The following is a 1036001-nucleotide window of genomic DNA, read 5'->3' on the forward strand; positions in this document are numbered from 1 at the left end:
GGAAAGGGGACCTTGAGTCAAGGAATGTGGCAGCTTCCAGGTGCTGGAAAGGCAAAGAAACAGAGCCTGCAGGAAGAGCCAGCTCTGGGACACCTTGATTTCAGACGAGTAAACGTCCATTTGAACGTCTGACTTCCAGAATGGTAAGGTGATAAATCTGTGTTGTTTGAAGCCACTAGATATATGTTAATTTATTTTAGCAACAACAGGGGACTAATATATAAGGTAAATACTCTCTCCCAGAAATCACGTGTAGATGATGTTATAGGGGAAAATAATGCATAGCTATATTAAAATCTAGGTAGATACTGAAGATTCCATTTGTGTCAGTGATAAAGAAAGGTCAGATAAAGAAGGAATTTGAAGATATTATGTGAATTATAAAGGAGAAGAGGAAAAATAATAAAAAGTCAAGGGAACCCACTAGATAGGAGGGCATATTTGCCAATGATACATCTGATAATGGGTTAATTTCCAAAATATATAAAGAACTTATACAACACCAGGAAGATAAACATCCCAATTAAAAATTGGGCAAAGGACCTGAATAGACACTTCTCCAAAAAGGACTGTTCAATGTCATTAATCATCAGAGAGATGCAAATTAAAAATACAAGAGTGAAGGGGAGATGGGGATTCGTGCATCCAGGGGGTTCCTCGGCCTAGCCTGCTCCCTCTCACAATCTAGGACCCCTCGGGGGATCTCGGACTGCCAGTTTCAGCCCGATCCCCACAGGCTAGGCCAATGGACCCCACCGGTGCACAAATCCGTGCACTGGGCCTCTAGTATGCATATAAGATCTTTGGTTAATCTCTTCCCGCCCTCCCTCCCTCTTTCTTCCCCCCTCCCTCTGAGATTCATCAGTCTGTTCCACGTTTCCATGCCTGTGCATTGAGCATCTGCCCCCTGGTGGTAATTGTGCATCATAGCTACCAGACAGTCAGCTGGTCAGCTGGTCAGCTGGTTGCTTAGGCTTTTATATATATAGATATGCATAATCCTTGGACACAGACAATAGTGCAGTGAAGACCTGGGGGAGGGGAGAATGGAATGGAGAGGGTTAATATGACAATAATGTTGTTGCATTCAACAATATGTAATGATGTTGTTGCAGTTCTTGTGTGTGTGCTATATTCCAAGCATTGTGAAAAACATGTAACATAGACAATCTTAAAGTTCTATAAATCCCAAAGTGGCAGAAAGTAATGTAAGCTACTAAATAGAAACAGAATTCACAGTTACAAGCAACACAAGCTAACTGGCCACCTTAAAAAAAAAAAAAAGAAGAAGAAGACAAATTAATTGGAGAGATATTAGGAGGCAGGAAGATGGGGTTCACAGAATCCACGGGAGCCTGAAGGACAAGGCTTGAAGAACACAGAAAAACCAAGAGAGTTAAGATTCTAGGCCAGTGGTCGGCAAACTCATTAGTCAACAGAGCTAAATATCAACAGTACAACGATTGAAATTTCTTTTGAGAGCCAAATTTTTTAAACTTAAACTATATAGGTAGGTACATTATTATTAACTTAATTAGGGTACTCCTAAACTGGCCTTTGCTAAAAACTCAAGGGGCCAAAGAGCTGCATGTGGCTCGCGAGCCGCAGTTTGCCGACACTGTTCTAGGCAATAGGATGATGGCCAAGGTCACCCACAGAAACAGTACAGCCGAAGGAAACTACAGCACAGTGAGCTGTCTGACCTTCAGACATTCACTTCACCTGTTTTACTAGCTCAAGATCCAAAACCAGGGGAACCAATAACTGATCAGGTAAGCTTAAATTGTGTGCCCCAGGTGAGGGTAGTGGAGGCATTGAGCCCTCTCCCCCATAGTAGGACTTGGGAATGAGAAAGAGAGAAAAATATTTTACACCAGGGGTCCTCAAACTTTTTAAACAGGGGGCCAGTTCACTGTCCCTCAGACCGTTGGAGGGCCGGACTATAGTTTAAAAAAAACTATGAACAAATTCCTATGCACACTGCACATATCTTATTTTGAAGTAAAAAAACAAAACGGCAAAAACACCCGCATGTGGCCCGCGGGCCGTAGTTTGAGGATGCCTGTTTTACACAATAGGAACGCTTCCCACCCCACACCCCAGTCCAAGGAGAGAACAGTGTGCTAACAGGAAGAGACAACCAAAATAGCTAATGTCTTCTGCTGGTAGTCAGGAAGAGCTTTACGGAAAGAATGAGACTTGATCAGTAAAGAATCAGTATGACCTAGAAAGGCAGAAAAAGAAGTTCGTGAAGAATAGCCTAAGTAAGGAAACAAAGACAAAACAACAGGACATGGTTAGGGGGCAGGGCCACAGGCAGACAGGATGAGACACAGCTCAGGTCCTCTCAGTGCTGGACCAAGCTGGCACCTACCTGAGCTCTTGGCCTTCTGCTCTGGCCTCTCCTGACAGCTGTTGGAATCTCTCTTTCTTATACTGTTGGCTTTGCTGGAACACCCCCTGCCACAGTGCTTAAGATCTGGCACCTGAAGCAGCTACAGACTAGCCAATGATAAACCCAGAAGTGGGATCCAGTTTATTCCCTGTGGGGGAATGTTGATTAATGAGAAATAGACGACAAAGGGAGCCGGACTGAGGAGTGCCTCCTGACCCGGGGTCTCCCTGCAGCCTGCCCAGCGTGCAGACACCTTCATCAGCCCCAACCCCCCTCGTGAGTTCTTGTTGGCTCAGCCTGAAGCAGAAGTGGCACCTGAAACCTCTCTCTGTGCAGCTTCCCGCATCTCCTTCCTTTCCCGCATTCTCTGCTCTGTTGCCATGGATTTCACTTTTCAAATAAAACATCCGCATTTTCATCTTTGCCTCAGCATCTGCGTATGGATATGCTTAGTTAAGAACTGACTCTCCTAAAGGGAGCAATTCATTGAGAATGGGTAACAGGTTTAGATACAGCAACGAGGCCACCATGAGTAGGAATGTATCAGGGTGAGGAATTAGAGCTTGAAGCAGAGGTGAGGTGAAATTACTATAGAGTCTTAAGCAGAGAAACAATGAGACCGAAGTCTTTCTAAGGACAATCTATCTGTTAGCAGTAAACAGAAAGAGTGAAATCCAGAGAAATGGGAGGTGGGCGCCTAGGATAGTAACAGGGTGGAGGTGGGGAGGGCACATAGGAGATGGTGGCAGTGGGAATGGGGAATGGAGAGAATAAAGTGGGATTTCAAAAGAGGAAACATGACTTAGAAACTAATTGGATACAGATGATAAAGGAAATTGGGAATTTAAAATTTCCTTTGTGGGAATGAAAAAAATAGGTTAGAGGGGAAGGTGAGCCAATGGGAGAGGAAATAATGCATACAGTTGATTGTTGTGGTTCGGCAGTTACCAGATAGTCAAATGGAGACGTTAGAAAAACAGCTGGGAATTCAAGACAGATGGAGAGCTCAGCCTTCTCTGCGTGATCACAAAGCCGTGGACACGAATGAGCTCACAAACAGTGGGACTGCTCAGAGAGAGGCCGTGAGGCGCTCCCGGGAAAGCGCGGCCAGGAAGGAGAGCTCTTGGCAGATGGCAGACAACTTCATGAGGAGGACGTGCAGAATCGGTCCAGCGAAGGTAAAAGTTACAGCAAGGAAATCTGGAGAAGGAGAAAGCACCAAGGATGAAGCAATGGCGATGGTGAATACTCCAGAAGTGACACTCACTTTAAAGGGCACTCACTGTTATGTCAGCTGCTTAAGCCTCATGTGCAAGATAAACATTATTTCCTTAGTAGAGGCTCAGAGAGGATAACCAACTTGCTCAAAGTCACACAGCCATAAAGTGTATCAGTTAGTTTTTGCTATGTCACAAATCAACCCCAAATTTAATGGATTAGAGCAAAAATTATTTCTTTTTCTCAAATGATTCCAGGGGGTGGTGGTTGGGCTGGCTCGGCTGGGTGCTTTTCCTGCTGGTCTTCCTGGGTTCCTTCATGTGTCTGCAGTCAACTCCAGGTTCAGGAACTAGGTGATTTAGGGGAGCCACAGCTGGGATGCATGGAGCAAACACTCAGAATTCACCATTGTCACAGGATGCTAATAGGTTTAGCGAATTATAAATTAGAACAAAGTTAGAAATAGAACAAAATATCCCAAATAACAGGAATTCAGAGCAAATCTAATTATAGCAGTTGCTGACAGCACACCATAATGGCAACAATTATTAGACCTCTATTGAGCATTTGCAGGGGGCCAGGGGCTGCGCTAAGGGCTTTTGTAGATTATCTCATTCAATCTCTACAACAACCCGATGGGATAGGTATGGTTGTCAGCTTTATTTTTCTGTGAGGAACCAGGTACAAAATACCTATGTGCTTAACCAAGATGAATCCAGGAAGAGGGGTCAGGAGTTTGGAATTTGGAAGAAAGGTTTAATTTAGGGATTTCAGTCTTGATGTAGATGCTTTATAATGAGTTTTAGAATATGATCTGAATGGATGCAGATTAATATAAAGAAAAAAGGTCTAAAGGTAAGGAAGCAGGAAGATGCTAAAGGTCATAAACATGAAAGTGAATTCAATAAGAAAAATGATGGATAATAAGGCATGGAATTAAAAGCAATACAAACCAAGTCCTGAAAGCACCAGTGATATTTGGGATGTGAAAAGGCTATACAATACTGTGAAACAGAAACATCAAGGACAAACACGGGAGGGGACATTTTGTCAGGATCTGACAGATTATATTGTCGTAACAAACAGCTCCCAAAAAGTCAAAAGCTTAAAATAACAAAGACACCTTTCCTGATCACTGTGGATCAGCAGTGGCCTCTGTTCTCTGTAACTCAGGGGTCCAAGCTGATGGAGGCTTCATTTCAACACATGCTTCCTTATCACTGAGGCGGCAAAAGAAGAGCATTACCTGCTGGATCTTAAAGTTTCCATTTACACTTATTGGTCAAGGGAAGTCACTTGGCCATACCTCATCTCAGTGGAATCCCCTCATGTGCTTGTAAATAGAGGAGAACCAGAAACTTTTAGAGACATAGTGCCTATGACAACCAAGAAATTCTTGTGGACTATTATGCTAAGACATGATGGGAAGACAGATTAGAGCCAAGACACTGATATAAGAATCCCACCTGAGTGTGTAAAAGTGTAGCAGGCTGTTAAGATAGGCATGAGCAGAGCAGGAATGATGGGCCAGGTGCAGAGATCAACAGGGTGGATAGCCCCAGGTGCCTGGCGACAGGCAAAACTACAATCCCTTGCACCAAAACTCCCTTAAGCATTAACCCCTAGAGGTGACATCTAGGCCTCAGTTATATTCCAGCTCCAGGCAGAAAAACCAGGTGGAGCTACCAGTATACCATGGCTAACATCAGGACCAGCTGCAACAACTAATGACACTCGCCCCTGGACCCACCAATCAGTAGAGGCCATGACCCTAAGGAGACACACCAAAAAAGTTCATGAATATTCTATTGAGATCCTCCCCAGATACCTTGGATAAAAGCCCTCAGGATGGAGGGCAAGCCTTCCCCACTTCCTTCTTTTCCCAGGTTGTGTTTTTTCTCTTTCCTCCCTCAAGGTGCTTATCTCTCTCCCTCTTCCTCCTAAACTCCAAGGGCCTTTCTTTTGCTGTAACTTCTTTCCTGAGCCCATTGCTTCTACAGCTCACTTCTTCTACCTCTGTGAGTTTCTAAATAAGCTTTCTCAAAGTTTGTCTCGGCTCTGAATCCTTCTCTTAGCCAGAACTCAGGGACTGAGGTTGCTGAACCAAGGTGACCACCTGGTGTGGTTTTCCCACTGCTAACAGAAGATGCAATGGAGAGCAGGAGAGGAAGATGAGCAGTGAGGCCAGGTTAGGGGTGAGCAAGATCAACCCAGGCTAGTATCAAAAGCACAGTGAAGATCGCTTTCCAAAGGCAGTTGTGCAGATGAAGGATGCAGCTTGGGGGTCCTCCTGAGACCCTCCTCCAACCCAGGAAACTCAATTCTGTGTTAGGATTGGGAGGTTCTTTTCCTTCTGGTCCAGACATTCTTTAAGTCTGTCCTGGGACAACATATGATCAATTCAAGGTGTGGAATGAGACAAGAAAGGCCTTAAGTAACAAGCGACCAGCGTCACATTATCTCCAGGGCCTGGGTCTCCATACTGGGCATGAGCCAGGGGCTCTGACCGAGACCATTTGAAAAATCAAATGGTTCAGCTGTGAGTCGGTATTTAATTTAGGCTCCTCATTACAATTCTTCCCAAGGTTTAGCTTTTAGGTTTCCTAACAACTAAGACAAAAAATGGAAGTTCCAATGGCTACATAGTTCTCTTTTTTTTTTAATAAAAGAAATCAGCAGGATGAACAAATATAAATCCAAGAATGAATTCATTATTTATGAATTATCAACAGAATGGACAATATTTTCAGTGACAGGTTTCCAAGAGACAGTGCTATTCAAACAGATTCTTCTGTTGACCTTCTGGAGTGCCCAGGGCACAGCTTCACATCTGTAACAGGGAGGGCTTTTAGGAAGAATGGGGACTATTGAGATAATGAGGCCACGTTTGTTTGTTTTTTGATTACCTACATTCCTAAGGTATTTAGGGCCTAAATAACCTAGAAGCATGCACCGATTAGATCATTTTACTTAAATATCAGATGTTTCAAGTAAGCCTGTACCAGATCTCAGTCACTTTATGCCTGAATTCTCTAACAACTACACTAATGCATCAGGAGTAGAGAACATAAGTTATGCCTGGCTCCATACCTCGCACGTGAAAAGCTATGATCCTGTAATCCAGTCTTATTTTAATGAGAACCATTGGTGCAAGGCAGACTTCTTAAATTTCAGCACAGACACCAGAGAAGAAAGCAAAACATATGTAGTGGGGAAAAATAAACATTTCAAGAGCAAAGCAGCATACGTCTTTCCTCTCTGAGAGTTAAGCCAAAAATGTCCTCCCTTCAAAGCCAGAAGGACAAGCTAAGCAGCAAGGATTCAAAACAAAATAACCCATGTGAAGGAAAGGAAAAGAGAGAGTTGAAAGAAGGTCACATACCACATGTGCTGGTCACAATGTCACGACTGTTCAAGGGGGAGCTTAATCTACTCCTTTCCAAATTGCCAGCTCATTGAGCTGGAGGATTTGCTTGATATGTGTCTTAATTGAATTGATATTTTTCATTAACATTTTACACAGTTTTGGTTTTCAGGAATGGTTCCATAGGCAATTCCTACTCATGAAAGGCTGGATTTTAATTATGAGATGAAGATCATATGTGATTAATTTTAATAAGGACATTAGTGTTCGCCAACGCCTGTATACGTGACCGTGGATAGAAGACACTACAGGTTAAAACCCCACCTTCCTTCTTGCTAACAAACCCTCAGCTTATCCAAGTTTAAGATTGTCTTTGTCCAAGGGAAGGCAGCTCTTTCTAACCCCCAGGAATGAAGTTGGTAAATTCATATTGATCCAGGTAATTCTATTCTGTTTGCCAGGATTGGCTTAGATACAAGCTGGTTACTCAGCTCTTTTTCCTTAATCAAAATTATTGAGGTATATGTATGAATATAATATATAAGTAGAGGCCCAGTGCATGGATTCATGCACTGGTGGGGTCCCTCAGCCTGTGCCCTCTCGCAATTCAGGACCCCTCAGAGGATGTCAGACAGGCCAAGAGACCCCACTGTGTTTATCCTCTTTCACTTAACATAATGTGTTTGCGATTCATCCAAGTTGTGTAATTCAGCAGCCTATTCCTTTCATAGTTGAATAGTTTTCCTTATATGGCTATACCAAAACTTACTTATCAATTTGGGTGACTTAAATTTTAGCTCATATGCAAAAAGCTGTTGTGAACATTCAAGTACAAATCTTTGTGTAGGCAAGTGTTATCATTTCTCTTGAGTAAATACATGGAAGTGGGTTTGCTGAATCATAGGGTAAATATATATGAACTTCTTAAAAAGCTGTAGAAATGCTTTCCAACATAGGAGTCCCATCAGCAATATATAAGACTAGAGGCCTGGTGCACAACATTCGTGCACTCGGACATGGGGCTATCCCTTAGCTTGGCCTGCGCCCTTTAGCAGTCCAGGAGCCCTCGGGGATGTTCAACTGATGGCTTAGGCCCGCGGGCCTAAGCCGTCAGTCGGACATCCTTAGTGCTGCCACGGAGGTGGGAGAGGCTCCTGCCACCGCCACTTCGCTTGCCAGCTGTCAGCCTGGCTTGTGGCTGAGCAGTGCTCCCCCTGTGGGAGTGCACTGACCCACCAGGGGGCAACTCCTGCATTGAGCGTCTGCCCCCTGATGGTCAGTGCGTGTCATAGCGACTGGTCATTCCGCCATTCAGTCAATTTGCATATTACTCTTTTATTATATAGCAGGCGTCCTCAAACTACGGCCCGTGGGCCACATGCAGGTGTTTTTGCCATTTTGTTTTTTTACTTCAAAATAAGATATGTGCAGTGTGCATAGGAATTTGTTCATAGTTTTTTTTAAACTATAGTCCGGCCCTCCAACGGTCTGAGGGACAGTGAATTGGCCCCCTGTTTAAAAAGTTTGAGGACCCCTGTTATATAGGATTTACAAGATTTCCAGTTGTTTCAGATCCTCACTTACATTTGGTATTGCCAGTCATTTTCATACCAATGACTCTAGTAGTGGTATCTCAGAGTAGTTTAATTGGCATTTACCAATGATAACAAATAATATGACATGATATTGAACATCTTTCATGTGCTCATTTGCCATTTGTGTATCTTATTTGGTGAAGTGCCTGTTCAAATCATTTGACTATTTAAAAAACAATTCAGTTGTTTGTCTTCTTAATATTGAGTTGTAAAAGCCCTTTATGTATTCTGGATATAAATTCTTTGTCAGATATGTTTTTCAAATATTTTCTACCACCATATGCTTGTCTTCTAGTTTTATAATGGTGAGTTTTTGAATGAAAAGATTTTATTTTTTAGAACTCATTTGGATTTACAGAAAAAGTGAGCAGATAGTACAGTATTTTTATTTTATCCTATTCCACACACGCCCCCCCTCCCCCCCCACACACAGTTTTCCCTATTATTGACATCTTACATTAGTGTTGGTGCATTTGTTGCAATTAATGAAACAAATATTAATACATTGGGTTTGTTTGTTATCTTGTTTTGATTTTTTTTGAGCACTGCTTACTTTCTGGCCGTACAAGGTGCTCAAGACTCATCTCATATATTTTCTAACCCGGTCCCAAAAGCAATAATTTCTCCAACAAGCCCTAGTTTCTTTTATTAAAAAAATGGTTTTAGAAACCAAGATCTGGCCCTAACTGGTTTGGCTCAGTGGATAGAGCGTCGGCCTGTAGATTGAAAGTTCCCAGGTTCGATTCCGGTCAAGGGCATGTACTTAGGTTGCCGGCACATCCCCAGTAGAGGGTGTGCAGGAGGCAGCTGATCGATATTTCTCTCTCATCGATGTTTCTAACTCTCTATCCCTCTCCCTTCCTCTCTGTAAAAAACCAATAAAATATATTTTTTAAAAAAAGAAACCAAGATCTGGGTGCTAGGTGTGCTCATTGCTGCTAAGTATGTCATGTCTCTTAGTCCCTCCCAGCTGACCAGCTGACAGAGCAAAGAAATGTGTGTGTGTGTGTGCGTGTGTGTGTGTGTGTATTATGTGTATAGGTTGTTAGCTGTATGTTTTTGTAGAAGTACTTTATTAGGTTGAGGAAGTTCCCTTCTCCTTCTAGTTGGTTGAGAGTTTTTATCATATAGATGTTGATTCCTCTCAAATATTTTTACTGTATTTATTGAGGTGATCACATAGATTTTCTTTATTCTTCCAATGTATTAAACTCACTTTGTATTCCTCAGAGAAACTCCACTTAGTCATTAAGTATTTGCTAATGCATTGTGTAATGTATTACATTTCATGTGTTACTATATTCAATTTGCTGAAATTTTACTGAGGAGTTTTGTATCATGCTTCTGAGGGACATTAGTTCATACCGTAGTGTTCTGTATATTTATGGTTGTAGTATTAGGGTAATGCTGGCCTCCTTATATCTGGTACCCACAAATCATGGCAGACCTGGTCGCTGCACTCGAATCTCAGTCTCCTCAAGTCAGCAAGGCCACAATACGCAGTTTTGGTTGTACTCCCTGTGCTGTGTCCTGGAAACTATCTTCAGGCACTAATCTTTTTATTTTTTAAAATATTTTTTCATTGATTTCAGAGAGGAAAGGAGACAGAGAAAGAGATACAAACATCAATGATGAGAGACACTCTTGGATCAGCAGCCTCCTGCATGCCCCACACTGGGATGGAAGCCATAACACAGGCATGTGCCCTGACTGGGAATCCAACCGTGACCTCCTGGTTCATAGGTCAACACTGAACTGCTGAGCCATGCTGGCGGGGCTGCAGGCACTAATCTTGAGCATATGCATGCCTCATTTACTTCAATTCTCTCATGAATTCCAGTTCTGCACTGTCCAATGTCTGAAAACTATTGTTTTATATATATTTTGACCAGTTTTCTAGTTGATATGAGAGATTATATCTTGTCTCTGTTCTAGATCATAGCCAGAAAAAGTAATCCTAGGATATAATTCTGGCTAATGAGACAGAATCCTGTGAGAATATGCTATCTAGAGTTACATAGCTATCCTGTGACCACAAGGGTAGTGGTTGACACCCTGAGGATAACAGATAGAAATAGGCAAAGAATTTGGGTCTTTGATGATGTTGCTGAGCTATTGAATTATACAACCTGGAGCCAGCTACTTCCAGACTTCTTGTTATGTGGGAAATATTTTTTACATTATTTAAATGAATTAAATTGTATTTTACATTACTTGCAGCCAAAACCACCCTAATTGACTCATTCTTTTAAATATACATATTACCAGCTTTTTGCCAGCTTGGTTATTCTAGGTTGTTCGGTCATTCTCATTATTTTTTTAAGTTGAATTGAATAAAAATTATTGAGTGAGACTCTGTGCCAACAATTATGGGAGATGCAGAGCTAAGTATTACCTGGTCTTTGACTTTCAGGTACTTATATTCTTGTACAGGAGAAAATAAAGTAAACTAATATCTGTGCTAAAGGAACATTTATTTAAAATAAATGTCATAAAAGAAAAAAAATAAGGTTAATAAACAAACCCTTTTGAGTGAATAATTGGATTGAATCCAGTTGAGTCTTCAAGAATGTAGGCCTGGGTCAAAACATTAGGTGACATAAGTGACCTCACTCTTAACAAGGCCCTACTGTGGTATGTCTTGCATAATATTAAGTATTACATATATTTAAGGTAAATGAAGGAGCAAAATGAAACAAAAGAGCAAACCCTTCCCAAATAATATATTTAGCCATAATAATAACATATTTTCACTTTAAACATTGGCCTAATAATAGATTGAAAAAATATATATATATGGCTTAAATTTATTTCTACCTTTTTTTTAATTGATAGAAATAGCCTAAAGAAATCCTCACTTTTTAGAAACAAGTATAAAAAAACTTGTTTTGGAAGTGATTACAGTTACTCTATTGTCTTCCAAATTAGGCATGGTCAAGAATATAATTAAATCATTTTAGGGGAAAAAATTCTGCTTGATAAAACATGAAGTTGGACTTTGCTTATCCAAGAGCCTAACCTGAACAATGCTACTTCTTTTTCCATTATGTGTATAACTGGTTGAAACATGTCTACAAATGTGCTTTAGATTCTGTAGAAAAATGTGATGGAAAAATCACCAGAAAGAGTAAATTCATAATGCTACGAATTAAGTGGCACTATCAACATCCAAGAGAAAGAAGAGTAACCAACGCCATGAAATACAGAAAGACTTGAATTGAGATACAGAATCCTTGGTGATGGCAGAAAGAGGACATTTTGGCAATAATGTCAAAGAGAGTAAATGGCAGTAAAAGATCATTTCTGACACACAATTAAAAAAGGGACAGGACAACCTCCCTCCTACATTTTTTGGGGAGTGGAGATAATTAAACATTTGAGAATTGTGTACTTTCTAAAGATGCTTTAATCCTCTGATTAAAGGCCCTTGGACACAAGTTAGAGTGATAACAACAGGAGGATTAGTCTTGTCTGCTGATAGTACATTCCAATACAGTCTCAAGTAAAGATTTGAAGACCTCTCACTGCCCATTTTCCTCCTCCTTGTCCCCCACCTCAACTAAAATCTCCATACTGCCACACACTTCATTGGAAATATTGTTAACACCAGGCTACTGGGTCCAGTTCAAATGCATGCTCAGTAATGTCAACATAAACATTTCACATTTTTCTTTGGCACTCTACAAAGTTTTTCCACATTCATTATCTAAGTTAAGGCATACAACAAACACACCTGGCATTATTGTCCCTATTTTATAGATGAGAAAACAGAGGCTCAGGGGAATTTCACTAGCTTATGCTCTTTAGATGCTAAGATCATTATATTAGTTTTCTATTGTTGTGTAATTAAGTATCACAAATATTAGAAGCTTAAAACAACACATTTATTTTTTGATTTCAGAGAGGAGGGGAGAGGGAGAGAGAAATAGAAACATCAATGATGAGAGAGAATCATTGATCAGCTGCCTCCTGCACACCCCATACTGGGGATTGAGCCTCAACCAGGGAATGAAACTGTGACCTCCTGGTTCACCCGTCAATGCTCAACCACCGAGTCACGCCTGCCGGCCAGGGCACAACACTCATTTCTTTTTTTTTTCCTGTTTACTTTTTTCCCCCCTTTATTGATTAAGGTATTACATATGTCTCCTTATCCCTCCAGTGCCCCCAACACACACACTCATGACCTTACCCCCCTGGTGTCTGTGTCCATTGGTTAAGCTTATATGCATGCATACAAGTCCTTTGGTTGATCCCTCCACTTTACCCCCACCCTCCCCTACCTTCCCTCTGAGGTTTGATGGTCTGATCGATGCTAACACTCATTTCTTAAGTCATAGTTCTATAAGGCAGAAGTCTGTCTGGTCTCTGCTTAGGGTCTCAAGGCTAAAAATCAAGGTGCTGCCCAGATTGGGCTCTTATTTGGAAGATCTGGGGGAAATCTGCTCATAGGCTCACTCAACTCATTAGAAGAGCTCAGGTCTCTGTGGCTATAGGGCTAAAGCCTGCATTTCCATACTAGATGCCAGCTTGAGGTAGCTCTTAGATCCAGAAGCTACTCTCTGATCCTCACACATGATCTCTTCCGTCTTGAAGTCAACAACAGTGCATTGTCTTTGTGCTTCAAATCTCTCTGACCTACCTTTCTATAACCAGCCTAGAAAACTCTTTACTTTAAAGGGCTCGTGTGATTAAATTAGGCCCACCTAGATTATCGCTCTTTGGGCAATTATATAGCACAATCACAAGAATGATATTTCATCATATTCACCATTTCCACCAGTAAGAACTGGGATTATTGAGGGTTATTCTTAGAACTCAGCATACTAGAATAATGAACATGCTTGAATTGGGGAGAGAAAGAGGAAAAGGAAGAGGAAGAGGAAGAGAAGTGACTGATCCTCAAGACCATCTAGGCTTGCTTTGGCTCAAAGTATTAAAAAAAGGAGGACAGAGAAAGAGAACTGGCCCTAAGACAGTTTTAGCAGCTCTATTCCTCATAAGTATAGGACTGTTCAGTGACCCTGACAACCAAAAAATGTGACCCAATCAATGGCTTGACCTATGGAATTAGCATTTCCTGTTCTGGAAGAAAAGGGGTAGGGGGAGAGGAAAAAGTGTTCCTCTTTCCTTAACAGGGAACCAAAACTTTCTAAACCACATTTATTCTACAGCCTTTTTCTCCTAGAAATATACCTTTATGTTCAGGAGCCTCTAGGGATGAGTGGGTATATATTCTCTATTTGCATTTATTCAAAAGCTATTCACTTGTCTGCACCCTCATAAGTAGACATATAGATTGTTTCCAAAATTTAGACCTTAAAAGAGCCTGTGATGAATATCATTAAACACATACACATACACCTCTCCAATACAAGCTACTTAGTGGTAATCTATACCTGTAATTTAAATATTTGCATGAAAATGTTAACCAGGAATAAATTTCTCATTATTCTAATATTTCTTATTATATATCTATCAATACCAAATGCCAACTGCTTACCAAAAACATAACTAAAAGTTAGCAAAAATGACTATATCAGATAACAAAGTACAATGGCACCCAGAATTTGACCAAACTTCAGAGTTTAAGGGTAGCATTCTCCCTAAGACTGCCCTGACTTCATATGCCAGCCACAACTTTAGAGTTCCCCAAAGTCACCCTCACTTCTGACAGCTGACTACAAATTCAGGGGTTTCCACATACCCTCAGGTTTGATAATTCACTAGAATGACTCACAGAAAAAGTCTATATTTACCATTATAATTTTATTATCATGAAAGGAAACAAATCAAAACCAGCCAAAGAGAAAGATACATAGGGAGAGGTTTGGGCGGGTTTCAAATAGGATCTTGTGAATTTGGGATGTGTTATGCCCCTAGCACATCAATGTATGACAATAAAGAGAGGGTATTGTTAACTAAGGAGGCTCATTAATGTAGGCATGTTTGATTGCATTATCGCCCATGTGACTCAATCTCCAGTCCTAGTCCCTTCCCCAGATACTGGACTAATAATAGGTGGCTCAAAGCTCCAACCCTCTAATCTCATGGGTGGTCTTTCTGATATGACTTGGAAGGGGGGCCCTCTTGAGTCACCTTGTTAGCATAAATTGTCAGGTGTGGTTCCAGGGGCCTACAGCAAATGACAAAGAAACTTCAATCCCTCTGGAAATTCCAGAAGTTTAAAGGTTACCTCCCAGGAACACAAGACAAAGGCCAGCCAAATTCCTTATCACACGTATGGTCAGATGTGAAAAGCTTAAAACACCAGGTTCTGATGATGAATTAAGAATATAATTGTCTTGTGTTTCTCTGATGCCTCAGTTAGCCCAATATCTGAAGTAAAATCTCCTCTGTTGATACTCAGCTTGCTTTTCAAAATGTCTTTACAAGATGCTAATGTTTTGCCAACTATATTTGGAATATTACTCAAGACTTTTACTACATGTCATTTTGCTTAAAATGTATTAAGCTTTTATATGTATACTAGAGGCCTAATGCATAAAATTCGTGCAAGGGGCTCAGCCCTCGCAGCCCCTGCTTCATCTGGAAGGTCATTTAGAAGGACATCCTGTCTAATTAGCATATTACGCTTTTATTATTATAGACTAGAGGCCTAATGCATGAAATTCATGCAAGAGTAGGCCTTCCTTCCCCCAGCTGCCAGCACTGGCTTCCCTCTGGCACCTGGGACCCGGGCTTCCCTCGCAGCCCTCACTTCATCTGGAAGATCGTCTAGAAGGACGTCCAGTCTAATATTACACTTTTATTATTATAGATATACAGCTATATGTAATGTTCTGTATGCATATTGTATATAAACTTACAAACTGTGTATCTATTATGTATATATTTGTTGGGCTCAATTTTCAAATTTGGGAAATTGTATGATTGCTGGGAGAAATTAAAGTACTTTGGTTTTCCCAGACTGGATTCAATGAGATTTTCTGAAAAGAACTATCAAGGTTCCATTTCTGAAGAAAGAGGGCATGGAATCTGGGTGGGCAAAATCCTTTTTTAAAAATATATATTTTATTGACTTCAGAGAGGATGGGCGAGGGAGAGAGAGATAGAAATATCAATGATGAGAGAAACTCATTGATTGGCTGTCTCCTTCATGCCCCCAACTTGGCATTGAGCCCACAACCTGGGCATATGCCCTGTGACTGGGAATTGAACCATGATCTCCTGGTTCATAGGTCAATGCTCAACCACTGAGCCACTTCAGCTGGGCTGGGCAAAATCTTAAGATATGCATTACAGCTTCATATTTTACTATGAATATAATCCATACACCTTAGGATAGCCTACTGGGATCTAATAAGGTAGACCATGCCTTCCTTGACAAGAGTTTTCTCATGTGACTCTGGCCCCTCACACTATGCCCTAGCCACACTAGCCTTTTTATATTTCTTAAGCACCCAAGTATTTTTATATCTACATCCTTAAATTTCAGGTCTCAACTAAAAAAACATCCTTCTTTGTGAATCTTATCTGCAGTAAGTAGTCCCCTACCCACAGTTCCTCTTATCATATTATACTTTTATTTCTTTCATAGCATTTAGTAATTAGTTTATTCCCCCCCTCCCAGTCAACCCTGTCAAATGTAAGTTGCTAGGAGATATGGATTTTGTCTTTCAAGTTCACTAATCTATATCAGAACCTAGAAGTCTGTCACATAAGAGTTGGGCAATAAATTCATAATGAGTACATCCATATATCAAATTGCTAATTCAGCCCTAGCTGGTTTGGCTCAGTGGATAGAACGTCAGCCTGCGGACCAGAGTCCTGGGTTTGATTCCAGCCAAGGGCACGGAGCCTTGGTTGCAGGCTCCTCCCCAGCCCCGGACCTGGTCAGGGCTCGTGCAAAAGGTAACCAATCCATGTGTTTCTCTCATGTCGATGTTCCTCTCTGTCTTTCCCTCTCTCTTCCACTGTTCCTAAAAATCAGTGGAAAAACATCCTTAGGTAACTATTAACAACAACAACAAAATTTGATAATTCACCTGAAATAAAGGCCTAGTTATTCATCCTTTTCCAACATTTTTCAAAGTGTAGTCTTCAAACCATTTGTATCAAAGTCCTGGTGTATCCATTAAAAGTGAAGATTCCTTGGTTTTGTTCCAGATTGACAAACAGATTCTAGGCTTGGGCCATAGCAAAATACATTTAAACCAGAGCACATTGATTCCTAGAGAATCTAAAGGTTGTAACGATGGTTATTTAAAGTATATTGTTGAAGACTTGAGCTATTACATCACTTTATTATAAAGGGCACAAAGAGTTAAAGGAATACTCTCAACATCAAGTAACTCACAGTTGAAGCCAATACCAAACGAAAGGAAGGAAGGAAGGAAGGAAGGAAGGAAGGAAGGAAGGAAGGAAGGAAGGAAGGAATCACATAATGGAGAAAAAGCCTAGAAGCAAGAGAGGCTGGGAAATGTCGTCTTTTAGGCAGGGGACAGTTTCACCCCAAGTAAAATCAAAGTTCCTTAACTAAGGAATAATTTCAGGGTGAATAATTGCAAGATACAGAGATTGTTGTCTGCAACAACTGTATTACACCATCCCATCCCTAAATAGACATAGGACTTATCTAAGGATCTTTCTCCAACCTTTCTCCCTTCCCTTTCTCAACACCCTGCTCTTCAGTATTTTTATCCAAGATAGATATCAGCAATTACCTCTTTGACAGTCTGTCACTGGTATCACTTTCAATCTCTCCTGTAAAATACTGCCAAGTTCAATTCCCCGAAGTCCCCACTGAACGCTCTCCATTGCCTATCAGGCAACTTCCAGCTCTCCTGTAAGGCTCTGTCCCTCTATCTACAACCAGCCTGATCTCCTTTCAAAGTCCTTTCCCAGTGCTCTCTGTGCATCAGTAATTTTAAAGTCAACTTCTGCTTTTCTCCAAACACAATTTGCCTTTCTAGCCTATTTTGTTTTGTGTGGAAAGCCCCTATTACTGATGCCATCTGGTGAAACGCTATCCATCTTTTTAAAGGAGGTGTAGTCATAGGAAGACACAGCTAATGGCAGATACACAGTGCCAAAGAAGGTAAGGAACAAGGAAGGCACAACATGACCTCCCTCCTCTCTCCTTTTTTTTTTTTTTTTTATCTCTGGCTGGGGTCTCTGAATGGCTGAATCCACTAGAAGCAGACCAGACAGGGAGTTGGGTATGGTCACAGGGATCAGCCTCCTGGGGCGTGGAGCTGAGCAGGGAAAGACAGAGAATGGAACTGGGAACAAGTGGAGAATAACCAACTCAACATGTAATAATAATGAATAAATTTCAATATTTAATGATTATTTGTTAATTTTTCCTGTAACATTAAATACAGAAAGAATGCATTTAGAGTGATCCACTGGAGTGTCAAATTTTGCCAAAATATATAGATATTCCTAGGAAGCAGTTTTTTGGTGAAATGAAGATAGGGGATCAAAACTGGGATTGCATCACCTTCCATCTATCACACCTAACACAATGCCCATTCCCCTAGTAGAGTGGTAGGCAAACTGCGCCTTGCGAGCCACATGCGGCTCTTTGGCCCCTTGAGTGTGGTTCTTCCACAAAATACCACGACCTGGGCGAGTCTATTTTGAAGAAGTGGCGTTAGAAGAAGTTTACGTTTAAAAAATTTGGCTCTCAAAAGAAATTTCAATCGTTGTACTGTTGATATTTGGCTCTGTTGACTAATGAGTTTGCCGACCACTGCAGTAAGCTCAATCTCCATGAAAATTTGTTGATGGAAAAATTGAACAGTGATGTGACTCTTGCTATATCTGCTAAAATAAAACCAAAAATCTTTAAGCTGAAATGGGATCTGAATTTAATATAATAAACCAGTTTTAAGAAAGGTAGTTATCACTTTTATGTCTTGTAATTCAAAATGGCAAATGAGGTTCATTTGTTTAATGAGTTCAAGTAAAATTTAGTTGATTTAATAGTCAACTTTAATGGCCTACAGAGTGAAATTAGCTTTCTTTGCAGCCCAACTTAAAAAATTCTGAAATACAATCTTTTATAGTTGATAGTATTAACTCAAAATAATCATGAAAAAATTAACATGTATTTTATTCTTGACCAAGACTTTTAAATTTATGAAATATCATTTTAGAATTTTGTATGAAAAATTAGAAGTGATTATTTTGTTTTCATGAACATAGTAAAAAAAAATTAAAAGAAAAAAATTGTACACAGTGAAAAATATTCCTCTGGGTTTCCCTCAGTTAACATTGGATGCCTCTAAAGAGAACTGCTTTGAAATCTTTAGGAGGTAGACAGAGATTTTAAAAATCAAGAATATAGGCTTATGTTTATCAAATTCCTTTTATCTTCTAGAACTGTGCTATCCAAGAAAGTAACCACAATTTTATGTGGCCAGCTATTGAGCACTTGAAACGTGGCTAGTGTGATGGGGAACTGAAATTTTATTTTAATTTAAATTAAACTGAAATTTAGTTCAATTAAATATCAGGTCTAGAAAATTGTATAAACTCAAGATTCTCTCCCTATAATTTCTTAGAATGAATATTGTGTGAAGCACAATATATTGAAGTGTGCACAGATGACTATGAACTTCCCATACTATGTCCCACGAGAGCAGGTTATGCAGGTATTGACCCCACTGTCTGCCAGGACCTGGTGAACCCTAGCACTCAATATTTGCAAAATAATAAAATGTTGTTTGAGATAAAGGTCACTGTTTCTTCCCTTCATTCCCCCTCCCCCAACCCAGTTTTAAATGAATAGGCATTATGGCAATGAAAAAGTCTTTGCCATTAAATGTTTATCCCAATCTGGAGTAAATTATATTGAACACATGCAAATGGAATAATAGAGTTTTTTATGTGGAAGAGGACACAGGTCTTCAGACTTCCAGACCATGAATAGTTTGTTCAGAGTGCCACTAGATGGCACTGTTTATCCATGCTACCAGATAAACGTGTAGTCCCTGGAGTTAGTTTCCAAACATATTCAAATGTGCCAAGTCTGAATTCCTGTATGAAATCATAGGGTGAGTGTACCATTTCATTTGTCTCTGGTAATAGTCTATCACTAACCAAAAACTCTACCTCCTGATAATGAGTAGCACACTTAGAACCCACTCAACTATCAAACCCCATTTCTACTTTGGGTCCTTTTCCTAAGGTTTTCACCAGAAAAGTTAGAGCCAAAAAAAAAAAAAACAACAAAAAAAAAACACCCATAAAAACAAACAAACAAAAAAAAACACACACCCCTTTCCCTCCAATAGTAGACACCTAGAATGTCCTTCCCCTTCTTTCAGTTCTACCTCCATCTTCCTCACAACCCTATTGCTGTCCTAAAATAGCCAAAGCCCTTGATCTCCATGACTTCTTTGCCCAGTGCCAAGTGCCAGATCCACCCCTAACACCTCATCTGCTGGTTGAAGGCCTCCATCAGAAATTGGAGTCAGAGTTCAGCTCCTCCCCTCTACCTGGCATCTCAAGTCTTCTTGGGGACAAACATTGTTTGGCCAGTTTCAAATGCAGCATTTTACTTCCACAAGACTGGGGATTAAATGGGTTTTAGGGAACTGGTGGAAAATCCAACCACCAATCCTAACAATCCTGTCATTTAAAGCGTGCAAAATTCAAAGGGGGTGATTGACAGAATTAAAAGCGGATCAAAACTGGTTAAAGTAGTACACATTCCATATTCCATATTGAGTGCTGTACTAGGGCTCTGAAGAAAATGCTGTGGGTGGGGGTGATTCATGCTTCATGGTGGTGGAAGGCTGAAGGAAGGCGTTGCAGAGGAGGGGACACTGAGTTCAAAATCTGGAGAGTTTGCTCAGTGGAGGTGTGGGGAGGCCCGGGGGAAGTCTGCAGAGTCCATTGTCTGCTGGGGGGTGGAGAACTTCACAATGCTTGATTGTAGACTGAGGAGGAGATTGGCCAAACACAGGACTGGAAGGGAACTGAGGACAGACTGAGAGACTGTGAATGCCCTTCTGATACTTATATGTACCTGAAGTACTAAGCTATGAGGAGCCAGCAGAGATTGCCCAGGTCTGTCAGAGGTTGGACTGTGCCTTCCCACAAAAAGATAATGTTAGGGTCGCCGAAGGAGGAACGCATGAGGCCAAAAGTGGTAAGGGATTATAAATTTATTGGGTCATCTGGAAACCCAGATGGGCTGAGCCCCAAAATGGTGCCAGCACTCAGGGATGGGGAGTCAGAGATTTTAACAGACTCTAGGTGGGCTTTTTCTGGGCAGAGAATTCTCTGGGCATTCTGGATTCTGGGAAAGTCTGCAGGAGAAGGATAATGGTCTTAGCAAGTGGAATGTGGTCTAAGCGAAAGGGAATGTCAGTTGTGAAGTGGTCTAAAGGTCAGTTCCCAGGGGAGGGGATATCAATTCAATTATTTGATCAGACCTAACAGATAGGAGTCTTAACACTAGTGCCTGTGAATGTGACCTTCTTTGAAAGGAAGGTCATTGCAGATGTCATTGGTTCAGGTAAGATGAGTTCATGCTGGGCAGGTGGTCTCTAATATAACATGACTGGTGGCCTCATAAGAGAAGAGACACAAGCACATGAGGAGAGAACGCCATGTGATGAGAGGCAGAGACTGGAGTTACCCGGATGCAAGCTTTGGATCAGGTTGTGGCAACCACCAGAAGTTGCAAGAGGCAAGTAAAGATCCCCTACACATTTCAGAGAGAGCATGGCCCTACTGACACCCTGATTTAGATTTCTGGCCAGCAGATCTTTGAGACAATACATTTCTGGTTTTTAAGCCCCCAAGGCTGTGGTGCCTTGTTATAGCAGCCCTAGGAAAGTAAACAAGGTCTTTCTCATGCTCCTGCTTGTCTCCCACAAGCCACCAGAGCTTGGCCTGCAGGGCACACCCTGGTCCTCACCTCCTCCATGTCCTCCTATCCTTGCCAAGAGGACTGATTCAATGCTCTTCTCATCACTGCTCCCTCTGGGGGGAGCGGCAGTGTCAGACGTCCCCAGCTGTCTGTGTACCTGAAGAACCCACAAGAGCAGTCACCATGGGACCACTGTCACTCAGATATCAGATAATGAAGTCACACAAATAGCTCCTTTCACCTGTCCATCTCCACCATCCCTCTCACAGCTGCCGGGTGTTACCATACCCACATCAGGCCTGAGCTGTAAGGAGCTGTGATTTGAATGAGAGACTTACATTTTGAGTCATAAAGGTTCTGGACATTTGAAGGACTGAAAATGAGACCGTTCTAATTCTTGAAAGTGACAGTGAAAGCTTAGGGACATCTTTCAGGCCTCGGAAATAGAGAGCAGACAGCGCAGGTATGATGGCAGTAGGGGGAGAAAAGTTCCTTTCTTCTTGTTTCTAGCAAGGTGAGTTCATCCAAAAATGAGTTAAATATATGGAATGTTTTCTTCCTACTGACTTTATTACCTTCAGTTTTTGAAGAGTTGGCATTTTAAATGATCTTAACGACATCAAATCTATCTTAATTATAACCTTTCCTCTCAGGGAACAGAGTTGTCTATGCAAGAATTTTCTAAATTTCTTAATTAACCTGAAGTGACTTTATTTTGCCAAAGATTGTGCTTTGAAACCATTACGAGATATTCTCTACATGCTATCCCAGAGTAGTTAAAAAAAAACAAAAAAACTACACTATAAAGCAATTTCCTATAGTAACAGACTACTCAGCGATTAGAGGGTATAAAGACTACAGGAAATAGGCAATAACTAGGTTAAAAATGTAAGGTTCCAAGGTTGAGGAGGTCAATGTTCATATTCTGCCCACATCAATTCCAAGGGAACATTTGAGAAACATTTTACCTGCTTTAAATCTAATTTTTGCTGATGAAGATTTTATAAGCAAGTTTAAATTCATTAATATGTGGCTTTTTACTATCTACTTTATCTTTCAAAGAAAGTAGTGAACCCTTTCTCTAAACAGAGGCCGTATCTCCTCCTTTCTCTGTATGCTCTAGTCCCTTCCAGCAGCAGAAGACTTCCTGAGACTAATGAAACCAGGGTCCCCACTCAGGTCTTTTGTAAGGCCTGGGAGGGACCAGATAGTATCTTTACCTGGTCATTAAGGCAGATCCAAATGACTAAATTAAGATTATTTAGCTGCAAAAGTTTAAGAGCATCCTATCTTTCCACTCCAGTTGCCCTTTCCAGAACTTTCTTTGGGTTAGGTGGCATTGGGGTGGCCGTGGTCATTTTGGGGACTCACCTAAGGCAAAGTTGAGCTAATCTGGGCTCAGTGGATGCAGATATGAGGTGTTGGTGGGGAATCTCCGGCCTCGGGCTGGTTCTTGATGGGCTCTGCCCTTCAGGTGCTGCCCTGGGGAGGTTCCTTGGGTTGCAGGGGACACAGACCCTGGGCCTGTCTGAAACACACATAGCCTGCCTTGCTGAGCTCGGGGGATGCCCCAGTGTCCTGCTGTCCTCAGCCTTTCCCGTCCCAGGCCTCCAACCTTCCTCCTGGTTTTGGAAGCTGCGATTGGAGGCTTCACTGCCACATTGCAGCCCCGAGGAGACAGCCCAGGGCGGCACAAAGAAGCTGCATCCATGCCCCATGCTATTGGTCTTCTGGGTTAGACAATTCTGGACTCACCTGCCTCTACACTTCCTTTTCTGTAAGAAAATAAAGCTCTATTTCCTAAGTAATACTTTAGTCATGCATTCTTCTATTTGCAGCTGAAATCAGCTGAACAAATCTGTGAACAGATTATAAATTTGTAGGATCTCTTATACATATTTTTTGATCCTTTACTGCACCTAATGGATTGTCTTTTACAAATTAGATACTAATGACATGCTGGTTGCATTGATAAGTAAGTGAAAGAGAGAGTATGACAGGGATGATGCAAGGAAGTGGAAAAAGATCACCTCTATGCATGATGCCACAGGAGAAAAAAATAGCAATTATTATGATATAGTCACTCATATAAATCCTTTACACATCAATTTGTTTGATTTTATGAGATAGGTGCTATTATCATCCCCATTTGATACATGAGGAAACAAACCCTGGTGCTAAATGAAAGGGAAGCAAAACACTTAATAATCAAGAAAAATGTCTTAATATAATATTTTAAAAGTCAAAATTAACACAAAATTTTATGACGAAAGAAATATTAAAATTTTAGCTAAAGACCAGATTTGACCCTGTACTTCTACAACCTGGCTTCACTTGCCTCACCCTAATCTCAGCTCTGAAAAACAACAACATTATTTACAAAAAAGAGAGGTCTGCCATATGATTTTAATATGATGTTAATATGATTTTTTTCTTAAAAAACTGTCTAGAATATTGTCTGTTGATTACTGAGTTTTTTGGTGCCTTAAATTTTGTGCTCAAGCTGCATGCCTCACTTTTCTCACCCTAGTCCGGTCCTGAATGGAGGAGCCTGGATTTGAACACACACAGCCTAACCCTAACCATGTGCTCTCAAGCAGTGGACTCACCTTTCTTTACAAGGAGTGGAGGGGAAAGAGCATTGAGCTGTCCTTGAGATGGTTCCCCTTGTCCCAGAAGACCTTGTGAGGCAAGAAAAGCATGTATTTATCTGCATCCGAAAAATACATCTCACATGACCTACATTATGTTCATTTAAAGAAAAACTTTTCTTTTTACTACACTCATTTTAAAGCTTCGTAAACAGATCCAGTGACATCAGGCACTTTGCCTCAGTTTACACAGCTAGTAAGTGGGTGGGCCAGGGTTTGAACCCAGAATCTGCTTTAGAGCCAAGATCTTTTTGTGACCCCGTAGAATTCCTGTAGCATGTGGTAAGTGTATTTAGTGTCGTCAGTGGAAACTAGACAAATGCAGGTCTGGAATAAAGATTTATTCTAAAAAGAAGCCAAGGTACACAGACAGGGTAATCAGAGGCACCAGCAGAACGGTGTGGGTGTGGGTGTGGGTGTGGGTGTGGGTGTGGGTGTGGGTGTGGGAGGGGAGGGAGGGACTAGCAAAGGAAAGGAGCAAGGGTGGAGGGATGCAGTAACAAAGTGGTTTAGCAAGCTAAAAGAATTCTGATCTCAGAGATATTATGACCTCTTTTGTAACCTCCGGCTGTGAGGGGCAGGAATATCCTGTTTCTTTGAATTGGATTTTTAAAAAGTTAAGAAAAAAAGGATGCCTGGTTAATTGACATTTTCATGGCCATTTGTTCTCGAATAAGCAGGTTTAAGACCACCTACCACATAACTTTTGACTTACTATCCCTTTCAACTTTAATGAAATGTGTTTCTTAATTTTTATAATTTTACTTTCTATTTTGTTAGTATTTGATGATGAGCATGAAACCAGCTGAACTTTCTTTAGACTTTCAAGGCAGCTGATTGCATTTATCAGCTTCTTTCTCAGAGTTTCTTTACTGCCTCTCTGAATGATTAGAGAGTGCTTTCATAATTGCAGCAAGCATGAAGTAATAATGAAACACTCCTAATCAGAAAGTGGCTGAACAGACATGCAGAAATGATTGCTGGTTTACTGAGCAACGAAGGACTAACAGCTCCCCCTAGTGCAGTTACAGGGGTATAAATGTTTATACTAGCTAAATCAGGAACCCCATTAAATCAGCACAAATCCAGCTTTAAACCACAGTTTACTCCAGATTTTCACTGGTAGAATAAAAAACTATAAGTGAAAATTCTAATTGTCAGTTATAAATAAGTTAAACACTATATCAATTATTCTTTTTGCATTTATTTAAATTGCCTTAAATCTGAAAAGACCGTTAAAAGTTAATTATCTCAGAACAGTCATTCATAGTGACTTATCAAAACATAAAGACTTATTAGAACAGCAAATATTGATATACTTCTGGTAAGATCAAAATAGTTTTGACTAGATTTTCATGAGAAATTAGAAATATAGTTAAGTAACCTCTACTAATAAGTTTGGGAAAATTTATAAAATACCAAAAAAAAAAAAACACACCAAACAAACAAAAAAAAACACAAAACCACAACAACAAAAACCCCAACAACACATTCAATTTTCTTTTCAAAATTTTCTTTAATTGTGAACAATGCTTAGTTAATATTGATGACATTTTTCCTTAACCGTTTCATTCATCGAAATATAAAATTTTTCTGCCTAATTCTAAATTAATGTGCAACAAAAGAGAAAAGATTCCCAAAACACTTTGAAAATTAAGTGGAAAAGACCCAAAGGCTAAAATTATATGGAGCTACAAATTGCAAAAGAAATCAAATCAATAAGATTTTATTATCTGATGGAAAAGGCTTGATAGAGAAGAAATAATTTATTTCAGACTCTTAGTCATTGAATATGAATGTGTGTTAATGATATTTATTTACAATCTAACTTAACAGGTTAGAGGCAAGCTACCATTAAATTAAATCTAAAAACATAAGCCATATAGAGTTAACATTTAATATTAGCCCACTTTTTTTTTTTTTTTGCAGTCAATAAAGTGCATGAAGAGAAGATCAAGCTTAAAACTAGGAAGTCAGACATTCAAAGTTGTTTTGGGTTTTCAGGCAGAAATACAAATCTAATAAGCCATGATTAGCTACAGAGTATCTGATATAAACACCTAGAAAATGAGTTTCAAAGAAATTAGTTTTAATTAACAAAACCTGATGGTTTAAAAAAAATTTTAATGTGTGTGATTTCTAGAATGGGATCTAAATCTGGAGTCCTGGTTATGCCCAACAGTGGTTACCTAGGCCTACCATCCTGCCCAAGCCTGTTCAAATGCACCTATCCTGACCACAGAAATGCAAGGCGTGAGAGGAGCTCATTGTTTCTGGCGTGGGAGTTAATACAGCTTATCACCCATTGGCCTGCTTTTAAAACCCTCTGTGCCTCCTTGATGACCTTGGTTCTTTGATTCTGTTTTTTATTTCTTCTCTATCCATATGTCTTCTCTCAAAAACTTAGCTATGAGGACTAGAAAAGAAAACATGTTTTCCAAAAGTAGCATCTTTTCAATCATTATAAATTAAACTATATTGCCATAATATGACAATTGTTAAGATTAAGATAAAAAGACAAGAGTGCTTGTGATTCCAACAGTCTGGGTATAGATATCCTGACCAATTCTGCTTACATGAATTAAATATGTTAGGCTGCAAAATAATTACTCGTATAACATACTGATAAAACAACAAGAAATTAATGCATACATACAGGTGTGGAAAGCTAAGTGAAAGTAGAACCTGAAATAGAAAGTAGATAGGAGGCAGGTTTTAACGCTGAGTACATTTGCCAAACCTGGTGCCTTGGTCTTTGATTGGTATGGCTGGTCCGATAATAAGACTCTAATGGGACACCCCCTTGCATTAAGCTGGAACCTCAAATGATTTCCCACTTGCTGTCGGGGTTACTGATCTCCTGAACTCCGGCAGACGGCCCAGCTCTCCTCGTGGCGTTTCCCTTCAGGCAGTCAGCAGGCAGTGGCAGGGCGACCTCGTTTGTTCCTCTTGTCTTTGGAATCATTGCACTGATGTCAAATGTCATGTCTTTTGTCCTGTTTTTCAGACATCCCATCTTGACGACAAGCAAAAGTCTCAGATTCACTACTTATACCACTTTTGATATCCATGATTCTGTCTTTTCTGCTTGCCTTTTCACTTCTTATCACATGTTAGGATTTCATTAAATCAAAGCCATGCTAAAGGGCATCCGGGGTTTGGAGGAACAAAGGAACAGGCAATTAATAAAGTGAAAGAAAAGATAGTTCAGTACATTTTTACTGGGTTCCTTCTACTTGTATGGCACGTTACAAAACAAAACAAACAAAACAGCTTTTATGAGACCAGGATTTCTCTGTAAGAGGTCACCTTATTTCTTTTGCTCTTTGTTTCTTCCTCCATTTATGTCCCAAGTTTCTTAAAAAAGTATTTCCCCACCAAGACAGCTATGTTTGCTACGAGGAAGTTCTGTGTATCTGTGGTTCCTCCCTCATGGCCACAGGCTTCCTGAGGCTGCCTACTCAACCATTCAGCCCTGATTTGAGAAGAAACAATAAAACCATTAGCTGCGTCCACTTAGGGATGATCTTACAAAACCCGACTCTGGTCCTCATCTCAGTTCAATTGAGTTCTGTTTCCCTGAATTTGCCCATGCTTTATTTATGTTGGCACATGGGCTGCTGTGCTGGCCTCTCAGAGCAATGTGTGCCCTTGCGGGAGCAGACGTTCTGCTACATTTGTGTCACACGTGCACTACACAATGAAAGGCTGATGCTAGGAGGTTCAGGAAATGGCAGCTTGTGATAGGTGTGAAGCCCAGCAATGCTCCTCTAGCTTTCAGAAGAAACATTACTTTAAATTGATGGGTCATTTGCAAAACCACAGTTCTAATAAATATTTCATTAGAGGGTGCTACAAACCTTTATGGGGACATGGCAATCTCTGAAGACTCCAAATCTGATCTAATTCTTAGACTTGCAACTATTTTTGAACTGCCAACTGAATCAAATAGTAATTTTTTCCTTAATATAAGCCTAGCTTTTTTTTAAAAAAAGGTTCTATATTCCCCATAAAGGTAGGCATGATACCCAACCATGCCCCTCGTGTGAAAGGGAAACCCAAGAAGTTGTTGGTGTGGAGACGATCACTTGTCAATCTGTAGTTAGTGAGAACCCACAAAGTGCACAGACCGAGGGCACAAAGAAGAAAACTCTTCTCCGTCTGTTCACACTGGGCTGCAGTGACCCTTAGTTGTATTTCTTGTTCTTCATATCTTGTCTGTCTCCTCTCTGAGGCTAAAACCAGAATATGCGGCTTTATGTGACTGCTGAGTGCCAGAGCAGTGGCTCACAGACAGAGCTTCGCTCAAGAATAACCCAGGTGTCTGTCTGCACATGCTGCCTCCCTCTCCTGAACCAGCCCAGATGCCCATCTCAGCTCTTCTTTGAGTTCAGGTAAAAACACTGGCAATGGAAATCCAGACAAGCTAAGTAACTTGCCCAAGGTCACACAGCTTTCAGTAATAAACTCAGATTAAAATCCAAGATGGTCAGCCACAGCAACCTGAGCTTATGACATTGACCGCCAGGCTGCTGCTACCTTTCAATGCGGTTGCTGTGAGCTGTAAGGCTGGGGCATTTTCTAATCAGAGTAATAATAAGCCACTTTACTAAGAAAAATAATCTGTGCAGAGGAAAGCCAGGCATTTGCATGGTAAAAAGAGAACAGGAGTTAGAGCAGAAAACTAGGTGTTGATAATAATGCTGATACTAATGAGGTTTGTAATTGGAGCATCAATTAACCCCACTGAAGGTTGGCTTCAACATATTTAAATGAGGTTAACAATATTGACCTCTCAAGTCTTATGAAAATCAGAGAGACCATACAACAGTGTCTAAAACAGCTCTTGACATTAAGTAAATACTCTGTAAATGTAAGGTGAGTGAAAGATAGATAAGAGATACTTCACAGTTACAGTATTGATTGGCCCTGAAGAGAGTGTCAAGTTCATGAACAAGGACAAAGTAAAATGAAAGGCATGGAGAATATTCAGTAAATGCATCCAGGGGCATGTGTATGTGTTGGGTATTTGTGTATAATACCTACCAGTTATGTAAAAGCTATCATTTACTGGGGTATCACCATGTACCATCACTGTACTGTGGATCATATGGCATCACTAGCCATGGTTTAGGGGATTTTGTTATATACTTTGGGTTTCGTCACTGCATGCATTTTACAGATGCTTAACCATGGCTGTCCTGAGGACATGGTGGTTTAACGGAGCCTCTCTGCAGATGTCTGTGAAACCCAGCATCAGGCTGTGCTTGGTGCAATGATGAAAAAAAAAAATTTGTGTATGAAAAAAAATACATTGAAGAAGGTATGCATAGGAAAAAGATATAGATTTACATATGCAAATGTTAACTGGATTATCTCTTCATACTTTTATATTAAAATTTTTTAAATCAGTGAAATTGTTAGTTTCATAAATTATTTAAACACACACATTTCTTTTTTCCAGAATTAACAGGCATGACATGTCTGTTAAGCTGAAAAACCATCATGAGAATAAAAGAAGTTGTTTTTAATAGATATTCCGTTAGTGTGAATTCAGGAGTAGCTTTGGATGTTTTTATAACCTACTATTTTATACTCTCATCATTTCAGTTTTATTTGAAGTAGGATTAATGCAGGGCCTGATGTGGCGGGGGCCAAACATGGCGGGGATCTCCCTTTTCTGCGTCCCACGCGGAAAGAGAGATGAACAAATGGGTTCTAAATGGAGGTGGCCAGGGATTGAGAAAATAATAGAAATAAAGAAAACAAGACGCAGAAATAGACTCATGAAGCTGGGAGCCTGGGTGGATCTTTCTGTGCCTGGCTGAGGCCACAGAACAGATCCAGACTGCAAAGCTGAGGCTTTATTTATAATCAGGGACAAACAAGGCAACTGACAATGTTCTTGTAAGTTTCACTTGTTTTGGCAGCACTTGCTGCCCCTCCCACAGCTCACCAGCTACCCAGGAAAGATCTAGGGACCAGTTACAGGATCAAGCTTAATTATGCTTAGAGGACTGTGCCCTTCCAAGCTTGGGACTTGTTTGTGACTTTGCCAGCAGGTCAGTCCGAGGCTTAACCCTATAACCGCTTCCTACAATTAAAAAATAATAAATGTTGATTTTTATACGTTGGAGTAATTATCAATTGGAATACACAAAAATGTAGTAAATACATGGAGCATGCTAAATGCATTTCAATTATTATATAACTTCTTTAGGTTTTAAAGACAGCCACATTACTTACCATGCCCTGGAATTTCAAAACTTTGTCCAACAATGCCTCCTCCTGAGACTTACTCCAAACTGTAAGCCTCTCAGAGAGTCTTGAAAAATCTCTTTTGGAAAGAGTTAGATGTGTGGTCTCCATAGTGAATAATAAAGCCAACAGCATTACCTATTACTCTTTTTTTTTTTTAAATTAGAAGAGTATTAAAAAGGAAGGGGAGAAGAAAAGAAGGGAGGGAGGGAGGGAGGAAGGGAGGGAGGGAGGGAAGAAGACAGTACTGTTACTGTTTATTCCCAGGGACCAATATCAAAGTAAGCAAAATAGAAGCTTCCTTGAATTTGCATGCTTTCACCAGAAAAGAACTTATGTGACTTACACTTCCCTGAAGTGGTCTCATGTGTAGTGAGAATTCAACTTGCAGAGTGAGAAGTGGCCCTGGGAAATCATCCACCTGAAAGGCCTGTGTCATAGATGAGGACAGGGACTAAGACCATGACCGCGCTCTAGGTGACCCATGCTCTGACTGCAAACCCATGGCTAACTAAGCAGGCAGTATCTACATTTCAAAAAATTAGAAGAAATAAAGTCAGCTATTCACACAGCTCGTCCTTTTGATATATGAGAACCTCGCTAGAGAAGAACTGAACTATTTTTGGAGGGGATTAAATCCATTATGTCAAAGTCTTCTGGAATGATATTTTAACTTTTGCTTTCCCTGTTGTGATGGGGGACAGAATGCCTAATTCTGTAGTTATTTCTATGTATGTAGTTAATGTAGTCATTTCTTTAACTATGTTCTCTCCAGACCTAGCTTTCTGCAACTTGAAAAGAAAACACACAATCTAGCCATAGTTAATCCATCTATCTAACAGGGATAACCCCAGAGTCTTCTTATAGTTCTAGCAGGTGATGGAACTGGACTAACTGGGTTTGAATTCTGTGTCTGACATCGACTAGATAGATACTTGAACTTGGGCAAGTGAATTAATCTTGCATAAGTTACTTAACCTAGTCCTATCTTTGTTTCCTTATCTGTAAAATAAAGATAATTTTAATACTTCTATCCTGCATTGTAAAGTACCTAGTGCAATGCCTTTCACATAGTAAACATTCAATAAATGTTGACTATTGATAAATGCTCAAAAAGTTATTATTGGAGAGATGTGTTAAGAGAAAAAGAAAGAATTGCCACAAAGAAGAAAGCTGTTGATTCTTGTTCAAACCATCCCAGCTCCTGTTATTTCCCACATTTCAGGAATTCTAGCATAATTTCTCCTGCTCATGAGGGAAAGAAGAAGCCTAGCTAACTTTTTATAAAACAGCAGAACCCTACTGTCATAGGCATCTATAAGGCATGGTTTGCTTCAAAAACGTTAGGGCACAAATTTAGCTTCTTACCTCCCTCCCGCAATTAATAGAACATTTAAGTATCCATTTAAAAAACCCACTCTCCGCCTTTGTCCAGGGGTTTACTCGGTGGAAAGGGGTCAGATCTCTTTCGAATGCCAAGTGGAGTGAGAAATGGCCTTGCATTGCTTTATGCCTCCTGTTGCTGCTCCTGCCCAGACACTGGCCGCTCAGTGGATGGGCCTGAAAATGCCCCAGGCAGCGCCCAGTCAGGGCCCAGCTCCGGCTTCTGGCCTGGTGATTGGACTCTGAGACCAAGGTCATAGGACCAGCATCGCTCTCCAGGACACACACCTGCTGTGCTGGGGGCTGTGCGCGTGGGCTGCTGCCTGCAAAAGCCACATGCTTTCCGGCCAACCCAGCCCTCGCTACACACTGCAGCCCTTTTCTCAGAACCGGGGTCATCCACCGGATATCACTTCTCCCTTTAATCACGGCCTATTTTTATTTATTGACTTAGGCCTCATCTCTGCCTCCTCCCCAGCTGCATCAGCTACTGGGACAAAGCACCGCAGACGGGGATGGCTTAAAGAACATAAATCTGCAGGGTACATGCCCAAGACCAGGGCTCCTCAAACTTTTTAAACAGGGGGCCTGTTCACTGTCCCTCAGACCGTTGGAGGGCCGGACTATAGTTTAAAAAAAACTATGAACAAATTCCTATGCACACTGCACATATCTTATTTTGAAGTAGAAAAACAAAATGGCATGTGGCCCGCGGGCCGTAGTTTGAGGATGCCTGCCCAAGACCAAGGTGTCCACAGGACAGTTGCTTCTGAGACTTCTTTCCTTGGCCTGCAGGTGGCAGGTTTCTCCCTGTGTTCTCACGGGGCCCAATCTCTGAATTCTGAGGTCCTGGGGGTTAGGACTTCCACATTTGAAATTTGGAGGCGACACAATTCAGCATATAGCACCAACTATTGTCTCCCTTTACTTAGGGTATAAGTTAACTTTTTATTTTTTTTAAATTCAAGAAGGGGGGTAGGTGGAGAGGGAGAGAAGGGGAGGGAAAGAGAAAGAGGTATAAACCCAGGGAGGTCTCTCTATAGTTTTGTTTTTGTATTTTTCCTAAAACAGTGGGCACCCCATGCTTACCTTACTAAGGCAGCCACTTAAGAGGCTGTTCAGACATTTAAAGTGCACCCCACAAAACTCACAAGCCCCTGTAAAACAGAGGTCCCCAGAGCTCTCTGGTTGAAATGGGGTGGGGGTCTGGACCCCCTTTCTTCTCTCCTCACTGACAAGCATCCTGTAAGACCTCTGGCCTGGAGGATTCCAGGTGTCCGGGCCCCTTCGTTACTTTTCCACAACCACACAACTCACCAAAGTTGAAATGAGTGAGTATTTCCTCTGAGGATCCTTAGCTTTGGAAACAAACTCTGTCACCAGGATTTAGTCCAGTTTCGCTCTGGAGCCCTGATGAGTCCGGCCACCATGGAGCCCGGGCTTGCGTGGCCTGCTTTATTTTTCCTCTTTGCTTCCTTTTGGGAGATGGGCTTGTTGATCACCCCGCTCAGCTGTGGTACCCAAGCTAAGCTGAGAGGGGAGAGTTACATAAAGCCTCCCTGTGACCTGTTTGCACACACCAGCCTGGTTCACCCCGGGCAGAATGACAGTGACAGCTGCCTTGCAACAAACAGAGGGAGCGAAGGGTTCAGTTCCGCGGCAGCCGCGGGGACGAGTATATCATTACAGCCCGCCGCTCCGAGAGACACCATCTAACCTCACCGCCTGTCCCGGGGCCACGGCGGGGCGTCTCGGACATCTGACCCAGACCCTCCGGAGCTCCCTCCGCCCTTGACTGCCCGCCGGCCTTTCCTCACCTCCGCCTGCGCTCCCCGCCGCGCCAGCCAGGCTTTCAGCAGCTGGGGTAGGACTCACCCCAACCTTTGGGCACCGGGGCGGAGAGGGTGGAGAGAACAACAAATGGGGGCCAGGCAGTCCAGTGCCGGTTCCAAGGACAAGGGCCCCAGGAGGATGGGGTGCCTGCGGAGGAGGCAGAAACTGTCCGCCTGGGATGATGCCCTGCTCTCGGGCAGGGACCCCCGGTCCCTGCTGAAGCGGGGCATGCGCCACATCAGCTTCAGCCTGGTCACCAAGGGGATGACGGACATCCCCGACTTTCTGTGGGGCTTGTCCGAGGTCCAGAAGCTCAATCTGTCTCACAACCAGCTGCGGGTTCTGCCCCCCGAGGTGGGCAGGCTGAGCAGGCTGGTGGTGCTGAACCTGTGCGGGAACCACCTGAAGAGCCTGCCCCCCGAGCTCAGCCTCCTGCAGGGCCTGCGGGTGCTGTTCCTCAACATGAACCGCCTGAGCGAGCTGCCGGCCGAGCTGAGCGCCTGCCGGAGCCTGGAGGTCCTGAGCCTGTCCCACAACCGCCTCTCCCAGCTGCCCGCCAGCTTCGCCGACCTCTCCCGGCTGAGGAAGCTGAACCTCAGCAACAACTGCTTTGCTCACATCCCCGTCTGCGTGTTCGCCCTGAAGGAGCTGGATTTCCTGCACGTGGGCTCCAATCGCCTGGAGAACATCGCCGAGAGCATCCAGTGCCTGGGCAGCCTGCAGATCTTCATCGCGGAGAACAACAGCATCCACTCCTTCCCGCGCTCGCTCTGCCTTCTCGCCAGCCTGGAGGTGCTGAACTTGAACAACAATGACATCCAGACCCTCCCGGAGGAACTCTACCTGCTGTGCAGACTGGCGAGGATCGCTTGGAACCCCATGGACAAAGGGCTCCACATTTCCCATAACCCGTTATCCAAGCCTCTGCCCGAGCTGGTGGAGGGGGGCCTGGAGATGCTCGTCAGCTACCTGAAGGACAAAAAGCACAACTGAGTGGCCGCGGAGGCAGGAACAGCAGCCAGCTCACCCGGACTCTGCCCACTGGGTACTTCTCTGGTCTGAGCTTTCTCCTCTTCCTGTTCGGTTGGTCAAGGCGTGTGTGTTAATATTTGCTAAATTGTAGTTGAATGGCATTCTAGGCAGGGGTTTGCTTTGAACTCTGTATGTTCCTAATAACCCCCATAAATATGGTCATCTCATTCTAAACATAAATTGAAACAGGACTTTGGTTTCCTCCAAAGAGAAATCATTGCTCGAATTTTCCTGAGGAGCAATGGGATTCGACCCTGGGAACGATGGTCAGCAGGTCTGATTCAATGGAATTCAAAAGTTAAATATTTATTAAGTATGCGCCAAGTATGGCGTGAGGCATTGGCAACATCTGGTGTCAACCCTGGAATTGGCAACCTGAGGCCAGGCGGCAACAGCAAGACACGCTCCTGCACCAGCCTGGACCAAGCCTTACTTGGACCAAAGGGCAAGCTGGAGCCCTGCCCTTCTGGCGATGACCACGTTAGACAGAGCTTTCCCCTCGAGTTCGGGGGCGGGGGCGGGGGCGGGGGGGGGATAATTGGAGGAAACTTGTCTCTAAAATGACTGTAGAGTAACAATCAAGCTGCTCATGTTTATGTGTGGTGCTGAGTGACTGGCTCATGATGGCTTTTAGATAATAAAAACAACCCGATTTTAATGTGCAGTTTCAACCTTCTTTCCCAATCCTCTTGACCATAGTCATGTCCCTGAGCTTTTCTAAAGATGCCAGCCAATGCTTGTCATCCTTTCTAACTTCCCTTCTCCTTCCTTACTGGATCTGCCCTCTCAGAGATGAGATAATAATTGAGAAAAGAAATGGTCTGAAGGCAGGAAAAAGGAGGTAAGGCATAGACAAGTCACACAAAAAATGTAATTGCCTTTCTAACATTTAGGGGAGGGCAATATTTGCAACTTGGCTTTCACTTATGGACATTTAAAAATGACTTTAGTGACATTTTTAAAAGCTCTTTGAACAAAAGGCTGTAAAATATTAAATTTGTTTTTAATTATAAAAATACACAGCGGTTAGTTAAATGTGATAGCAGGACAAGCAATTTTAGAGTTCCTGCCACAAGGGTCATTGGGTCTTACTGTTGTCACAGCAGCCGAGAGCCCCTAAAACATTTACTATGTATTGAGAGTTAAAGGATTAGAATGAAGAGGTGGCAGTGAAAAAAGTATAGCACCTACAGATTGATGGCGAGCCCACTGTTCAAGCGTCTTGGCACTTTTGACTGTAGAATATGGCTAACAATTTTGAGACAGAATTTGGGTTTGCTGCCAAGACTTGTCTAACTTCTTAATACCCTTGGCTTAATTCAGTTAAACTTATATTTCTTAGCACCTTCTTTTCACTCCCCTTGGCTGGGAACCCGAGAAGAGTAAAGCCCTGCTCCTTCTACCGAGGAGCCCACAATGTGGTGAAAGGGACAGAAACCCACGTGGGTTCCTGTGGTGTGCAGCAAGCTGTGATCCCTCTCAAGAGAAATATAAGTGATGGGCTAGAGTGAGGGTAACACACTGGATGGTGTAGACTAGACCAAGCCCCAAGATCTCAATAAACAAAGAACAGTAACTAAAAACACACACATAAAACAGGACTGGGAGAAATCAGTCAAACCCTTATCCCCTGCAGCCATTGCACCCTAATTCCTCCCTCTCCTCCCTTTATTCCCTGTAGGAAAGAGCAGCAAAGGGCTGGGGCCCTGGGCCTGAGCATAGTCAGGTTTAGTATGGAGCTGCCATCTTCTAAGAGCTGCTCAAAGAGGGTCCATATCATTTATTAATAGGACAGGTGATTTTCCAAACAGACTTCCAAGTCAATTTCCCACTCATAGAAGACGAAAGTCAATTCCCGTAGTTATCATCAGATACTATGGGTCATTAGCACATTTTCGCATGAGCTCTCTGTCAAACCATTGCAAACAGAGCTTACCACGTCACTGGGCGGCAGCTGAAGTCCCCTCTTAAATTCCCCCTCCAGCAGCAACCGGAGACCTGCCTCTCCCTGCCAGGCACACACGGCCACACTCCCGTATCTTCAGCCACATTAGCTTGCCAGAGCCAAGACTATTTAAAGACATTAAAGACATCAGTGGAGTTTTTACTTGACCTCATGACTCAGTGGGAAATTGCAGTGCAGAACCCGGCGGATCACTTACTGAGCGCTGGCTGAAGCACAGGCAGCTGTCAGACAGACACCGGTGGGTGCCAGATCACGCCTGTTCGTGGCCGCTGCCGAAGAACCACTTGGGCTCCCGCCGAATTTCCATGATCTTGCTGTGGGCGGAGAGGCTGGCCGGGACAGCAGCACGCATTTCTCCTGCTGAGCAATCATTTAATTTCCTCTCCTTGCTTTTCCAGTCACTTGACCCCACAGTAACTTTACTTCAGAAGAAGAACCTAACCATATACTGAAAGTGACCCCAGAGCTCATTATACTTTTTATGTGAAAAAAAAAAAAGTGTTATCAACTTAGTGTCAGGCTTCTATTGGTGCTTTTCAAAAGTATAGCAGCAAGGTTTTCTTTGTTATCACTTAGCATTGAGGGAATCATAAAAGTAATAGTAGTTGCCTAATGTTCTTTAGATATTGATTCTTTGGGAATGCTCCTTTTTATTGATAAAGGGAAGTGCTGAGTATAATCTGCTTAGTTATTCAAAACAGTAACTCGGATGGAGGTTGATACTGCATTCAGTGTTTCGCTGTCAAACTCTGTAGTTTGCTGATTGACTGTGAAGTGCTTCTTGCGTATCTTGTCGTAGTTCAAATCCTGCCACATTCAAATAACTCCCAGGTATTTCTAAGGCTTCTGAAACCAAAGCGCTGGAGATGACTGCATTGGCTGCGGAATATATTTAGCCAAAGAATACCAGCTAATTGGGAGCTTGATGCGGGAGCTGGCTGCTCACAATCTTGATGATACTGTGGTTTTCATGTCACTTGGCTCTCGGGACGGAGCAATCTCAGTGGTGTGTTCAGAAACACTATTTAACGCAGTGGCAGCTTACAAGCATACAATTAAGAAGAAATCCTATGTTCATAGGAAAGAAAGACGACTTTGAAAAGACACATCTGTTCCAGGAATAATACTGCTAAATGCATAAAACTGATGCATATTAGAAAGAAAAATGTAGTCATTACTTAGCTTGTCGACTTAATAAACGGTTAATAGAAGAAATGTACTCCATTCTCAGGCTTCAGTTAATAGACTGCCTCTCTGTAACAACCAAAGATAGAGTGGCTTCAGGACTCTGCACCTGTACTTCACAATGATGTCATGTTTGTGCTGGAAAGAGATAAAGAGGGAATGCTGTCACTATTTGCAGGGATACATTAAACAAAATCCTTTTCTTTTGGTAATGGATTATTGCATCTTAAAATTTATATGCTTCAAAGCACCTACCAAATATACATTTGATAGCTGTACATTAAAAACGAGGAAGATTAAAGAACTGTGGGCTTGGTCACTGGAAAACATGTGGAGATATCAACATGGACTGGGTTGATACATTTCTGTAATATACAGAGACTAGGGGGAGTCTGAATGGGGTCACTGAGATTCCATTACAAATGGTGAAAAACAGAAGATGAGTTCAGGAGAAAATCTGAGCTGTTAGATTTAGCCAATATGAAGTTACTAAATACTCAATTATTCCATCTATATCTACTTCAGTAACCATATGTGCTCTATCTTCTTACTCCATCAAAGAATGATTTTCAGTTCTGTGTAACATATATTTGAGAAACACAAAATAACCAGCCTAGATTAAATGTGTATCTAGGTAACAGTACCCTTGATGGTGCAACTAAGTACTAGTACTAGATATAATTCATCCAAGAACAGCATAATACAACTTCGTCAGATATTTTAAGAAACCAATAAAATATAGAGAAAGAGTAAAGCTATTGTAACAGTAATGGGAACAATCTTGACCTTGTTGAGAAAAGAACTTCTTACAAGTGTTCCTTTTATGTTACCTGTCAAGTTACATGTTGAATCCAAAGCATTACTAATTTAAAAAGAAAAGGACAGCATAGTAATAAAAGGGAAGCAAAGAGGGCTCCTAACAAATCTGTAGGAGCGGGGCATCATTAGGATCGCATAACTGAAAGCTATTAGCATGAAGCTTGCTATGCAGATTTTTTATTAGTGTCATAGGAATCTACTTGCAAGGAGAGAGCTTATTTTCTACTGCATCTAGACTTATTCCTTATTTCAGCACAAGACAGAAAATAAAAGATGAACTGGAGTCCATTTGAAAAGTGTCAAAGTATTTCCTGATACCCTTGTGAGAAACATACATTATGAAAGCCAGAAGACTATTGGCTGTGATGGTATGAACTAAAGCTGCCAATGGAACACTACATAATCACCCACATTCTTTGCTCTTGAGTGATTTGAGTTTCCTAGAAGTCAGGGTGCCGGGACATGCCTTGGGGAAGTCTATTATCTTCTGTCTCTGGAACATCATGCCCATCACCATATGCATGCATGAGATAAGAGCCCTATGGGATGGTGGGAAAAGCTCCCACCTGGTATGTGCCCACTGGAAAATGGTAAACACTGGATGTATTCCAGACTCAGCGGCTACTTGGTGCTGCTGCTTTTCCTGACTAGCTCTTTCTGAGACTTTGAACTCTGCTGACTTTTACCTTTGCATCCAGCATAGGGAAGATATTCAATAATAATATATTCAATGAATGAATACATTGAATAAATGAAAAAGTGAACCAGTTTACACAGATGACTTGGTTTCTCTGGGCCTCAGTTTTCAATAAATTGAACTCACTATAAAGTGAACTCTCTTTAAGCTTCTTTCAGATTTGAAATTCAGACTGTGTGTGTATATATATATATATATATATATATATATATATATATATATATCATCATACCCTATAAAATGGTAATATGCAAATTACCATCACTCCGCTACGCCCACGATTGGGCCGGCTGGAGGCGCGGGGGGCGGGACTCAGGGTGGCCGATTGGCTGGCGGTAGGAGCGGGGGGCGGGGACTCGCGAGTCCCCGACCCCAGCTCCTCCCGCTGGCTTAAACGGCCGGCCGGCGCTGCTTAGGCCGGCGCTGCGGAAGATGCTGGTGGCGGAACTCGGGGTGGCCGATTGCGTGGCTGCCAGCACCAGTTTTCCCCCAGCAGCAGTTTTCCTCGCCACCCGCCCGATCGGAGCACCTCCCGATCGGAGTTCCTCTCGGGGTGGCCGATCGTGCTGGCGGATAACTGGTGCCAGCAGCCAGGTGAAGGAAAAGTCTATTGCACGAAACTTCGTGCAACGGGCTCCTAGTATAGCCCGTTGCACGAAGTTTCGTGCAATAGACTTTTCCTTCACCTGGCTGCCGGCACCAGTTATCTGCCAGCACGATATATATATTGCTTTGTCTTCCCCTTATCAAATGCCTCAGTAAATAGATACCTGAGCTTATAATTATTGTGATTACTCAAGAAAAGCAAAAAGCATCGAGGAGATGTGTCAAGTTCAGTATGAGTGTTCTAATATCCCCTTGCGGTACCATAAAAATATAATTTCATTTTAGTTGACTTTCAAAGATAAACAAAGAACTAAGTTATCTATCTATCTATCTATCTATCTGTCTGTCTATCTATCTATCTATCTATCTATCTATCTATCTATCAATCAAAGCTTTATGATGATTTTATTGTATGTAACTACAATAACAACTGCCATTCAGAAAAGTGAAAAATTAGGAACATACAGCAGCCACTGGCCCATAGCAACTGTCAAACGCCAATGACAGGAATTGCAAACTCTCTGCCCTGTCTGTGCAGGGACCCCTGGATTAGACTTCGATGCTTGGAGCAATTCCAATGTGGATTGTCCTTCCTGGCCCTTTGGGAGTTTTCTTGTCCTTTATCCTTGATGGCCACATGTGAAGGGGGCAAAGCTGGTTACTTGTTGGTGGAGGTTTAGGAGGCTGGGGATTACTTTAAGTTTCAGATAGCCACAGGCTTTGGCAGGCCAGTCTTGTAGTTTCTTTGACGATACAATTCCCTTAAAACCCAATAAACGTATAGTCTACTTGCTCTTTGTCAGTTCCAGATACCAGTAACCCCTGCCAGAGATCTCATCTATCCATAACTCTTAAGCCAGAAGATTCTAAGAACTAAGCATTTATTAAGGGTGAATCTACTAGTAGAAGTTTGCAGACCTCCAAATTGTCTGGATTTCATCTCTAACTTTTTATTGGAATGGGGAATCAGAAGTAATATTCCTGTTTGACTTTGTTGATTGATTTAAAACGCCTATGTTTTGCCCTGACCAGTTTGGCTCAGTGGATAGAGCATCGGTCTGCGGACTGAAGGGTCCCAGGTTCGATTCCAGTCAAGGGCATATACCTTGGTTGCGGTCACATCCCCAGTAGGGGGTGTGCAAGAGGAAGCTGATCGATGTTTCTCTCTCATTGATGTTTCTAACTCTCTATCCCTCTCCCTTCCTCGCTGTAAAAATCAATAAAATATATTTAAAAAACTACTATGTTTTTGGAAGAGAAGGAATTCCTAATTATCTATTTTTTATTTTTTAAAAACCTCATTGGATTTGATTCAATAATATTATTTGGGAACTTAGAGCTTAAATCTTTCCTGTTTAAAAAAAAAAAGCATAATGTGTTTCAAAGAGTGAGCTGAGCTCTTGATCTGAATCACTCATTTCTCTCCTATTTAAGCAGAAGCAAACAGCTTTCTTTCAAAACTAATTAAATAATATCCTTTATTTTGGCTTCATCTCATATTCTCTCCCCAGGCATGGAAGCACCATAAAGTCATGCACAAGGAGGAATTATGGTGCTTCCCATTCTTATTCTTACATGTGGGGAAGAAACTGCCTCATACATTATACATGATGGTCTGTTTTCACACAAGTCACTGAGAGAGGGTTTCCCTTTCTGGGATCAATGCAGGATGTGAGCCATTGTTTTTTCCTTTCTTTTTCTTTTTCTTTCTTTCTTTCCTTTTTTTTTTTTTTTTGCACAGGATATTTGAAAAAAGGTAAAACACAATGTCGAATAGTTTTGAGAAACAAAGAAGAAGTTCTACTGGTATGTACATGCACATATTTCTCCCACACATTGGTCAGATAATCCGATTGTCATTTATATTCTGCTAATTCAAGGGCTTTTGAATAGATTCGATACTCCAACCTTGAACTGCAGAGACAGCTCACAGAATTTTATCTCCACACTGGGAAATTATTTTCCCCACATGTGTTTTGATGATGACAGGCTTTTTCCCTTCTTGCAGTTCCTCCTCCTTCGGGGAATAGAAATGTAGGGAATAATTTCTGATTTAATACTTGCCTTTCTACCCACGTATTGCTACAGTTTAAAAACTGTCTACAAACTTGCTAACAACTTACTTTAAATCTATACTTTGGGAAAATGAGAGACAAAGAGGAAGAGAAATAAGAACCTCTTAAAATAATACATTTGTGAATATATATATATATATATATATATATATATATATATATATATAATATTTGGAGGAAAAGATGATTCACTAATTCTATTGGGGTATAGCATTTGTATAAATCTACATTTATGGGGGCTGGGCAGGTGATTTATAGGTAAAGTCCTATAATTCTGCCACATAGAAAGCCTCACTCTAAGTGCGGATATTTTCCTCTATACCTTTCTTAATTCAAAACTATTATAGTTCATCATTAATTCAAGAGAAGAGTGATCAGTACTTGTTTACTAGATAAAATGAAATACAGTCATAGGAAAGTAACAGAAACACAACTCAAAATTCACAAAATTTATCAGCTTTGAAACCACAAATTTTTATTTTTTTTAACTTAGGGGATTGACATTATTTTGAATTTTGTGCAAAACTAAGGCTTTATGAGAATGTTACCACATTACTTCACATCCTTTCAAAACTCTAATTTTTATATAATGTAACAATATTATGTAATACAGAGAAGTGGCAATTAATTTGATATCAACTGTAATAAAAATTATAAACTGTATCCAATTCCATAGGTCAAGGGATGGCTAAACATTTATTTTTCTTTTCTTTTCTTAATATTATCAGACTAACATCCATGCAATGGTTGCAAACTTTAGGATTAAAATAAACAGACCTTAAAATTCATCTAATCTAAATTTCTCCATACATATTTAAAAAAAAAAAAGATTTATGCTCAAGTACTTTCAGTAACAGGGTCTCGCCCATATGAAAACAGTCCAGTCAATTGATTTATTGATAATTTTCTCTTAAATATTATTCTTCCTCCTTGTTTTCCACATAGGAACCTGGAATTCATTCTATCCATCTCCCTCTCTAATCCTTTCATCTAATTTGTCACCCAATTCTGATATTCTGCCTCCAAAGTCCTTCTTTCCATTTCTCCTATCGGCCTGCTTAAGCCACCATCATGTCTCTTTCTGATCTCCCTAGTTCCTCCTTTTCATCCATTCTCCACACAGGCACAAAGAAGGATTTTAAAAATGCAAATGGGATCATGTTGGACCCCTGCTTGAAGTCCCTCAATATGTACTTGCAATAAAATCCAGATCCTTAACATGCTCCACAAGGCTTTGCAAACTCAAGCTCTCTTTCTTCCGACCCATTGCCCACCACTCTGTTCTCTCATGAATGTGCACCCATACCAGCCTTCCTTAGCTCCTGAATATTTTCTGAGCACTGGTCCTATCTTCAGACTTTCGAACACACTGCTCCCTCTCCCTGGAATGATCTTGCATGGCCAAAGCCTAGTTATCCATTAGGGTTCAGTTCAAATATACTTTCTCAGACCTTCCACTTTTCCTTCATAGTACTTACCATAACTTAAATTATATGCATGTGCTTCTGTACACATATAATTAATGTATATGTTATGACACATATAGTGATACAGATATATAACCTGTATAATATCTGTTTCCCAATGCATGACAATAAGCAACATTGCCGCCTTATTTCACTGCCGTGTTACTCTGCGTATAACTTTTTTTTCTGGTCCACATTAAGTACTTAATACATTGTATAGAATTCATTAATTTCTAATGATTACAAATCATTAATTTGGAAATAGTGCCATACTTGAAATTTTCTTAAATCAATCAACTGATACATGTGAATCCCTGATTAGGAAGTACCTTTCAGTATAAAACAAAGTTACTTTTGTTAAAATATAGTGCACTTGAGAAGTAACTCAACATATGAAAGCACTCATCACTTATTTAGGTTAACTTTAACATTAACAGTGCATACATAATTAAACTCACAGTCATGAATCAAATAAATAAATGATTAGCTTGGGGACAGAATGGTCACCATTGTCAGTATCATCTCTTTACTGTTTGTCAGAGGGCATTATCTAGTTGCTGCAATTTAGCTTCTATGTTTTCTAGTTGGTGGTATGTGGAATAAATAAAATAATGATTAAATATGATAATAACACAAACAGAGATACCATTTATTGAGTACTCACCATGAGTCAGATGTACTTAATTCTTACATGATTATTACCCTAATTTACAGGTTGGAGAACTGAGCCTTGGAGAGCTTAAATTACTTGTCAATCTAGTAAGGGAAGTTAGCTTGGCAATGGCCACAGGTCTGTCTGATTCCACTGTTCTATATGGTCTCTCAGGTGTTTCCCTGATCTACCCAGGGAGGGCATTGGTATTGTGACTATAGGGACCCCCTCATTTTGCTTAGATATCTCCCCTTAATATCACACAAAAGATTTAACTCAGAACTTTATAAGAAACGATTGAATTAAAGAGAGCTATGTAGTTTATTGATGATTAAATTCAGTTTGTACATCTGAATGTGTATTTAAGAAAGAGATCATTAATATTCAATCAAGAACATGGTAGTTTTTGGAATTACTACCAAGTCCCCCAAAATTGGTGTTGGTGAATCCTTATGTAGGAACTGATTTACACTGAGTAACTGTATAGTGATTTATATCTTCCAATCAGTCTCTGCATGAACCCTATTAATTGATTATTCTCCATAAATGTGGAGAGTGGGACACAAAGGGTGCCCACAGTTATGAGTCATGAACAGCGAGCCAGGAGGGAGTGATGCCTCTCCCAGCCTGCCAGGGGCAGCACTGTGCTCATCTCAGGAGCACCAATATGATACTGCCTGCAGGAAATTTCAGGATCCATTTGAACATCTAAGGCAGGGACCCCAGGGGAGAATCAGAAGTCAGTGTGAGTCAAAGCTGGAGAAAAGAAGAGAAAGGAGGTGTGTGTGAGATGGTGAAACCTGAAGCGGGTTGGACTTCACAAGCTTCCAGGGAGGAGTCAGGACTGGTAGATGAAGGACCCAGCGGTGGGCAGATCTCTGCCCATCTTCGTTCCTCCTGCCATCCGAACAAGAGCTTTGGGGGCAGTCTGGGGCCTACTTCTGGGCAGGCCTCTTCCTTTGATATTCGGCTTTGATTCTTCTCGCTTGCACTGTCCCTGTGTCTGCTCTCACTGTTAGAGTGGGCCCCTCCTACAACAAAACCAGCATGTTCCTCTAATGGAGCCCTTAGTTTTTGTGTCATGATGGCCTGCAGTTCAATCCTCCAGGAATATTAGAATTTGCACTTGATATGCACCCAGTGCATCCCCCCCGGTCATATTTCTCCCAGCATGACCTTTGAGTTCCTAGTGGTAGATGTCCAAACTCATACTCTCTGGAGTCAGGGAGACTCTGATGTGATCCTCCCACCCCAGGCTCCAGAGCCTCCGCTGCTCTTGTGGGCACATTCCCAGTCTTGGTTGTTGTTTGCTGGGAAAGAAATTCCCATTCGGGGTGCATGCTGGCAGAGAGACCTCTGCCATTGACTTAGGCAGCCTATTGTCTCCTCGTCTCTCTCTCTCACAGGCATCTTCTGTCTGACTCTTTGGGCTGAAGTCCAGGTTGAACGAGCTGTTCTGTGACACCCTTCCAGTCTACAGTCCAAGCCCGACAGTGTGGTTAATTGCATTAAGCCCATTGCATTCCAGGCTCCAGAGCTTTAGACACGCCAGCCTGTCCCGATCCAAAGTCTATCATTTGTGACTCAAACAGGTCTTCAAGCATTGTAGTGATATTTTACCGATTATCTTTCCCAATAAACACATACAAACATTTTTACACTCCAGTTTCAGCAACTCTTAAAATATTTAGCTGTGAAAATCGAAGACAGTTTAAGAAGTGTTGTAGACATCAACTCAACCCTACAATAATGCGTTCAATACTTCTGAAAGCGACAGTAAATCAAGGATGAAATGAAACAGTAAGCAGAGCGACGGCAGATTTCACATATGGTGGCAGCTCTGTCATTGCAAGTCTCAGACGGAACACTGAATCAAAATGCCAAATGTGATGGATGATGCTTGCATGTCCCAGATGGGTTATTCTGGCTGGTGACATAGAGCATGCTTTTTGCACTATGTATTCTGAGTAAAAAAATAAATAAATTAAATGTATGGCAAAGTTTAATCTCATCCCATGGGAATCTGCGTGCCCTGGGATATCCTTGTAAGATGAGCATGTCCAGACACGCCATTCCGCAGTTTGCCCCTCACTGGGAGAGAGCAGCAACGAAGAAGGAAGAGGTCAACAGCTCTACCAGGGCTCCTGGGGCTGGTCCACTGCAGAATCCTCATGTGCCAGCCCCAACTCTCAGAGACCGATTCTACCCCTCACTATGGTTTCATAACAGCCTTGTTCACCAGCAGTTTTCTCAAGCTCAAGGCCCTTTTCTTCCGGGCCTTCCTTCATGTTTCCTAAGGCTCCTTGTGCAGGGTTTCATTTCCCCACTGCAGTGTCTCCAAGTTCTGTTTCTGGGTCTGGTTTCTACCCAGATTCCTCTGAAAGTTATTTCACTCGGCTGTGTAAATCCTTTGTTGTCGACATCCAAGTTAGCCACTGCCTGCTCTGATCCCAGGACTCTACATGAGATTCCCTTGCCCCCTTTATAGGATGTGGTTCTGGGGAAATATATCTTCATACCTTGCAAGTTTGAAATGCTGTTCTGGCATTTCTCGTTAAGTGATTGGAGGGGATTAGTGTCACTTGCCTCTTATCCTTTTATTGTGCCTCTAATTTCAAGAGTCATGAGGTAGAGCCACCTGTCCTCTACTATATTTGTCAATATATTTAGACAAGGCTAATCCCTCTACTGTACTGAGGTGGGGGTCTATAGTCTCTGGGGCTGACATCACAGCCATTGCCTAGGCACAGCTGTAGGCATGTGCCTGTGGGGGACACTTGTCAAAAGATGGCACCTAATTAAGTGACCAGATCTTTTAATGCCTTCTGTTGGTGATAGTAGCTCTGTGGCATCATGGATGTCATATGGCAATGTGTGAATTTCCTGGCACAACCCCACTATTGCCTAAAATAGTTCCCTACATGTGGTCAACAGGGTCACAGAAACCATACTATAGGAGGGACTTTCCAAGTCTGTTTAAAAGCTGGAATTAACCTTTTGCACTCGGATGTCGAGATTAAAATTACTCTTTGAATGTATCAATAATTTGAAATATAAAAAAATCCAAATAAATAAGTTTGTATGAAAAGAAACTCCAGTTTTTTATTCTACTGCCGCGCTTTGTAAAATCTGGGGTATTTAAAAAATTAAATCCCGAGTAGAAAAAAGGAATCGAGAAAAAAGCAAGCGAGTGCAAAGGGTTAATACTGTCTCCTCTTTTTGTTCCTTTTGAACTAAATCAGAGTCAGCAAATTATGGCCTGCACACCAATTCTGGCTCACTGACTGTTTGTGTAAATAAAGTTTTATTGGAACACAGGCATGCTCATTTCTTTCTAACTTATTTCTGGCTGGGTCCACATTACAACAACAGAGTTGAGTAGTTGCAACACAGATCCTTGAACTGTATCATTGATTCTAAGGTTTGATCCTTTGTGAACACAGGACTTCCTTAGTGTTTGAGAATGTGATCCTTCCTTCAGTAGAGTTTTGATGATATTGTGGTCATGAAGAAGAGTGATTTGTCCCAAAAGAGACTTGAGGAAAGAAGCTAATCAACTTCTGATTTTTCCTTTTAAATACTAGTTGGGAAGTTATGCGATATATTTTTCTAGTGTGTACTTGCCAAAGTCTAAAGTTAATCTATGTCTCTAGTCCTTTACACGGTCTTTAAAATAATTATGATTACTTCTTTCCCTTCTAATTATTACACATTTTCTCACATTTTAGTACACATATGCACTTTATATATTGTGAATGTGTTCTCTTTCTTTTTAAAATAAATGACACCAGACATTTTTACTATTGTTTACTACAATTTATGTTTTAGTTTTGCCCACATATTTAGCCCATTTTTGTCTTATCATTCTATCTTCTAGCTTAGACATCTGATCTAGGAATCACATTTTTTCTTTATCTAGTGTACATCCTTTTGAATTTCCTTTGGTTAAAGTATATTAGTAGTTATTGAAAAATGATATCAGTTTTTATTCATCTAAACATATCTTATATTTGTCCTTATTACTGAATTATAATTGTTCCAGGCTGACTTATTTTCTTTTATCACATTGAAAACTTTTATCCACTGCAAGTTGTCTTCCACTGCTGTTTTTGAAAAATCAACTGTCAGTCTAATTGCTATCTTTTTAGGCAACTCCTATTTTATCTGTGATTGATTTCATTATTTTTTTCAACTTTGCTTCTGTTGTCTTCACTTTCATTGTGGTGTGTCTTAGTGTTTTATTTATCATGCTTGATTGGGATTCACTAGCTTCTTAAATTTGTAGATTGATGTTTTTTTCTCAGTTTTGTAAAATTCTCAGCAGTTATATGATTGTTTTTCTCAATTCTAACCACACTGGTTTCAACTCCAATTCAGTGTTAGATTTTTCTCACTCTATCATAGATCTTAACCTCTTTTCTTTCTTATTTTTTAAATCACTTTCTTCTTTCTAAGCTGAATTCTGAAAAAAATTTTCAGGTATATCTCCTAGTTCAATAATTTCTCTTCAGGTAAGTTTTGATCAGCTAAACCACAATCATTGAATTTTTAAATTCACTAGTTATGTTTTTAATGTCTAGAAATTCTTCTTGGTTCTTAGTCCAATCTCCTAGGCTTTTCTTTCTAATATTTTTCTCATTACTATTTTTGATCCTTTTTCTTTCCATGTCTTTTAAACATATTTATTTTATAATCTATTGTCAGATAATTCCAATATCTAATGTTTTATCTCTGTTCTGCTAATTTTTTTGTTTCTGTTGCCTATTGCAACAGCAATAATCATCATTGTTACTTTTTTTACTGTGAGCTTTCTCTGAAGAAACTAAAGGAATCCTTTGACACCCAGGTTGAAGGTGGGGAGGGGTTTATCAAGAAAGGATCTGCATCTGCTTCTGCTCTTTCCTGGGTCCCTCACCTATCAGGGATGGCTTTAAGGTGATGCATAGGATTAAAGCTTTGGACTACCCATTTGGTGCAAATTTGGGCTGCACACCTGCTTGAGGCCCAGCATGTTGTATAAATTCTAGGTTTAGATTATTTTCTCTACCCAGCCCAAATCTTCAAGACTGAACATTTCTATAGTATCCACTGAGGAGAGGAATGTAGGTTTCTTCCCAGTTCACATTTATCTTGATGGTTAGCCATTTGGTTACAGTTGAGGTTTTTTGCAGGAAAAGGGACATACTTCTCACCTAGGGCAGACCCCAGGCTCTGTCCGAAAAGCTATAGAAATTTAACCTCAGGTTTATCTAGGTCTGGCAAATACTATGGTTGGAAAATACAAGCCTCATTGGTTCCCTTCCTTTTCTGAATTCCCACTTGCCAGGTCACTGCCGCATGCATCTAAAATAATTTTTAGGCCCTGGCTGAGTAGCTCAGTTGGTTAGAGTGTCATCCAGATATGCGATGGCTGCAGCTTCAATCCCCAGTCAAGATACACAATCAACTAATGATGTTTCTTCTCTCTCTCTCAAATCAATCAATTAAAATAAAATAAATTTTAAAAATACAATACCCAGATTTTTTATTTGTTTTATGTGGGACCACCACTCATATTTTGCCACTCATATTCTGGCTAGAGACAGAAGCCTGGAATTGAGACGTTATGAGAATGTAGACTTACATATCCATCTAGCTTTTAAGTAACTTCATATGGGCATAACATACATTTAAATGGGAATTTTTTTGGTAACATTTCATAAATTGAGATTCAACATAATGTAAATTTATTGTGTTTGTTCTGATTATAATATTATTACATGCTCACTACATACATAAAATGAAATGAAAAAGTATCAATAACAGTGATATCACCCCTACTCCCACCATCCAGAAAAACACACTACTCATATTTTGTTATATTTACTTTTATCCAGCTTTTGGTGTGCTATCCTATTTTAAGTAGTTCAGAACACATTGCTTTACATATATTTATTTAATTGGAAGATGATCATTCTTTTTTGATATGTAAGTTACAGAATAGCATTGTTTCTCTCCTTTTCTATTCTGAGGTCAGAGCAGATCAGTTAACTGCTTGTAAGATATTCCTCATTTCTCAGTGTAATCTACCCTGCTGGATCTAATAAAAAGAATTCACTCAGAAAACCATGAGGGAGTTGTAATTGAAGAAACAGTGCCACTAGTGAGGGGTGGTAATGTGTCTAGCTATAAAAAACTAAGGCCACCCAGCAATGACCTTGCCATCATTTAAATGCTGCTGCAGGCTGTGCTTGGTCTTCATTAAACAGAAAGGGGCTTCTGATGAAATTAGGACTGGGATTGAAAGGATGTTCTGTTTTTTACAAATAAAAATGCTTCAATATAATACTCCAATTACAATAAAAAAAATTTCACATGAGCTCAGACCTCTGCGGGCTCATCTCTGAGATGGGGATAGAATTGCACCCACCTCACACTGCATGCAAAGCCCTGAACATGCCCATCTTGACTCCCTGTGGTAGAAATGGGCTTTATGTCCAAGTAACTAAAATTTCTGAAAAATGACAAAAGTCTCCAATTGATCTGAAATATTTTGATCCATAACCATATCTTCCTCTCCACTAAATCCTGAAAGAGACCAAATATCCTTGTGGGTGGAGGTGTAAGGGGTGTGAATACAGTGAAAGAGGATTTCAACAAAAGAACCTAAGGACACAGATGTCAACCCCTCCCTTTAGAACTCAGTGATCCATAAAATAAAGTGTAAAAAAAACAAAACAAAACCTCCTTCAACAAGAAGTCCTAGGTAGGTATGCACTACCTTCTGACTCTTTATGAAGAATAACAGCCATTACTCTTTATTTAGGGTGAGTAGGATCTCCTTCTATTACAGAAAGCACAGACCTGAGTCAGCAACTTCCTGGCTGCGTGAGCTCACAAGTGGTATTTAACATCTCATCTATCACATAGTGATGGTAATACCTATTGTTGCAGGGTTGCTGGAAGGATTACAAATGATCTCTCTAACGCACCTGGCACAAGGTAAAAGGCACTGATTCGACCTGTCTATATAAGTCCATGATTTCTGGAACCATTCCTTGATCATCATTGCTTCTAAAATAGCTGTCATGTCGTAGTTATCCTATGAATAGTCACTGAATAAATAGATAAAGTAATCTGGCTTAGAATGAATCAATCTTGGAAAACAGAGGTAAAAGGTGCATTGCTCTGTCTATTAACAAGCTCTCAGGGGGACCAACCTTGTTGATGATTGCAGACTGGGTGTGCCAGCTACTCCAAGGATGAAAGTAATCACTTCTCTGCCCGCTGCAACCTCAGGCATCTGGAGTTGGTGGTGGCCCCTTATTTCCTTGCTTATTGCCTGAGGCCTGACTCTGTCCAACAGATTGACCAGACGTCCATCTATACCAGCTTTTCATGCCCCCAACCCTTTTAACCCCCTCCCCATTGACTTCTCAGCATATCCACCTGCTCCATTCATGTAGCCAGGATTCACCAGCTCCCACTCATGGGAAATAGGAAACAGATGGATGCAGAAGGAGGAAGTGCGTTTGCAGGTGTGGCAGAAGAGGACATTGAAAGTCGAGCCCAGCTGTGAAAAACGATCAGATTGTGTTACTAGGAAGCAGATTTAATCAATTATAGCCGTGAGTCAGTAGGGTGATGTCAGATAAATTAAATATTCAACACGATGTAATAATCCCACCAGTAATGTTAGAATGCTTGCATTTATTAATCTAAAGCACTCCCCGATGAGGTGGCTGAATGGTTGAACATGCTAGAAGGATTCTCTCTTAATTCATGGATCCCCCAGAGTCAGGGAAGGGAGATCCTCTTTCATGGTCTTCTCAGGGCGGTAGGATTTACCCTTCAGTCCAGAACGCTTTCCTCTGATGAACAAAGGAGTTTAGTAAAATACTCTCTTGCTCTCTCCCTCTTGGACAGAATTTGCATGTGCTCCCTGCACGCTCCTTGCTCTGGTGGAAAAGGTTGGTGAAGTACCTCTGCTTATCTCCCACCTTGCAATTTGGTATCTGAACAGAGGAGACACACAATAGACATGCCCCAGCCTGGTGGTTGGTTTGCTTGTTCACAAAACTGGGACCAGTTGAGGCTTCGTCAACTTTCAGGTTTCTATTTAGAGGCATAAAAGACAAAAAAAGAGAGGAAAAGAGAAAAGAAGCCTTCATTCAGAATCCCCAGGCTCACATAAAATAGAATTGTTATTCCAAGACCAAACTCCTTTGATAACTGACTCACAGCACTGTTATTAATTTATGTATTAAGTAGCTGGTGTCCATTTCTGGATTGTTTTCATTCGATAATTAAGCAGTACTACTTCTAAGGGAGACAAAGATGATTGAACTGTCACTGTGTCCCCTCGGACCCCTGTGCTGGCTGCTAAGACCTTCCACAGTACAATTGTGAACTTACCGAGGGCCTGCTTACTGTGTGTGACATGGAGGGGTGTTTCTCCTGCCACCTGCCAGTAACTCTAGGATACCTCAGCCCGCCCTCCCCACCACCTCTCTGAACTCACCACTTATGCCTCCCACTGTCAAAGAAAGCTGGAAACCAAATGGGAGGCTGCAGAGATGGCTCTTGGCACAAATCATTCATTGATCAGTTCTTTCACGCCTGGGATGAATTTTGGGGTTATTGGTTAATGCATTCAGGTGATAAAAATTATCTAATTAACCAGACCCAGATAGCATATATCTGCCTGTGTGGTAGTTCCAGAGTTTCACCTACAATCTTTCTGGCTGATAAAAATAGGGGATGCCAATTACATGTTTGGGACAGCGGCCAAATATCTATCAAAGGCTGGAAAATAGTCAATCCTGATATTTGCAGGCAACACAGGGTTTTGTCACAGCCTCCAGAGGAGAGCCACTAACAGTTTTACTGGCTGAATCACTGAAATGTTTCTGTTTTGACCAGGAGCTGGCAAGAACCATGTTCTCTTACTTTGCAGAAGTGGCTAAAACAACTGTTTTAAGATGTTCTTCTGGAATAGCAGATGATGGCAAACCATCAGCCGCCTTGTCGATTCTGGGACCCTCCAGGCATTCTGGAATTGGGAAAACTGCAAAACAAGTACACATATGCATAGGTATCCACTTGGACACTTGAATGTTTGTTTGTGTGTCTATTGGTTTGTTTCAAGATCCCCAAACAAAATAAAAAAATTTTATTGGTAACATACCGGCTTTCTGAGTGTTCATTACATCATTATGCATTATAACCATCATATGCTACTTCAGATAGTGTGCACTGCTATGGAGAAAAATAAATCCAGGTTGATAGTATAGAGTAATTTGGGTGGAGGGGTTGCAGAGGAGGCAATTTTTGACCAAATGTTCAGAGAAGGCAAGATTATATCGTACTCACTCTTTCTCCCGGTGGTGCTGAGGACAAAGCCACAGGCACTGTCATCTCTCCATACAGTTTTTAAAGTCAATGTTATCAATATCATGAAAATATCTATTATGACTGGCATACTTTGATATTCTTTAATAATTTTTTGAGATTTACCTTAAGATACTTTTCCCTTGCCCAGGAAGCCCTCAATTATTGAAATGAAAATGTTATATCACCATAGAAACGAATTTGACTTTATTGGCTTCTATTGCAAATGATGTGTGAGCATACTTGGAAGAGGAATTCTGGTCATTGATATCCAAGTTAACAGTGAGTCACCGAATGCCACATTTAGCAATGTAGATGTTACATTTTAGGAAATTGCATCAGAGGAAAACAACATAACCCAATCACTGATGATGTAGAAGCACCTTAAGGGCTTGTGGTGTCGCCTGTGACTATCACTTGATTCTGTTCACGTGCTCGTGAGTAGATGCATAGAGAATTATATGGTGGGTAGCAGAGACAGATGGCGTGAATACATTAGGATCATAGTGGGGAATGTTATTGGTGGTAGGACAGGGGATAAATCCCATATCTATCACAAAGCTGTGAAGTAAGTTCCACGTGAAATAAAAATGAAGCAGTAAAAGGCTGAAAGGAGAAAACAAGACCCTCTCTACTGAAGACAAAGTATCAAGTTTTTCTGGAGGTTATGTACATTGCTGGCGTTGTAAGCAGGATGTCAGTGACCATGGACCGGTCCTCACACGTTCCTGGCTGTGGGTGGAGAGGCTGCGCTGGCAGAGAAAGGAAGAGGCATGCCTGAGATCGGCTGCCGGATCACAGCCTGATGCGCTGTGCAGGGTCTGATGCCCTGCTTTTTCTGCTTCCCTCTGCTCCACTGTCTTGTTCGCCATTGCCGATCCATTTTGGTTTATGTTGTCTCTAGCTCACTCAGGCTAGACACACTCCTCGCACATATACACAGTTCCAAAACTTGTTTCTGGAAAGAATTTAATTTAAAACCCTTTGCTTTTGGGAGTAATGCATGTGAGTCTGTGTTTTCTTCTTTTCCATGATATTTGCATTTCAACTTAAATTTACTTAGGTCTATTGTTAAAGTTTCAGAAAATGATTGGGAACATTAGATTCCCGCCCCCATCCGGAGAGGGAGTTAACAAATAATATTATCACCATCATCATGGTCGTCATCCCCACTCTATACCTTCCAAACTCTTTCATGTGCCATCTTCTCCAGTGCCCTAAAAAGGCACCTGTAACCTGCCAGCAACTCCACCTACTCTTACGTCTTGCTTTGGCTCTTGTACAAAATATTCAAAGATCCTTTTTAGTTCTAGCATCCTACAGTTCCCTGATTCCATGGAACAGGTTTCTGTAACCTTATTATTTTATCTAATCCGCAGCCACAATTATTTATTTCCATATGTTAACTGTTTGGTTTTGGTCCTATCTGCCAGGAGTTGTGCCAGGAAGTTGGCATACTTCTAATCTTTAGATGAAGTACCTGTTCTTTCCTTCTAAAAAATGTTTTTATTGGTGTGTTTTTTTTTAAGAGAGAGAGGATGGAAGAGGGATAGATAGAAACATTGATGAGCCCCCTACTGGAGATCAAGCAACAACCTGGGCATGTGCCCTGAGCAGTAATCGAACTGGCAACCTCTTGGTTCCTGGATCCACCCTCAACTGCTGAGCCACACCAGCCAGCATGCCTCCCTGGGTATCTCTGGACGTGTGTAAATAACCGGGCAGGGCCAAATATCTTGTGGAAACTAAAGGATGGGAGCCGTCATGCCTGTGTGCCTTCATACAACGTTAACATAGAATGTTTTTGTCCACAATTGTCCCACTTTGGGCATCAGCTTTGAAGTAACCATGATGTTCAGGTCTGACCATGGACAGCAGGTGGCACTCTTGTCTTAGGATTTCCACTCTTAAGTAAACAGTAACCAGAGAAAATTTCAGGTGCATTTAAAAATTTATTTACATATATTTTTTCTCTGCCAAGCCAGAAATGTAGTCCATTTTCTTTAATCAGGTTCATTTGCTTCCTGCTGTGTTACTCCAATCGGGTAATAGTCAACCTGACTCCTCTGGCTATGTTCTCTCCTAGAGTCGGGCATGAGGTTTGGATTTGCTGGAGTTTGGGCCTTAGTTGTAAGTGCAGATCTGGCAGAAATGCTGTTTCTACATGCAGAACTGGGTGTCCCTCGCGTAACTTCAATGGGTCCCCTGCAGACACCCACTTGGCAGGGGACATGCTTACCCCGGATGTTAAGACTGTGGCTGCCCTTCCCTGACTGAAGCAAGGGAGCCCAGAGGAGGGAGTGAGAAAAGGGCTTGCCTAGAAAGCTGGGTGGTGATCTGGGTGATGGGATGGGAGTGCGCTGGGCTCAATCCTTGCTGGCCTCCCAGCAAGCACCTTTGTTCACTCCTGCTGAGCATGGCTTATGGTCAGCTCCCGAGCAGCACTGTGAGCATTGGTTCATCCATTCAATCATTCATTCAGCAAGTCCCGGCCTCCTAAATCCCAAAAGTGCTGTTTGCGAGTAGTGCCAGTCAGGATACAGAAACCGCATAGTTATTCTGAGAGAAATTAATGTAAAGAATTGTAAGCGATAAAAGCGGGGGGTGGGGGGGGGAGAGATATATTCTTAGCTTCCTCTGCAAAAAAAGAAAAAAAAAGAAAAGAAAGCATAAGCATTGTAAGCGATGCATTAAGTTGTTAACTAGGCGCAGGTATCCAGGGTGGTGACCGGAGGAGCAGATGCCACCTGTGGCTGGGCATCCTCCCGGAAGCTCAGGAGTCCCTGGTGCTGGGTCTGGGCCTCTGAGAAGAAGGCTGAGCTCAGCTGGTGCTGGTCTCCGAGCCCACGGGATGAGGATGCTTCTGCTGGCGTTAGAAAAACTGCACGTTGGATTCATGCAGCTGCTGCTATGGAGAGGCATTGCCACTGTTGGGATGAAGAATTGTGTTAGGGCAGTGGTCGGCAAACTCATTCGTCAACAGAGCCAAATATCAACAGTACAACGATTGCAATTTCTTTTGAGAGCCGAAAACTGACATCTGCGCATTGGCCACGAAGTTTCAATCGCACTGTACGTGCGTGCCCACACGTGGTATTTTGTGGAAGAGGCACACTCAAGGGGCCAAAGAGCCGCATGTGGCTTGTGAGCCGCAGTTTGACGACCACTGGGCTAGGGGGACACTCAGAGAAATGGGGAGCCAACAGGGGATCAATTCCTCCTTCCTCCTCCCTCCAGCACCTCCACTTGGCCAAGCCTGACAGATGCTGGCAGCATAGCAGTGAGGTGGCTGATGGTGCCAGTGCAGGCCACACAGGCAGGGTGTGGAGACAATAGATGAGTCGCCCCCAACTCAGACACACTCACAGGACCTCCCCCACTCCCACGGAGTTCCACCAGGACCAAGGCCATGGGACTGGAGGACAGGTCCTCTGTTCTGGGATGTGGTTCCTAGCCTCGAAGGGAGCATGTGGTCAGTTGACTCATTTTCCTTCAATTGTGTCAATGGGACTTAAAATTTCACTAAAAGTAGCACAACATAACTCCTCTCTTTTTTATTTTATAAAATAAAATTTCCTCATTGTATCTTTTCACCCTCCCCCATTACATCCTCATATGTTCTTAGCATGGGTTTTACTTTTCACACAAATCAGATCCAAGAGGAGGAAAGGTATGTCAAAATGTCATCGTGTGTCTTTTGTTAAATGTAAATGGACGTGGTGAATTGAATTAATGCACTTTCAAACTAGACAGAGTGACTACACTTTCAACAGCTTTCATTATCATGCTAACACCTCTTGTCAGACCTAATAAATTTGACATGTATTGGCATTCCTATTCTTTGTTAGGATGTTGACTTATGCTTTTTTTATTATTATTCAGGAAAAATAGAAGTGGAAAGGATTAGGGAGGTTTGGGTCCAAAGGAGAGAAAACAGAAGTGGATGGAGAAGTATATCTCTTTCTATGTTTTTCTCGTGTTCCACAGGCCAGAAACTTGGAAGCCACGTGTCTCCTTCTCCTTTGCCAGGAATGTTCTGCATCCATTTAACATTCCATCGGTGAGTTGAATTCACTTGATATTTGGCAGGTGGAATGGTGACAGAAGCTGTTTTGTTTCTTCCTCTAGAAGTCAGGTGTGGTCTTGCCAGACAGGAGTTATCCAGCAGCTTGAGCCCTAATAACTAGTTCACCTCAGGCCGACCTGAGGGACCTGTAGTAATTGTCTGTAGGTTCCTGATTCAGAGCAGCATCCCCTCTTAACTTTCTAATGGCAAACCCAAAAGTTAAGGTAGTCTCAGATTTTCCCTTCTTCAGGCTTCCAGTGGTTTTATAAGCACCTCAATCCCTCTATCTAATCCCTTCTTGTTTGACCTACTCAGAGAGGTCATTACTTTCCTGAGCAGACCCACACTGACTCCCAGGTGTGTGGGGGTAAGGCCAAAAAGGTACATTTCATCAGTAGATGAGTGGATAAAAAGCTGTAAAAGAGAAGGCTCTCTTCCCATTTGAGATAGCATGGAAAGGCCTTGAGAGTACTATGCTAAGCAAAATAAGCCCGTCAGAGAAAGGTAAGTATCAGCTGATCTCACCCATATGTGGAATTTAACGAACAAAATAAACTGATGAACAAAATAGATCCAGAGACATAGAAGTATGGAACAGACTGACAAATTTCAGAGTGAAGGTGGAGGGGGGAGGTGAGAGAGATTAACTAGGGAAATTATATGCATATATGCATATCTCATGGACACAGACAATAGTGTGGTAAAGGCCAGGGAGGGGTGGGTGCCAGGTGGATGGGGGTCTATGGGGGAAAGGAAAGGGGGGACATTTGTAATACTTTCAACAATAAAGATAAATTTTTAAAAAGTCATTTTATCTGAAAAGTTAGTCTTATTTCACCATGTTTACCAGATAGACAAGTTTTAAGAAACTCAAAAGATTATATTCTTGATGACCCAGCTCAGATTTGTACAGATCTTAGGAGATTCAGAAACCTCTTGGCCTCAGTCCAGAGTTAACATATCCTTACAGTATCTTTAATATACAAGGGACAGCTGAGGTGGCCATGAGGAGGAAATGACTACCCACTTTTGCTGGTCTGAGCCGGGCAATCCAAATCAGAAGCAAGAAGGGGGTGCTCTCCTTCCTGCAGACAACATTAACGAAGAGTCACTCTCATGCAGTAGACCTGACTCAAGTCCTTTATGAAACGTGAATTTAATATTCATCCCTGGAATGGAGATTCATCTCTTTAAAAGCTGCTCACCATCTCACTCAGGTGTTCCTACTCACACAGGATGAATGGAGAAGGCCACATCAATTCTGTCTTCCCTGGGGTTCTGGGTCTGTAGGAAAAGAATTTAGTCCCTAAAACAAAATTCTTTTGAACAGTACTTGTCTCAAATATGCCTTTTGTTTTTTCTCTATTTCCCACTCTTTATCTTTTTAAAAAAAATATGTTTTATTGATTTTTTACAGAGAGGGAGGAAGAGGGATAGAGAGTAAAAACATGGATGAGAGAGAAACATCAGTCCACAGGCCGGCACTCTATCCACTGAGCCAAACCAGTCAGGGCCCACTCTTTATATTTTTAAAAATCTGTCTTAAATATGCATCATCTTACGAGTTTATAATTGTAAGATAATATTATAAATTGCAGATGGTTAAATACGTACTTTATTATTATTATTTCTACTCATAATTTCTTGAATAAGTTCTTTCCTTGGAAATGCTGAAAAGTTACAGGATTGTTCATTGGCCAGAAAAGCAGCCTGAAGGGAGGCCACCTAGTGCCTCTGGTCATGGCGTTTCTGAGAAGGGAGCATGCTGAACTATGCAGACTGACTCTGCAAAGCTACGGTCTGTTCCTTTGAGCAGTATATTTGGTGTCAGAGCTGAGAGACATTGGTTGATAATACTTAGTAATTGCTTTTCTTAAGTGTTATCACAGATTGTCCTATGGGTTGGTCATGATGGCACTGCGAAGTGGGTAGAACAAGTAGTAGCAGGCTCCCATCTAATCCCACTGAAAGGAGACACACTTTTCTCTACAGCCATGAGAGCTTGGTGCCCAGTGTGGCCAAGAACAAAATTACCTGGGCCATGCCCTCTAATTTTGGCATGGCCCAGGGGATTATTGAGTCAACTAAAGAGTAAGACAAAAAGAAAAATCTAAAACCTTCAATAAAAGTAGGAATCAAACACTTTCAGCTATTCTAAAACCCTAAAGGTTGAAGAGAATAATTTTTATCCTGTCACTCAAAGAGCTGGGATTCTCTTTGACTACAAACTCTAGCCAGCCTTCCAAGCCCTTGATCAAGGACAACAGTCACCAAGACCCCTCAGTGACCCTACCTGTCTGTTCCTCTTCATGGCCCTACAGTACCAATGAACATGCCATTAATGTTGGTGGGCTGACACAGGGTGCCTCAGATAGTTCTCTATTTCTCTCTGTGTCTTGTCATACCTCCTGACTGGACTGAAAGAGTCTGGACAAAAACTATGTGCTGGAGAGCCACACGCAGCACTGTGGCTACCCCTCAGGCAGCCCAGCTCACATGAGATGGACCCAGGACACCATGTGGCTACTTCTGACCCCCTGGCAGCTTTCCCTGGCATACCCAAGCACAACTGCACAAGGAGGGCAAAGACGCAATCCTCCCTGTGGGGCAGTGTCCCCAGTTTAACACCCACCCTCTTCAACCCAATATGTACGTGAATAAAGGAGGATGGTGAGCTCATGGAACTGAGAAGACAGAAGGAGAAATGGCCTAAGGAAGGGTGGACAGAGTGATGCAAATAATATCATGATTCTCTCTCCCTTTTTTGCTCTCTCCCTTTTTCTCTCTCCCCAGTTTGTCTTACCTTGGTAAGCTGGCTTCTTCTTTCCCTACTAATTGAAGCAGATTATATCCACCTGGCATAGAGCACTGCTACTAGTAAAACCAGGCTTAGGTCATGTCATTGAAGCAACCCCAGAGGAAAGGAGCCTCTCTCTTCTGCTGCAGTGTATATATGATTCCCAGGGAAGGTCTCTCAGTGGCCTGGCAAAGGTGGCACACTCCCTGCTTTGGCTGGTCATTGAGTGTGGGGCTGGTGCTATCAATCTCCAGGCTGGCTATCAGGAACCAAATAGAGCTGAGAGAAAGCAGCTCTCCCAAAAAAAGGGACAGGTGTCACATACACACACACACACACACACACACACACACACACACACACACACACACACACACTGGCAAGGTCTCTTGGGGTGAGCAGTAGAATTCAGTTCAGAAGTCATTCTCTCTGACAGAAACATGCAAGGGAGGCATCCTACGTGGTGGTTCTGGGTATTATGCCTGGCTCAAGCCAACATCATCTGTCACTCAGTTTCAGGAACATCCGACACACCTTTTCATGCTGAGAGCTAATTGCCCTATTTTCAAACCTGGAACTGTCCCTCTTGTGATATTTTTCCAATCGCAGTGATATATTTGTCTAGCCAGCAAGCGCTGCCAAAGCCAGAGCTATTCTGGAGAGGAGTTAGGGTGGGGAGCAGGAGAATTATTCACAGTAAACAAAAGGAAATTCTCTCTGAATCGAAAGTTACAAAGCAATTGCATACTTTCTTTAATAACACATGTATGATAATAAAAATGGTTTGCTATCCATTTTTAATCTTCATGAAATGAATACACTCAATCATGGAAGTTAGAGGAGAGCTGCTTACTTCAAATAATGCAATGAATACATTACAAAAGTAATTAAGGGAGAACTCAATGAAGTAAAGCAGTATTCTATACCAACCCTTCTTCACAACAGAATAAAAAAAAAATCCACAGGAACGACACAGGAGAAAGATAAATGAAAACCAAGACAATAGGTATGCAAAAATAAATAAGGCCACCTTTGAACATTGAGCTAGGCCCCACACTTCCATACCCCTCAAAATATTTTTTTAACCTAGGAATAAGGAAATAATAAATACTCACTGTAACCTGTACTTGGAAGTATTTATTACTAATAGTTACTTATCACTTGCTACATATAAAACATTCTTGCAAGAATATGGTGCATACCAAACAAATTATAAAACATTAATCCTTGTCTTCCAGGAGATTAGATCCTAGTCGAGGAGTTATGTCCAGGGACACAAAACTATAAACTTAGGTGAGGTGGGTAATATATCCTATGAATAGAATACATTCTATTTTCCTCTGGAATTTAGAAGAAAAGAGAAATTAGGGCATAACTTGTTGGAGGTGCCATTTGTCCTGATCAACTGTCATGATATCACAAAGCTTGTGTTCAAGTGACCCTATTTTACTTAACTGTGGTCTCAAACTGCAAAAGTAGTGATGCTGGGAATTCAGATATGCCAATAAGAAGCCTGATAGTGCTTCTTTTAAGTGGAATGTATATATGTATTGAAAAAATATAGTATATGTAGGGTTTGGTACTATTCATGGTTTCAGGCAAACAATGGGGGTCCTGGAATGACTCTTGGTGAAAGGTGTGGGAAAGGGAGAAGGATGCCCAGTGAGGCTGTAGGCAAGGTTGCTATTTCTAAAAGGTAAGGGATGAAGAGGAAGGAAAAATAATAGTGTAAATAGTATAAATATAGTGCCCAGAGATAAAAGCTTTATTTTTTATATATAGACCAGAATTCAACACATTTAGAGACAAAGGGGAAGGAGGCAGGAGACAAAGAAACCAAAGATGTTTCAGGGAAGCACAGAGAAAGAATTAAATAGGCAAAGAAATTCCTTCCAGATATGGAAAGGCTATTATTTATTTACTTATTTTTAATTTATTTATTGATTTTTAGAGAGAGAGGAAGGTAGAGAGAGACAGAAACATTGATTTGTTGTTCCACTTATTTATGCACTCATTGGTTGATTCTTGTATGTGCTCTGACTGGGGATGCAACCCCCAAGCTTGGCCTATTAGGATGATGCTCTAACCAACTGAGCTACCTGACTAAGGTAGGAGGAGTAATCTTTTAGTTAAGATAAGAGAAAACAAAGAGCCCTAACCAGTTTGGCTCAGTGGATAGAGCATCGACCTGCAGACTCAAGGGTCCCAGGTTTGATTCCAGTCAAGGGCATGTACCTTGGTTGCGGGCACATCCCCAGTAGGGAGTGTGCAAGAGGCAGCTGAATTGATATTTCTCTCTCATCGATGTTTCTAACTCTCTATCCCTCTCCTTTCCTCTCTGTAAAAAATCAATAAAATATATTTTAAAAAAAGAGAGAAAACGGAGAAAGTGCAAATGACTGCAAAGATACATTAAAATGTAGAAGATGGAAAATAAGGGAACTCACACCTGGTGATCTCAAATTTTTTTTGGTAAAGCTCAAGGCAAAATGTAGTAGAAACATCTGGATGAGTTAAACTCGACTTTATGTTTGGGAGTCAGAAAAGCTGTTGGAGGCCCAGCTCTGCTGCGGGATCCTGAGCACTCCTTTCTTTACCTGTTTGCTGCTGTCTAAAGCAGGACTGCTACCTCCCCTGAGCACAACTGAGATATGGATGTGAAGGCATTTTTCACACTGGGAAGTCTGCTAAATCACTGGCTGTCATCATTATTTTACTTATTTATTATGAGTATGAAAATTACCCACAGATAAAGCAGATCCTCAGGACCACCTTGGATCTAAATGAATCTCAACCTTCAGATGCCCTGGGTCCCCTCCTCAGAACAGATTGGGCTAAAATAGACCTAATCTCCAATATGCTGAGCACCCTTCCCAAGAGCTTCCCACCTTCAACCATTGGACCTTGAACTTGGTACTTTCATAGCACGATGTCCTGAAGCATTTACCACAGCATCCAGAGTAATTTAGAGCCCACACAGGGAGAGTTCACATGAAGGTAGCTGCTAACACTTCACAAATTACTTTAGTTTCTTGCATTTTTATAGCAGGGTGTCATATTCCCTTCAAATCTAATATATCACTTCAAGACACAAGGTCATTCTAAAGTTTTTGAAATATTATAGAAAAGATTATCCACTTCTCTGATACAAATCAATGACTCATATGATTCAAAAATTGCCACTATTACTCTTGGATTGATGAACAGATTGGTTTCCCAAAGTTTGTTTGAAGTCAACTGTTTTTTTTCCCCCTAAGATGGAAATTTTCTATCACAAAAATTATATACCTTTTGGTTAGGTTTCCAGGTAAATTTACAAAAATTAATATAACTCTAAAAGAGAATGGGACACCACAGCCTTACACCACCCAGTCCAAAGCAAGTGTGAGTATTTCTTTTAGTGGCTTTCTCAGAAGCAGAGAGAAGTTTCTTTCTCAGAAACACCCAATGCCCCAAATTGGGTCATATGTCCATTTCTAAACACTTCCTCTGGGGATGGTATGTGTTCATTGACTTCAGCCATCTGGGAGTCATGGGGGTGGGAGTGATGTAAGGTCTCCCTGAAATCCTGGAACTGAAAGGTGAAAGGACTAATAACTGATTAAAACAGGAAAAGAAGGGAGGATGCTGGACAGCCAAATGCAACATCCTATTCACTACATGTGTGCTATGGAAAGAAGCAAGAGGAAGTGTTTTCTCTCTGGCTCCTTATACAAGCTCAGGTTATGAATCTTGAACTTCACCTGTCCTCACTAAATCCCTCTTTTCAGCACGCCCAGGCTCTCACTGAGGCCAAAGTAGTCCACATCAAAAGAATAACCTGTTCAATTTCCCTGAGTTCTTCATGTCATCAATTTCTCTCTTCCAACCCCCCAATCCCCAATGGTGTTGCTGATTTCACTTGATTAGTAAGAAGAAGATAAATAGAAGCTAGACATACTGAAGTTGATAAGTCATTAACTCAGATATTCCTGTTTTTAAAGTAGATGATTATTTATACCCCCAATATCTCAATAAACCACATATGGGTGAAATTTTGGGCTGCATAAACATAGAGAAATAATAAAGGGAGGACAAAACACAAGTAGAGATGACAAGCTAACCAGCTGTGTCTGGGTCCGGCTATGTCTAGGTGTCTTCCTCTGGATACACTTTTCTTACTACTCCTTCTATTTATGCAACCTTTTCTTTCCCTAATTCTGAGTCCACTAATACCCTACAAGCTCTAAGGGGACACCTGAAAACATGCATGGCAATGGCAGCGGGGGGAAGGAACAGGGTAGGGGACTGTCACATTTTGATGTAAGTTATGGACTCCTTCCACATGCATCCATCAAGTAAAGGTCACTGCATGGAGTTATAGATGAATTACTAGATAGGTATGTGACGGATGATAGATACAAACGCACAGTATTCCATTAGCTATAAATCATCATCCATTATAAGATACATTATTTTATATAACACCAAGAAAGGAAAAAATACTGCCAATTATAAGAGTCATCAGTGTTAAAAATGAAAAAAAAAAACCCTGCATTTTAGAATTGATGGAATACAGTATATACATTCTTTCCAAAATTAGATAATTTTCTAACTGCAGTTTGAAAGGGGTAGGTAGGAGTGAATGTGTGCCAAGAAGGTGTCAAAGGAATCTCTTATTGCAGTTCAGGAGTAGCCTTGCAGGTGAAGATTCAGAGTTAGTTCTTTCTTTTTTTTATTTCTACTAAAAATTCGAAGCAGATTTTCCCATTCCTGGGCACTTTAAACTATTCAGTCAAAAATCCACTAATAATGTATGAGAATACACTATATACAATTAGAGTGCTAGGCTCGATGGAGAGTACAGATAAATATAAACTGTGGTAACAACTATTAAGATGTTTATAACTTAGTTAAGATGAGAAATCATATAAAATAAAAACTTAACAGAGGAAGCCATTATACAGGGTGGGATAAAAGTAGGTTTACAGTTGTTTGTAAGGAAAATATTATAATAATTAATAAATAATAATACAAGAATTAACTGTGTTTTAAGTACTCACAACTATAAACCCACTTTTGCCCCACCTTGTATAATGTTCCAAATGATTCTGGAAAGATTACTATGGCCTGGCATCATAGGGGAGACTGTGGACTTGAACAGTATCTTTTTTTTTTTTTTCAATTTTTTTTTTTTATTAAGGTATTATATGTGTACATATCTTACCATTGCCCTCCCCACACCCCACTCCCATATATGCCCCCACCCCCCAGAGTTTTGCATCCATTGGTTATGCTTATATGCATGCATACAAGTCCTTTGATTGATCTCTTATCTCCCCCACCTCTCCCTAACCTTCCCCTTGTAATTTGACAGTCTGTTTGATGCTTTACTGTCTCTGTATCTATCTTTTTGTTCAAGTTTATAATGTTCTTTATTATCCATAAATGAGTGAGATCATGTGGTATTTTTCTTTCATTGACTGACTTATTTCACTTAACATAATGTTCTCCAATTCCTCCCAGGTTGCTGCAAATGATGAGAATTCCTTCTTTTTTATGGCAGCATAGTATTCCATTGTGTAGATGTACCACAGTTTTCTGATCCAGTCATCTGCTGACGGGCACCTAGGCTGTTTCCAAATCTTAGCTATGGTGAATTGCGCTGCTATGAACATAGGGGTGCATATATCCTTTCTAATTGGTGTTTCTAGTTTCTTCGGATATATTCCCAGGAGTGGGATTACTGGGTCAAATGGGAGTTCCATTTTCAGTTTTTTGAGGAAACTCCATACTGTTCTCCACAGTGGCTGCACCAGTCTGCAATCCCACCAGCAGTGCACGAGGGTTCCTTTTTCTCCGCATCCTCGCCAACACTTGTCGTTTGTTGATTTGTTGATGATAGCCATTCTGACAGGTGTGAGATGGTACCGCATTGTTGTTTTGATTTGCATCTCTCGGATAATTAGTGACGTTGAGCATGTTTTCATGTGTCTCTTGGCCTTCCTTCTGTCTTCTTTTGAAAAGATTCTATTTAGGTCTGTTGCCCATTTTTTTATTGGATCATTTATCTTCCTTTTATTAAGTTGTATAAGCTGCCTGTAGATGTTGGAGATTAAACCTTTATCAGTGATGCCATTTGCAAATATGTTCTCCCATGCAGTGGGCCTTCTTGTTGTTTTGTTGATGGTTTCTTTTGCTGTGAAAAAGCTTTTTATTTTGATGTAGTCCCATTTGTTAATTTTCTCTTTAGCTTCCATTGCCCTAGGGGCAGTGTCAGTGAAGAATTTCTTTTGGCATATGTCTGACATTTTGCTGCCTGTGGATTGCTCTAGTATTTTTATGGTTTCCCGTCTTATGTTTACGTCCTGTATCCATTTTGAGTTTATTTTTGTGTATGGCGTAAGTTGGTGATCAAGCTTCATTTTTTTGTATGTATCTGTCCAATTTTCCCAACACCATTTATTGAAGAGACTGTCTTTATTCCATTGTATGTTCATGCCTCCTTTGTCAAATATTAATTGAGCATAGTGGTTTGGGTCAATATCTGGATTCTCTATTCTGTTCCATTGATCTATATGTCTGTTCTTGTGCCAGTACCAGGCTGTTTTGAGAACAGTGGCTTTGTAATACAGCTTGAAATCTGGTATTGAGATCCCTCCTACTTTATTCTTCTTTCTCAGGATTGCTGTGGCTATTCGGGGTCTTTTTTTATTCCAGATGAATTTTTGGAGAGTTCTTTCAAGGTCTGTGAAATATGCCGTTGGTATTTTAATGGGGAGTGCATTGAATCTATAGATTGCTTTGGGTAGTATGGACATTTTAATGATGTTGATTCTACCAATCCATGAACATGGTATGTTCTTCCATCTGTTTACGTCTTCCTCTATCTCTTTTTTCAGTGTCCTGTAGTTTTCCGTGTATAGGTTTGAACAGTATCTTAAGGAATAGGTAAGATCTGGACAGTGTTGGTAGGAGTTCTGTGTTCTACTAGGAGGGGGAAGAGCAAAGTGCTCTGATGTGAAAATACATCTGAGACCTCCTGAGCCAGCTGGTTGCTTATCCACTCCTATTCAAACTCCATTAGAGAAAACAGCTACAGAATCAAAGGCACAGTGAGTAGACTGGTTTGGTTTCTTCTACCTTCACCAGATTGCTTCTCTCGTGATCTTCTGGCCAGTGAATCTAAATGAAGTTCTTCTAACTCAATTCTTAGCCATGCATCCTGCTTAATTGAATTCTCTTTATGCCACAACTACCAGTATCATGGGATCTATTGGTAAAGTTGTTATATAGTCAGATTGGAAACTACCCCATGGTATTTTGAGAGCATTTAGTCAAGAAGCCAGTACTATTAAAACGCACCCTTGATCACAATTTCCTCCTAAGTCTCTGAGGATCTAGCACAGTGATTAGCAAATCAAGGGCTAAGAAATGTTTGAGTTGCCTTTGGCTTTGACCCAAGTCCCACTGAAGAACTCCAATAGGCTGGACTGGGTCCTGGCAAAGACTCATTTGTCCAGGATTGACACCTAAGCAGCCACTTTTCTCTCTGCTCAAACCTAAATTTAAGATTATACTGCTCCACAAAGAAAGGTCAAACATATACAGACAGAAAAGAACAGGAACAGAGTTATCATTTCCTAGTAAAAGATTAGGCCTAACCCCAAGCTCAACCCACCTGAAAATGTGACCTTATTGGTTGGGCCAGCCTCTCCTCTTTGACAGTGGAGTCAAGAGGACAGAGACAACTCTCCCCTAGGGGAGTCATGGGAGTGACCCTTATTCCTAACCCCCAAATCCACTCCAGACTACAGTGGCCTGTCAAAGGAATAAAACTTAAATTACATATGATTCTCTTTCTAATGAACACTGAAAAGAATAAATGGTGTGAAAATCTAGGTGCTATAAAGACCAGAGAAAAGTTAAAATATTCTCTGAAGTTATATATATATATATAAACAACCAGAATATCTCACATTTTAAAAAATGTAAAAATCTCTTCAAAAGCAAGTTGGGGAGGGGAACAACGGAGACCCTCTGCAATATCAGAATTATTACAGTATCTCTGTACTTGGCACCGTTTGAGCCATCCAAATATGGACAACTGGGTCAGCTTCTGGCTTGAAATGCCAACTCGATACCCTTCATACCCTCACTTTCACTTATAGCCCTCACCTACAACCATCATGACCCAGCATCTCTGACTTTGTCTGAAATATTAAATAGTAAAAGATCCCAGAGCGTTCTTACTTACTCTTTGTTTTAAATTGATCAACCAATTACTAAAAATAAGGCTACAAATCATGTCATTCCATGGTAACGACAAATTATGAGTCATTAGTCTAAAACAGTCTAAAAAGATTCTAGACAAAGTTTTACCTTCCTAATACATGAAAAAAAAAAACACCAAAAAAAACAAAACACAACAAAAACAAGAGCCAGTGAGATGTTCATTTGTCTGCACAGCTTCTGTCCTCTGGAAAAGAAACCAGATCTCCAGTGTGGAATGTGATTATCTGATCAGCCCTCCTTGAGGTTGACTGAAAGAGCTGAGGTAGAGGCTAGAGGCCTAACTGGCTTTCTTCCTTTCCAAGGTCAAGTGTTAATCTCAGAGTACAAGCAAAGGCAAACTCACATGTACTTGGACTTCCACCCACCTACTCATCTCTCACAACTGCTCATTCCCTATTTCTCCCAGGCCCTCAGCCTAAGGGTCCTTGCCTCAGATAGCTGTTCCTTCATACCATGTCCACCAGGGCAGAAGGGGTGTGTGTGTGTGTGTGTGTGTGTGATTGATATTACAACACACAAACACATGCACACACACATGCACAAATATACCCCCATACACACATACTTGCATGTACATACACACATCACATCTGCACCCACATATGCACAACACATATATACACACATATGATTTTTTGTAAAATTGTCAGAATGCATCCTTTTTGAAGCAAATTCCTGGCTCTCCATCTTAGCCTTTCCTCTTTGAGTTTACAGTGATTGTGTTATAGTCAAATGCTGTAAATAATACTCTCCAACTAAGTGACACCCGCTGGAAAGTTACTTCTTTATGGTTTTCAGAAGGCAGAGGTGGAGTGGGGGAACGATGAAAGATTCGAGCCTTTTAAACATCACTCTATCGATTTATGTATGAAAAATATGGAATCTGTCAAGGCAAACAGCACTATGTTAAATGTAAACTGTAATACCAGCTGTGGTGGCCACTGCTGCCAATACATATATTTTAAGAAATCAATTTACTTTTAAATGGAATTTTAACATTGGTGAAAGGAGTCACAGTGAAACCCTTATTTATATGAAAACTGTCTTCAGCAGAGAGGAAAAATGCACATGCTCTCATAATCAGCAGAGACAGGAAACTAAGCAAACGTCAAGATACATGTCTGTTTTCTCAGCTATTTATTTGCATCTGGAGAAGGTTGGCAAAGATGGGGAAGGAGGTGGCAGGCGAGAAGGAACTGAGAAGATCTGCACCACAGGCCTGCCAGCTCTCCTGCTCCTGGCCATCCCTGACTTGTGCCTTTGGCTGGAGCTTCTTTCTAGTGTGAGGGGCCCACTCTGCCAGGACTTGGGGAGCTAGCTGACTTACTTGGGAGAGATGGGAGATGATGACTTCAGGTAGCCACACCAATTGCTGAAGACCTGTGATAAATGGAGGTCCCACTCTCTAATTCAGCTCTGAATTAGAGCTCTGTGACCATAGGCCTGTTACTTAACGACTCTGGGCAGTTTCCGCATCTGTAAAGTGAAGATACCAGTGCTCACCTTTCAGCATTTCATGAGAACTAAATGAGAGGACATATGTACAAGAGGCACAGGCCTCACCATTCAACAAAAAATCACTACTACTTGTCTCTTCTTTCTCTGGTTGAAGTGAAGACTTATGTCTTGGTCGAAGTCCAAGAGTCAGGTGGATGGGGCCAACCTATCTTTCTGATTCATAGCCACAGCCAAGGCAGCCCCTGTCTTCCTCACAAATGGGGGCCTCCGAGGAAAGGAGACTGGTGAGTGCTAATGGCTCAGGTAACCTGGTTAAATCTGTACACTTCGTTAGCTGAAGCTCTGGTTTGTTTTGGCACAAGGGCACTTTTTCTAAGAGCTTAAATACAATTGTCTGAATAGTAAGCCAGAAAATCCCCGTGGCTGAGCTGCAGATTACCTAAGCAAATAGCAGTTCTGATGAGTGCACATTTCCAATGCCTGGAAGGGATCCTCTCTTTAGGCAGAAGCAGCAAGTCCTGTCTCTCCCCTCCTTGTGGAGCAGGGAGTTGCCCTGGGAGGAGGTCACAGAGGTTCCTCTTTAAGAACAATAGATTCCTAGGGTCATGGGCCTCCCAGAAGGGAATTCGAGGTCATCTCTCCAGCTCCTATCTGATGGCTGGTCCGCAGCATCCTGTGGGGATCTCCAGGGACCATCGGTAAGGGTTCCTTGTTGCATCACACACGGGCCTGTTCACAGGCCCCAGGACTGGGGACTCATGGGAGACGGCCTCTCTCTCTGATTGCCCATCTTGGTTACTTAACTCTTTTAAAAACAACCTGAAGAGTTTCATTAATATTGTAATATATGAGGTAATCCATGGGAGTTAACAAGAATTCACACAGTCCATTTTGATTCTAATCAGAATCTGAAAATAAATTCTCCACTGTGAAATTTGTATCATTTAATTATTAAATAATGTAGCCTGTCCCCGTTATTCCAATATTGTGGTACCTTAATATAAATATCAGTATAGGATGGATTACCTGCTTTTAGTTTTATATCATGAACACTGATATGTGCATTTGGAAAGAGTTATTATAAAGAAGTCAATTGAGTGCCACAGATCTCCCCCAGCCCGTCCCTGGTCACTGCCACATCATCCACATAGGCTTTGGGGAGACAGATACAAGAACACAAGGAAAATAGACCCCTGACTCCCATCATCCCGAAAGAGCTTTTTATATGTTTATGACTAAGTCTCTCTCTCTCTTTCTCTCTCTCTTCCCTCTCTCTCTCTCTCGCTCTCTCTCTCTTCCCCCCTCTGCAAGAAAAAGGCAACACAGATTCCAAATAATTCTTTTTAGACACATCTATCAGAATTATAGGAATTGTAGGGTCAATTCCATCTGCTATTTTTCCCTTCCTTTTCACACTGCAGGTGCTTTGGGGCATATTGTATTAAAAGCTGACTTATTTTCTCCATTTTGGCTCTAAAACATTTAATTCATCTTGTTTTGAATTTCAAAGCTCGGTGTTTCTGGATGGCCAAGCACTTTGAGTTTTCAAAACAGACTTCTTACAGGCTATTATTTTCTGTCCTTAATCACAGTGAAATAAAATGTAGGTTTGATGCCACACCTACTCTAGCCTTGTTTCCCCTGTGCCCCTGACAAATCCAGAGCTTGTGGTTGGAAATACAAGACAGAGACTCAAAATCTAAACTAAGCAAGAGCCAGAAATATGCCTGGTGCTGCCGTTTTATACATATCCTTCAGCTACACCCACACTTCTCAGGTCAGGAGAGGGGCCCCTCTGCTGCCGGCCTCCCTGCAGATTCCTCCCTCCTTGAGAAGCACTTGGCCTGTACCTCCAGCTCTGCACCTACCAGCTGAGTGAACCAGGGTAAGCAACCTTTCTCTGCCCCAATTTTCTCATCTCTAAAATGGTAATATAATTGTACCTATCTTACAGGGTTGTTGGGAGAAGTAAATGAGGAATCCAGAAACGTGCTTAATAGCATCCCGAGTACATGCAAGCATTTTCATATCATCCATCATTATCTCTCTAAAGCAGTGGTTCTCAACTTTTTTAATGCTGTGACCCTTTAATACAGTTCCTCATGTTGTGGTGACCCCCAACCATAAAATTATTTTTGTTGTTACTTCATAACTGTAATTTTGCTACTGTTATGAATAGTAATGTAAATATCTGTATTTTCATGATATTTAGAGCCTAAGACCATCGGAAAACACAGATATTTACATTATAATTCATTAACAGTAGCAAAATTACAGTTATGAAGTAGCAACAAAAATAATTTTATGGTTGGGGGGTCACCACAACATGAGGAACTGTATTAAAGGGTCACGGCATTAGAAAGGTTGAGGACCACTGCTCTAAAGGTTCCGCCTCCGGTGAAGCATAATGAAGCTTAAATCTGCATCTCTTGCCTACCATTGCTTCCCACTCCAGTCTTCCCTGGTCTGCGGCAGCCAACATGGCTACTCTATCTTCTTCATTCTCTGATCCTTATTTCCTACAGGAGCATGGGCCATTATTTGAAGACTCCCCAGCCCATTCTCACCCAAGCAGGTCTGGCTGGCCTTTGAGACATCCATAATTCAGCCAGCTCATAGCCTTTGGCTGCTTTTTCCCCCTTCCCAGTGATGTTTCAGGCTCCCCCAGATGACATCCAGCTGCTTAGGAAGTCTCTGCAGGTGCTGCTCCCTGCTCTCCACTCAACCTTCTTGCCCCTCCTGGTCTGGGAACCCATGCCGCACACACCCTGTTGCCACTCTGGGCATTCTGTCTCTCTGCCCAGCCTGCCTGTGGGGCTTCTGTTCCGGTTTCACCTCTGGCTCTGCTTATAGCACACCCTGTGATCCTAGAAGGAGTCACCCTTGCTTCCTCAGCCAGCCCAGACCCCCAAATCCATGGTCCCATGATCCTACTTGTTCAGTGAGGGTGGATAGGGGCTAGACAACCAGAGTGGATATTATCATTGTTGCTTTACAAATAGGGCAATTTTTCCTTGAAGAGCCTGCGAGGTTTTCCTGGTGTTTCTGTGTGGATATATAAGTTTTCAATTCTCTTTTCAAATCACCTGGGAGTGGAATTGCTGAGTCATATGGTATCACTTTGAACTTTTTGAGGAACTACCAAATTGTTTTCCGCTGCTGCTGCACCACTTTACATTTCAATATGTCCGCATCCTTGCAAACATTTGTTAGTGTCTGTCTTTTTCATGATAGTCATCCTAGAAGGTATGAAATAGTACCTCATTGTGATTTTGATTTGCATTTGACTAATGCTGTTTAGCATCTTATGAAAAGAGGGACAAGGAATTTGGTGGGGCTGGGCAGAGGGATTGAGAACAGTAGCCAGGTGTGGGACAGCCTCTGAGGGCAGAGGGACAAGCTGAACAGGAGACCACGTGGCTGCCCTGTACAGCAGGATGGGGGTGGAGGGCCGCAGAGACAGCTGGTTGTCAGCCCAGATCCACTCCCCACTTTCCTTACTAACAGAACCCTATTCTGTTTAGAAAGGCAATGTGACAAGTGAAAACACATTCATCAGCCTCCTTTGTATCCAGGGGTGGCCTGTCCCTAGGTAGTCCTTTCATGAAGGTTTTTTTTTTAAAATTACTTGTTTGTGGGCACATTCAGCTGGCACATGCCCTTTACCCTTTGACCCTTTTCCTTTCTGGAATGCAGACATAATGCCAGATTGTTGGGACCATAAGACAAAAAACTTGAGGACAAGAGCTATATGCTAATAATGACTGAATGAGGAGAGAAAGAGCCTGTAGTGATTTTTTATGGGGGGAAAGTAAAACCCCTGAAGATTTTTTTATGGGGGGAAAGTAAAACCTCTATGTGATTAAGCCACCAGTATCAGGTTTTATCACAAACATCCAAATACAATGTCAACTGATACAGGAGGGAAAAAATGTGGGACTGCTCCAGATTGGAACTCAGCAGGGCAGGGTGGTGGGGTGGAGGGTCTTGAGGAAAGAGCGGTTACATAATCAGCCATGGAGTCCAGACTGGAGTGGGAAGGAGGAGAGGCCCAGAGAGAGGCAGAAAGCTGGGGGGATGGTGGGTCAATGACACACAGGAGTTGGCATGCGTAGTGTGTGAAGGCCTCGACGCCGTGGAGGACAGGAATTTGGACCTGTCCGTTGATTTCAGGATCGAAGGAGAAGAGACACAATCACTGAGAAGCCCTGGAAGCCAGAACCCACTTCCAGCAGGGCCCACGATGGGTTACTCTCTCGGGGGTGCCTATGACAGTTCCGTTAAGATCAAGGCCATCCCTCTTCTGCTTTCACAACTTGGTGGGTTTGTAATAACTTCATCTCGGTCCCAGAGGGTGTCATTTGGCCCTGTTCTTAGACTTTGGTAACCCTTCTCTTCTTTTCCCTCAAAGATAATTCCCTTCACAAAGGCGTTAATGGATACTTTTCAGAAACTGCTAAAGCTCTGTCAGTAACATTTCCTGCAGGGCTGCAAATTTGAGCCAGTCTCCACAATACATAACCTGGTTATAAATCATTAGACCTGCTTTTCCAAAGAAAATGGCACTTCCAGGACAGATATCCACTTTTGGTTCTTCACAAAATGACAAATGGCCCCATACTGAGACAGCCGTTACATAAGCCACACCAGATCTTGATGCACAGCCGAGGGAGAGGTTAGTGGATGACGTGAACTGAGTGCCCCCCAGTAGCCCCTGCTCAGGGGGCCCTGCAGCCCTGGTGCCCTACTTTGACCCAACAGCCCCTTCCGTGCACGTCCCTCCTCCTGGTTGCTCCCAGGGCCTCATAAAGCGGTAACTGTGCCCCAGACAATTATGTCCTGACAGCATCTCCCTGTGTTTTCTTCTCACTCGAGAATCCTCCGAAATCCCTCTTCAGACCCATTAGCTGGCGAGTCGCAAAGCTCTAAGCCTTAAGACGGGATGATTTGTTACCCCAGAAACATTTCATTTTAATTCTTTAAGAAATTGCTCAGGCTGATTCTTGGGGAGAAAGAAAACAAATTTAAAAACTATAGTTGAAACTTTTTCATTCAAAACCACTTGCTGTTAAAAGCACTTGCCATTAAAAATCGACTACATTTTTTTCCGGAACACTTGACTGATTACACACACCCTCCCCTAGAAATATTGACGGATCCTCAGGCTGTGTTGGCTCCCCGAGCACACATAACACATAATCCTTGGCAAAATTACTAAAGGAATCATTTATATGGGCTGGAAGACTGCAGTTCTCCTGGAGAATTGCATTATTTCTTACCTCAACGACACTGCTGTCACTCTCAAAGTGGCCCTGCACCATGGCTCCCTGGAGACCTCCCACCGCAAGGCTGCTGAGGCTGCTGTGCCCTGGCAGCTGCCCCCTGAGGTGGGCCGTGTGTCAGGTGTGAGATAGATGGAGAGCAGCCGCCTCGGTCACTCCTCCTCCAGGGAGTGCTTCTGCTCGGCCCCAGTGGACACTGAGGCCAGGAGCGCTCCGCTAGGGCCCTCCGAGGAACAGAGAAATGGCTCAGAGCGCGGGTTCGGGGCTGGTGCAGGCCTGGCCTTGGCTAATTTAGTCAGCATCTGTCTAAGCCTGACACCATCTGCATCTGGAATATTACTACCTGTCTCTCTCATGAAGGACGAAATCGGATCAAGCAGCGACAGAGCCAAGGAAGTTGTAAACTATCCACAAGGGTCCTTGCCATGTTAGCACCTGATGACACTGTGCCCTGCCCTGCGATGCGAAGGCAGGCCTGGTCTCGATCCAAACTGGGAAACCAGATTGTTCCTAAAACGCACCCAAACCTTGGTTTGCTTAAAAAACTGACTCTCAAGTTATAGATCTGGAGCTGGGAAGGAAAGAGAAGGGAATCTCTATTAAATTCATAATACAAACAAGCAAAGCAAACCTCAACACACTCCTCCTACCTCCTGGTTGAATGTGCAGAGGACAGAGGTTCCTAGGAAGGGCCCAAACACCTGCCAACCCACTCTCCCATCCCTACCCCGGTGTGTGTGTGTGTGTGTGTGTGTGTGTGTGTGTGTGTGCGTGTGTGTGTGTCTGTGTGTGTGTGTGATGCTTCCCAGAGAGGGTAGTGCTGGGAGATTTGTATGTTAATGAAAAGAATCATAGTTTTAAAGTTTAATAAACCCTAATTGACAACATTTTATAGCCTACTGCTCTAGATTATTTTTCTTTTCCACCAATATTTATTAAACATCCAATCAATCTTCTGAATACCCTCCAAAACATTAAAGAAATACCTGCTAGATTTCTTCTTGCCCTGGCCTATAGTGGAACACTGGGCAGAATGTTGTTTATTTAGAAAGGACCCAACGAATATTAATTGAGTATCTACTATGTGCCAGCCATGGTTTTAGTGGTAAACAGAAGAAAGTATCTACCCGTATGGAGTTCATATTTAGGTGAGACAAACACTGCACAAACATAAATAATGTAATTTAAGGCGGTGATAGGAGCTATGAAGCGCATAAAGAGAAGTCCCAGAGTAATTTCTGTGTGGGGGGGGGGGTAGGGGGGCAGGGAGAAGAGGGGAGGGAGGAGAGGGAGGGGAGAGCCGCTGTTTTAAAGACCAATGGAGTTAATCTGTCTGAAAAAGGGATTTTGGATCATGATAATAAGTGAGCGATGGGAAGATCCAAGGTAGCAAGAACAGCATCAAACACTTAGGATGCTTTTGGTTACAAGCTGAGCCTCTCTCACTTGCAGCAGAAGGGGACCTGACCAGCCCATAGAGCTGGCATGATTGTGATTTTGCAGATGAAGACACTGAAGTTCAGAGAGGTGACTTGCTCAAGGCCCCACGCTGATAGGGTCAGAGCTGAGACTGGGATTGGGTCTTTGCCCACAGTCTCTGCTCTCAGCACCATAGCATTCTGACTCTAGGGATAACTCCCAGCGCTTCCCTCTGTCCCACCTAATGACATCTGTTCTGTAGGAAAATGACACTGTGCTGGAGAACAGGTTAATAAAGGGAACTGAGGTATACTGGGGGGCAAAGGAGGGTGAGGATGGGGAACAACAGTGGGAAAGAAGACTGCCAGCAGCCAGGATCGCAGATGACATGGATTTCTCCAAGCAGTTGTGCATTGGGATTTCTGTGGGCTTGAGAAAGGGGATGAAGCACCATGCTGGCCCCAGTCTTGGTCCTTTCCCTGTATGCTGAACACTTTACCCAAGGATGGAAGGCAGGGCATAGCTGTCTGCGATGGTCACTTTAAGTACCATCCTTGGGAACATAAAGCAAAGAAATAAAACAAAAAGAATCTGGGTTTCAGACCTAAGAGCCCATGACAAGGAAGCAAACAGATTTCATTTTCTCAAAAATAAAAAACGTCACCACAGGTGCATAAACTGGCATTCAAAGGTGGTTACAAATCAATCCAGCAGGAGCTATAAAAATCCACGTTGATCCACTCCAGAAAAACAAAAGGAGAATAAAATCTGCGAGACCGAATGATTGGCTTGCTCTCTAAGTAGGCTGAATACCATGTCATTGAACAGCCACAAATATTTCTACCATTGAATACTGCAAAGTTGAAATTGAATAAAACATATTCAGATACAATCAGATCATTTTGTTGTGTTGAAAATACCTTCAGAAGAAACACTGCTATCTCTCCTGTGGCTGACGCATTCTAGGAAATGCACTGGGCCTGGATTCATGGCTTTACTAGGCGTGCATGCTGAGGGGAGGGGAATTTCTGCGTGTTATGCCATCCTAACTTCCTGGCGGTCTGTGGAGAATCCAGGAAAATCTGCATAAGGCTGTGTAACCAGACAGCAAAGATGGTCTTGGAAGAAAGGGAAATTACTTGTCTCATTTGTAGTTTTCTCGCCACTTCAAGAGGTAGGGCTAGGTTTAGGGTTAGGGTTACCATCTGGGTCTTTGGAAGCACATTGGATTCATCTGGAGAGTTAGGGTGAGTGTAGTGTTAGTGCTAGGGTTAGGGTTAGCGTCTGGGTCCTTGGATGCACATTGGATACACCTAGAGAGTTAGGGTTTGGGATAGGGCTAGGGCTAGGATTAGGATTAGGGGTAGGTGAGGGCTAGTGTTATGGCTAGAGCTTTGGGTAGGTTTAGGTTTAGGTTTTAGGGTTAGGGTTAGTGTTATGATTAGGACTAGGGTTAGGGTTAGGGTTAAGATAAATAGGGCTATGGCTAGGGACAGGGTAAGGGTTAGGGCTAGGACAAGGATTAGGGTTAGGTTAGAGTCAGTGTTAGGGCTAGGGCTAGGGCTCCGGTTAAGGTTAGGGTTAGGGTTATGATGAGGGATAGGGTTAGTATTAGGTTTTAGGGTTGGGTCTGGATTAGGGTTAGGGTTAGGGTTAGTGATATGTTTAGGGCTAGGGTTAGGGTTAGGTTCAGGGCTAGGGCTACAGTTAGGGTTAGTGTTAAGGTTAGGGCTAGGGTTAGAATTATGATTAGGGTTATGGTTAGGTTTAGGGGTAGGGTTAGGGCCATAGTTAGGGTTAGGGTTACGGAGAGGATTAGCTTTACGGCTAGGATTAGAGTTAGGGTTAGGGTAAAGGTTAATGCTAGGGCTAGGGTTAGAGTTAGCCCTAAATCTAATCCTAGCCCTAACCCTTACCCTAAACCCTAACTATAATGCTAACCCTATAGCTAACTCTAACCCTAACCCTAACCCTAACCCTAACTATAACCCTAGCCCTAACCCTAACCCTAGCCCTAGCCCTAACCTTAACCCTAACCCTAGCCCTAACCCTAACCCTAACCCTAGCTCTAAATGTAACCCTAACCCTCACCCTAACCCTAGTCCTAGCCCTAGCCCTAGCTCTAACCCTAACACTATCCCTAACCCTAATCTTAATCCCTAACCCTAAACCCTAACACTAAACCCTAACCTTAACCCCTAACCTGAACACTAACCGTAAACCCCAGTCCCTAACCTTTACTCCTAACCCCTAGTCTAAACCTTAATCCTTTCCCTAACCCTAACCCTAAATCCTAACCCTAACCCCTAACTCTAAACGCTAATCTTTACCCTAATCCTAACCCTAAACTCTATGCCTGAACCCTAACCCTTAACCCTAGGACTAGGGGTTAGGGTTTAGGGTTAGGTTTAGGTTTTAGGATTAATTTTATGGTTTGAGTTTAGGGTTATGGTTTTGGTTAGGATTTAGGGTTAGGATTAATGTTAGCTTCTTAGTCCTTGGATACACATAGGAATCACCTGGAGGCTAGGGTCTGGTTATGGTTTGGGCTAGGGTTAGTGTTAAGTTTAGGGCTATAGCTATAGTTAGGATTAGGGTTAGGGCTAGTGTTCTGGGTCCTTGGATACACAGTGTAATCACCTGGAGTATTAGGGTTAGGGTTAGGGTTAGGATTAGGGTTAAGGTTAGGGTTAGGGTTAGGGTTAGGGCTAATGCTAGATTTAGTTTAGGATCTCCTCCCAGCATTCTTCATTGCTTGTCATCATAATGGCTTAGGAGCTCATGATTCTCCCTCTCCTGTTTCCTTAAAATTTCCTGAAATTTCAAGTGTGACCTGACTTCCTCTATCCCAGATACAATGGTTACAGTGACAGGTAGGGCTTGGGAACTGGTGCAGAAGGGTCTTCTTCCTGATATTATTATCCAAGTTACTCATCATCTTTGTGCCTTGGTTTTCCCATCTATAAAGAAAAAAGTATGAAATATCCACTTATCAAGGCCCTGTGAAATGGATTGAGCTAATCAAGATGAAGCCTTTAGACAGTGCTTCTGACATGGTAAACACTCAGTAGAGATAGGCAATAATATTACCATTGTTATATTTCTCAAAAATTTTTTTAATTATTTCTAATTTTGGCTTTAAAAACTTTTCGTTTCCAGGTCTTCATTTAGAAGTATAGCATTCCAAGCTGTATCACTATCTCTAGATTTCCCCAACCTAATTTTTCGCTACTGTCCTAAAAGTTGATTTGCATCCAGGAGATCTACCAATGTCTATGTGCCCTCATTCAACATTTGTAAAAATTCCATTATGTGCCAGGTGCAGAACTAGGAGAGGTGAAATAAAATGAACAATGCTTATCTCCCTGGAGATAATAAGGCTCTCCCACACTGCTCTGCTTTATCACAAATCACCAGTGGTCTCTGTTTCACAATTTTTGATTGATACAATGGTATAGAGCTTCTGCCACCCACTGTGGGAAGAGGTACGTTGTTGATTGTAACACCGATAATGGTGAAAATATAATAAATGCATAGAAGTGTAGGAGTATAGCTCAGTGATATTATTCTGTGTATGCTTGTTGTTGTTGTTTTAATCTTCACCTGAGGACATGCTTATTAATTTTAGAGAGAGGGGAGGGGAAAAAGAGAGGAACATGATGTGAGAAACATCTATTGCTTGTCTTTCTGTACGTGCCCCACATGGGGATCAAACCCACAACTTAGGCATGTGCCCACAACCTGTCAATGAATGGGATGACGCTCCAACAAACTGAGCCATACTGGGAAGAGCTGTATGCTTGTTTTTCTCTCATAATGGCTAAAGAATGCAACATGGGAGCTCTGGTGTTGAAGTCTAATTTGTGACCTAACAGGTTTACAAAGAAGCAACAGTTCATAGAGGTGCATTGACTGACATCCAGGTTGTGGCCTTGGATCTTTCTTGGGGAAGAAAAGTGGCTGCAGGCCTGTAGCAACTTCCTCTGTGCCCCAGAAAACACAGCACCACTGACCCAGTCCTACATTCGTCTCTGGATTAGCCTCTAAGCCCAGAAGTGCATGATAGCCCCAGGGCCTGTTAAACTAAATGTATGAAGAAAAAGAGGTACCCTGCCATACCTTTTTAAAAAAAACTCTCAGCTTCTATGAAAGGACAACAGGAACATCACTTTCCCAAAAAGATTCCATGAGAAAATAGAACTGCCAATGTTTATTTCTTTTACCTGCTCAAGTGTGGACTATGGGATTTGCCATTTATGCAAGCAGGCAACACAAAGTAGCTTCTACCCCAGTGCCTCTAAGGTGGAATGTGTACACACAAGAGTACAATGGGAACATTGGGTGAGGGGAAAAATATCAGAAATTTAATTTAATGTTAGCTTTAAAAAATTTATGTTATGTATACTTTATAATGTACATAATAGATAAGCACAATGATACAAGTAAATATGTAGAATATCCTAATCCTAATATATAAAAACCCAGGGTCCATAACATCTACAACGACCGGAGGCTCGACCAACTGGAAGTCTGCCTCGGCTGCGGGAGCCTGGACCCAACACTGACTGCTGAGGGGGCTGCGGATCAGGCCCGGAGAGAGGCTTGGGGAGGGAGAAGCAAGGTCTGATCTGTAGCCTCCGTGGCAGCTGTTGATCAGCACTTGCCTCTCTCTTTCACTCCAGTCCTGGCCAGCAGCCATGTCTCTCTTTCTCTCGGGCTTCTGCTGGGGCTGCTGATCAGCCCTGCCTCTCTGATCAGGCCTGTTGATAGGCCCGGAGACACTGACTGGCATAGAAACTGACCAATCAGAACCAAATCTGAGTGAAGTGCAAGGAGCCAATGGCTGCCTAGGAGGCAGAGCTTTTGATGCTGATTGGCATAGAAACTGACCAATCAGAACCTAATCTGGGTGAACTGTGAAGGCAGAACCTTATATGGGGGCTGAGGAGGGGTTTTAAGGGCAACAGCTATTTGGTGTAAGATGTAAGAAAGCAGTTTGATTTCTTAAGGATCAGTTTGGCAGTATAGTGCATATGGCTGGCTATCAGTTCAGATATAGGGATTATGTATTTTTGCCTGCCAAGAGCATCTTCTCCTGATGAAAAAGGCTTTTCTGCTCCGTTTAAGCAATCCTATCCTATAAAATCTATCTATACTACTAAAAGGGTAATATGTTAATTAGACCTGGTTGACCGGCCATCTTCCGGATGTCCAACTTCCTTCTGGACAAAGCCATGGTGGTGGGGGCCGAGGCAGAGGCTGTTAGGGGTGATCAGGCTGGCAGGGGAGGGCAGTTAGGGGTGATCAGGCAGGCAGGCAGAGGCAGTTAGGGGCGACCAGGCAGGCAGGCAGAGAAGTTAGGGGCGATCAGGCAGGCAGAGGGGTTAGGGGCGATCAGGCAGGCAGGCAGGTGAGCAGTTAGGAGCCAGCAGTCCCAGATTGTGAGAGGGATGTCTGACCGCCGGTTTAGGCCCGATCCGCCTAAACCGGCAGTAGGACATCCCCCAAGGGAACCCTGATTGGAGAGGGTGCAGGCTGGGCTAAGGGAACACCCCCATGCACAAATTTCATGCACCAGACCACTAGTATCCTATATAATAAAGATGTAATATGCAAATGATCGTTACGCCGTGAAACGTAACAACCTACCGCATAATGACCAGATCACGGATCAGCAGGAGAGTGGGGCAATGAGCTACAAGAGGGCAGCAGAGAGCTACAGGAGGGGACAGGGCAGCAAGCTATGAGGGGGGGTTGGAGGAAGGGGAGTGAGGGGAGCTACAGGAGGGTGGGGCAGTGGGTAGAGAGCTACAGGAGGGCGGCAGCAAGCTACTGGCGAGCTACTGGCACATGGATTTGTGTGCAGGGTTACTAGTGTGTATATATTGAGAATGCTTAAAATTTGTTGTAGTGAAGGGTACAATGCAAATGTTTGGAAAGTGTTGATCTGAATATTTATATACCGCATCTGAGTTGCATATAACTTCTGAATGAGTATTATTACATATTTACGTACATCTATGATGTCAGTTGTGACTTGCCAATGGTTCTTCCCAATCTCAGGGCCATTTCCTCTTCTTAAGATGGGTAAACATAAATTTCAAAGATGAATGGGTAGGTGGGTGGGCAGAAGGATGGAAAGATGGACAGTGCTTGCTTATACTTGCTTTAACATGGATGACAGGGATTCTGACAACCTTCTAAAGTTGCACACAACATCCCCCTAAAAGATCAAGGTTAAAAATTGGGGGAAATGTTTAGAGTTTTTATGATATAATGTAATTCAAGATGCTTAAAAACATTTTATTCTTTAGATCATATTATTGATTATAATGGTTCATGTAACAAGATTATACCATGGGAGGGTGATTGGAAAAGAAAAGGCCTCCTACTCTAGATTTTTATATGGGGAAGATGAGAAAGGGGTGTGACAATAGAAACAATGTGGAAATAATTGTAGAATTGCTTTTTTTTCTCTTTGCCATAAATGTAATTTAATCCTAAATCAGAGGTGGTGATGCTTAATACCAATTAGCATTTCTTTAGCCTTTAGACATTTACTAATGTTATTTAGCTTTGAAAACCTTGTCAGAAGATGATGAGCTTCGATTTCTTTAATTATCCAGTGTGGCAAATAAAGTCCAGGGCTTAGCAGAGTTTCTCACTCAATACAGGCGATTGAAAAACATTTGTTCCATTGACTGCCTGCCCTCCCCAGAGCTCAAGGAGCACTTGAACATGGAACACCTACTGCACAGGCGTGATCCTATTCCAACACCAGTGTGGTCACGGGGCTAGGGAATCTACTCAGTCCTGAGGCTCTTGTCTTCTTCCCTGTTAAAATTTCAACAGAAAAAAAAAGAGAGAGAAAAAAGAAAAGAAAAATAAGGAAAAAACACCCCACATACCAGGATAAAGCCATCATGTTGATGAACAGTGGCCTTAATCAGTATTAAAGGTTATTTATGCTGGGAAGACCAAGTTACAACCCCTAATTGATTGAAGACACTGGAGTAACAGGATCCATGGAGTCCCATTAGTATTGTGTTGACATATTAGCTAATCTTTGTACTTGATGGCTAAAAGATACGGATGAGAGCCTCGCCCTGTGGCACATCCAGGGTAAGATTTCTGACCTTAGATTTATGTTATCTACTGGTAAAGCAACAAACCCAGCTGCCTCCTGCATGGTCTGAATTACAGATTTTCCATTCAGCTGGACAACGTGAATCTGCTGCTACTTTCAGCACTCTTGAGCGCACGCAGCATTCTAATGCCCTTGTTTACTTTAGCTTCTGCCTTTCCTTGGAGTTCACACGGCAAAGCCCACTCCCTTACCCATGGAAGGTGCTGCACCTAGGCCCTTGGCAGAGCTGTCACCAGACAGAGGCCAGCGATCCTCTCAGGAGCGACTTCCCTGCCAATCTGTTCATTGCTGCCTTTCTCTCTTCAAAGGAGACTTTCTTTCATCAAAACTTTCCAATCTAAAGAAATAATGAACTCAATTCTCCCTCTCTGTTCAGGGAAAGCACATTCCCAGAGCAGAGAGAGAGGAGCTTTAGAAATTTAGCAAGTATTGGCTGAGCCCTGTATTGCACTTGGCACTTGGGGTGGGAGAGTGTTTGGGTTCTGTGCCACCCTCAATGTGTCTGTTCCATGATTTTCTCCCAAATGTACCTTCCAGCTGCTTAGCTCCGGTCCTGTAATTTTAAAATATAGTCTATATCCTACATCCAGGCTCTGCTTCTGAATCTTTCCTTTTTCCTTCCTTTTTTTCCTTTTAATGAAAATATGGTCATATTATATGGGCTGTTTTATGATCTGCTTTTCAAAAATGTGAAAGACTTTTAAATTGCCATGCTGATACCTCTTTACTTCAGAAGTTCATATATTACTACAGTAATAAGCTTCCAAAGAGTATTTCCAGATTATTTTCAATACAGATGTAAATACAAGCATTAAAATATAAATACATGCTTAAAATAAAAATTTAATATACAGTGTTTCCTGGAAATTACTTTTTGTTTTTATTTGGCACATTATGGATATCTTCCACATCAATAAATTATGTCTGCATCATTGTAGAGGCAAAGGTCAGATATTATATATTTATAATATTTCCTGTGTTTTACAATAAAAAACAATAAGATGAACATTCTTTTAGTTGAATCTTTTCCCTTTTTATTATGAAAAATTTAAACAAACACAAAATAAAGACAATAGTATAATGAAACCCTACATCTTTATTACTTAGCTTCAAAATTATCAATATCTGGCTTCAAAATTATCAATATTTTGTCAATCTTGTTTTATTTATCTCTCCTTCCCCAGCACAAAACCACATACATTCTCTCTCTCTCTCTCTCTCTCTCTCTCTCTCTCTCTCTCTCTCTCTCTCTCTCTTTCTCTCTCTCTCTTTCTCTCTCTCTCACACACACACACACCCATTTTTTTCTAGAATAGTTTAAAACAAATCTGACACTTTCTATGGGACAGAAAGGGAAGTGTATGAAAGGACCACCAGATAAAACCTAAGTCCTCCTCTCCTCTGTCTCACTCGACCTCCTTGAGGGGCCCTGGACGGAGGGAGGAAGCCCTGCCTCCCTGCTTTCCCTATGCCAGTGGTCGGCAAACCGCGGCTCGCGAGCCACATGCGGCTCTTTGGCCCCTTGAGTGTGGCTCTGCCACAAAATACCACAAGTCTATTTTGAAGAAGTGGCATTAGAAGAAGTTTAAGTTTGAAAAATTTGGCTCTCAAAAGAAATTTCAGTCGTTGTACTGTTGATATTTGGCTCTGTTGACTAATGAGTTTGCCGACCACTGCCCTATGCAATTAGAGTGCCAGGCTTGTGGTACACCTACTTTATAAGGTGGCAGTAGCATGCACTGTAGAATCAGTAAGATGTGTGTTCTGCTCTTGCCTTTCTCAGCCACTGGCTTTCTGAATTTAATCAAGTTACTTAGCCTTTCTGAGCCCTAGACTTGGAATAATAGTAATAACCACCAGCTCACAAGGCTGTTCTGGCGGGGGGTAAATGAGATCATGAATGTGAGTAAAGCACCAAAAGCACAGTTCCTGGCACAGAAGGGAAAACATGTGGCCCACGTTAACTCCTGCCCTGAGGAAAGTAGCTCAAGCAGAGACTCCAGGTACCTGAGTCCAGCAGCCAAGCCCTGACCTTGAGGAAGGTGGCTCTGCAGCACAAGTATGTACCCTGACTTGTCACTAAGGCATGAAAATAAATACTCCATTGCATGTCTCTATCTCAGAACCATACCAGGCAGTGCAATTGTGACCGTGTTATCATCAATCCAAGACTAGTGGGCAAGTTAGCTATGAATTGCTCCAAACGTACATTGCCTAACCAAGCTATAGGTGGTTAAACTGAGTCATCCATGACTTGCATTTTCTTGATGGAGCACCACACAGGTTTTATTTCCTACTCTGGGGCCAGTGACTCCAGATAGGTCACATCACATCTCTGAACCTATTCTCCTCATCTGTGAAATGAGGGCATTGGAGTCCACTATTCCAGTGAAGAAGGCGCAGTTAGAACAGAAAATCACTGATCTCCACATTGGCTTGAACCTGATTGTGTAATCGCCTATGGGATTGTGTAGTTGAAAGAGTACAGGCTTCAGAATGCCAATAGCATATTTCAAGAACCAGAACAAACATTCCAAAAATGTGTCTGGAACCAAAAAATACCCTAACTAGCAACAGTGATCTTGAGAAAGAAGAACAACATTGGAGGTTTCACCATACCTGATATCAAACTATACCAAAAGGCCATAGTAATCAAAACAGCATGGTACTGGCATAAAAACAGACATATAGATCAATGGAACAAAACAGAGAGCCCAGGAATCAGCCCACACTTTATGGTCAATTAATATTTGACAAAAGAAGCAAAAATATAGGATAAGGTAAAGATAGTGATAACCAGAACGGTGAGCCAAGGTTTTTTCCTGGGGTCGTGTCTTGTGATGCTGAAGAATGAGCTCTGTGGACCAGAAGGTTTAAGCAAAAGTGTGGAAAATTTATTACAAGCAGATTCAGACTCCCTGCATGGGGAGGGGGCCGAATAATGGGCTGCGCATGTAGCCTTGTAATCTAAGATACATATTTGATACAAGTCTGCTCTATATCTACCCTTGTCATCACCTGATTGATTCCCTCAATTGTTCTTGCTCAGCAACAGACATGAACTTGTTTCTATGCTTCGGTTCACCTTATTGTTGCAGACTCTCCCTAGTTTCCCATGCCTCCCTCTTTGAGTCCAAAAACATTTTGTTATTCCTGCTTAGTTGGTTCCTGTGGTTAGGCTGGCTCAAACTACCGTGTCTGCCCTGCCTATGTTCCACCTGCCTTTGTTTTCCACTGGAGCCCTGCCTGTGTGCTTGCGTGTCAATCTAATTCCTCTCAATAGTGTACTCGATAAATAGTGTTGAAATATTGGGCAGATACATGCCAGAAAAATGAAACTGGACCACTTTCTTACACACAACCATAAACTCAAAATGGATTAAAGACTTAAATGTTGGGCTAAAAACCATAAAAATCCTAGAAGAAAACATAGGCAGCGAAATCACAGACATTTCTCATCGCAATATTTTTTCTGATATATTGCCTTGGACAAGGAAAACAAAAAATAAATAAACAAATAGAACAACAGCAAACTAAAAAGTTTTTTTTCTGTTATTTATATTGTTGACACTATTGCAGATGTCCCCCATGTTCACCCCCTTGGCCTTGTCCACCCATCTTGTGCCCCTCCTTCCCTCCTTCCCTCTGGCCATTACCACATTGTTGTCTGTGTCCATAGGTTAGGCATATATGTTCTTTGGCTAATCCCTTCACCTTCTTTCATCCAGTGTCCCCTCATCTCTCCCCTCTGACAGCTGTCAGTATGTTCCCTGTATCCATGCCACTGTTTCTATTTTGTTCCTCGGTTTATTTTGTTCATTAGATTCCAGATTCAAGTGAGATCATATGGTATTTGTCTTTCTCTGACTGGCTTATTTCACTTAGCATAATAATCTCCAGCTCCATCCATGCTGTCTCAAAGGGTAAAGGTTCCTCCTTCTTTTATTGCTGTGTAGTACTCCATTGTATCAAGCATGTCAAACTTGCGGCCAGTAGGCCTCATGCCTCATTTAAATAAAAAGATTTAAATAAACGAGGCATGTGGCCCGCTCGCCATGAGTTTGACATGCTAGGCAAATGTACCAGCTGTCAGAGGAGGGTACTGGGTGGAGGAAGTGAAGGGATTGAGCAAAGAAGAAAAAAAAAAGAGAAAAAATATCTCAGGGACATAGACAACTGTGTGGTTATTGCTGGGTGGGAGGGTTTGGGTGGAGGGGGGCATAGGGGTGTCAATGGTGATGAACGGCGACTTGATTTGGTGTGGTGAACACACAATACAGTGTACAGATGATGTGTTGTAGAACTGTGCACCTAAGACATGTATAATTTTGTTAACCAGTGTCACCCCAATAAATTCAATAAAAAGGAATAAAAGGAGCACAGGCTTTACAGTCAGTCGACCTGTGTTATTCAAGGCTTATTATTCATTATTCACTAACTCTGTGACTCAGAGAAAGTCTCACCCTCACTAAATTTCTGCTTCTTCAACTGGAACTGAGATGTAATAATGCGTACATCACAGGGTTATTCATTCGTTTCTTCGCTCATTTCTCCCATTCATTCTTTGAATCTTATTGAGAACCTACAAAGGACTGTCCTAGTTGCTGAGAAGACAGCAGTGAACAGAACAACCAAAATCCCTGCCCGTATCTAAATGGAGACACATAGCTCAACCGCAACATCATTTACTTGACTTGCACTTCATGGTTGGGTATTTAGAATATTTTCTATGTTTATGGTCACAAACAATTGTAGGGTGTGGGTAGTGGTAGAGGAAAGGAATTAAACAAAAAATAAAGGGTAAAATAGATTTAAATGATAAAAGAAAAATAAAGTGGGAGGTGGGGTCAGGGAGTACAAAAGGGGCAGTGAGAAAGGGGACAGTGTTGCAGTTTTAAAGAGGCAGCCAGGTAAGACTGAAAAGATGACATTTCAGTGACATCCTGAAGGAGACGTGGGAATGCGCATGAAGGCATCCAGGGGAGGCGTGTTCTGGGCTAAGGAAACAGTGCAGAGGTCCTGAGGCAGCACCATGCCTGGAATGCTTTAGAAAGGAAACCAGTATGGCAGGAAGAGAGTGGGTGAGGAGGCTAAGGCCAGCCAAGGAACAGGGCACATCATGTTGTAAGCACTTGCTTTTTATTCTCCCTGTGTCTGGAAGCCATTGACAGGGTCTGAGGAAAAGCATGATATGATCTCACTCAGCATTTTTCAAAGCATAGTCTGGGGACTCCTCACGCAGTCAAAATATCTTCACAGAAATATAAGACATAATGTGCTCTTTTCATTCTCATCTTCTCACGAGTATACAGTGGAGTTTCTAAAGGCGGCACAACACATAATGGTTAATAGATTGAAAGCAGAAGCAGATAGGAGTATCCATCTATATTCTGTTAAGTGAGCTATTAAGGTGCTTTTCAAAATACATATACTTTCCAAAATGTACAGTTACTTTTCTCACTTTATTATTTTGTTTTAGAAAATGTTATTTTTCAGAAAACTGTTTTATTTATGTTAATATGCAATAGGTTTGCTATTATTATTTTAAATAAATTAATTACGTTTAAACTTTCAGTTTTAATTTATAAATATCAATAGCTATTAATTTACATAGCAAAAGCTTTTCTTCCAAGGGTTTAAAGTGTTCTGAGACCAAACGTGTGAGCGCCGCTGGTATAACAAAGGTTTGATGGGGCTGCAGGTGTTGAGCGGAGACTGGGGAAGCATATCAACGAAAGGATGGTGGTGACTAAAGTGGTGGCACTGGGGAGGCTGTGAAGTGCTTAGGTTCTGGATATATATTGAAGGTAAAACTGACAGAAATGACTGATGACCCTATGTAAATCTGAGAAAAAGAGTTGAGAATTACGCCTTGGTTTTGGTCTGATTAACCAGAAGGATCAAATTGTTCACCGAAATGAGGAAGACTCGGGGAGCAGGCTCAAGGTGATAGGGAAAGGAGGGGCAAGGAGATCAGAAGCTCGGTTTTGAACATGATAAGTTTTAGGTGTTCAGAGATTTCAAGGAGGTAGATACACCTACAAGTCTGAAGAGAGGGAATCAGGCTGGAGATATACCGTTGGGGCGTCACCACCATTTAGAGGCATTTAAAGTCATACAACTGGCTGAGGGCTTCAGGGAGTGAGTGTGGTCAGAGTGAGTGTGTTCCCTGTATAAAGGGTAACACATTCAAAGATGCTGCAACACCCAGAGTTGGAGGGAAGAGGAAAGAGAGGAGGATACCGAGAAGGAATGGGAGAAAGAGAAGAAGGGTGGGGTTCCAGATGCCAAGTGAAGAAAGCATGTTAAGAAGGAAAAGTGGTGAACAATCTTGAACAGTGAGTACTGACTACTGAGTTTACTTGGACTGCTGGAGGTCAGTGTTGCCTTTGATCAGACGTTTCTGTGGGTGGGTGGGAGAAAGTTGACTGGAGTGAGTTGGTGACAGAATGGAGAAGATGAGGATGGACAATTCTGTTGTTTGCTGTAATGGGAAGGAGAGAAATCAAGTGTTAGTAGAGGGAAAACAAAGTCCAAAGAGCATATCTAATTTATTTTCTCCTTTGATAGAAAAGAGGAAACAGTATTCTTATTCTTGTTTTTAAATTGTTATTAAATGTACTGGGGTAATATTGGTTATTAACATATTAATTCCAGGTGTACAACTAATAACACATCTGTGTGCTCTATTGTCTGCCCACCACCTGAAGTCTAGTTTCCTTCTGTCACCATATATTTGACCTCCTTTACTGTCTCTGTCCTCCAATCCTTTCTCCTCTGGTAACTATCATTCAGTTGTCTGTGTCTATGAGTTTGTCTTTTTGTTTGTGTGCTTGTTTTATTTGTTCATTTGTAGATTTTAGTTTTCTATCCCACATATGAGCGAAAGCATATGGTTCTTGTCCTTTTCCATCTGACTTATTTCACTTAGCATGATACTGTCAAGATCCTTCCATGCTGTCGCAAATGGCTGTATTTCATATTTTTTTTGGCTGATTAGTATTCCAATGTACATATATCACATCTTCTTTATACAATCATCTGTTGAAGGACAGTTAGGTTGTTTTCATGTCTTGGCTTATTATGAAAAATGTGGCAATGAACATAGGGGTACATATATATCTTTATTAATAAGTATTTTCAAACTTTTCAAGCAAATAAAAGAGTAGAAAAGCATGCTTTGACAGGACAGAAAAGAGCCTGGAGAATCAATTGCATAAAGGAATTCTTAGGAAGGAGAGAGGATGGGGTCTAGTGAGAAATAAAGGAGTTGGCCTTGCCCAGAGTGATAGGAGAGAGATAGAGAGCATGAATGCAGGTGCAGGAGGATGGACTATGAGCCAGTTCCCTTTTCTCTGCTTCTATTTCCTCAGTGAAATCAGAAGCAAGCACATCATTGAGAGCTAGGCTAGGGTAGGAGGTGATACAACTTAACAACAACAAAAAGAATGTGTGAGATATGGTAGTTGTAAGACCACATGACATATTCTTTAGTTCTGGATAAATACTTGGCGCTGTTTATTCTTAACTATAGATTTGGGAAGGCAGTGCTATTTTTCACTGAGTCTTATGTATCCCCAATATAAGGGTATCATTATTTTCTATTGGTCGAATGCACACATTTAGTAAGATTTGTCTTCCTATTGACATTCTCCCATATTTCCCACTGTAACCCTCAGATCTATGGAGATGCTGAGGAGACACTGCTTTATAATATATACTTTAAAGTAGTTTTGATGACTAAAGATGAGAAATGGGTTCAAAACTCTGGCCCATAGTTACCCACCAAAAAGCCTGGTGGAATTAGAGAGATTAAGTAGCCCTGTGCAATTTCATGCAGTTTATGGAGGACGTGCCTGGAAAACTCTGCCGTGTACATACATCCAGAGCTATAGTACCTATAGACGAAGGAGTGCCAAGTGAGGAGGGTAGGGAGGATATTAAGCCATGTGTTCTCTTTCCAGTCAATTTCTCCACAGGCCCCAGGGGCCTCCCTCCAGCCCGGCAGCTAGCAATGATTCATCACTGTCTTCGAGGGAAGTCACTTTGCAGAACCAAAGGTAATAAGTACTTGGCTTTTCAGTTCAAGAGCTTTCTCTTTTCCCCTACCTCCCCCAAGTAAGAGAGATAGACACGGGTTGCCCCCCGCCCCCTCCTGCCCCAACCCCTAGCTGTATTGGGGGTGGTAAAAAGGAGTACACGCCCAGAGGGCTGAGGACCCAGTGACAGAGGGAAATCATACCAGCGCTCATCGACAGCCCAAAAATAGGACTATAGCAAGGTGGGTCCGGGGCTGGGAGAGTCTGCCGCAGTCTCAGAGAAGTCAGGGAGAGCTTTCTCACATTTCCTGAGTCCAGGAGGAGCCTGTGGTCAGGACAAGGAAGACACAAAGTGGAGACAGCTCATTTGAAGTGATAGTAGGACTCCAGGACATGCAGCAGGAATGACTCCACAGGAGGATCAGAGAGGACGCTTGCATGATGCCGTGAGTGCCAGCACACACAGGCCAAGTCTCAGCATCCAATGCTGATCCCTCCTAAGGGACATTGCAGCACTTTGTAAATACGCCAGGACTGAGTGAGAACCTCTGAATTGAACTTCCTGAATCCAATCTGAAGATGACCAAGTCTATTCATTACATATATTGTATTTCTTTCATCAGGAGAAATACAATTAGAGATTAATTGGAATACAGAAAAAATAGAGAAATTCACTTTTCTATCCATATGCATTGTTTCTCATTAGGACCACTTACAAAATGGAAACATTCATTGAAGAAATAATATCCTACGTCACTAACACCTTAGTATGAATGATCTTATCACAGTGGCTCTCATATGTGGAAGATTTTGCTCCTGGAGGACGTTTGGCAATGTCTGGAGAAATTTTTGACTGTCACAGGTTGGGGCGAGGGATTGGTTGCTCCTGGCATCTAGTGGGAAGAGCACAGGAAGGCTGTTGAACAGCCTACAATGCACATGTCAGACCTCCACAACAAAGAACTTTCCAGCCCCCAATGTCAATACTACTGAGGTTAAGAAACCCTCAATTTCTCTCCAGAATCAAAAGATAGGTTCATCACAAAAACACCAAATTCCTCAAGAAGGAAGTTGGTACAGATGGAGGAAGAATATAAATTGAAACAGGGAGAAAATAAATCCTAGCTTACTCCAGATTCTGAAGTACTAGTAGTTTCAGCATGATAATTTATGGTATCTAATACCCAGAGAAAAAGAACTTTACAGCTAATTGCATCCTTCTTCCAATAGTACACAAAACAAACACTCAAAATACTAACAGCCACACAATACAACAAAAACACTAAGATTTTATTTCATCACCATCTGGCATGCATAACAAACACGTCTCACGTTAAGTTTCCTGAGAGTCAGGCCAAGTTAGGCTTACAGATTGGTGAGTGAAATTCTATCCTTGGAGGTTAGTAAACTTTGCTCAGTCATCAAAGGCAAGGTAAGCCTTATAGTTCTTTCTTACCTACTTTTATATACTGCTCCCATTCTGAGGAAATTGCTTGGTCACTTTTCAAAAGCCTAGTTTAGTGGTAGCTCCAGGCAGAAATGACCACACACACACACACACACACACACACACACACACACACACACACCACACCAGCCTTTCTCACTCTATGCTTCAGCCATCCTGCCTCCTAGAGCCAACAGTAGCTTCCAAATGGGTTCCTGCCCCAAGAGCTCGAGGCGAGGAGGCAATCTCCACACCATGCAGGAGGAGCTTGACATCTGTCGTTTATCTGGTACAAGTGAAACATTTTTGACAATGGAGAAATGAGCACGCTTGCTGTTGGGTCAGAAGTCAGCAGTCCCACAGACTTTTCCATCCCCCCTCCCCCTATTTCTCTGCAGCATTCTGAACGAATGGGCTGGCCATTCCCTCTATGGTGGCCATGTTTTTGTGAGGCTGTCATGTTGGTTTCTCTTCCTCTCTCACTGATTGCTCCCTTTGGGTCTCCCTGACCTTCTCTTCCTCCTGCTGTTTCCATTTTGTTCTTTCCTCTACTCCTTTGCTTCAATCTCTATTTTGGCAACTCACCTGGACCCCTTGACATTCTCCATCAGGTGCTTGTCTCTATTTAGAATTATTTCCTGAGGTCAAGGCCCGAATTTTCAACTGTTTACTAGTCACATGACTCCCTCTGTCCAGTTTTATCACCTCTAAAATGATGATAATAGTAGTACATATGTCACAGGGTTATTGAAGAATATATGAGGTAATTACTCTGCTTGACATACAGTAAGTACTCAAGAAATGTTGGCTATTATTATTATTGTTATATTTTTCCACTTAGAAGCCCAAATGCTACTTCAAACTTATGAACACAACCAGACTCACCTTCCTCCAAAAACCTGTTTCTTTCTTTAAAAAAAAACACCCCACAAAAGCCCCCAAAAAACAAGCAACAAACATTTATTTGAGAACCAAAAGAATAGCTATTTGAGAAATACTGATCCAGGTAGAAACAAACCCAAATAGTGTTTCCACTAGGGGGTAAAGGCAAGGAGATTTTATGAGAAAGGGAAGGGGAATAATTACCTGAATAGAAGGCAGGAACTTCTATTGGTGTTAAAAAGTCAAGGAAAGAATTTCAATAGATGCAAATAGGCGTAGTTATTCTTTAGCTACACATAATGGTGCTAATTCTAAAGAATGACTTTAATGTTCAGTTTGCTTTCCTGTTAGTTTTGCAAAGAGTTGTTTGGAATACGTGTTGGTTTTGCCTTAAGGTTATTTTGCCCAATTTAAACATTCCAAAGGTTTGAGGCATAAGACAGGTCAGGCATTTCTGGGGTGGCAGCTCTGACTCCATGTTGAGGTGGATCCATTTATGTTATTTTTCACATTTCTCCTGTTTGATGATCTTTCCTTGAAAGCATCTCTTCAACTACTGGAAAGCAACACTGATCAGTTATGAGAAGTACAGTATCACTGGTGCTCCATTGTTAGGAAGTCTCATTCTTGTTAGGTCGTGATTTGCGTCAGAGGGAAAGATCTTCCTTAGGAGCCTTGGGCCACATTTGAGCAACAAGAATGCCAGAGCAGGCCTGGCCCGTGGCTCAGCTGGTTGGAATGTCGTCCTGTACACCGAAAGTTTGAGGATTCAATTCCTCGTCAGGGCACATGGGCTTTGTCATCATGAACCTTTAAAGACAAACATCTTCTGTAATTTTTTGAGGTTTCTCAGATGAGGTCCCATAGGCCTTAATAATAATCTGAAAACATTAAGTAGCCACCATTATCTGTGGGGTCTTTATACTAGTAACATCAAGATATGCAAAACAGAGTTTTAGAACACCGAAATTTTCTATAATAACAAACAAAATGATAAGCCCAATTTGGAGAATAGATCTGAACCAGGAGGCAATACCTAAGGGCAGCCAGCTGAAGATATCAAAGAACTATGGGTATCAGTGGGCACTGTATTTAATCAAAACCTGTTTCTTTTCACTGTTTTACCCTTCAAGTTACTCACCTCAACACCACTTCTAACTAAGGTGATCATATAATTTATTGTCCAAACTGATGTACTTGTAAAGAGAACACTATTAATACTTATACCAGGTCAAAGCCACAACAGTCCCTGGCAAACTAGATGTGTGGTCCCTCTGCCTTTAAACCTCTTCTCTTTCCATCAGCAGTGGGACAGGCCTTTACCCGGACCACTATCACTTCTCATTTGGATTAGCACCACATTCTCCTCGCAGACCTCCCTCTCCCATTCTGTTTCACCCCATATATCCTCTCCTGCTGTAAAACTTTCAGTTTCCTAATAAGGAATAGGGCATAAATTATTTACCCAGTTCAAGGCTTTCTAGGATCTCAGACAACAACATCTATACATTCATTGCTCAGAAATAGGCCAATTGAATACACCATTCACTGCCCACAGATTCACCCTGGACTTCTCCTTCTTCCTTTTTGTTCTGGAATGTTCTTTTACCTCCTTTTTCTCAAGACCTCTCATCCCCATTCCATCTTCAGAGATTCACATTCTACCTACCCTCAGAGCTCATCTCCCCTGACTCTCTGCACAAGCCTTTTTACAACAAGCGTTTAGAGGGTAAGGGGCCCTGACTTCCTAACTACAACATTCTCTCCCTTGAACCCGTATCATATTTAATTTTTATTTCTTTTATGGCGTTTACCCCCTCCAACCTGAAAGTAGTTACTTGGATTCATGTATTTATTTTCTAATAATATATTGAAAATTCCTTCAGAACAAGGATGTGAATTCAATAATTTATCTAAAGGACTTCATTTTAGCACTTGGTAGATACTCAGTAGATATTTGTTGACTGTGTGATATTTCCATAGGCTCTTTGGAATATTTTTTATTGGCTGCGTATGAAAGTATACTGAATATACTGGTTTTGTCATTCAATGGTTTCAGTTCTCAGAAGCTAGCTCGAGCTCTCATTTTCTTTCTCTCTCTCTCTCTCTCTCTCTCTCTCTCTCTGTGTGTGTGTGTGTGTGTGTGTGTGTGTGTGTGTGTGTGAGAGAGAGAGAGAGAGAGAGAGAAACATGGCATGAGGAATGCTTAGAGAGAGCTGGAAAGAAAATATGAAGCTCATTAATATTTATGCTAAGTAAAGTGTCATAGGCAATGGCAATTTGGGTTTGCAGATAGGCAAACTGAGGCTCAGGGGGTATAATATGGCTTTAGAAGGCAGTGCTGACCAACATCCAGGTAGCATTGTTGCTGGGAGCTGTCTCAGCCACCTCCTCCCTTTACCTCAGGGGAAACCATGACACTGAGAGGTGAGGTGAGGTGACTTCCCATCACTCCCAGAGACACGTGACAGTCAGAGCCCTTATTGCCTGCCCTAGATGGTTTGTATCTTTAAAGACTTACATTCTCATCAAAGAGATGGATGAGTCACTGTTTTGTATCTTGTGAAGCAGAAAGGAAACATTTAGGAACTATAATTTCTGTAAATGAATAACTTCTCATGTAGTAAAATGTGTGCAACTGCCAGTGGCATAGTTGGTCTGAGGAGACTGGGTGGCCTGGCACATGCCTGACGGGCTAGTCACTTCCTATGGGTCACAAACTGGAACGGCGTTGCTTCCCACATACCAGGCACAGCCCAGAGCGCGTTAGCTCAGCGCCTCATCTCATCCTCACACACCCCCATGAGCTCCCTGTTCACGGAGATTAAGTACTTACCCAAAGTCAGGTAAGTGGAGAGCTGGGATTTGAATTCAGGAAGCCTAATTTTAATAACTACTGCACATAGCAGTCAGGTCTGCTATGTGCAGTAAGAACTTGAGGAGGAGAGGAGTGGAGAGAAAATTTCGTAATCACACACACACACACCCAGGCCCACAGCCCAAGAGGAGAGCTTGGCTGGGCCAAAGTGGCCAGCCTGGCTCCCTCAGACAGGTCCACTGAGGTGCAGGCACACTTCTTCCAGAGGCTTCTTCCCTTTGCTCACAATATGCAATTTGTCTGCACTCAGATGAGCATAAGCAGGGCCAGCCAGGTATAAAACCCAGATGCTCCCAAAATTGTTTCTGTCCTCCCTTTCCTTTCAATAGCACCTCCTTCTAACCCAGGCCAGGTGACCATTGCTTTTCTACATTTTCCTCTATCACAGCTATTAAGACCTGATGTCATTTTATACTGCTTGCCGGAAATTTATTCACACTTTTGTGCAAGCTCTCCTGGGCATGCGTACATTTTAGCTTCTGGCTATCCCAGCAGAATAAATGGCGTGACTCCCCTGAAATGAATTTTCGGCAACATCCAGGCCTTAAGGGAGAGACTTGGAGGATCATGGAGTCTTCTAGATGTCCCTCAAAGTGTACTCTGCCTAAGGCCTGTCGTGAGGTAAACCTGCTTCCCTGACTGAGGTGGCTGGGGCCCATGAAACCCAGAGCCTGGGCCACCTCGCAGCTGCTCTGTACCAGTAAAGCAGAGCAGAGGGGAGGGGAGGAGTCACAGCAAACACCAAGTACGCATTTCCACTTCCCATGTTGCCTTTGTCTTCCTGGCAGTGGCGGCAGTAATAATAGACTCCATCTCGTCAGGACCTACTATGTGTCAGGCACTATGCCCAGTCCTTTGTACACTATTTTTTTCTGACGCTGTGATTGTTGAGTGTTTGGATTTGCATATCATGTTATCATAGTACGTGACATTAAAGATTTGCTGTAAAGACACGTGAAAAAATATTATGTAACTACTTAGCACAGAAACTAGCACATAAGAAGTATTGTGCAAGTGTCAGCCTTTCAGGGTAGGTTTTACTATCTCCCCTTTACAAATTTGGAACCTGAGGCTCAGAGAGGTCAAGTACAATGTTTAAGATTATACAGCTAGAAAGTAGAGAAGTTAGGCTTTAAGTCCAGACCTATCTAATTTCTCCACTACTGGTGTGCTCCATTCTCAGATGAGGGACTTTCCTATTCTGATAAGGCAATATGGAGCTGTTTTACAATAAGCAACTTTTATTTTCAAAATAGAAATTTCACCTTTTAAAATCTTGAGATCTTATTGCCAAGATCACTCACGCACCAAAACCAAACCATAAGCCCTCTTCATTCCCAAGTCAGGGCTCATGTATACAGTAGTTCAAGGAATGTGATTGCCATGGGGGATAGCGGGGAGTCATCCTTTGTGGTCTGTATGAGCACATGCAATAACCTACCAAGTGCCCAGACAGACCCACCTTGAATCCCATTGAAGGGACTACAGAAGCTATTGCAGTAACTTGAACATGTGTGTGTGTGTGCACGTGTGCACGCACGCACACACACACATGCACACACACACATATGCACTGGCTTTAGGCACTATTTCCCATTACCACACCCAATGACAATTTAAAGTCAGGCCCAAGCGACTGTCAGTTCCACTTCAATTAAGTGGCTTACTCATTTCACTTTTATTAGTAAAGTCTGAGATATGGATGAACCAGTTAGTATTCTCTTCTAACTGGTTCATCCATATCCCGCTATCCCCAAGGACGACTCTTAGGTTTCTTTTCTGTCGTTAACTTGCTAAAAGCGCTGTGATGCAGGCCCTTAGGTCTCTCCACTCTTGTTGTGGGAGCTGGGACCATTGATTCAGTGTGGTGTATTCTCATGCTGTGGCTGAGATTGTACAATAATATTACCTTTCACAGTCAACTCGTGACCCCCTCAGTAGGCACATGTGCAGAATGAATCAATGCAGCTATATTATTCACAGCCTCCATGGCTTTGAATTCGCTTCTGTCCATCCCTTCAGCTGGATAGCATTGCCTCTGCAGAGCTCAGAAGCACAGAGAAACGCAAACATCTCAAATCTCACTTTCAACTCAGCTGCAAAGGGATGTTAGAGTTCACCTAACCTTCCTAGAACATGGTCAGGCCAAACAGTATTTTTCAAGGTCTGGGGTTAGACTCATTGGAATGGTCCAAGGCAGTGATTCTAGAAATATCTGTGTTAAAGATCCAGTTCTATTTTTTTTTACAATTTATAATCTATTGCATACTGACACTTATTTTAAATACAATAAAAATGAATTATTAGAAAATTAAATGGAAAAAAGACATAAAAATATAAGCCCCAAAAATTAAAATTTAGATTCAGAAGATAAACAATGACTCTATCAAATTCCTATAATAGTTTCTAAATGCTTACTTTCAATTTCTTGACTCGTCTCCTCATGGACCTGAAACAAATTGCACAGGCAATTCGAATGTACTCTACATGTTGAGCAATGGGACAAGGATGCTCTCTCAGAACCCTCATCCTCACCTCTGACTCCCTGCTCTGATAGCCAAAGTCCTACATCTATCTTAAGATTCAGCCTGTGCAGACAGCATAACTTCATGTAGCCAGGCCAACTGCTCCTTCTGTGGGCAGAACAGCCATCGGCTCTTAAATTATGACCCTGATTGTGTCAGTATCTGGTTCAAGAGCTCATCTGACTGTTATCTACTCGGTTCATGAGCACACAAATCACAGCTTTCCTATCTGGACCGTTAAGCAGGGGTGCCTTGCTCTTCTGATTAATTATGCATCAGTTAATTAATTTGTTGGCTTTAGTGAATTGAATCAATTATTTTAAATGGCTTTTAATTGCTAATATATGCATTATAACAAAAGACAAAAGCTGTTAATAGAATTTAACATGAAAATCTCCTAGGATAGGACATGGCCTTGTAAAATAAAGTTTCCCAAAGTGTCTCTGTAACTCCCCCAAAGCCACTGGTATCAGAAGAAATATGAGATTCTGTTTAAAGGTTCTTTTAGAAAGAATCGTAAACTAATACAAATGAATAAGGTATGAGAATTTATTGACAGCTCACTGCCATCCATACAACCATCTCTAAGCTCCTGCGTTAGGTCTCACAGGAAATCTAGAAGGTTCCAGGAGAGCAGGATCTCAGTATAAATCTCATCTAGAGCTCAGTGCTGTGGAAGTGAGGCGGGCACTGGGTGTCTGTTAACAACAATGAGTGGCTTGGAGGATTCTGGATTTTTTCTCACTCCAGGGAAAGAAGGCAAGTGAGAGGGTGGGGCCTGGACAACACTGGGCTGGGGATGGGGGCGGGAGAGATTCTTCAAGAGCCACCATCTGGTCTCATCCAGTCTAGAAACCTGGGACAAGAAACCAGGGGCAGAAGAAGACATGACACAGCTCTGCATCCCCTGAGGAGGAGGGGGGATACCCTCCCTCCTTCTTTGCTCCTGGGTGAATCCACGGGGTGTGAGAGGAAGAGAACAGAGGGAAAATTACAGAGTGTGATTATGCAGTGAACAATTTTCTTCCCTACAGTAACTTACTCAGCAGCCACAGGGAAGATCTTCAATAATGAGCCAAAGTAGCTCCTTGGCTAAACTTCACAGACTGTAATATTTTCACTGGGGAGTTCAGAGCTGACCCATAAATAAGCCTCATTTTACAGACTGATTCCTGCCTTTGAAAACTGTCCCAGGTGTCCAAAAGAAGATGTTTGGCAATCAGAAGAATAACTGTATTTTTTTTTTAATTCTCAGATTAATTCATTTATTGCTCAAACATTTGAAAGCCTTGTATATGCCAGGCCATGTGCTAGGTGCTGACTTAAAAAGAGCAAGCTGTCTGCCTGTGCTCTCAAGGAGATGAAAATCTGGTACCAAACAATTGGAGTATCATGTCATAAATGCTACAAAAAGGTGAATAATGAGGGCTATAGTAATATAGTGAAATGCCACTTAACCCAGGCTCGCAAAACCATGACGGGTACAAAAAGTAGGTGAGTCCAAAAGGGCAGGGCAGGGGTGAGCTAAGCAAAACACCAGGTCAGAGAAGGAAGGTGTCTGGCAGAGAAAGAGCCAGAGGCATGTGAAAGCCTTGTCAGGGTTACAGTGCAGGGTGGCTGGAGGTCCGGACGGAATCGCACAGGTGACAAGAAGTCATTGAATGGTTTTAGGATAAAGAATTGCATGATTATGCCTCAGTTTAGAATGATCATCATAGCAGCAGTGTGGAAATGGATGCGAGAGAGGTGAAGACAATAAGCAGAGAGATAAAATAAGACGCTGTTACAGCAGTTCAGGAAAAACGTAATGGGAACCCCAAATAACTAACCTGCAAGGATAGAGAACACTTGGGGGTAGACACTGTGATATGCCACTCAAATGGCCCATCAATGAAGCACTTGCTGCCCAGTTATTCAGCTTCCACGCCCTTCAAGGATTGCTGGAGTTGCATAGAGTTCCTCACCTGAGGTCACTTCCCAACTCAGTGTGGTCCAATGACTGAGTAGTGTGTGGGCATGAAGGCTTGGCCAACTTGGTCCAATTCAGGGCCACTTTGAAGGGTCGTTCTAGCTCCACTGCTCCCTGTGGAATGACACAAAGCTGTGTGCTGCTCCACATCTCCCTCTGCACACTCCTGCTTCATTCTCTTCTCTTCCACAGAGCTGATCACAGGCGCATAACCTCGTAAACATCCTGCACACTGCACTCCATCTGAGTCTGCTTCCTAGGGAACTCAAGTTGCAACTGGATTCATAGATAAGGAAGGGGGAGAAATCAATAACAATTCCAAGATTTCTATCTTAGGTAATTCAGATAGGAAATAAAGGAAGAAGAACAATTTTGGAAGGGGAGCACAGCACCCATACTTAGCACTGTCTTAATTTGTTAGTGACATCACAGTTTTCATGTTTCCTTGGCTTGAAACCCTGGAGTCATCTTGGCCCTTTCTTCACTTCAAACTCAATTGTCAGTAAGTTTTATCTGTTTTCTTTTCCATATGGATCTGGGATGCAAGCCTTCTACTTTATTGCTACTTCTTACTTTTATCTATTCCAAGTCTTACTGTTTTATGTCTAAATTGCCACATCAGCTTTGGAATGAACCTTTTTGGCCTCTGTTCCCAACCTCTTGGTTCCAAACAGCTTCCCTAAAGAACCATTTTCATTATGCTACTTTGCAGCGTAGCAAATCACAAAGTTTAGAGCCATGTAATAGAGATTGGTAAACTTATTGTTCCAGCCCATTCATCTTTATTCCACTTAAGAAATGCTGCTTGAACTGCTATACAATCTAGGCATAAGAGTAGGAGCTTGGGGATCCAATGTGAATAAGAGATAGTCTCTGACTTCTGGGAATTTTCAATTTAGTAGGAGACTAATACTTAAATAATAGTGAAATAGTGTGACAAAAGCTCAGTTCAGACAGAGGTTTTTATAGAACACAGGGTAGAAAGGAATTATTTCTGTCTAGATTCTTTCTGATGGTTATCAACTTTTTCCAATGTTCTGTCATCTAGCTCCACCCTGCTCATCCGTTCTAATTTTCCCACTCCCCAGGTTGGTGTATTCACTGCCTGTGGGTGGTAACCAGCCTTCAGTGATCCCTCACTTCAGATATTTATGCTCTGTGTGGTCTCTCCTTACCCCACTCCCCAACACACATATATTGGAGAGGGATACTTTCTCTAATCATCAGGATATTGTGGGAATGATGAAGTGTAAGTTCTAGGGCTAGGTCATAAGACCTTTTACTTTATGTGACTACAATATACGACACCTGGGTTTCAAGACACTGGACATCCGTAATGAAGGAGAGTAATTGCTGAAAGGTGGGAAACAGATGGTGACTTTCTGATTTTATTGCCGTGAGAGTTTCCAGGGCACAGCACAGGAACAGGAGACCAGGAAGAGCAGACTCACTAAGTTGAGAATCTAGAGAGAAGAAGGTGGCTAGCATTTGCAAGTCAAAATATTAGAGAGGAGAGAGAACTCCAGAGATCTGCAGAAGGTCACCCTTGCGTGTTCCACTGTGTGCTAATGAGCACAAGTAGGTGAGGAAAACAACCCAAAGATGGACAGGGAACCATGCTTTCTTATCTTAAAGGATAAGAAGGAATAGTACTCAACCCTCACACAGAGCTGGAAACAGTGCCTGTTCCCACCAGTCAGACTGAAAAACTAAATTCACAGAACACTGAGTAAAGCATTCAGAAGGGTCTTGCCTCAGTAGTGAATTCTTGTCCCACATAACAAATCTTAAAATGAAAGACCTGAAAGGACCAAAATATTTCAAGTAACTTTATTTTGTCCCAGAACAAAATATTGATAGGAATACAAAAATATCCAATACCCCAAAACATAAAATTCAAAATTTCTGTCATCCAATAAAAAAATCACCAAGCATGCAAAATAGCAGAGATATATGACTAATGAGTATAAGAAAATAATTAAAACTGACCCAGATTGCCATGGCCTGTGTGGCTCAGTTGGTTGGGCATTGTACTGTGTACCTGAAGGTTGCCGCTTCTTCCAGTCAGGGCACATGCCCAGGTTGGGGGCTTGATCCCCAGTGTGGGCCGTGTAGAAGGCAGCCAATCACTGTTTCACTCTCACATCAATCCTTCCAACCCCTACATACCCAGAGAGCTGGCTGGCTGTTCTCTATCTATGAGTCTATCTCTATTTTGCTTGTTAGTTCATTTGGTTCATTAGATTCCACATATGAGTGAAACCATATGGTACTTATCTTTCTCTAACTGGCTTAGTTCACTTAGCATAATGCTCTCCAGGTTCATCTATGCTGTTGCAAAGGGTAGTATTCCATGGTGTAAATGTACCACAGCTTTTTTAATCCATTCATCTATTGATAGACACAAGCTTCTTCCAAATGTTGGATATATCAAATAATACTGCAACGAACATAGGGATGCATATTTTCTTTCAAATTAGGGTTTTGAGTTTCTTCCAATAAATTCCCTGAAGTGGAATAACTGGGTCATAAGGAAGTTCCATTTTTAATTTTTTGAGGTAACTCCATACTGCTTGCCATAGTGGCTGTACCAATCTGCATTCCCACCAACAGTGCATGAGGGTTCCCTTTTCTCCATGTCCTTGCCAACACTTGCTGTCTGTTGATTTACTGATGAAAGCCACTCTGGCAGATGTGAGGATTTGTGCTCTTATAAGAAGAGACAGGAGACTTTGTTCTCAGTTTCCACTGTACACCGCGTGGGAACACAACAGTAAGGACACATAAAAATCAGGAAGTGGGTCTTCACCAGTCACTAAATCTACCAGCACCTTGATCTTGGACTTCACAGCTTCCAGAACTGTGAGAAATAAGCATGTGTTGTTTCAGCCACCTAGTCTATGGTATTCTGTTATAGTAGCCCAAATCATGTAAGACAAAATGCGAAGTGGTGCGATATCTTTTGAAGGTCAACTAGGATAAGTTAACGATGTTTACTATCAACCCTAAGAACCCAGTTAAATAACAAAATAAGTAGTTGGAGCTAATAAGTCAACAATGGAGATAAAATGCAATAATAAAAAAATACTCAGTTAGTTCAAAAAGGGGGCAGAGCAGGAAGAAAAATGAAATAAAGAAAAGATAAAACAAGTAGAGAATAAACAGTAAGATGGTAGATATAAACCAGAACATATCCATATTCATAGTAAGCATTACTACTCTAAACATTTCAATTAAAAGGCTAAGATTGTCAGATTGTATAAAAAAGCAACACAGCTATATGCTGCCTACAAAGAATACAATTTAAATGTAAAGGCACAGATAGATTAAAAATAAATGAAGAAAAATATATTTCATGTTAACATTAGTCAAAAGAAAGTTGTGGTAGCTATATTAATATCAGACAAACTAGATTTCAGAGCACAGAATATTACTAGGATAAAGAAGTTCATTTCATAATGATAAAGAGGTCAATTCATCAATAAGACAGCAATCTTCAACATGCACCTAATAATAAAGTTTCAAAATATATAGAACAACAACTGGTAGAAGTACAGGAAAAACAAACAATTATAGTCACATATTTCAGTATCCCTCTCTCAATAAATGATAGAAAAATTACACAGAAAACCAGTAAGGAAATAGAAGACTTGAACACATTTATGAACCAACTTGACCTAATTGATATTGATTCAAAATAGATCATATGCTTAAATGTAAAATCTAAAAATATAGTTTCTAGAAGGGAAGATAGGAGAAAAGCTGTAAGTCTGGTGAGGCAAAGATTTTCTAGATGTGAAGCATGAACCATAAAAAACAAATTGATTAATTAGACTTCATTAAAATTAAAGATGGCTTTTTAAATAATGCTGTTTGGAGAGTGGAAACCTAAGCAAAAATTGGACATATTGAGGAAGCTATGGAGGAACTAGAAATCTTATTCACTGCTGGTGGAAATATAAAACAATACAAACATTTTGGAAAACAGTTTTCAGTTTCTTAAAAAAGTATACATAGGCCTAGCACATAGATCCAACCATTCTTCATATCCAGGGTGTCCCCAAAACTGTGTACACACTTTATCAGCTTATAGCTCAACTTGGAAAATGAAATGTATTTCAATAAATACTGCCTTCATAATTATTCAAAGTGTTTGTATACCAGTACATTTTTGGGGAACACCCTATATTTACTTGAGAAAAAAAAAAGATATATCCACACGAAGACTTGTACACAAATATTCACAGTAGCTTTATTTGCAAAAGCCCAGTCCAGGAAACAACCCACATGTCCCTCAGCAGGTGCATGGATAAACAAAACTGCAGCATATGCATATAATGGAATGCTACTTAGCAACAAAAAAGGACAGAATTATTGATATATACCAACAACACAGGCAAATACCAAAATAATTATGCTGGACAGAAAACACATGCAAAGGATAGAAACTGTATGACTTTATCCATATAAAATTATAGGAAATACCAGCTAATTTATAGTAAATAAAAGTATGTCAGCAGTTGCTTGCAGGCAGGGAGAGAGGAAGAGCAAGCAGGCAGGATCACTAAGGGACAGGAGGAGATGTTGGGAGGAGATGGATATGTTTACTATCTTGATCATGGCAAATTTTTCACAGGTGTATTCATATTTCAAAACATCAAATATTATAATTTAAATATATACATTTGATTGTATATCAATTATACCTGAATAAAGTGGTTTAAGATAATAAAAAATTTTGTGGAAGTCATTAGTGGCATTGTAGTTTCCAATAAATCTGATCTGGCTTTGTAAGCAGTCTCTCTAAGGAACACATACGTTATTCCAGTCTTTCTCTGCCAGAAAGTGTGGCAGGTAAAGGGACAGGCATCAGCATTCCCCCCCACCCCCCCACACAATTAGATTATGCACCTGCTCAGCCTTTGTGCCCTGACTACAATTGCACCAGCAGAGCTGGTCTTTGCAACCTTTTAACCTGCAGCGCAGCATGAAAACTTTTGCTCAGACTGAGCCACCTTTCTCTGGATGGTACAGGTCAGCACCAGGTGACTACAGAACTTCCTCTGGAAAACTCACATCATTATAAGAGCTAGGCTGGTTTTCAGCTGGTCCAGAGAGCCCCTCTTCCGCCTGCCCTGCACACAGGCAATTGTTCTCCTTTATTGCTACGTTCAACCTTACCGGCCTCCAGCCAGCACTCTGTCACTCTAATGACGCCAGGCACCATGTTGGACCAGTTCCAGATGCCATAAGCTCCTCAAGGAAGGGTTACGAGCTGTGACCTATTCATCTTGCACTCCCTACACCAAATATAGTTCCTGAACCCAAGTCAGCAGTGAATACATGTTTATTTTATGAACGAATGAACAAATGAATGTTTATTGTAAAAAAGACAACTTTCAAGGTCATCCTAATATGTAATCATACATGATAAACAGGTTGTGATGTAAATCTTAATGCTTAAGGAAGTTATTTAGAATTAGCGACATATTTGCCTACAGCATAATGATAGCTAACATTTATCATGTGCTACTGTTAGACACTTTTCTAGGCATTTCATTCTGCATTGCCCCTTGGAAGCCTCACAAGCACCTGTATTAGCTCGCCAGGTCCACCATAACAAAGTGCCACAGCCTGGATGGCTCAAACAACAGGCATTTATTTCACACAATTCTAGAGGCTAGAAGTCCAGGATCAAGGCATCAGCAGAGCTATTTTCTCCTGAAACCTCTTTCACTGACTAGCAGATGCCCATCTTCTTCCTGTGTCTTCACATGGTCCTCCCTCTATGTGTGCCCGTCTCCTAATTTCTTCTTCTTGTAAAGACACCAGTCAGATTGAAATAAGGCTCACCCATGGGACCTCATTTTAACTCAGTTACTCTAATAAAAGCTCTATTCAACATATGAATTTTAAGGGGACACAATTCAGTCCATAATAGTACCTGTAAGTTCAGTTATAATTATTGTTCTCACTTTACCGACGAGGAAAACAAGGCAAAGAGCAGCTGCACTCTCCAATGTTGTATCTTTAACAAATGTCAGAGCCTGGAAAGTAAAACAGGAGGTCTGAACACTCCAGAGCTGCATTCTTCTTTAAAAAATATTTTTTTTATTGATTTCAGAGAGAAAGGGAGAGGGAGAGAGAGAGATAGAAACATCAATGATGAGAGAGAATCGTTGATCAGCTTCCTCCTGCACATCCCCTACTGGGGGTTGGGCCCACAACGTAGGCATGTGCCTTGACCAGGCTGTGACCTCCTGGTTTGTGGGTTGATGCTCAGCCACTGAGCCATGCAGGCCAGGCCAGAGCTGCATTCTTGATCATTATATGATAAGGACTCACAGTTGACCCAAATGTTCTCAGTAGTGGGCAGAGTCTCAGCCTAGCCCCCAAAACCTAATTCATCACAGTTGGAATCAATACAGTTGGATCACTACTAGGGTACTCCAAAGACCCAGTGCTGGAAACCTTAAGGCGTTAAGAGAAGTTGAAACGGGAAATTAACACAGATTCTCCACAAGCAATGGGTCTGGGACATTGGTTGGGTCAGGGGTAGCCAGGAACTTTGATGCTCTGTGACGTTATAAGAGGATAGAGGATCAATGGATGTTTCTATGCAATGGCCTTTTATTAGTGAAGTGGTTTAATTCTGACACTGCCTATATTTACAAAAGAGACAAAATGAATAGAGCGGAAGGCATAATTTATATGCCATTGGGACCTTGAAATAATGTGGATTGTTTTAGCGCTTTTAATTTACTTTAACTTTCTTAATGCAATATAATTCTAAGTCACTGGCGGCTTTCTTTTTTGATAATAATTAATTTCGTGGCATGGAAATGTTTCTTAGACTAAATCTCTCTGGCAGCAGACAGCTTGGACTCCTTTCCCCTCCACTTACAATGTACGCGGGAACCTGTCTATTCTCTAAGCCATTCTAATAAGAATGAGTGATATAATGTGTATGGAGGGCAAATATTCTATTTCCTAATCACATTAGGAAAACATGTTAACTCGATGCTGATTGTAGATATTTTAAACGTGTAAAATAAGAAAGGATAAAACTAAAATTTGGGTATTTATTTTCTTTTTAATGGGCTTCCCACTACTTATGCTTAACTACTGTATGGCATGCAAATTTGAATATGACAAATTAACTTTATTATAAGTTTCATTATATTACAAAATAAAGTAAAGGAGAATTTATTATGGAGAGAGCACTAAAGGTAATAAATTTATACAATATTGTATTATATATGTATAATATCTATAATAATAAAAGCGTAATATGCTAATTAGCCTGGACATCCTTCCTTCTGAACAAAGCCACAGCAGGCGGGGGCCGGGGCCAAGGCCTTTGCACAAATTTCGTGCATCGGGCCTCTAGTCTATATATATAAAAGGCTAATATGCTAAGTGTTCCTCCATCCATATGACTGGTCACTATGATGTGTACTGACCACCAGGGGGCAGACACTTAACACAGGAGCTGCCGAGCTGCAGTGACTTGGCAGTGGTGGTTCTCGGATGATGCACCCCAAAACCAGAGAGGAGGGAGCCTGATTCCTTGCTGCGTGATTCCACCTTTGGCCATGGGTTATGTTGTTGCTGGAGCACTGTCGGCCTGAATCTGGTTTACTGCACACTTGCATTTGCGTTCCATACCCTGTAGGACAGCAACTTTGCAGAGTGCCCTCTCGCACTCTGGGACCCCTCAGGGGATGTCGGAGAGCCGGTTTCTGCCCAATCCCTGCAGGCCTGGCCGAGGGATCCCACCTGTCAGAGGGACCCTGCTCACTCTGTAGATGCTGGGGAGGGATCAAGGTAGGTTGGCTCCAGGGCATGTCCAACCCATCTCACCCAGTTCCACTCCACCGGCCACCTTCTAATTAATTTCAATGTGCACAAATCTGTGCACTGGGTCACTAGTAAATATATAAGTATATATACAAATTGCCATTGTATTTTCTGCTCAAAATATAAAAAGTTTTGAAGAAAAAGAGTGTGTGACTAATTAGCTAATCTGATAAACTGAATTTAGTGATGATTTAATAGTTGGTAATGGCTAATGGCTTGCCACAAATAGATAATATGCTATATTTTAATAAACTCTTTAAACATCTTATCTAAAGATTGATCAGCAGAAGAAATTAAATTACATATATCAGGTTAATTTAATTTCTTATATCAGTATACTTTAAGTTATATTACAATGACAATTCAGAAGGCAGACATATTTCCCTCTCCATATGGAACTGGTTCTTATCCTAAGAAAAACAATATCTATAGAATGCAACCGAACCAACCTCATGATAGTAAGGTGGTCTTTTCAATATTTCTAACATTTTGCAATCTGATAAGTATAAAAAGGTTTAAAATGCAAATGAATCCCCCATATTTTTCCTTGCATATCTTTGACTACTAATGAAAGCCGTTGTAATCCAAACAGCCTTGTACTGGCACAAGATGGGCATATAGATCAATGGAACAGAACAGAGTCCAGAAATTAACCCACACCTGTATGGTCAAATAATATTTGACAAAGGAGACAAGAGCATACTAATACAATGGAATAAAAAGTCTCTTTAATAAATGGTGTTGGGAAAATTGGACAGGTACATTCAAAAAATAAAGAAAGAAACTAGACTACCAATTTACATCATACACAAGAATAAACTCAAAGTGGATAAAATACTTAAAAGTATGTCACGAAACCATAAAAATCCTGGAAGGAGACATAGGCAGTAAAATCTCAGACATCTTACATAGTAATAATTTGCCAAAAGATCTCCTAGGACAAGGAAAACAAAGAAAAAATAAATAAACAAATGGGACTACATCAAATTAAAAAGCTTCTGCACAGCAAAAGAAACCATCAACAAAATGAAAAGTCAACCCACTGAATGGGAGAACATACTCGCCAATAATACTTCTGATAAGGGGTTAATTTCCAAAATATATAAAGAACTTACACAACTCAACACCAGGAAGACAAACAATCCAATTAAAAATGGGCAAAGGACATAAATAGACACTCCTCCAAAGAGGACATACAGATAGCCAATAGACATAAGAAAAATCCTCAGTGTTACTAATTATTAGAGAGATACAAATTAAAACTGTCTTTGGTTATCTATGTTTCTTTCTGTAAATTGTCTTTTCATATTCCCTTTCCATTTTTTAAAGTGTATTTTCCTTCCTTTGAATTTATAAAAGCTCTTTGTGTTGTAAAGGTTATTATGATATTTTAATAGACAAAAGTCTAAAGATATAAATAAAAATATTAATTTGATGTAGTCCCATTTTATTTCCTAATTTTATAATAATACAAGTTTCTGATTTTACAACTTTACAAGGATGGGGATTGGCTACAACTGAATGTACTACCTCTATTCATCCTGAATCCTGCCTCCTATTGTTGAATTAGTTATCTTGCCCCAAAGGTCAGCAAATAGTATTGTTCTTCCTCCTTTTTGACACTTAAAATATTTAAAATTTACCAAGATAAAAAGACTAGTAAAGAAAACATCAGTGTCCTATAATGAATCACCCACAAGAGATTTTTCTACTGTGTAACTGGCATTATATTTGCATAAAGTGAGAGGTTAGGCCATATAAAGTGTTTGATTCATCAGCAAAAACAATTTCCAAATGTCACATTTAAGCTGTCTTTTACAGTTAGCCAAATAAGCAGTACAATAGGATCCTATATTTGTTCAAACCATTCTAAGGGGATCTTAGAATCTTTCCCCAGCTGTATGGCCCTCTTGCCCTTTATATTACTGTGCTAAATTAATCTTTCTCACGTACTTCTCTCTTATTTATTAGGACATATTTCAGGTATAAAAAAACACATAGAGACTAATTTATCAAGTATTAATTTGTCCCTACTTAGCTTACCCAATGAACATCACAAAAGCAATGGGCACTCCCTGTATTGATTCTTATCCCAAATATCCTCTTCCCTCCCCACTCAGAGTTAACTGCCATCCTGGATTTGGTATTTATCCATCCCGTGCATGACTATGAATGTGCATGTACCTTTAAACAACATATAGAACTAACTGTTTTGCACAGTTTTTAAGCTTACGTAACAATACAATACAACATGTAATCTTTTCTCAACATTATATATTTGAGATTTACCTATGTAGGTACTTGTAGCTCTAGTTAATTTATTGTCACTGCTGTACAGTATTCTATTGTATGATTTCCCACCGAACTTGTTCTTCTCAAAATTCATCTCTCACATTTATTTTCCTGTATAAAGCCAGAAGATGTTCAGTATCTCCCACTCATTTCCACCCCCACAATTCCAGAGTATGTCAAGAGAGCAAATATCTTCTCCAATGTTAACTTTGTAAACTATTGTTCAGTGCATGTTGGTTTTGTTGCTCTTCTATTACCCTTTTGCGTTATCTGCTATCCTCCCCTCTTCATTCTCTATCATTTTATACATGGAAGTAGAAATGAAGTGGAAACTTTTTTCTGAAAGCCCGGACTCTTATCACGGTTCCCTCATTTGTATACAGGTCATTGTTGACCCACCAGAAGGGCTGCGAGTTCCTTGGCTGACTCATACCTTACTCCTCCTTCAGCAACACTGATACCCGGCCCTTGACCTTGTGACTTGCTGCCACCAGCCACAAAGTTATGAAATGGAGGAAATATATCACCAGAAACAAAGCCTTCCTGATTGTTTTTACTTTCTTTCATTCAAAATCTAATGGAGAGAGAGAGAGAAATCTAATGGAGTTTTGCTTTTTTTTTTTTTATCACAAATGAAAGCCTTTAGTGTTTGAGTTTCTATCATAGAACTTCAGGCATCTGCAAATGGGAGTGGAGGTCAGAGAGGCGGAGGTGTCTGCTCTGGCGACACTGTTCCCTGGGAGTCATGGCTGCTGGTCAGAGGAAGCCTCCTCCCAGCCAGCTTTGCTAGATGCTGGCTCCGAGACAGTGCACATGACTCACCCTCTCTCAGCCTGCACATCCTCATTTAAAAAGTAAACTTCTTTTCAGGATCGTATAGGATTAAACATATTACATATGCAGAAGCAGCACCTAGAGAGAGTAAATACTAAAAAAGTGTTAGTGATCTCATTTTCTTTCTGCCCTGACTATTCTCCCTGGAGTTCTGTTCACACCCAGATAAGACCTGACTGCCTCTCCACCCCAGCATTCAGAAAGTCCGGGAGCCCAGTATGATTGCACCCTATCATCTATCTTCAGAAAACACCTCTTTGGTTTCTTGAAAATGGATTGAAAAACATCATAATAAAAACTAAATGAAATTTAGTGCTTTAAATAGATTCAGTTGCATTAGAAATATTCTATTTTATACCTCCTTCCAGCCATGGCATAGAAAATAATCATTGCAAGGCCAAGTTCCTGAACACATTTATACCTGCTCAGACCTGAGACTCAGCACAAGCCCATCAGCCACCTCATCCTACACAGCTCACACTCCCTGCAGAACCATGGCACCCCCTCCTCCAGCTCCTACTCCTATCCCAGCTCTTAGCCAAAGATCCTACTTACATATCCATTTCCTCGATGTCTCCCATGGTCTGGATCAACGAGGTCCGTCCAGAGTGTCCTTTCTCCTGTGGGAGGTTCTTTCCACGATCCCTCTCAGCCAGAACCAGCAGAGAGGCTGTGGGCCCTTCCTCCTTCCCAGTCTCCCAACCCCCAGTTCAATATACATATTTCTCTTCTTCTCTTTCTCTTTGTGCCCAGACACAGTAATGAATAATTACAATAATGAATATTAAACAATATTTTAAGAGGCCTTTGACTATGTTCCAGATTTACCTTTAAATACCCTAGGGGTAAAAATACTTGTTATGAAGAAAAGTTTAAAAGCTTTTTTGTTTGTTTATATTAATACTCACCTGAGGGTATTTTTCCATTGATTTTTAGAGAGAGTGAAAGGGAGGGGAGAGACACAGAGAGAGAAACATCGATTGGTTGCCTCCCCCATGTGCCCCAACCAGACTGAGGATCAAGCCTGCAACTGAGGTACATGCCCTTCAATGGAACTGAACCCAGGACCTTTCAGTCCACAGGCTGAGGCTCTATTCACTGAGCCAAACCAGCTAGGGTAAAAAGTTTAAAAACTTTAGCTGGGGTTTTGAAATTCAAACCTTCGTTGCATCCAATATTTCAACCACATGGGTCCAGATTCCAAACCTTTGTTAGTTCCAGTATATTGTGCTACAGTTCCAACAGGACTTGTCTTCAGTTTTATATGTGCCGTGCACTGTGCTAAGTGCTTTACATGGTGGGATGGATATTATTGATGCCATTGATATTATTCCTTCCCAAGTGGCAGAGTCAGTTCCGGAACCTTAGCGGGAGTTTGGAGTCCTTGGCTGTAAGTGTCTTGTGCTACTATTTACCCTTATATTGTCCCGATTGTATATCCTTCAGAGCATCGAGACCAGTGAGGGCTCCCCCTTCCGAAAACTGACCCCAGTCACAGCAGGATGGGGTGTGCCAGCGTCCACAAGATGCTGAGAGGGAGGGAAGGAATTAAAGGATGAATGAAACATACTAGTACAAGCAACCAGAAGTGCTTGAATCCACGATTATTATATTTCTGCTGGGGTAGAACTCAAGAATAATGAAGCATGCTTCTCATCAGGTTTATTGTAGAATAAACAATTCAATAAACATAAAACAAAACTGCTGAAAAAGCAGTTTGTTTCATGAAGCATAAAGGGTGCAAGCATTAACAGAGCTATCCTGAAGCACTTAGTGACCTCAAAGAAGCTCTGAGTTAGCAACAGACCTTGCCCAAGAAGCTTGAGGTGGGAAAAGAGTGACGTCCATTCTTAATGTCAACAATGCCTCTTTTGCTCATTTGTACATCAAATGAGAAGGAAATACTTCTCACACAGCTTGGGAAATGTGTCTGCATTCCTGTGCTTGCAATTGTGGAGGTTATTATAGTGGACAATAGAGCAATATCCCACAGCTGTACTGTGGGTTGAGGAAGCGGTGTTCAGACTCCCATTGCAAGAAAGACACTCAGTTAAAGATCTAATAACACTGACCCCTAATAAAGTGTTGACCGTAGACTCCATGCTGGGCCCTGCGCATGTGTGCCTCGGAACCATCCTTTCGGACCATCACTTTGAGGACCCCATCTCACCGCTCCTAAGTGCTAAAGCCCATGTCATTTGGCTCCTGAGCCCAAACACAGACTCTGTGCTGTGAGGCCCAGGCACTGCGGGCCTGGCACTGCCCTGGGGTTTCAGGCCAGTGCAAGGCACCGCTGCCAGTCCCTATGCCATGTCCAAAGCCTGTCTGTGGCCCAGCTGGGCCTCAGTCTTCCATGGGGAGATTAGGGAATGGCAGCCACACAATATGGGGGCCCACGTGAATAGGCTGCAGAGACCACAGGCCCCACACCACCCCGTTGGCCTCCTCCCATTGCAGCTGCTGTTGTGAGAGACGGTCTTTGTCATGCTGCCAGTGGGGCCACTCCAAGTGCCCACTGTGTCTTCTATCATTTCAGCCTCAGGTCTTTGTCCAAAGCCCTCAGAGCTCCTTCAGTCTAAGAGCAAGGCAGCCTGGAAGGGGGGAGAGGGTGTGGGAGGGCAGACAGCCCTCAGCCAACAAGACTGGGAGTCAGTGAATAGAAAGAAATTCTGAGGCACATTCTGTATGTTCCTTAGAGGGTCCCCAGAAGGACTGAGCCCAATTATGCATGGGGTGAGGCAGCTCAACAGTGCCCACCATGTGGTTTTTCCTCCTCCTCCTCCTTACATTCCTCACTTCTTACTTCTGCTTCCTGGCGTCACCTAACAAACCCCTGAACCCTAGGCTTTGTCTCAGGATCTGCTTTGGGGGGGAAAGCAAACTAAGACAGGAGGTATTCAGGGTGCAACCCTTCCACAGCAATGGCAGCAAGGGACAAAGCACAAGAATGGACTCTGAGCCTTACCCTGCGCTCCTCCACCCACTCAGTCATCTCCATGGCCCGAACCACCTTCTGGGTTTACTGCAGTCTGATCTCTGGAAGTTGATGCTGAGATGGAGTTTGGAGGGCAAGATGTGGATTAGAGATGGATACCTGTGAGGGGAAAGGCAAAGTAGGATCAGGAACAAGGAGAAGTCAAATGCAACTCAGTCCCTATAAAGCCTTGGCCCAACTGCAGGCTCTGAAACAAACATGGCACTATGTCTTCCTGTGTTGGGCCTTTATCCCCCTGGCATCTCTGCATCATGGGATGCGGCTTCCCAGGAAGGGCATGACCTTGGAATCTGGGCTCTGTGCTACTGGGCAGCAAGTCCTTCCCTATGTGGAGACCTGGCCTCTGTGTCTGCAGTCCTGTGGGATGGTGCTGCTTGCTCTGGGCTTGTCTGGTCCCCAGTGTGCAGGGAGAGCCTCTTGAGGGTGGTGACCTGGTCTTCAACAACCTGCAGGTTGCCTGGCACCAGGGAACCACCAATAGCTGTTAAATGATTTAATGTTTGATATCAGTAATTAGAAAAGCTCCTAGTACATCCTTCATTTTACAGAAATAAAGAGCTGGAGTCCGGCATGATTAAGTGACCTGCCCAAGGTCACACAGCCAGGGAGGGGCAGAGGCACTGCTAATCCAGGATGTGGACTGTGAGTCCTCGATCCTCCCACTGCTCTCAGAAGCTGGACTGGTAGTAGTACACATTTTCTCATGTTGATTCTCGGCTGGATACACACAGCCTAGCAGATTCCCAGCCATCTATATATATAAAAGCCTAATCGACCAAAGGACCGAATGACCAAATGACCAGTCGACCAGTCACTATGATATGCACTGACCACCAGGGGGCAGACACTCAATGCAGGAGCTGCCCCCTGGTGGTCAGTGCACTTCCACTGCCAACCTCCCATGTCCTCTCCCTTTGGCCTGTGGCCAACTTCTCATGGCCCTGATCAGCCTGATCACTGGTCAGGCCGAGGGACCCTACCCATGCACGAATTCGTGCACTGGGCCTCTAGTATTAAAAATAATAATGAAGAGAAAATCCAGAACCATTCACTACCTAGAAACCTCAGGGCTAGAAGGACACAACGACATTGCTCTGTACCCAGGGAGGAGAGGAGAGGCAGAGTTGGCACTGTGGACACTGGATGGAGGCAACACTGTATTTCTTGAAAGGTAGTCCCAAACTTTACTTTTAAAGAAGACTGTGGTAGAGCAAGTCTACATGCTATATCCAAATCCTGTCTCGGGGCTGATGAAATAATACACTTTCCATGACACCCTCCCAATTCTGGAAAGTCACCTTTAAATCAGGGCAGGTCCTTTGGACAAAACTATAGCTGAGCCAGGGTTCCCAGGCGATCAAGAAGGCGACATGTGTGCCCCCCTGGAGTGCCCTAGTGAGGGCTCCATGCCAGGCGTGGATCCTGACCATGTAGACAGAACCCACCCTGTGACAAGGCGAAGTCTCTCACGGGGTTTGTCACCGCCCAAAGCCCAAACACTGCCTTGTCAAGCCACCAGCTGCCATTCCAGGGGACTCTGATGATCAGGTCCTAAGTTTGGCCATCTGCAGGATGTGAGAAGAATAGAAGGAAGCCGGGGTCTTGGCGGCCACATTTATAATTAGCAATGTGATGATTTCCAGGGGGCTCTGAATGGAACTTGCATATTTGTGCTGCACTGCTATATGGTGAGCCGGCTTCTTGATAATTACAGCCATTTGTATAGAGTCAAGCATCTATTCCTATTGGGAAAGCAAAAGGGTGCCCTGTACAGCTTACTCATCAGGGTTAGCAGAGTTACCATGACAGGCAGACAGGAAGACCCATAAATCATGGCATGAAAGGAAGCTTGGCGTATTTATAACACCGATCTTAGGTGCCTTTTATTTATGCACTTATTATTCTGTGCCACCCAGCAAAATCCATTTCCTTAAAATACTTTGGACTCTGGGGGTGGAAAAAAGAAGCTGGAGCACAGCTGGGCTCTTCACATCTGGTGAAAGAAACCCCTTGAAAGGTTGGTCCTTCTCTAGCCTCCCAGGGTGAGCAGGCCAGAGGGGTGTCCTGGTCAGGCCTGTTCACACACCAGCCCCAAGGAAGACATGGAAACCAGAGTCCGTGAAGGGCTGCCTGCGTCACCCCCGGCTCCAAGGGCTCATGGGCACTTTTTCTCATTTTGTCCCTGCGGTGGAGTTTACAGACAGTCATTGGGAGTGGATTCCATAGGCCCAGGCAGGTGGACAACACCCTTCTAATGACGCATTGATCTAGGTGTCTACAGGGAGGCCATGAGGACAACAGGTACACCCAGGCTGACAGACAAGCACAGGCACAGCTTGTCCCTTTATCGGGGAGATACAAGGAAATGTCAGCCAGAGAACTCCGAGAATCTCCTGCTACTGAGGGTGGGGGAGACAAACAGGGGAGAGGGTCAACAGGAATCCCACCATCAAAGAACCATCACCTTCCTCGAGGGAGTGTGTGTGTGGAACCCACTGCAGATGTAAACCCGAGCTTCAAGTTCACACCTGCCCTGGGCTGCTCCCCCAGCCCTTGTCTGCCCAACAGCTCAGGGCTGCCCTCCTCTCTGCTCCTCCTTCTACAGCTTTCCACCTGACCCCTCACTCACCTTGTTCATGACATGTACATTTCACACTGATGCCTTTCTCCATGTTATTTGTTCCCTGGTGGCATAGTCTGCAAAGGACTCAATGAGAACTGAACTGAAGAACAGAAAGGCCAGGGCAGACAGGCAACTGAATGCCAAGTACTCCTGACTAGGGGAAAGCAGCATTCCCCACATGGTACCACCCCAAAAGTGCTGGCCTGAATGCCAGTCCAGCCCAGGGACGGCTGCCGGGGCAACTTTGAGCAGGGCGCAGCAACCACCCTCGGAAAACTGACCCAGTGCTGACTCCGGTGGGAGTGCATCCTGAGAGGAGGGAAAAGTTATTGACTTTCAGGAAAAGATGTCATTTTCTCCCAGAAGCTGAAAGTGCGGGGAGGAGTGGGGAGGGAATTCATCAAGGCAGCACAGCCAGATATGGCCAGTGTTTTGAACAAACATCTTATGGGTTATTTAAATTAGAGACAGTCACAGATAAAGATATATTTCAACCAGCTGTTTGCTCGGGACTTAGCCCTAATTCTATCTCAAACGCTGTTCATTGTTTAAAGTCCTTATATTCCGAAGTTGTTCCCAAGCATATCTGCAGGGGAAGGAGCAGAATGCTGATAGCATTTGTGAGCTGTGTTGGCCGGGCTGAGTCTCAGGAAATAGAATGAGATAAACGCCGGAGTGGGAGGCCCCTTCAGTGGCTGAATTCTGTGCACAGACCAGACCTCAGATGACATCCCAGCTTTGGGCTCCCCCAAGGGCCCTCGGAGTGGAGGGGCCAGCGCAGTTAGGACCACCCTAGGGCTTTTCCGGAGCCAGCTCCTGGCATTGAGGCCAGGTGGAGGAAGAGGAAGAGGAGTGGTTTCCTGTCTGTGTGTATCTTTCCCAAAGTAGGGCCTGCTGGCCTGGGCAGGAAAAAGATGGCCTCTCTGATAGGAATGCTGTTTAATTGTTTGGAACAATAGATTAGGGTCTCGGTAAAGGCGTTATTTGAACTCCACTGTTTTGTTGTGTTATGAAAAAGGTTATTATGTGATCTCGATCTGATTATTGTGTAGCCGAGTTAAATGATGGATGATGCAATTGCTTTTCTGAAATGCGAAAACCACAATAAGCTTGGATTTAATCTTTGCAGATATTCGCTGGGATTTCTAAAACAGTTAAGGGCAAAGTGCAAAATAATATATTAAGGAAAGAGGGATAGAATATATTAGTGGTTGCACCCCATCCCTATACTTAAGGAAGTGCTCAAAGAGCCCGCAAGTGTTAGAAAGAGAAACACTTTGCCTGATGAGGAAGGCCAAAAGCTGACCAGGAATTAGAATATGAGAGTAAGAACGTGGAACTAGAAGGAGCTCACTCCTTCATCGTTTCCAGGTGAGGAAACAATGGTGAAGTGTTTGCTTGGAGCCAAAGAGCTTATTGAGCCATAAAGAGGTCACAGCTCTAGTTCTTCTGACTCCCAGTACAGTGCTCATGGAAAATTAGGAGCAACATGGGCTTCTGGAGACAACTGAGGTCTCAGGGAGATGTCTAGTGGTTGAGGACAGCCTTGGAGAGAGAGGCAGAGACAGAGATCGAGACTGAATTGATGGTCAAATTAAAAGGGCAGATTGGAAATGAAGACAATAAGATCAACTGCAAGAATATGCAGAGTAAAGAACAAAGCCAGGAGATATCAGAAAGGATGCAGGACTGGGAGAAGGTTCTAGCAGCAAGATGATTCATAGTGGGTTACCCAAGGTCACAGTGTCAAGGGTTAGATTTTTTTCCACTACAGTATGGCCATGGTGAAGCCACTATACCTTACATGAAACAGCATCATTTACTTCTTTTTAAAATCTCTTGGAGAAGGGTAGCAAGCCTACTTGCTAAGGTGAAAAACAAATTCACTACTATTTTTAAGTGTAAATTGCATACCTGTGTGAGGGGCATCTATAGGGCCCAAGAACAGGAACCTATCTCTAAGGTAGAAAATTATTCGGAAGGGCTCGGGATTCTTCTTCCCCCGGGGGAAAAAAACAAACCAGCAAAACATTTGTTCAATAGAAGCCAGCTGAATATGTGTTATGCACCATGAATATTCATGATGGATAAATGCTAGTTAATATAGGTGCTTGACATCAGTCTCCAACAAGGACAAAACTAAACAAAAACAAGGTCTCAACTTAAATGCCTACAGGATCCAAGCAGAAAAGCAATAAGTAGAAAACAAGATTACTTCATAAAGTATCTATTTGGGTTACCAATTGCTACATAACAACCATGCCCACACTTAAAGGCTTAAAAAAACAGTTTATTATTATTGCTTGTGTTTCCATGGGTTGATTTGACACAGAGGGTACCTAGCTCCAGAAGTCCTAGCATGTAATTTCCACATTTTATTGGTCAAGATCCAAGTATATTGTTAGCCCAGACCCAAGTATATTTGTTCCTTACTCTCTACATTCTTACATCTGACCTTCTGGCCTTTATCTCCAATTCTCTCTCTCTCTTTCTCTCCAGACTTGCATTCACCCACCAGGAACCACATTTTAGAAACAGAGCCAATGTCCAGGACTACCTGTTACTCAACTGACTTTTAGTTTTCCATGAGCACTGAACTGGGAGTCAGAAGGACTGGACCTGGGACCTGGCTGTGCTGCAGATAACCTCAGAACAACACATTCCATCTGTGAATCTTACCTGCTGTTGAGGGGTGGCCAGTCACATTACAGAAAAGCACCTGAGATGGGAGGCCATGCCACAGCCATCTTTGGAAAAGCTTTCTTTCCGAATGGATTCACTTCACTTTGCACATTAATTACATAGACATATTCTTCACAAATAATAACTACACTGTCTCCTATTTTTCTTGACATAGACAACCCTCCCAGGTCTATTTTTCATTTTCCTTCTTTTGATAGAGACAGAGTACAATAAATATTCCAATTTCCTTTTAACACATCTATGAAAAAATGACAGTGCAAACATGATGACAAATGGGAGCTCATATTATCACAGGGAAATCAGGGAGAAGCAGGGACTGTGGTGAACTGGAGCATGCGTGCCCCATCTAACAAGTGGCTGGCACTCGGCTGGAGCCGATTAGTATCACGTGAGAAACACTGTTGATTATATCAGCTATAATTTACTTTAAAATACTCCAGCACATTCAATATGGTCCATAAGTGTATACAATTTAATTTTAATCTATGCCCTAGGTGCAGGTAACAGTTGAAGCATCCTCCAAATTAGAAATCCACACTCCAGGGGTGGTTAGTTACCATTTCAAAGACCCTAATCAAAGGTCTACATTTCAGACACAAACACTTCAAATATTGCTCTCTAAATCTGCTGCACTAAATAGTTCATTAATAATCCTAAGAAGGGTGACTATACCTCCCAGTGTCGCCGGTGTGCACCTGCTGTTCAGGCACAATCACACACAGTATGAGCCCACCTTGCCCTCTGCAACTCCAGGATCCCATCAGCTCCACTGAAATCAGGGAGCCCTTTCGGATGACCAATTTCTTAAGGCCATACCTGGCCTACAAAAGAGAGCAACTCCAGAGATTTTCAGGGATGCAGGTGCTCCCCTCATTATTAGATTTTTTAATGCCTTAGTGAAGGGAAGGTCTTCCAGACCTCTGTGGTAGTTGTGGAGCGAGTGGATATATAAGTCACACATGATAAACTCAGTTTCAAATTCCTTTCCTCCTAAGTCTTCAGATTGTCTTCTCTACATTATGCCAGGCATACTCTGGCACCTCAGCTTCATTGTATGTAGGCCACTGTTGAGTCACAGTTTCAGTTAACCCAGCAAATGTATTGTTTAGAGCCACCTCCAATGGCAGGAGCTGACACATGAAATCCCCAAACTAATAAATGCATTGATACTAAGGAATTTGGTCCTATCCACTAGTACATTCCCCCATCAGCTAGTCTATTACTCTTAGAATCCACCCACACATGCGTTCCTCTGGTTTCTATGGATGTATGTTTGAAAAGTTTTGCAATCCTTTTGGCTTGCAGTCCGTTTCTCCCTGGGCCATAGTGTGTGCCTGTACCCCTGGAGCAACCTGAGATGTGAGCCAAGCTGTGGGTTAGTGACAACATGGGGTGGTTCTGGATGGTGTTGAGGAGAATAGACAGACCACTTCAAGACATCTGCTCCACTGGGATGAGATTATCACAAGCAAACACAGCTAGTCTCCCCAGATTGGGAGAGCAAGACACTTCTATTGGTAGGTGAGACTTTGATGTCAGTGTCAGGTGACAATCCATCCAACCAGATGTTCCCATTCTAAGTTTCAAGAACCTGTTTTCCCCCATTCAATGCCCTAGCAGCTAGGCGGCCTAGCTTTTACATGAGAGACTTGATGAGATTGTGAATCCAACTGTCAAAATCAACAAATACAATTAAATTTGGTATCCAATTTTCAGCAATGTGAGCCCTATGACAACGAGAAGTAAGAAATTCTTTTAGGGCTGTCATGGAAGCTCAGACCATGACTTGAACTGAGAGAAAAAGGACCTGAGCTTGTCATTTTCTTTCTGTATGTGCTCAAGTGCACTCAGAAGGATTCCTCCCACACCGCAGATCTTCAGTGAGTATTAGAATGGCCAAGTGTACCAGCCACTTGGCTCTCAAGGCATCTGCTTCATCACAATTCACCACAGGTAATAACTTGATTAGCTGTGATGTTACTTGTGCCATGGCTTACTAGTATCCCATCTCCTATTGTCAATGAGCTCAGCATTGTGCTCAAACCAAAGGCAGCACCTAACCAATACCCAAATGCATCTTTTGCAAGTCTATTTCCTGGCACCACTCATTCTATGTACCAATTGTGTATCAGTCAGGGTCCAATCAGAAGACAGGAAACACAGTAATTTGTATAGGGGAAGTTTAATATAAAGAATTTGTCATAGGAGATTAGGATATGGGAATTGACTGGTAAGAGTTAAAGAGAATTCTAAAGAATTATAGGATTGCAGATATAAGGTACAGTCTTGTCCCCAAGGATAGGATATAGCACCCATGGAAGCAACATACTCCCACACCTGTAGGCATGAGTTCCAGGCTTCCTAGGAGAGGCTATGGTTGGGGTTCACTGGGGAAATCAATCATTTTAATGCCACACAGGTGGAACTTATTATAATTCTGCCTTCTAGAGCACTGAGGGAAGCTTTCCACTAGGAGGTGTTGTGTCTCAGAACTTTGCTACAAAGTCATTAGGGGGTTCCAGGGAAGTCATGCACAAAGAAGTATCTCCCTGGTGGCACTGGGCTGCAAAACTGTTCAAGAGGCTTCTGGGGGAAGCTGCTGCTGCTTGGCATTGCTGGCTACCATGTGCTACCAGAGCCAGGTGCTGGAGAAACCACATGTGTAATATCCTAGAGAGGAACATACCAGAATCAGGAAGGGAAACCTCACCTCCTCCAAAGTCCCTCCAGTGTTCTATACTGACAAAGTATCACCACATTCCAGCTGGCTAAGGACAAATATTCATAGAGTTTATCTATTTATAGTGGAGCAAGCAATGGAGGGTGGATTTGGAGCTGAGGTGCAATAAACTGAGAAACTAAACAACCGCCTTTATACTTACAAATGTCCTGGTTTAGATAGTAGATTACATAGTTATCCTGATCATACGGATTCTTAGAAATAATTTTTTAGATGGAATGAGTACATTTTTTTCATGCATTTCTATTCTTTCATGAATAGGACTTGAGAATCTTGCAATCTCAACATCTTGGGAGTGGCATCTTTGATCTGGAATTGTGCTTGGTCCTTTGTCTCAGAATTTATTGAATAGTAATATTGCCCAATCTCATCAGAAGATTAGAACACTGTCCCATTTTTATCACAGAGTGAATCTTTCAGAAACATTGTTTTTCAGAGTTCCTACAGAGACAGGAGTGGGGACTTGGCAGAATCCACAAAACAGATATGATATTTTATGCATATTTCTAGTAAATGTTGACATTTTATAGCTCAGTTCTGCTTGCCATAGGGCCCAGTGTCATCATATCTTCCAGTTTTGAAAGAAACACCACAAATCTGGATATTTTTTCCATCACCATTTATCCCTCTATACTCTCTTCCACCTGCTCCCCCTCTCTTACCCCTCATAATTACTACACTGTTGTCCATATTCTGTCAATGAGTTCTTTCTCTCATTTTTTAAATTTTTTTGCTCAATCCCTCCAAAATCTGGATCTTTTTGTGCAAAATATCCCAATTTGTAAATGTTGGTAAGTCAACTTGCCCCATGTTGTTGGACAAATAAAATCCACATATGTGTAACCTTGGGCAGTTGTTGAACCTCTCTGTATCCCCATTTTCTTATCCATCAAATGGGGATAATAATAATACCACTTCATAGGGCTGTTATGGGCTAGTCAGTAAATGCTTAGTGTTTAACAGAGACATTACCCATATTAAAAATGATGTGTGTTGACAATTAAGAAATAAGTAAGTACATTTCTTCCAGCTACATGTCCAGAGGCTGCCCACTTTTGACACCATCTGATCCCAGGCTTCATGCTACCCATTTGCATTGTCCTATTAGGCCCATCTGGCTAATCTATGGAGGAGGCAGAAGTAAGATTTTTTTTACTAAAAATACACCAAAGGAAGAAACTTTACCAATGGGTGAGACAAGTGTATACACTGGAAGACATTTTCAGAACTCAACCTTGTCAAGATGACTGCCTTCTCTCCCCTCTGTCATTCTGTTCTCCCTAGGATAAAGGCAAACGTATGCATTGCTGTAGCCAAACAGAGTTAATTTAGTCCAGTTTTGGGCACAGGGTAGGTGCCCAATAAATGTGTTGACTTATCTGGACACAGTAAACACATATGCTCATGGGAACTTAAAGGCCTTATCTGAGAGCCATCTTTCCCTGGTAGAAATGTTGGCTCAGCACTTTGGCATTTAAAGCACCAGCAATCAGCCTATTAATTCCTATTTGAGTCAGGCCCACTGGTGAACATCCTGAAATTGGTGAAGGAAGGAATTGATATAGAAGGCAGAGCATCTCTGATAAGTCTCTCAGCTCATGAGGAGATGGGCAGGCAGCAGGACTCCTCATCAGCCCCTACGTAGAAGCCTTCCTGGAGCAGCTCCATCTCAGAGTGGCCTTCTCAAAGCCTCTATGCACTCAATGGAGTATAATTCTGATGTGGACAATGGCAGCCAGAAGATTGATATAATCTGTACCTCTCCTTCCCATGGAGTCACTCTGCTCATCTTCTCTGTACCCTGGACCTCAGTGTTTTGGGCAGTTGTCTCTGGGCACTGCTTCAGGCCCCAACTTAAGTTTAACATTTTGATCTAATGCTTCTCTCTCCCAACATGTGTGCAGTAAACAGAGGTGAAGTTCTCTAATGTTCTCCTAATCTTCACACTCAATAGTCTATATTTATAATGTTTGCACAGCTCTCCAAAGAGAAAAGCAAAGGGTCATGGCTAGAAAGAGTGAAGAATCTCCTACAAGGGAGGGCTTTCCTTCCCACCATGCTGACTGCCCCCATCCTAAAAGGGTTTTTGTTCACAAGACACAACTGCCTCTCCAGTTGCAGATCCACAGAGGAAAGCGAGCATTCCCCTGAAAGGAAGGAATCCCTAACATCCACTTGCAGTTAGGGAGAGAGGAGATTCGGGCAGTACCTCATGGTACATGGAGAGAGCTTTTGGCTTTAGTTTAAGGCCTGAATGGAACTTATTAGCTCCCCTTCAGGCATACATCCAAAGTTTGGAATATTTTACCACCTCTGTTTGGCTTCCTGAGAAAGAACCTTTTATTGGTGACTAACAGGTTCAGTCATGTGATGGCAAAAAAGTGAGCAGCTGGACCCCAAGGGCAGCCCTGACTCAGAGACTATTCCTGCTGTAGAGAAGGAACAGGAGCTAAAGATTGGTATAGGCCAAATGGCTACATAAAACATATTAATAAACATGTCAAACTGATTAAAAAATAAAATTCAGTCACTCTTATGTGTTATTAATGATATAAATCCAATGGGACTATTTGGTTCTCACTGGAAAAAACTCCAAGGAGAAAACATTCACAACATCACACTTTAACTCAATTTCAACCCTATAATGCATAGTTACTGATTCAAAGGCTTAATTTTAAAGTCTGTCTGCCTGGATATGTATCCTTACTCTTCCAAATTTTAATTATGAAGTAAACTTCACTTCTTTACACCTTGGCTATATGATCTTTGGAATGAACACGTTAATACTACCTCCTCCATATGATTCTGGTGATAATTAAGTAAAATAAAAAAATGTAAGCTCGGGACAGTGCCTAGAATATAGCAAGTGCTCAATCATGTTGCCTACCTTTGTTGTTGTTGCTGCTACTGCTCCAACTGCATCAGCAAACTATTTTCCAGTTGGGTAAGATGAACCATAGTTTTGCATAGAGTACAAAGCCGTGGGTCTACACAATGTACTGCCTTGGACAGTCAAATGTAACATTTTAACTAAAGTAGAATCGAGGAAAGGAAACCATCATATAGTTGAAAACCATTGAACTGAGTATAAAAATACTCTTTTTTTTTAATCTAGAACAAATATGTAAATGCTGAGTAGGTGCTTGAAACAATAAGAGTTGACAATAATAATAATAATAATAATAATAATAATAATAATAATAACAACAACAAAATGCAGAGCTCATCCTCTTGTCTAGGGGACTCATGGCTCAGCAGGCCTGCCATACAGCATAGTACAGCACGGCGATGCTGGTGCGTGGTGAAAAGTAGGTGCTAGCTTGTGAAGAAAGACTTCTCGGGTCCCTTCAGGATGGGGGATCAGCTGTGGTGAGAAGGGTTTTAGAAAAGACTTCATTTGTTGAAGTTCTTGCCCTCTATCCATTACCTTCTGATTGGCTTTATCTCTGGTTCAGGAGTACTGTGTGGGCATTGTACGAGCAGTATATTGGAAGGTTATTTGGCCCAATCTTTGAGCAGAAACAGCTTCTCAAAAGAAGTAACATCCAAGCAAAGAATGGAAGGCTAAATTAGAATTAGGTGTGAAGAGGGGAAGATTGCTCTGGGCAAGAGGAAAACCAGGCAGGGCCCAGTAAGAGACAGGCGTGGGTTTAGGAACTGCAAGTAATTCAATATGGCCAGGCCATTGGAGGTGCCAGGGGACAGTAAGAGGAATCAGACCACAAAGGGTCTTCTGAGTTATGTTATGGATAGGGAGCCAGTGAAGGTGGTATGACATTTAAATGCCAGTCTTTATTGCACCAGGAGAATGGGTTGGATGGGCCCGATGGGATGGGCCAGGTTAGCAGGGAATGGTAGCCTAAGGCAAGGAGATGGCAATTGGAATAAAGAAGAACAGAAGGATTTGAAAAAAAATATATTTGTATGTGAGTCACAAAATGACTTGGCAATTTAATAGAACCGAATGGGGACAAAGGAAAATGAAGGAGGTAAGGTGAACATCAATGCATCTGGTTTGAGCAGATGAGCAGATGGTTTTCTTAAATAAGAAAAAAGAGCCGAAACCGGTTTAGCTCAGTGGATAGAGCGTCGGCCTGCGGACTCAAGGGTCCCAGGTTCGATTCCGGTCAAGGGTATGTACCTTGGTTGTGGGCACATCCCCAGTAGGGGGTGTGCAAGAGGCAGCTGATCGATGTTTCTCTCTCATTGATGTTTCTAACTCTCTATCCCTCTCCCTTCCTCTCTGTAAAAAATCAATAAAATATATTTTAAAAAAATAAGAAAAAAGAAAGAATGGATTTGGAGGGAAACAATACAGAATGGGTTTTGTAGATGTTGTGCTAAAGGTGCTTATGGACATCCAAGTAGAGGTGAGCCGTAAGCCGTTAGATATATGGTTCAGAAGTGCAGGAAAGAGTTTTGGCTGAGAAGTTATACACACACACACACACACACACACACACACACACACACACACATCCTGGTTCTGTTCACATGACTCCATGAAATATTGTTATCAAGGGCACAGAGAGCAGCCATTGGGACCGTGATTCTCAGTAAGGACCTCTTCCCTCCAAAGCACCTCTTCAAAGGGACTAACAGCTCAAACAACTGGATCAGTTTTCTCAGGAATCCGGATTTTGATCCCCACACCTGACCCCACACATTCTGACTGAGAGCCCCACAGTGAGTAATCTCTCACCCACAGCTAATCACTCTGCCAAGCAGAGACCTAACGCTCTGGACAGATGGGAACAGGGGTAGGGCTCAGCAGCTGATGTGCTCTGAGAGTGGGTGCACCCCACGTGGTGGGCCTCCTATCGGCTTTGCCTTTGTTGCTCCTTTATCAATCTTAGGGGATGAACACGCAGACACAGCTCAGCTGCTGCAGCAGGGTATTTTCCCCATAACTACAGACAGGGATGATCACCTTTCTCAGCCAACTTTAATGCACATTACATGTTTGAAGGAATGCTCTCTTTGGTGCTTAAAAGTCACCCCCAACAAATGCACATCAGGGCATCCAGGAAAACAAAACAAAACAAAACAAAACACCTTTTGCCATCCACTCGATGTGTTTACTTCAGGGGAGAAAAAGCCAAAGAAAATCTCCCCAAGTGGCCAGAATCTTAACAAGGATAGTAAATCCCTTAACGTCCAGACACAGCATTAACTGCATCCATAAACTAAATCTGAAAACAGCAAAAATCATAATAAAAAGAAAATATTTATGGAGGCAATGTAAGAGAAAGAGCAGTAAAGAGCCTCCCATCCCCTCGTCAATCCCCGAGGTCTGTGGTCCCGAGTGCCTGGCAGCCTTCCAGCCTCAGAAACTCCAGCACCGCTGTGTCCGTGCCCAGCAGCACCTTGGCTCCCCACGCCTTGGGTTCCTTAAAGACAGGTGAAACGACCGGTGTGCAGGCATTGTGTTAGGACAGAAGGTGAAAGTGGGCTTTTGCTTTCACTTAAAGCAGAAAGTTTCAAGTGTTTATGGAAAATCACCATCTTGGTGTGTATTTTAAAGTTTTCATTTAATTAATGAGCAAAAATGTCAGAGCAGCTAACAAGGCGGTCCTGTGCTGTAAGGGCAGCCACCCACTGAACAACACAGAAGCCAGAGCTTGGCGGTGTGGGCGTTGTGGGCTAAGCAGCAACAGTTTCTTAAGAGGAACAATAGAGCACTGGCTGTGTGGGGGAGAAATAATAACAATGATTTCTGCTCAAATCACACCTTTTGTTTTTTATTTGAAAGCCCTACCCACATACATCTCCAACATTCATCAGAGGCCAGCCTCCTCACCCATTTTACAGATGGGGAGAGAGGTCCAGTGCATGACAAGAGCAGCCCGCCCCGGCAGTGGAACTCTGAATAGGACCTTCTTCTCCACCCAGGCAGCTGCCCTCTTTCTTAGATTCTGAGCCAAAACCTCAGACTGAACCGAAGCAACACCAACTCAGCCTCTCCTGCTCCCGCAGGAGGCGGGGCTGACCCCCAGCCGCTGGGAGTGGAGGGGCCTTTGGAACAAGACCTCTGAGAAGCAGATCTCCCATCTGCTCTTTGTGGACATTTAATATCTCAGGGCAATTTCCACAGCGTTTATCCCTGTCCCTGGGCCGGATGCTCCTCTCACAGATTCTCAGGGGCTGTGCATTATTTGTGGTCCTGGCTGTTACCCTCCCACCCCTCCAGAGACCAGATGAGAAGCAGACCAAGCGGTTTGTGTGTCTCTGAGGGCTGAGGGACTGCAGAAATACCAGATAGGACCCTCAGCTTTCATCCTGTGCCAGCACCCGCGCAGTTGGTAATGTGCTTCTGTGCAACTTCGGTTTCAGGCTGATAAAATGGACTTCCCTCGACGGTAGGATGCCTGCAAATTTGAAAACAAGAAAGCATTTTGCTTTGCTACAATTCGCTATTTTTGGGTAAAGAATACTCAAAGAGTACGGGTATAAAACTCATTTTTTTGGTCGTCTTCCAGCCCAGAGAGGGGAAGAAAAGAAAGAGGTAGCAAAATATAGAAAATAATGTAATTGTGAGATACAGCCAAAATGCTAGCCGGGGCTACTTCCTATTTCCTAAGGAAACTTCAAGCAACCACGTCATAAACCTAAGGTCTAAAACACACTCTGATTTTGACACTGTCAATTGGTGTGGAATGGGATGAGACACAAAAATCAGAGTGTAGTTATTAAGCAGTAACTTTCAGAAGACTTGAAGTGCTACAGGAGTGATTCAGAAGGTCCTCTGAGGGGCCTGGGACGGCCATCCATGGTGGTATTAGAGCTGCTCAATTATCTGTGTTTTTTCCTCTTCCTCTTTTGGCTTCCCAGCAGAGAGGTCAAATGCAGAGCAGCAAAGCAGATGGAAAACATGTCTGGGTTTCCCACCCCCCCATCCCCTCCTTCCCCTCTTTTGTCAATTTCCCTTTTACTCTGTAAACTTTGCCTCTCCCACCACTTTTCAATCATTTCTATATTCAGATGCTTGCCATTTTCCTTGATTTACTAACACAATACATCTGAATTCTTCTCTAGACTGAATGTACTTAACACTATTGTATTGTACAGTTTGAAATGGTAAATTTTATGTGTATTTACCACAATCCAAAAACTTAAAAACACAAGAGTGAAAGGGTAACCCACAGAATAGGAGAAATATTTGTGAATCATATTTATGATACATTAATATCTCCTACAATCCAACAACAAAAACAAACAATGTGATATAAAAATAGGCAAAGAACTTGAATAGACATTTCTACAAAGAAGATATACATATAGCCAATAAGTACATGAAAAGATGTTCAACATCACTAATCATTAAGTAAATACAATTCAAAACCACCATGAGATGCCACCTTACACACATTAGAGTGGCTACTCTAAAAAACAAATAAATAAACAAATAAAAACCAAAAAATAACAAGTGCTGGCGAGCATGTGGAGAAATTGCAACCCTTGTGCACTGCTGGGGGAAATGTGAAATGGCATAGCCATTACAGAAAGCAGTTCGGTGGTTCCTTAAAATATTAAACAGTATTATCATATGATCCAGCAATTTTACTTCTGAGTATATACTCAAAGAATTGAAAACAGAGTCTTGAAGAGATATTTATACACTATGTTCACAGCATTATTCACAGTACTGAAAAGGTGGAAGCAACCCAAGTGCCCATTGGTTAGTGAACGGATAAACAAAATGTGGTATATACTACAATTGAATATAACTCAGTCTTAAAATGGAAGGGCATTCTAACACATACTACAACATAAATGAAACTGGAAGACATTATGCGAAGTGAAATAAACCAATCACAAAAAGATGAATACTGTGTAATTACACTTATATGAGATACCAAAGTGAAATTCATAGAGTCAGAAAGTAGAATGGTGGTTCCCAGGGCTAGAGGGAGGAGGGAATGGGGAGTTGTTAGTTAATGGGTACAGAGTTTCAGTTTGGGAATATGAAGAAGCTCTAAACATTGGGTGTATAATAATGTGAATGTACTTAACACTATTGTATTGTACAGTTTAAAATGGTAAATTTTTTATGTGTAGTTTACCACAATTTAAATACTTGAAAACACACAAAAATTTGAAAAACACAGCTTAATTGATAGGATGCTAGAGCAGGGATCATAATATTGGGTTGCTGTTCTAACTTTGGTTAGTGTGAATCTTAGCTTGGACTTATTGATCAATGAGAAGCATCACTTTGAGCATTTTTTAAAAGGATGGTATTGTTATTGACTATTGACATAATTACATTATTAAAACACTATACTGTGAAGAAACATTTTACCTGACAAATTTTAGGCAAAACAGATGGCAGAGAAGCTCCCCTGTCAGCTCATAGCAACACCCTAATAGGAGAAGGGGCAAACCTGAAAAATGCAGTAATTTACTTAAAAGCAAAAAATAGTAAAAATAATGACAGTAACTCCATGACACACACTTCACTTGCCATTAGGGGTGAATTTGGATGGGTCTTAGAGTCTTAGACTCTGAGTCAAAACTAAATTTGAACTTGGATGATTTTCTTTTTCATATAGTATATTTAACTCTGATCTGATGGATATATGGACAAATAAGTAATGACGTGTGCACAGTAAATTAAGCTATAGCCATCTTCTTTCTTCAGGAGTTTAACCTGGGGAAAGCATTTACAGACACGATTTCTTCAGGTAATCACCCCTGCCAAAGACTGCTGTAGACCTGAGTTATTAATATAGTATTAAAGAAGAAATTTGGTCCTCTTACCCACCTGCTCTCCCTGAGCCCTGCTAACTGGACTTCAGTGTGCTAGTGTAATGGGCTTGTTGCTAGGTAACAGACACAGGGACCCCAGAAAGTCTCCTCTGGCTGTATATATTTTCTATTGAAGCCCCAGTGTCTGTGGTCTGGAAACTGTTTCCATTACTCATTGTCTCCGTTGCTTTTCCTCCCATTTGTTTTTGTTTACAGACCCCAACTTAACAAATGAGCTCATACATCTTCTTCCATTAACCAGCTGTGTAAAACGGAGACCCCACTTTAATGGTATGGGTTCACTACAACAGGTAATTTAATAAAGAGCATTTGGCTACTGGTATTTGTCTCCACTTCGTATAAAGAGTAATGTTTGGGAAATGCATGCAACCATATTAAAATGTTTCATAGCAATAGAATGCTGTTTTAACTATACAGGTTTAACTGAGTAAATAAATAAATTAATTAATTAATAAAATTGCTACTTCAAAACACAACTGTTTGGGAGCAAGTGGAGAAATTTGAAAATGAACTAGGCATTTGGTGCTATTAAGGGATATTGTTAATATGTTAGAGGTGGATGGCGCATTGTGGTTATATACAAGACTGTCCTTATTTTTTGGAGATCATGCTAAAGGTACAAAGTGCCATAATATCTGCACATTACTTTATAAAGTTTTCACACAAAAAATGTCAATTGGGCAAATATGACAAAATATTAGCAATTATTATATCTACTAGACTGTATGATATGTGAATGGTAACTGTCCTTTTCTTTATAGTTTTTATGTATCTAAAATTTTTCATAAAGTAATTCAGAATAGAAACAAACAAACAAACCCACAACTATTATCTTAGGAGGAAAATCTTGTGACGTGGAAGGCCCATGTTTTCTGCTTCTAGAAAGAATGAGAAGAATTTTTAAGGAGGGGAGAGTAGAGTAACAATCTAGGAGGAATGAGGTGGGGGAGGCAGGAAAAGAAAAAGTGTGATACTGAGGACTGTATGGAGTGCACTGGCCATTAAAAAGTCCCCAGTGTTGAGTGACTAATGAGTCGTGGCATTCAGTTTGAAATTGTTGTGTTTCTGAATTATAATTCCCTTCTTGGTGAGACACAGTTATCCAGTAAATTGTGCTACACTCAAAATTATTTGTGAAAGTGGAAAATGAGTCAAGTGTCAAGTTCCATGTTGCAGGAGAGTCAAGGGTATAAGATGGCAAGACAACCCATACATTTTCTTATCTCCAAGCCAGACTCCTAGGTGATCATAAGAATCAGGTTCCTTAGACAACCCTGGAAGCCTTTTGGAAGTTTTTGAACTTTTACAGAGACTTGAAGCAATCTCATCTTGATGTTAATGGCTAAACTTATATTGAGACAATATATTTCCATCTTTCCTCAGGTCTAAGAAGATTGAAATAAAGTGTTATATTGCCCTATTTGTATCAACAATGTAAGGTATACATTAATTTATTAATCGGATAATGAAATAAGTAGAATTCATTTACTGTGTCAGTCATTCAACACACTTATTGAACATAGGCAGTGTTTCAGGTACTGTTTATGAGCTGAAGACGGATGTAGTGGCAGTGAGTTTTATTTTGGCATGATTGCAAAAGAATAGGTTTTAAAAATCACCTGAAGATAGTGCCAAAAGAATTTATTGATGGATTAAATATGAGATTCAAGAGAAAAAGAGGAGTTAACAATGACACTACAGTTTTTGGCTTGAGTGTCAGGAAGGCTTGAGTTGTCCTTAACTGATATGGGGAAGACTATGAGAGGGGCAGGTTTGAGAGAATTAATAGAAGATTAGGGTCTGGACATGTTAAATGTGGGGTACTATTTGACATCTAGAGGAGATATTTAGAAGGTAGATGAATATATGAATCAGGAGTTACAGGAAAAGTCTGGAATAGAGACCTAAGTTTGGGGGTGGGTATGTGTGTGGGGTGTGTGTGTGTGTGTTGATTATAGATGTGTTAAGGGTAACTGGGACTTGTTTTAATTAGGGACATGGGAATGGCTATCATGAAGGGAAAAGTTTATTACACTCTCAATTCCCTAGAAACAAGAGGCATGGCATGTAGGGCCACACAGGGAAGTGCCACGGTGAGACGGGCAGACTGAAAGAGAGGGAAATAGTGGGCAAGAGCCTTTCATGTGGTTTCCATGGGAAGGAATGGGCAAGGCAGGGTAAACAGGCTTGTTGAAGGACTGGCTGATTGGACTACTTTCAACAAGCTCCGGGGCCCAACGATTGGATCTATATATATGGCAACAGGCAGATTAGGGATGATGAGGGCAGATGCTTAGTGCCTCTGGAGCAGTTGGTTTGCATCTGAAATTCGTGCTCACAGGCAGGCAAGTTGTTTACTATCTCTAGGAATTATCTAGCTCTGGCAGGCAAGTCCCTCCAGGGCCAGGAAGGCCCCAAATGTCAACGCATGGGCATCCAGAAAATAAAAGACTGAGTTATTGTAACAGTATTTAAAGTCATGAGCATAGATGAGATTGGAGCCCTGGGCACTTTAATCCAGAGGTCAGCAAGATGGAAAAGATCCAGCAAAGAAAACTGATAAAAGGGGGGAAAAAGCCAGCAGAGAATTTGAAGGGAAACCAGCAGAATGTGTTATCTAGAACGTTAAGTGAACAGTTTCCAGAAGGAGGAAAACTGTGCCAGACGCTACTGACAGGCCAAGTAAACAACACTTGGGTCATTGGTGACCTTTGCAAGAGTAATTTTTGGTGTAGAGTTAGGGACTAAAGTTCAAATGAATGAGATTTAAGAGAGAATAAGAGGGAGGAAGTAGGACAGAGCAGCAGTCACTCCTTTGAGGTGTTTTGCCCTAAAGGGAGCATGGAGATGAACCTGGAGTGAGGTGAATATGTCGCAAGAGGCTGAACCGGCTTGTTTTGTTTTGTCCCTTGTTTGCTTTTTTTTTAATCCTCACTGGAGGATATGTTTTTTATTGATGAGAGAGAGAGAGAGAGAGAGAGAGAGAGAGAGAGAGAGAGAGAGAGAGAGAAACATTGATGTGAGAGAGAAACATGGATCACTTGCCTCCCACACACACCCTGAGCATCCTGACGGGGAAAAGCCACAACCTTGGTATGTGCCCTGACCAGGAATTGAACCGGTGACCCTTCAGTACATGGGACGATGCTCTAATTAACTGAACCACACTGGCCAGGGCTCAGCTGGGTTTTTCACCATGTTCCCAGACTAACAGGACTTTGTGCAGGATAGAATTCATGAACAAATCCGAGGGAGAGTGAAAGCAAGTTTTATTTAGGTAGAGAAAAAGAAGCCAAGACTTGGGTTCCTGGAGACAGGATCAGGGGGTGAGCCCGGGCAAGCGGCTGCTGCTCCCTGTTGCAAGTCTTGCAGGCTGCTGCTGTGAGAGAAGTGAAGTTCACGTCCGAGTGGACGCAGGCAAATGCCAGTAAGTTGTGCATAGCAGTCAGTCAGTTCTTGGGATATGATGTGCTTCCCAAGGTGGGTTATTCCTGAACTTTGTGGCGCCCAATTCTGTCTCTGCCTTCTGGTTGGGAGGGGGTCTTGTTCCCGATATTGTCCATTCCGGAAGTGTCATGGTGCTCGTCCCCCTCCGCCTCCCTTTTACTTGTGATGTCAGTTTTCATTATAATGATGGTATAATAAGCTTTGGGACCTTTTTTTCAGGTCAATTTTTCCTCCATCTTGAATTGATCTGTTTTCAGCCAGTTCTTGTTGTTTCCTTCTGTGACCGCCGCTCTAAAGTGTTTCCCTTGGATCATGCATGGAGGTGGGGGCTCTGGTGGGAGGACTTAGCCTCATGGGCCTGTGATGTTTGTTCCTACGTCCTCATTCCACTTGTTGGAAGATTTCCCTAACTTCTTTCTATCCTGTCTCAAATATATTTTTTTTACTAGTAAATGGAGGGGAATTTTTTTTTTTTTTTGAGGAAAATGTTTTTGTGTGTGGTCAAAGGAACAGAAGGAACAACCTGGCGAGGTGCCTATGAGAAGACAAGACGGAATCAAGAGGAAGGCCCGGCTTTAGACAGGATCCTGGGCCGCTCAGTGGTAGTGACGGGGAAGGAGGAGTGGGTGGGCACAGTCCTGAAGATGTGGCGGGAGCGGGTGGAAATGCTCCCACTGGCCTCTGTTTTCCCAGTGCAATAGTGACCAGCCTGAAGTTTGTTCTTTTAGCTGATGCTGATTTGATGTGTTTACTAGTAACTGGATGAGAGACAACAATCTGATGTATGAAGTGAACAAGACTACCCCGTCTCCTGTTTAATTTTGGCATGGCATTGTAAATGAAGGAAAGTGAAAGGAAGAAATGTAAAGCTATAAATATAGAACATAAACTAGAAGAGTATGATCCAGATTAGATGGCTTGTTCCTTCTTGTGAACAAATATATGTGGGAAGAGAAAGACCTGAATGTGATGACATTCAGTAAACATCGTACTGCTTCTTCCAATAAGCAAAGCGTGAGTTACTTGCCAGGGTGTTCTAAAGGTGAGAGAGGGAAGTGGGGAAAACTGTGGATTCAGCATTTGACTACATTGAGAAATAAATGCTGAATAGTCTCCGAGGGAGTTCCTTAAGCAAGTGGTTTAGGAGGAAGACGTGCGCAGGCACACACACCTTCCGCACTTAACACGCTTATCCTCTCCAATCCCTGACAGATCACCACCTTGGGAATTATGTTCCTGGAACTGGGACGCTTTTATTCAGGCAGCTTATTCTTTTGACCTTGCAGTTGTTACATGCCAGTCACAATGACATGTCCCCTGATCTTCTCTTATAAATAAAGACAATTTACTCATCAGCTGTCAAGCAGTGCCTGGAGGATACCTATTTTTTTCATGTTCCTAACTTCATGTGCAAAGTAGGTGGGGTAGACGTCCCAGACATGATGGGATTCTGGGTCTGATGGGAAGATAGCATGTGCTCCTACCGCAGGGAAAGATCATCTCTGAGAGTTGCCTGTCCAGTGCTCAGGTGTGAAGGAAGCAGGCCTGGGCCCTGTGGCCCACACGGGGCCGGCAGTGGGGGGGGGGGGGGTGTTGCAGGTTCTCCAAAAGGTCTTCTGGGGCCTGGGTCTCATCAGCCCAGGAATGCAGCTCACTCAAAACTCACCCAGCGCAGGGTCTACAGGCAGGAACATGGGCAATGGCTTTCCTCTTTTAATGAATCCCCACCACCTCCAAGAACGTAGGTGCTTTTCAGATGCCCTGTGAGCATTTATCACCTCCCTTGGGTGAACATTTGGCACCCAAATCCTAGTTGATTCACTTGGGCCTTACAAGTCATTTAACTTTTAAATAACCCATTGACTGCCCAGGAGGCAGCCATTTTCAAGCCAAATTGTCTCACCTGGGTCATGCCTGTCTCTTGCAGAGAGCTAGCACCAGAAAATATCTGGCAGACAAAAAGGATTTAGTTGTAGAGAAGGCCCATGTGTTATCTTTTATGCTCTTCACAACTCTTTTTTCCAGGCCTCCTCTCCATTATGAAAATATATCATAGTTAAGAAAAAGAAAGTTGCAACATTGTGAGTTCTCTGAGGTCCTGATTTAAAGCAGGCAGACTTTCCTCTGTGCCCTTTCTTGCACAGAATCTACACGCTACGGCCAGTGCTCAGGGAAGGGAGTTATTAGTGTTTATCCAGGGATAGCCAGCCCTGCTTCCCAGTTCTCCTTTTCTTCCTGGTACGGATTACAGATTAAGCTTTATTCAGGCTCAGAAACTCTTGATTTATGTCATTAATAAGCACGTGCTTCGCGTTGCAGCCAGTGTGAACTGCTCAGAATACATGATGTGCTGGTTGTAAATTGATAACCATGTATTGTAGATCATGGAGAGCTCAGAAGAAGGAGGCAACAATCTGAATCACATTCATACGATATGACCTGGTCCCCAACAAGCAAATCCGAGCTTGGTTGGTGTAAACCAGATTACCCAGCATGAGTCTTGCTTATGAATGAAACTATGCCCTAGGAATCCATATCTCTCAAATTGGAAAATAGCTCCATTATTGTCTGCCTTATGAGAAAATGAAGGTACCCTATGCATTAAGAGGTAGACTTCCAACACCACATGAATAAACTTCATACAGAAGGGTACAGTGTCCTTTTCCAGCATTTTCACAGGGAAAAAAGCATGATGTACACATGAGAAGCAACTGCAATTCTAGCCAAGCCCAGCCACGTGGACGCCATCTCTTTGCTCAGTCTCCTTTCCTAGTTCACTGCTTTCACCAATCGAGATCTCACAGAAAGATGCTGTGTCAAAGCTTCAGTGTTGTTCATTGCATTATGGCTGCTTCTCAGAAAACATCTGTGACAGTCCTTGAAATGGAACACGATTCATGGAAATTCACAAGGAACACTAATGAAGTTGAAATGCCTTTGCGTCCACCCTGGAACTCTGGGACCACAATGGAACTGCATTTTAGTGCAGGTGGCAAGGTACTTGAGCTTTTCACAGTGACTAACGTTTCCAATACGTTCATGTAGGGAGGGTGATGATTGCTGTGATTACCCTAAAATTTGCCTGAATGTTAGAGTCCTTTGGGAACGGGTTGTTTTTTTGAGATATATTTTTATTGATTTCAGAGAGAAAAGGAGAGGGAGAGAGAGAGATAGAGATAGAGAGAGAGTTCTCACAGATGTGATCGATTGATTGGCTGCCTCCAGCATGCCCCACACTGGGGCTTGAGCCGGCAACCTGAGCTTGTGCCCTGACTGGGAAAGAAACTGTGACCTCCTGGTTCATAGGTCAACACTCAACCACTGAGTCACGCCAGTCGGGCTGGGAAGGAGTTTTAAGATTTGTATCAATAATTGTTTTCCCAGAAAATGGGGGACATCAATAACCTGGTTGCCTTTTCACATTGTACACTGGCAAAGGGACAATCCACTTTCTCTAAAGTTCTCAATCGTAATATTAAATATCACAAGAAAATAAAAACATGGCACTCTACCAGGACTGTCAACTGAGATAAAAAACCTGATTAGCAACAAATTTGGCACCTGAGACTTCTACAAATGGGGTGAATTGCCGAAGGCATGTCTCACTGAGGTAACATTGCCTTTCATTCAATTTTGGCAGAAGTACCGGATATGGAGCATTAATTGTTTTCTTAGGAAGTGGCAGTGTACATATAATTTTCAGTATGATATGTAGCTGAATCTATATATCAGAGTTGACTATTATTATTAAGTGCTTAAACTTTTAAAGACACATTGTGCAATATTTACATATTATCTATACTAGCACAAACCATATAGGGCATGCTTAGGTTAATTACTGCCAGAAAGATTTTGGAGGGCTTGACATATTTTCAATTTCAGTAAGAAAAACTCAGCATTGCTAGGAGTGGTATGCCAATAAGTAATTTCTATAGATGAAAATACATGACTGTATAAACCTTAGCTGTCAAAACGGATGGCCTGGGTCTACAGTGACACTCCTTAGGAAAGTAGGAATTCTCAATGAAAAGTTCTGGGAGGCATGGGAAAGGTCAAGTAGCCCATTCTCCTCACTCTGTTTACCACCAATGCAAACCTCTCAAATATTTATGTTTTTCATTTCCTTACAAAGTCAAAATGTGAAGCTGAAGTAATTGCCACATCTGATAAAGGCTAGGAACAGAGTTGAGTACAATGAAAAATTTATCATTGAACATATTTGATATAGCATTTTTGTCATTGTCTTTTTAAAAATAGCCACAATTTTCCACCTGCAGAGCCTTATGATCTGCTGGAGATGTGTCAGGATCATTATAGCACAGTGAACGACTGGGAGGCCACAGGACACATCACTGAGCCTCCTACTCTGAACTCATCAAAGAGCAGCCCCACCTTCATTTCTCCATAATCCCAGGTTTAAAGAAAGAAGCTTCTGCTATTTAAAGGCGTTTGCAAATGAATGGGCTATTTTCATCTATTTAATATCAATAAGACATTAAAGAATATTATAGAAACAATTTAAAACATAGAAACCTATTTATGACATATTTTTTAATTTAAAAATTGATAGCAATACACTATGAACATTATAAGCCCTTTTTGCAAATATAATCATTTTTACACACACACACACACACACACACACACACACATAAAAGATGATTAAATAAAAAACTAAATCATATTGAGAGCAGAGTATTGGGGAGTTACTTTATTTCATGATTTTTGCTTAGTATTTTTTTAACGTTTTGTTTTGAAATAATTCTAGATTTACAAGAAGTTGTGAAAATAGTACAGAGAGGTCCTGTGTACAAATGACACCATTCCTCCAATGGTAATAGGAATAGTAATATAATTATAGGATGATATCAAAACCAGGAAATTAACATCGATACAACTCACAGACCTTATTCAGAGTTCTCCAATTTTACGTGCACTTATTTGAGTGTGTGTACAAAGTTCTATGTGATTTTATCACATGCAGACTACAAAACAATTTCATCACCACAAAGATTCCTCAGACTCTATTTAAAAATTTTAATTGATTTTAGAAAGAGAAAGGGAGAGAGAGAGAGAAACATCAATCAACTGCTTCCCTCACACGCCCCAAGCAGGGATGGAACCCACAACCTGGGTAGGTGTCCTGACCAGGAATCAAACCTGCCACCTTTTGATGTATGGGATGATGTTCCAACTAAGCCACACCAGTCAGGGCCCTCATACTCTATTTTGATAGTCAGCACCCCCAGCCTTGTTTCCAACTTAGATCAATTCTCTATTCCCATCTCTGTGATATGGTCATTTCAAGAATGTTATATACATGGAATAATAGCATGTAGCCTTTTGAGACTGGCTTTTTTTCCACTTGGCATAATTCCCTCAAGTTCCACCCAAATTGTGTTTACAAGTTGTTCCTTTTTATTGCTGAGTAGTGTCCCATGGATGTAGCTGTACCACAGTTTGTTTCGCTAGTCACTCATTGAAGGAAATGTGGGTTATTTCCAAATCTGTAGTCTTTATTACAGATAAAGATACTGAGAATATTCATGAAATATTTTTTTTTGTGTGTGGACATACATTTTTATTTATCTGGGATAAATTATCAGACATCAGATTTCTGGTTCTTATGCTAAATATGTTTAGTTTTTAAAGAAATTGCCAATATATGCACCCCTATGTTCACAGCAGCACAATTTACAATAGCTAAGACTTGAAACAGCCTAAGTGCACATCATCAGATGAGTGGATAAAAAAAACTGTGGTACATCTACCCAATGAAATATTATGTGGCAATAAAAAAGAAAGAACTCTTACCAATTACAACAGCATGGATGGACCTGGAGCGTATCATGCTGAGAGGAATAAGCCAGTCAGAGAAAGACAAGTATCACATGACCTCACATATATGTGGAATCTAATGAACCAAATAAACTGATGATCAAAAATAGACCCAGAAACATAGAAGCATGAACAGACAGTTGAGCCTTAGAGGGAAGGCAGGGGAGTGTGGGTAGGAAGAGATCAACCAATGAACTTGAATGCCTATATGCAAAACCCATGGACACAGACAATGGGTGGTAAGGTCCTGGGCAGGGCGGGTGGGGGGAGATGGGAGCAGCTGGAAGAGGTTAATGGGGGGAAAGGAGGACATAAATAATACTTTCAACAATAAAGATACAAAATAAAATAAAAAAAACTGAAATAAAGAAATTGCCAAATTCTTCTTCAGAGCGGCAGTACCAGTTTACATTCCCACCAGCAATACATGAGAGAACCAGTTTCTCTGCATCCTCACCAGCATTTGGGATTGTCACTCTTTATTCGACATGTTCGAGTAGATGTAGGGATATCTCATCATAGCTTGAATTTGCATTTCCCTAATAGTGATGTTGAACGTATTTACCATCTGGATAGTTTCTTTGGTGAAATGTCAGTTTATATCTTTTGCCCCTTTTCTAACTGGGCTGCTTGCTTTTTCACTGGGAAAATTTGAGTGTTCTTTTTATTTTTATTTTTTATTTTATTGATTTTTTACAGAGAGGAAGAGAGAGGGATAGAGAGTTAGAAACATCGATGAGAGAGAATCATCGATCAGCTGCCTCTTGCACACCCCCTACTGGGGATGTGCCCGCAACCAAGGTACATGCCCTTGACCGGAATCGAACCTGGGACCTTTCAGTCTGCAGGCCGACGCTCTATCCACTGAGCCAAACCGGTTTTGGCTGAGTGTTCTTTATGCATTCTGAGTCCTTTGCCAGTTAGTGGTTTCCAAATGCTTTCCTCAGGTCTATAGCTTCTTTTTGTCCTCTTAACAAGGTTTTTCACTGCACGAATGTTTTTATTTTGATGTTTTATTCACTATTGTATCTAAGAGCCTGGCAGGGTGGCTGGTACGTGGGAGGCACTCGGGAAATATCTGGTGAAAAGAAGGAGAAAAAAGAAGGAAGCGTGAGGGAAATGGCAAGGGGTGAAGGAGGAGAGAAGGAGGAGCAGAGCAGAATAAAGAAAAACAAAGCATCTCTCCCTAGAAACAGTTCCCCGGGGAAATACAACATCGCCCAAACTCCGTACAGAGCACATTTTTTATATTACCAAGAGGGGTTTCACACATCCGCATGTCCTCTGCGGAAACACTCCCCACCTGAGCCCACAGGCTTAGAGAGGTTTGTCTCTTCACCTTGTAAACTCTCAGGGATGCGACTACCAGAACTGTGCTTGTGGCATCTCCAAGCCCTTTCATCCTATCATTTTTGGCTGATACAGAAAGAACAAGACATGCCCCCCTTTGCTAACCTGGTGTCCCTGAGACTCTGGGAAGGCAGAGGATGAGCAGACGCTGACTTCTCCCCGGGAGAGTCGTCTTGAGGCCTCAGGGAAGTTCTTATTAGAAACCGTCAGGCAGCATTGAGATGCAGTGATTTACGGGACACGAAAAGATGCTGAGGGGATCCTCAGACAGGAGCCTTCGCAAAGATTGCTTAGAATCAGAAGATAAAAAACACATAGTCTGAGTGGAGGTAATGTTACAGTGTCTGGTAAAATGAGTTCGCCATGGCACTTTGATGGGAGGATAGGTAAGCCCCTCTCAGGAAGGTCCGCTGTAACTTAGACCTGCACAAGTGCGTGAGGAGGAGGCTCGAGAGGGCGGGTGGGTGCAGCGGCCACTCGGTCTTGATCAGCGTGTAGGACTCAGGGTTGAAAAATGGAATTCATTTGCTGGACTTATAAATATTGAAATGCACTCTTTAATAGAGCCAGAGATCTCCTTCTCCCTATTCCTCTACAGCTGGCCTGTGTGTTTCTGCATTAGGTACCATCCCTGGTTTCTTCTGTGAAGACCGAAGGGAGTCCCAAAGGGAGTACACCAGTTCCCAAAAGGAAGAGCTTCTAGGAAACTCCCAATTCTATCCAGCATCTTCCCACTTCTCACCACCACCTCCTCTACTACACTGGTCCAGATACCATTATTTCTCACCTGGATTATTGCAATACCCTTCCTTATAGTTGGTCACCGTGTTTCCAAAATTGCACACACACAACCATATTTACTAGTGTATTCAGCACGATGACCAGGAGGGCCCTTGTAAAGATCAAATCAGATCACACCATTTCTGCTCTCTGTACTCTGAAGTATCCCAATTCACTATGAGAAAAAAAATAGTACTTATGATAGCCTATAAGGCCCTCACTATTTGGTAACCATCCCCAGCTAATCTAACTCCACCTCTATAACATCTCACTTTCAACCTGAAGTGGATCTCTTATAGAAAGAACTAGGGGCCTAGTGCATGAATTCATGCACCTTGAAAGGAACTGTGGGCCACGAGGCTGCGATGGGAACAGGGGTGGGTCTCAGCCCATCCTCCACACCTCCACCTGGCCCCTCCTGCTGCGGCCCCCAGTCCCCTGTCTGCAGGCAGCCCCGCTCCTGCAGCTGCTCCCACTTGCTGATGGCACCAGCCCTGCTCACACCCGCTGATGGCACTGAGTGATTGGGGCCGGCACCAGCAGTGGGCGCAAGTGGGGTTGGTGCTGGCAGTGGGTGTAAGCGGGGCCATTGCCGGCAATGGGTGCGAGAGGTGGCTGCTGGCTCTGATTGTCCCTCAGGAGCAGGGGGAGGTGGAGAAGCTCTGAGGAGCGATCGGGGCCCAGTGACAATGCCAGACAACCGGGGCCGGTGCCAGGCACCGATAGCAGGTGTGAGTGGTGGCTCTGGTGCTGGCAGCGGGTTTGAGCAGGGCTGGCGCTGGCAGCAGGTTCAAGCACCTGGCAGGACTATGGTGCGTGGGAGCAAAGAATTTTCAGTAACCATCAGAAGCTCTCCCCGTTGACAGCCACCAGCACCCCACCTTGGTCTGACATCCCAGCTCACCTGCTCCACCATCCTGCCAGTCGATGCTTGCCATGTTCCATGTTCTGACACCTGCTGCCAATGTCTGCCATGTTCCGTGTGCGCCCCCTGGAGGTCAGCGAATGTCATAGCGACTGGTTGTTCGATTGTCTAGTTGTTTGGTTGTTCTGCCGTTCAGTCTATTTGCATATTAGGGTTTTATATATATAGATATGTATGGGTCTTTTTTTCTTATTCATTTGGCCACCCCATGTCTTTTAGAACATTTAATCTATTTACATTTAAACTAATTATTGACCAGTATGTACAGTACTTATTGACATTTTATTATTCATATTTTTATCTTATTTTATTGCTATTTTAATTTTTATTTTGGCTTCAATATTAAAAGAGGTGAAATTATACTGAAAGGCTATTATAAAAGGTAAAAATTGTTGACAATGCTTCCAAAATTTGCCAGAACAATCAGATAAGGATGGAGAGCTTTGTAGTTGTCATTTTTGTCATAGATATTTAGTTCAAAGCCCAAGTATTTATATTTTATTTCAAAGCTTTCAAAGCTTTCAAAGCTCCAAAGAAAATTATTTTTCTGCTTAGTTTAAAAGTCCACTTTTTAAAATCAACCACAAACTCTAAGGAGTTTTTCAGAAACCTTAAATATGATAGGATGTCTGAGAGCACTCAGTTTGTAAGCAGCACCTGACTTCAGTGGCTGCTTCAGGGACCAGGCTGGAGGTGGAAGCAGAGAGGGAGAATGGGGCTTATTATTCTGCTGCTGTGAGCCAGCTCTTCCCAGGTCTGCCAACCCCCACAGCCAGAGCTCTGAGGCTCTCCCTAAGGGTCCCCATAGGTTTGCCACCATTTTGTTTTATTTTACAGGTGCCTTACAATAGGGGAGGACACATTTGCTAAAATGTGTGAGGCTACTTTTAAAAGAGACTTTTAACTTTTATTAAAGTAAAAAGACTAATTTAGTAATTTTTATTTCTGAGTCTAACGTATTTGTAAAATAATTTCGGGGCTGTGAGTTTATGGTCACGTCCCTGGGCCAGCAACAACTGTTGGCTTAAGATGGATCCTATTGTTTTAATCATCCAAACAGTTAGGGTCAATGGTGCTTTCCATCCTCTCCACCTCCACACAGCCTGATTCTGGCCCAGACAAGAGCACTGTGTGTCAGGGCCAAAGACATCCCTGCACTGAGGCCTGACACATATTGATGGGATGTGCAAGTTATGAGTAACATAAAACTGCATTTTCAAATATGTTTATATTTGATGTTCGATAAGAGGAGAACATGGGGAGTTTGGTAAGAGGGAAAGGAGAAGGTGGAAATAACTATAATTTCAAGAAACATTTGAAGTGGCAAAGTTGGCAAGCATTATTCCCTTTAGGACTTCATGTGTGATATGCCAGTGTGTGCCCATGAATGCGTGCCCGTGAGTGTGTGCACGTGTGTGTGCTTTGAGGATATAGACTAGGAAAATGTGGCTAACTATTTTATTTGATTAACCTTCAGAATCAACTGATTAATTGCAAATGATCTGTTGAGAGTCTCAGAGCAAAATATTTGCCATTAATTACACATACTTAACATTTACTAAAACTCTCAACCCAGCTGCATTAATTTTAGAAAAATAAATGTAACCGAATTCCTACTGTGTGGGTAGGATAATGGTCATATGTCTCCGTGTGGTCCACCGGACTCTGGGCCTGGTGTAGTTTAACAGGGCCCACCCCACACTGAGCCACCGCTGCTGATGTCCCTGCACCCTGTCATATCCAGCCCCGGGGTAAAGCAATTAGAATGTTGACGAAATGCATAAGCATACAAGAACATGAGGGCTTTATGACAAGAAGGGGCTATTCCCCAGAGAGTCGATTATGGGGCCTGAGGTGCTTGCGTCAATCAGAAAGGTGGAAGAGCCTAGCTGGGACCACAGCCATGACACTGAAATCTCAGGCAACCCACAAGCCCTGAGTCCTGGCCTCAGATCCAGGACTCTAAGGGACCCGGTTGCAGCCCCCTCCTTAGAACCCCTCAATGCTCCTTCTGGCTGTCTCTGCTGTGAAAACCAGTACTTTCTGGTTGTGAACCCCATTTGGTGAAAATGCCATTCTTGAACCGGAGACTAAGCTGGATATGACAGGGTGCAGGGGCATCAGCAGCGATGGCTCAGTGTGGGGTGGGCCCTGTTAAACTACACCAGGCCCAGAGTCCGGTGGACCACAGGGAGACATATGACCATTATTCTACCCACACAGTAGTTATTATGTATGTTAAAATTTACAAAGGAATAGCATCTAAATGAAAGGCGTAACCCTTTCACCTCTAAATATATACCTAGACTCAACTGATGCACCTGATTATTTGCCTAATGACTATCAAAAATCAAGCCATTATATAAAAAACAAATACTGAGTGTGAGGCATGGAGGGGTAGAATCACTTGCCCTAGGCCCCAGCTGGAAAGGATAGGAGCTAGACACTGACCGCAATTCTGTGGCTGGAGATGCATTTGAAAACGTTGACAGGTAGAACTGCTTCCAGCCTGAGAGATTAGCATGAACAAAGAGAGAGAGGTCCATGTAACAACACACAATCGAGTAACCTGAGCAGTGGGTACAGCCAGTGGAGAACATGGAGGAAAGCTCATCCTAGTCCAATTCTGAGGTCCTCCAAAGCTGCCTGGGAAGGCTGGTCACACCTGAGATGGTGGGACATTTGAATGCTCAGCCTTGTAGAAAGCAGCACTCAGTTAGGTCTAAGCACAGGTGAATGTAGGGAGCGGCTATAGGGTTAAGCCTCAGACTGACTTTGGTGGGCCACAAACAAGTCCCAGTTTGGAGGGCAGAGCCCTCTTAGATTAATTAAGCTTAACCTATAACCCTCCCTAGTTCCTTCCTAGGTAGCTAATGGGCTCTGGGAGGTGCAGCAAGTGCTGCCAAAACAAGGTGAAACTCACAAGAACATTGTAAACATGTTGACCACTACCCTTGTTTTGATCTCACTATAAAATAAAGCCTCGGCTTGCAGGCTGCGTTTTTCTGTGTCCTCATACAGGCACAGGAGATCCACTGAGCTCTACCTGTATTCTCTTATCTGTCTGTTTTTAATCCTTCACCGCCCCTCCTCAGGCTCACTGAACCCTTTGGCTGTGCTAACACAGCACAGGCGGGGACCTGAGTGAAGACTCCACACAGAACACAGTTAAAAACTGCACAGAACAACCTTTGTCCTTGATGAGTTTGTGTCCATGGAGGACATATTGCAATCATGCAGCATCATGGCACTGAATGCCAAATCCCAAGCTCAAGAACTCCTTCATCTGGAGTTGAATGTTAGTGAAATGGTTGTCTTTGTGAAAAGCAAACTGTAAACACACTAAATTTGTTCCAAAACAAATGAAAACATTTAATCTGGAGAGAGAATTTATAAAACTGCCAAGTGAGTAAGAGAGTGGTATGGAGGCACCTCCCCATTGCAGGCAAAGAAGCTCTGAAGTCCTGCTTCCACACACCTGTGTGACTCTGGGCAGAATGTCACCTGCTGGACCCACTGTCCCATCTGTAATTCCAGTGATGGCTTCATCTGAACTTGCAGGCCTTTGTCGATAAACATGGGCCTTTGGTAATAAACACCTTACTCACACTCAGGCTTTTCTGGCATTGTTCTTTCAAGCTTGCAATATGTTCGTTAACATCCTAATCTGAGATGGCATCACTTGGCAATCTCATAAGAAATGAGTTGTCTGCAATCCTGCTGAAGTGTAGTGTGATCCCAGAAGTAGCACCCTTGTATTGGAGCTTATTTGTCCTTTTATTAAACACTAAATTCTGCACCCTTATGCTCTTCAGCCAGCTTTTAAAAATCATTGGTAAAATGCAGTTAACACCCAGAAACAAAAGCCTGAGCTTATAAAGGAACTCATAAAAAAAATAATTCCAAAATGAAACACAAAATTGCCACCTAATAACTGAGGAAAGTGAGGCCCAAGGCCTGAGCTTTTTCACCATCTCTTCTCTCGCCGACACATGTATTTTTATGTGCTTGAGCATGGCCCACCGTCCAATTCATGAGGATGAAGCTTTCCTCTGTGTCCTTGAGCTTGTCCCTCCTGCCTCTGCCCGGACCTAGCTCCATTATCATCCCACTCTCCCTCCTGATGTATTTTCATTTTTCTGTCTGCCCAATAGCTTCCTCCACTCAATCTAGAAACATCTCCCATTCTTACTTTCTGAATATACTGTATTTCATCAATCCTAAGACTTACATTTTTTCATATTTAACATCTCTAAAATCAGGATATTTCTTGCAAGGAAGGCCCTTTATAATTCCACTGAACGTTTTTTCTTCTTTCTTGGAACATAAACAGTGGTGTGCCTTACAGCTGATGACATCTTAGATCAGACACAATACAAAGCAAGGCCCTTCTTTGTGTCCCCCCCCCCACCCCCCACCACCACCATACCACCTGCCTTGGGGTAGGCTCGTTGAGATTATCAGAAAAATAGGATCACTTGGGTATCTTAGTTAATGAGGATTTAGTATAAGCTGCCACAGACAGAGGAAAGGGCCTCAGCGGTGCCCCTGCCCGCAGAACTGCAAGGTTGTGGCTCATTGGTGAGCGGCAGGAGCTCTAATGATTCCACACTGTGCGGATGCTGATGGCCCAGGAGCACTCTGGTGCCAGCTCATGACTCAGCTGCCCCCTCTCTGCTTCTACAAAGTGAGGCTCACATTCAAGCTCCCTAAAAGGAAAGATCCGATCGGTTTGACCATTCATCACTTTGCCACCAGCAAGACTCTTTTGCCAGGCTATTGACTGCTTATATAAATTAGACACCAACTCATTTCAGATCCAATCACATGTGGCCAGAGCTGGGACAAGACATGGAGACTTAGAGGTAGAGAATAGGCTCAGAAGAGGCTTGGGAGGTATTTATAACTTCATGGATTTATCTTCACATCTGCCTCTAGCTGATTTTTCAGATTCACTTTTCAATCCAAGTTTTTCAAAAGAGTGATTGAAACTTGCTGTCCCCACCTCCATCCTTCAACCCAGTTCAATCAGGCTCCCTCCCAACTGCTGGAGAGCTTGCTCCAGAGCTTGCTCATTCTCACCAAGGCTTGTGTTTGATTAATCCGGTGAACACCCTGCAGACTAGACCTTCTTAGGTGTTGGGGCTGCAGCAGAAGCCACAGTAATTTTGTTCATAGCCCCAAACCCCCTTCATCAAGGCCTATAACCATCTTCTAGGGGCTTCAAGAATTGACTGCTAAGGGCTCACAGCACAGCCTCTCCCCAGAGAACAACCTTCAGCTGCTGAGAGCTCACAGGTGACACCTGCCTCAATGTTGTGGGGCTGGTTATGCTCCAGAGTGTCCCATGGGTCAGACTAAAGCCAGAGGCCAACTAAACCCCATCTTCACTTAGCTTCTTCCCCTGTTCATTCATTTGCCCCTCACATTTTTATATGTTTTTCTTAAGAGAACTTTCTCAATAAACCTTCCAAAGAAGCTCCATCTCAGGCGGTTTCTAGGGAACCAACTAGGATACCTTGTGCCTTGCAAATCTCCGCCTCCTTGATTTCCTTGTTACTACATTCTCCTCCTGTTTCCCATCCTGTAATTCTTAGTGTTTCCTGGAGTGGCAAACTCAGTTCTCTTTCCCACTCCACAGCAGCGGTTCCCAAACCAGTAGACTGACACTCCTTTAATAGCAAGTATTTCATAATGCTCTCTTTATTATCCTGAAGATGCCTTCTATATATGTATGCATATGTATGTTTAAATGTCAAATACAATGTAAACATGTGACTTTAAATGTAAACTGTAATTTCATCAGTTCATTATTGAGATAGAGAAAATACTTTTAAATATGAGAGATCAAAATATAAACAAGGAAGAAAGAATGGTATAGGAGTGAAGAACATAGATTCTGGAATCAGACTGCCAGGGTTTCAATTCCACAAGATTTCATTCAATAGCTGTATGGCTTTGTGCAAATTACTTTAGCTCTCTGTACTTCAAATTCCTATGTACCCACTCGATAGCACTGTTATAAAAATTTCTTTTTATTTAAAAAAATTCATGTGTGAGCACAGTGCCTGGCATATGTGAGTTTTAACTTATGTTTTTCAGACATAAATCACAGTTTCTTTTGTTCTAGCACGGTGATTGACCTCTTATTTATTTATTTATTTATTTATTTATTTATTGCAGGCCAGATAGTAAATAATGTAGGCTTTGTGGACCGTACACAGTCTCTGTTTTTTTATTCTTCTCCTTCTTGTTTATTTATTTGTTTGTTTGTTTGTTTTTACAATTCTTGAAAAATGTAAAAACTTAGCTTATGGACCTTAGTTTGCCAACTCTGTTTTGGTTAAAGACAGGCAGTTTAATATGGAGCAATAAGAAAAGTTTCCCATTTGCACCACATTTTTCTTTTTAAAACTGTAAAACATTTAAACATGAAGAAAAGTATGAATGGTGATATAATACTTATGTAGTTTTCACCCAGCCATAAAAATATCAAATTTTACATATTTACTTTAGTTTTCCTCTTTTCCTGACTACACATAGCAACTATGCAGAAGTTAGTCTGTACTCTCACCCGCCTCCCCATGGCCATTCACCCAAATCAGTTCTTTCTTCTCAGAACCGAGGTGAAGCTACACTTCCCAGACATTTGTGCATTTAGGTGTGGACACGTGACTGAATGCTTCCCCTAGAACGTGGGTGAAGCTATGTCACTTCTGTGCCCAATTAGGGACTTGTAGCTATGCCTTGTACATTACTCATCTTCACACATGCCACCTAAAGAGAGAGGGACCAAGGTCCACACAATGGAAATAGCCAGGTTCCTTGAGTGGCCATGTAAAACCAGGAACACCTGGTTTTATTCTGTAAATGAGAATAAATAAGTATTTATGGCATTAAAGCCATTAAATATCAGGGCTTATCTGTTAGAGTGGCTGGTGGTATATGATTTTCAATATGATCCATGATTTTATAATTTTACTAAATAAGTATTTATTTATATGTAATACATAGTACCACTATGTATTTCAAAATTTTGAAAATTTGAACAAATGGTTAAAAAATAATATAGGGTGTCCCCCAAAATGTATATGCACATTTTGAATAATTACGAAGGCAATATTTATTAAAATACATTTTATTTTCAAAATTGAGCTATCAGCTGTTAAAATGTGTATACATTTTTTTTGAGACACCCTGTATATAACATTTCACAACTCATTTTTTTTGGTGTGTGTGTGTGTGTGTGTGTGTAGGTGTAGGTGTGTGTGTGCTCAACAGTATATCTTTGAGATCTATTCACACTGGTAAATGTTCACAGTTTATCAATGTTAATTATTTGTTTGATTTAAATAAGCTACCTTAGGCCCATACAAATGTATGGACATATTTTAATTAATGTTTAAAAATGATAATGTGTTCGAATTTCCAAAAAGGTTTGAAATTGTTTTCAGTTGGCATATAATTAGCATTAGTCAGCCGGTAATGCACATTGGTCAGGTAGTTTATGTTTTACATTCCATTTCCACATATCTCCTTTTATGTACTGCTCCCAAAACACACCCGTGAGTTAGAGGAGACTGGCCTTACCATTCCCAGTTTGGATGTGAAAAGCTGGAGAGAAATGAAGAGCCCAGCCTTTGGAGTGAGAGGCCTGGGCTCACCTGCCTGCTGTGTGCCTTGTGCACATTACCCGACCACTGCCTATTCAAGGTCTTCCTTTCTGAAATGAGAATCAAACTCTGTCTCTATCTTTGGATGCTCATAAGGTTTGCACAGAAAGCACTTAGGCCAGTGCCTGGCGCATAGTAAGCATTCCACAAATTTTAAATACTATAGTCCTTGCGGCAGAAAATGTGACTATATTATATGCAGTTAATATGAAGCTACAGCCCTGAGCTCATAGGCTCGCTGAGGAAAACCACGCTCATGGGTCTGTTTTCTGAGTCTCCCCACCACATCTCTACATTGTTCATGTGTTTCATGTCCACTGGGACCTATTTACAATCATTGAGTATTGTGTGGTTTGGTTTTCCAATTGTAAAGCAAACATTTTAAATCCCAAACATTCAGCCAATTTCTTCCCCACTGGTGATTTTTACAAGTGGTGTCACTGGCCCAGCACTCCAGGCTTCACTGTGGCCCTGGGTCAACCACACGCCTTTATGTTTCATTTGCAGAATCTTTGTTTACTTAAACCAGGTCTTTTTTTACACACGCCTCACGCATAGTCGCTTTCTTTTCAGGGATGTGCATTGTTTTCCCACTTCTTTTCTTTTCCTCCAGGTTACATCTCTGATCTTCCTCCTATGACACCTTCATCCCTCTTTCCACTTTTAGATTTTAGCTTCTGATTCTAAGTGGTTGTCAACTCAGATGTCACTGAATTATAAACAGCTGTTATTGTTTAGTTTGAAATTAATGGTTGCTTAAAAACCAAACCTATACTTCAAAATTCTGTTTTTATACAATGTAGGTTAAGAACACAAATCTTATTATGAAAAGCAAAGCAGAAAACCTCTTTTCTTCAATCACCACCCTAGTACGGTGGTACTTTTTCTCAGAACCAGGTCTTTTGACTCCAAAGCCATGCTGTTTCCTCCAGGCTCCATCAAAAAGATACCAGATCAAAGGAGAAAATAAAACCATTCTACAAAGAATCAATAACCTTAGGGGAAGGGCTTCAGAGAGAGAAATATCTAGCTTGTTTTCCTAATTTCTGATCATTAAATTACTTATCATCCTGAATTCTCATGGGTCACATTTACAAATAGGTAAGCCTCTATAAAGCAGTGGTTCTCAACCTTTCTCATGCCGCGACCCTTTAATACAGTTCCTCATGTTGTGGTGACCCCCAACCATAAAATTATTTTTGCTGCTACTTCATAACTGTAATTTTGCTACTGTTATGAATCGTAATGTAAATATCTGTGTTTTTCGATGGTCTTAGGCTCTACAGCAGCGGTTCTCAACCTGTGAGTCGCGACCCACAGGTTGAGAACCGCTAGCAGGGTCGCCTAAGACCATCGGATGATCAGGATGATAAGTAATTTATCACATTTGTAAATGTGACCCATGAGAATACAGTTATGAAGTAGCAAAGAAAATAATTTTATGGTTGGGGGTCGCCACAACATGAGGAACTGTATTAAAGGGTCGCGGCATGAGAAAGGTTGAGAACCACTGCTCTATAGGAAAAGAAAAAGAAAGTGAGCAAGGACAGAAGGGAAGGCCTCTCTGGCCAGCAGAAGAGCTGAGGAAGCCAGAGCATGAGGTGTGGGGACTCTCAGGAATGTGTCAAGTGAGCGAGACCCTCTTCCTTGCCCATCCTAAGGCTATTTCTGCATGTAGACAGTATCTTCCCCAGAGGGCATCCTGCCCTGTTATTTAAAGATTCAACTTCATTGGCAAAAGGCCTAATTGGTCTTACTTAACAATATGCTGTGCAACATTTCACCCAGTTAATGCACTAAACCTCTAATTCTTTCATTTGTATCACAGGGCAGAGATAGCACCATCTACTTCCCATGGCATTACAGAAGTATTTAGGCCTTTTCAGCTGCTCTGACTCCATGCCTCCTACACCAGCCCTAATTCAAGATCCAAGAGATAGTATCAGGTTTAAGAGCATTAAGTTGCATGAAAATAGGGCACTGCATTTAGACCTTCTCCCTGGAGACTCTGGCAGAGGCAATGTGAAATGGCCTGCTTAAAGATAGAAGTTAATTGGCAGACTTAAGAGAGTTGACCAGAATTGTAGATTTATTATCTGCTGTGATGGAGAAAGGGAGCCTATTGCATAGCTGTATATTTTTAGATATTAGGTCAAATGGAAAGTAAGTAAAGTAGTCAGCTTTTAAAAGGTATTTCTTCTTTGCCTGTAAACTGAGGTGGACACCCCGGTCAGCAAAGAGGTAAAAAGATAGGGCTTCTTCCTTCTCACATCCAAGGAGTTCAATTTCCAGTCCTTTCCTGAGTGAGGAAGAGAAGAAATTCACCCTTTTTTACATAATCTTGTATTTTAAATTGTGTTGATACTCAGAAATCTTTGATTTCCTATATTATATAGGTAGGTAGTTTTGCTTTCTTAAAAGTACCTTATGATAATCTTATAAAACAAGAATAGAGTCTTTTTTATTCATTAGATATCAAGAGAAATACTATTTTAGACATTTTTATCATAGGATTCCTGACATAGTTTTCTTAAACTCACTTTTATGGAGAAAATATTTATCTATAAAAAAGGAATCCATTTAAAATGTACCATTCTGTGAGTTTTGGCAATTATATACATCTGAGAAACCACCAAGGAACATTTTCATCCCCTCAAAGATTCCTCCTGCCCATCCCTCCCCCTACCTGCAGCCACAGGTGACTACCCCTCACTCACCTGTTTTTCCCACATTTTTTTTTAAGCCAGAAATTTGTTTGTTTCTACTTCTGGGGATGTGTGAAAGATGGCCACTGGGGTGAAGAACTTTTGGGGATATTTTGATAGACCTTCCAGTACCTATGTCATTTACAAGTACTAATTCACAAAGGTATACTCTGTCGTTTTCATTTTCCTAATGCCAGATCGGGACAGATAGGATAGATAGCACTGAGCATTTGAGGAAAGAGGTACAATGGGAAGACCAGGTACATCCTATCGCTCCTCTCTGGTATATTGGACAATGCACATTTGGTAGCTGGAAGAGTTAGTGTAAGTGTGTGTACTGGGTGGGTTTGGGGAAACATTGGGCTGAGTCTGGTGGTTTCTACCTGTGTGGTTTCAGACAAGTGATTCTGCTTTCCTAATCTCTCTCACTTCTCAGGTCAAGTGAGAAAGCAGGACTAACTGATGTCTAAAGACTCTCCCAGGTCTACAAATCCATGTTGAACCATAAACAAGTGACTGTGTGTTGTTATAAGTCAAGTTAGGCAATTGGAATGAAAACAGAGAGCCAAAAATATGTAAAAGAAATATTTTATAACACTCCATATCTCTTGCAGAAATGATCCTTTACCTCAATTGTCTGGCACAACTCTTAGTTCGATTGTCTTTCTTGGCTCTTTTTAACCTTCGTTTTAATAATTCTATCTGTGACATTACTTTGAGAATAAGGAGAACAATACATAAAAGGCAAACAACATTAATGTCTCTGTACTTAGAAAAATGCTATTTTCTTGGAGGAAGTATTATGTTTACTTTTCCTTTAAGACTGTAACTTTTGTTGTTAATCCTCACCCATTGATTTTTCCCCCATTGATTTTTAGAGAGATTGAAAGGGAAACAAGAGGGAAGGAAAGAGAGAGAGAGAGAGAGAGAGAGAGAGAGAGAAGACACATCAATTGTCTGCCTCCCTCACATGCCCCAACCAGAGCCGGCCATAGAATCTGCAACTCCAGTACGTACCCTTGAATAGGAATAGAACCCGAGACCCTTCAGTACCTGATGCTCTAACTACTGAGACACACTGGCCAGGTGAGACTATAATATTTTAACTCAGCTGCTAGGTCACCTTTATTTAAGAAGGCTTTGAAACCAATTAATATGAAAAAAATATAATTTTTAACAGTTATCTTAGCAACTAGAAATAAAAGCCAGAAAAAAATTTGAGCCCTTTCTGAATATCTATTCCAAACAGATTACCCATACAGGTAATTGTAGTAGCATTTCAAGTTGAGTTATAATTAAAGTTATAACTAAGGTTATAATGTCTACTTTTCTTTTCATAAGAACAATATTCAGAGGAGGGGCAAGTCAAACTTCAAAAGCACTTTTTTTTGCTTTTACAAAGATAATTCTACATTTTCTTCTAATTGTGTAAGCAGTTTCTAACTTTGGAGTCTGAATCTTGCAAATATTAAACTCAGCTCTTTGGGGTTTCTGACCCAGTGTGTGGATTACATCATTTCCCCCCTCTTTATGCTTAACCAATGATACTGCAAATGAAGACCAAGGAAGTCCATTTTACAACTTGACTCTTTTCATTATAATAGACTTTGTGGATTTTTGGCATTTTGTAATGGAACCAAAATAAGTCATATGACTTTTTGGTCTCTGTATAAACCAAATTTAAATGACATAATGTTTTTATTTTATTTTTATTTTACCCATTCAGTAAACAAAGACAATGTGAAAATATATTTTAACTGCAAACAAAGTTGAATATTTTCATTTTTTAAGAGTTTTTAAAATTGATTTGAGAGAGAGAGGACAGGAGGGGGAGAGAGAGAAACACTGATCAGTTGCCTCCAGAATGAGACCTGATTGGAGATTGAACCTGAAACCTAAGCATGTGCCCTGACAGGGAATCGAACCTGCAACCTTTCAGTGTATGGGATGACGCTTCAATCAACTGAGCCACACCAGCCAGGGTCAATGATGAATATTTTCTAACATAATTTTGGAACATGCGAATAATTTCTGAACCTGAAACAAACTGATCATTTCCCCCTCAAGCAATGGCAAAACTTTACTTTTAAGCATTTAGTTAAAATTCTTTAACTTTTATTTTTAAACAATAGGTTAAATATAAACAGTATTAAAAGATGAAGTTTATATATAACACATATGTCCACATTTAGTGGTATTTTCAGCTAAAATACTGAAACAATTTAAAAACAAAAACTATACAGAAGACTTCATGTCATGTTTAGTAAGAGAATAAACTAACAATCTATTATGATTTGTTTTCTAATGAAATCCACTTCTGAGGCTGAAATTTTATTTTTTTTAAATAAAAATATTTATGTAGAAATAGCTAGTCTATATAGAACAAGCTCTTTTTGTTGTTAATCTTCTCCTCCTGAGGATATTTTTCAATTGCTTTTCAGAGAGCATGGAAGAGAGGGGGAGAGAAAGAGAAACATTGATGTGAGAGAGACACATGGACTGGTTGCCTCCCCGCCCCACAGGGTGGGGAATTCACCTACAACCCAGGTAAGTACCCTTGACCTGGATTCAAACCTGAGAGCTGGCACTCTAACCACTGACAAACACCAGCCAGGGCTAGAGGAAGCTCTTATGTGAAGTTTACACTTTTTAAAATAGATTGCTGGGAGTTAGTATATATTTAATACTTTTCCACCTTATTAGAAGTTTAGGTCAGTTGTTAAAGCTTTGTCACTTTGACAATATCCTTAACTCATATAGGAATTTTTAAAAGGAGCTTAACAACAAATCCAGAGAGGAGAAACATCGATCGATCAGAACGTCAAACCTCAGGGAAGGTAGGGGAGGGTGGGGGTAAAAGGGAGAGATCAACCAAAGGACTTATATGCATGCATATAAGCCTAATCAATGGACAACAGGGGGGTAAGGGCATGAGTGTGGGGGGTGGATGGGAGGGAATGGGGGAATAAGGACACATATGCAATACCATAATCAATAAAGAAATTTTTAAAAATGTTGCAAACAAATAAAGCTTTAGTCACACTAAATTAAAAAAAAAAATTCTTAGGGCTACCTTAGTGCAATAAAATGACTTTCTTATATAAATATTTTGAAAGGGTACTCAAGATTTTTCACCAAATCGTAATGCACAAAAAATGATTATAAAGCAACCTGTATGTCAAAGCCCCACGTAAGAGCCACTGCCTTTATCCTATTTATAAATTTCTTTAGTATTTCCACTGTTTAGAGCACAATTTAAACACCATGTTTTTCTAAGGCTTCCTGGTTAAAAAGTTATGTATGGCAAGGCAAAAAAACTAGTTGAAAAACAGATTAAAGTTCACCATTTATGAAAATTCAAGTTTTATAATAGCTTGCTACCGCAGCTGCAGATAAATTAGCCACTTTATTACAAAACTAAACCGTTGTAAACAAGTTTAAATTTTTATTTTCAAGAACCAAATTGCACTAAGCAAGAGGATATGAATGTTGAGAATCTAAAAGCTAGTTTCAAAGTACTATATCACTTAATGCACCCTTTAAAGTAGCACTTATCTAGTCTAAAACTTAAATGATAAAATTTCTGGTTTATCCAGATGTAACACCAGATAAAAAAAATTTTATGGTGTAAATCACGGCTGGCTTCTATCTAGTCACCTTGGGAATGAATTCATCTCTGTAAACAAGTCCTGCAGTTTCTTTAAACAGCTAACATAGGAATGAGATAAATCTCTCCATAGTGCCAATTTTAAGTATTAGATTTTTTTTTTTAAATCCAAGAATGGCAGTGGGATTTCTGAATTGGCTAGGACAGCCAGCACTATCTTCCTGTAAAACTTTAGTAGTTCATTTTTAGGAAATTCTACCCAATACTCGGTGACTACTTGAATGCCTAGTGAACGTCCTCAGTGTTCCCTGGTGGCTTTTCAGCGCCCTTTGGTGGTGTCATAATGCCTCCTTTGCACACTGGCGACAACTGTGCCCACTTCCTGGAAGTATTTATGTAATTTACTTCCTCCAGCATAGCCAGATCATTTGTATGAGTCTGGATACTGCGTCTGTCTTCCATAGAAATCTTCTTAAAAATCTTCAGCTTCCCTGGACTCATCAGATGATATACTTTTTACTACACCATCCAATCTATACATTCAGAAATGCTGTCCCGCTCCAAACCTGAGGCTTTCTTAAGGACCTCAATGAGGAAACATGGCCCGAGGCAGTCGCAGGCAGTATTCTGCCCTGGAACTCAAATGAATACTAGGCCGAAGAACCTTAGGGGCATCTTTAAGAGCATCAGCTTGGAGGAAGAGATTTAGCCAGGAGATGATTGTTACAGGACAAAGTCTCCATTTTAAGGCCTTTACTGAAAGAGTTTCATCCTTAACATAACCTCTTCACTGGAAGCACCCTCTGTGACATAAGCAAACTCTTGGAGCTTAGGAGCATAGATTTCCTCAAGTTTGGAAGCAATAAATCAGGAGGTCATTCCAATGGGTTGAAGCATGTTTTTATTTATATCTCTTTGTGTCAACATAAACTCAACAGAAAGTCTTGCAAGGGATAAAATGTTTGCCTGTGAAGTGCGCATACTTCACATACCTCTAAAACCAGTCCAGAAGCACTGACCTCACCTGTGGTTCCAAGTCAGAACGCAGAACTTCAAAATGTTTGTCGTGAACGTATTGAGGCTCTTTCTTTAACATGTTGAGAACAACCCCAGCTTACCTCAGGCAAAGATGAAGGATTAATACAAAGATTTTTAAATCTGTAATTTCAAAAATTACAAAAGAAGTCACTTGTCCTATTTGTTTGTGGTGTTTCAGTGATGATGCAAGGACTGATCCCCCCAGATTATACAGGTGGCCAACAATTCCTAATCTCATACTGATGCTTCCTGGAGACCTTCTCTTTTCTTTTTTTGACATCCTGGGCTATTCTTCTCATCATGGCCTGAATTATCTGGGCTTCTTGTGGGGAATCAGTCTGGCTGGGGCTGCTGCTTAGCTTGTAAATGCTGCATCTTAACCTTCTCTTTAGGTGTGTGAAACCTCACCAGACCAGCTACCACTCGGCTCTCCTGATAATTATTTGATTTGCATCTCAGCTCTACAAATCCTAAATTTTATTTATTTTTATCTCATTTCCAAGTTACCATGAATACATCATCCTCAAAAGTTAGCCACATAGATTTTGTTTTTAAAAAGCTCATATTAGTACAGATTGTGCTCATGTAGCAAAGTTGTGCATCATTTCAGTAACTTACATGATGTATATATATATATATGTGTGTATACAGGGTGTCCCAAAAAATGTATACACACTTTAGCAGCTGATGGCTCAATTTTGAGAATGAAATGTAATTACTAAATACTGTGTTTATACATTTTTGGGACACCATATATATATATATATATATATATATATATATATATATATATATAGATAGATAGATAGATAGATATAGATATAGATATAGATATAGATATAGATATAGATATATGTATAATGTATATATGTATATAGATACAGATATAATGGGATGTAATATATACCATAATGTAATATTGCTATACATTAAGGTGGCTTAAAACTATATTTTATACAAGATATAGATACATCTACATCTTTTTATCTATCTATCTATCTGTCTGTCTATCTTTGTTTAACAGTTCTTTACCTGATGGTAGGCAGAAATATTCCTCCAGGGCTGTGGAATGTGTTCTAAATTTTTAGTTAAGCCCTTACTTGTCCATTAATTCATCTTAGATCAGCTCAATTTCTTTCAAATCCTGAGTTTATAAGCCTCTGCTAATTTGCAGAGTTGTACATGCAATCTTAAATGTGGAAAAGATTAACGGTGGTGAAAAGAAACATACTGAAAGAGAGGTCAGCAACTTTGCTCGGTCCATTACTCAGGGGACGAGGGATGGCAATGTCTCAAGTGTCGGGTCTCTTTAACTAACACCTCTTACCTCTGTGATTTGTTGGATACAGACAATGGGCTGAGCCTGCACCAGCCAGCATGCTCCAAGTCAGACAAACAGAAGCACCAACAATGCCTTTATTCACAGCTTCCACACACTAAGTAGGGGGTGAGGACACGCTAAAGGTCAACAGGGGCTGTGGCTATCAAGACAGATGGGCTCAAGTGTCACACTGAAGCCAAAAACTTGTACCTGCTACAACGACAGTAATCAGAGCAGATCGCCATGCTGGCAGGGCCTCCCTGGCCCGAGCAGCTGGGCTCTGTGCTGAGAGGGATGGCTAAGAAGCTCTGTGCACAATCTCAGCTCCTTGGCCACAGGGGAGGCCATATTTTAAGCAATTATTAAAAATATCAAGGAAGAGAGGGGTTCATTAGAAAACCAGGAAAATTCTCCTGAGGTGGCTGTATTCTCTGAGCAATGTGCCTGGATAAACAGGATTTGGGCTTTCTGGAATGCATGTTCCATTTGTGATGAAAACAGTCAATTAGACTTTTCACAGCACTAACTAATTATTGAGTGTTTGCTGTGAAATATAACCTCTGTGAATTTTCAGGATGTGTTTGTGTTTGTAATTTTTGTCTCTTTGGTCCATTGCTCTTGCCCGAGTGCCAAGAACAGCACCTGGCCCATAATTGGCACAACAGTAAATACTTGTTGATTGAGTGATTGTTTCAAGCACTGTTCATATGTTCTAATACTTTATATATTTTTATTTATTTAAGTTTCAACAATTAGAATAACACAGATACTGAGTACACCCCAGTGCACAGATGAAAACACTAGTCAGAGAGGAGTAATTTGCTCTAGATCATACATCCAGAGGTGAAAGACCCAGAATTCAAACTCCACTGGTCTGCTTTCAGAATATGTACACTTAATCATATGTACACTAACACTCATCTCAGAAAGGCAATACTTTATACTTATTTTATATTCTATAGAATAAAAGACTAATATTCAAATCTACTGAATGGAGGAACAACTGGCGGAACGACGGGTTGCTATGACATGCATTGACCACCAAGGGGCAGACGCCCAATGCAGGAGCTGCCCCCAGCCTGTAGGCCCCAGGCCAGCCAGCCAAGGTGGGTGCCAGCAGGGCCTCCCCCCCTTCCCCCTCCCCCCCCCCCCCCCCCCGTTGCCCCGCTGGTTTCCCCACAGATTAGCCCTGATCACTGGCCAGGCCTAGGGACCCTACCCATGCATGAATTTCGTGCACTGGGCCTCTAGTTAAAACATAACTAATCTTATTCTGTTCCACATGGTTCATGATCAGACTGGTTCCCTGCTTCCAGAATGTTTACTGCAAATGCTCTGATACTTTGGAAATATTCCTTTCAGAATGTCAGTTCTCTGTCTGCTCCTTTAACTGTCTTTGTCTGAGTCTCCAGCAAAGTTTGAATTGATCAATCTGAAGAAGTTAGGGTGTAAAAGACAACTAATGCTACACTTCAGGCTGTGGCCATATTTCTCATGCTGTGGGGAGCCCTTACTTTTACCTGGATTACTGACTCATATTAATGGAAGATGACTTGCTTTCCTTTCTGAGTCTGTGAATGAGTTTGACTCTGAAGATAGATGCTGTATTGAAACCTCTGGAGAAACAAGTTTCTTTAGTTTACGCTTACAAGGGGACTATGTGGCTTGAGCCATACTCCGTTACAACTAATGAGCCAAAGCCCTGCCCTGAAGTGCTCACTCAGAGAAAGGGAGAGAGCTCAGCTTCCTAACTGCTCCCTCCTGAGCCAATGGCTGCTCACAATAGCTTTTGTAACACAGGCACTTGAATTAGGAGCTGGGCTGAGACCATACAGGCAGCAGAGTGGTGATAAAACAATGTGATTACTTTCAGCTATGATAGGATTGGACCATGTGAGCCACAGGTGATAAATTCTATAACGCATTAGTGCTTCTCTATTTTATGCATTTTCCTTATGAGGGTATGGTTAGCTTTTTTATTTTTTCTTAAAGAATCACCTTCACATTAAGACTGCCTTTTAAAAAAAGTTTTACAACTGTCTGATTTGCAGTAAACTTCATTTCTGTTCTGGAAATGAGGTTTGGATTTAGAGCAAAATAATCCAGAAGGAAATAGAAGGTAAGGATTATAATCAACCTCCAGGATTTTTTTGAGTAATGGTCAAGATATAGAGAAAGACGAACAGGTTATTTTCTCCCACAGAATTCATGCTCCGCTGGAAACAATATGAACTGGGCAATAACACCAGCAATAACTATTTGTATTTTGGACATGTTCAATGCATAGAGATTAGGGAAGAAAAATGTATTACAATTTAGCAGTTCATAGCCATTAAAATAAAGTATTCTGTCTGAAAGTCAGTCTCAACTACTATCTCCTCTATCTTATTTCCCATGACTGCCAAAAAATTGAGGAGAGTAATTTAGAAAGTTAAGCTAGAGGAGGACTAACGTTGATTCAAGACCTTATGGAATAAATATCACAGGGCACAGGGACAGAGAAGTGTGTCTGTGCTCCAATCAAGATGTCATCGTTTGTGTATCAAAGGGAATAGGAACCCTTGTCATTTTGAAAAGTCAATATCAGGTGTGTTTGAGGCACATGAGAAATTTTCTGAGAAGAGGGTTTATAGCTTCATCAGGCTCATGTCAATGGTTATAATTCAGTCATGAATCATTGCTCTAGCCAGGTGTTGAATTTTTCACACTATGGTAACATGTGCCTGGTGGTCACTTAGCCAGGATGTCTGAATGTGACAGTTAGATTCCACTAGAGTTTCCAAATTCTTCTAGGAAGAGACTCAGACCTGGATCTGAGGTGAATAATCTATACCGTGGGCACAGAATAAGCTCAAGTGAGGCAACATAAGGAAACTTCTCAGGGAATTGTGAAGCACACAGAAGAAAATGATGTTCTCCTCCCAGCACTACCCACGTTCTGTCTGGTCCCAGCAATGGTGGCCCATCATCTACTAGATCTTCCAGTGCATCTTTCTTTGTCTCTTTCATTACTTAGTTGAAGTCAAAACAACATTATGGTTTATTTATTTATGTGACATGTCATTTCTGCTCCCCCAAAAGATTTGAAGACTCAAAACTTTGTGAAAGTAGCAGTTTCACTGGATGTTAAGGCACAGCTAGAGCAAGGATGGTGGCCGTGCTGAAATTACAGACCTCTATGAAAACCTATTGACTGACAAGTCATGAACCCTTCCCAGAAATAGGCACACTTTCCCCAAGTAAACCAGGGTGGGTTCTGGGATCCTCACAGTTTATCTGTGAGTCTATGAATGTCAGGTTAAGAAGCCCTACTCTAGAGCAAGAGTTCTCAACGTTGGCTATTGACTTAAAGGCTGGAAAATTCTTTGTTGTGGGGCTGCCCTGTCAATTGCAGGATGTTCAGCGGCATGCCAGCCTCTACTCACTAGATGCCAGTAGCACTTAGTCCCCTCCATTTATGACAATCAGAACTGCCTTCAGAAATCGCCCCTCGTCTGATCTCGGAAGCTAAGCAGGGTCGGGCCTGGTTAGTACTTGGATGGGAGAAATCGCCCCTCCCAGGTGGGAACCACTGGGGTAGAGGCACCACACTAAAACTATGACATCATCTCCCATGTGGAAGGAAGTTTTCCTTGCCCTCCATGTGACCAGACTCTCTAGATTCACAAGTGAACACGAATCCACATTTGTGTGACGTTATTACACTCATGTGCTCACTTAGTGCACAACCACCCAGTGAAATAAGCAGTCACATGTGTAAATCCAGGTCTAAAGCAAATCTGACACCAAATCTGATGCTCTTTTCAGCATGTGTGATAAAGTAATTGGACTATAATTCAAAGAGCTGAGTTCTAGTTGAGGTTCTGGCCCTTCATTAAACCTTACATTGTCTGTGAATCAGCTCAATGTGGCCTAGCTGGGTGACAGGAAGGATACCTCTACCTGTGTCACAAGAAAGCTACAGGAACAGATGAGAGACTGCTGAGTGACACTTTAAAGACTACTAGTCTATAAGAAATACATGGACATCAGCACTCTAAAATCTTCTTTATGAATAGAATCTTGAAAAATGATTACACTTGGAGAATATTAAAAACGGAAATGGCCCAGGGATTGGCTGTCATACTTGACATTAATTTCCTCTATACAGTCCAGTAGAGCAGGCGTATTCAAAACCAGTTACTGGTGTTCCAAAAAGAAGTCTCTCTAAGATGTAATAAAATAAGCTAACAATGAATGACTATTTCTTTGTCCCTTCCAAAAGCTTTCATTGGATTTTCAGTAAAACAATAATATTAAATTTGAGTAGAATGAAAGTACTCTGACATGAATCTGTAAAGAATTATAGGTGAGTTACATCTCACTTGTGATTAAGAACCGAAGGCTCACATGACTCTGTAAAATGGGTATAAAGGAAGAGGAACTGGTAGTTGAGGATCAACCACTCGTGGCTGAGCATGCCAATGCCATCACCCCATTACTAGTGTAAAGGTAATTGATTATTCCTCATGAAACCCTTGGGTGGGAGTCAAAAACAGTCTCATCTATTGTTATCTTGAGGGGAAGTCGCATGAGTAGCAGTCCAGGCATCAGATGTCAGCTTCTGGTTCCTCATCCAAGGGCTATGGCCTCTCCAGAATGATAATTAGAATAATTCTTATTCAATTGCTGTTGGAAACCCATGAGGACAGAAAAATTATGCTCAGCCCCAGAGGTCACTTCTTGGCTAATTTCCCACTAATTATTTCTTAGTTGCTTTTTTTTTTCCCCTCAGAAGTGAGAAAAAAATGTTCTCTACCATGATTTTATGAAGAATAGTTAGGGGCCTTTACAAATTTCAGTGTTTATAGATGAGGACACTTACAAAGGGGTCATCACACACAGTACACTGAAAACAGTCACGACAGCACCACACCTACAACATAATTTTTAAGAAGACAAGACCTTTTGGATGAGTACAGCAGATGAGGGAAAATAAATGACTGAGGTGACAGTACGTGGACTTGGTCCAGAGGTGGCTATGAAGCTTTTTAAAATAATAACAAAACACCTCTAGGTGAGGCTAGATTCTGAGGTTTATTGAAATGCTGATGGAGAAAGACTGAAAAGAAACTAGTCTGAGCCTTGTGCAGCCAAAGTCGACTGGGCTGTGGATGTCTCTTACGTGTTGCTACTTATTTAAGACTTAACAACCCAGACTTTGAAGCCAGTCCTTCTATCAGATTGGTGTGACTGTGTTGTCAGCACCACAGGAGCAGAACAAACTGGGGTGAGGAGTTGGGGAGGGGGGGGGCATTGAAGGGTTTCCACTGAACAGAATTGATGATCTTGCTGTCATTCACCCTGGAAGGGGCCTATCCCATCCCAGGGCAGAAAATGTGGATTGGAGAAGTAAACACAGGATTAAAGGAAAAGATAAAATTCTCATCTCTAGTGCCAGGAGCAATCTGATGTTCTGATGTTGTGTGGGACACTTCAGGTGGTGAGGAGAGGCAGGGAGACTAGGACTGGGCAGTGAGGGCAGAGGAAGTTGGAGTCTGGTATAAGTTATTCTCTTAATTTCATTCTCTTCTGTTATTTTTCAATAAAGCCTGATCAAAAGTGTGGCAGGATAATATTCTGGAAAAAATCTGAACTGTTTCCCCCACATCATCTTCTGTTGTATAGACCCTCTCGCCATTACATCAGTGATCCCCACTGCTTCAGGGAAGGGCAGACACCCCAAGAACAAAGGTGTCAACTGAATGTTTGAATATAGTTTTTTTAAACACTGGCAACCAAGATGCTGAAAGCTGATGATTTCTATTGCATGAGTTAGGTTTTTTAGAGGTAGAGAAGGGTTTGTGAACCCCAAAGGCTGGGATGCGTGGGACAAAACCCATGATGATATCTTCCTAGTGCTCTCACCCAAAGGAAGAAAAAGTTCAAGGAGTCGATGAAGAGAAAAGTTCTAGAGGAATTATGACCAGAGCACATATGTTCATGAGTGCCCAAGGAAGGTCCCTACTCTGTGAACCCCCTGGGCTCAGCTCCAGGGGAAAAGAGAATGGCCAACCCTCTAAGGTGGGGAGGGGCACAGAGGTAGAGCCCAAGAAATCAGCTGGGCAGCTGGTCTGGAAGTAAAGGACCACCCACTTATCAGCCTACCGAGAAAGGGAGGGGTCTTGTAGAAATGGGAGCAGGGTGTTGTTAGCAGAGAGAAACTGAACATCTACCTATTTTCTGCTCCAAGTCTCTCCCAACTCCTGAGTGGTGAGTGAGCACAGTAGATGGTATTATTTGTTCCAAATATTTGTTCCCATAGAAGCTTCTGCTTCTGCCTGGATCCCTGTAATAACAGGTCGCTGAGCAAAGCCACAGCTGATTGTAATGTGGAAATGAACCTATATTATTGTAAGCCATTGAGATTTTAGGGGAGAGGTTGTTTGTCAAAAGCTATTAGGGGATGCCCATCTAAAAGCATTCCAAGCCCCCGAGAAGGCCAGGGAAGGACTGATGGGCAGGGGGTCTTGAAGAGGCCTTGTGGTTACAGACAGGGCTAAGAGGACACCGGGTGACCTCAGTAGACCTGACGACCAAAGCACTACAGGAACATGGGGCTTTCAGCAGTAGATGAGCATGGTTGAATTCAATGAAAATCAGCAGTAAAGACAATATTGCACTGAGCCAGGTAAAGAGAGATAGATGCTCCCTTCCACTGATGCCTAGTTGATTCTTGGATTACCCATGGGGAGAGATAATGAGAAGGGAAAGGAAAACATCCTGAACTATTTACCCAAAATAGAGCAAGAACTACTTAGTAACATAGTTTATAATTCAATTGGCAATAACAAGTTCTCTGCCATCAGCAGAAATAGGAGCTGAAGAACTAAGTTGAGTTATAGAGGAGTAAAGTTTCATTTTTACAGGCGTTGTGACTATGGAGTTTACATCCTCTTGTGTGTGCTGTGCTGCGCAGGATGAAAGATGAGGACCCTGTCCCGTGGCTAGCAGAGAGAAGCTGAAGAGAAAGAAGTTTGGGTTGAAGCAGGACTCCTGAGGGACAGTGGCACCCCCACCGACCACAAATCCAGAGCCCCAGGACACAGAAGTGCAGTGGAAGAGAAACTAATGCTTAGAGATACTAAATAGCATGTTAAAGATCACAACGATATAGATGGTATATCCAGAGCCCATGCTCAGATCTGCCAGATTCCAAAGCCTGTGTTTTTTCCACTATAGCACATTCCAATGGTTTCCTTGACAGGACATTTTTCTTTCCGAGATACTGTCCAGATCTCATCTGCCTTCTCCCATCACCATTTTCTTCACCAGCTTGCAGATTTAACATCCATTAAAGGGCTCACTACTGATGCTTTCAGAGTGGCCAACTCGCTGCTTCCACGGGGGAGCGTGCATTGGGTGGAGCAGTGAGATTTAGCTCCATGGGGAACAGATGTATTGTCTGCTTGGGACCTGTAGCCAATTCTATAGACATCTCTTGCAAGAGCCCAGGATCATGAACCCATTTTGTAGATCAAAAAGTGTCCCAACCCCCATCGACAGTTGGTAGCACACATAGGGATATAACCAAACGTGGGAGTTACACATCAGTGAATACACGCGTTGGGCAATACTTTCTCCTGCAAGAGCAAAAAGACCATCCTAGGTGAGTGTTTGAGTCACTGACACTGAGAGCAAACCGACCCCGTGAGAGCTCTGGGGCACCCTGAGATTCCACCCGTCTGGAGCAAAAGCGCCGCGTTTGCAGATGCCTGTGGTTTGCCTAATTAGATTCTGACAAACCCTCGGAAACCGTTGAGTGCTTCAGCTGCACCACGCGTGTGGTCTAATGAGGTTTCTGAACCCTCTATTATGAAATTGTCACAGGTTATTTGTCAGAAAGAGGTTGCTTTGTGCATATTGCAGGCTTAAAATTTGGGGGATGCGCATTTTAATTATAATTTTTTATAATTATAAAAATACTACCTGATTTTAATTATATGCAACAAGTATTTTCTGAGCATTTATTTCAAACGCACGTGAGTTTCCCAGGTTTTGTTTTTCCTCTGAGCAGCCCTGAGGGATTGAAAAGTGACAGGTGCTGCTACCCTCATCCTTACTTTAAGAAATAATGGCTTCCTAATAAAAACAGCGATCTTGAAATGAATTGATCAATATTGATTTCTTTTCCTTGTAGAGGGATGAACTATTGTATGCTCTTATGTTTATTCTTTTGGCACATTATTGTATTGTGATTATAGTCTTTGCATTCATTCTTCTTATGTGTATTTAATGTAATTACTATCACCCCTTGGTTATTAAGGGATTGATGATCTCATGGGGAAATTATTCTTCACTTTTGCTGGCAGGTTATTTCTCCTCCTTTCTCTTTCAGGTTCCTGCTGTTGCTAATTATGAGTTCTCTACACCAACTGGAGCATCACCACAGCATCACCGTACTTGCCCAGGTCTAATAACACCCCTGTGGCTGGGGAGCCTCCTGTCACCTGGAGACACCAGGCCGCATCTCAGAGCCAGGGTGCTCAGTATCAGAAACTCAGATACACTAGCAGTTGTGGCTTGGAAATAAACTTCTGCAATGCTTTGTGCTGAGGCCAAACTGCCTGGGGCTGATTGAACCCTGACTACCGTATTTTCCGGCATATAAAACAACTGGGCGTATAAGATTTTCCTGGGTTAAAAAGTTGTCTTATACACCGGAAAATACGGTACCTGACACTCTATTTATGAGAGAGACTTGGGCGAAAAGCCTATTTACTATTACCGTATTTTCTGGCGTATAAGATGAATTTTTAACCCAGGAAAATCTTATACGCCCAGTCGTCTTATACGCCGGAAAATACGGTATTTACAAAGCCTTCTACAGGAATCTCTTGGCTACTCAGGGTTTCTCTATCCTGCTCTAGGATCAACCCAGCCTATATGCCAGAGAATCACTAAGTTAAATTATTAATACATGTTCACTGTATAGAATTTGGAAAATGCAGAAAAGTAAACAAGCACATACAACAAATGTAATGGCATGACCCAGAGATAACCCGTTTTTAATCTCTACGTACATGTCAATGTCTGTTTTATTTATATCATAACTAGAGGCCTGATGCATGAAGATTCGTGCAAGAATGGGCCTTCCTTCCCCCGGCTGCTTGCACTGCCTTTGCTCTGGCCTGGAGCAACCTTTGTGCCTTCCCACACTGCCCAGAGGCCTGGAGCGGCTGGGGCTGTGCAGGAGACCTGTGCCCCACCCCTGGCATCGCAGAGCCTGTGTATGCAAATTAACCCACCATCTTTGTTGGGTTAATTTGCATACTTACTCCTGATTGGATGGTGGGCATCGTGAAGGTATGGTCAATTTAAATCTTTTTCTTTTATTAGTGTAGATGCTGTTTTATTAACTGATTTTTAAAATTAATGATATCTTATTATTTCACATGCCATGAAACACTATGCCAGATGACTGCTAAGAGATGCATCATTGATGGTATCGTTATATACTTAAATCTTCCTATTTAGGATGATTTCTTTTTTTTTATATAAATAAGGTGCAATATAAAAAGATTTCCAAGGATATTTGTGAATATCTTGTTATTTTCTGATAACAAATTTCCAGAATTGGAATTGTTGCATCAAAAAGTAAGTACATTTTAAAGTGAGAGCTCTCTTCTTACCCTGGCTCTACCAGTTGTGCTGCCCATGGCTAGATTTTCCAAATCCTGCGTTTGTCAGTTTTGATATCAGACCCTCTGCAGCAGAATTGCATGCATATTCCTGGTTGTCCCAGCCCCCACCCCCCATGCCTGGAGCTGCAGCTCAAGGGTCTGCAAACCTAACCCTCTCCACAGACATTGCCCAGGAATGGGCAAGTCATGAGCCACCACTCCGTCTCACAGGGTCAGTAACCCTGTTGTGTTAAACATGTACTAGGATTTGTTTTAACCAGGTATAATAAGACAGCAGACATGGAAATGTTTGGTATGAAGAAAGGTATTTATACTCATAGGTCCCTAGAATCAAGACTCACACCAAGCCATGCAGGGCCACTGAGGGAAGCACCAGGGCACATCAGGATACAGGAGAGGAGGAAAAAGAGCATGGCCCAAAGCCTTCATTAGGGTTTTTTTTCCAGCAAAGGGGGCAAGGCAGGGTAGGTACATGGAGTGAATTTAGCTCTGAATAGTCTGAATAATGTTGGTGGGTTCTGAGCTATAGGGTGGTCCCTAGTTGTTTTGAACTTGACCCTGAGTGATTTAGGGAAGAGGGAACACTGGCTTGGTGTATTGTATTGGTGAGAGTTTGATGAAAGAGATAGTTGAGGGTATGGACTCTGGATTGCATAGTTTATAAAGCAAAGGTGTGCTTGCTGGGGCATTGTTTGCTATCTCTAGGAACGGGTCAGCCCAGGAAAAGGCAGCCCCTCCAGGATCAAGGCCCCAAATGGCAAAGCATTAAGAATAAATTAGAAAACATGGTCAATACACCTGTGCACACTGAGCCTTGTCAGAACTCTTAAGGCCACTGCCCTACTTCCCCTTTGATTACAACCTCCTTTGGAAACAGGTGTTTAATTAGAATATCGCCGACCTCTCTAGACTTGCCCACAGCTCCACACTTCCAGGTTTCCCAGCAACTGGCGCTAGGCCTCAGATTCTAGTTAGGCCCAGCAAACACTTCAACACCCAGAACAATCCCCAACTGAGCCTGCCTCCAGCCATGACCCTGCTGAATTTGCCTCTGCATCAGTTCAGCAGAAATTAGGCACCAAAAAGCTAACCCATCCAAACCCCAAATAGGTTTGCTTACTTCCAGTGGTCTGTATAGAAAGTTCTACTGGGGGAGAGGCTGAAATTCTTGGCAAGATAATATTTATGAATTAGCTGTGAATTTCAAATATCCCTGCATCTGTATCACTTCATTAGCATGGATCAAAAATTCTAATTATGGAATAAGTGTTTGTAAAAAGAGGAGAGAAAAACAGTTTTTACCAAATCCCTGTTCTTTCTCTTTTATAGGAAAATCTAAATTGCACCAAAAAAAAAAAAAAAAAAAAAGGGACTATGAGCTTTCAACATTCTCCTGCGGCTGGATTACTACATACAATGATTATTTCTATTCATGGTCTACATTGCTTTTGCTGGAGCTGTGATTACTGGAAACAAAAACACAACAACAATTCTTTGAAATATTTTCCAGCACATTCTCTAAATAGGTGGGCATCTTCCTATCTCATCTCAATTCCTTCCTAAGAGGTCAGCCAACTTTACCTTTTAAAATAATTGATATTTAAATCCACTTTCCTTAATATTTAGTTACTTGCCAGGAATTGTCAAACCTCTTCTTGAGCACATCAGTAAAAATGTCCTTGCCTACTGAAAGGAGGCGACTGTCCTGTGTCATCCCCACTGGGGAGCCGGGCATCTTCCCCCGGCAGCCCCTGTGTTTCGCTCTGTTGGTGGGCTGTGTTTGCTTCTGCCTCACCTGCTCCCTGCAGACGTGTGTGGGAGCTGAATGTTACCTGTGTCATCAGCCTGTAGCCTTTGTGCCCTTCCTCAGCGTGGCAGCCACAGGCCTGTGCGGCCGCACAGCAGCAGGGAGGCCCACTCCTCATCAGCCTTCTCAGAGCTGCGAGCTCACCACCTGCCCAGTGGTGGACAGGCAGCAGGCAAACAGGCAGCCTGCAGCAGCTGGGGCACCTGGATGGAGTGCCCTTCACTGTTCCATTGCTCTGTTATGTGTGCCAGGCATCCTGGCGTTTCACTGGCGTGGACCACATAGGCACCATTTTCCTTTCTAAGACCCTAGACGTCTATTGCTTGCTCTGTTCCATCACTGCAGGCCGGGACTGGGCTGGAGCCATCTCCACACTCCCTCCCACCACGCTGCATGTGCACCAGGCCACAAGGAACAGCAGAGACCACTGGGAGCAGCCTCCTGAAGCTGGGTTCGCTGTAGCAATGTCCCTGTTGGTGATCAGCTTCTCTTGTCCCTTTATACACTGGTGAAAAATTCTGGAACAGTAGCTCCCAGAAAGCTTTTCTCTCTGGGGCCCCTGCCCGTGTTCCTGTGGACCGTCAGTATTTCTTCTGAGGCCCGGGCAGCACACGGGGGCCGTCCTGGCCCTCCGGCTCGCTCTGGTCCTTTGGCGGCCAAATGAATGTAGATTCCTGTCTATTTCTGCTGTGCTCTCTCTAAAGACTTTTTTTCTAAAATTTTAAACGCTGAACTCTAGCCAGCATGATGCAGTTTCATTTTGCTTCAGCCAGACTCCAAATACTAAAGCTCCTACAAAGACATTCAAACTGTGTTTTAGAAATGAGAGAAATAAATACAAGTTTTGGAACACTTTGCAGGAGGGAAGTGGAACACAAAGTCAGTGTGAATAGATTGAAAGATAATACAAACTGGATTCAACCACAGAAAATGGTACCAAAATTCCCAGATATGCCATTATTCAGAGTTTCTAAAACAGCACGGAGAGGGCTTTCAGCAGGACATTTTTGCCAAGAGATAAAAGCGAGAGCAGGATTGTATCGTCTATCTGATGCGACAGTCTCTTCGTTACCTTCTTATTTCCCTGTGCAAACAGCAGTAGCGCAATGTCAGCTGCTTGTTCCATAATGAAAAATGCTCCTCTCGGATTTCAGCTACAAACAGGTCATCAGTCTCCCAGGTGGGCCAAAGGGGACGGTTCTCCCAAATCTGTACAAGGCTCATTTCTCTGTCTCCTCTGAGAGAACCTATGCCCACAGAGAAATCTCGGGTACTCATCTGCAGTATGTGGGGAAAGATCCTGCCACGTAGCAGCGGAACGCATTTTGTCCAAACAGGTGGTGATAAAATGAGGTGATACTCAGGGGCCAGTGCTGGGGGAAGGAAGGAGAATGCTCTTCCTGGGAGGTATGTGCTGAAACATTTTGCTTCCTATTCTAAGAGTAAGCAAAAACGGGATCACAGGAGGAAGCCTTCTTTGCTGGAGCTCACTTGCCTGTCAGCCTTGCAATGCAGAAGAATCTTTGTTGTTTGTTTTTGGCGGAACTGAGAAGCCCAGGCTGGGACACGTGGCTTCTGCAGGCACCTTTGCAAGGAGGAGGGACTCTCCAGTGCTTTCGCCTCCTGTTACAACCTTCACAGTTGACATCTTTAACGCAATCAGGATGGTGCATGTTATTCTTTTGTCTGAAATCCTTATTATTTTATATTTTGTTTAGATGCTGACCAGTTTTCTCACTCCTGGGAAGCAAGGCTGAGAAAGTACATGTCCATGCCTCCAGGAAGTAGAGAAGGGACTTGAATTTTGGACAAAGAGTTTAAATACCAAAGGGTTTGAAAACCAAAACCAAAACCAAACACCCCAGACACAATTTCTAAAACTATGTGGTTGTGATGTTCTCCATGATTGCAGCATATTCCATTTTTTCCCTTCTGTTTATATAATACTAGTAATAAACATATTGGAGAATGGTATCATTTTGTTGGGGCTGGTTTTAAATTATTCATGTTCAACAAGTGATTAATGTTTAAGTAATTAGATGAAGTTGGTGACATATATTTTGTCAGATGGAAGACATGTGGTTGAGTAAATGTGATTTTCTCCAGGGAATTTAGTGACATGCTTGGTTTCTAGCTTGGGAAATCACAGGCGTTCACATTCTGTGGTGACATTGCTGAGCACAAGTCCCTCTGGCCCAGTGCATTTACCAGGGCCCCAGTCAGTGAGCTGGACTCCAGCCCAGAGCTAGGAAATGCACACATGCTATGGAGAGGGGCAGCTTGGTTTGGCTGAGCACTGAGACTCCATCAGGGGGCTGGAGGCAGGGCCCAGGTGTGACCAATGTACACTTGTAGCAAGAGTTAAAGAGTTTCTTTATATGTCAACTAGAGGCCCGGTGCACAAATTCGTGCACGGGTGGGGTCCCTTGGTCTGGCCAGTGATCGGGGCTGATGGCAGGGAACGGGGGATGGCTGGCTGGGGGAGGTTGGCTGTGGGAGCGCACTGATCACCAGGGGGCAACTCCTGCATTGAACGTCTGCCCCCTGGTGGTCAGTGCACGTCATAGCAACCAGTCGACCAGTCATTAGGTTGTTTGGTCACTTAGGCTTTTATATATATAGATTATACCTCAATAAAAAACTTTAGCAGAATATATTGATAGGAATATATAAAGAATAAATGATGTTTGACTTATAAGAATGAACATCTAAAAGCTGGTGAAAAAGTTCTTAAGCTCACAGAAATCAAACTGAATCATCTAATTGTTTATTTGAAGATATAATCATATGAACATAGTCGGTTATAATTTTTACAAGTATATTTTTATTGGAAGGAAGGAAGAGGGAGAGATAATGATAAAAACATCAATGATGAGAGAGAATCATTGATCGACTGCCTCCTGCACATCCCACACAGGGTAAAGAGCCCGCAACCCAGGCATGTGCCCTGACCAGGAATCAAACCATGATCTCCTGGTGCATAGGTCAACGCTCAATCACTGAGCCATGCCAGCTAGGCAGTTATAATTTTTTATGTTCAGGAAATATCCCTCCCTTTGTATGTTGTCAAAACAACCCAAAGAACAAACACTACACTCTAGTTGAGTGTCCTATGCTTTCTACATATTTGTATTATTTTGTTTTCTTCTTACACATGTTCTTACACAGAACATACACCCAAAATAAAAGTGACTGTTTTATTTTTGCTATTTAATAAAAAAATAGAGTTTCAAATGTTTATCAATGGATAAGATAGACTTTTCCTTTCCCGACTTGGCTTCATATCACCCATCATCTCCCTTTCATGTTTCCTGATTTGGTCTAAATTTGTAATGACTTAAAGACAAAAGAGGGAAACAAAGGAGTGTGTCTAATAATTGGATTGTATTTTGACAAGTTAATTCTCCACAGATATCTGGGCTGCCAGTCTCGCTGCTGCCTGGCTTCATTTTACATCATACTCTTAAGAGCTACTCACCAGGAAAATAATTTTTAAAGACAAAATAGAATGTCAGCTTATATCAGAAGAAGGAAATACCTGTCTCTCAAAGATGTTTTCTATATGGCCGAAGTAGCTACATCCAGTTGTGAGTACCAGACAGGATAAGAAAATTAATAACTCCTTATCCATACAAGAGAGAATGTTACTGAACAGCTTCACAATGCGTAGTTTTCAGCAGTGTAAATGGAATTTAAACTGCATGCCATAACTCAGTGACACCTTTGATTCATTACAGATAATCAAGAGGAAGTTCTTCTGATGTCCAGTGCTAACAGATTCATAACTCCTCGCTTCCCTCAAACACCACCATCAGTCAAAAGAAGGGACTGGCCACTGGTGGGGGTGGGGACAGCTTTTGGTATGGGTCATAGCCACCCTCTCTCGGTTACCTGCTGGTATCCATTTCACTGCAGCCCTACGTGGTCTTCCAAAGCACAGACTGGGTGAGGCAGGATAGAAATAACTAAGAAAATTCCTGGGAAAGTAGAATGGGGAAACTGAGACAAAATAATTAATCAAGGCCAAACAATTTGAAGAACTTCTAGCCAGCTAGTGAATCACAAAACGTTATCTTCCCTAACTAAGGACACTTGAGAGCAAATGGTTTATACCTCTCCTCCCTAACCAGAAACTGTATAGCTTAAATCACCCTGCTCAGGGAGATAGAGGGCAGAGACCCAGTTAATGCCATTTGTGCCAGCCAAACCTAAGGACAGATGAAGCCAGGGGAATAAATAACAAAAATCTAATTAGAGCCAGAAAGACCCAAGATAAAAGTAAAACAGTAAAGCAGACCAAAGAATAATCCAAAACTCCCCTATATGCTCATTTTGATGTATCAACATATTAAAAACACACCTAATGAATATTCTATTGAAACCCTCCGTAAGATTTTCACCCACAGAAGAAAGATAAAAACCCACATGACAAAGACCTGGGGTGGGCATGCTCTAGAGCACACCCATGCCCCTTCTTGGGCATGAACTTTTTATTTCTTCCTAAACTTTAAGGGTCCCCATGAGACTTACAACCAGGGGAGCAGCAAGCAGTGTCACCTTGTCTGGGGCTTACCCCAATCTTATCTCCAAGGACCTCTTTTTCTCTGACTTCCCAGTGAGCTAACAGCAGCCCCACCGAGGCTCACTTCTCTCCTATATCACTTCTAGGGAGCCTAGGCTCTCTCCTGTTGCTTCTTCTACCCAAGTCCTTCCTTTATTTCACTGTCTCCAACTTTAATAAACATACCTTCAAAATCACCTGGACTCATATTGTGAAATCCTTCCTGTACAAAATTGAGAACCCACACTATATGCCGGCTGAGGCTGACCTGCTCCAGGCCCAGTCCCTGTCCAGTAACCAAGTCAGAGTAACTAGTGACTTGGGCAGTTATTGACCTTCCCTGTGCCTCAGATCCTCCTTTTAAAATGAGAGCAATGGCCAAAACCGGTTTGGCTCAGTGGATAGAGCATCAGCCTGCGGACTGAAGGGTCCCAGCTTCGATTCCGGTCAAGGGCATGTACCTTGGTTGCGAGCACATCCCCAGTAGGGGGCGTGCAGGAGGCAGCTGATCGATGTTTCTCATCGATGTTTCTAACTCTCCCTCTCCCTTCCTCTCTGTAAAAAATCAATAAAATATATTTAAAAAAAAATAAAATAAGAGTAATGATAATACTTACATTGCAGCATAACATCTGGCCACAGTCAGCTCTCAGAATAAGTTATCTAGTATTACCCCTACAGTAGGGGAAACTAAGGTTCGGAGAGATTAAAGTAGCTTGCCAAGCACTTCTCAGGTAGGAGGTAGCAGAGTTCATATCTGAAACCAAGCCTTTCTGACCTCAAAACCACCACTCAAACTATGGGGCCCCGCCTGGCTCTCTGCAGGCTATGGCCCTTTCTCATTCTCTTCCCAGGAGTCCACACAGCTCCTTTCCAGGCTCAGAGCACTGACTCCTTGAGAAAGAACTAATGGAACCTCAGGGAGATAGAGGCCGGGGGTTTTCATTTGGGGATAAGGGGTTTGTTGTTTGGGGTTTGATGTTTGTTTTCACCTTGACTTAGTAGTGAGCCATCGCCTTGCCCAGGCCTCGGTGCTAAATGAGAGCACACGGCCACTGTGTCAAAAAGGTCATAAAGAAAGTTGCAAAAGAGGTCTTATCTGATGACTACTAGGATGGGCCAGTATCCTTGCTGTTCTGGTTTGACTCTTTTTCATGGGGCATTTTTATGTGCTCTTCAGAGAACCTGCCTCCTCCCCCAGCATTGCTGGGGAATCTCTCAGCCATCGTCAGTTTCTCTGCTGGGCTGACATCACCTCTCCAGGAAGCACTCTGAACAGGATCTGAAACTGACAAACCCAATTTAGTGCTCTCTCTTGGTCTCTCAGTCTCCTCTCTCTTCCCACAACTGACCCAATGGAAAGTCTCATAAGCCCCCAACCCTGACAAACTCTGGACTTGCAGCCACATAGGGACAGAGTCAGTGAACTCACACCACTTGGCTCTGCTATCATGGCAGCTGGCCAGCTAAAGCCTCTCATCCTTTAGGTTTTTCAGGCCTGAGTCAGAAACCAGTGGACTAAACATTCAAGTTCCACTGTCATGCAAGTTCTCTAGAGGGTTTCAATTTAGCATTGTCCTCTGGGTTTGAAGTGAGGAGCAAGCACCTCATGTCCCTCCCAAGGGTGTCTGAAGGACTCAGGACACCTCAGCATCCTCAGAAGAGAATCACTCTTCAGTTGCCAGCTCTTGGTTATTTTTACCCCAACTTTATACATTCTCAAGACGTTCAAGGGCTTCAAAACCAGTTCTCAGACACTTCCTCTGTTCTTCGTGCAAAGTGATACCAAAGTGCATGTACTTCCCCAAACCATGCACATTGTTTTCCTCATCTGTGTTTTGTTCAGATCTGTGTGAAATGCCCTTCATCTCCATTTAATTACTACTCATCCCTCAGAATCCTCCTCAGGATTATTTCTTCCAGAAACCTTCCCTGACCCTGCTGCGTCAGGAATGCCTGTGTCTGCTTTACTGTTAGGATAACAGGATGATGGTGAAATCATGTGTTTACTTGTTTATCTCATCCACGAGGCTCCAGGCCCTCCACAACAGAGGCCAGAGTGTCTCATTTATCTTTCAATCAGCAACATCTGGTATGTTGTTTTCTACATAGTAGATTCTCAACCAAAATTGATTGAATTGTTGTTTTTTAGTTGGAGAAATGTTGTCTCCTTATGAAAAATTATGAGGTATTTGGAGTGTACCCCCTTAACCAGTTCACATCTTGCCCAAACTTGAGGCAGAAAACAAAGGTGAGTAAATAAAAGAAGAAAGCTAAGGTAATAGCTTCAGGAGTTGCATGTGGAGGTGAATACCTGGGGCCAGACAGAGGAAATAGGCAGACAGACTTCCAGAATAAGATTGCCAATGAAATGAGTAGCATGAAGGAGCCCTTGAGTGTTGAGATCACCTTCCTGGGCTGAAAGACCAAAGGAAATAAGTGTGCTAGCCATTTGCCTTAAACCCCAGGCTTAATCTTGGGAAGCTGCACATCTTTCCCTGCTTCTCTCTGGTGGTGGGAGGCTTGCTTGCCCAGGTGCTTTGTGGGGAGCAGAAATCTCAGGCAGAACACAGTGCTGTCTAGGAATTAGAAACCTGAGATCTCATGCTGCTCAGCTATTAATGTAAGTTAGTGGAGAATATTAACACAGGACTACAGAAAAAAATAGGGTATCTAAAAATTCAAAGCCATAGTCTAGGATAAAGAGAATCTTCTGGGAAACATAATTCCAATATAACAAGGTTTACTCATTATAACCTGGCACACTAGGGTACTTTGACTGCAAATCCAGTTCTCAGACATTCCTCTGCACTTCGTGCAAAGTGATACCAAAGTGCATGTACTTCCCCAAGCCATGCACATTGTTTCCCTCATCTGTGTTTTGTTCAGATCGGTGTGAAATGCTCTGGTTCATTTAATCTTTTTGAAGGCTTGTCTAATAGATATGGACCTGTAAGTAAACTATAGCTGAGGATTTTAAAATTTTAATCTGGCAGAAATATAGTACATTCTCATTGATGGTGAATACTTACATATTTGGATGCATTGCTACCATTTCATTTTGTACATTCTGTTTGTCTCAACTTTCTAGATTGCTTTTTTCCCCTTCCTGGCTTTTGCATTGTTAGAGAGTATTCTCCCTTCCCCCTCATTTTAGTTTTTCTATTAGTTTACACATTCTAATTTATATGCAGCTTTATTGCTTTTGAAAAATTATCCATCAATGATTTTTCAGATATTTCCTTTCCCCCATTTTCTCTATTAAATCCTTTGGAATTCCACTGAGAGGTATATCAGGCTTCTTCCTCTCCCCTTAGTATCTCTTGAATTCTACCACAGACCCCAATTTTACCAAGAAAAACCCTCTAGTCATCACCGCCCCCAGGAAAGAGGCCTACTTGCCATGTCTGTAGATCTCTGTTCTCGCCACACAAGCATGAGTGCAAACAAATTCACAGCTAACCAGGTTTAGACAGCATGGTGAGCCACTGAGGGAGCCAGACCACCTCTGAATGCAGTAATACTGTCCTTGTGTGAGAAGACTCCCCCTTGCCTAATGAACTCTGCCAATAGCTGGGGGACAGAAACTTGGAGTGCTTTCCTATTGTCCCATCTCAGCAATCAGAATCCTGAGTAGACTGTTGCTCCTGGCCAAATTCTGTTACTAATATCATTGTCTATGCCCTTGGGTTTATTCCAAAATCTGTATGGCTCCTTTATCAGAATGTGACTAATTGGTTTCTTCCTCATCTCATATAAGCATAAATAAAGATGGATTTCCATGTGTCTTCAAATGGTCAGTTCTGTATCTGCCCTTAAGCAAGAATCCCAGCTTTTCCTAGAGTAGCGAATAATCCAGCCAAATAAATCCAAGGTTCTCAAGCATGTGGCCTCCCACCCCTGCCTAGGAAGGAGCAAGCCATGCCACTAGCCCAGGCATGTGGTTGAGCTCCCACCCCACCCAGCCTTATGAAGGCCATTCTTCCACGTCCTGGAGAGAGACCGGTGGCGTGCTGGTCAGCCCCAGCCCCAGCACTGCATCCCTTTCAGTTCACACAGGTTTATCTGCCCATGTACACTGGGAGGCACCAGGCCCCTGCACTGACCCTGAAGCCTTCTTAGGGCATTTCTCCAGATCCTCCATCCCACCTGGTGAGTCCTTCCTTGGGGCTCTTATGGGCTTTTACAGAAATGTGCCTTTTCCAGCAATTTTTATTTTTGTTTTTGATTGCTCAGGCTGTGCTAAAGTCCCTGCCCATTTTCTTCCAGAGGCACCATAGAATAACGTAAGTACTATTTTTCATCTGCTCTAAGATGCATTTTCACTTCTTCCCATTTTCACATGGTCACATCTCTGAAAGCAGGGTGTGCTTTAGCGTCACTAGATTGTTTCAATTAGAACTGACAGCAACTTTTTAAGCTGGTGAATAAAATAACAGTGCATTCTACAATTGGTAGCATCTTAAGCAACTTTGCAGATGCAAAGAAGTGCGTGGGCAAAGGGGCAGTGCCTCACATCACTGGTACAGGGCATGCAGACCCCAACACAGCTGTCCAGTCGGGAGACAAGCTGCCTCTCTCCTCCCCTCTATCCCCGCCCCCGCCCTCCCCCCTCTCACCCAGGGAAACGAGAACCTCTGCATGGCAACCAATATTTCCTCTTATTTCTGGAAAAACTGTGAGCCAAAAGACTTTTATAGCTATCATCACACAAAGGGGGAAAGTTGCTGTCTAGACACAGACTATAATTACTATTATTATTTAAAGTCATTGAAATGCTTGAACTGCAAAAAAAAGCAAAAGGGCTTATATATGCTAAAAGCCCTATTATAATCCCCAGCAAACATTCCCCATTTGATATGGCATCTATTCCAGCCTTTACGGGATGCTGGTAAAAGAAGCTGCTAGGGCCTCTAAGAAGTCTGTGGCTGATATAACCCCTAGACAGTATTCCTTTAGTAAGCTTTTATTTAAGTGATCTCAATTTAGTTTACTCTAAGGTCAATTAAAATCTTGAAATGACTATGCAAGGCAGCATGGCGTGCTGACATGAACAAAGAACTTGTCAGTATTTCACTACATTTGAAATGTGCAATTGTCAACAGATCCTACATAATGTCCCTCTTTTTATATTTTAAGAATACTTAGATCTACATTGGCCAAACCACAATAGTTGGGAAACAACCACAAGATGTGGCAATATATATAAACATTGCAAACTGTTTTTAAAAATAATTTGCCTTCCACCATTTTCTACTTAGCTACGTTCAATCATACATACCAACATATTTGCTCTTCTTACTCACATTTGTCTCCTTTTACTGCTTCTCTCAACTCCAAAAACGCCTTCTTTCATGGGCAGGACAGAGGATTGGGATGTAGGTCTGGGAGGCCCTGGAGCTGAGTCATTCTCCACTTGACCTCTGTCAGCCATGCCATCCCTTCCCAGACACAGCTGTGACCCGCGGATTCCCACCTGAAAGAAAGGCCATCCTCATCTTCCCAGGACCAGTCCAAATCCACAAAGGTTGTAAGTTAGACTTGGGGGGCTACACCTGAGTCACTCTGCTGCCAGGGTGCTCTGGCTCTAGTATGTACTGAGGTCCATCTTGGCCCAGCCCAGCGATCTGCCTGTGCCTCCTACTCTTAAACTTAGCATTGGGATCCTGGTAAGCTGCCTCAGCTCCCCTGAGTTCTGGAGCTCTAGCTTATTTTCCTCCTCCATTCCCAAGGCCTGAGTCTCTGGAGCTTCACTGAGCCCCAGCGGGGGCAGGGGATGCTCTCTCCACAGATCTGCCTAATGCCATTGACGTTCCTGCCTCGTCTTCTTGAAGATGGACACTCTGCATCCCACTGTTACTGTTTTTCTCTGCTTCTGCAGATCTCTTGTTCTATGTTATCTGTGTCATTCCCAAACCATTGACATATCAAACATGACAGCATTTGTACAAACTTTAAAAACATAAAGCATTTTAATTAGGCAAATATGCATATGTAGGGGAAATATAAACATGATGGAGAGGATATTTACCAACGTCAAAAATGTGATTCAGTCTGAGATGGGAGGGAAATGAGGAAGGTTGGGGGTAATTTGTAACACTGTCAACAATAAAAAAAGGGCCTCAGTTAGATTTGTATTTTATCTACTTTTTATAGGTTCACTAATCCATTACTATTTCCTCCCATTTACTCATGAGCTTAATCCAATCTGTATTTTGCCCTAACTACAACACTAAAATATCTCTTGTCATGATATCCAACAACTTCTGTATTGACACTCTTCCATCCACAGTTTACTTGACTTCTGCAGGAATAAACCCTCTCTTCTTATTGAAATCACTAGTAGCCCTGTGCACCAATCCATACGCCAGTAGCTCTCTGCGGGGCCTGGCCGCTCCGCGCCCGCTGTCCAGAGGCCCATCCAGAGGCCCAGAGGCCCATCCACAGCCCAGCATGGAACGCTTGCCTCATCACCGCAGCAACGAAGCAAGCATTCTGCCAGGCCGCTCACGCTGCCCGCTCTCAGAGGCAGCCCCCCCCAGGACTGGGGACTTCGGCGGGGCTGAGAGGACTGGGCGCCACCATCTTTGTGACAGAGTGGTGGTTGATTTGCATATTACCCTTTTATTAGATAGGATTCTGTCACTTGGCTTCTGATGTCACTTGACTCCTGTCTTAGTTACTCCTCAGCCAGTAGCAGAATGCCTGTGGAACATCCCTGGGTTTTGTCTATTTTACCTACCTTCTTTCTCCAGATATTCTCATGCCATTTACCTGTTATTGATGCTTCAAATTCATATCACTTTCCTTGAGCACTTTACTCATATCTAACTGTCAACTTGACATTTTGACTTGGACGTCTAATAATCTCAAATTAATATATTCTGAACTAAACTTCATGACCTTCTCCCACTCCCAAACATATATATTTCATGGTCTTCTTCATCTCACAAATGGTCCTACATTCATTATATTCCTCAAGTCAGTATTCCAGGAGTCATACTTGATTCCTCTCTTCAACTCACTCCATGGATTCGTCTCCAAGTCTGGTTGACTTTTCCACATGACTTTTCCACCTCCACCGTCTTTTGTCTGGATCAATGTATTAGTCAACCCTCCACTGGGGAGCTCTGCTTTCATTTTTGTTTGTCATTTTCATTAAGCAGATTAAGGGATCTTTTTAGTGCCTATTTCTAGATCTTAAATATTTCATAATAATATTTTGTAATGTGAAAACAACAGTGACAAAAAAAAACCCAAATTTATACCCATATACTCATAATGCAGTTTAAGAAATAATATATTACAAACTAGTTAAAGTCTTTGGGTAGTCTTCCCTCATTATGTTTCCTTTCCTCCTTATCAGAGGTAAGTATTAATTGAATTTTTTGTCATTAAAATGTGTTTCTATGTATATTTAACCTTCTGTCCAATTTTTTAAACAATATGTAATTTTTGTGTTTTAAAATTTTATTTATGAGTATCATATTAAGTATATTCTCTACAATTTTCTTTCACTCCACACTGTTTGTAAGATTGATTCATTTTAATATCTATGACTCATACTCCCTCATTTTTACCACTGTATGGTATTCTGAATATATAAAAAATTTATTCATTTTCCTGTTGATATTTAGTTTGTTTCATTTTGTTCATACAAACAATGCTACTTACTGCTATTAAATAAATGTTTATGTCCTAACTTCTATTAAATAAATGTTTGTGTTCTTACTGCTATTAAATAAATGTTTGTGTCAACATATGGCAAAAGTCATATGTTGAAACCTACTCCCCAATGTGATAGTATTTGGAGGTGGGGCCTTTGGGAAGTGATTGAGTCACGAGGGTGGAGCCCTCATGAATGTGATTATTGTTCTTATAAATAAGACCCCAGTGAGGTCCCCTGTCCCTCCTGCTATGGGAAGATATAGCAACAAGTCAGCAGCCTGCAACCTAGAACAGGCCTCTCACCAGAACCTGAGCATGCTGGCACTCTGGTCTCTGACTTCAGCCTCCAGAACTGTGAGAAGTAAATGTCTGTCCTCTACAAGCCATGTAGTTAATGGCACTTTGTTATAGCAGCCCGACTACTGTATTATATCAGCTAACTACTATGAATGTCCCAGAGACATTTCCTTGCATACATGTGCAAGAATTTATCTAAGGTGTACATTCTGTGGTGAAATTTCTGGGTTGAAGAGATGAGCATCTTTAACTTTTCTTGATATTACCAAACCATTCACCAAAACTTTTTACCGATTCACCATCCCCCCACGGTGTGTGAGCTCCTATTGCTCTGTATACTTTCCAACACTTTACATTGCAAATCTAGTAATTTTTACCAATCTGATGAATGTGAAATAGTACTTGTAACTTTAAATCTGAATACCAGTTATAGTGAGCACATGTTACATGTTTGATTTCTATTTTCCCATTCATCACTTCCCTTCATTTTTCTATTGGTTTTTTTTCCTTCCTATTGGTTTTAGGGGGAAAAATTATACCTTCTGGATATAAAGCATTGGCTGGTTTTATGCTTGTTTATTGCTTCACTTTTTAAATCATGTGGGTTTTTTTGATAATAGAATTTTTGTTTCAGTGGAAGATTTATATATCTCCTTTGTGATTTTCTTTTTGTCTTGTTTAAGAAATCCTGCCCTACCCTGGCCTTTGAGCAATGTAAATCAGAGACACCCATGTTCTGCTCCAAAGCCTCCCATGACTCTCTCTGCCCGGAATATGAAATCCAATTTCCTTCCTTGCCTACGGCTCTGACCTTCCTGCCCACCTGCTCCCTCGCTCTCTCCAGGACACCTTCTCTTCCTTCCTCAAACATGCCGAGCTCATTCCCATCTCTCGGGTCCTGGCACTTGCTGCTTTCTATGTGGATCTCTGCCTGACTGGGAACCTGGCTGGTTTCTCTTTATCACTCAGGTCTCAGTTCAGAGTTCACTTCAGGGAGACCTCCTTTGACCCAAGTAGCTAGTGCCCCTTTCCACCCCCTCTCGAACACTCCCATGTTATGCTCTTTATAGCACTGTTGTTTATGAAATCACCACGTGTGTTTATTTGTGTACCTGGTGTGCTGTCTGTCTCCTCACTAGTCTGTCAGTGTCTGTGAAGCAGGGGCTTTTGCCATCTGCTCGCCTCTGTACCTTCAATCGTGGAGCAGTGATTAACACACTCAAAACACTTAATAACTATCTGTTGAATAAGTAAATAGAGAGCACATTTGAGGAACTCTTACCAAAATGATGGGAAGCAGAGATCTGTAAAAGTGATAGATGGTACATGTGAGGTACTGAAGCCAGATGCCCAAGATATGTGCAACTCTTATTTCTGAAGAAAATACCAGGATAAATTGAACAAAAGCAACCAAAGATATATGGACTTATTTATTTCTAAAGTGTTTCTGAAGGAAAAAACAGAGTTTACCTCCACCCTGATCTGTTCTTAATATAGCTGCCAGAATGTTCCTCTCACAGCATAAGTCAGATCAGGTCTCTTCTTTGCTCAAAACCCTGCATTGGCTCCCACGTCACTCAGAGAGCAGCCAAAGGTCCTCCGTGGTTCCAGGGTCCTGCAAGATCTGGCCCCCAGCACTCTCCAGCCTCACTTCTCCTCCTCTCCCCTCTCACGCAGCAGTCCCCACCGCATTGGCCTCCTTCTGCTAGACCCTCCCTCCTCCTTCAACTCTGCTCAAATGTCTCTTCCAATTCAGGCCTAACCAAAGCAGCCTATTTAAAATCGTAACCCACCTCTATTCTACAGGTGCTTCACCCCCTTCCAGAACACTGATTATCTCTCAAAACACTTTATAACTCATTCTTTATATTATGTATACTGATCGTCTCCTTCCATGAGAATATAATGCCTATAAGGGCAAGACTTTTGTCTGTTTGGTTCACTGACATATCCACAGCACCCAGAATACTGCCTGGCACATAGTAGGTTCTTAATATATATTTGCTGAATGAATTCAATCATTCAACACAACATTTAACACTGAGACCTCTATCATGCAAAAAAATGTGTGATAGAGAATGGTCAACACCAAGACACATTTGGGTAAATTTACAGGACCTCAATTTCAGCTAAAGAATCATATAGAGATCCAGGCAGAAGAAGAAAATATGTTACATAAGGGAGGGGAGGGGAGGAGACCAGGCTGGCATTGATGTGTCCTCTGCCATCAGTGTCAGATTCTAGTGGGCAATGCCTGTGGCATTTTGAAGGAGAGAAAGCATGGCAGCAGCATTGTATAAGAAGCCAAGTGTTCTTCATGTAAAAAGGCAACAGACTGTCACAGCCAGGCAAAAAACCCAAGGACGCTACAGCCACCCAGCCATCGCTTTCTGAACTAGTCTGCTCAGAACTGCGCTTGGGAAGGAGGGGCAACCCTGTTTGCCGTGTGCTGCTCTGCTCCCCTGGAGTGGTCATATCACTTCAGCCCAGGACCACAGGGATGTCATTTATTGAGTGACCAATTGCTATGAGCCAGGGTTGTTCACGTCCTGCCCAATGAACACCTCGCACTCTCATTGATGAGGCAGATAGCTTCGTTTTATACATGAGGAATTGGAAGAAGGGCAAGGTTAAGCTACTCCCCAGAGTACGCAGTGGCAGAACCAGGATTCGAATCGAGGCCTGCCCAGAAACAAGGCTTGCACTATGGGACTTTATAAATATTAACCTGGTACCTATCAAACTGCCAGGCAAACAGCACCTATTGGCCTTCTCTTAAAGCTGAGACCTCCATCATGCAAAAATAGTTTGCAAATCGTTATTTCTCCGATGTTCCAACTACTCAAGAAATGTCAAAAGTCAAAGTACCCTCTCTGAATTAATGCAAAAAAAGATTAGGACTTTCCATCTGGAAAAGAAAATATCAATAAAGGACTCCATGAATATAAACTTTAATGTTGTGAGTGCTATGGATAAAATAGATCAATGGTTATCAGAGGTTGAGGGGTAAAGGGGTGGGGGAATTGAGAAGATGTTAAGTGTACAAACTTGGAACGGGTAGATGAATAAGTCCCAAGAGCAGAGTGATTATAGGCAACAATATTGTATTAGAAACTTCAAAGTTGCTAAGAGACTAGATCTTAATTGCTCCAACCACAAAAAAGAAGGGATCATTAAGTGATGAGATAGAGGTGTCATCTAATGCTTTGGTGGTAATCATATTGCAACATATACCTGTATCAAATCAACACGTTTACACCTTAACCTTACACAATATTGTATATCAAGTATATTTAAGAAAAAAATAAGAGAAAGGGCTCTTCTCTATGATAAACCTGCGTAACTCTTATCCAAAAAGTGAAAGTGGTAAGAAATATAAATAGAATCAAATTGCTTGGACACTTTGAGGAATTTAGTGCTCTGAACATCTTTTTTTCCATGTGAGAATGCAATCATCAGCAGGAGGACTTAGAGTCAGAAAGACCAGACTGTAAATCTTATTGTTATTTAACATCTTTTTATTTACCCCATAAGCTTGCTGTTAGAACAGAGCAATAATTTGTTTTACACTACTCTATGACTGGTTTCATTTAATTTGTAGGGAATTATTTATTTACATCCTTTCTGCTGCTACTTGATAAAGAAATATTGCATCTTTTAAGAAATGGTTGAAAGCTCAGACAACAAACCAATAAAGAGAATAGAAAAATAGCAGAATTGAAACAGAAGTAATTAGACTTGAACTGAAATCCTCTTATATAGCTAACGCAATATATTAATACAAAAGAGAGAGTAATGGTTTTTCATTTACCTTATTATTTACAATCATTGTAAAAAACACAGAAAAATATTTAGAGAAAACCCTGGTTTAAGCCAGGGAATAAGAAGCTTTCTACTTGAACTGCATTATACTGGTCCATTTCTGAGCTCATAATTTTTCCTACACATGAAAAACTTTTTGAAGAAAATAATAAAATGTTACAAGCTTCATTCTTTTTTATTTTATTTTATAGTTTTCAAATAATGAATGCAACATCTGCTATCATTCCAAAATATGACCTCATTATTTCTGTATCACCAAAGAGTAACATTTTGGAGGTTAAAGTTTCAGAAAATGCTGTCACATGCTGGAGCAACTTGTCATATCATTGCTCTTTAAACACATTTTGTTGTTGAGTAAGACACAGTGGAATGTGGCTATTTTTACTTTCTTTAACTGGCCTTATATTGGGAAATAAGATTTGCTTCTTATTGCCTCTTACTATTGTATTCTTTTAACTTTTTTATATTTTAAGCTTTTGAATTATAGTATAATCAGCATAAGTAGAATGAGTTAACATATTATTACTCACTAGAGGCCCGTTGCATGAAAATTCATGCACTGGAGAGGGGGTCCTTCAGCTTAGCCTGCCCCCTCTCACAGTCAGGGAGCCCTCAGGGGCGGGAGGTGATCCAGTGATCAGGGGAAGGCGACATCCCCATCACACCTCTACTGCTGCCACTGCCGGCAGCACAAGCCTCAGCCAGCCCTGGTTACCTGAGCCTTGGGTGGCCCTGGGCAGATGGGCAGGGCTTGCCTGTGCCTCGGGCCAGCCCTGGGCGGCTGGGGTCTGAGGGGACTGGGGACTCTGGAGGCAGGCATGTGGAGCGGCTGGACCCACCTGGGGGCAGACCCAGCCATGCCACGTGCCTGCTGCCCTGGCGGGGCTGAGGGGACTGGGCGCCGCCATCTTGTGGCTGTGGGTACCACCATCTTTGAGGGCTTGGCAGTCAATTAGTATATTCCCTCCTTATTGGCTTTGGGAGCTACCATATTTGTGAGGGTGTGATGGTCAATTAGCATATTCCCTCTTTATTAGATAGGATTGGCACTGTGGCCCCTTGGCTGCCTAAGAAGGGTAAAGGGCAAGAGATGCACAGCTGAGCCTGGACTAGTCACCAGACCCCCCCCCCCCCCCATGTTGGACCCCACCCTGGCTCTCAATCCCAGACCCATCTCCATGCCACTTCCCCCCAGGTACAGCCATCAAGGTGGGTACAGGAGGAGTAGCCATTCTTGAAGGCTTTAAGGGCTACAGGTGCTCTAGCACCCAGTGACCACTGCAGGCTTTGGGGCAGTCAGGGCATCTCACCCACATGCCCTGATATCTCTTCTTCTCTATCACCCCTGCCTGAGGCAATTACCAAGTCATGCTCCAACCACCCTCCAGACAAACTCAGTATTTGTGTCTTCCTCTCTTTGCCAGACCTGGCAACACAAGAGGCCCAGACTCAGGGCAGGGATAAGCTGAGTTTGCTGCCCACCTCATGGTACTCTAAAGCCACATCATCTGATAAAGCAGCCAGGAGTCACTGTGGCTTTTCAAAGTTAAAGTAATTAAATGCGAATAAAATTTAAAACTCAGTTCCTCAGTTTCACTATGTCACATACTCCATAGTCTCATATGGCTCATGACTGCCATATCAGACAGCACAGAACATAGATCTTGTCTCCGCAGAGATTTCTTTGGCTGGGGCTGCTTTAGCAAGTGTCATGTTCCCTGCAGCTGATGAGTCTGGCCAGGAGCTCTGCTAAGTCATTGTGAATGGAAGAAAGCCCCACCTTATTCTGACTGATGCCGACCTGTTATGGATTGGGTACTCATCCCCTTACCTGTGAGGGCTTCCTGGAATTAGATTTTGATCCCTAATGGAAGAAGGGCAGGCCTACATGGTCCCTGGGTCTTAGATTACTCATCTGGACTTTGGCCTTTTGTAGAATTATTTTTATTGAATTGTGGTTTTGTATCATAAGGACAATTATATAAAATCCAGTATTGCATTAGTTGTAGGGATTTTTTTTGAACATTTTTAAACAATTTTATTACATAGTTTTTCTCTTTATGAGACTCAACGGGAGAAATTTCTCTCGGGCCTCAGGGCCAGGACAAAATGTTCTCCTTTAAAGCAATGAGTGGGCATTAGGCTTTAAAACAATGTGAATATTGTAACTAATTTTATTTCCCTCTTTGTTTTCTCTGTGAGGAGGCTCAGATCAATACCATTAGAAGCTGTTAAGCTCGATCTTATGGTAATCTTTTCTCTTTCCTAATTATAGCTCTAATAAAAGCTTTTTGGAAGCCATCAAAATATTTTTGGGGAATGAATTAGAAAAAAATATTGTATTAATTGGGGGAAATACATGTTCAGAACCCCCAACCCTTTGAATAGATCCTAAAAATGCATAACCTAAAATCCATGCTAAGAGGATCCATCTGGGAAGATATCCTTACAAAGATCTATGCTAAACAGACTTGACCTTAGATTTAGAAATTTGGTAGACACATTTCTGGAGTATAGTGAAAGACTAAAAAAAATAGTGTGCCTGAAGTTATGAACTCAGATGTTCTAAAGACTGAGAAATGAAAACACATCACTTTGTTTTTAAGCAGAGGGTTCAATTGTTTTGATGGTGGTTGCTAAAAAAATTTTTTTAATTGCATGTTTCTAAAACCATCACATTGATCGAGTTCTCACCATTTCCACATTAAGCATGATTTCTGCAATTGAAAACAACTTCTAAATTGAGGAATAAGTTAGTAAAAGTAAAAACATCTCACCCGTTAAAACACTTCCATCCTTATTTTCTTTGTTTTGATCAAAATGTATTTTGGGGGTAAAGTAATATTTCTCAAATAAAAAGTATTCTGGAAAACTACAAGATAATTTTCCACTCAAAATTATAATGTCATGGTACCAGACTTAATAAAGAAAGAAAAATAAATGTTTTGGAATCAAAATGTGAAGATCCAGACTAGAGTATACCCAGATATAGAACGGAAGTATTATCTGGAAATTACTGACTGGAATTTGTGCTTAATTAAAGTAACAAAGTAGTCTCCTAAACAACACAATGAGAGTTCAGTGCCATCATAAACACATGATCTGCAGTGATCATATAACATGCATTGCTTTTAAGAAGAATATTCTACTTATCCCTATATTGAGGCATAAAAAACAGCACTGAATATTCCTTTTATCAAACATCTGAGTCTCTCCCACTCATATGTGTAACACAAATGAATGATCATTAATATACCTATGTCTTCTCAATCATTTTGCCAAGGAAAGGGCACACTAAGGAGGATTACTTACATAACAATAAGTTATATTTATTAAGAATTTAGTATGTGCCCTGCACTCTGGCCAGTGTTCTAGATGGATTCTCTTATTAACACTATGGGGTAGGTACTGTTTCTGTTCTCATAATATAATAAAGGGTCCACAGCCACTCAGTAGTAAATGGGACTCCAATTTGAGACTGCTGCCTTAGGCAGGACGCCACAAGTCCTCTGCAGAGGGGAAATGCCCTGAATGCAAGTTCATGGTCAGTTGAGAATAAAAACCAGGGAAAGGGGCCTAGATCTCAACCAACCCTGCACTGGAAGGGTTCTTCTGAGCTCCATCTCCACTGCCTACAATGAATGAGAGAAACAAAGACACACACACACACACACACACACACACACACACACACACACACACCCAGGACAGACGGCTGCCCAAATAACTAGGAGAAAGAATTCTGGCTCGGCTTCTTATCATCTAATGTCGAACTTTTTCATTTTGTTTCTCCCTGAAGAGATGACAAATGTGTTTTCACTTACACATGATTAATTTGCCTATAGTGTGTTTAATAATCATCATTCCAATTATCCAAGTTTCCAGACACCAGATAGTTGTGACCCTGAGTAGGCTTAGCTCTCCTATCTCTCTGTTTCCAATTCCATTAAACAAGAATGGATAAAAAGCTTTCTTATCAAAGTATCTTGCTGTTTGATGATGAGTGCCTTTGTATCCAGCTTACAAGGCCAGGCATTTTCCAGTAAAGCCTCTGTTCCCATTGAAAGGACTAATCCAAATATAGTTTCTATATAAAATAATTAAGAAATCATATTTTAGGGCTGGCATTTTAACATTCACAAGTAATTACATACTAGCCACCACTAAGACATCTCTCTAAAGACTGTGGTCCACCTCATCTTAGAAGTTGCCTTATCTTATCCATTGAGTGACACGTGCTGACTCTTCATCCTTTCCAGGGTGGGTAGAACTGATTGGGGTGGAAAGAGGTGGGGGCAGACCCATTCCCTTATTTTCATATTTGGGAACCAGAGCATCTTGGCTTGAGGGTTGAGGCTCTGTGGGCTGCCATTGATAGGATGGGACCACTCCTTGAGAAGGGAGGATGCCCATCTGGGCGTGCCCAAGCCACAGGTAGTGGCAGCTGCCCCAGAAGAGCTATATTTCAAGCATTTTTATGGCATTATTTAGCTCTCTCAGGATCCTCCTCCACCATATTTAGACTTTGGCTTTTATAACTCATTCCATGTGAAAGTAAGCAACTGCCTGGATTTTGGTCTAAGATTACAGTTGCTGTTTATAAATCTCATTGATCTATTACTGTTTGTAAAATATAGAGAGAGCTTGCTCGATACATTTATTTGATTAACACTTGTTGGGCTCCCTTTACATCTGTTACTTGAACATATCTTCCTGAACATGAAGGAAAATAGCATTTCCTGCGCTTCCCCTCTCTCTCTGGTCCAAAGGGGAAACTAAGTTGGTGCTAGTTGAACAGCTTCTGGCCACCCGGAATTGCTGATATAATTTCCCTCCCCCTCATTATCCTCTAACCTCCCACCTTTGCCCAGTTGCTCGAACCCAAGTGTGTTGAAAACATCCCCTGGACTTTCAGTGCATTTTTGGCCTTGCAAAGTCTGGCAGATTTGCCATAGAGCAAAGCATGATTGAGTCATGAGCCAAAGTTGGCTAAAAAAAAAAAAAAATACTTCCAGGGGAACTGTTCTGGGTCCTAAGAGGGCTTTCCCAGGGGGGTTGCCATAGAAGGGCCCAGCAGACTGGGATGGCAGATCAAAAGAGAAATGATCAAACAGTCTTAACAAAGACATTGTGCCCTGGTATGGCAAAGTATGAACGTGGAAACTGCTTCTGTTCCAACTCCTTGGGGAGTCAGGTACAAAGACAAATTTTATTGCAATAATGAAAAAAACCATTGGCTTACCTCGTTCTGAAAATGTGTCTACCCAGATGAAAGAACACAAGGAAATAAGAACTAACAGGCTCTCCTCCTATCCCCTCCCTCCTCCGCCCTTCATGAATGTGGGTTTGGAAGAAAATAGGATTTTCAGATGAAGCAGAGAGCAGGATCAGACATCAGATGCTGCCTGGTCCCACTCCATGGAATCGTCCTGTTAGTCATTGATATGGGCAGAGATTACAGTTGCTGTTGCCTCTTGCCAAACCCAGCCATCCTCATCCCGGTCTTATTTTACACTTTTGACAATGACTTGGATACAGACATAAAACACATGGCTAGTGTAAATTTGTTCCCCCTTGCCTGGCATCTGAACCTCCTCCTCATATTTAAAGAATTGCTGACATAATAAACCATGATGGGAGACAGAGCCTGCCTCCACCACTAGATCTAGAAAGTACCAAACACTGCGTTCCCAGCCTTCCTTGCGGCTAAGGTGTGGGCAGGTGACCTTGGCCCAGCTAATAAGGCTCACACACATCCAACTTTCAACCAGAAGAAGGGAACTAGAGAAGTGACCGGGGCAAATCCCTCTGGTGGCAGGAGAGGGGCTAAGGCAGCAGCTCCGTGTTCCCGGGCAGTGCAGGCACTGCAGGGCAGGCGTCCCTAGTCCAGGACTTGAGGCCTGGAAGGCTGTGCCATCCAGGCACAAGAGGCAACGGCATCCTCCACATTCAGGAATTGTAGGCTGCTTTGGGATGGCATCTTTCTTGCAGCTCAGATTGCCCTGTCCCTGCCTCAGCCCAGGGACCCGTGGCCTTCCCCACGAGCCTATGAGGCACGCCTCCTTCCCCAATCTCTGCAATTACTTCTCTACTGAACTTAGCAAACGTTGATTTGGTTGCTTGCAACTAAGAACATTGACTGGTGGCATGCTTTTCAAATCTACCAAGGCATGAAACTTGCAGGGAGGCAATCTTTTGGATGACAGAATTGAAATGAAATAGATCGTTAGGACTGGAGCCTAATAAGATGAGGTCAGTCAGGGCACGAGTGTGTGTGTGTGTGTGTGTGTGTGTGTGTGTGTGTGTGTACACTCTTGGGGGCCCAAGAGCCAACTCAGTGAGATAAAACTTGAGCAATACTTCGCCAGCCTGAATTGGAAAATACAGATGCTTTTAAAAACAAAGGGACCCCTCAGGGTTGACTCTAATTTTTTTTTTTATCACATTGCTACTCAAATATAAAGAAACATAAAATTAGGTATAAACTCCTTATGATCAGGACTCGTTTACAGTTATAAAACCAAAACAAATTTACAAATTAATTATAAGCAGGCTTACAAAAGCAATAACACTCAAATTAACATCATTAATTTAATGTGAGAGATGATGATGTTTTGCTGAAACTGGATCATTGCTCACCACATGGCTCTGGCACCAACTGCTGAGGCACAAAGGGTTTCTAAGTGGGGTGGCCTATCTGCAGCCCCCTATGCTAGAATGCACTGAGCCCTAGGCACCCTCATATTCATCTCATTACAGCTTCCCTGGAATTTTCAACAAGATTATTCTCTCCAGATAGCTGGGCTTTTGTCTTATTGCCTTGACTCGCACTTAAATTCCTTCTTTCCTTGAATCAATCCCTCTTTAATTGAGCTTCAACACTCTGGGATTGAACACACTGACCCAGCATGAAGTCAGTGTTGGCCCTGGGTCAACCAAACCAACTGAGGCCAGGAGGCATGATCAAATGGTACTAATATGAAAGCTTCCACAGCATTCATGAGGATGGGGATGGGGGAGGGGGTCACAGTACAGTGCTGGACACCCATTTCAGGGAATAATATGACATGGCTAAGCCCCATGTACCCAACATTTCAACTTTGGCATAAATGCCATGGAAATTCTGATGCGTGTCTATCAGGAGACATACATGAGGATGTTATCCAAAGCAATGTTTGTAGTGGCAGGGGGTTAGAGGCGATATGGTTTCACAGGGAAAGTGATCCATGGCAGATACACACCATGGTCTACCATGCAACAATCAGGACAAGTTCACATATCAACTTATATGAATCTAAGAAATAGAATGAGGTTTAAAAATACTATTCATATAAACTAAAGATACCTACTAAAACGATATACATTTTGCAAGAGGGCATGCAAATACAAAGATGCGTATCACATTTAATATTTGCCTGTGAGAGTGAAACAGGAAGGGTAGTGAAGTATGCTGATAAACGAGACCAAATGTAAAAACATCCAAACTCACTCACTAACAAATGAGAGAAAAGCCCTGTATGGACCAATGATAATGTCTATGAACATTAATGCTTCATAAATGCTAAAGTCAACCCTCTGTACCCAAGACAAAAAAGAGAGAAGGGGCTGAAACCGGTTTGGCTCAGTGGATAGAGCGTCGGCCTGCGGACTCAAGGGTCCAAGGTTCGATTCCGGTGAAGGGCATGTACCTTGGTTGCGGGCACATCCCCAGGATGGGGTGTGCAGGAGGCAGCTGATCGATGTTTCTAACTCTCTATCCCTCTCTCTTTTTCTCTCTGTAAAAAATCAATAAAATATATATTAAAAGAGAGAGAGAGAGAGAGAGAGAGAGAGAGAGAGAGAGAGAGAGAAGGGGAGGGCGAGAGGAGGAAGGAGGGAGGGAAGAAAAGGGGTGTGGATACTACAGGCATCTGACACACATGCGAATTATAAAGATTTTTTTAAAAATCTTATTTCACATGATGAGAAAATATATTTTGAAAGTTGCAATTAGAAAATCAGGCTTTAAAAGGCAATGGGCATATCACTGTATAAAAAGTAAGGAACAGTCATGAGGACTGCAGCAGTGCCTACCAAAAGCCGGCTTTGTGTCCCACAAATCTACATCTTAAAAAGCAACCCAGTCATTACTCTGACTTTGACTTATCTAAATGCAAGTCTACCACACGTGATTTGCACATAATGAACATGAAGCTATTCTTTATTGCATAATAAGTTTGCACATAGCTTTATCTTTTCAAGCCAGAATAGGTTGTGTTATTTCAGTTACATTTGAATGAAATACCCTAGTCATGATTCATGAAAACATTTCATTAACTGATTATAGATCTTGTCGCTTCAGTGGGGGAACTGAGAAGTACACTTCTGACCTGAAAATCCTTGGGTAGAGATGGAGTGACATACCAAGTGTTACAATTCCCCATCCAATTGATAGTAAGAGATGCTAAGAAAGTGACATTTCTTTCTAACCAGGCATCAACCACATATTAAATAAAGAGACAATTTCCATAGCCATCTCAGGATATATGAAAATCCGTTAAGATCTTGCAAATGAGTTTTCAAAACAGTGGCTTTGTGTACACAAGAATCAACACCAACTGATTCTTAACTCCAAGGCATAAAAATAAGCTTGTTATGATTTGGTATTGAGTTGAACTTTCACCTTAAATTAAATCACAGTGAGCCGAAACCGGTTTGGCTCGGTGGATAGAGCATCGGTCTGCGGACTGAAGGGTCCCAGGTTCGATTCCGGTCAAGGGCATGTACATTGGTTGCGGGCACATCCCCAGTAGGGGGTGTGCAGGAGGCAGCTGGTCGATGTTTCTCTCTCATCGATGTTTCTAGCACTCTATCCCTCTCCCTTCCTCTCTGTAAAAAATCAATAAAAATAAAAAATTAAATCACAGTGATAAGGTACTTATTCTCATCACGCAAATAAATTATATGACATTTCTTAGCTGTATAAAACAGCTACTCTCTTGAAACTTATCCACTCTCTGGTTCATCCTACATAAACTCAACCAATTTGTGTAAGTATCTGTGAGTTATTCATGATATATTTTGCTTCAATATCTATGTGCGCTCCCACGTTTTACAGTCCCCTGGCAGTTAGGTGGAGTCCTGTGAGTTGCTCTGGTTACCAGGCTGTTAATGGGAGTGAGTATCACATCTGGTGTGAGGATTTTAAGACCTTGAGTAAGTTCCCCCCTTCTCCAGTCCCCATTGTAGTGACCATGGATCTTACCTATGAGGTGTTGCAGTGTCTGGGGTCCCTAAGAGATTCTGAGGAACAAGCTCCCAACCCACCTGCACTAGGTGAGTTGCATGGATGAGAAAGAAACCTCTGCTCTGCTATACCACTGAGATCAGAGGGCTACTTGGTTACTGCAGCATAACCTAATCTATACTGACTAACATTCATATTGAGTGACTTAATTAACCTAATTTATCACACCTTGGTATGAAAAGAGCAAAAAGAAAAACTCAAAAAATATAACTGCTATTGCAAAGTTAAGCAGCAATTTAAAAATACAGAAGAAAAATTTCTTGAGGATATATCATGTAATTAGATGAAAAATGAGTGATGTAGAGAGCAAGTGCTCCAAATTCAGAGCAGGACTCTGGACTGCAGGGCTGGAGTAAAGGTTAACAAAAGAAGGTGGGCTTTGAGTTAATCCTTGTAATTTAGGCCAAATTTGAAGAGGCTGGAGCAAGAATATAAGGATCTGTAATTAAGGATGCACCTAGAATAGTCAAAAGAGAGTGGAAAGAGGGATTTATTTAGAATAATTGGAAATAAAATTTGAAAATATGTTAATATCATTATATGAAGTCCATTGAAAGTCAAGCTAAGGATTTGTATTTATATTAAATGCAATAAAGAGTAACTTGGTGTTTCTAATATTAGCCTGAATATATATATATTCAGAGAGAAAGAGAGAGAGAGAGAGAGAGAGAGAGAGAGAGAGAGAGAGAGTGAGAGAGAGAGAAAGTAAATATATTCTCTTATCTGCGAGGAAAAGTGGTTTTAGGAATATTAACTGGCATCAGTGTTCAGGGTAGATTTGAGGAGCAGACTGAGGTTCTGATAATGAGAAGGAAGGAAAACTATGAAAGTCATTATGAAGAATTACAGATATTAGTGACTGAGTAGACTCAGAAAGCAAAGGCAAAGGATGAGTATCAAGTCATTCATTCATTCATCCGCAAATACATATTATGTACCCACCACATGCCAGACACTATCTTGAGCTCCTGGAATACAGCAGCAAACAAAACAAAGTCTCTGCTCTCACAGAATTTAAAAATACTAGTCAGGACAGGCATACAACAAAGAAGTACCAGAGGTTATGTCAGGTGAAGAAAAAAGAACTTGGGAAGGGGGTAATGAAAGTCAGAGGTTGGGGGGATGGGCAGAAGGTCTCACTGAGAAGGTTGCAGTTGAGCAGAATCTGCATAAAGTGAGGGGCAAAGCATGTGACTATCTTGGGAAGAGCATTGAGGAGAGAGAGTTTTATAGACTACCTAATTTACTTTGGTAATTACATATACATGCTCAAAAAGTCAAAAGGTGTCAAGGGTATACATGGCAAAGTGAATCTTTCTCTCCTCCCCATAGGTGAATAATAACGTGAAGATATTTACAATATAAATAAATGAATGAGTAAACAAATGCACACATACACTTGTTTTGGTTTACAATATTTTCCTAATGAATTTTTTAAAATTATACTCATTTCTTCATTAAGAAGGAGGAGGGGGGCAAGAGGAAGGGAGAAGGTGGGGGAAGTGACAACAATATCTGAGCAGCTCTTTCCTCTTCCTGGCTCATGGAGTCTTTGAAAAATGCAGGATGGTCTCTGGCTTTTCTAGGCATCCCCTAAAAGGGGTGAGGGATCACTCTAGTGTAGAGTCTTCCCAGACTTCATGATTTAGGGGAGATCATTGGACAGGATTTCAAGGTGGCACAGCTAGTGAACTACTTCCACTGAAAGATACTAGGTTCTGGATCAACGGTTTGTTTATTAACCCATAACAGGAGTGTCTTTCTTATTGTAAAAAGTAATGCATGCTCATTAGAATAAAAAGGTAGCAAACATATAAAGGTATGAAAGACAAAAATAAAATTTAAATAGCTATAATTCTACCACTTATATTATTGTTTAATCCTCAAATACTAATATGGCTACTGAACTAATAATGGGAAATAAATGAAAGCAAACTAAACAGAAAAGTTATTATCACATCTTGAAATCACAATACAAAAAAGGGAGGTTGAAAATATCTCTAATGAAAACCATCATTGTTTTAAGAATCTCTAACATTTTTTTAATAAGCAGATTTTCCATATGGTATTTGGATTAACTTAAGTTTCCCTTACCCTCTATCTCTTCTTGACCAGGATGTAAGCATTTGAGAGTGATAAATATACTCCTTAAGGGGTAAATTTTAAAGCAATTCTACTATGCCAAATAATTCATCATGTGTAAAAGCTAGCCTCAATACTTAATTGCTTGCATTTTGGTTTGCTCTGGTTTCCAGAAGTGATGCATGGTGATTGCTCTTGGTTTCCTTCTTTCCATTCAGCAATCAGAAACTAAGATTGTCACTTCACAGAGAGAAAGAACACAAGGGAGGAAAACTAAACAGATTCTATTTGAAAATTGTGATTAAGGATAGACAGAAGCTGACTTCCCAAACAAGTTGGTCTCCTGTTACTGCTAGTATAAATTAATAGCTTAATCAAGATAAAGTGTTTAAAATATTTAGAATAACAAGTTTGTCTTACATATTTTTGGCATCAGATAATTCTTATTTATCCATGAAACACAATTTTTATCCTAGTTTATGTATAATATTTATCTTAATGTATTAAAAATCATTTAAAATAAAATATTTATTTATTCACAAGTCCAAAATAATGACATTTTACTATGATACATTTTCCAGGAATTTGCCTTTTTTGTACTTTTTATATATTTTTAATTACACAAAATATGCACCCATATACAAAAATTAGGAAATGTACAAGTTTTAAGATAGTGTAAAAAGTTGAAGGTCTGAACTTGAACCATAGGTGAATAATAATGTGAAGATATTTATGTCTTAGTAAAATTAGATTTGATTTGAGTTCATTTACCAAGATTTAGTTGGACACTTAGAACACTCAGATTTATCACCCACATTTATTTTATTTATAAATGATGGCAGCACTGGCCAGTATGCCTCAGTTGCTTGAAACATTGTCCTGTGAACCAAAGGGTCACGGGTTTGATTCTCTGTCAGGGTACATACCCAGATTCTGGGTTTGATCCCTGATCCGTTGACATTTCTCTCTTCTCTCTTCTCTCTTCTCTCTCTCTCTCTCTCTCTCTCTCTCTCTCTCTCTCTCTCTCTCTTTCTCTCTCTCTCTCTCTCTCCCCCTCCCTCCACCCCCTCTCCATTCCTCTAAAAATCAATGACAGCGAGGATTAAACAAAAACAAAAGAAAGGATTGCATGTTCACTGTGACTGTGATATTGCCCTCAGTTTTTTCTCTACTAACCAAATAGAGATGTTAGCTAATTCAAACCTAACTAGTCAGAAACAAGTGCTTTTTATTTAAAGTTGTGTGTTTTTTTAATTCCTCACCTACATTGATTTTTAGAGAGAGTGGAAGAGAGAGGGAAAGACAGAAACATCGATGCGAGAGAAACACATCGATTGGTTGCCTCCTGCACAAGCCCCAATCAAGGCCGTGCCAGGGAGCAGCCTGCAACCCAGGTATATGTCCTTGACCGGAATCGAACCCAGGACTCTTCGTTCCACAGGCCAGTGCTCTATCCACTGAGTAAAACTGGCCAGGGCAGAAACAAGTGCTTTTTAATTCCATTTGTAAAATATCCAAGGGAAAAGACTCTCAGTTTGAATGATAATCTGTTACTAAATTTCCTTCCTCCTATGAATAGCTCTACCATAAAGAAGCTCTTCATTTCAGTTCATTCAAACTTCAAAAGCCATAACTTACCCCATTTCTTCTCATGGGATCAGCTGTGTTAGAATCTCTTGCCTGTGACTTTCACTCCTATCACGGCATGCGTCCTGATTTCTAATATTTGTCTTGCTTATAATTCACTTGTGCTTATTTGTTGGACAGGGATAACTGAGTTGTGTACATGTTGACACACAATGGCAAATTCTACTTTCAAACTCAATTTCTAAAATGGTTATGACCTGTGGGGCTACTTTTTTGGTACAAATTTGTAAAGCCTTGTGAAATTACACAAGAAATGCCAAACGCATTCCTATTGTAAAAGATTCAAAACCATGGACATACACAAAGTAAAATACTAACCCTCCCCCTCCCCTACCGATTTCCTGTCCGACCCTTTTACTGTGTACACGTTCAGCCCAGTTCATAGGCGTTCTGTCAGCCTGCTTTGATTCCCCACCCCCAAGACTCAACTGGGGCTTATTTTCTATGTTTATATAACAATAGAAGAAATACAGATTGAATCAAAATACATTAATAATCAGTAGAAAGGAGATGCTTCTGTCTTCTTAAGACATAAGATGCTCAGGGGCTGCTTTGTGACCCAGCTATCTTGAGTCTGGCCAATGGCCCATTGTATTCCGTGTCCAGTCTGGTAATTGAACCAGGACTCACCGAGGCAGAGAGCTTGACAGGTATCCTCAGCAAACCACCTCCTCCTCCCCACAAAAGCCCAATTTAGCTTCAATTACCCTTCACAGACCTATTACATTTAAATGGCCTTTCATGGCGTTAAAGGACCCAGTCACTCGCTGAGTGACTTTGGGAACATCACATAACCTCCGGGGCCTCATTTTATCATGTATAAATCAGGTAGTCAGATTGTGCATTTATAAATTTTCTCCCTGCTTCTAAATTATTTTATATCCTTTATTTTCTTCAAATGAGAGGCCAAAATTAAGATGATGATCTTCGCAAGAATATTCCAAGAAAATATAGCAAGTATTTTTTACTGGGGGTTTTTTCTCCTTATTTTTCTATTTAAAATTCCAGTTGAGAGACCTTGACATTAACAATGGAGAAATCATTCCTATTCTTCGAGCACAGAGAACCAAGGAACATGCACTGAACTACAAAGTCCCTGCGAGGGCAACTGCCAAAGGGAGAGGGCTGAATTCTAGTTTGAGAAAAAAGCAGAAGTTCAAAGTTAAGAAAAAAATTTAAAAAAATATCAAGTTCCACCAATAACGCACAGCCAGAAAGGAGAAGAAATTCACATTTCAAAAAAAGACCATAGATAGACTAAATATAAGAGTGGGGAAAAGGTAATGCCATGGTGGACAACATAAAGCTTTTTCAGTTTCATATTGGTTATCTATTGCTGCACAACAAATTCCTCCAAAGTTAGCTGCTTAAAACAACAAACCTGTATTTTCTCATATGCTTTCTAAGTAAGCGTCAGGGAGCTGCGAATGACTTAGCTGGGTGGTCTGGCTCCGGGTATCTCATGAGGTTGTAATCAAGCTCTTGGCTGGGGCTATATTTCTGAATTCTTGACTAGGGCTGGTGGATCCACTTCCAAGTTCATTTACATGGCAATGGCAGGAGATTTTCTCTCCACATAGGCTTTTCCTTAGAGGTGTGCATAACCTGATTTTCCCAAGCCAAGTGATCTAAGAGTGAGAGGGCAAGAAATAGATCAAAATGAAATAACAGTGTCTTTAATAATGTAATCTCAGAAATGACAGTCAGCTCCACAATATTCTCCTGGTCACACACCTGAACCTAGTACAATGTGAAAGGAGATCATGCAGTTGTGCAAACACCAGGATCATTGGAACCATCTTTAAAGGCTGGTTACTATAAGTCCCATCTTGTAGCCCATCTGTTTTGGGATGCCTTTTTGGTGTTAAGGAGAGGAAAACTCAGTGTGGACTTTTAATATGAACAGAAACTTCACAGATGTTAGGAGTCAGGTCAGGCTCAAAGGTAACTACTGCTAGGAGCCAGCAAATTAAGGAAAATGGGCAGAGTTATCTCCCTGAAACAAACTAACAGAATAGAGCAGAAGCTGCCAAATTCCTTTTGGAAAGATCGGGATAATAAGCACTTCAAGCATCGTGGGCCATACAGTCTACCAGTGTGAAAGCAACCATAGATGATAAATGGATGAGCATGGCTATGTTCCAATAAAACTTTATTTGCTGACGCTGAAATTTGAATTTTATATAATTTTTGTGTCTCACAAAAAATTATTCTTTGGATTTTTAAAAACCATTTAAAAATGTAAACATTTTTCTTAGCTTACCTGGCACACAAAACAGACTGTGGGCCAGACCCAGGCCCCATAGTCTGCAGTTCCCTGAGGCACAATGAATGTGGTGGCTGAAGCTGAGTAACACCTGATGGGACTAGGATCAATGTAGCAAAGGGCTGCCTTTCAAGATAGGTATTAGTCATAATAATATGGTGAATACTTAATGTTCCTCACCAAATAATCAAAACTTAAAATACGTAAGATTCACTATAAAGGTTTATAAATCACTTTTAAACTCCTAATGGTTTAGTCGGGAGTGTTGGAGATAACGGAACCAGAACCAGAGATGGAGGGGACCACAACTTAATTAACAATCCATATTATCTCTTCAAACAAAAATCCAGAGGTTATTATTAACAAGTGCTATGTAAACGTTTTACTTAATATTTACTTATTGAAAATCTGTTTCTCACCTTTTAATAAAATATTTTTTATAATTTTGACATGTGATTAGGAGGATGTATGCACTTTAAGCCACACTTATTTCACTAGGGAAAGCAAAGAGAATGATAGGAATTTGAAATTGATACTGAGAACTACTCTTTAAAGGACTGAACTTTTGACCAACATGATTCCCAAAAAATAGAGACTTTGAATTCATGAACCAAACTGAATAAAGCTGCAAGTAACAGAATGGTTGGACTACACATTAAGTATTCTCAAGTGTGCTGTGATGGCTTGGGAGAAAGTGAGTGCTGATGTCTGAACTCTTACTTGTTTCAATTTTGTTTCACCCTTTAAAAAGATGAGGAATACAATAGGAAAATATTATGCATATTATTTGTGTTTTCCAAATTGGAAAAAAATTAATCAGTCTGTTTCCTTTAATGATTACTTAGATTTCATTTTAACAACATGCTAAATGCATGTCCCTTTAACACAATAATAAGACAATAAGCCATCTGCTGTGTTGTATCTTCCTAATTGCCAATGGCCTCAAAGCATAGAGCCCTCTAAACCATTCATTCCAGGGTAACTTAAGAAATATCTCTGAAGTGGCCAAATCAAATCACTACAAAACTTTGTCACCCATCTCTCAGTCTCATGCATGCACTCCTTCCTCATTCATCCATCCTTTCAAACATCTCCTATGGAGTTTCTGTTATTTTCCTAGTCCCACGCTCCACATAGGCGATCTTCTATCCAGCACAAATATGACCTAAGCTCAGCAAGGCTACAGAGCTCCTTGTCTCTAATAAGATTTTCTCACTTGTACAGTCAGGAAAACTCAATTCATTAGTTTGCCTTCATATTTGTAATAAAATATAGTGCCTTGTTTTATTGATCATATCTTTGTTCTTTTTTAAATGTATCAGCCAAAACTAAGAAAAGCCAAATAGAACATTCTTATTGATTAATAAATAAACCTAATATTTATTATGCATATATGGCTGCTAGGTAATAAATCTGTATCATTAAACTAAAAAAGAAAAAGCAGACACAGACAGTACTTTTTATAGTTGTCTTTTAATTACCCCAATTAAGGGTGTTGCATAGTAAAGAAAACACATTTCTAATAGCTGTATAGCATTTTTAGTTCAGAGAATCAGGGCTTGCAAGTGGACAAAAGAACCATCCGTATAGGATCCCCGGTGCTATTCTCACTTCTCACACATCAGCATGACATCTCAAAGGCATTAGAAGAAGCTCGGAGCTAGAATAGAGGATTATGCTCATAATTTGTGCAACCACTGTCAGGTAGCAGAAGGGGTTGTTTTAGTTGGCGAGCTATTGGAATGCCTAGGGAAATCTTCTGATTCTTTATTGATTTCATTTGGTCAGGAGATACACTGCTCTGTGAACCACTGCCTTCATTCTTACAAGAAAGCACAATTAGAAAGAAAATAAACACTCTTTGAAAGAAAGATCATGAGAAGGGACACTATGTTGCTAGAACTAATAACAATCCATTAGAAATCTAATAAAAGTTGACGTTTTTTATAGTATCTGAGCTGGGATGAAGTGTAGGAAGATGGGCACCCCGGCGTGATCGCAGTATATGATTGTGCTCCATTTTCCCACTCAAGCCTGGGAAGCCACTCACCAAATGTCCCTCATGTCATTCCTCTTTCCACCACATGCTGACCTTTGGAAAATTAGGTCTGTTCATACTTGAGGACATTTGTCAAAATGATATTCTGAACTGATTTAGATAAGAAAATACACATATAATTTAAAAATAATTCTTTTCCATTCATGATATACTGTATCTAGCCATAGTCATAACTGCATGAGCAGAAGAAGAAACTTTCATTCTCAAATGAGGAAACACTGTTACCATTAGCAATATAGATAGGTAGATAGTAGACAGATAGATATAGATATAGGTATAGATATAGATATAGATATAGATATAGATATAGATATAGATCATCTAACTGCATATCAAAGAGATGTGCACAATCTTATTTCCCGTCTTTCAGGAACTGCACATTCCAAGTTAAAATCATGTAAATGAAATGGGAACTTGGCATGAAAGAACAAACCAATGCATAAATATGAGGTGCCTTATTTACATCAAATTCAAGTCAAAATGATTTAAAGATAGTGATTATGAAAAACAGTCTATCTGAGTTAGGACTAGAGAGGTTGGTGGGACTAGTCAAGAGGGAGAAATTTTAAACTTTCTAATCAATACAGAATTTTTCCTAAATTTTCTTGGTTGGGGCTATAGTTCTGAATTCTTGACTAGTTCTGGTGTACCTAAATGTAGGTGCTTGTGTACCTAAATGTAGCTGCTTGTATACTAACATAAGCAGCTACATTTGAAATTACCACCCGAGAAAAGGGTCATGATTAGTTTTTCTTAGAAACAAGGAAGTGATTAGAATTTAGTGAAGGCCAGAGCCCTGTGATTTGCCTTTGGGGTACTTGCCTGACCTTCTTTGACAGACTCAGGGGCTGTAGGCCTCCCTCCTTTAGTGCAGATTCCTGTAGCATAAGCTCCTTACTACAGGGATCAGCTGGACAGCACACACTGCTGGCAGGGGGGTGGATTGCTTAGTCTAGATTTGGACACAGTAGTTTACTTTGGAGATGACCCCTAGAAGCAGAGGTAAGGGAGGAAACACGGAAGAGATGGGAGAGTAAAAGTCACTATAATGTGAGTTATTGAGTTGGTTACTGCTCCAGACACCTGAAGCTCAGCCCTACTGAACAAAAATTGGAGGTTGATCAATTAATTTAGGACACAAATGCCAAGAATATACAATGGGGAGAGGACAGTCCCTTCAATAAATGGTGTTTGGAAAATGAATAGCCACATGCAAAATAATGAAAGTGAACCATCTTATACCATACAGAAGAATAAACTTAAAATGTATTAAAAACTTAAACATATGACTTGAGATCATAAAACTTCTAGAAGAAAATACTCTTGTCAATGATTTTTTTGATATGACACCAGAAACAAAGACAACAAAAGCAAAAATAAATAAGTGGGCTACATAAAACTAAAAAGACACAGCATAGGAACCATCAACAAAGTTAAAAGGCAATCTACTGGCTGATATTTTGGATTTAGCCAGAGTTGGACAGGAGATGTTTGAAATTGAGATCCTGAAAATGTACTTAGAGATAACAAGGTTTGGGGTATGGCTTTGTGAATAGATGGCTGAGGTGAGGTAGAATAAGAGATTATTGGCTATAAAAAGAAAAAATGAAGGAACTGAGAGATCGGAGTATTGAATGAGCCAGTTATTAAATTCTGGTCTCCAAGAATGGTGGCAGAATTGAGAGGGAAGTGAGTCAAATGTTCAAGTCATCAAAGAACAAGGGATCATAGAGAGACTGGCAATCAACAGCCCTGACCTGGAAAGCTGAAGAGGGAAGAAACAGCCTTCACCTGAAGCCAGAGGAAAGTGGATTCCCATGTGGGTAGCCAGCTTTCTGTTAAAACATGGATCAGCAAACTACTACTACCCCTGGGCCAAGTCTGGCCCTTGATTATGTAAATAAGGTTTTACTGGCACCAGCTATGCTCACTTATTTCTATGACTGCTTATGTGCCCGCATGACAAAGTTAAGTAGCTGGAACAGAGACTACTAGTATATTGCCCGCAATGCGTAAAATATATACAACTTAGCCCTACACACAAAACGTTTTCGGACTCCTGAGTTAGATGCAAGAAGGAGAATGGAATGTTCAGGCAAGAGGTTAAAGATACATTGGGTCTTTGTCGATAAAGGTCTATGAATTTCAAAGGGACCTTCTGGGATTATTTGGGAGGATGGAGAAGGGTGGGTGATGAGATGAGGATATATTTGGGACAACCTGGACAACAATGATGATCTTGAGGCTTGGACCTCTAATGGTGACTGAGGCAACCTGGGTGGTGAGAAGCTAAATGAGCTGGACCCTCCAGATTGGGGGAGCTCCATGTGGGTGGAGGTGCTGAGGCAGCTGGAGGAGCTTATAGCAACTGAAGACCTTGGAAGGTGGGTTTGCCCTTGGCTAATGCAGGGGACATGCAGCAGTGAATAGCTCTGGGGACTAGTCTTGCCAGCATCTGGTCTGGGGCAGGTCTTTGAGTGCAGTCACTGCTTAATTTCTAAAGTTGTTTCTGTAATATAAAGGAAGGGGAGGGAATAAGGAGGAGAAAGAGGAGGGGGGAGGAGGAGGAGGAGGAGGAGGAGGAGGAGGAGGAGGAGGAGGAGGAGGAGGAGGAGGAGGAGAAGAAGAAGAAGAAGAAGAAGAAGAAGAAGAAGAAGAAGAAGAAGAAGAAGAAGAAGAAGGAGAAAGAGAGAGAGAGAGAGAGGCAGCAGGGAAACAGACAAGCTCATAAATGATAAAATGACAGCTCTGGGTTACACATATTAGTTCTAGAAAATCATAAACCAGAAAAAAAAATACTGGCATACTTTTCATGCTAAAAAGTCTCTTTATGACCTTAGAGTCTAAGGCCTTAGACAATCCAAGTAAGAAATCCTATTATTAGTGCTAAGGTCTCTTCGGAGTCCTAAGAACTCCATGGTTCAGTGACAGCAAGATACACTGTGTAATTTGTTCTCCTTCAATTTATTATCCTTCTAATCAACTACTTGCAGCTCTAAACAGTGGTTAGAGTGCTTCTTTTAAATTCACCTGGACTTTTAGCTGGATAAATAAGGAACACATGGCCCCCGGCTAGCCCGGGCGGGACTGCTTTCCCACAGCCAACAACTTCTACCTGTCTCTGCCACAGGCACCCTTTCTCACCTTCTGCATAATAAAGATGGGGAAGGCATTTTTTCTCCCAAGTCAGTCCTACTCTGCTAAGATCCATGCCCAACTACTTCAAATTCTCCTCTTTTCTCGCTTCTCATGAGGATGTACAGGTTTGTTATACCCCAGAGAAACTTAACCCAAATTCCCTGTAGGTAACTTCCTATTCTGGAACACTCCACCAGTTAATGACTGCATTTTAATACATCCCCTTTTCATAAGAGTAGAATAGCCTCCGTTTCTTTTCTTTTAATCCAAGAGCTGCCTACTGGATTTGCATACTGTTAAATATTTCTCAGCTTTGCTGCCTTTAGCAAACATTTTTCCTTCTAAACTCTCTTAGACCAAATGGCTACCCCTAACAGGAAAAATAAAAACAAGATTCTCAATAGAAGATTTAATAGCAAGTCTGAGATCTTGTTTCATCATAGAATCCCTGACATTCCACAGGGAAGAAACCTAATTTAAGGGTGGGGAGTGGAGTAACTCTGATAACCAAAAGTTCTGAGAGCCAGAAATGACATCTAAAAATAATTTTTGTAAATGTACCCAGAGGCTATTGCATGATGGGCACCCACAGGAGCTGGGCCCTAGGCATCTGCTTATGCCTCAGGCTGCTTATGTTGATTGGCCAAAAATAGCAACAGCAAGGTTTCACCTAAGGTTTCTACCAACATTCCCCCTAGCTACAAATGTAACTCCCAACCTGAGAACCAGACTGACTCACTTATAAAAAAATGTGTTCCATCATGAGCAAGTCTGCATTTTGCTGCAGTGCACAGTCCATTCTCTTTGAAGCCGATGAATTTCCATTATCATTTTTCCAGCTGCTATCTCTTGTGTTATTACACTTACTTTTCTTTACTTCCTCGCTTCTATGTGCTTTCTCTACTTTTCCTGCCTTCATTTCTACCTATTTCTGTGGGCCTTGAAACACCAGAGAAAAAATGATCAATTCCAATATGGGTGATCTTTTTTAAAAAATACATTTTTATTGATCTCAGAGAGGAAGGGAAAGGGAGATAGAGATAGAAACATCAACAATAAGAGAGAATCCTTGATCAGCTGCCTCCAGCACATCCCCCACTAGGGATTGAGCTCGCAACCCAGCCATGTGCCCTGACTGGGAATCAAATCGTGACTTCCAGATTCATAGATAGATGCTCAACCACTGAGCTGCACCAGCCGGGCAATGGGTGCTCTTAAGAAGACTTCCAAAAGCATGTAACACTCTAGGGAAAGGAAACTACAAAGTCCCTTGGTATGTTCTGGGACATATGGGCAGTTTATTGTGGCTAAAGCAAAGGATATGTTAAAGCTTGAGTTGGACTGTGAACCTTTATCCTGGAGGCAGCGGTCAGCCATGAAAGATTCTATGCCAGTGACATAATGCATTCTATGCTGTAGAATAATTCATCTTCCTATTATGGGAGTCTACAACAGTTATCTATGGCTGTGTAACAAATTATCCCCAAATTTAAAGACTTCAAATAATAAAAATTTACTACCTTATAGTTTCTGTAGCATGGCTTAGCTAGATGCCTCTCTTCAAAGTCTCCCTGAGGCTGCAATCAAGAAGTCAGCCAGGATGGCAGTCCTCTTAGGGCTGACTAGGTGAGGATGCAGTTCCAAAGTAACCCAAGTGGTTGTTGGCAGGACTCAGTTCTTCACTGGTTATTGTTTGGAGGTCAATCTTAGATCCATGACTCTTCTTCGGGTTTCTCTATATGAAGCCCACTTCCTGTGGGCTTCTCCACAGAGCCACTCACAATACGGCAGTGGGCTCCATCAGAGTGAGCGAATGATAGAGCAAGGGAAGCCAAGTAAGATAAAAGCTAGCGTATTTTTGTAACCTAATCTCACAGGGGACATCCTATTACTTTTTGTGAGTTCTATTCACTTGAAGGAAGTCGTTAGGTTCAGCCCACACTCAAGAAGAAAGAATTACACAAGGACATGAATACCAAGAGGTAGAAATCATAAAAAATGGAGAAGAATGAGGAGACAATGAATGGCATCTAGAAGCTAACAAAGAAGAGGATTTCAAGGAGTGGGAAGTCAAACATGACATAGAGATGTCAATGCACTCCAGCCAAAGCCTGAAGGAACCTACTAGGACTTGAACAAGTTGGGCATATTGCTTGTTGCAGGTGTGAAGGCACACACCACAGGGAACCTCAGGTGTCTATAAGGTGGCATTGGAACCTACAGTAAGATCTGGGCTTTGGTTGAGTGGTTTTAGAGGAGTCTAAGGAAGCAGATTCTCACTGTGAAGCGGTTTCTGTCAGAAAGCAGGAACAAGTTCTATGACGGGGTATCTCAATAAATCTTATCTACAGGGAGGGAGAATTAGAGAGAGGGTAAAGTTGTCTATTCTTAGACAAAACGGTGAAGTGGTCTCACGTTGGCTCATTTACCATGGTCTAAGAGGGCACCCTTGTCTGAGATTGTTCTCTGAAGCTGTTTACATTTAATGGAAGAATAGCATGACCTAGCCATGAGTGCCAGGCCAGCTTCATTCAGCATATCAGCACCTGCTCTTTTCCCTTTCTCAATGGTCAAGTTAAAAGAAGCCATTGATAGTGTAATTAAGACAAGCAGGGGCTGAGAACATGATTCTGGAGGCAGACTGCCCTAATTCAAGTCTCAACTTCATCGCTAACTAGCTATGTAACCTGGGTCCATTGGTAAACCATCCTGTCCTTTAGTTTTCTCAATTTAGAGTGAAAACTTTAATCATATCTATCTCATTGGCTTGTTCTGAGGATTTATGAGTTAATATACGTGTAAAGTATTTAGAACAAAACTGGCAGATAAGAGCTATATAAACGCTGATTATCATTATCATCTGTGATCCTTGAAGCAGCAATTTTGTTAGAGTGGTAGACGACAGAAGCCAGGCTGCAATGAGCAAAGATAAAGAGCAGCTGATGAAGTAAGGTCAGCATGTGCCCAATAGCCCTTCAAGAGGGATCCTGACCAAAAAAAAAAAAATCTGGAAATCATGCAGAAATGGGAAGGAAATTGGTTTAGCCAAGGTCGGTATAGAACAGTGTTTCTCAAAGAGCATTAGAAATGCAAAATCTCAAGCCCTCCCGTTGATTCTTTTTAAAAACAGCTTTGTTGACATAAAATTGACAAACAGTAAATTGTATCTGTTTAAAATATACAATTTGGTCAGTTTTGATAAATGTACACACCATAAAACTATCACCATGTTAACATATTCATCATCCCTTGGTAGTCCCTCCCTCCTGTCTCCCCACCCCCACCATCTCCCAAGTGAGTCTGATGTGAATGCATGAGAACCACTGGGGTATTGAAACATATTCTGTCATTAGGAGGACATAGGATCGTGGCTCAAAAAATAGTAATAAAAATGAAATGCTAACAGTGAAGAAGGAAGGACCTGGGAGAGAAGCAGCAAGATCAGTGTGTGGAAAAGGCAGCCTGAGGTTGACAGAGCGGGCTAAGGAGGATTGTCAGAGGCAAGGCCATGAGCAGAGCATGCACTCAGGGTGCAAGGAGCAGTGAAGACACGGAGGCTTTACAGGTCGCCACTCACACACTTCTGCTATAAAACCTTCCAATTTCAGGTCTCTGATCATGGCACATTCCTTTTCCAAAACCCTTAATGGATTCCCTTTACAGAAAGATGCAATAACGACAAATAGAGTGCGAGGTCTGGCCCCAACTGTTCTTCCAACACTACAGTTACCTCTGATCCCATCCATGGGTTTGCTCCTGTTCTGCCTCGTTGCTCCTTTCTTTCCTTCCTTCAGAGAGTGTACCCCTTCCCCTCACATTTAAACATTGCCATTTCCCAAAGCCTTCTCTGATGGCACACCTGGGAATAGTCTCTCTTTGCTCCAATGTTTATATCATGTATGATGTCATTCTTGTTGAAAGTGGCAAATTCTTAAAGGAAAGGACTCTGTGCCTCTCATCTTTATATCCTAGCACCTGGCACACTACCCTGAACACACGCACTGAATGTTTGCTGATGTATGAATTCTTGTCTCTGTGTTTCTCAACCTTGGCGCTTCTGACATATTTTTCCAGATAATTCTTTGTGGTAGGGGCTGTCCTGGACATTTCTGGATGTTTAGCAGCATCCCTGGCCTCTGCCCAGTTGATGATAGTAGCACCACTTTCCGAGTGTGACAACCAAAATGTTTTCAGAGATTGTCAAGTATTCCTTGGAAGGTGGGGGAGATATCCCTGGTTGAGGCACTTGACCATCGACTTCCCAAGCTTTCCTATAAAATATGCATTAAGAAAAGCATAGTGCCAATGATATAATTCAGGTCAAGAAAAGAAGGAAAATGCTTAACACCTGGAACCCTTCCTAAGTCCTAGGAAACTTCATGCACTTTTGCAAGTGGCTTCCTCTCTATTTTTTTCTCTTCTTTCTTCTTTGCTGCTTAGGAGTTTATTCTAATAGACTGTCCACCAACTCCTGCTAACAGCAAAGGACAATATGTCATGCACCAGAGTAGTGAAGTATTGAGAATGGAATGGATTCAAGTAAGTTTTGAAATGAGGTACTAGAGCAGGAATCAGTAGACATTAGTTTGTCAAGCTGAGCTGTGCAGGTATCTCTTACTTTACCTCCATCTCATGGTTGCTGTATGATCTGTGGCCATCTGTTCTCAGGAACTGAAGATGGTAAATCACTTTCCCACGTTTGTTATGAGATAATGCATTAATCATCTTAACTTCGTGTGGACAAGTTCTGAAAGTGACAGTCAGGAAATGCTGATTCCTGCTCTGTCTCTCTGAGCTATCTAGAGCTTTACAATCTTAAATAGTTCCCTCTTCATCTCATAATCCAGTCTCAGTTTTAATACATTTTCTTCCTTACTATAATATGATACATGGTGTTCATTTGGCAAGTCTAAATCAATGAACTATTTGCTCAATGGGCTATTACAATAAAAGAATGGTTGTTGCCCTAAGCCTCTATCTGATTGCTTTAAGTCCTCAGTCTCCCTCCTATCCGTATCACCTGCTGCCGCCACCATTCCACCCTCCACTGCTGAAGGCAGGTTGCTTCCTCTCTCCTTCATAGCCTCTCCTTCTTCCCACTTGGCCCTGTTCTTTATTCTCAATCTACTTCATGCTGACATTTTCCTTTGATCCTTTTATGTTTTACAGGCCGTTTGTCTCTGTTCTCAGACTCGGCTTCTCTCTGTGTTATGTGCTTCAATTTCAAATCACCAGGAACATAAGCTGTATATCACAGTTTCCCTGCTTAAGTCACAAAAGCAGAAAAAAAAAAAAAGTAAACTATCTTTCCGCCCGAGTGAAGCCTTACTCATGCAGTTAGTCAGTGGGTCGGTTGCTCAATACCAGCTGGCATGAACGCTGGACTCGCTCATCTTAATGAGGGAACTTCTGATGCAAATGAAAAGCATATGCTTGTGGAAAATAGCCTGAAAAAACCTGGTAACTTACCCACCAGTAGGAATAATGTTATCCTCATTGTTTTGATATCATGACAATACTTAGCTTTCCCAGAACACTAGAATGTGTCCTTGATTCAATGCCTTTGGATTTATGCATTAATTTTGAGTGTGCCTCACACAAATGGAAAAATATATCTGGTCATATCTTTTGGTCATTAACAAGAAATGAGAGATTCAGCTAGCTCAAATCAGAACAGTACTTCAGCAACATCGACTCTAGAAAGTTGACCCCGTGGTGAAAGATCTTGCCATTCTGTGCAGGTCACTGTGTCCGTATCCATCTGTTTCTTTCTCTGATTGTTGAGGAGCATCTATAGCTATAGTTGGGATAAAGATAAATGGACATGTAATCAGAAATGTGGATTTGAGTCTACGTATAATGGCAGCTTAACAAATGGTTGCAAACCAGCTCGGGGAATAATGATCTACTGTTTATTCTTGGAAAAACATTAAGCTCTCTCCCAGAGGACCTCTGTTCTCTTCTGAAGTCTTTTACCCACTTGTCACCTTCCCTGATCACATATGCAGCATACAGAACATGGAAGGAAAGATATTCCAGGTTTTGACTCCCAACTACCAGAAAAGTCTTTTCAAAACCAAAAAAAAAAAAAAAAAAAGAAGCCATTTATTTATCTCTTCCAGCCCCATGGAGAACTGTTTGACAGACAAGCAAGTTTAGAAAGGCAAATGGGCTAAGGTGATGGCAACTGTTGCAAATATGGACTTGCAGACTGGAGAGGTTCAGAGAACCAGAGGTTATTAAAATATGGAGATGTTATTAATTCCTCCTGAGTGGACCCTCAAAACATGGCCTCAGTATTTAATTTGCTATGAATTCCCTGAAAAAATAAACATACCCAAATTCATATTGTAGCCCAAAATTTACTTTCCAAAGACAAATAGAAATAAGCTTGAATATATTTCAATAAAAATGTATATATTCTTCCACATGCTTTTATTAATCAAGGCATTTAAAAAACTAGGCTGATCTTTAAAATATATAATTTCATAATATAATATGAAAGGATTATAAACCTGTAAAAGATACCTCATATTTATTTTGAAAATGGCATTTCTTTTCATGAAGAAAAGCAAGATAATGGCAATGCTATTTTAGCCTTTCTGCTTACTAAACTCAATCAATTTATAAAGATAAATGTCATAAACAGAGATCAGCATTCATACACTATATATTACAAGGGGTTTCATTTTGACCTGGCAAGAGGTATTGCTTTGCAATATTTTAAAATTTATTATAAAATTTGGGAGGTATTTTTGTTTTTAATTTAACTCCCTTAGCTGATATAGTATTTCCTTTCTCTGTTCTCTCACGACTTTTCTTTCTCATTTTTGTTCTTTGAATAACCTTTGTTTTGTGAAACTGCATCTCTATGAGTTGTACATAAATCTACTGTCTATGTTTTTCCCCATTTCAGTCATAATGGACCCTTGCATTGTAACCTTTTGGGAAATAAGGTTCATTGGTCCATAATACCAGTTAGTCTTCATGATATTCTGAAGTAACAGTACGGTAAATGGTCAAATATGGAAGTGAGAAAGGTGATATTCACAATAACCCAGTTTGAGCTAGTGTAGACTTCAAAGTGCTTGATATCAAAAGAAGCCCCAAATACAGAGTGCCACTGAAGTGATTTTATATGTACTACATTGCTGCTCTGAGCTATGACTGGATACCAGGATAATAGGGCCCTGTGCTTATGCAGAAAGCTGATTTAAGGACTAAAATGTGGCCAGAAAATTGTATCAGGAGCTTGAATACTCTTTGGTATGTTACTATACTGTCAACAGAACTCCTGAATGGTGGGGAAGGAGTTGTACTAATTATAATGTTGGTGGGAAATCTGATAGTGTAGTAGGCAAAAGGGGCTTCTGGAATTTTATTACAGTTCACGAAGATTCTTGAAAATATGCCATTATGAATAAATAACTTAACCAGCATTGCTCTTGAGAAGACCCAGGAGCAATACTGAGTCATTATTTATTTAGAAATACCCTCAGGAACTGGGTAAAATGAAAAGGCTAAGAGGAGAGTGAAGGACCATATGAAGAGATAGTGTTAAATTACCCCTCCTCATCATCTATTAGTGTTTTGTGATTCTACCTGGTATATAGAAATAAGCTGACCCCTAATTGCATCACAAAAAAATAGGGGGTGATTAAAGAAGTCTTTTTAAGGCAACTAATGATTATAAAACACTAAAATAAAAATTATTGGCGGGAAGAGGCTTTCACAATGTTTTTGGCCTTTTGTGAGAAAACAGAGGTAAAAGAAAGGCTGACATTTATTAAATACTTACCATAAAAAAGACAACATTTAAAGCCTCTTTAAATGGTCCCAAGGGCAAAGGGAAAATAAAGAAAACATTTATTCAATAAAATCTACAGAAGTTTTGAAGATGAGAGTCTGTGGCATTCCCCCTAGCTCCAGTAGAAGGGCTTTCTATTGAAGAACAAGACCTCAGTATTTCTCGTCCTGCCTGCCAGGGTTGAAAGGTGGGGCTCTCTTTCTCTGCAGAGCTCTGACTCATGGGATGGAAGCTCTCCCTGGGGCACAGCTCGCTGAGAACACCGGGGCCATGATAACCTTTGGCTGTATGCTTAGCGAAATAAGCCAAGAGACCCCCCAGGCTGCTGCCCCTTCCATACCTCACAGTCCACCAAGCACTCAGCCCCTAGAGCAGCAGCATCAGACAGAAAGAAGGTTGCCATTATCCCCGCTCCCAGCTCCAGAGCCCTGGTTTAGAGATTTTGCCTGGGAGAAGAAGCAGTTGTAAAACCCAAAGCTCTCAATCTCTTCCCAAATGTATTGCCTTCAATCACAACAAAGCATGGATAAATTTAAACCTAAAGAGCTCTCAGGAATAGTAGAGATTATGGTGAAAGGCAATTAAGAGGAGATTCAAGATACTAGCTAAATTTTTTATGCCACAGAACTCTGCTGAAAATACTAGAGCAATAAATAAGCAGTTACTAGAATTTAACAATCTGGTGTGGTCCAAAAGGGGGGGGGGGGCGGAGAAATAGAGCCCTAACAAAACCACTGCCAACCCGTGTCATTGTATAAATTAAGATGTATATGATAAACTCTAGAGCAACCACCAAAATAACTAAAAAATGTACTGACAATGTTATTAAAAAGAATTAGGCCGTCTGGTGTGACTCAATGGTTGAGTGTAGATCCCTGAACCAAGAGGTCCCCAGTTGATTCCCCATCAGGGCACATGCTGGGTGGCAGTTTTTTGGAAAACATTCTAAGTTCTTTCACCTGTTAAACATAGAGTTACCATATGACCTCAAAACTCCACTTCTAGGTATATACCCAAGAGAAATGAAAACATACCTTCCCACAAAAACTTTTCAGATAATGGAATATTATTCAGCTAGAAGAGAGACAAAATTATGCTAAGTGGAAGAACGAACTGCTTTTCCATGTATTGTACCATTAAATTCTTAAAACACTTGCTGAGGTATAAATATTACTTTCCTTACTTTAGAAATAAGGAAATTGATATTCACCAAAACTGTGTAAATTGGCAACATTTCAAAGCCATTCATTTTACTGAAAGTCCCATGCTTACTACAGCTCACCAGAGCTAAAGGTCAGCAGCCTCCACAAAGGTTAGCAGGAAGTAGCTGAGACCCAAGTACTCAGACACTTTGAGTGTAATACTCATATTAAATGGAACCTTTAACTACATGCAAAAGAAAAATAGGCCCAAGCCTAGAAAACGCTTCTGCAGGTGAAACTATGTCATCAATGCATTACTTTAATTTACCTATGATTTTTGGTCTTTGCTTAGACCACATAAATGCAAACACCACCCTTTATAAGCCAAATTTTTCAATGCATTAATATCATGCAAGAGTAATGTGTTTTGAGCCTGCATTCTATCACCACTTATTTATTTAGCTGAATTGCAGATCAGCTTAAAAAGTCCATTAACAGTGAAATAACCTCTTTCAAAAGGCCAATTGCACAAAATGTGTCATTACTTTTATAGAGAACAAAATGCTCATTAAGAAAACTTGTCTTCAGAAATTTCTGAAATTTGGGCAATGCACATCTGTTGGCGGGATCCACCAGGTCAGCTCCCTTGCAGCTTTCTAGAGTTTTCCCAAGAACAACTCAAAGAACAATAAACAAGCAGATCCTTAGACTGGGGAAGTAAAGGGGGTGATGGGCAGAAGGAAACTCTTTCTGGGATAGGAGGAAGGATACACAGAGGGGCCTTCATGATCTCATTATGCTCTCTCCTCCCTCCCCATCCTGGGAAATAACAAAAAGGCAGATAGCATTACCCTGCAGGAAGAGAACAGAACCTGCACAGAAGGTTCTAAGAGCACAGAAGCTGCAAATTTCACTGGATTCTTCCTAAAGTCGATCTTGGGCAAGAACTTTTATTGTGCCAGGTTATTGTTCAAGATATAAAGCACTGGTTTCTGCTTAGATATCATGTTTCTATAGAAGAGTATAAGAATTATATTGAAGGGCTACCAGTGAGACAAATCTTTTTGTGACACCATGGGTAACCTACAAGGGTAGATTTCACGGAAGCAGCTTCCCTTGTGATAACATGACAAATATTCAAACCTGTGAAAAATTTTTGTGAGTTTATTTGAGCCAAACTGTCAACAATTGCCAGGAAGCAGAATCTCAACGGATTAAGATAATGCTCCTCCAGAGAACGGCAGTTTTGCACCTTGTTTTATACATTACAATCAAAAGAGGAGACATAAGTGTGTTGCATGAGATTCGTTGGTGATAGATTAGGGAGACAGGAGAAAGCAAAGCTGGGAAACCTCTGAGATTGGATAAAAAGTAAAATGATAGACACATACTTGTTTTACTTAGGTGGGTGCAGGATAGTTAACAGTCAACAATTAACTCAATAACAAGTGGTTATTTGTGGTCTTCTCAGAGTGGTGCCTGTGCTTTGAGGGGTCTTGTGCTTTGAGGGGTCCAGAAAAAGAAGAAATACTTTTACATTCCATGGATATGTTATCTTAGATGCAAAAAGGCAATAGACAGGCTCAGTTTAAGGTAAAGATTGACCTTTGTCAGGGGAGATACCAGCCTAGGGCATGACTACCCACCATAAGCTGCTTTTTAGTTTAAAAAGTTTTAATTTCAGACCATCCTTTATGGTTACTTTAGGCCTCTGAGTTTGCAAGGCAGCCATGCCGGCCTTCCCTGAGTTTGTCAGGTTAGCATGTGGCCCCTTTTCGTCCACACTTGTGTGCAAAATATTTTTTTACATCATTGCTTCAGCAAGGTACCTATTCTTTTTAAGATTCTTGGGATGCCAAACGTAATACAATCTTCTGAGAAGAGGGAAGGAAAACCGCAGGAGAGCTGATTAAATACCTGGGCAAGCATTGCCTGAGAGGTTTAGGGTCATTTGGCATTTTCCCAGGAAAGTCAGTTCTTCAGCTGCTGGCTTGTCAGATTTCCAACTTCAGACCATCTCTCAATTTCAACTTATGCAAGGATAAAAAAGCTTTAAGGCCCTGAAAGCATTCAGAAAAAAATTCACCGCCAGTTAAATGAACCAAAACCCAAATGCCTGGGTTATCTGCTCTTGTCATTGTGTTGGTAACAGAAGCAATCAGGGTTTTTCTAAAGCAGAGACAATACTTTTCGCAGTACAAATGCCTGCTTCATTAGAGCCCACACAGAGGACCCCTTACTAGCACAACTTCTGAAGGCTTCAGCTTCAGCCACAGTTTTGAATAACGTTGAGAAAAAAGATGTCCTAGGAAGCCGTTCAGGTATCCATTACTCAGAGACAAGGCAGGGACCATTCTTGCTGGGAACGGAATGCCTGCAAACTCTAATAGTGAACGAGAAACCGGCTTGGCTCACTCCCTCTCTTCCCCAGCTCTGTTTTCTGCAAATGTTTTAACACAGCTTATCTAGACCATAGCTGACACAGGCCGCTTCTTCACTCTGGGTTGAAAAACGTGATCTCTTGAGCACAGCAATCTCTTTAGCCTGTGATTGTAGAATTGTGACTCACTCTTTTTGTAATACAAAAAAAAAAAAATCAACTTAGAAACAAAAATATATATGAACATTGTCAGTAATAAACTTCTGAGGCAGTCGGGTTTTTTACTTCTAATTTGAGATAAGTAAACATGATTTGATGATAGGGTGATATAGCTTCCAGCTCATGCCTGTTGTCCTCCCAACTCCTCCTCGCTTTGGCTTTCCTCTTTTGTGTTGGACAGTGACTAGTGTGAGAGTGAGATTAAGTTTCTAGGCCTTCTTTCCACATGTTCTGATCTTCTTTGACCTGTGGATGAAAAAAAGGCCACATGCTAACCTGACTAGCTCAGGGAAGGTCTGCATGGAGGTTTTGCAAACTCCAAGACCGAAAGTAACCACAAAGAATGGTCTGAAATGAAAAACTGTAACTAAAAGCAGGTTATAGTGGGTAGTCATGTGCTAGGCCAGTATCTTCCCTGATAAAGGTCAATCTTTACTTTAACTGAGCCTATGGTCTGTTTACAGGTAAGGTAACACCCCCCCAGGGCACAACCAAATGTACCTGGCACCAGGACTGAGACCATAAATTCCTTCATTGTTGTTGTTATCATGTTAATTTTTGACTGTTAACTATCCTGTACCCACCTAAGTAAAGGAAGTATGTGTCTATCATCTTACTTTCTATCCAATCCCAGAGCCGACGCCCCCCCCCCCCGCCCCCTTTGCTTTCTCCCACCTCCCTAATCTATCACCAGTGGAGTTCATGTAACCCACTTACTTCTCATCCTTTGATTGTAATGCATAAAACAAGGTGGAAAACTGCCATTCTCCGGAGCATTATCCCAATACGTTGAGATTCTGCTTCCTGGCAATTGTCAACAGTTTGGCCCAAATAAACTCACAAAAATTCTTCACAGGTTTGAATGTTTTTATGTTAACAGACCCTTCTTCCATCAGAGTAAGTCTCCCGTCCACTCCCACCTTCATCCCCACTCCCTTTTTCCTATGGGAGGACTTGTCACATCTTTCTGGACAGCTTGATGGAAAGATTGAACATGAACAGGCCAAGCCCTTCAGGGCACCTCTTCAGGGTCTGCCTGCCCACAGAGTGGTCTGCCTGCCCACAGAGTGTTCTAGCCTGCCCCCAAGCTTCCTGGCCAGTCTCCCACTGTGGGAAAGGCCAAGAGGATGGAAGGAGTCTGCAGTTGCAAGTAGTTGCCTGAGTTTAGATCTGGAGAGTTATTTAGAACTAGGAAGCTTATTGTGACTACGCATCTAAGCTTCATCTTCCAACCCAGCATCTGTTTATGATAATGCTGATTTTTAAAAAATCTCCTTCTGCCATAATCAAATTCATAGAAACAGAAAGTAGGATGGTGGTTGCTAGGGCCTTGGGGATGAGAAGTTATGGAGTTATTGTTTAAAGGGTGTATAGATTTCAGGTTTGCAAGATGAAATGGGTTCTGGAGATGGATGGTGGTGACAATTACACAATGAGTGTACTTATGTACTTAATACCACTGAATTATAAACTTAAAATGGTTAATATGGTAAATTTCATGTTATGAATATTTTACCACAATAAAACAGATCAGAAAAAAAAATCTTCAAATTCTTATGCCTTTGTTCCCCAGGGCTAGATAGGTTTTGTTTGATCATATATTTAACTGTTAGTTTCAATGACTTAAAGGAGCCATAGCTGGAAATGTTCTAAAAGAGAATTAATCTCATGGTCTTTCTTTCTATGAGGGGACTTCCCCTGAGAATAATATTCTGGCCTTTCTCCACTCTCTCACTCCTTCCTTTTTTTTTGAGAGGAAAGGTGACTTGCTCTGCAATGCAAGGTCTGGCTAGCTCACTCTCTTAGGACCAGCCTGCCTGGAGGGGGCTACATGGATGGAAGCCTTTCCATCACTGCCTAAGAGGGTTTGGGTTGTCCAGACTTTCGTGGAACCAGATGGGTTATTTTAATTCAGAAATGTGTTAGGCAGCCAATGAGTTGTACATTGAACTATGTTTTTTCAATCTTGTTTTTGTTCATGTGTCCAAATACTTATTATTTATATGTTCCAGTCACTCTTCTAAGCACCTGAGACAAAGTAATAAAGCCAGTACTTTTATCTCTAGCTGCCCAATTCCTTGGGGTCTTAATGTTTCCTTGGGGAAGGAAAGAACAAGATATTATGTATTGACCTAATTAAACCTCTACAATTAACACTCTTCTTCTAATTAACTCAGTATACCCTAAACTCTCAATATACCCTACACAAAAATCAGTCCTCCCTGTCCACTTTCCTTTACAAATGTTGACGAATGCCAGAAATATAGAAATTTAGAAAGGAAGGCTAAAGGATAACAAAAGCGAAAGCATAACCTAAAATTAGGACAGAGTCAGATATTATAATACTTAGAGGTTAGCACTAACAGGAATCAACATAAAATGGATAACATTAGCCATCTGCAAGATCATCTCAGGAAATAAGCCACCCGAGAGATGATTCATGAACATACTGCTAGCAATTTGAGGGTGCTTTCTAAGTCTCACCAGGGGTCCAGCATGCTACCCTAAAAGGGAAGTCATCTATTTAAAATGTAACTGGTAGAAGATTAGCAGTAATTTAAGAAATTGCAAACTGACGTAAGGAAATGATAGAGGTTTTAAATGACAGATAAAAAATATAGAAAACGAATAGTATAGAATTTTTCAGTGTGTCCTCACAACTTCTAGGGAAGGGAACATGCTGCTACCAAAGATTCCTGGGGGTTATTATCTTAGACAGAAATAGTCCTAAACCAAGAGGAGCTATTCATCTTGCTCAGTAATTGGATAGCCCCTAAATATAACTGGGTCTGTCTATTCTTATTCCATGTTTACTAACCACCTGCTGATCCAACTGATATCATTCCCAAGGTATATAAATGAGTGCATATACTCATTTCTAAACCACTCTTAGTGAGTTGGATCAAGGAAATTGATTTTCTAGAGTAGGCTTATTAGATCATTAATACAATTAATATGTATTCTATAATTGTTGCATTCGTACAGGTTCAGGAATATTAAGACATGGGGCATAAACAACTAGTTTGTCCATATCATTTTTTTTAATTGCCTCGATTCCTTCATTTTCCATTCACCCAGGCTCAAAATCTCAAAACTTTCTTTAAATTCTCAGTCTACATTGCATTTTAACACTAATCAATGGACTTTTCCCTGCTTATACTTTTTTCTACCTAAGTCTACGCCATGAGGACGTCATTATTTATATGGTGGCGCAATGTTTAGAGTACTAATTGATGTGATTTCCCATGTAATTCCACCTGCCATCTGTTTGTTCCCTAAGAGCCCCCCTCCAGATCAAAGTTAGATAGGAGACACCCATGGTCACTGTGGAATTCACTAAAGAACCAGGAAAAAATTTGCAGAAAATGTTTGATTCTTAAGTTCAAAACCCGCTGGGCTTTAGGTAATATGAAAGATTCAGATGCACATATATGACTTGCTACATAGACTAAAAGAAAAAAACAAAACAAAACTAAAAAACAAAGATAACAACAACCACAAACCCAAACTGAAAAAGAAGGAAATAAGGGGAGAGGTGGGCAGAGAAAAAGAAATAGAGTTAAACATAAGTGTGATGAATCCTAAAAGAGAACATAATAGGCCCTCTTAGTTAAGTTTGGGAATCCATGGCTAGAAAGTTGTTCTGAAAGAGTGGGCCTGAGAGACAGAAGACAGCATACCCGGGGACAAATCTCCCTTTTCTACCCCACCTTCTTACTGAAATGGAATTTTTGGACTGGAACCCGGATTCTTTGTCCACCGGAATCGAAGAATGAATCCACGGACAGAAAGTGGTATAGCAAAGGTGGAGATTTATTGAAGAACAAGTACAGACTCACACATGGGGAGAGGGAAAGAGTCCCACAGAATGGACTCCCAAGTAGGGAGGGGGAAAGGGTCCCACTGAGTTCCTTTTCCCTATGGCTTATAAAGTCTACCGAACCTGGTGCCTTGATATCCCCTCTGATTGGTCACTATTCCCCTAGACTGGTTACTATAGTAACTCTTAGGCTCAAAGGTCAAACCTTGCATGGGACATGTGAAGTTCTTCTCCCCCCACCCCCCTCCTTCCTTATTGTTTTCCTATTCCCTTTGGGCTTTCTTCTTCTCCTTCTGGATGAAGGGCTTCCTTCTCTTTATTTTATAAATATAGACTTTTTGCTGTTCCCAGCTCCCTCATTCTATGGAAATGTACCTGGTGCAGCTTTTCAGCTTCCCGTATTCTATGGAAATACTGTATACCTTCTGCTGCTCTGCAGCCCTGTGCTTCCTCCATGGTCCCCTTAATTTCCAAAATTTCTAAAATTTCCTAAACCTATTTTACCCCTAAAATTTCTGTTTCACAACCATCATTGAGAAGAAGCTGCAAGGTGAAACTGGTGGTGCGACTCACATGTGGATAACAGCTGGAGGAAATTCTCCTACTGCCTTATGGGCTGGAGTGGTGTTGATAGTCTCTGAACCCTCTCAGGGTGCTCCAATTCTGGAGACTAGCATTTTCCAAGAGAGGGGCCTGCAGGGGTTTCATGTGAAAATGAAGGAACTTCTCATAAGGGGGATTTGTGTACACAATCTGTGCTCCCAATGACCTTTCACCCTTTGTCTGAGAGGACAAATGAGCTGAGTGACATTGGGAATAGATTCCAACATAGTGAGGAGAAGGCTAAAATGAGTATCTCCCACATCCACTTTCTCATTCCTTCTAGCCCCTCCTGAAATGATGGAGTTAAAAACCCTGAGAAAATACAGACTTGGACTTATTTTACCTGAAAGTGACTAGAGTAAATTTTCTTCAGCAAGTAGAATGGAGACTTAGAACCAGAAATTAAAGTAAATTACTGAAAATGAGAACAGTTACAAGTTTTGTTTATGGGGTTGCTGCACACTTGACTAGGACCCTTAAGATTTGTGCCTGCTACCCTTAGACTACTAAAATATATCATCATAATAAAGAGCTAATATGCTAATGGTCGGGACTCCGTAATGTATAACGACCGATCACAAAAGGCTGCCTGTGCGTGTGTGGCGGGGCATTGCTCCGGAGACGGGGTGGAAGCAGGGAGGCGCCTGGAAGAGGTGGGACCATCCCATGCCAGGGAGGGCAGGGGTGAGAGCCCGTAGCGCCCCCCTCACCAGTCCTTTGCCCCCCACCGCTCGCACTCAGAGCACCCTGCCGCCCACCTGTCAGGGGAAGGAGCACAGCGCAGCAGGCAGGAAGCTTCCATGCTCTCCTCTGGCACCATGACGGGACAGAGACACTACATTGCTCTGGAGATGGGGCGTAAGTGGGGAGGTGCCTGCAGAAGGCAGGACCAGCCCAAGGCTACTCAAGGGACTGAGAACGGAGCTTGAAGCAGCCAGAGAAGGCCAGAGGGGTCGGGGGCTAGGCCAGGCATGCTGGAGCTCTGCGTAGAGAGGTTCAGGTGTCAAGGCAGGGCGGCGGGTGGGTGGACAGGGGCTGCGCGATTTCGCGCGCTGGGCTCCTAGTTTTTAATAAGCTTCCTGCTTCTGTCTTACATACTGCTGCCAAATTAATCTTCCTTAGTACCTGCTTTAACAGTGCACTTGGTGGCTTCCTGTGGCTTTCAGGATGAAGTCCAAACTCCCCATCCCTGAAGCATTGTGCAAGGCCCTACACCATCTGCTCCCCAACTACTTTTTACCATTTTACCTTCTGCCATTTTCAGTAGGAATCCTTTGTTTCTAGAGAGCCATCCTTCTGACGTCCAGCTTCCAGGCCTTTTGTTCATCAACTTCCCTGGCCACCTTCACCATAGCTGAGGTGTTCTCCCTGCTTCCTTTCATATACAGTAAATCTCAATTTACCTTGTCATTTGCTTAATAAAGTATAGTTTTTAAAACTACAAGTTTAAAAAATAATTTTAAAAATGCATCTATCCATCTTTATTCCACTAGGTCCTAAGAAAAATAGTGATGAATTGACATGGGGAATGAGAGGAAAGGCAGATTACCTCGAGATGGGGCTGTTAGGGAAGGCTTCCTAGAAAGTGTGCACATGTGCTGCACCATGAATGTGGGGAAGGTTCAGGTACGCCGAGATGGAGAAGGGGCTGGCAGAGGCCTCTACAACAGATAAAACTGTGAGCAAGGACATTATCGGTACATTTGGGGGTTGCTAAATGGTCAAATCAAGCACAAATTCAGTTTCAATTTCTTAACTCCTAAAATATTTATTGTCTCTACCACTTTCTTAAGTACATTATCTACCAATCTACCTATTGGAATGGTTCATGTACATTAGTTCCCTCCAAGTAGAAAAACATTACCTGGATGTGTGTTGCATGCCCTAAAGATCACAGATAATTTATTTCTGAGTAGCACCAACTTTATTAATGGTACTGCATGGAAACAAATTACAGATCTGAGCACTAACTTCTCTGTGGAGCTAGTTGCCATTTATTTCTCATTTAGTGTTTCTAGCAAATGAAGTGTATAAGGTGACACATACAGATGCTAGAGTTTACCATGGTGATTAAAGAATCTGGATATAATAAAAGCAACTAGTAGACATGAAAGAGGAACAAGATAATCCAACATAAGGATAACTGGGGTTTCTGATACAAAGAACTAAAGCAAAACTAAACAAAACAAGATGGTTCAAGCACATAGAAAAGATTTTCTTAAATTCAGAACTATATGCTCCATTACTCAATGGAAACTTTGATCCCAATATCAGAGCCAATTCATCTAGGTAGAATTTGAACTTCTAACATGACAAATTGGAGAACTGAAGTTTTCTTCATAGAAAAAATAAGTAGTGTTTAAATTCAGTTAAATTTTTAAAAATTAGTTCAAATAATTTTTTAATTAAATGGGTTTTTGTGAGCTGCTTTAGATAAAAAATATATGTTTTAATATTGTTTCATATAGAACTGCATTTTGAGTGACAAAGCCCTAACTTAGACATAAACTTCTAGAACATAAATCCGTTTTTAATTTGGGAACTATCTGTGTTTGTTTTTGTTGTTGTTGTTGTTTTGTTTTTTTGTAATGGTTTCAGAGCCTAGCAGAAAACTACTCTCAGAACTGGAGGCTAGTAAATACCTGCTGGGAAAAAACCCCCACAAATGTATGCAGGCACTTAAATCTGAATTCACTGGGTAAGAAGAGTAATAGTTTGTGTGCTGGATGGAAAATGCTCCCATTCTTCAAGCAATAATTTTGAGGAATCACAAGCACAAAATAGTTACTATACACTAAAAATGATAATAAATCTCATCCCAGCAGGGCAGAGATGGTGGTTTCAGCATGTAATTGTGTCCTCTTGGAGCCATAAATGGGATGCGATTTTGACATGGATCAGCAAAGTGGAAGGAAAGCTTCAAAGGACCTTGGAAATAAATTGGACCTGTGATTCTTCAACTCTTTTGGAAATGTATATATATAACATTTCCACTCTTAAATCACATTTGATTCTTCCATTCATTCATTTTTCCTCATTTACTTGTGTTTTTTTTTAATTTACTAGAGGCCCAGTGCACAAACTCATGCATGGGTGGGATCCAGCCAGCCCACCCCGATCAGGGCAATAAGGGGTGGGTCTGGCTGGGGGGAGGGGCCGAGGGTGGTTGGCCAGCTGGCTGGCCCCGCCTCCTGGTCGAACTCCCAGTGGAACTCCCAGTGGAACTCCCAGTCAAGGGAACAATTTGCATATTAGCCTTTTATTATATAGGATTCAGCTAAAGTATTTTTTTCTACTTCTGTGCTAACCAATACAAAAACATTAGCAGCTTAATACAACAAAAGTGTGTTATTTTACTGTTACATAGGTCAGAAGTACAGGTGAAAATCAGTGTGTCATCCAGCTGGATTCTTATCTAGAAGCTCAGAAAATAATCCAGCCCACTGGATGGTGGGCAGAATCCAGTTCCTTACAGATATAGGGCAAGGTCCTCATTTCCTTTTTAGCTGCCAGGTGGGGGCTGCCCTTAGCTCTTAACTGCCCCTTTCTGGTCCTTGCTGGTGAAACTCTACATGTAAGAGCTAAAACAGGGCATTGATACTTAAAATCTGACTTCCTGTTACCAAGATAATTCAGGACAAGGCCCACACTTTCTTAAGGCCCACAGTTTCCATTATATCTACATTATATTTTTTGCTATGTAATGTAACATTCACAGAATCCAAGTTTCTTTGCATGAACTTCTTTGGGGGGCCATTCTTTTTACTACAGCCAATAGTAAGTATTGCTGCTACAGACTTTTTTATTTTCATTAAATTCTGTACTCAAGTAAATAGAAGGAGGCAAAAAGCTGAAGCCCTGCCAAGAAGTGATCTCTTAGTCATATGTTTCATGGAAATATGCTACACTTGGAAATTTTTCTCCATGCTACAATGGACTCTTATTTTACATACAAGTTCTAGTGGTTTGCAACTTTGATTGAGTGGAAAGGAATAGATTCTGAGTTAGGGTACAAAAGTTGCAAGAACAATGTACAGAATAGCCAGAGTGGATTAAAAATTCTGTGCCATTCTCTTCAAGCTTAAGTTTTTTAGTTTTGATTAAAAAGATCACAGAGAAGGAATTACTTAGATCCCTTCCTAAGGGGCTTGCTAGCTTAAGAGACCAAATTGATAAAACAAGAAAGATTAACTACATTCCATTTCTGATATGTGGCCTATATCCCTTTGGGTGAATGATAAGGCCTGGCTTGGTTACACAGATCACTGATTAGATTTTTCAGGTGGGGACAACTATAGCAGTCCTCTCTTTTTTGTGGTTCCTCTTGCCCTGATTTCAGTTATCCATGGTCAAAATATTAAGTGGAAAATTCCAGAAATAGACAATGTATAAGTTTTAATTTGCATGCTGTTCTGATGAAATCTTACACCACCACCCTCTCTTCTATCCAAAACGTGAATTATCCCTTTGTCCAATGTGTCCACAATGCATACACTACCCATCCTTTAGTCACTTGGTAGCCTTCTTCGTTATCTGATCCACTGACATGACATTAAAGTATTTATGTACAATAACCCTTATTTCCCTTAATAATGACCTCAAAGCCATTCACATAACTTTTATTATAGTACATTGTTATAATTATTCTAATTTAGTATTAGCTATTGTGATTAATCTCTTGTGCCTAACTTATAAATTAAGCTTTATTATAGGTATGTATGTATAGAAAAAAAAAAACATAGTTTGGCTCAGTGGATAGAGCATCAGCCTGCGGACTCAAGGGTCCCAGGTTCGATTCTGGTCAAGGGCATGTACCTTGGTTGCAGGCACATCCCCAGTAGGGGGTGTACAGGAGGCACCTCATCGATGTTTCTCTCTCATCAATGTTTTAACTCTCTATTCTTCTCCCTTCCTCTCTGTAAAAAAATCAATAAAATATATTTAAAAAAAACATAGTATATATAGTGTTCATTACTATTCTTGTCTTCAGGCATCCACTGGGTGTCTCAGAACATATCCCCCATAGATAAGGTATGACTGTTATAAGAAAAAGCCACAATGCAGTACATCATGGAACTAATCGTGATCTTTATGCATGTAACTCAATGAAATAATGGTGTAAATATTTATACATTATCTTTAATTCCTTGGGATTAAATGTGGAAAAATGTTTTTAAAAAAGTACTTATACCAAGACAAAGTCAAGTTTATAATTATTAAATTTTGATTGCCATTGTTAACAGCGTAACACACCAGAATGTTACCTTGATTCAGCAACCTTGGTACTTAAGTTCTGGTTAATAAAGAATTTCCAGCTAAGACTCAAATACAAACAAGAGTTTATTTAGAAAGTCACAGAGGTAGCCATGGAAGTGAGCTAGCTGGGCTGTGTGGGCTCAGGAAACAAGAGGCAAAAGAAAGGCTCTGGGAGCTTAGGAGAATAAAAAGCAAAGATATATGCACCTGGATGAAGGAGAATCTCAGGGGAGGACCTCAATAGAATATTTATCAGGTTTCCAGGTGTGTCCATTCAGGATCATGGTCTCTACTGATTGGGTGGTGCCAGGGTGTCATTAGTCAATGCAGCTGGTTCTGATGTCAGCCATGATGCTGCCCTGGCTGGCCTTGCTGCATTTCTGGGCCTGAAGCTGAAATACAACTGAGGCCTCGATGTTAACGGTAGGGTTTGATGTTTAATAAAGTGGTCATGCAAAGGCCTGTGAGAATAGCCTATGAGGGAAGAAAGGTCAGGGGAGGGTCCACACCACATGGCCAGTGATAAGAAAGGTTAGGGGCTCTAAACCACATGACCAGTGTTATGCTAGAACAGGACAGGTCATCTTGGGGGTGAGGTCCCATTCCACAATTGTCCATTGCTAGGCACCCAAGGCTTCCCACCCTGGTGATGCTCCATACCTAGCTTATCTTTCCTACCCTGTGCATGCTTGTTTAATTGCCTACTATACCATCAGTACAATTAATATGAATTTACTTTTCTTATCTAGGCTAAATAGACAATAAATATTCCACTCTCTTTGAGGCTCTAGGCTCAGGAACTTTCAGTCCTGCTCACTTATTATGCATAGTATTTGAAGACTTTAGATAAATAGGATATAAATAGTTGGCATTTTGGTCTATTCTGTCTTCTAGTGACAAAGCCTGCATTATCTATTAACTTTAATTACTGTGGATACGTCCTTCTCTGTGCTTTGTAACGGGCTGATCCTGTCCCCCTAGTCATGGTATTGGATGACACTAGATGATACCAAATGTCTTTTTTTCTAGGACCTAGAATTCATCTATCCAGCTAAGAGAGCAGCAATGCCAGGAGACTCCCTCCATGAAAATGATACTCTCCTTCTAATTGGGTTGTTTATGTGGCAACCATATCTGTGTCCCTCATTCACTAGAAATGGATTTATCCACTGGAATTGCTTCACTGAATTCTGAGTTCCTATATTTTATATTAATTCACAATGTTTTATACAATTACTTTGAATCCTAAGGGAGTTTTGCTTCTTCTAAATTTGAACCATATTTCTACAGCCCAACCTTAGAAATAAAATATTTACAAATATTCTACCCTCTCATATTTACATTCATTTGTGAATTCCAGACACTCTCACCTGTATTCTGAATGTCCCTATGGTCATGATATTAATTCCTCACCATTTAGAGGACCCTTTCATCTCAGTCTCAAGTTGGCCATTAGCAGTCAAGTCAGACTTTCAGAAGAGCAGAGTGAAAATGTAAATCAGTGTTCTTTTAATTAATGTCATTTTTGCTTCTCACTGATATAAGCCTTTCATCAGAGTGCTATAATACAAAGGTTTTTGGTGGAGACTAGAATTGGGTCAGGAAAGATGGCTTGTTGTCCAAACAATGAAAAAAATAGATAATTGGGGAAAAGTGTATAAATGTCTAAGTTTATGCTCTCCAACCACCCACCAATGTATGCAAATGTTTCTTAAGTAAGAAATAATTGTATTCTATTGTATGAGTATAAAACTTTATTAAACCATTTCTGTTATTGAATATATTTACAGCTTTAATCTATAAAACTAACACTGTGGTGGATATTGATGATGTTCTTTTAAAACTTCTTTCTTGCCCAGCTGGTGTGGCTTAGTTGTTGAGTATCAACCCATGAACCAGGAGTTCATGGTTCGATTCCCCATCAGGACACATGCCCAGGTTGGGTTGCAGGCTTGATCCCAGTGTGTGGAAGACAGCCAAACAATGATTCTCTCCTATGATTGATGTTTCTGTCCTTCTTTTCCTCTCCTTTCCTCTCTCTGAAGTCAATAAAAACATATTTAAAATATAAAAATAAAAATTCTTTCTAAGATCCATCAATGATGTCACAAATAGCCAAGTAGTATTCCATTGTATATATGGATCACATCTCATGCTAAACAAAATATGTCAGACAGAAAAAATTAAGAACCATATGATTTCACTCATGTGTGGGATATAAAAGTGAAAGCAACACATGAACAAACAAGAAAAAACAAAAATTTGTACACACAGACATCAGATGTGAAGGGAGGTAGGAGTGGTAAAGGGTAAAGAGAGTCAAATAAATGGTGATGGAAGAAGATCTGACTTTAGGTGGTGGGCACACAATGCAATATACAGATGATGTTTCATAGAATTGTACACTCAAAGCATATATAATCTCATTAACCAATGTCACCCCAATAAATTTTATTACAAAATAAAAGTGCTTTCTTTTTTAAAATATTAGTAAAAAATTCATATTATTAATGTGACATTTGTTAAGATACAGAAATTTTCTTGGAAAATGCACCTAGGAAAAAAGAAGAAATTAAAAACTGCTCATAATCACACCACTTTTAGGATTTGGTGTTCCGGCACACTTATTTCCAGAATGCATGGTATTCACAGGTGAAATCTTGTGATAACCAACAAGGTGTAAATAATAAATACAAGGTAGATAAAATTGCTTGTTAAAGAGTAAGCTTCCATTATTTAAATGTTATCAAACATTTAAATTATATCGATAAAAGTCATCTGTCTATATTTCATCTCTCCGTCTCTCTCTCTTTAAGACTTTGAAGCCTAGTGAAATTTAGTTATTTTAGATGTGGTTTATATTTGGAATGACAACTACCCTTAATATAAGGAGATATTCATAAAATATTACAGGCTGGCAATCAAATGCCTACGAGGGTCCTGCAACTGTGTTTCAACATTTCCTGGGCAAAGATGGAGTAATACAAACCCCCCAAAACCTGTTCAATCTGGCCGTAGATTTCCCACACGCCCCAGGGAACTCAGAGCTGCTGCGGCATTGCTCACTAGGAGAGACGTGGGACCTCAGGGGCTAATCTGCGCTTTAATTGGGGACTTCTCTTCCCTCCAGATCAAACAGTGCCAGTTTCCCTTTTCCCTCTAGCAAAATGTGCATAAAGGGAAATTATGCCTGACTTATCTACTGGAGCTTTTGAGAGTAAATAATGAAAAAGCTAAGGGAAAACTAATAGAGCCAATTAATTTAAAACTTCAAAATAAAACCTGACAGTTTCAAAACAAAGGCAAATGAGCCATCTCAGTTTGGAGAGGCGGCTGTGATATTCTGTCCCATCAAAGAAATTTTGTTAGCATAAAAAAACAGTTTGGGAATAAATAAGCAGGTACAGCTCTGCATGGTTCAGCATGGAAACTGATTTTATTTCAGATTTTACTAAGTTTTAAAAAGGGGGAGAATGTGACATGCTAAGCCAAATGGAAACCACGTGTAGATCTTTTGAAGCTGAAATGTGTCATTAGAAGAGCTCCAGTGTGGGTGAGAAGAGGACAAATGATAGGAATAATTTTAGGAATAATGATTTAGCTCTGCTTATTGGATTACAGGTTCATCATGGAGTGCTATTAGCATCTTCCCTTGTGGGGCTCACCCTGCTAGAATCTTCTACACAAATTTTTAAATAATCCTAAAAACAAATCCTGTGAAAATATGTATCCTCATTTTACGTATGAAGTAACTGACATCAGGAAATGTAAGTAACTTATGCAGTCCAACAGCACATAAGAGGCAGAGCTAGAGCATCCTTGAAAAGTCTTCACAGGTCAGTTAGCAGTTATAATTCAAGAAGAGACTTGGAGCCCAGCTGGTGCGGCTCAGTGGTTCAGTGTCGACCTATGCACTAGGCGGTCATGGTTCGATTACTGGTCAGGGCATATGCCTGGGATGTGGGCTCGATCCCAAGTAGGGGGTGTGCAGATGGCAGCTGATCAACAATTCTCTCTCAACATTGCTGTTTCTATCTTTCCCTTCCTCTCTGAAATCAATAAAAATATATTTTAAAAAAAGAAGAAGAGATGTGGAAACTATGATAGACATCAGACTGCGGACTGTGGCGCAAGCTCTTCCTACAGCAAACATTGTCAGCACAACAGTTTAGACACAATCAGAAAGAACTTAGAAAATAAATACAGAACAATATCCTATCTTAATATTATCATACATCTCTATTTGGAATAATATGTGTGACCTTAACATATAACTTTTCAGAAAGGAGATGGAGAAGGTGTTGTGTGATCAGCAATAAAAACAAATCTGTTCTTAGTAAGTGTTGCCTGTTCAACACATTATTTCCCTGATACTATGCTGTTTACCAGCATCACCACAGCAAAAAAACACACAATTCAAGTGCACTACCATCACAACAGTCTGGCATATAAATGTTAACTTTGTACCTTCTTCTGTCTTCTCCTTTCAAACATGAAAGGGTTATCTGCTGTTTGGGGCCTTTTCTCCTCAACCAGCTTCTATTTCCAGTTATATTTTGTTTGGGAGCACCAACCCCTCGTGCACCTAAAGTTTGTTTACCTCATGAAAAGTTTTGCACATGCTCCAATAATAAAACAAGTAACTCAGCTTGTCAGTACTCTTTGATTGGCTCAGATTTGGTCATGTGATTCAGGGTGGTCAAATCGGAGTGAACCACATTTTCTATGTATTAGTTATCTGTAACAAATTACCTCAAACCTGGCGGCTGAAACAATAGGAGCATATTCTCTCAATGTTCTGGAGGCCAGAGTCTGAAATCTGTTTAACTGGGTCGAAATCAAAATGTCAGCAGAGGCTTGCTCCCTCTGGAGGCTCTAAGAGAGAATATATTCCTCGCCTCTTCCAGGTTCTGGTGGCTGCCTGCATTCCTAGATTTGTGGCCACATCTCTGCCATCTCTGCTTCTGTAATTACATTACTTCCTCCTCTTCTCTGTGTGTGCAATCTCCCTCTGTCTTCCTATAAGGACACTGTGTCTGTTCAGGTCCTCTGCCCGTTTTTAAATTGGATTGTTTGTTTGGTGTTGAGTTGTATGAGTTCTTTATATATTTTAGATATTAACCCTTTCTCAGAGCTGCTGTTTGCCAATAATCTGCCCTTCAGTTGATTGCCTTTTTGTTTTGTTGTCAGTTCCTTTCGCTGTGCTGAAGCTTTTTAGTTTGATATAGTCCCATTCATTTATTTTTGCCTTTACTTCCCTTACCTTTGGGGTCAAATTAATAAAATCCTCTCTAAGGCCAAGGCCCATAAGCTCAGCACCTATATTTTCTTCTATGTAATTGATTATTTCAGGTCCTATATTTAGTTCTTTGATACATTTTGAGTTAATTTTTATATATGGAAGCAAAAATGGGCAGAGGACCTGAACAGATACTTCTCCCAAGAAGACATACAAATGGTCAACAGATATATAAAAAGATGCTCAACTTCACTAGCTATTATGGAAATGCAAATCAAAATTACAATGAGATATCACTTCACACCTGTTAGAATGGCTATTATCAACAAGACAAGTAATAACAAGTGTTGGAGAAGTTGTGGAGAAAAAGAAACCCCTATTCACTGCTAGTGGGAATGTAAATTGGTACAGCTACTATGGAAAACATTATGGAGGCTCTTCAAAATATTAAGAATAGAGTTACCATATGACCCAGCAACCCCTCTTCTATGTATCTACCTCAAAAATTTCAAAACATTTATCCACAAATTTACATGCATCCTTATGTTCAATGCAGCATTATTCATGGTGGGTAAGACAAGGAAACAACCCAAGTGTTCTTTGATGGATGATTGGTAAAGAAGATGTGGTACATATATTCAATGGAATATTACTCAGCCATAAGGAAAGATGAAATACTGCCATTTGCAATAATATGGATGGATCTTGAGAATATCATGCTAAGGAAAATAAATCAGACAGAAAAAATTAAGAACCATATGATTTCAGCCATATGTGAGCTATAAAACTGAAAGCAACAAATGAACAAACAAGAAAACAAACAAAAACTCAGATATAGACAACAGTATGGTGGTTACCAAAAGGAAGGGAGCGGCAGAGTAGTAAAGGGTAAAGGGGTCAAGTATGTAGTGATAGAAGAAGATTGATGATGTATCATAGATTTGTACACTTGAAACCTATATAATCTTATTGGCCAATATCACTCCAATAAATTTAATTTTGAAAAAAGGACACTGTGCCAGGGCAGTGTTATTCACTGATCGACCCAAGAACCAGGAGGTCACAAATTCCGATTCCCAGTCAGGGCACATGCCTGGGTTGCAGGCTCGATCCCCAGTAGGGGGTGTGCAGGAGGCAGAGATCAATGATTCTCTCTCATCATTTATCTTATTATCTCTTTCTCCCTCTCTCTTCTTCTATAAATAAATAAATAAATAAATAAATAAATAAATAAATAAATGGTTCAATTACATAAATTAAAAAAAAAAACTTTGGGAGAAAAAAGGATACTGTGATTGCATTTGAGGTTCACTTGGAAAATCTAGGATAATCTCCCCATGTCAATACTCTCACTGTAATCATACCTTCAAAGACATTATTTTTCCTTATAACATTTATTGGTTTCGGGGATTAGAACCTTATATCTTTGGGTGGCTGTTATGCAGCCTACTACAGCTGGGCAGAATTAATAAGAGGAAACATTAACTTTTTGTCTGGACTTGGGCTTCAAATGTGTGATCCTGAAGATATCTTGTCACCAAGAGGAGAATACCTCCCGGAGAATGAGACCAGCAGAACCCAGAGAGAGATGGGGTTCTGACCACATCCTTTTAGGATTCAGCCTGACCCAAAACTGGGCCAAGCCTCTGGGTTACAAATTATTTAAGCCAGTAAATTTCCTTTTTCCTTAAGCCAGATTTTTTTTCTTTGTCTAGTGTAAGACTAGACATCTCCACTATTAGAATATATCTCTGGAAAAGAATCTCCCCATCAAGCCCATTTCATAATCATAGGGGTTTGGAAATTGTCTACTTAAACTCAATACTTTGGAATACCCATCTGTGCATTTCATGAATGTTTACTTTGAGTCAAAGTTTGTAAAATCAAATTGTTCCTGAGAATTCCTGTTAGTTTTTTGTTTTTTTTCCATTGTCCAGAAATGTTTCTTATTATCTTCTTGCATGCTGTTTTTCTTTTCTCATCACCTGACTCCCACTCTATTTCTTTTTCTTTCTCACTTCAGAAGTCTCCTAAATGAAAGGTGCTAAAGCAATTGAAATGTGGTACCTCAGCAAATGGCTCAGACACTGTAATTTTTGGATGAGCAAGAATTGTCTTGAGCGAAGACAGTGCATATTGGTGGAAGTTTAGAAAAATAAATCATAAGAAATTCCATATTGGTAAAGTTCTTCCTATAAAGAGAAAATTTTAAAAATGAGTTAAGTTATAAAATTGGCACTGAATTTATTTGACAAAGTTTTTTATATGAAATATTCTGAGCATAAAAAGTAAAATATATGTTGCAGAAACAGAGATTTAAGGTAATGGGAAATAAGATTTATCAAGAAGGTGGCTTTTAAAAGCTCCTTATGGTGTTTCTAATTAATAAGATGAGGAAACCTGGACTTAACAGGCACATAGCAGGTGTGTGACCAGGTGAAAAGTAGATTGTTTATCCAGAGGGAGGTCTTTAGGAGATCTGCCAAAGACTCTCTTTCATTTGATGTGTTTATTAATAACACCATCAGGCCACCATCAGAAACAACATGGTTAACCAAATTCAAGCATGACATGAGCTGGGAGAGACAGAGATTAATATATTGAATGATAGTATCCAAAATGAACCTGACAAGCTGGATCTTAAATTAAATCTAAGGAGACTAAATTTAAGTGTCCTCTTTATTAGGGCTCATATTCAGCTTCCCAAACCTAAGATGGGAGAATCATAGCTTAAAAGCATTTTTGAATAAAGGTGTGGGGTTTTTTTTTATTAACTGCTTAATCAATATGAGCCAAATATGTAGTAGCTGAATTTTGGTGGTCTGGCCCACCAACAGAATCCAGAACTGGGGGAATGTTAATGCCTCTTAGTCCTGTATCAGGCATTGCACTTTCAGTGAGTAGCAGACAAACTGAGTTTGGTCCAGAGAGCAGTGACCGGGTGGTAAATGGCAGGAGACCATGCCACGTGAGGAAGTACTGAAAGAATAAGGATACTCAGTGAGAAAAATTATAATTCCTGAGTCATAGATGTATTTTCAAACCACACAGAGTCCCAGGCCATATTTTCAGAAATTTAGATTTAATAGTTAGGCAGAAGACTTCAGGGGGTTTTCACAAACCTCCCCTGTTGATGACATTAATTTTTAAAACACAGGTTATATGACTTTTGCAGCAGCTTTCAACTCATTTTACACTGCTAAGAATTTTCACTTTCCAAATATTACTTTATTTAAAAATATTTCTTGCCCCACCCTGTTTGGCTCAGTGGATAGAGCGTCGGCTTGCGGACGAAAAGCTCCCTGGTTTGATTCCAGTCAAGGGCACATGCCCAGGTTGCCGGCTTCATGCCCAGTGGGGGTATGCAGGAGGCAGCCAATCAATGATTTCCTCTCATCATTGATGTTTCTCTCTCTCTTTCTCCCTTCCTCTCTGAAATAAATAAAAATATATATTAAAAATATTTCTTAAAATTGATCTCCCCTCAAATATGTATTATTTGTTCACTTTGTGTCAAATATTGAGTTAGATATTACAGGGTAGTGCTACTGTTTCTCAAACCTTGCCCAGCCTCCCAGCTCTCAATCACTGGAGGAGCTTCAGGAAATAACATGCAGTCTCAGAAATAGTAAATACAGGGTGGGGCTGGGAAACTCATTTCTAAAAAGCTTCACTGATACATTAAATGAGACATTTCATTTGCTAAAAGTTTTTTTGCCTTGCCCTGCCTGGGGTTGCTCAGCAGTTAGAGCGTCTGCCTGCACAGCAAAGGGCCGCCAGTTCGATTCCCAGTCAAGGGCACGCACCTGGTTGCAGGTTACAACCCAGGCCCTTGTCCCGGTGCTTCTCTCTCACATGGATGTTTCTCTCTCTCGCCTCTTTCTCTCTTTTCCACTCTCTCTAAAAATCAATGGAAACAATATCCTTGGGTGAGGATTAACAAGGAAAAAAAAAGCCTTTTATAAATTGACAAGTTTTATTTCAGGGAGTGTGAGTAAAGAAATTATGCAGGTAGAAATGAATTCCAGATGTGGTAGGTGTTGACTGATCCTCCCCACATCTGCATGTAACACAGAACACTCCAGGGGATCAGATTCATCATTTGTTCTCCTTAATTGGTCCTTAAGATTGCCTGTGTGTCACCCTCATTACTGCCCATGCCATCTATGTGTACTCAGCTAGGAAGAGATCACTGATAATGGTGCGATTCTGTGTTTGAAAAAGTCACATTTAATGTTCCATACTTTTGTGAAGTCTTCTTGGCAGCCTTATTAATTTGCTATTATTGTGGCAATCACTATTCTGAGTGTTGTTGTTTTTTAAATGGGAAAGGAACTTAAATTAGTATTATACATTTTAAGGCAAACATTTGCATCCATCATAAACTTTAATTTATACTTTGGCCAAATAATTTTAACAGTTGCTATAAAATCAGTTATTTAATAACAGTTTTTACCATCATATTGAATGCAGCCGGAGACAAGCTTAATAGCCTCGTGTCCACAACAAATTTCCAGCTATTATTCGTACTTCTCACATGCCTTTGACAACTCCATGGACTAGTCAAATCCCCACTGATTGCATTATTTGAATCTTGTTGAAACTAGCTCATCACATACACATAGTAGTTTTTTTATGAATACATCTGTTTTTCCAACCTCAATCTTTCTCAGATTTACATCATTATAAAAAACTACTCTTATTTTCAATAGAATAATTTTCCATAATTATATCTGTGTCCCTTCACAGGACATCGGCAATTCAGTTCTAAGCACAAAGAGAAAAATGTGCATGAATAAAATATACATTTAACATTTATATTTGCAGTAGTAAACATAAGAGAAGATTTCAAGGGGGTAAAAATAAAGAAGCATACTTGAGACATATGCCAAGATAGTTAAGTAAGGAAATTTAAATTGGGCAATTTGAGAGAAAATGCAAAATAAAAAAAAGTATAACAATATGACACTAACCTGGTTTTTCTTTCCAGAAACTTGCTTTTTAAAAGTATGTTCATTTTCTAAAAAGTATGAATACAGCTTTAATTAAGTTATCTAAACTTAAGATAATTTTGAATATCTGAATTTAAGAAAATCTAAAATTATTAAATCCAATGACATGATATGCTCCAACTTATCAATTTTATCTTTGCATCTCCCACAGCACCCAGTGTAGTATTTGGCAAGTGGAATAGAGTACAATATGTGAGTGGATAACTGTAAGGATCTGTCAAGAAATTATTGTCTTCTTGAACTTGGATTGTTCATTTAGCTAATATTAATTCTTGACCAATCAAATGGTTTTCTATCTTTGAAAATTTGCAATGCCTCAAAATAGTGAGTGGAAATAAATGAAGACCAATCAAGTGGGAACAAGCAAAGGGTATTTATTAAGAGCTGGCCAAGGGAGTCAGCCACCATCACTGGTATTTGGCCAGGACTCAAAGGCAGAGGAAAGCTTTATGGTGGAAAGAAGAGAAGGCTTCAGGTATGCCCTTGTCAGAGGAAGGTGGCATGGGGGAGCTGTAAGGAAGCTAACTAGAGGAGGAGCATCTTATGTGATTGGTTAAGTGCATATTTGGTCTTTACTGGTTGGTCCTAAGTTGGAAGAAGAGACGAGATTAGGGAAGCTGTCAGCAATTAATCAAATTCTGGCGATTTGGGGAATGATTGTTACAAGGGGTTATGGTCTGATTTCCTACAACTCTGATTTATAGCAGATTAGTTTTGTTGGGCCAGTTACACGGGTAATAGGTTGTTTTTTGGGGGGGACTAGTTGCTTTAGATTGCAGGTCAGAGTTATATTTTTATATTTGTCTTGGCCATTGTCCATTTGTAAATTAAGTGTCTCAAATGCTTACAAATGGGGCAAGTTGTATAGTCCAATGAACAAAGAAAAATTAGGTTTGTCAAATTGGTTGATTTTTTTGAGAATTTTATTTTATAGTTGCATTACAGTTACATATGCATACAATCTGTCATAATGAGCACATTATGACACCCCAAACACACACATAAACACATTTCCTATTCTTAGGGGCAATCACTGTCCAATCTGTTAGCCATTTCTTTTTATATTTACCTTCACATATCTAAATATCATGTTTAATTCTGCTAATTTAAGACTTGCCATTGTTGCCCTAACCGTTTGGCTCAGTGGATAGTGTTGGCCTGCGGACTGAAGGGTCTCAGGTTTGATTCCGGTCAAGGGCATGTACCTTGGTTGTGGACACATCCCCAGTGGGGCGTGTGCAGGAGGCAGCTGATCGATGTTTCTCTCTCATTGATGTTTCTGGCTCTCTATCCCTCTCCCACCCTCTCTGTAAAAATCAATAAAATATATTTTTAAAAAAGACTTGCCATTGAGCCCTCACTTTGGAAGGTCAAGATTCTGCTCTCTTACCACCACCCTCTGCCTTCACACAGCAGAAGCACCACACTCTGTGCTGCCATCTTCTCAATACAGTTAGTTATATCATAATCTTGGTCAAGTAAGTACTTATTGTTAACTTTATTATAACAACCAAATGCTGTTCACATCTGAGACATATTGTATCCTATTATCACATTATCTTTCCTTCACATCTTTCTGGAGTTAATAATAAAGTTGTATTTGCTGGCTTAATTTCTACCTAACTTCAGCTTAATTTCTATCTTATTTCATCTAACTTCTATCACAAATGCATTCCAAGCTCTATCTATAGATACCTAAATTCTCCTCTCAGTATGATTAAACATATTAAGTATTCTATTACTTTCATCTTCCTGAAGACGTCTCTCACGGACCTTCTCACCCAATCCAGTCTTCTTCTCTCTGGGTCTCCTGCACGGCTTCATTCTATGAAAAGACCTTATGCTAAAAATCCTAAGAATTCTGTCTTTCCTGTGTTGAATACAAGATTCAACACAGGAAAGACAGAATTCTTAGGATTTTCAGCATAAGATCTTGAATGCCTTTGAATTCTTGAATGCCTTTTTAATTCTTGGTTTACTCTCTCATTTGAACATATCTGTTAGTAGTTTCCTTAGAAAGGGTTAATTTTTCTCCAACGTTGTATATTTGAACATGCTTTCATTTTACCTTCACATTTTATTATAGTATGGCTGAGAATACAATTCCAGATAGGACATGGTTTCTTTTTGTTGTCGTGATTGTTTTTTAGGACGTCGAGGCTTATTCTGTGGTGTTCCAGCCTTCTGGGTGCTGTGAGAAGTCTGAAGGCATGATGCTTCACAATCCACTCTGAAACCAGTCTTCTTCTCTGGAAGTTTGCATTATCATTTCTTTTCCTCACTGCTCTGAAATTTCACAGTGATATGCTACAATCTGGGTCGATTTCCATCTATTATATTGAGCACTCAAAGGGCCCTTTCAAAATAGAGATCCATGTCCTTCATTTCTGGGAAATTTTCTTGGTTTGTTTCCTGATTATTTCTTTCCCACTGTTTTCTCTCCCCAACCCACCTCCCCACCCCCATTGGAATTTTATTTTCTGGATGATAAATGTTACTGGCCTAATCTGATTTTCTCATCTTTTTTTTTCTCCCCTATATTTCCTCTTCTTATCTTTTTGTTCTACTTTAAGGAAAATTAAAGTTATTCTACTTTAATGAATAAGTTTGTCAACTTTATTTTTCATCTTTTCTAGTTTAATTTTTAATCTCTGCTATTATAGATTTAATGTCTAAGAATTCAACTTTGTCCTCTGAATATTCCTTCCTACAGCATCCTGTTTTGTTTTTGCTTTTTAAAGAACTGTTTATTGATTTTTAGAGAGAAAGAGAGAGAGAGAGAGAGATGTTGATGTGAGAGCGCAACATCAATAGGCTGCCTTCTGTATCGAGCTGGCAACCCTGGCACATGCCCTTGACTGGGAATCGAACCAGCAACCTCCTGGTGCATGCGAGAAGGACCAATCAACTGAGACACACTGGTCATCCTATTCTTATTTTTAAAGAGCCTCTGTATCATTTCTCTAATAATATTATTGATAGTTTTTTTTAATGAAGTTTATTTCTGTTCAATATCTGGTGTTCTTTCCTTCTTTTTTTATTATTTATGTTTCCATATTAAAGATTTTCCTCAGCTTTCTGGTGGGCTCTGGTTCTCTATTCATATTTAAAATTGGGGCATTATTTTATAGTTGTAAATTATAACCCAATAGAGCTCTAAACAGATAAAAGGAAAAAAATGGGGCATTATGAAGCTGATGGGGAGTTCCAAGAATTTGGGTGAAGCATGTGAACTTCAGTTAGCTACTGTATAGTTTTATTGGGAAAATCCTGATGTCAGAATCTACGTCTTGTCTCTGGGACTGGTCATATTCCTCAGAGAAGACTCTTCCCATCTTCTGTTTGGAGGGGGAAAGCCTGGTTGTCAATGTTCTGGAAGCTAGTGGGATAAAAGGGTTGAGGTATTTCAAAATTCATTATTTAGACTGCCACGTAAGCTTCATCTTCAACATGCTATTCCCAACCTCAGTTGTGCTTGAGGTCCCCAAGCAGTGCAGACACTGACTGTCATGACTTTGCCAGTTAACCTCTAATTTTCAGCAAGAGCAAGTAATTGGCAGTCACCTTGGCTAAGTGAAAAAAGGATGACTTTGCTAGGGGGTTGTTAAGTGAATTTAAACAAATGTTTTAACCAATCCTCCTGTTTGCAGCCCACTTAGACCCCCATTTCCTGAAGCCTTTGGGACTTTAATGGTACAGACTGAGCACTTGGGTTTCTCAAAAGTCAGCGTAGGATTCATTTTTCCTTGTTCTGCCAGGCAAGTTGCCACTCTTCTTTCTGCTTTACCACCTTCTAAATTTTGTTGCCATTGCTGCCTCTTCCATGCACTGTCTTTGTGGTTTAATTCCATTTTTTTTGGCCTTATCTCTTTATATCATTATTTTGGACTTTCAGGAGGAGGCAGACGCAAAGGCAAAAGTGTGGTTCAATGTACCATTTTTAACCCAAAGCACTGACAATTTGTTGACCTGTCTACTATCAGTGTGTTTTCCTATAAACAGAGAATGAAATTCAGGCTTATGATACTATTTAAAAATATAATAACTTTCATCTGTGTATCACTTTACACTTTACAAAGTGTTTTACAAAGATCTCATTTCATGTGCGGAGCTGGCCATGGGTGAACCTGAGAGGGGGCGGTGAAGGATTTAGAAAAGACAGACAAGAGAATAAAGCTGGGGCTTGGTAGGATGCTGCCCTCTCTGATGGACAGTGCCACAGCCTTCAAGCCAAAGTCTTTATTTTATAGCCAGTTTCCACCAGGGCGTGGTTACAAATCTACTCAATTACATGTACCTGATCAAGCTTTGTTTACTTGCTGCACCTCCTGAAGCCTATATCACTTAGCCACATAGGACCACAGGTTTGGACCATAAGGTCAAGCTTACAACTATAGCCTTTGGCTATAATTGTGCTGGGACTTGCACATGGCTTTGCCATGAGAGAATCATGCCCTCTCATTAGTACCAGGCTTGAACCTGTCCAAACGCTGTAGCTGCTCTCCACAATTTCATTCTCCTGATCCTATATAATAAAAGCCTAATATGCTAAGTGTCCGGTCATCCGGTCAGCCATTCAAGCAATCAAAGTGTAATATGCTAATGACATGCTAAGGCCACTCACCTGCTTGCTATGATGTGCACTGACCACAAGGGGGTAGATGCTCCAACTAGTAGGTTAGCTTGCTGCTGGGGTCTGGCTGATCGAGACTGAGCGAGATGGGCCAGACATGCCCTCCCATGGTCCCTTCCTGTCTGGTCAACTTCCCGCATCCCTCTCCTGCCCCAATCATGCACTGGTGAAGTCCCTTGGCCTGGCCTGTGCCCTCTCGCAATCTGGGCTGAGGGACCCCCCCCCCCCAAGTGCATGAATTTAATGCACCGGGCCTCTAGTATTTTTATAAGTCTGTCAGGAAAGGTATTGTTAGTGTTTTTAAGTGGAAACCGAGGATCATAGAGGTTCATGTGCCCAGGGCCACTCTGCCAGCAAGGGGTAGAATGGGAACTAAAGCTCTTTTGTGCCCACCTGGCCTAATGGAGTTATTTGAATAAACATAGAGCAAGAGAGTACTTGAGCAGATTCTGGGAGCTGATTGTCTATATAATTTGACAAAAAATGAGAGTATTAAGTCAGAATAAAAGATCCCACTTTCTACCAAGCAAACAGTTAAAAAAAAATTGAGATACATTGATGGTTAGGGAAACAGAATGAAACCTAGAAATTTAATCAAGATTTCAAAACATCAAATTAGTTTCCCTGGTAAAGATGCATATGACACCAGTCATTATCTAAGCACAAAGCCCTCTTTCTTAAGGTTAAATACTGATTTTTGTATCTCACAGGTCCTCTGGGAATGTTATTACCATCACGGCCATTCTTTTATATTAAAGTATCGCTGAAACAGCGAGCAGACAGTATCTGCTATTCCCATCTACTCGCATCTCTCTTTTCCACTGAGTTATAAGGCCCATTATGAAGAAAAATATAGGTAACCTCGGAACTTAAAATCATTTGTTTCTTTCTAATTCTGTCATTTTTCTCTTCAGCCCCTCATGTCATTAATTAGCAAATACCCATGGAGTACTTTGGAAGGAGGCCCGGAAGGAGATGCAAAGAAGAAAAAGGTGATCTCTGCCCTGAAGTCATCATCTTTGGAGGAGACAAAACGCCACATTATAGCTATAATTTAGTGAGGGCAAGATCTCAGATCCCATCACAATATGGGATACGCACATCCTGTCAAAAGATATTCAAAATCATTCACTCATTCAAAAAAAAAAACAAAAAACCGAGCTACTTTCCTGTGCAGCTATTGAGTGATCGTGGCTGACCTGGTTAGGCTAGTGCCATGTTAAGCTTGGGATTTCTATGAGGGGCACGCCAGCTTTCAGACTATTCTCTGAAACTGGGTCACTGACCCCATGTTCTTGGGCACCTCTGCCGTGATGTCTGGCCTCTGAGCTCTGCTTTCATTTCCTGTTTCTTCCCGTGTCCACTGCAGCATGTAGGGGATGGCTGTCCACCTCCCCTTCTCTTTGGCATGAACTTCCACAGTATACCCTCCTCCTTCCCGAGGTGACAGCATTCTGTCCTCTTGTGAAGGGTCATCGTGGTGCACCAAGGGCAGGGAAGAAAACCTTGCTTATCAGGAATATAAAAAATGTTGTCAATCCCATCTTGCCAATTGCATTCAGCCTTATGAAGGAAATAAGCAGAGTGCTAAAATGGAGGCTATGAGGAGAGTTCAGTATTCATTGGGGGTGGTTAGAGATTCTTTTCCAAGGAGAAGGCATTAACTGGGACCTGAGGACATTTTTTTTTTTAAAGGAAGAGTATAGTTCCAAGAAAGACAGGACCATAAATTAGTTCCAAAGAAATAGTATGTCATGTCCTTTCATTTAGTAATTGGAAAAGACAAGCAGGTGGGTATGAGCTGGCTCTTTCAGGTGGTACTAGAGGTCAGTTCACTCAATCCATTCCCAACCACATGTCCCCCGCCTTCCTCCACGAGAGAGGCTGGAAAACAGAGGAAGAAAATTCCCAGCACCCTGGACGTGAGGCCTGGCCATACGTCACTATTTTTGCTGATGAGCTGTAGGAGCAAGTCCTTTAGGGGGCCTTCCCTTCTCAACTAAAAGACAGAAGTTCACAAGAAGTCATTTTGCCCTGGCCCTTCCTCTTCCCTCTGCCTGGAACGTGGACGGTGGTACCTCGGCTTTGCAGGACTGAGTGAGCGGTAAGGCAGGAGGAACCTGGTTCTCAGCAAGGACGATGTGGCTGCACAACCGGAGCCGCCTACCTCCATGTGAGGAACTGTATCTCATGGCAACTTATCTTTAGCACTTATTTTAAGCAACTCATTTGAATTCTTAGTTAATCCTCGTAAGTCTTACAAAAGTGAGTACCATTATTATCCCAATTTTTAGATGAGGAAGTTGAGGCATGAAGAGGTTGAATAGTATGCCCAAGTTACTCAGTAAGTGGGGAAGCCGGATTTTGAACACAGGCCGTGTTCCTATGCCCCTAACCATTGTTCTGTATACCAGTGTTGGCCGGGTTTCCTGTTATCCACGGACGATCATAATCCTAACTTCCAGATCATCATATGAGCAAAGATCACTGCCATGTGTGGACAGAGATGGCAAGATAGACAATAATTTGATGAATTTGTGATAAGAAATGAGACAAATATGAAGATAGAAAATACAGCAGAGTTATCAAGAAAAGGAACGTTGGAAATGAGAATATTTGCCTACAAATCACAGCTCTACCAGTTACTACTAGTTGAGTGACCATGGTCTAATATATTGCCCTGCCTTTACAAGATTAAAGTCATTCTATCTTTAAGCCTCATTTTCCTCACCTCTGAAATGGGCATAATAATCATTCACGTCTTTCAGAGTTTTAATGCCCTAGTGCCGTGGTCGGCAAACTGCGGCTTGCGAGCCACATGCGGCTCTTTGGCCCCTTGAGTGTGGCTCTTCCACAAAATACCACGGCCTGGGCGAGTCTATTTTGAAGAAGTGGCATTAGAAGAAGTTTAAGTTTAAAAAATTTGGCTCTCAAAAGAAATTTCAATCGTTGTACTGTTGATATTTGGCTCTGTTGACTAATGAGTTTGCCGACCACTGCCCTAGTGGAAGGCTTTGCTCAGAGGAAGACTTCAGTGAGTGTTAGCTCCAAAACATATTGAGGTAAGTTCTAATGTTTTCTTCTATGGTTTGTCTCATCTTGCCAGTAATGGCTGTCTAGAAATCTTCAATGCAAAATGCAACAATCGGCAACTTGAAAACATCAAAGATGAAGAGAAAGCAAAGATGATATTTTCTTTGATGTTAGTGAAATGTTTTTTCATGTTCTAGTGGCAGCCCAGCCTTATTGCAGATCACAGGGCCTAGGACACCACTGTTGCAATAATTTAATCTGAGGTAGGACTGACATTGTAAGTGTAACGTTTCTTAACAGTATTAGTCAAGCCAAGCTTTAAGGAACACACCTATTGACTTCAAAGGATGTGTTTTGTAAAAAAGTAAAATAAAAAGGAAATAAGTATCCATGGGAACATGATACAGTACCATGATTTCCACCCTGAGTTTTGGAAAATCTGACTAGCCTGCAAACTGTGTTCTGAGAGAAACAGTTGTCTCAGACAAAGGCACAAGAACTAATATAAAAGGTTAGTTCAAAATGCCTGGGGAGAAAGGGGGCACAAAGACCGTCACTCTCTCCTTTAATGAACCCGTGGAAGTAGCTGCTGCTGGGCAGCTGGAGCCTGTGCCTTTGAACTGAGGGTGAGGCAGACAGTGAGGTGTCATTTCCATGCTCCATGAGCGAGCCAGCAGATCTCTAACGCTTCCCGGCTCCAAAGAGATTGCAGAAGCATTTTCTTCTAGGACTTCTCGGTGACTTCAAAGAAGTGGAGTGACTCTAAAGTGACCGACCGCCAGAGGGCTCTGATAAAATCTTCATAAATCAGGTTTTTTTTTCCCTTTGTCTTTTTTCATACTCAATGAAGCCGCCTGAAAACTGCCACTGATGTGTGTGTGGGAGGGAGGTGATGTCTATGATGTTGCCACAGCTGGTCGTGTAGATGGAGCTCTGCTTCCAGACAGGAAGAAGCCTGCGCTGGCTCCCCTGTCCCGGGGGAGCAGGGCCGACAGGCTATTCTGGTCGGAGGAGTGCTTTTGTGTGGGCAGTTGTTTCCCCTGGTCCAGGATGCAGGAGCGGAAGGAAAGGGTACAGCATGGCTTGTGTCCCCAGAGGGCCCTGGGTGTGAGGCAGCTCTGGTGTTCTGCCCACACAGGGCAGGGGAGTCACCCTGAGATCTGTGTCCTTCCCTGCAGAGCTGATATAACAACCCGCAGAGGAGACAGACATTCTGGAGGTCAGACTATTGCTGGGGACTCTCCGGCAGGTCACTTCCTATAATTCCTGTTCCTGGGAACACAGGTTCAGACAAAGCGGCAATAATTATATTCTCTAGTACAGCGGTCGGCAAACTCATTAGTCAACAGAGCCAAATATCAACAGTACAACGATTGAAATTTCTTTTGAGAGCCGAAAACCGACTTCTGCGCATGGGCCACGAAGTTTCAATTGCACTGTACGTGCGCGCCCGCACGTGGTATTTTGTGGAAGAGCCACACTCAAGGGGCCAAAGAGCCGCATGTGGCTCGCGAGCCGCGGTTTGCCGACCACTGCTCTAGTATATTGAGATCTCCATGTAGGATACACTTTGCTACTGGCCCCATGACTAAATATGGATTTTTAAAAATATTAACCTCCCTAAAGAGTTTAAAATAGCAAAAAGTTACAAGTTCTAATCAGAAAAACTTTTTGTTAAGATATAACCTATTTGCAAATCGTGAACTTTTAGTCCTATCTGGTTAAATAGAAGAGCTACATAATGAACTCAAAGTCTAGTGAGGGTCTGTTGTAAAGAACTTTCATGCATGCTGTCATTTATTCTCTTAGAATGCAATGGTGTAGACAGGACAGAAAGTATTATTCTCATTTTGCAGATGAGCAAACAAGAAGGGCCTGTCATAACAAACCATGTGGTTTTGCTGGACATTGTCTGGTGATGGGTCTGACAGTGGAAAGAAAAGTCTCATGAGAAAGGACAGAAACATCTGTGAAGGTCTTCCCATCTGCATGGTGACTGGGCCCAACGACATTTTTCTATCCCATTTCTCCCTGTGTAAAACCTAAGCATAGAACTTTGTGCATAGTAGACTCTCTTTAGTACAGTATTTGATTTTAAAATCAGTGGTTAATAACAACATTTTATATATCACCACATGATATATAAGTTGCACCAGAAAGTGTTTCCAACACTTTACATTATCTCTTTAATCTTCACAGCAACTCTGTAATTTGGTACAATTATTACTTTCATTTTACTGAGAAGGAAACTGAAGCCCAGAGAGGTTCAGTGACTTGCCCAATGTCACACAGACTAACAGTGTTGGGGTCAAGATTTAAAAAAAAGACTACACAAATGCAGTGTCCTAGTATCAACATATCAGGAGTTGAACTACTATTCTGAGAGTAATGTGAGCAAAGGAAAGAATGAAAACCTATTACCTCTCCCCCCTTTAATTACACCATGAGAGAGAATTCCGGGGGCATCAGTACTTTATCCTAGCGATTTAAGCCTTTGTATAAAAGCAGCTTTGAATTATGCCTGAACGAGCTTTGCCTTTTGTCAGTGACAGATTCTGACCTTAGGTAAGATATGAACAGCTACAAAAAAGGGCGCCTGTCCTGAATTCTTCCTTCTGTTCATGTGAGAACAGGTGAAGTTTAAAATGACCTGGTTTCATCTGGCCCCTGTTAACACCTAATGGTGCGTTTTTCATTTTCTTCCCATTCACCTGGTTTCATGTATACCCTTTCAAAAGGTGAGTGAAGCTGTGAAGCCCTACCTGGAAAGTTCTGTTGGCTTCCCTCATGTCTGAATCCAAGTACAGTAGACAACTCCCGTGGTGAGTGTGTGTGCAGTGCTGGCATCTGCATGCCACCGTGCCCAGGCTCCCCTCCGCTGCCCCTGGCTCACACACTTCTCTGAGGTAGAGAAAAGGATGCATGCTCACTTAAGGCTCTGCTTAATCAGAGACCAATGTAATACATGATCAGGTTTGCTCAGTGCGCTGAGTTCACATAGAGTTCACATGGAATGCTATGTCTACAAGCCAGGAATTGGAAATTATCTAATGTAACTTCCACAGTTGGGACTCAATCAAGTTGGACTCCACATTCCTAGCTGACTCCCTCTCTTTCTCCTTTCTTCTTATTCTTCCCTCTCTTCCTTCTCGTCACATTTCCTCCCTTTCTTTCTTCCTTTCTCTCTTTTCAAGGACGTGCTATCTTTGATCACCTAAAGAGAACACATCATTATGGAAACTTCTACAAGGGTGCTTATTTACATTTTCCATTTATTATCTAAAAATACACTTTCATGATCTCAATGTGCCTCTAAAAATGGGAAATAATCATTGCAGCAAGGCCTAGAGAAGAAAACACGAACAACAAAAATGACAGTCTTTTCTGCTGGGTCACCAAAGCCCCAATTAAGCAATCTTGGGGGTGTTTAAATGGTCTTGCTGTCTATGATTTTTGGCAGATGTGGCGATTCTTTGGATAAATTAGGAAGTTTCTGCATGTGGTTCACCTCCAAATTCAACATAACATTTCAGATAGGTAGAAATGGGTTATGGCAGGATCAATTTTCTTCTTTTTAAATTTTCATTTGACATGAACGGGGTTTGAACAAGTTTCACAGAGTCACTGCTGCCAGAGATAGCATCACTGCATCAGGACAGTCAGCCATTCTGCCCACAGATCCGGCAAGGCGGGCTCCTGCTCTGGGCCTATGCCTTACGGGGACCTGAGTATCACAAACATATAAAAATAAGTTTATTAAGGGATACATGGTCACCTCTGTCATGAGGGATCTGGTGCTCAGTACTAAGAGTGCATAAAACATAACCCAAAACATCCACTCTTTTAAAAATATATATATTTTTATTGATTTCAGAGAGGAAGGCTGAGGGAGAGAGAGAGAGAGAAACATCAATGATGAGGGAGACTCATTGATTGGCTGCTTTCTGCATGCCCCCCCCCAACTGGGGATCGAGCCCGCAACCGGGCATGTGCCCTTGACCAGAATCGAACCCGGGACCCTTCAGTCCGCAGGCCGACGCTCTATCCACTGAGCAAAACTGGCTAGGTCCAAAACATCCACTCTTAAGATGATGTCTGAGCAGGCCCCAGGAAAATGCTTCACCATAACTTCTGTCCTTGAAACAGCACTGAGAAGTTATTGGGGTGTGCTGCTGCTGATATGACACGTGGGCCCTTCTCAGTGTGTGGATAATGAAACTTTAGTTTAGAAGAAGAGTCAAATTAATTAAAAACCAAATCCTTCCTTTCAGATAGCAAGAATATTAAACAGTCTTTTTAAATGATTACTGTTCTAGGATGTGCCGAGCCGGCCTGGCCATGGGTGAGCCTGAGAGGGGGCGGTGAAGGACTCTTTAGAAAAGACAGACAAGAGAAGAAAGCTAGGTCTGGGTGGGACGCTGCCCTCTATGATGGAGAGATAGCGCCATGGCCTGCAAGCCGAGTCTTTATTTTATAGTCAGATTTCATGAGGCAAAGTAAGGGCGTGCTTATAACGTTCTGGGTAGGTTTCGAATCTCTCAATTACATGCACCTGATCAAACTTTGTTTTCTTGCTGCACCTCCCACAGCCTATATCACTCAGCCACCTGGGACCACAGGTTCAGACCATAAGGTCAAGCTTACAACTGTAGCCTTTGGCTATAATTATGCTGGGAGGGCTTTGCCCGCCAAGCTAGGACTTGCACGTGGCTTTGCCATGAGAGGGCTGTGCCCTCTCATTAGTTGAGGCTTGAACCTGTCCAAATGCTATAGCTGCTCTCCACACTAGGAGTGCCAACTGTCAATTTTCTTGCTTCTCTTCATGTTCTAATCCATGGTTCTGCTGGAAGTCACACATTACTATAGTATTTATAGGTAGTCGAACATGGTGATTGAGGAATATTTTGCAAAATTAAATAATTAGTATTACTGTTAAAATAATAGATCTACAGTTTTAACATATGTGAAACATGATACTTGATAACTTACCTTGACAACTAGGTGAACTTTGAATGCTAGATTTGTTAATAGGTTCCCATTTTATTAAAATTAAGGCAAAATTAAATTTTCATTTTTAACTAATAAATTTTTAAAGCTTTTTATGAATAATTATAGTTTGTAGTTTACATTTTGATTCTAATCAATAACTGAACCATTTGGAAGAAAATAACTTTCAATAACTATAGAAAAGTAATTTTAATTTTCTGATTTAAAATTTTAATTTACATTTTTATGAAAATGTATACACACATTTTGAATAATCTGAATATACAAATCCTTTATCAATGTTGTCCAGTAGAACTTCCTATGATGATGGGAATGGTTTATATTTGTGCCATCCAATACAGTGGCAATGAGTTACATGTGGCTACTGAGCGCTTGCAATATAGGCAAGGCCACTGGGTATGCCATACAGAATAGCATAGCTTCAGGTCACAGCGGTCATTGGAACACAAATTATGTGATAATCTTCATTATAATTAGTGATTTTAGTAAAATAAAGGGAAAACCAATTTTGTGGAAAATATAATAATGAATGCATTATGTATGTCTTTATTTTATTATTTATCCATACAGACTATCAACAGAAAATCTAGATATTCATAACAGTATATTCAGTTGTCTTTGATATTTTGCTGACTTTTATCATATAAAAACTATAGGCTTTCTTATATTTCAATATCGTTATAAGTGTCAAGGTAGGAAGATATGTAATAGTTGTTAGCTTAATTAATAACCTTGTCATATTTAGACATAGGATGGGTCTCCATTTGTACCCGTACCCCAAGCCCACCAAAGTCAGGGGTTGGCCTGACAGCACCCCAACTCTGACCAGCCACTCTGCTAATGTCACATTGTCTCTGAGAGCCAGGAGTGTCATGTGGTTGGGCTAAAATAAAAAATCTCCTCTCCTGAAAAAAGAAGTTAAAGCAAATGTCCCCCTGGAAGGATTCCAACAGGAATTCCAATACATTCATTTTCATTTAGAGGAAGTCCAATCCATTCATTTTCAATAGAAACCTTCCATTTGGTCTCAACACTGCCTTGGCGGGTTACTTGTAAGAGGGTGTAATGAAACAGTAGTTGTGAATTGTGAGGGAAGGAGCTGCTGGCAAAACCTTATCAATGCTTGCAAAAGTGATTGGGGATTCTAGGTTAATAAGGGTAGGGTCAACTTAACATTGTAACGTTAGAGAACAGAGATGATGGAAATTCAGACCCTCTCCCTAAGCTTTAGGTAGCAGAAGGAAGGGACAGGTATCTCCAGGTTACCAGGGTAGCAACAGTCCCTGCAGGGCTTTCCCTCCACTGGGGCAGCCACTTCCCACCCCCCCCCCCCGCCCCCTGCACCCCCCCCCCTGCCCCGCACCACGCCACCTTATACATTTCCACGTTTCCGAGTGGTCCAGTTCTAAGGCTTTTCCACACCTTTTCACTGCGCTCACCAGGGGATTGAGTCCCAGTTGCCCACAGTGGTAACCTGCTCATTAATACACCCTATATTGACTTCTTTTTTCCCCCCTCTGTCTCAATTTCCCATTCCTCTCATACTGCTTCCTGGCATTATTTCCTCACTAAAACCCACTTGCCCTTAAATCCTTACTTCCAAGTTTGTTTCTAGGGAGCCCAGCCTAAGACAACCTCCAGCACATAGCACACTGCCTGGCATATAGTATGGCCTTAGTAGATATTGGCTGGAAGAATTAACATACTTTGCAAATGAAACCCTACCCTAATATTCACTTCCTCACATGATGTAAAGAAGTTACTCAGACGTAAAGTTACTAGATTGACTTGTTTCTCCTCTAGATCCTCCACGCACCTACTAGCATAAAAGCTCCAATGGAAAGCACATGACCACTCAAAAAAAAAAAAAAAAAAAAAAAGGAAATTGGCCACCATCATAGTGCACACACAACCTCAATGAAATGAAAAACCCAGGTAGCAGATTGGACCATCCTCACTTGCTGATCCTTAAAGGCATGTGACTCCCCTTCCTCTCTGATACGACGTCAAATGTTCACTTTTCTAATTAAAGGTAAGGCTCAACAAGTACATAGTTGGGAGAGGTAGCAGGATGATGTAAAGTTATATTAAGAAGTAAATGATTAACGTAGAGCCTTTTAAAGAGCACTTCTAAAAAGGACCTAGTAAGTGGAATTCTTGAAGAAAGAGGACCTGGGGGTGGTTGGCACACCAGATGCAAAGTTGTCTAGCAACTAAATGTGACCCAGGAGGTGACAGTGGTAGCATACCCTTGCTGGTTGGTTCTGGGGTCCACTGGAGACATGATGGAGGCGAGTGTGGGATCCATGCACTTTAGGAACCTGTATAAACACTAGGGGAAGGCCGCGCACAGAAGCCCTGGGCACATCTGTATCATGGATTTGCCTTCCTGCCCAGGTCATTGCCTGTGCCAGAACACGGTGCTACTCGTGGTTACTTTGGTTTATAATTTAACCTCTTCCCAGGCCTTATATTGTGTTCAGTGAGTTAGGCCCGGCATCTATAGCTGTTTGGTGCTGGCTTATTACGCATATCCCCAGGGAGACAGAGTTTTGGGGTTATTTGTTTTTGGTAATTTTACAAAGTGGAACTCTTTTCTGAAACATCTGAAGCTTTTTTTTTTATCCACTTCTTATAGTCAATCCCATAGCCCAAATGGTAAATGAAATATTTCAAGACATTATTTGATTTATTACCCACACCGCCTCCTCCTCCTCCCCCTTTTCTCAACACTTTGCACCAGATACAGAAATCGCTGGTTATGTCCAAACCCTCTTTTCGGCGTGACGCCGCTTTCCACGCGTGCACCGCCCGCGGCCCGCTCCGGCCCACTCGGGATGGAGGAGGAGGCACAATGAAGCAGCCGAGCGCGCCCTGCCTCGCGGGGTCTGGGCTCAGGGACCGCAGCCCGTCTGTCCGCGGAGCCGGCGGGCGAGCTGGAGCGCTGCGGGGCTGTGGCGCTCGCGGGTCCCGCTCCTTCCCCGGCGCCGGCCAACTTCGCTCTGCCCCGGGCGCAGAGAAGCCAGGGGCCCTTCGGAGCCTCCCCGACCTCCTGGCTCGGCTTTCCCGCAGCCTCCAGGGAGAGCGGGCCCTGCAAAGGGGGTGAAGCTGGCCCTGCTCGGTAACACTCATGTCCGCCGCCGGTTCGAAGCTCCCCCGCCGGTCCGCGGGGCCGCAGGCCGCTGGTCCCGGCGCCACTCCCACAAACTACTAGCGGCTCCTGACCCGGGACAAACTTCTGGCCGCGGCGCAGCTCCCGGCCCGCCCAGCCTCAAGCAGTAGACGCGCCCGGGGCCAGGCGGGGGGCCCGGGTGGAAAGCCTTCTCGCCCTTCCTCGGCGCTCCGGTCACGCCGCATCCGCGCGGCGGTGGCAGCAGCGGCCGCCCCAGCCCCCAGCCGCGCTCCCCCCGGAGGCGCCGCTGCCGCCCAGCGCGGGCCGGCGGGGAGGCGCTCACGCCCCCTAGCGGACCGCGGCGGCGCCTGGCGGCCGTGACGTGGGCTCTCCCTCCAGCCGGCCTGCGGGGCACCGCCAGTCAGTCCGGGAGCAAGCGCCCCGCGCGGAGCCGGCGCGGGCTCGGCTACTGGCGCGCCCGCCTCCCGGGGGCTGGGCTCGGGGCTGCCGGCGGAGAGGCAGCCGGCAGGACGCGCGCGGCCACGGCCACGGCCGGCGGCTCGGACCTGAGCCGGGGAAGGACAGCGGCAGCGCCCGCTGGAACGGAGGGCGGATTTTGGCTCGGCGGGCGCGCCCTCCGCTCCCTCTTGCAGCAGCGCCAGACGCCTCGTGGGGTCAGCGGCCGGGCCGGAAGACCAGGACCCTGTCCCCTGGCCCTAGGAGCCGCTGGAGTTCGGACTTCTGCAGCTGTGGGCACTTTGGGAGACCGGTTCTCTTTCTCGCCGTCTGGAACCCAAAGATCCCGACCGCCCTCCGCCCTCGCGCGCCCACCCTCCGCCGCCGAGGAGCGGCCCGGCGCGCACTCTGCAACATGAGACTTGGGGTTGGCCTGGCGACTTTGGCCGGACTTTTGCTAACTGCCGCCGGGGAGGCGTTTTCAGGTAAGCGGGGCCACTTTGGCCAGCGCCTGGGGCGGGCGGGCCGGAGCGGGAGCCCGGGACGCCGGCAGCTCCCGGGTGGGAGAGTTTTAGGCGGTCGAAGCGTCCGGGGAGGGGGCGCGGCGGACCGGGCACCGATCCTGCCCGTTTGCCGGCACCGGGTGGGTGAAGGGCCTTTGGGGGAGGGCGGGCACCTAGAACTCGCGCTGGCGGAGCGGACTGGCCGGGAGCACTAGCCCCGGAGCCAGGACCCCCTTCTTGGCCCCCGCTCCTCCGCTGCCTGGGCTCGCGATCCGGGCGGACGGCCATCGCTCCGAGTCCCCGGCCGGTTCCAAGAGGAACGGCAGAAAACTTTGCCTGAAGTTCGGAGCTGCAGCCGCCAGCCGCCGGGCGTGGGCGCTGCGCGGTCCTTCGGACCCGGAGCAGCGGCCGGGCGGGATCTCCGGTGCGAGGCTGCGCTCACGGCGATCGTCCCGACGGGCTGCAGCTCCAGGGACGGTGACGGTCGCCCTGCACCCTGCCATTCCTGCCGCCGCCCCGGCCGGTCGTCCCCGGTGGCCAGGGATCCTCAGGCAGGCGCGTGGCAGCTCCGGAGAGCCAAGGCGGGCATTCCTCCTCGGTGCCAGAGGGAGACTCGGCGGCCCAGGAGGGAATGGCCGGGACCCCAGGCCTCGCGCCACCGAGGCCCTTTGCCCACCGAGCCCCACTTTCCCACCCTCGATCCCCGGCAGAGCGCCCTGCTGGCCAGTGGCAGCGTGTTAGCCCAGCCGCGCCGCCCCGGGGGTCCCAGGTGGGCAGGGAAGGGACTGGCAGTGCATGTGAGAGTGTGTGTGTGTGTGTGTGTGTGTGTGTGTGTGTGCGTGTGTGTGCATGTACACGTGTGCCTGCTTGCGAGCACGGAGTGTTCTGAGTCGGGGGTCGGGGGAGCAGTGTTACAGGGGTTACCTCTGTATCGCCAGTAGTACCTGGAGCACACGCCTGGATGGACAGCAAACTCTTGCGCATTTCACACTTTATTTCTCATGTGTATTTGTTTCATTAAGGTCTAGATACAGTTGTGGCACTGGGCATCTTGCTTTTCTTTTCATAAAAAGCCCGCTATATGGCCTTAAACTTGGGTTGCGAAGTAGGTTTCCATTCTGGAGGAATGAATAAGTTGGATTATTTATTTATTTATTTTTTTTGTAATTTGATGGAGATTTTCACAGGTAGTAAACGCATATTTTAAACATTGAAAATGGCATTTGGCTCTCTGGCCTGTGGAGACATACATTTTTACACCTTGGCATCCGAGGCACATACAGGCACAACATGTGTGTTGCTGAGCTGCAGGACCCTTGACCACAGTTGGTGGCAGAGATGAAGTTGAGCTTGTAGTTACTTGCCTGATGGGCTCAGTGCTGTGAAACCCAAACCAACTTCAATAGAGAAATACCCTTTACCTAACTTTAATATTTTCTTAACTGCCTGGTAATTGCACGTGCTCCAGAGGATTTAACAAAATGACACGCTGCTGCCTGATATAAGATTGATGGAGATTTTGGCCTGTGTTCTTTATTAGTGAAATATGGAGTAGATTGGCCAGTTTTAGAGCTTTACAACTCATTGGTATTAGAAGGCAAGCATGAGGACCTTAGAACTATAACTCCCCTGCCTGGGATTTGTTTAAAGTTAAGCTGTGTCAAATAGCATTTGGATGAATTTTTAAGTTGTGTGCAAGAGTTTGGAAACAAATATTTATGTAGCTTATTTACACAATTTAGTTCCTCATCATTGAAAAGTATTTCAGCTTGGATAGTACTGACCTGTGTCTGTGTTATGGCTGCTTTAAATTATCAGTCGAACCGAAACAGATCTTTACTAAAATTTAGCCAGATTTTTTTTTTTCCTCAGAGGAAATATATCATTCTATTTGTTGGACTTACCATACCATGACTTGAAGTGTGTTTTCTCTATATTTGAAAAGCCAGAGTTATCTTAGTATATTCATGGGTAAAGGGGAAATGAAGGACAGTATCTGAGAGATTGCTTAGAAATATTGACGTTTTAAAAATTCGAAGTTGGCAAGTTTTGTGTGCCCAAGGTTCAGTTATGTTGCAGCACATTCCCGTTTTTCTCTCTCTACTTTGTATTTTAGGTAATACAGATATGAGGCACTTAATGCTTTGGAAAATCATGTATGTTGAGAAAGTTAATTATGATCGTATGAGTGACATGGCAATTTCCTTTTATGATTCTTTTGGAAATTATATTAATGTGGCTACTTTTCACCTGACATGGGAATCCATTTTAAAGATAGAGAAGCTAGACTATAAGCTTGTTGAGGGCAAAGTCAATTATTTTCTCTTTGGTTTTCCATAAAACACTTAGGGTAGAGCCTTGGACTTAACATACTATTTGTTGAATAAGTTACCAATCCTGATCATTTGCAAACATGCAAGCTGTACTTGAATTGACTGACACAAAAGGGAGGGAGAGAAGTGATTGTTAGAATTTAGAATTGGCTTGCATTTTTCCTCATATGAAAGGAACATTTTCCTTAGAGGTCCTCTAGGCCACCCAAAGGACTAACTTATGAGGTTCTATGTAATCAGTGCAGGTATTTTTATGTAACTAAGATTTATACACAAGGTACTTTGCTACTCCCCTTATGAGTACTACTCCCCTTATGCAGGACTCCTCATTCTCATATCCTCTTGTGGAATGGGTTTGGAATTTATATAATTGTTAATTAATAATTTCTGGAAGTCTACTACATGTAATTTGCATGCCAGACATCAGAAATAAAGTGCTAAACTTATTGCAAGAAAAAAAAAAAAAGAAAAGAAAGAGGTTTTGGTCCATGATGACTTCATCTACTGTAAACATTTCCATTTAAAAATTATTATTTTGGTAACTTTTTAATTTGTTAGGCAAAATATTGGAGGCTCACTTTCTGCCTTCTAGACTTTTAATGATCACTAAAAATAATTTATGTATAAAGATATACAAGTTAGCTGTGAGGAAGAAAGTTAAATCATTTCACTTTTGCTTGAAATTCTTTTCCATAGTGGAAGCCAAACAGCTGGCAAGTTATTCCTCTTTCTTCCAGTTTTTCAAAAAGCCAAGTTATAATATATATTACACAACAAAGTGCTTAGTTTTACATGATAATGGGACTGGTGTGCTAGGTTCTGTTAAGCAAACTTTGGTCTGCAGAAATAGAAATACAGACAGATTGGGCCCTTTGTTTCACTATTGTAAGTATTTGGAATAGATTAAACCTTAACATAACTATGAGTTTGGGACTCTTGTTGAGAAATTCATTTTTTCAAAATATTCTTTTAAGGACGTTTGTTGGGAAACAGTCGCATTTAGTTAGTAGTATTGTACCAATGTTTAATTTCTTAGTTTTGGTAAGTCTGTGGTTATGCTGTGTTGTGGAAGGCAGGAAAAGTGTGTACTTAAAATATTTGTCCTATTTTTGCAACTTTTTTAAATGTCCAAAATTATTTCAAAATACAACAATTTGACATATTTAAATTTATGGAGAGTGGGGATAGATTTGGTTAGCTGTTTGACTTTTTCTTTTTCAGATAACTAGAGTCATGACATTTTATATTTGTATGGTGCTTTCACTAGATTGATCATTGATGTGGTGAAAATACTTAAAATTGAAATCAATGGGCATGAAAGAAATATGCCAAGAAATTACTATAACATTTTTAGTGTTATGTGTATGTAAAGTATTGTGTGAGTACAGCATATTATTCTGATCTGAAAAATTAAAGGATTTAGTCTCTCCTGTTTTCAAAGGGTTAGTTTAAAGGTTTTCAGAAGAGAAGTTACCTATATATAGTGATATATGGAAAAGTAATATATATATATGTATATATATATGCACACACACACACATATACAGTGAGTAATTCTAAATGAACTTAATGAAAATTAAATTGTATTATGTGTTCAGATTATATAAACGGTATATGAATTAAGCATAATCTTTAGTTTGGGGAAAAGTAAGTTTTAACATGTAAGTATGTCTATGACAATTCTATAAAAGTTGATGACTTTATTTAAAAATTTCATAGATCCCTAGCAATTGTAATACATTCTAGGAATCAGTAGGCTCTATATATCCATTTTGGTAGAGGAACTCTTTTGTATTAAGTATTGTTTCCTTTCAATGAGTGTCATTATCTAAGTCTAAGGCATAGTTTTATAGTTAGAGGGTCAGGCGTTTTAATTCGTTACATACTTTTCCACAGTAAAACATTTTTCGTAAGGGTGATGTACATCATGCTTTTAATTTTAATCTAAGATTTTACTCTTTGGAATTCAACTTCCCACAAACTTCCTTACAGTTCCATACCTTAGGGTGCTTATCATCTTTATGAATCAACATATTAATAAGTTTACGTTATAAGTGAAAGAAAGTTTAATTACAAAAGTTTTTCAAACTCACTAGTGATAAATTTTAAAAAGATACAAAATAATAGAAACTTCCCATCATAGGAAGATTCAGCTTCTCAGGCTCCTAAAATACTGCCGTGGTTTTCAGTTTAGTCATCAGAAAGCCTGAGTGTACACTGTAGCTCCAAAAAACTACAGGGGAAGATAAGTAGTAGGGCTTGGTGTTGGGTGGGGAGTAGGAAAGCTTTAGTCATCAACCTTGGTAGTTTGTAGTCCCACCACCAGTGGGGCGGCTGGCAAGGCCAGGACATAATTAAGCGTGGGACTGTGTGAGAGAAAAATAAAGAGAACCATACATGAGAAGGAAAGGGTTGTGTGCTCAGGTGTAAGCAACGTAAGTTCTGGACATCCTAGCAGGGGCGGCTCGCTGTCCTTGCACTCTCTTTGCTGTTAAGGGTGGAACATAAGGAAGGGAGGGCAATCAAGAGTGACAAAATGTGCAGATAGATCTATACCTCAGCAGCTTCAGTGGTTTCGGGAAGGACTTGGGGGTGCTGAGCCAGTGTTGGCAGTGAACTTGTTTAAACCTGTGCTTCTCAAAACTTAGTGTGCCCAGGATCGCCTAGCAGGTGGTCCTTCCCAAGGTTGGTTTCTATGGTGAGCCATGGTGATGCTCAAGTGGAAGGTCCCACTGCATCCCCAGGTGATCCTGGTTTGTAGCCACGTTCTGAGAAACGTTGTTCCACATGAGTAGTTCTCCAAGTGTTGTCCTTAGACCAGCAGTATGAGCATCTGGGCAACTTCTTAAACACCCAGACTCTGGGGCCACGCCCAGACCTCCTGAATCAGAAACTCTGGGCATGCAGGCAGCAGGCTCTAGGGGATTCTGCTACTTGCTGAAGTGTGATAACTGCTGTTCTAAAAGCACTGGCATCCCCGTCCTGCATTTTCAGCCTCCCTTGACGAGAGCTGAAAGAGAACTAGGGGTGAAAATATAATTCACATGCACTTATTAGCCTCTTGGTGAACACAGCCAAAATTATGCACAGGCTGATGCGATTGTTAGGTGAAACTGCCAGCGTGACATTTCAAATAATAGTCTTATCTGGGGAAGATATTGGATCCAGCCAGTTGTAAGAAAAAAGTTTTCTATAATTTTACTTACCACAATGTAAAGTTTTAATTAAATTTTGCAGTGATGATTAGCCATTGGAAATTTTTCTGGGTTGATATTGTGTATAGAAGACATTTGTTGGCTTGTTGTAATAAGCAGAGAGCCCAGTGTGCCTATTAAAATAATTCCTTTAATTCAAGTAAATATTTCTTGAGCACTTACTCTGTGAGGCCCCTTTTTAGTGAGGGAACACTGGGATGGCAATGAGCAAAGGTAAGAAAGATATAGTTTCCATATTTTGAAAAATCATCCATCTATTAAAAGTTTCAAAATGTGCTGAAATAGAAAAGGAACAAGGACTTTCTTAGTAGAGAACTGGGAGTTAATAAACATAGAAGTTGGAGTTGTAATGTGGAAATGTGAAATTTTGCCTTTGGAAATGAACTCAACTTTCAAATAGAAAATGAAAGGTTTTCATTGTACATCTCTTTAAAATACTGACAATGTGTATCCTAAAATCGAGCCTTGTTTTTCTGTTATTCACAAAAGACAATCATTGCATCTCTGTCATTTAATACTCCAGGCAAATAAGAGTGATTGTGATGTCACGTAACAAATTTATCTTGAAAACGTTGTCACCAGACGTGGAGAGGGAGAATCAGTGGCAGAGTGCTTTTCACAAGGCAGCCCAGCCTCCTGCTTCCTGCTCCTGCTGCTGCAATCCGCAGCTGATCACTAGGTGTAGCTGCATCCCTAACCCCACCTGCAGGAGCCCAAGGCCCAGCCTTCCCCAGCAGGCTTCCTGCACTCACTCACAGCTGAAGGAAGGCGTGCTAGTTAGTGGAAATTCATCTTCCTGTACATGTTTCTCTGACTCTTTATTGTGAAATTAAATTCTTTAGTGGAAGTTCCACTAGTAGTCATTGTAGTTTAGTTTGTTGTTGTTCAAGCACCAACCCCAAGACAATTTAGGTTCATCTGTGATAATCTTACTCATTCTTTTCCTTGGCTGTAAGATATGTTGTGATTCCAAATATTGCAGTGGAACTGAAAAAAGTAGTATATATGTGCAAACTAAGTAAGAGTTCATGTTAACCTTTCAGGCCTTCTCCATCAGGCATTTTAGTAATAGACTAGAAAAGGCAGTGGAGTGAATGACATGTGTAGGTGTGTAGCATTCATATGAAGTGGCCTGTGTACTGTGCTTACATCTGCAAGAGATTACTTCTACAACACTGTCAATTTAGGTATATAAATCAGGAAGTCATTAAAATTTATATGGAAATCTGATTCAGTATGTTTGTCTGCTTACAACTCAGAAGACCATGAGTCATTACAAACTTTTTATGTGACGCACAAGTGTTGGGCCCTGAGTTGAAAGCAAGGAGAGGTAGAAGAAGGCTGTGTCACTTACCTGGGGTGAATGGGGGAGGGGCATAACCTCGCATGCCAAAGAGCAAGGATTGTCAGGTGTACAGGAGAGAGTGATGAGAGTAGTGTTGTCAGAGACTTGTTAAAATGGATGCAACTTTAGAATCTTCCCTGGAGGAAAAGGCCACCGTTTAACAGAATGATTTATTTCAAAATGCAGCAGCAGCTTGAGCAGAAGCAAAGCATTTACTTTTTATGGGCTACATTTCCAGAGCATCAGTTTGTTTTCAGATGGGTGAATATTCATTTTAATCTCTCATTCCTATTCAATATGCAGAAAGCAGAGTTATTGCATACAATGAGAAGAATATGTTTCAGTTTGGGTTCCTGGGGCCCCATTACTTTTCCCCTGCTTCCAGAGAGAGAATCAGAACAGGTTCCGAGATGGCCTTCTGACACAATGAAGGGACCTAGACCACACCCATTTCACAATCCAGTTGTTTTTTTTCATTGCCTGGATTATTATTTTTTAAATATATTTTTATTGCTGATAGTATTACAGATATTTCCCATTTTCCTCCCATCCCTCCCTCCTCCCAGTCCCTCCTCCTCCCCCACACTCCCCAGGTCTTCCTACCCTATTGCCAGTGTCCAGGGCTATGCATATAAGTATATAAGTTCTTTGGTTTATCTCTTCTCATCCCCCCAACCTCACATCGAGGTACGTCAGTCTGTTCCACAATCCAGTTTTGATGATCCTATTTGCTCTCTCTTCTCAGTTGGAGTAGTTTGAGGTACTTTAAATCATGTCATAACCACATGCTTGAAATTGGCTCATTGTTTTCTATCTAGATACAAAATTATAAAGAGGTCTGAAGCATTCCTTTTAAAATAAATGCTGAAAATGTGTAATTCAAATTACTGAACAGTGTTTTTAGCATGTAGTAATCACTTTGTAAACATTTGTTGAATAAATAAATGACTGAATGAAGTTCCCTTGTGGAAGAAAAAGATATCACATTACTTATGCTTATTGTTGTTTTTTTCTTTCTATAAAGTTTTACTTTTTTAAGCATTTGTAATAACCTTAACCATAGGCCCAGGTGGTGGGTTTTGTGATTGGTAACCTTAGCAATTTATAGGCGTGTAAAGTTTCAGTTGATAATTTTAAGGGGAAAAGTGTTACCTTTTGTTAATTAAGTATGTAAAATTAAGCCTGTAATTTTATCATATATAATCAAAATTTATAAATCAGTTATTGCCAGAACATAGAATTTTGATATAATACTGATCACTAAAAAACAAAATTTATTATGCGGTAGGTTTATCATGCCTCTTGGGGGGATGTGAGTCATTGGTGTATTAAAAGAACCATGGTTCACTAGTAAGAAGGTACCATGACAGGGAAAAATACATACTGTCTGTGCAGTTTTATATCTGATATAGAATGAAATTAATTATACCTACACAGAGCTCAGACTTCCGCACCTTATCACTGGCTCATCTTTAGTACAACTGGCATGCTCTCCTTCCTCAGGTAATGAAACTTAATAAAAAGAGGTTGCTTGGACAAGTCTTATAAATTGTGATCTTCACTTCCTTGACTTTTGAAATGGGGACCACTGAATGTGGTGTAAATCTTCACAATTTTTACTGACAGGGATTATGTTATGTGTGTATATTAAGGGGCTTCTTGCTTTATTTTCTCAGTTTATCAGTTACCATATTCTTCCTGTTTGTGGTTTGTATGGCTTTTTAGCGAGCCCCTCCCTTTCTTTCCAGGACTGGTCAATGGGCAGGGAGCCACTAGGGGCAGCTTGTTGACAGTTCTGTGTTACTGACTCTCAGAAGGTTTGGAGTGGGAGCCTGCCCAGTCACCGAGGCACTTGGGAAAGTGGAGGGTGTTAAGGCCCTGAATTCAGCTCGGGGGGTGGGGGTCCCTGGGGTGTGGAAAGAAGGTCAGAGTCCCCCTCTTTCTTCCCCCATCCCTCCTCCCACCACCAGGGCAGATCAGGTATTCTAGGTTTTGAATTCTGTTTTTACCACTGAATCCCATGTGGCCTTGGGCATGTTATGTAATTTTTCTGAGCCCCAGTTTTCTTTTCTGGAAAAATACCTTGTTGGATTATCATAAAGACTAAACCAATGCCATGATGTTAGGAGGCCTCTTGAGGTGACAGGGCTATGTCAGTTCAATCATGAGGAAAAGGGGGCATCAGTCTGTTCTGCTATTGTCCATGTCCATTGTAGGTTTAACCATATGAACTTACTGTTTGTATAGGTCAGAAAAGATGGAATATTGGCAATTTCATACGGTTCAAACTAAGAGATACCCTTTCTTGGTCCAAAGTTTTGGTATTTCTGCCTGGAGAACGTATAGGTGATGTGTATGTAGATGCAGTTATACACACATATATGTCATTAATATATGGCCAATATTGTGTTTTAAAAGAAGAAAAATCCCTGAAAATAACCAACCGATCATCTCAGAATTGACACCATGAAAAGCCAGCACTACTCAGAGCCATGGAAGGCATCGTGGGACACCTGCATCGGACTCACCTGAGGCTCTTCTTAAAAATGCATGTTCTTGGCCCCACAGACCTACTGAGTCAGAAATCTCTGGAGTCGAGTCACAGAAACTGGTAAACACCTCAGAGGAGTTTGGTGCTCATTCAAGTTTAACGACTACTGATATTAGTAATGATTCTACCCTTTGGATAATTTATTACATCTTCTCGACTAGTGTTAAGAAAGAATCTGAGGATCATTACATGAAGTCTTACATACCAAACTATAATTGACTGGAGAGAATTTCTTTTATGAAGTGGAGGCTTTCTGGTGTCAGAAGAGAAAATGAATTATGAAACAAGATATTTTTTAAGAACTTACCTGCTTCATACCCATCTTCCAATTTGGTGGCCTCTAGTAAATGTGATAACAGTCTGGAGTTTTTAGGATATTATAGTGAAAGAATAAAGACATTTTAGAACAATAATAACACAGATGATTTTAGATCTTTAAATTTATAGATAAGAGCTGCCTTTTGAGATGTCTCATTTAAAGAAGATTATGAGACAAGATGATATTGGGAAGATTATTTTCCAGCACTTATTCCTTCATCTCATCTGCACTGAAACATATGGACATTGTAGAATTATTGGCCTTAGTGACCCCACAGAAGCATAGGCCACAATCTTGACATTTTGATTGTAGTAATTCTTCACAAACTCACAAACCTTAAAATGGGCACACCAGTCTGTTAAAGCACTTGAAATTTCCACTAGCTCATCATTTTGACCAAGGAAGAAAGGTGCTTGTTGAAATGTCATCTCTGGGAGAGGTGGCTTATTATTAAGTCATCTTAAATATGACATCCTCAACTAGCTGTCACCTCAATAAGTTGACATCCTTAGATGTCAGATTTCTCATTCGTGAAATGAAGACATTTGATTCAAGGATCTATGAGGTCTCTCTAATCACTTAAAAGCATGACGCTTGTCATCTACTATATCTTAGCTCAAATTAGTTTGTCAGATACCCTGGTGTAAGAATGAGATCTGGATCAATGGGTCATTTTTGATAGATGAGGGTAGGAGAAAATATCTAGAACATTGGGTCTGATCTGAGTGCTGCCTGATATAGCATGAAGTTGCTTATTAAAAGGTAGTTGGTGTTGAAGCGATGTCTAAAGGATTTTAGATGCTTCCCACACTTGCCATCGGCTGCCTCTGCACAAAGGAAGGTATGCATAAAGGAAGCTCACTCTTTTCCTTTGTACTTGAGGATGTACTTGCCATTCACAGGTGTGCTCTAAATGTAACTTTTGTGTCTGCATTTCTTTTACTTTCTAGTGACACCATGAAACTCATTCATAACTCACTAAAGGTGAAGCACACTGGAGTGGGAAGATAGTATAGAAGTTATTATAGCCAAGTTCAGTACTTAGCAGCTTGTTTTTAAAGCCTCAAAATCTTTTGGTTAAGCAAAATTTTACATAGGTAAGAAAGTGTAAAAATCTTTTGGTTAAACACAATTTTTGTGGACAGATTTAAAAAGTGACTCTACAAATTGGGGAACAAGTTTAACCGTTAGCTATTGCTATGAAACAAATCTTGCAAAACTTGGAGGCTTAAAACAACACCGTTAACTATTTTTCATGTTCCATGGGTGGTCTGTAGATCTAAGCTAGACTTTGTATACTTTATGTATATGTCTCTATGCAGCAGATCTTGGCTGGGCTCTCCTGATATTTTGGGGTTGACTGGCTCTACATTAGTGTAGGATGGCCTCACCTGGGACAGCTGGGCTCTCCACCATGTGGTCCTTCATTACCGAGCAGGCGGTTTCCGAAGAGAGGGCAGAAGTGGGCCAAGGCCTCTTGGCATGCTCATTATAAGGGCACATTCCACCTTACTATTCTGGTAAAAGCCAGTCACATGGCCAGCCTACCATCAAAGGAGGGGAAATAGGCCTCCCTCCTTGCGGTGCGGGGCTGCAGGGCCACATTGTAGAGGATACAAGGAGAGGTGGCAGGCTGGGTCCTGTACAGGGGTCTGCCAGAAAGAACCCAGGGTCCCTGCTCCGAGATGCCTCTGCTTTGAAGAACACAGTTGGGAAGTCACTGGCAGCATGAAAGAAAAAAAAAAGGAATTTAGGATGGAAAGATCTGCATTCGAGCTCCCACCCTGCCACTTACTGCCACCTGAGAAGGAAGTTATTTAACTTCAGGGAACTCAGATCCTTATCTGTAAATAGGGTCATTCAGTGGCATTCTGATTTATAGGTTTGCTTCAGAGGTCACATGGGCTAACTGACAATTAGAAATAAATAAATAAATAAATAAATAGCTAAATAAATAAATAAATAGCTAAATAAATAAATCAATCTTCTGTGTTTCCAGGTGTGTTCTGAAGGTGATTACAGCCTGATTTAATGTGAGTTTTTCCTCCTGACTGTATCATTTATCAGCTGTGAAAGTCACATTGCCTTTCTGAGGCCAGTTTCTTCATCTGTGAAAAGGGGATGATGTTTATCTCCTTGGTTATCCTAGGGAAAACACAGTGCCTGGTCCACGATAGCTGCTGTCATTGTTGGAGCCCTTTGACTATGGAATAACCTTGAACCATTGCCTGGTGTGCTTCCTTTATGTCTGCAAACTCCATAGGATGTGGTTCCCCAGTCTCAAGTTTTCTTCCATTAGTGGTCACGTTGATAAACTTAACTCTATTTCCTCTGGTTTCCCAGGAGCAAGGGCAGAGGAAATTTGAATATTGCATGCCACCTAGGTGTTGGGTCCTTTACATGGCACTGCCATGTTATGGTTTATGGAACTGAGGCCCCAACACATTTTTGAATGTCACACAGATAGGGGTGCATCTCTTTATGAGCCCCAGAGTGTTCCTTTCCTCCAGGGCCTCTTGGGCCCAAAGCCTGTGTTCTTGTCCCTGCCTGTTGGGCCCAAAGTATCCTTAAATATTTGGTACAGTTTCTCATTTTGACATTTAAAACAATTGTAAATTTGGTGGAGCCCAGCAGTGCAATGTAACTACTGCTATTTCACAGCCCTCTGAAATAGTAAATTAAAAGGAAAAGTACTTAGCTTCTAAGCAACTTGAATGAAATTAATTGATTAGAGACATTATCCATATTTTTCATGAGCAGAAAGAGGGCAGAATGTTGTCTTCGGTGTCACTTCAAATCCTCTGGATAGAATTGTTTTTGTAATTTCTTGTGTTTAGCATCTGGATATCTGATTGAGGTGAAACGTGTAAAATCCTTTGTAAATCTCTTATCTGTGTGCCTTAGTGTTCTCAGGGGCAAGGTGCCTCTAAGGTCAGAGATAATTTATTTTAAGACTCACTTCAGGTGGAAGTGGGCAGGCCTTTGGAGACTGATGTTAATCACCTTCTTTAGAACAAATTGTTTTTTCTTTTGAGGTTGAACAGAGGCAAAGAAAGCATGTAGATCCATATTTGAAGGATTTAAAACAATCCAATGAGCGGGTCTAATTAATCACAATGGAAAATAACTATTTGATGTGTAATAGTCTGCAATAAATAGATTCTTGTACTTTGCTTATTTAAAATCACTTTGTGTACTTCGCTTGTTTAAATCATTTTTTTTGCAGTGTTATTGGGGAGATTCATACCAAAATAAACGGAACATTAATGAAAGTTAGAATAAGTGAATATTAAGAGAATAATAGTATCTTTCAGAGTGATTTTTTAAAACATAGGTTTAGATTAATTTTTATGAAATGATGATCATTTAACAGATGCAAATTTATACATAAGAACTTATTTGAAAAGATTCCTGAGCAGCTAGAGAGAAAATGGAGTGCTTTGCTCGTTGTTAAGGATGAAGAGACCCAGGACTGGACCTTTAGGTTCTAATGTTTGGTTCTGCTCCCATCTGGCACGTCATTTGGGTCAGGTCTTCTACTTGTGACTCAAGTCCCTGAAGAATAAAATGGAGGTTATAATACCTCGAGTATCTAAAAGGATTATGTGGATCAGATTAAATGATTTTGAAAATGGATTCCTTAGCTATGAAGTCTTCGCTACATGTGCACTGTCTTGCTGTCACACAGCCTTGATTGGTGTTGTTTCTGAGGGTTTCAGTTGGAGCAGGACGTTCTGTGGAGCCGACCTGTGCTCCTCACTCTTCACCCCCGGGCACTCCTAGGCTTGCTTTTAGTGAAAATAACAAAGCTACCCGCCACCAGGTTGTTGGTCTGTATCTCTCTATAAATGGGAAATTGTTATTAAGTTGGCATTTTTTTCTCTCTCAGGATGCTTTCTGAGTGTATACTGTTTTTTCCTATTCTGGGCCACCCCTCCTACTCCAGGGTTCATCTTCCATGCGTCAATTCCATACACTAAATTTGAACACAGGGGTGAGGGATCATCAGTGATTGGAAGAATAGTCCAGGGTTGTTTGCAAGGCATAGTCTTTTCCAGACATAAAAAGTTCTGTAGAACTGGAGTGGAATGAGGCAGCATGGAGTCCTCCTGCCTTAGGAGGTTGCTGCACCGTCTGTGGGCGAGGATTCCGGGCTGAGCTCTGTGTCAGGCCCTGCGGCCTGGCTGGGCTGGCTACTCAGGACATGAGCGAGTCCAAGATGAGGATTTGCTCACAGGAGCTCGCAGACAATCCTGAGGGGCACATAGATGAGCTAAGGGCTGGCCTGGCAAGCGCGCTGGAAGCCGAGTCTATAGCAAGGAAGCCCCCGAGGCAGGGCTCTGCAGGGGTCAGCTCACAGGGGCAGGGTGAGGAGTTGCAGTGTGCCCCTGGGAATTAGGAGATGCCCATGAGCATGTGGACACTGCATGGAGGGAAGGGAGGGAAGAGACCTCTAAGTAATATTTTCTTTGAATGTTTTTTTCTCTTAAAATGGAATGCCTCCTAATCAAGCTCGTGTTTGAAGGTTGTGTCATCTACTTAGAGAAGATGCAGAAGGGAAAAGACCTGGGAAATTGAAGAAAGGAAAAAAAAACTTTTAATAGTTTTTTTTTTTTTTTTTAATTGGAAGATCCTGTTAGTGACTTGGCCTCTTTCCCTTCTGTCTCCTTGCAGTAGCTTGTATTTGCTGCTGTGTTTAAGGATAACTACTGGTGCGGAATTTGGCCAAAAGCTAGAAAAGTGTGTGGGATTAGGGAAATTTCAGGAATCAGAATCTTGGCTTCTTTTATTCTCATGCCTGCTATCATGGTCCGAAACTTTCTCTTTTTCCTCTTTCTTCTTTCATCCTTTCCCTTCCTGCATTTTCATCTTGAGTAATAAGTGTGTTTTAAAAGAAAATGGAGAACTAAGCAGGTATCTGCATGCCATTGGAACATCACCATTCCTCTCCCAATAGAATTACCATTGGACAGGCTATGGCATCCTATTCCTCCTTTGAAGGGTGTGGATGGCAGTGCGTGTTGGTTAAATGGAGAGAAATGGTAAGTGAGGCGTAACCACTACCATGTCTATGTCAGGCACCGGCTGGGGATTTATCAGCCTTATATCTAGTCAGCAGAGTACCTATGGATAAAACTATTATAACAAAAGGAAACTAATGCTTATAGAATACTTAAAATGTCTGAGCATTATTCTAAGTGCTTTTTTTCTATGTATGACCTAAATTACCCCCATTTTACAGGCTTGGCAATAAGCTCACAGGCTAAGCAAACTGACCAAGCTCAGGTAAGTTGTAAGGGGAAAGCTGAGATTTGAACTTGACCAACCTGTATCTGAAGCCACTAATATTGTTCCTGCAAGTTCTTTGAATCAGACACAGTTAGACTCACTCTGCACACACCATGAACTTAACCTGCTTCTGTTTGAAAACTCTGGATCTTTGTGTATGTATCCCTTTGACAGGTTAGCTAGGAGTCCAGGGAGGGTTGTACAGATGTCTCAGTTGTGAAGGGCATTGGCCCCTGAATAACAGGATGAAGGGGGAGGAGAACACGACTCTCAGGACACTTATCAGGCTGGACTTTTTACTTTGGAGGAATGATTTTCAAAAGAGAGTCAATAGATTAGTTTACTCATTCTGGAGGGTATATTGTAGCAAAACTGTCAGGATGAGGAACAAAACAAAGGATAGATACTGTTTTATGAGATCCTGCTTTAGTGAAATGGTTTCCCTGGGCAAGGAGCTGATGTTGATAAGTTCCAAGGTCTGTGAGGCATTGACCCTGGACAGTCGTCCGACTTCTGTGCTTGTATATCCAGTTAAAGAATTTTATAAATTGAGCACTTCCTTGCACATTGATAAGTTTACATCTGAAATTTTGCAACATATGTTTATAAAGTTGAGAGGGAGGAAATTTATGCCCTATGTTAACATTTTAAAATATAACTTTCATAAAATTCTTTTAAAGGCATCCCTCAGGAACAGAATTCAAATATCAAAGGGATTTGATACACTCCATTGTTCATTTAAAAGTACATGAGAAAGCGTTTATTCAGTTGAGATAAATTTGACCTCCTTAGTTTTTCTCCTTCAACTGGTATTTACATTTTATTTATCCTATTATAGCATATTTAAGCTTGAACGTCTTTTCCTGATTATTTGTTAAACTTCTGTGTAACAAAATATGTATACATTGAAATTTTAATTCTATCTTTAACTTTATGGGACTGTAAAGCTCTAAGTGATGAATTTTATCTTGTTGAAGTCTCACTAAAATTATTAGTATATAATTGAATCATTGTTAAATTTTATTGGGAAAGTAGTTCAGAAATCAACAGAGCTTTAAAAAATTAGTTCATGTATCTGTGGATATATATTACTGTCAAACAGGTAAAACACCAATTCTATTTCCATATGGAACAAGAAACTTGTTCATATAAAGAGGTAGACAGGAGTAAAGGATTTTTGTTAGAGCAATGCAACTTGGAATTGTTTTCAAGTTACATGCCACAGTTCACATCGAGACCCAGCATCAGAAATTATTTTTAATGACCTATAAGCTGACATTTGATTAGTTTCATTCTCAAAATTGTTCAAAACAAAAAATTGAAAACCAACTAGTCCTTAAAGATTTAACGTCCATCATTCACTTTCTCATTTACTGGAAAAGAAACCAAGTAGACCAAGTAAACCAAGAGTCACCAATAACTGTTAAGTACACCTGTTATTTTTAAAGATACCTTGTTTATCCCAGAAATACAGAAATATACAGAAATGGTTGAGAAAACAAAAATAATATTAATTTTAATATAATTTAGCCAAAGCATTATATATATAATGTAAATACCAGTTGAAGGAGAAAAATTAAGTTTATATATATAAACTTTCTTATCAAACATTGAAGATGAAAGATTAAGGCTAATCAGTGAATGAAAAATATTTATCATATGATCTGGTTTGCACAGAACTTCTCATCAAAGCTGTCAGTCAAATCAGTCATACTTTCTATCAGAAAAGGTCTAACTTAGTTTTTAATTTAAAGTGTTAATTTGCATTTTGAGGAATTTTTTAAACAAGTATAAAGAAATGAGATGACATTATTAAAGCAGTTTAGTAAAGTTTAAAATGATGTAGATTTGGTAGATTCAACTATATTTTGTAATGAGTTATAAAACAATGGCAAATCTATTCTGTTTTTTTATTAATTTATAGTAATACTAGAAGCCCAGTGCACGAAATTCGTGCACGGCGGGGGGTTGTCTCTCAGCCCAGCCTGTACCCTCTCCAATCTGGGACTCCTGGAGGGATGTCCGACTGCCCGTTTAGGCCCGATCCTAAACGGGCAGTCGGACATCCCTCTCACAATCTAGGACTGCTGGCTCCCAACTGCTTGCCTGCCTGCCTTCCTTATTGCCCCTAACCGCTTCTGCCTGCCAGCCTGATCACCCCCTAAACGCTCTACTGCCAGCCTGGTTGATGCTTAACTGCTCCCCTGCCAGCCTGTTTGCCCCCAACTTCCCTCCTCTGCCAGCCTGGTCACCCCTAACTGCCCTCTCCTGCAGGGTTGATCACCTCCAACTGCCCTCCGTTGCAAGCCTGGTCCCTCTCAACTGCCCTCCCTTGCAGGCCGGGTGCCTCCCAACTGCCCTCTCCTGCTGGCCATCTTGTAGTGGCCATCTTGTGTCCACATGGGGGCAGGATCTTTGACCACATGGGGGCAGCTATATTATGTGTTGCAGTGATGATCAATCTGCATATTACTCTTTTATTAGATAGGATAGAGGCCTGGTGCACAGGTGGAGGCCACCTGGTTTGCCCTGAAGGGTGTCCCGGATCAGGGTGGGGGTTCCCTTGGGGCGTGGGGCGGCCTGAGCGAGGGGCCTGTGGTGGTTTGCAGGCCGGCCACGCCCCCTGGTGACCCAAGCAGAGGCCCTGGTATCTGGAATTTATTTTCCTTCTACAATTGAAACTTTGTAGCCTGGAGTGGAGCCAAGCCTGCTGCTCCCTCCGGGGTGGCAGCCATTTTTGTGGCAGTTAATTCACCTTCTACAATTGAAACTTTGTAACCTTAAGCGGGTGAGCCTGGCCAGGGTGTGTGGAAAGCTTTGCTTCCCCTGTTGCCGCCGGCAACCCTGGTCTGCTCTCTCAAGCTCCATTCTGCCGCCATTTGTTTGAATTTGTTTACCTTCTGTAATTGAAACTTTGTAGCTTGAGTGGAGGCTTAGGCCTGCAATGGTATGAAAGCTTGGCTTCCTCTGTTACCTAGGAAACCTTGCTCTCTGTGGCTGTAGCCATCTTGGATGGGGTTAATTTGCATACTCGCCCTGATTGGCTGATGGGCGTGGCTTGGCTGGTGGGCATGGCTTATGTAGCAGAGTGATGGTTAATTTTCATATTACCATTTTATTAGAGAGGATAATATAATGAGCACCTAAATTGTGAGGAATTATAAAGTGAGGATTAAAATGAAAAAGCATACTGTTTTTCTGGTAAATGTGTGTGACTGTGTTTGTCTTTTGGGAATAATTAAAAATCATAGGCATACTTTCAGAAGTAACTGTCAATTTCTGAAGATATAAAAATTCAAGGTTTTCTATTATATTTGTTTTTAAAAAATTTTTTTAAATTGATTTTAGAGAGGAAGGGTGGGGGAGAGAGATAGAAACATCAATGAGGAGAGAATCATTGATAGTTGCCTCTTGCACACCCCACAGTGGGGATCAAGCCTGCATGTGCCCTGACCAGGAATCGAACCACGATCTCCTGGTTCATAGATCAATGCTCAACCACTGAGCCAAGCCGGCTGGGCATTCCTATTATCCTATATAATAAAGAGGTAATATGCAAATTGACCATCACACCCTCATAAGATGGCTCCTACAACCAGGTTGGCAGGGGGGTTAGTGAGGGACGACCAAACGACTGAACTGCAGGCTGCGTGGGGCGACCAGGCCGGCGGGGGCAGGGGCAGTTAAGATCGGGCCTACACCAGCAGTTGGACATCCCCCAAGGGGTCCCGGATTGGAGAAAGTGCAGGCTGGGCTGAGGAGGACCACTCCCCCTGTGCACGAATTTTGTGCACCGGGCCTCTAGTCTTCTATAATAATAAAAGCGTAATATGCTAATTAGACTGAACATCCTTCTGGACGACCTTCCAGACAAAGCTGGGGCTGCAGGGGAAGCCTGGGTCCTGGTGCTGGTGGGAAGCCGGTGCCAGTAGCCAGGGGAAGGAAGGCTTACTCTTGCACGAATTTCATGCATTGGGCCTCTAGTATTTAATAAAAGAGAGGTATATGCTACTCAAAATAAATGGCAAATTGGTATAGCATATTTTTTGTTAAGAGGTAGAATATATTAAAGATTTTATAAGATGAAGATTGACTTTTACTGGAAAAATTACATAAGTAAATGTTGATACAGTGGATTTTTACTATCTTACTGTAAAATGCACACTTAATCTAAACTAAATCTCATGTATTTTATTTGTGAAATTTTCCTGTATAATTTGAAAAATTTGGAAAGCATTGCAGTTATATTCAAAAGAATCAGGATGGGTCGAGTACAGTTGGTATCCAAAATTAACTGGTCACAGCCAGTTACAGATTTCTTGTCTTGGCTAGTATATTCAGTGGTTAGAGCATCATCCCATACACGGAAGGGTCACAGGTTTGATTACTGGTCAAGGGCACGTACCTGGATTGTGGTTTGCTACCTGTCCCCAGTTGGCGCTCTTGCAGGAGGCAACCAGTCAATGTGTCTTTCTCATAAGGATGTCTCTCTCTTTCTCTCTCTCTCCCTTCCCTCTCTCTTCCACTCTCTGAAAAGCAATGGAAAAAATATCCTCTGGTGAGGATTAACAACAACAACAAAAATCAGTGTCAGGCACACAATGCAGTATGCAGATGATGTTTTGTTGAGTTGTACACTTAAAACATGTACGGTTTTGTGAAACAATGTTATCTCAATAAATTCAACAAAAAATAAAATAAGATGCAATACTAAGAATAATGTTTAGGCTTATTAGGCTCAGCTGTTTGCCAAAAATATATCATCTTGGTTTTAGAATTCAAACGTTTATTGCTCTAATGTAGTGTCTATTATGTAATAGCATTTTAAAATATAAGATTGGTTAAACTTGGCAAAAGTTAAAAAAATAATAAAATAATGGGTGTCAGGATTATCCACATTTTTAGTTATTTGAAGGTTTTTTCTTTCCAGCTAATGTCATGTTTGAGTGTGAGTGCGTATATATGCTAAAACTAATCAATATATTTGGGTACATTTAAAAGTCAATTTTTGCACTTAACATTTATCAGTGTCATATATTTTTTAAATTTCACCAATTTTTTTATGACATATATTCTTTATGGTCAAGGGAGGAATGATGTGTGGTCATTAAATTGTATAATTTATCTGATTTTATAACATCCCACAAGGGCTAAAATATTCCATCTCTAGAACATTGTTTTACCCTTAAATGACATATGGCTATGACAGAGAAAGACATGAAGCCCTACAGTGAGTATCTGGTATTTGATTAATCATTAAAGAAGGCTTTTCGGGAGCAAAAACTCACAGTGTTTCTTTGATGCCATGGATGCTTTTGTACATGAGAAGTGTGCCTTCCTTTTGTAGGGTGTGGGGTCTGTTAAGAAAGGGCAGACAGGAAAGGAGAGCATACCTGGTGCTAGGATGGAAATTGGTGGCCTTTCCCTTTCAGTGTTGAGTTCCTCTTAATTTTCCTGCAGCTGCAGAAGTCCCCTGTCCTGTGGTTTTGTCTGGACTTTCACACTGACACCTGAAATGATGGAGCGGGGCCCTGTGTCTGGGGGTCTATAGCTTTTATCTTTCCAGATAGAGACCTCAATTTAAATGAAAAGAGATTTAATTTTTGGAGCAGCTTTAGGTTCACAGCAAAGTTAAAAAGAAGGTACAGAGATTTCCCATCTACTCCCGGCCCCCACACATGCATAACCTCTTCCAGTTACCAACGTTCTCCAACATAGTGGTGCATTTGTTACAATGACTGAACCTACATTGACACACATTACTACCCAAAGACCATAGTTTAAATTAGCGCACTCTCTGGGTGTTGTGCGGTGCATGGATTTGCACAAATGTATAAAGATCTGTATCCACCATTCTAGTATCATACAGAGTATTTTCATGGTCCTACACATCTTATCCTCTCCCCCCAACAAGAAGAGGCAGAAACCAAGCTGGAGAGCTCAATTCAAGTCTGGTCTGGACTTACTCTGTGCCTCTGGCAGATATTTTATTCTCAATTACCCCTTCTGAAATCAAAACAGGTCATTATGATTTAAAAATGATTTTGATGTTAAAACTTTAGCTTAGGAGTCATCATTACTTATATGAAAACTAAACAGTGGTGTAAATTCCTCATTTTACCTGGAAGAACCAATTTGACCTGAAAGAATCTGGCAAAAAAAGTAGTTTTCAGTTACGCAACGAAATCTTCCGTATAACTGATGGTGTCCAGTTGGATTCTCATCTCCTTCCAGGAAGCAGAACAGGGAGCCAGAGGGCTGCAGCATAAAACAGCTGTGCATCACTGAGACATTTGATTAATTGAGATTTCCCCCTTCACTTCCTGTAGTCATGCTGACATTTCTGTAATGGGAAGTGGGTGGGAACTATTACGTGGATCTTGAAGCACAAGTTAAATGGTTTGTTTAGGCCCTAGAGAAAGCGAGAGCTCAGGTTTCCTGTGAGTTCTAAAGGGAGGCAGCAAATCTTTGTAACACACCGCTTAGGAAAATGATGAGACCCATTATCCCTTTACTAATATTAAGACAAATTTATCTTAGAAAATACAACACTAGCATCTAGTAAGAATTTTAGTAATTTTCATTCATAAGGATATTTGCAATGTGTTTGGGGTCAGAAGGAAGGGAGACGAAAAAGTGGCAAGGAGGTGGGTTATCCGAGGTCAACCCTTGGCCAGAGGTTGTTTGTAGAGGGATGGACCATCTGAAGCATGGTTCTCTAAAGCAGCGTGTACACACCTGGAGCCTGGAATGATGGTGCACTGGAGTGCAAAAAGAGTGGGACTTTATCCAGATACGATAAATTCATGCCAAGGAAATAAGAGTGGAAATATAGAGACTAACCTGAAAGCATATTCACTAAAGCATTATTTAGAGAAATGAAAAATTGGGAAAACCAACACTCAACAATAGAGAATAGGTTAAGTCATGGTATATTCATATAATAGAATGTCATGCAGCCACTGAGAATGATTACAAAGAAGAATGTTTAAGGATCTGAGACGATCACAATAGAGTGATATGGGTCAAAAACTAGTGACAGAATCATGTGTATAGGGTAAGCCAATTTTATTTAATTTTTAAAAATGTTTATTTAAAAAACTGGAAATGCATGAAATAGAAGTCAAAATATGTGGTTATTTCTGGAGAGTGGTTTTATTGGTATTTTTGCTTTCTTTTAACTTTTCTGTGTTTACCAGATTTCCTTCTGTGTGTTTATATATCCATCTTATGATGAAAGTTACTTGAAATAATGACTGTGTAAGAGTTGAGTCCCTGAGTATTTTAAGTCGATAAAGAGCTGTGATGATTTTGTGAGTTCGAATTGGCAAAAACTGATGGTCATCCCCTACTTCTAGAAACTGAACTGAAAGAAGAAAATTCTCAGATGACACAATTTACTTCCTTTTTTTGTTTTGCTCGCTCTGAAATGTGTAAAACACAAAACATATAGATGTAGGTGTGACAGTACATTGCAGTGTGATTTTTTAAACAGGTTGTACCCATAGCCAGTTGTCTTCTAATCCTCTTTTGGCTGCTTTTCCTCTGGAATTGTTTCTTTGCTAGAGTGTTAATGGATTGGTTAATTTGTGAGCAACATTCCTAATTGTATTAAATCTCTACAACCTTATTAAGCATTTGTGCAGAATTAGATTAGAGAGATTGGGGAATCATCGTGCCAGTAGTCGTATAAAGGGAGGGAGGAAGGATGAATGAGGCTAACAAGTGAGTCTGTTCTAATTGAGCCCCCATCACCACCCTCCACATCATAAAACCACACAGATTGAATACCCTGCTGCTGAAAACTCAGAAGTATTCTAAAGGACATAAAGCAGCTTCCTTGCTGAATGTTTACATATCATTATAGGGAGAGTATGAAGGAGAGCCTGCTTGTTATTTTTACTTAGCTCTGTTAGGATTTACTTTTATTTTGAGGGAAAGAAATGAGCAAGAATTAAAAAGAATCTCCAGTGCTTGAATTTTAAATTCTGGTTGCCTATGTTTATATTTAGACACCAGACAACAGGACAGGTATTCTGTGCGTAAAGAGAGAGAAACAATTTCAGAAAATATAACTGGACCATGTCTATTTTGAAAACTAAAGATAAATAGCCTGAAATAACTTATATTTAAAAACCATGCCTGGCAGCTGCTTTCTTCTGTAAGTAAGGGTGATGAATTCAGCCCCTGAGAATGTGCGCCACGCCTTGGAGAAGTGGGGATGGGGAGGATGGGTGAGGACAGGTTAGCACGGACCTCTGGGTACTCTGACTGTGCGTCCTGTTGCTTATACGTAAACATTCTTAGCAGCTTGTTTTTTAAAGTTATTGATTCTTTGTATTATGTATTGTAGCCCTTTCCAAGTAAGAAATACTGAAGTACCACTGAGAAGGAAAACTGATTCAAAACCAAAAGCCGTCAGAATTTTCACTTTTTAAATATTTCCACTAACCCTTACTAAGAGTGTTTCTCTTGTAGTTTTAAATTGGATGGCACCAGAGGTTTTAAGAGTCATCTGGAAAATAGAAAAATAAAGGCTATGATGAACTTTTGAAGCTTTATATACAGTTGGTGTTTGTCCAGGCAATATGGGCCTGGCGGGTAAAGTAAGACAGATGGAACAATGAGACCTACCTCCTCAGGTCTCTGGAGCTCCAGCTCATCATGGATTCCACCCATCAGGTCAGGAAAGCTGTGTGATGTCCCAAGAGTGTCCCCAAAGCTTTCCTTTCCTCTACCAGGCAGGGTCTTCTGCCCCTAGTGCCTCGGGGGTGGCCCTGTCTCTTATGGCCGTAGGCATAGACTGGTCTCTTGGCCTGTGGGCTGCTGGGTCCCACATATTCTGCACTTTTCCTGCTCTTGAGCTGGAGCTGACACGTGGTTACTGCCCCCGGCCTCCTGTGCTATCTCAGTGGCTTGGAAGGGGCGCCTTATTTAGTGGCCCTGCTCTGGAGCCGGTAGTGAATCGGCCTGGCCTTTACAGTCAGCGAGGTCCTAGCATTGGGGAGTTTTAAAAGATTGGAGTGTGTGTGATTTAAAAAGGGGTGATCTTGATACAGTTCCAGAAAGAGACACATTGTTAAGGTTTAATTAATAAATACCTTAAATACCAGCTGGCTGGTGTGGCTCTTTTCTTTGGAGCACTGTCTCTGTCCTGTGGACCCAAAGGTTGAGGGTTCGATTCCCAGTCAGGGCACATGCCTAGGTTATGGGTTCGATCCCTGGAAAGCAACCAGTCAGTCTCTCTCTCTCTGTGTCTCTCTCTCATCTCTCTCTCTCTCTCTCTCTCTCTCTCTCTCTCTCTCTCTCCCCTTCCTCTCTCTCTCTCAAATCAGTAATCAATAACCAGGTGAGGATTAAAACAAACAAACAAATTAAGAAATACAAAGGTTTTGTGTGTGTGTCTGTGTGTGCACTTGCTTGCTGGGAAAGGGAGCTGACCTGTGAAGATAACGTTGCCCTTTGCTTTGGAAGCCTTCATAGTGAGTTGAAAAAAGACTCTGGAGATTCTTTCCATACTTGTGAGAGGTGAAAAGGGAATGTGGCTTCCATTATAACCTGGATTGGAACATTTTCTTGACCTGTAGAGCAGGTTTCATCCATTCCTTTGAGAGTTTGTAGGCCCTTATAATGATGTAAACACCTCTCACATCGTTCTGCAGTCAATTAAATATATAGGATGCTTTCTGGAATAAAACTTGTGGCAAGGAAAGTGTGCAAACTGACTGCTTAGTTAATAATTGCTGGTGTAGAGCATTCTGTTACTTTGCTTTTTCCTCCTTAATTGGTTGAGTATTAATAAACTCCTGGTTTGTTTCAAGGGCACAGCTAGTTTTTAATGGTCTTACTGAAATTTCAGGAAGAAAGCTAAAGAATTAACATAATAAATAATTATTGCTTCCAGGGCTTTTTGTTGTTAAGATAATAAAATGTTAAAAAGCAAGCTACTTGAGCAGAAAGTAATTGCCCTGACAAGCACCACACAGGCAGCATTCACAATGAAGCAGCCCTTCCCTCAATGTCAGCCAGATTTTTGTCCCACGTAAACGTTTCCTCACATTATGGAAATGTACTTTTCCTATCAACAGCAGAGAATGGAACTGCAGGCTTCTAATTAATCTTGGCTGACGTTGGATTTCATACCCAAGTTAAAGGCAAGAGGCCGTGGGTGTGCCTCCTCCCCACCAGGAACATGACCACAGGCAAATCTCCCCATTAATGTCAAATTGCATCTGTGTGTCCCATTGTCGCTGCCACACGCCAGTCATTAATGCATTAGCGATCACTTAAGTCCACTTTCTATCCACTCGTTCCCTGCTAGGGGAAATAGCATTGCAGGAATTTTACTTGCAAGCCTTTAACCTTGAGCCTCTGTGCTCATAACATAAAGAGCTTATGCAGATATAAGCTTTACAGATTATAACCTGCCTGTACCTACTCTGGCAGTTGAGAATCTCAAGAGCTTGGTGAGGAAGGCCATTTACCCACCTATCACAAATGTGGAGGCTAAGATTCAGAAAACCTGCATGGCTTATTTAGGTTTCATGGTATCTAAGTGGTGGAGCTGGGATTTGAACCCAGAACTCTTCAATCAGCTGTGATCCTCTTTTTCCTAAATGCTTTTTCCTATAAAGCTTTTTGAAGATAGAATTGAGTCTCAAGTTTTTCTCTCTATACACCCCCACCCCCATCAACTCCTCCTTCTCCGCTGTAGGTCCTGTGGATGTTAGGCAAGCAGTTGACATTTTTGATTGTCAAAAGAAACAAACAAAAAAATTATAGAAGAAATAGTAGTGAGTTCCATTTAATTTATTTGAAGTGAGGCATAGAGGAATAAGAAAATTGTTAACGTAAGTGTGGAATATAAAGAGGTATGTACCGTTAGCTATTGGTTTTAAGCCCGCTGAAATCATGGGAACGGGGGAATTTCTTCGAGAGGCAGAAACAGTTTTTCCTGCTTACTGTTTTCTCTGAGGGCTCCATATCAGCAGGTTGAGTGATGCAATGAGTGCTGTTCTTCTCACTAATAGTTTTGGTGTCATTGTAGCTTTTTTTTTTTTTAAAGGCTGACCTCTAAATTGAAGGAATACTTTGAAAACAGTTCAGTTCAGGCAACTCTATGGGAGGCAAAGATGATGTATAGCTGATTTGATTTAGGGAGAGAAATCAGTATACCTAGCAGAGTAAATTACCATCCTCAAAGCCCACTGCTGTGCAGAGTTCTGACAGGGCCACAGCAGTACTCTCCCAGGACCTTGGAGTTGAAGGTCTCTCTGAATGTCTCATTCAATGATGTAGGCCAGGCTGGACATGGGCAGGAGCCAGGTACTCTTCAGACTCAGACAGGGCTTGGTGGTAGTGATCCCAGAGCGCCCCACTGTTATGAGGGCAGAGATGGTTTTTGACTGGAGTGTTTTGGAGCTGGTAGTACCCAGAAAGTCACCCTGGCTCTAGGAAAACCTCAGGAAGGCACTCATGAATTATCAAAACCTAAGCAACATTGGTGCCATCCCCATGTGCCTCTGAGGAGGAATTGGCTGCAAAAAAGCCCCTCCAGGAACGAAACAGATTGACCTGATTATGCAATGGCTTTTACATGGCAGCGTAAGTGGGGATGTCTATCACAGTGATTTTTTTTCTGACATACTTAATGTTCGCCCACTTTTGGGGGGCAGTAGTTAGGGGGAGGTTGTTTGGTAACACTGGTTCAACCTAGTGTCATCCTAGGAGGTGCAACATTGAAAGGAAGGGTCTTCATGTCAGATATATTTTATCCTGCTGTGAAGTCGCAGGTCATTACATTAAAAGAAGAAAATGGATAATGTTACTCTGTCTGTAGTCTTAACATGTTTACTGTCAGTAATAGATGAAGATCTTTCTGTTGATTCTATAGGATGGGGCAAAAGTAGGTTTACAGTTGTGAGTATGCAAAACCAGTTTATTCTTGTATTATTATTAATTAACTAGAGGCCCGGTGCACGAAATTCGTGCATGGGAGGGGGGTGTACCTCAGCCCAGCCTGTACCCTCTCCAATCTGGGACCCCTTGAGTGATGTCCTCCCCTGCAGGCCTGGTTCCCCCCCCCCCCCCAACTGCCCTCCCTTGATGGCCTGGTCCCCCCCAACTACCCTCCCCTGCAGGCCTGGTCCCCCCCAACTGCCCTCCCCTGCAGGCCTGGTCTCCCCCAACTGCCCTTCCCTGCAGGCCTGGTCTCCCCCAACTGCCCTCCTCTGCAGGCCTTGCCCCTCCCCAACTGCCCTCCCCTGCAGGCCTAGTCCTCCCCAACTGCTCTCCCCTTATGCCCCCCCAACTGCCCTCCCCTGCAGTCCTGGTTCCCCCCAACTGCCCTCCCCTGCTGACCTGGTCCCCCCACAACTGTCCTCCCTTTCTGGCCTGGTCTCCCCCAACTGCCCTCCTCTGCCAGCCTGGTCACCTCCAACTGCCCTCCTCTGCTGGCCTGGTCACCCCTAACTGCCCACAACCGCCCTCCCCTGCAGGCCATCTTGTGTCCACGTGGGGGCAGCCATCTTTGACCACATGGGGGCAGCCATCTTGTGTCTTGGAGTGATGGTCAATTTGCGTATTACTCTTTTATTAGATAGGATTGTTGTATTACTTTCCATACTCATAACTGTAAAGCTACTTTTGCCCCACTCTGTATAATGAGTAGTTCTGTCCTATTCTTGGGTCTCTGCCCCGCTCTACTGTTATTTATCTGGAAATATTTGAATTCGGTGCACATCTGTGCTGAGACCACTTGAGGCTGAAGCAGTAAAGCCTTCACTTATCAATAATAGGCCCTGGCCAGGTTGCTCAGTTGATTAGAGCATCGTTCCTATACACCAAGGTTGTGGGTTTGATCCCTGGTCAGGACACATACAAGAATCAACCAATGAATGCATAAATAAGTAGAACAACAAATTGATCTCCCTCCCTCCCTCCCTCCCTCCCTCCCTCCCTCCCTCCCTCCCTCCCTCCCTTCCTCTCTTCCTCTCTCCCTCCCTTCCTTCCTCCCTCCCTCTCCCTTTACCTCTCCCTCTCTATCTAAAATCAATCAATAAAGTAATAATACAACCTAACATTTATATAATTTTGCAGTTTTTATTTTGTTTATTCTCCAGAAATTTATTTTGCCTTAAAAATAATTCCATGATATTTGTAATAGCACTCACACTTTAAAGATATGAAAATATGCTTAGGCCTGGCTTAGCTAGTAGCTAGCAGAGCCCAGGATGTGAACATTGGCCATCAGGGTTCATACTAAATATTTTTCCCATGGCCCCACAGTGTCCCCCTTTCCCTGCCACCCCAATTTAGAATAGGATATGAGATTTTTCTAATTGCCCTTTCCCCAGCTGGCCTGGAGCAGAGGAGCATGTTTTGCTTTAAATGAGGTAATCTAACTCATGAAAAACTTGGGAACTAATCATCTTTATGTTTTAATAAGGTATATCTGAGTGTTCTAACACCCAGAACACGGTACTGTGGCTTCTATTTACCCAATCGTTTGATACGTGAATGCTAATACTGTGCTCAGTATTGGGGATCAAGGGCTAAAAAGGCCTGGTCCCTGTCTCTATTGGCTTGCATTTTAGTTGACAGGATACACAAACATGTAGCATGGCATACCATGAACTGGGAGCACATGTAAGGGGGAGACTTAAGCTGATCAGTGAAGGCTTCCCTGAAGAAGTGACTTGAGCTGCTTGTTCTTGTCACAAGAAGAATGTCTGAAAAAAAAAATCACAGGAAAATTTCCCCTGTATGTATTCTTGATTGAGACGCTAGGAAAATAAATACTCATGTATTAAAATGTTAAATTCAGCTATTTTACTTTGAAAGGATTAAAGACATTGAAATGGAGAACCAAAATAATCAAAGCATATTGAAATGTATAATAAATTATTTTCAGAGTTATTTCTAAAAATATATTTTTCTTCTAGATTTCTATTTATTGAATACTTTTGCACTAAAAATTTTATCCCAAATTGGGACTAAATATATAAACTTGTTTAAGGTAGGTGAGTTTGTTTTTTTTAAAAAGAATAAATAAATAAAAAGCAAAAAAAAAAAATCGATAAAGTTTGCTCAGTTAAAACCCCATTTGCCATTTTTAGAAAATGACATAGCTTCTCATTCTTATTTTGGAGGTAGCTACTAGATTATTCTTTTTTTTCTTTCCATTCACATAATTTTTTCCAAGTGTTATATCTCCTCCCCAAATAAGTATGGGGGTGTTCCTCAACCACCACAGTGAAGGTTCTCACTACAGATGCCTGGTTTATAGTTAGATTAATTATTTTTAATTGAAATTGATTACTTAGTGATCCCGATGCCTAGAGTGGTGTGACATATCAGATACTCCTTCTTTTCAATAAGTGAATGTGTTCATAAATTACTACATTGTGTCGTTTTCCTTTATCCTACACAGCTCTAGCAAAAATTCCATTATGTATATAACCTTTTAAAACTAGTTTTGAACATGTTGTATATTCAAATCTTTTAGAAATATTTAATAGAAACATTTTTCTAGTTAATTTATTTACTCTTTATATATTGAATAGTTTCTTTCCTCTTTAACACTTTTTTGTTAAAAATACTTCTTTTTCATAGAGCAAGTTTGGAAAATAATAAAAATATAAAGAAGACAAAAAGTTTATAATGCTGCTGCTGCTTGTCATTACCATAGTTCGATACATTTCCTTCCAGTTTGTTTGCAACTTATCTGTGCATGTATTTAAAAATTAGAATCATACATATGTAATTTTATATTTTTCTATTTAAACTTAACCTGAAATTGTGACCTTAAATTAAATTAATCTTAAATAATATTTAACTATATTTTCATATATTTCTAAAATTTAGGAAGCTATTCAAGAGCATGCTTTTCTTGGCTGCATAATACTCCTTACTATAGATGTAAAGTTTTTTTTATGAAACTTTCCCTTAGGCTGGATATTGTTTCCAAGCTATGGCTATTATGCAAAATGCTAAATTGTGCTGCAATTAGGTTTCTATACATATCATTTTTTTGCACATCTTTGATTGTTTACATAGGACAAATCACCAAAAATGTATTAATGAATTTTTAACAAACTGCCCTCCAAAAAGGTATACCCATTTATATATATTCACACCCTCAAAACACAGCAGAAATATTTTAGTCTTTGCCAAATTGTTTGACAACTGATGGTTTTCTTTGGAAATACATTGGTAAGGTTTATTGGCCTTTTGTGTTTATTTATTAACTTGTCTATTGCTTTTTTTTCTACTGGCATTGCCATTTATTTATTTTTATATTCTTTTAGGAATGTCAATAATCCTTCTCTTCAAAGTATTTTTCTCACTTCATTTATTTTTAATTCATAGCATTTTCTTAACATACGAAACTTAATTGTGTGTGTAAACATGTGTGTATAGAATTAGCTTTTTGGATCTGAAGTAGAGGCCTTGAGTCACTGATGGAGAGATGCTAAGTGGGCTAAAAGCTGCTCCCATGGTCTTTCCCTTCTTGTCCATTTGCTCTTAGACTTGAATGCTAATCATTTCTTTACTAATTCTGTCAATGTTGTAATTAGAGGTAAGTCTTGCCCCTAAAGAGAGATTATTGATTTACTCTAGTTATTTGTTACTATCTTTGGTTGGGAATTTCTGTGTTTTAGTGGAAAAATACAGATAGAATGAAATTAGATAAGGTGGTTAGCCTATGTCACAATCCTGAGTCAGCTGCGGGTTCTTAAAAAAGTTGTTTTTGTACTGAAGTTTCTGCCTTCCTCCCTATATTTATTCTTTTTTTTTTTTTTTTTTTTTGCTACACCATGCTGGTCAGGCAGGAAGGAGAGGAGAATCAGAATGGACTGTGGTACTCCAGTGTACCTGGAAGATGCAGAATTAAAGTATTTGTTAGTAACCTGTATTACAGATTTATGTAGCATGCTAATTTAGATGTACATAAGCATTAGCTTTTCTGCAAGGATTTCAGTAGCTACACTATTTGAAAGAGAATGAACATTTGAAAAGAATAGAAATGTAACTGATAGGTGAAAAGAAACTTCCCTAAAACTGTCCAGACCTGGGCAGTTTAGGATCAAGTGTCAGAACATTTATAATTAACCCATGTTAGCATAATGAACATTGAAATGTTCAAATGTGGAACAACGCATTTCAAAAATGCATTGCATGTCCAAAATGGGATATTTTACATGTTCAAAAATGGCCTGTATAGAAAGAGCCCTATTGAAATTAATGAGAAGTTTCATATATAATAGAAGGTCAGATTCTTGGTTTAAACAAAGACCAGTATTTTTAAAAAGTCGACTCATCTAATACTAAAACAAAATGAAATTTTATCTCAAAATATATATGGGTTGATATTCTTGTTTCTGAGCTCAGAATTACTAAGAAAATCTTTGGTTTCCCAAAACTCAAAATGTTTATTGCCAAAAGCCAAGTAATATCTTCTGGTAAACAGTGTGGTTCAAAATTATGATCCTATGTTTATCTAACTGAAATCTGAGTTAGATGTTTGTGATTGTATTTGAAGTTATACATACTTTTATATGAGTAAACACAAAACATAATTCTGAGGTTAAGATAAACCTGTTTGGTATTTATTAAACTCTATCGATCAGGTCTACAAGTGTTTATTGATCATCTACTATATGCTCAATTCAGTGCTTAGTTCTTTGGGACGAGAGGGAGGAAGTTAGGTACTTGGAGAGAATTGTCCAGAATTAATTAACATTATCTTTTAGGCAGATATAAAATAGTGCTAATCTGGCATCCTTTTATAACAGGGTTCCCAAACATAGTTGAGTTTTTGCTGTATTAATAGCATTGTTGATGTCAGCACTTTCTTGGAAGAAAGGTTTTTTGCTTATTCAACTTTTGCCTCGTGTTAGATATTTTTCGGGTAAATGTTGCTGTTATTTTAGCATTTTTTGGGTCTTTTTTTTGTTTACTGGGTATTTAGCATAAGAATTCAGTTTTCAACTTTTTTTTTAAGCAACATAGAATAATCAAGCAACTATGTATTGCTTGGTACAGTAGCCATTTTAAGATGATTTATACCCACTTACTTCACAGTAAAATCTCATTCCTAAAGGGTATAAACTCTATATTCTTTGTAAGGACCCTTGAGTTGTTGGAACTCTCTATACATGTTAAAGCATTATCATCAAGTTTTAGACCAAAAAAATATTTTGTATCATTTTAATTTTTGCCATTCAAAAACACAGTGGCCTTCTGTGACTTGAGTAGTTTAATCATGTCTTTAGAATTTCTTGGCTGCAACCTGTTTTAGAGTTTAACTCAGCTATTGTTGAGAAGAGGTCATTCTTCAGTCCCTACTAAACTTTTGTAAACTGCTATTAAAGAAGAAAATAATTTTAGAGTCTTGATTAGAAAATAAGATGCCCTCATTGTGCTTTATGTTCTGAGATATAGCTAAAATACACATTTTTAATTGTTATAGGGTGGTGTTCAAACTTGAATAAAAAAATGGCTGTACTAGACGGACTGAATTTATGATTAGGAACTGAACTACTAAAGTTAGCATGTGGATTGTCTTAGAATTAATGCAGGTCTAATTAGTCTCAAATGATTCTTCATTTTTTTTTTCTGTATAAATTTAAGTTTAATAAGAAGTACTATATGAAAATTCCACTGTCTAATGGGGACCCTCCCATCTTTTGCCTGGACGATTGCTACAGTGGTCCCATTTGCCACAGTTGGGGGTTCACACCATCATCTGGGGGCTTACTACAGCCTAGAGACCTGGACCACACTGAATAATTTTGATTCAGAAGGCTGGAATGGGGCCTAGGAGAATCTGCAATTTAAAAAAGCAAGTTGAGTGTTTTTAAAGCCCTCTTGGGAGAGACCAAAGGCCTTTTTTGTGGGCCAAAGCTGATCTTGGCCTCCTTCCCCATTGCACTTGGTCCATTTATGGGGAACCCTCAGCAGATGGCAATGCTAATCCTGATGCAGGGTTGGCTTTCACCTCTCACCCTCGTTCTCTTGCTCAGGTTCCGGTGTGAGGCCCACACCCACCTTCCTCATGGCGATCTTCTCATCTTTCCTAGTCTAATTTCATGTCACCTCTTCACTGTTCTTTGTCCTACAACACAGGGATTTCCAACACCTAACACACCACTTGCTCCCCAGAGTGCCCTGCAAATGTTGAATTAAATTGACTTTACTTGTAAATGCCTTTCCTGCCTCGGATGTGGCCACACCTCACCAGTCTGTGGCTGTAGAACACATCTCTTCATTGCTTGCCTCAGAGCCTCCGCTAAGAACATGCAGTAGTCCCCTTTATCTGAAGTTTTGCTTCCTGAGGTTTTAATTTCCTACAGTCAGACCACAGTCTGAAAATATTAAATGGAAACTTCCAGAAATAAACAGTTCATAAATTTTAAATTGTCTGCCGTTCTGAGTAGCATGATGACATCTGGAGCCTTCCTGCCCTGTCCCACTCTGGACAGGACTCCTCCCTTTCTCCAGCTCCTCCGCTGTGAAAGGCTGTTAGTCACTTGATAGCTGTCTTGGTTATCAGGTCAACTGTCCAGATATCGCAGTGCTTGTGTTCAGGTAACCCTTATTTGACTTAATAATGACCAAAGTGCAAGAGTAGTGGTGCTGGCAATTCAGATATGCCACAGAGAAGCCGTAAAATGCTTCCTTTATGTGGAAGGGTGAGTAAATACAATAACATATTTGGGGGGGAGAGAGGTCACCTATAGTGTAACTTTTTTTACAATATATTATTACTAGAGGCCTGAATCATGAAGATTTGTACAAGAACAGGCCTTCCTTCCCCTGGCTGCTGGCACTGCCTTCCCTCCGGCCCGGAGCCGCCTTTCCGCCTTCCCATGCTGCCCAGAGACCTGGAGCTGCTGGGGCTGTGTGGAACGCCTGTGTTATCGCCATGGCAAGTGTCCTGCCTGGCCCCTGCCCGCTTGGTGCCTGCATATGCAAATTTACCCGCCATCTTTGTTGGGTTAATTTCCATGCTCCTGATTGGCTGGTGGGCGTCTCGAAGGTACGGTCAATTTGCATCTTTCTCTTATTAGTGTAGATAATTGTTCAATTTTTTAATTCTTATTGTTAATCTCTTACTGTGCCTTATTTCTAAATTAAACTTTATCAAAGTTATGTATGTATAGGGAAAGGTTATGTATGTGTAGGGAAAAGCATAGTATATACAGGATTCATACTGTCTGTGGTTTCAAGCATCTACTGGGGGTCTTGGACCATATCCCCTTCAGATACAGGGAAACTACCGTACTTCCCTTTCTCCTAAAGCAGTCTCCACCATTGGCCCTGCTTTTCCTCTGGGTCCTCACAAGCGGCAGGTAGGAGCACCTGGGGTGGTGTTGGCTATGTGCACTGTGGGCTGTTGATGTCTGCACCCAAATGTCCCTCCTGATACCTCCAAAAGCGCCTGCAGCTTCCAGACACCGCACTTGGGTCTCCTGGACCTCCCTGTGCTGCCTCGGAGAAAACTGCTCCTTCCTTTGCAGTGAGTGCTGCTTGCCTGGGAACAAGCTCCGCTCCTCAGAAACGCAGAGCCTGAGTTTGCACTTGGAAAAGGCAGCAGTCCTTCAAAGGCAGCGAGCCTGTGCAGCGCACTTGTGCACAGAGCCACTGCTTCCGGGTACCATGGCTCCGCCCTGCACGGGAACAGTGTCCACATTCCTACTTCTTCTTTTTTTTTTTTTTTTTAATATATTTTATTGATTTTTGACAGAGAGGAAGAGAGAGGGATAGAGAGTTAGAAACATCGATCAGCTGCCTCCTGCACACCCCCCACTGGGGATGTGCCCGCAACCAAGGTACATGCCCTTGACCGGAATCGAACCTGGGACCTTTCAGTCCGCAGGCTGACGCCCTATCCACTGAGCCAAACCGGTTTCGGCACATTCCTACCTCTTAGAAGATAGAAAGCTGACCAAAGCATCCAAATGGTCGTTTTTGCAGACTGTACAGTTTCTAAACAGTTTCACAGATCTCAAGTCCAAGTTCCAATCAGGTTTTTCTCCCCGTAGCACTTTTGGCAAGAAGTACCATCCCAGCTGTGGAAGTTTCTCTTCCCTTTTTTGTTTCTTGCTTGACAAATCACTATGTTTGTTTTCCATGGTGTATTAGTTTCCTGGGGCTGCCATAACAAAGTACCACAAACTTGATGACTTCAAACAACAAAAATGTATTCTCTGAGTTCCGGTGACTGGAAGTCCCAAATGCAAGGTGTCGGCAGGGCCACATTTCCTCCAGAGGCTCCGGGGGACAGTCCCGCAGTTTCTAGTGACTGCAGCAGCCCTTGGCTTGTAGCTGTATCGCTCCAGTCTCTGCCTTCACTTACAGGTGGCCTTCTCCTCTGTGTTTCTTCTCTGAGTGTTTCTTTCCAGGATCCTTGTTATTGGATTTGGGTCCCACCTGCATAATCCAGGATTGTCTCATCATCTCAATATCTTTAATTATATTTGAAGAGATCCTTTTTCCAAATAAGATAACATTTACAGCTTCCCAAGGATTAGGATTTGCTATCTTTGCATGGCCATTAAAAAATATTTTTATTGATATCAGAGAGGAAGGGAGAGGGAGAGGGAGAGAGAGATAGAAACATCAATGATGAGAGAGACTCCTTGATCGACTGCCTTCTGCATATCCTTCCCACACCCCAACTGGGGATCAAGGCCACAACTCTGACATGTGCCCTGCCCGGGAATCGAACCATGACCTCCTGGTTTATAGGTTGACGCTCAACCACTGAGCCATGCAGGCTGAGCTGCATGGCCATTATTTAGTCTACTATATATAGGTGATAAGACTTTACATGATCATATATTGTTACATCATCCCAATTTCATAAACTGGTTGTGTCAGTTAACTTTGGTGATTTGGTTGCTGCCTGGAATTTTCCATATTTGAGAGACAGAGAATAACAACTACAGAGATAGTTTTTTTGAGTCCTTAGTATGTGCCAAGTACTGTAGCATGCACCAGCTCACACTTCCCTGGCAGATAGGTGCTCCCATTACCCCCATTTTCCTGATGAGGTGACTGAGGCATGGAACATTTCAGCAACTTAAGGTCTGCTTGGCGAGTTGGTGGCAGAGTCAGCAACGCACTCCTCCTGGACCCCTTCAGAGTCTGTGTTCTTGAAGATTCAGGGATGCAGAGAGGTGGCTGTAAATCAGGGCTGGGCAGGGGTCTTGGTGTCCTAGGGTCCACTAACATGGTGATAAGGCCATGGACAAGCTAGTCCACCTCTATGAACTTGATTTTCAGTCTTGCCCTGTAAAATAACTGTGAATAGGGAATTATTAAAGAGGGAAAAATCAAAAGAAAGCCAGTGAGAAGCTTTAGACAAAGGTTAGGTGGGCTTAGGTTGAATGTTAAACGATACTGTTATTCTGTTAGTCACATTTCCCCTTGTTCTACGTGACCATGGTGCCTTAAAAATAAACCTGTTAAGGATAAGAAAAATGCCTTTAATGCTTTAATGAGTTTAAATATATGCATCAATATTTGCCACTAAAGTATTAGGAGGAAAAAGACGGTATTATGAAAACATCTAAGAACAAAATTTTAGAACCATTTTCATAATTTTTTGTTCATGCTATCCTTTAACTTTATGGTAAAGAAATCATTGGGATTTTCCTTAACTGTGGAATTTGTCTTATTGAGATTTAATTGCAAAATTCCGAAAATACCTTCTGGGAACTCCATTTTAGGAGAGTCACTTTGAGTTTTCTGGTTGTGTCTGATTTGGATGGTAAGCTACTTTTTGCTTAGGGCTCCTGCCTGTTAACATCTGCCATGCCTTTACCTGTCAGGCACAAGTTTTTTTCTCCTAACCAAGGCGGGAGGTCTGTGAAATCAACGTGAGGCCCGATGCCTGCCACCTGGAGAGTCTGGTGGACAGGTCCTGAGGGTGCCAGAACCTCTCCTTCCCCTCTCCCTCTCTGCTTTGCTCTTGGACTGTCTGTCTGAGGCCTGCCTGTTATCTCTGTTCCTGCACCTTCATTTCTTTCTACTGCCAGTTGGTAGATTTGGCTTTAAAATGGACAAACCTCCTGTTTCCCTGGTTCAGAATTAGCGATTTTTATCCTTTCAGGATCTTGCTGTGAAACACACAGTAGCCTGTTGAGTTTGTGCTGAGCCTGCGGGTGCACAATGGAGCATTGATCCTGTGGCTGAGTGGCACCCGGCTTCTGCAGCGCAGTGTGGGCTCCAGTCAGAACGCACTTTCAGTGGGTGTTCGCATCTGACATGTTGGCTTTTGTTAGAGTTAAATCAGGGGCATGCTCCCCCTTCATCTCCATCCTTTAGAAAGTGGTGATCTGCTACCTTATCGTCTTCTGATGCCACATGATAATTTATGGAATAATCAGATTACACTAAATGTGCGGATTTTTTTCTCCTACAAGAAATTATTTTCAGTTGATGTAGTGATTGCAAATTGATTGATTTGGTCATTTATTTGAGATTTACTAAAATTGTTTCTGTCTTTGGGAGACCAAAAATGATCCAGATTTTGAATGAATTGTTCCAATTCTTTTCATGCCTAGCAAGGCTCTGTGCTAAATTTGGGACCTCAGGAGACAGCTTTAGGATCCGGAGAGTTAAGAGTGAGACACGGTGGCTGCCTGGCCACATGCCGCATGCCGCATGCCAGGGGGTAATACTGGAGTTCGTGATGGGATTTGGACATAGCTGCTGCTCTGTTAAAACAAAACAAGAAACCCATCTTGATTCATGTGGAATATGTGCTAATAATCTGGAAAAGCGAGATTCTTTGGTGTGAGAAATCTTGTGGTGTAGTTCCCAGCATTAGTGATGGCACCTGGAAACTCTAACTTCAATTCAAATTAGTCTAAAGTGGGCTTTATACGGGCTACTGGGGGAAATTTGCAAGTGCTATTTTTGGGGGGAGCATATTAAGTGTTGATAGTGATGACAGATGTATGAATATTGAAGGCATGTATGTACTCAGGAGGGGGAATTAAAAGGAATCTTAAATTCTATTTTGACATTACTGTCTGTGACATGCATGATCTACCAGTAACTGTAAACAAAGGTAGAAGCATAGAGGGTTTTTTCCCTGGAAGATGTCAGAGAGGTGTCCTGTTCATGTTCATTTCCATGGAAATGCGGGAGGGAACAGAGCAGCCAGTCAAGGTTTCCTTCAGCTGTGGTCGGAAGAGAACCAGTGCTTCTAATTTAGTCTCCGATGGAATGATAGAACAGTTCTAATACTCTATTTCTCAGTGGTACCGCACAGTAACTTTCAATTTACAGTACATTAAAGCTGTCAGAGGCCCCTAAAATGGGGTTTTGTCTTTTCTCTTTTGGTGCTGGCACTTGGTACAATTTGAAATACTGAGAAAAACTTCCAGTGTAACACAGATGAATTTTTAATGTGATTGACTAAGTCAGTTTTACTCACTGGAATATTAATAAATTTTGTGTAGCAGAAAGGCTGTGCTTATGTTAAATTTCAATGTTAAAGCCTTAAGAAATTAGCTGCCTTTATTACCATGTGTATGTGTGTGTGTGTGCGTGTGTGTGTGTGTGTGTGTGTGTGTGTGTGTTTAAGAAGTCAGCAAAAAATGTCACACAAACCCTCCCTTTTTTTGGTAGCATGCTTCATATAAAAAAGTTTAGGAATAAAAACATATCCTTGTTGCCAGCACATCAACATTATTTTCTTCAATAGAAATATAAAGAAGTCAAGGTGAAAATCAGCTTATCTTTTCAAGACCTTACAGGGGATCAGGCCAGATCTTTTAAATCAGCGATCGCCAACCAGTGGTCTGTGAGGTCTGAAAGGTTGGTTGGTGACCGCTGTTTTAGATTATGTTGAGGATTAGTTCCTTGGTTACTTTGTGGAGTTGGATTGTATGGAGTTGATACTAACAGCTTATTCTGATGTTACTGCTTCCAGACAACTTCAATTTTGTTTAGGTTGTGAGTTACAGGCCACCTGAGGCCTGTGGTTATGAATTGGGGAGGAGTCCTCTGTGTGGCTAACCCAGCCTGCCCAAGGCCTACTAGTTACAGATAGATGATATGGGGTTAGGTGGTATGTGGGGGGATCTGGTTCTAACTCTGGGAGAAGCCTTTGTAAAGCAGAACAGACAGAGAGTCTGCAGTTTGGAACAGGAAATGTGTCTAGCCATGAACAGGACCTCAGAAGTGGGGGAGGCCAGCAACTCTCCCCTCCTACCCAGAGTAGCCATTCCCTTCACCTGTCCTCCTGGTTAGAGCAGCGTGGGGAGGGGAGGGGAGGGGACCTGAGCTCCTCCCACGACAGAAGTGCAGGGTGGCTGCCCTGGGCCTTGCCAGCTGCCCTCTTTCTGAACTGAAGACTGAGACCAGGTTTAAAACACCTGAGGATCTAGGGCCTGCTCCGGGTGTTTGGAGGAACACCCCTCTGGCTGATGGTGTGGAAGGTGGAGAATGAAGTGGTCCCCACCCGAGTTCCTGGGCACAGGTACGTTAGGAGGCCCTTTGGGTCTGCACAACTCCAGAAAGAAGAGGCAGAGTACTCTCTCAGTCGTTGCTCCTGGGGTCCATTTTTGATGTGATTTTATTTTTTCATGGCTGACTTTTAAATTGTGGAATTCGCCCAAGGGTTACCATTCCTATGCATGCCATATGTACATAGTCATGCATGCCGTGTGCCAGCAGAGTGTGATGGCATTTTACACTTCCTGCTTTGTGGAGGTGAGCAAGGTAGTGCTATGTTACTTGGCTGTTTATATTGGTTTAAACTTAAAACATGAAGAGGCTGTTGGGGCTCTTTGGCCCGTGTGACCTTCCTAATTCCTAAAATTTTTCTCCAGATACAGACCCTGGCTTTGGTTGAATTGGGGGCGGGGGGCGAGGAGAGATGTGTGTTTTGCTTCCTTCACTCTGCCCTGTAGATGCTGGGGAAACACCCACAGTTTCAGGTCCTTGGGTTCCCTCTGTAAGGTTTCTCTGTGCACTCCCCCCACCCTGTTTTGATTGAAACTGCTCTGCTGGAGGTCCCTGACTCAGCAGCTCATCCAGTGACTCCCTGAATTTTACTTCTCTTTATCATAGACTTTCCTTTCTGCTGTTTACATCTTGCCTTGGGGTTCCTAACCCACACCTGAAGTCTTCCATTCGAACTTCACAAGTGTCTTCTGAAAGGCAGAGAAGGGAGCTGGGTGGGTGCCAGGTCCTGGGTGCAGTGTTGTGGGGGCGTTACTTCATTAAATGTTCACACCTGCTTCTCAAGGGAGATGCTGCCATTCTCACCATTTAAATGATGCAAAAACTGAGATTCAGAGCTGCAAGGAATGGAGACATCTTACACATATTTACTGCAGAAATTCTCACTGCGACCAGTTGATGCTCTTTCTTCACTCATTGCATATGGAGAAGGCTATAGATAAATCGTGTTCAGAGTGACTGATACGCTTGGCTGTGCTGATTGTCTCCTCTACGTGCTTCTCCCACCGGAGGGAGGCAGCCCAGTGTAGGGTTTAGATCAGAGCTTACACTCTGGAGCCAGATTTCTCTCTGTGCCTCACTATTCCTGATATTGGTTAAATACATTAAGCATTTGACTATGATTCTAATTTTTTGTTTTGTTAATCCTCACCTGAGATTTTTTCCATTGATTTTTAGAGCGTGTAAGGGAGGGAGGGAGGAGAGAGAAAGGAGAGAGAGAGAGAGAGAGAGAGAGAGAGAGAGAGAGAGAGAGAGAGAGAGATAAAGAGATCCAAGACATCTATGTGAGAGGGACACATTGATTGGTTGCCTTCCCCACATGCCCCAGCTAGGGCTGGGGATTCAGCCTGCAACCCAGGTATGTGCCTTTGATTGGAAATTGAACCCACAAGCCCTCGGTGCACAGGCTGACTCTCTAACCACTTAGAAACACTGGCCAGGGCTGTAATCTATATATATAAAAGCCCAGTGACCAGAACGGTGGAATGACCAGTGGCTATGATGCACACTGTGGCAGGCAACCAGCCTGATCTGGGCCCTAATAACGCTACCCCCATAACCCTCCACCTGCCTGCCCGACCCCTGATAGGCCCCCAACACCCTGATTGGGGCAGGCCGGCCGGACCCCACCTGTGTGCAAATTCGTGCACCGGGCCTCTAGTATATATATATTTTTTTAAATCAGAAAATAAGCAAAGATTTCTGTTTCATGTGCCAGCTTAATCTGCTCAAGGATAGGGTTAGGCTCTAGGCTGTTAAGTTTCAAGTTGCTGACTGCCTGCTGAACGCTAAGATGTCACCTTTCTAAAATAAGAATCCTGGATGCCATAGGTAAGCTAGTCATTCCTCTCTTTGCTGTCCTCAGAGAACTGATCTTCCTCTCTACATATATCAAAGTCCTGTGGGCCCTCCAGCCCCGCCCCCACCTCCAAATGTGATTTTCTTCTGCCCCATTGTCTGATATTTAAGCCCCAATGCCATGGGGGTAAAGAGGTGGGGAGCAACTCAGTAGTTGGCTTATTGCCATTCCAGCCTTACCAGCTGCCCACGCTGGCCTTTTAGAGTTGCTCTGCAGGGTCGCTCTCCCACCTGTTCTGTAATGAGTGAAACCATGAGACCTTCCATTCCCTAGTTAGAGAAGAGTCTGCAAGGGCAAGTCCTGGGACTCACATCAAAGGAAGAAATTCCCTTTGCTTCTGAGAAGGCTCCTGTGGAGATGACAGGAGGGAAGTGCTGTGAGAATATTGAGATTAAATGGAAAGGGAGGCCAGCATAGTCTGCAGACATGAAGAATATTTTTTCCTGATGCAGGTTTTATTTCAGGCTAGTATGCTTCTGCACACTCCTGACATCACCTGAATTTAAATACAGCCTGTCTAAGATAAGAAAAGTTTCCACTAATTTTCTACATTTCATTTTTATGAAAAATCTCAGAGTTCTCTGTAAAAGACATTCCTGTTGATTTGTGAGATTACATTAACAAACCACGATACAGGGTATTGGTTATCTGAGTTATTTTTTTCCTTTGAAGCTCCACATTGATCTCTGGAATTAGTGTCGGTGAGCTTTTGAGGTCTCTAAAATGAGAATGGAAGGACCTGGCTTTTTTTCATCCCTGAGAAGGTGACTGAAGTTGGTGTATGGATATCTGTGGAGTCCATATTTTCCATTTAACCCATTCAGCCTTGGGATAAAGGCACTCAATTTTTTCATGGAGAGATATTTCCATTCTTGGGTCCCATTCTTAAGCCCCACAGATTTGGGGGTGGAATGGAGCTTCAAAAAATTGTATTAGTGTTGTTAGCTCTGAAACAGCTTAGAGAACTTTTAGAATTCTCTTGGGAACTGGTGGACGCCTGGGGATGGGGACAGTCTGATTAAAGGTTAGCCTCTCCCACCCTAGCAAGGTGGCTCAGTTTGTTGGAACATTGTCCTGCACACCAAAAGGTTGTGAGTTCGATTCCTGGTCAGGGCACATAGCCAGGTTGTCGATTTGACTCCCCCTGGTCAGGGCACATAGCCAGGTGTGGATTTGATCCCCCCTAATCAGGGCACCAAATCAGGGCATATAGCCAAGTTGTGGGTTTGATCCCCGGTCATGGGGTGTAAGGGTGGCAACCAGTCGTATCTCTCTCACATAAATGTTTCTCTCTCTCTTCACCTTCCTTTCTCTAAGTGAAATAAGGCAGAGAAAGACAAGTATTACATCATCTCACTCATGTGGAATCTAATGAACAAAATAAAGCGATGAATAAAATAGATCCAGAGACATAGAAGCATGAAACAGACTGTGGAATCTCAGAGGGAAGGTGGGGTTTGGGTAGGGAGAGATTAACCAAAGAATTTATTGGCATATATGCATAACCCATGGTCACAGACAATAGTGTGGCGAAGGCCTGGGGGAGTGGGGGCTAGCTGGAGGGGTCAATGGGGAAAAAGGAGGACATATGTAATACTTTCAGCAATAAAGATAAAAAATTAATAAAAATATATATCTCCTTGGGTGAGGATTTTAAAAATAGTAACCTCACCCTGTTAGAACAGATGTAAGAATAAAAATGAGAGCAACTGCAGGAACATCTGGAAAAGTCTGGAAGTGCCGAGTCCCTGTGTGCTCCAGAAGGTCAAGTGATCAGAGGCTAGGGAGGCAGATGTCAAGGTTAGCTATTTGGGATTGTTTTGTAATTCTTGTTTTCTCTCTCAGGGTTATGTTTATGCTGTTATTAAATGATTACCCATACTAGTTCATTCCTTCCTAGTGTATACTTTCTAGCTACTGCCATTTAAAACTAAAAATACTTTTGTAGTCTTTAGAGTTTCTGAGATTTTTCTGCCCAACCCTTTCTTTCTGCTGAGATTTTGGTCTTCTAAAATCATAGTGAATTTGCCCACATGTGTGTTTTTTTTTTTTTTTTTTGCATTGCTGTAAATGGTGGGAGATTCTTGGTGATGAGACTGAGTTGTCAGTTCATTAAGGAGCCCCAACCTGTGTATGACAGGTGCACAGGTAGATTGTGAGTGAAGGGTTGGCTTGGAGACAGACCTAGGTGTTCTGCCCCAGCTGCTGCCACTCGATGCCTATAACCTTGGGATGCCCTCTCACCTTAAAGAGGCCCAGAATCATCTCATGTAAAATGAGATCATGGAATAGCATTGCATTCTCAAAACGTGTCCACCTCTTTCAACAGCAGTGAAGTCCTATCTTCAAGTAGATTTATATGGAACTCAGTTTAGAAAGTATAACTGATAGCTATCCCACTTTACTTCCCCCTCAGTTACTATTGTGCCTCCATCAGGCACCACCCCCAACTGTGGATAAATATTTTTTATCTACTGGAATTAGAGGATCTCCCAAACTCTGTCAGTTATGGGATTTCTGATTATTGCCCAGTTGTGGCTGTTAGCTTTAACCTTTTGCACTCGGATGTCGGGTGTGACTCGACACGGTTAGCATCGGTAGCCCATCCCTTCCCTCCCTCCATCCCTCCTCCTTTATTTGGGCTTTTCTTACATTAAATAAGTTTGTGTGAAAAGAAACTCCAGTTTTTTATTCTACTGCCGCGCTTTGTAAAATCTGGGGTATTTAAAAAATTAAATCCTGAGTAGAATAAAGGAATCGAGAAAAAAGCAAGCGAGTGCAAAGGGTTAAGTTAGGGAAAATATTTCCTCAGAGGTGAACAGGCAGTTCTAATGGTTTAGGGCAGTGGTTGGCAAACTCATTAGTCAACAGAGTGGCAAACCGTGGCTCGCGAGCTGCAGATTGCCAACCACTGGTTAGGGGGAACTGGCATCACCAGATGGTGAGAATTTTACTAATGAAAACTGCTGCTGAAGATGTTGCCCATGTTTTTGGTGATAAGAGTTATGCCAGCCTTGTTTCCCTCGGGAGGGTCTATACAAATGACTTAAACTGTTATTTAGTACTGGGGATTGGGAGATGTTTTAATAAAGGTGTAATTAGATTACAGACATCAACAGGGAGGCCCGTTAGATAGTTATAAGAGGATGCAAGAGACACAAGACAAATTCTGTTGGGCAGTTTGAGAAATTGATAAAGTGAATGGTCATTTTAGAAATGTCTCTTAAAGACTTCTTTAACTGGAAAATTTCTTATACTAATCTTGAAATTAGGGCAGGCTGACAAGAGCAACTTGTTTGGAAGAAATCACTGGGCTTTGCATAATAGTTCTAAATGGGGTTATCAAACTTGAGTTCCTATAATAATTTGCAATTAGCCTATGTTCTATGTAATTTATAAACTCTATTTTAATGTATTTTGTCACTTATGTAGTTTTTAAAAAGTTTTTCTAGTTTTATGTCAGTGTTTCTCAAACCAGGGTTCCAAAAACCCATTAGTAAGACCTTCTTTGGGTCATCCTTGATGATAATTTTTCTTCAAAAGGTTTCTGAACCTTAATCAAATTTGAGAAACACAGACATAAAGGGGGAGGATCTGAGGTAACTAAGACCGCATATTGTGTGTGTGTGTGTGTGTGTGTGTGTGTGAGTGACATAGAGTGGTCTGTTATCATGCTATGATTTACTTTTCATTCTCTGTTCTGAGCAAATGTCTAAAATATATATGGACCCCATTATGAAAGTGCTGGTCACAATACAGGTATCTTTAAGGAAAAGTGATCCTTATTTTTCTTGGAAATTTTTCACTGACTACCTTTTAGTTAAAAATTTTCACTGACTACCTTTTAGCATCACATGATTTATGTCTATGTTCTGGGCTTTCCTTAGATTGATTCCATCTTACTAGTCCTTACACTTTTCACTGTTTCCCAGCATCTCTTAACCATGTTTGCCAGACCTGTTCCACAAATTCACCTTGATTCTCTCTACCTTAGAACCTTGGTTCATATTAAACCCCTTATTTAAAATGTCTCCTCTTCTATCCATCTAAATTCCAATAATCTCTTAATGTTTGCACCACGTCATAGTTCTTCATTGAATGGGAGTGAGGCTATAATGAAATCCTAAATTCTAATAGAGTCCTCCAAAATTGGATATGTGAGGAAGAGATACTGAAATGACCCTTCCTAGGGTTCTCACCCATTTCCATTGCCCCTTGCATTTTAACCTCAGGGAACCTTTAATTCTTTTAGCATGGTATAGATGAGGCTGGATGACCACCACAAGGCTTCATAAAATAACCTGCAACTAGTTAATTGGGTTAACAATGTAGAATTTACTCAATGCCAATTGGAGGTCTCCCTTTAAGTGTTTTTGCTGCTCAGGCTCCCAACCTACCTCATGTCTCTCCTCTAGAACAGGACCTGAAAGTGACAGACATCACATTCCTACCTGGCTAAGGAAACTGGTGTCCTTTATGTGGCCTGGCCTTTTCCCCACTCTACTGTTTATCCTCCTTTGGGGAGTTATCAACTCATATTCATAAGAAGATAGCTTTGCTAGTGGCATCAATGGACAGTTATGGGGTTCTCAAATTTGGGTCCCTATGGCAATTCCCTGTGGTAATCTATAAATGAAGGTCAACCCTTAATTTAAGAGTTAAACACAATTTAACCCTTTAGTATATATTGCCTTCGTCACTTCTGTTTTATTCACTAGGCACTCAGTAAATAATGATTGCAGCTGATGCTGACCTATCTACCTTGTCTCTTCTAAGACCATGTTGCCTATGCAGTTATTGGTCAGGACATAAATGCTTGGTTGATGCAACAAAGAGGTGACTTTGTTTAATTAAGCTCCTGGGATCAGCAGATTATTAGTCAGCTCCAACACGGCTAACTCATGATTTTTTTCATTTGGACCAGGTAAATTGTGATGTTGCTTAGATGGAAATGATCCTGTTGAGTAGAAAATGGAATTTTCCTTGGTAACATGGATAGCTTTATTTGGGCAGCTAGGTAGTTATTAGAAACAAGAAGATGGATGAACCATGGATGCTTTAGTGGGAGACTGATGGATTTGGCTCATTGAGGTGATAGGATCTGATGGTGGTGAATGTGTCCCAGTGGAGAAAAATTTCCATCCTCCAAGCATGGTGTAGGGTAAGAAGCAGAACCAAAGAACATGTTTTAAATAGAATCCAAATCAAGCCTACTAATTGTGCAAATGATTTAAGGGTTATTGTGGAAATTTACTTAAACTGCTAACTCAGCATAGAACAGAACAAGCAAGAGGCAAAGCTGATGTTGCCATAGAAATAAAGTACACACAGGCTCATTCGCCTGTGGCATATGTGAGGCAATAGAGTACATCTGGAATGCTGGTTTCAGAAGCAAAAAAAGATGCTAGAAGTTTGATTTTGTGTGATCAAAGATCATTTCAAAGCTAAGAAGCTGAAGGAATATTAAATGTTCATGTTCGAATGTTCCTGTTTGAAGTAATTAGAGATTCTTGTAAGCTTAGAAGTAGGGAGTGAATAGTAAGTGATACTAGAAAAGAAAAAAATAGCTTGTCGTCACTCTGAAGGGATGTCTTTTATTAGAGAAAATTGGATCATTTATAGGTAATTGATCCAGTTAATAATCTGAATTTTATCTGCTCCAACCAAATCATCTGGATGAATTTTTCTTGCCTTCCTGCCTAATGTGAACTACTATTTCAAAATATCTTTCATTTGTAATGAAGAAATTGTCAGCTGCTGTTGACAAACAGATAATGAGTTTGACACAGGATCAATATTGCCGTCAGTCCTTAGCACAGGCATTTGTTTACCTGTACTGTGGCTTCCTAAAGCATGGGCTTAAAGAGTTGTTTTCTAATCCAAGGGACATATAAATAAACTTCATTCTAACAACTATTTTTAGAAGTGTCATCAAATTTTCAAGTGGATGATGAGTTTTTAACTGTTTTCCATATCTGGATGAGATGGCAGTGGATAATTTAATTGTGACCCTACTTGTCTTCCCCCACCCTCCCCCTCACCAATATACACAGTAGAATATAAAGATTCAACAAGTGGCTTTTTCCTGTGTTTTAAATTTTATGTTGATGTTCCAGGAGATTAACATTGAGAATTTTAAGGAAGGTTATCTTCAAAATCCCTTTTTTGCTTAACTCTGACGATTTTTCAACTTGGGAAGGGAGCTGGTTTGATTTTGCTTAAAAAACTTAAAAAACTCCCTTGTTTAAATAAAATTATTTTAAATTATAATCTTAATGTAACAATAGTGAAAACTTGGGAACTCTATGGGGAAAATTACTATCTTATCACAAATAAAGTCACTGTCTTTATTGATAAATGTCCATTTTTTAGGAGCTCAATTTATTTTATATACTCTGTTCTCTGGGTTCATTTGTTCTTAGTGTAGCTATAAAGCACTCAACAGCTGGATGTCAAGTGCAGGGAGATGACCCTGGCCTTGTGGATTTTCTGTGAATATTCCTCTACATATTGCACAGGGGTGACTGGTTTGGTGTTCAGGGTCAGGATCTGAGGGAGGGTGAGAGAGCTCCTTCCTCTAATGTGGAAGGATGAGGGTGCAATAGTGCAGGACCCTAAGATATCATCGCTCTGGGTAGCAGATGCTCTGAAAGATTATATATCCTGTGGTAGTGCCCTTCAGAAGTTTCTGTTTGTATAAAATAATCTCTACTTACAAGATTTTTCGCTGTATGCATAAAAGGCTACCTGTGTATTAACATTTGATGAATATATGATTTCTGTGAAAACTTTGGAGGTGCATAACCTAATTGACAGAGACAGATCTCCCCATCAAACTAAGGAGCCAACTAAGACTTGATTTATTTATTTTTTCAGAGAAGGTCTGACTTCATTTTCCAAACCACATCTATAATGGCAGCCCTCTCACATCTGCATTCTAATTCTGAAATAGAAAAGGAGGTGTGGGACCCTGTTAGCAGAGTTTTCTGTCCTCTGCATATTTCTCCAGGGTCCTTTTTCCTTTGCACACCGGTGAAGTCCCACAGAATCCCCGAGGCAAGGAGCTCTAAGGATAGGGGGTGGGAATGCAGTGAGAGGAGGTGCACACGGGGTGGCGGGAGGGGGAAGCGCAGACCAAGGACAGATGTGCCTTTGGGCAGACCAGCATCAGGAAGAGCCCAGCTGCAACTGAGCACTTTCCAAAAAGGCTTTGACGGCTGGCTCCCCGCCCCCAAAGGATAGGGACATCCCTTTGAAAGATCATTATACTTCCCTAATAACTAAACTCTCCACAGGTTGCTGATTTGGGCGAGTAGGATATAGTTTGAGGTGACCTGGTCTTCTTGGACTTAAGCTTAATTCTTGATCCCTCATCCCTGTATTTTCTAGCATTAAAAAATGCAGTTCATGAAAGACTTGGCATAAATATACCAGAAAAGTCTGTCCTTCACAAGCTTCTTTCTATTCAATTAAATTACTTCTAGCACACATTAAACACCATCAGCAAGACCTCACCACAGTCAAAATTAAGAGGTGACATGGCAGTCCCTCAGAGTGCTCCAGGCCGGCATTGTCAAGAGGGAGCCTGTACTCTGTGGCTTCGGAGGGACAGCTGGTTTCACAGATGAAGGTGGGAAAGGGGTTGGGGTGTGCTCAGGGCAGCAGGAATTTTCCTGCGGTACATTCCGTCAGTGGAACGGGCTCCTTTCCCCAATACCTTTTGTGGGGTATAGTAATAAGTCTTACACGAGAAGATCATTGATTGTTGCTATTAAAGAGGTGTTTGAAACCTGAGTTTAGCAGAGCTGAACAGGGTTCTTTATGAATGGCCAAGGTTCTGATGGTTTGCGGGATATCCTGAGCGTACTCACCCATGGAGCCCCTTGGGCGGCTGGTGCCCTTGGGGACACTCTCAGGCACGCGCTGGGGAGCAGTACCTGGCACTGCCTGGGCGGGCTCTTGAGTTGTGTGCCTGGAGGGATAAGCGTGGAGCCCTTTCTAAAGTCAAATGTGTGCTTTGATGACACAGGGAGACAGAGGAAGAAGGATTGTGTGTAATCAAAAGCAGCCAAGTATTGGAGCAGGGCCAGATGTCACGCCCTCCGCAGTGCATCTTAACTCCTCAGCGGAGGGAGCCTCCGCAGAAGTGTAGGCTCCCTGTCAGGAACGCTTGCAGAAGGCTTCCACCGGCCGTTTTGGGTCCAGAGTAGCAGGACGAGGAAGGAGATGGTGCCAGTGCTCTTCCCTGAGGTGCTCTTGAGGAAGCCTCCCTTCCCTCCTTGTGAGGGGACTTCAGGAAACCTGGATTTCTGTGTAGGACGCTGCTGGTATTACATGCGCAGTGTGCCCTTCTGCAGATACCAGGTATCCGCAGACTTGACTCAGAAAAACAGCTTCAAAGCCTTAGGGATTACTTGCTGCTTTCTTTTGGTTGAGACCCTTTAGCTGAGCTTAGTCACTTTGGTTCTGGTTCTCAGAAAGGCCCTGAGTTGCTCTGCAGAGCTTTCATCCATTCACCAGATTCCAGCCAGGCAGGGACAGGGGAGGAGTGGCCAACCCCAGCACCCCCCTCCCTCTTTGGGTCTCCTTTCCCCCTTTCCTCTGTCCCAGGGCTGGCTTCCTAGACGCCTCCAACTGCAGGGCCCACAGCCAGTTTGTGCTTGGAAGTACATGGCTGTCAGAGTCTCCTCCCGTTTCCCTTCCTGCCTACCCTCCCAGGAGAGCAGAACTACTGGTGGCCTCCAGGGCAAGGATTTATGAGAGGCCTAAAGAGACCCGCCCGTCTGCAGCACTCACAAGGCCAAGTTGATCCTGGTGTCTCTCATTTGTCTGGCCTGCTTTCCTGGCCCATGTCCAAGATGTGGGTTTCTTAGTGTTTCCACATGTAAGTGGCTGTGCTGTGCTGGGTCATTTGCCATTGTTCTCACCATCACCACCTCTTTGATCAAAAGAAGCGCAGAGAGGGAGGAGTTCTGCATTCCCAAAAAGCAGAAGGGAATTTAAAATAATATATTCGAGTAGATGCCTTCGAAGTAGAGTTCACAGCCAAATGGAGTTCTTTCCAGTACAAAATACCTAGCGTTTTATATCACGTCATGGTATGGCATGCTTGAAGGGCATCCAGCCCTCTCAGTGGATGTGTGGACGTCATGATTCTGAGGGTATTTTATAATTTTCGGGTGAGTTTAGAAAGGGAAATTCGGGAAACTTGAAGTGATAGGACAGACATTTTTATTTGTAGCTTGAATAATCAAAATCCTTCTCAATGTTCAAGTTCTTGCTTCAGTGTCACCTATTCTCTGCAGCTTCCCCAGATTCTTCTTGACTAGAACTAATATTGCCGTTGGATGATTTTCTAGTTCCCCGAATATATAACCGTCATACATTGAAGAAATTACTGTTATTTGTTTGAATCATTAACGGACCAAGGGGCTTGTTACCTGCATATATCAAAGCCCAAGATGTGAATAGGAGCTTGCAGCAAAAAAAGTAACGGTGTATTTAAGGAATTGGCCCCAAGCCCAGAGTCAGAGGTGAGCTAGTGCTCTGAGGCCTGGCTCCCTGATGGCCTCCAGGTGGTAGATTATATAGGGAACAAGTCATTAGTCATGGTAGCTAAGGGAGTGTGGGCTGTGGCTCCTGATTGGTCAGAGTCAGGGGAGGGAGTAGTGGATCATTGCTTCAGGTCCTGATGTCGGCCATGCTGTCGTCCTGTCTTGTTTCATGAGGCGGTGGTTGGTTGGGTCCTTCTGCTTTCATGGGTCTGGTGCTGAAACATAACTGAGGTCAAGACGTTATTTTTCCTTTGGCCCAAACCTGGGTTCTCATGGTGAGTGGACCTGAGGCTTTATTCTTCAGACAGTTTGATGGGGACCAGAACCTAATGTCCTAAGGGCTGAAGGGTTAAGGGAATGGGGCCTGCACTACGTGCCAAGATGGATGGACCTGTTCAAAAAGAAGTAAGTGAGTCCTGGTGCGATTGGACTGGGGAAGGCTAGCTTTATTTAAGGAGAAAATTATATTAAAGAAATAAAGTTCCTGTGTGGTTACAAATTGACTTTCTCCTCTATTAATCGGTAAGCTCTTTGAAGGCATAACCTCTCCTTTTCCATTCTGTTTCCCTGGAGCAAAATTACATACTCAATAAAGATTTATTAAATTGAATTAAAATATATAAGATAGTCTTTCTCTTTCTGTTTAGGGTACAAAATGTAGTTTTCCTGAGTAAATTTAGAAGTTATTTGCTTAAATGAAAAAAACATAAGCTTTAATTTAAAAACTTAATTTTAAAGAGGGTTTTCATCAAGCTTGATCACACGGGGTGGGCAAAAGTAGGTTTATAGTTGTTTGTGTGGAAAAAGACATGCAAGTTATGATTTATTATAGTAGTTTAGTAACTCAGTGTCACAATGACAAGGTGCACTTAGGTACAGTCTGGTGAGTGCTCAAATAAATAATACAATAATTAATGAATTAATAATACAAGAATAAACTCTGTGTTTCATACTTACAACTATAAACCTACTTTGCCAACCTCTGTGTGTGTGTGTGTATACAGATATATGTACATACATATATGTATATATGTGTGTATGTACATTTCATTCTAAGCCTTTCAAAGACAATAATTGTTAGCCACAGGAGTTGTGGTGTGGTGGAATGTCTGGGAAGTGGGAGGTTCAGGAATGCAGCATCATTGAATAAATTGTGAACATTTCTGGTTTCAATTTGGTTTACCTACTCTTAGTCTGGGAGATCTGGAACGCTGCCCTGGACTTCAGTTTTCTGAGAATTGGCTCTGAGGAGGAGGGACGCTGGAAGTAGCTGTTGGAATTCTGAGCTCCAGGGCCTGGGATCATGGGAAGTGAATGAACTGGAATCTGTTCTCTAAGATGGTGCTTTGTGTCTGACTTGCTGATGACAGCCCCATGTTGGAAATAATCTTCCACTGTTAATAAAAATATTTCATTTTCACACGCAACTTGCAAATTCCTGAAACAAAACAACCCTCTTCCTCCTACCTTACTCCTACCACCCCCCCCCCCCAAAAAAAGAAAACACACCCACAGAAATTTTTCTGGAAGTGATTACTTAATCGTGCACATTTCAAATAACAGTTGACCTAATACACTAAAATAAAGAAAAAGTTGTCTTTCCTTCCCTGAGGGAAATGAGCTGGGTTAACAGGCTTAAATATATAAAGGGATAAAAGTCCAGTAAGTTTTCAAGCCTCTGTCTGTCCTTCTCATTTCTTTTACTTTCTTTTTTTCTGTTTTTGATTATTTATTTTACATGAATGATAATTATTTAAAGTGTATTTCCCACCTACATTTACTCTGACTTAACACATTTTGGAACTTCTGTTTAATTTATTAATAAAATTAGCATTAAAAGCAATGGGGTCAGATATCTAGGATGTAACAGGTAGACAGAGCAAACAAATTCTCCCTGGTTTTCTGTGATGGAACTAGTATCACGATGACTGTTTGTACGTGTGTTGGTGGGTTGTGGTCATGGTGGGGGGGATATTGGAGATCTTAGGACAGTTGAAAAAATTGCTTTAATGCACTGGTTTTGCAAAGAGTCGTCTTCTGGAGAAAGCAGCCTGAATTTTATAGATACATTACTCAAGGCTAAAAAACAATACAAAACAACTTGAAAGAAAAAGTCCAACAATAAATCCCTAAGGGCCCCATGTCTACTATCTTTCAAAAACAAATGATAAAAATTTCTGTTCTAGTACATCTTTATAAATTCTTTTCACACTTTGGTGTGACCTTTGATGTGAGTTCAAAACAAATATTTAGTGCCAGCTTAAAAAACAACACCTGGGACTGTTACTTTGAATCACTTTAAGAAAACAAAACTTAGCCCAGCCGGTATGGCTCAGTGGTTGAGCCTATGAAGTAGGAGGTCACGCTTAGATTCCAGGTCAGGGTACATGCCCGGGTTGAGGGCTTGATACCCAGTGTGGAGCATGCCGGAGACATCTGATCCATAATTCTCTCTCATCATTGATGTTTCTGTCTCTCTCTCCCTCTCCATTCTTCTCTGAAATCAATAAAAATATATTTAAAAAATACTTGTGAAAAGCCTCACCGGCCCTGGTCAGTAGAGCTCAGTTGGTTGGGTGTTGTCCCATGCACCAGGCCATGCACCCAGGCATCACAGGATTGCTGATTCAATTCCCAGTCAGGGCACATGCCCGGTTTTGAGCTTGATGCCCAGTGGGGTCATGCAGGAGGCAGCAGATCAATGTTTATCTCTTACATTTCTCTCTCTCTCTCTCTCTCTCTCTCTCTCTCTCTCTAACATAATAAAAAAGTCTTAAGAAAAGCCTCACTATGATTAGACTTCACCCCATGTGATATTTAAGATGTATGCTACATAAAATACAGTAGCTGGCTAACTAGCTTCATAGCCCTTGTTAAGCTTTTTCCATTCTGCAAAGGCAATAGCTCTGAAATACAGAAGTGATTGCATTAAATCCTTGGCTGGCAATTTTGTATGGGATTGGGTATTGAAATGCAGCAAAGCAAATAATGAAGGCATATGTTTACCTATAATTCTTCTTTACCTTGGGAGAAGGATTAAATAGGAACAGTTTGGTTGTTGTCAAATTCTTAACAGTTGCTTTCAAGCATGAAACAGTCCCTGGGCTCTCAGGAGGATTTACTTAGCAGTTTGAATAGAGAGGTCTTTACTGCTAATGGAACTGAGATGGCAGGCTTAAGCAATGGGGTGCTTTATAGCCTCTTTAGCCACTTGAGAAGATGTAACATCAAATAGCTGAAACCATCCTGGTCTCCATTGGTGTTTAGGAAGTTGTGCAAAGAAAGATGAATAAATAATTCAGGATTGTATGAATGTCTGGATACCAAAAGTGTGCAGACTATCTAAAAGCTTGATTCACAGAAGGTGAAGTTCTGGGAGAAACTCGGGAGCACCTTCTTGAGCTTGGCCTCAGGGAACATTTACAGAGGATGACATTTTCTAAAAATAATAATAATAATTTTCACTTGGAATTGACTGAGCTTTGTAAAGCAGCTTGTCACTGGGGACTCCAATCTTGGAAAAGTGTTATTCATAAAAAAAAAAAAAAAAGAGAAAGATTATTTTATTTTTAGTACAGAGGGTTCGCAGTTACTGCTTGTGTATGTGTGCTGTGTATGTATGTTTAAAATACAGGATAGTGATGATTGCTTAGAGTCTTAAATAATCTTTTAAGCTCTGTACTATTCAATAGGTAGGCTTTAAGTAAACACTTGTTGAAGAGGTGGGAGAGACGCAGCCACAATTTGCCTGATGGGAGCTGATCGAGGCTTCTGCTTTACACTCTGTGGTCAGCCTGTTTAAAGCATGGTGAAGATGTTTCCCCAGTATTCTCTAATGAGCAGGTGAGAAGACAGGTATTGGGAGCCTCTCATGCATGAATAGTCACGCAATTTCTGGTTCGTTCTTGGCGTAGAGCAGGGGGCAGACAGTTTCCTGGCTGCTAATCTAGAACAGCTATCGGCCTTTCTTTTTAGTTTCTTTTCTTTTTTCTCCCATAGGTTGCCTCCAACATTCTTTCTATTTGTTTCCTCCTCCAGTTAACCCTCTTGTTACCCTTTGGATGGTTTCTTGGCAGGAATTCTCAGTTCTATGTCAACCCCAAAGTGAAAAGCAACTTCTCTCTTCTCGATATCTGACCCATGTCAGCTTCAGTGTTGAGGAGGACAGAACCCTCTTCTGCTGTGGGTGAGGCTCTTGGGGGGCAGAGGGTGTCAGGGGAGCGTGATTCTTTTCATCTGAGAACAGAGTTAAATACTTGACTAGGCCTGGCTTTGTGTGTGTATATATCTGTATTGACGAAGAGAGAAAGAGAACAAAAAATGGGGTTGTTGAAACAAGCCAAAGTTCGGCCAAGTTCTCTGCTGACCCTGTAATTCCTCCAAGATATTTTTTCCAGGCATAAGAGGAAAAATCATTTTCTAAGTCTTTCCATTTCTGATTTTTTGGTGATTCTAGGAAGGCACTTGTGTAACATTTTTATTATACCTTTTTATTTTTAAATCCTACGTATGATAACCTTATTTATTTTAATGAAATTTGAATTTCTGAAAACTATTATTTTCTATTTTTCTTTTTGGTATAAGGTGATTTCTTGTGTGGGCAATCCTATCTAATAAAGAGGGAATATGCTAATTGACCATCACTCCATCACAAAGATGGCTGCACCCACAGCTGAGGCCAAGTTCCTATAAGGAGCCTTGAGCAATCAGCAGGGACCTGAGGCTACGTCCTCCCCTGCCCCCGTGGGGCTTGACAGGGGACTTCAGGCTGCGCCCCCCACCCAGCGGGGCTTGACAGGGGACCTCAGGCTACGCCCCCCCACCCGGCGAGGCTTGACGGGGAACCTCAAGGTGTGCTTCCCATCCTGGTGCTGGGCTAGCGGACCTCAGACTGCTCCCCTCGCCCCAGCACCAGGCCAGGGGACCTCAGGCCATGCCCCCCACCCAGTGGGGCTTGACAGGGGACCTCAAGCTGCACCCCCCCCACCCGGTGAGGCTTGACAGGAGACCTCAAGGTGCTCCCCCAGTGCTGGGTCGGGGGAACTCAGGCCGCACCCCCGCCCAGCGAGGCTTGACGGGGGACCTGAGGCTGCACCACCCCGCCTGGCAGGGCTTGAGGGGGGACCTCAGGCCATGTCCCCAACCCAGCGGGGCTTGACAGGGGATCTCAGGCCATGTCCCCCACCTAGTGGGGCTTGAAAGAGGACCTCAAGGCACGCCCCCGCCCTGGTCTGGGCCGGGGGACCTCAGGCCATGCCCTCCGTCCTGGCACCGGGCCAGGGGACTTGAGGCTATGCACTCTGCCCGGCAGGGCTTGACAGGATTTGGGACTGGCCGGGTCTGGGTCTCACGCGATTTTGAGGTGCATGTGGGTGGGCGGGAACTTGACTCTGGGTCCCATGGTGTGCTCCAGACTCTGACAGGAGGAAGGTTTTCATATACATTTACTAAGTTTCTTTCATCTCTGACACTTCTATTATAGAGAAAGGGCAAATAGCAATATTAAATTGTTTCCTCTAATTAATCCCCTTTTAATGTGCACGAATTTCATGCACAAGGTCACTAGTATTTTATAATTTAGTTACATAAAAAAGGTTTTGCTTTTAGTGTAAAATTTACCTTTATTTAAAAAAGTATATTTGTTGTTAAAAATCACTATGTTTTTAATCCTTTTTCTGATTATATTAGTTACGTATCATCATTGTAGGGAAAACTAGAAAATGCTAGAAAGTAACAACAACAACAAAAATAAAACACAATCCAGTGATTCAAAGGAGCACTGATAATAATTTGTTGAATTTTTTTTTCAGATTTCCATGTATGTATATAGGCATTATACATGTGTACTTCTGTGCATGATAGTGAATATATTCTATATATGCAATTTTTACAGCTTGCCTTTTTCAGTGATCAAGATAATTACTTTTCCATGCTGAGCAATAATCTTGGAAAATATGATTTTTAATATCTGCATGTGATTTAATACTACTCATAATTTATATTTATTTTTTCCAGTGTTGGGCATTTAGGTTGCTACTGTTGCCGGTGGAAGTAGGGTCCTTGTGGTGTCACAAGAAAAGCATTTTCGGGACCTACAAGGGAGGATGAAGTCTGATGATAAAATTTATTTGGGTGAAAATAGAAGGCTTCCCCAGGTTTCCAATGTCCCATCTCCGTCTGTTCTGCCATGGAAAAAGTAGAATCTTGTCTTCATCAGGCTCAGAAATTGGGCTAATGTTCCTAGATTCTGTGCCAGGCCAAGGCTATTCCAGTCCAGCCTTTCTCCCCTTCCGACTAGCTAAGTCTGTGTTCCTGGAAGTGCTTGAGCGGGTGATGTGTCAACGCTTACACTTGGAGCCTGCATGGTCCTTGGGCCCCAGGCGGCTGCTAGGGCCACATGGTTTCTATGGAGAGAGAACACATGAACACTCGGGGCAAGCAGGTGCTAGTGGGCAAGAGAGAGAGAGACAGAGAGAGGGGCTTTATTTTTGTTAGGCTCAGGGTATAGTATCTTGAGCTTGGGAGGGACCAGGTGCCCTTTTCAAATGAACCAATCAAATTCCCAAGCTTTCGTGGGCTTCTGGTGGGTTCACTCCTTAACTAATCTATTCCCTAGATCTTCTGGGGTTGTGTCTCTCATCCACTCTGATCCTTTGCCTAGACTAGAGAGTCAGGCCTCTGTGGTCACCATTTTGGCTCCTACTGTGCATGTGCTTGCCTCCCTTTTTATTGTTATACTAGAGGCCAGATGCATGAAATTCATGCAAGGGCCTTGGCCCAGACCCCTGTCTGCCGCCTCCGCCCCAGCCAGGAACCTCTGCCGCTGTCCCCCGCCCGCTGCAGCTTTGTCTGGAAGGAAGGACGTTGGACGTCCGGTCTAATTAGCATTATTAGGCTTTTATTAGTATAGATCCCTTCCCTCGTGATCTGTGGGAAATGGACTGGTGGTTCCCTGGGGAGTGTGTGAAACTGTAGCTTCCCATGGAAGCAAGTGTATGCTCCCTGGTTGATTATGCTAAATAATGTCTCATTTCCTTTGCTCTCTTCCTTTATTAATATCTACCTACCTGCTCTAACATATTTCTCCCCTGAAGAACCTTGGGCCTTATAGTCTTACAAGAATGAATGGATGAAGGTCTGATCTTCTGTAGCTTCTTCTTGCTGTCAAGGGGTGTAGTCCTGCCCATTCCCAGGCCCAGAAATTCTTCCTATTTGCCAAAGGAAGAATAGAGAAAAAGAGAAGAGGAGTCTTCACAGGAAACAGATTTTGCAAAGGCCAGGTCAATCTTGTGCTGCCCTTGGGAAGCGGCATACTCAGTGTTGAGAGGATGGCCATGTCTAGATGATGGCGCTGCTGGACAAGCTGGCATCCTGTTGCACTCTTGAGGTGACAAATTAGACAAGAAGGTTAAAATGCATAGTCCAAAAATGAGGAGAAATACAGCAACTAAAGATCTGATGAGAGGTAGAAACCAGGTGATAGAGGGAGGGACTAACTTTACAGTATCCCAGATTAGATGGAAGGAATGGCTTCCTTGAAGGAAGGTGTGTCACACTTGTCTGAAGAGTTTTGGTTTATCACATTTAATTCAAATTAGGCTGAGGGGAGCATTTTAAGATCTCCCCCCTGAAGAATGTTGGGCCTTTTCTGTCTGACTCATGAGGCAGAAAAGGGAAAGCAGTTTCAAGAGAAGTCATTAGACCCCTTAATACTTCAGGGACTCAACCATCTAGTCCTGAGAAGCCAATCCAGTCAAACTGCTGAGTTTCATTTCAAGAGGTAACGATGCAGATGGACTCCTAAAGTGAGGCCTATATGGTGTAAACAAGCAGTCAGGTAAATACAGTCATGGCATACACCCTATGAAAACAGAAGGAAGAAACTCAAATCATAAACCAGTTTGTGAGTCTACAAGATTGTCAGTTGAGAAAACTTTTTAATGCAAGGCTTTTGCTGGAATGAAAGCAAGCAGGACAGTCTGATAGATCCTGTCTATAGTTTGAATATCTTTGGTGATGTCATCAGGTGCTGAATTCTGTATGGTGTACACAGATACCGCCTTAGAAAAACCCTTTTAGTTCTCAATAATTCCTTGTCCAAAGATGGGAGGAAAAAAATGAAACATTAGTTTGGAGGGTTGAAGACAACTAGAAAAATTCAGCAATCAGTCTGGTCCACAGGTGAAAAACAAAATTTTGAGGATAATTACCTGCACTAGAGTCCAATATTCATAATTGGGCAGTTATTTCCATTGACACATTTTTTTCTCCCTAAAATTACCATTACTTTTTTTTTTAAATCATAGAATCTGCATTAAGTCTAGTTTTAATTTGGCCTAGTTATTTGCATAAACACAACAAGAATAGCAATTGATCGTATAGGCTCTTTAAATTTGTTTTGCTGGAATCTTATAAGGAATCTTCAGATTGAGCTTTAATCAGCCCTTCAGGGCAAAATTTGTAGAAATTCTGTAAGAGCTTGAAATATATGTATAGCTATCATTGAGCACATATTTAAGGAAAGGAATAAGATAAAAGTGTGTGTGATAAAAGCTTGTAGAAAGCTAAGAAAACTCCAAGTTCAAATATCTTTTTAAACAGGCATTTAGAATGTCATCTCAAATGTGTTTCCTTTGTTTTCCGATATGAAAGTTATTGGAAAAAAACAAAACAGCACATACTAATAGCATATCAATAAGCCAGATATTTCCTGATTTGGTTTCACCTACTAGTAATTTTCCAGCTCTTATCACATTAAATGCAGATAGATGTTTTAAAAGTCTAGTTTCCCACACTGTTTGAATCAGTTTGCTATTTTTGGTTTAAAATTGAAGAAAGAATATGGCTTAATTCTTGCCCTATGATGAACTTATATTGTGAGGTAAAAGAATATAAAATAAAGCTTTCATTAGAACTCCTCCATGCCTTCCTGATTAAAACCACTGGGAGACAGTAGCAGGGAGGTGAAGGGGGTGTTATCAAGTTGCACTTATTCTGTCTTTGTCAGTCACCAGTGAAGTAATAGAAAGACTAGTAATAGTGGTCAATGTGTAACATTGGCAGTCACAAGCGTGGATTTGAAACCCAGGTCTACAGTGTGCAGGTCACATCCATGCCTCCCAGCTCCCTTTTTTTTTTTTTTTGTAGAATAGAGATAATTTCTTCTGAGCGCATTGAGTGAATTAACATTTATGAAAGCCTCTAATGCAGTGGTTCTCAACCTTTCTAATGTTCGCGACCCTTTAATACAGTTCCTCATGTTGTGGTGACCCCCAACCATAAAATTATTTTCGTTGCTACTTCATAACTGTAATTTTGCTACTGTTAATGAATTGTAATGTAAATATCTGTGTTTTCCGATAGTCTTAGGCTCTACAGCAGCGGTACTCAACCTGTGGGTCGCAACGAAAATAATTTTATGGTTGGGGGGTCACCACAACATGAGGAACTGTATTAAAGGGCGCGGCATTAGAAAGGTTGAAAACCACTGCTCTAATGCAAGGCTCCCATGATTTTACACCTTTTCCTCTGTTGATGATGATGTTCACTGGAAAAAGGAGATGGATCCTCAGAACTTAATTCTTCAAACTAGGACTATGTTCTAGGTTTGTTTTTAAACTAGGTTATTTTCTTACACAGTCAGGTGATATGACACAGGAAAGGGCATGCGTTCTGGGTGACTAGCACTCCACTTTGGAAAATATTGTTGTTCCCACATCTACTTAAAAGGGCTTAACAATCTTCGGACTTTAGCTGTGTTCACATACTATATGCCTGATATACAGAGTTTAGGCAGAAAAAAAAATGTTCATTCCACAAACTCCTACATAGAGACCTATAAACTGCTTTCAGAAACTTCAGCTGTCAACCTGGTGGTGGCTGACCAGAACATGTGTGTGTGTGTGTGGGGGGGGGGGGGGGAAATAAAATTTGTGTGTAGAATAAAAGGGAACATACTGATAACTTCTGGCCTAGCCTCCCCACTCCACCCTGACCCTACAGTGAAGCTAGTGGGTTCATGGACATGAAAGGCCTGCCAGTCATGAAGGTGTAATGTGTATAAACCCGGCACCTTGCTCAGGGTCTTAGCCAGATTAGGAGTTGCTTGGGTTTTAGTTGTGAGGTTTTTGACACGCTCTTACACTCTATCTGATCACATACCCCATTGGAATTAATTATACTTGGCTGCCCTTCACTTGGACGCCAGAATCCAGGCCTCAGCACCCTATGCAGGTGGCATAGTGTTCTTCCTCTCTGCAGGGGGTTTCTCTGGTCTCCTCCTCTGCTCAAGGCTCTTTATGATTCACACTAAAATAGCGATGGAGTTAGGATTCCTTTGAAAAGCTGTCGCCTCCATCCCCCACTGTTTGTGACTCCTTCATGACACCACTGACTTGCACAAGCAGCCACTCTGACCCCATTCTCCGCAAGACACATTTTTCTTTTTAATTTTTGGCCACCAAACATTACATTTGTTTTGTGCCTCAGACTTTGGTCTTCCCCTTGTCAGGGTGACAGCTCCCTCCCTCAAGGGCTTGATTAAGCCCAGAATACAGTCTGGGGAGCAGTTTGTTTACTCCTTGCTAATTAGGTCCTGTGTCCTGTTGTTGGCCTCCTGGTCCCCGGGAGTGAGATCCTGTCTGCCCAGGGCACCAGCCCCTCCCAGTGTAGTTCAGGGTGAAGTTCTTTATCCAGGTGTTTCAAGGCTGGACTCCAGGTCTTGGGTTGCCATGGAAGGGAGTCTTTGGGATATAGTAGAATGCCCAGGGTGATGCTCAGTTCATTCCAGCAAGTATTTAAGAAGTATCTGCTCCCTGCTAGGCTCTGTGCTGGACCCTAACGGAATATAAAGAGCACGCTTCTGGGTGGGTACTGAGTGCTTGGCAGTGCTTACCTTAATGCCATCCGAAACATTTCAGATGGGGAGTTTTTGTGGTAGGGAATAGAACTGAACTTTAACCCAGTTATTTTCCCTCTAAAAGAAGCAGGAAGGAAACCGACAGTACAGGTTAGTTAGGAAATGCGTTGTTTCTGGGATGCTAAAGTGAGCGGAGTTCGATTTATGCCGAATAAGAGGCACTGAGCAGATTGACATCCTGGTGTGTGTAGCTCCCCTTGGACCTGTGTTTGAAAACAAAACAGTCATCTTATTTTTTTCTAAAATAATTTGAGGAATTTTCAAATGGCCATATGATAGATGTGCTAAATATATTTAGTATATATTTCAATAGTAATGCATATGTCAGGATACAGATTCTGTGAGCCACTAATTAGGCTTCTGTATATCAGATTGGATTTTTGTAAGTGTCTGAAGCATTCACTGTTTTTCACTTTAATATCAAAACATTAAAATAATTCAGAAACAAAGCCTGTAAAGTAGTTTAATGATTCTACTTAAAATTTATGCAACTGTTTTAATGTGTTTCTTTTATTCCCTAGTGTACTATTGTTACATGATAGTTATTATCTTTGAAATGAGAGTTGAAAAAGATAATATAATGTTCTGAACATTGCAAATATTGTACAAAACTTGACTCTAGATCAGACAGTTTTATCCATTTTATTTAAAATTTAAATCACTGTATGATTTCAAAACCATTAGTTGGTATTTTAAGAGTCACTTGAAGAATGTATTTTAATTTGAACCAAAAGGAAAATGAAATTAGAATATATTTCCATCTTACTCCTGTTATTTTAAATTCTAGTTTTGTCCAAGACTGTTAATAATTCAATCATTTAACAAATAATTGAATGCCCACTCTGTCTGGTGCTGATCTGAATGCTAGCAGTGCTACACAGAACTGACTCCCATTTTATTTATGTGTACTTCTGTGCACCGGTGCCAGGCTGTGAGCTTTTCATGCATGAGCTATTGTAATTCTTATGTCAGCTCAAAGAGGAAGGCATTAATATCTAAATTTAACAAATGAGGAAGCTGAGGCTTCATTGTGGTTTGCAATCCTGAGCCTCATAAGTGACTGGCTAGGTCTCCAGCCCAGCTCCATCTACCCCAATTCTGGTTTCATGACCACTGTGAAGTTGAAAGAATCCGTTTGGATCATCCAGTTAGCTTTAATGAGGAAATGGCCTAGAGCCATTTAAATTTGGCATTAGGAACTTTGCTTAGTAAAATATTGGTAGCCCGGCAAGTGTTGCTCAGTTGGTTGAGCATTCTTCCTTGTACCAGAAGGTTGCCAGTTTGATGCAGGCTTGATCCCCCATAGAGGGTTTGCAGGAGGCAGCCAATCAATGTTTCTCTCTCATTGATGCTTCTATCTCTCTCTCCCTCTCCCTTCCTCTCTCTGAAATCAATAAAAACACTTTTTTTTTTAAATGGTGGTAGACTTAAGGACAATAATGTTGTGTCAATGTAGGTTTACCAGTTGCAACAAATGTACCTGCTAGTGGTGAATGTTGATATGGGGGAGGGGAGGTAATCCATGTTTGGAGGCAAGGGTATATGGGAAATCTTTGTACCTTTCCCTCAATTTTGCTATGAGTCTAAAACTGCACTAAAAAGATGAAAGTCTTTTTCCAAAAATTGGTGCAGACATATGGAAGCAGCCTCAGAGGAAATCCGTCAAGATAGTGGGGATGCCAACCATGTCCTATGAGGAAGATTAAAGGAATTATTGAACTAAGATCAATGGGTACAAGGTTCTGGAGGCAGGTTCCAGGTCAATATAAGGAAGAGCTGTCCAGCCAGTCCTCGGGAGGAATGGATTGCCTCATTAGGGATGAGTGGTGACTGGATATCTTGGGCTTGTGCATGTGGTCAAGAGGATTAAGATTCAAATGTTTAGATGGATGATTATTTATATCAGGTCCCAAACCTGCTCATCAGAATTATCCACTTGTTGAAGGATGTTTACTTTTGTTCTGAAATGTTTTGCTACCTGAGATGTTTTGACTCATGAGGTTTACAGTAGAAACTGAGCGATTTGGGGCATTATTTTATTTTATTTTATTTTATTATTTTAACTTTTTGACCCTCTTCACCCATTGTTCTCATCTCCCAACCCCTGCCTCTGGTAATCACCAATCTGTTCTCTATCTATGAGCTTGTGTTTGTTTGCTTAAGATTCCACATACAAGATAAAATTATACATTATTTGTCCTTCTATGTCTGACTTATTTAACTTAGCAAAATGCCTCTGAGGTCTACCCTTACTGTTGCAAAAGGCAATATTTCATTTTTTATGGGTGAATAATACTGCATTGTATTTATCAGTGATCATATAGATTTTTTCCATTTTTTGAGAAATAATTGACATACATCTCTGCATAACTTTAAGGCATACAGCATGATGGTTTGATTTACATGTGTTGTGAAATGCTTACCACAATAGGTTTAGCTAATATCCATCTTATATCAATCTATACTAATAAAAGGGTAATATGCTACTTAGACCGGGAGACCTTCCGGACATCCTTCCAGACAAAGCCATGTTGGCGGGGCTAATGCAGAGGCAGTTAGGGGTGATCAGGCCAGGAGGGGAGGGCAGTTGGGGGTGATCAGGCCGGCGGGGGGGGGGCAGTTGGGGTCAAGCAGCCTGGCAGGGGGGGGCAGTTGGGGGTGATCAGGCTGGCAGTGGGGATGACTGGGATGTTAGTGGGAGAACTTTATGTGTGGTGGTGGAGGCTGCAGTCAGCTAGAGGGCAAGGGACAGAGAGAGCGATTACAGATACTGCTCTTGACAAACTGGCGCATGAAGAGGAGCAGAGAAGTAGGACAGTCACTCCAAGGAAATGTGGAGGGGAGACTTTGAAACATTTTTTAAGAAAATGGAATAGACTTTTAACTTATTTGAAGATTTATTTTGGAATTTCTTGTGATAGAGAAAAAAAAATTGGAGTGATGCTTTCAAAGTTTCATCTTTGTTATTTTAAAGTATATTTCTTTTTATCATGAACTTGAAGAAATCTTTGATTCAATGATGGATTTCCAAGGCCATGTCTGACCCAGGCCCTTGTGAAGGGAGACCAAAGCTTTGTTTTCCTATCCTTGAGATAAAATGAGCACACTATTAATACTAGGTGTTGCCTTGTTATCTAAGAAGGGGAGGATAGTTCCAGATGGATATTGTGGTATTCATGTGAGCCTGTGGTTTTGTTCTGGGGCCTGAGGTCAGCTCACTTTACGTGCCATGTGAATGTGATAGCCTGCGGCCAGGATCTGATTTTTCTCTTTAATTGAGTATCACATTAAATTCAGGAGCCTCAGGGACTACCATTCAGATCCATTTTAATTTCTCACACTGATCTGCTTTTCTGGTCTGCAAATCTATGTCCTGTTTCATTTAAAACAAATGTAAGTCTTTAATTAAGAAGGTTTTAAAGTCATGAGATTACAAAGTAATCTTGAATCCAATCCTCTGGAATTTTAACCAAATCACCCAATATCCTGAAGCTCAAAGAGTCCTTTCAGCTTTAAATTGAAACTGAATCCCACTGAGAAAATATTACTCAGTCTCATCAAAACCTATGTTAATTTTTTTTCTTTGTTTTTACCCTTCCCTTCTTAAATAATCAATAAACTTGATTTTCTGCAGCAGTAATTCTCAACTTTAGTAACTGGGATAAGATATATTTATTCCCATTAACTTGGCTGTAATAACACATTTGTATTCAAAAGGGAGTTAACTAACACAGGCTGACTTTTTATTTTCATAATAGACCAGGGAATTCATTGGGGTGCTCCTGAGGATTGCAGAGTCCAATTTTAGAGTTAGATAGTGGTTCAGAGAGAAAGTATTTTCTGCATAGATGGGTGGTTCCCTAATACTGCTCCTTTCTCCTGAGTCTGGGCTTTCCTTTCGATTGTTCTTGTGCTACATATCCATCAGGGATGAGGCAGTAACACTAGCAGTGGGTCTTGATTAAATATATTTCTGGACATATTGAGGTATAATTGACAAATAAAAATTGTATATATTTAGAGTATACATATGCATGTGCATTTGATATGTGTATAAATTGTGAATCAATTACCATGATCCATCACCTCATACAGTGACTTTTTTATGTTTGTGGTGAGAACATTTAAGGTTTACGCTCAGCAAATTTCAAGCACACAGTATAGTATTATTAACTATTGTCATCATGCTGTACATTGGATCTCCAGCGTGCATAACTGACCACCATCTCCCCATCCTGCCCAGCCCCTGGAAATCACTATTCTACCCTCTGCTTCTATGAGTTTGACTTTTTAAGATTCCATATATTAGTGAGATCATGCAATATTTGCTTTTTTGTATCTGGCTTATTGCACTCAGCACGATGTCCTCCAGGTTTTGGATGTGAATGAAATTTGAATGTCACTATATCCTGTACTCACTGTACTGAAGTTCAACAAAATCACAAGGCGTAGATGTATAAAGACCCAAGTGGCAAATGCTAGTTTATCAGTTTACATTGAGAATGTGATATAATATTTTGTAATGGATATACCATATTCAGATCTAAACAATCTAAGGGGAAGCCAAGTTAGTAAATTGGCTGCCTGTGGAATCAGCACAAGGGGAAGATGTCAGTGGCCAATTAGTTGTCCTCAAGTTGTTGGACTAGTACTGTGGTCGGCAAACCGCGGCTCGGGAGCCACATGCGGCTCTTTGGCCCCTTGAGTGTGGCTCTTCCACAAAATACCATGGCCTGGGCGAGTCTATTTTGAAGAAGTGGCATTAGAAGAAGTTTAAGTTTAAAACATTTGGCTCTCAAAAGAAGTTTCAATCGTTGTACTGTTGATATACGGCTCTGTTGACTAATGAGTTTGCCGACCACGGAACTTGTATATCCAGGTCCACTGTAGAGACACACCTGTGGAAGGAACCAGGCCATGTTGTTTTCTGAATCAGTGGCTGTGCCATTTCTCTGGAAGTGCTCTCATACACATTTCATATGCAAAGTCATGAAGTATGGTATCCTCACTTTATAGGTGGTATCACTGGCCTGTAAAATGCACAGGTGATAAGGGTCAGAATTAGAATTGGAGCTCATATTTAACCCTACTCACGTGCTGTACTGTTAAGATTTGGTGGCTCACAGGTCTTTGGTGGCACAGATTACCTGCAAGCACCTCAGCACTGCAGCATCCCATGAGCAGAGCATCGGTTCCCTCGGCTGAGAAAGGCTCCCTGGCTGCCACTGGGGCACATCTCTTCCCTTTAGGGGCGTGTAAAATTCTCGTCGCCCACTGTGCCTGGGGTCCAGGTAGAGTGAACTGCAGCTGATAAATGACCTGAGGCAAATTATCTTGATTTAGGGATGGAATTTGGGAAAGACTTGGAGAGATGAAGGGGAGTTGTAGTGGTCTCTTACCAAAGCTGTGTGCTGTTTACTGTTGGAATTAGCATGACTGATGAGTAGAGTGCTCTGGAAAGCTGTGAAGACATCTAAAAAAAATTCAGTAATTGCCTCAGTGCCCTTAATAGTCTTATGTCAGCAATTAGCATTAACAGTCTTTCATTAATCCATCGGATTTCTGATGCTGCACATCCTAAAGCGGGAGATAATGGAGAATCCTCAGGATTAGCCATCCATGCATCACACTACAGCATGTCATTACAGCAGTGGTGTTGAGACAGCACACAGAAGCAGAAAAACACTGGAGCAATAATGCTCTAAAAGCGTCCGTGTATTCCTTTGCTTCAGTCAATTCAGGGTGCTAAGTAACATGGGCATATGACCAAGCAGTCATTTGTATCATGACCTCTTACGCTCTTTGAAGGTAAGTGGGCCTTGTAGTTATTGGATTAATAAGATCTTGTTGTAAAAAACAATACATTCCAAGCGCCTCCTGGAAAGTGGAGCCTTGCTGCTAAATTCAGAGAGTTCAGATTGTGCAGGCGTTCCTTGCTGAATGAAATGGGCTCTCCTGCACCTATTCCAGGGCCATGTCACCTAATCTGAGCAGCGATCGCCATGTTCCTGCTCCTCCAGTAATTCACCTTTTGTTGATTCTTTGTCAGAATCACTCAGCAGATATTTCACATTTTCTCTGGTGTCTAAAGGTCCCCAAATGGCCTCCCTGCCCTTTTTTCCTGGCTCTCTGCCTTCTATTTACTTCCCCATTCTTGTCAGCTCTCCCACCTTCCCTCCCTCTGCTCAGAATTCCTCCTGTTGTACTGCTTCCTGGCTTTTATCCCAGCTGAAGGGGGAGTGTGTAGGTGTTGGATTTGACAGATCCAGTTTCAAATCTGACCTGCTTTATATTATCATCCTGGCAGAGTGACCAGGTGCCTGGAACTCTTGTTTCCCTCATCTTTCTTTCTTTTTTTTTTTTTTAAAACATATTTTATTGATCTTTTACAGAGAGGAAGAGAGAGGGATAGAGAGTTAGAAAACATCGATCAGCTGCCTCTTGCACACCCCCTACTGGGGATGTGCCCGCAACTAAGGTACATGCCCTTGACTGGAATCGAACCTGGGACCCTTGAGTCCGCAGGCCGACGCTCTATCCACTGAGCCAAACCGGTTTTGGCTCCCTCATCTTTCTTTCCAAACGCTCCTCCTGTGTCTTTCCCATCTCAGTAAATGACAGCGCCTTTTGTCTAGTTCTCGGGCCAAACAACTGGTGTCATCCTTGCTGTCTTGGTTTCTCTCACACTCACCATTAACCTGTTAGCAAATCCTGTTGATTCTACCTTTGGAATTTCTAACTACATTCCCTTCCATCTTGTGGGTCTTCATTAGCATGATTCTTTTGGGGGATACTTGCATTACTAACTGGCCTTCCTGCTTTCCACATTGCCCTATGCTGGTCTACACAGATACTTTCAGCATATGAACAAATTATGTAATATTCAATGGCTCACTGTTTCACTTGGCAAAATATAGGTTCCTTGTCAAGGCCTTCGGGTGCTGTATGATCTCCCAACACCTCTCTGATTTCATCTCCTACTGTTCTTCCCTTAATCCTTCCTCCCATCATATGGTCCTACTGTACTTCACACATCATATACTTCCTCCTTGAAGGCTTGTTCTTGCCGTTTCCCATGCCTGGAATACACATCCCCAATATCTCTCATGGCTTCTCTCGATTCCTCAGGTCAAATGTCACCCTAAATTAAAATACCTACCTTTATATTATACATTAAAATTACATATTTTTATTTTTTTATATTTTTAATTTTTAGTTATCTATAGCCACCACAAGCATGTTCATCCATAAAGAGCAGGATTTTTTTCATTTTTTTCTGCTACATCCATCTCCTTCTCTCCCTATCTCTGTTGTGCAATTTGAGAAATGCATACCTGTGAAATAAAGTTGAAGCTTCTTACCAGAGCATCTGATCATCTCCACAATGTAGGCTATTGCAGTTAGTACCCTAGCCACACCGAGTGTTTACTTGACCCAGGTTTGTCTTGGCTGTGTCTTTGATCCTGTGACTGTGAAGGTAGCATGTGAAAGAAGTTCTCTCGCATTTTTACCCGTTGAAAGCCTGTTCCTGTCTTTAATGCCCAACTCAATTGCCACCTGCAGAGAAGTGTCTTAGATTCCTCCAAGTAAAAATGTTATCCTTCTGTCCTCTGAATTTGCTGCCACGGATACAGCATCAATCATATTTGGCCTCATATAAGTTATATGGGGACACCTTTCTCCTCTTTATCCTTAAAAACTCCTTGATGGATTAACTTTTTAATATTGATTTTGATTATTGTATCCTTATCACCTTGTGAACTCTCTTTACCCAACTTACTGATAGAAACAGCTCTAAGTTCGTATTTCAAATGATCTCAATTAGTGTGGAAATTGTATGAATTATTTACATGAACAAGAAATAACATGCATATAATAAATCATAATGTGTTATTTTAATATTAAATGTCCCTAAGATAATAAACAATGAATTATTAATGTAGCACACAGGCATACATCCTATTTCTTTTTGTTTTATAAATTGGTTACTAAATTGGTCTCAATAGATTGTTTTTAGGATTTCAGGGAAAATGAATATTTTTACTTAAAAAGAAATTACTAGCTAAAAATTAAAAAAAACAAACACCTTAAGTTTGCATTGAGTCCTCTAAAAATGTGCCATATATTTGGAACATAGGCTCAAAGTGAATTTGAAATGAGTATTTCGTGTATGTTAGGGTTCTAAATATTTTTACAAAGTATAGAAACATAGGAAAAAAGAACTTCTGTTTATTTTTACCTCAACATTAATTTTATATTACCAATTTTAAAGTTCTTCTGATCTTAATGGATAAGGCAATTTCATAATGCAGGGCCCAAATCTCATTTTCTTCCTATTTAACTTCCAACCACATAAGTACTACTTTATGATGTAATGCACAGTATTTTGTGTGAAGTGCTTAGTGCAGTACTCTGCTTAATATATAGTAAGCGCTAAATAAATGTTAGCTTTTATTATTCATAAAGAAGTGACCTTCCCTTTCATACTCCTTCTTGACCTATCATTCATCATATATTGTCTTATGTTATACTTATTTTTATACGTCTTTTCTAGCTCACTATATTTTAAGATTGTAGAAAATTTTGTACGTTTTAGAGGATTAATACATTATTTATCCATTGAATAAATAATAGACTTGTGAACATTCTTTTAAAATTTAAGCAGCTTTGATTATTTGATGTTCCGTAACACTGAGCCCAAACATAGTGGAAACACAGACAAGTTAATGCCTAAATGATCCCAGAAAAGCCACTGGAGACAGCAGGAGCCCTGGGGACTAACCCGAAGTCTCGTTGCCTGTCTATGGCTTCCTGGCTGAGGCAGTTTGACTAAATTAGCAGGGGATATATTACAGTGTTCAGAGACCTCTAAGGCACCGTAAAACCCACAGAATGCCCACTTCGACTAAATTTGATGGAGTTACCCATTTGATTAAGTTTAGTTACTCAGTTTATTTATGGTTAATGGCTCATTTGGCTTCCATTTGTTAAAGAAAGGTAGGAAAGCAATGGATAGAATGTCAGAGACTGTACAGCAAACAACTGCTTCTGTTTTCTGCTATAGTCACATGAAAGAAAGCCTTTCTAAAAGCATTTGCTAGGGTGCCTCACATTTAAGATGAGAGTTGATCTTTGAGAGCTGGGACCTTGTCTGTAACATGTTATTTTTTGTATACCCATTAACCATTGTAGCACCTGGAATATAGTAGGCTTCAAGGAATACTTGGAAGGCTAGATGACAAACGAGGTAGTATCCTAGGTAGAGGAGAGAATTCAATTGTTGGAGACAATGTAATCCTAAGCCTCATTTGGTTGCCCCAAGGCTTTGTGTTTGCCTGAAGTTTAATAATTTTCAGATCAGTGGATGGAATCGGTCATTACATCATCATTGTATTATTCCATTTACAGTCTTCCCTGTCATGATCATATTAACTTTTTTATTCTCTTAACTAGTAGCCCTGCGCACGAATCCGTGCGCCAGTAGGTCGCTGCCGCCCTCCTGTAGCTCTCCACCCACTGCCCCGCACTCCTGTATCTCTCCCCACTCGCTCCCCCCTCATAGCTTGCTGCCCTGCCCCCTCCTGTAGCTCTCCACTGGCCCACTTGTAGTTCGCTGCCCCACCCTCCTGCAGATACGTGGTTGGTCGTTACGCCTCAGGGCGTAACGGATAATTAGCATATTCCTCTCTTATTATATAGGATTATTCAAAAACACTGTGTATCTCAGAATTGTCTCTACTGGGCAGTAGTGAAGCTAACGTATAAGCAAGGTGCACGCACCTTCTGGAGGTGCTTGCAGCCTTGCAGGAGGGGTGATCTGCTCACATCGGTCAGGACAGGGCAGAAGGCCTGCCATGCGCTGAGAGACAGGAGAAGGGGAGTTTTATATATAACTGGAGAAAACTGAAGGACTCCAGAGACGATGCATTTTGAACGAGGCTTTGAAGAATACTTTGGATTTAAAGAAGTGGACTAGTGGGAGGTTCAGAGTGAGGACGTTACAGTCAGACAAGTAGCAAGCATGGCAGTTTGTAATTCCGTGGCCATATCAATGAAGTTATGGTAATTAAAATTTTAATTTATTCATGCAAGTGTATGTGTCTAAGTCAAATGGCATATTTTGTCAAATTTAAGATAAATTTGAAGTTTCTCTTTTATCTCCTGATACGTGACATTTCTGAATAAAGTTTCGTTATGTTCAGTTTTTAAAAAATGTTTTATTTCTCTTAAGTACTGAGATGCTTCATAATCAAAATTAAAGAAAGTATAATCACGTGGTGTGCTCTCCTTTGAAGTTGTATTGGACAGTATCACTGGTCGAAGTAGGGAAGGTGAAATTTACTCAGTAATCATAGCATGCTCCCTCTTTGCAGCTGACATTAGGGCCACCTCATTCACTCACTCAGCAGTGTTCCTTAGACACCTGCTATGTGCCAGGCACTGTCTAGTGTTTTTAAATTGTGCTTGTGTGACTTGTGGCATGTTTTACATTCTTTCTCTTTCTCACCTTCTGTTCAAATTTATTTGGGGGATGTAATAGGTTCTTAATAATCATCAAATTAGTGCAGATTGAAAAATCTCAGAAGGGAATTAGGGCATTGATGAGCAAGATGAACTTGTTGGACATGCCATTCGTTTTGGACTTGAGTACAAATATAAATACAATTTCATAGAGCTTCATTAGAACAGACTGTGTTGATTGTTTATTAAAAACAATAGACTGTTTTTATTGTTTATTTTGAAAATTTCCTGGTGTTTTGCATTTATTTAACATAATTTCACAGATGAATCAGATCAGTGTTCAAAAATTTAATTTAGCATTTTGACTAACCTTATCATATAATGGAATTTCAGTAGTGATTTAAGCATGAAGGACTTTTTATTGGCTTTGGCTAGGAGAATAGGTATTTAAAGTTCTTTATACATTTATTTATTTACTTAAATATATTTTATTGATTTAGGGATAGAGAGTTAGAAACATCGATGAGAGAAACAAACATCGATCAGCTGCCTCCTGCACATCCCCTAATGGGGATGTACCCATATCCAAGGTACATGCTCTTGACTGGAATCGAACCTGGGACCCTTCAGTCCGCAGGCCAACACTCTATCCACTGAGCCAAACCTGTCAGGGCTTTATACATTTATTAATGCTAGAATTTCTTTATCTTATTTCAGTTCTTCTTGAAGGTGAGCAAGAAACCATTCAATCAACCAAACAGAAAACTAAAGATTGATTAGTTAAAGCCTCACAGTATATTTGACCTCTCTACCCTACCCCCAAAGTCTAATTAATCACACTTCCTAGAGTTATCAGGCAAAGCCAGATTAATAGAAAGCAGTTTAGAATAAAATGTCTGATGGAAGAGCATTATAGATATAGGAGGATAATCTTTTGGATTACAGAAGTTGAAGGTTAATAATTTTGACTTTATTAGATTTATTAGAAGCAAATCTAATTTGTTTTATTTTAAAATTCTTCTTCTTAATATTCTAAAATTTTTGGAAATGGCCAAAGACAGTGTAAGACTATAATTAAAGTTTAAATTCTGTTGTTTAAAAACTGCCAATGTTTCTGCCTTCCCTGTGTTGTATAAGCTTCTCAGTGGCTTATAATGTTTTTAAACATTTATCTAATTGCAGTTTCTTGAAAGCATCTACCTTTTGTGTCCCCTCTTTTAATGATTTTAAGTTTATTTTTTGGGGGGTGAGATTATTGTGTATACTATCTTCTGAGGCAAAATCATGGAGTAGTACATTACAGTGTTAAGTTATTTACATTAGAATTGCAGTCTTAATGCATTTGTTACTTGAGTATTATTAGGTTGATTCTTATGTTAATTTTAGATTTTTTAACAGATATGCTTGAGTCTGCCAATTATTAATTTTTCTCTTGATTCAGCATTCATTTTTATAGTTCAAAATGCAGATGTATTTTTAATGGTCTTTTAGAAAATGACTTTCTTTTGATTTAATCACTTGGTACAAGACATTTCATTAATAGCACTTCTAAATTAAATTAAATATTAAATTATTCCATGGGCAATAATCATTATAAACTCTTTTCTCGCAGTGGAAAAATTTGGCTTCTTAAATAAACTTAAATTAACCATGTTTGTTTCTCTAAATCTGTAGTATTTCACCTAGTAAGTTTTCTTGGTTTCTAGGTGATGCATTTAAACTAGATATCTCATTTCTACTTTTAAAAGCAATTTTTTCCTGATTTGATCGACTTGTATTATTCTAAATGCTTTTTATTTCTTATATATGTTGAGCAAGCAGATATTGTCCTTGTGCTGTCGAGTATGCATTTTTTATTTTTTATTTTTGCTGTGTCACTGACTCTTTTTCTGTGAACAAATAGAATATCTTTATGTTAGTTTTCTTCTCTTATATATCTGTGCTTGAAAATTACCCAGAGAATGCTGCCACATCTTAGTAAGTACATTAGTAACACAGGTAGCGTGCTTATTTCATGCTTTATTTTACTTGTAACCAGACCCAACTTCCTAAGTCATTTAAAGGCAGTGAGTACCTGGTCTTTTCTAGATAATTTATTTGGTGGGAATAATTGTGGTAGCGGTCGTCTATAGTTAAAATTGAATGGTGGCATGGGAGAATAATTGGCAGGGACAAATATTGACCTAAGAAAAGAGAATTATATGTATACTGTGTTTTTTATATCTTAGAAGGTTAATAAAATGTTATATGCTTTATATCTATGTAATAAAAGCCTAAGCGACCATTAAGGTGGAACTACTGGAACGACCTGTTGCTATGATGTATACTGACCACCAGGGGGCAGATGCTCAATGCAGCAGCTGCCCCCTGGTGGTCAGTGCGTTCCCACAAGGGTAGCACTGCTCAGCCAGAAGCCAGGCTCAAGGCTGGTGAGTGCAGCTGCCATGGCAGGAGCCTCTATTGACTCTGAGGCAGCACTACTGAGCAGCAGCAACAGCAGGTGCAGCGGGCTGAGATGAGTGCAATTGGCGTGACACCCGTCCCTGATTTGGGCTCCTCCCTGGCTGCCTGCCACTTGGCGCACTGCTACATCCCTTGAGGGGTCCCGAACTGCGAGAGGGATGTCCCGGACTGAGGGGACTCCCTCTCCCCCAGTGCACGAATTTTGTGGACCAGGCCTCTAGTTTTATAATATTGATGGATGATTAGCATTTGGGTTGTCTCTTCTGCACCAGTGCAGTTTGAGAGCCAGAACTCAGTGTAGAAAGCATTATGCCATTCCAAATTATCTGACCGTTACGTAATTTGAAACAAATAATTATATGGAAGGAGCTTTAGAGATTATCTTATTGGGAGGAGTTTTGTGATAATGAGGAAAATTAAGGTGCAAGGAAGATTATTACATTTCACAGGTCATTGTATATTAGTCAGGATGCTTTCAGTTGCAAGTGAAAGAATTCCTAATTGAAACTATTTGAAACAAAATTTAAAAAATGTAAAGAGAGGGGTGGGAAGAAATTAGTTAAAGCAAACTTAAAAAAGAGGTACTGAACTATTGCCAGGACATGTCCCTCCATCTCTTGGCATAGCTGTTCCATCAGGGTTTGCTCTATTCTCTCCTGAAATGAGGAAGTAAAATTACACAACAGTAACTCTGCAGTTCTTTGTGTTTCCTACACCAGGCCCCTGAGGCAATGATGAATTTTATTAATAATGGCAATTGAGCCTATTCCAGATTAGTGATCCCGTGAAGAAAGAGTTCTGCTTTCTCCGTTATATTGTAGCTATATTAGAAATATCAGGAAATAACCTGATTTTCCTGCCATGGGTCATGTGCAGGCCCCCAGCCAATTGCTGTGCCTAGGGGTTGGGTATCATAATTTTTGGTCATGTCCCTACTCCCGAGGATGTGATGGGGGAAGGACAGGTGATGGCAGCCCCGCCAATACCACCTAGAAGGGGAGAAGCTGGTATCTGAGAGAGGAAGCAAACCCTCCTAATACAGTGGTAGAATTGCTGATGGAGTCGGGCCTTTCAACTCCCAAGCTAATGTCATTTTCATCAAAACCTTAGTATATTCTGAGTTGGATAGTTTCAGTAGGAGGATGCCTTCCTCTTAGTTGAGAACACTGTTCTCTCTTTAAGGTGCCCAGAAGTTTGGGTTACAAAGCCTTGACTTGAAGCCAATGAAAGCTTATAGCTACAGTCTTTTGGAGGTTAGGGCTTTTATAAACCGGATTCAGTGTTGGTGATGTGATAAATAGAGAACGGAAAAAGCATGGTCCTGATAAAACTTACAAGTTTGTGTGTATATGTTTTAAGAGTAGAAATAACTCCTGAAAGCACATACATTGTGATCTGTTCAACATGCAGGTCCCATCAGCCTTCCCCACCCTGTCCCAGAGCTGGGCTTGGCCCTATGCATCTTACCTGGGGCCACTAGTCCTGGCCCTTTGATGGAACACATCCGCACCTGCGCCAGCCAACCCATGCTTTCCTCCCCCATGGAACCACTTGTCATCTGAGCCACTTTCTGTTCATCTCAGCAGGTGCCCCATTTCCCTCACTAGGTTTCACTTCCTTGAGCGCAGGGCCCATGTTGAGTTTTTCTGTATTCCTCATTTTTTTCAAGTAAGGTGCCGAGTATATAGTAAGAGTTTCATTAAGTACATATTGTGCCGTTTATTTTATTTTCTCTCAGAAGCATATTTTGCATTCACTGGCTTATGATAGGCTCAATTATATTTAACTAGTTCTTGATTTCCTTAGTCATATCCACGTTGCTATAATGTAGTATGTATTATGAAGGAGAGAGGGTGCCTGAAATATGAATTTCACCTCAGTGCATTTAATTTGTCTAATTACTAAATTAGTGTGTGTATAGATGGCTGAGAGTGTATTGAAGTTTTACATTTGATTTTTTCCTAATTGTCCTTGGTGATTTGTTATAAGTTTGATAAAAATTATCCCATTGTATGAGGAAGAAAAGGAAGAAACAAGAAAACAGTCAATCCAAAACGCTCTGCATTTGTATACCAAGATATGATTGCTACCACATAACAGAATGTTTTAGTTCTCTCATTTAGTAACATGGCACACCGCCCTGATTAAGTAGCTCAGTTGGTTGGAGTGTCATCCAGATATGACAAGGTTGCAGGTTTGAACTCCAGTCAGGGCACATACAAGAAGCAACAAATACCTTTCTCCTTCTCTCTCTCAAATCAATCAATAAAATTTAAAAAAATAGCATATACATATATTCCAAATGTGAACAACGCAAATCTATATGCTTTCATATGCCCTATATATAAACCCAGAGGGAGAGCATGAGTGCTGAGAAGAGGTTAATTACAAAGCTGTATTTCTGTATCTGATGGGCAATGACAATCAGGAAGCTTTCTTAGGATTTGACATGATGCTGAGAACACAGGGATTAATCAAAGGTAATTTTAAGATGAAAGACTTTTATTTATAGGCATTAATTTGTTAGGATCAGAGAATAGGGCAGTAATGAATAGGTGAAAATTTTATTGAATACTTGAAAACGTTCTCTGGGTCCAGCACTATGCTTTAAATACATTCTATTTAAACTTCCCTTATATCCATGAGGTGAATACTATTGCAGATAATACATCACTTTACAGATGAGGAAACTGAGGCTTTGAAAAGTCAGTAAATAATCCAAGGCAAGTCTGGGTCTGAGCCCGAGCCCTTGGATACTCCTGGATGTGATGTGGAGAACATGTCAAGGAGCATTGTCTACATAAGGTGCTGGGAAGGGCAGACATGGGATTTTCTGGCCATCCATTCTGCCTGCATCCCTGGCAGACATTGCCCCAAATATCCTAGGATCTAAAAGCAGCCCCTCATATCTGTGGTTTTACTTTCTGTGGTTTCAGTTACCTATAGTTACATGTGGTCTGAAAATACGAAATGGAAAATTCCAAAAAGAAACAATTCATTAGTTTTAAAACGTGCACCTTTCTGAGCAGCATGATAAAATTTTGCACTCTCCTGAACCATCCCACCTGGGATGTGAATCATCCTTTTGTCCAGCATCTCTACACTGTATACATTCCCTGCCCATTAGTCACTTAGTAGCCTGCTAGGTTATCAGATCAGCTGAGGGGTATTGCAGTGCTTGTGTTCAGGTAACCCTTATTTTACTTCATCTGGGCCCCAAAGCACAAGAATCATGATATTGGCAATTCAGATATGCCAGAGAAGCTGTAATGTGCTTTCTTTAAGCGAAAAGGTATGTATGTATAGCAAAACACACAGTATATACAGAGCTCAGTACTGTGTGTGGTTTCAGGCATTCAATGGGGGTCTTGGAATGTATCCCCATAGATAAGGAGGACTGTAATAGTTATACTAGGTTATTGACTCATAGTTCTGTGAAGAAAAGGAAATTGAACATTTGTTTCTGAGAAAAATTGAACCAACACACTGGGTGCCCTAAAATTTTATCGACTTTCGAGAAGTGTTTTAGGCAAGAAGAGTTTCCATTTTTTTCCTGCAAAATGCTCCATAGCATTGTCCCCTGGAAGGAATGGCGTGTATGGTAACCTCCTTCTAGAGAACTGTTTATTCTCCTTTGGAGATGTGATCTGGGCTTAAACGCTGCCGATTTCACATTGGATTCTTCTGTCATTATAATTTCCTACCCTAATCCTAAACCTCGCAGAGAGTTTATTACATTGGTTGGTGGCATTAGCCTGTCAACAGCTGGATGAGACAGAAGTTAGAAAATGGACTTTGAGGTTAGGAAGCTAAGTAACCAGAAGAAGCAATTTGTCAACTCAGATCATCTTAGGGATGGACAAAATTATTCTACAGTGTGGGACATGAAAGACTGCAGTGAGCCCTTGTTTTGTTTTTGTTGTTTTTTCTTTTTCCAGCTTGATCATGTCCAGAGTACAGAAAGTTTACGTGTTGACTTTCTTTGTGAGAAACTGTGATAATGTTTGTTACCATTTGGTCTGCTTATTTGAACATTTATCATGAAAATTGTAGGTGATTTTTACCCTTCTGGCTCAATTACCTGAAGGCACATGAACCTGAAAACATTTCAAAGGTAAAGGGGTCTGAGACTGCAGTAACAGCCTCTCATTATTTTATTACTTAAAAAACTGTCATCTTTGTATTATATTTTACACTGATATTGTAATAAATTTTCCCTATTTGGGGGCTTGGTAGCATATAGGGAATGAGCTTTACTTGCTGGTTTTATAAAACATATTGTTTCACAGTATTTAAGAATTTAGTGTAATATTTTTTAAAATTTAAATTTACTATTATTTTAAAATAGTTATTCTGTATGCTCTGTTACAAGAGCAAAGACATAAGATTTATTTGTGAAATTAACAGCGTTCATGACAAAACACATGTTTCTCATGAGTGTTGGCTGGGTGCTCACTTTCAATTACTTGTGCTTTGTTTTTCCTAGTATAATTCTTTATAAAATAAAACTTTATATGCTGACATGGCATGAAATAAAAGCCATTACGGAGACCTCTGTTTTTTAATAAGGCTCAAAGCTACATTTCTCTATTTTTAGTGTGAATCCATGTTTTTTTGGTTATTTCAATGGACTGTGAAATCCAAATTACATTCTTTAAATAGTAAAGCAAATATGCAATTTAAAATAACCTGGGATTTTTTTTAAAGAAGCACAGCAAAAAGTTGTTAATTTTTACTAGGTTATCATTTTTTTATTAAATTCGTACATATAAACATAATTCATGAATTGATAATCCATTGATTAATTTCAAAACTTCATTCTATTAAAACAATTTAATACCTATGAAATCATTTGAAATGTTAAAAGGCAAGAACACTTGTAATAATCAGGCAGCACATATTGAAACATAATAACTGGAGAAATTTTTAAAACAAATTTCATGTGCACTAGTATTACTTATAATAAGAATATTTTATAACTTAAATGCCATAAATACAATATTTATAATACCTTGAGGGTTTCCACTTACTATATATGTTCTGATATTAATTCTTTTGCAAAGTTAGGAAGGAGTTTTTAAAATAAACACTGTTCTTTGTGTTCATAGATTTATTTGTTGTATACTGTATTCTTTCTTAAAAGTGAAGGGCATTTGTATTTATTTTCTTTTCAAATCAGACAATCTTGATTTCATGGGGAAACATTTTTAACTGACATAGTTGATCAAATAATACCCTTCACTACTTCTGTAAAGCATGCTAATTAATGTCCACTCTGTGCTAAACACAGTAGAATTGTATGTGTAGAAGTGTCAGTTACATATCTTCTCAACCCTGTCTATGCTGATTGTATTTGTAGCTTCATTAATCCACAAAATTATCCTATCAAGAAATTGATGACAGTGAATAGGGGATGGAAAGAGAGTTGTCCTATAAAAACTTAGATGAATCCTTTGGAAAGACTAAAGGTGAGCTGCTTTAGGGGAAAACAATGCTATTGTATTAAGGTAAGCAAGCCAGCTAAAAAGTATTAGGGAAGTATGAGAGGAAACTTTAAACTGAGGAGCTGAGAAAAAGCATAAATTGTTGAGGTTTATTCTAGACAGATGACCAGGAACTCTGATCAGCAGAGCTGTGACTTTGAGAAAAGACTGACCAACATTATATTGGTGAATGATATACACTTATATCACATTCAAAATAAATTATTTAATTTGTTTATTGTTTTTTAACTCTCATTTTGAAACTTCTTTTCAATTAACTAAAAACTATTCCTTGAGGTTGAATGAGGCCTTCTACTCTAATGATTATTACTAAATATTCAGTATATGTTTGCTTCACAGATTTCATTTCAGTTCATACAGTATATGTCTGTGTAAAACTTTTGTCAGCTGTTTCAAGCAAATATATATCTTCTGTTGTGTAAAAGTAAATAGAAAAATAATGTCGTTTTCCCCAGAACTCTTTAAAAACATATGCTTAAACTTTGGAGTAGTCTGCAGAAATGGTAGGTTTTTAGGTTAAACTCAACAAACATTTAATAAACATTAAATATTTAATTGAAATAAACCCAGTTTTTAACTTAATTACATAAAATCTAATTTTAGTACCACCCCTTTTGACAATATTTATTAGGGGAATAATTCAGTATCAGGTGCATTTGTATGCCTGTGAGTTAATCAAGTTGCCGTTCTACTTGTGTAACCATTTTAACAATTCCAGAAAAATCTTGTGTTTAGAAATGAAATGGACTCATGACCCTCCTGTTTTATCAAAATGGTCAGCTTTCATTTTCTTTTATGTAGATCACTTATAATCATGTAAAAATAAAAGACATATTGAGAAAGCATGTAGAAACAAAACTTGAAGCCATTTTTAGTAGTAGAATGCTGAAATGCATCTTGATTGCTGCAAAGCACTATAAACACAAATGCTAATAGAAACCATAAAGCCTCAAAGGCACTAAATGCTTGAGCTGTCTTCTCTGTTACTATAGAATGCTGCTCATTTTGGCTGTCTGACCAATCAGAATTCAGTATTATCACACAGGCAATGACCAGCCCATGATGCTGTTCTCTGAATTTATAACGTCTGTGGAAATGGAAAGACAAACGCATCTAGGGGATGACATTGTAGAGGAATAGACTTTTTAGCTGCCCAGATAATCCTAAGAGGGCAAGGCTCCTTTATGAATTTGCTAAGAGTCTGGCCTTAGGTTTGAAGAAGCAGTATGTTCACCAGGATTGGGTATCTCCCGAATGAGAGTCATATTGGTATTTTGTTACTTATAATTAGAGGTCCAGTGCACGGCATTCGGGGGGGATAGGAGGGCCTCAGCCTGGCCTGCACCCTTTAGAAGTCCGGGAGCCCTCAGGGGATGTCTGACTGATGGCTTAGGGAGTGGGCCTAAGCAGCAGTTGGACATCCTTAGCACTGCTGCAGAGGCGGGAGAGGCTCCCACTTCTGCCACTATGGGAGCACACTGACCACCAGGGGGCAGCTCCTGAGTTGAGCGTCTGCCCCCGGGTGGTCAGTGCGCGTCATAGCGACCAGTCGTTCCACCGTCCGGTCAATTTGCATATTACCCTTTTATTATATAGAATGAGAAAATAAGACAGACTGAAAAGAACCAGGCACCCATAACCTTTAGCCAGGACAGCTTTTCATTGTTGGCAAGTTCTTGGGGAACCCATTATAGTCACACTGCTCTTGGTAGGCCTAGAAGCAGGGAATGGAATGCACTAGAAGATTTCAGTGTCTTTCCTGACAATTCGCCGAGGTTTTACACTTAGACCATGTTAACATTAGCAGCAATGCATTCTTGCCCCTGCCTGTGCCCTGTATACTAGTATACTGGTCTGCTGTGCAGGCATCAGTCTTGTCCTTATGGAGCTTACAGTCTGGAGAGGAGGCATCATGAACACATGCTGAGGCTCTATAAGAGCATGACATGGGGCAGAGGGGGGTCAAACCAGGTCTGGGGTCCCGTAGACTTGACACCCACCTGAGACCAGAAGAAAGATTGGGGATACTCATATGGAATTAGGGACACAGAGCATGGCAGGGAGAGAAACCCTGTGTGCAGAGGTCCTGAGGCGAGAGGAGCAGATTCCTGAGACGGGACAAGGTCATTGCCGGAGAGTGAAGTGAGGAAGGGGAGAGCGGGCAGGGCTGGAGAGGCAGCCAGTGTCCATTGCCCACCTAGATGTCCCGGTGCCCTGCCTTGCTGTCTGCTTGGTACCGCACTTCCTCAGTGGTTGCCTGTGTGTCCAAGTGAGGGCTGCTGTCCTCCTAGTGTCCCCTTTCACAAGAGAGGCTCCCAATCCGACATGTTGGTGGCCAGAGTTGTCAGTGACACGGTCCGTGATTTCACTTTAGAATTCCTCTGCGTAAAGCTCGGCTGTGAGTGATTGGGGATTGGACCAGGAGGCACGTCTTAGCAGCTGTGTCATAGTATGAGAACTGTCTCAGTCCTGATGATGGAGGCGCCATTGCCATTTCTTCATTCTTCAGCCTCCCTGTGGAATCCCCATTTTTTTATGCAAGCACATTTCAGATGGGCTGCCCCAGTGGTCGGCAAACTCATTAGTCAACAGAGCCAAATATCAACAGTACAACGATTGAAATTTCTTTTGAGAGCCAAATTTTTTAAACTTAAACTTCTTCTAACGCCACTTCTTCAAAATAGACTCACCCAGGCCATGGTATTTTGTGGAAGAGCCACACTCAAGGGGCCAAAGAGCTCGCGAGCCACAGTTTGCCGACCACGGGGCTACCCCATCAATCCACGTTAAAACCTTGATGGTAGAGGGGGAAGCATGGCTTTGGTTGCAGGGGTGATCTTTGTGAGGATGGCCTCATGCATCCATTGCCAGAGTAGGACACACCTCTGTTCCCTTGCAGGCCAGGTACAGCTGGGGGCCTGGGCATCACCCCTCTCCACTGGCCTTGATGGGCACTGCTGAGGTTTGCTCTGAGGATCTCCATGGAGGACAAAATGACAATAGTGGATCGGCGTGGCCTTTTTTAAAAAACTGTATTTATTTAAAAGATTACCTTATCTGGCCCTAGCCGGTTTGGCTCAGTGGATGGAGTGTCGGCCTGCGGACTGAAGGGTCCCAGGTTCGATTCCGGTCAGGGGCATGTACCTTGGTTGCGGGCACATCCCCAGTGGGAGGTGTGCAGGAGGCAGGTGATTGATGTTTCTCTCTCATTGATATTTCTGACACTCTATCCCTCTCCCTTCCTCTCTGTAAAAAATCAATGAAATATATATCCTATATAATAAGAGAGGAATATGCTAATTATCCTTTATGCCCTGAGGCATAACGACCAACCATGTAAGGACCTGATCACGGATCTGCAAGAGGGTGGGGCAGTGAACTACAAGCCGGCAGCAGAGAGCTACAGGAAGGGGCAGGGCAGCAAGCTATGACGGGGGGCGGGTGGAGCTACAGGAGGGTGGGGCAGTGGGCAAAGAGCTATAGGAGGGTGGCAACGACCTACTGGTGCATGGATTTGTGCGCAGGGCTACACACACACACACACACATATATATATATATATATATATATATATATATATATATATATATATATATATAGTTACCTTATCTATCTCTGTGATCCATTGTGTTGCGCTGTGAAGTTTTGACTTAGAGGTGGTAGCCTCATCTGCCACACCTCCCATTCTCAGGCTTCTTCTGTCATGGCAGGGTGACGTCCTGCACCCTTCATCCTCTCTTTGCTAATTGTGGCACCCTCCTGATCTTCCTTTCTCTCTCTTAAAATACAGATCTGATCGTGTATTGCTTTCTTTGAAAAGACGGAGAGGAGATAGCTGTATCCCTGTCTACCTATTTTTCCTTTAAAAGATGCTTAAAATCACCATACTTAACTTCTGATTTTAGCGTTTGCCGCATCGTGAGCAAGGTTCGCAGGCCAGGAGTGCCTGTGTGCTGCTATTTCTGGATCTCCTAGTGACAGCAGCCAGATTCCAGTGAAGCCCATAAACTGACAGTTTAGGGCAGGCTTGCTATTGCCGTAGGCGGTCAGGGACTGCAGGCCTCTCCAGCCTCCTGACTTAGGACATTCATTTCTCCTGAGGTGGCTCGTCCTTTCTGGTGATAGATTGAGGGAGACAAGCAGCACATGGGCAGACAAACTCCCCGCCCAGGCATTTGGTGCCATTTAACAGTTTCCTTGCGCTCTTGACATTTTCATTTCCCTCCTTCACCTCGCTCATCACTAACTGTTTGCATCTTTTTTTCCTCTCCACCACAGTAATACAAAATGACAGACCACACATCCAGGCTCCATTATTCATTTCTAGTCAAATTACACAGTGGGTTTTACCCATGCTGAGCCACGGAAGGGGCACAATTAGAGTTTTAATTGTGGGCTGGCCTCGTGCAGGGCAGCATGCAAGATGGACTGAAATTTTCATGAAATGCTGCTGCTCAAAAGCAGTGGTAAAATGAAAGGTGTTTCTTTCATGCCTCACTCGTGCTGGCCTGGGGTTGCCTTGTTTATCAGAAAGCCTTTTTCCCCAGAAAAGAACAATGAGGATTTTTAGTCCCATTCCTTTGGGAAGAGAACCCTGATGTCTGCTCTTCATTGTTGAATGCCATTCTGGGCTGTGAGATGACCCAAATGTAGCCGCACAGAATTTGCCTCTTTATCTCCAGAACCATCTCTGTGAGGCCTGAGAATCTATTTACAATCCCGAAGCCTCCTTGAAAAAAAAAAAAGGTAGCTTCCTTTCATAAATCCATGGTGGGGTGAAAATAGGTTTACAGATGTGCACGAAGCAGAGCTTATTTTTGTATTATTATTTATTAACTAGAGTCCCAGTGCACAAATTTGTGCACCGGTGGGGTCCCTCGGCCTGGCCTGCGGGCATTGAGTTGAAACCAGTTCTCTGACATTCCCTGAGGGGTCCCAGATTGCGAGAGGGTGAATCTCAGGTGATGAATTGTGCTCCCCTTCTCTGGTTCTTGGTGGGTCACCCAAGAACCACAGCTACCAAGTCATTGCAGCTTGGCAGCTCCTGCATTGAGTGTCTGTCCCCTGGTGGTCATTGCGCTCATAGCTACCAGTTGGATGGTCGAATGGTCGGATGGTCGCTTAGGCTTTTATATATATAGATTGTATTCTGTTCCATATAAACAACTGTAAACCTACTTTTGCCCAACCCCGTGTATATACTTAAGAAATGAACAAGTTAAGAGCAGAGGGTAACAGAACGCTCAATGACTGATACACTTTTCAGGGATTTCACCTTCCGACTTAGATCGAATCAGCTGGCCACTCCTTCCTACCTCCGACATTGTAATCAGTCACATTAGGGATCGTACACTTAGGCTGTTTATTCTGTTTTGAGTGCTTGCTTTCTATTCCTTATAAAGACTTTTTATCGGTAGGCTAGGAGGTTTTCCCTGAAGCATGACATGACTTACAGAGAAAGGGCAGTGCATAATGTCTTACTTATAGTTACGTATAGCAGATGCTCAGTAAATAGCAGGATTGTACAGAGACAGGCAGACTTCTTATGCACAACACTTAGATCAACGTCCACACACACCTGGAGCTCTACCCCCCCCCCCCCCCCCCGAAGGGGATCCCACTGGCTTTCCTGAGACCACAGTTAGACACACTTTGTAACATGTTTCTGTCTACTTACTGGCAGTATGAATCACAGGCAACAGGAGGATTTGTACAGGAGACTAGGAGAGTCTTTGCATAGGGCAGAGGGATGGAGAGGTGAAAGGAAAGATCTCTTTAAGAAACCATTGATGCATTTGGCAACAAAATTTTATTTTTAAAAAGCTGTTTTTCTTTTCGTGAGAAATGACAATTAGCATCCGTCTTCATTTAGTTTCCTGACACTCAGAATATTCATAATAGCAGCTAATGCAGCACCAATGTGACTTTCAGAAACATGTGGTTCAGTTTCTGATTCCGCTAAGAGAAAAGAAGGCCCGTGATTGGCAGTTGGTTCTGTCTCTTGCATCAGCTGCATCTGTGGGGCATGTACACGGCTCACGTGGATTCTTGCCAGTGAGTTTGTTGCTCTAAAGATCTTGGCCCTGACCGAGTTCTCAGTAGGGAAAAGTTGGGAAGCGTCTTTGGGAAGGCAGTTACACTGAATGTGCCAGGAGAAGAGGGAATCTGTCTCTAGCCAGTTTCCAAGCTGGTAAATGGAAACATAATCCACACGTGGTCAGAAGAGTATCTTTCACCCAACCATTCATGAACATGAACTCATGGGTAAAAACAGACTGGGTGGTTCAGAACGATCCAGTGGCCCTGCAGAAAGGTGAGCGTGTTTCTACTGCAGACACGTAGCTCCTGCTACATGGAAAACCGCTCACGCTGCCAGCCTACGGTACTCCCAGGGGACTCCTGGTTTACGCCTTCTTTGTCCTGGCTGAGCAATACCAGGTGACATCTGAAGAATCCTGGAAAGAGCCTGAATAATAATCATTACTCCCATGAATGGTTTTCTTTGCAGGTGGCAATATAGTTTGCCAAGCATGTTCACATAGATAATCTTAATAAAATATTAATGCTAACGACTATGTCTTGTTCATGTTTGCACCCCCTTTAATGGCCTGGAATACTTCTTGGCATCAAGGAGATATTTTGTGCATGTTTGCAGGAGAAGTGCATTAGGCCCTCCACTTCTCCCAGTAGGCCTGTGTGGCAGGCATGGCGGTCCCAGGCCAGGGCATTGTTTTCCGAGGGGTAAGTGGCTGGTCATTGTTTTCTGAGGGGTAAGTGGGTGTAGAGGGCAGTCCTGTCCACACACAGCTATCTTTCCAGAATGACCAGACCACTAATACCAGTGGGAAAACCACGCCCTTCCAGAGTGCACTGGCCATCAGCAGGCCTGCACTGCACACTTTCCAACTATTTACCCCTCAGTGTTTTAACACTTTCTTGTATTTTCTTGTATCGCTTATTTGTAGCCCCATCGAAAAATAACGTTTCACTAGAATGGACTTTTCAGTTCATTGAACCAATGTTTATTGGGCAACTGCTCTGAGCAGGGCACTATTCTGGGTGCTGGGGACACAGCAATGAGCAAAGCATCCTCAACATCACTGCCTTCACAGAGCATGTGTGCACTCTTATGTGGGTGCGTGGTGGGGGAGGGTCAGAGGTAAACAGTTAAGTGTTTCTGTTATCTTTTGCTGCACAACGAGCCACCCCCAAGTGGAGTGAATTAAAAGCATAGCAACCATTGCTTCTGTTCAGGAATCTGCAGTTAGGGCAGGGCTCAGTGGGGAAGGCTCGTTTTGGCTTCACGTGGCATTGGTTGGGGCAGTTCGTGTGACGGCTGGAGCAGGCTCAATGCACAGTGAAAATAAGAGGCCCCTTGTTTGAAAAGCAGAAAAAGTGCTGTTGGAGGCATTAAAATACAGAACATTTTCCCTTCCTTCCACAGTCTTTCAACATGCCATCGTGTTTTTGCTTAAAAAAATATTTTTATTGATTTTTTAGAGAGAGAGAGGAATGGAGAGGGAGAGAGAGATTGATTGGTTGCCTCCCATAACCCACAAACCGGGCCCTGCCTGGAACAAAGGTGACAGCAGTCAGTGAGGGTGGGCAGGTGAGCCATGGCTTGGGGAAGTGGGCAGCTAAGAACCTGTCTTGGGGACGAGGGACCATACAGGAACCGAGGCTCCAAGTCCCTGGCACCTGTTCCATGGTCTCATTGGGCTTCAGGTACAGAACACATTCACAGGTAAAATTGTTAGGAATTTCAAGACTGTGATCACAGAGCATTAAACCCCAAATGCAAGCCCTTGTGAGCGCAGGGCCCTGTGTGACTGCACTGGCCCCAGGTACTGGGCCCTGTGCTGGAGGGGTGCTTCCAGGTGACCCCGTACTGTAGCGAGCAGGTGGGTGCTGGCTCTGGGCTGGGAGCTCCATGCAGGCTGAGATGGGCGGAGCGAAGATTGGTTTTTCTGTGCACAGGCCTCTTGACGTGGCTTGGCTTTCCATGTAGCATAGAGGCTGGATTCCAAGAATGTGTGTCCCAAGAGAGCCAGGCAGAAGTTGCATTGCATTTTATGGTCTGGCTTTGGAAATCACATAGTCACTTCCACCATACTTTATTAGTGAGGCGATCACCCAGGTTCAAGGGGAGAGCATATAGACTCCCCCTTTGTTTTGGGAGTGGCAAGGTTCCTGAGGAACCTATGGGCCTGGACATATTGCTGGAGCTGTACTTTTAGAAAACATACCCTGCCTTCATACTAGTAAGTTAGCATAGAGATGGGGATAGTGCAGAAAAGGAACATTGGTGGGGAGGAGATGGTTTTTGACATGAAATACTACGGTCAGGCCGTGCCCCTTGACATTTGAAGAATGTTGGAGAAGGAGCCATGTAGATGCCTGGGGAAAGAGGGCTCCGGGCAGAGGAGCAGGTCTGTCTCCAGTGGACTGTGAAAGCGGAGATGCAGAAGCAAAGTGAGCGTGGAGGAGAGTCCTAAGGGTTCAGAAAGGGAGACAGGGCTCCATCATGTCAAGGTTAGTAGGACTCTAGGAGGCTTTTACTTGAATATGGGAAGCCATTGAAGGTTTCTGAGCCAGTGTCATATGGTCTGATTCACTTTTTTACAAGATCACGCTAGCTGCATTTTATAGATAGATTGTATGGGACAGAGGGGGAAGCAGGGAGACCCATTGGGAGGTCATGGAAATATCCAATGCAAGAGTTAGAGGTGGCTTGGACCCAGTGGTAACCATGGAGGTGATGTGATGAGGAGGGATCAGTCTCTGGGTATATTTTCAAAGGTAGACCGTTAGGATTTGATGATAGGTTAGATTTAGCTAGGAGGAGACAGGTCAAGGCGGACTACACAGTTTTTGGCCGGGGCATCTGGATTGATGACGTTACCATCGACAGAGATATTGAAGACTGGGGGGAACAGGTTTGGGAGATGAGGTGTGAGGAGGATTATCAAGTTTGTCTTGGGCGTTTTATGTTTGCGGTGTCAAATATACAGAACTGGAGATATTAAGGTTGAAATTGGACGGCTAGGCTGGTGGCTGTGGAAGAAGTCTAGCTTGCAGATAAAAATTTTGAAGTTGTCACCGAGACATTAATAAGAGAGTGAATATATTTCCTGGTAGGAGTCCCTGTATGCATTCAATTGATTTACCATTGAAGGTGAATATTCCTTTTACATTTAAACTGATGATTAAGTAGGTGTTATTACATTTCCAAAACCTGTATGTATGTCAGTCAGCCACTCAATTTTCCTTGAATTTCAGTTTAATTAAGGGAAGGCTCCAGTGCCCAAAGAACCTTCACAACACATTCAGGCTGTCGGATAGACGCTTCTACCCGCTGTAGGTAGTTCTAGGCCGAGTCTTCTGAAACCCAGCAGGTTGTCCTGTCCTGGCCCCTCCACTCCTCAGTCCCACATCTCAGGAACACTGTCTTCAGATGAGGCCCTGGTGTTTTTGGCTCAGCATGCTTGTCTTATTTCTCCCCCTCCACCAGGCTTCCCCCAACTATTTCCAGTAGAAATAATTTGCATAACAGCTCACAAAAGGCTTGTAAATCTTACTATGTTTGGACGTTCCAAGATAATCAACAGACTTTTTGAGGGGATTGGCTGTTGGGCAGGATGAATAGGAAGGCATTAAGGGGAAATCAAATGCAGGAAATAAAGAAAACTAATGGTTTTATTTTAAGGTTGGCCTGGGAGGCCGATAGGGGAAGCCAGTCTGCAGTTCCAGGCCAAATTCAGGTGCACACTAATCGCTTTGTGTTGAAGCACATTTTTAGTAAATAATCCTAGGCACCGTCTCTGTTAATATGCCCAGCTGAGAGGAAATTAAGCACAGCTACTTGACTGGTAATGATACCAAACAGTTTCAGGTGTTAGGATTCATTAAGACTGTTGTTTCTCACCGTACCATTTACATGTTGTCAGGTATTTCAAATTAATCACGAGCATAATTAATAGTTTAAGTAATTAGATTGCCATTTTGTGATGATCTGCAATGTAACAGAGAACATGAAGCAGCAAGAAAAATGAGGAGGACCACGCACCATGTGAGACCTACCACAACAGGCCCCCTCTAAGGATTACTGTATTGGTGCCTCCTTGTGTATTGGCCCAAGTATGTCAAACTCACTGCCTTGGCGGGTTTGACATGCTTGTATAGGCCTATTATAACAGTTAAAAATGAAGACAATTCTCATGTGAAGTGGAGCTCTTCTAGGGCCTTTAGTCCCAAACCACCAAAACTGAATTTTTTTAAGAGGATAACTTTGTAACAATGACTCTAGTTGAATTACAGGCCGCTTTGATTAACTAGAGAAACCAGGAAGTAAATATATGGTTTTATATTCCTTAAAAGCTTGAGTTAAAGATCAGTATGTGTAATTTTAAAAAGAGTGAGGTTTGGCATCTTAGAAGTTTAATGAATTATTGGCCATATTTCAGACAGATTTTTTAAATAGCATTTTGAATAGTTCTTGTTAACCTAAAGAGACACTTAGTAAACTATCCACGTACTGATAGGAAAAGGACATTTGCATGGAAGTCACTTTTTACCTAGGGTTTGCCCTGGAATGATTTCAAATAATTGCATAATGAGGGTAAAAGTTGCAGGACTGCATATAAACTGCATGCTACTTAATAAATTATTCATGGTAGCCCAAAGGTATAATTATTCAGTGAAATGAGAACTAAGGAAATTAGTTCTGTATTAATGTTTATTTATACTGTTAAACTTTTTTTCCCTTTACATGCTCACATTTTCCTGCTAGAAGGGAACCCGAAGGCAGTCCACATAAAATGTTGAATCAGGTTGGAATTCCCAGAGTCAACTGTGTTCATCCCTTTCTATTTCTGTTGTTTTTGTAATTTGTTTGCTTTTACAGAAAGAGTCTCTTTCATATAAAAAGGAAAGTCAAACTCGCGTGAAAGCAGTCCTTTTGCAAAGGCCAAGAGCAGTCAGGAATTTCACCGCAAGTGTGCTGCAAGCCTTGCTGAATTCCTCCCACCCCTGGTCTTGAGTGAAGAGTTAGAAAGACACCTTTTTTGTGTCCTGGCAATGTGGGATCCCCCTCCTTCTCCCATTTTTCTGCTGGAAGCCTGTCCCTCAATCCAGATCAGAGGGTCAGAGGTAAACAGTAAGTGTTTCTTATTCTTATTCTTCTTTGATTTCATTGTTATTGTTTCACTTTCAATTGTCACAGTTCTTAACACATTTTAGTTAAATAGTTCCTGCCTCTCCCCTTGACCCCCACAGAATCCACAACAGTAGACAGGGTGGTTATTTCAAAGCAGACTCCAGAGCAAATCATTCCTCTGCTTAAAATCTTCTAGCAGGTTCTCATCTCAGAGTGAAAACTGAAGTCCTCACAAAGGCCTCTGAGCCTTGCCTGGTCTGGCCCTGCCTCTCTGACCTCCTGTCACTTTCCCCTCATCCAGCCATGCTCCGCACTCAGGCCCCAGCTGCCTCCGTCCCCCTCCAGGATGCCGGCTCTGCCTGTTCCTCACCCTGGAAGGTCCCCCACCTTCTCAGTGAGGCTCACCCTGACCGCTCCCTATAACTACTGCTCTGTGCCCCCTCGGTCCCAGGCCTTCCTGTCTCATGCCTGGCTCTGCTTCTCTTTGCTCAGCCCTTAACCACCTTTGTTAATCCTTGTTTATTTCCACCTACCTCCTTGAACAGGGGATCTTTGTTTGCTTTGTTTTGTTAAATGATGTGTGGCAAGTGCTTCATACAACACCTGGCACATAGTAGGAGCTCTGTAAATATTTGTGGAATGGATGAATGAATGTATATATGTATATCCCAAAACTGTTCCATGAAAACGCTGTATCTGCTGCCCCCAAGGTCTATTAGAGAGTGCCCAAGCTCTGGGTTGTGAAGGCTCCATGACCAACAGGCGTTTCCAGTTATCATAGAAATCTGAGGAAGCAAGGGCAGGAAGATGGGAAGCAATTGAAAACTTTTTATGTTGGAACGAGTCCCCAGGGCTCAGTTCTCTTTCACATCAGGTCTTTTAGTTCATTCTCTTCTGTAAACGCCCTGCCCCTCCTGGTGCTGTATTCCACTCCCAATTCAGAGGGACAGATAATTATATACACACCAGCTAAATGTCTGGTAACATCTCAGGGCAAAACTGAATGGACTTGTGTGGAACTGAATTTAAAAATACTTGATGGAACATTGCTCCAGTCTCCGACGGCTTGTCGGATTGCATTTTCTGCCTTGCCTGCATTCGCAGGACTTGTGCCCTGATCCTGAGAGATGCCTTCTGCCCTGCCTGTCTCCCCCACCTTCCTCCTAACTCCTGACTCCAGCTTCTGAGGGCTGACGATCTAGCAGTTCTTCATTTTGCCACTGAGTTAGAAAAAAAAAAAAAATAGCCCAACTAAAATTTGTATTTGTTTTATTCCCAGACAACTCTTTTTATGAAGAAACTATTTACATATAAAATAGAGGAGTGTTTCATTGGTTGTATAAATGAATATCTGGAATATAAAACAATGATTATTTCTAAAGTATCCTCCCAAAAGAAAGTAAAGGGAGTTGGATAAAATTAGTGATTATTTCTCTGTCACAGAAATGTGTAGTTGGCCATTGCAGTTGATCTTGGTTTGCATTTGAGGTTGTGATAGTTGTGCATTTGGGGGTGGGGAGGTGAGAGTTGGGAGTGGAAGAGAAAGCTAGACTTTTTAAAAGTCTTTTAAAGCCCATATAGTTGCTGTAGTTTCAGTTCTTTTTTCTTAATTTGCAAAATAAATAAGCAAATAAAACATAAATGGAGATGAGATTAGAATTTTATATAGTAACCTCTTTTTTGGCTGGTGTTCCAGCATGCACTAGAGGTGAAGTTTATAAAAGCTTCATTCAGACTTGGCAAGGTTAAGAGAGGAAGGTGGTCATCCATAATAAACATTGTTAGTTTTCAAATGTACGTTTTCAGGGAAGAACCTCCCTCTTTAAAGCACTCAGCCTGAATTTATTCAGGATTAAGTTAAATGAAAATTAATCCTTGGCTTTGGTAAGAATCATAATTTCTTCAGGCATGTCTTTCAAGGACCCAAGTTTTAAATCACAGTTCACGAGCTCAGTGAGTGTTGGACTTCTTTGTTATTGAAATTGGTGGAGTACCTTTTTTACGGGGATTATTAGTAAGTAGGAAGCAAAATATATATATACTTATGGTTTTTGCATAAGAACACAGTGAAAGAGGAAAAAAAATGTTTTCTTTTATAGATGAGTCCAGTCTTTGGCAATATTCAGAATAGTAACTTGAAGATTAAAGCAATTTTTTTTCATATTTTAATCAACTTAGTAAGTCTTTTGGGATAGTTACTATTTGGTCTCTACAGAAAAAAAAATGTTTATTGGCCTTAGTTTAAAAATTAAACAAAGATGATAAAGGCATGTTCATTCAATTTTTCTGCTCTGAGGCCCCTAACAGGAGTAAAAAGAATGAAAAACAAAGGAGAAAATGCTCTCTTTAGTTACATAGCTACATCCTCAAACCACAAACTAGAAGGAAAATCTGCCAAATGTGGTATTTGGACCAAAGGAGAAAAGATGCTGTGCGTGGACACAGTCCTCAAAATTGGGGTGGATACAGGTTTCTCAAGTGTCCGGCCTATGGAAATTAAATGGCTTCACTAAAGTGATAAGACAGTTGTAGGATTCTCCTGCAGCAAGTCTGTCATATATCCCAGAAACCTGCAGGATATGGAACTGATGGAGGAACAGAACCACTGTGTATGGTTGGGCAGGGTATGAACTAAACAACTCTCGGGACCCGTTACCAATAAAGTATGTGAATGGAGTTCCCTGGGGGTGAGTCCCCTACCTGTGTGCCTACCCAAGCCACCACGGTGAGTGAATGCCACCTTAATGTCTAGTACAAGATCCTAAAAGTAGACTGGAAGACGGGTCAGATAGTGGTAGTCATGAGGTCACCACACAGAGAGCTTGTGACATAAGTGGCTTTTCTCTAACCTACATTGACTCTCTGCTCCCGCTGAAGAGAGTCACACCAAAACTTCATATGAAATACCCCCATGTCACAAGGATTTAATAGAGGTGGAGAGAATGTTAGAGATCAATACTGGACTTTTGAGGGTCCCTGCTTTTCCTACACTATTCTTCCTGAACAATTCTTCAGCACCTGACTGATTGTCTTCATTTCATATCAAATGCCTTCTGGTTTATACCGTACCCTGGTGTAGATGGTGCAAATTAATAGAAGAAAGGAACAAAAAGTTAGAGGAAGAATATATATCAGAAGGCAAGTCATCTCACAAACAGAAGAAAAATTCACACTCATAGTTCTTCATGACCTCCAAGGGTTAATAATAACTGGGTTTTCTGCAAATTTTTAAAAAAATGATACATATGATGAAAGAAGAGAAAAAGGAGATGGAAAGTGAGCTGATGAATCTCAATTAAAAATATAAAGGAAAAAAAACTATTAGAAAGATGAAAGTCATATCCGAAGCCATAAAAAAAATAAAAAACATGGTGAAAGCAAGGGATGTGTAATTCAGACTTGTGAAATTCTTACAAAAAAAGGAAAAAGATGAGATAAAAATGTTTCTATGAAGTTGATACATTGAAAGGCAAAGGATTATCTGTCACATATTTGCTTGTATTTCCAAAGGGAGAGAATAAGAAATGAGAACAAAAAAATATTTAAAGGCATAATAGGAGAAAACCTTACTGATAAAGAAAAAGAATGATTATGTATGCAAGTCAAAAGGCCACATTCTTTGGAAAAAAACTATTTAGAAAGAAATGAGTAAAAAGAAATATGCTGCTGAGTGGTCAAGGACATCAAGAACAAATTTTGTCTGCATCTACTTGGTAGACTCTTCTTCTTCTTCTTCTTCTTCTTCTTTTGTGGAGACAGAGAAATTAAACCAAACAGGATCATTTTGCTCACTTAAGTGGAAAATAAATGACTTTTAATCCTAGTAGTTACAAACACAAGGAGGAAGTGGTAAAGGCCTAATCTGTCTCCCTAAAGCAGCGATTTTCAACCTTTTTCATCTCATGGCATTACTAAACTAATTACTACACTAATTACTGAACTTCTGCAACACACCAAAAAATATATTTTTTGCCAATTTGGAAAAAAGGGTATAATTCTGATTTATTCACACCAGATGGCTATTGTTGTGTTGGCATATTTTTTACTTGACACTTAAAGGGAAAAGAGGCCATTGCCCCTGACTAAATAGCCAGGTATTGCATGTTTTAAAAATTCTTGTGCACACCAGTTGAAAATTGCTGCCATAAGTGAAGCATTTATTCTAGATCTGGAGTGAGTTTGCAGTAAAGAGAATTGTGTGGTGGCATGGTTATAATTAAGTGTTGAAACAGTGTGCATTCTCAAGTTTGCATCTTGAAATACAATTTTAATCAACTTGGAGGAAAATATAAGCTAAATCAGTTTTAATAAAATAATCTCAGTGTAAATACTGCAAGTAGAAGTTTCTTCTTTTTGGGTGTTATTGGTGAGGTCCTTGGATTAGAGGTTTTTGTTATATGTTAGTGCCTTATTTCTTTTAGTGTTTTAAAACTCTATTTCAGTTGTGGATATAGTCTGTGTTTTAAATCATCTCACATAACTTGCTGGAAGCTGAAATCGATGCTGAGGACATTGTGACATTTTAAGGGAAAACCGAGCACTCACAGGACACACTGGAAGGACCCTGGGCTTAAATTCATGAAGAGCCCATAGAGAAAACAAGTGTGCATAAAAGATTACATCCAAAGTGCGCAGTCTAAAACATCTCTGGAGTTTACTAATGTTACAGTTTCTTTTCATCCCAGTGGTGAGGACAGGATAAACACCGGCTGCTTGGGCATGTTTTCAGAACCGTTTCCTGGGCCTCTTTTTACTTGGTGAAGAGTTACTGACACCATTTACCCTGCAGTAGACCCTTGTTCACACAGTAATCTCTGCAGATAGCAGTATATGAAACTTGGCAGTTGATGGGAGAAATATTGTTTACTATTTCATTCAACACATTTTTCAAAATGTGAAATTGCTATTCATGTGGCACTGTGCTAGGCATCAAGGAGTAAAGACATAATTCAGACTTGGCTCTTGTTCTCAAAACCCGTATCCTAAGCTTTTAGAAGCTCAGGGAGGCAAAGATATTTTTCTTGGCTTACTTTTTCAGTGTTACTATATCATTCCTGTCTATTAAAAAACAGAAATTAGTGTTGCAATTTTTGGAAAAATTCTTTAGTTTCCTTATTAGCTTCTCTGGTGACAGTGAGTAGACTAACCTCTTGGTCACCTTGGAGCCTGGCATAAAGGAAATAAGTTTGGTGACTTCTGATCAGTTCCAACTATGGGGGTGTAGTAGCCTCTGTTTCCAGTGCTTTGCTGAGGTTAGATTTCCTATTTCATCCTTGTCCTTCAGCCTGTCTTAACTTACAGAGGTCACCTGTAAAGGATTAATATGTAGCCAAAATCAGTATTATTTGTTTTCATGACTAAACTGTCATCCTCCCCTCAGTAAAATTCATGTCCCAAAACAGTTTCCCATCTTCTAGGAGATTATTATTCCGGCCTAGTGTGTGTGAAGGATTAGTGTTAAGAGACCACTGAAAGCTAAAGACTTTACTGCACAAATCTTATTGATAATTGATTTACTGATTTGAATGTGTCAGATTATTTAAAAACTAGAACAATGTAAAATAGACGATTTTTGTTAAGACCTGAGAACATGAAAATACTTTTTGAAAATAATTTTTTTTTTTTTAGTTTTTTGAGAGGCATTGATAAGTTTCTGAACTAATACTCTAATACTAATTTTCTGTGCTTTGACAGTTTGTCTACGAAGTCACTGATAAGCCAAGTCTAGGGCCAGCCATATAAATTATTTAGGAATTTAATTTAAAGAGTGGTGTTTTCTCTTAATTTTATTATAGTGACACTTACTAGACAGGATACATTTAATATCCTATTCATTCCAAATAACCTGCTCTTTTCCTCTTAAGGTCATACCGTCTCCAATCAGATAAAGCAGTTGTGTAGAAACTGCATGCTAGTTATAGAACTGCTTTGAGGCAGCCAATGATTACACATTCCTTATCTATATATATATATATAAAAGCCTAAAGCGACAGTTACGATGGAATGACAAGAATGACTGGAACAACCGGTCAACCAGTCGCTATGATGTGCACTGAACACCAGGGGCAGACGCTCAACACAGGAGCTGCCCTCTGGTGGTCAGTGCACTCCCACAGGGGGAGCACTGCTCAGCCAGAAGCCGGGCTTATGGCTGGTGAGAGCAGCTGTGGCAGCGAGAGCCTCTCCCGACTCCGTGGCAGCACTACTGAGCAGCGGCAGCAGGCGCAGCAGGCCGGGGTGAGCGCGAGTGGTGTGATGCTTGGCCCCGGTTCTGGCTCCTCCCTGGCTGCCTGCCACTTGGAGCACTGCTACATTCCTCAGGGGATGTCCGACTGCAGTTTAGGCCCGTGGGGTCCCAGATTGCGAGATGGCACAGGCTGGACTGAGGGAACCCCCCCCCCCCCAGTGCACGAATTTCGTGCACCAAACATCTAGTAGTTTATAAAAACCCACCAGATAATTCTCTGAACATGAGCTTTTAGAATTAGTTGGAAATTAATAAATGAATTGTGTAAGGGAATTAACTGCTTTACTTTTTCAGCAGTAATATTGGATGTTTGCTAAGAATGATGAGTGATTATTGGTTCAACAGCTGTATGTTTCAGTAGCTATAGCCCAACAATTATCTACATGTAGGGATGGCCAAAGGGATTTTTTTTCATTTTTGTCTTTAGCAAGTGAAGCAGTTGAGAGCTGCCTTCCCTAGAAGGCCTTTGTTTCTCTGGTTGATTAATCTCTTACTGCACCCCCATCACACACTAATTCCATTAAGACAGAGGCTGCTTGGTTTCTGCTCATGTGGTGTGGCAGGGCTTGGCTCTTGCTCGGAGTACACCCAAAGTCCACCCTCAGATGGTCAGACCCACTGCTTCCCTTGTGCTCACTCCTTGAGCACCATGCTCTTTTGGAGTCCTTTCCTGCCATTTCTCCTCCCCCAAATGCCCTGCTTCTTATTCCTTAGATCTCTGCTTAAATTCTTAAAAAAACATCTTTTATTTCTTTGAGAGGCACTTCTACGTTTCTGAACTAGTACTAATTTCTGTGTTCTGAAATATAGTTTGGTGGTTTCTTAACAAACTAAACATACTTTTATCATATGATCTAGCAATCACACTCCTTGGTATAAACTCAAAGGAGTTGAAAACTTAGGTTCACATAAAAACCTGTACATGTATATTTATAGCAGTTTTATTCATAATTTCCAAAACTTAGACGCAACCAAAATGTCCTTCAGTAGGTGTACAATAGAAAAATGGATAAATAAACTCTGGCACATCCAGACAATGGGATATGATTCAGAGCTTAAAAGAAATGAGTCAGCCATGAAGAGACATGGAGGAAACTTAAATTTATATTACTTAGTGAAAGAAGCCAATATGAAATAGCTATATACTGTATGATTTCCACTATATGACATTCTGGTAAATGCAAGACTATGGGCTCAGTGAAATAACCATAGTGGTTTCCAGGGGTGGGTGGAGGGAGAGATGAATAGGCAGAACACAGCAGATTTTTAGAGCAGTGAAAGTATTCTGTATGATATAATGATGTATACATGTTATTGTACTTTTGTTCAAACCCATAGGATACACAACACCAAGAGTGAACCCTAATGTAAACTATGGACTTTGGGTGACGATAATGTGTCAATGTAGGTACATTATTTATAACAACTGTACCACTCTGATAGGGTGTGTCAATAATGTGGCTATGCATGTGGCAGGGAATATATGGGAAATCAATATATTGAGTACCCTGTTCTCAATTTTGTTGTAAGCCTAAGACTGCTCTAAAAAAATAAAATCTCTGATTAAAAAACAATAATATGTAAGACTATGATCCATTAATTTGTCATATAATTTTTTAAGTTAATAATTAACTTTGGGAATGGACTTTACCATATTATTTAAGTACTAGAGGCCCGGTGCATGAAAATTCATGTACTGGAGCGTGGGGGCATCCCTCAGCCTCTCACAGTCCAGGAGTCCTCAGAAGTGGGAGGTGACCCGGTGATCAGGGGAAGGCGACGCCCCCATCACACCTCTGCTGCTGCCACTGCCGGCAGCGCAAGCCTCGGCAGGCCCTGGGTGGCTGGGCAGCTGCCATCCGAGGCTTGCCTGTGCCTTGGGCTGGCCCTGGGCAGCTGAGCAGCCACCATCTGAGGCTTGCCTATGCCTCGGGCCGGCCCTAGGTGGCTGGGGAGCTGAGGGGACTGGGGGACTCCAGATGCAGGCATGCAGAGTGGCCAGACCCAACTGGGGGTGGGCCTGGCTATGCTGCGCGCCTGCTGCTCTGGTGGGGCTGCGGGGACTGGGTGTTGCCATCTTGTGGCTGTGGGCACTCCCATTTTGTGGGTGGGGCAGTCAATTAGCGTATTCCCTCCTTATTGGCTGTGGGTGCCGCCATCTTTGAGGGCGGGGCAGTCAGTTAGCATATTCCCTCCTTATTGGCTGTAGGTGCCTGCATCTTTGTGATGGCGTGCGGGTCAATTAGCATATAACCTCTTTATTAGATAGGATAATTTAATGGCAGCTATAAATTCTAAATATTTCAAGTCAGAAAGGAGCAAATGTGATGGAAAGAGGCATGTTAATGAGTGTTGGTACACTATGGCCACGTTGCTGTCCCTTAAGCCAAAGGCACCTATGTATATAGCATCTTGCTTACAGCAAAGTGCTGTATTCATGGTGGCAAGCTTCCATCTCTACCGGCCTTAGTATACTGTGAAAACCTCGTTGATTGATGCTCAAAATGTTGCAGCACAAAATAAAAATACATTGTTGTCAGGCAGCGATGAAGGGAATTGTGTTACTGCACTTCATGCTTCTGAGAGGTGACATTTTCGAGAGTGCACGTAGGAAAAAAAATGTTCCCATGTGTTAGAACTGCTGTGTACTTTTACTCTGGACAAATGGGTATAGAAAATGGACTAAGTGTATGGAAAATGCTTCTAAACTGCTTTACTTGGGGAATTGGACACTTTTTCCTTGCATAGGAATTACTGAAGACACCAGTTTTTTTACAGCTTGATAGTGTAAGTAGTCTCTGAGCATAATGAAATGTATTATTCTCTTTGGTCTTCACACCCTACACTGACCATGACCTCTTCTAACCTGGGGCTGTGCAGGGCATCACTCTTCTTTCCTCCACCCCCTAAAAGTAGCCACCCTTGATTTCAAGTCTGCCCTGGGTGACTGGCTCAGCATGTTGCTTAGTCCATAGAGAACCTGCCTGGCCCCTGGGGAGGTAACCGTTCCCCCTAATCTCTAATGGGTGGAGACCTATTAGGATCCTGGAATCCAGTGTAGGAGGCTTGATGGAGTCAAGGAGAAATTGTGTGAACTGAGTGTAGAGGTCATCCGTGCACTCAGAGGAGTGGTTGGACTCTGTGCTTTGGAAACCCTTAACTTTCTTAAGGTTAATAGTCATAGAAAATAAGTAATTTAGCTTGAGGGGCTTTTATTCTTCTCACTTTTGTGATTTTTTTTTTCCAATGTGAAGCTCAGAATGGCCTGAATAATACTAATAATGGGCAAATTTAAAGAGCTTTTCTTATCAACTGTTATACATTATCTCATTTAGTCCTCAGATAACTGTGAGAACGTAATCATATTATCCTTTTTGTTTTGTTTCTAATCTTTATTGTTGAGATTATTACAGATGGCCCTCTTTTTTCCCCCCAGAGCGCCCCTCCACCCAGTTCCCACCCCACCCCAGGCCTTCACCCCCTATTGTCTGTGCCCATATGTAATGCATATATACATATAAGATCTTTGTTTAATCTCTTCCTGCCTCCCACCCCCCTTCCCTTAGATCAGGTGTCCTCAAACTACGGCCCTCGGGCCACATGCGGGTGTGTTTGCCGTTTTGTTTTTTTACTTCAAAATAAGATATGTGCAGTGTGCATAGGAATTTGTTCATAGTTTTTTTTTAAACTATAGTCCGGCCCTCCAACGATCTGAGGGACAGTGAACTGGTCCCCTGTTTAAAAAGTTTGAGGACCCCTGCCTTAGATAATCATCAGTCTGTTCCATTCCCACACCTATTATTCTATTTTATTTACCAGTTTATTCTGTTCATTAGATTTTCTTATTCACTTATTTTGATTTTTAGATTCAATTGTTGATAGGTATGTATTTGTTGCCATTTTGTTCATATTTTTTATCTTTTTTTCTTCTTTTTCCTCTTCTTAAAGAATACCCTTCAACATTTCATATAATACAGCTTTGGCGGTGATGAACTCCTTTAGCTTTTTCTTGTATGTGAAGCTCTTTATCTGACCTTCAGTTCTAAATGATAGCTTTGCCGGGTAGAGTAATCTTGGTTGTAGGTCCTTGCTATTCATCACTTTGAATATTTCTTGCCACTCCCTTCTGAACTGCCTCGTTTCTGTTGAGAAAGCAGCTGACAGTCGTATGTGCAGTCCCTTATAGGTAACTAACTGCTTTTCTCTTGCTGCTTTTAAGATTCTCTCTTTGTCTTTAGCCTTTGAAATTTTAATTATGATGTGTCTTGGTGTGGTCCTCGTTGGGTTCCTCTTGTTTAGGACTCTTTGTGCTTTCTGGACTTGTAAGTCTGTTCCTTTCACCAGGTAGAGGAAGTTTTCTGTCATTATTTCTTCAAATAGGTTTTCAATATCTTGCTCTCTCTCTTCTTCTGGCACTCCCATAATGCAAATGTTGGTATGCTTGAAGTTGCCCCAGAGGCTCCTTACACTATCTACATATTTTTGGATTCTTTTTCCTTTCTGTTCTTCTGATAGGGTGTTTTTTGCCTCCTCATATTTCAAACCATTGATTTGATTTTCAGAATCCTCTACTCTAGGGTTGAATCCCTGTATATTATGCTTTATTTCAATCAGTGTATGCTTAATTTCTGACTGATCCTTTTCCATTTTTTTGGAGATTTCTAGAAGAATCTTGAGTAACCTTGTAACTGTGGTTTTTAACTCTACATCCAGTAGTTTGCTTTCTTCCATTTCTTTCATTTGTAACATGTTTCTTTGTCTCTGCATTTTGGCTGCTTCCCTGTGTTTGTTTCTATGTATTGGTAGAGCTGCTATGTCTCCTTAAGTTGGTAGAGTGGCCTTGTGTAGTAGGTGTTCTATGGGGCCCAGTGGCTCAGCCTCCCCAGTCACCTGAGCTGGGAGCTCCAGGTGCACCTCTTTGTGGGCTGTGAGGACAGTTTTGTTGTAGTTGAGACTTGATTGCTGTTGGTGTCACTGGGAGGAATTGACCTCCAGGCCAATTGGCTTTGAAGACCAGCTGCGACTACAGTGGGAGAGCTGCTGTGCAGGAGACACCCCTATGGTGCAGGACTTGTTTCAGTGGGGACTTTGGTGCTCACTTGAGTGTGTCTATTATGGATGTGACGAGTTGTAATCTGGTATGGTCTGACACTGACCACTGGGTACAGTGCCTCTTGGGTCTCCAGGGAGGTGCAGAGTCAGTCACTGCCTGGGGCCTCCCAGCAGGAGCTACAGAGAGATCTGCAGATTCCTCCTCTTTATATTGCATTTGGAAGTGGCCAGATGAAGCCCAGCTATGAAGCAAGGCAGGCTGGTGCTGATGCCTGGTCTTGGGACTTTCATTGTTAGGTTTGGGGCTCCCTGACCCACCTACAGCTTGTTTGAGAGATTTTAGCCTGAGCAAGGACAGGTAATTCATATGCACACAGCTTGGGTGAGTTTGTAAATTGGATGAGGCAGGGTCTTAGGGAATCACCAGGGTGGAGCAAACAGAAATGGCTGCCAGTCAGCCCTGCCACTGGGTAGTTCCCACCATAGGAACAATGCTCCTTGCAAGTACCTCTGTCTAGGAGAAAGCCGCCCCAAGTTCCTGCCCTGATGTCAGACAATCCAGTTCCTCCTTGTATGTGTCTGTGTTCCCCATAGCCTCACCCTGGTGCTGGAGCTCAGAGGAAGCGGGAGCTTGTATGTTCAGTTTGTGGTGCCAGCCTTTTAAGAGGAACAGCTGGGTCTCCAGCAGCCTCTGTGTCACTGAGCCCCAATCTGCACTGGTTTTCATAGCTCGTAGTTACAGGGACTTCTCTTCCCAGTTCTGGGACACTGGGCTGGAGGTCTGGTGTGGGGCTGGGACCCCTTGCTCCTCTGGGCGACCTCCGTAGAGACGATCTCCCTCCCGATTAAAAAAGTGGCCATTCCATGCCTCTACACCTCCTACCAGTCTCAGTGTGCTTTCTTCTTTACTTCTCTAGTTGTAGGTCTTCCACAGCTTTCCAGCGGTTCTGGATGATGGTTGTTCTGTATTTTAGTTGTAATTTTGATGTGGTTGTGGGAGGTGACGGGTACAGGCGTTTACCTACACTGCCATCTTCCTTTCTTCTATCCTTTTTGTTTTTGAAGAAATTGATATTTAGTGTGCTTAAAGGAGCTTGCCAAGTAAAGGAGGGGAAAATGGGAAATAGCTGTAATATTATCAATGACAAATGTATTTAAAAAGAAAAAAATAAAGTAGCTTGCCAAGGTTAAGCATAGCTGGAAAATAGAGGGTCTGTTTGCCTATAAAGCCCATATTTTACACGACTTTACTAAAAGCAGTTTCTCTTAATGAGCAAATTTGTAATTGATGGTTAATGGGTGCGTGGAACCCATTGGCCTATGCCAGTGGTCGGCAAACTCATTAGTCAACAGAGCCAAATATCAACAGTACAACGATTGAAATTTCCTTTGAGAGCCAAATTTTTAAACTTAATCTTCTTCTAATGCCACTTCTTCAAAATAGACTCGGCCAGGCCGTGGTATTTTGTGGAAGAGCCACACTCAAGGGGCCAAAGAGCCGCATGTGGCTCGTGAGTCGCAGTTTGCCGACCACGGGCCTATGCCATCAATTTCCTTATAATTTTATTTTTAGCATCAGTTTGATGATGCATATCTCTGTCCACCACTCTCACTTCCTGTGTTTTGGAATCAAAATACTGTTACATTCTTAAGAAGAATCCTTCTTTGTGTTTAGAAATGGTTCCCAAATGCATTGCTGGATTAACTACTAAATGTTGCTAATTTTTACTTCTAGATAGTTGCAACATGTCACTAGCCACATTACCTATTTGATTCTTGATTAGTTTTTCCTTAATAACAACTCTGAAATGTTTACATTTATTTTACATTATTTTCATTTTCATTTATGTACTAAAAATGTGGTCCTCTCCTACCTATGGCTGGAGATCCATATTTTTGTGATAATTGGGCAGATGTAGGGAGAGGAGACTAGGGGACCGGAAGAGAAGTTCCCAGAAATCTTTCTTGCTTGTTCCACATGTATTGACAATGGATATAGAGGAGACAAAACATTTGTTAGAACTGATACTTTATAACTGTGCCTGGCACCTGGTTAGTACTATGGAAATACTTTGTGTGTGTGAATTCATTTCACCTCTACCACCCCACATGGTTGCTAGTATTATGATCTGGGTATTGAGACTATGTTTGGTTCTTAAGACCAGACAGCTAATAAGTGGCAGAGATGGGGTGCCAATTCAGTTGTTCAGATTTTTGAGTCCCAGTTTGTAATCCACATGCTAGTTGTTAACCTTATTCTGGTTCATGTGTATTTAATATTCTAGTTGGAAGGTGCCTCAGCTAGAGGAAATGTCTAAGAAGGTATATGAAACATCTGTTGGTTGAGAAACTGGCATTAACCTTTTGCACTCGGATGTCGAGTGTGACTCGACACGGTTAGCATTGGTAGCAGCTCTTTTTATACTCTTTGAATGTATCAATAATTTGAAATATAAAAAAATCCAAATAAAATAAGTTTGTATGAAAAGAAACTCCAGTTTTTTATTCTACTGCCGTGCTTTGTAAAATCTGGGGTATTTAAAAAATTAAATCCCGAGTAGAATAAAGGAATCAAGAAAAAAGCAAGCGAGTGCAAAGGGTTAAAAAACACTAACTGGCAATTTTATTTAAAATAATTTGGCTATGTATTCTATGTCATTAAGATTATCAGTGTTCTTTGGGGAAAAAGTGATAAAGAATATTTTACATTTCACTTAGCTCTGCTCTCTAACTTTTATTAGTTTCTACCTGACTTATTCTAGCTTTTTGAGGATTGTGGGACAACCGTTACATGATTATCACAGTGTCTTCTTAGTTTGCACTTCGGTTGAAAGTATTGAAACAGCTCTATTTGTTAGAGATGCCAAAACAACAACAAAAAGACCCATTGTGGTGTGATTAATTGTATGATTAAAGAAATACATGATCTCTTCAAGTTAGTTTTAAAATGTAGCTTAAAATTAGACATTACTTATTTATAAGAAATCACAAATTTTTAAGGCTCAAAAATAACTTGCTTAAGGGACTTTGGGGAAGTTGTTTAGAATTTTTCATTTTAAATGGCAGTTTTTCTTCTGTCTCAGGCATTGTGAGGTGTGAGTTATGTTGGCCAAAGGGTCCTGTTTGGGTTTGTTTAGCATCCTTGGGGTTTAGTGCCCTGCAGTACTTTTTGGGTACATGTCATTTGGGATATATTTAACAGGAAAAATCCAGTTTAGAGAACAGCCTGTTCCTTGTTTGCTCTTGCCTGCTGTAGTGTAAGTTTGAGCTTCTGTGTAACCTAATGTCTATAGGGCTTAATTTCTCCTTCTATGAAATGAGGATGTACCCTTTGCCACCAGGATCGTGGGGTACATTAAAAGAAAACCCCTGGTGACATCCCTGACACTCAATCCTCACTAATTGTTTCTCTCCTTTCCCTTCATCTTTCTTCCCCTTCATTGACTACTGGAGGATCCTATTGGGCAGGTGAAGTTGGTAAAAGAATGTGGAGAGTAATGTTCTAAAGACACCCTCTTTTCCATGAGAAGAGACCTAGATTCCTTGGTGTGACCAGGAGTTTCTTGACTGAGGGATGTATTTGCTTTCTACTGTTGCCTAAGGTTGCCACAGATTTAGCAGATTAAGACAACGGGCACTTGGCTCAGAATCCTCTCAGTTAGAAGGCTGGACTGGCTTGTTAAGCCAAAATATAGGTGTGCCTTGGCTGAGTGCTTATATGGGAGGCCCTGGGGAAGAATTCACTTCTAGGCTCATTCTGGTTGCAGGTGGAATCCAGTTGCTTGTGGCTGTCCTCTGAGATCTCCAGATCCTTGCTGGCATTCAGCAGGGGTCCTTCTCAGCTCCTGTCAAGCTGTCTGCATTCCTTCTCCTGGCCCCCTCCATCTTCAGGGCTCATTCAGTCAAATCTCTCTGACTTCCCCATTTGCCACTAGCCTGAGACAGCGCTGCACTTGTGAGAGCTTAAGAGATTGGATCAAATCCAGAGATTAGAATGCCCCACGCTTAAGGTCAACTCTGCTATATAACAACATGGCAAAATCATTCTGTCATTATCATAATTATGCATATAATAATAAGCATAATAATGAACATAATCCCAGGAGTGATTTGTGTTTAGATTAATTCCACAAACCATAGGGATATCTCAGAATGCCTGCGAGCATCCCTGGATCTGCCTGAACCCTGCTAGACCATTACTCAGTGGTCCGGCAAACATCTTATTTCAGCGGAGATGGCGAATTGCATTTGATTGTTAAGAAATCTGTGGGCAGAAATTTTAGCCGCAGTATGATCATTATAGCTTGATTCCTCAAGGTGTGTTAGAGGCTCCTAAAGATGATAGTAAACATATTAGAAAAGGAGAAAGTATTGTTCAAGTTTTTATGTGCCTTACAGGTGAGCGAAAGACATATTATGGGTCAGTTCGCTGCTCATTTAATTGTGGGAATGAATCTGTGGAAATGTATCACTTGGGGTTTCTATAAATGTAATTGAGATTATAGGTCATAAATCAGAAGGGCCATTATATAAATGGGCAAATGTAGCATTACCATGTTGATCAGTTACCAAGTCCTAGGGAGACACAGCAACAACAAAACAAAAAGTAGTTCCCCTAAAGCTATTGATTTTTTTTGAGTTTACCTCCTAAGGACTCCTCAGGGCCATCAGACAAGGTCAGGCCATTATTCATTTCTGGAAAGAGCACCTGATGTTCATTACTTTATCACAGAGATAATCTCACAAAAGGGCACCTGTATCAGAGTTCTTCAGTTGCAAGCAATAAAATTGGAGCACAGATAATTTAAAGCAGAAAAGGAATTTATTGTAAGGACATTGGGATGCTCACAGAATCTAGCGGCAGGTCAGAAAGCGGGACTCACTATAAAGATTAGGAGAGGCCCAGAGTAGTTTTAAGGAGCAAGATTTATTACCTAACTACGCCCTGTATTTTTAGGACATGCTGCAGGAACAAGGCAGAATCCTTTTCTCTTTCAATACTCAAAGCCCAGGACAAACCATCCCATGGACCTTTCTACAGAAAGGCAGGGACCCAGGTCTGCATCCACTGATGGAGGAATACATACATACCTGGAAGGGACTCAGGGTGCAGTTACCAAGCAAGGAGGGAATAGATGCTGGGAAAACCCTAAAACCTTCACTCTAGGATCTGTCTGCTTAAAAAAAAAAGTTTTGGGTGGTGATTTGAAAAACACATTTTTGCCTTAAACAAAATAGTCTTTTATGTTACACAATTGCTGTCTCAAATCATAGAAACCCAATAGTCTACCATCTGCAAATTAGAATATTTAATCAGACATATCCCCTTTCTTGCATAATGTCAATGAAATCCTTTGACTAGGTGATAAAGAGGGCCCATTTAGTATATCACAATGAAAACCTGTGGTAAAAATATCTGCCAGCAAATAACAAAGGAGCAAAAAGCATTGCTTGTTGTCCTGCAGTCATGTTAACTGATTATTTATTTGTAAAGTGAATACAAACTACAAAAGTAATCCTCATTCTATTTGTTGGATGATAATAGCTTTTAAAATGAACATTTGTGTCTAACATAAAAAACCCTCTGTATCTGACAATTTATGGGTAAGTGATCATGTTGTAATAGCATTGTATCAAAAGCTGCTTTTCTTTATAAACCCTTATATTTAATCCCTCCAACCAGCCAACAAGCTACATGCTTCCCAGGGATTTAATTTAAGATTGAAGATTAAAAAAGAAAGAGGCCAAAGTTAATAACATCAAAGAGAAAGCTCTTGAAAGAAGTAATAGTTTCAAAAAGATTTTTACTATTTTTATAAAACAACTATAAGCTGCTCTAGAAAGAATTGGTGTAAAGTAAGGTTATTGATTCTGACTTATTCAAAATGACATTTTCTAGTTTTTAACCTCAACTAATCTTGTAATAAATATTTTGAAGTAAAATTTTAATGTGAGCATTAGAAATAACACTGACCAGGTTTATAAATAGACTGCATAACGTGCCTTAAATATTGATGATATAATTTTAACAAGAGGAAATCATTACTTTTGATAGCAAATAATTTTTATTCTCAACAGATGAGATTTCTTAATGGGTAAATAGGCAAAAGGGAGGTTGTTGGTGAATCTATATATATAAAAGCCTAAGTGGCTGGAATGACTGGAATGACTGGTTGCTATGATGCACACTGACCACCAGGGGGCAGACAATCAATGCAGGAGCTGTCCCCTGGTGGTCAGTGCGCTCCCATAGCCAACTTCCTGCAGCCTGCTGGCAGGCCCCGGCCAGCAGCCAGCAACCAGCAGGAAGGTCCTGGCCAGCACCCGGCAGCTGGCAGGAAGTCCCAGGCTGGCAGCTGGAAGGCCCCGATTGGCCCTGATTGCTGGCCATGCATGAATTTTGTGCACTGGGCCTCTAGTTAGATAATATCTAATATTTAATTGTATTCTGGCAATGAAATAAAATAAGGGGATACAACTACCAGGGAAATGAAAAATGATACTTTTGGTGAGTATTCTCCATTTTAAATAAAAACATTTCTATGTAATGACTTACCCCTATAGCGGAATTGAATCAACACATTATTTACACATTTAGTCTTATTTTGATTTACTCTAATTTATCTGATATCAGCTGCCTGTTAGATGATAATTTAAAAATTTGCTGCAATTGCTTTAGGAAGCCTTCCTAGTGATGATTTTATTCCCTAGAATAATTTAACTTTCCATTTAAAATGCACATCTAAACACGATAAAGTCTGTATTGGCAACAGAAGATGTTTATGTTTATGTAGAATGATAATTTCCTTAATGGACATCAATACTATGTTTTCTATTTTATGGTAATGGAGATGGATTGAAATTAGTTTTACTACATGTACCTTCTGTGTTCATGTGTAGTATAAACAAGGAGGTATAAGAATTTACAACATTAAGAATATTCCCCAGAAGTGCCTTTATTGGGGCAAACTGAGATTATGACGTCATATTTTGTTAGCTCTTGCATATACTCCAGTTTGAGCGAATGTTCCAGCATGATGTCACATTTGAAGAGCTGTATCTGGCTTTTTTCCTGGGAAGATGGGCAGGATTGGTTCCTTTTCAGAATCCAGATGCCATGCTTCCAGACCTGTACCACACACATGAGAGACAAATCCTCTCCTGCCCGTGACCATGGCTCCTGCAGGGAGCTTTATTCCTCAAGGAGGAAATGCCAGAGAAATCCTCAAGTGCATCCTTACAAAAAAAAAAAAAAAAAAAAAAAGGGGGGAAATGATGGAAATTCTTCAAAGGAAAGATGGTGTTGTAAATGCAGAGGAAATCCTTTCTGAAATCTCTGAGGATGGCGTTACCCCAAGGTTCTGAGGATGGTTTCTGAGTACCCTCTGCCAATCATTGTAGGACAGAAGCTGCTTCCTCTATTCCTGCAAGCATTGAGGACAAGGAATAGGTGTTGGGGAAAACTATATCCCAGGTGATGGCATTCAGGAGAATCCCGAGGTCATAGGTCATCATGTGATGAAGCAGTAAGAGCAGTAGAGGACTTCATGCCTAAGGTATCAGCAGTAGGTGGTTCATGGAGTCAGGGGGAGAGGAGCACAGGCACTTCCAAGTCATGGGATTTGCTTACAGGTGATAATAGTTGCCCTTCAGGTATCTCTAACCCTGTTCTTTTTAATTTTGTTGGAGCACCCAGTCCAGGTGGGTAAGGCCCAGTTGGTAGGGAATGTTCACTCTGGGAACTTGACTTTGTAGACCAGAGCAAATGTATGAAGACAGGGCTGCTGAGGCAGAAAGCCCTCAGAAGGGGCCAGTGCTCCTGCAGGCCCAGGGTGCTTCATGCTTGTCCAACACAGGAAGGACCCCTCGGCTATGGTGACTGTGAGGGAGGTCTCAAGGACTAAATGCAACTTGGCTCACTACTCAGACTTCCAGCAAAAAGTAATTTCAGGAGTTATTTGTTAAATATTTGTTGTGTACCCATAGTCTGAACAAGATCCAAACCAGGAGTATGACATGACCCTGTGCTCAAATACATCATAATTATATGAAAAAAAATTAGATTTTTTAGGTAACTCCAATATAAATATTATAACTAGAAAGTCAGTAGAATTCAGATGAAAAACAGCTATTTCCTGATTGAGGTGAATTGAAACACACACACACAATACATTTTCTTCAGGAAACAGAAGGTACCATCAGATGGGTGACAGAAGATTTACTAGAGGCACGATTTACAAAGGTGGAGAGGGTTAAGATACCCTAACAGAATGGCGAAGCACCCATTGGGACTGGCAACAATCATCTAAGGGCATCACTCAGAGGAACTGTGACTTTTGTAGTTGCATTCAGCTGGTTCCAAATCAGAACCTTTAGAGACAGACACAGAGGTGTTGAGTAAAATGCCAGACCTCTCCTTTCTTGGGCCTTCTGACGTCCTGCTGGTGCCCCTGTTGATGGAACTCACCCAGAAACTAAGTCCTGCAGATTGGTCTCCCTGTCATGGAGAAGGGTGGAGAGTGGAGTTAGAGTAGCCAGTGGAGAATAATCTAGCACAGACTTCATATGAAAGTTAGAAGTGTACAAATTTACGTATTACTCTATGTTGTGATGAATAGTTTAAAGCATGATGAATTATACATGAGGATTAAATATAATAGTTTATAAACCTTTATCTTGTCTCATTTTTTTCTTTTCTTATGTGGTTAGGTAATCAGAGGAATTCATCATCCGGTGTTTTTCTGCCACTCCAAAGCACTGTGAGAGGGGTAGGGATACTGAGCACATAAACAATCCAACACAAGGCGGAAGTCTGTTGACACCCCTTTGTGTAGGGAAGAGGAAAGGTTACTGAACTAGCTCTGGAGACACTGAGCTGTGATAACTTTCCTTCATCCCTTTTTGGCACTACTTACAGAAGATGTGAAATTACTAGAAGCGTCCCATGCTGAGCTTTAAAAATGCAAAGGATCTTGTAAACATGGAGCATATGAATGGAGAATTGAAGGCCTAGGGATGGAGACAGAGAGATACAGACCCCTAGCTCAAGATGATTATAAGTTTACTCTTTGTGTGTGGAGACCCAGTTTGTCTGCCTTAACGGATTGTTCACAATAAAGATTTTTTACCCTCTTTACCTGCTTTTATTTGTTGGTATTGTTGACTGGGCTGAGAGTTTCCTAGGCACACGTTTAACTCAGAGTTTTAGTATACTACTGAGTAGAATATTATGGGTGACTTCAAATTTCAGAGGTGCTGCAGTAAATGGTTTTAATGTAAGAAACAAGAAAATGCCTGAGAACATGATAGAATGGTTTAAGGTTCTAGAAGGACATTTGCGTTATTCAGCATAACCCCTGAATAATAATTTTGTCTTTTAAATACACAATAATAAAAAATATGACCTTTTAAAAATATATTACAAAGGAAATGAAGCTAGTGAGGAATCATGGAGGAAAGCCTTATACTTTCAAGTGCAGTGAATCCAACAAATACTGATGCCAGGAGGGTGTAATGAAAATAGTTTCTTGGTTTTAGGGATGAGGAAGACTGTTACAGAGGAAGGCCACCACATGTCACCTTTATCCTAAAAATAAAATGTTATAAAATACACTTTTGATTAAAGTTAAAGAAAATGTGTGTACTCATCAGGTATTTGAGCTTAGTAGAGAAATCTTAAAACGGAAAGTATATGCTTTTTAGCTTCTTAAATATTGGTAATCTGAAGCTGAAATTATTGTTGCATTGTGTAGATTTAGTAAAAAGTTACTAAGGTGTGTATGAGATCTGAGGTCCATTTATCTTCTTCCTTTGATGAAAAAGGTTGTAAAATATATTAACACAAACTTGTGCCATACTTGTCAGATAAGCTGGCAAGTATTACTTTTTTAAAATTCTCTATGAATGTATTTTTTTTGTTCTTTAAAAAATATATTATTGATTTCAGAGAGGAAGTAAGAGGGAGAGAGATAGAAACATCAATGATGAGAATCATTGATCAACCCAGGCATGTGCCTTTGGCCGGAATCAAACCAGGGATCCTTCAATTCCCAGGCCAACATTTTATCCACTAAGCCAAATGGGCTAGGGCTGTGTGTGTGTGTGTGTGTGTGTGTGTGTGTGTGTGTGTGTGTGTATTTTAACAAAGTGAACCCATTGTAGTTTCCTTGGAGTATTTTCTGATTTCATCTTAAGTCAAAGCAGGTTCAATAATAGTGTGTGTACTTCCACTGCTTTTTCTACAATCTATATCAGAATTCTTTTTGATAAGTCTAAGCATGCAGATATAGAAGAGGTCTTGTATTATCTTGCTCTCATTTTGCTCTCCCTAGGAGGTCCAAGTGAATGGAGAACGCACATTAGTGTTCTGAGGGTCATGGCCATCTAATTCATTCAGTACAGATCATGAAATAGGAAAACATTTCTGAAGAAAAATATAATAAACTCCAAACTCTCTCTTTTAGTTGTTCATGCTGTTATCTTCTGTAAGCATAAAGTATATTTTATAATTCTCAGTGTGAATAAAATATAATGATCAGGGTAACTTCCCTGTTTAAAGGTAAGTAATTGACATGGTATACATTTTTATGTAAGTACTAGAGGCCCGGTGCATGAAAATTCATGCACTGGAGGAGGGGGTCCCTCAGCAGGGCCTGTCCCCTCTCACAGTCCAGGAGCCCTCAGGGGCGGGAGGTGACCTGGTGATCAGGGGAAGGTGACACCCCCATCACACCTCTGCTGCTGCCACAGCCAGCAGCACAAGCCTCAGTTGGCCCTGGTTACCTGCCTAGGGTGGCCCTGGGTGGCTGGGCAGCCGCCATCTGAGGCTTGCCTGTGCCTTGGGCTGGCCCTGGGCTGCTGGGCAGCTGCCATCCAAGCCTTGCCTGTGCCTCGGGCCAGCCCTGGGCGACTGGGCAGCTGCCATCTGAGGCTTGCCTGCGCTTCGGGCCAGCCCTGGGTGGCTGGGCAGCCAACATCCGAGGCTTGCCTTTACCTCGGGCTGGCCCTGGGTAGCTGGGGGGCTGAGGGGCCTGGGGCCTCAGGAAGCAGGTGCGTGGAGTGGCCGGACATGCCTGGGGGCACGTCTGGCCATGCTGGGCGCCTGCCGCCCCAACGGGGCTGAGGGGACTAGGTGCAATCATGTTGTGGCTGTGGGCGCCGCCATCTTTGAGAGCGTGGGAGTCAATTAGCATATTCCCTCTTTATTAGATAGGATGTTTACATAAATTAGGCTTCAATGAAACAATGTGTTACTAAATTAACTTCATTTTATTTAAATTTTGCTTTATTTGTTGAGTTTCTGGGATAAATGCTCATTGAGAAATAATAGATGCCAAAAAGAGACTGGCAAATTGAAAGACAACTGATTTAATTTTTAGAGGGAGAAAATTGTTTCTCCTCTTTATCCACTGGTGGACCCAGCATGACTGCATTTGGTTCAACTTTCAATGGGATTCAGAAACTACTTACATTGGTTGACCAGACACTGACCAGCTTCCATCTTTTATTCTTACCAAATTAGGGAGCAGCAGTTGTACAAAGTGCAAGAACCTGAAGGGATGAGTGAAAAAGGTGAAGGAATTAAGAAGTACAAAATGGTAGCTACAGAATAGTCACAGGGATATACAGTACAGCACAGGGAATATAGTCAATAATATTTAATAACTATGTATGGTGTCAGATGGGTACTAGATTTATGGGGGTGATCATTTGTAAGTTATATAAATGTCTAATGACTGGGGTGTACACCTGAAACTAATACAGTTTTTTCTAAAAGTTGAAGAACCTGCCCAACTGGCGTGGCTTAGTGGTTGAACATTGACCCATGAACCGGGAGGTCACGGTTAGATTCCCGGTCGGGGCACATGTCCAGGTTGCAGGCTCCATCCCAGTGTGGGGCGTGTAAGAGACAGCCCATCAATGATTCTCTCTCATCATTGATGTTTCTATCTCTCCCTATCCCTTCCTCTCTGAAATCAATAAAAATATATATTTTTAAAAAGTGCAAGAACCTGAGAGGTCATGACTGAGAACTTATGGAGCAGGAATGATGAAATATAAGCACACTTTTATTGCATTTCTAAGCTCTCCTTATCAGTTGACATCCGTGACTTTATTCTTATTTCTTGTACTCATTAAAGTTTTAATTAGTATTAAGTTCATTTTAATTTTTAAGAATAATTTTTAGTTCATACTGAAAGTTAATACTCTGTGTTTTTAATGAAAAAATATGCCTTCCTAAAAAGAGTTTATTTACCTTGAAGGTGATAGATCATTGCACCACAAAGAGCCCAACTAAATAATTGTCCAACAGTTCCATTTATATTATCTTCCACATTCAGGTATGTGAGGCATATATGTGAATGAAGAGACTATTGTATTACATTTTGTTGCTCAAACATTGGCAGAAATCGGAGAGAGGGATTGAGTCTTGTGCCAATTGCATAAAATCAGGATCTTTTATTAATAGCTATAGAAATTAATATAGTTCAGTTGCAAACCCTGAATTGTGATGGATGGACTCTATTTGGCAGAAGCTCCTGGAGGCCAGGCGTCTCTGTCACTATTCCTATCTGGAACAGCACATGTAAGTAGACACAGATTTAATGGCCTTCTGATCCTAGGCGGCCCCCAGTGTGAAGCGGAAGGCTGCATTTTCGAACATGATTTGTTAGTTAGTTGTTTGCAATGACATGTAGAAAAATCATCTTTTAAACCATGGTGAGGCTCTGAGGTTAGCTCTCAAAGTGCATATTAAAACACTATTGTGTATTCTTTCATTGCTTTGCCTTGTACATTATTTATATAACTATATTTTGCACATTATATTATACCTGCTTTTATTTGTTGGTATTGTTGACTGGGCTGAGAGTTTCCTATGAGCAGGGATGGTGTGTCTTGGAAAGTGCTCCAGCACATATGATTTATTATGAGGTGTTTTTGTTTGTTTTGTTTTTGATTGTTTTGATTTTGTGTGAAAGAAAGTGTAACCTTTAATTGGTTCTAAGGAACACCATGTCTTAGGTGTTTTCCAGAGAAATCTATTCAGATTTCCAAGTCCAGATGCAAGGAAATACTCCTGAGAATAGGTAAATTGAAGAAATGTCTGCAAGCAATGTAGCTCAGAATTTTAAAATTATGGTTCTTACCTAAACTTCATTAATTCTGCTGGCCTGATGAAACCCTTCAGGAAAAGCCTACCATTTCTTCAGCGGCACAGTGATCAGAAATACTGTTAGTACTGGTTCAGCACAGGCCTTCTGCAACTTGATAATTTTTTTCTAATTCAAAGGGAACTTGCATTATGATTATAAGTTGAGTTCTTTGTTTTTTTAGAATTTTAATGGTGTGAATAATGCTATTACAATGGATCTCAAAAGTGTTGTCCTATGACCCAGAAAAATATTTACCCTTTTTCACCTTGGGGATAAATATTTCTTAGATTTCACATCTCAGTTGATTACTTAATTTAAAAAAGAGAACTGTTCAGTAAATGTTTTGATTGTATATTTTTGTATTTTCAAGACCACATGCATGATCTTATTCTACTTCCTATGGGACCCTGTGAAGGTAGGGGCTGTTACCATCCACTTTTACATACACCCCATTTGTTGGGAGTAACTTGTCCACAGAACCCCAGCTAATATCCGGCAGAACTAGTTTCTAATCCCAAAGACTAACCTTCTTACTATTTTCTAATACCCTTCCATTCTAGAAATATTAAAAAGCCAGGGAACAGAAATAAACAAAAATATATAGATCTAAAATTTGAAAACATTAACCTAAATTCACTCCTTCTGCCAAAAAGATATATTGACTCTCCACCATACCAAATGCTTCATGGAAAACTTGAGGATGAGTCCCACACGAGGCTTTTTGTTCAGGGAATGAGCAGGGAATAATAGAGGCAATCTAGAATCTCAGTAATGAACTCTAATTCAACATGGAAAATAGGTGCCTTGTAAAGGTTATGAGAAGAGAGTAACTATACCTAAGGGTCATCTAGAAAGGTGTCATAAAGAAAGTGGCATTTGTCCTAGGCCAGTGGTTGGCAAACTCATTAGTCAACAGAGCCAAATATCAACAGTATAACGATTGAAATTTATTTTGAGAGCCAAATTTTTTAAACTTAAACTTCTTCTAACGCCACTTCTTCAAAATAGACTCGGCCAGGCGGTGGTATTTTGTGGAAGAGCCACACTCAAGGGGCCAAAGAGCCGCATGTGGCTCACGAGCCGCAGTTTGCTGACCACGGTCCTAGGCTCTGGGAGACCACATGGCTATCAGAGATGTAGATTTAGGGTGGGGAGGGGGAGGGGATAGTGAGTGTGCCTAAAGGAAGAAATGGAACTGGTGTTTTCAAAAATGAGAATGTAGTTTGAATTGTAATGTGCTATAGAGAGAGATTTGATGGTGCCAAGTTTTAGAAAGCCTTAGGACTTACCCACTGTTTGGTAGACAGTGGGGTGTCACAGAGAGCTTGGGGTTAAGTTGTTTTAGGCATGATTGGTCTCTGCTGCACCAATCTAGTGGCCAAGCGCAGCATGAGAGATCATAGACGATGGTAGTTTGTGTTCTGGGGGTATGGTCTTCCTGAGGCTTATAATGTCATTTGTGTTGTCAGCTTCCCTTAAATTTAAGCACTCATCTGCCCACAGCATAGGAGGGGTGTGCATTCTAGTCTTCATAAATTCCATGTAGCTCATGTTTCTGAAATCATTTTCTATTCTGTAATATGTTGTGAGAAATTATTGATGGTATGGGATGATAATTATTCCTCATAAAAGAGAATGCTTTGGAAAACACTTACTTTGAATTTGATCAGGTGTGGACAGTTAGTAACAAGAACAGGAAATTTCTTTCTCCAGTAGTATTAAATATAAAGAGAAGGAATAGGATATAAGGATCTATTCATGAAAGGTTATAGTTCTTTTATAGAATACTAGAGGCCTGGTGCATGAAAATTCATGCACTGGAGCGGGGCGAGGGGTTGGTCCCTCAGCCCAGCCTGCCCCCTTTCACAATCCGGGAGCCCTCAGGGGCGGGAGGTGACCCGGCGATCAGGGGAAGGCGATGCCTCATCACACCTCTGCTGCTGCCACTGCCGGCAGTGCAAGCATCGGCCGGCCCTGGTTACCTGCGCCTCGGGCCGGCCCTGGGCGGCTGGGGGGCTGAGGGGATTGTAGGATTCCCGAGGCAGGCGCGGGGCATGGCCGGGTCTGCCTGGGGTGGGCCTGGCCTTGCTGCAAGCCTGCTGCCCTGGCAGGGCTGAGAGGACTGGGCACTGCCATCTTGTGGCTGTGGGCACTGCCATCTTTGAGGGCATGGCAGTCAATTAGCATATTCCCTCCTTATTGGCTGTGGGTGCCACCATCTTTGAGGGTGGGACAGTCAATTAGCATATTCCCTCCTTATTGGCTGTGGGTGTAGCCATCTTTGTGATGGCATGAGGGTCAATTAGCATATCCCCTCTTTATTAGATACTAGCATTCTCGTTGCAGGAAAAATCCTGCAATAGGATTTCCTGCTGCACTCTACCCCGCCTCCGCTCCTCCCTTGTCGCCCGCCCCGCCTTCTCGGCCAGCCCGCCTGCTTTTCCCTTCGCCCCCGGCCCCGCCTCCACTCCTTCCTTCTCCTCCCCCCTGCCCCCCCCCCCCCCGCTTGCTTGCTTCTCTGAAGCTTTACTCCCTTCTGCAGCTCTTGGGCTCTTTGACGCTGTCTTGATATGCAAATTCGCCGCCATCTTTGTTGGGGTAATTTGCATACTCGTCCTGATTGGTTGGCGGGCGTGGCTTGGCTGGTGGGCGTGGCTTGGGCGTAGCGAAGGTGCGGTCAATTTGCATATTTGTCTATTATTAGATTAGATAGGATGGGAAGTTTAAAAAGGTCAGAATAAATATGTTTACAATGGCATTTTAAAAATTGAGGTTAAAAAATAAACCCTTAAAGAAATGAAATAGCAAGCTTTATTGAAGGCTTAACTGAGACCAGCCCCTGTGTTGAATTTTTCTTAAGTATCATCTCATTTATTTCTGACAGTACCCCTGAGCTGGAGGGGTTGTTATTATCCCCATTTCGCAGTGAAGGAAACCAAGGCTTAGATGGTTTGAGTGACTTCATCAATGTGCAGTAAGTGGCAGAGTGGAGCTTTGCATCCAGGTGTCCTCACTACAGTCAATAAAATGTCATCATGTCAATAAAATTTCTTAGTAAAATATATAAACCAAAAAGGAGTCACAGGTCTTTTGGGTTATTCTTGACAAGTGCCCATCAGAAGATGAGTGGGTGAAAAAATGTGGTACATTTACACAATGGAATACTACAAGGCTATAAAAAAGAAGGATATCTTACCCTTTGCAACAGCATGAATAGACCTGAAGATTACTATGCTAAGCAAAATTAGCCAGTCAGACAAATACCATATGATCTCACTTATATGGGGAATCTAATGAACAAAATAAAAAGACAAACAAAATAGAACCAGAGGCATGTATGCATGGAACAAACCGACAGATCTCAGAGGGGAAAAGGGTGGGGGGGGGACTGGAAGAGATTTGCCAAGGAACATATATAATTATATGCATAGCCCATGGACACAGACAACAATGCGGTGAAGGCCGGGGGGAGGAGCTAATAGAGAGGGGTAGTGAGGGTGGGGGAGTGGGGACATCTGTAAACAATTTAAAAAAGAGAGAGAGATAAAATGTAATTTTTAAGTATCAGGTGGGTTTTGATAATACTTTCCCCTTTGGGTTGTTGGTTGTGTTTACATGAGTGCAAGGAAGCATGTGGCATAGGTTCCCTTCAGCCAGTAACGATGGGCTGCCATGCAGTCATTCCTGATCTACAACATGTGCCAATCAATGGCATGCCATGCTTAGGTGGGACTTGCAGGCACTGCTGGGGTGGCTACGCTGCCTTGTAGTCATTTCTGAACATTGAGTGCATTCAGCAACACATGCTATTCAGTAAGTTACCACAATTTACTTGATCTTTCTGTGCATCACCATGCAATTTTAAGCTTTAAAAATGCCCTTGTCTTGCACATATAGTTGTTTATTTTTTTATTTACTTGCTATTTGTAGCTCAGATTCAATCTATCTCAGAGGGTATTTGTGTAGAATTAGGCGCTCTGACTGTTGGCTTCTGGAAAGTTAATAGGAATAGTGGTGTTCAGTGCTGTGCTGCTTACCCAGGCAGTCAGGTGGTCTGAACCACAATTTGTGGCCAACACCCCATCGAAGTGCAGTCTTCACTTTATACCTTCAGTGAACCAGATGGGTTTTGACACGAATATTGACAGCATTCTCATGATGGTTTGAAGATAATCAGGTAAATACGTTGCTCTTTAATGAAAAATTAGTTCTTCTAAAAGTTCTTTTCTCCATACCTTGGTGACACTGATGGCATTACACGTACTGTCAATATTCTAATGTCAGCAATCATTTGCTATCAGTTTAATCACTTTTCTGGTTAATGTTGGCTTTTTAGCATGGTTGTTTTAATGTCCCAAAAGATTCCGTTGATTATTTGTCACCAAATAGATTCATTTTAATGTCAAGAAAATTGCATCATTTGTATCATTAGATATGCCTTTTCAGGTGTTTTTCTTAAAATCATATTGTCATAACTTGTTCTGACACTTACTATAGATCTATTATGACTTACTTTATTTTTTAATGGGATCACCAAAAAGTATTTTTGCAAATTAGGCTTTTGGAAAATGGAAACATTCACATGTTTTTCTGATTCTAACAACACTGTTAAAGTTGAACATCACAGCATCTCATTTATAATTTTCCTAGGAAAAGATTTCCAGAGGAGATCCCTCTTCATATATAGCAGTCTGTTTTATTGGTGTCACAGATAATTGTTTGAATCAGGTCTGTCATTTTTCTGGCATATTTTGAAATAGTAATGCATAGGATTGTATAAATTTTTCATTAACTCTAGAGGTACAAAGACATAAGAATCATTTGAAAAGTTCTGAGAGCATCTCTGTTTTTATAGTTACAAGTTCATGATGGCGGTCTTATTGCTGGGTCTCTGTTTATGCACGTTTCTATGCAGACAGTGCGTAGGGCTGTCTTAGCTGAGCAGGCTTTATGTTTGCAGATGATCCATGGAAACACAAACAAGGAATCGTAGCACCAGTATTTCATTCCTAAAGCTGAATGATGGCAGGCATAATTACTGAAACTAACATCTGGAGCAGTTTATTAAAGGGAAACCTGCCAAGATTGTTAGCATATACCAAGCAGCATTATCCGTATGTGCCGTTTGATCACTGTTGAATGTTGGGGTGTGTCCCTATAAAGGGAAATTAATACAATCCAGGAAAGGATCACCACTGACACATGATCTGCCTAGAGCTGATTTTTGTTTAGCTCAGTGAAGCGGTTTGCTGGAGATTTTCAAGATCATGAACTCACCCATCTGGAAGGTTTCTAGCTAGACAGGTACCTGTCTTACTCGAATTAAAATATACCCTTCATTAAAGTCCTACGAGTTTTTTTTATTTTTTTTAATGTTCTCTAAATTCTAGAATGAATTAAAAGACTATTATTATCAAATAAAAATATTAACAGGTACTGAGTGCCAACTATGTGTTCAGTCTTACGGAAATCTTGCTACACACACTTTGGGAGTTTAATAGGGATTTTGTCCAGTAGGGTGATAAAAGAGCACTATGGTGCGATTTCCACATTCCTTTAAAAAAATATATTCAGAAAGGAAGGGAGAGGGAGCGATAGAAACATCAGTGATGAGAGGGAATCATTGATCTGCTGCCTCCTCTACACCCTCTATTGGGGATCACTCGCAACCTATAACCTGGGCATGTGCCCTGACCAGGAATCAACTGAGACCTTCTGGTTCCTAGATCAATGCTCAGCCATGGAACCACACTGCTGGGTGATTTCCACATTTCTTGGAGCAGCACTGAATTACTGTTCACACTTTTCCTTAGCAGACAGCTCTGCAGCTGAATAGAGGGTATTAAGTCAACAGATTGGTCCTCATCAAAATATAAGAGCTTCAATTCTTGGGAATACTGTCTTTCTAATAATATTCCAACCAGTGTATTTAAATAGTAATCTAGACAGGCTGCCCCCACCTCACATGTTGTCCTCCTTAGGCAGGAGTAGAGGGTATCAGGCCCGTCTGCATTCTAAACATGGGAATGGAGTGAGAATACATAGATCTTCAAAAATCATACTTGGGTAGTTTTGGATAGAATGGAGAAAAAAGTAGTCCCCCAAAATGCATCTGGTTTCTCCTCTGTGCCAGTCACTGTAGGTGCTAAAGACTCTAAATAAGTAAGAACATCACCAACCTTTAGTTCTGTTGTAATCTGGATGGCTGATTGTGTTGATAAATAATATCTGCAAATGGTTCATGAGGTGTAGATAAAGGTACATGCAAGGACAGAGGGAACACTGTGGAAGAGATGAGTGGTGTAATGTGCTTGTTGGACAAATTTGTCTACAATAAAAACCATATCACTTCCTATGGAAACAATGACAGCAAACCCTCTCTTAGTCCCCCCCAGTGCTGTTCCCTCAGCTTGTTTGGATAATCCCTTTACAAAGTCTGAACTGAAAACAACTCCCTCTTCTCACCGGAGCCTCTCTCCTCCACTGCGGGTCAGGGCAGCCTCCTCCCTACCTGGGCTCTGGAAGTCAGCTCTAACTGGCCTTTTGCTTCAGTCAGCCTTTGCTCCAGGTCGTCAGCCATATACAATGCACACAGCGCCCCTTACAGAAAACCCACACTTGTTGGGAAGACCCTGTGACCTCCTGCCATTCCTTTCACATTCTCATAGCAGGCCATGGATGTTCACCCTTCTGTGACTTGCCCTCTGCCTTTCCTTCCACCTGGAGGGCTCTCTCCCTTTTTCTGGTGAATTCCCTGTTAGCCTTCAAAATGAAGGCCAGGGCTTCACAGTTTAGCTTGTAGGTCACAGAGCCTCCTCCTCCAGAGTCTAGTGCTTCTTTTGTACCCCAAGTTTGTACCTATCAGATACTATTTCAACTTTCTGTCTCCATGGTATTCTGTGAGCTCCTCCAGGGTATGGACTTGCCTTATTTAGCCTCACATGTTGTAGGTGTACAGCCAGTGTTTGTTGGGGGACAGGAGAAGAGAGAGAGAGAGAGAGAGAGAGAGAGAGAGAGAGAGAGAGAGAGAGAGAGAGAGAGAGAGAGATTGATTGAGAGATTTGTTGTTCCACTTATCTATGCATTCACTGGTTGATTCTTTTGTGTGCCCTGACCGGGGATCAAACCCACGAACTTGGCATATTGGGACAATGCTCCACCAACTGAATGACCCTGCCAGGGCCTGGGCATTTTTTAAATATATATTTTTTATTGATTTTTTACAGAGAGGAAGGGAGAGGGATAGTTAGAAACATCGATTCAACTGCCTCTTGCACACTCCCTGCTGGGGATGTGCCCGCAACCAAGGTACATGCCCTTGACCGGAATCAAACCTGGGACCCTTCAGTCTGCAGGCCGACGCTCTAGCCACTGAGCCAAACTGGTTAGGGCAGGGCCCAGGCATTTTTATTTCTGAATTTCTTATTCCCGAATTTATATTTTGCAGTTTTAGAATGCATCAGTCAAGTCACCAATGCCTTAGTGGTTTCCATGTACATGCATACACACATCTGTGCGTGTATATGTAAGGATTCATAGTCAGTAAAAGCAAATATAAAGATTTTCAGGTTTTTGATTTGTATGTAACTCTGTTGCAGGAGAAAGTTGCTAAGATCATCTGATCCCAGGTGTAGCCTTGAAGATAGACGTGCACGTTTAAGTCGGGACTTAAAGCCTGTGGTAATTGGAGCATAAGATGTTGTGGGCATTCGCAATACCCCAAAATGGGCATCTTTTCTGCCTTCCTTTCTTGCTTCCTGCTCTTTTCTTTTCCTTCTCCCTTCCTCCCCTTCTCTCTCCTCTGCTTGTCCCTGCCAGTGGTCCCCCTACCCCAAATACTGTTTACTGATCCCTAGGAAGATGATGGCTGAGAAGAGGCTGGGTAAGCAGTCAGGTCTGCCTAGAAGCAGTGCTACTGCACAATGCGGCGTGAAGGAGGCCTTCAGGAGGCACCCTTATTGACTACCTATGGACCTACAGATCAGGGATCGTGGAATGTAGGGATGTCTCCAGGGAAACTGGAGCACCAGCTCAGGCTGCATCTACCACTGAACGTTTGTTCTTGGAGTGGTGTGGTGGAAGGGGGTTTATTTGTGGTTTTTTGTTTGTTTGTTTTTATTAACAGTGAATGAATTTGAACATCGCCTAACCTTTTATTGTTCATTTGTATTCTTTATTTTCAATGTCTTTGCCCATTATCTGTGTTTTGATTTTAGTAAAAGAAAGAGCATTAGGATTCCTTACAAAATAACGTCTTCCTTGGGGTATCCCTTGTAGCCATGAGTAGCTAGTTACATCAGATGGCCGGAGCAAGATGTTGCCTGGGATGGTTGAGCATAAAACAGGGATTTTTGAATTTTCTGAATATCTTGCTTTGTTGATGTTTACAAGTTAACTGTAGAGATTGTGGTGAAAATATGTTCATATCCTGTCTTTCTTGCTTCTACTTCTACCTAGAAATATACTGTGTAATGCTTTATAAGATGTGTCCCATATTCTCTATGGCAACTCTGGTTTAGAGGAGGAAAAACACAGAAAAAGTATAGTTCATATTTTAATGGAAAACCTAAAACTACTTCTGGCTTTAGCAGAGGGATATGTGGTTTGGAAAAATCACTTAACCTTTTTGAGTTCAGTTTTTTTCTCTATTAAAGGAGTCCTTGAATTTATTAGTAGGTGAACTTCAAAATCCTTGTTACTGCACTATTCTATTTGTGGCTTCAGACATAATGATTCCAAAAGTTAATGCCTTGTTTATTGACTTTTTCCAGTGTTCTATCAAGAATTACTTTACCACTAGAATATTTCAGAATATGCTATTTAAAAGTTTTTTTTATTATTTATGCCCAACTGCTTTATTCTGCTCTTGAGTTGGCTTTCAGAACGCATACAGTAAAGGATTTTAAATAAAGTAAATATCTGGGTTATGGAAATATAAATTAAACAGGGAATCAAGAATATATATTTTTGGTAGTATATCCAACTTCTACAATGTCATATTGAGAGCCTTAATTACAACAAAATAACGTTTTCCAGTCTGTATTTAACTATACATCAGCGCAGTGGACGATTCATAAAGAGTATAATTGACAGCTGGTAAAACCCTTGTGAAAATGAATCAGCTTTTAACTTCATATTAAATTATCCTTTTCTAAAAGACTGAAAACTATAATCAAGTCCTTTCTGTGTAATTTGCTATAGATTACTACTTTAAGAGAATAACAGCCTTTGTTAAAAAGGCTTTTCTATTATTGGCTTACAGTATCCCCTCCTCCGACTGAATTAAAGCTTTCAACCTGCTGTTGGATGCCCTGAGCTTTTCACCTGAACACTTTTATAATGAGAGCATAATGAATGTTGAAACTAGTATAGATTATTTAAAATAGTCTTAGATTAGCTCTCTGTTGATGCTTTTGACCCCCAGAGAGAGAAGAGAACCATGTTTGTTCCTTAGTACAGAGGTGGAATTTTTACCAAATGCATTCAAACTTAAATTGTACCTGTAAGTCTGTAGCCTTTCACTGCTAGCTTTTCTTTATTTGTTGAGTCCACTTATTAGATGAGCAAGTATTAACACTCTTAACAGTTAAAATTTGCATTTTATGTTTGTTATGTATTATAAACACCAGAAAACAATATACTAACATTATATTATATAGAAGAATTAGCAACGTAAAATTGCTTATTTATTGATTTACCAAAACAATACTAAAATTTATGTGTTAACATTCTGTTGATAGATTGTTGGAAAAATGCAGATGAGGTTCCTGCCTTCATAGAGTGTGGGATTATGGACAAGACCTTTATTGTGGCTCTCTTTATACGAGTTGAGAAGGTCCTTAACAAAATTCAACACCCATTCCTGATGTTAAAAATAACACTTAATAAAATAGGAGTTGGTGAACAATTCTTTAACGTTAGCTGAAATATTTAGACTGCAGAAATGAGGTTAGCATTTTACTTTATGTTGAAATATGAGAAACACTCCCACAAGCCCCAAACAAGGCGTGGATGACACCATCCTCACTTCTGTTTAAGGTTACATTGGAGGTGTTTGTCAATGAAATCAGACAAGGAAAGATAATTAGGAACGTAAGAATTGTACAAGAGGGAGTGAAATGATCTCTTTGCAGGCGATACCTAGAAATTCCAAAAGAATCAACAAGTAAATGAACACAAACAGTAAAAGAATTAAGTAAAGTACTAGGATATGAAATTAACTTAAAAATCCAACATTAACTGATCAGAAAATAAAATTGAATAGAAAATTCTATTTATGGCAGCAATAATAATGACATAAGAAAATAAAAACACTTGGGAGTAAAAGTAAGCATATATGTACCAAATCTATATAAGAAAAATCCTAAACCTTTCCTAGAAAGTCCAAAGGTAGAGTTGAACAAATGGATGGTCATAACTTATTCTTGTATAGGATGTCCAACATCATAAAGATGTCATTTATCTTCAAGTTAATAAATTTAATGCAACCAGTAAAAGTGACAAGATTTTATTTTGAACTTGGCAATATGATTCTAATGTTTATATAGAACATAAACATGCAGAGATATCTAGGAAAACCTGAAAGGAGAAGCATCAAAGGGGATTTGCTTTGTCCAATGTTCGCACTCTAGAGCCTCAGTGATGACATAATGTGATGCTAAGCAATACACCAGTTGGCTCTTGGGGGGGAAAAATCCAGAAATAGACCCAAACACACATGGATTTTTATTTTATTTATTTATTTATTATTTTTTTAAAAAAATTTTAAAATATATTTTATTGACTTTTTACAGAGAGGAAGGGAGAGGGTAGAGAGTTAGAAACATTGATGAGAGAGAAACATCGATCAGCTGCCTCCTGCACACCCCCCACCAGGGATGTGCCCACAACCAAGGTACATGCCCCCGACTGGAATCGAACCTGGGACCGCTCAGTCCGCAGGTGGACCCTCTATCCACTGAGCCAAACCAGTTTCGGCATGGATTTTTATTTTTATTAAATATATTTTTATTGCTTTCAGAGAGGAAGGGAGAGGGAGTGAGAGATAGAAACATAAGAGAGAGAATATTTGATTGACTGCCTCATGCACGCCCCACACTGGAGATCAAGCCCACAACCCAGGCATGTGCCCTGTCCAGGAATCGAACCATGACCTCCTGGTTCATAGGTCGATGCTCAACCACTGAGCAACACTGGCCGGGCATGAAAGTGGATTTTTAAATCAGTGGAAAAAGATGGGCTTTAAAAAAATGATTAGACTCTATTTTGTTTTATTTTTAACTAGAGGCCCAGTGCATGAAAATTTGTGAACTGGGGGAGGTGGGTCCCTCAGCCTGGCCTGCCCCCTCTCACAGTCTGGGAACCCCCACGGATGTCCTCTGCGGGAGGCCACCGGCCGATCAGGGGAAGGCACCATGCCCATCACCCCCTTGCCACTGCTGTCTCTGGCCTCTCTCTGTGGGAGGCAACCCGACAATCAGGGGAAGGTGACACCCCCATCACGCCTCTGCTGCTGCCACTGCTGGCCATGAGGCTGCCTGAGCCTCGGTCCTTGCAGCCACTGTGGCTTGCCTGAGCCTCAGGCTGACCCTGGCAGTGGCTTGCTTGAGCCTTGGGCAGGCCCTGGGCAGCAGCAGCTGCCATCCCCTCCCTCAATGCACCTCCTGGTTAAGTCCCCGCCCACCTGCATGCTCCTTGCTGCTCACGCAGCCCCTCCCACCTGCGCATGCCCTCTGTGCATGCAGCCTCCTGGTGATGGGTTGTCACGACCCTATAGACTTTTATTAGTATAGTGGTAAAATACACAAAACAAATGCTACCATGTTAAGCATTTTTTAGATATACTTTTTGGTACTGTTAAGTACTTTCACATTGTTGAATAATCAATCTCCAGAACTCTTTTAAACTTGCAAAACTGAAACTTTGTACCCATTAAACACAAACTCCTAATTTCTCCCATCTTTCCCCCTAGCTCCTGGCACATGCCATTCAACTCTCTGTCTCTATGAATTTGACTACTCTATGTACCTCATATAAGTGGAATTGTACAGTATTTGTCCTTTTGTGTCTGGTTTATTTCATTTGGCATAATGTCCTCAGAGTTCATTCATGTTGTAGCATGTATCAGAACTTCCTTCCTCTTTAAGGCCGAACGGTACTCTGTTGTATTTACATACCACATTTTGTTTATCCATTTGCTTATCACTTGGGTTGCTTCCACTACTGGCTATTGTGAATAATGCTGCAATGAATACGAGTGTAAAAATTATCGCTTTGAGACCTTGATTTAAATTTTGGGGGATAAATTCCTAGAAATAAAATTGCTGACTCATATGGTAATTCTGTTTTTAATTTTGAGGTCCCACCCTACTGTTTTCCACAGCGGACACATAATTTTATATTTCCACCAACAATAGAAAATATTTATTCCTCTACCTCATTACCAATACTGGTTACTTATTTTATTTATTTATTTATTTTTTTAAGAATAGGCATTATAGCCGAAACCAGTTTGGCTCAGTGGATAGAGCGTCAGCCTGCGGACTGAGAGGTCCCGGGTTCGATTCTGGTCAAAGGGCACGTACCTTGGTTGCGAGCACATCCCTAGTGGGGGATGTGCAGGAGGCAGCTGATCGATGTTTCTCTCTCATTGATGTTTCTAACTCTCTATCCCTCTCCCTTCCTCTCTGTAAAAAATCAATAAAATATATTTTTAAAAAAGGAAAAAAAAGAATAGGCATTATAGTGGGCATGAGTTGGTATCTCATTCTGGTATTGACTTGTATTTCTCTAATGATTAGAGATGTTGAACATCTTTTCATGTGCTTAGTGTCCATTTGTATATTTTCTTTGGGGAAATGTCTATTCAAGTTGTTTAATCAGGTTGTTGTTGCTGTTGTTTTAGGAATCTTTTATATATTCTGTGTATTAATTTCTTATGAAATTTATGCTTTGAAAATTTTTTTCATTTAGTGGGTTGGTTTTTTTCTCTCTCTGTTGACTGTGCCTTGATCCACAGACATTTTAAATTTTGAAGTAGTCCAGTTTGTCTATATTTTCTTTTGTTGCCTATGCTTTTGATGTCCTATCCAAGAAATCATTGCCAAATATAATATCATGAAGCTTTTCCCTATGCTTTCTTTTAGGAGTTTTATTCTTTAGATCTTATGTTTAGGTCTTTGATACATTTTGAGTTAATTTGTGTGTATGGTTTGACGTAAGGGTCCAACTTCATTCACTTTTCCATGTGTATGTACAATTTTCCTAACACTATTTGTTGAATAGATTGTCCTTCCCCATTAAATGGTCGTGGCACCATTGTCAGAAATAATTTGACAATATATCTGAGTTTATTTCTGGGCTGTCTATTCTATTACATATGTCTGTCTTTATGTCAGTTCCATACTGTTGCTTTGCCCTAAAAGTCTCCTGTGCTCCATTTATTTATCCCACTCTTGCACCCACACTCTTGGCAACCACTGATTTTTTTGTCATTTCAATAGTTTTTCCTTTTCCATAATGTGATATAGTTGTAATCATACTGTAGGTTATCTTTTCAAAGTGGCTTGTTTTATTTAGTGTGCACTTAAGGTTTTCCATGTCTTTTGGGGGTTTGATAGTTCATTTCTTTTTATTAGAAGAGATAACTTTTAATATGTGGCAGTGTTACAACTGGATAATCATTTGGAAATTATAAAATAGTTTTCATACCTCACACCATACACCAGAAAAAACTTCAAGTGGGTCAGAGAGCTAATATAAAGGGGGGGGGGGCGGAATAGAAGAAAATTCAAGGGAAAAATGAAGCCAGGCAAAAACTAAAATAAAAATGGGTGAATTCACTTATCAACTGCATATAAAAAAAGCCTTTCTATGACTCAAATCCAGATGGAACATATAAAAAATTAAAGATAGAACTTTGCATGACAGAAATACTATAAGCAGAATCAAAAGAGAAATGACACACTGGGAAAAAATACCTGTAACATGTATTAGAAAGCTATAGGCTCTCTAAAATGAAATAATTCTTAAAAAATTAAAGAGCAAGAACTCAGAGGAAAAATGGGTAAGATACATGAATAGACAGTTCATTTAAATGATTATGGAAATGACTCTTAGACCTATGTATAGATGTTTAAGTTCACTCAGAGTAAGAGAAATGCAAATTAAAACAGCACTGATTCCAAAGTACCTTGTATTACCCAGTAGATTAGCAAAAATTTAGAATCGTGACACATTCTGTTGGCAAAGCTGAGATGACACAGACCCTCATTTACATTGCTAGCATGGGTGCAAGATGACCCCTGCCTGGTGGAGAGATACTTGTCAAAGCTGAAGAGAATGACCTTGGCTGGCTCTGTCTGTACCCCTCACTTCCATCTGATCTTTCAGTGTGCTCTGGGAGTTCCTCCCCAGAACCTTGGAAGTGTCTTCTGCCCATCAACAGGGCAGGCTGGGGATGCCTTGGAATTAGCATTCTCGGGGGGGAGGGGGAAGCTCTCAAACAATGACTTTTAAGCATTGATATGATACCTCAAATGGAATAATTGGGAGGCTTGATCTTTGCATCATTACTTAGCATGACCCTTCAGGATTAAGCTCGTCTCCACTAGGGCAGCAGGCCACATATAGCATGCTTTCTTGGCTGGATTTTCTTTCTGTGTCACCAATGCTCCCTGCATTTCTCAAATGGGCACTTGCAGTTGCTTCCTGGTCACAAGATCTGAACTTGATTGATGATTCACTCTCACATATATGTTTCTCTCTCTGCCTTCCTCTCTGAAAATCAAAAAAGCAATGTACATTAGAGTTTCATTACATATACCTTCTAGCGATTGAAATGAATGTTCGGTGACTCAAGGCTCTGCTCCTCCCTCCCTGTAGGTTAGTGATGGCGAACTTATGACACGCGTGTCAGCACTGACACGCGTAGCCATTTCTGATGACACGCGGCCGCTGAGGCGGCCGCATGCCGAGGATGAAACGTTTGCTGCTCCTGAGGATGAAACATTTGCGAAATAATGTTTTTTTCCTCAAAGTGACACACTACCCGAGTTATGCTCAGTTTTTTGGCGAAGTTTGACACACCGAGCTCAAAAGGTTGCCCAGCACTGCTCTAGGTGCATTGTTTTTGAATTTCTATTGTTTACCTATTCATTTCCTATTTCCAATCAAATCAACAAAAGATATTTTTATTGATTGCCTATTTATTTTTGTGAAACCTACTCTAATATCTCCTCTATGTACTCTAGTAATTTTCTTTTTTATTTTTTTAAAGGGGTGGTGTAAATTTCTGGAGGACAAAATTGTGACCCTCCATGGATCTGGTATTGGGCCTTGCACATAGCTGCCACTCAGTGCATATCTGCTGAAAAGAGTTGTAAGACTCTTCTGCTATTTTATAACATCATTCTTCTATACACTAGTGGGGTATTTATAAAGCTTTCTCTTACATAGTTTCTCTTTTAATCAACCATGATGTTAGGATTTGCTGATAAAAATACAAACATGGTAATTTCTGTTGTTGGAAAAGTATGACTTTAACTATTTTTTTTTCATTTCTACTTTTAAAATAAAAAATTAAAAGCAACATTGACCCAGTAACACCTGATTAAATTAGACCAAACCTATAAGAAACCCAACCCTTGACAAGTAGTGATTATCATAAAAAGAAGACTGATTCATTTTACACCATCATCACACCTGTAGACTACTGATGCATTGTATTTTTTCCTGAAACATGGTTTTCGGCAAGGATCAATTACTTGACCTTCACTGCAAATATTGTTCAGAATCTAGCTGTGAACTTTTATTATTTCTTTAATACCTTTAGGGTACATAGGACTCATATAGTTCCCAGTGGTCAGAGCACATACACTCAGATAAACTTAATAGTAAGACCAAAGGCAGTTTACTAGTACCATTCAATTCAAGACAGGGAGATTAGCAATGATTAAGAAAGCAGTATTAAAAGTTTGTTGGCAGCTACTGGTATCTACATATATTTGGAACAAACTGTTTCTTAATATAATTTTTATTTTAGATTATAATTATAGTATTGTGTTTGAAGAATATATTTTGAATTAAGATGTGCATGTTTTTATTCTTCATGCATTTATCAGTTACATAGACTGGTAGTATTTTGATAGAGTTGCATTTGACCCTGGATTTCAAAAGATCCAAAGAATTCATCTTAAATGCAGGCATTCCATCGATGGCAGCTAGTTCAGAAGCTTATTCAGCGTCTCCCCAAACTTGCAGTCTTCAGCAGTGAGATAGCTCATTCTGATTAGTGGCTCATTTAAATGATGGATTGTCACCCTTTATTCTGCCCACAAATTTAACTCTCTCATTCTTTTAAGCATTGACTTTTAGGTCTCTCTTCTGAAATGATAGGTGTGTCCATTTTTTGTTCTTTTTTTTAACAGCTTAATTGATATATAAACCACACACAAAAAATTTAATGGCTTAAAGTGTACAATTCAGTGGTTTTTGTATATTCAAAGTTGTACAACCATTACTAAAATCTAATTTTATAGCATTTTCGTTACTCAGTTCTTTTTAAAAAATACATTTTTATTGATTTCAGAGAGGAAGGAAGAGGGAGAGAGAGGTAGAAACATCAATGATGAGTATCATTGATAAACTGCCTCCTGCATGTCCCCCACTGGGGATCCAGCCCGCAACCTGGGCACGTGCCCTGACTAGGATTTGAACCATGACCTCCTGGTTCATAGGTTAATCAATGCTCAACCACTAAGCCATGCTGGCCAGGCTCATAATCCAGTTCTGAACCCATTAGCAGTCAATTCCCATTTCCACCCCCTAACCTTTGCCCTAGGCAATTAGGAATCTTTGTTCTGCCTTTATTGATTTGCTTATTGTGGAAATTTTATTTAAATGGAATTATATGGTCTTTTAAGACTGGATTTTTTTTTACATGGCATATGTTTTCAAGATTCATCCATGTTATATTCATGTCAATACTTCAATCCTTTTGATAGCTTAATAGTCCATTGCATGAATTTATATATTCATCAGTCAATGAAAATCTGGTTTGTTTCCATTTTTTGGCTATTTATGAATAATGTTGTTATGAACATTTGTATATAAGATTTTGTTGGATATATGTTTTTATTTTGCTTAGTTATATATCAAGAAGTCAAATTCTTGGGTCATATGGTAACTTTATGTTTAAGTTTTTTAAGAAATGTCAATCCTTTCCAATGAAATTATATGATTTCCATTCCCAGTAGCATTGTATAAGGGTTACAGTTTCTCCACATCCTTGAAAATTCTTGTTATTCTCCATACTAATGGGTGTGGAGTGATACTTACTATGGATTTGAGTTGTATTTCCCCATGATACTGAGTACCTTTTCATACGCTTTTTGGCCATTTGTAATCTTCCAAGGATTGTTTCTGTAGGTCCTTTGCCCATTTTGAGTTATTTATTTCTTATTGAGTTTTAAGAGTTCTTTATATATTCTGGTTATGTCTCTTATCAGATATATGATTTGAAAATACTTCATTCTGTGGGTTATTGAGAGTATCATGTAATTTTAATTTTTACCTCTCATATCCCTTCAAATATTTATGGATTTGTGCACTGGTGGGGATCGGCCTGCTGTGGGAGCTCTGCCCATCCAGGTCAGCTGAGTGGCTTCTCCCACTGTGGAGCGCACTGACCACCAGGGGGCAGCTCCTGCATTGAGCGTCTGCTCCCTGGTGGTCAGTGCGCATCATAGTGACTGGTTGAATAGTCATTCTGGTTGTTCTGCCTTTCGATCGCTGGGCTTTTATATATATAGATTATAAATATGTGCTTTGCACAGTGCGTACAAGGTACTGGTATTTACCTGGTACCTAGAAGGTCTACACTAGAGGTTTATGAGTAAATGAATTATGTATCTTCACCTCCTTTCTCAGTCTACAAATCATAGTAAATATACTTTGTTCCTTAGTTGAGTCTCATATTCTGCCATTTGTTAATCTCTCATTAGTGGGGATGGCCATTCTCAGGAAGACTGTGACTTGCCATTGTGCCTTACTGAAGAGTGATGCTCTAATCTAGACCTAATGCAACATCATGATTGTGGGCACATTGGGGCCATCACCTTCTTTGACTTGATACTACATTTCTATTTGTTCAGCCTAAGGTTTCATGACCTTTTAAAGCAACTCTGTATTGTTTTCAAATAAATGAACTGTAATATTCTATATTAGAATGACAGCTCAAAGCAACACAAAGCTGTGCTTTTACTTTAAGAAAAATCCTATATAATAAAAGGCTAATAAGCAAATTGTCCCCTCTACCAGGAGTTTGACCAGAGGGCAGGGCTGCCTGGCCAACCATCTGTGGCCCCTCCCCCCAGCAGGCTCAGCCTGATCGGCTCTGATTGGGGAAGGCTGGATGGACCCCACCTGTGCACAAATTAGTGCACCAGGCCTCTACTAGTCTATACATATGTGAAGAACAGAGGAAATCAGTCTTGACTGTGGTTCATATTAAAAGACCGGGGCTTTTCAGTTTATCTCATTATATATAACTAGAGGCCCGATGCACAAAAATTCATGCAAGAGTAGGCCTTCCTTCCCCTGTTGCCGGCACTGGCTTCTCTCTGGCACTGGCTTCTCTCTGGCACCCAGGACCCAGGATTCCCTCCTCCAGCTGCTGGCAGGCACTCAGGACCCGGGCTGGCTTCCCTCGGGCCCCAGCTTGGTCAGGAAGAACTTCTGAATAACATCTGGAAGACTTCCGGTCTTATTAGTATATTACCCTTTTATTATTATAAGAAAGATTCACTAGTAGGATAAAGTGTTTTGTTTTGTTTTTATTTTGTTTTGTTTTTGTTGTTTGGGATTTCCTAGTGGTTTCATTTTTAATGAAGAGCTTCTTATCAGTTAGAGAGGTGAAACAAGGGAGTGGGTGATCTGAAAAGTACTGACTTTCCTATGTTTGATAGTATTTATGCAGAGGCTAGATGAACAGTGGTCAGAGATATGATAGAGGAGACTCTTGATTGGAAAGTACTGTGGACCAAGTAACTTTTAAGGCCAGCCTCTTTCTCCTCTAATTCTGTTATGTGCCAAAGATACGAGAGAGATCACTTCTTTCTGTATCTGTGTGCATTCTGAGATTATATTTTCAATTTATTTTTTAAAACAGATCCTATTTAGTAAAATCTTTTGAGAGACAGCCGAGTGGCTGGTTTTTTTGTGGCAAGCCAATGGTATGTCAAATTGGAATTTATGTTGGAAAGCTGTTTTGTAGACATAGAATTCCAAATAAACAGCCAAATTATCATTTCTCCCCAGTTTGGACGTGGGAAAGTACGTGTTTGGCTTTTATTTCTGGATGAATAGGCTTTCCTGTATGCTGTGTTAAACATTTACAATTTTGCAGCAAATCCAAATGTGAGAAATTTAACCCCAAAGAATTATGTTAAGTGGTTGAAAAATATCAATTACTTAGGATCATTTCCTGTGTGCCAGGTGTTTTACAAATGTTATTTCCCGTAATCCCCCAAATAGCAGTGTAGGTATTACAATCAATTCTATGCTATAGGCAGTAAAATAGAGAGTATCAGAGTTTAGGTAATTTTGATCAAGGTGACAGCATTAGTTAAGTATGAATAACAAATTTGGGATTAGACCCAAATCTTGGCTTCAGTCTCAGGCTTTTTCTTTTAAGGTGTCTCCAGTTCTTTCAATTCTGTGTAACCATAATATGAGATGATACTTGACATTGGAATACTTTGACACTTAAGAATATTACTTTGGACTCATTTTACACTCTTTGAGTATGTTCAGTTATTCATATTTTTTCATGTTACCTGAAGTCTAAAATAGCAGCACTTCTGTATTGTAGTTGATAAAAACAGGAATAATTGATCTCTGTCTTGTACTATTTGTGAATCCTACTTCAATTTAAATATATATTGATAGGTTTAAAAGATAACTGAAGGATCATTAAGAAACTTTGAATCGTTTTGAAAATTGATTTACTATCTGTGTGCAGTATTCCTGAATGAAATGCCTTAACCTTTATTGTACATCAGAGAAATTGAGAATTGTTTCCCACAAACTTTTGTTTCCAGATGACTTTGCAAGGATGCTTGTGTATCCCTGAATCAGAGTGCAGGAATGAAGTGATAATCATCAGGTTATAGGATAGAATCATGCTTGAGGCTCGTCCTGGGTGAAATATAATCTTTACCCCGTTTTCTCCTTATACTTTAATTTTTTGCTATAAGCAGAATTTCTATTGTATTTGAAAACAGCATTTATTTTGCAGTAAGGCTAAGAAAGAAAAACAAATGTAAAAGGCATTCAAAAGAATGTAACAGAGTGCATGTCAGAAGGACGTTGTGGCATTCACTGAAGTTAAAGCAATTAAAAATGGTCTGGGGGCTCTTAGTTTTTCTCGTCATACTGTTTGTTTTAAAACCACTCTTAGGTGTTTTTTCCTTATCATCCCAAAGCACACATTTGAGTTTATTTCTTACATTGTTGTCCTTATTAGCTGCTTTAGTGTCCTAAACACCTCTAACTTCAAGGAATTTTGAAACCTCTAATCCTATAGAACCATGTAAAGCTAAGCTAAATTTAAATCCTTGTCTCATTTTTCTCTTAGAGAAAAAGTGAATTTAAATCAAGCTTTTGGCCATTCTGTCTTGTTGAAGTTTTCTCTAATATATAATGAAATTTATATACTCCATTAATGAAAAATATAGACTCTACATATACTTTAATGCTTATATTAAATATCTTCCCAAGTGTAAAATATTTATGGAAAAAATTCTACTTTGACCCTAAGTCTTTATTATGCCTGAAACCCTACTGTAGCTTTATCTCTAGGTTGTGTAGGTGTAGAGGCCACATTATTATAACTATTTGCCACTTATTTAAAAGATCAGTTTTATAAGGTCCAAGAGGGACTTTTGTCAATGAATGTGAACTCCTAGTGTCATGCCAAAACACATAACTTTAAAGAATCTTATTCTAAGGTTTTTGAGAGTATGTCTTCAGGATGATTGATGCCAAACATGAGCCACATCATGGTCACCTGTTCTCTGTTGAGCATTTAAAAGCTATATATTTAGAAATGTGATTTCTAAATAAATTATTTTCTTAGCTATTTGAGTATTTGACCACTAGTCAAATGGTTACTACATTACCACCCATGTTATAATTTTGTGTTTTGACGGGGTGGCAGACAGGTGTCTCTATTTCCTCAAAATCACACATAATTATTATCCTATATAATAAAAAAATAATATGTAAATTGACTGTCACTCCAAGACATAAGATGGCCATCCCCATGTGGCCAAACATGGCTGCCCCCATGTGGACACAAGGTGGCCGCCACAAGATGGCCAGCAGGGGAGGGCAGTTGTGGGCAGTTGGGGTGACCAGGCAAGCAGAGGAGGGCAGTTGGGGGAGACCAGGCCTACAGGGGAGGGCAGTTGGGGGGGACCCAGGCCTGCAGGGGAGGGCAGTTGGGGAGGACCAGGCCTGCAGGGGAGGGCAGTTGGGGAGGACCAGGCCTAAAGGGGAGGGCATTTGGGGGGACCAGGCCTGCAGGGGAGGGCAGTTGAGGGGGACCAGGCCTGCAGGGGAGAGCAGTTGTGGGGGACCAGGCCTGCAGGGGAGGGCAGTTAGGGGTGACCGGGCCAGCAGAGGAGGGCAGTTGGGGTGACCGGGCCAGCAGGGGAGGGCAGTTGAGGGGGGCCAGGCCTGCAGAAGAGGGAAGTTGAGGGGGACCAGGACAGCAGGGGAGGGCTGTTGGTGGAGACCAGGCCTGCAGGGGAGGGCAGTTTGGGGGGACCAGGCCTGCAGAGGAGGGCAGTCAGGGGTGACCAGCACAGCAGGGGAGGGCAGTTAGGGGTGACCAGGCCAGCAGGAGAGGGCAGATGGGGACGACCAGGCCTGCAGGGGAGGACAGTTAGGGGCGACCAGACTGGCAGGGTAGGGCAGTTAGGGGTGACCATTCCGGCAGGGAGGGCAGTTAGGGGCAATCAGGCCAGCCAGGGAGCAGTTAGGTGTCGATCAGGCTGGCAGCGGAGTGGTTAGGGGGTGATCAGGCTGGCAGGCAGAAGTGGTTAGGGGCAATCAGGCAGAGGCAGGCGAGCGGTTGGGAGCCAGCAGTCCTGGATTGTGAGAGGGATGTCCGCCCGCCCGTTTAGGGATCGGTCCTAAACGGGCGGTCGGACATCCCTCAAGGGGTCCCAGATTGGAGAGGGTGCAGGCTGGGCTGAGGGACACCCACCGCCCCCGTGCATGAATTTCGTGCACCGGGCCTCTAGTAGTCACATAAATGTACTTAATGCACACAGACTAAACACATACCTCTATCTGTATCTAAAGTCCAAATGATTATTTTTGGATTAGCTACAGTTTAGCAGTTTTGCATCATTCTTCATTCAAAGTTAGACCAGTTAGTTAAAAGTCCCTTATCTTTGATTATATTACTCAGTAAACAGGGTGTGTAAAAGGACTGTACAAGTGATTATGGAGCCAGAAGCATCTTTTTCCTGGGGTGGGAGAGAGGGTTCAAGCTTACTTAAAGTCTCAAATACTGTAGATTTGTTGAGACAGTTTTGCTTCACGGACATGTTGATTGCACTCATGTTATACACAATATCTAGGGACTTGGTCTGTGAGGTTTCTGGCCTTCCCCTTTATCATAATTGTGGAGTGTCACATTGTCTGATGGAGACAGATTTAGAACAGTTGTTGATTAGAAGCTCTCGATAGAGACAGGGAGTTCAAACACAAGCTCTGCCTGGAAACTCAGCAGTGAACATCACTCATCTATCATCATCTAACAAATGGAAAAGATCAAGACAGCTTGCCATCCATCAAGTCTATTTTACTGTACTCCAGAGTGGACTAAATTGTATTGAACAATTCTTATCTTACAGGATTTACACTACAAAAAGGAGTAGCATTTCTTCATCAAGATTTTGCTTTCTGTTTATCAATTTGACATTTTGAAGTTTGTTCCAAAACATTCAATATTTAATAAATTCTTTTCAAAGTTATTTATGATCCTTATTTCTCCCTAATTTCTTGACAATAACAGTGAATATAAACTCAATAGAATAGCAATGAAAATGTATTCTAATGATACAATGACATAAAAATAGTGGCTTATTCTAAAATATAAATTTTCTGAATTAAAATAAACTTGGTTGGCATTGAAATTATTAATTGGGAGCCTTTTAAGAAACTCTAAGTGGTACCATTTTAGGACTGTTGAATGAATCCTGGAGTTAGACGAGCAGCTAGAGATCTCATCCAGCTAAAGATCTCATTCTTGGCTATAACCTGGATCTGGAGAGGTAATTGACTGTCACAAAAAGGTCCTCTAGATTTTCTGTAGTACTGTAGTACCCTCTTACTTGTGGTTTCAGTTTATATGATTTACCTCGGTTCAAAAATATTACATGGAAAATTCCAGAAATAAACAATTTATAAGTTTCAGTTGCATTCTGAGTAGCATGATGAAATCTTGCACCACTGTTACATCCCACCCAGGATGTGAGGTATCCCTTTGTCCAGCTTCTCCACAATGCACAGGCTCCTGGCCCCTTACTCACTTAGTAGCCACTTTGGTGATCAGCTATCTTGGTTATCACATGTCTCAGTGCTTGTGTTTAAGTAATCCTTATTTTATTTGATAACTAGAGGCCCAGTGCATGATTTAATCATGCACATGTAGGCTGTCTGTCCGCTGGTCGGGACCTGGTGTGGCCGGCAGCTCCTAAGTCCCTGGGGCGAGGCGGGGCGGGGGCGTGGTCCTCCTGCGGCCGGAGCCCAGGCAGGGGTCTTGCCTTCGCCTCCCGCCCAGGAAGGCTGAGGCCTTAGCCGCCGCCGCCTCCTCTGCCTTCCTGGAAACCCGTGTCCTCTGGGACACGGCCATGTGCTCCTGCGGCCCAACTGCCACCAGACTCCTCCCCCAGGAGCCGCGCCGCCCGCCCACCCGCGCCGCCTCCAAACCTCCAAACGCCGGGCTCGCTGCCCCAGAGGCCTGTCTGTGCTGCAGCACAGCCATGGCGCAGATGCTGAGCTCGCACGCCGCTGGCAACGTGAGCTCAGCGTCCTGCCGGCCCAATCACCACCCCAGCCACCCCGAGTCCCGCCCCCTGTGTCTCCCGCTGGCCCAATTGTGGGCGTAGCGGAGTGATGGTAATTTACATACTACCTTTTTATTATGTAGGATGGCCCCAACGTACAAGAGTAGTGATACTGGCAGTTTGGCTATGCCAAAGAGAAACCACATAATACTTTCTAGAAGCAACCACATAATACTTTCACTTACATTTCATTTTTATTGGTTAGTATTTAGTTATGAAAATACTTCTTGCTTCAAGGAAGACTGGAAAATGTGTACTGATTTTGAAAAATGTAATTTATATTCTTGGTGTCAAGGAGTTCAGCTAAATCTGGACTGCATTACTATATTTTATTTTGATAAATTGCAGTATTTGAATTTGAAGTTTTAGTTTGCCTTTTTTTTAAAAAAGTTGAAATGCATTCATTTATCTAAGGTGGCCCATAAAAGCTCCCCAAAGAGATCTCTTATGATTATAGGTGTGACAATAGTGACAGTTAAAATTGGTAAGCAAATCAGGATAAGAAAGAGACTGTTAAATTTGAGCTGATATATACTGAGAAATATGTGATATCTAGAATAATTATAATCAGTGGAAGCTTTATCCTAGAACTAGTTTGCGGCATAACAATTAAGATGGGGGATTTGCTTTAGGAAAGAAAAGTCTCTGTTTTAGTTACAACATAAAACAAATACACACCTGCTCCCTCATGAAAATGACTTTCATAAATGTAGGCTTCTTTGTTGTTTTTAACATTTGGGTTTTAAAAAATGTTTTTAAATTGAATTTATTGGGGTGGTGTTGCTTAATAAAATTATATAGGTCTGCCTTTTTTATTGGCATAAGTTTGGAGTGCCATATGGGGATGGCCATTTGTACCCAGTAGTTAGTTTCATTAGAGATGTAACTCTTAACCATCCTCTCCATCTTCCATGCTCTCTATAAAGCCCATGTTTGTAGTAATGCATTCTCCCTTGACCAGGCCTTTGTTTTTTTCTCATGAGCCTAAAGAATGAAAAGTATTTTGCAAATACCATAGAACCTTCTAGTGGTATTTTTTCAAGTACCTGTATATTTCAGTTCTCTTTGATGTCTATTATTTGGAATGAATGGAACAATTCAGTGAGAAGTCAGCCTGGGAAGGATTTCTAGGTCCATGCTTTCCCACTATATAGTCTTGTGCACGGGGCAATCAATATAGGGGAAGGATCTTTTTGAGGTTTTGATTTGTTATGAAATGTATCTTCAGGCTGCTTTTCTCCCCAACCAGATGCTTGAGTTCTTCTTCCTCTCTATTCATGCATCACCTTTCGAATATACTTCTGACCTCTGCGGTAGCCTTAACCTTGCTGCATCCTTGAGAGAGGAGGTTCAGTGCAGTTCAAACCAGTGGGGAACATTGATTCTTTAATCTACTTAATCTTTGGAAACTCCTGGGGAACATATTCACAGTGTGGACTCTTGGGCCCCATACCTGAATCACTGAATCAGAATCTCTGGTGATAAAGCTTGTGGGTTGGTTTTTAACAAGCTTTTCCAGGGCTCCTTAGGCAGCCAGTTTCCTGCTGCCTTTAGGAATGTTTGTGCTGTATATAATACAGGGGTTAAATATACCCTCCCATCCCACCAAAAAAAGAAAAAAGCTGTCTACACTAAACGGTTCACACCTATGAAGGGCTCCCAGTCTTATGTCCCATACCTCCATGCAAAGCCAGAGGAGGCCCAATCCAGCTCTGTGTTAATCCAACCAAGGCCTTTTCTGAGCCAGCTGTGCCAATGGCCCAGAGGACAAGTGATCAGTATTAATCTCAAGCACTATGAAGGACAGAGGCTGGGCTCCCCTCAATCTGTATGTGTCAGGGCAGTGTGGTTTTGGGAGGGGATTCGAAAAGCTTCCAAAGGAAAGTAGGAACTTGGTGTGAAAATGAGGTTGCAGTATAAATTTTGTGCATTTTCCCACATTCTGTGATATTTCACCTTTAAATTTGGTGTTGGCTTATCCAATAATTCTGTAATATGTTTATATAATTGTGATGTATGTATACTTGAGTTTAATTTTATAATTAAATCACTGCTACTGTTCTAAGTCCTAAATCAAAAGTATCACGTAATCCTGTGAACAGATAACAAATTGGGGAAAAGGGCAGGCCAGTCTGGATTCTAGTAGAGTTGATATTTAAAGTTTATTGGAATTGTAGTTTCTTTCTTAAGGAATGTAGACTACAGATCTATTATATGCATTAATTTGAAAAGGGGAGGAGATGGTATGGAATATTACTACTGCTTGAAAAAAGCATTATTAGCATTAGTGTTCTGGGAAGCACTAAGACATTGTTCAAGTTCAGTTAAAATTAGTCTATGGTAGTCCCATTGGCATACTCAGGAAAAAAACTTAATTCCCTGAAGCGTGATGGTTCCAAATTCATTAGGGCCAAAATTACCTATCTTCCTCTGGGTATTTATTTTTGCTTCAGTCAGGCTGTCTGAGTGGCATTACTGCTTTATAGCACAGACACCTAATGTTTCATGGCAAGGGACACAAACTCAAATGACTTGGGCGAGGGACAAGTGACAGTAAGTGAGAGCAATCACAGTATACGGAATGCATTGTATTGTTCTGAGTACAGAATGAGATGCTCCATGAAAAGTTCCTAGCATGGTGGTGGCCATGCGTTGGTGTTCAGTGACTGTTCCTTGCATTACACGAGGTGTTCAGTGGGCATCACATTTGAGAGGGCACGCCTCCCCACCTTGGTTGTACTCAGGCTGCCATAAGGAGGAGTGCAGCCCCACCTGATCTGTAGCTGAGGGTAGCATTCAGTTTTACTGGGCACCGGGGGCTATTCTATCAGCTGCCATGCCTGACTTACTTCATGTATGTGGAGCAAATATTTGTTGTTGCCACTGAGAAAGGGCTCCCAGAAGAGAGCATTTTAAAACATTGACAGCAAGAAATTAATTTTCTTGCGCCCAATTTCCCTTGTGAGTTTTAATAAAATGTTATATTTGTCAGTCATTAATATTTTCAGTTAATGAAATGCACAGGAATAGCTGTGTGTTTCCCATATGGCTTCTGTGAAGCACTGAAGGTGGTCATTTTTGGCAAAACTGTTATAACTCTTAAGTGGCTTGACCTTTAAGGCCGAGGAAACCAAATCTTAAGGGTTTCCATCTCAACAAGTTACCTCTGCCTCTGATGAGATTGGTTTCGTCTTTCAGGGTGCTACTTTGAAAGAAACCAAGAATTCCTTCAGTCTAAATGCAATCTCATCCCTGGCTTAGCTTCTACAGATGCAGGGGTAATCAGCCTTTTTGTCCTGTAATTGCTTTCCTCAGTTCTCTAAGGCAACAGCCAAATGACAGATCCCAGGGGAGGGGAGGTTTTCCTGCAGGGAAGTTCCTGTTTACAGGAATGACTGTGCACCCATTTGTCAAGAGCAATTGCTATTCTGATGTGCCACCTTCAATTCCTCCCAGTTCTATAAAAATCATGACAACTTTTAGAACCTAATTACCTACGTCATTAACACATTGTTCCCCACTGAAGTTTCCTTGTGTTTGAAGGAAGACAAGATATGGGTGTGTGGGAAGCCACGGATAGATACCACTAAATGTCTAAAACTAAGGGAATCCACATACATTTTTCATCTTCCCATTTTTAAGGTATTGTGGACATTTAAAGCAGAATTTATTTTGAGTTGTAGTGAGCGAAAAATACGTTGGCTATTTCCAACAACTTTAAGAAAAAAATCTCACGCAGAATTTTGGATATATGGATGTGGAACTGGGCTTGTAATTTCTTTTTTTATACAGTGCATAGGCTCCTGGGATTTTCTTAGTTGGATTGTGCAAAATGGTTGAGTTACGGAATTTTTCCTACCCAATGATGTATCTTTCCATTCATCAGTACATCTATTCCCTCAACTGTCTATTCATGATTTCTATTTAAGGCACTGTACTAAGAAATTAGAAGGATAAGAAGATGTATATTTGAGAAATGTAGTTCTGTCTTTTTAAAGAACTTTTGGTTTGAAGGAGACCCTGGGATTCTGTGTAGCAGATCACACTTCAGGTATGTAACAAGACTCTGAAGCATAGTTGGGTTTTATAATATAGAAGTGTGAGAAATGGCCAGAGATAGATTATAGTAAGCCTAAATTTATAAAATTGCTAATAATTTCTACTGAATTTTGAAATTTTACTTAAAAATTGGAAATCACACTGCATTGACTGATATAGAAGAGTGTTTGCCCATTACATAGGCACCAGTCACAATGTTTTCGTGTACCTTTCCTGATTTAATTCTGATAACAGTGTGGGGAAACCAGTGACCATATTCCCATCGGATATGCTCAGAGCCAGGCAAAGGTGTTAAGTAGCATGTCCAACTGTCACCTAGTCATAAGCATTCAAATATGGGTTGGAATTATTAGAGTCCAGTATGTAATTAAGCCTTAAGTTGTTTTGAGTAGAAAGGTAAAGGGTCCAGATATCCAATTCTATTGTCACCACCTTGTGTGGCCACTAATTGTCTCTTAACTTTTCTTTGCCTAATTTTCATCACATACATCCATAGGAATTGTAATACCTGTCTTAATCAAATTCAATACTCTATGTGACAATGTCATAGAAGAATGAGTATAAAAATATTTGGTGTGATGTGTTATTTTCTGTAAGGGAAAGTTATTATTCTTACTTCATCACATCTTTCACAACAGTCTAAGAAAGTCTTTTGTTCTAGCTAATATCAGTGAGTTGTCAATTTGTTCTTTAGTGTTTATTGGGGGATTGCTGTGCTATGCTCAAGTCGTAGAGATAAAGACAATTGCTTGACATTTTTTGAATAATATTATCTTCTTAAAATAAAAAGGGAGAGCCTGGCTAAAACCTGGTATTTTAACAAACTAGTCAAATGTGATTCCTGCCTTATTTAAAAGTAGATGTGGGGCTTGATCACTATATGACTAAGTATGTGGCTGGATAATTAATGTCCATGAAGTTTCCCTTGAATATTTTGGACATAAACTAAAAAAGGGATATGTATATGTAGTATAAATTATCCCTTACATATGTTTTGATTTGCAAACTGCTTAAGATTAAGAATATCCATAGAAGCTATCAAAATTAATAATACTTTTATTTATGTAAAAGTAGGAATACATTATTCAGTAGCTTTTATTTTGGGCTTAGTGTGTTCTTCTCTGAGAGGCTTCGCGAGTATTTTGAAATAACTCTAAAACTCATCACACAAATGGCAATGATTACCATGAAATCAGCTTCCGACTTAGATTTTTCTGCAATTAGTGGGAAAGCATCACACTTGGATTTATGTTATTTAGATTGACTGGGAAAATCCTATTTAAAGCCTAAACCAGACTATATAGTTTCTAGAATTACTCAATAGAGCCTCTTTAAAAGACCTTGTGAGAAATCATTAAAATCAGGTTGAAGTTATCAGACCCTTTTTGTCTGTAGATTTTGGGTCCAGAGGTCACAGTGTGGAGAATACCAGATTGTGTTGCAAAAGAGTAATCAGTGTGTTGGTTTTCCTGTAAGTCATAAAGGCATAATAGTTAGAATGAATATTGAGTGCTAAGGTCTTTGTCCCAGGGCATTGAACACGTTAAGCGCCCATCCTGTTTTGTCTTCCAGATGGAAAGTATAGTGTCAGTCACTGTATAGTGTCAGTCACCGGTGACTGACTGGGCACTTAACGTGTTAAGGGTGAAAGGAAACTGAATTGGTAGGTATAAATTATTCTGTAAAGAGGCATGTCTTTATGATGAATAGAGTAGGGGTGAGGTGGAGTCATTATCAACTATATTTTAGAAAATCTTATATAAAAGTAAAATCTTGTATTCTGCCCTTTATCCCCTGTTCTGCCCTCCCCATCCTTTTACAGTTCTGTTTTCTTCCATGAAACTTAGGACCTATGTTAATTGGCTTATTCATGATGTTTATATTTATACATATTTTGTTTCACCTATTAAAATATAGCTCACATGCCTAGGACAGTGCCTGGAATGTAGTAGGTAATCTATAATAATAAAAGGGTAATATGCTAATTAGACTGGATGTCCTTCCAGACGTCCTTCCTTCTGGACAAAGCCTCAGTGGGTGGGGGCTGAGGCAGAAGTGGCAGAGGCCTCCTGGCTGCAGCAGTGGTGGCAGGCAGGGGCCAGGGCCAAGGCCCTTGCACAAATTTCGTGCATCAGGTCTCTAGTAGATAAATATTTTTGAAAGAATAAAGGAACCAAAAGTCATGGTCTTTATCTTTTGTGGTTTCAGCTTTCTTTTGTGTATATTGGAACCCCCCAATATTTCCCCAACACAACTATAAGGATAATTATGATTATAGACATTATCTTATTTTTAATTGAGATGATTGCTCTCCAAATGTCATTTGTTTGAAGTTCAGATTTGTTTATTTTCCCATAGGAAAAAACACAGCTAAGTGTATTTTGTTACAAACTCCAGTAGAAAGACCATCAGATAGATGGAATTTTGAAGTCAGAATGCTCTGAACCCCAGCATTTCATGAATGTAGAGGTCCAAAAACGCAGAGACAAGAATGGGATAAAAGAAATGTTTGAAGAGATGCTGCCTGAGAATTTCCAAAATTGATAAAAGACATCAGATAGAGTTTGGAAAAATTACAAACCTCAGCAAGAGAAACACAAAGAATACTACACCTTTGCACATAATGGTCAAATTGCTGAAAATCAAAGACAGCAAGAACATGCTAGAGGCAGTCAGAGAACAAAATACGTGACTCTCAGAGAAGCAACAATAACATTTTGAGTTGATTTCTCAACAGAAACAATGGCATCCAGAAGGTACTGACGTGATATTTTGAAGTCCTGGAAGAATTCTTTCAAATTTGAATTCTGCATCCAATGAGGATCACAAAAACATAATTCAGATATTTTTAAACATCTACAATTTTGCCAACCCACTAAATTCTTTAGAGCCATCAGTAGAATATCCAAAGAACTATATTTTAAGTCTGTACATCCTGACCACCATGTACAGTGATCTTTTCTGTGAACTCATGTGCTCAGAGATTCAACTTGGTACACCTAGAGCACCTCTTCCCTCTGCCTTTTCACCCTGCTATAGCCTTGACCGTAGGGCAAGCCCCCTTCTCGTATTTCTTTTACCACCTTTATGGTGAATGTCTGCATTATTTCCATTTTCCATGTTGTAGTGAGTGAGGATGGAGGAGGTAGAAAGACATCAGGGTCTGTATGTGTATATTCACGGAAGAGAAGGAAGATTATGAAAGAAGGGAGATAATGAAGACTTCTATGGCTCCAGAGTCTCTTGCAAGCACGAGCCCTCAGTTGACATAGCTGCATGTGGCCAGTAGCACTGAATTGAATGGCTGGGCTCTAGACAGTGGGCTGTGTGTGGGAGTGCTGTGCACAAGTTCCACCAAACATCTTCAGAGTAGGGACACACCCTTTCCCTTCCCCCCTCCATTCTTCTGTATGGACTCTGAATATGCTGGAAGGAGCCCCATTACCCCTTCAGACTGTGGGGCCATGGGCTGGAGGGATTCAGGGTCTCTGTGGACTTGTGAAACACAGCTGCCATACGAGCCTCAGGCTACCTACACAGACTTCTTCTATTCGGGAAATACTCTGGTGTCTTGTTTAACCCACTGACATTTGAGTTTTCCTGCCCTTTTGGACTAATCTAATCCTAATTAAAAGCCAAATGTAATTTCCCAGCATCATTAGTGATGGTGATAGATTAATATTTAATAGCACCCCAAATCCTTGCTGTCATCATTAAAATGAACCACTTTGGAAGCAGGAGGCAGAATTCTTGATTTAGTGACCCCCCCACCCCAGCTTCCTAGTCCAATGATTGGAGACTAGGCTGTTAAGGAAGTCCCAGCCCACCCTCCCCCATGGGAAGCAACTCTCAACATTGATGAGATGTCCTAGAAATTTCTGTTCAGTAAAGAGTTTAGAGGCAATTTGCCAGTGTTTCTCTCTAGGTTAATTTTAGAGTTCCTCAGTCGGTCTAAGTTTGCTTAGGATGAGACGACTTGTATTTGAGGAGCAATTTCACTCAGTGCGTCATGCTTTGACGTTCTGCTAGTCCTTCTAATATTTGTCTTTGGGGTTACTTGCTGCAATAGGCCTCCCACATGGCCTTGGTAAGAACCAGGGAGCTCTGCAGGAACAGGACTGGGACATGGTTAGTGGATTTGGAAAGAGAGTGTGTGGGAGGGGCAGAGTGGTTCTCCTCACCTTACCTCCATTGCAGAACCCTTTTAGCTGGCAGTTACCACCCGCTGTTTCTGTTGGCAGCACTACTGCAAGCTGTGTGTGTTAAAAACCACCATTTTTTTGTCAAACTGTTTTGACAGGGATTTGGTCTTTAAATAGTAATTGCTCATTAATTGCATTTCTCCCTACAACCCAGAACTTGCCTCGTCTCCTTGTACACTTTGGAATATCCAAAGATGTAAACCAATATATTTTTATTTTTACTGAGATTATAGGTGTGTTAAGAAAAAAAAAAACACAGAAAAAAAAAAACTCCTTCCTTGGGACCATGTGGGTAAAATGCATGACTACGGTAGGACTCAGAGCCCTATTAAGTGCAATTACAGTCTGACCCCATTTGCACATAATAGCCATTATAATGAGGTGGCATATGGTTTGTGCTTACAGGGGCACCAGCAGGAAGATGGGCTTGTTGGGAGATTCACTAACTTTAACTATGATGTACCTGAATCAAGTGCTTTGTGATTTATAAAGCATGAATATAGAGTCTCAATCCCCATGTTAGGAATATTAAAAAAAAAAAAATCTTTGCAGATATCCCTAGGGTTAAATAATTCTGTTTTTAAGTGAAGTTGTTTGCTTTGCAAGGCCAGATATCCTCTGCTTTGTCAAGCATTTAAAAAATTTATTTAAAGCAAGTTGGATAAAAGCCCGTGTTTACAAATGTCTTAAGAAGTCCAGTATCTAGTGTTAAAATAACAGTTAATATCCTTTAACTGTTGCTTTTTTTTTTTTACTTCTTAAGCAAGATTCCTTATTCACTTTAGATTTTAGGATCTGGTATACTACTTGATAAGGGTTTCCATATAAATCCCTGAACACATAATAATCTTTTTAGGTTTCGCTAAGAAAGTTGGAATTACAGGATAGTTTTTTGACTAAAGGATATTTTTCTCAGTTATCACTTTAATAACAGTTAAGGACATACCATGGGGATATGTTTTGTTCTGATAAAGCTAAATTTAAATTTATATCCTTGGTTCACTTTTACATTCTGTTTTATTTATTTATTTCAAGAGCATTCAAATGCTTTCTATGCCTCTTAGTGAAACAAGCTTGTTACAGGCTATTTTTAACATACCATCTTTTATATTGCCAAGTCGATCTCCAAAATACTTTGTAGATTTGACCCTCTCTCCTGATTTTGAAGCTGCCTATGTTTGTTGGTGATAGCTAGTTTTTTTTCTTGTTCTTGTTTATACTGCACAGCTGCAAATTGAATACTATTCTTTGTGCCAGAATGGGTCTTTTTTGGCCATTATTGCAAGTAAAACTTTTCTGTTTGACATTTTAGATCCTCCATCACTGTAACACCTAACATTCTTACCTGACCTGTGCCACCCCTCCCCCCTTTTTCCTACCCACCTGTTGGTCACTTCCGGAACAGGTCTTTTCCCCACAAAGCTGGATAGTATGTGTGCCATCTCATGACCATCTGATTTCTTCATTGTTAGACAAGTGCAAATCCACCTAGCAGCCTCTGTCTCCAGCATAACTGACCTCCCAGCACCACTGAGACTTTAAAACATTCAGGTTTTAGCATCCAAAGCCTGAAATGATAAGATAGAAGCAAGTCCCCTCAGACCAGGAACAAAGATGGTTTCTTCTTGATCTGCTGACCCCAAGAATGCCTGTGCTCCCTGGCTTACACTTGTCCTCACACACTTTTGAGATGGATCTGACATTGCTAATTGTCAGCTGGATGTGTCTAACGTTGTTTTCCATGACACCTGCCCTGGCTCATTTAGTCTTGTAAATAGCCTGGAATGTTAGAGTCACATTGGGCTTTTCATTATGCCTCCAGCATAATGAAAGTCACCATGGTTGAATTTTCATCCTCATTGGTACTCACTTCTGTTCCTTTCTATACATTGCCCCTGCCATATGTGCCCTTATTGGCCCTGCCACTCTGGTAAGTGATTTCATGGCCTGGGGTCTTGATTTTCTCATCTGGAAGTGAAGGGAATCAGGAATTGGGTTTGTTTTTTCTTACATGTAATTTTGGAATCAAACTAGTGTCTAAAAAGATAATATTTTTTATTTATAAGTTTATTTTATTTTATTTATGTTGGGTAGAAAATGTATTTGTTTCAAATGACAGTTTCTTCAAATGCATATATATTCCTGATATAGTTGCTTGAGCATGAAATTAGATTCTCTTTGCAGGGTGACTTGCACATTGCCAGGCACCAAGGATGCATCTGTTAGATACATGAACGATCACAATGCCTCTAACTGGGCCGTTTCACTCTCCAGTACATGATTCTCTCTCTGTGGATAATTTCCTCACACCTACCTCCCCAGATAATGGTTATCTTTACTTAACTGTTTGTTCTTCTTTTACACTGAATAAATAACCACACTTTTATTGTGTGCTACCAATGTGAAGTGTAAGTTCTGTGGGAGCAGAGGGAGAACTTAGTTGGTTGGGGCAGGGTGGGCTGATCAGGGTCCCTGTCACTGAGGAAGCTGAGACCTTAAGGTTGTAGGAGTTTGTTCTGTGATAAGAGGTCTTAAGAGTATTTATTCCAGGAGGGGGGATATGCAAAGGAATGTACAAACCTCTGGAGTAGCAATTGTGACATAGTCTGGGACAGCAAAAGGCCAGAGTATTAGTCAATGCACTCCAGAGAAAAATAACCAATAAGATCTATCTATCTATCTATCTATCTATCTATCTATCTATCTATCTATCTATCTATCTATCTATCTATCTTATCTATCTATCTATCTATCTATCTATCTATCTATCTATCTATCTATCTATCTATCTAATCTATCATCTATCTATCTGTCTGTCTATATATCTACATTTATTATAAGGAATTGTCATATGTAATTATGGAGTCTTACAAGCTCCATGATCTGCTATCTATCTGTAAGCCTGGTCCTAGGAGAACTGGTGGTGTGTTTCTGAGAACCAGAGGGTCGAATGTGTAAGTCCCATTCTGAAGGCAGGAGAAGACTGAAGTCCTAGCTCAACAGTAAAGCACAGAGAGCAAATTCTTTGTTCCTCCACTATTTTGTTCTATTCAGGCCCTCAGTGGATTGGATGATGCCTACCCACATCTGCTCTAATCAGTCTACTGTTCAATGCTAGTCTCTTTTAGAAACCCTCCCACAGATACACCCATGGGTGATGTTTAACCAAGTATCTAGGCACCCTGTGATCCAGTGAGGTTGACACATTACATTAACCATCACAGCCCGCATAGTTGCTGCCAGAGGGAAGAACAGAGGAGGTTGTTGTGTTCTCTCACTTCTTTGAACTTGTTTGTCTTGGATTATCCTTTGGTCAGAGCACCGCCTCTCTGTTATATCTTGTTTCTTCACAAGAGTTTAAACCTCTCAGAAGAGACTGATGAAGTATGTTTCATGTTCGACCTTTAGAGAGAAGTCCAGTCCTGTCCATGAGGTGGTAGATTCTTGATTTTAACCATTGAGCTCCACGACAGCAGACACTTTTGTTGTGTTTCCCACCATATACCAACACTCAGTACACAGACCACACACACTCGGTGCTCCTGCATATTTGTTGAATGAGTGACATTTTTACCTACTATTTACCAAGCCTGATGTCCCCTTTAAAAATTCCTCTCCTCCCTCTGGCTTCCCCTCCAACCTTCACACTATGTCTTCATAATCAAATGAATGAAATGTTTTTATTTTCAACTCCTAATGAAAATCTCACCTTGTAATGATTAGCCAAGTTTCCTGCTTAAATTAATAAACCAAGGTGAATAATGCTGAATGCATTTCTGTGTTTTCTGGATCTTATAATCTTTGTGGTGTAATTCTGTCAATTTATGCTTGGACTGTATGACATTCTAGAAAAGTACATCTTATAGGCCTTGTGTACTTTCTTCTTTTTATATATTTCTGTGATTTCTACAAGTAAGAAACATGACAATAATGGTTCATTTTAGATTTTATTTGTGCTGGATACATACTTTTGAGCCATGAAAAAAGATACTTAGATGTCCTCTGGCTTCTTAGTTGTGGCCAGTTGGCAAATAATTTGTTTTACAATTTTATTAGTTACGTTGATTGATGTTCTTGGCTTAAAATCTATTGTTTATTTTTTGTAAGTATTCTTAATTGTCTAACCCCCCTTTAAAGTAAAATGTCATTTAAGAGTTTAATGATTGGGAAAGGGTGGGTTCTGGAAATGTTATGATGGCTGAGACTTGAGGAACAGTCTTAAAATATTTGGTTTAGTGGAGCATTGAAGCCAGTTGGGAAGGGGGTACAGACCTTTCTGAGGCCATATGAAGCTCATTGAGGATGTTTGGCAAAATTAGTAATTTTCTATTGAGAAGTAGCCAGTAATCTCTGTATCTCACCCAATATTTGTGAAAGGGGAAAAAATTGAGGTGGTTATGTTTTGAAAGCAGGCTGATCTTGATGTGAGTGCTAGTTGCTGTTATATTAACTTGCTTATATTATCTTGAGAAACTTATCCTGCAGGCTTTAGTTTGCTCATCAATTAAATGAGAACAGAGCTTCCTCCATGATCAGGTTTTGAGTATGAGTATTAAGTGAGGTATATTAAGTAACTACTAAATAGCTGATGATTAATAAGAATCCAATTCCCTATAAGTAATATAACCAGAGTTTAAATCAACAAAGTGGATTAGTTACTACTACAGACTAGCTTTGCTTTGCTGCCTTTAAAAAGATTCAAATGGTTAAATTTGTTTCTCTTTAAAAATGCAATTTTTATCATGTTCATGTCATTTTGTTTTGGCTGTTTGCTAATGTTTTTAGTGGCATCAAACCACTTTCTGTTGGCTTAATTTATAATTTTACTTTATTTTTGGCTGTATGCATACTGTTTCATTTTGAGACCCATTACACTGTTGGATTTTTGCCTTTACTCCCCACGCCCCCTTTCCCCGCCCTTTTCCTCTTTGGCCCATCTCCTCCTATTTCATTTTGGCATTGCTAACATAACTGTTCATGTGTGTGCTGTAAGTCTACCAAATATGTCTTTAATGGTGCAGTATTCTTTTTTATTTTTCAAATTTACAAGCTTATATTTCAAGTATGTGAAAATGCTTTAGAACTTCTTGTTGGGTATAGATTAGTTAACATTTTAAATCTGGACCAGGGTTGTGTAGTTGTGTTTTAGTTTTCTATTTCTTTTGTACCCTTTTATTCATACGCCTTATAGTTTTTGTCCTCAATGAATGATAATTAAGGATCCTAATAGCACTGTGCTGGAACTTGCATGGAGCAGTTTAAAGAGACCCTGTGAAGTCACCCCTCCTCCCCCCTTTCTGTGTGCATATTTCAGGCAGAATTTTATAGAATACAAATTATCATCTTTAGGTGCTTGAATCTAAAACAAATATGAATGAATAGTCCAAGCAAATATTTGAATGAGAGAGTGTATGACTAGTAAACAAATAGAAATGAGCATCCTTTACCATAGACTAGACTTCTGGCTCCTAACATGCGACCTCCCTTTACTGTCTTCATGTTTTCTAGGTATTGAAATGTCAGGCTCCTTTCCACGTTTCCTGGAATAATTGCTAGGCACTTGTGCCACTGAGAATGAGGCAACAAGTCCTTTAATTGGACTGGCAGGTGCACTACCTATGAGAACATCTTTGCATCAGTGTTGCTTTATTCTCTTCCCAGTCTGTTCTCTTGAGAAATCATCCACAGGGACAGGCAGCAAATGGTCCAGGGAATCTTAGGACAAGTGGGAGGCAGGACCTCCCTCTCTCTGAGTAGGTCGAAGAGAGATGGGGGAGTCCCTCTGTCTTCTCCCGGCAGTTGTGATGTGGATCTGTGACTACAAGCAGCCAGAACTAGAAGCTTAATGCCAGAAATGTGAAGCCTGAGGGAATGACCAGTGGGATTAGTTAGAGATAATTCACTGTGTGACTTTTGCAGAGGGCAGGGTGACACGAGTATCCGGTGTTCCTAAACAGACTGCTCCTCTGGCCTGGTCCTGTCTGTGTCTTTCCTCTCGAGGTCACTGCCAGAGCACGGTTCTCTAGTCTCCCACTCCTTGGCTACCCTCCTGATGAATGGCTCTTCTACGTAAATTTACCAAGGTACATACACTCTGTGATATTTGGAGACAGAAATGTGAAGACAATAATAATCAGACAAATCAAACAACTACTAGTAGGGACATGTACCCCTACAGGAAGGGGTAGAATTATTAGCGAAAAAAAACAGACAAACCAGAGATTGGCCTGGAAAAAAAAAAAACAGCCCAGAGGAGCCAAGGTAGATGTATGTGAGGGGAAAATGGGAGGAAGAGCTGGAAGCTAGAGGGCATGCAAAGAAGAAAACAAGATCATCTCAAGTCCCCTGGAGGAGTTGGATGTTGTGATCTGTGCAGTCAGCATGGCTTTATTCTTAGTGAGAAGGAGGACCAGAAGTGAGAGGAGGGATAAGAAAATGTCAGCACACCCTTTTAGAGTATGGTAGGGATATCTTTCCGCCAAGGCTGAGAGGAGCATGTGTGGTCCACGTGGAGGAGCCATTGAAATGCTTAGGAACTGATTGAATTTCGGTCCAAAGCGAAAATAGGATCTGAAGACAGTGCAAGAATTTTATTCTATGCAGTGTGTGTCATTTGGTTTTATAACCAACTCAAAATAAAATGAGATGGAAATAATCTGCCTTCATCTTCTTGCTCTTTTTCTTAAATATTGTTGGCTGGTGTGTGACCAAGCCTTTTATATATAAATCCTGCTTTCCAAAAAAGATAGGATACACTTAATTATATTTGTGCTCTTCTACATATTTTAAAAAAATTTATACTGGTTTTCTTTTCAATTATCTGCCACCCTCTGTGCGGGGGTCTGAGGTACGAGTTTAAAGAATACCCAGTTTTAAGCTGAGAGACTGCTATGGTCCTATCCTTTTCGATGCAAATCTTGCTCTCCCTCTCCAGTTTCACTTGTATGACTTTGTTCATTTTGGATTCTTTGTAAGATCTGTCTTCATTTCCTCTGTTCCTATCAGACCCCTATATTTCCTTGTACTCTTTGGCCAAACACCATTGTTTTTATCTTACTGGGTGGAACAGTAGATGCTGTTCCAGCTTAGGTATTAATTTCCTTTCTGGTGCAGCAGTTCTGAGTTGGAGTTCATTAGCATTTCTTTTCAATTTTGAAAGGAGATTTGATCTCTCAGAACCCTGTCACAGTGTCTGTGTTTTCTGGATGATTCATTGTGGCTGCTTTCAGTTAAGGTCAGGTTTCTGCAGCACATAGAAAAGCAAACAAGCAGTTAATTCAGTGCATCCTTGTATTTTCCTGTAAACATGCCTACCGCAGTATTACCTCTCTCAGCACTCTTGCTTAACATGCCTTTGTTTGTAAAGGATTGATTTGTTCGGCAGGATTATTGGTAGTTGATTCTAGGAGTAAATTTTCTTGGGAATCTATTTGAGAAAGTAAATCTTACGTATCCATGCCTTTTTAAAGTTAACTTATTTTTGTTGTCATCAAATCTTTCATATTTGTGCTTTTCTACACAGTAGTGTTAAGATGCTAATGCTGTTTGGGGATAAAGTTCAAGGATGACATCTGCCCTATTCGTTTTAGTAAAGATGCAATTCGCTTCAGTAGTAGAAATGCAAGGAGCATCCACAGACTAGTCATCTTACTGTAATTATGTATAACAATTATACTAAGAGGAAAATGTGCCTCCTAGGGCTTAGGAAACCAAGGGTCAGGTTCCACCTCTGCTGTCATCTACCTCTGGACTGTAGGCAGGTCAGACCAATTTTCTGACCTCTGTCCTTGTCTGTAAGATGGGATAACATTCTTGCCCTCCTTTGTCATCAGACTCTTGTGGATGGCCATGTGGAATCATGAAGGTGGCTGTGTGGTAATCCCATTCTTGCCCCAGGTTGACCACAGCCTGGCATTATACTGCTCGCTCTGTCTGCCTTTGCACCCTGGTCTTCAGCCCTTCTTTATATTCTTCCTAATGGCAATGAGCTTTGATTCTGTGCACACATAGTAGCCTTCTAACCCTACCTGCCCCTCAAGACTTGACCTGTCTCCCCAGGCACACCTTAAATTCCTCTCCCCTAGAAATTCCCCCTTGTTCTTCCTAATCTGCAGTAGCCTTTCAGTAATCTCTGGCACTACATCACCTTGTCATCACAAGGCTGAATTATAGTTGGTCACATATGTGTCCTGAATTGCTAACTAGATTAAAACCCGTGATTTGGTATTGGAGGCAACTCTGCCCTTGTATGGATCCAGAGTTATTGGATGCTGACTGGCATGCCTTTGATAAATCAGGCAAATGCTCCAGCCTCAGCTTTATCACTTGCATACTACTTAAAATGATCTCTGTTCCCAGGTAGAAACACAAATTGGACATCTTTCAGTCTTCTTACAAACAATTAAGGAGTGACCACCCTGGGCAGCCAGGCACCAGGTGTTGATTCTGCTGTAAAATCTGGGTTCTCGCCATGTAGTCAAGAAGGCCAGTGCTCACATGTACCCTGTCCAGAGGGAGCAGAGAGAGCATTTCATTAATGTGAGAATGATGGGCACTCAGGGAAGAACTAATAACCCAGGAATACAGAGGAGCTATCCTGTTCTGTGGAAATGGGTCTTAAAGGATGAGTGAGCAAGAGTTTGTTGGGAGGGTGGGTGGGAAGTGCCTGCAGTTAAGGTAGGGAGGAGCCCGAGAACCTGCTGTGCCTGTGAGCCCGGGGTGGTTGTGCAGTTCGGAACCCCACGTACAGAGCAGGTGGGGATGCAGGCGGAGATGCCCTCTGATCATGTGGAAGTGACCCTGGAGATCTTGGGCTCCTCAGGAGAGAGGGGAGGGATGCCAGAGGAGCATCTATTTCTGAACCAGCCAATGCCCGATAGGAAAAGGGCCATAGCAGAGAACCATACCCGCCCTTCACCCAGGGGCAGAAACACCAGGAGACAATCTGAGCTTCAGAACCACAACCCCACTTCCAACAATTCTGATTCCATATGTGTAGGATAGGGCTCAGGATCTGTTTTAAGAAATTATCTGGGTGATTCTGGTGCAGGTGGTCAGTGAACGGCCCTTTGAATAAATGCTGAGTTATCCCTAAGAGTTTTGTAAACCCAAGGAATTATAAAATGTGTACGTTATTCATTTGTTCCCCGGGAGACAGACCATGGTTAGATCTGTTCAGAATCTCAAAAGAATCCTTAAATTTGCAAAAGTTTAAGAATCACAGGGCTAGAAGAAAAGAATGTAGAACAGAATGAGAGCAGTGCTCTGGCAGGAATACTGGAGAACAATACCCTTTAAAGAACCGTTTGGTGATGTAGGAAAATTGGTGTTTTCAGGAGCCGAACTGTAAACATGTTATGAAAGTAAAGTCTTGCCACTCAGTTTATACATCAGGATTTATGTTTGTGTTAATATCTCAATGTTTAAAGGAGATAGTACAGTGTTTGGTGGATCTAGAGATTTAACAATTTGTCTATTACAGGATATTTTTAAACAAGTTTTTTTTTTTCTGACCTAATTAAATCTTCTGGTTTCCCCTGGGTTTCACTTTTTAATTTTGAAGTTAGCAATGTATAAAAGTTCAGTAGAATGAAGGTCTTTATTGAGAACTATTAGTAGCGGTGCCACATTTTGCTCTCCTGTGGTTAAGGTCCTGTCTGCATTTTTGTGATAGACATTTTCTGAAATTTAAAGAAGAAAAACTGATATTGGTGCTATTTGGTTTTTACTCCTTGCTCAAGAACTTTCATGTCATCAAGTGTACTGCTGAAAAGTGGTGCCTGCTCCCTCTTTTTCCTAAACCCAGGGAAAGTGGGCACATTGTTTATACTGGCAAAGTCAGTACCGCAAAGGGGATGTACTAACTCTAGAGGAGGGCTCTGATCTGAGATGTGCTTCCCTGCATGACTGAGGCCCAGCAGCCCTCTGGGAACCACGGCTTGTGCAGCATTGGGGTTCGGGTCCCAGAGTTCCACTTTGGATTTTGGCTTTAATATTACAGAATTTAGCTGGCCTATGAGGTTTCCTCTAGGCAGATATCTGGCCCTATGAAGGTTTACTATTTCTTAAGCCCAGTCAATATTATATTGATCCACAAGGAGTTATTCTCAATTTACTAGGTACCCAGTGCTAGGTTAGATATTGTTAAAAGTTAAGTATCTGCCTGGCTGGTGTGGTTGAGCATGGACCCATGAACCAGGAGGTCACTAGTTCCATTGCTGATCAGGGTACATACCTGATCAGTTGTGGGCTCCATCCCCAGTAGGGGGCATGCAGGAGGTAGCCAATTGATGATTATCTCTCATCATTGATGTTTCTCTCTCCCTCTTTCTGAAATCAATAAAAAAAAATGGCTTGAATGGGTTGAGATCTTTAAAAAGAGTAAGTATTCAATATGGCCAAGGACCAACAATAACTCAACTGAAAAATCATCTTATAAGAAAGAGAGATCCAGGCCATGTATAATCAAGTGTAAAATTGCACACTCAGATGATTAAAACCAACTTTATGGTGACACTTTGATTAACTAAGCCAATGACCACAGCTTCTTACAAGTCAGCAGTATGGGGGGAACAAAGCTTCATGAGAAGCAAAGCTCTCCACTCTCCTGGCTCTATATTTAAAATATCTCAGTGAATAGTTTCTGAAAGAAATAGGACTCATGCCAGGCATAGTATGAAATCTTGAATTTGATATTTTCTTGTTTTGAAACTGTTCGCCATCAACATTCCTGTGTCTACTGTTCTTAAGTTATCTTTATCAAAATAGGAACAACCTAATATCTAGTTATTTGCACTTGTGTCTTGCTTGCATGGGCCTGCACATGCTAGATCTAAATAAATATTTGTTTGGAGTGGAAGTGGCTAGAGGACAAATTGTATGAATCCATTTTAATATAGTGTTTTTTGCATATTGGGTTTTGATCCTCTTTGTTATAGACTGGAAAATGTAAACCGATTCCAATAATTGTAGACATTAGTAAGCAGATGCTGATAGCTTGGAGAATCAGCTTCCTAATTCAAAAAAATTACATAATAAATTATTTTTTTTCTCAAAGCATACTCTCTTTATGACCTGATAATTGAAGTTTGACATTGAATAAAGTATTCACTATTTTTATGTTTGATAAATTTGAAAGATACATAACATATAATCACTAACATTCCTTTTACATTTGGAACATAAAATCAAACATAACCAACTGAGACATTAAAGCAGAGTTCCAGTAGATACACAGAAAATCTGTTTGCTTTTTGTTGACTTATGCTGAGGTCTGCCAAATAACAGCCTTATTATGCAGATTTTTAGAATAACAGGCCATGGATATCTTAGATTCTTGCCTCCAGTTGCTGACATTCTAGTTTTTGTTTGTTGTTTGTTTTTTTTTTTAATCTGGACCATTTAGGGACAGATATTCAGGATGAGTTTTTTTGTCCCCCCCCCCCCCCCCTTTCTCTCTTGGCTCCTGTATCGTTTTTTATATTCTTTTTAATTTCTTCCTGTCCCTCAAGATTTCTTCCCAGAGAACAAGGGCTTCTTTTTAATCCTCTGTGTATCCTTTAGTGTTCCTCCCCTCTTCCTCCTCAGTGCTGACATAACGCCTGGCACTAAGTGAGGGAGGGAAGAGAGGAGATGCCATGGGTCAGTCAAAAAGGCAAGCACTCCAGCATCAGGATTTCCTCTTCCCTTGGTGTAGCCAGAGTGTTTAGTGCATAAAGCCCATTACTATTACTTCTCCAGTGTTCTTTTCTAACATAGAGCAGTAAACGGTTTTTGTTCTTACCTTTGTTACAAAACACTTTCAAGTAGGTATTAATGAGTAGCAGCACCTTTCTAGGACAGGTGAAGGGAACATTGTCCAAGCCCCACGAGCTCAGGGTGCAGTGGAGAAGACAATATGTCCATACCCACGGTCAGAGTGCTGTGTGGGATGAGAAGGACGTCTAGAAGGCATGCGCATTTTGCAGTTCGGGTACAAAGGAATAAGTGATTGACTTTATCTGTGAAAAGGAATCAACAATAGGTACCCAGGAATGGCTGTGTGTGAGCTGAGATTTGAACAGTGAACAGGAGTCTGCCAGCCAGACTCTTGGGTGGGGGTGCTGGGACAGTACTGGCAGATGGTGGCATTTGGGCAGCATGGCCATTGGGGTGAATCTACAGATGTTCAGGAATTACCAGAGGATACTAGTACAATGAGAGGAAAGTGATGGTAGGAAATTAAGATAAAGAGGTAGGAAAGGATCAAATCAGGAAAACTTCATGTCACATGATAATATTTGAACATTATCCCATGAGCAGTGAGGGGCTGATGAATAGTCTTAAGTAGGGAGAGACTATTTTCAGCTATGTGTTTTATAAAATGTCAACTTCCTGTTAGTGTGTGGGATATACCGGAGAGCGCAGAATGTAGATGTGAGGGGATGGGTCAAGTTCAGTGGGAACATGAGAGGAAACTCAAACTGCGGTACAGTAGGAAAAGGAAACTGATAGGCGAACCATTTAGAAAGTTGTTTGGCGGGTGGGGTAAGGTGTTAAACAAAGAGGCCAGTCAACTCACAGGTTTTTGTCTTGAGCCTCTGGTTTGTGATGTTGTCAACCAATATAGGCAACATTGATAAAGAGATGCCTATCCCTTTAATTTCCTATTTCAGATAGCATGCACCAAACACAGTTGTGGCTGTGTTAGAAATTTATCATCCTGAAACAGTGAGTACACTTTCACACTCATCACCAAGTTCAGCCTTTACCATCTCCCTGGGAAATTGGTAGTAAGTATTACAAAAGAGTCATATCTTATATAGGGCTTTGATCCTTTTGTTCAAAATTGCCCCTGAAAATCCTGTAGGGAAGTTCTGGATTGAAGACTAGCTTACTTTTTCTAAATAAATAAATAAATAAATAAATAAACAAACAAACATAGATTAATTAATTAAAATAAAAAAATTAGATCTTTAAGCATAAGAAGTATGCTGAACCCAATGAGATATGCTCACTAAGAGAGGCATGAAGGAAGACGGAGCAGTGACTGATGGATAGGTATGGGGGAGAATCAATTCATTTCTCTCATTTCTCAGTTCCAGCTCATTGGGGCATATGATTGTTAGGCTCCTGGACTAAATGAAAGACTTCCCTCTCATACCATCCACTTTCATTGTTGAAGTCAGGTATGTTAATTGCACCTATGATCTGAGCACTGTATATCCCCTTCTTATGCTCACTGTATAAACTGCCCAAAGATAGAATAGTTAGCTGGTAGATCTATGACTTAATGCACCCATGTCTCAGATTTCAATTAAGTTTAGTCTTATCAATTTTCATTTTAGAGTAACTATTCCTAATGATAGGGAATTGGAATGAATGTTTTACCAAGAGGACATAGGAAATTATATTTCATTTTCATTAGATTCTACGCAGTGAATGTGATATGTAGAAAAAATGTTCATTGAGGGAAATACATTTAGTTGAGTTTAGGTTAATCAGTATCCAGTGAAAATAAACAATCGGTTGGCTAATATAAGCTGAATAGCATAGCTTGGCTGTACTGCATATTGGTAATTTCATGAGTTTATTTTATCAGCTGTCCCAGATAATGATTTTATACCAATAAACTCATCAGGAGATAGGTTTCTGAAAACCATACTAAATGGCAGGTGTGCTCTTGGGCATAAAATGAAATTCTATTTTTTATTAATCTTGGGGGGTATCTCTGACCAACAGCCAGGATCGTGTTCTACCTAGGGTATCTCTTGTTGAGTAGTTCCACTTGTAGAGAAAGTACAGCCTGGAACACTTTGATCTGCCAGTGCTCTTCTGTTGCCCTTATTCACCTGAGAGATGTTTATGATTAACAAGAGTTATTTAGTCCAGTGATATCCAAAGGTTTTCCCCACACCCTTTGAGGAGTATAATACAATCCACTGATGTATGGAAGAAAATATTTGGACATTAATTCTAATTTATTTTCTAGTTTGTACTTTTAAAGGTCAATTATATGTATGTATGTACAGTAATAATCTGTATATGTAGAGTACTACATTATATAATTTATAAATAAATATAGTAGGTTGCGTATTTTTTAAAACCTGCTTCCTTCTTTTAATATTTGAAACTACTGATCTAGAGCACTTTTCTAAAATAGGCTGATGATTAGATTATTCTGGGAACTTTTTTTAAACCACAGATTCCTGGGACTGCTCCCAGAAGATTCTGGTTAAATGGGTCAGTCTGGAATAGTAGTTGTCAAACATCAGTATACATTTCAGAATCATCTGGAGGTCTGGCTTGTTAAAACTCAGATTGCTGAACCCCATCTGGGAGTTTCTAATTTAGTAGTTCGGGGAGTGGGGAGAATTTGCATTTCTAACAAGTGCCCAGGTGATGATGCTGGTTCAGGGACCCACTTTGAGAACCACTGGTCCAGTGTGGTCTCAGGACACAGGCCTCTCTGAGATCCGGTAATAAGTACAGATCTAGGCATGCTCATGTTCTCCTCCAGACAATTCTTGCAGATATTGTCATTTTTTCCCCTTTTTACTCTTTTTGCTCTGATAGAGGCAAACAACTGTTTTTTTCACACTATAGTTTTCAATATTGGTGGAGGATAAGAGCATTGGTGTTATATTCAGGCAGATTCAAATTTACAGGGAATATATATATATATATATATATATATATATATATATATATATATGGTTTATATCAATCCTGTAGCAACTCTATGGGGTACTTATTTGTATATTAGAGGATTAGAGGCCTGGTGCACAACATTTGTGCATGGGGTGGGGGCCCTCAGCTCAGCCTGTCAGGAGGTCACAGTCTGGGACCCCTCGGGGGATGTCCAACTGCCAGCTTAGCACTTCCTTGGTGCTGTCGAGGAGGCAGGAAAGGCTCCTGCCATTGCCACTGTGCATGCCAGTTGTGAGCCCTGCTCAGCCTGTGGGTGCGCACTGACCACCAGGGGGCAGCTCCTGCATTGAGCATCTGCCCCCTAGTGGTTAGTGCGTGTCAGAGCAACTGGTCCTTCTGCCCTTTGGTTGATTTGCATATTAGCCTTTTATTATATAGGATGGAAATGGAGACAGTCAGGTCTCTAATGATTTGGCTGTATCTGTACAATATTTTGGAAAATAAGTAACACTATTACCCATTAAAAACATATTTTAAATTTTAAATCAATGAGAAAAATATATGCTTACTTATTACAGTCAGGTCTTTTTTATGATTAGGAATCAGTAAATTGATATAAAATGAAGAATGCAGTGAGTGTAAATGCCACAGAAAATTTAAGAACAAGACAGCTTATTTCCTGTGAATTATATAACATATATCCATTGGCAAATAGCACTTTTACAAAAGTGCATAACATTAGCCATTTAAATGCCTGTGCAATGTGTAAAAACTGCTTGCTTGATTAAATTATGTAGAAGAGCATTTCTATAACGCTTAGTGTCTGATTCACTAACCATCACTGGGGAACTCAAAGTTTAAGAGGCATTATATACATTCATTGTTGACAGGCAATTAAATGTCGCTGTCACTGGGTTGATTTACAGGAAGAAAGCAGTGGCTTTGCTATGTTGGTGCAGGTTTGTTTTTACAACTCTTAACACAATGATGTATATTATAGCTCACTTTCTGTTTATCCTTTGAAATGTGTAGTTTATAGCCTTTTATCTCACTATTTTAAAATGGAAAAAAAATGGAGAGGACCACCTGAGATTACATGTAATTTAGGAAAATAGAACATATAACATCAGTTCTTTTGGGGGGTACTTTAGCACTTGTTTTTGATCTGCCCTTTTTATAGAGACTTTTTTAATACTTCATGCATTTGGTAAAGGCTGCCTTAAATGGGGTCATTCTGTATTTAGAACAAGTGAGAAAAATGTTCCAGAAATCTCCTCAAGGAGTATTACAGCCTTTTTATGAAATAGCTGCAAATGGACTGTAATTATCACAAGAACCATTGTTAGAGTATATAAATCCATTTAACCTGGTAAAGGCAGAACTCAAAATGTGTATGTATGTTATAAATAAGTTTATGAAATTAACATTTGTCCTCCACTGGCTTCTTAGAATCAGGAATTTATTTGCAATGCAATTCATGTAACAATCAGTATATAAATAGTACACATTGTTGTGTTGTTTATTTTATAAAGGTGGGATAAGGGTGATAATGTGTAGCCTGGAAAGAGTATGAATTTTGGACTCAGGCCTCGGTTTAACTGTTGGCCCTACACCGAATTCTGTGTGACTCTGGGCAAGGTATTTGACCATTCCAAATAGCCATTTGTAAAACTAGGAATGCATCAATTAAAGTCCAGTCAGGAGACAGAAACCACACAGTGATTTGAACAGGGATTTTTTTTTTTTTTGTAAAGAATAATTAACAGCGGATTAGAATACAAGAGACTGGCTAGTGTGAAGTGAATTGAGCTCTAAAGAATAAAGGAGTAGCAGATGTGAAGAACAGCCACTGGTCCAGGATGGAAATAGAGGTCTGGGGAGGAGATCCTCTAGAGCTGAGATCCAGGGCATGACTGTGGCTCAGTGGATGACATGGAAGTTTGATACAATATAGAAGAGATGTGTCCTCTAGGGTGGCTTGGGCAGCTGTTCATGGGCCCTGTCCTTTGGAGGTGCTACAGAACCACTGGGGGAGTGGTTTCTGGGGCAAGCTGCTCTCTACCAGCCACCAAGCTGCTCTCCGCCAGCCACCAAGCTGCTCTCTGCCAGCCACCATGCACCAGGGAAGCGGAGCACTGGGAAGGCCCCTGCACTGCAAGCCTTTTGTTGGAGGAAACTCAATGCTGAGAGCCTTCAAGGGAGGCCCCAGAGCCCACTCCTTCCCCCTGCAGTTCCTCTCCAGACCCACCGCTGTCAGAGCTTAACATCTTCACAACTGGGACAGGAAACCTACTTAGTCGGCCCAGATACATTTTTGCAGAGCAAGCAATGAAATGTGAATTTAGAGCTGATTGTTGGTAACTGGCACAAATAATATTGACAGTTGCCTTTAGAGTTTTTAAGTTTAAATAATACATGTGGACATTTGCATGGTTTTTGCTATGTAACACGTTCTTTGAATGAGACCTATTGAGACTGTAATGGTCTTATACAGGTGGTGAGGAGTAAATTGTTGGAAGCTGCCCATGGCCTTCACTGGCAGAGCGGTGTGGACAAGGAACCCGGAAGGCTGGTCAACCTTGAGGCTCTGGCAAGGGTCAGAGCCATACACCCACTGTCTGGTGGAGACAAAGGGAGCTGAAGCAACTTCCACCTTTTAGTCTTATGTAAATCCTTGCTGATGGGCTATCATTGAGCTGTTACTGGAAATTGCCTGTCTAAGGGCTATGGGTGTATCCCAGACCTGAATAAAAAGGATGGCAAGGCCAGAGCAAAGCGGAGTCCTCTCTTGGGCTTTTGCCTGGCCCCCAATTCCCAAATTAGTATTTTCCTTGTCTAGTCTCTTTCATTTGTGTGCAGCCTCCTCCAGAACCTGAACCCTGAACCTGAACCCTGAACCACGCAGGACGTGGGGGGTGTACACTCGCAACTGGCAGCCCAATGGGGGGGATATTCGCAGTAAATGAAATAATTACCATATGTTGCCTTGAGCAGAATCTGGCTAGCATGTGACAGATGTTCACGGAATGGTAGCTGTTAATACCAGAGAACTTTGTAGAACACAGGTTGCACTCTGACTGCCTTGGTAGGGCAATCACATAGTAGTTTTGATTGGTAACTTCAAGCTGAACAAATAGTCCCAGATAATGTTTCTATCCCCAAATCGTAAGTACCACAGACAACACTATTGGCAGAATTGTGAAGTTAGTTTAGTGGGTCTAGACTCCCCCTTTAAAAAAATGAACAGGACAGAAATGAAAAAAGATCAATGTATGCTATGCCAGTAGAGATAAATATGGTTTGTAAAATGTACATATACTAGTACATGTCCTGGGTCCAAGACAGTGGGTCACAATTTAAAAAATGTTGTGCACTGCCCTAAATGATGGGCTCTAATCCTTGTCTATTTTTCTTTGTCTTTTCTTCAGTAGGATATAGAATGGTCATGTGAAAGCTCTTACAAGGTTTCCTTTGGGGGAAAAGCGGACCATCCTCTCCTTTATAGCTTCTATGTTAATGATGTCATACTATTCTTGGATCTACTGAATAATTCCCTGCTACTCTAAAGCAAGAAGAAAGATAAATTCCCTCCAGTATGCAAATGACAATATTTTATTTTCATAAATCAAGAATGACCTTTATAGACAACTAGCCTTGCTATCTAATTATTGCCAGAAAAAGAAGAGTTCAACTTTTCTAAAGTGAAAACTATAATTTGTGTAGACTTCATTAACATTTAACTGGATTATAGTTTTCAACCATAATAAAAAATGAACATGGTCAGTGATTTAGTCACATTTTTAGCAGGGCTGGGTGTTTTGTGGGGTTATATTAAAATTGTTTTCATTGTGTAGGTGTTTGTTACATTAAACTTCTTTAAACAATTGGCGAAAATTATTGCAGCTGAATTCTGCATAGAATTTTGGGGAATTTATTATCTAAGAAGCATTTATTGGTGTCTGTCATGTACCAATTCTAGGGAATGCCAAGATAACTTAGATACAATTATCATCAGAATTACTTTTGAGCAGAAATAGGCTTTCAGACACCTATTCTTTTGAAGTTCTTCAGTTTTCATAAAATATTATCTGGCCTACCACAGTTTCATCTGCTTTCTAAAGCACATGGCTCTACCCTTCAGTAATAGCACAGACTAGTTGCAATTTTTAGTTGGGGAGTAAATACACAAAATTTAGCAGCCCAATAAGACTTTGTTGAGAGAACCAATATGCATAAAGGCCATTTTCAGGGATATTACAGCTTTAAGCCTAGAATGCACTGAGCTCTCACAAAATCAAGTTTATTGAATCAAAGTTTGGTGACATGCTATCATACTATGTTACTAAGTAGACCCTAAAACCTATAGCTCTGTTCTGGTGGATGCTGATGAGAGGTCTGTTCATCAACTTATGTTGATTGCTTCTTACTAGGGTCCTTCTTACTAGGGTCTCTCTAGATTAGGAGTAGTTCTGTTTCTTTTGGATTTTCAGCTTGGAAGATACTATCCCATAGTGTTAAGAATCTAGGCAGTCAACACAGGATGCCTGGGTTCAAATCTCTGCTTTACCTTCTAGCTTTGAGACCCTGTGTAAACTCTGTAACCACTGTGCCTCAGTTTATGTACCTATAAAAGGAAGACCATCGTATCTACCTTATCGGGTTGGCATCAGGATTAAACAAGTCCTCAGTAAAATATAGTCCCTATTAGTAGTTTTAGTATTAATATTATTATCTCATAGATACTGTGAATTATGTAATCAATCGTATTTTCCTTTTTGGGCCTGGTACCCCAAACTCAAAGTGAAATTTGTAGCTAACTTCCAGTAAATGAACCTGGTGACATTGTTTTATTACTTGGTGGTGAAGTGGAGTCCTCACTATTTCCTGGTATAATCTCATTTTTTTTGCCCATTTTCCTTGCTTTTTAATTTTAACTTTTCTTTAATTTTGTTAATTTAATTACGTCATGGAGTAGGCCATGCAATCATCAGTTTTGCATAGGAATCAGAAATGATGATAACCTAAGTATTTGACATCCATAGACACTTCCTTTTGCATAAAAATCATTTATTATTGATTCAGCACATGTAGTATTTTAGTGTGTTGTCTTAACCTTTGCTAAGGAAAAACTGCTCTTTCTCAATAAGGTGTGATGCAGGCATGTGGGCATGTACATACGTGTGAGTATGTGTGTTGTGAGAGAGAATATGAATGATGCAGGCCACCGCCCCACCCATCTTGTATCACCTTTCCTCCGTCTTATTTATAACGTGGCTCAGTCTCAATTCCCCTCCATAAAAGAGAAATAATTTACTTTGATTTGACAGAGGAATGCAGTCCAGTCATGAGCGATTGGGCATTAGTCCAAACAAGACAATTCTGGACAAACCTTGGCAAAGTCTGCTGCTGACCACACTCCTGTACACAATGGCAAACTGTCTGATTTATTCTGAAAATCAAGGAGACTTATTTTTGGAAATGCTCATTCATTTCACTAAGTTTCAGTGGGCTTTGCTTCCTTCTCATATTCTTCACTGGCCCCCAAAATTTACAAATCTCACATGCTCCATAGAGGAGCCCACAGGAGTGTGCTGGAGGATTGCTCACAACTCTTTACTTTCTTACTAAATTTCCAATGATACAGTCCAACTATTTGCAGTGAAATGAACTCATGAGAATAATTGTTGTATGAGGTATATATGGTAAGAAGGATTTAAGAATTAATAATAACTGATATGGTTGAACATGCCTGACACTGTTGCACTAACTTTACATTTTCTGTGTAATTGAATGATTAGAAATACCACATCAGGTACATGTTATCTCCATTCTGCAGGTAGGGGAATCAGAGTGCGGAGTGCCAGGTGATTTGTCTTCAGTCACAAAGCTAGGGGTGGAAGAATGTGGATGTGCCAGGTGTTTGACCCTGGAACCTGTTCACTTCCACCACTACACGGAGCTGCCTTAAAAACCAAAAGTTTTACAAAAAAAAAAAAATAAATAAAAAAACACCAAAAGTTTAATTTGCTCATTCTCAAAATGGTCATTTCAATTATGATGTTGTTTACCTTAATCTCATCTCATTGTAGTTCCATCCACCACCTTTGGTATTTTAGGGTCTCTCATCTGTTGGAAAATCGGTGTGCAGGGGGATATATCTTCCGGCAATAGGAAATTCCTAGTCTGTCCTATTTTCCAGTGGTTTGATAATCATGCATGGGTCCAGAAAGAACCATATCATCTTTTTTATGTTTCCTTTCAAGTGATAAAAGTAGCTTTATGTAATAGGAAAATTATATCCTTGCACCAGCATTGCATTAGTCTTTGGGGTTGCTGTCAGCTGTGCATTCTCTTCCCTTTACGTTTGGTTATATCTTTAGTGCCAACAGTTGCGTCATAAAGCAGATCTTTAACCAGCCTTGAGTTGTTCTGTGGATGCCCATAGCTAGTTCTCACTGCTTAAGACCGCACTGCAGGACTTTCATCATCAGTGTGCTGTCTATGTTTCCATGGTTATTTTTTTCTTTTTGAACATTATTAGTGCTACCCACTGTTTGGGCTTACGGCCTCAGTACAGAATCTATTTTCTACAACAGAATTGGGGTTTGCAGCCAAGGGAACATATTTATCATACATGTTTGCATTGTCTTGTAACATTTCTCACTCCAAAGTCGAAAGTTGTTAGTATTACGTGCTTTAAACAAATCCATTTTGTTTCTTTGAACTTGTTAAAACTGAGTGAGAGGGCAGTATAAACTACCACTTGTCAAGCTGAAATATTAATTTGATGCTGTATTTTTGTAGTATATTTCTGTTCCCAGTGGATTGTTTAATTGCCCAGTTCTGTTAAATGTGTTACAAAACACAGCATCTGAAGCCATTAATTTCACCATCATGCCTGGAGAGCACAACTAAGAGAAAGTTAGAAAGCTAGTATAGGCCTTTTAAAAGGGTCTGAGCTCCCTCGTTCTGCCCTGTTTAACTTTTGTGTGTGTTTGTTTTTAACCAGTGATTTGGTGGCAGACATAGAAAGCATGCTTATCAAATTGGCACATACCCAAGTCTAGGTAAGATGACTAATACCCAAATGTAAAATCAGGATTCCAAAAGCTCTCGATACACTGGCGTGATGCACTGAAAACAAAGAGATAGGGGTTAGTGAGGGTAAATGTACGTCCTATGTTTTCATTCAGAAAGTCACTTACCTTACTTAGTACAGGAGAGGAGAATCGGCTCCACAGCAGTGATTTGAATTTCACGCTCCTCTGGGAATTCAGGCTCCTAGCAGCTCAAAATGGACCAGCACCCTGTTCAGACTGCTGAAAGAGCACGAGGTCCAGGGAGGTAGACAGTTGAATTTAGAACTTGGAGTCCTTCTTTTGGAAAAGTGCTGATAAACCTGTGAGTGTTCAGAGGTTTACCAGGATGGTGAAAGTCTTCCTAGCTTCTAGTAGGAAGAACTGGAGGGAGCAAAGCATGTTTTGCCCAGAGAAGAGAAGACTTAGAACATGACAATTCTTTTCAAATGATCAGATTTCCTGGGTAAGAGCTGAGACTTTTTACTCTTTCTGCAGAGGGTAGAGCTAAGATAAGTGAGTAGACCTTGCAGGAAGCAGAGTGTGGCCTTTATACAGAGGGAGTTATTTACATGGAAAGGATGCTTTTTAAAATTCTCAGTGCCTCACATGTTCATAAGCTGTCTGTCTAGAAGGTTGTTAAACATTTGGATGGAAGTTTGACCAGGTGACCTCTAACATCTGTTTTATCTCTGAGGTTGTACAATTGCTGTTTTACTTATTGCTGCCAGGGCATACAGTGCAGACATAGTGTAGTAACATTCTTATTTTTATGTGTTATTGATCAGAATACTTAATTTTTATCATTGATAATAATTATAATTATAATTTTAAATTAATGTAATTAATGACATTATCTAATGGTTATTAGAATCCTCTATAATAAAAGCCTAATATCCTAAGTGTCCGGTTATCCAGTAGTTCATTCAACCAATCAAAGCATAATATGTTAATGATATGCTAAGGCCATTCAACTGCTTGCTGCAATGTGCACTGACCACCAGGGGGCAGACAGTTGACCCATTGAGTAGTCGTTATGATGTGCACTGACCACCAGGGGGCAGACAGTTGACTGGTAGATTAGCTTGCTGTTGGGGTCCTGCCAGTTGGGACTGAGCAAGACAGGTCGGTCATGCCCTAGAGCCCACCCATGGTCCCTCCTCAGCCCCGATTGTGCAATGGTGGGTTCCCTTGGCCTGGCCTGTGCCCTCTTGCAATCCAGGACCCCTTGGGGGATGTCGGAGAGCCAGTTTCAGCCCAATCCCGCTCAATAGGATTGCCCCTGATGGTCAGTGCGCTTCCACAGGGGGAGCGCCACTCAGCCAGAAGCCAGGCTCACGGCTGGCGAGCAAAGCGGTGGTGGCGGGAGCCTCTCCCGCCTCCGCAGCAGCGCTAAGCATGTCCACTTCCGGCAGTCGAACATCCCCCAAAGGCTCCCGGACTGCGAGAGGGCACAGGCTGGGCTGAGGCGACCCCCTGCCCCTTTCCACCCCCAAAGTGCACAAATTTTGTGCACCAGGCCTCTAGTGTTCATAATAATTGATTTGGTCAATGTAATCAGTAACTTTTGAAATGTGAAACATTGGAGAAAAGACTTGATACTATAGTAATTCAAAGTAACAGGAGACATTTAAGGATGCTGGATGGGACTGAACATTGTCTCTGTGCCCCAAGATGCTAAAATAGCTAAATTGCCTTGCATATACTACATTTTGTTTTTTTAAGTAGTCTTATTTCTAGCACCAAAATTAAGCATATGTTTACCACATGTTTAGTTTTAATTTATTCTTGTCTTTAAAAATTGTGAACTATAAGCAAATTTATAACCTGTTTTAATTTTGATACCTAATATATCCAAAGTATTACTAGTAAAATAAAACCAGTTTCTATGGTAAATTTAGAATAATCCTTAGAAAAATAATTTGCAAGCTATGTTCATGATCTATACTGCATTTTGTCTCCTGCCATCATGCCAGTGTTGTGGTGAAAGTTTTTTTTTCTTTTAATTTTTTTGTACAAATTATAATGGTTTTTCTATAGAAAACACATTGAACACTTTGGGTGGTTCTATTAAAGTTTTGAACACAAGATCAGTTATTCCAAATTCCTGTGCATCTGCAAAATAGGAATTATAAATTTGTATATGTCTTACATTTAATTGAATTTTTCAAATATTGGTTCTTTTGGGGGAACAATATAAGATAGCATTTTGGCAAGACATGGTTAATACTCAGCTAGCAAGGGTTCAATAGGGTCAATATCCAGAGTTCCTCAGCACTAAGTTCAAATCTAATTTAAGTAGCATCAAGAAGGTTTATGGTAACCTATAATCATCATAGCTTTTTCCTGAGGTCTAGTGTTATCTACATTACTTTCCATTCTGTTGTGTTTCAGGAGGTTGCCTCTTTGATGAGCCATATAGCACGTGTGGATATAATCAAGCTGAAGATGATGACTTCAATTGGGAGCAAGTGAACACCTTGACCAAACCAACTTCTGATCCATGGATGCCATCAGGTTTGCTTTTAGTTTTAAGTGTTTTTTGTTTTGTTTTGTTTTTTTTAATCAAATTTTCACAAGAGTCTTAATCGCAGTAAATATTCACTGGGTATTGGTTGAATGAGTGAGGGTGTAGGTCTTTGAGTGTGGCAGTCAAGGACCGATTAACTAGTGAGAGTGCTACTACAATAAAGAAGACCAGTTACAAAGAGTTTATCTTTGTCTCTTTTTATTTAAAGTCTAATTAAAGTTTACTTCCTTTACCTTTGGATGCATCTGAGGTAGATTAATGGGCACTTCCCAATTAATCCTTCCCAAGCAGCAGATATAGGAAATAGATTGATGTCTCTTCTGGCAAATGTGTCTAGTGAATGGAACTGGAGCTGGGGAATCGAAATTACAGTCTTGGTCACAAATTGGAGAATTGGAGACCTTGGGAGGTAGCATAAACTTTGTCCTCAGGGGCTCACCTGGCACCTGGGTGATCTGTGAGGATGCCAGTGATCTTGAAAGCATTCTGCCGATGAAACAGGGATGCACACATGTGGATGCTTTGTCTTCTGTAAAAGTGCTTACTATATTTTCTGATGAGTGAAGGACATTTGCTCCACTGAACACCAACAAGAATTCTACCTTTATATTCAGAAGGAAGAGTGGGAAGATCATTATTAGTGAACTCTAATCACTTGGAGCTTGATCATTTTAATGGACACTCTTTTCAGGCTGTGATGTTGGACATCTTTAAAATTTTAGATTTTAGATTCATATTATAAACTAGAGGCCCAGTGCACGAAATTCGTGCACTTGGGGGAGGGGGAGTCCCCTCAGCCCGGCCTGCATCCTCTTGCAGTCCGGGAGCCCTCAGGGGATGTCCGACTGCCGTGAAGGCTGGAGAGGCTCCTGCCACCGCTGCTGCGCTCACCAGCCATGAGCCCAGCTTCTGAGTGGTGCTCCCTCTGTGGGAGCACACTGACCACCAGGCGGTAGCTCCTGTGTTGAGTGTCTGCCCGCTGGTGTTTAGTGTGTGTCATAGTGATCAGTTGTTCTGCTGTTTGCTCTATTAGCATATTAGCCTTTTATTATATAGGTTGGGGTAAAGAGTGTGCCCCATTCAGGATTCAAACTGTAAAACATGTTATTTTGATTTGGATTTCAGGTAAACACATTTTTTTTTTTGGTAATTTTTAATGACTGCAAAGTTCTTCATTAATGCACCTAAATGTAGCAATAATTACATTTAGTAATCTTGTGAAGGTAGCTTCAAACATGAAGTAGAATCCAATGTTCTTAAGTAAGCTTTAATCGTTTTGGTGCCCATCATGTTCTTGATGTCTCCTTCCCACATTTAAATCCTGTAACTTCCAAGAAAGGAGCTTTGAGCTCCTTAGCAACTATGACTTTATTGGACTTCAGAATGTTTCTAGCTCTTGTTTATTTACCCATAACTGACAATCTCCCTTTTTCCCTCTTGTTCTTTATTTTTGTTTGTTTGTTCATATATGTGCTTTTGGATATGTCTTGTATTTGAATTAGTGGTACTTTTGTTGCTTCCCCTCCCATTCCAGTTACTGTTTTCATTCTTGTCAGCGATGGGAAAGGGGAGAGGAGAGCAGAGCTGTGCTCCCACGTGGAGCTGTCCTTTTCCAAACAGGCTTCTCACCCTGAAAGTCTTTGGCCATTGTCACCTGCTCTCTCTTGCGGATCCAGTCTATGTCTAGAGAGGCTGGAGAGGGATGAGGCTATGGTACTGAGGAGGATACTCTGACAGAGTCCTGGTAGATTTATCCACAAGAGCTCACTCGTGCTTTCTTCATTATCTTTGAATTTGGTGAGCAGTTTGGTAGTTGACTTTATTATTGTGGTCCTTTAGATTACAGTCTGACTTGGAAAAATTGACTTTTTACAAAGAACCCCAATATTGCAAGATCTTCTTCAGTTTCCACTGCTTCTATTTTTATCACATGATTACAAATTCCCTTTATAAAGAAAGGGAGGAATTGTTTCTTGTCACTATCTTGTTCTTTTCTTCTTTATGTTGTTCCATAATACTGTCTCAGGCCAAATTGACCAAGTTTTAAATACAGAAAGGATGGGATCCTAGCAGAGGCCATTACACAAATGGCATTAAAGATCAAAGACCACTTGTATCCTGGAACAATCAGTTGCATAATCGAGGGAATGGAGGGGAGGCAACTGTTTAAATATCTGGCCTTTGAGGTCTCTTCTGCCTTTGGAAGAATATACTAGTAGGGCTATTTACTAGTAGATGTTCTATTTGAATTTACTCTCATTATGTTGACTAATAGAATACTTGGTGATGAATATTAGGCTTTTGTAGCTTAATATCTCTGAATGTTACATATTCTAAAACTTTATTTCCATATGATTTCTGATAATTACAGTGTGCCCCAACCACTCCCATACAGGTTGGAAGTCATTGTTGGGACATGTGGGTCGTTTAGATGTCAGCAAGAGGATGGGGGAAAGACTAGCAGACCAATTCCTCTACCTCTCTATGCCTCTGGGAATGGTCCAGATTTTTGTTATCATATAAAATTATAGGCAATCCAAATTCAAAACCTAACGTATTAAAATCAGTAGGTTGATAATTATTCCATCGGATTACATTTTTTTTGCCTTAATATAAAATTTCAAATACTGGAATGTTTTCCTACTATGTATTAAACAAAGTTGAGTCATTAAAAATGTTTCTTTGAGCCATAATATGTGCTAATCATGATACCAATTACTGTGGAAGATGAAGGATTATAATAAATGATTTTTTTCTCTCTCAGAATTCATCTACTTGGAAAAGAAAGTTACAAAAATACAATTAGTGAACAATCTAAAATGATATATAATTATATAATGATATGGTATAGGCTGAAAGTGTTTCAAGAGCAGTTTTCTTACCTTAAAACCAATATGTATAAATAATATGGACTTGTGCCCAGCTGACCGTCCACCTAAAGTGAGAAGGTAAATTCTCAGTGAAATATCATTGTTAGAAGTAAGGAAATACCATCTTATAAATTTGCATATGGTATCATAATGTGTGAATTTTAAACTGAGCTGTCAAAATGTACATAAAGCCTTGGGGTTTAATTACTATTTAGTATCAAGGGTTTTCTCCTCCCTTTTCTACTCTTCTCTTTCCCCTCCTCTCTTTCTGTTAGTATTTTAAACCTTTATGTAAAATATAAAGGGATCAGGCCTAAACCGATTTGTTCTTGCACATGTATTTGTATTTGGTCTCACATGTGTAGGCTGGTCTGTGATGCCTTAGACCAGTGGTCGGCAAACCGCGGCTCTGTTGACTAATGAGTTTGCTGACCACTGGACTAGACTAAATGTTACCGTGTAGTTGGAAGCTGTGAGGATTAGGCAATTGTGGTATATTGTGTGTAAAGAGGTAAAGGGTAATATATGACAGTGGTCGGCAAACTCATTAGTCAACAGAGCGGCAAACCGCGGCTGGCAAGCTGCATGTGGCTGGCGAGCCACGGTTTGCCGACCGCTGCCTTAGACCAAGGCTTGGCAAGTTGTGTCCTGCAGGCAAATTACAGCCTGCTGCCAGTTTTTGTGTGACTTACAAATTAAAAATGGTATTTACGTTTTTGAGTGGTTGAAAAATCAAAATAATGATACTGTTTGTGACACATGAAATTCAGATTTCAGTGTCCATAAACAAATTTTTATTGGCACACAGCCATGGCCAGCCTATATAATAAAGAGGTAATATGCAAATTAACCTTCACCCCCTCACAAGATGGCTGCCCATGATCAGGCTAGCAGGGGGACGACCAAAGGACTGAACAAGCAGGCTGCATGGGGCGACCAGGCTGGCAGGGGGTTTAGTGAGGGACAACCAAACGACTGAACAAGCAGGCTGTGTGGGGCAACCAGGATGGCGGGGGGTCCATGAGGCATGACCAGGCTGGCGGGGGGGGGGGAGTTGGGGGCGACAAGGCCTGCAGGGGGGGCAGTTAGGGGCAACCAGGCCAGCAAGGGGGGCAGTAAGGGGTGACCAGGCTGGTGGGGGCGGCAGTTAGGAGCGACCATTCTGACATGGAGGGGGCAGTTGGGGGTGACCAGGCAGGCAGGCAGGTGAGCGATTAGGAGCCAGCGAGCCAGCGATCCCCGGGATTGGGCCTAAACTGGCAGTTGGACATCCCCTGAGGGGTCCTGGATTGGAGAGGGTGCAGGCTGAGCTGAGGGGACCCTCCTCTCCCCCCCCCCCCCCCCCGTGCATGGATTTTGTGCACCGGGCCTCTAGTTTGTTAAATATTGTCTGTGGCTGGTTTTAAGCTACCACGGCAGGGTGTGTAGTTGTAGCAGACACAGTAGTCTCCACAAAGCCTGGATATTTCCTGTTTTGTTCTTTTCAGAAGAAAAAAAAAATGTGTGCACCCCTGTCTTAAACCGTTTGGGTACCAGCATATAATTGTGGCTTTGGACTCTTAATTTATATTGTTATTGTTTTCTATACTCATATCTATTAACATACAAACATTATTTCACATTTTGTTTCACTTTCAGATTGTATGTTTTCCAAACATTGGGCTATTAAAATAGAGAAAAAACCTGATGAGTAGGATTTTTCTATCTTTCCCATAAATTTGCTATCTATTAAAAGCATTGTGATTTTCTTTATTGTTTAGTAACATAATTCTCGTGGGACTATTGTGAGTCTAAGAAGCAATCTATCAAGATGAATTTAAAAATTATGACAGTGAGAGACTAAAATTTTTATTCTAATTTTAAAATTTACTCTAATTAAAGTATTACTTTGTCTTCTTTGAAATAGATGCTTCAGTGTGTAGGGTTTGCTTTTCTTTCTCTTCATGTGTGAGGTTTTATTTTTAGCCACATTAAAAAATTTTAAATACAGTCTGGAGCTTTATACATGCTGACATAATAACTACTCTGAGGCTCTGACATTGACTCTGAAAATACATATTTAGGGCAAATAAATACAAAATCATTTATATGTTTTTATTTAAAGTCGACAGTTACGTTATAATGGATTATAGTCTTTGAATCAGACAGTTTTTCTGATGGTTGGGAACTTCCTTAAACTTTGTCATAAGGATTGCCACTTTGAGTACAAGAAACTTTGATTAAATAACCAGGTAATAACCTGGCATCTTGTTACACTGGTTCATGCTATCACTTTATATACTGTAGTACATGTGTAATTATCAGCGTAGAGTAAGAATTATTGATTAAGCGTTTTATGATATAAAAACACCTACATAGTTTGACAGTGGTTGATGGTTTCTTTAATGTTCTCAAGTTCTTTATTTATATTAGTTAAAAATATTTTTTTATCTTACAAAATTATAGACACTTCAAAATTCAAAACCTAATGTAATAAAATCAGTACTGTTTTCCTCCAATAAAAAGGCCTGTCATCTTACTTTGCATGATCTACAAAAAGAAAGCAGAATTTACAATTACATTACTCTGAACCTTACTGTTGTATTGACATTCCTGAACCTTTGACATAACTTAATCCAATTCACATTTATTGAGAGGTTCCGATAGATCTGATTTTGTACCAGACCATATGTTTCCTGGGGCTGTCTTTGTACCCTCAATGCATAGCACAATTTTTAGAACTTAGTAGGTTCGCAAAAGATGTTTCCAGGATGAGTAAAGATAATGTATAGGTCCTTATTTCAGAGACCTTACAGTCTAGTGAAAAAGATTGGTTTTAGCCCAGTGAGAGACCCTGTTCAGACTTCTAACCTACAGACTGAAAGATAATACATTTTTGTTGTTTCAAGCCACCAAGTTTATGCTCATTTGCTATGATATGGTTGATGTTTTTATATTTTATTAGAATATAACGTGTAACTTAGTGTTCCAGTTCTATAAAATAGTTTACAAGTTCCATAGTTTATGAATAAGAATATGTGACCCTGTTTTATATTTTAAAAGATAAACACTAAATCCATTTATAATATAAGAAATATAAAGGTAGCTTATAGCCATAGGCATTTGATACTCATAAAGCTGGTTTTTATTTCTACACAACATTGTCTCCTTAAGATGCCATGCCTCTAAAAAGCCTATAATTAAGTGAATTTGGGTCCTAGTGCTGGGAAAACAAAACATTATGCTTAGTGCTTTTCTAAGTAGCAGATCATGCATCTAGCGGGAAGCTCATTTAGCTTCCCACATTCAAGCTTTACATATTGCAAATTGAGAACCGTGTTGTTTCTGATCTTTATGGAGATGCAATGACTGAGGATTGAATCATTTCTCTGGGTGTTCATATGAAAGAAAGAGAGAGGGAAGTGCCAGGCTGGAGGAGCAATATGCACTCTTAGTGTGATGACCCAGAAAATAGAAAAAATTGACTCTGTATTTGTGTAGAGTCAGTTTCACATTTGGGAACATGATGGAGGGAGAGACAAAGGAATTGAAGTTTTCTTTTTGGGTGCATTCATCAGGTGTGTTTTGCTCCTGCTAGGGAAGGCGTCTCTGCTTATCTACACTTCAGGACTTATACGGGGCTTAGTGAGTGAAGAGAAGACTAAAAAGGGCTTGAAATGATATTTTTTTCCTTACTAAATTTCAGTGTGTATGTAGTGAGTAATATTTTTGGCACAGAATAGTCAGACAGTTGTCTAATTATCTCATTCATTCTTTGAATCTTGTCAGCATTCAACAAATATTTATTGAACACCTGCTATGTGCCAGGCACTGCTGGAGATGCTGGGGAGTCATCACCGAATGCACCCCACACTCCCAGTCTGGTGAGATTGTTCTCGGATTGCCAAAGAAGACATCCTATAAGACCATGTTTTCCAGCACTTATTATTGACTTTCTGGAAATTAGTACTCAAAAAATAATACAAAATTTAGTGCATCAGACTCAGCACATTATATCATCAAATTCAGCTTCCTTGTATGCTTTGTTCTTTAAAAAAGAGCAAAAACATCTAAATCACAGGCATGGGGCAGTATAGTACATTCTGATAATTCTCTTTTATAAAGCAAACTGAGCTTGTATATGTAAATGACACTTAGCAGTTGACAAAGTTTGCTTTTTTGCTGTGTATCACTTAATCCTCATGAAGACCCTGGGAGATTGGGTGGCATTATCTCTATTTTATACCCTAGGAGACTGAAGTTCAGAGAAATTAAACTTGCCCCAGGCATCACGTGAGAGAAGCAGCCCCCATATTTGCTTCTCGAAAGCCATACAATGATCTTCCCACGGGAGCACATCATCTGGTGAAGCGGGTAGGCGTCATCCAAGGTGGCAACTATTCAGACCTTGAAATGCACATGAAGGCTGCCAGGTCAGATGCTGGCTCTCTCGCTTCGTAGGTATTGAACTTGGGCAAGTGCTGAAGCTCCCGGTTTCTCAGGTTCCTCATCCATGAGCTATTAGTTAGTGATATATGAGTGGAGTGATGGAGCTGCGGTAGCAGAGTCTCTGTCCACCTACCAGTTCTGTCCCACGGAGGAGGCAGGCAGTCAGGTAATAAGCAGAGACATGTGATGCCATGGGGGGACATGCTAAGGGCTGTGAAGAAAACCTCCATCAGGATAAGGGCTTAGTGAGTGATGGGAGCCATCGACAGGAACAGCCTCTCTGAGCAGAGCCTGGAATCCAGTCAGGGACACGTTGGCCCTGGAGGTGAGTTACCGGGGTGGAGGAGAGCAGGAGCAAAGACTGAGGCAGGGGTGAGCTCTGCGGGAGGGTGGTCCGTGAAAAGTTGTGGAAGAGCATTTAGAACTGACCTCATAGGATGCTGACCAAGTGAGACAAAAGAATCCACTTCAGGAACTTAGTTTTGAACCGGGCCCAGCGCAGTGTTCGGGAAATGTCCTCCCTTTATTGTTATGAAGTAATATTCAGAGTAATTTGGAGTTGCCTCATTTGTACTCTCTGTGAGGTGGGCAGTTCATACAAAGGTCATACTTTCTCTTAATAAATGATACCAAATAAGAAACAGAAGATATAGATCTTCATATAATGTTTGAAAGATTAAAAAAGCAAGCTGAAAGAAGTCCATGTAAATACAATGTTTTTGTCATCATGGTAGGATTTGGGGTCATTGCACTATCATTTCTATTTTAAATATTTCCTTTATGATCAGGTATAACTTTATAATAAAAACTAACACTTAAAAATTTGGAGGGGGTTGTCATTGATTTGGCATTATTGTAGTTGATTCTGAATATTTCCAGGAACTGAAGTCAAGAATTGAAAACAGTTTAATTGTGCTTGAGTATCTCATTCAAGTGTCCCACAGTGAGGTGCAGCCTGGCATGCACTTGTAAGACAGTCATTGACAGACGTACTCCCTCCCTGCATCTTACGTGAATCACCTTGGTGAGGCTTACACTGGGGTTCCAGTTAGCTTTTAAACAGTGAGCGTGAACACAGTGAAAGAAATGGAACTGACATTATATTCTGACAGCAGTTTCTAAGTTACAAATTTAGAAAAGTAAATGTAGATGATAATGAAAAAAAAATTACGATCAGGGTAGTTCTTAATTAAACAGCACAATGCTCCGGGTAGCCTCATTTTAATATGAGTGTAAACAATTTGCTCCACTCAAAGGTTAAAAAAAACACGTTATAAAATTTACCATCTTAACCATTTTAAAATGTGCAGTTCAGTGGCATTTAGTACATTGACATTGTTGTGCAACCATTTCTACCATCCAGCTTCGAACTCTTTCATCTTCCCAAGCTGAAACTCTGCACCCATTACATCCTAACTACCCATTCCCCACACTTCCCAACCCCTAACTACCACAATTCTACTTTCTGTCTCTATGAATTTGACCGCGCTAGGTACCCCATACAAGTGGACTCGTATACTATTTGTCTGTCCGTACCTGGCTTATTTCACTTGGCACAACTTTTTCAGTAATTCAGTTTTTGCATGCAAAACTTCCACCATCAGTGTAGTCATTTTTTTTTAAAGCGTCTTGATTTTGAATAGCTAAGTGTTTCAAGGGTCCCAGTGTATTATGTATGACCCTTATTTCAATAGTTTATATTCAGTGTCCAACAAATGTTCTCCTTTAAATATGTTCTAAATTCTTGTCTTGGCTGATTGGAAAACTTACAAGAAGTAAGAACAGTGGCTAGCTATTTTTAAATATTTGCTAAAAAGTATACAATTTATCCTGTATATACAAATATGTTTTTAAGATAGGTTTATTTCTTGCTTAATTTCCCGTAAAATCACACATAAGAGTTATGTGAAGGCCAGTAATGGAATAAACAGGCGGGCCATTCACGACAGAGTTGTAAATCTCTCAGAATCTTGGTTGAGGAGGGGGTGAGATGTGCAAGAGGGAGGTCCAGGGCATTGGGCCAATGAGGTGGTTATGATGGCCAGCTGGAGAAGATCGCACTGAGGAGTTGATCAGCACTCACATACTGTGTGTTCTGTGTATTGCTCCCCCAGTGCAAGGCACCTCCAGCTGAACCTAGTCAGGTTGTTGGAATGGAGAAACCCCCTTCGGCAATAAAAGTCAAGAGAGGAGACATTGGGTTTTAATGTGAAACTCAGGGACAGTCTTTTAGTCTTCTGGGCACAAATTCCTCATTGGACTTCAGAGGGGCATTGAGGTGGGACGGGATAATTTGAAGATAATGTCTTTAAAGACCAGAGAGTCTAAGGCTGAGGAAGATTTACCACTTGGGTCTGGGGCTGCCCAGCAGTAGCCTCTCCTTATGGAGGGCAGGTTTTTGGGGTCAGATTGAGTTTTTGGTGACCACTGATATACCAGCTTGCATGGCCACTGGAAGGTTAATGGTGGCATCACAGTAGCACAGACACTCACATGGGGAAGGCCTTGGGAATTCTGTGCGGCCCCAGGGCTCCGGTTCCCCAATTCTCCTGTGTGAGTCAGGCCTAGTCATCACCGGCCCAGGCTCCCCTTTAAGCACCTTCTGGACTTTCCATGGCCCAAGAAATGGAAGAGCTGAATAAATTTAAATAAGAAACAGTGAAGTCTGGGTTATTCTTTGCCCCTTAGACCAGAAAGAAATGGAAGTCCTCTTTTGGAGCACCAGCTGTGTGTGAGGTGCTGGTGATGTGTGTTCCAGGCACTGGTGATGTGGTGGTGGACTGCGTTCAGTCTTCCAGGAGACATACAAGCGGTGTGCCCCGTGCTCCAGTGGGGCCAGGCTGCTGCCCAGACAGAGACTGGGGGCAAGTGGAAAGTCTCTTGGAGGAGGCAGCTGCTGAGAGGGGCCCTGAGATCGTGAGTGAGGATGAGGCCAGAGCAGATGGGCATGCCAGGAAGAGGGAAGGAACATTTTATCCTGAGGCAGTGAGTGGAGTGTGGCAGAGCAGAGGCACTGGAAAGGCTGCACAGGAAGCTACTGAGAATCAGTGAACTACAAACATCCCAGCCTGGGGAAGGGAGAGGTGGGAGGCAAGCTGAAGGACTCGCCCAGGCCTTGTGGAGCCGATGTAGGATGTGAAGCTGGGAGGTAATTTGACTGTTGATTTCTGGCAAAGAGAGGAAAAAAGAAATTATTTGACTGTGTATGCATAGAGGAAAAATCAGTTTCTTGTAAAAGGATATAGGGAAAAGTGATTAAAAGGAGAGTTGGTTAGTAAATAAGTACCACAAAGCATATGAATATATAGGGGAATGCCCATGCTCTTAGGAGATTCATGCTAAATTATTTAGGGGTAGGTGCCTGGATGTTTGTACAGAAAAAAGTGCGTATGTGTGTTGAGAGAATATGATGTTAATAATTAAGTCTAGGTGAAGTATATATATGCATTTATTATACTACTCTTTCAACTTTTCTATAGTTTTGAAACTAAGCAAAAGCGGCTATATATGTAGGAAAACAAGACACGTGACTGACTTGCACTGACTTAGTGCCAGGCCAGTGCAATTCTTATCTACGGATGCATTTTAGGCAAAATGCTATCCTGTCAAATCACATTGAAAATATTTGTATTTAAAAACCTGGGTTGACCCACGTCTTCCTTTTCTGAGCATATCGGGATGATTCCTTGGTCTTTACTGCAGAGGTTTAGTGGAGCTGATGGACTGATTTACAATGACTAACTTCAGGGATATAATTTTAGGACTTTCTAAAATAGGACAAGTGCTTCATGCTGTGGTCTTATGCCTCAGTGGGTGTATCGGATATAAAAAACCTTTGTCCTATTGGGAGATATTTTGGTGACTAACTGAAACTTTGTAAGAAGATGCATAAGGAATCATTAAATTTTATTTTTGGATTCATGCTTGCATTCATTTGTATCCAGTCCATAGCATGGGACTGAATATAGAAAAAAATCATACAGAATTTCTTGGCAAACTCCATGAAATGATTGTGCAGATCATTATTTTAAATAATTGGCCTTTAATGCGTAGACTGATATTTTATTCTAGGAGATTGTGATAAATCACATCTCAAAGTGATATTTAAAAGCTAAAGTGGTTGAAAGAGAAATAAATATGGCTATTAAATTAATTGTCGGCTGGACAATCACAACGCCTCTCTCTGGCTGGCAGGCAGATTGAGACAACTGATTAGGTGGCAGTCAGTGTCTGAATCAGATATGCGAGCTAGCATGTGAATATAGTGCTACTCTTAAGGAGGACATCACGAAAAAATTTTTTGAATGACCTGTCTTTATTTGTATGCTTTAGGTTATCTAATACTGGGTTGTTTCTTAATTTTATTTTTCCTGGTTCCTTCTAGGGAACTTGAGACATCTTTTGTATTTATTCTGTTAACCATAGAAAATGTGCAAAATATTGAAATCCTCAGCATAAGACTTACAGACAGGGTTTGATCCATTGCTATTTAAAGCAAATATAAATCAATGAGGTTTCTGGTAGTCATCCTGGGGCATTATGAAATATCTCTTTAGTCATTCCTTTTCATGCTGCTTCCTCTTTTCATCTCAGTGGAATATGACACTTGTCCGGTTAAGCACATGTCTTGTGAAAATGGTAGTCACCTCCCCAGTTGTACTTTATAGACACAGGGTGCCTTAGTTCCTCCTGATGGTCCAGGCTCTCTGTGGAGTGACAGGTAGCAATTTGTAAGCAGGTCAACTACTGCACTGATGACAAGTGACCTTTCTAACACTGCAATCAATGCTCATTATTTGGAAAACAACAAGACACAATTTGTATTTTTTAGCAGATGGGTCATTGGGTCAACCCATCATTGACATGTGAATTTGTTACTTGGGCTGGATGAGTCATTTCGGACAGGAATGTTAATTATTTGAATTGATCTGGATCTTGCTCTTATAAAATGGTGTTGGACACTTGTTAATTTGTAAATTATTATAAATAATTGGTTTTACACGTCAGTCAAACAAAGGCTTTTAGAAAGCATATTTTACTCAATAGTGCTACACACTATCTTTGGCAAGATTTTACCATAATATATTTTGTTCAGATTTGATGAGTCTATTGTTTTGAAAAAAATTAAAAATGTGAATTTTTATATGTCACATTTAAATACTATCCTTCCACATGTTTCAAAAATGTGTTTTGTGAGGCCCCAGGAATACATGGTCATGAGGGGGCAATAACTTTGGGAACCGATGCTGGGAAGAGACTAGCTGCCCAGGGAGACAGCCCTGGTGGTAATTGGCAGTGCTGGTGAAGAACTGCTTTTAACTGTCAACTTCTAGAAACATGGGAGAGTTGTGTGTCTCTGTCCCCTTGATTTGGATGTGGCCAAACCGGATTTGGCTGGTGAAATGTGAGTGGAAGTGACTTTTGTCACTGCCAGGCAGCGGCTTCCATAGCCAGCATGAGATTCCTCACATTCTCTTCCCTTTTTCCTGCCTTGATAATTATGGAAGCATGGGGATGCTGTTACTTAGCCTGGTTACCTGAGTGAGGAAATGTTGAACTGACTTCTCTAGACCCCACTCCCCACTTGTATGCACACTCAGCTGACTGCAGGGGCATGTGCCTGAGGGAGAAACTTCCTTGTGTTATGCCAGATTTGGGGGGTGAGGTTATTTGGTGAATGGCTCTCAGTCTTCAGTTTTTGGACCCATTTACACTCTTGAAAAAATATTTTTGAAACATCCTAAGAGTTTTTGTTGATGTGTGTAATACCTATATATTCTGGGTTAGAAATTAAAACTGAGAAATTTTGAGAACAGTATACATAGCATACATTCCTTTAGCCATCAGAGCAATGTTGTACATCTGTTCGTAATTGAGAGTGAAATGGGAATAATAAAGTCAAATCATGTCAAGTCATTGTCATGAAAATGGTTTTGACCTTATAGACTTTCTGAAAGGGTCTTGGGGATTTCAGGCATTCCTAGAAGACACTTTAAGAACCACTGATCCAGGCCCTCTTAAATGATATGCCTGTCTTGATGATATATAGTTAAATAAAGGCTTGGAGGAATCTAGAACACAAATAAAGAAGGGAAAAAGATTTTAGAAATATTGCAAACAGGATATATCTGAGTGTTATAATTCACTTTCTATTTTCGCACAAAGACAATTGTAAATAGTTCATTCCTATTTTGAAAGCTATTCCTTCTTTATAATAATAAATACCCATTTTAAATTAAATAATATACATAAAATTGCATTGTATAAAGCCACGTAACTGTGAATATTACTAACTCTGTGAAAGTTGGGTTTATGAACTTTCATGTTCCAGAAAAATTTGAAAGTAGGATTAATATGTGAAATTGTTTGGGTATAGGCTTTTTGGACAGCAGAGGTTTGGACAAATTGAATTATTTAAACTTATTCATAAATAGCTGAGCCTGTATAAATTCATTCATTAGTGCTACTTCTGAGATTTTTAACTGTGGAATTGTCATATATATTGTCATGATAAAATAATTTAAACTTTTATTATGAAGCATAGTGACAAAATTATATAAAAATGACTGAACCTTGTTCAGGGAGACTTGGAAATTGTGCTTGATAGAAATTGCCTGTGATTTGATAACAAATCCTGTAGGTGAACTTACCATTCACACATCTTCCTTCAGTAACCCCATTATGTAAGATCACACATTTATTTCCAAAGATATGAGTTCTAACAGAATTTGCTAGTATTTGAAAGGCATGTTAGATAAACATTTTCTGAATTTAATGTTATATAGCCATGGAAAGAGTTATCAAGGAGATCTGGTGATCTTTATAGATTTGTCCAGCTATTATAGTTAATACTTAAGCTTAAGGAAGAAGAAAGAAGTGGATGACTTTTCTAGCTCTTTCTAGTGCTAGGACCTTCTCTCCTTTTCAATAAATATTTATGAAGCACCTGCTATGGGCGCACACAGTTTTTTATCCTAAGAGATAAAGAACATCACAGTTGATCTAAGTATGAGGAGGTGATGCTTTACTTGATAGAACAATTATTAAAGTAGAATAATGCACTGAAAGGAAGAAAAGAAAATTAAATCTGTGAGTGACAAAGATTTAGCAAGGATTAATTTCATCTACTAATTTCCTACCAATTATGGTGGCTTTTAAGGCCTGGGGATCACTTTAGAAAGTCCTTGTTATTAGGAGACCCCCACAGGCTGAGAACACTTTAGTCTCCTAAGGATATTTGATAGATGCAATCAAGAGTTGGAAGTGGCCATCTGCCCAGCTGTCGCTGGCATCCACAGCTCTGCCCAGGAGGCTGAAGATACATCCTTCTCCTTTATCAAGTAGAATTGAATGGAGGGAGAGGCTGCCTTCACTGAGAGAGGATATCTTTCTAAAATGCCTATATTTGGTTCATACATTTTTACCCTGACACTGAAAAGAGAAATGCCATGTAATTTGCTTCATTTCAACTTTTCAGTAACAAAACTATATAGTGTGACTGGGATGGCCAGCCACATTTTCTTTAAATGAGGTAGACTTATTTAATTTATCTGTAATAATATTTTTAACAAGCAATAAGCCAAGTCACACTTTCTAATTTGAGTAATTCCTTCAGTCCCCCAGCAGATGGAGACCTGTAATTCTTTGCTTATTTATTGGATGGTCATCTTCTTGCCCCAGGTGACATTGCTGTACTTTCTCTCTCTAAAAATATAATCATCATAATAATCCTTTGAAAAAATAAAAAAGATGCAGTGTCAAGTTTTGCAGATGAATATGCCCTCTGCACTTCTCTCCCTCCTCTCCTTTGGCCTGATTAAAGGTTCTTATATATTCTTGCGTTTCATGAAGTCTTTTTAAAAATTAAATTAAACTTTTCCTGTCAACATTTATCCCCTCTGTACCCTCTTCCACCTCCACCCACTCCCTCTCCACCCCACAATCACCACACTGTTGTCCATGTCCATGAGTTCTCTCTTTTTTCTTTTTTGCTCAACCTCTCCTCCTTCAGTCTCTCTTCTCCCCACCCCCCACACACACCAGAGTTGTCTGCCTGCTCTCTATCTGTGAGTCTGTCTCTATTTTGCTTGATAGTTCAATTTGTTCATTCAATTCCACATATGAGTGAAATCATATGGTACTTGTCTTTCTCTAACTGGCTTATTGCACTTAGCATAATGTTCTCCAGGTCCATTCATGCTGTCGCAAAGGGTAATCATTAATGACCTTCCCTAGTAGATAAGAATAATATTTTCTTTAATGACATAACCACCCCAAAGCAAAGAGCAGAGAACCTCCCGCACTCCAGGGAAGCAGATTTCAATCCAATGTGATCATTTCACAGGCCACAACCTGCCCATGTTTTGATTCTGAGTAAATCCCAGAAGTCAGATTTTTTTCAACCACAGATTTTCTGAGGTTAGCAGAAGAAGTAGAAAGAGGCTATCTCTCCTCATTTGCCTCTTTACATGCTCACCCCCACAAAGATGGGCATTTTAATTTATTTTCCTAATCTTAATTTATTGGGGTGCATTGGTTAATAAAATTATATAGGATTCAGGTGTACAATTCTATAATACAGCATCTGTATATTGTAGTGTGTATTTACCACCCCAAGTCTAGTTTCCTTGCATCACCATGTATCCCCCTTTACCTTTTTCTACCTCCCTCTACCTCCTTTCCCTCTGGCAGTCACCATGCTGCTGTCTGTGTCTATGAAGATTTCCTTTTTGCTTAATCCCTTCACCTTTTCCACCCAGTCCCCCACATCCCTCCTCTCTGGCTGCTGTCAGTCTGTTTCCTGTATCTATGAATTAGTTTATATTTTGTTTGTTAGTGTATTTCATTCATTAGATTCCACATATAAATGAAATCATATGGTACTGTCTTTCTCTGACTGGCTTATTTCCCTTAGCATAATACTCTCCAGGTCCATCCATGCTGTTGCAAAGGGTAAGATTTCCTTCTTTTATACGGCCAAGTACTATTCCATTGTGTACATGTATCACAGTTTTTTTTATCCACTCATCTCCTGATGGACACATGGGTTGCTTCTATACCTTGGCTATTGTAAATAATGCTGCAATGAACATAGGGGTGCATATATTTTTTTAAAAATTAGTGTTTCAGGTTTTTCGTATATATACCCAGAAGTGAGGTTGCTGGGTCATAAGGCAGTTTCATTTTAAAATATTTGAGGAAACTCCAAACTGCTTTCCACAGTGGCTGCACTAATCTGCATTCCCACCAACAGTGAACGCAGGTTCCCTTTCCTCTACATCATCTGTAGCACTTGTTGATTTATTGATGATAGCCATTCTGACAGGTATGAGGTGATATCTCAGTGTGGTTTTAATTTGCATCTCTCTGATGATTAGTGATGTTGAGCATCTTTTTATATGACTATTGACCATCTGTATGTCTTCTTTGGAGAAGTGTCTATTTAGCTCTTTTGCCCATTTTTTTTAATAGGGATGTTTGATTTTGGTGTTGAGTTGCATTAGTTCTTTATATAAATTTTGGATATTAACCCTTATCAGATATATTTTTGGCAAATATGTTCTGCCATTTAGTGGGATGCTTTTTCATTTTGTTGATGGTTTCCTTTGCTGTGCAAAAATGTTTGTTTGATGTAGTCCCATTTGTTTATTTTACTTTTGTTTTCCTTGCTCAAGGAGCTATATCAGAAAAAATGCTACGAGAAATGTCTGAGATTTTACTGCCTATGTTTTCTACTAGGATTTTGTGGTTTCAAATATAACATTTAAGTCTAATTAATTTTGAGTTTATTCTTTTGTATGGTGTAAGAAGGTGGTCTAGTTTTATTTTTTGCATGTGTCTGTCTAATTTTTCTACATCATTTATTGAATACATTATATTTATCCCATTACATATTTTTTTCTTCTTTGTCAAATATTAATTAACTATAAAGGTGTGAGTTTATTTCTGGGGTCTCTATTCTGTTCCATCGATCTATATGTCTGTTTTTATCCAGTATCATGCTGTTTTGATTACTATGGCCTTGTAGTATAATTTTATATTCTATATTGTGATCCCTCCAACTTTGTTCTTTCTCAAGATTGCTGTGGCTATTCGGGGCCTTTTTATTGCATATAAATTTTTTGAATATTGTTCAAGTTCTATGAAATATACAATTGGTATCTTGATAGGAATTGTGTTGAATCTATAGATTGCTTTGAGTAGTATGGACATTTTAATGATGTTAATTCTTCATATCTATGAGCCAAAGAGGTGAATTTTAAAATAGTCTTAGTTTCAAGGGGTCTTCTGATGCAAGTGATTTTTGTTAACGTACACCATTCAGTTCAAGAGAGTTAAAGAAGAGATCTCTTAAATCTTCATCCTTGACAAATTCAACAAAACCTTTCGAAATATTAATTGTTGTGAAACCATTTAGGGACATGCCACTAGTACTTCTTGCCTTCTTGCTATTTCTACTGATCAATGTTGGAAAATGACTGGTTTTCAAATTCTTAAGTCCAGTGTTTTCTAAGCTGATGAATTTTCCTCTAATACATTAAAAAGAAAAGAAAGATAATTCCCTTAGGTAATTCATGGGAGTAGCTACTAACACTTAAGAATTGGAACTGAAAATTCATCAACAAAAATAAACACAGAATGCAACTAACCAATCAAATGAATAAAAGGAAGCCCCACATACAGTTGTGACCAAAGGCATTTGACTTTAAGGAGCTAGTTTATCGTATTTTTGTATTATCAGACTTTCTCTGTAATTTGAAGGTGCAATTTACATAGGAGACATTTTCATTTACTTTGTAAGTTTTTGTAAGAGCAAATGAAATGATTATTCAACAAATGTCTGTTGACTTGTTGAATGAGTTTTGAGAATAGGATACATCCAAATTCAATTGATCCTGCAATCTAGAACTTTATTTTATGATTAGAGTGCTTTCTAAAGAAAAAGGAAGATCTCTTCATTTTGTGCTAAGAATTTATAAAATACAGAAATGTATTAATATTGTGACAAATCATAACTGGGTTGTGGGCTCAATCTCCAGTGTGGGTATGCAGGAAGCAGCTGATTAATGATTCTCTCATTGATGTTTCTATCTCTCCCTCTCCCTCTTCCTTCCTCTCTGAAATCAATAAAAAATATATTAAAAAATAGGGTGACAAATCCCAAAATTTCAGTGCTTTAGCACTGGATACATTTATTTCCCATTCATATCCAGCAGCAACCAACCTGTGGTCCCAGACCACTCACTGGTGGTCCGTGAGGTCTGAAAAGTTGGTGGCCATTGGTTTAAGGAAACCTTTGGAGCAGCGGTCATCATCCTCTTGCCAAGATTTGAGGTTTGGGGGTTGGGAACCCTATTCCACACAGACACCAGGATGAAAAGAAATCTTCCATCTTTAGCATGCATTCTCCAAGATTGTCCTCGTGGACATCTACATGGCAAAGGAGAAAATCTGTGGAAGATCGGTGGGAGGTTTCTGCCAGATTTGGAAGTAGAGAGAACAAAGTCCTATGGTACCTGCAGCCTGCAGGGCAGCTGGGTAGTTTCCTTGGATGCCCAGGAATAAGAAGAAAAGAACATTTAATGACTAGCTTGCAGCCTCTGCCACACTTGACTCTAGAGAAGTTTAAGGAAAGGTCAGTCCTGGTAAATTATTGTAAAAGAAAAATACTTGAAATTGAATATAATGATGGCTTTTTGTTAATTTAAAGGAGTGCCCTCTTTAAAAAGTCCAGTCAATTGACTAAAATAAGTTTTGAGAGTTAACTTTAACTTTATGGTATTTTGATATAAAAGTCAGTGAAGAATTAATCCATAGCTGGTAGATCTTACAGATCCAGAGCCTTTGCTGAGCTTCATGTTATTAAACTATGCCCTAATATTTCTATAAAACAGATAGTCTCTTACCTTAACTCTAAGAAGATAATTTCCCAAATATAGCAAAGATATATGAGTATATATTTCTATTTAATTCAGTAAAGTAAATATCATTGAATAAATGTCAGCTTTTCCAGGGAAATCACTGCATATAACCTCTCTCAATAATATATTTATCAAAAAATCAATACTAAGAGTAAACAGATTTTTAATGCATTTGAAGAAGCTTCCTAATAAACCAAAATGCCACCACATAATTTACAGCTATTGATACCAATAGGTATTTACAGATGACATCATAATAATTTTTGTAGATAATTCTTCATAGTGGTTTGATAAGATATATCAACTTCAATTTCAACCTTGGGTCAGGCAGAAGTAGTTTATTGTAGAGGTGTGAGAGATCACCTTGGCTTCTCTTTCTCTCCAGGGAAACTCCAGAGGGGGCAGAGCCCATGGCACTTCTGCTTTCTTCCTGTCTTTTTTTCTGTTCAGTGCTTTTTAGTTTGCTTCTCTCCTATCTTACATCCCTCTGACAACATCTGTGCTCAACTTCCGGGGCCATACCTTTCATTACATGGGCCTGTATTTCTCAAACTTTTGGTGCCCACTGATTATATAACTGACACATGATACATTTTAAAAAAAAAATTTTTATTTTAGAGAGAGAGGAAGAGGGAGGGAGAGATAGAAATATCAATGATGAGAGAGAATCATTGATCCGCTGCCTCCTATACACCCCACACTGAGGATCAAGCCTGCAAGTGTGGGATGTTCCCTGACTGGGAATCGACTGGCCGTCTCTTGGTTCATAGGTTGAAGCTCAACCACTAAGCCACACCAGCCAGACCATGATACATTTTTTTAAAAGGTCAATCACAAATTTTAAAGTAAAATTTGAAAGGTTGTTTTAGAAGGTGGTAAAAAATAAAAATGGTTTATTTAACATGAAATAATTTTGTAAATTTTATTTTCAAGTTATCTACATAGCTGACCCTTGAGATTTCTCCCTGCAGATTGTGCAAGGACCATGTCAAGGAACATGTCACAACTTAATGTTGAACTTTTGGTTATTTCAACTTGGAGATAATAATAGATTCCTAAATCAAAATTTGGTTGCATTGTTTAGCTTTAGAAAATACTTTTTGATTCCATTGAAGTGTTAGGATCCTTTTCCTTCTGAATTATCATGGCACATATGTGGGTTTATTTTTATCTCAGTTATAGAGTGACAAGTGGTTCAGCATACTGAGTATGTTGCTGAAATACATGAATTGAGTTGGTCACATGAAATCATAGACTCTCTTTACTAGCATGGTCTGTGCCAACCAGGCCATGTCATTGTAGCAAGCAGCTCTCTTTCTCCCTGTACAGTGTGCTGGAAATTTGGCTGGAATTTGGTAATTTCCCCATTCTCACTGTTTTATTTAATGGTGGATCAAGATCAGGAGGTTTATGATATTAAGTCTGCCTGGTGTGTCATGGGCTGAGGGTGAAAGGACTAGAGGGCCCTGAGCTCAAGCCTCATACTTGGACTTTCAACATTATCTTCACAAAAAGATCAACTTTAAGGCATAGAGACACATGGACAATATTGAAAGTAGAAAGTGTTCATCATATGGCCAAAATATGTCTCACTGCTAGATCACATTGCTTATAGTGTACCAGAAATTAGTATATTTAATCTATTTTATTATCTTATGGATGACATAATTAAAATGCATTGTAATATTTTATGTTTAAAGCATTCATATGTTACACATGTAAAATAATACCATTTAAAATTATATCTTGGCATCTCTGCATTTTTATGTGCCAGAGATCTCAAAAATAGCATTGGCATGGAACCCTTTTACCCTGAGTTGCTCTGTGCCAGCTGTTGCCCATGACTAAATCAGAGTGTGGGGTGGTTCCAGGTGCAGCTCTGAACTCCTTTGATGGAAGCCTGGCCAAGGCTCCAGGAAGATGACCTCAGAGCACTCTTCCAAGTCTGCATCATGACTTAACTAAACAAGCTTCAAATTCTCTATTCCTGTCAAAACACCAAAAGCTGTAGAGTTATTCTCCCTTCTTTCCCCACCTGTTCTAAGAGCTGATTCATAGATTACATTCAGTGGTCATCTGGCAGGTCTGGTGGAGAGCAATTGACATTCCCCATCATATGACTGATTTTGTTTTTTCTTTTTATTTACTTTTAATTTTTATTGAACTTATCAGGATGACATTGGTTACTAAAGTCATATAGGTTTCCATTTTCTTTTGACATTGTGTTTTGGTATTAGATTGATGGCCAGAGTGTTGCTGATATAGGAATTCTGCTAGGAGAGTCTTCTGCTTTCTCCCTATGCATAATAACATTCATCAACCTTGCAGCCAGCTTCAGGAGGGTCTCAAAGTGTGATTTGTACATTCTTTTTTCCTTTGAGAACAATTTCGAATGGTGCTGCTGTGATTGAGGGCCCTCTATTTCATGACAACATTCTTTAGGTTTATAGGAGACATTAATGCACTTTTTTCTGGAAAATCCCTCCTGGATTACTCAGAGATGCCACTTGGACATTTTTTCAAACTTCTTGTTGTGCTACTGTTTGTACAAGTTTTATGATGTTCACTTACTGAGAATTAGAGGCAAGTGCATCACACACAGGATAAGTCAAACCTGACTTTCAGATACTAATCATCGTTCTTTCTATTTTCACTTAATCTATTTTGGCAAATTGTCTGAAACCATCACTCTTTCAGATGCTATTGTACCAGCACATACTAGCTTACATTGCATATTTGCATTATGGGTTTTGTTCATCAAGATATTACCATTTTGAATGATAAATTTTGTTACTATTTTTGTCACTACTTTTTATTTTAATAAATACTTTTGAAACCTGGACCCATTATTACATAATAGTAACAAAGATGATAGATTTAACAGATGTGATTAGTAGCATGATGATGACACAAATGCACATTCACCACTCTGAATTGCAGACTTCACTAAACTTGGCAGAATGAGCTGGCTTAGTGCTTGTGGGTGGCAGGTGCATGCAGTGGTCATTCAAGTCCCAGTCAGGACTACAGATCAGATGACAGGTCCCTTTGAGTTTCGAGGGAGGAGAAACATACATGTGCATTACCTTTCAAATGAAGCCCAGGCTTCCATGCCCGTGTGTACTTTCAGCACATTGCTCAGAAAGGACCAGTGGGAGCTGACTAAGTCCGGAGAGGGAAAGTCAGAGCTCACGCCACTTTCTATCAGGGACAGTGGTGTTAACCACCAAATGGAGTGTCTCTGACGCACTGGGCCATTTGCAGGAGAGGGGAGCAGACCAGAGGCACTGCCTTCCATGGAGCTAATAGGTGTAGCTGCTCTTATTACAGTAGAGTCCAGGCATCCCTGGATGCTACTGTCAACCTCCAGTCAAATTAGGGTATCCAAATCCAGACCCACACCAGTATTATCGTAACATGGCCTTCATGGTTTCCCATTTGGTGACCATCTCAAGGGAATGTTCCTGTCATTCCCCTCTGGATGCACTTACATTGCACATATATTATTCTCAGGAACCAGAGAGTTTTTAGTATCCTAACAGGATAACTGTAAACAACATCATTATTCTTCTATTTCAAATCTGTGAAATGTAAATAAAATGGCTTCAGGCCCCTCTACTCTGCTATTGACACATCACCATGGATCACGTTGGAGGACCACTCACTGGGGGGGTCTCCAGAAAGAGGTAAATGCTTCCTGAGGCCAACTGTCACGGACAGAAGGGCTGCCATTCATCTCTCTCTGACCTTTTGCTGACCTGAGTCACTTGGTATTTAGGTTCTCTAAAAAGAAGATGAAATGCCTCAAACTCCAGTCAAGTGTCCAGGGATGGACTTTAATCAGTGTAGGTAGCCTCCTCCCCCATCGCCCTTTTGGCTGGCCTGAACTCCTTGCAGGTACCTGGTCAGGCCTGTCTCCAACACCTTTGCTACCTCCCCTGTGAAGACCCCTCTCCTCTCCTAATGTTCCTACATGGGTGTTCTGTGCTCCTGCTACTTCCTGTGGAGATTCCTATGGTGCTGTCCTTCTTTCTTTGCTGTCTGTAATGTTCTCACATCTTACATGGTCTTTCCCTAAGACCCAGGGTGTACTTCCACTCAGAGAAGCCACATCTTTGGCCTGTAGGTTTGGTAGTTTAACACGCAGTGGTCCTCTGTAAATTGAAGATGACAGCTTTGAGAAGAGTTAATTATGCAGATCATCCTCTGTGGCTTACCAGCTATTTAACAGTATGTGAACTATGGTAGGTTTTTAGGCTATTGTCTGGTGCCTAGGAAAGTAAGTACTTAATTGAGCATAACCCTTACTTCCTTTGTCCTTCAGATCTAAGGATGCAACACCATGGAGATTGAATACATCTCAGGAGTAGCAGAATTCCTGGGACTTAGCCCCCTTATAAGCCTTTTGCCTGACAAGAACCGAGTGGCTCCTGCAATATTCTGAGCAGCCCAGTGGGTTTGTTAACTATAGTCTTGGAAGTGGCTAATCCCAAGTGCAGGGTCAACAGCTGCTATTGCCACAGCCATCAACCCTGCTACTGACAAGGACACTCTCCAACTGCATATTCTTAACTTTGCCACTGGAACTTGATTTTGACATTGATGTCTGCCTGCCTGCAGATGTCTGGTCCTACTTTCACTAAAGCAGGTGTGGACTCTACTATTAAATTTAGGACTCCAGTTAGATTCATAAAAAGGCCATCCTGTTGTCTGCCAGTTGTATTTACCCCAGGGTTAGAGAACTTCCTTTCTTGAGTGATAGAAATGCAGGAGTTGAGATGTGCTATCTTAGCAAACAAGGGGATAATAAAATACCAATGAAGGATTATAATTTAAAAAAATTACTGAGGTTGGTTGCACAACAATGTAGACATATTTAACACCACTGAACTGTGATGTCTCTTAGGCCTCACATTTTATGTATTCCACCATTAAGAGTTTCTGGATGTCTGAGTCAAGTTATTATTTATATACTAGAGGCCCGATGCACAAAATTCATGCAAGAGTAGGCCTTCCTTCCCCCAGCTGCCGGCACCGGCTTCCCTCTGGCACCCGGGACCCAGGCTTCCCTTCAGCACCCAGGACCCAGCCTTCCCTCTGGCCACCAGTAGGCACCTGGGATCCGGTCTTCCCTTTGGCTGCTGGCAGGCACCTGGGCTTTCCTCGCACCCCTGACCTCGTCCGGAAGGATGTCCAGAAAGACATCAGGTCTAATTAGCATAGTACGCTTTTATTATTATAGATTGTAAAAGGATCTGGGGAAAAAGGCATCTGCCTGCAAAGTAGTTGCTTGCATTTGTTCTTTTTCATAGTAAACCTAGGTATTTTTGTGATTTTAACAGACAAGAACCGCCCCCCTCCCCCCAATGAACAAAAAAGTGTACCACTACATTGAGAAATGAAAAAACAGACAGCATAATCTGCTGAGACTCTGGTTATTAATTTTTGGTAGCTTTATGTGTTTAAGGAAATAAGTATAAATATTTGAATATATGTAATGTTTTACTTAATTTTTACACTTGACTCATATGGGTGGTGACTATGCAATTTTACTGTTTGTTACATGGGTACTATAGGTTTTGCCTCCAATAATTACTCTTGAGGTACAGTGCCTTATTAGCCTGAAAGACATCTATTTATTTTTCATCTCAGATTCTTAACATTCTTTTGTAAGTTTAAAGATAAAGCAGTAAATCTTTCCAGCTATCCCAGGAAAAGATGTGTTTTCCTGTTCTCTGGCATCTTATGCATATTCATAACATACTGAAGTCTGTCTGCCAAGAGGGTTGGGAGGAGCTTGAGTAAAGGCATTTCCCAAACCTAATATTTGCTAGTATTTCTTCCTTCATTTCTATTTCATTAAATTTGTGAACTAGGAACAAAATTGACAGAGTGGAATTTAATTTTCCCTTTTTATGTCTTTTCACACTCCCTTGAAGAATTAGAGATGTGTGATGAGGTGGTTCAAAAGCAGACAACAAAAGGCAGAGAGGAGAAGCAGAGAGTGGGCGCGCTGGCTTAGGAGGCCCCCATCCTTGAAACCAGAGAGGGATCTGACAACAGTGGTGAAATAGATTCATTGGGGATTCTGAGCAGTGAATCCTGGACAAAATCTAACCACCTGGAGAAAGCATAACCTGCATCTCCCAAGGAAACTAGTAGAAAATGAGCCTGAATTTGGTGACTTTAGATTTCTTTCCTGCCATGTTCAATCTTACTGCTTGACAAAGAACTGAGATTGAATTGTTGAAATTATATGTGCAGTAGCAAAAGATTTTAGCTAATCTTAAAAAATGTTTTTGATCAATTGGATGTACAGTTAAATTCTAAATATGAGAAAGGAGGAATTTCTTGGAATACAGAATATTTTATTATCTTTGTTAGTATTATGTCATAACTGTCAACTAAGTTTTCTTCAAAATGTAAGTCTCTAATATTCTATAATATTAAAAGTGAATATAAACTGAGTATAAAGATATTGACTTCTGACTTGTAGTATTTTCCTGATTGGAAATTGAAACATTACTGTAACTCCCAGATTTACATATTAGTAATAATAATAACAGCTGCCAGTGATGGCTATCTGCTCCAAGTCTGACTGCTGTTACGTTTTCCCATGCATTTAGTTCATAGTGATCATTACCCAGTTCATGAACTGCTAATGGACAGTTAAGGACCCTGGGACTTAGGAGGCCAAGGAAACGTATGGCAGGGCTTCTAGCTTTACCTGAGTTCAGCTTCCCAGAATCACCTGTATTCCCTGGGGCACTGTGAGGAGGGGTTGGGTGAGAGAGCAAACTCCCTCTCAAGTAGGTCTGGATTCAACTTTCTCCTCTGGGGCTTGGGCTGTTACTCAAGCTTCTCTGTGTCCGTCACCCATCTGTAAGTAATAATAGTACTGTCTCTAAATTCGGGTGCAGTGAGTCAATGCAAGCTGCAAAGGCAACCTAGGAAGCACTCTCTTCTATGGACAGCTGCTGGCACCCCTTTGCTCCCACTGGCTCTTGACCCCACTGACACCACTCCTGGGTCAGGCAGGGTGCAGGATGCATTGAAGGGGGGGTGACTATCTGCAGCCCCTCCATCCTAGATGCAGCTAATTTATTTCCGTCTGTACCACACCCGTGTCCTTGTGGCCACAGCACATTGGCTCAGGCCCCAAATCCTTCCCTTCTCCATCATCCCTGTCATACATCCCACCCCAGACAATCCCTGTTTTGACTAAATACTAGAAAATCTGAGTGCTTGTTATTTTTGCAATGAGGATAAATTTTACTAGAGCCCTATGTAGGAATTTTGTATTTCCCTTAGATTTTTGGAGGGGAGAGAGAGGGAAGAATGAGGGTTAGAACAGAAGAGGGAAGCACCTAAGCACTAGCCATGCATTTCCTAGGAAATCCTCGAGGCTGGTTTCAGGGGCAGACCTATGATAGTATATTCTTGGCAGTGAGTTGTCCAGAGAAATTCAGTGCTCCTGAGCTTAGGACATGGTGACTTTGGAATAATAGGAGGCAGGTGGAGTCTGAGGCAACTGGAGAACCAACTGGAATCAGTACTATCTATTCTTCAGCATCTACAGGAACAAAAGACCCCACCATGTACCTACCCCCTTTCTTACCCCTTCCTGCCTTTCCTTGCCTCCAGTCCCTGTTCCTCTTATCCTCAAAAACTGCCCTCTGGCAAGTTGGGATAGAGGTATAAATAGGTCCCCAAAATGTAACAAAACTGCATTTCCCCTGGTGGAATCATAATCTAGTAGTTAGGTTCAGGAGCACGCTTATTACAGCGCTAACCGTGGGACACAGTGCACTATGTGGACTCATTATGAATAGCCTGGGGATGTGAATTACATGAAGTGCATAGTTTCCATAAGAACATTCATTATGATTTCTAGGTAGCCTGCTTACAAATTAATTCTTGAGCAAAGCATGTTTATTGCACTTGACTCACAAAGCATTAGAGGTGCAGTGGAAATAGTGTGAACTACGTGCCTTATTAGCCTGAAAGACATCTATTTAGTAGAGTGTGTGTGTGTGTGTGTGTGTGTGTGTTTGTGTGTGTGTGTGTGTGTGTGTGTGTGTGTGTGTGTGTGTATAAGAGAAAGACGGAGGGAGGGAGGAAGGGAGAGGTTGTGATTTGAATAGACATTTGGAAGGTACTGTCTCTGAAGTTTGGTGGAGGGCATCTTTTATTTTCATTAAGGATTGCTTTTTTCCTTATTTCAACTATTCTAGTGACTTTTAACCTTTTAAAAAATTATTTAATGAGGTTGTAGGTTCTTTCTGGTCCACTGTGTGCTCTTATTGCTCTCTTCTACCTCTCCTTTCCATAAGCAGGAGCATGTCTTATCAGCTGCTTTTCTCTTTCCAGTTGAGGTACCTAGTGGCCCATTAATATTTGTGTGACCAAAGGTGAAGAATGATCTTTCACAGTGGGAATTCAGCCTCTTAGATCTTCAGCTCCAGGGGTTTAGTGCAGGAGAGGCCTGGTCTGCCTAGGAACCTCCTGCAGCTGTATATGAAATGGTGGGCTCTTTCCCTTCCCTTAGGGGACAGAATATGATGAATTGTCATGGAAATAAATCTCTACAAAGCAGTATGGGAGAGCTGTGTAATCTGCCCGGAATTTAAAATTTCCAGTTGCCAACTTACTACTGAGTGTTAAAAACTGAGACTTGAAAAGGTTTTTTTCTGTTCAAGTAATACTTATTCAAAGTGAACCTGCTTATGAAGGAGAAATTGAGTCTAGATGGTCTAGCTCTTTGAAGAGGGAGCTTTAAGCACCACTCCACAGTGTGTGAATGGGAGGTGAGCTGATAATGAGCAGCAGGAGTGCAGAGGTCCGTGGGAAAACTTGTCAGCCTGAAGCTGGACTAGAGCAGAGAGCAGGGTGTTTCTAAAGCTTGACAGAGCTTATTTGTAGAATGCAGCTAACAGTGTTTTAGCCCCCTCTTTCTGAGACATTATGCTGATGAATTAACCCCTGTGACTTACATGTGATTGCAGATTATGCCCATTTCGGTTAGGTTTCTCTATAAGAGGGTTTCTTATTCAATTTCCCCATAAAATAATCATATGCTAAGATCAGGTTGCCATGGTTTTGCATGGGCATGAAAGTAGAAGGAAGTAAAGAGTTGGAGGAGGGGATAGAGAAAAAGAGAACGAGAATGAAAGTGAATGTAAAGACATGTAGGGATACACTAGGTACGCATTGGTGGGTTATGATCTCAAAGAGGAATTTTGCATAAAAACTTTGCTCAGGCCCCAGCCAGTGTTTCTCAGTGGTTGGATTGATGGCCCACACACTAAGGGGTTACAGATTTGATTCCCAATCAAGGGCACTCACCTCAGTTGCAGGTTGGTTCCTTGGCTCAGTAGGGGCATGTGCTAGAGGCATCTCTCTCTCTCTCTCTCTCTCTCTCTCTCTCTCTCTCTCTCTCTCTCCTCTCCCTCCCTCCCTTCCACTCGCTCTAAAAATCATTGGAAAAAATGTCCTCTGGTGAGGATTAACAGTAAAACAACAACAACAACAAAACACTTTGCTGAGATTTACAAAGATCAAAAGCTTGGTTTCAGTAGCCAGAATCAGTCATTCATTTATGGGCTCTCCTTCCATTCCATAGTTTAGGTAGTGAGAGTCCTTTAAATGCAACATTTCTAGAGCCACAAAAGAAATAGTCGACAGTTTAAGAAAGAGGACTGGGCTCCAAGGAGCTTCTTATCCCCTATGGGCTATTGTTCCCTCCATTCTGCTTGGAACTTCATGAGCCCTCTTGACTGAGGACATGTGCCTTCAACTCTGCACATTTTAAAAATAAGTTTTTTATTGATGAGAGAGGGAGAGAGAGAGAGGGAGGGAGGGAGGGAGGGAGAGAGAGAGAGAGAGAGAGAGAGAGAGAGAGAGAGAAAGAAAGAAACATTGATCAGCTGCCTCTAGCATGTCCCTTACCGGGGATCCAACAGGCAACCCCAGCATATCCCCAGCATATGCCCTGGCCAGGAATTGAATCTGAGATCTTTTGGTGCATGGGACAACGCTCAACCAACAGCCACTGGCCAGGGCTGCACACTTTTTTCTATTATTTATTTGGTCTTTTCTGTTACTTTATTTGTTTTCTTCTTTCAAAATTCATATTAGGCTTATTTTTAAACTTCTTGCTAATCTTAACTTTTCTCTCTCTCTCTCACTGTCTCCCTCCCTCCTTCTCTCTCTGGTGAGAGGGAGTTGCCATGTAGGATAATTCTTTGGCTCTGTCTTCTAAATTACTAATGTATTTTTCAGCTGTATCTTTTTTTCCGTTTAGACCAAATATTGTGTTTTTCATTTAAAGAATATTTTTTAATATTTTCTAAATCACCGTTTTAGTGCTACTTCCACTATTTGTTGTGTTACTGCTTCTCTTTTTGGGTGTTTGTTTTCTTCAAATGTTTAATAACTTGTGGTTTTCTCTGCATATCTCTACTTGAAGTTTGATATTACCCAATTCATAAGGCAATATTTCTCCAGAGATTGTGGGGATGGGTACTGGGAGGGGTATTTGGTAGCGGCTGTGCAGATCCCTGTTCCTCCAGGATATCAGCCTCCTCTGGCAAACTTGCTAAGACCTGCCATGGGCATGCACTGTGCCAAATGGGTTCTCTTTGTGGGATTCAGAGACAGACCTAGAAGAATGGATGTGAGGGAATGCAATTGAAGTGCAGGCAACTGAATGGACAGAAGGGAAACCTGCATTATTTAGTTCAATAGAGAGGGATAGTAATGATAATAAAATAATAGTGATAGGGAATGAAATCAGTTGAGACTTACATGTATCAAGCATAGACAAGCTTTTTCACTCCATACACTGTACCACCATTTATCTAGTTGTTCAAACGAGGAATTGAAGAGAGGTCCCAGCTTCTTCCTTCCCCTCATCCAGACCATTAGTAGTTCCAAACTTCCTTCTTTCTAAATATCCTCCAAATCCATCTACTTCTCTCTATCTCCACTTCTACCATTTCTTGTCTCAGTTATTGATGAAATAGCTACTAAATTATACTTTTGTTCTGTGAAGACAGAAAAATAGATTGTGGGGTAAAGTAATACATTTGGTTGGAGGCATGTTTCTGTCTTACTGATAGTAAATTTTCTTCCTAGTGATGTCCAGTGTGTGGTTTAAATAGAGGACTAGTATTTGAGAAACAGTTCATAGTGAAGGCAGCAGAATTGGAAGAGATTATAGTTTAAAGTATGGGAATAGACTTAATGCTTGGAGGGAAATCAATACAGAGAAGTAAAATGAAGTTTTAGTATGAAACCATTGAAAACACTTAAATATATGGGAGCATCTGCTACATTGTTTGAAAGATGTCAGTGTATGTTATGTTTTCTCCCTTTGAAGGAATTCTGATTTAACAGATATAAGACATGGTGATATAGATATAAGACTAGGTGATATAAGACATGTCTGAATGAAAAATTCGGTAACACTGACTAGTGCAAAATGAGTGATAGGTGCTTTTGGGTCCCAAGTTATGTTCTGCAAGATTTAATAGCTTCATCAAAATCAGAGAATTCTGTGACAAAATAGTTTGACCATTTGCTTATACTAGAATTTCCCAAATTTATTTCATCTGAATATATACAATGCCCCCCTTCCCCCGCCAATTTAGTGGTATCCTGCAAATTTTGATAAGTGTATTTTGGTATTTTCTCAGTTAAAAACACTTTATAATTTACTTTTGATGTTTCTTTGACACTGAGTTATTTTGTAGTGTTTTAGTGTATTAGAAACACACAAATATTTAAGTATTTTCCAGATATTTTATATCATTGAATACAAATTGAACTCCATTGTAGTCAGAAAACATTTTGATATTTTTTGAGTCCTCTTTAAATTTATTTAGGTTTATTCATAAACCAGAATATGAGCTATTTTGGCAAATGTTCTGTGTATACTTGGAAAGAAGGTGTATTTTGATGTTATTGGGAGTAGTGTCCTATTAATGTCAATTAGTTTAAGTTGATTAATAATGTTTTAAAATCTTATTTATTAGTACTGATTTTCTGTGTACTTGCTCTGTTAATTATTGAGCAAGGGGTATTGAAATACTGATTGTAATTGTGGATTTGTTTATTTCTCTTTGTAGGACTACCATTTTTTTTCTTTATATATTTGGACGCTCTATTTTGGGGTGTAAAAATGTTTAAAGTTGTTATATGCTCTTGATGAATTGGCCATTTTATAATTATGAAATGGCTTGCTTTATCCCTGATAGTATTTTTCATACTGTGAAATTTATTTTATAGATACTGTAGTTTTCTGTTAGTAGTAGTTACATATTTTTTCATCCTTTTACTTTTAACCTACTTATATCTTTGTATTTTAAGTACATTTATTATAGGTGGCATGTAGTTGAAACTTGCTTTTTAAAAAAATCTAATTTGCCACTCTGCTTTTTAATGGACATATATAGACCATTTACATTTAATGTAAATATTGATATGGTTAGATTTAAATTTATCATCTCGTTGTTTGTTTTCTGTTTGTTCCATTTATTTTTTGTTGACTTTCCTCTCTGTTTTCGTTTAAATTATTTTTTATTCTTCTTCTTTGATGGCTTTATTAGCTATAAATAAGTCTAATAATATTGATACACATAATTAACATATTACAGGCTACCTTCAAGTGATAGTATACCAATTTAAGTACAGAATAAGAATCTTCCATAGTGAACTTCCATTTCTCTAACCTCAGCCTTTTAAAAAATTTTTTATTGATTTTAGAGAGAGAAGAAGGGTGAGGGAGAGAGAAAGAAACATTGATGTTGAGAGAGAAACATTGATCAGTTGCCTCCTGTATACACCCTGACCTAGAGACTGAACCAGCAATCTGGGCATGTGCCCTGACCGGGAATTGAACTGGCAAACTTTCAGTGTCTAGAAGACACTAAGCCCACCTAACCACACTGACCAGGGCTCTACCCTCAGCTTTTACTGTTATCATCATACATTTTACTTTTACATCTTTTGTAAACTCCAGGTACATTGTTATTACTTGTATTATACAATTTTCTTGTAAATAAATTTAAATAATAGGACAAAATCTTAAATATTTACTCATACAGTTACCTTTTCTGGTGCTGTTCATTGCTATATGTAGATTCATAGTTCCATCTGGTATTTTTTCTGACTAAAGTACTTTATTTATAGGTTATAGTTTGTATTTGTGATGAGTACTTCCAGCTTTTGTATGTCTGAAAATATCTTTATTTTCCCTTCATTATTTTTGAAAAATACTTTTGCTGGGTGTGGAATTCTAGTTTGACAGTTTTTTTCTTTCAGTATTTTAAATATGTTGCTCTACTTTCTTCTCTCTTGTACTGTATTTGATGGGAAGTCAGCTTTCATATTTATCTTTAGTCCTCTATAAGAATTGCCTCTTTTTTTTGCCTATGGCTGCTTTTGAGATTTTTCTGCTCATCACCAGCTTGATGCAGTTTGATTATGATGTACCTTGACATGGGTTTTCTTTATTTATTTCCAGATTTCTTATGCTTGAGGTTCATGAGCTTCTTGGACCTCTCAGTTTATAGTTTTCATCAAGGTTGAAAACTTTTGCTTTTATTTCTTGAAATAATTTTTCTGTCTGCCCTCTTTCTCTTCTTCTTTGAAAGGGACTCCAGTTACATATTTATCATGTCTCTTGAAGTTGTTCCACACATCATTGATACTCTGTTAATTTTTAAAAAATTATTTTCTATGTTTAATTTTGCATAATGTCTATTGTTATGTTTTCAACTTCATTGATCTTTTATTCTGCAATGTTTAAACTGTAATTATCCCAGTCTAGTATAGTTTTCTTCTCACACATTGTGGGTTTTAGCTCTAAAATTTCTACTTGCTTTTTTAAAATGTCTTTCATGTCTCTACTTAACCTTTTGCACATATATAGTTATAATAACTATTTTAATGTCCTTATCAACTAGCTCCAATATTTATGTAATTTCTGGGTTTATATTGATTGATTTATCTCCTTATTATGGGTCCTATTTTCCTATTTGTTTGCATGGTGGATAACTCCTCCACCATGTTCCCCCATTCACAATATAGATCAGGCAAAGTGCCAGGGCTGAGGAATATATGGGGTGGGTTTACTTTGCCTCCTTTTTTATGTACAGTCAATGTAAGAACACAGCCTGTGGTAAGTGCTGGGAGACCGCATGGTTGGTACCATGTGATCAGATGCCAGACATGGTGAAATTTACTTGTTGGATATTTCTGTAAATTCTTCAGCTTTGTTATGGGATGTGTTATTTGGAAACAAGTTGATTCTTTTCCATCTTGCTGTTAAGATTCCTTAGGCAGAACTGGAGCTGTATGCAGTCCAGGATTATTTATTCCCCACCAGTGAGGACAGATTCTCCTGGGTCCTCACAATACTCTGTGCACTGGGAATTTTTTCAGAATGGCTGGTGGGAACATGCACTGTTCCTGCCCCATGTGGACATTGCCGTCTCTAATCCTCTTGGGTAAACCTTTTTCCAGATGTAGGTAGTTTTCTTACATGCTTGTGCTGAGGGGTACTGTGCTGTGGATCTCCAGAGCTTTCTCTCTGTGCAGTTGGCTTTTTGCCAATACCCTCTCCTACAAACTGGAGCCACCTTGGCCTCTCTAAACTTTCTCTGCTTAGTCCCTTCAACCCAGGGAATCTGCGGGGCACTGCCTGAATTCTCCCTACTTGTTCACAGCCTGGAGACTCTCTCAAGGAGTAATCTGGGGGAATTTTAGGGCTCACTTCATTTGTTTCCCATCTTTCAAGGATTGTTCTTCAGTTCCTGGAATCCAGTTTCTTCCAAACTGTTATTTTGTATATTTTTTCTATATTTTATCTGTTTCACAAGAAATGGTAAATCTGGCTGCCATCACTCACCCCATTGTTGTGCAAGCGGAGTTCCCTCTGCAGTGTTTTTCAGATTTTGAACATGGAGCCCTTTTTTCCAAAGGGTGTCTGATTGAACTAGTATTGGCTTTGGAAAATGCCAACGTAATAAAAGAGAAAGTTGTGTTCTGTTAGTTAAGGAATATTTCTCTTATGTGTTAGTCCTGAGAAGCTGGAGTCTCAGAGTTGGCATGGCATAGAGAGTTGACATAGAGATCCCCCAGTCTCATTGTCTTCAAACCAGAAGAATTTTTAAAACAGTAATATACTCCTCTCATGCAGTTATAATCTGACATGCAAAGTTTTCCATCATAAGTTGCAATATGTATAAAGAATGTAATTTCCAATAAGTGATAGATATTGATATTCTGACATGTTATAATTATTCTCTTTATCATCTGGAATCTAAATACCATAGTAACTTCAGGCCCATATTTTTCATTTTAAATCATGAGGAAATTCTTCTTTAGCATTTAGAAATTTTACATTATTTCTCTTTCTTCTTGATGTCATATTTTCATTCCACTTTTTCCACTGAATTTATTTCTAATGTTATGTGTTTGCTTCTTTGACACATTTATGAATCACCATAGCTTATCTATATCAAAAATAAAAATATAAATTAATTCCATGCTTTAAAAAACTTCTCATGATCATAAAAATTCTGTTTTAAAATAAAATTCATTTTGATTGACTTGGCATTGTAATTCTCAGTAGCATGCAGTTGATCCAAACAGCAAAAATATATAAAGCACAGATAAATAATAACTCAGCATACTTCCTGGCTGCATAGCCAAGTTGATTGGAACATCATCCCTGTACACCAAGATTGCGGGTTTGGTCCCCAGTCAGGGCACATACAAGAATCAACCAATGAATGCATATACAAATCAATGTCTCTCACTTTCTCTCTCTTTTCTTCTCTTTCTAAAAGTAATAAAAAAATCCTATTTCAGCATAATAATTGAAATTTTATTTGAAATGCATCTCCTTAAGAAGAAAGGGTATTTTATTTTTTTCTAAGTCTATTTACCTATGGATGATAATTATTTATTTCTAGAATAAGGCCAGATAAATAGGTCATATTGAAAATCCAAGGTAATTATGACATTAGGCAAACACATAGTGGTAACACCTGAAATATTTCTGGATTGTGTAAAATAAGTTTATCTATCTATCTAAAGAGGAAATATGCAAATTAGGCCCGGACTCCGTAACAGGTCACGACCAGACAGGAGGAGGTTGCGCGCTCAGGTGAGGCCCGGAGTGGAGACGGAGACAGAGACAGGTGGCGGGCCTGCAGCCTCTGCGGCTGAGCGCAGGCCCGGAAAGGAGACGGCGGGCCAGCCTCCTGTGGAAGCAGCGTGGCTCCGGCGGCACACTGCGGTTCCCACCAGCTCCCGCGTAAGCGGCGGGAGGCCTACTGCGCATGATATCGCGCCATGGGCTACTAGTATAAATATAATGACATCTGTCTTCTGTACTTAATTTATTTGAAGTTTTATAAATTTCTGAGACACTGAACTTTTTGCATGGAGGTGGATGAACAACAGAGCATTAAGTAACAGGGCTATTTTTGTACTACCTCTGCTCATTTTTAATAATTGACAGTTGACTACTATATGAGGCTAAACTTGCACAATGGGTAAAATATAACATATGGATTTTATTATAACAAAAGTATTTTTAGCTTTGTGAAGGATTTTAAATGATTGATTCAATTTATGAAATTATTTCCCTGCTGCTTTTCTATCTACTCTGTGAAATAATACATACTTGTACAGGGATATACTTTGGCTATTCTGTTGTCCTGTAACAGGATGATGGATAGAAACGTCTCTGTTAGGATAATTGGGGTCACATTGTAAAATTGGACTTGTCCTTGCACCATGCGATGCTCAGAAGTCTTGGAATTTGGGCGCAGGTCCAGGGCAGCCTGTCATGCGCTCCTCTGAGCAGTGTTAATCACTCTGCTGGTCTTCACTTGGAATGAGTTTTCAGGAAGCCAGTAGGGACCGAGGCTACTGATCTCTCTATCTGAGCACTTTAAGGATGAAAAAGGCTTCATGCCAGAAAGGAATACTCCGCCAGGCAGATGGTATGTGCAGAAACTGGTGTCCTTAACCTCATGCTGCCTAGTCAAATTGGCTGGGGAATTTTACGAGTTATTCACTCCTTCCCCTGGAGGGAAACCAGTTTGCTTTTATCTTGGCCAACACCCTCTTTGGAGGGAGCTTTTAACTAAAGTTGTCAAGGAAAGATGTAACTTAATTCCTAGGGAATATGATTTCATAGAACAACACTGTTTCTTCTAAACTAACTTAGATATTTTTTTTTAAGGGACTTGGTGAAAAGTAGCTGAAAGAATAAAGGAAGCATTATTAATTGGCTAGATCTGCATATTATTGCATCTGGATGAGAGCTTTAAAATTCACCCAGGCACCTTCACTTCTTTAACTTCATTCAATTATTCAAGAGCAGTTTTGACTCTATCTGTCCTAAGATAAAATTCTTTGTGTCTCATCCTTCCGGCACGAAATGACATCTTAGTCCCTAAGACACTTAATTAAACTCTTACATATCTTGTCTTGGCACCCTGGACTCTGGGCTCTTTTCATCTTTTTATTTACCACAGAACCTGACACACAGTGGATTCTGGGAGAGAATGAATAAAGAATTGTCCTAAGCACATCTAAAATCATGCTTATACTTACTAGCTGTGATGTCTTGGGGGCAGTTATCTTCCTCTCTGGTCCAGGTTTCAGTACCCCAAAATGGAAATAATCATAACCTCTACATACAGAATTTTGGTCAAAATTAAATGTCTATAAAGTACTTACTTGATGTCTGTGCCCATGAATGCTTAAATAACTGCCGTTCTTATTGCTATGGGTGGAGTGAATGCAGGAATCCACACATGTGTCCTTACTGGCATCCCTGCTGGAGATGTGAGCAGACCTCCTGCCCACAGGGAATTCATGTTCCAATAGAGAGACACGCGGAAACCCATGGCAAAAGTACAGCAAGGTGAAGGCTTCTATTAGGAACCCAAGAAGACTGAGGAGTGAAGGGTTTCATTCATTTAAAGGTTAGGATTGAGGAAGTGTCACAGGAGAGATAAGGCCTGGGCAGTGATTTGAGAAAGGAATGCAGTTTTCTAGACAGTCAGTATGGTACAGTAGAGGAAAGATGTTTGAGGGATTTCAAGTGGGTTAGTACTTCTAGGGTATGGCATCGAGAAGGGAGAAGGGTTGCGAAGTGCTGGGAGAGGGGATTAGAGTGGCAGTGGCTCCAGACTCTGAAAGGTTCTGTAAAGTAGAGGGTCATGGTCAGGTATTAATTTGTGCAAAACTCATACCAGATGAATCTCCATCTCTGTTGACCATATACATTGCTAATTTATACTTACCACTGTCCCTTAAAGTACGATGAGGCTGTGCAGGGTCTTGTTGGAAGAGAAATGGTGGGTTTTCTATAGGACCCTTTGATATGCTTCCCTGCCCCCCTAAACCCACCAGGATTGCCACATCCACACACATCCAGGCGCTGTGCTACATGGTAGCAGGAAGTGTTCTCCTCTGGTTAGACCTCTTTGGAGCCTGAGGCCCGCAATGCAGTGTGTCTCCAGGTGTCCTCTGTGTGCCTCCTGCTCTCTCCCTGGGTGAGCTCCCTGCTGCTCTGCCAGAGCCAGGCTGGTGCGCCCCTGCTGGGATAGTAATGAAAGACTGGATTTAGGCTGCACCAGCCCACTCCTGCCAGCCAGTATCCCCAACTTAATCCCAACTTAATCAAAGGGAGTTATCTTAGAATGCAGACTCTGCTTCTTCGAACAGTAACTGGTGAAGCTACTCACTGCACAGTTGAACCTGCTTTGCTCTTATTTTTGTGTGATTCCTGAGGAAAGAGCACTTAGAATCTGTCTGCGACAGACACGGATATTGTATGTAGAGGAAATGATGATGACAGGGTCCCCAGGTTTCCTGCTGTAAACCCACCCCTTCAAGGTGCCCCCCAGGTCCGAGAGTTCCTTCCCTGGGGAGCCCTGCCACCTCTGTGCAGACACTTTCCCTCCGAGACTCCATGTTGCCAGGCTGCTGATCCTCTGGGCACAGCCACCATCACTGACTTCTGTCAGGAGAGCCACTGTGGCCGGTGGGAAGGGCAAGTGATTTCCCTCTGGCTTCTCCATCTCAAGTGCAGTCAGGACCTTCCCACTGATTCTTGGCAGAGATTCATTTCCAACCTGACTTTGCCAGAGTTCAGCTGCAGAGGAGGGAAGTGCATGGGAACCAAGCAGCTGGTTAGGACCTACTCATGGGACTCCTGCTGGCGCCAGCCTGCCTCCAGTGGCAGGGCCCAGCTTCCCTCCATGCCTGGGAGCCCTCCACAAGGCAGCCTCTCTCCTCCCAGTCCATATCAAGGGGACTGTTGGCTCTAGAAAGGAGAAGTTCTACCTCCACATTTCGTACTAGGACTGATCTTAGAGTAAACAGTGGGCAGAAAATCCACAGGGAAAGGTTCTCCCCACTCTGATACCTCGGTCTGGCTTCATGGCCCCAGCAATGCAATTCCGTAATAGGCCAGCGTGGACCCAGCGTGGACACAGTTCCCACAGTCAGGGTTCTTTGAAGTTAAACAATACCTGTGAGGTATATGAACAGTCAGTACAAGGTGGGCTGTGCCAAGCAGGAACAGTTCCTTTTCACACTGCCTCCATTATAATTTAGAAAAATGCCATGGGAAACACAAAGAAGGCCTTCGTGTTACCCAGCAGGTTAATGTGTTAAATCGGCCTGTGTGAGTGGTGATATAAAGTAGTCCTTTACTTATTTATGGGGAAAATGGATAGGCGCATTTCAGAGTATTGCTATTTTGTAATATATTAGCTTGAGATGTGATTGCACTTACATTTTCTTCATCAGGTAACTTATTTAATTTATATTTATTAACATCACCCTGACTGTGATCTGTACTTTTAACTATATTTTCCCTTTCTATAAACCTCAGTACTATTTTGTCCCCACTCAGTTTCCTTGCGAGCACATAGTATAGCCAGAGCTGTTAAGGTGAACTCAAAAATATTTCATGTGCTTCAAAATGCCTGGCCTGGGCTATAATGTAGAAACATTATTTTCTCCCATTGAGATTGATTTAACTAATAATAATCTCCAGCTACAATATTTTAATTTCTAGTGACCAAAAAAAGCAACATCAGTAATAGAATTAATCAAGTTGTGTTTGGCTTAGAAATTTCAGTTCTGAACAGTTCTTTATAAACTATGTATTTATAGAGTTATATTTATAATTTTGACAGTAGTCAAATAATGTTGCATATAAAATTAAGGTATCCATGACTAAATGTTTATAGGTGGGGTTAAGTCACTCATCCTCTTGGTTTGATGTGGCTGAGAGTGATAGAAAGTCTCTGGACCACATGTCTGTTGGCAAGGATGCTGTTTTTCTGGACTGAATAAGAAGTCGGAAAGACTACAGTGAAAGGGTTTATTATAGTCTAATGGAGAAACAGTGTTTTAGAAGCCATGCAGGAAAACTGGATTGTGGAACCAGCCCTGCTTGTACTGCACTTGATATAACACCTGTGCTAATTCTACATTGTGTTCTTGAGAAGATAAATGAAGTAATAGGTATGAAAATATTTGTGAAAGAAAAATTGTTACACAAATAAAGAACCACTTTTCATCTCTTTTTTGGCCTAGCAGTTCACATCCAGTGCTGCTCAGTCCCCAGTCAGTATCAAGGAGGTGCAATGACTGCAAAGACCAAATTTTATTTTTAAACCAAAATGAAAATGGTTTTCAGATTGCTTGCCATTTGGATTATCTGGACCATTTTAATAATAAATAATGAAAACCTGAATATAGGTGATAATTATAGTGATATCTTTGTGACAGTGTATATGGTTCAAATCATGTCTATGCTGAGAAGAACAAACAAAACAATATACATAAATGTTAGAGACATTTGTTTTCGTTCATAATGTTTTCAGGAATCCTGAAAATCAGAGTACATACTAGTAATAATTATGTATTTACCTGCCTTAACATTCAAGATGACACTCTTTTCACATTCAAGACAATAGAAGCATGTTTTATTTCCAGGAAAATACTACTATATTCTACTTTAATCAAGGTATTTGTATTCCAGAGATAGATGGTTAGAACTAGATTGCTAATGTAAAGTGGCATTTTTATATCATGGGTTTGTAGATAATGTAGAATGTCAATTGAAAAATTATACGTATAAGTAACCAAAACACATGTTTGTGTTACTAGTATGTTCTTGGAATTTTAACATCAGGACTGAGATACTAAAGGTCTCTTATGTGAATGTGGCATGTAACTCTCAGAGTATCATAAAGGATCTGCAAGGTCAGTTGCAAGGCTCTTTAGCAGATGTGACTGTGGGTCTCACGAAGTAGAATTCTTTCATTTGGTTATAGGAAAGAAGAATAAAACTTCCATGTGTTAACTTTTCTATTTTTAGTGGAAACTAGACTGCCTAACCAGGGTCCTTTCCCCCTTGAAAGTTCGCATTTTTCTTATTTTCTTTCTATATATTTATTTATTTACTTATATAGCTGTCCACTTTTCCCCTTTAAGTTGGTATTGATCATTTTAATAATTGAGTATTGATTATCTTCTATTTTATGTTTAGGTGGTGATAAAATTATTTAACAAATATTGCCTTATGCTTTATAGAATGAATATTCTAGTTTACTTGAACCTCTTTTCTTTTGACTGTTGTGAGTTGAATCTCATGAATATAGTTCAAAACACTTTATTGTTTTATTAAATTTAATATAATAGGATGTGGCAAATGTGTTTTGCTCCCCATATCCATTCCTCTTCCTTTCAGTAATAAAACCCACATTTCCTTTGGGCCCCACCCTTCTTGTGCTTCAGGTGGGGCTCCATTCCAGTGGCAAGAGTAGGACATGTCACACAGGGCTGCCCAGAACCTCAGCTTACTCAGCCATAAAGATTAGTTCAGAAGCGGTAATCTGACTTCAATATTGCAAGTCCATGTAGTCTCATGTCCCTGGCCATCATTACTTATTTAGAGACATAGATCATCCAGTAAGAGTGCATCATGAGATTTATGTCAGGATACAGTCCCATTGCTGCTGCCAGTTTTCCTGGCTGAGAAGAAGGCAGCCATTGGAGGGCAGTGCTGATAGATGGAGATACTTGAGTGGAGACATCGTATGAGGCCTGCTTTTCACTCTGCATCTGAGAGCATTTTTATCCCTGGATCTATTAGTTACATGAGCCAATATATTTCCCTTTAGAATTAGCCTAGTTTGATTTGAGTTTTCTGTCACTATGAAACAGAATAGACTCTGCATTTTGTTTGTTTATAGGGTAGGTTGTGGAGTTTATTTTGAATCTCTCATTTCACTCATATGTGGAATCTAATGAACAAAATAAACGGATGAACAAAATAGATCCACAGACATAGAAGCATGGAACAGACTGAAGACTTTCATAGAGAAGGTAGGGGTGAGGAGATGGAGGAGAGAGATTAACTGGGGAATTTATATGCATAATAGACGCCCAGTGCATGAAATTCGTGCACTAGGAGGGTGTCCCTCAGCCCAGCCTGCACCCTCTCCAATCTGGGACCCCTCGGGGGATGTCCACCTGCCAGTTTAGGCCCACTGGCGCCTAACCACTTGCCTGCCTGCCTACCTGATTGCCCCTAACTGCTTGTGCCTGCCAGCCTGATCACCCCCTAACTGCTCCCCTGCCAGCCTGATTGACGCCTGACTGCTTCCCTGCTGGCCTGATCGCCCCCAACTGCCCTCCCCTGCAGGCCTGGTCTCCCCCAACTGCCCTCCCCTGCCAGCCTGGTTGCCCCCAACTGCCCTCACCTGCTGGCCTGTTCGCCCCCTACTGCCCTCCCCTGCTGGCCATCTTGTGACAATGTGGGGCGGCCATCTTGTGACGATGTGGAGGTGGCCATCTTGTGGTGGCCATCTTGTGATGACATGGGGCATCCATCTTGTGATGACATGAGGGCACGAGGGCCACCTAGGTTTTTATTAGTATAAATTATGCTTTGATTTGTTGAACAGTCGACTGGTCACCTGGCAGACCGGACACTTAGCATATTAGGCTCTTATTATATAGGATATGCATGGCCCTTGGGCACAGACAATAGTGTGGTGAAAAAGCCTGGGAGGGTTGGGTGCAGGGTGGAGAAAATCAATGGGAAAAGAAACAAAGGGGGACACGTTTATAATACTTTCAATAATAAAGATACATTAGAAAATAATAAAATAAACTTAGAAAAACTTAAGTATAGTAATAGGAATTATAAGGAATTTATTTGAATGTACTAGTATTTTGTGAAGTTCCAGACTAGCATTTAGGTAGACTTGTAATATCAGGTGGGGAGAATTCAAGTTTTTTGAAAGTTCTGGACAATCACAATCTTCAATGTTACCGTAGTTCGTTTTGAGGAAAATACATACTCCTTTCATTTTTAACAAGGGCTGGATTTCAGTTGTCAGCTATTGATTATCTATACTGGAAAGTGGAACAATGGTCTTAAATGCTGTCAAAGGATATTTATATTTTACTTTGAAATCAAACCCTTGAGGAGCAAGTCTATTTTTCTTATGTCAGTCTTAAACCAACAAGAAATATATTTGTTTCCCAAACATTTCAATTAACGGTCCAGCAGGATCACTGACTGACAGAGGAAAGCTTCCTCTAGTTTTAAATTTTGTTCTAGATAAATTACAAGGGGAAAAATTATGATTATTAAGAAATAAATTACTCATCAGAAGATACATATCCACATATGGTCATTAGGCAACTTCTTCCTTTGATGGTTTCAAATCTTGAGGCTCTTGGGGAAGATGCCCGGGGGCAGAGAGAATCACGAGGTAGGTCTACCTCCAGAAGTTCACAGGGAAAGTAATCCAGATTACCGTTCTGTCAGGGTCTGCGCTGGAAAAGCCACTGGCAATGCGTCCATTAATGTCAGGCAGGATTCAGCTTCTTATTCAGACTTCAAAGCTTGCTGTGGCAAGAAACTGACAAATGGTCAGAAATGTGCCCTTAGTGATGTGCCTCTGTGATGGTGTGTTTTGTTCAAAGGATAAATTGGCTTTAGATAGTGGGAAACCATTAGAAGCATATGGTGTAGCAGTTGGCTGCAGACTTTGTTTGTTTTGTTGGAATTCCAGAAGCTGCTACTATTTGGCTTTGACATACCCTTGAAAATCCAAGATGCTTTGGTCAGTGTGCTTATTGTATTAAACTTAATATAAATTTTATTGGGATTTTTGTTACATAAGACAGGCTTTCTTTACATTTCAAATTGATCTGCTATGAAAGGACAGGATGCAATTTGTAAAGTACCACAATGAAAGTAATTGGAGAAGCTACGTGCAGAAATCAGTCTCATTACTTTATAGCCACATGGCATTATATTTAGTTCCTTGAGCTGAATTCTTCCATATAGAAGGAATTTCTGTCATCACTGAAGCTCCTGGCAAGTTGTAAGTGATCATAATATAACCAAAAGTGTGTAATTCAGAAGAGATATATGGGGCTATTCTGGAGCTTCTGTTCTGCTTAGTGCTTCATTACAAGAACAAAACAGTTGTATTTCTAACTTTAGGTCAGACAGATTAGGGCATTTGGGGCTCAAATCATTGTCTAATGAAAGGCATGGTCAGCACTTGATTATTCAGAGAGCAATTTGCAGATTACCCAGCACCAGAGTTGCTTAAAATACTCTGGCATTAGTATAATCACGAAAATAGCTAGTTGCCTAGAAAGGGAAGTGACTTCATGCTGTTGATGCTATGAATGGCCTTTGCTGGGTGATTTGAGAATGCTGTAGGATGTCAAATTGAACTCTAGGTTCAGAAAATTTGTAAAGTGAGCTCCCCTTGGCTTAGAAGTGGGAGTTGGGAAAAGAGCAGCACCAAAAATGAAATGTATTTAACTTACACTTTGAAATTCTTATCCTTTGGGCATAGTAAAACCAGACATGTACACTGTTTTTTGTTTTGTTTTACTTTAGGTTAATTTAAACTGTTTCTGATGTTATCAGAGTATATACTACTTAGGTTTTCTAGAATCTGAGAAAGGAGTCACTATAATGAGTTTAACACTTAAGAGTAGGCATATATGGAGCATTTACTCCTTGTTCAGCATTGTGCTAAGCACTTATGGGCATAATCTCACGTAACACAACAGCCTGATGAATCAGATGCTCCTTTGTATCCCTGGGATGGTTAAGTAGGCAATGGTGCCAGTTGTTTGGTCATACACCAGTCTAGATATTGCTGTGAAGATATTTTTAGATGTGGTTGATATTTAAATTGGGGGACTTTAAGTAAATAAACGTTGAAATCAGTAGACTTTGAGTTAAACAAATTACCTTCCATAATATGGTGGATGTCATCCAATCCATTGAAGGCCTTAAGAAACAGCTGTCCTGAATAAGGAATCCTCCTCAAGACTGCAACACAGAAACCCTGCCAGTTTCCATCCTGCTGCCCAGTGCAGTTCGGATTTGCCAGCCCCCACCATTGCATGAGACAATCCCTTAACATCTCTCTCCAAAACATGCTATTATAAAATCAGTATGTACTGCTTTTTTGCTTCTCTGGAGCACTCTGACTCATACAATCCCCACTTTACAGATATAACTCATCTAAAGTCAAGTCACACAGTTCATAAATGGGAAACATGAGATTGGAACCTGGATTTTTAGATTCTAGGGCTCACAATTTTGACTGTTAAATGTTCTGGCCTCTTAAAAACAAAAATAAAAAAATGAAAAACCCTAATGTGATTCTTGTTTCAACGGGCTTTCTCTCATTCTGAGTGTCTTCATTGTTACTGACAGATTCTGCTGTTACTGAGCATCAACCAAAGACAGAACACATGGTCTTTTTGGTTTATTTGTTTACATTGTTAAATCAGGGAAGAATTATTTTATATCACCGTGCAGTGAAGAAAATAATTACCTCTTTTCCACAAGAATCATAGATAACTGGATATGCTTTTGATTGTTTTTCTGTATTTTCTATAACTAGTAAGAACGGTTTTTCTGTAGGATGTTAGGATATTATTTATAGCAACCAATACCCTCTGTTGCACCCTCATGCTTCATTGTGAGATTGTGGGCCTCCCCCATGCATCTGTGATCTGCAGCAATAACCTGTATACAGTGTGATTATTACCCTTACAAAGTTACAGTTGGTTATTGTGTCCTTGTCCCACAATGCACTGGAAGGCTGGAGCCATGCTTTATTGAGCCTTTCCTGTTTGCCCAGCAAAGTGCCTAGCACTGGAAGGCACTGACTAAATGCTTAGTGACTGACTCCTGCCTGCTATTCCCTGTCAGAAAGCAGTGCTTTGCCTTCCTTGTCTTTGGAACGCCACTCAGCTGTTTCTGAGTACTTACTGCCTGCTCCTAAGTCTAATCTCTAATCTTCCTGGGGTTTCTGGACCTGTATCCGATGTCGGTCCCACTTCCAAATACTTTTCTTTTTCCTTATTTCTACTATATTTTATCTGACCTCTGGGATTTTCTGGGTAACCTACCTCTATTTAATCTTTCTACCTATTTCAGATGATCACTTTTTTTCGAGGACAGAACAACCAAGCAGGTCTAAACTATGAATTTTTGGAAGTCCCCGTAGAATTTCATTTGAAACTAGTTATTCTGTAGTTGCTTCTTTACAGACAGGGTGCTACTTTGCATTGGACATAGAAGTGTGTCCTAGTCCACTTGCTTGGTTGTAGTTCAAAAAATTCAAATCTAATTTAACAATAAAAGAGAACTTATTGCCTTGAGTAGTTTGTAGGGGGTGGTGGAGTATGGCTTTAGGCCCCGCTGGACCCAGGTTCTGCCAGCCAGGCTCTGTCTCCTTTTCTGTAGCTCAGCTTCTCCCTAATGCTGTGGCTTCATTCTCAGGCAAGTCTCTTCCTACTGCATGAGCGATAACTAGTGACATCCTCAAGTTTAGCTCTCTACAACTCATGATAGAAAAGGAAGCGGGACCTCCTTTCTCCCTTTCAGTATCCATAGTACACATTTTGTGGAGAGGATCATGTACCCAAATCTAAATGATGCGCTCACCGTTAATTACCTTTAGGGGATGGAGAATTCCCATTTGCCAGCCTGAGGCATCTGTGTACCTTGATTAATGGACTGGCCCAGACTCAGTGCAGGTGGTGAGTCCCCTCAAAGGGGGGACGCTGGGCAGACGTAAGTGTTCTGTGTCACCGAAGAGAGAGAGTGGCTACTCACAAATAGAGAGTTAGTTCAAGAGAAAAATGGACAAAGCAAATAAAGGCAAAAGCGTCGTATCACAGGTCCATAAGGTTAATGACTTATTGAGTCAGAATCTGTACCCAAATGCAGTACCTTTCAAAATATGTAGACACAAGGTTGCTTCATAGTCATATTGTATTTACCTTCTTTTGTGTGAGTTTCCTCCTCCCAGTCCCTTTCCACTTGGCAACATGCCCAGCCTATAGGAGGCATTACATAATGATCTGCTGGAGTAAACTGGAACCAGAGTATCAAGGATATATTTGCATCCCTACCTAAATAAGTAGAATATTTCAGAGTAAGGTTGGCCTGGCATCTCTGAGAGATTTGCTCTTTCTGTAGTCAGAAGCAACAGTGTGAAAAATGCTTTATTTAGTTTAATTATGCCAGTCATCTTGCTAATGATAGACCTCACTCATGCAGTAATAGCCAAACCACCATATTTCCCACGGAAAAGAGATGTGGTTTGCAGTCGTCTAATGTCTTTATTTACATTAAGTTCTGAATTACAAGGGATTGCTTACAAATAAAATTTGCTTTCGAATGTTACCACTTTACACCATAAGAATAAACCTACTGTTTCTAACATGAAATATTTTCATTTTCTTTTAAAACTGTAGTAATTTTATTATGTGAAGTAGCACATTAACTTCTGGAAGTTAAATAGCTTTCATTGTAAATGTGGTAATTTCCTTATAAATAAACTATTAAGTATGATTCAGCCCCTGATTCTGGTTTAGAAATTTGAACGTTCTTTTCCTCTCCATTGCCACAGGGGAGCATATGGCTGATTCACTTGATCTGAGATGGCATCTGCCTCATTAATATTTACATTTTTATGGACTATATTGTACCCAGAATGATTCTGTCTTTCCCCTCTTACCTGTGAAGTGAATTTTCCTCCAGTGGCTGACTGTTATGTTTTGCCCATTTCATATTGGGTGAAAACCATATGTCTAGGGTGGCATGCAGAAAGTCTCAGAGATTTCAGTGGGAATAGAGTGCTTTAGGTTATCAAGAAAGTGCTCTTCTCACGGAGAAGTCTGCTGTGTGTCTTAATGAAATTCTCACCATGATTCCCCATGTACCCCATGCTCCCTTTCTACCCTTGCAATGTTTATTAAGCAAAGAGAATAAATCCTAGATTTGTCTGTTTTAGACATTAGAAGTATAGTTGAAATATTCAGATCAGTAGATCTCTAAAAAATATCCATAACTCTAGCTCCTATTCTTGAGTAGGAAATAAAAGTCGATGCTGTCTGATCCATTCTTCTGGGCATGCTGGTACCAACTATAAGGTGGTTTTTTTTAGCTTTCAGTCTTTCTCAGCTTAAGTGAAATGAATCGAATTGAGTTGTCTGTTAACATCTTTCCTTGTGGCTATGATATGGAGACTATTTTGAAACACCTTAACATAATGAGGTGCCAGTACAAACTGTGGGGAAATTTAAAAGAACAGACTGACCACGATGCAGAAATCGGCATTGAGTTGTGTCTTTTACTCTGAGAAGGTTGAAAGAAAAATGTGATAGTGAAAGGTGACAGATTCAAGAGAGAAACGTCCAGTATAAACCACAGAACTATCTTTAGGAATGCATAGTATGAAAAATACTACTAACAATATTTATTGTAATAATAATAGTTTGCTAAGCCTTTTTGAGGTTTTACAGAATACAGTAGAATGCACTCTCCTAAATACTTTCAAGTACCTATGACATAGGTAGTAAAATTATCCCCATTTGACAAATAGTGAAATGGATGCACACGTTGAATTACTTGCCCAAGGACTAGCAGCCAAGATTTGCACCCAGGTCATCTTCATATACAGATAATTCACATACCCTTGCATCATCCTGAGTAAGAACTTGCATTATATACTGATGTTTATAATAAGTTTGCCCCCAAGGTACGTTTTAAATTGTTTGTAATATGGGAGAAAATTAAATGGGAACTGAAGCTGTTTGTTCTTGAGCGGTTAAATGAGAGCATGGGATTCCATTTCCAGCAGTGGCCAGTTGGCTTGCTTGGGGCCATTGTTCACTTAGAACAACTAGACAATCTGGAAGGGTCGAGAGTTATCAGTTTGAAAGCATTACAGTTTGTGAGACAGCAAGTATTTGTAGTGCTTATATCCCAGTCAGAAGGCAGCCCCAAAAAGAGATGAGCTCCCCCTTTGGTGAAACTTTTCTCCTTAAAGCATTTACTGAATGGCAAGTGCCATCTGGGAGGCTGAAAGAGAACTGGATCTTCTTATGCAAGACCCTGAAGTTTTGGAATCCAGGTCCTGCTAAAGAAGAGGAGACCTGGTAAACAATCTAAGCTCCCCATTGGGGTCCCCACGGGTTACACAGAAGGAATAAGAGTGAATCTGAAAGAGACCAGTTCTCTCAGTGATTTAATAAAGTAATCTCTTCCTAACCCATTCATCTTCCAGAAGCAAAAGTAAATTCTCTCTGGAGGAAAGTAACATAAATTGCAGCTTCAAATTTTCTCTGTAATTTGTCATTTACAGTGTTATGCAATTAAAAATAATCAGGTACTCCAAAGCACAGGATTTAACTGAAAATCAACAAGACAAAAAGCATAACAATATTAACCCTTTGGCGACCCAGATATTGGAGCATTTTAACTTTAACATAGCATTAATCAAAGACTTTAATATATCTGGAAGTGCAGAAGGAAAAAAGGATGGAAAACACAAGACATGAGAAATAGAAGCTCTAATTTCCAGAATTGGAGGTCCCAGAAGGAAAGAAGATAGGTAAAGGGGCAGAAGTAATATTTAAAGAGAAAATGACAAAAGTTTATCCAAAATTAACAAACAACTGCAAACGACAAGTGTGAAGAAGATTTATGAACCTAAGCATGATAAATGCAAGGAAATTTTAAGCACACTCTAGTCAAACTGCTAAAAACCAAAGACAAGAAAGTCCTAAAAGCAGCCATGAAGGAGAGGCATGCCACCTTCAAAGGAGCAATAATAAGATGGACAGCTGCCTCCCAACAGAAATGACAGAAGCTAAAGCCATTGGATTGACATCTCTGAAACAAAGTTATTTGTATACCAAAAAGGAAAAGGCTGAGGAAATTAATTACCATACAATTGCCCTGAAGGAATGGTAAAAGTGTTTTAGGCAAAATGAAAATGACCCCAGATCATTTTGACGAAGATGCAAGAAACAATGAGGAGTTAGCTGCAAGGGTAAATCTAAGTAAAAACTGACTGTGAGAAACAAAAGAATTAGTAGATTTGGGGGTCTCACCTGGACATTTATAATGCATGACAGCGGTAGCACATACATCAGGAGTTAAAAGTGTTTTAAGTTTCTTGAGTTTTTCAGAAGTGGTATAAGTACAAATTGATCTTGAACTTCAGTAATTCAGGGAGCCATATGGTAATCTCTGGGGTAATCATGAAAAGAATGCAGAAAGAATGTGTAAATAACAAACTACTGGCATGAAAATTAAAATAATAAAAACACTCAATCCAGAAGGGGACAGTAAAGGGGAGAAAAAAAACACACACAAAGAACAAGTGGCTCCATAGAAAATTCAAGCCCAAATATAGCTATATTATATTAAATATACACAAAGTAGAACTTCTCTTCCAAGGCAGAGATTGTCAGATTGGACAAAAAGGACAGGGGGGGAAATGCCTATTTGCTGCTTATGAATCTTAAATATAAATAATACGTGTGAAAATAAAAGGCTGCAACCCCTAAATCAAAGAAAAGCTGTCATACTAAACTGAAGTTAGAAAAAGGTAAGGTAAGAGGTGTTACTGCTTCACACTGCTAAATGATTGTAACAGGAAAATATTACCCTTCTAAGTATTGTCTACCTAATAGCATAACTTCAAAATGTATAAAAGACAGCATATTACGTAAAAATCTGGCAGCTTGACTATTAAGAACAGAATTTGCCAAAGGCAGAACAGATAGGTGCCAGGGCATTGGAAAAATGTTGATACTGACTCCATCGTTATGTGTCTTTCATATCCAGCCTGTGCCATTCCTTCCCACAATCCCTTTTAAAGGAGCGTGATGTTTTCTGTCCTCTCAATCGTGTAGTTGAGGAAATGGACCATAGGGCGCTGTGTGCGTTGGGAGAGAACAGGCTTGGTCTGCCTTTCCCAGGGGTTGAAGCTGATGCTTGGTTGGGCCACCCCTGGGAGGTAAAGTCAAGAATTGGTGGTAAGGCTGTGGGCTTTTGTGAAGTTAGTAGAAGTAATGAGTCTAGAAGTAAAAGGCTAAAGCACCCAAGGCGAATGAGAATTTCACCTTCCTTCTTTACTTGGTATTTCACCCAGGGCATCAAAAATGTGAATGTCAAGAAAATAGTACTGGATTTCTGAACCTTGTCTTCATTTTGTTTCCCATATTCCAGTTTTCCGTTGCCTACTGAAACATCTCCACTGACAAGAAGTGATGGAAACATGGGTGTGCCTTTGGAAGGGAAAAATAGAACTTGAAAAACAAGTATTGAAAGAGATGAAAATAGTCTTTTTACCAAGCCCATTCTCATTAGAACTGCTTTTGTCCACCAAGATAAAAGAGTTTCAATCAGGGAGCAGTTTTTTCTAACCAGGTTTACAGCTTTGAACATCAATGAAAACTGATTTTGTAAATTGTTAGTCAGTGGGATTACGTTTTCCGTCTGGTTGTCTTTTCATTCCAAGAAGCCTCGCTAATGAGAGCAGGTGCTGGAGGGAAAAGGAGCCATAAAATTATCTCTCTGAGGCTGTTGGACCTAGACTGCTGAATTGGCCATTTGTTAGGATGCATTTCAGGATTTCCTCCTGACGTTCCACAAAACAGAAAATTTAAACAGCAATATTAGTTTTTATGCACCATAAGAGAGTGAAAGAAAATCATTCCTTTAGCTAAAGGCAATAATGGATATAGATGCTTTTGAAGAAATTGTTGTCTACCATTTCTCAGTAATTTTCATTCTTTTACTGTGTGACCTCTGGTTTTTATTGCTGAGATACAGGAGAAATCAAAGTATAATAGTGAAAGAATTCTATGAACTTTCCATTCTGGTCTCATGCTTCTTTTTTCCTCTCTTGGCTGAAGTAGAAATAATGAGGATCTAGTATATTACTTCTTATACTTCTGCAAAGGTTCTGCTTAACTTTATAAGAATCACGTGAATTTTCCATGTAAAATCTTGACATATCTTTTCAAAAAAATATTTAGTGTAAAAAAATGTGATGGAGCCTAATTTCATTTTACTTGAAATTCCATTACAAAACATACGTTTGTAGTAGAAGATACTGGCAACTACTTGAAAAAGCAGGTACTAGAACAGAAATAGTCTTTGATTTACTTCATAACTTTAAAATACTATTTAAAAAATACTATTTAAAGATGAAGCTAATATCTGGGAGTGCACACATGAGATTGTTAGCCTTTGTTCACCTCTGAGGCATGGAATTAAAGGTTTGCAAGAATGGGAGACTTTTAATATTTTACTCTTTAATCTTTGGAAATGTTAGAATTTTTAAACTAGTATGTAATTTTTAAGAAGGGATTTTTAATGACCTAGAAGTTTTCCTTTGTAAGCATTACATTATTATATAAGGAGCATGGAAGAAAAGCCTCATTTCTTAATGCTTCATTCAGCAGACCAGACCTTTGATCTTTCTTTGACAGATTTGTTGCCAAGGAAGTAATTTTTAATAAGTAACCATTTTGCATGCATGTCCCTGGAGGTGACATCACAATATCCTTTGCCTTCAGGTACCAGTGTGCCCACCAACTTCCCTAGGCAATGGAGCATTTCAATGGAGAAAGAGAAGAGCTGACTACTTGCCTGTGTGTGCATAGCCTCTTAAAGTGTTAGAATGCTGTGCATTGGGTCTTCACTTAAAGTTCAGCTGTACTTGAGCATTGTCCCAAACATTATGTGACATGCTTGGCAAACAGTAATTAATGGGATATGGTCCCCTGTAGCATTGCAGGCATGGGGTTCAGACCCTGTGGCTTGGGAAATGTGTCTCATCTACATCTCCACCCAGCGCCCCTTTGTCTTATGGGGTTGCTCATACCCACAAAGGTGCCCTCGCTCACTTCTTTTTGTGTCTTTTGTGTTTGGGGGATGAGGTGAGACCCACACAGAAAGGAAGGTGGCCATGGTATGGTCCCGGTCACAAAGTCTCAGTAATTGGCTTGCCTTTGTATCCCATCTCCACTGTTCTGTGTCCAAATAACTTTGGGCAACATACGTCCCCTCACTAAATCTCACTGTATCATTTGTAAAATGGGAATAATAATACTCAACTCACTTTGAAGTTTTTTTTGTGACTAGGTGAGTTTTTGTCAGTAAATGGAGAATGGATCAGCTTCTTAATAACCAAGCTCCCAAAAGGTTTGTGTAAAGTTAAATTCCAGTTTATTATTTTGCAATGAAAAAAATATAACCATAAATCAGAGAAGACTAAGTTCATCTGGCTAACATATTGACTACTGGGAGCCCTGGGTCCGGGTGAAGCTGGATCCCGGGTCCGGGTGAGGCCGTGCGCCCCTGAATCCGGGTGAGGCTGGGTCCCGGGTCCGGGTGAGGCCACGCACCCCTGGGTCCAGGTGAAGCTGGATCCCGGGTCTGGGTGAGGCCGTGTGCCTCTGAATCCGGGTGAGGCTGGGTCCCGGGTCCGGGTGAGGCCGCGCGCCCCCGGGTCCGGGCGATGCTGCGCGCCCCTGGGTCCGGGTGAAGCTGGATCGGAGAGACATTGCGTAATTTAGGAACACAGATTCAGGAGAATTAGTGACACAATTCAGATGTTTCACACTCCCCAGGAATGTGGTCGAAAGTGTCATCCTACAGTGAGTAGGTCACTGTAGAAAAAGTACAGATTTGGAAAGCAGATGCCCCTCAAAATAAAGTGATCAAATTAAATTATTTTAAAATATGTTTTTATTGGTTTCAGAGAGAGAGGGAGAGAGAGAAACATGGATGAGAGAGAAACATTGAGAGGCTGCCTCTTGAACGCCCCCTACTGAGAATTGAGCCTGCAACCCAGTCATGTGCCCTGACCTGGAATGGAACAAGTGACCTCCTGGTGCATGGGAGGATGCCAACCAATTGAGCCACACCAGCCGGACAACCAAATTAAATTTTTAAAAAATATATTAAAATAAGCAGCCTGGGTCTGATTGGCACTGTGATTTTGTTGCAGAAGACCAAAGAAAACCAAGGACGCTTCTGAGAAAAAAAGGAGGGACACTGTTTAATACGCCAGCAGACTCAGGGAACAGCCTTCCAAATCTGGGTGAAGGAACATGCATGGGGCCCTCCCTTATATCTCTCTCTGTGGTCCTTGTCCTGCAAACATGGATTATGCTTCTGGTCCTTTTCGCGGGCCTTGCAAGAAGGCCCCCAGGTGTTGGGGGTCTCCAGGCCATATCTGATGGTCTGGCCTGGCGTCAGTGTTAATAACCCTCCCTCTGGGCAGTGCACTGTCCACAGCCCAATGGCCTCTGTAACCGGTTCTGCAAGACCAGTATCTGGGAAAGAGGTAGTGACTTAATTATAGGTTATCAAGAATGTACACTGAGCTTTCTGGCTTGGATTCAGATCACTAGCCCCGAATATCAGGGTTACATTGGAATTAGCCCTTTTTAGCCTTCTCAGTATAATAATCATACCAGCAAGTACACTTACAACTGGGACACCAGCTTCAAGGATTCTGCATGAAGTAAACCTTCATGCAACGGTTGAATATTATATAAAAGAATGATTACAACAAATGCATGGTTAATTTGCTAAAAGAGGAATGAGGCTCTGCCTGTGTTTACATTCAGGCCAGGTGGGAAACTGTTTTCTAAGGCCCTGCTTTTGAGGGGACCCTGGACAAGGTAGAGGTGGCGGACTGGTGGAATTGTTTCACATTTGATAATTTTCCCATTCTTGTTGAATTGCTAGCATTTCTATCATATATCTTATGTTTTCTTCTTTTAGTTTGGGAAAAACACAGCAGATTCAGATAAACAGATGGGTTTAAGTGCTCAGTGAGGGCAGAACCGGGGTCTGTCTCATTCAGCCTCAGGTCCTAGGCAAAGTACCTGGTACATGCAACTTGGGGAACCCAACTGCTAAAGTCATAGAGCCCGTGAGCCTTTCCAAACCAGCATCGCCTACTCAGCCTCTTTCCCTATCTTTTTCAGTGTCTATTTTGTTCCCTGGAATACTTGTATTTAGTAGAGACAACGTTTACCCACTATCCTGGGAAATTGCCTGAGATATATACTACAGAGGAATCATTTTACTTGGCACATAAGGATCAGTGATTTGTACCAAATTTGCCCATGGGTCATGATGCCCTTAAGCATGGGAGGCCCACGCCTTACTCTATCTCAGTGGCCAGTCTTTATTTTGCAGGCTATCTCTGTCCCTACCCCTGCTATTTCAAAGGAATTAAGCTGACCGGTGTTCTCAATTGTGTTCCACTTGAATCCTCTTTCTTATTAATCTCTGGCTCAGATGGCAAACACATCCTTTACAAATATCTCCTCTGAGAAAGAAGCCATTTCTGATCTGACCTTCCAATTCCATCCTTCCTCAATTACTCCCTCCTCTGTGCTTCCCCTATGTACCCTACATTCATGCTAGATTCCTAGTTATGCCTTAGACACATCTGCATTCCCCCACAGGATGAACTGTGCTCCCCAAGGCCCAGGTCCCTATCCTTTTTAGCTTTGAATCTGACCCTTAGCTCAGTGTCTTTACCATTAAGAAATGTGTTCTGAGTGACTGAATGTCTAATTTCTCAGCTTCTCAGCCTTCCCTTCATTTTTTTTAAACTGAAGGTTTCTAGTTCTGGAAATCCCCTAAAATATTTATGCTTTGTGCTTTTAAGTTTCTGCTTATAAAGTAAACAGAATAATGATTACAATGAAACGCACTCAGTATTTATAGTAATATGAAAACCGAGTGAGATTAACAATTATTCACTGAGAATTTTCACGTCTTTAATATTTGAATGCAATCTGGCTTATTGCAGCTAGGCTTGCAAGTGACAGTGTAATATTTTAAAATATTTATACGTGCACATAATAAGCATTTTCTGCAGCTTATTTTGGATAAATTGAAATGAGCCTAAAAACTCTACAAAATATCTGCAAAACAAGTGTAAAAACCAACACACTTTGAATGCTCCTGTGAGCTAACTCATGTTGTGGTGAGACTGGATTCTCCTTCTGAGCATGTGGCCTGTTTTGGTGAGGTAATGACACAAGGAGGATATACACATAGATCCTCTGGTGGACAGAGAGCCTACACATAAAGGTCTTCTATCCTTTACTTACAACCATGCACCCTCCTTCCACAGAGGAGGTGGGCAGGTGGATGGAGACCGTTTGGGGGGGGGGGTGTGGAGAGAGAGAGAGAGAGAGAGAGAGAGAGAGAGAGACCGACCTCATGTATCCAGGAAGCCAAAATCCTGATTTAAATATCAATACTAACCAGAAAAAAAGCAAAAAGGAATTTGTAGACTGTATGTTTGATTGAATATTAGGGAGCAAACCGCTCGTCCAGATTTATATCTGGGTTCTTGGAATTCTGTGTTTTCTGAAAACATCTTTGAAAGGCAGTGGTCTTAAGGGAACGGGAATCTTAGAAAGGCATGAACATTTAGAACATGGGTTCTTAATTGTTTTGGGACCATGGACATCCTTAGCAGACTGCTTCTCAGAATGATGTTTTTAAGTGCATAAAATCCAGAAGATTTTAATGGAACCAATTAAATTTAAATGGAAGAATCTAAATATTTAAAAAATATGATATAATAATAACAATGTCTTTATATATCACTAAACTAATAATGAGTGCCTCGATTAAGTTTGGTAATTTCAAAGTAGTTACTATAACATGGTAATATGATATGAAAATCTCTGAGATTTTCTAGTGACAAAGTTGCAAATACTGCTTATAAAATTGTGGCTTGTTGCCTACACTGTGTTTGAAGGAAATGCCTCATTCAGTTAGGAAGTATTGAAAATTAGGAACTAATTTTGTTCTCATCCAAGTTTATAGACCCCATGAATTTTATCCATGAACTCCTCCCAGGGATTTTTCTGGCTTAGTTGAAGATATTCTTAAGCAAATGAATGGAGTGGCAAGGAGGTAGAGAGGGTGAGAGAATAAAATGGGTGAGGAAGGTGAAAGATGTAGTTGACTCTTGTGCTGGGCTAGTTCTGCTAAGACTGTTAATGCTGCCCTTATGATATGAACAGGCTGAGTGCACTTAGCATGTGTGACTAAGTCTCTGAATAATTTCACCTTCATTTGAATATAAGAGAAAAAGATCCCTCTTTCATTAAATGATATGCCCAGCCACAGGCCTTGGTGTACAGCTGGCCTGGGTAAATTGCCTGGGGATTAGGGAGGCAGGGCCTACAACCTCTCTAAGTGCATTAGGTTATCGAAAGTCACCGAAGTAGAAACTGGCCAGAAAAAATGAAACATGCACGTAGGTACTTGCTCAGGGAGATTTCTATGGAAACTCTGTTCAGCTTTCTACAACCATATTTACCATTCTGGCATTTGGTTTGTAATGGGGGAAAAGTTTGGCAATAGCATTAGTAATCAGAATTTTACCCCCTTTTACTTAAGTGCTTATCTTTTTTTTAAAGTATAAAAATGTAATATAAAGTGTGGGTTTAAGGTAATTTTATGTGGGTAGATGTATGATGAGGCCTGACATTTTTTTAGATCTTTAAGCTTCCCAAGGTAAGAAGTTATATTTTCTTCCTAAAATGGCTGGTAAGTGGTAATTATTAAACTGGTGGCTTTTTTAGGAATTTTCATTTCTCTGAGCATGTTCTACTGAAAATATTTATTGCATGCTTTCTATGGCTTAACATTTTGACATTTTGGTTATCCTACCACTGGTAACATTTCATGACTATGGATCTAGGAACCCTTTCAGTTAAAATCTCACAGATACTTAATAGAAATTGTTTCTAACTCTTGATTTACTTATGCCCTAATTATTTGCCTTCTTCTTTACTAATTGTATGTACACATCTAAGGGAGACTTCAGATTATTAATAGCCTAATATCCAGACCCATATTTGTTCAGGGTTGTATGATAATTTTGTGACAAACTGGACCTGGAACAGAGTGCTGTGGCTTTCAGCCAGTTATGCTTTTAACACTACTCACTTCTCAGGAATAAGCTGAGAGACTCAGATGTCATTCATCCCATGATTACTCCACGTGTGCTATATTCTTGGCACTGCGGCCAATGAATAGATATGGATGGTGAGAGAGAGTGCTCTGCCTCGGAGGCATACAGACAAGCAGGGTGAGGTGGTGCGTGCTAGCGGGGGCTGTGGTGCGGACTGTGTGGCACCAGCTGGGAAGAGCAGATGAATCAGAAGACCTCAAGAGATCATCCAGAGGGTGCTGTGAGGAAAGAGTAGGAGTTCTCCAGAGGATCGGGGTAGAGATGGGAGGAAGGAACAAGTTGTACATGGCCTTGGAGGTGCAGTGTGTTAGGCAATGATGAATGATTTTTGTTGGTGGAAGATAACGTTTAAAGGAGGATTACCAGAAGCTGAGGCTGGGTTGGGAAAACAGAATACTGTACGAAAAGTGGACCTCTTTTTCTTGGTTCATTCATGTCAAGCATAAATATCTTTTCTATCTGTATGAAATATAAATATATGTTATGGCCCTTTAGGTGAGTTTTGAAGGAAAGAGTTTGTCTCACATAAAACAAGGAGAAAGTTCCAGAATGTGATGTGCAAAATCTTGTAGCATGTGTGAGCTGAATGTGTGGGGGAAGACTGCAGTGGTTTGTATTGTAACATGGGAAGAGTGAATGGTCCCAGAAAATATAAGCTTGGAAGGAAGGGCCTGCTGATTACATACTAACATCAACTCTCTAACACCAGGTGGATGTCCTAAAGTTTGGTTCAAAGTGGCTCTGATTCCCCAGAGTCAGCACAGACCCCACAGATTAGGGACAAAATCCTTTGATTCTGACACTAACTATCCATGGTTAACATCAGATTCCAGGAGTTAAAGAACGAGCTCCCCCAAAAGACTGCCTTTACTTCAGATCCCAGATGCAAGTAGGGTTTCCAGGTCATCCACATTTGTGCTCAACTTGGTTACAAATTTGAGGATTCCCATGACCCTACTTCAGGTTTAGTAATTGACTGGAATGACCCATAGAACAACAACAGAAACAAAACAAACAACAACAAACAAAAAAACCACTGTTCTTGCAACTAGTTTTATTATAAAGGATACAACTGAGGAACAGTCAAATGGAAGAAGTGCTAGGGAAGGTTTGGGGCAAGGTGGCAGGGCACACAGAGCTTCCATGCCCTTTCCTCATAAGATCGGGCATGCCACTTCCTGGCACATTCTGTGGACACCAACTGGGAAGCTCCACTGAGCTTTGGCACCCATACTTTCAATTGAGGTTTTGTTACATAAGAATGATCAATTACATCATTGGCTGTGAGACTGAACTCAATTGCCAATATTTCTAAAAATGTCAATCCTTTAATCAGGTGGTTTGTCTTTCTCGTGACCAGGCTCCATCCAGAAGCTATTTAGGGGTCCCTCCCTGAGTTAAGGCATGAACATCACAAATATAAACCTGTCATTCAGGAAATTCCAAGGGATTTTGAAGCTCTGTGCCAGGAACCCTGGACAGAGACCAGATCTATTCTTTCGATTATACCAGTGATGAACTATAGGTGCCATTCTATAACATTCTGTATAGTGTAAAGATGTTCTCTGCATTTGCCAACAAAATATTAACATTTTATATGTTAGTAGTTAGCAGATTACCCCAGAACCTACCTGTTTCAAAAGAAATAAGGTCTTTCAACAAAACCTTTCCAGTTGAAGGTTATGAAGGAAGAATCAAATGATATTTCTTGCCATTTTTTTATAATAAAAGTTATATATGTTCTAAATCCAGTTTAAGATTGGACTATGACTTTATCTCCTTAAAGGATAAAGCAGTCACCTTGTCTGGCATTCTTTAATTTGAAAGTGGGAAGTAAGTTGCTTTGTATAAGGACTTTTTACCCTGTGCCTAGGACTCACTTTTGAACGCCAGATTTTAACAACATCCAGCCTTTTGGTATCAGTATTGGAGCCTTTACCAGTAAGTACCTCTTGGGACCATATGACTTACAGCAATCTAAAAGTGAGAATATCCTTTTATTTTGAATCTTTTGTCCAGAGCCATCCAAAGCATAAGGGAACTAGTTAATGTTCTACATTCTATTCAGGGAAATTCATTTTCAGTAGAAAACTCTCTGGAAACCTTTGTGAGGTTGTTTGCTTGGATAAGACCAAGAACTGAAATGACTCATGAGCAGCAGGAGGACCTATGAGGTCATGAAAGTCAGCTCACCTGGTGTCTGACCATGTGAGGTTGTTCTGTAAGCTCTTTACTAGAACTAGCCTCAGGAATATTCTAAAAGCGAAGCCTCCAGTGTCTTCCTATAGACTAGAGATTGGGCCATGTGAAAGTTCATCTTTGCCATGTCATCATGAAAGTGAATGTTTTGAAATGAAAAGTGAAACTGAAGTTCAAATTACAACACAGTGTGGGTGTCCTTAGTATGTAGTTGTCTGGAGAGCTGAATTTTCAAGGTCGCTGGCAATGGGCCTCCTTTAGTAGCAGGAATTACCTAATCACTGTTAGATGATACTAATTTTGAACTCTATCAGGTACCCCTCTGCTTTGCTGAGCATACTCTGCCCTGTTGGTGGTAAGTGAAGGTCATCATGAAGAATATAATGGCTTCTCCATAGTCCTGCTGCAGAGTAGTGGCTTAGTATACCCACAACTATGGTACTTGAACTTGTCTCAACTCTCCTTTATTTTTATAGTGTCTTCCCTTTTGGCAGCTCTTCTTTGTCTGCTTTTAGCAGTATCTTTCTTTCTTGTAAATTTTTGAAGATTCAGAAACCAGATAACATTTGTATGTATGTGTGGAGTACAGGCTCCAAGATATCTGAATAAGTGAATGGACTTGGGAAATTCTGTTTGGCTGTTCAAGTTTTTTTTGTTTTTGTTTTAGTTTTTGTTTTTGTTTTGGTGTGCTTAGTTTCCTAGGACTTAACTTTTCATGTTGCTGATAAATAACTGAATGCTAGAGAGTGTCCCATCCTCTTGTCTTTTTATTTTCACTGCCTACCAACAAATATAAGGTCTGATAGATAACAAGTTTTAAACCAATTGAGCAATTTTCATTATAAAACTAGAAGCCAGGTGCACGAAATTTGTGCACCGGGGGTGGGGTGGGGTGGGAGGACCTTCAGCCTGGCCTGCACTCTCTCACAATCCGGGACTACTCAGGGGATCCACAATCCAGGACCACTGGCTCGCAATCCGGGACCACTGGCTCCTATTCACTCGCCTGCCTGCCTGCCTGATCACCCCTAACCACTCTGCCTGCCTGCCTGATCGCCCCTAACCACTCTGCCTGCCTGATCACCCCTAACTGCTCACCTGCCTGCTGATCACCCCTAACCACTCTGCCTGCCTGCCTGCCTGATCACCCCTAACCACTCACCTGCCTGATCACCCCTAACTGCTCGCCTGCCTGCCTGATTGCCCCTAACTACCTCTGCCTCGGCCCCCACCACCACAGCTTCATCCGGAAGGACGTTTGGAAGGTCCTTTGGCTGTCTGGTCTAATTAGCACATTATGATTTTATTATTATAGATTATTATATGAACATTTAAGTGTTGTTGTTTTCTCTGAACAACATTTAAGTATTCTTTGTCTTGAGTTCAGTTTTCTCCTCTGGGTGTGGGTAATGTTGCCTAATGAAAGGTTTAAAGATGCTCTCTAAAATGCTCTCTCAAAGAACTCTCTCTCTGGCAGCTCTCAGGGATAAAGTAGCTTTCAAACCCCTTCCCATAATGGTTAAAGTATCTAATGTGGTTGTGTGCGAGGTGGGAGTTCAACTTCTTGGAAGACCAGTATGGCCACAATGTTACAGAGAGGAAGGGAGAGGGATAGAGAGTTAGAAACATCGATGAGAGAGAAAACATCAATCAGCTGCCTCCTGCACACCTCCTACTGGAGATGTGCCCACAACCAAGGTACATGCCCTTGTCTGGAATCGAACCTGGGACCCTTCAGTCTACAGGCCAATTCTCTATCCACTGAGCCAAACCGGTCAGGGCTTGAAAGTTTTATAAAATCAAATCATCAAGCTGCAGGATCCAAGTATTTTAGTGGGAGCCACTGTTAGGTCTGGAAGAACTCAGTTATTCTCCTGGAAAGACATACTGTGCAAATGCTGCTCCTCAATCGCACCTTGATTTCAGTAGTTGAGCCACTGAAGTTTGCACAGTGAATAAAGGGAAGCACCAATATTCCTTCATCCTTGTATTTGCGTGAGGCTTTAAAATTTCTCAGTGATGGACCAATTTAGTTCTTAATTTAGCCTGACAATAATGCTAAAGTTGCATTAGCCTCTCTTTTCTGCAGTGCTTCTCTTAGTGTTTGGATATATCTCTGACATCTATATATATAAAAGCTCAGCAACCAGAACAGCAGAACGACCAGAATAACCGGTGGCTATGACACACACTGCAGCAGCCAACCAGCCTGATCCAGGTGCTGATCGGCCCCCCACCCCAGTCGTCCTTGCCCCCGATTGGCCCCCCTCCCAGCCCCAATCAGGGGCGGGGTGGGCCGGCCCACTGCCCGAGGCCCCTCCCCCTGGCTAGCCCTGCCCCTGATTGCCCCCCCCAAGATCGGGGGAGGGGCCAGCTGGCCCACTGCCTGTGGCCCCTGCCCCCCACCAGCCCAGCCCGATGGGCCCCCGTCCGGGTGGGCCAGCTGGACCACACCCATGCACAAATTCATCTACTAGGCCTCTAGTATATTTATAACTTCGTATTCTAAGTCTTTGATTATATGGTGCCTTCCCTGTTAGACTTGAAGGGCCATGGGCTTGTCTTCCTCATGCTCAATATTAGTGTCTTTTACTTGCAGGGAGCCTCATAAATATTTGCTGGATGAATAAATGCTGAACCACTTATCCATTTTCCTCCCACTGGTGGCCTGGCTAACTACTCATTCTGAGAGACTCAGCTTAGAGATCTCTTCCTCTAAAGAGCCATCACTAATACCCACCTTCCCAAACTAGCTTTAGTGCTCCTTTCTCTATGCCCTAAATGACTATTGGAATAGCTCTATCACTGCTTACACCATTTCAGTATAACTATTGGCCTACCCCTCTAGAATTAAGAATGGGGCTTGAGTCTTACTCAGCTTTGAATTAGTGGTGCCTAAAGCAGTCCCTGGCACTCCATACATGTTTATAGATTTAAGGAGTGAAAGAAGATAGGATTAAAATGTGGAATGTATTATGGAGATACTTGCAAAATACATAGTTTGCTCTTTCCTCCTAGGGTTTTAATTATCTATAATAATAAAAATGTAATATGCAAATCCACCGAACGGCTGAACGGAACGACTGTCCGGACAACCTTCCGGACGACCTTCCGAATGAAGCCTAGGCTGCGAGGGCCCAGGCAGCTAGGGCTGCAAAGGCCTACTCTTGCACGAATTTTGTGCATTGGGCCTCTAGTATAAATGATAAGGAGCAAAAATGAATGAAAAAATACCTCTACCAGTAAGATATATACAGTGATTTAAAAATATATACATTGCCATTTCTTATTTGTAACACATTCAGGTAGTTCAGTCCACAACCTGCCATATGCCAAGTAATGCACAAAGTTGGGGATATAGAAGTACAAAATTTACTATTTTGCTTTTTTGACAGGTAAAATTCAGTTGTCAGAATAATATGAAATCACTGTTCTTCTGCATCATGTGGGCTAAGAATCATATTGACCACCATCAGCTACCCAGCCTGACAAAAATTTATTTGATTTTAACTTGAAATGTCCTCTTTATCTTTCCCTGCTTCTCTAATATCACTGCTCTAGATTGCTCTACTATTCCTAATATTTAAGAGTTAACATAAAAAATTGTATGATTGTGCACTTATAATTTATGTTGCTTGGTAATCCTACTCAATGTGTTTTTATCTGTTTCTCTATGTGGATTAAGAGCAATGCCTTGTATAAATTAGTCACCGGACTATTGGTTAAATAAAAGAGAAAGTAGTCTTGATTTGAATAAAAATACCTATGATAATCAATATTTTTCTTTTATACATTTCATCCCATTTCACTACCAGCAGTCAAGAATGTGTTAATTATACAATAATAAATGTTGGGAATGATTCTTGTGGTGACTCTTGACAAAACATGTGAATGGAGTGCTCTTTTTGTTTTGTTTTTTGAGGAAGAAAACGTAGTGTACTTAGCATCATTGACTACCTCTGTAATTCACCACAAATGTTTCTGACCACCAGCTACATTAGTACTTATCAGATAATGTTTGTCTTCTCTAGGGTTGTGTAAGCCAAGGAAATAGGACATCTGTTTTGAATAATTTGACCTTAAATCACATTTTTTAAGAAAAGCCACATGAGTGTTTTTATGTCATCTTATTGCATTAGGAAGCAACAAGAATAAACAGTATCCTCTGGGCTTCTGAAAGATCCAGAGGTTGATCTAATTGTTTATATGATATTAAATGGCTCATTTTAAATTCATCTTTCTCAGTGAACCTTGGTAGTTTTGAAAGAAATAGATGTATTCTCATCTCTTTATCTTGTACTTTGTCACTAAATATTTTGTTTACTAAAGAAATAAACAATAAAACTTATTTCAGCTCCACACTGTTGCCTAAGCATGGTGGCTTTTCATTTTTACTTTTAAGGAAGAGAATGTCTCATGGGATTTGAGAATAAAGTCATTTTTTAAGAGTTGTAATTCAAAGCTGAAGATGACCCTAACAGCTTCTAGTGCATTTTTTGTTCCTCTATTTTTAATTTGTTAGAGAGCATATGCCACAAATATTTGATTATATGCCTTTGTGATATGCTATAAAATCCTGATTATGTGTTGGGTTAAAATATTAACCCTCAAATGAGACTGACTGGATTTAAATCCTAGTTTTCTGTGTGACTTTGGGGAAGATTTTTAACCCTTCTATGCAATGATAATAATACTTTCTCAATGGGTGATAGAGGGGGTCAAATGAAAGAATAGATATACAGTGTTTAATAGAGAGTGGTTCATAGCAAATCTATACTAATAAAGAGAAAGATGCAAATTGACCGTACCTTTGCGATGCCCACCAGCCAATCAGGAGCGAGTATGCAAATTAAACCAACAAAGATGGTGGGTTAATTTGCATACACAGGCACCAAGCGGCCTGAGGCAGGGCGGGACGCTTGCATCATCACCATGGCGATGACGAAGGCATTCCACACTGTCCCAGCAGCTCTGGACCTCTGGGCAGCGTGGGAAGGCAGAAAGGCAGCTCCTGGCCATAGCAAAGGCAGAAAGGTGGCTCCGGCCTGAGCGAAGGCAGTGCCAGCAGACAGGGGAAGGGAGGCCCATTCTTGCACGAATCTTCGTGCATCGGGCCTCTAGTACTTAATAAATATGCAGTGACAATAGCAGCAGCAGTAGTTATAATGCGATGGGCAGTCATGATGACTCCCTGGGCTCAAACCCACTTTTGCATTAACCAATCTGCTATTCTTTGAAGTCATTGGGCCACCGTATGTAAACCACTGACCATTATCATTAATAAATTAAAAAAATTACTATTTTCATGTCTGGAGCAATTGTTCAGTATTTATAGCCAATAAATCAAAACACTGGAAAATTAAAAATAAATATGCCTTTTGGTAAGCAACCTGACTTATAGGCCACTATTTTGCAGAAATAAAAACATTGGTGTGTTTATATGAATGTTTATTGAACATATTTTGTAGTAGCAGGCATTAAAAATGTTGAACTGGGTTTATCCTATATAATAAAGAGGTAATATTCAAATTGACCATCACTCCAACACACAAGATGGCCACCCACATGTGGACACAAGATGGCCACCACAAGATGGCCATCAGGGGAGGGCAGTGGTGGGTGATCAGGCCAGCAGGGGAGGGTAGTTTGGACGGACCAGGTCTGCAAGGGAGGGCAGTTGGGGGCAATCAGGCCTGCAGGAGAGGGCAGTTAGGAGTGACCAGGCCTGCAGGGGAGGGCAGTTGGGAGGGACAAGGCCTGAGTAATATTCCATTGTCTATATGTATCACAGCTTTTTATATCTATTCATCTATTGATGGGCACTTTGGTTGCTTCCATATCTTGTCTATTGTAAGTAATACTACAATGAACATGGGGTTACCTATATCTCTTCAGACTAGTGTTTTTTATTTCTATGAATACCCAAAATTGGGATTACGAAGTCATGGAGTAGTTCTATTTTTAATTTTTTGAGGAACCCCTATACTGTTTTCCATAGTAGCTGCACCAGTTTTTAATTCCACCCACAATGCATGAGGATTCCCTTTTCTCCCCATCCTCGTCAATTTTTGTTGTTTGTTGGTTTATTGATGATAGCCATTCTGGCAGGTGTGAGGTGCAATCTGATTGTAGTTTTAATTCACATTTCTCAGATGTTTAGTGACATTGAGCATTTTTTCATGTGTCTATTGGCCTTACATATGTCTTCTTTGGAGAAGTGTCTATTCAGGTCCTCTGCCCCTTTTTTAATCAAATTGTATGTATTTTTGTGTTGTTGTGTGAGTTTCTTATATATTTTGCATACTAGTATTAACCCCTTATAGGATATATCATTACCAAATATCTTCTCCCATTCAGTAGGTTGTCTTTTTGTTTTGTTGATGGTTTTCTTTGCTATGCAAAATCTTTTTAGGTTGATAGAGTTCCATTTGTTTATTTTTTCTTTGTTTCCTTTGCCCAAGGAGACATCCAAAAAATATTGTTAAGCACCCATTCATGATAAGAATTCTCAGCAAAGTGAAAATAGAGGGAACATACCTTAACATAATAACCCTATGTACATCATACTCAATGGTAAAAAGCTAAACATGTTTTCATTAAGATCAGGAACAAGACAAGGATATTCACTTTCACCACTTCTGTTCAACATAGAATTGGAAGTTCTAGCCACAACAGTCAGACAAGAAAAAGAAATAAAAGGCATCCAAATTGGGAAGGCATGATATACATATAGAGGACCATAAAGAGTCCACCAAAAAACTATGAGAACTGATAAATGAGTTCAGTCAAGTAGGGTACAAAATTAATAATCAGATTAGTTGCATTTTTATATGTCAACTAGAGGCCTGTGCACGAAATTCGTGCACGGGGCTTGGCCCCTCTGCTGCGGCAGCTTCCTCTGCCTCGGCTCCCGCCCCGCCACTGTGGCCCCTGCTGCTGGGCTTCATCCGGAAGGTCATCTGGTCTAATTAGCATATTATGCTTTTATTATTATAGATAATGAATAAAAAGATAAATTAAGAAAATAACCTTGTTAAGCTTTGATAATTCGGTCTATCTGCATTTTGACCCAGCAGTGCAACCTGTGTGTGGCTCTGGCCTCTGACCCCAGCCAGGCTAATGAAACATTTTAAACAAGATATTTGGTTTCCTCTTCAGGAAGATGGGGAGCTCAATCAGGGATGTTAGCAAACCCTTCGAGTTTTCTGGAGAACTATGTTTTTGTGTGTGACAAAGCACCACTATTATGCTTTTGCTAAGCTGAAAATGTCTAAATAATGCACTATTAAAATATTTAAGTTTGGTTTTTATTTATATAGAAGCTAGTTGCTTCATTTTTTTTTTCTTAAAGCAAGACATAGTATAGCTGATGGACTATCACCTGTTATATATATGAAAAATAAATCATTTCTCAATTGACAATAATTTAGGGGGGAAAAGTGGAAACCTATATTGTGATGACTTGTGTCATTCTGAGATTTAGAACAAAAACAAACTAGTTTCTAAAGATGTCAAGCAATCAAAAGCCTGAGAGGGGAAATGAGTCAGTATCTTAAGAACTTTCTAAATAGTCTACCTGTCACTTCTCCATTGTTGGATATACTCATTAGTGTCATCAGATATTTAAAAGGTTGTGTTTGTTTTTCTCTGGTTTTTTGTTTGTTTGTTTGTTTGTTTTTTACAAAGGAATCATAGAACAGACAGTATTTTCCAGCTAAATCACTGAAGCAGTTTGTCTAGATGACACACTGTAATATAGTCAGTTTTCATTAAAGTTTCACGTTTCTTATGAGAAGAGAGCACATTACTTTTCTCAATGGCGAAAACCCACTGGATTTCTTCCATTTTCAATGAGCCTCTTCATATCTTCTTTGTCTCATATAATACCTGTGTCACGAAACTCTTTTTTTTTTTAAGAGTTGTTAGTTGATAGTTCTAAATTCACAAAATTGTCAGGCACTCCAGGTTGTAGTTATATAAATGTTACTAAATTTAATGTGTCTGATCTGCTAATTTGTGATTTTTTTTTCTAACTATGCTGAATACAGAATATTTAATGTATGATATACATCTAATCTGTGAGGTTCTTGCTGGAGGAATGGGTCCAAGTTTTACAGTTTGTGGTTCTCAAAATGCCCAGCACATATAGGCGCTCAGATGAGCCCTGTCATGGCTAAAAGTGACTACTTAAGATGAATGAATCTATTTCGTTAAGCTTGGTATTTTATGAATAATTAATAATACCCATTCAGTTATCATGTGAATCACTAAATTGACAATGGTTATTTAATATGAATGTCTTAAAGCAAGTGTTTTATGAACATTTAGGCATATGAATTATGCTTGTTATTACTTTTATAGCACTTAGATGGATGTGGAATGCCCTCAGGGAGAACAGAGCGTATGTACTAACCAGTATGACTTGTAAGAAGTCCCTCATCTGATGAGCCCATCAGTGCTCTCCCGGTGAGAGCACCAACTGGACTCTAGGAGGGAAGAGGCTGTGCAGTTGCGTAGAGAGTCTCACTTGGGCTTCCTGGTGATGTGGTGTTAATTCTATGCCCTCCTCCTGTATTTTCATGAGGATATTAGGAACATGGCAAAAATTGTTGCAACAAACAAATGGTCTTGCCCAGGAATTGTTGAGAAAGGACAAGAAAAGCAAGAAGATGGAGGGTAAAATAAAAAGGGAGGATAGGACATTTGGGTGAAGAGAAATTTTTTATTAGCGTTTTCTTCTCTAGTAGTTGCAAAGAGCGTATTTGTACTAGGGTGAAACGTTGGAAAGGGCGTAGGAGAGGCAGTAGCTTAAGAAGGATGCATGACATCTGGTCTGCAGAACATAAATGTGGCTGTGGAGACAGCCGCTCCTCAGGCTGCAATGGGTGCTAATAAGTATTTTTAAAGTGATAGTGGCTGCTCCCTGCAGAGGCTTTGTTCCCTTTGAGCTTTGCTCCCTGAGTTCATTTATTTCTCCACAGGTTTCACCTTCCCTGTTTCACGAGGTTTCTCATCAGAAAATACATATTTTTTAGGACCATTGTTAGTACTGGCTGAGGGAGCAGGAGGAGGCATGTCACATGGCATCTTGATATTTGAGGGATGAGATCAATTTGAAATTGCAAATTAAAAATGAAAAGCCTTCTTACTAAGGAGGCAGAGCCCACTTTAGATATTGTTGGTTTTGGTTATTGGGGAGGAGTTGCAGTCTGGCCTTAAAGCACTCCTGGGCTGTGAAATCAATTGTGGGTTGCACCCAGCATTTATTTACTTATTTATGTTGCAAAATGAAATATGGTAGAATAGGAGATGTGAATATAATGCACAGGCACATGGTAAGAAACATAGTGACACTTTTTTTTCATAAAAATTTGTGTCTGAATATGTGTCTGTGTGTATATAAGTGTTATGGATGCACACATAGTATCACACATGTATACGGGGTAGCAATATGCAATATTTTTTGTGTTATGAGTAATAGTCAGAATGTTTGGAATATAATTGCTTGTAGAGCATTGCCTTTGGAGTTTAATATAAAAAATTCAAATTCCCCTTGCCCTATCAGACATTGTCAGTGGGACCCTTTGGTGAGTTAATTATTGTCTGTGTTTCATCAGGTCATTCTTGTTGGGGAGAATTAACGAGATGGAGTTTATGGAGCACCTTGCCTAGGCACTGGGTGGCACACTTTACTTCCCTGCATTTTCCCATTTCCCTTAAGGACAACCACGAATGCTGTGATCCCGCGTGCCCTGGCCCACTGAGCTCTCTTCCTTTGCTCCTTGCCGAGAAGCCAGTTCTTTTCTGAAGTCAGAGTCTCAGTGCTGTCTTTTCACTCACCAAGACTGTGATTGCCTCTTCCCTGTGTGTCCACCTGCTCCCTACACATCATCTCCACCACTTTTCGTTATAGGCAAGGGGCTTGCTTGACTTTATAACCATTATCATTGGGTGAAGAAACCAGAGAAATTTTTTTCATTCCTGTTTTCAATTAATGTGTCTCAGTGTTCTTCTTCCACTGTTAAGAAAAATACATAGATTGGGTACCAAGAGTGCTATACCCCTATAACTTTAAGGCTATGCCACTCATAGTGCTCTTCAGATGAGAGGTGGTCCGCACATTGTTCCTGGTCCATGGGCAGTACAGAAATTGAGAGAAAGTCTTTAGAAATGTTTAGAGGAATTTGGCAGAGTAATTTTATGTTTATTTAATAACGAATTTGTGCTTGCATGTTGCATGTCTTTTTATTTTCTTTTTCTAAAAAAATCCATGTTTATTGTGCTTTACATAAACTTGGTCTGAGATGCATTAGGAATTTTAAAGCTGCTCCTTTATCATAGATTGTTTGAGCAGCACTGCTCTAGATACCTTCATTGTTACAAGCGGAGTATCTATCTATGTAGGTGAGAGGAAGCCCACAGGCCATGTAAACTAGAGTCAGGATATATGCTAGCAAAGATGGGACTTGTAAACTTTTTATGGCTTTTGGACCTTCAGTTCGTAAATATGAAGGCATGGTCATTGAGGGAAAAAATGAAGATGAAACAGCCAAAGGTTGTGAAAGACTAAGGATCTGTGCACTTTTATTAAAACTAAAAGGCTTAATAAGTGAATTTTATAATGGCTTTCAAGTTTATAAATGCTTCTTCTCTGTCAGCCAAAGTATTCGATAACACCCATCATTCTCTCTTCCTGATGGATGACTGAAAACGCTCCTTTTTTTTGTTGTGTGCACAAAGTTTCTCAAATGTAGCAAGAGAATTGAGCCAGTTTCCTCAGCCTTTAAAAATCTAGAGCCTCTACCATACCAATGCAAATTTTAATGATGGTGTAGAAGGGAATAGCTAATTATACGTAGTTATTGCTGCTGAAGCAAACAATGATGGAAGATGGCCTTATCAAAAGCATTTGCCAGTGGATATGATTAAGCTAAATTTAATTCACCCAAAGATTCGAGAATGCGAACACTGCATGTTCTCATAACAGAGTTTTCCTTTTCAAAAAAGTGAAAATAATTATTCTTAACGGACCTTCAAAGTCTGCATGGAAAGACTGTTCCTTTTGAAGCCCACTCCATTATGTGGAGCTTTTTTCATTTGCCTGCAGTGTTAAATTCTCTACTTCCATACAAGGATTTAAGAGTGTTTTGTTATCTAAACACAAACAGAACTTCTGTGCTAATTTGAATTCTGATTTCTTTTATTTGCCCAGTTGGAGTGTTTTTTTTGTAGGGGAAAAAAGTTGAGGTAAGGAAATGCTTACCAAGGGAGACCCAATTACTCCTTGAGAATTCATTTCCTCAAGTCAAAACATTGAAGTAGAAGGTGAAAATTAAACATTCAGCCATATAGGGATATTTAAGAAAAATCACCCTCTTAGTCTACAATTGAATATAAATGTTTTGAATTTTTTAAACAATCTGGCTGGTGAGTTGACTTTTCTTTCATATCATATAGGTGACACATTCAAACAATGAAAAGGCATCTCTTTCTTCCCACTTCCCATTCTCTGTGCACAATTGTGAACTTCCCCAAGGATTCTGGGTTGCTAGACTCTGCTAAACATAAATGTTCGCATTTTCTTCTCTAAACTCACCATAAGACAGTAGTACAGCACTGGCAGAAATACAGTATTGGCTGAAATGTCACCTTCTCTACTTTGAAACCATGAAGTGAATTCTCATGGTCACACAGAAATAAAGCTTCCCTTCCCAGAGCTTAAATGTAGGGGCAAGATTGAGTTCAATACTCGATTCATTGAGGTTTGTAATGCCATTTGGAATACTAATGGTCTTCTCTCATAAAGAAAGGAAATTTTAAAATTATCACTGACCTGAAATAGGCTAGGATCAGGAAGATTGTGATGTGGACAGGTAGAAATCTGTAGAGCTAAATGCTAAGGAATTGCAGAAAATTCAGAGAAGTCATGCATTTAGTGGAACTATGAGGAAACAAAATAACCATAATGCTAATCACAAACATATTTTGAGCTTATGCTGCATGGCAAGCATTGTCCTAGGTGCCTTCATATGCATTAATCATTAATTGTGTGGGCTGCATAGAAATACCACTTGAGAGACTCCAGAGGAAGAAAAAAGGGAGCCTTTCAGGGGAATGTCCCAGGGGATAGGTTCTCAGTAAAGAGAGACGCTTCCTCTAAAAGGCTGTGTGTGTGACACCACAGTGATGCTCACCTGGTTTCTGGGCAGTGGGAGGAGAGGTCTCTTGCCTGTGACTATGGAGATAGCCCAGACAGAATTGCTTTCTGTGGACCAGAACAAGTGAAGGAAGAAGACAGGGTGGAGCAGGTGTTTTCACCAGCTCTATACACGTGTGCTTGGAACATCTCTGACTGATTTTACAAAATCACACACAGTGATACTTCCTGTGAGCAACATGGGGTTGAGGCAGACCACTCACAGTCTAGGCAGTTTTGTAGCCAGAGAACCAGTAAAAATAGTAACAACCCCAATCAAAACACTGGCCCGTTGACTCCCATTCACTGGCAGTTAGAATCCCAGTGAATCCATCCTTAGCCCTGTACCCGAGAGCTCCAGCCTCCTTCTCACTAACCGGTCCTGGAAGTCATTCCCTTCTAATAGAGACCCCTTTCTGCCAACTTAAAAATCGGATCTAGGGTTTGTCCTCTTCATCAATCCATGTTCTTTCCTTTTTAAACTCAGGAGGGAGTCGAGTTTCTTCATCTGTTCTTGTGGTTTCCCAGACAGCTTAGCAGAGGAGAAAGAGGAATGGCTCTGGAAACCGCTAGTTTTCTTCTTGCCACTTCTTAGACTAAGCAAAAGCACTGCTCAGGATTTTTTTTTCTTTGTTCAAAAGCTACCACATAGCCTTCTATTTAAGAGAAAATTTGCCCCTGATCACTCTGAAACTATAATGTCCTATAAAAAGATTACACACGAACCAATGGTACTTCGGTCTTACATGGATGTCACTCCCCTATTTGCTAATCCTATGTCATCTGTATTACAGAAGATGCCATGTGACAAACAGACTGGATTCTGGCTCAAAAGGGGGAAAAAGAGGAGTATGAAAATTAGAATCATTTGAGTATGTAACATAGACTGTCACCCTGACATCAACATAAACATTTCTGTATGCTTTCAACAGCTCAGAAAGCTGACAGCCTTTTGTGCTGGGATGGAGCATATTCAAGTATTGGAGGAGGAAAGGCTGTGTAGCTAAAAAAAAGAACACAACAACAGCATTTTAGGGAGCCCTGGTCATTTCCTGAACAGAATGTTAGGAAGTTACCAAGTTTATGCCAAGCTGTGAAATGGGATTTGTATGGTTCAGCTTCACCCAAGTCATCTAAACTAGACTTCACAGGATTTGGGAAACACGGACGTTTGCCATCCTTTGCATGTTGTCATGTTTGCCACCCATGGTTGCCCAAGTTTAAATGATGGAAACATTCCAGGAAATGATGTTGGCAGTGTGGCAACACTAAAGGTTTTGGTGATTTGAAGATGGCCTCAAGGCCATGTCATGCCTCAGTACACATTGTAGCTATGTTGCAGGTAACAGAGCCCCAAATGATTGAATATGAAATAAAATTTCTTATATTTTACTAAGAGCAGAAAAGTACAGTTTTACCAAGAGCAACAAAGTACAAAAGCCTGCTTTAGATTTCTTACGGGGTTGGTCAATCCTTTGTATTTTGAAGATATTTCTACATTTTGTAGTATATAGCTAACCCAAATCATTTCAATGGCATTCTCTTACCACTTGTTCCCTTTCTCTGTCCCCAGCTCTTTCTTAAATCACATTTCAGTTTTTCCTTATTACTGGAATATATGTTCCATAGATAACCCTTCCCTTGTGGCTTAGCTTTCACATTTACAGGTACATAACATTCATCTCTTGAAAAACTGCTCCATTTTCAAATAGCGACTGTAATTTTCCTTCACTGTTATGAAGGGGTTTGTTTGCTTCGTATATGCTCAAGCAGCACACAGAGAAACATGGGGTTATTGGAGTGTGGCAGGATGAGTAATGGGCTGGAAACTCAGAGGCTCAAAGTTCTGGTGTTGCCACTAACTCATCCTAAAGTCTGGGTAAGCTGCTTCTTAATTTCTCTATGAGATAATTCCTATCTATCTTAAATGGCATTAACACTAGTTCACCTCCACTAGGGACACTGGGAGGGTAACAGCCATAAGCAAACATTTTCTAATACTGATCCTTTAACAATAGCTTATTAATTTGTAAAGGATTTATCTTCATTTGTTTTCTTATTTAGTCCTCCCAATTCTCTGGGAAAGGTAGTCCTCTCATTTTTCTGTTTAGGAAATCACAGCTTGTAGATAAGATAGAAATCCCACACTTTTTCTAGTATTGTGTATGTATATTTACGTATGGGTGTGGTGTATAGTAAAATATATACATATATACACAAAAATATACATATACATGCCTCCTTGAAAATTACGCATCACAAGAGGAGCATTTAAAAAGGAATACATGCTTGGCTGGTGTTGCTCAGTGGTTGAGCATGACCTATGAACCGGGAGGTTACAGTCCAGTTCCAGGTTGGGGCATGTGCCCAGGTTGCAGGCTCGATCCCCAGTGGGGGGTGTGCAGAAGGCAGCCAATAGATAATTCTCCCTCATCATTGATGTTTCTGTCTCTCTCTTCCTCTCGCTTCCTCTCTGAAATCAATAAAAATGTGTTTTACAAAATTAAAAAAGAATATTCAAGGGCAATCGTCTCCTCACCAAGTAGAAATCATGAGTTCAAGCACACCTGAGTAGTATTTTACTTTTCATCTTTATACTCCCAAGTTTAGGTGTTTCTCCTCAGAGTTTTGGTATATTTTTCTCTCTGCTAAAGAAGACGTATAATGACCTATTTTCCCTTTCATTTTAGAACACTTTGCTTTTACCTGTCTTTATGTGATATATAAAATTCCTACAATTATTTTAGTTGCCATTTCTGTTGATCTTAAACATGGGAGGGCCCACATGGCACAGTTGATGCAGGGGTATCTGGCAAGCGTGATTCCATATGGAAACACTTTCATGGGTGCTTTAGTGCCATGGATGCAAAGATAGAAAAAAGCTCCTGGAGACTTCTCAAAACCATCCTCAAGATGGCCTCAGTATGCCCAGTCATGAAAACACCCCCACTATCAGGAAGTGCTTTGTTATACCAATGGGGGAGGGGTGGTGGGACTGAACTGCACGAATTTTATTACATTGATTACAAGGAGCATCATAAGGCCAATCAGGTTCTCTAAGATTCCACACATCAGACCAATCTGTTCTCTTTCTCTAGGTTATGTGAGAATCTTAAAGTGGATGTGATTCCCAAATGGTGGTACCATTCTATAATGTATTGTTGTTCAATAGAACTTTCTGAGAGGATGGAAAAGTTCAATACTTCTGCTGCCCAATATGGAAGCAACTAGCCACATGTGGCTATTGAGTTCTTGAAGTGTGGTGAGGGTGACTCAGGAACTTTGAATGTTATGGAATTTTAATTAATTTTAATTTAAATAGCTACATGTGGCTTAGTGACTACCAGATTGATCAGCGCATGTCTGCAAATTATGCACATTTCTGTTACTTAGGAGACTAATTTCAGTGACATCAAAGGAATTTTCCATTCACTGATCTTGAGGGGGTGAAAAGGTATGAGAGCGATGGGATTTTCAAAGCCTAGGTAGGTGCGGAATTTCAGGGTCAACCCATGTAAATGATGGTGGCTTTTCAGAAGTGACCAGAAAGTTGTGTTTCAGATTGTGACTCTCCTTTGATTTTCTTTTCTCAGGTTCTTTCATGTTGGTGAACACATCTGGCAGACCTGAGGGGCAGAGAGCCCACCTCCTTTTACCGCAGCTCAAAGAAAATGATACCCACTGCATTGATTTTCACTATTTTGTGTCCAGCAAGAGTAACTCTGCTCCCGGGTTACTCAATGTCTACGTGAAGGTCAACAACGGGCCTTTGGGGAACCCTATCTGGAATATATCTGGAGAGCCGACACGCACATGGAACAGGGCAGAACTGGCCATTAGTACTTTTTGGCCTAACTTTTATCAGGTATGCTCTTAGTTTTCATTTCATGTTTTGATGCATCCTCTAACTTCTAAAAATCTACTTTAAATGGTATCATCAGAGAATGTATAAGAAGTGTTGTGATTGTTATACCAGTGTAAGGAAAGCTTATGCTATTTGATAGGGAGTGTATTAAAGCTTTGTTTGTAATATTACCTTGAGAAAGGAGTAAAAGACACAACTCACACTTGCTTATACATATATTAGCAGTAACCTGCAGCAGGGCAGGAAGTGCTCTCTGCAAGGATATTGTACTTTCTATATTAAGTAAACATTATCTGACTCAGGGAGACAGAGCACTTGATTCTAAAAGAAGCAGCCCTTCTTGCATCAGTGGCTCTCAGGGGTAAAGGAGTCATTAAGAAGGGAGCCCCTTGGAGAAAAGCTAGTGAGATGCAGGTCCCTGCTCCAACCTCATAAGCAATGGGAAGAAAATGCCATATGTAGGCGGAGTCTTTGTCAGGCAGGAACTGCTGTCCTTGCTGCTGTCATTTGGGGTGTTCTCTTGAGGCCACTCCGAGTTCTCCTTTAATGTAACAAGGGTGGAGATCTAGGAGAAGTTAAGAAGTGGCACAAAAGCAATCTTGATGTCACATCCTGATCGTGGGAGAGTTCCTGTATCCCAAGCGCATCCTGACGGTGTCAAAAGCGGGAAATTAGTAACGATGTCATTTGGTGCTCTCTCTCCTTTGGTCCACAGCGCTTTTCCAAATAACCTGATATTTAAAAATAACTCCATTTCAAGCTATGAGGATGCATTAAGAGGATTGTGATATTTTGCTTTTATCTTAATTCCTTTGGCTCACTGAGGAGCCAAATGCATCGTGTATCCAAGATCATCTCTCATGTTTGCTCAGGGAGGGGAAAGTGGGTCATCTCATGCTTGCTTTTCATCTGAATGGCATGAATTCATTCCACAGGTTGGTGTTTAATCGAAATGATGCATCCATTCCTCCATCTTTGGATTTGATCATGGGAGTAAATGGGCTATAAATTTATTGCTTTATTTATTTTTGTACCCCATACCTATAACAATTTCTGGTATTTAATGAGTGATAAATGTTTCTTAAATGGAAATGAAGGGTTAGTGAAAGCTGTTAGTTCACATATAAATTGTTAAAATTTTTATTTGGAGTACACTTTGGCAATATATTTTAAAGGTGTTAAAAATTTAGCAATCTAGGTGTTAGGAATTCATTCTAAGGAAATAATGAAGAGTGGTTGCAAATAATTAACTATAAGGATATTCAGAGCTGTTTATTTGTAATAATGAAAAATCATAAACAGTATTATTTCTAATAGAGATTAATTTGTGCTAGTTCAATACAAACATTTATTTTGTAACCATTAAGAATAATATTGTAGAGAACTATTTCATGATGAATTTGAGCTTATGTTTTTAAATGGAAAAACCCTATGTGAAGCAGTATATTAAATCTAGTTGTTTAAATTAGGGTTAAGGTTAGGGTCATACACACACTGTGTATGTGTGTGTGTATGACCCTAACCTTAACCCTAATTTAAACAACTAGATTTAATATACTGATATATATATATATATATAAAACAGGTAATATGCAAATTAGCCGGACACCAGAGGAGGCTGCGCAAGCAGGTGGGCAGGAGGGGACTGCGTGTGTGGTGAGGCAAGCCACGGATGGCGCAGGCCCACAGAGAACAGGGCCTGCCATCCACGGTGTGCCGGCCGTCCTGCCTCTGCACATGAGCTGCAGAGGAAACACCTTTTCTGACCGCTCATTGGCTAAGCTTCCCATACGCCACTCTCAGTGTTCTTGGTAACTTGGGTAATAAGAATCCAAGAAGGTGACCTAGGGATTTTCCACCACACTCCTGGAAGAAAAAATGAAGGTCCGCTGCTGGAGGGGCTAAGAAATGTCATATCCTGCCCTAGCCGGTTTTGCTCAGTGGATAGAGCCTCGGCCTGCCAATCGCAGGGTCCGGGTTTGATTCTGGTCAAGGGCATGTACCTAGGTTGCAGGCTCCTCCCTGGACGGGGCCCAGGTCAGGGCTCATGCAGGAGGCAACCAATCAAAGTGTCCCTGTCACATTGATGTTTCTCTCTGTCTTTCCCTCTCTCTTCCACACTTTCTAAAAATCAATGGAAAAATATCCTCAGGTGAGGATTAAAAAAAAAAAGAAAGAAATGTCATATCCTATGAAAGAGACATCTTGAAAATGCCTAAAGAAAGCTGTCATTTTTTTATGGTGAAGGGACTGGAGTTCGTGTTGATGAAAACACCTTGGCGGCTGCAGCTGCCGGCAGTGGCAACAGCAGCAGGGTGATGGGGGTGGCGCCTTCCTCTGATCAGTCCAGTAGCCTCCTGCAGAGGAATGCCAGACTGTGGGGAGTGGGCCTAAGCCATCAGTAGGACATCCCGTGAGGGCTCCCGGATTGGAGAGGGTGCAGGTCAGGCTGAGGGATGCCCTTCCAGTGCATGAATTGCATGCACCAGCCTCTAGTGTATATACTAGATGGGTGGTAAGGAGCAAGGGGTCCCGGACTGCTAGAGCACCGGACTGCTAGAGCACCGGACTGCAAGAGGGATGTCTGACTGCTGGCTTTGGCCCAATCCCCGGGGGATAGGGCTTAAGCCGGCAGGTGGACATCCCCCAAGGGGTCCCAGACTGTACTGTGAGAGGGTGCAGGCCAGGCTGAGGGACCACCCCCCCCCGCAGTGCACAAATCTTGTGCACCAGACCTCCAAAATATATATATTTTTTTTCTAGAATATATATATATTCTACAATGTATGGTAAAATAAATATATTTTAAAATGGTATCTTCCCAGCTAGTGTTTTGATTTTTTTTCCTGCCATCTGTCATATTTTAAATTTTCCCCAATGTACATGTATTGTTTTACTTATAAACAAAAAGGACAAAATCTAATTTTTCTTCCTGAGGAAAATACCATATTTAATGAATACCTTATTTTTTATAAGCATATTACGATCTGTGATATAATTCAAAAATATGGCCTCTGGGGAAAAGTTTCATCTTTCATAGGATTAAAATGGAAGCAGGGAAATGGATTTGGCTAGGCCGGGCTTCAAAGGGCTTTTGTCTGGTGGACAAGGCAAAGAGCTGAATGTCTTTAGAAACTCATTTTGGAGGAGACTGTCTAAAAGTGGAGAAGGCTTAGTTCTGTGATGTTCCCACTGCCCCCTGGAACCTGCGCTGAAAAGCTCTTTCTTAGGCTTCTGTTGGATAGAGGCCAATGGGACACAATTCTGGACAAGGTCAGAGGGTATGTCCTGCTCATATGTGCCTGATTTTCTTCTTTCTTTTTGACGAGGGCCCTCTCTGGCTGATAGATAGCTGCCTTCCCAGTTGTGTGCTCATAAGGTCTTCCCTTCATATGTGGGGAGAGTTTGCCCTGGTCTCTATCCTCTTCTTCTAAATACACTAATCTCATTATGAGGGCTCCAAGTTCATGACCTCATATAAACCTAATTACCTCCTAAGGCTCCATCTCAAAATACCATCACATTGGAGGTTACAGCTTTAACATATAAATTTGGGGTGGGGAGGTACAACATTCAGTTCATAAAAGCATTTAACACACCAAGTTCAGACCATCAAAATTTAAGACTTTAATTTATAAAGTCTTAGGAGATTAGTCTTTTAAAAGGAATTATCAACTACACTGAAAGAAAGGTAGTACTGTATATCAAACTATTATTAATTTCCATGAATTCTTTTTTTTTTTTACTGATTTCTTTGTAATAAAATAGTCTGCCTTCTAATTGTAAACCTCGGACACTCACCCCACAACCACCCCCTCCCTCCCTCTGACTTCTCTCACTTTACTGAGCTGTATGTGATTTATTATCATAAATTGGGACTGAATTCTCATTCTAGCTTTTTGGTTCACTGGGAGATTCATTAGGAATAGCTTCATACTTTGAATTTAAAGGTGGATTTGTAGAGACCCTTTAATATAGTGTTGCTCAGTGTTGATGAACCTGGTAATCAACATCTCTAAAGGGCTTGGATCCACTAAAAATACACTTACTCATTTAATTCCTGAGATCTCCAACTGAGCATCAGCATTTAAAGTTTTAAAGGCATAGTTAAGGTAGTACTTCCCTTGTATTTTTGCTTTATCTGCTGGCTGGTAAACATACTGAAGTTGTTACCCTAATGGTAACATAAGCTATAAGGTAAATGGTACTCTGTAGATGATACAAGAGGAATGTCAGCAGGAAACTTACAAACTCTCAGCAATAGGTCTTCAAATCATCATATAAGCCAGGAATGCTGTTTCCCAATTGGGATGAGGAAGACAAGCTGTATTAACAGAGGTGAAGAAGGAAAATATCTACCAAATCCTATATCCACCCTGGCCTAACTTATCCTAATAGGAAATGATCAGGAAAAAGTTAGAAACGTAAGTTGTCTGTGTTCAGGCAGCACTGCCCTGGGGAGGGGCTTCCCTGTTGCACCCTGCAGTCCCCAGCCTGTGTCCTGGTGCCCTTACTGAGGAGACAGGCTGTCATATCCTAATGCTCTTAGAAACATGAAACCTGCATGAGTCTGTCTGCCTTTGAATTAATTTCCCATATAGAGTTTTCCATATGAAGTTCTGCACTAGCCTGAGGAAGTGAGTCTATTTTATGTGGCTATTATATTTCCACTAGAGGCCCAGTGCATGAAAATTCATGCACTGGAGCGGGGGTCCCTCAGCCTGACCTGCCCCCTCTCACAGTCCGGGAGCCCTCAGGGGCAGGAGGTGACCCAGCGATCAGGGGAAGGCAACGCCCCCATCACACCTCTGCTGCTGCCACTGCCGGCAGTGCAAGCCTTGGCTGGCCCTGGTTACCTGAGCTTTGGGCCAGCCCTGGGCTGCTGGACAGGCGCCATTCGAGGTTTGCCCGCACCTAGGGCCAGCCCTGGGCAGTGGCCGCTGCCAACTGTGACTTGCCTGAGTCTCAGTCAGTGGGGAGTGCAGGAGGACCTGAGACCCCTGGCAGGGCTGGGGGGATTCCGGCAGCAGGCATGCAGAGCGGCCGGCCCCGGCTGAGGAATGGAGGATACTCTCAACGACATGAGTTATAACTTCCAATTTGTTGTACACCACAGTCAGGCTTCAGCTTCAGGGGAGGGAGGAAGAGAGAGATTAGCAGCTTGTTAGAGGAGCCTGGGAGAGCTGTCAGTCAGTGGGGGGGTGTAGGAGGACCCGAGCCCCCGGTGGGGCTGCGGGGACTCTGGCGGCAGGCGCACAGAGCCGCTGGCCCTGGCCCTGCCCCCCACTGTGGGTGCCGCCATCTTGTGACAGCATGATGGTCAATTTACATATTACCTCTTTATTATATAGTATGCACAGGGACTCAGATCCCCTCCCAGACATCACCTCTGCACTAGTAGTTAGGCTATTATAGTTAGCCATGACACACTATAGAGATCTAAACAAATTAATGTAAAGTGAATAGATAATTATTAATTTTACTCATTTTGTACTTTGCTTCCAAAACATGCATTTTACACTTTTAAAAGTAGTTTTGATATAATGAGTTAAGATTGATGAATTAACTCTTTTTAAAAATGTATATTTTTGTAGATTTTTAGAGAGAGAGGAAGGGAGAGAGATACAGAAACACTGATGAGAGAGAAACATCGATAGGCTGCCACCTGCACGCCTCCTACTGGGGATTGAGCCAGCACCTGGGCATGTGCCCTGTCCAGAAACCAAACCACAGACCTCTTGGTGCATGAGTTGACACTCAACCACTGAGCTACACCATCCAGGCTGAATTAACTCTTTTAGAGTAATTTCATATTGCTTGAAACTGGGCACCATCAGAGTGTACTAAAAGAACGTATGTTTTGGGTCAGACAGAACTGGATTTGAATATCAGCCCTGTTTATGTCTAAACTCAGGCAACTAGTATAAACTTACTGGGACTTACTTCCCTAATTATGGGACTAAATATAAAGGCTGTGCAGGGCATTAAGATGAAAGAAAAAGCACATTTGGGACATGCTAACCTCTCAATAAATGGTGGTAGTTTATTGAGATTAAGATTTGTGGAAGACAATAAAAAGGGAATCAGCTAATAGTGGAGCACTTCAGTTCCTACTATATCACTCCTTACAAAAGTTGTTTTTTATCTTGTAAGAATGTGAGTTTTTCAGTTACTTGATTTGGGGATGTTTCCAATAAAACTAGACACAACCACCCTATGTACTTCTGATAATCATAGTAGGATGTTTTGGGCATCTTTTGTTTTTTGTAGTTTTATTGGAAACATCCCCAAATCGAGTAACTAATAATATCCTCATTATGCATTTATAGAGTTTCAAAATGCATAGTGGAGTAAAGTGTTCTTGCCACAGTCGTTATTTTATGTTGCTTATCTTACCTATAGGAGAGTAGTATTCTACAGGTACAAATCCCAATGATAACCTGCACAGATTACAGCTAATTTGGGGTTAATTACTATTCATTAAAACATGAACTGTCAACTATTTGGTGATTAACACATATTTAATTCCTTAATTAATGCTTGTCTTGATTACTGCTACCTACAACCTGCCCCTCTGTTGGGTGACAGCAGTGGGAAGTGAGAAGTACCTGCTACCTGTTTTCATCAGGGCACCTGGGCTGCAGCACCTGCTTCCTTTGATTGAGGCATTGACTTCCTACCAGTTTGAAAATAGTATTTTACTTACTCTCCTAAGCACCCTCTTGCTTTATTGTGCTCGTTTAAAACAAAACCAAAAAAAAAAAACAACACAAAGATTCTGCTTTGATTCTACTCTTCCCTCCGTTTTTCTCTGGGCCCCACAAGTTTTCAGAGGCCACCCATCCATTTCTGTGGATTCCTTACCTGCATGCACCCAGAGAGGCCGCTGGAATCCCACACTCACTGTATTTCTCCCTGCTTTGGAGTACAGTTCTTCTGAGTTTAGCCAGAGGCTAGGAAGGCAGTGATCTTTAATGCCAGTGGTTACTCTGCAAAGAGAAAAGTGCTTAGGTGGCCTTGAAACCTCCTCCCCTATGCCTCTTGATAAAGGGGCTGGGCTGGGGGCAGTGGGCACTGACAGGAGGGAATGTGAGGGTAAAGTCTTGGAAGGATGACCATCTTCTTGTTTCAGAGCCTCCCTGTTAAAACAAATTCCTTTGGTACTGAAGGTCCTGGGAGAAGATGAGGAGTGGATTCCAGCTGATCCCTGCTCTAAATTCTCTGTGCAGGGAGGACGGAAGGAGCTTGCCCTTTAGGGACGATAAACCCAGATTTACCTTTATCAGTCTGACATCTTCCCTGGTACAAGAGCAGCTGAGATAATAGGAAAGACTTGATCTTACCCATCTCTTCACATTTAGCTCTAACTTTTACTCCCCACACAGCCACCTGCATTTCTTTGCTGTGTTTGCCTCCAGCTCACGTATTTTACCAGAACTTCATGTAAAGCCCACCCTGAAAGGGAGCAGCGCCTCATAAATGTGCTGCTCAGAGCCAGTGTTTTAGATCTGAATAGGTGTTTTTCCAAATCGTGGTCCACAATTACGAGCAATGTTGAAGCATATTAGTTGAAAAAATGAGAAGAAGCACTGATTTAAACAAAGTTGAACACACTCTGTATTGCAAGTCTTTTCGGAGTCCGGGTATGTTTCCAAATCTCCAGGAGGGACAAATGGCAGGTACAGGTGCCCAGCTGGAGTTTTGGGCATCAATTTAGGCTTTTGCAGAGCATCTCTTGAGTCTAGTGTTCCCTGGAGCACACTCTGGAAATACTGATATGTACTAATGCAAAAATAGAGCATTCCCTGACTCCATAAATTTCATACCTTATGGCCCTTATTCCAAGTGCAAGACAATTGAATTGCATCACTTCTCAAGGCTGACATGGGGAATTAGATGTGGCCATGAAATATAACTGGGTCTCAAGCAGGAAAGCAATTCTAAGCAGTTGCCCTGTCCTCTGCATTTTGTGCTTAAAAAAGATGAGCAGTCTGTTTTAAGAAATCAGTGGGGACAACAGGCTGTCACTTTAGTATGGACCCAGCGCTGCATTTAGGAGGTACATGGATTCACATGATGGTTTTTCATCTTCAAAGGTAATATTTTTTAAATGTTTGTATTTTAAATTTAACCTCATCTCTAAGTTTTATTCTTAGTTTGTGCTCATTATTTGATGATCAAGAAAAATTAGTTCTTCTGGGTTAACTTCTTTGTGGTCTGTTATTTCTTGTGGTTTTTTTTCTCCGCTCTGCCTTAATTTTATTCCATATTTCATTTTATACAATGTGTATTTGAGCTATGATTAGAAATGATTTGAAAAGAACATTAGTGTTTTTCAAATTTTGAAGGGAAAAGAAAAAGAAAACTGAGGAAGTCATGTTTATTGGTTAAAAAAACCAAATGAAGTCATTTAAGAACCACTTTAATGAATAGACATGAGAAAGCACTGATAGTTCACTGCAATGTGAATCTTATCCTTTGAATGCCTTTACCTTTGGGAAAGTAGTAGGTTTTTACTTTACTTTGATAACATGTCCATATAAACCAATGCTTTAATATTTTATTCCTGATTTTTTTTAAGATCACACAATTTGTGGTTTTGCTTTGACTCTTTATCATTATAGAAACACTTATTTTACCGTATATGTTTTTGGTGTTTATTTAACTCATTTGGAAAAGAAATAAAAGTAATGGTTTTGTAAATGGGTATGATCCACCTTAGCTCTTTATTCAAATCAAAACCAGGAAGGATCTACTAGATTATGTATGGGAGGACAGACATATGCCATTTAATCCCCTTTGTTCTAAGGAACCCACAAAAGGCTCCCACCAACATGTTTTCCATGGTGAGTATTTGGGTTGGTGAGCAAACTTCTTTGCTCACACATTACAAGGGAAAGTAGCAGCATGGAAAGCTAATTTTGCTCTTCACTGAAGCAGGGAGGATCAGAGATGCCGCAGTGTTAGATTGCTTCCTGTCTCCTGTTTGGCAGGCCTCTGAAGGAGAGCCCGATGTCAAACCCCTCATAGGCCAACATCCAGGATGGCTTTTCCTGAGCAACGAGAGTCCATCGTTAACTGGTTATTTCTATCGACGCACGAATGTACAAACCTATAGGAAAGTTTTATGAGAGTTTATTTGAGCCAAATGTTTGAGGACATGCCTGGAAACAAGACCTCAGTGAATTGAGGAAATAGTGGAAAATTACTGTTTGTTTTTCCATTCCTTTTATGTTTTTTAGAATCAAAGGAGAAAATGTAAGGAAGTACATGAAATCCGTTGGTGGTAGATTGAGGAGGTAGGAGAAAGCAGAGCAGAGAAATATCTAGGACTGAATAAAAAGCAAAATGGAGAAACGCATCCTTCTTTTACATTGGCGGGTTCAGGACAATTAATAATTAGTATTTACAGCATATGGAGATGGTATGCAGGCAACAAGATAACCATGAGGGGTTCTGTGGTCATGTGCTCGAATGCCTGCAGTTGTGCCTTTAAGGGGCCTATAAAAGAAAATTATTCTGGCATTTCAAAGGTATGTTTTCTTAGACGTATAAGACTAGCGGACAGGGCTCATTTAAGGTAAAGATTGACCTTTGCTAAAGAAGCTGTAGGCCTGGGATGTGACTACCTGCCATGGCCACCCCAGTTAGCAATTTATGATCAGACCATCCTGTGGGTTTGCTTTTGTTCACTGAGCTTGTCAGGCCTGCCTTGTGGCCCCCTTGAGCTTGTTGGGTGTATTACATAGCCCTATTTGCATTCACATTTCCTACCTGAGAGCAAATAGCTTTTCCCAAAGGCCATGGAGATACAGCATCTTATCTTCTGGGATGTTATTTGTTGAATAATTGAGTAAATGTTGGTCCTCTCAGTTTTACATTTGTTTACATCGCATGGCTACAATTAATATCTTGGAACCATTAGCAAAAATGAATATTGAGTCCTTCTTACATCCAAGTACTTTAATAGAAACAGGGACTCAGAATGAACCAACACACTCTAATACCATCGATTCTCATCATTCTCAGTTGTTATGTTAATAAAGTCACAGCCACCACTGGATGAATGAATACCAAATTGTTGCTTCTGTGGAAAATACAGGATTATTCTGCAACCCCCTGGTCAAAACATTTTCATCAGCCAGTCAATACATAACCTTATTTTGTTTGTTTGTGTTTCTCTTAAAGACACCTTTTTAAATTAACATCTATTGTTGATTCTTAACATTGAACTCAGCCAACAGCACTATGGCTCAGACCTGAATGAAGCTTATCTAACACATATTTTCTCCATAAGGCACATGCCAGCATTCTTGTGCTGAGGAACATTAAACAGCACTCAACACTGCACTTGGGGCCATTGTAAACAGCAACATCGCCAATAAAAGGCAGAAAATGTGAAAAATGTGGCATTACATAGACTGGAATAAGGACACGTGTTTACAGTATAAGAGCTGAAACAGGAAGGCAGTGAGTTACCGTCTTCAGTCTCAGCTGGCATGAGTATGGTGGACAACTCAAGTTTTTTCCACACTGTACACATTCACAAATGACCATGAAAGCTTTGCAAGCATTGATTTGTGGGTTTCAAATAAATTAATGAGTAGGCAAATTCACAAATACATAATCTTCAAATAATGAAGATTAATTATATTTTCCAATTAAGTCAGATCCAAAAAAAGGTTTTGTAAGATTAAATACTGTGTTGTGACAAATTACTCTCGAATAAGATAGGATGACTTTGTGGTCTGTCATACTGAGCCACTACTTTAGCCACCACTTTAGCTTTCAACTTTTCAAATATAATAGTTAGATCCCCCTTATCTGTAGTTTCACCTTCTGAGATTTCAGTTACCCATGGTCAACTGTGGTCTGAAAATAATAAATGAAAAATTCCAGAGCTAAAGAATTCTCAGGTTTTAAATAGTGTGCAGTCCTGAGTAGCGTGATGACATCTGGAAGCTTGTCACTTGGTCCCACCTGAGACAAGAATCACCCCTCTGTCCATTGTCTCTACACTAAAGACAATCCTTACCCACTTGTCAGTAGCTGTTCAGTTATTAGATCAATTATCAGGGGGAGAGGGGAGAGAGAGAGGGCCAGCAAATTCAACTTTGATTACAGTGTCCTATCTAATAAAAGAGTAATATGCAAATGACTGTCACTCCAACACACAAGATAGCTGTCCCCATGTGGTCAAAGATGGCCACCCCCATGTGGACACAAGATGGCTGCCACAAGATGGCCAGCAGGGGAGGGCAGTTGGGAGGAACCAGGCCTACAAGGGAGGGGAGTAGGGAGGGGACCCAGGCCTGCAGGGGAGGGCAGTTGGGGGTGACAAGGCCAGCAGGGGAGGGCAGATCGGGGGACCCAGGCCTGCAGGGGAGGGCAATTGGGGTGACCACGCCTGCAGGGGAGGACAATTAGGGGCAACCAGGCCTGCAGGGGAGGGCAGTTGGGGGTGACCAGGCCAGCAGGGAAGGGCAGTTAGGGACAACCAGGCTGGCAAGGGAGGGCAGTTAGGCGTTACCGGGCTAGCAGGGGAGGGCAGTTGGGAGCGACAAGGCCTGCAGGGGGGACAGTTAGGGGTGACCAGGCTGGCAGGGGAGGGCAGTTAGGGGTGACCAGGCTGGCAGGGGAGGGCAGTTAGGGGCAATCGGGCTGGCAGGGGAGCAGTTAGGTGTCAATCAGGCTGGCAGGGGAGTGGTTAGGGGGTGATCAGGCTGGCAGGCAGAAGCGGTGAGGGGCAATCAGGCAGGCAGGCAGGCGAGCAGTTGGGAGCCAGCAGTCCTGGATTGTGAGAGGGATGTCCGACTGCCCATTTAGGCCTGATCTGGGATCGGGCCTAAACGGGCAGTCGGACATCCCTTGTGGGGTCCCAGATTGGAGAGGGTGCAGGCTGGGCTGAGGGACACCACCACCCCCGTGCACAAATTTCATGCACCGGGCCTCTAGTATTGTTATAATTGTTCTATTTTAGTATTAGTTATTGTTGTTAAGCACTTACTATGCCTGATTTATAAATTAAACTTCATGATAGATTTGTATTTATAGGAACAAAAGGTATATATAGGGTTCAGTATTATCTGCAATTTCAGGCTTGGAATATATAAGGGAGGAACTACTGAAATCACAGGTTAGATTAGGTTAGAAAGCAAAGACATTTTTTCTAAAAATGTGTGTTTTTTAGTAAAAACAAACAAAAACATTTAGCTGAAATCTTGCTAAAACCAGAGAATATTGTGTAGAATGAGATCTAAGGGTTAGGTTTTAATAGTAAAGAGTTATAAAATTTCAGTAGTTCAGGTGTTTATAGAAGATTTGACTGTTAAGTGAGTTGTGTGTTGTTTTTTTTACTTTAAATGTATTTTATACAGTGTTTTGAGGTTTATAAAATAATTTGTGTCTATGGTTTTATTTTGGTATATTGCAATTATGCTTTTTTTAAAAATTGATAATGCCACTACATACTTAAGTGGGCATTTAAAACCCCACCCGTGTAATACAGTTGAAACAAGTCAGGCAAGCAGGGTTTTTTCTCCCTGCCATTGCTGGAACACAGGTTCCCACAGGAAGTGCAATAGTTTGGTTGTGACAAACTATTGCCCTTGATAAGCACTTTCTTGTTATCCAGAGTAATGGCACTTTGTTGGTGAGCCAAGCAGGAATGTTTTCTCTTAAAGCAGGAGGCTGGGTAGTAAATATTTCAGTCTTTGTGGGCCAGATGGTCTCTGTGGCAACTACTCAACTCTGCTGTTGTGTGAGATTCATCCTAGACAACACAGAAATGAATGAGCATGGCTGTGTTCCAATAAAATCTTATTTATAAGCATTGAAATTTGAATTTCATAAAATTCTCATATGACAGAAAGTACTATTCTTTTTTAATACTCTTTCACCAATTGAAAACGATAAAAGCCATCTTTAGTTTGTGGGCAATACAAAAACAGAAGTTGGGGCCAAATCTGTAGTTGGCTGCAGTTTGATGACCCTTGTCTTAATATGTATGTTGTTAAAACTATGTTCCTTGCATCTATATTTCTAGGTCGAGTAGATGATTGCATTTCTTACTAAAATCTGGAAGTAAAAAATTATGCATTAAAGAATGAATATACTTGTGTGTATACATAGTTTTGCAATATATATATATATGCACACATACACACACACACACATACACCCACGCACCCACTAGAGTCCTGGTGCACGAAAATTTGTACACGCGGGGCCGGGGGGTGGTGTCCCTCAGCCTGTCCTGTGCCCTTTCACAGTCTGGGGGCCCTCAGGGGATGTCCGACTGATGGCTTAGATAGGGAGTGGGCCTAAGCAGCAACCTGGCCTCCTTCTGTGAGAGGCAACCAGCTGGTGATCAGGTGACTGCGCTGGCAGTGAGCAGCCGGCCCCACCCCCCCCATTGCCCTGCCAGTGGCCTCCCTCTGCAGAAGGTGATGGGGTGGGCCAATCAGGGGCCAGCGCTGGCCAGTGAGCGGCCAGCCCCGCCCTCCCTATTGCCCCTCCTGACGCTGGTCACCACTGCCCACCCATTGCCGTCCCCTCCCTCTGCTGCTGGCACGTGTCTTGGCTGGCCTGGTGTTGCCTGTTCACCAGCCCCACCTCTGCCCACCAGTCGTTCCTCTGTTGGTCGATTTGCATATTACACTTTTATTTTATATATATATATATATATATATATATATATATATATATATATATATACACACACACACACACACACACACACACATATGTGTGTGTGTGTGTATGTATGTTCATACGTATTCTACATATATAGACCCTCTTATACCTACTGGTTCAGGCACTTTGGTAACAAAACGAGTCCAGAGTTGGAAGTAAAATAGACCTAGAATTATATCCTGACTCTGCAATGTGCTAATTGTGTGACCTCAGAAAAATTACTTAACCTTTCTAAATCAGCCTACTCATCCCTAAAAGGCAGTTAATATTGCCTACCTCACATGGTTAACTATGGAAAATGAGATAATATATACAAAAGATATTTGGGACATGGATCTGTAAAATATATAAATATTTTTTGAATTGAATTTTTTTTTAAAGAAAATACTTTGTGTGGCAACCTAAGGAGACCAAGCCTCACTTCTAAAACAGATTTTTAGTGTATTCTGTTCTGTTTGATAAGCACGGCCACATCCCAAATCAATTTGTTAAACCTTTCTTTTTTATTTTCCAGTGGCGCTGTCAGTGTTCTAGTGTTATTGTTTCCTCTGACCTCAATCATTTTGGCCCTAGATGCTGGCATTTTCAGACATTCCAGGGACTCCCACTGGGTTCTGTATATACTTGTTATACTTCACTAGGGCAATACCTGCACTTTCAATGAGTAGGCTCTTATTGACAAAAGACAAAAATATTTTTGCTTTTGAAGCTTTCTTGGTAAGTGCACTGGCTAGAAAAAAGTACAAAATGGAAAACTTGCCATATAACAAGAGTTTGTGACAATAAAACCTATATATAAGATGCTAAAATCTGTTGTTGGGAAACGTATTTCCGATGGGCCTCATCTTTTGAGCTGCATTTTCACCCTCTTCTTCATTAGGAACTACAGAGTTAATCTTCTAAGGGCCAGGTGTTAAAATCAAGTTAGAAGTCAATTCAAGAGTGTTCTACAGCACCTAAATTCAGATCTCTTCATTTACTCATAGTTGTTTTAAAGCAACCTTTTCAGTACAAATGATACTTAATTTTCTGTGGTATGTATTGAAACATTTATGTTTTTTTTTAAAGATTTTTTTAATTGAATTTTTTATTTACTTTTTTTTTTTTTTTTTTTTTTTAGAGAGAGAGAGAGAGGAAGGGAGAGGGAGAGAAACATCAACTTGAGAACTAAACAGGGATTAGCTGCCTCCTCCATGCCCCCTACTGGGGATTGAGGGTACAACCTGGACATGTGCCCTGACCAGGAATTGAACCAGCAACCTTTAGGTGCAGGGATGATGCCCAACCAATTGAGCCACGCCAACCAGGGCTGTGTTGAAACATTTATATACTAAATTATAAACTTGATGAAACAGCTAATAAAACTTGTACTAATAAGTCCTTAATTGAAATTATGAGGAAAGTGCTGGGAAGTGGTGGTTTGAAAATTTTGCTTTGAAAGAAACATTGACCATTGCTTCAAATTTATAACCTTCTTATGTAAAACACATAAATGTATCATATAAAATTTCATTTTACATATTACATATAAGTATATATCCATGTTTATATGTGTAGACACACACACATAAACATGTCTGTAAAGATTGTTTTCCTATTTTTGTCACTACAATTAGCTGAAAGTTAGTGCTCGAAACTGTCAAGTTCCAGAAATTTACAAAGTTTTTAATGAACTAAAAGGGCAGTCCATTATTCTCTTGGTGTATTAATAATAAGAAGCTATCTTTCTTTGCATCTTGGTGTTTCAGTTGGAGGACTAAGGGGAGCAGAAACAGTTTCAGGAATAAGCATGTGTTTAATTCGTTCAAGGAGGCCTCATTGGGAGTCATCTTGCTGGGAAAGCTGGAGAGCTTGTAGCAAAGTCTCTCTTTCTAGTCTAGTAGGGACACTTAGTAAGGCCTTGCTGCGGCATCTGTGAGTTTATACTGACAGGCTGGGAAATTGGGATGAAGTTCCTGTTGGCTGTATCATAGACTTCCCGGTTGGTATGGTAAGGAGGATGCAGTCCTGTGGTGGAGAGAGGTCACAGCAATGGGAGCTCCTTATTGTTCCCATCTGTCATTTGGCTATTGTTGTCTTCTGTTCTTTCATTCTTTTTTCACCAACTAAAGCTTAAATTGCATAAAATTATTTCATTTTTATGGATCCCCTAGAGCCGTGGTCGGCAAACTGCGGCTCGCGAGCCACATGCAGCTCTTTGGCCCCTTGAGTGTGGCTCTTCCACAAAATACCACGTCCTGGGCGAGTCTATTTTGAAGAAGTGGCCTTAGAAGAAGTTTAAGTTTAAAAAATTTGGCTCTCAAAAGAAATTTCAATCATTGTACTGTTGATATTTGGCTCTGTTGACTAATGAGTTTGCCGACCACTGCCCTAGAGCATGTTAAATATTCTGTAAATATTTGGATAATAAGACTTAATCTTTGAGCTTTTAGTAGCGGATGAAAAACAGATTCAGAGGTTTTAAAGTGTCTTTTCTAGGTCTGTAATTTCTTCCTTTCTTTCTTTGGTAAGGTCATGGCCCCATTCTGATTTAAATAAAATATTGTGCATTATATGCACACATGTCAACTTCAAAAATTAATCCACATGATCATGTTTTATATGGACACTATAAAAATTATTCTGCTTTTATGACAAACTTCAGCCCTTGTAGTTAATAAAGTAAAAATATAATTTTCTATAAGGAGAATTTTGATAAGGAAAGGGGTTTTCATTTGTTCTCTTTATATTCTAAGTGCTTATCTGAGTGCCTGGAATGGAGATGACACTTGGGGTAGTGAATGAATGAGAGGGAGGGAGGGAAGAATGAAGGGAAGACAGATGAGAGGAAGGAATAATGGATAAAGGTCTTTGGGTTCAACTTTCAAAATACCATTTCATGACCAGAGCGATGCTATTCTCAGGTCATGGTCATGGACATCAGTCAGTGAAGTGGCCATTCTGACCAGAACAGCTAGCTGGTCCCTGCCCTGCCCACCGTTGCTGTCCCCGGCTAGGTAGGATACGACTGTTTCCAAGGGGCTCTGTCTTGAGGGCCTTGGGAAGTCTTTTTCCTCTACTTGCTTTCAATGTTCATCAACTAGGTGTCCCCGCAATTGTCTTCTTATAGACTAAAAGTAGAGAGATTAATTTGCAGGAATATCCCTGCATCTCTTTCTTCCTACATATTGTCAGTGAAAAAATAAATAAATTTATGAACAGGACAAAGTTTTATTTCATTTCTGTTCGACCAATGGGCCTCTTCTCTTCCCCGTGTGGTTTGTATTTCAGTGTGGTGGCACTGTGGCAGTGTCACCTAGTCTAGCAGGTGTATCTGGGATGACTTCTTATCTAGGAGGCCACCTGAGCTTTTCCATTTGAGGCTTTGCTGATTGCTTTCTCCATTTTTGTATCTGTTGCACAAACAAACAGTGCTGGGATTGAAGAGTTTGTTCAGGCAATGTGTACCAGCGAAACCATCTTGATATTTGAAATCAGAAAGATTGAGTTTTAAAGTTATATCTACAATACACTCATGACACATTCTTGATATATTTATTCCTTGAAGGATTTTTGATGAACCAATACATAAAATAATGGTGTGATATTTGCCCAGTGTATGTAACATATTGTGTAAATGGTAACTTATCTATATATTTTTAATTTAATTTTTATTGAGTTAATTGTGGAGTCAGATGCAATAGTAAGAAATAATGCAATGCAGGTTCCTGTGTACACTTTACCCTGTTTCCTCTGATGGTAACATTTTACTAACTTAAAGTGTATATTAACACAACCAGAATATTGACATTGTTAAAATCTACAGAGCTTTTTCAAGTTTCTCATTTTACCCTTACTTATGCATGCGTATGTATGTATATATTTAGTTCTATACAATTGTTTTCAAGTGGTAAAATACAAATAATGTAAATTTTATCATCTTAATAATTTTAAGTTGTATTAAATACATGCATACATAATGTTGTGCAACCTTCACCACCATCCATTTCCAAAATGCTTTTCAGTTTTTAAGACTGAAACTCTTAACCACATAAAACAATAACTTCCTATTTCCCCTTCCCCTTAGTTCCTGGCAACCACCATTCTACTTTTCGTCTCTATGTATTGGACTACTCTAGGTGTCTCATTTACATGGGATCATATAGTAATTTCTCTTCTGTGACTTATTTCATTTAGCATAATGTCCTCAAAGTTTAGCCATGTTGTAGCATATCAGAATTTCCTTCCTTTTTAAGACTAATATTCCATTGTAAGTATGCACCATATTTTGCTTATCCATTCATTCTTCAGTGGACACTTTGATTGTTCCCATGTTTTATCTATTGTGAATCATGCTGCTATAAACAATATACAATTTTATTACTGAATAGATTTGTATATCCACCACCCTAATGAAGATCTTAACAGTTCTAACATCATGAAGATTGTCCATTTTGTTCTTTGTAACCATACCCATCTCCCTCCTGTGCCTTCTCCATTCTTAACCCTGGCAATCACTAATCTGTCCTTTGTTTCTAAAATTTAGACATTACACAATGTTACATAAATGGGATTATATACTTTGTGATCTTTTGTGATTGTCTTTTTCACTCAGCATAATTCTCTAGAGATTCATCCAAGTTATTGGATATATCAATAATTAGTTCCTTTTATTGCTGAGTAGTAATCCATCTATGGATATACCAGTCTGTTTAATCATTTATCATTTGAATGACATCTTGGCTGTTTCCAGTTTGGGGCTGATATGAATAAAACTTCTGTAAACATCTGTGTGCAGGTTTTATATAAGTGAAAAATGTCATTTCTCCAAGAAGTGTTTTAAGACATCATCTTCAGCCCCGACTGGTAGTGCAGTTTGTTGGAGGGTCGTCTGTGCACTGGAAGGTCACGGGTTTGATCCCTGGTCAGGTCCCATGGCATTCCCAGTGATACAGATTCCTGCCATGTGTAAATGGAGGTTAAAACAATGTCATATGGATGTTTTTAATAATAGCCTGACAATAGACATTTTAGACAATTGTGGTGAGATATTTGATAACCTTCTTACTGGTCATTTTTTCTTGTTTAGCCTCTATTTCTCTGAAGTGGCTCCACCATGTAAAAAAATGCCATCCATTCTGAGATGCTCAGAACATGTTGCCCTTCTTCTCTTGCCTGCTTCTCCCACGATCAGGCAGTGGCTAATGCCCACTGGATTTCACCACTGTGGCGACCTTTATACATTCTCCTCCGCCATCTGAATTTCAGCAGCACAGACTTCTCTCTGTGTTCTTAATATGGTGTCTTTTGTGCACGCTCTTCCCTGTGAGCAGAGCCTCTGTAATCTGGTCACAGCAGATCCTTAAGGCTGTAGGTCCCAGTTCTCCTCTGCGTGGCCATGGCCACATTGGCCTCAGGTTTTGCACATGCCCTGGGAGGAGCCTGACCCTGTTCACACTGTGAGCTCATTCACATTGAGCTGTCAGCTCAAACACCACCTCCTCATGAGAGGCTCTTCTGGTATCTGTACTTTTCTTTCGTAGCACTTATGGTAGCTTTAAATTTTTACTTGTTTAAAACCTAGGGCCCCACATGGTTCAGTCTGGTCATAGAGCCCACTTGAAGGAGTTAACCAGAAAGTATGGTATCTTAAAGCAGTGTGAATCCTAACCTTGCCTCCTGTAGGGTCTTGAAGCCTTTGTCTTCCACATACTGGCTCTTAACAAGGCATTCCTTCCTTACCAGGTGAGTTCTTGAGGTAGGGTGCTGTCTGACTGCCCAGTCCCATTAACCTCCCTGAAAACTGGGTGTGAGTCTTATTTATTTTTCTAATCTTAGAACCTGGAACATTGGCTGAAGATGTTAGGTACTCCATTAATGTTTGTCAGAAACATGAATGAATGAATGAATGAATGAATGAGAGTGAAACTACCTACCTCTTTATAGGAGACATTTGGTAAAAGTCTGACAAATTGAGTGAATAATGTAATTTTTTTTCTTAATTTCCAGGTGATTTTTGAAGTAATAACTTCTGGACATCAAGGCTACCTCGCTATTGATGAAGTGAAGGTGTTAGGACATCCATGTAGTAAGTTGTCTCAACTTTTAAACATCCGGGTACATTGTTAGGGCGATGTTTACATTACAGATTAAGAGAAGGCACTGAAACCTGGGGAGCAGTAGTCCTGCTGAGGGACTTCCCTGACAAGTCTCTAGCTGCTGCTTTGCCAGCCCAGAAGTCCAAAACATGTATTCCGTGTATAATGTCATCGAATGTATCTGAGTGTCTTTCAAATGAAAATCAGGGATGTCGGTATGCTCACAAATGATGTTTGGATTTCAATTTTGAAGAGTACTACAAGTTAAACATTGAGAATCTGTGCATTTTGTTCCTAAATCTAGTATGTTTTTGGCATAATTCCAAACAATATAACCCCAAACAGGCCCTGGGATCTGGTGAATATAAGAAATCTACCTAAACCACCTGTGGGCCCTAGAAATGGCCTCTCCTTCATCTTTTATAAATTAGTTCTTTTAAAAAGTCCAATGAAAATAACACACTTTTGTTTTTATCACCCAATATGAACGAACAACTCTTGATTGTCATGTAGGCACCTGAACCCTGTCCTTAATCAATAAAATATTGCAGGTTGCCTGTCCTGTTTCTCCCTCACCTCCCCAGGGGCCCCCAGTAGTGAGCTTGCTGCTGGCCCTCTCCATCTGGAAGGCTTCTAGTCCGCAAGCAGCTGAAACAGATGCAGCTGATTTTAGCAGAAAAGCTTTGTATTGAAAGGGAACTGGGTGGCAAGCAGAATCACTGGGAACATGGGTGATATAGGCCAGTGGTCGGCACACTCATTAGTCAACAGAGCCAAATATCAACAGTACAACGATTGAAATTTCTTTTGAGAGCCCATTTTTTTAAACTTAAACTTCTTCTAATGCCACTTCTTCAAAATAGACTCGCACAGGCCGTGGTATTTTGTGGAAGAGCCACACTCAAGGGGCTCGCCAGCCGCAGTTTGCCGACCCCGGATATAGGCTAACATAATGGGCAGGAAAGGAAGGGAGGCTCTGCAGGCACAACCACTGTGACTGCTAAGTCCATGAAGACAGGGGGGCTGCAGCCCTCTCCTCTGCCCCCTGACTTTTGGAGGGCGACCTTTGCCACATGCCTGAACATTCATCCCTGCCTCGGTGCCTTTGCACCCTCAGCCTTCGGCACAAAACCCAGAGTGTGTTTGTCACGGTGGACCAGCTAAATCATGTTCTCATTCTCCCGCGACCATAGGGTGACCTAGAAAAGGAAGCTGTGGCTTCTACAGCTTCTATCAGGGGATCCAGGCCTCAGCTTTTACCAGGAAACATACAGGGGGCATTTCTCAGTCCCAGGAAAGAGATTTGAGAGCTGGGTAACTAGAAAGCTGCAAATGTCTGTGTGTGTGCATGTGTGTGCATGCATGTGTGCAGGCTGTGTTTCTCATAATCATGATGTATTCATAAAAAGTAAGGAAGTACTGTTTGCCTATTTAAATTCTAATGAATGGTATCCAACTGCACAAATTAGTCTGTATTATCCCTCCTCCTTACTCCCCACCTTCCTTGACATTACATTTTTAGGTCAATCTATGATATTCTATCATGTGAATATTTTATTTTTTTATTCTTCTACCAACATTTAGTTTTCCCCCAGTTTTTCTCCATGACAAATATTGCTGCAGTGAACATCCATGTGTGTGTCTCTGGGTGCCCTGTGAGAGAGCAGGGTATATTCTTGGAAGCAGAATTGCTGGGATGTAGGGTAGAAACAGTTTTAGTTTTTACTACATGCTGTCAAATTGCTATGAAAAGTGCCTGAACCAGTTTATATTCCCACTAGCAATGCATGGAAGTTTTATTTTCCTAATATCCTTGCCCCAAATTGATATTGTCAGACTTTAAATCTTTGGCCAGCTGAGGGATGGAAGCCTGCTTTATTCTTATGGTCCCCGGCATTAAAGAGAAATTGGCTATTCATACATTCCTGGAACTCTGCTGATGGTCCTACCCAAATTCACAAAAGAAAGGTTATATCTACAATGGTATTAGAAATATAAACACTGCTTTATTGCATGGATTGAATAGATCATGAGCTCACTCCCTGTACTAGTTACAGAGAAGCCCTGTGTGGTTGTCACGTGATATGGACATCATGACAGAATCATTCCGGTCCATCCAGAGGGGTCTTGCTCTCTCTGAGATCTTTATCTGGTTACAGCGCTGAAGTTCAAGCATAGCAATCATCTTGTTCATTACTAAGGCAGACATTACTCTTGTAGCACATTGCATTTGCCTTTTCTTCTGTCAGCGAAACCAGTGAGTGTAAGAAGAATTTCTTTCCTCTTTTTCCTGAAACGGTAGAAAAACGAACAATGCTGTACCTAATTGAAACAACAGGGCCAATTGAGTTGCTCATAATTACCTGAGTTGGAACTTGGCCAAATCCTTGGAGTAATAGCCTCGGGCTTGGAGAACACACATGGACTGTTCTAATGTGCATAGATGTTGCAGCCTCTGAGTCACCTCTGACCAGGAAGTAAAAATCAGAGGCAGTAATACTGAATGCCTACTGTGTGCTGAGTGCTTCCTGTTTCTCAGAGCAAATCTTGCCACAGGGCAGATTTTATTGCTGCCCTGGGCGCAGATGCAGTGGCCAAGGCCAAGTTTGCACAGGTCTTTATTGTATTGTATCCTAGGTTCCTTCTACTAGTGTATCTGGCCGCTGACCAACAAAACAGCCCCTCTCATTCCACAGGGTTTGAGTCTCTGCCTTCAGTCATATAAGAAGACTTAATACTTTTCCTTCTATCAGAGCCTTCCTGAAATGTGTCTCCTGCAGTTTTATTCATTCCTTCCAAGCCCAGCTACCTATGGTCAGATAAAGGTGTTTATGGTCTCTCCTTTGGAGAATGCTGGTGCTAATACCTAATTGGCTTTGCAGACTGCTGTTAGGAGACACATTGAAAACAAGGTGAGCTATGGTACAATAGCATTTTGAACTGTAAGCTTTAAGTTGTTTTGATGTAATTTTTTCCAAACCTCTAAGTTTATGGGGAAAACATGCAAATAAATATTTAAAAGAAGGCAAAAGTTTAGTCATTAAATGAAAATCTTTACAGGTAATATTTTAAGGGATTTCCTATCAAGATTTATAAATAATTCTCCTTATTTCATATCCAAAACTATGTTTCTCAAAAGATGCAAAACTACTGAACTTTATTGAATTCACTCTAAAGGTTCCTGTTTGGATTCACATAGGTTTATGAGAAAATATTATAACATTTTTTAAAAAGTAGCTATTCTGTTATAAGTATACAGTTGCTTGTATACAGTATACTATTGATTTTAATGTAGTGACAGTCAGATGCAGGATTGGCTGGGAAATGTAGAAATGGCTGTGCAGACGGCAGCTCTCTGGCTTAAGACCACTTCTAAGGAACATAGATAATTTTTGTATTTGGGATGCCCACTAGAAATATATTTTGAATTTGGTTTAATAATTCTAAAAGATGTATTGCAGAATTGTACACCTGAAACCTATATAATTTTATTAACCAACTAGAAGCCCGGTGCACGAAATTTGCGCACGGCAGGGGGTTGGCCCTCAGCCCAGCCTGTACCCTCTCCAATCTGGGACTCCAGGAGGGATGTCCGACTGCCCGTTTAGGCCCGATCCCACCAGGACTGCTGGCTCCCAACTGCTTGCCTGCCTGCCTTCCTGATTGCCCCTAACCGCTTCTGCCTGCCAACCTGATCACCCCCTAACCACTCCCATGCCAGCCTGGTTGATGCTTAACTGCTCCCCTGCCAGCCTGTTTGCCCCCAACTTCCCTCCTCTGCCAGCCTGGTCACCCCTAACTGCCCTCTCCTGCAGGGTTGATCACCTCCAACTGCTCTCCCTTGCAGGCCTGGTCCCTCACAACTGCCCTCCCTTGCAGACTGGGTGCCTCCCAACTGCCCTCTCCTGCTGGCCATCTTGTGGTGACCATCTTGTGTCCACATGGGGGCAGGATCTTTGACCACATGGGGGCAGCTATATTGTGTGTCGCAGTGATGATCAATCTGTATATTACTCTTTTATTAAATAGGATAGAGGCCTGATGCACGGGTGAGGGCCAGCTGGTTTGCCCTGAAGGGTGTCCCAGATCAGGGTGGGGTTCCCTTGGGGTGTGGGGCGGCCTGAGCGAGGGGCCTGTGGTGGTTTGCAGGCCGGCCACGCCCCCTGGTGACCCAAGCGGAGGCCCTGGTATCTGGAATTTATTTTCCTTCTACAATTGAAACTTTGTAGCCTGGAGTGGAGCCAAGCCTGCTGCTCCCTCCGGGGCAGCAGCCATTTCTGTGGCAGTTAATTCACCTTCTACAATTGAAACTTTGTAGCCTTAAGCGGGTGAGCCCGGCCAGGGTGTGCAGAAAGCTTTGCTTCCCCTGTTGCCGCCGGCAACCCTGGCCTGCTCTCTCAAGCTCCATTCTGCCGCCATTTGTTTGAATTTGTTTACCTTCTATAATTGAAACTTTGTAGCTTGAGTGGAGGCTTAGGCCTGCAACGGCTATGGAAAGCTTGGCTTGCTCTGTTACCTGGGAAACCTTGCTCTCTGTGGCTGTAGCCATCTTAGATGGGGTTAATTTGCATACTCACCCTGATTGGCTGGTGGGTGTGGCTTGGCTGATGGGTGTGGTTTATGTAGCGGAGTGATGGATAATTTGCATATTACCATTTTATTAGAGAGGATATCACCCCAATAAATTTAATAAACTTTAAAAAAAACATAATAATATAATAAAAAAGATTGAAAAAATCCTTTGTGTACCATACATTATATAAAGTGAGTACAAAATGCAAGACTATTCTGTAAGACTATTTTGCAATATAAAATAAGTCATTAGTTTATTTACATATTTAATAAATGCTGAGTTCAAAATACGGTTCAAAAATAAAAATTTTTACTCATTGATATCCTATATAATAAAGAGGTAATATGCAAATGGTGGTTACGCCATGATGCGTAACGACCAACAGCAGGAGGACGGGACAGCGGGTGGAGAGCTACAGGAGGGCGGGGCAGCGAGCTATTTGTGGCAGAGAGCTATGAGCGGCAGTGGGCCGGGCAGCCAGCTGAGGCAAGAGGCAGCAAGCTACTCATGCACGAATTCGTGTGCAGGGCTCCTAGCATTTGTGTACCCAAACATTGCTTACCTATTTCCAAATTTAGTGTTTGTTTTGAAGACATTAAACAGTGTGATTAAAATAAGACGAACAGTAAAAAATAAAAATTAGAATTGTTTTATGAATTACGTTCTGTTGAATAAAGATAGATCCAGATGCTTTGGTTGAGAGATGCATAGGACTCAGAAATGACATTTCATTTTTAACATGTAGGTACTTAACTTGAATTTTTTTTTCAAAGGACTATCATTCTTTTTTAGGATACAGGTGACTTATAAAACATACCTGTATATAGTGGCTAACTTATTTTTCTATGATAAGAATGTTGAACCTATTTTTCCACTTGACAAATTATTCCATTAAGATCCATTTTAACTTTCAAGGAAAAAATAAATATTTGTCCTGAAACATGTTAAGAGCAAAGCTTCTTCTATCACAAGAGTTACTTGACTTCTTTAGTTCCATAACCTTATTCATATAATGGAGTAATAACAATAAGGCTTTCCCCACAGGGTAAATGTACACATTATATGAATTAATGTATAATGAAGAACTTAGAGCAGTGTTTAGTACATTCTAAGAGCTCAATAAATGTTAGCTGTTTATTATTATTAATTATTATTATTGTTGTTATTATTATACACTACATCTTGACAGGTCCTCTAGAATGAGTTAGCTGCAGATTGTAACCCTAAGTAACTCAACGGATTGAGTTTTTAAGTGGGATAATTTATCAGTGTCCATTTAAAAAAAATTTTAAAGTTTGTAAAATATATTATTTTTCAGTTTTAGAGTAGGCAGTACCAGGCTGTTCTTTTGGTAGAAGTTGTTTTTCTTGCTTGTGATAATATGCTAGACAAATAGAGAGAAACATTGGCTGTTTATTTTGGTTGTTGGGCATGCCTCTAGTTCATTTCAACCTATACCATTACATCAGAATGTAAATGAAAATGAAAGGGGTTAGCGCACAGTCCTCTTTTGTCCCATTTCAGTTTGCACTTTGATCTCACAAATTACTGTTCTCTGATTTTGTTAGTATTTTGATACAGTCTTTGAAAAATCAATAATATGAAACATTTATAAAAAAATTGCATCTTGGTCAATGATAATTCCTGACTTTGGTAATGAAAGGCTCATTTGAGATAAATTAATACCCCCAAACATCTATTCTTTGAAAAATTGTTTTCTTAGCGACAAGCAACAGAATATGGCAGAGATGAGAAAGTAGGAGAGGTGTACTAAAAAACTGTTTGAAATTCATGGATGATCGTTTTTAGAACTCCTGCAGATTTTAGAAGAAAGCTGGCATAGCATTTTGAAAGGGTATCCAGGAGACAAATGGGCCTATAAATCTGGAGAGAGAGAATTTGTCTTTTTGAATACTGAGATATTGAAATTTTCTACTCTAACGGTGCTCTACCTGGTGTTACAATTAAGGTAGTTTGGCAAGGTTCAGAGCATACAGCTCAGCATGGGATCAAAACTTTTCTGGCTGTAGAACTCTTTTCCTTGGGATCTTTTCCAGCATCCAGTGATAAATCAATTCTTTCAAATAGTAATGAATGTTTTTTAGGCTAAGTACCAGGCATATTGTATGCCTTCCCTATATCATCTTGTTCAATCTTTATCCCAACTCTCTGATATAGTTACTTTTTCTAAATCCCTATTTCACAAATAAAAAAAAAAATCCACTAAGGCATCAGTTTAGGAACTTTTGCTTCTATTCAGAGGTAGTAAGGGGATGAAGTATTGATGCTTGAATACACAAGTGCTAAAATCCAAATTTTAAAAATTACCAGTCTGAAAACAGTTGTAGGATATACTGCACTAGACAGGGAGGATCCAGGCATCCTAAAACTTTGGAAAGATTATATAGGTCTTTAATGTTTATTGAAAAAACTTACAAATGCCATTAGTAGAAATTCTGATTTTCATGTTCTTGAAGGAAACTGACCTGGGAAATAGAATCCCACAGTCCCTTTGTCTTATTCATCCCGGCACATGAGTTACTAGCTTCTATACAGATCAGAAATCCTCTTTCATTTGAAAGGGATAATTTGATTATATAAGTGTTCACGCTTAATATGTTTGTTCATTTATTATACATCAAATTATTATTTTTCCTGGCAATCTCTTCTCAACCAAGCAGCCTTGTTTTTTCCAAACCAAAACAGTCTATTTGTTTTCAGAGAAAGGCCCTCCCAAAAATACAATTTGAACAAAGAAATAAATTCCTCAGACCCTGAACCTCACTGTGCAAGGAATATGCACTGGCACTCTCTGAGAAAGCCATATTGGTGAAAAAAAACAAAACAATTTTTAAAGGAAATGTGATAACTTTCATTTTGTGTGACATATCTTTATTAAGAATGGGGTGAACAAAGAAAGAGTATAACACAATCATATCTTTGGCCTCCAAATTAAAAATGCAAATTACATCCTAACTGACAACTCCCTGCAGACAGTAAGCATTAGGAGGTTGTGTTGGTAAGTGAGTTTGGCTGTGTCTTTCTCTTGTGGTGTAGGCCGCCATGGTTAGAAACGGGACCCTTACAAAGCAGTCTCTCCAGGGCACACTTCCTGTGCATGAACAGATTGAGGGCAGAACCAGTGACCATCCTGGTATTCAAATTATTTATTATTATTTGCTTAGCTGATAGAGAAGAGTACATATATTTAATTTGCTTATCAAAAAAGTTACAGAAATTGATCCTTAGTATTTTTGAGCAGGTATTGAAGAGAGCCCTTTCATATACCCTGCTCATAGAAATACAACTGTTACATGCTTTAAGGAAAGCAGTTTGGCAATTTGTGTCAAAAGTCTTTTAAAAATGCATACTTTTTGTATTAGTAATTTGATTTCTAAAATTTTATCCGAAGGAAAAAACAAAAAAGTCTACATGACAATCTAATTATGAAAACTTTTATCTTGGCATTATGTATAAGAAACTCAAATGTTCAACAGTAAAGTTTTCTATGTCCGTATAATGTATGTCAGAATTTCTCAACCTTGACACAATTGATATTTTGAGCCTGGTAATTATTCTCCGTGGGCGCTGTGTTGTGCATTGTAGGATGTTCAACACTATCCCTGGCCTCTGTCCACTAGATACCAGTGGTACGCCTACCTTCCTCACCCTTATTGTGACAACCAAAAATGTCTCCAGACATCGTCCTGGGGGTGACATTGCCTCTGAGTGGGAATCATTGATGGATAGTAGGCAGATTTTTAAATAGTTTTAAATGAATATTTTAAAGGGGAAATACTGAATATCTTGTTAAATTTAAAAAAAAAAGTAAATGGTTGCCACAAAAAAGTAAGATACCAGTAGACCAATTTAGAGGATGTAAAGTTTCTTTAATGGCAAAGGGTTGCTCTGATGGTTCTGTGCAAAGCCAGATATTCCCAAAGGATCTGTCAGAGCAGCCCTGAATAACACAGCCACCCATAACATGTCCGCATGAGAGGAGCCTGCCAGGGGCTGGAAGCTCTCCTTTTGTGATTCCAATAGGAATTTAGGAATTTTTTTTACCTTAACCCCTCCCCCCAGGCCCTCCCTATTTTCAGCTTTTCCCAGGATTTGGCTTTTCATCTACCTCCTCACCTAGTGCAAATACATAATCTGTGTGAACATTTCTGAATTCACTCTGAGTCTAGATGAATCAAAGTTTCAATTTCCAGCCTCCCTCAAGAGGCCCCAACTTTAGGTCAACGTGCTGTGTGTCTTCTCAACAGGTTAACAAGTTCAGGATGCTTTCCCTTAAGCAATTTAAGTGTGCAGAAATGCATACATATTGTAAAAGTTACTTCTTGGAGATAACTTTATATGTGATTTAAAAATTAAGCACTTTATTTTTAATGTTTATTATGGAAACTATTTTCTAAAAGAGAAAAATAATTTAAATCATAATTCTTAGGGAAAATAATTAAATTGATTTTAAATATCTTGGACAGCTTTTAATACATTAGTCCTATTAGTAGGAGGACTACATAAATGAAGCCATTCAGATTCTGGGGGTCTAGGAACATATGTCCCACGGATGAAGGGCAACTACTGTATAGAGGAGAGAGGATATGTGATATTGGAAAGGCCTCACAACAAGACAGGAGAGTCCATGGGAAGCTTCATGGAAGAAATAGCATTTGTGAAGGGCCTTGAAAGAACCTAAAATCCCAACAGCCAAATAGGAGCCATTGCCAGGGGGCTGAAGAGCATGGGAAGGGCAGACCAGGGTGGCAAGGGTGGCAGAGGCAGTGTGGCACAGTGGGCCCTGCCTGGGCTTTGGGACTCTGGTTCTGACACTTACTAAGTGCCCGCAACTTTCCCACCCCCATCAGTAAAATGGAAAAAAATACCTACTTCATAGGATATTTGTGAGTATTCCATGGGAAAGTTTCTGGCACAGAAATGCTAAAAAAATAAATAAATAAAAATAAAAAGAGGTTACTTTTTTCCCCCTATTTTCTAAAAACAATGGGTCTTTCAGTATTGGGGTAACAGAGAATAGGAAAGAAGTTTTATTTTGGAACTTTTTACAGAGAGTTCTATAAAAGCCATAGAATCATGTTATTCTTGACCACATCTAATTTGATTAATTTGCTGGAAAAAATAGTTCATGAGGATTTAAATTAATATATTAGTATGAAAAAGAGTGATCTATAGTTATACCACTTTTTTTTTGAAGTTCTTAGGGGTATTTTGAAAGCTAGGCATCAAGGATACATTGTCTAAATTATTAGTGGTCTCCAAATTAGCAATGGGGTTCCCTATGTATTGTTGATATTAAAATTCATTTTTTCTTTGTTCTTGGATAGTAACCCACTTCCATTCTTAATTATGTTCTTCACAGGCTAATATTAGTGCTAGTTCATCATCTTTGGGTACACGGTAGCCCGGGACTATTCTTTAAAAGTGTCTAGACATGACCTAAAGACTTGTTGCCCATGAGGGAAAGCTGGCATGGCACAAAAAAGTCATTGTAGTTATTGTCCAGCTTCATCCATACTTCCCAGAAAATACTAGTGTCCTTGTTCTCTTCCTTTTCTACTCCCTAACCTCTCCCATCCCCACCCATTGCTACTCTTTCCCTCTCTCATTGTGATAAGAAAATTTTTCCTAAAAGTAAAAGTTATCATAAAATATAATTCCTGACCTATCCTTCCATTTTTTTTGACACATGTTTTCAGTGTGCTGTGGAAATTGGTGTGTACGTCTCAGATCAAATAGAATTATCCTTTTTTAAAACAGCTGTCCCCTATGGACAGTGTATGTTATGAGACTTAATGCCATTTAGCGTTTGGAATTGTTCTTTCCTCTTGAATTGGAAATAAGAATCAGCAAAAATTACCATGTTATGGCGTCCTAGCATAATTTCAGAGTCTGTCTATAGGGACAGTATTTTTGGTAACAGGGAAATATTATACAGGCAATACTGCATACCAATTAGTTGTATTAAAATATATATTATGCACAGCTCTGACTTGGCTTAAAAAGTTTCCTTGACAACATCATTTAACTTCTTACTGTTCTTTTCATGTTGCTAGTAGAAATATCTAATATGTTTCTGTTCAAAACATCAATTAGGCTTCAGTATAAGCTTTATTAATACAGATCTGTTATTACAAGAAGACTGCTGAGCTGTGATAATTTGCACAGCAGGAACAATAAAATATCTTCTTTCTGTTTGGTTCTATCCCAAAACATTTGGCTTTTTAATTTTTTTAACAGAGCCTTCCAGGATCTCTTTTACAATTACAATGAAATCTTTATAGTTCTGATAAGAAAAAGCATTGTTTTCTTCAAGGGTAAACAATGGGAAGGCCTAAATTACAGACAGATTAAAAAATACACATACCAGTATTAATTCTAGATCCCCACCTTAAATATCTTTCATTGTTTTCTCCTGTAGCCAGAACCCCCCACTTCCTGCGGATTCAGAATGTGGAAGTGAATGCCGGCCAGTTTGCCACTTTCCAGTGCAGTGCCATCGGCAGGACCATGGCAGGGGACAGGCTCTGGTTGCAGGTACAGTAACTCATTTCACCAATGCATTGGAAGTCCAGTGGGAAGAAGACCTGCCCGCTGGGGAGGGGCCCAGAGAACTGGATCAGTGCCAGGTCCTGATGGAAGATGGATGGTGTGGGGAGTTTTCCGGTTCCTTTCCTTCTCACTAAGTGGCCAGAATATTAAGAGTTCTAGATACGCTAATTATTGTTTGTCACAGACCTTGTTTTGAATTTGTTTTCCCCCATTTACCTGTGCTTAGCCATCTTGTTTTGAAGAGCTGATTGTCAAATTACTTCAAGAGCATTATATTAAAGTACAAATAGTACCCTTTTCCTACTTTTCCTATAGAGAAAAATCCAAAAATTGTCTATCCCCTCCTTTCCCCTCCCCTCTGCCCCTCTCTCTCTCACAGGCATGCACGTGCGCACGTGCAGACACACGTTTATAGGCCTTGTTGTAATGTGAATTTAGTCAGCAATAAGCCCAAACTTAGAAAACATTAATAACACATCTTTTACCTTTAAGAATTTCAAGTAGACATTTTCCAGGATAATCATAATGTGTGTGTTTTATAATCCTCAAATTTCTCTATGTATTTTGCATGGCAAATTGTTTCAAGGGTAGATCCATGGACTCAGTAATTCTGACAGAATGAGTGACCTGCCCCCCTCTAACCAGAGTGTTACCCACTTTAGGCTCTAGGTGTCATCTACCCTCCCATGCAATTCTCTCATTTCATTCTTTCTCTTCCTTTCAAACTTGATGTGCAGGCTGCTCCTTCTTCACTTTGTGTAGTGCTGACTTTCCCCCCTTTCCTTTTTGGCTAATTATTTACTTACTAGAGGCCTGATGCACGAAATTCGTGCAAGAGTAGGACTTCGCAGCCCCGGCTGCCTCGGCCCTCCCAGTCCCGGCTTCGTCCTGAAGGTCGTCCGGAAGGTCCTCCGGATAGTCATTCCACTGTTCAGTCGCTTGGTCCATTTGCATATTATGCTTTTTATTATTATAGATTGGTGTTTGCTACTGGGCTGCTTCATGCTCTAAGCCCTCTGTGTTCTATTCCTATTCACCTTGGTTTCCATTTCCTGCAAACTGACTTTTCCTCTGTGCACATCACCTCTCCAGCTTCTATTATACCTCTTCTGCACTGTAATAATGATTGTGATGTGTTCCATTTGCATGTCACTCTATAATTTTCAATCCTTTATCCCTTTTAATCATCACAACTGCAGTAAATGGCCATTTATAATCCTCCATTTCTGGGGGAAATGGAAGATAGCCAAATGTGCTATCCAAGATTAGTCAATAATGTGTTAACAAATGGGGAATACATTCTGGAGGAATCTTCTTAAGTAGAGCTGGGTCCTCTGGACAATTCCTCACCCTTGTACCTTGATGTCACTCTCTTTTCTCATATCCTTCTGTCCCTGTTAGTGTCCCCTGGCCAGGAAGGAGGAATGTGGGTAGAGGACTGAAATTGTATCTACCAAATTCATCTTTACTGTTTCCTTTTCTCTAAAAGTTGTACAATCATTATTTTAAAAGCTTTTGCATTGTGTGAAAACTGTGCCTGACCCTGTTCTTCAGTATTTGACCTTTTCCTTTTTATCCCACTTTCCAGTTATCTTAGATTCTTGATGTTAGTGATTGAGAATTATTTTCTTAGTGGTTGTTTAGTATTAAATTCTGTCAAGATTAGCTATTTATGGTAATAGATGAGACATTTTTAATTGGCATTTTTCACAATGCATTAATGACCATTTAAAAATGAAAATATCCTTGTCATCTTTGATTTATCTCTAGAAATCTTAATTTTTATGGAATTTTCTTCTGATATCTATATTAATGTTACTTGAGAGAATACAATATAAAGTCTAAACTCTCGCCTCAACAGAGTCTTATATATTCCCAAGAATTTACATGCAAGTTGAGGGATTCAACTTGTTCTTTTTGCAAACTGAACTTGGGATGCTCATGCTTAAACTTGAGCATTTCCTTGGGGATTGGAGATTTTCAACTATTACAAAGTAGGGGGTTGTTTTAAAGAGAATCTCTCATATTGTAGGGAGAAAGCTAGCTGCTATTTAAAAAAAAGGGGGGGGGGCCTTAGTGCAGAATTCTCAACCCTGATTCCACTACTCCACATGGTGAGGTTTGTTTGTTTTCTTTGTTTTTGTTTGTTTATGCCTGGTCTGCCAGGATTCTGATTTAATTTGGTTTGGGGTAGACCTGCCTTCAATATTTTGTTAAAGATCTCCCAGGTTATTCCAGTGTGTGCCCAGAGTTGACAATCACTAGTCTGAAGCAAAGTGCAACATGTGTTCAAAGTTAGGAAAGGAAAAGGTAGCGTAAATTATAACTGGCACCTGTATTCCTTTCTGACCCTCATGATGAATTTCTCATGTACAGGGTCTCCCCTGCTTTTGTTCTATTAAATTTGATCGTTGTATTGGTGAATTGTTTTTATGATTAGTCCATTAATGTTGTTGTCTATTGCCCAATGCTTCCTTGCCCTTGTTATCATCAGTGACTGCTGATTGCCTGCAGATTTCCACATGATTGTGTCCAGAAAGGGGTGACAAAGATAAAACTGTTGTAGCTTTGAAATTCTGAGTGAAACTTAGTTTGTCCTGGACTCAGTGTGCTATTTGGTTTGTGAATCTTTGCGATGTTAGAATAATTTTACTGTTAAATTACTTATTTCCTGTGGTAAGATAGGCATTTTGTGGCGAGATGTTTATTTTTTAATAGCTGATGAAATGAGACAGTGCCCTTCGCTTGCAATCATGGTTTCTAATAACCTGTACGTGAGGAGTGGCGTCCAGTAGTCATGAAGATTTGCAGCAGGTGATGGTCTCACAGAGCCCTCCTGCCCTCCCGGTGCTGTGCCCCAGGCCTTTGCCGCAGGCCGTTCTCTAGATGTTGTGGAGAGAAGCAAACCTGGAATCATGGACCAGGACTGTGTAGTCTATAGATATGACTATGGACATTTCTTCCTTATTACACTAATGCCATAACAGTTTAACAAAATGCTTTCCTGCATATGAACTCACTTATATCCTCAAAATAATTCTCAGATCCAGGGGAAAATTGAATACAAAAATTTTTTTCAGTCATTTTATAATTTGAATCTTTCCAATAGTAAGTCAAGATTTAGAAATTAATCATGCATCTTTATTTGGGGGAACATCAATGTTTTTGGGTATCACCATTTGCAATAATTTGTGTTACTTGTGCTACCATCCTTGGAGTTCTGCCATAGGCATTTTGCATAGAGTTTCATGGATGTATCGCATGGTCTTAAACTTCTTTTGTAGATGAGGGGGTTGAGGGGCAGGATTGTCTGAGGTCACAAAGGTAAATGGCAGACCTTGGAACAGTACATCTCTGTGTCTTACTTTTACTTTGCTACTGATTAATTACACTCCACTATGCTGTCTTCTCATACCCCAATGCAAGGTGAATAGGCCATATTCACTTACCACTTTATTACTAGAATTTGAATGTGACCGACATTCCATGATTAACATCAAGGAGCCACCTTGACAAAATTAAAAAGCCCATATGTATTTCATGTACATATTGATCCACACCTAAGAAAAATGGTCAGTGGTTTGATTGTTTTGAAATAGAGATTAAATATGATCACTGTCAGAGTCTTTCACAAAAATATAACACAAATAAATCTGATGATGACACTAATGAAGAAATGTTTATGGTGAACAGATGCGGCCAATCTGCTTACATTTTCTTTGTTTTATCTATGGGCCACACAGGTTATTGCCAAACTGGAATCAGTATTTGTAGAATACAGAACAACAGAATAAAACACAGTACATGAACATCTATTATTATAGCTGCAAAGTACTTAAAACACCTTGCAGACAATTACAGTAGGAAGACAGTATCCATAAAACTATTTTTATAGTACAAAACTGATGTGCAGTGGATTTGTTGAAGATACTTGCTATATGCTATCAGATATGGCAGTCTATGCATACAATATTGATGTAACCATGGGAGATAGTAAAATGAAATGTATTTGCAAAATCATTCAAGCACCCAAAACATGACCATATTTCTTGTTATTATCAACTTTCTAATCACTTGTGAAGCTTATATTTAAATATATATATATGTATATACATATATATATATATATACTGTATATATATTCCTAAAAAGAGAAAAATGGAATTTTAGATGTTCTTTTTTATACTTATAGATTATTTGCTGATGTACAATTTCTTAGTTTATATATTTTTATGCAGTCCTTGACACTTTAAGCCATATATGATTATATTAAGTTGCTATGTTCTTTCTTAAGTATTTAAATCTTATTTTCCTACATATGCTTTCTTTCGCTGAGAATTAATATTTATAATACCTATTTCAGCATTTTAATAAATAAAGATGATCACCAAAGACAGTGCTGATGTCTGTAAATCCGCAGACTGTGCACATTCTTTTCCAGGAAACACAGGCACCTCTGCCTCTTCTTCTGTATCTGTCCAGTGTGAGCATTTTTTATAACTTCTGCTATTTAATTCATTTCTCATACATTAAAGAGGCTCCTCTGTTTTTCACTCTTCTTAGTGTCTTAGTCAGCTTGGGCTGCTAAAACAAACTCCCATAAACTGGTGGCTTAAACAGCTGGCATTTATATCTCACAGTTCTGGAGAGTTTAAGTGCATGATCAGGTTGCCAGCATGCATGCAGGATTCTTAGTGAGGGCCACTCCCTGGATGGAAGATAGCCTTATTCTCGCTGTATCCTTACACACACACACACACACACACACACACACAGAGAGAGAGAGAGAGAGAGAGAGAGGGAGAGAGAGAGGCTTGTCATGCCCATATAAAGGCACTAATCCCATCATGATAGGGACCCCATTCTCATGACTTCATCTAAACCTAATTATCTTCCGAAGGCCCAACCTCCAATGCGATCATATTGAGGATTAGGTTTCATCATATGAATCTTGGGGGGACACAAATATTCAGTCTACAGCCTTCAGCTACAACATCAAACTCAGAAGTGGGTGGGACATGAAAGTGGTTCAGCCTCCAGAACAATGGCAGAAAGCAAGGAGGCAGTGGAGATGGGAGCAGTGAAGATGCCTTTTCAACAGAAGATGACTGGCCTCTTTCCTCAAGCCAGGGATTTACCTGTGCATGTTGGGTGAAGGAAACCTTGAAAATAATCATTTTCTCTTGACAGATTTTAGGGGCCCCTATCATTATTAAATAGCTTACTTTTTAGAATCACAAAATTATATAACACCTGAATTTAATGGAACAGGCTTTACATTAAATACTTCATTTGATTAATGAGAAAACAGAAGCCCAGAAAATGTTGGAAACTTTAACACAGTCATATATTATGTATTTATCATGATATGTATTTGCTAGTTAACATCAATTATAAGTATAAATATTTTTGATTATTTATAAATTAGTAAATTTTGTCACTTGGACATTTTTCTTCATTGCTCAACCTTGTATTTCAAGTAAAATTGGCCTTTGAATCAAATATTCTTAGATTTACTGTGAAAATATCTTTATTAACTTCAGAATCTTCGTAGCACAATATATTTGACTTTTTCTCTTTTAGAAGACAGTTTGGTGTTTATTAGAAGTAAGGCATCAGAGTAGTATTTCAAAATGATGTCATAACATGCATCAATTTGTAGGAATAGAAAAGAAAACCGGGTGGCATTACTGTGAAGTACTCATTAAAAATGATGGTTGCAACACAGCATCTAGAATAATACCTGTCATATAACATGTACTCAGTAAATACCAGCTCATGGCACTTGGCTTACTGACTGCCTGAAAAAATTATGTGTCTCTCTTCCAGGTGAATCTCAAAGGTCCATATTTGACCAAGAAAACAGGCATAAGAAACAGGCACAAACTCTGACTTTCTGGGGCACTTGTTTTGGGTTCATTTCCAGAGGAATGGTCTTTGAGGAGAGAGGGCCATATAGAACGTAGTGGTACTTCCTGCTATTTCAGAATATAGGGCAAATATCATTCAAAGTTGGAGTAATTTTAGAAGCAAATGGGTTCAATAATATACCATCTTTCCTTTTCATGTACCCTTTTCCTAGGCACTTTAATTCTCTATTATAAAAGTTCTCTAATTCCCCTTCTAAAAATTTTTCTTGCCATAGGACCTCAGTTAAGTGTAATAGCAATAAACATCTATTAATGATAATTTGAATTCTCACCATGACAACAGATCTTTGTCACAGTAATTGATGAATGAAACCTACCCCACTCATTTTTTTGTATGACATGTAATTCAATATGAGCTCTTAATTTTAGATGCTTCTTTTTCTAAAAATAATATTCACTTGGGATCAAAACATTTTAGTTGTTGGCCCAGAGATATTTTTTGAGAGTTTGATATATAAATCCACTTAACTGAATATAAGCTACCCAATTGTGAAAAAAGTATTTTCACCAGCCTAATAGATTTCTCTCATTCCTTTTCTGAGCTCAGATCATTGTGGACCTGTTTTTGAGAGAAAAGGAAAACCTTGAGATTTTTGTACCTTAAAATTATTCTCATAAGAATGGCTACTCTGACCTATAGGATTTTGCTAAAAAAAAAAAAGAATAAATTATAAATTGAATTAATACCATTTGCATTACTAACTTCAACAGATATGTTTGAAATAAAATAATTACAATTCCATTTACTGGACACCACTGTGTGCTAGGTGCTCTGATAGGCTATGTTCAGGCTTCTTCCCCCCCACCCCCCCCGCCTGAACTGATCCCTAGGAGAATTCTCTTTATTAAATGCCCATTTATAGAAGAAATTTAGGTTCAGGAAGTTTCAGTTATTTTTCCCCCCCTGTGGCCCATTGCTAGTAACGGGAGCTGGGATTTGAACCAGGCCATGCAAGTCCAGAATCTACATTCTTGACCATACTGCCTCTTGCATAGTACAAAGACACAAGTATTTCCTAATGGATTCATAAGCATCATGTAGTGATTGATTTAAGTGATACTTTCTACCAGAATTTAAAGTTATATTCACATGTGTGGAATTTTGCCTTGGCTTTTGGGTTAAGGGGTGTATACATTTGGTCAACTTTTCTTGGTGGCTTTTAGTTTCATTTATAGATAATCAGGGGAAAAGTTACAACTGTATATGAGAACAATTTTGCTATCCTATACAATAAAAGGCTAATATGCAAATTGTCCCCTCAACTGGGAGTTTGACGAGGAGGCAGGGCTGGCCCAACAACCTCCTCAGCCCCTCCCCCCAGCCGGCCCCACCCTCAATTGAGAGGTGGGAATAGGGGGGCAGCCATTCAACTTCCTGCATCCTCTCCCCCTGCCGGACCCCACCCATGCATGAATTCATGTACTGGGCCTCTAGTTCCAAATAAAAGCCTTAAAGTTATTTGAAAAGAAGTAAAATTACAGTTCCCTGGGCAAGCTTAACTTGGGTATTTTATACCATATATATTAAAGCATAAATTTAACATCATTTGCCATCATAGAAAATATCAAGAATGCATAAAAAGGATTGTCTCCGGGTGCTATAGGAACCATTGGCTCCTTAAAGTTATGAGTTGTTGAAATCTCATCCATTATTGTTCATATATATGATACAATATTGAGCATTCAGACTGAAAACACCAAAGCCTTATTATGTGTTTTAATTTAGTATGATTTTGGGTTACCTTAATATGAAGGATAAGATTTATTTTACATTGATGAAATAGTATGACATGTGTAGGGAGATTCTAGGAGAAATAAATTTTGCTTTGTGATATTACCTGACATAGTCAAAGGAGATATAAGCAGCTGGTGTTTTGAGTAGGATGCACCAGGTAAAGCAGGAGGAGCATTGGGATTTCTCCTCCAAGGCAACCTGAAGGTCTCTGGGCCAGGATATGAAATTGAACTTGGAAAATTGCAGGTCAGGCTAATTCAGTTTGTTTTTGACCCAAGAACCATAAAAGCATTTATTCTTTTTTTTCATTTTATCAAAAGGTTCATTTGTGTATCTTGCTTCCAAGAATCTGCAGTTCTGTCATGAGAAGGAAAGGCGGAGATGGTCATGCTTCAGAATTCCCCTGATCGAGGGTCCAGGATCCTAACACTGCTCAGCCTCTTCTGTCTCCTTTTAGAGATCCAGGCCATGGAGCAATGGTCCTGGAGGGTTCAGACATTGTTAGGATCTCTAGGTTGTTCCTCTCTGTCTCTTCTTTCAAGAAGAGGAGGGGAAAATGGACAATGTTTCAGCTGGGAGGTTAATTCATCTGCCTTACGTGGCCTTGATAGTCCTAGAAGATTTTCAGTCTGGAAATCTGGAAGTATGTGCCAAGTAAAGAGGGAGGAATGTTTACTTAGGTCCTTCATTGAGATGGAAAGAAAACTTGACAACTTTTGATGGGTTTTAATTTCAAAAATCTCCTTAGGACTGTAGAAGTAGACTAGAGGACAAATCATGCTCCCAGCGTGACCCAGTTTGAGACAAGGCCATGGACATCTCTGAGTGGCACACAGTCGCAGCCAGGAAGTTTCTACAGAGGATGAACTTTGAAATCATGAAGCATTCCATTGTTCTCTTCTGCATCTCTCCTGCTTATAAAAATGCCATCCTTCATCCCCTTCATTCAAAGGAAAGAGAGTTGGCTCTTGCCCAAGTGTAATCAAATTATGTTTGTCTCTGTTACAAGAAGTGATGTCCACTAACCACAAAGGAAAAGTGGCAAATTACGTAGTTTCTGTTTATTTTTAAAAATTGAAAGCTAATTATGACTTTCATTCAAGAAATGAATATTACACACATTCCTTGTGCTAGATATGTGATGGTTACTTATGAAAATGTTGCTGCAGAATAAGGCAACTACCTACCCCTGGGATATGGTCTCCTTTGCCAAACTGTCTTTTCACTTCTATTGAGATGGTACCTTTACCATATAAATGGCTTGATTATTTTGCAGGAAGTAAATGATACCTTGACAGAATGGTTCTTTGATTCATGCAGCACTGGAGTATGTATAAGACATCAGCAAAACCATCATTTTTTTCTGGAGAAATAATCATGGTTAAAATAGTCATTCAAAAATACAAACATGGGAGATTACTTTCTAATTGCTTCTTTGAAGAAAAGTTTCTTTTTTGTGGAGAGCAGCTACAGTGTTTGGACAGGTTCAAGCCTCGGACTAATGAGAGGCACGGTCCTCTCATGGCAAAGCCACGTGCAAGTCCTAGCTTGGAGGGCAAAGCCCTCCCAGTATAATTATAGCCAAAGGCTATACTTGTAAGCTTGAACCTATGGTCTGAACCTGTGGTCCCACGTGTGATATGGGCTGTGGGAGGTGCAGCAAGTAAACAAAGCTTGATCAGGTGCATGTAATTGAGTAGATTCGAAACCCGCGAGAATGTTGTAAACATCTTGACCACACCCTTACTTTGCCTCCTGGAATCTGACTGTAAAATAAAGACTCAGCTTGCAGGTTGTGGCACTGTCTCTCCATCAGAGAGCAGTGTCCCATCTAGACACAGCTTTGTTCTCTTGTCTGTGTTTTCTCATTTCTTCACCGCCCCCTCTCAGGCTCACCGAACCTGGCTGAGCTGGCTCGGCACACTTTTTACTTTTATTATAGAAATTTTAAATACATTCAGAGGTAGAGAGAATAATATATTCAGCATCCAATTTTAACAAGTAACAATATGTGGCCAATTGCTTCATCTATATTTCCACCTGCTTCCCGTCTGATTATTTTGAAGCAGTCTCAGTCGTCTTGCATTTAACTTGTAAATGTTTCTCTAAAATAGGAGTTGGCAAACTTTTTCTGTAAAAGACCAGATAGCAAATTTTGCAGGCCAGTCTTTGCCACAGCTATTCAATTCTTCCATTGTAGCAGGAAAGCAGCGACAAACAACGTATAAAGAATGAGTGTGACTGAGTTCAGTACAGCTTTATGTATGGACACTGAAATTCAAGTGTCATGTAAGTTTCATTGTCACAAAATATTATTCTTTTGATTTTTTCCTACCATTAAAAATGTAAAAACTATTCTTAATTTGTGAGCTGTACAAAGCAGGGCAGTGATGGGGGGCGGGGCAGAGATTCGGCCCAGACCCCTGCTCTAAAAGATAAGAGCCCTTAAAATAATAATAATAATAATAATAATAATAATAGTATTAGTCACTATGTAAGCCTTAGATAAACAGTGTTCACATTTCCTTGACTGTCTTAAGACTTTATTTCTTTTAGCAGATTCTGATTATTTGCATTGTGATGCAATAAAGTTTATGCTTTGCAACTGGATGATTATCCCCTAAGTCCTTTTTATCTTAGGTTCTCCATCCATTTCCCCTTATTTATAGTGGTTGTTATTCTTGTTGAAACTGTGTTTGTCCTGTACAGTTTCCCATATCTTGAATTTTGCTCATTGCCTTCTGGTTGTGTCATTTAATCTATTCTTCTGATTAATATTGTATTTCTAGCAAATTATGGCTCCTTTTGTGATGTTATCAGTTCATTGCTGATTATTCCTAGCTTTATTAATTCATTGAGGGTTGGGCTGCAGAATGGCTCAATTATATCAGTCCTTTTAGTTTGGTAGCTAGAATACTTCTAAAAAGAACTCTTTCATACCAACTATTCGGTTACCCTGATATATAAATCATAAAGGGAAGATGGCATAAATACTTGATACTTTGTCTTTTTTAGCAAGTTTCCAAAATAATGATGTAATTCACTGACATCACCTAAAAGTGACCAAGTGGATTATAAATATTACTAGAAGCCCGATGCACACAGATTTATGCTAGAATGGGCTTTCCTTTCCCTGGCTGCCGGCACCACCTTTCCACTCCGGCCCAGCCCCTTTCCGCTCAGGCCCAGGAGCCGCCTCTTTCTGCTCCAGCCCCTCCTTCCCACACTGCCAGAGGCCATGAGAGACCGGGGGTGGGGCAGAACGCCTGTTTCGTTGCCATGGCAACGACGCAAGCATCCTGCCCCCGTCACTCGGTGGTGGAGTATGCAAATTAACCACCATCTTTATTGGGTTAATTTGCATATCACTCCTGATTGACTGGTGGCGTAGCGGAGGTACAGTCAATTTACATGTTTGTCTATTATTCGGTAAGATTGTCATTGTTTTCATTGGCATTATCATCAACTTGTAGATTGAACACATTTGATGTACTTTGATCCATCATACTTATTATCTTTACTAGACCCTGGTGCACGAAATTCGTGCACGGGGGTATGTGTGGCCCTCAGCCCAGCCTGTACCCTCTCCAATCTGGGGCCCCTCGAGGTCACGGTAGGATCAGGCCTAAATGGGCAGTTGGACATCCCTCTCACAATCCAGGACTGCTGGCTCCCAACTGCTTGCCTTCCTGATTGCCCCTAAGTGCTTCTGCCTGCCAGCCTGATCACCCCCTAACCACTCCCTGCCAGCCTGACTGATGCCTAACTGCTCCCCTGCCAGCCTGATTGCCCCTAACTGCCCTCCCCTGCAGGCCTGGTCACCCCTAACTGCCCTCTCCTGCAGGCTTGATCGCCCCCAACTGCCCTCCCTTGCAGGCCTGGTTCCTCCCAACTGCCCTCCCCTGCTGGCCATCTTGTGGCAGCCATCTTGTGTCCACATGGGGGCAGCCATCTTTGACCACATGGGGGCAGCCATCTTGTGTGTTGGAGTGATGGTCAATTTGCATATTACTCTTTTATTAAATAGGATTGCTGCTCAAATCTTCCATACCTAAACAGTGGGGCATACTCAGTGTGGATGATCCCTGTCCTGGGCCATATGAGATGGCTTTCTTGCTTTCTGGTATGATAATATATTCCAGGCTTATGTTTTTACATTTTCTACCTTAATGACCTAGAATCAGCTATTTCTTCAGGGAGTCCTGATTCTTTTTTAGTGGGAATTGGTCATTAGAAATTATAATCTGACCATAGAGGTATTATTACTGTTATTTAATTTTTCTGGATCTTCCCATCAGACAGAGCTAGAATATATACACATGCACACATTCACACATTTCAAAATAAAATCTATGTCCTGAGATCATTCTGACAATTCCAATTCAGAACTGCAGGGCTTTCAGCCTCCATTATCTTGTATCTTTATCTTTTCTCAACTATGTTTTCTGAAAGAGTTGTGTATTTTAATGCATATTGATTGAGGAAAAGTGATGTTCTTAACAGGCCACATTTATGACTAGCCTAGTCTTTTAATCATGGATGGTTACTCAGGCACTGCCATCTTCCTCATATCAGGGTGCCATTATTATAGTTTTGAAATAAACAGAGTCAAGTCCTTGCCTTCCACACCCAAATATTTAGCCCAAAAGGAAATGTCAATCAGTGTCAGGTTCCTTAGTCTGATGAGGCTGGGTTAATTCAGTCAAGAGTTGAATATTGCCCTGTCTGGTTTGGCTCAGTGGATAGAGAGTTGGCCTGCAGACTGAAGGGTCCTGGGTTTGATTCCAGTCAAGGGCACATGCCTAGGTTGTGGGCTTGATCCCTAGTAGGGAGCATGCAGGAGGCAGCTGATCTATGATTCTCTCTCATCATTGATGTTTCTATCTCTCTCCCTTCCTCTCTGAAATCAATAAAAATGTATTTTTAAAAAAGAGTTGAATGTTTACTTTAATACTAAAGAACTTCTAATTTCATTGATATTCATAATTACTGTACTTATTATGTATATCGTATATTATTTGGATGAGCTTCTAAATGAAACTTAAACACAAGTTGCCTAAATAACATTACTCAAATATTACAAATATATAATGAAATGAACTATATATAACTATCAAAATGAGGTTCTAAATTTCTATAATCAATTTTTTTACTCAAACATACCTATAAAGGCTGTATGTTCAAATACTTTATCACTTTGGATATCTGCATATTATTTAGCTATATCCATTAGCCAATTAAACTATACTTGTGAATATATATTTATAGTACATGATAATATAAGTAAGGACTTCTGATTATAATATTCTAAATTGATAAATATTTGGGTTAGCTTGGTTATGGCCTAGAAATCAAAGGTCGGCACTATCTCTTTTTTTATTAAAATAAAAAACATATGGGCTCCAGAAAGTAGATTTGCTGAGGTATTCAATTATTGTTGGATTTAGATTACATAAAATGTTTTAAACAAAATTATTCCAGGCCCTGTTGATATTATTTGTGATCCCAGTGTTAAGAATTTCAATCAGTATCTTACAAATGAGCATATTGTAAAGTGGAATAATAGAGACTATTTTCCCTATTGAATAAATGAGAGTGCAATTTAATCCCCACCTGTATGGCTAAGGAAGGGTGACTGGCCCATATCTCCTCTAAGCTTTTGCACTCAGAGGGGCTACAAATTGCCTGGGATTGATTAATTTTCTCCAAGTGCTGCTAACTTCCCAGACCTCAATTTCTTTCAATCATTGCCCTGATTATTGCAGAACTATTTCGGAAAGACTTAATATGTATCTTTTTGCTGGTAAATTACTGCTCATTTAGAAGTCCTAGAGTTAGTCCACTGCACAAAGAAGGTTGTAAGTCTAATTTAAATAACTATAAGTACTTTTTTTTTCTAGTTTGCTCAGATTGAAATGCATGCATGGTTAAAAATTCTCTTGTGTTTCTAAAAAGCTGTATTGAACCCACCAAGATCATCTCCTCTCACATATGACCATTATGGTGGTTTCATTAAGTTAACAATTGGTCAGCAATTTTTTATTTTATTTTTTTTACAACCCTGGACATTCAGATGCCATGCTTTGCACTGAGCATGGGGTTTTGTTCTCAACAATCAGGCCCTAGGCTCTCTCTTCTAGTGACCTCTGAGATTGTGGAGAACAAAAGGAATGCCCATCCTTCCTGATTTCTCATTGTCCTGCTCTAATGGTATTAAGAACATAGTGCTGCAGTCCTTAACAGGACTGCCTCCTTCTAACAGTGAAAATTGAGCTAAAACTGGCTGACGGATTTGCTCTCTCTACCCAAATGTATATTTTCATCATTTTATTCTGCCAGAATAATAAAGCATTTCCCCTAGGCTCCTGGATGCTCAGGAGTACTGGAGGTTCTGAGCACATTGTCCTGTCCAGTCATGCCTGTCAGGTGGAAAGGCACACAGGGAAGGGGACTCACGTGCTGTTTCACACCTCCTTGCATCAGAGAAAACTGACGGACACTATTACCCACGCTTCCCTGTTTAATTCTGACCAGAGGAAGGCTATCTGGGGAGCAAAGGGCACTGAAAAATCAACTTGGTCAGTCATCCATTCAGTGCCTAAATCCCTTTTAATATTACCATCAGCCCTCCCTAGGATGCACCAGGCATGGTGTTCATGCTGGAGAAACAGCAATAAAAAAACCTGGCAAAGATCCCTGCCTTTGTGGAACTGTATTCTAGTAGGAGGAAATAGACAATGACTATAACAAGTAAGAAAGTAGTTTGTTAGCAAGTGATCAGTTGCATTCAGGAAAAGCTAGTCAGGACATAGGGGTAAGCAGTTGCCATGCAGAGCAGGTTCAGTGTTAAATCCAGGGTCTGGGTAGGCCTCCCTGAGAATATATTTGAGCCGTGATTGGAAGGAGATGGAATTAACTGCCTGGATACGTTGGGGAGAATATTCTAGGAGGACCAAGGCAGAGGCCCTAAGGAGGATTGTACCTGGTGGTAAAGAGACATGGGAGCCCGGCTATGGCTGGAGCTGAGGCAATAGAGTAGTGGGAGGTCATGGCAGAGTGACAGTGGAGTTGGGGGGAGGGTGATGGTGGGTGCGGGTGGGTAAGACTGGCTGTGTACATTCTTGGAGGTCACTCATTTATTCCCAGACCTAAAAACTGAACATTCTCCATATCTCAATTAATAGCAAAACCTGCCCATTTATTTTGTAATTCATATGGTGACAAACATGACCTGAACTGATGTGAAGCTACTGATGACCTCTGTTTTTCCTCCTTATAGTCAATATTCATATCTTCTGGTACAGAAACATCAATGTCTGGTTAGAGGGTGCTGACTCAGGCTCTCCTGAGGACATCACATAATATACAGTATATGCACCTTTATAACATTAAAAATATACTGAATTCAGAGGTGCATTTTACCCCAAGAGTTTAGGGTAAGTGATAGATCCATGTGGCCATGACATTCAAGTACAGTTCCTATTTCACACGGCCTGCTGGTGGGTTAGAGCTCCAAAAATAAGCTATCCTCTCCCTCTTGAGTTCTGTTTCTCACACTTACAAGCTCTTCACCGTGGAGAAGACGAGCCCTTCAGTGTCCTGCTCACGTTCCTCTGAGCAAGCCTACTTCTCCTTTGCTTCTCAGAGCGCGGGGTGCCAGGAACATATGCTGTCTTCTGGGAGTGTTTCCTAGCGCCACCTCTCCAGATAATTTATATTAATACAACTGAAAAGTGAATTAGATTTTTTTAAATTTCTGATTTATCTTTATGTTGAAAGTATTACAGATGTCCCCATTTTTCCCCCAATGGTCCCCTTTACCCCACCCCTACCTCCCCAGGCCTTCATCACACTATTGTCTGTGTCCATGAGTTATGCATATATGCAAATAAGTTCTTTGGATAATTTCTTCCCACCCACCTTGAAATATTCATATACCTTTAAGTGATGAAGGTGTTCCTAAGTCACATCTCCAAGTATCTACTTGCAAAGTCTGATTTAATAAGAAGAAAGGACACTATTGATTTACATTTATCTAGATTAATGATTATCTTGTTAAATTTATTGTTTGGCTTTGTTGAAGTCTTTCTTTAATCCCATCTTATTCACTCATGTTGATTGTCAAAGGCATTATAGTACACATTGGAGGAGAGAAGGAAATAACCTGAGCCAAAGCTCCAGAAACGTAACATCCACCCGCACGCTGATGAGCAGCTATGGACTCTGGTGGTTCACAGGTTTCTCCACACCACTTGCCTGTCATTAGTCCCATATTACTCTCCTCTTGTCCACAGTGATAACAAAGTGAAGAGCGAAATCTCTCGCCCCACCCAGTGCTCTGAGGACATTCTCTCATTTTTCCTCCATTAACCCATTCATGTAAATGACTTATACAGGTGTATCATTTTTTATCTTTTACACCACATTTTACTGGACCTTTTCTGTATTTAGATACACAAATATTGCCATTGTATTGCAATGGCCTACAGTATTCAGTATAGTAACATGCTGTACAGACAGGCTTTTAGCCTAGGCTGTACCATATAGTCTAGGTGTGCAATAGGCTACACGATCTAGGTTTGTGTAAATACACTCTGTGATGTTTACACAAGGATGAAATTGACTAGCAATGCATTTCTCAGAATGTATCCCCATTGTTAAGCAATGTATTACTTTACATCTTTGTAAAACCCCAGATTTTTTTTTATTATCCCGATGCTCATTGTGTTAGCGTCCTATTGCTGCTATAACAAATTACCACAAATTTAGTAGCTTTATGATCATACAGTAGCTACTATGATCTGGAGGTGAGAGGTCCTAAAATAAGGTGATGGTATGGCTGGTTCCTTCTGGAAGCTGTCAAGGAGAAGCTGTTCCTTGCCTTTTATAGCTTCTAGAGACCGCCTTCATTACTTGCTCATGGTCTCTACCTCCATCTTCAAACTCATCACTCCAGCCTTTTCATCTGTGGTCACATCTTCTACTGCATTTGACTCTCCTACCTTCCTCTTACATTGTGATGACATTGGACCCACCTGGTTAATCTAGCTTAATTTTCCCATCTCCAGCTCCTTATTTTAATCAGCTCTGCAAACACCCTTTTGCTGTGTAAGGGAACATATTCACAGGTTCTGGGAACTAGGAAATAGGTATCTTTGAGGGCTATTATTCTGCCTACCACAATAGTGGGCAATGTTGCTAACGAGGGGCATGCTGAGCCTAAAATATTCTTTTATTTTCCCTATTGGTTTCCCTGTGAAAGATTAGTTGTCCAGTTTTAGGGCCTGGGATATAAATCTGTTCATTTAACAACCTCATATTTCTGTTCTACCAATGCCACATTTTTTCCACTGAGGCTATTATTATTCATAGAGTCAGCAAGTATTTGTTGGGTTCTATTTCTTGTGCACCCATGTAATGAGTGAGCTGTGATTCTTGACTTGTGAACCTCATAGTCTTCTAGAAAAGAAAGATGTTTCTGCAATACAATACAGAGTTGGTTGATTTTATTTCTTAAATATCTTTAGAATCCTTTTCTTCTCATCTCTAATTTTGTCATTTGTTACTGATTTCTGAAAATATATAACCAACTTCCCTTGGTATCAGTTGGGCCCCCACACTCTTTCCTTCAGTCCATTACCATACCCATGTGTTCATGTCACCCTTTTGCCTAAAATCCTTTTCCTGGCATCAATATAAATGATAATCCTGAACATGTTATATCCCTTGATCTGGTCTCTCTTATGCTCATCTTTCTAGTTTCGTCATCTGCTGTTCCTAGAAGCACTTTTGTTCTAGCCATGTAGAATAAATTATACTTCCCCCATGCTCTCTTGTCTTGAAGCTTGGAGAGTTTTTTGTTTTTTTTGTGTGTGGTTTTTTTTCCACTCACTGGGCTCTATTCTCCTCTGTCAGTGTCTGATAAACCCCTGTTTATCCTTAAGCCTGGCCTCAAGTAGCTTTTCTGCAAAGCCAACCCTCACACCCCTGTGAAAAGCCACGGCCAGCATGGCTTTCGGTTCAAAGGCTTGGAGAAAGAGCTGACGCACAAATTGACACACAAGAAAAGAAAAATTAATTTTGAAATTATGGGGGGAAGTCAGGGAAAAGCTTAACTGTAGTAGTTAAGTTCCACTGAGTCTCCTTTCCCAGCTGCTTTTATTTACTGGAATACACAATTGCCTTTTAGGAATGCAAACAGACATATCAATGGTAATGTTTACTAAATAGTAAGATTATCAGGTTTGGGGGAGTTTGCTTTAGGCCATTGAGTCAGTAGTAGGTAATAAAATGCAAATTCACCCCGTGAATATCAAAGGAGTCCAAACTCAGCCTTCTGGTGGACTTCTCGCATTTATATTAATTACTGTTGATCTTGGTTTCCAGCGCACCCCTTTCCAGCAAGGTCCTCTTTTCCTGGGTTTACTGTTTTGGGCAGTTCATTGCTCTGTACTATAACTATTGCCTTACTTTTTCGGTTTTTCTAATAAGACCGTAAATTCAGTTAGGTAAGGAATTGCTCTTTTAACTTCATGCTCCCCTTATATTAACCAAGTACGTGCATCTTAAAACATTTTTACTATGTGTTGGTTGAATGAATGCTTGGATCCTTGTACATCTGAATGATTTAATAGAAAATGATCTGCAGATTTGAGCAAGATTTATGATTTGGTATGGATCTTAGATTTGAGTGATTGCTAGTTAGCATTTGCTTTCTCCTTCCTATGTACTTTTCCCCCCCAAGAAGCTTAATCTGACTTTCTGTGTGATTAAATGCATGGGATTTAAAAAATAAAATAAAAAAGAAGCTTATTCCTGAGAATTATGGTGACTCATTAGAGTTATATGGAGTTGTTAGTTTGAAGCTTTTTATTTTAAAGGATAAATCTGTGGCATGAAGATAATAACTATGAAGCAATACTCCTCTCAACATATGAATAAATTCAAAAAGGAGGTTTTATTAAACTTGAGTGCCCTCAGTACAGAGTTTGAATATTTGTGAGGGATCAATGAGTATATACTTCAAAATATTTTGAATAAACATTCTTTTGAGATAGGCTTATTCATTAGGAAAAATGCTACAGGATTACTATAGAAGTATATTCTGACAAGATCCATGCCACAAGTAAGTAAATAAATAAGATAGCACTTTTTTTTATTATTATTAGTAAACAAAACAAATAGTTACAGATATGAAATCTGCCTATATCCTTAGGGTTTATTTTTTTCCCCTCAAAACTGGAGATTAGATTTATTTTTTCAGTTTGAAAAAAGACAAATTAATTTTATAGAGTAGTAGGTCTAATATTACTCTCACTGGTAGAATTCAATTATTTACTTATTTGTTGGAGAGGATAGTAGATTGGATGTCTGGAATTCATGGAAGAATGGTGTAATTAATAATGCTATATTGGTTTTTTAAATATTCTTATTGATTTCAGAGGGGAAGGTAGAGGGAGAGAGAGATAGAAACATCAATGATGAGAGAGAATCATTGATAGGCTGCCTCCAGCAGGCTCTCGGGCATATGTGCCCTTGACCAGAACCGAACCTGGGACCCTTCAGTTCGCAGATGGAGGCTCTGTACACTGGCTAGGGCTGATTTTGTTTTTTGTTTTATTTTTCTAACTTCTTGGTGCCCTCTTCAGACCAAATTTAGGAGACAAACATAAGTCATATAAGGCATATATATAACTTCACATTCTGATTTATGATTTTTTAAGCTACTAATAAAGGTGTTTTGATAGATAATATTGAAGATGATGTTGGTGGAACTCTTTTTCCCCACTCCTGATGTTTCCTTCCCTGTAGCAGGAACTGTACTTGTGCAGCACTGCTGATGCCTTTTCTCTGCCAGGCAGGAGCTGCCTAGGAAGGAAGCTCTGAGCATGCACAGCCCAACCCTTTCTTTGGGAGCTAACTCCCTATGTGAACCCTGTTCCTCCATCCCGTGAGTTTTACAGCAGCTCCCAACATACAGGAAGGCCTTGTGATTTTCTAATGCGGTCTGTGGCTGTGTGGGTGAGTCGTTTTAATTCTGTGCTTTCAGTATTAGTGAGCCCATTGTTACTGCACATCAGCCATATTCTGCAGCATCAGTAAAAAGGTGGTATTTTGAGAGTTTGTCTGCCTTTCTTCTTGAACTCATGTGTGGTGCCAGTCAGTATGCCAGTGTCCTTGAATGCATCTTTAAATCCTCATGACAACCCTGAAAGTGAGTTGTTTCATGTTCTTGTTACAAATGAGCAAAGGGAGGCTCTAGGAAGATAAATCACCTTGAAGTTAGGTTTGACACCCTGGTCAGTCTAACTCCCAAAGTCATGTCCATTAGGACATTCTGTCAAAGAAAATATCACAAATAAAAGCTTTTAAGGACTTCGCATAATTTATTTCTTTTATTTTTTTAATTTTTATTTTTTAAAATTTTTTAAGTAGTTCGTTTTTCTTTTATTATTATTATTTTTTAAAATCCTCTCCTGAGGATATTTTTTCCATTGATTTTTTTTAGAGAGAGTGGAAGAGAGAGGGAAAGACAGTGAGAAATGTCGATGAGAGAGAAACAGATTGGTTACCTCCTGCACAAGCCCCGGACGGGGAGGAGCCTGCAACCAAGGTACGTGCCCTTGGCTGGAATCGAACCCGAGACCCTTCGGTCCACAGGCTGTCGCTCCATCCGCCGAGCCAAACCAGCTAGGGCAGGACTTTGCATAATTTAAATCACCAAGTAATACATATGAGTTCTGTTGTTTCGTAAACTAGTACTTTCATAACTATAAATACAAGCATTTTAATATAGCCTGCAAGTCCCTGAATGCAAACGTGCTTGCCTCCTTCCTTGGTTCTACTGGCTGCCTTACCTACATCCAAGGCCTTCAGCTCTTTTTCACCACTCCAGCTGTCCCCTCCCCCTTTGCCCACTTCAGATCTCAGTTCCAATGTCACTTCCTCAAACGGACCTCCCATGGCCACCGTCCCTAAAGTTGGGTCACATTGTGATTTCTGGCTGCCACCTGATCTGTCCCTTCATTACTTAAGCCATCGATGGTGATTATGTATTCAGGCCTATATTTCCCACTAACTGAAGCCACTTTTTGTTAGTTCATTGTTGTGAGCCCAATAGTGTCTTAACACAATGATAGCATGGGATTGGCACCCCAAAATGGTTGCTAGGTGAGTAAATGGATATAGTGTGTGTCATCATGCATTAGCTTTTAAGGTCTTTGCGCATTGTTTTCTCTTAAAACTCAAAAATAGCATTTTAAATATAGTCTCTTTCCTGATAATTGTAAAAAAAATAGAACTAAAATTGGTAAACTTCTTTTGGGCTTTACACTATAGACAGTATAGAATGGATTTCCAAGTATGCAAACTAAAAACTTACTTAATGTATCAGGGATAGTCTACAATGAAGCTGCCCCAGTGGTGGGACCTGCTTTATGTGGTCCTGAGACTATGGGATGTAAAAAGGAGCTGTTCTTGTTGCATTTCAGTATCAGGTAACGTTAAGCATATATTTCTGCTTGGATTGTGTACATTCAGGAGCAATATCATAAAGCTTGGACTAGTCCTACAAACCTACTCAAGAAGGAATATGCTAATGCCTACTTACATTTTTAATGTAATTCTGTATAAATTGTTTATTTGTTCATATATAAAATGAGGCCAGTCATAGGGTAACGTGTGAGTTAATTTTGTTTCCTAGCCAAGCGTGAAAATAATGATAACGTATTATGAAAAGACCAAATATTGATAGTTTGGGAGGAAAATAAAGAATTTTTCCATATGCTTTTTCTCTCCTCCTGTTGAGCTAATTTAACATAATTAATACCTTGAAGGGGCAAAAACAAGACATGTCTGCACACTGAATTTTGCATCCCTCAATCTTGAAATTGTTGATACAGCAGAATTTCAGTTTCCTGGCCAGCTGTTCTCCTGGAACAACTGCCCATGGGAAATAAACAATGGAACCAAGATCTGTATGGAATTAACATCAATGATATGTCATCAGGTGTCTTGCTGTTTTGATATGACAACTGATATTGTTTCTTTTTGCCTTCCCCACCCCCATTAATACAGGGCATTGATGTACGAGATGCTCCTCTGAAGGAAATAAAGGTGACTAGCTCCCGACGATTCATAGCTTCATTTAATGTTGTGAATACGACAAAACGAGATGCTGGAAAGTACCGCTGCATGATTCGCACAGAAGGAGGTGTTGGCATATCAAACTATGCTGAATTGGTAGTTAAAGGTATTTAATGTATTTTTATACCCCCCCCCCCCCAAATAGTCTGTTAAAATAGATATTTTACACGGTAGTGAGTTCATTATTTGTTTTAAGCTCACACTTATCCTTGTATGTTTCTGAACAGTAGTTTGTTGACAGGCTATATTGATGGATTGCATTTTAAGTACAAATTTTGCACGTGAGCAATATTTTTGAAAAATGTATTTTGTTCACGTTGGTTTAGTTGCATACGAAGCAATGAATGTGCTCTTGGCAAGTTCTCCTTCCAACTCTGTATACAGAAATTACAACCTATAAATTTTTTTTAAGGAATAAAAATTTTTTACTGATAGAAAATCACTTAAAATGCAAATATTCACCAGCCAGGGTGTTTATGATAGTAGGGTGGTTAATAAAATGAAGCAGTGTCAGTATAAAAATGCTCAGTCATATCACACAAGCCATATTGATAATTCTGAGTTAACATTTATAATGTTACAGTTAGGTTCTATTACCATATTTTGCATGACTGAAAAATTGAGCCATTATATTCAGGAAGGTTGGGGATAAAGGGGGAAAAAGGGGGAGGGATAAGTTTTCTTTACCTTGTTTAATGCTTTTTTGTATGTGAGCTGAGGAGTTTATAGTATTAAACTGCTAAGGCAAGTCTTGGTCCAAGACAGGATAATTGGGACTTTCAGATGTACCATGAGAGATATTTAGACAACGTGTGCCAGACCATTGCTGTTTCATCCCAGCAGAATAGAACGATGCCTGTTTTTTCAACTTTCTTCCCTAAATTTGCTAAATATGGAACATAAAATTGATCTCTTTTAAATGAGCTATTGCTTCTGCCAGGAAAGTTCTTTATACAGGTGGTTTTAAAGGCTGCAGGGTTCAAACCCCAGCACTAGCCATGTGGGTGTGGGCCAGTAGCTTATTCTCTCTGTGTTTCTGTTCCTTCATCTATAAAATAGACATAAGATATTACCTGCCTTATCGGAAGGACCACAAGCAAGAAGTCTGTGAACAGCACTTAGATAAGGGTGCCTAATAAGCAGCCAGCCCCTGTAGGTGCCTGATAGGGAGGGGGAGGAGGACAGGATGATTCTTCCTCTCAGCTCCAGTACATTAGTGCTCTTCATTTGGGAGCGCATGTCAGTAGGACTTTTCCAAATTTAAAAAAATACGAATGCCTGCCCACCCATTCTCCCCTCCCCCACATCACTCATGTTGAATCACAAGCTTGAGGGTCATAGTCTGTTACAAAATCGAGAGGTGATTTTGGCAGGTGCTTCTGTTGTGGAATCACTGCTGCCGGTACCAGTCACCCCTGGCTTATGAGAGAAAACATTTACCGGTGAGCCTCCCTCCAGCATTCTTAATCAGCAGCAAGAGTGTTCGGTGTCAGGAAGTACACTCCAAATATCTGCTTGAAAATTATTTGCCAAATCAGATCCCATGAATTTTTGGTTTCTAGAGAATCTTTTACGAGCTGCTCTGGCTAGTGTTTGAGTTTAGGTTTGATATCTGTAAGGAAACCGAGACGCTTCATAGGCGTGCTCACCAGACTCTGTGGAGCATCTGGGAGGTGAGGTGTCTCCCTGTAGAAAATGGACACCGTTTGCCAACCCATCCAGTAGAGCAGCCACGGTGTTTCCACGGCTCAGTTCTTTATTGTCGTTGTTATTCCATAATTTTCATCTTGGTTTAGTTCCTTGTGATGGTTCCTGATTTATGGTTGCTACATTAGCGTCGCAGTGACCAGCCACAGCCCGTGTTTTTGAGGCATCATGCTTCATGATCAATACGATGCGAGTCAAGTCACTTCTCTAAAAACTGCCTCTGTGGAAAAGTTAATTTGTTGGAAGCTATAAGTGAATTAGAAGTGCCTACTCTGATAGATCAAACAAACCCACAGAGTGTTCACCCTTATGCAGCATAAGTTTTCCAGTCTTACGACAGCATAGGAGCACCTTGGCTCATTGTGATACAAATGTCCAGGCGCCTGTTCCCACCCCTGCAGACTGCCAAAGCCTGTGACAACTGGCTTGTAGTCATGGCTCAAATCTGAAACTTGACTTTTCCCCCATTTACTAATTTATAGCCATATTTTGCATATATTTTATTTTAAAACTAGAGGCCCAGTGCATGAAATTCCTGAACTGGTAGGTTGCCTAGCAGCTGCCAGCTGCCAGCCGGGTACTCCCTCACTTCCTCCAGCCGCCTGCTACTGCCATCACCCACCAGCTGGGGCCTCCTGCCACCGCTGCTGGCCAGGGCCTCCCTCCCTTCCCCCAGCTGGCCCCGTCCCCTGGTCGAACTCCCAAAGGAACTCCTGGTCAAGGGGACAGTTTGCATACTATGCTTTTATTATATAGGCTGAGATACCATGCTGGATTCTACTAGTTCAATAAAGTATTACCTTGAGATGATTACTTTAAAAGATACAATGACATTTTTAGGCCGCATGTATCTATTTTAACAGTTTTTTATAGGCATGTAATATTTGGAGTGCTAGCTTTTTTTTTTTAATGGGAAAAACTACAATCCATAGAGTGTATAACTTTCTTATGGCCACACACTGATTTGGTGCCAACTTCCCAAATGAAGCCCAGGTCACTTTTTAACTATTCTTCTTATCTTATTGATATCTACCATTGCTCTTTTTTCTTTTTTATTGAATATATTGAGGTGACATTGGTTAATAAAATTATGTAGGTTTCAGGGGTACAATTCTATATACATCATCTGTATATTTTATTATGTGTTCACCACCCCAAGTCAAGTTTCCTTCCATCACCATTTATCCCCTCTTCAACCTCCCTCCACCCTCTTTTCCCTCTGGTAACATTGCTTTTGGTAATCAACAACAAAAATATTTTATATAATTTTCAAAATGCATGTATATATCATATATATCAATATCTCATTTAATTATATGAGATATGTATTAGGCATTCACATATATATATCAATTAGAAATATGTATATGTATCTATATGTGTATAAATTCTTTTATTGCTGGTATGATTTAGAATTATTTATGATGTCTTTTCACTTTCATTTGAATCAAATATTTTAAATTGCTTTTTATCGCTTAGTATAGATTTTCCTCCCTCCTTTCCTTATTTCCTTCCCTTTGGGAAATGTATTCAAATTTAAATATTGACATTTTTGTACTGATGCTTCCAGCAACCCACAATTCCTTTTGAATATCTATTTCAATTATTTCCAGGTTCTAGTTACATCTCTCATTTGATTGAACATATTTGGTTGTTTTCTTAATAGGGAATCAGTAGAGAAAATATTCTCAGGACCAGCATTAAAGATATGTCTATTTTAGGCTACAGATAATAATATCCTAAATGAATTGGTGTGCTCACTAACCTTTGTGGCCTTGCCCCTGAATTGTATTTTGAATGGCAGTTCAGCTATCCTTGCTAGCATTTGCAACATTAGAGTAATTAACTAACTGCTCTTTCAATCCAGCTGCATAAATGTCTTATGATCTACTATAAAAGGCCCGTTTCATGTCCTGTTTCAATGAATCACCCTAATGAAATAAACTGATGTTAAATCATTATGAGTTGAGTCAGAAAAATTTAAAAAATGAAAAGTTAGCAAAAACTTGTAATTTATAAACAACAGGAACAATATTTTAGTAAATTACACCAATTTGGTATTCCCCCAAATAAAATTAATCCTTTAGTGTCTTATTTTGATTCCATCTACTGAGATTCCCCAGCTCTTTTAGAAAGTCAGTATGCACCTTGAATACAGAAAAGAACAAAGATACCCCACCCCAGCAAAGGGAACTGATGTTGCTGGTGTTTTAGTCAGTCTAGGGGTCACCTGGTATCATCTCAGAAGCCAAGGTCAGATGGTACTAGCTGTCCTGAGGTTTCATTCAGCAGGAAACATGACTGTGATCAATTAGGTGCATGTGCCACAAGCCTGCGTAAGCGTAATGAAACGTAGCGTGCTTTATTTTCCATGCATTCATATGAGCTCAAGGGGGAGTTGAAAGCAAAAACACACCAAAGAGGCACCAACGACCTGCAGAAATATTTTTTAAAATAAATCACTGGATCTTTATTTTTTAATATGGAGATTCATTAATATAATATTTTATACAATTATCTTCTTTCCTAATATAATGTGTGATACCACTCATAATGACATTGGCATATGGAATGAAGAGCCATTCAACTAGCCCCTGAATAATATACTGGGAATGCTATTTAAAATAAGATTATCTGTCTCTCTCTTCTCTTCTTAGACAATCATCTGGAAAAAGAGTTGGTCTCAGGTTTTAATGAGCGACTTTCTTGGGTTGTAAAGAGTCTTTGCTGTTGATTACTTAGAGTTTCATCAAGTGGGCATAGCTTGTGCTTTGCTTCAGAGCTTTCCTTTCTGTTCACTGATTTAAAAAGATCCATTACTGGAAGTGCCCAGAACAGCAGCATGGTGGACTTCGTTGTCTACTCTGTTGGCTTCTCCTGACGCTAAATGAATCCACTGTGATCATTTCTTGGGAATGAGTCTTCCTGGATGTGCATTTATGATGAAATAAACTATAATTTCAGCCCTGTTTTTAAAGTGATGATATTTTGACTATAAAGATAAGGAAGTGGAATTTAATGATAGAGATAACTAGCACCTTTGATGATTTCAAAGACATTCTCAGTAAGGAGGTTGACAATAGAGTACCTTCTAGAGCTTAAATACCACCACTTGTGAGAGCTTTAAGAAGTTACTTTTAGTGGAAAAGATCCTTTGAAGTCTGTGTAGCTGAGAAAAATGAGAGGTGTTCTAAAAGAAACTAGAGATATACCGACTCGAGCAAGCTTAGATTTTAAAAATGGTTTATTTCACACATTTGAACATTGTTAGAACCTGTATCAGTATGCTTTTTGTTAATAACCTAAATAAGCCCTAGCCTGCTTGGCTCAGAGGATAGAGCATCAGCCTGTGGACTGAAGGATCCCAGGTTCCATTCCAGTCAAGGGCACATGTCCTGGTTGCAGGCTCTGTCCCCAATAGGGGGCGTACAAGAGGCAGCCAGTCAATGATTCTCTCTCATCATTGATGTTTCTATCTCTCTCTCTCTCCCTCTCCCTTCATCTCTGAAACGAATAAAAATATATTTTAACAAAACAGTTTTAATCAATTTATTCCAGAAATGTTAATGTCTTCTGTGTTTTCATAATTGATTTGTGCTTAACTCTTTCAAAACTGAAGACCAGAGTGTCTGAAAGATGGTTCTTGGGTTTGCTTTTCAGAACCACCAGTTCCAATTGCTCCACCTCAGCTGGCCTCAGTGGGGGCAACCTACCTGTGGATACAACTCAATGCCAACTCCATCAACGGTGACGGGCCCATCATTGCCCGAGAGGTGGAATACTGCACGGCAAGTGGGAGCTGGAATGACCGGCAGCCAGTGGACTCCCCGAGTTATAAGATTGGGCACCTGGACCCGGATACAGAGTATGAGATCAGCGTTCTCCTCACCAGGCCAGGGGAGGGTGGCACTGGATCTCCTGGGCCAGCCCTCAGAACAAGAACCAAGTGTGCTGGTGAGTGTGGGAAGCGGGACTGTTGTCATTGTCTTTGTGGGTGTTGACCTGCAGCATTGGTGTTCATCAGGTGCCCTAACGCTCCCCCAGCTCTGGCAGCATCCTGAACAGGAACAGATAATTCCCTTTGCCTGGACACAGTAGCCCAACAACCTATGGATTTTGGGACCTCAAGGCTTGGAGTATCTCTCAGGCAGTTTCCACTCCTTTCTCTTACCATTCTTTATTTACACCTTCCCATGAGTATCACACAGTTCAAGTAGGAATTATCACTAAAGTTGACAGATACCTGCTTTAATGATGTCTGTTTATAGGTCAGATCCTCTCCTCCTGGCCCCTTTGTTTTATGTTCACAGTTAATAGGTTTATAGCCTAGAGAAGCTTTGGAATAATAGATTTCATCTAAGAGATAGCTTTAAAGCTGTGTTTTTATTGATGGATATTTAATGGAGGGCTGCTTGCCAATGACATGGAGCCCATTTGTTAAATAAGCAGGGGTGATTTGTGGGCTGCATGCCGTCTTTGAGTTTAGATTATATACTTCTAATTGACTGTGCTGAACCCGCTCTGCAGCTTAAATAAAAGTAGGGTTGATGGACAGAGAAATGGCGAGTCCTGTAAAAATCAAAACCTGAAGGTAGCTCCCATTAGAGGAGATGGTATTGTTTCTGTGTGGCTCCTCTCTCGCCAGAAGTAGAGAGAAATTGTGTATTGGGATACTGAAGTGTCTTTGATTATTTAAATGAACAGCCCCTTTTTACTCAATTGTGGGTTCAGGTGAAGAGATTCCATAAATTTTTATGGAGTTAATTGATTATTCAGATAGCATTATTTAAGAAGACACACATCACTGTTTCATTTCTTTTTTAGTTTTAAAAATACTGAGAGTACAGTTTGACCCTGACTGGTAGGAGACATGATTAAACCTTAACAGTTGTAGATGTTTCATTTTTTCTTTATAATTTGGAGTATACTGTTTCTACAAGTTCAAAATTCATGGAAAAAAATTCTGTTTAGTTTTTTTGTTTGATTGTGTTAAGTTTTTTTTAATTTCTTTATTGATTAAGTTATTACATATGTGTCCTTATCCCCCCATTACCCCTCCATCCCCCCCACTCATGCTCTCACCCTCCTATTGTCTGAGTCCATTGATTAGGCCTATATACAAGCATACAAGTCCTTTGGTTGATCTCTCCCCGTTTTAAGGTTTTTGTTAGAGAGGGGAGCAAGTAAATTTTTCTTCTGGGGATAGGTGATGGGCCCGAGTATGTTTGCCAGATCCACACCGGCATGCTCATGTCACCCTCAGTGCCGGGTCTCTGGAATAAGAACTGCTATTTGGACCCACAGCCCTGATTGGTGGGTCCAAGGAGGAAGGAGTTTGATAACCCTTTCTCCTCCTCAGCTCTGTAAGCCATGTCATTTCCTCATTCTCTTTAGATGAATAAATGTCCCTTCCTTTTTGTGAAATCATTTCTTATCTGTTGTAATGCAAACAATAGCTGTGGAAAACATTGTACATGTAATTTTATAATATAGGAATTTCTTTCAAATCTGTAATTTATTTTATAACTGCCTATATAGTATCCAGGGCAGATACTGTGATCTCCTTATTACGGATGGGCTGAGAGCCTTCATAATCTCTGTCCTTCTCTGAGCATGCTCTGTAAGCAGTACATTCAGTGTTAGTCCACTTCAGTGTTATTTTGAGGAATCCTGTTTGGGGTGTGCCAATATAGTGAAGTCTCCCTCTCTCTCGAAAAGAAGGTTAGAATTTCAGTTCTCAAGACTGGGGAGAGGAGACAATGTTTTATTCTAGCCACCTACAACCCCACCTACTTTATGTTTCTAGTTCCCTTGTTTTTACATATTTTGTCTTTTCTCTTGGTTTGCTCCCTGTATAGTTCAGTTATTGACACAATTACTATATACATTTCCCTAGAGTACAATGCATGCATTTCTGTTTTTAGGAAGCCTCTTGTTATTGCTGCATGATGTGTAAATATATAACTCTCAAAGAGACAGGGATCCTTTATAATAGCTTGACAGTTCTTTTTTAAAAAACTAAAACCAATTTTGAAGTGATAGTTGCATGCCAACACTGTATCTTAAAGTACTAAGCCTCACTTAAGCAAGGGAGCCCAATGATAAAGCACTCTGTTCCTCTTACCATTGCAACCTGCCGTTGACATTATTCCTGGTGTGTCATGCACTGACATTAAATGTTTTTTGAAATGGCTGTAGTTGAACAAGTCAGGCCTAGGAATTGTTAGGTGAGAGAATCAGAACTAAAATAAGAGGCATAGTATGTGGGTGAGGGAAGTGAAGTCAAATGAGACTTTTTACTGGAGGAAGAAATATGTTTTCACCCTCTCTTGACCTGAGGCCTTTGAGAAAATCTGAAGATAAGACTGGTGACTGCTGTTGGTGAGCAGTGGGACATTGTGGAAAGCTGTCTGAGTTACAAGGAAAAAGACAGCTGCTGCAAACTATAGACTGAAAAATTGGATAGTGGCCGCAGACTATTGCTCAGATGGTTTGTGAGCACTTAGGATTCATAAAGAGCAAGTCATGGGTCTCAAAAGCTGGGAGGGACTCTACACATTCTGCAGAGTTGGTGGAAATGTCCTTGGCCAGCTTGAACTTGTGGAGGAATAATTCCACATCCATCTGGTATGGTTTAAAAGCCAAGAGTACAAGTATGGTACTAGAGTAATAAAAATTAGCAACATCATACATAAAAAAGAAACGGAGTGTTTGGCTTAAATGTATATGAATCTATAATATGAGGCTATTGCCTCATCCCCCAAAAACATCTAATATAATCCTAGGTTGTATTAAGAAAGCAAAATGAGGTGATAGTCTTATTCTACCAGTTCTGCTTAGCTTCCCTATAACTGTTGTGTTTATTTCTATTCCTGCATTTTAAGAAAGAGAACATAAAATAGACTGTGCTCAAGAGATAGCACCCAGAATAGGAATGGTTCTGGAACCTTGCTCAACTAGTGAGGAATGATGGAAAGAAATTAGAAAGGTAGTAGAGAAGAACAGTGTCTGTACAAATTTGTCTAGGGTTGAATCATGAATAGTGGCTTTCCAATGGCCTATCCATTCCAGCATAACCTGACAGTGTAGAAGGGAACCTGTACTCTGAAGAGGATTGAGCTGGTTGAACCTGAAGAATCTCAATATGAAGATTCTACGATTCCTGTGTTGTTTGTTCTCTTTCTATTGGGATGGTGCATCATATGTTTCTACCCTGATAGTCTGAATTTTGCTCCTATGTTATCTTTGCCCAAGAACTCCATAATTATGCTTATCAAGTCCTGCTTTGCCAGGCAGTGGAGGCTTACAAAAATCTGAGCAAAAGGGGAGAAAAATCGTGAGTTTTTAATACTGCTAAATAGATTAAATTTTAAGACGTAGCTTTTATTCTGAGATATCCTGCCTGGGTTTTATGCTAAAATATCCTTTTTATTTTATTTTTTTAAATATATTTTATTGATTTTTTACAGAGAGGAAGGGAGATGGAGAGAGAGTTAGAAACATCGATGAGAGAGAAACATTGATCAGCTGCCTCCTGCACAGCCCCTACTGGGAATGTGCCAGCAACCAAGGTACATGCCCTTGACTGGAATCGGACCCGGGACCCTTCAGTCCGCAGGCCGATGCTCTATCCACTGAGCCAAACCGGTCAGGGCAAAATATCCCTTTTATGAAATGATGATGTCAGAGAGTACTAGAGCCAGAGTCAGCAATTGAGAACACAGGCTCTGGGACCAGGCTGCTCAGGTTGAGTTCTGGCTCTGCCGGAACTATATATGTGACCTGGGAAAACTGCTAACCTTCTCTGGGCCTCTGTTGCCTTATCCATAAAACAGGGGTGATAATCTATATATATAAAAGCCAAGCGACCAGAACGACTGGAACGACTGGTTGCTATGACGCGCAGTGTGGTGGCCAACCAGCTGATCAGGGCCCCAGTTGGCCCCCCGCAACCTCCTGCGTCCCTCACCCATGCCGGCCCAGGCCTGATTGGCCTCGATTGGGGCAGGCCAGCCGGACCCCACCATGCACAAATTTGTGCACTGGGCTTCTAGTCATAATATATGTGTTGTAGATAATAGTAGTATGTGTCGTGTAGTGTGGCCATGATGCCTTAATACATAATGGAAAGAAGGTGCTTAGAAGAGCATCTTACATATAGCTAGTGGTTAATAAAAGTTAACTGCCATTTAAAATTTTTAAAGTTATTTAACATTTTCAATCAAAGGAGTTAGATGTTGGCAACCTGATCTCATTACCTTAGATGTTTTAGAAATTTACTTATCTGATACACTGAAAATCTGAGGACCACTGTTTTATAATATGGTCTCATAGAATTTTCTGCAGTTGAGCATTGACTTGATGACAGACATCATTCTTTCGTTCTTTGAAATTAAATCTGTTTCTTTGGGACAAGCTTTCTTTTCATTTTTGTGCTGAACCAATGAGATCTGTCCTATCATGTTTTGGTGACATCCATGAAAATCTATTTTGCTTCTTGCGTTAAAATGGCCAGATCACTATTTATTGTCTTACGCTGTGCAGTGGAATTGATTTTCACGTGTGGTTAATAGATACAATCTCATTACCTGCTCCGAAATCTTGCAAGAATTGTATTGTAGCACACTTCCAGAGTTCTCGCTTCTTGTGCATCTGAAAATTCCGACCTTGATCAAATCACTTAACTTCTCTGGTTTTACCTCCTCATCTTTTTTATTTTAATTTAACTTTATTGTTGAAAGTATTTTCCCCCCACTGGCCCCCATCATGGAACTATTGTCTGTGTCCATGGGTTATGTATACATGCATATAAGGCTTTGGTTAATCTCTTCCTGCCCTCCTGCCCCCCTTCCCTCTGAGATCATCAGTCTGTTCCATGTGTCAATGTCCCTCCTCATCTTTATTTTTAAAATTATATTTTATTGATTTCAGAAAGGAAGGGAGAGGGAGAGAGAGATAGAAACATAAATGATGAGAGAGAATCATTGATCTGCTTCCTTTTGCATACCCCCTACTGGGGATTGATTCTACAACCTCCTGGTTCATAAGTCTACGCTCAACCACTTAGCCACACAGGCCCAGGTGTACCTCCTCATCTTTAAATAAGGGCAGTGACATCTGCCCTGTCAGAGGTTCTTTTGAATATTAGATTATATATTATCTATAAAGGTATTTTACAAGTTATAAAAGTGCTCTGCCTATATGGTGTATTTTTTTTTTTAATGATTATAGTCAGGAACTAGTTTCAAGAGTTAAACACATATCTAGTTATTTTCCAACTTCGCAGTTCAGCTATGGTTGGGTAACCTCAGAGAGTTGAAATTACTTCAGTATCCAGTTAAGAAAAATGCAATTTAGTTTGTGTTTTCTATTACATCTTCTATTCTTATAATTATGTGCAGCCTGTATATCACAAGCCATTAAGTGGTAGCTACTTGAAAAAGAGAAACGGATAATGCAGTTAGATTAATTTCCACAGTGGACTTTTTATGTGTTTTATTTTGGGATATTGCTTTTTATGTATCCTAGTTATTGTTTAACTGTGGTTAAGTGGCTTGCTAATAATTGGCCCCAGGAGTCAAAGAAGGATGATGATAAACTCAAGACTTAACAATTAAGACTAGTGAGAGTGAAAAAAAGCTGAACTGAATGTGTTCTTTAGAATTAATATAACTAAAAATCTTTGAAAAACAAATGATTACACCTTTTAAAGATTTATTCCTAAAATACTTATTGAACACCCGTATTTGCAAGGTACATTCGCTGGCCCTAAAGGTATAACAAGACAAGATCCTGCATTCAGAACTGATAAATTTGGGAGTATCGGAAAGGGGAACATGTACATGCAATAAACAAATATGTATCCATGGATATGTAATATGATAAATGCTCTGAAGAAAAATAGATAAAGCGATAGAGAGTGGACAGGCAGTAGATCATTAAAATATTACCTTAAAATTTTTTAATTGTGGTAAAATAACAAAATTTACTATCTTAACTATCTAAGTGTATAGTTCAATAATGTTAAGTCATCCGATCTCTACAACTTTTTTATCTTGCAGAACTGGAACTCTGTACCCATACTAACTCACCATAATTCCTTCCCTGGGTTCTGTCAGCCACTACTCTATATTCTGTGTCTATGAATTGAACTACTCTGTGTACCACATATTGGTGGAGTCATACAGAATTTGTCCTTTTGTGTCTAGCATATTGTATAGCATTATGTCCTCAAGATTCATTCATATTATAGCATGTGTAACTGTACCCTTTTAATTACTCTGATAATTGTGTTACATATGCTTAGCTTATGGGATTCTTGAGACTTTAAGCACCAATTTTGGCTTTCAATTAAATTAATAATTCTTAAAGTTTAAAAATCCTTTATCTTTATGACTTACGGAAATCTTGCCTACTGAAGAAGGTAGTGCTGCTGTGTTTCCAGAGAGCCGAATTACAAATAAGTACCTAGAAGTACTATGTCAGAGTGTTATAGCCATCCCATCAACAGTCGGTTTCTATAGGTCAATAATAAAGAGTTATATAAGAAATTAGAGGGTTTTTAAAATAATATGCCATTATTTTAAACTAGTAAGGGTGAGTGAGTTTAATACCTATTTGTAGAGGTGTGTGTTTTATATATGCCAATCAGAACCTTTTACATAACTAAAATCAAAACATTGAATATGTGCTACATTAACATTTGGTTTTGTTCTACTCAGTTGCTTTGATGATATGCGGTTATAGCCATTTCATCTGTAGTACTTTTAGTGACACAAGAGGTGGGACATATGTTTCATCTCCTTCCAATCACTCATTTTCCAATGCTCCTTGGTCTGAGAGAGACTGTGCCATCCTGTTATGATGTACATTTTTCTGTATCGCCTGTTCTTGTTTCCAGCATGGTAGTTGTACTGTTGCATTGGAACACATGTACCTGTGCAGCCCTCTCCTATCTTGCCCATGCACTTTGATGAACACGTATGTACATGAGCAAGGGATCCGCAGCCCTTCAAGGCAGAGGTCCTGCATCCTTGCCTATGGGAATGTTCTGCGAACTACAAAGCTGAAGTTCTGTATTGTATTATCATATACCTAAGAAAGTCTTTTAGTGTGGTTTACGTAGAAGCATACTCTTTCCCACCAGGTCCAGTCTAAACCACATGAGATTTAGGTTAATATTGCTTTTTAAATTTTAATTCACCCTGATTGTGAAATGTGGCTCATTTTAAGTACACCTGAATGAGACTACCATATGGGAAATGAGTAGTAAGTTTCTTGGCATTATACAAAGCCCAAACTGCATGATGCCTGCTTTCCACTGAAGGCCAGCCCATGTCTATTTATGTATTACTCTCAGTTCCTCTTGTGAGAGGAAAAAAAAAACAACAGTCTGGTTTCAGTGGTGCTGATCTGAAATTAAACACGGCCAAGACTGGATTTGTTTTCTTCCTAAATCAAGGATAGTCAGATTTGTCTTTTCTGTACAAAGCTGCTACCGGCTTTACAACATGTGTTTGGACTTACAGGGCTGACCCATGGGCCCTCAGGAGCAGCTAGGAACTCGTCTAAGATCTAACAATGGCTGTTATTCAGAAGGAATACAGGCCAAGGACCTCATTGAATGGAACAGGATTTATTTTTTATAGAAGTTTATTTACCAGGGGAAAAATTAAAGTGTTCTAATTCTAATGCTAAAATAGCTCTGCCAAAGGGCAATATGTTTTTAATGCATTTCCAACACATTGAGCCATTAAGAACCTTTTAAAATTATAAACATTAGAAGAGCATAAAAAGTATCTTCCCTATTAGACTTCAGAGATAAGGCATTGAATTGGGCAGAGGACAATAACATAGTAGCAATGCGGCACCTTATGTATTATAATACATTCTTTTCCTTCCTTACAGATCTTCATGCCCCACAGGCTTTGTAATACCTGAACCTCAATCCAGCACTTTCTCCCATCTAAACTCTGGCCACACAGAGAAATCTGTGTGAGAGGTTTAGAAGTGCTTAAACAATGTTACTAATAAATTCAATAGGTTAATAAAAATAACCTAAAAAGGGGTCAGACAAAAGAACACAGTTGCTTTTAGTCATCCATTGACTTTAATTGAGTGCAGAGATGGTTCCCAGAAAGGTGTCAGGCAGGGTCCTTGGCTGTGAAGAATGAGCATACCAGCAGTACTTCTAGGCCCTATTCGGAAGCCTTCATAGGCAGCTTCCTGTGTAGCTTCGAATAAGCTGAGGAGTTTAAGAAAATGAAAAGATCTGGAGATTATCAGTTACCTCACCCAGCTGTGCCTCTGATGGGTCGTCTAACACTGAAAAATATCACAGAACTATCTGAGGCCACATTTTTTTCAAGATGGGGCAAAAGTAGGCTTACAGTTGTTTGCCAACCACGGTTCTAGTGCTCTGATTCCATTAGTCTCTATAAAGGGGGTTTTGCTATCACAGCGAAGCATCAATGTTATCAGTATTTGTCCCTTATTGAGTACCAACTATAGTATGTTGAGTATGGTCCTGAGGCCACTGGAATGCTTAGTGATACATTTGCTTCCCACAACAGAGTCTTCTAGAAAAAGGATGACAGCTACTAAATCTTCTTTGCACAATATTTAAAGATACCCAGGGTTATCTAAATTTTATCCCAAATCCCATATATTTAGCAAAAAATTATTAATTTGTATCAGATTAAATGCCTCATCAAATGTATGATGCAATAGAGTTGTATTTTATGGTCTCTATGTAAGCATTTACATACTAGGACCCCCTGCATAATCAATATGTACTGCATATTTATGGTTTTTTTAATATATAATTTGTAGTATGATTGACCAGTCTAAATTACCACAAAGGTTTGTAATTTTGTCACTGCTTTGTGAATATGTTGGACATATTTAGAGAAGACAAATGTTTATTGGTTAACTTTCTTCACTTCAAAGTCTGACTGTCTTGGGTTGAGCTAGAAAATACCTCAACAAATTACTAAAATGTCCTGAATCTAAGTTTTCTAATAATTCTAATCAATATTCTACCAGTACTAGTACCTCTTCATAGCACTGCTGGAAGAATGAAATGGGATAAGGCATAAAAAATGGTTAGCAGAGTACTTGGTTCACCTGGTTCACCCTGAACTCTAAGTAGGCTGGCTAATAAATTCTGATCCTTTTGTAAAATTAAGAAACTTGTTACAACTGAGGATACATACTACTATGGCAAAAATCTCCCAATAGAATTATTAAGCCGAGTAGTTTGGGTTTTGTTTGACACACACACATCAAATTGCAGTTTGCCTTAAGTAAAACAAAAGATATATGTATCTTCTCAAGTTCATGTCAAAAAATGACAACATGTTTAGAAACTAGGAGAACATTTTGATTCTTCAAGTGTTATCAGGATAGAACAACGTAGTGACCTAGAGTGGCAAAGATAACAGAATGTGAATGTTTTACTGACCTGTGAGATCTTGTTACTCGGTGGTATGGGACATGTTACAATTATTAGCGACTTGATGAACATTTTGGACATTTTAACTCTTTGAAGAGTGAGGGGTACTGCCCAATATTGTAACACCTCTAAGTTTGCCCCGAACACACAGAGCTTGATAACCATCATTTGATTTGAGTAGCAAGGCAGTCTATGGGGTATGACCCAGGTGTCTCAGGGGATATCTTTCCCTTTGCTCATTTGCCTACAGATCTCAGGAAGGTAGAGGACCCTTATTGAATGAGATTTGTGATGGGGTCATGATGCTGTGGTTCTAAGGAATTGAAATACACGGGTAAAATCTTTCACTATGAAGGCTGCTTCTGAGGCAGACTTGTATTCTGTGCCTCTGACCCAAGGGCAGAAGAGCCAGTTCCAGAATGGCCTTTGTCTTCAGGACATATTAGGAAAAGTTCACTCACTCCTAACCAGCCAGGTATGCTATTTACTTGTGCCTGGAATATCAAACTCAGCTTGTTCAGAACCAATTTCACGAATTGGGAAATAGGTGGATTTTATCTTTGACCTTATACATGCTGTGTACTTCTGTTCATTGTTCCCTAAGCATTTTCAGATGCACTCTCTTATCAAACCTGCTCTCGGCTTATTTGTCCCCATTAATGTGGACAGATAACTTATCCTAACACATGCAATGATATTTGGCCTCCAAAATAGAACTTGCCTACTTCATCTGTAAGGATAATGCTGCTTATGTTGTTCAAACTAGGTAAAATAGATGAGAGCTAAAACCTCCACCGTAATAACAACAGATTATAAAAACATGATGATATGTCAAAATTTTAGTTTATAAAGGTTAACCATGTTCCTTTGTTTGTATAATTTTTTTACAAATTAATTTTAAGAATATAAAGAACTGGTGATTACATTACCTATTAGAATAAATTATAAGTGAATAGAAAGCTTTAAAAATGAATAATGCATATACATGAAATTAAAACTACAAATACAAGACATTTTATTAGAAAGTAAGGTTATACCTATTATTAAAATAAGAAAGATAATAGCTCTGTTTGATGTCAGAATTGCTGATCTTTCATCCATGTTATTACCCTTGTAGAATGAGAAATAAAAGTAATATAACTATGTAAAATATTTCTACCGACCAAATAGCAATATTTCTTTCATGTAGATCTAAACAAGTGACTGTAGATACATATTTATAATTGGCATTGAAACCCCTTTCTAGTATAAATAATCAGTAGAGAATATACAGATGTTAAAATATATTTCTGTTTGCTCTGGCCCGTGTGGCTCAGTTGGTTGGAGTGTTGTCTTGTTCACAGGAAGGTCAGGGGTTCAATTCCCTGTCAGGACACATACCTTAGGTTGTGGGTTTTATCCCCAGTCACAGAGGCAACAGATCAATGTATCTTTTTCTCATTGATGTTTCTCTCCCTTTCTCCCTTTCTAAAAACCAATTAAAAAAAAAAGAAAAAAATATTTTTTTCATTAAATAGTATATGTTGTTATTTCACTTCTCTTTAGATAGGCTATATTGCTATTAATTTGGATCATGAGTTTATCATAAATAACATTTGATTTGTTAATGTTTATATCTGGTTAATTATCCATTTTAATTACTGAAATCATATATGCTATATGAGGCAAAATACAGAAATATATGATAAAATAGTTATTAGTAGATTTCCTCAACTTTCTTTCAGTCCCTTGCCTGGAGATAATATATAGGTGTTTATCCTTCGGCGTCTCTCTCTATGCCCATCTAGAGATATAAATGTCAATGTATGTCCCAGATCTACTCCTTACTAATTATAACAAAATAAGATCATATTGTACATAGTAGTATTCTGCAAACTTACTTTACATCTCTAAATATTTTCTGAACATCTCTTTGATTGCTAAAGTCTAATGCAATATAAACATATTTAACTCATTCTTAGTAGTAACTATTTATTATGCTGGAGTATCTATACCCTAATTATTCAGCCCTCCTTTTTTTGATGGATATGTTCTTGTTATTTTCTATAAAAAGTAATATATAAATAAAAATCTATATAGTTAATTCCTTATAATAAAACATTTTATTTCCATAGATTACACTTTTAAGGTAGAATTGGTGGGCCAAAGTGCATTTAAGATATTACTAGATCTCACATTACTTTCCAGAAGGCTTGCAAGTTACTAGTAAACTCCCGCAAGGTGTGAGAACAGAACTTTCCGAACATGCTTTTGAGCACTAAATATTAAAGCTTATTTAAAATTGGTTGTCAGTTTATTGATTTAGAAATGGTATGTTACTATTTTAATTTGTATTTCATTTTCTTTCATGTGTTTATTGACATTTTTTGTTTTGTTTTTCACCATCAGATTACTATTTTATATTTAGGATGATCTTTTCCTTTTCAGTTTGTAGGAATGGTTTCTATTAGTAGGGTTATTAATCATTTGTTTGTCATATATATTTTATAAATATTTTCCCTCATTCCACCATTTGCCTTTTGACTTTATTCGTGGTACATTTTAAGGAGAAATGTTTAAATTGTATGTAGTTAAATCAATCTTATTCTTTAGGACTATCCATATATATTAATATATGATAAAAGTTTCATTAGACTTTAATTCAATCCAAACATAAATTTATTCATTCTAGGTAGATGGCCAGATATGTAGTAGCGTAAGTAATTAAACCATTGTTTTCCTTGTGGTTTCTCACTTTCCAATCTTGTTTTAGAAGGTATTTTTCAACATTCTCTTGCTCATTTATTAATCTATTCAACAAATATTTATTGATACTCTATTATTTGAGGGTAACTCTCCTAGGCTTTGGGGACACAGTGGTAAGTACTCTGGCCTCATGAACATCGCTTTCTAATTTGTATCTCCCCATTGCTTTGCAATGTAAGGGCATATTTACATGAAGCAAAGCTTGAAGAGATTCGTGGAACAGTGTAGGGAGGAAGTTCTACAAGTAAGCATAAACATTAGGGCAGACTTTACAAATAAACTGTTTTACTCAGGATGTTTTGGATTGCAAGTAACAGAAAGCCAGTTCATAGACTAAACAATAAGGAAATTTATTAACTTGTAGTAACAGGAAGTCCATAGATAAATCACACTTTGCAGTTTGTTGATTTAGTGGCTCAGCAATATTACCAGGGACTTTAGTTTTTTCTAAATCTCTCCTGCATTGGCTTTAACCCAAAGCTGGTCCACTTCATAGTCATAGAAGCAACTAGAAAAGGACACTTGTTCAAATATAACAGAAGGGAGAGAGAAACGTTTTCTCAAACATAGAATATAAGTCCTTTCTTTCAATCTGTTAGGCTAATTAAGTACCAGTAATGATAACTGGGAAATTTTTATGAACTGATTGACTTAGTGTCCTATTCTTAAACTTCACTGTACTTCAGTGATGTTGGTTTACATCAGAATCACCTGGGAGGCTTTTAAGTGATAGGTTGCTGCCCCCACCCCAGAGTTCATGATGTAATAGGTTTGGGGTTGGGCTCAGTAATTTATATTTCTAAAAAAAATTCCAAGTGATGCTAGTGTTGCTAGTTGAGAAATAATGATTTGGAGTAATGAAGATGCACCCTTGCACTACAAACCTATTAGAATGGCCAAAATCCAGGACCCTAACAACACCACTTGTTGGTGAGTCTGTGTAGCAACAGGAACTCTTATTCATTCCTGATAGGAATACAAAGCAGCACATTCACTTATCAAGACAGCTTGGCAGTTTCTTACTAAACTAAATATGCTCTTAACATACGATCCAGCAATAGTGCTCCTTCGTGTGTATGCAAAGGAGTAAAACTTATGTCCACACAAACACCTGCACATGGATGCTTATAACAGCTTTATTCATAATTGCCAAAACTTGGAAGCCACCAAGTTGTTCTTCAGTCAGTGGGACAAATAACCTGCGGTATATCCAGACAATAGAAAAGTATTCAGTGCTAAAAGAAAGCTATCAATCCATGAAAAGATATGGAAGGAATGCATATTACTAAGTGAAAGACGCCAACCTGAAAAAGCTAAGTACAATATGTATAATTCCAACCGGATGAGATTCTGGAAAAGGCAACACTATATAAACAGTGAAAGGATCAGTGGTTGCTAGCGGGGAGAGAGGTGAATAGGAAGAACAGGATTTTTAAGGTAGTGAAAATACTCTGTATGATATAATGGTGGATACATGTCTTTATACATTTGACCCAACCCATAGGATGTGCAACACCATGAGTAAACTGTAGTGTAAACTGTGGACTCTGGGTGATGAGATGATATGTCAATGTAGGTACATCAGTTGTAACAAATGTACCACTCTGGTGGGGGGCAGATTATTTGAAGGGACAGGGAGTATATGTGAAATCTTGGTACTTTCTGCTCAGTTTCGCTGTGAACCTAAACCTGCTCTTTTTAAAACACACACACACACACACACACACACACACACACACACTACATGTATTCTTGGGTATAGGGATGGGATCAGCTGTCCCTGACCCACAAGTTGTGGACAATTAAATAGCTGAATGAAATCAGGGATTTGGGGAGCTATTGGGAAAGAAGAAAGGAGAATGAATGCTGGATAAGAATTGACAGGGTCCCTTATAGTTGATATGAATTGAATGAAGTACTTGTAGTCAAATTACTGTTGAGAAATTGGATAAATTCTTCTTGTAATTTTGAGTAAATTTGTTGAAGATTAAGTACTTATACAGTATACTATGAATCAGAATTGAGATCTGCAAAGAACCTTACTTTTCATTAAAAAAAAAAACAACTCTTGATTTTAGTAGAGATAATGGAAAATTTTACTATAGGGGTTACTTGGAAATCCATTATTCGTACTCATTGTGGATCTAACTTGGAGTCCAGTTACAGTGAGAGAAATGTATGGGACCTGAATTGTTTAGAGGCCATTGGGATGCAGTTCTCCCTGGGGCTCTCATACTTTGGCACATCTTGCCAGCAGAGGCCCTGATGGCCTGTGTTCTGGGCTGTCTTTTCAGGAGTGTTTGTATGGTGAAGAGCCTTGGAAGATAGAGACAGTGCCTGCCGCTGGAGCAGAGGACAGGCTGTCTTACTGTTTGGTATAATATACTAAAGACAGTGTACCTCTCTGGAGCAAAAGGCAGACAGGTTTGTTTACACCCATAAGAAAAGGTTTGGGTTTCCTAAGCTCGGGGTTCTTCAGATGTAACCCAGACCTCCTGCATGTGCAGCTTGACCTGGACCCTCTGTATTGCTCCCATGAGACTTGAGGGGCAAGGGGACCATCAGCAACTTGAAGCTCATGCTACTGGCTGAGTTGTTAGTAATGAAGTCCTTTATCTCTGACCTAGGTGTCTCACATCTTCTGCCAACATCTGTGAAACTAGGGCAGGTAACTTGTTAATGTGAAAGTTGGGTAAAATCTCAGACCCTTCACAGTTCTTTTTTTGTCCCTTCAGTTCTTGACAGACTATATTTACAAGAAAAAAACTTTGAGTTCTCTATCATTTCATCTGACTCCTACATATTACTGACTGGGAAGTTGAGACCTGGATAATAGTAAGTCGCACAGTGCACAGCTAGTCTATTTGCACATGTGAACAGCGAATCTTTTTGCACAAGTACACAGCCAGTCTATTTACACATGTACACAGATAGCCTATTTGCATAGGTGCCCAGCCAGCCTACTTACACAAATGTACAGCGAGCATTTACACAAGTGCACATCCAGTCTGCACAAGTGCACGGACTGTTTGCACAAGTGCACAGCGAGTCTGTTTGTATGAGAGCACAGCAAGGCTGTGTCCACAAGTGCACAGTGAGTCTGTTTGCACAAGTGCACAGCGCGTCTGTTTGTATGAGAGCACAGCAAGTCTGTGTCACACACAAGTGCACAGTGAACAAGTCTCCTGCTGCAGAAGCAGCCCTCAGAGCCAGCACTCGAGGCTCTCGGGGCACTTTGCTTTTTGCCTCACTACAAAACCTGGCTCTGTGAGTAAAACCTGTAGTCCTCGTTTAAGTCAATTTAAGGATGTGGTTAGACAATAAGAACGTCTCATTTCAAGATAAAACCAGATAAAATGGACATAAATTGAGTGGGGCAGTTAGTTGTATATAGCATATAGATATAACCTGACAGGGTTATTCAGCCCTAAGAGGTACTTGGAAGAATAAAAGATAATTATCTGTCAGAGTCATTTAGGTGTAACGCTACTAAGTACAATGTGAGATTAGTTGACCTTCTCTACTATTTCTCAAGTTGTATGTTTGCTTGTTGCCCTAATTCTGAGGCTATGTGGCAGTTTATTTTAAATTATAAAGCAGAACTCTGCTTGACCAGCAGATATTAATATGCCTCCTGCTAAAAGGATATGTAGACTTAGAAAGGTGGCCACTTTAACGGTTTTGTCCTCAGTTGCGCTCTCACATTAGCAAGTCCAGCCTACTCGCTTATTAGGTGGACATTGGTAACGCTTTTTTGTTTTGACGCATTAGATGCATATTTTTCTCTTTAAAAATAATTTCTTAGTACTTTGAAATTATAACTCTTGTTCCTTATTTTATCAATATTATATCTGACCCATATATACCATAGTACTTTGAAATTATAACTCTTGTTCCTTATTTTATCAATATTATATCTGACCCATATATACCACATATCAGCTTTAATTATTTTTAAAGTTTATAAATTATTTGAAAACAAAGACATACCTTTTCACCCTCAGAATTGCCTATAGCGACTTTTGAAAAATAACACTTTTCTATGGAAGTTAAGAGAACATGGCTCTGGGCTCCACACCTGTCATCCACCCATGTCAAAGAAAATTGAATGTTACCTAGGTGACCTACCCACGAGCTGGCTCTTTAATTTCATTGTGGCTATTGGAGCTCTCACTGTAGTCAAAGAGAAAAAGGAAGTGAGGGCAGAGAAATGATTGCTGCAGGTGACCTGTATCCAGCCCACAGAGGAAATCATTGACCCTCCATGCAGCTGCCTTTGCAGGCCACCTTTGTCTAACCCTGTCTGGGTGTGTAAACCATACATGCATCCCATTCTAGGATAGAATCCTGAAGTATCTAAGGATGATTTTTAAAGAAAGTAGCAATGTAGGTTAATCTGTGTAAAATTAGAGAGGGTTTTGGGAAGTAGAAATTCCAAGTTAGCAATTTATAATTCTTACTGGTAAGTTCACCAGTTGGACATCTTTGGAAACATTTTAATACCAGGTTTAGAAAGGTGGACCTAAGCTATTCTTTTGGACAGATTATGAATCTAAGATGATTTAGCTGAGACAACTAGTTAACATGTTCTGTGGTAATATATTTATTAGTCCCAATGAAAAATAAGTTAAACTTTCATTCCCCAAAGAGAGTATAGCTCATAACATATTTGCATTATGTATCTTTATCCAGCAGTTATGCTCAGAAAATGACATAATTTTAAAATAATTAATAGCAGAATTCAAATTAAAAAAACAAACAAACAAACAGAATTGGAAGCTATAGACTGGTGTCTTGGTATTGTGGTTATGGTCCCCTGGTCACCCTGAGGTCTGCTGACAGTGTGGAGGGCACCCAGGCGAGGCTGTGAGGGGCTGCACTGGCATTTCAACTGTAGCAGCTTTGGACCCATTTTGCTTCCTGACTGAGGACTGAGGGGTAAGCAGCAGGGTCTGATCACTCCCGGGTGTGCTCCTACATCTCCATGTCCCTGTCCTCAGCCCAGCTCAGAGGAGCTCCGGGTCCTATCTGCTAGATCTGCGGCCATACCAGGTGTGCTGTCTATTTGATGTCTTTATTTAGATTACCTGTGTAGCTGTGACTCTTCATCCCTAAGATGCAGCTGAGCATCTTTCCCCACAGCCTTCCCTGCCCCATGCCCTTGAGCTAAGTATTGGTCTGCAGTGTCCCTTAGCTCAATAAATATTTCTACAAACTTCCCACTCATCCCAGCCAGAACCTATTACTCACCCTTGATTCTTTCCACTACTTCATCCCTACACTGAGTCAATCACTGAGTCGTACCCATTCTTTCCCCCCAAATGCCTGGGTGTTTAAGAGGTGTATCTGCAGTGCCTTGCGTTAGCCTCAGCCGCCCACCATGCTTCTCTGTGCATCCTTCTAGCTCATCATCCCAGAGTCCTTCTCTCCCCTCCAGACTTTCTCTGTCCCATAGACAGAGATCTTTTTAAAATGCAAATCCAATCATACCATGTCTAATAAAAAAGACCATAAAATGCAGACTCCTTCCCATGCAGCTGCTGCCAGCACTTTGTGTCCCCTTCCCTGCTTCCTTTTTTAAAAAAGTGGTAAAAATTGTATTTAAATACTTTTTAAAATAGAGTGTTTTCAAGACTCCAGGTAGACATTTAGACCCACGATAATACATTCTGTGGCACTTGCACGCCATGAATACAACAATCCCAAATGCCACAACAACCTGGCCACAGAGGTATCTAGCGCCCAGGCCCACTAGCAAAACCTCCCTGCTGCTTTTTGCCGCATCACTGCTCTCACAGCCTGACATACCCGGTATGGATTTTGCATGTTTGTCTATCTCCCTCCACTAGAACATAAGTTCCGGGAGGGCAATGCTTTTGTCTGTCTGAATGCAGTGCCCGCGCCATGGAAGGGATGAATGGCAGGTGTCTTTCCCCCGCTGCCCAGCCCTGGCCTCCCTCTCCATCAGCTCTCCACACTGGCTCCTGTGCCATCTCGGCTTCAGCTTTTATTGTACTTCTTCCCTTTCCTGGGCTCAGCTTCTCCTTCCCGCCTAAGAAACAGCGCTCTCCCACTCTTGCCTTCTCTTCATACCCCTGCTTACATATCCCTTCCGCGTGGAGGTTGTCCCTAAACTACCTCTAAGCAAGAGAACCATGCGTTCCCCTGTAATTTTAAACATCAGACTCCTCTCTTACCCTGGAAGCCTCAAGTCTTCAGTAATAATGCCTGTGGGCTCTTGACAAATATTTAGTAAATGGATCCATGGCATTCAGAGTCTGAATGAGAAAGGAATTACAAGGTTTGTCCCTCAAAGGAGCCAGTTACATCAGTTGGAGTGCGAAGTCAATCTAATACGCACCTCCAGGCATCCTTTTCTCCCCCCACCTGAGCTGCCCGCTGAAGGCCTGTGCCTCCCAGGCACACCCCTGGGGAACATCGTGGCACAGCACTTAAGTGCAAATGAGGATCAAGTATACACACAGTGCTCTCGAGTTGTTAGAATCAGGGGCATTAGCACAGCCTGGGAAGGTCTTCACATTCCCGATTAAACACTTCTGACCCACGCTTCCCCCACCAGCTTATATTTCACTCACATGGGACCTTTTCTTCTCCCCTGAGCAAATCGTTCCGGCTTTCTCTGGCATACCTCCATGCCTTTTCACATGCTGTTCCCTTTCTCAAAACTTCCTTTCCCCCTCCCTTCTGCTGGTCAGCACCTCCTGTGTGTAAAGGAACTGTCAGGCTTTGTCTTATTCACCACACCGAATCAGGGCCCTGTCCGTCACACTTGAGGCAGATCTTTATAATGGCATTTGTCTCATGTACTCTGCCTGTACACGGTGTGTCTCTGGCTCCACATCCGTCTATAAGATAAGGAAGACAAAAACCGACCTTTTCATTTTGTGCGCAAGAGTGCCAGCACATGCTGCGGGCTCAGATGTGTTTCAGGCAGTTAAAGAACTGTCCCTAGTTCTGTCTGGGTCCGCCTGCTTTCTCCTTTAACACATTTCCCTGTCTTCTTTGCCACCAACCTTCTTGGGGAAAATAATCTGTGGAAGGTCATTATCAAGTTATCGCAGCACTTATTTAATGTGTGTTTCGCTGCTTTACTGTCACATTAAAACGTGTGGCAGTAAAATAAAGTAATAAAACTGTCAATAAAAGTTCCACTTCCACTCAATATTTAATGCTAAAGAGCAAGAGGCATTTCAGATTTCCATCCATAATAGTAAAACGGCATTATCAAGGTTGGTAGGCAGTTTGCCTTGAGATACTGTGAACTTGATGAATAAAAATGTCAATTGTTAGACTACAGTGTAGTCTAGAAAGCTGTGCGTTGCAGTGTTCCATATGGAACAGTCCCCGGAAAAAATCAGGATGTGAAGTAGCCCCATGCCACAAGGCCACCTCGTGTTTTTAAACAAAGGGCAGTGATGGCTGCTGACCAGCAAGCAGTCATGGAAGAATCAAGGAAAATGAAAAATGCCCCCGTGATACCATCATTAGTGCATCTAAGTTATAAGGTACTGCCACATCCATTTTCCTCCCTAACCCCAAAATGATTGGGAGGTAGATAACAGGATTCTCATTTTCCAAACCAGGAAGGTGAAGTTCCAAGATGGTTAAGGGACATTCAAAGGTCACACCGAACTGAGGTACAATTCCACACGGGGCTCTTTCTGTTACAACATGTCACTTCATTGCTAGGCAACTGAAAACTGATACAATTTTTGAACCAATTCAAGTTGATGCAAATGTAGAATATATTTAGAAAGCCTACCATTATAATTCCTAATCAAATTCATGTGGTATCCTGGGCTAGGTGGGCTTTAGAATAGTTGTAGTCTTGACTCCATCTAAGGGGGAGATGAGAAAGGCAAAGGAAAGTTCCTTCAGAGTGGGGACACATGTCTAAAACCTTGGGCCCAGTGCTCCTGAGAGTATAAAACTTTCAGAATTCACAGGAAAGTTAAACCTTTATTTCAAAATTGTACTTTGAACTTGAAAGATAAAAAGGAGAGCTGTCTGAGGGCCAATGCTCAAATAGATGGACTAAAAACATTTTTAAAAATTCAAGAATGCTTATCAGAATTTGAAATGAATGTGGTAACAGATCCCCTATAGTTCAAGCCTTCAGTTCTGTGTAACAGGGTTTAAAGAAGCTTAGCTCAGCCTAACACACACAGAATCAAAGACTTTTGGAGAGTTTTTGAAATGTGTTTTCGTTTTCTCAGGGAAGAGAAAAGCAGATTCCTTACTTTTATGTACCTGGTTGCCAAGGAATATTTTATATTCTGTGGTTCAGGTCTATTCTTTGAGCAACAGAGAGAAACACAATGGCACATATTCAAATCTGTGATTGGCCAGCCACCACCGGGGCAGTGTTTTGCCTCGCTGCTGTGTGCCAGAAAGAGTGAGCATTGTTTCAGGGGAGATAGAAGCTCAAGCCCAACACTGGGAACTGGGGACCTGCATCCCCAGCCACGGTCCCTGCATGAAAGGGCTGTGATTTGTCAAGCAGCAGGGGCTGGAGTTAAGTCAGCATCAGTAAGCAGTGGCAGTTAAGTGTGTACTGGCATGGTCCAAGTTGAGCCAACATTGTTAACCTTGGAAAGTATCTTCATGCACAGTAATTAATAGTGATGTTCTAATGCCCGGCCGACGTGGCTCAGTGGTTGAGCACCGATTTATGGACCAAGAAGTCACAGTTCGATTCTCGGTCAGGGCACATGCCTGGGTTGCAGGCTTGATCCCCAATAAGAGGCATGCAGGAGGCAGCCAATCAATGATTCACGCTCATCATTGATCTCTCTCTCTGTTCCTCTCCCTTCCTCTCTGATATCAATAAAAATATAATTTTTAAAAAATAGCAGTGTTCTAAATTAGTGTCATGAGCAGAATTATGTTCTCCCAAAATTCAGATGTTGAAGTTCTAATCCCCAGTCCCCAGACTGTGACTATATTTGGACATAAGGTCTTGAAAGAAGTAATTAAAGTAAAATGAGGCAAGTAGGTTGGGCCCTAACCCAATATGACTGATGTTCTTCTAAAAATTGGAGATTAGCACACATACACACAGAAGGAAGACCATGCGAAGACATGGGAAGATGGCCAGCTGCAAGCAAGCCACGGAGAGAGGCCTCAGAAGGAACCAACCATGCTTTTACCTTGATCTTAGACCTTGCAGCCTCCAGGACTGTAAGAAAATAAATTTCTGTTGTCTCGACCACCCATTCTGTGGCACTTTGCTATGGCAACAATAGAAAACGAATACAGTTCTTAACCCCAACGTAGAGACTGGCAGCTAAACACAGCTCTTTCAAGCTATGGCTGTACCCCCAAAAATCTATCTTTATTTCCCTACTCTCCACAGTATGTTTCCTGAGAAACGTGTTAAAATTTATGTAAACCCTTGTGGGGTTGTGTTTAAATATGATTTTATAGAGGTTATTTTTACATTATAATTAGAAGCAGGTTAACTTAGTTTAGTTTATGTGAGTCACTTGAAGCTGACTAAGCCATTGGTTAAAAAAAAACAAAAACAAGTAGAGAAATCTTTACTGTCTTTAATTGTTCTTAAGTTATTAATAGCATAAGCTCTCCCATCAAAATACTTACTATATAAAAGATATGAGAAACAGTAATTAGGGAAGAGCAGTCATGTGTGTTTCTTGGCACCCTACCTGTCATTCCACTGTGTATTGAGCGGAGGACAGACCAAGAGCCAAAAGCTGTCAGTGAATCTGAGGAACAAAGGATGGGGAGAGTGGGGACCACTGGACTCCAGGACACATGGCTGCTGTTCAAATGGAGGGTGATGTTTTGATTTATTTTACCTGGCTTATAAAAACCTATGAAAAGTGAATACATTTAAAGCTCTATTTAATATCATGCTATCTAAATTTTAAAACATATCATTAAGGATTAAAAACATTCAGAGTCAACATTGTTATGATTCATTTTTGTTCACAATGCATATTGATTTATTTTGAAATGTTAAGTAAACAAAAACTTCTCTTTTTTTGACAGCCTTAAAAAGCATATATGTAATTTGAAAATAACATATTTAGAAATACAACAATCTGAAATTTTTGGAAAATAAATGAATTTTTTCATTAGTTTATTGTTTGGCAAGAATGAATAGAACCTTTCTATTTTTGATGAAAAGAAAAGTCATAGTGAGGGCTTTAATTTTTTTATTGTGGTAAACATGCATAATAATAGTTATCATCTGAACCATTCATAAGGGTACAACTCAGTGTTATTATATATACTAACAATGTTGTATAAACATCACCACTATCTATACTGAAAACATTTTTATCATTCCCCAAATAAAATTCTGTACCCATTAATAAGAACTCCCTTCCACCCCAACCCCTGGTAACTTCTAGACTATTTTCTATCTCTGTGAATTTGCCTATTCTGGGTATTTCATATAAGTGGAATCATATAATATTTGTACTTCTGTGTCTGACTAATTTCACTAAGCACAATGTTTAAAAATCTATCCATATTGTAGTATATATCCAAATTTCATTCCTTTTTATGACATATATATATATATATATATATATATATATATATATCACATTTTATTTATCCATTCATCTGTTGATGGGTGTCTGAGTTGTTTCCAAAGCTGCTATGAATATTCACATAAAAGGATCCATTAAAATCCTAAGGGATTTTGACACAAGTTAGATTTAGGCCCTACAAAATTTTAGGTTGGAGGAAGAGTTCAGTGGAAGCATGGGGAAAATCAACCACAGAGTAAATAACTATTGCTAACACCTAAAATTTAGAGAAAAGGGCAACTTTTCTTAGATGGTTATGTATGCCTTGCCTATTATGTTAATATACATTCAATAAATATTGTTAGATTTAAATAAATTGAAAGTTCACTTGATTTGTTTATCAGTTATTATATATTAGAGGCCCAATGCACGAAATTCCTGCAAGGGGCTCGGCCCTCACAGCTGTGGTGACTTGCCTCAGCCCTCGCAGCCCCAGCTTCGTCAGGAAGGACATCTGGTCTAATTAGCATATTATGCTTTTATTATTATAGATGATAATATCTATATATATAAAAGCCTAAGCGACCATTGCAACCTAATGGACGACCGAACAATCTGCGTGGGGCGACTAGACTGGCAGGGGGGTTAGTGAGGGGCGACCAAACAACTGAGCAGCAGGCTGCATGGGGTGACCAGGCCCACGGGGGGGGGGGGCAGTTGGGGGCAACCAGGCCAGTGGGGGGCAGTTAGGAGCGACCAGGCCAGCAGGGGGGGGCAGTTGGAGGTGACCAGGCCAGCAGGGGCGGGGGCAGTAAGGGGCAACCAGGCCAGCGGGGCGGGGGGTGGGCAGTTAGGGGTGACCAGTCTGGTGGGGGGATAGTTGGGGGTGACTAGGCCGGCAGGCGGGACAGTTGGGGGTGACAGGCCAGCAGGGGGGGCAGTTAGGGGCGATCAGGCAGGCAGGCAGGTAAGCAGTTAGCAGCCAGTGGTCCCAGATTGTGAGAGGGATCCCGGATTGGAGAGGGTGCAGGCTGGGCTGAGGGGACTCTTCCCTCCCCCCATGCATGAATTTCGTGCACCGGGCCTCTAGTTAGTGTTTGGGCTAGCCAATTTTATAAAGTAATCTTTCTCATACACCAAATGAAGTAAATGGTAATAATAGACTATTCTGTCTACTGTACTGTACTAGCCTATACTAATTTGATGTTAAGCATATAGGAGGTGGCACAATTTCTGTAGTCTGAGAAATTTGCTTTGAATTCTGGCTCTGCCACTTACCGTAATGGATAACCTTGAGCAGAGGTCAGTAAACAATGGTTCTTCGGCTGAAGCCAGGCTGCCCCCTCATTCTGTAAGCCCTGAGAACCATATAATGCTTGAAAACAATTCAAAAGGGCAACGATATTTTGTGACACAGGAAATTACATCAAGTCAGTGCTCATAAATGAAGTTTTATTAGAACATAGTCCCACTTATTCCTTTATATATTGTCTGACTGTTTCTGTACTTGCAAAGTTGTTTTGACAGAGATTGGCCCTCAAAGCCTAAAGTATTTACTCATTGTCCCCCTACAGAAAAATTTGTTCCAAGCCCTGACCTTGAACAAATTGTTAAACTACTCTAGGCCTTAGTTTCCTAACCCATCAAATGGAATTAATAATAATTCCTCCTTATTGGGATCCTTGCAAAGCCTAGTAAGATGGTGAATGGAGAGCATCTGGTGTAGTCTGGATCATAGCAGACACACAACTACTCATCACAGGATTTTTGTCTTGTGATTATTGAGTTTATTATTATAATTTATAATGACTGTTAACACAAACCCGAGAGAACAGTGTGTTTGATGTAGCTAACTTATCCTCACTGCAAGCTAAGTAACAGGAAAAAAATTAATGGCTCTAGTCAACAGCACTGTTGTGCTGAACCATGGCCAGCACGCCACAGGCCAGTGGGCTCAGCTGAAATTTGTACCATCTTGGTTAGGCATTGCTCTTTTTATTCCGAAACTAACCCCTCTTGATCCATCTTATCTTAACAATGCATATCAATTTTCGCTTGTTAAAGTTTAACCATGACTCTCTTTGTACCTGATTTCAAGCACTAAGAAGCCCCTCTTACCTGCTCATCTCCTGGGAGAAGCTGCAAGTTCCTCTCCACCCATTATGCATGTACGTCCCTTCACTGCATCCTACTGGATAACCTCCTATCCTCTTGTTGACTGCAACTTTTCTACTATATCCACTCAATTCTTCTTGGTCAACACTTTTTTACATTTCAGCTTTAATTGGCATATAAAATTGTAAGATATTTAAAGTGTACATTATGATGATATGTATACATTATGAAAGAATCCCGCCCCCCCAAAAAAAAAATCTGGTTAACTAACACAGTCATTACCTCATGTATTTACCTTTTCATTCTTTTTTTTTATTAGAACATTTAAATTTTACTCTGTTACCAAATTTCAATTCTTCAGTACAGTGTTATCAATTATAGCCACCATTTTTACATTAGATCCTCAGATCTTAATTATCTTAGAGCTGAAAATTCTCCCTAATTCCCGCATCCTCACCCCCGGGAAACCATTTTTCTACTCTCTGTTTCTATGAATTGGACATTTTTTGTTTTTGTTTTTGTTTTTTAAAGATCTACATCTAAGTGACACCATGCAGTACTTGTCTTTCTCTGTCTGGCTTATTTCACTTAGCATATTCCTTCAAATCCCACTCATGTTGTTGCACATGGAGAGTGTCCTTCTTTCTCATGGCTGAATAACATGGTATATGTAAAGCTACATTTCTATATTGTATACTAGCTACTTTCTACTCTCTTGACCCTCCCTTTCCTTCACACAGGCCTCCCAACTCTCTCCTCCTTCATGCAGCTATTCAGTCCTCTCTCATTTTCAAGATGGTATTTTCTTCTGATCTTACATTTTCTAAAGACTTTCACATTTGTTCTCTTACTAACCAACATTCAAAATGCACTAGTGACTTTGCATTTTAACAGTGTGAAGAGTTGTGTATGTGTGTGATTGTGTGTATGGTACATGTGTTTTGTTGTTTGATTTTTTTAGATATTTCTTTGCAGCCACTTTATCTTAGGTTATAATCTGCTAATAAGGAGGGACATAATGACTTTCTTTGGATAATGTAACATATAGATTGCTGTCTAGTAAATGGTTTATCTGATGGTATATTTGAGTGATAACTACTTGTAATAATTAAAAACATTAATATAAAAATTATGTAATATACAGCCGAAATATCGTAGGAGTAAAGCTGCCGTTGGGTTATTTCAGGATTCACTAATTCTTCCGAGAGGATTGGCAGTGCGGACTAGCACTGATTCACGGATATGAAGGTGTTAACCTTCTGTCCTTGAAGAAAAAAGGTAGGATGCTCACACGCAGACAAACTGCACTGATCCCCAGACAGAAGAGTGCCTTCTTCCTCCACACTGCCTTCTCATAGGCTGTTTCCCCCTCAGGAATATGCTCTGTGTTCATGTCAGCCCAGTTCCATGTATATAAATGATGGTGAGACCTTGGGGGCGAGGGGATGGGTGGATTGCAGGAAGCTTGTCTCAGTGTGCCAGGTTTTACAGGTGACAGGGTATTTTTAATGGTTTCTTACATGAAGGATTGTTGCAGCTAATGGAGGCCTTGTGGAAATGATTAAGATTAAGCTTCTGGTTTGCTTGAAGCTTACTGACCCAATATAATTGAGTGTAATTCAGTGGAATCAGTGAATTTATATTCTTACAGTTAATATCAATATATTCTTGAGAATGAAAAAAATATGAATGAGGTTCCTAATTTGTTTTTTTACTTGTGCCCTGATCTCAGGGAGAATATCACGAAAGCATTGTGGAAATTAAAAAAAAGAAAAAGAGAATCTTCTTCAAAACTCCTCTCACCCCACCCACAATTAAACTTAAGCAGCATGTTCACTGGCCACTGTTCTTAAGTGAGGACTAATGCAAAATAGAGGGTTTGGGTTTTATTCTAGCAGCACAGTACTTTTACCCACTTGAGGATTGTGGTGACATTAGCAGTAATGTTAATGGAAAGACTGTTCTTTGTGACTAGAAAATGACCCATAACTGAGATGGAGGAGGAGGGAGGAATGGAAGGACAGGAGGAAGAGAGGGAGGGAGGGAAGGAGGGGACAGAGGCAAATCTAAAGCAGACTGCAGAAGTAATTATTAAAGTAAAACAGAAATATTTGTTTGCAAGGCAATAGCACATAATGGAATTCCAGGGCCTTAATATCATTAACATCTTTGCAACAAATAATTTTCCTTAAAGAAAAAGAAAAGAAAAAAACCCAGCTGTACCAGGTAGATTTATATTTTTAGTAGCAATCCATTCTAGCAACTTTATATGAAACATCTTTGGTTTGGTTCAGTTTTAAAGTAATAAAATATTAGATGTCTGATTTAGGAGAGCTTGTTTTCATTAGTAACTGTTTTGATTCTGAAGCTTTTGCTGATAGTCCATGTGGTTCCCAGAAAAACATGAGCAATGAATGGTGTAAAGGCTCATAACTTATGGGATGTGTGTAGGAAGTTCATAACTTGTGGGAATTATGTAAGAGGGAACCCGTTGTGGGATATATGGGTGAGGTCTTAAATTCTTGGGATTAATAACCTCTTTTTAGAAGTATAATTTTTGGCTAAATGCATGGTCATCCCATGGTCCAGTCAAGTTGACATATAAAATTCACCATCGCAATCATGAATCCCAGAAATTTAAATTTCATTTGTAGATAGCTGAAAAATTGTGCTTAGGCAAAAAGTCCATATGAGAGAGTGACATATGTATGTTATTAATCAAGTTCATTTGTTTATGCCACTCTCTTTGATTTATTATGGTCATATGATGTGTCGATAAGAAATAATACAATTAGAGCTTTACAGGTATACAGGGTGTTCCAAAAAGAATGCATACTTTTAACAACTGGTAGCTCAATTGATGTTTCTTTCTTTTCAGATTTAACCCATTGGAATTAATATAATTATTCAAAGATTATATACATTTTTGGGGACACTTGTACTTGAATAACTGAATTCTCATTTCTTGTGAGACTTTTTTATGCAACAATAATTATTGATAATGGTACAAAGCCTTATTTAGGCAAAGAAATGATCACCCTCTATAATTGAGCTGAAAATAGGCCCTTTAGGAATAAATACTTGTGTTTATGGACATTAGTCTGTAGTGGGATCTTAGACCTACTTTTTGGACCGAGTTTGATAGAAACATAGAGGTGTACCTTACAAAGGTGTACCCTCATCCATTGCAAATCATGTACCATGAAGCCACAAGAAGAGAACAGTCTGTTCCAGATGGCAGTACAGTATATGCTAAAAGTTCCCATATAGGAAGTCAGCAACGGAGGTGGCTTTCATACTTGCTAACATTTCTTTGTGCTTTTCCAAAGAATTATTCACCTTTTCCAGTGGTGGCAGGCACTGGAATAAATGACTCAAGTTGGAACACAGCAAATGACTTCGGGACATACAAAAAAATGGTGGTTGGGATAAATTGGTAAAACAATGTGGGCACCTAGGCATTTCCAAAACGTTTAGTGTAAAATAGTATTTTAGAACAAACTGAAAATGGCTGTTCTGAGGCAGAAGAGTGAGCAGCCGAAGCTTTGAAAGAGAGCAGACAAACGTACTGGATCCAGCATGTGCTTGAAATAGTCAGCCAGTAGCCACATGGATCACTCACTGCCTTTGACAGGACTGGTGTGGGGATGAACTATCGAAACTCTGTGCTGCGCATGGGTGCCACTGTTCATCCTGTGTCCTCTACTAGTAAGAGGGGTGCAGTTGTAGACTCTGCAGAAACCCCAGGGTGGAGTCTGCTTGTGCCTGTAGTTGCTGGCACCTTGCTGCTGGGATAATTACTGCTACTTTCTCAGTGTTGAGTGGCCCTAATCATTGACCAAAAACCATAGTGAAATTGTGTGTGTGTGTGTGTGTGTGTGTGTGTGTGTGTGTGTGTGTGTGTGTGTGTATAAGTGTGTATGGTTTACTGGAAGCTCTACTGGAAATGAGCAAAAGCTACTGAGAAATTGCACCCAAGGCTAAAAGTTTTCTGGTGAGAAGCCTGGATGAAAGGTGTGGTTTTTGATTTGCCCTTTATCAGCTTTCATACACACTTGGTTATTTTTACTTCAGAGGGCTATTCTCAGATATATATTCCAAAATTAGAAATAATTATGAAATGATTTCAAGAATCCAGTAGTCGAGTTCTCATTGCTCATAAACTTGGTGACCCATTCTGGACCTGGCAGGGATTATGCTAAGTGAAATAAGTCAGTCAGAGAAAGGCATAGACTATATGATTTCACTCATATGTGGAATATAAAGGACAATGTGAATGAATAAACACAACAGAAACAGACTCATAGATACAGAGAACAGACTGATGGTTGCCAGAGAGGAGGGGCTTTGAGGGACTGGATGAGAAAGGTGAAGGGATCGAGAAGTACAGATTAGTAGTGACAGAATAGTCATGGGGATGTAAAGTACAGCCTAGGAAACATAATCAATAATACTGTAATAACTATGTATGGTGCCAGATAAGTACTGGAAATATCAGGGGGAACAGTTTGTAAAGTGTACAAATGTCTTACCTCCATGCTGTTCACGTGAAACTAATACAAGATAGTATTGATTGTAAACCATAATTAAAATAAACTTTTAAAAAATAAATCATGCTTTATATATTATTAAAAATTAAAAAAAAAAACACACAACACCTTACGACCCTTTCTGTGCACTGATCTTTTTCAGTGAACCGTGGATGGTGTCCCTATTAATTGCCCTTCTTTGCTGCATCGGGCAGCAGGTTAGCCTAATGAGGTTGCCTCATGCCCGGTAGCTCTGTCAGGCATTCGGACAACCTACAGGCAGAGGCTTTAAGACTGGCCTTACTCATCAAATGATATTCTGGTCATGTTAACACATATGTGTTTGTCTCTTTAGCACAAAGTTTACTGTCAGCCTCTCCTGTGCATTATAGTTGATCCTCTCCTTTGGTTTCCTTGAGTAGTTCTGCATCAGCTAATGTCTTTAGCATTCAGAATTTAAAAAAGAGTTATTGTTGCCCTAACTGGTTTGCCTCAATGGATAGAGCATGGGCCTGTGGACTGAAAGGGCCTGGGTTTAATTCTGGTCAAGGGCATGTACCTTGATTGCGGGCTCAATCCCCAGTAGGGGGCGTGCAGAAGGCAGCTGATGGATGTTTCTCTCTCATCCATGTTTCTAACCCTCTATCCCTCTCCCTTCCTCCCTGTAAAAATAAATAAAATGTATATTTTTAAAAATTAAAAATAAAAAAGAGTTACTGTTTAATATTGAAACCGTTCCTGATTATTTTGGCCATTAATAGACCACATGAGATGAAATAATAGAAAAATTACAGGTAATCTATTCAAACTGTATTTAGATTTATAAAACTCTACCCCAAGGCAGAAAAACCACACTCCTGGAATAGGTGGCTAATAGACATTTAGGTGTCGGGATGCTGAGTATACATATGTACACATAGTTTCTGTCCTCTTTTCTTTTTTGAGCTTGGCTTCTAAAAACCTTGATAACATTGAAAGCAAATATTAGAAAGGAATTAATATCCTGCTCTCAGGGTGATACATTCAGGTAGCACAGCGAGTAATTCCTTACCAGATATGATTTGACCTAAACATATGTTAACTCATTACCACCTACCAGCACCCACTGTTGGTTAGAGAGAAGTCAGAGCCACTGGCAGAAAAGACACAACATTATCATTGGATGCCTGGTGTGGAGTGAAAACTTCTGGTAAGAAAGAGCAGTGAGTCTGGGAGAAGCCGGATACTTGTTTCTCAGTGCTTGTGTGGACCAGCGTATATACGCTACTATGTCAGGTGCGCAAAGTGTGATCTCGGGGCCAGCAGCATCAGCAGTGTGTGAGAACTTGCTAGAAATGCAAATTCTTAGGCTCTAGCTTACATGTATTGAATCAGGAACTCTGCGTGGTAGGGCCCAATAATCTTGCTTTAGCAAGCCCTAAAGGTGATTCTGATGTGTTCTAAAACTTGAGAACCAATAACTAATCATCTCCTAACAGACATAAAGTGAATTTCTCTTCGGTCTCCAACAGTATGAGGTTTGCTTCTGTGCTATATTGCCCAGAGAGAGAATTGGCAAAGTGGCGTCCCACTTCATGTGTAGATGACAGAACTGTGTTCTCCAGATAACAAAGAGGGAAGAATGCTCCTCAGAGCACTTGGTTTCCACACTTGCAGAAGGTGTTGTCCCAGCCTTCTTACATCTGCTGAATGAAGAAGGGATCAGCCCTTCCCTTATGCCATCTTGAAGTCACAGAGGCAAAGCAAAATGTTAACTTCTGCAAAATAGTCATGCCTGTGGCTCAAAGCCCTAACCTGAATCTCTGGGAATTAATTACATTATATACATTAACGAGTTTAAGAGATTGTGTATTTCTTTGCTTTAATACAATTGCACCATTACTTCAACAGCTTCATTTAATACTAGATAGGAGGTGGCATCACTTAACGATGCTCTCCTTGTGCTGCCTGTGGGTCTTCTTCCTGGGACCAGTCTATTTCAGGAAACTGAAGGAAGAGAAATATTCCCTTTCCTTTTCTTCTCCGTAGGAGCACCAAGTCCAGTTACTCATTTCCTGCCAGAAGCTCCAAGAGTGCAATTTTAGTTCTGGCAAATGGGAGCTAAGTGAATTCTTCCAGCCTCGAAAAGCACTTACTTTAACTTTCCCGATGGCTGGGTGTTGCAGGTGCAGAAGTTGCAGACCTCTTGAAAGACACGGAAATTCTTTCTTCATGGACTGACCTGTTAACCTCCATGAGCCCATGGGGGCTGGAGAGAAAGGGACTGAATTTCTCTAATCCAAATCACCTCCTCTGCTTTGGGGATGAATTGAGGATTGTTTTGAAGGCTGAAAGTGAGTTAGGCTTTAAATTGAAAGCAGCCACTCATTTAGAGTGAGGGTTGAGAGGTTGCATGTTGGATAGTTTTGAAATAAAGAAAGAGATCCATAGAATATCTGTAAATTTGCGGTTTGTGGATTTTCCCTATTTTTATGTAAAGTGTGTGTGTGTGTCTGCCATGTGAGTAGTCTATCGTGTAGGGAATTGTATAGAAAAATTGCTTATGCAATTCATACTGATAGCATTTGTCACTAGTTAGTATGGTTTAACTGGCTGTTTGCCTGCCTATCTAGTGACTTAAAAAAAAGAGAGAGTAAAAAGGTATCCTAATAGGGTTGGAGCTGAGTGAAACAAAGATAAGTTGGGTGTGGGCCTGAGTCAGTAACCTTTGCAGCCCCCATAATTCAGTTCAGAAAATGCCTGGCCTCTGGTATGACAGGAGAAAATCATAATGAGAAAAAGCCTGTAGCACGAGCAAACAGAAAGGCACCTGGACTGCTCATTACCATGGGCTTCACAAAACTGGGAAGAACCATAAGGAGAACTCATGGCTCGTGCATAAGTCAGAATAAACAGAAAATCATAGAAAGAAAATCAGTCCCCACTCTACTTTTATAGAAAACTTGGACTTGTTTTTTATTTGCTTAAGGTTTGGATTTGTTGGTATCTCTTTTCTCCCAAATGGTTTCCCCTCACCCTTGCATTTCAGTGAAGAATATTTTTTTCAGTGCATTTGAGTGATGACAAAATTTGCATTTCTGTAGACTCCAGCTGTCTGGTTATGGAAATGGTAAGCATACACTATATTGTATTTCCTAAAAGCACGTTTGCAGCTTGTATAGCTGAGTGTTAAATTTATTTCCTAGCTTGTTTAAAGAATGGTCCTTTGGGCATTGCTGGTGAGTTGTTGCATGGAAATATAATATCTAAAGTCAGGGCAACAACGCTGGAAAACGCATATCGCAGTCAGGGAAGCCCCTTTGATAATCAAGTCAACTGTTCTATAAACAATCCAAATGACTCAGAAATCCTCTCCATTAGAGCCACCTGATGTCATAGCCGCATAACCAAAACAGCTTTACATACTGTGTCTCTTTGTCTTTTCTCCCGTTAAAAATTCGAACAGCTTTACTTTGGACAAAGTCATGTCTCTGGAGGTGTTTCTTTTCTGGCCTTCGGCTTCTGCTGCACAGATATGACTTTACTTTCATACATGGCTATATACGTTCCACATGCTTTTGCATAAGTAATCGCATCTAAACCCAGAGCAATGGTCGAGGTTGACATCATTCCCATTTTATAGATGGGTAAACTGTGGTTCAGCAAATTTAAGACTCCTGGAATTTTACAGCAAATGAACAGCAGGACACATGTTTGTATCCAAGACTCCTGCCCCCACCGCCAGTGGCACTTGTCATTGTAGACACGTGCCATCTTGTCACCTCAAGGGGTTGCCTCTCCTATTTCAGGAGCCTCGTACTTCTGAGGGTGTTCCTTTCTTCCTGTCCTCTAATTACAGTTCTCAATAATTTCATTATTATTATATTCTTATTATTGCCATTATACAGCTGAAACTCATTTGTACTTAAACACTGCCACAATCAGTCTTTGGTATTTTAAGCCTTTTAATTTCTAATTATGGAGTAAGTGGCTTTTTTCCTTATTAAAAATTATTTCATGACTTGCAGTGGATAAGCCTGTATTGGAGATGGGATATCCTTCAGAGAGTCCCCGAAATCACACCGGATCTGTGGAGCTCTGCCTAATATGTTGGGTGTTAGGGTGACTTAGAGGGATGTGAGGTGAAAGGATTCATGATCTCCTCTTCTTCCGATGGCTGCCTGTGGCTGCTGAAGACCCAGCTGAGGGTTTGTTGGAGCAGATGAACTCCAGACCTTCTGAACTTGGTCCTGCTAGGCCTGCTGCCAACCAGCACAGGTTTATGTGTGTTTTGATTATTAATTAGAAAAATCTAGTTTTACATTGCTAACGGCTCCTGCTCTGTGAATTACTAGCTCATGTCCTTTCTCTCAAGCCAAACATTTATAAGTATTTTGAAGAGATGTCAGGGAAATTTAAACTTCCTTATAAAACTTCATCTTAAGGATATTAGGTGTACATGTTGTGCAAAAGAAAAAAAAAGAAAAAAACTCAAAGCCAGGATCAGTGATTCTATGAGTGAGGTGCACATGAGTGCCCAGGTCCTGTTGGCATAATGAATATTTAACAGAAAATATTTGCATATTTACATTATGAGGCTTCCTGTCTGGCCTTCCTATACTTGATTAACTACAAATTATTTTGGAAAGTCCTTGCATCAAAAACATCATTGTAAGTATAGGTCCAAAGATCATGTGGTGGAGATGGTTTTCCTCCTACTTCTCTCTCTTATCTGTTGTATTTTATTGAGGGGAACTCACCTCAGATTAAATATATGTAATTTTGTTCTCAAAATGCCTGAAGAGTTTAATTTCCATTTCACTTCTCTATCAGGTACTTTTCAACTTTACCCAAAGAGAAAATTGGATCCTACCCTCTCCTGCCCCAAATTAAACAATATCACTCCAACTGAATGACTGTATGTTAAATTCCACGAGGACCAGGAAACTGAACAAAAAAGTATTTGTCCTTCTATCCCCTTTGCAGTTACCCTGATCAGGATCTGACTCGCCTGTTGCGAATCTCAGGGCTGGAATCTAGGATTGCTTGGCCACAAGTGGGAGTGAGCCTTACTATGAGACAAGTTTGGATCATGAAACCTGTTTCTTGAATGAGCATTTGTTACATAAATACTACCTTTAATTTTACCTACTAACTTACTCTTTTCAAAGCACTTGCCACTGTCTTCAGTCTCTGATACTGGAACATTCTTGAGTGAGTCAAGTAAATAGTTGATCTCTCTTTCAAGTGATATTAAAACACAGCAAATTTGAGTGACTTGCCTATGAGTGCCCCAGCAAGCCATCAGGTGGGAACAGACTCCAAAGGGGGCTCCTGGACCAGTGCTCATCCTGACTCAACAAGGAGGAACTAGTCAAATAGTTGAGACCCCAAGGTTGAGGTCCACTATTGTGGAGGATGGACCATCCTAACAAGATAAAATAGTGGTGTGGACCCAGAATTTGAGATTTAATAATCTGCCATTGGCCACCGAGAGTCTTAATTATAAAACTTGAAATGTTAACATTGAGTGGAAAACTATACATTAAATTATTTTATACATTGTGATCATTTCTAGTGGTAGATTCTTGTCTAATGGTTAAGGCTGTTAGGAGGATAATTGATCCTGATCCTTTTTATTGATTTGAATTGCGTGAAGTGACATCTGATGCCTAGAATGCCAGGTGCCTTCCCTTTTGTGTGGCTGTCCTCACCTTTAAAGTGATAGCACAATTTTGCCTATTTATTAGGACCCATTTAATACCTAAGAAATATTTCTATGGGAATTATCCCTGAACTACATATGAAGCATTTGACTGTTGTTTGAAGAATGGAAAATCAACTGAAGTGGCATTGTGTTAGAGACAGCGCCTGCTTAATCACATGCTAATATAGCTGCCCTGCTACCAGCCAATCTCAGGCCCTCCCCCTTCCACTCCCCCTGAAGTAGCTGAGTATCAGATGTGTACAGTGGGAGGTCGGCAGTTCAGGCCTGTACTACACAGAATAAATTTCTGAGAAATCAATAAATAGCAGCTGACAAGACTAACGATGGAAAAATTAAAGGCTGTCGAAGAAGGTTGGTGAAAGGTTAGATCTTTCAGGTTAAAAATCTTAAAAGAAAAGCCACCTTTTCTTTTAAAACAAATTAACTTTTATTTTATTTTTTAAATAAAATGTCTTTACTTACTGCTTTTAGGAATAGATAATTAACGAATCAAAGAAGAAAGTCTTTTCTATCCTAGTACTTGAATGCCTTGGTTCAAAACTTAAATAACTAGTCATGTTATTCTTTGTATTTTGGGTATTTTAGGGTTTAATAATGTGGTTGGTTGACAGAAAAAAAGAAAAACAACGAATGGATTTTTTTCCTTTGACTCCACATAGCTTTGGATGTGAATGTTGTTTCATCTTTCCTCTGAATTTTGGAGGCTCCATAGAAGAAAGCGTTGTTGCTGGAAGCCCCTTCTCCTTCGTGCTAACTCCATGGAAACGAGCACGTGCTTGGAGATAGCATTGACATCACCCCCCTCCACTGCCGTAGTTTCTGTGCTTACTGTCTATTACTCGGCAGGCGCTGGGAATATGAAAAGATACAAGAGCTAAATCCTGTCCACTTAGACTTGCAAGTCTAGAGGGGAAAGCAAGGAGTAAAATTAAATGCTTAATAACAATGGAAGGAGGCGTCAAATCAAATGGATGAATGGTACTGTTCTACACACAGGTTTTGGGCACTAGGCCTTCAGAAGACATGCTTAGGTTGGCAATGGCCACAGGAAAAGGCTTCCCAGAGGTTTAGGGACTCAGGCTGAATTTTGAAAGGCAGGCAATGCCTGAAAAGTTATGGAGGGAGGAAGCAAGGACATCTCAAACCGGGGAATGTCTCCAATAGCCTTGCTTATTTATAAACCGATCGTGTGTACTGGGTGAGATTTCATGAAGTGTTTAACGCATGAAGCATGGTGCCTGATCCATAATGTGCTCAATAAATATTAACTATTGCTTTGAAGAATTGTGGTTAAAAGTTGAGAAATTATGAGATAATGAAAAAAGCAACTGTATTTCCTTTGCTTCTGTACCTTTAAAAAAAATAATCCTGGAGCCTGAGTCTGTTGCTATTCTAGTTAGATTCCTGATTTTGCTGTGAAGAAGTTTAACTAAATAATGTTGTAAGCATCACCTTTCTTCCATGTAAAGTGTGTCAGTTGAACTCAATGATATCCACCATACATTTCATTTTAAAATATAGCAAATTTACTTTGCTATAATGAGCAAAGGAAACTGAAACTGGAGACATTAGTTTAAATGTTTTGTCAATTGGTTTCCTGATTTATATTTTTCATTTAAACTGTAATTTTTTTGTTTGAATGAAAACTTACTTTACCTTCCCACTATTAGTAAAATATTAAATTATTTGGGAATTAACCTTTAAGAACAGGTAGATTAGAGTTGGCTTTGTGTTTCTTATATGTAAGTATCTGTTCTATCCTGAAATAAACAAAGTAGGAAATCAGAGAATGTCCATTTTTACAGCAGATGTGATGCCTGTAATAGCAAGTTATGCAGACGTGGAGGACATTCTAGACTAACTGACTTTTTAGGGCCACTTTATTATTTATATCATGATTCCTATGTGTGTGTTTTTCTCAATGCTATTACCAAAATAATTTTCCTGATATCTCTTTGGTCAAGTCAGTTCCTGCTCAGAAGCCTTCAGTTACTTTTGTCCAAGCCAAGTACAAAAGTGTTAGTCTTTTTTGTCCAGGTTCACCTTTTTAGTTTTATCTTTTACTATTTTCCTTTATAGAATTTCTGTTCCTACTGGCCTAATTAGTTCCCAGGCCTCAAATATGAACTCTTTTTTCCTTTTTCTTTTTTTTTTTTATTGAGTTTATTGGGGTGACATTGGGTAAGGAAATTATACAAGTTTCAAGTGCACAATTCCATAACACATCATCTGTACACTATATTGTGTGTTCACTACCCCAAGTCAAGTCTCCATCCATCACCATTTATCCACCCTAAACCCTCCTCTCCATTTCCCCCCACCTCCTCCCGGCAGTCACCACACTATTGTCTGTGTCCATGAGTTTTTTTTTCTCTTTTCTTTTTTTTTGCTCAATCCCTCCACATCCCTGCCTCCTGACAGCTGTTAGCCTGCACTCTATCTGAGTCTGTCTCTATTTGGTTGTTAGTTCATTTTGTTCATTAGATTCCACATATGAATGAAATCATATGGTACTTGTCTTTATCTGACTGGCTTATTTCACTTAGCATAATGCTCTCCAGGTCCATCCATGCTGTCACAAAGGGTAAAATTTCCTTCTTTTTTACAACCAAGTACTATTCCATTGTATAAATGTACCACAGCTCTTTTAGCCACTCATCTGCTGATGAACACTAGGGCTGCTTCAAAATTTTGGCTATTGTAAATAATGCTGAAAAGAACATATATTCTGTCAAATTACTATTTGAAATTTCTTTAGATAAATTCCAAGAAATGGGATTGCTGGATCATAAGGAAGTTCCATTTTTAATTTTTTTAGGTAACGCCATACTGCTTTCCACGGCAACTATACCAATCTCCATTCCCATCAACAGTGCATGAGGTTCCCTTTTCTCCACATCCTCGCCAACACTTATTGTTTGTTGTCTTATTGATGATAGCTATTCAGACAGCTATGAGGTGATATCTCATTGTGGTTTTAATTTGCAATATCTGATGATTAGTGACCTTGAGCATCTTTTCATATGTTTATTAGCCATCTGTATGTCTTCTTTGGAGAAGTGTCTATTCAGATCCTTTGCCCATTTTTATATTGAATTGTTTGATTTTTTTGGTGTTGAGTTGTATAAGTTCTTTATAAATTTTGGATATTAACCCCTTACCAGATGTATCATTGGCAAACATTTTCTCCCATCTTTTCATTTTGTTGATGGTTTCCTTTGCTTTGCAAAAACTTTTCAGTTTGATGTAGTCCCATTTGTTTATTTTTTCTTTTGGGAAATATATCAGAAAAAAATATTCCCAAGAAAAATGTTGGATATTTTACTATGTTTGCTTCTAGGATTTTTATGGTTTTGAGTCTAACATATAAATCTTTAATCTACTTTGAGTTTATCCTTGTGTATGGTGAAAGAAAGTGGTGTAGTTCATTTTATTGAACATATCTGTCCAATTTTCCTAACCATTTATTGACTAGACTATGGTTAGTCCATTGTATATTCTTGCCTCCTTTGCCAAATATTAAGTGACTAAAGGCATTGGTTTATTTCTGGGCTTTCCATTATTCTATATGTCTGCTTTTATGCCAGTACCATGCTGATTTGATTATTATTGCCTTGTAGTATAGTTTGATATCAGGTAGTGTGATTCGTCCAACTTTGTTCTTCTTTCTCAATATCGCTGTTGCTATTTGGGGTCTTTTGTGATGTCACATAAAATTTTGGAAGATCAAAAGGAATAGGCAGGAAGGGCTTGGGGTTCTTTGAGCCAATTATTTTCTCAAGTGTCTCATATAAATACAAATATTACAGAGATGAAGAGCAGGAGAACGCTGTGAGCTAAAGGTGAGACTGGGGGAAGATGTGTGGATGTTATGGAGGTAATTTGGCCACAGTACCTCGAATATGAGGAAAATTGTGTCAATACTTTTCCTCATATTCGGGAAGTAATAGGCCAGAGAGGCATTGGAAAGCTCAACCCCAGATCCTCTCCAACAATTCAGAATATTTAGAAGGAGGAAAGTATTTTCATTTAGGAAAATCCAGATAGAAATAAAGGGAATGTCTGCTCCCAATAGCACTGCCTTTCCAGAAAGGACAAGGGGAGTATTGGGCCTGTAGTGCAGTACCGGGCTTGCTGGATTGAAATTGTATAAGGAAAGATAGAAGGGAGTAGAGAATAGATCATGTACGCTCACACTGGACACTAGGTTGGAGATAAATGTTGGCAATGGAAAACTACAGCTGAAATACTGGCATTCCAAACCTCTGGAACCGGGGTGGCTGGTGGCAGGGTAGAAGGAAGCAGATAACTTTTCCCTCCTAAGGGAAAGGCTGACTGGGACATTTTCTCATATTCAATTCTTCAGGCCCAAGCATCTGTAGCCTGGAGCACCACTTGTAGGGTTTACTTCATCCCACTACATTTCTCTTAACCCATTCTCAGGCTCATTTACAGATTTGATCATTTCTATTGAATTCTGCTATTAATTCTTTGCTGAGAATCACTCTTTGCCCAAGGCAAATGATTGTAACCTGGAGGGAACATTTGCAGAAATATAAAACTTCTCTGGACAACTGCCTGGTATGGTTCCTCCATTCTAACTTTCAAATGTAAAGACAAAATTCAGCTATTAGTAAAATTATTATAGGTGATAGACAGGATTTTTGGTGGCTGATGATCTCAACTGGAATATCAGGTACAAATTGAAAGTACTGTTTGTAACACACTAACAATTTAACATTAACTCTTGGTTTTCGAAAGAATACTACCTTCACTTTTAAAAGGAGAAATATACATTTATTAGTACTTATTTATAGTAAAACTAGAAGCCCAGTGCACGAAATTCATGCACTTGGGGGGGGTGTCCCTCAGCCCAGCCTGCACCCTCTCCAATCTGGGACCCCTTGGGGGATGTCTGACTGCCGGTTTAAGCCTGATGACATCCCTCTCACAATCCAGGACTGCTGGCTCCTAACTGCTTGCCTGCTTGCCTGCCTGATTGCCCCTAACCACTTCTGCCTGCCAGCCTGATCACCCCCTAACCGCTCCCATGCCAGCTCGATCGCCCCCAGCTGCCCTCCCCTGCTGGCCTGACCTCTCCCCCAACTGCCCTCCCCTGCAGGCCTGATCTCACCCCCAACTGCCCTCCTCTGCTGGCCAATTTGGTTCTGATTGGTCGGTTTCTATGCCAGTCAGCGTCTCTGGGCCTATCAACAGGGCCTGATCAGAAAGGCAGGGCTGATCAGCAGCCCTGGTGGAGGCCTGGAGAGAAATGGAGGCATGGCTGATGGCCAGGCCCGGAGAGAAAGAGAGAGGCAAGTGCTGATCAACAGCTGCCACAGAGGCTATGGATCAGACCCTGCTTCTCTCTTCAGGCCTCTCTCCGGGCCTGATTTGCAGCCCCCTCAGCAGTCAGTGCTGGGTCACTGCTCCTGTTGCTGTAGCAGTCAGCGCTGGGTTGCCACGGCAACCCAGCACTGACTGCAGGACTGACTTCTGGTTGGTCGAGCCTCTGATGGTGACAGACCCAGGGTTTTTATATATTAGGATGACCAAATTATAGGTATAGGAATAGGTGTAAAATGTAGTGTTTTTTTGTACATTTTTCTTTCTCATACTTCAATCCTCCCTTCCTTAGAGAAGAAAATCAGGATTTATTGTTGCTCTGGTTTCTTTTTCTATATTTCTGCCACTCTCTAGTGGATCAGTCTGTGTGTGATCATGGTTGCCCTGGGTGAGGAAACTTGACTGTAACGTTAATCTGTACAATTTACAGCACTATAGTGAATTCTCACCTCCTTCAAAATAGTAATAAGACCTCTGGTAGTTTATTTGTTTAGACACATAGTTTTCTTTATTGATTCCATACAACTCAGGGAAATAGTACATCTGCTTTTATTTCAAACTTAAAAGTTATTTTAGAAATACTTTTTGTGTTGTTTCCTGAAACTCTAAAGGATATCCATTTCTGTGATAGATAGACTAGTGGGGAATTTCTCTAGAATGGTTACTTTGCTTCTGCCAGGTTGTCCCTCTGGCATTCTACAGCCTTCCAATTATATTATCTTTGTTCTTTGCATGAGCACCTCTGTCGTATTTGGAAATGCTGTCAGTTAACAAAGGGAATCATGATTTATTGAATGTTGTTTCTCTCAAATAAAGTATGCTGGTTTTTTACCCAGAGGGAAGGTTAGGGGAAACACACATAAGAGCTGAACCACTCAAGGGTAAATGGGGGATGCTTCCCACTGCTCCTTTTGGGCGGGGAAGGTGAAGGTATAAACAATATTCTCATTGTGTTTATGTTTACTGGTTCCATTTTCAACAGCATGTACACCTTCAGAAAGCAGCATTAAAATAGTATTAAATAACAGAATATTTTCGTTTGTAGCAACTAGAATCCTAGAACTGTCTCTTTTAGTTTAGAAATTACTGCCCCTTGAGGCACCTCCTTTTGTTAGGCCACCTGACAGAGGAGTGATGTTAGTTCATGAATAACAGGGATTCATTTGAAGGAGAAAATCCATTTGGGCTTCTAAAAGTTTTTCTATAGTTTCAAAAATATCAAACCGTATGAATTATATCACTACTTATGGAGATTATACTTCTTAGCTTTAAAAATTTAGGCTTTCAAGAGAAGAATACAAATACGTGTTTTAGGCGCAAAGTTCTTTTACATCCATTAGTGAAAATTATATCTAAATATATCATCCTGAAATTCAAGATTTTCTCATAAACAAATTCAAGTTAAAATGAAAAAAATACTGAGGTATTTAGTATCACTTCCAGTTTATCTTCTTCTTTAACAAGGACAATGTAAGAACGAGATTTTATTTGGTGTAGATTATTTAATTAGATTTTGAGGAAATTAAGAAATCTTTTTCCTAACTGTTGGAATAAATAAATTAATATTGGGCCAATTTAAAAAAAATTACCTATCACCAGGAATTTACACAAACTTTGAAAAAAATATGTAAAAGTTCAAGTAATCAGTTATTTATGGTAATTAAGCAGTCTTTTGACTGGAAATTTTTTCATATTTTGTCATTTCAAAGATATTTTTGTTTTGAAGAGGTTATATTCTCCTGGATCAGTGAATTTTTAAAAAGAACATTTTCTCTATTTTTTTTCTTTTTTTAAGAAAGCAAAGATTTGTGTACCCACACACTTAAGGAAAAGAGCAAGTGTTACAAGATAATTAGAACTGTTAGAGTAATTGCCTTTTCTGGATGCATTATGCTTCAGTTGTTTACTGCTAAATGAAATGTAAAACTGTATATTAGACTTAAGAATAATGCACAAAATAGATCTAAATAAAGAGAAATTGTGTTTTATTGGAAAAGTTGTGGATAGATCTACATTAAGAAAATAAAATAGGAAGAATACTCACACAAACACACACATATATATACATGCATGTTGTGAGGCATATAGATTTACATGCACATAGACTTAATTTATACACACCAAGCACACTGAAACAAGTCTATACTTAATGTCAAAAATGTGTGGTGAAAAACAGGTATTTATCCTTTCTAATAACTCTTCCTTTCAGTTGCATTCCAGGAATGCATTGCTATGAATCCAGAGGAGATTTGTCAAGTACAGAATTTCTTTTTCATGCTCCAGTATTTACCTGGTGTCACAGAGACAAGGTCTTTGCTCATCTCTGCCCCTTACTTTGATGTCTGGGAATGTTGTTGGGGTTTATCAGCTGAACTTATTCTTGATAAACTCCCTGAATTTCGGAAATGGCCCTTTTCAATGAATCCATACCTATGCGTGTGGTTGTGGGAGCCTGTCACTGACTCAATCTTATCAAGAAAGAATATCACATTTCCGCATGACAAGTAGCAGGGGGAACACATTGTCCAACACTGACTCCAATTGCTGCCCAAACACAAAGGCCCTCTCCAAAGAATAAGTATGACAACATTAAAATTTGCTCTTATAGTAGTTCTGTAGTTATGTGTTTTTTATTTTATTTTTAAAATGACAGAATAAATATGCTTCTAAAACCTGTGTGTTTTAAAAGAAAGTCCTCTTCTCATTAGAAGTTGTTTATATTTCATTTAAAATATGAAACATATCTTCAAATTCATCAGATAAGTGTGCCTAGCCCTTTGAATAGCACATTAGGACTTGAATGTGGGATGTTCTCACCACTATCATTGACAACCTAACTTACTTTGGTAGTTTACTCCATTTGGTATGATAGTTGTAAAATTAATTTAGAACAAACTTTCCCATGGATCTGTGACAGGAATCCTTAAATGTTTAAGTGTCAGAGAAAGAAGTAATCTTTATATAGATGTCTCTACGCTTTGAAAGGATTATTACTAATTATCTTAAAGATAAGTGTAACACTGAGCATTTATCATTTTAAAGCCTTTTTAATTGGAATTATAATTGAAAATGCCACTCCCTCAAAAAACCTCACAACTTTTTAGGTGCCTAGGGATAGGAAATTTTTGAATTTATCAGAATTAATCTCAGAATAAATACTAAAGTTGGTTGGAAAAGCTGCTGAGGTGGATAAGACCTCAAAGTATAACCAAGTAACTTAAGATGGTGCCTGGAATGTCCTCTAAGAAATACAGCTATTAACTGAGGTTCCTGTTTTGTGTGTCAACACTGAAATAAGATTTTAAAGTAAACTTGAGATGGTCCTGAGATGCTATTACTAGTAAAAGAAATAATCTATGGGGCCAGAGACAGGGAAAGAAGAGAGCACAAGAACTCTACTGATGGATGAAAGAAAACAGATGATTAGATTTTTATCTTGAGTGTTTGACATAAACACCCTGATTTGCCAAACACATAAAAAAATGTTTAACAATAATGTTAGAAGGTTATTAGTTCCTTCAATAAGCAAATTCTCCCTGGCCCATCCAAAAAGTACTGATTTCTGCATTTGGTCAGTACAGGATAAAACAGAAGTTAAAGATGTGGTCCCAGAAGCTAGAGGACAATATGAGAATTGACAACAGGGTCACTTAGACAAACAGCATATAATTAATGTAGGTGTTGATACCATTTTATCACTAGAAATTACACCCATTTTTAAAAGACTATTTCTGTGCATCCAAATGGATTATCACACATTTTAAACAAAGTGTATGTGAGAGCTTTACATAATGACTCTGCCTTTCTTCATTTTCTTTTATCTATGTTGCTGGCCAGTATTCATCTATCTATATAATAGAGGAATATGCAAGTTAGTTGGGACACCGTAACAGCATGACCGAACAACAGGGACCTGAGGCTGCATGGCGCCTGGCCAGGGCGAGGGACCTCAGGCCATGCCCCCTGCCTCGCGGGGCTTGACAGGGGAGATTTTCATATACATTTTACTAATTTTCTTTTATCTCTGACACTTCTATCATAGAGAAAGGCAAATAGCAATATTAAAATATTTCCTCTAATTAATTCCCTTTTAATGTGCACGAATTTTGTACACCGGGCCACTAGTGCATTTGTAAGTATGGTTACTTTCTGTTCCCCACATTTACACAGTCGCCGTAGTAGTTATGGTAAAGTGCTTGGATGTTCACTGAATAAACTAATATATAAAGACTATTTTTGGTACATTTATCTATAAGTTAGATACCAATTGGGTAGCTCTGTCTCCTACTAATTTCTGGAGTATTCTCTTCAAGCATGTTTTTAATTGCAGTCACTCAAATATGTTATCAGATTGAAAATGTATTCATTATTTCAAATGTTTTACACAGTATATGCCATCTTGTTCTTACAAAAGTACACACACACATAGGCATGCTACTTTATACTTGTATAGTAAAACACAACTCACAAAGCATATTGGAATTAAGCTTTGCATAATTTTGAATTATGCTCTCCGGGTCGGGGAAACAGGTTCCCGGAAATGGGTTATCGATCCATTTTACAGCCAAGTACCTGAGGTGGGTGGTATCATATTTTCAAGGCCACTGGGGCTCTGACTAGATCCAAGCATTTTATAGCTCAAGGGGTTTCTGTATTACATTTGCCAAACATCCATGGCTCAGCTATTTGAGAAATAGAGAAATGTACAGAGCGAAGTACGGAGCTAAAGCAAGCCTAGCCCCACCTCCTAAGGAGTCCACAGCCTTGAAAAGGACTGGCATATAAACTCTTAGGTAGCACACTGGAAATGCTTGCTTAGTAAAGGAAACTCTAAAACCTTATATGATCCAAGAGGAGGCTATGTTCAAGCCCAAAGTGTGCAGGCAAAGGCGGGCCTCAAGAGGTAAACTTTCTGTCAAGCCTTAAAGCATAACTAAGATAGATCTTGATAAAGAAGAAAAGCAGCAGAGTATTATAGCCTGAAGGAAAGGCATTCATGGAGACACAGAGGGTTAACATACTTTTTAAATTTTATTTTAATTTTGAACCATTCAGGTGAATTCATTAAGTGAAATGGATGTGTCGTATGTTGAGGATTTACAGCCTAACTTTCATGTGTCTTTCTGAAATCATTTTTATTTTTGCTAAGAGACAACTTAAAAATAACTTTTTGGTTAATATCCCACTGAAGTAGGAGACTGATAAATAATAATTTTAAGGGATATTGGGAAACCTATAGGTGCCTTTTTAGGCGGTTTTTGTATTTGCTTTGCATTTGTAAAAGGAAGAATCAGCACGGTGAACCCAGTTTGAGCAGAGACACAGGTTGTTTATGGTTTTGCTATGCGTCCACATTGTCACAGAGCATGGGACTTGTCCTCCAGGCAGAAGGAGACATCTGCTACTGATGAATAGGAAAGGAAACGTTTATCAGAATGACATCATTTTTTAAGAATATTTTTAAGTAAAAAAATAATTAATCGACAATATTAGGGGGATCGACTCCTTAAAGAGAGCAAAAATATCTGAGTGGAAAGTGATAGAGAAATTCACTTCCCTTTCTCATGTGAAATTGTTGTGACATAAAAAGTAATTTATGTAATTATAGAAGGAAATTGGATTTTCCTTCAACCTTTATATATGAATGTGTGGTCTTAAGATTGGATATATACTGGATATTAGGCTAGAAACTGAATGATGATTCAGAATAGTATAGTTGACATTTGGTTTCATTAAAGATTAATAGCAGTATGGCCTTGTGTGTTTTACCATATCGCAAAAAGTAAGATTTAGTGGCTAGGGCTCTGGATTATGTATTAGGTGGCAAGACTTCTAGTCCAAACTGCCATTCACTTGCTGACATTCCTGCTCACCAATGCTCACTTTAATTTTCCCATCCGTAAGAACAATAGTAATAACATCAGAAAACAGTGTACCCAGATAAATGGTAAAGATGAATAGGGTGATATCTATGACAGGCTTTAGGCTTCTTAGAAGAGTACTGAATAAGAATACAACAGAAAAGGTTTCCAGAGAGCATATCATCAATTCTCTTCATCCTTCTTAGGAGAACACTTACACTCTGCTCTACAGGGTGAATTCCATTTGTAAGGATGCGTTAGTGAAGGGGGAAATACAGTAGACGTTAAAGTGGACTGATTTTGCTACTTATTATTTGTATAACTTTGGACAAGTTACTATTTTGATTAAGTCTGTTTCATGCCCTATAATTAGAGATACCAGGCATAATTCAGACTTGGAAGAATTAAATGAGTTGATATGTTATAATATTTAGTGGCATTCACAATAAGTCTACTTAAATGTCTCTTTTGAGTTTTGGCCTATGTGGGAAATACATAAAAAGCAGTATCACCCTGTATAGTTGACAAAATGGTATAGTACATAGGATGCTTTGGTTATTATTTCTAATTTGGTCATTATTTCTAATAATTGCACCATCTCTCTAGTCATTCAATATTTTTAAACTATGCAAGAGTGAAAAAGAAAACACCTTTTCCCTCCTTCTATTTCTTATCCCATGCTGACTATCAGTGGAGTTAAACAAGAATTAGAGGCCATGCCTTACCTTTGTAAAATGGACCTAACGTTCATTATATAGCTAGATGCCCAGCCATTGAGATTGTTTTCATGAGTTAATTCCCTGCAGCTCAGAATAACTGAAGAAAAGATTCTCCCAAGAAATGTTATTATTATTTTGTAAAGGGGGCACTATTGCTTTTTTCAATAAGAATTAATACTTTTAAAAATCTTATCAAGAAAAAACCTTGAAGACAAATTTTAATATATATGAATCATTTGTAATTAACTGTTAACACTGATTCTCATTAACTATTTTTATTGAGTTATCTATGGCAAAAAGTACCTGAGATATCTGCTCATTACTCTCAAATTAAAGAAACCGCACCCCACCCCATCCTGTGTTTCATGCCTGGCAAAGTCATCCCAATCCCCTGTCCAACTAACCATTCATTTAATTTGAAGCACACTATGGGGGTTTCCATTGTTTGTAGGTTTGCACATCTTCATGGAATGAAAAGGGAGAGAGTCTCATCAGTATTATTTTTAACTATGTGTCTGAAGGATAATGCATGTGATTAAAAATAATTTTTCTAGTCCTGTGAATATTTCACATTCGAGGGGAAAAGTCTAAGACTTATGCCATGCTTCATATTATGCTTTTTAAAACAGTAACATTTTAGCAAGATGAAAATTCTTTTGAAAACATTTATAGATCCCATGAGCATTATTTAAAATGTTTTAGAACATAGAGCATTCTCTGTGCCTATATAGAGCTGTGGGTTCTTTGCCCAAGCAGCTGAATCGCCTCTTGGTCTCCTACTACTTGGTACGTTGACAGCCCAATTATGGTATATTTATACTGTGCTGCACACTATTCTTTCAGGGTGTTTTTCTTGCAGCCTTACAGGATGTTTTTGAGGATTGGTGATATTAAAAGAAAAAGATGACAATCACCCAACACAGTAAACACCCATTTTGCATATTGCTTCGGTGCAGCAGATGAGCACAGAATCTGAATGTGCTCAACAAAGTATTATCTGCAATAGTTCCCTACAGGACTCCGGCTTTTCTAAAGCTCCGGCACTTGTGATCACTGAAGCCTCCTGGGCACAGTTCCAGTGGCTTTCTTCGAGCCTTTGTTTTCAGTGCAGTAATGGGACTCTGTTGTAGCTACATACATTCTGATAATGAATGTGTAGAGATCCTGGCCAGAAACACCTGTCGGTAGGTCTTTGAGAAAAATTGTTAGAGGCCAGCAGTCTTCTGAGAAGCAATACGTAGTGACCGTCCTGCTCCATGCCATGTTGGGGAATTGCATTGGGCAATGGGACGTACTTACTTTCTGTACCTGGGGAGTTAAGCGTTTCTGACCTAGGCCTTGGTTGATGTGAGGAGGCTGCTGTAAGCAGAGCTGTGGTATACTGGCTAAGCTGCTTTGTTTCCAAGTGACAGAAATGAAGTGATACATGCTTAAGACATAGATGGCAAGTCTACAGACATGCCTCTAAGGAGGACTGTAACCCGATCTGAAATGTAAGTCAGTGTTCTCACAGCCTTGCATCTCTGCTTCCTCCCTTCATTTTCCTTTCTCTCTGAAGGCCATCATCTCCTGCCCTGTGTGTCTCGTGGAAGATGAAAAGGCTGTCCAGAGCTCCCACCTTGTGTCCCCAGGGACAGGGATGCTTTAAGTAAACTTACTTCTGGGACTGACTTCTGTGGATGAAAGGACCAGTTAAAAAGATTAATCATAAGCTGGGAAAATACCCCAAAAACCATCCTCTTATGGTGATATGTTGCTCCTGATAGTTCTCGTTCTTTTACCCTGCTTCCGCTAAACAAGCAAGAGCTGGGTACTGAGCTATTGGGGGCAGCAATTCAGAGAAAGCATAAAATTTTGTTCTGTTACTACTAATGCTCTTTACTCTCCATACATCAACCTTACCATTTCACAGTTCATGGCCTGTCTCTTGAGTCTGAATCTTGAAGGGATCTTTAAAGATCATTTTCTTACCTCAGCCACAGTCACCAGCCAAAAACATAACAGGTGTCCACCCATCACTACTAAAGGTCATGTATGGGTAGGAAGTTCACACCTTATGAAGTTAGTAACACTTAGATAGCTCTTAAATGCACTTTAGACCTGAAGTTTGTTTCTCTGTAGCTTCCTCCCAAGACCTACACTTTCTCTTGGGGCAATAGAAATCAGTCATGTCCTTCTGTCATATGAGTGACCTTCAAATTCCTTAATATGTAAGAAGTTACTGTGTTGTTCACTTAATGATATTTAAGTGCTTAGTTTACTGAGTATTGTGTAAGTGCTATGGATGGAAAATGTTTGGCAGACATTCGGAAAAGAAACTGATGAGTTTCTGAGGGAATGGAAGATAACCGAAGTGGAAGCTTTCCAATAACATCTCAGCCCCAGGGAGGTTGGACATCACTAGCCTTGGGCAGGACCATCCTCTTATTCAGAGTTAGTTAACAATTTACAAAGTCCTCAGCGTAGGAACGAGAGTCAGAATATGGAAGTCCAACACAGGAATTCAGGGTCTTCTGTGTAAGGTAATGGAAGGACAAGGGTGAAGGTGTTGTAAGTGACAGGGAGACTCATTGAGGGGATCAGACAGGACATGCCAGCTGGTGAGTGAAAGAAGGAAAAGTGAGAAAGGAAAGGGATGGATAGCCTGGGATGAATAGATAAATTGAAGAAACTGAAGATTCTGTCAAGTTTGGATTTGGAAGGGACATTAATTCCAGGTAATCTTAAAGTACTTAGATGTTCTCAGGAGCATGGATTGCTGGAATTACACACTAATGTAACAGACCTATAGTGTCTTTTGATTGCTTTCAAGACAGACTATATTATTATCTATGCTTAACTAAAGATAATGGTAGGTATAGTTTTATTTTGAGTAAAGCTGGGATATAAGTTTGCATTCATACTTTGACACAAAGGATTTTATTCTAAGAAACTACTAAAATAAATGAGTAGTTTTAGAGGATTCTGATGTTTTTCTCAGAATTGAACTAAGTGATGTGAGTGGAGTCTTAGAAAATTAAATGAAAATCTTAAGGGGAGTAACATCATCAGGATGGGGCCATAGGTCATTCCCAAGTTCAGTGCCCCTCACCAAAAGACCAGCTAGCCTCTATCCATAGACAAGACATCACTGTGAAAATCCGAGAACCCCAGGGGTGAGGCTGAAGCACCTCCCTGGAAAACAGACCTTCAAGAAGACTGTATCGGAAGGGTAAGACTGACCACAACACTTCTCCCTCAGGCCAGCACGTGCCACACCCAGAGGGCCCTCCCTCTAACACAGTTCATCCAGTGGTTAAAAGGGAACCAGGGTGGATATCCAACTTCCCAAGCATGGTGGGATGCTTTCTGGGAGACCCACTAGAGTCTCACTTTGCAAGGATCATTGGGGGAATCAGTGGAGCATGAGCCCTCGGGATCAGATAGATAGGAGATAGGGGCTGGAACTTATAGCAACCAACAGTCAGTTCTTGGCAAACTGTGTTCCTGCTTACCATTGCACCTGAGCAGAGATCCCAGCCTGTGGCTACACCCATCTACAGAGCTGAGTTGGTGGACCTATCTGGCCAGGAAGCTCAGTGCTACCTTATTTGGGTCCCCAGCCAATGCACCATAGAAGTCTTAGAGTATATTCTATGACCCACCCACCCAAGCAAGGAGTTAAGCTAGTAGCCCTGGCCAACTGTTGAACATACTCGTTGGCACTGCATTAATAAACTGTAATGGATAATGTACAAAGTGAGTAATTAATAATTATTTGCCAATTTATAATGGTAAATTATCAGAATACATCCACACATGCACACATGTACACATCTCCTACAAGTCTTTACAAGTGAACTGTTTTCTGACTTTGGGTTTATCTCATCTTTAGTGAAGGCATTTTTAATACTTATTTTCATTAATAGAATGAAAGCTAAGTCAGTAATCAGTATGACTGTTTCAGCTTATTATATGCTTATTAATCAATAGGCTAGATCAGCGATTTTCAACCAGTGTGCCGGAGCACACTGGTATACCACACAAAAATTTTTTTAAGTTCTATACCTGACTATTTAGTCAGAGACACTGACTACTTTTCCCTTAAATTGTCAAATAAAAAAATGACAATAGCCAGCGCAATAATAGCTGTCTAGTGTGAATAAATCAGAATTTTAGTAATTAATTTATGTGTGCCATGAGATGAAAAAGATTGAAAATCACAGGGCTAGATCCATGCCTTTGTGTTGGCACCATGGGTCCATATGCAAAAAATAAAAGCATGCAAGATGCTGTACTTTGCTCTTAGAAAACCTCAAGTTGGTCTTGTGTATTATAAGGAGAGAAATGATTTTTCATATATGATATGAGATGAGCTCTTTTTGTTAATTTCTTTGTTTTTAATTTCTGCCTCTTTTTAGCATTAGTGATCTTATTTAATGGTTTTGAACTTTGTTAGTTGATCTTTCCTTTCATTTCAGGTAAATATTTTAATGAAATATTTAAATGTCAGATGTCTGACAGTCTTATCATTTGGTTGATCTCCATTCATTAGTTTCTATTGGGGTCTGATCTGATTGTTCACCATTTTGGCTATCATTCTTATTGTTCCATGGCTGCAGGCATTTCTGCCGAAGATTACTGTGAGTCTAGAATATGATGGCAGTTTCATGGCTGATAGGCAAGGTAACCATCTGCTTTGTACTCCAAACCTCAATATTAATTATGCCAGAAGAACAGGCTTAAGCCCGGAACTATCCGTTTAACCTTTTGCACTCGGATGTCGAGTGTGACTTGACACAGTTAGCATCGGTAGCAGCTCGTATGTCGAGCCACACTCGACATGTAGTTTCACCGCGGGGGGAAAGGGGATTTTTGTCTATTTTTCCAGTATCTTTTCTTGTTTTCATTAGCATGAAAGGGCAAGTAAAATGTAAATGCCGTCTTAACTGATGCCAAAAAAGAAAAAATGAAAAACCGATAACGCATGTGAAATTTATTAGGAAACTAGTACATGATCTTGTTGGAGAATTCAGAGATGGTACACTAACTTCCAGGAGTAGATTATTATCCACTAACTTAGAGCAACGTTTAGATGGAAAGCTCCATATAATCACACCTCACCCTAACAAAAAACACAAAGATTGTGTTGTTTGTTCTAACAGAAAAATCAAAGGAGGAAGAAGAGAGACGATGTATATTTGCGAAACATGTGAATGTAAACCAGGTCTTCATGTGGGTGAATGTTTCAAAAAATATCACACCATGAAAAATTATAGAGATTAAAATTACTCTTTGAATGCATCAATAATTTGAAATATAAAACAATCCAAATAAATAAGTTTATATGAAAAGAAACTCCAGTTTTTTATTCTACTGCCGCGCTTTGTAAAATCTGGGGTATTTAAAAAATTAAATCCCGAGTAGAATAAAGGAATCGAGAAAAAAGCAAGCGAGTGCAAAGGGTTAAAGCAGGACAAATGAACACTCTATTTATAGGTAATCATCTTCCTGTTCAAAGCATTAAATTGTCCACATATTGTCTCATGAGACGTAAAAAGAACAATAATAGTAGTTATGTTACTTAATTTTATGCTAACTTTCTAATATATGGAACATACTTAACCATATTTCCAAAAGTTGGCATACTTAAAATCAAAGCATGCCATTTAAAAATACGACTTACAGTCTTTGCTGAGTGTCTTATATCATAAGGCACTAAACTCCTGGGACTGGTGATATATTCATAAACAAATTATTTCCCCTATCAAAGAAACTTTTAAAAATATATGTACCAAATGCCCAAAATTATTGATGTTTATTAGTGCACAGACAGATATTCATTTGGTACCGATTTATATTCTTCTGTAATATGTATATGAAATAAAAAACCTTTGCCTGAGTTTGCTAATACTCATTTCTTCATAAAAAATTTTACTTCTTGCAAATCACTATAAAATTTTCTTAAAGTTGATTAAGTTTTGATCTATCCATGTAAGGATAGGTCTTTAAATATTTGACTGACATATAATTCAATCTTTTTATTATCCTAATGTAAATTAGTTAGATAGACAATTATATTGTGTTCCTAGTTACATCAATTTTTACTTGAGAGATGGCTTGATAATTAACTCTCTTATTTCTAGAATGAGAAAATTTATCTCTTAAGAAAATGGAAGTCCCTGCAGCTTTGACATATTAGAGTTATTAGGATTTTACATTCCTTAGGAATATCTTTTGTATAGAAATGTGTATACTTGTGAGGTACTAACCTTTGTAAATCATTTTGAAATTTCTATTTAATTAGATTCTGCATGTTTCTGTTAACATTTCATAGCTAAATATGTATGTGTATAATAATATGTTTATTAGTCAAATATTAAAGAGACTTCCCACATCTATAATAATAAAAGAGTAATATGCTAATTAGACCAGACATCCTTCTGGATGACCTTCCTGAAGGCCGGAGGGAAGCCCGGGTCCCTGGTGCCAGAGGGAAGCCGGTGCCAGCAGCCAGGGGAAAGAAGGCCTACTCTTGCATGAATTTCATGCATCACGCCTCTAGTAGCAAAATAAAACAAAATAACAATAACAAAATCAAAGCAGTCTAAACAGGAAGGAGCATAACCTTTGATTTTAAAAGGATAACATAATTCTGAATTAGTATGGAAGACTCAACAAAGTAGAAGCAAGGATAAAGTGATAGGTTTCAATCATATGGTTTCTATCACTTCAAGTCCGCTCCTACCTTCCCAACATGTTTGCCCTCTCAGCCTTGCTTGCCTGAGTCTAACTGGTTGGGTACTCAGTAATTGTTTCTATAGGAGAATAGAGTGGAAAGTGATTTGGAGGCCTAGAACCTGATACACTGGCTTACCAAAGTCACTTCTAAGTAAGTGCCAAATAATTCTTCCCTACTCACGTTGCCTTAAAGTGAGAATTTACTGAAAAAAACATATATAGAACACTTTATGCTTAGTGGTGTTTCTGTAGTGCACATTCTTTTTTTTTTTTTTATCTTCACCAAGGATATGTTTTTTATTGATTTCCGAGACAGAGGAAGAGAGAGAGCAATATCGATGTGAGAGAGAAACTTTGGTCAGTTGCCTACGACCTGACCTTGAACCCGCAACCTGGGTATTCTGACTAGGAATCGAACCCGCAACCTTTTAGGTGTACAAGACAATGCTCCAACCAACTGAGCCACCTGGCCAGGGCTGTAGTGCACATACTTATAGTAACAGGTTAGCATGCTGAACCTGGGGTGCTCTTACAGCTTGTCTCTTTTAATATAATAAATTTGGAAATATTATGTCTTTCAATACCATTACTGAAAACATGTTCTGTGTGTGTGTCCTCTGTGTAGAACAGAGAGAATTCCAAAGTGAGTTCTTCATTCTCAAACAGTATGGAGAATAGTACCAACCTTACGAATAATGTGAGGACAATATGAGATGACTCAAATGAAATTCTTAACACAGTAACTAGCATAAAGTTCCTCAATATATTATTGTCGAATGATGAATGAGATCCTTAAATCTAGATAAGACTCTATATGTTTTATATATAAAGTGATAAATTCTGTGTCATAACATTTTGCAACAGACTTTTTATCCTTAATCTTTGAATAAATCACCTGTAAACTACCCAGTCTTTTGTTCCTAAATTGCAACATTGAATACTTGCATTTTCTTTTTGTTTGTATCCTTTTACTTTTGATTCTTTCCTTGAAAAACAGTGGCGATTTCATCTGATCTTTGAGCAACTTAACCAAGCAATTAATATTTATTTCTCTCTCTGAATTTTGTCATAAGTTTCAGGTTGTGTAGCCTGCTCAGTAGTAAACATTTTAGGTAGCACATGCTGATCACATTCTTAAATCTTCACCCACTTGAAGATAACTGATATAACCTACTAGAAATTAAGGCCGTAAATTTTCAGGTAGGGATTTCAGTGGTACTGCAATCAATACTTTGCAGATAGTGCTAACAGGTTTTTCTATGAAATATGTTGGCTTGTGGGTAGAAAAATCAATGCCTGGGAATGAAAAACAGGTGTCAACTTTGATAGGAACATCATGCATTTGATGTTTGGAGGCCAGAGGGCTCTGTCAACAAACATAGCAGTAATTCTGTCAGATGCAATATGCGTGGAATTAATGAAAATGCCAGAAACAAGGCAGTCTGGTCAGCAAGCCAGTTCTGCAAAAAAGTCAGGGCAAAAAATGTCTTCCTCTCATATCTGAAGTGAATGCATTATAGAAAGATAGTGTAGTTGAGGGGGATGGAGGCACACTTGCAGTGCTGTAGGAAATGTAGGCAAAGGAGTAATAGGTGGCCTTGCCATCAAAGGGACTAGACCAAGTGTGTGGCATAGAGGTGAAGATGTGGAGAGTGGTGTTAAGAGTGCTGTGAATTTGGAAGTTACAAATTAGCAGTCCTTTCCAGGCTAGTCAAGCTTGATAACATCTCTGAAATTCAGAATGAGTTTAATTGTCACGTTAATCAGATTTGTGTTTGTTTTAGCAGGAGGGAAAAGGCTGGTTGGATAGAAGGAAGAAAGGAGCCTGCATGGTTGTGAAAATATACATTAGCTTTCTGCTTTTTCCCATCTGCAGTCAGCTTCTTGAGTGTCTAGCAGGTAACCATATTTCTAAGCGTACTAGTAATATTGTCCCAGTGTCAGCATTATTTTCAGTAGCCATTTAGTCAGGCCAGCCTTCCTCCCCACTTTGAAGTCTGAGAAACTGCAAGGTGATTCAAGTTAAACACTTACCCAGAATTAGGGCCTTGGCTAGAGTTAGTTCTAGTAACATAATCTGTGGTTGAAAACATGTCTTTATAACATCTTGAAAAGGTTTTAATATTAATAAATAACTGAAACTACTTTTTTTAGTTTATTTTTGCCAGCATTATTTAGAGAGAGCCTGATACATTTTATGATTTCATGCAACTCAGAAGTAATTACCAAATTCATAATTCTGTAAGTAGCAGATTTTTAATACCTACATTATTAGAACACACCAGATTTATTGTCTAGAAGCCAGCCTTTGAAGTTAATAAAATGCAGTTGTCAGTGTTGCAAATACCCGTTAAATCTTGTATATTATTTTGTGTGCATATAAACCATCATGAGGAAATGAAGCCTCATAAGAAGTTCTGGGAACTTTTAAGATTACTATATTTCTGTCCTCAGCAATTTGATACTTATTCAATTCTGCTTTCTTATTTAAATTAAAAGAGGTTTAGTCTTAATCTTATATTTTCACAAAGTTTAAAGTATAATTTTTGAATCGTTCCTTCTATATTTAATGTATTTTCTAACACACACACACACATATGCACACACACATTTACACACACACACACACACACATAGAATACTGCTTGGAACATAAGAATTTAAAAATAGTAGCTATCATCTTTTATGTTATTGTTTATATTGTGGTATTAGATACATGATTGGACCCATATTTATTCTTTTCCAGGACTGAAGATTTTCAGAGCTAGCAGGCAATTGAGATGAGACTAACAAAGGTTTTGAGGCTTTGAGATTATTGAAAGGATCTTCCCATAGTGTGGATACCCATACTCTGGTCAAAAATCATAACTGAAGGCCTCAATTGAAAAAAAAAAAAAACTTCTTGGCTATATTTCAAACTGTATATATTACAAACTGAAAGAATACTAGGGTTAGTAATTTAAATCATTTGTATTCATAGCTCTAGAGAAGAAGTAAACATTTTTTGAGATGAAACCTTTGGTGAGTAATTTCCCCTTAAGCCAAGAGTTGGATGCATATATTTTGGGTACCCCTCCCCAGCTTGAACACTCATTGCCCCCACATACAGCTTTCTCAGGCTCTGACACCTCTCTCATCTCCCCAACTCTATTCAACTTCCTCTTGCCCTTAGAGCCTTAATGAGTGATGATGTGGTGACTTAGCTACTCACTACTATCACTTCTTCTCACTTTGGCCTCATGAGTGACCTATCCCGAGCTTCCAGATTTCAGCAGTAACTCAGGGGAATGTATTTCAGCTTGTGAAGAGTGAGCAGGTGCTGGCTGGTGTGCGTTCTCTGAATATGCACCATGTGTTTTGATGTATGGCAGCCAAGTGTGATTCTTGCGCTCCACATTCTCACCCAAATAGCATTCCCATTCAGAATTATTTTTGTACTTGGGTTATTTCCCAGGTCCAAAGCCAACGACTGCTCCCTGTATTGTGTACAGTTGCATTGGGCTAGCAGTGTGTGTGCTATTAGTCAAAAATCAAGTAAACTAAAAGCTGGCTTGGGGTTGAAGGAATAAGATATAGTTCAAGGTCGTTGGTAGTGGTAGGATTTAGAAGAAAAGAAGCATAGGCTTTTTGAAAACAATGATATGGATAATTTGTGTGGAGAAATACAGAGAGAATATGAGTCAGTCAGAAATTAAAAGGGTATTTCTTTTCATTTGTTTCCTTTTAATCTCAAGTTTCTCCATTTTCACATCTGTCATTTATTCGGTCTTGTTGCCAGATATTTAAAATGGTTAATACATAATTGCTCAGTGAAAGAGCTATTTCTGTTCATTCTGGGCCTGAATGCACTGAGCAGTTCAAAGTTTTTTTTTTTGTTTTTTTTTTCCCCACCAGTTGATCTGGAGAGTAGTGTTCATTTATCAGTTCTTGCATTTGAAAATTAATTTGCCAAAGTTGATTTCATTCTACATCCCTTGGTTCAGGTTGGTTACACATATCAGACTGTATTCATGTTGAAAAAATTAACACTGCTATTTAGCCATGTAGCATTAATTGATAACATTTCTCTAGTATAGATTTATATGGCCACCAGTGTTGTCACTGGTTCAGTGAAGTCCTGTCTTAAATTCTTGATTTAGCTAACATTGTTGGGGATAATGACTTAGAATTAATGCAATTTGTCAGCAGCAATAGACTGCAGTGATAGCAAGAACATTCTGCTACATCTTCAGACTGATGTATGAAATAGCAGACCCATTTATTTTTGTAAAGCATTATAAACAAAACTAGTGGCGCCGAAACCGGTTTGGCTCAGTGGATAGAGCATCGGCCTGGGGACTGAAAGGTCCCAGGTTCGATTCCGGTCAAGAGCATGTACATTGGTTGCGGGCACATCCCCGGTGGGGGGTGTGCAGGAGGCAGCTGGTCGATGTTTCTCTCTCATCGATGTTTCTAGCTCTCTATTCCTCTCCCTTCCTCTCTGTAAAAAATCAATAAAATATATTTTACAAAAAACAAAACAACACTAGTGGCCCAGGGCATGAAATTTGTGCAGGGGGGGGGGGGGTCCCTCAGCCCGCCCTGCACTCTCTCCAATCTGGGACCCCTCGGGGGATGTCCGACTGCCCCCCCATGCCGGCCTCTCACCAGCAGTCAGACATCCCTCTCGCAATCTGGGACCGTTGGCTCCTAACCGCTCACCTGCCTGCCTGCCTAATCATCCCTAAACACTCTGCCTGACGGCCTGCTCGCCCCCAACTGCCCCCCATGCTGGCCTGCTCACCCCCAACTGCCCCCCGCCAGCCTGCTTGCCCTCAACTGCCCCCCCGCCAGCCTGATCACCTCTAACTGCCCTCCCCTCCTGGCCTGATCGCCCCTAACCGCCTCTGCCTCGGCCCCGCCACCATGGCTTTGTCTGGAAGGACATCCAGAAGGTCTCCTGGTCTAATTAGCATATTATCCTTTTATTAGTATAGATAGAGGCCTGGTGCATGGGTGGGGGCCAGCTGGTCTGCTCTGAAGGGGGTCCTGGATCAGGGTGGGGTCCCCTTGGGGGACCGGGCCGGCCTGGGCAAGGGGCTGGGGCAGTTTGCTGGCTGGCCATGCCCCCATCGGGCTGGGGGTCCCCACTGGGGGGTGTGGCCAGCCTGGGTGAGGGGCTGAGGGCCGTTTTCAGGCTGGTCACACCCCCATTGGGGTGAGGGTCCCTGCTGGGGGCGGGGTGGCCTGGGTAAGGGGCTGAGGGTCGTTTGCAGGCTAGACACACCCCCATCAGGTGGGGGTCCCCACTGGGGGGCATGGCCAGCCTGGATGAGGGGCTGAGGGCCATTTTCAGGCTGGCCACACCCCCACAAGGGTGAGGGTCCCCTCTGGGGGGCATGGCCAGCCTGGGTGAGGAGCTGAGGGCCGTTTGGGGGGGTTTGCAGGCTGGCCAAGCCCCCCCCGCTTTGTCCGGAAGGACATCCGGAAGGTCTCCAGAAGGTCTCCCAGTTTAATTAGCATATTACTCTTTTATTAGTATAGATGTGTGCCTGTGGTTTCCTGGGAGGATGGAGCTGCTAAAATCTGAGAATATTTATACCGTGGTTTATCATTTTACCAGGTGATTTTCATGGCAACTTTAAAAGCTTAAACTAAGAGAGTAAAGTATTGCTCAGATGTGAACCATGGATTGGCTAAAATGATGCCTTGAAAATCAGTTTACTCTTTTAAGCTATTCGGTGCTCTATAGTCACACACTTGACACTTAAACCCACCAGACCTGAGGCCCTGAACCTAACTGTCCCCTATACCTGGGCTCCTGAGCATTAAAGAGAAAAAATCAACATGATATAGAAAAATGTTAGTTACATGCAAACAAGTGGTTAGAATAAGATGGAACTTGGAGACATTGTAGAAAATAGGTCTAAGCAAAGTACCAAAAATTAGGAGTCACCAGAGATTCGGAAATTACTGAAAAATCGGTACAGCGGTCTGGTAGGGTTAATAGGGTTTTGAATTTAATACCAGTTATAAGGCTTGGCTTGAGTTTGTCTGCATCAGAAAGCCCCTTTTGTGACCAGATTGACATGGCCAAGCATATTTGTCATTTCTAATACAGTGTGGTTATATTTCTGCATTATAAAATGTGTAAGCTACCTGGCCAGCATGGCTCAGTGGCTGAGCATCAACCTATGAACCAGGAGGAGAGGGTTAGAGTCCAGTCAGGGCACATGCCCAGGTTGTGGGCTCGATCCTCAGTATAGAGCCGGTCAATGATTCTCTCTCATCATTGATGTTTCTATTTCTCCCTCCCTCTCCCTTCCTCTCTGAAATCAATAAAACTATTTAAAAAAAATAAAGTAAAATGTGTATACTGAAGTTCTGCATTATGTTTGCACAGCATTTAAACCCATGACCTCTTGTGAGGATCCCACCATCATACCATGTTCACTTCCAGTTGTGATTGGGATTCTGAACCTTGGCATTATAACTCTCTGGCTTGGGTTGAGGAGTAATTGTCAGCTAGTTACTTTTTGTTGACTTAGATATGTAACGTAGCACCTGGGGTACAATTGGGGCAAATTGTCACTGACATAAGGATGATGTGAAAAGTATAAGTCTGTAGCCTTTTATCTTTCATTTAGTAGCAAGTCACATGTTTCCTTCATGCAAAGGAAAGAAAATCACAAGAACCCATGCTTGTCTCTCTTTAGAACTCTCTAGAATTAGCTTGTCATGAAATGTAAAACTAATGTGCAGTTGTAAAAACTGCTGCCAGCTTGCTCCTTACTGCTGCCTGATAGCTAAGTAGATTTGGAAATGAAAGGGGTTATTAGAAAGTGATTACTGAATAGCTAGGTATGTCATTTTAAACAAGCAGCTAAAATCTCTCTCGTAGACATGCAGTCTGTAGCCTTGTTTTGTATCATTCATATGTAAGACATGATTTTGATTGTGGAGGAGTAATCAAGCACTAGGAGTAATTTAAGAAAAAAAATATACTGGGTGATATTCTTTCATTCCTTATTAAAATACATTAGAATTTAAATGAAGCATTCTCTAAAATGTATAGCTATTAATATGTATCAAATATAAAAATTCAAACACCAGTTGGCTCTTGTGCAAAGCTGAAAATTCTTCACTTGACTAAAACTTATTTATCTTTTTTTAAAAATTCAAGGAAAATCTATTGTAAAATTACATATTGAAAATGGCATATCTATCAAAGAATGAATGGCTTAAAATTATAACTTTTAATATTACTGTCAGTTTCATATGGAAGGGCAAATGCCTTGAAATATCTTTTTTTAAAAACCATAAAATCAAAGTAAAATTAAGTTCAACTAATGTGGTCTTTTTCATTATTCCTCTCTTCTTTTAAAATGCTTTTTCTTGAAATTACCATCTACACCAGAGGCTTGAACAGTCACATAAACTCCAAATCTTCCACCATGACCTTGAGCTGCAGATTCATTTTAAGTGGCATCCCGGTTTCCTTTTATGGATATTGCACAAGCACTTCAATCCAAGCTCTTCTTTCTTTGTGCTCTGTCTTGGCAAGACTGTCTTCATTATGTCACTTTTTCAGCCTTTGCTGCCCCTTGCCCCACCCCCACTGTCCCACTCCAACTATTTAACCAACCATATCCCATGATTTGTGTTTCTGAGATATTTCTCACGTTGCCATTTTCCTGGTACAGGCTGAGTCTACCATTGCCAATACAGTCATCCTGTAAGAACTCTAGCTTTGACTTTCCTCCAGGCTTTCTCCCCTCCACTCTGCGGCTAACAGGCTGGTCACTGTATCTGCTTCACCAGCTCATCATATCTCTTCTCCCCGTAACTGGGCCACTTGAGCTCAGATGTAGGCATAACCCTACCCTGTCTCCAGGACCTTTACCAACCTCATGCAGGGGAGATTTGAAGAGGGGATGAGGCTCAATACCTAGTCACTTTGCTTCTGGCTGCCTTATAGTTTTATTTTACCCCAGTGATAGCTGATCACTGCATGAAATGGCAAGGGCATCTTGGGGGACTTGTGACCACACCCACTCCTCATTTTTGTGGACAGTGGAGAAGAGGATATCTAGAACTTTTTCCAGGTGCTATGAAATCAGGAGACAAAAGTTCATTCAAAGGAGAAGTTCGGGGTAGTTGTTCATAAATAAATGTAATAGACTGTTCTCTAAGGGACATGAAGCAGATGACAGGCTTGCAGGAGTGTTGGAATAAATGGCTGTGAATCAGTACATCTTCAATAAATAATTGATCGATTTTCTGGCATCTAGGAAAACAAAAAAAATTCATGTTGCCTTTCCATTTTCTAAATAGAAAATTGAGCTTCCTTATAGTAAGCTAAGGCTTAATATTTGAAAGGATTTGAAAAGTAACAGCAAAGTCAGAAAGGTGGGAAAATTGAGTCAATCCCACTCAAAAACTACCTTTAAGGTATGACTGTAAGACAGTGCTAATTTAGTAGCAAAATCTGGAGATAATTCAACAGTGAGGCAAATTACTCTTTTTTTGTTTAAGATTTTTCTAAATTTATCTTTATTGCTGAAATACCTTTTTTCCCATTGGCCTCTTCCATGCCACACATGCCCCACTCCCAGGCCTTCACCACACTGTTGTCTGTGTCCATGGGTTATACATACTAGTATATGCATATAAACTCTTTGGTTAATCTCTCCCCACCCACCCACCCCCACCTTCCCTCTGAGATCATCATTCTGTTCCATGCTTCTATGTCCCTGGTTCTATTTTGTTCATCAGTTTATTTTGTTCATTAGATTCCACACATGAGTGGGATCATGTGATACCTGTCTTTCTCTGACTGGTTTATTTTGTTTAGCATAATACTCGCCAGGTCCCTCTATGCTGTCTCAAAGGGTAAGAGATCCTTCTTTTTACTGCTGCATAGTATTCCATGGTGTAAATATACCACAAGTTTTTATCACTCTTGATAAAAAGATCAAGCTTTTTTTTTTATTTTAAGTTAGAACTTTCGTTTCTTTTTTATCTTTTTAAAATAAAGGAAACTGTCCATTCCTTTTTGTGTCCTAATATTAAAATTCTCAGTGGGATGCAAGCAACATGCTATCTAACCTTCTAGAACTGTATTTTCTACCCTCCATTCTCCCAGCTTCCATAGAAGATATGAAGGATGGAAAACATAGGAGTTTAAGCAGAATCTTATCAATCATATGCAATTTTACATTGAGGAAAGCTCTTTCTAATACAAGTTGTTGATGAAAACACAGAAGAATAATTTTAGCATAGTTGAGTGTGGCATTTTGTGATACCATTTGCCTAAACTCATAAATAACTTAAAACGGAAGACTAGGCAATCATAAAAAGATTGTAAATACCAAAAATAGGAGGCTCTAAACAGGTTTAAAAAATTTTAAATAAGATTTACCTGCTTAGTGTTAACTAGAGAGAATGGTTAGTATAGGTAAAAGTAAATTGTACTGTGGAGAACAGTATGGAGTTTCCTCAAAAAACTAAAAATGGAACTCCCATTTGACCCAGTGATTCCACTTCTAGGAATATATACCAAGAAATTAGAAACACCAATCAGAAAGGATATATGCACCCCTATGTTCATAGCAGCACAATTTACCATAGCTAATATTTGGAAACAGCCTAAGTGCCCATCAGCAGATGAGTGGATTAAAAAACTGTGGTACATCTACACAATGGAATACTACACTGTGGTAAAAAAAGAAGGAATTCTTACCATTTGCAACAGCATGGATGGAACTGGAGAGCATTATGCTAAGCGAAATAAGCCAGTCAGAGAAAGATAAATATCTCATGATCTCACTCATTTATGGAATATAATGAACAACATAAACTGATGAACAAAAACAGATCTAGAAACAGAGAAGCATCGATCAGACCGTCAAACCTCAGAGGGAAGGTAGGGGAGGGTGGGGGTAAGGAGGGGAGATCAACCAAAGGACTTGTATGCATGTATATAAGCCTAACCAATGGACACAGACACCAGGGGGGTGAGGGCATGGGTAGGGGAGTGAGGGGGGCAATAGAGCAATAAGGACACATATGTAATACCTTAATCAATAAAGAAAAAAAACGTAAATTGTATTTGATTTGCTCTTCTCCAACACTAATCACCTGACTTCTGTAATGAAGAGTGAATGGTTTGGGTAAACTATTGCTCTGGGTAAAATCTCAGATCCAAACTTCTAAGGCTTTCTGTGGGCATCACAGCTTTATGAGGGTTAGAAAAGGTCAAAACCCATTCCAGTCCAATTTCTGACACTATTTTTTAGGGTTGCCATCTTAATTTTAATTTTCTTTTGTTTTTAATCTTTTTAATTGATTAAGGTATTACATATGTGTTCTTATCCCCTCATTGCCTCCCCCCACTCATGCCCTCACCCCCCTGGTGTCTGTGTCCATTGGTTAGGCTTATATGCATGCATACAAGTTCTTTGGTTGATCTCTGCCCCTTACCCCCACCCTCCCCTGTCTTCCCTCTGAGGTTTGACAGTGTGATCGATGCTTCTCTGCTATTTCTAACACTTCTGAAGTACTCTTTGGAAATTACTTTGCCTCCTCCTATTTTATATGGTCTGAAATAAATACCAAGGAAGTCTTTTACTGCAGACTTATTTTTATGTCATACAACAGTTTTCATGTAAAGTTCATCTATAGGATGAATTGCAGTTTGTTCATCCCAGTGCATCGAAACAATTGAAGATTCTAATTTTGCTCTATAGCAGTAGTGTTCCTTCTACGGCGATGACCTTTACACTTCGGAAATGTCACCAAGGAGCTCACGCAAAAATGGACCATTTCCGTGGTTAGTGGAAGCCACATATATACTGTGACTCCTTTAAAGTGTTAAAGTAAAACCGATGCAAGTCACAGCACAGAACACTGGTAAATACTGGAGAAAAGGAGATGTTTTCAGAATTGACTTATGAGAAGAGAGGAACTGAGCTAGACAGAAGATATTTATTATTTTGTGTTAGTATCCTTTTATTAAATGTGTTGATTAGCAGATGGTAGACATCTTCTAAAGCATTTCTATTAGACCTGGTGTCTGTATTCAATGAACTTGATTGTTACAGAACGCAATAAATCATATAGAAACACAATCAGTATATGAGCATTAGGGTTTTGACCATGTGGGTCTATAAAAGTCTCTTCGAGTTTTTATTTTAACTAAAAAGAAACAGTCATAGATTGATTTTGATGCAATAGTAAAAGAAATTAAAAGCTACTTTTTGGCAGGTGAAAGGTGACTATTGCTACATGTGTATGGGTCAGTGAAAGCAGCAATAATTTGGGAGGGAGAGTGTATATGGAATACAGCAGATAGATTTGCCCAACTAGTGCAGAAAGTAAGAATGGTATGTGATCTATTTGATAGTTTTGATGGAAATATTTTTTATTTGGTTTGTGTGATAAAGGGGCAACCATTAAAAATCCTTAGATTCAGATGAATGCCACATAGGAAAGGCATTCTGGCTACAGCATGAGGGAATGATAAGATTAGGGAGGAGTACCTAGATTTGAAAACTTTGTGAAAATGCAATTCAAGTATTTTATGTGTGTTTGAATATTGAAGTCTGGTAAATTAGTGAATGGCATTAGATTGCTGAAAAAGAATATCCCTCAACCTCTGTCAACATGCCTACCTCCTAGTACATTTACTTCTGAACTGGTTTATCCTAAGTTTTTGTTCATTAAAAATGTCTTCTCTAAGAACTTTTAGTTTGTGTAATGTGTATGTGTGTATATGTGTGTGTGTTTATATATATACTTGTATGTATATGTTTATGGATGCATGTATATAGTATACACACACACACACACACACACATATATATATATAATTATCATATTCAAGACCTATTTATTTTGAAGTGGAGAGTATTTCATGGTAAATGACGTGTATGCTATGGTTCATGTATTAATGGCATTGTATACACTAGTTAAATGATCTGTCTGACCTATCTATAAATCTAAACAAGATCTATGTTTCAGCATGGCTAATGTTGAATGAAACCTCAAGTTGCAAGAAATGGTAGCAATTACCTAAATTTTTAACCATCCCAGATATATGTAATAAAAGTACAAAGACATGTCTGGGAATGATACATTATAACCTTGGGATAGCCTGCAGAAAGGTGGAAAGGATTTACATCAGCGATATTTTATTTCTTTAATAAAAAGTGATCTGAAGCAAAACACAGAATGTTAACATTTGATATTAGTACGTACAACAGTGATTGATTTTGTACTTTTCAATGTATTTTAAAGTTTTATTACTTAAAATTTCAGAAACCTTAAATTAAAACCAAAAAAAAAAAAAAAGGATACTTCATGTTCTGCAGAATAATATCTTTCAACCATTGCGGGATCCTAGCCTTACTTTGTACAGTTAATCAATTCAGGCAGAATACAATGTGACAGATGTTACTACCATTGGGTACTTTATCAATGCTCATATTTCTTTATTTCAGATGATACCAATAGTAACATTTTTACTGCCTCTTTTTTTCCAACTGCCATTCAACAAACTCTTTAGTAAGAACATTAAAGTAGAAAATTCTTTTTAAAAGTTATCCTGAAAGACTTGCTGAAATTAGGCACCTTGGTGAATCCCCTGAAACCAGAAATGTATTCCTTTACTTTATTTTTTAAGTGGACAAACTGAACTAAGCACAGTGTTTGTCTGTACACACTGCTCCTTCAGGGTCTCCCAGCACCACCGGAGACCCCTTCCTCCAGGGCATCACTGGTCACTCAGGTGTAGAGTGTGTGCATCCTGAGACTCTTGCCTGAGAGGGTCTGCATTCTCACATAGTGTGTGTCTTAGTTATTTTGTTATGTAAGGTAATCCTTTACATTTCCCATAAAATGTGAATGGGAATTCCAGCTTTCTACTGTGATCAAAATTTAAACGATCAATATAATTCATATGTGGATAGTCCATTTCCCAGCAACAGGGGTAGTAGGTTACTTATCTTTCTGATTTAGAAAAAAATCAAACGAGCACTTGGAACACATGAAAGATATTGCGAAGAATATGTCCATCTTAAATCAAGAAATAAAGTAGAATGTTTGATTTTCTATAAGGCTTGGCATTGCTGCACTTTCATTCACTTAATAAAACTTCTTTTTCATATTTTAAAGTAGTATTAGTTTTGAAATTCAATTTGTTGTTTAGGAATAAGTTATTCATTGATGTAAGGTTGGGTGATACAGTTAAGACTTTTCAAGTACATTTATTGATTCTAATTATGATACAATAGTTATGTAAAAACTATTCATGTAATATCTGTAAAAATATTTTTGTGGGAGGGACTATTCGAATTCATATAATTACTGTAGATGCCTTTAGAGTAGCATGTGGAATCTCAGAGGGAAGGTGGAGAGGGTAGGTGGGAGGGAAGAAATCAACCAAAGAACTTGTATGCATATATGCACAACCCATGGACACAGACAATCGGGTGGTGAAGGCTTGGGGTGGGGGTCAGGGGTGGGCTAGAAGAGGTTGATGGGGGGAAGAAGGGACATATGTAATACTTTCAACAATAAAGATTTAAAGAAAAAGAATTGGTATATTTCAGAATGTTCAACTTTTCTGACAAAGGGCACTTTTTAAAACCTGGAAAACATTGACTAATAAACCAGAACCTCAGCTATTTCACTTAAAAAAAGGTGCCATCATGTACCTGGAATTTAATTTAATTCCTTGCTGCTTAGGAATATTGAATGATTGGATAGGGCGCTATAATATTTTGTTAATCAGGTATTTGCTTTGATTTAATTGAACAGTAAAGAAACTAAAACTATCATTTTATTATTTTGTCACCTTCTTTTGTGTAACTGGTAAGTCAGAAATACAGTAGCTGCAGGTGTCAAAGGGGATTCACCATGCCAATCTGCTGGTTATTCCTTTTATTGTAATAGACTTCCAGATAATTCATGAAGAAGGACAAAAGAGAAACCTGTTAGTGGGAACCTTGGTTGCAATCTGTGTTTTTTATTATTAATGACAGGATCCTAAAATTACACCCAAATATCTCTCACAAGTTCTGAATTGAGTTTCAAAAAAAGCACTCAAGTAGTAATAGAAGGTAAAAGTGCAGGGTTCCGGAGAAATGAGCTGTGAATTGAACTTGCAATGGAAATTGATCCTATCTGTCAGTTTCTCCCCTGATTTATAGAAAAAACAGGAGTGAATGTAGAAGGAGCCAGGATCACTGATTAAATAGGATGCTACAGTGCTGGAGGCTAGGACCTGGCGTGCTGGTTCCCTGGGGTCAGGGTTGCAACTGTCAGATTTCTGTGCTTGAAACCTGACTCAAACTCACAGAAATAGAACAGAATGAAAAATGCTGCTGGCCAGTAGGGGAATCGGTAAGAAGTTCCTGACTAAGCTGAGGCATGACAGCCATTGTTCTCCTTCGAGAGGATGTTCTAGTCTCTTATCCTAGCCAGTGGTCCCAGGTTAGGCCGCATGCTCCATGCCAGTGGGGCCTGTCACTATGCCCATTCCAGTGTTGGCCAAGGGTGCAAGTGTGAAGAGACATGTCCTTGGAATAGACTCACATCCTTTTAACATCTTTAGGATTGTGAGGAAAGAGAAGCAAATATTCTACAAGTAGTGGCCCTATGAATATAATTTATTATCCTTTTATCTAACTCTAAGAGACTTATTTTGCACGCATAGAATGGTAGTGATAGTATGCCAAGGTGTTTTTGGCAGTGTGTACCCTACTCCCCGAAATGCAGCATGAGCTGTAGTCAGCCAACTGAAATTACCCATTTCTGATTGTGAAGTTGCCATTCATTCCCTACAATAGGGATATATTCCTACAACGATGCCCCTCAAGTCTTCAGGGATCATCAGTATAAGTCACTAGAGTAAATGGTCCCTGTGGAATGCCTCATTCACATTTAGCAGTACACTAATAGAAATGGTTCCGACAGAAGGTACAGGTATTATAAAACACTAACTTAAGATGTAACCATTGTAAACCATTGCTGGATCAGAGCTCAGTTTTGTAGAATGGCAGAAGAAAAGATTTAAAAAGAGAAGCAATGAAATCAGGCAGTTTGCTAAGGATGAGTTGAAAGGATTGTCAGATTCCCTTAGTCATTGAACTTAGCCTATCAATGCTATCACCGAAGGAGGATGTTATCGCAGGTACTTGGCAGCGCAGTTTAAGTTCCCAGATGCCATTTTCCCAACTCATTTAATTCTAACCTTTGGGCCCTGACAATAAAAATGACAGCTCTTCATCTAATGTGGGCTATTATCCACGTGGCGGTATTGCATCAACTTCTCTCTTAAGCTTTGGACTAATGGGAGGAGTGTTTAAGAATCTGAGTTTATTTTTGTGTATGGTGTGAGTGGGTCATCTAGTTTCATTTGTATCTGACCAATTTTCCCAGCACCATTTATTAAACTGATGAACAAAAATAGATCCAGAGACAAAGAAACACTGAACAGACCGTCCAACCTCAGAGGGAAGACAAGGGAGTGGGGAGGGGGGTAAGAGATCATCCAAAGGACTTGTATGCATGCATATTAGCATAACCAATGGACATGGACACTGGGGTTGTGGGGGCTTGTCCTGGGGAGTAGGAATGGCAAGGGGGGGGGTTGATTGGGGAAGAAGGAGACATATGTAATACTTTAAACAATAAAAAAGTAAATGGTAGAATATAGTAATGAATGTAATGAAGGAGGAAGAGGAGAAGGGGGAGGGGGAGGAGGAGGGGGAGGCGGGGGAGGAGGGGGAGGAGGAGGAGGAGGAGTATTTATCCCTTCCCTTGTTTATATGATTGGATCCTGCCATGTTGATATTGACCTGTTTGGTGATGCAACAGAACTGTACTATAGGCAAAGGCCCATGAAGGGCACAGTGGAAATATTAGGTTTGGAAAAGCTTTGGTAAAATCATTTATTTTGGTTAACTGAGCATTTAAAGATGCAGGCTTGTGAGCACAAGCCTCTTTTCATCAGATCTGTAAATGAACACTCATGATAGTAGGGACCCTGGAGCCTTGATCACAGAGAGGGTTGTTTTGTGCTAGGTTTAGCTATTATACTTGGCAAATTTATGGGAAGTTTCTTTCATAATTTTACCATGATCTAATCCCAAGAGGTAATAACAGAAAGGAAGAGAGTATGGTTTAAAAGAAAATAACAACCAGTAGACAGATAGAACCTTTGGTTTTTTTAAATCCTAGTATTTAATTCATGTGTGTATTCTCTTGGCTAAGGAATACTGAAATGATACAGGCTTATTTATACAGTGGAAAGTAGTTTTCTATTGAAATTAAGTTAGAACTGCATTGCTTGTTTAAATTGATATTTGAAGCACTTAGTCATTTTATTAGTCAGTAAAATTGATGAAAACCTTGGGAAAATGCTTAAGAACAGTCCTCGAGGAGACTGTGATTAATAAGGAAAGAGGCAAAGAGATGCATGTTAATCTGTTTATGTATATGGGATCTAGAGCTCATTAAAAATTTTTTATAAACATTCAACTAATGAAGCATTATATAAAATTAGACATTTCCTTTACACTGTGAAAAGTCTCTGGACTGAAAAAAAACCTTCAAGGTTATTTCTGAATAGCTTACTTATGATATTTTCTCTATCACTAGTAACTTAAGTATAAAAAATGAATTTTGTAATAAGGAATATTCCGTGAGAATACCACTCCAGTTTCTCTGGGGCTGTTTTCATCTCACTTGGCCTTGGTTTCTCAAGTTATTACAGGATGGAGTAGCATGAACAATCATTATTAACTTCATTTTGTGGCTTTAGCAGATACTTGGCTGATGAATCCCAACCAGCACATATAAAACCAAAACATTATTTCACTTAGAATGTTTTCATATGTTGGAGGTTGCAAGGAAAGGGGGTGGTTCAAAGTTCTCTCTAGGTTCTAAATGATGAGATAACAAGGAATGTATACGGAAATCAGTAATTGTCCAGGCAAATTTCCAGTGGCTGCAAAGATAGGGAGGGTTGTCTGGGAAAGCTGAGCTAGGGCTAGACAAGTCCTGGGAGCCCTCTTCTCTGGAATTAGGAAAAGGGAGAAGGATTCTTTTCAGCATTTATCCCAAGATTAAATACATGGGGTATGTACTGTATTTTATATTCTTTGGTCATGTTTTAGGTATCTTTACCATCATAATTTCTTACTATCTTCTTCATTTTTTGGTAGAAACTCTGCAGTAGAGTCGAAGCAGCATCTGTTTAGTTGTCAGATATGAATTCAGGTGCTAACATCAAATATTGATCCTGGTCAAACTATTGAACTGACATTGCCATGATTTTTTTTTAAATCTGTGTATTGGGGGAAATAGTACTTAGTCCATAGGATTGCTTTGAGGAACATAGAATGTATATAAAGGAACTTACTTCATAAGAGCACACACAGTAAATGGTAGTGATTATTAAGTTTTCATGCTTATTTAATATTAGAGGCCCAGTGCATGAAATCATGAATGGGGCGAGGGGAAGGGAGAAAGGAGTGTAACCTCAGCCTGGCCTGCACCCTCTTGCAAACAGGGACTCCTCAGGGGATGTCCAACTGCTGGTTTAGGCCCGATCCCACAGGAATCACTGTGGGATGGAGCCTAAATCTGCAGTCGGACATCCCTCTCACAATCTGGGACCGCTGGCTCCTCACCGTTGGCCTGCCTGCCTGATCACCCCTAACCACTTACCTACCTGCCTGATCATCCCTAACCACTCACCTGCCTGCCTGGTAGCCCTAACTGCTCACCTGTCTGCCTGATCGCCCCTAACTGCCTTTGCCTCGGCCCTCGCCGCCAGGCTTCATCCAGATGGACGTCCGGAATGACGTCTGGAAGGTCGTTCGGCTGTCTGGTCTAATTAGCATAGTACGCTTTTATTATTATAGATGCCTTACCTGTTGTAGATCACTTTAAATTCATATATGATGACCACAATTCAGGAAAAGAAAAATCAAAATAAATGGATCAAATGTATTTATGAATATACCAAAGCACCTCATTTTACATTAGGTTCTTCCCAAAACCATAAAAAGTAAATGTTTTTAGAAAAATCTATAGTATATGGCACTCAATAAATATTATGTGTTTAGTATTATTCTATCTTCATCTTCATTTCACAAACAAGTTTAGGCTTTCTCTGTATATATTCTTTCTTTAAACCCATTCAAAATGCTTATATTCCCTGCATGTCATTTAGATTTCTAAGCTTGAAACTCTGTGTCTGGAGTTCAGACCAAGGAATAATGCTAAGACTTTGTGAGGGATGGGAAAGAAATACTTCAGTATTGACTGCATGAACTGTATACAAATCAAAACTCAAGAGACCTGGAGTTCTGCTCAGAAGTTTATGCTCTTTTATCATTATACTAGAAGCCCGTTGCACGAAGTTTCGTGCAATAGACTTTTCCTTCACCTGGCTGCCGGCACCAGTTTTCCGCCAGCAGCAGTTTTCCTCTCGCCACCCGCTGATCAGAGTGCCTCCAGCCAGCAAGATCGGCCACCCCGAGAGGAACTCCGATCAGGAGGCGCTCCCGATCGGCGGGTGGCCAGAGGAAAACTGCTGCTGGCGGAAAACTGGTGCCGGCAGCCACACAATTGGCCACCCCGAGTTCCGCCACCAGCGTCTTCCCCCGGCCCCATGGGTCCTTCCACAGCGAGTTCCGCCACCAGCATCTTCTGCTGGCCCCATGGGTCCTTCTGCAGCGCTGGCCTGTTTAGGCCAGCAGGAGGAGCGGGGGGTCTGGGACTCGCGAGTCCCCGCCCCCCGCTCCTACCGCCAGCCAATCGGCCACCCTGAGTCCCGCCCCCCGCGCCTCCAGCCGGCCCAATCGTGGGCATAGTGGAGTGATGCAATTTGCATATTACCTTTTTATTATGTAGGATTATTTAGTGGTGAATTCTCAAGCATTTACTCTTATGTTTTCCAACTATATAATTATAAATTAATTTTTAAAAGTATATATAATATATATATCTTCACATTCAGATTGGATTTTTTCCATTTATATATGGGATATAAAACTGAAAGTAACAAATAATAAATATGGAAAAGAAACAAACAAAAATGTATAGACACAGATAACAGTATGGTGGTTATCAGAGGGGAGTGGGAAGTAGTAAAGGATAAAAAGGGTCAAATATATGGTGATGAAAAAAAGATTTGACTTTGGGTAGTGGTACACAATGTAATGTACAGATGATATAGAATTATACACTTGAAACCTATATAATTTTATTAACCAATGTCACCCCAATAAATTTAATTTTTAAAAAAGATTGATTTCTTATATCAGAGTCCCAGAGGAAAAGAGGCTTAAATAAAAGCATTTTATTTATCTCTAATGAAAAATTTGGAAGTAGGCAGCTCAAACCTGGTAATGGTAACTCAGTGATTATCAGGAACTGTAGCTCATTTTTCTTCATTGCTTTGAATTCTTAATGTGTAAGAGCCTCATGTTTCATTGTAGCTGCATGAGCAACAAATACTCTGTCCTCAGTCCAGCTAATAGGAAGGAGGACAGAACACAGATGGTGAGCCCCTTCTTTATAAGCACCCTCCCAGAAACTCTTCTTAACTTCTCATCTTTTCATCCTTCACCAGAATCCAGGCACATGGCCACATCTGCAGAAGCTGGAAATGTTACTTAGGCTTTAGTCTGAATGGCCTTATACCCTGATAAGATTGAAGGGTTTTATTATTCCAAAAGAGGAGACCAGATACTGGGGACAAGTATGACTATCTGTGACATCTGGGCTTCACCAGATCTTTTAAAATTCATTTCTCTTACATTTTATTTTTCCTTATTTCCTTTTCTAAATAGATCCCATGCGAGGCCCAAGAAAACTGGAAGTGGTAGAAGTCAAATCTCGACAAATCACTATCCGCTGGGAGCCATTTGGATATAATGTGACTCGTTGCCATAGTTACAATCTCACAGTCCACTACTGTTACCAAGTAGGAGGACAAGAACAGGTGCGAGAAGAAGTAAGCTGGGACACAGATAATTCACACCCTCAACATACGATCACTAACCTCTCACCATATACCAATGTTAGTGTGAAACTCATCCTCATGAATCCGGAAGGAAGGAAGGAAAGTCAAGAACTCATAGTACAGACGGATGAAGATCGTGAGTACTTTTAAATATGTTTATTTGAAATCTATATCCTCTCAAGAAAGCAGCTTCTGTTTCTTTTAAATTGAGATCTTTATAGTGAAAATAGAAGGAAGAACTATTTAGTGTGTTGAACAATAAAATATAAACATGTCTATGCTTCTGTGTACTTAAGCACTGATTAAAAAGGGTATAGGGAATAAGGAAGTAGAAGTGTACTTTAATTCTTTATGAGTCAGATAGTCACATTTCTATGTAAAATAATTCTATATTGCTCTTCATTCAAGGTTTATTATCATGTTGAACTAAAGAGTTATTATTTTGGGTACTATTACTTATATGAAATGCTTATTTAAATATATTTGAAAGGCATTCTGAAACACTTTTCATAGTTCAGATAAAAATTTAGCCCAAAAGAGAGGCTGCCCTTGCTTTTCGGTGTAGTGCTGAGAAATTACCTCATTAGGTTTTTGGTCATGAAATAGATCATATTTTCCCATAGGAACAATGTTGTAATTGGATATTACCTTAATAAACAAGAATTTAACTAATATACTATGCACATTACCAGAAACTCATCAATAAAGTGAATATACAATTAATCTCTAAAATAATTTAAAATAGTAAAATGATACCTTGAATCTCATAGCATGGATATAAATGTGCTTTTATACTGATTATATAAGGGACTCTCATATACAATCACGTGTTCATACAGCACATAAAATACAGTGGTAGTATGTCATATATTTGACCTAGAGTTAATTTGTCAGGCATCAGAATTAAGTTTCAAAAGAACTTGGAAAGCTCATTAAGTGAATATACTTACTTATTCCTGGGGAAAAAATACATGTTTACTTTTTTGTTTCTTCATGTAGCTGATTATGATCTTGATCATTAATTATAACAAATTAAATATTTATGACACTTTATTATTTCATGTAAAGAGCTAAAAAGGTGCTTTAAGTATTTATTGCCTATACAATACCATGCATATTGCTAAAGAAGAAAAACGTGGAATAGAGGCATTCACCCACATCCTTCTCTTTTATTTTATATCCCCATAAAGTTCTTCTATACTTAAAATAGTTCATTGCTGTCAAATAGTTGTTTTATTACAATTAGTAGTGGTCCGGTGCATGAAATTCATGCACTCCGGTGGGAGGAGATCCCTCAGCCTGGCCTGCCCCTTTCGCAGTCCAGGAGCCCTCGGGAGATGTCCAACTGACAGCTTAGGTCCGCTCCCCGCAGGCCTAAGCCAGCAGTTGGACATCCTTAGTGCTATCGCAGAGGCAGGAAAGGATCCCGCCACTGCTGCTGCACTCGCCAGCTTGTGAGCCTGGCTTCTGGCTGAGCAGCGCTCCCCTATGGGAACACACTGACCACCAGGGGGCAGCTCCTACATTGAGCGTCTGCCCCCTGGTGGTCAGTGTGCGTTATAGTGACCAGTCGTTCCTCAGTTCAGTTGATTTGCATATTTGCCTTTTATTATATAGGATTTTTGTTAAGAGTATTAGTTTATAGTAGTCAGTCAGGGCTGAGACTGGAAGTCGTATTTCTATTTCTCCAAGTCTTCCTCATCTCCCATGAAATGAGAATGAAGGTGTCAGCATTGTCAACAGGTCATCTCTTGACCCTTTCTCCCCTGCATTTCAGTGTTTAATTTGGTCCTGACTCCTGTTGTTTCTACTTCCATGATATTAGATTGCTCTTGTCTCTCACCTTCCACAACCTATATTCAAATCCTCATTATTTTGTACTGAAATTTCTGTAATAATTTCTGCCCTTTTTTTGTGGTCCCAGCTTTTTCCCATTCTAATGCCACCCTACTCACTGACTACACTCATCTTTGAAATATATTTGCATCTTGTTTCTCTCTACACAAGAACTTTCAATGACTCTCTTTATCCAAGTCTTGACTTTCAAGGTCTTCTGTATTCTTGACTTTTGCTCTAGAACTACTGACTTTATCACTGCAGTTCATTCTGAAAAAAATGTCCCCTCAGCATTGGTCCTTTATGCCACACTTTTTATCCTGGGCTCTTCCTCATCTCCCGTTGTCATCCACCACCTGCCTTTCTACATGGCTGCCTCTCAATTCCATCTCCTCTGCTACCCAGTTCTCCTCAAGTTTCAAGGCCTTCATAAAGCTATCATCATTTTCAATCATTTTTGTGTTTTATTGTGTGAATATGAAATAATTAAACTATTTGGTTTATCTCAATTTTATTGGTTTTGTTTTAAATTGCTGCTATGTTGACATCCTAGTATATGTCTCCTGGTACTATGTACAAAAATATTACCAGGTAATATACCTGGAGTTTGAATTATTAATGTTGTATGATAGCTGCCTCCTTAAATTTACTTAAATACTACCATTATTTTCTATAATGGCTATACCAGTCTATACTCTTACAAGCAATGTGTGGGAATTCTGATTTCTCCATGGACGCCTTAATTTATTTTTGAAGAATGAAAAAGCTCATATGAAAGATGATTATTGAGTTTCATCTAATTGATTCAAACTTTAAAGAAAAAATGAGGGAATGTTTTTCTTTATAACGACAGTATAGTCAAAATGGTTTTGAATTTTAGATTTTTTTTTAATTCAGTGTGTCTATGGATTATTAAAATATTGTGCCTCAATAGAGAGTTTACTACCTATCAAGTCTAGAAAACTCTTCCTTTTTTTGGTTTGCTGCTTAAACATTTATTGGTTTTCCCCCTTACAGTGCCAGGTGCTGTTCCTACTGAATCCATTCAAGGAAGTACCTTTGAAGAGAAGATATTTCTTCAATGGCGAGAACCAATTCAAACATATGGTGTCATCACTTTATATGAGGTAGTGTATACATTTTTTAGTAATTTAATTTTTATTATAATTTCTATGAGAGCTAGGCTGTCATAGAAATGCATAATGGCATCATGTTTTGAAGAAGTTTAAGTCTTTGAATAGTTATAGTGGTTACTGTATAAAAGCAAAAAATTAAAAATGAGTTTTTGAATTATATGTATTTTAAGATGCATATTTATAGTGATTTGAATGTTTCCAGATTATATAATATGCATAAAAATATATGATAACATATTTTTGAATCAACTTTATTAAAAACAGTAAGTATTTTGAAGTATACATTGATTAAGAGGTACCCACAGAATCCTATTCTTACTGACTATAAAATATTTTACTACTGAATCACAGAAGAATGCTGATTATCTAATTAGCAAAATCAATGGATGTTGTCTCAGAAGTAATAATAGAAGAATGTCTTTTGGCTTTTTTAGTATTAGCAAAACATACATTAAAACTTCTGTGACATGGTTTTGTCTACTGAGGCATATCAAATGGTTGAATAATAGGTAACAGAAGAATTTGATGAATTGTTCAAGGAAGAAAATAATAGCAATAACGGGGTGACAGTCGTCATCAATCTATATGAGCATCATTTTACGATGCCTTTTGTCATAGAAACAAGCAGGTGCATTTTTGAAGCAAGCATTTATTTGAATGCAAATTCAACAAAATTATATGTTGTTCAGCTTCTGAAAATTGCGACAGTTCCTCCTACAGCATCTCTGCTTGAATACCTTTCAGAACTACTGACAAAAGCCTGAGCAGAAGAGCTGTCAGACAGTAATCACTGCTGAACCCATTTCCTGACCCAAATAGCCTCACATTGATGTTTCCTTATAACTTTTGAAATTTGGTATTGAAATGCAAAAAAAAAAAAGTATTGTTAGTAGAAAGCTAAATAAAGTAAGATAAGAGATAAAAGAAAATGGCTATCATGTTAAGTTATTGATGCTTTTTATTGGCTGCTTCATTGTAAATGAATCAGGTATCATGAAAATCATGGCTAGATCCAAAGAACTAAGGTTTATAATTAAATCAAACAAGTTCATACTTTATTCTCAGTTAACAGAATCTTTTAGTTAATACTTTTGTCCATGACCATTTTCAAGTCTCAGTTTTGGGGATTCTTGCAATCAAGAATAGGTGATTGTTTTTTTGTGGGTTTTTTTTTTGCCAAGAATGATATAGAAAGTTAGGCTTTAAAATCAACTAAAGTTCTAAGAAATAACTCCACCTATCCTATGTTGTTATCTAGATGGACTGATCTCAGTGGACATATATCTTTGTGTAATAAAGTAACTTTAATGTGGAAACAATAGAAATAATAATTCAAAAGAAGAACCCATTAATCTCCCTGATTTTAGCAGCTAGGATCTCCCAGTTGAACACTGATCTAAATGCTACTACAATGGTGATATGTGAATGTGTCATAAATCACAGTTTTAAAAATCAGATGTTGGCAAGTAAAGCAGGTTGGTTCATTTTTGTGGATACCAAAGAGAAAATGTCAAATGTGTGAACCAGGCTTAATCAATCCTATATAATAAAAGCCTAGGTGGCGTCGTGTGACGCCCTTGTGTGACATCGTCACAAGATGGCCACCACAAGATGACCGGCAGGGGAGGAGAGTTGTGGATGATCAAGCCAGCAGGGGAGGTCAGTGGGGGGGTGACCGGCCAGCAGGGGAGGGCAGTTGGGGGCAACCAGGCCCGCAGCGGAGGTCAGCTGGGGGCGACCAGGCCTGCAGGAGAGGGCAGTTGGGGGTGACCAGGACTGCAGGGGAGGGCAGTTGGGGACAGTCGGGCTGGCAGGAGAGCAGTTAGGCGTCGATCAGGCTGGCAGGGGAGTGTTTAGGGGGTTATCAGGCTGGAAGGGAGAAGCAGTTAGGTGCAATCAGGCAGGTAGGCAGGTGAGCGGTTGGGTGCCCACCAGGGGACAGATGCTCTGACCAGTAGGTTAGCTTGCTACTGGGGTCCGGCCAATCAGAACTGAGCAAGATGGGCCAGACACACCCTGGAGCCCACCTATGGTTCCTCCCCGGCCCTGATCATGCACCGGTGGTGTCCCTCGGCCCGGCCTGCACCTTCTTGCAATATGGGACCCCTCAGGGGATATCGGAGAGCTGGTTTCAGCCCTATCCCCACACAGGCCAGGCTAAGGAACCCCACTGGTGCACGAATCCATGCACTAGGCCTCTAGTATTCTATATATATAAAAGCCTAAGCAACCATTACAACTGGATGACCCGCTGGTAGCTATGATGTGCACTGACCACCAGGGGGAAGACACTCAATGCAGGAGTTGCCCTCTTGTGGTCAGTGCACTCCCACAGCCAACTTTCCATGGCTGGCCAACCTCCCATGGTCTCTCCCGCTGGCCAGCCAGCCTCAATCAGGACTGGGCAAGACGGCCCCGATGAGAGGCCAGGCCAAGGGACCCCACTCGTGCACGATTTTTTTCACCGGGCCTCTAGTATGTGTGTATATATATGCATATATACATATATACATACATATATATATATATATATATATATATGTATATGTATATATATATATATACACACACACACACACATATATGTATGTATGTGTGTGTGTGTGTGTGTGTGTGTGTGTGTATATATATACACACACACACACACACACACACACACAAGTATATCATTTTCTGACTACCAAATCTTTCTCTCCTTTGTCCATGTTTTCTAGAAGTAGAAAGGAGAGAGTTCTAGGTTCCTCAAGGTAGGCCATAGATGAGGTCTCAGGAGGGAGTTCTTCTTTAGCTAATAAGCTCTGCACATTGTGATTCACTCAGCGTGTGCCAGAGTAAACGATAGACTGAGCTTCCTCCTGGAGCCAAGGACTGATGTTGAACCAGACTCGGTCCCCACTCTGGAAGACTACAGTCTCCTGGGACAGATATCATGCTAAAGAAGTAGAATGATGGCGCAAAGAGAAGCAGGGGGTTTAGGAACAGTGTATTCTGTCATAGAAACACATATGACCACAGGTGAAAACTCAAAGGAGAGCTTAATTATCATAGTTGGAAGAAAGCTTAGCAAAAAAAATGATACAGGTATTTCTTAGGTAGGGAGCACACTTGGATAATTTTAGAAGGGGTGAAGAAAAACAGATTGAATGATGTAGATGTTATAAATGAATATGCTGTAAGTTCAGGTTATTCTCAAGTTTTCTCTTTACTTTCCTCTTATGAAAGACACACCAACCTTTAATGACTGGAAAATGCTGACAATGTCATTTTTGCCAGGAATTATGGCAATTAACAGAGTTCAAATATTCTTCTGCTATTATTCTTTGCCCTCTCCTTTATAGTCCCTTGACGTCCATCTTTAGCCTCTGGAACTAGCTTTTCCTTACCCTTCTTCCCACTTTGTTCTAGCTCCAACCCTTCTCATACCTGTGTCCCAATCAGCCACTTAATTTTATCAGTCATCTTCCTAAAACCTGGACTGATAATTGCATTCTTTCTCATTTTTATGGAATTATTTTATTGCAATGATATTTTAGTACAGAAGTATTCAAAATAAAATATCCTTGCTTCCCCATTTTCCATTTCAGAGATAACTACTGTTAACAGCTAGATGCATGTCCTTGCAAAATTATACAAGATAGAAATGTAGTGCAAGTTTACTTATGAATACAAGAACATTATGCCATATAAAACCCCACTTCACACCATACAAAAATAAATACCAAACATATGCATGATCTAAACACAAAAATTAAACAGTAAGAATATATGATGAAAATAGGGAAAACATTTTTGTGTATAGCTGAACCTCAAACAATATGAGGGTTGAGGTGCCAACCCTCTACAATTGAAAATCAACATGTAACTTTTGACTCCCCAAAAACTTAACAGTCATTCCTTGGTATCCACAGTGGATTGGTTCCAGGACCTTCTGTAGATAACAAAAACCTCAGATTCTCAAATCCCTTATATAGAATGGCATACAGTTGGCCCTCTACATCTATAGATTTATGAAATGGCTTATCAAAATTTAAACATTATATATCAAGCCTATTTCTAGAAGTTTATCAGTCAGTAATACTCCCAAATGAACAAGAATATATATCCAAGTATTTTAATTGTAACTCACTAAATGTATATAGCTCTTGATTGCCTAGTGAGGAAACTCCAGACTCCTGGTCATGATGAGAGGAACACATCAACTGGTTTGTTTGTTTTTTAGTCTAGTATAGGCAAGGTATTAGAAGAAGACAAAAGTATAAAAGCACTGCCCCTTCTCTACTAGAAGCAACAGTTCTAACAGCAACTAACTACAAAGAGAATAAGTACCAAATGCAAATAAACTTAGTGTGTGGCGAAAGTATAGAGTGCAGTGTCAGCTGCGTGGGGCATTGATGGATCAATAGTTGAAGGAAGACACTTAAAGATCCCACCTGGATAACTGGGCTCAGATAATCACTATTGACTGAGTTAGGTAGTAGTATAGAAAGAAGTAGAATCTATAGGCCATGTTAAGAAGTTTCATTGTGATAGTCAAGGCCTCCCATGAGCTAATCCCAGTTTATATTTATTATCACATCTCCCATTGTTTTTCTCCTGGAATTTAATAAGCCATGTATATGGGATTTTTTTTCTCTCCAAAAACCTTCTGAAGTATCAAATCATGCTGCATTTTCCTATTCAGGAGTCCCCTCTTATCTATAATGAATACACCCCATGACCCCCAGTGGATGCCTGAAACTGTGGATAGTACCAAACCTTATATATACTATGTTTTTTCCTATACACACGTATCTTCTCACATAAAGGAAGCACTTCACGGCTTCTCTTTGGCATAGCCAAATTGCCAGTTGCACTACCCCTGTGCTTTATTAAGAAAAGTAAGGATCATTGGAGCACAAGCACTGCGATACCAGGACAGTGGATCTGATAACTGAGAAGGCTAAGTGACCAGGAGGTGGAGACTGTATTCAGAGTGGAGATCCTGCACAAACAGATGATTCATGCCCCTGGGCGGGATGGAGTGGGATGATGTATATATAGTTCTTCATGCTCCTTAGAAGAGCATGCAACTTAAAAATTAAGAATTATTTATTTCTGGACTTTTCCATTTAATATTTTCAGACTATAGTTAACCCTGGACAATGAAACTACAGAAAGCAAAACTCCTCTTCTACCCCCCGCCCAATATTCTTTATCTTGACACCCTCTTTTTCTTCTATAGAACCTAGTGTTTTTTAAATTATTTACTTACTTAATTGTCTCTCTACCCATCCCAGTCCACCCATCCCAGTCCAGATTCTTACCTGAGGGCAGGGCCGTGTCTACCTGTTGACCACAGTGCTCACAGTGTGTGTGTTCAATTAATCAGCATTTGAATGGGACGAATGAATCTGAGTAAGGAGAGAAAACAGGACAGAGCTACTCTGGTGTTCCAGGCAGGCACAAGTTAGTGAGCAAAAGCAGGGTGAGAAAAGCCCAGGAAGTGTTCATAGAAGAGTAACCAGGACAGAAGGTAATATAATGTCATCTTGTCAAGTATTCAGAAATAAAACCTGGGGAGGGTAGGTCTTCAACAAAAAGTTAGGGAGCTTGGACTTGGTCCCATATACATTTGTGTTCCATTAAAGTTTTCAACAAGGCAGTAAAATTAACAAGACGATGAACCTAGTCCTGGTGGGCAGTGCTAGCCCTTATTTTAATTATGCTGTATCATCATGGTTGAATTTTTATCCCTTTCCCCACCAGACTGTTACCTCCTCCAGGGGAGGTACCAAGTCTGGATCTCCATATGAGACCCCAGCTCAGGGCCCAGTGCTTGGTACATAAGGAGGCATGCAGTTAATATGTTTCAAACAGCTGACTGAATGAATAAATAAACTTTGGGGGAGCAATTATGCTGCCATAGCTTAGCTCATCCTCTGGGGCTATTAGAATGGAGGACTAAAGTAAGCACTTGAGCACACAGCAGGGACATTGCTGAGTCCCTCCCACAGCAGCTGGGTGGTAGACATGGTCTTGTCTCTCTCTCTCTCTCTCTCTCTCTCTCTCTCTCTCTCTCTCTCTCTCTCTCTCTCTCTCTCTCCTTTAAAAATATATACTTTATTGATTTCAGAGAAGATGGGAGATGGGGAGAGAGACAGAAACATCAGTGATGAGAGAGAACCATCGGCTGCCTCCTGCACACCCCACACAGGGGATTGAGCCCACAATCCAGGCATATGCTGGAATCAAACTGTGACCTCCTGGCTCGTATATGGACGCTCAGTCACTGAGCCACGCTGGTGGAGCCATGGTCTTGTCTCATGATTCAGAGTAGCCTTGTGAGGGAAATATGCTAGAGGGTTAACAACAGACAAGCTGCTTGACTCTGAGAGTGCCAGTCACTGCAGAGATTAATATATATAGCAAACAGTTTCTTTCCAAAGCTCAGTTGACTCAATCTAAATATTCTTTCAGAGCGGTCTCCTTAATTATAATGACATGGTACGAATACAGGAAGAAAGAATATGAGCTATCACTTCGTGTAATAACAGTGTTAGCGTTCATGCACATAAATTATAAGTCAGTTTACCTATTTAAAAGCAAGAAGAGTGCTCAGTTTTGTAATTTAAAACTTTGAATATGCCACATTTAAAAATTATGTCATTACAACTGGTAGAAGTTAGTAATCACCACTAAAATGTATGTTCTTGAATAGTTGATGAACTACTTAGAGTGAAATTCTTTTAAAATTCATTTGAAAGGGAAAAATTTAAAGGCACCTATGTTATAGTTATATTTATTTTCACACATATCAGACCCACCCAGCGTGCTTCAAACACCTGGTAGGGGCGAAAGCTTCTAGCGTTGCACTGTTGGAAATGGCAGCTCCTAGTCACAAGTGGCAATTTAAATTTGAACTTTAGTTAATTTAAATTAAATTACATTAAATTTTAAGTTTTTCCGTCTCCCTAGCCACATTCCGAGTGCTCCATAACCACTTGTAGCTAGTGGCTACCATACTCAACTGTACAGAACAAGATACTTCCAGCCTGACATCTACTGAAGAGCGATAAAGAAAAGATGCAAATATGACCTGTCATGAGGACTGCCTTCATAGCATCAGCAGCTACTGACACGTGTTTAGGATTTATTTTCGAAGCAGATACCTTTGGCCACGTTGATAAAAATGCTGAAAAGTGTCCTTGTTTCCAGGGGACCGTAATCCTATTCAGTACCAAATCAAACTGTGGCCACTGCAAGAGAGATGAGGCCTTACCCTTGTCATGGTCTTACCCGTTTGAGCTCGTTGTATATTTTATTATTTTGTATTTTTTAGTGTTGTTTTCCAAAATGACATTTTGAAAGCAAACAACTTCAAGGTATTAGGTTAAACCTGACCTCATCCTTTATGTTCTAATCTACTGGCTTTAAGTTCCTCTGTCTATAAAAGTAGTAACTCATAAGTGTTTTGGCTGAGTTCCTGTGCCCCTTCGCTGGATCCAGGATTTGAAGAATCTAAAGGGATAAGAGAGCTTATCCTAAAGTGCCTGACAGGGCATACATCAGAAGGCTTTATTGGATAAAGATGCAATCTTGAACTACCTGCTCCAGATATTTAATCACATTCCCATTCTCTTGCAGATCACTTACAAAGCAGTCAGTTCCTTCGACCCGGAAATAGACTTATCCAATCAAAGTGGCAGAGTTTCAAAACTGGGAAATGAAACCCATTTCCTGTTTTTTGGACTGTATCCGGGGACAACGTACTCCTTTACCATCCGAGCTAGCACAGCTAAGGGTTTTGGACCTCCGGCAACAAATCAGTTTACCACGAAAATATCAGGTATTTTATCAGAGTTATGTCTTTTATTAGAAGTGATATTTTGTACCTTTTCATTCCCATTGTCAAGTATGCAAAGCTCACCCAAACTGACACATTGTATTCAAATGAATACTTTCAGATATCTGAAAATCAGAATTATGGAATTAAATGAAATATTCCAGGTATTTATTATTTAGGAGCTTAAGATCCTTCTGTGTTAAGAAGTAGCCACTGTTTCTGCAGTTTGCATTGGAGCACTTGGACACGAACAGAAAGTTCTGTTCTGTTCACTCTTATCCCCAAATTACCAGAGCAGCAGTGCTGGAAAAATCTCTGTAATGAGCCATGAATGACTGAGAGCTCAGAAGAAAGGCAGCACTCTATGGAGCTCAGTGCCAGAGGGTCAGCCTTCCTTGGGACATTCACCATTAGCAGTTTCAGGTCCTAAAGAGACAAGCCACAACAGAGAAGTTGCTCCAGGCACTTAGGGCCTTCAGCTTTTTGTTTGTTATCTCAATTACACCATCCAACAAAAGATATAATTTGAGAAATATTTCTGGGCATATGCAACTGTGCAGAAAATTTCTTTGTGCTTCAGACTAGAGGAAATGGAGTTGCCATCTGGTATGGGATATGTAACAGCAATAAACACATTCCATGGGCATTTTCTTTTTCCATTTTTACCCCCTTGGGTATGAGAGGGGAAATATTTGAGTTTGGGCTTTGATTGTTTTAGTTGGGGGTAGATGAGCAGAAGGCGGGTGAGGGAGATAACTTAGTCAGGGGTAGCTATATAATAATTAGCCTGGTTTTCATATATATTGTCCCTCATTCCTTGTTTTATGAAAGTTTTTGTTTGGAAATAAAGGAAGGTAAATACAACTAGAGTACTGTAAGTATTCTACTGGGTTTTGAGGGAGAAGATTTGGAACTTTGTTTTTAAGCAATTATAATTTAAAGGGAAACTTTTTATTGTGTAAGATTTTATTTGTGAGCATAAACTTGACTTGATATTTAATATACTCTTGGTATTTTATCTGAAGCCTTATGTTATTAGAACAACATGGAGAGTTGTAAAAGAGGAAGAAGGCCTTGGGAGGTTAGGAAAATGACATGGGTTGTACAGATGAGTGAGTAGAAAGGGCACTAGACTTGCAATCTAAAAGTATGGGTTCTAGTTATAATTTTTCTATGTACTCCCTCTCTGACTTTGATCAAGGAATTTGTCCCCAAATGTAATTTAAGATATTGGCTGCTGCATGGATTTTATCATGAAGATTTAAAGAAGAAATGTGTACCAATGTGTATACCTCCAAGCCCTTTTTTTCCTTCTTTTTCTTTTTTTTTTGTAACTTTCCCCTGTGGATACCACTTTAAAAAGATTATTATCTTAAAGGATGCGTTCTTATAGGAAAATAATTCATTTTCACTGTTTATTAAATAAAAATTCTACTTGATATGGGTCCAAAGCACTGTTAGCCCACCAAGTTCATACAATTCTATTCGAAAGCAAAGGTAGTTGACATTTTAATTAGCCTACCCAGGCTCATCAAGAATAACTATGTAATTTTTATAGTTCAAAAAAATTACAAATTATGGGCCCCTATTTTCTACTTTCATGGATCTCTGAGAGAGAGCTACTCTCTCTATAAAATGTAATTCTGTATTATGAATTCAAGTTAATTTTCAGAGAATTGGAGTTAATTTTTAATGCTGAGGAAATCCAATAAATGGAACTGAGATATAACCCATGTCTTTTATGTAAGAGCTTTTTATATTTCAGAGATTTAAAAACTATATTTGTCAAAAATGATCTCTAGTGTTCTCATCAGGTCCCTATACCTGTGGTCGTAAAAGACCAGGTGCACACTCACATCCCAGCCTTTATGAGGTGATTTCCCTTGTCCATGGGGATGACAGAATTACCCAACAGCTCTGTTATCTTCTCGTAATGAGAGCTAACAATCTAGAAAAAAAAAAAGAGTGCCAGGAAATGGCCTTGGAAATAGGATTCACATTAGGAAGAGAACTAACATTTGTAGAATTATATTTGTCTGGCTCTCTTTATCTCTATCTCTTTGAATTCTTATAACAACCCTAGAGGGTAATTTTCTACTTTTAAAGATGAGTAAACTAAAGCTCCAGAGATAATGTTCCCCAGCTCTTATGTTGGTTAAAACAAGGCACCAGGAAAAGTCAAACCCCTGATTTTCTTACTTCAATCCCCATACCTTTTTCACTCCTTCCTTCCCTGAGAGCCCACCAGTAGTCTAATTTCAGCAAAGCCTCTCTGGCTCCTACAGTTATCTTCAAATCCCCTGGTGAATCTTTGGTACAAAAAAACCTTGACTTACCTGGAAGACCTGTAAAGTTCAGTGCTATGATTCTAGTAATTATTTCTTAAATGTGCATTTAAAGTATATTTTTTGAAGAAAAGAACACAAATTATAAGTGTACAGCTCAATGGATTTTCACAAGCTCACCACACCCATTTAGCAAGAATCCAAACCGAAATTTGAGAAACAGAATATTGAGAAACAGAACAACTCACAAGTCCTGTGAATGCTCTCTCCCAACTTTGATCTCTGAGATCAAAGAAGTTAACATGTGGTGGTTTTATCGGTTGTCCCTGATATTTTGTGTAAGGTATATACATAAAGGCTGCTCATGGTCAGTTGGTAGCTGCAATTTAATCTAAGTGCATCGCATTCTTAATGTTTTGTGGGGGGGTTTTTTGTAAATGAAAGTAGACAGAAAACTGGAAATATAAACCAGAAATAATGAGTCTCTCATCTTATGCATTTTTCCCCAGCACCCTCTATGCCGGCTTATGAACTTGAGACCCCTTTGAATCAAACTGACAATACAGTGACAGTCATGCTGAAACCTGCACACAGCAGAGGCGCGCCTGTCAGGTACTGAGCAGGGAAGGGATGGGCTGGCTCTAGAGGCATGAAAACCAAAATCAAATTGATTAATTTCTTGAATGCATTTTCTAGGGATTTGCAACCAACCTCAGTCAACATGTAAACCCCTATCTGTATTAGTTCTAATTATAAGATATGACTGAGGAAAAGGGAAGTGCTTTGATGTGCAGTGATCAAGTACTGTGTAAAGTTTGATTCAGCTGCAAGGGGGTTATTCTTTGAAGATGAGGAACAAAAGCCCCAGTCTGTTGCAAGGTGGCTTTACAATTGCTTGCAGCAATTTAGTTACCTAAGGGCACTTGGCTTTTTCATCCTGAGCTCTATTCTTTAAGTGGATCTTTTATTTGTTTGTTTGTTTACCTGGGGTTTAAGTTTGGTTAAATTTCATAAATTAGCTATAATTTCTCAGTGGACTATGTGTTGTATAATTTTTTTAAAGAAATAGACCAACAATTTTCTGTGTGCTGCAAGAATTTTTAAAAAATGCAACACCTTCCTATTTAGTCTGGGACACTGACCTCTCTTATAGATTGTCATATAAAAAAATGACAACTGCCAACACAACAATAGTCATTTGGTATGAATGAATCAAAATAATACCTATTTTTGTCAGATCAGCAAAATATGTAACACATTTTTTGGTGTGCCGCAAAATTTTAGTAATTAGTTTATGTGTGCCATGAGATGAAATGGTTGAAAGTCACTGCAATAGACTCGTGGAAAGAGCATTGTGAAGTCTTTATTTGAACAGATTTAAGTTTATTACCAACATGTAGGTCTCATTTCTCATTCCATGATGATTTATTTAGCTAAGAAATTACAAAGTGTAACTTTTACAGTGGATGAATAAAATAAATTTATTCTTCCTAGGAAGGAGCAAAGGAATGCCTGAATAACTCTTGAATATGAACTTGTCATAAGCTCATTAATCTATATAAATGAAATTTCTACTTGTTTCAGAGGGATTCAGATATGCTGTGCTATCAGAAGTGATTCCCTTCAAAATAATCTATTACTTTCAATAGCATACACTAAGGAAACATTTACAGTCACAATTAAGGCTATATCAGATTTGTTTCCATGTTCCTGTTGTAGAATTTTATTTCATTAACCCTTTGAAACCTGGCTCTTTTTTTATCATGTTTTCATGTAGTACCATACAGTGATTAGTTGGACTTTTTTTTTTTTTAACCACTGATGAGATATATACTAATTTTAGTCCACAGAGTCAAGAGTAAGAACAGAATAAAATGTGATAGTGAAGTCACATTAGGGTAGAATCACAATTTGAAAAATCTACAATATTGTAGGAAATAATTTACTCTGCTGACTCACTCAACATAACTCATATAAAGGATGTGGGATTGCCATTCATAGGTGTAGTTTGTGAAAACACTATGGAATATTTAAAAGCTCTATTCCAAATTTTGGATATTATTACTGCTAGAACGTGATGCCACTGACACCACACAGGGTTGATCTGTGTGTGGTGATGACTGGTTGCACTCATCTGAATGACCCAAGGCACACACTCATAAAATGGCTGTCCAAGACCCAGGGGTACTTGGCCATGGGTCATTCCTTTTTGACTCTGGAAGGCTGAATTATTATTAAATGGAAGTTGACGCTCTGACCATGGCCTTCAGAACATCATTTTTTCTAACCAATTTAACAATTGCCCAAACTCAGGAACAGTGGGCTATTAGTACGGGAGTCTGTGTTCTACAGTAGAAGCATCACGATAAAATGAAAGGGTAAAGGTCACTCACATCCAGTGCCTCCAAACTGAAGGAAGCTGAAATCCTAGCCATTTCTCCAAACAGCCAGCTATTCCCTATTCTACTTTATTTCTATATAAACTCATTTTACATATTTTCTATTCCTGTTGCATTGTTCCTTCAAACCCTTTTTGTCAGACTTCCATCCACGTCTTTGTAGAGATCTTTCCAAGTCTAAGTTTCCAAAAATATTCCTTCGGGCAATCCACCTTAGTCCTCTCCCAATCCTCCTTCCCTTATCTTTTGAAATTGTCGCCTGTATTTCAAACTACTGTTCCTATTTTCTGTCATATATGTTGCTAAAGCATTGTTTTATTGTTGTTTTCATTTAAACCTTTCTAGTTGGTTTTGGAGATTTTTGAAGCCTTGCTAGTTCATTAATTATAGACTAGAGGCCCGATGCACGAAATTCGTGCAAGAGTAGGCCTTCCTTCCCCTGGCTGCTGGCACCAGCTTCCCTCTGGCACCCGGGACCCGGGCTTCCCTCACAGCCTCGGCTTCGTCCGGAAGGACATCCAGAAGGATGTCCAGTCTAATGAGCATATTATGCTTTTATTATTATAGATATCCTCAGACTTCTTATTCTTATGCCTGTAACAACACAGATTCAAAGGCTTGTCAAATATGCAAAATACATAGCTTTCACCCCAGATCTCACATCATTTCATCAGGCCCAACTCTTTATTTCTTCTAAGATTTCAGTTTAGGTTGTCACATTTTCCTTCACAATTGTCCTATTGCCTTATGTTCCAAGTTCATAACTGCTCTGCTTTGATTACTAGTAAACATCATCCTGTTATTAGCTAAATATCCCTGGAATTTGACAGGGTCACTTTGTATTCTGCCCCCTATTATACCTTCATTCACAATGTTAGCATCTTAACATTAATAAATTTATGATCCATGTTCATTATGTAAATCCATAATGCTGCAATCAGTTTCATTTCTTATGGGATAATATTCAGTAAGTATTACAGGAAAATCCACTGTGGACATTACCTTTATTGCAAGGATGCTTGTCTTGAACAGGTAAGTTTTATTGCACAAATTTGAGAGAGGAAATTATCTCAATCTCACCTGTCAAAGATTTGATTTCGTGCAGAAAAGTAAATATTCTCTTCAAGGAATTCATTATTATAGTACAACAAAATGGGACTGATTATCTATTGAGTAAATAGAAGACCAAGATAGCTAGAAAAACTAGTTTGGAGTGGGGAAAAATGTCTGTAATACTTTCAAACTAAATGGGGTATATGAAAATTTTCCATTACATTTGGTGTTTAGAGAAATAAGAACTCTGATTAGGGAATCATAGGGCCCTAAAATATAAAGCCATAATGTAGATTAAAACATTTGAACACATCTGGAAATTTGCAAAATGCACATGTAATCAAACTGCAATACAAGAAAGCTTTTCCCAAATGATAACTACTAGAAGAAAGAGGGGAGATGAAAGTGAACATCTGTTGGCTTTCCTGGATTTTTCACAGTATTATGTGTTCAAAAATACTGTCATTGTGTGATTTCCAAAACCCATTCTTTCAATTGATTTGATTTTTCTTTAATCCATATTCATCGGTTTTAAAATTCAGTCGTACTTCATTGGTGCTCTTCCCTAAGTAAGGTATTGATTCCGCTGCAAGCACTTGGCTTGGTTAGTGCAGATTCTTGAAATTGCACTAAAGTCTCACTGTAAATGACTGTTGTCTTTTTATTGATCAACACTTCAGCTCTGTCACATACAATTATTTAAATCTGTAGGTGGCTAGGAAGAACACAAATTCCATCATTCCAGCTGGTAAACTAGCACCTAGGACAGAATTTTAATGTCTGTTCATAGATGCAATTTGTTTTCTTTAATAAGACAGGGAGAAACTCATTTAGAACCACCTCTTTTCTCTCTCTTCTCTCCACTGTTCATTACATGCAGACACGACCCAACAGTGAAAACCCTTGTACTTTGGTATAAAAGAGCAGCTCTAAATAAAGAATGAATTTAACACAGACTTTACACAACAAAAATTCCCTCTGTGACTTTATTTATGATATAGATATGACTGCAATATTCCTCGTTAATATTATGTTATACCTTCTAATGGTCTATATGCTTGAGAATCACATCTTTCAGCTTTAGGTGATGATGTTTCCAAATGACTCACTTTGGTTCTCACAACTTTGTTGAATTTGTTTATAAATGTTTTGGAGCTACATGTCTTCTTAATTAAAACTCAGTACTTGAAAATGTTTATTATTTAAACATTCTTATATTTCAGTGAGAAGTTAAAAAATTAAGTTCTTATTTTTTTATTCATTCATTCAGGAGATATTATTAAATGGGGGAAACATCTGTTACAGATTTGTCTGTCCATGGGGATGGGAGGTAGACAATAATCACATCAGCAACCCAAACATTAAAACTGATGCCTAGCCCTGGCTGGTTTACCTCAGTGAATAGAGAGCTGGCCTGCGGACTGAAGGGTCCCGGGTTCGATTCCAGTCAAGGGCACATGCCCCGGTTGTGGGCTTGATCCCCAGTAGAGGGCATGCAGGAGGCAGCCAATCAATGATTCTCTCTCATCATTGATGTTTCTATCTCTCTCTCCCTCTCCCTTCCTCTCTGAAATCAATAAAAATATATATTTAAAAAAAAACACGATGCCTAAACATGTGAATGTAAATTTAATTTATGGCACCCACTCTGTTCTTCTAATAAAGGGGGCCCCAATTATTTTAATGTTGAGCTTTTATTGTTATTGGTAACTTATATTATGGTTGTCCTCGCAACCAAATACTTCCTCAATGGTTATATTTTAAAAGAAACTTATGAATACTTTTTTGTAGCTGAGAATCCAGGCAGCAAATAGGAACCTCACTACGTTATGAATAGAGAAGAGATAAGGGCATAAGGAATGGAAGAAACATTTGCCTTACTTTTTAAAGGTTGTGTTCTACTTAAGATTTCAAATGAGATAGGAAATATTTTCTATTATGGCAAGCATAAATATTTTATTCATCCAAAACACTGCTGGTTTTATTTATTTTTTATTTTTTTGTAAATCCTCACCCAAGGATATTTTTCCCATTGATTTTTAGAGGGAGTGGACTGTTGGAAGGGGGAGAGAGGCAGAGACAGAGAGAGAGAGACATCAATGTGAGAGAGACAGGTTGATTGGTTGCTTCCTGCACATGCCCCAATCAGGACCTGGGATTGAACCAACAATCCAGGTACATGCCCTCAACTGGGAATCGAACCCTTGACCCTTCAGTGCTTGAGCAGACACTCTAACCACTGAGCATCATCAGCCAGGGTAATACTTCTGATTTTAAAAAAGATGTGTGTCATATAATAACATCAGTTTTATATATAAATCAAGAATTATTTTTATATAACATGTCCAGATTTTTATTTAATTGATTTTCCCTTGAACGCATTATTGTGGTAGACTTTGCAAATGTCTGCTATTTTCATTTAATTCTATCATGTCTTTCCTTAAGCTGCTTTGCCTTATGTAGTTAACTAGGAAAATGTGAGCACATAATAAAGCCTCATTGTTAACTTCCAGCACCTGATTTACTCAAACTACTTATCAAATATTCTTTTGTAACCAATTAGACAGATAATGAGAAGTATATTAAAATATGCTACTTTTTCTCATTAACAAGTTATTTGTCCTTTGAAAAACCCATGCTGTTTTCTGAGGACAAGGTGAAGGACAAGTTTTCATTCCATTGAAGATGAATAGGCAGTCTAAAGCAATTGTATTTATTTTAAGGTAATGTGTTGCACTTCCTTAAAATGTTTGATTTGATCCCGGAGCTATATGGGGAATGAGATTTATTCTTGTGGGCCATCAGCCTGCACGCTTATCCCCAGGTGGTATCACACAGCAAATTTTGTTAAAGGGACTCAGCACCAGAGTGGGAGTCAGAAAGTCTGTAAAATGTGTCACCTCAGATGGGACTGCAAAACAAATCTTTTGACAATAAAAGCAAGAAAAGAGATCATTGTTATTAATGAAAGGTAGAGATAAACATATATTTTTGGTTTAAGAAGTTTCCTATGTTAGGAATTAAAATTGTTGGCATACGATTTAATATGGTTTAGAAGTTGGATGTTATAATGTATAGACCAAAAATATTTTTTAAAGCAGTATCAATCTTTTTGATTGTCTGCCACCTGTAAGTCCAAGGAAAAACATGTTCACTCCATTAACACTACCTTCTTGGACATTTCATTCTCTTCTGCTTCTTGCAAGGAGCCTTTGAGTTATCAACATTATATGATTTCAGTGAAGATTATGAGGTTGCTCAGCTGGTGTGGAACAGGGGTTGAGCATTGACCCAGGAACCAAGAGGTCATAGGTGTGATTCCTGGTCAGGGCACATGCCCCAATTGCAGGCTCAATCCCCAGTAGGGGGCATGTAGGAGACAGCGAATCAATGATTCTGATCATTGATATATCTATGTGTCTCTGCCTCTCCCTTCATCCCTGAAATCAATAAAAATATATTTTTAAAAAATTATGAAGTAATTTAAAAAAATACTTCAAACCACACTTCATACACGCTAAATACAATATAACTATGTAAGTGTTATTTTCTTGTGCGGCATTCTTCAGGCCATGTCAGTAGGTGGTTTGTGTTGTTGCTGGTCCTCTTAACTTTTCCTCTGTGTGTCTCATTTTATTCAAATCTGATATAATGAAAAATCTAATTTACATGAAAAATAAATTAAGGATTTAACAATTGTCTCTACCAATAAAATCATAAATAGAATTTCTGTAAATTCTGATATCTTTCCTGCATTTTAAATTTTGATTGCATCTGACTACCTTTATTTATGCATTTCCAAGTTTTTAGGAACTGCTATTGTAAATAGGTAATAAACTTCCCCTAGGCCTCAGTTCTGTAAAACAACTCTTTGAAAAGTTTAGGTGGTTCGCTGTTGACCCTGAATCATTAGTTAATTATGGCTATCATCAGATCTGCTGAAAAAACTTAAGCATAAAGCAAAAGGAAGCTGATCTTCTGTATGTAATTACTCTAAAAGGAAAGCTCCCAGTGTGGCTTCCCCATGAAGACCCAGCGTGACATTTTCCTGGCTTGTCTCGATGAAGTCCAGTGTTCTCTTCACCCCTGAAGAATCTGCATCTTCCTTCACTTTCTTCTGAGAAAGATATTTGTGATTCAAGTGCCAGCTCATGGTTGTGTTAGAATACAATCCACAGATTATCTTTTTAATCAGAATAGTTTTGTCTAAGAGTTTGATCATGGCTCAGAGGAGCCAGTTAAATAATGGTTTGAAAATATTTATCACTGTTGGTTCACAAATATAGTTTATCCTTTAATTTTTTTATTGCTGTAATGACAATACTATTTTGAGAAAGAAAAAACTACAGTGTAAAAACCTCACAAGGAACAGTTAGCCTTCAGATACAAAGATTCTGTTACATGCATATAAAAGGAGCTTCGTTTTACATTCACCTATTAGAAATTGATGTATAATTTCCAGATCTAAACAGTGGTCTGCTCTCAATTAATTAGAAACTACTGTATTTATCAGTAATTAGTAATCAATATCGTTATGGCCTAATATACAATATAGCGTCAGGTGTGACATGTACCCTTTTAGACAAGTCAGAGTCACCCTTTCTTCCTTTGGCATATTCTAAGGAAAAAAAACCACGATTCTAACAAATAATTACTCTGGGCCACATACTTTGTGGACTAAACTTCGAAATGAGACTCATGATATAGGGAAGGAACATCCTCTTTGTAGTTAAACCTAGTTTCAAATTCCAGCTCTCTCACCACTAGCTGTGTGATCATTATAGATTTCCCAGCACCTCTGAGCCTCGGGTTCCTCTTCTTCCAAAGCAGGGATAATGCCATTTTATGTCATGGAGTTGCTAGGATTACACTTAGCAGATACTCACTAGGGTCCAAGCACTGTGCAAAGCTCTGGGGATGCAGAGAAGCTTGTGGCACTGAGTAAGCCATTCCAAGGCTCTAGGTAAGGAAAAGGGTAAGGATGATCTACTCAGCCGCAGCAGTGCAGCTGAGTAGATCATCAGTGCAGCTGAGTAGATCATATATTTGATAAGTAGTTTGAGTAGTCAGAGGGGCAGGCACTGGAGGGGGTAAGGAGGCACAGTCTGCAGGTTGTGTAGCCCTCCCAGCCTCCCTTTTCCATTGGACCTAATTAGTATTTAGCTACCTCTTAGGGCACAAAGGGAAGGGGCCTTGTAAATGCCAAATGCTAATTTTTATTAGAAACAAGATTTAAAGAAATCAAAACCATTTAGTCCTTTATAGGGAAAAAAAAAGAAAATGTATTTACTCTGTTTACTAATCAAAGTGACTGGTAACCAATTAAAGTACTGTTAAAGTGAATACTAGAACATTAGAAATTGACAATCTAGCTTATCAATGACTCTGATAATTTACAAATTGTATGACTATTTTTCAATCCACATTTCCATAAGCAGTAAACATGTGGCATTATTTGTCCCTCTTGCTGCGAAGGACCCTCTGGATCTTTCCCTTTTTGTTTCTCTCTTCCTTCCTTTCACTGCATTGCCCTGACTGCTTTGCCCTGATCCTGTGCTGGTCACCTTTGCAGTGATTATCAGATGTGCCGGGGTATGTGTGCAAGGCCTATTGAATGAATGTGGCAGGGTCTTTGCTTGTTGAAAGCCAAAGTGCCAGTGCTTCTCTCAGCTCCCAAAGGAATGGCACCAGTACACTCGGTGGATGATTGTGACGAATTCCTGACCGGAGCCAGGGAAGAACCAAGGTTTTGATCATGCGATTTCTCATTCCTACTATGCCCAAAGGAACCTATGCTTGTCGCTGAAAAGATAAATGCCCGCGATTGGAACTAGAGATTACACGAATGCCCTTGAGTGTCATTTACAGTGGAGGCCGTACATTATACACAACTGCCTCCCTAGCGGTCAAGCAGGTAGGGCTGCGCATTCCCATCATACTGACCAGCAGCCCAGAAACCATCCGTCAGGTGAGGAAGGTAGACATGCAAGTTGATTTCCATTTTCCATGGACAACAGGTAGAGTTACATGCTGTTTCTCTCCCCACATCGCTCTATAAATGTTAACAGTGGAACAATTTTAAACACCAAAAGGTTGCAAATGCCTTGAACTGAACAACACATTGCCTTATGAATCTCAGAGCTGCTATGCCATTTCTCTCAGGAACTGCTGGGTCTTCCCAATCACAGTGATTGATTCCAGGGAGTGTAAGGGATACATTTCTAGCAGTGTTCCAGGCTAAGACTGGTAACATTTGGGAGAGAAGATCTTGGAAATTTTGACAAAGATTAATTTGACTGTATAGGTCAAATCACTTTCACTTTTTTAAGTTGTTAAAATCACATATATACGCAAGAAAATATTATAAGTCCTAAGAGACCGATAAAGTCACTTACGGGGCAGAGAGTGAAAGTTCACCCACTGCGCTGCTTAGAGGCACAGCCTTTCAGAGCCCAGGAACCACTCAGAGGGCACCTGACCCGTGACACTGCTTCGTGGTCCTATTTCAGGGAGAGGGGCACGGTCATATAATGACCTCTGTTTTGTATCATTCTCTTCAGCAGAACATTTTCTCAGCCAGTACTTACAAATATATACAATGTAATTCTTTATGTTGAGAATACAGAAATACTGATTCACCTTCTGTTTCATCAAAAACGATTTTAAGTGTATATTATGCTTAATAATTTATGTTATAAAATATAATACATAAATATATATTATTATTATATTATCCTTGTGACGGTTACTTGTATTTAGTTTTCAGTTACTTAATGAACACTCCATTCTTCAACCTGAAAATAGTAAAAGGATTAGGAAGGGATGTTAGCTTTTTCCATATCACCATATCCCTTTGGAGTTGTTCTCTATGTCCCAGATCTTTCACTTGTCTACTTTCACCTTAAAGTATTTTCCTGTCTGGTGTCAGTGTTGTTGTTTTTCCTCTGCTCAATGAGACGTGCTAAGGGCTCTCTGCAGTTATGAGCATCTCATTAAAATTCTTTCCTTTATAATAGTGAAAAGTGTTATTGGGAATGTTAGGGTTGACATTTGGCTACTATTCATTCCCTAGTAGCCCTGCGCACATAGCTCTCTGTGGGGCCTGGCCGCTCTGTGCCCGCTGCCCAGAGGCTCTCCACGGCCCAGAGGCCTATCCGCGGCCCGGCGCGGAATGCTTGCCTCGTCATCACGGCAACAAAGCAAGCATTCTGCCAGGCTGCTCATGCTGCCTGCTCGCAGCAGCCACCCCCTCCCCCCAGGCCTGGGGGACTCCAGCGGGGCTGAGAGGACTGGGCGCCACCATCTTGTGGCTATGGGTGCCGCCATCTTTGTGATGGAGTGATAGTTAATTTGCATATTATCTTTTTATTAGATAGGATTCTTCATCCAGTCACCAAACATCTATTGAATATTTTTACGTCCAGGTCACTGTGCTAGGATGATGATCAGTGCTGCAGAGGAAAGTCCAGGGCACTGTAACAGCATCTGACACAAGGGTGATATCTCAACAAGGGAGTCAGAGTGTGCAATTTCAGCTGAGACCCTAAGGAGAAGTAGCCAGTCAGGAGCTAGAAGACAGGTATAGGCCCACCAAGGAGAGGAGCAACCTATAAGAAAGCCTAAGAGAAGGTAAAGGGAGGCAAACAGTGGCCATCCTAGTAAATCCATTTAAAACACACCCATGGTAAATGAGGTTTGACCAGCATGCAGGAGTATTGGATTTATGCATTTAACACTACAAGTGAGCATTTTCCTAGGTTAATCATTATGTAAAATGTATGTAAATAGAATAGGAAATGCAAAATGATTTTCATAATTTAGTCTCTATCATTCAGTAGCTCAAACCTAATTAAGTGTGCAATAAATGTTTATTGAATCGAACCTCTTTCTTAGCAGAAGTAATTATCACTGAAACTTTCAGAGGTAAGAAGCTGAAGGTCTAAAACTGCCTTTTAACAAGTCAGAATATCTAGAACAAGAAGGGTTTTAATTTGCATTTTCATCTCTAAATAGAAGTTAAATACATTGACCCTTCCATATAATGCATAAGCATAAAAGAATACCCTGCCTTTATCCTTGAATCAATCTCTTCTGTTTTGTTAAATGAGAAGAGAAATTCAGAAAGACTCCTTTAAATAAGCCATTGCTACACATTCAGATTCCATCAGGAAGGTGATGAGAATCTTGTGTACCTGTACTGACTCTTTTGAAGACCTGCCTTTCTTCTCACCTCTCAGGGTCACTAACCATACCCCCCTTTTCTCCTTTACTTTTCTCACCCCTCTGCTGCCTTCATTCTTTTTTTTTTAATTTCTTTATTGATTAAGGTATCACATATTTGTCCTCGTCCCCCCATTCCCATCCCAAACCCCTCCCCACACATGCCCCCACCCCCCTGTTGTCCTTAACCGCTGGTTAGGCTCATATGTTTGCACACAAGTCCTTTGGTTGATCTCTCCCCTTTACCCCCACCCTCCCCTACCCTCCCTCTGGGGCCCGACAGTCTGATTCATGCCTCCTTGTTTCTGGGTCTGTTCTTGTTCATCAGTCTATGTTGTTCATTATTTCCACTAGATGAGTGAGATCATGTGCTATTAGAAATACACTTATAAGAACCGAAAATGAGACAAGCAATAATGCTTATGGTGACAGGAAATGAATCAGTCTGTAGTGAGTTTTTTTCTGCGCCAACAGTTCTTTTGAGACCCAATTACAATGTCCAACAGTTCCTTATGTGTACATGTCAGCACTGACATTACAGTTCTGGATGGTGGACAAATGGTGGTAATGTAGCTCCTACTCTCTCTGGTTTGATCCTGGGCAACCTGCAGTGATGCACAGCTGCTAACTGCTAGTATGGGAAGACCACGTCAGCGTCTTCCATCTCTGGACTGCTTCTCTTCTGTCTTCATGGCTGGAGTAGTCCTGTCGATTCCTCTCTGTTGCTGGAATCCACATGGTATCGGAGTTGTTTTCTGAAAATATACAAACATATTCTCGACCAAAAGTTAATAAAGGAGTATTTTCTATAAATTTGACTTGGGATCCTATTTCATTTTTTGCCCAAATGATTTTACTCTGGCTTGTTTTGACACCTTGTGTGTTTTTCATAGGTGTCTTGCTTTTAGCCTTACAATTAATTTTCTAAAGTATTAATTTTCTAGATGTAATTTACTTACAGGTTATTTTTCCTTACATGATATTCTTCTACTATACCCTCCTTTTTTGATTTAAATGTTAGGAGGCTTTTGAAAATTTTATAATGTAGTATTGATGGCTTTTACATTTTAATTTTTTGCACTATAATATTACTGTTTTAGGTTCATTACATGGTGCACAATTTTATCATGAGATGAAGTACCAATAAAAATCTTAGTTAACACTTTAGGAACACCTTTTTGTCCAGTACAATTAATTTTTCTAGAATATTTGCTTGTTTCAACTAGCCAATTTAAAGTTGCCTGAAAACTTGACTACTATTTTACTGTCAAATTTATTACTCTAACAACAATCTTATTTTACCCTGTAAATATTAGTGGAAGGGATTATTTGCCTTCTTGAGTAGGTCCTGAGCATTCCTGGTGGTAGGCTGGGTTTAGATATCATAAACCCACTTCCCCACACCATTGGTACAAGACAACTCAAACAATTCTTGTTGGAGTAAGAGGGCAGCTGCTGTTGGCCAAGTATCTGTTGGTCACCTGGGTCCTGATCTGAGCTGAGCATGGGAAGCACGAAGCAGCCATGGGGGCAGGAGACCTCCCTCAGAAGGGGATAGGGTTCAGGCCCCTGCAATGTTGGGGGGGGTGAGGATCTGTGCCCCACCTCTGTTGATCCCCAAATTCTATCCTGATGGCCCCTCTGCGACTGTGCCTGTCTTAGGTTGTTCCTTCCTTGAGGAATCTTATGCTGCCTTCATTCTTACTGTTGCTTTTTCAGCTCTCTAGTTCGTGCTCACACTGGGGCTGCAGGGATCTTTCATTCTCTTTAACAGTTCATCAGTTTTACCATCGCCCTTAAGGTAAATCCAGACTCAGACTGCCAATACACTGTGATCATCACTTTAATAGGATCCATGTTCTAACAGTACAGTAACCCATATTTTGACAGTAATTTTTTAATTGATATTTAGGGGGAGAGAGAAGAGAGAGAGAGAGAGAGAGAGAGAGAGAGAGAGAGAGAGAGAGAGAGAGAGAGAATGATTGAAGTGAGAGAGAAACATTGATCAGTCGCCTCCCATACACACCCCGACCGGGGATCAAATCCGCAACCTGGGTATGTGCCCTGACCGGGAAATGAACCAGCCACCCTCTAGTGTATGAGATGACACTCCAACCAACTGAGCCATATGCCATCCAGGGCAGCAATAATTTTATGGAAGCAATAATTTTATGCAAGAAATGTGTTTGGTATTAATAATGTATATTCATTCTGTAAAATTAAAGTTTTAGAAGATCTTTTGTTTCATCAAAACACCACAGAGATGAGAAAACATTGGTGATTGGAGTAATTACAAAAAATAGTTCTGCCCTGGGAAATAAGGTGCAGAGATGTTAAGACCATAAAAATGAAACCAACCTCCGCATGGAGCTTGGTGAGCCAGCGTTTAAATCCTGGCCCTTACTTTCTCTGGAACCTTGGGCAAGTTGTGTAACTTCTCTGAGTCCCGTTCTCCTCATCAATTAGATGAGAGTAATACTAATACTAGTATCTGCCTTAAAGGGTGGCCAGGAGAATTAATGACAAGTAAGAAAGCTGTCAGGACAGCATCAACACAGATACTACCTGATCACTGTAGGAAAGTTTTTCTTATGTATCATTGACACTATTCAGGTCTGTAACGGTAAAAACAACTTGTAATAACATGGTGTCTCCTTTCTTCCATTCGTGTCTCAGGAAATATTCTCAGTTCTAGTACAATATTTCTGAACTTCAGTTATGATCTTATGAGCAGCTTATGATAGAGAAGTAATAACTACAGTAATAATCATTGTTGCTTGGATTGAGTAGCTCTAAAGCGCCAGGCCTATGCCTGGTCCTTTATGAAATGATTTGTGGCCATCCAGAGCAGACGCTTAGTCAGGTGCAGCACTCCATGCACTGATGAAGGAACTCAGACCTGGGGAGGTTAACAGGCATCCTGCTCTGACCCCACAGCTGTGCTCTCTCTGTGCAACCTTACGTGGCCTAGGAGGTCACATTAGCCAGCAGGAGCTGGTTCCCTCCCAGGAGCTGCAAACCATAAGAGCATTTAGCCCAAACCTTTTGGGCTAAATGTTCTTTTGTCACAATTCTTGAACTTTTTGGAAAGGTTCTATCCATGGCTAAAATTGTTAAAGGAAAGGAGGTCTAAATAGCTGACTTCCAACCTAAATTTTTTCCTTTTATTCATTAGGGTACACATAATCACAAAGACCAGAATGTCATTCGGTGGTGAAATTTCAGTTTTATATTACTACATTGGCTTGGGTTTTTATTACTTATTGTAGCTGAGTTGCTACAACGTGCATTAACAAACGGCGCTGAGTCCCTTATTACCATCACTACCTCCCTTCCCCCACCTGATTTTAGGTGAATTTTATTGTATTAAAAAATAATACTCTGGATTCCTTTACTGACAAGAAACAAAGATCATTTTTATTAATGTTGCTTTTAGGATGATAATGTCAGTCATCTCTTTGAAAATTCATTTTGGAAACTAAGTTTGTTCTTCAAGACCCTTCAAAAGAAACTTTAAAAATGGCAGGGGAAGATAATAATAATAGAGTAGATGTATTTGAGCTTTTATACAATGAAACTTAATTTAACTTTCCCTCTAACTCCATTTCAGACTTGCTTTTGTTCATAAAAATACAGTGCATAACTTTTCTTCGCTGATTTTAAAAAAAAAATTCTTCCACATAATGTCCTCTGAAGGATTCCGTGTATGAGGCCAGAGCACCAGTGTTATCACCAGACCAGGTTCACAGGGAGCCCAGACCCCCAAACTCAGGGGCACACCAGCCAGGCCTCCTGTGGAGAAAGCCCAGCAGTGCGGCTGCCTGTGGACAGGGGAGGCAAGAAATGACCACCTCTCCCAAGAAATAACAAAACACGTTCTGCAATATTTTGATTTGACCTTAATGATTCAGATGGATATCAAATGAAATGCTAAAATTAAGAAATGATGGATCGTTGTATAGAGGAGTGATTACAGGAGGTAGAAAGAATACTTCTCAATTTGCCTGACAGAGACTCGGAGAGAGGGAGAGGGGACCAGAGACCAGGACTCTTGAGTGTTTGCAGGCTGCTCTCCCTGCCCATCCCATCGAGCAGCAATGCCTACATTCTTGCTCCTCACCTCAGGCATCACAGGTGGCGATGGGAGTCACCATAATTCCCCCTGGTTCTCTTGCCCTACAGTGTAGTTCTGCCAGGAGCTGGGCAGTATGGAAATTGTGAGGAAAAATCTTGCTGCTTTAGGGTTCCTCTTACGGTTATCCAGGGGCCTGCCAGGACTTCCTGAGCTGACCCTCCATGACCTTCAGTTTTCTCTGCTATTGATAAAGCATCATCATGGGTTCTTGGAAGCTCAGCTGTTTTGGTGAGTCTGATGGGGAAAACTTGGAACTTGGAGGGGTTTTCTTTGTATAAGTGGTGGAGTGAATCGAAGCTACATTGGGAATATAAAGACCTTTTAGCCCTAGCTGGTTTGGCTCAATGGATAGAGTGTCGGCCTATGGACTGAAGGGTCCCAGTTTGGATTCCTATCAAGGGCATGTACCTCAGTTGCAGGCTCAGACCCTGGCCCCAGTCGGGGCATGTGCAGGAGAGACAACCAATCAATGTCTCTCTCTCAGATGTTTCTCTCTGTGTGTCTCTCCCTCTCCCTTCCATTCTCTCTAAAAATCAATGGAAAAATATCCTCAGGTAAGGATTAACAATAAAATAAAATAAAACCTCTTTATTTTGGGGAGAAAGTTGGTGTCTGGAGGCAGTGCAGGAGCAGCCTTCAGATGTTCCCAGCAGTAGGAATGTTTAGGCATGAAGTTCAGGACAGATGTCCTCAATGAAGCTGATGCTGCAAGAGATTTCATTGTACACATTGACACTCTTCCCGTGTGTCCAGTCACACTTTGTGCAATCTTTTCTGAGATCCTTATCACAATAGTTCTTTGCTTGAGTGACCTGTTTCTAACACCCTTAGGCTGGGCTACTCGAAGACAAGGACAGTCTGTGCCTGATTTCTCTTTTTATTCTTCCCTGTGTCTGCACAGGGCTTGATACCTGATAAATAATGTAGAATAGAATGATGGAAGAAACAAGAATGAAATAATTTTCATTTATTGATCTTACAACTTGCCTGATCTTGTACCAGGAGTTATAAAATATTAGACCTGGAAAGGACATTAGTGGTCAGTTGACAATATAGTGGCAAAGCTGGAACCAGTTGCCTATGGTGTGTGACTCGAGTTCAGCATTCTCTCCACGCAACTGCTTTGTTGCACTTGCCTCTTTGATGGTGGCATTTGCATTTCAGCTCACCTGGCCTGCAGTATCACTACTTTTAGGAACGAAAAGATTCTGAATTGAATGTAATACAAACATATAATAATTAAGATATGTAATGTGGCTTTAATAGTATTCAATTTCTCTTTTTATTCAAATCACTAGCATTATTTAAGAGAAAATGCTTTGTGTCAACAATTAAAAGAAAGTTAAATTTTTTTAAAAGAGAAAATGCTTTAATAATAGTAGCTGACCTTGAATTATAATTTTTATGCAATTGTGATGAATAAATTAGGATAAACTTTAGTGAAATAAAATATGCAAAGAAAAATGTCTTTACTTGTTAAAAAGGGGAGAAGTCACTCTTAAAGATGTTCCATTAGGACTAATTTACTAGAAATGTGGCGCCTGTTGTGAAGATTAATAACAGGTGGCCTTTTACGGAGTTTCTCAGCCTGAGTCTAATGTCCTAGTTGCTCTTTTATTATCCCAAACCTCCATAACTAAAGGATCTTTTCTTCCTGCCTTTTGTTCACAATATGGAACTATAATTGAGTTCATATTTCTTGCCCAACCTTTCAGCTATAATTAATATTTTATTATATCAGATTTTATCACTAACTAGCAGAGCAGCAGGATATTGGCCTGCATACTCAGGCATGCTTCACACACACACACACACACACACACACACACACACACACACACACAGTAGTAACTTACAGATGCTAGGCAAGCTCCTCGTGATAAATTATGGCTGAGAGAACATAAAGTATATTTGTGGTGCCCTGCAAATATTCCACAGCAATTTATAGCCAATCATATAAAAAAAGCAGGACAAAGAGAAATTAAAGTTGCTAACACAGAATATTCAATCCCACAGATCTATTTATGCTGTGTATGCTATGCAGTACCCATTGTCTGTGGAAAATGCGTTATCAGTCCTCGTTTATGGTTCAGTGAACAGGACTATGTTGGGTCAGCCCCTCTCAGCTCCAGTGTTACATGAAGGACTCCAAGGAATCCTAGTCATGATAGCAAACATAACCTTTTTTTCCTAATTATAAACTGGTGGCAAAACTTTTAAAAATTAGTTCAATTGTACCAGGTTTTTGTATTAAATAGGTTGTCATTTCAATCAATGCTGACAGGTTTAGGAATAGAACAAGAAGAAAGTAAATTCTGTGTGTTACATGGCAGTGAACCTTAATTAAGCATTTACTTCACATGCATTGCATATAGTTTATACTTTCATTTGCCCTCATCCCCAAATATTAATCTTCAGGATGATACTAACACTAATCTCTATTTTTTAGAATAGATGCTTTTTACCAAAAATTGCAAATCAAGCTAAAGGTCACTGTTAGGTACCATGAAATGAACACTATTCTAAGTCCTTGAAAGAGTCAGAAGTTCCCACTTTAAAGTTTTAGCAAAGCAACAACAAAATGGATTACTACTTTCCTCTCTCACTCTGCCACCTGTTTTGTTATCCAATGGGATAACCCTCCAGTAGTTTATGCTGATAATAAGTAGAATAAGTGGATAAGAAAAATAGACTTACAACTAAAGGTTTAATCTGGAAATGAATTAGGACAGAAATTTTTAAGTCAACTTCAAATCTGCAGCAAGCTCTCCCTCAGAGTCTTCAAAGTTTGAAAAGACCAAAAACATTTTATCACATTTGAACTTTCAGGTTTAACAAAGTACATGAAAGATGTTCTTTTCTAAGTTATACTTCATGTGTTATCTATATATATAAAAGACTAATCGGCCTTTCAACCTGTAGCTATGACGTGCACTGACCACCAGGGGGCAGATGCTCAATGCACAGGCATGGAAACATGGAACAGACTGATGAATCTCAGAGGGGAGTGTTGGGGGAGGACGGGAAGAGATTAACCAAAGATCTTATATGCATACTAGAGGCCCTGTGCACGGATTCGTGCACCGGTGGGGTCCTTCGGCCTGGCCTGCAGGGATTGGGTCAAAACCAGCAGTCCAAATCCCCGAGGGGTCCCAGATTACAAGAGGGCACATGCCAGGCCAAGGGGTCCCACCGGTGCATGAATCCGTGCACCAGGCCTCTAGTTCTATATAAATGGAGATTTCCTATTCTCCTTGTAGAAGCCTTAAACTGTTGTTATAGAAAAGCATAGCATAAATTAAACTTTAAGTTAAATTTCATTCCCTAAGAAAGTTATGATATAGTGATGTCACATCTTTGGCAGATTTATCTTCACTGTGGATTGTGCCTTCATATTGCAAATGCCGTAGGAAGATTTTATGTTACTTTAAATTCCAGAATAATGGTGGAACCAGGCTAGGAATGGTGTGACTTTAACAAACAACAGGAGAATGAGTAACATATTAAAACGATAATAGAATTCTAATTCATCTCACTAAGCTAGAAACGTCTGCTTGGTTTTTGTTCTTGAGGATTTGTGGGGGGGTTTAATCACCTTTTGAAGGAAAATAAAAACATTTAAAAAATCAAACAGTGAGATTTTCAAATCTACTTTTGAGATTACAATTGTGGTTGCAAAGCTTTTATAAAGTTCATTAGTCAAATGCTGGTAATTGTACAAATGAAAAACCTATCAGTCATAAAGTTCTGGCAAGGTACCATTGACCTAGGTGCCAATAATGTGTTAATCTCCATCAGAGAGACAGCAGTGTGTGGCCATTGGTCAGCAGATAAGATTTAGCTATTTTTCATTAGCGCTTGAACTTTGATAAAGGGAAATAGAAAAGAGCTTCTTGACCTTTCAGGGCTTAAATTATTAAAGAGCAAATAGATTTGAGGTCGGGATGCTTGCAAATCGAATTTGTCTTGCGAGCAAGGATGAAAAGACATTTTGAGTTTGAAATTGCTCGAGTCAACTTAGTTCTTCCTTTAATAGATCTGAAGATGAGTAGATGGTAGCCATTTAAAAAGTAATATATCTGGAATACAGTACATAGTGTAACATACCAGCTGGCTAAAATGAAGGCCCATTACATGATCATTTAATTCTCGAATTTTCATCTAACCTTCCTAAAATCATTGCTTAGAAAAGTTAATTTTATTCACCCATAGTCTGGTGGCATTTAAATTAAAAGACAAAATTTTCTTTTATTAGGGAATGTCAAATGTCACAGTGTTCTAGTTAAAGTAGACCAGGGCCAGGCACATATTAGGTGCTCAAAAATAGTTAGTTAATACGTTAGTAAACAGATACACAGCACACATACTAGCAAAGTTAGGGAAAAGATGATGGAAAGTGAGAGATGGAGGTGAGCAAAGAGAGTAGAGAAAGCAGAGGTGCAGCTTTTGATGCTCTCAAGGTTCGTTATTTCATTGTGGGCCATCCAAGATAAACTTACCAGCATCCTCATATCACAGAACTTTTCTCATGGAAATTTCCTCTTCTATTAGCTCTTGGGTATTCAGGAAATTAATACAAAATAAACTTAGTGTTAAATTGTAGTTAAGCAAAGCATATTTGTGAATACCAGTGTATTTCCTCCTTGCTACTACATATAATAGAGAGAGAATACAAGTTACTTCGGGATTATATTATGCTTTTGAAAATATGTATTTCATGACCACTTCATTCTAAGTGTCATGAAATTCAGAAATGACTAAATCATAGACCTCTTCCTCCAGGAACTTATAAGACTTTTGGAAATATTGGTAAAAAGGACACAAATAGCTCTAAGCCTTTACAGAAAACATGATTCTGGGAGTTTGGCACAGAGCATGAGTGCATCGAAATGGGGGAAGAGATTGTAAATCCCTGAGAGAGGTCATGAAAGGACCTCAGACTTTTTATGCGGTAAGGTCATCCGCTGAGAGCGACAAAAGATTTCCGTGTGTTGGGAAAAACAGCACTTAAATAACAAACTCAGGACCAGGCCAGGGTGAAGGAATAGAGGAAAGTTGTTTGTGGTAGGAGAATTCCAGACTCGGATCTTTGAAAGGTCCAGAAATGGCTCTGCTAATCTTTTATCTAGCAGTTAGAATCAGGAGGCAGATCCCTGCAGGTTGAGAAGTGAGTGATCACTGTCCCATGTGCCATTGACAAGGTTTCTGGGAGGGAGCAGGAGTTGGAGAAGACACCAACCTGTCACTGCAGATCCAGGAGTCTCCATCATGGAAATCGTTAATGACACGATGAGTACAGATGGGAGAAGAAATTGAGGTCAAAGGTATAATTACCATCTATGGCTCCCTTGATTTGATAAATGAGAGAGAATCTCTCTATACAATACTCAAATTGGTTATGGGGAAGTAGAAAATTCCTGTCTTAACCAGGAGTTTTTAGCAGGCCATGCTAGTATGGTCAAGAAATGACTTCTACTTAATTAGCTTCGTGCCCCAAATGAATGAGCACTTCACCTTTGAATTTCAGTTTTCTCATCATAAAATGGGAAAATAAAATCTGCATGTGGGAGCCCTGGCTGGGGAGCTCAGTTGGTTAGAGCACCTCCCATTATGCCAAGGTTGTAGGTTCCATCCCCAGTCAGGGCATATACAAGAATTAACAGATAAATTCATCAATAAGTGAAACCAATTTATGTTTCTCTCGCTCTCTTTCTCTCTCTCTCTCTTCCTCTCTCCCCACTTCCTCTCTTTCTTTAAAATCAATAAATAATTTTATAAACTTAAAAAAAAAGATGGCCTAGTATTTCTTGTATAGAATTATCCCCCAGGTATATTCATATTTCCACTTCCCGGAAGTTGTTAAAGTGAAATTTTGAAATTCATGTTGTATAGCAAATAAATTGGAAAAACTGACTGGTAGAAGGAGCTAATGCTATCAGTTATTTTATTTAATGGAGAATCTCTTTGCAAAGCAATTGATTCCTTTGATATATCCTTTTTGTGGTAATAGTTCTTGTATGCTGCATAAAAATTATGGATAAAAAATATAAAATGCGCCATAGAAATCCATCTAATTATCTCATTTCATAGGAAAAAAATAAGATCCAAAGAAATTAATTTCAAACCTCAGTTGTTGGCAGAATTAGGGTTAGAGCCTAGATTGATGTATGTGCCATGGACTGCCACGCAGAGTGCCTGCATGTGGCCTCCCTGGGGTGGGAGGGCCAGGGTCATTGGACCACCTGCATGGTGCCTGGCTGTTTTTCCCAGCTAGCTTCCCTGGGGAACCAGACTGAAGATTCCTGGCCTTCTCTGACCAAAGCTTGAGATTTACACATTGTCCCTCTGTTATACTCTGTTGGCTGAACGTAGTCATTAAGGTTGGCCAACCCAATTCTTGATGGGAGAAATTTCAAAGAATTTGCAGATATATATATATATATATAGATATATTTTTAAATCCTCACCTGAGGATATGTTTTATTGTTTTTAGAGAGAAAGGGAGGGAGGGAGGGAGGGAGGGAGGGAGGGAGGGAGGGAGGGAGGGAGGGAGGGAGGGAGGAATATCGATCAGTTGCCTCCCATTTTCTCCCTGATTGGTGATCAAACCTGCAAACTAGGTATGTGCCCTGATCAGGAATCAATCCTGCAACCTTTTTGGCATGGGCGACATACCACCTAACTGAGCCACTGGCTGAGCTGCAGATATATTTTAAAGTAGCCACATCTGACTGTAGCTGTAAGAAGTCAGGGAGAAGTGGTAAGAAATCAAAGTCCACTTTACCTCTTCTGTGTTCCTTTAGTGTTGGATACATCATGCAGTTAGAATTCTACCACATTTGGTAGAGCATGTTATATAACCAGAAGTAGCTGATGTTAGGAAGTGAGAGTTGTATTTATTTTTATTTTTTTAAGTTTACATCACTGCTCAGAATTCACTGTACCATTACACTGTAAACATGCTCGACTATCTGTGTTCTGAGCAGTCATTTCGATGTTCGACATCTACAACAATTGATTTTTGTTTAGACAGAATTACAAACTGAAGGGCAGCTGCATTGCATTACACTAATGCGCTAAGTGGTTGTACTTCAGAAACAGGTAATTTCACTGAGTCCAAATTCGGAGTTCACAGGGACGAGAGCCCAAAGAGGTCCCCAGGCCTGCGGGCATGGTAGGCATTACTGAGTTCTCAATACTGAGCAACTCCAGCATTACAGCATTGTTCAATGGAGTAGCCGTGCTTTGCTGGTATAGTAAGAAAAAGATACATCTTTTTGCCAGAAGGACTTGAATTGAATTTGGATTCAGTTTGTTTGTTTGTTTGTTTTGTTTTGTTTTGTTTTGTTTTAATTTATTTTTATTGTTGAAGTATTAACAGATGTCCCGCTTTTCCCCCCCATTAACCTCCTTCACTCTGCTCCAGCCCCCTCTCCAGCCAGACCTTCACCACACTATTATCTGTGTCCATGGGTTCTGCATATTTGCATACAAGTTCCTTGGTTGATCTCTTGCCCCCTCCCCTCTTCCCTCTGAGATTCATCCGTCTATTGCACCCTGCCATGTCTCTGGATCTATTTGGTTTGCCAGTTTATTTTGTTCATTAGATTCCACATATAAGTGAGGTCATGTGGTATTTGTCTTTCTCTGACTGGCTTATTGGATTCAGTTTTTGAAAGTTGTTATCAAGGTTTAGTTTTTCTCAGTATTAGAAACTTTTTTTTCAACGAAACGCACAATTATTCATTATTCTAGTAAATGTATATATCTTATTAAGTTCGTCCTTTCCAGCTTTTTTCCATTCTCTTCAGGTTACTTCAGAATTCAAAGACATTGGAGGGGCAGGGAAGGGAAGGTGTGAAATCCATTCCTCCGTGAGGTATCTATCCTTGCAGGCATCTTCGAAGAATGATCATTCCCATCTTATCGTTATATATAATTCAAGTAGCCCTTTTCATCACTTACTCTCAGAAACTGCTTATAACTCCAAGGCCTCGGTGTTTGAAATTCCAATCCTTTTTATCTGCTTTTCTTGTGCCATCTCTTTCCTCTGCCTGAATATGGGGAAGGGCAAAGGAATATAAGAAAATATCTAAGTCAAACCTTAGTTAACATGAGTCATTACACATTATATTTTGTGACTTGTTAAAACTTCACATGAATTCATACAAATGTCATTGATGAAAATAATACATTGTCTTTTTAAAAATAAACTTACAGTTAATATAATTTTGTTTATTAGGTAAACTGGATTAATTGTCTACACCAAGCATGTCAAACTCACGGTTTGTGGGCCGCATGCCCCATTTATTTGGCCCGTGTTAGCCTTTGAGTTTGAAATGCTTGGTCTATACATTCATCTTTGATCACATGTAAGAAAAGTAGTATTTTAGTGTCCAGCTCCCATAAACAGCAGAGATTGTTATATAAAACTTCAGTAATTATGTGAATTTTGTTTCCCTCAATAGATTGTATTATTTGGGAAGAGAGAGTTCTGTGAGAGATTAAGCACTTTCCCTTTCTCATTGAGCAAGTGTTCTGTGAGTGTCCATTATGTACTAAGCACTTATTATTGACTATATCCTGTATATTCTTTATTTTGGATATCCTGTGGGTCCATACAACCAGAGGCAAAGGGCATAAGCTCAGTTATTATAAAATATCACTGATAATTCTCTTCCTTTTTAGTGTCTACCAAATAGTTGTTGAGGAAGAACGTTCTCGAAGAACTAAAAAGACAACAGAGATCTTAAAGTGCTACCCAGTGCCAATTCACTTCCAGAACGCCTCTATCCTGAACTCACAGTACTACTTTGCTGCAGAATTCCCAGCAAACAGCCTGCAGGCAGCTCAGCCTTTTACTATTGGTGATAACAAGACATACAATGGATACTGGAACACTCCTCTTCTCCCCCATAAAAGCTACAGAATTTACTTCCAAGCTGCTAGTAGAGCCAATGGGGTAAGTTATACAGATGGCTGTTTACTTAGGCTATTTAGGGTTATGAATGTGAACATAGATTAAATAAGAAAGTAGTAAGAAATAGTTATGCTTTTGTGTGTTTTTATTGAAACAAATGTGGGTTTTTTTCCCACTTTTTAAAGTTATTTTTACCTACAGAAAGGTATGGAAAGAAATGAATATATTCATATTTGTTTTGGTAAAAAAGAATATATTGTCAACATGATGGTTTTTATTTTCAGATTTTACTTATTATGAAAAGTTGGCTAGTAATTCTGCTTAGCTTACTATTTTACAGGAAAATAGTATAGCTACAACACATACATTCAACTCATTTAAACTTTTGTGAGATTCACAACATCTGTCTTTTCAGCATATTCTGTCTCGTTTCTTCGAATCCACAAGAGTTTATGCTTCCTATAACTGTGACTAAATTAGGTATCTTTTTTTCCAAAGAGAAAACAGCTTTAAAAAGATGAGATGTTAACAAAATGAAATCTATCGAGTTGTTTTGAAAAGTTTCCTTTTCCTGTTCAGACCAATGCAGAACTCTGGTAAGATAGTAAAGTCTCCTAGAAGGCAGGACAGTGGTTTGCCTCCTGCACAGCAAGGGTCTGGGTGTCATCCCTGACTTGACCTTGCCTGTTAAAACAGAGGACATCTGGGACAGAGATCTCCAGTAGTGCTTGCACAGGGAGCAAGTGAGGGTCTGCAGAAGGAGGCCAGGGGCCACCAGACAGAGACATTGTGGGGTTGCTCCTTGCTCCTTATCTGCTCCAGAAATGCCCACCACCATCTGGGCTAAAGCCAGGTGTATCTGAGCTTGGTTCAAGGAGTGACCATCATGTGATTAACGCTACTCTGGGACCAATGAGACCTTTCATTAATAGTATTTACACAGAACTGCAGATACTTTCATTTGTTTTAAATAAAACATGAATAGTGATTTCCCCCTCTTTCTTTGACACAGGAAACCAAAATAGACTGTGTTCGAGTGGCCACAAAAGGTAGGTTGAAATTGTGGAATGCTCTCCTAATGTATTTCCTTTAAGATTTTAGAGGGTATTTCAAAACTTCTTGGATTACTAAATTCATTGAAATGTGTGCATGTGTATGTGCATGTAGGTATGTATAGGAACTAATGGCAGTTAATATTGACTGGCAGTTAACATTAACATTAACATTGAAATGCTTCTTAAAATAAGTGGTCCAAGCAGTTTTTAATGGTTATCTCTTTAAAACTTAAAATAAAATTTTATCTGATCTCAGTGTACTTCTTAAACCACAGTACCACATGTAGTACTACTGTAACTAGTGACTCTTCATACGCAAAGTAGTAAAATACTGCCTGCCACTTTTAAAGAATTATCTAGTTATAGTGATTCCATAGAGTCTGCATGGTTTTTTTGGTTTTGGTTTTGGTTTTGGTTTTTTCTGATGATGTGTATCTCCTTGACACACCAGTAAACAGGTGATATTATTGTGGAACTTCTGTTTCCCATGCGTGGTTCAAATCCTGGAAATCAAGGTGATCAAGGATGAGCTGTAGAAATGGCTAGGGCCACCACCCAAGCTCACCACAAGGCACCTCCTAAACAAGAAAGCCCAGTTGTGTGTGTGCCGGAGCTGTCATGTCCTTGTGTCCACCTTGCAGTGGTATTTTAACCATCCCATGTGGCAATGTATGACAACAAAATTTGAGAAATGTAAAATGCTGCATTAAAATGAGGCATTATAAATTAACACTTGTAGTTAAATATACTCCTTCAGACTTTAGAGTAACCATGTGACAATGAGCACGTTCTGTGTGGTTTAATTTAGGTATGACAGCAAGAAGGCCTCACTGGGTCTGTGGCACTAGATTTACTCAGATCATGGGTAGTAGTCACTTGATGAGTTCTGTTGGATAAAAGTATCTTGTTTTCATTGTTTAACTGTCAGGCAACATAGTTTGTGTATATTATGGATGTCCCTCTGCATTTTCAAAATTCTCATTGAATTCTTATTTATGAAGATACATGACTTTTTATTCAGTTTGCTTGACAAATATTTCAGGGTTTCATATTATGTTCCAGGCATTGTGTGAGGTACTCACCCCATTTATATTTTCTTTGTCCTCATGGGTTCATAATTTTATTTCTAAGAATCTATATTGATTTTTAAATACTAAATTCTTCATAGGTTGTATGTGTTTAGTGCCTTTGTTTATAGGAATAAATTAGCAATTAATGAAATTAAAGATATTGATGAGTTTTGTAAACTGTAATATGCTATTAATTATTAACTATTACAGTATGATAGGGCCCATGAATGGGGTATTGATGTTCTTAGACCTCCAGGTTATTGCCCATGCTCAAATTGCTTTATTGAATTCTATACCGTTGAGGTGTCAAAAAGTAAATCCATTTCCACAGTGCCTAATTTATAATGCCTTATGTTTAACATAAGAGCTGAAAATCACTTTAATGCACGTGCCCTCCTTTATTTCTTTAACATTACTGTGAAAAGGACACAGATATTGTTATTCTTATTTTTAAGATGAAGAAAATGTGTATTTTGGGAGACAAGTTGACTTACCAAGGTCACTCAGCTAATAACCAATGGTTATGGGCTTGATCCCAAGTTTTGGACTCCTACCCCTGATGTTCCACTGAAGCTCATGGCTTTCACCCAGCAGATCCTCTCGCCAATTATAGTCTTGCATTGTATAAGTATCTGTCCTCCTCTTTATTATAATTAAGTCACTGACCAGTTAGTTTACTCTGAAAACAATGAAATATCTGGCATGTTAACCTACATATTTAAATAATTATATAAAGAACACACTAGTAAATATCAAGCCTGAGGATTGCTGTTTTCACAATAGATTGAATTAGATAGTGATTTTGGACCATTTTCTTCCATCAGCTAGATTTAATCAATATTGTAATTTGTTTTTCAATTCACCAAAGGATGATTAGGCAATCAGATGACCTGATTAACTAAATAGTCCCTTCTCATATTTTCTGAGCCATTTGCAAAAATTTACACAGCAACAAACTCTATCCAAATAATCTGTTTAGTTGTAGGAGGGAAACAAATTTTAATATTCATTACATAACATTGTCATTTCTAGTCATAAAATCATAATACAGGAAGAAATCTGGGGAGATATTCTCCTTCCAGGCAAAACTACACTATTTGGTACTATTTTATTTTATTAATTTCTTCATGTACAGGTGCAGCAACCTCCCTTTCCAGCACAGTTTAATGTTTTACCACCTTCATAATCACATCATTTTTCCTTATTCACACTAAAAATTCTTTTTGCAGTGTGGGAAGCATTTCCATCTTGACTACTTAGTCATAACAGAGAAATAGTCAGGTTTAATAACTTTATTGGCACCATATAATAAAGATGTTTGAAATTTAAAACAATTCAAATACTTATTTCTTTTTTTTTTGCCACATATTGCTGACAGTGTGGTGGCTTAATTAAATTTTCAGATACTAAACCATTTTCCCAAGCAATGTTTTGAATTTATAAAGACTTCAATGTTCTCATGAAACAACTATTGACAAGTATCTTTATATTAAAAGTATGGAGGTTGCCCTAGCCAGTTTGGCTCGGTGGATGGAGCGTCGGCCTGTGGACTGAAGGGTCCCAGGTTCGATTCCAGTCAAGGGCACATGCCTGGTTGCGGGCTCAATCCCCAGTGGGGGAGGCAGCTGATAAATGATTCTCTCTCATCGTTGATGTTTCTATCTCTCTCTCCCTCTTCCTTCCTCTCTGAAATCAATAAAAATATATTAAAAATTAAAAAAAAGTATGGAGGTGGATATTTCTTCACAGGGAACTAATTTATAATCCCAAGTATGGGTATGTCTCTTAAAGATATATTTCATACTATTTATAAATTTAATGTTTTGCTTATTGTCATCATATACCAAGGGTGTATTTTGACACTAATCATCTCAAATATAAAGCCTCATGAAAAATAGGCACAGGAAAAAACCTAAGGTATGTTATTTCATATCTTCATGTATTGGAGATTGCCTGTATTTTTATGTATCCTCCTTTAATTTATACATCTAGAGTCCTCATAGATATATGTTACTGTATTTTTATTTTTGTCCACTGTAGGCAAACTCATGACAGTATTCTGTCTCTTGAATTAAAAGATAAAGACACCAAACCACAGAATATACATGATGCTTGGATGTTGTCCACCCAATTATAGGATTCTTTTTTATCTGAACAGTAGAGTAAATAGTAGCTTTTCTCCTAATTTTTATTTTCCTAATTCTCCTAATTTTTATTTTTAAACACATTCACATTTTTATAGTTGGATTCTTTTCCAGACCATTTGGTCCAACTGTGTGTCTTAGCAATGAGTATATGTGTTTCCTTTCACTCTTACATACCTTATGGCTGCCTTACTTTAACTGGTAGCTTTGAAATGGTTTTTATGCTAGTTTCGTAAGACTTTGTCGGTGATAAATTCTAAATTGACAAAATATATTTAGAAATCAAAATCCATCTTGTTAGAAAATTAGATTTCTTATATTAAGTGGGGTATATTCACTCTAATTGATATAACAATCAGTTAAAATGTATACTTTTCATTAATCTTCAATACAATAATATTTTCCATAGCATGGTTCCAGCTGTATTTCTCCTTGAGAATATAGTCTTTGGGAGTTTTCTTATTATAAATTTATTTAAAAAATTATCTGGATATTAAAAAAGTATCCGGGTGCTTAATATGTTAAGTGAAGTATAATCTGAGAGTTCCAAGTACAGATACATAAATATGTCACTTTTTAAATTTGGAGGATTTGTAGTTCAAAAAGGTGTTGAGGATTGTTGTTTGTTTGTGTTTTTAGTGTATGGGGAGTGGGGTTATATATGTTAACTCTTCCATTGCTAAGATTTGGCTAACAGCATTGTAGCTAGAAATCAAAACAAAAACTGCATGAGAACATTTGCTAAATTCTTTCCAAAAGTATTATAATAGTCAGAACATAAACCTTAAACAAAAAGAAAACAAATCATGATTCTAATGTCATATTTTAAAGTGAATTCTCTGTGCAAAATTCCTTCAGTTTTTAAGTTTAATATTTTAACTTACATTTGTACTGGAATGTGCATATGCTTTGCTGGAAGACCTTCAGGAAACTTTGAAGGATTTCCATTGTCCTGATATAATTTCTAACTATATTCAGAAATTTGAATGTTTCTTATTTTAATCACCAGGCTCTTGGAGAAGTTTCTGTAGACTGTTTTTCTGTTCACAGTTTCGTTCAAAGAAATACCGTCCTTTCTAGGCCACAATGCTACCGAATGAAAGTACTCTGACAAGAGAACTGAAAAGAATGTCTGTAGAGATGTAAAGCTAATTAAGATTCCTCTTAATTACTCATATTCAATGCAGGAGAAAACAAATTACATAGTAAGACCACTTACATATGCTAATCTGCTATCACTGAGCTATGGATTTAGAAATAGAAACATAAATATGACATAGATTTGTCATTCAGCATCTTCTAGAGACAATATTTTCTTTTCTCGATTTGAAATAGTCTTCATGATGTACGTCATCAGTGCATTAGGGCCCCTGGAAAGTTCCTAAGGAAAAACACCTGTGTAACTTTATTGTGTCCTATATTTTGCCCAAATTTATTTGACCCAGGATCATTTTTAAAGGAACATTAGAGTCACGTAAAACACAGTTGAGCAAATGCCAGTTCATCAAATACCAGAAGATCCCACAAAATTCAACTGAAGTGTCACTTTGGAAGTCTGATACACGAAGTGAAGTGTATTTTTTACTCTTCCATGCTTACCTTTGTATTTAAGGAAGACCCTAAATGTATCAGCACCAGAAGTATCTTCAACGCCTACGAATGGGAAATCTCCTGACTTTATTTTACTGAAGTTAGTGATTGTCTTCCTGATACATTCTTATTGATATTCTAAGATAGAGGACAAGAGATTTTTATGTAAAAGGCACATGGTAAATATTTGAGGCTTGGTGAGCTAGATGGTCTCTTTCACAACGGCTCAGCTCTGCCATCGCTGTGCAAGAGCAGCTGTCTGCAGTGGGTAAACAAATAAACATGCCTGTGTTCAATAAAACTTTATTTGCAAAAGCAGGCAGTGGCTATCTGACCACTATTTTTAAATAATTTCTAACATAATCCAGTTTTCCCTTTTAACTAAAAATAATAACAATTGAACCCTTTACAACCCATGTTAGAAAGATCATATAAAAATTCTTATGATATCTTATCTATAAGGTACTTTTTTCCATGGGAGTTTTGAGCCTCAGATTACAGTTAGCTTTCCTTTCAGTGGTGAAGACATGGCTGCCCAGCATAGCTATTTTCAAATAACGTTTTGTTCATATTGTTTACTTTTATCAGTATTGTAGAGTTGCTTTGTTTTTGTATAAGGCAATATAATTTTTCTCAAAAATAGAGTAGGTGCGATTTTCCTGTAGGTCATGAAATACCATACAGGAATGTTGGCTGAACAACAGTAGTCTATGACCAAGCAAATATTATATGTATAAACTTGAAATTGGTACCAACTTTGTAACGAGTCTGAGAAATAGCATTTTACTGTTCACAATTTATTATATCAGTTTGCAAAATTGCATACTATGTCATATCAAGAAAATTATCTTTGTAATACCCTGGGAGTTTTCTGTTCTTTGACCAAACTGTTAGTTTATTCATCTCACTTAGCAAGATTAGAAAGTTTTCATTAATAATGTCTGAGAGCCGATTATACTACTTTTAAACCCAGTTGTGGCAGTTGTCTAGTTATAAGGAGCAGCACTGTTTGAACGATGCAGAGGGATATTTCAAAATATTATGCAGCAGCAGTTTTGGGTTTAATTGTCTGCAGATGGTAGATGATCTATTTTCCTTACTCGCTGCCACATTTCTAATAGCACCCAGGCTGTTCCATGTAAATTAGTAATCTTTCATGTAAGCCCGTCCTTAATTTTTCAGTATTTTTTCTTTGCATCATTTTCCAGCTGTATCATGTTAGAACTGATGTTTTAATTTCTTATTTTTTTAATATCTGTGTGTCATAACTGTTAACCATTTAAACACAACTGCTGAGCTCTACAGGCAAACCAGAAGTCTGCCTGGCCCACTTCAAGAATCTAAATGATTTCCTTGGTCACAAGTTAACCATGACAACTATAGCAAAGGCAGTGGTGAGTTTTTATTTTTCTCACCAATGCTGTGAGATGCATTTTTTCATTCCCTTAATGTGACAAAATGAGATTCCTAAATAGAAATGCTCTACATGAAATTTAGTTATCAGAGAAGTTTCTCTACATATTTTTTTTTAGTGAAAGAGGATGTTTTTCACAAAGTTGATTTCAGCAAGAAGAGAAAATATTGTGACTTAAGCTGCAGAATTTTAAATAATCTAATAAATTCAAAAAGCCTAACGTTTAGATCATCAGAATTAGCAACGAATCTTTATATATCATGCTCAATAGCAGTTGGAAATAATTGTCCAGTCTAGAGCCTTGCTTGGGACCAATGTGTTTGTTTGCACTTATTTATTCAGTTGATCTATCCAAAATCTCAGCCAAAGTTTACAACTGTGTCGTACTTAGAAATCTAACTGCCTGGCTAAAGCTTGTTTAAGGGAAAATAATTCAGAAAATTCAAACACCTTGCTATGAGTTGTTTTTTGGTTTTGTTTTTGTTTTTCTTTCCTTTCCTTCTCTTTTTGTTGTTGTTGGGACAAAGTTGAGACAATGTGATATACTGATCGAGATTCTCCTTGCTAGCCTAGCTTCAGTCTGGCTTTTTCTTCCCTCATGCATGCTGACCTGGGAATCTTCCTTTGCCATAGCTGCGATAATCGTGACTCAGCTTACAACACCTTACATTCGCATCGCCCCTGCCGCAGGCGACGACCAGCTGACAGGTCAGATGTTCAAGTATAGATGAGTCATCTTGCCCATTTCCCGCTCATTTTTCTCAGCTTCGTTTCCCCTCTACATTTCCTCCTTTGCTTAAGGCTTGTTTACAATGTTTCAAACTCTTGGTACAAACATGTGCCCGCGTTAAATGAAGTGATGTGCTTGGCCTCTACTCTGTGCACATTATATCCATGCATTAAGCACAACTCCACTGCATGTCTCCATTGTGTGTTTGTCTGTTGTTGTGTTCCTCTCTAGCCTAATGTTATATAGAAATGAAATTTGCTGGACTTGCAATAGCAATGACATCAAACAGGATTTCAAACAAAATCCATGAAAATGGATCCACAGTAATCCAAATTAAGCTAAAAAGGTGTTGTGGTTTGAGAGTGAGAGAGGTTCATTTTTCACATTGTAGGGTCTAGTTTGTACACACAGTTAGCAATACACGGGCTTGTCTGCCAGTGTTATGAATTGAAAACCACTCAAAGTTGTTTGGGGTAATGCTGTGCAAATAGCTCATCGTGTACATACAACTGGAGCAGAGCTGGTTGCATTCCTTTTAGATCCTTGTTTCAAAGCTAAGTGTTTATATAAAGCAGTGGTGCATCTGCAAGTCAAATGCATGGAATAATTTAGGGAAGTTTTTAAGAAAACAAATGGCTTAGAGTCATGGAGTTGAACTGTGTGCTTATTTATACCAAGAGAAATCAGTGTGCCCATTCATGCTGCCTCTAAAGGCATGTGGCCATCGATATAAACTCATATAGGAAAGAAGTCCAGTAAATTACTCCAGACTGAAGGTGAGTGGTCAGAAAACCCCAGAAGACAAACTTTTGTCCTGCAACAAAAGCAAGCCATTGTTAAAGATTTCTAACATAATTACAAAGGCAGGACCCAAATCCTGGGTTCCAAAGGATCATTGATGTCATAGTTTTGTTGCATGTAGTATAGGCATGATTAAGGCTGAGTAATAAACACACAACTGCTTTCCATAAAACTGTTTTGTATGTATAAAACTAATAAATATACCCTGACATTTAAGCGGGGGGGGGGGGGGGAGGGATGTAAAGCTTAACTCATGGCAAAAATTCATAAATGTTTAGGTTCTGTGAGCTTATTACTTTGTAAAGTAATGTAAGTGAGACTCAGGAAAATTATAGACTAATCTTTATAAGGTAAAGAAATGTAGGATAACGCCACTTCTTTCTCAGCTGGAATTCTCTACATATTCTCTGTCCTCTGTGTCAGGCCTGCAGGCTATAAACTTATTATTAACAGTTCTGCTTCCCCTGCTTTCAAGTTTCTTTTAAGCATATTTCTTTTATTGATTGAAGTTCTGCTTGTTACAGATTCTTTCTTATCCTGAACTTCTGAAGTGTTCTTCCCAGAGGAAGCACTTAAGCGATAGTGTCTTTCTCACCTAAGTCCTCCCCTTTAAGCCCTTTACATTCCAGGACAGGCCCATGGCATGCTGTGTACCGTAGAGTTAGGTGTCGACCTTGAACGTAATCTGGGTCCTTCAGCAAGTCTGAGCCCAGGATGTCTGAGCTGGCACCAGTCTTCCCAGCCAGTCATTAAAAATGGGTTGTCCTCACTATCATAAAATGAGTGCTTATGGGATATATAGGTAAATATCCTCTTTCTCAGGACTTACCTATAATCAGCTACCTTCAAATTAAGCAAGCTGTTTATGAGACGTGATGTAAGTGAAACTTCTGAATATAGCGTTTTCTCTAAAACTTGCATGATTAAGAAGATACCTCATAAATCAGCCTCCTTCATAAGGCGTTCGGGTCCAGGGTGGGTTGTTATTTCGGAACTAGTCTGTGAAGGACAGATACATAGCTGAATATATAGCTGCCAATCCTGTTCAGGCTGCAGATAATCTCCCTCATTTACTTTGGTTTATTAGGGATTACAATGATAGAGTGTTAGAATATGCCTCAAAAACCAGTAAAAAAAATGACTCGTTCTTTTTTTCAGTATTTACTGCTGGTTTTAATGATGGTTAATCTTACCCAGATAAATTCAAACTCCGGTAATATTTCTTTTGTATTTTCCATTTGCATCAGCCATCAACTTTGATAGCAGTAACATTCTCTTTTTTAATAGATTTATTCATGAGTCATACTGCAAGCTTGGCACTTAATCCATTCAATCACTGATTTGACATTTATTGAGCACCTTCTGTGTGCCAGGTATAGAGCTTCTATTCTTATAAAGAGTTTTACTCCTTGTTTGCCCAGTCTCTTGATAGCAAGTATATTTGCATCAATAGCATCAAAACATACACATACACATGCTCTTATGAATGAAAAATTACTATTATATTTGTCATGTAGCAGTTAAGAAGAGATAACAGTTATGTAGCTAAGAGGGGGAAAGGACATATATTTCAAAACCTATCTCATTGTGTCCAGCAGCTTAGACGTGGTCAGTGGGACAGGTCTGAATACTTGACCCATTGAATATTTGTAGTTTTGTTTACTAGATCAACACAGTCCCTCCTAGAAGCAAATAGGAGATACCTGATGGATACATTCAAAAGTGCCTTCAGCTACTTCTTGTATTAATTGTGCTGACATCATGCTCCTACAAATGCTAGTTGAGGCTATACTTACACTAGGAAACTTTGAAAAGATAGTGAGAACTCAAGTTTCTTTTGGCTCAGAATGCAGTACCTGCTGGTTAGGTTTGCTTTGGTATAGGTGGGACCTCCCTTTCTTGTCTAACACCAAAGAACAAGCACCCTGGTGAGCTGACCTCAGCACAAAACTGTGCTGGATAAAACAAGAAGTGTTCATAAGTATTGGCTGATTTAATTCACTGAATGAAGGCAGCTCAGACTGCAGAATGCTAGCGTGTTTGGTAAGCAGTCCAATCATTGCATTGGGGAGTGTTTCTTAAACTATTTTGTCCTCAAGACAGTAAGAATACATCAACACCCAATTCACCCACGCACACATACACACACACACACACACACACACACACACACACACACATAAATTTAACTGAAGAAAAAGCTTTAGACACTCTACTAGCAGTGCTATTCTCTGAATAGATGAATATTATTCTATCTCGTTCCATTTTATTCTAATTCTTTTTTTTTTAATTCTAGCAACTAACGAATTTGATTAATTCCCCACCAATGGGTTATAACCCACGGTTTTAAAAAAATGCTTTACTAAACCACTAGATTTAGAAGATGATGAAAGGGAACAGAATATATACTTGGAATGAAAATTCTGTCTACCTCAAAAATCCTACTCTCAAGTGCACACAGAGAAAATTCTAGAAACTGGAAATGCTTCTGGTTTCTACTTCATTCCTTTTATTTTGTGATTAATTACATGTGAAATAAAACTGTTTTAGAAAGAAAATTAAAAGCTGTACATGCTAGAACAGTGATCGGCAAACTCATTAGTCAACAGAGGCAAATATCAACAGTACAACGATTGAAATTTCTTTTGAGAGTCAAATTTTTTAAACTTAAACTATATAGGTAGGTACATTGTTATTAACTTAATTAGGGTACTCCTAAGCAGGCCTTTGCTAAAAACTCAAGGGGCCAAAGAGACGCATGTGGCTCGCGAGCCGCAGTTTGCCAACCACTGTGCTAGAAATTCTCTTTAAGATTTTCTAGATAATTTTATAAATATGTCTAAGCTATTTGTTTTATATTAAGATATTTCTATTTATGATTTAATGACCTAGCCAGCTCTGAGGTATTGTCGAGAACGATTTCCTAAACTTATCATCTGTTTTGGTTAACCCATACGTCTAATACGATAAGATCTGTGTCCTAGAGTTTGTATAAATAAAGTGACTCCTGGAATTCAAGTACAAATCAGATATCAGAGCATGAGAATTGCTTGCTAGATATAATTAGTGCCTTAAAAAATACAGAACTAGCCAACAATTATTCCCACATAAAGTTCCAAGTTTTGTAAAAGATACAAGCAGCTTATGTCTGCATTATCAAAGGTAAACACTGCCGGACGTTTGTTAAAGTGGTGAAAGGAGATTTTACTCAATAACTGCTGACAGGTGACGGAGCTGAGTTTCATTCCAAGTTTTATAGAGATGACTGGGCATTTTAACGAGAGAAGGATGGAGAAGGGAGGGCGGCAAACAGGGACTCCCAGTCAGGGAAGCTGGAAGGGTGTGCTGGTGCCTGTGAAATGCATCTGAGTTTGCTAACTGGCACTCACTGAAATAGGCTCCTGCATCCCCCCCGAGGCTGGGAGACAGGGAGACAGGGCCCTGTTTGCTGGAACAGTCAATTCTTTGGGCAGCCTGAAGTTTCCTCAGGCAGGCACTGTAAGGGAAACAAGGGTCACCTAGGGATGTGACACTGAGCTATTAGATATGATGTTAATGTTTTGTGTAAGTCTTTATAGATCAAGATTGAGGCCTAGCTGAGAAAGGGCTCAGAGGACCCTGGGTAGAGTTTGGTCAAGGAGACAATTTTTGTCACTTCTCACCCCTTTCCATGTGAAGAGAGCAATGACTTATTGGATTGATGACATTTGAAAAGGAAGTGAGGATATTTGATCAACTTCTGTGCATTGTCCTCAGGACACAATGTTCTTTTGTGTCAAAAAGGACTCAGAAATCCCCTTCAAGCCAATACATATAAATCAAGGCATTATTTTTAATAGTTGACTGTTGTTCTTCTGTAAAGTACGAATATGTTATAATCTATTTACCCAGTCTCTTATTAATGGACATTCAGATTTTCACCACTTTTCTCCCTACTAATAACAACAAACTAGAATAAACAGCCTTCTATATGTGTGCTGTCTATTATAACTTTTATTTCTAAACAATTCCCAAATATGAGTAAAGAGCAAGTTTGTTTTTCACATGGAACTGACTAGATAACATTCCTCCCAATTGTAGCAGTTCACGCTCCCAGCAGTGTCCCTTACGTGGCCCTTCCCACAATTCCACCTGCCCTGGACATTTACAACCTAATGTGTCCAGTATGAACATTTTTTCTTCTGTATTTGGCCGTACGTATTTATTCTTTGGGCATAAGGATGTTTCATTTTTCGATAATCAAGTATGTTCCCCAAAATGTTCCCATTTTCCTCTCCTTTTCCAAGGTTTTTAATTTGAGAAGTTCTTCACACAGTTTGGATTATTCAGCCATTACCCTGATTTTTAGCTCTTTGTTGAATCCATCTAAATTACCACTGATAAGATGTGGAGTGTAGCGGGGGGAAAGGTCTAGCTTTTTTCCAGGTAAACAACCAGTTAGACGGCTCTAATTATTAAGTAAACAGTTATTTTCTCATGGAATTGAAATGCCATACTGTCATATTTAAGTTCTCACCTTTAGATTTGCATGGCCCTCTTTGTCTCTTCCTACACTATTATAATCTTTGATTATATTGATACTAGAGGCCCGGTGCACAAAATGCGTGCACAGGTAGGGTCCCTAGGCCTGGCCATCGATCAGGGCCGATCAGGGCTTTCCTTCCCTTGGCTGCCTTCATTCCACGCCGCCCCCTGGTGGTCAGCGCACATCATAGCAAGTGGTAGAACTCCCTGTCAGTGGAACTCCTGAGGGGACAATTTGCATATTAGCCTTTTATTTATAGGATCTTGTGATAAAGCTAGAATGCTCTCCTAATACCTCACCACTTATATTTCCATGTCTGCTTACCGGTCCTTAAATGCCGGGCCCCTCTCACCATTTGAATTCCTCTCCTCGCTCTTTGCCTCACTTCACTCCAGTCACGCTGATCTCCCTGTTCTTTAGACACATCAGCCATGCTCCTACCTTCAATCTTTTGCCCTTGTTTTTCCCCTTGCTTACAATAGTCCTCTCCAGCTATCCACTTGGCTGGCTGCCTCACCTCCTATAGTGTTTGTTTAAATCTACCTTCTCACTGAAGTCTGCCTGGAGAACTCACCCTTCTTAACAGCACAGCCTGCCATGACACCTCCCCACCCCTTCCAGACAGTCTGTCCCCTTACACTGCTACTCTCTCCTATTTTATAGCACTGTCACCCTCTGTGCTTACTTGTTATGCTTGCTACTGCCTTTCTCCCCCTCCTAGAATTCGTCTCCTGAGAGCAGGAATCTTCATCTGCTGTGTGCTGACATATCCAGGCACCAAGAAGGTGGCCCAGCCTAGACCACTGCAGAAGCAGTTTAACTGCTCTCTGACTTACTCTGATGGCTCCCTGTTCATGCATTTGCCCAAGAGCAGCTGGGCCCACTTTCCTGAAACTGAAGGCTGGTTCCATCACTGCTCTTCGTAAAGCCCCCAAAGTAGCTTCCTACTGCACTTAGAATAAATTCCAGACTCCCAGTCACAGCATGAAGGCCTGTTCCACGCCTGGCCTTGCATTCAGTCCTCAGTTCCTATCACTCTCTCACTCACTGCTGAGCTTCTTATTGTTTCTCCAAAGCACCAAGCTGGATCTTGTGCCAGATGTTTGCCTATCCTGTTACCTGTGACCAAAACGTCCTTCCCCCAGACTTCATTATCACCAGCTCCGCCTCAGCAGGCAGGAGCAAGCACAAAGGTCATGTTCCCAGAGAGGCCAACCTAGACCGTAGTACCTGAAGTGCATGGCCCTGCCGGCTCCCTGGCCAGGCCTAGCCTGTCACTCTGCCACCTTTTGAGGTTCCCTAATGACGTTATGTCTCCCTCCTAGAATGTGGTCAGAGCAGGGCTTTGTCTGTCTTGTTCCCAAGGTATCCCTTATGCACTAGTGGGTATTCAAAAGTATTTACTGAAAGGTGAACAGTGGATGATCTTTCTTATGCAATTTGTTCTTAGGTATTTTGTAGCTTGTGTCACTATCATGAGATTTAGTTTTATTTTGATTGTTTTACAGTGTGGCCTCCCCACTCACACCAACTTTATCTGTGCCCTTTCCCAGACTTGGTCTGCCCACTTCTCTTCCTTCACCTCTCAGAGCCAGCCAGTGGATGCTTGGGACTCTGTGAGAAGCTGTTACAGGGCTAAATGCAGATAGGTGACATTTGCCCTTCTGTGGACCTCAGGCTCTTTATTTGTAAGTTGAAGGTGTAACTGAAATCAGATCTTAGCCTCGATGAATTGCTCAGACAACTGGTTACCGTTTGAAGATGGTGGGATTGTTCATTGAACTTGAGCTCAGTCAGTGGCAGGAACAGCAAGTGTAGAGGTCCTGTGGTGGGATGTAGCATGCCCAAGAATAAAGAACTGCACAGAGGCCATCATGGTTCGAAGAATGTATGGGAGCAGTCAGGTTGTGCAGGCAGAAAGAGGCTGGCGTTAAGGACATTGGCCTTGATCCCAGGGGCAGTGGGTAGCAGCTGAGGTGTTTTCAAGAGGGGCAGACAGGTTCAAGCATGTGCTATGTACTCCAGTCACACTAGAAACATTGGAGGGGAGATGAAAGAGGCCAAAGACACAAGAAAAGCTAAGACATGGAGGATTGTCCCAGCCTAGAAAAACACAAACAGAGGGAGTGGACAAGAATAGAAGAGCTAAATGCCGGGAAATTAATACAGTTGAAGTACTGGCCCTGGATTATGTATTATCTGCAGTCTGAATGGAAGAGCACTTGATAGGGAATTTAAAGGACAGGTTCAAACCTATCAAAGGACCCTGAGTACCTTAGAAATAGAATGGCTTCATTCAGCTTCTTGCCTGAGAGATCCACTTCATTTATTTTGAGAGCTATTTACCATGGTATACAAATGAATCAAAACTGACAAAGAGCATAACCAATAAAACTCAGGCATATTGTTTGAATATATGGGCACTGAGATAAAATCTGACCACCTTTAGCTGCAGGGAGTTATATTTGCCCTTTCAATCATTCAGTGATTACACTCATAAAGTGTTGTATTAGAGATTGTTAATTGAGTCAACTATGAAATGTGTGTAGAAGTATTTTTATCTCCTAACTACTACAGGGCCATATTTTACATATCGTGATACTTTTCACAACCTGCCACTCAGCCCTCGCACTTAAAAGGCATTCAGAGGCCAGCTATAAACTTCCAATGGAATGAAGTCATTTGTAAAAAGATAAAATTGCCTTTACGGTATGGACTAATTTCCACACCATTTAAAAAAAAAACCACACACACAGGAGCTCCCAACCGTGTCTGCCTCAGGGAGAGTGGGACTCCAGGAGGTGCTCAGGGCCCAGTGTCACTTAGACCTCCGATGGCCAGCCTCCCATCAGACACTTTCAGGAAGTGCATATAGTTTAGCTCTGATAGAAATACAAGTTACAGCCTTTCAATCTTTGAAATGATTAGCTGTAGGGAGCTCTGCTCTGCACTGTTCCAAGAGTATTCCTGGTCCCTACTGTAGGAGGGAAGGGTTCACTTGGTCATCCTGCGTAAAGAACTCCTCATGTCCTTAAAGGCCTTTATATACAACTAGAGGCCTGGTGCATGAATTTGACATGTGTGGGGTCTGGCCAGCCTGCCCTGATGGGGCCCATCAGACCAGGCTGGTGGGGGGGAGGGGCCACGGGAGGTTGACTGGCCAGCCCTGCCCCCAATTGCAGTGTTGGGGTCTGATCAGGGGCTGGGCAGGCCTGAGGGAGGGCAGCTTCCTCTGTGGTTGGTGTGATTCTCTTAATTTGACCTCTTCTTTCTGAGACTGAACCTGGGTTTTCCCGTCACTTCTTGACTTCATTCATATGCTTTTGATTTGGGCAAGGTAACCTCACTCGGATGTTTAGGCTTCTGTCTTTGAACTGCTGTGTAGGTTACCGCCTCCTTCCCCTGCCCCTTTCTCCTTTCCTCACCCTACCTTCTCCCCCCTCTTTCCATTGGCCAAGTTTACTGAGTCTTTAGGTGACTCAACCTGAATGTTGATTCACTAATCAAATCAGTGGGCATTTATTAATTTGGCTCACAACAAAGGTGTTGGGGGCCTATCAGGGGCTGGGCCGGCCCGGGGGGGGGGGGGGGAGGGGTCTGATCAGGGCCCAGATCAGGCCAGTTGGCTGCTGCAGTGCGCATCATAGCCACTGGTTGTTCTGGTCATTCTGGTCACTGGGCTTTTATATATATAGACTAGAGGCCCAGTGCACAAATTCGTGCACCTTGAACGGAACTGTGGGCCGCTAGGCTGTAGTGGGCACAGGGGAAGGTCGTGGCCCATCCTCTGCGCCCCCGCCCAGACCCTCCCGCCATGGCCCCAGTCCCCTGTCTGCCGGCAGCCCTGTTCCCGCCACTGCCACTCGTACCCGCTGACGGCATGGAGCTATTGGGGCTGGCACCAACAGTGGGTGTGAATGGGGCCGGCACTGTCAGCAGGTGGGAACGGTGGCTGCTGCCTCGATCGCCCCTCAGGAGCAGGGGGAGGTGGAGAAGCCCTCAGGGGCAATTGGGGCCAGAAGCCACCACTCACACCCGCTGCTGGCACCCAGCGCCAGTCCTGATCATTCGGTGCCATCAGCGGGTGCTAGCGGTGCGAGCAGCAGTGCTGGTTGCGGGTGTGAGCGGGGCTGGCGCTGGCAGCGGGTGCGAGTGCTGGGCGGGACCACAGCGCATGGGAGCAAAGAATTTTCAGTAACCACCAGAGGCTCTCCCTGATGACAGCAACTGGCACCCTGCCTTGTACTGGCACCCCACTCACCTGCTCCACTATCCCACCCCAGCCAATGCCAGCCATGTTCTGCACATGCCACCTGGTGGTCAGCGAACGTCATAGTGACTGGTTGTTCGGTTGTTCGAGTTGTTCCACTGTTCAGTCTATTTGCATATTAGCCTTTTATTATATAGGATATAGATTAGTGGCGTTAAGAGATGAGAATTCAAAGAAGTGTAACTTGTGCTCTTTGCCTCAAGAAACTTATATTTATCATCTTTGTTAAAACCAACATAAACAGTTCAATATATATTTCACTTCAACAAATTGACCAGTATCTTAAACCATTTGTCCTAAGTGTGTAATGAAGTAAGTTAACATAAATTTATTTGTACTCTAAAATGGCATAACTATATGATATCAGAGTCATTTTCAGTGTCAGGAGCTTTCATGTGACTTTTTGAGAGAACTTTAGGTAAAAATTAAGGGAAGAAAGTCTCTCTTTTAGACTTTTTTATAAGTAATAATAGCCAAACTCTTTATTTTATTTAAGCTGATAATCAGTTTATTGGAAATAGTGGCTATATTGGAACTACCATTTCCAACTGGTTTTATCAAATGCAGTGTTATATATAGATGGAGAATTAACAATTCATATGCCCCATCTTGGGCATTTCTTATTAAACAGTGAGCATGGTATCAATGCTATATATTTTGGCCATGGAGGCCAATATAGAAAGTTAGTGTGAGGAGAATTTGGTTGGAATTTCTTATAAGGATTTCTTATAAGGATAGCTAAAATTTCCTTTTCAGCTAGAAAGAATGTAAAGTGAGGGGAATTTTTTATTCTTCCTGCAACAGCAGCTGAATGCATTTTAATGGGCTGTAGTGTCACTGGTGATTTATTGCCCTTTTTTGTTCTTTTATGTGTTATATTTGTCATTCTGCTATGGCAGTTTCATCTATAAAACAGTATAGTTACAAGAAAATGGTAAGAGGATACAGGAGTGTCATGGGAGATTCTGTCCCTTTTTCTTTGTCGTTTTGTGGAAGGAAATACTGAGTCAAATGTCAAGATTTTGGTTTCAGAAATAATATCTTTTAAAACATGTATACTGCACCAAGTAGTTTTGTTTTCATTTTATTACATAAACTTTAGAATGTCTATGAAAAAGCTTTTCAGTGAAAGACAATTTAATTTTTAAATATTATTTTGTGTTTTCTCTTTCTATCAGCAAGAAGAAAGGAAAATAAAACAATATATTTAACAGTCTTCTGTTTGCTTAGGCATAGAGCTTTCTGGCTTGTAGAGCATAAATTGAAATTCTGTACTTTAGGATATCTACCTCTTAATTTTGTTAACAATCTAGTGCCTTGTGCATGTTTAAGAAGAATGCTAAGACTAAATAGTTGAGCTCAAAACCAAAATTTCAGTAAAAGATGCAAAATATTGGATAAAGAAAGTGTCTACAGTTTCAAAAAATAGTTTAAGTTTTTGCATGAAACAATTTTAATGAGTTTAATTATTCTTGACTTTTCTATAAGGGAATATATTTCAATCTTATAATAAAATTAAATTAACTTATTTTTGTTAATAATAAGCATGAAAAAGTCATGGATATTTGAAAGACATTTATGTAAACTGAGTGACAATATCATTTTACTAAGTCTCTTTATCCCATTGGCTAGCAGTAAACTCCACCCTACTGTTGCTAGATACCAACTATGATCATTTGCTTTTCATCCCTTTTCTTGCTTTAGAAAACTATTACTACATTTTAGGATATAAGGTGAATTTGTAGGCAAAGGGCCATGTTGTACTTCTGTGTGATATTTGTTTGGTTGACTTTGGACTAGTCTCTCTCTTGTAAATAAGTATTTTTAAATACTATAAACTACTTAGTATTTGTGAGAGGTTTTTAAAAAGTATTTATGGGTGTGATCAAATATATTTAATCAGAATGGAAAGGAAGTCAGAATTTCCTTCATTATCTTAACTCAGCCGTATGTTGAAAAGGCAGCAAATCAAAAAAATATCAAGGATAGATCTAGAATAAACAAAACTCCCTTTTGAACAAAGAATTCTTCTCTTAAATACTTTCTGGCCCTGTAAAAGAATCAAGGGAAAGCTAGGACCTGTGAGTGGAAGGAGAGATAAAAAACACAATCTTCTCAACAGAAATACCTCATCTTATTGGCCCTTTTGACACTATTAGTGTCCAGACATGTTCATTGATATCTTCAGTGTGCTGAGAGGGAGGCCCAAAGATTTTTTAAAATATTGGCTTATAAAATTCTAGCATGTTCAAATTACAAACACCTCCATCCTCCCACCCTCATGCCTGCCTGACATACATACTGCTTGTAGAATTATCATTGTTTTTCATGTGAGAGGATCTGGGATTTAGCTTTTCATATCTGATTTGTTCACAAACCATGACTTTTCCAGCTTAGCTACCATATATTCTCAAGCAAACGACCCCCTCCCCCGCTCTCTGGGAGGGTTGTCCTAAGGACAAGGGCCTCGGCTGTCCTTTGTGGAACTGTAGCTCTTCTCCAGTTGCTTTCCCTTTCCTTATCCTAGTACTTGGCAGACAAATCCAGGCCTTCAAGAGGGAGTTTCTCTCTCCTTGATGAAAATGATTTAAAACGTTATTTTTATTTTTTAAAAATCAATAAATCATGGAATAAAATGCAACATTTGCATGCTTTATTTTCAAAGCTGAAACAAACGACTTCAATGAAATTTCAATGTAGTTGTAGGCCACTGGGGATAAAGCTCAGATTAGTGCTGGTATTGGTCTCTCTTGTGCTCTTACGGGGCCCAGTGACCAGCTCATAGGGACAGTGAGGTTTAGACTGCAGAGCATTCTCTAAACCACATGGCGCACTTCCTAGGGCTGTTTTCAAATATGTCAGAGAGGAATCTGGGCCTAAGGATTCTCTGCACCAAATTTTGATAGGGTGGTTTACATGCACTCTGCATCTCAGTGTACATAATTTAGAAAGCATTTACTTTAGATAGAAGGTAGTGAGTTCAAGTCCAGCTCTTTGGGGAAATCGCTTAAACTCTCAATTTCAGCTTCCATATTTGGAAAACAGGGAGAATACTATTTTTTAATTTCATGGTGGGCAATGAGAGAATGACTGCAATAATACATGCATATAAAAGACCTCACACAAAGCTGGCCCAGGCTAAAAGCAGAATTTGGAAATGGCAGGTGCTGATAACTTTTTCTGTAGCTTTGTAGTTGTTATTCTAATCAAGGATTATTTTATGGCCCTTAGGGCTTTCAAGAGAACTAGGAAATTACACTGGGCCACCACTAGTCCCAAGTTTTTTAATTTCTCAGGCCTTCAGAGAGGCGCAATATTGAACTTCCGGGAAAATGAATGGATTTCTTGATGCTGCATAGGGTGTTATTTACATGAACACAATGTGGATGGCATGGTCTCCAGGAGCACCGGAGCATGAGAGGAATATTATTATTCTCTCATATGTCAAAATCTGCAATGAGTCCCCCACGGGCAAATATTTTCCATTTGCCAGTCTTTGGGATATAAACAGCAGCAGCATGACCCAGACTATGATCTTGCTGCTGGCAGTGATGGTGATGATGATAATGATGAAAAAAGTTACTGCATTTTCAAAAACAACTACTTTATTTGAAGCACAAAATAGCCGAAAGCAGTGTATAAACTATTCTGTGCTTTCTGTAGCCCAGCACACGGGAACAAAACACCTGGCTCCCTTTGTTGTCCTGGCCATTCGGGGTTCCTTTGTTCTCACTGTTCTTGGTTTAAATGTGGACACCATTCTTTGTGTTTGTCCTTCAGTAACATCGGTTCTCAAGAGAACCTAAGAGGATGCACTGTAATAGAACTCTATTCAGAAGGATTATAGATGATCTCATTAAATAATTTTTTCAGACTCTGGGTCTGAAGTTGGAAAATATAGTGGTGTGTAAGGGAATGAGAAGCATCACAATTTCTTCAACATGTTGTTTTCATTTGAAAGAGTGAAAAACTATCCCTGAGAAACAGTCTTTGAAAATAAGCCCGGCACCTGCCTTGGGCCTAATAAATGGCATCTGCTCAGCACATCTATCAGTATCTCTGATGAGCTTTCCCATTTGCTCTGCTGAACATCCAAGCAATACATCACTCAGCGATGTAATTGATGTTCAGTTTAATATGTATAACTTACTTATTGGTATTGCTAATGATGCAATTATTAATTCTGGTTTATTATTAATTATAACAGTTAATTCTTCAAGTTGGAGCTCTTTTAGTCAAAACACATTTTGGCAGATCAGTTTTTGTGTCTGGGAATTTGCCTAGGTGCTGTCTTATTTACTCAAGATTATTAACCAACTTGGCAGGTTCTTCTCCTATGTCTTTAAATAGTTTCTTTACCAAACGGTGCATATTTATGTACATGCACATGGGTAAAGACCACATCAGAGTGAGTTACATGTCTTTTAGCCAGTTAGGGGCCTAATAAAGGGAATTTTCAGATTTCTACCTTATTTCATGAGTAAGAAGTTAGAAAATGATTTCAAAGCAGAGTCCTGTAAATGATACAATCATTTTATTAAATGAAAATTTTCTAAATAACTTGAATCATATTAGCATCACCTTATTAAAAGTTTCTCTCTTTTTTTCCTAAAGAGCCCCAGACCATTGTAATTACTCTGCAGCAAAAACTTGAGCTAGTTTGAAGACTTCTAAAACAAATTCCAGATGTGATCATGAAAAATGGTCCATAGCCATTTAATCATTACAAGTATTGAGTTCATAACACTTTATTCTTGATGGATACTCATTTCATGTCTTCTCTGATATGTACCCAGTTAACTTTCCCGTCATTGATAGATACGTATTTCACTGCTTTGGTGGTGGAAATACAGCATTTTGCCACGGGTATTTATTTTCATGCTCTTTCTTTCTATTAATCTTATTTTTCCATTGATGAAACTTTGGTCAGTAAATTTATTGGTGAAGACTTTTATCTGTCAGCAACATCCTGAGAAAAACCCGTCCTCTGTGCACTCTCTTTGGCATGTTCAGGGGAGCCAGTGTGCAGACATTTTCCTTCTTCTTCAGCATATTGCCTGGGTGCCCATGTGAGGTGATTCAAAAATTGCTGCAGATGCCTGTCTTCGTAATAACCCCTCACCAAATACTGGGCATTAGTCGGGGAAAACACAAAATGCAATCTGTTGTCTTTATTTTCCACTTCTACCTTTTCTTCCTTTTTCTTTTCACTTACGCCCATTGTCCTATGTCTGAGAACTTTAACATAAATGGGAAATGGATAAGTAGGCTATGAAAACCATGCAAATGAAAAAGACAGAGACATTTAAGTGAGATTTATTGTGAGAAATCTTTGATCCAGCAAACACATCTTTGCATATACTGTGGACACATAATAAGATAGTAAGCAAGGTCTGTGAGGGTCAGAAAGTAAAAGCAACTTTGTCCCAAAGGGCTTATGTTAGAGTATGTGTGGCACAAGGGATTTACCAAAATTACTGCAGACAAGGTTGAAAATAGAAAGCTCTATGAAAGAGGGGTTAGACAAGGTGCTATTGAAGTCCAGTAGGAAAGAGAATACTTTCTACAACAGTATTTGGGCTAAGTACCCTTTGAAGGTAAGTGGTATTTAAACCTACAAAAAGTGAGTGCTTCCATGCAGAAGGAGCAGCGGGAAGAGGAAATGTTGGCTGTATGAGGAAAACAGAACATTTCCATTTGGTTGGAACACAGGTGGATGAAGGAAAGTAGAAAGAGGACAAGCATAAAGTCAGGGAAGAGGGATGGAACCAGCTCATGGAAGACCTTGATTGCCTTTTGAAATAAGCATTAGAAAACCCTTGTTGTTGTTGTTTTTTGTTTCTGAAATGAAAGAGTGGCCTGATTAGAGTTGTTCTTTAAGAAGATCAGTGGAGCTGCAGTATGTAAAAGACTGGATGATATCTCCTTGGGAGTCAAGTACAAAAGTCCAGAAGAGATGTAAACGTGTTTGTTGCAGAGGGAATGGAGAAGGGATAGAGAAAGAATAGCATTCTTTGACTTTTTTGAGATTGGGCAGGGTGGTGAGAACTGACCTCTCTAATATCCTGTGACTACTCTTCAACCCAAAGAGAGACTGAGAAAACCCCCTTTTAATAGGTTTCATTTTTATGTGCTGAGGGTCCACGTGTCCTTTCTGTACAACCAAAATGTATTTACTTGTTCTGACTTTTATTGTGTACCTAGTATATTCTAAGCACTAAGGACACAGAGAGGGAAAAGGTGCAGCTTTTCTCTATAAGGATTTGAACTCCTGCTCGTTCAAGCCTGTATGTGTATGTTAAAAAAAATACGCCACATTCATACACAGGTCACACATGATAATTGTTCTCTTTATAAATGCCTCCTGCATATCTGAAGACTTCATTCAGGAAAGATTTACAAAGTGACCACTATGTCAAAGACATTGTGTTAATCTCAAGAAGTCAAAGGCGCACTCGTGAAAAGCTCCTGTGGAAGACAGTGTCATGGAACCTGCTGGTCTTTTCCTTGGTTAGATAAGTGACCTCAATTTCTTTTTCCTTTATTTATAGTCCTTTTTTCTGCCCTGTGGATCACCCGCATTTTTTTTTCTTTGATTCCTTTTCAGCATTTCTACTTGGAACAGCCTTTTATACCCTGGAAGGATTATTGTGTGCATGTCATTCCTCTCGGACATTTCAGAATCACATTGACTGAATTACCAGCCCTTTCTTCTCTGCCCTTAGGCCCAGAAAGTCCTTCGTCCTCATATGTTTATCTTACTTTTCTTCCAGGATTTTAATTTTCTTATTGCATTGGTCTGCACATCTGTTTGTTTGGTTGGTTGGTTTTGTTCTTGTGTTAGGCTCTCCTCTTCACAAAGGATCAAGATGATTTTGAACTTGAGTCTTTTCTTCCAAAGTGGTAGCAGTAATCACCTGAGTTTACTGTATTATTGGAGAAAGTTGTGATGCAGATAAACAAGAGTGGACTTCACAGACATACTTAGATCTAGAGTGTGTAGCCCCCTCACTTTCTTTCTCACTGACTTAGGGCAAGCTATCCTGACTGCTTCTGCTGCCTTGGTTTCCTCACTTGTAAAATGGTAGTAGCTATACGTTATGGTATAATATTAAATAAGAGCTGTGTAAGATACCTGGCATTTAAAGTAGGTCTTCCAAAATGTCAGCCTTCTTCTTTTCTAATTTAATAACATCAGGTCAGCATGCTTTAAATTCTTTTACACTTAAAAATATATTCTAGTCTCTACTTGTGGGTAATTCTAAAACTAGGATTTTATTCTATCAGGTTTGCCCTTCATTGTGTAAAAGGATATTTTAAAATAGGGCATTGAAAGAATTAGGCTAACTGATAAATAATAGCAATATATTAGAAGATGTTTTTAAAACAACAGACCAATTAAATATTTTTTCCGTTCTCCATAGTCTGGGAAAACCTCCTTCACAGATTTTTAGGAACAACGGGTCTTGAGTTGGATTTTTCTTCATGTTGTGAAGGGAATGACCTGAGGTGTTATATATAGATTCCTGGGTTCTACCTCAGACCCTGGATCCAGTCAGTGGGAAACCCAGCCATCTGCAGGTTTCAAAAACTCTCCAAATGATTCTTAAAGTCTCTTTCATTGGAGAGTCTTTGTTCTAAAATAATTGAACAGAATGACACAATTAATATCATACTTATTTCTTAAAGAATTTCATTGTTTGAGGGAAAATTGCCTGATTACTAAGTCAGAGTTGGGGGATTGTGTGACCCCATTCTCTCCTAAGACCCCAAGAACCCTTCGTACATTTCTAAGGGCCACTTTGTGTGCATGTGGCTTACTGGCCTGTGAGGCACGTCACACTTCTGCATGCATTTTGCTAGACTATATTTTTGAACCTTAGAAATACTGATTATTCTAGCAAGCAGAGAATTTTTTAGGTATATGTACTTACTTTTTGATAAGATAGTAAATGACAGCCCTAGCCCGTTTGGCTCAGTGGATAGAGCGTCGACCTGGGGACTGAAGGGTCCCAGGTTCGATTCCGGTCAAGGGCATGTACCTCGGTTGCTGGCACATCCCCAGTGGGGGGCGTGCAGGAGGCAGCTGATCGATGCTTCTCTCTCATCGATGTTTCTATCTCTCTATCCCTCTCCTTTCCTCTCTGTAAAAAAATCAATAAAGTATATATTTTTTAAAAAAAGATAGTAAATGACAAATTCCAGGCAGCAGACAAAACTTCAAGGGGTTTTGCAAACACCTACAACTTTATTCAGGAAGCTGTGGTGATTCTTTGTCCCACAGGAATGATTTCTAAGAGCTAAACAAGCTAGGCCATAACCCAAAGGCACAAAGTCTATAAGAAAATTTGAGGGGCAGTGGTTTTTATATTAATGCCTTCAAACTCAGTTTCAGACAAACTGTTAGAAATGTCCACTCTTAACTGGTGCAGCCTGGAAAACATCTAATCCCATTGCCTCTCTTGATTACTCACTTTATATGAGAGGTGAACACCGTTGATACCTTATTATTGACAAATCGTGTCTTCATTTTATTACTTGACCATGATTTGAGAAATGCAAATGAAAAACATAAAGCTATTTCATCAGAATAGTAACAGCACTAATAATTCTCTTGAAACTTTTAGTGCCTAGATAGTAAGTGATATCAGGCTTTGATAGATCATCTTCCCCACTGGGTGTTGGCCACATCAATAACTGAGACAGTAACTGTCATGAAATTAGAGCAAAAATAAAGAAGTAGATTAATTTTCTAAAGATGGCATATATCAAACAATCCAGTATCTCAGTTTTACATGAAAAATTATTATTCTGGTTATTATTTGTAAGTCATACACACTCTGCATGCCCTACGGTGGAAATTAGGGACAAAGGAAGAATTACAAATTCAAAAGCATAATCAGGTTACAAGCAATACATAAAGTGTGAATGTAGATTATTCCAAGAGCAGTGATTGACTTTGCATTCCCAGGAAGAAAAACGCTATCTAATTTAAATGAAAAATTGGGGAGATGTTTTGTATTATGTATAATGTTAAGGTCCAACTGAAAAACCTAAACACAGACAGCAAAGAATTCAAACTCTCTGAGCACAAGACGTGAATGAACTGTCTCACATAATCTTTAAAACCAGGTTGTTGCTATTTTTAAGAAAAAGAAAAGAAATCCACCTCTGCAAAGGGTAAAAAGAAAAAAACCAGGAGAATTAATTAATATAAATTCTCTATTCCATAAAGTCATAAAAATGTTAGTATAAAATGTATAAGGCTTCCTTAATTTAAATTTTACAGTATCTTTTGGGAACAGTGCTCTTTGAGCTACACTTGAAGTAACAATATTTTTATATATTGCCATAGCTTCTACTTTATTTTCTACTTTTTTCTTGAATTTCATTTTGTAAGTTTTCTTGAACTCCTCAGTTTCTTTTTTCAGCAGCATATATCAAACAATCCAGTATCTCAGTTTTATATGAAAAATTATTATTCTGATTATTATTTGTAAGTCATACACACTCTCCATGGTTGCTGTCCCCAATGACTCCCCCCACCACACACACACACCTCCCCTATACCAGGAGTGGTATTTGGTATTTGTTTTGCCACTGAAGCGTTTTGCACGTAGTGAGACGAAGTATTTTGTTGCTTAGAATCAGTTCAAGTGTTGAACCAAACAAAACACGTTTCCCCAGCAGGAAGCTGGCCATGTATTTCCATGGCACCAGCACCCACCCAGTCCTTTGCACTCTGACACCTGAGCTCACCTGTGTGCAGCCAGTGGGGTGCCTGTGCAAGTCCCTCCTGTCCTTTCAGTTCTGGTTGCCCCCTTAGATCAGACATTGGAGGCTCCAGGCCGGGGTGTGGCAGTAGCCTTCCCATGTCTCTCTGACTAGCCTTCCTTTCCTTTCTTCAGTGAGCCTGGATGGTTAGTACTGCCCAGGTATTCTCATCAACAGCTCCTCCACATTAATCTCAATCTCTCTCAATCTCTCTCTCTCTCTCTCTCTCTCTCTCTCTCTCTCTCTCTCTCTCTCTCTCTCTCTCCCCTCTGTCTCTCTTTCTTCCCCTCTCTCTCTCCCTCCCTCCATCCATCCCTCTATCCTCTCCCTCTTTCTCTCTCTCTCATCACCTCCTAAGTGTCCTCATGCATTCTCATGGTTTTAAATACCATCTTTTTTGCTGCCAACCCCAAAACGTATAATCTAAACTTAGATTCTAAACTTAGATGTCTCCCTACTATTTCCAACTGCCTACTTTGATCTCCTGTGGATGTCTAATGTCTCAACTGACTTGTCTCAAACCAAATTCCTGACTCTTCCAGCTACCTGCCCCTCTCAGTTCTCTACATTTCAGCAAACAGCAACTCCATCTTGCCAGCTACTCATGCCAGAAACCCGGATGTTATACCTACACACCTACACCCTGTTCACGGGCAAATGTATCTCAAGTTTGACCTCCACTGCTACTGTCTTATTCCAAAGCATCCTAATCTCTTGTATGGCTTATTGCAATGGCCTCACCCCTGATATTCCTGTTTCTACAATTGACATCCCCCCCCCCCCAGCCTATTCTAAACACCACTGCCAGTGCGATCCTGTTAAAACATAAACCAGATCACATCACTCCTCCACTCAGAATCCTCCCATAGCTCCCATCATGCAAAGAAAAAGCAAAGTCTTTATAATCATCTATGGAGGTGCCCCCACTCTGACATTTTCCCACCACTTTCCCCAGCTTACTCCACTCCAGGCACACCTCAGTATTTCACAGTCTCATCTTGTACCTTTGAACTTTTTCTTCCCACTGCCTAAGTGCTCCTTCCTGAATGTCATCATATCTCACTCCCATTCCTCTTTCCTGTCTCTGCTCAAGTGTTATTTTCTCAATAGCCCCATCTCAGATCTTACTAGCACCTGCCCGCCCTCATAGTGGGGACATTGCACATGTTTCTCTGTAGCAACCACCACCCATTCACATCCTGCACAGGGTATTTGTTTACATCCGAGTCTCTTTCCCTGCAAGAATGTAACCACCCTTCAGCAGAGGTTCTGGTGCCCACGCTGGCCCTACGTGCTTCCTCACCTTACCTTCCTCTCCCTCCCTTTAGGAAGGCTCTCTGTTTCCTCCAGGTGAGCCTGTCCCGATGCTGCGGTGGGGGGTCACTAGCTCCAGGCCACAGTGATGCCTACCTGGCCTTCCAGGCTCGCATCCTGACATCTTCTGGGAAGTTTTGTGCATCCGGTCCAGTAATCAGAACTGGGCCCAGACCTCAAGCCTGAGGCTGAGTCATCATGTTCTCAGGCTGCCATGCTGCTGTTATTCCATCTAACATCGGTCACTGGGCCAAGACTGGCTGTTTTCTGCCATCTTAAAAACCAACCAAATACTGCACTGGGTAATTGGGTTGGGGTTTTTGTTTCAGATTTTTTTTACATTAGACATTATATCTGAAACCTTAAATAATGCAAGTTCCCTGGAATACCACTTTTTAAAAAAATTTTCTCAGTCATCAGAACAAAACAAAACAAAACAAAACAAAACAACAGATCTGTCACTAGGCGTCAGTGGAGTGGGCATCTGTGAAATTATACACCATAACTTTAGTAGCCCCTCCTCCTCCATCTCAGAGGTATTTTAGCTTATTCGTCATTTTAATGAATATGTTTAGGCCTAGATACTGCCCATTGCTAAATGTATATATTTGAATTTATTCTTTTTATAAAGATCTAAATGTGCAGTAAACTCTAAGCAGAATGCACAGTAGGGGGAAAAATGCCTTTCCATGAATAATTAGAATTGATATATCCCCTAAAAAAAAAGAATAAAAGTTTATGCCATTAGAAACCTGGCAAGAAAATAACAAGACAGAGGGGGAAATATTATGAAAACAACCCTTTTGCCAAGCAGTTTGGAAAGTATACTGTTAAATTCAGAGATTTGGGTGGAGGGCAGGGAACAAGCTATCATTTGCAATGACATTCTGTCACTCCATCGTCCTCTGTCCGAGGCTGACTGACAGCTCACCAACACACGTTCCCAAAGAAACAAAGTAGAGAGAGAAGCACCCTACGGAAGGAGAAGATGAAGTTACTCATTTCAGGGAGGGCTGGAGGGCAGGCAGAGAAAGACAGGAATGACATGTATCTAGAGTGAACCTGGAATTAACGACACGCACCTCAGGGCCGTAATTTATTTCATCCCAACTTGTGTCTGTGTTCATGCTTCCCCAGAGTAGTGCTAAACCCAGACATGGGACTCAACCCCGTCACTCAGGCACATCGCAGTGATCTAGCGGCTGTGCCCTGTTGCCGGCAGAGGGTGGGTGGCTCCCAGGCAGCACCAGGCAGCCTCCTTGCCTTTCTGAGTTGCCCTCCATTTTGTATGATTGCTACCCTAATCACATTGCGGCTGTGTCCTGCAGAGATAGAACATTTCATTTTTTTGACCTGCAATGTGAAATGAGTTAAAAGTAAGTGCTAAAGAATGATAATACTGAGGTTACGCTGGCTGCATAGCAATGTGCTTGCCTGCTTCCTATAGGGAATGAAAGGCTGCAGGGGCGGTCTCTTTTCCTGACCCGAAGATGTATAGAGTCATTTACCAGTTCTCACAGGACGCAGGCCAAAGGCTAAAGGAACACACACTAGTTGCCTGGTTAACGGAAGCAAATGCATGACCATTATCAGGACAAACTTACTGAATGTTTACAATGTATGGGTTGTAGCCATGTATTTTTATATTACAATTTTCTGAGCTAAATTAAGGTTTTCTAAAAAAAAAAAAAAAGTTCCTTTCCCAAGTGTTGTATATACTGGCATAATTTGGTTACAAGAAAACTTAGTGAATCATCTATGTAGAAAATATATTTGGAGAACTTGCAATCTATAACTAGGTTTGTAAGATGCATGGAATGAGTCCCAATATGCCAACATTTGGAAGAATAAAACTAATTTTATTTTATTATTTTTAAGTTAAGATTTTGTAATTGGGTAGAAAAATCAAAATTAGACACATTGAACCTTTTTCAGTTTTGTGAATTTGAAATATGTTATTTTTACATGGATTGCTTTTTTAACTTTTCATTTATCCTTTTATAACATACACATTTTTTAATTCTCACGTGAAGGTATGTTTTTAGTTTGTTTTAGAGAAGAAGGGAAAGAGAGAGGATAAACATTGATATGAGAAAAAAACATCATCTGTAGCCCCCCGCATGTGCCCTGACTGGGGATTGAACCTGCAACCTTTTGGTGTACGGGATGATGCTCCAACCAACTGAGCTCCCAGCCAGGGTTATGACATACACGTTTTATCTTTAAATTTTTCCCAGCAACGTATTTAGTGTAATAATGTCCTCCAAATCTACCACTTGGTTGTATGTTCCAGTGGCATATTGGAGTAGTATACTTAAGATTATAATTATAATAAAAGGAGAAAACATTAATGACTTCAAGGTTTATCTAGACAACTAGTTTGAGAGATATTCATTCAAACAAAATAACAGGACATCCTCCGGAAGTGGTCAGAAATAAAAATGACCAATCAAGAATTATCCCAAAGGTTTTGCATTTAATTAGGTGTCCATTGTACAGCACTGCTTTCTGTATGATAGTCACTTTGATTGGAATGTACACACAGAGTGCAACTCAGATAACCATGGCCTCCTGTGCACTTCGTGTTTCTCCCTGACCTTGACTATCTTCTGCAGTCTGATGGCCACAGCTATGTTCAGGCTGCAGAATCATCTACAAAATCTTAATGTGGATGCCTTTTGAAAGAAACGTTGTTAGTATGTTCCCAATGGAAACAGATGAAAAATTATAGCTTGACACTCCCTACTTCTCTGACATGACTCATCTTAGAATAAACCCATTCTAGAATGCACCACACACAACGAGGGTTAAGGATTTCAAGAGCCAGTTGAAGTATGAATGGAAAACACAATGAAAGGGTAGAAAGGGGTGGTACCAACATTCAATTTTAATTACATTTTTACCAATGAAACCAGAAGGAAATTCTGAGGTGAGAAATTTGAACATATGACTTTCCTCCTTTCAGGATGATTTGTCAACCTAGTGAGGGTGACGTGATGGCTCAGATGCTGAGCACTATCGCGTTCTGATTAAAACGGTAGAAGCCCTTAAAAAAATGGATTCTGTTTAGTGAATTGAACATTACCTTCCTAATATTTTTCATCCTGAGCTCATTTAGCAGAGGAAATGGATATTTCATCTGACGTTGATGTGACATTCCATCACATTATACCATAAACAGGACAAACGGTGTTTTGGAAATGAGAAAGCAGGAGAGCTAAGACAGCCGCCACTGTAAGGCTTTGGTTATCTCATTTCAACAGATATTAAATGTGGGTGCCAGTAGTGTGATCATCAGCTGCTTCCTACATTGTATAAATTGCTTAGAAGGAGTCTTTTGCCTACCAGATGTGACCTAGATTTAGATTTCCAAAGACAGAGGGGAAAAATCTCTATTGTGTTAAAAAACAACAACAATTGCTGGTAAAAAATGCATGGTAAATGAGCTTATCTCACTTTTCCAGGTGTTTGGGTTAATATGTTATAGAATTACTGCTTCATTTATGAAAAATAATTGAGGAAACTCTTCCAGCAAATCAAATTTGGATAAAGGCTTAGGATAGCAATTGTGTTATTAGCAAGTTTTAAAATGGCAGAAAGAGCAGGGAGCCAATAGAGATAATAAAAATATAAAAAACTGTGTTTGAGAAGAGTTTCTTATAAAAGGGTCAGTTCTGGGTGTGCTCTCCAGCTCGTGTTATAATTTAGTAAAATACTGAAGAACAATGTGAACAATTACACTCCTTCCAGTGATTTTGAAAGCTGTTGAAAAAGTCAAAGCTTGTCTGTCTGCAGGCTCTGATAAGTCTTATTACTGTGTTACATGCAGAAAAAAAAAAATTAATGTAACATCTCTATTCTCTCTTACTCACCCTCTTTTCTTTCTCGTTTCCTTTCATCTTCAGGAGCTGCTACCCCAAAGCCTGTCCCAGAACCTGAGGAACCAACAGACCACACAGTTAAAATTGCTGGAGTCATTGCTGGCATCTTGCTGTTTGTTATTATATTCCTTGGAGTTGTGTTGGTAATGAAGAAAAGGTGAGCTCCTCGCTTTTGCTAAAGATGTGGTGCTATCCCATTGTTGCCAAGTTGCTTCACGTGTGTAAAAATAGTCAGTTATTGAATTGGCTTTGATGACCAAGACACATCTGTGACTCTGATTGTTGACATTTTTCATCATGTAGCATTCAAGGTTATGGGACAACATTTAGGATAAATGGTTACTTTGTATGAATATGCAAAGCAAATCATGCCAAGTTAACATAAAAATCATGTGTTTTCCCACAAGTCGGTATGTAAAGCTCTGCAGAATCTTTAAAGACATTTATTCACCAGGAAATGTTTAGTACTGATTTTTGACGTGCTAACATATTTGATGTTCTTGGGGATACGAGAAAGAAGGCTTCCTAATCATTATAATGAAGATGAGGATGACAGGATGGAGCCCATGTTATGTGCATGCACCATGCTCGGGGGTTAATCAGCACAACACCCCATGAGAAAGAGACTCTTAAAGAACAGCCTGGCAGAAACACAGGGTATGACGTGCTTAAGGACAAGAACTAGAGCACATGGCATGTTATGAAACTGCACTGTCTAGCCAAGGGGTGGTCTCAGGGAGGAGGAAAACAGATACGGCTATAGTAAGGGATCCTTACCTCTGATGCTTGAAAAATATACAGTGTCATCTGTTTTGTGAAAATAAGCAAAAACTTGTTTAATAATAATACAATGTTTAATTTCTATAAAAATTATCAATATAAAAATATAGATGGTAAAGTAACTACTAGATAAATTTTCCCAAACAGGGAATACTCAGATCTTGTTTCTTTATAGTTTTAAAATAATTATAGAGTGGGAATAAAGTCATGGATGGTTGGAGGTGAGGATGGAGAGGTTGGGAAAATGAGGTCTTGAAAGTCTTATCTGGTCATCTAAGGAGGCTGGATATGGCCCTAAAATCAGCTGTTGGCCTTTAAGCAGGTAGTAGTTTGATATAATTTTTATCTTAGAAAGGTCACTCTGATGTTAGGGTTGAGCACAGTGTGGGGGAAAAAGAACTAGAGTCAGAATGACCAGTTGAATGAAGAGAGGGCAATTTTAGAAAAATTAGGAGAGAAGGTAAGTTTCTGAAAGCGGAAGCTGAGGGAGATGGAATAATGCAGACAGAATCTAGTTTACTGTGACCAAAATGTGAAATATAGAAAATAGAACATATTTGGGAAGTGAAAATGGAGAGTTCGTCTTTGCACTTTGTAAAGAAGGAAGTCAAGGAAGAAGATAAAACCTTGGGTAACAGCAGTATTTAAGGGGTAAGTTAGTATCCAAATTACACACACACACACACACACACACACATATGCTTTTTTTTTTTTTTACTTCTTCCTTATTTGATAGGCCTCAAGACAAAATATTGCTCTCTCCCAGCTATTTTTATCACTAATGGGTTCCCATGACTTGAACTCTTCCTTTCCACATGTCATACATCTCTATTCCTTTCTCTCTTTTTTCACATCATTTTATTTCTCTTCTTATTTTTAATTCTTTTTTCCTTTTCATTTCACTTCTCTGTACCTCTTTTCTTTACACTTCTTTTCTTCTTTTTTGGCTATTTATCTCTTTATTTCTTCCTCCCATATCTTTTTCTTTTTTTTTTTTTCTATTTTACTTCTGTCTTACCTCTCATATTTTTTCTCCTGGATGTACTTCATCTCTCTCCACTTTGATGTTTAAGTATATCGTACCAGTGGTCTGTACTGTTGGGTGTAGGGTTTTTTTAGTATGATTCTGTATAAATTCTAAGCAACACTAGGCCTTCCATGCCTGCATATTAAAATTAAACATTTTGGAGAGATTTATGTAAGTTGTGGAAATATGTGGAGTTTTGTGTCATCTGGCAAGCAGTTGCCCTTGTGACCTTAGCTAAATGTGAACTCACCCTCCCAGGGTCTATCTCTGCTGGGTCTCTCAGGTAGTCATGGAGGTGATGTCATAAATTATGCATTTGAAGATATTGCCTATGGTAACATATGCCCTTGATACAATTTTAGACTAAATACCAATAACTCATATTAAATTTGCATAATTATTTACTACATAATAATCTTAAAAGGGTTGTTTTCACAGCATGTGCCACTTTTGTATTTGCTTTTTTAAAAAAATATAGAATATATTCTTTGTAAGGCAATATACTGTGCCTATAAGTACAAAACTTATATGATTTAGACCTGAACAGTCATGTTGTACAAACTATCATATTTAACAGAAATTCTTAAAATTCCCAATTGTTCAGGGTTTTACCCAAAAATGTTTTTAAAGTTTTGTTTTTAAACATAATAGTTAAAATATGATATTAATCATGGATAAGTTGCTGGAGTGTTATTGATATGTAATAAGCTGCATGGTTTGGTTATCAGAAACACTGAATATATTTTTTATTGAGGAACACTTGACATCTAACATTTTATAGTTTCAGTAAAGCATACATTACAAAATGATCACCACAACATATCTAGTCACTGTCTATTACCAATTACATAGTTACAAAAATATTTTTTCTTGTGATGAGGACTTTTGAGATGTACTCTATTAACAATTTTCAATTGTGCAATGCAGTATTATTACCTTAAGTCACTATGCTGTACATTACATTCCCATCACTTATCTACTTTATAGCTGGAAGTTTACACCTTTTGACCTCCTTCCCTCATTTCAGCCGCCCCCCCCACCTCCCCCATCCCCCCCACCCCCGACCCCAAGAGGAACACTGAATCCAGACTTGGAATTCCTAGATCTGTATGTTAACTAACTTTGTGATTCTGAACTTCTCTGGGCCTTAGTTTCCTCATTTGTAATTTGAGAGATTTGCACTATATGATCTCTGAAGTCCCTCCCAATTTCAAAGTATCAGGTTTTCTATTATGTAGCAGCCTATGGTGACAGTACTATACATTTGCTATTCTAGATGTACAGTGAGTGGCTCATTACTGTATTTCATTATTTAAACATACCCAGTGTTTCTTTCAAAGGCTCTCTTTGCTCAGTCAATTCAAGTCTAGAAGTGTTAGTTGATGAGTGGTTTATCTTTTAGCCACAAGGGAAGGAAAGAGAGGAAAGGAAAAGAATTACCTAAGGTGTGGGATTAAGTATAGTATTGGTCATTTTGCTGGTTAGAGCCTAATGCTAATCCAACTTTGACTTCCAGTCCTGTGAGAGCTAGTTAGCCTGTTTTTCTTCTACCTACAGTACTGAGTCGGCCAGCACAAATATATGCTATTGCTATAAAGACAGACTGGGCCCAAGAGAAAGTATGGGTGAAACAAATTCATTAAAATTTCTTGAAATACAATTGGATGTCTTTCTGCTGAGGAAAAGTCAGTAGTTACTGTCTGTGTTTGTTAGCAGGCCAGGCCAGGTGGGCCTGAGATCTTAAGAGGAGGAACAGCGAATATTATTGGGAGGCATTTTCCATTATTAGCTTAACTAAGTTTGTGTTACCTTCTGAAAGACTAACCTCCTATAAAAAATAGTTGCTGGCCCATCCAGTGTGGCTCTGTGATGCAGCATGGACCTATGAACCAAGAGGTTGCCAGTTTGATTCCTGATCAGGGCACATGCCCAGGTTGCAGGCTTGATACCCAGTAGGGGGTGTGTAGGAGGCAGCTAGTCAATGATGTGTCTCTCTTATAGATGTTTCTATCTCTCCAGCCCTCTCCCCTCTCTCTCTAAAAATTAACAAAAACATATTTTAAAAAATAGTTGCTGAAGGGAGACCTCTAGTAAACATGGAAAGTCTGTTCAACTCATACTAATTGATGGGATTCTTAGGCAATGATGACTAAAAACAGAAGTGACCATCAGTTATATTTAGCTACAATGTTTTATAAACCTTTCACAGATTAATGACTAGTTGTTAATTTGTTTATAAATATTAATTCATTTGAGCCTTGCCAGGACTAATTTGAAATATTTTCCTTAAAAACTGATACAAAACCCTTACATTTATTACCTGTTTATTCCCTAAGTAAAGCAATTTTTTATTATATTTATCTTTCCCCAAAACATGCTTTCTTTTGAGGTGCAGTGTTTGATGCCACAAGTGTTAAGGAAGGGTATGAGATGAATAAAACCTTCATACATGACAATATACTCTCAAAATTAAATAAGTTGAGTAGGAGATATGTAGCTTTATCATGTTTCATCATGTATTATTAAAATATCTACATTTTCAACAGTTTCCATAGCAATGATTTATCTCAATAACATGTTTGACAGAATTTAGCATACAAGCACCATTAATTTTATGCTGATAAATTATATTTACTATTGTTCTAAAATTTCTATAGATCTTTTAAAAATTTGAGAACATTTATATTAATTACAGTAAAATTCCAGTCTCAGCTGATGTGGTAAATAGAAATGACAGAAGTTGTGGCTCTATGGAAATAATCAAAGAGATATGCATTCATGGTCAAAATAGCAAATGTTAGCTATCCAACTACATGAACATTTGTTCTAGGTAAATATAACTATTTTAATTCTGAAGCACTATACCTCTACCTTCTTTCCACAACACATTTTAACAGATGTATATTTGTCATTAAATGCAAATGCTGCATATCTCGTTAAATATTTAGCACCCATTATATTATATTTAAACAGTACTGATACTTGCAAGAAAAAAAATATCAGTAAAAATAGGAAGTATTTCTGAAGACATCATGAAACAAAAAGGATAAAAGAGAAACTGATGAAAGCCCTATTTTCAAAGAGATGCCTGCAGCATGTGGCTGGAGGCAAGCTGACATTAAATGCAGTTCTCCCACTATACCTGTTTACCCCCAAGATAAGAATTTCTGTTCCACTCTAACCAAGTGTGCATTGTATGTGGAAAATATTTTAAGTCCGGAAGTCTTATTCAAAGTCCTGTTTCAAAGTCACATTTTCAGAAACTGCATTAAGGAAAGTAGACATTTCTTTGTGATTGTTATTTAGAATATGTATACTTCATATACAGCCATATAAATAATAGCCAGATGCCGAGACTGTTCTACTCTAGCGCATGCGTTGGCATGCATGAAACAGGAAATACGTACACACAAATGAACATGGATATGGCATGCTAATTTGTCCACTAGCTCATGCCCTTTGGTTTTCTAGATGATGATTGGAACAACTTGTTGTACAGAGGTAAATTCATCAAAATGACCTTTTTAAGGTCTCTTCTAACCTGGATTTCATATGATTATCCGAATAGCTCCTACATGAGCCACTATTTTGGACTCAACCAAAAGGTTTAATTATATTCCATTTTAGAGGTTCTTTGGGAACTCTTTATACGGAAGGTTTTATTTTAAAAAGAGTGTGGGGGGATATCGGCACCAATGTTTTCATTTTACAGAAGGAAAATGTCAGAGAATGACAACAGAGCCACTTGGGCTTTAGAATCTTACAAACCTGGTTAGAATCACAGCTTCTACTTGGTAGCAGTACAAACTTAGATGAGAAATGTGATGATAATGTGTACTTCATAAGGAAAGCATGAATATTAAATGAGATAACTCATGTACACAGTTGGTGCTTGATAAATGATAGCTTAAGGCTTGTTATTGGAGGTTGGGAAGTTCACAGTGACATAGGTAGTACACGCCGAGCCTGGGATAAATCCAGGTGTGTCTGCTTGTTAACCACCTTACTACACTAGTCATGCAATAAAACTCTGAGATGCCTCTTGCTCTGTAACACTCAGATACTCTGTAATCAGTGGCGGGAAACACCATATACTCATCAGCTTGTTTCAGTTTACGTTGCTGTAAGCCTACCAATACTTGAAACTTTGCCAGCATGTTTTAATCTTCTTTTTGAGCTATCATTGGAGAATTAGCTAAATGAAAGCTTTTTCCACTTCCTTCTTCACAAAAGTGTTTTTTAAGTACCTTAAAATATATGTACTTTGTGTATTCCTTGAATCATAACTTTACTTCAGACAGCTCACAGTAGTAAGAAGACTATCTTTGCCTGGTTTAGTGAGTGAGAGAACTTGGTGAAGTTTCCTCATGCACTGTCAATCAACAGAGTCTTTGTTCTTCCCCTTCTGCCTCAGAGACAAATGCTAGAACCTAGGTGAGAGGGGATCCCTGAGACAAATGCTTGCATCCACACCTTGGCTCTGTGGCTCACTAGTTGTGTGACCCTGGGCAAGATATAGTTTTGTGGCCCTCATTTTCCCCAGGTGTACCAAGGGCATAATAATAGTATTTACCCTATAAGAGTGTTAGGAGAAGATAATTCATTATTACCATTGAGTTGCTGGTCCCGATAAACATTAACTACATTATTAATAATATTATTAATAAGCTATATTATTAATAACCATAATACATTAGTATTTGAGCTGTAGCTGACTCTAGTTTCAATGTGCATCACACGCATGCCTCAAAGTCCTGGTTTCCATGCAAGAAGAACTGCTCTTGGCCATGCTCACCCAGCAGTGTTCCTGAAGTAGAGGCTCCTGCTCAGACCCGGGGACAGCTGGAATATAGGAAAAAATTCTCTACAGAGAAGTACTAGTAAACCAAAGCCCCCTACCATGCGTGGGGACTTCCCTCTTTGCCCAACTTTTTCTGAGGGGGCATGGCCATGGCATTCAAAATCAATTACTTTGGGCATCAGGCCCCGGCCAGGTGGATCAATTGGTTGGAGTGTCATCCAGTACGCCAAAAGGCTGTGGGCTGAATTCCTGGTCCGGGCACATACCTAGGTTTCAGGTTTGATCCCAGTCAGGGTGTGTACAGGAGGCAACCAATGTTTCTCTCTTACATCGATGTTTCTCTCTCTCTCACTCTCTCTCTCTTCCTGCCTCTCTCTCTCTAAATCAATAAACATATCCTCTAGTGAGGATAAAAAAAAATAGGAAAAGAAAAGAAAGTATCAGACCCAGACCCAGTGAGGGGCCAAGTGGTCTGTCTCCAGGGGTCAGAAAAAAAGGGCAGCCTTGCTCTCTTTAGGGTGCTTACTAGGGTCATGCATGTATGTGGACTCCTGCTCAGCCAGCTATCCCAACCCCAGGTCAGAATAGGCCTCCGGAGCCTCTAGCAGTGGGTCCTTTCGCCATGTGACCAAGCACCAGCCATCTCAGGGCACAATTGTCTTATTGATTTCCATTTTTAATGCCCTTGAACTTCCCAGCACAGCTCATTTTATCCAGTATCCTTTAGTGTAGCTTACTAAAATGTTCTTTCGGTGTATCTTACCTCTGAAGTTCAAATCTAATAGTCTAAAGATGTTAAGAGGGGTTGCATATTTATCATTGAAATCAGTGGTTCTCCACACTTGATGTCTGCAGACGGCGTGTACTGACATTCCCAGCTTAGTCCCACCAAGGCTGCTAATGTTCTCCAAAGGGTATATATCTCTATTCATGTTGACCTGGCTTCACTTTCTACAGGGCAGGGCAAAAGTAGGTTTACAGTTGTGAGTGCACAAAACAGAGTTATTCTTGTGTTATTATTTATTAATATTGTGTTTTCCATCTGAATGACTATAAACCTACTTTGGTACTTACTACCTGTGGTTCATAGAGTGGGAAAAACCCAGGGCCTGAAAACTAAGGATATTTTACTTGGGATCATTGTCTAAACCTGTCATCTTACTTAGTGAATCCAGGAATTCAAACTTGCCAGTATCATTTCTTCAATTCTTACTACTTTTGTTTTATACTAATGACTAGAACAGTATTGAAAAATACTTTGAGCGTATGGGGGGAAATTATGTATATACGGGCGAATTTCTAACCTGACTTCTTTGGGCAAGGTTTGTGATCCTTCTTCTACTAACATAAATCTAAATTTCTTTTTAATAAGAAGAATTGTATCTGGAATCTTTAAACTAGGTTCATCTATAGAAATTAATTAATTGTTAACTAGAATAGACCGGAGCTACTGTGTTAATGGAGGAAGGAATGCTTTGTTTGTTTGTTTGTTTGTTTGTTTGTTTGTTTTGGTGGATCTCAGCATTACAAGATGTAATACTGTATTAAATAATATAATGACTTGAATAGGAAAGGCATGTTTTCACCCAGTATCCTCCCAAAGTGGGCTTCAAAGCGAACAATGCTTCACTAGACCTACTGGATGCAGTTTTTGTTATTTCCACACGTGCTATTTCCTTATTAGCTCTGCAATGGTGGAACTAAAGTAAAGCTATTTTTTATGGCAACTAGTAAAAATTGACTCATTTATTAAATTCAACATACTTCTATTTGTAAAAACAAAAAATATAGTCCAGGTTATCCTAAGAATGGCCCATTTTATCTCTCCTGCACATGCAAAGGCATGAATACACCTTTCTAAAGTTAATTATGTTTCTGAGATGGCTTGAAGCAGCACCTTCCTGAATAGTAGAATTCTAATTTGGACCCACAAATTTGGTACTTTCCTTACTCGCCCCCCCATTTCAGAGCTCACAGCACACTCTCCTTACATTCAGGCTCTTGAATTATTTGGGTGCCACCTGTCTTTTCTATTAAATTATTGCATGTTAAGGGCTGTGATGTGATCTTTTTTAATCATCTTTGACTCCCCACTTCCCACATCTGGTACAGTACTTTTTCCATCATACATATGTAGTATATTTAATAATTAAAGACAAAATATACTTCTTTAATACAAGTCCTTCAGTGCAACACTAGACTTTGAATTGCTTTGGCTTTTTATTTACAGGGATGTAAATTGTATAATATCATAATATATTTTATTATTATTTCTGAAGTACAGGCAGTCTGTGGGCAGATTCCCTGTTTCAATTAAATGATTTTTTTAAAGTTTGAATTCCTTAAGTTTTTAATTTGAGATATCAGAATAGTTTAATGAATAGAGATATATTTAAATTCAGATGCAGCTTAATTAAAAGAAAAATATGCTCATAACTATCACTTACTTAAATTATCATTTATTTTTAAAACCCCTTTGAGTCTTTTAGATATATAGAGTAGTCTGTTGCATATTTTTCACAAGTAACATCAATTTAGATAAAAATTGTTATATTCAAAAAATGAATAAACAGCCTCAAGATGAATTTTTCTTCATGGTATGAGCATTGGTCCTAAATAAATTAAAATATCCAATTTTTCAGGTCTTCCTTCAGTGGGTTTATAATGGAAATGTTCAGGCTGATGTCTAGCTCTGCCAGGACCCTTTGTAATTCACCCAGAACTTCTCATTTCCAGGCAGACTGCTAATAGCTCTCCCCCTGCATCCTTGCATGGAATTGTTCCTTTGAGTGTGATTTTGATAAGAATTTATGATAAATAATGGTTCACTGTATAGTTATTGGGAGCTAACACACTGTCCTTTATCTTTTTACTTGCTTTGTCTAAAGCCTGTGGGTTGTGGGTTTGAGTCAGCAGTCAGTTTTTTTGAAGAAATTGGCCATTCCTCCAAGAGAATGGTCAGCTTTAATGCCTAATTCTTAGGCTGTCTTACCCTTTACCAAAGGGAAGAGTGGAAAGTCTCAGAAATACGTTACGATCTTAAAAATGAAGTGGTGACATAGCATTAACTGAAATTCTTAACTCAATGGCTGTCATCTGGGATTAGTATTGCCCACTTAGGGGACACTTGAAAATGCGTGAGGGTGTCTTGCTGAGAATGGCTTCATTATAATTGTGTCTGTTGACTGTATAGTTTTGTTGCCCCGGTAGTCAAGATTTCTCTTTTATAATTGGTTGAGCTAGGGTTGACTCAGAATTCCGATTCTAAGATTCATCTTAAGAGTCACAGCCAGAACTGCTCTGGGGCGAGGAAAGGTGGTCCAGCCGAGTGAAGGCGAAGCCCTGGTGAAGACTCTGCCTTGAGAAGGCGTCTGTCCAAGTTCAGTCAGGTATACTCCAGTGTTACCATCTTCCTGTCCCCGCCCCCGCCCACACAGAGAAGCAAGAAATCTTTATTTATTTTATTAACAATTTTTATCATTGGCCACTAATCAATTTTTAAATGTTGTGTTGGGCACATAAAATGGGGTATCTATTTACCAATTTGTGATTCCTAATTCTAGTGTAAGATAAACCAAGCAGGGGACGTGTAAATGATGACATTTTAAAATCCTTTTATCACCTACCTGTTTCTGGCTAAATTGTCTTATACCAGAAAGGAAAATACTTTTTTCCCCAAGATTCCTCTCTGTCCAGGTGCTCGTTGGTAGATATGATGCCATCTGATAGCAAAACGGGCCTGCAGTGTATTTTGTGAATTGGCAGTTCCTGCTTAGAAATACATGATAACCTAAGCTTCCCTTATCCTGTTGGTGATGCTCCCAGGTGGTTTGGATTATGTTCCTCCAGTTTATAAGTAGAGCCCATCCCTGCTTTCTACACTAAGCGTTGCTACTGACTCCTGGATCTCTCTCTCTAATCCAAGTTGGGAATCTCTAGACAGCAGATGGATCTCAGATAGTAACTAACATCTCTAAGATTGCATTCCTCATAGGAGTAACATTAAATGTTTAAAATTTTGTTTACAGTATTCATATTTCTGGTCTGTTAAAATGGTTTCCCCACTGTAGGAGAGAGTACCGGGCTGCCCCGGCAATGTTCGCCTTTGTGGATGGCCATGTTCCACGGACGCTGGCCCACACCAGCGCGGCCCTCCTTCCAGAGATGACTTGCTGACGGATTGTGCCTGGCTGACCAAGTCAGAGCCCTGGGGGCCATAGGTTCTCCTGCTGCTTAGTGCAGAGCAGGAAACAAAACCAGGACACCTGGAGATTGTTGTGAGAACAGGCTCTTGGCTGACACTGTGGCTATTGATTTCTTTTTGCAGGGTTTGAGAAGGAGTAAGATTTATCAATCTGCTGTAATCTGAGAATAAGCAGACAATATACTTCCCTATAGATCCTTTAGCCTCCACCCTAACACACACACACACAGACACACACACACACACACACACACACACACATACATACATACTATCTATATGAGAATTCAAATTTAAATAATCTCCTGAAGTGCCCCATTGTCCAATCCACGGCCTGGTGACCCCACTTGACATCAGCTGCAGTTATGAAAATGTCCTGCTGCTTTTGCTGCAGTGAATACTGGAGCCCTATGGGCACATCTAACACACCAGACACCACAGCCCTACCACCCTCTCCACAGCGGCATCTAGCACCTTCTTAGGAGCCCGCAGACACCTAGGAGCCACTGCCCAGCCTCACTGCTGCTCACTCCCCAGGGCCAGGCCCACCTGCTTTCACTCCTTGGCAGGAAATTGCTCAGGTGCCTGAGCGCAGCAGGCTTCCCTTCAAGAGCAGTGTGCTTTTCTGCTATCCTAATTGCTGGGCTGGCGCCTGGGGCTGAAATGGCCCATCCGTTTGGATCTCCAAACAGCTTCTAACTCTTGACCCAAAACTTCTCCCTAAATTCTAAAATTGTGGGTTTTTTAATAACCTGGAACTTTGAGTGCTGGCCTGCTTCTGTAACCTTGCCTATGTCTGGATGAAGTCTATGTCTGGATGAAGTCTAGCGTAGTGAATGTTCCCTCAGGTAGCTGCGTGCTGTCAGTGTTGCGACGGTGAGGTCCAGGCTCTTCACCCCTTAATTAGTGCAGTGTCCCTCCGCTGTCCAGAGCTGATACCAGTTAGTGATCACTTCCCAGGGAAGCCTGCCAAACACAGAGCCCAGGACAATGCTCTAACAGAGGAACAGAACAGAAGTAAACGGTTCTTACGCTGGGTGCCTTTTTACTTTTATGATTGACACTGATGTAAAGAATAACAACGGCCACGCCATTGAACCGCAGTTATAAGTCATTAACTAAAATGATAATTCATTATGTGAGCGGAGAAACCAACTCTAGGAAGAATGCGGTTGATTAATGAGCATCATTAACAAGTTCACAGTTTCAAAGGTCAAAATTATCGATCTGATGATGTATGGTATAAAGCAACACTCTTCATTGATGCTCAAGTCCTTTTTCTAACACAGAAAGTTAAAGGAAATCACCAACAATTATTTTAATACTATGTGTTCTATGACTTATAAAAATTTGAATTCTCAAAATATCTTTTAATTACTATTCTGACCACTGAATTAGCATTAGTATATTTTTTTTTAGTTTAAATTGAGGGTACTCAGCTATCATTTCTCTTTCAGATGTTACACTGCTAATTTTAGTGAGAATAAGTGAAGAACTTACAACAATTAAATTGGAGCTCTGAACAAATTACAATCAAGCTAAGCTGAAGTAAATGATATAGCCATATGGAAGATCCGTAAATTAAGAGAGAAACTAAGCAGAATTTGGAAAAACTAATTAAAGCAGATTTTTGGTTTCTAAAATGTTGTTTATTATGGTGTCTTAAGGGGCCTACTGGAGAAGACTTTGTTAGCCAAGAAGTCTCCTACTTAGTTCATTTTTGTGATTTGGCAAACGCAGTCTGTTAAACTTCTTTCTCTAGCAACATGCAATCCCTTTTTAGGTGTGCATGAAATGAAAACCATACTAAACTAGGGCTCAGAAATGAAGCACTACTGGTTTTATTTGCAAAAATGTCTTTCTACGTATTTACCCAAAGGAACTGAAAGCAGGGTCTTGAGAGACATTTGCATACCAATGTTCAGAGCAATGTTGCTCACAATAACCAAAAGGTGGGAGCTACCAAAATGCCTATTGATGGAGGAAAGGATAAACAAAATAGGGTATTTACATTCAATGGAATATTATTGCCTTAAAAATGAAATTCTGACACATAGTACAACATGGATGAACCTTGAGGCCATTATGCTTTGGGAAATAAGCCATTCACAGAAGGACAAATACAGTATATGAAATACCTAGCGTAGTCACATGCATAGATACAGAAAATAGAATGGTGGATGCCAGAGGCTGGGGAATGGTGGAATGGGGAGTGAGCATTTAATGGAGCTGAATGGTGGTGATGGTTGCACAGCAGTGTGGATGCACTGAATACCACTGAACTGTACACCCAAAAATTGTGAAGTCAGTAAATTTTATTATGTATATTTTGCAGTTTTAAAAACTGTGCTAATGTTGGTGGGCAGAATGTTTAGACAGGTTTTGAACCATTGTTGCTGCCCTCATCATTCTAGTCATTTGTCAGCTAGAGCATCAGACGAGCAATGGTAATTGTAGACTAGCCTTGTAATGGAGTGTCTGCCTTTTGGACTGTTAGGCCCGGGCTGGCTCAGAGAGTTACTTTGTCCAGCTCACAGCAAGGGCATACTGATGAGTTTGGGACATGGTTGCCTGAGGCTAGGAGGTTCCACAGAAATACATCAAGCCTCATTTGGAGCTTGCAGCCTGAAGTATCCCAGCATTGTTACTGACAATGATGACAGTGCGAAATTGAACCTCCTCAGGTAAGCACCTCCTGAATTGTTACCATATACCCCGAAGCAAAGCAGGATGGCCGCCTACCTGGAGTCAGTGAACTGTGCACTCACATTACTTGTGATGCACTTATTTCAATCATCAGTGAAGAAAACAATGGGTTCTGCTGCCATTATTTTCAGACACCAGTGAGAGGAATACCGGAAGCATGAGGCCCATGGCTTTCCCACCTGTCAAGTTTTTCTTTTTTCTACTAGTAATGGTACTGTGGCACAGATCGCCTACAAACAGAATATGAATATGCCCAACATTCCAGAAGTTCACAGCGCTTCAAGTGAAATCCATATAGCTCCCCACATGCAGGCCTCAGAGTGTGTGCAGGTTCAGTCTTGTGGGTTTAATTTTTAAAATAAAAATAAAAATTGAATTCAGTATATGCCCCCTAAAGTTTGCAGCTAGGGTTTCTCTCAGTTAAATAAAGCTCCAGTTAGTGGGTTCTGAATTACTTTCTGGGTTGCCTGTTTCTAAGTAGCTTTTCTGTACAGAGTAGACTTGGTGGCTAAACTAGAAACTTATTGAGCTGACTAGAAACTTATTGAGAGCAGGAACCATGGCCTAATCACTTTTGTCTGTCAAATTCCTCATCCAGACTAGATAGTGGATGTGGAATCATTGAATAAATGAGAGAATAAACAGCAGGTCTTATCATACGTGATCCCCCTGTGCTCTTGCCCTCAGCTGCTGACCCCAGACTATTTGCTTCATGTCATTACTGAGGCAAGGAACAAGGCCTGTTCTTGCTTCCTTTTCTTCTCCTTGCAAAACCCCTTTGCCTGAACTGTGGCCTTCTCCTTGTAATTGGAGTCAACTTGTAGAGGAAGTGTCCCATGAAGGGAGGTCTGCTTCACCACCCTATATTGAGGCACTGTGTGTTTATATATATTATGTATAGCAAGCTTCTTACAGAGCCTATCTGTCCTCCAAATAAGTTTATTAACCAAAAGGGATGGTAATGACTGAAAAAAGGATAAAAGCAAGATTTACCTTGAATAATCTGAATGACTGCTAAGACACCCATGAATGAATGTGAACTGACTCTTCTAAATAGTCTTTCCATTGTATTATGACAGCAATGATGATGATAATGATCGCCTATGTATAAGAATTTGCCTCATATTAGGCACTGCTGTAAGTCTTTTATGACTATTATCACAGTTAGGCCTTGTAACAACTTTATGATATATGTACCGAGACCTTGTTTTTAGTCAAGGAAGCTAAGACATAGAAAAGTAAGTTGTTTAAAGAAGTACACCATATGTTCAGACCCTAATATATGGTGACAGGAGATTTGACCCTAGGTGGTGGGCACATGGTGTAATATACAGATCTTGTAACATAGATACGCACATCTGAAACCTATATGATCATGTTGACCAATGTCACCCGATAAATTTAATTTTAAAAACGTTTTCTGAATTCAGCTGAATAAAAAATAATCAAGAATCACAGTCAATAAGTGACAGGACTGAGGTGAAGCCAGCTTACCTCCAGAGCTGCATTCTGAACCAATATGGTTCTTTCATTGAAATGTAATGGAAATAGAAAAAGATGGACACAGTACCTACCCACTGAGCTGGAAAGAAGCCAAGAGAAAATCCCATGACCTATATTGTGACCAGCATTCCCATAGATCTCACCTCATGGAGTGTATGAAAGAAGAAAAGTGTGCCCCATGTGAAAGAGGAACCCTGCCGAGCCAGCCAGGCAGTCTGAAAACTGCCACAGCTCTGCGGCCTGAAGGGCAGGAGGCAGAGAGGACCTGGGTAACTCGGCTCCTCCAGAAGTCTTTGACAAATCAAGCATCTCAGGAGACATGAAGTAGGCCACAAATGAATGGCCACCTTTATGCATAAATAATTTTCAATCCCCATGGTAACACATTACACACATTGTAAAATTCCAAGTTAGTTCGGCAGCCTCTCTCATCCAAAATGCAATGAATACTTGATTTCCATTCTCCTCCTAACACCATACGGCTTTAGCCCCATGACTTGAACAAACCCTGTTGTTGCTGTATGTACACTGCCTTATCCAATGGGCCAGGCCTGCTGCTTCTCAGCATCCCCCCGATCAGCTGGGCTCACCTCTGTGCCTCAGAAGTCCATAATTAATACCCTGTTTCCAACCCACAGAAAAGACTGGAACTTGAAACTCCAACTGTGTTCTCATTTCTTACCCTCTCACTTGTTAGACTCAGAGAGGAGAGTGCAAGGCCGCCAGTCTTTGTGTGGTATACCCTGCTCTGCGTTCCATCACTGCTGCGCCTCCATGAGACTAATGAGGAGGGGAGGTTGCTAGTGTTGGTAGGAGCATCTGTAGTTCAAAGGCAAGAAGTCCAGTGTCTGGAGTGAAAAGATGCAATGCAGTATGAGGTTTGAACTTTAGCAAGTCAGATACAGGCTCTCAGTGGGGCTTGCAAACCCTACTTTCAGGAACATGCAGGCTTGTGGTTATGATATATGAAAAGTTTGGGTAAGAGGAATGTGATACGGCAGGTGGTCTTTTTTACTTTTGGTCTCTGCTAACAGTGTGTCATCTGATGCCGAGATAAATATTACCTTTCAATGATGCAGGGAAATGAATGATGCAGGGAAATGAATATATATATATATATATATATATATATTGACTAGAGGCCCAATGCATAAAATTCGTGCAAGGGGCTTGGCCCTCACAGCCCTGGCTTTGTCCGGAAGGTTGTCTGGATGGCCGTTCTGCTGTTCGATCTAATTAGCATATTAGCTCTTTATTATATAGGATTTTAGAGAGAAAGAGACAGAAAGACAGACATTGATTTTGTTCCACCCATCCATGCATTCATTGGTTGCTTTTTGTATGTAGCCTGACTAGAGTTCAAGCTGGTGTATTGGGATGACACTAACCAACTGAGCTACCCAGCAAGGGCTGGATGTTAACCTTTAATGTGATTTATGCCTTGCCATTTTGGCTGGCATTAGGCCTCTGGACTGATTTTCATACCAGCTTTCTGCCCTGGCTTGCTTATTCCCAGCTGTACGCATTTCCCGTTCCTATTATCTTCTGCCATGCAGGAAATGGTCTCAGCTTCTCAGCTCTGGAGAACACTGAGTATGTTTCTGGCACTCAGCTAAAAATACTTACTGGCATCTGTATGCTTTTTTTTTAAAATCTATTTCAACATTACTTTATAGTATTAATCTTTAATCTTAATCTAGAAGGTATTTCCTGAGAATTATTAAATATTTTCAAATGAATTTGACAAAGACATATTTTCAGTTTTTTATCATATCTACTCTCAATTTTATGCCAAACTGTTTGGTTTTCATATTGAACCTGGCAGCCCAGACCACTTCATAGCTGAGCCTGCCATAGGAAACTATGGTAGGATCTTTATAACATCTTTTGTAATCCTTACAAAATAAGTATCATCATTAATATATTAAATTAAACTTAGCTAGAAATAATGCATAGACTACATTTAATGCCCACCGTAATCTTTGTTTTAATTTTTTTCTCCTCTCAGTAGCAAATTTGCTAAATTTGGTAATGTACAGACTTGTTTTCTTTATTTGTGAGAAAAATAACTTAGTTCCATTCGTATTTCTTAAAATAACTGTTTTATAAAGTTCCCTTTTTAAGTAGAATCAACCATCAATTATTATCAATAGAAGGCAGGAAACATCCAGATAAAACAATAGGTAATCACAAATTGTTTATAAAGTGGGAAAATGCTAACCACTTACTCCTCTCATTAGGTTTCATGGAGCAGGATTTAACCAGTGCAAGCAAATATTATGGCATTGGAATTCCGCTCAGTAGGTCCTTACAGTTTTGTGCACAACCTCACATAGCACAGCTCCTGTCACCATAGACAGGTCATAAACAGGGACATTTGCTCCCGCATAATTCAGATCCACTCTAATATACATGTAAGCTCTGCCTAGACTCAATGGAAGAAGTTAAATAAAATATATTGCATCCCTGTTTGACTTTTGAATTAAATTTCTTTATAAATATTATATCAAGCCCCTTAGAAATCATTTCCTTAAAGAAATATTGTGAGTATATAGAAGGAAAATGAAGACTAAATGTCACTGATGGGTCACAGTGAGAAACAGTGTGTGTTTTTTAAATATTTTTATTGACTTCAGAGAGGAAGGGAGAGGGAGTTAGATAGAAACATCAATGATGAGAGAGAATCATTGATCGGCTACCTCCTGCATGCCCCCTACTGGGAATCGAGCTCTCAACCCTGGCATGTGCCAATGACGGGAATTGAACCCGAGACACTTTGGTCCACAGGCCAACGCTCTATCCACTGAGCCAAACCAGCTAGGGCTCTCCTATCATTTTATCTTCATTATTTTTTTCCACTCCCCCAAAAAGTTAATTTAGAAAGTCCTATTGCAGGGTATGACAGACACATGTTAGCAATGGATGCCCCAAAAGTTACATATCCAGAAATATCAAGTTGAATAAGTCAGATATCATTTGTCAAATTAATAAGACAAAAACTTTTTGCTTGGTATTTTGGTAGGTTAAGGAAGGGTAAAAGTAATAGATTTATTTAAAATTACTTCCCCCACTACTGAGTGCATTCACTGAACACTTTATTTTTATTTATTTATTTTATTTCAGAGAGGATGGGAGAGGGAGAGAGAGATAGAAACATCAATGATTAGAAAGAATCATTGACCAGCTGCCTCCTGCACCCCCCTTACTGGGATTGAGCCCGCAAAGAAGGCATGTGCCCTTGACAGGAATCGGACCCGGGACCCTTCAGTCCACAGGCTGACACTCTATCCACTGAGCCAAACCAACTAGGGCTACTGAACACTTTATAAAGTATACCTCAATGCAACTATTTCCGTTAGCCTTGGTTTATACATAAATTATTATAAAAAATAGAGAAGAAAAAACTTAACTGTATAAGCTGGGATAAGCTTCCATATACATCATAGTATTAGTAAGAATTTTACCCAAGGCAGGAATTTAGTGTGGTACATGTGTGTACATTTACTTAGTCTTGAGGAATCACATGTTGATTGCTAATTATCTTTTTTTATTCTGCAAAGCATGTATATATTTATATAGGCTGAATGGGTATTAATTCATTGAAATGCCTTTTTTTTTTCTACATTGGGTCCAATTTTTTTTTTTGTTTTCTGCAAATACATATTCCTGAAACAACAGTATTTGGAAAGATGATTTAGTATGCAAGTATTCACTTTACACTCCTGTCATTTGGAATGCATCTAATGCACAAGATTGTTCAGACTAAATGATGCATAGAATTTCAAGAGCTGCAAGGAGCCTTGGAGTTCATCTAGTCCTAACCTCTCATTTTATAGATGAAAAAACAGAAGCCCGGATAAGTGAAATGCTTTGGTGGGGGAAGTTGGAGCCCACAGCTGCAAATCCCAATTTGTGCTTTCTGCACAGATTGCTTTAATGTGACTTTTCTGGTGACTGCTTAACTGAATGATGTCAGCGATGCTAATTTCATGACATGTCACTGACAATGCAAGGGCCACACAATTAATTTGAGAACGTCTGTATTTTTCTAGTACAGCTAGGTGAGCTCCACTGAGCAAGAAGAAGTCTTAATCTGTGACAGTCCCCAGTTGCTTGGGGAAAATGCTCAGCCCAGAAAAGGCCCCAGTGTTGTGTGATTGATTGCTGTGCTAGCTACACAATTATAGTCGGTTACAGTCTTTGCTCCCTTCAACTACCAAGCAGTAAATTTGTAAATGAGCTGAGCATTCATTGTTATTAAAGCTTCATTTTAATATTTTCTTTATGCAGTAAACATTTAACATTAAACTCAAGAAAAAAAGCAGCCCTGAAAATTATTTATAGGCAGTCTTTGGTCTATAGCTAGTTTATTCGGGGCCCTAAAAAGTAATATACAAAGATTTTCCTGCCTGTTTATTATTACAAATAAAAGTTTAGACTTATGGCCTGGGGTAGGAGAAGAAACTCATTAAAGGGGCAAATTACAGGAATTTTCCTGAAGAATTGATCTCTAGACCAGTCCGGGCACTTTTTGTCTCCCCTGGCATTATTATTGTAAGTGGAGGGGAAGGTCTTTCCATCCCTCCCGATAGCCATCAGAGATGTCCAAGCTTCTGTCACTTTTAAAGTGACAACTACATTTGAAGGCTGTGTGGACTGACCACTGATTGTCAAAACGAGTCCAGAACGAAACCGTTCACCCACACTTACTTCTGAGTCACATAACTTGCAGGTGCCCTGCAGCCAAAATAAATTAGCTCTAAATTTTCTGTTGAGCAAAGCCTTCTGCAGGGGCCCTCATGTGAATATACTTCAGTCATTTTGCTGAGGGTGACGACAGGCTACAGAAGTGGCAACACACACACACACACACATACACACACATATACACACACACACACACACACACACACCATATTTCCAAGAAAAGATTCTATGTTAAATTCCTGGACAATTAAGGCAAAACGTAAAAATAATTCATCCTAGACCTAAATAGCCATTTCCTGCTAAAAACTTTTTTTTTGAAGTTTCAGTGTTTACTGTCTGAGGGAGGCTTAGAGAGGTTATGCTTCTTGCATCTGGAATGTGTAGAAAGTCTACAGCTATCAGTGTCTCCACAGCAAATGGGCTGTGCCGCGTGCTACCACCACAGCCTGCTAGGTAATTTATGTTGCTTAGGGACTGTAGTTTTCTAATAGATTGAACTGTTAGTTTTCAGGAGGATTTAATGAAATATTGAACCAGATGCCACTGGTCTGCCATGGATGTGGGACTGTGAGAAATGAGGAAACGTTGCTTGGTAAACAGCTCGGGCCTTTTGCCGGCGAAACCAGTTGGGGCCTTAGTGAAAGAGAATCGCAGCCAAGAGAAAGCGTGGCAGGTTATGTTTAAATATGTTTGCATCTCTGTCCTGTGCGCATTTAGCATGAGAGGTTGTGTCTAGCCCGGGGTAATTTGGATTGTCAGCAAAATTTTCTAAACCTGGAGGTAGGTAATAGGGGCTGTGGTTTTCCTGTGTCTTAGTTGTCTTGTATTAATTCTGTGACCATCCCTATAATTCCACTGGACAGGCTTTTGCCATACTCCCAATTTCAACAATATTGGACGTCAGGATTGAACTAGAAGGTTTTTGCAAAGAAAACAGTCTCTTCAGAATGAAATTCTTACATGTCATTTTGAGAACCCTGGCAATTAAACTCTTTCCCTAACATTTCAAAACTATTTCTTCTTTTTTTTTTTTAATTACCAATATCAGGATAAGAGGTTATTTCTTTAAAAATATATATATTCAACTTGTGAATTCAAAGTCTGACTTCTATCTTTAAGGAAGACAAGTATTGTTAGCTATTTTCTCTTCTTTCTATGCAATTACTTCAACTTCGAGCACTTTTTTGAGCAGCATCCTGTTTATTTTACTTACGGTTTTAAAAGTTGGCATTTAAAAATGTATCTCTAGTTGCCTTAGTCTGGGGAGCCTTCTTGTTTCTGCATGGCCCATCCTACAGCAGTGCCTGCAAGCACTGGCAGAGGGCACATGCGACGGGAAGTGTCCTGGCACAGTCTGTCAAACTCACAAACGTACTGGCCCAGTAAAGCAAAAATTGTGGCTTTAAAGATAGTCAAGTCCATAAGGATTTGTGTCCATGGGACATTCTCTGTCTAAATAACTAAATGTCTGTCTGATGTAGCCTGCATTAGCTTTTAACAATGTAAAACTGAAAGCCATCAGTTTTCTCTAAATACTTTTGGGTAGAAGTGGACAACGTAGTTGGAAACCTTACTTATGCAATTGTGAGGTTTGGTCCTATGCCAATCCTTAGTAGCTGATCCTAGAAAAGAGGTTGAAAGCTAAAGGAAAGAAGACACCTCTTCTTGTCAAGTTCTCTGTCAAAATGATGGTGACTGCTCTATACACATTGATTTGCCCATTTCATGGAACAGTAGTTCCTTCTTGCAGTCCATTCAAGGGAATCCTAGGGGAGTGAAAATGGTGAGATGATCCTGACAAAGATTAAGCGCATCCCGGTCTGGAAGGGCAGGCATTGGTCCCAGCAGGGCCACTGAGTCAGTCTGTGACCTTTGGCAAGTCCTGGGACCTCTCTGAGCCTCCCTGTTTGATCATTTCAGGGACTGCCAGATAACACTTCAGGTTCCTTAGCACTGATGTGTGATTCTGTATTACCAGCCTGACCTTTACAACAAAGAAATAAATTGGATAAACTAAAACTCAGATTGCTTCTGCGAGAACTCTTGTCCAATTATTCGATTTACTTATTTCTGTGACAGTCACTCTAGTCTGTCAGATCTGCAGCCTAAAATGAATAGGGAAACTTGTTTCCTGTCATATTTATTCCATGTGATGGCTACAAATAAAGTTTGAAATGTATTAATAGTATTCTCCCATACACAGCATCTTGCCCTCAGCTCTTCCATTTAAGGACTAACTATTGACCCAGCACAGCACTTCATTGGCTTAAAGGAGAAACATTAATTAATTTAAAAAAGAAAGAAAAGATTGGCAACTATATTTTCCAGGCATTTTTGCTCATGTCACTCGGATTTATATGATGGATGAAAGATGGCAAGTGGTGCAGATAAACCTGGCTATTCCTGTGTACCATTTCATATTTGACCCCTTTCTTACCTTATAGCCTCACCCTCTCACGCAGCAAGTGCAAGGTGTAGATCATCCCAGCCTTGTTTTATGCTGCTATTTATAGCCAATTAGTAGCTAGGTCTTCAGCGCATGGGAAATTTAGTGTTGTGCAGGTCAGAGCTGTTTCACAACACAGAACTGTGTTCCTCCATGTTTAATCAACGACCTTCTACCTCAGAATCACCTAGGGTGCTTATGATAGTGATACTTCTGAGTCATACCCCAGGCATAGTGGTGGGGGCAGAACGTGTATAACACGTTTTTAGGTGATACAGTGATCCTTACTGACGTTCAGAATCACTGCCCTAGAAGATGGGGCCAGCTGCTGAAATTCCTGTGTATGTAACTTGACAAGATCCTAATTGTGAGGAAGGTTCTCAACCACAGCATGTGGGCTTAATCACCACAAGGACCAGATGCTTAACCTCAGGGTAACCCATTGGAACAGAGGGAAAAATTCAAGGGAAACACATTCTGTGGTCCTGATTCTGCCTGTACTGTGTGACCATTCTGTAGCAAACACCTTTCGGTATGGCGTTGCCTAATCCTGAATGGCTCCCAGGATGCACTCACCTGGCACTATAATTAATTGTACCAGAGTGTGATGGTAGATAAAACAAAACTCTGTGTAGATGTGTGCACATGTATGTCGATATACACAGAAACACATGCTTTTTCCTTAATTTATGATAAATTTATTTCATCATTCTTAGTAAATGGCTATGCTCAGTTCAGGGGTTAGGAATGACGGAGTGACACACTGATTCATTCAATAATTACAGAATGAATCAAGGCACTAAGTTAGATGCCATGGGGACCACACATATTAGACTAACCCAAGGATCTCAAGAGCTTTATAGACTAGTAGGAAACAGAAGCCAAGCACACAAAGACAATATTAAGTTGAAAATGATAAAATACCAGAGAATGTAGGGGTAAAGGCTGTGCAAGTTCAGAGGGAAAACTTGCTTTCAGCTGGACTGGAGGAACCAGGAAAACTTCAAAGAGGAGGTGGCAATTCTTTTGAAATTTTCAGATATAAAAAAATGTCAAACATGATATATGTGTTTTTTAGATAAAGTATTATAATATTCATAAAATATTTCATAGCATTTGCTTTAACAGAGCACCTAGCTTACTCATTTCATGTCAGTATGTCCTGAGTGACAGAAACGGGTCAGGGCAGAAAAGACTGCTTTTCAGCAATGGATATTGGTGTGTGTACAAAGCAAGCAAAATAAGCGTGATTTTGGAAGTAATCTTAAAGATCAAAACAAAGACAGATGGGTTTGAGGTTTCACAACATAAAAATTGGCAATATATTATAGTTATTTTGATCAATTAAAGAAGTTATTAACCTAATGGTAGAAGTACAGTACTGATGGAGTGTGGAGCAGCATTTACCTCAGGAATAGTAAAGCAGTAAAAAGGGCCGGGGGCGGGAGGGGTAATACCTATAGAAAAAGTACAATTTTCTGTCTCTTATTAAAATAAAAATGAATTGCACCATGAGGAAGAATGAACGTACTTTCTCATTAGAAATATCTCCGTCTTATGATTGCCTCTTATTGTTTGAGTCACAACTTTCACTGCTGCTTTCATTCAAAAGAAGCCATTAAATTCACGCACTTCCTGAATGTGCCCAGTGTGTGAAAGCTTTAATTAAATCTACAAGTAGAGCCTTAAAAGAACAAGAATCAAATTAATTGCAACATGGGCCACGCATTTGTTTCTCTGACAGCCCCTGTGCTTTGGAGAAAAGGCAATCTGTGTGCCCTTATCTGAATTAGTAAACTCAATATCCCTTTCCATTAGCATGGCCAGTCGGTGCCATGCGTCTTCTCTGTGACACTGTTTACATGTTAATGCCCTCACAAATAGAGTCTGTTCCAACCGGCTTGCGCTAGGATTCCAAAGCAGTAAATCCACGAGGTGGAATGAGCGGCCTGCTCTCTGCATCGCTGGCTTTTGTGAGTTCTTCTCTAGATTGAACTTCATAATTAAACTACGGGGTAATTAAGCAAAATTCAGCACATGCAAATAGGGCAAAAGCACTTGCTGCTAATTATAGTTTCTATACCATATTCAAGAAAAATTCATCTATACAAACCTTTTTCAACTTTCCAGTGACTTGCAGAAATCTAATGTAAGGAGATGCTATTGGAGTTTATAAATATTCACCCCATGAGGAAATTGGGGACAAAAGCTATATATTTGAAATTTTAGACCAAAAAAAAAAAAGGCTTTAAAATCCTGTAAAAGCTTTCATGTATATTTCCTTTGTTTTTATTGTTGTTCTCTTTCCAGAAGGTGCTGACTTTTACTATGCCAGTGTTGTAGCATAATCACACTAGCAATCTATAAATACCCATTTCCCATACCAACTTGCAGCATTTGCACCTGGGAGTTTAATTAGACAGTATATAATTTTCTTGTTTTAAGGTCTGCACCTATTAATACCTTAGGCCAAATGTTTAAAGCCAGTAAACTGGGACTGGTTATATATTCAGCTTCTGTGAAGGTAATAGCCTTGAGCAAGGGTGGCCTGGCATTAGCATGCTGAGTCAAATAGGTATCTTTAAGGTAATTTTGTTGGTTGCACATAGTTTAGAATTTCAATTGCAAGGATTCCTACTTTGAAACATTACATGTTTTCGCGCGACGACTGTTTCACAGGCAGAGAATTACATTTTCTCACTGAAAAAGGAACACAGATTTATTTGTGAGCTGTCCACCCATGTTGCTTCAGGCTTTCTTACTTGTTTCTTATTTCTGTGATGCTCAAGACTACAGGGCAAGCATGTGTTCTTCTTATGACTAAAAGGGGGGAAAGTAGCATTTTTAACAGTTAAGGATTTTGCATGTTAATTAAGAGAAGCAATATTCACAAAGTATTAAAACTTAAAAATTTAGTCCACCCAGGGTCAAATTGGGAAATTTAAAAATTTATGAGCTTATGCCATTAATAATTTCCTGGGGGCTAATTCGTCCAGCATCTTGAGCGATTAATGAATTGCTTTTTGTATGGCAGTATAATAGAGAAAAAGAGTACAGTTAGACATAATCTAGAAGTTCTCTTTGGAAACCATCTAACAAGGGAGCCTGTGTAATCTCTATCCATTGCAGTCTCTAAAAATAGGTCCAATAACCATCTATCTTCAAAGATTTCAAAGTGGTGTGCCTGGAGGCAGGGAGTTGGAGCTGGTGACTTCTTAAGTCCCTTCCACTTCTGTAATGTTGCCATAATTATTCACACAAATATAAATACAGGCAATGTGATTTTCTTTATTCCAGTTTTCATTGTGAGAAAAAGAAACATCTAGAATTCAGCACTCCCATTATAGAACATTGCTGTCAATTATTCAGCTTAACACCGAAGCAGTATCTCTATTAATAAAGAGAACCAAAGTGCACATCATCACCAACAGGATGGTAATTTGTGAGGTCTTCTGAACGTCCAAATGACTATTGCATGAAGAGCTGAGAGAAAGGTCATCCGAAGATTAGTTCCAGACATTCACAGTTGTTACTCAAGATGGGTTTTGCTCCGATTAGCAAGACACCAACAGCCAGTCAGGGAAAAAAGATCAAGGCCAGTAACCTTCTGAAAGGGAAGTCAACCTCGGTAATAAACAAAGGCTGCCACTGTCTATCAGTACTCCAAACCCAGGCAGAATGGATTAATGATCTCCTTCACTGGGGCTTGACAGCCCTGTTGACAGTTTCATTTCTAATTATTTGTGGATCAGGGTGAACAGAAATGCATCTGTTTCTTCTCCATCCTTTCTTTTTGCCCTTCCTTTATTTTTTCCCCATTTGTTTATGTGTGCATTCTTTTCTTAATTATATTTCACTTCTTTTTGCATTTTTCTATCAACTCCATTTTCTCCTGCCTTTCTACTCCCTCAAATACTGATGGCCTTTGGAACCAGCTAAATAATTTTAAGTGTTTTCTTTTACTTTCTAAAAGTCTGAGGAGCTTTTTCTTAGACTTATACCATGTATACTTTCTCAGCCCATCATCCACCCATCACAATAGGTAGTTTCTGTAATAATTCTTTACAAAGTTTTCCATGCCTCTTCATTTACTTGTATATTCACCCAACAACTTTTTGAGACCCCCTCACATGCAGAGCCTGTTCTAGACATTGTGAATATGGAAATGAACAAAATAAACAAATTGTGACCTTCCTGGGGATTCAAAAATGACCTCAGAAGTCTTACTCTGTGAGCAAAAATCCAGGAGGAAACATGAGCGCTCGAGTGCTTTTTGCCTTTGTCCTAGTGAGCCCCATTCTTCCTTGTTTGGCTAATGCTGAGTAAATGACTAGTCTACTGAAACTGGACTGTAGAAGACATGGCAGTTGCTAGAGGCAAAGGTGAATCAGAGCCTCTGCAGGGTTGGGAAGGAGCACAGGAATGGAGGGAAGCATGAGGAGCAGGCAGTGTCCTCTGGCAGAGCTGCCCCCAGCCTATTGCAAGTGGGCAGCAACCTCTGTGGACAGGGTCCTAGGAGCAGTGTGACCCAGAGCTTCACTGAAAGATGTGGGTCTCACAGAGGACGGGCTGTCCATTGGAACATGTTTGTCCTTCCCAAGTGCATGCAAGCCTGGATGGGGCCAGTGAAAGGAAATGAGGCTGAACTTGGCTAAGTGGAGAAGGCAAGTAGCCTAATATGAGAAAGGTCACTGACTGTCTTGGGCAGCTGGACTTCTGCCTAAGTTAATGGTCTTTTCTGCTGCTGTGCACATTGGACTAAAACTGTATTATGAAGTATCTCCATTGGTGCTTCTCATGACATCGGATTGAATCAGACAAACTGAGGGCCTCTCAGGGAATATGAATCTGCGTCAGGCTTTCCCCAGGTTAATAGTTCAGAACCCATTTGCTTCATCAGTGCTGGCAACTTGGCAAAGACAGTTCTCAGTTGTTGGTCATCCTAAAAGTAGTTCAGCCTTTTAACTTCTAAAAAGGAAAAACTGGACTTCAACAGGAGCCTGTTTCTTTAATTATTTGGGTCGATTTTAGGACAAAGATGAGTAGCATTAGTTTGGGGGCCTTAACTATAGAGGGTCTCTGGTTCCCCTTTTGAACTGCCTTTGTTGTTTTCAGTTCTTAATGCCAATTTAATTATTTGCATGTGACAGGATTACATCATGAAAGGGAATTCCTCACTGTGGAAAGTGGCTACAGCATTTGGACAGGTTCAAGCCTGGGACTAATGAGATGGCACAATCCTCTCATGGCAAAGCCACATGCAAGTCGCAGCACAATTATAGCCCAAGGTTATAGTTGTGAACTTGACTTTATGGTCCGAACTTGTAGCCCCACGTGGCTGAGTAATATGGGCTGTGGGAGGTACAGCAAAGAAACAAAGCTTGATCAGGTGCATGTAATAGAGTAGATTCGAAACCCCCAAGAACATTGTAAACATCTTGACCACGCCCTTACTTTGCCTCGTGGAATCCGGCTATAAAATAAAGACTCAGCTTGCAGGCTGTGGCGCTGCCTCTCCATCAGAGAAGCAGCATCCCACCTAGCCCCAGCTTTATTCTCTTGTCTGTCTTTTCTAAATCCTTCACCGCCCCCTCTCAGGCTCACCGAACCTGCACACCTCACATCGTTCACTGTAGAGCAAAATTGAACAAGGGTGTGAATATATTTATACTTGGTATGGTACATATATTAACCAATCTCATTCACCTCCTTTATTTTAAAGAAGTGGAATGATTATTACATGTTTTTTTGTTTTGTTCTCTTTACCAGAATTACTTGGGATCAAACTAACATAAAAAAAAATAGCTAAATATCTGACAATAGTAGCCAATATATAAATATGGGCTCATTTGTAAAATAATAATTAATCAAATCAATTAATTCAATTAACCAGCAAGTACAGGCATAAAGTAAAACAATAAAACATCTCCCCAGGTTATCCCTTACCTACTGCATACACAGATCCATTCCCTAGAGAGGGAATCTGGTTCCTAAATATGAAAACTACAGCATACTATTTTATACTTGTCATAAATTGAATTGTTCCATACCTATAGTGTATGACTTTTTAGTTAGTTTAATATGTGTTAAGGCTTTTTCTGTACAAAGCAGGATAGATTTATCTACATTATTCTTTTAAACCATGCTCAGCGTTTTAACATTCCTTTGTTAGTGGAAATGCAAGTGGTTTCCAGGGTCATTGGCTTTCTTTTTGTTTTCATACCAACAACTGCCCTCAGATCTGCTTTCTGTGGACAACTCTGATGTCCATTTTCACGGCAGTGACATTTGATCCCTCTGAAGGAATATGGACCAAAGTATATTATGTTCTCTCTTAGAATTCCCTGGAAAATCATTTACTCATTTAATGTCTGTAGTGCCTTCATCAATAATAACTGTAGTAGAGTGGTGGTGGTGGTGACAGTATTAGCAAACACATATATGACTATGAATCAGGCAGCATTCTAAGTCCTCTGTGCAATGAATTCATTTATTCCCCACAACAATTTTTTTTCCATTCCATAGTTAGAGAAACTTGGGTGCAAGAAGGTTAAATAACTTCGCAAAGTAACACACTTAGCAATTGGTGGTGCTAATATTTGAACTGAGGCTAGAATGTCTGTTTAGCCTCCATATTACACTCAATGGGCCAAGCACAGTGCTAGGTGAAATACAGTGAAAACCTAAGGCAGCCTGGTGCCTGCATTCATGGGCTTTCACAGGTGCTACTAAATCACGAGATGCATATGCATATGCATATGCTCTGTGGCAGGTGTAAGGGACGGTAGGGTACAGGTGTTCTGTCTACAAGCCCATAATAGGGAGTGACATAGCGTGGTCCAAAGAGACTTCCCTAGGGAAGAGACGCCAGTGAGATCCACAGGTCAAAAGGAGATAATGAGATGAAGTTGAAGGTAGAGCATACTAGAGGTGGAAGCAACAGCTGCAGTGGGCCCTGTGGCAGGAGGGTGTGCCCCGCCAGCACGGCCAAGGGTGAACCTGAGTGGGGGAGGTGAAGGATTGAGAAAAGACAGACAAGAGAATGAAAGCTGGGTCTCGGTGGGACGCTGTTCTCTCTGATGGAGAACTTCTCTGATGGAGAGCTAGCGACAGCGCCACGGATGACAAGCCGTGTCTTTAGTCTATAGCCTGATGCCACGAGGCAAAGTAAAGGCGTGGTCAAGCTGTTTGCAACATTCTCATGGGTTTCGATCCTACTCAATTACATGCACCTGATCAAGCTTTGTTTACTTGCAGCCTATATCACTTAGGCACGTGGGCCAGTGTTCAGACCATAGGTTCAAGCTCACAACTACAGCTGTTGGCTATAATTGTGCTGGAAGGGCCCTGCCCTCCAAGCTGGGACTTGCATGTGGCCATGAGAGGACTGTGCCTCTCATTAGTCCGAGGCTTGACCCTGTCCAAACACTGTAGCCGCTCTCCACAGGAGGGAACATGGCCAGTGTGAGTGACTAGGAAAACGCCGGGAGAGGAAGGATTCTCAGGCGGGAGACAGAGCCTGATGGGCTAGGAGGCTGGAGATGTGGCTGGAACCAGACCACAGGGTGCCTTCTAGGTCAGGGAAAGAGTGTAAATCTCATTGGAAGAGACTAGAAACCACGGTTGTGCTGTGAGAGCATGATGTGATCAGATTTGTGTTTTAAAAGCTCTCTGTGGCGACAGTGTGGAGAGCTGTTTGGAGTGAGGCCAGTGTGCCTTCCAGAGACCTGCAGGGAGGCAACTGCAAGAGAAAGCAGAAACCTAGACGAGTTGGCAGTAAGAAGACAGAGTGAGTGGACAGATTTATGCGGTGAGTGAACAGGACCTGGGTATTAGGAGGTTAGAGTAAGGCAGAAGTACAGGAGGTGTGGTAGCGCTCACTGTTCACCAAGTTGGCCAAAATGCAGTGTGGGACACCAGGTGTGGACTCAGGCGGCTGTCATGGATCCACATGTGTTTCTCCTAGAGCCCCTTTACCGTAGAAGCAGCTCTCCTGTGCGTATTGAACAGTACATCATGCTTTACTCCACTTGCCTTTAGGAGATCTATATGCAGATGGCAAGTTCAGATTCTTATATTTAACATCATATTTTTTTCTATTTCTTTTCGTCCATTCTTAAAAGCATACAAGCTTTTCATTCCATGAGCTAAAAATATATTCCATTCCATAAACAGAAGAAACTGTCAGAAAGTGTAGGTTCTTAAATCCCAAAAAAATAATAAATAAACTTGCTAACATTATTTCTCAGATATTGATGGAGTGGTGGAAAGGAAATATTCAGCAGAGTGTCTCATTTTTAAAGGGTAAAACAAAACAAAAATAAGTCTAGAAGGCATGCGGTTCAGCATAAAACTAGCCACAGTTGTGCATAAAATTTGAACACTGTGTAGTCGGAGGAAGGATCCTTCTGCACTTCATACAAAGGGTGTGCACAGCTGGAATTGGTACACTCCTTCATTGTAGCAGCAGCCAACCTTTCTCTGAACACTGTAACACTGAAACAACTCATCATTTTGAAGCAAACTCTGTAGGAAAGATTTAAATAACTAATGCTGTTCTCTAATGAAGTGAGTGCCGGACGCTTACTGTGTGGTATGTAACAGGCAGTGCATTACCATAACGCTAAGGAAAATGTCCATCTGAAGGAGCCTCAGCCATCATGGTTTGCATATGTTGTTTACATTCAGCCCTTAGAAGACAATAAGTGAGTAATGCTCTGTTTACATTTGGTAAGCAACAGGTAACTTAACAATGAATATCATTAAGTTGATTGTCTTTACCATAAAATTTTCTTAATTTCTTAGTTCAATTGACAAAATATAATTTTCTTAAAATGGGGAGGTACCCATCAGGAGACCTGGAGTTTTGGGTTTTTGGGTGTTTTTTTTTTAAAAAGAGACTCAGACCCCACCTCACACCTACGAAGAATCTTCAAGGGTGAAATACAACATGTTTACTTTAAAAATTTGTAACATGAAAAAAAAAAGTCACACTACTTCCAGCTAAAAGCTATTGGACTAATAAGACAAGAGTAATGGCCACATTCAACCAATTTTTCAGAAAATGCCTTTCTGAAGATTGGTAGGTATAAATTCTTTTTGTTGTATTCAGTCAGAGATCTCAGGGTGGAAAGGTAAATGAAGACAGCATTCCAATCTGTTTTGGAGAGAGCAGCTCAGGGTGGCTACTGTGATTTCTAAGTGGTCAAGGCAAGGACATACTGAGCCTGCTCTGCAGGACATCACTGTGGACAGTATCTCGTCAGCACAGTTCTTGTAAAAGATGAAGCATCCCTGCTACTAAGTAAGCTGGCTTTCTTATTGTATCCTGAGCCCAGAGTGAGATAATGACAAAGACATTTTGATAACTATTTATTTGTCTAAGATGGGCATCCTTCAGGGCTGATATGTGAGGTCTTCATTTGCTTCTTTCCAGCAACTTTTCAGTATAGGGGACGACAGTCCAACCTACTGAGCTACACAGGCCAGGGCAAAATTGTTTAACCTTATGAAAAAAAAAGTTAGGTCCTAGCTGGTTTGGTTCAGAGTATCGGCATGTGAACTGAAGGGTCCTGTGTTCGATTCCAGTCAAAGGCACATGCCTGGGTTGCAGGCTTGATCCCCAGTAGGGGATGTGCAGGAGGCAACCGATCAATGATTCTCTATCATCATTGATGTTTCTATCTCTCTAGTCCTCTCCCTTCCTCTCTGAAATCAATAAAAATATATAAAAGTTAAAATTAAAAAGAAAGAGAAAGGATTTTTTTTCTTTACAGAGTAATACAGTGAGTAAAGGTGTAAATGAGAGGATTAGAAAAATCACCATTTTGCAAAACCCAATATAATAATTGATTAAGATAAGAATTATGTGTTTGTTTAAAGCCTGGGTAAGAGATAGTCTGGAAGTCAGAATATTCACTCAATCTTAAATTGTCACCCCACAGATTATCTTATTATGAAGGAAAACTGAGACTTTATAATGGAAGGATCTGGTTGTCAATGCCTTCCTCATCAAATTTAGCAAAGCCAAGAGTGCACAAGTTAACATTGTGTGCCTGCTAATGCGCTCCAAATAGAAGGACGTGGAATCAGCTTATAGTAGTTGTGATAAAAATGTTTATCCTGGAACAATCAGAAATATTTACCTAGAATGTGAGACGTTCTGCAATATAACTAGCCTGGGCTCTTCAAAAAGTCAATGTTATTTTTTTTTAAGGAGGTAGACTGTTGTAGATTATAGGAGACTAAAAACACATAACCCTAAGAATTGTTTGAACCTGTGTGCAAAGTAAAACAAACAACAACAAAAATTGGTGATATTGAAGGAATACACACTGCATAACAAACGACATTGTAGAGCAGCGTTGCCAACCGGTGGTCCGTGGACCACTGGTGGTCCGTGAGGTCCGAAAGGTTGGCGACCACTGTTGTAGAGTCATTATTTTTCTCAGTTGTGATAACCATATTGTAGGAGATGCACGCTGACGTGGCATTTGGGGATAGAAATAATATCTAAAACTCACTATCCAATACTTCTGGGAGGAAAACATGTAAGATACCTATTTTCCCCCTAGAAATGTTGGATAGAGAATTTTAGATATTATTTCTCAAAAGAGAAAGCAAATGCTTACAATTGCGGAGTCCGGGTGAAAGGTATTTGGATGTATACTGTACTGTTCTTTTGCCTTTACTGTAGACTTGAGAATGCTCAAAATGAAAAGTTGTGGGGAAGAAAGCTATCGAGTAGGACAGTAACACAGCTGCATCTTCTCTTCCAGATGCTTATAAATTGATTTCATGTTATTTTTACTCTCCCTTCCAGTTTTATGCTCTCCAGTATAAAAGTTATATCAACAAAATGTGTGTAACTCCCAAAGCTCTTTAAAAACTATGATTAGATGACAGGATAAGGGTCTCCTTACCCCACTGAGTTATGGTCAGCTGTGAGGAGGGTAATGGCCCAGGGCTCCGTCCTGCAGCCTGTGGCCAGATGCCCGCCCTAGAGCAACCCCTCGTGCAGTCTCAGGGTGCTCTTTTCATTGGGGCCCAACATGTGGGGAGCAGGAAGGCAGGAAGCAGAACCCCTGCTTTGATTAAGATGCAGAACGGCGGGGAGGTCAGAGATCAGGGCTGCACGCCAAAGTTTATAGGGACAGCACTGAGCTGTCTCCATTCCAAGTTCAGGGGCCATAAGGACATCAGCCTATGGCCCATGCTCTGTATCTTGGCCTGTCTTACAAAAGAGCTGTGGGTTTTTTAAATTCTTTCAGACACAGTGGGTCTTAAGTTTTGAATTATTGTAGATGCATGCCATATTAAGAAAAACATCAGGTCATATTGATTTGGCAAGAATGGTTTGTATTGACGTTGAATATTTTCTCTTAGTGATTCTCTGTAATGTCACATTCCTATAGAAATCGTCCATGTTGTGAAAGGCCATTTTTAAAACCAAACAACCATATACTAGTATATGGCCAGACATTTGTTTCTGTGTTTTAAAAGGTAGTTGCACCCATGATAGTTACATAGTCCATGTGATAACCTCTGGTCACCCAGGGTGTACGTTGTTTTAGCTCACAGAAGTTTGAGATGGTGAGAGAAGTGTGATAAAATTGTTCAAAACAAAGAGATAACGCGAAAAATAATAAAAATTAAAACAACAAGGTTCTATCTGTCTCTAGAAAATTCTGTGGGAAGTTTGGGGCCCTGCGTGAGCAACAGCAAGCACACTGGACTCCAGATTGGAAACAACCAAGCCCTTTATGGCCCCATCTGTGGTAACACTGGGTAGTCCTTCACTAGGCCTTATGATTGTGTGATTGCGGGATCAGAGCGATTTATGGCCTAGGCCAGTGGTCGGCAAACCGCGGCTCGCGAGCCACATGCGACCGACACCCCCACTTCTTCTAATGCCACTTCTTCAAAATAGACTCGCCCAGGCCGAAAACCGACTTCTGCGCATGGGCCACAAAGTTTCAATTGCACTGTATGTGCGCGCCGGCACGTGGTATTTTGTGGAAGAGCCACACTCAAGGGGCCAAAGAGCCGCATGTGGCTCGTGAGCCGCGGTTTGCCAACCACTGGCCTAGGCCTCTGGAAATGGGGCAAGCTGCAGTATCCAACATATCCTGTCTGTTCAAAGCAAAGGTAGAAATTCACCTCTCAATTTCGTGCTGTTTTTATGTTTTTCTTGCTTCTGAAATAGCGTGTGGTTCTGGACACCTCTGTTTGGGAATGCCACACACTTAGAGTGAAATAGTGTCAGTCAGCTCGAGACGTGGGCTGTTGTCTCTGGCTCCTTAGATCTGAGCTGTCAGAGTCCTTTTTATTGCTGGACTTCGCAGGCATACAGAGCCTTCCTCTGGGAGTCCGAGATCTCCCGGGAAACTGCCTGTCCGGCACCTGAGAGCACAGCTGCCCAGGGCAGCGCTGGCCTGTGGGCACATTCCATCTTCTCGGACATCCCTGTGCAAAAACCTCTCAGAAGCTGCAGAACCGTTGTCCACACATGGACCAGGCCGCTGGGATGTCGCCAGGCTGGAAATGAGTCCAATTCTGAACTTAGAATTTCCTTTTCTGCGTGTTCTGGCAAAGCCAAAGCAGGGGCCTTCCAGGAGGACTCCACGGGGAAGATTCTGGTCTCTGGCTCACACGGATTTGCTTTGTGGCTCCAGCGCACACAAAACCAGCACGAGTGCCTTTCACAACGCTCGGCAGTTGTTACAACCGCCAGCACCACACCCGACTATCCATTTTGAATGAGCAAAGGGATATAGAAAAGAAAAACGAAATCAATCTTACATGTCCAAGAAAAAATGTAAAGGGCCCATTTGAATCCTCACTTAAACTTGAGCAAGATCTTGTTACTAGTGTTCCTCTTCAGTGAAGCAGCTTGGCCAGCTGGTGGCAGACGTTTAGAAGGTCTTCAGGAGCTAGAATTACTGAGCCTCACTTCCATTATCTGTCTTCTAAGGTTTGAGCCGTAATTGGGGTTGGATATAACGGGTGGACAGGGAGCTTGGTGGGATTACCTCGCATTGACATCTCTCAAGAACTCTGGGGTGTCTTTTCTACAGTGTGCAGGTGAGCCTGCCTTAAGTACCTCAGGTCAGTCCAGGTTTTTACCACAAATGGAATGAAAGCTGTCAGATACCATCTCTGTTTTTCAGGTAAAGTCTCATACCTCTGCTCCCGGGCGCTATTACTGTAGGGAGATGGGCGTAGGAGGCAGGGAGACAAGCAGGGTGCATTTCCTTGAAGAAGGTTCTATGTTGATACCAGGGGAAGTTGTGCTGATACAGGTTCTGCAATCCTCTGAAACTGTCCCGTGAGCATGCAGCATGTGCCTACATTGTCCCTCTGTCTAGAATCAGCACCCAGTATGGGGGTTGGCAAAGTGCTCATTGTACTTGGCTTTCACATAATTTCTCACATTCGACAGCCACTATGTTAAGAAAGACCTTAGAGTACATCAAAAAAGCAGTTTGGAGAAACAGTTGTCAGTTGGAGGGACTCCAGCACTAATGTTTCCAAATAGTGTGCTGTGTTGCCATGGTCACAGTATGGGTCCTGGCCTCCCCTGACTTGAGCTTGGGTTAGAAGCCACTATCCTTCTGAACCATGACGCCACTTACCTGGTGGAATGAAAGTAGCCAGTGTATCTGTATCACACCTTAGGCAAATATCTGACCTGAGGTATGGAAAAAGGCAAACTGGAGGGCCATTAGTCACTAAATTTTAATCATCGCTAAGTAGTTAATTGGAAGTATATTGTGTAGAAAGCCAAATAAATATTCATTTCAAGCAATTTGAGATAAGGACAGTATTTGATTCTGGTTTGTTTTGAGGGACTATAATAGTTTGTAGGCACAGTAAGTTCTCAAAACTATTTGTTGAGTATTTGAGTGAATATCAAGGCACTAGATAATGTTGCAGTCATGGTCTTAATGAGTTTTAGGCCAATGTTCTATGTAAAAAGGCAAATCCTTCAAGGTTCTTATCATGTATTATTTTAGGTAATCATGTTTCTATTTACCCAGTGTATGTTTTCATGGAAAATATGTTAAACAGATGCTGTGTAGCTAAGAAAGTGTCAATGGAGTATCACTGATAATTGACTCACTTTACTGTTACATACAGAATGTAATGTGGTGATCAATACTTAAATTATTGAAAAGATGTATTTATAGTGAAAAGATGGGGAAACTAAAAAATAAGTTACTTTTAGGTGGAATTTCATGAGTCGCTACTATGGCTTTAGTTTCTGTTCACAGGACAAAGTTAAGAGAAATAGAATTAAGAAGTTGCTTAGGAGTAAGCTTTTCTGTTTATTGGGAGTTGGGATTGTACATTCATAAATTTATAATCTGCATTATGTTCCAGCAATATGTTAATGCTGAGTTCATAAGATTAATCAGGCCACATGCTGTCCTGTGGTTTCACTAATATAGTTCTCAGATACATCAGCATTTTCTCTTTCATACCACACACAAAAAGCCTTACAGAGCAGTATGTAAGCTGTCCTAACAGGCGAATGTTCAGACATAATTAAAGATGAAGTTCAGCTTTTCTGTTATGGTTGGTGAACAAGATAATGTTCTTTGAGTGTATGTTAGGAAAATAGAGAAAGCCAAGGTATTTGGCTGTCAAACATATTGTCATTGAAACTTCACACAGGACTCCACCAATTGCTAGAAGCTCATTCCAGGAATTCCAGCTCCTATGGAATCACCAAGAGCCCGGTAGAATGGGAGCATTCCAAGTCCAATGGGTGGAAACAGGTCATCCCTGCTCTTTGACCACATTTTCCTATGTGTACCCTCTGCTTCTGGAATTTGTAGTAATGGGTGTCTTATTGGCAATCAGTTCCTTTGGCTAAAGTGAACTAAGAACACAGGTGCATGCATTTCAGTAAAGTAAAATTGTGCCATTGATAATTAGAAATTGCATATAATTTTAAACTGAAGTTGTGTCTTCTTAAAGATATTCCCCCAGATTTATAATAAGTCAGCTGCAATAATTATTCCTTCAATAGGTATATTCTAAGCAACCAACTCTTACTGGGCACTCTACTCAGTGCTGGTCCAGTAGTGGTGAGAGGAACAATCTAAACATAAAGTAGTCCAAAGGGTTACACCTGTTGTCCTAAATAGTGAAAGGAGTTCTTTCTATCTGGCCCTTGTGGCTATAACTGCTTAGACAGCCTGCTCATAGTCTGTATTGAACATAATCTGCCCAGTTAGATGGGCTGAAATACTGATTTCCCCTAAGAATGCTGGATTCTAGAATCAATTAAGTAGCAAGATCATTAAGATGATGTATTTAACTGGGCTGGCTGGATTGACTTGTCCAAATCACTGATATTATTGAGTTGTGTAAAAGAGGATCTGAGACAGGTGCTCCAGAGCCAACCTGGAGGGAACAGGACTCTAGCCCCGCCCTCCTTCAAATGTATGGCTGCTTCAAGGTAAAGATCAAATCAGGACGGCTCCCGTCCCAGCCACCTCATCTTCTCCCATGCCCACCTTCATTCTCTCTTGATTTTCTAATATATTAATAACAATAATTTCATTTTCTCAAACCTTCCATGGTAACACCTAGTGGACCTCTTTCTATATAATAAAAGCCTAGTGGGCAAATCAACCGAACAGGGGAACCACCGGTCACTATGATGCGCACTGACCACCAGGGGGCAGATGCTCAACGCAGGAGCTGCCCCCCTGTGGTTAGTGTGCTCCCACAGGGGGAGTGTCGCTCAGTCAGAAGCCAGGTTCATGGCTGGCAAGTGCCACAGCTGTGGCTGGAGCCTCTCTGGCCTCCGCGGCAGCGCTAAGGGCGGTAAGGAGCAAGGGGTCTCAGACTGCAAGAGGGATGTGGACATCCCCCGAGGGCCCTCGGACTGTGAGAGGGCACAGGCCAGGCTGAGGAACCCTCCTCCCCCGAATCTCGTGCACTAGGCCTCTAGTTTTAAAATATTATAAAACCTGTTTGACAATAAACAGCTATTTTATTTATTTATTTTATTTATTTCAGAGAGGGAAAGATAGAAACATCAATGATGAGAGAGAATCATTGATCTGCTGCCTCCTGCACACCCCACACTGGAGATTGAGCCTGCAACCGGACATGTGCCCTAACCATAATCGAACCATGACCTCCTGGTTCATAGGTTGACACTCAATCACTGAGCCACACCAGCTGGGTTATAAATAGCTATATTTTACAGTGATTCTAGAAAGAGGAGGTGCTTCTCTAAGCTCTATTATATTTATCATATTCTGTTTATTCTCTATTTGGCTCCAAAAGGACTGGATAATATACATTTAGCAATTAAATACCTCAATTTTTTTATCTGCTTTTTGGCTCAGATTCAGAATTTGTCTATATGGAAAAAACAATAAACCCACCCACAGATTTGTATATATCTAGAATAATCCAGTCCTTTAAGAGCTCATAGTTCTTCCTTCCCTCTTTCATTTGTCCTCCTCTTAATTTGGGAGGAATGATAAGAAATTGGCAGACTTTTTGCCAAGCTCCTTATATTGAACATGCTGCTGGTAATTCATGTAACCATGTCTACATATCAGTTCCTTGTCCCAGATCAGGTCATCCTCTTATTATGTTACGTACTTTGCTCCTTGAGTCTGTCTTGGTTGTCCTTCTCTTCCCCCTTCTTCTAGTCAGTTGCCTTCTCTTAATAAAATACAGTTAAAGTAGCATATAATTCCATTGCAAATATAAAATATATGTGTTCATATACAATTAATTAATCTGAATGAGCATCTGAATGGAATCACTGCTAGTTCAGACTATTCTTGGGAAATGCAGGACTGGATTCCTATCTGATTCAATTGTTTAGTACAGCTCTTAGTATCACATCATTCTAGTTTTTGAAGGCAACATGATATAACTGATATTGTATATATTAATATTCATAGATTTCCTGTTCACTTATAAATAACTGGATCTTAGGAAGCATGGTACAAACTACTAGGGAGTGAATTCCTCAATATATTTCATACTTATAAAATACAGGTTTCAGGAAGTTTGAATAAAACTACTGGCCTTAATTCTCCAAAAATGTCAATATCATGAAAGGAAAAAATTTAGAGGACTGTTCTAGATTAAAAAGACTAAAGAAACCTGACAAGTAAATGTAGTGTTTGATCCTTGATTGATTCTTTAGAAAAGAAAGCAAATCCCTATGAAGGACATTATTGGGACAAATTGGAAGATTTAAATGTGCTTATTGTATGTTAGCTAATACTGTTGTTTTATTGTTAGATTTCTTGAGTAAATGGGTAATAATAATACTGTGGTTATGTATAATTCCTTGTTCTTGGGTGATACATGTTAAAGGATAAATTATCATAATGTCTTCAACCAACTTTCAAATGGTTTAGCAAAATAAGTATATATATACACACATACCTGTGTGTATATATATGTACATATGTATATGTCCACATTTACATGGAGACAGAGAGAAGTATAAGTTGCAAAGATTCATTCTTGCCATTCCTTATTTCTTCTAAGTGAGTAAAAGATAGGTTTCTCAATTAAGTTTCCTACTGGTAACTGAAGCACACTGAAGAATGTGGGCAGTGAAAGAGGCCAAAACACCTAAGAGCTTTACTTTCCAGGTGTGGGGTGGAAAATACATCCTAATGGTGTTTTCCGTGGAGCCATTTGTTCCATATGTGCAGAATTGAACCAAACCACATGCTAACTGCACAAGGTTTTCTTGGCCATTTCTTGAAAGAATGAACCCAAGAAATTTAAATCACTTGATGTCAAATGATCTCAAAAGGATTGCTAACTTTTGCATGTCATTTGCTTGCAAGAGGAATGGAACAGGGGAGGGAAAATTGCATTCATTATTGTACACTTTTTATTCTTGCACTTTTGGCAATAGCAACCCACCAGCCCCAAATGTGACGCCTTTTTATTGAGGCTGTATTTGACCCTCTCCTTTATATGTGTGTTGAATTGTGTGGGGACGTGAATTGAGTAATGGCATTTTGAAATAAAATAGGCTTGGTTTGTGTGGGGGTTTTTTAAATCCCTCTAGTAGTTAGTGAAATACTCCAGTAAGGCTGTTTTTTATTGATATATAAATAGGAGGAAGATTAGTTTTGAAAGTATAATGCCATTGTAGAAAATACAAAAAGGAAAAGGAAAAAAATGAAACCTACACCTTGATGGCAGTTGCAGCACTGGGGAGGAAATGAGGGAAATGGCATAGCCTCATAGCTGCCTCATGGCTGGGCAGCACTAATGCACCAGCGTGGAAGCAGTGTGAGTGGAGAGCCATTTTGCCTGCACTTTGCTTCACTTAAGAGTTGTCCAAGCTGCATTTAGACTTGATACAGAGAATGACTGGGCTGAGAACCCCTCTTCATAAGTATCCTTATGTGGTAACTAACAATAGCAACACACAAAAAAAATCAAAACCAAATATTTCCCATAATAAAAGCAGAATTTTTTTTTTTGAGAAAAGAATTTATCTCACATGTATCAGATTTATGGCTCTTCTGGTCAGACTATGGAAAAAGTTTGAGTTATCCACCTGTATCATCTTCTATTTGTTTCCTATGCATTTGCAAGCACAGAATGATAATTTCTGTTTAAGTTTCTAAGTGCTTAGATTATTTTCTACAAGGTTGCTCTTACATTGTTATTAGCCAAAGTACTTTATGGCCAAATTATTTCATCTTATCTAACTTGCTTGACAATTAGACAACATTCTAGCCTTGGAAATAAAATATGTCCATCATAAAATTAAGAATGTGATCTAAAGTTCAAATATGGAATATTAAACCATTTAGGTAGTAGAAAGCTTTAAGAACTATGCATTTAATATGCAAAGAAACCATCATTTCTCACAGCTGTAATTTCTTATCCTATTTATAAAAGGAAAATATGGGGGGCAAAAGTTAAGTTTACATTTGTTCATATGGAAAATAATACAATAATTAATGAATAATAATACAAGAAGAAACTGTTTTGTGTACTCATAAAACCTACCTTTGCCTCACTCTATATCAAGTTCAATCACTTATACAAAAAAAAAAATTTTCCAATTGGCTGCTTGTGGGTTCTTCAAACAAACAGCCCTATCATTCCTACGTGCATGTATGGCCTTACGTTATGATTATATGATATCATTTTTAGAAATGTTCTCCAAATATCCATATGGTTTCCATTGCTAAGAATAAACTACACTAAGTTCTTTGGCTTTGCTTCCTTTATTATATGTTTACTTTGTCATGTACTTTATAACTTTAAATATTTTGACATTTTAGAATACAGAAATATGCTGTATTGCTGTGATTCTTATATAGTTATGTTTGGAACATGTTATGCTTGAAGTATAAAAATAATTTGACACATCCACTATGTTCAGTGGATATCATGTCTGCCAAAAATATTTCCATTTGCACACTGTTAGCTTTCATACATAATTACTTACTTGTTCATCTCAGGACATAATGTCAGCTTGTAGTACGTAACATAAAATAATCTCATCTAGGTGCATAATGAATTTCTATTATCTAAGAGTTGTTTGTGTTTCATGACATTTTTCTTCTCTGGGAAACTATATTTCAGTGAAAGGAAAATTGCAAAGATATTTTAAAAAACTGTTAATTTTTTTGGCATTACAGTATGTTTGATTAAGATCACTATTGTTTTGTGGCAATATGCTAAGGCTAGAAAGTGTGAGAAATAGTTGCTTACCTCCTGGATCTCATAAGACATTATACATATTGAAAGATAATTAAGACAGGAGGAAGTGAGGATAATGATTGCTTTAGTGTGCAGAGAAAAGTGAGGTCACTATTGACCAAAAGGTCAGATGTGGCAGGGAACTGAGCCTTGAAGGATGGGAAAGACGTGGTTGTGGAGGTGGAAGAAGAGAGCAACTGCAATGTGAGATAATGGAGAGAAAACAGTAAGGCAACAAGTGTTGAGTAACAAATGTTATATTGATACTAGTAGCCCATTTGCAGGAAAAATCCTGCAAGCGGCCGCATGCGGCCGCGCGCGCCTCTGCCACCCGCCCCGCTTCGCCCTGCTCCGCCCCGCCCCGCCCCGCTCCGCCCCACCCGGGCTTTCCCTCTGGCAGCCATCTTGCTTTCCGCTTTTCCTCCGTCTTCCTTCTAAGTTGTCTTCAGTCTTCACTCCTCCCTCCCTCAGCGTATGTAAATTAACCACCATCTTTGTTGTGTTATTTGCATACCCACCCTGATTGGCTGGTGGACGTGGCTTTGGCTGGTGGGCGTGGCTTGTGCATAGCGAAGGTGCGGTCAATTTGCATATTACTATTTTATTAGGTAGGATTCTTAACATAATCCATTCAAATCCATGAATGGCCCACTAAGATTGTAGTAGATAAATGGGCAAAGGATATGAACAGTCGTTTTATAGAAGGGGAAATGCAAATGGTCAATATATGTATTTAAAGCTGTTCAGTTTCATTAATAAGCAATGAAATGCAAATCTAGAAGGTAAAATACCCTTAATTTTTCACATCAAATTAACAACTACCTTTAAAATCCAGTAGGGTATAATGAAAAGGGTATCCTCATGCATTTTCTGTCAAGAGGAGAAATTGGTAACAAAGTTTTTGATTACCAAGTTTATTTGTTTTGTTTTGATTTTGTTAATCCTCACCTGAGGATATTTTTCTATTGATTTTTAAGGGGGGCTGGGAGGGAGGGAGGGGGGAGGGAGGGGGGGAGGGAGGGAGGGAGAGAGAGTGAGAGTGAGAGAGAGAGAGAGAGACATCGATGTGAGAGAGACAGAGAGACACATACCCCAACCTACCAGGACCGGGGATTGAACCTGTACCTGCAACCCAGGTTCAGGAGCCAGTGCTCTCACCACTGATACCCACCAGCCAGGGCAAAATCCAGGTATATTTTTACTTAACTTTTTGGCCAACAAACCGTCTCTGAGTCACATGATGACATATAATTTACATGGATCATGCCTAAGCATTTTGTGGACAATTACTAGCATAGGCATCCCACAAAAATCGATGCTCTTTTTTACAAAGAACTGGCCAAGACTTTTATTGTAGATGCTATAGCCAAACAACTATTGATGTTCATCAACGATAATCAAGTAACTCCTCCAGTGCTGCTGGGATGGGATGTTTGGGAGAATAACTGACTTCTCTCTTGAAAATCTATCTTGAAGGGCTCTTGCATGCACCGGGGGTAAAAGGAAATGGATGTGCTTAACTCTAGAACTGTGTTGCTTATGGAAACATCTTTGTGGGGAGTGGTTGACTCTTGGGCCATTTGGAAACCTATGCCTTGGAGATTATCTGTATCTTTCATTTGCTACTGTGGCAAGGTTAATGATATTTACACATACTTTTCTCTGTGTTGTATGGTGTTAGTATAAGTTGAAACTTGCTGGCTTGTCGTTTTCTAAAGTGAATCAGTTTATCTTTGGTTTAACCCGAAATTGCAGCAGAGAGTACGTTTCCTCCTGGGATGTGAATGTAAAATAACTGGAACAGATTGAAGTTGGCAGTGACTAATGAAGTCTCGTGCTGAAGTCGACAAGTCAGTGGGTTTCTGCGTGTCAGGGAGGAAGAGCGGAAGTAGCCAGAAGCTCTGAGATGAAGGCATTTCTTCCCATCCCTCCTGAGCCCAGTTCCAGTGGGGGAGGGCGACTTAAATATTCCTCCTCCGTTCTTTCTGAAGACATCACAGTTATGTATACAAATTTGTTACATTACTGATAATTCCCAGCTAGCTTCCTTGTTTAATGAGCCGTTTTAGCTGCCTGAAGGTATTCTACATACAATAATTTTAATCAGTCACATAAAATTTATGAACCTGAGATGCTAGTGAAATTAGCATGTATTAGAGTCGTGGTAATGCTTCTTTGAGAACTCCTTCAGCAGGCCTGGCCACCTTGTTCCACCTTTCGTGTTCTGGAAGATCCCTTGCTTGTCTCAAGATGCAGAAATGTAGCTTTGTTGGTTTGTTTTATTTGTGGTTAGTATCGGCATGTAACTTCATATATCCCTTACACATACACACCATTACTTCAAAAAATACCAGGGTAATTTTTTTGTTTCTCTCGAAATGCTTTCTTTTTGCAGCTATTTTTTCAAACTTCAAATTCGTTTCAGGGATCCATCAGATCATGTTGCATTTTACTAGCTTACACATATACAGCATGCTTGGTGCATTCAGACACATGTTTTGAAAGACATCATCGGTGCTCTCTCCCCCGTTGGCTCATCTCTCACAGCCCGTGCCCACACGGAGAGCAGCAAGATTTGTGTTTTCCAGCTCATTAAACTGACAGCAGAAATTAGTTTGTGGCATTAAAAACTAAAAAGTTAAATTACAGCTACACGTGTCCTTTATGCAGTGGGGCGTGTGGAAGATGTTTGATTTTAATGTTTGCTATAATGGAGAATTTAAATTGCAATGTTTGTCAAATCTCTAATCTTTGTTACAGGGTGGAATATTAATTATGCTTTTAACTATGAGAGGTAAATAAAACGAACATCCACTGCACGCCCAGGGGTAAATTGCAGATTACCGACAATGTGACATAATGCACTAAACGTCAGTTTTGTCAAACAAATTTAGAGGAACAGTTAAACTATTAGCTTCCTGTTGTTCCAGTGCCTTTCTTGCAGCAAGCGACTGTTTTGAATGAGCAGCAGGGACACTGTGCCTTATGGAAGACTAAGGGAGTTAAATTGAATAAGCAAGATGAATGAGCACCACAGCCGCACTCAATTAGTTTATAACTGTCCATTAACTTCTGTAGGTGGTTTTGAATAAACAGCAGATTAACTGTTGCTTTGGTGGGGGGCTTGGGGAGCCCATGGCAAAGGGGCAGTGTGGCACTCAATGGCAAGAAAAAATTTCTGATTCTCATTTTTCTCTGCCTTCCTCTTTCACCATTCTGTGCCTGAAGAATTGGTAATGGGGTCTCAGCCTGCTGCCGGTTTAAAGGAAAGAGTTGAGGGGCACACACCCTGCCATTTCTCCTGGCTGCTCTTGCGTGGAACAGTGGTATGCTACTCCCCAAAGAATCAGTAGAATTCATGGCGCTGTGAGCCTATCCTTGGGAAGAGAATTGACTCATGGTTCTGAAGATGGAGGAAGAGAAAACTTCCCATAGATGATAAAAGCCAGATGTCCTCCAGCGTATTGAGGGTATGGAAGGGGTCCTGAGCGGTAGCGTTCCTTCCCTCATAGGCATCAATACTACCCTCACAGGACATTTGAAGTCTACCTGCTTCCAGAGAAGGCATTGTTTTACAAATTCTACTCTTCTGGTGCTCACCTTGTACTGCACTGAGGAAGCATTACATAGCAAGAGCATTAGGTTATTATAAAGAAGAACTGCTAAAGTTAATATGAAGTTTAAATAGAATTAAACGGGAAGAAGAATATAAAAGTGTAGAGAGGCAGGGGAAAAAAGAGCAAGAATATATAGAATCTGTGAGTGATGATTTTAGAAACTTTGAAGTATTTCTGCTGGTTCTGAATTAATCTCTTTCAAATATGCATACCAACTTGCTTTGGGGGGGCATGCAGACACTACATAATTCTAGCCATTTAGCAGAGCAAGTCAAAAATACTGCTTTTCACCCTGGCCTTGTGGCTCAGTTGGTTGGAGCATCGTCCTGTACAGCAAAAGGTTGCAAGTTCAGTTCCCAGTCAGGGCACATACCTAGGTTGCAGGCTCGATCTATGCTCGGTTGAGGATTTTTTTTTAAATACTGCTTTTCATTACACACCACATACACACACATAAATGATCAATGATTGTTTTTTCTCCTCTCTTTTGGAATGGCTAAGAAATTTACACGTGATGCTCTCATTGTCCAGGCTGGTGCATTCCCCATGTTGAACTAATTTAGTAGAAGCAACTGTCAAGGGAGAACCAGGAAAAAAACCCAACGTGTAGTGGATTGGTGCACTAAATCCACAGTATCTTTCTGAGTTAGGAAAGCGATGGTTTCTCTTTAATAACAAAGACTCCTTGGGGAAAAGAGCCAAGTCCTAACATGGCTCTGTGGTAGGCGGTGGGAATAGTACCAGGTGTAAGAACTGTGGGGTCAGACCAGACCTGGGGGCATCTCCTTGGACACTTGTGACTAACTGTCGGTTGACTTTATAATCAGACTGTTTTCTTTGACCATCCCTTGAATTACCTATCCAAAGATCATTGATTTTTTAATACCAAGTTTTACTTTGGACAAAATGTAAGCATTTATATGCTGACGGATATTAGTACTAGTAAACACAACATCTCCTTTATAATTATTAATGAGAACCCTGGAGTGAGGGCAATTTACTCACTAAGTACATCATAAAATCCTTAGGAGATAAGATCCCAATGAACAAAGTGATAATAATCAAGTGAAATAATAGTCAAGTGCTTTCCCTGGAAAAATCGTTTGTTTAACTTACGCATGAATTCTTTTTCTTCTATTTATCCCCTCACCCAGCTGAATTGAGAGGACATTTATTTTGCAAACTACAATCAGAGCAGTAGGATAGAAATAGATAAGAAGAAAAGCATTACCCAAATGATAATCCAGAGTTTATTTTCTCATTTTCCTGTGTTCCCTGGTACTCTATAGAGCCTGGTGTGCTTTGTTGTTGCTTCTATAGTTGTTTTTACACTCCCATTTATCCTAGTAGCTATGAGTTTCTCAGAAGCAAGTAGTCTTCATCCTGTATCCCAAGCTGCTAGCACAGTGCTGGGCTCACAGAAGATATGTATGAAATGCTGAATGAATGAATACTGAAAAATTATATTGCCCTATAGTCCTAACAACATCTTTTATGGATGCACAAATATCCAAGATGAAACTGCACTATTGTTTAAAACAACATTCAGCTGTTATAAAGGGTTCTAACTTTTCCCTCATATCTTCTGAGTCCTTACCAAGGATCACCAAATGTGCTTTACCTATATTCTCATTTAATCCCCATAATCAACCTACAAAATAAGTGATTTGCTCTACCCTTTATACATATGGGGAAACATTGTCTTTCATATACAAAGCCAGAACTGACTGTGGGAGGGGTGGGGGTCCCTCTGGTTGCTGCTCTTTAGTTGGTGAACTAAGAAGTATTCATCTGACAGAAGAGAGGGAGGGGCTGATGGAACTATAAGGAAATAAGAGAAAATGGAAAATCTGTTTTCCTAGTAATCCCTAATATATTATTTACTGCTCAGCATAACTTTTCTTATCTAAGCCTTATGTCCCAGCTTCTCACCCTCAATTCCAAAGCCTTCCACAGAAGGACACTGGGGCTTCACTATAGGCAGCTCATACCTGATGTGTATTTCTAGAAGTTGGTTGACTAATTATAAATAAACTCTGAAAGGTATAGCCATAGAGTAGTAAATGTAAAAATTGATTATTGTATCTAGTCAGAATCAAATCGTATGAGTGCCTAGAGTGGGTGGATAGAAAATCAGCCTATTTCCCAATGCATAGTTTAAGGAAAGACTTTCAACTCTATTAATCTTAATATAAGACAGTCTCAAATATTAGATATTTTTCACGTAATTATTTTAGTTCTAAACATCAGTAGCAGAATGATGTGCTGAGCATTCTCCTTATAATCCAGGCAGCAGACCTTTCACGATAGGACATCCCCTGCACAGCCACCAAAGCAACTCAAAGTTACACAATTGAAAAAAAAAAAAAAACCTGCACGTTATTGAGGATGATTTGGGCCCAGTTGTGCTGTATCCCCACCCCCAGGAGTCTTGACTACTCAAACTGCTGAAGACAACACCTCACACAATCTAGGAATTGAGATTTATGTCAAATATCAATATATGTCTGCTGTCATACCATTTAATATGGTGGGGAAGAACAGTGTTTTAGAAAGTAAACAAAGCCATAAATCTCTTCTCTGTATACACAGTAGGCCTTCCATATCTGTGGGATCCACATCCGCAGTTTCAAGCCATCTCAGATCAAAAATATTTGAGAAAATATGTTCCTCTATTTGTTGACATGTACTGTGTAGTTAGATCTACAATGGCTGTGTCCATACTGAACATGTACAGACATTCTTTTCTTGTCATTATTTCTTAAGCAATATAGTATAATAACTAGTTATGTAGCATTTACCCTATATTAGGTATTATAAGTAATCTAGAGATTATTTAAAGTATATCGAAGAATCATGTAGGTTATATGCAAACACTGCATCCTTTTATATAAGGGACCTGAGAGCATCCAAAGATGTTAGTATCCATGAGGGGTCTATCCTCCTTGGATACTGAGGGAGGACTGTAAATAGTATTTGGGGAGCTTTCAAATACCTTCTACCCAGTGTCTGTTCCCCTTTAACTCTTTGATGTGAGTGAAGGGCACCATAGCATGACACAAACAGGTCATATGTTTGAATTAGTTGGTGGTGTGCAGGGGGATAGTAGAGTTTTTCTCTTTGCTTCAGAAATAAAAAATGCAGTACCTGCGGGATACATATCCCCTGAAATTTGCCAGCATTATTCACCAGGCAGCTCCCAGATAAGCAGATGGCTTCTTTAATCATTAAACGCAATTTTTCTAAAATGCTAATTAGTTTGAGAAAGATAATTTGAAAGTCTGTCATACATTGCAGAAAAAGTCATGTCTGTGTTTTTTCTCCAAAAAATCACAGGGCTATCACTTGAGTAGGCTCAGTTTCTCTCCTTTTATTTAAATCACGTGACTCTTTAATCACAAGAAAGGATAAAAGAGAGTCAATGAGGAAAAGAAGAACCCTTTTTCAGTATGAAGCGCTCAATTAAAAAGGAAGCTATTTTTTTTATTTTCGAAAATCTGCTTTATTGGTGCTTTTTGAACTCTGCACTTGGAACAGTCTTTCCAATGGCTTCATAGGGCATGTGCATCTCAATTCCTTTTTCTACAAATTTTCATTGGAACATGGAAAACCAAATTATCCATGCGAACCTTAGTTCTTACTATCAACTTGTCAAACTATAGAGTTCTTGGTCAGTGTCCTGGAAAAAATGAATTAAAAGTCATAGAAACCTGGATTTTTGTTCTGTTTCTATGACAAGTCACCTAACACTTGATCAATGATTCCTCATTTGTAGCCTGGAATAATGGGTTCTATCCATATCTCCTTTATTTATTAAATCATTTCATCCTATAGAATTCCCCACATTCTGAACTTGGGTGATGCATTCTTGTAATATCACTTACCGCGTCCTTTATTATCTATATTTTCTGTGAACTAGGGCAAGAACTAGAGACCTAATCAGATTCAGGTGTCTTATTTTGGTAAGACTCGTTCATAGGTAATGCTTTGTACTCTTTATAGCATTGCATTGGGGAGCGCATAATGCTCAGACTGATTAGTGGATGGTGGTTTTGCCAACCTGATCCATCCATTATAAAGTTCCACATCAGCCTATCACTTAATGGTTTTTTAAGCTACTGAAGATGATAGCCCAGAATAGATCTCTTATCTTATTAGGTGTTTCAAAATAGTAACATACTAATTCAATCATTCTTCTGTATTTATTAAGTGCCATTCTCTTCTCCACTGTTTGCTTACCTTGAAACAGTTAATGTAGGAACCCTGAGATAAATGTTTAGTTCATTTTATTTTATTTTATTCCTTTATTTTCCAGTTTCAGAATGAATTAGTCCTATAATGTCTTTATACAGTGACCAGTAGTGTCATTATGGACTCAGGTTTTCAATGTATTTGTTATGTTTGAACACTCCACAGTAATTCATTTTTGGGTTTTCAGAGTATCTCATCTTTGGCCAATAGAAGCCCCTTTTGCATTGTCTCTTGTTTCTTTTGACTCCAGAACTCTTTGAGAATTTCTTCCATTTTCCATATGCCCAGGATGTTCTCAACTCAGCTTGTGCAGTGTCTTCCCCATGACTAGAATTAGCCATTTCTCTAAGAAACTCTGGTTGTTTTTAGTGGGAAATGGCATTTAGAGACCACAATCTGGCTGCAAGGGGTAATCATTGAACCAGGTCAGCCACTGCTTCTGGACCTATGTCAACTACTTTCACCACCATCTCTAGCTCTATTATCTGCTTCTCTCTCTTCCATATCTGACAAACCAGCACCTAACTTATCCCCTTTGTCTCTGTCACTAGGAAGAGAAAGAGCATTGGTACATAATCCTATACAATAAAAGCCTAATATGCTAAGTGTCCGGTCATCTAGTAGGCCGTTCAACTAATCAAAGCGTAATCTATAATAATAAAAACGTAATATGCTAATTAGACCAGACATCCTTCCAGACGAAGCCAGGGCTGCGAGGGAAGCCCGGGTCCTGGGTGCCAGAGGGAAGCCAGTGCTGGCAGCTGGGGGAAGGAAGGCCTACTCTTGCATTGAGCCTCTAGTATGCTAATGATATGCTAAGGCTGCTCAACTGCTCGCTATGATGTGCACTGACCACCAGGGGACAGACAGTTGACGGGTCGACCAGTCACTATGACGTGCACTGACCACCATGGGGCAGACGCTCCAACCAGTAGGTTAGCTTGCTGCTGGAGTCCTGCCAATTGGGACTGAGTGAGATAGGCCAGACACGCCCTGGAGCCCTCCCGCAGTCCCCCTCCCCAGCTGGCCAACCTTCCGCATCCCTCCCCGGCCCGGATCGTGCACTGGTGGGGTCCCTCGGCCTGGCCTGCGCCCTCTTGCAATCCAGGACCCCTCAGGGGATGTCGGAGAGCCAGTTTCAGCCCTACAGCTGAATGACCCGTCACTATGATGTGCACTGACCACCAGGGGGCAGACGCTCAATGCAGGAGCTGCCCCCTGGTGGTGAGTGCGCTCCCACAGGGGAAGCACCGCTCAGCCAGAAGCTGGGCTCATGGCTGGCAAGTGAGGTAGTGGAGGCGGGAGCCTCTCCTACCTACATGGCAGCACTAAGGATGTCTGACTAATGATGTAGGCCCGCTCCCCTAAGCCATCAGTCAGACATCCCCCGAGGGCTCCCAGACTATAGGAGGGTGCAGGCTGTTGAGGGACCCCCCCCAAGTGCACGATTTTGTGCACTGGGCCTCTAGTAATATATAAGGGAATATATTTATGACCTCAAAGTAGAGAACTCCCTAAAATCTTAATACACATAATTGATGAATTTGAATACATCAAAATTATAAACTTCTGTATACCTAAAGACACGATAAGGAGAATTTAAAAAAAAACACTATAAATTAGGAGAAAATATTTCTAATGCTTATATGTCAAAGTATTAGGGGCCTATAGATATAAAAAAAAATATCTAGAGTGCAAGATAAACAAGCTAAATCGAAAACTTGACATAAAACATGCATAGGCAATTTATAGAATAGTAATGTGTAGCTAAGTAACACTTGAAAAACTATTCAACCTCACACATCCTCAGGTATATACAAAAACACAGTATGTCAACTGCGAATAGCCAAATGCTTTTCGCATTTTCATTAAAAAGAACTTTTCATTGCCAGTGTACCAAAAATCTAAAATAAATCTAATTTGCTTTTGATACTTTTGTCTGTAAAAAAGAGAAACTTACAAATTCAAAATCAGAGGTAAAGACTTTTAAATTGTGATTTTTATATTTTTCCACAGACAGAGAAAATGGCATTTTTGACAATGAAACAATCATTTAGGATAAATTAGTAAGAAAATGTAAGCCTGTGTTGGAGAGAATGGTTGATAGATAAATAGGTGTTTTAGAAAGACCAAATGATCAGTCAAATGACATTAAGAATGCCTATAAGTGCTAAAATGTTAAAATTCTCGACACTGATTAAATGAAGTTGTATTAGTTTCCTATTGCTGCTACAACAATTTCTATAAGCGTACTGGTTAAAATAGCACAAGTTATTATCTTATAGTTCAATAAGTTAGAAGTCTGACCCAGGTCTCACTGGGCTCAAATCAAGGTGTCAGCAGGCTGTGTTCCATTTTGGAAAGTCTAGGGGGAAATCTATTTCCTTGCCTTTTTCAGCTTCTAGAAGTAGCCCGCATCCTTTGGCTTGTGGCCCCTGCTCCATCTTCAAAGTCAGCCACGGTGGATTGAGACCTTCTCACACCACATTTCCCTGACCTGCTACTCTTCCACTATTTAAGATATCCTATGATTACACCGGACCACCCTGATAATTTAGAATAATCTTATTTTAAGATCAGCGGATTAGCAATCTCATTTCCATCTGTAGCCTTAACTTCCTTCGCCATGTAACCTACCATATAGTCACCGTTTCTGAGATCAGGAGGCAGACATCTTTGATGGGCCATTCTGCCTAGCGAATGAGATCTGGATCCCAGCATAGAGGACTTCCCTTCCTGGGATAACACCGGTGCTTCTGGAGCACTCTCTTTTAGTTGCTATGCTCCATGCAGGTTGTTAGAGCCCCTAAGGAAATAGCTTCTATTTGTTCCTGAATACATTAATCCGCAGCTATATTTTAAACTTTGAATAGAATGATTTTTTTAATAAATGTTTAAACAGATGACTTTTTATTGTGTTTTTTCTTTTTTCAGTTACAGTTTACTTTCAGTACTCTTTTGTATTGGTTTCAGGTGTACAGCATAGTGGTTAGTCATATGCTTTACAAAGTGTTCCACCTAATATTTCTAGTACCCACCTGGCACCAGACATAGTTATCACAGTATTATTGACTATATTCCCTATGCTGTACTTTACATCCCATAACTATTCTGCAACTAAAAATTTGTAATCTTTTTTTTTATTGTTTAAAGTATTAACATATGTCTTCTTTTTCCCCCATTGACCTCTCCCCAGCCACTCCCATCCCCAACCCCGGCACATGCCCTCCAGTGTCTGTGTCCATTGATTATGCTTATATGAATGCATACTAGTCCTTTGGTTGATCTCTTACTCCCCCCTCACACTCTCTGGCCTTCCCTCTGAGGTTTGATGGTCTGCTTAGTGCTTCTCTGTCTCTGGATCTATTTTTGTTCATCAGTTTATGTTGTTCATTATATTCCACAAATGAGTGAGATCATGTGATATTTATCTTTCTCCAACTGGCTCATTTCGCTTAGCATAATGCTCTCCAGTTCCATCCATGCTGTTGTGAATGGTAAGAGTTCTTTCTTTTTTTACAGCAGTGTAGTATTCCATTGTGTAGATGTACCACATTTTTTTAATCTACCCATCTGCTGATGGGTAGAATAGAGCTTTCTGGATAATTAGCTCTGCAATATCTAAGGGGTCACCTGGATTTTATGATAATGTCACTGCTTACATTAAGATACAGAACATGCAGTTTTCTTGTTTATTGAGCTCCAATTTCCCTCTGTGCCGACACCAATAGCTGGCTCTGTTTTTATTAGACAGAGGCATTTCAGTTTTTTAGTGAGATTAACAAACTTTGTCAAGAGAAAACTAGAGATACTATTCCAATATGACATGCATTAAAAAGTCCTCTCTTTCTCACTTATATTTATAGTCTGATAGAGGATCAACAGTATACCAATTGAATCTTGCTGCAGAGTGACATTTTTTGAAACCATTAAATTCAAGATAATGTGCATACACGGAATTCAGCAACATAAGCTGACTGTAAATGAGACCCGCTATCACTAATGTCACTTTATTCCCATTGCTCTGTTATGGATTGTACCTGTTTCATATATTTTGTGCCATCGCTGGTTCCAGTCCCTCTGGGTTTATATTGCCCTGATATGAGAACTAAAACTAAACAAAGTATTGCTGAGGAGGACAGATACTGTGTCTGTTCTTTTTATTGCTGACTTTTTTTAGTGTTTTAAAATCTTTGGCTGGTTTGGGAGATTACCTTAGGTGCTAATGTGAGCTGGGTTATTCCCAAGGGCTCTATTATCGGGTGAATCTTGGGAGAGCAGAATATGTGTGTTTTTCTTGGTTCTTTCTGCAGCAAGTGTTTGAAGGAGCCCAGCTTAAAAAAAAAGAGAACAGTTATAAGACATAGTTCTCACCTTTGGGAACATGATCCAAATGTAGAATGAGGGCGTAGATGGGGAAAGTGGGGCTCAGAGGGGATTTCTCCTTGGTAGGAAATATAATCTAAGGAAGTAAGGAAGGTGCCCGAGCACATAGGTAGGAATGAAGGAGGGTGATAAGTGCATTTCAGGATTGACCCAAAGGCTTCTCCTCCAAGACTGTTACATGAATAATGTTAAATTCAAATTACTACAAAAAAAAGTTGTGTGGTTTGTTTTTTCACCACTTCACCACTTCAAAAACAACATTATCTGGTAATTATCACAGAGCCATCTTTAAGGCAATTGCCTCTTCCTTATTCATTTAGGTTTATTCCACTGGATTGGCAATTTGGTATAATGTATAATTCTTTGACTCAACCAATATCTATTTTATCCCTATTGTGAGAAAAATTAAATGTTTTTTCTTGGTTCCAGCATCTGCCCCAGTCCTTAAGTGTAAGCACACATTTAATTTTAGAACCCAAGACCAGAAAGTCTTTTCATACTTATGTCTACTTGGGATTCACAAATCTTCAAGTTTTTTCATCTCTGTAGAATTTTAAATGACATAACTTAAAAATGAAGACACCTTTTCTGAGATCAATAACTGACCTTTAGTTCAGTGCTACTAAGTCATTTTCCAGACATGATCTTTGTTGACATAACCCAATGTGTCAGGGTCTCTGATAGGGGTCAGAGAGGGGGCAGTAATGCTTTTTGGTGAACCATGTTCTATAACCATGAGTTACAATAAACAGGGAATGTGATTAGTGTCAATCAAAGGTCATCATCCCAAATTCAACACCAACAGGAGTAACCAATTTGGGGTGTGGTGGGGTGGGGAGAGACTTTATTCAGTGGCTGTAGCTCAGTTATCAAACAGCTCAGCTGAGAACAGCACAGTTGTGATACAGCTCAATTGTGGAGCAGCTTGACTGTGGAACAGCTCAACTGTGAGACAGTTACAGTGGCCAGGGCAATGCAGCTCAGTTCAGGTGTTATAGCTCCAGCTGGGAAAACTCAGTCTTCAATGGAAACTAAAAACGTTCTTCCTTGAGGCAGAATTAAAGCTGACAGATATAGAGAAAAGTGCCTGCCCCTGGCCCCCTAATACATGACTGGTCCATTTCTATGCAAACGAGGACTCCAAATATTCACAGTTCAGGTGGTCCAAATAGCATCATCCTGATTGGTCAGAATGGAGCCACTCTGATTGGTCGGTAAAGATGCAAATGAGGACATAGCTGTGCCACCCCTGTTGGCCTGGGTAGGTCTTCAGCCCATTGATTAATTTATGAGCCTAGCCACTCCTTTGCAAGGGTCAGCTCTGGTGGCAGGAACACAGTGCAATATGCAGCTAGCTCAGTACAGCTTTTCCATGAAGGCAGAGAGCATGAGAAGTTTAACAATAACTAATAAACTGTGTTTATAAATTTCATTTTCATGTAGTTTAAAATATTTTTTAAATTTCTCCTGAGATTTATTTTTTGACTCAAGTGCATGGTTTATCCATGGCTTATGCATACATGCATATAAGTTATTTGGTTAATCTCTTTTCCACCTCACCACTTCCCTCTGAGATTTGTCAGTCTGTTCCATGCTTCAAAGTCTCTGGATCTATTTTGTTTGTCATTTTTATTTTGTTCATTAGATTCCACATGTAAGTGAGATCATGTGATACTTGTCTTTCTCTGACTGGATTATTTTGCTTAGTATAATACTCTCCAAGTCTCCCCATGCTGTCTCAAAGGGTAGGAGATTCTTCTTTTTTATAGCTGCATGGTACCACATTTCTTTTATCTACTCATCTACTGATGGGCACTTGGACTCTTTCTAGATCTTAGCTATTGTATATAGTGTTGCTAAGAACATAGGAGTGCATATATTCTTTCTGACTGGTGTGTTGGGATTCCTAGAGTATATTCCTAGAAGTGGGATCACTGGGTCAAATGGCAGTTCCACTTTTAATTTTTTGAGGAAACTCTATATTTTTTCCATATGCTGCACAGTCTGCATTCCCATCAGCAGTGTATTAGGGTTCCTTTTTCTCCACATCCTTGCCAGCACTGGTCATTTGTTGATTTGTTGATAGTAGCCATTGTGACAGGTGTGAGGTGATACCTCATTGTCATTTTAATTTGGAACTCTCTGATGATTAGTGACTTTGAGTATTTTTTCATATATCTCTTGGTCATCTGTATGTCCTCTTTGGGGAAGTGTCTGTTTAGATCCTTTGCCCATTTTTTTAAATTGGATTATTTATCTTCCTTTTGTTAAGTTGTATAAGTTATGTATACATTTTAGAAATTAAGCCCTTATCAGATGTATCAATGACAAATATATTCTGTCATACATAATTTTGTTGTTGGGTTTTTTGCTGTGCAGAAGCTTTTTATTTTGATGTAGTCTCATTTGTTTATTTTTTCCTTTGTTTCCCTTGCCCTAGGAGATATATCAGCAAATATACTGCTATGAGAGCTGTTTGAGATTTTGCTGCCTGTGGTTTCTTCCAGGATTTTTATGCAGACAATAATGCAGCGAAGGCCTGGGGAGGGCCTTCACTATTGAAGCAGGATGGAGGGGGTCAATGGAGGGGGAAAGGGGAACATCTATAATACTTTCAATAATAAAAATAATTTTAAGAGGTAAAAAAAAAAAGAAATGCTAGGACACCCTATGTCTTTGTGTCATTAGCTTTTGATTCAAAGTCTTAGGCAAATGCATCTGATTAAATAAATAAATAAATAAATAAATAAATAAGAAGTGTTTGGTTTAGTCTCCACATACTAGTGTTGCGGGGTTTTCCAGTTAGCTTTCTCTTACTAATTTGTAGTTTAATTCCACTGTGGTCTGAGAGCATACCTTGCATGATTTCTGTTTTTATTTCTATTTTAAAGTATGTTTTATGCCCAGAATGTGATCTATGTTTGTGAATGTTCTCTGTGAACTTGAAAAGAATGTGTATTCTAGTATTGTCAGATGAAGTGTTCTATAGATGTCAGTTATATCAGGTTGATTGATGGAGCTGTGGAGTTCAACTATGTTCTTACTGATTTTTCTGCCTTATGGATCTGCCCATTACTGATAGGGTGTTGAAGTCCCCAGCTATTGTAGTGGATTCATCTGTTTCTCCTTGCAGTGCTATCAGTTTTTGCCTCACATAGTTGGATGCTCTGTTGTTAGACACACACGTTAAAGATTGTTAAGTCTTCTTGGAGAATTGACCCCTTGATAATTATGGAATGCCTTTCTTTGCCCTGATAACTTTTCTTGTTCTGATATCTGCTATGTCTGAAATTAATATAGCTACTCCTGCTTTCTTTCAATTAATGTTAAAATAATCTATCTTTCACTATCTGTATTTCAAAATGGATATTTTCCTACTCTTTTTGTGCCAGAGGCCGGGGGCCAGGAGAGTTGTTCATTCTTTACTGTGAAGACCTGGTAGGGCTCCTGGAGTTAAGATTCACTAAAGTATGAGGGCCCCTAACAATGGACCCTCCTGAAGTTTATAAGTTTCAGACTTGTCCACACTGAACCTCCAATAATGTGTCAATTAGGATTTAGGTTTTCCTACTCCATTGCCGGTTCTCACTGAGATTTCTGCTCTGGTGAGTTGTAATTCTCTGTATCTACCTGTTTGTCTCTATAATTTGGGGGTCAGTTATCTGATGAATTGTCTAAGAAGAGTTGTTGATTTCAGTTTGTTCAGCTTTCTACTTGTTGTTAGGACAGAGTGATGATTTCCCAGCTTCTTGCATGCTGAACTGTAAACTCTGATTCTTTATGATTCGTTTTTCATGTCGGTAGAAACTTTTTTGTTGTTGTTACAGGGGCCTTTGAGATTCATGCAGTTCAAGTTTGAAGAGTTGAGATTAAAATATTTCAGGCAAACCATTTGTTAAAAATCAAATGGGAAATAGATTGACTTGTGTCTTTAGATAAGATTGCAAAGAAAATTGCTTCTACTCTATGAGTTTCCCTGCACAAAACACTTTATTTCATTGTTTACAAAGTTTTCCTGACAGTTTTCGAAGTTTCACTTGAAAAAATACAGATCGGAAACACAAAGCCTATAAGAGAGAGCAAAAGAGAAAGAGAAAAGTTCAGTTTATCCACAGACATTCCCAAGCCTCAATTCCAAATCTAGCCTTCCTCAGCCATTATGTAATTATGGACTACTGCATCAGGCTATGTATAAGAAAGAACATATGAAACCCCAAGCAACAACTTGCACCCTTCATAACCAGGCAAGGTACTTTGATAATTAGGCTGTAGAACAACTCTCCTTTCTAATGGTTTGGTATGACAATGACTACATCAATTAACAAGAATATTGGGTACCGCCTGCTTTGTATAAAGCATTGGTTAGATGCTAGTAAATTAATCCTACTTTTCAAAACCTAATATTTAGTTATAGGGTTCCATCATCTGTAAAACGGGAGATAAGAATAGTTCTTATAAGGTTACTAGGATTAAATGAGATGACACTTAGAGATACCACTTGTGCACTGTAGGTTAGTTTCCACTCCCTTTCATTCCAACATAATCCTCTAAGTGCCATTATTAACAGAGGGCAGAAGTGCTCACAAACATGCTTTGTTTGGGCCTCATACTATTTTATTTTTTAAATTTGAATTAGTATCTGATGACACTTTAAATTTTTTTTAAGTTCACATAAAGTCTGGATTTCTAGTTTCTCCTGAAATTTACAATGTCTGGGACATCCATGGGGTATCACTTTTGGAGCCAAGTGGCTGTTACCCTCTTCCATTACTCTAGTCTCCACCTCTCCTTGTTGTCTTACGCCTACTTCACTTACTTATGCCACTTGCCTGGCCCTCGTGAGGCATTAGTGTCTGTGACATTTGATGCCAATAAAAATGTGGTGAGACAGATTAATGCAGGAAGCCTTGCTGAGCACATTGTGAGCTGGGTTTTGAAGAAGGTTCACGGAGACAGAGGATGTGCTTAATGGATATGAGCTTAAAGTTGTAGATCTCTCACATGAAGATCTCTGTTTGATTTGAACAGGTTCTCTTGAATCCTTAAAAGGCTCTTTTTGTGCTTAAAGAAGATCACCATTGAAGTGTATAATGTGACATCACTGAAATTAGTTCACACCTGGGGAGGAGTATAGAGGATAAAGGGCTTCACCCGTATAAGCATTTCATTGGTGCACACATCCCCCCATCCACCACCACTTCCCACCAACAACACCAGAAGTACATTCACTGTCATTCCCTAACCTACAAGGATCAGAGGAATACAAGCAAGAAAAGAAAAAAAGGGAAGTCATATGAACTTGGCTATAGCTTTCTTTGTAGGCGGAACAAAAGAAAATATTGAGGCAATCATCAGCATAAATTAGTCCAAAGCAAGTCAAAGAAATTCCAGCAAAATGGGGATATTTTGCCTGAATTATGAGGCTAATTATCTCAGTCCTCTACTCGAGTGTTCCTGGGGAGACCTGGCCTAAGAATGCTTTTCCAATGAGCTGGCAAATTTAGAAAGGGAGAGGAAATGTTATTGTAACCACAGCTTGAGCCTGATGCTGCCTCTGTCCAGAACACCTATGGAGAACATCCAAGTCCAGCCTGCCTCTCAGATGAGCATGGTTGCCTAGAAAAACTGGGCTCTGGAGAAGGTGATCATGTTCTGAATTCTGGTGAAAGAGGAATTCCGGTGCCCAGAGGAGTGACACAGGCTTACTTTTCAAAATCTTTACAATTTGAGCACTCTCATAGAAGTTATGGGTGATTTTTCCCAAAAACTTTTAGAACTAAAAAGGGCAACTTATTAATGAAACAGTTCTGCTCTCAAAGTACGATATTAAAAGATTATTATAACTACAGGCAAGAAAGCATTTGGATTATGTGGCATTTGGAAATGATGGTAAAGATTATCCATATGGTCTAATGTTGTCAATGCCTTACACTGCATTACCAATCACCTAATATGGGGGTGATTTTGATTATGTGGCTTATTTTAAATTCTGCTCTGTCCTAGGTCAATCAGAGTCAATAGCTGCCATTTTCTTTGGTAAATGTTGCTAGGTGCTTAGGCACAATTAGAATATTTTGGGACATAATATTTTAGGTATTATGGTGCCATGGTCCTCTTAAAACTTATCACTTTATACTATCTCTAATTCTATTTTTGTCTGTCTTTGGTGCATAAAACCAGCTTCAGTAGTAACAGCTATAAAGACATGTTTGATCTGTTTATTTGTATGTCAGTTTCCCTTAAGTTTATGGCTTTTGTCTAGGTATCTGTAACTTTAGGAGCTTTTGGTGGTCAATGAGAAGGATGTAGAGCAAGCATGTCAAATTCAAAGGCTAAAATGGGCCAAATAAACGATGCATGAGAGTTTGACATGCTTGATGTAGAGGCCAGTGTTAAACTGTGCCTCCAGAAGAACTGGAAATATCTCTGCTTTCCTCAGCCCTTTGCCTCCTCTTCCATTGCTACTCAACTTTCCAGGGTAGCCACAAGCTTAAGAATTTTTTACCTTCTGCTCTGCTGAGAAACCTTGATGGGGAACTAATTTGTGTTCCTTTGGGGTTTGGTCCAGTGCCATAGCTATCTGGGAATGGAGGGCTGCCCTCCAGGGCTCCCACGGCCTGGGCTCCTCTCCCCTGTGTGGCTCTGCATCATGCCTGCTCCCTTTATTCACTCCTCACCTCACTTTGCTCATTAGTTCTACCATATGCCCTTTAGATTCATCCTTAGACTGTTGGAGTTGTGTTTGGCAAATATATTTACTAGGGGGATCTACTCTTTGGCACTGAATATGGAAATGAAGAAAATAATTTAGTAAAAGGTAAGTAACTAGAAGCATATCAGTAAATAGAAAATGATTCTGTTGTACTACATTAAAATGGGCATTGTCCTTTTTAATTTAGCTTATAGTAGCGAGAACAGAAACTAATGTTTTAGGCCATACAGTCCTAGCATCACTGTGGGAATGTTTGAGGATAGGCAGTGGCTGATTTTCATCTCCATTTCTCTGCAGCTGACAGAGAACCTGATAGCTAGAAGGCACAACAAATCAATGTTATGAATGAATACGATTAATTCAATAGAAGTTATTCCTGATCCTTTGTCAATACACATGTCAGCATCCCATTTTTTATTCAGATGCATGCCTACATAATGAACTCTTTGTCCCAAGGAAACTAGCCAAGAAGCGGAAGGAGACAATGAGCAGCACACGGCAGGAGATGACTGTGATGGTGAACTCCATGGACAAGAGCTATGCCGAGCAAGGCACAAACTGCGACGAGGCGTTCTCCTTCATGGACACCCACAATCTCAACGGGAGATGTAAGTGCACATGTTTCTTGGCTTCTAATCCATCTCTGTGGTTTTCTATAATTCCAGAAAGAAATGGGGGTTTATAAACCCAAAAACGGCCTAAGAATTTCTTTTTGTCTTACTGGTTTCTCGAGTCCCTTTAAACAGTCCTGGAAACTTCTGCATGTCCCATAGGTTGCTTGGGTGTGATGACATGGTACAGGTGGTAGGTCCAGATCCCAGAGGAAAGGAGGCCACAGTTACGGTTCTGGAAAGACTTAGAGAGGAAGGGCTTTTCTCCTCTCTGAGAAGGCACATGCTTCTCATCATTATTTTGTTGTTTATATGCTATTTCTAAGCTAACCAGTTGTTGAATTACACATGGGAAGTCTGTTATAAAACAGTTCACTAAATGCCAGTAACCAGTTAATTGATGATTTTTTTAGCTGACAGGTTCTGCCTTTATTATAGGGCTATCAGTGGCAATTAATAAGTTAAACTGTATTTTCACTTCACAAGTCTTACATTTCACACCAGGTGGGTTAGCCGAGCTCAGCTCATGCCTTCCCATACTAACACCTGTGATCCAGGTACAGGCATTATTTCAGGAAGCCAACAATTATGTTGATTATACGAAATACAAAATGAGCAGTTGCTGTGTCCCTGGTGATCTTCTCAGAAACCAGAAGTAAATCCCATGGTGTATGCCTGACTCTGTGGTTCATGGCCCTGTTGGGTTCAAGGTCAAAGGTTTCTTCACCATGTGAAATCCATGCCACAGGTGGCTGCTCACCGTGGCTGCATGATCAGGCTGTGGAACAGCATGGGGATGGAATAAAAGTGTGTAAAGTCTGGGAACCTCATGGCTGAGAGGCACAGGAATCTGGTCTCTGGGGGGAGAGGGCAGATACCAGGGTGGACAGTGTGTGCTTGTGTCCTGACCACTCATTGGGCCTGTTCTGATTCTGCAGCTCCCCCCATCCACGTCTCTCTCCAGTCACCATGTGATCACCACACCTGCCTTCTCCCAGGCCTTGTCTTTCTCCTACATTCAGCAAAGCTTCATAGAGTTCCATTGTCTACTTCTCTCCGTGGTGGCTACGGTTGTCCACCTGTTCCTACTTAGAGGTGCTACATTTATGCACAATAAACTTTATCATAATGCTCTAGCCTGGTGGAGCAGGAGTTCAGCAGAAATAACTTTGACCCCAGTGGGCAGCCCAGCACTCCTTGTCCTTAGTCATTGTCCTTAGCCCTGTCCTGTCAACTTCAATGTAGGTGACAGAGTCTGTGGTATATCACAAGCTACATATTGCATTTTTCACTTTATGATGCATCTGTTGTGGGCTGGTATGGAAGAAGCCCTTCCCACCCAAGACAAGGTTAGAATTTTTGTAGTTGCAGTTACTTCTTGAATGATACTATGTAAGGGGCCACATGTTCTCACTTTCCAGGATAACCCATTAATGTCCCAAACTTTCTATTTCATGGTGCAATTCCTCACGCATAAATTTCCTTGGAATTACCTGCCCAAAGAGCAAAGACCTACATTAATATTTTCTAAGCTTGTGAAGTTTGAATAACAGGGGATTATTTGCCTCTGGACAGGAAATTTAATTTGATATTACTTTTTCAAAAGTGAATGTATCTGTGGCAATCCAAAAATGCTCATGCACAGAGGACTGCTGCAGAAGCCAGCGTCAGCTTCCAAGCCAGCTCATTTGCTATTAAGCATTATTTTGGGCCTCCCATCAATGTAGCCAATAGAAGAAACAACGCAATAGGCATTACATTTTCTTCCCACTCTTTGAGCAATGAGTAGATCTCATCAAATTCCATCTATCAGGAGTGACTCCAATAGTAAACTTTATCATAATGCTCTCTCTCTTAATGCCTTTAAAATAAGAGAGCAGTTACTGAGGGAGGAAAAGCATTCATTAGGCCACTGAGGTTCCAGCCCCAAACCTATTACAAATCTGAGAATGTCTGAGATATTTTAGGGTTGGGAGAAAGTGCTAGCAGTTGGGGAAGGAGTACCTTTTGAAAATGCAACAGCGAAAAATAAGATTGGACAATTTAAAAATAAGCACAAGCATATATCATCTATCCACCAAAGTAAATGGGAGTTGTACATAAAAAGGAGGAAAATAGATAGGTATAGTGGGAATGAGATTAATTTGTGTACTAAAAACCTAAAGTATTTAAAATACCTTTTATTTAAAGGTGAAAATAAACATGGTTATTTTGTGTCTGCTTTGCACATTTTACCAACCATGTAAAAATGTCTGCGGGTAATAGGCATTATTCTTGCTGACCCTCGCATATTTTATAGGTACTCAGGTTTTTTGTTCTTATTTTCATCAATTGCTCTCTTTTTTTCCTGGCAGCTTACCATAAACATGCATTATAAATATGATACTTTTCTATTTTAGAAAAATATATTGTAAATAATAGGCAGCCTGGGTTCTGGTTGCTGCTCTATTATTCACTAACTAGAGGCCCAGTGCACGAAATTTGTGCACGGGGGTGGGGGGTTGGTCCCTCAGCCTGGCCTGCAACGATGCCAGCGTCCCGCGCCCGGCATCTGGCCAGAGGCCCTCCCTCCGCACGGCCGGGGCATGGGACACTGGGCTCGCGTCGCCAGGGCATCACCACCAGCGTCCCTCCCCCCTCCCCACTATGTGTGCCACCATCTTTGTCACGAAGTGACGGTTAATTTGCATATTACTCTTTTATTAGATAGGCTTCTACACTTTAAAAACAGAAGCACAGGTAAAACACCATCCTTAAAGGAACTTCTCTAGGAGAGCTAAATATATTAGCATGTCATCAGAATAAAGATAACATACAATACCATCGGAGTTTGGTAGTGGTTCCCATAATACAATGATGTAACTTGGTAGGAACTCAACACCTAATAAATCATATGGCTTCATCACAGGAGTTAAAATTTAGACTTACATTAACCTGCTTGGGCACATTCAAATTATTTATCTGAACACTTTAATGAGATTAAAGTGTTTTTAAAGCACTAATCGATGAAGACATTGAAGGGAATTAGCAAACTAAAAACGAAAAATACCCAATTACAGTGGAATCTCAGATAAATTAGATGGGATTGACTTTCCTCTTAATGATAGAGAGGAAGAGGTTGAATCTTGAGAGTTTTCGAGGAATATTTCAAATAAAAAGAGCATTTTATATGGATTGAAAAGACAAGTAGGACAATATGTGGGCCTGCAGAGTTGACCTGACATGCAGCACATAGGAAACCTCCCCTTTATTTTCCATAAATCAGGGCATGGCATGGCGGGCAGCTCTCTGCATACCCAAAAGATGAGGAAGGAGCGGATTTTTGCAAGTTACAAAAACCATGTGTGGACACATGCTCCTACTCTTAGTTGTGAAAAGTCAGTTCAACTTGATAGTAGAATTTGCAGGCAAAGGCTAGAAGTCAAAGTAGAAGTCTAATGAATTTCTTGATTCAAAATGGCAGCTGTGGTTATTGGTTTTCTTCATTTGTGGGGTAAAAAAAGCTTAAGTGAAAAGAGGGTGCTTGTTCTCTACAAGACTAGTTCCCCAGAGAGAGCAGAAATGGTAATATTTACCACGGGGACTTCAGTAAACCTGTGTGTTTCTGCAGCCAAGTCTACTCCAGCTGGCGTCCCTGGAAGTGATCCGAGAGCCATGCTCCCAGGTGTTGTTGCCTCTTCATCTGCTGACTAGCCTTTCTCTTACTTACAGCTGTGTCTTCGCCATCGTCCTTTACAATGAAAACAAACACACTGAGTACGTCGGTGCCTAATTCCTATTACCCAGGTAACAGACTTTTCCATGGTTTCGTCTTTCATAAGCCCTAGCAGTCAGACTCAATCAGTGCTCGCCTTGCTGTCCATGATGCTTTAGGAGCTTAATGTGTCTGATGTCTTATAACCCGGTGCTTTCTATGGCTTTCTGTGGGAATATCGGGGGGCCTTTCATCAATCATTTACTGTTCTTTCTCTTTTTACTTTCTCTGCATTGACCTGCTTATGATGTATGACAGACCCATTTGTGCCAACTGCAATTTTAGGTGAGAACATTTCCCTTTATCACAGTTTATTGCAGGAGTAATTTAGAGAGTCAGTGGCCAGTCTTTGGGAGAATGGAGTTTTAATTCTGTATGATGCAGTGATTGCAAGTAGGACACGGGGGTAGTGGGTGGTCTGGGGTGGGGGATGGGGAGTGGGGACGTAGATAATAAAAAGACTTTCTCCAGATAGTCTCTATTGGTAAGAAGGATTTGCCTCATGCATGTTGGAAATGATACCAAAAGGCTCAAATGAACAATCCCAGCTCCAGTATTGTCCCTTTCTGTGTTCCAAATGTAAAGTCAAGTCTGATCCCAGAAAAAAAAGCACAGTATGCAATCGCTCAGCTGTTTACTTCCAAGAGCTGAATTCTGTCCAATGTGACAGTCGTAAAAGTGAAAATAGCTTGTTATTTTCACTTACTGCTAAGCACTAATAACTTCAATTTCAAAAATAGCATTTTTCTAATTACAGTATGCCGAACGTCATGCAGAAAAAATGATCACAATAGTGTTTTGGCCCCTTACCCCTCTCAGAGACACTGCGGGCACCCAGCATTCCAAAGTGTCTGTTCACAGTGGAATTTCAAGGGAGCTGATGTTCCCAACAGCAAAATGACAAGATGGCACTTTATAATCACATGGTTTACTATGTGTCAGTTGTCACTAGAAATGAAATAAAAAGTTAGAAATAAAACGTGGGGCAGAACTGTTCCCAGTGGGGAATGAGAGGGGACAACATTCCTTTTGTCTGGTATGAGAAAGGTGAGGAGAAATAGCATTGCCTGGCTATGAAATGGCATTACCAAACCAGGAGGAGCTGCTACTGCATATAACCCGCATGTAGCACGGCTGTGTTCTCTTTCTACCACTAACCTTGCCCAGGAACCCAGCACTAAAGGCTTCAAGGTACATAGCAAGTCGTCTATCCAGAGCTCCATCCTCAGCCGTGACGCCTCCTAACTCTCTTTACACGGGTTTATATCTTTACAACATAACTTTTCCCCCGTGCTTCTCTTTTCTCTAAGTTGTTATGATTTTTGTAAAGAGGGTAATTATTTTTTTTCTTATGGTCGTTTCTGGGCTTAAGCAAATTCATTGCCTAAGGAAAAAAGGAACTCAGAAGTATAAGAATGGGCATAAATCAGAATTTTTAAATTTGCATGATTTTGGTGGCTAACAAACAAAACCCACTAAAGCTCTCACCTTTTAATACCAACTATCGGGGGAGGGGGGGGAAGCTGCATTTTTATTCTTTTCATAAGTGAGGGGGCGTGGGCTAATCTTAGGCTCCTGAACAATGCAATCTACATGCAGATGACATTTACAGAATCTTTGGGTAGGCAAAGATTTGCATTTCTTTGTGTGCTGTGCCATTCATTCCGGTTCCGCTGGTAGACATTCTGACCTTGGAGGAGCCGTGAGTGGGGAGGGCTGGAGTTGTCAGAGGGAATAAAATGTTCAGGTTTCACAGCAGGATTTAGATAAGCTTATTAAACAAATATCATTTTTTAAAGTCGCTGCTTCGTTATTATGAACACTAATGACATCTTTTAAAGTTGGTTAGGCTTCTTTATTGAGAGAATCATTTGAACAGACAATTCAAGGAGCAAAAATGATGCACATTGTGAAAAATAAGTCAGCCAGATAGACAAATAGCTGTTACCATGTCTAGCTGATACATGTACCACCATAACCAATGGTGCTGCTTGGGAGCTGTTCTTCCACAGTATTTGGTGCAAATGTGAATCTGTGTATTGTATCCTAAGGATTAGTGAGGTTATCGCCTGAAACTGGAAGGAAGATAAGCTGCATATCCACTCTGGTGCTTTTTGAGAGCAGAACTAGTATCACTTTAGAAGAAATATTTGTTGTGACTCGGAGCTTGGCACAATTAAATCTTCTAGTTCCTCCACCTTTTATTCTCACAGGTTAAGGTCCCCAGTCCTAATGTATAGAGCTTTAGTATGCCTGTGCATCATTTTCTAGCAAAAATAAATAAAATAAAATGAGATAAATAGATGGATGGGTCGATCAATTGATCGATTCTCCCTGACCTCAAAAACATAGCATTTATTTCAAGTTTTTTTAGCTGGCTTGTTGAAAATTCAAGATAGCTTATTAAAGAATATAGGTAGCATTCATTCTCTGTTCTTAGAAAACCATCAGAACTGTTAGTGAGAAATTTTATTTCTGATTTCCTCTTATGCATACTTTTAAATTTAAAAATATGTCAGTGGGTAAATTTTAACAAACATAGGAAATTAATGTCAAATTGTATTTTTTATCAGTAATAATTCTTTTTTAAGAGGTTGTAGACACTGATTACTCACTAATGTGGGTAGAATCAAGAATTTCTACTAGTTTAGGTGACCCAATTTCATAACAGCTATTGCACGAGGAGCGTTCTATTTCCTCTTTGAGATCTAAATGCTAGATAAAAGTACTCTTTTCTTAGATGGTCTCAGTAGTGTTTAAATGCTTTAGGACACATCCACACTGGTAATGAGGCCGAGATGTCACAGTGCCGTGGGAGATGATGCATACAATGGTAACAGTGGTTTTAACCACGTGGTTAAAACTTCCAAGAATGCCCAGCCCTGGATCACAGCGCTGCTCGGTCACCAGCTTATCCACTTAAGAGGCCCAGATGATTAATTTAGGGGAAGTTTAGAAGGTCAGTCCACAATGGAGGGCATTTAATTATGTTCATCCCAAAAGGTGCAAAAGTGAGAGAACGAGAGAGGCACAGGCGGGGAACTAATTAATGTTCCATTTATTTTAGTATAAAGAAGAAACTTTCTACTGGGGTAGCTAAAGCTCAACGGATTCAGTACTTCCGTAGCAATCCTGTATCCCACTTTATGAGCTTGGCAGTCGCCAGCAAGCACACCTGACATGAAAATCTCCCGGTTGATTTGTGACAGTTCTAATAAAATGAGAACATAGGAATTTCTAAATTTCAAAGTAATTCCAAATGAAAAAAAAATCATAAAATCAGCTTACCACCCTTTTTATTTTGTCTTTGTGTCTTTAGCCACCTTGTAGTGATCCAGGTGCCATTTCAGCAACAGCGACATAGCTACACACTTGTGTACCACCTTTCATACCATGCATCCCCAGGTGCTTTGCAATGCAGATACAAGTGAGGTTTCAAAACCAGGCCCAGCTAATCAGGCACCCTTGAGCTAAATTTCCCTTGGACCTGAACTTCTCAGTTTAAAAATCAAACCCCATAACTGAATTCCCTGTTGATAAACAATCTGGTAATTAAAAAAAAAAAAAAGAACAAATTTATTTATACCTGAAATAGATTCTTATTTACTATCCTCATTTTAAGTGACTTTGCATTATATTTTGATGAGACACATCCTTAATTATAAAACAGCTAAAGGGATTCAGCATTATTATGAGTTAACCTGTAGTATATGAAACTTTTAATCTAATAGCACTTTCCTACATAAGACATTTTTTAATAGCTACAATTTCTGCAGTTCATTCATCTAATTTACTAGTAGTCTTCCATCAAAACACAGCCTCTTTAGGCTTATTTGACCAAATTTTCACATTAATTTTGTAGTACAATTTGGTTGACCTGTTTAAGAAATTCAAATAAGAAGCCTTAGTCATTACTTGGTTCTTGGGGGATGAGAAGCAATTGTGATACTTCTTTAACTCCTTTTTGAATAGAGTACATAAACACCTCCATCCTTACGAGATGGGAGACTTGAGGCTTTGCCCTCTGACCACCTCTGTATAGAAAACTTAACTGTCAAATTAAAGCACAAAATAAAAACTACCTGTAATTATTCACACAGTATTATTGCTTATGCCCTGTTTCCTTTTTCTCCTCTTTTCTCCTGATATGTACCTTCTTAAAAGTGCCAATAAATGGTAAGTTCCCCCATTCGCCCCATGGAGAAGGTGTGGAGGGAATGGGGGGTGTTTCTCATCTGTAGACCCTGACGAAGCCAGCTGGCTCTGCTGCGTGTCGGCCTGCATGTTAGCTCCTGTAGAACATTCCATGTGTGATGTGCTGGTCCACAGTATTTTGTCAAGCTTTCTGATCCTGGAGCATGCAAAGTGACTCATCACTTCCCTTTCCTTTTCCACTTTTCTTTGATTTCATGTATCAAGTCCATTCTCATTGCTAGCTTTATAAGCCACACCATTTTGTGCACTTTTATTTTGCTCACAGAACATTTGTACAGAGTTCATTTTCTTCATCATACAAATTAGGTAACAAATCTTCAGAAGAAATCCAAGACTGGTTTAATACCAAGCCTTGATGAAGTTTCAGACTGAAACTTCTATAAACTTAGCACCCAGAGGCTAAAGGGTTCTTACCAACCAGCTTTGTGAAAGAAATAGATCGTTTGGACTGCTTTGTAAAAAGCAAGATTTCTGCCTCATTCCTATCAGTGTTGCCAATCCCATTTGAATTTCTAAACATTTAACTTTTCTTTTTTGCTGAGCCATTGTAGGGATTATTGCAGCTATAGGTTGAGGGGATGCCAGCACCACTTCTTAGCATTTTCAGTGACTTTGACATAGCCTGCTGGTTCACCCTCACTTTCTCCTTACCTTCTTCTCCCAGACGAAACCCACACGATGGCCAGTGACACCAGCAGCTTGGTGCAGTCGCACACGTACAAGAAGCGCGAGGCGGCCGAAGTGCCCTACCAGACGGGGCAGCTGCACCCCGCCATCCGGGTAGCAGACCTGCTCCAACACATCACGCAGATGAAGTGTGCCGAGGGCTACGGCTTCAAGGAGGAATACGAGGTGAGCATGAGCTCAGCACCAGGGCCCCTCTCAGCCTTCCTGGGCATCATGCCAGGCACTGTGCTCCCAGCTCACTCAGCCAGCCAGTGGGCCCCATGAGGGCTGCCAGAAAGAGACCAGGTATTCCAGCCATGGCTCCATTTCCATCTGGCAGGGAGATGCATTACTAGGAAGCGAGCGTGCATTAAATGGAAAAAGGAGGGCCACTTCCCCTTTTCCCTTATTCTGCATAAATGCAATGAAAACAGAGGCCCACCAGGCTCTCGTCCCCATTCTTGATCACTTCGTTGGCTTTTCCTATAATTAAATACGATGTTAGATCCTGATAATTTTGTATAGTTATCTCAGGAAGAAACTACCCACTTAAAACAATTATAGACAACCGAAGCCATGTCATGTGGTGGAGATTAGAGGGACTGGCTAGTGTCATCCTCGTGACAGCTGTGATTGTCCAGCCAGCCCAGGAGCACGTCGCTGACCCAGGATCTAGTGTGACAGCGTTCAGGGCATTTCCAGGAGCAGCAGTATTCTCTGATCCTGTGTAAAATGTGGGGCTCATCTCTTTCACAGCCTCTCTCATTGACCAGTTCTTTTGGAAAGTCATTCAAGAACTGAAAAGAATGAATTGATTTGAAGAAGTGTGATTCAAAGAAGCCCATGCTACTTGAGTGTCCGAGTCGGGGGAGTAGGTTTCTCTTTTTACCTTGTTAAAATTGGGTCACAGTCACTGTAGCGTGCTGATAGTGAAAATAGGGTTAGCCCTAGCCGGTTTGGCTCAGTGGACAGATCATCAGCCTGCAGACTGAAGGGTTCCAGGTTTGATTTTCATCAAGGGCATGTACCTCTGTTGCAGGCTTGATCCCTGGCCCTGGTTAGGGCATGCGGAGGCAACCAGTCAATGTATCTCTCACATCGATGTTTCTCTCTATTTCTGTCTCTCCCTCTCCCTTCCACTCTCTAAAATAGAAAAAAAAATAGGATTATATAGTTATGTGGGTTTTTTAACCTTAGAATGTGTTTCTGGTGCCATATCGATCTGACTAGCCCACAGTTGGAGAACATTTTGTCTGGAATGAGAGTATTTTTAAATCAGTTCCTACCATCTACATATCCTACAAGTTTCAAACTGCTTCGTCTCCTCTTAGGGAGCACTAGATACTTCATGTTATGTTCCAGGTGCCGTGTTGTCTTAGGTTTAGCTCCATTTCCGAGCTTGCTGGCCAGGCTCCTTACAGCTATGAGAGCCATACCACTGCAATGGCTGATCTTTAAGTCCAGGTCTCCGGTCCAACGCAGACAAATAGACACACTTTGTCTGCTGACATGTGCTTCCTTGTATGTTGCCAGTGGACCTATGTTCAGGGACAACAAAGCCAAGGAAATGAACTCAAACCAAGCCCCAAGGGTTTAAGTCCAGGAAATGTTTTCAGAAGAATTACTGCATTTTAGCAACACTGAAATTCTTATTTAATGGTTATTTTAGTTTTACCTTTAGCGATTTATAATTCAGTGAAATTGACTGCCTTTGCATATTTCCTCATGCACGTTTAAAAGCTAGCTTAGGAATTAATGGGATTAAGAGTAAGACTTCCAAAAGCATTAATATCTTATGAAAGATAAAATTAGGTTATTGAGAAAATATAAGCCTAATGAATAGAAGTGATGTCTGAGTTCTACCCAATATTCTGAATGCAAATATTACTCAAATGTTTATTAAAGATATTAATGTCAAAGAGATTAGTTATAGGCTCAAGTAATAATTCATAAAGTAACCTGATAATTTTTCATGGACTATTTAAAAATACCTACTTTGGCACTTCCTATAACACACTGTAGGTGATACATATTTGAAAGTGTGCAAAAATGTATTTTCTGTTTAGATATCCTGCAGAAATATGGCTTGTAAGTACAAACAATGATACTCATTTTAAGCATATTATAATTCATGATTCACTGAGTAGTTGTACTTTGAAATAAAATGCTTTATTAATTAATTACATTTTAAATACTCTTCTTCTCATTCTAGCTAGTCAGTAGATCAGAAAGGACTGCTTAAAAGTAATATGGACAAGTGTACCAAATCATCACATTATAGATTTTAAATTTACATAATGTTATATATCAATCACTTCTCCATAAAGCTGCGGACAGAAGTCAATACTTAAACACCAAAACCATTTTAAAACAAAGAAAAAGAAAGAAGGAAAAAATGAAAAAAAAGAACATATGCTAGAGAGGAAAGCAGGAACAAATAAGAAGGTGCTATTGGGAGAAATATGAAATGGAACATTCTGTTAAGAATAATCCTAGCACTGAGTGATTTTCAGATGATTAAATGCCCCTCCTGGGGGTCAGGGGAGGACAGGGTGCTGATGTTGGCGGGAAGACCCTGGTGGGACAGAGTAAATGGGACGAAGGAGGGATGCTGGTGGGTGGGGAAACCTGTACAGTGGCTGCAGGGAGACAGGGATGCCTGCTAAGCTGTGTCTCACCTCAAGCCTAGAGTCCTACCTTTGCCATCCTTGCCTGCATGTGTCACTGAATCACATGACCAGGTCTTTTCTAGAGGCACAGCCAGGCTGATGGGAATTAAAGGAGCTGTCCAGGCTGTATTTACTGTGCTCTACATTCTCTAATCTTAGGGAATATTTATCCTAGGATGAATCTAGAAGCCCTCAAGCTATTACTTTTTATGTTTCTTTGGCTTTAGAACTCTAACCAAAGGTACCTCTGTGAATGGTGCTGGGAAGTGTGCATCTTCCCTTTAACATGTCCCAGGAGTCAGGAGTGTTGTGCGGCCTGGCATAGTGTGATTCCCTCAGGGCAAATACTGAGAGGCCATGGTGTGGGCATGGGCTCTGGCTCCAGACTGCCTGTATGGCAACTCAACTCTGCTGCCTACTACTAGCTGTGTTACCTTGAGCAAGTTGTCTAATCTCTCTGGGCCTCAGTTTCCTCATCTGTAAAATGAAGTAACTATGGTATCAACCTCATAAGGTTGTATGAGGATTAATCCACTTAATGTAGCATGAATGCTAGAACAGTATCTGACATTCAATTGAAGTCTTAGCTAGTAAAAGAGGAGAATACTAATACAGGGTGGGACAAAAGTAGATTTACAAATGTTCATCTGGAAAACAGTACATTAATAAATAAGAACACAAGAATAGCCGAAACCGGTTTGGCTCAGTAGATAGAGCGTCGGCCTGCGGACTCAAGGGTCCCAGGTTCGATTCCGGTCAAGGGCATGTACCTTGGTTGCAGGCACATCCCCAGTAGGGGGTGTGCAAGAGGCAGCTGATCGATGTTTCTCTCTCATGGATGTTTCTAACTATCTAATCTCTCTCATCGATGTTTCTAACTATCTAATGTTTCTAAACATCTCATCGATGTTTCTATCCCTCTCTCTTCCTCTCTGTAAAAAATCAATAAAATATATTTTTTTAAAAAGAACACAAGAATAAACTGTTTTGCATATTTACAACTGTAAACCTACTTTTGCCCTACCCTGTATAAGATTCAAAAGTAGAAGTTCACACGGTATCCTTTATAGAGAAACTGTGACACACTGCGGTTCAATATATCTGTCATCTCTTGTGTTCAGCACTCTGAGGATACAGTGAGCCAGTCACTTTATGGAAAGGGCTCAGTACATTTTCGCTTTAGCTATAGGGCTAGGTAATTTCCCTACTATTTATCATATATCATCAAAAGCTCCCATTAAAAAGTAACTTACATAAGTAGGTAGGTTCGATTATGTGAATAAAGTTTGAAAACTGAGAAAATAAGTATTTTTAAATCTATGCTATCACCTTTAATTGCTAAAATAGTATTTTCATATCTGTTAGGAAAGTCCTAAGGAATGGTATAACTGGAGACCATGGAATACTCTTTTCAGAAAGAAAGGTTCTACTGGTGTTTGTGGCAAGGCAGGGTTTAGGAGAAAGTTTAATAAATTGCACTTACTTTACAATAGAACACTGAACAGGTGCTGTGAATCTGACAATGCTGGGTGCTGGGCGCCCTGCCCTCCAGAAGCTCACTCTGCAGGAGAAAGCAGCCACATAGCGAATGCAGTGGGTTAAACCTCACAAGAGAGACTTGCAGCGGTGCTTTTAAGGCCACTGGGGACATCTGAGCCAGTCTGGGGCACAGCACTGAGTTAGGATGACCTTTTCCTTAAAGGATGAGTGGGAGTTGGCCAGGAGAAGGTGAAAGAGGGCAGATTTCAGGTAGACACAACGTAGAACAGGGTGCACTGGGAAACTGGCCTGAATCCTAGGAGGGACTGGTGGGTGCGGGTAGTCAGGGCTCCAATCATGAAGGACCCGTGTGTCATACTGGAGATCTTGGACTTGGACATCATTCTGGAAGCATGGGAAAAGAAGAAAGATACAGATAACATGAGTTTCATTCCTGTACTTGAACGAAGGTCTATTTAGTACAAACAGCTTAATTGTTAAACATTATCTGTGCAAGGCACACAAATATTGATCGAAAGATAATAACACCCAAGAAAGAAAAGGGAGAGGAAAATATATCATGGAGAAAGCATAAGAACTACATCACTCTGCCCCTGTTTAGAAATGCTATGGCATGCTTGGCTTGGACACTTGTTGAAGCAATGAATTACTTCAGTACTGGAGCATACGTGGGGATAAATGTCAAGAGAGTCCCCAGTTGCTACTGTGACTCAGAGTAATCATCCAGTTGGTCTTCCTGGTTTTCTTCAATCCATGTACATTGGGAAAACCAGCCATCTAGATTGTAAATAGTTTTGAAACAGTGACTTTTTCTCTGCTGACAGTGATTCAACCAATTTGTCTTTATCTTTTCCAAGACAGAAATGTCTGAAATTGGCCTAAACACGGGAAGGATTTATTACTGCTCAAGTAGACGACAGAAGTGTGTCCAAACAAAAGGGAAAACATGTGGTGGGGATGAGATGGCGCGGTGCTCGGTGCAAATTTTGTATTTGATTTTGTTCTAACAAGATCGTCGTATGGCATGTCTCACTAGGGAAATGCAATAATTTGATTCAAAAGAAACTCAGACATGAATCACAATAGAAAAGTAAACAGGTTGAATTGAACAGAAAATGGCATGTTGTCTGTGGAGGGTGGATGGGGATCTCTGGAGGAAGACGGAGGGGAAAGGGCAAGTTTATCTGCTTTGCTGTGAAAGGAGTGGGTTCTTTTTCCCAACAAGTAGAGTGGTGTGTGCTAACCCCTTGGGAAAATCTGTGGGTTTTCAAAAAATGAAAAACGGAGGTAGCTGCACTGAAGGGAAGCAGTGAGGACTGAGCTGTCCTGCACCTACAGACTTCTGGGCCTGTAAGACCTGGAGTCAAAGAGGCTGATTGGCCAGGATGCAGCAGCAGCTACACCCTGCACCTACAAGGCAGTCTAGACATGGCAACCTGTGCCCACCACTGCTCTCTGCTCCTGCAGCGTTCCAGCTGCAGCGCCCCACATGCCATAGTAGTGAGACAGGAGGGGTCCCCCCCTTCCTGGTGGCCCTGCAGGGCTGGAGAGTGAGTTTCTCCCCATCTCTAGTCCCCAAAAGGCCTTTGGTCCTCGGTTTTGTTTTGTTTTTAACTCATTCTCCATCTCTGGGGATCCAAGCGGAAAGAGATTAACCTTCAGTATGAAAACAGTCACGTGATTCTGAAAGAGTACATTTTCCTCTTATTGTAAAATTAAGTGAAAGGAAAGACAGCAATTTAATTAAAACTGCTCCTAGTTAGGACAACCTGAAAAACACAAATGGCACTATATCCATACCTATGATACAATTTAATGTGTAAGTTAGGCACATTAAGACATTAACAATAGTAGCTAATAATAAAATAGAACAATTATAACACTATAATAGAAATTATATGAATGGCTCTGGGGCCATTATTAAGTAAAATTAGGGTAACTTGAACACAAGCACTCAGATAGCACATAGTCAGTATGATAACTAAGGGCCACTAAGTGACCAATGAGCAGTAAGCATATACAGCGGAGACACTGTCCCAGGCAGGATGGAGTGGGAATGCGCTTGATTTCATCACACTACATAGAATGACATTCCATTTAAAACTTATGAATTGTTTATTTCTGTCATTTTCCCTGTAATATTTTTGGACCACGGTTAACTTTCCACAGGTAACAAACTGGAAAGTGAAACCACGGGTAAGGGAAGGACTAGTATGTATTTGACAAAGTTGTGACAGGTTAACAAGGACTTACCGTTAAAACATCTCACTTGTCCTCCAAAATCTGTTTTATATTTTCTTGCCTCCTAGGCAAGCCAAAGAAGCCGTCAAAAAAATCCTGAAAGCCACCCCCTCTCTGTGGAGGTTGCGGTTATGATTGCCCGTTCAGATGCCCTTAGACGGGGCAGGCCCTTGGCTGAGAAGACAGGGCCCCATCTCAGATGGGCTGACAGCAGAACCAGAGGAGAGGAGCCAGGTGCCTTGTCTCTCTCCCCTGGGGAAGGTTATTGGCAGAGGGAGAGTGGCATGTACCTTTGGGAAAAAAAATGTTAAGAGCAGAACACATCGGCCCCTTTGTTGAGTTTTGAAAACAGACACAGGGCAGGTGGAATAATAGGTGCTGTGTGTTTGTTACTCAGCTGATAGGACCATGGCCTGACACAGCTGGTTCCGTGCGTCCGCGCAGCCCGGGGTGGAGGCACCCGCTTCACTCACCTCCAGCCCACACACTCTTCAGATGTGCTTTTCAGTTCCTATTTCATATTCTCAGGCCCCAGCTGAGTCAATCAATTGCCACAATCAGTGCAGGTTATTTTCTATCCCACAGGAAACAACACAAACAAAACCATTGAAAGCTAAGGACGGGAGTGGGGAGCATTGGCAGGCACTGTAAGCGCATTAAGAATCACACAGCTGCGCCTCCAGTGGCTGCGGCAGCCAAGTGAGTTTTGATGTGTTTTTTCCTATAATTATGATGGTGATGCAGAGCCAGGCCCATAACGAAATGACAGAAACTTCTATCTGAATTTTGAGGTTGCTTCAAGCTCTTTGGGGCAAGTCAAGTGTATGTGTTTAGGCTCACTTTCTTGTAGATACGCGTTTCTGCGTGTTTTTAAATAGTGCGATGGAGAGGGTGGATTATACCATGAATACCTGGTTTGTTTATTTTCGAAACTACAATTATGAAAGTGTCTTGTTTTATTTGTTGTCTGCTCCACTTTGTCATGGTAGTTTTCAGGACCTCTTAGGTGTTAGTTGATTGTTTTAAATACAGTTTCCTCTTGCCTGTGCCTCTGATAATATCATGTGTAAGCTCAAACTTCAGAAAATGTGATTAAAAATTGTTATTTCCTATGACTGTCCATCCTCCCTCTGATGATAGTTCATGATGGTAGACATTTCCCAGTTTGTCTGAGGCACTTCTAGTCAGCTGCCTGGCTTTTATTTTGAAGCTGGGTATTAGAATGTTTTCCCGCCCTGGGGACTTAAGCGCTTTTCCCACTTGTTAACATGCTTTCAGTGTCAGATGCCATTGGTCACAGGACCCGGCCCAGAAGGGACTGTAAATGCACCGATGTCCTAGCACCTGCTGACCTCAGGAATATGTGGTACCACTTGGATGGTGTCACCTCCCACTGACTTGGTCTAGCGAGTTCCGGCACAGTTGTCACTGTCCCCTCCCTCTCCCTCACCTCCATCAGCAGGTCACAAGTCCTGACTGCTTTCTCTCCCCACAGTTTTTAGTTCCATCCCTTCCTCTCAGTTCCCAGTCCCTGGCCCTCATCTCTGGCCTGCACCATGGTAAGAGTCCCCTAACTTGCTTCTTGACATTCAGTTTCCCTCTTCAAATCTGTCCTCCACTCTGCTACCAATTTTCTTCGTAAAACATAGATGTTTTATCACGTTTGACTAAGGCTCAAGTAGTTGCCGTGAGTCCTTTCCAGGAATAAAGACTCCGGTGCATGGCATGCTCAGCCCTCCACAACGTGACCTCGGCCTGTATCCCGGGCTTTCATTTCAATCACAGCTACTTTCCACCAGGCACCTTATGGTCTGGCTCTTCTCAGTGACTTGCCATCTCTCACACTCCTAACACCTTCTTGTCTCGGAGCTGTGCTTTGGGTTGTGGCTCTGCCTAGGGTGACTTCTGGCTCCTTTTGCACTTGCCAAGTCCTTTCAGATCCAACTCATACATCACCTCCTCCTGACGCTTCCCCTGACCTCCCAACCATTCCCTTCACAGTCTCATGACTCTGTGTTTGAATAACATAGCAGGCAGCACATCAATTGATAATGCAGTGAACATTATATTCATTGATAATGCAATGGGCAATGTATTTATATTACAGTTGGCAATATATTAACTGATATACAGTAAGATATATATTGATTTATTGATTGATTCAATAGATATTTGACAAACACTGTTAAGTTACTTTATATTTGCTGAATTGATTTCTGTGTGTTTGAACACATATACTCCTAGAAATAGAAATGAAATTAAAAATAGATAAAACTATTAAAAACATATGCTCAGATGATACAAGTCATCACATAGGATCAAATTAGTTAGTGGCATTTAACCAGGAAATAAAACTGTGCTGACCAACTTGAACCTTAGCAATACTGATCGTTTGAAAATAGCATACATGCCTGGCTGTCATGACTCAGTGGTTGAGCGTCGGCCTATGAACCAGGAGGTTCACAGTTCTATTCCCTGTTGGGGTACATGCCCAGGTTGCTGGCTTTGCTCCCCACTGTGGGGTGTGCAGGAGGCAGCCAATCAATGATTCTCTCTCATCATTGATGTTTCTTTCTCTCCTTTTCCCTTCCTCTCTGAAATCAATAAAAATATATTTTAAAAAACATAAAAATAAAAATAGCAAGCATGGACATGGTTCTCTGATTATTTTACCCATTGAATGCCAACCAAATGTTTAAACATTTTAGGATAAATATTTGTAGTCCATGTTTGTTTTAAATTTCTTATGTAACCACTAATAAAAGTAATAATAAATCATCTAGGTGAAACTCCAGTTCATTTCATAACATGACTATTCCAAGAGAGAAACTGGAGTATATCTTCATACACAGTTTCTAAGCTCATAAAGGTAATTTGTCTTATCATGGACGTATTTTAGTGGAAACAAGGTGTTGAGGAGTAGACTTTTCATGCTCTTGCTTGTCTTCTAGAATTTTGATGATGATGTTGGTGGTACCTATCTTTGTCTAACATCTAATTTGTCAGCACTATACAAAGATACACACACACACACACACACACACACACACACACACACACACACACAGATGTATTTCTAACCTCAAGGCTATTACATTATTATACCCATTTTACAGATGAGGAAATTACTCCAAATTTGGGTAACTTGCCCAGCCATCCTGCTATGGTGTGATAGAATTTATTCCATAATCTATTGACTCTAAAGTTCATGTTCTCTCCGATACATGTTTATATCCACAAGCAACACCACAGGGATATAAACCTATGGAAATTAACCTTGTGGTTTTTTTATTTGACTTGTGGTTCTATTGCAAGAGTGTTATTTTTCCTCTGTGTGGTTTTGTTTGCTTTGAAGTGTTCTGTCCTTTGGCAGAAGACCCATGCAGCCCTGGGGGCCCCGTTGACAGTGCCAACTCTGGTGTTTTCAAATCTCCGCAGCAGCAGATGCTGCCCATTAACATCGCTCAGTCCCAGCTCTGAAAGCGAGGTCACTCCAGCATTGCTCCTCTCCTGCTCGGGTTTTTCATTGTCGACAGTTGCAGGAAAATCATTCTGTGGATATCCTCCAGCCTGGTTCATCAAAACCCACCAGGAGCTAAAATCAAGCTACAGGTCTTGAGAGCATGGATTCTATATGCCACCTCCCTGGATTATTACTGCCAATCAACCCAGTACAGGGAGGAAGGGAGAAGGGAGGGAGAAAACTGAATGTGTAAATTTGAGTTGTGTGTGAAAGCCAGGGTTTTCTAAAAAGATCCTCTCTGGAAGATGTTGACTCTTTATTCAGTGAGATCATGCAACATGATGGTGACTGTTATGCTACCTGGATCTCTGTTATACGTGATAACAGCATATTCTCTGTTAATTGAGTCGCGTTAACTGGATTCCTAATCTCCAGGCAGAACCAAGATAATACGTTTAATAACGATACAAAAAAATAGCCAGTTGAAAAGCCAGTTATTTTTTCCAAACAATAGTGTTGTGTAGTAGAAAGGACAATAGATTAATCAGAAGACTTGTATCCCATGTCTCAGACCTGTCATGTCGCTGAAGAATCTCTGCTGAGACCCTAACACTGGACCCTGGAGCAAATCACTGTCAGCCATGAAGGCCAAGTGCTCACTGAGTGTCTCTGATAGCAGTGGTGCCGCTGCCTCAGTGGGGCTGCCACCTCAGCGGGGCCAGACTTCCTGTTTGGTTGACACATTTCCATGGATGGGAGGTTTTCCAGTGGGTGGCGGTCATTGCCAGGTAGAATGCCATCACCTAGGATCCGCGGGCTGTTCTCCGGCCTTTCCTCTTGCAGTTTTGAGTTTATTCAGCACTACTCAATGAGGTGGTTTCTATCCTGATAATTCCTTTTTTACATTTTCCTCTTCTCTCTTCCCCCATTTCCTTTACCTTTCTCATTTCTAACCCCCACCCCATCTCCAAACACTGGGAACTCTTGAGTTGAGAGGATATGGTGATATTAATACATATTTGTATCAAGCCCTCAAGTATCTGAAATGTGTTTATAATCATAGTTGCAGTATATTTCTAATCCCCACTATCCCAGTTTTTAAGGATCATGAATAATAAGGGATGTATGCACTAAATGTTTCAAACTAATTTATTTCATATTTTATATTACATAAATTGTCACATGTATTATTCAGACCAAAATAATATTCAATCAGAACCCATATTCTTTTGGACCTGTCATATCACTGAAAAGAAAGATAATATGCTAACTTTTTCTATTTCTTCTATTGCATCTTCTGAAATAAAAGTAGTTTTATATCGATAATGGAATTCATCCATATTATTCAATATCTTATAAATTTTAAAAAAAAAACTTCTTCATTCCCTTTATATTCTATTGTTGCCCATTAGGGACTCATGGAAAACCTTTTTATACTGTTTACTTCAGGGAAACTATAAAAGAGATACTGAATAATTATAATGCATTCAGTGTTAATTATAAAAACACAGCATATGTTTTTATATGTATTGTATTTATGTGCTTTAGGTAATTATGCATTTGAGTTCCTTGCCAATTTTATGGCCAAAATATTTTACTTGGCTGATTACTAAGTGTACTTATGAAGAGAATATGTTATAAATTCAATTAACGTAATTTATCTGCCTAAAGAGAGAGCTTGCCTTTATTTTTTTCTCTATCTTTTTAAATATTTATTTTTATTGATTTCAGAGAGGAGAAGAGAGAGAGAGAGAGATGGAAACATCAATGATAAGAGAGAATCATTGATTGGTTGCCTCCTGCTCACCCCACACTGGGGATTGAGCCCGCACGCAACCCAGGCATGCCCTGACCAGGAATGGAACCGTGACCTCCTGGTTCATAGGTCAATGCTTAATCACTGAGCCACACCAGCCAGGCTTTTTCTCTATTTTAATAATGAGAAACAGTCGTAAGGATAGAGAGTAACAAAATAGGTTTTTTAAGGTTTGCAAGTCCTGATTTATTGTTGTTTTCCTTTAAAAACAATAGAAAGAAATTTGAAAATTTTAAGCAAACTATGAAGAAAAAGACAATAAAAATCACCCATAAACCTGTTGTCAGTTTTTAGTAAATTTCTATCCAATATTTTAATGCATTGGAATCTTAATATAAATAGTTTTATATCTTGTTTTCCCATTTAATATTATATCACAGGTATTTCTTATGTCTTTGCCGTGAACACTGCTACGAATAATTCTTTGGGTTTACCTTCATTATTTTCTATGGATGGATTTCAAGAGGGGGAATTAATGGTTCAAAATGTATCAACTGTTTAAGGTTCTTTATGCATATTGACAACTTGCTTTCTGGAAAGGTACCAATTCATATTCACCATCAGCGCTCTTGATGAGCATGCTTAACACTGGCACCAAAATCAGCATTAATTATTTTTTAGTCTTTGCCAGTTTCATAGGTGAAAAAAATTATCTCATCATTGTTCCATTTGAAACTAGACACGTCTTCATATGTTTACCAGCCATGGGAAATTTTTCTTTTCTGAATTGTTCATGTGCTTTGCCTCTTCTTTATTTTTTATGAGGGTGTTAATGTCTCTGATGGACTTGGATGGCCTCTTCAGTAGGCCTACCGTGCTCTTTTTTAGAAATGTGTTGGCTGTCCTTAGGCTTTGTGCTGCCATAATTTTTAAAAATCCTTGCACATGGAAAGTGTGGACATTCTAGACAGTCAGCTTCATGAAAAACTGTGTAATTTTGTTTGGAATTTCATAGGATCCATTTATAAAACTTGGGAGAATTACTTCTGGGTAACATTGGATCTTCTTATTCGTTCATAGTTTCTGCTTCCATTTATTTGCTTCTTCTTTTATACTTTTCAATAAAGTTTCAAAATGTTCTCCATAAAACCATACACATCTTTTAGTTATGTGTACTTTTTTGATATGGTGATAGTATATTTTAAAGTTACATTTTCTTTTTATTGCAAGAATATAGAGTACATATATACACACACATTCGCTGTTGCCTTTTATATGTTGCTCCTTTGTCCAGAACCATTTATTCAGCGATCTTTATTACAATCATTTATCTGTAGATTTTCCTGGTGTTGGCTATGGAGAAACCATGTTTTCAACCTGGTTGTCACATAGTTCCAGTGGTTGCAGGCTTATAACAATGGTGGCCATGCTTTCCTTGCAACATGGACCTCTACTACCCTTTGCTGTTGAGACTGATGACAGTTGTCACACTCGGCCACCATCCTCCCATTATTGGAGACGCTTTCTGCAGTAGCCTGTTATTGCATGTCTCTAACCCAGTGGCAGACTGCTTACCTCTGTCTTTGCCCTCCAGTTTTGCTCTTTGCGTTTCCACATAGGATGTACATGTAAAATGGAATGAACATTCCTATCTACTTTCCCTTTGCTACGCGGATCTCTCTAGTCTTGATCATTGGTGTGAGTCCCTTGATAGTTTGATTTTCCTCTCAGAATTGTAATTGTTTTAAAAAATGGAATTCTGTGTGCCAGTGCTTATTTACCTCTTCTTTCATGCTTCCCTGGGCTCATCAGTCATCTCCCTCTGTCTCGCCACTGCTCCGAAGCCTGGACTTCAGCTAGGCTCACGTATCACCCATTGCAGCTCCCTTTTCTTCTTCTGTTCTTTCCACTGATGAGCCTTTGGATCTTTGTCTAAAAGCTCTAATTTTTAAACAAGATTGTCCCAGTGGGAACATCTTCTCCAGTGTGGGTGGTTGGAGGGTATCAGTAGGTACAGTGGTAATAGTTAATATATAAATGGGTCTTTGATAAGTAGTACTTGCTATTCAAGGCTCCCTGTATTCAGAAACAATGCCACTTGTACTGTAAGTCTGATGGACAGAAAGGAGAAAATGGAGCTGGGTGAACAGTTTAAAACTGATGGAAAAGCACTTTGCTGAGAAGCCTGTTTGCCCATTCTCCTCTGCCCTTTCGAAATTCCTCTGAATGTGAATTCTGTCAGCAGGCAGTCCTGTAATGTTTCCCGTTTAGTCCTCAGCACTTCGACAGCGGGTGGCAGCTGACCCGCTCCCAGTGTGCTCGAAACCTTGTCACTACACTCGGTCATCGGGTGGCACTGGCGGATGGAGCTGGCTGGCATGACTCATGGTTATGCTGCTCTGTGCTTTATTGGTGGGGAGTAAATCTTTCATGGAGTCTTTAGTGGTTTATGCTTTGTTTAGGGTCTTGATGTCCAATTTCCTTGTCCAACTTTTTGTTTATAGCTTGGCACAGATCTCATTAATATTATTGACCCCTTCACCATTTTAAAGAGCATTGGGTAGATTGCAGAACATGGGATTTGATCTATTTTGCCCTAACTGAAAATTGTCATTTATGTTTTTTAGTTCTAGCCATGGTTACTGCATTGGTCAGATAACTTTAATGCTTTTTTTTTTTAATACCAATATGTGACATCAGTGTTCCCATAAACTAAATAAATGATTCTTCATAATTGCTTTTCTGATGCTTTTCCCATGTGACTCTTTCCAATAGCTTTCCCTCCAAAATTGTCAGAGTAGTGGCTGTCATGATTCTTGTGAACTGACAATTATGTCAAAACAATTTAATCAGTGCTTGAGCTGTGCTGGCATTGCTCTTGGAAGACTATTTGTCAGAATGACATCCCTGTAAGCATTTGTTAAATAATTAGACCTCTAAACACTTTTCCCACAAGGACCCTCAGAAGTACTGTTGGACGTTTCTAGCCTTAGGGACAAAGGCTGTTCACCACCGTAAGTGCCAGAACACCCTATTCAGGAAAGAAAATTTTTAGTGAAGGTGAATAAGAATCAGAGTTATCTGTCCTTGGAAACATTCCTGCATTGTCATTGTGAAAAGCTCACCTACATAATTATTCAAGGAAGAGCTCCCTGGGATGTTGATTGACATCAGACGCCATTCCAACATCGCATGTTGAAGGATCGCTGGTGGGATCTCCCTTAATTTACGGGACGTTTGTGATTATCCTTCAGCCCGTAGTTATTGTGGAAAACATGTTTCTTCTGCAACCTGACACTGGTAGGTGCTGTCAGAGAGTGACTGCATAAAAAATTAGTACAGGATTTTAAAATTGTGATTAAATGGATAATGAAAATCAAAGAATCCTCTTTCAAATATATCCCTTTGATTTATGAGAGGCTAATGGTGAAAAAGTAAAAGCTTCACTGGTTCTGAGAGACTCTCTTGTGTTCAGACCTTTGCAGGAAAGCAAATACAAGAGCAGATCAGTAAAGGAGTTGTTCTGCTGTTCAGGTGAGATGAATTTGGGCAGAAAGTCTTAAAATCTCAAGACATTTGAAAAGAGGCCCCTGTTACTTCTGTTCAGGCCCTTTATCATCCAAGTCTCTCATTCAATCAAGGTGGCTCTGATGGTTACTAAACACAAGTCATAACCATTAAAAAAGAAACATTTCCTTGTGCCCTTGTGCTGCTTGACATGAGGACACACTATGGCTGCCCCTTCTGATGCGTCTCTTAAGACGTCCAAGTCCTTTAGAAAAGGGGGTTAAGGTCTGCGTCATAGGATTGTTGTGGGAGTGATATTCTGTGTGTGTACATCTATGTCTATGCATAGATGATAGATAGATAGATAGATAGATAGATAGATAGATAGATAGATTTTTTTCACCGTGTTGCAGAGCTGATCTCTCTATTCTTGGATCACTGCCAGAGACATCAAGACAAAAATCTCTGATCCAATCAGTTGTTATACCACCCCCAGGCTTTGCTTTTTTGTGTCACATTGAAATCTTATTCACTCCCCTGTGTTAAGAAACACATGGTGTCTAAAGCACTGGGTGATCATGACCCTCCTCCCCATTGGTGAGCTTCATCTCACCTCCCTTTGTGGCCCCTTCTTCTGTCATAAAAACTCACTCAGATCAAATCATCTCCTCCCCTTCCCTCATTCCCAACCTCTGTCTTAGTGGCAGGCATCGTTTGCCTCTGCTGGGAGCCCATTTGTGTTTCCCTCTCCATTTCCAGGTTTTTTTGGTTGGTTCTTCAAGGACCAGGTCAAGTCCTGTCTCCATGAAGCCTTCCCCTATTCACCCATCAAACCCTCACTGATCTCTCCTTTCTTCAGACCTTTACAGCACCTGAGAGTCCATGCTGCTTGCTTTAGGCTCCGTGTACTGTTTGCTGTTTCCTGAGTGTTACAACTAAATTGTATCTTCTCCAAGAAGAAGGCCTTCTATTCTTTGCTGTTGTCTCTGCAGTGTCCAGCACTCTGCTTAGAACCTAGTAGGCATGGTGGTTGTCTGTTTTGGGCAAGAAACTCGTTGCCTTCTGATATGTCAGCACAAGCCAGTGATGCTGAAGTTCAACAACCAATTATTATAATTTCATGTTTTTGAAAATGATTAGAGCCAGTGGTGGGCCTCTTCATGGTGGTAGTAAGAACAATCAATATTTTTTATCAAAATAGCCACTAATATTGGTTGAGCATCAGTCCTGGGCCAGGCACTGGGCTAAACACTTCCGTGCATTATCTCATTTGAATCTTGCCACACACCCCATTATAGACATGAGGAAACCAAAGCTTAGAGAATTTAATCTCTTCCCAAGGTCAGGAAGTTTATGTGGGGTGCTGGAGTTTGAACCCAGGACATCTGACTCCAGGGCCCATGCCACCTTCTGGGTATAAAGAGGAAGTAGGATCTTTCCCATCATAATCCCATATTTTGAGCCTTTGAAAGCTAAAGGAATGGAAAAGATGAGATGATGGGAAAAGGGATTCCATGTATATCAGATACCCATCAGGCTTAACAACTTGCTCCTACCTGTAAATGACAGATCACAATTTTCCAAAACAATAAGAAATGTGAGAAATGTTGGAAATTAGGTTTATTGACAGCATGATTATATGGTTTTGATGTGAGAACTTTAATCTAGTAAACTGACCTTGTTTTAGGTGTTTTATGTACAATTTTTACTTTATTTGAAAGTGATTTGCTCCTGTCAGCACTGAGGAGGCGTGGTGGAAGAAGGCTAAGGAGAGCAAAGTGTATTTGTCCTTTGACATTGGCACCAATGGAATGCCATATTGCACTTAAAAATTGGATTTTTTTTTTTGCAATAAGTGTAGAATATGTGAGGTGAATTTGGACAGTGTTCAATATGTAGAAATAAACATATTTCAAAAAGTCAATCTCCCAGCCCTGACCGGGTGACTGGGTTGGAACATTGTCCAGTACACCGAAAGGTCATGGGTTTAAGAGCCAGTCAGGGCACATACCTAGGTTGTGGGTTCAATCCCTGGTTAGGGCACATAGGGAGGCAACCAATCGATATTTTTCTCTCTAAATATTAATTTAAAAGATAACACATCTCAGGTGAGGATTTTTTTTAGAAGTTAATCTCCCAATTATACAAACTTCCAGAATCTAACTAATTAAAATCCTCAGAGCAAAGACAAAGCTTTTAAAAGCTTGTTTTATGTGTGTGTTTTTGTGTGTATATGGGTCTTTTTGTGTTTAAAGTTCTCTTGGCATGGTAAGCTGGACAGTATTCCACTGATTATCATAGATATGCTACTAGAAGAGCTACACATTTTTAATTTTTTGTTTCTAGCACAATAGGTGCTGTTAGAGACTTCAGATAATAATGATTTAAACGTAAAAGCCAATATGTTTTGTGTGCCTGTAACTTCATGTAAGTAGGAAGAAAATAGGATAGAAAAAAGAAACTATGGGAGACATGAGCATTCCTGCACAGTAGGATTTTGGCTTCTTAATACATAATATTTCACTTTAGTATTCTGAATGGGTGGCCCACAGTGTTTTTTTAGCTCTTCTTTTGGCCAACCCCCTATATCTGCTTCTTAGTATATAACCTATACAAAATCTAATCAACTACCTAAATCAGTCTCTAATGGATCTAATGAAAAAGAAAAGCCTGTTGTCTTTGTAAAGATAATATTGATATAGCAGCCAAAGTTTCCTAAAAAAAATTTATTTGGGGAGAAAGGCAAAAAGAAAAAGTGTCCGCTATCTCCTGGTTTGAAGTTTTGTTATACATTGCGGTGGCTAATTTAACTTGAGTGCACAGTTCTAATGAAAGAAGTTGTGGTATAAAAAGGTAGAGCTGAAATATATATCTTTGGTGTCCTTGTCGATCTGATAAACTGACATACTTTTCTAAGCTTATGCAAAACCAAAAGTGAAGAGGCATCTTGCAGAAAACTAAATTATACATAAGTCATTAAACCTCAATCTTCACTTCTGATTGAGGGATTGCTGCAGGAGTCAGTGAGAGCAGAGGCAAAATGAAAACATAAATAAATGAAAGACCTGATCACATTATACATTTCAGTGGATATGTAATTGCCTATAAGTTTACTTGAAGTTCTTGGGTACGTGCAAAACTGCATGTAACTACTGAAATTAAGAAAGGGGCTATGCCACACAGCATCCTTGTGAACTCTGAATAGCACCCTCAAATGTGAGGGGGTAGGCGGGAAGAAGTAGACTCATCATTGCTGATGTCTAACTCCTCATGTGCTGCTTAGCCCCAAACTCTCCGTCTATTGAAATGTTCACTCTTTTTCTTTTTTTAAATTTAAATTCTTTATAGTTTAAAGTATTACATAAGCCTCCTTTTCCCCTCATTGACCTCTTTCCGGCTGCCCCCATTCCTCAGCACATGCCCTCACACATACACCCCCTCTATGTCCATTGATTATGCTCATATGCATGCATACAAGTCCTTTGGTTGATCTCTTACCCCCTCACCCCCCACCTTCCCTCATAGGTTGGACCATTCTGTGTTAATGAATAAAAGCTTCTCCTTTAATCTTTTTTTAAATTATTATTTAATGGTTAAGTTATCCGCTGGTCTGCTGGCCTTCTTGGCCAGATTCGTGTTTCTAGCTGTAATAAAGTTGCCACAGTAAGAAAAAAATAATAATTCACTCTTTTTCTTGACCTGGTTTTCCACCCAGCAATGTATTCATGTAGATAACATGCACCTTTTATTTTTTTTCCAAGTGTTTTTGTAACTACCTGCTTTTAAAAGCAAGTCTACATAGACAATCTCTTTAGGATGCTTGTGAATTCCCTTTTTCCAGAGGTCATTTATCCTGGAAAATATTCTCTTCTGTCAAGGATGATCTAAATATGAGCATTTTGAAAGGATGGCAATGCAATAATGACCTCTCTGGAGGTCATCTTCTACCACTAGCAATGTGAAAAGGAAAAGGCATAAAGTCAGAATACGCGTAAGATTTCATAGCTCTGAGGCCCGACAGAGCAGGCAGAGCTGGAGAAAGCAGGAAGACCCGGTTCTGACCCTTAATTAACTGCCAAGACTGCAGATTGCTGCTGGTGCTTCAGCATCCCCGAATAGTTCTTAATTAATTCTGGCTGCCGGGGTTGCCCACACTAAATCATTACGAAATCAGCCCTACCTGAGGAGTGGGTTAATGGCCATGGCAAGCCCCATGAACCACATTTTCTTTCATCTGATGCTGTGTCTTGAAGGCTTTGGCAGTGGGGTTGTCTGCCTCTGTGTGGGTCTGTTTCATGAACACATCACAGGACTGGAGCATTGAGACAGAGAGTCTTCCTGCTTGCATGAACTATGGCTTGACTACGAATTCAGTGATAATCACACCTCAAGAAATGAAGGATTGAATTTTCACTATGGAAAGATGTTCAGAGGAGCAGAAATTGTCTGTGTATATCCAGCACTGAACGTCAGCCTGCAGAAGGAGAGCAGTGTCTGCCAGAGCCAGCCTTTGTGTTTCCACACTTAAGTGACTCATTCCCACAAAACATTCCATTTTGTTTACTCCAACCCAGTGTCCACCGACTAGCGTCAGCCTGACTACTTAGCTTTCGGCAGTGCCACTGCATACTGCACCATGGGCAAAACGGACATTGGGGAGAAAACATCCCCATTTTAAGTTAGTTCATTAGCATCCTATGTTACACATCAGAGTCACTTCAATTTAATATTTATGCATCTATGACTGGGAACAGTTCATTTCTATGTGTGCTACATATGTATTAGTTTGCTAGGGCTGCCATAATAAAATACCACACACTGGGCAACTTACATAACAGATATTTTCTCCCAGTTCTGGAGGCTGAAGTCTATGATCATGGTGCCAAAGGGTAGGTTTCCTCTGAGGCCTCTTTCCTTGGCTTGCAGATGGCCACCCTCATGGTGCCGCTTTATATGGTCACCCTTAGTGCAAATGTCCCCTTATAAGGACACAGTCATATTGGATTAGGTCCCACCCACTTGGCCTCATTTAACCGAAATACCTTTTTAACAGCGGTGTCTCCAAATACAGTCACATACCACATTCTGAGATACTGGGGAGATAAGGCTTTAGCATATGAGCTTGTCAGGGGGCAAAGGATGGGACACAATTCAGCCCCTAACACTGAGAAAATCATACTTTTTATTCAAGAAGACTGAGATATTTTCCAATTTGAGACCCAACCACGGGGCTTTCCCGGAGAGGCTGGGCTAGGCAATACCTCTGGCAGCTCCTGTCCATCAGCCCTGTGGGTGTGTCCACTGTAAATCATAACCTGAGTTGTCCAATATGGTAGCTGCTAACCACATGTGGCTATCTAAATCTAAATTAATTTAATTTAAACAAAGTTGAAAATTCAGTTTCTCAACTACCCTAGCCTCATTGCAAGTGTTCAATAGCCATAGTGGCCAGTGGCCATTGTATTGGATAGTGCAGATGTATGACATTCCCATCATCCCAGAACTACCATTACCTTTCATGCTCTGGAAGGTCACACTCAACAGCTTTGGCAATCATTTAGGTATTTCCTGCAATGAGCATCCTACTGCTGCCTGCTTTGTACTCAGCTCTCTGCTGTGCAGGTGTTAAGTGGGAACATGGGCCTCTCTTCAAGCAGCACATAATTTAATTGTAGTGATAAAAATAACATAGGATGTTATATATCCAATCTGTAACAAAAATGTCAGTGGCACATATAAGTACAATAGAATTTTGAAGGGAAAAATCAATCAATGGAAATGGAGAATAAAATGCATGGAAGTAGTAGGTTTGAGCTGAGTTATAATAGATCAATTTTTCAAGGCAAGGGAAGGAAGGGCCATCTGGCTAGAGTAACATCATATTGCACAGACATTGTAACAAAGGAAGTCCTAGAAGAAAACTGTCATTATGCCCTTCATCTTGGACCTACATTAATGTTGATGCTTTCATTCTCTTCTTTTTACTTCTTAGCTTCTCTTGGGTCGCCAGGGGGCGTGGCTGGACTGCAAACCACCACAGGTCCCTCGCTCAGGCCACCCCACGCCCCAAGGGAACCCCCACCCTGATCCGGGATACCCTTCAGGGCAAACCAGCTGGCCCCCACCCGTGCACCAGGCCTCTATCCTAGCTAATAAAAGAGTAATATGCAGATTGACCATCACTCCAACACACAATATGGATGCCCCCATGTGGTCAAAGATCCTGCCCCCATGTGGACACAAGATGGCTACCACAAGATGGCCAGCACGGGAGGGCAGTTGGGAGGGACAAGGCCTGCAAGGGAGGGCAGTTGAGAGGGACCAGGCCTGCAAGGGAGGGCAGTTGGAGGTGATCATCCCTGCAGGGGAGGGCAGTTAGGGGTGACCAGGCCGGCATTGGAGGGAAGTTGGGGGCAAACAGGCTGGCAGGGGAGCAGTTAGACATCAATCAGGCTGGCATTGGAGTGGTTAGGGGGTGATCAGGCTGGCAGGCAGAAGCGGTTAGGGGCAATCAGGAAGGCAGGCAGGCGAGCAGTTGGGAGCCAGCAGTCCTGGATTGTGAAAGGGATGTCTGACTGCCCATTTAGGCCCAATCCCACTGGTCCCAGATTGGAGAGGGTGCAGGCTGGGCTGAGGGACACCCCCCACCCCCATGCACGAATTTCATGCACTGGGCCTCTAGTATATTTATAAATATGCTGGAATCATTTATCTGAGCATAAGTTGCAGCTATAACAGGAAAATAATTGAAGGATTCATGTCTGTCAAGACATCAATGCAGTCAATATTATAGATAAATTACAGATATGCAATAGTGTGTAATAGTATTTAGCATAGGTAGAATATTATTTAGAATCTATATTTAGAGTAATCTTTAGAAGGAAGCAAGTATGCTGTGCTTATGTTAATGTCATCTATTGTTAATATTATCTGTTGTTATAAATACTTCTGAACTGATAGCTTATTGTGTTTTCACGAAAAGAATTCATATGTAATCAAAATCTTTTGTGCCAAAGTTTTTTCCTTATTACACTTCTTGGCAAAAATTCACATCTCCTTTCAGGAATTTTCTTTGCTGAAACAACAGGCTCAGGACATTGTGTGAAAGTTCATTCTGTTATGATAGAGCTGGTAATATAGGTCCTCCAAGGGCACTGGGTCTTTGTTGTTTGCATTCGAAAACTGACCCTGAAGTTTACTTTAATTTACTTTCAACTCTCTTGCCTGGTCTAAAATGTTTTAAGGCAGTGCGTCTAATAGCATCTTATTTTAGTTTAGTCCCAAACCTTGTAATTCTAAATAAAAAATTGAACCATGTGCCCTCAAGGTTTTAATCTAATATCTGGTTCCTTGAATTAGGGCCAACTCTTCATTTTTTAAAGTATCAGCAGATTCTAAATACAAGTTTTGGCTATTTCCTTTTAGCATCTGACCTTCATTCACTTAAACTAATTGTTATTCTTTCATCAGATTGTGATTGTAAAAAACAACAACAAAAACGATACTATAGAACATGAGAGGGATTTTTTAAACTCTGAGTAGAGTGCACTCCATATAAAATGTGCCTTTTTGTTATTCTCCCTCAATCATGACAGCAATTTATTTAAAACGAGATACAATCCTATCATTTTTTAAAACCCTCTTTAAGAAGCAGGTCCTAAGTACCGCCATGCTCTTCTTCCCTCTTCTGTAACCTGTATTGTGAGCCAAGACTGATGATGAATTCAGAGTTCTCCCCAAGTAAACTATGCAAACAACTGGTGATGCCCAGTGATTTTTAAGGAGATCCACTATCAAGGAATAAACAGCACTGAATTACAGGGAGAGAAAGTGATCGCCTGTCTGCTTAGTTCTTTCAGGCCTTTGGTTCATCAGTGAGTCTTGGTTTGGCTTTGGAATGTCTTTTGCATCCCTCTCACCCAGCAAAGAAGAGGCTTTGGGCTCAGAACATAGCCAAGCAGTGTAGCTGGGCTGGAATTAATACCATTGTATTGTTTTTTATTTACCTTTTCTGTTATCTTTACTGTGGAAAATATTTTGGCTTTTTATTTTCTATAGTGATATGAAATTTCATTTCCAAATAAATGTATTTAAATGCAAAATAGTTAAAATTAAATCCCTAGACAAAATAAAGGGAAACGGTAAGAGGCTGTAGGAATTGAGAAGGTGGTACACAAGTGGTAAAATTTGGGAAGAACTTGTGTATTGCTGCTGGCGCCTCAGTCATTTTTACTTGCCTTTGAGATTCTTGTTTCCTCTTTTCCTTCACCTACTTGCAACTTCCCAGTCCAAAAATATCTTAATAAGGTGGTAACAGTTTATAGGGAGCACACTCAAATGAATAAGGCATTCCACCCAAGTAACAAGATGATTTTAACCAATAGTGCTCGATCTGTTTTGATGGGTGAGTCGGTCCTTTTAGGACTCTCCACGGGGACTGTGAGTAGCTCTGTCTCTCTGAAGGAGTGATCATCGGCAACTCTTAAAATGTCCACGATGCCAAGATTTCTGCTCTGTGCTGTGTGGAGGCTCATGGTTTTGATTCTGTTCAGAATTTCCTCCTCATGCCTGGAGACTAAGGTTAAGAGCCTAGACTTTCCTCTATGGACCTCTGAAGTGAAGTGATAGTGTCCAAAACCTTCAATAGAAATGTAAGCATCAGTCAATAAAGGAGATCAGCTGTGACTCTAATTTCATTGTGGGTCTAATTTTCCATAAAAATGTTTGCTTTTAAGAGTAGAAATTGAACTTTCTGACACAGTAAGTGGAGATGCAATATTCTTCACTAAGTTGTTTGAAAAGTATCTCTAACCTTGATGTCCAAATTTATAAAATAATTCTTCCTTCTGAATTTTTATCTTTAATCATCATGACTTAGTTCTGGGAATTATGCTGATAGATTTTATAAATCGATGTCAAAAAGAGTGTCACAAATCTCTCATTAAAATTCCTTTTTCTGGTACACTTATTCATTTCCAAGTCATGTCTAAAAATGTATCCTTGGATTTTCAATCACATTTGATGGAACTTACGTACTGTGATTTCTGAGGTAAAGACATTTTAAAACCCACAGCTCTCCAAGAAATACCTTGGAAAGGATGTTTGATTTTTCAAGAGAGGGGCAAGAACAAAACAACAATAACCCCACTTCTAAACACTAGGTAGAATCAGTAGAGGGAAAATATAGAGCCAGAGAGGAAAAATTGACAGGGATTATTGTCAAGGAAACAGTGACAAACATGGCAGCCAAGTCAGTAGGATGTATTGTCATCAAAGTCTCAAGTTTTCATATGAGAACGAGAACAGTACTTGCTGGTCCTGAGGAGCACTTTACGGTGCACTATGTGGCTGCACAAGTTCTGCCCCCCAGTCCTGTGACAGCCTTGTTGTCAGCAGGGAGACTTGCTACGTGTTCAAATAGGTATGTGGCAGGTGACCAAGTGTGTTTCTTTCTTTCTTTTTTTTTTAATCCTCACCCAAAGGACATAACTTTTTTTTTATAGGAAGAGAGAGAGAGAAACATCAATGTGAGAGTGAAACATTGATTGGTTGCCTCCCCCACATACCTTGACTGGAAACTGAGCCCATGACCTAGGTATGTGCCCTGACTGGAATGGAACCAGTGACCTTTTGGTGTATAGGAAGACGCTCCAACCAACTGAGCCACACTGGCCAGAGTTCCCAGGTGTGTTTTTGAAAGCTCTGGGAGAAGTGTGTACACTGGAGGGCAGGGAAGCAACCAGGTAGAAAGCTATTACAATAATGATAAGTAGGAACTCAACTATTCTGGCTGCTCTCCAAAGGAAAGGAGCAGCTATATCTCTGCAAAAACATCCATTTGTTCTCTAGATGCTTTAGGGAAGCCTTTTCCCATGGAGGGACTCCTGCTCATCTCTACGTATCTGGGCACATTTAGCACAAGCTCACTGACAAATCACTCTTCCAAAGCAGATGCAGAGGTGGAGGAAATTACAGTCCTTGAGTGGTACTAACATCTCAAACCCTGGCAATATCCGCATCTGAGGGGAAATGAACATTACTATCTCTCTGAAATGTAGGTGGCAATCCTGGAGGTAGGACTCAAACCCAGAGTAATTTAGAGAAATTGCAAAGCAATTGAATCAGATATTTGCACTGCCTTTCAAATAGAGCAGTCCTCTTTTTATGCCATTTGTGACAAGTTGCTCATTAACATCACTGTTTTGACACTGTGGCCTTCTTGGAGTTGTCTGGGTAACGCAATAATAAAGGGTAGGTCCAAGTTCCAGCCGCTTTACAAAATTGGTTAATCTGGCGATGTACACCATGATCATGAGATGGGCAATGCCCAACCCCAAAAAGTAAACTTCACCCAAGTTTTATATAATGAATATGAACACTGCGTCAGCCTTGCAGTCCAGCCCCCCCCTCTGCCCATCCTCACTGCATAATGAGCAGCAGGGGCTGTCGGGACGAGTGTGCACATGCAGCCTTGGAGTTTCAAACTGAGCAAAATGCTTCTTGTGATAACCCTTTTCAGGGGCAAGTGCCAAGGAACCAAGGACTCCCCAAAACTCTCAACAGCCTCTGCAGCATTAGTGGGTGAGAACTTCGCCACATGTAGGAAGACAGAGATGTCCAGCCCTGAGAAGGCATCCTAAACACGAGAAGGCTGGGCCCTGCTGGAATTGGGGAATCTTTGTCATGAAGCTCTCTTTTAGGGAACAGAGGTGAGAGGAATGCAGGCCAGGAAAGGGTTGAGTATCCCTGAGCAGCCACTCTCCTCGACCAGAATTCACCCCAATTATATCAAAATAGCCCCCCTTTAAAGCCGCCTTACTGTGCATTAGTCTCAATAACTCAGAATATGGGTCTTGTCCAAGGAAAGCTCAGCATCAGGCAATGCTCCGCGGTGACCATCTTCATAATTTTTTCTTCTATCACTCGGGTAAAGAATTTTTTTTTTCTCTCTGGCCACATGGTCATGGTTTGCAGACGTTTCTGCTTTGTACACTTGAGGGATATGTCATAATCATTACGAGAGTTTACTACTGCAGTGATTCTGCAGGTGGAAAAAGGGGGCTTTGAAATTGTGCAAATATAAAGAAAAGCAGGTGGATTGAGGGTCCCTCCAGGGTTCACAGGTCTTCACATCCCCAGGAAAATCACTGTGCAGACAGTAACTGAGCGGGCATATTCTATTAAATGTGGAAACCAGAAATGCTTGGTGGCTTATGACCCGTGGCAAGGGTGATCTCAGAATGCTGTGTGCACGATGCAATACAGTGGGCACAAAGCCATGTGCTCTAGGCCAGCTTTGTGGCCAAGTTAGAGGAGCACTAAGTTCAGGTCCCAGCTCTCCTGCTTACAGTCTGCATCATCTCAGGCCAGCCATTCCTGCCTCTGATCTGAAATCTCCAAATCTATGTGATAGGAATAAAAAGCCTTATGTGATAAAGCTTCAAAAAACCCACAAGCATATATTACTAAAGAGGGAGAATATGATATTGCTGTGAAAAGCCATTCATTCTGAGTAATATTCAACAGGATATAAAACATGTTCTAAATCTCAGCCAAACATGGGGGGTGTTTCTGGACGCAAAAACATCATATAATATTTTTAGACTGCAAACCTCAGTTCAGTCTTCAAAAGAGAAAGAGATGTTAGGTAAAGGAAGGCAGTGTGACAACTATTGCTGAAGTCATCATCTGCCTGGATCCTGCAAAACAGAAATATTCTGCAAAATTTGGAGCTGGATTAAGTTGCAATAAAATGTGACCGTTTGAAAAGCTGAATGGATTAGCAACTTTTTAAAAATATCAGAATATTGCTCAGCAGGCGTGGCTCAGTGGTTGAGCGTCAACCTATGAACTCAGAGGTCAAAGTTCAATTCCCAGTCAGGGCACATGCCCAGTTGCGAGCTCGATCCCTAGTAGGGGTTGTACAGGAGGCAGCTGATCAATGATTCTCTCTCATCATTGATATTTCTATCTCTCCCTCTTCCTTCCTCTCTGAAATCAATAAAAATATAAATAAATAGATAAATCAGAATATCCCATTTAGATTTCAATAAAAACAATACAGTTTTTGTGTCTTCAGCCTTGTTTTTGCCCAGTCCCCACTTCTTTGGCCCTTAAAGCATCACACGCTCCGTGTGACTGCCTCCTTCCAGGACATTGGCTACTGACAGTGACTGGTGACCACTGCTGCCCCTGGGCCTGAGCTTCTGGGGCCACCTTCCCACGGGCACGCCACTCTGTGGCCCGCCAGGCCATGTGAGACGTCTTCAGTTGTTTTAGTACGACAGCAATAAGTAGTTGATATGGACCTAATAAAATGCAGCGCTTGGAAGAACCAAAGAAGGATGAGCAGAAAACAAAGACAGTTCAGCGGCTTTGCATGCCCCAGTGAGTTCATCTTCCTTCTTTCCGGGTGAAGATTTCCGTGCACAGTTTTATTCATATGAGAAAGGGAGGGAAAATTGCATTTCGGGAGCTTCTCTAACTTGACCCTGCACGGCCTGAAAGCACACAGCACGTTGCGTTCAGCCTTGACCTGCATCCTTGTCTTCCTGGCCGCTTCTCTGTTGCATAGAATCGTTTTCTCATTTTTTTAATATCTGGGAGCTGTGGCGTTTTTTAACAGACTGCATCGTTTTGGAGTAATGTTCTCTTGAGGTGGGCAACTGAGATGTATAATTATATGCTGTGGAAAATGATGGTGGTAGGAGGAATGGGGGAGGAGGTTATTGAATCACGAAAACATGTTTTCTGTTCAGAAAAAAATGACTGTGCAGGATGTTCGATTTCCTTCTGCTCTGTGCCCGTGGAGAGCAGCATCCTGAAGCGGAGCAGTCATTGGTATTCACTGGAGCTTGCCTGGTTTCATTTTTATTGTTTCAGAGACTTATTGCTCTTTCAGAGTTGTTCCCGGGTTTGCTGCCTTTGCTCAGTATGGATGAGCTAAAGTAGTCCGAGGAAACACTTTAATTACATGTTAAGTAGAATCAAACCATAAGTATATTTATGAAAATTCTAGCAGAAGGTACAGTGCGACCATTAGCTCAAATCCCCAAAATACATAAAGTGGGTTTTTTTTAATAATAAAAGTCCATAGTTGGTGTGTTAAATTGTATTTGCATATTAAAAATCTGCCCTAAACACTAAATATTGCCTAACTGTGCATATTGGGTTTAAAACCTCTCCCGTACACAGTGTGCTGGGAGCGTGGGCCATCCTGGTCTGTCTCCGCAGCTTGTCCTTGCGCGGCGGCTCCCAGGTGGGGAGTCAGCAGCTGCTGTGGGGTGGCCTCAGCCACGCTTCTCTCTGTCACCTCCGCTGCTGGCTCTCACGGGGCCGCTTTTTCAAAGTCACGCCTGTGCGTTGTTTGAATTTGATTTCAGTGAACCTGCTCATACCTTTGTCGAGCAAAAACTGAGAAATTAAGACGGAGTTAGAGGTTGTACTTACTGGTAAACTTGAACATGGAAGTTAGTTTGGGGCGGAGGGAACTGTACGGGCAGAGCAGCAGAGGATCCCCCAGTGGCCAGAAGCCGGCCTTGGCACGTGCTCGGGAATCAGCCCTCTGATGCCTTTTGGGAGCAGAGTTCTCGCTTTCTCAGGAAGAGGATTCAAAACCGGGTTGGCTTTCCTTCCAAAACATGTGATAGGACCAGCTCTTCTCTAGATACCATGTAAGTGACGTGGCAATAAATTTATTTCCCAAGAAAACTGGTTCAGAGTAGAATTCTTTTCAAAGCATTCAGTAATTCAGTGTCCATAGTTTTAAAGGAACAGGGATAACTTCTGGTTTTCTTGAAGATGAAAATAATAGCTAAAGAAGCTTTTGTTCTTGCCCAAAGAAAAAATGCACAGGATAAAAATCACATAAATGTGTGTTGATTTGCCCAATTCATTAAAAGATATTCAAAAGCTAAAAAGGATGTGCAATAGGACCTAGTAGGCTGATTGCCTAACAAAATTACCTAATTTTCCTCAGGCATATATTGCATGTGGGTTTATCTCATGGTCTACCAAAAAATATATATATATCATAAGGAGGTGGGTCACAGGGTAGCCAGAGAAGGCTCCGTCTCTTCAGGGTCTCGGGAGGGTAGGGGTGGAGGAAGTGCCTGGCTGCCTCTGGGGTCGCCCCAGACAGGAAGCAGAGTCCCACAGCACTGATGAGCCGCCTTCCTGTCCTGATGATCGTTCTTGCTCAGAATTCCCAGGCCAGGAACGCCACCAGGGGTTCCCAGTGCTAAAGACCCGCATGTCACGTCACAGCTTCTCTGCATGCCTAGGGGTTCTAGAGCCTACAGGTAAAGTTTTTTTCCTAACCAGGTATGTAAACAGTTAACTTTGTAGTAGTTCAGGCATAAGGGGGAATCTAAAGTCTAAGGTAAATATTTTCTCAGATGCTTTAAAAATATGCTAACAAAAATTCGTAGCATTTAAAGCTGGGTCCACCTTTGAAAAAAAAAAAGTTAATCTCCATATCAAAAGGAAACAAAAGCCAAGTTGCCGGATTCAGAAGTTCATTTTTCCTCTCCCTGGGCTCCCTATAGGCATATTACTTATTTTGCAAGCCAAGGACAAAGAAACATGGGCTTGACAATGCAAATGTTTTTATGGGGAGATCGGCCAATATAATTGGAAGCAGAGCTGTTCCAGACAATGAAAGACCAGGTCATGATATCTGCAGGGAGAGGATGGATGGCACCAGTTGTCTGATCTTTTCTTGGCAGCTTTTTCTAATGGTTTGTTTTGCTTTTGTTTAAGAAAAAAAATACATTTTGCCACTTAAACTGATTCACATAATTCCTGGGCAGGAAGCTGGGGATGCTCATGGCAAGAACTGCCCCTTCTGCTTGCCCTCCTGCTGTGGCTTCCCTGCAGTGATCACGTTACCTTATGAGAGAAGAAATTTCCCTATTTTGAAAAAGTGATCAACAGTTCAACAAAGTTCACTGGACATCTTTTATATTTCTTCTCACAAAGCTTCAAGGAGATGAGGTGGAAAGTGATCGTTAGCTGTATGTTTCTAAGAAGGTTTAACACTGCTTTCCCCTTCAAACTCCTTGTCAGGGTCGGGGTGGTGCAGGAAGAGCAGTGGATTAAAAGTCAGAATATGTTGAGTCTGACCCAGGTTGGCCTGTTGGCTGGTTGTGGTCTGTCCGCCTGTCATATCCTCATGTAAAGTGAGGAGGCAGTCCCTCTATGCCTGGCTGCTCGTGAGGATTAATTGAGTAGATGGACTGGTTCATTCTGCAAGCACTTACTGGTGCTCACCATAGCTAGTGCTGGAGATAGACGGCACTTGGGCCCCACCCTTATGAAAACATGCCAGGAGCTACAGGTAGTGCCCAAATGTAAGGAGATTGGTTATCATTTCATTGTTGATGTGTGTCTGTTTCCTGATTATCAGTTAAATGAAAACAATCAAATTAAAATAACTGTTTTTAAAAACCAGGGCTTTTAGAAGCCCTGTGATCACCACAGATGCTAAAGAAACACAGCTGTGATGTGAGCACAGTCTACCACAGGAGAGCATCTGCGTGTGACTTGTGGCTTTGCCTCAGGTGACCTAAGAGCATTTTCTCTACTAGTTTAACACGTGCCTTTTTCCCTAATTCATCACTGCCCTCCCTCCCCCAAACACACACCGAGATACTGTTAACTGGTGGCCAGGGATCTGCAGGAAGATGTGATTTCCCTCAAAGTCACTGACCTTTCTCATCTTTCTACAAAAAGACAAAATTTGAAAACTTTTAGATGGATGGGAAAGACTGAGGGAGACAAAATTGGTAATTACATCATGACAAGCTCAAAGTAGAATTAAATTGTTATAAGGGAAGTTAAATAATAGTTATTACTCAACTGTGAAATAGTCATTCATAGAATAACAAAGACACTATTCAGAAAGAGAGCATAAATTTAAAATCCCTGAAGCAATTTTTAAATGCATATTTCATAGCAGAATAAAAGTTACATTTTTTAATAAATCCCCTGATGACATCATGGTCTTGTTCTAGATGAAATTAACTCGTGCTTTCATGCTAGTATTTCTATTTACTTATTAGTGACCTGGAAAAGTTTTACTTGTATTTGTCTTGTATTATACAGAATTTTACCCTTCAGTTAGCAATGGGTGGTGTGGATCTACTAATATAGCTATAGGTATATAGTAGATGGAATCCTGGTATGCCCCCGTGCTTTTTTCTAAATGATAAATATAGTGTAAAACCTATTACGCTAATAAGGTAATTTATGATGATCATGACTAAGGTACTCTAAATTAAGATGGCAGTTTAAAACTCTAACTCTCACGTTTGTGGTGTTAGCTTTTCGCTCTTACACGATATAAAGGGTGTGCCCTGCTGTTCTGTTGTGGGGAAGTACTGGTCCCAGGGACAGTGCTCTTTCCCAGCCAACCTCTGAGGAGGGCTCAGTTCCACGGTAACAGCAGTATTATACAGCGGGTCACAAACTGGGCCCCATCTGCGGCCGAATAAAATCTGCAAACTGTGCATATTCAGGTTTTCCCAGCATTCGAACCGCTCACACACTTACACCACAGAAATAAGACCTTATTTTGAGATCAAAGCCACACAGACTGTCACCAAAGCACCAAGTTGCTCAGCATGGATGGAACTGGAGAGCGTTATGCTAAGCGAAATAAGCCAGTCAGAGAAAGATAAATATCATATGATCTCACTCATATGTGGAATATAATGAACAACATAAACTGATGAACTAAAATAGATCAGAGTCATAGAAGCATCAAACAGACCATCCAACCTCAGGGGAAAGACTGGGGACAAGGAGAGTGTGAGAGATCAACCAAAGGACTTGTATGCATGCATATAAGCATAACCCATGGACACAGACAGTACGGGGGTGAGGGCATGTGCTGTGGGGGTGGAAATAGTGGGAAGAGGTCAATAGGGAAAAAAATAATTCATATGTAATACTTTAAACAATAAAGAATTTTTAAAAACACCAAGTTGCTCAGTCATTTAATAACTAATGACTAGATTCTTGCTGTGAGGCAGAGGCTCTGTGCAAATATAATGATGACCATACAGTCCCTGTCCTCAGGGAGTCCACAGCCGAATGTGCTGAGCACCATCCACCAAGTGGTCAGGTCTGGGTGACATGCAGGTGGGCAGGGCTCACTGTCGGGTCTGTGAGAAGGTGAGTCCTCCCTAACACAGCAGTACTAGAGAGCAGTTTAATAAGGTATAACTGGACTCATAAAAAGGAATAATAACCACAGACTAATCACTAACTACTGGTAATTGGTGGAAATAGCCATGGTGGTCAAACACCATAGGTGGGATGGAGATTAGGGAGTAAAAAAGAGCTTCAGCCCAGCCTCAGTGGCTCTGTGGTTGAGTGCCGACCTATAAACCAGGAGGTCACGGTTCGATTTCTGGTCAGGACACATGCTTCAGTTGCGGTCCCATCCCCAGTACAGGGCGTGTAGGAGGTAGCCAATCAATGATTCTCTCTCATCATTGATGTTTCTATCTCTCTATCCCTCTCCCTCTCTGAAATCAACACAAATATTTTTTTAAAAGAGCTTCAGTTCTAAGGAGAGTGTTTGGGAAGCCATCTGGGGCATGTTAGAGGATGTGAGTTCCGGGGTCTGACACATTCCAGAATGGCACTCATTTATCTGCTCTGTCTTCATGTCTTCTTCCTTCTCTCCTTTCCCAGTTGGTGCCAAGAAGTATAAGAATAGCTCGAGGCAAAGACAGGAAATCAGTTTTACTAAATGCTGCTTGCTACCATCTTTCTTCTCATTACCTCCTTATAGTTGACCACATGAAGGTAAAATGAGTGTGGGCTGGAGTGGAAATAAAAGTCCCAGATGTTTCTTTCACTTGTCAACTGACAGCAGAGGACATTTTTATTATAACTTGAACAGAAAAAAAGAAAATATATATATATATATATATATATATATATATATATATATATATATATATATATATATATATATATATAACTAATAACATGAAGATTAAAGACCCTGGGTATATTAATACCAAATCCTTAAATAAATGGACATCTAAGCTCTAGCAGAATTTATTAAAGAATTTTAGCCTTGACGTCATGATGTCTCAGCTTACCTACTTTCACAGTCTTAACCAAAAATAACCTTCTTTCAGTTAGAAATTGGGAAGAAAAACAATATTTTTATATCTCTTAGGAGAATATTGGAAAATGATAATGTAATTCAGAAGTTGAGAAAAATGTTCCACTTTTCTGTATCAAATATTAAAGTAGAATAGAGATGAACACACAACTATTTTTAATGGATTGTACCGATCAATTGTGGGATCATCCTTTAGCCCCCATTTGTGTTTGTAACATTTAACTAAAAGAAAACAAGAAGCTAAATGAAATGTTTAAGATATAAAATGCTTTCATCAATTATCTCATTCGCGTGAACATTCTTTTTCCTTCTGAAGCCTAGCACATTTTTTAAGACCATCCTCTGTCATTGAAACCCTGTGTTTACTGCGCCACATTGTAATTCCTGGTGTCACTTTTCTCTTTCTTCCAGAGCTTCTTTGAAGGGCAGTCTGCGCCATGGGACTCTGCTAAGAAAGATGAGAACAGAATGAAGAACAGATATGGGAATATCATTGCATGTAAGTATTGACGGTGTAATTGTGCTGGGCTGTAACTTCCTCCCGCGTCTGCGAAGATTGACCAGCAGCCTCCAGCAGCGAGAATTTACAGTGCAATTACTGCTCCATCCTGCTGGGACGCTGGCGTCGTGTTCATATTAAAGGAAGGGAAAACTACCTAAATACCCCAACTATGTCAGTGTGTCTTGCTATGGGGCTAGTTTCACTGTTAGATTTAAGGTTTGGGTAACATCGGTAATGTTCAAATGCTGAGAAAGAAAATGCGTTTTAGGAGTAAACATAACGGTCCTAATGTTACCCAGCTGCTACGTGGGAATGACTAGAAATAATGACGCCCCAGCGCGCCTTGCTGCCAGGAGCTCCGAGTTCTCCGCAAGCATTAACTCATTAATCCTCCGGACACTTGGGTTAGGTAGGTCAGTAATGGCCCCATTTTAAGGACAGGAAACTGAAACGCAGAAGTTAAATGATAGTCCCCATATCACAACACTCATTAGCCAAAGAGCTAGGATTGTATCTCAGAAATTCCCAGTTCCTGTGGAACTGAATGTTACCAATCCATAATGCCCTGGACGGTTTTTAAATTGAGCCCAACCTCATTAATGTTCCGTAACGATGCTGGGACACGTGGTAGATGGATGAGCCTCCCTCTCCCAGGGCTGAAGCCATCCATCCCCTGCATTAAACTGCTCTAAATCACACCGTCTGCACCAAGTGTGCACAAGGTACTCACAGAATTAGTACTGTTTCTAAATAGACATAAATAAAAACCAAAAAAAGCAGGAATAGACCCAGAGAGCATCTAGCTCCTCGTGTCTTACTACTTACAAAAGAACAAACTTGAAAGGTTTGGATCGTCCAGGGGAGCAATATATTAGCTCTATTGATTATGAAAGTGCAATTGAGCTTTATTTGCCTGTGTTCACATTGCTTAGTAGGACTGTAGAGATTCGGTGGCAGCACAGGCCAATGGAATTTTCTGGGACTGTGGAAATGGCCTGTCTGTGCTCTCCCGTGCAGTCGCCACTCTCCCGGTGAGCACTTGAAATGTGGCTGGTGCAACTGAGGAACTCCTCTCTCAGCATCTTTCCAGGTTCAGCCCAGTGTTGTTAGCCATAGTCATCAGGCTGCACATTACATCCCTAGAATTACCCGTCCCCATAACTGTGACTTTGTACCCTTGGCCAACATCTCCCCATTCCCCCCACCCCCAGGCCCTGGTAACCACTGTTCTGCTCTCTGCTTCTGTGTATTCTTTTTAGATGCCACATATAAGTGAGATCGTGCGCTTGTTCTTTGTGATGCCTATCTTATTTCCCTTCATATAAGGCCTTCCTGGTTTATCTGTGTTGTTTCAAATGGTTATCTTTTTTTCTAGTGTCTGTTTTCTAAAGTTCCTTTAGAGCTGTCTGTGGTCATGAATATGATTCCAGGTAAGGCTCTGTGCTGGCATGTCCTGAGATAGCACTCAGACCACCTGCCGAACCATTATGCATACTTTTAAAATAGGGGATCCAAATACTTAGATACGACTGTTAACCCATCCCAGCTAACTAGGGTGAGTTCAATACCGCATATGGCTGCCGAAATACCACTACTGTTGGCTTAAATACCAGAACTGTCGGGTGCCAGCCCTTGCCCACTCTCCATGCTAGACCTCGCAGGCTGAGTTATTCACTAAGGAGGGATCCCAGTCGGGTGTGAGCTTCCCAGGTGAATCTGATGAAGCCACTGCAGTGCCTAGGGCCACTCTGAGAACCATCATTTGGAACTGTTCCATCTGAGACTGTCTGTGTGTCTTTAGTTATGGCAGTGTAAAATCATCTTCAGAATTGTTAAGGTTGTGGAAGGATTTGAGGAATAAAAAGAATCAAAGTATGTATCTAAATCATGCTTATCTATATACCATATTGGCTGTTTCTTTCAGTCATAGAGTAGAGCACTATTACCGCCTCCCACACAGGCACACACACAAAAGTATGTAATTGTGGGAAGATGATTTCATTAACTGGGGAGCCTGCTTCAGAGCACCTAGGCCTTGGGAATAATACCACTAACTAGGATGAGCAATGGGAGGATTCAGTCAACATATCTTAGAGATTCTCATTAGTGCTTTTCTGAGGATATAAGAAGTACTAGTAATGATCACATTCATTGTTTTGCAAACGTGTTTGAATCTAAAATGCTTTTAATGATGCTTAAAAACTGTTTATTGGCTTTTGCTCTTAAGTAAGTTAAACTTTTGCTTATTTACACTATAAATGTGCTGAGCTAGCCCTTTCCAAATACAAACTAATACCCAGTCCACCATTAGTACACCACACACATAAGCATAGCCCTCCTGATACTCCCTTAATTATAATTAAGTCGGAGCTTAAGACGTATATCAAATCTCCCAGCTAATGGCAGCCCCTCACATCCAGGGGTCCTCTTTTCTGGGGGCAGACAATTAGAGGTCATAGCCAGAACCTGCAGGCCCTTCCCAGGCTCCCTCCCACTTCCTGTGGTCCAGTCAACAAAGACACATTGATCTGACATGTGCCAGGCTCCATGCCAAGCCAAAGGAATTCTTTCAGCAGATATTTATTGAGTGCTTGTTACATGCCAGGCACTATCCTAGGTGTCAAAGAGAGAGCAGGAAACAAAACAGAATTCTTCATCCACATAGCACTCAACATGCGTGTGGGGCAGACAGAGAAACAACCCCTAAGTAACCTGTATAATGTGTATATTAGAAAGTGAGACATGTAACAAAAATACAGCCTTGTGGTCAATGCAGTCCCTGAGAGGAGAAGATGCAGGCAGTACCTGATGCAGGTGAGGAAGGGAGCCGGTCCAGGCAGAGACCCCAAGAGGGTGGTTCGGCCTCAGCTCGGTGTTGGGGGGCAATAAGGAGCCATCATGTCACGAGAGCCGAGTGAGCTTGACCGAAGGGAGAGGTGGGAGGTAGGAAGTGTGAAGATGCTGGGTGACCGCAGTGAGCCCCAACAGACACAGCCCCCGCCCCCCACCCTCAGGAAACTGCCATTCCCGCGGGTGAGAGGAGAAAATTAAATCATTTTACAAATGAACTAAGTGATTATACAAATAAGTGAAATAAAGGGCCACAAAGAGAGGTACATGGTACTGTGAAACCCCATGGTGGGGGGGGGGGGTAGACTTGTTCAGGAGGTGCGAGAAGGCTTCCCTGAGGACGTGGAATGAAGACCACTTCTACTGAGAGCGGACCAGACCCTTCGCATGAGGGAACCATTGTGTTTGAGGAACGGAAGGAAGGCCAGGTGGTGGCTGGAGCTGGGAGGGGTGAGAGTGGTTGGGTGGCCAGAGAGCGAGGGAAGCCGATGTCAGACCTGCAGGGCCTTCTAGGGGAGATTAGGGATTTTAGTCTTATGATAAGAATATGGAAAACCTCATTAAAGGATTTTTTAGGAGAAGGGGTGAGGTTTGTTAATTAAATTTGCCTTTGGAAAATTTAACCTAACTATAACGTAAAATAATTAAATGGAAGGGGACACTAGTTAAGAGATTCAGTAACCGAGGCGGGAAGCAATGATAACATGGACTAGAAAGAAGAGAAGTAGATGGATTCAAGAGACATAATTGGTCAAACTGAATGGATAGCACGTAGGGTAGGGAAGTCAAGAGTCAGAGGTGACTCCTGTGTTCCTGGCTTGCAGGAGGATGGATGGGTGGGTGGATAGAAGGACAGTTGGGTGGATGGACAGATGGAAGGACGACTGTTTACTCAGATGGAGGGGAGCTCAGGTGGGCATGATGTTGGTGGCAGCAGGGAAAACGTATTAGTTGAATCTGGGGACATATTGAGATGCCTTTGAAACATTTAGATGAAATGCCAAGTAGGTTGTTATATAAACTGCTCTGAAACCCCAAAGAGAAACGTCTGAGCGTAAATACAAATTAATGAATCTTGGGTATTCAGGTGGAAGTTGAAGCCATTGGCATGGAAAGATTATGTGTGGAGGAACATGGAGGGCATTGAGAGTCTAGAGGGGCTTTAATGATGAGAAATACTCAGACAAAACCATCTAACCCGTACAAAGGAGCACTGCGCCATGGAGCAAAGGGCATGCCACAGTGTCCTGCCGGGGATGTAGTGCAGAGAAGACTGTGATGTAGCCACTTGAGCAGATAGTTCATGAACATAGCAGAAGCTGCTATGAATGGAGTGGGTGAAAGTTGAGAAGGCCAGTGAGTGAAGATAAGACAGAGAGGATAGACAACTTTATGAAGGGGAAGAGAGGGGGTTCCTTCTGAGCTTGGTCTCCATTTTGATTGGGTTACCCATGCCCTTCTATCTATTTTCCCGGCTAATTGTGACATAGCCAGGAAGAGAGTGAAAGCTGTGACCCAGTCTGTCCACCTCATTCTCTCAACCAATCTTGAGGGCCCCTGCTGAAGACCGCTCTTCCAGGGTTTTATTTTAATAGCCACGTGCTTCTCTCTGCTACATGAGTGACTCCTACAGTGTCACTTTTGAGGACTCTATCCCTGTCATGGCCTGGCTTTGCTATAAAGGCAGGTGAAGGGAGGAGCCGGGAACTAGAGTTTAGTTACATAAGAATGGACTAGCAGGGAGAGCTTTGGGGATGAAAATTCAGGTGGGTGAGAGTAAGGGAGAAACAGATTGATTGCTACACCGGGTTTAAGAAGGCAAAATGCAAAGCTAGAAAAATTAGGCAAAATAAAAGTTAGGGGTCCTGCCAATATTCTGAAAAATAATGAATTAGAATCCCTGAAAATGTCTAAGTAAAAAAAAAAAAGAAACAAGGCAAGATGAAATTAGTAACACCTAAAACCAACAGCAAGACTAAAGCTTAACACTAGCCACCCACTGCTACACTCAGCGTTTCCTTGTTTGCCTCATGCTCAAACCTTCATGGCCTGAGCACCCAGGTGGGCACAAGCAGGGACACCAGGCTGGAGTCGGGCTCACCCAGGGGTGAGGCACCAGGCACTTCCCGAAGGTACTTGGCTTTTCTGCATCTTGTACCATGAAACCAGTGCAGCAGCAAGAATATAACCACAGGAGGAGCAAAGCCATTATTTGAAGATCAATTATAATTAAAATTAATTTCCAGTCTCCTCTCAGAGGGCAAAGGTTACTTAGATCACTGTGATTCCAATTTACCTTAAATATGTCATCAATATTTAGCAGAAAGAGAGAATTGGTTGGAGGTGAAAGATTATCAATGACATGATCCACTTCTGCTGCTGTAGAAATGTCTAATCACATGCAAGCAAGCCTGTTACCCATATCTGTTGTGTTTAGTATGAAAATCGTAAAATATTTGAAGCTACTTAGCATGTTTTAAAGGGCATCAGTAACATGTTTCAGGGGCTTAAAGCATAGAGACCTGTTTTACAATAAATATCACATTATCCCACTTCTGTTGGATGAATGCAAACATACAGGCATGCACATCCACAAATACATACATGCTTGAACACACAAATGCCTACATGCATATTCATTCATAAATGCATGCATACACACCTGCATATATAAAAACATGCATGCACACTCATTCATTAATACATACACATGCATGCATAAATACATACATGCATGGTCACATACATACCAGCAGATTATAATTGTTCATCAGTGAGCAGTGGTTTGTTATACTTTTATTTTTATGCTGAAAACATCCATTTAATTGTTTCTTTTGCCAAGTTTTAAGATGTACACATCTCCTACTTCCATGATAGAAAAACTTGAGCTATATTAAGCACAATATCTGTATCTGACATAAAATGATATCAAATTGGTAACAGTATGAATAGTTATCCATTTCCATCAATCTATATTTATATAGCTTAAAATTCTATTTGTAATTTTATCATGTAGTTATTCATCATAGTACTTATTAATTTATATTTACAAATGCTTTTCACAATCTGTAGAGTGCTAGAATTTCTCCCTAGCTGATTATCATTGTATTTATATCATATATAAAAGACTCAAATATTTCAAAAGCTGTAGTTACAGATTTTAAATTGTACTTTCAAGAGTAGTTACTTTATTTTGTGATTAGTAAAACTAAAAAGAACAAGAAACACTTATACTTAGAGATTTCACGGTCTTTGTTAGTTTTTTCCCCTAAATTGGGCTTAACCATGGGTGATCTTGGGCTGCAGGGAGCACTTGACCTCCCTGAAATCATACCTCCCTGCACGGCCCATGAGAGTGGCTGGAGAAAGGCATTTTCCTGAAGGAACTCTTCCCTGGCTTTCCTCACCTCCCTCAACGTGGAGGGGCCACTTCACAAAACAAGTGCCTGGGATGCCCCACAACACAAGCCATCTCGGAGCTTGAGGAATTTCATAGCTGATATTTGTTTTGGGAAGAGAGACCCACTGATCTATGTGGCTGCGGTTTGTTATGCTTTATAACAGGTCTTTATGTGCCTGTTTCTTACCCCAAAAATATAATGTTTTCATATAGTAAAGGCTTTTTTTGAAATAAATGAGAGGAATGGCAATTTCGGCCTTTAAGCAGATTGTGTCTCAAAATGTCAGATTTTGTTACCTTTCTTGATGGGTAACATTGAGTTATAATTATAACATAAATTTTAGTTGGCTTTTGATCATATTCCAGTCATCCCTGGCTAAATAGGTTCTTTTTTTCCCTGATTATAAATGCCACTCATACACATTAAAGAAAAATTGTGCAGTAATGAAAACTTGGGGAAAATTACCCAGAACCTCACCAATAAAATTCAAACCCAGCTAACTTTCTGTTTTCTGTTTCCTTCAAGTCTCTTTTTGTTCTATGCCTTGAAGTTGATGGCTTTATTTTGTTAAATAAAGATAGGTCTGTTGTTTTCTTTCTGATTATAAAATTAGTATAAACTGTGTAGAAAATTGAAGTAGTACATAAAATCACAAAGATGGAAGTAAATATCACCCCAAATTTTCCCACCCAGCAGAAAACCTATCCTTTCAGTCATCCCACCATGCATCCCTACACACATGTACAAATTCGTAGGGTTTCATACAGACAGACTCCCTGAGACATGCTGCTGTGTAACCTGCTCTACTCCACTCTACAATAGTCCACAGGGGTCTTTCCAGGTAAAGGCAGAGTAAGCCTTTTTATGATTGCATTACCGTCCATTGTTTTATAAGACCTTGTCATTACTGGTCATTAGTTCCCTGTTGGTATCATTGACTGGTTTAAACTAGGTGGGGAGAGAATAAATTCTGGTTTAGAAAAGACAATCTCAGCATGGATTCACTGGAGAGGGAGGAGTCTGGAGGCAAGAATGAAATAGTCCAGGTGAAAAATTATCAGGTCTTGAATGAAGTCATTGGCAGTAATGATACAAGCAACAGCTCACTTTTACTTAATTCTTAGTATGAACCACACATTTTATCACTGAAAGAAAAAATGCTCCATAAACCTCATTTCAGTAATTCTTAAACATATCTACTAAGTACACATGAATGACATAGGACATCTGTCCCCTAGTAGCAAGCTATAGAGTCACTGCTACCTCCACCTCTATGTTGTCAGGGAAAGGGGACTAGCCCGTCTCAGGAGAGGCTGCCCAACAGAGGGACTCCTGAGGCCTCTCGGACTGCAAGTCCATGAGGTTCCCTTCCCTCCTTTGAAAGATCTGGTTCCTAGGATATCTGGGGTTCGAGGGGAACATGAAGAGGTATTCTACAAGGGAGGGATGGAGAGAGTGGACTCTCAATTTCTTGTGGTAAAATGCATGTAATATAAACCTTACCATCCTGAGTATTGTTAGGTGTACATTTCAGTTCAGTAATGTACTGATCAATGATTCAGTTCATTAATGTACTGATCAAGTTCATTAGCATTGTTGTGCAGCCACCACCACCATCCTTCTCCAGAACTTTTCATCTTCCCAAACTGCAACTCTGTGCCCATTAAACAACAACTCACTATCCCCTCCTCCCAGCCCTGCCACCCACCATTCTACTCTCTGTCTCTGTGATTCTGAACACTCTAGGATTTCACATAAGGGGTAATACAGTACTTGTCCTTTTGGGACTGGCTGACTTCACTTAGCATAATGTCCTCCATGTGAACGCTTATTTTTAAACTAGAGGCCCGGTGCACGAAATTCATACACGGTGGGTGGGTCCCTCAGCCCAACCTGCACCCTCTCCAATCTTGGAGCCCTCAGGGGAGCCCTCTACAATCCAGGAGCCCTGATGGCTTAGGCCCACTCCCTGTGGTTCTCTGCTCTCTGCGGGGCCTGGCCGCTCTGTGCCCGCTGCCCAGAGACCCTCTGCGGCCAGGGCAGAACACTTGCCTCGTCGCCACAGTGACGAAGCAAGCATTCTTCCAGGCCACTCAGGCTGCCCGCTCTCAGCGGCCGTCCCCCCAGGAATGGGGGACTCCAGCGGGGCTGAGGGGACTGGGCGCCACCATCTTGTGGCTATGGGCACTGCCATCTTTGTGATGGAGTGATGGTTAGTTTGCATATTACCTTTTTATTAGATAGGATAATGAAATATAGGTACAGAAAGTGGTATAAAACATCCATAGAGAGTTTAATAGATTATTGTAAAGCAAACACTCATAAAACCAGAGCAAGACCCTTGCCAACACCCTGGGAGCCCCAGTGAAACTTGCCTGATCACAACTTAGCTGCTCTAAGGGTGGATCTGTGACCATCATGACACCATGTTCGTTAGTGGGGCAGAGTTCAATGTTTTGTGCTCACCGGCTGTGTGTTGGCCAGGACCGCTGCATGTGGCAGTGCAGCCCAGGCTGAGATTGGGCTCAGTGGCCTTGGCAAAGGTGCTCTTGGGGATATTTTTTAATATATTTTGTTTTTTATTTCAGAGAGGAAGGGAGAGGGAGAGAAATAGAAATATCAGTGATGAGAGAGAATCATTAATCAGCTTCCCTCTGCACACTCCACACTGGGGATTGAGCCTGCAACCAGAGCATGTGCCCTGGTCAGGAATTGAAGTGTGACCTCCTGGTTCATAGGTCGATGCTCAACCACTGAGCCATGCCAGCCAGGCCTCGTGGGGATATTTAGAATGGACACTATGTGGTCTCGGACCATAAGAGGTTATAATCTAGTAGAATCAACTTTACAATAAAGAGAAGATACTACTAGGCATATAAAGAGAAATAAAAACAATCTCAGTCTGCTCAGGAAATACTCTGTACACATATCTTTCTCCATCATCAGAGGAGTAGAGCAATTAAATTTGGAGAAATGGCAGCCAAATTTTTTTTTTTAAAAATTGAGGGGTTAACTGACTGAATGGTAGGAGATTATGGGGAAACTCTCTTTCAAAGGTGCTGCTTATGGGAGATGAGAGCGCAGTCTTGTCAGAGATTGAAGTCCTTAATGAGAACATTGTGAACAATATGAGAAGCCCAGGGGTGGTAAATCATGGGGAATGGGCGGCATTTATCCCGAAGGTCTAAGAGAAATAAACTGTGGATGGGGATTCTGACAAGGAGGTGCAATAGATCCTAAGACAGCCCTGCTGCTAAAAATTGGGTGGCTGTAAATGCAGGGCCTGCCTTTTAAAAAACTGCCCAGGGAAAGTCGAGGGCTACAGGGAGGTAAACCTAATCTCCCTCCAGAGGAGCTGACTAAAAGCCTGATGTGTGTAGAACGGCCATGATTCAGTTCTATTGTAGCATCCTTCATCCGGGAGGCTCAAGTGGCTTTACCTGAGGAATGCTTATAGCTCCACCCTGGAATAGCTGTGCGTGTGCACCAGCTCTCCTAAAAAATACAAAAGCCATAACAATCCACACATACCCTGTGCCTCCCTGGCTCACCTCCCCCACAATACGAGCAATCTATGGACAGAGGGAGTCTTGGGTTTTAAGCAAAATATAGTAAAGCAGGTCACCATGAGAAAAAATTCTGACTGCATTTGCATCTATTCCTGGGTTACTGTCATCTATTTGGAAGGAAAGATTTCTCTGCTAAAAACAGAATTCATTTAGGAAAATAATTTTTACATCACATATTTTTCACACAATAAAAGTTTCACTTTTATTCATTTAAAAAAACAAATTGGGGGGAAACCAGGTATGTTCCAGGCCTTAATCTCAGGGTTAGGAATAGAACAGTGAGCAAAAAGGAAAACATCTGGCCTTATAGGGTTTTTTTGAACTTTTCTTTTTAAAATATAGATTTTCAAGGAAATAATTGAGATTTCTCAATGGTATTTGTGGAGAAAATTTTTCATTCAGAAAATAATTTAAATATAGTTGACTAATACCATAAACACAACTATCCAGTAGTTGTGTGCCAGACATCATGCTTGGCACGATGTGTTTTCATTTAATCCTTAAAGTGGCCCAGTTTGAGGCATGTGCTGTCATTCCCTTCCCCAGATGCATTGTTCAGGCTTGCTGGCATAATTGAGTCTCATGTAGTCACATGACTGATGGAGAGAGCCTTGCTCTACCTGCCTATATGCCCTCAGGTGCAGAAGGAGGGCTTAGAGAAATCATGGACGATGACTGAAGTTAGAACCACGTCCTCACCTCCCAGAAGGCTGGGCTGGGGTTTATAACCATCATTTGTCAAGGTGGATGTCATAGGCAACCTTCAAAATCTCAGGGCTTATATGTGATTTAGTGAAGTTACTAAACTTTCAATCCAAGAAAAAAATCCTGTTGTGATTCAGAGGACTCTTATGTAGAAGTTTCAAACTTTCCTCAACTCTACATAATATCCGTAAATGATCAAAGAATAAGTTAATGAGATTTACTGTGAGATGCAAAGAATTGTAAATTCTTACCAGTCTTAATAGCAAAATAGGAAATAAAGCAGCATGGACGTTGATGGTCTGTCTCCATGTCATGTTCTTTGAATCCGGGGCTCTGAGCATCTCAACAGACTGCTTTTGTTAATCGTTTTCCTTTTCCTTTTCAGATGATCATTCCAGGGTGAGGCTGCAGACCTTAGAAGGAGACAACAACTCAGACTACATCAATGGGAATTATATCGATGTATGTACCTTGAAACTGTCAATAAGCCTACCTGTTCTGACACACACCACATGGTGTGCATGCCACAGGACTGGTGGACACATGTTGGTCCCGTTCCTGAAGCACTCGCATCAACATTGCCCCATACACACAGAACTTTACAGTGAGGGTTTGGCCACTCCTTTTCTCAAATCAGCCTCTTTGCTGGTAACTTCTCTGTAACATGCAGTGCCTTTTTTGCCATCCCATGTCAATGTGGACTCAGAAAATGTTATTTCCATTTTTTGTCAACAACTTCCATTGTTTGACACGTTAAAAAAAATCTGTTTGCATATTAAGAGGACAAAACTCTCTAATTCCTAATTCAATGATTTGCCATCTCTTGTCATCACTGCACTTTTAAGTTGCCTTCAAAGTAGTCTGCAGCTGTTAACCAGGACTTCTGAGGCACGCAAGACATGCCCTTAAATATGCAAGCTGTTTAATTATTGAAGACTGCTTCTTTGTTCATTCTGCATCGTGTTAACTTAATGTCTTACATTAGAATAAATTCTTTAGGCGACAGCATATTTTCAGTTGAAAGAATGAATGAAATCAAAAGTAGACTGAAAATCAAGGGAAAGTTGTTGTTACCTCTACAGCCCAAGTTTACATTAAGCAGATTTCAGCCCTCTTACAGTTCCCAAGCCATTCTCTGCTTGGCTGTCACACTATTTCCTCGTCCACCAATACTTCCATGGACAGGTTTTATATATGTATTCTTTTATTTTCTTGGTTGAGTATTACTCAGATGCTATTAAAAGTCCTCGCATTACAATCTCCAGGAGTTACTTAAAAATAACTATAAGAATGTTGTTTTTAGCCCAACCTGTGTGGCCCAGTGGTTGAGCGTCAGCCTATGAACCAAGAAGTCATGGTTCAATTCCTGGTCAGGGCACAAGCCCAGGTTGGGGGCTAGGTCCCAGGTGAGCAGCATGCAAGAGGCAGCCGATCAGTGATTCTCTCTGACACAATGGCCATTTTTCAATCCTCATCTAATTGATCTATCAGCATCATGAATGCAATTAATCTCCTTGAAATACTTTCTTCATTGGCTTCCAGGATATAACACTCTCCTGGTCTTCCTACCTCCCTCCCTTATTCATTTGTTGGTTCCTCCCCTTCACCTTGATATGATGTTGGATGTGTCCAGTTCTTAGACTTTTTCCTCTGCCTCACAATTTAGAAGATGAAGAAACCTCTTCTCTATAACACTCCTTCTTTTGGGGTATTCCAAGGGAATCTTCTTCATACTCCAATTTCAGCTCCTACAATCCCTGAGCACAGGGACAATGTCTTATTCAGCTTTGTATTCCCTGCACATGATTCATGCCCAAAATATTGCAAGCACTTAAGAAGTGTTTGATGAATCTGACTAAAGATGTAAATGTGATCAGATTAGGCATTGTAGTGGAGGTAATTTGAACTAAGCTTTAAAAAATGGGTGGGTAGCAATACAGAGGAAGAAAGACATAAAAGTAATGAAACTGCCAGATTAATTAGTTTTAATTTTAACATGGAAAAGAGTCAATATTCAGGGCGTCTTTATTCATTTAGTCAATATGATTTTATTGAGCACCTATTACGTGTCAGTTACTGTTTTAGATACTGGAGATATAACTGTGAACAACTCATACCAAAACAAAAAGCAAACCTCTGACCTAATGGAGCTGATGAGCTGATTGAGAGAAAGAGCCAATAAATGAAATATGTCAGTTATTCTGATGGTAGTGTGTGGTGTGTAGAAAATAAAAGCCATAAAGGGGGAATAAGGAGACCAGCAGAGATGGATTGCAATTTTGAGTAGAGCGGCTGGAGTCAGCTCCACTGAGAAAGTACATTTGAGCAAAGGAAAATGAGAGATTGAGCATGTAGATATCTGGGGGAAGAACATTCCAGGCTGGGAAACAGCTGTGAAAAGGTCTTAATATGGAGGATACCTGGTGAATTTGAAGAAAAACAAGCTGGTGAGTGTTGGTGGAATATTGTGAAGGGAAAGAGAATCGTAGGTGATGAGATGAGAAAGGTCGAGTAGCCAGGTGATAGAAACAGCCATAAGCACTTGGGCTTTTACTGTGAGATGGGCAGTCATAAGAGGGATTTGAATGGAGGAATGACATGATCTGGCAGCTGAGAAGAGGATGAACTGAAGATGGATGAGAGTAGAAGCAAGGAGACCTGTTAGATGGCTGTGGAAGCAATCAGAGAGAAAGATGGTGGCTGGGCCGAGTGGTGGCACTGGAGGGTGAGAAATGGTCGGATGATGGATTTATGCTGAAAGTAGAGACCATGGATTTGCTGGCACATTGGCTATGGGGTGTAGGAAGAAGAGAGGGGTCAGGATGCCTTCAAGAGATGGAGTTACAATTATCTGAGAAGAAGGATGGAGCAGATTCAGGTAGGAGGTAGGTAGGACATGAGTCCAGTTTAAGTTTTAAATAAATGTTAAACATCCAAGTGGAAGTGTAAAGTAGGCAATTGATATCACATCAGGATTTCAGGGGAAAGGCCAAGACTGGGAGTAAAAATGCAGGACTCATCCATGTACAGACAGTATTGAAGGCCATGAGACTGAAAGAGATCAACAAGAAGTGAGTGTAGACAGAGGAAAGCATCTAAGAACTGGACACATCAACATCACATCAAGGTGAAGGGGAGGAACCAACAAGTGAATAAGGGAGGGAGGGAGGAAGACCAGGAGAGTGTTATATCCTGGAAGCCAACGAAGAAAGTATTTCAAGGGGATTAATTGTGTTCATGCTACTGATAGATCAATTAGATGAGGATTGAAAAATGGCCATTGTGTTTAGCAATATAGGTCATCAATGGACTGTGTGGATTATTTCAGTTTAACAAATGAGTTCCTCCTACCTCCTAGCACCTTGCTAGCACTGACATATAGAGCAAATGAGTGAGACCAAGATCTTGCCGGGTAGAGCTTATCAGCTGGCAAGAAGTGAGGGATCATCTAAATAATCGTATTTAATCTGTGCCATGATTCTATGTTTGAAACCCATAGCAGGTCAGTTGTACAAAAGAATGTGTTTGCTTTTGTTGTTCATTATTTTGTTGTTCAACCTGTTTTTAACAGCAAAACAATCTAACAGATATGCATTTAAGTTAACTAAAAAAAAAATCCATATTTCCTCTTTAAGTTTCTTTACTCTGTTTTCCACGTGGCTTTGGGTGCAGTATTTTAGGTCATCTCAGGGGACAGAGATGGAAAGTATTAAGGTCCGTGGTGACATTATGTTTCCTGTGTGTAATTTTCTCTAAGTTGACTTTATCTTTCCCAGATATTGATTCTATGGTGTTCTTTGCCCCCTTCTTTATGTGGTCTCAGTTTTCATCTTTCCCCTTCTTATAGGGTCACAGTGAAAGGAAGGGGGTCTTGTCTAATTGCTGCCTCTTTAAATTCCTGGTCTTTGCTACAGCGTCACGTCATGGTATTAGCAGTGTTTAAGAATGATGTTTAGTATTTCTATTGATATAACTGCCTATACCAATATAACAGAATATGTGTTAAAGCCTTGGCACGTTGCCAATAACGCCCAACCATAAATGAATTTCTATTGTACATTCTCAGCCTGTTTGCACTCTACTAAGAGTCATGGTCATGTTATTTCAGAGAATCTATAAGTTGTTGGTGTTTATTGCTCATCAATCATCTCACAGCCAGTGTGCAATTCAGTTACTCACACCCCCTCTGCAAGCATCAGAACTGTAATAATTGATGCACCTTTGCTTATTAAGAGAAACTCAATGGCACTTAATCTGATAATTCAACTTTCAAGTGATGCAACTGTTGGTATTTGTGGATGCGTTCATGTTGGCAAACTTAGCATGTGACCTCTGTGCTGCTTATCAATTTTAGGTTTGTGAAATACTATTTCTCATTTATTTTTAGGGCTATCATCGACCCAATCATTATATTGCTACCCAAGGTAAGTTTATTTCAGCTTTAATGTCTTTCTTTAGTTATTTGCCCATTCTCTATCATTGTGTGCCTACTTCACCCTCCCTCAGATATTTGCACACTGCTATAGCACCATTTATTGCAGTTCTAGTCACCAACACATACATCCTGTTTTATCAGCAGAAGTTCTGGTATGTAATGGTTTAGTTAGAATTTAATGTTGAGATCATTAGAAGAATTGTATTCATCCGTTCATTATTGAATTAAATCTCTCTACCTTAGGAATTAATCTGACATCTGCAAATATATATATTCACTAAACATGTATGTACTGAACACCCTCTGTGCAAGGACCTGTGCCAGTTGCCACCAGAGATGCAAGCTGACTCCAGCAAGCTCTCTTTCTCACACCACTTGCAGTTTAGTGGGGAAGATGTGAGATGACCTATATATTAGTACATACAAAATCAATTAAAAACTTGTGTGAGAGGTACAGAGAAAATGTTAGGGGAACTTGGAGAAGAAAATATATTTTAGATCAGATGTAATAATCTGAAAACAGCTTTGTGGCAGAGGTGAGATTGGGAGAACTTCTAAATGGCAGAGATATCATGAGCAAAGATCTGAATTCAAGAAATTTGTGCTCCTGAGTGGAAAGCAGATGGTGGATCACTTTGGCAAAAGGAAAACTGAAATAAAGCTATAGGAACATGTTGAGGAAGTTCATGGCCTGGTTTTTTATCATCTTCCCCACCAATTATGAGGCAAGTCATCTGTGGAGAATGAGGATCATGAGAATTCTGATGTTTTCAGGAACAAGGTATCATAAAGGATGAATTAGTCAATAAAAGATGAATTGAAGAAGTGCTAAGAAGCAGAGAGGACCCAGTTAGGGTTAAAGAGCATACGTTCTCTCCATTTTATTATTTTATCATTGTTTCCAATAATTTTATTATATCCAATAAACAAGAGCAGGAAAATCAAAAGGATGTGACCTGCCAATGATTAGGGATTAGCAGGAGGCTGTACACAGAACGTCAAGAAGCATGGGAATCAAGGATGCCAAGAAAATCATGGTTGGAAGGTCTAGGCTTGGTGGCAGGGGGTCATAGGTGTCCAATAGACTGCGAGAAGAGGGAAGGAGGCCAGGTTCAGTTAAAGAGTCACAGAATAGGAGAAAAGGCCGTTGTAGCCAGAGAGCAGAATCCCAACACTTCTTGCAACACTGTCCAGTAGACTTCCTGCTGTGGCTGAAATTGTCTATCTGTGCTGTCCAATATGGTAGCCATCCCTTCAAAGTCTTCTGTGATTTATCAACTAAATGTATGTAATATTCTGAATCCATTGATGTCGTTATAACAATTTTCATGCCATGTTTACTGGTAGATTCCATCTCAGAAAACCACTCTTTGTGGTTTTGATATTGTAGCAATTCAGTCACATCTTCAAGTTCCGATGATGATGATGATGATGATGGCTCCCCAAATTACAATATTAACATCAAAGATCACTGATCATAGATCACCATAAAAATATAATAATTCAAAAGTTTAAAATACTGAGAGAATTCCCAAAATGTGACACAGACATAAAGTGAGCAAATGCTGTGGGAATAATAGGGCCAAAAAAAAAAAGAAAGAAAGAAAAGAAAAATAGGGCCAGTAGACTCGCTTGATGCAGGGCTGCCCCAAACTTTCAATTTGTAAAAGACATACCATCTGCAAAATACAATAAAGCAAAGGACAGTAAAACAAGGTATACCTGTATAGTATGCTACAAGTATAACTGTGGTCTCAGATTGCCAGTAATAAAGATTTCTGATCATCTGCAGTAATTGGCATGGAGATGTAGAACATGCGCATGGATCACCTTCATTCAAATAAAAACACAAACACCTAAGAGTCCAACAAAATGGGTGATAAAGTCTAACACAAATGCAATCTTTCAATCTCTGCTCCCTTTTTTCCCCCTCTATTTTGCAATGATATAATTCTTTAAAACCTATTCACAGCAGGAACCCATGAAACTGACAACCACTTTCATTCCCAAGAGTTGGAAATATATAGATTTTCAACAAGTTCCTTCAATATAGAGGGCATGTCATGAATTTATCTATTTAGTCTCTCCCCCTCCTTCAGCTTTATTGATTTTTCTACCAGTAACTGACTTTGACCTTTGATGATAATAGTAATGTTTCTGCAAATTGAAGAGACCACATTCAAGCCAGATCTTTGGCTTTTTTTTAGTATGTTCTTTCTATTTCCCCTCCATTTAATTGTTTTCCGTCTGGTAGCTAACACTTTGATGATCCAGTATTCACTTCATCACATCTGCCTGACCAGCCATTAATACAACTGTAGCATTCAGGATTTATGATTAGGCGCACCAGGGATCAAAGGAGAGGAAGCACGTCTGTTACTCCATGTCCGCACTCAGAGCCAGGGCAGACTTAGGATTTCAAAAGCACAGTTCACTGTGAAGGGCAGATGAGTACGCAGCTGGGTAGGATTGCCAAGAACTTACCATATTTCACAATGAAAAGGTACCCGGATACCCCACAGAGTCCGTGCAGGCCTTGAGCAGGAGGAACACATTTAGAACACATTTAGAACCACTCCAAAATGATTCGGGAGAACACCTGCCAGCCACATGTTGTGCAAACGAGGGGGCCCTGCAGAAGTGTTCTTTTTATTATTGTTTACTTTTATTTTCAAACTGTCTTCAAGACTATTGCTTTAAAGAACTCAGAAAAGATGGTGCCAGATTGTTGTGGAAGGAACTCAAAAAGTCTGTGATGGGCAGGGCCTGCCCAGCACCAAGTCCCTCTTCCTCACGTCTAAGCTCATCTGTGGGTTGGACACACAAATATCGGAGGATCCTGCCCGAGGAACTTCCCTGTAACTCCTTCAGGGGGAGCAGCCGTGCATTATGAAATCTGAAGGGCATGTCATAGTCAGGTGGTAATGCCCCAGCACTTGACTGGGATACCCAGGAGCTGAAGAAGGGGTAGAGGACGTGTTGGGGGATGGGAAGAAGGAGGCAGGGCAAGACTTCAGCGGGCCTTGAAGGATGTGTTCCCTTATCAGAGGACCAGCTAATGGGAGGACTGCTGAGGTTTGGGAGGAGCACCGCCCCCACAGAAGGTGTGAGATAGCAAAGGTCTTCACCTCTGTGGCTTCTTGAGTTTCCTTAATCACTTGTTGAAATGGATCTTCTCTCTGGAAAAATTCACATGTACACACACTTTTACATAGCTGTTTAGGCACTCACAGAATTAATAAAACCCAGCCTGAAAAATCTGTACACCCAGATAAAAATCCTGAGCTAGAGGGGCTAAGAACAAAGGACTGAGGTAAAGTGAGGACTTGTTAAGAGGCTTTGAATAAGGCGTGTTATTTAATGAAAGGCAGGGAGACAAGGGATGAAAACAGTGCTTTAAGTAGATTAATTAGTGTGGAATTATCCCGGATAGAAACTGGAAACAAAGATAATAGGGAGTAATCACAGAAAAATCTGGGATAGAAATGAGTAAGTCAGACAATAATAGCAGCAGGGCAGTTGTAGGTTTTACTTTATTCAATAATCTAGGTTGCATATGATTAAATATGTTTTCTAATATGAATATATTATAGTGTCAAAAACTGTTGATTTTAAATGTGTTTCTTTCTCCTTTAATAAAAAGTGATAAATATATTTTCTTTCCATATTAGTAATTTGGGTTGATATAATACTTTTCTTTCTGAAACTCAGCATTTTTATTTGTCTATTCATTCAATAAATATTAAGTGCCTATTTTGTACTAGGCTTTGTGCTATAACCAATGTAATGTATTTTCTATCCTCTGACTACTTTATTATTACTCATCTCATGAGTATCAGAATTGAGACCCATGAGGGGAGAAGCAGGGGTTGGAAACAGAACTAACGTGTGCTGCAGTGTGCGGACGGGGATGCTAGTAATGCATGATGACGTGCTTCTCCCCCTGAGAAGAGGCTCAGAGCTTATGCTCCTTCCCATGTATTGCATGCTGCCTCTTGCACGGGCTTTACAAAGCACACCCCTCAAAATCTCATGGTTAGTCTTTAATAAAACGAATCTATAGTGCAACCCCTTCCTTCTTCCTTCTAAGTTATGCTTCTCAAATAAGCAAATCTTCTATGATACAGTCATATCTGAAAATGTCTCTTAATTAAAATGTCTTAGATGTCCTCAAATATGACACGGAGCATCCGGGGTCTCCCTGTTCCCACACAGGCATCTGAGCTTCTGTGTGGAGACCCATTAGCCCTGGCCTGCACAAAAAGAGACCTTAGTCTTGATGGGGCCATTTAGACTAAGCTCAGAGCTCCAATCCAGGACCAGCCCTGTCAAGTTAGCACAATTCAGACAAAAGAAAAGATGAAGTGGACTAGACCCAAGGCACTATACTCAAGAAGAGAACCATGCATGGATGTTAATAGGGCAGAGTTAAAGTTACATCTGTTATGCTCAGAGACTCTGGGTGCTGTGTGGCATGTTTCAGAACTTCAGGTCATACTGGCATAGGCCACAGGGACTGATATGGAAAACCAGATACAGATAGTTGTTTACAATGAGAAATGTCACTGTCCATAAGACAGAACTGCCCTCAGCCTCGCAAAGACATTTTGTGTCACAAGCCAGCTAAAGAGGGAGATTCCTGGGCAGAATGTTGCCTCATGACCTCACACCAGAAAAATGCCCCAGAGCACATTCATGGATTCAACAAGTACCTACCAATCGTGTGGTAGAGAGCTGGCTAGAAGCAGATGCTGAATGAGAATACAAGAATGAGTGAGTGAATGAGTGAACGAATGAATGAATCGGGAGTTACTGTGGGCCAGACACCAATTAAGCTGTAGAATATTCCAACTTGGCAAGAAGGTTATCTCATGTTGGCCCAACAAAGCATCTACCTACCTGCATGAATTTGAGGATTGTCATCGCCAGTACCTGTGATTGTTTCTTTTCTAAGCTAAGGGCTAGTCAACTCCTATTCTCACTAACATTCTTTCTTTAGACACGTCAGTAAATCAAAGCACAGTTTTTAGAGATAGTCCATCTTGTTAAACTAAATGCTTATCTCCGCAATGACCTACCTCTTCATGCTTATCCCCACCACCACCCCATATACACCTTATATAATCAATTTTATTTGTTCATAATTATAATTTGCTGATAATTTGAAAAAGAGAAACATAAAAGACATTTCCTCTAGGGACTTTGAGCTAGAAGCAAATTTTTATGTGAAGATAATAAAAATGCAGAGCGAAGGTTTATAGTGGAAATAGTTCCAGAACCTCCCCTCCCGCACAGGAGCTGCAACTGTGCTCAAGTGACTTCCTTCTGTTTGCTGTTCATCTGTTTTTCTTCTGTTTGTCTTCCACATACTCTGTGTGGTACGAACACTTTTAATAAGGATTTTCAGAGAGAGAAATATGGTTTATATTTTCATAACTCAAAATTCCCCTTCAGGCCTCTGAAGCAGTAAATAACATGCTTAGAATAAGACACACTTTCCTCAGCACGTCATGCCTGTAGCCAAGACTTGTCAGAACACCTATACGGGTTCTCCATACTTTATAAAGAAGCTTTTGTCTCCAGCATGTTGGCCTCCAGATGGAGGTGAGCACTTGAAATTATTTCTCAGTAGAATTGGAAGAAAAAAATGTTTTTTAAATCAAAAGCTAAGCCTTCCGTAAACAACTTTTGTTTTCATTCCTCCAAGCTCCAGTGGAGCTCACTCCTCAAGTACAGCTTCTGGGTCAGCTGGCACTGCTCTTCCCGGCTGTGTTGTCCCCACATGGTCAGGGTGTGGCAGGTTATGTTTGGATTCACTTACTCGATGCTATTTGAGATTGATTGAAAAGTATTGCCCCATAAAGTGGAGTATTCTCTAGGGCCCAGATTTAAATAGGGAGTCTGTGGGGAAGTATGCTTTATATACTCGACCCTCACGAGGTCTAGGTATTCCAAATAACAGTGCCAAGATCTCCATGCAGGGCCTGCCTGCATTTCACTCTCCATCTCTACTTTGCCAAGGAAAAATGAACAGTTGCAATTAACAGCTTATCTATAAACTTCCTTTGAAATAATAGTTTCTCTTCACCAGATGAATTTTAGAAGATACTGGCCAATAAGCTAGAAGGTCAGCTCATATACATTTCTCATCCCTGTGCTCTTAATAAACTTGCTCATTACTGGTGAGAATGTTTAAAGTCAGGTTGCGGATTAAAAGATAAATCCAAAAATTGCCCTGATCGGTGTAGCTCCGTTGATTGCAGTGTTGTCCCACACATTGAGGGGTGTCGGGTTTAATTCGCAGTCAGGGCACATACCCAGGTTGCAGGTTTGAACCCTGATTGATGTGTCTGTCTGTCTCTCTCTCTCTCTCTCTCTCTCTCTCTCTCTCTCTCTCTCTCTCTCCCTCCCCCCCTCCCCGCCCCCCTCTCCCTCTCCCTCTTCCTCTCCCTCTCACTTTCTTTCTCTTTAGAACCAATGAAAAACATATCCTTGGGTGAGGATTGAAAAAATAAATACATAAATAAAAGATAAAACCAAAAATAGATCACATTATTTAACATCCACCCATGCTGTTATAGATGCCTTGTTGGAAATATATCCATCGAGTAATGGAACATAAATTAATACAGAATGATTTGAAGATGAATGATGTTCTGTGGTTAAGCAGGCACCCGGTTTTAGACTCTCTTAAAACAAATACTTTTAAAATATTTAATAGTACTTTACAGGTGTTCCTCATTGGAAGTGGAAAAGTATAAAATCTTTTTAAGCTGGTAGAAATGTCAGAATCTTTAAGCCCAACTCGCCTGTTTTGTCTTTGAAACAGTTGAAACTTAAAGCACAAATTGATTTAAGTGATCTTCATCTGTGCTCAAATGAATCATGCACACAAAAGTATTTGCAAACCGTGTGGACTAACATGCATATTTCATAGAACGCATGCAATGTTCAACCTAGGAGAAACGTCATGTGTTTCTGGTCTCCTAAGGGGCCTTTTGTTCAACAGCAAGGAAAAATGAGGTCACATCTTTCTTCCAGGGTCAGGCCTTTGAAAGGATAGAGCTGGAGCTAGTAAGTACCCATGTAGTTTCCCTGGTGCCGGCTTCCCCAGGCCTCAGCACTATAGACCCTTGCAAAGCAAAGCCATATCTTTCAGGCCTAGTTCATCCAAAATTAAACAAACATCTCCGTGCACCACCAAGTGACTGGCTGAGTAAAGAGTCAGGAATACAGCAGTGACCTCAGGAATTACACAGCGCTGGTATCTGTATAAATAACCAGCTCTTACTAGTTTGTGAATTTGCTGCAACACCAGATTTTGGAACTACTTTAGGCTATTTTTCCCCCCATCCCTACCCCATTTAGCAGGTGAAAACGGGAGCCCCGAAGCATGCCTTCTTGACTCTCTTGACCAGGTTCCTTTATCAAACATGGACACCACTTTGGACAGGTCTGTCAAGGCAGCAGTTAGCAAGTTCTGGTCATTACAAGTTACTTCTTTTTCTTGCCTTCTCACTCAGAAGGATGCTCCTGGGAATTTCCTGATGTAATGCCCCACGCTGCCATTAAAAAATTGAGATTGCCTGCACTGAGCTATGTCTAGGGAGCCAACTTATCTCTATTTTATCATTTATTAGATTTATTCTCTTTTTTCTTAAATAAAAGAGACCCCACTTGTATCATGGGAAAAGCTTAATTAAAGAAGATAGAGACTAATGAAAGCTTTCATTTCTCTGGCAGTGGCCCCCAACGCATGTGAATATAGGCTTTTCCCTTCACTTTTCTTCTCCTCGACAGAAGGCAGCCAGATCCTTTGGGTCACCAAACCCCTCCGTTCGGAAGGGTGCCATTCTTTTTTTTTTTTTCTCCTTGATTGCCTTCTCTCTGTTCCCCTCTTTACAGCAGGAACACGTACTCGGGATGGGTTTATGACGGTTCTCTTTGGAGACAGGCCTGATGAATGCTCTGTGACTCAGCCAGCAGGAGGCTCTTGTGGTGTGAACATCTGTCACGTTCCTCCCTTCCACGGCTACAAACACTTTCTTGTGCGCCTCTTCCCAGCTCTTCATGCAATATTGCTGTACAACCTGTCTCAGGGATCAAGGACCAAAGGTCCCTCTGGTAGTGGTGTCTTTATCTCTGCATCGTAGAGCAGATTGTTGCCACACACTGCCTACCAACTCTTTCATTCTTTTCTATACAAGGGTTTCTCTTTGGAGCCCTAATCTTTACCCCTGTCACTCAAATCTGATTTGTCTGCCTTTATTATTCTGCTTTCCATGTCAAGAATAATAGCAGCCTTTGCACTCCCGCTCACAGTGGTACCTCTGCAAGCTAGAGATGTTGATTAACTGCTAGGGAGGGCTGAATAGAGCCCAAAAAGAATGCACTCCAAATAATGGTTCCTTTAGGTAGATGGTGTTTCCAGAAATGCTTTGGAATATTACACTTTCAAGTCCTGCCAGGAGTCACCCCTGGTTTTTATTTACAAATATTTATTTGCTTATGTGACATGGTCACAATCAAGACTTTGAAACTTGGCCCTAAAATTCCTTCCATATACAAACATGTTTTATGTCAGTAACAAGGACAAGATCTTTTCCCTCCAAGAGGCAGTAGAGCAGAGTGGTTGATGAGAGTGTAGACTCTAGAGTTAGACTGGCTGGGCTCAGATGCCAGCTCTGGAAGTGCCCTCTCAATAAATATTAGCTACATTCTTATTATCATTATAATTATATGGGTTCCAAAAGACACATATCTCAATAGCACATAGGCAGTTCAGGCTTTAACCCAAGGATAGTGTATACTCATAAGCTCTCATAAAAGCTAATACATTCTACACATATTAATGCCTCCTTCCAGAAAAATGTATCAAAGGGAACCACTTAGGTTTTCACCAACATACTTCGTCTTTCTCCAAAGTACAAAGATTATTTATCATCATGGTCCTAAACGTTTCAACAAAAAACAAGCATGGGTTAGAAAGACAACAAACTATATTATAACAACAGGGAGAAGCAGATTTTCTTTCAGTTTTTAAAGTCTTACAGAAATTGAGCAGCCCTGATAGCAGCATAGGACACCAGCCTTGGCGGTGTCTGAAGCTTCCCTCATGCACACTTAAAGCTGGATTACACGTAGGTGAAAACAGCTTAATTCCACAGACCAGACAGGTTCCTTCCCAAAAGGCTTCGTCCAAATCAATTTGTGAGAATTGCACAAGGATATTTTAGAGCAGAGGTTTAGGAGGCTAAGAAACCACTGGAGAACTAAATGGGGCTGAGAAATGATTTTCTGGGAAAGAGAAAAAGTAATGACCTGACCAGAAGGGGAAGTAAAGAGAAAGGTGTGTGCTCTTGGCCTGCCTCGGCAGCCTGTTGGTGTTGGGTGAGGACGGTTAGGCAGGCACTATCTTCTGCTTGGCTAGAGGTTGACCAGATGCCTAAAAATTGCCGACCATAATCTGTACCAAGGATACAGTAGATGGAGTAGTTCTTACCTGAAAGGAATTCCTCCAGACCACTTCTGAGATCAGTTTCACACATGGCATCCCAGGAAAATCAGGTGTCCCCCAAGCACTGCATGTCAGCTTAGGAAAAGGACCGCAGAGTAATAGTTAATGGGTGTACAATGATTTTGAATAATTATTATTATTTTTAAAGTGAAATAACGGTATCATGGTTTGGGTTGCTTTTTTTTGTGTGTGTGTGTTTTGGTTTGTTTGTTTGTTTTTGGTTTTGCTTAATCCTTTCACCTTTTTCACCCAGCCCTGCAACCCTTGTCCCCTCTAGCAGCTATTAGTCTTTTCTCTATCTTTGAGTCTGTTTCTATTTCATTTGTTAGTTTGTTTTATTCATTAGATTCCATATATGAGTGAAATCATATGGCACTTGTCTTTCTCTGATAGGCTTATTTCACTTAGCATAATGTTCTCCGGGTCCATCCATACTGTCACAAAGGTCCTTTTTAAGGCCAAGTAGCATTCCATTGTGTAAATGTTCCACAGCTTTTTTAGTCACTCATCTACTGCTGGATACTTGGGCTGCTTCCCAATAATCCTGCAATGAACATAGGGGTACATATTTTTTTTTTAATTAGTGTTTCTGGATTCTTAGAATATATTCCCAGAAGTGGAATCCCGGGGCCATGAGGCAGTTCCATTTTTAATTTTTTGAGGTAACTTTATACTGTCTTCCACAGTGGCTGCACAAATCTGGATTCCCACCAACAGTAAACAGGGGTTCCCTTTTCTCCACATCCTCACCAACACTTACTGTTTTTTGAAGCAATTTTAGAATTTATATGCAGCCTGTTCATTAATGTTTGGTTTATACCAATTTTCTCCTAACTCAATCGGACATAACCTTTCGGTGTCCAGCCAGCATTTCATATGTTCCCAAATCACCTGGAAACCCACATTCCATGCAACTAATTACCTGGAGAAAGCCACAAATATTTGCAGTTAACTTGAATACACTTTCTTATTTCAGTCTGAAGGGAGAATTTTAGGGAATGGTATGAGTGAAATATAAATATCAACATGTGGATTATGTGTTTGAGAGGAAATGTTATTCATGGATAGAGCAGAAAGTGTATGCCTACTTTTAGGTTATAAGAGCACACACACCTGTGAGCCAATTCAGATAGAGTACAGCAAGCATGTCAAACTCAAAGGCTAACATGGGCCAAACAAACAAGGTTTAAGTTTATGTGGGCCACAAAAAAACAAAAGCTTCAATTTTCATAGAAGCATAGGTTTATCTCAATAGAGACATACTGAATACAAAGGGCTGAACTAAATGAGTAATCGTTAACAAAATAATAGAACATTTTAATAAAAATTAACATTTTTTCTTGAACATTAACTTACCAGACACTGAATAACTGCCCAAATTAATAAGCGTAATGCAAATAAACCTATTTTTCTTGTTCTCCAAATGTGAAATATTTCCTGTTGCGAGCACCAAACAAGACTAATGACGTGGCAATCGGCTGCTAAAATATTCACTGCTAGTATTAGTGGGGAGAAATGGTGCACCTGCACATAAGGCAAATGAATGCAACACGATTATAGTAATCAGTCGTTAGCGAACATTGTAGTTCATTATTAATAATTATGTATAACAGAATAGTGTAAAAATTAAGGTACAAAATTTTTATTAAAATGTTTCTTACATACCGTTATTTTGGCTGGGCCGCAAAAATATTCGTCGTGGGCCACATGCGGCCCCTGGGCTGCGAGTCTGACATGCTTGCAATAGAGTAATCTGCAAGTAGCTGCTATCCAGAGCAAGCCAGGTGAAGGAAAACGACTCATGCCATGGGAAAGCCTACTCCAGTGTAAGAAGAGATTCATCATTGTGTGGTGGGAACCACTGCAATTTATTAACTGAAAACACTACTAGTATTTAACATCATTATTTTAGTCACCGCTTTTTACACTACTTCTAAAAAGGTGTCTTTTATTATAGCTCCAATGTCCATTATCTCCTCTTTTACTGCCACTAAATGAAAATTCTAGCGGCCTGGCGAGCATTTCCAACCAGTAATTCTGGACATGGAGAGCTATCCTTAGAAAATGCTATTGTAACATGCTGCCAGTTATATTTTTGAATTTAGGTTAAATAAATTATTCCCAAGTTTCTTTCATCATGGAACGATTCTCAGTGTTTGCTTCTAATTCCTTAGTTGATTTTATTGTTTCTTTAATGGGGAGGGGGAGATGTTCTTAGCAATTCAGAAAAATGATGGAATCACATCCCATGCACCCAGCTGTCTCAACTTGGGTTTTCTTTTTCTGCAGCTGAAACCAAAAATTATTCACAAAAAATCCATGATTTTAACATCAGTAGCCTCAGGGGAGAGCAAATGCACCTATCAGATAGGTGTTAAGGCTTATTAATGCGGAAGCCAGCTGTTTTCTGTGTCACCATTATGGCTTCTATGACACACGAGGCAGATGCAGTCCGTAAAGCAGGGTGGCATACTTTACCTTGTAGATTTCACTCCCGCAAAAATGAAAAGCTACTTAATGTAAAATTGTAGACGGAGGTGTTACGGAAGCATCATATTGAAAAATCGCATAAAGTTTTTTAATAAAAACTTATTCAGAAACCACTGAAGGGACATCTAATGCCCTGAATGCTGAATAACTGACTTCATAATCCCCACTCTAGATTATCGCCAGCAGCAACAGTAACAATAATGGATCAAAAATATAGGGCCATTTTTTATTTATGAGCAAGAGCTTTAAAATAAAATGCATAAATCCTAGGCTCATCTTTTTCCACATCCATATTCCACCTTCATGGCCTCCAGTTCTGATGGAGTGAACTGGGTGCCAAGGCAAGCCAGTGCCCAAAGCAAGGACTTCTAGGTTTTTCTACAGCTACTTTGCCCCCAGGATCATTGTCCCTTCCCTCTGCACTCCCACCACTCTATGTGTGCCCCACAACACACAGTCTGTCCTCCCACTCAGGGGATTAGTCACATCAGCTGGTTAGAGGACTGATGTGCACAAACAAGACCCCCAGTCTCTTCAGGTCATTTAGAAATTTCTAAAGAGACCTGACTTGGCATTCCCACTGGGGCCGGGAGGGGGATTTGAATGAGCAAAGCAAGCTAGGTATGAGACCAGAGGGCACGGAGAAACTGTGTGACCTGGTTGGGCAGATCCACGTTCACAGACCACTGAGGATGACAGACATAAAAAACACACAGGCACCACAACATCAAGTGTCATGAAGGAATGGGAGTCACGACTCGGGTCTTGGAAAACTTGCCTGAGGAAGTGACGTTTAGTCTGCCGAGCTGAGACCAGCAGGAAACACAGGCTTGAACTGCAGTATGAGTGAGAGGAGAGCTCATGGCAGAGGAGGTCTCAGGAAAATGCCAGGGACGGGTGGCACGTGGGACAGTACCAGCCGAGACTGGAGACCAAACCAGGCTCAGGTATATGGGGCCACATTTGCCTTATTAAAGGAAACAGATTTTACTCTATGAGCAGTGGAGACCCCTTAGAAGATCTTAAAGTGGGAAAATGATGTTTTTTAGAGATGAGCTCTGGTGGGTTGTGAGGCTCGCCTGGTATTCGGGGGGAGATTATGTAGCTTGGGCCAGGCCGCCGGAGGGAATTGAACTTGCTGTGTTCTGGATGTGCGGAGAGGTTGGACTGGGCAGATTTTATTCTGTTGGATTTTTTTCAGTAGCAGTAGGACCTTGAGAGGTTGTTTTCAGTGATTAACATGGGTTTTATCCTACTTCGTTTTTGCCGGGCCCGTGATAACTGTACACACAGGCCTGTCAAGTAGAACCCTTTTGAGTTGCTTTATGTTCAAATGGAGGCAGTGGCACCCATGGGGTGAGACCTCAGCACTCAGCTCCACAATCACGAGCCCTGTGACCTTGGGAAGCTTACCTGACTTTTCAGTAAAATGGGGGAAACAATAGCACCTATTACATAGGATTGTGCTTTTCAAATTCAGAGAGTTGATTCGTATAAAATACTTCAAACAGGATCTGTGAAATAGTAAGTGCACAAAAGGAGTTAGGTATTGTATTTGTGATTGAATACAAGTTCACATTTGTACTATCTCTGTTCCCTTCAGAAAACTCGAATATGCCACTGTGAGCTTAAAGGACCTTGACTTCCCCGCAGCTCTAGTTAACACACAAAACATACTGCATAGAAATTAGAATGTGAAAATAAGGGGTACAAGTCATCTATCAAGGTTTGAAATGATGATTTTTAATATGTCTCACTCCTCATGAACTAGAGAATTCGTCTTACACAATAGAGTCTATCCTTGGATGTCTTTCACTTCATGCTTCTCATTGCTTTTAATTATTCTTTATTGTGCTCTAGTTCTTTCTGCCCTTTTTTTGTTGTTGTTCCTTCAGGCATTGGTGGTGGTAAGAATGGCCCCGCCACACCTTTCCTTCTCAGCAGAGGTCTGTGTGTGCCAACTATTGTGAGGGAAATGGAATGTATTACTGGCCTGATATTATTGAAATTTCAAGGCCTTACCTTTTAAATGCTTTAGTCCCACAGGGGGAGGACTGCTGAGAATAACCTTCTTGCCTACTGTGCAAACATCTGTAAATGCACAGGCACAGCAATTGTGGCAGTTCCCACCCAGCCAGAAACTGCAGAAATCCAATACTGGGGCTGGATTGCAGCTGTTCACACCTGGAGGGAGGGAGGTCTTTCAGTCCTTTGCCTGCTGTTTTGAATTCCTTGTCTTGGGAGTTGTTTGTCTGTTTTCTTTTTTCTTTGTATTGATTTTAGAGGGAGAGGAAGAGAGGAGAATTGATAGAAACACATTAATCCATTAATCTGCTGCCTTCTGCACGCCCCCTACTGGGTGGGGATCAAGCCCACAACCTGGGCCTGGGCCCTGACCGGGAATCAAACCAGTGACCTCCTGGTTTATAGGTCCATGCTCAACCACTAAGCCACACCAGCCAACCTGTTTCTGTTTTCTGTGAGCAGTCCCCAGTGACCACTCTAACAATGATTCTCCTTGTGGTAAGGGCGCTTGCCACACCAGCATTTGGGAGACGGACATGGAAGGCACAGGAATATCAGCCTTCTCATGGTCTTCCTACCCCGGTTTCAGCCCTGACAGTAACCACCTCTTGTACCAGGCATGCGACTATAGACTTGGTGTGGGCTCACGAGGGCCAATCACCCAGCAGACCCACTAGGAGCTACTAAATCAAGTGGAGTAGCCTCCATGTCAGTAAAGTCTGCCTGCCCAACCTGCATTGTGCTTTCTCACGTTGTCAGGAGACATGTATCTCTGTCTCATAGTGTATTCCTGTCTCAGGAAATAATCTGAAGTATGTCAAAGAGAAGAGACAATCAGGCCCAGCCCTGAGCAGTTTTATTGTTGAGCTGCCACAGTGACAGGTCAGGGAGAGGCCTGTGGGGTGGAGAAGGGGCCACTCTCACAGGCTAACAGTGCACGGCGCCCCAAGGGTGAAGGAAGGGTGAGACAGGGAAGAAAGGGCAACACTGCACCGGGGAGATGGGGGCCCTTTCCTGACACTTTTTTCTTTCTGGGATCAACTTAGAATAAGCTTTGTGTTCAAATACATTTTCAGATTTTAACCCCAAACTGGCTTATTTCTTCTGGATACCTGTGCCTAATTTTAGCATTGAAAAGAACCCTACCTTATTCGTTTTTCTATCCTAATTTTTTTTTTTCATAGTCCAAGTCAGTGGGTAAGAAAATCATCAAGACAGGTATAAAAGTGAGCCACTAATGCTTATAAACACCCTTTATTTTAAGAATAACCCAAATTTAGTTATGTAAATATTTATAACTGGTGTCACCTTAACTGATGCTCAGCCCAATGCTGAGGTGGGACAGCTGTGTTCTGAGATGACATTTTGTAAGTGAAGTTTCCTCTAAATCAGAAAGAATGGGATTCCTGGATTCTGAGACCTTGTATTAGGGTTTAGCTAAGCAGTAGATTCAAAACAAACAACCACCTCATATGAGACCACCTGGTAGTTAGGTCAGAAGGTGGAGTCCAATGCCCCTAATGCGGTAGATCTGTGGTTCTCCACCAGGAGAGATTCAAAAACACACCCAGACCCAAACCCCACCCCCAGTCAATTGAATCAGAGTCTCTTGGATTAGGACATCAGGATTTTTTAAAAGCTCCACAACCATTGTAATATGCAGCCAGAGTTGAGAACCTCTGCCCTCAATAGAGAACAGCTACTGGGAGGCTAGGGTGGCACTCTGGCGACCTAGGGGAATGGAATGAGTTAAGTTGGGGGGCAAAGCCTTAGGGCAGGGAAACCTAGATCTTACAAAAGATGCCCCCATGTAATGAATTGGGAAAAAGTAAAGGCAAAGTGCTTTTAAGTTTCTGCAGATAACCTCTGAAATATAAGTCAAGAAAAGGAACCATGCAACTATTGTATGTTAATACTTTTAAATACTTATATATTTAATATTTCATTTGTTCATTGAGCCCCTGCTATGGGCCATAAACCACAACAGCCATGCTCCCCTCCAGGGGGAAGTTGAAAGTAATCACAATGGGGTCTACACCTAAGGAAGGGCAGGTGAGTTGCACTTTGGAACTTGGCCCTATAGCCTACAATGTCTCTGGGAAGACTCCTGTTGGGCCTTGAGGGGGAAGGTAGCTTTCTTCCTGGCGGCACACACCACCCCTGATGCCGGAACATCGGATGCATCCACTGCAGCCATTGTCATCAACATTATTCCCAGAAGTTTCAGAACAGGTGGCACAGGCCTGTGTATCTAATGAAGGAGGCAAAAAGTGTCTGGGCCACTCCTTTATTTTGCGGGTCACATTGGGAAGACTGTCTGTTTGCACAAAGCTGGACTTGGTATTTCATTTCTTGTAAGTAAGTAACCAGCTGTTACATACACAATGGATGTACCTCTCAGCAAACTGGAAACGTAGTCATTGATGGATCTGATGTTTACTTGTCTCCTCTGTAACCTTAGATTGAAGTCACTGAAAATTTCAGCCTATACATCAGGAGAATGGCATGCATGTGCCAAGGGACAGGGGCCAAAATGGCAAGTGCAATTTTTGGGGAGGTGGTATACAAGGTTCCATAAAGGGACTAGACTCAGTGATATCAGGGAGTGGAGTTGGTTTTCATGGGGAGGGTAAGAATGTGTAGTCAGAAGCACAAGGAGGGATGGTGGAGGCTTGAATTGGGGAAAGAAAGGAGGGAGGCTTTGATAGTGAGGAAGGAGAAAAAAATTACACAAAACCAGTTGATAATTGGTCAGGAGAAATGGGAGGTGCCTGAAGGGTCCCCTTGAATGTGCCACCATTGCTCAGTATCCAAGCCTCAGCCAAGGAATAACCATTAATAAATATCTTTCAATGCACCTTGTTTTTGTTCTAGTGCTTTGCTGTTTATAAAATGCCTGAGTGTTCATTGACTCCATGAATTCTCAAAATAACCCCAACAAATGTTATTGAAATCAATATGTAGATAAGGAAAGATGAAGACACTAAAGCTCACAGTGGCTGAGTGACATGCCCAAAATCACAAAGCCAGTGAAAAAGCTGAGGCCAATCTCCAGTTCAGATATTGAGCTCCAAATCCATTAGTCTATGTTGTCAAGATACTACAGCACAACTGGATCCCAATCCCAGCACGTACCTGAACGGTTATCTGATTCCACACATAGCATGTGCCTCTCTGTGGCTTTGAAGTTGTATTCCTCACATTTCCTGCACTTCTGCTTGTCTTATAAAGACTTATAATGGTACATTTATTCCCCCAAATATGCATGATCATCAAATGGAGTTTGGGGATTTTCTAAAATCTGGATTAAAAGAAATATTGAATTTCAACTCTCTATACCGGCTGGTATCTGTAGCACTGGCATTCTGAAATACACATTTTCCCATGTTTTTACCCCAGTCCATTAGAAAGAGTTTTTAATTCTCAGATCTTCCAAGAGCTAAGAAAGGAGGTGCTTATCATGTTCAGTGACAAGAAGTAGAACTGCTTAAAACTCTTAACTTCTCTCTCACTTTAGGAAGTCAGACCCCCCCCCCCCAAAATGGGTTAATTTGATAGAATAAGAAAAATATTAGACACAAGAAAAGGACATTTTCCTGTAGAGGCTCATTTCATTCTGTATACCATTTCCCTGGGATATCTGCCAATTGTTAGCAAGAAGAGTAATGTTATCCATGTTTTAAAATATCACTCTTGAGTATTATGGAGATAAATAGCCAAATGATGGAAAATACCTTTCTTTCAAGTCAGTAGTTTAGGGGTAGAAAAAGCTCAAATACAGATATGTTGGATGATATGAGAAAATTCAACTATGAATGAAAAATTCTGTATTTCTATAGGTACTCTTAAAAAGAGTACCCTTTTGCATCAACACTAGAAAGGAGAGCTATGTCCATCTATGCCGCAACCTTCACGGCGGGGTTCAAGGATCTGAAGGAGGGGCCGACACACAAATGAAAATGGTATACAAGAAATATGAATTTAGAAGGCATTGGGGGCCAGGTGGAGCCTCTTTCTTGAAGAGACACACCGACTTCTGGCCAGTTCTGCTATTAATTTACTTGAATACACACTTGTCCTTTAGCAATGCATACAGGCATATCAAAGGTAAAGTTTGGTAAACAGTAAAAGGATTATCAGGTTGGGGAATTGCCTTGAGACACCACTATCTTAACAGGAACGATCAGTGCTTAGCTTCAGCCCTGCTAACACCCAAGGTCCATGGGCCTTCCGTGTTCCTTGGTGCACTGACAGTATTGGCAAGCGGTGGCTTCCCACACATCTATAACAGTGAGAGAACTGCATGTGATTTATTTGCAAGCCCAGAAATTTTCTACTTGGAATCTTACAAAGGAAAAAGAAAAGTTTGTGTTGTTCTGCTGCAGGACCCATGCAGGAGACCATCTACGACTTCTGGAGGATGGTGTGGCACGAAAACACGGCGAGCATAATAATGGTGACCAACCTCGTGGAAGTGGGCAGGGTAAGTGAGACACCAGCATGTCCATTTGTTCCTTGCTTTGTTGGTAACATAAAGTAAGGCCAGAGCCAGCTTCTGGAGCAGTATTTGGTGTACTCCAGAAAACATGAACTACTACAGCTCCTCCTACTGCTTGCTGCATTTGCTTATAAATTACCAGTAAACATAGTCTGCATTGCTTTCATTTGTTGCAATAGCGACAGGAAAGGCACTCAAGATTTAAAAGTAGTTGTTATCTGGCTCTGTTGGGCACACATAAACACCTCTAAGCACGAATGTTGGCTGTTGGGTATCAAAACTCCCGGGTGCCGCATTAGACATAACTGCATTCCTTAATTCAGGAAAACTGACTCTAGATACGGTGTACAGTGCTGGATCCAGTCCTTAGGTTTGAATTCAGCACCTCCTCTGGCTGAGATTTTACTTCCCTGGGCCTCCACTTCCCAACCTGCAGAATGGAGATCATCCTCTGTTCCAAGGTTATGGATCATTTTATCTGTATTAACCATTGATGGCACTATTTTTGTTTAACCAGGAAACTCTTAAATATTTCTAATCCTCTTAAATATTTCAATCCTATTTTGTAGGATTATTTCCAAAGTGAAATTTAAAAATGAGAAAATACTCAGAGGGCAGTTGCTTTGTTTTATAATAGGGTCACTTCCATGGTTCTGCCCAACTCCAGAACCCATTACGTCTTAGAGAAGCTGACACTGTGAGATCTAGCCTCAGCAAAAGCCAGCCTAGAATTGAAATACTGAGGCAGAAACCATAAAGGTTTTGTTTCTTAAAATTCTCAATCAGACTTGATAAAAAAAAATCCTGCCATTTACAACCTGGATGAACCTGGAGGACATTATACTAAGTGGAAAAAGCCAGTCGCAGGAGGACAAATACTGCATGGTTCCACATACCTAGAGTAGTCATACCCGCGGAAGCAGAGAACACAAGAGGATGGTATGGCACGAAAACACGGCGAGCCAAGGGCTGGGAAGAAAGGGAAATGGGGAGTTGATGTTTAATGGGAGATAACATCTTGGACCTGTGAAGTGCTAAGAATTTGAACTGAGACTGCCACATAAAACCTAAACCTGCAGAGGGTAGACCCTCAGAGAAAGTGTAAAGGAAGGCAGCCAGGCACCAAAACAGGGAAATAACAAGGAAGCAAATCAATCTTCACTTAGGATCTGGGTGAGAAAGCACTTCCACTAACTAATGGGTCAAAGTAAAACACCCTGCCATAAATCAGAAAACATTTAGAGCTGTGAGTCATAAAGTACCATATAGTCAACTTATAGGATGCAAATAAAGGGTACCTAAAGAGATATATTCTTACATGTTGTTAGAAAAGAAGACTAAATATCTAATTCAAAAAGCTAAATGAAGAACTGAGTACAACTAAAGAAAGAAAAGAGGAAATAATAAATGAGGAGCAGAAAATGATTAAATAGAAAGCAAAGAAAATAATAAAAATCAACGTAATCAAAAAGGCTGTATGAAAAACGGATAAAATAAACATCTGGCAATCAGAGTAAGAGAAAGAAAACCAAAAATAAATATTAGGAATAGGATAAAGATGTTTTATTAGAACAAGTAATATGAATAACTAACAATAAATTTGAAAATTTAGATACATTAGGCAGTTTTATTGACAAATATGATTTTCCAAAATTGTCAAAAAGAAACAGAAATTCTGAATAGACAATAATTATTTTAAAAGTGAATTATGGTTAAAAAATAAGCCATGAAAAAAAAAACCAGTCCTGAATATATTTACACACACATATGTTCTACCAAATATTCAAGAACTGGATAATTCAAATCTTATAAAAATTATTCTAAAAGAAGAGAGAAAGAAAGCTTGCTCCCCCATAAAGGGGAAAATTCTAGGTACCACAAATTTGGAAGAGATAAATAGAACAACAGATGAAAATACCCCAGATGTTGACTGTAGGCATACGTGGGAAAATATGTGATTAGTGGGAGAGCATGAGCCTTTCAATCAACTGAGCTGGGATATTTGGTTCTTCACGTGGACAAAAAATAGCTGCCGCCATAAAACACCCAAAAATGGATACTAGATAAGAACCAAAATAGCCCTAGCTGGTTTGGCTCAGTGGATAGAGCATCGGCCTTCAGACTGAAGGGTCTCAGGCTCGATTTCAGTCAAGGGCACATGCCTAGGGTTGCGGGCTCAATCCCCATTGGGGGGCATGCAGGAGGCAGCCGATCAATGATTCTTTCTAAATATATATATATATGAAAGCTTTAAAACTTTTAGAAAAATATGGGGGAAAATATTTATGACCTTTTCTTTTGTTTGAGGAGGTTCAGGCCTTTATCTCGGGAGAGTAAAAATGCCAACTTGCGCGTCCATCTAGCACAACACTCTCTTACAAAGGGTCACATCATAGTGCCAGCTGCTCAAGAATCAGGAAAGTGCTGGCATCTTTTTTCTTTGTTTTATTGTATTTTTTCCCATCACCATTTATCCCGCCTACACCCTCCTGCACTACCACCCACCCGCCCCCTCTCCTCTGCAGTCACCACACTGTTGTCTGTATCCATGAGTTCCTTCTCTTTTCTTTTTGCTCAATCCCTCCACTCTCCCCAGCCCCCCGCCCCCCAACTATCTGTCTGCTCTCTAGCTATGAGTCTGTCTCTATTTTGCTTGTTAGTTCCATTTGTTCATTGAATTCCACATATGAGTGAAATCATGTGGTACTTGCCTTTCTCTGACTGGTTATTTCACTCAGCATATGACCATATTTTTAAAGAATGTATCAAAGGGGAAAAAAGGTTAATGTATGCTTGCAACTTATATAATCTTATTGACCAATGTCACCCCAATAATAAATTTAATAAAAAGGCGGTAAAAGGATAAAAACGTACAATGCAATATTTTAGGTACTAAGAGTGTGAAAGCCATTCCTGTCTTTCAGTCCCCTCTCTGCTGGGAGGCAGTGAGACAGAGGCTGGCCTAGAGCCTGGAGCAGCCATGCTCCCTGTGTCTCTGGTCACTGAGCCTCTTCTCCCTCCCAACCCCCGACCTTTCCCCCTCGGCACCTGCTTTATAAGGTTCTTTTAAAAGAACTAATTCTTACCATTTGCAACAGCATGGATGGAGCTGGAGAGCATTATGCTAAGTGAAATAAGCCAGAGTTAGTGAAAGATAAATGCCACATGATCTCACTCATTTATGGATAATAAAGAAAATTATAAACTATTGAACAAAAATAGAGATGGAGGCAAAGAAGCATCAAACAAACTGTCAAACGACAGCGGGAAGGCAGGGGAGGGTTGGGGAGCGGGGGTAAGAGATCAGCCAAAGGACTTGTATGCATGCATATAAGCACAACCAGTGGATGCAAGACACTGGCGGGGGCGGGGGTGAGGGCAAGTGGGGGGGGGTGGGAGGGGTAAGGGAGGCCGGGGGAGGTCAATGGGGGGGGGGGGGGAGGAGAAATATGTACTACTATTTGTAATACCTTAAACAATAAAATTAAAAAAATAAATTTAAAAAAAAAGAAAGCATTAAAAAAAAAACAGATTAAATGAGTTTCTATATGTCAGGTGGTTAGGAAAGTTCCTGCCCCGTTTTTGAAGACTTAATAAATAGAGGTATTAATATAACCCTTATCTTTGCACCAACAACCCTAAGACCTACAGTGGTGTTTATAATTCTTTATTTCCCACTCCAAATCTACCTTCTTTAGCTATGAAAGCAGTAATGACTACTGGAACAAAAACTACCAACTCCACCAGAAAGTAGCTTCTGTAAGGAAAGAGACAGCCTTGCGAAATGTGGTCTCTCCCTCTGGGCACTCAGTAAATGCCCAAGGAAATGAATGAATGAGAATTCATCCAACATAGTGTCAGAGAGCAATTAGCATAAACTAGATTAACTATGGCATAATTAAACTCAGTATTTTATCTGTTTTCATGCACTTGGGTTTCTTCCCCTGATCTGTGTGATGAATTCTGAATCCTTCGTTCATTTCACAAATATTTGTTGACTGCCTACGTCCGCTAAGGAGAAAGCTATCTGGAGACTGTTCTCTCAGTACAGTGCTTTCACAGTAACTGTTCCCCACCACCTCCAAATATGGCTCATTTGCATCTGAACTTACTTAAAATAATCCCAAGGTGAATTGTTTTGAAAAGTAAAAAGTTATGAAAAATAACTACCACTGGATTTTTAAAAATATAATGGCACACAATTTATTTGTTGCTTAATTGGAATTCCAAAGCACACTGTCTCCAGACTCTGTCTTAGGAAGTAAGCTATTTCCATACAATAAACCTTTTTTTTCTTTAAGGGAAGATGATGAGGACAGCATAGTCTTTGGCTAAAAATTCAAAAGAAGATTGTGCAAGAAAAATTCAAAAACCCTCCTACAGTAAATAAAGCCCACTGTCTCTTGGACGTGGCACATTTAGCAGAGAGCCAGGTTTCGTTTTTAGTTATCTGACTTTAGAAACATGAAAAATGAAAAGGCCGTGCAGCCCTGGCCGCATGGCTCTGTTGGTTGGAGCACTGTCCGGTGCACGGGAAGCTCATCGTGGGTCTGATTCCTGATCAGGGCACATAAAGAGGCAATTGATCGATGTAGCTCTCACCTCTCTCTCTCTCTCCTTTCTTCCCTCTCTAATATCAACAATAAAGTTTTTAAATCTAAAAAAATAAATAAATAAATAAATAAGGCCATGAAGCAGTGGTGTCCCTGTTCCTTCCATCAGACACTTAGACGGTCCCATGCAGGGTGATGACTGCTAATTTTTTTTGGTGGAAACTATTCCTTCTGACAAATAACCATAGAAACCCCAGCTAAAGGTGTGCAACTGAAGGGGAGAGGGTGACTAGGTTTCAGCTTTATCCATACATGGAAGCCCATACGCTTATTTTTTTTAAATCCTTCTAAATCCTTACCAGGTTTGTGGAGATGTGGTAAGCTCTGAAGAGCCCCTACCTCATTACCATCAGCCCCTTGGACAGGTCTGTCTTCAATTAGTCATGAATGTAATGGCATCTGCCCTTGAAATGTCTGGCATGATTTGGAGGTTTTGACAGGAGGGCACATTCCCTCCAGGACCAGGTGCTGACCTTTTCCCATTGTTAATGCTGCCCACTTGTCTAGAGACGACTTCCCATTTTCCATGCTTATGAACAGCAGCAAGAAACCACCGAAGAAATCAAAATGACATGGTTTTCCAGGGCAACAACTACCTACTTGCATGTTTACTGCACATGGTGTGTCCTTCATGAATTAGGCATGAGTGAGCTGGATGCCCGTTTGTTTACACAGACTTGCTGCCGATTCATTAGTCAGAGCTGGGAACCGCTTCCCCCTGATTCCTGCCCTGAAGCAGTCTGCAGCAGGCGGCTGTAATTGCCGGTGTTGGAGCCACTGGGAGCCCTTCCCTGTCGCAGCACCTGGTGCAGAAGACACAGACGCTGCACTTCCCTCCAGCAGGGTCCCCGGCGCATCTGCCAGGACCTGTCATTATCTAAGACTTCCTTGTCACCATTGAGCATCCCCTTTCAGCCCGTGTGTTCTGGGATGGGACCCTTGTCAGTTTCCCTGGCACCTGCCCGAAGGCTGCACACCTGGCATTTAAGCTGCACTGGAATGTGTTGTGATTGTTTTCCCTCTTTAATGAACCCACCTGAGGGACATTTAACTTTTCATCCAGTCGCAGATTTCCCAGGCACTCCCACTTACACTGTTGGTGTGGAGATGCACAAACTCTGTTGTGTTGAACTAATCCATCTGCCAAAATTCTTCTAACCAAATCTGTGGGACTCCCAAAGGAGGTTTTGCACCGGTAATGTAAGCTAATGATTTCTAAACATATTAAGTCAGTTTTATGAAGACCTCATTAGAATGCGACTGTGTGTTAAAAATCCAAATAAGATCTCATAGTCATGTAGGAAAATTATTGTGGAGTTGCTCTGAATAGTTTTTATAACAGGTGACAAAGTGTTTTTGGAGCTAAAAGAAGTAGGGACTGAGATGTTAACCTCTGTCAATATAGAGCAGTGGTCGGCAAACTCATTAGTCAACAGAGCCAAATATCAACTGGACAACAATTGAAATTTCTTTTGAGAGCCAAATTTTTTAAACTTAAACTTCTTCTAACGCCACTTCTTCAAAGTAGACTCGCCCAGGCCGTGGTATTTTGTGGAAGAGCCACACTCAAGGGGCCAAAGAGCCGCATGTGGCTCGCGAGCTGCAGTTTGCCGACCACTGATATAGAGGATTGGAGGGAACCACCTAAATGGATGCTTTAAAGATTATTACCCACCCAAAGAGGTTGGCATAATTCCTTTCCTAACATTTGTCACTAAAAGAGTAATGAAAGAAAAAAGTTTAAGATGAACACTACACATCGGAATTAACTTTCTAATTCACATGCAAGGGAAGTATATTAACATTCCAAGTGCCCCTTTCACATACAACAAAGAACATCTGCTTTTCTACAAAAGTCACCAGTTCCCAGAGCAATGGAAGAAGCAAGCAAGAAAGAGGCCAGGTTTATAAAATGTGGAAATACTGATTAATAGTAGGAATAGCGTAGGTAACACCTAACAGTACAAAACAATAATAATATTTTCTGCAAAATCTTGCAAGTTGTGCCAAGAATCATACCCATAATGAAGGGAAGAGACAGATTCTTTTCATAGACATTGCCAAAATTGTTCTCCCTTGAACTGTCACTATTACCTTTGCTAGATCTTCCTTAATGAACTGGATTTTTAAGATGGATCTTTTTTGACCTGGGTAATTATAGCCCCAACTCTTATTAATTTATACTTGTTCAATAAACATTCCTCTTCATTTCAATCTACTGCCAACCATTTCAACAATCATATTAATGTCGCTGATTCAAGCCATCCCTCCCTCCATAATTCCCACCCAGGTACTGCCACACTTCACATCACCTCCTCCCAGCATATCACCCGATAAACAAGGCACTAACAGCTGTCATCAGTAGGAGAGGGGCGCTGTACAGAGCCCTTGTGGCAGCAGGCTCTTCCCGAAGAGATGACTCCCTTTGAGGTTCTCTCTGCCCAAAGATCTTGGTTTCCCTCTGTAAAAAGTTGGAAAATCAACCTAAGAGCCTGATTTGTCTTGTTGACAAATTAACTCAAAGTAGGCTTTCTAATACTTTTTAGCATTTAATGATACACTTACTATATCACTGGCACTAAGAAATTAAAGATATTTATATCTCACTTGTCCTCAAAGAACATAGAATATGGTAATAGGTAATCATTTCAACAGTTCACTATAATACATGTAGGTCAGAATGATGACAGCTATAGTGAAGGGCCCAGTTCTCCAGAGGGAATCTCAGAGGAGTTCATGGAGAATGTGGTGAGGAGCTGGACCTTAATAAGAGAAAGAACTTTAAATGGCAAGAATGAGACAATAACCACTTGGGGAGAGGGGGCAGAGAAAGGAGAGTAAATGGCCAAATGGGAAAAGAGCCAGTGGCCTGGTGTGGCTGTTGGAGAGTTGAGGGGGAGTATAGTGAACTCTGAGGCTGAAAAGCTGGTTGAGGCCTTATCAATGAGGGTGTGAAATGCCGTTCTAGGAGTAAGGAAAGGTAGACACAGGAAGTGTGCCTGTTTGTTTGTTACAATAGAAGGCATTGAGCTGGCGAATCCTATGTTCCATTTAGTGTTGCTGATCTAATCTAATCTTAATAGTCATTGGATTTTACATGGAAAAGGTCATTGGTAATCTTTTGCCTGAGTAGTTTCAGAGGAATGACCTATCCGAGTTCTTTGGTTGTATGCAACAGAAATCAACTCAGGCTAATTTAAGGCAAAGGGACATTTATTAGAAGAAAATTAGGAGCTCAGGGTGTTGATGTGATGAATAAGGCTTGCAAACAGACAGGGGAAAGACACCAACTCCAGAGGGCCGGTGAGTGGGCGGGCCTCACAGCCAGACAGTCTGGTCATGGTGCTGATGCAGAGAGGATGAGCACCAACAATTTCCAGGCTTTCTCACTGTGTTCAGGGTTCAGAACAGAGCATCTGGCTCCCCCAGATTGGTTCACGTGCTCATCCCTTGCTCTCCAGGGCCCCTAATTGATAGGCTACCCCTTGGGGAAGAAGTAGCCCCCAAAAGGACATCAAGGACATTTTAGGAAGGTTGAATGGATAAAGGGATGTTGAGTGACCAGAAAACAACCAGCATTCACTATGAATGGTGGGACGGAAAGCAGTCTGTAGAGTCAAGGCAAGAGTAGAAAACACGAATGAGTAGACTGAGTTCAATCTTATCAGAAGTTTAGCCGAGAAAGGAAGAGAAAGAAACAGAAAAGCATTTACAATCAAAGGATATTTTAAAGGTGGGAGACCTTTGAAAATCGTATGTGCTGCAGAAAGAATCAGGAGAAAGGGAGAGATTAACACCTTAGAAGGCAGGCCGCTGAGGGGATGTTTTCCACGGAGGCAGAGTGCAAATCTGTAGTTCAGCCTTATAAGAGACAACATCTTTCTGACCTGGAGAACAGAGACAGGTGAGGATGCAGTGAAATCAATGTAACCAAAGCAAATGAACAACACACTTAGAATGGCACCCTCTCCTGACAACCTCAGTTTCCTGGAAAAGAAAAGGCAGTGCCGTGGGCTGAGACTTGGGGGAAATAGCTATATTATAGAGGCGTCAAGAGCACGGGTGAAGGGTTAGACAGGAGCTGGCCTGCTCCTCTCTTAGAAATAAGAATAGGGGAAGATGCAAGCCAGACTCCGTCGATGGCAGCCGGACCTGGGGGATGGGAGTCCTGGGACAACAGTAGCCAGAGTCCTCACAGAACTGACTCTGAGGGGGACAGGTCACCACAACTCTGGCTGAGTGTGAGCATTTCTAAGTGAACTCTCACCTCTGAGCCTTGGTTTACACATCCCCAAAATGAAGGGAAATTGGCTGAATGAACCCTAAAATCCCATGTTTATATGAAGAATTTCTATTTGTTGTTTCCATTTAAATAACAAGCGCATCTGCAGCCCAGTCACGTCTTAATGCACGGGCCTCCGGGCCCTCCTGGCACTCACTGTGTCTGCTCTGAATATCAGCCGTGGGAAAAAAGCATGGAGTCTGGATTTTCTAAAAGGAATAAGTCAGTAAAAAGACATACGTGCCCTTTTCCTTGCGAGAAGGCCATCCACTTTTATTTCTTCTGCACTAAACACATTTTATAGAAAATCTAGAGCAGAATATTGCAGTGTGTGATTGGGTACCAACGAGATGAATTCTGTCAGTGTTCTATCTATATTTCACTTATACAGACTGTAAAAGATGCTCAGTCTATAATTTATAGACCTTCCTTTGAAAATGAGCTAATCTGACTACAGTAAATTATGATTTTGAGAAAATATCTTCTTTTTCAAAGTTCTCAAAATTGCTTATCACAATTCACCAGTATATCAGCTGGCACCACAGAGCAATCTTACCTTCCCAGCACTTTTCTGTGGCTGGAACCGAGGATCAGCAGTCCCGCACCTGCTTCCTGCCTGCTGCCGGGAGGGTCTGTGGGGAGAACAGGGCCACTTGGGAGAACTCTCCCAATCATCTAATAACGATGGCTCTGTATACCCGTCGTGTTCTGTGTAACGGCAAGTGCAGCTTGTGCATCTAGAAGACCACCTTGTGCACAGAAAACTTCTTTTACACACCCCCCAAAATCAATAGAGTCATCATCATCACTTAATGTCCATCAATCCAATTTGGATAGCAAATCTATTTCATTGAAAGGTAAACTTTGGTGTGAAGAACATGCCAAAACAGACACAATTGTAAAACAAATTCATTTAAGTAGGAAACACTTCATTGACTACCAAATTGGGTGGTGATTTTGAAAAAATGTGAGACTAAAGGCAAACAAATATTTTCAAAATAAAGCAAAGAGAAAAACCACATAACTAAGTATTGCATTTTAAAGCTTAAAGTAATGGGGTTTCTTATGTAAAATTCTGTATCTGTAATGCTAATCCCAACTTCTGTAAAATGTTCTGATAGTGTCCTTGCAAATAAATGTGGTGTGTGTGTGTGTGTGTGTGTGTGTGTGTGTGTGTGTGTGTGTTTGTAACATACAGGCATTTGTTAAGGCTTACTATTCCCCTGCCTCACATTTGCTCACATGGGTAACCAGACTAGATTCTTTTCAATTTCCACATTTTCTGTACCTGATAAAAGGTTCTTACCATATATGTGCATCACACACGCATACTTGAGCTCCCTTGCTCACACATCCTTGCGCACTTAGAAATGCTCTTTCCTTGTTGGGAACAGCGAAGTGCTATTTGTTCTGAGTGCAGACCATTGTCTCCTTCTTTTCTGAATTCCGCATGAGTTGTTACAGTGAATTAAAGAATTTCCTAGGGGAAGACAGCATCAGTCTCATAGCTTTTCCTCACACGTCCTGTTTCACTGCTGTTGTCAGTGCTAGAGACCTTAACCCGTTGGAGTCTGTTCATTTCTCTGTGGCTCTTCCGGTATACATGAAACTAGTTAGCTAGCTATCAGGTGACCTCTCGACCTCCTATAGGTGAAGGCCAGAAAAACAGAAGAGGGGATCCCTGCCTTCAAGACATGTACAACCCAAATATAGAGGCAGGACTTGCAGTTGCAAACAAAAAGGAACAAAACACCTTTGGGAACGATTTCACCCTCCCCTCCCAGATCGCAGGCATCTGTGAGTCAAGACTAGGTTCTTTCATCTGGGAGTCCCAGAAGGCTGGCCACATAGAAAGGATGAGGGAGTGTTCCATGACTGTTTCTGAAGAGTTGGAAGAATAATTACAAAAGAGCACATAAGCTAACGGAAATAACTTATTCCATACAAGGGAAATTCCTGTTGACCACTCTCCTTCCCTGGATTTCTGATTCACTGGGTGAAAGGCTGGAATCTAAAGTCACACATGTATGTACAACATGGTCATTACGGGTGTGGGTGAAGTTACTACAGCTGTGCTTGATATGACGGAAATCTCTTTATAGTTAGCCCGCCTAATTAACCCTTATTTCATTAAGTTCTTGGCAATTCCCTAAAAAGCTGTCATTTTCCCCCAAATATTGATGAATTATAAAATAGGCTCCAGAGACAATTCAGTATGTGCTATAAGTCATCTGTCAGTTTCGAATCAGCCATCTCTAATAGTGCCACAGTGGTGGGGTATTGCAGCATCGAAGCAGATTTGCGGGTCTGAATAACAAGTGTTTCTCAGAACACGCTCTCCTGGCTCCTAGGTAGCTTCGAGCTGCATGCAGGTCAGCTCTGCAGTAGTCTCTAGCTGAACCCATGGAGCACCCGCTTTCATGGTCACCATTGGCAAGGCCTGCTGCTTGCCCTCACAGACACTCTTGCTGCTTTGCCACAGTGACCTGGCCCTGGAAAAGTCCTCATGTTCATCTCTGTCTGGACTTCCTGTGTATTTGCTGTTTTACTGGCCTGGGCTTGGATCCTCGGCTGTCTCACTCTGTCACCTCTAACTTTATCTGCCATTGTCTTTGGGGTGCATGTAGGAGGTCACTTGCCCTAGTGTCTATAAAGCGCTTAAGCGGGTAGGGGGCCCGCATGTGTAGCAGATGGACAGGTACACCTGGGACAAATGTGTCATAGCCTGAGAGCTTTGAAAGCATAGCCCCCATCACACTGGGACCCACTCGGGCAGCACACGTCTGTGGTTTCTTGGAGGTGTAATTGGATGCAATATGGTATGGTCTTTGTTCTGCTCATATGAGCTCTTGAAAATTGAAGAATTTTCCCTCACTTTGCACACTATAGGTATATCCTTGAATAATTTGTTGGAAAACAGTAAATGATGTGTCATCTTGATGTGGAATTCTATTTTTCCTTCTCTACTTTGCAAATCTGCTAAATTCATCTTCCTTGGCCTTGCTCTGCCTCTCCCTGAAGGCTTGAGGCTATCTGGCTAAGTAAATATGTGAGAAAATGCTGGGGGCTTCCCAGGAGAAGAGGGCCAAAGAGTCATAGTAATCCAGTGAGTAGCTTTAGAGTCTGTATACAACTCCTTTCAGATTAGCCAAGTGGCACGACATCAGTATCTCTACTCTAGCTTCACTAATTAAGGAATTTAAGTAAAGAAGTATTTAACTGGGTAGGCTAACAGGCAAACAGAATTCCCTGCCTCAGAATGTTTTCTCTGGAAGTCTCTGCCATATGTTGAAGACCAGGGTAGGACCACATCTTATGGCGTAAGCTGCTGCCCCATTTCTCTGGGACAGGGTTTCTAGCAATGAGAATGTAGGCGGCTTTGGATACTTCTCTGATGAAAAATCCAAGAGCCCCCTTCACACCTGACAAGAAGGTGTCGAGTAGATTGCTTCCTGGTCCTACAAAACTCCAGATCAAGGAATATGCGTTTGGATAACCTGATTGGAAAATTGTGGGGGTGCTGCTGGATTACAGAAGTGGACCACTCACATAGCCAGTAGTGAGTATAGTAACGAGATGAATTAACGACCAAGGATGTCACTGGATTCCTGCTGGAACTTACTAAAAAGAAGCAGAGTCTGCCAGGGAAAAGCTAAAGGAGACCTATGACATGTAGTGGAGAACACTGTCCACAGAAGGAATGTGAAAAGTAAAGGGGAAATAGATATTTCAGAACCAACATGGGGTTTATATCTTTTAGCTTCAGGCTGTCTGCCATGAGATAGAAACTGCACCCTTATCACTAAGTCCCTCTGATGTACCTCAGCAAATATATATCTACATATACTAATAATGCTGTCATTGCACAAAAGATTTCTGAAACTCTTCTTTCAGAATAATCTTTAGAATATGTGACACACGTTTTATTGTCCTCGGTGGTTGGCAAATCTCCCTTCTTTGGCAAGAGGACTTAAGTTTGAGGAATGGCTAAAAGTCAAAGCCAAATCTATTGACTGAGGTGGGGAACAAGCTGTCTGGATAAATGTGTTTCCTGGAAGTGCTGATGCTCTCTGACCTCGCTGGGTAGGAGAGAGAAAAGTAACAAGATAAACTTCTTGGGTGGCCTGTACCATGATGTTTAAATTCCACAAGAGGCATCAGGCCACGTGTTTCTTTACAGTAATGAAAACAAATATTATAGATTCATGCACCAGTGGGGTCCCTCGGCCTGGCCTGCGGGATCGGGCCGAAACCAGCTCTCTGACATCCTCCGAGGGGTCTCGGATTGTGAGAGGGCGCAGGCCAGGCCGAGGGATCCCACCGGTGTACAATCTGGGCTGGGGAGGGATGCAGAACGTTGGCCAGATGGGGAGGGACCACAGGAGGACTCCAGGGCATGTCCCACCTGTCTCACTCAGTCCCGATAGGCTGGACCCCAGGAGCAAGCTCACCTACCAGTGGGAGCATCTTCTCCTTGGTGGTCAGTGCATATCATAGCTACCGGTGGACCAGTCGACTGCCCCCCTGGTGGTCAATGCACATCAAAGCGAGTGGTTGAGCATCCTTAGCATATCATTAGCATATTATGCTTTGATTGGTTGAATGGATGACCGGACACTTAGCATATTAGGCTTTTATTATATAGGATGGATGTGACCTTGTGTGTATTATAAATATTGTATAACATATTGTATGTATGGGAAGTATTATATGTCCATCAATTAATAATATTAGTGAATAGATGCAATTGGAAGATCAGATAGAAAACCAGACACCGTGTGGGAGGAACTTCAGGCAGGAGCAGGAGCCTGGTGGTGTGAAGCTGATTTACTGGGGCTCTATGGCTTTTTCCCAAATTCAAGCTATCCAGACCTCCAGAAGAAGCTCTTGATTTTGTGCCAGTTTTGAAATAGGCTTCAAGGATGGTGCCCAAGGGAGACCCCAGGGCCAAATGAAACAGATTTGGAAGGGAGGAGCTGGGAAACCTATTATAAGCCAGGTCCTTACACTAAGTCTTTATACATCTTATCTTATTTAATCTCTACAACCTCCCTAAGAAATCAGTGCTGCCACCCATATTATATATGTCAAAACTGAGGCTCGGGTATGACTCACAAGTTAGCAAAAAAAAAAAAAAGGAAAAAAAAGAGCAAATGCACTTCCGTCTTCATTGCGTAGATGCACAGAGACCAAAGCAGTCTGTATTTTCAGGATATTTAAATGAGGAAGTGTTTTTATTGCTGTGAGAGCTCAGTAAAAAATAAAAGAGTTAGGATACAATAAATCTGTTCTCTTGGAAACCTCACTGGCAGCTGCTCTTGGCTGGGGTTCTTGGGGTAACTTTACTTAGTAGCAAGCAGCCTCTTTGCTCTTGCTATCCTTCTGAGTGTCTCTTTTTAGGAGAGAGAGAGAGAGAGAGAGAGAGAGAGAGAGAGAGAGAGAGAGAGAGAGAGACTGACTGTTGAAAGCCCTTTAGGAATCAAAACTCCTAAGAGTGCCTTTCTTTCCCTCCCTCTCCCTTCTACCCCTTTAGAGGAAGTAATGTTTATTAGATCACACTATGGTGGACCCAACTGAAGAACTAACATTCAGTTCCTTAATCCTTCTTAATCATGGGTTTCTGAGTCCTTGGACCCCTGCACATAAACAGACCTTCACGTTCTGCCCCAGGCTCCTCCCTGCAACTGGTAGAGTTGGTGATTGGGGCGGAGGGGCCGGGGGGGGGGGGGGGAGACACCAGCAGAAACAGCAATTTGTGATCAGTGACAAAAAAATGAGTGATGGTTTCACTGTGCTTCTACTCTTCTCTCTCCCCACCCCACATACTGTCTCTCACCCGCAAAAAGGCGCGGAAGCTAAAGTCATTTTTAAGGCTTCCTACTTAGCATCTGTTCCTGAAGCCAGACCTGGCAAGATTGAAGAAAGGATGATACACCTTGAATGCCATCCTCCCAAAACGCCCTGTGCTCGGAGCCACACCTGGCTCTGCAGCCTTGCCTTCCACACTAGTAGCTCATTCCCTGAAACAAGTCACTCACCCTCCCTGGGCCTGTCTTTTGTTTCTTCATTTGAGGACACGGGGAAATGGAAGGAATGAAGGGGATGGTGAGCAGCCCTGGCCAGAGCCAGCTCTCCTCTCTCAGCCTGTCACTTGGCTCCCTGAGCCACTAAATGAGGCTCCGGTTGTGCAAATGCAGTGATTCCAAATGGCAAAATCCAAGCGTTAAAGGCTTATGTGTGGCAGCTGTCATGACCTTGAAAACGAGTGTTTGGAAACTGACTGTCTCTGTGATGCCTCACAGCTTCACTTGATATGAATTTCCTCCCCACAAATCGCAAACACCACTTCCTAATTTCTGCTGGATGCCCATCAAACCGCCCTAATGGGAGAACAGACCTTCTGGCCACTCTCCCAAGTCTTCTCAGTCCCTGGAAGAAGGTTTGCAGGAAAGAGGTTTAGAGCAGTAGTCGGCAAACTCATTAGTCAACAGAGCCAAATATCAACAGTACAACGATTGAAATTGCTTTTGAGAGCCAAATTTTTTAAACTTAAACTTCTTCTAATGCCACTTCTTCAAAATAGACTCACCCAGGCCGTGGTATTTTGTGGAAGAGCCACACTCAAGGGGCCAAAGAGCCACATGTGGCTCGCCAGCCACGGTTTGCTGACCACTGGGTTAGAGGAAATGCTGGAGTTTCCCTTGGTTCTTTTTTCACCTGTGGTTTCCCCCCCCCCCCCCCGCCCATAAACCATGCATAGTTAGCAATGCTCAGTTAACCTCTTCCTTCTCCAGAAAACCCTACTCCACGTCTCCACCCTCTTAGTGGCCCCTAGCCCTCTGAAGTTCTATGGCCACCTAGGGTCCCGATCACAAAGTTATCGTTTAATAAAAATAAGAATTTCCATTGTGTGAGCACTTACACTGGGGCAGATGTTTTAATTGCATCATGTCCCTTAATCCAGTGGTTCCCAAACTCATCTGTTCTTGGGAGTCGCCTGAGGAGCTACAAGAAACCATGGACACCTCTGTCTCACCCCAGAAAGTATGATTTAATTGGCCTAGAGTGTGTCCTGGGCTTTGGAATTTAATACACTCCCACCCATCCCCACGTGATTCCGTGTGCAGACAAATTTGGTAACCCCTGACTTAATCATAGATCACTTTGAGGTAAGAACTAAAATCACCCCCTCTTTACAGAAGAAGAGCCTTAAGCAAACTTGAGTAACTTGCCCGAGCTCACATCAGCCTTAGGGAGGACCAGACTCTGCAGGCCAGTTGTGTTGTCTAAATCCTTGCTACTCAAAGTGTGGTCCGCAGACCAGCGGCATCACCTGGCAGCTGGGTTGAAATGCAAACCCGGGGCCCCACATCCTCAGACCTACTGAATCCAAGCTCCTGGAGTGGGCACTGGGGTGTGGTAACAAGCCCTGCAGGGCATTCTGCTGCGTGCTGAAGCCTGACAACCACAGCTCCAGCCAAGTCAGGATGCCCTGAAGGTCACAGTCATGTGCTGCCAGCCTGGGGAGCTCCAGCTCCAGCCTGCCAGGGGTCATCTGACCTTACTGTACCTGGGGGTCATCTGGGCTGCCATTTAAAGTGACCCACCTTGGAGAACTTGTTCAGGCAGCTAGAAATCCTGCAGTTACTCCGCTTTCTGTGCTGTTTCATGTTTGTGCATTTTAAAGCCAACAGTGACCCCGCCCCCACTTTGGAGGCAGGGACCACATCCTGCTACCCTGCAGCCTCCCGCTGGGAGGCACACAGCAGGGCTCGGTAGCAGGTGCCTGACGGAGGGCCCAATGGACCCAGCTCCGGGCACCAGCTACTGAACGTGATCAGAGCCTCCCTTCGGGGCTGAAGGCTGCTGCCCTAGGTCAGTGGTCGGCAAACTCATTAGTCAACAGAGCCAAATATCAACAGTACAACAATTGAAATTTCTTTTGAGAGCCAAGTTTTTTAAACTTCTTCTAACACCACTTCTTCAAAATAGACTCGCCCAGGCCGTGGTATTTTGTGGAAGAGCCACACTCCAGGGGACAAAGAGCCGCATGTGGCTCGCGAGCCGCAGTTTGCCGACCACGGCCCTAAGATTAGGGTGTATGGAGGCACAGCCTCTCCTGGACATTGTGCAGGTAACACTGGGCTGCAGAAGGCAGTCAAGCCTGGCCTGCATCTGAGGAGAGGAGTGTCTGGTTCTGCTCCTGCAGGTGCCACAAAACCACCGGTCTTCACACCTCTGCATGGTCTTCACAGCCAGGCATGGAAAGTCTGCATCCAGAAAGAAGCATACATTCCTCCTCCTCCTCCTTCTCTTCCTCTTCCGCCGCCTCCTCCTCCTCCTCCTCTACCTCCTCCTCCTCCTTCTCCTCCTCCTCCTCCATCTCCTCCTCTTTTTCTTTTTAAAAAGCAAAATTATAGCTTGACACAAATCCAAGCAGTTAAAAAGATACTAAAAGGAACCCAAGTTAGAAAGGTTTTCGTAGGCTAAAAACAGATGTGGTGAACCATTTCAGGATGTTCCGGGAGATGAGATGGAGAGGGCGGGGTTGGAAATGGCTCATCCGCCTCTTCTGGGTCCGCCTGCCCAGGTGCTCTGCACAGGAGAAGGCTCTGTCCACAACAAACACGTTCTGGAAGGAAGCAACCCCAAGGCTCCCTTTCTCCTAATTACTGCTCATTATAGAGCAATCGGCGGCGGCGCTGAGTTAGCATCTGACCAAGCGTTTTGGAGCAGACCCGGTTTCTTTCCGTGGTTCACTCTCTCTGCGGAGCAAACGGTGGCACCTGTCCCATAGGGGCGTGGCTGGTCCTTTGGCAACCTCGGGATCTCCTGGCTATAGCTCTCCCGTGTACTGGAATATTTGATATGTAAATCTTCGAAATATGGGTAAACCATAATATGTATAAGTATTTATACTTTGTAAAGTCACAGATTATGTTCCCATTGCTAGGGGCGGGGGGAGGACTAAAAATGGGAACTAAAAATTTATTGAACGCGGAGACCATCTTTGTCTTATGCTGCACTATATCTGCAACTCCTGATGTGTCTGGCCTACCTCTTGCCAAGTAAAGGTAGTAAGGCTTATCCGAAACCTCACTGAATCGGCTGCCAGAAAGTTTCATAGGAAGCGGCTAAGATAACAGCCAGCCGGTACCACACTGGAAGCATTAGAGTACCAAGGTGCTTGGCATTCTGGGAAAGGTCACCTCAGTCCATATTTCTTTTTGTAAACTTTCACCATCTTGGATTTTCCTTCCTACACTGACGCTCTCATTGTCTCCATAAAATTCAGTTCTACACATATCTATTGATATTCAGTGTCTATGGGACACGATAGGAGATATTGCAGGATTTACAGAAATAAGCAATAAGATGCCTTTACATGGTGGCATGTAATAGGCAGGTATCAAGCATGCTAGCAAAACATGCACATTTCATCAGAGGACTAGAAAGAGAGAAACTCACATCTAGACTTTAAAGGGGTGTGGCATTTGAGATAATCTTTGAAGAAAGGATAAAATTTTCAGCTGGGAGTATGAGTGTGAGCAGAACATTCTAAACAGAAGGAATGGCATGAGTAGGAATCTGGATCATGAGATCTGTTTGGGGCTCATGCAAATTACTTGTCTCTGAACATAGTGGGTAGAAAGGAGAGTAGTAAAAGCTAAGGATAAGCCCAGTAGTTGTGGCCAAAGGAAAAAGAACCTGACATGCTGGGCCCACGTGTAACTTCTATTACATATTCTAATTTCTGTTGGAAATAGATGCATGTTGAGCAGAGCAAGTAAATGCCATTGGCTTTACCCCCTGGCAGGTTTTTTCTGGTGCTGGTATGAATAGAATGTTCATGCAGGAAGTTGCCAGATCCTAAACCAAGATCATGGCAAAGGGAATAAAAAGTTGGAAAACATATTGGAGAGGTATTTCAAAAATGTCTTACACTTCGCAGTTGGTTCGGTCTTAGAGACGGAATCACTGATTTTGTGCCTGGGTAACTGGGGAAATTGTAGCATCGTTAACATAGGGAATCATGAGTGTAGTTGATGGGGGACAAAGAATTCTCTTTTAGGCATATTGCCTTTGAGGTGCTGGCAGGACCTCCAAGGGAGAGGCCCACAAAAGAAGTTAGAAATGGAATTCATCACTTGGAGAACGGGGACAGAGGCACAGAAGTGTATCCTGGAGAAGTGGTGACAGGAGTGGATGAAGCTGCCAGGAATTCAAGACGGAGCCGCAGAGGCTTAGACGGAGTCCAGCGGACACCTCCATGACTGTAACTCTAAGTTGGGAAAACCACACAGTTACTTCCTTTTTCAGAAAAAAAAAATTCTAATCTGACTTGGCTTTGATTTCCTGCTCACTCCTCCTGCTCTTTCCTCATCCCAAGCTTTTGCTGAAATCTGCAAGAGCTACAGGACCAAAAAAAAATTTACTAGGAGAAGTCAAGCCTAACAAATTTCTTCCACCTGAAAAATCCTCAGATTACAGGCTTTCAATAATATGGAAATACTGTGTTCAGATTTTGCTAAGGTTTGTGTATTGACTTTACTTAGATTAAAATGAACCTGTAATTCTAAATTGGGAAAACCACATGGCTACTTCCTTTCTCAGAAAAAAATTTAAAAAAAAAATCTGATCTTACTGTTGGCTTTGATTTCCTGCTCACTCCTTCTCAAAAATGTTCAATCGATTCCTGAAACTGGAAGTAATTTAAAATTCAGAGGAGCTAAAATATTGCAAACTTGCAAACTACCTTTTATAGTTGATTTTTCCAGGCCATTCCCTAAGTTGAGATAAACAGGAAATGAATGGTTACTATAACTGGGATATTTGCAGTATAAATACCATCTGTTAACTTTAGACCATTTTCCTAGGCTTTGCTCCTTTTACAGCTCACATTTTGTCTTCTGGGGAGAGAAGAAAAGCATACATGATCTAAGAAAATAAACCTTGCTCTGTAGTGTACAGCTTAACTTCTGGTCTTCATGCAAATTTTATCCTGTAAATCATACTGTGACCCATCATTTGGGGAACTAAAAAACAAACTCTAAACCCTTTATTTCCTTTTTTTGTTTTCTAAAGGTCAAATGCTGCAAATACTGGCCAGACGACACAGAGATATATAAAGACATTAAAGTTACCTTAATAGAAACAGAACTACTGGCAGAATATGTAATAAGAACATTTGCTGTTGAAAAGGTAAGTTTTCACACTGCAGACTTTGAAAAGCCATGGCCAGACATTAGTGGTGCTAGCCTTATTAACTTACTAAACTAATCTGTACATGGTCACACCTGAATGCAGGTAGACTCTACCTAGTAATTTCTCAAGATTGCATCTCGCCCTTTGATTCTGTAACAGCTCAGTTCCATCTTTGAAGCAAGTCATTTCCATTTCATAAGAGCCTGTATTTTGCAGTTACACCAGAAGATAATGCCTATCTGTCTGTTTCCTTTTTCTTTTTAACCTGGTTGATATTGTTCAGCCTCTCTCTCTCTCTCTCTCTCTCTCTCTCTCTCTCTCTCTCTCTCTCTCTCTCTCTCTCCTCTCTTTCTTTCTTCATTCACTGACAGTTTAATAAATGCCTTCATGTTGTATGTCCATGTGGGTTTCCTATAGTGAGTATCTGTGTTGAGACCCATGTCCTAACTCCTCCTGGAATCCCTCTACTTCCTGAGGCTTTTTGGGCCTCAGGTTTCACACGGACTGATGGATCTTCCAGGTAGAAGTGACTTAACCTGGAAACATAGGACACCCTTGCATGAACCAGCACCCCATTCGTACTCACTCCCATACTGGTCTCAGCCTTTTGTACTTGCTGGTGGTGGGTCGTGAATGCTCTGCCTTCGCTCTCCTCTGCCTCATCCCATGTGCATGGATGGGGCTTTTCCGGGAAGCACTGTAGGGCATAACAGGGAATTTCCTTATTCCCCCCTCTTTCTGCTGACATAGGGAGGGGCCGGAAGTGAAGCAAACTGCAGTCCATCCAGAGAAGTGTCACAGGTAGGCTGTGGGAAAGTGGAGGTGATGTGGCTGAGAAACACTCTGCCTGCCAGTCCTCATCTTGCCTCCGATGAAGGGGACACATGATTTTGTGTCTGAGGTCCACAGACTTTGTGTCAAGAGCTGCTTCTCCAGAACTCAGCCCTGCACTGGGCATAGCAATTTTGTTGTGAATTTGTTCAGTGCAAGCTGTTGCTCATTTACACTGTCAGGTCCTCTTGGAGGACCTAGATTGTCCATGGACTGCTGGGTAGTTGGCTCTTGGCCTTCTCCTCTACTCTATATTCGTACTTTTTGGGTTAGCAAGACCAGTTTTAAGGAAATTGCAGCATCTGTTTATTGGCTAATTTAACTCTTCTGTTTTGAACTACCTATCTTGGGATTCAAATTCATATTTGTCAGAGAATCACAAGACTGAAAAGATTTTATTTTAGTCTGTTTCTAACACTATTTTTTTAGCCTGTCATTTTTAATAAGCAGGCAGGAGATTTGGGGACTTCAAAGAATGTGGAGTTCTAGTTGCCTCAATTCTTCAAGTTCTGAACCTCACACTTCGATTTTTTTTTTTTTTCCATCTTAGGCAGGTTTGGGGGGAGGATTTCTGTACAGCTCTTGGCAAAAGCGCTCATGAATTACATTAAAACAGATAGTGATAAAAGATCCTCAATATTTTTTCTTTTTAAAAAAATCATCCAAAGCCATCGCTTCAACATAGAGTTCTTTGAACAGTAGTCAGCTCTCTAATAAGCTGAAAATGCGTCTCTGATGCTAACGGAAGGGTTTGTTTGTTTCTTTGCTCTTTTTTAACGTCTTATTATACCCGCCTACATCCCCAGTTACACAGAAATGTTTTAGAAATACCCAGTTATTTTAGACACCAGACAACTAGCGAAGAGGTGGTGGAAGGGCGAGAGGAGGAGCTTTTTCAGGCTTTGAGGGAAATTAAAATGACCTGTTTGTGATTTTCTAACTGGGCAATTGGAAACTTTAAGGAAAACAAATCATTAGCACTTCCATGGAGCACTTCTTGTAGATTTTAAACTTTCTCATTAGAAGGGGATGGGGCGGGGGGTGGGGACAGTCAATCATAAACTGTGTGAGCCCTGCAATTCTGAGAATATGTTGCATCAAGGGACCGAAGGTGAAAAATGGATTTGGGCTCCACTCTGCAAAACAAGCAAACACGTTGCAATCTGAAACTGATGAAGCCCTGTTTTGCATGGGACTGTCATCTTTCCTTTCCCATGTAGCTGATGACTCAAAGCTAAACAGATATTAAGTAAGGTAAAGTGTCCACTGTGTCAGGAGGAAGACAGCTTAAAAGTCCCCGTGGATCTCGGCTGTCAGGTGAATCTATCCCAGTCTATCCTGGCAGAAAGGAAGTTGACAATGGCCACCGAATTTTCTTTACCTAGGAGGTGTTTGGGGTTCAAAGAAGGCAGTGGGAATATGAACCTACTGCCTCAAAGACAAAGCATGCACAGATATCTATTAAGTACACACTTTGTTCTAGGCACTATTGTATATCTTGAGTTCTTCTTTCCCATTAAATTACATGGAAAAATTAAGTGAATATTACTTTTTTATATAGCATTAATACTTGTTATAATGAAAAATAAACAAAAATATAATGGTATCAAATTGGGAAGTATTTGTACTATGATCATTAATCACATCCATGATTTAAACACACTCCCTCCCCCCCCCCAAATGAACTGATTCAGAAGCAATTTCTTTTGCTAATCTTGAACATGTATTAGGGTGGAGGTTTCTTTTGGGAAAAAGACATTTATCTTGCTCCGAAAGTGAGTCTTAAAGAGATCAGTTGGGGGCCCATCTCATGATGGATGAAGTTTGGGACTTGGGAATGCTGGAGCTGAAATCTAGCAAAGCTAGAAGGGGAAGTTCTCAAAAAATGAAAATTAAGAGGAAAAGCAGTATATGGGGGGAAATGCCCTTCAGTGGTCCTTGGAATAAATAAATATGTATTATAGGCATCCCCACTGTGTGGGACCACGACTGACCCAGTTGTCATACCTAAAGCTAGGGGAGCTCTCTAGGGATTTGGAGGGTGACCCAGCTCAACCCTTTGTCTTCTAATGGAGACTTTGGGACTGGCTATGGTGTCAGCAATAAGGAATGTGGGCTCCTAACCACCTTGTAATGTTACTTTGGGGTCACGGAGCATATGTAGCAGATAACAGTGTTGATTTTCATTCATGACTCTCTGATAGCTTAATATCTTAATGCCTAAACATCATTAAAGAATAGCATGATTTTCAAAGAGTACTAAAGCTTCAACTTTTGTGGGTTATTAAACTAAGACATATTAATACACTTACAGCAAGCAAGTCTTATCTTAAAATCTATAATTGTTATCCTCTTCCAATCTTTCAAAGCACATAAAATTCTGAATTTCTCTGCTCATAAGTATTTGTGAACAATGACTGATGGGGAATGTGATAAGATTAGTGGGTAGTGTTATGATAAATAAAACCAAACTCAGGGACTAACACAGAAATGGTAAATAGTCACTAAATGAGACAGGAGAAAATTCAATTTAACCTCAAATTTACATCCAGCCTTGATTCTGGAAGTAATTGTTGTTTTAAAAACAGACTTTGGCTTTAAGACACAGTCTTACAACATAGGCTCATGGTTAGAAAAAAAATTGATGGATATATATCAATTAAAATATTCTCAAAACAAGAGTAAATTTTTTAAAAACAAAACCTTAAGGTTCTTTTCTTCTGCCTTCCCTTCACTTCAGTGGCAGGCAACTCTCCCACTTCAACTTACTGATCCAACAAAGAATTTTAGCAAATATATATTTGCTTACATACCTGTTTTCCAAAAGCCAGCTGCAACAACCTTCATGAACACAGGAGGCACTGTCTGAATACCTCTGTGTCCCCAGCACCTAAGGTCATACCTGAAGGAAGCATTGCATTCACTCAGATGGTCACTGAATGGATGAATGGATTAAATGTTTACCGGATTAAAAAAGAGAAATCTAACAAAATGAATTGCAAATGAAAATTAGTCCTCTGGCCTATGTAGTTGGAAAGGAGTCCTCATTCATTCTTCCAGTGACGTTCTCTAAGCATCCACAGTGTGTACACTGCTCAAGGGCCCGGGACAAAAGAACCAGAATATAGAAGAGAGAGAACAAGGGTCTTGCATTTTAGTAGCTGATCTCTTGAGCACACAGGTCCCTGTTCTGTGCCTCTTTCTCTGTGAACTCACACCTCACCCTTAGGACCTAAGTGACACACAAACTCTTCACTGAGTCTACTTTTTAAAAAGGAATTTCAAGGACTCAAAGAGATCCATCCATTCATTTGCTGGAATTGCACCTGTCAATTAGTATTGTCCCCAAACATCACCTCCCCTTCCACCCCACGAGTCTCTTCCTGCCTGTGGTAAGGTTTTCAAAGTGCGTATAAAATCTAAGAATGACCTTCTTCCCAGCGACCCAGGGTTTCTCTCCCTAGGCTTACTGACTGCCGAGGGGTACCGATGCTCTCCTGGTTGCTCATCATGTGTTTTCCTTTGTTCTCTTCCTGCATTGTGCTGACTGGGAATGGCAGAGGGGCGTTCATGAAATCCGAGAGATCAGACAGTTTCACTTCACTGGCTGGCCCGATCACGGGGTCCCTTACCATGCCACAGGGCTGCTGGGATTCGTCCGGCAGGTCAAATCGAAGAGCCCGCCCAACTCGGGCCCATTGGTGGTGCACTGCAGGTGAGTAGCATGCCCAGAGCCTCTGGAAGGACGCACAGAGGGCAGTGGGTGTGGGTCTGCTTTGGGTGGGGAAAATGCTCTGGAACCCAATGGAGGCGATGGTTGCACACCATTGTGAAGGTGTGAAATGCCACTGAGTTGCACACTTTAAATGGTTCATTTTATGTTTTAAAGAAGCAGCTGCACAGGGGTCCTTCTCCTCCTCTAATAGACATCTCTCTCCACTCAGTGCTGGTGCTGGGAGGACCGGCTGTTTCATCGTTATCGACATCATGTTGGACATGGCGGAAAGGGAAGGGGTGGTGGACATCTATAACTGTGTCAGGGAGCTGCGGTCGCGGAGAGTGAACATGGTGCAAACGGAGGTACTGTGCTCCCCATCCGTCCCCATCAGCGCTTGAACTGGTCCCCTGGGGCCTCTGGTGCGTCCCTACCCCCCAGAGCCAAGGAGAAAAGAAACGCTGGCAGTTCTCGCTCCAAAACTCCCTAAAAGAAAAAGTGATACACCTGGCAGCCTTTCTTTCCTTCCTCCCTGCTTCCTTTTGTTTTTCCTTTCATAAACAAACGCAAAAGGCCACGAGTGAGTCTCGCAGGTAACAGAATCTGTAGCCATGAGCCTAAATCTGCGCGTGTTTCTGGGTCAAGGAGCCCAGTGGAGTCTCTGCATTAAGGCTTCAGGCTTCCAATTCCATTTCTTTTTATTATGCCTTTAAACTAGCTGGTAACCAGGGCAAGGTCACGCCTGAGAATAGCCAGGCAGTTGCCAAGTGACTCAAGGGTCGTATCTGTACATTTTGTTCCTTTCCTGGTCCCTAAAAATTCTTCCCAGTGGCCTGGTATCGTGGGAATTTGCCCATTTTATAGAAGCACTATGTACCAACTAGTACTTCTATCAACTAGAATTCAAAGTTTATCAGGAATTTAAGCTTTTGAGGAAAAATAAATAGATCCTACTCCTAGGAAATTCATATTTTTACTAATATGTGATTGTTTTAAGTAAGCATTACACTCGCCACCTGGAAAATGATCTGTGAAGTAGAAGAACTAAAAACAATCCACTACATTTTGTTTACACATAAAAGTTTACACAAGGCACTGGAAACCCTAATTTATTCATTTATTTTTTTAGCTAACAAAGAAAAATAGCAGATACTTTAAATGCTATTTTCCTGGTCTTTTTCTGTTTAGAGTAGGAATTCTTTGTTTTAAAGATAATAATGATGATTTTTTTTAAATAAATTTTTATTGATTTCAGAGAGGAAGGGAGAGGGAGAGAGAGAGATAGAAACATCAATGATGAGAGAGAATCATTGATCGGCTGCCTCCTGCATGCCCCCTACTGGGGATCAAGCCCACAACCCAGGCATGTGCCCTTGACCAGAATCAAACCTGGAACCCTTCAGTCTGCAGGCCGACACTATCCACTGAGCCAAACCGGCTAGGGCGATAATGTATTTTTAATGTACTTTACAATTGATCAAATGTTGTCTCATCCGCTTTCCCACTTGCTCCTCTTTTTTGAGGTGATGTTGAATAGCAGTGGCTGTTTTGAGAATTAAGAGTCCTGGTTATTTATAGAAATTAAAGTAAAAAGTAATGAGAATTGTTTGCATCTCATGTAATTAAAAGTTGATAATAAATATGGTAAAACTTTAGTAAGTAATTATAGAGAAAGTCAGTGCCAGTTCTGAATTAGAGGACCCATTCTTACTATTTTTAAAATACATTTTTATTATGCCTTTAAACTAGCTGGTAACCAGGGCAAGGTCACGCCTGAGAATAGCCAGGCAGTTGCCAAGTGACTCAAGGGTCGTATCTGTACATTTTGTTCCTTTCCTGGTCCCTAAAAATTCTTCCCAGTGGCCTGGTATCGTGGGAATTGATTTTTTTTAAATAAATTTTTATTGATTTCAGAGAGGAAGGGAGAGGGAGAGAGAGAGATAGAAACATCAATGATGAGAGAGAATCATTGATCGGCTGCCTCCTGCATGCCCCCTACTGGGGATCAAGCCCACAACCCAGGCATGTGCCCTTGACCAGAATCAAACCTGGAACCCTTCAGTCTGCAGGCCGACACTATCCACTGAGCCAAACCGGCTAGGGCGATAATGTATTTTTAATGTACTTTACAATTGATCAAATGTTGTCTCATCCGCTTTCCCACTTGCTCCTCCAAGAGGAAGGGAGAGAGGAAGGGAGAGAGAGAGAAAGATGGAAACATCAATGAAGAGAGAGAGAATAATTGATTGGCTGCCTCCTGCACGCCCACACTGGAGATCGAGCCAGCAACCCGGGCATATGCCATGATCGGGAATTGAACCATGACCTTCTGGTTCATAGGTCGCCATTGAGCCATGCTGGCCAGTCTAAAGACCCATTTTTAAACTGTGGACTTGTAACCTATAAACAAGAGCCCTTCTCTGGATACATAAAGACTTTCGTAATTATCACATTCATTAATATTTCAAAGTACATAGTTCTGAGTGCTCAGAACTGGTTTTTCACTGTGATGTCAAGTTTCCCTAGACCTTCTCTGCATTATTAATTTGGTTGGCAAATTCTTTTTTTATCATAGATAGATAAGATTCTACTCATTTCCTCGTCTGGAATACTGAGTTTCAAACCCGTGGGATCAGAATTACCGAAGTAGTTTAGCCATAGTTACTCTAGCATCACAGTGCTTGCTCTAGTATTTATCAGTGTCCGATTGCTTTTCATCGGTCCATATAAGGCTTTAATCAGTCCATATTAACAGGTTGAGCCCGTTTGTCTCTTCCTCCCATTAAGCTGTCACGTGTGGCCTTTCAGTAACCGTGCCAGCTGTGCCACGTGGGGAATACCCCTCTGCCAGCTGTCAGGTCCTCACACGGGATCTCTCTTCTCAGAACACTGGTCCATTTCCTTGACCACGTGGGGCTGCCTTCCCTCTTTCTCTGTCTCAATCTCTCAGGCACCTTGGTTTCTCTGTTACTAACCAGTCCCCTCTGCTTCACCAGGAGCAATATGTGTTCATCCATGACGCCATCCTAGAAGCCTGTCTTTGTGGAGACACCTCCATCCCTGCCTCCCAAGTTCGGTCTCTGTATTACGACATGAACAAACTGGACCCACAGACAAATTCAAGCCAGATTAAGGAGGAGTTCCGGGTAAGTGACGCTAAAGGGAGAGGCGAGTGGCTGTGACTTTGCTCCTCAAGAAATGGATCTAAATCAGATCTTGAATCATTGAGGCAACACAGGGTTCCTGAACCTCAGCAATGTTGATATTTGGGGCTGGGGAATTCTTTGCTGTGGGGCTGTCATGTAGGATCCCTGGACTCTACCAACTGGATGCCAGAAGACCTCCACCACATCAGTTGTGACAACCAGAAATGTGTGCGGGCATTGCCTGTGTCTCATGGGGGCAAAGTTACTTTTTGAGAACCATTGGTCTAGCAGTGCCATTTCCCCACTTCAAAGGCAGACACCAGGTAGTCCCATAATGCCCCGGGGTGCAGCCAAAACAAGCAAGATACTATATTCAGGCAAGAGTTCCTCATCCTCACATTCGGTCTAAATGTACCTGGCTCTAGACCAATTCTATCCAACCTTCTACTCCCAAGTGCCCAGTGTCTAGCCCTCGTTACACTCAATGGTCCTTATGTCTGATGGGCACTATCTATAGACAAAATCCAAGGAGAGAAAGAGAAATAAAAATGTAACTGTGAGTGAGGCAATGGCGGAGGTAGAGGAGGGGATGATCTTGTACTCAGCTGTAGGAAACTGGGCTGTGCTGCAGTCTGCATTAAGACAGTGTGCTATCCAGTGTCTTCTCCATTGTCTGCATTCTATCACACAGACCCTGAACATGGTCACGCCAACACTGCGTGTGGAAGACTGTAGCATCGCGCTTCTGCCCCGGAACCATGAGAAAAACCGGTGCATGGACATCCTGCCTCCGGACCGCTGCCTGCCTTTCCTCATCACCATCGACGGGGAGAGCAGCAACTACATCAACGCCGCTCTCATGGATGTAAGCCCACCTACCTTCCCTCGGAAGGAAACGGGGAGATGTTTCTCCAGGGGCAGCAACTGGGAAATGACTAAGTGCAGCCTGGGTCTCCTTAGACGCATCTGCCCTTGCTCTTTGAGGTGTTGTTTTTTTAAAGACAGAAACTATTTTTTTCTGCAAAGTGCATTTCAGACTCCATATATGTTTTCCCGTCAATGCAAACATTCTTGGTCTCTCGGAAACCACTAGTCCTAACGTATTGATAAATGAATCATGTCCCATTTACTCTCTGAGCACTTACATTTTTAACCTGCTGGCCAGAGAGCAAGAGACAGCTCTTAGGTCACTGCGGCAATGAAGTGGGATAATATGGTTTGCAACATTATTTTAGTGCCCTTTCTTCCTAATTCAGGCAGTAATTAACATGGGGGGGAGATTGCCTGTCAGTACAGATAGTACACAGCTCATTACTTCCTGTCAGTCTGTTTCCTTCTAACTGAATGAGCATTTGCTATTCAATTGGTGGGAAATGTGAATGGATATTTTTAGTGCTAACATGGAAGCTTTAATTCTATTGCTGTGATATCAGTAAAAACTTGTTTGAGGCTCTCCAGAGCAGTAAAAAGCATATGCATCCTTTTGTGGCAAAAATAAGTAGCACCATCACACACATAAATGACAAGGAAAGATTTTTAGGAAAAGCAGAGCTATTTTAATTATGCATGTTTTTTTATTGTGTTTTTATTGATTTTAGAGAGAAAGGGCGAGGGGGAGAGAGAGAGAGAAACATCGATGTGAGAGAGAAAAACATCAATCTGCTGCCTCCGGGGTTGAGCCCACAACCCCACAATCCAGGCATGTGCCCTGACGGAATTGAACCTGAGACCTTTTGTTGCATGGGACAATGCTCAACCAACTGAGCACACTGCCCAAGGCTTAATTATACATATTTTTAAAATAAAGTTAAGTTTTCCTTATTAAAAAGATTATTAAAATCTTACTTGATAATATAGGAGAATTGGCTAAAAGAAAAGGATATTAAAATTTGAAAAAAAATAAGAAATAGAAAAATCTGGTTACATACTAGCTAGAAGGAAGTGAAAGTAGCTGCATTATTAGCAGGCAAATAGGCTTTAAGGTAAAAATAAAAGACTTTAAAGGTAACTTTAAAAAAGATAAGATGACTTATTTTATGGAGTCATTTAGTAAGAAATAATGTTTGATGCACTCAGAAGAAATAGCAATGCTACACTAAAATTATGGCTTCAAAAATATATAAAATAGAAATTGAAATACAGAGTGAGATGGAAAAATTCATCATCATATAAGGAGACAGTACCATGCTTCTTTCAGAGCAGGGGTCCTCAAACTTTTTAAACAGGGGGCCAGTTCACTGTCCCTCAGACCGTTGGAGGGCCGGACTATAGTTTAAAAAAAACTATGAACAAATTCCTATGCACACTGCACATATCTTATTTTGAAGTAAAAAAACAAAACGGCAAAAACACCCGCATGTGGCCCGCGGACCGTAGTTTGAGGACGCCTGTTTCAGAGCCTGGTCAAGGAAACAGTCAAAAAAATCAGTTAAGTGCTGAGGAAGCTAGACCTAACGACAGAAGTAGAGCATTGTATTGAACAATGAGTACACTGAAGGTCAGCCTGGGAGCAAAACAGTTATGTGCTGCCTACTAAGATATCCCTATTAGTTACTGACAAAAAGGGGTTAAATTTTTTAAATGCTTTGAGATCTAACTCCCAAGCCCTAGACCCGTGGTAGGCAAACTGCGGCTCTTTGGCCCCTTGAGTGTGGCTTTTCCACAAAATACCACGGCCTGGGCAAGTCTCTTTTGAAGAAGTGGCATTAGAAAAAGTTTAAGTTTAAAAAATTTGGCTCTCAAAAGAAATTTCAATCGTTGTACAGTTGATATTTGGCTCTGTTGACTAATGAATTTGCCGACCACTGCCCTAGACAAAAGCCAAAAGCTTATTCCTCGGGCAGTGGGGGGAGGGGGGAACCCATTATGTATAAGGCCAATATTGCTTTTCTACTAGAGACAGCAAAAATTTTATGAAATGCTCTTGTGTTCTTAGTGTCAAAGTGAGAATATTTTATCATTACTCTTCTGCAGATAAGTTTATATTTAGTCTGTTTTGGCATTGACAATGGTGATAGAATTCAACAGTTGTTAAATATGCTCAGTGTTTTATGTCACAAATTTGTATGCATATAAAATAACGTTAGCTTCTTCCCTTCATATTTTCTGATATATTTGGATCTTTCTTGTGTGTTTGCAGAGCTATAAACAGCCTTCCGCTTTTATAGTCACCCAGCATCCTTTGCCAAACACAGTGAAAGACTTCTGGAGACTAGTCCTGGATTATCACTGCACGTCTGTAGTTATGCTGAATGATGTGGATCCGGCCCAGGTGAGACTCATGAGTTATTACAGCCAGAGCTCGTGCCCAGGGTTAAATCTGTGTTTGCTTTGTTTGCACATTGAAAAGTGTGGCCTCCAGTGCCAGGTCACAAAAGCCAGGCGAGGACTGAGAACAGGAGCTGCTGAAACACAAACGTTAAAAATCAGATGGAATTAGGGATTGGGGCCGAAAGTCGTCTGAAACCCAAAGACAGGTTGGAATTACAGATGGTGGAAGTGAGAGGGCAAGACGGAGTCAGAAAGGATGGAAATACTGACTGGAGGGAGATCGAGGTAATGGGCAGAGTCAGAGCGGAACAGGAACAGGAATGTCACACCACCAAAACCAGAGCAAGCAAGCCAGAAGCCGTGATGGATGTCAGCATCTAACCCAGCTCTTGATCCCATCAGGGATCGTACCATGATGCGGTGGCAGGCAATTTTAAGGGAGAGCAATTAGTTGTGTCAACTCTTTGATAAAGATATTAAAAAGAAATAAAACTGGGACTTGAAGATAAGAGAAGCTCAGAATGATAAATGAGACATTTTCATAGCTCCTCTTTTAAACATAAAAAAAAAGATAGAATGGACAGTAATGACTTGATATTAGTAATGGGGTTTAAAAACATTTTCTTAAAGAGACTTGTCAGGCGAGCATTAGCACAGTGGCCATTTAGGAGCTGAATTTATTGCTTTAAGATACAGCCATACCAATCACAGGCTTAACTGTCATGACAGTTATGCTAAGCTTGAACTTAGCGTGTTTTAAGAATAAACTTGTTCTGGAACTGAATTTATTTCCTATATAATTCTCTATAATAGAGACAAATTCTTTAAAAAAATAAATAAATAAAATAAAAAGGCCTGACTATTTTAGCATCCAAAGTGGATAAGATTGATAAGATTTTCCCTTCCTAAAATCTACTTTATTGCCATCAATCTGCCATAAATGATATGGAATTCACTTTAATCCTATAATGTTTTTAATTATGTTTGAGATACTAGATTATATTATGAGGGCTGTAGCCTGAACGTTTATGAAATAATAATGACAATCCTTGTCCTCATCTAGTCCTTTTTGCTTAAGAAGGTTAAAATGATTTAGGTCTTCCCCCATGGATCCTCTCCGGAGGATAGATTGCAGCCATTTAAAAACACAACCGCAGCTAAGGGAGCTTCAAAGACACAACTCAAAATAGAACCACGGATCCTGGTTTTCTAACTCCAAGTGTCCAGGGTTAAATTTCCCTAATTCAGGAGTCCTTAGTCATAGACAGTTCTAGAATAAAGGACTTGATCCCTCTTCAGAAACATTCTTTTCCCCCTAATGTGGGTCCTGTGATGTACTGTTTTGTTCATATTAGTTACCCAGGCATTAGTGATTTCTGTGTGTTCTCTTTGAACATCAGTGTTTGAATTCCGAAGCTGCATTCTAAACCCAAACTGTCTGGACTGAAACCAAGCCTTGCCTGGCCAGTGGGAGGAGAGACAAAGAGACAGTAATTCCATTCAGCAGACAGAGCTGATTTTCAGAGTGAGAGAAAAGAGGCTCCTGGGAGTCAGTCTTTTAGAGAACACTAAACTGAGCATTTGAACTTAAAGGCTTTGCAATTGTACGAGAATAGCACTCAACTATTTTAAGTATTTATAGGTCCGGTTCATGGATGTGTTATACACCATTTAAGCCATTTTATACATGGTTTACTTGGGCAAAGTGCAGAATGCAGTGTGCCAAGAGCCAAACGTCAGCCTGGGCCATTCATATTTCTTGGGTGTAAATGACAAGCTTTTGATCTGGGTTTGAACTGAGAGAACAAGCAAAAAGCAAAGCTAGCTCAGTCAGGAGTAAAATGGGCAGAACAGTTCAACTGTGCATGTTCGGATTTTATTACCATCTCGGCTTCCCATCACAATGCCTATTAATTTTAACAGTGGGTACATTTGGATATCAAAAAGAAAATAAATATTAGCATGCTATAGTTTGATAAGGCAGTTTTATAACTTGTCGCCAGGAAGTGCTGGTAAGGAAGGGAACATTTCATGAGAGCGTTATTTAAAAATAAATAAATGGCTGGTCAAGATAGAGGTATAGGGAAATGTGCTACTCACATCCTCCTACAACCACATCAAAAACACAACTTGCCCTAACTGTTGTCAGTGGATAGAGCATCGGCCTGTGGACTGAAAGGTCCCGGGTTCAATTCCGGTCAAGGGCATGTACCTTGGTTGGGGGCACATCCCCAGTAGGAGGTGTGCAAGAGGCAGCTAATCGATGTTTCTCTCTCATCGATGTTTCTGACTCTCTATCCCTCTCCCTTCCTCTCTGTAAAAAATCAATAAAATATTTTTTAAATACAACTAAATTACACAACAACCATTATTCAGGACCACCTTAAATCTAGTTCAATGGAAATCCTACAACTAATGATTTAAAAAGGAAGCCACATCAAGACTGGTAGGAGGGGCAGAGATGTAGAAAATAAAAAGTAGGAGGAATATCTTGGCTGTGGAGATTCCCCCTGAAGAACAAGGGGTTCCAGCCCAAAACCAGGCCCCCTAGCCCAGGGTTCCAATGCCAAGAAGAGAAGTCCCCATAACTTGGGGCTGTAAAAACCAGCGGGGTTGTGGCTGAGTATGATGGAGGCTGCTGGAGTCCCAGACAGTTCCTCTTAAAAGGCCCCGCACAGACTTACTCACACTCTGTCCCTCTGAACTCCAATGCTTGGTCAGCACCTTGAAAAGTACCAGAGACATAAGGGTAGAAACTAAAATGTCTGGCATCAAGATGAGAGCTGGAGGGGCAGCTTTCTCCCAGACAGAAGTGCTGGCAAAGGCCATTGTTTCCTTTCTGAGCCCTTCCCCCACAGAACCAGCAGGGGGCGCCACATCTGAGTCTACATCAACCTGGCTATGACTGTTCACCCTGCCCTGGTGATTTCCCTTCCAGTGATGGGCAACCTTTTGAGCTTGGTGTGTCAAACTTCGCCAAAAAACTGAGCATAACTCGGGTAGTGTGTCACTTTGAGGAAAAAACTAACTCCAAGACTATAGTCGCAAATGTTTCATCCTCAGGAGCAGCAAATGTTTCATCCTCGGCATGCGGCCACGTGTCATCAGAAATGGCTACACGTGTCAGTGCTGACACGCTGGGTGTCATAGGTTCGCCATCACTGCACCCTGCCCCACCAACTTGGGTGGTACTATATTTATCTGGCTGATCACTTAGTGTTATATAGTGTCTAATCCCTGGACTGTGCACCTGAAACTAATATAATATACATTTTAAAAATAAATAAATGTAATTTCTAAGATACTATTAAGAAAGTATCCTTAATTACCCTACTTTCATTTTTAATCTAAAGTCCAAATCTCTAACTTCTTTATAATAGAGGAAGATTGCTCTTTAGGTTGACCCACCATTAACTGAAAATTATCTTGCATATAAATCAACCTTTGCAACCTTTGACAATAAGATTTTTAGATCCTTTGGAAAATAAAAGTCATCAGAAAGGAAATTCAGCTAGTAGATTCTCTTGTTGTGGTTCTTCATTCTGCTTAAAATGAGCTGATACGTTTTTCATCTGCTCTTGGCCCAATAGAAACTGGTTATAAAGTAATGAAGTAGTTCTTTTTTGTCTCATCACAGCTATTTGTCCCTCTGGTAAATCAGAAAGATAAAAGTTACATGATACTACCCAATGTGTTACTGGAATATCATGCCCCAAAAGAAGTTTAATTTCCAACTTTAAATGCCTTTTGGGGACTTAGGGCTAGGAAAGCTTTGTGAGAAGGAAAGATCTTGGGTATTCTCTCACCTATCTTGGGTATTCTATCACTGTGGCTAATAGAATGGTGGCTCACAGAATGAAAGTCCCAGTTTCATAAGCCACCATGCCCAGCTGCACTTCTTCCACATAGAGCTGTGCATCACATCCCATTCATACAAAAGTTCCAGTAACCTAGTGTCACCAAAGCTAGAGTGTGAGACTCTAGGAAATTGTGGTTTTTATTAAAGCCACCTCCAGGTAAAGCATTTACCCTTATTACACCAGGTTTTCTAGAACAGAGTGGGAGGGTTTGGACCAGAGCATAAAAATGCAATGCAACACTGTTATCAGTATCTTGTCACAGAAGAGCCCTATTCCCAAAGTGATTACAAATTGCAAAGCAAGCCCAGGGGAAGATGGAGATTTGGGTATTTGCAGGTATGTGTGTCATCTTAAGTACCGTAGCTCTTCTAATGGCATCTTCCAAGGACCTTGTAAGAGTTCCTGTCAGCAGCAAAAGGAATCTTACAATGGGGTGTGTAAAATAGCATCACATGTCCTCAGAAAACAGAATCGCTCATAGTTTAACGATGCTTTCTGAGAAAATGCAGGGAAAAGGACTAGAAGAAGGACAGGTGGAGCTGAGGAATCAGCCAACAAGGAAGTCCGCTAGTCTACTTTCTTGAAGGAAAGGAGAGAAAGGAAATAAAACTTAGTGAATCACGGAAGTATTAAGACCCACCGAATGCCAATACTGACCAATCCAAACTGCTCAGAGTAAACTTATTCTTAAAATAACCTCGTGTTTCTTTGTTTTGAATTCAGTTGTGTCCACAGTACTGGCCAGAGAACGGAGTTCACAGACATGGCCCGATCCAAGTGGAATTTGTTTCTGCTGATTTAGAAGAAGACATCATCAGCAGGATATTCCGTATTTATAATGCATCCAGAGTAAGAACCACAGCCAATATCACTTACATTGGGGTTTCATTATTTTCTCATACACTGCATATTTAGTATGCCGCTCTGTGACAGTCGCTGTTCCAGGAGTATGGACTATATCAGTAAACAAAACAAAGCTCCCTGACCTACGGAACTTACATTCTAATGGGAGGTGATAAACAATAAATAATGGATATAACAGACATAATGAGGTATGTTAGAAATTGATAAATGCTATAGAAAAAAAAGCTGGAATGTAGAAAGTGCTAGGGCATTAACAGGAGGGAGAGCAAGGCTCTGTCTTAAGTAGATGTACAGTGTGAGCAAACACCTGATGGAAGTGAGGGAGAACCATCCAACGTTCCGCAGAGTCAGCTTTCCAGGCAGAAGTACTGGTCAGTGCGAAGGCTCTGAGGGAGGGTTTTTGGAACAGTAAAGAGGCTGATGTGGCTGGAGCACAGTAAGCTATGATCACCTAGAGGGAATGGGGGGTGAGGGGGAGAGGCGTGGCAGGGATCATGCAGGGCCTTGCAGACCACTGCAAAGATTTGAGCATTTGCTCTGAAGGAAATCAGGAGCCATTACAGGGTTTGAGTAGAAGAATCGCATGATATAATTTACCTTTGAAAAGGAGTACTCTGGCTTCTGTGTTGAGAATAGACTTTAAGAGAGGCCCGTCGGGAGACGATCATAACAGTCTAGGTGAGAAATGACAATGGCAGGACAGAGTGGTAGCAGTTGGAGGTAGTAAGAAATAGAGAGATTCTGGTATATTCTGACAGCAGAACCAATAGGATTTTCTGGCAGTTTGGCTCCTAGGGATCTGAGGGTGACTCTCCAGATTTTGGTTTTGAGAACTAGGATGATGGAATTGACATGAACCGAGTTAGGGAAGATGGTGGGTGTCAACAGGACAATTGCAGGGGAGAAGGGGGTTATACGTGGAGAGAGAGTCAGGAGTTCAATTTGAAGTATACTAGGTTTGAGATGACCATTAAACACCTAAGTGGAAATATTGAGTTGGCATTTGGATCTATGAGGACAGAGGTCTGATCTGGAGATATGAATTGATGGCTTATTGGAATATTTAAAGCCATGAAATCATCAAATGAGAGACAAAAGTGAAAGGGACCCAAGGACTGAGCCGTGGTCCATCAGAAAGGGAGGCCAATACAGAGGGGAGAGAGCCGTCAGGGACAAGGAACAGCCAGGCGAAGAAAGTGTGTCAACGAGAAAAGCATGACCACCTGTGTCCAAGACTGCTGGGGGCCACGGAACATGTAGTGCAAATGGTGTAGCCACGGCGGATTAACCCTTTGCACTCTCTTGCTTTTTTCTCGATTCCTGCTACCGATGCTAACCGTGTCGAGTCACACTCGACATCCGAGTGCAAAAGGTTAAAACTGTTGCCTTTTCTAACATTTTCTTGAGTAGTGCAATTCTATTTAACTATGAGTAAAGATTAATTAACTGTTGATATCTCAGCAAGATTCACACCAATAAGCAAAACCATATTATATTCACAGGAAATGCAGTGCAATCTATAACACCCTGAGCTCACAAACATCTCCTGATTGTAACTTATCCTTTACCTTTCATTTACCTCTAATTAAAGTAGAGCCGTTTTACCATTTACTACACAATGTGGTCAATGTTCGTGTTGGGTGTTATTTTTCACTTGGTTTTTGCAAAATCGTAAGCCTTTGGCTTCACTTTTATTTGTCTGGTCTGTCATTTCAAACACCTGGTTTTTTATAACACCTCAATATTAAAACTCATAACTCTCAGGCCAATAGAAGCTTCCTCTGTTATTTATAGGCTAGCCTCTCCTTTAATATTGCCCTGCTTTGATGAGACGACCAAGTAGGTGGAACCTGCCCACTGGAATTCAATAAAGTAAATAATGCCTGTTTTCTTTTCGCTCCCTGGTTATTGCCTGATTCTCCAGCCCCAAGATGGATATCGGATGGTGCAGCAATTCCAGTTCCTGGGCTGGCCGATGTACAGAGACACACCGGTGTCCAAGCGCTCCTTCTTGAAGCTCATTCGCCAAGTGGACAAGTGGCAGGAGGAATACAATGGCGGGGAAGGCCGTACGGTTGTGCACTGCTTGTAAGTGTGAGATATAGCTCTGTCTGGGAATGACCAGCCACCTTCCATTACCTGCCATTTCACTATCTCTTGTTTCACTACAATTGGAGAAGAAATAAGTAGATGTGAGTGAAAGGAGATGATCTACTTGATGAAGGTTTGGTTTGCTTTGCAGAAAACAAGATATGCATGTTTTGATTCTGCATTTGCTCAGACTGTGACTGCTATAAAAACAAGCCCTGACCTTGTGATTGGGAACCCCCCCCCCAAAAAAAACAAAAAAAAAACACGTGGGTTAGCCCAGTAGGCTCCTACCAGCTCTTGAGAACCAGTTGTTAAAATTTGGGGGACTTTTCTGAGCTGGTTGAACTTTCTAAACTGTTGGTTACTTGATAAACCATCCAGGTGAAAGAATCTACATCACAGAAATCAGCAAATACTACAAATCAGGGCTAGCTTGCCATCACACTAGTATAGTGGGTGATTCTATTGGAAATCATGTCAGAAACTTCAAAGGAACTGTGTGTGTGTTTTTCTTTGTGGTTTTAAGAGAGTTTTTTGTTTTATTTTGGTTTTGGCCTGGAAATATAGATACTGGGAAGATTTGGTTAGAGCCATTGTCTCCAAAGTGTGGTCTCCAGGCCACCAGTTTTAACAGATGCTGAAATGGAAGAACCTTTGCCACAGAGCAGTGACTCCCAACCTTAGCTGCTCATTGACAGTCATTTGGGAAATTTCTATGCCCTGGCCACACCCCAGCCAAATTTAATCAAAATTGCTGGGGGTGGGGCCCACACATTGGTGTGTTTTTAAACTCCTAGATAATTTTAACATTCGGCCAAGATGAAGAGCTGCTGAAAAGAGACTTCCATGCTTTTCGAAGCACTTTCACCTGCATTTTCTCATTGGTGATGATATGTAGCTAATCAGCCAGCTGGAATTGGCTTAATGGAGCAGGCAATTAGAAAGTCATGGCAATTAGGGAAAATGTTTAGAGAATTTGTGCAAACTTAAAGTGTTAAGCTTATGTCTCCTTTTAGTGGAATATCATTAGAAGTATACAATGAGATCTCTTCCAAATTGAAGGGAAAATAAAGTTTTACTCTGGGCCCACTAACCCTAATTAAAATGACAAGCTTGGCTAAGGGCCTGGGTTACTCTGCACCTTGTGCCTATATCTCATGCCATGCCACCCCCACTCAGGGCCCTAGGAGACCTTCTGACAGTATAGAACTCCGCCTTGCCTCTCAAGTCAAAATGTGGCATGTCAGCCTGTAGGAAACTGGTATTTCCTTGGAAAGAACCTTATGAACCTATTCACACTTAACCCTAATCCTTTGTCCCCGGAAAAGCTGTTTATAAGCCATCACCCCTTACTACTTTCTCCTTCCTTTTCATGGACCCAGTTCATTAAAAACATCTCTACCAAGAAAATGCCAGAAGGAATGATGAACAACTCACAACCCCATTTTTATATCTTTCAAGTCCAGATATAACCTCTGATCAGAATAAGATCAGAGGGTCACCAGTGTGAGTTGATACAATCCTGGCAAGGAAAATTGATATTTTAGTTAGAGTTTGCATTATATCTATTAAGTTTAAAAAAAAAACTAAAAGTAGTTTGCAGATATCCATTTGTGCATCTAGAGTCCGCCAGCATCTAGAACTAGGAGCATAATGCATGTTACCAAATTTGATTAGTAGCTTCCTTACAAGGGCAAGTGCTGTAATACAAAGGACTAAGTCACAGTGGGGGAAGTTGAGGCACTAGACAAGCCTGAGGGGAAGATACAAGGATCCCTTACATCACTGTACCTCAGAGACAACCACCGACTATAATCTTCTAGGACACAGCTGTGGCCCTAGAACTAAGCAGTTATGTCACCTTTCCATGTGACATCTAAAACAGAGGGCTGTTATTTAACTGTAGTGTACAGTGGTGGGCGTCTGTTGTTCTTTCCCTTCTTCTGGTGAGAAAAACCTTTCTTTTTTGGGGGGAGCCGTTCTCCCCCAATATAAAGTCCTTGTGGTTCCCATGGGGCACCTCTTGCTCTCTTAACATTGGGGTGGCCAAGAGACCCAGGCCTGGTGAGAATGTTTATTGTTGTTTAGGCTTTTAAATCTAAATCTAAGACTTTTAGTTGTGAGAAACAAAATTAGGTTAAATTGGTATCCTCCAGTATAAGCCAGCAAAGAATGCTTTGAACCACAACAGCTCCCTGCTATTCTTCTGAGGTAAGGACATTGTTTTAGCATAATGTAGTGCCACCTAATGGCTGTGGGCAGAACATCCCTGCCCAAGACAGACTTCCAGGGGCTGTGAAATTGGTTCATTAAGCCACATATACTCACGATAAGCAAATAGGGGATTTTTTTTCTTTATACATATCTCCCAGCTAATAAAACCAGAAGAAATGTAAGATATCACCATTTTCCAATCCTTGATGAAAATGATGGATGTAGACAATGTCGCCGACAGCTGCTGAAAGCACTGGGTGAAAAGCTAATGGAGGAAAAGCAGTGTGGTGTCAGTGCAAAGGCAGAAAATAGACTAAGGGCACAGAAGAGGAAACCCAGGAACTGAGCCACACCTCAGGGTCACCTGATGTACAACAAAGATCCCACAGCATACCTACTGCAAGGCAGCGGGAAAAGACTGCCTACATACCTGGTGTCTCTCCTTACACTACATACAAAAATCATATCCAGATGGATTGCAGACCAAAATGTGAAAAAGAAAACAGTGACATTTCCAGGAGTAAATCTTCATGACCATGAGGTTACCAAAGATGTGTCACACAGGACAAAGAACATGAGCCATGAAGGAAACATTGACGAGTTGGATTTCATTGAAATTAAATACTTAAGTTCACCTACGACACCAGTTAGAGTGCAAAAGTAAGACACGGATCTGGTAAAGAGTTTTGTGATACATCCATCTGACAAAGGACTCATAGCCAGAATGCCTAAGAACTACTGCAAGTCAATAGGAAAAGGCTAGACAACCCAGTTGTTTGGGCATAACACTTGACAAAAACTTGGTTTAAGAAAGAAAGAAAGGAAGGAAGGAAGGAAGGAAGGAAGGAAGGAAGGAAGGAAGGAAGGAAGGAAGGAAGGAAGGAAGGAAGGAAGGAAGGAAGGGAGGAAGGGAGAGAGAGAGAGAGAGAGGGAGGGAGGGAGGGAGGGAGGGAGGGAGGGAGGGAGGGAGGGAAGGAAGGAAGGAAGGAAGGAAGGAAGGAAGGAAGGGAGAGAGAGAGAGAGAGAGAGAGAGAGAGAGAGAGAGAGAGAGAGAGAGAGAGAGAGAGAAAGAAAGAAAGAAAGAAAGAAAGAAAGAAAGAAAGAAAGAAAGAAAGAAAGAAAGAAAGAAAGAAAAAGAAAGTCCAAGTGGCTGATAAGCATAGAACAGGTCCTCGGTGCCATTTGTTTTCGGGAAAATACACATTAAAATCAGAGTCGGATGGCAGTGCATACTCAACAGAATGGCTAGAATTTAGAAGACAAACACGTAAGTGATAATACCAAGTGTTGGTGAAGCTGTGGAGTAACTGGAACTCCCATATGCTGTTGGTAGGAGGTAAATATGCTACAGCTGTTTTGGAGGTGTTAACTAAAGCTAAATGCACATACATTCTCTGAGTTCTTCTGCTCCTAGGCATATGACTACAGAAGTGAGTCAAGTATGCAACCATGAGACATGTTTACAGCAGATTTACTCATAATACCAGAAACCAGAAACAGCCAAACATTCATCAGCTGTTAGAGAAATAAATTATACAGTAGTATATCCATTCAATAAATTATTTTCAGCAACATAAAAAATAAATTACTGATATAATATGGATGATTCTCTCACAGAAAATATTAAGTGAAATAAGCAAGACTGAGAATCGAACTGGTGACCTTTCAGTGCACAAAACGATGCTCAACCAACAGCCACACAGTCCAGGGCCAAAAGAAATTTTTTATGCTAGAAGTGAGAACAGAGATTATCTTTGCAGTATTGATGGTATTGACAGGAAGGAGTAAGAGGGAGGTCTCAGGGGCTGATCATAGTCTGTATTTTTATCTGAATGGTGTTTACATGGCATATGCATTTGTAAAAATTAACTGATATATATACTTAGCATTCGTGGACTTAATTTAAGGTATGTTATACTTTATTTTAAAAACTGCTTTGAAACTTAGTAATGGACTGATCAAGCTGACATTTGAACACAATGATAAATCTTAAAATCACAAAACAAGCAACAATTTTATATCTGTGCCTACTTCCTAATGACGGTATTCTTAAAGGCATCCTTATCCAAAAAATTTAAAATTCTTATGAAACTCTGGAGCTAACTCCCAATTTATAGGAAATACAGGATTAGAGAGTAACATGTTAAATTATATTCAGAGGCACAATGAATGAGAACAACCCAGAATATGAGCTCTCTACGGAAAAATGGCCCTATGTCCTCAAGAAATAAATTACCAAGAAAAAAAGAGAGTGAAGAGAAAACTATAGATTAAAATAAACTTGCAAGACATTTCAACCAAATGCAATGCATGGACTTTGCTTGGATGTAGATTTGAAATAGACAAATATAAGAAAATATCAGAAACAACCTGAGAAATTTAAACAGTGACTAGAAACTTGATTACATTAAAACAGTAATGTGTATTAATGTTAGCTGTGATAATGAGCCTGTGCTTATTTTTTAAAAGATCCCTAGATTGGTTGATTCTAGAGCTGGTATAGGGACCGTATAGAATGGGTCTGGAACGTCTGTGGTTGCAGAAAGTAAAGACATACTCAAAAAAAGGACAGAAGCTGTCGAAAGAACACGGAAGCAATCTGATGGAGCGGCTAGTGGCCTGAGCTGGAACAATTTCAGCAACAAAATAAATATCTATACTACTGGATTTTAGCTCATAAAATAGAATTAATAAGTCTAAACTGACAAATGATAAAAATAAATAAGCTAAATAACAATTTTAAACGTGGGAGAAGAGACACCTCTCTCTGAGTAGAATGTTGAAGGAGAGAGGGGGGTAGAAAATCAATTAGGCAAGCACCACAGTAATCATTGTTGCAGACGGGATCCACCAGTGTGATCCGCCAATGTACGCTAAAATGAGTAGGTGAAACTTTGAGGCGAAACAAGATATTTGCATAATCCCAAAGTATCTTTCCCAAGGTGTTTATTAACTACAAAGAGAAAGGTAACACCTACACAGTGAAAATAAATCTGCCAGACACCTACCATCTTAATAAGTGATCAGGTTTAGCAGCAGCAGCAGGGAGTTCAACAAGAATCCCTTGAAGGATGAAACAGCCCTTCTGTGTTTTTTCTTGCCAAAACGTATAACCCCATTTCCAATCATAAAAAACATCAAACAAACCCAAATGAATGTCAGTCTACAGTTTGTATTTCATAATGACTTCTCCAATTACGGAAAGGGATCATGGCTACTTTCCACATCTACATTCTCTGTTTTGATTTCCAAAAAAAAATGACACTTTTCCAAAGTGTCAAGGTCAAGGAAGACAAGGAGGAGCGGTCACAGAGGGGAGGAGAGTAAGGAGACATGACAATGAAATGCAAGGAGGGATCCTGGGATGGATCCTGGACCAGGAAAAGGACACGCATCAAAAAGCGGTGCCATGACTGAGGTCCGCAGTGTAGCAATAGTTCTGCCACCGCATTAACCTCCTGGCTTGATGATGGGTAGTGGTTATGTAAGATGTCCACAGCAGGGGAAGGCGGGACGCTCGGTGCTCTTTTTGCAACAATTTTGTAGGTCTAAACTTAGTTCAAAATTAAAAGCTTGATTTAAAAAGAGCCCTTATGTTTTAGAGGTAAATAATGGAATACTAATGGGTATTTAGAAGGCCAAGTCCATCTTTGAGCAGAACCCACACCTGTCACCAGCTTTATCTGAGACACGGAGGTGCTCATTGAAAAATTTCCGAGGTAGGCCCTCCCTGTAGAAATCGATAAGGTGCTATATTATGTAATCTAGGGCTGCGGTGAGGTTGGGAGAACAGCGCGTTCCAGTTCATGCCTCCAGCACAGCACGAGCTGCGTCCGCTTTCATGAGCAGGTTGGCCCAGGTGGAGGGTCCCAGCCCTGAGCTGCACCACCACCGGTGCTCGGGGCTTAAGGGGCGCGATGTAAGACAGACAGGGTCCAACTATCTGGCTTCTGTCCTCACAGGAACGGGGGCGGCCGCAGCGGGACCTTCTGCGCCATCAGCATCGTGTGCGAGATGCTGCGGCACCAGCGCACCGTGGACGTGTTCCACGCGGTGAAGACGCTGCGGAACAACAAGCCCAACATGGTGGACCTGCTGGTAGGCCTCCGCCCCGCAGGGGGCGCTGCCGGCGGGGGGGTTAACGGGGGAGAAGGGCGGGGGTGGTGCTCCCTGGCTCAGGTCGGCGGGGAAACTGATCACAGTGGGATAGGCTCGTTTTCAAAAACATCATGTAATCACTCCATTTGCAAGGGCTTTGCTCCCTCTCCCTCATTCGCTTTGCCACCGAGAGGCTTCCTCTCAACGCATCTGAGATGTGAAAATAGTTGAAACTCACAAGTGAACATCCTTATTAATTCCCGTTCCTGGCAGAGCCTTCCGTGTGGCTAAGCACTTAGTCTTCAGGAGAAGAAATAATCATAGCACGTGAAACGCCAGATTTTCAAATTACATATCTTATAAATAGCTTAATCGCCTAATATTTATCAAAGCCGTGAATTTAGTTTGACACCAGAATATTGCACTTAATTATGGTGGCCATCGCTGCGAAAAGGATTAGAGGAGTTGAGAAACAAAGGACTCCGTGCAATTATTTTCGTAGAGTGTTTCATGAAATCCCTTTTTGTGTGTGTGGAGCTGTTGAAATGCCAACCACTGTGACTCAAGAATAGCCAAACAGCTTAGAGGAGGGAGCTTCCAGGTTAGGTCTTTGTGCTCCTCTGTGGGCAGAAGCAGGATCTGGAGGGAAAGTAGGACTAATCCCGAGGTGGGGAGAGCCGCCGGGGGAGAGGGAAGAAGAGAGGGCCGCAGCGCTGGGGCAGTGGGGTGAACATTTTAAATATCACAAAGAGGCTGAAGAGAGAGCTGAGATTTGCGATAAGGTTGCGGAAGTAGCTGTGGTCCTCAGTCATTACAGCAGTACACGCGGCTGGGTAATGACAGCGACCGGTGACACTGAACCCTAGGACGAGTCCAAGTCACTCCCCGGAGCATCTGGTCTCCCCAGCGGTGCGTCCCGTGTTTGATGAGCTGTTCTCTTTCCCAGAAGCATGGTGCAGGACAGGGGGTTTGGTACAAGGCTACCTGTTTGGCCAGGTGCGGGCCCACACAGCCATCAGAAGGCATCACATTGGCTTCTGTGGGAAAAGGACGGTGTCCCCCCCACCCCCACCGCTCCCCTCTCATTCCTGACCTGGGGGAAGCCCATGAAAACCCAGTTTCTAGTCTCAGCTCTGCCACTAATTCAAGTTGTGACCTCAGACAACTTGTCAATTTATATGCTCTGACGAGAAACAACAGAGGGACTACCTTGTCCATGTAAGTCTCCTTGGGCAAGGAAGGCACTTCACTCCCTTGGGTCTGAGTTGGGTAAACGAGGGATGTGTTGGCTTATTGAAGGGATCCCACGTGATGATGTACGTGGAAGTGTTTTGGAAACTGCGGAGGTGAGAAAGGCGGTCCTTGAGAGTGCAGGTGTCCACAGGGCATGGGGCAGCCGGCAGCCTGTCTGAGGTAGTTATGGGAAGTGTTGTTTGAGACGCAGGAGGTGGTGGCTAGAAGCTAGTATGTGACACTCCTAGCCCCTTTCACAGGTCACAGATCTCCCGGGGAGGGGCCGAGCGGCTGAGGAGTTTGCCATGGTCACTAGAACAAGAGGGAATGGTAGGGTTCTCCCACCACAGAATTCTCAGCCTCCTGGGAAGCAAGTGATCAGAGGGCAGTCGGGTAGTCAGGAGTGGCCTGGGTTTAAGACAGATAAGAAGGCTGACAGAGGCTGAAAACAAAGGCATAAATTAAAACTTGCTGTGCCTTCATTTTGTATTTGACCTCCCTGATTCACGGACAGATGTGTAGCTTCCAAACTTTGGTTGGTACCTGAGCAAAGCTGACCTTGCTTTAAAAAAAAAAAAAAAAAGTAATTTCCCTCTCTGTGCAGCCTACATTAAGCAGAGCATTAGGTTAGACCCTTCCAGGTCTTTCCTCTAAGCTCTGGCTGCAGCTTCCATCGCTCACACATTTTTATGGGCAGAAGCAACGTGGCTTTTCCCAAATCAGTGGTGCTTCTCCACGAAATGAAAGGAGACCTGGCTGGTTGGACCAGAGGGAGCTTGTGACGCCAACTCACTACTTAGCAGTTTCCGTCATTATGTAAGATTAGACTAGAGCCATGGTCGGCAAGCTGCGGCTCGCGAGCCACGTGCGGCTCTTTGGCCCCTTGAGTGTGGCTCTTCCACAAATTACCATGGCCTGGGCGAGTCTATTTTGAAGAAGTGGCGTTAGAAGAAGTTTAAGTTTAAAAAATTTGGCTCTCAAAAGAAATTTCAATCGTTGTACAGTTGACATTTGGCTCTGTTGACTAATGAGTTTGCCGACCACTGGACTAGAGAAAACAGGATCCTTGCGTGCCCAGAACTCAGAGGGTCAGGACCAGCTTTAGGATAAAGTCAAGGGCTGAGAAATATAGGAAAGTTTTGCAGTTTCCTGAGAAGAATGTCTGATAAGTTTGTCACAGTGAATGTTCGCAAGGTAATATCTGGTGACCGGCAAAAAAATGTCACAGTGCTCTTTGCAGCGGGCTTGAAGCTTCCTGAACTAAATAAGGGCCCTTGTCATTTGTTTGTTTTTGCCTTTAAGTACAATTTCTGTGAGTGTGGTCCTTGTACCTGTGTGTATATACTGGCTAAGGGGATTCAGGTCAGGGTGATAAAATTGGGTACAATTCTATTGGGTTTCTCCTAAGCACTAGATGTTGTGCCCGCAGTTGAAAAGTACAGAGTGCGGAGTCTTCTTAACTGCATCTTCATAGAACGGTGGTGTGTGCGCCAGAAGGCTTTGGAGTGCCCTTGTGCTGGCACGGGGGAGCCAGGTGGATGCGGTCGGGAGAGCCTTGGCCTGGGCCCCGCTAGACCTGCTCATGTGTCACATGCAGAGGCTGAATCCACAGTGGTCCCCTCCATTCAAAACCACTGCCCCCTCCCTGCTAGCGTGGGATGAGCGTGCAGAGGGGAGTCCATCTCTACCTCCCTTTGAGGCTCTGATTTTTCCAAATTGCTTCCAAGTTTGAAAATCCATCCATCTGCTTTGAAGCATGGCACTTTGAAGAGAGATCTAGGAAGCCCTAAAAGATTTATTTCTTCAAATTTTTAGTTTTGGGGCTCTGGAGAAAAGCCAATTGATTGCAAGGAAGCAAAATAATTTATAACACAAAGTTAGGTGTGTGTTTTATCTAACAGGAGCAGGGTGCTTTTCCCTCACCCCCTCTTCAGCCCAGCTTCTAAGTTATCTATCTCTTCACCAGCCTCCAGTCCTAACCAAAGGCCTGGGTCCCAGGGGCAGGCGGGACCCCACAGCCTGAATACTGAGCTCCTTTGAAGCCCTGATAGTTGTGGGAAAACCGGTGCTTCAATGAGTAGCTCCCCTCTCACCTTTGTCCTCCTCACTTGGCTTTTGAAGTTCTAGGGCTCTGTTTTAGCAAAAAAACAGCCACCAGGGACAGATCTTGCCTAGAGATACATATTATCGCCTGGGATGTGGTGGGAACTTGGGCCAAAATTACCAAGATCAAGGTGTTTGACACATAGTTAATAGGTATGTGTGTGTGTGTGTGTGTGTGTGTGTGTGTGTGTGTGTGTGGAGAATACCTAGGATCTACCTAGTCTCAGCAACTTGCAAGTATATAATACTATATTACTAACTATTCTCAAACTTCTTATAACTGAAAGTTTATACCCTTGACCAACAACACCCCATTCCCCCCTCCCCTCAGCCTCTGGCAACCACCATTCTAGTCTCTTTAATGGGAGCTTTAGACATTCCAATCCCTCAGCCCATCCCAGAGACTCTGATCCAATGGGCCTGGGGCCTGGGGATTCTAAAGTGCTGCAGGGGAGAAGCAGGGTTCAGCTGGGTTATAAGCTTCCTTTTCCTGCCAAGCAGGCCGCCTGCCCAGGCCCACCTCCCCAGCTCCTGTTTGGACCAGATCTGCCAATATCTCCCCACCTGTAATGCAGAGCTGGCCACCCAGGCTCAGCCCACTTTCCTCTTCAGTGTAATACATATAATGTGCTGTGAACTTGTATAAAATTTGCAGACTATTTGAAAGGTGGGGTGTGGAGGTGTGAATGTAGGTGTATGAGTGGGTGTGAATGTGTGGGCATGGGTATGTGAGGGGCTATGTATGTGTAGGGGTATAGGTGTGTGGCTGTGTGTGTAGGTATAGGCGCATTTGAGTGTGTAGATGTGGGTGTGTATTAATGTATATGTGGGTGTAGGTGTGGGGTGTATATAGGTGTATGTGTGGGTGTGTAGGTGTCTATATAGATAATAGCTATGGGGTATGTATAGGTATATGTTTGGGTGTGTGTATACATGGGTATATGTGTGGGTGTGTATGTGGGTATAGGTATGTGGTATGTATAGATGCATGTGCACATGTGTATATGTGGGTGTATGGGTATGTGTGTAGGTATGGATGTGTGTGTGGGTGTGTGTAGAGGTCTAGGTGTGTGTATGTGGGTATGGGAGTGTGTATGTGGGTGTAGGTGTGGGAGTGTGTATAGGTGTGTGTGTGTGTGTTGCAGTGGAGGGTATAGGACTCAGGTGGGGAATCAGAGATGTGCACTCAGGCCCCTGCGCTGTGCCCCAGCCAGCTGTGGCTGGCAGTCTGAGTGGCATTCCACCTCTCTCAGGCCTGCCCTGCCATAGTCACAGCCCTGGAGAGCAGCCTCTCCGTAAGCCCTCTTGTGGTAGGTTTTCCTACATCTTAAGGAAGCATTGGGGGAATCTCTGTTGATGCCCTGTGCCCCCTCTCTGCCTAAGACTCTGATCTACTTGAGGCAGGGGCTGGTCAACCCCCTCAGCATCAGCAGGGCTCCTGGCTCCAAGCGGGTACCTGAAAAATATTTGCTGAGCGACTGGACATTTCTGCTCTGCACCCAGATCCCCATCCATCCTGGCTGCCCGGCTGCCCTCTGGAACCTGGGGAAGGCTGTGGCTACATGCCGACAGGGCTGACTGGGGAACGCACACAGACTGCGTGGGGCTCTGCGGGCAGAAAGTTCTCCATGCATTTTCAAAGACGTAGATGAGAGTAGCGACCCTTCCCGTTCATTGTCAGAGACACGCAGCTGTCTTATCGAGGGGTCTCCTTGGCACGGTGGCTGGTTGCCCCATTGACCCGGGAAACAATGAACCCAACCTGGGACCACGTCACCTCCTGGCAGAGGCATCGGTCAGGATTCTTTCCACGCTGAAGGATCTGTCAGCACAGGATCAACTGAAGCTATGAAACTTGTCTCAGTTTCAAAAAGCTGGAGCACCAGGGGGGAGCTTCGCAGCAGGTGAGCCAGCAGACTCTTCTCTTTGAATCTCCCCAGGCAGGCAGGCGCGTGGGGTGTTTGAAGTGCTAGACTGCCCGTAGGGCCCCCAGTTCCTCAGACACAGACAGCCTGAGTGACAAAGGCACAGCCCGGGCCCTGCAGGGCCGCCCCAGAGCCCTCAGAGCGAGTGGGGACTTTTGAAACAGAACCTGACTTTTAGGTGCCTCTTCAGATTTCACTTTCTTCCCGGGAACAAGAGATGTGATCTGGACTGAAAGTGGGGTTGGGGTCTTGGAGAGGAATAGCGGGTCTCCCTGGAACCGTCCTGCACAAGGATGGACCCCCACTCACATCCCTTCTTCATGCCCGAAGCCAGCCCAGGCCGCCCCAGTCGGGAGAGCTGGGGACCAAGGCATAAACATTGTTCCCCTGAAGCACAGGGATAACTCCTGTGGTTTAATTATACTGTTCAAAAGCAAGTGCGTTGACAGAAACCTTAGAAGACAGGCCTGTACCTGGTGATCAAATGAAATCAGTTTCCAAGGGAGGAAGATTTCAGGCATTTCCCGAGGTGCTTGGGGGAGGGGACGCAACAATGTATGATGATTGTCCTCATTCCTCTTATTTTTATGATTCAGAAAGCAGTCGTCACAGAATCTGTGGGGATTAACAGCTTGGTTGGGAGGGAGAAGATGAGAGAGAGAGGATTCATTTTGAAAATTATAGTCATGCCTACAGAGCACCCCCTCCGTGACCTACACAGCAGCCCCTTGGCAGCAGAGCCCGAAGTCCCTTTCCTCCCAGTGCGTGCCTGGAGGCCAGAGCCACATTTTCCACTAAATGAAAGAAATGTTAACATTTTCATGTTAAAAGAAATGGGTTCATGATAGGCACTGACGTTAGTTGCACAATTAGGTGTGTACCAAAATCATGTTTTAGCTAATAAGGAACTGGATCTCTTAGAATTTCATTGGGGAGGTGGGGGTTTCACTGTCTCACTCACACACACACACACACACACACACACACACACACACACTCGGAGAACTCTTTAGAGCACTTTATAGCCAATAAGCCAGTTCAGTGATCTGCCAACATCAGAATTTTGAAATTCAAGTGATTTCTTTTAAATATTCTGAAATTAAAAGTATCAAATCCTGAAATTAAAAATACTGTGTTGTGAGTCACAATGTATTTGTGTAGACACTATTTTCAGTTCTCTGGGGTATATACCTTGGGACTATAGAGTGATTCTATGACCTTTTGAGGAGCTGCCAGACTGTTCTCCAAAGTGGCTATGCCGGTTTGCATGCCCACCAGCAAAGTGTGAGGGCTCCGGTTTCCCCACATCCTCCCAATGCGTGTTCCTGTCTTTCTCTTCTTATTTGAGCCATCCTGGCAGGTGTTGCTGCTATTGGTGTTTGATCTTGTGGCACCGTCAGCGTATGGAAATGATCTCTAGATTGTAAGCTCTCTGAGGACTGAGGCTGTGCCTTGAAATCCCCGATCTCTAGTCTTTCATGTTTGCTCAGTTGTATCAAGTGCTGCTAAGCCCTTGTCATCATTTACATAGAAGACCAACATGTGACTCCCCCAACTGTATGTCAGGTTCTGCCCCAAAGACTGGTATGCTGGCTCTTGTCTTCCAATAAACAGGTTGGACTAGTGGGGCCTTTAGAGAACAAATAATAGGTGAAGAAAAGGACATTGCAGTGACTAATCAGGAGACACATATCAAAAAAAAACAAGGTAGAAATTTATTTTTAATGAATTTGGCAAATAAAAGACCCATGTCCTTGGTTGTGACCATTGTGTTGAGCCATGAGACAGTGGCGCTGACTCTCACAACTCACAAAAGTTTGCCTCTTACTGAGCTGGGAAGAGAGCCTTACAATGGCCAGCCCCTCTGCCCCCGACACTGGGCTGCTGCATCCTCAACCCCTGGGTCCCTCCGCTCGGTTCAGAGGCCACACCCAGCGAGCACCCATCAGCACTGTGCACTAACACAGGAGCTGGATGCCCTCCCTGCCACCTGACACCCCACGTGCGTGGACCAGGACCTCAGGTGCATGATCTGAGAACGCTATGCTCATAAAAATGAAGTCACTGCCTGATGGAGCGCTGGTATGTGGTTCCCAGAGGCTAGCAAACATTTCCTCCTGGTGCCCTTCTTTATCCTGTTGCCTCTACCTGGAATGCCTGTCTTAATGCCAGTTAGGAGGACCATATAATCACTCACACCGGGACGCTTTTGAGAGTAAAAGAGAACGCTACTAATGCTTATGCCAGGACAACAGGCAAAAACCAGTTCTGTCTGGGGCAAACCAAGGCACATTAACACCTACCCCAGCTCTACACGTTCACCCTCTCCCTCCCTTTACCTGCTGCCTCTTGCCAGATCTTCCCTAAGAAGTTCCGCTCTCTCCTCCACATTGGAGGACCATTCATGGGCCCTGCTCAGCTCTGCCGCGTGGGTTGTCATGGGTCACTTGTCTCATCCTCCTCATTGGACCGTGGACTTCTCAAAGTCAGAGCCCAGGTCAAGGTGCTTGGTACTTAAGAGGTACTTAAAAACTCCTCATAAAATGGAGGAAGTCCAGCTGACCGAACAGCAAAGGTAAAGCTGAGCCAGGAGTGAAGCCACGTTTATTTACTGGGGGTCTTCTGTGAGCAAGTCATGAGGCATTGCCGCCAGCACTCATTATCTTCCCTTCTACCTTGTGATCTTCCCATGCTTTGTGCTCAGCATGTTGATGTACAGGTAAACATACGTGTATGGACAAACACATATATATGTGTGTTCCAGTTGTCTAGAACTTCCCAGGAATTCTAGTGAGTGTGGATATCAAAATACCTTTCATCAGGCCTCGTGGGAACATCTACCAACAGTGGATACATTTGTGGTTCAGAACCATGACTTTCTCATTTATTTCTGATTCAGATCCTTCTCAGTTTGACGTCTTCCAATTAAACCCCTCATCTGGCATAACTGCTTAACCAGAAACAGCGTTCAGGTGCTGGAGAGCTGACATTTTTTCCCTTCCATGTTCCAGGACCAGTACAAGTTCTGCTATGAGGTGGCCCTGGAATACTTGAATTCTGGCTGACGGCATCACAGCGCTGCAAACCGACCTTTCATCCCACAAAGCCGAGCGCTCCCAAGGCGTTTGTGAAGATGAGATCAGGACTCTCGATGTGCTTATTTTGCTTTGCAGCATTGGCTCTTTTTAAGAGCCCAAGGAAGTATGTATAAAACCGCTTGCACTGCCCAGTTCCCAGTGATGCTGCTGCCTGACGGAAAGCACACACAGCCTACAGTCGTCAGACTGTACCCCCAGGCGTCCGCCTGTTAGAGCAGCATAGACAGCTGGTCCACTGAAGAGCACAATTATATTCTTATGAAGGAATTTGTACCTTTGGGGTATTATTTTGTGACCCGTGAACCTTTGTTATTGTTACAGCTGAGTGTACATTTTTGTTCTGTGGAGAATGCTACCTGGCATTATGATAATATATTATTTTAGTTAATATTTGTATTTTAACATGTTGCATAATATAAGCTTCTGTAGCTTTCCAAGACTAACAGATAAACATATAATGAACAAAGATATGTTGTATGAGTTGTTGTTTCTATCAGATTTATATTGTTTCTAAGGGAGAAGCTTGGGAGGAATTCAGTTCAAAAATGCAAAGCTCAGCGATCAGATTCACAGACCGAAAGCTTTTCCACTTGTTTATATTGTAAATACTTTTGATTTCATCAAATTATTTATTCATTAAAAGAAATTTTTGTGAAGCACAGTGAGTGACAATCATTTTTATGAAGCCCAGGAAATGGCTTACTGTATGATGTTACCTTGTGTGCATTCTCAGCTCAATAAATAAAGACCAGTGACCAGTCGTGGTGTATTGCTAGTGTCCCAGCGCCCTGGCGGCGGAAGCAGCTCCGGTCACTCCAGGTCACGGGCGGAGAGATTGTACATGGAAACTGTTGCCTGGAGCAGGTTGAGTTGAAATTTTGGGGACAGAACTTTTGGCAGCGAGAAACCTAGGCCCATCCTGGGAGCCTCCCCTTGGCGCTGAGGAATCACAACCCCAGAGTCTGCCCGGGCCATGAATTCTCACCTGGTGGGCAGGCAGTTCCAGGGCGGAGACTTCCTGACCCGGAGCCGCCTCTCCTCCTTCTCTCTTTCACCTGTTCACTGGGGTAATGTCTGTCCTCGCCAGGCCTCATTCAAACCTGAAACTTGCTGAGAGGACACTTTTTAAAGGGTTATGAGATCGGAGTGCCTTTAGGCAGAACGCTAAGCTAAACAGTTCCTGGGAAGGGAAATCACTGCGGGCAGCCTGCTCTGCTCTGCTCCGCTCTGCTCTGCTCTGCTCCGGTCCAGGGCTCGGCCCGACCTCTGACGGAGGGAGACGCTGTGCAGTGGACTTCCACCATGAGTTAAGTGAGTTCCAGGCTATGTTAAATGATGACCAGTAGCTGGTGGGGACAACCGTTATCAAACACCAGTTCTGTGCCAGAAACTGTGCAGGGCGCTTTCCCAAATGGCAGCAGATCCTCCCAACAGTATGATCCAGGTTCCGTTACGGAGCTGTCTCACAGCTGGGAACCTCGGTCTCATCAACTGCTAGCTTTCTCTGCTTTATTCCTGCCATCCTTGTTCTTGGAATTTATGAAAATGTCCAGTCCATTCTCTGAGTGACTTCCCCAGACTTGCTAGACTAATAAAGACCCTATTTATCCTCCTAACTGAAACAACTAAAACAACTGAGAAAAAAATATATATTTTTTAAATCGTTTCAGGACACTGAACATCAAGTAATTAAGGTAACACCAATGGGATACCTGATAAATATTTGGAGAGGAGGGGAGGGGAGGAAACCCTAGCCTTAGATTTCCTCTCTGCATTAACTCCTGTGGGTTTTAGGTTTGCCTTCCTAAGATTTCAAATGGGAATCAGAGTTTTTACTTTTTTCTCAGCAGCAAGAAGTGACAAAGGCAGATGACTCATAGAACAGTGACAGAACATTTGCTTGTGTAAACGCTAAGCCATGCTGACCAGCCTGGATCCTTCCGCTCACTGCAGCCCACAGCACCCCCGGCCCTCACTGTGCTTCTCGTGGGATGTTGTCCCTCAGGAAACATCCACGTCAGGCAGCAGATGTGAGCATCAGCCCTAAATAGACTGGATGATAGGTCTTATGACGAATGCTTCCCATCTCTGTGGGCCTTCTCTCCCACGCCTCCCCTCTGCAGGAAGGGTGGGGGAGCTTCTGCAAGGAAAGGGCTGGTCCAGATCCCTGTCTCTGACCCCACCTTAAACTTCGAGTTCTTGTTACTGTGCTAGTGCTGAGCTGGAACCCACTAAATAAAGATGCAGCTTATCAGAGCCATATATATATAAAATTATAAAAAGAGGTAATATGCAAATTAGGTCAGGATGCCCTAACAGTCATGACCGGTCAGGAGAAGGCTGCGCGTGCAGGTGAGGCCCAGAGCGGAGACGGAGACAGAGACAGAGACGGGGCCTGCCTGAGCTGCCGCACCAGCTTGGGCCGCCCTGGAGCGGACACTGACGGGGCTGCCCCAGAGCCGACACTGACAGGCGGCCTGGGGCTGCTCCAGCCACAGTGCACCAGCAGCCCTGCCTCTGTGCGTGAGCTGCAGAGGAAACACCTTTTCTGACCGCTCATTGGCTAAGCTCCCAGTACGCCACTCGCAGTGTTCTTGGTAACTTGGGTAATAAGAATCCAAGAAGGTGGTCTATGGTTTTTCCACCTCACTCCTGGAGGAAAAAACAAAGGCCTACTGTGGAGGGGCTAAGAAATATCATGTCCTGCCCTAGCCGGTTTTGCTCAGTGGATAGAGCCTCAGCCTGTGGACTGCAGGGTCCGGGTTTTATTCTGATCAAGGGCATGTTCCTAGGTTGTAGGCTCCTCCCTGGCCGGGGCCCAGGTCAGGGCTCATGCAGTAGGCAACCAATCGAAGTGTCCCTCTCACATTGATGTTTCTCTCTGTCTTTCCCTCTCTCTTCCACACTCTCTAAAAATCATTGGAAAAATATCCTCAGGTAGGGATAAAAGAAAGAAAGAAAAAGAAGAAAGAAAGAAAGAGAGAGAGAGAGAGAGAAAGAAAGAAAGAAAGAAAGAGAAAGAAAGAAAGAAAGAAAGAAAGCTCATATCCTATGATATGAGACATCTTGAAAATGCCTAAAGAAAGTTGTCATTTTATTGTGGTGAAGGGACTGGAGTCCATGTTGATGAAAACACCTTGGCGGCTGCAGTGGCTGGCAGTGGCAGCAGCAGCGGGGTGATGGGGGTGGCGCCTTCCCCTGATCAGCCAGTGGCCTCCCGCAGAGGGAGGCCAGACTGCAGCTTAGGCCCACTGCGGGCCTAAGCCGTCAGTAGGACATCCCAGGAGGGTTCCCAGATATGTGAGAGGGGGCAGGTTGGGCTGAGGGACCCCCAACCCCCAGTGCACAAATTTCATGCACCGGGCCTCTAGTTCTATTATGATTGCCTAATCATGTGCTAGTGATGGGGGTGGAGGGTGGGGGATCATTTAACACCCTCATGTAAGAGGAACAGTGCAGCCCCCTCAGCCCTCTCTGATTGTAGAAATATCAGTGCACCATTCAAATAAATCACAGGTGATCTTAGAAACTCGATGTCTTTGGGTGCTTATAAAGCGTGTTTGGAAAAAGAACAGGGCAGTGATCAGCTCTACATTCTCTTCCCATTACAGAGCAGAGACTGTGTTTCAAAGCCCTGGTCCCCTGTCAGATGGAAATGAAGCTGAATTCCCCCAGCCACCTGGGGGCCTGCCTGGCCAGCCCCTTCCTGCCTGCATTCCCTCACCGGCTGACAGTAGGGTTTTCCTTGGGTTTCCTGCAAGGATGTGCCACCACATAAAGAAATGGGAAGGTGTGTTGGGTAATACAAGAGCCATGCAAATGTAAAATCCAGATACTGTGGGTATCAGATGTAAGAAATCCTATCTACCAAAAAGAGATTTCACATGGGAAAAGTAAAAATTGTGGTAAATAACATGTTAATTGGCATAACTAACTACAAGGGGCAGGCATAGAAAGAACTTGCTCTTCATTGCTGCGTCGGGGCCGCCATGCCAGTGTGGACTCTGGGCTCTTCCAGCTGTCTTCATGAACGAGATGGGCCCCCAGACCCCGAGCTGGGCCCCCCGGGCCCTGAGCTGGGAGAGCAGCCTGCTGGGCCGTAAACAAAGATAATGCCTCCAGGGCACAGAGATGCTCAGCTTGGCAGGCCGTGGAGGCTGTCTCTCGGTTCATTAAAGCAACATTAAGATGCCCCTTTTCCCTCTATGTTAATATAAATAATAGAGTGGAAATGTAATTACCACGGCTAACTTAATTAAGAACCCTTTGAAAGTTGCCCCTTCTTCCTGGTGTAGAAAAGATGATTTGGAGTCATTTGTCCTTGCCAGCTGTACCGTTTCCTCCCCCAAAACGATCCCGAGAGGCTGTTTTATTTCCAGGCACAGAAACTGATAGGGCTGGGGCTAGCGGGGACGTGGCTTCCCTGAGGTAGCACCGTCGCCAACGGGGCCGACTTGAACTCAGAACCAGCTGTGTTCACAGGCCCCACACGCCCTCACTGGAGGGTCTGGACTCTGGAGCCAACCTCCTGGGTTCCAGCCACAGCCACCAGCTCCCTGGCTGTTGGATCTTGGGCAACCTCTGTCTTAATTTCTTCATCTGGACAACTCAATCAGGTGCTTCCTGGCAACTGGCATATTTCTAGAAAATACACGGGTCCTTTTCTTCCCTTCTTTTTTCTCCCTTATTGAAAATGAACCTGTGTCTTGTGAATAGTCTGGACTTGGCAGTCATACCCCGGGGCGTTTGAGCCTCCTCTCACTCACTCCCACGTGGGAGACAGGCGGTTTGCAGCTAAGTCATAGAATAAAGAGAAACGCAGGCAGATCCGTGAGCCTGTGAACACGTGATGAAGGCCAGAAAATCGCTTTGCTGTAGCATCTCTCAGAGAGGGCTTAGAAAGCAGACCCGACAGAAACTGCTGAGGACTGAGTTCCCCCATGGGATACCCATGCCCTGATGCAAAGACTCAGAAGCACCCAGAGTGGGAGCTGAGTCAATGGCTGCTCTGGGCTTCTCGGGCCAGCTCAGAGCCCGCCACAAGGAAAGGCACACAGCTGAGCCCACGCGCTCCTGAGCCTCTGAGCAGAGCCCCTGGCCACCTGGAAAGAGAACTGACACTGGCGGAGGCTCCTCCAGGCCACCCAGCTTTGCCCTCTCGGGCCACAGCCCTGCAGCACACAGAGGCCTCCTGGGCTTAAAGGTTGAGTGGCAGCTTCCCCTCTTGCACCCACAGCCTGGGCTGCCCTCTGCTCCCACCTCCCCATTCCCACACCCTCCCCTCTCTCCCCACTAGCCTGGGGAAGGATGGAGAAGTGCAGGCCTGGGGGGAGTGCTGGGCCTGAGGCCTCCTGCCTCACCTGCCCCAGGGGCTGAGTTAATGCATTGGGGTGCACGCCTGCTCCCTAGAGGGATGCCCAGGGATGGCAGCTTGGGCCTGGTACCCACAGGCCAGCGGAATGCAGCGCCTGTGAGTCAGGGAAACCCTCGGCCTGGCCTTGTCATGGCACCTACAGATGCGTGTTTTGACTGAGCGGTCCCAGGCATACACTGGACCACACTGGGCACAGCTGGGAGGTGGGGATTCGGGAAGCCGTCTCTTGGAGGAGATGCAAGGGGTCCTTTCCTGAGAGTCGGGCAGAGTGCAGTGGCAGAGGGAGCGCCCTGGCCTCGCTGGGGGAGCAGGTAAGCTGCTTCAGGGTGGCATTTCGAGCCCACTTGCCACCTCCAAGGACTGTGAGCTGGCAACAAGAGAAGTCAGCCTGGAACTCCCCAAATAGGTGATGCCAGCCGGGAACCAGGACTACAGGACTAGCAATTCCCAGGGGATCCCCCACTCCAAGCACCTCAGCTGGAGCCGGGCCAGCAGAGAGTCCAGGCCAGCAGGGCAGCCGTGCAGTCCTGGGAGTCGGCTCCAGCCTGTGCAATCGGGCTTTTTCGTCCTTCCAGGGTCATCAGACTAATCACTCCTGGCTGGTTAGCAAAACGGAGAAGTTAGGGGCCGCCTTCCCCAGGCTGGAGAGATTTTCCTGGCGCGGAAAACCTATTGGATTTTGGGTGTGCGTGACCCAAGGGCTGGCTCTCCCTCCCAACCTGAGGCAGCATGCTTGGTTTTCGGCTCATCTGCTGATTTAATGAGGGGTCTGTGTCCATCCACCCAAGGCTCCCCCTCTCCCTCACACTATCTCCGTGTCTCCATCTATTTGGTAAAGCACCAATTTCTCGGATATTACCCTCATTTTAAATTACATAGATCAGTTTAAACATAATTCACCTTCTCTTTCCTATCCCATTAGCTTATAAAAGCATTAGCACATTGTCACACGTTTAAATGACCGTGTAATAGGTATCGGTTTTAATTGTCAGTACTTAAGTGGCCATTATAACAAAGTGTTTTGCTTCATAAGTCAGGTAAGCCCCTGCCTCTCCGAGGAAAAACGCTTGAGACTTGGCTGCTGAAAAGCTTAGAGCCAAATTCGTAATCCACAGGCAACATGCATACAGGATGCTGGTATTTTGACATTGGCCTCTAAAGTCTTTTTACTTTATTTTACTTATTGTGGTAAAATGTATCATTTTAATCATTTTAAATGTACAGTTCCGCAGCATTAAACACATTCATGTTGTTGAGCAACCACCATCACCAACCATCTCCAGAACTTTTTCATCATCCCAGATTGAAGGTCTGCATCTATTAACAGCAACTCCTCAGTCTCCCCTCCCCCTGCCCGTGACAACCACCATTCCTCTTTCTGTCTCCATGACTTTGACTGCTCTGGGTGCCTCACGGAAGGGGAATCGTACAGTATTTGTCCTTCGGTGTCTGGCTTATTCCACTCAGCAGAATGTCTTCAAGATCCATGTTGGAACATGTGTCAGAACCTCCTTCCTTTTTAAGGCCAAATGATGTTCCATTGTGTGCATTTACCACGTTTTGTTTGTGTGTTCATCTATCGATGGATACGGCTTGTTTCCCCCTCTCGGCTACTGGGAATAACGCTGGTATTGGCCTCAAGAGTCTCAGTTTTGATTTATGCTCCAATCCTGTGTTTTCCGTTTTCCTCCTCAACCCCTTCTAATTTGCGCCTCCCTGTGCCTGACAGGAGATTCCACTGTGGCTCCTCAGTACATTCTGTTAAACTTCTAAAGTAACATGAGTACTAACATCCACATGAGAGACAAAATTCCAAACTACGAAAGGGGTCTTAGCCATTTTCAGGACCACCAATCCCTTGGAGACTCTAAACAAGTTTTTAGTCCTGCCCCATTTAAAAAGGTGCATGCACTTCCACAAATATTATACTCTCTGTTTCCATGGACACCCCTGAAACCTATCTTTAGTCCTTCGGTTTATCTCTGCTCCAGATAATTAGTTTCTTCCCCAAAAGTTGTAAATCAAAGGTTTTCAAAACAGAACATGGTTGAAATACGTGTGTAAAGCAAATGCTCGCTCTGGTTTGACAATTATATGAAGCTAAATGTCCGTATTTGCAACTTCCCTGGCATGGAACACAAGAACGACCTTGGGCATTTACAAAGCATCTCCAAAGGCCCTTCAAGGTCGGGAGCAGAACACACAGTTCCCTCCCAGATGCAGGAGGTCAGCGACAGCGGGCACAGAGCCTGCCCACCTCTCAAGGCGCATAAATATCCCACCTCTTCCAGGAGGTCCTCCAGCTCACTCAGGCCATCACCTCCTGCCCCTCAACTTCCACCACTTGCCACTGGGCAGATACTTCCACCTTTCCCTGTGTGTCGCCTGTGCACCGCTGGTGGTGTTTCTTCGTTGTTCATACGTGTGCGTCCTGGGACTCCTTACAGTTGGGAACATACTGAGTTCATTTTTAATTTCCCATGGAGCCTAGTAGGATGCTTAGCACATAATAAGCACCCAACATCTTTTTGATAATTGGTTTCTCATTAAATGAGGCAAACTTGTAATATGATAATATAAAAAATTGTCTAATCCTAAATTGTCTCTCTCCTAAATTAAATGTAGGGAGTGGGGAGTTCTCTGCTCCTCCATAAAGCCCTGGGGTACCAGAGCTCCTCACAGACTCAACACTGGGCAGCTCACACACCCCCTCCCCCACCCCACTGTTGGAGCACAAGCCTGGCATTGGTGTCCACAACAGGAGGTGCCAAGTCCGTTTTCTCGGGGAAGCATGGAGGTCCAGGACCAGGAAGCAGGAGGCCAGGGACCTACTTCCCTAGCTCCCGGTCTGGCCTCGGGTTGCCGCCCTTGGAAGGAGAGAAGAGCCCTCGGGGTCCTCTCTTCGCTCTTCACAGACTGCTGACGCCCCCTGCTTGGAGGCTGAGCCACGCTGCAGAGTGCTCTGACCTCACCGGCCTTTAGAGTGGGGTGCAGCCCCACAGCAGGAGCCAGCACCCCCTGGCCCAGCCTGCCATCGTGGGGGTGATGCACGGGCGGCCCCTTCGCAGTCATGAAGTCGCCTGCTTTGAGGAACCTATTACAGCAGTGCGCTGTGTGTTCAGCAGTTGTCACGGTGTCGCTGGTGTGATTTGAAATCCAATTCCTCAGGGTGCGGGGGGGCGAGCTGGGGCGGGGGCAAGAGCAGGAGCCCAGCGACTGTAGCCACTAGGAAGGATGCTTACCAAAATATAAACTATTCTGTCAGCCAGTGCACAACGTGCTCATAGCTCTACCATAGCACTCCTCTACAGTTCCTGTCTGTCTGCCTTGTGAATGGCATGTCAGCCTCCTGATGCCACAAAGCACACTTCCCTCACCCACGGGGAGGCCTCTGCCCAGAGCTGGAAAGCCACTGTGTAAGTACAGTCTGATGGATTTTGTCAGTAAATCTATATCAGAATGAGGCAATAACATTCCCACACAAAGTGATGTATCTCAGCAGATGGTTAATTTTTGAATATCCTGCTTTGAATATATATCACCTGATAATATATATACACACTGAAAGTATTGTTTATTTCCACTCATTAAATCTCAATAAACCAGTAAACAGCCCTAACTACAGAGGCACAGAAATCCCACTTCCCTTTTCGTCAAGTAGCCGCAGTTTATTATGATGTAAAATAAATGAGCTGCTAATATAAATTAAACAGAACAACAATAACAAAGCCACAGGTGCCGCACCCCTAAGTATAGAGCACCTGCCCCGTAGGTGGGCACAGCAGGCAGTGCAGGCTTAAAGTCTAATCTGTCCCCCTCTAAGTGACCCTAATGGCTTCTTCATCTCACTGGGCCTCCACCCCCTCTGTGGAACGGGATGACCATCATGCTGCCACACAGTGGTGTGCAGAGGAGTAAAAGAACTAACATGTGCAGGTAGTTTAGAACTGTGGCTGGCATTACACATTTGCTCTTATAATTGTACTAGAGGCCCAGTGCATGAAATTCGTGCATGGGGTGGGGGGTGTACCTCAGCCCAGCCTGCACCCTCTCCAATCTGGAACCCCTTAAGGGATGTCCAACGGGCAGTCGGACATCCCTCTCACAATCCAGGACTGCTGGCTCCAACTGCTCGCCTGCCTGCCTTCCTGATTGCCCCTAACTGCTTCTGCCTGCCAGCCTGATCACCTCCTAACCACTCCCCTGCCAGCCTGATTGATGCCTAACTGCCCTCCCCTGCAGGCCTGGTCACCCCTAACTGCCCTCCCCTGCAGGCCTGGTCACCCCTAACTGCCCTCCCCTGCAGGTCTGGTCCCCCACAACTGCTCTCCCCTGCAGGCCTGGGTCCCCCACAACTGCCCTTTCCTGCAGGCCCGGTCGCCCCCAACTTCCCTCCTCTGCTGGCCTGGTCACCCCTAACTGCCTCCCCTGCAGGCTTGATCACCCCCAACTGCCCTCCCTTGCAGGCCCCTCCCAAATGCCCTCCCCTGCTGGCCATCTTGTGGTGGCCATCTTGTGTCCACATGGGGGCAGTCATCTTTGACCACATGGGGGCAGCCATCTTGTGTGTTGGAGTGACGGTCATTTTGCATATTATTGTTTTAACAGATAGGATTAGATAGGATAGAGGCCTGGTGCACAGGTGGGGGCTGGCTGGTTTGCCCTGAAGGGTGTCCTGGATCAGGGTGGGGGTTCCCTTGGGGTGTGGGGCAGCCTGGGTGAGGGGCCTGTGGTGGTTTGCAGGCCGGCCACGCCCCCCGGCAACCCAAGCGGAGGCCCTGGTATTTGGGATTTATTTATCTTCTATAATTGAAACTTTGTAGCCTTGAGCAGAGCCAAGCCTCCTGCTCGCTCGATGGCTGCAGCCATTTTTGTTGGGATTTATTTATCTTCTATAATTGAAACTTTGTAGCCTGGAGTGGAGGCCTGGGCCCACCAGGGCAGGCGGAAAGCTTGGCTTCCTCCATTCCCGGGGAAACCTAAGCCTCCTGCTCTCTCCGTGGCCACAGCCATCTTGGTTGGGGTAATTTGCATACTTGCTCCTGATTGGCTGGTGGGCGTGGCTTGTGGGTGTAGCATAGGTACAGTCAATTTGCATATTACTCTTTTATTAGAAAGGACTAGAGGCCCAGTGCATGAAATTCGTGCACGGCGCCAGAACCGGTTTGGCTCGGTGGATAGAGCATTGACCTGCGGACTGAAAGGTCCCAGGTTCGATTCCGGTCAAGGGCATGTGCCTTGGTTGCGGGCACATCCCCAGTGGGAGGTGTGCAGGGGGCAGCTGATTGATGTTTCTCTCTCATCTATGTTTCTAACTTTCTATCCCTCTCCCTTCCTCTCTGTAAAAAATCAATAAAATATATTTTTTTTTAAAAAGAAAGAAAAAAGAAATTTGTGCACGGGGGGAGGGGAGGATCCCCTCAGCCCAGCCTGCACCCTCTCCAATCCGGGACCCGTTGGGGGATGTCCAACTGCTGGTTTAGGCCCGATCCCAGGGATCGGGCCTAAACCGGCAGTCGGACATCCCTCTCACAATCTGGGACCACTGGCTCCTAACTGCTCACCTGCCTGCCTGGTCACCCTCAACTGCCCACCCCCCACTGGCCTGGTCACCCCTAACTGTTCCCCCCGCTGGCCTGGTCCCCCCTTACTGCCTCCCCTGCTGGCCTGGTTGCCCCCAACTTCCCCCCTGCCAGCCTGGTCACCCCTCACTGCCCCCCCTGCCAGCCTGGTCACCCCCAACTGCCCCCCTCTGCTGGCCTGGTCATCCCCAACTGCCCCCTTCCCCGCCAGCCTGGTTGCCCCCAACTTCCCCCACTGCTGGCCTGGTCGCCCCACACAGCCTGCTGTTCAGTCGTCCATCTGATAGTTTCAGTCGTGATAGCCCCTGGCTTTTTATATATTAGGATTCTAAGTGACAAAAGAAAGAAGGAAGCAAGGAAAGTACTTCTTCAGGTAATGGCTCAAGTGTCAGGAACAAGACCAGAAGCTGTTTCCAGCCTTCTCCTCCCTAATGTTGCTCATTAGGGAAAGCAGAGCCTCCGTTTCCCCCAAGTGCAGGCCCAGACGGGCATCTTCAACTCCCTGGTGTGGCCGAGCCCATGGCCAATGACAAGTTCTCCCTAAAGAGACACTAGGAGACAAGGAGAAATGAATAGACTTGGCCTGTCCCCTCGGCCTCAGAGGTGAACAGGATGGGTCCAATGGAAGCTCCTAAGTGAGACATGGTCACCAGGTGTGGGCGCCAGGGCTTCTGTTGAACTTACTGTGCCTTTCCCAGCGCAGCCCTGGCTGTCTTGGCTGCCTGTCGGGCCTCCCTTCTCTTCCTTCTTTATCTCCTTATCTCCTTCTCTCCTCCCATTCTGTTACCTCTCACTCTTTTCTTGTTGCCATTTCTGACATTGACTGCTGTTCCTCAGTGACTTCCCTTCCACTTGTTTCTCATTCCCAGATGACCTTACTTCTAACATGGCCTAGCTCTTGCATGCACAGTAGGGGGATGGGGGGATGGAATGAAAGCATAGACTGTGGGGTGGAGCAGGGGCCTCACTGGGTCTTGCAGGAAGCAAAGCCTCCTGTGGTCAATCCACCCTCACTTGGCAGAACCGGGAAGATAACTCTCGCCCTCCAGAACTGGGCTCCCTCCCCCCACAATGGAGATAAACTGGGTTGGACTGGCTGTGAGGCCATTTCAGGCTGACCTTTGAGTGTCTATCATGTGCCAAGCATGGTGTAGGTGCCCCAATGCTCTCACAGGGCCAAGAGCAAAGTGTCACCGGCAGGCATCCTTTCCTGGAGGCGCTAGGGGAGAACACATTTCCAAGATCACTTAGTCTGTTACCAGAACTCAATTCCATGTCATGGAAGACTGTTTCCTGGCTGGCCTGGGGTTCGCTTGTAGCAAGAGGTGATGCAGATTCCAGAGGCCACCGCTTTCCCTGGTCCCTGACCCCTTTCAAGCCAGCAACAGCGAATGAGTCTCTCTCAAGCTTTGCAACTCATTGACCGCCCCACCCGACTCATCTCTCCTCCTGTCCTGTTTCGCCACATCTCGTGGACTCCAGCCGAAGAAACTTCTCTGCTTTTAAGGGCCCCAGTGATCACATGGGCCCCATCTGGAAAATCCAGGATAACCTTCCTATCTTAAAGTCAGCTGATTTCATTGCAACTGCAAAGCCCCATTAGAGCCGTATCTAGATTAGTGTTCGGTTGGATAACCACGGATGGGAATCTTGGGGGAACATCTTTCGAATTCTGCTGACCTCACCTGGTAGGAGACGAACCTGGGAGTGAGGCTCCCCCCCACCCCCCGCCCACAGAGGAGAGGAGCGGCTGCACGAGGTCTCTACTGTCCACAAGCACAAGTCTCTTAGGCAGCTAACGTCTCTCCAGCAAGGCACCCTCCACGCCACCAAGTCCCTCGCTGTTCTGGCGTGGCCTGGTGCTCTCTCCCCCCAGAGGCCTATGAAAAAGAGAGCTCAGCAGGAAGGCCCCTGGGGCCCAGCCCACCACGCTCTGGCTGTGCCTGGTCCACACACACTGTGTGTTTATGCGGACGGGAGAGGCTGCCTGACTTGCCTTTCGGAGTCTGCCTGAGCTGTCTGCTTGAATCTATTACCTGGTTTAATCCTCACTACTGCTCTGGGTCAGATACAAGTATTAGCCCCATTTAAGCTAACCAAGCTAAAGTTGTCTATGTTCCCAAGGTCCCCAGCAAATTGAGTTTTGAACCCTGATAATCAGCACCAGAACCCAAATGCCTCATAAACATGTTACCAGCATGTTCCCACACACACCCAGCCATCTCTGCAAGCTGGGAACATGTCACTCTTGAACCAGCCCTCTAATAGTGGGAAGATGCTGCTCTGGGTTTCCCTGGCTTGTTTTCCAAAACAATTGTCCCTCTCCCCCTGCCCCCCCCCCCCGACCCCTGACCCCCACACAGGAGCATTCCCATCCCAGGCCACCCAGAGCCACCCTCACCCTCGGGGCACCAGGTCAGGCAGCCTGAAGATGTGGCTCCTTTTCAGCACCTGCTAAGTTCCCTGTGGGGAAGGATCAGTGGGAGGGCGAGGAAGGAGTTGGGAAAAGTCCAGATTCTGAATATAAAAATGCCTGTTATGTTTGCAAGAGATTCATCCAAACAGATTCACTGGGCTTTGCACCATTTCTTGGTAAATGCGTATAAAAACTCCCCCTGTTGTCACCTCTGTTGTGCAGAAAGTTCAGAGAGAAAGAGGAAAATGTAAAGAAGGTGATGAGTGAATATCACGGGGCAGAAGGAGGAAGTGACAAATGAATGCGTGGGGTGCTGACCATCACTACTGACATGAGAAATGTGTGCTTGCTCCCTAATAATATGTCAGTGCTGTCCAGTGGCCCCGCAGAACAACTGTAATCCACGGCTTTCTCATTCAAGAAGCCTGTGCATCTGCTAGCCCTGACCTCACGCTCCACGTGGAATTAGGCCAACTCAGGGTGGACCTGAGCACCGGACGGAAAAGAGTGCTCAAGCCACTCAAGCCGTAAAGGTCGATAACACTGAGAGGGCCAGCCCTGCACCGTCCTCTCCTCGCACCCCCATGGAGTCAGCCGGTCTGTCACTATGTGGTGGGGGGGGGGGGGGGGGGGGGGCTGACTCCAGGACAGGAGCAGACCCTCTGTGTCTCCATCTGAGAGCAAAGGGACTAACCACGGCTCTCAGTCTGAGATCCCTGGTTCTCCTGAAATCAACCGATGTTCAGCATCTTAACATGGCTTAAGGAAGTCAAGCCCGTGGGAGCAGTGAGCCAGGAGAGTGCTGAGCGGCACCACGCATGTGTGCAGAGCTGCTTATCGCCGGCGAGGCGGCGAACAACTGATGTAAACAACTGGGTGACTTCTTGGCCTTTTTCTCCTCACCCTTACCCCTCCTTTCCACCAGACAGACAAGTGGACAGGCAGATCAGCAAGCTGAAGTTATGCCAGCAGTCTCGCCAGGCCTCCCTTAAGCCCCCTTCAAATGCCGTGGGGACCTGGGACCTGAGAGTCCTTATTCAAAGGGGGGTGAATAAGGACTGCCCTGCACAGCTGTGTCCCCAACTCATGGCGCTGCCGAGGAATCAGGGAGACAAAGGTCTGTGCGCACGGCTCAGGGCTACTAACAACCACCTGACCCCCCAGGGAACTGGGCCGCGATCTTTATTAGAGAACATGGGTCCTCACAGTTGTCATGCACTGGTGCAAGGAGCGGGAGGAGAATATTAGGCTCTGTAAAAAATTTTTTTCAGGAACAAGTGATGAGCATGAGATGCAAAGCTTGGGGGTGGCTCAGGATGAACTTCAGCCTCGCCCTCCTCTTGCCCCCTCTCCACGCAGCTGGCTCACCCTGCATCCTTTCCCATCTCCTGTGAGCAGCTGAGTTCTCAAGCAGGTTGGGGGGGCGGGGAGGAGGGGTAATCACAATAATGAAGATCTCTCCTCTTCTGCAGTTTTTCTGCAGTACCGACGATTTCTTTTGTGCAAAAACAAAAAGAAAAAAAAAAGTCTTTCATCTGCCAAGATTTTTACTTATCACATATGAAAGGGTGTCGTCTTCCACGCATTTTGAAATGCCTTAAAAATGGGTATCAAAGAGTCCAAGGCCCATTAATCTAAATTGCTTTAACACTTAGAGAAGAATAAAAGCCACTTTCTAAAAATCTACAAATGAGTGTAACCTACAAAATTACAGATTAAATGCTGGGGGGAGGAGGAGGAGCCTTAGGTTCTCAGCTTGGAACAAACATCTTTAAAGGGAAAAAGAAATATTACTTCAATATTTTAAAATCATGTTTTGAAATACATGAGAAAAAGAAAGATACGGACTTAGACACGATGTAAAAAGATAGGAAAAACAATTCTAGTTCGGCTAAGACTGATCGCCATTAAATGTCATTCAATAACATTTCCCAAGGAGGGGTCAGCTCCACGGGCTATTTTTGTCACCTTTGCCAAAACCCTTATGCATGGATCCAAACTATGAAGTCATTCTCCCCCTTTGAAAAAGATACGAAGTTCTCAAGGTTCAGACCTGAATTCTCAATTGATACAATTAGTAGGAAAGAGGTCATCTTACTTTCAGACTCTCCCATTTAAATTTATTATCCAGTGCTCTGGTAGTAAAAATAGAATGAAAAGCCTATAATATTTGATAGTCTTGATTTTGCAGCTCCAGCCAGGATGGGAAAATTATAATAATGTAATAACACCTTAAATGTACATCCTGCATATCTCTAAAGAACTAAGAGAGTTTCACCAGGCAATTTTAAATCTAATTAATCCCAGCAGCGTTCCTGACCGGTAGGTCCTGTGGAGTTGGGGTCTGTGGAGTCCTCCCCTTAGCAGGTGATAAAATGTCATAGATGAGGAAGGTCAAAACTTATTGCATACCATATGTGCCAAGCTCTGTGCTCAGCCTTTTGCATTTTTTTTTCTATTATTGAATCTTTGTACCATAACTATATGGTTGAGATTTGGATAGATTGTAAAGACACCCACAAGTGGATAAATTCCTAGAAATATACAATCTCCCAAAACTTAATAAAAAAGAAACAGAAAATCTGAGCTGGTCAATTGCAACTAATAAAAGTAATAAAGTAAGTAAAAAAAAAAAAAAAACTCCCAACAAACAAAAGCTTTAAACCAGATGGTTTCACGGCTGAATTTTACCAAATATTCAAAGAAGAGTTAATACCTATTTCAAGACATTCAAGAGGAGGGAAGACTCCCAAGCTCATTTTGTAAGGCTGCATTCTCCTAATTCCAAAACCAGATAAAGACACTATAAAGAAAGAAAATTATAGGCCATTTTGTATCTATGTTCCTGGTGAACATAGATACAAAATATTAGCAAACCAAATTCACCAATACATTAAAAAGATCAGATACCATGACCAAGTGGGATTTATTCCTAGGATGCAAGGCTGGTACAATATCCACAAATCAATTAATGTGATATATCACATTAAAAAAAATGAAGGATAAAAATCATATGATCATATCAATAGATGCAGAAAAAAACATTTGACAAAATCCAGTACCCATTTATGATAAAAAACCTTCAGTAAAGTGGGAATAGTGGGAACATATCTATACTAATAAAAGGGTAATATGCAAATTGGTCAGGATGCCCTCACAGTAACAACTGAACAGCAGGCTGCGTGGGGCAACCAGGCTGGCGGGGGGGGGGCCGTGAGGGGCGACCAGGCCGGCAGGGGGGAAGTTGAGGCAACCAGGCTGGCAGAGGGGGGCAGTGAGAGGCGATCAGGCCAGCAGGCAGAGACAGTTAGGGGTGATCAGGCAGGCAGGCAGGTGAGCAGTTAGGAGCCAGCGGTCCTGGATTGTGAGAGGGATGTCTGACTGCTGGTTTAGGCCCTATTCCCAGCATCGGTCCTAAACCAACAGTTAGACATCCCCCAATGGGTCCCAGATTGGAAAGGGTGCAGGCTGGGCTGAAGGGATTTCCTCTCCCCCACCCCCCCGTGCACAAATTTTGTGAACCAGGACTCTAGTATATATATATATCTAGTATATATATATATATATATATGCAAAGTGTCCTCTCAGGAGTTTGACGGACAGGGAGTTCAATCGCTCACTATAACATGTGCTGACCACCAGGGGGTGGCATGGAATGAAGGGAGGCCCTGGCCAGCAGCCGGCAGCCGCTAGGGACCCTGCTCATGCATGAATTTCGTGCACTCGGCCTCTAGTCTCAACATAATAAAGGCTATATATGACAAACTCACAGCTAACAATCATAATCAATGGAAAAAACTAAATGCATTTTCCTTAAGATCAGGAACAAGACAGGGATATCCATTTTTACGTCTCTTATTCAACATAATGCTGGAAGTCCTAATCACAGAAATCAGACAAGAAAAAGAAATAAAAGGCATCCAAATTGGAAAGGAAGAAGTAAAGCTGTCATTATTTGTAGGTAAAATGATACTGTATATAGAGAACCCTAAAGATTCCACCAAAAAAAACCCCACAAACTACTAGAACTGATAAATTCAGTAAAGTAGCAAGATACAAAATAAATATCCAGAAATCAGTTGCTTTTTTATACACTAATAATGAACTGCCAGAAAGGGAAACTAAAAAAAATCTCATTTACAATTTATAACATGGAGATTTATTTAGAAACTAAATTATAGAACAAAGCATAATCCTAAAAAATTTTTATTGATTTATAGAGATAGGAAGGAAGAGGGAGAGAGAGAGAGAGAGAGAGAGAGAGAGAGAGAGAGAGAGAGAGAGAGAGAAACATAGATTGGCCACCAGGGATAGAACCCACAACCTGGGTATGTGCCCTAACCAGGAATCAAACCAGTGACCCTTCGGTGCACAAGACAATGCTCAACCAACTGAGTCACACCAGCCAGGGTAACCCTAACAATTTTCTGTATTGTTTGTAGCTACCAGTGGCAGTAAAATCGACATCACAGCTGCTAGATCCTTGTTGGACTCTCAGAAGCAAGCCTTTCATGCATGTATGAGAGCAGCAGGGTTGGAGCATGGACTGTCATTTCTGTTTATCTCTAATGAACTTTAACGGCAGGAAAAAGCTGCCACTACATTCCTCTCCTAGGTGGCTGTCATTTAGATCTGATGGCCCACAGCTTCTCCACTGTCCAGTTGTTAGTCCAAGACAGGTAGAGTCTCTTCACCGGTTGCTCTTCTCCCTAAGCCAGCATGCCCACCCCATCCTCCTCATCTTTCTTTTGGGGCTCACAGTAGAAACCTGCTTACACCATGCTGTGACAGCCATTTCTTTCCCCAAGAAGGATGTGGGCTGGGCTGGCTCCAAGGCCACAAGCAACAGCTGAGAGGAGGGAGGAGGAGGAGGCATTCAAGACAATGTCAGCTGGAAGACTAGCTTCAGAATGAAAAGAACAAATAGATAATAAACATGTGTAGCAGGAAGTTAAAATGAGTGTCTGTCTCAGTAACGTCCTCATTCCAAAAAAAAGGTAAGAGAAAAATCTATACTCTGCAGTCCTTGGCTCAATACCCACTTCAAAGGTGAGAGTTGTTGTAATGTAAAGATTAGAGAAAAGGACCCGTGTAGAGAGACACTGCTGGCATTGCAGGAGAGAGGAAGTACTTTTCTTTCTCAAATCAACTGAGGCAGTTTCATGAAGACTCTTCAGAGCGCTTAATTCTCAGGGCTGCCTTCTTGCATTGTGCAGGTTGACCCTGTATGAGGACATCTGGTCAACAGTTACGTGGGGACTGAAATCAAGCCCTGTCCCCTCACCAAGCCTTGCACACTCCTCTATGGGGCAACATCCACTCAGAGGAAAAATATCTAAATTGCCACTTACACACACCCACACTCAACTTACACTCACCTGGAACTAAGGTCCTGGAGTCAGTGGTGAGCTGGGGACGCAGCTGCCTGTGGCCAGAGCCAGGCCTAGATGTGGGCCTGGCTCCGTGATCCCGGGCCTGGGGTTGGCTTAGGCTGGCCGAGGGTGTGATGTGGTCATATGAGGAGACCCTGAGGAAATAACTCCTTTCCCAAGAAGGTAGACTTGGAAAAGAAAGAAAAAAATGGTCCGTTTATAGGAGACACTTTTTTGCCAACGTATTTTCCTTAGCCCTGGGCAGAATAAAATATACAATATAGATTTTCTCTTTGCTTGAATTTAAAGGCAGTGTGTGTTGTCATATTTCCTGCTAGTTGAAGGTTGTTTTTTTGTGGGGGGTTTTTAATCTGACAGGAGGATGGGGAGGGAGACTATTCACCAGTGGCTATTTGAAGTTTAGTAATTGCCCAGAAAGGAAAAAAAAAAAAAGAAAAAGAACACTCTAAAGTTATTTTTGACTCTTCTAAGAAATTACTGCAATTTGACACATGGAATCTAAGGCACAGAGAAGTGTGATCTTGAAAAATTATCTTTTGTGGGCTTGATGGGAACAAAAAGAAAATGTCAATGCGATAGGCATTTCCCTGCGGTTGAGTGAGGATTCGGCCTGTGCAGCCGGAAACCGCAAGGCACTTTGTCTGCACTGTGATAGCCGGAGAAATGGGGCTCACTGCTGGGGGTGACCGCGTGGCCACGCGGCCCCTCGGGCAAGCAAATCCTGGCTGTCACTTCTTGAAAGAAAATCATTTCAAATGACTTTCAATTTAAGATGAATTACACATTCTGACATACTTAAAATCCTGCCTCTTGATGGAAGGTATAGAATTACCCCAATTAGTGTTCTTGTGCTGGTTTTGTTTTTGAGAAGAATCCATCTGTCCTCTAAGTTATATTGAATACATTTGAATAAACCCATAGATAGATAGATATATATATATATATGTGTGTGTGTGTGTGTATATGTTTCCATTTACCAATAAAAATACTAGATACAAGTCTCTGAATATAAATAACATCAACCTTCAAAAACTCTTCCATCAAATTACTCTCTTTCATTTTATGTCCTTCTCCAACAGTGACATAATAACGGTGGCCGACCTTGCAGCCTCGGACCTCGGAGCAGAAGTGAACAATGGTGAGCAGACTCAGGATACTCTCTATATTTGGGGTGTGAAGGTAAAGGATACAATGTCCTTTTTAAATTTCGAGAACTTTTACACAGTGCATGAGTATGTGTGTGAGTGTGTGGGGGAGGGTACTTTTTGGCTAGTTTTGCCAGGTAGAGTCAGTTCTTGTGAAAGTAAGCTCCCTACAGTGCCAGCCAGAGCCTGGCTTAGTGGGGAAAGAAGCCACAGATGCATATTCTGTAGGGACACCGATCTGAAGGACAGAGGGCCCGAATCACCAGCCCTCAGGATCAGTCCCCTGGACTCTGTCCCAGGCCTTCAGACCTGCCCACTGTCATAGAAAGAGGCACTTGAAGAGCTCCAAATGGCTGATCAAAAGCAGTGGCTCTGCACGCTTGGGTGTGGCAGGTAGAGAGGGTGAGAGGAGGCATCCAGTGGCCCAGGGGCCCTGAGGATGACCTGGAAAAAGGGACAGCAGAGTCAGTCAGCAGGGGAGGTGGTCCCGGTGCACTCATAGTAGTTTATTGGAGAGACTCAGCCAGAATGTAGGATGTGGAGGGACACATTTGTTTCTGTTATTGCCTCCCACCTGCTGGCTGGTTGGGGGTGTCACCTAACCTTTTAGTGTCTCTACCCAGTCACCTGTAAAATGGGCATAACCATCCAGCCAGTTAGCCAACTCACCCACCTGCTGATGGTCACACAGAGCTTTAAAAGAGCAACACTCAAGGGCAACCAGGATGCTTCTCTGGTAGTAATGGCTCTGAGACAGGAGCCAGCTTCAAAGATGCAGTGTTTCCTATTCCATAGAGGGAAGTGCTGGGTTACATGCACAAGATAAAAGGGTTGGAACTAGAATGGAGAGCAGGGGACAGGGCTGGGGAAGACCAGCAGAGCTAGACTGCATTTACCTCCTGATTAGCATTCTAATGTGCATGTGTTAATGGTGGCCCAGAGGGTCAGATTAATCAGAGAGGAAAGCATTTCTCTCAATTGCAATTACAGTCATTATTTACGTTATTGAAATTAATCAATCACTATTGACGGCCTTTACTATTTTTACAGCACTTTGGGGGAATGGGACAAACAAATCTCCAGTCCCTTCTAGGGTAGGCAGCCGCTCGCTGGGAGGAGGGAATGTTCTTACAATGTAATGGAAAAAGTAAGGAGGGTTGTGTGGTTATTAAATTTTTAACATGCAATTTCTGTGTAAAGCAACATGTGATTTATGTTCTTGTATTTTCTTGGCCAACAGCTTAGGTGCTTTTTAATAGACCTGTACCCCAGACATCAGTCAGCACATCGTGGCGTGCAAACAGAACTTGCTAATGTGACATGACCATGCTGCTTATTAGGAGGTGTTAGAACTACTGGGCAGACGACTGTTTCCAACCAACCACAGAGTTGCCTATATGTAAATCAGAGAACCATCCCCACTGGTCTCTTGCTAGTTGTAATGTGTAGCATTTTTCCTTAACACGCAGAAAATGGATGCATTTAACAATATGGTGAAAATCATACCCACATTTTGAGCAAGGCCACAGTTAAGTCCATGATAAAGGAGTTTTGAACACCTTCCAATGTATAAGATTTTCTAAACATAGATTTACTTCCAGCATCTCCTTTCATTCCTCTAGTTCTTCTCAAAAACAAAACCAGCACAAGAACACTAATTGGGGTAATTCTATACCTTTCATCAAGAGGCAGGCAGGATTTTAAGTATGTCAGAATGTGTAATTCATCTTAAATTGAAAGTCATTTGAAATGATTTTCTGTCAAGAAGTGACAGAAAGATCAGGGATTTGGTCATCAGAAAGACATGTGTTTGAATGTTTGGCCGGCCACTGTCTAGGCTACATAGAAGAAGGGACCTCTGAGCCTGGTGTTAGAAGTCCGAGGGACAGAGAGGTAGGGCAACCAAGTCATCCTAATAGGCTGGGGCTTTCTGGGTATTAGTACTGAGAGGCACTTGTCCAGGCTCTCAGGCCAGGGAAAGCGGGCACAGTTAGTCACCCCACAAGCAGTGAGTGCGGACAGGATTCCAGGATGAACCCTGCAGCCTGGGTTCATCCCAAGCCTTCCTGGAAGAAGCTGGGTGGTGGCAGGTGGTGCTGGAGGCAGGGGACAGACTGGGAGGGCATGCACTTTTGTAGGTGGGCAAGGTGACTGTGGGAAGGGGAGAGGCAGGGTAGTTGTGCAGGTTGGCGCCTCCCTCTGGCCCTGTGTGGAGGGTGCATGGGAGGCCAGACTGGTTCAGGTAAGTCAAATGGCAACACCTTAAATGAAGCTCTGGCAGGCTCAGTGAGCAAAAGATGACTTTTGTTCGAATGCTTTGGAGCAAGAAATACTGGTAGCCTAGAATCAGCCTGACCAATATCTGGGTTTTATTGGCCCACATCAGGGAAAGAGAAACCTGCAGAGGCTCTGGCTTCCCTTCACCCTGTGGGTTTTCAGGCTCTGCCCTCCTTGTGGCCTCGTTTCTGAACAGAACTGGGCATGCGCTGAGAAGGAACACATGGGCACCAGCATGCTCACCACCAGACAAACAGAGAAGTAATACAGGGCACAATGGAGGATATCAGTGATCATTGGATTTGGAGATTGATGGGGAGGAATAAGCAGAAAGCAGGCCTTTGGGGTTCTGGCTGCCCCGTGACAGACTGCTGTGCTTTGCAGCCCCGTGCAGTGAGTCAGGTCTGGTATTGCCTCTCCTTGGCCCAGGCCTCTTCCTTCGGCCTTCCCAGGGTGAGGTTTGCATCCCAGGAGCTGTCTCTGCAGGAAAGCCATCCGAGAGAAGGCAGAAGGAAGCCAAGCCTGGACTGGTGTGCATCCACCCTCCAACCACCTCACACAGAGAGCCCACCACACAGCCCATCCAGAAGCCTGGACGGCTGAAGAGAGAGGCCCAGGGAGTCCTGCATATTTTTCAAAAGCTCAAAGGCCAACTGCTTCCAAAGTCGCTGTGTGGGGATAAACTGTTCTAAACTGTTCACTTGTATCCCTGAGGGTGGAAGCTCCTATCAGGAGGAAGGCAAGCTCATGGTTGCATAGCGGGTGTCGCATCTTGATGTGTTGACTTTCCCCATAGCTAGTCATAGTTCTCTTCCTCCCTGCAGATTTCCCCAGAACTCTCTCACCCAGCCCCAGACCCTAGATCTCCCAGTCAGTTCCAGAGACCCACACACCTGGCTCCACCCCGCTGGGCTAAGCACCTGAGGGCGTTGTCTCTGCGACCAGTGGGAGGTCGGACTAACCAGCCAGGCGGACCCAACCAGAAAACAACCTCCCAGAACCTTTGTGGATACAAAGAATCAGTTTAGGGCTCGTTTTACCCAGGAGGCTTTTTCTAATCCCAGAGCAGAATAAAGGCTGACAGAGCCCTCGTGGTTCTCATTCTATTGAAGTTAGGTGTTTTTTTTTAAGTGTCTGTTTACCCTTCCCCCATCAACCCATAAACCAGGAGGCTTCAAGAACCAATCTCAAGCCCTGCACAGTGACTGAAATTTAACAGATTCTCAATGTATTGAACAGAACTGAACTCAAATACTGTGTTCATGAACGTTAAGTCTAACTGCCATCTACCCATTTGGTTCCCTAGCTTTCTTTCAGTTAAGAAAATGAATGGCCCACTGAAAATCAGATGAATGGTAGGATCAATGATCGCCTTGTGGAACAGTGTATTCCTTGTCCATCCACTTATGTCCAGGCACTATGGGCATTTCAGCATTAGTCTCAGGCCCAGTTTAACTTTATAGATAAAAAGATTTCTGGGCTCTCAAATCCTATTTGACTTTTAAAGCTCCTATTAGGATTCTTGGCAGAGCGAAATACATTTTCTGATTTTTTTGTGTGGAATGTGTTATGTGTTGCTGTTAAGCCAAGAGAAGAGCTTCCTTGAGATTATTGATGATCTAAGGCTGACACCTGGAAGCATTTCTCGGCTTCTCCTTCAGAACACGGTAGCAAGAACCAGAACCTTTGGGCTGGATAAATTCACTTCCCTGCCCCACATTAGCTCCGTTTTAAAACTCAACAGATCACGGGACAGCATTGTCTAAAGTCTCCGAAATCTAGTGCATCTCCCATTACAATTGCAAGCAATTCTGCCCTGATTGCTATAACCTAGATGACCATGCTTTCTGCTGTACAGGGAGAAACTAATGAGATGGAGAGCTTTCTCGGATGTGAACCTGCTGGCCCACTGCCTAATGCGCCATGCCAGGGACCTGTGGGAGCCCACCTCCCGGATTGCCGACGTGCCTGGTTGCAGCAGAACGTGCTGATGTGTCTATCGATTGCAATAGGATGTAAGTGGCCTGTAAAATAGAACAGCAGGTGAAAGGACGCCCTGCAGGGAAACGACTAAACGGTTCCTCCCAGCACACTAGATATTAGCATTACCGCTGGAACAGCCTCTTCTTGATAACAGGGCAGTTACCTGCCCAGAGCACACATTAGGGACACGGTGCAGGGAGCAGGCGGGGGACGGGGGACCTGACCGCCACGGGTCTGGGTGCAGCAGCTGTGCACTCACCGGCACCAGAAGCAAAGCTTCAGGCCTGGAAACCTGTGCCAGGGAGCAGAGCTATACTTTATTCTTAGAAGGGACACACCTCGCAGCAGCTGGTCTGCATGGTCGTTAATGGCTTTAAGGTGACTCCAGATTGTGGGAAGCACTGGTGATGAGTTCTTCGCTGAACTTGTTCCTTTCCGTTCAAAGTGGAGGGGATACAGTAAGCGGGAAGTGGGATCCCTGAGGATCTGTTTCTCTGTGAGATCCAAACGCTGGCAAAAGAAAAGGTGGAATAACCAGAGTGTAGACCGACAGCCTGAACGTTCTCCAGAAAGGACTAGAAGCTTGCTGGAGTCAACACCCACCTGGCTGTCCCAGGAGCCCTGTCAGCTTCCCTGACAGAGGCAGGCAGGACAGGGACTAGATAGTGGGAACAGAGGATAGTGGGAACATGGTCATAGTCACGACAAATGACGGACTCGCAGCTGTGTGTTCCTTCGCACCAGCTCTGATGTGTCTTACCCAGTTTAGTTCCCTCTTGGGGTCAGGGTGGGCTAACTACATTAACTAGAGCAAATAGGGAACAGAACGGCTCTGCTTTGTTCTCAATTGCTTTGCCCTGAATCTTTCCTAAGGAAGGGCTGCCGCAGCCACTTTCTCCATCCTGTTTGCTAAATTCCCAGGAGACTCGATGTGCATGGCAAACACCTGTCTTTCTCACATTTCTGTCTGCTGGGCTATGAGCCAAATAAAATACCTGGGGAGAGAGTGACCGTTGCCGGACCCGAGGCCAGGCTCTATCTGGGAGTGCTGCCACTTGTACCCGGCAGTAAAGCCCACTGGTCTGTGGGCTTCACTGACCATCCCCCAATCTCAGTGTCTCCTGGACAAACACGCCTTTGGCTTCTATGCTCTCAGCTCTGTGCTCTTGGCCACCACTCTGGATGCTGTCACCAAACCAAAATGGGTTCAGCCTCGTCATCTGAGCAGAAGAAGGAATGTGAATATTCTGTGTAAGGCAAGATGCAAAAATCAACCCACACAGCCTGGGCTTGGCCACAGAGACTGAGGGGTGTCAGGGCTTAGTCAATGTCAAGGTTTGCATCCCTTTCCCAGACTCTCTTCTGATCCAGGAGCGGAATCCCTGCCCTGATCTCCTCGGAGACCAGCTGCAGGCACTTGCCTTTTTTTTAACAGGTCTCCTATCTTGACACCAGGCTCATTCGAGCTAGCAGTTGGCAGAAGGTCTAGTAGACTCTAGAACAAACATGTCAAACTCAAAGGCTACCACAGGCCAAATAAATGAGGCATGTGGCCCGCGGGCTGTGAGTTTGACATGTTTGATCTAGAGAGCTTTGCTGGTCCCCACTCCCTGCCTTTTTTTTTTTTTTTTTAATCCCGTATTTTCCGGCGTATAAGACGACTGGGCGTATAGAAGATTTTCCTGGGTTAAAAAGTCATCTTATATGCTGGAAAATACGGTATATTTTTATTGATTTCAGGGAGGAAAGGAGAGAGAGAGATAGAAACATCAATGATGAGAGAGAATCATTGATCGGCTGTCTCCTGCACACCCCCTACTGGGGATCGAGCCCGCAACCCAGGCATGTGCCCTTGACCAGAATCGAACCTGGGACCCTTCAGTCCGCAGGCCAACGTTCTATCCACTGAGCCAAACCAGCCAGGGCCCCCCGGCTTTTTTTAGTCCTCATTGCTCCAGACTTCTTTCAAGTTCCAGAACGTTGCTTTGCCATGAGGAATACTTGGACTCTAACCTGAGTAGTTCCTAGGGAAGGACGTCTGAGCCTGGAGGGCCAGCCTGGGCATGGGACTTGCAAACACTGCAGTTGCCTCGACCCAAGCTCACGTCTGGCCAGGACGATCTCTGCATGCTGTGACCTGCCTCCAATTACAATGGAGAGAGACTTCTCTGTGCATGATGCTTTTTAACTGGAAAATTGAGAACATCGCAAAACCACCTGGGGCACCATCAAAACCGGAAGTGCGCTGTTGAAATGAGTATGTGTACTTTGAAGTCCAAAGCCATTTTTAGAGCCTGTACTTTGTGCAAGATGCTGAGCTGGGTGCTCCGAGGGTTTATTCTCTGAGTCCTGCCAAGGAAGGTGGGTCGGCTGGAGGGATAAGCCTTCAACACTGGGAGAGGACACTAATAGAGTGAAGGAGAAAATAATATATGGACGGCAGGTTAGAAGGAAGTAAAGGCATGCCCTGGTAGGGTGGCTCAGTTGGTTGGAGTGTTGTCCCGAATATCAAAAGATGACATGTGATTCCCAGTCAGGGCACATACCTGGGTTGTGGGTTTAATCCCTAGTTAGGGTGCATATGGGAGGCGACCGGTCGATGTTTCCCTCTCACATCATTGTTTCTCTCTCCTCCTCCTCCTCCTCCTCCTCCTCCTCCTCCTCCTCCTTCTTCTTCTTCTTCTTCTTCTTCTTCTTCTTCTTCTTCTCTCTCTCTCTCTCTCTAAAAATCAATAAAAACACATCCTTGGGTGAGAAGGTGGCAAAGGCATAGAGTATAGAGAGGGCTTGTTGATGGGTCTCCTCTGTTCCCCTGTGCTTGGCAGCCACCTGCATCATTGTAGCTGGCTGTGGGGTGCCCTCTATGAGGCACTGAAATCTGTCATTCTTACATGAGACAAAATCCTTTCACAGGAAATAAAATCCTGTTGTCCTTGGTTGTCAGGTGAACCTGCAGAAACAGAATGAATGTTTGCTGTATGAATTAGTGAATCACTAAGCCTTCATCTCTACATCCAAGGGAACTGCTCTAAATATTGGCCTTGCCCTCACTGAGTCCGCATCTGTTTGTGTAAAGGGCAATGCAGTGTGGTGGGCCCCAAGGATTATTCAGAAATGCCTGCATACTGCAGCTAGGGCTGTGCTGGAGCTGGCTCCCTCGGCTGGGGGAGCTGATGGTTAAAATGCAGGAGTTCTGTGAGCCAGTGGTAAACTCTTGGTATCTTAAAACTGGCCACAGAGGAAATATTATACCACAGAAATCCACAAAGACTGCACATCCGGGTATCTTGTTTTAGCGTGTATTTTTCCGTGTTTACACATCACTGGTTGGGCCAGGTGGCCTCTCAAAGCCTCAGTTTCCTCGTCTGTTAATCTAGATCATGACACCGGTTTGTTGAGAGGGGTAAGTGAGAAAATGCATGACAAGTGCAGAGCACAGTGGCCAGCACAAGGGCAGGTCTCACTAAATACATGGTCCTCAGGATAGAAGGCAGTAAAGGCATGCACTGGCAGGGTGGCTCGTTGATCTATACATGTGAAGAGACTCATCCTTTCCCAGAGTCTAAAGAAGATTGCTTCAGAGCACGATTTTCAAAAACCCCATTCTCCCCAGAGGGAAAAATACCACTATTCTAGTGGACCCATGCCATCTTGTGGGACTTGCCAAGCTTGGGAAGTCTTCCCATCCTCAAAGAAACCACATGGGTAATTCCCATGACCAGGGCTGGCAGCCTGAGAGTTCCCATCAGCAGATCCGAGGGATCAAATGAGTCACTGCAGGCTCTGAAGCCTCGGGAAACTCAGCCACTACTGATGCTCTGGCTGGTCAACAGGAAAGCCCTGTAATGCGCCCTTTATAAAAACGGGGGCTGGTCTCTGCTCAGCTGACACCCTCCTCAGACACATGTGCACGCCACTCTCCTCCCTTTGGCTCGGGTCTCAGCCAGTCTGATGCGGCTCTATCTGGAAGTGCTGCCACTTGTACCCGGCAGTAAAGCCCACTGGTCTGTGGGCTTCACTGACCGTCCCCCAATCTCAGTGTCTCCTGGACAAACACGCCTTTGGCTTCTATGCTCTCAGCTCTGTGCTCTTGGCCACCACTCTGGATGCTGTCACCAAACCAAAATGGGTTCAGCCTCGTCATCTGAGCACAAGAAGGAATATGAATATTCTCCCAGCATGGTTTTGTCAGGTGCTGCTAGTGGACAAAAGGTGGGAGCTCATTTTCCATTTCTTGGAGGAGGCATCCAAGTTTCTTACCAAAGTAGCGTGTTCTGGTCAGCTTCGATATATCAGGAAACGCTATTCAGTGTTTTACATTAAAAATTACTTCTTTCCTGATACAAAACCCACACAGTTCTCTGGCTTTCCTCTTAGATGAATGATATTTGTACTTAGAGTTTGTTCAAGTCTAGCCATCGAGGTCTATTTCAGCAGTTGAATAAGTAGGAGAGAAAGAGGCCAGTGTAGTTACCTACTGTTCAGGGGCCTTTCTAAGTGGGTCAGGAATGAGCTGGTAAATATGGGGGCACTTATTTTGAGGATGGAGCTATGTATTAGATTTTTTTTCTAGAATCTTTGATGACAAATATGGTGTCAGGCCATTTAAACCTCGTTTCTTCATTGGTGAAATCTTCAGTTGGATGCAACCTTCCTCAATGGGCGCCCAGCTTCCAGGAGGTAATGAAAACCTGACCATCCTTTGCACTCAGGAATACCTTTTCCTTCAGCATCATCAGAAGACTAGATTCATTAAACTAATCAGAGACTGCGGGCTGTGATATTATATCTTCAAATATGCAAGTTAGTCAGCTAGGGTAGCCTAGTTCTGATTATTTGCATCTTCAAGCCCATGGTCATCATCTTGGAAAATCAGGTTGAGTGTTTTGAGGGCAAGAGTCAAAGCAACAGGGAAATAAAGCAAAGGCCCAAGGAAAAAAAGAAGTATCTGGATTTATCCAAAACAGCCTATGAGTTCGAATTATTTTTTATTTTTGCTAAATAATTCCTGTAATGTGGTACTCAAGAATGTTCGTCCAGCATCCACTTACTCTGCCGCCATTTTTTATCTCTTGGTACTCAACAAAGCCCTCTGATATCCCAGTCTGCCTTTGTGTGACATATCCAATGGGGGCCAAATCTAGGGTCAAGGCAATTGGCTTTAGTCAACCACACCAGTTGGCCTGGGATGTAACTCCAGCCCCCATGCCAAAGCAGAGCTTTTCTCTAAACTGCCCTTTCTCTTTCATTTCTTCCCATCCTTGTGCCATTTACTTGTCACTCTTTTCCAAATACTCCCACTTGCCAATTTCCTTTTCTTATTAGCAAGGATGGTACTGATGACCTGGGAAGGAAGGCAAGATAATCACAATTTCCCCTGTTGAACACACAAGTGCTAAATATTTAGAAACACTGTGCTATTCTTCTTTTCTTTTCTTTCATTTTTTTTTTTTTTTTAGTATTGGCTGTTGAAAGGAGGAGCTGACAGAGTTTAACACTTGGTCACATCTAAGAACCCTTCAGGGGTGGTTACTGGTGGTAATAGGTCACCTACCTCTCCAAGTGAGAAAGACAAGCCATCCTTGGGAATGCTGGGGACAACCCAATCCGTGGTCTGGCCTCATGGAGAAGATAGTAGGACTTGATCTAATTGTCCCATTAAGCAAAGAGAAGTACTACGTCTATTGCATCTTCAGTAATTTCAGTATCACTTGCCTCAACTATAATATACTATTTTGAAAGGTGATCCAGCAAATAAATCTAAGAGAGAAAAAAAGTTTGACTTTTGCTGTTGTTGTTGGGAACGTCCTTAAGCTGAAAAGTAATTCACAAAATGGTTATTATATGAAATAACTTTCCTGTACTTATTATCTCTGATCTATTTTTATAACGGAGTCATATGTGATGACTTCTTACTGTTTGTTTCAAAGTTTGACTCAGTTTCCATTTATTGTTATGGTCGTTCCTTATATTTAGAGTTCACTGGGCATCTATGATAGCTAATGAGGAAAAATGCATTTTAAAATAAATACACTAAAGTTTAAAAAGTATTTTAAAAATTCAACAGATGCATAGTTTGAGGCTTGTAGGCCTGACTCGTGATACTATCACTACAATGCTCTATTCTTATGTAACAGTTTTCAAAATGAGGTTGAGAAAAGTCTAACTCAATCCTTGTGGTATCCCTATAAAAGAAGCATTATAATCTCTAACTTTTAAATGAGTAATCCAGGGTTTAAAGTACTTCAATAACAAGACATATCTTTTTACAGTCTCCTGCTTATATTCCCAATATAAAAAGTCTAGAGTATACACTGTGCCATTTATACACACATTACACACACACATACACACACACACCAATATGGCATTAGGATAAAGAAATGGGAGATTCTGCTTTTATTTTATTAAACAAAGATATGTTATTCAGCCATTTTCCAGAGTTCACTTACTATTGCTCTCTCCCTGTGCCTTTCTCTCTCTCCCCCATAGAGTGAAGCAATCATTTCACACTCCCCCTTGGTGGCCCAGTACACAGAACTTTATTCAAAGAATCTAGATTGTATCCCTGTCAATAATAACGCTTACTGAGTGCCAGCCACCAATCACCACTCAACAAGCACTAACTCATTTAAAATTCCCATCCCATTTTATGGACACAGAAATGAAGACTAAGCTCACTAAACGGCTAAGTTGCAGAGCCAGTGTTAGGCAATACTCCCACCTGGCCTTCAGTCCCCTTGAGTAGAGCCTGATCATTTGTGATGCCAAACGTTTGTTGAGCTATTACCTAATACTAAGGTCTGTGTCAGGCACTGGGGAGGCAGAATCTCCAAGGAGCTCAAGGGGCTCACTGCCTCTATGGGGGGAGGGGGCAGGGAGGTGGAAGCACAATTTACAATGCAATGCTTTAAGTGATATGCTAGGCATATATGAAGGCCCTGGGAGGCCTTCACAGAAGAAATGATGAAAATAATAGCAAGGTGAGACTTCAGGCAACATGAAAAAGTCCAGGCTGGGCAGGGTCAACCACATGAGCAAAGCATAGCAAGCCCAAAAGTTAGGCCTACAGCTGAACTCCAGGGGCTCCCATTTCCTGGGGCATGAAAGCTGAAGAAGAGGCCACACAGTCAGATGGAGTGTCATGGTGCACCTCAGGTCCCAGCCTACGCTCATGTAGGTGACGGGGAGGTGCAGAAGCATTTCCTTTCTTGTTGGGGCTGGAACGTGAGGGGTGTGGGGAAAGAGAGGCTGAAGACAGCAAGGTCAGTTTTGGACTGTGGGTGAGGTGTCTCTGGGACACCCAGGCAGGATGGTCCACAGCAGCAGGAGTTGTGACCCTGGGGCTAGAGAGTGCCTTCTAGGAAGGAGAGGAAAGAAGGTCCTGTCCACTGTCTCCAACCACAGAGAAGAAAGTGTGAAGAGTGGGAGCAAGAGGGGACACTCCAGAGAACACCTGCATTTAAGGGGCACAGGAGAAAAAGGAAGCTTCAAAAGGGCCAGAGAAGGAGCAGTCAAGTGGTTCTCAAAAGGAAAATCAAAAAAAGAAATCAATTGAGTTGACTGTCAAACAAATGGGTTTAGTCAACAGTGTCAACTGCTGCAGACTTGATAAGTCAGATGAGCACTGAAAAATGGGCACTGAATTTAGCTATAAGGGGTAGCCTTGGTGAGAACAGCTTCAGCTAAATGGTTGGAGCTGCAGGCAGGATGCAGGTTGAAGAGGGGACAGGAGGTAAGGAAGTGGGGAGGGTGGGTGTAGATAAGACAGTTTGTGCATTTGGCCAGGCTATGAGCAGAGAGGAGGCACATCTCATAAATGAGTTGGTTTGGGTTTTGTTTTTTTCCTAGGAGGGAAAAGACTTAACTTTTATATTTATGTACATACTAGAGGCTCGGTGCATGAAATTCGTGCACTTGCGGGGGGTGGTCCTCAGCCCGGCTTGTGCCCTCTCACATTCCGGGAGCCTGTGATGGATCGTTCCCACAAAGGGAGGTCCTGCCCACCTGCCACAGCCTGCTGGTCAGTGTCCTGGGCCTCCCTATTTGGGGAGATCATGGAGCCCCCCTATTGGTCGATTGCCCCGCTGGCCAGTGGCCTGGGCCTCCCTCTGCAGGGCGATCATGGGGCAATGGCTGGGCCCCCGACCAATCACATCGCACCCACCTTGGCTGGCCTGGCGCCAGTGCATCCAGATGGTCATTCTGCTGTTTTGTAGTTTGGTTGATTTGCATATTACCCTTTTATTAGTATAGATTATATTTATAATATTTATATTATATATTATATAAATTAAATCATATAAAATTAACTTTCTATATTTAACAAATTGATATTATGTATAATTATATGTTATATCAATGTTATATAGAGATATAAATGCTATAGAGAAAGAACCTGCAAAAAGGGAAAGGTTGAAGATGCATTTAGGAGAAGAGATATTGATGGAACTTTGTCCCTGAGGAAGAGAGAGGGGATAGGATCCAGGGCACAGATTAAAAAATTAGATTGGAGGTGAACTGGGAAATGTGACTTGTGATGGGGACTGGGAAAATAACCCTTCCCTATATGGAACCAACTGAGAAATACAGAAGCAAAGACCTAGCAAGCTGATTTATTGTGCTAGGAGAGCTTGGTTTACACATGGGCCAGGGCCTTTCATCTCACTCTGCCCCACCCCACCCCATGCACACCTGCCCAACTCCGGCATTAAAAAAGGAAATTATGTCTTCTTCAGTCAGGCACAGAACAAGCTGCAGATCACAGCATCCTATGTCAGAGGAAGCCACTTACCAGGTGAGGCCAAGGGCAGCCACTCGGAACAGAGAGAAAGAAATGGGCAGGGCTCCTGGACTTGGTCCTTCTCCCAACCTCCCCACTGTGGGGAGCCTCTTCCCAGCTTCTGAATTTTTCTCGAAGGGTAACGTTTCATATGTGATAGGCCCAGGCAGAAAGAGATAACATTTCCTCTGACACTTTCATAAAAACTTGGAGGCAGGCAAACAGGAAATTGAGGGGTTCAGAGCTATTCAGTTGGTGGTGGAACCCCATTATTGAGAATAAGAAACAACCACCACAGCCCAGCACTGACAATACTGTGGGTGAGTTCCTTGTATCCTCGCATTGCGCCGTCTGGAACCCTTGGAACACGCGATGCCAGGTGGTTGTTGTTGCCTCTGACAGACAGGATAACTGAGGCTCAGCGGTTCTGTACCTGGTGGGTCCTAACTGCCCTCCCCTGCAGACCTGGTCTCCCCCAACTGAGGAAGAGGACCCGAGGAGCCCGGGGGAGAAAGTGGTGTCCTGAGGACTGAGACAGAGCTGACGAGGGACCCATCAAAAGACTGCTGAGCAGCGCTGATTACCCAGCAGAGACCAGAAACTACACTTGAAATGGCCCGGATCCGCGTGGTGGTGCAGGCTCAGCAGCCCAGGTTTAGAAGCAGAAACAGCAGGAAGTTGGGCTGATCCAGGATTGCGATTTTGCTGAGCAAGGCCAGGACTGAGGAAACAGATGTGGGTGGAGACACGTAGAGCTGGCTGTACCTCGGAATCCCCGGGAGTTTTTAAAGCTCAGGAATGCCCCTTCTCCAGAGATCCTGGTTTAATTAGCCTGGGGTGGGGCTGGGCAGAGCTGGCTAGTACAGCTCCCCAGGTGATGGGAATATGCTATCCAGGCTGAGAGCAGCTCACTGCAGAGCTTCTCAAGTGTCAGCAGCTACGGCATCACCTGGCTGCTTCTCAGAAATGCACACTCACAGGCTCCATCCCAGACCTCCTGAATGAAAACCTCTGGGGCTAAGGCCTTGCCAGCGGTGTGTAACCCCCTCCAGCTGTGTGTAACCCCCTCCAGCTGTGTGTAACCCCCTCCAGCTGTGTGTAACCCCCCTCCAGCTGTGTGTAACCCCTCCAGCTGTGTGTAACGCCCTCCAGCGGTGTGTAACCCCCTCCAGTTGTGTGTAACCCCCTCCAGCTGTGTGTAACCACCCTCTGGGAGACTCTGATAACCCTAAAGTTTGAGAACCACCGGCCTAAAGGACCGGAGAGGGACCCATGGAGTTTAAGACCTGCAGAGTTGGAAAGATCCGGAATATTGTGTGTGGCTGATGTGGAATCAAGGGTCAGTGGCATCAGGGCACAGGGACGCTGGGGAGTGGGTTTGTCATTCTGGGACAGTGAGCTCACTCAGGGAATGTGGGAGTTGGATCATCAAAGAGTGCAGGAGCCTTGGTGAGAACACAAGGGGTGCAGGCAAGTGAAAAAGAAAAGTGAATGGCAGATGCTGTGAGCAGCGGTTTTTGAAGGGGGAGGTTGGTAATTCCTCAGAAACAGCTTGGGGAGCAGGTGGATGCTGACCTCGCCTCATGGCCCAGTGGTCCGGCGGGTACAGGGCGAGCAGGTGCTCCTCAGAGGCCCTGGGCGGGGTCCAGGTGCAGGTGGCCAGCAGGTGGAGAGGCAGAGGTGGAGGGTGCTAGGAGTATGCAAGCACAGGTTCCAGAGGGCGAAGGAGAAAGGCCCCCAGAGGGGAAAGAGCCCAGCGCCCTCCCGGGAGGGAGGGAGTACGCACAACGCCGTGCCGGGGGCCCCAACCAGGCCCCACTACTCTCCTGGTGAGACCTTGGGAGAGTGACTTAACCTCGCTGAGGCCCAGTCTCTGCATCTGCAAAAGGGGACCTGGATAATAGGAGCAGGCCCTGGCTCCAGGCACAGTGGGGGTCGCTGGTCTCTGGGATCAGGTGGCTTCCAAGTGTGTGCACTGAGGCGGGTGTTGCTGGAGCCCATGCCTCTTTGCTAGTTGGCCTGTCACAGCGCCACCTGTCTGTGCCCCAGGCGCCCTCCTCCTTTCATCCCGGGCCTCCCTGTCTGTGATGCCTTCACCTTTCACTTACTTCCTACGTGACTCTGGGCAAAACTGAGAATCAACAAGAGATGCTTATCTTCATCTGTGGTAAACGGGGCGATTCTCACCTTGTGGGGCGGTGGTGAGATTAACCACAGCAGCACCAGTGCAGGCGTCTCATCCACGGAGGATCCTGGCTGTTGGCGCTGTTTCTGTCTCTCTCTTGCCCTACATTCAGGGCCGGATGGGGCCCAACACTTCCTGAGGAATTACCCTGCCTGTCTCTAAGGAGCCCCAGTGGCTAGCACAAATCCCTTCCTCTCTCTGCCTCCCAGAAGGTCTAAGGCGCTGTGGGGCAATCTCTCAAATACTGGCAAGGTGCTAAGGGGGAGGGGAGGGTCACCTACTCCAGTACCTTCTGTCCCGACGAACCCATTGGTTCTTTACCTTGTCTGCATAAGAAAACCACCAGGAAGCGGGGAGGCGTCCGGGGGCTGAGGGCTTTCAAACATCACTCCGTCCCCACCCTACACTATGAATCACTTGATGTGATTCTAAGGTGCTCCCAGCTTGCACCTGTCTCAGCTGGCTCTGAATCCCTTGCTGGAAGTCATTGCCAGGGCAGGACGGTGGAGAAGATACGATGGGTCCGATGGGTCCTTTCAGAACGTCCCACGTCACAGCCACTGCAGAGATGCCCACCCACCCGCTCAGCCTGAAAGTACCCTGGGTTCATGCTTCACGCCCTGCGGCCCTCCTGGGCCGGGTGAGCATGTCTTAGATGTCACTGCCGTGTCTTGGAGAAAAAGTAACTCTGCCAAGAACAGCCCACACAAGCATGACTGCTGTGTTACCACAGCTCTGCACCTAGTTTGTTCTGGAACACGCTGTTTTCCTTAAGTGGAACGGAGAGCTACCTGAGCCCTCATAAACTGTCTTTGTCCCTTGAGACCTTGAATTAAGTGCTTTTCAATTGAATGGGACTATAAGGAACAGTGTGCTCCTTGCCTGTTAATAGCAGAAACCAACCCGTTTTGAAAATTGCAATGAGAAATGTCTTCTTGGGGGTTTATAGGAACAGAAAATTGTCCTGTTATATTTAAGCACAGCTCATCTTTTCCCCCATTTAAACCAAGTTTGTATGAAAAAGATGGTGGTGCCTGGAATAGCCATGTTAAAAAAAATGTCTATTTAAAGATGTGCTTTTATATAATGTCAGTATGCAGTTTGTTAGTATGTTAAAGTCACCTAAGTATCAAATGAAGAAATCATTAAAGAAGAAGGAAAAAGCTGCTCTAGAACTTAGCCAGGAGGTAGTTAGCACCATCAACAGCGCCACATACAGGCCTGTTGAGTGCTTGCCCCAAGCTGAAGAACCCTTGACAGGGAAAGTGGCTGGGGTTTAACACAACCTTTGCTGTAGCTACAGAGCCACCTTGTGGTTCCCTGCGGTATTAGTTACAGGGAAATGCAGGGTGCCCAGCCTCCTCAATGTATCAGTGCTGCTAAAATTGAGCTTGGGACAAAACCTTGTTTGGAATCAATGGAAACCATTCCTTCACACAGCGCTTACGTGTCTGTAGACGCTTTCTGAGTAGGGGAGTGTGACTAACACGGAAAGGCCAGGTAGAGAGGAGGGCAGGCTTGAAGCTGATAAGAATTTGAGCTCTGGCAACTCTCTAAAGCTGTAGGAATGACATATTCATCTATCTACCACGATCCTGCACAGCCAATTTACTGTGAGGCCAGGAGAAAAAGCCATGTAGCCTTTTCTGAGTGACAAGAAAACAGTAACAATAGATATGAGACATTTCAGAGTTTTCAGCCGTTCTCAAGGCCTGGGGCCTGGCTGGCTACCTTTGGGAAAGACATTTCAGAGAAATGTGTCAGATCTCTCCGTGTTTTAATGTTTCTGTCAAACAGTGTCGGTCAATGTCGGCTCTCCAGAATGCAGTATCTATAGGCCTCCCCCGAGCCTGACATTATCCTGCTTGCGGGGAGATCCACGCAGCACTGCCTGCGAACACGCTCTGTGGCCTTTGGGTCTGATGTGTTCCAGTGTGAGTGACAGCTGGGCTTTTTAATTATGGCCGCTGTGTAGCCTGGAGAAAATCTAATGAAAATCTTTATCAAATCACTTAAAAAGAATCGTATAGTAATTTCTTGAACCATTTGGAATAAGCTTGAGACCTCTAGCAGAGAATATGCAGAATAACTGTAGATAGAAGGACATTACAATGATTTTGTGATTAATTTTTTAAAATCCAATATTTGATATAGTTGCTCAGAAACAAAAGTAGCTAAGTATGTTAAGGACTTATAATCTTTGAGTATTTCTGGAGGTTGCATATTACCTTATTTCTGTGCTAGAAATCTGTCAATGCTATAGGAGCTTTGCTTGTGAGCATTTATTATGCTTCCAATTATAAAGCAATGCATGTTTATTACATAAATTTGAAAAAAGCCGGAATATAAAAAGAAAATAAATTACTCTTATACCTAGTGCTGTTAAGATTTCATTGTATTGCCTTCAGTTTTTCTGTCTTGTCATATAGGTTTTTTAAAAATAGGTTGTGATAATAGATATATTGTTTCATTTTCCTACTATTATTTAACCCCATATCTCCATGTTACCAAATTCTTTATAGACATCATTTTAATAACAGTGCAACAATTCTAATATAGACAAAAGACACAGATATACATTTACATTGTTATTAAAGACACACAAAAAAGAGGAAGCAAATATGTAAACCAGGATTCTATCTTATTTCTTGCCGTTATAAATCCCTGCAGGGTGAGTCTTTGTGCCGAAATCTGTCTAGATTTATAATTATTGCTTCAGGATACAGACCCAGAAATAAAATGACTGTATCAAAGAGTATTAACATTTTCACAGGCCTCTATTACCACATTGCTTTCCAAAAGGACGTTCCCGTCGGCAATTTCACAAATCGTATCTGAGAGTACTTATCGTACCCATACCCTCTGCAGCAGATGCATGAGTTAGGGATGGACTCGGAATCTCCCCCAGATCATCATCCTGTGCTCAGCGAGTCTGCACAACCTCCGGCTCCTGAGTTTGAATTCCCAGGCCCTTCATTACAGGTACCTGCCCCAGCCCCAAACACACACACACACACACACACACACACACACACACACACACCATGTACACACACACACACACACACACACCATGTACACACACACACACACACACACACACCATGTACACACACACACACACACACCATGTACACACACACACACACACACACACCATGTACACACACACACACACACACACACACACACACACCATGTACACACACACACACACACACACACACACACCATGTACACACACACACACACACACACACCATGTACACACACACACACACACACACACACACACACATACATACCATGTACACACAAGTAAATGAACGTAGTTTCCAACTTTTTTCTGTCTGTTCTTGAAAAAACAGCACTCACCCACTGTGCGCCAGGCTCCAGAGGTGTGGAAATTAATAGAGCACCCTTAGTTCTCTCACCTTCTGGAATCACTTATCCTTTTTCTCTAGCCATCCCTCTTCTATCCATTGTCCCACTTGTGGTTTGCAAGGTGCTGGGGCAGCTCCTCAGTTTACATGCCTCCCACGTGTATCCCCCATTCACCCGTTATGGGGCCTCGTTCATTTTCTTGGGTTACAATGCAAGTGGATTTTCTTGTCACCTTTTAAAATGCAAGTGCTCTTGGGAACAGTAATATGTTAAACTGTTATGGATCATAATTATCTTAATAGGAACTAATTAATCAGGTCCTTCCCTCCTCCCTCCTTCTTTCTTCCTCTCCTCCCTTCTAAGCAGAGTTTTATGTATATGAACACTTTAAAAAGCTAAATGGTTTATAAGGCTTATAACAACAACAAAAGTCCCCTCCTCCAGCCTTCCCCACTGCCAGTTCTGATTCCCTCTAAAGCAATCACAGGCACAGGAGAGCTGCCGAGGCCCCACACGCCTGCCCGGCTCCCTCAGCTGCAACGTTGTGCCCCATCAGCTCCTCACAGTCCACCTGCCAGCTCCCGGGGTCCCCTTGGTCCTTCATAGTCACCATCGCCTTTGCTCTGTGCCTTTGAGATGCCCTTCTGTTCAGCCCCCCCACCCCCCCGCCACACACACACACACACACACACACACACACACACACACGTCCTGAGTTGCACTTTAAGATGGTCACTTTTGCTGTCTTTTGGCAAATGGGTTGACATCAGGCAAAAGTTAAAGGAAGCTGCTGGAGGGGTCCAGACCCTGGATGACAGCAGCCTGGACAAGGTGGCCCTGGTGGCCATGGGCAGAAGTGGGCACATGTGAGCCGTATTTTGCAAGGAGAACCGAATCCAGTCAGATTCCTGGTTTCTGGCTTAATTAGGGGACTCGTGGTATCATAGGAAAAGTTACAGAATAGACAGCTGGTTTGGAGCGGGGAGGAAATCAAGAGATTGCTCAGACATGTTAATTTGGCCATGTTTCAGACAACTCTACCTAAAGGTTCTCTGAAAATGCCAAGTACTAGTAGACATAACATAACCCAGAATCCTTCCTGGTCCCAGGTTCCTCTGTGAAGTGAAAACATAAAGTAATCCCCATGCACCCACGGGCCCCCACAGCCTTCATCTGACACTTTATCTAGGGTGGCGCCTCTCTACAGAAATTGGTTCTTATCTCAGAGGAGAAATCAAGGGTAAAGACATGCTCTGGGAGGACAGCGACAGAGGATGGTACTTAAATTCAGAACTTATATGATCACCTGGGAAGAAAGAGTGGAAAGAAAAGAGAAGATGGCTCCGTGCTGCCTGAGCCCTAAGTGATCCGGAGAAAAATGGCCCTGATCATTTCAGTTCTCTCAGCATTTCTGAAAGAATGCATACCAATCAACAGAAAACCTGTTTAAATGTTTTCCCTGCAGCTCTGGAGTAGGGATAAACACAACTATTAGCTAAAGCCATGAAATTACTCTACGAGAGAACTGTGACCAGTTAATCTAGAGTAGCGATTTCCAACCCTTTTCATCTCATGGCACACATAAACTAATCACTAAAATTCTGCAGCACACCAAAATATATATTCTACTAGAGGCCCGGTGCATGAAAATTCATGCCCTGGAGGGGGGGGGTCCCTCAGCCCAGCCTGCCCCCTCTCACAGTCCAGGAGCCCTCAGGGGCGGGAGGCGACCGGCGATCAGGGGAAGGCGATGCCCCATCACACCTCTGCTGCTGCCACTGCCGGCAGCGCAAGCTTCAGCGGCCCTGGTTACCTGTGCCTCAGGCCAGCCCTGGGCGGCTGGGCAGTCGACAGCTGAGGCTTGCCTACAACTCGGGCTGGCCCTGGGCGGCTGGTGGGCTGAGGGGACTGGGGGACTCCGGAGGCAGGTGTGCAGCAAGGCCCCGGCAGGGCTGAGGGGACTGGGTGCCACCATCTTAGAGGGCGGGGCCATCAATTAGCATATTCCCTCTTTATTAGATAGGATTTTTTGCTGATCTCACAAAAAATTAGTATAATTTTGATTCATTCCCATTGGACAGCTATTGTTGTGTTGTCTGTTGTCATTTTTTTTTCTTTTGGACAATCTAAGGGGAAAGAGGTCAGTGCCCCTGACTAAATAGTCATGTATTGCGTGTTTTAAAAATTCTTGAGGCAGTGTGTCTGCTGTGGCACACCGGTTGAAAATCGCTGATCTAGAGAGACTCCAAACCACAAAGAAAGAGTTTTTTAAAGAAAGGCATTTCTATTAAAACCACTGGGGATATGATTTAAAATAGTCTGACAGTTGATTCCATGATGGAATGGGTTAGTGAAGCATAAGGAAACAGTTAATGATAGAACACATCATCGTTTCTAAAGAAGGGAATTGCAGGAGGTTACTTGTGCCTGAATAATCCTTCAGGAGGCACCAAACATCAGCTGATGGTGAATTTGCCCACCTGCAGTGAACAGTGGAAAGTGTGAATAAAAGCAGTAAACCCAAACAACAGTGAGTACAGGTCCAAATTAAGTAACTCATACAATAAGCAATTTGCTCATTTTGTAATGTAACATTGGGCAGCTTCCCCCGTATCTTTCTGTTTCTCATCAAGAGAAGTAAGTTTTCTGCCCCATTGGGTACCAGGCTAATTTCCAGATTCTTTGCATATTAGCAGTAAATTTAGAAACTACCATAGGATTAGAAAGAAGACACGGTGCCTATTCATACACTTTCACCTTAAACAATTTAATTTCTCAAACCGCTAAACTAAAATGAACAAAATCATTTTAATTTTCAAATTGCATGTTTTTAAAAAACACAACCCAGTAAGTTCCACCTCAGGAAAATCCTCTTACTATGAGTCTCAACTAACCATTTGTAACTGAAAAAAATGCAACATTAAAATTGAGATTTTTTTTTTCTACTCTAAGTGCTGCTGCTACTCTTTGTTTAAAAATAACCTCAGCTGTAATATGTCCATCGGAATAATGCATAATTTCCCTCTCCAGAATGAGGATTCCCAGGCTTTCCACCAATACATTAGAAGCCAGTATACATAAAAGTGTGCTTTTAATGTAAATGACTGAGGTATGCTTTTTAAAAAATATCAACTTCTGTTGTGTAATATCTTTCTAGCATTATTTTAGTTTGTTGCAAACTAGAATATCGTAAGTTCTACATAAATTACTAATGCAATGGAGAATAATTTGGCTAGCTTTATTGGTTAGGAGAAAGAGATATTGCATGCTCATTGTCAAATGAAATGGAAACAATACAGAAAACTACAAAAGGGAATACAGATCTCCTGCAATTGTGTCGCCTAGAGATAGCTGTGATTAATAGTTCCTGTGCATATTTCCAGTATCTCTTTCTGTGGGTGCCTGTGCACGCCACACCACATGCATACTACATCCCATACTGAGATCATATTGTTAACACTGCCCTTTGGTTTTTGCATTAATATAGCATGGACGATTTCTTTTATGTTATAATGGTCTGCTCATGGTTTTTAATGTCTATATAGTATTTCATCATATAGCTATACCAACATGTACTTAACATTCCAAGATTATTGCACATTAGGTATATATTTTTCCAGTTAAAAACAATGGAGCAATGAATAATATATGTGTGTGTGTGTGTGTGTGTGTGTATCTATCTATATATATATATATATATATATATATATATATATATATTATTGTTTACACCTCTGCTGACTTCCTTCTAATAAATTTCTAAGAGTAGAATGATTGTAATTTATAGACATTCATTTTTTTTTATTATAAGACTTTATTTTTTAGGCCAGTTTTAGGTTCACAGAAAACTTGAGAGAAAGGTATAGAGCTTTCCCATATACTAGTACTCCCTGCCCCCACATATGCACAACCTCCCCCATTATCAATATCCCTCAGCAGAGTGGTGTATTTGTTACAGTTGATGAAGCTACATTGACACATCATCACATGACCCAAAGTCTATTGTTGACATTAGGGTTCACTCTTAGTGGTGCACATTAAATGGGTTTGCTGTTGCTGAACATTCGTTATGCACCGACAACTTGTCAGACACAATCAGAGAAGGAGATGCAAGCGGTTGTCAGCTCTGAAGTTGTCTGTCCCAAGTGGGGTGAGAGGCATATTTATTAGTAGAAACTCTTTCAGTTGCAAGTGACTACCTGATGAGTAGCCATTTTATTTCCCTAATACTCTAATGACATGACATGCCACCATTACATGAAATTAAAAATTAAGGAAAAAGGATTTTTTTCTTTCCAGACAAATGAACAGAACTGGCACAAAAAGAAAAGGAAAGGAGGGAGGGAGGGAGGGAGGAAGGAAGGAAGGAAGGAAGGAAGGAAGGAAGGAAGGAAGGAAGGAAGGAAGAAAGGGAGAGAGAGAAAAAGAGGGAGGAAGAAAGGGGGTGGTTGTGGTGGTAGTGGTGGTTACTGGATCATATAACCAAAATGTTAACTAGAACGATGGTTTTAATTAGATCCAGGGGCTAGATCTCAATATTCTCCTCCCTTTCCTCCTTATGGGGAAGGAGGGAAATATATTTACCTATAATGTTTAATGTTTTTAAAAAATCAGCTCCTTGCCCTAGCCAGTTTGGCTCAGTGGATAGAGCATCAGCCCGAGGACTGAAGGGTCTTGAGTTTGATTCCAGTCAAGTGCACGTATCTTGATTGCAGGCTTGATCCCTGGCCCGGGTCAGGGCACATGCGGGAGGCAACCAATCAATGCATCTCTCTCACATCGATGTTTCTCTGTCTCTCCCCCTCCCTTCCACGCTCTAAAAATCAACGGAGAGGGGGGAGCAGGGAAGCCCCTTGAGTCTGGTTTAACACAGCCAGCTTTTCCTGAGTAACTGCTGTGTCATGACTACGGGGCTCGGTGCTGTCCTCCTGCCCTCTAAAACTCCCAGATAAACCTACATGCGGCCACAGCCATGGGTGCTAACATCCCTCACTCTTCAGGACAGCAGCCTCAACACTGTCCTCTTCAGACCATGGGTTTGGGTTCAGAAATTGATTCTCAGAAACTACAAAGGTTTCAATGGCCGAAGTTGGGAAAATCGATGTGCAAGCACAGAGAAGTGTGATTGCTGGGTGGAGAAAAACCCTCCCAGAAGAGACCGTATCCCATCAGGCCTCCGAGATTTCTGACCGTCTGGGGAGAGGGCAGAGCATGTTCTAAGCAGGGAACGGGGAAAGGAGGCCTGTTAAGAGGGAACTGCTGGGTGGGTGTGCGACGGGGTGGGACCTGGTGCTGGGAGAGCCATGGGAGACAAAGCCACAGAGGGAAGTGGAGCCAGCTGACCAGAGCCTCAAAGTTCTGATCCTAGCTGGCGACAAGAAACTACTGGAGGTTTTGAACATAGGAATGACATGCAATCTGTGGCAGTCTTTGGGGAGGGGATGCGACTACAGACACAGAGACCATTTCATAGCAGAAGGGAGAGAGCTAAGGCCTGAATTAGAGTGGGGGAGGGAGGGCAGGTTAGGGAGAAGGGTTTATTCTGAATGAGAATCAAGGGGTCCTGGTGGATGCTTGGAATTTAGCAGGAGGGAGAGAGCTGTATTAATAGAAAAAACTACCAACACATACTTATTGAGCACTTTTTCCTGGTAGTGTTCTGTAGGGAAGTTCCTTCCAGCTGGTTGCAGATCCTGTTGCATTGAAAACCGCGGCTGATTTGGTCCAGCCGTCCCTGGTGCCCAGGGGCACATGACCCACACAGCCCTTCCTGCTTCCAGCACGCAGTCTCATCTCCACAGCAGAATTCCCCATGGTGCTCGGGAAAAGAGAAGAATCGTCCTTAATTGGCTTTGAAGGGAGTCAAGGGAAGAGACTGCTGAGATGCTAGGATGGAAGGTGCTGAGGAAGAAGCTGTGCTGAGAGCGCTCCTCTCCATGGCGGGCGAGGCCAGTTCCAGGAGTGCCAGGGCGACCAGGCAGGTTCCAGGGAGGCCACCAGGAGGCAGTGCTGCTTGCCGGAAGGAAGCGCGAGATCAGGGTGGCGGCAGCACACCACCTAAGCAGCACAGTCCCTTTGTTCCGGAATACGGCAGAGGTCATCTAGTTTTGTGCCTCTGTGTCTGGGTGATGTCACTTGTGCCCGGTGAATAAGGAGCAGTGCCATGGGCAACCTGAGAGAGGACATCGCCCTGGAGAAGGCAAGCAGGAGCGTGTGCATAGAGAACTTCTAGCACATCATCCAGTTGGGCATCTTGATCCATGGAGGTCCTTCAGAAGTAGCTGCAGAGCTCCCGTTTCCAAAACTTGGTCATCTCTTACTGTGCTGACTTCACATCTGGACTGAAGAAGCATTGTGCACTAGATGCCAAACACATGTTCTTAACACATTCTTCCTGAAGAATGTGATTTATTCTAGTATTTTAAACATCCAGTCCATCTCATCATCTGTTATTACATTTTTTGTCACATATATTTAAACACATTCCTGTAGTGGGTTTGAAATGCTTTTATTTTATTCCCTTACTAAATATTCATTTCAAGATGACAGCCAGATGGGCTTTAGGTAGAAAAAATAGTTTATCCTTTGAGCAAATTTATTATTGGTGCCTTTTCTTATATGCTGTCATAAAGGCCAGTCTCTTACCAAACATTAATTTTACGACTTTATTTGTACAAACTCCAATTCACTTTCTATCTCCTTATGGACTGAATGGTTTTATTTTCCTTTGCAGAAAAGAAATGCCATATTATATTAGGCATGAATTTATAGCCGGCTTACAATTTAGCTTCCTAAAAGATCTCTTCCAGGAAGCAATGTTAGTAAAAAATGAATTTGGCTTCACCGCAGGACAAGACTATTAGTATTTTCAATTGTGGAGTTTCCAGTGGAGGCCTTGCTTAGATTTGTTATGACTTTGTTTATTAGCTGTATTCAAACTAACTATGATACCAAGTACCTCCTAATCCTCATTCGGCCAGCTCTCAATATCTCATACCCATGTCCCATCCTCATTCTGCTCCATCTCCTGGTAATGGTGCCAGCAGCGATGGGTGAGTAGAAGTGACTCATCAATGGCACCACAGTTCCAAGGAGACCTCAGGGTGAGGGGTGTACACCCACCAGTGTTCAGCTGCTTTATATGTACCACTGGCTCCAGAAGCATCTCGAGCAGGACCAGGTGGATCTAAACTTGAATTTCATTTCTTTCTCCTAAACTAATCTTGATGAACAGTTTCTGCAGCTTCAGACTTTTACATCATATGGGCTGCAGTAATTCAGACTCAGAAGAATTAGTAATACTTATTGTTTAAAATATGACGCTAAATTAATGACATTGACAGATAAAGCATACCATTGCATTTGAACCAGGCTTTTAAATCTTGGAATAAATTATTGGCATGGTATGAGAGGGGATCAAAGGGATTTCAGATTTACAGTGCATATTTCTATACATCCTGGGGTAAATGTTTTGGGCTGAACAAAATTGCATCTTCATTTTTTAAGCTTAAAGCAATTTGCATAACACTCTCACATCCCTGATCTTATTCAATCCTCACAACTGCTAGTGAGATTGGCCAAAAGCCATTTTTCTCATTTTACAGAGGAGAATAAAGCCCTGATTAAGCAAATGACTTACATAAGGTGTCAAACCTAGGAAGTTGCAGATGTGGTCATCAGGCCTCACTTTCCCATCCTGGAAATACCGGTTTCCCCACACTGGTCTTCATTTTCCACTGTATCCCGTCTAGAAACCTGGTGTTTTATTGTTTGTTTTTTTCTCAGTGGCTCAACCATCTCCCAAAAATCATGGATCTAGTCAATTGCACCAAAAGTCATTTTTTGTACATGAACACATATAGGAATCCCTTTACTGTATTTAGTTTTTTAATATATTTTTATTGATTTCAGAGAGGAAGGTGAGAAGGCTAAAAAGGCTAATTCCAATGTAACCCTGATATCTGGAGGGAAGCAGGGAGAGGGGGGCAGCAAGCCCAGTGAACATTCTTGATAACCTATAATGAAATCACTGCCTCTTTCCCAAAAACTGGTCTTGCAGGATCTGTTACCTGAATGCTCACATTTCACAAGGCCATAAACTATGAACAGTGCATAGCCCTGGGGGAGGGGTACTATTAGCGCTGCACCAGGCCAGACCATTAGATATGGTCTCAAGACCCCCAACACCTGGGGCCATTTTTACAAAGCCCACGAAAGGACCAGAAGCATAACCCATATTTGAGGGACAAAGACACCAGAAAGATACAAAAGAGAAGCTCCCTACATGTTACTTTGCTCAGACTTGGGAAGTTATTCCGCTGAGTCCACCAGCGTAATAAACCGCGTAACTCCATTTCTCTAAAGTGTTGCTTGGTTTTTCTCTGGTCTTCTGCAACAAAGGGAGAGGGAGAGAGAGATAGAAACATCAATGATGAGAGAGAATCATGGAGCAGCTGCCGCCTGCACAACTCCTACTAGGGATCGAGCCCGCAATCTGGGCATGTGCCCTTGACCAGAAGAGAACGCTCTATCCACTGAGCCAAACCAGCTAGGGCGTATAGGAATCCCTTTAAAAAGAATACGTTTCAACTTCAGTTTTCTGGAATCAATCAAATTTCATCAGATTCCCAACATTTCACTTGAGGGTAAGTCCTTCTCCCCAGTCACGTTGAGGTAGAAATTGCAGCAGCTGACCTTGATCTCAATAAGTCCTTTTATGCTCAGGAAGACTTAAGGGTCTGGCTCAGCCTGTAGTCTTCAAATGCAAGCCAGCTAAGAGAGAATTATTGCCTCTGTTGTCCATAAAAACTACACATACAATTAAAGACCCTTCTGATAATTTTGAATTTTTTAATGAAAGCCTAAAAAGAGGAAGAGATGATGGGCCATCTGCTCATTGTGCTACACATGTTCATTCTTTTTTATCATTTGCTTAAAGCCATTTTCCATTTAGAATTCTTGAGGCTTAAATGGCCATGTCAAGATACACCTAAAATCATAACCTTAGCAATGCATTGTCATTTTCAGCCTCACAGAGAATTCACACTCTGATTACCTCATTTACTCCAGAAAGACATTTAACGAAGTGCTAAGACCTGAATTTTTATCCGATGTCTGCTCCTTCCTATCTTTCCCTGAGGCAAATCACTTAACCATCTCTGCAGGCTGTCTTCCATCCAGCCCACCAGCACATTCTCGCCCTGCTGTGCCCTAGGGGTTCAACCAGCCTCTGGTCTGGCTTCTGATTAGTTTCAGCCAAGAAAGGGAGGTTGCGATAGGTCAGAGGCCAGGAGATGGAGGTGGGGCATGTATTCCGGAACAAATTCTTGTGGTTGGCTGAGTCCTTCTACTAAGCGCCTATCAGCCTATCAGACAGCACTCACACAAAGCTCCCTGCTCTGGGTTCTAACTGCCTCCTTGGCAGCTTCAGACTGAAGCAGGGTTGCAGCTCCCAGATGTTGCTTTCCACCTACCCTTTATTGCCCTGGTCGGTTTGGCTCAGTGGATAGAGCCTCGGCCTGTGGGCTGAAGGGTCCCAGGTTCAATTCCGGTCAAGGGCACGTATCTCTGTTACAGACTCCTCCCAGGCCCCGATGGTCAGGGTGAATGCAGGAGGCAACCAGTCGATGTGTTTCTCTCACATCAATATTTCGCTCTGTCTTTCTCTCTCTCTTCCACTCTCTCTAAAAATCAGTGGAAAGAATATCCTCGGGTGAGGATAAAAAAAAAAAAAGTCCCTTTATTGTATGCTCCTCAAATTTCCCATTTTGAATGTGCCATTTGATTCCTCCTGGATTCATCCGATCCTTGATTTTTCTGTCTATACAGTGGAGAATATAATAGCTCCCCTGACTGCTTCAAGAGTTAGTAGAGGATCAATTTTTCTTCACTTTTCTGCATTTCCCAAAGGCTGTTCTGATGTGACAGACTTTTGTTTTTTCCTTGATATGCTTGTTGAGCAGTGCTGTGATAATGTTGTCACCTGGCCACAGTGCTCTTCCGCCAATTAAAGCTGGATTGTATTTATTAAGCAGAAGAATTTATTTGTTCTAGACTCCTGGGTCACCAGACACAATTCTTGCTTCCATATTTCCCAGCCTTGGAATCGCACCTCTCCAACTGCCCTCTCTCTGAACAGTGCCTGGCAGGTAGAACCACTCATAAATATTTGCCAGATGGATGGAGGAATGCACCGTTTGGCCTGCTAGCACTCAGCTGAGAAACCTCCTGCCTGTTTACTTGCTCCTGACTCCTCCTCTGGTGGGAGGGGCACCCCTATCCACTTTGCTGCTCAGGGCCAAAACCCAGCAGGCATCAGTCTCCACTCTCTTTCCCTCCCCATATCCAATCTATCAATCACCACGTCCACTTCCTCTATCCCTCACACACCTTTTACTTTTTCTCAGTCCCCACTGTCATTCCCCTTGTTCAGACCACCCTCCTTCCCAGCCTGGCAAGCTGCAGCAGCCTCCTCATAGTTACCCTTACCTCCCGCCCTGCTCCTTTCCACTCCGTTCTCCACCCCCAGCTTCTCTGCTCTGGGAGCCTATGATCAGTAGCAATGACCTGCACTGGGGGTTGGGGGTGGGGGACAATGACCTACAAAAGATTTTGTGGTCATTCTCTGAATGAGAAGTGACAAAAATATGTTTATAAGCTAAAATGTTGGAATTTCAAATGTGGGGCTGAAATCTGTACTATTTTGAAAAATCTGGAACATTGCCTGTTGTAACCTGGAGCAGAACAGGCAGGAGCTTAAGTTTTTTGTTTTGTTTTGTTTTGTTTTGTTTTCTTTTGTTTTGTTTTGGGGAGAGAGAGAGAGAGAGAGAGAGAGAGAGAGAGAGAGAGAGAGAGACCACCAATGTGAGAGTGAAACATCAATCAGCCTCCTGCACTACCCTTACTGGGGATTGATGGAGCCAGGAACCCAGGCATGTGCCCTGACCAGGAATCGAACTGGCAATCTTTTGGTGCACAGTATGATGCCCAACCAACTGAAGTTCTTTTAACGCTTACGATGATTGAATTGTAAGTCAGATGGTCTCAATAAGAACTGAAAAGAAATCAGTCTGCTTTTCCCTTTCCAAATCACAGGGCATACTTTGTCCTTGGAAGTCATGAATAGTGGGATGAGTATGCTTGTCCTTGAGGGTGATTTCCATGACTATTGAGTAGAAAAGCTGGCTCCTTTTATTTCGTGGAACTTATTTTGTAAATTTAGAAGTTACATCTAGGATACCTTATGGTTGGTTAATTAAGTTAATTCAGGGGGAAAAATCAGTTACTCTCATTTCTTTCTTTCTTTTTTAAATCCTCACCAGAGGACATGTTCATTGATTTTTAGGGAGAAGGAAAGGGAGAGAGAGAAAGAGAAACATCGATGTGAGAGAGAAACTTTGGGAAGGCAGGCAGAGCACAGCCTGGTCTGAGTGCAAGTACCAATGACAAGCCTTTTGATCTGAGTAACTCTGAGGAGAGGAGAAGGCCCTCTCACAGCACTTCCTGGTGTTGGGGCAGTGACCTTAACAACAGGTCTCCTTCTAACAGCTACAACATTTTTCTGATGACAAAGAAAAATACAAGGGGTAAGTAAAATAATAATAATAATTATATATATATATATATATATATATATATATATATATATATATATGCAAAGAATGTGAAACAAGATGAAGAGACCAGAGAAATTTTAAAAATCAGTTGCTTTTCAGAGGGGATAAAACCATGTAGAAAGGCACCGAAATATGTGGAATAGATGCTAATGAACAGTATTGAGGGCAGGGGGTGATCTACTGCATTACATAATTTCATTAGACTCAGGGAAAACTATACGGGTCGGCCAGAGTTGGGGGTGGGAGAGGAAGTGGCAGAGAGGATGCGAAGGCAGGGACAGTACCAGCGACTGTGGAGTGGTTTGTGTTCTTGTGACCACAGAAGTGAGGTAAGCCAAGAGCAGACACAACTGGAGTTGGACCCATTGAAGTACAGTGAGTCAGAGTCTAAACTGAATCTGTTCCACCCCTGGTCTCTGGTTGCATATGAGACCCTTTCATGAGGTTAATGAACTATAATGAGGTGAGCCACAGAAATCAGAGTAAACAATAATTACAGGCAGGGCTCTGCGGGGTCCGGTTGCTCCACCAGGAGGAACATCTGGGGAGGAGTTCGGTGGTAATTTGTCCCTTAGGAGGTGGAGGAGGGGAAGGCTGTGACATAATGAAACTGTGCTTGAGAGAGCTACTGGGTTCTGCTGGTCTGCTCTTTGAAGGCTGGTGAGCTACAGGGTTGCGAATGGACATGGCCCAACCTGGCCTCACCATGTCAGGGAGAGTCTAATCTGGGATAAGGCCAAAGTGCACACTCCTGGGGCCCTGGTGAAGTTGTCCTGGGTTCAGAGCAATGCAGGCATCCACCCCCCTCCTCCCCAGAAGGCTGGGTCTAGCAGAAGGGAGATTTGGCCCCGAGACATTACCCTAAACAATTGCAGCAGCTGCACATTATTTCACTGTTTTAAAAAGATTTTTTAACTTATTTTTAAAGAGAGAAAAAGGGAGAGAGAGAGAGAGAGAGAGAGAGAGAGAGAGAGAGAGAGAGAGAGATACATCAATGTGACAGCAAAACATGCCTCCTGCATGCCGCTTATGGAGATCAAGCCCAAAACCTAGGCACGTGCCCTGAATGGGAATCAAACTGGCAACCTTTCGGTGCATGGGATGATGCCCAGCGAACTGAGCTATACAGCAGGGCTATTTCACTTTTTAAATCACACCTTTTTTCTTTCCAGTGATATGTATAGCCCAATACACACGTCTTCTATTTGTAGCACTAATTTGGCATTCCAGAAATTCTCTGAGCTGTGTGTTTTCCTACTATGATGTTTTCAATCAGGCATTCCAATTACTTTAAGAGTAGGTAAAACTGCTTGTCTCAAGCAGCAAAATCTTCTCATTGTTTCTCCTAAATTAGAAAACTATTTATACCTCATTTATGGTGTGGTGGGAGATTCCACAAAGCAAAGCAATTTTCTGCTAAAATTTTTCCATTTTCTTTGAAATTTCTGACATGTTGGGATAAGCACTATTTAAATTTATTCAGAGATCACATTTTAACACTAAGCAAGTTGAAAACATCTAAACAGATCTCTTAAATATTCCTCTCTTCTGTCAACATTTTCAACCTGGAATATCAACCATTTACGCTTGATTTTGTGTAACTGAAAGAGTCAAAGCACACTTAGCAATCATTGTGATCTGCATTTTTTTTGCTGTTGTTGTTGTTAATCTTCACCTGAGGATATTTTTCCATTAGTTTTTAGGGCGAGTAGAAGGGAGGGGGAGAGACAAAGAGAGAGAGAGAAACATTGATGTGAAAGAGACACATCAATTAGTTGCCTTCCGCATGTGCCCCAACCAGGGCCAGGCCCTGACCAGAGATGGGAATGGAGCCTGCAACCAAGATACATCCCTTGACCCCTTGACTGGACTTGAACCCGGGACTCTTCAGTCTGAGGACTGGAGCTCTATCCACTGAGCAAAACCATCTAGGGTGTGATCTGCATTTTTTTTATGCATAACAAAACCAGCATAGAGTGGTGAGGATTTTCTACACATCCACATTCAGTATCTGTTAGATATTAAGAGCATTAATGGACAGCCTCATAATAGATAAGTAGAGAATGGTTTTGAAAGCATTCAAAAAGTTATATTCCCTCTCTCTCTCTCTCTCTCTCTCTCTCTCTCTCTCTCTCTCTCTCTCTTTCTCTCTCTCTCTCTCTCTCTCTCTCTCTCTCTCTCTCTCTCTCACACACACACACACACACACACACACACACACTGTGGAAGATTATTCAGCCATGAAAAGAAATCCTATCATTTGTGACTTGAGTGAAACTGGATTGCTAAATGGAACAAGCCAGACAGAGAAAGACAAATACTGCATGCTGTCACTTATATGTGGAATCTTTTTTAAAAATCAAACTCTAGAAACAGAATAAAATAGATTGCTAGGGACCAGGGTGATGGGTAAGGAGGGAGAAATAGGGAGAGGTTGGTAAAAGGTATAAACTTTCAATTATAAATGAATAAGGTCTGGGGATCTAATGTAAAACATGGTAACTACAGCTGACAATACTGTATTTTATAATTGACTAGAGGCCCGGTGCACAAAATTTGTGCACTGTGGGGGTGTCCCTCAGCCCAGCCTGCACCCTCTTCAATCTGGGACCCTTCAGGGGATGTCCTACTGCCGGCAGTCGGACATCCCTCTCACAATCCAGGACTGCTGACTCCCAACCACTCGCCTGCCTGCCTGCCTGCCTGCCTGCCAGCCTGATCACCCCCTAACCACTCCCTGCCAGCCTTATCTACACCTAACTGCTCCCCTGCAGGCCCAGTCGCTCCCCTGCCAGCCTGGTCACCTCCAACTGCCCTCCCCTGCCAGCCATCTTGTGGTGGTCATCTTGTGACGACATGGGGCAGCCATCTTGTGACAACATGGGCGTGCCCATCTTGTGACGACATAGGGGCGGCCATCTTGTGATGACATGGGGTGGCCATCTTGTGTGAGGGCATGACAGTCAATTTGCATATTACCTCTTTATTATATAGGATATTTACTGAGAGTAGAACTTAAGTATTCTTACCAAAACAATAGGTAAATATGTGAGGTAATAAATGTGTTAATTAATTCAATTATGGGAATCCTTTCATAATGTACACATATATCACATCATCGCATTGCACATTTAAATATCCTACAGTTTTGTCACCAAATGAGAAACATCTGGGCCCTCACGAGTACCACTTACCCAATCCTCACACAACTCAGCACCTCACAGCATGACTGGCACAGAATAGCTGATCAAAGAGTAGTTGTTAAATTGCTTAATAGTGCTGTGAGGTACATGGTGCTTTTATTACCACCAATTTATGGGCAAGAACTCTGGGATTCAAAGAGATTAAGCTACACGTCAAAGTCACCCAGTAGTGGAGCCACTGTACTGGCGCCCAGATCCAGCTCTGTCTTTCTAAGGTCCCCAAAGTCTTCCATTTCCCTCATAACTGTCAAAGGGATTCTGTAAGGATGCAAATCGGATCACATATTCCCCTGCCTTAATCTTCTAAGGCTTCCATTCCCACATGCTATAAATCAAATGAAAAGTTCTCCCCCTGAGGAGGAGGCCCTTCAGGTGATATGCAGATTTCTGGTTTCCTCCCAGCTCCAGACCTTGACCATCCCCAGCACTGCCTGACTCCACCCTTCAGCTCCACCCAGCAGTGGCCTCTGCACTCCCTGCACTCTGCCTGCAGAGCTCCCCCAAAAGTCCACATGGCTCAAGCCTCCACCTAGTTCAGGATTCTGTTCATATGTCACCTCCTCGGAGAGGCCTTTCCTGCCCAATTTATCTAAAGAGGCATCACAAACACTCTCTATCCCTTCATTTTGCTTTATGCATCCCAAATTATGCTATATACTCACTTGTTTGATGGGTACTTCCCCCTCATATGGAAGTACCATGGGTTCTGATACTTTTTACATTTTGATCACTGCATCCCCAGAGCCTAATATTCAGTAAATATTTGCTGAATGAATGACAAGCATACTCATCCCACTATTAATGACTTCAGAATGACAAATTATGCCCTGTGATTTGGAAAGGGAAAAGCAGACGGATTTGTTTTTAGTTCTTATCAGGACCATCTGGACTTACTCTTAAATCATCATAGGATTTAAAAGAATTTCTAGCCCTGGCCAGTGTAGCTCAGTTAGTTGTGTGTCATACTGTGCACCAAAAGGTTGCCAATTGGATTCCTGGTCAGGGCACATGCCTGGATTCCTGGCTTGATCAATCCCCAATATGGGCAGTGCTGGAGGAAGCTGATTGATATTTCACTCTCACATTGATGTTTCTCTCTCTTTCTCTGTCTCCTTTCCCCTCTCTGTCTCTTAAAAAAAAAATCTTAAAGAAAACAACAAAGAATTTTTATAACAGGCCACTCAAATTTGCTCACCAGAAAACTATAACTTTAAAAAAATTAATAGACACTAAATGTTTACTTCTTTTTAACTATAAATGTGCTGTGATTCTAATATTTTTTCCTTTAAAATCTTTATTGTTGAAAGTATTACATATGTCCCCCCCCACCCCCATTGACCTCTTCTAGCCCACCGTGGGTCTTTCTAGAATCACTAGATTCCATGATTCCATTAGCTCTAGCTTAGAGGCTCAGTGGCAAGTTCTAGACCTTCTCTTGGGGTAAAGAAGGATCCCTGTCAGCCTTTAGGGCATAGCAGTTAGAAAAGGCAAGGTATGCATGAAGTAGAGGAAATAAGAGTGCCCTGCTCTTCTGGACTTCTGGGATTCCAGGGCAAAAAGCGAAAGAGGGATACAGAAAAGGAGGAGAAGGCAGGCATTTGGGTTCTCCCCTCTTATTCTCCTCACCACCTCTTCTTTGAAACCAAGCCTTGGTGAGGGGACAGTTTTAGGATGTGCAGGAATGCATAGGGTAACTCAAGTACAGGGAGGTATCTGCCTACTTCCTCTCTACAAACATTTGTCCATGTTCTATGTACAAATCTAGAAGGAAATGCCCCTCCCCCCTTTCTGGCTTCTCCTTCACCATCCCCTCTGCTAATCGCCAGAGAGAAAACTCAAGTTCCTCCTCAGAGTTCTCCTTTGACAAGGAAGGTACCCAGAAAAAAATCTGTATGACTGAACCCAGAAGGTAACGAAGAGGACACTTGTTCAAGCTGTGCACTGCACAAGGACACCAAATCCAAGGGCGGCGCTGTTCATGTGAGAGGCATCTTGACTATGGTGGGTTTTGGGGGTAGTATTACATTTTTGTACACTTCATAGATGGGCAATTTATGTTATTATTATTACAGTTTTCCAGGAGATGGCAGTAATGTGTCTTGTTTTAACAAAGACAGTATATGTTGATAATTTTTGATGAGTAGAAGAAAAGTGGCTTATTCCACAAGTGTAGAATATGTATGATTCTTCACTAATGAAGAATTAGTCAATAATCAAACACCTGTTGATCTAACCCATCTAAATAAATCTGTGCTTTAAACAAGAAGCTGTCTTTCAGTCCAATGTACTAATCTGTGAATATCTTCAAAATTTTATAAATCCCCTATTGGGATTAGTGCACAGACTGAATTTTTTAAAATATTTTTATTGATTTTTAGAGAGGGGGAAAGCAAAAGGGAGAAAGAGAATTAATTAATATACATATATAGACATTCTCTTCTTTCTGAAATCTCACTAAGACGATAATAAAGGATTGTATATTGTTTTGCTTTATTTTATTTCCATTTTGCTGAAAACATATTTTTGGCCTTTTGGAGAGAAACGGAAATGTATTTGCCAGAAAGGATGATCCCATCCTCCTTCTGCTAGAACCAGCACATGGCTTCCTCTTTGCTGATTCTGTTTAACCCCAATGCAGCCTGCCCTGCATTTCTTGTCTGTGATGCTGAAACCTGGCCTACCCAGCACCACCCAGAAGTCCAGGTTCTGGATACCAATGCTTAGTTCGTATTTGATGCCCAAATATGTCTATTCCTGGATCCCAAAACCTAAATTTCCAGTGTCTGAGAAGTTATTTTTTAGTAACTCGTACTCTCATACCTTTAGACTTTTCTCCAAGATTTTTTCGCCTCAGCCCCACGAACTGTTCAGTGGATGGAAATCTTTTCATTTCTCCTGATGCCAAAGGATCTGTCGGTGCATCTGGCTTTGGAGAACACGGGCGTGGGGCCTGTGAGCTGCCCCAGGACCTTGGCTGCCTGGTCAGCCTGTCTCCACTCTCACCCACACAGTTGTTGAGGCAGAGCTTTCAGAAGGGAAGCTCCTGAATGGGACTCTCCTTTTCACCTTGACCCCTGGCCATGATGAGAAGCAGAAAGACAGGGTGGTGGTGGTGGTGGTGGTGGTGGTGGTGGTGGTGTGTGTGTGTGTGTGTGTGTGTGTGTGTGTGTTTAAGGAATAACCCCTTAAGGATGAAAAGAGAGACAACAACAAACTTTGGATGCTAGAAGCAGATGGAAGAGTGATAAATGACTCAGTAAACCCAAGGAAATTGAATCTTAAGCCAGCAACAGAGAAAGCTGAGAAGCAACCTGACATAGAGTCATCCCTCCATATTCATGGGGGATTACTTCCAGGGCACCCCTTCCCCCACACACACAAATAAAAATCCACATGCTCAAATCCCTTATATAACATGGCATGTATTAGCACATCCTCCCAAATACTTTATTTATTTAAAAAAATATATTCATATTGATTTCAGAGAGAAACAGAGACAGAAAGAGAAACAGAAACTTCAATGATGAGAGAGAATCATTGATCGGGTGCCTCCAGCACACCCCACACTGGGAATCAAGCCCGCAACCAGGGCATGTGGCCTGACCGGGAATCGAATTCAACCTCTGAGCCACGCCAGCCAGCCCTCCCATATACTTTAAGTCATTTCTAGATTACTTATAATACCTAATATAATGTAAATACTATGCAAATAGTTGTTATATTGTATTGTTTAGGGAATAATGACAAGAAAAAGACAAAGCTGTTCCATACAGATGCACAGACGCAATCACCATAGGCCAGTCTTCGTAGTACATGTCAGCAACAGTGTAGCATCATTTTTTCAAATATTTTTATCCATGATTGGTTAAATCCACTGATGCGGGACCCATGGATATGGAGAGCCGACTATAGACTGAGGAATCTCCAAAGGACTCAGGAATTGCCGCGTATGTGAAGGATAAATGAGAACTGGTTGTATGTTTAATTTAAAAAATTGCCAACCCCTTCCTACTTCTGTGCAATAGAAACTCCCCCTCACCCACACCAACAGGAGACAGATGTATTCTCTAACAGGTAAAACAGAGAGTCTCTGGGACAGAATAAAGTGCCCAGAAACAGAGACGTGTGTGTTTGAATTTATGAAAGAGAAGGCACTGCAGTTTCAGTTCACTTTTGCCCGCCTGACATGGTGTGTCATGGTATTTTATTGTGGTTTTAATTTGCATTTCACTGATTATCAGGGAGGTTGAGCACTTTTCATAAGATCATTGGCATTTGGAATACCTCTTCTGTAAAATGTTTGTTCAAGCCTTTTGCCCATTTTCTATTGGGTATTCCTTTCCTTATTGATATCCTGGATGGAGAAATTCTTCATTTTAAATGTCAAAGTATCGATTTTTTTCTGTATGCACAGAGCTTTTTGTGTTTTGTACAAGAATTCTTTCCTTTCTGAGATCATGAAGATTTTCTCCCAAACTTGTAAAAGCCATTTGTAATTTGTCTTTTCATTTAAGTCTATAATCCACCTGGATTTTATTTTGATGGATGGTCTGAGGTGGAGATCTAATTTCATTGTATGGCCATATAAATGCCCAATTGTCTTAGGTCTGCTTTTTCAAACACAGTCCTTCTCTCACGGTCCTGTGGTGAACGTCTGTCACAAATCAAATGTCCGTGTGTATGCTCCTGGGGTTGTTTTCCTGTCCCGTTTATTTGGCTATCCCTGTACCAGTTTTATTTTACATAATAAATTTGGAATTTGTGCAGGTCTTGACTAGTAATCTTAATGAACTCCAGTTTCCCTGCATAGTTTGGGTTCATCAAGTTTCTCTGACAGCCCCCCACCCTCCCCTTGGCCCTTTCAACCCCGGGATCCTAATCCTGGTCCAGTTACGTGAATTGCAAACATTGTAAACTAATGTGGTCAGATACCTGTACCTCCACATCAGTGAGCCATGGAGACTACTACCTGCAGATCTGCCCACCGGGCGGATTTCTGTCACCCCAGTCCCAGAGGCCACTCCTAAGCAGGGCTGTCATGTAGCACCAATCCATTTATGGCTAGCACCAAATGATCTTGATAAACCATCTATACTAATAAAAGGGTAATGTGCTAATTAGACCGGATAGACTGGATGTCTTCCGGACGTCCTTCGGACAAAGCCAGCAGCTGACAATGGCAGCAGCAGTGGAGTGATGGAGGCGGCGCCTTCCCCTGATCAGCCTGGTCGCCTCCCGCAGTGGGAGCAGGCATAAGCCATCAGTAGGACATCCCCTGAGGGCTCCTGGACTGTGAGAGGGAGCAGGCCAGGCTGAGGGACACCCCCCCACCCCAGTGCACGAATTTTCATGCACCAGGCCTCTAGTCAGTAAATAAAACCTGATATTTTTCCTCCTCCGCCAGCTAGTGATAGGAACCCTTCCCACCCCAGTCCCACTAAGCCACACATTTGAGTTGGGGCAGAGGCATTGCTGTCACAGAGATTGTTAGCAGGAGGTTTGGGGCCACCTGGTGAAATATATGGGTCTTCTAAGCTTGCGTGGGCTCATCCTGAGTGTAGCATTACCTTCTTTGCTTATAATGTGGTCGGTCTGTTAATACCAGCTCATGATGGTCAGCTCTGGTCACGTGGGCACTGGTGCCTCTGGTTCAGAAGTCTGTCTCTAACAGGGCCTGGCAGCACACCAGAAGTATTTCAAATGACAAGTATCTTGCCACCAACTGAATGCAGAAGCACATATGAGACTCCACTGTATAAATGTAAAATGACATTGCTCTTATCACTAACTTTTGTTTTGTTTTGGAAAATTATTTTTATAAATGTATATTATATAAACAGCCTAGGTGCCCATCAGCAGATGACTGGATCAGAAAACTATGGTACATCTACACAATGGAATACTATGCTGCCATAAAAAAGAAGTGATTCTTACCATTTGCAGCAACCTGGATGGAATTGGAGAACATTATGCTAAGTGAAATAAGCCAGTCAATGAAGGAAAAATACCACATGATCTCACTCATTTATGGATAATAAAGAAAATTATAAACTGTTGAACAAAATGATAGATACAGAGACAGTAAAGCATCAAACAGAATGTCAAATTACAGCAGGAAGGTTAGGGAGAGGTGGGGGAGATAAGAGATCAACCGAAGGACTTGTATGCATGCATATAAGCATAACCAATGGACACAAAACTCTGGGGGGTGAGGGCATGTATGGGAGTGGGGTGGGGGGGGCAATGGTAAGATATGTACACATATAATACCTTAACTTAAAAAAAAGAAAATTATTTTTATAAATGTATATTATATATGTTAACATGCAGTGGATTCATCAAGTATTACTATGCAGTGAATTTAATTAAATATTTTAAGATAGACATTTAATTTAAAATATATACATTTCTAATAGGTAACTATTAATAGATATAAACAAAATCAAAGAGCTCAGAAATTTTTCTTTTTATTTTTTTAGAGAGAGAGAGGAAGGGAGAGAGAGAGAGAAATAGAAACATTGATCTACTGCCTCCTGCACATCCCCTACGGGAGACTGAGCCCAAAACCCGGCATGTGGCCTGACCGTGAATTAAATCAACTTTTTGGTGCACAGGATGATACCCAACCAACTGAGCCACACCAGCCAGGGCTAGCGCTCAGAAATATTTTAAAAATACATTGAAGTCCTGAGAATAAAGTATTTGAACACTGCTATTCTAAATGATTGCTATTATTGTTGAATTTCAGTAACATGTGTATTAAATTAGCACCTCTTTAATAAATAAATATTTTTTTAAAACTGAAAAAGCAAATGGCGAGTATTTCTTTGCTGCAGAATGCCATTACTTCCGAACTGCAAGGACTTCCCACACAGCCTCCTCACTCGCCATGAGTACCTCCAGTGGCATCAGCTCTGTTGGGTAAAATGGCCTGATGGAAGGTAGCTGGACCTCCTCAGAGCCCTCTCTTGCTCTGACACCCACTTAAAACCGGTAGCCTTCTGAGTCACCCAATGAGTGGGTCAGAGCAGTATTCCCAAGTGAATGTGCTATGTCTCCAAAATCCGTCTCACCAAGTGCCTTGTCTTTATGTTTTATTTCTTTAAAAAGTGGTTTAGGGTGCAAGGTGCAACCACTTCCCCTTTTCCTTAGAAGGGATTTCCCTTCTTTCCCCAAACCATTAGATCCCTAAATCTTTACCAAAGTGGCAGATTCTTGCATCTTTATGCCATTGATCTCTCACCCATGGCCACACTTGTATTTTACTAGGGCACCTAGAGTTCTGGCCACTTTATACTCACCAGGTCTAATTTGCATAATATTATCAATAGTGTGGACCAGCATGGTGGTTTGGGAAATGTCAAGATAATCAATGCTCCTATAGATTATATTATCGAAAAGAATAGGAGCGCTCAAGAAAGTACTGGTATACCGCTATAAAAGTAAGTTGCATTTTATTCTTCTTATCGATGGCCATTGAGAGAAATTGATTTTCCAGATCAATAGCTGCATGCCGAGTGCCAAAAGATGAGCTAATCTGCTCAGTAAAGGCATCTATGTATTTATTTATTTATCTATCACAGCCATTGCAATTGGCTACCATTTGTGTAATTTTCAGTAACCCACTGGCCTCTGCCATGATAGATCTGGATTGTGTAGGAACCAAACAGAGAATTGAACAAAATATGACAGGGCCCAACCCTGTACATCTTTTGTCCTTGACGACAGTGCTAGTGGCTGCAATATCTCCCAAGATGTGGTATTGCTTCTGGCTTACTGTCTTGGCCAAGCTATGAAAAGGGGAGGCTCCTGTTGCCATAGGTAACCCTGTTACCTACCAAAGTTAACTCCCTGTATGTCCTGGTTACACATGCATAGGTGCTAAGCAGGTGCCCATGGAGGGACCCAAGCCCACATTCAAGAAACCCTGCGATAGGAAGTGAGAGGCTGTTGACATGGGCCTGTCAAGATGCAAGACGCTGTCGGGTTGCTCCTTCCGGCTGTTCAGAGCCTGCACTGTGCAGGTGGCTGCAGCTGCAGTTGGAACATGATGTGGGGCAGGAAGACCTGAAGTGGCTCCGGAGGTATTCAATACATTGAATTCTTAGCCTGCTGGGAGGCAGATACAGAGACACACATGTTCTCTACTGGATTGACAGTCTTTAGAGGCAGGAATCCTTCTCCAGACCCCCCTTATCAGCTGACACAGGAGTGTCAGGTAGACAGACGTCTCCATAACATCTGTTGGTTGCATAAGCTAATAAATTAATTAACTGATAAAACAACATTGAATGAAAAGATCCAGGTCACATGCAAAGGTGTGGCAATCTGGCCGGTGTGCTCAGCAGTTAGAGTGTCGGCCAGTGCACCTAAGTGTCACGGGTTCGATTCCCAGTCAAAGGCTTGTACCTGGGTTGCAGGTTTGACCCCTGGCCCCAGTGGGGGCACTTGCAGAAGACAACCAATTGATGTGTCTCTCTCACATCAATGTTTCTCTATCTATCTATCTATCTATCTATCTATCTATCTATCTCTCCCTCTCTCTCTCTCCCTCCCTCCCTCCCACCTTTCCACTCTCTCTGAAAATCAATGAAAAAAAATATCCTCGGGTGAGGATTAACAACAACAAAAAATGTGTGGCAGGGTTGGATTCTGTCATACCTAACAACCCTGAAAGGACAAGTACTGAAGTCAGTACTGCTAACTCAGGCTTGCTTGAGTCCACCTGGGCACAGGTTAGAGGAGGTGACAGGTGACGGTGATGTCTGTCCTGACACAGACGAAAGAATACAGCACCAGCCCTCAGGCTGCCAGGACGAAGAGGTTTTGATAGGCCCCACATTACTGATAGAGAAACCCATTTTCTCTCATCCAATTTCCTAAATATGTTGTCAGAGCTGAGAAATTGAAGACGTCATCAGGAGATAAAGATGAAGGTTAGCCCACTTCCTCAAAAAGGCTGGTGGCTTCCTGTGGTGAGGGACCACGTCTGGAGTGTCCAGTGGGCCTGCAGGGACTTTCTGTGTTTCCTGCCCAGGCACAGGAGGAAGGATAATCGGAAGAGAAGGCAGATCTTGGTTTGTGATGCTTTTTTCCAACAGGGAAAGAAATAGAGGCTCAGTCACCAGGCAAAAACTCAGATAGACGTCTTTAGCTGGGCTGAAGTTGGAGTGAATGGTTGTAGAGAACAAAATAGAGAGAGAGGAGAGGAATTGGGGGGGGCGGGGGTGAGAAGGTAAAGAAGATGACAGAGATTTTTTTTTTTAATTGGCCCTGTGTGTGTGCGTGCATGTGTGTGTGGGTGTGTGTGTGCGTGCGTGTGTGGGATGTGTATGTGTGTGTGTGTGCGCGTGTGGTGTGTGTGTGTGTGGGGGGATGTGTATGTGTGTGTGTGTGCGCGTGTGGTGTGTGTGGGGGGGGATGTGTATGTGTGTGTGTGTGCGCGTGTGGTGTGTGTGTGTGTGTGTGTGTGTGTGTGTGTGCAGAAGCCTTAGTTCCCTCATTAACAAACCTTTATTCCAGAGAAAATGACTAGTCCCAGTGGGGAACAGCACCTTAGACTTTGGAAATGGAATTAAGGCAGCAGTAAAAGCAGCATGTGCTGTCTGGGGAAGGAGTGGCTCAGGCCCCTGACCTTCCTGCAAGCACCCTGCTTGGGCAGCATGTGTGAAACACTCCCTGAAAGACGGCATCGCCTGGAGAGCAGTCATTTCACGCCATTAACACGAGCAAACATGTTCAATAGTAAAATACAGCATCGCTGAGTTTAACCTTCAAGTTTGAATGTCTCCTTTCAAGGAAGAACAGAAAATCCTGATTTTATTTTTTTTTTAGCAGCATAACCATTAATGAATAAATCCAGATTATTTGAAACAACAATAAAACGGTCATCTCAGTTGAGATACAAATCTTCCAAAGTTATACAATCCCTCATGCAAGTGAGCAAGTACACAGAGGGATACATTATTCATGGCTCCATCTTTGTTCTTTGAGTTCTTTTATGTCTCCTAATTCTGAACAATTGAGTATAGAAATAAGCAATTTGGAAGCACTCCTTTTTAAACTCCAAAATGCCATATAAATTAAAGGTATTATCACTTCCAGTTTTAACTCCAAAGCAGAGTGTGATGTAAAACCCTAAGATGTGTCTGGGGCTTAAGAATAGATGTACTGAGAACAAAGTGTGGTTCCATTTTTAAATTTTCTAACAAAAAACAGCATTGAGAGATGAATCAAGACTTATTTATTTTTTATTTAAAGTTTGTATTGTTGACACTATTGCACATGTCCCCCATTTTCCCTTCCTTTGCCCTCCTCCATCCAGCCCCTCCCCACACTATTGCCTGTGTCCATGGGCTATTCATATATGTTCTTCAGCTAATCCCTTTATCTTCTTTTATCCAGTCTTCTACACCCCTCTCCCCTCTGACATTTGTCAGTCTGTTCCATGTATCCATGCCTCTGGTTTTATTTTTTTTATTAGTTTATTTTGTTCATTAGATTCCACATATAAGTGAGATCATATGCTATTTGTCTTTCTCAGACTGGTTTCTTTCACTTAGTATAATAATATACAAGTCCATCCCTGCTGTTGCAAAGGGTAAGACTTCCTTCTTTTTTTACAGCTATGTAGTATTCCATTGTGTAAATGCACCACCGCTTTTTTATCCACTCTTCTACTGATGGAACTTGGGCTGTTTCCAGACCTTGGCTATTGTAAATAACACTGCTATGAACATAAGGGTGCACATATTCTTTCTGATTGGTATTTTGGGATTCTTAGGATATATTCCCAGAAGTAGGATCACTGGGTCAAAAGGCAGTTCCATTTTTAATTTTTTGAGGAAACTCTATACTGCACCAGTCTCCATTCCCACCAGCAGTGTACTACGGCTCCCTTTTCTCCACATCCTCCCCAGCACTTATTGTTTATTGATTTATTGATGGTAGCCATTCTGACCGGTGTGAGGTGAAATCTCATTGTAGTTTTAATTTGCATCTCTCTCATTAGTGACCTTGAGCATTTTTTCATCTGTATTGGCCATCTGTATGTCCTCTTTGGAGAAGTGTCTATTCAGGTCCTTTGGCCTTTTTAAAAATTGGATTGTTTATCTTCCCGGTGTTGAGTTGTATTAGTTCTTTATATATTTTGGAGATTAACCACTTGACATATGAATCTTTAGCGAATATGTTCTCCAATATGATAGGTTTCCTTTTCGTTCTGTTGATGGTTTCTTTTGCTGTGCAGAAGCTTTTTAGTTTGATGTAGTCCCATTTGTTTTTTTCCCCCTCTGTGCCAGTACCAGGCTGTTTTGATTACAGTGCTTTTGTAGTATAGTTTGATATCAGATATTGTGATCCCTCCAACTTTGTTCTTCTTTCTCAACATTGCTGAAGCTACTTGGGGTCTTTTTAGTCCCATGTAAATTTTTAGAATACTTGTTCTAGATATGTGAAATATGCCATTGGTATTTTAATAGAAATTGTGTTGAATCTATAGAATGTTTTGGATAGTATGAATATTTTAATGATGTTAATTCATCCAATCCATGAATATGGTATATGCTTCCACTTGTTTGCATCTTGTTCTATTTCTTTCTTCAATGTCCTATAGTTTTCCAAGTACAGGTCGTTTACCTCCAGTTAAGTTTATTCCTAGGTACCTTATTTTGTTGTTGTTGTTGCAATAGTAAATGGGACTGTTTTCTTCACGTCTCTTTCAGAGAGTTTGTTATTGGTTCATAAAAATGCCACCTATTTCTGGATATTAATTTTGTATCCTGCTACTTTGCTGACTTTATTTATTAAATCTAGTAGTTTTTTGGTGGAGTCTAGGGTTTTCTATGTACAATATCATGTCATCTGCAAATAATAACAGTTTTACTTCCTCCTTTGAAATTTGAATGCCTTTTATTTCTTTTTCTTGTCTGATCTCTGTGGCTAGGGCTTCCAGCACTATGTTGGATCAGAGTGGTAAAAGTGAACATCCCTGTCTTATTCCTGATCTTAAGGAAAATGTTTTTAGTTTTTGCCCACTGACTATGAAATTGGATATAGGTTTTTCGTATGTGGCCTTTATTATGTTGAGGTATGACCCCTCTATTCCCACCTCACTGAGTTTTTATCCTAAATGGCTGCTGGATTTTATCAAATGCTATTTCTGCATCTATTGATATGATCATATGATTTTCACCCTTCATCTTGTTGATGTGATGTATCACACTTATTGATTTGCTGCTATTGTGCCAGTCTTGAATACCCAGAATAAACCCCACTTGGTCATAGTGAATATATTTTTATGTATTGCTGGATCCAGTTTGCTAATATTTTGTTGAGGATTTTAGCATCTATGTTCATCAGGAATATTGGCTGATAATTTTCTTTCTTCGTAGGGTCTTTATCTGGTTTTGGAATTAGGATAATGCTGGCCTCATAAAAAGTTTGGAAGTCTTCTCCCTGTTGAATTTTTTGGAATAGTTTGAAAAGAATATGTTTTAGTTCTTCTTTGAGTGTTTGGTAAAATTCACCTGTGAAGTTATCCAGTCCAGGACTTTCTTTTGCTGGGAGATTTATTTTTATTATTATTATTACTACTTCAATTTGATTAGTTATTATTGGTCTATTCCGTTTTCCTGATGTTTCCTGACTGAGTTTTGGAAGATTGTATGTTTCTAAGAAATTGTCCATTTCATCTATGTTGTCCTGAATACAGAGAAAAACTAGCCCCACTGAACAAATTTAAAAGAACAGTGACAGATACAATAAAACTATTGCATGATGACACCCCCTGAATCATGTCTGTTTAATGCACAGGTGACAAGGGTCCAGAATACAGAAATAATACTTTGAAAAACTTGATGTCTCCTCTAATACCTCTGTTATTGCCTTTTAATAATGGGTTATTTTTTCAAATAATAAAAGCAGACTTGTATGAGAATTTAGAAATTACATAAAAATATTAAAAGAAAACTTAAAATACCCACACAATCCTAGCACTATTTCTATTTAAAGTGTGAACAGAAAGTGTATTTTAACAGTGAAAAACAAGAAAGGTATTCAAATGTTCCAACAATTATTTTTATATGGTGTGATTATAGGCCTTTCCCCCTCTTTTTGCCTGTTAGCGGAAGCAGACAGCTGTAATTTTGTCTCCCCAGCTCACGGCCCACACCATTCCAACCGCCTGGCTGCACTTCCCTGGAGTCGGCCGCCCCTGTGCATGGCTCTGGTTATCTGAGAATGGCCAGGCTCTTAGATGTCGCCCCTTTCATTGCCACTCATCAATAGTCTAAAGATGGAGCGCGGATCCATGCCAGGTCAATCAGGGGCCTTCCCTGGGTACTTGGCAATAGACCAAAGAATATAAGTTTATATTCTTTCTTTCTGGGGGCTGCAGAGTACAGCCTTTTCCTCTTCTTGGAACTGGGAAACAGTGATAACGAGAGATAAGCAATGGAACGGACATCAGAGAGAGGCCTAGCTGAAAATTCCAACAACCATGCTAACGGGAAGACTGCATTTCAATTTTCTCTGTAAAAGATGATGTTACAAAATTATTGTCATGTAATCAAATGTATGTAGCCAACAAATACAATTTTAAAAAGTTATAGAAGTGATCCAGGAAATTAATTAATATAAATGCAAATTTATTTTTTTCAAATGAGTTGGTTAAATTCCAGGCAGTACAGAATTAAGGACAGAACAAAACTGAAGAACACAGTTTGGCAGGATTCTGGGCTGGGTTTCTTCTGGCCTCACAGCGCAGGTTGCAGTGGCAGAGTGAGGAGAACTAAAGAGATGAGCCACTGAATTATTATTATTATTATTATTATTATTTGCAAAAGTTTATTCTTAAATGTACAACAGCCTCCAAGACAACTCTCCATTCTAGCTGTAGGTGGCAAGGTATGGCAGGGAATCCAGATGTTAGAACAGGAGTGGAATTAGGGATCACCATTGCCCAGACACAAGGAACAGCTCATTTTTTGTCAGATTTTTTTTAAAATATATTTTATTGATCTTTTACAGAGAGGAAGGGAAAGGGATAGAGAGCTAGAAACATCAATGAGAGAGAAACATCGATCAGCTGCCTCTTGCAAACCTCCTACTGGGGATGTGCCTGCAACCAAGGTACATGCCCTTGACTGGAATCGAACCTGGGACCTTTCAGTCCGCAGGCTGATGCTCTACCCACTGAGCCAAACCAGTTAGGGCTTTTTGTCAGATTTCTTAATTCCACCTGTGGCCAGGGGACCTTCCCGGGGGCCTTGGCTTTCAGCTCCTCTAGTTCCTTCTGCTCCTCTTTTTGCTCCTGCTCAAATGCCTCACCTTCCCCGTCCATCTCCCGGGCCTGCGCCAGGGCTGCTTCATGGCCCCTTCGAGGCCGGACGTGGCGCCTGCTGCCCCTTCCCCGCACCCTGCCACCAAAAAAATACCAAGTTTTGAAATTATGTTCAGAGCATTTATTAGCTTTTTCCAAGTTATAAATTGTGTATTTATGGTATCATTTGAAACAAACATTCACTTTCTACCTACTTTTTGTTGGGAGACGATTCTCCATGGGCCTCTCATATTTCTGCACACCTTGTGAACAGGACACTGACAACTTTAGTTCAGGATGATCTTTTTTTAAAATTATATGTAAATACCAACACTCATGCACATTTTATTTTATTTTTTTAATCCTCACCTGAGGATACTTTTTCCCATTGATTTTTGGAGGGAGTGGAAGGGAGAGGGAGAGACAGAGAGAAACACTGATATGAGAGAGACACATCAACTGGTTGCCTCCTGCATGCCCCCTACCAAGGCTGGAAATCTCCAACCGAAGTATGTGCCCTTGACTGGAACCAAATCTAGGACTCTTTAATATGCAAGCTAACGTTCTAACCACTGAGCCAAACCAGTTAGGGCCAGGACGATCTTTTCAGGAATGTTTGTATAGTAAACAACTTTGGGAGATGGCGATCCCATCTCCCTTCAAGGCAGAGAGATTTGTCTGTTGACCAATATAATAAAGACAAGGACTCCCTCATGGCAAATTTCCTGGCAGCCCCATTGAAGCCTGGTGTTACCCAAGCCTGAAGTTCCCTAGCTGCGATGCAATTCCCACTGTGTGCAGCTTCCACCTGGGGCCACCCCACAGCATCTGTGGGACTTGGGGACAAAAGGAACTGAGGTGAGCATGAAGCTCATGGTGCCCACTGTGGTGTAATAATAAAATAAACTAATAAAATGTGTTATGTGTTCCTCTGTTGGTAGGAATGTAAATTGGTGCAGCTTCTACAGAAAAAAAGTATGGAGGTTCTTCAAAATATCAAAAATATAACTATATGAAACAGCAATTCCACTTCTGGATATTTATCCAAAAGAAATGAAGTCACTCTCACGAACAAATATCTGCACCCATGTTCATTGCAGTATTACATGAAACAACCTAAGTGTCCACTGATGGATACACCAATTAAGAAAATGTGATACACACACACACACACACACACACACACACACACACACACACTGGAATATTATTCAGCCTTTTAAAAGAAGGAAATCCTGCCAATTTGCAACAACATGGATGGACCTTGAGGCATTATACTAAGTGAAATAGTCAGAGATAGACAAGTACTGAATTATCTCACTTATAAAAAGACACAAACTTCCAGTTATAAGGTAAGTCCTGGGGATGTAATGTACAGTACAGTTAACAGTACTGTGTTGTATATTTGAAAGTTGTTAAGAGAGTAGATCTTAAACGTTCTTATCACAAGAAAAAGAATCAGAACTATGTGAGACAACTCATGTTAACTAAATTTACTGTGTTAATCATTTCGCAATATATGCATATACCAAATCATTATGCTGTACACCTTGGACTACTAGAGTGTTATATGTCAATTATATCCCAATAATTCTGGGGGAAATGTGTCTTGGCAGGAACAAGATTGAGACCTGCTTGCCTCTGCTCCAGGATCCTCTGTCTTCTGCCAACATCCATGAAACTGGGGCAGGCTTACTTGCTAGCTTGCAAGTTAGATAACATCTCAGACTCTTCACAGTTCTTGATAGTTTTGTATTTGTAATTTTGAAATTTCTTGAAGAGGGATCTCAAAGCTGAAAAAGCTTTAAGCCCCACAAAATCTGGATCCAGTCTGAGTTTATAGATGATGCTGTTTTATATCAGTCTCCATATCCAATAGAACGTTACTTTGATTTCCAGTATTTGGCATTTCCAATGCCAAAATATGTTGAATTTGGCATTCTTTTCTGGCTTCTCCTACCTGCTGTCTTTCCTTCATAGCTAGTATGTAGCGCAGTTCTGAACTGCAGTCCCATGGAACACTTGTGCGTGTGATCAGTTGTCAGGCACATCACAAGTAATGTGTTCCTGATAATTAAAGTATCAAAGTCTGTAAAATTCATTCCTTAAAAAAAGATTAGGAGATGCCGAAACCGGTTTGGCTCAATGGATAGAGTGTCGGCCTGCGGACTCAAGGGTCCCAGGTTCGATTCCGGTCAAGGGTATGTACCTTGGTTGCGGGCACATCCCCAGTAGGGGTGTGCAAGAGGCAGCTGATCAATGTTTCTCTCTCATCGATGTTTCTAACTCTATCCCTCTCTCTTCCTCTCTGTAAAAAATCAATAAAATATATTTTTTTAAAAAAAGATTAGTAGAGGGCAGAGAAGGGATAAAAGGTGATGGGGAAAATAAATAAATAAATAAATAAATAAATAAATAAATAATCATGTACTGTCTTTAAATAAAAGATGAGGGCTGAGTCAAGCTTATCTCCATAACATCATATTTGTAAGGATGTATTCCTATATCTGTTAGGAGTCTTTCACTTCAAATATGAAAACGCTTAACTCAAATGCTTACACAACAAGAGAATGTGTTCTCTTTCCTAGGAAGATGTCCCTTGGTGTGGGGGGAGGGGGTGTGGTTGATTCAGTGGCTTCCTAGCCACCTCAAAGGCACAGGTCTTTTAATCTCCTCTTAGATGGCAAGATGGCAGCAACTCCTAGAAGCATTTTCCCCTTCACACAAAGGGTCAGAGGCAGAAAAGGGCCTTTTTTGAAGAGCTAAGACCTTCACAGTCTGTCTCCCAAAGATTTCCTTGCAAGTCTCATTGACCAGAGTGTAGTCATGCGCCACTTCCAAAGCCACCTACTGACAAGGAGACTGGAATCTGAGTGACGGACATAGACAAACCAAGGTCCCCACTCCCCTCCCCCGCCCTGCCCTGGTCCTGATGTTTGGGCGAGCTTTACCTGAAGCACAAGACTTCACAGAGCAGTCTGAGTATGTGAACAAAACTCAGAGTTCTGTTAGCAGAGAAGAATAATGCAATCTGTTCCCCACCTCATTGTAATGAATGCTTTCCAACACAGACAGTCCTCTCTCTGCATGGTTCTGATAAGCAGAGATTTCAAATTAACCACGGTGTAGTTAAATAACACCATCTCCCCAGCAGTTCACATTTCCCTTTACCATGGTGTATTAACTATGAGTAATTGCATGAAGTACAGACTTCGGTCCACAGATCACTCCATAAATACCAGGTGTGTGTGCATCTTAATCGTGCCATGTCTGTCGTGAACACACAAGAACGGGATGGACTTCCACCGAAGTTCAGGATGAACATCAAGACCCATGACACCATGCGCAAGTCAAGAGGGTGTGTTTGTTACACACATAATTGAAGCTTTCTGGGAAGAACAGGATGGACCTCCCAAGCCAGTTGACACATGGCTAAGAGCAGAGGGATGGAGACCGGCTCGGGGGCTGATTGTGCTGAAGGGCGGGGCTCTGCTGAGAGCGCCTGCAGGGAGGCTAGAAGGGCTTGCATGGTTTGACTCTCCCAGCAGTGCCAAAGGTGGAGCACCCGTTCCTGTCCGCTTGCCCAGATGGGGGACACAAGGGGAGGAGAGAGGTGGGGGCTTAAAAGATGTTAGCGCCCAAACATAAAAAAATAAAGTCAGGTTCTTTATCATAGCCTCACTTCTTTCCGAGTCTCTGGGTGACTCGTCACATTGTGTTACTCAGTTCCCACAGAGAGCAAAGTGTGTCCTTGTGTCACCTCCACATCTCCCATTGCTAACCTCACAGGACATTTTATTAAAAAAACGGATAGTCAAAAGAGGAAACTGGCCAACGACGGTGAAGTAAAGCAAAGAAACAGAAAGTGGCCATGCTGGAAGTAAAATTCCAATCTACGCAAATGGCGCTACAGAAGAAGCCGCTGCTGTGGGACTGGTGACTTGCGGTGTGCAGACCAGAACCTCAGTGAGGGCTTTTGGTGTACAGACTGGGACCTCAGTGAAGGCTTTCGGTGTGCAGACCGGGACCTCAGTGAGGGCCAGCTTATCAACACAAAGCACCAAAGAGGGACGATGCCCAGAGGAAGTGGTGCCAGCAAGAAATTTCACATGAAATGAACTCTTGGAGATGCTTCATAACATTGGAAGCTCAAAGCATAAAATGTTGGAAGCTGATCTAGACTTAGAAAGGAGCGTAACAGTTCACAACAGCATAGAAAAGAAAAGATGTCGGCTCCTCCTAGGAAGTCATATGGCAAGAAGACAAGCCCTGCTTGCTCAAGCTAGTCTCGATGTTTTCTTCAAAGAAATAATACAGCTTTATTCTCAATGGTTCTGATGTTTTAAGTTAATGTCCTAAAAAATGCTAGTTTAACTTTTTTTTTTCATTTCTTTATACACTTATATCCCAATTACCTTACAATTCTGTTGCCAATGTTTTGACAATTTTAAAGGTCATGGAACAATCATATTTTTCCCATTAACCTTTTGCACTCGGATGTCGAGATTAAAATTACTCTTTGAATGTATCGATAATTTGAAATATAAAAAAAATCCAAATAAATAAGTTTGTATGAAAAGAAACTCCAGTTTTTTATTCTACTGCAGCGCTTTGTAAAATCTGGGGTATTTAAAAAATTAAATCCCGAGTAGAATAAAGGAATCGAGAAAAAAGCAAGCGAGTGCAAAGGGTTAATTATGAAGGTCATTTTGCAGCCTTTGAGCTTCATTTTTATGGTCCAAGCAAAGCAAGGAGTGCCTGTACTTTTTAATATAACCATTATATAATATGTGACTCTTTAGGTCATTCCTTTGTAAACCACAATCCTCCCGTTTCCCCATGACGCCATTATCTCCAGACTTCCTTCCTCGCTTCCCTGTAGGAAGCCCCTCTTCCTTTGCCTATTCTGTTAGTATCAGTGATCCCAAATTCTGTCCTTGACTCTGTTTTTATTCTACATCCTCTTTCAATTCGGGCCTTTTGTAAACGTTGCAACTTCTCTGTCATTGGTGGTGATGGTGGTGTTAAGGTGATAATGAAGAAAGGGGGCTTGGCAAAATGGTAGGAAGGAATTCGGGGGTGGCGGGGGGAGTAGGATGGCAAAGTGTCACCTGTATTTCACAATCTGGATTTAGGATAGAGCCCGAGAGAAGCCAATATGAGTATCTGTGAGAGTGCCATTCATTCTTTTACAAATATTTGCTGGATTGTGCTGTACACCTGGTATAGTTCTGTATGCTGGAACACTAGGTAGTGACAGATGGTTGATGTAAAGCAGCACATTCCATTTGGTATTACTATTATTGATTTGAAAGAGAGAGGGAGGGAAGAGAGGGAGAGAAAGAAACATCAATTTGTTGTTTCACTTATTTGTTCATTCATTGGGTGATTCTTGTATATGACCTGGATTGAACCCACAACCTTGGCATATCAGGATGACAATCTAACCAACTGGGTTATCTTTGATTTTTAACTGTGCCCTCAGGAGGTATTACCCAAACCCCTGCCATTTAACCCGTTGATTACTCTAGAGAAGGAAACTAGAGAGCTACTTTGTGGGAAAGATGTTTTATTCTGGGCAGGAGGGCCTCCAGCCCCACAAGCCATGCCACAGCTATCTGCCTGTTAGGACTGTTATAATTCAGAATGGACCTTATTAAAAATCTTGACCTTATCTTTGCAGATGTGTCTTGCTTTGTGTAATCATGGTATTCCCCCAGAGTCATGCATATATCAGTTTCTTCAATCCCTTACATTTGCACAGTGAGTTATCATTTACACCAGACTTTGCATAGCTTGTTTGTTGAGTTTTTCCCCCTTAAAATGCTCAATGGCAAGAAAAGCAGAGAAATCCACAGCTTAGACTGGTTCCCTGATTGTAAGTGATGGAGCTGTGTTTAACATAATGAGAGCAATCTTATTTTAAACACCTCAAGAACCACTGAAAAGGTTCCTACTGTGATGTTTTGGGAAAGCTAAGAATTATCTTATAAATGCGAACTTCCAATGTGCTTTGTGGGCAAGGCTAGATTTTTACAAATCAGATTGGTAGACGAACATCCACGTGCACTGTGCATTACTAAACCCAGTTCTAAATAAAGCTGAAATTTGGGTGGGTTACGTGATCATTCTCGGCAAATGTGCCAGCTCCTATCATATTTAGAACCCTGTGTTCTGAGGTGCTCAAGTTTACGCTGAGGAATTTGCTAAACAAATCTCTGGCAAGGGATCAGAGCAGTGATTTTCTGTGTCCTTAAGTCCTTTCAAACAGAAACGGCAAAAACACACCCAAGTCTATAATTCCTAAATTTGTGGAGTTTCGATCTGGAAGCTTCTTGCTACTGTTTGAGTGCTAGCTAACTCACTCGCTTCCCGCAATGGAGCATCCCACTTACTTATTTTTAAAGTTAAACGGGGGGGGGGGGGGGGGGGGGGGGGGAATAACATCCTAACTTTGATTGAGCCGGCAATTAGGAATAAAAACAACCGATTTCTCGTGTTTCCTGTGGAAAGTGGAAGACACACATGCTAGGAAAAGATGAAGTCTACCTCCCAGTAGGGGTGCGCAGGGCTTCGAGCAGTGAGCGGGGTCTGCGCGGGAGCAGGTCTGCAGGGGAGGCCCGCGTCGGCCGGGGTGACGGCGGAGGCTTGGCTCGGGGACTTGCGAGCGTCCTGGCAACAACAACAAGTGGAGGCAGTGATTTGGCAGACATAGCTTGAGAGTAACAGGTTTGGGGGAGAGAAGGCTAATACATGGGCATGGTGTTTTAGGACTGTGCTCAGTGAGAGCAGGGAAAGGAGACGTGAACAGGAAAAGGGGGGAAGATGGGAGGGAAGGGGAAGATAAAACAGACGACAGAAAGAAAAGAGAGGGAAGAGAGAGCTGGCAAGCTAGACACAGTGGGAGCAGAAAGCAAAGTAGGTGAAGGGCGGACGAGGTGCGCAGGGCGAGCGGTCCTCCCGCCAGCAGGGGGCGCGCGTGCGCCGGGCCTCCCGCCCGCCGCGGGCCCCGCGCCCCTCCCACCCGCCGCCCCGCGCCTGCGCTTCCTGCCCTTCCTCGTCCGGAATGCTCCTGCCGCTGCTGCGGAGTAGCTGTTTCCCTTCCTCCTCTCCCGGCGGCGGCGGCGGTAGCGGCGGCGGTAGCGGCTTGGGCGCGGGCGCGGGCAGCCAGCCAGCGGCGCAGCTGCCGCGCGAAGCCCGCGGGCCGCCAGGAGTGCTCGAGCGGGCGGACGCCGAGCCCGGGGTCGACCCCAGGCGCGCGGCGGAGGCCGAGGGGGCGCCGGGGCCCGGGGCGCGCGGCCCGGGGGCGGGCGGCGGCGGCGGGCGGCGGGCCGAGCGGGAGCCGTATGCGTGCATGGAGCCGGGCGCCGCGCTGCAGAGGCGGGCAGGGGGCGGCGGCGGCCTGGGCACGGGCTCCCCGGCGCTGTCGGGGGGCCAGGGCCGCCGGAGGAAGCAGCCCCCCAGGCCGGCCGACTTCAAGCTGCAGGTCATCATCATCGGCTCCCGCGGCGTGGGCAAGACCAGCCTGATGGAGCGCTTCACCGACGACACCTTCTGCGAGGCCTGCAAGTCCACCGTGGGTAAGGGCTCCGCGGCCAGGCGGACCGGGGCCGGGCTCTCCTGCCGCCGGCGCTGCCTCCCCTCGGTTCCCCAGGGCCCCAGCTGGTGCCCTTCACCGTGTCGGCCTCGTTTCTCCTCGCGCCTCTTGAGCTTTTCCTCTCCAACTGGATGGTCTTGCACTTGGTGGATGGGCCTGTCGATGAAATCTAGGGGGGCGGGGGCGGAGGACCCATGGAAACCCTCGATTCTCTATCCCCAAAGCCAGATGGAGGAATTTAGTGTAGCTCCACGCAGACTTGCTCTTGGAGCCTCCTCTCCCGGCACAGACCCCACACGCCCTCCTGAGGTCCCGGTGGGAGCGGGTTACAGAGCTCAGGCGTCTCAGCGCCCCCTCCCGCACCCCCCGAAGGGCGGTCATGAGGTGGGGTGATGCATTGGTCCCGTCCCGCTCTCGGGCACATTGTGAGCATCTCTACGGAAACTCTCGACCCTTAACATTACTCACCCGAGGAAGAGGTGGTGCGAGGTGGGCTGCAGGGGGGACAGTGGGGTGAAGTTGAAGCTGTGCCCCTGGCCAGAGGCCAAAGTGGTCATCGGCCAGCACAGCAAAATGCTGGTGCCTTCGCTTTACCGCGCGAGGAGTTCTTCCACCGTGAACCAAGGCTTATTTTATAAATTTGAACTCACTTTTATGATATGCAGAAATAATGAAGTGTAAGATTTCCTGGGGAGGATGTATGGAGACTAATAAGACTAAAAACTACACTAAGTTTCTTTAAGTGTAAATGCGGGGCAGAGGGACTTCAGCTGTACCACTTCATGACCTCGAATAACCCAGGGACAGAAGTGGAGATAAGTTACCCAGTACCACCCAGGTGGGTGAAGTACAACAATGAAGTAAATACAGTAGCACTCCAGGTCAGGAAGTATAATGCCCTGGGGACCTAAAATTGAAAGTGCAGGGAAATTTTTTGATGAAGTCAGATGTACAGGACTTGGCATTGAGGTCTTTCATGTGGGTGTGGGTAACAGTGATTTCTGTGGAAAGCCCCTTAAAAGCTGTCAAAGCCGGAGGAACCACAGAGAGCTGGTTCTTCAAAATAAAGGGTATTCACCTTCAGTGATAGGCAGTGAGTGGTTTCCCCAGGGGATGTCCAAGAAACATTGAGTAGTATTTAAATTTGAAATTCAGAATGAGAAGTATTCTGTATTCTTGTGTATATATATTTAGTATTGTAACCAGTGCTAGTTCCAAGGCAATACAATTTGGGATGAATTTGTTTTAAATTACCGTAACAAAAAAGTAATTCCCAAACTTGGTATTGTCGTTTTGTGAGAATTTGTTTCCCTTCATGTTTCTTTGGAATAGATCATTTTTTGTGTTCTCTATACCGTTTGTTTTTTAAATGTTGGCCTTGGGACCATGCTATTAAAATTCAGTAGCATAACTATACCTGTTTCATATATTTAATCTTGGATCATATAAAGTACAGGGACTTATTAAACTACTAAATGAGGGTTTATACTGTTACTGTATAGTACCTGACATATATGAAATAGAATTAAAAGCAATTCAGAATTACCAATCTTTTATGATTCCACACTTAAAATATATAAAAATGAGGGATAAACCCGGCTGGTGTGGCTCAGCGGTTGAGCATCGACCCATGAACCAAGAGGTCACCAGTTCTGTTCCCAATCAGGGCACATGCCTAGGATTCCTGCTCCATCCCCAGTAGGGGGCATACAGGAAGCAGCCAATTGATGTTCTCATCAATGTTTCTATCCCTCTCCCTCTCTCTAAAATCAACAAAAACATATCTTCTATAATAATAAAAGGATAATATGCTAATTAGACCAGACAGCCGGACGACCTTCCGGACGAAGCTAGGTCTGCGAGGGCTGAGCCCTTGCACGAAGTTGGTGCATCAGGCTTCTAGTTTTAAATAAATGAGGGATAATACAGCTATACTCTGTGATGAAAAGAAATCAGCATAGGCACTAATGGGTGGCTGACAGGGCTTGGGTGGATGGAGGTGAGATAGGAGCAGAGGTGTACTTTAGAGTAAGGCAGAGGAGAGATGAAGGGTTTTCTAAGCTGGGGCCGTAGTGGAGCAGCACCCCCATATTCTGAGAAAGACTCATTAGGGAACACCAGAAATGAATGCTTCGAGACCTGGATGCCATGCTGAAGAGGGTGGACCTTATTCTATAGCAACTGGAGTCTTGGCATGAAGACAGTGAAACTAATAGGGCAGGATTCCATAGGATATTTGGGAATGAGAAAGAAAGTGGCAGGCAAGGAGACCAGGCAGTTTGTTCCTCTGTTCCCTTAACAATCATAAGTACATCCACTTACACATGCACATACCTGCCCTACCACTGCCACTATGTGGTTCCTTATGTGCGTGGATTCTTGTCTTGCTCATTTTTGTTTTCTCCACACATAGCCTATAGCACTTGGCTTGGTGCATGTTTATTAATTGTGGGAAGTTCAGAGAAAGGTGATCGTTTCTGTTCTGACCCGGAGTGTGAAGACACTTGAAGAAAGCTAATTAATCTCTCTCTAAGCTCTGCTTCTGAGTTGCTTTCTCCTTCCATTTATCAAATTACTTATTGAGCATTTACACTGTGTGTCAGGTGATATGCTACCCACTGGGGACTGAGCAGTGAATAGGACGTAGTCTATCCAGATGTGGCCCAGAGCCCTGGGGAACGATGATCCAGGTTGATAGGGCAGCGGTAGAGATGCGTACAGAATATTTGAGGAACGTAGTGGAAGACCTTCCAGTTGGGTAGGATGAGGACTGGTCAGGGGAAGTTTCCTTCCCATTGGAATGCTGTAAATATAAATTCATTCCTTGAGTTCCTTTAGAAAAATGCTATTTAAATATGGCGTTGGGTGTGGTGTAGAATTGTGGTTGCCTCACCTGAATGCCTGCTGTCTGAGCAGTTAGCTCATAGGTCCTTCTGAGGCCAGCTTGTCGACTGTCATCTCCATGTAGTCAGCTTCACACAGAGAAAGATTCTCTTCGCCGTAGCACTTTTCCCTTACCCTGTCCAGACTTGCAGATGTGGTCTGCTCGTGACAGCAGAGTCTGGAGAAGACCGTGCGCCCCTCAACAGGGGAAGAGTCTGAGCGTGCACAGTCCAAAGTGCCTTTTAAAAGTGAATCAGGATCCCTGGACTTCCTATAAAAGATCATTATGGAAGGGCTTGGGGATTTTAAATAAGCTATTTTAAGTGAGCAAAATGTTGATTGTTTTTTAAAAAAATGATTAATCAAATCAGAAGTTGACTTGGTTTAAAGACACAAAATTCACCAGGGTATGGAAAGCTAAAAAGACTTTTTAATAATTGACTATTCAGTGGAAATTGTCCAAGTGAAGGATTATTTTCAAACTAGAGGCCTGATGCACAAGTTTATGCATGGGTGGGGTCCCTTGGGGTGGCCTGCAGAGATCAGGCCCCAGCTTGTGCTCCCAGCCCCGCCTGGCACCCCACCTTGGCCTGGTGCCACCCTCTCACCTGCTCCACCATCCCGCCTGCAGGGCAATTGATTGGGGCTGAGGGCCCCCACCCCTGCACCGCCCAGCTCCTTCAGTGCCTGGGAACCGCCCCGCCTCCTGCACCTAGCTCAGTCAGCACCTGCAAGCCGGGTGGTGGCCCTGCCACCACTGGTCGCCATCAGCGGGGCAGTCGGGCCCCTGCTCCCACCCGCCTTGGCCTGGCACCACCTGCTCACCTGCTCCACCATCCTGACGCTGGCCTGCTGTCATTGGGGTCCGCAGCGCCTCCACTTTCACCAACTGCCAGCGCTGCGTCGCCAATGCCTGCCATGTTTCACACTGCCTCCTGGTGGTCAGCGCACGTCATAGCAAGCAGTCAAACTCCTGGTCTCCCAGTTGAACAACCGCCCAAGGGGACAATTGCATATTAGGCTTTTATTATATAGGATAGGATAATGGTATCTTGTATTTATGGAATTGAATTACTTAGTATGATATAGCTAGCATATCAGCCTTTTAAAAGTACAGGAGCAGCTTTTTAAAGTTTGAGAAATGGCTAAAGAAACTAGTTGGCTGTAGAAATTCACAGCTACGTAATATTAAAAAAAAAACCCACAAAATTATGTATTTGTCAACTTTGTTTTTATTTCAATGCTACCTGTTAATTTTGTTTTGACTGAAATGGTTTTATCAGGCAATACCCACCCCCACTTCAAGAACATTGCATTCTAGAAAAAACACGAGAGTAAAATTAAAGAGCCTGGGCTCTTTGTTTAGGCTTTGCCACTTGTGACTTTGGATAAGTAATTTAGTTGTCTTTACATATAAAATACAACATTCTTTTAGTAATAGCTACAATTAGTTGAGTATTTACTATGTATCAGCAAAAGTACACTCTTTATGATCCTCATAACAGTCCTGAAAGTTATCCCCATTTTACAGATAAGAAAGCAAAGTCTCAGAGAGATAAACTTAGCCACTGTGGCACAATGGTCAGCAAGTGGTCAGGGGCAGGGCTACAGAGAGTTCTTCCTGTGTTCCTTAGCTTACTTTGAGATTTATATTTACTTTGCTTTGTGACATTTCTAATGTATTAAAATCAGAACCATTAAGCCTTTTACTGCTTATCTAATTTGGCCCTCACACAGACCTGTGAAGATAGTGATGTCATTGATCTATGGTATCAATGAAATTGACTTTCTCTATGCCCCTATCATCACTTGTCACTTGCCTTCTGGATATTAAAATAATGCTCTAAGAATTGGATTCCTTACCTAAATATTCATTCATTTACATATCTTAAGCCTTCTACATATTTATAAAAATTTTCCAAAATTTGACATTTTAAATAGAAAGTAGGAGTAGGGTCATCAAAACCAGAATTCTGGTTTTCCTGGGCAGTAAAATTTCCCCAGAGTGCTGGAGACCAAGATAGGGATTGCCAGTTCTTTTATTTTGCCAAAGTAAAGACATTTAATAAAAATAAAAACAAATTGCCCGTTTAAAAAAGATTTAAAATGAAGTTGTCTCTCCCCAAATTAAGAAATTCAGAATATCCTAATTAAAAAGTTTTTTAAATTTAGTTCTGAGACCCTCCCTACTCTGTCTTCATTTTTCTAATTTTGTAGCAGTGCGTGAAACTTCCCAGGCTGGCCCCTGAGAGTGGCTGGTCTTAGAAGATGATGGCGCTTTACTGAAACCCTGGTTTCACTCAGTTGCTGGCAGTAGTCCCTGTGTTTCCTGTGAGAAAGCATCTTCCTTGAGTCCTGTGTTGAGAGGAAGGTGCCTGTTCCTAGGTTGGGGAAACCTCATGGTGCAGCTGGCTGCATGTTATCAGGACCAACGACTGGAAGCCGAACTGAGGGGTCCAAGAAACGGTGAATACAAATCCCTGGCAGAAATGGCTCTCTGTGGGTCTGGCCTTGAATGTTAGGAGACATGATAGATGAAATGCAGTTCACGAGTGCCTGGTCAACTTGATCTAGAAGCAGTGCAACCGCTGGTAAAGTATAAGTAGTCAATACTTTATTTCCAGAATAAAGTATTGATTACTCATACTTTATTCTGGAAACTTAGAGATTTTTAGAAAACAAAGAATGAACATCAGCTGGATTCAGATTTTAAACTGTGTTTTAGTTTGCTCTTCTGTATTTATATGTAGTCTTCTATGCCATCGCTGATCTGCCTAAGTGTTTCACTTAAAAGAGAATTAGGGAAAGTTGTCGAGAATTCCCACTGCAAAAGCCCAATACTTCCCTGCCAGAATGATGTAACATGATGACTCAGGGAGATGTGAGTGTGAAAGGAACCAATGCATCTTGGTTATCATTCAGTTTTTATACCAGCCTATGCTATGCATTGTGTGGTTAGGTTTATTAATGGACTTAATGCACACTGATGGGCTTGTGCAGAGTTTGTCTGTTTTTGTGAAATAATGGAGCTATCTTTCAAAGAAAGTATGGAAATATATTGCAGTGGGGTTGTTTAGGTTGAATGAAACTCTATTTAAAGACCTGGCTCAAGTGCACTCAGCCTTTCCCTGTTCACTGGCACTGAGGAAGAAAGGTTTCATTATGCATGACAGAAATCCAGATTCTTAGAGATTGCTTCTCCCTCCAGCGCGTGGAGTCGGCCAGGAGCAATCTGGTGCAGATCTTGGAACTGGCTTGAGGAGGCAGAGTTGGTTCTTCTGAGAGGTTCAAATTATTCTCCAGCCTTGGGTTTCACATACATTGTTCTAATTAAGTTTTTGTTTGAATTTGTAAAGAAAACAGCTCTGTACAGTAGTCAGCAGATATTTTTGAGAGGCTGTTCATATTTATCCAAGGTGCCATTCTGCTAACCATTTATTGGATGCAACGCTAAGGCCTGCTCACCTGGCTTGTCCTTTTCAGAAGGGGTGAGTCATGGAAATAGTCGTAATAAAATGTCAGAAAAGAGGTGAAGTGCTGTGCAGAGGAAGAAATTGATTGTTCTCCTTTTGTTCTGTGGTTGCACATCTCTGACATTTGGAAAACCAAAACTACAGACCTAAAATAGTGCCCTTAATTGAATGTGATTGTGGGGTTCTTTTGTTTGTTTTTTAAGTGCTTTTCCTTTAAAATCAGAAAACACAGGCCTAACAACACTAGATTCCATAGAAAACCTTTTCCCACCAAATCTGAGAGCCTCTACTGCTTGGTTTCTGGTGCTTACATAATGCCTTCTTAGCTTACAAAACAACAACCTGCATTTCCACCTCAGGCAGACTTAGGATGGAAATAGCTGATGAATAGAACTCTCTTGGTTTTCCAGGCTTAATTTAACACCAAAGCTTCAGTCCCCCTAAACCAGCTCTCAGGGGAAGGAACAGGCCCCTTCTAAATGAGGAGCTGTGTTATTCTTGCATGCTACACAGCAGAACTCTGCTCTGATTTACTGAAAAAGAATCACACACCTACCATCAAATTTTCACTTGATTTTTCACTTAAAAAGAAAAACACTTGGCCTTCTCCTTGGCCATTACTCATTCTAGGAGCGCCCAGGGTGGCATGTTGTGGGAAGAGTGTGGAGTTCAGAGGTGGGCCCAAAATCCTGGATTTAAGTCCCAGCTCTACCACAGCTATCAGTGTGTCTTTAGGCAAGTGACTTTAACTTCATTTTCCTCATTTATAAAAGGAAGGGGAAAAAAAGAGGGCTTATACTCATTTCCTATTTTTTGGTACAGGAGTAAGTGGGGATAAAATATCTTATGTACCTGGTCTAGAAAAGGCAATTATAAATGCCAGTTATGTTCCCTTCTCCTTCTAATTTATATTACAGATGCAAAAATTCTGAAACACTCCAATAAATAATTCTTATCCTTTAGAGATGCGTACTGAAATATGCACAGGAGAATAGGAAGTAAAATGTAAACAGATGGCCTGTGTAAGGTACAAAATCTACTTGTATTTTTTTGGACCCAACCTAAACAGTAGTGAAGTTAATAATTTTGCATACGAAGAAAATATTACTGATCCACCATTTGATATGTGGGTTCTTTGTTTTGAATTTTCCAGATTCTTCTTCTCTCTTCTTCCCCTCCCCCCATCAAGAGGTCGAAATGACTGCTTTTTCTGATAAGGGTCTGTGAGCCGAGGAAGGCCTGCGGATGCAGGAGCAGTCTGTCTAAGCCAGCCAGCATCCCTAATTTTTACTTTGCAGTATTTCCCTAACAAAGAGAATTCTTTTTGAACATTGAGTATATGTTTATACCTCTCTTGCAGCCATACCCTCATTCGTCAGGTGAGGCTGCACAGGGAGGAGCATAGCCTGGAGCCATTCAGCTCAGATTCAGATTTGTGCTCTAATACCAGCTTGGTGACCTTGGGCAAGTAACCAACCTCTGATGTGTTTTCTCACCTGTAGAATGGGGCAATGATAATAGCTACCTCAAATGGTTAAGAGGATATAATGCAGTGAGTTATGTACAGTGAGTAAATGTAAAGCCTTTAGACTAGTACCTGAAACATAGTAAACACCACAAAATAGTTTTTTAATCTTATTATTATAAAGGGAATAAACCCCTTTCTGTGAAATTGTTTTATACATGTACTAGAGGCACGAAATACATGCACGAAATTCGTGCACTCGGGGAGGGGGGGGCGCGGGGGTCCCTCAGTCCAACCTGTGCCCTCTTGCAGTCTGGGAGCCCTCAGAGGATGTTCGACTGGCAGCTTAGGCCTGCTCCTCCCTCCCCCCCCCCCCCCCCCCCCCCGACATCCTTAGCACTGCCACGGAGGCAGGAGAGGCTCCTGCCGCTGCGCTCGCCAGCCATGAGCCCAGCATCTGCCCCCCTGGTGGTCAGTGCACATCATAGCAACCAGTTGTTCCATGTTTCGGCTGATTTGCATATTAGCCTTTTATTATATAGGATAGTTCATGGAAATGCAACCACCCACCTGTTCTGATGGACTCCCAGGTGGTACACATACTCTGTTTCCCCAAGCCTCTTCTCTGATAACCTCAGGCTCTCTTCTGTCCCTGCCTGATGTAGTTTGTGGTGTCATTGTGTGTTTGTTCCAGCCAAGTGCAAGGCTGTCTCCTTGTGCTCCTGCATATGTCAAGGACAGGCACAGGGAGTCTTCACATGCTGGAGTGGAGGCATGTCAACCTGGAATGAAAGAGAGGCAGATGTTCTTAAACTTAGGATAGGCTTTTGTTATCCTCAGGCCTGATAAGCATTTTTTAACCCTACCAGACCTGAGGCCCTGAACCTAACTGTCCCCTATACCTGGGCTTCTGAGCATTAAAGAGAAAAAATCAACATGATATAGAAAAATGTTAGTTACATGCAAACAAGTGGTTAGAATAAGATGGAACTTGGAGACATTGTAGAAAATAGGTCTAGGCAAAGTACCAAAAATTAGGTGCAGCGGTATAGTGGCAGATTCGGAAATTACCGAAAATCGGTACAGCGGTCTGGTAGGGTTAATGACATGCAATTATTTTACTATTTTAATGGTACCTACTTCTGAGAATCATCAGAATATTTTAGTTATAGTACTTAGTTTCTATTTCATCAAAGACTCATAATAGTGAAAGTAGGAAAAGCCAGATAATCCTATATAATAAAGATGCAATATGCAAATTGACCCTCACTCCATCACACTGTCACAAGATGGCTGCGCCCACAGCGGAGGCAGGGTTCCCGTAACGAGCGATCAGCAGGGACCTGAGGCTGTGTGGCGCCAGGCTGAGCTGTGCCCCCACCCCCGTCCAGTGGGGCTTGACAGGGGACCTCAGGCCGCGCCCCCCACCCCAGCGCTGGGCCAGGGGACCTCAGGCCGCACCTGGCGCCGGACTGGGGGACCTGAAGCTGTGTACCCGCCTAGCGGGGCTTGACGGGATGGGGCCGGCCGGGTCTGGGTCTCGCGCGATTTCGAGGTGCAGGGACTTGACTCTGGGTCCTGCGGCGTGCCCCATACTCTGACAGGAATATTCTCATATACATTTTACTAATTTTCTTTCATCTCTGACACTTCTATTATAGAGAAAGGGCAAATAGCAATATTAAAATATTTTCTCTAATTAATTCCCTTTTAATGTGCACAAATTTCATGCACTGGGCCACTAGTCTATATATGCCTAAGCGACCGTTACGATGGAATGACCAGTCGCTATGACACGCACTGACCAGCAGGGGGCAGACACTCAACGCAGGAGCTGCCCCTGGCCCACAGACCCCAATCACCAGATGGGGCCTGCCGGCCAACCTACTGCAGTCTCTCCCCCAGCCAGCAGGCCCCCATTGCCCGATTAGGGCCAGGCTTCGGGCTGGGACAGGGAACTGGGGTGGGTGGCGGCAATGCCGGCGGGGGGAGAAACCTGGGAGGTCAGCTCCCTCCTTGGGACCAGCAGCCAACCTCCCAGGTTTCTCCCCCGGCTGGCAGGTGCCTCCCCCCTCCCCCGCCCCCAATCGCCTGATTGGGACTGGGCCCCAGGCTGGGATGGGAACTGAGGGTGGGTGGTGGTGACCAACCTCCTGCGGCACCCGGGTGGGGAGACTGTGACCTCTCGCGGGCTACCTGGGGGTGGGGATAACTGGGACAGAGGTGTGGTAAGAAGGCGGGGTGTCTGCCAAGCTCGCTCTCACTTCCCCTGCTTACCTCCCCCAGGACCCCAGGGCTTGCGCACCGGGGAAGCCCCTGCGCTCAGGTGCTGGGCACCTGCAAGAAGCCCGCCCTGTACCTGCGTGGCCTCTTACGGGTGAGCCAGGCCACAGCCGCCAGGACCATGGGGGCCGGTCAGGCTCCCCATGGGTTCCGGTTCGGCCCAGCTCCTGCCCCAGTGGTATCGGCCCCGATCAGACTCGGCCTCCGCCCTAACCTCGGGCTCCAGCCAAGGCCCCAGCCCCGGTGCTGAACATGCTTGCGGCCTTGGATCAGGCACCACACCAGGTCCCTTGCTCTCTGCTCACAGCCCCTCTCTGGCTGCCCGGCCCTGTGCTTACTGCTTCTTGGAGTAGAGCTGCAGCTGCTGCTCCTGCTGCTTCTTTGGATAAACACCATGGAGGGCAGCGGGCACAGGACGCAGGGACACCCGCCACGCAGGAGCTGGTCTGCAAGGCTGGCCAGGAGAGAGCATGCTGCCCACCCACCTTCCGTGCGGTGCCCCTGGGTGGCCCAGAGGCCCATGCTGCGCCCCGGCCCGCAGCGTCCAGCTGCACTCATCGCATTTCCACTTGGGGACTCGGGTGCTGTGACTCAAGTGGAGTGGGGCACGCGGGGGCCCGGCAGCCCAGGTGCTGCCCAGGGCCCAGAGGTCAGCTGGGACGTGCCCTTCCATGTCAGATGCTCGCGCTTCAATTGCCAGCTAGGCCTAGGGACCTCACCCGTGCACGAATTTCGTGCACCAGGCCTCTAGTCCTATCTAATAAAAGGGTAATATGCAAATTAACCTTCACTCCATCACAAGATGGCGGTGTCCAGTCCTCTCAGCCCCGCTGGAGTCCCGCCCCCCAGCCGCGGATGGGCCTCTGGGCAGCGGGCGCAGAGCAGCGAGGCCCCGCAGAGAGCTACTGGCACATGGATTCGTGCGCAGGGCTACTAGTGTTAAATAATAGGAGTTCTCAAGTTCAGTGCTTTTAGTGCAGAAATTGAAAGATGGTCTACTGACATTTATATGGTGCTTTCCTGTGGGAATTTCTGTTGTATTCTGCTAGGTGGTGTTTAGACAGAAGACTGGCTCAGTCATGTGACTTGGCTTTTTTGTTTGTTTTTCTTTTAATGTATTTTTATTGATTTCAGAGAGGAAGGGAGAGGGAGAGAGAGAGAGAAACATCCATGATGAGAGAGAATCATTGATTGACTGTCTCCTGCACGCCCCTACTGGGGATCGAGCCTGCAACTCAGGCATGTGCCCTTGACCAGAATCAAACCTGTGACCGTTCAGTCCACAGGCGGATGCTCTATCCACTGAGCCAAACCGGCTAAGGCACGACTTGTTTTTTAATGATAAATTTACTTTATGTGACCTTTATGCATTTCTGAATTTATTTTCTCGCTCTTGGTGAAAACGCTAGAAATGCTCTCTCTTGGTAGAAATATTACATCGAAAATTGAGCGACACTTTATAAGGTATATATCCTTGGAAGAAAAGCTGTACAGATTTAAGATAGATATTGTAAAGTGGCATTAAAATTGCAACCACTATTTGAAATGAGGCATATTTCAAAGTCTGAAACCCTTCAACTTCCTGAAAGTGTTAAGTAAGATAAAATCAAATCTTTGATGGTGGGGTCGGGAGGACATCCATTCAGCTGTAATTATAGGCATGAACCATGGTGTTATTTTTGCTGCTTTTTTTTTTTTTTTTTTTTTTTAGCTTTTACTGGAAAGGAATGTGCAGGAAGAAGCTTCTGTTTATTATTTTATTTTCCCTTTTGTGACTTCTGTGGCCCAGCAAAAGAAATACACTAATGTTTTGGAAATGTTTTGCCTTAAGGGAAGGGAACTTAGAAATTTTATCTGCACTAAGTATACAAATTATTTATGCTGTTGCTAAGGTTTATGAAGACGAACACAAAGAAAAAGGCAAATTGCAAAGTTAAGCTCTGTTCTTTAACAGCTTGATGTGGTGATTCTGGGTCATTTACAGAACATTTCACACTTTCCTTTTTTCAAGCATTTGACTTTCATTTGTGGGCAGTGTTACAAATTTGAATCAAATATCTGCCACTGAGCTAGCATGTGCTATAACCTTGATGCAAGTCACATTTTCCTCTCTCCATTCTACTATTTTACTCTGCAAAATGAGGATAATAGTGCATTCCTCATTGGGCTGCTGCAGGATTCCATGTGTTGGATGTCAGGCACAGCATGTTTGACAAATGCCCACTATTGTTGCTATTAAAGGTCATTGAGATAAAAAAGAAGACAGCCCTGGACAGTTGCTCAATGGTTAGAGCACCAACATGTGGACCAAAGGGTCTTGGGTTCAATTTCCGGTCAAAGGCATGTTCCTGGGTTGCAAGTATGATTTCCAGCCCTGGTCGGGGTACATGTGGGAAGCAACCAATCGATGTGTCTCTCTCACATCAATGCTGCTCTCTCTAAAATTAATAAAAGCATATCTTCAAGTGAGGGTTTAAAAAAAGAAAGAAAGGTAAGCTCCTATTGTCAGAATAATACACTTAGGGGACCACTCCCATCTAAGCAACTGAATAAAGGGTTACCATAATTCCTGGGATGGCTGTATGTCGGGGGAGGACATGAGTATATTAAGACTGCTCCATCCTCTAAGGATTTATATCAATAATAGGAATTGTAGGAATTCCACTGCTCTGCCCACCAGACACAGGACAGTTGCAATTTCTTTTTACTAAAGTGTTTTGTTTGGGCTTTAAAATCCTAAGTCCTGAATTTCCCTAACTTTCCCCCAAATAGCATCATTCCTCCTTACATATCCAGCATTTGATTATGGGAGGGGGTCCATTCATCAGATTTATTGAGTTGCAAGGCATTATCCTAGGCTTTCAGGAGTCAAAGACTGTGTCCTCAGAGAGGACACCAACAACAAAGAAGGAGCAAGGTGGTAAGGGCTAAAAAAGAGTTCAGGCTCAACAACTGGGAACACATGAGGAATTGAGGGTAAGGGGTGGGGCCATCATAAGGGTTCAGACAGGAATCACTAGGACCTACATTCTGGGCAGACAAGGAGGCTCTCTAAGAGAGGACAGCAGAGAAAAGCATTTCTTTGCCAAGTGCATGGGGTGTTTGTTGATTAGGTCGGTATGACTAAGCTCTTTTAGGGCAGGGACTGTCCCCATCAACTGATGGAGTAGTAGGGCTGATCACTTCCTATTAGTCAAGAGACCTGTAGAAAACTGGGTTTTCGGCAAGTGCTGTGGGTGGAAATGAAGGTGCCTCCCTGTTTGTTTATAAGCGTTGTCTGTAGGCATTCCTCCTTAGTGAGGCGAAACTTCTCTGTGCTGACTTCTTCCAAACTAATATGAATATTTAAGGCTTTAATGACTTGCTGCCTTTTATTAGGGATCTTTACCATTTCTATAGCATGCAAATATTATAAATAAACAGCATTAAGACATACTTTGATTTAATGTAAGAAAGTTTCTAAGAATGTTTAGTCGTATGCTTTGATACAAGGATGTGTTTCTAAGCCTTAAATTGGAGTAAGTTCCCAATTCTTTGCAAGCCACCTAGTGTCTGTTAGATGTAAAGGATATTTCATCTAAGAGAGAAGACCATTTTAATCAGCTGTTCCTTTTATGGAGTTTTGGATTTAGCCCCGGGTATTTTTCTGTTGGTTGTTAGTTCCTTTGTCGTCAATCTATTCACTAAAACTAGACCAGTGGTCTGCAAACCGTGGCTTGCGAGCCACATGCGGCTCTTTGGCCCCTTGAGTGTGGCTCTTCCACAAAATACCACGTGCAGGCGCGCACGTACAGTGCGATTGAAACTTCATGGCCCATGCGCAGAAGTCAGTTTTCGGCTCTCAAAATAAATTTCAATCATTGTACTGTTGATATTTGGCTCTGTTGACTAATGAGTTTGCCGACCACTGAACTAGACAGCTTTCATTTTGGCTAAACAGATTATGAACCATGTTCACTGTCATCTTTACTTTGTTTTCGTGTTTAAATTATCATAACCTTACCACTTATTTCTTGATTTTGAATATTAGTACATTTTCCTTTTACTTTACGTATTGAACTTTGTGCTTACAAAATAGTCCTAGTGTAGGACTGCTAACGTTGATAAATTATTCAAGTTGGTTGAAAAAGAGTGTCTGACATGTTCAGGCTCAGAGCAATTCTTAGCAGAGAAAACAGCCTAATCAAAACAAAATTATTTGCACTAGCTGTTTCAAAGGATTCTTTTAGTTGATTTGAAGTAGAGCTCACAAGTGCAATAAAGTAGTAGACACTGTGATATGTATTATAAAAGTTAGTTCCCTTAACTGAATCTTAAAAAATAAAAATAACTGGAAATAAAAGTAAAACAATAGTAGTCGTAACAAAATACAAATTTGATTTATAAATTGCCATCACAGAGTTACATAGTGAGGTCCCAACTTGATGCTAATGTAAGGAAGACTGTTTTGTCTGTTTAAAATCAGAACATAGCAGGTATCTCCAGGCTGCTTTTTGTGCCTTGTAGAATATCACTCTAAGCCACACTCTTCCCCTGTGGTTGAGCCATTAAGGAACTCTGAGGATACTGTTGATGCACAAACATACTTTGGGTTTTAAGGTGGTTTCAGTGTCATTTGACTCTGGAAAGCAAATTTATTCCAGAACTGAAAGTGAAATTGAATTGACCAGGTTTCACTTGGTGACATTTGAAATTATATCTGGTGTAAGAGATTACAAATAGCTTTGTTTTCTTGTGACATTTTATATTCATGCAATTTCTCTGTATTGTACAGACTGCCCCACCTCTGCTCAGGGGTGTAAACATGTCTTTTGGTATTACATTGGTGTCCACAGGGTGTTACTAATTATAAAAGCCAGTCATATGCCTTTCCCTTCACCTCAAGAACATCATCTGACATTGAAGTGCTGCATCAGCTCCCTGAAGTGGAGAGCCTGGGAGGGGGTCCCTGCTCTCTGTGGCCACATGGCACTCATGGGTAGATGTGTTCCCCCTGCTTATTGGAGGTCAGGCAGCATGAGCACCCTGAATCCTACAAAGCAGTCAAGAAGTAGTTCCTGTGAAGAATATGTTTCTAGTTCTCAAATTTAGCCAGCATTCCTTTGGTTTACTTTTTTTTTTAGTTTTGAAAATTGTGTGAAAAATACTGTCTTAAGTATTTAAGTTTTCTATAACTGAGATGGCAACCTACACAAATAAAAATTTGGTTTAAAAATCATCTGAATTGGAAAGGTACAGTGATACATGATGGTTTGCTTGTTAATATTGAAATAAATAAAAATTGTTAATTTTATGTGTAAATTTAAAAAAATAATTCCTCTTCCACACTATTGACCATATAATAAATAAGTACTGTTTATATATTAACTAAATTTTGTGCAAATGCTAAAAGAATTTAATACAATAATTTGTAAATTCAGAATAAGGCTGTTTGAAATCTAGATTGTTTCCATTGTTCTATATAAGAATTTTCACCCAGGTAACATTCTTTTAAATCCATTTATTGATGTAATCATTAAATATAATTTAACTGATTTTATGCTAAATTTATGGTAGTAATAAATTATAGTAATTAGAAATTAAAAATTTTTTAAATTATATTATGAATAGTAAATGCTACATAACTATCTAGGGTAAAACAGCATAGGTTGACTTACAGTTGTGTATTGAAGTGTGGAATACTGGGTGCTTACAGATACTGGCGTGCTTCTGCTTTTCCCTTTTGAGAGTTGCTAATATCCGTGTTGTTTTTTGTTTTTCTGATAATGATATATTAAAATGTATAAGTGGGGTTTTTTAATTGCATCTTTTTTTCATCTTAATTTGTTTTATTTACAGGTGTTGACTTTAAAATAAAAACTGTAGAGCTAAGAGGAAAGAAAATTAGACTACAGATCTGGTAAGTGGAGAATCTGTACCCTGTAATTGCCATTCATGTTTAACAGTCCATACGCTTGTCTAATACAATTAACCATTTGAGCTGGTTTGCTCTCCTACTTTTCCTCTCCTTTGCTCATGTTTAAATAAAATGAACAGTGAGAGAGAATTTAGAAGAGTCTGCTTATTTCATACTCCCATTTGCACATGGGCAGTTGTGCAAAGAAGGACGCCAGTGATAGTAAATTTGGAGTCTTTGTCTCTATATTCAAATCATTTGACAAAACTGTCATCACTAAAATGATTGCTGATAAGCTTGTCTTCATGTTTTTAAAGTTATTTTGTTTGATAGTATTCAAAGAAAGTTCAGTATGTTTCTGACCAGATTTACACAGTTTCAAGCCAGATAACCTCTAGAGTTCAGGGACTCTTCTTGGTGGCACAGTGTGAATATCACTGTGGGACACACACACTCCTTCTGGCCATATTGCTGATGCCACATGAAGTAAGCCCTCATTAATGTCAACTAGAAATGAATCCACAGCCCCTTTCTCGCAATGTAGTCGTATGAGAGACCAAACCAGCTGTGCTACCACTGTGTTCAGCTCTAAGAACTCTGCTGGCTCCCAGCAGCCCACAGGGAGCATTAGGAAACCGATCTGTGGAGAGAGGATCAGGTCTGGTGTTGGTTTAAAAGTCACCGCTGAGCTGTTCTGAGAATGCCCTTTTGTTTTAACGACACAGCTGCAGTGTACTCAGCTTACTAACTCCTCTCGGCAGGTCAACCTCAGCTCTGAGTGTTTGTCCACCATGTGTGTGTTTGCTTTCATCTGCGTTAATTGCTGCCTCATCTGTGGCATCATCGGTCACCTAATGCTTGAGTGTTAGTGCCATGCCTTCATTCTTCATCCGTGTCCCTGTCTGGGATACAGCTGCAGCCGAACCAGCATTGCTTGCCCATCGGAGGTGTCTGAGGTAATATTCTTTATTTGGCCATCTGTGGCTATATAACCCACTCTAAGTTGTTTAACTTAATTATGAAACATTAACAGTCTAGCCTAAATACGTGATACCCCAAATAACGCATATTTCTTACTAGATGGGCCCATGATCAGAAAGGCAGCAAACTGTTTTGTGTCTTGTTGCCCATTTTTTTGAACTCTGGAAATGGCAACAAAGTATCTTTCCCATGAGCTGCTGTTTTTAATTTTATAAGCTCTTTAAGGTAAAGACCATCTTTAAAAGTATTTGGAGTATGTCCACCTGTAAGTCAAGGCCAATTAAAGCACAGACGTCTTGTTGTCAATACACCGAATGTCCAAGGCCACTCTGCGCCTAGGCTAAGATCCCGTAAGCAGGTGCAAGGACACACGCACAGTAATCCCACGGTATACTGCGCATGCGTGCTCTTCTGTAGCCAAAATATGATTGGTGTAACTATTGGCATGAAGCCCTCTTTGTCTCTGGAATAATATACATGTTATATTATGTAAGCTAGAGAGAGGAGAGGGAGAGACGGAGCTAAGAGCTGATTCTGCTACAAAGTAAGGCCAAGAGCTCATGGAGAGCTCAGATATAGCTGCCATGTTAACCAGCCAGTGTGTTGGGCAGAGGAGTGTGCTAGAGAGGGGAGAGACCAGAGAGGCTGAGAAGCTGCTGAGACAGGGAGCTCAGGTACTATTGCTATGTAAAGCTCTAGGTCTAGAGGCAGCTTGCGGCTGCTCAGAAGCTGCTGCAGGCACAGAGGCTACAGAGGCTAATACTGCTGATGTGTGGGAAGATATATCTATTCACCAGCCGGTGTATGTACGGCTGCCTGTTTTATGGACTGCTTGAAGAACTGTTTTGTCTGAAGGCTATATGGCCACTGACTTCTGCAATGACAACTCCTTCTTATATACCCACAATTTCTCATGGCTTCTCCATCTAAGACCCAGCGTCCAAGAAGGTCCAGTCCCTACCAGTGATGGCGAACCTATGACACGCGTGTCAGCACTGACACGCGTAGCCATTTCTGATGACACGCGGCCGCATGCCGAGGATGAAACATTTGCTGCTCCTGAGGATGAAACATTTGCGACTAGAGTCTTGGAGTTAGTTTTTTCCTCAAAGTGACACACTACCCGAGTTATGCTCAGTTTTTTGGCTAAGTTTGACACACCAAGCTCAAAAGGTTGCCCATCACTGCAGACCGAAGGGTTCAGACCCAACACCTGTAACTAGTGATCAGAGGATAAAGGTAGAAGTTGGACTAAGTTCCCAACGGTTAGTGTAGCAAGTAGGATTCGAGAAAGAACCTAACTCTGGCATAGTCGGGAAGAATTTAGAAGAATACATGGACTCCGAGCAGCAGTGCTATGCAGTGCTCTTGCTGTCTCTGACACCACCTCTGTACATAGTGCTGTAGGTGAGACACTTTCTGATGGAGATTGCCTCGCAAAGGAGATATAGCTAGTATTAGAATGTTTGTGAAGCTTGCTTAGTGGATGGCAGCAGTGTCTAAATGATGGCATGATTAAAACATGTTGATTAATGTATTAATACTTTAGTTTCATCTCAGGCAGTAGTAATCTGTTTTACAGAGTGTATCCAAATGCCCTGTGCCCCCGTGGAGCTCTGCCCACTGAGTCTGTGCTGGTGACATTGGATACTTCTGGATCTCACTCCAGTGGCTTTGAACCTGATGTAGGTGGGCCCTGCCTTACGAATCCCAGCCCATGGGGAAAGGTGTGATAGCGCAGTTCCAAGAAATGCACAGGGCACCCTGAAAGTACTTCTCTCTTGGGTGTAAAAGCATTTCCCCAAATAACTCCTCTGCTTCTCCTTCGCTCATCACTCCTCAGACTTAGTTCTCAAAATTTTCAAAACTGTACAACATCGGTGAAGAATATACCTGAGAGGAAAAACAAGATTCACTGAATCTATTGAAAGGATGATTGCAAGTTTTCTATGGGGAATATCCCAGTGATTCAGTTAGGAAGTAGGACTTGTGTTTTCCTGAAGGAAAAGACATTATTGTTATCCAGTAGGTAGAAAGGAAGCAATGGAGTCCTCGTTCATTACTTAAAGTAACACGTGGCTTATTTTGGTGTCGGCAGCAGTCCTTGTGCTGTTGCTGCTGTAATCTGCTTTGTCAAGGACATGTCGTCACTTTGCTGTCACCAGTTGAGGGCATAGGAGGATCTGGTATGGTTGGAAGGAGCTCTTCAGAGAGGCTGCTAATAATAGCCCTGCTCCGATTTTGTACACTGACAGTCCCCACAAACACTGCCAGTCGGCCTTCACAGAGAGGTGTTGTCAGAAGAAATGCATTTTTTTCTTGATGATGTCTGAGTATAGTCCATCTAAGAAAATGTTATTTACTGTAGATTCTTGAAGGTTTAAAGTACCCAAAGCTACAGATGTCATTGTTACATTTTTAGGTCACATTTTTCAGTTCTTGATTTATCTGGGGTTAGAAAATCAAAGAACTGATTTTTTCACATCTCTGTACTTAGAGTGTTTCTACATATATGTATACTAGTGACCTGGTGCACACATTCGTGCACATTAAAAGGAAATTAATTAGAAGGTGACTGGTGGGGCAGGACTGGGCAAGATGGACTGGACACGCCCTGGAGCCAACCTCCCGCAGTCCCTCCCTGGCGTTTGCAGAGTGAGCGTGGTCCCTCTGGCTCTCAGACATCCCCTGAGGGGTCCTGGAGTGTGAGAGGGCACTCTGCAAAGTTGCTGTCGTACAGGGTGTAGAATGCAAACGCAAGTGTGCAGTAAACCAGCAACGCTATAACACACGGCCGAAAGTGGAATCACATGGCCCCACGAGGAATCGGCTCCCTCCTCTCTGGTTCAGGGTGCGTCACCTGAGAACTGCCGCTGCCAAATCACTGCACCTTGGCAGTTCCTGAGCATCTGCCCCCTGGAGGTTAGTGCACATTCATAGCGACCAGTCGGACGGTCAGACACTTAGCATATTAGTCTTTTATATGTATCTATATATATAAAAGCCCAGCGACCTTTATTGAGGAACAGCTGGTGGCTATGACGTGCACTACAGCAGCCAACCAGCCTGAACTGCCCCGATCAGGCCCCCCCCCCCCAACCTCCCATGGCCCCACTCCTGGCTGTCCCACCCCTGACCGCCACCCCCCCCACCACCACCACCTGCTGGTCTCGGACACAGGGAGCACACGACAGCTGTTGGCTCGCCTTCTGAGGGGAGATGCCCACCAGGTATACAGAAGGTGCTCAGCAAGGAGTTTGCACAGGTTGTGTTCGCACCTTTATGCTGTCCCCCCCCACCACCATCACCACAATGCCAAAGGAAGCCTGATGCAGGAACACCCCCATGCTGATCACCCACACGGAGAAATGGCATGTGATAAACATCATGTCCCACAGAGGCCTGAATCTGCCTCAAGAGGAAGATGCTACAGACCTGGAGCAGGAAAATCAGGACTGGGACAGAAGGCCTGGGAAAAGCAGGGCTGTGGATGGCTGTGTTCTGCATTTGCTGCCCGACCCTGATCCCTGGCCCCCTCCATGTGCCAAGTGCCTGCATCGCCGCCCTTGGATGGAGGCCTGTGAGTGAGTGAAGAACTGGGGCTGTTCCTGTGGCTGCGCTCGGCCCCCTGCCCTCGTGGATAAGCAGGAAACATATTTACGTGCCAGAATCTAAAACCCTCTTTATCGGTAATAGAGCAAATAATGCAAGACCCACACGTGTTCCTAAACAGGACTCTGTCCGGCTGCATGTGAACCCAGATTGAAGGCCTGCTCTCCACGAGGAGGCTGCAAAGGCTGCTCCTCTCTCTAACGCACACAACCTGGAGAGGTTTAAAGGGAAAAGGAGATAAAAATAAAATGGCAATAAGCTCTGAAGCCACTGCCGATGCCGTCAAATCCTCTGCGGTGGTGATGTCAGAGCCCGTTTCCCTGCGCCCGGGGCTCAGACGGCCAAACTGCTGGCACTTGCCAGGTCACCTGGCACCGGCCTCATCTATGCGGCCACTTTCAACTTTCCCCCAGCTCCTGGAGGCAGGTGGGCTTGCAGATGGAGGTTTCAGTGTTAAAGCAACCCTGTAGGTGAAGCACAGACACGCAAGGGCTTTTTGATGAGAGAGAACCTATAACATCCCTTCACAAACGTGTTTTTAACTGATCTGAGATCAGGCTCCCAGCCTTGGCGACTCTCAAATAGGCCTCAGCGATTCCATTCGCCCGATGCAAAGACTGACCTGGGTTTCACTGAGACCGAACCCTCGCTCTGGAACAGCACATCCTTTCAAAAGGAAGGTCACCCTGGCTGCAGGTCCTTGCTCTTCTTCACTTTGAATATTTCTTGCCACGCCCTTCTCTACCCAGCAAAGCTCATTTAGAATTGAAGGCCAGATAAAGAGCTTCACAGAAGAAAAAGGTAAAGGAGTTCATCAACCCAATTGAGGGCCAACCTCCCATGTCCCCTCCCCCCAGCTGGCCCGGCCTGATCGAGGCAGCCGGCTGGACCCCACCTGTGCATGAATTCATGCACCGGGCCTCTAGTGTGTGTGTATATATATATGTGTGTGTGTGTGTGTGTGTGTGTGAGCTTAAAATATAACTAAAATTAAAATGTTTCTGCTTAGAATATAGTTTCATGCATTTACATCCAAATGCTATCCTGGAAGTTATACATGGTGACTTAGAGTCATTGTGTTGACATGGACTTGACCATGAAATTTGTCTCCTACTTTAGGCAAACATAGAATTAAAATGCTTTGTGTAAGGGCCCTCATTCTGTCATCGTGCCAATCTCCACTGTTGGGGAACTTGGTTTTCACCAGCGTTCTTCTATTAACACCAAACTCCTTTCCTTTCGTTCTGTGCTTGGAAGAGGAAGAGCATTTCACATACTGAAATTGGTTCCTGCCCTTCAAATTAGTAATTGTGTCATTTCAATGGATATATTAAATATAGATGAGAATTTTTTAATTTTTAAAACATCATTGTATCACCGAATTGTGGAAACAATTGCAGGAATTTTTTAATTTACACCAAAAGCAAAGAGAGAAATAATAGTAAGATCACATGCTAGCTATTAGTAAATGATGATTTGGCTGGCATTAATAATCTGCAAATCTCTAGAAATCAGCTCTTTGTCATTACAGCGACAATTCGGGTTCATGGTGATAAAGAGGGGAAAATACTAGGGTTCTGCATCTTTATAGAAAGATAAAAGCATGATCAGAGTGGTACCTTATCTAATTTTTGAAAAGAGAGACTTGTGTTGGTTTTTTGATGCTGGCATATAGTAGGTACTTAAATACTTGTTGAACTGAATTAAACTTTCTACATTTTAAACGTAATGTTTTGGTCAGCACATGTTATTGACAACTGCTCTGGGTGGACCCTGGTGGACAAAAACAAACCAGCCTTGCCTCTCGGGCCTTCAGTCAAGGACAGCATGGGATTCTTGTGTCCTCTGGAACAAAGCAAATGGCTTTGTTTTTTATGTGAAATGAATTTGCCAACGAGTTTTGTTTGCTTGGCATAACATCAGAAATGTGAACTAATTGGTGGTGGGTTCAATCTGGATGAAGCCATAAATTATAGCCACTGCCAAGGGGTGTTTTAGGGACATAGTCCCCACAAGTTGCACCTCGACCAGGAAAACGTTGCACACACTCTCCCACTGAGACCTGTCATGCTACAGGCTTTGAGTAGCTTTGCAGTGAGGAACCTTATTGTTGTTACTCCATTGCCCAGCTTACTCCCCTGTGACCCACCGTGGCCCCTGGGCGTATGCCAGCAGTAGGCTTGGGGAAAGCTAAATTATACATCATCTTTAGAGACATTGTTTCTCTGATCAGAAGCCCTGCTCTGCTGATCCACATTTGTCTCAAGCAGTTTCTTGGCTTCTTAGATGAGAAACTAGGTCACAGCCAGCTTCTCTACATTACTAGTGTGCTTACGTCCTTCCTCATGTTGAAGTGCTCAACTTCAGCAGAATAAATAGTTCTTAGATTTCAAAGTAGCAGTCAGAGAATAATGAACGTTACTGTATCTGTAAAGCTATTTGGTAACTCCCCTCTTTCCCTTTGACCACTTACTCTGTTTAAAAGGATTCTATAGCATTTTTCATTAGTGGGTATTCTTATCAACAAAATCAGATATTAGCCATTGAGATTGGTTAAAGGAGAGTTGTAGACTAAAATAGTTTAAATTATTATCCCTCATTTTCTCCTAGTTGATGACTGCCTCCCATAGAGGGTGTTAACTTTCTACCATTTTACACATTAGAAACAGCTCATTTCAGAAAGGCCGAGTTCTCTAAAGAAGCAAGACTGGTGCCCGGGTACCTGGCACCCACAGGGCCTGCCTGCTGGAGCAGAGCTTTCCAGGAACAGCTACTGTCCACCCCAGACAGGCTTTGAGGAAATTGGGGGAATAACAGCATTTATACCTGTTAATATACCAATTGATAGAGGTTAAATACCTAGAAAAGCTGACTTGACCATAATACTTTATGACTACAAAATAAAAGTTGAATTATCAGCCCACCACCTAACTCCTTGTTCATTTTTGCTATTTCTCTTATTCCTTCCAAAACAATTTTCCTCACAGTGCAGTCGATTAAAAATTTAGAACCTTCTAGAGCAAAGTTTATGACTGTGGGGGAGGAAAGTGTGGTCAAGTATACTTATGTAATTTCTAGTATTAAGTTACCTCATGCTTTCATAATTTTATTCTTGAATGTCAAAAAATTCATTCCGAAGCTAATGTTAGCTTAACCCTTTGCACTCGCTTGCTTTTTTCTAGATTCCTTTATTCTACTCGGGATTTAATGCTAACTGTGTCGAGTCACACTCGACATCCGAGTGCAAAAGTTAAGTGAGTCACATGAGTATGAGTTAAGAAATCAGAAATCACTTTTATATTTAACTAGGGGCCCAGTGCACAAATTCGTGCACCTCGAAAGGCACTGTGGGCCATGAGGCTGCGGTGGGCACAGGGTCAGTGCACGTCATAGTGACCGGTTGGTTGTTCCGCCGTTCAGTCTATTTGCATATTAGCCTTTTATTATATAGGATGCTATTTTTGCATGAGCTTTCACATTGGAAAGTTTGTTGTCTTTTTAATTAAGATTTTGCTATGTATAGGATTTTAGCATCTTGAGTTAAATTATGTGGGATCTGCCTTCTCCCTCTTTTTGTTACAACTTTTTGCCATAAAAATGCTCTCTTTTTTTTTCTATTTTCAAAAGCTTGGTTTGAAAGAAATTGGGACTCCTTTATGTTTTTGTTTGAATGTAACTAGCTCAGAAAAGCTATCCCCACTAATAGTGAACATGCACAGACGTGAGGAGTGGCCTGATGACTAGAAGGAGCCAGCTTGGTGGGGCCACCACTCGCCCTGTGTGCATTGGAATGTGGAGTTGCTTACTATGGTTATGGTTTGGGAACTGATATTTTTGGCTGCTATTTCTTAGGGACACAGCAGGTCAAGAGAGATTCAACAGCATTACCTCAGCTTATTACAGAAGTGCCAAGGGGATCATATTAGTGTATGATATTACTAAGAAGGAGACATTTGATGATTTGCCAAAATGGATGAAGATGATTGATAAAGTAAGTGTTGCTTTTTTTTTTTTTTTTCAATTATGAACTCTTTGCTCATGGGTGTTAATCCTTATAAAAGAAAACATTTATGAAGCATGCTTTTACATTATAAAGGTCGTTAATCCATATTGCAATAACCAAAGTTTTATTATTATAAGTAATAAAACCAGAATTTTTATCCTGGTATTTTGGGCTGTTTGAACTCAGAGCCCAAATCTGTAGTTCTGCCATCCTGAAAAACCAAATTGAATTTATACTTCATTCAGTGTTACATCCTGCTTATTTCACTAAATATTCTGTCATGACGGCCTTCCTATGTCATTAACTGTTCTTCTAAAGCATGTTTGTTTTATATTTATATATATAATTGATTTCAGAGAGGAAGAGAGAGGGAAAGAGAGATAGAAACACCAATGATGAAGATCATTGATCGGCTGCCTCCTGTATGCCCCCTATCAGGGATCGAGCCAAAGCCTAGGCATGTGCCCTGACCAGGAATCAAACTTTGGCCTCCTAGATCATAGGTTGATGCTCAATCATTGAGCCACACTGACCGGGCCATGTGTTTGTTTGTTTTTAATGGCTTCATTCTTTTATGTACCTTAACTTACTTCATTCTTTGTCTATTTTGTTGGATTTTTACATTTTTTTATTAATGATCATTTTTAAGTACAAAGCTTTGCCTTTATTTTGAATCATTTCCTTAGGGTAGATTCTAAGGAATTACTGGTCAGAGGCTAAGAACATTGTGGTTCATAGTACCTATGATCACGTTTCTTTCTAAAACACTGTGAGCTGTCTTCCATGCCACAGTAACCAGGTCTGCCTGGGACAGAGAAGATGCTCAAAGATTTGTAGAGTGAATGAACAAGTGAGTGAAAAATATTGGATCGTTTTACATTTCCTGTCAGCATATGATAATGCCCATTTTTGAAATGCAGCTTCTTTTAAAATTCCACAGTATGCTTCAGAAGATGCAGAACTTCTCTTAGTTGGAAATAAGTTGGACTGTGAAACGGACAGAGAAATCACCAGACAGCAGGGTGAAAAGGTGAGAGAAACCTGGGGGCAGGAGAGAGAAGTCAGTTCCCACACTTAGTATGTTAGCAGTTGATATGCTTTTCCTTTTAACAAATTACTAATTTTTTTAAAATTATGAAATAGTTATACAGTTATCACTCAATCACATCCTTCTCATATGTTTGCTTTTTTTAGCAATCGTACTTCCTTAAATTCATTTTGAAATTGAAGGAAAAAAAACCACATTAGTATATGCTGCATTATTATCTAACCTGACACTATATACAGAGAAATATTTTTTTAAAGCATAAAATTGCTTTCATGATTGTCTCTCACTCTAATATATGTTAATCTTCCTTGGAGAATTAGTGATATTCACATTTTCAATATCAGATACATTACAATTTTAGAAATTTGGTCACATAATTTAAATTGAAGGTCATAGTATCCCTGGGTTTTGTTATTTACTTATAACATAAGAATTTGCTGCACTTAGGAACTTTACAGTTAAGCATACACGGGCCTTAACAAACCTTTAGTCCTCCCCTTCCCATTTAGCTGAAGCCCAGAAGGTATGATTCCCCCATCATTGGCCTCATATTCATACATTAGGCTACATCGCACCCCACACAGAGGAAAAATAACTTGTTTGCTTAGTTCGCACAGCAGATAACTGGGATGCGGTTCTGTGAAGCAAGTGCCAAGGATAACTTCAACGTGGATGAAATATTTCTGAAACTTGTTGATGACATTCTGAAAAAGGTAAAAAAAAAAAAAGTCTACATGAAAGTTTTTCTTCTGAAACGTACTGTTTCCTTTATTATTTTTTGGTTGAGGATTTATTATTTCGAAAGGGAAGTACAGTAGTTTTCTCAGTCTTAAGGAGCAGGTGAAGTTAACTCGGCCAGAGGCATCGAGCCTGCTATAGCAGCAGCCCTTCCATCCGGTGGTTTTCAGTATCCTTGGTGTTAATGGCAGTGTATTTGCTTAGCCTTAAATACAGTTTGGTGGAGTGACTGGCCTGGCATGACAGTGTGCCATGTTTACCTGACATTTGCTTTTCTCCTGTTCCTGTTTTCCCACAAGGACTAAGTTAGATACAGATGAGGAGATAGCGGAATGGGCAGGGATCTGAGCTGAGAAGCGCTGGTCCTTGCCTCCCCCAGTGCTCTGCTCTAGCAGGAGCCTGATTCTGTCACCAAAGCCTTTCCGATGCTGAGCGCCAGGAGAATTGCTAGGCAGCTTCAGTGAGCAGCACAATTTCTTCAGGCGTCTTTAGGCTTACATTCAGAGATTTTTTAGTAAGAACTACATGTTACCTGCTCAGTTCAAACATAATTCAGAAGCTTCTAATAAAATTGCTGTTTTATTAGAAAGGTTATTTCTTTCTTCAGTAATGCTGTACCCCCTGAGAATGCAGAACTGCTTTTTCATGTATTAATGCACTGAGTTCCCATTATACTGGGCCATGAAAAAGACATGTTTATGAGGTCCATCTTGTCTCTTCCTCCTCAGGTATAAAGGGACATGATGCATCCTGAACCTGTTTTGTTTTTTGGCTTAGTATTTGAATGTCTAGTTAAACTTTGATGATTAGAGAGTTTTATTTAAAAATACTTTGCTCTTATATAATTGTACAATTTGCAGAGCACTTACCTATACATTGTATAGTTAAAATGTGTTTTTGTCTTTTGTTTATCCTGAAGATGCCCCTGGATATTTTAAGGAATGAGCTGTCCAATAGTATCCTCTCCTTACAACCAGAACCTGAGATTCCACCAGAATTGCCTCCACCAAGACCACACATCAGATGCTGTTGATTTGCTACTTTGGAGACAAAGTGGGAATGATTCCTAGAAATGGGAAAACGTTCTATTCTGCACTACAATCATTCTGAAAATTTCCTTTCGCACTTTGTAATGCAAGTCAGAGCTATACACTAACTTGTAAATATGCAAATATGCAATCCTGGGTAAGTTTTGGTCATAAATTACATATATCCCTCCAAATTATTATATTTCATTCATTATCCCAGTGTCTAGTGTGCATACACTGGGACATGTAGTACTTCTAATATGAAGAATGGGAGAAATGAAAGTTATAATGTTTCTTGAAATAAATAATATAATTGTCCTTGTTAATTATATTATGAGGACAGAAGATATTCTGATAAGAAGAAAGAACGTGGTGCTTTGCTTACTGTTTTAAAGAAAATTTGTAAAAACCAGAGACTTTTTGAAGAAAAAAAAAAAAGCTATCTTAAGTGCTTTTTCTTTATTTACAAGACATTTCCCTAGCTGTAGCATTTTTAAAGTATCGGGAGTGTTTCTACCACAAAGCAAAAGCTCCATTCATAGCCGTCATTGAAGGTTATTTATTAATGTTATATAATGGTAGAATATTACTAGTTAGAGGGTAGGATTTGACTTGGTCCTGAGGCTGCAGAGTCTCTCTCATAGTTTCTGAGTGGATATCCCTTATGCTTTTAAGAACTACGAAGATTCAATAAAGAAGGAAAACGCTGCTGTCCTAAACAAATCCTGTTTAAAGGAATTTTAAAGAGATACATTTTACTATATCAAAGAACATACATGTATTTGCCTAAACATTCTATACCTTTATAATGATGAAACTTCCCCTTATGATAAAGCTTATTCCTGTTAATCCTAGACTGTGTTCTTTTTTTCTTTTTTTTTTTTGTCTGATAATGAATTTGTGAACTCTATCTTTGGTATATCTTTTATTAAACTGCACTGTTTTGTTAGTAGAGATAAATAAGTAATTATGTATTTGAATAACTTGGCGTGTCTTGAGTGTTGTGTTATGAAAAGCATTGTGGTCTTTCTACACTAATGAAGTACAAATAAAATTTTGTATTTATGAATGACGGTTGAGTTGCCACATTTATTGTGTAATTATTACTTCTGTGTGTAATTATAATTTGAATATCTGATAATATTCTTCATATACTCCACTTCTTAATTTTTTGAGTGTTTTAGATAAGACAAATACAGTGTCCTTCACTGTGAAAAAATTATTTGATAGTTTCTCAAAATATTTAACAGGATAGATTATGACCCAGCAATTCTGCTTCTGGGTATATTCCCCCCAAAATTGAAAGCAGTAACACAAACATACTTATACACCTGTGTTCATACAGCATTATTCATAATAGCTAAAAGGTGGTGAGGGATTAGTGATTAATTGGGATAGAGATTTAGTTTGGGAAGATTAAAAACTTCTGGAGCTGGATGATGGTGATGGTTGCACAACAATGTGAATGTACTAATGCCACTGAATTGTACATTTTAAAATGGTCAAATACATAAAATGTCCTCAAAAAAAAATTTTTAGTATATGTGCCACCAAAGTGAGCACAAAATTTCTAATGTATGTACCTTTTATCATCTAACAGTTAGCCATGGGTTGTGCCGATGGTTTACCTGTTATCTCACCTCCATGCCTACCCTCTAGGCTCTGCTGTCTGCTCTCAGGGCTGGGACTCAAGGATTTTCCAGGCCCTCCTGCTCTTCCTCTTAGACCTGCTGATTGGAGAAACCAAGGACTGGGGAGGAGAAAAAGAAGGGATTTGCTTGCCATTTTTCCTTCCTATTAGCCCCTGTGGTAACACCCTACAGCTGGCTCTAGCTTCCAGCTTCCTACAGAACCCCCAGCTCCGGCTTCACTGCACCCCACTGGACACACCAGAGCATTGGGGCTGGTCAGCGTGTTACCTGCCACATACCCGGGCCACCCCAGCACCTGTTAGCTCTCCTTAGTCCATGCCCCCTCCAGGTCCTGCTCCAGCTCAAGGTCTGAGCACCTGCCATGCCACATCCCTCCTCAGAGCTTAGGCCAGCGTGCTGGATCCTCCTTTGCTCCTACATTTTGGCAACACTCCTCCCTTTTTGTCCCCCAGCCCCAGGAGTATCAATTGCTTCCTTTAGTTGTTGATCACTGAGTTACCTTAGTATTCTCTCTTTGTCGGTTTAGCATTTTAACAACTCTGTGACTAGTTCTCTGTATCAAATCCCTCCTCTTTAATGATGCTTTTTCCTGACTGCTAGAGTACTTGGTATCAGGAGTGGTCTCGAAACATCCTCAAAGATGAGTTTAAGAAGAAAAAAAAAGTTTGCCATGGGCATTTGTGGCTAGTTCAGTAATCTGTGGTCTGTTTCATATTTAGACTCAATCTTAGCTCCTGCATTTGTGCCTGTTGGCTGTGGTGTTAACAAAAGTACCACCTTGTTCAGTAGAGTAGTTTTGGGATTAAAGGTAGGACTTTGCAAAAAGTATTAGTGTGGTTTATATGGCTCTTGAGTTTGATTACATTTTTATTCTCTGGTTTTCCAGTATACTTGTAAGTTCTTTTCTCTAATTAGGATTTTGTGACAGTAGGACTAGGACTTTTAGTTTCTATACTATTGTCCTCTACAATTTTTTAGGGGCTGGCTATTCAATAGCCATTTTGTGTATGGTTCTCATGACTGGTGGCCTGTCTTGCCTATATCATAACCCTAAATAGCCTATTGTGTGATAAGCTGAAACTCAGTGTTTTCTCTCTTGAGTTTTAAAGGGAACTCTATTAAACAGTTGTAAATATACATTATGTTTTTATAGCTAATTGTCTTAGATTAGTGTTTCATCTGATTCTCAAAAACCGAGATGAGTAGATAGAGGTGTAAAATGAATGTTGATTATCCAAGTGGAAGGAGAGGAACAAAATCCAAGAAAATACAAATAAAAACCCCTGAAGACCCCAAGTTCTCTAGATTTTGTTACAGCTAAAAATCATATTTTCAGTCTGTGAACTTGATAATAAACTTAGTTGAAATTCACCTTCATGGAGAATTAATAGTGGATTCAATGACTTTGAATATAGTGGGGATATAACAGGGTTATTCTGTATGTACAAATCTCCCTTTTTCACCTTCTGGATCTTAAAGTACTATTTCAAGTTGGTAGGCAGTTTAATGGTTTTGAAGTTCTGCATTTTGAAATTGAGGAGTGAATATTAGTTGATGACAACAAAGCAAAGAGATTAGTCTTATTTGTTTCTAGCTATAAAGCAAACTACCTAAAATTAGTTGTTTTTTTGTTTCTTCATGAGTGACTTACACGACCAGGGAGAGAGAAAATGCTTGTCATATAGATTATTTACTGCCTGGAAGTTACAACTAGGCCCACAGACTGCAGATACGTTCAGACAGGACATGACATATAGTCAACAGAGTTGAAATGTATTGCATGGTTGCTCTATTCAAGGCTCTGTGCTGAGGTGCTATAGGGGATACAACCAAGATAAATACTCCAGTCACTGCCCTTAAGAAATTCATCAAGCCCTAGCCGGTTTGGCTCAGTGGATAGAGCATTGGCCTGCGGACTGAAGGGTCCTAGGTTCGATTCCAGTCAAGGGCACATGCCCGGGTTGCAGGCTCGATCCCCAGTGTGGGGCATGCAGGAGGCAGCCGATCAATTATTCTCTTTCATCATTGATGTTTCTATCTTCTTTCCAACTCCCTTCCTCTCTGAAATGAATAAAAATATATTATTTTTAAAAAAGAAGTTCATCAAGTGCCAGAGACAGGCCCATACCTGGAGTACAAGACAGAGCTTCTGTCATGAAAGAACGGATGATGCCCAGTCTTGGGGAGCAGAGGAGGTAGAGCCAAGGCCAGTTGGGGAAACTGGAAAGTGGAGGCATCTTCTCCCTTGGCCTCCAGGAATGAGTAGGCTATTGACTAGTGGCAAGGCAGACCTGAGGAACAGTGTATTCAAAAGCCAAATGGACCTTCTGGCAGGAGTGGACTGTATATCATGAAGCACGCATTGCTAGCTGTCCCAATCAGTTACAGCTTCCTAAACCCTTGGCTGCCTTTTATAAATGTCTGATAGTGACAGGCAATTACTGGAAATGTTGAACTGCCTGCCTACACACACAAACCTAAAACATGTCTCATTCCAATGCATTGTCACTGAATAGGGGTCTGAAAATCTGCCTTTGTATTTTTAGCAAGGGTGAACTGGTGAGTGATATACTTATGAACCAGTTATCTCTGGTCCAGAGGCTTGACAATAAAAACCCTAATTTTACTAGATCTCTTTCTTTAAAAAATAAATTGTAAACCTTTCTGATACCACTCCAAATACAGCTCAACAAATGCTTGTGATTAAACACCCTAGCATTCCATTATATTAAAGAAGAACGTAGGTTTTTTAAAGACAAAGAATGCTACCCCTCAGCTGACTAGTTCTGGGCTCTGAGGAAGACTATGGTCTCTGCGCCTCAGATCTGTGTCCTTAGAGGTTATCAGCTTTACCCTTTAGGGTCAGCTAGTTAAGTCCATGGTTACCTTAGGGGCTCCACAACCAACTTGTTAAAATTTAACTCAGAAAACAGCTTTTTAATCCATAATTCAAAGGGTTTCAGTATAAGTAACTTTGGGTTCCCATCAACTTATAATCAGTCATTCACAAATAACTGGATGTTAGGTCTTGCCTTGGATTGAGCAGGAGAGAGCTGGGATTAGGAGGGCATTGGGGAATCATGAAAATAAGATAGGGAAATGGTTTAGAAAGGAAATGAAGCCAAAGATAATGGGGCCAACCTCCATTTGGATCTGTCTGCCTTCCGCCAGGCTGGGACAGAACTATGAGACATTCACACAACAGGCCGTCTCCGCAAGGTCCTGCTGCTGCTCCTCACTCTCAGATGGCCGCCTCCGCCACACACAGCATCAGGCACCGAGGGGAATGTCCGCCCTAAGTGTGCCCTGGATAGAAGTCCCTGCTGGTCACACCAGACATGGTCCATCCGATTTCTCCCTTCTCTCTCCTGTATGTTCAAGTTGTTCCCTTAGCGTAGGCCTGTTCCCTGGACCGAAATTAGCTCGGATTTCCACATGTTGGGAACGCTCTCCTCTGACCCCCGCTGGAGCCACCCTCTCCTCTGCAGCTAGTCTTTTTGAAGGATCCTTTCACACTTGCTATCTCCGCTCTCACCCCTCAGGCTCATTTCCCAGTTCACCGCCGCCCGGCTCCCAACCACAACTCCGACTCTGCTCGCCAAAGTCACCCACAACCCATTGTGCTGAAGCCCAGTGGATGGATCTCCACAGCGCTGAGCTCCCAGAGAGCCTTTGGGGCCCAGGGACCCCTGAAATAACCCTCAGTGTCTAGCTGGCCCTTAACATGAGACTGTCTCATGAGCAACAGTACGGATTGTCTCAATAGTGGTCCGGAATGTGGTCCTTAAAGCCAGATTGTCCCAGTCCAAATCTTGGCCTGACCGTTTCCCAGCTCTGTGCTCATTTGGTGGGTTTCTTTATTTGAGAAGTGGGGATAGTACTGGATGCTAGCTACTTCATAGGGTTGTTGTGAGGATTACATGAGTATCTGTACACTTCCTGTAACAATTCTGGCACACAGCTAGTACTCAGTAATTAACTATTACTGTGGCAAAATTTTAAACATATTTTTAAGTAATTTTAGATTGACAGGAAGTTGCAAAAATAGTCGTTACCATGTACTCTTCCCCTAGTTTCCCTAATGATAACATCTTATATAACTATAGTAAAATTATCAAAATCAGGAAATTGACATTAGCACAACACTATTAACTAAGGTGCAGACCTTATTCTAATGTCACCAGTTAATTGTTTTTCTTAATGATTATGTTCTTAGTTACCAGAGGGGTGGGGGGCTGGGGGACTGAAGGGATTGAGAAGTACAAATTGGTAGTTACAAAATAGTCATGGTGATCTAAAGTACAGCATAGGGAATATAGTCAATAATACTGTAATAACTATGTATGGTGCCTGGTGGGTATTGGAAATACCAGAGGAACGCTTTGTAAAATACTTTATATGATTGTCTAACCACCATGCTCTACACCTGAAACTAATACAAGATAATATTGAATGTAAACTGTAAATTAATAAAATAAGCCCTAGCCAGTTTGGCTCAGTAGATAGAGTGTTGACCTGCGGTCTGAAGGGTCCCATGTTCAATTCCAGTCAAGGGCACATGCCCAGTTTGCGGGCTTGATCCCAAATAGGGGGCATGCAGGAGGCAGCCGATCAATGACTCTCATTGATGTTTCTCTCTCCCTCTCCCTCTCTGAAATCAATTAATTTATATATATATAATATATATATTATATATAATACATATATAATATATATATATATTATTGATTAAGGTATTACATATGTGTTCTTATCTCCCCATTGCCCCCCACCCCACTCCCACTCATGCCCTCACCCCTCTAGTGTCTGTGTCCATTGGTTAGGCTTATATGCATGCACACAAGTCCTTTTGTTGATCTCTCCCCCTTACCTCCACCCTAAAAAATAAATAAATAAAATGAAATTAAAATAATAAAATAAATTAATAATAATCACGTTCTCTTTCTTGCATCTCTCCTTCCTTTCGGCTTCTGTGGCCTCTAATGTCAATGTCCTCAGAATATTTGTAAGCATCTCTTCCTCTGCTTGTCTTTTAGGTGCTAAGCTCCCCAGGCAGGGGCAGGCCTCTTGGTTTCTATCCCATTCATCTCCTCACTTCTTTCAGTTTGTTGAGGTCGGGAATGGCCATGTGCTTCATGACAGGCTGCGCCTCTGCAGCCATGGAGTGGACACACCCACCATGATAGTTCCATCCATTTGCTGCTGATTGGGGATGAGCATGTGGCCACAGTCTTTGTTTTCTTCTTCAAGATTACCTTGAAGTTTATTTGAGGTTTTTTTTAATGTATTGGTTTCATTTGTAGGAAACTTCACAGCACTTACTTCTTACTCTGCATGTAACAACCCGTCCCTCATTCATCACCACTGATAGGAACATGTAGCTGCTGTTTTCCTTCTCAGTGCAGCATCTCTTCCCAGGAGGCCGGCTGATGGTTGTGTGGCTGTCTTCCACTTCCATCCTTCCTATTTCTGCTCAGCAGTCATTTCTCACATGATCAAACTTAATGAGAAACTGGATGATCTGACACTGGGCCCTTTAAATATTGGTTCCTTTGTCACTTCTCTTCTCCATCTTCCCCATGACTAATCCCAAATTAACTTACCCCATTAGAAAGCCAATAGAAGTATTAAGTGATTGTGCATAAACGGAATACCAAGAATGATGCTGGATGGAGCAGCCTGGGTGACCATTCATTCAGTCTGACATTTTCATAACCTTTTTATTTTTCAGAAAAATGAAGGCAGCCCAACCATCTGCTTGGCACTTTTAAAACATACGGGTTGTTCTTAATCCGCTACACAAATTACCCACACTCCAAGCTGTTAAAATTGAATGCAAGCTTCAAATATCTGCTGCTCAACTTTATCAAAAATTCTGGGGTGCGGAGTTCAAAAGTCACACTCTCTGTTACTTTCTTTAGTATCATTCCCCAGGTCAGGATAGCTCATAGGAGAGCTGGATAAAGAAACCCACGGTCTTGCCTCAGTTGATTTGGCTCCCTGGATAGAGCTCGGCCTGCAGACTGAAGGGTCCCGTGTTCATTCCGGTCGAGGGCACATGCCGGGCTCAATCCCCAGCTGATCAATGATTCTCTCTCATCATTGATGTTTCTCTCTCTCCATCTTCCTTCCTCTCTGAAATCAATAAAAAAATATTGTTTTTTAAAAAAAAAGAAAAAAGAAATCCATGGTCTTGACTTCTTGGAATTGTTTTCACAATGCTTTGATGTCATGCCTTCAACTAACATGGAACGACCTTAGGAAAACTCTTGTGGAATCCATTATTACCTTTAGTAAAGGGATTAAATTGTAAGCCTAAATTCCTACTTATTTATTTTTTACTCGATTCCTTTGGGAAATTATCTGACTACAATACAGTGAAATATTTTAGTGGTCCTGGAATAATCACCAAAGTGCTTCTGCAGTAATTCAAACTGCCCATTAGGAGGAGCCAGAGCACTAATGATAAAAACTGCAGGTTAGAGTATTTACAAATTGTGCAATTCCTATGCTTTTTATTATGTACAAAAGGCACATATAATTAAAGTGTATCATTCGATAGCTACATATGGTATAATTTAGAAGAGTAATATAAATCTTTAAAATTATGCCCTACATTTTAACAGCAATTTGAGCAGACCTAATGAATTCAGTTTGAACTCAGAAGAAGTTTTCTAAACAGAAGGCTGAAGATTTTTAAGCATAAAGAAGTGAAAGAAGTAAACAGAGTGCCATAATAGTTATTTATTTTTTAATCTTCACTGAAGGATATGTTTTTACTGATTTTAGAAAGAGGAAGGAAGGGAGAGAGGGAGGCAGAGAGAGAGAGAGACATCAATGTGTGAGAACATCGATCTGTTACCAAACCTGCAACCTTTCGGTGCACAGGACAACACTCCAACCCACTGTGCCATAGGGGCCAGGGCAATAATACCAGTAGCTCTTTTCAATTCTCTAAGTCAAACTGTCCCCCTGCTGTTTAAGCCAGTTTGAATTAGGTTCTCTGTCACAGTATAAAAAGTTCTAACAGGTATATTAACAGGATTGTTGCTTTTATCTTATAATAATAAAACCTGTTATTTATGAAGAGCTTTGTGGTTTACAAAGCATTTGCAAAAAAGAAAAAGAAACTAGAGAATATATGAGTTTGTGTTTTACTGGACAACTTTTTTGCCACATCTTTAAAAAAAAAAGTCACAAAGTATTTGAGAGCAAGTTCTGGAATGAGGCATTCCTTCAAATTGTGGTCTCCATGATTTATTGGCAGAGCAAGAAAGGTCTCTATGTGGCTAATAATTTTGTAAATTCTGTGATTTATAATTTCAGATGGATTTATCAATTATGCATTGGCCATTGTCACTCAAGGGTTAGGGCTTTCTTTGCAGGTTAGCCTCTGAGAGATAGTGTCTGGGAGGAAAAATTTTACCTACCCATCAAGGTTCTTCTAGCAGGATCAGTAATCAGTAATCAATAATAACAGGAGACAGATTAGCAGAAGAAAACAAATTAAAGTTTAATAATATGTATGCCTCCTGGAACATTGAGTGACTTGCCAACATGTTAGAAGACATCAAGACATCACCTTAAATACCACTTTCAGCTAAAGACAAAAGAGATGCTGGGGGTGGAGAGTCAGGTATGGGAGGTTACCAGGAGAAGCACAGGAAGCAGGGGTAAGATTATTATGCAGACCTAAGACCCCGCCTTCTTCCCTTCTTCATTGCTGTTGCTGTAAAGGCAGGCCTGGAACAGTAGGGAGGCATTCTCACAATGGAGATTTCCCTTACAAATGTAAATGTTCTCTAGAAAGTGTGGCTTCTACTGTTTTTTCAGAGCTTCTCCCAAGTCTGACCTTTCTTAAAATTAACCAGTCTAAAGTAACCATAATCCCAAAGACGCATATTTTGAAGCAAACTCTACGCCCCTTTGTCAACGTAAGAATTAATCAAACCTGTAGAGAACTTTTAAAAATATTTTTAATTGAATTTGAGGGAGAGGGGAAGGGAGAGGGAGAGAGAGGGAAACATCGATGTGGAGTGAAACAGCGACGGGCTGCCTCCTGCACGCCTCCTATTGGGGATGAAGCCTGAAACTGGGGCATGTGCCCTGACCGGGAATCAAACCAGCAACCTTATGGTGCGTGGGATGACACCCAACCAACTGAGCCACACCGACTAGGGAAAACCTGTAAAGAAGTTTTATGAGTTTATTTGAGCCAAACTGATAACAATTTCCAGGAAGCAAAATCTCAACAGATTGAGAAAACGCTCCAGAGAATGGCAGTTTTGCACCTTAGTTTATACATTAGCTTAAAAGGAGGAGACATAGGGAACATTACATGAAATCTATTGGTGGTGTTAGAATAAACAAGTAATCTTTTCTGTCAAAAAAGGGAGTTTAGACAAACTGCCATTTTGGCTCACATGACTTGCAGCTCCCCTAGGGGCCACCATTTTGAAAGGGCAAAGGTCAGTCAACCCCTCCCTATTTCCTTTAAATTAGCCAATTGCAAAATAGTGTGAGCCTAAGCTCTGACCAATCAAGAGTGAGGGACAGATGACATTGGTCAGGCATAAAACCCTGAGCAGACTGCCCGCTCTGTGTTGGTATGCACCCTTCTGCAGAAGTAAAGATATTTGCCTTGCTGTCTGGCTCCTGAGTATGCTTTGTGTTCTACCAGGACCCCTGATTTTGGGGGCTCACCTTATTTCTAACAGTGGTAGATTAAGGGGTTGGGAGAAAGAAAAGTAGGGAAATACCTGGGATTGGATAAAAAGTAAAATAAGGCACATATTTCTCTTCCATTGTTTGTAAAACACATATTTGGAATACTATTTGGAATAAAGTAAATAGTTTTTTCAAAATGAAAAAAAAAAAATGGCCCTTGTCAGTGTGGCTCGGTTGGTTGGTTGGGGTCATCCTGTGCACAGAAAGGTTGCTGGTTCGATTCCGGGTCAGGGCATATGCCCAGGTTGTGAGCTCAATCCCTGATTGGGGCTATACAGGGGACAGCTGGTCATCTCCCTCCTCTCTCTCTAAACATCTATAAACTATACTTTAAAAAAAGAAAACGAGAATACTTTCCCTCCCCATGCCTAACCTTTGTGTTCACCTACCCTCCCCATGCCTGCCCTTGGTATTCTTACTGCATCCTATGTGTTTTTTTAAGATAATAATTAACATTAATGGCACACAGAGATGGATTCAGGGAACAGTATGACAATGAGGGGTTCTGTGGTTTTGTGCTCTGGTACAGTAGGTGTGCCAGGAGGGGTCTGGAAAAGAAGATTACTCTGACATTTGAAAGGTATGTTATCTTAGATGCAAAAAGACAATAGGCTCACTTAGTTAAAGATGACCTTTGTCTAGTCAGGCCCAGGACGTGACTACCTGCCATGACTCGCTTTTACTTAGGAGTTTTTATGTTCAGACCATCTTATGTGGTTGCTTTCTGTCTTTGAGTTTGGAAGCCCCTCCATGCAGGCCTCACCGTTTCATCCACACCTTCAATAGTCAGGAAGGCTGGGGACGGGTTATAATGCCTGTCCCGGCAACTCCTTGCGGGATGTGCCAGGAGTCCTCCTACTTCAACAGTAAGAGCTGGGTACCCACCCAGCCTGGCCCACTGGGGTATCTTATCTCTCACCAGATGGATAAGGGTGGTCACTTGGAGAACAGATTTGATAAGAACCGTGAACACCTGCTGCTTTGGCCTATCTAACCATAAATCATGCTGCTCAAAACCAGCCTGACATTTTTTTTTTTTTTTTTTGGGCCTGGCATAATTTAAGTGGATGAAATTGCCACTTAAATTAAATCCAGGTTCATATTACAAGAAATGTGTGACTTTATAGGAAGAAATACTTTAAGTTCAAGGCTGTGCAAAACCTCTAGCCATCACCAGCCCTGAAAGAAAACTCGGTTTGTTCCTGGATGCTGAGGGCGGCTGCAGCAATTGCATTTCCAACAAAAGCCTGGCTTTGTCATTGCCAAGGTCATTCCCTGCCCCTCCCCGGTCACTCCCTGTCCCAGGCTACAGGCTGAGGGAGGCACCTCAGACTCTCGTGTCGTTTCTCCCTTGGCACAAAAGGTCCAGGTCGTTCCTTTTCCCCTTGGCCTTTCCTCCCTGGGCAGGATTTTCAACTCCGCCATGATACTGTTTTCTCACTCTCCCACTCCTTAATTTTTAACGTCCAGCAGCAGGTCCCTTTCAGGTTTTTACTGTTATCTTTCCTTTTCCGCTATTTTCCAATTTGCAATTTGTGCCATTTTCTTCATCATCGCCATTTTATGATTTTTTCATCCATTGTGGGGGGTTGGGGGGATGCTATAAGTCTTACATATACTCGAAGCTCTTTCCCAAATTGATGAACCCACCATGGCCCTACAAGCAAGTTTAACAACTGCCCCTGGCCTTCCTTCTCTTAGAACTCCACGGGGGGGGCGGGGGGGCGGGGGGGGCGGGGTGGTAACTGTCCTGTTGCCATGGCAACTACAACCTGCTGAGTCAGCCAGCGCAGGGTGTGATTGCTGTGGGCTGGGCTCTGGCCCAGCCAGCAGACCCTCCCTCAGCATTTCAGAAACAACTCTGTAAGGTACCCTCCAAGTCCCAGCAGTTCCTGACCACCTAGCTCTCTGTGGTCACCTATCTTGGCAGTAACTTATGAAGTTTATGCCTGCTGAGGGTCCACAGAAAATTAAGTATTTTCTCTGCAAGGAAATCAGTCCCCATTCTGTCTTCAGAATAGGTTTATTTGAAAAACAAGAATGGCCCTGGCCAGTGTGGTTCAGCTTGTTGAAACATCGTCCCATATACCAGAAGGTGGCCAGTTCAGTTCCAGGTCAGGCACATACACAGATTGAGGGATCGATCCCCAGGTGGGATCAATCAGTAGATGTTTCTCTTCTTCTCTTTCTTTTTCTTCCTCTCTCTCTCTCCCCCTCCCCTTCTTCATCTCTCTCTCTCTAAAAATCAATTTAAAAAATCCAATACTGAAAATCAAGAATGAATGTCTTAAACCGAAATGACCATCCCCACTTGGTCTTGGTGGCTGGGAGCAGGGAAGAGAAAAGGACTGAGAAGCTGGAGGCAGTGGGTGGGGGGGAACAGAGAGATTTTTTATCTCGTTTGCAGAGGCAGTTTTATTGTATTTTTAACATCTTGCCATTCTTCAGCTATGAGTAGGGAAAGGTTCCTATGACAGCCCTGTGGAATTTCTCTCCTGGATGCTTCTCTATAAACTAGCTTGAACACAACATGGAGGAATCCACCATCATTTATAAACCACCTTGTAACAAAAGATCTCTGGCCCTAGTCTCCTGGAGAGCCAACTCACTCCCCGAGGCAGGGGCAGGGAGGAGGGGGGAGCTGGGAAGCGAGGCTGGCTGTCTGAGCTGCCACCCCTGTGCTGGTCCTGCGTGTGACCTCAGCTGCAGAAGCAGCCGGCAGTCTGACATTAAAGAGAAAACCCTATTGATCGGCGGTTGGCTGAGCACTCACACGCATGAAGTAAAAAAGGGCTTATTCTTTGCCTGTGTGACTTTGCTGCTAATGATGCTGATATTAATAGCCATGCTCAAACTGAAACTCAATGTCCTCACAGGCTGCAAATGGAAGAAGTAGCCACTGGAGATGGGAGGCTGTGACGCAGCTCGTCTGCCTGGGGACGCATAAAGCCAGCTCAGCCCTTGACATCCGCTGACTGCGACTAGGAGGAGCCCCTGAACTCCAACAGATTTCAATTTCAGATTTAAGCCTGCGACTCACTCACTGTAAATTTAGAAAACTCATTGGATTTTCTTTAGCTTCAATGTTCTTTCATCTATAAAATGAGAATCTGAGGAGGATAAGAGCATATATATATAAAGGTCCTGAGACAAACACTGGCTAGAGTGTTCAAATTTCTCTCATTTGTTGCCAAAAAATAATCCTATATAATAAAGAGGTAATATGCAAATTGAGCCTCACGCCCTCGCATCACAAGATGGCTGCCCCACATCGTCACAAGATGGGCACCCCCATGTTGTCACAAGATGGGCACCCCCATGTCATCACAAGATGGGCACCCCCACGTCATCACAAGATGGGCACCACCATGTCATCACAAGATAGCCACCCCCACGTCATCATAAGATGGCCACCACAAGATGGCCACCCCCACATTGTCACAAGATGGCCACCACAAGATGGCCACCCCCACGTCATCACAAGATGGCCACCACAAGATGGCCACCCCCACATTGTCACAAGATGGCCAGCTGGGGAAGGCAGTTGGGGGCAACCAGGCCAGAAGGGGAGGGCAGTTGGGGGGGACCAGGCCTGCAGGGGAGGGCAGTTGGGGCAACTGGGCCTGCAGGGGAGGGCAGTTGGGGGTGATCGGGCCAGCAGGGGAGCAGTTCGGTGTCAATCATGCTGGCAGGAAAGCAGTTAGGGGGCTATCAGGCTGGCAGGCAGAGGTGGTTAGGGGCAATCAGGCAGCCAGGCAGGCGAGTGTTTAGGAGCCAGCAGTCCCAGATTGGAGAGGGTACAGGCTGGGCTGAGGGACACCCACCTCCCCCAGTGCACGAATTTCATGCACCGGGCCTCTAGTAATAATAATAAATGCCTATTTCCTGAAAGCCAGGCAAATTTGCAGAAGCCAGGTTTGATTCTTGCTGTCCAGCTGCCCTACAAGCCCTTTTCCTGCCACCCCATGTCTTCTGACTCCTCAGCACTTTCCCCTCCCTCCTCAAGTGCTGCCCCCTCTCCTCAAGGAGAAACTGGGGTCGCCCTTGGCTTTCAAGGATTCATTATTGGCCACGTGGAAGCTCTTCGAAGATGATTCTGACGTGCCAGAAGAGGAACAATATGTGACTTTGCTGGAGCTGGAAATGGAGCCTCCCTGAGCACAGCTGTGAGTGCTCTCAGTGCCTCCCTGGCCCTCGGCCACCCTCCTGTCACCGAGTCCTCCAGAGAGCCTTGCGGATAGGTGTCACAGCCCACTTTCCAGAGGAGGACACTCATGCCCAGGGCCCCTGTGGTGACCAAGGCCCAGACTCCTGTGTTTCTTTGAGTCGCAACGCAAAGGAACATCTGCAATGCTTCCCTCCTTCCATAACTTCACGTCCTATTTCCCACCCCGAGGCTGGTTTCAGTACTTAGCGCCCCTCTGAAAGCATTTTTCTCGGTCCACTCTTCATAGCTCTTCCCTGCCCTCCAGACACCGCCTGCCTTCTGCCAATGCAGACCAGCTTCGCAGTTTCGCATAGCCTACAAATGGACGCACAAGGCATCTGCTGTTGGACTTTCGTAAGACTGGCTTTGTTTCTATCGGCTGTGGCGCTGGAGTCTGGTGAGCTCCCCACTTCTGGAGCTTTACCTGCTTACAGAGACAGTCAGGATCGTCTGCTGGAAAGAGAAGCCTTGTGGGGAAAAGCTTTCCTACCAAATGCCTGATGGGACTGTATGTACTCAGGTGGGCCTCTGAGCTTGGCCTTCTGGCATCATAGATTCTATATGGCTTCCTGGACGATTCCCTTAGATCAGGGGTTCTCAACCTTTCTAATGCCATGACTCTTTAATACAGTTCCTCATGTTGTGGTGACCCCCAACCATGAAATTATTTTTGTTGCTACTTCATAACTGTAATTTTGCTACTGTTAATGAATCGTAATGTAAATATCTGTGTTTTCCAATGGTCTTAGGCGACCCTGCTAGCAGTTCTCAACCTGTGGGTCACGACCCACAGGTTGAGAACCGCTGCTGAATGGCTTTAAGCAATTCATCAATCTGTGGTTTTTGTCTTTAACACAATGTGCTTCTGTATACCTGTGTGTTCCTGTGTAGGTGTATGGAAGAATACATAGATTACCTTTAAACCAAAAATTTACAAGTTATTGAAGATTCCTATCCTAATATATAAAAACCCTGGGTCCATCACAACTGGAGGCTCGATCAACGAGAAGTCAGTCCTGCAGTCGGTGCTGGGTTTCCATGGCGACCCAGCACTGACTGCTGAGTGGGCTGTGAATCAGGCCCAGAGAGAGGCCTGAAGAGAGAATCAGGGTCTGATCTGTAGCCTGCGTGGCAGCTGTTGATCAGCACTTGCCTCTCTTTCTCTCCTGTATTGGGCCTAAACTGGCAGTCAGACATCCCCCAAGGGGTCCCCGATTGGAGAGGGTGCAGGCTGGGCTGAAGGAACCCACCCCTCCGTGCACGAATTTTGTGCACTGGGCCACTAGTTTCTTTATAATTCTGAGATAAAGAGAAGTCTTTACAACCATTCAAACTTCATTATCATATTGTAACTTGAGAATTTAGCATTAATTGCTACACAAAAAGCAAATGTAACTCAGTTGTGAAAACACAAATTGCACTGTTGGGTGCTTCTTTTTGCCTATTAATACAAATTGAATAATAAACGGTGAATAATCCAACTTGCCATGGATGATATTGATTGGAGGTAGAGCAGATTTGAATACGGTCTGCAGTTCTCTGTGACTGCTGGAGGTCAGCCTTTACTAGTTAAGAGGGTTAGTTCATCACTCAGGCTCATTTTTATTTTTACTTCCTTCTCTCTGTGATTTTACCCAGGAAAATGGCACCGGCTGTCACCTAGGAAACTGGTTCTCATCTGGCTGGTGGAGATTGGAGACAGCGCCCTTTCTCGCTGCACATTTGCATTTGCAGCTGGTCTCCGGTGACCTTTCCTGAGGACGGAAAGCTAATCCGATCTGGCTGGCGAAGGAGGGTGCCGGGACCTGCCTCAGCGGGAGCTTGTTTAAACTGTTAAACACACCCATTTCTTCCCGTTAAGAGGAGGCTGCAACGTATTTTTGTTTTGAAAGTGATTTAAAAAATAATAATAATGCAATCTCTGGCTTGTGCACGGCCACTGGTTTCTAACTTGGACCACCTTTCTTTTCACCCCGTTCCCAGAGAGCCTACAGATTAGCATTGAACTAGAGACTGGACCAGATGAAGACAAAGACTTGGGATTCCCAGGGAGCTATGTTAATTTTTTAAAGGGCGGGGGAGAGTGTGCTTGGACAATAGGGGTCCCGCTGCTTTTGTCAGCAGGGTAAGTCTTTATTCTGTGCCTTTGGCAACAGCGGCTCCTTTCTCTGCCCCATTGTGTGCCAGTTGGCTCAGCGACTTCTGGGGAGAAACCGAGTTCCAGCTGTATGCAAAGTGCGGGTCCCCAGGGGGGCGCCGAGCTCACTATTTCTCCAGCACTAGTTTCCTGGACTTTCGCTCCCTTTCTCTACCGTTAGCTACCTGGAGCTATTCTAAGCACTTCATATGCAGGAAAGCCCTTCATTCTTACAACAGCCTACGGGATGGGTACTGCTTGTGTCCTGATTGTAGACCTGGGAACCCGCAGGTGCAGAAGTGTCAGGGTTTGTCCGGCCCGAGTGAGTGGTGGCCAGCGGAGGGCACAGCTGGCTCCTCCACCCTCAGCGCCCCGCCCTGGACTCAGCAGCCAGGGTGACAGGTTCAACCCAGAGAGGGGGGTAAGGAGTGCGGGCGTGGGGGAGGATCATCAAAGATCTGGACCGGCTGCTACAGGCCAGTCTGACTCTAACCCGACACAGCTGGGGTGAGCCCTCCGTCCCAGGCTGGCCAGCGCGACTGGGGCCTGAAGGAAGAAATGCACCCCCCTGCCCCCGGCCCTCCCGGTCCTCTGTTGTTCCCTCCTGATGACAGCCCCACTGTGTGCAAGGCCAAGGGCAGCCCCAGCCCGTGTGGACAGTCGGAATCCAAGTGAAAAGACACTTGCTTGTCTAAAGAGAGGCTTTTAAAATATATATAAACTTGTTAATGCTTTTTTATTCAAAAACCTTTATTTTTAATTTAATTTTTATTGAAGTATAATTGACATATAACATTCTCTTAGTACCAGGTGGATAACATAATGATTCAATATTTGTATATATTGCAAAATGATCACCACAGTAAGTCTAGTTAACATCCAATATCAATACTACACATAGTTACATATTTTTTTCTTGTGATGATAAATCTTTTTTTTTTTTTTGCAGTAAAAATAGTATTTTATTACTCTCCCTCCCTGCTAGCGCCCTCACAATCCCCAGTACACTTTCCCCCCTCTCATTCCCACAGCAACATTATAATCAGAAAAAAAGACGTTTCAGAGGCTGGGATTGGGAGTGGGGGGGTAGGTAGTATGGGTAAAAACAGTCAAATCATAATTGGAATTTTCAAAATAGGTTCTCCACTTAGTCATCATCTTCTCCCTCACCTTCAGGTCCTCATTTCCGCTTCTGACCCTTTCTTCTTCACTAAGATCTTCATCTTCCTCATAGTCTACTTCCCAGTGGTTATAACCTTCTTCATCCTCCTCTTCCTCTCCACTCACATCCTCCTCTTCATCTTCCTCCTCCTTGTCCTCATCCTCCTGGTCTTCTGCTACCTGAGCATCCTCATCATACTCTTCTTTAAATATATATATATATATATGGTTTTATTGATTTTTTTTTTTTTGAGAGAGAGGAAGGGAGAAGGGAAGAGAGATAGAAACATTGATAAGAGAGAAACATCAATCAGCTGCCTTCTGCACACACTCCACTGGGAATCGAACCTACAACCCGGCCACGTGCCCTGACCAGGAATCAAACTGGTGACCTCTTGGTTCATGGGTTGACGCTCAACCACTGAGCCACACCAGCTGGGCACTCATCATACTCTTCCTCATCCTTGTCCTCCTCGTCATCCAGGCCCAGTACATAGTCCTAGTCAGGGGTCTCCTTGTCTTCCTGGTTTCTGCAGAGGCTCCCACACTGGCAGAATTCAATCAATAAATCCCAAACCCATCATCTCGAATTTTAGGACGTTGAAGGCTCAACCAGTTCCACTCCCTTCTCGGGATGAGAACTTTTAAGATTTACCCTCTTAGTAGCTTTAAAATATGGAATACATAGTCAGCATGCTAGACATTACATCCCATGACTTATTTATATTATAATTAGAAGTTTGTACCTTTTTTTTTTTAGCTTCACCCAAGGATGTTTTACTGATTTTAGAGGAAGAGAAACATCAATGTGAGAGAAACATTGATCGGTTGCACATGCCCCAAATGGAGACCAAACCTGCACCTCAGGCATATGCTCTGACCAGGAATTGAACCTGAGACCCTTCAGTGCCCAGGACACCGCTCCAACCAACTGAGCCTTGCCCATCTTTGGGTGGTTGCAGTTTCAATCCAGAAAGTATTAGTGATAACGTTCTCAACTTTAATGATGTTGAGAAAAGAGGGCTGAATTCTTACAATCATAAATGAAAAATATGGGTGTTGTCCGTTTCTCCAGGTGATATAAAATAGGATGTGAAATGTTTCCTTATATTAGTAATTGACTAAATTTCATGATTAAAAAATATTTACCTTATGTAAATTTTTTAGTCCTTATTTGCACAATTGCCATTTTTTCTTTATAAAAGGGAAAGGGAAATTTACAAAAAATATGTCAATTCTGGAGATGTAAATTTTCATTGTCCCTTGAAATTCTGGAAGTGGAACTCAATAGCCGATGTACCCTTTTTCTTTAGGAATTTCTCAGAAATTTCTTAGAAAAGAGGACTCCTTAATAAGAGCCTGAACTTATATTTATAAGTAAATGGAAAATAACAAGATGTGGTGAAAAGAAACTTGCACAGAGATAAGGAGACTGGTTGAATTATAATGTTCAAATATATATTTACTTTAAAGATTTTTAAAATTTAAAATAATAAAATATATACAATTAAAAGTGATTTTACTTTCAGGGGGACAGGAGGGAGGTTTATGAATGGTTAAACCTCTCTTTCATTTTTAAAAAACACACACACACCATGTTTTTATTGATTTGAGAGAGAGAGAGGAAGGGAGAGGAAGAGAGAGAAACATCGATGAGAGAGAGCCATCGATTGCATGCCTCCTGCATGCCCCCTACTGAGGATCGAGCCTGCGCCCCAAGCATGTGCCCTGACCAGGAATAGAACCAGGGACTTCTCAGTGCCTGGGACAATGCTCAACCAATAGAGCCACACTGACCAGGGCCCTCTCTTTCATCTTTAAAATGTTGGGGCCACAATATGATGCACAAAACCTTTTAAAAATCTTTTCTATAATTTAATGAGTTTGTAAATTATTAAAAGGTAGTTTTACATATGAGATTTATTTCCTGTTTAAGATGTCAGATTAGAAGCTCTTGCTCCTCCTCTCTGGAGCCCCCAGTGGCAAGTCCGAGAAGGTGGGACAGGGCTGGGGATAGAGGGGGAAGCGTTAGGCAGGGAAGGAATGCTGCCTGCGGCTTGATCTGGACCAGCGGTTCTCACAGTGTGGCTGCTGGACCAGCAGCAGCAGCACCTGAGATCTTGTTAGAAATGCAGGTTCTCAGCAGACCTGCCGAGTCAGAAACTCAGGGGAAGGGGCCCAGCAATCAGTTAAAACAGATGCTCTGGGTGACTCTGATGCTCACTAAGGTTTGAGAACCACTGCCCAGAGTTCCAAAGGGAACGTTATTTTCAAATGAAGAAGGCTCTATGAGTATCTCCGCATGCCAGTTCAAAGCAGAACTAAATAAAACAAAGCACGGCAGGAAAAAATGCTGGACAAAAGCTTTTCTTCCTAAAATGTGTAAGAAGATAAATGGGGAGGGGAGGGCACTGCAAGTAAACAAATGTCCATTATAACCGGTGGGTAAAATATTATTGTGCATAGCTTGATCAAACAATTTGAAAAATGATAGCTAATCCAAAAGAGAAAGTGCTACTTTCTAGGTAGAACTTTTCACTTTGCAGTTTTCCTTGTCTAAGTTCTTCCAGGAATCACTGGTGTAAATATTGGGAACTGTAATAAGTATAAACACATGAAATATATCTTCACGGCTTTTTTTTCCTCCCCAAATGACAATGATTGAAAACAATAGTCAGAATTCCGTCAGTCACTACGACCTTATGGTGCCTCGTTAGTGACATGTGGCAAATAGTACTAGTTTACTCATCTCTAAAAACTTGCAAAAGATGAATTTTTTTTTTACTTTCAGAAAATAATAAATGCTAAACCAATGTACTGTTTACTGCAGGTAAAAATACAAGTACTCTCTGGCCAGTGTGGCTCAGTGGTTGAGCATTGACCTATGAACCCAGAGGTCATGGTTCAATTTCAGGTCAGGGCACATGCCCTGGGTCCGGGCTCCATCCCCAGTGAGGGGCGTGCAGAAGGCAGCTGATCAATGGTTCTCTCTCATCATTGATGTTTCTATCTCTCTCAAACTCTGAAATCAATAAAAAAATATTTTTAAGAAATGCAAGTACTTTGAAGTTAAAATAAATCAGGCTGCCTGTTCCCACAGAGCCTGCCCTCTGCCCTGGTAAACAGACCCCTGAGGCAGAGATACCCCAAGGACAGGAACTCTCAGGGTGTTGTCACCCCTCCAACATTGCCTTACCCAAGACACGTAGTGAGGGGCTGCGAGTGCGCACAATGGGACAAGCGTGCCCTGTGTGACCTTGTACTGTGGCACTGAATCCCCGTGTAGTATTTTGACCCATGTTATGATCCCCTGAAGTGGACCTGCCAAGCAGGACTGAAGTCAGCGCCACGCCTCTTTAAGCCCTTTATGCTAATTCATAAAAGCCATTGTCTCTGCTGGGATTACAAGTGTTCCCACTCCTCCAGCTCCATAAATTGGCACAAAATAACACATATGTGGATTAAGTGCACACATACAATCAAGCATTTGGATCACAGTTAACAATATGGTTTAGACCCTTGAGATCAAGGTACAATTTTACACATCCACAATATTTGCCACCTTTTCTGAGGAAAAAAAAAATTTGACAAATGGTCAGCACTTCTCTGGAGTGTGAAAAAGGAGAGGTGTGAGCCTATTTCCTGGTGTCCTGAGCTCCCAGACCTGAAGATGCCCTCTCCAAAGGGGTTGGGGGTGGGGAGGGGCTGAGAATGTGCCCTAGCCCTGAGAGGATGCTAGTTGTGCAGCTTGTAAGGGGCTGGATCAAGGGTTCAGAAGGCCATCTGACCTAGCTATCCTGCTAGAAAGAGTTAACCAGAAACCTCTACCCGATGCCCTAAGTCCCTGGCGAATTTGCAGGAAGTAGAATGAGGTGGAGAAAAACTAATCTTACTGAGTGTTTACTGTGTGTCTGGCCAGTGTTTTACACAGGTAGTCCCATGTATGACAAAGTAATGCGGTAGAGTGAATGTGGTCTCCTCTGCATATAGCTGAATGACACCCATCTATCATTGCCTCCCCACCCCGACTCCTCCTTCAGGGATGCCAGGCTGGCCATTGCACCTGCAGCTGACAGCTGCTCTCCAGTGGGTCAGGGGCAGACACCTGGCCCAAGCTGGTCAATCAGCTTTTTTCTCCTGGGAGTGCTGGAACAAAGGTAGTGAGGAAAGGAGGGAGCTGTGGGGAGCAGAACAGAAACCTCACATGGATCACACATGGCCCAAGCCATCCCTGCAGGAGACCACTCCACATGCAGAGGAAGTCCTGGTGAGAAGAAAAGCCACAAGACAGATAGCTTGCAGGGAGAAGAGGAGACAAGGAACTCCATTGCTGTGGAGAAGGCAGACCTCTCTGATTTTCTAGTGCAATGTGGCGCAACCCCATTCCTTTTTTAGAGGCATGAGGGAGTATATTTTGAAGCCTTATTAAAACCACCTTTTATTTATATTAAGTGGCTTGCGTTCCTGGTGTAAAAGAATATGCAGCATGTCCTCAAAAAATGTCATTTTCTTTAATGTAGTTTTGTTTTAATGTTAATAAGACACCCCGGGAACTTTTGTTTATGTCAGTTAGTAGTCCATGGTAAAATTAGTTTCATTATACCTCTTTTTGCTTAAAGACACAGAACCTATCTACAACCTTAAATAAGGACTCATCCAGTCTGTGAGGAAACCTAATTTTGTGAGATGCAATTCTCAGTCTTCTTCTGGGAGGAAATTAGCATTCTTGATTTTAAAAATTAAAACAATTAAATGATAAACTTTAATGGAATTAAGACTTGTTCTGGAAAACCTGTCTCCCAACCAACCAATCAATTGAGACAACAGTGATCTTTAATCAAACATCCTTTTCTTATCGTATCTACTAACCTTTTTTTTTTTCTTGTAAAATGCCCCTACCAAGAGCAAATTGTATTGTTCTACTAAAGGTCTTTACCTCTGCATGCAAGATTTCACTAAGTCTCATACCTGTCTGAAATTTTGCTTTAGCAAGGGCAATCAGTCATTCTCTGAGGCAGTGGTGATCAAACTTGGTCTCCTTTGGGTACTTTTTAGAAAAGCAGATTCTCAAGTCCCGCCCCAGACCTACTGAGTAGGAAACTCTGGGGGTGAGGCCCAGCAATCTGAGCTCCAGTGGTGCTTGTACATGGGAAATCTAAGAACCACGGCCCTGAGGACTCCAAAGGTCATGAAGGTTAAATACCTTTAAGGATGACTTTGGGTTGCCTTGTAAGGAAGTGGAGAGGACTCTTCCAGAAACCACTTTTCCATGTTCTTTTTTTTTTTTTTCCAGAGAGGAAGGGAGGGGAAAGTAGAAGGAAAGAGAAACATCAATGATAAGAGAGAATCACTGCTCAGCTGCCTCCTGCACACCCTCCTACTAGGACAACAACCTGGACATGTGCCCTTGACCGGAATCGAACCCGGGACCCTTCAGTCTGCAGGCCGATGCTCTATCCACCTAGCCAAACCAGCTAGGGCTCCATATTCTTTTCCTTTTTGGCTCAAAGGTGGCCTCATTCCAACAAATAAATTATCCTAAAGACAGAGACTATCTGCTATTTACATTGTGGACTGTGGGGCTTTGTTTAAGGAACATGACTAATTGTTGCCTGGTCTCATGGCAACCCCAAGCTGTTGGTTGGCCCTGGTTTCCCCACTCAGGAGGAGGTTAATGAGTAGGCCCAGCTGAGCTCTCCTCACAGGAAACATGCCCAAGCAACTCAGCAAAACTCTGATTTGCTTCCAGTTATTAGCCACTCTGATTCCCCACTGACACATTTAGTCTGGGGTACTGTCATATCCCCAGACAGGAGGCCTCAAAATTGACAGATGGCAAGGGTATCTTTCTTTAGAATAAGGAGCAGAGAAGGAGCCTTAATAATTGGGGGAACACTGATTTGGAAAAGACAAAAATGGTCACCTCCTTTCTAGACCATTCTTTACATTTCTCACCAACTCTTCCCACCTTCGTCAAGGAAAAGCCGTGTGCCCCACTGCAGCACCCTTCTTGTCACCAGAAAGGGACCAGGCCAGAGTGGGTCTGCCTCTAGCCAGCCTGTAGTGTGTGGGTTCTTGACTTCATGCAGGAAAGATTTCGCAACACAAGTCCAGGTGATTTTGAGAGTACATCTATGAAGGCTGGGCACAGCGAAACTGAGGAAGGGCTTAGGATAGAAGAAGCATCAGGAAAAAGCCTAGGCGGTGCTCTGCTTTGGCTCTCCAGAAACGTTATGGGAAAGAAGTGAGCCACATGGGCTGTGTGGACTCGCTGAGAAGTAAAAGTCACAGTGACAGAAGTGAGCCAAGGCAGACTGCTGTCAGCTCACTAAAAAGTCAAGGAAAAGGGGGCCTTGGAGACAGGTTCAGGGAGTTGGCCAGGGACAATCTGCCACTGCCTGCTGCTCCCCCTGGTTGCAAGTCTTATGGAGAACTTTACAGTTTAGGAGAAAGAGAGCAAAAGTACCTGCCTTCCTTTATCTTCAGGGTTTTTATCTGTTTTCTAACGCTGGGAATCTTAGGGGAGATCTCAGGGGAGGATCTCAATAGACTATTCATCAGCTTTCCAGGTGTGTCCTTCAATATGCTAATTCATCAAAATGAGTGTGTAGAGGGGTCAGGATCATTCTCTGGTCAGTTTCACCTTCAAAGAATGTCACCAAAGGGGGTCTGCCCCTGCATGGTCCGGAATGTGTAAGCCATTTGCTCCTAAGTGTCTTTGGTTAGGGAAGATAAGACCTTGTGACTTATTATCTGGCTATACTTTGCTTGACCAGTTTGTTCAGCTATCTGCCTCTGTTCCCCATTCCACTTGTCAAGTTTTTCTAGCTTCTTACTATCCTGCCTCATGCAGACACAGCATAATATGCTATCCTTGCTTATGTACTGGCTCCTTAACAAGCCTCTCTGAGGGCTAAAATAAGGATTAGTCATTTTTGTATTCTCTGTGTTCGGCAAAATTTATTTGCTGGATGAATGAGCCTTAACTAGGCTGATCCAGATGTTTGGTGGGAAATGAAGTCAGCGAGCAGTTCCTAAGACCCACTCAGTAAAACCTTCCTGACTCTGCAGATCTCTGTTGGACACACACACACACACACAATCTTGATGGTGATTATTTCAGGTCAGTTAAAACACCGTTTCAGTTTTTAAAAGCTTTAAATGGCTCTCGGAGCTAAATGCAATAGTTCATCCAAATAGAATCCAAAGAGTAAGGCTTCCACAGCCTTACTTCCAGACAACGCACATCTCTTAAAGGAAGGTACTAGTCACGTGCAGGGTCGTTTCTAGTCCCATCACTGAACCAAAAAAATATCTCGAGGTTTCAAATTGCCTTTTGTCAACCTTGTCAGCTCCTTAGGGGCTGGTCAGAAGTGTACCTTTGTGTTTTCAGTGAACAAGAGTTTGCTGAGGAAAGAAATGTCAATAAGATGAGACACTGTTTTCTTGGCTGAGTGACTGTTCTGGGACTTGGAGTGTCATTTACATATAAACAGTGTAATTGCAGTGAAAGCAGGAGCTAGCCTGCATTAGGGCGGTGTTTGATATGCTAATTATAATACTCTATAATCTATGTAGGCTGTTTGGAAAGAGAATTTAGAATTGGAGAGAACCCTGTGAGGTTAAGTGACTTGCTCAAAGGTCACATGGCTGACACACTGGAAATTTTCTGCTAGCGGCGAGAGATCCACTGAGACCTGTTGAGGTTTCCATTGAGATCAGTCTGATCCCAAAATGAGATATTTGTAGGGTGTCCCAATTCTTAAACCAGCAAAGAACATTTCAAGTCAGGAATAAAAAATGTAAAAGTGTGTTTTTTCCATTTTCTCCTTCATTTGAGTGTATCTAACAGCTATAGATGTAGTATATTCTCTGTTCTTAATTCAAAAAATAAAAAAGTAAACATTCAGGTTTACATAAAATAGACAAAGATAGATAGATATAGCTAGCTAACTAGATGATAGATAGATAGATAGATAGATAGATAGATAGATAGATAGATTTCTCCTTTATTCAAGAAATTTCTCAGCAACTAGCAGGGCTTCTCTCAGGCTTATCCTAAAAATTTTACAGTCTTGTCCTGGTTGTCCATGCAGGATAAAGACAGAAATGGTGGGATTTATATGCCGCAAGCCCACTTTAGACACTCCGCTCCCCGTGGTCTGCCCTGGAGCTGGCCAAGCATGCTGTGATAGGAAATTGGAAGTCAGTCATGATCCAGAGGCGCTTGGATGGTGTGCAGGGGTGGAGCTGAAGGACTCAGATAGGGGGATGGTGGAGGAGATGGGTGATGGCCATGCCTGGAATAGAGTAGATGCTCAATAACAAAGTAATCTCTGATGGATAGCTTAGAAGTCTTTGAGAAGAAGAAAGAGAAGGAGAAAATTGAACCTTCTGGAACTTCTGGAGCTGAACTAACAAAGAAGCACAGAGAAGGGGCTTCTCTTCTAAGTCTGCTCTTGTCCTCCAAAAGTGCCTTCCCATTAGAATTTCAGGAGCATAGTCTTGGCCATCCTTTTTCTTCTTCCTTAGGTCAATCCTCGGACAGAACATAGCTCCAGTGAAACCTCAATGTCCTCCCAAACAGACAAACAGGAAGAATGGAATTGTGGCAACTCTCTCCCTAATCATTAATGTGGAAAAACTGCCATGGAAGATAAGGAGCTGAAAATGTCTAAATCCATGACCTCATAAGCTAAGTCAATTACACACACACACACACACACACACACACATCATCATCATCATCATCATCATCATCATCATCACCATAACCTAATGTACCTTGATAACATGGTTTTTGTATTTAAGAAGCTATTATTGTCATACCGAGGCCTTTCCTAAACCCTCTCGTTAAATCAGCATTTGATCCCATCACACTGTCTCTGTGCTCAATGAATATCTGAGACTGAGACACAGTTTTTGAAAACATGGATCAAAGGCGTGCTTCTCATTTACCCTATGGCACATAAACACAATTCAAGAGCATTTGTGGTGGGCTGGCCCTTGTCCACTGTTTATTCATTGTGTAGCACAAAGGGAAGCTGGTCCAAGCACATTAGTGCCAATGAACGAACACTGGAGATGCACAAGTATGTTCTGTTTTCCCACATCTCAACGAATCTAATTGCTTCCTTTTTTGATCCTCTCAAAAAACATTCTCCAGGACATTTAAACTTCTGAAGGGATCTAAAGATAACGAGTTCTTTCAGGAGCTCAAGGCCAGCTTTTTCTTAGATCACCACATGGGTTCGTGCTGCTTCACACTCAATGGCCCCAATCCATTTTTTAATTAAAAAACTGCTTCTCCACCTTTTCAAATATTGATGTATGTAGAATTAGTTTGAGCATAACTCTCCCTTCCTGTAGCAACTCCATGTACTACCAAAGCCTCCGATTCCGGATCAATATAAAACAGCCCTTCCACCATCATCTCCAAAAATGTGGAAATTCCAAAAACGCTCCTGGCTTTTTTAACCCAGGGAGCAGCTATCTAGCATGAAATTTCCCATGAAGAAGCAAGACATCTGCCTGATGACTGGTTCTTCTCTTCCAGCTGCCTCTCCAGCAGCTCTCTCCTCTGTGCATCTTTCGCAGTGGGCTTCGTTTCACCCTAGGCAAGGTCCACAGCATCTCTGATGGGTGCCTGACACCCAGGGTGGGGAGGGCAGCAGCATGTGCTGGGAGGGGGTTCAGAGGACGGCGGTGGGTGAGCATTGACATAACACTTCTCAGGGCAAAGCCTGGCCCTGCCACTTCAGTGTTGTGAGGTTGGTGAATTGCTTGTTTATCTTGTGCCTTCGTTTCTTCATCTGTAAAACCAAGAGAACAGTAATATCTAGGACCCATTATTCCATTTGATAAGGCTCATTTGCCATCTCCACTATAAAGCCTTGCCAGATCTAATATTTTCCCTTTATTTTTTTTTAATTTGCAAAAGAGAATATCTATTTATTATTCTCCAATAACAAATGAACTATCAAGCACATTCTTTGCCTGTAAACAGATTTATACAGGAAGTTAAACTACTGTCAGAAGGTGGTTGGTGGGCATGGACTCAGATATCAGTATTACAAAGCAATGATACGTTGCCTCATACATTCATCTCCACTAGTCATAGGTAATGTGCAAATATCAACAGGCAACATAAAAACAGTTGAATTAGTTTTGGGAAGCATTTCCACTGTCCGGCAAGAACAAAATACATACAAATGTATGAGATTCAAAATACAAATTGTGTAACTTTGTGATTCATTTTGTTGCATTTAAAAGTGGCATTGCTCACTATAAAGACTTATGGCAAAATTCATGCTAATTATTTAAACATGTTAGTGTTTGTTTTTTTTTCATTAGAGCAATATTAAATAGCAAATAAAAACACTATGACAAGTGCACAGAGAGACCATGAATGAACAGAAAAGATTCCTGTTTTAGAATATACTTAATCACACCTTCCCCCTGCTATTTGAACAAGGGAACCTGCATTTTCCTTTTGCACTGAGCCCTGTACATTATGTAGCTGGCCCTGGTTACTGCAAGTATAGCAACTTTCCTTCAATATTTTAATTTTTAAAATGTCTGTTTCCTCCTAAACTTCTCAAGAGCAGGGCACAGGCCTTTTTATCTTTTATATTCAGTATCTGTCACAATAATGTCATTTGAAAGAATAAATAAAAAATGTCTATGAATGAATGAAAGGTAAGAAACATTTAAAGAATGAGTTATAGAGCACCTCTGAGTTATTTTCCCAATCAGCAGTCTTCAGAGGCCAGGTCACAAAACCAAAAAGCAACTGGTGAGTCTCAATATTCTATGTAATTGAGAATTAATTACATTCGCACACCAGGGCGATTTGTTTAGTATTTGTATTTCCCATTTCAGTCAGCTTTTGCCCATTTTAAATGGTTTTAGCTTGGCTGACTATTTTTATTTTTATTTACCTATTTTTTTATTTTGCCCAAGAGGAAAACTTGATTGGTGGATTCCCAGTTGAAATGTAAGTGTTTGGAGCATCTTAATATTTCACAGAAAGGACCAAGTGGTAGTTAAGAAAGTTACATCTCTATTGCATCTTTCAGTCCACTTTATATCCATTTCAGGAGGTACAAGATACAAAATTCATATAAAAACACACTATGAGTTCCTTGCATTTTTCACACCCCTCAAAATTGATAGGAGCACTTGTCTGCTCTCAGCAGTTCCTGAATTTACAAATTTTTTAAAGGGTACAAATCTGTTTTGTAGTTTACTTTGAAAAGTTCCAGGCATCTAGAAGGTATTAACTGCTGCTACTTTTGATGGTGATTTTTCTACACTTCATCCTTTTAGATTAAAATTAGTTCTTATTTGAAAAAGGTATAAGAGCCTGGCTGGCATGGCTCAGTGGTTGAGGGTCGATCTATGAACCAGGAGGTCACAGTTCAATTCCCGGTCAGGCCACATGCCCAGGTTGCGGGCTTCATCCCCAGTGTGGGGCATGCAGGAGGCAGATGATCAATGATTCTCTCTCATCATTGGTGTTTCTAGCTCTCCCTCTTCCTTCCTCTCTGAAATATATATATGAAAAAGGTAGAAGATAACTATACTTCTGCTCCCTCTTCTCCCCCTGGACGTATATGTGGAAGTAGGATAAAGGAAAGCCTTGGTCTCCATAATTTTCAGTGAATAAAGCAAAGGTGAAATCCAGAATGTTCTACTTGATAGAATGTTGTCTAAGATTCTGGAATCCTGCAGAGTGAATAGACGGAAGGGCATCATCAAAAAAGAGATTTAAGCAGAAGACAACTCTAAGTTCTAAATAATAACTCCCTTGAATGTGATGACACATCTGTAGAAACTTTTGAGAGTAGGAGCAAGGAAAGAAAGAGAAAGGCAACTCTTATTGTGGAGTGTGTGGAACATTCAAAGTGCCAGACAAGGACAAAGATATTACACTTGTCATTAAGAATAAAGACCAGAAGGAAAAATCATAGAAACAATGGCAGCTTTTGCAGCTCTCCAACTCTGCAAAGTCCTAGCTGTCTTCCTTCTTGACACATACTTGCTCCACTGGTGAGTTATATTAGTTATATAACAAGTAAAGATACATTAACTAGCTACTGTGTGCGGATTTCTGTACTGCCTTGTGGCTCTGCACCAGCGAAGGTTACACTCTACAGAAGAGAGCAAGGATACAACTATAGAACTGAGACAACCCCTTGTCCAGACAAGAATCTTCTCGATAGCATCCTTGAAAGATGGCCATCTGCCAGCTCCCTTCCAGAGCACTTGCAATTATACTTTGGGAGACAGTCATTCCATTCTATGTCACTTATCTTTTTAGGGATGAAAACAATTATATGCTTCAAATTCTATATTAATGAAACACAGAATGTTTGGAACATTGAATAAGCAATGGCTTTTTATATAATCTCCTCTTTCTATGCTTCTATGATTATTTCATCTTTCATTACTTGATAAATTTCCAAACTCACATTAGTAGCTGCCTGATTATATTCGAGAAGCATCCTACAGAGAAAATAGAAATAAACACAAATTCAGTTGCTTGGCAGAGAGGACTTGGGAGTGCTGAAATAGCTGAATGCTGTAGCCTACATTATAAAATGACATTGTGTTGGTACAAAAGATAAGGTCCTTGCTTCACTGTAGAACAAAAGCAATTCATGTGGCTAAAGGTTTTCTATTCAGCATCATCTCCAAAGTAGGCTTTGATCTGGGCAACTATTTTTTTTTCCTTTTAATCCTTATTGTTGAAAGTATTACATAGGTCCTCCTTTTCCCCTCATTAACCTCTTCCAGCCATCTCCCGTTGCCCCCCCCCCCCGCCCCCACTGGGCAACTATTAAGGTGGCTTAGCTACTCAGAGACTTATAGCCTTTAAATATATCAATAATGTTTTTCAATAATCATGCAGTTTTTTTTCAAGGAGAAACAAGACCCATCAAAGCACAAAAACTATGTTTCAGATATTCATATATTTGTAAAACAGAGCATGGGTGTTATGTTCCGTTTCATCTTGCCTTGTGCTGCCGACAGTTATAATTATCACCTCGCCAGGAGCACACACATCTGCGGCTTACTGCTCAGGGCAGTGCGGGAGAATGACACCATGGGGCCCCCAGTAAGAGGGTGTTAGAAAGGACATGGATTTGGACTTGCGTTAGATGATTTGGGGGAGGGTTCAATGGAGCGGGGCTCTGCTGTGGATCAGATGTTGTCAGGAAGTGGGGGTAGTTCTACGACTGGAGTCTTAATAAATCTTATTTGAAAGGAGGGACAACTGGGACAAGGCTAACGCTGGAATTGATAGGAAGCAGCAGCCACTCAAATTAGCTGTGAGAGAGGGACGTTTGGTCCTATCTGTAGTTTAGAAAACGTTTGTGTTTTGTCTGTGTTCCAACAAGACTGTGGAGTGGTCTTGTTTTTGTCTCGACTCATCACAGTCCGAGAGTGGCCTTGTCCGATGCTGAGGTTCTGTAACATTGTTTATGTGTAACGGGAGAGCGCCAGGGCCTAGCTTTGAGAGCAGGCCGGATCCCAGGAACATGGAGGTCTCCGTGATAGTGGAGGCCAGCTACGGGTATCAGGGACAGCTTTTTCCCTTCTCATAATATTTTTATACGAGATTATAAGTCTCATAAGGTCAGATGCCATGTTTTTCTTTTCCATTCCTGCTATATTAAATATTTATATATAGCCTAGATTTTAGAAGATGTTCAATAAAGAATCTTTAAATGAATGAATATACAAATGAATGAGTAATGAATGGGCTGTAGATATTCTTTAATAGTCTTTTATTTCAATTACTTTTAAAAGAGTTAAACGAAATGAAAGGAGTTCGTGCATTCTTAGTGTAGGCGGATATAAAGATGAGTCAGTCGGATTCAATTTGGAGACGGTCTTACTTTGAGGAATGTACTCGCCCAGGTTCAGTTCATGCCTATTGTCACATGCAAGTATAAATAGTGCCCCCTTTCATTCTCAGTATTTCTGTGGTTTGGGTGATAAAATATATGATCACCCTAATCATAGAAGGGAGGACTGCTTCAGAGTAACAACCTGTGGGTACCAGTCATGGGGCTCCCTAAATAGGGGGTGACAAATGAGAGGACTGTAAATGCTTTCTGCTCTCAATTCTTAGACTCTGTGGGCAATATTTAAAGAGGTAAGTAGGAAATGGACTTATCCTAAGCAATAATACTGAGAGCCACTTAAAAACATGATTTACTGTCTACAGTCTCCCCAATAGGGTAATCAAGAATGTACATAACTAACATTTGTCACATTTATTCCATCATAGTAATTCTATTAAAATTCATTTATATTTCTAGAGCATATTTTGTTAGAGAATGAACAGACTTGACCTACTTTTACTATGAATAATTCCATGTTGATAATTCAAATGGCATTCACAGGAAGACTAAGCTCTTTTGTCCAAGGTAACTGAACAATCATTGTGTCCAACATTGTTGTATCTCCTCATTGGTAAAATTTGTTTGACAATAATTTTACATAGAAATAATAATTAAAATGTATTTTTATGTGTGATCTTATGCAGTGTTCCATCTCCTGAATTAATCAGGAAACTTATTTCATAAGTACTATCTGCTATGGAACCTTCTATAAAGTCATTGTTCTATTTTTTAGAACAATGTAAACCTCTCTTACTTTGTATGTAAAGATGTGGCCATAAAATCTGCATTTTTAACAGGCTCACAAGGTGAGTTAATGTACTCAAGGTTTAAGAGCCTCTGAAGTCCCCGTCATTATCACCACCACCACCACAGCTGTCAATCTGGCCATGAGGAGAACTCAGAGGGTCCTTCTAGGACTGGCCTGCTTTAGGTTCCACACGGCATTTTGGCGGTAACCTTACAAGAAGACCTGGGAGGCACCCCCCTACCCCCAGAGTTGAATGTACTGACTTCAACCTCCGGAGGGTCACCTGACTGCAGCTTGTCCCTTGTAAACCCTAACGTTCCTGAAGCACCAAAAAAAATTGCCCACTCTGTTAAAAATCCCTTCTTGGCATTCTTCTCAAAGTGGTTGATTTCTTATTATTTAAAACAGGAATGATCTTATATTCTAAATGTGCTTTTGTGTTAAAATAAGGGGGAAAATGGCAAATAGATATGTGCCTAGGCTTGGGTAAGGTTTTGAGGGTGCAGAAATTCTGCATATAATTCTGTCTGTGAGTAGAGAGCAGTAGAGGAAGTGTAGTCCTAAGTCATATTTTTCCATGAGTCAAAGTAAAAAAAATACATATTTCTTTTTTTTATATAACTGTATAGACTCAGACTAGATTTCTAACTCTCCCTCTAAATTTGGTTTGCTCACATTCAAAGAATATTGAAGATTATTCCACTGGTATTAAATCATAATGATGATGTTGATAATAGTATCTTACCCAAGGGCACACCGAGTGTAAGTGACTCAGGCAGGATTTGAACCCATACTTACCTGGTATCTAAGCCTCAGTTCTTGTCACCATACTACACTGCTCTTTGGCAAGGAAGTCATGGATGTGTTATATCAAATTACTTCTTACACTAAGCTGTTGCATGTGGTTTCCTGGGCCTATACTTAGGCCTCGGCAAGTGAGTGAGAAAATTGGAATATTGGAGTATAGAGCAGTATTTATGACACCGGGCTTACAATGAAGAGAACTGGTTACAAAGGTGGGAGAGGAGTCCAGAGCCAAACAGGGATAGTAAAGTAACCCAGGGATCTGCAACCACGGAAAGCCACTACCGCCCCTGCCTGAGAGACAGCAGGTGGCGGCAAAGTCACCGGAGGGAGCAGGTCCTCCAGTGGAAGCCGGGACCCCAATAAGCCAGTCCATAAAGGACATCCAGCCACTCTGAAGTGGCCACTTGGGGCAGAGAAATAAGGTAAGAAACACCCTGGTTTCTCCTTTGCTGTTACACTCAGATCTCCTGACGCTCTAATCTCCTGCTACCGGCCAAACCCAGGAACCTGAAAAAACCACCTTTATGGATTGTCTGTTCCCCTCTACAGAACTGAGTGAGAAAAGGACAAGGAGTGGGTCTGAGGACAGACAGACCGAAACAGGCGCACCCAGGCTGGATTTTGTTGTTATTTTCCAGAAAAAAAAATGCATTTTAAGGCTCCTTTAAATAGCAAGCCCCCTGTAGACTAACTACGTATTGGGGCTGCAGGTTCTATCCACCCCCCCACCCCCCGGCCCCGCCCCATCAGGACGCCTGCAGGAGGGAACCAATTGATGTCTCTCTCTCTCTCCCTTTGCCCCTCTCCCCACCTCCCTTCCACTCTCTCTGGGTCCCTGGAGGAAGTTCCAGGTGAAGTTCCTGGACCCTGAGTTCCAGTCAGTGGTGTTCTGGGGACTGACTGACAGCTGCCACTTTCTGATGAACTGTCCATCTCAGAAGGGGAGGGTTAGAGCGCCCTCTAGGGGAGAGCTGGTCGCGGCTGGCGTGGTGGCTGGGCACCTTTCAAGCCTTTCTGCAGTATTGTCATGAGCACGTCCTGCCCCCTGTCCGCTCCCCCGCCCCCAAATACTCCCTGAAATGTATGGCTTGGTTATTAAATATTGCGTCAAAGGAGATTCAGTACAGATTATATTTTGTGTGTGCTGTCACACATTTAGAGGAATTGCCAGATTAACGACTCACACAAAAACATGAGACAGCTGCCAAGACAACGAAGTTTCAGTGTGCTCAGAGCTTGGCAGCAGGAGATGGCCGGGCAGCTCCTGGGGATCTGAGGAGAAAGCAGGCAGGACGTCTTCTGGGAGGATGGCTCTCTTGATTTATAGGATTAAAAAAGTTTTTTTATCCTGCGGTTTTTGAAGGAGGTGGCTATGTGGGAGTACTTTCTGGTTAAGATCACAAACTTTGAAGTCTGTTTTTTTTCTTT

The 1036001-nt window shown here is 41.2% G+C and overlaps 3 protein-coding genes, 1 long non-coding RNA gene and 2 pseudogenes across 7 annotated transcripts; 3 read left to right on the forward strand and 3 right to left on the reverse strand.

The window, feature by feature from the left end:
• Positions 1 to 33634: 33634 nt before the first annotated feature.
• Positions 33635 to 34540, forward strand: LRRC30 (leucine rich repeat containing 30; the record flags this gene model as incomplete). Its single annotated transcript, XM_079785145.1, has 1 exon — positions 33635 to 34540. One exon carries the CDS (start codon positions 33635 to 33637, stop codon positions 34538 to 34540), a length of 906 nt encoding a protein of 301 aa, XP_079641271.1.
• A 124483-nt stretch (positions 34541 to 159023) lies between these two features.
• LOC307106740 (G1/S-specific cyclin-E2-like) lies at positions 159024 to 161342 on the reverse strand (annotated as a pseudogene). The gene is made up of 2 exons: positions 161308 to 161342; positions 159024 to 160145 (listed from the first exon to the last, which is right to left on the reverse strand). The product of its transcript is annotated as a G1/S-specific cyclin-E2-like (transcript).
• A 95050-nt stretch (positions 161343 to 256392) lies between these two features.
• Positions 256393 to 899330, forward strand: PTPRM (protein tyrosine phosphatase receptor type M). Of its 2 annotated transcripts, XM_079785235.1 has the most exons (32): positions 256393 to 257617; positions 430039 to 430161; positions 505814 to 506085; positions 525769 to 525847; positions 536873 to 536988; positions 558745 to 558919; positions 564181 to 564474; positions 638080 to 638388; positions 641106 to 641215; positions 648848 to 649049; positions 651841 to 651943; positions 675827 to 676100; positions 677071 to 677107; positions 683965 to 684039; positions 708651 to 708783; positions 769948 to 770099; positions 773814 to 773888; positions 778736 to 778923; positions 812427 to 812514; positions 823428 to 823504; positions 827430 to 827466; positions 845895 to 845992; positions 865988 to 866104; positions 870499 to 870653; positions 870883 to 871018; positions 873650 to 873799; positions 874491 to 874664; positions 876939 to 877070; positions 881653 to 881778; positions 883718 to 883881; positions 890061 to 890196; positions 898469 to 899330. In XM_079785235.1, exons 1-32 carry the CDS (start codon positions 257548 to 257550, stop codon positions 898520 to 898522), a joined length of 4431 nt encoding a protein of 1476 aa, XP_079641361.1. In that variant the 5' UTR covers positions 256393 to 257547; the 3' UTR covers positions 898523 to 899330. The 2 variants fall into 2 exon arrangements, with proteins under 2 accessions (XP_079641361.1, XP_079641360.1); XM_079785234.1 differs by lacking the exon at positions 683965 to 684039 and having other exon boundaries at positions 256394 to 257617; positions 898469 to 899328.
• Positions 574986 to 587276, reverse strand: LOC307107761. Its single transcript, XR_013814254.1, has 2 exons — positions 580585 to 587276; positions 574986 to 580518 (listed from the first exon to the last, which is right to left on the reverse strand). It is a non-coding gene; the product is annotated as an uncharacterized lncRNA (long non-coding RNA).
• A 55149-nt stretch (positions 899331 to 954479) lies between the features above and the next one.
• LOC307107758 (large ribosomal subunit protein uL5-like) lies at positions 954480 to 954976 on the reverse strand (annotated as a pseudogene). Its single transcript has one exon. The product of its transcript is annotated as a large ribosomal subunit protein uL5-like (transcript).
• An 18304-nt stretch (positions 954977 to 973280) lies between these two features.
• Positions 973281 to 1002293, forward strand: RAB12 (RAB12, member RAS oncogene family; the record flags this gene model as incomplete). The annotated part of the gene is made up of 6 exons (XM_079785240.1): positions 973281 to 973794; positions 989754 to 989814; positions 998257 to 998395; positions 999348 to 999437; positions 1000064 to 1000168; positions 1001113 to 1002293. 6 exons carry the CDS (start codon positions 973281 to 973283, stop codon positions 1001224 to 1001226), a joined length of 1023 nt encoding a protein of 340 aa, XP_079641366.1. The 3' UTR covers positions 1001227 to 1002293.
• Between the last annotated feature and the right edge of the window lie 33708 nt (positions 1002294 to 1036001).

This window comes from Cnephaeus nilssonii, assembly GCF_951640355.1.
Source record: "Cnephaeus nilssonii genome assembly, chromosome: 11".
Classification (NCBI taxonomy): Eukaryota; Metazoa; Chordata; class Mammalia; order Chiroptera; family Vespertilionidae; genus Cnephaeus; species Cnephaeus nilssonii.

Excerpts from the sequence above, each read along its gene's own strand:
- PTPRM (XM_079785235.1), top strand. The coding sequence starts at position 257,548 with ATGAGACTTGGGGTTGGCCTGGCGACTTTGGCCGGACTTTTGCTAACT. Across the intron at positions 430,162-505,813 it reads TGATCCATGGATGCCATCAG|GTTCTTTCATGTTGGTGAAC; the intron begins GTTTGCTTTTAG and ends TTCTTTTCTCAG. Across the intron at positions 883,882-890,060 it reads CGTACGGTTGTGCACTGCTT|GAACGGGGGCGGCCGCAGCG; the intron begins GTAAGTGTGAGA and ends CTGTCCTCACAG.